Source organism: Monodelphis domestica, chromosome 5, assembly GCF_027887165.1.
Source record: "Monodelphis domestica isolate mMonDom1 chromosome 5, mMonDom1.pri, whole genome shotgun sequence".
In the NCBI taxonomy this organism is placed as follows: domain Eukaryota; kingdom Metazoa; phylum Chordata; class Mammalia; order Didelphimorphia; family Didelphidae; genus Monodelphis; species Monodelphis domestica.
Genome location: NC_077231.1, coordinates 199,237,244 through 200,354,401, shown reverse-complemented (window position 1 = coordinate 200,354,401; position 1,117,158 = coordinate 199,237,244). Strand labels below are relative to the sequence as shown.

The 1,117,158-nt window shown below is 38.4% G+C and overlaps 9 protein-coding genes, 4 long non-coding RNA genes, 1 other non-coding gene and 2 pseudogenes across 36 annotated transcripts; 11 read left to right on the top strand and 5 right to left on the bottom strand.

Moving 5' to 3' along the window:
- Nucleotides 1–41,941: 41,941 nt before the first annotated feature.
- Nucleotides 41,942–42,015, bottom strand: MIR129 (microRNA mir-129). The gene has a single exon (NR_032170.1). It is a non-coding gene; the product is annotated as a microRNA mir-129 (primary transcript).
- Nucleotides 42,016–150,774: 108,759 nt separating this feature from the next.
- Nucleotides 150,775–154,761, top strand: LOC100018595 (inosine-5'-monophosphate dehydrogenase 2-like; annotated as a pseudogene).
- Nucleotides 154,762–226,086: 71,325 nt separating this feature from the next.
- SND1 (staphylococcal nuclease and tudor domain containing 1) lies at nucleotides 226,087–773,195 on the bottom strand. 2 transcript variants are annotated; one of them, XM_001366193.5, is made up of 24 exons: nucleotides 772,922–773,195; nucleotides 732,996–733,145; nucleotides 729,538–729,658; nucleotides 726,139–726,217; nucleotides 723,052–723,212; nucleotides 721,157–721,248; nucleotides 720,517–720,675; nucleotides 719,216–719,322; nucleotides 714,095–714,185; nucleotides 706,251–706,364; nucleotides 589,963–590,052; nucleotides 536,057–536,157; nucleotides 485,762–485,872; nucleotides 449,605–449,677; nucleotides 421,029–421,170; nucleotides 343,442–343,551; nucleotides 247,040–247,228; nucleotides 238,988–239,129; nucleotides 232,164–232,287; nucleotides 231,156–231,225; nucleotides 229,582–229,695; nucleotides 229,072–229,275; nucleotides 226,773–226,817; nucleotides 226,087–226,690 (listed from the first exon to the last, which is right to left on the bottom strand). In XM_001366193.5, the coding sequence occupies exons 1-24, from the start codon at nucleotides 772,997–772,999 to the stop codon at nucleotides 226,625–226,627; spliced, it is 2,733 nt and encodes a 910-aa protein (XP_001366230.2). In that variant the 5' UTR covers nucleotides 773,000–773,195; the 3' UTR covers nucleotides 226,087–226,624. The 2 variants fall into 2 exon arrangements, with proteins under 2 accessions (XP_001366230.2, XP_056655648.1); XM_056799670.1 differs by lacking the exon at nucleotides 772,922–773,195 and adding an exon at nucleotides 742,544–742,627.
- Nucleotides 238,464–245,861, top strand: LOC107650138 (uncharacterized). 3 transcript variants are annotated; one of them, XR_008912290.1, is made up of 3 exons: nucleotides 238,464–238,555; nucleotides 242,156–242,184; nucleotides 245,223–245,861. It is a non-coding gene; the product is annotated as an uncharacterized LOC107650138 (long non-coding RNA). The 3 variants fall into 3 exon arrangements; XR_001625004.2 differs by lacking the exon at nucleotides 238,464–238,555 and adding an exon at nucleotides 239,128–240,305; XR_001625003.2 differs by lacking the exon at nucleotides 238,464–238,555 and adding an exon at nucleotides 239,128–240,305 and having other exon boundaries at nucleotides 242,021–242,184.
- Nucleotides 306,270–309,881, top strand: LRRC4 (leucine rich repeat containing 4). The gene has a single exon (XM_001366241.4). It carries the CDS (start codon nucleotides 307,749–307,751, stop codon nucleotides 309,699–309,701), a length of 1,953 nt encoding a protein of 650 aa, XP_001366278.1. The 5' UTR covers nucleotides 306,270–307,748; the 3' UTR covers nucleotides 309,702–309,881.
- Nucleotides 321,981–365,560, top strand: LOC103100585 (uncharacterized). Of its 2 annotated transcripts, none has more exons than XR_008912291.1 (4): nucleotides 321,981–329,588; nucleotides 356,794–357,035; nucleotides 358,172–358,316; nucleotides 358,987–365,560. It is a non-coding gene; the product is annotated as an uncharacterized LOC103100585 (long non-coding RNA). The 2 variants fall into 2 exon arrangements; XR_473054.2 differs by having other exon boundaries at nucleotides 321,985–329,588; nucleotides 356,929–357,035.
- Nucleotides 462,382–467,097, top strand: LOC107650140 (uncharacterized). Its single transcript, XR_001625006.2, has 3 exons — nucleotides 462,382–462,749; nucleotides 463,947–463,995; nucleotides 465,456–467,097. It is a non-coding gene; the product is annotated as an uncharacterized LOC107650140 (long non-coding RNA).
- Nucleotides 546,435–546,803, top strand: LOC100014619 (60S ribosomal protein L37a-like). The gene has a single exon (XM_016426143.2). The coding sequence runs from the start codon at nucleotides 546,452–546,454 to the stop codon at nucleotides 546,728–546,730; it is 279 nt and encodes a 92-aa protein (XP_016281629.1). The 5' UTR covers nucleotides 546,435–546,451; the 3' UTR covers nucleotides 546,731–546,803.
- A 64,869-nt stretch (nucleotides 773,196–838,064) lies between the features above and the next one.
- On the top strand, nucleotides 838,065–841,279 carry PAX4 (paired box 4). The gene is made up of 9 exons (XM_056800657.1): nucleotides 838,065–838,077; nucleotides 838,467–838,597; nucleotides 838,875–839,090; nucleotides 839,461–839,536; nucleotides 839,860–839,985; nucleotides 840,289–840,371; nucleotides 840,532–840,601; nucleotides 840,752–840,843; nucleotides 841,097–841,279. The coding sequence occupies exons 1-9, from the start codon at nucleotides 838,065–838,067 to the stop codon at nucleotides 841,277–841,279; spliced, it is 990 nt and encodes a 329-aa protein (XP_056656635.1).
- Nucleotides 841,280–851,548: 10,269 nt separating this feature from the next.
- FSCN3 (fascin actin-bundling protein 3) lies at nucleotides 851,549–864,857 on the bottom strand. 7 transcript variants are annotated; one of them, XM_056799664.1, is made up of 8 exons: nucleotides 863,435–864,055; nucleotides 862,661–862,699; nucleotides 861,703–862,405; nucleotides 861,245–861,363; nucleotides 859,607–859,766; nucleotides 859,301–859,471; nucleotides 857,392–857,592; nucleotides 851,549–854,377 (listed from the first exon to the last, which is right to left on the bottom strand). In XM_056799664.1, the coding sequence occupies exons 1-8, from the start codon at nucleotides 863,474–863,476 to the stop codon at nucleotides 854,046–854,048; spliced, it is 1,767 nt and encodes a 588-aa protein (XP_056655642.1). In that variant the 5' UTR covers nucleotides 863,477–864,055; the 3' UTR covers nucleotides 851,549–854,045. The 7 variants fall into 7 exon arrangements, with proteins under 7 accessions (XP_056655642.1, XP_007504318.2, XP_056655645.1 ...); XM_056799665.1 differs by lacking the exons at nucleotides 851,549–854,377; nucleotides 862,661–862,699; nucleotides 863,435–864,055 and adding exons at nucleotides 855,873–855,960; nucleotides 856,355–856,551; nucleotides 864,519–864,857; XM_007504256.3 differs by lacking the exons at nucleotides 862,661–862,699; nucleotides 863,435–864,055 and adding an exon at nucleotides 864,519–864,844.
- On the top strand, nucleotides 864,204–866,392 carry LOC103099631 (uncharacterized). Its single transcript, XR_473053.2, has 2 exons — nucleotides 864,204–864,324; nucleotides 865,762–866,392. It is a non-coding gene; the product is annotated as an uncharacterized LOC103099631 (long non-coding RNA).
- Nucleotides 866,273–873,309, bottom strand: ARF5 (ADP ribosylation factor 5). 5 transcript variants are annotated; one of them, XM_056799669.1, is made up of 8 exons: nucleotides 873,173–873,304; nucleotides 872,291–872,425; nucleotides 870,845–870,985; nucleotides 869,392–869,472; nucleotides 868,937–869,046; nucleotides 868,069–868,140; nucleotides 867,022–867,147; nucleotides 866,273–866,812 (listed from the first exon to the last, which is right to left on the bottom strand). In XM_056799669.1, exons 3-8 carry the CDS (start codon nucleotides 870,858–870,860, stop codon nucleotides 866,726–866,728), a joined length of 492 nt encoding a protein of 163 aa, XP_056655647.1. In that variant the 5' UTR covers nucleotides 870,861–870,985; nucleotides 872,291–872,425; nucleotides 873,173–873,304; the 3' UTR covers nucleotides 866,273–866,725. The 5 variants fall into 5 exon arrangements, with proteins under 5 accessions (XP_056655647.1, XP_007504321.1, XP_007504320.1 ...); XM_007504259.3 differs by lacking the exon at nucleotides 872,291–872,425 and having other exon boundaries at nucleotides 873,173–873,309; XM_007504258.3 differs by lacking the exons at nucleotides 872,291–872,425; nucleotides 873,173–873,304 and adding an exon at nucleotides 872,762–873,064.
- Nucleotides 873,310–873,463: 154 nt separating this feature from the next.
- Nucleotides 873,464–878,007, top strand: GCC1 (GRIP and coiled-coil domain containing 1). The gene is made up of 2 exons (XM_001366069.4): nucleotides 873,464–874,501; nucleotides 876,032–878,007. Exons 1-2 carry the CDS (start codon nucleotides 873,464–873,466, stop codon nucleotides 877,322–877,324), a joined length of 2,331 nt encoding a protein of 776 aa, XP_001366106.1. The 3' UTR covers nucleotides 877,325–878,007.
- Nucleotides 878,008–970,989: 92,982 nt separating this feature from the next.
- LOC100018251 (calnexin-like) lies at nucleotides 970,990–972,953 on the top strand (annotated as a pseudogene).
- Nucleotides 972,954–1,029,618: 56,665 nt separating this feature from the next.
- On the bottom strand, nucleotides 1,029,619–1,031,505 carry LOC100018212 (DNA (cytosine-5)-methyltransferase 3A-like). Its single transcript, XM_056800656.1, is given in 3 exon segments — nucleotides 1,029,619–1,031,219; nucleotides 1,031,222–1,031,357; nucleotides 1,031,410–1,031,505. Coding segments are annotated over 3 exon segments (1,599 nt in total). The 3' UTR covers nucleotides 1,029,619–1,029,852.
- Nucleotides 1,031,506–1,072,697: 41,192 nt separating this feature from the next.
- Nucleotides 1,072,698–1,106,299, top strand: ZNF800 (zinc finger protein 800). Of its 9 annotated transcripts, none has more exons than XM_056799659.1 (6): nucleotides 1,072,698–1,073,346; nucleotides 1,074,037–1,074,155; nucleotides 1,079,652–1,079,747; nucleotides 1,094,396–1,094,539; nucleotides 1,099,198–1,100,893; nucleotides 1,102,142–1,106,299. In XM_056799659.1, coding segments are annotated over exons 2-6 (1,998 nt in total). In that variant the 5' UTR covers nucleotides 1,072,698–1,073,346; nucleotides 1,074,037–1,074,094; the 3' UTR covers nucleotides 1,102,143–1,106,299. The 9 variants fall into 9 exon arrangements, with proteins under 9 accessions (XP_056655637.1, XP_007504316.1, XP_007504314.1 ...); XM_056799658.1 differs by lacking the exon at nucleotides 1,072,698–1,073,346 and adding an exon at nucleotides 1,073,389–1,073,621 and having other exon boundaries at nucleotides 1,074,034–1,074,155; XM_007504254.3 differs by lacking the exon at nucleotides 1,102,142–1,106,299 and having other exon boundaries at nucleotides 1,099,198–1,101,660.
- Nucleotides 1,106,300–1,117,158: the final 10,859 nt, after the last annotated feature.

Sequence of the window (1,117,158 nt, the reverse complement as noted above, 5' to 3'; positions counted from 1 at the left end):
GCAAAGGCTTCACTTGTACCCCAAATGCTATTCTCATCTCCACCTATCTGGGCTCTGCCCTGGGTGTCTCTTTCTTGGTCCCACACAAAAGGAAGTAGTAGAAAGAACACTGGACTAGAAGTTGGAGGACTACCTTGGGCAAGGGATAGCTTCTTGGATCTCATTTTAAATCTTAGCTCTAAATCTTTGATCCTGTGGTCTATATTCCTCCTCTGATCAATCACCAAACATTTATAAAGCATCTACTATGTGCCAGGCACTGTGTTAGCTAATGGAGATCCAAGGAAAAAAGTCAATGATTGGTTCCTGCCCTTGAGAATCTCACAATATAATCAGAGGAAACCATATGACCATATCCAAAAATATATACAAAGTGATTTGGGAGGGAATGAACTGGCAGCTGGATCAAGGGTGACAAAGGGAAGGCTTAGTGTAGTAGGTACCATTTGGATCTCTAAAACCAGAGGTTCTATTAATAATACTAATTCCTTATATGTGTGTTCAGGCTTTGCAGTTTTACAAATACTTTTACTTTCCATTAACAGTTAACTAGATAGCAATTAGCACACTTTTCCATTACATTGGAATAAAAATTGCGTTCTTTATTAAACCAGTCAATGCCATATTAAATATAGTCATACCTCAGAGAGATTGTGGGTTTGGTTCCAGACCACTGTAAGAAAGGGAATCCCATGAATTTGTTGGGTTTTCGGTGTATATGAAAGTTATGTTTACATTATACTGTATTCTATTAAGTGTGCAGTAATATTAGGTCTGAAAAAAACAATATTCATACTTTAATTGAAAAAATACTTGAATGCTAGGAAATGCTAACGATCATCGGAGCCTTTGTGAGTTGGGATTTTTTTTGTTGGTCGAGTGACTGACTAGAGTTGGGGTTGCTGAAGCCCGAAATTTCTTAAAATAAGGAAACAAGGAAGTTTGCCACCTCACGTGACTCTTCCTTTCACTGGAACATGTAAAGGCCATTGGAGGGTTATTAATTGGCCTAATTTCAATACTGTTGTGTCTCAGGGAATAGGGAGACCTGAGAAGAGGGAGGGAGATGAGGGAACAGGAAGTCAGTGGAGCAGTTAGAACATACACAAGAGAAGAAATGCTGGTTTTCTTTATGCAACCATTTATCAGAGCCCATACAAGAGTATGAAAAGAGGGAAAAAGGAGGAAGAAGAGAGAATGAGGTCTTCCCTGGATGTCAGTTGTGGAAACACATAAATGCCTATTTGTAAACATTTACATTTAACAGATGTACCACACATCATTCTCCTTTGGAAAAAAAATCAGACAGATTTGGCTAAAATCAAACCAAAGGAAGCACATTCCAAGCCCCCTGTCCCCCTGCAAAAAAGTCCATTGAAAATTTGCCATGCAGACATCTGGCTCCAAATTGTGATCCATTCTGCTTTGGATGGTACAGAAAGCCACCTTGAATCATGGTGCCAAGAGATGCTCCAGCCTCTTGGGCCAGCCAGCCTGGCTCCCAGTCTGTGTGGATGGCTGGGAGGGGCTACAGTGCTAGTATCCAAGTTCTAATTCCTGGCCTTGGTAGCTGAGCATTCTCCATCATCCAGACTTCCCAAGGGCTATGCTTGGCATTTCTGAAGCTGGGTGAAGAACAAAAAAGAACATGTAACAGTAGCAAGGGGCCAAGATTTTGTGCTTTTTCATGGGTTACAGATCCAGGACAAAGGGGAAGGGAAGGGAAAAAAGGGTCTTTTGGGGGATAGGGACTGGAGCCCCCTGAAACCCAGAAAGAAATGAGGCTCATAAACCCATGACTGGGAAAACAAAATAGGGCCCAGAGAAGTCATTCCAAACTGGGCCAAGAAAAACAATGTCAGATCCAGAATTTAGGGGAAGAGTAAATAGATTCTGAATCTAGTGGAGCATCAAGACCCTAGATTGGTAGAGTTAAATGTAATAATACTCTAAAAATGGTTATTTCCATTGTGGCAATATACACTTCCCTTATATAGGAAATAGGAAGGGGAGGCACACAAGATCCCAGGAGGATGTTTGGGAACTGCGTCAAGGAAGATTATCCCCTCCCCCTTCTTGAGGAGCTTGACCTGTCCATCAAATATTCCTGAAATAAGACAGTTGCTCCAGGTTTGCGTCCCTCTACGTGCTGTATGTCAATAAAAGTCAAGGCTTTTGGCTTGTGAGGGAGAGGACAAGGCTTGAGAAGAGAAGGAAGAAGGAAGAAGTCAGGAACAGAGAAGGCAGGTGAGAGGGATGGAGGAAGAGACATGCAGGCTAGGGACCACGTGGTCAGGTTACTTAGAGGAATGATTGTCTACCTTTTCCAATAAACTTTATAAAATATATATCTGGATAGAAATATTATTCCAATCTTACAGAACAGAATCCATAAAGATGGGGGTTGGGATATTGCATTAAGATCAGATCAATTGTAAACGTATGGCTATAGTTAAGAAAGAATGGAATCAAAAGCCATTTCTGCTCCTGGGGCAGTTTGCCATCTTATATGGGTACAATTTGTACATCAAAGATTGCTGATCACAGATCACCATGATAGATGGAAAAACAATGAAAGAAGTTTGAAATATTGCAAGAATTGCCTAAATGTGACACAGAGACATGGCATGAGCACAGGCTGTTAGAAAAATGCCCTGGATAGACTTGCTTGATGCAGGGTTGTCACAAACCTTCAGTTTGTAAAGAAAAAAAAATCTGTGAAGTACAATGATATAAAGTACATTAAAACAAGGTAATATTATTTAAATAAGAAATCTATTTAGAGCAAGATTTCAAGAAATGCAACATAAAAATTCTGTATTTTTTTCATTACTAATCTTTTACTGTTTACAATTGCTGCTTAGTCAAGCCATGAATTTCCCTTAAGTTTGGGGAGAACTAAGTAACCATGAATCTTTTAAAATAGCCAAGGTTGTATGTGTCTCCAGCATGCATCTGGCCAGCTTCTCCCAGTGATTTTTCTTTATCCTTTTATTTTTGAGAGACTTCTAACTAGCTACTTGGAAGGTCTTTTTTTTTTGTCATTTCAAATTTCTGCTTTCAGCTCCAGCTTCTTCACTGTTGGCAGAAACAGAAAATAGTTATGCAGAAATGTGATGTCTTTGGTCTCTGTATGAAACACTGCAATTATCTTTTCCCTAATTATCTTTATTTTTTTGGAGGCTTTTCTCTACCAGACTGTTTCCTCTCAACCATAGCTCGTTGTCCTTTAAGGTTATTCATAATCTGCATTGAATTGTCCTTTGGTAATAATAACTCACACTTACATAGGCTTTAAGGTTTATAAAATAATTATCTCACAATGGTTTTTCAAGGCTAACATTAAGAATTCTTGCTGGGTACAGAGGGATAGGACACTATATCCACTATCATTCCACTAAAGCGCCCAACTACTCCAAACCCATTTTAGACTCAATCATGGGAGGACTGCATTTGAATGATTAAGGGCTAAGCTCCCCCTTTCTTGCCCTCTGGCTCATTAAATCTTATCCCTGGCACTTTGGGGGAAAATTACTTAAAGATTAGTTCATGGCACATGTCTAGGTCTCCCTAAAGGAGGGGTAGTAAAAAAGTACTCAATGTGCAATGTAAATCAGGTACTGGACAGGTATTCAGTTCCCAAACACAAAAGAAATGGTCACACACACACACACACACACACACACACACACACACACACACACACACACACACACACACACACAACCCCTCACAGTTCTTTGACAGAACAACTTCAAACAAGATTCTGTAACAACTATAGTCACTGCTGTAGCCCTCTCAGGAAGCTTCTGTTTAAATCTCATCAGAAGATTAAGCAGTCTGTGGGACTGCTGAACAGGAATGGCCACATTTCACTTCACTTCTGTACTGTCCAAACAATTCTTCCTGCTGGAGCCGGCCTCCTCCAACGAATAAATTCTGGCCATAAAGCTGATGGACATCTAAACCTCTTGATCTCACAAGTTAACCTCCAAGCCTGTATGTTTCTATCTTACTGTTGCTTACTCAGGAAAGGAAACAAAGGAGAAAGGGCAGCCAGGAGCCCAGGTGCAAGCTCACCTATCTAAGCCCCCTGCTCTAGCTGCCATGCAGGTGTTATATGATATAGTTGGAATTCTATGATTCCATCTGGAGAAGTAAAAGAACAGAGGAAGACAGAAACTGGCTCTCATTTTGACTGATCTGTCATAGGGATGGATGGGTCCTAGGGATGTCATATCAAGTTTTCTGCCACGATGTCGTTGGAAGCAACTGGGAAATGTTTGTGTATACTCTGTATGTAGCACGTATAAGTTCTGGTTTCAGTCTCCCAAGCCCCATTGACATTGGGATGTCCGATATTCAGAGCAAGATCACTTTTTCCCTTAATGTTCCAGAACCCCCTGACAGGCTGGAGGATGGGTTTTCTAGTAGTCTTATTCATGAAACCCATTTGGTGTGTTTCCTCTGCATCAATCAACAAGATACCATCTTCCCAACATCATATATCATCAGTAAGTTTCTCTCCAATATGTTAACCTGTGGATAGTGCCTTAATAATAATTAACCAATTAACATCAATTAGTTTGTAAAGGGACCTTTACTGAGAAAGTGTAACAAGGAGAGAAGTAGAAAAAAAATCCCTCCAAACCAAAGCATGACTTTCCCTCTCCACACCCATTACTAGGCACCTGGGGAGAGTAGGCTCAATCCTAAAGTGGTTCATAAAGCATCTTCCCTACAAGTACACTTCTGGGTATGGTGTAGCATAGGAATGAACTGCTTTTTTTAAATTTCAGGACATGTTATCATGGCTACTGAGTCCATTCACCATTGAGCTGAATTGAGCAGGTGGCTTCTGAGACTGATTTAACCTGGCTTTAATGCTGAGGCTATAGAAGATACTCTTAGGGGTTCCAGGTACAGGAGCTCTGTTGCTTCTTTTGACCTTATGAAGCTCACATTCCTATTTATCTACACCCAAACTCATTCACCTAAGATTGGGGAAGGATAAATAAATCGTTAGTCATGGGTTCATTGGCTACATGGCAACCTGGGTAGGAATGTAAGGCAGCTAGTGGTAGTGCTTGCACTCTCTCTCTCTCTCTCTCTCTCTCTCTCTCTCTCTCTCTCTCTCTCTCTCTCTCTGTCTGTCTCTCTCCATCCCTCCCTCCTTCCCTCCCTCCCTCCCTCTGTGTCTGTCTGTCTCTCTCACAACTCTGTCTGTCTCTTTCTTTCTCTCTGTTTCACCTCCCCAAAAATAGAGGCTTACAGTAAATCTTACTTTTCTTAATGCCAAGGAATAGAGGGAGATCCTATCTGTTCATGTCTTTTGTATGCACACCAGGGAAAGGGGAGGGGGAAGGTAATGAATATTTATATAAAGTGTCCACTATGTGTCATTATACTGAGACCTTTATAAATATTATCTTATTTTATCATAACAACATCCCTATGAGGTAAGTGCTATTATCCCTATTTTACAGTTGAGGAAACTGAGGCACATGCTAAATGACACAGTTGGTATTTGAAGTGTAAGGGTTAAAAATTAAAGACTGGACTAAGTTTATGAGAAATGTGGTCACCGAAATGAATTACTCAAGTCAGAATGACTTTTTATGGTAGTTTATTTACAAAAGAAGAGAGAGTGAAAGAGGATAGAGTAAGATATCTAACTTAACTCACTAAGCATTTTGCTCCAGCCCCTAGCTCAACCCAGGCAGGACTAATTAATCCTCAGCTGGAGGGCCCTCTGAGAGCCCAGTGATGAATAAAGCAAGGGTTCCAGCCATTAAGCCTCTTCCAAGACAGGGGCCTCTCCAGAGGCTAGTCCCTCCAGAAAGCCAGGAAAAGGAGTCAGCCTTTTCACTCACTCACGTGGTAGTCCTAAGGGAAGGTCCAAGAGCTGCCTCATCAATGTCAGAGTCTCAGTTCCATGAAGAAAATCCTTCACCAGCCTCCAACTTGAACTCCAACTGGAACTTGAACTCCCAACTCCGAAGAACTCTCTCTCACAGGAAGTTACAACTGCTTTTAAACATGCTTTTTTGCATCTCTTACTGTGCCTTCCTCCACTTTACATGGACCAATCAAAGTCTTTGAATTTCTGATTTTTCCGCCCACTTTTAGCACACCTGGGTTATAGACCTCCCCCAACTCAAGCGTAAAGTGGAGTGTCTAAGTTTCTGGTGATTAAATCTAAAAGTGGGCAAGGGAGAGTTAATCCCATCTTCACAAAGGCAAGATTTGAATTCAGGCCTTTTTAACTGAATTTCTGACTGATAGGGGCCCAGAATTCTTTCTATAATGCTATCTAGCTACCCTACCTGCCTTTGCCCACATATTATTATCCTCATTTTATGTATAAGAAAATTAAGCCTCAGAGAGGCTTTGTGATTGTAGAGCTGTAGGATTAAGTCAGATTGGATGGCTACCTATTTCTTGAACTTGACACTTTCTTGTCTCTCATAGGTTGTCCTCTCTGTCTCAAATGTACTATCTCCTTGTCTCTTTACCTCATAACCCACATTTCTGCCACCTCTTTGAAGCCTTCCATGAGTTTCTTAATTGAGGATTGCTTTCTTACTCTTTATATTACTTTGTATTGTATAGTACTTTTCTCTATGCTCATTGTATCCCTCTAAATAGAAAGTAAACTCCCTGAATGCAGTATTTTTCTCTTTGTACCCTAGTAGGTACTCATTGTTTGTTGTAATAAATTGAACTTAATTGACAGACTCATGCTTAAATAGCTAGTGTTGGAATTGTGATTTGAACCTAGGTCTTGCGACTCCAAGTCCTGCTGAATTAAAAATAAAAATATTCATATAATAATATTATTGTTATTACTATACCTTTCTAAGGAGGCAGATAAGTAGCTCAATTGTTAGAATGCTAGGCCTGAAGTCAGAAAGAATTGAGTTCAAATCCAGTCTCAGACACTTCCTACTTATGTGACCCTGGGCAAGTCCCTTAACCTATGTTGCCTGACAAAAGAATACACTGGCAAAGAAAGTGGAAAACCATACCAATATCCTTCCAAGAAAACCCCAGGGATAACTATGGTCTATGGGATCATGAAGAATCAGACACAACTGAATGACTGAACAACAACATGCCTTTTTAACCTACTCTGTTGCTTTTCACACTCAAAGAATTCGTCAATCTAAACTTTGTGAAGGACTATTTTTGGTATGTCTGTTTTCTTTTGAAGGGCTTTGAGTCATAAATCCAGGCTCCATGAAGATGCAGCTTTTAAGACACATTTAAACATAACATGACTAATAGGGAGACAGAAATAAGTCCAGATACCTACTATGGGCATAGCGCTGTCCATGGTACTGCTGAGAACTACAAAAGAGACCGCCTAGGAGACCTTCTTCTAGGAAATCTACCTTCTATTTAGATGATTACTTTGCAATTTACAAAATACCTGATGAGTATTATCTAAGTCAATTCTCATAAGGATAGCAGGTATTATCATTTACATTTTTCTAATGAGGAAATTGAGGAGAAGTTACAACATTTGCCAAAGGTGATCTAGTTAGTCAGCAGCACTTCTGGAACTCAACTCAGGATTTCCAACCCTACTCCCAATGCTCTTCCTTAGACACCGATTCATCATGACATTGGCCAGAACTTGGGAAGGCAAAATAATCATGTGTATTTTAACTAGAGATTAATTTCACAGTAAAAAATCAATACAATATAGTAACAATGGCTACCATTTATATACATTCATAGAGCTCAAAGAGATCTTGGAGACTAATGCATCCAACCCCTCCATTTTATAGATAATGAAACTGAATAGTCAAGGCACTTACCCAAGGTCACACCTCTAACTTCTTGGGCTTATTTATTAATTTGTAGATGGGTTGCAATCTCTGTTGGTGGGGGAAGTTCCCACATTGGGAGTTCTCCCATGATGATAAAGTCACAGGATCTTTTGATAAGGATTAGCAAACAGGCTCAGAGAGACTGGTCACATTAGTAGCATCTAAGCAGAAGACTAGGGATTTGAAAGTAGGGCTTCTAATTCTAGATGTCAGTGTTCTTGCTCTTACATGGTCCTGCCTTCATTTTTTAAGAATGACTTCTGACTTAGAATCTATATTCAGTAGTGATTCCAAGGCAGAAAAGCAGTAGGGGTTAGGCAGTTGGTGTTAAGTGACTTGCCCAGGGTCACACAGCTAGGAAGTTGCCTCCATTTTTTAAAATGGACCTTTGATTTCATTATGTTTTCTAGTGAGAAACTTCCTTAATCATATAGATCTATTCCTGCTCCATAATTTATAGATTCCAGGGGCCCCAAGAGGTTAAATGACTTGCCCAAAGTCACATAAACAATATATGGCAATCTTGAATCTAGGTCTTTCTGATTCAGATGTCAACTCTCTATCCACTACAGTCTGTTGCAGTCTAAATTCTGTAGAAACCCATTGTGACTTGGTATATGAGTACAGAGATTGCAGTGCCCTGACTCATGGGACTGATGATCAGCTTAGTAAGGGTTAGATCTGTCCATTCACATTGGCATTTCAAAGGATTCCTCTCCTCTATGCCTCCCTTGTCCCCTGTCCCTTCCCGCCCCAGTTAGTGGGTCTGAGGGGTAATTAGGAGCCATCAGAGTTGGGCCGGCATACCAGAACCCTTCTGGCAGGTTAGAGTCTTTGTGAGAAATTGTTAGTTCTCTAGAGGGCCCCTCTCTTCCTTACTGTCTCTGGTACTCAAGTCTGCAGCTGACTGAGCAGGAGCCAGATGGAAAAGGGAAGGGAAATAGGGAATAAGACCCAGTCTTCCAGGATGATTCTGGCTTAATGGCGAGGGCCTCCCTCCCAATCCTCAGCTGTATTCATCAGTGACTTTTAGGCCTTGCTTTCGCTTGGGAGGGGAGGACATTGGCCTGGAATGAACCTCAGAGGTAGCTCTCTGCTCCTCCCCCCTAAAGCTCAACAAAGCATTCCTCTTTCATACAGGGCTCAGTTCAACTAAACCCTTTAAATATACAAACTCAGCATGGGGCTATAGCTTTAGTCCTCTCCATCTTCAAAGGTTCTTTTCATTTAAAGAGATATTTACAGAGTGTTATCAGACCTTCCTCAGGCTCCAGAGAATAGTGGCATCTCATAATAACATTTTATATTTTGCATATACAAAAATGATGCTACTGACCTGCGTGCGCATTTTGAAATTTTTTTTAGCTGTGAGAATGGATTAGTACTAAGCTATTCACATTCTGTTATCGGGTTCTTATAATAAAAATAATAATGGCTAACATTTATACAGCCCTTTAAGGTTTGCAGAGCATGAAAACAAACACAAATACCTAAAGACTGCAACCTGCCACAAATGCATTTATATTTATATATCATGGGATCCTCTCAACAACACTGTGAGGTAGGTGGCATAATTATCCCCATTTTACAGATGAGGAAAGTGAAGGTCAGAGGATAGGTGATTTATCCAGGGCCTCACAGCTGGTATCAGATGTTCCTGAGTTAAGAGACCTGGCTAAGACCAGGGATACAAATGGTGGTTATAAAGCAGGGCAAGGCTAACTGGCTCCAACTGAGAACAAACCTAGGTTCTAGGCTTCATCACCTTCTTCCAAATGGGTGATAGGGCCATGTTTTGTTCCAATACCTACCCTAGCTAAATCCTCTAAATGTGTGAGAAGTGGTTCCCACATACTTTTCTGAAGATCAGGGACTCTGTTTATAGAGAATTTATTTCTCATAGAATGCTAGATCATCTCATGTGCAAAAGCAGAGCCAGAGAATGAGTAAGAGATGGCCTCTGCCTGTTGGTTCCCCTTTTTCTTTCCATTGACTGAATCATTTGTTTATTTTGCCCTTCGGGACTCAAATTTCCTATTATATCTCTCCATTCAGTATATATTTGATGACTTACTATGTACTCCAATACCTCCAAGACATCCAAATGTTTGCCTGCAATAACAAAATTAATTAGAGTGGCCAAGCAATAACAGTAGTACTAATAACAACGACAATAATACACAAGCACACAAAACAACACACACAGAGTGTTTTTAATTTAAAATGTACTTAAACACATGATCTCGTTTGATGTTACAAATGGTAGGCAGGACAAGAATGATATTAAAAACTGATACATAACACTTTAAGGTTTATGGAGACCTTTACAATGATTAATTTATTCTGAACTCACAATAACTTTGGGAAATAGGTGCTATTATTATTCACATTTTATAGATGAGGAAATGCAAACAAATAAGTTACCTGACTTGTCTAGGATCATCCAGATGAGGTTAGATTTGAACTCAAACCTTCCTGACTCTGGGCCCAGGATTCTATCTATCTAATGCTTATTATCTAAGTTTTATCCAAGCTTCAGCCCTGGGAAAGTAGCAGTTATTTGCTGGGTGTCTGTGGGAGGTTATAACTTGAAGTATGGAAGTGGGACAAAATGATCTGGAAATGTTTCTCCATCTTCAGCCCTGACCATGTCCTATAGTTTGGGCTGTAGGAGAAAGGGAAAAAGGAACAGGAAAAGAAAGAAAGGAAACAGGAAATTAGAAAGAGTGTGTTAGAAAGAAACTTTTTGGGGAAAAGTTTCTGATTGCTAACTACTGCCTTTGATTGATTTTCCTTCAAGCTTTTGTGTGCCCATCTGTGAAAGGCGACTGCTGGGACTAGACGAGCTTTGAAGAAGAATTAGACGAGCCAGTCGATGCTGAAAGTAATAAACCCTTTTATTTGGTGTATTTAAGGGAAGGACCCAAAAGGAAAGCCACGTGGCTTAAGTGGAGACACCCAAGGGAGTGGGAGGCAGCAAAAACAAGAGGAGGGCACTAGGGCAGCCAGATGAGCCCCTCATGCCCAAGCCTCAAAAGTAGGACAGGCTATGGACCAATAGCTCCAAGGTAGAACTGGGAAGGAGCAGGGAAGGGATTCAATCAGATATTGCCAGGGAACCTAGGACATGATGGTCTTCAGGCCATGACAGGGATGATCCAGGATTCCTGGGTCAGTGCTTTAGGGCAGCTTTCTCAGCTCTGAGTCATGGCAGCTTTGTAATTGAAGATGCCCACATATTTTATAGAGAGAAGTCTTCCCTGCTCAGAAAGATGGGGTCCATGAACTTTAAAAAATTGATAACTGTATTTCACCATAATTGACTCCTTTGTAGTCCTATATCTTTTATGCATTAAAAATTTATTCTGAAAAGGGGTCCATAGGTGTCACAAGGCTATTAAAGAGGTCTATGGCACATATAAAAAAAGGTTAAGAACTCTTGCTCTTAATAGACTTCTATTTCCTGAGGTCAGAGTCATGGAGGTACCTATTATTTAGGAAACTGGAAGTTTCTAGTCTGAAAGCTTTCAGACAAAGAAGACCCAAATACAGTCTAGGATGGTGGAATCCCAAAAAACAATAGAGGTAATTGAGTACCATATATGAGGAGGGAAACATAGGATCACAGATTTAGTGCTACAGTGGGCACTTGATTCCTTCTAGTATAACTATCTCATACAGATAAAGAAACTGAGGTTGAGAGGCCAGTGAATTCCCCCAAGATCACACAGCTGGTAAGCAACCAAAGTAGGATTTGAACTCAGGTCTCTGCAAATTCAGTGCTCTATTTATTGTGTCACCTAGTTCTAGTCTCTAAAGTTTGGTGCTTAAGAGACTCAACCTTTTTGTGACACAGCAGTCTGGTGAAGTCTACAAATTCCTTCTCAGGATTAATGCTTTTAAATGCACAAAATACATAGGAAAACAATTATATTGAAATACTTGTAACAAAATATTATTAAAACAAGTTCACAGGCCTGAGGTTAAAAAGAAAGGAAACAAGAATATATTGAGCACCTAGTATATTCCAAGCACTATTCTATGCACTTTATTCTTTTTTAATCCTCATAACAGCTCTATGAAGAAGGTGTCATTATCATTTCCATTTTGTAACTGAGCAAACTGAGGCAGAGTTGAGTGACTTGACCATGGTCATACAAGAAGGAGGTATTTAAGGCCAGATTTGAGGCAGACCTTCCTGACTCCAAGGTCAGCACCACATCCACTATGCTACCTGTCTACCTTACACTATTAAGAACCCTTGATTCTAAAGGGACACAGGAAACATTTAGCTTTCTGGACAGAGAAATATTAGTCTAGAAAAAACAAAAGTTTTTCTGGACTGCAAAACCCCCCTAGCCATCTTTTCTGGGGTAACTGGAAGAAGGCAGTGATCTGCATGCATTCTTGAACACCAGGATAGACAGTCTTACTGAGCTGCTCTACTTCCTAAAATGTATCACCTGGTAAGAAGCCTCAGTGATTTCAGTTAGGCTGTATCAAGCCTTTCCAGGGGCCTGTCAGAATTTGTTTTTTACCAGTATGGCCACTGGAGAAGGATCTGAGTGTAGGAGGCTATATACATATGTATGTATGTATGTATAGGTATGTGTATATGTACATATACATTCATATATATGTCCCTCCATAAAGAAGGAACTATGTATATATTTTTTTAAATATATTTTATTTGATCATTTCCAAGCATTATTCGTTAGAGACATAGATCATTTTCTTTTCCTCCCCCCCACCCCCCATAGCCGACACGTAAGTCCACTGGGCATTAGATGTTTTCTTGCTTTGAACCCATTGCTTTGTTGATAATATTTGCATTAGAGTGTTCATTTAGAGTCTCTCCTCTGTCATGTCCCCTCAACCTCTGTATTCAGGCAGTTGCTTTTCCTCGGTGTTTCCACTCCCATAGTTTATCCTTTGCTTATGAATGGTGTTTTTTTCTCCTGGATCCCTGCAAGTTGTTCAGGGATATTACACCGCCACTAATGGAGAAGTCCATTACGTTCGATTATACCACAGTGTATTAGTCTCTGTGTACAATGTTCTCCTGGTTCTGCTCCTCTCGCTCTGCATCACTTCCTGGAGGTTGTTCCAGTCTCCATGGAATTCCTCCACTTTATTATTCCTTTTAGCACAATAGTATTCCATCACCAACATATACCACAGTTTGTTCAGCCATTCCCCAATTGATGGGCATCCCCTCGTTTTCCAGTTTTGGGCCACCACAAAGAGCGCAGCTGTGAATATTTTTGTACAAGTCTTTTTGTCCATTATCTCTTTGGGGTACAGACCCAGCAGTGCTATGGCTGGGTCAAAGGGTAGATATTCTTTTGTCGCCCTTTGGGCATAGAGGAACTATGTATATTAAAAGTTTCACTCCATGCATCTCTTAGGGACCTCCTTGCAATATAAGATATGCAATAAGGTAGTTTAGTAGATAGAGCGGAGTTTCAGTCAGGAAGATCTGAATTTTAAATTCTTGAACATTTACTCTCTGCATGATCCTGGGCAAATCACTTAACCTTAGTTTCCCTCATTTATAAAAAAGAGATAATAAAAGTACTTATCTCTCAGAATTATTGTGAATACAAAATGAGATAATGTTAAAAGTTCTGAAAGACTGGATTCTGGGTAATAAAATCAACTTATTGAACAGGCTAGCAATAACCAATAAATTAATCAATCCTGTGATCTCTCTTGATCATCAAAAGACCAAAAAAGAAAGCCTCAAGTATCATGAAATACAATTTTGGAAACTTGTTATTTTGCCCTCCCCTAGATATCCCAAGACATCTCTAATTAGTGAATGGCCAATCAGGAAAAGGTTCATCAGTCTCTCAGTCCCTCCCTGATTTTCTGGTTGATGATGGAAAATCACATGCCCCATCCCCATAATCAGGTCCCATCTGTTTAAGCTTGACATTCTACATTTACCACAATGAAGATTCAAGGACTCTGTTTTGTTGCTTGCAGACAGACCTAGCCCTATATTGGGAGAAACTCTAGAGCACTGATGGCAAACCTTTTGGAGACCAAATGACCAAACGGAAACCCTCATACAGCATGTGAGCTGCCTGCCTTACCCCAGACAGGAGGGAGAGGAAGTGCTCCCATTAGTCTGCTGGGCAGAAAGGTGGGTGCTGGAAGAAATGTCCTGTGGCATACGTGCCATAGGCTCACCAACATGGCTCTAGAGTTGAACATTTCTTGAATTTGCTAGGTACAAAGGAATGAGTAAAGAAATCTAAAGACAAACCTGAGTCTCAATTCAAAACCCCAAAATAGAAATAATTCAATATATTATAAATAAATCTCAGGGCAACTGGATGACTCAGTGGATAGGGAGCCAGTCCTAGAGATAGGAGGTCCTTGGGTCAGTCTAGCTTCAAACACTTTGTAACCATGTGATCCCAGGCAAATCACTTAATCTTAATTGCCTAGTCCTTACCACTCTTCTGCCTTGGAACCAATGCTTAATATTGATTCTAAGATAGAAGGTAAAGGTTAAAAAAAAAGAAAGAAATCTTCTCACAATTAAGAGATCATTGATAACTTAGGAAAGTGCAGTTTCAATTGAATGATGGAATCAGAAGCCAAACTGAAGAAGAGAATAAGACAAAAGGAGGTGGAGGCACTGGTGTGAGATAGCCTTCTGAAAGAGTTAAGATCTCAAAAGGGAGGAGAGATGATAAGGATGGGAATGATCAGATGAAGTGATGTTTTTTTGAGAGTGGGGTAGACATAGGCATAGCTGTAGATAGTAGGGAAGCAGCCAGTAGGCAGAGAAAGATCAAACATAAGTGAGAGGATGTGATGAGAGAGGAGAAGACAAGAGGGAGTGTGATCGTTTGTACAGGTAGAACGTTTGCCTTGTCAAGGAGAAAGAAGAAATAGTAGGGTAAAAGATCTAAGTGATAGGAGATGAGGAGGATGGGAAAAGAAGGAGATCTCAGAGAATGACCTTAATTTTTTCAGCAAAGATATAAAGGCAAGCTTTTTAGCCGAGTGGGTGGAGGAATAGAAGGAGCTATGGGAGATAAAGGTTTAGTAGAGTCAAACCTGGTGAGTGGGATAGTGTGTTAATTAGCAACATGGGAAAGTAATATCTTGCAGCAGTGAGGACTCAGTTGAGGTTATGTAAGATAAATTTGTAGTGGACCCAGTCAGCATGGTTTTGTGATTTTCTCCAGCTTTGTACAGCAGAATGTGTGTGGGAACAGAGGCAGCATATGGGGAGAGTGATCCAAGGCTGAGGCTTGGCAGAGAGTAGTCATTGATATGATAAGTGAGCCAGGGACTCAAGAGAAGGCAGTGTAGAGTTGAACTGCTTCCCCAAGGGGTCAAAGGAAGGGAGGAGAGAATAGCTATAGAAGGGGCGGATGGCCTGGGAAAGAACTGAGAGGTTGGAAGTCAGAGGAAGGATGAAGAAGAGAGTTTGGGATTGAAAACAGAGGGACAGGCAGAATAACAATAATCTGTGATCCAATGCAAGAATTTCAGAGTTCATAAACATAGAAGTGATCCATTTACTGGTATAGAGGGAGGGTCTCAAATCCTTCTATAGAGCAAGAAGGTCATGGTTATGTGACCATCACTGTGTATGGCTGATGTGGGATGGAGGAGTAGAGGTCTTGTGAAATGAGCAGGTGGAGAAACTGGGAGGTCAGGGTGTTTGAGGATGTATCAATATGTATGTTAAATGATCAATATGTATGCTCTAGTATGAGGGGAGGAGTTGGGGAGGAGAGAAAGACTGTGAAGGAAGCATTGAGGGATGGAGAGTATCCTTGAGGTTAGTAGACAACAACTGCCTGAATTTTGATTGGGTGCTGGATGTGGATTATATGGACCTCAAAGGAGGGAAGGTTACTGAATGGTGGTGGCAGAGGGACAAATTGGAAGTGGCAATAGGGAGTAAGGAATATCCCAACTCCCCCATCTTCACAAGTGAGTCAGAGTAAGTGAACACCATGCCAGTGCTGGAAAGGGAGGCCAGGGAAGCTGTATCATCAGGAAGGAGCAAGGTCTCAGTGAGAACCAAAGATGGAAGGAGGGGGAAAGAAAAAAATTTTAAATGGAAGCAGGTCTGTTGCCAATGGAAGAAGCATTTCAGAGAGTACAGTGGAAAGGGTGGGTAGCTTTAGAGTAGAACACTGGTGGGTTAGAGTTTGGTTGAGGGGATTGGGAATAAAGGATTGGCAGTGGGGGGGGGGTAGAGAACAGAGTTTGAATCATCACTGAGGAGAAGGGGATTCCCGGTATGTGACCAGAAGGGGGTTTGTTAATCATTGAGGAATGAGTTCAAGCAGGTTTTCATTGTCCATAGGGATTTAGGTCTTTGAATGAATTCTATCAGAGTCTTAGGCAGTTCATGCAAGGGGACAAGAGTTGGGGGGCTGAAAGAATGATGTAACTCCCTTTTTGCCAAGCAGGAGACCAGCCTGGAGCCTTGATTGTATGGTTTTTCTTCTTCCCTGAAAGGGAGGTGCCCAATGGATTGGCATTTCTCTTCTTCCCCAGGAAAGCTGGAGACCAGGCAGAAGACCTGGTACAATGGAATGATGTCCTCTTTTCCCATTACCCAGACTTTTAGACTTGCCCTCAAGGAAGATTATCTAGTGTATCATTAACTCTGACTTTGGAGAAAGGGATTTTGGGTAGGAGAAACATTGAAATCAGTAGCAAAGACAAGTAATTAGACTCTATGGGAGTAGATCTGATGAAAGCCCTAAATTTAGGTCATCACAGAGGAAAGGGCTTGAGCATCGGGGGATAAGAGGGTTGCTACAGTTAGTAGAGAATCAGATTTAGAGAGGGAAAGGACCTTAATTGTGATCTAGGACAACCTCTTCATTTCTCAAATGAGGAAACTAAGTCCTAAAGAAGTTACCTTACCCAGGAATGTGGATGATAAGGGGCTGGGATGGGGATTTGAACCCAGGTCCTCTGATTCTAATTCCATTTCTCTTATTACTGTATCATACTAATGAGTACATTTAAGACCAGATTCCCTGTACAACCCAGTATAGGGAGATTACTTGACTTTTATCACCCTATATAGATAGCGATTGGTTATATACATTTGCCTTCTGTAACATCCTGGACCTTTGATTGTGGGGCCCTTGTTGTTGTTGTTGTTGAGTCATTTAAGTTTTGCCTGACTCTTTGCAACCCCATTTGGAGGGTTATCTTGGCAGAGATACTGAAGTGGTTTGCCATTTCCTTCTCCAGCTCATTTGACAGATAAGGAAACTGAGGACAACAGGGTTAAGTGACTTGCCCAGGGTCACATAGCTAGTAAGTATCTGAGGTCAGATTTGAATGTAGAAAGATGAATCTCCTTGACACCAGGCCCCTGGACTTTGAAAACCTGGTAGTAACCATCCCCTGGAACAGATTTCCCTCTCTTAAAAAGGATGGATGAGTTTGGGGGGGCTGCCAAAAGGGGAATTGGGGCCTCCTTTCCCATGTCTCCCTCTACCCTAGACCTTGCCTTGTTGCCACTGACCCGTCTGTCCTCTGTCCCACTCTCTCCTCCTCTTTCCTCCCCAGTCCTCCTCTCTAGTTTGTTCTTCTTCCACTGGGAGCCTGCTCAAGTGGCCATGATAGGGCTAATAAAGTGATTTAAGAGGAGAGTTTAGACTAGCATTGGGCCTTTGGGAAAGACCTGTGTTTCGCTTGGTAGGATAATAGACTCTGGGGAAACCCTGCTGAGATGCCCAGCCCACTCCACTGCCATATTTTGATTTCATATGCTAAACATGTCGATAATCTCTCTGGTAAGTGGAATCCACATTTCCACATGAACTAGAAATGCTAAATTGTTAATGGCTTCCCCAGGGTTTCCTTTTCCCTCGAAATGACAGCTTCAATGATCTCAACACAGGCTCAGTGGAATATCACAGTTTGCACTCGCCCGTGTCCCTTGCTCGAGTCTATTTCTTAGCCTATTTTTCAGATTTCTTAAGGTGGAAAAATCTTCTTTCATAAGTGACTGGAGTACAATGCGTCAATACACCCTGGCAGAAAGAATGCTGGGTTTGGAGTCTGAGGGCTTGGGTTTGCTTTCAGCTCAGCTACTCACGTCCTCCCTGAGTGACCTTGGGAGTGATAGGGAACCTCTGGGGCTCTGGTTTCCTCATCTGTAAAATGATGGTCTCTAAGGCCCCATTGAGCTCTGAGCTATAATCCTACAAAATGGTATCTGACTCAGATTTTAGATTAGGCAAATACCGCCATGAGTGCCAGCATCATACTTTAGCGGCATAGTGAATAATAATGATTACTGACTTTTCTGTAGCACTCTAAGGTGAACAATGCACTTTTTTATACCTAATCTTCTTTTGGTCCTTACAAAATCCTGTGAGTTCCATTCGGTAGTTTTTTTTTTAATTCAACTGGTGAGGAAACTGAGGCTGAAGATAATAAATAGGGGAGGGGGGCAGTTAGGTGGTTGAGTGGATTGAAAGCCAGGTCTAGAGATGAGAGGTCCTGGGTTCAAATATGACCTTGGACATTTCCTAGATGTATAACCCTGGGCAAGTCACTTAGCCTACGTTGCCTAACCCTCACCCCTCTTCTGCCTTGGAACAGTATTGATTCTAAGAGGGAAGATAAGAGCTTTAAAAACAAAGAAAGCTATTAAATGCTATTTTCAGGATCACACAGCTACCCTCTGAGATGAGATTTGAAGCCAGGTCTTCCTGTTTTCAAGTCTTTCATGCTACCTATTAATCCATGACTCATCATGGTACAGTTGAAGGAGAACTAGTAGGGGCAGCTAGATGGTGCAATGTATAAAGTGCCAGGCACAGAGGCAGGAAGATTCCTCTCCTTGAGTTCAAATCTGGTCTTAGACACTTATTAGCTGTGTGACCCTGGTGGGGTCACATTTAACCCTGCTGGCCTCAGTTTCCTTATCTGTAAAAAGAAAAGAAGGAAAGAGGACTGACTCTTGAGGCAGAAGTTGGAATTCCGCCTCTGATACTTACTATCTAGGTGATCTTGGGAAGATACTTAGTTTCCTTTGGTCTTAGCTTCCTCATCTTTAAATAAGAAGGCTGGACTAGATAGCTGCTGCAGGGTCTTTCCATCTTTATTCTATGATCCTTGAATATCAGTTGAAGAGAAGAGCTTCAGCAGGCAGATCTCATGGAAAGCTCTTTTGAGGTTAGAACAATCCAAAATGGCCAATGAAGGCTGAACTGAACAATGACAAAGGCAAACAGGAAACCATCTCCTACAGAAGGGATGGATATCAACGACCTGTCATCCGTAGGGTATACTCAGTGGAATGTCCTGAGATTCAACTGCTGCATGATTTCTTGACTCTTAGAATGCTAGATCTTAAAAGGACCCCAGAGTCCATCTTCTCCAACCTCCCCATCTCCCAGATGAAGAAACTGAATCTTGGAGATAGTGACTTGTTCTGGTTGAGGGCAGGAACTATTTTATTTTTGTTTTTGTATTCTTTTAAGGTCTTTCTGATCCCTCCTTTAAAAAACCAGCTCTTACCTTCTGAATCAGAATTGATACTGAGCTCCAAGGTAGAAGAGTAGTAAGGGCTAGGCAATGGGGGTTAAGTGACTTGCCCAGGGTCACACAGCTAGGAAGTGTCTGAGGCAGATGTGATTTTCTGACCTGTCTTAATGCTAGTGCCTTACCTCTGTCAATTATCTCCAATTTATCCTATAGCATGGTGCCTCCTACATTGGACTGTGAGCTCCTCAAGATTTGAATTTGGCTTTTGGCTTTCTTTGTATCCTCAGCACTTAACAGAGCTCCTTGACACAAAGTATGTACTTAACACATGCTTTTGATCTTTTGTTGTGTGGTCCCCAGCTCACACATCCAGTGGGAGCTTGATAAATGCTTGTTGATTGAGTGATTGCTAATGTTAGATCCTCAGTTTTCTGCTTCCCAATCCAGTGCCTTTTCCAATTCATCACCCTCCGCCCACCCTTGCCCTTAGATCATATGTAGACATCATCTGCTTAACATCATTAAGGGTTCTGTGAAAACCCAATTTTAGGTGAACATTAGAGGGGGGAGTACAATTAATTCCACAAGAACAATGTTATAAATATTATAAATGGGAGAATTGCTGAACGATATTACAGCAGGGTTTGGCTATAACACATTAACAACATTATTGCAAAATACTATCAGTTGGGGCAATGTTATTCAGGGTATGCTTGTGCTAAATTCAAGTAATAAACCTTTTAGCCTGACATCAATGTCCTTGGGGCAATTTCCAAAGTATTCATGCCAAACAGCTGGTAATTTACATGACTCTCTTTAAAGTGCAGCAGAATATTTCAAGAGGCAGAATAAATAGAGAGGGCAGCTAGGTAGCACAATGGATAGACAGAGTGCCAGGGCTGGGGTCGGGAGGACCTGGGTTCAAATCTGACCTTGGGCAAGTCACTTAAACCTGGTTGCCTAGACCTTGCCACTTTTCTGTCTTTAGAACTGATACTAACACAGAAGGGAAGAGGTTTTGTTTGTTTGTTTGTTTGTTTTAAATTGATGTAAGTGCTAATCTGCACTGGTAGAGGGAGTATCCCCAGTGGGAGTTCCTCCATTTTTGAACTCATAGGACTGGTCTCCACTACCCTTTCCCAAGTAGTATCTTAAAGCCCAACTAAGAAATTAGCCATTTTCTCTCCCCATCCTAATTCAATGGGGAGCCAAGTCCTGATTCATCTTCTGACAACTTTAATAGAAAAACTCTTCTCTAACTTTCCCCTTCTGCTTTCCTGCTCTTAATCAATCAGCCTCTGTTTTGTCATCTGTAAAGTGGGAATAATAATAGTGCTTTTTTCACAGGTTTGTTGTGAGGATTCATTAAGATTATATAAACAACATGCTTTGTAAACCTTAAAAAAAAACAAAGAAATACTATTATACTATCCTCTCTCTCTCTCTCTCTCTCTCTCTCTCTCTCTCTCTCTCTCTCTCTCTCTCTCTCTCTCTCTCTTAACCCTTACCTTCCATCTTAAAATCAATACTGTAAGTATTGATATATACTACTGTGAGTTGTAAGGGCTAGGCAATGGGGGTTAAGTGACTTGCCCAGGGTCACACAACTAGGAAGCATCTGAGGCCAGATTTGAACCTAGCACCTCTTATCTCTGGGCCTGACTCTCAACCCACTGAGCCACCCAGCTGCCTGCATTTCAGTAGATTTCTCTTTATCCTTTCTTCCCTTCTCTAATCTCCTTCCTTTTCCCAAAGCCCCGATGGTATGGAAAGGACACTGGGTTTGGAGTCAAAGGACTTAGTTTCAATTCCAATTCTGCCACTTATTGCTGGAAGGATCTTTAAGGAAGACCCTTCATATTTCTGGACCTCCACCTCAATCAGTCAAGTGTTTTATTCACATGACAATTCTGAGAAATGTTTAGAGCCAGAAGGTCTAGGTCTGAATTCAGCTCTCCTCCTTTCTAACTAGATTCCCTTGGGCCAAGTCACTTAAATTATGTGGGCTCTTTCCAAGGAAGAGTGAGATGACCAGATCTCTAAGGTCTGTTCCAGCTTACGACCCTATGGCCAGAAATGCTAGCAAATATATTACTAAATAAGCAAGAGTTAAACCCTTGTCTCGAGGTAAGGGCAGTCATTGGTACAGTGGACTTGGATTTGGAGTCAGGAAGACCTGGTTCAAAGCTGGACTCAGACACTGGTAGTGTGATCCTGGTGAATCACTTAACCCTGTTTGACTCAGTTTCCTCATCAGTAAAATGAACTGGAGAAGGAAGTGGCAACTCATTTTCTTTGCCAAGAAAAACCCAAATGGGATCATGCAGAGTCGAATATGACCGATACAACTCAACAATGTCTTGAGGTGTGTTCTCCTGAAATAATGATAAACAGAATTTTGGAACTGAGAGGACCTTCAGGGGCCATCTAGTTAAGTATGTAACTCATCAAGAATGCCCTTTACAAAACTCCCAGTAAGCATAGTCTTTGTTTGTGAGACTAAAAACCCTTACAAAATCCCAAAGAATTTTATGCTTATGTAAAGATCTATTCTATCAGGAAAGAGCTAGTGGGACACTAGATAGCAGTGGACCTGGAATCAGGAAGACCTGAGTTCAAATCCAGGCTCAGATGTTTGCTAACTATGTGACCTTGGGCATGTAATTACCTGCCTCAGTTTCCAAATTATAAACTGGAAATAATAACACCTATCTCACAGTATTACTGTGAAGATCATATGAGCTAATATTTGCAAAATACTTAGCACAGAACCTGGCAGATAGTAGCCACTATGAAAATGGGCATTACCATTCTTTCCTTTCCCTTCCTCACAGTTGGACTGGGAAAGGTTAATTCCAAATGGAAAACTTCTGGCAATGTCTTGGGTGATGAAGCAACAGGGCTGTCCCTGGAGCCTGGGGGTAAGTGCTTCCAGGTCCATGGTCACTGGGTGGGGAAGAGACCCAGAAGGGTAGTGTCCCAACAGTCACCCTTTCCAATTATCTTCCATATCTAATTCCCTGTCTTTGCACTGCCCCCTTCATACCTGTGCCCCCATTCCCTTTGTACGTGTTTCTCATTTTTGCCATACATTCATACGATGTTTCTTGCCTTTGAGCTCCCATTCCTTATATCTTTCATTTACCCCACTACATTCCCATTTCAGTTCTTTTTTCCTTTGAGTTTCCATTTTCTCCCACAAAAAGGGTAGTGGTGATGACTTTTTATCTCTGGCCCCCACCCCTTCCACTGACTGATTCCTCTAATGGGTCGATATTTGTTAACTATTGTTTTAGAGTGTTCTGTGCAGGCATTTTCTTCCTGGCATTTTAAAAATTCCCTGTGGCTATTACGGAATCAAGATACCCATTGAGCGGCACATCATATTTTCTAAAATCAGGCAAGAATTTGAGAAATACCCCATGGGGCAATGTTTCATTGCTCAAGCTTGCTTCTCACTCATTGGCCCCATTTATCACTTGGACCTTCTTTACCAACATCCCTAATAACATCAATCACTCTTTCTAAAAATGGCTCTTTTCCCTTGGCTTGTTCTGTTCTTTCAGACTTCTTGTTGGGAAACAGGATGTCCATGATGTCACCTCTGAGGGTTTTCATTATGTAGCAGTCAGGATGTGAAGAGGGGAAGCAATGTTTCTCATCTTCCTCGATCTGTATCTACCTACCCCTCCAGTCTCATATATGAAGTAGGCAAAAGAGAGAGAAAAAGGCACTAGATTTGTAGTCTGGAAACCGGGTTCAAATCCTGTCTCTGATGCCACCTGTGTGACCTTGGCAAGTTCTTTACTTCTCTTCACCTCTTTCTTCTTTCGAAGGTGGACTGGATGCCTCTAAACCCCTCTTCAGTTTATATCCATATTAGGTTTGGTGGAATCCACAGAAATCAAATTACTTATTCAATGTCACATAGAGAATTGAAGGTAGAACCAGTATACAGTCCAGTCCTTCTTTTCTAAGCCAAGGACTTGGCATCCTATCTTTGTATGCTAAAATGCAAAAATCCCATTTAAAGGCAAATTTTCCTTTTCAGAAATTTGAATAGGTTGGTACATCCCCCAAAAAATTCCAGTTGGTTACATTTAAGGCTCTGAAACATGTCCTGTCCAAAAATAATGTCTGGCTCGTAGCCACGCATGTCTTTCCACTTGCCTGGGAATTAGATACATATACATTGACTTTCAGCTCTCTCCTCTTTGCAGTTTGGTTCTTCTGAGATGAACAGATCTGTTGATAGCCTTGGTGGCTTCAGTAATCCTACCATTCTGATTTAAATTCTCAGCTCTCTTTGTATGGTTAGCAGTTAAAGGTGGCCTTGAACTTGCTGACATGCTTTTAGTGAATGTGGAAAATTTAGCTACAATAGATTTCTGTTATCACACTGATGCTGAAGGAGACAAGAATAATAACCACATTCTAGGCTTCCAGAGAGAGGGAGAGAGAGAGAAAGAGAGAGAGAGAGAGAGAGAGAGAGACAGACAGAGAGAGAGAGAGAGACAGAGACAGAAACAAAGAGACAGAGAGACAGAGAGAGAGACAGAGACAGAGACAGAGACAGAGAGACAGAGACAGAGAGAGACAGAGACAGAGACAGAGACAGAGACAGACAGACAGTCAGAGACACTGACAGAGATAGAAAGGATGAGAGAGACACAGAGACAGAGACAGCGAGAGACAGAGTGAAAAAGAGAGAGAACAAGAGAGACAGAGACAGAAAGAGAGAGAAAAAGAGAGAACAAGAGAGACAGAGAGACACTGACAGAGAGAGAAAGAGACAGAGACAGAGACAGACAGAGAAGGGATGGAATGAGGGGGCAGAGAAAGAGAGCAAGATAAAGATAAAGATAAAGAGGCAAAGGCAGTTGGAAAGAGACAAAGATTGAGAGACATATACAGAGACTAAAAGAGAGATAATGAAACAAAGAGAAAGACATCCAGAGAGAATTTTTCAGTCATTCTTAGAGTACAACAAATTGGGGTGGCATTATGTTGTCCAGGGCCTGTTGCTTTTGAGGGTCCCTGAAACCTGCCGTTTCAGTCATGACTTAGAAAGATCACTGAGGATGCTAAAAACAAATGAACAAACCCCAGCCAAATCTCTGTGTATTCATTCAGCCATTACTTGCTAATAAGTAGGCAGGTAAGGCAGAGCCATGGCAAAGAAATTGGGTGAGCCTGGTGATTCAGCCTTTGTTACCCATGCTCCAACACATACTCTTGACTAGGCTGGCTATTGCCCTCTGGGCCACCCTCCCACCCTTTCTCCTCAAGGATGCAACCTGACTTTTCACCTGGGCAAAAAGTGCCAGGGGATGGAGGGATGGAGGGATGAGGGATGGGGGTATAGGGGCGGGCTGGGTAAAAGGAAGGAGAGACTACATGGCCTTGGAGAGAGTTGTCCTCTGCATGGCTAAATCTTTGTGATAGTGCCCTGAGAGTGACATTTGATTAGATTCCTCTGTTTTGTTTCTCCAAGCAGTTGGCTGCTTTGATCTCTCCTTTCACTCTTCTCCCAGTCAGTTCAGTTCAGTTTAATTCAACATTTATTAAGCACATCCTAAGAGCTTGTATTAATATTACCTTTTCTTTCTTTGGCTATACTTGCCAAAGACATAGATCTCAGAAAAGCCTCTCTCCCACCGGAATCCACCCCTGGGATACTGCACTCTGATTAATGAACTTTTCCCTTATCTTGCTCACAACTAGACCTCCACACCACTTTCAGGCCATCTCCACACCATGTTTTCCTTTCTCCTTAATGTGGTCTTTCCCCCAACTAGAATATAAGTTCTTGTAGGGAAGGGACAGTCTCACTTGCTCGCATTGTACCGCTAGCACTTAGCATAGTGCCTGACACATCAGAAGCACTCGGCAAATATTCTGCACACCTCTCCGCTCCAGATCTACCGTCCTGCCTCTTATCTAGTTCTTTCATGGCTTCAGGTATTTTCAGGCTATGGGAATCAGGAGATGTGGCTTCAAGTTCCAGCTCTGACTCTTATTAGCTGTGTGATCTCAGGCAGGTTGTTTCTAATCTCTGGGCTTTAATTTTCTCATCTGTAAAATGGGGGAGGGATAGATTAGATGATGTCTCTAAGGCTTCTTCCAATTCTGCAATTTATGAAAATTTTGAAATAATCTGTTTTAAGTTGACTCAGGATCCCAGAAGACAAGAAAATAAAGTATCATTTTGTGGTTTATGATGGTTAATGTTGTAAAACTGGAAAAAATGCAAGATGGGGCTAATTCCAAACCTGTAACAAGTTAGCTTTCAAATATCCAATATCTAATGGTATTTGGACCTATAAACACTTAACAAATGTTTGTTGGATGCAACAACATCATTGAATTTAAATGTCCCATTGATTGGGAACTGTTTGCTTCTGAACAGAATGACTTAGATGAAGCCACATAGATAGCATGCTCGTTTGTCACCTTTACAGATGATACAGAGCTGCTGAGGGGGCGGAGAGGAGCATCTAACAGATTGGCTGATAGAATCCAGATCCAAAAAAAACCTTGACAGAGCATTGGGATGATGATAATAAGATGAAAATTGAATACGTATTTCCCCCCCCCCCCCCATTTCACAAATTACCCCCCCCCCCCCCCCCACCCCATACACCCCCCCCCCCCCCCCCCCCCCCCCCCCCCCCCCACGGGGGGGGATGGCCCCACCCCCCTTTAGCGAATTGCCAACTGAATAGGAGTCAGCAGTGTGATGTGGCAGCCAGAAAGACTAATTTAATCTTGGGCTGCATTCAGGGCGGCACAGCTTCCAGGAATAAGGAGGTCAGAGTCCCTCTGTACTCTGCCCTAGTCACACTACATATGGAGGACCGTGTTCCAGTCTGGGCACCACAGTTTAGGAGGACATTGATAAACTGGAGAGAATCCAGAGACAAGCAACCCAAAGGGTAACTAGCCTCCAAACTATGATAAGACCAGTTAATTGTTACAGCAAACATTCACTCATTCATTCATTTAGTTAAGCCCTTATTTTCTATCTTAGATTTGATAACTGAGTTTCAGTTCCAAGGCAGAAGAGTGGTAAGGGCTATGCAAGGGGGTTAAGTGACTTGCCCAGGGTCACACAGCTATGAAATGTCTGAGGCCAAATTTGAACCCAGGACCTCCCATCTCTAGGTCTGATTCTCTATCCATTAAGTCACCCAGTTTCCCAGGGCTAACATTTATATAGCTCTTGAAGGTTTATGAAATGCTTTATATGTTATATCATTTGATCCTCACAAAGAAAGAAGGAGAAAATAACCATTTATCAAGCTTCAGCTATGTGCCAGGCACTCTACTAAGCACTTTACAAATATCTCATCGTATTCTCACAACTCTAGGAGGTAGGTGCTATTATTATCTCCAGTTTATATTTGAGGAAAGTGAGGCAAACTGAGGTTAAATGACTTGTCAAGGATCACACAACTAGTGAAAGTCTGAGGTCAGATTTGAACTGAAGATGTCTGACTCTGAGGCCTGGGATTTAGCCACAGCATCACCTAGCTAACACTAACACATGTCCTGTGGACATTGGTTGAAGGAAAAGAGGACATAGCCTAGAGAAGAGATGAATCCAGGGGTATGTAAAAACTGTTTTCAAGTATTGAAGAGCTATCAGGGGAATTTGACTTATTCAGCTTGAACCTAGAGGGCAGAATCCGGGCTGATGGTTCTCCTGGTTCTGCCATGTTTAGGCTTGCAAAGAGGCAAATGTAGGTTTGATATAAGGGGAAATTTCTTATCAGTTATAGATTTCTGGAGAGGGGGTGGAATTCCCTTTGTTGTCTTCATATGTTACAGCAGAGATTTCAGTTCTGGGTTGGACTAGATGGTTGCTGGGGTTCTTTCTAGTTCCCCAAATCCTTGATTCTGGGATGGGTACAGGGACATTGTGAGACTTAATGAGATAATGGATGTGAAGCACTTTGTAAACCTTTTAGCACTATAGAAATGCTTTCTTCTTCTTTTCTTCTTCTCCTCCTCCTTCTCCTTCTCCTTGTCCTTGTCCTTGTCCTTGTCCTTGTCCTTGTCCTTGTCCTTGTCCTTCTCCTTCTCCTTCTCCTTCTCCTTCTCCTTCTTCTTCTTCTTCTTCTTCTTCTTCTTCTTCTTCTTCTTCTTCTTCTTCTTCTTCTTCTTCTTCTTCTTCTTCTTCTTCTTCTTCTTCTTCTTCTTCTTCTTCTTCTTCTTCTTCTTCTTCTTCTTCTTCTTCTTCTTCTTCTTCTTCTTCTTCTTCTTCTTCTTCTTCTTCTTCTTCTTCTTCTTCTTCTTCTTCTTCTTCTTCTTCCTCCTCCTTCTCCTCCTCCTCCTCCTCCTTCTCCTCCTCCTCCTCCTCCTCACATTTCTCCTCCTCCTCTTTCTTGCCTCCTGAAGAATCCAACTCATGTTTATAGGACAATACAGTTGTATGTTGGTAAATGCTTCTTGAGGTGGAACATGGTATAGGGTAGCATGGGGAATGTATACATACACATCTTTAAATTATAAACACTTTCTAAAGTTTAGACAATCAACAAACAAGAAATCAAGTCCTGATTTGTAGCAATTAACACATTTCTGAATAGTGAATACTCACAATGGAAATTTAACAATTTTGGTCACATAGAGGCTCTAGCATAACCCTAGGAGGGAGTTGATTTTGGGGGATGAGGGGTGGAGTAGGGGGAGAAGATAGCAAGAGTGACTTTTTGTAAGAAGGTCAAGACAACACCTTGTCTGAATTTGCTTGGACATGTTTTCTACCTTGATTCACATGTTCTCCTTGTTTTTACCATTAAGGCTGGTATTCTGGCATGTTGAACTTAAGGTGGCCTACAACACTGACTTGCCAAATGGTGTACTAGTACGTACTACCTGAAAAAATGTGTATACGTCAACTTTCCCCAGTCAGCACTAGGGACTCTACTGCCTAGCTCCTCATCAAACGACTTCAGTCGTCTTCCATTAGTCCACCCTGCTGCAGCCATATTTAGATAAAGAGCAACCTGTAAGGTAGAGGGGGCTGATGGCTGATGCTGGGGTGTGGGGAAGGGATGCCTGAGCTATAGTTCAAAATGGCACTGGACAATGGCTCCCTGACACATTTCAGAGGTGGGAAATGCCATAGTTTGAATCCACATGTAGGATTGTCTGTTTTAGAGCTGAAAGAGACCCTGAAAATAATTTAACTCAACTTCATTTTACAGATGAAAAGACCGAGATAGTGTAGTGTGGTGGAAAGATCCCTGAACTTGAAATAAGGCTATTTAATGATGTGCTTACTAGGTATGTCATCATAACCAAATCATCTAATCTCAATGCACATCAGTTTCTTCATCTGTAAAATGGAAGAGCTCGACTTAATGACTCCAAGGTTCTTTCTAGTTACAGATGACTTCTAAGGGTGAAGGCAGGGTTGAGTGACCTCAAGAAAGAAAGCCAGCCATACCTCTAGGCTACCAGGTCACTGGGCAGAGAGTTCCAGTGCTCAGGCCATCGCCAATGGCTCCTCACCTTCTTCCCCACCCAGACAAATGACAAAAAGTACAAGTTACCCCACAGGCCCCTGGCCATATGCCCAGCTGTCCTCTAGAGGCACTGGATTGTGGGTGGAAGAGGAAGGGCCTAGAGTACCATGTGGAATCCCAGGGCAGGGCTGGTGCTCATGCCATCACGATTAGAGCATGGTGTTAATGAAGCCAAGGGCACGAATTCTATCCTTGCCTGGGCCAGTAAGCTGGGCTCCGTTTCCTGGGCACAGACAGCTGGGGGAGGTGGCCAGCCATCAAGAGTGGGCCAGGGAGTGTGGACAGATCACTGCAACCCATTATCACCTCTGAGAGGAGAACTTACTGCTTCTGGGTCCTCTGAGACCAATAGCGACACCCGTGAGGTCAGTAATAAGTCATTTTTACCTAGAACACCATCCACTCTCAAAGGAGAGCATTAGCACAATGCTGGGCTTGAGCAATCAGCCTTCACGAGACAGGGTTCTACTTGTCCCAATTTTCACCAGGGAGACCATACTCTGACCTACAGATGTTCACTGATACTTGGATAGGGGCCAAACAGGGCATTGTTTTACCAGGACTAATAGACGAGGCACTCGAATTTGTTGGTTGTAATCGGTCTCCTATCTCCTCTCTCCCTGAAACAATGAGTGAAAAAAAGAATGATTCATTCATACCTCTGCATCATCAATAGCTGCCCAGCTGTTTTCCTAAATGGATAGATGACTGCTTAGACATCTCCCTTTCTGTCCAGATGTTTTGTGTGGTGTGGATCCACTTTGGGTCAAGGCTTAACCCTAGAAGGTTGGCTGACCCTCTGGTCTGGTGTTGGGGGTCCAGGGGTATGTCAGGGGTGGAGCAGGGCAGTGATCCCTTCTTTAAAGTCCTTAGACTAGAAGGGTGGGTGTCTTTGGGGCTCCCTGGAAGGGCTAAGTTATAAGCAAGGAGAGAACAAGAAAAAGGCAGGAGTGAAGAGTGGAGATTCCAAATGAAAGAGAGAAAGAGAGGAAAGAGGAAGAAGAGAGTGAGGAAGAGGGATATCAGGGAGGGAGAAAATTGAAAGCACCCCAGGGAGAGTAGGGAGGCAGAGAGAGATCAGGAGGCAAGAAAGAAAGGGGGAGAATGAGAGGAGAGATCGCAGGGATAGAGAAATGAGAAAGAGCTCCAGGGAGACATAGAACCACACACGAGAAATAGAGAGGAGGGAAAGGGATAAAGAGAGGAGAAGACGGAGATAGGAGGAAAGAAAAGCAAGAAAGATATCAGTAGAAAGGGAGAAAGCCAGATAGAAGCAGAGATAAGGGAGTTGGAAAGAGAGAATGGGGAGAAGGAAAAAGAGAGAGAGGGAGAAGGAAGAAAGGAAGTACAGAGAAATAGAAAGAGGGAGAGAGAAAGAGCAGACAGACAGAGACAAAAGACCAAGAGTGAGAGAAGAGAAGAATGTGCCTTTGGTGGGGAGAACAGGGAGAGGGGTGCCAGAAATCTAGGATCTTAGCTGTCTCTCTATAGATATTGGGGACTTGGAAAGCTCTTTCTTGATTTAGCTGGAGTGAGTAGACAAGATGGTGAGTTATCAAATTCTATTCCAAAGGAACTAAAACAAAATCTATTAAGTAACATAATTATCAGACTGACCCTACACCCATAAGACCTAGTCTAAGGGCAGCTGCAGATTTCACACTCGTTTTCTGGACTCTTTTCTGTCCTGATTTCTCCATGCACCCTCTAGGTTACCCTCCTTGTCAGCATTTTGACCCCTGAAGGGCAGGCAGCATCTGGGCCTGATTTTCTTCACTTTGAGCAGGGAGAATGAGGGAGAATGCTTGAACTCCCAGAGATACTCAGGGAGATAATTGCTGGGGGTTTGGAGGAGCTCCACCTGAGAAAAGGTGACATAGCTACAAGGTGGCATTGTTATATACACATACCTTGTTACTAGGTTATTATATAGGATGATATGCCATTGGATTACAGAGATAATAACTCTAGATGTGCTTTGTAATTCGATTTAATTGGCACTCTTGGAAAATGCTTGCATTTGGAGGGTTGAGTAAATTCGTAGCTTCTTTAACTCCTTTTCTCATCTCATCATTCCTCTTCCTCCTTGCTGAGCAAAAAAAAAGAGTTCCCTTTCCTTAGTTCCCTGACCTCAGGTTGACAACACCTACCCCTCAAGAATACTATGTCTGTGTCCAGATAGTAGGAGCTTAGAAAGCTTTTTCTTGGTCTAGCTGGGGTGGGCAGACAGGATGGTGATGTTAGAGAATCACTGAATTCTAGACCTGGAAGAGACTTGAGAGGTCATCTACTCCAAACCTATTTGAGAAAATAGGTCAAGAGAAGGGAAATGACTTGTTTAAGGTCTTACAGCTAGTCATAGAGCTAGGATGAGAATTCTGATCTCCTGACTCAAAGGCCAGGGCTCTTTCCATGGCAAGACATTGAAGCTTGAGATGGAATGGGCAAAGGAGAGTAGATGGATTCTGGTTTTAATCTTAGCAACCTGAATATTCCATAGAGGTAGATGGGAATGTCATAATATTCAGAAATTTCAGAAATCTTATCTTCACTAGAGGCAATGGATGCTGTGATGAACACGAATAGTTGTTGACATTGGTTCAGTTGCATTGCTCCCACAGCTTTAGGTTTCCTGGCTATCTGTGCCAAACAATTATCTCCTTTTAGTACTTATTAGGTATTTCTGGTGTGCCTGGCACATAGTAGGAACTTATTAATATCTGATGAGTTGTGCTTGGCATCTTGGAAGGGATAAGACCATGGGAATGGATAGCTGAAATCTTTTCCAGCTTCCCAAGTGGTTTTTATGGGACTCTATTAGATAATCTATATGAGTAATCACTTTAAAGTGCTTAAGGTGGTAGTGTTTATTAAAATTATAACTCCAAGCAAAAATGCTGTTTTCTTGAGATACTAGGATGCAGTAGATTTCCTGCTGGAATTGAAGAGTCCAGAACACTGGGTTTAGATGCCAAATTTGCTTCTTGCTACCCGTATGTCGATTACCCTTTCTAGTCTTCCTTTTCCTTAGCTGTAAAATGAAAGGGTTGAATAGCTGACCTCTGAGGTCTCTCCCATCTGAAGCTCTGATCCTTTTTCCCCTCCTGATTTTTTTCATTTATTGCTTCTCATTTTTCACTCTTTGCTCTTAGAATTAAGGTCAAGATTATGGATTTAGGGTGGGGACAAGGGTATGGCAGGAGAGGGACCTTTTAGTTCCTTTCTTAGCCACTTAGTCCTGCTTCTAGCTAACACCAGGCTTCTCCACTTATTATTTGGGTTTTTAAAGCATTGATTATGAGGATGGAAGAGTGGGTACTCCATCTTCCTTACTCACAGAAGAAAAGCTAAAGCCCATTTCCAGAAGTGTCCCACAATCCCGCTTCATCTTCAACAACAGCAAAATAGGTCAAGTCAAGATACAAACCAGATTTTTGGGGGGGAGGGGACTTCCAAAGCATAACAGTGGCTGAAGTTTAGCCAATCAACTCCCAACCCCCTCCTCACATGCATATATAGACAGATGAACATACACAGATGTGTGAAGTGTCTTTGATTTTTCTGTTGTGATCACTCACCCTAAAAAAGAAAAAAAAACAACCAATCCATCCATTTAGAAAGCATTTACTTTTAAATGGAGGGAAAACAGATAAGTCTTATCATCTCTTCTGGCCCCAAAGACCCATACTTCTGGCACACATTGATATACAGTAAGATATACAGAGAAACACCAATCCCTGGAGCTACAAACATACATACAAAGGCAAGCAGGCACAGACTTATACAAGAATAGACATGTATGGAAGAAGAAATTTAGAGCTAGAAGGTAGGTAATTTTTTGGAAGTAATCTAGTACAATATCCTCATTTTCTAGAGAAGGAGAGGCCAGATTACTTAAATGATCTGGTATGAAAATGGCAAAAGTCAGGATTTGAAACAAGGTTCTTTGACTCAAAATTCAGAATTCTTTCCACTGTAGCTCATAGAGAGAGATCCAGACAAATATAGCTACCGACACAGACGTGGAATTCTTTTTCTACAGAGCACTGATTCTCAGAAAAGTTAAAAGGAGTAAACTTTGTTCTCTGTCCTATTGATTTCTGCTTCTTTCTCCTCTTTTTCTTTTCCTGGAAATAGGTCTTTGAGGTGGTGATAGAAGACTTTTTTTTTTTGTGGTATCACCTTGAGTTGGTTGTTTTTTTTGTTGTTGTTGTTCAGTTGTTCCAGAGTCCACCTGTGACCCTATTTGTGGTTTTCTTGGCAAAGATATTGGGGTGGTTTGCTATTTCATGCTCCAGCTCATTTTGCAGATGAAGAAACTGAGGCAAATAGGATTAAGTGACTTGAGCAGGGTTACACAGTTAATAAGTCTTTGTGGCTAGATTTGAAGAATGAATGAAGACAAAAGTTTTCCTAACACCAGGACCAGAACTCTCTCACCATGCCACCTAGCTGTCCTATTTGGAGTTGGGGGCTTGGCTAAATTCAGAATGCTTGTTAATCCTTCATTGAAGTAGAGTCTAGGACAGTGGGGCGGTGATTTAGGGCACTGAAGGGCACATAAGACACTTAGTGCCCACTCTGCCTCCCTTACGATGCATACTCCAATAGTTGCTGATATCTTCCCCCCTCCTCCAATAATACCTCTTCCCTTCTTCTGGCATTCCCCTCTTTTTGAGGTATCTTGAAAACTTTATTTTCTCCAGTGTGGATTATCTCTTGCAATTTATTTCCTAAGGTCCAACCCCTCTCTCTCTGATGTTCTAGGTATTGCTACTGTCTGACATTTTTCTTCATTTGACAAGGAAATCAAATGTCTGTTAGCTAAGATGATTCAAGATTTAATATTTCTCTCTGCTTGTATATGTATGTCTGTTTGTATCTTCAGGTAGAGTATATCTGCGTTTCTCTGCATATCTTTCCATTTATCAGTCTGTGGCTGAAACAGAGGGTTTGGATATTTGGGCTTAATTTTTGGTGAGCTGGAGAATATCTGAAGGAGACTAAGAGGGCAAAAGACCTTGAGATCATGGCATATCAGTCTAGGTTAAAGGAATTGATGATGTTTATGCTGGAAAAGAGAAGACCTAGGAGGGAAGGAAGGAAGGAAAGAAAGAAGGCAGGCAGGCAGGAAGGAAGGAGGGAGGGAAGGAAGGAAGGAAGGAAACAAGCATTTATTAAGTACTGCATATGTGCTGGACACTGTAAATATTATCTCATTTGATTCTCACCACAACTCTGGGATATAGGTGCAATTATTATCCCCATTTTACTGTAAGGAAACGGAGACAGGCAGAAGTTAATTGACTTGCACAGGGTCACATAGCTAGTTACTAACCCTGAAATTGAATTTGAACTCAGGTCTTCCAGACTCCAAGTCCAGTACTCTACTGCATCCCCTAACTGAGTGATGATATTTTGGTTGCGGGTACCATCACATTTCTATTTCCCCTGGTTCATAATCTTGAAGTTTCTCTTGACCTTTCCTTCTCCTTCAGCTCTTGTGTCCTTTCAGGTTGCCAAGTCCTACAGATTCTGTTCTACAACACCTCTTGAATCCTATTCCTCCTTACCACTCACACAATCATAAATTGAGTGTTCAATCCTATCATGAGGATGATTTATGTGACTCTAGGGAGGCAGCAATAGATGGAGTGTTAAGCTTAGGGAACAGCCAGAAGTTCCAGGTTGCCTAGAACATCCTGTACATGAGAGGGGGTGGAATGAAATAAGGCTCGAAAGGTAGGGGGTAGAGACAGAGAAGTGGTCTGGAGTCAGGAGGACCTGGGTTCAAAACTGATCTCAGACACTTCTTTGCTGCTTTATCACCCTAAGCAAGCCACCTGCCCCCTAATCCTTCCCACTCTTCTGCCTGCAAAGGGATACTTCTTATTAATTCCTAGAAAGAAGGTAAGAGTTTTTAAAAAGCGAGGTGGGGGTCACTGAGGCATCTCTCTTGCATCCTGGACTCCAGACTGAATACTGCATCCCTTGTACTATTCTGTCTAGCCCAGTCCTTCACACAAAGGCAATGTGTGTAATATTTGTTGAATGGAATGAAGAAAGACTGTCTCCCAGAGAAGAGATCAGACTCCCATGTTGTCCTCACCCCCAAATCTTAGATGCTAACTATTCACACTTCTAATTTCCTTTCTTGACTTAGAATCGAGGAAGAGCCGATCCCTACCGGGACCTTGGCTCTTCCTCTAGGATGCCGGCATCTTTGGGGGTGGCTAGGCTGTATTTCCCTCTTACGGCCACTTAGCGTCACCCTTGAGCTACATTCAGTTTCCCAGGTCACGTCTGAGACCTCGGGCTTTGTCGTCTGGGAAGGGAGTGGAAGGGAACCGGTGATGAAAGGCTGAGTGATACCAGCTGTGCCGATGAAAGGACATTTGAGAGACATTCTCTCCTCCCCTTCCCCCAACCCCTGGTCTTGAGGTCTGCTTAGACCTCCTCCCACCCTTCTCTAGTGAAAAAAAGAGGCGGCCAGGTGGTAGAGTGGAGAGAGTGAGGACACGTAATAGACCTGGCCAATCACTTAACGTTGTTGGCCTCAGTTTCCTCATCTGTAAAATGAATATGGCAAACTACTCCAGTAAAAGAAGTCAGGAAGAGTTGGACAGGACCGAAAAATGACTGAATAACAACAATAGTGTCCCATGGACCCCCGAGGTTACTGGGAGGAAAAGACTTTGTAAACTTTAAATAACTACAAAACGAGTTCCTTTTATTATCATTGTATTTCATTACCTCATAATTCCTTCAGGGCATAGCTCAACTTAGCTCCTCTTAGCAGTCTTCTCAGACAGAAACCCATTTGCTACTCCAAATTGCTCCACTGTCTATGGACAGTCTTTATAACTTTTATAACTCTTCCATATTGCCTCTACAATTGTTTCAAGTATCTTGTGTCCCCAGGTAGGCTGTAAAGTGCCGGAGCAGAGGCAGAATGATCCTCAGTCATCAGAAGTGTTTGGGAAGGGAAGGGAGCCTTTCCTTGAGAGGGACTCCCAGACCTATAAGGTTCTATGACTTTAGCAAGTTCATCTGCCTGGGTTAATTTAGGTGGCTTTTTAAAGGGCACAAGCAATGTCTTCTCTACTTCTCTCTTAAAAAAAATTTTTTTTGGAAGACAGCTGTGTAGTGTAAGTGGACAGGACAATAGTGCTAGAAAGTGCTCAGAAAGACCTGAGTTCCATCAATTCTGCCTCCTAAGTTTATTGTATAACCCAAGGCACTTAACCTCTGTCTATCTCAATTTCCACATTTGTAAAATGGGAATACTAATAATATACTTCTCAGGGGGTATTTGGAGGATAAAATGAGAATGCAAACTTTAAAGTGCTCTAGAAATACCAGCTGTTATTATAGTTACTATTCTAATATCTCCCACGATAGTGGGTACACAATGGGAACTTAGGAAAGTGCTCTTTACATTGGAGTTTGCTCATTCCTACTAATAGAAAAAGTACTGGATTTGGAATCAGAAGACCTGCGTTCTTTAATTTAAATATTGGTTGATCTTGGGTGAAATGCTTCTGTTTGGATGCCAGTTTTCTTCTCTGTCGACGATTAGACATTCTCTAAGGTTTTGATACTGTTATGAAATGATCTCCAAGTCCCTCATATTTCTACCATTCTATAAGCTGATCTGCTTTACAAGACCATAGGGAGGGAAATGTTTTGTTTTCCTTAAAATGCTACGTATGTGTGAGCTATTATTATGATTCTACTGGAGCCCAAAGGTAGGAATGAGTCGATACTGGGCATGGGGATGAGGATTTATAGCAGTCTCCAAATATTGTATTTGAAGGGTTGTCATGTGGAAGAGAGATTGGACTCGTTCTTCTTGGCCCCAGAAGGCAAAACTGGGAACAGCAGTTTCAGAGAATTAGTTAGGCTTACCGCAGGAAAACCTTTCTAACAATGAGAGCTGTCCAAAAATGAAACTGGCTGCCTCAGGAGGCAGTGTTTTTCCTCTTCACTGGTGGGCTTTGAGCAGAGGCTGAGGGACTGCTCATTGGTAATGTCAACAGGGGGTTCTTGGTTAGGTCTGGTGTGTATTGGCTGGCAGCAGAGGTCCCTGCCAACTGGAGTCCGTGGTTCTGAGAGGCGGGAAGAACTGGGTAGAGGCAGAAAGATGAGCTCCAGGAAAGAAAAGGGATACTAGGAGGCAATGGGGGCAGAATCAAGGATGTTGGGTAGATCTGTGGGAGATTCCCTAGGAAGACCTTATTCTTCTCAGTGAAATCAGAACCCAAGTCACATGCTACAAGTGGGAGAGCTGGGATTGCTGATGGGGGCTAGTTTGAAAAAAGGATAAGATTTGGAATCATCTGTGTGGGGATAGTGAGTCAATGAGAACTGAATAGAATGATTATTGAGCTTCAGGGCTCAGATGAGGCAAAAGGACATTCTAGCAAAAGAAACCACTTTTTCTCCATTAAATGTCTGCAGCTTTCCAGATGTTATAGCAGCAGGTTGCCACTATTGTTATTGTGACTTAAGTATCCTCAGATTTGAAGAATGTATTAATAAATCCTGGAACAAAAAGGCTATTTTTGGTTAAATCTTTGAAATCTATTTGAAACAACAAGGGACACAGTGCTTACTTCATCTCGAAGGAGGGTATTACAGAACAGCTTCTCTGTGGGGGGTCCCATACAATGATTTTTTTTTTACATTAATGTAAAGTAGCCCCAACTGGTACAGCAGGAAGAGCTCTGAATCCAGAGCCAGCTGACTCTGCATGCTTATTCTTCTTACTAGCTGTCTGACTTAGCCACAAGGCAGTCAAGTGCTTATTCTTCCTCACTATGTTTGTCACTGGAGGTGCAAATACAAGCCATAAAATCCTTGCCCTCAAGAATCATGCATTCTGGAGTGGGAGGGGATACATCATCTATAAAGATTAGTAAATATAAGCTAGCTCTCTGTTTCTTTCCTTCCTCCCTCCCTTCCTTTCTCTTTCTTTCTTTCTTTCTTTCTTTCTTTCTTTCTTTCTTTCTTTCTTTCTTTCTTTCTTTCTTTCTTTCTTTCTTTCTTTCTTTCTTTCTTTCTTTCTTTCTTTCTTTCTTTCTTTCTTTCTTTCTTTCTTTCTTTCTTTCTTTCTTTCTTTCTTTCTTTCTTTCTTTCTTTCTTTCTTTCTTTCTTTCTTTCTTTCTTTCTTTCTTTCTTTCTTTCTTTCTTTCTTTCTTTCTTTCTTTCTTTCTTCCTTCCTTTCTCTTTCTCTCTTTCTTTCTCTTTCCTTTTTCTTTCTTCTTTCCCTCCTCCCCTCCCTCCCCTTCCCTCCCCTTCCCTTCCCTTCCCTCCCCTTCCCTTCCCTCCCCTTCTCTTCCCTTCCCTCCCCTTCCCTTCCCTCCCCTCCCCTTCCCTTCCCTCCTCTTCCCTTCCCTTCCCTTCATTTCCCTTCCCTTTGTTTCCCTTCCCTTCCCTTCCCTTCCCTCCCCTACCCTGTCCTCCCCATCTCAACTATACCTCCCCCTCTTCTGCCCTCTCCTCCCTTCCCCTTCTCTTCCCCTCCTCTCCTTTCTCCTGCCTCAGCTGCCATGGATTGGCCCTAAAGGATGAATAATCAACCAATAAGAGGGAGGAAGATGGAGCATGCTAGTAAATGTTTAACAAACAGCTCTCTGGAAAAAATAAAATGCCCATGACATGCTTTTAAGTTTAATCTGTATTATTAATATTTTCTCCATCACTTTCTTAAGTATGGACAATCAACAAAACAACAAATCAATCCATGAATTGTTGCATTTGCTGATTTTAGAAGTGTAAATGGCCACATATTGGAGCTGTTTCCAATACACTCCTGGTCACATCAAACTCTCCCTTCAATAGTAAATCATGGGAGTTATCTCCAACACAACCACACCTCACCTAACTTCACCTATTACTGAGTATCATTTCTTTGTTCTGTCATTTCTCTGCAGGTTGAAAGTTCCCAAACATCTCTTTTCTGAGCCAAGCACGAGCCTGCCTGGGAAGTTATAATCTAAATTGACCTAAATTGACATTCATAGTAGCAACTGTGAAAGAATACTTAAAAAAGCTATACCTCTTCACCCCTTCGGTGTTCTTACCAAGGGGGGAAATTACTGATAGGAGGTCAAAAAAGTTTAGAGATCATTAACTTAAGCCATAAACTTTAGTCTGTTTATTGACGCTCTTCAGGCACAATGCTTCCCATTAGAAGTCCACTGATGATCACCCTGGAGCAAATATCAATAATATGGAAATAGGTCTTGATCAACAACACATGTAAAACCCAGTGGAATTGAGTGTCAACTACTGGAGGGGGGTGGGAGGACAGGAGGGAAAGAACATGAATCATGTAACCATAGAAAAATATTCTAAATTAGCTAATTAAATAAAAATTTACAAAAAAAAAGAAATCCACTGAGTTTCATTGTATCCTTGCAATGCCATGATGTTTACTTTATGACATGTTAGCAAATGTGTCTTTCTGATGGGGTGCACCATTATGGCAAATTTAGGATCAAGAGGACCTGTGCACCACTGAACCAACAATGGTATTTATGAAATACCTTTTCCATTATAGTGTTCAATAAACTTTATCTTTTTAAAAGGGTTTTAAAAACCCTTACCTTTTATCTTAGAATTGATACGAGTATTATTCCAAGGCAAAGGAGCAGGTTATTGAGGGCAAGTAACTTGTCCTGGGTTATACAGTTAGTATATATCTGAGGTCAGACTTGAACCCAGGGCCTCTTATTTTTAGACCTCAAACTTCTTTTCTTAAATCTTATATAGTCTATGAATGCCTGATTTTGTTTAATCCAAGCCTGAAACACTGGAGTGTTCTAAGTGAAGATTGGACTAGAACATCCTTCGTGGTCCTTTGCCTATATAGATCCTTGTCCAAGGTCTTAGAAGCATCCTCTAAATTACAGATGGAGGGAAGCATTTGCCTTTCTAAGGCTGCGGTTTCCCAGGGGAAATCACCTTGCCTGTCCTTAATGAAGTTAAGGGTTGTTTTTAGTCTACTATATGCATGTTTTGTTCATCCAGTTCATTTTTACATCCAAGAAGAGGTAGTTTAGGACAGAGCTGGGCACTTTCACCATTCCCATTAGGTAGGTACCATTTTTTTCTGGAGAGGTGGCATGTCATAATGGATAGAGTACTGGTCTAAGAGTCAAGAAGACAGGTTCCGATAACAACTATGGGCAAATCTCTTACCTTCTCTGCATCTGTTTCCTTATTGGGATATCAAGACGATAACAATAGCAGCTGCCTCACAGGGTTGTTGCAGGATCAAATGAGTTCATGTAAGTAAATTGCTTTATGAGCCCCAAAGAGCTATGTAAGTATTATTATTATTATTATTCTCTTTCTTGCCTCCTCTTCCTTACCTCCAGCTCTCGTAAGACCTTTCTTCTACCTCTAGATTCTCATTTCAGTGTTCCAGATCTGCTAGGATGATTTGAAGACATTACCTGGCCCTGCCAAAGAGGTTGTTGCTACCTGCAGGTGAATCAGTTGTGTGCTTGCCCTCCCATATGGAAGATGTCTTGCAGTTGTGGAATCTGGGTCTAAGGCCAAAATAATTGTTTTCAAACACCTAAGTCAAGCCAATATTCCATCTGTTTTACCCTTCTTCTATGTCAGGCACTACTCTATGTAGAGGAAACAGAGGAGGACAAGGAGACATTCCTCACCCTCAAGGAGCTTACATTCTAATGGGGGAGCTAGCCCATGTAACCCATGTACTACAGCCCATGAGTGCAAGACTCTTCTCACTAGTGGAGATCAATGCCCTGCATCTGAAAGAAGACAGGGCAGAGTTGACAAGAGTCGGAGAGAGGAGAGCTTCAGTCTCTTCAGTCTCTTCGGGCGCTTCTGACTTCCAGTTTAGAGAGAAGATGGACGATGGCCATTCCACTTTAGATTGCTGAAAGGAGAATAAGACTCTGTGAAGAAGCTGATACGAGAAGACTTGGCAGTTTCCATTATGTTCCTAACTTCAGCTTACTATGCTAAAGACTTCAGGAAACTTCCCCTTGGGTAAAATCTGGGACTCTTTCTCTTGGTTGAGTTGGGTTACTTCATTTCCGATGGGAGAACTCCTTTATATATTCTCATGTGTTTAACTGATTTCTGTATTGCTATCAACTGGACAAATGTTTTGTTTTGTTTTGCTATTTGCTGCGTATGTGCCCATTGTGGAAGAGTATTTTATGGGAAAGGACTCAAGACTTGGATATAAAGGTTAGAGTCCTCCCTTTCCCCTTAATGAAGAGTGATCAGAAGTTTAGTTTGAACCTGAATTCTTTATCCCCCCAGACTAATATTTTGGGGAGCAGATAGATACAATCCTATCTCAGGGAACTTCTCTACCCTTAGAGACTAATTTGGCATGTAATACAAATATATTCTTCACCCCAGACCACTGTGATAACAATTGCCCCGGATACCCATGCTCTTCCTATTCACAAGGATGAAGGATCATAGGATTTGGCTGGAATTTAGAGTTCATCTGGTTCAGGGAGACCTTAAACTGGAGCTTATGAAGGTATGTTTTTTTTTTTTTAAGTTGATAACTATTTCAATAATCGATTTCCTTTCTAAGTCTATATATTTGATTTTATGCATCTACAGAAGGGGCATCCACAGATTTTACCAGATGCAAGACTCCAAAACACATTAACAACCCATAGTCTAGTCCAAAATCCTCTTCTCACTGTGGTGGAAAGGGAGGCACATAGAAGTTCACTGAATTACTCAAGATTATGTGTCTGGAAAGGAGCAGACTGGGGCGTCAAACCAAGGTCTTCCAACCTTAAACGCAGTGTTCTTTCCAGTACACCAGGCTCTCTCTGTGCTAATCTACTTACACCCATGGGAAGCGGATATGCACATACCTTCTTCCCTCTCAATTCACGTCAACAAGCATTTATTATGTGTCCACCAAGGGCTGAGCTCTGGAGAGATGCAGAAAGGATCTGGCTATTTCTTAGGAGCAGAGAGAGGCTCCATCCTGTTTTTTCTTAGGTCTGGTCTGTTGCTTACCTGGACCCCTCAGGGAGCCACTCCTGTTGACAGGTCCCCCTGTAGATACTTTTTGGGGTAAGGGCTTCCTGACTACTGATTTAAGGAACAGCAAGCCCAGACCGCAAAAAGATCCAAAGGAGGCAAAAAGCAGGGAAGAGAGCGGCCCCCAGTAGAGCTCTGTGGGGAATGTAGATAAATTTGACTGGGGAGTCAGAGGCAGGACCTGGGAAAGAAGGAAAAGAGATGAAAACAATGAGAAACATTGTAAAACTTCAAATAAAAGGCAAAAATGGGATGGTCTGCACCTTGTGTTCCCTGAACAAATAAGAAAAATATGATAGTAATATCACCTTACACTTCATAAGCTCATAAGAGTTGGAGGGAGCTTTGTGATCCAGGGATTCTTAAGTTTTATTATGTCCTGGACCCACTTGGCAGTCTGGCAAAGTGTTTGGGCCACTTCTCAGGATAATACTTCTAAATGAAAAAAAGGATTACAAAGGAAATAAGTTACAATGAAATAAAGGTGTACATTTTCCCCATCTAATTTCACAGTTCTCCTAAAAATCTATCCATGGACCCCAAGTTAAGACCCTCTGATCTAGTCCCATTCCCCAGTTTTCCAATTACACAGAATTTCATAGTGGCAAATTACTTTCATTTACATTATCTTATTTGGTTCTTGCAACAGCTCTGAAGAAATCATAAGAATAACAAGAATAATAGTGATGGTTCAATATCAATAGTTTAAGCTTTAAAAAGCTTAAAAATAGCATCCCGACTTTTGGGACACTCAAATGATGCTAAAGCATTATATAGATTTATAAAATTTTAAAAGATTAATAAAGCTCTTTCTTTACAATAATCTTGTGAGATAGGCAACACAAATATGAATAGTCTCACTTTATAGATTAGAAAAAGCATATTCATGGGAGTCAAGCCACTTGCCCAAGGTCACACAGCTTGTAATTTAAATATTGTAGCCAAAACTTGACCTGAGATTTTAAAGGTCTGAACTCTGGGTTCTTTTGCTTCATCCTCTGCCTTCACTCTACCCCTCTGAAGGGACAGAAATAAGGAAATATTATTCTTTGACTCATATTTCCCTCTCATAGTTTGTTCTGGGAAATCTCAGAATGGAGTTTCTCTTGATGTGGGTAAATGCATTGACCCTGAATCCCATACAAACCCTCAAGGTAACATTGCATATATGCCAGGTCAAGGAAAACTTTTATTTTATTCCACAGAAAATGAGACAAGTAACAAGATCCCATAAATAAATTCATAAAGCACATAAATAATTCACAATAACTCATAAACCACACAATTACTCTTTCCTCTGATATTTTCCACTTTCTACCAAGATCCTCAAATCTTCCAGGCTCAATACTACCTAGTGGTTTATACTCCCTTTGGAAAGGGAGTAAACTTGGGGGTTATCAATAAGGCAACCCTCTGCCCTTCTGTCAGATCTCTTTCTGCCTAGTAACCTCTATCCTTGTAGTCCTCTCTGACAAGTGCATCAAGTTAATTAGGAGAATTCACTGAGTAACCTCCTACAACATTGATGAGAAAGGTCTAATTTAGTAATTCTTTTTCTTCAAGGTAATACATGCCTTTTATTTGTATTTAATTTTTTAAAACTTGCATTAATATCTTTTAATTTTACATCACATTCATTTCAGAACATAACCCCCTCCCTCCCCAGAAAGTCACTCCTTTAAAAAAAAAACAGAGGGAAAAAAAGCAATTCAACAAAAATAATTCAAACACCAATAGTCCACATTCATAGTCTTCTATCTCTTCAAAGAAGAGAAGGGGTCCATTTTCTCATCTTTTCTTTAGGATCAAGCTGAACGTCTATAATTATACAACATCATTTTGTTGCCCTTTCCATTTACATTGTTTTAGTCATCATGTTTGTTGTTTTCCTAGTTCCGCATACTGTGTATCAGTTCACATAAGTCTTCCTAGGCTTCTCTGAAGTCTTCCTATTAATTTTTCTTTATGATATGGTTATATGATATATCTTATATGTAATATATAACACAATATATAATAATATATTAAAAACATGTCATTACACCCATGCACTACAATTTATTTCACAATTCCTAATAGAATGGAATCTAATTTGTCTCCAGTTTCTTTGCTACCACAAAAAGAACTGCTATGAGTATTTTGGTATATATGGAAACTTTTTTTCATATTTGGCCTCATTGGGGTACATATACCTAACAGAGAGACCTTGGGGTCAAAGGAAATAGATGTAATGCATGCATTTTAACAATGATTCTATGTATTCCACATCTTGAGGGAATGCTGGAATGTCAAGCTGTGTGTGAGAGAGGTGATACCTGGCAGGATCATATATATATATATAATCCTATTCTAATGCCTTAGCATGGTAGGGAGGTGACTCTATGTTTTTGAAGGTTATGCTAGAGGTATATATATGCATGTATGTATGCATATGCATTATACATAAGTATATATATATATGTGGGAGGCATTTCTAGACCAGTTAATTACACAGTAGAGGCAGCTTCCTTCTCTTCCTAGATCCTTAATATTTACTTAAATAAATATTTAATATTTATAATAAATCATTAATAAATATTAAAATAATTTTAATATAAATGTAAACATTATTTAATATTGCAATAAAAATAATATTTACTGGCACTTGGGCAGCTTCAAGATCCAGAAGGTGAAAGTAGAGGTATCTGAGGACTTGCTTGATAATGAAGAGTACCTCTACTGTGGTCCCATATGTCTTTGTATGGCGCCTGAGCCTATTAGTTCTCTCTTGACTTGATAACAAAATTGCCCTTTGTTGCTGGTTTAAATTTGTTTGGGATGATATAGAGGGGGGAGGGGGGGGAAGAGGAGTCAACCAAGTGCACAAGAGAAAGAGTAGTTGAAGGACAGATAGAGACCAGGAGAGTACCGTGGAGGCATCCTTCAATGGTTTACCCTGAAACCTCCTCGTGTCTCTCTCTCTATTCTCTCTCCCAGACTCTCATGAACTCTTACGACATTGACTCCTCATCTTCTTCATGGTTGTTTCCCAAATCTATCTTTAATCAAATTCCATGTTTCCAGTTGGAATCCCACAAGTTGATTTCCACTTGGATACCTTCCTTTCCCCATAATGTCACTGGCTGAAAACTGATTTCATATAGTGAAATGAAAAGGGCATCAGGCTTGGCTGCAGAGGACCTACACCTGAACCTTGGCTTTGCTATTTCCCATCTATGGAGGACCTTGCCAAGTTACCTCCCTTCTGAAGATCTGGTAAATAATTGCTAGACTTAATGTAGTTCTATCTACAGATGTCTCATCTCATCTCTACAACAACCTCCCTGCCAGCGGGGTGGGTGCTTTTATTGTCTCCAGTTTACAGATGAGGACACCAAAGCAGACAGAGGACAAGTGCCATGCCCATGGCCACACAGCCAGTCAGTGTATGTGTCTGGATGTGGACTTGGGTCTTCCTAACTCCAGGTCCAGCACTGTATTCAGTGAACTACATAGCTGACTCTCCATGTAAATGCTTGTTGACCTGACTACATTGCAGAGAAAGTGGCTGCATCATTAGAGAGTTTCCTCTCTTGGATGTGAGATTACAGGGGCAGTCCCCATCCCTTATCCCATTAGAGATAACGCTGAGACCTCGAGGAAAGTCGCCCCCCTATTGAATGGCCCCCTACAGAAGGTTTATAGGAGGACTCACGGAATGAGAAAATGAGGCTGGGGAGTGATTTGTGCCATTGAATGGAAGTGCCTACATTGATGAGATTACAGAGAGACCTACAGAGAGAGCCAGTAAGGGAAAAAGCCAGAAAATGACAGTCAGCGGGAGGAAACATTAAATTCAAAAGAATAACTTCTGAGTATACCTTTAGGAGAATGCGTGTGGTCCATTATGCTCCAGGCTGCTAACTTCCTTTTCTGAGCAGCCTCTGAACATCCTGATGTCTTCTTTGGTTCATCCTGGCTGGCTGTGGGCGTGAGTAACAATGACATTTAACTGGCGTGGCTTAAAAAGGCACTACAAGGGGATAGCTAAGTGGCTTGGGAGTCAGGTCTAGAGATGGGAGGTCCTGGGTTCAAATCTGACCTTAACCACTTCCTACCTGGGGCAGATCACTTAACTCTTATTGCCTAGTCTGTGCTGCTCTCCGGTCTCAGAATAGGAGTTTTAAAAAACATTTTTAAAGGCATCTATAAAAATCCTACTCTAATGCCTTAGCATGGTAGGGAGGTGGCTCTATGTTCTTGAGGGTTATGCTAGAGGTCCAATAGAGAGAACAATGACCTTAGAGGCAGGAAGACCTGAGTTTGAATCCTTCCTTTGAGGCTTACTAGTATAGTACTTTGAAGTATCTCAAAGAGATGAAAAGGATGGTATTATTCTCAAAAAGAGGTTCTTGAGTAAACGTCAGCAACTACCAATCCATATGCTACCTATTTATCTTCAGGATGGCAGCATCATTGCATAGCTCAGTGGAATAGTCATCCCCAGAGCCAGAAAGACCTGGGTTCTAGCCTAGTTCTGATACACAATAGCATAACTTCTCAGTTATATGGGGAACTCTCTTTGACTCTAAGGTGCTGAGAAGGTACTGGGGTGCAAGTTAGGGGGACTTTTCTCACCAGAGTGTTCTCGGTGTCCACACACAGCCAGTCTTTCTCCCTGTCCTTGAACACCTCTCACTCACCTGATACGGTTATTAAATGCCTACTGCATGCAGAGCCCCATATTTGGCACCAGGAGAGGTTCCAAATGTAGCGATGATGTGGCTCCCTGCCTTCATGGAGTTCACAATGAAGTCATCTCAGTACCCCCACAGATCTGTTCCACAAGAGATAACAATGCAAACGACAGCCTTTTAAATGACTGGTATTCCAATCGAATGTCATAGGAATTCCAACAACAGCTTTCGCCCATTATTGTGATTAATCACAGCATCTTGATTTATCTTCTTTCACTTTGTAATGCTCTGTAATGATAATTCATAAACCTCATTAATTTTATGTAGCTAGAAAAATTAAGACAGTAATTATCTGTATGTAGAAATGATCTTGCCCTTTTGTATTAAGATTAAATCCCAACATTTTGTAATAGTTAAAATAATAAAGGCAACAGCCTTTTTAATGTTTTAGTCCTGTCTGGAGTGAGAAAATTAAATATGCAGCAAGAAACTGCATATTATATTTGTCTCTACAAGAAATTGATTAACTATGCATCACTCTGGTAGTTCAATCTTTTAAAAATGAAAAAAATGCAACTGTCTCTTACGGTTAAATATCTCCATGACATCTTTATGAGAATGGCCTATATATATCAAGGACATTTTTCATGAAAATACAAAAAGGGAATAGACAGGAAGGTTTTTGCCTGATTTTCTTCAGCCTACCACGCTTTTCAAAGCCACACAATTGATGGAGAAGTAGGGGGAATATAAAAGACTGCTGTATTTACAGTTTGTTGCTTTCAAAAAGTCAACCTTAAAAATTCTTTTTCAACCAGGGGTCTCTCGTGGATACATTAAGATCACAGACCATTCAACAATGGGATCAGCACAGAGATCACTTTATTTGGCTATTTTTTGTGTGTGTTTCATTATCAAGAGAGACTTAGAGGGATATTTACATTATAATGGAGGATGTCCCTACAAAGGTAGAAGAGGGATTCCCAATAGATGAATGAATGAATGGATGAATGAATGGGGAGAAAGCATATATTTAGAACTACTACATACAAAACACCGTGCTAAGTACTGGGGATACAAATAGAAAAATCCAGACAGTCCCTGCTCTCAAGAAACTCACATTCTAATAGGGAGAGAAAGCACGCAGAGATGATGAAGTCCACCAGATGCTTTTGTTTATGGGTGGTACATTGGTGGTTGGACGAGGTGACTTCCAAGGTCTCATACAACTCGAAATCTATGTACACAAAATATATAATGGAAAAGAGTTCCTTAGAAACACTAGATCAGCGGTTCTCAACCTCTCAATTTGTAGCAATGAGAATACATAATGCATATCAGGTATTTATATTCCGAATCATAACTATAGCAAAATTACAGTTTTGAAGTAGCCACCAAAATAATTTTTTGGTTTGGGGTCACTGCAACATGAGGAACTGTATTGCAGGGTCACGGCATTAGAAAGGTTGAGAACCACTGATGTAGATACACAAGCAAGAATTGCTGACTGAGTGCAAGATACTGGGAAAGATAATAAATACAGTTCCTGCCCCAGAATAATTAAGGTGCTCATTGCATCAAGCACTAGACCAGTGTAGTAAAGCAGTGGAGCCCAACTCAGTTAGTTAAAATGGGTCACTAATTTGTTCATAGGATCCCTGCAGATTGCCTATTGACTTAGTTTTAAAATGTAATATTATGTATGTTTTCTTGTGTTTCGAATGTAATTTAAATGCTTATTTTTATTAATGATCATTACATTATTAATTATATTGTAGTATAGTGTATCATATGATCAATCCTATTAATTATATATGCTAAACATATTTTACTATTAATATTATTCAATAATAGCATTTAGTTGTTTAATAAAATTAAATACAATTAATTATTTCTTAATTGCATTTTAATTTGCTTTGGGTAGCACTTGAGAGTATTGTGGGATGCATGTGGCCCGTGGGTCATGTGTTTGATGCTTCTATACTAGACTACAAATCTTCTTAATGAGACCATGACCACACAAAAGAAATTGACCTAACAACATAGAATGCCTATCATCCAGACCATAGAAAGCCATTGCATGCATAGCCCATTAAGCTTTTCATGGGTACATATAGCTTGGTCAGTTGCTTTAAATTAGCAATAATAAAAATTAATTAGCTTTAATAATAAATAAACAACTTTTAAATTAGCAATTAGATAATATTGGAATTGAATAGGAGGGGTATTTGAAAAACTATTATACTTTGAATGAGTTTCCGTTTTTCCTTGACACAAAAGCTCATCCTTTAAACATCAATATTTTTTCCTGATGATGTTGTAACTCATGAAACACCATGATGTCACAAGAATTAGAATTGCAAGTTGACCCAAAGGGCAATGGAGAGATACATACATGGTGGTTGTAAGTAGGCTCCAGCATCTCATCAACAATGATTTGTGGCCAAACAATCAAGAAAATGCATGACTGGAAAGCAAAGTCATGTAGTTATGTGATAAAGGTGAAGGAAAGCAGGTAGAGTATAGAATTCTAAATCTGGAGCTGAAAGGGATCTCAGGGGTGTCTTCTAATCCAACCTCCTCATTTGACAGATGGGTAATAAGTAGTAAAAAATGGTTTTGGATGAAGGACATCCGACTAAATCCAACTCATTTTCCAGGGCACCATGCTGTCTCCTACTAAAAGAACCAGAGGATCTTTGGAAGATTTATGAGATGCCATAGATAAGAATCTCACAGAAAGAGAGAATCAGCATGATATAGTAGATGGAGTTAGAAGGGTAAGAGTTTAAATCCCTCCTCAGACACTTATTTACTGTGTGACCCTGGACAAGCCACTTACACTCTCTAGGCTGCAATTCCCTGATCTAAAAAATAAAGGGATTGGCTTGACCTCTGATATACCCTCTAGTAGTAAATCTATGATTTCATATCTGGATGGGTTGTGTCTGTACTGAAATAGGGAAGCCTACGTCAAGTAGATGGTAGATCCATCTAAATATGGTTACAAAACATTATCTCATTGACTTTCAATGACTTTGTGAAATAGATGTAGACAACAATAATAGCTCATAGTAAAAAAATTACTGATATCTTTGGTTTTTACATCACCTTGATTTCCATATATATTCATAGAGATGGATATTTTCCATATATATTTAGAAATCAAGCTACATATGTACAATATACCTTATAAGGTATCTAGACAACATATATAAATAAAATGATACATACAGGTATGTGGACCTTATTTTACATTTGTGTAGGTATGTATACCTTATCAAATATATATATATATATTTATATATATACACATTATGCTATGTAGGAGATACATATGAATAATCACAAATGGGCATGTACATGTTTGTGAATATCTACATATCTTATAACAAAGAATAAATAAGGAAGAAAGCAAGGAGGGAAACATCAGTTCAGCAAGATAATCAACACATTAACCATATCTGACAGTATAGACACTTTTGCTTTTATAAAGATGGAAGGGTGCATTTTCTCCTTCAACAGCTCACATTTTAAAAGGTGTTTTATAGCTACAAACTCTCATTTATTTCATAAACCCCCAGGAATGATTATTCCTATTTTTACAGAAGGGAAAACTGAACTGATATGTGGAATAGCTCTTTCTGCTATATTGCATTTCAAATAGATACCCTCAGAGGACATTTCTGGTGTTGGTGAGGTGTGGGAGAATCCAGGGGCCCAGAGCAAGAGTTCTAGGGTAGGAAAAGTAGGCAGAGGGAGTGATCATGAAGAGAATGGAGCACTGGGAATTGGAGTCCAAATCAGAGTTGATGGATGGCCTCTCAAAACTAAGCAAGAAAAGAGCAGAGCCTCACTGATGTCTAGAAGATATTTTCTTTTGAAAATTGTTGTCATTGCCATCTTATCTATTTGTGTTAATTCCCTATGTAGCTGGGATATATTCTAGATGTTTGAATCAAAGCTTTTTCCCCCTCAGACAACAGTTTGCTTTCTTATCATAGTGTTGTTCATAAGAAACCTTTTAAATTTTGTGTAATTTAATTTACCTCCTTTTTCTTTAGTGATCTTCTCTATCCCTTGTTGGATAGGGATCTTCACCTTATCTGTGTTTTCTTTTGTAACATGACTAATATGGAGTATGACTGAACATATATAGACAATATCAAATTACATACCTTTTCAAGAAGAGGGGGAGAGAATTTGGAATTCACATTTAAAGAAAAGAATGTTATAGATTTTTAACATGTAATTGAGAAAAAATACTATAAAAGGAAAAAAGAATTCTTAGCAAAGCTGTGAAAGGTACCTTGCAAAGCTAGACAAAATAATAACAAATTTATTTGAATGGAACAAAAGTTCTAGAACTAAGGTAACTAATTTTTTAAAAAGCAAAAATTATAGGGAAATCAAATTTCCAGACTTCAAATTAGACTATAAAGCAGCAATTATCAAAACTATTTGGTATTGTTAAAAAAAATAGAACAAATGGTAGAACAGACCAACTAAGAATCAGAAGTAACTGAATTCAATAATCAGCCCAGTGTTCAATAAACCCAAGAACACAAAGAACTCCCTCTTTGACAAGAACAGCTGTGAAAACTGAAAGTAGTTTGACAGAAATTGCATTTAGACCAATATATTATACTATATACCACAAGTTCCCAATGGATACATGATCTGAATGTTAAAGGTCACACCATAAAGAAATAAGAAGAGATTGACATTAGCTGCCTGCTGAAATCTCTCTGCTTTCTGATTTCTTTATTGAATCCCGGTTCTGTCCCCCCACCTCCCCAGTGCTAGTGATCTTTGCTATCTTGGATTTCTTACACCACTTTTGTTTAGATCTCTCCTTTTCCTCAGTCACATTTTATCTTGTGTTCCGTTTATCTCTGTCCATCCTTACCTTCTCTATTAGGTTACAAATCTTGGAGAGCAGGAACTATATCATCTTTTATCTTTGCATCCCCCATATCTTGCACTCAGTAGGTTATTCTCTTTTGTATATCTAGTATTTAACAAAGAAATCTTCTCATTTTAATATTATGTGGTGTAAGTGATATGTGTCTTATCTCACAATATGACAAACATGGAAATATGTATTGCATGATAACACATGTACAACCTATATCATATTACTTGCGATCTTGGGAATGGGGGAGAGGGAGAGAGAAAACATGGATCACAAAATATCAGAAAACAGTTATTAAAAATGGTATCAATACGTATGGGAAAAAATTAAATTAAAAAAATTGTGCATTATGTGATTGTCAATTTTTAGGGCACAAGAGACCTTGGAAGTCACTTAGTTCAGTCCCCTAATTATACAAATTAGGAAACTGATGCTAAGGAAAGCTGTTATCTACTGAAGGCATTTTAGGCAATAACAAGGCAATGACTTGAACCCAAGTCTTCTGACTCTCTAAATCCACAATTTCTATTCTACCTTTTGATGAATGCTCACAGAACTGAATTTACAGGGGGAACTTTAAACTAATTAGTCATTAACTTCTGTTTTTGGAGTGGGATGAATGACTGTATACCTTTTCTGATGGCTGGGGAGTTCCCAGAAGTTTAAGCCTCTTGAGGACTGAAATATTTAATTCTGTATGCATTCAGAACAACAAATCTGCTATTAGAATCATCACTATTTACAGAAAGATAATCTTTTTAAGTGCCTGTCAGTTTTGCCTGGAGTAAACTAGGCAGGGCATTCACCCTGTGGACCTTTAGAATTTCCTTTCCTTAATGATAAAACCACCAGAAAGGGAGAAGAGCACAGATTCTAGAAATTCCTGGCTTAGCAGCTTGACACTCTTCCCTTAAAATCTTCTAGAAGTGACTATTAAATGGATGAACTTATAAAGGGAAATAGTAATTGCTAGAAATGAACACAGGTTCACTAAGAAACTGTCATGTGAGACTAATTCGATTGCTTTTTTTTTGGCAGGAAGATCAAGTCTGGAAGATCAAGAAATTGCTATAGACATAGGATTTCTGGATTTCAGCAAGGCATTTGACATAACGGGCATTTAAATGCTTGCTAAATTGGATTGTGCCATTCTACATTTTTATCAATGATTCGGATGAAGGCATAGAAGGCATGCACTTGTCAAATCTGCAGATGACACAAAGCTGGGAAGGGGAGCTAATGTACTAGATGATAGTCGGGATCCAGAAATGTCTTGACAGGCTAGCACGATGCGCCAAATCTAATAAGATGCAATTCAGTAAGGAGAAATGTAAAGTTCTACTCTTGATTTCCAAAAAATAAACTTCATAAAGGCGAGATGAGAAAAGCATAGCAATTTGTGGGAAATGTATTTGGAATTCTGAGCGTACAGCAAACTTTGTGACTCACCGGGATGACTGCTGACTGGCACCATGATTAAAAGCTGCTGCTGCTCTAGCCTACATTAAGGGCGGCTTAATGACCAGCAGGAAGGATGTGCTAGTTTGGCTGTCTCCTGTTGTGGTTAGATCACATCTGGAGCATTATTTTCACTCCTGAGCTCCATGTTGTAGGGAAAGGATGACTAGGGATGGTGAAGGGACTGAAGAAGAAGCTACATGAGCATCACGTGGTTGATTTGGAGAAGAGAAGGCTTGAGAAACAAGACAGCTAGCTGCCTGTAAGTATACGAAGGGCTGTCTCACACAAGAGGGCTTACGTCTGCTCCCCTTGACTGGAGACAAATAGAAGCAATAGGAGGGAGTTAAGGGCAGGCAATTTAGCTTGATGTAAGGAAAAACTTCAAATAATTAGTTATGCCAAAGTGGAATGCATTGCTCTCTGGAAGTGAGAAAAGAAGAGAAATATATTGGGAAATATAGATGACATATAAATTAAAATGATCAATAAAATTTTAAAAGAAACATCTCATAGTGGGTAGCTAGGTGACTCAGTGGATTGAGAGCCAGGTCTAGAGACAGAAGGTCCTAGGTTCCAATCTAGCCTTAGACTTCTTCTGGCTATGAGACCCTTGCCAAGTCAATGAACCCCTACTGCCTAATCCTTATTGTACTTCTGCCTTTGAACCAATGTATAATATTGATTCCAAGATGGAAGGTAAGGGTTTAAAAAGGGAAGGAAGGAAGGAAGGAAGGAAGGAAGGAAGGAAGGAAGGAAAGAAGGAAGGAGGGAAGGAAGGAAGGAAGGAAAGAAAAAAGAAAGAAAGAAGGAAATAAAGAAATAAAGAGAGAGAGAGAGAGAGAGAGAGAGAGAGAGAGAGAGAGAGAGAGAGAGAGAGAGAGAGAGAGAGAGAGAGGGAGAGAGGGAGGGAGGGAGAGAGGGAGAGAAGGAAGGAAGAAAAAACCCCATATATTCAAGATAATCTTATTTTCTCTGTATCTCTCAGTCAGTTGTGAGACTGTGAAGATCTGACCTGTTATAAAAATTCATCTAAATCAATCTATTCCCTTTTTGTACTTTTGCCAAGTATCTACTCTGTGGTAAGTCAGACAATACTTAGAAAGGTTTTTATATAGATAATAAAGCAAGCATATGGACAGGTCTTGGTCTTGCCTGTTTGTATTTTGTTAAAAGTTGCAAAATATTTTTCATTCTTTTGGAACTTTATTCTCTTTGAGATATTTTGAAAACCAATCCCTGAGTGCTTTTAAAATTGAGTCACCAGGGGCAGCTAGGTAGCACAGTGGATAGATAGAGCACTAGACTTTAAGTCAGGGGGACCTGGGTTCAAATCTTATCTTAGACACTCCTAGCTATGTGACCCCAGGCAAGTCACTCACCTTTGATTGCCTAGCCCTTCCTATTCTTTTTCTCATAATTAATACGAAGGGTTTAAAAAATAAAATAAAAAGTAAAATAAAATAAAATAAAATCACTTCCAGCAGGAATTACTTCTGGGTATATCTGGTCAGAACCAGATGCTCTTTCTAGTGTTATTTTCTTAATTGCTAATTCCTCACATTTATACTGGGTACTGAAGTGGTAAAGTTCATATATTTCAGGTCTACTATCACTTCTGCTAAGAATAGATCACTTTAGGCAGAGGTGTGCTGGAGTCAGTCTGTATCAGCTCAAGAAAGCCAATCATTATATTTTTAGTATGAGCACTGCACTTCAGAAATCAGTAAATGTTACTAGGGCTTGGTTTATTGTTTTGTTTATTGTTCAGATTTTTAAAAGTAATGGATAAAATATTAATAATTCAGATTAAACTTTAAAGTCTATCATGTCTATATTTTCTTTCCCCAAAAAGGCAGTTGTCAAGCATTTTTCAGCATGCCCCTCACTATAGGAATCCTGGCAGTTCTGTTCCATTTCATGTCTAATTGTTGTCCTTCAAATTTTATCTACAAATGCTTTGGTAATGTTCTGGTTCAGCTGGCTCTGTTGACAATCACTCTGCAGGCTCATTTCTCTCTCAACAACATTTTGCTATTTGGGGAAACAACATTGCTCCTAGTATCCCACCATTATCATTCATAGAATTTTGCAAATGAATTGATGCTGAAATTATTGTTGCCATTGGCTGCCATATCTCTTGGCTTGAGATCAAGTGTTAGCTAGCTGAGGGAGTTCTGAGGGTCTTTCAGCTCCCTTGTATTGGCAACTGTTTTTAAATCCATGGCAATAGCCAGTGAATTTATGTTTTGTCCATTTCCCACTGTTCAGTGATATCATTCATTTTAAAAGGTCCTGCTGGGGCTGCCATAATTGACTGCACTGTCCTTGTCTTTATACTTTCATAGAGTCTGGCATTGATTTTGACTTTTTCTCTAAATAGTCAATAATTTGACCACATACAATCAGTTGATTCTATTGCATTATAACCAGTTTCCTTTCATAGGTGATTTTCCCCAGTGTCCTCCATTTTTAATACCTCCTGACTTTCTTTTAAAAAGCATTTATGGTGCACAAATAAAAAGTTCTAAGTTATATCTAAATCCTTTTATTTCTTGATCCTAAACAACATTTTCTTTCTTTTTCATTTTAAACTCTTCCCTTCCATCTTAGTATCAGTTCTAAGTCAGAAAAGTGGTAAGAGCTAGGCAATGGGGGTTAAATGATTTGCTCAGTCACACAGGTGGGAAATGAGGACAGACTTGAACCCAGATCTTCTGGACTTTAGGCTTGGTGTTCTATCCACTGTGTTACCTTACTGCCCCCCAAACCACATTATCTAACAAAATTTTCTTCTTCCCCTTATGCCCACAATGACTTTGAAGTCACTAAATCAGGGGTTATATGCTGACTTCGTTTAGAGGAATTTGTTAGATTCTTCCTAGAACTTCTCTACTTCATCTGCAACAGAGATGCAGATATCAGAGTGGTTAGAATGCTACAAATGGAGTCAAGAAGTCTGGGACCACCATTTGGAGAAGGACTCCAGGCATGTTTCATCTCATTTTGTCAACTTCTTTATTCAGTATTCTGAGGAGAATTCCTCTTTTGTAATGAGATTATTTCTGGTAGTGTGTTGATTATTGGTCATAAAACAAAAATTATACACAAAGAGTGCATTGGAGGCAGCATGGTGGCTCAGTGGATTGATGTCCAGGACTAAATATGGGAGGTCCTAGGTTCAAATCTGGCCTCAGACACTTCCTAGCTATGTGACCCTGGACAAGTCACTTAACCCCCATTGCTTAGCCCTTACCACTCTTCTGCCTTGGAACCAATACACAGTATTGATTCCAAGACAGAAGGTAAGGGTTTTAAAAAAAGAATTATTTATATGCATGTGGACATATACTAATAAATAAATCAACAAGTATTTATTTAAGTACTTACCATGTGTCAGGCACTGGACTTGATTCTGGAGATTCTTGTGCAAAGAATAAAACAATCCCTGTTCCTAAGAAGTTTATAACATAATGGAGAAGACAGCAAGTAAATATGTAATATATTTGTACATATATATGCATACACACATAGCACAAACCTATAATGAATAAATATATACAAAGAGATATGAGGCAGCTTGGGAGAGAAACCACTCTTTATTGGGGAGAATCAGAAAAAATTCTTTCAGAAAATAGCTCTTGAGCTTTGTCTTAGAGGAAGAAAGGGACATTCATGAGACAGAGGAAAGGAGGGAGTGCATTCCAGGCATCTGGAATAGAAGAAACATTGAGTATGTATGCCCAAAGGGCCATAACACTGACCATATCCTTTGCTCCTGTAGTATCCAAAGAGATAACTAAAAAAGGGAAAGGACCTATGTGTACAAAAATATTTATAGCTGCTCTTTTTATGGTGGCAAAGGATTGGAAATGTAGGGATGTCCATCAATTAGGGAACGGCTGAACAAAATGCGGTATATGATGGGGATGAAATACTATTGTGCTGTGAGGAATGATGAACAGGATGACTTCAGAAAGACCTGGAAAGACCTATATGAACTGATGCAGAGTGAAATAAGCAGAACCAAGATCCAGGACAATTCTGAGGGATTTATGACAAAGAATGCAACCCACTTTCAGAGAAAGAACTTTGGAGTTGGAATGCAGATCAAAGTATACCATTTTTCACTTGTTTATTTGGGCTTATGTTTGGGGGTTTTGGTTTTACATGATTGTTCACTTACAGAAATGAGCAACATGGAAATGTTTTGCATGAGAATTCATGTATAACCCAGATCCAATCACCTGCCAGTGCTGTGAGGGGGAAGGAAAGAGAGGGAAGGAGGGAGACAATTTGGATCATATAATTTCAGAAAATTTTTTGTGGAAATTTGTTATTAAATGTAATTGGTTTAAAATTTTTTTAATTAAAAAAGAATGGGCTTTAATTTTTAAATACAATAAAACTATTACATTTTTTAAATCATCCTTAACTCTTTAATAAAAGCAGGTGGCTTGGTTGACTCATAGTTTTCTGATTCTCTTTATAAGAGATGTCTATGAAGGGGGAAGTGAAGAACTATATTAGGAACTGTAGGAGATACAAAATCAAAATATAATCAATAAATTAAAAAAAAAAAAGAGTACCAACAGCCTACTCATACTTTTCTTTTTAAACCTTACTTTCTGTCTTAGAAAGGATACGCACATTTCCATTCTAAGGCAGAAAACTGGTAAAGGATAGGCAATTGGGGTCAAATGACTTGCCTAGGGTTAGGAAGTGTCTGAATCCAGATTTGAACCCATGATGTCCACTCTCCAGATCTGGCTTTCTATCTCCTGAGCCGCCTAGCCGTCCCGGTTGTTTTGAAGCCTGAAAAGCAATTTGTGATGATTAGTACCCTTTTCCCCCTTTTTTTTCTTTCCTGTGCTTTTCTTCCTTTGGCACCGTGGAGGTAGAAGGCAGGCCTGTGACTGACAGTTTTATATTTTTATCTGTTCCTCAGGTTGCCAAAAGATTCACTGCCTAGCAGCCAAGCTGCTGATAACGAGCGTCTCCATACTTAGCTGGGCTGGTTCTTGGATAGTAAGCACAGCTTGTTATCAGGACTATTCTCAGAACCTTTCCAGTTTGGTATAACCTGCTCTGACTTCTGCTCAGCTGAGGCATCCCTCAGCACCACTTTCCATATGTGATAACATGCAATTATTACTGTCTGAAAATAGAATAGACTGAATTTGGAAGGGGGAAGTTCTTCATCAATGGAGGTATTCCAGCAGAGACTGGATAATTGCTTGCCAGGAATGTGGCAGAAGGTATGCATGCTTTATTTTGAATTGGATTTGTTGACCTCTAGCAGGGTTCCATGGACCCCTTTGGCAGTCTAGTGAAACGTCTGGATTCCTTCTCAGAATAACATTCTTAAGTATATAAAAAGAACATATATAGGGCCACAGAGGAAATCAATTAAAGGAAAACATAGTAATTAAATACAGACACATATACTTGTTTGTTTTTATTAATAGAATTTGTTTTTTTAAGTATCACAGCCCTTTTCTCCCCTCCCCACACCATAGAAGACATCATCCAGCAAAAAGATATGTATGTATGTATGCACATACATGCACATCCATCCATATATCCAAATATATTTTTGTAGATTTTTTTCATATATATTTTTCTGTATTTTAAAAATATATAAATATATGAAAAGAAGTTCCCAAGGGGCAGTTAGCTGGCTCAGTGGATTGGAAGCCAAGTCTAAAGATAGGACAAATCTGGACTCTGTGACCCTGGGCAGGTCACTTAGCCCCCATTGCCTTGGAATGAACACACAGTATTGATTCTAAGATAGAAGGTAAGGCTTTTAAAAAAAGTTCCCAGGCCCTGGGTTAAGAACTGCTGCCTAAGGTCTCTCCCAATTCCAGGATTCTTGGATTCTCTGGAGCATTCACTGGAAATAAATGAGGCCCTCTGAAGAATTGGAGCTTTTTAGCCTTCAGAAAAGGAGGCCAAAGGGTTTCTTGATTGCTAGCTTTAAGTCTGTGGAGTAGGTTTCTCAAGGTGATTCTGATAAGCTCTCTACATTTTTGGAGGATTAAACGAGTGGCAATGGGATTATAAGAAAATTGAAAAGCTGTGCAATGTAGTGGAAAGAGCACTTAGCTATGAGACTAGGTGGGAGTTAAGGACAACAAAAACAGGATTTTTAGCTATCCCGAGGAAAAGAAGAGGATCCCCTCCAAAAGCACAGTACCATTGCTGCGGGTGGATGGAACAATAGTGAGGGAAGATGGAGGGAAGTTAGAATTGCTCAACCCTTACTTGGCTTTTGTTTTCTCTGCCACAGAGAGTGATTTTTGAACTGGAAAGGCCAGAATAAAAAAAAATAATAAGTTGTTGGTACCCAAGATAAGGAGGGAGACGGAGAGCAGACACATTGCTGTGCTTGGCGCATTCAAGTTACCAACCCTTCATGAATTACTGTCTGCCAATACTGAAAAAAAGGCAGATGTAATTGACAACCCCCTTGTTATTAATATTCAAAAGGTGATGGAAAAAAGGAAAGGAATATTGGAGAGGGTCAAGTGCCCTGATTTAAAAGAAAATTAAGAGAACAAAGTTGCCTAAGTATAGATTGATGAGCTTGACTTTGCTTCCTAGCAAAAGTCTCCAAGATAGCTTCTGATCTACCAGATCAGGAGACTTCGGAGGATGTGTCATTTGCATATGTTTTAGGCAAGTTCTAATCAAAGTCCCTCATGCTCTTTTTGTGAAAAAGATTGAGAGTTCCTCTCAGATAGAGGCCTTGTATTAAAACAGAGAGAGAGAGAGAGAGAGAGAGAGAGAGAGAGAGAGAGAGAGAGAGAGAGAGAGAGAGAGAGAGAGAGAGAGAGAAAACAATGTCAAATTTATAAGAATAAGAGCTATCCCCAAAATTGGTAAATGGGCAAAAGATATGAATAGATTATTTTCAGGTGAAGAAATCAAAGCCATATATAGGCATAAGGGAAAATGCTCTAAATCACTGCTGATTAGAGAAATATAAACCAAAATGATTCTAAGATATCTCATACACATCAGATTGACTAAAATAACAAAAGGGCAAAATGGCAATGTTAAAGGGGATGTAGAAAAATGAGGAATGCGGAGGAACTGTGAACTGATCCAACCATTTTGGAGAGCAATTTGAAATTACACCCAGAGAGTTATAAAACTGTGTATATATATAGCCTTAGAACCAGTAATATTATCACTGGGTCTATTTCTAAAAGAGATCAAGGGAAAAAGAAAAGAATCTATATGTTCCAAAATATTTATAGCAGTTCTCTTGGTGGTAGCAAAGAACTAGAAATTGAGGGGACATTCTCCAATTCAGGAATGGCTAAATAAATTGAGATGCACGATTACGATGGATTACACCATAAGAAACGATGAACAGGCTAATTAAAAAATGTGAGATAATGAACAGCAAAATGAGTAGAACCAAGAGAACATTATATACTGCTACAGATTTAATGCTTGAAGAATAACTTATGAATGTTACCTCCAGAGAATGAACCAAAAAATAGAAACGTGAAAGACGTAATCTAAATATACATATCTTCTCCCAGATGATACCTTCTATGATGTGGGGAAGGGAAGGAAGGGCTGAGACACTAGGAAAAAATTTTGTTAAAAAGAAAAAGATTGAGAGCAGTGAGCTAGAATATAGTCATTAATAATTTAATCACAACTTGGACAAAATCTCTGGTGGAGTACCCCAGGAAACTGTAGTTAGTCCTTTGCTATTTGGTGGTTTTTGTTAATGATTTGGATAGAGACATAGATGGGATGCTTTTATCAAATGCGGGACTGTTGAGGAACACACTGGATGATAAATTCAGAATTCCAGAAGACCATTAGAGGGTAGAATATTGGGCTGAATTCTCCAATTGATAAATGGGCAAGGGACATGAACAGGCAGTTCTCAGCCAAAGAAATCAAAACTATTAATAAGCACATGAAAAAGTGCTCTAAATCTCTTATAATCAGAGAGATGCAAATCAAAACAACTCTGAGGTATCACCTCAAATCTAGCAGATTGGCTAACATGACAGCTATGGAAAGCTGGAGGAGATGTGGCAAAGTAGGGACATTAATTCATTGCTGGTGGAATTGTGAGTTGATCCAAACATTCTGGAGGGCAATTTGGAACTATGCCCAAAGGGTGATAGAAGACTGTCTGCCCTTTGATCCAGCCATAGCACTGCTGGGCTTGTACCCCAAAGAGATAATAAGGAAAAAGACTTGTACAAGAATATTCATAGCTGCACTCTTTGTGGTGGTCAAAAATTGGAAAACGAGGGGATGCCCTTCAATTGGGGAATGGCTGAACAAATTGTGGTATATGTTGGTGATGGAATATTATTGTGCTAAAAGGAATAATAAAATGGAGGAATTCCATGGAGACTGGAACAACCTCCAGGAAGTGATGCAGAGCGAGAGGAGCAGAACCAGGAAAACATTGTACACAGAGACTAATACACTGTGGTACAATCGAAGGTAATGGACTTCTCCATTAGGGTCAATGCAATGTCCCAGAACAACTTGCAGGGATCTAAAAAACACTATCCACAAGCAGAGGATAAACTGGGAGTAAAAACACCAATGAAAAGCAACTGCTTGACTACAGGGGCTGAGGGGAAATGACTGAGGAGAGACTCTAAAGGAACACCCTAGTGTTCGAATCAAGAACACATGTGAAACCCAGTGGAATCACTTGTTGGCTATGGGGGTGGGGGAGGAAAAGAAAATGATGAATAATGCTTGGAAATGATCAAATAAAAATTATTAAAAAAAAGAATATTGGACTGAATCTAATATGATGAAATCTAATAGTGCTATATACAGTCATTTATTTGAGTTCAATCATTTAAATCATCTTTGTGAGTTCAAGATGGTGGAAGAATAGATATACAAGCCTTCACCTGGAAAAGGTTTCGAAGGTTTAGTGGACTGCAAGCTCAATGTGAATCAACAATGTGATATGAAATTCAAGAAAGCTAGCCTGAATATTTTAATGCTATGTTAAGAAATGCATATGAAGGGGCAACTAGGTATCACAGTGGTAGAGCACCAGTTCTGGAGTTGGAAGGATCTGAGTTCAAATCTGACCTCAGTTGCTTCCTAACTGTGTGAGGTCCCTGGACAAATCACTAGACCCCAATTGCCTAGTCTTGACTGCTCTTCTGCCTTAGAACATATACTAGACAGAAGGTAATGGTTAAAAGAAAAGACAGTGGCTAGGACCAGGGTGGTGATAGATCCTCTGTACACTGTCTTGATCAGGCTACCTTCAGAGTACTGTGTTCAGTTCTCAGTACCACCTTTTACCAAGGACGTGGGTAACTTGGAGTGCTCAGGGAAAGGGCAGCTGGCATGATAAAGGGCTTGATTATCATGACATATGAGGATCCACTGAAACAAATGGAGGTGTTTAATGGAGAAAGGAACATGTAGGAGAGGTGGTAACTCTCTTCAAATGTCTGAAGAGCAGCCATGTGGAAAAGGGATTAAACTTGTTTTTCTTTGTTCCAGAGAACAGAACTGGGAGCAAAACATGGAAATTGCAAAGAATCAAATTTAGACTTAACCCAAAGGAAAAGTTCCTAAATATCAGAGCTTTCCAAAAGTGTACCATGCTGCCTTAGGGATAAGGGAACAAGCATTTATCAATCCCCTATTATGTCCCAGGAACATTTTATCCTTCCCCAAATCCTGCAAAGTATGTGCTATTATCATCCCCATTTTACAGTTGAGTAAACTGAGGCAGATATAGATTAAGTAATTAGTCTAAGATCCCATAGTATATAAATGTCTAAGGGCAGATTTGAACTCAGGTCATCCGGATTCCAAGCTTAGCACTGTCTATTTGGAAGGAAGTAGATTCTCCCTCAGTGGAATTCTTCAGGTAAAGAAGGATAGATTATTACTTATCATTTATATGATAAAGGGGATTCATGGTCATGCATGAGTTAGATTTAATAGCCTGGAAGATTCCTTCTACATATGAGATTCTGTGATCACAGAATCTTTAGTACCTATGCTGGTGGTAAGACCACCAGAATCAAAGCCAAAAAAAATGGTCATAACAGAACATAACAGTAAGAGTCCTCCCAATTTCTGTGATAAATTATTTGCCTGGACAGTCAATGCTGACTTGTTGGCAACCCTGTCTGGCAGTGAGGTCGAAATCCAACAATACTGTATTTTTTTCCACAAGACCCAAAGTCAAGTCGATGATTGATCTGAGCACATTTATCACTTGTGTAGGGGAACCAAGCCTGGTTACCTATAACTAAATTTGGGAATCATCAATCTTCAGTCTCTAGATCATGTTCCGAGTGGGGATAAACAGAGGAAAGAAGAAAGACCCAAAGTCAAGTCGATGATTGATCTGAGCACATTTATCACTTGTGTAGGGGAACCAAGCCTGGTTACCTATAACTAAATTTGGGAATCATCAATCTTCAGTCTCTAGATCATGTTCCGAGTGGGGATAAACAGAGGAAAGAAGAAAGCAGGAAGTCTAATGAAGAGCAATGAGTCAAGGGAGCAACTAGGTGTCTTGGTGGATTAAGATTCAGGCTTAGAGATGGGAGGTCCTGGATTCAAATCTGACCTCAGACACTTCCTACCTGTGTGACCCTGGACAAGTCATGCAACCCCCCACTACCTAGCTCTTATTGCTCATGTGCCTTGGAACCTATACACAGTATTGACAGCCGATAAGGTTTTTTTTTTTTAAGCAGTAAATTCAGAGAGACATGTTTGCAAAGTGAGAGAGTTAGAACTTCCTTCCTAAATCCCTTCGTCTGCCCTTGCTCTCACATGTAAATTCCATATGTTAGGGGATATGGGGCTACAGATTTCATAGAAGGCATGCCATCCAGGGTCTTCTAATAAGGCCAGATATTAATAAGAAACAACATAAACCAGAAGAGCTTAGTCCTTTACAGAAGTAACATATCCTCAGACATGGTTTGGAGAATGGGATGCTGATGAGACTCAGTGGATAAACATGAAGTTATTACTAAGTAGGATAAGCTACAATTCCAGAAATTGTTATAGGTTGCTAGCAAGTGCATAAGAAGAGTGGTGGTCTACATAAGCAGTACCATATGGCTAGTATCAAATGATTATGTGAACATGTACTAACTGCCTTGACTATACTTTAAAATTATTTGTATGTATATTTACATTTTTTCTTTTAACAAATATTCTTGGTTTTTACATGATGGCTGTTTGTAGCCCCCAAACAACAGAGAGAGAGAGGCTAGGGTACTTCTTAGGGCTGTTAGCTATTACTTTGCCCAGTTGCCCTGATTTTCTTTGTGTGCTAACACAGGCACATATCTTCAAGATGTAAATGAATAAATTGCCACCATAAATAAGTCAGCATCTTCTATAAGTTTGGTTCACATTAATTAGCCTTTCTAAAACCTGATCACCTTTGGGAAAATTAGTAAAATTGCTATATGAAGCCTACAAGACTGAAGACTTGTCCCTGGACCATTGATGCAGACATTCTGTAAGATTTAGTCTAAGTATTAGTTAATATCTCCCCCCCCTCACTCCTTTCTCTCCTGCAATACTTAAATCTCATATCTCCCCACTACACACATTCTTCTCCCCTCCCCCCCAACACTATGGGAGAATGGTGCTTATGATAGTTTGGTATAATGGAAAGATATAGGCTACTTGTTTATTACACACAATCAGTATCAATCAGTAGTTATTTATTGAGTGCCCATTATGTATAGGAAAGAAATACCCCTGACATCATAGATACCAGATGTGGGATTACAGGTAGATGTTTTGATTGATTGGTGGTGAGTGCCAGAGACAGTAGATTAAAAGTTTTAGGTCCCAGAGGACCACAAGCTGAGTCAATTTACTACTATTAGTACATTAGTACATACTATTAACTAAGTACCAGGTCCTAGAAGGAATATAATATTGTATAATCATGAACCAGTCCTTCCCTAGTCAGCAGTGGTATGCTGGGGTTTTATTTTTTGGTGTTGTTTTCTCTGTTCCTTTTAACATGTCTAGTTGTCTTATGATTATAGGTGTGAGTTGTAAGGTGCTTGAGAACAAGGATTCCATCTTCCCAGTGTTGTGTAAAGTACTGTTAAGTGCCTGGTAACAATGCTGGCTCCCAGTGGGCACTAAATCAATCTCAATTGCTATATGGGAAGTGGAGAACAACAAACATGATTAAAGAGTTAGGAAAAAAAATCCTGAGAAGAAAAGAGAAAGGAATTGGGATTGTTTAGCCTGAGAAAGAAAGTATGAAAGGAGGATCTCATAACTATCTTTGAGCAACTGAAAGATCATTGTAGGTAGTGCTTGGAGTGGAGGAAAAAATAGCAATTTGTGGTTTGGTGAAGGACATTCCTTTTTATTCTCACTGCACCCTGCCTCCCACCACAAAACTCCCCTGACATTAGATGCCCCACATTCCCTTCACAGTTACCTGCACCAACACCCATGATCTCAGGAGAGCAATCTGAGGAGAAATGAAGAGGAAGAGGAGGAACAATGGAGAAAAGGGGGAAAAAAGAAACTGGGAGGCTCAGAGAGGAAGAAAAGAGAAAGGGGAGGGAAGAAAGAAGAGAGAATGGGGAGGTAACATGGGAAAATGGAAAAGAAAAGGGGGAAAAAGTAGTGAAGGAAAGGGAGAAGGGCAATGAGGGTATAGGGAGAGAATGAGGAGGGAATGAGAAGGAAAAAAGGAAAGGACAGATTCCACCTTCGCTTGGGTCAGGTCCACTAGAAAGCAGTGGGATGGATTTAAATGGGGGACAAAGCATAGGTAAGTACATGAAAAACCTATGGTTTCATCGCATGTGAGAATTCTCTGACCCAGTATGGATACAGACATCCATGTATTAGTAGAATTAGAGTACCTGGGTTTGAATCCTGTTTCTATTGTATGCTACCTGTGTGACTTTGGGCAATTCACTTAACCTCTTTATGTCTCAGTTACCTTATCTGTAAAAGATAGGGCTGGACTAGATGACTTCTGAGGTCCTGTCCATCTCTAAATCTATAATTATATCATCTATGTTTTCTTCTTCCTAATTTTTTAAATAGATGTTCCTATATTTATGAGAAGTCAAAGAAATGCCCTCCTTGGCCACCAAGGATTACAGGTTTTGCCATCCTCTCCCATAAACTTAAGAAGCAACAACAATATTATAGAACAACGCTTTGGGAAAGGGAGAAAGACAATATTCTTTTTTAAAAAAAACCCTTACCTTCCATCTTGGAGTCAATACTGTGTATTGGCTCCAAGGCAGAAGAGTGGTAAGGCCTAGCAACAGGGGTTAAGTGACTTGTCCAGGGTCACACAGCTAGGAAGTGGCTGAGGCCAGATTTGAACCTAGAATCTCCCACCTCTGGGCCTGGATCTCAATTCACTGAGTCACCCAGCTGCCCAGAAAGACAATATTCTTAACTCACATCTATAGAGTATTTTTGGGCAACTATGTGATAAAGTGAATTGAGTGTCAGGTCTGGAGTCAGGAAGAACTAGTCTTACTTATTAGCTGTGTGACCCTGGACAAGTCACTTAACCCTGTTTGCCTCAGTTTTCTCATCTATAAAATGAGGTAGAGAAGGAAATGGCAAACTACTCCAGGATCTTTGCCAAGAAAACTCCAAATGGGATCACAGAGAGTCAGACATGACAGAAACAACTGAACAACCACAAATCTGATGCTTTACATTTGGTAAAGCCCTTCTTCGCCATGACTGCAAGATAAGTAATGCAAGTCTGATTGCCCCCAATTTTACATGTGAGAATCAGAGAGAAGTGATTTTCCATCAGTTCAAGCCCTGATCTTTTCATTCAATTTAATTCAACAAGCATTTATCAAACCCATGCTATGTACCAGACACTGTGGTAGGAATACAAAAGCAAAAACATAGTTACTGATTCTAAGGCTGATGTTCTTTTCTAGCGCACCATACTGTCCTCTCTCGATATCACATTACTCTCATTCAACAAATATTTTGTGAGCTCTTACTATGGGCAAGGCACTTTGCTAGGCACAGAGGGTGATACAAAAATGATTACAAGATGTAGCCTCTGCCCTCCAGAGCCTTACATCTACACAAGCTATTTACACAAACAAAATGGGAAAGCACCATAAGAAGAATCTGAGCAGAACTCTAAGGTAGTTCACAATGAGAGAGATCATAGAAGTTTAGAACTTGGGAACTGGAAGGACTTTGGTGGCCTCTAGTCCAACCTATACATTAAACAAGTCTCTACCATGACATACTTGACAGGTGGCCATTCAGCTTCTGCTTGAAGATCTCCAATGAGGTCCTGACATTCTCTCTAGAAAGTCATTTACATGCTGGACAGCTCCAATTTTTAGAAAGTTTCTCTTGACATTCGGCTGAAATTTACCTTTCTGGAACTTCTGCCCATTGCCTTTGGAGGTTGAACAAAACAAGCCCTCCCCATTTCCCCCTATGAGAGGTCTTCAGATAGTTGAACCCAGCTGTCATATCCTCCCCTGCATCTTCTCTAGGCTAACCATTTCCACAAACTACCCCTAACATGGAGACCACTTCCAGCCACCTTGAAGGATGGTCAGTATTTGAACAGTTCAGTACAAGAGATGGATGAAAGGCATGCCAGACAGAAGGACTGACAGGAATGGAGGGGCCAAACTAGGAAAATGAGGAGTGTGTTTTCAGAACATGTAATACCAATAAGACAAAAGGGTCAGGCACATGAAGTTGAATAAAAATAAATCACATTTGAATGGCCCCTCAAGATTAAAAAAAAATTCTTCTCACCCATCCAGTGAGATATAGAGTGGCAGAAAATTGGGCTGGAAAGGTAGGTTGGGCCAGATTATGAAGGTCTTTGACTACAAGGCTAACTCTTGGACCTTATTTGGCAGTCCACAGGAGTCACTGATAGTCTCTGCTTAGAGAAGTGACTCCATGAAAAACCTGCTTTAAGAGATTTAATTTGGCAGCTTTGTACAGTCTGGATTGGGAATGGGGAAACTGGGATCAGTAAGATCAGTTAAGATGCTATTATGATAATTCAAGAATGAGATAATAAGGCAGAGTCTGACCAAAGGTGGTGGCAGTAGACATAGAAAGCAGGGGATAGTGGCAGTTAGGTAGCACAATGGAGAGTACCAGATCTGGAGTTGGAAAAATTTGAGTTCATTTGGATTTCCTTGGCAAAGATACTGGAGTGCTTTGCAATTTCCTTCTCCAGCTCATTTTATAGTTGAGGAAACTGAGGCAAGCAAGGTTAAATGATTAGCCCAGGATCCCATAGTTAGTAAGTGTCTGAGACTGGATTTTAACTCATGAAGATGAGTCTTTCTGATTCTAAGCCCAGTGCCCTATCCGCTATACCACCTAGCTGCCCTTATTCCTTTTTACCTTCTAGTTCAGTCAACTTGGGCTCTAATTTTGGGCACATGAAGGTCAATAAAAACAAACAATTCACATTTGTATACTACCTTAAGGTTTACACAAATGTTCTTTTCTGTCTTTTATTTTCCCCCTCTAAAGGTTCCCTGTGTCTGGAATTCACTTCTTCCTCACCTCCATCTTTTGCCTTCTTTTAGTTCAAGCATATAGACAACTGTTTTCTCTGAAGCCATCCCTGATTTCCCCCACTGTTAATGGGGAAATTTTTTTCCCTCTAATAGCTTTTTAATCCCACCTTTGCTTGTTCCACTCCCTAGTGTGTATTATTATCATCTCTTTCATGTTTTGTTTTTGAATCCCAAAGCTTAAAATATGAATTATCTTGCTGGATTGAATTTAATTCAAGCAGTAACATGAAAGCTAGTTTGGAGGGAGGAGAAATAGGAAGCATATTGTAGCAAGGAAAGCCTGAAGGCAGAGGGACTAGTTAAGAGAGCTGGAGCAGAATGGAGCATGTGAGTGAGTGAGTGACTGAGTGAGTGTGTGTGTGTGTGTGTGTGTGTGTGTGTGTGTGTGTGTGTAGGAGGGAAAAAGTGAGACCCTTCACTGAAATCCACAAACCAAGAAACAGAATTGCCTTGTCTTCTGCACAAGCCAATGTCCCTATGCTCTGCCTGGAAAATGATAAGACAAAGTCAATGGTCATAGGATGTTATGTAATTTAAAAGGACATCAATCTTCTGTCTCTTTAGCTCCTATAACTCTAGAGCAAGGGTTCTCAACACTTTTCTGGGTGGGACTCCTTTGGTCCATGGACCCCTTTTTGGAATAGTGTTTTTTTAAGTAAGAATGGAAGAAAATGCTAAATTTCAGTTAGAGATTAGTGGAAATAAAGACATAATTTTTCCTGCCCAGTTTCACAGATTCCCTGAAATCTACCTTAATCTTAGGTTAAGAACCTTTACAATTTCTGAGTCTTACCTATTGAGGGTAGGGAGTAAGGAGTGACTCCCATTGAGGAAGGCCCAAGCTCAAAGTTCTGTCTCTGAAAGAGGTCAGGTTGGGGATGGTAGCAGGGAGAAAGGGGTTCTTAGGAAAATCACATAATGCCTCTATTTTCATACAGGTGAAATCAATTCATAATAAATGTCCTTGGCAGCCTTCAAGGCAAGGAAATCATAGAATATATAGCTTGAAAAAGGTAGAGTAGGGAAAGAAAAGCAGATAAAATTCCACCTGTTTTGCTTTGGCAACCTGGGAGATTATATATATATATATATATATACACACACACACATCCTTTTTTAATTCTGGATTTTATGTAATAGACTATATCTAGGACAAAAAGATTGATATTTTGAAACCTATTATGAAGCTCTTTCTTCATTTCATTACTTTCTTTTTTCTTTCTTCCTTTCCCTCCTTTCCTTCCTTTCCTCCTTTCCAACTTTCTTTCCTTCCTTCCTTCCTTCTCTATATTATTATCATCCACTACAATTTCACCAAGAACATCGCATCCATCTCATCACTTTTTGGCTACCCTGTGAATAGAAAAAAACCCTCTCTTAAACCCTAGCTGTAGGACCCATGCTTGAAAATGAAAGATTTTTTTCTAGTAGTGAGAATGAGTCACTTTAGGCCAGCCATTCTTTTTTGCCCCTTCTCTCTTGTGACCCAGTAGGTGGGCTTGTTGGGCTCGAGGGATCAGGTTGCCACCAGAAAGCAGCTTTTATCTCTGCAAAGCTAACAGACTCATGCTGGGACTGAACCCATGACCTTGTCCTCATTAGTGCCATGTGCTAACCAGCTGAGCTAACTGGCCCCAAGCAGAATTTTGGTTGAACACAGATTCCATCTGCACTTTCAGGCTGGTTAGTTTCTCTAGGGGTATAAAGCTTAACTCTGAAGGGCTCCCAGTCCCCAGAAGGGGTTTGTGGGTAACAAAAGGGACAAGAGATTCATCAGGACACAGTGCACCATCCAGGGTAGAAGCCCAAAGGTTCCCTCTTTATTGTTCAAGTGGAGCATCCCTGAACAAACAGGACAGGTAGTTGGGGGCTCTGATGGAGGTACAACACATCAGTGACTAATAACACATCATATTTACACAAAACTTTAAAGTTTGCTAAAGAGCTGTCTCATAACAACCCTACAAGGTAACTAGTCTAAGTACTGTAGTGTTTGTTATTATTGAGAGGTAGATGGTATAGCAGATAACAGGTGAGAAGCAGAATTAGTGATACCAAGGTTCAGTTCTTACCTCTGAGACTAGCTGCATGATCTGAGGGTAAATCATTTAGCCTGCCATCCAATCTATAAGCATCTATTAAGTGCCTACTATATGCCAGGCAATGTTCCAAGTGCTGGTGCTACAAAGTAGGAAAACAAAACATTCCCTGCCCACATGGATCTTACAATCAAAAGAAGGAGAAAATTCCCCTGGGTAAAGAAGCAGGTTTACAAGATATCTTGTATGTATCTGTGCTCATCTTGTTTATAAATAGTTGTTCAATTGTCATCTCCTTCATTAGAGGGCAGGGTCTGCTTTTTGTTTTTTTGTTTTGTTTTTGTATCACCAGCACTTAGCACATAGTAGACACTTAATAAATATCTATAGAGGGACTCAGTGGATAGAGTGCCAGGCCTGGAGATGGACAGTCCTGGGTTCAAATCTGACCTCAGACCCTTCCTAACTGTGTGATCCTGGGCAATTCACTTAACTCTGTTTGCCTAGCCCTTGCCACTCTTCTATGTTAGAACTCATACTGACAGAAGGAGAGGGCTTAAAAAAAGAAATCTGAACAATAATGCTGAAGTCAAGATTTGAGTTGTCTGAATGGGTCAGACCTAGAGTGCCTATCTCAAAAGATTACTGTAAGAATGAAATGAGATCATGCATAGAAAGGGCTTTGAAATCTTAAAAGCACTCTAGGAATGTAATTGTTTCCATTTTCTACATGTGGGAACAGAGTCAGAGGACCAGAGAGGCAAAGTGATTTGGTTATGGTTATTCAGGAATTAAGTGTCAGAATTGGAAATAAACCCCAAGTCTAGGCACTCTAGATCCTATGTATTTACCCTTCTACTGCATTGTCTCTCACTGATGGGCATGTTGTGTGCTGCCATTCACACCCACACATTTATCAAGGGACTTCAACTCCACGCCACTGCTACCATTAGGGCTGAGCTAGAGCTCCAGAGCCCACCTATTCTGGCCAGTTCTCCTGGAAAGAGGGAGAGAGGGAAGGGCAAGAGCCACCAATGCTCCAAGGGCATCACTAGCTTCCTGCTCCTCTTGACCCCTGGGAATCCTCTGTAGTCTGTGCCTCTCTCACACAAGAGCAAGAGAGAATCACACCTGAAGCCGTGGTGCCAAATAGGCTACTCAAATGACTAACATTTACCATGTGCTGCCTGGGTACAAGCACTGTGCTAAGTGAATACAAATTCTGGAATACAGAGAAAGGCAAGACAGTTTTTGGCCGCACGAGTCTTACATTCTAATTGGAAGCAAAATAGGAAATATAGTTATACACAAGATACATTGGGTAGACATAAGGTAACTTTGGAAAAGAAAGTACCAGGGATTGGAAGCCCTGAAAAAGGTCTCTTGCAGAAGGTAATGTTTGAGTTGTCTTCAAGAAAGAGATCTAGATACCCCAGGCTCCTGCCTGCCCTGTCCAGAAAATCTTTAATGTCCGGGCTAGAGGGTCCTTAGACTCAACCCTTTTAAAAGGTGAGGGATCTGAGACTTAGGAAAATAAAGGGATTTTCATAAGGTCACACAGCTAGTTAGTGACAGAGCCGAATTATCCCATGTCCCCTTGACTCCTCATCTACTGCTTCCAGCAAGAATAGCGGCGGCCATCCAAACATGATCCAGAAATCCAAATTCCATCAAATGCTACTGCTCCCAATAACATATCTAAAGAGGACAGGTCAGGGTATGACTACTCTGGGCTTACCTTTCTGGGACTATGGAAGCTTTCCCAGCTCTTCTGGAGAGACTTTTGCCCATAGGGGAGCAAGTTGACAATTCCAGAATATTAAAGTAGAAAGAACATTAATAGTGAATCGAGATATCTGAGTTGTGACCTTGAGCAAATTATTCAATCTCTCTGAGCTCTACTTTCCTCATCTGCAAAACAAAGAGGTCAAACTAGGTGGTCTCTGAGGTCCCTTCCAACCCTAAGTCTCTGACTCTGTGACTTTCCCTTCTCTTACTGTCATTCCTTATAAAGAAAGATCTGGGAGAGGCTGGAGTGTCTTGATGACTATCTCCCCTAGTTGTCACTTCATTCTCACCCAAGGCAGTTTGTTCATAAGAACTTTCCCAGGAGAATCTTCCTTTGAAGGCACTTTGAGGGCAAAGGGCAGTAGAAAGAGCACTGAGCTAGATTCATTTCAGGGGCTCCCACCGTGAGCTGCAAGATATTAGAAAAATCACTGAATTTCATTTTCATAGAATTGTAGTTTAAAAAACCCACCTTTCTTTCTGTCTTAGTAACAACACTAATACAAGGGCTAGGAAAATGGGGTTAAGTAACTTGCACAGGGTCACATAGCTAGGAAGTATCTAAGACCAGATTTGAACTCATTTGAATCCAGACCTGACACTCTATCCATTGTGCCACCTAACTGCCCTGAATGGTAGAGTTTTAAAGTTGAATGAGATCTCAGAAATTAATTATTACAACTACCTAATTTTACAAAAAGAAAATGTAGGCCAACCCAGAAATAAAATGACTTGTTCTGGGATATAGAGCTCCCTTTAGTGGTAGGACTGACTCTAGAACCCAGGTTTCTTAATTTTCTGTGGAATCCCAGTAATAACCTTGTAAAATTTACCTTGAAGGCAGAAAACAGGGACTGAGACCAGAGTACAACACACAGGGATGGGGAGGAATGAAAGAATAGGGCAGGGAGAGGGAGAGGATGTCAATGGAATGTCCATCTCACCAATGTGAGCCATGGATCAGACAAAGAATGGAGGAGAGGGAAAACACCCTCATCAATGTTCCTCTTAATTGCTTAAGTTGTGAGCAGACAAGCATGCTACATGAGCAACAAGCCATGAATGCTGAACATACATCTGTAGAGCTGGGTGTTGTAATCAAAGAAAACTACAACCAAGTTAATCTGACACATTTAATGATCTGCATAATTGTTATTGTGCTGCTTGGTAATTAGGCATGAATGCAAAGCTAGTCACATAACAGTCTAATTAATGTTATTTTTGCACAGCTAAACCAAGTTTTTACAGTTTTTCTCCTCTTCCTTTATTAGTTCTCCAATATATTTAATCAGTGTCAATGAGGAGGTGTTTTCCCTGATGCTACATAGTTTTATCTTCATTTAAGACTAAAATCACATATGTCCAATCCTCCAATAGAAGACATTCCCTATGCCTATTTCTTAATGTTGCTCCTATGTCCTCTTATTTAACTTGAAGGAGTTGTAAGTAGCACATCCAGATGTGCTCTACCCTGGGTATTGAAGTTCTAATGGCAGTTTGCCCTGCATCTATGGATGCCCAGAATGGAACAACAGCAGAATCATTGTGCATTTGGAACCAGGGTAGGGGAGATACAGATAAGAGGTTGGGGAGAAAGTATGAGTAGAAGGATGCAACACATTGAGAATGGGCTGTGGAATCTCAGCATTTAGGAGATGTGAGGCAGGAGGAGAAAAGAAGAGGGTTAGAGATAGGGAAGAGGGGAAGGGTAGCCTGACATGCTGAATGATTAGTGAATTAGGGAAGAGGCAGGGCAGATAATTATCTAGACCTGTCCTATAGGAGAGGATGTTCTGGATCTTAAAGAAACCCATAACAATAGTAGACATACTTTCTGTGGGAAAGAGACAGGGAGAAATATTTGGATTAATGATGATGATGGGGCAGTTAGGTGCATTGGAAAGAATGCCAGACCTACAGCTGAGAAGACCTGGGTTCAAATCTAACCTCTAACAATTCCTAGCAGTGTGACCCTGGATATGTCACTTAGCCCTGATTGCCTACCCCTTACCACTCTTCTGCATTGGAACCAATACTTGTATCAATTCTAAAACAAAAGATAAGGGCTTATTAAAAAAAAAGATGATGACATAAGAAACAGAAATCATCAGTAGAAACTTCATTAAGCAAAATCAAGAACAAAAGCAGTAGGCACGTGGCTTTAGCACAGCCTGGTTCACTTTCTTAGCATTTATAACTCCACTCATTTTTCAAATTCTTTCTGAGCTCTGTTTTCATCCTCCCAAAAGGATTAAATCAAGTTTGCTGTAAAGGACCCCCTCAAGGCAAAATATATCTCCCTGTCTATCTCATGAAGCTTGGAATTCCTTTCATTAGGGGTGGAGAGGTCAGTAGAATAGAAAAGACATGTGAGTTCATCCAGATGCTCATTCTATAGAAAATGAGCCTGAATCCCAGAGAGGGAAAGTAATCTGATTCAGGTAATCAAACTAGGATTCAGGTTTCTAGGCTCCTAGTCTGTTCCTCCACAGCTTTCTGAGAAGGCTAGCTATGAAAATGAATGAACAGGATAAAGCAATGCTTCCATCGAAACTCCCTTTACAAAAAGCAGTCAATCAGGAAGTTTAAATTTCTCCTGTCAGATCCCTTATGGTTTTTATTCAAGATGGGAAGAGAACCATAGATACCTAAGGGCAAAATAATCATTTTAGTGAAGCAGAAAGAGCACAGAAAGAGGAAACTGCGAATGAGAATAAATGTATGAGACTTATAAATAAAAACGATCCCTTGAGTATTTTGGTTGTAGATAGCATAGTGAATACAATGGTTAGATCCTTTAACTTAGAGGGAATATAGTTTTAAGGGCAGCATAGTGAGAAAAGTACTTTGTAAATCATGAAATGAAATATAAATGTGTTTGATTATTCTTTTCCCTCTTGGGGGAAGAAAAACCAAAACCAGACTTTCCTAGGGGGCATAGGTGGAGCAGGGAAAAAAATCAGCTATGGTCATTATAACCTTTGTATGCAAATGTCACCAGTACAGGAGATGATTGAACAAAATGAAATCTGGAAATCAGGCTGTACAGTTGTTTTCTCTGCTATTCCATTTGCCATCATCCTGTAGGTAAACTCCTTGGATTAGGCACCAGGCTGACTCTGGAACCTCTGAGTTTGAATTTTCCATTGTATGGCTATACATTTCAAGGTTAACCTGTCTATTCCTGTCTCATTTGACCTTCTGTAAGGATCACCTTCCAAGTTTGCCAAGAGTTTGAGGGTACTTTGCACTAGTCATTCAACCATGCCCACCCTTGATTTAATAATGGGAACACTGAGGTAGAAGGAAAAGACAAGAATGAAGAGAATCATTCTACCATTATCCTTGAAGCTGGGAGCTATGTGGTGGCTGACATGCAGATAAAACACTAAGGATTCTACCCCAAATCTTAGATCTTGATCTACACTATGTGGAAAAAATGACTATTTGGAAATACCTAGATAATTGGTCGACTTATCATTTAGACCCTTCTGAGTTGGTCCTCTGCTGATTTGTCTTGTGATTCCTAATATTACCTACTTTACCCTTGACTTATGGTCTCTGTTTCATACCATTAAACCTGCTTACTAGTTCTCTGGCTCACAGAGGCTTCCAAACCACCACACATATAAAGTACTTGTATACCATGAACAACCTGTGTAACCCCTTTTCTATATAAAAACATATCTCTTCCCTCTTGAGGATGCCAAGCCTTACACATCTCTTAAAAATAATATTGTATTTTCCCCTATTCCATGTAAAAACCATTTCAACTTTCATTAAAAATTTTTGAGTTCCAAATTCTCTCCCTTCTTCTGACCCTCCCTCTCTGACTTCCCCCCTCCCTGAGACAGCATGCAATCTGATATAGATCTTACATGTGCAATCCTGCCAAAAAAAATTTTCCATCCTTAGACATTTTGTGGAAAGGATCTCAAATTAAAAAAGGAGATGAAAGAAAATAAAATATAGTATTCTATATGGGTCTCTTTACTTACATAGTCATCAGCCTAGTTCAGTGCATTTCTTGCCTGTATTATTCCTATGATAGCCTCCTAATTAGTCTCCCTGCTTCCAGTTACTCCCCATTTCTCCTGTGATAACTTTCTCTCCCTGATTCCCCTTTCTCCCCACTTCAATACCCCCTCCAGTATGATTGCCAAAATAACCTTCCCCAAACACAAGATTGACCCTTTTGCTCTGCTCCTCAAAAATCTTCAGTGCTTATCTATTACCTCTAGGATAAAACACAAATTACTCAGCCAGGTATTTAAGGTCCTTTATAGTCTGGGAGTGATTTATCTTTGTAGATTTCTTTCTCTTTATTTTCTAGTTTCCAGATGAACTGACCTTCCTGCTATTCTCCAAGCTTAATATTATACCTTATGCCTTTTCACAGGCTATTCCCAGTATTAGATTTTATTTGACCTTCATTTCTACTTCTTAGAATCCTTATGGACCTTCAAAGCTCAACTCAGATGCCATCTCTCCCAGAAAGTCTTTCTGGATTTCTCCAGATATGAGTGCTCCCTCCTGACTCAAATTACTTTTATCAGTGTATATGATATATCATCCATATAAGTGCAAGATCCTTGAAGACAAAGATTGATACTAATTTTTGTCTTTTTATTTCCATTTAATAAGTATTGGTTGGATGCCAAAATACTTCTCAGATCTTACCTGTTCCAAGAATCCTTCCCAGACTAACTTCCCTACTTCCAAAGCAGATTACATCAGGGCTTCTCAGTTCTTGAGTTTTTCTTTAAAAAAAAAAACTCAACCTTTACTTTCTATCTTAGGATCAATACTATGCAGTAGTTCCAAAGTAGAAGAGTAGTAAGGGGTAGGCAATGGGAGTTAAGTGATTTACAAAGTCCACAACTAGGAAGTACCTGGGGCTGGATTTGAACCTAAATCCTCCCTTCTCTAGGCCTGGCTCTCAATCCACTGAGCCACTCAGCTACTCCCTCTTTTTGTTAAAATCCTTTATCTTTCTTCTTAGGATCAATACTGAGTATTGGTTCTAAGGTAGAAGAGTAGCAAGGGCTAGGCAATTGGGGTGAAGTGACTTGCCCAGGTTCAAACAGCTAGGAAATGTCAGGTCAGATTTGAAACCAAGACCTCCCAACTCTAGGCCTGGCTATTTACTTACTGAGCCCCCTAACTGCTCCAGTTCTTGGGTTTTCTAGGGACAGACTAGTCATCTATAACCCTGTAGTTTGTGGTCCTGTCTACTTTTATGTGTATTTACCCTGTCATTGTTCAGGGACTAAGAGTTCCTCTAGGACAAGAACTATATCTCCCATTTCCTTTCTGTCACTTGGTATTGGGTCTACTGTCGTGTTCTGTATGTACTGAACTCTCAATGAAAGATGATAACTAGTTGACAGGCATTGACTTAAACTCAACCACCCTGTGAGACAAGAGCACCATTGGGAATAGTGCTTATCAATCTCAAGATCTATCACCTGGCTGATTATCAAGTCATACTCTTTGTTCTCTCTCTGGTTTTTAATTTAATATAGGCATTAATATAAGCAGAGTAACAATTTTTTTTACCTGCCCACCAGCCTCTCAGCCTACTGATCACTGAAGATAACTGTATAGTGCTTCAAGGTTTGACCTTTCTAGAACACTCCTGTTGTAGCTTAGAATTCAGTGTAACCGAATTGTTTTCAAGGGAATTTTCTATCCATTGATCTAAAGGATTCTTCAGTAGCTTGGTCCCTCTTGGGTCCTGACCTTACCCATTGTGACTCAGACCCTAAGTAGGATGCCCTAGAAAGAGCAATAATGTGAGTGCTGGTTTCTACCAAGGGAGGAACTGAGTTGAAACCTTCTCTTGATCTAGGTCAAGGTTGGGTTTCATAAACTTATATTAAGTTTGAGAGCATAGATTTATAGACATATAAAATTTTAAGGCTCATATGACCCAACTCCCTAGTTTTACAAGTTTAGGAAACTAAAGACCAGAGGGTTTATGTAGATGACTTTCCCAAAGTCCCATTACTGCTAAGTGGCAAAGGAAGAACTTGAATTCAGATTTTTTTATTCCAAATTAAACTGGAGATAGAAGTCTGGCTTGTTTTTTTTTTTTTAAACCCTTACCTTCTGTCTTGGAGTCAATACTGTGTATTGGCTCCAAGGCAGAAGAGTGGTAAGGGTAGGCAATGGGGGTCAAGTGACTTGCCCAGGGTCACACAGCTAGGAAGTGGCTGAGGCCAGATTTGAACCTAGGACCTCCCGTCTCTAGGCCTGGCTCTCAATCCACTGAGCTACCCAGCTGCCCCCGGAAGTCTGGCTTGTTATAAGAAGCTAAGTTAGCTTTAAACTTTTTGCACAGCTCTGCAACATGGATATGCAATGCCTAGATGATTCCCAAGATAAGAGCCCTATTGGTTCCAAGCTGCCTGTTTTTATTCTGGAAGGCATACCCAGAACTCCTGGGCTCCTAGTACCCTTGTTCTGTATTTGTATATAGTGTGTAAATTTTAAAAAATTTGCATCTGGCAATCCTATTGCTATTAATAACAATCTTTCCTAATGTGGTAGGGAAATATCAGAGATTTAGAATTAGAAAGGATTTTAGAGGTCAGTTTGTCCAATTCCTTTAATTAACAGATGAGGACACTGAGACACAGAGAGCTTAAGTGACTTAAAGAGAGTCACATAGGAAGGGGTGGGGTTGGAACCTAGTTTTCCTGATTCTAAGTTCATGTACTATATACTATTCTATACTGAATTGAATTAGTCAGGCTGCAGCATGAGTTGGGGGTCAGAAATCTTGACTGTCATTTGGTGACTTTTAGGCAAGTTATTTCTCCCTCACTTACTGGTTTCTTTTTAAACTGTCTTCTCCCAGAAAAGCTGAAAAACAAGGACTTGGAGCTTTTACACTGGGGCATCTCTTTGTTGTTCAAATGGCATGAAGGATCCTTAGTCAGGAGAGACTGAGACATAGACAAGAAAGGTGACTGTCCAGGAAGCAGTAGACAGAGAATTGTACCCAACACTTTTCAGCCTCCTTGGCATTGTAGGTCCTTTTGCACTTAATTGTACAAACTATCAATGTTATAGGATCAGACACCCTATGTTCCCACTGCAATTCATAGATGATGATGATGATGAGATCTCATACCCTCTGCCTTAGAAAAAGCCAAGGGAATAGTAATGATGATGATGATATCATTGTCTTATGTATGATTTTCACAGCCCTTTCATGTATATTATTTCTTTTGTGTCTTTCAACAACCTTTTGAGATAGGTAGTATAAATATATTTATCCCCATTTTATAGATGTTGAAACTTGAGGCTCAGAAAGGTTGTAACTTGTCAGCAAGGAACTGAAGACAATAGTTAGCCTCTCTACTGGAGACAGCATTAAATCTTTTCTCTCAATACTGTAAAATGAGTGCTCAATATATAGGTGGCACAGAAGATACAAAAGTCCATTTTTCAAAAACTACCAGTTGTCATTCTTGAAGATAAGAGTCAGGACTCTTGGGTTCTCCCGTTGGGCTCTACCCTACATTTAATGAAAGAGGCTGTGGAATTCTATTCCCCCAATAAGTTTTTAGAATTAGAGAAACTTTTTCCTTCCTTGGGACCCCTCTTAAAATCTCATCTTCCCCCCCTCCCAATTCTTTGGCTTTCCATATTTGGCAGAGAGAATGAGAATAGATTCTCCTTAGTAAGAGAGAGGGACAGCAAGTGGTAGTTACTAGTCTTAAAAGGCCTTTCTGAGGCATGACTGGAGGTTTTCCATCTAAATTCTGCAGGCTATAGAGGCCACTTGTCATCCCAAGAGGAGAGATTGAGGTCAGCATGAGCAGGAAAGATGGACCAATGGAGATGGGGAATCCTCTCTCTCCTTTACTCCTAGGAGATCATGGAAGCATGATCCTGCCTTTGTAAAAAATGAAAGGCCTTCTTAACGACGTATATGGATATATCCTTACTCTTACCTCTTCCTTGGTTATTATCAAGGATAATTACCAAATTATCAGATTGCATTAAAATTAATGCACTTGGGGTTGAATTTCATGACAACCTTTGAAATAATAGAAATATAGGATTTATCATGGAAAAAGGCATTAGAAAACACCTAATACTCACCTTGATTTGACAAATAAGGAGACTGAGCCCCAGAGAATATAAATGATTTGCCCAAGGTCACAGAGCTTATAAATAGTCAACTAGGATTTGCATTTTTTTCAACACATTGTGAATGATGCATGAAAGATGGATAGGGTATATAAATCCAAGGTTATGCATTGCCATACAGCAATATAGAAAGAGGAGGTCCTCTTCTATATTTAATTCAGAAATTGTTATTGAGTTGGGGCATTCATGCCTCTTGCATGCCCTCCCCACCTGGCCAACCATTAGTCCTCTCCAGTGTCAGCTATCTCCTTTACTTCAGCAGTTTCTGGGGGACTTCTGCCTTGATTCCCCATTGCTTCTTCCCTTCTCTGTCCCTACCCCCATCCTCCTCACCATCCATCTCCAGCTATGAGAGCCAGGAGCTCTGATGGAACTGTTTGTGAACCCTGTCAGGTCGAGCTTCCAGGCCCACTGCTTCACAGTTACCCTTAGGACCACCAGACCAGAAGACAGCAACTCTTGGGAATCTTACACAACCCCTCCATCCCAGCACCCTCCCAAGCCTTCCCAGGGGCACCAAGTACCTTTCAATCAGTCTCCTCAACAGCAAACACGTCCTGAAGAAAACAACCATTGCTGTGGAGAAAAGGCAGCATTCCTACCACTGCTATGGAGAAAAGGCGGTGCTCCTTGCTGACGTGGTTTTTGACGTGAAGGTCTCAGTTGCCAGTTTTCTCCCTCCCCCACTCCCCAAAACACCCACCAGAAAAAAATGAGCTTTGATGACAGTGCCTGGAACTGAGGCAATATCTGGATCTTTCCTCAGGCAGATACAATTTGGACAGCTAAATCTAGAATCTATAGCAGAGCTATAGCATCTTAGAGCTAGAAGGGATCTTAAAGGTCATCTCTAATTCCTCTCTCATTTGGCAGAGAAGGAAACGAAGAATCAGAGAAATGAAGTGATTTGTTCCCAAGGTCACATAGTCAATTAGTTATTGGTATATCTGGGGCTAAAATTCTGGTTTCTGGAATTCTCAGCGCCATATTCTTTCCACCACCCTAGACCTCTGCTGCATCCAAATGACGCTGCAGGACCATTGGTCTCAACCAAAACGGTAGAAGAGCTGAAGGAATAAAGTAGACCAAGAAGTCCGTGACTCTCTAGGCAGGAGAATGGAGTTGGCCTATTTTTGGATTGTGCCCTTGGAATTAGAGGAAGATTTGTGAAATGGTGCAGTCTTGACTCCTACTGCTTACCTCCAAGCTGGTTGGTACATGCAAGAAATACCAGGAAATAATTCTGTTGGTGAGGTTTAGGGGGACTTAGAACTGGGGAAAGGTGTCTGGGATAGTATTTCCAGAATATATCTGTTAGTTCACTGAATAAGGAAAGGGGGGGCAAGAAGAGCCACAGGTGGGTGACTGTATATATATATATATATTTGCTAGAAAGAGGGCCCTGGTTTAGGAGTGGGAAGGGAAACAATTCACTGGGAGCTATAGTGAATTGAATGCTGCAAGAAGCCCTGTTGCTTGAAGGAGCAGCAAGGAAAAGTCACATCTGCAAGGAGAAACATCACTGGCCCTCAATACAAATCACTAGCCACACCTGGGTCCATGTGGAGGGAGCAGCACCTCCTGGATGTCAATGCAGGGGTTGCTGCACCCTCTCTGGGCTGCAGATAGCTGTCAACCTCCTTCCAGTCTAGTTTAGGAGGGAGGAAGTCTAGTTGAGAAAAGGCTGAACCAACATCTATGTTCCTTGGATTCTAGATTCCCTAAGAGTCAATCCAGCAAAGGACAGGGGTTGCACTTTGGCTGAAGAATCCTATTCTATTCATTCATGTGAAGGCTATAGACGTGGAGCCAACTGCAGTCCAGCCACCGCCCAACAATATCAGCCTTCTTCCCTCCCCTAGCAAAAGGCAAGGGTTGAGCATTGGTGGTCAAATCGAGGTTCTGGCTTGTTTAATCAGAATTTACTCTTCTCTTTCGAAGTCTGGGTTTGAGGTGCTAGAGATACTGGAGTGAAGAAAGGGTCCATTGTCAAATTAAAAGACCCTTCACCTTAGTGGGCAGTCTAAGGCTATGCAAGAAATAGATCACTGACTGCAGACCGCCCGCGGTTCTGGGTCGGGCTCTCGGAGCTGAAGCTCAAGGTGTGGGACTTGGAGCTGTCCTCCAGCGGCCGTGCTGAAAAGGGGAGAGAGTTGGCAGGTAGAGCTGGAGAATGGAGAGCAGAGAGCGGGGTCCCCTATTGGAGAAAAGCTACCGCAAAGGGAGATTCTCATCTTTGTACTCATTTCCCAGGGAGGAGAGGGCCCGGAGGGAGTGAAAGTGAGAAGGTGGCGTCGGGGCTGAGCCTTTGCGAGGTGTGGAGTCGTCAGTCTGCAGGAAGCCAGAGGGAGGGGGAAAAGGCAGTGAGGCTGGGAGGGGGATAGAAAACAATGTGTGAGGAAGTGCCGTGGTGCGCCCCTTCTGCTAAGCATGGAGATGTCCCCATCAGGGCGCAGCACGGAATCGTCGCGCACAGTCCTGGTTGCGGGTAAGTGGGGACAACTGTATGCAGAAGAGAATGGGCAGGAAAGGAGAGGTTCGAGGTTCCGAATGCTCTCTCTTCACACCCAATACACACACACACACACACACACACACACACACACACACACACACACACATCCACAGGGCATGCTTATATTCACAACGTAAACACAGGACATAGACTCATGGCAAATACACTGAGTGTGTACAAGAAGGACACACGGTGTAGAATTACTTATATGTACTGCAAAAGACACTAAGAAATATCTTCAGAGAGGACATCATCCATGTGTATACAGAAACACAGGGCCTTCACAGACACAAACTTGCACACAGAACACAAGCAGAAGAATACACAGACTTACGTTGAACTCGCTTGCCAGCCTTCCCCAAAGGCTGCTAGTGTTCATTCAGACCGAAGTCTCATTTCCCTGTGAATGGTCTAGGCAAGTGTCCTCTCCTTTTCTTTTTCCTTATACCTATCCTTCCAATCCCTTAGGAGATGCACTGACCCCAGATTGCCCCTCCTCCCATGCCCAATAGTAGTATATGTCATCTTCCCTTTATGGTATTTGGGTTTGGCCAAACAGGGGGAATCCATAGTTCCAGAAAAAGCAATTGGGGCATTCTGGGTGTCCCAACCTCCCTTAGTCTCTTTACCCAAACTCTACTGGAGAGAGGAGATGTGTGTGTGTGTTTGTGTGTGTGTGTGTGTGTGTGTGTGTGAGAAGAGAGAGAGAGAGAGAGAGAGAGAGAGAGAGAGAGAGAGAGAGAGAGAGAGAGAGAGAGAGAGAGAGAATCTATAAATGTGTCTCTTCCTTCCCAATGTTGGGGTTCCCTCCAGAACTAGCACCTACCTGTGGGTGGAGACCCACCTTGACAAGGAGAGCCCATCAATGCAGTCCAGTCTTTCTCATCCATTTGTCTTCCTCTTGGAATGGGGGTCAGGGTCATCGTGCCTGCCTTTATACTCCCTTTGCTTCACCAGTGTAAGCTGGGGGCGGGAGTCAGGAAACTCTGTTTGGTTCCATAGGGAAGTTGCCCCATCTACTTCTCCATGGCCCTGCCCCCTCCTGTCCTTTCCCCATCCCCATCCCCCACCCTTTCTGGGCTGCAGCCCTAGATGCCTATGCCACCCTCGCCTTCCCCTGCCTACAAAGACTGCGATAGAGCTTGGGAGTCCTAGCTGCTAGGAGTCTGCTGCTGACCTGCATTGACGTCATTGCGTCATTAGGTTTCCCCTGGAAACACTGGAGTGCCAGAAATAGTAACACATTAATTCAGCCTGGGAGAGCTGGGAGAGACTGTTTGTAACCCTGCATCAAACTGCCAGAGTCGGAGCCAGAATAGTCCCCCACCCCCTCCCAAGGGCAACGCTAACCTCACTTCACAGACTATTTTGAGAACAAAGGAAGGCAATATATAGAATGATATACATATACAGAGAGAAAGGGCTGCAAAAACTCTTCTTTAGTATATGCACACATACATTTACACACATAGGCACACTCGAAGGCATATACACATACACAAAGATCTATGTCTAGATCTCCAAGTCTGTGGGTAGAAAAAAGAAAGTCTGGAGTAATTTGGCATTTGCAGAAAGACCTATAGTGTGAACAGAGACAGCACTAGGAAAGGACACCTCCTCCTCAATATACCTTCACTCAGAATTGAGGACATGGGGTGGGGGGGGGAACCACTTAATATTATTTGACTCCTAACTCACAAACACACGTTCCAGACAGATGTTGATGAGGGAAGGTGGAATGAATTTTGTATGATTTGAGAAATCCCCTACCCTTCCTCCAATCCCAGAAAAATTCCACTTGTGTCACATTCCAGGCATTGCTTGCAGTGTGAAAAATGTTGAGAACTCTTCTGTCTCTGTCTCTGTCTCTCACTCCCTCCCTTCCTCCCTCTCTCTCGATCTTCCTTCTCTTTCCCTCTCCCCCTCTTCTCTCTCTTTCCTCTTTCCCTCTTTCTTCTCCCCCTCTCCTCCTCTCCCCCTCTCCCCTTTCCCCCTTCTCTCTCTTTCCCTCCCCTCCTCTCCAGACCCAGCTTCACCAGACTGGGTTTGAGCAAAGACAGACTCTATTTGGTTGGAGTTTTGATCACTTACACAGCACTCACACTTTAGTTCCCAGTAAACAGAAGTGAAAAATAGACTAATTTCACAGACACACATAGTGTAAACACATAGGGACATTTATCAAATGTGAGTAAAGGCCTGTTGACTTTTTCACACCCATATTGGGTAGCCTTAAGAGAACTGCATGCTTTTCTTGGTATTATCTTTGCTTTCTTCCCCACCTCACCCCACAATTGCATGGAACTTTAAAAAGTTAAATGAGAACCATCTTTTCTTGAGTCCTGAAACAGATATTCTGGCTATTGGCCCCAGCAGAGGAGATGGGGTAGAAGAAGTGAGTTCAAACTTTGTGATTCTCTCTCTCTCTCTCTCAATCTCTCTCTCTCTCTCTCTCTCTCTCTTTCTCTCTCTCTCTCTCTCTCACACACACACACACACACACACACACACACACACACACACAACTCCATTTTCTACATCTTTGACTCAGTCTTTGTGGATACTGAGAAACTACCTCTGAGATAAAAATAGAAAGTGCTTAACAGTCAGCTGTCATTGAGAGTCTGCAGGGAAGACAAGAAAGGGGAGAGATCAGGAGGGGGCAGAAGGGAGGAAGAGGGTGAGATTCTGAGCTTGGAGCTATAATCTGCCTGGCTAAGTATTCGGAACATGTAGAAATCTGGGTTCCCCATTTGGCTGAATAAGGTGGGGATGAGGAGGGGAATTTCTGCTGATGGCAGAGTAGAGCAAATCACCTTCTGCAGTGTGACGTAATGGAAAGCACAACTGATTTGAAGAGAGAGAACCCTGGTTCCAATCCTCATTCTATTTACTACCTATGTGACCTTCAAAAAATCTCTTTCTCAGGATTTTGGTTTCCTTAATTATAAAATAAAGGACTAGGTTGTCTCCCAGTTCCTTTCCAAGCCTAGATCCTAGACCTAGGGTCATCATGGATAGAAGAGAGTAAACCCAAGTGAAGGATGAAAGGCAGGATCCTTGTCACTAGACTGGGTGTGGGCAAAGATACATGATGCCATTGCAGCATAGTTCCTTTGAGCTGCCCTCTCACTGTCTAGCTTCCAGGGAAAAGGAGAAATGAATAATGATTGGTCTGATTTCACAAAAACACAGTGGAGATACATTCTATTCTCTTTGGCTATGCATTCTGCAATTCCTCAGTCAGGAAGGGGTCCAAGTCTTATGATGAACATCATCTCATAGAATGGTCAGCACACCACCCACTTCTTTCCACTTCTACTCCTAGGAGCAGTAAAGCATGTTATGCAATGGGGTAGAGCAAGCCATGAAGGATGTTATCTGAGTCCTGCTTTTCACCCAACTGTGTACCCCTGATTATGTTCTGTCATGGCCCCCTCAAACTCTCAAAAGCCTGGATAAGAGTCAGTAGCCTTACCCCCAGAAGATTCCCAAGAAGGTGTGTGTGTGTGTGTGTGTGTGTGTGTGTGTGTGTGTGTGTGTATGTGTTTGTATGTGTAGAAGTTAGGGATGTATCTACATTAGAATTGAGCATAGTATTGAAGATTCATTGTGAAAAAAGGACTTTAACTCACTTGACATAGTGTGGTGGGAGGGGGTGTTCATTAAATATTATTGGCTTGAAATTAAATTATTTCAAGTCATAAAGTGAAGCTGAGGGTGAGAGAAGAGGGTTTTTAATGTTGGTGTCCAAAGTATACTGAGGACTATTCAGACATATAATTATATAATTAACTTTCAGGGATTCTGTCAAGGAGGTGCTGGATTGAAAAGGAGGTTAGAAATCATCTGACTTATAAAATTTCCTTTGGATTCTAAAACCATTCATCAGAGGATTTGGGTCCCTATTTGGTTGAATAATGTGCAGGTGAAGAGGGAAATTTTTGTTGATGGCAGAGTGTGGTAAATCTCTACCTTCTGCAGTATAATGTAGTGGAAAGTCGTGGGTGCCATTGTCTTTCCCTTGGTGATACCCACCCTTGTGTGTGGGAAAGTGTAGAAGAGGGGTTCCTACATCTCTCCAGAGGTTGTAGAACATGCTGTGGTATCGATGATGCAAATTATCTCAATAGAACTAGACTGGACTCACTGCAGTGGTTCACTGAACTGCTCTGAAGTGTGACTGGACAGAGAGCCTTCCCTTCTGTTGTAGAATTCCTTAGAAACCAGATCTCTTTTTTTATCCTGATCCTGATAGTTAATCACTTTCTCTGACTCTTCCCAGCTATCAATCCTATAATCCTATGATCCCAAGTCTTATACAGGGGGACAAATTGACCATTTTTAGGTCAGATTCCCATAGAAGAAATGTAGAGTCATATTGATGATATGGAAATAGAAGCATATACTCATTCACTCAACAAATATCTCTTATTTACATACTATGAGCAAGGTGCAGGGAATATGAACAGAAAAACAATACATGGTCTAACATTAAGGACCTTGCATTATTTTCCTCTAGTAGGGTGGAGGGTGGAGGGTAGAGAGAAAGGTAGAATCCAAAATGAAAACAAAAACAGACAATACAGAAGTAAAGACAAAAGAAACAAAATGAAGCATCAAAGCACTCTAGGAATAATTGAGAGGAGAATGCTAATGGCTGTGGAGAATTAGAAGGTAATCCATGAAACTAGTACCCACACTTAAAGGAATATGAGAATTTCAAAAGTCATATAAGGAGGGAAATTATCCAAGGCATAAGGTGGATGCCAGCGATGGAATATCAGATTCCAAGAAAATGTCTGAATGGATATAAGAATGGAGGTTGAAGTCACCAGGTACATACACCAGAGTTGGGATGGAGAGAGGCTGAAGCAAGTACTGAAGACACTGAGGAAAGAGGAATAACCTGGGAACTGGGAGACAGTGGCATCTAAGATCTAGACAGGATAACAGATACTTCATCATCCACAATGATGAAGTAGACTAAAGGAGAAGAGATTGCTGAGGGATGATGGCAGAGGATCTGGAAGAGGCAGTGAGAAGAAAGGAATGTGATGATTCATCCTAGCCTTGTGTCTCTGGGAGTGGAAGAAAAGGACCAAGCAGCTTGAGAGAGAGTGACAAGGGGCAAGGTACATTTTCAAAATTCAATTGCAATGGTATTAGTGGTACCATGAACTGATTTAACCAATCTAGAGAGCAACATAGAACCCTACCCAAAGGGCCATAAAACTATGCATACCCAGAAAGATCAGAGATAAGGGTAAAGGATTTGTTTATACAAAAATATTTTAGCAGCTCTTTTTTAGTGGCAAAGAAGAGTGTCTGTCAGTTGTAGATGACTGAACAAGTTCTGGTATATGGCTACAATGGAATACTATTTCTCTGAAAGAAATAACAAACAGGATGAATTTAGAAAATCCTAGAAAGGCTTATATGAACTGATGCAAAGTGAAGTGAGCAGAATCAGAAGAATGCTATATACAGCAACAGAAATATTATATGATTATCAACTGTGAAAGACTAAACTGTTATCAGCAAAGTAAGATTCCAAGATGTTCACAAGAGACTCATGATAAAAAAAATACTCTCCACAGCCAAAGAAGAAATGGGTGGAGTTTGTGTAACAGTCCATCCATGTGTATGTGCAAGGTAGATGTTTAATCTGTAAAGATTTTGTTGGGAAAGCATAGTCAGTCCTGCACATGGCAGTAAAAGCATTGACCTTTGATCCCAGCATTCTTAAGATTGTGGTGCAAACACAGATTTCTTTGTGCTCACCTGGCTGAGGTAATCCATGCCTCTGCCTTGTTGTAATTTACACTTGAACCAATAGCAATCCACTGTGTCTTCATTAATATGTATTATGTACCTTTACATTACTATGTTAATAAATAAGAGCAGCACACAGAGAGCCATTCTCTTTTTATCTTTATTTATCCCTTTTACCTTTCTCTATCCTACCTGGAACTTGGCCTCAAGCTAGGAACTGCTTTTCTTATGGAACTCCCTTGTTCTTTGTAAAGACCTTTCCTTCTTACTCTCCTAACCTCAAGGCAGTGTGATCTGCACTTAGAGTGCAAGCTCTAAGCTATCAGAGGTTATTCTCTCAGCTGATCTCTATCCTCATTCCTGATGCACGTATTATTGATTTATGGTTATCTATCTGTCTTGTGTCCTTGCAAAGTTAGATAGCCTGGCTCACTGTGTAGCCCACTCTTTTGTTTAAACTGCATAGGTGTTGGGCTCTATTCTTATCCATTCCCTTGGCTTCAGCTCTTCCCTGAAGGTCTAATCAACTAATCTTTCCTTTCATATAACGGCTGCTGGTCAGCACGTTATAGTCTGATTACAGATCAAAGCAGCCACCTTCCACTTTATATTCTTCATGTGATTTTCATTGTTTTGTGATATGTGTCTTCTTTCATGGCACGAGAAATATGGAAATTTGTATTGCATGAAAGCATTGGTATAACTTGTATCAGACTATCACCTGTGGAGTAGAGGAAGGAGGGAGAGAATCTGAATTGCAAAACATCAGAAAACAATTGCCAAAAATTGCTTCTACATATAATAAAAAAAGATTTAAGGTAAAAAAATTCAATTACATTTTATTTTCAGGTCCAAATTCTTTTCCTTTCACCTTCTCCCTGAATTGAGAAAACAAGACAAAAAAAAGCTGTTACAGATATGTAGTCAAGCAAAATAAATTCCTGCATTACTATTTCCAAAAAAGATTATGCCTTAGTCTGCATTCTAAGTCTATCACTTCTCTATCAGGATGTGGGTAGCATGTTTCATTTTGAATCCTCTAGAATTGTGTTTAGTTATAATGTTGATAATAGTTTCCAAGTCCTTCAAAGACACTTGTCTTTCTAATATTGTTACTATTGAATAAATTGTTCTCCTAATTTTATTCATTTCATTTTGTCCCAATTAATATGCATCTTCCTAGGATTATGTGAAACCATCCCTTTCTTCATTTCTTAAAGGGGCAAGCTATTTTCAAGAAAGTGCCAGAAGTTTCAAGGAGTATGAAAGATTGAAATAGGGAGTTGACAAACTACAGAGCAGTATCCAAGAGAAGCAGTGAGAAAAGCATTGACTCAGAGGTCCTGAGTTCAAATTCTGTACCTAATATAATTTGACACATTTAGTGAGTGACCTTGAATAAGTCTCATAATTTTGGAGTCTCAGTTTCCTCATCTACAAGATGAAAGGGTAAAACTAGAAGGTCCTTAAGGTTTATTTCAATTCTAATCTATGATCCAGAGAATACAGTGAAAGGGGAAGACAATATTGGATTTGAGGAAGAGTAGGTTTGAGTAAACTTGGGATGAAGATATAAGGGGTGATAAGGGAACTAACTCTGGCCTCTACAAATATTAGTTCTGAATCTCCATCCTGTACTTGTAAGGCTGATTATGTTGTTGAGTTGTTTCAGTCATATCCAACTCTTCATGATCTTTTTTTTGAGGAGTGGGGGATTGTCTCAGCAAAGCGACTGGAGTGGTTTGCCATTTCCTTCTCCAGCTCATTTTACAGATGAGGAAACTGAGGCCAACAGGGTTAAGTAACTTTCTCAGAGTAAGTGTCTAAGGCCAGATTTGAACTCAGGAAGAGGAATCTTCCTTACTCCAGGTCCAATGCTTTATCCACTTTTCACCCAAGTTTAAATTTTACATTTATCCCTACTGAGTTGCCTTATCACACTTACATTAGACTCAACATCCCTTTGAGGTCAGCCATCAAGCAGTATTGAGTCCATCTAATTACATTCTAGTCTAGTCCATATTTCTTCATCTTCTTTGCAAGAACAATAGGGGATGTTTTATCAAAAGCATCATGAAAAATCTACATAAATATATCCATTGCATTCTCCTTGATAGCAATGAGGATGCTTTCAACACACTTCTGAGCAACTGAAAGCAATGCTATCTACTCTGTCTTTTCCAAACTGGGCCACCCAAAGAATGGTAGAGTATCCAGGCCTGTTGGTAGGTTAATAGAAATATTCATGAATGAATAAAAACGTTCTACTGGGATAATTTTCTGTAGGCTCTCTAAGTCTAAAATATAGTATAAATGAAACAGAGTTTCTGATATTTCCTCACCTACATTATAGTCATAGAAGTAGAATATAAGTTCCTTGAGGGCAAGAACTTTTTTCATTTTTGTTTCTTATTTCCCAAGCACCTAAATAAATGCTTGCTAGAAGAAAAAGTGAGAACTATAAAGAGAGTGCAATCTCTGAGCATTTTCATTCTGGTCCTCAATAATCTAGATAATTGTTGGACAATAACATATTGTCTTTTGGCACCAGCAATAACACTATTGATATGCATTATTAGGATGTGGTTTTTGAATTCCAGGAATTGGGAATAGTTTGTCCTGAGCAGATGCTGTTATCTCTGTCCTTGTGATACATTGAAAAGATGATTGATTGGGGGTAGGACCACAGAATGGGACACAAAGAGGAAGAAACTTCATCTTTGGCTTCATTAGTACTGTGAAGATTGGATTTAGCTATCTCCTGATTGCAACAATGAAGATACTTAGCTCTTCCTTTATTGTGAAGATTAAATTGTATCTCCTGATTGTAACAATGAAGATACTTAGCTCTTCCTTTATTGGAAAAATTGAATTGTAATCCACAATCTATTTTTAGATTTTAATCTACAAAAAAGTGATAACTCAGTATTTGCAGTATATCTACCCATTTTAACTACAAAAAGGTGTTAAGTAACTAAAAAAGGTGAACTAACCAAAAAAGGTGTTAAGTAACCCAAAAGGTATAATCTAACCAAAGAAGGTGTGAACTAAAGAGTGGGTGGTCCTGGAAAAAATTGTCTGCTGTGGTTGGTAGACCACTTTAGGGGAAGTGACACAAGAGAAAAAGATCTTTAAAAAGAGGACTGGAGGCCAGAAGAGGATAGATTCGATTCAATTTGAGGAGATCAAAGAGCTCTTTGACTTGGAGGAGAGACTGGAAGACAGACAGTTGAAGAGCGACCAGAAGACAGACACCCAGATTTCTTTCCATTTTAGATGGTCACTTTTGGTGAGTGAAAGGCTGACTTAGTGACCCTGCCTTTCTTGGAGGTCCAAATTTCTGAGAAAGGACCATCTTCTTGAGACTTTTTCCCCTGGCTGGGGCTTCGAAATTCTAACTGATATCAGAAGAAGCCAGAGATCTCTCTCTCTCCCCTTTTCTCTCTTCCTTAATATCTTCCCTTTATTGTAAATAAACTACTATAAATTCCATTTACTTTAGTAATTTATTTTGGGATTTAGAAATTAAATCCCTGGTGACTACCTAATTAATATATTTCAGTCTCAACCACAAAAAAAAATTTCTTTAACAATACCTTGACCCTAGCCAAAAGCCCAAATTGTCATTCACTAGTTTTTACAATGTGGCAGCAGGATCTCACTTTACCTGAGACCTGGGTATAAACTAAGTCATAGAATCACAGAATCTCAGAGCTGGTAGGGATATACTTGAAAATCATTTCGTCTAAAGTCACACAACTAGTACCAGGGCTGGAAATAGAACTCAAGTCCTGGCTTTGGTGGGCTTTCATCTTTGACTCACAGGAACACATCCTGAGTCCTTTACTCTAGGGCAAAGTGCAACCATCTCTTCAAACCTTCCCCTTCAAACCTCATTACAGAGAAGTTTTATAACTAATGCAGTTAACACTTAATACAGCATATTACAGTTATATGGGTTTGTGTCTGATCTCATTGATCCACTATGGGACATTTACCTTCCCTGACCCCTTTCTCTCAATTTGGAAAAATATCCTCTGACAGACCTCCCAAATCATCACACAGTCCTTGGGAGAGTTAATCCATTCAGTTTTAGAACTCTACCCAGGGGTCAATATATTTATTAGGCACCTACTATGTTCCAGGTAGTTTGCTAAGTGCTGAGGTTACAAATATGAAAAAGAAAGGCAGTCCCTGCCCTCAGGGAGTTACAATCTAATAGAGGAAGACAACTCATAAAAGGAAGCTAAAAAAAAGTTGGGAGTAGGGAGTAGAGAGACCTCCAATTTTGCTTTTCCAGTTGCTTTTTCAGACATTCCAAATATGCTACCATCTACTTAATAAATGCCAGTGGCTCCCTATTGCCTCCAGGATCAAATATGAAATCTTTTGGCATTCAAAGCCTTTCCTAACTTAGTCCCCTCCTACCTTTCTATAAGTCTTCTTGACTCTCCAGGACATACTTCCTGACCCAGAAATGCTAACTTCCTTGCTGTTCCCTGAAGAAGACACTCTGTCTTTTGGCTCTGGGTATTTTCTTTGACTGTTCTTCATGACTAGGATGCTCTTCCTCCACCATTCCAATAATCTACCTCTGTGCTTTGTGTGTCCAATCTTTTATTAAAAACCTTCTTCACCCTTCCGAATTCTAGTGTCTTTTCTCTATTAATTTCCTATTTTTCTTGTTTATAACTTGCTTTGTACATGTTCATTTGTTGGCTTCCCTATTATATTACAAATTTCTTGAGGGCAGGGACCATCTTTTCCCTTTTTTTGTATCCCCAGCATTTGGTCCAATTTGTATCCCCAGCACTTGGTACATATAAGAGGTGCTTTTTATAACTGTTTATTGATTGATTGATGATGCCTCTGATGCTTACTATTTAAATTACTTCAAACAAGTCATTTAGCCTCCCTGGGCCTCAGTTTCATCATCTATAAAACAGGGGGTTGGACTAGATGGCATCAGAGATCCCTTCTAGCATTCTAGATCTCTGATCTAGTCAGCCTCAGACAACATTTCATTTCTATTTACTCTAGATAACTTACCATTATGAACAAGGGAATGACCAGAAACAAGGAAATTTGAAGTTTGAAGAAATGCATCAGAAAAGGAGCAAATGGAACTTCACAAGACCTGGGGGGATGGTATGGAATTCCATCCAGGCTCAAAAGCAGTTGGAGGAGAAAAACCAGAGTTCTTATCTGGGACTCTTTAGAGCTGGGAGGGAGAACTACAAATCTCTAAATCCTTTTCTTGGAAAGAAGATCTCAATTCTCAACTGGAGCCAATCTTTGGGATACTTTCTTTTTCCCTTAGGGGAACCCAGAGCTTATTCCTGAAAAGACTTCCTTGGTCAAACCCTCAAAAGCCATATATGAGAGAAAATCTTAGGGACTTCCTCTTCCCTTTGTCCTTTCATTATTTTTTCAACAACTTTATACTCAAATAAATTAGATATCTTGATTTATACTAGAACTTGAATCAGAGTCTATGTGTTAGGAGGGGAACTTCAAATCTATCAGTTAAGAAGGAGGCTGAGGGGAAACAGACTTATCCTTTAGTCTAGACTGACTGACTCCATTGGTAACAGCTCAGCTTAGAGAAAGAAAGAGGAAGTGTCACATAATATTCAATCCCCAACAGCTGAACACTGGTTCTTTCCTTTTCAAAGTTTCCCTCATGATTACACCATCTACCTTGCCCCTTCTCCCATCCTGGAATGGCACCCTCTAGGCATGCCACCTCTAGAGAAGAATGGGGAGGAGAGGTGATTCATTTAGCTTTGGGATGCTGATCCAGGATTAAGTGGTCCTGATGAGTACTTCAAACCAGTAGTACTAAGCCAGCCCCAGACCATGCTTTATATACCATCACCAGGAAACTCAGATCCACCTTAGCAGCAGTGCTATCTGCCTGGAAAATATGCTAGTGCCATTTTCTCCCTCACCTCTTTCACCTCTTGCTCTGAGAACAGTGATTAAATCTATACTGTATTATCATTGCTGCTCAAAGAGTCAAAAAGAGAGTGAGAATAGAGAGAGTAAGAGATGACCTATTGTAGATGACCTTATTGAGGACTTTAGCCACAAAGGGCAGCCAAGATAAAGGATGATAGTTAGTGAAGATGAAAAAATCAAGTGAGGATTTTTGAAGATGGGAAGACATTGGCATACTTGTAGGCAGTAGGGAAGGAGCCACGAGATGGAGAACTTGAAAATAACCAATGGAAGAGGGAGCGCAGAGGGGACAATCTGCTGGAAGAGATGGGGTACAAGGGGATCACTTGCACAGGTAAAGAGTTTAGCCTTGGTAAGGAATAAGGACATATCATCACGTGAGATGGGAGTGGGGGGGGGAAGATGAGATGGTGGCAGAAGGCATATAAGTGACATGAAATGAGAAAGGGAAGAAAAGAGAGTAAACTTCTCAGCTGAGGATAGGGAATGAGGGAACCATGGGAGGTTTGATGAGAGATAAGAAGGTTTAGAAGAGCTTCTCTGGAAAGTAGGATCATAAAATGATGAGGGAGCTTTAGCAGGATTGCCTATAAGCAGTGAGGCACAATTGAAGTTGTGTGACATAAATTTGTAGTGGATCCAGTCAAAACGGTTCTGCAATTTTTCCCACCTTTGTTCAGTAATATGTGTATAATAAGAATGATGGTGACAGGTGTTGGAAGTGATTCAAGGCTGAGGCCAACACCCTTACAGTATCAATTTCTAGTTATCAAACTTTGGCTTGATTACATGCTACGATGTGGAACTCATTACTTCAATAGGCAGCTTATTTGATTTGTTAGGAAGACACTTTTATTTTAGAAGCTTCTTTTCTATATTGAGCCAAAATATGTTTCCCACAGTTTTATCTCTGGAGCAAAGCAGAACAAATCTGCACCCTCTTCCACAAAACACCTCTTCAAATATCTGAAGACAAAAATCACTGTCTTTTCTTGATCAGATTAAAATGTTCATTTTTCCATAAAACCACCCAAATTTTGCTGTCTGAAGAATTATACCAAGGATCATCTTCTTGAATTGAAATCTGACTGTAGACATTTAGACCAAGTCACTTAACATTGTTTGCCTCAGTTTCCTCATCTGTAAACTGAGCTGGAGAAAGAAATGGCAAACCACTCCAGTATCTTTACCAAGAAAACCCCAAATGGTGTCATGAAGATTTGCACATGACTAAAAAATGGTTGAAGAACAAAAATATGAGATTGAGGTTTGTTAGGTATGTAGAGATTCATCTCCTCACCAGTGGGATTTGCAATCTCAACCTTTACTGTTCCAGACCCACTCTTACTGTCATTGTCCTCCAAAAATTGTAGACTTAGAGCTGACAGTTGCCTTCAAGGTCATCTGGCCCAATTTTTCCACTTTCTAAAGTGAAGAATACAATCTGGCACTGGCTAAGGAATAGAAAGGCAAAGCAATGGAGCAGATGAGATACACAATATACAGGGTAAATGACATTAGTAACCTAGTATTTTATAAACTCAAAGATCCCAGCTTTTGGACTAAGGACTCACTCTTTAAAAAAAAACTTCTGGGAAAATTGGAAAACAGTACAGCAGAAGCTAGGTAAAGACTAATACCTCACACCCTATACCAAGACAAGGTCAAAATGGATAATTGATTTAGATAAAATGAATGATACCATAACAAAATTAGGGGAACATAATGGTTTACCTGTGTGAAAGGGAATTTTTTTCTTAACTTAATCAAGTACTTAAAGTACTTCACTCTTAACTTAGGAACTTATGAATCCTTTTGATAAGAGTTCACACCCTCAGAGGATGGGTAGTGGATCCCACAGACACTGGGCAGTGCTAGGCAAATTGAGAGACTTTAATTGGTTCCTGAGATGTGATAGAACAGCCCACAGTGAAAGGAAGGAGAAACCAGAGAGACAGGAAGTGACGTGGAGAAAACTCTTATAAAAGTCAGCCGAGAACATTCTGGGTTACTTCTGCTTCTGCTTCACTGATGGCTCTTACTGAAAGAGGACCTCTGCATTGGTGTCTCTGTGTTGTATTCTTCTGCATGGCACTTTTTCTGCATTGGAGGACTTCTGCTTTGGAGGCTGAGACTCTCCTGCTCCTCTGGCCAGAGACTGGAACTTTGGGTAGTGAGCTAGATTTCTTCAGAGCAGATTTAAAGTGGAAGAATAGACAATTTCCCTATCACCTTCCTACATTTCCCTCTTTACTATCTCTACCCTGCTGTAATAAAGTTACTAAAGCTGCTAATAGCCTCATGACTTAAGAGATAATTTTAGAAATGTCTGTCACAATAATTTTTTAAAATTCTTATATTTGTCAAACCCATTTTTAATTATTATACCAGGCAGATCTTTGGTGAAGGAAAGAATTCATAACCAAACAAGATTATAATATGTAAAATGAATGATTTTGATTATATCAAATAAAGAATTTTTTTGTACAAACAAAACAAATCTAACCAAGATTAGAAGGGAAACAACAAACAGGGAAAAAATTTTATGATTAATATCTCTGACAAAGATCTAATTTCTCAGATTCACAAAGAACTAAGTGAAATTTATAAGAATGCAAGGCATTCTCCAATTGCCAAAGGATGTGAACAAGCAATTTTCAGGTAAAGAAATCAAAGCCATCAATAATCATATGAAAAAATGTTTTAAATCACTCTTGATTAGAGAAATGAAAATTAAAACAATGCTGAGGTACCACCTCACACCTATCAGATTGACCAGTATGGCAGTAAAGGAAAGTGGTAAATGTTGGAGGAGATGTGACAAAATTGGCACACTAATGCATTAATGGTGGAGTTGTGAACTGATCCAACTGTTCTGGAGTCCATTTTGAAACTATACCCAAAGAGCTATAAAATCATGCATACCTTTTGATCCAGTAATGCTACTACTAGGTCTGTATCCCAAAGAGATACTAAAAAGGGAGAAAGGACCCAAGTGTACAAAAATATTTATAGAAGTTCTTTTTAGTGACAAAAAATTAGAAATTGAGGAGATGTCCACCAATTGGAGAATGGCTGAACAAACTGTGGTACATGTTGGTGATGGGATACTATTGTGCCATAAGAAATGATAAGTTGACCCCCATTGCCTAGCCCTTACCACTCTTCTGCCTTGGAGCCAATACACAGTATTGACTCCAAAATGGAAGGTAAGGGTTTAAAAAAAAAAAGAAATGATAAGGATGATTTCAGAAAAAGCTGAAAAGATCTGCAGGAACTGATGAAGAACAAAAGAAGCAGAACTGGAAGAACATTGAGCACAATAACCTCATTATTGGACAATGATTATCTATGAAAACTTGGCCATTCTCAGCAATGCAATGATCTAGGTCAATCCTGGAAGACTTTGATGAGGAATACGATCCACCTCCAAAGAAAGAATGGTTGGAGTTGTCTTTTGCATCAGTATATTTTTTATTTTATTTTGGGGTTTTGGTTATGTATGACTGCTCTTACAACAACTACCAATATGGAAGTGTGCTTTGCATGACAATAAAAATGAAAAAAAATAATTTAAAAAAAACCTTTCAAGTGAATAAAATGAGACCAGAGAAGTCAATTAGGATACACAGTTAGTAAGCTTCAGTTCAAAGACCTGAAACTGGGTTCCATGACTCCAAATTCAAGGCTCTTTAAAACATGGGTCCTCTCCATATTTTTGTCATGGGATTAAATGGATTTGGATGAGCACTGGTTTATATCTTGTCTCTCCTTAAATTGGTTTTGACCACTGGCAGCATTCAGTAGCCACTGCTGTCAGACATTTCCAGTCCCCAAATTTTATTTTTATCTCTAAAGAGATTCAATGCCTGAAACCTAGGTTTCAGCCACCAGGAAGTCTCTCTTAAGAAAGGAAAGGTCAAAGAACAAATCATAAAAACAATCAACAATTTAAATTAAAGAGAATGATAATGAGGAGACAGTATACCAAAATGTATGGAAAATAGCCAAAGCTATACTTAGAGTGAAATTTATGTCTTTAAATGCTTACATCAATAAAATAAAGAGCGGATTAATGAATTGGACATGCAACTAAAAAAGCAAACTAGAAAAAAAACACTTTAAAATCCCCATTTAAAGACCAAATTGGAAATACAGATAGTCAGAGAGATGAATAAAATTCAATGTAAGAAAACCATTGAACTAATAAATAAGACAACAAACTGAATTTATGGGGAAAATATGTATATACACCACTGAGTTAATTTGATTTTTTTAAACCCTTACCTTCCATCTTGGAATCAATACTATGTATTGCTTCCAAGGCAGAAGAGTGGTAAGGGTAGGCATTGGAGGTTAAGTGACTTGCCCAGGGTCACACAGCTGGGAAGTGTCTGAGGCCAGATTTGAACTAGTACCTCCCATCTCTAGGTCCAGATCTCAGTCCACTGAGCTACTCAGCAGCCTCTTATTTAATATGATTTTTAAAAATTATTTAGATTTATTTAGTCAATTTAGAACATTATTCCTTGGTTATAAGAATCATATTCCTTCCCTCCCCACCCCCCTTCCTGGAGCTGACGTGCAATTCCACTGGGTATTACATGAGTCTTTGATCAAAATCTATTATCATGATGTTGATGTTTGCACTAGGATGTTCATTTAGAGTCCATATCCATATCCAATCATATCCCCTTGACCCATGTAATCAAGCAGTTGTTTTTCTTCTGTGTTTCTACTCCCACAGTTTTTCCTCTGAATGTGGATAGCATTCTTTCTTGTAGATCCCTCTGGGTTGTTCAGGATCACTGCATTGCCACTAATGGAGAAGTTCATTACATTTGATTGTACCGCAGTGTATCAGGCTCTGTGTACAATGTTCTCCTGGTTCTACTCCATCGCTCTACATCAATTCTTGGAGGTTGTTCCAGTTCCCATGGAATTCCTTCAGTTTATTATTCCTTTTAGTGCAATAGTATTCCATTACCAACATATACCATAGTTTGTTCAGCCATTCCCCAATTGAAGGGCATCCCCTCGTTTTCCAGTTTTTGGCTACCACAAAGAGCGCAGCTATGAATATTTTTGTATAAGTCTTTTTTCTTATTATCTCTTTGGGGTACAAACCCACCAGTGCTATGGCTGGATCAAAGGGCAGACAGTCTTTTATCGCCCTTTGGGCATAGTTCCAAAATACCCACCAGAATGGTTGGATCAATTCATAACTCCACCAGCAATGAATTAGTGTTCCCACTTTGCCACATCCCCTCCATCATTCATTACATTCTTTTGCTGTCATGTTGGCCAACCTGTTAGGTGTGAGTTGTTTCAATTTGCATCTCTCTGATTATAAGAGATTTAGAACATTTTTTCATGTGCTTATTAATAGTTTTGATTGCTTTAACTGAAAACTGCCTATTCATGTCCCTTGTCCATTTTTCAATTGAAGAATGGCTTGATTTTTTTGTACAACTGGTTTAACTCTTTATAAATTTGAGTAATTAGACCTTTGTCAGAGGTTTTTGTTATGAAGATTGTTTCCCAATTTGTTTCCTCCCATCTAATTTTAGTTATATTGTTTTTGTTTGTACAGAAACTTTTTAATTCGATGTAGTCAAAATTGTTTATTTTACATTTTGTGACTCTTTCTAAGTCTTGCTTGGTTTTAAAATCTTTCCCTTCCCAAAGGTCTGACATGTATACTATTCTCTGTTCACCTAATTTACTTATAGTTTCCTTCTTTATGTTCAGGTCATTCACCCATTCTGAGTTTATCTTGGTGTAGGGTGTGAGATGTTGATCCACACCTAATCTCTCCCACACTGTCTTCCAATTTTCCCAGCAGTTTTCATCAAATAGTGGATTTTTGTCCCCAAAGATGGGGTCTTTGGGTTTGTCATAGACTGTCTTGCTGAGGTCATTCACCCCAAGTCTATTCCACTGATCCTCCTTTCTGTCTCTTAGCCAGTACCAAATTGTTTTGATGACCATTGCTTTGTAATATAGTTTGAGATCTGGGACTGCAAGGCCACTTTCCTTTGTATTTTTTTTTCATGATTTCCCTGGATATCCTTGATGCTGTTACAAGGGAATCACTTTAAAAGACTGATATATATTAATTTAAGGTCGCCAAGGAATCAGCTATGTAATTCCTAAATGAAAAACTCAAGTCAGCCGTCAGCCTTTTTTGGAGTTTAATTACAATAGGAGCAAGAAAGGAATTAGAGATATATATAGAGAGAGAAAGGGGAGAGAAGGGAATAGGGCTTAAATACCCCTTCTGTTTAGGCTGGGCCAAAAGGCCCAAGCCCTTAGATAGCTGGGGCAAAGAAAAGAGATCAGTCCCTTTCACTCACGTGTCCAAAATGGAGAAACAGTCTCAGAGGCCCCCACCTTCAGCTTCCTTCAGAGCAAGCTTCCTCAGAGCCCAGGAACCACACCGACCAAAACTCAATCCCCTCTCTCGAGTCTCCAGACCCTCCTATCTTTAAGGACACCATCCAAGTTGCCTCCCCTCAGTCCTCACATCTACCAATCACTCTTCATCAATTTCCCTGTCAATGGAGGCTCTCGCTTAACCCAGGAACGCCCAGAGGTTTCTGGCTTTTGCACATGTCTGTTGAAGGTCATATTTTTCAAATGATTAAATCTTTACTCCTTTGTTCCAGCCCTTTCTAAATCCTGTTAACTTGAGTATGGTAGAGATTGGAATAATTAAATTTTGATCTAGGCTGCAGCCCTTACTCAATCCTATTAGGACTGAATAGGGTGGAGTATCTCCATTGTATCAATTCTAAAATCAATCAAGACTCAAAGAAATTCCTGTTCTATGCTCAAGCATAGGTCAAAGTCCTTTCCATTGTTCAGCAAAGGGTTTCTGTCCTAAAGTAATCTTAAGAAGGGAAGAGAAGGAACCTCCCATGCCAATGGAGTTCCCATTCCAATAGACTATCAGTAAGAAATTTTCCAAGTATGAAATATCCCAATGGTGAAATTTCCAACATTTATAAGTCTAAGGAAATTTGAGGTTTACAATGCTTTGTTCTTCCAAATGAACTTTGTTATGGTTTTCTCTAATTCAGTAAAAAAGTTTTTTGGAAGTTCAATGGATATGGCACTAAATAGATAAGTTTGGGTAGGATGGTAATTTTTATTATGTTAGCTCAATCAATCAATGTTTTTCCAATTGTTTACATCTAGTTTTAATTGTGTGGAGAGTGTTTTGTAGTTGTATTCATATAGTTCCTGTGTTTGTCTTGGCAGATAGATTCCTAAGCATTTTATATTGTCTCAGGTGACTTTAAATGTAATTTCTCTTTCTATTTCTTAATGCTGAACTGGGTTGGAGATATATAGAAATGCTGATGACTTATGCGGGTTTATTTCGTATCCTGAAACTTTGCTAACATTTTTATTATTTCAACTAGCTTTTTGGTTGATTCTCTAGGATTCTTTAAGTATATCATCATATCATCCACAAAGAGTGACAGCTTGTTCTCCTCATTGCCAATTTTAATACCTTCAATTTCTTTTTCTTCTCTCATTGCTACTGGTAGTGTTTCTAGTACAATATTAAATAGTAAAGGTGATAATGGGCATCCTTGTTTCACTCCTGATATTATTGGGAAGGCTTCTAGTTTGTCCCCATTGTATATGATGTTTGCTGATGGTTTTAGATATATACTGTTTATTATTTTTAGGAAAGGCCCTTCTATTCCTATACTTTCTAGTGTTTTCAATAGGAATGGGTGTTGTATTTTATCAAAGCGCTTTTTCTGCATCTATTGAGGTAATCATGTGATTTTTGTTGGTTTGCTTGTTAATATGGTCAATTATGTGGATGGTTTTCCTAATATTGAACCATCCTTGCATTCATGGTATGAACCCTACCTGATCATAGTGGATAACCCTTGTGATGAATTGCTGGAGTCTTTTTGCTAGTATCCTATTTAAGATTTTTGTGTCTATATTCATTAGGGAGATTGGCCTATAGTTTTCTTTCTCTGTTTTTAATCTGCCTGGCTTTGGGATAAGTACCATGTTTGTGTTGTAAAAAGAATTTGGTAGAACTCCTTCTTTGCTTATTCTGTCAAATACTTTGTATAATATTGGGATTAGTTGTTCTTTGAATGTTTGATAGAATTCATTTGTGAATCCATCTGGACCTGGGGATTTTTTCTTAGGGAGATCTTTGATGGCTTCTTCAATTTCTTTTTCTGATATGGGATTGTTTAGGTAATTTATTTCTTCCTCTTTTAGTCTAGGCAATTTATATTTTTGTAAGTATTCATCCATATCACCTAGATTGCCATATTTGTTGCTATATAATTGGGCATAGTAGTTTTTAATGATTGCCTTAATTTCCTCTTCATTAGAGGTGGGGTCTCCCTTTTCATCTTGGATACTGTCAATTTGGTTTTTTCTTTCCTTTTTTTAATTAGAATGACTAATACTTTGTCTATTTTATTTGTTTTTTCAAAGTACCAGCTTCTAGTCTTATTTATTAAATCAATAGTTCTTTGACTTTCAATGTTATTGATTTCTCCTTTGATTTTTAGGATCTCTAATTTAGTCTTCATCTGAGGATTTTTAATTTGTTCACTTTCTAGTTTTTTAATTTGCATGCCCAATTCATTGACCTCTGCCCTTCTCAATTTGTTTATATATGAACTCAAGGATATAAATTTCCCCCTGAGTACTGCTTTGGCTGCATCCCATAGGTTTTGAAAGGATGTCTCACCATTGTCATTTTTCTTCAATGAAGTTATTGATTGTTTCTACGATTTGTTCTTTAACTAGCTGGTTTTGGAGAATCATATTGTTTAATTTCCAATTAATTTTTGATGTATCTTTCCATGAACCCTTTTCCATGAACTAATTATTATTTTCATTGCATTGTGGTCTGAGAAGGTTGCATTTATTATTTCTGCCCTTTTGTAATTGTTTTGTAAAAATGGAGACTTGAATCCAGGACTCCATTCCCCAGAAGTCCTTGCTCACTTCCCAAAATGCCTTGTAACCTTACCTGGGCCGAGAGCGAGATGGGGTATTTAATCTGGTTGGAAAGGTTACAGGCCCTCTTTTCTACTTCCACTTCGGAGCAGACATGTCTCTCATGATGTGAGTGAAATTGAATTGGGCCTCTCAGCCCATCTAGCACGTGCCTTTCTTGCTCGTATTTTCTTAAATTCTCAACCTTTAATAAACCTCTAAAAATATAATACTCCTTGCAAAGAGAAACTAATTTCTTCCTGCCTCAGTTTCCCTAAATTTTAATCTTTACAGTTTGCAATGTTTTTGTGCCCTAATACATGGTCAATTTTTGTGAATGTACCACGTGCTGCTAAAAAGAAGGTGTATTCCTTTTTGTCCCTATTTATTTTTCTCCACATGTCTACTAACTCTAATTTTTCTAAGATTTCATTTGCTTCTCTCACATCTTTCTTATTCATTTTTTGATTTGATTTATCTAGTTCGGTTAGAGGAAGGTTCAGATCTCCCACTAGTATAGTTTTTCTGTCTATTTCACCCTTGAGCTCCTCTAGTTTCTCCTTTAGAAATTTGGATGCTCTGCCATTTGGTACATACATATTGAGTACTGTGAGATTTAAATTAGTTGTGGGGCTTAAATTGTTGTAGATAAAAGAGTTGGAGCCATAAACTGTGAAATTTAAAATGGTTGAGGTCTTAAACTGTAGTGATTAAAATAGTGGAAGATATAAATTGTGATAGATATAAGAGAGGGTGAATAAAATTGACCACAGAAATATGTTTCACTACAGTGTCTTGGGTTTAAAATCAAATATAAGGTGGTTGCCAGGGAAATATTCCCAATTATTCAAATACCCAAGTCAATTGGGTTTTATAGAAATTTTAATTAACAATACAATGAGTAATCAAAGAAAGAGAGAGAGAGAGAGAGTAAGAAAGGAATAAGTGTGAAGGGCCTCAAGCCAATATGGCCTAGACCTGAGTCTTAAAAGAGAAATCAGTCAGTTTTTTAACATTCACTACAAGATCTGTCTAAGTAAGGATTCTAATGATACCAGGCCAGCATCCTTCCTCAAAGAGTCTTCTAGCCAGAGATTGTTTCCCAAGGGGCCTCTCTCAAGAGCCTCCAGAGCTCCTACCCCAGAGGGACAGAGCCCCTCAGAGGAGCTCCTCAAGGAACTCTCCTTCAGAATGAGAGTCAGAAATCGAGATCCCTCTCCCTCGCTCTTCTCTGAGCTCTTATTTTTAAGGGCAAAATCTTCTCTGTCACCTCCCCTAAGTCCTTACATCTACCAATCACTGTAGATGTTTCTAAAGGACTGCCCATTTTGAATTCACAGCTGAGTAGTTTTAATCTCTTTAGTAAGTCAGGAAAAAATGCTGCTGTGTCGACAAATTTCATTGAGAAAAAACCTCTGAATAAGTTATCACCCTTTTAGGTTTAAGTAGTTTACAAGTTGCCCCACCTTTATAGGTACTTAGTATCCCATTGTATCAATTCTAAAACAGTCATGACTCAAAGAACTTCCTGTCCCTTCCATAAGCATGGATCAAAGTACTTTCATTTAGCAAGCTGTTTTCTGTCCTAAAGCAGTCTTAAGTAGGGTGGAGCAGGGACACTCCCATAGCTAGGAGCCCCCACACTCAAGTAGAGTTCTTACCATCTGCTAGGGAATTTTTTTAAGTAGAAGATTCCCCAATGGGGGAAACCCTTAACATTCATAAGTCTGAGAAATTTTGAGGTTTACAGTACAGATATTTCCTCATTGTCTATACTGCCTTTTATCAGGATGTAGTTACCTTCCCTATCTCTTTTAACTAGATTTATTTTTACTTTGGCTTTGTCAGATATCATGATTGCGACTTCTGCCTTCTTTTTATCAGTTGATGGCCAATAGATTTGGCTCCATCCTCTTACTTTCATCCTATGTGTATCTACCTTCCTCATGTGTGTTTCCTGCAGACAGCATATGGTAGGGTTTTGGATTCTAATCCACTCTGCTATTCACTTGTGTTTTATGGGTAAGTTCATTCCATTCACATTCAGAGTTATGATTACTAGCTGTGTATTTCTCAGCATTTTGATTTCTACTCCTGGTCCTGCCTTTTCTTCTTTCACTATTTCCTTCTACACCAGTGTTTGTTTATAATCAGTCCCCCTTGTTCCCACCCTAATTTTACTTCCCTTTCTACCCCTTCCCTTCTTATTCCCCCCCTTATTTTCCCCTGTATCTTTTTAAAATTCCCCCCACCGTCTCCCTCCCTTGTACTGCTTCCCTCCCCACCAGTCTTTTTTTTACCCTTCTACTCCCCTATAGGGCACAAATCTATTCTCTGCCCCAATGGATTGGATTGTTCTTCCCTCTTTGGGTCAGTTTCAAAGCACGTAAGAGTTGAGTATTTCCTATCTCCAACCTCTTTACCCTTCCAGTGTATCGATGTTCTCCCCCTTCCTGCCATGAGCTACTTTGTGACATATTAATTTACCCCCATTTGTTTCTTTTCCCATTTCTTTTAGTATTAGCCTCTTTTTTTTTAGTTCTGGTTGTATATATATATACATATATACACACATGTATTTGTATTTATGCATGCATCTATCTATATACCTATTTATGTCTTGTCCTTTCATCCAATACAGTTTGTCACTGTTCCCTCTAAGTGTAATTCTTCTAGCTGCCCAGGTGATAGCAACAGTTTTTAAGCATTACCAATGACCTGTATTCTTATAGGGATACATATTTTAACTTATTGAGTCTCTTTAAAAAAAATTTGTTGTTGTTGTTTTGTTTGTTTTTTCCCCCTCTTTTTAAATTACCTTGTGATGATTCTCTTGAGTTCTGTGCTTGGACATCAAAATTTCTGTTCAGGTCTGGTCTTTTCTTTACGAATGCTTGGGATTTTTCTGTTGTGTTGAATGACCATACTTTCCCCTGTAAGAATATAGTCAGTTTTGATGGGTATTTTATCCTTGGTTGTAAACCTAGTTCCCTTGCTTTCCAGAATATCATATTCCATACCTTTCAGTCCTTCCGTGTGGATGCAGCCAGATCCTGAGTTATCCTCACAGTGTTTCCATGGTATCTGAATGGCATCTTCTTGGCAACTTGTAATCTTTTCTTTGGTCTGATAGTTTTGAGTTTGGCTATAACATTCCTGGGTGTTGTTAGTTGGGGATTAAATACAGGAGGTGATCTGTGGATTCTTTCAATCTCCATTTTCCCCTCTTGTTCTAGGATCTCGGGACAGTTTTCCTGAATAATTTCCTCTAGTACTATGTCCAGGCTTTTTCTTTTGTCATGGTCTTCCGGTAGACCTATGCTTCTTAAATTGTCTCTTCTCGAATGATTTTCTAAATCGTCTGTTTTGTGAATGAGATGCTTCATATTTTCCTCAATTTTTTTAATTCTTTTCATTTTGTTTCATAGTGTCCTGCTGCCTTGTGAGGTCACTTAATTCCAGTTGTTGTATTCTGGTTCTTAAAGACTGGATTTCATCCCTGGCATTTTCGTCATCCCTCTCCTTCTGGTCTGATTTTCTTTGGAGGTCATTTTTCTTCCTCTTTACCTCATCTTTCATCTCCTTTTTCTCATCTTTCATCTTCTTCACCTCATCTTTCATCCCCTTTGCCTCATTTTCCAGCTGGTTGATTTTGGCTTTCAAGATGCTATTTTCTCGTTTTCGTTCAAGTGCCTCTGTTTCCAGATGACTTATCTTAATTTTTAAGTTCTTTTCCAAATTGTCTTCAGCCTCTCTTAATTGTGTTTTGAGTTCTTCCACAGCCTGTATCCAGTTCACTGGGATTTCTGATTTATCGCTTGCTGATCTCTCCCCCTCTGTTCCATTTGCTGAGTAGAAGCTGTCTGTTGTAGTTTCTTTCTTCTTTTTCTGTTGTTTGTTCAAATTCACCCCTTCTTTACTCCCCGTATTTGTCTATGCTCTTGTTCCTCTCATTTCTTTTTCTTTTTTTTGGGGGGGGGGCTTCTATCAGTCTCCCCTCTTGGAACTTTAACAGAAGATCTCTCAGTGTAGTCTCTGGGGGAGGGTTGTTGGGGGGTTTGAGCTTTCCTCTCCTCTGGAGGCTTTTGATTGGATTAAAGTCCAGAAGTCAATGAGGATGGGTGTGGAGCCTGGGCTTCTCTGAGTTCTGAAGACGTTTGATGGGATTAAGTTCAGCTGGGTTGGGCTGGGTATGCTCTGAGGCCAAAACCTCCTAGAAGACTGGAGCAAATATGGAGGATCTCCACCGTTCTCGCCAGGCTGCAAGCTCTATGCTCCCTCTCTAGCTCCTTCCCCACCATCTGTGTTGGAGGCTTTGAACTTATCACAGCCCTGGTTGCAATGTACGCCCTCCAGACCAGCACCTTTGCCCACCCAGAAGTTCACACTGCCGCTGGGGTCTGGGAATCTCAGCGCTCTGGGTGGGAGTGGGGATGGGTCCTGGGACCTTCCTTCTGTCTTCCCCTTAAACCCAAGTATTCTCAGATTCTGGCTTTTTTTGGGGGGTGTACCTTTTGAATTAAGTCCAGCAGGGGGTTTCCTTGACTCTGTCTTGTTGTTAAGTTTGTTTTTTAGTCCTCTGGGAGCATTCAGTTTGTGATCGGTTAGGAAGGGTATTCAGAGGTCTGAACTTCTGCTCCTTCTAGGCTGTCCTCTTACTAGGGTGATTTTAAATGGAATTTCTCTTTCTAATTCTTGCTGCTGAGATGTGTAGGAGATATATAGAAATGCTGGTGACTTATGTGGGTTTATTTTGTATTCTGCAACTTTGCTAAAGTTGTTGATTATTTCCGCTAGCTTTTTAGCGGATTCTCTAGGATTCTTTAAGTAGACCATCGTATCAACTGCAAAGAGTGATAGCTTGGTCTTCTCATTGCCTATTTTAATACCTTCAATTTCTTTTTCTTCTCTAATTGCTACTGTTAGTGTTGCTAGTACAATGTTGAATAATAGAGATGATAATGGGCATCCTTGTTTCACTCCTGATATTATTGGGAAGGCTTCTAGTTTGTCCCCATTGTATATGATGTTTGCTGATGGTTTTAGATATATACTGTTTATTATTTTTAGTAAAGGCCCTTCTATTTCTATGCTTTCTAGTGTTTTCAATAGGAATGAGTGTTGTATTTTGTCAAAGGCTTTTTCTGCATCTATTGAGATAATCATATGATTTCTGTTGGTTTGCTTGTTAATATAGTCAATTATGTGGGTGGTTTTCCTAATATTGAACCATCCTTGCATTCCTGGTATGAATCCTATCTGGTCATATTGAATACCTCTTGTGATGAATTGCTGGAGTCTTTTTGCTAGTATCCTATTTAAGATTTTTGCATCTATATTTATTAAGGACATTGGTCTGTAGTTTTCTTTCTCTGTTTTTGATCTACCTGGCTTTGGAACCAGTACCATATTTGTGTCGGAAAAGGAATTTGGTAGAAATCCTTCTTTGCTTATTCTGTCAAATACTTTGTATAATATTGGGATTAATTGTTCTTTGAATGTTTGATAGAATTCATTTGTGAATCCATCTGGACCTGGGGATTTTTTCTTAGGGAGTTCTTTGATGGCTTCTTCAATTTCTTTTTCTGATATGGGATTATTTAAGAATTCTATTTCTCCTTCTGTTAATTGAGGAAATTTGTATTTTTAAATATTCATCCATATCACCTAGATTGCCATATTTATTGCCACATATTTGGGCATAATAATTTTTAATGATTGCTTTAATTTCCTCTTCATTAGAGGTGAGTTCTCCCTTTTCATCTTGGATACTGTCAATTTGGTTTTCTTGTTTCTTTTTTTTTATTAGATTGACCAGTACTTTGTCTATTTTATTTGTTTTTTTTTAAGTACCAACTTCTAATCTTATTTATTAAATCAATAGTTCGTTGACTTTCAATTTTATTAATTTCTCCTTTAATTTTTAGTATTTCTAATTTAGTTTTCATCTGAGGATTTTTAATTTGTTCACATTCTAGTTTTTTAATTTGCATACCTAATTCATTGACCTCTGCCCTCCCTAGTTTGTTAATATATGAACTCAAGGATATAAATTGCCCCCTGAGTATTGCTTTGGCTGCATCCCATAGATTTTGAAAGGATGTCTCATCATTGTCATTTTCTTCAATGAAACTATTAATTGTTTCTATGATTTGTTCTTTAACTGTTTTGGAAAATTGCATTGTTTAATTTCTAATTAATTTTTGTTTTGCCTCTCCATGTACTCTCACTAATTATTAATTTCATTGTATTGTGATCTGAAAAGGTTGCATTTATTATTTCTGCTCTTTTGCACTTATTTGCAATGTTTTATTTCCTAGTACATGGTCAATCTTTGTGAATGTACTATGTGCTTCTGAAAAGAAGGTGTATTCCTTTTTGTCCCTATTTATTTTTCTCCACATATCTCCTAGCTCTAATTTTTCTAAGATTTCATTCATTTCTCTTACCTCTTTCTTATTTATTTTTTGGTTTGATTTATCTAGTTCTGATAGAGGAAAGTTCAGGTCTTTCACTAGTATAGTTTTTCTGTCTATTTCATCCTTGTGCTCCACTAGTTTCTCCTTTAGAAATTTGGTGCATACATGTTGAGTACTGATATTTCCTCATTGTCTATAATTTTATCAGGATGTAATTACCTTCCCGATATCTTTTGATCAGATCTATTTTTACTTTGGCTTTTTCAGATATCATGATTGTGACTCCTGCCTTCTTTTTCTCAGTTGATGACCAATAGATTTGGATCCATCCTATGTGTGTCTACCTTCCTCATGTGTGTTTCTTGTAGACAGCATATGGTAGGGTTTTGGATTCTAATCCACTCTGCTATTTGCTTGTGTTTTATGGGTGAGTTAATTCCATTCACATTCAGAGTTATGATTACCAGCTGTGTATTTCCTTGCATTTTGATTTCCATTCCTAGTCCTGTGTTTTCTTCTTTCATTATTTCCTTCTACACAAATGTTTTGTTTTTAACCAGTCCCCCTAATTCCCACCCTTATTTTACTTCCCTTTCTACTCCCTCCTTTTTATTCCCCTCTTATTTTCTTTACAGTCATTTTAAACTACCCCCACCCTCTCCCTCCCTTGTTTTGCTTCCCTCCTCCACCAGTTCATTTGTTACCCTTCTACTTCCCTATAGGGTGAAACTCAATTCTCTGCCCCAATGTATTTGATTGTTCTTCCCTCTTTGAGACAATTTCAATACATATAAGAATTTAGTTATTTTCTATCTCCAACCTCTTTACCCTGCAGTGTATTGATGTTCTCCCCCCCACCATGTGTTCTTTGTGACATATAAATTTACCCCATTTTGTTTCTTTTCCCATTTCTCTTAGTATTAACCTCTATTTTTAGCTCTACTTATATATATATATATATATGTATATATATATACATACATACATACATATATCTATATACATATTTATGTCTTGGCATTTCATCCTATACAGTTTGTCACTGTTCCCTCTAAGTGTAATTCTTCTAGCAACCCAGGTGATAATAACAATTTTTAAGAGTTACCAATATTTTCTTTTCTTATACGGATACATATCATTTTAACTTATTGGGTCTCTTTAAAAAAGTTTTTTCCCCTTTCTTAATTACCTTTTGATGATTCCCTTGAGTTCTGTGTTTGGGTATCAAATTTTTTGTTCATGTTTGGGCTTTTCTTTATAAATGCTTGGAATTCTTCTATTTTGTTAAATGACTATACTTTCCCCTATAAGAATATAGTAAGTTTTGCTGGATAGTTGATTCTTGGTTATAGACCTAGTTCCCTTGCTTTCCAGAATATCATATTCCATGCCTTTCGGTCCTTCAGTGTAGATGCAGCCAGATCCTGTGTTATTCTCATTGTAGTTCCTTGGTATCTGAATGACTTCTTAGCAGCTTGTAATATATTCCCCTTGGTCTCATAGTTCTTGAATTTGGCTTCCTGGGTGTTGTCAGTTGGGGATTAAGTACAGGAGGTGATCTGTGGATTTTTTCAATCTCCACTTTTCCCTCTTGTTCTAAAATATTGGGGCAGTTTTCTTGGTTAATTTCCTGTAAGATGTCTAGACTTTTTCTTTTGTCATGTTCTTCTGGTAGACCAATGGTTCTTAAGTTGTTTCTCCTGGAATAATTTTCAAAATCTTCTGTTTTGTGAATGAGGTGCCTCATATTTTCCTCAACTTTTACATTCTTTTGATTTTGTTTTATAGTTTCCTGCTTCCTTGTGAAGTCATTTGCTTCTAATTGTATTCTGGTTTTTAAAGACTAGATTTCATCCCTGGCTTTTTGGTCATCCTTCTCATTCAGGTCTGATTTTCTTTGGAGGCCATCTTTCATCTTCTTGGCCTCATCCTTCATTTTCTGTGCCTCATCCTTCATATTCTTTGCCTCATTTTTCATCTCATTTGCCTCATTTTCAAGCTGATTAATTTTGGCTTTCAAGACATATTTTCTTGTTTTAGTTCAAGTGCCTGTTTCCAGATGACTTATCTTGCTTTTAAAATTCTTTTTCCAGTTGTCTTCAGCCTCTCTTAATTGTGTTTTGAATTTTATTTTGAGTTCTTCCAAAGCCTGCATCCAATTCCCTGTAGTATCTGTGTTTTTGCTTGATGTTCCTTCATCCTTCTCTGTTGAATTTGCTCTTTGTTCCTTCCCTGGATAGAAGCTGTCGATTGTAATTTCTTTTTTCATTTTCTGTTGTTTGCTCATATTTGCCCCTTCTTTCCCCCCTTTAGTTGCCTTCATTCTTGCTCTTGTGTTGGATCTGTGGTTTGGGGTTTTTCTGTCAGCTTTCCCCTCCTTTGAGCTTAGTCTGCAAATCTCTCAGTGCAGTCTGTGGGGGAGTGGTGTTAGATCTTGAGCTTCCCTGCCCTCTGAAAGCTTTGAAGAGATTAAGCCCAGCTGAGTTGAACTTGTAGGGCTGGATGTGCCCTGAGGCCAAAACCTTGGGAAGGGGGGAGCAATATGGAGTGTCTCTGCTGCTGCAAGGAGGCTGCCTGCTCTGAGCTTCTTCTCTAACTGCTTCCCTACTGCCTGTGTTCGATGCTCTGAGCCTAGCACAGCTTTGCCCGCAAGATACTCCCTCCAGCCCTGCATCCTTGCCTGCCCATAGGTTCCAGCTACTGCTGAAGGCTCAGTGCTTTAGGTGGGAAAGAGGTCCTAGGACCTTCCTTCTTCCTTCACCTTAAACCGAGTGTCCTCAAATTCAGGCTTTTAAAGTTGAGTCCAGCAGGAGGGTTCCTTGGCTCTATCCTGTTGTTATGCACATTTAATTTGTAATTGGTAAGGAAGGGTTTTCAAAGGTCTGAACTTCTGCTGCCTTTATGCCACCATCTTCTAGTTAATTTGATTTTTAAAAAAGACAAGAAAACCAAATTATCAGAATCAAAAGAGATAAAATCATAACTAAAGAAGAAGAAATTATTAGGAGTTATTTTGCCAATAAATCTTTAAGTAAAATAGATGAATATTTTAAAAATATATATAAATTTAAATAAATTTAAATAAATTTAAAAATATATATAAATGACCCAATTAACAAAAAAGAAAATAGCATATTACAAAAAAATAAATTGAACAAACCATCGAAGAATTCCCTAAGAAAAAGATCCCAGGACTAGATGGATTCACAAGCACTTTCTACCAAACATTCAAAGAACAATTAATTCTAGTATGACATAACTATTTTAAAGTATTTGGAAAAATAGAGGAAAAAAGAATTCTTCTAAGTTCCCCCATCTTTTTTTGATACAAATATGGTACTGATACCTAAAGCAGGAAGAGAAATGGAGAAAGAAAACTATAACCTGATCTCCCTAATGAATATTGATGTAAAATCTTTAAATAAAATAAGAACAAGAAAATTATAGTATTATATCACAAGGATCATATATCACAACTAGGTAGGTTTTAAACCAATACTACAGGGATGGTTCAATATTAGGAAATCTACTAGCATAATTGTCTATAACAGTGATGAAACCCAACAGAAACCATATGATTATCTCAATAGATGAAGAAAAAGCTTTTGATAAAATACAACTTACAAAATTCCTTATAAAAACATTAGAATAAATTGAACTTTCCTTAAAATGACAAAATAACATCTATCTAAAACCATCAACAAGCATTATCTGTAATGGGGATAAATTAGAACCCTTTCCAATAAGATCAAGGGTAAAGCAATAGAAATGCAAAGGAGCATAAAAAGAGATAGAAGGAATTAGAATAGGGAAAGAGGAAACAAATTGATCATTTTTGCAAATATGATCATATACTTGGACTAGAACTCCAAAGAATAAACTGAAAAACTAATAGAAACAATTAACAACTTTAGCAAACTCACAGGATACAAAATAGATACATGTGAATCATCAGCATTTCTATTTGCCACTAAAAAAGTTTATAGCAAGAGATAGAAAAGTAAATTCCATTTAAATAGAGGTATACTTAACAAAAACAAACCCAGCAACTATATGAACACAATTACAAAACACTTTTCACACAAATAAAATCAATCCTAAACAGTTAGAAAAACATGAATTACTCATGGAAAGGTCGAGCCAATATAGTTGTCCCTCACTATATCTCAATTCACTTAACTGAGCTTCATTATATACCAGGTTTAAAAAAAAAAATCGAATTCTGTATCCCGGGGTTACTTATTGTGGCACACTATTGGCTGATGGAATGAAAGGCTACCAACCACAGCACTGTATTCTGTATCCTGGCTGCTGATTGGCTCAGTGACTATAAATTACTAAGAGTGTGGAAAAGATTTATAGGAGAGTGGGAAGGGTTTATAAAGCCTTAAAATATATACATATAAATAATAAAATAAATATGATGCCACTACTTTGTGGATTTTCACCTAGCAGGGGTTTCTGGAACATAAGTGCCTTGATAGGTGAGGGATCACTGTATAATAAAAGTGACAATACCACCTAAATTAATTTACGTATTCAGTGCCAAACCAATCAAACTACCCCAAAATCGTTTTTGTCAAGTTAAAAAAAAACAACTCATCTGGAACAATAAAAGGGTCATGAATATAAAGGGGATAAATGGGAAAAAAAATATGAAGGCAGGAGGTCTAACCATACAAGATCTCAAACTACATTATAAAGTGGTAATCATCAAGATTAGCTGGATCTAAGAATAGAATAGTGAATCAAAGGAATAGGTCAAGTAATCAGCTTATAGTAGTTAATGATCATAGTAACCTTAGTGTTTGATAAATCCAAAGATCCATGCTTTTTGGTGAATTTTTACTTTTTGACAAAAACAGTAGGGAAAATTGGAAGATAGTATGGCAAAAATGAGACAGAGACCACTCAGTCACTACTGAGTGAGAGATTTCACTCAGTACACCAAGAAAAAGTCCAAATGAATATTCAGTCTAGAAATAAAGGATGACACCACAAGCAAATTAGGAAAACATGGAAAAAATTGACTGTCAGGAAGAATTTATGACCATCAAGACATAAAAAACATTACTAAGAATATAATGTATAATTTTGATTATGTTAAATAAAAATTATTTTGTGCAAAAAATCTATGCAACCAAGATTAGAAAAGAAATAAATTCAAAACAAAGTTTTATAGCAAGTTTCTCTGACAAAGGCCTTATTTCTCAAATATATAGAGAACCGAGTCAAACTTAAAAGAATATAAAACATTCCCCAGTTGACAAATAGACTCAGTATATGAACAGGCAGTTCTCTGATGGAAAAATTAAAACTATTTCCAGTCATATGAAAAAAATATTCCAAATCACTATTGATTAGAGAAATGCAAATTAAAACAATTCAGAGATACCACCTCACATCTATCAGATTGACTAATATGACTCAAAAGGAAAATAATACATGTTGGAGGGGATGTGGGAAAATTGGGGCACTAATACACTCTTCATGGAACTGTGAGATCTGGAAATTCTGGAGATCAATATGGAACTATGATTCAAGAACCATAAAATTATGCTTACCCTTTGACCCAAAAATACCACTTCTGAGTCTGTATTCCAAAGAGATCAGAAATAGGGGGGAATGATCTTCTTGTACAATTGGAAACAAAATTTCTAGCAGTTGGGAAATGGCTGAACAAGTTTTGATATATGGTTGTAATGAAATACTATTGCTCCATAAGAAATGATAAAACAGGATGAATTCAGAAAATCCTGGAAAGACTTATTTGAATTGATACAAAGTGAAGTGAACAGAACCCAAAGAATACTGTGTTGAAAAACAGAACTACTATATGTTGATGAGCTAGAAAGGACTAAATTATTATCAGTAAAGCAAGTTTCCAAGATAACCCCAAGGCATTAATGATGAAAAATGCTATCCATGGCCATAGAAAGAACTATTGGAGTCTTCAATCAAAGCATGCCATCTTTCACTTTATTTCCTTCATCAGTTTTTTTTAATTGAATGTGTCTTCTGTCACAGCATGTAATTGAAAAAATTAAAAATTCAATTCAATTCAATTCAATTCAATTGAAACTGGGACTTGTATACTCTGCTTATATTTGGGTTTTCCAATTTTGTTTCAGTCAATTGACAAGTATTTCTTTAAAATTTATCACGAGGGTCAGCTAGGGGCCTCAGTGCATAGAAAGCCAGGTCAAGAGATGAAAGGCCCTAGGTTCAAATCAGACACTTTCTACCTGTGTGATCCTTGGCAAGAACTTAAGCCCAATTGCCTAGCCCTTACCACTCTTCTACCTTGGATCTAACAGTATTGATTCTAAGAGAGAAGGTAAAGGTTTTTTAAAAAAGAAAAAAATTCTTATCATTTATGGGACAACAATGTGGCATAGCAGATGTAGTTCCAGACTTGGAGTGGGGAGTTCTTGGGTTCATATCTGGCTTCAGACTTCCTAGTTGGGTTATTCTGGGCAAATAATTTATTCCCATTTGTCTAGCCCTTGTTCTTCTGTCTCAGAGATGTAACTAATATAGAAAGTAAAGGTTTAAAAAAAGCTTATTCTATGCTTCATCTTGGAGATTCAAAGAAAGGCAAAATCGCTGTCCCTCTCTTCAGGGAGCTCATATTCTAATGAGGAAGACAACATATAAATATGTACATGTGAGATATTCACAGATTAAAATGGGAGATAAAATCAGAGGGAAGACAGTGGGTAAGTGGAGGAGGGGGACTGTAACAGTTTTCTGAAGAAGGCAGGGTTTGAGCTATCTTAAAGGAAGCCAGGAAAACTCAAAAGGTAGAGATGAGGTAAGAGGCTAAGGGAATAGTCAGTGTAAAGAGGGATGCAGAAGCTGTAGGAACAATTTGTCAATAAATTTATATTAAGGGTCTTTTGTGTGCCAAATCACAGGACTAATCATTCAGGATACAAATAAAAAAGACAGGTCCTACCCTCAAGGAGTTTCCAATCCAATTAAGAATGACCACACAGCAAAAAAACAAAACAAAGGAAAAAAAAACCCAATGCTTTAGCTGATTGGGAGGGCAGGAACATGTGAGAGGATTTGAAAGGAATGAAATATTCAGTTTGTGATGACAAATGTAGCATTTTATATTTGATCCTGGAGGTAACAGGGAGCCACTGGAGTTTATTAAGTAGAGGAATGACATGATCAGACCTACACTTTAGGAAAATCATTTTGGCAGCAAATGGATTAGAGTGGAGAGACTTGGACCAGAGAGACCAACCAGAAGGTTATTGCAATAGCCCAGGCTACCCCTCCAGAGATGAAACAATGATGAAGAAATATCCACAACTATAATGCTAATACAAATATGGAAGTCAGATCCAGGAGCAGAGAAACCAATCAGAAAGCTGTTGCAATAACCCAAGTTATCCCTACAGAAATGAAACAATAATGAAGAAATATCCACTACTATAAGACTAAGAACCCCAGAAGGCTATTGCAATAGTCCAGGCTATCCCTACAGAGATGAAGCAATATCCCTTGCAACAATGTTCATAAAAATATGGTACCCAGAACCAAATACAATCAGTCTACTAGATGTGGTCTTTTAAAGGCAGAATATATTAGTACATTTAACTCTCACTTCAGGTTATCATATTTCTATTTATGTCATTTCCGATTTCATTGCTTTTTGGCAGCCATATTACACTGCTGGTTGTGCAGTCCATAAAATATCCTAGATCTTTTTCACACGAACTATTTATTGTCTTGTCCTACTTCCTCCATCCCATCTGTGTGTAGCTGCTTTTTTAAAAACCTAAGTCTAAGATTTAAAATTTATCCCTATTTTATCCTGTTATATTTAGTTTAGCCTTGCAATCTATTGAAACCTTAAGATCTACTGGAATATAGGCCTTGTGGAAAGCAGGGAGCAAAAGAATAGAATGGTCCATGGCCTATATCTCTTTTGGAAAGAGTGGGATGCTTCTTCCTAGTGACTGTTTCTTGAAGGCTGATGAGGCCATACATTCACACCCTTCTATCTGCTTGGAATATCCTCTTTGCCTTCTTTCTTCCATTTCTCCTGCCCTCCTCCCCTGTCCCATCCCTTTCTCTTTTTGTCTTCACATCTTTTTTTTTCAAGATGTATTTTTTATTTTTTGGATAATTTATTTTTCCTCGATTGCATGTAAAAACAATTTTTAACATTAAAAACACATTCTGAGTCCTGAATTCTCTCTCTCCCTCCCATCTCCAATCATGCAAAACATTTTTTTCCATATCAATCCTTTTGTGTAAGAAAGATCGATCAAGAATAGTGAAGAAAAAGTGAAATATAGTATGCTCTGGTCCAGATCCAGACTCCATCAGTTCTTTCACCTGGAAACAGATGGAATTTTCCATTGTGTGTCTTTTGGAAATGTCCTGGGCCATTGTATTGCTGAGAATAGCTAAGTCACTCATAGTTTTTTATCATACAATATTGCTATTACTGTATACAATGTTCTCCTGATTCTGTTTATTTCACTCTTCATTTGTTCATTTAAGTCTTTCCTGGTTTTTCTGAAATCCTCCTATTCATCATTTCTTATAGCACAATAGTATTCCATCACAATCATATATCACAACTTTCTCAGTCATTCCTCAATTGATAGGTGTCCTTTTATTTTCTAGTTCTTTGCCACAACAAAAAGATCTGCAATAAATATTTTTGGACATATAGGGCTTTTCCTTTTTGTTTTTTATCTCTGGAATAAAGACCTAGTAATGGCATTGCTGGATCAAAGGGTATGTAAGGTTTTATAGTCCTCTGGGCATAGATCCAAATTGTGTAGCAGAATGGTTGAATCAGTTCACAATTCCCCCAACAGTGCTTTTGTGTCTCAATTTTCCCACCCCAGTTCCAACTTCTGTCATTTTTCTTTTCTGTCATATGAGTCAATTTGATAGGTATGGGGTGGCACCTCTGAGTTTAATTTGCATTTCTCTAATAGTGATTTAGAACATTTTTCACATGACTATAGTTTTAATTACTGTGATAACTGACTGTTCATATCCTTTGACCATTTATCAATTGTAGGATGACTTGTACATTTGATGTATTTCTCTATGTATTTGAGAAATGAGGCCTTTATTAAAGAGATTTTTTTGATCATTATGATTGCTGCATATTACCTTCCATTATATTTTCCCCTGTCTGTTTTACTTTCTCATCTTTCATCCAGTCCATCCTCAAAAGTGTTTTGCTTTTGGCTACTGCCTCCCCCAAATTGCCCTCTCTTCTATCTTCTATCTTCTATCAGTCCTTCCCTTTTCTTAACCCCTTTCCTTCCCCCTTCTACTTTCCTTTAGGGAAAGATAGATTTGTATACTCAATTGAGTGTGTATGTTCTTTCCTCACTGAGCCAATCCCAATGAGAATAAGATTCAAGTGCTCCACTCCCATCTCCTTTTCTACTTTAAAAACCCTTTTGAGCCTCTTTTATGTGAGATAATTCATCCCATCCTACCTCTCTCTTTCACATTCTCCCAATGCATTACTCTGTCTTGCCCCCTAATTTTATTTTCTGAGATATCATCCCATCATATTGAACTCACACCCTTGTCCTATGCCTATGTATACTTCTAACAGCCCTAATAATAAAATTCTTAGGAGTTACAAGTATCATCTTCTCATGTAGGGATATAAACAGTAATGTAACATTACTGAATCTCTTATGATTTCTTTTTCTTGTTTACCTTTTCATGCTTCTATTCATTCAGTCTTTGAAAGACAAATTTTTATTCAGCTTTGGTCTTTTCATCAGGAATGCTTGAAAGTCCTCTATCTCATTGAATGCCCATTTTTTTCTCTGGACAAATTATGTTCAATTTTACTGGGTAGGTGATTCTCTGTTGTAGTCTTAACTTCTTTGCCCTCCAGAATATCATATTCTAGGTTTTGTGATTCTTTAATGTAGATGCTGCTAAATTTTGTGTTACCCTGATTGTGGTTCCATGATATTTGAACATGAATCTGAATTTTTATAATATTTTCTCCTTGACCTGGAAGTTCTTGATTTTGGCTATAATATTCTTGGGACTTTTCATTATGGAACATCTTTCAGGAGGTAATTATTGGATTCTTTCCATTTCTATTTCATCCTCTGGTTCTAGAGTATCAGGACAAATTTTTCTTGATAATTTCTTTTAAAAAAAAACCCCTTACTTTTCATCTTAGAATCAATACTGTGTATTGGTTCTAAGGCAGAAGAGTGGTACGGGTTAGGCAATGCAGGTTAAGTGACTTGCCCAGAGTCACACAGCTGAGAAGTGTCTCAGACCAGATTTGAACTTAGGACCTACCATCTCTAGGCCTGGTTCTCAATTCACTGAGCCACTTAGCTGCCCTCCTTGATAATTCTTAAAAGATGATGTCTAGGCTCTTTTTACAATAATGGCTTTCAGGTATTCTAATAATCCATAGATGATTTCTCTTGTATCTATTTTTCATGTCAGTTGTTTTTTTCCAATGAGATTATTTCACATTTTCTTCTATTTTTTTCCTCTTTTGACTTTGTTTCTTGATGTCTTATAGAGTCATTAACTTCCATTTGCCCAATTCTAATTTTTAGGAAATTGTTTTCTTCAGTGAACTTTTGTACCTCCTTTTATATTTGGCCAATTTTTTTTAAACATTATTTTATTTGGTCATTTTCATACATTGTTCATTGGAAACAGATAATTTTCTTTTCCTCCCCCCCAACCCCTTCCTAGCCGATGCGTGATTCGTCTGGGTATCACATGTGTCCTTGCTCTGAACCCATTTCCTTGTTGTTGGTATTTGCATTAGGGTGCTCATTTAGCATCTCTCCTCCATCATGTCCCCTCAACCTCTGTAGTCAAGCAGTTGCTTTTCCTCGGTGTTTTTACTCCCTCAATTTGTCCTCTGCTTGAGGATAGTTTTTTTTTCTTCTCATAGATCGCTGCAGGTTGTTCAGGGACATTGTAAAGCCATTACTGGAGAAGTCCATTATGTTCTCTTGTACCACAATGTGTCAGCCTCTGTGTACAATGTTCTCCTGGTTCTGCTCCTCTCACTCTGATCATGATTACTACTCCTGCCTTCTTTTTATCATTTGATTCCCAATAAGTTTGGCTCCATCCTCTTACTTTCACCCTATGCGTATCTACCTTCCTCATGTGTGTTTCCTGCAGACAGCATATGGTAGGGTTTTGTATTCTAATCCACTCTGTTATTCACTTGCATTTTATGGGTGAGTTCATTCCATTCACATTCAGAGTTGTGATTACTAGCTGTGTATTTCCCAGCATTTTGATTTCTACTCTTGGTCCTGCCTTTTCTTCTTTCTCTATTTCCTTCTATACCAATGTTTGTTTATAGTCACCCCCCCCATTCCCTCCCTTATTTTACTTCCCTTTCTACCCCCTTCCTTATTATTCCCCCCCTTATTTTCCCCTGTAGTCTTTTTTAAAATTCCCCCCCACCCTCTCCCTCCCTTGTACTGCTTCCTTCCCCACCAGTCCATTTTTTACCCTTCTACTCCCCTATAGGGTGCAAATCTATTCTCTTCCCCAATGGATTGGGTTGTTCTTCCCTCTTTGGGTCAGTTTCAAAGTACGTAGGAGTTGAGTATTTCCTGTCTCCAACCTCTTTACCCTTCCAGTGTATCGATGTTCTCTCCCCTCCCGCCATGAGATCCTTTGTGACATAAATTTACCCCCATTTGTTTCTTTTCCCATTTCTTTTAGTCATAACCTCTTTTCTTTTTTTGCTCTAGTCATGTATATATATATACATATATATATTCATACACATATATATGTATTTATGTATGCATATATCTATATACCTATTTATGTCTTGTCCTTTCATCCTATACAGTCTGTCACTGTTCCCTCTAAGTGTAATTCTTCTAGCTGCTCAGGTGATAGCAACAGTTTTTAAGAGTTACCAGTGACCTCTTTTCTTATAGGGATACATATCATTTTAACTTATTGAGTCTCTTATAAATTTTTTGCTGTTGTTTTGTTTGTTTTTCCCCCCTCTTTTTTAATTACCTTTTTGATGATTCTCTTGAGTTCTGTGGTTGGACATCAAATTTTCTGTTCAGGTCTGGTCTTTTATTTATGAATGCTTGGAACTCTTCTGTTGTGTTGAATGACCATACTTTCCCCTATAAGAATATAGTAAGTTTTGCTGGATAGTTGATTCTTGGTTGTAGACCTAGTTCCCTTGCTTTCCGGAATATCGTATTCCATGCCTTTCGGGCATTCAGTGTGGATGCAGCCAGATCCTGTGTTAACCTCACCGTGTTTCCATGGTATCTGAATGGCTTCTTTTTGGCAGCTTGTAATATCTTTTCTTTCATCTGATTTTTTTTGAATTTGGCTATAACATTTCTTGGTATTGTCCATTGGGGATTAAATACAGGGGGTGATCTGTGGATTCTTTCAATCTCCACTTTCCCCTCTTGTTCTAGGATCTCGGGACAGTTTTCCTGGATAATTTCCTCTAGTATTATGTCCAGGCTTTTTCTTTTGTCGTGGTCTTCTGGTAGTCCAATTATTCTTAAATTGTCTCTTCTTGAACGATTTTCTAAATCGTCTGTTTTGTGAATGAGATGTTTCACATTTTCCTCAATTTTTTCATTCTTTTTGTTTTGTTTTATAGTGTCCTGCTGCCTTGTGAGGTCATTCGATTCTAGTTGTTGTATTCTTGTTCTTAAAGATTGGATTTCATCTCTGGCTTTTTGGTTGTCTTTTTCCTTCTGGTCTGATTTTCTTTGAAGATCGTCTTTCATCCTCTTTACCTCATCTTTCATCTCCTTTGCCTCATCTTTCATCTCCTTTGCCTCATTTTCCAGCTGGTTGATTTTGGCTTTCAAGGCACTATTTTCTTGTTTTAGTTCAAGTGCCTCTGTTTCCAGATGACATCTTAATTTTTAAGTTCTTTTCCCAATTGTCTTCAGCCTCTCTTAGTTGTGTTTTGAGTTCTTCCACAGCCTGTATCCAGTTCGCTGGGATTTCTGGTTTATCGTTTGCTGATCTCTCCCTCTCTGTTCCATTTGCTGAGTAGTGGCTGTCTATTGTAGTTTCTTTCTTCTTTTTCTGTTGTTTGCTCAAATTCACCCCTTCTTTACTCCCTGTATTTGTCTGTACTCTTGTTCCTCTCATTTTCTTTGTTTTTGGGGGACTTATATCAGTCTCCCCTCTTGGAGCTTTAACAGAAGATCTCTTGGTATAGTCTACACAAATAATGTTTTTATGAACATCTCTGGTGAGTTAATTGATTTTAAATAAAAATTTCAGAATATTGCCCTAAACAACCATCCTGTTCTCTTCTTCTTTGCCCACAGCCTCTTCACATTTCGGTGGACCCGGGACTGGAGGTGGGCTGGGGGTTGGGGTTAAAAGCCGACCCCCGGAGACCGAGACAAAACGAGACACCCAGACCCAGGTGGAGGTGGGTTAGGGAGCCACTAGGTTGGCGCTGACAGCTCTGGCCTATGAGAGGGAGGAAAATCCCACACAAGTGCTGACGTCAGGAAGGAAGGGGGAGGAAAAAAAAAGCTGGCCAATTTTTTAAGAGTTCTTTCTTCAGTAAATTTTTGTATCCTTTTTATGTGTCCAATTCTGCTTTTTGGAAAGTTCTTCTCTTTAGTAGATTTTCGCACCTCTTTTATCAATTGGACTATTCTGTTTTTTAAGATATTATTTCCTCAATAATTTTTCATGCTTCCTTTACCAAGTGGTTGACTTTTTTTTAAAAAATGATTTTCCTACATCACTCATTTCTTTCTTCAATTTTTCTTCTATCTCTCTAATTTTTAAAATCCTTTTTTAACTACTTAAGCAATTCTTTTTAAGTCTGAGACCAATTAATATTTTTCTTTGAGGCTTTGGATGCAGCAGAATTGACTTTATGATCTTATTCTGAGTTTGTGTCTTGGTCTTCCCTGTCACCAAAATAACTTTCTGTGTTTAATTTCTTTTTTTTTTACGAATTTGTTCAAATCCTTAAGTGGAAGAGTGACATGGTCAGACTTATACTTCAAGAAAATCAATTTTGTATGTATATGGAGGATAGATTGGCTTTGATTCAGGGAGACCAGGTAAGTGACTTTGTAATGGGTGAGGAGAGGGTGGGTAAGAGAATTAGTATTTTCAAAATTTTTTTAATCTTATTTTTATGATCATGTAAAACACACTTCCATATTCCTTGTTGTTATAAGACAAAGCAATACATCATCAAAACCCCAAAATAAAATCATAAATATGCTGATATGAAAGATGGCTCCATTTCTTTCTCTGGAGGTGGATAGCATTCCCCATCATAAGTCTTTCACAATTGTCCCAGATTATTGCATTGCTGAGAGTAGCCAAATTTTCACAGATAATCATCATCCAATACTGCTGTAATTGTTACTATGTTTTTCCAAGTTCTTACTTTACTCTGTATTGTTTCCTGCAGATCTTTTCAGCTTTTTCTGAAATCATCCCACATCATTTTTTATAGCACAATAGTATTCCATCACCAACACGTAACACAATTTGTTTAGCCATCCCCTTGGTTTCTAATTCTTTGCCACTACAAAAAGAACTGCTATAAATATTTGTCAAAGTAGTCCATTTCCCATTTTTTATTAAGAAAATTGGGGTTTTTTTTTTTTTGCTTGAATGCCTACTTTATCCCAGTTCTTGTAACAGCTTTGTGAGGAAAGTACTATTATTATCACCATTTTATAGTTGGGAAAATTCTAGTCCAGGTGAGAGGTGATGAGAACCTGAACTAGGGTGGTGGACTTTGTGAGTAAAGAAAGAAACAGACCTGAGAGATTTGGAGAGGGAACTTATAAGACTTGGCATTTGATTGGATATGTAGCAATGAGGTGAGGGAAGCAGGTGGAGAAGACACCAAAGTTGTGGATACCCTGGAGGTTGGAAGGATAAGGATGGCCTTGATCATCATAGGGAAATTTGGAAGGAATGAAAGATGACTTTGGGGAGAAAGATACCACAAAGAGATTTGAATTATGTCACAAACCATCCATGCTGGCTTATCCTATGTTACTTGTTGTTCCACATAAAGCCAAAAGAGAGGAAGACAGGATTCTTACTCACCAGTCACAGATCCTACCCTGCAGTAGCTGATTGCTAAAGTTACCACTTGGTTTGAAGAGAAGGGAGTGGACATGCCAGAGACACGGGGGAGATTTTCCCAAAGACATTCAGAGTTGCTACTTTAGATAGATGGAGGAGAAGCAGTATCATTGTAATAACCCAATGCCTTAGGGCAGATACTCTGCTCCTAAGTGGGAGGTTGATAGTTTCAACAAAAGAGGGTTAAGATGAAGTGGAAGGAATGTTGAAAGAGAAATGTAATGTTGAGAACAATCCTTAAGGTGGGATTCAACTCTCATCTTGCACCCCTCTGAAAACACTTCTTAAAACTATCCCATAGTGTCCCATGGGATTCTGGTCTCCACTTTGGAGTCCCTAGAGTATAAGAATCTACAAAATAATCCCAGATCACTTACTACCTGTGTGACCTTGGATCTAGAATAGTTTGCACACTAGTAAAATGAGGAGACTGCACTGGGTGATTAGTAAGGTTCTTTCCACCTCAAAATTTTTGACCCTCTTATAAGGGAATTTGTCCTCAAAAGTTTAGGACTTAATCACAGGAAATGGGTTGATTAAGAGACATTAAATTAACTCTAAAAAAGAAAAGGAAGCCTGTAATCTGGAGGACCTGAATTAAACTTTGACTAAGAATACTTCTTAGCTGTGTGATCTTGGGCAAGTCACTTAACCCTGATTGCCTTGCCTTTGTCACTCTTCTGTCTTAGAACTGATACTAAGACAGAAAGTAAGGGTTTTAGAAAAAAAGAAAGAGAAGAATAGCATGTGTAGTGGTTTTTAAAAAATGAGGTTCAAACAAATCCCTTGAGTAAACTAGAAAGGTTGCAATGGGACAGAACAAACTGGGTCTCAGAATTACCTTTAAAAATCAGGTCAAGTAGAAGTAAAATGAGAAGAGAAACTCAGCTCTTGATGAGGCTGGTTGAGAGAAGTGGAGGACATAAGAAGCTATAACCATGAGGAACTGGGAAGAGCCAGTCACCATAAAGGAACCAGGATTCCAGGACTGAGCCTGCTTGGGTTGAGCAGACCCAAAGTGTTTTAAGATAAGATGATGCATTGCTGAAACATCCTAGGGCTACTCGCTCCTAGGCAATAATTCTGCATCATCTTTTTCCCTTTGCGCTCTCTCATAGGAGTTTGGAGTCTCTCCTCTGGGTCTAGGGAAATTGTTTACTTTTCTTTTTACTTTGTCTTCATAAACAACTATAAGCAAAAATCTGTGTTCATCTGGGTATACTTATTTGAAATGGAGCTGTTAGGATGCAGTTGAAGAGGGAGCATCCTTAGGAAGAAGAGACAGAGAGATCTAATAATGAAGTATTTTTTGCCAGAGAACTATATTTGGCTGGGGGCTCAGAGCCAAAAATTACTGATCTTTTAATACAGCTTCCCAGAATGGAAGAGTTTATATCAGGAAACGCATATAGGCAATGAGTAGGATGTGGGGCAGATAGGAATAGATGAACAACCTTTCTCAGTATATTTCTCCACTGCTGAACTATGATCTGATGAAATATGATCTGATGAACTACTACTACTACTACTACTACTGCTACTACTACTACTACTACTACTACTACTACTACTACTACTACTACTACTACTACTACTACTATCACTACTACTACTACTACTACTACTACTACTATCACTACTACTACTACTACTACTACTACTACTACTACTACTACTACTACTACTACTAGCTAAGATTTACATAGTGCCTACTATGTCCCAGGAACTGTGCTAAGCACTTTATAAATATTAATTTGATCTTTACCTACCTGGGAGATGGGTGCTATATCTCTACTTTACAGCTGAGAAAACTGAGTCACAGAATGTTTAAATGACTTGCCCATGGTCATACAAATAATAAGTGTCTGCTGCTTGATTTGAGCCTAGGGCTTCTGAATCCAATCCCAAGACCCTATCTACTGTGCTATCTAGTTGTCTCTGAGACAAAAGTCTTTTTTTTTTTAATCATTCAAAACACACTTCCAAATTGGTCATTGTAAGAACACACTCATACAAAATCAAAACCCCAAAATAAAACTGATGTGAAAGATATTCTTTGATCTGCATCCATCTGACTCCAACCATTCTTTCTCTGAAGGTAGATAGCATCCTGGGACAGGAGTTGTTAACTCTTGCTCAGTCATGGACATCCCAGAGTTTTAAAAAAGTGGAGATACCAGAATATTCATAGCTGCACTCTTTGTGGTGGCCAAAAATTAGAAAATGAGGTGATGCCCTTCAATTGGGGAATGGCTGAACAAATTGTGGTATATGTTGGTGATGGAATACTATTGTGCTCAAAGGAATAATAAAGTGGAGGAATTCCATATGAACTGGAATGACCTTCAGGAATTGAGGCAGAACGAAAGGAGCAGAGCCAGGAGAACATTGTACACAGAGATTGATACACTGTGGTACAATCAAATGTAATGGACTTCTCTATTAGTGGCAATGCAGTGATCCTGAACAACTTGGAGGGATCTATGAGAATAAACACTATCCACATTCATAGGAAACACTGTGGGAGTAGAAACACGGAAGAAAAACAATTGCTTGATCACATGGGTCGAGGGGATATGATTGGGGATGGAGACTCTAAATGATCACAGAGTGCAAATATCAATAATATGGAAATAGGTTTTGATCAAGGACACATGTAAAACTCAATGAAATTGAAATTGCACGTCGGCTACGGGAAAGGGTGGGAGGAAAAGAATATGATTCTTGTAACCAAGGAATAACGTTCTAAATTGACTAAATAAAATTTTCCAAAAAAAAAAAAAAGTGAACAAGTGTCCTCTGTCCTAGGCTTAGATCTCACTTTGGTGCCTCCTGTTTATTTGGGCTGTTCTTGCTTATAAGCTCTGACTGGAGGATCTTATTTGCCTATATCCCTGGTACTTCTTTGCTCTTCTTGTTTTAGCTCTCTAATATTCCTTGGGCATTTGACCTTTTGCCTGCTAGATGAGTCTACCTACCAGGATTCCTGGCCCTGGTTTGTCTTAGCTAGTCCTACTTTGTCATTCTACATGAAATAGGGAAAAGGAATAGAGAAAGAGCTTGCTAGTATACAACAAAGCAACCAATGGCAAACCTGGAGAAAATGCCAGTATCTCCAGTCTCCTGCCTTGCTAGATGAGCCCAGACCCTTATTTCCACCCTCACGAACTATTATAGCCTCCTCCTAATACAGTTTCCTCCACTCCAATCTGTCTTCCATACCACAATAATGTGTTTTCCTCAAAGATTTGGATGCATTACCCTGAGGCTCAAAAAAAAATCTTCAGTGGTCCCTATTGCCCCAGGGTAAAATTCAAACTCCTCTGTCTTTAGTTAGGATAATTCATAATTCGTAGCACCCTATTTTTCTAATTTTATCTCATATTGCCCCCTCTATGTTCCAGATAAACTAGGACTCTGTCCCCTGACCATTTTCTGTGTTTTCTCATCTTCATGTCTTTGCTTATGTTATTCCTTAAGCTTTAATTCCCTTCCTGCCCTTTCTGCCTAGATTCCTGCCCTGTCTTTAATGACTAGTTCAAATATCATCTCCCCAATATAGTCTTCATAATAAAGTCTCCTCCTGTGAGTAACCCTTACTTGGTTTTGTACTCCCCAAATCCATTCATCATATTACATTGTATAGAATAGTTATATAATAATTCAAAGCAATAATAACAATATTAGCAAGCATTGATAATGAGTTTTACATGTATTCCCTCATTTGATGCATATTACATGTTATCTCATTTGATCTTTATAACAATCTTGAGAGGCAGGGCTATTATTATCACCATTTTAGAGATGAGGACACTGAGGCAGAAGTTAAGTGACTTGTTCAGAGTCACACAGCCAGTAAGTGTTTGAGATTAGATTTGAACTCAGGTCTTCCTGACTCCAGGTCCAATACTGTATTCCTGCATGATTAGTGCTTCAAATGAAAATGATTCCAATAAAAACAAGATGTAAAAAGGGATCACCTAGAAAATATGCAACTGGAAATGGAGGTGAGTGGTTGTATATTGAGGAGATCTAAACAGATAGAGAGCTGGGAAGGCCATACTGGCATCCATGGCAGTTTGTGAGAAAGCGTGCAGTTCACTGAGTAGACGTTCTATGGGAAGTCTATCGAGGGGCGGGGAGACACAGGATGAGAAGTTGTGGATGGAGCCCAATCTGCATTGACAGAGGGCGTACTCACATCAATGAGAGCTATAAAATTATATGATTGTATGCATTTGAAACTCAGTGATAGCAGGGACCATTTTTTAATTCAACCTTTGTATCCCTCCTCTCCTCTAGCATCATGCTCTGTGTGGAGTAGCTAATTAATAAATGTTGGTTGAATTAATCTATCCAGCCCCATTAGTGACCCCAGGATCTTTTCTCCCAAGGCCTCTGTTCCTCCATTTTAGCTCAATATTCTTGTTTGGTAGCTTAAATTGATCTTTTCTTGGCCCTCTAGCTATTTCTGGCTCTGTCCACATGCCTAATTTTCCTCTCCGATTTCTGACCTAAACTCGATGCCCTTATGCCCCTCTCTGCTTTCTCACCCTTCCCATTTTCAGTCCCCTATAATTAACTCCTATTCTCCAACTTCTAGCCTGCTATCTCAAGACCTTCTTTCTCTTCAGCTTCCCAGATGCCACCTGGCATGACGCTTTTGGTCCCCAGGCCCTTTCCAACCCAATTATGGATGACTGGGGCTCAATGTGGCTGTCACACTTAGAAATTCCCTTTTTACCTACCTCAGACCCTATCCTCCTCCCTCCCTCAAGGCCACCAAATGTTACTTCCTGACACCTGCCAAGTGTCTGCTCCTGATAAGAGTGAAACATGATGGCTAGTCTGCCCCTTGGCTAAACACTGGGACTTGTGTCTCACTTTCAGATATGGGCACTGCTACATTTATTGATTTTAACCTCAGGGAGGCAGGGTGAACCGACCGTCAGACATTTAATTTTAGAAAACTTACTGTGGGCCAAATGGAATAAAGCTGAGGGTTGGATCTATATAGCTGTGGGCTGGAGGTTCCCAACCCCTGTTACCAATATAACAAATATAACAAAGAGCCAGGGAATACATCAGGGATTTGGGCGAGGAAATGATCTTTGGGCTGGAGTAATAGGCGGAGGTAAAAAGGGAACTCAATCTTAGAAGATGGTTAGGATTTGGATGGGGGTGAACGAGGCATTCTAACAAGCAAAAACATGGGGAAAGACTGCCTGGAGTAGAGGAATAAAAATGTAAGAGAAGATTTAAAGGAATGAATGAATAAGTGTAGGAATAAATGAATGAAACGTATCAAGCACCTACCATGTGCCAAGCACTAGTGAAGGAAAAAATGAGTTCTGGTTCTCAAGAAGTTTACATTCTAATAGAGAGACATAGCACTCTACTGCAGATGCTAATATCCTGGAGCTGCGCTGCTAAATTTCCCTATTGCTGTCAAGGACATCACCATCCTCCCCAATTACCCAGATGAACTGTTGCTGTTGTTCAGTCATTCAATTGTGTCTGACTCTGGATGACCTCCTCAACTTTTGTCTTTGGGGTTTTCTTAGCAAAGATACTGGAGTCGTTTGCCATTTCCTTCTCCAATATATCCCCATTTTACAGAAGAGAAACTGAGGGAAACAGGGGTTAAGTGACTTGTCCAAGGTTACACAGCTAGCAAGTGTCTGAGGTCACATTTGAATTCTCATCTTCCTGACTCCAACCACAGTGCTCTATCCACTGCACCACCTAGCCGACCTATCAGGTGCACTACCTCAGTGTTATCCTTGTCTTCTTACTCAAACTCATCCCAAATATTTACTCTGTGGTCAAATTTTGTCATTCTACGTTCACAATGTTCCTTTCTCTCTATTCCTACAGGCAAGCCCTCATCCCCTGTAGCCTGTATAATTGTAATGCTTTCTGCTTGGTCTCCATGACCCAAGTCTCTATTCACTTTAACCCACTCTCCTCTAGCTGCAAATTCAACTCTCTTTTCATTGTGCCATTTGGGGATGCCAAAGATGGTATTAAGTTGTTTCTGAATCTGGACACTTAGATACCACAGTACGTGCCAGAAGCAGTTCCTGACCTCAAGTCTTTCCAACTGCCATGTCTAACCTTTGGTCTTCCGAGCCATTGGTGCCAAAGTCAAATAGAAATGGTGCCCACTAAACTGTACAGGATTCCTGTGGCTGCCTGTTCACGCAGATAACCACATATCAATCTTATTTATGTTCTAATGGATTTTATTTGTCTTGTTAAACATTTTCAACTATTTTGATCCAGTTCAGCCACACTTGGCAATGTTGCCAGCACTGTATTGGATGCTTCTGCTCTAAGCTGCGCTCCTTAATCACCCAACATCTCTCCCTCTCCAACTGGATAGGATGGATAGGCATGTATTTATGCGTGTGTGTGCTCAGATAAATAGACAGATAGGCATACAAGTTGATTGATAGATAGATAGAATCTCTGTGTCTGCTGGCTAATTCAGAGTTACCAGAAGACAGGGAATTCCCCAGAAGAGATCTGTAGGTCCTGAAGGTCTAAGGTAGAGTTTGGGGCTTGGAGGAAGCTTGCGACTCCATTACTATTGTATTGTACCAGTACTATTGTAGATTGGATCAGCTGTTCCAATACATTGGCTACATGGGGCTCAGAATTATAGCCCTGGGAAGAGAATACTTAAGAGGGGAACTCAGAAGGAGCTTCCGGAGAGCTCCCTCAGTGGCAAGGTAGATCAGTAAATATCTTTCCTTTGCACTTTAATTTTAATTAGATTTGATATTTTTATTTAACCCTTGCCTCTTGTCTTTGACTCAATACTGAATTTCAGCTCCAAGACTGAAGATTCAGGCTGGGGTTAAAGTAGGAAGTCTCTGAGGTCAGATTGGAATCCAGCACCTCCACTCTCAAGGCTTGGCTTTCTATCACTGAGCTGCCCCAAGATACTGACTTTTCCATTATCCTACCCTGCAAGGCACAGGACAGAGAAGGAAGAGGAAGGGTCCAAGGCTCTGATTTCATTAGGAAGAGCTCTGGGGAGAGTGGAGAAGCCACGGTCTGGGCAGCAACCAAGGAATGGTATGGAAGGCTCTTCCCTGCACATCTTATCCTGGGCCCTGGACCTGGTGTGGGATGCAGCGGTCCTTGTATCCCCTCCCCATGTCACCAGGCTCTCTCTAAATGGGTCCTTGTGTTCCTCAGACCTGAGGGAGGGATGCAAGAAAGGAGACGCTGGATTCTAATGCCAAGAAGAGCTAGTATGATTTAGGCTTGCTTTCCAAGGGAACAATGAGTCCTGCCTCCCAATCGATGGGGTCAGGAGCCATGACAAGTGAGTCTATCCCAGGCCTGCTGATTCATTGTTTGTCCCTATGAAGCCCTGCTGTGTGAGAACTATAGAAGAAGCAGGACCAAGTTGCATCGAAGAGAACATTTTATTTGAGGTTCCTCTGACTCTAAATCTACCGCAGTAGACATTTTTTGAACCCTTAGCTTCCGTCTTAGAATCAATACTGTGTATTGGCTCCAAGGCAGAAGAGTGGTAAGGGCTAGGCAATGGGGGTTAAGGGACTTGCCCAGGGTCACACAGCTGGGAAGTGTCTGAGGCCAGATTTGAACCCAGGACCTCCCATCTCTAGGGCTATGCAGTAGACATTTTTATAGCATCCATAATCCCATGTTTTAAGATGAAAATTCTCTGGGGACTGTATATTAATTGAAAATTATTTGTTAAATTTTCTTAAATTAATTAATCTTATTTTTAATATAATCTTAATTTATTTATAATTATAGTATTATTTAATTATAATTTATATATTCATATATATTTGTAATATATAATATATAATTTATGCATATATAAGTATAATTTATATATCACTTAATTATAAAAATAATCAAATTAAAGTTTCTCACAAAACTAGTGGAAGAAAGAAAAGGCACCTCATCAAACAGCCAATCACATACTTTCTTCCCAGCTAGCCTAAAGTTCAGAAAGACTGGCAGAAGTTCCTTGATTCATAACTTACACCTCCCCTCCATGACACCACTTTTTCTGGGTCTCCCTGATTAGAACACCCTGACCTCAGACCGGGTCAGCATCCAGTCTTCAGGACACCAGGAGTCATGTGGGGCAAGAAGCAAGCATCTTCCAGGACACCAGGGAGCAAGAAGGCTTCAGGCATCCTTCCAGAGTGTGCATGCAACTCCTTATCCAGATAAGCCCCAGGCCTTGTTTTTAATACAATCAAAGGGTTGGAGTGAGACCGAAATGGATCTTCAAAATCAAAATGAATCTTTCACTTTATTTTATTTTATTTAATCCTTATCTTCTGTCTTAGAATTATTACTGTGTATTAGTTCTAAGGCAGAAGAGTGGTAAGAACTAGGCAATAGGGGTGAAGTGACTTGCCCAGGGTCATGCAGCTGGGAAGTGTCTGAGGCCAGGTTTGAACCCAGGACCTCCCATCTCTGGGTCTGACTCTCAATCCACTGAGCCACTCAGCCCCCAAACTTTCACTTATAAAGGAAAGTGGGGCACACATTTAAATTCTCACACACCATATAGATAAAGCAAACATAATTATCATCATTTTGCAAATAAGAAAACTGAGGCTCATGGAGTTTGAGACTTGCCTCCGGTCATATAGCTGGTAAGTATAGAGCCAGAATTTGAATCTAGGCCTCTAGATGCTGTCTGATGTTCTTTCCATTATATCTTGTTACATTTGTCAGTGCTGCCCATTATGTAAAAAGTGCTAGACTAGGCCCTGGGGATCTAAAGATAGCTAAATCTCACACCCTGCCCCCCTTATGGTCTAATGATGGGAAAGACCTGGACATAAACAATATGATCTAAGGGAGACTGAGATAGATGCAACAGGGAGACTGAGCCAATCAAAATACGGAGCAGTTTCAATGAGGAAAAGATCATTTTCACTGGGTTTTGGAGAAGGAAGGAGAAGACAGAGGGTGGGAGCAGGGAAGGCTTCGTGGGCATTTGAGTCGGACCTTGAAGCCAAGGAAACTCAACTTCAACAGATGGATATGGGAGGGGAGAGGAAGACAGTCTATCTGTTCCAAGCAGGGGAAATGGCCCGAGCAAAGGATAGCATAAGATCTAGAAACAGAGGTTACATGAAAGAGAATAATGGGAGTGAAGGCTGGAAAGGCAGGTTGGAGCCAGAACATAACAGGCTTTGAAAGCCAGTATTGGAGGGTTGGATTTGATTTAGTAGAAAGTAGGGAGGTATGTTGAAGGGTTTGGTTTTTTTTATACAGAAGGGACATAACTAGAGGAGTTACATTAAAAAGGTTACTTAGGTAATAGTGTGAACTATATATTAGAGAGGAAGTAAACTAGAATTAGGAAAACCATTAAGGGGTTTATTATAATTAACTAGGAGAGAAGAGATGAGATGACTTCGAAGTAGAGAGAAGCACTTATGAGATGTGGAAATAGAATTGGCTAAGCTTGGCAATTGATTCTATGTGGAAGGTACGTGGCAGCTTGGTGGCCCACTGGAAAGAATGATGGGCTGGGAATCAAGAGGACCCAAGTTCAACTCCAACCTCAGACATTTATTAGATGTCTCACCCCAGGCAAGACTCTGTCTGCCCCAGGTTCCTCATTTATAAAAATAGGGGCAATAATAGCATCCATCTTCTAGAGTTAAGAAGAAGATCCAATTAGATAATATTTACAATAATGCTTAGCACAGTCCCTGGCACACAATAGGGCCTTAAGAAATGATTATTTTTATTATTATGTAAAAGAAGGAATCAAAGACATGTAATGGGGTCAGGTTACCCTGAATGAGGAGCTCTGCTGTCCAGCTTCAAGTGCCTAGAATGTTAAGCCAGTTCATTGCTGTTCACTAAAGGAAGCTCTAGGATGGTGATGGTGAACCTTCTAGAGACCAAGTGACCAAACTGCATGGAGAAGGGGAAGGGAGAAGTCCAGCCCTGGGTCTCTCTGGCTTTCTAGAAATGAACTCTGGCAAACTCTGCACTGGGGTGATGGTACCCATGCCCACAGAGAGGACTCTGAGTGCCCCCTCTGGCATGTGTGCCATAGGTTCACCAACATGGCTCTAGGACATAAGAATCCTGCTTTCTGATGCTTGACCCAAGAACATTTAATCATCAATCCATGCTTTGGAATTTCAGGAGATGGAGCGTATCTGGAGATCCACAACAGGTATTTCTCTTGGCTCAGAGAGAAGTTGAAGAATGTCTACTATCTAGCTTGACTTCAACTCAGAAAATCTTAGAGAAAACCCAATATGATTACAAGTTCAAAGTTCATCAATAGGAAATCCCATCAGGGAGATAGCTGTTTTATAAAATTTATGGCTAGGAAAAACATGAGATAACAGATCAGAGGAGAAGCATCCCATCCTAAGTCATTGAAAGCTACTAGACAATCCACCAGTCCACAGAATTGTCATGGTCCTGAGAAAAAAGAGGACATTGCAACCATCAACTGCCTATATGGAAGAAAAGGTAATTCCCTTAGTGACCAGGGAAATAGAGGTCATGGAGAACAGGAGAAGTAGGTTCCCAGTAGCATCCATTCATCTATTGCAAATGGACATTTGGCATCATCTGATGTACCATATGGAGACAATTTGGATCATAATTTGTCTGATGAGGTAACTGAACATTGATGCCCTTTTGAAGGGCAGAGAAGCCTCTCAAAACCAGCAGGGAATTCTGCCCATACAGAAGAAGGATCAAATCCAGAAGACATCCCTTCCTTGCCTAATGAGGCAATAGTGTAGTCCTCAAAGGAATTGGTCACCAATAAAACCTGATTTACCAAGGACTAGATATAGTTAATGTCAGCCCAGTTCATCCGTGGGCTAAGGATTGAGCCTGCATATCAATGGATCTGAAGATTCTCTGGGTGCTTATCTGAAATCAGGTCACCAAAGAAGTGCCAGGGCCATCTGGCCCATAACCAGCGTAACATATGATGTCTCAGAGGTAACAGGAGAGAAGTTTACACATAGAACCAATGCCCACTGATATAGTGTATACTTTGCATATAAGCCCACTGTGAGATGATGTATTGTATGGGACTCAAATAATTTTTATGTTATACATTTTAGCAATATGTGCTACATATCTTATTTCTCTATGTAGACTTTCTGATCTACCACAGGCAACTCTAAAGTGGTTGTTATGTATTATTTTAAGTAAAATGTACTTGGATGAAGCCTATGTACTTTTTGTAATTGTTTGTGACTTTGATAAATGCAAATTAACGGATGTTTAAGATGTATGCCTATTGATGTATCTGTGTACCCACTTTAATATGCAGGGACTATAATTTTTTTTAGATGAAGGAGGATATAATTGTGGCACATTGCTCTGAGTGAGAGCTCTCTAGTGTAGCTTCAATGTTTCCTGACAGACAAAGCAGGAAGCTGCTATTCACTGGAGGAAATCTGAGGATGTTAGAATCCTGTGAGTTCTTATGCCTAGAATTTTGTCAGAAGATACAAACTTTTTAAAAGGTAGAAAAGAGAGAGAGTTGCATGAATAATAGATAGAAGCACGTGAAATGGTAGCATAGGGGAAAACTAATCCTGGGATTTTCTTGAACAAATGAGCAAAGCTAGACTGAGCCAATTTGATATCATGGGACGTGGTCTACTGAGAGATGCACTGCAGTTAAATGTGGCATGTTCAAGTTTTGGCAGTGCTGAGGATGGAAACCCAGGAGAATCACTCCACAAGCAAAGTTGGAGCTAAGGCAGATTCAGCCCTAACTTGATGCAAGTCTCCATGTCTGTGATTATGAGCAGGCTGAAAAGAGATAGAGGAGCAACTAATACCTTTTCATTCCATCTGCTCATGTACCAGTGGAGAGTTTCTTCACTCCCTCAGAAGTTTTCCTAGGAAATTTTTTTCATTGTCCACCATTTTAAGAGATGTAGGAGATTCCATCCATTTGTGGGTTGGGGCAGAGAAGATCTCTACTACTTGGTTCCCCTTCAGTATTTACATTTACTTTGTGTCTTTGTTAAATGCTTTTGCTATTGAATTTATGACTCATGTGTGGTCTATAAATTTAGAGGAGAGGTCAGTCCAAGATTTGCACAACTGGTTACATTCAAACAGACCATACTGAAAATGTAGCAAGAATCCAGAGTTAGAGTCTCGGGATTTTCAAGGACCCAGTGTCACAGATGACTACAAAGTTCTGGCCCTGGCGGGTGCTGTGAACAGAAATAGAAAAGTTGAAGGAAGGAGAAGATTTTAGTGGGGAAGATGAATTCAATTTTTGGACATGTTGAGTTTCGGGTGCCAGTGGGAGTAATTAGCAAGCAACTGAAAGTTAAGGACTGGAGATCTAGGGAGATGTTATGGGCAGAGATAAAAATTTGGGAATCCTAAGCACAAAGGTGAAACTGATTTCAATTTTGTTGCTTTGAGGCCAATCCATACTGCCAAGATTAAGAATTACAATGAATATTTACATAGTACTTCAATGTTTATCTAATTTCAGCTCCATGACAACACAGGAGATTGATGTTACTACAGTCATTAATAGTCACAGTTTCCAGATGGGATGGTCACATGGATTTGAACCCAGATTTTCATGACTCAAGATGAGTCCTCTCCCCCTTCCATCAATCTGCTTCCTGCACATGGATGACAGCTATGGACTCAAGAAGACAGAAGAAGAGGGCTGGGAGAATATGAACACTATCCTAGTGGCAACAGACTTTTTCATTTCATATATACAAACCTACCCCATCAGCAAGCAGGGTGTCTCTATGATAGCCAGAGGTTAGGATAGGGAGAGGATCAGGGGCTTTATTGATACCAGGAACTCCCAAACCAGAGAACTCCCATTATCAGTGATAGTCAGCACATTCTCGACAGTTTTTAATTTCAGAGAGTTGCCTAGAGTTGTAGCAGCAAGCTCAAATAGAAAAGGGGAAGGAGCAGCTAGGTAGCACAGTGGATAGAGCACCAGCTTTGGAGTCAAGAAGACTTGGGTTCAACTCTAGGTTCAGACACTTCCTGGCTTTTTGACCCAGGACAAGACACTTAAGCCCAGTTGCCTAGCTTTTACCACTCTTCTTTCATAGAAATGAAACTAAGACCGAAAATTAGGGTTTTTTTAAAAAAGAGAGACTAATTCATACCTATTGACTCAGTTTTTAAATGTGATATTATCTATGTTTTACTATATTTATCATGTTAAAACATTTCCCAATTCCTTTTTCATCTAGTTCAGACTGTTTGGAACTTCTGGCCTAGAGAGCTAAGAAGTTAGGTGGCATAACCATAGTTATATAGCCAATATGTATCAAATGGAAAATTTGAACCCAGATCTTCCTGGCTTTTGAGGCTAGGTCTCTCTTCTTTGCATCATGCCACTAAAGTGTCACAGGAGAAATACTTCTCAGTGCATAGCTTTGCTGCCAGAATTGATTCTAATCAAGGAGGAAATATTGAGAATGAGCTGCTCAAAATGACACTCATCCTGTCAGGATGAGGAAGTCCAAAACCATGTTATTCCTGCCTCAAGGAGCCTCATGGCCAAATTGTTTTCATCACACTTTGCTAAACATTTGGGAGACACTGAGGCTTAAGCAGAAGGCTTGGTGGAGTCACTATGTAGCTCTTAAAACGCATGCTAATAATGCCACCAAGACTGAGGCTTCTCTTTGTCCATGTGAATATTTGGGCAAAAGCCTTCACTGCCTATTTTTTTTAATCCTTTACCTTCTGCCTTAGAGCCTATGCCAAGTATCGGTTCCAAGGCAGAAGGATAGTAAGAGCTAGGCAATTGGGGTTAAGTTACTTGTCCAGAGTCACATAGCTAAGAATTGTTTGAGGACAGATTTGAACCCAGGACCTCCTGTCTCTAGATCTGGCTCTCTGTCTACTGAGCCCACTAGCTGCCCCCATCACTGCCTATTGACTTGTGCTTTTAAACTCAACAAGTGCGGAAAAGACCTGCCAACCTATGACCAATATCTGACTCCATTTTGGCTCAGAGGAGCACAGAAAGCAAAAAGCAATGCTTTGTTGGTGAAATTCAGTGTCAGGAACACCAAGCAGGAAAGAATCATGTTTTCAAAATCGTAGAATCGCAAGAAAATACAAGATGGCAAACTGATGGCTACATTTTCTTTGACTGCTCCTCCAGCTTTGGAAATTCCAAAGGAACGGAGGTCATCGATGAAGGGGGACCCCTTACTGGCCATAGGCAGCCCCATTTGTCTTAGGCTGTTCTTGTGTTGGATAGAATTGAAGCTGCAAGTCAGGACATCTGAAGACATTTATTCCTCAAAGAAGATGAAGAGACTGGGTACTCTGAAGTAGCAGTGAGTCACCAAAGCTATGCCCCAACTCTTCAGTCAGTGACTTTCCTGACAGAGGATGCTCCAGAAGAGATAAATGATGTCACCCGTGTAACCTACTGGTGTTTGCTATCACAGAGAAGCATATTGCATTGGGGGCAGCATTGCACCCAGGTGTAATTTAGAGCAATAGTAAATCTTTAACTGATAGAAGAAGAAAGAAGGCAGTTGGGCAAGACTCTTCTAGTCCCATTCACAGAGGTGGTTTCTGGAATAGGAGGGAATCCTCCAAACAAGGGGTAACGTGTAGACATGGAGAGAATCTTGTACACCCATGAGAACTCTACATTGAACCACATGCCCAAGGATGGTCCTAGATAGAAAAGCAAAATGGTCAACTGAGACTTAAAGAAGAACCTTAGAGTGCAAGGCTAGAAGGCTTTGGCAGGAGTAAGAGGCAAGAGGCAAGGGAAGACCTATGAGACACTGTGGATCAAGGAGGCCCCAGGTTCAAATATAGCCTCAGACACTTCCTAGCTATGTGATCGTGGATTAGTCACTTAATCTCTTTTGCCTAACCCTTACTGTTGTTCTGGTTTGGAACCAATATACAGTATTGATTTTAAGATAGAGGGTAAGGATTAAAAAAAAAAGGCAAGGGGCAATGAGATAGTACAGTGGATAGAGAGTCAGGCTTGGATTCTGGAGGACCTGGGTTCAAATCTGGCTTGAGACACTTCCTAGCTATATAACTCAGACAAGGCACTCAATCCCATTTGCCTAGCCCTTGCCCTTCTGTCTTAGAGTTGTTATTAAATGAGAAAGTAAAGGTTTTAAGAAGGGGGAAAAAAGAAAAGAGGCAACGGGTTTAAGTCCTTGATGAGAGCAGGAAGGGATTTGGCTCTTCAATGGGAAAATCAATCAATGAATCAATAAGTATGATTTAAGAACCTACTCTGTACTAGGCTGTTGTCAATGCCTAGGGCCTTCTCATCTTGCAATATGTCTCCACTATAGCGTCAGCCACTATAGGTGGCTCAGTGAATAGAGAGCCAGACTGGAGATGAGATGTCCTCAGTTCAAATGTGATCTCAGACACTTCCTAGCTGTGTGACCCTAGCAATTCTGCCTTGGAACTGATTCTAAAACAGAATTTAAGGGTTAAACACACACACACACACACACACACACACACACACACACACACACACACAATCTCCAGTAGACCAGCCCTGCTTCTCTCACTGGTGAGCTCCTTTTGGGACCTCCATTTTGGGGATGGGTCCCTGGGTAGTCAACCTTTGTTCCCCACTTGGTTTCACTTCTGATTCTATGGCCTTGACCCTGATGACTAAGCTGCCCTCTCATGCAGGGACTTCCCTTAGCATGTGATAATTTCTTACCCTATAATATCTTTCTGCCTTGCAGACCCTTTCTCCTCCCATTGGTAAGTTCCTTTTGGGGCTTCTATTTTGGAGACAGCACAGGTCGGCCATACTTCATTCTTCTTCTGGCTATGCTTCTGACTCCAAGGACTTTACTACTGTTCTCCCATGACTACCTCTTCCTTCTCCAATTCCCTTGTATATGCAGTCCTCTTCATTCGAATATAAGCTCCTTGAGGGAAGGAATTGTCTTTCTTTTTTGCTCGTATTTGTAGTCCCAACTCTTACCACAGACCATGCACATTGGAAGTACTTAGTAAATTTTTATGACTTATGTAGCTCCTACCTAGACACTGTGGATTCAAATACAAAGAATGAAATAATCCTTATTCCCAAGGAGATTCCTTAACTTCAGTCAGACTTGAAGAGATGCTGACTTTGTGTTCTTACTACTATTACTTTACTCCATGGTTCATGCAGGCAGGCTTGGTTTTCTTCACAACCAGCATTCCATCTTGAATTTCCATGTCTTTGGAAAGCATGTGGTCCCATGCCTATAGGAAATGCTCCTTGGGCAACATTTGCCTGATATTCACAGCTGATGTTTTTTGATTATTTCAGGCATGTCCAACTCTCCATCACCCTATTTAGGGTTTTCTTGGCAAAGATATTGGAGTGGTTTCCTATTTCCTTCTCCAGATAATTCTACAGTGGAGGAAACTGAGACAAACAGGGTCAAGCAAGTTGTCCAGTGTCACACAGCTAGGAAGTGTCTGAGGCCAGATTTAAACTTAGGAATCTTCTTGTCTTCTGGCCAGTGTTCTATTCATTGGACCACTTGACTGCCATAGCTGATGTCTACCTAATGACCTTATGTGTATTTTATACCTAATTCTATGTACATGTGCTTTTTCCTTCAATAGACTCTAACCTCCTTGAGGATAGGATTGTTTTATTGTCTTTATTTCCAGAAGCTAGCACAGTGATCCACATGGAACAGACATTTAATAAAGAGATTTATGGATTGATGGAAGGATTATGAGCCTTTGGAGGGGACTCTCTTTTGCAAAAAGTAGACTTCCTAGTAAACTTTAGTGTCTCTTCTTGGCACTAATGAGAATGAGTGTCTGCTTCTTTACCTCCAGCCAGGAGTTTCCTCCTTCCCCCCCTCAATGAGAATGCTCCTGACCATGTGGTGGAGTCTTGCTGAGAGAGGAGGGCATCTCACAGATGAGTTTCTATTGACTCTACAAGGTTGGGGTGCAGCAAGAAAGACCCAAGTCCAGGAGGTCCTCAGTGATGCCAGTGCCCAATCTGAAGCCCATTCTTCCCCAAGCAAGAGACTAGACCATTATCCTGGAGTTGAGTCCTATGCCTTGCCCCCTCCATTCCCCTCCTGGGTCCTTCAAAAAGCCCTGCAGCAGTGATGGGCAGATGCTGATATTGCCTGCCATCTGGTGGAGGCAGCAGAGAACTAGGAGTTTCAGGCTCTGGAGGATTTCTGGGCTTCTCTCCAATTCTGAGACTAGCTAGAAAGGGAGGAAGAAGAGTAGAACCCTGGGGATTCCATGGAGATCGCCGAGGAGATTACAAAGGCCAGAACCAAAGTGGAGGGAGAAAGGAGAGAGTCTGAGCCTGTTATGTCCTTTCTCATCCCATTTCACCAAATCCCCCCTTTTCTTGATTGAATCCTGTGTTCCTTCACAGAAGGGAGGATTCATGGTAGATTCATTCACAGACTGTGGTAGATTGGAAGGGACTTTAGGGACCCTTCTTTTTACAGATGAAGCATTTAGGCTCAGAGAGGTCCAAAAGCTTATCTACAGTCACACAGCTAGTTAATGGCAGAACTTTTTAGCCAGCCTTTCCTACAACTCAATCAACTAATAAACATTTATTAAGCACCCACTATGTGCCAGATGCTAGACTAGCCCTAGATAATACAAAGACAAAAAAGGAAAAAGTCTCTTGCCCTCAAGGAGTTTACATTCTACTGGGGAGACAATAATAATTACATTATTTATATTTATGTGTATTATGTTTACATATGTAACATTTATACCTACATATTTAGTATTTGTAGAGCTCAGTGAGGTTTTCACAAATATTTCACTTTGTCTTCCCAACAACTCTGAGAGGTAGGGGCTATTATTATCTGCATTTTACAAATAAGGAAACTGAGGCAGGCAAAGATTAAGTAACTAGGCAAGGCTCACACAGGAAGTATCTGAGGGGGTATTTGAACTCAGGTCTTCCTGATTCCTGTCCTAGTGCTCTATCCATTGCACCACCTAGCTGCAGATGAGGTCATTTCTGAAGATTCAGGCTGGTGGGAAGCAGGGTGGGGAATAGTTGGTAAAAGGAAAAAAGGCTTGCCTAATTTGACTGGGGGGTTCAGATTTTTAATTTAAGGCTCTGCTTCCAGGGTCTCTGTATTCCAATCTTCTTGGATTCTAATTCCACTGGGACTTGGATGTTTCCATCCTTCAGAGGAGAAGCCTTCCACTGAAAAGTGAGAGAAAGTGAAATACTGTACAGCCCCAGGTAGGGCCCAGGGTCTTCCTGGAAGGAGCAGTACTAGAAATGGTGCACATTTCCAGGCTATTTACCCCACAATGTAGATAGAGCTTGGGTCTGGGTGGTGGAGCAGAGGACCATGGAAAAGGAAGAAGGACTTAGCTCTATTTTCTATCAAGGCAAGACCCAAGCAGAATTTCTTTGGGAAAGGGCAATATTTGTCTTCACTAGCACCTTTTGTTGTTATTCAGTCATATCTGACTTTTTGTTTTTGGGCTTTTCTTGGCAAATATACTGGAGTGGCTTGCCATTTCCTTCTCCAACTCATTTTGCAGATGAAGAACCTGAGGCCAAAAGGATTAAGTGATTAGCCTAGAGTCACATAGCTAGTAACTGTCTGAGCCTGGATTTGAACTTATGGAGATGAGTCTTTCCTGACTTCCAGAACAGTACTCTCACTCCGTGCCATCTAGCTGCTCCTATTGTCTCACATTATCCTTCATTCAATCCCTTTCCATCTCCATGTGTCTTTTTAACCTGGACCCCACTGAAATACTCTTAATTTGAGGGTAAACATAGCCTAACACTAGCCACCGCCCATCGCCAAACGACAAGTGTTCCATGATTCCTTCCCATCAACTCCACTATCAAAACCATCCAAACACACTGCCCCGTGTTAGGAGGAGAACATTTCTTAGATGGCCCTGTAACTAGAGCCGGGCAAGTAGATCGTTGACGTAGGTCTGGCTGAATTTATATGGGGCCAAACTGTGGAACCAGGTGTCAGATGGGAGGAACTTCTTTGGGTCTGTGCATGCCAGAGTAATGGCAGAAGGCATGAAGTACCTGCTTGCAGATATCCTAGCGGTTTCAGCCCTCGCTGTGTGTAAAAAAAGAGACAGAAACTATTCTCTTCTCTCCCTTTCCCAGCCATCTCTGCTGGTTCCTCTCCCCTCCTCTCCCAGTTCACTTGGCAATCCCTTGCCCATCTGGCATCTAACTTCACCACACAACTGAAACTGCTCTCCCCAAGGTCATCAAGATCTTCACTGCTAACCCTAAAAACCTTCCCTCAGTCCTCCTCCTTTTTGACCTCCTGTCAGCTCTGGACTCAGCTTTCTCCTTGTTTTCCTTTTGCCTGTCTAGTCACTCCTTCAAAGGATGACAATCCAGCCAAGAAATCTTTCTTTTAAATCCTTACCTTTGGTCCTAGAATCAATACTGTGTTTTTGTTCCCAGGCAGAAGAGCCATAAAGGCTAGATATGGGAGTTAAGTTCTTTCCCAGGGTCACACAGCTAGGAGGTATCTGGGGGCAGATTTGAACCCAGGACCTCCCATCTCTGGGCCTGGCTCTCTATCACTGTCAGCCCCCCCCCCCAACACACACATTGTTCACTTTTGATTGTTCTTTCCATTTACATGGTTAGAGCCTAGTGTGTGCTGTTTTCTTGGCTCTGCCTACTTCACTGTGAATCAGAGTGTGCCAACCTTATTTTGGAAAGCTTGGGGTTCTACTGGGAAAAGGTGAGAAAGGGGGACCGTCTAGGTACTGGGGAGACAGTGTGCAAAAGCACAGAGAGTGGAGATGAAATATCACGGAGAGGGAACTGCAAGAAGGCCAAGTTGTTTGCAATGTAAGAGTGCATGAGGGGGAGTAGTGTGAAATCAATCTAGAGAGACAGGCTGGAGCTAGCCTGGGAAAGGCTTTAGCATCTAAACAGAGAGGGAATCCCTGCTTCTTCTTGAGCTGGGAGAGGTGACCATACATGGTCAGATTTATGCTTCAGGCACATTAATTTGCTGTGTGGATGATAGTTTGGAGGCAGAGGAGGCTAGAGGCAGAGAGGAAATCTAAGAAGCTACTCTAACAGTCTAGCTGAGGATGGCAACTGGGTTAGTAGTTGCGTATGTGAAGAGAAGCGAATGGAAACAAGAGATATTATTGAAGAAGAAAAGAATGAATGAAAGTTACAGGGATGGTGGTAGCTAGGTGGCAAGGTGGATAGAGAGCCAGAGTTAGAGATGGGAGGTCCTGGGTTCAAATGTGACCTCAGACACATCCTACTTGTGTGACCCTGGGCAAGTCCCTTAACCCCCATTGCCTAGCCCTTACCACTCTTCTGCCTTGGAACCAATACACAATATTAATTCTAAGACAGAAGGTAAGGGTATAAGAGAAAAGTTTCAAATAACTTTTAAACAATTTAGTCAATTCATTTCAATAAACATTTATTTTTAACAACTTTTAAACAATTTAATCAATTCATTTCAATAAACATTTAGTTTTAATAACTTTTAAACAATTTAATCAATTCATTTCAATAAACATTTATTTAGCACCTAGTGGGCAAGTGCATAGTGTCAAGCCTTGAGTCAGGAAGAACTGAATTCAAATCCGACCCAGTGACATGAGGCAAAGCACTTAAGCCTGTTTGCCTCAGTTTCCTCATCTGGAGATTGAGCTGGAAAAGGAGATGACACTCCAATATCTTTGCCAAAGGGTCATCAAGAGTTGTATGTGGCTGAACAACCTATGAGTCAACCGAAGGCTACATTAGCTCAAATCCAAAGATGGCCAAGAAAAGTATCTAGAAAAGATGGTCCCATGAGCACATGGAGTCTACTTTTCTGTGCACTACATGTGGTAGTAGTATATGTCTATACCACCAATCAGGAAGAAACCACAGCCATAAATCTATTGCTGGAAGGGAGAGAGACCATCTAATCCAGTCTCTTCATTTTGACAGATAAGGAAATTGAGGTCCAGAGAGTTTAAATAATTTGCCTACAGTCAGGAGGGTTGGAACTTGGACCCTCTGATTCTGGCACCAACATTTTCCCATAGTATGAAGACACACAGAGACCAGGGAGCATGCATGGGGGGCCCATACAGACACAGCTATGTGGCCGGGGACCATGAGGGAGGGAGTATGTGCTAAGGGACTTCAGAGCCCCAACAGCACACTTCTGGTTTTACAGAACTGCCCACATCCTCTGGGGATGTCGTTTCACTGTTCTCTTGCTGGGCCTTGAATCAGACATGGCATCTCTGCTCAGCACATTATTTCTGCTGGGAATTGCATCTCTCGACTCTATCATGTCACTGCTCCTCTCATGGTCGGTGAAGTGCTCTATCCAGCCATCTGCTAGACTTCAGCTATTTAGCTTCTTCAGGGTCTTTTGCTGTTCTCTGGTACTGTGTACTGTGAGGCAATGGCTGGAAAGACTCTCCCTGAGGAGGTTAGATTGATGCATTTTTTGTGAATAGCCTAGGGCGAGGAGCCCCCCCTCCACCCCTCCACCAGCCAGGCAACCAGCAAAAGATAGAAGCCTTTAGGTGAAAATTAAGTCTATTCTTTTGACTGATTTTCTCCCAGACAATTATCTGACTTGAAGTCTGAAAATTCCTTTTAACTCTTGTTAAATCCCCAATGAACACTCTACCCAGATAGTTTTTGCAGACAGTGCCAATAAAACCTCATTGGAATTAAATGAAGGTTGGTCCAACAAGTCTCCTCTTCATTCTCAAGATGTGCTCTGATTGGACATGCAAATGAACTTGGGGGGAAAAGCAAAGTCTAGGTAAATTAAACAGGATTCTCAATATCTTTCCTTTATTCTGTTTATCTATATTCTGGCTAATGCAAAAGGTCTGGCCTGCCTGATCTCCACGTCAGATTCCCAAGTTCTACCTACTTTTCTTTACTCTTTTTTTTCTACCATAAAAAAGGGTTTTATTGATGACGCCTTTTATATCAGTCACATGTCAGCAAACACAATACCTTTCCCCATCTTCTTGTGGGGGAACTTGAGGTGAACCCCAAGTTTGGGACAGGTACTCTTTGCAAGAATGCACAACTCCAAAACTTAGCTTCAAAATTAAAAGAGAAATGTATTGATTTAGAATTCAAGTTGAAATGGCCAGGAGAACAGTACAGATCGAGCACTGCCTTCTAGAGGAGACAGATTTTGGGCTTTATATACCCTTTTGACAATAGGGGCTCCATGGCCAGGGATTTTAATGGAATGAGGTTGGGCAGAAGTGGGGGGGAATGTTTGTTATCTGAGTGGAGCTAGAGTAATGTTTTGTGGCCCAAAGACACAGGTGGAGACTGGGAATAGTTTAGGGGACAAATAGATGTCCTAGATACAACCTGATGGTATCAGAGCATATCCAGAAGATGTATATCTGTGTCCATCTTGAAATCTAGGGGAGAATCCAAGGGGAATATTTCTCTCAAGGGTATCTCCTTATTGTGAGTCTCTGATACCCAGAGTCACCTTTTCCTCAGCATTACAAGAATGCAAGGAAGGAAAGGAATTTCCTGCTTTCTGTTTGACCTGAAACACTTCTAGGATTTGGGGTGTCCAAGGGAAACACAGGGTCCTATGCCAATCTCACCCAATTAGGCTTCCTTTGTAAGAACGAAAATAAATCAATGAATCAAAATTCCTCATTAGTCATGGGAGCAGGGAATACTAGTGTTGGAAGGTACTTTAGGGACAATGGAATTCAATCCTCTTATGACTGAATGAGCATTTGAGTGCTCATTCACTGTGATAACCACTGAGAATGCAAATATAAAAACAAAGACATTCCTTACCTTCTAGGAGCTTATTATTTCATTTAATTTTTTTTAATTTTGTGCATGTCTTTATTTTTTCAGATTGTATGTGTTTGTTTGCTTATCCATTCTGTTGTCCTTTTTTCATTTTATTGGATTGTTTTATCCATTTACACTTAAAGTTATAGGAATTAGGTTTATATTTTCCTCTCAGTCTCTATTATTGGTGTTGTTCTTTCAAGTTATTATCCCCCCCCTTCTGCTGTAAACACAGTACAAGCTTCCTTCAGTTGCTTTACCTTAATCTTTTTTAATATGGTCTTATTCCCATTGGCTATCTTACTCTCATTCCTGAAACCCCTCTCTTAATTTGTTAACCATTCCCCTTTGGAATTTTGCTTATTAGTTCCTTTTTTTTTCTTCTGCTCTTATCTGGTTATATCATTTTCCCTCTTTTATTTTTCCTCTAAGTCATCAAGTAGATTCCCCTTCTCCTCCCCTTCAACCAGTTCTGTTCATTAGTGTTTTTTTTAATTTAATTTTCATACCCCTTTTCCAAAAGGGTTTCCCTTTCTCTTAATTATCCCACTTCTCTGTCTATTCTAAATCCTCATTCTCTGATTCATGATCCCTATAATTATCTGGACTCTCTTTTCTCCATATTTTCATAAATTAAAGATTTCAAGGTATACTCTCCTCTAGGCAATTTCTGCCACTGTCGAGCAGAGTTGTTTCAGTGGATGCCCCTTTTCCATTGAGTGACTCCCAGAACAATGCCATTGATTTTAGGTGTCAGAGAGGACACTTCCCCATGTTAGGGTTTTTCTTCTACCACATTCCTGATTATGCAGCCCATCAAAGATCTAATCCTTCCTTAGGCTACCTTCCCCAACCCCCTCCTCCCCATTTTCCTCAAAATCTTCCTGAGTCCAGGCTCTTCCACTGCTCCAGGTGCTAGTTGCCCCAGGAATTCTCCTAAAATACAATGAGATGCAATGGGGACTTCTTTCAAAGACCATCTTTCTCCATCCACAGGGGCATTTGTCTGAATGGGTGTCCTTCCTTCTCCTCTACTCAGTCTTCTACCTTTCATCCTTATCTACTCCTCTAAAGGCTCTTCTCTTTAAGAGACCACAGAAGTCACCTTCTTCTCATTACTTGTCCTTGATTTGTTCCTGGCATTCACACATTCTTCTATATCCTTCTGTTCCTTTCCCCCTTTTGTTGTTGTTCAGTTGTGTCTGACTCTTTCCAACTGCATTTGGGGTTTTCTTGGCAAAGATCCTGGAGCAGTTTGCCATTTCCTTCTTCAGCTCATTTTCCATATAAAGAAACTGAGACCAGCGAAGTTACATGATTTGCCCAGGATCATAAACTAGTAAGTATATGAGGCTGGATTTGAATTCATAAAGATGAGTTCCTGAGTTCAGAGCTCTACCCACTGTACCACCTAGCTGTTCCTTTTTATATACACTCCAAGGTTGTAATGTGGTCTCACAGAGTCAATGATTCACCTGTAAGCAGGGTGTTGTCAGCTTCTGTTCATGCCCACCTTCCACTATTACCTCTACCAGGTATAAGCCTTTACCTCTGTCTCCTTGTGTACATTTAGAAAGATCTTACTGGTCTCTCTGCTATCACCCTATCACCATTGCTATCCTTGGCACCTACATTTATTCAGTACATCTGTGTTTGTTGTTTGGGGTGTTCAAGAAGCAAATAGCTTCTTCAGTTCTGTTTTTCTTTTTAAAAATGTTTCAAACTCTTCTTTATTATTGAACATCGAACTTTTTCCTGCAGGTTAAGTTCAGATTTGCAGGGCAGGTCACCCTGGGCTGCATCCTGTGCTCCACAGCTCTTTGGAACACATTTATCTACATTCCCTCCTACGTTTTCTAATGGGAGCAGAAAGTCTTAGGTTATTTCAATTTCATTTCTTTTGTATTTTAAGGTCTTTCTCCTGATAGCTTGCAGAACTTGTTGTTTTTGAATTGAATTATTAATTTTAACCACTATGTATCTTGGAGTTTGCAGCCATGATTATTTTTCTGAAAGGGGTCTCTGAATTCTTTCTACTGGAATTTCATTTTCTTTGTTCAGAAACTCTGAAGAGTTCTTCTTTTCTGTTATTTACTACATTATGGGTGTTAAGGTTTTGTGTCTTGTCTTGTTTTCCTGGGAGACCTGTGATCCTGAGTTTATTTCTATGTATCCTCTCTCCAAGTTTACTATGTTTTGCTTGCAGAGTGTGCATATTTTCTCTTCATATTACTGTTTTTGCTTTCTTCTTCTAGATTGTCCTTCACTTTTATATATTTGCATTCTTAATCTAGTGTTCTCCTTTTTGTTTTGTAGGTAAGGTTTTTTCCTCTCTTTTGTCTATTATTTTTACTTTTTGCAATAAATTCTGCTCCCATAATTCCCACTTCTCTTTCAGATCCCCCAGGATCAGTGTGTTGTTCCTCCATGTTCTCTTTACCTTCCTTTACCTTCTTTTCAAAATGGGTAGCTGATTATTGATCCTCAAAGTTTAAGTTCATTTTTTCAATGAACAAAAATCTATCTTCTTTCTTTCCTATCTCCTGCCTCCATCAAAAGAAAAAGAAAACCACTAAAACAAAGACGCTCATGAAGAAATATGTTTTGTTCAACTTTGACATTTGTTACCAGAAATTTACTAATAGGAATAGATGGCACATGGGGGATATCATGGCCAGTGGGGAGGATCTAGTGATGCCTTCTGCAGGAGTCACACTAAAAGAAGTCAGTAAGTTCCTGATATTGATCAAGAAAGGGAAGCTCAAGCTAGTGGTCATCATTGCCTGCATAGACCTGAAGAAGAATCAGGACTACCCCCCTGGCATCCAAGGACACCAAGAAGCAGCTATGATATTCAGGGCAGCCATCAGCACCCATGACGATGACAAGTATCAGGTTGACTTGCTGACCCAGGCCAGTGCCTTCCTAAGAATATTCCATTTTCCACATTAACATGATTGAGTACATGAAGGAGAAATACAAGGACCTCAGGCTCATTGGTGGCAACAGGGCGCTCATTGGTCCTGGAAGGGACCCTATGTAGGCTGTCATGGTCAATGGCTCTGGCTGCATTACCCAGGAAGAGCTGGCATGTGGGTAGCCCCAGGTGACAGCTGTATACAAGGTCTCAGAATAGACACTAGAGATCAGGTGTCCTAGTCACTGCTGATGGCGAAATGCAGAATGCAGGTCACATTGCCAAAGCCCTTGCAGTAGGAGCTCCCACAGCCAAGATGGGCTCTCCATTGGGTGCTACCACAGAGGCCCCAGGGAAGTATTCTCTAATGGGATCCAGCTAAAGAGATCCTGAGGGATGGGCTTCCTCTATGCCGTGGACAAGAACTTCAGCAGCTAGAACATCAGTGAGTCGGATAAAATCTCAGGGGCTGTCTGGGCAGTGCAGGACAAAGGGTCCATCCACAAATTTATTCCCTACTTGCCTGCTGGCATCCAGCTCTCCTACCAAGATGCAGGTGCCAAGAGTTTGACTCAAGTCAGAGCCATGATGCACTCAGGGGAGCTGAAATTGGAGAAGAGAACATCAACTGCACAGGTGGAAGGCAGCATCCATGGACTCCATCTGTATGAGAAGCAGCTCTTCTGGGAAGTGACCTTGTTTGGTTTTACTGTCTCTCATCTCTCCCTCACTTTTTTTCAAATCTTTACCTTCTGTCTTATGCTATGTCAATACTATGCATTGCTTCTAAGGGCAGAAGAGTGATAAAGACTAGGCAATTGGGGTTAAGTGACTTGCTCGGGGGTAATAGAGCTGGGAAGTGTCTGAGGCCAGATTGGAACCCAGGCCTGACTCCCACTCCACTGAGCCACCTAGCTGCCCCCTCTTGATTTTTCAATAAAAATACCTCATTCCTTTGGAGCACTGACATGTAGCCTTTTATAAATATTGCTAATAAGCAGGGAAAGCTCAGTTCATTTTGGGGTTTGTTATCAACCTTTGCACAGCATCATTTGTAAATTAATTTGGAGGCTGGGAACTGTGACATGGTACACTGGAAAGAATATTGGATTTGGGGTTGAGGACCTGGAATCCTGCTTCCGGCAAGGTTACCTTGGGACCTTGGGTAAATCACTTGATCTAAGTCTTGTTTTTCTCACCTGAAAAATGAGGGAGAGAGAAAGAAGGGAGTCAACCAGCTGGTTTCAGGCTATTTTGACTCTCAATCTCTTTCAAACACCAGGATACTCACACTGGTGCCAGAGGAAGGGAATCATTTGTCTAGGGTATCATGAAAACGGTGTGTGTGTGTGTGTGTGTGTGTGTGTGTGTGTGTGTGTGTGTGTGAGGGGTGGGGACTGGAGGAAAGAGAGGTGGGAGAGAGAGAAGAAGAAGTTGCTTGCCTAGAGGCTATTGCTTCATGGGTACTGCTACCTGGTCCTGGCTGGAATGCTGAGGGTGTTGCTCCTTCCTGCCCCTGTTGGGAAAGGGAGGATCTAGGCTGTGGAGAGAGAGCCCTGAGGGAGGGTGGAGAGGTAGCCATAGATGGTCACAGACCCAGTGCCTCAGCTGCTTCTGACATCTGTGCCTCATCTGTTCTGAGCTTTCTCATCTGCACCAGTGTGGGCGAGTCACTGCAGAGCAACTCAGTGGAAGGCCCAGGAGGCAGCTGGGATAACCACCCCTCCTCCCTAGGGAACCTGAAATGGAAAACAAAAAGGACCGGAAATAGTTTTCTCTAAACCCGAGTATTTAGGGTTTTGGGGGAGGGATAAAGCAAAAGGGGGTAAAAAGAGATAGAGGGGAAATAGGAGGAGGGGAGGAATGGAGGGAAGGACAGAGGGAAAAGGAGAGAAAGGAGGAAAGGAAAAAAGAAAGGGAGGGAGGAAAATGAAAAGCAGAGAGGGAGAGAAAGAAGAGAAGGAAGGATGGAGAGAGAAGAAAGACTGGAGGGGAATGGAGTTGGGGACAAAGAGGAAAGGAGGGACAATAGAGGGAGAGGAAAGGATAGAGGGGAGAATGTAGAGAAAGGAGAAAGAGAGACAGAGAGAAACAGAGACAGTGAGACAGAGAGAGAGACAGAGAGAGAAACAGAGAGAAAAAGAGATAGACCGACAGAGAGGAGGGAATATAGCAAAATGGAGGAAAGTAAGCTCCTGAATAGGAATTGTTTCCTTCTTTAGATTTCTGTCCCCAGAACCTGGCATACTGGAGGCTCTTTATAAATTCTTGTTAATTGATTGATAGTGGATTATTCCCAGAGGCTCAAAGATTCATAACCAGAAAGATCCTTAGAGGTGATGGTAAAACCCACCCCCCTCAGATTATAGATGGAGAAACTGAGGCACAAAGGAATCTGGTTGCGATCACAGAACCAATAAGTATCTAAATTGAAATTTGAACCTAGGTCTTCCTGACTGTCCAAGTCCAGTGCCTGCTGACACCATGCTGAGAAGTGGGGCTGGGACTGGGGTGGAGGGTGGAAGAATAGGCACACACACCACATTAAAGAAGAACAGAACTTCTGTTTCATCTCCCTCTAGCTAACTTATGTGTCTCCATTGCACAGAAAAGTAAACTGATCCCCCAGAAGCTAGGCTAGGGCCAGAATGAAATAAAGATTTTCAGACCTACCTCACTCACTCACTAGGTGACTGCTTCTCCCACTACCAATATTTTCTCCAGACTAATTTGATCCAGCAATACAAAGCTAGGACAAATCAGCTTCTTTCTTTTCTCTTTGACTTACTCTCTGCCCCCTTCCCTGCATCCCTCTGAAAGGCAGCCCTTGGCTGGACAATCAAGACTCCTGGGTCCTTTTCCTGCCCGGTCTGGTCTCTCCCCTCCTCCTTCTGGGTCTCTCTGGGACAAGGCAAGATGAGGCCCAGTTCTGGCAGGCTTAATTAACTGAGAGCCGTTTTGTAGCCCTGGGGTGATGGGGAATATAAAACTGCAAAGTCTGATTAAAAATAATAATGAGAAAGCCTATTCCCTGAGCACTTAATGAGGGTTAATTAATTAATCAGCCTCCTTGCAGCTCCTAGAGGTGGGCTAGGGTTATTGTCATTCCCCTGGAGGAGTAGGAAGGGTGGGGGGTATTGGAAGGGAGGGGACACTTGGGTTCTGACACCAACTTGTTTTGCTGTATCACCAGGAAGGCAGCCAATGAGAAGCACTGAAGCCTTGTGGACAGAGAGCTGGCTTTAGAACCAAGAAGATTCAAACCTACCTCTGATATGTACAGGCTGTGTGACCCTGGATGGGTCACCTAATCTCTTAGTGTTTTAGGGCACTCTAAAATGGTATTCTTCACCTTATTTGTGTCTAGCACCCCTCAAGCAGCCTGGTAAAACCTGGTTTGAAATAATTGACAGAAATATTAATTGTCAGAAATGAGTGAAAATAAAGATACCATTTTTTTCTCCATCTAAGTGCATTGACTACTCAAGATGCATCCCAGGTTAGGAATCTCTGCCCTAAGATTCTCATTGTAGAGGTGTCAGCCTGAGAAGTTCCCCATCCAGGAGCTGGAAACCAATTTCATAGCAATGAAGTGGAAGGTGCTGAACCTTCTTCACCCAAAAGGACTCTCCAGATTCGAGCCTGGATGTTTTAGTTAAAGGTGATATTGGATGTAAAGCATTTCCCAATCCTCAAAGTCATATAAAAATGCCTGCTATTGTTATTAATAAGGCAATGAGTTGGCAAAATGGATCAAATGCTGGATCTGAAATCAGGAAGACCTTCCTCTCTCTGTGACCCTGGACCAGTCACTTTAAAGCCCTGCTTGCCCTCCATTTCCTCATCTGTCAAATGAGCTGGAGGAGGAAATGACAAACCCCTCCAGTGTCTTTGCCAAGAAAACCCAAATGGGGTCAGGGAGAGTCAGGCTTGACAGGAAAAACTTAACAACATTGTTATTAGTCTGACCACTGCTGCTCATTAGGTACATGACCCTGAGGGAAATTCCCTGTCTTTGGGGCCTCAGTCTTCTCATCTTTAAATTAGACAAGTTGGACCAGAGATCTCTAAGGTCCTTATCTGGCACTAATAGCCTGTTTTCCACTGATTCTAGTGTGATGGAGCTTGACCTCAGACCTGAATTAGCCCTGCCCAAAAACCTGAAGAAAACAAGATTTGGCATCCCTCTGTTGGGGTCTAAAAACCTGAAGGTCTCAAGGTGGAGAAGATGGCTAATCAGAATAACTGTATCAGACTTTCCTTGCTGGGGCCTGCCATTGATCTGTGCCTCTAATCTTACAATCAATGAGTTAGTCACAGGGGCAGCTGGGTGGATGGAGAGTATAAGAATTAACTTTTAATGTTTTAACTAAAATATATGAAATGTATAAATAACCTGGTAGTCACCAATTAAAAGTATTATTGCTCAAAGTCTAAATGACTTTAATAGCTTTTATTTACAAAAGAGATAGAAAGAGTGAAAGCAGAGAAATACAAAAGGGTAGAGAAGACATTAGCTTATCTAACTAAATATTGCTCCAGGGTTCCACTCAGCCAGGGCTTGTTGACTTTCAACAGGAATTAAACTCTCTCCAGAAGACAGGAAGGGAAAACCAGCTATCCACTCACTCAAGTTCCCTCCAAGAGGCAAGTCAAAATGATGACTCAAGGTGAAGGTGATTCCTGAGGCTGACTTTATTCCTTAAGCTGACTTTTTCTTGAAGTCAATTTCCTTCTTGAAGTAGACTCAGCCCCAGAAATTCGGGGCCTTTTATAGTGGCTTCTTGTCTCCTCCCTTCTTCACAGGGGTCAATCACAGCTTCCAAATTGCCCAGCACTACCCAGAGGACAATGTTTATGGGAACCACTTTGAGTTGAAAAGGTGTAAAGCTCCTCCACCTAGAGCTAAGTAGTGTGTTCAAGATTTTGTTGATTCAGTTCAAAAGTAGACAAAGGAGAGTTAATCCTGTCTTCACAATCTAGTGAGATACTAAGTAGGGGTACTTAAGTTATTGTTAACCAGAGTGTTAACTCAAAATAGACAATGGGAATAAAGGATTCCCTTTCACAATCCAAGAGAACAAAGAATTCCCTTTTACAAGAACCAGACCTAGAGATGGGAGGTCCTGGGTTCAAATCTGACTTCAGATCAGATAGTTGTGTAACTGTGGGAAAATCACTTGCCTTGCCTTTACTGCTCATTTCTGCTTTGGAATCAATATCAATATACAATAATGATTCAAAGACAGTAAAGGTAAGGGCAGACACAGAGACAGAAACAGAGACAGCGAGAGACAGAGACAGAAAAGGAGAAATAGATAGGCAGATAGACAGAAACAGAGAGACAGAGAAAGAGAGCCTTGCCCAGAGTCATACAGCTAGGAAACATTTGAAACCAAATTTGAACATAGGTCCTCTCAAATCCAGAGTTGGTACTCTATCTACTAAGCCACCTTGCTATCCTGTTCCTGAATCTTTATCTAATAACTGTTCTAATATATTACATGAATTGAACATAATTTGGGAATTTTGGGGGAAATGAACACAATATGGAAATTAACTTGTCTATAGTTCCTTAGCATATTCATAGGAACTAGGAGTTTGAAAAATATTTTGATAACTATTTATAATTTTTTTTGCAATATTTACAGTATTTTTGCAGTATTTTACAAAGTTAAAAATAATATTCTGAGTAGTAACCCATTCACTATATCAGATTATCAGAGTGGTCCATGATATACTGTATATAAATCTTCTATTATGCATTGTGTGTTGCTTTTATTGAATCTGTGTAATGTAAGTAATTACTTCTTTCTTTTTCCATGCTGGATGATCCCCATGGACCTATCCTGATACATGTTTGATAGGGGGACTTGCTGTCCCAGGCCTGAAAAAAAAAAGGGAAAATACTATATATGGTTTTCAAACATGCTTGCTCATTTCTGTGGATAACTTTATGCCTTTATGCCTCCTTTATGCCAAGGTCACAAATTGAAGGTTCAGTGAAATGTAATAATTTCAGGGAAGAAAAGGGCAAAGCTGGTAGGTGGGGGCTCTGAGCTAACATGGTTGAGTAAATCCACACCCACTAGACAGTGCAGCCATCCACTGAGAGGAAGAATTAAGAGATAGAAGAATCATCCTTTGCCATTTCTCCTGTATATAACCATATAACCACCAGGACAAGCTGGAGCTGTTCAGTAGCACCAGGCTATTGTTAATAATACCACCTGGCCATTAATCCAGGATTCCTAGAAAGGCCACTCCTTTCTGTGATAATAGGATTCACAATTATCTTTGGGGACAAAAGCTATTCTAGTTTGGAGAGATGCTCAGATTGTTAAGGAGCCTACCCTAGCCACTGGAGAAATTCAAGATGATAATTAAATGAACTATCTTATCACTATAAAGGTTTATAAAATGCTTCCCTTAGGACAATCCTCTGGAGTAGAGTGCAAGTATTATCCCCATTTTGCAGATGAGGAAATAACAGCTCAGAGAGATAAAGTGATATCTCCACTGTTACATAGCTAATAAACTTTTTGCTAGAGAAAGAGGCAAATTTCGTCGTCAAATTCAATGCCCTTTCTACCATACCATGTTGCCCCAATGGTGCTAGGGTAAGTACCAGTTGATGGTGGGCATAAATTCTATGAGGGTGGGCTTCTAGGTATAGAGTACCAGACCTGAAATCTGACCTCAACTGTGCAACTTTGGGGAAATTACTTGACCCTTTTTGCCTCAGTTTCCTCATTTATAAAATGTGCTGGAGAAGACAATGACCAACTGTTTCAGTATCTTTGCCAAGAAACCCCCAAATGGGGTCACAAAGAGTCAGACATGACTGTAATGACTGAACAACAAATAAATTCTATTGCCACCAACTCCAGGCAAGATAGTGCCTTCCCTCTGGCACACAATTAAGGTACCCTCTGAGGCCAGCCGGGGCCACAGATCCTGATGAGGAACTTTTATCTTTCTGGACCTATGATCTCAGCATCCTGGTGGGTGTGGAACTTAACAAATTCTTTAAAAACCCAACCCCCTCCCCCCTTTAAACTTACATCTACATCCTTCCACTCACTGCACTGCCTCTTGCTAGGAGACAAGATGGGCAGAGATAGCAAGGTCATGCAGCCAAGCATCTAAATCCCCAGGGTTTGGGATCCCTGCCCTTGCTTGTGTTTAATCTTATTCTGGAAGGGGATGGGAAAGGCCAGTTTAAGTGATAGGCTGCTAATGAAACATGTTAATTATACCAGCAGACCATTCTTCTCTGTAGCATTGGACTGAGGCACAATAATTTGGCCTGAGAGATGAGCACCGGAAAGTTGCCAGTTTAATTTAATTTATTTCAATTTAATTTTAATTTAATCTATTCCACATTTGCTCCTTGGGCGCTATTTTTTTTCCTCCCGAGGTTGTTAAGTTGTTGTAGCTCCTTATCTTGCCTTGTGAAGAAAAGGAAGATGGAAAGTGTTCTGGGAGGCCAGTGAGGCCCTAGCGGGCAGCTTCACACCATCCATCATACCACCCACACGCTCCTCGTGCTCAGTCCTGCTCATCAGGGTCCGGCTGTCGCCTTGCTTTTCTCAGGGAGCCAGGGGCTGCTGGCCTAGAGCTGCTTCCACTGACAAAATCCGTCATTGCTTCCTTCCTACCCACAACCCTCCTGCAAGAGAGCTGGAGGGCAAATCCCAGACAGGTTCCAGCCAGGGCCCCTGGTCCTAGCTCTCTCAGAAACCTGTGGTTTCCATTAGGAACAAGCACAGCCAGGGAGTCCATGGGGCCATCCATCATGGCAGGTTCTGGAAAGGCAGCATCTCATGGAACCTCAGGGAGGTCCCCAGGACTAGGTGGAGGAAAAGGGATGAACTGACCTGGGAGACAGGGCTAGAGGCACACAGGGAATCTTGGACTTAGGTCTGGGAAAACCTTGGATATTTCTAGTTCAAGCCCCTCACTCACCAGTGAAGAAAAGGAGACCCAGAGAGGGTGAAGGGTTTTGTTCATGCTAAGCCAACCAGTGTCAAGGCCAGAACTGCGGTCCAGGTGTCCTAACTTCCATTCCAGCGATGGTTCCACTACATCAGTAGGGTCTGCTGTCCTAAACTGGTTTGGAGGTCTCTCCTAAGGCACAGATCTCACTGCTCAAGACTTTAGAATCTCCCTATTGCTCAGGAGATAAAATACAAATTCGATGACTCCAAAATCCAGCCCTGAACTACCCTGGCAACCCTATCTCCCATTATCCCCCTCGCTTCACTTTATGTTTCAACCCAACTGGGCTTCTTGTTGTCCTCCGCTCTGGTTCTGCCGTCTGTGGTAGGCAGAATGCCCCATGCTTGGTTTTGGGCTCTGGAAAATGTTTTCCTTCTCATCATCCACTTTGGAAATCACCCTTTAATAAGCAGGTGTCAGAGATGAGCTTGGAGAAGAAAGGGGATCAGAGCACGGACCAGCTTTTGGTTGGGGCCAGATGGGACCCAAGAAGACTCCAGAATGGAAGCCCCTGGGTTTGGCCCTGAGTTGGGGCAGCCATGCAGAGAGAGAGCTTGCTTTCCCCACCATGCTGGAGAAACCCTCCAAGTGGCCACTCTGCCTAGGACAGTGAGCCTCCAGTCTTCAAGCAGGGTCTAGTGATGCCACCTGCTGGGAGCTCTCAGTAGTCAGAGGAGGAGCAAGCATGGGGAGCTATGGTTCACACTGTCTGAGGGGAGCCATGGAAGGTACCCCATGCTGAGGGGACGACTGCTGGGAGTCCTAGCTAATAAGTGACTGTGGTTATACAGGTCTCTGGAGAAGCAGCGTTCACTGGCTCGAGTGTGAGTTCTATGTGTTTTCTCTGAGCTGTAAATAAGCTTTTTCTTTCTTGAGCTAAACTGTACATTTGGAAGGGAAGCTAGAGACAAGAGAGAGATCTGGATTGGGTGTCAGAGGACCTGGGTTTGAATCTTGCCTCTGCTATTTACTGTGTGACTGTGACTAAATTATTTAGTCTCTCTGGGTCTTGGTTTCCTCATTTACAAAAACAAGGAGATGGGATTAGATGGCCTCTACAATTCTTTCCAGCTCTACATCTGTAAACTTGCAAAACAGATCATCAAATAATGTTCTCAAATCTTCTGGGTAGGAGCATTGTGCCAAAAGGGAAGAAATATCAAACTACGTGCTGGACACAGTGGATGCAAGGTATGAAGAATGAAATGATTGCTTTTCACTGGAAGATTACATTCTAAAGAAGGAGACAGAAAAATAAGTATACAGATATTTAGAGTGATTAAATACAAAGCTATACAATCTACATCCAAATCCAGGGGGAGTCATTCATCAGAACTCCCCTTACACTTGGGGTACATTCCTTCCATCTTTAGAAACCTTTTCTTTCTACAAGGCTCAGATCAAATTGTGTCTCTTTCTCAAAGTCATCCCTGATCTAGGTGAGGGAGTGCCAAGTTTGAGGGTCCACTTTGGATAGAATGTAGGTTATGTGAAAGAGAGTGATATGAACTGCTTGGAAAGGGTGGTTGAAGCTTTATTATGAATGGCTTTAAAAGCCAGTCTAAGGAGTTTGTACTTCATCCCAGGGGCAATAGGGAGCAACTGAAGATTTTTCTTTTTCTTTTTTCTGTCCCCTTATTTTTTTTCCAATTACATGGAGAAACAATTTTTTAAACAATTGTTTTCTGACATTTTGTGATCCAAATTCTCTCTTTCTGCCCTCTGCCCCTCCACAGGATGGAAAACAATCTCATATGGGTTATCCCAGTGCTGTCATACAATTCCTATTTCCATATTCCTCATGCCATGAAAAGAGACACACATCATACATACAAGGAAAAAACTTACGGAGGAAAAAAAGTGAAGAATGGTATTCTTCAATCAGCATTCAGACTTCTATGGCTGTGGATAGCATTTTTCATCATGAACCCCTTGCATCATTGATCATAGTTTAGTCCTCCACAGTTGATCCTTGTACAATATTGCTGTTCTCCTGGTTTTGCCCACTTCACTTTGCATCAATTCATATAAATCTTTCCATTGATGATTCTTCAACAGAAGAGTGACAGGATCAGATCTTCACATTTCGCTAGCAGTGTAAAACATGGACTGGAGAAATGAGGGAATGGGAGGAGAAATTAGGAGGCTATTTCAATGGTCCAGGTAATAGGTGATGGGAGCCTGAATTAGGGAAATAGCCATGGAAATGGACATCAGGAGATGGACCTGAGAGATGTCATGGAAATAGATTAATGAGTCATGGTAACCAGTTGGAAATGGAAGCTAAGGAAGAGAAAAGTGTCTAGAATGATTTTGCGATTGTAAACCTGGATTGTGGTGCCTTTAGCAGAAATTGGGAAGTTTGGAGAAGGACCAGTTTTGGGGGTTGGAAATGGGTGAGGAGAGGATGTAATGAGTTCCATGTTGGACATGTTGAATGGGAAATGTGTCTTGGGAATAAGGAGCTGCATTGATTTATCATCCTTGTGGAATGGGGTTGGGGGGATGGCCAATAAGGAATCAATCCTCATGAAAGCTGACTGTTCTTGCTTCTGGATGGGTAGAATGGAGGGGCCCTTTCCCTCCTTAGATTCATAGCACCCCAAAGCATTGTGATTATCTAATGATGAAAAGCTTTTTAATTGGTTGGGTGTGCTTACTCTTCCCTGGTGGTGATACTGGGGAGTACAGCTGTAAAGTCTCCCTGTGGCAGGAAGGGTAGTGGTGGCAACAGCAGCGGGCATGGCACTGGCTGCTCTGTCTCTATACCTGGCCCCATGTGGCTGTGAACAGATGCTGCTGCTGTTCTTATGTCTCTGTTGGGTTTTATTCTTTCCTGACCTTAGATGACTGACTATCTAGAGATGAACAGACCAGGTCACAGCCTTGTAAGATCTGAAATATTGGAAGAGCAATCAGAGGTCCATTAACCAAATTTGGTGCCAATGGCCACCTAAGCCCAGTCAGGCACAAGTTCTTCTTTTTTAACCCTTACCTTTAATCTTAGAATCAACACTATGTATTGGTTTCAAGGCAGAAGAGTGGTAAGGGAGAGGCAATGGGGGTTAATGACTTGCCCAGGGTCACATAGCTAGGAGGCACAAGTTCTTGAGGAAGGATTTGTTTGATTTATCTTAGCAGTATAGACCTGTTAACATGTCTTTTTACAAAAGAGAGACTTATCCATCAGCTATACCATGCTTAGAAGTGAACTTGATGAGGAAAATGTTTTGTAGCAATCATTTGAAATTTTAGGGCACTCTCTCCAGGGACTAAGGTAGCAGAGAAGAGGAGGATCCCAGGAGGAGAGGTTGTTATAATTTAGTCCTTACTCTACCTTCTCAGGTGACATAGTGGATAGAGTGCCAAGTCTGGATTCAGGAAGTTCAAATCCAGCCTCAGATATTCAAAGTTGGGAGGCCCAGGGTTCAAATGTGGTCTCAGATACTGTATGACCCTGGACAAGTCATTTGTCTCCAATTGCCTAACCTTTACTGTTCTGCTTTAGAACTGATAGTGTTTTGCATGATAATACATATATAACCCAGATTGTAACACTTGCCATCTCTGGAATGGGGGAGGGAAGAAAGGGAGACAATTTGTATCTTATAAATTTGGAAAACGTATGTTGTGAAGTGTGATTACATGTAATTGGGAAAATAAAATATTTAAAGAAAAAAAAGAATTAATACATAGTATCAGTTCTAAGACAGAAAATAAGTTTTTTTTAAAAACGGGTTCCCTGCATAAGCCACTTAACCCTTTTTGCCTCAGTTTCCTCATCTGCAAAATGAGAAGGAAATGGCAAACCATTACAGTGTCTCTGCCAAGACTATCCCAAATGGGGTCATGCATGAAGAATGAGGCAAGATTGAAATGATTAAACAACAGCAAATACCTTCTCCACATGTATCACTTTGAGAAAGCTAATTGATATTAAGTGGTTAATTTATGTTGGTGATCTGTTAACTGGTTACATTGGGAGGAACATGTCAGATGGAGGCTTGTGATCTTTAGTGTTAGACAGCGAGCGAGCGCCCTTCTTCCTCACCCCCACCCCAAGCCCACCTAACCCCCCAGAATCCCAAGGGAAAAGGATCTGAGCTCTGGAGATTCTTCAAGCTGCTATCCAAGGGGAGCCAGGAGTGAGCCTGGAGTATGTACTACACTCATATCAACATTGCCTCAGACATAGGAGGCACTTAATAAATACTTTTAATAATTGAATTGGATACTAAATTTCAGAGCAGCTCTTGGATCTGAGTAGTCCTGACAGACCAGGATGGCCTTGCTGGCTAACTGCTAGTCCCCATCCCCCTTCCTCCCTGGGGGTCTGCTTCTGGCCCCTGTTGCTGATCTTCTGGGATCAATAGCTTTTTCTGTGGGAAATAACCAATTCCAATCTGGATTCAGCTCTTATCTGACCCACGTCACAGAACCAGGCACTAAAAGTCCTTTTGACGACAAGGGCCCATCCATCAAACTGTGTGCAGTCCAGAGGGGCCCAGAGAGATGCCTGAGTGATGAGGGGCTCAAGGGAGGGGTGCTTATCTCAGCCTATTTTTGCTTTCTATCGATTTGTCTGGCAGAGCCTCCCTCTGCCCCTCCCTTCCTTTCCTCCCAAATAATTTTAAAAGGAACATTTCTCCCCCCACCAGTTTCCAAATCAATCTTTCTTAGCCTCTTAGGCTCTCCCTCGCTCTCCCTCCCTCTCTCTCCCTCTCATTTTCTCCCTCTTCCTCTCTCCCTCTCACTCTTTTTCCCTATTCCTCTCCCTCTCCCCTCTCCTCTGTCTCTTCCCCCCTCCATCCTCTCTCTCTCTCCCTCTCTCTCCTACTCTCTTTCTCCCTCTCTCTCTCCCTCTCATTTTCTCCTTCTTCCTCTCTCTCTCCCTCTTTCTCCCTCTTCCTCTACCTCTCCCCCCTCTCCTTTCCCTCCTCTCTCTCCTCTCTCCTCTCTCCCTCTCTCCCCTTCTCTCTCTCTTCCCCCTTCTCTTTCTCTCTTACCCCCCTTCCCCATCTCTTTCTTTCCCTCCTTCCCTCTCTCTCATTGTTTCTGGATTTCTATAATTTCATTTGTCTCTGTATATCTCTTTCAGTGCCTATTCCTATAAACCTCTTAGATTCTTTCTCCCTCTGATTTTCTTCTCCTGTCTCTGTCTCTCCCTGTCTGTCTCTTTGTCTGTCTGTCTGTCTCTCACACACAGTTTCTCTGTCTGTCTCAATAAACACATAAATCAACACACACATAGCTCCCTTCCAGTCTGTCTCTGCCGCCTCCTCTTTGCCTTTTTCTCCTCTCTTCCCTTTCTCTGCCCTTCCTGACCTATCTGACTTGTTGACAGACAGTGAATTGGTTAGTGCTAATTAGCTATTCTAGATGGATCATTTAACATCACTCAAAAAACCCTCCCAAACCTTGCCTCATGGACTGGCTTGTGTGTCCCCAGTCTCATCCATCTCTCATTGTTTTGGGTGGGGAGAGGAGAATATGGATTAAACTAGCAGTCAACAAGTATTTCTTGCCTTTACCTAATAGGTGCTGGACTCCAAGGGGAGTACAAAGGAGTATCTCTGCCCTCAGGGAGCTGGGAATCATCCTCTGGTTCTATATCTATGCAAGAGCACATGGGGGGGGGGGGCGGCAGCAGGATGCGTGAAGGAATCTTAGCAGTCAAGCAATCTTAGGTTTAAAACAAGCTTTCTACCTCGGACGCCATCTTGTTTCAGTCCCTTCATTTTACAGATGAGGAAATGGAACTTCAGGAGATGACATGCCTTACCCAGAGACACATTTAAATTAGGGTTATAGGATCATAGAACAAACACTGAAAGACACCTCTGGTAGCATATGGAGCACCCTCCTCATCTTGTAGATGAAGAAAATGAGGCCTAGGGGTCATTAAGCAATTTGACATAGGGCATCTGGCTAGTAATTGGATAGAATTTGATCTTGGATCCCAGAGTCACTCTTTTTACTACTACTACTACTACTACTACTACTACTACTACTACTACTACTACTACTACTACTACTACTACTACTACTACTACTACTACTACTACTACTGCTACCAGCAGCATATTTATTCAGAACTTACCTTGTGCCAAGCACTGTGCTAAATGCTTTACTTTATTATCTCATTTGATCCTCACAACAACCTGGGGGTGGTACTGTTATTATCCCTGTTTTACAAATGTGGAAACTGAGGCAAACAGGGTTTTGTGACTTTTCCAAGGTCACCTAGCTAGTGTCTGAGGCTGGATTTGAACTTGGGTCTTCTTGACTCTGAGTCCAGCAGTCTGTTCACTCACTGCTCCACCTAGCTGATGCTATCTCCTCATCTAGTTCAACTTATTTTACAGATAAGGAAACTGAGGTTCAAAGAGATGAACTTAAAATGACTTGTCCAATGTCCCATGGGTAGGATGGCTCAGACCTTGAACCTCAGCCCTCTGACTCCAAATGTTGAACTCTCTTTCTACTACCCCAGGCTAATATCTTACCTGCAGTGATGGAATGAGAATGGTTGCTTTTGTTTCAAGAGCTTTATCCTTTTCTGGTTTTCTGATTCTATGAAGCTTCAAGAGCTCCACAGAAAGGGAGGATAGCCCCAGGGATAGAGGTGGGTATGGGTGTAGGAAATCTCCTCTCCTCCCACTGGGGCTGTTTTTAGCCAGAGCCAGAAAAAAAAGGTTGCTTCTCATCCTCCGCCATGTTTGCTGCCTCTCTTGGGGTGTATTAATGAGGGTGTTCTGACAGCTGTGCTGGCTGAATCTGGCCCCATGGAGGGATCATTAAGAGAATGGGGCATTTCCTCCAGTCTGGGTGGGGCCAATCCAGGGAAGAAGAAGCTTCTGCTGGGAATTCTGTCCTAGAATGTATTCCAAGAACTCCCTCCTCTCTCCTACCCGGCCCGGCTCCTTGGGAATCAATCTCTTCTTCAGTATCCTGCTCCATAGTGTCCTCTCCCTGCTCTGACTCTGTTTGTACTTGTTGTCTCCACGGCATCCATACTACAAAATTAGCACCTGATTATCTCCCACCTGATCTTTAATTGTCTGTACTGCACAATTTACCGCTTTATTCTATCAGTATATGATGCGAATGGTTCACTTCCTAGGTGTGAGTCTATCCTGCCTTCCTGTTGTTGTTCTTCAGTCTTTTCAGTTGTGTCTAATTCTCTGTGACCCCATTTGGAATTTTCTTGGCAAAGATCCTGGAGTGGTTCACTATTTCCTTCTCCAACTCATTTGACAGATGAGGAAACAAAGGCAATTTAGGTTATGTCACTTACCCAGGGTCAGAGGACAGATTTGAACTCAGAATCTACTATTCTATCCACTGTGCCACCTAGCTGCCCTCCTGCCTTCCTACTTACTATTATAAATGCCTGTCCAGGAGAGCTAAGATCGATCAGTCACTCAATAGGTAAGTTAATAAGCACATACATTGTACTAGATCCTGGGGCTACAAGTACAAGTGATGTAGATAGTCACTACCCTCAGAGAGCTTACATTCTACTGGGAGGGGATCTCATCTTAATGATCCCTCCAAGGGGCCAGATTCAACCAGCACAGCTGTCAGAACACCCCCATTAATACACCCCAAGACAGGCAACAAACATGGTGGAGGGTGAGAAGCTACCTTTCTTTCCTGATAAGAAAATACAAGAAATACATGAAACAAATGCCCAGCAGTGGAAGAGGAGGAGATAACTGGAGGAATAAAGAAAAGCCTCTTGAAGAAAATGGTCCTTAAGCTGAGCCCTGAAGGGCTTTGTACCCAGAGAAAGCATTCTAGGCATGAAGGAGAGAGAGATGGGATGTCATGTATTAGGAACAACTATTCGAACAACTAGGGTATCTAGGTGGATAGAGTGCCAAGCTTGGAGTCAGGAAGATTCAATTTCCTGAGTTCAAATCTGGCCTCAGACACTTACTAGCTCTGTGACCCTGGGAAAGTCCCTTCACCCTGTTGTCCTCAATTTCCTCATCTGTAAAATGAATTGGAGAAGGAAATGGCAAACTACTCCAGTATCATTGCCAAGAAAACCCCAAAAGGGATCAAAACTGAAACAACTGAGCAACAATATTAAAACATATATTTGATTGAGATGCTCATTCTCCAGAATGGGGAGTGATTAGTCTGGAAAGATAACCTAGAGCCAAATATTGTAAAAGAATTTAAATGTCATATATAGATGACTCAGAGAAGTTAATTGACTTGCCCAGGGTCACACAGGAAATATCCTAGATATATTTGAACCTAGTTCCCTCACTCACTTCCAATATCATTGACCTTGCAGTAGCAGAAACATGAGTTGCCTCCCTTGCACATGCCTTTGTCATGCATGTTTCTTACATGCATATCTTAGATCCATGTTTTCTTTGCATATGTGACCTTCCATGTGGATTCTTTCATTGAAGTGTACTTTTGTGGGGGGGCATCTGATTTCTGAAAATGCTTTGTGTTTACTTTTCTTACTATAAATGTTCATTAAAAGTCTTTATATTGGGGGGCAGCCAGGTTGCACAGTGAATAGAGCACCAAGCCTGAAGTCAGGGGGACCTAGGTTCCAATCTGGCCTCAGACAATTCTTAGCTATGTGACTCTGGGCAAGTCACTTAACTCTTATTGCCTAGCCCTTACCCCTCTTCTGTCTTAGAATTGATACTAAGGCAGAAGGTAAAGGTTCAAAAAAGAAAAAAAAAAGTCTTTTTTGTTGAACTAATTGTGTCCTTTGAATACAGGGTCTCAAAAGTTCTGGGTTTATGGGATGCAGACCCACAAAGTACTTTAAACCAAGGGTGGCCATTCTCTAGGGGACCCACATTGCAAGTTAGGAGTAATCACTAGGTATGGCCTAAATGTCATAAATACAATTATCTTGTACTTACTCATCTGTTCATGTGGTTTCCATCCCCTAGTGGAATGTAAACTCCTCAAGGGCAGACATTGGTTTTCCCTTTATGTGTTACCAATAGCTAGTACAGTACCTTGCACATAGTAGGTGCTTAAGTGCTTATTGGATTAATTAATTGCTTGTAATATACTTGACCATTATAATGAATCAGCTGGAGATCATTCATTCAGCCATTCGTTTTTTATGGATTCATTCAGAAAACACTGCAAAACTCTATGATAGTTTTTAGGGATATAAACCTTAAATAAGACTCAGCAGCTCATAATTTAGGGTCTTTTGAGGGGGAAGATAGAAAAATAAGGCTTGAACACAAATAACAGTAATGCAAATTAGGATGTGATAACTGCAAAGCAAAGATGCAGAGATGTAAACAAAAACCATGGAGAGAGAGAGAGAGAGAGAGAGAGAGAGAGAGAGAGAGAGAGAGAGAGAGAGAGAGAGAGAGAGAGAGAGAGAGAGAGAGAGAGAGAGAGAGAGAGATCATATCCATTTTGGGGGCAGGAAGAGGAATTAAGGAAAGCTTCCTGGAGAAGGTGGCACCTGAGCCAGGGAAGGGAAGGACTTCAGTAGGTGCTGATGGATGAAAGAACAGGAATTCATTCCAGAAGCATAAAGGTGGCAAAGGGCAGAACAAGAATGGTAAGTGCCCTAGTTTGTCTGGAATATAGAATTCTCGAAAGGGAATAATTGGAGAAGACAAAAAAATCATGAGGTGATCATCCTGCCAACATCCATTTACCAAGCACTTTTATTCTGAAGTGAGTCTCCTGTCCTCTTATTCTTGAGAGGCAACTGGGCACTGAGGCTGTTCTCAGTTCTCCAGGCAAAAGTTAGAGCAGAGGGATGCCGCCAGCTACTGTGTGAAACAGCAGAGTTAGATTAGCTGTGGGAACCAAAGAAAAGGGAACCAGGGGAAATTGCCTCCTTCACCTTGAACTGCTTGAGACAGACACAACTTACTCAGCATGTAACCAAACAAGGAGCCAGTGGGCTGGGCAGAGGCCAGATGAAAATAGGTCAGATGCCCCATCAGAGCCATGAATAGAGGTAGGCAAGATGGGCAGCCACCCAGGGTACAAAGCACAGGGGCAGCTGAAAGAGGGAAGGGAGGCCAGGGCAGTGAGGATAGCTTGGAAAATCTCTTTTTATACATGTTTATATTTTAAAATGCAAATAGATTGCCATGGCTCATAGATATAAATGGAAAAACAGAGAGACAGAGATAGATATGATAGGCAGAAGACTGATAGATGTTAGATAGCTATAGACAGATAGATAATAGATGACAGATAGATATAGCTAGATGATTGATAGATGCTAGATATAGACAAATGACAGATTAGATGATAGATGACAGATGACTGAGATGATAGACAAATGAGAGGTGATCAATAAATGATTGATGCATGACAGATAATACATGAGAGAGAGAAATAGAGCTAGATAGATAGATAGATGACAGATGATTGATAGATGACAAAGAGATGATAGATAACAGATGCTAGATGATTGATAGGTGATAGACAGATGATAGGTGATAGATGATTGATAGATGTCAGATGATAGAGAAAAAGAGATTAGTAGATAGATGAGTGGCAGATAGATGCTTGATAGATGATAGATGACAGGGAGATGATAGATGATTGATAAATAGATGCCCTTTGATAGACATAGAGATAGAGATAGGTAGACAGATAGACAGATAAAGCATTTATTTAGCACTTAATATGTGTCAGGCACTATGCTAAGTTCTGGGAAAACAAATAAAATAAAAAATAAAGATAGTCCCTGTCCTTAAGGAGCTTACATTCTTGTGGGGGGAAGACAAACGATAAAAGGGAGCTACAAAGCTGGGGAAGGAGAGAGGGGAAGCAGTATAGGAAGTCATGGGCTGATTTGAAGAGAATAAAACTGTGGTTGATGCTTCCTCTAATTGAGATCGAGGAGGAAGAATTCCTAATCAGATGAAGACGGAGAGGTTGATGGCATGAGAAGGCCATTCAATTGGAAGTGAAGAGGTATTCCAAAGAGTCCTGGACTGCTCCAGGTTTGAACAGATTTCTTTTGTTTTAAGTCAAATGGAAGGTATCATAGTGCAGACTCAAAGCCTCAGGGAGAGTATGAGAGAGACTGTGTGGTGTGGTGTAGTGAATGAATGAGGACACCTGCAGTCTAATCTTGGCTGGGCTGGGTACTAGTTATTTGAAGCCAGCTGCTAAACCTCTCCAAGCCTCTATTTCCTCATCTGAAAAAAAAAAAAAGGATGAAGAGGTATTAGACTAAATCAGGGATTCTTCACCTTGTTTGTGTCATGGACTCCTTTGGTCATGTGGTGAAACTTCTGGATTGCTTCTCAGAATCATATTTTTCAATGATTAAGACTCATAGGACTGCAAAGAAAGTCAACTATTTTGAAATAAAGAGGCAATTATTTTCTGTCTGAGTTTACAGACCATACAGATCTACCTCCAGTCCCAAAGGGGTTCAGAACCTGTGAATTGTATGATCTCCACAATTTCTTTTCTTCCAAATCTTATCCTAACAACCACAGATTGATTAAAGTTCATGTGCCAATACCATTCTCCACAGACGACAATCTACCCACCACCACCACCACCACCATCCTACTTTGTCTATTAGGCAAAGAATAATTCCAAAATGGCCTAGGTGGTCTTGACATCTTTAACCCAAACTGTCCTATTCTTCCAAGACTTGTTTGCTCCAAAATAGTCTAAGATTCTCTATTCAGCTTCATGGAAAAGATGAAACAAGCTGAACCTTAAAGGCTGAAGCAAAGAGGAGTGGAAAAGGTATGGAAAAGAAGAAAAACTAACCTAAGCAGAGGGAAGGAGGTGATAGTGAGCATTGCATGGGGGAAAGGGATGGGGACGGGAAACTATTCTGAGATTTAGAATAAAGATGAGGTAAGAGATAACTTCTAAGAGATACATTTTATTGTTTAGTCATTTTCAGCCATACCTAGCTCTTTATGACCCCCTTTGGGTTTTTTTTTTTTGTGAAGATTTCTTGGTGAAGTGGTTTGCCATTTCCTTCTCTGGCTTATTTTACAGATGAAAAAACTAAGGCAAATAAGATTAAGTGACTTGCCCAGGGTCACACAGCTAAAGTATCTGAAGCCAGATTTGAACTCGGGAAAGGCCCGGAATTTCTGATGGCCTTGAGTTTAGACTTTATCTCGTAGACAATGAGTAGTAATCATTGAAGGTTAATGAACAGGAGAGGGGCTGCCATGAGCTCCCTGCTCTAAGGGAGGTGAGTGACCATATATACTTCCCTTTCTCACAAACTGGTTATCTTTCATACTTTAAAGTTTCCTGCCAGACCACAGCAGATTTTTCAGTGCCAACTTTTATCAGATCAGAAAGAGAAGCTTTATTGTTATTATAAGCTATGGCAGGGAAAGATCAGTTGATTGACAGCTTTCCTCTGTCAGCCAAGTGAGCTGCAAAATGATGTCATCCAGACTAAAAAGAAAGACCTTCTATCTGTGGAATTCAGAACTAAGGAGTGGCTAATTCAGGTGACAGCCCAAGGGCCTTTTCCTAATGAGGAGATGGTAGAAAATAATGGAAAGCTGGCCAGCCTTAGAGTCAGAAGGTCTAGCTAAGCTGGAGGAGCTCAAAGCTTTTCCTCATTTGTAAAATGAAGCTAAATAATGAAATGGCAGGCTGGGGTAGTGGCTAGAGAGCTGGCCTTGAAGCCAGGTAGACCTAGGTTCAAGTCCCATCCCTAACACATACTGGCTTTGTAATCTTGAGCAAGTCACTGAAGTCACTAAGCAAGTCACTAAATGACAGAGAAATGTGTCTACCTGAACTGGTTAAGGGAGTTTCTACATTTGAGAGTTCTCTGGATCACTGAAATCCTATTCTGACTACATGCCTGTTGTGGTAATTGGCACCTGAGAAAATTGCTAGAGATGCTCAATGAGAATCTTTGCTATAGCTTAGCTTGTTGATTCATCTTTCTCTTCTCTTTTTCTTTCTCTTGTTTCTCTTTGCCTCTTCCAATCTTTTCCTCCTCTTCTCATTGTCTTCCTCTTCTTTTCAATTCCACAAACATTTCATCTCAATTCTCTGTCTCTGTCCCAGTCTCTCCTCTCTTCTCCTTTCCTTCCTTCCTTCCTTCCTTCCTTCCTTCCTTCCTTCCTTCCTTCCTTCCTTCCTTCCTTCCTTCCTTCCTTCCTTCCTTCCTTCCTTCCTTCCTTCCTTCCTTCCTTCCTTCCTTCCTTCCTTCCTTCCTTCCTTCCTCCCTTCCTCCTTCTCCCTTTTCTGTCTGTCTCCTCTTCCCTCCCTTTCTCTTTCCCCCTCCTTCCCCCCTCTGCCTCTGTGTCTTTGTTTCCCTATGTCTGTCTCTCCCTCCTCCTTTCCTCCCTCCCTTCCTTCCTCTTTTTTGTCTGTCTCTCCCTCCCTCTCTTTCCTCTCTCTTTCCCCTTCCCCCTCCTTCTCAGATCTGTCTGCCTTTGCCTCTATCTTTGTCTGTCTCCCTCTGTCTTCATGTCTCTCCCTCCCTCTTCCTCCTCCTCCTCTTCCTTTCCTTCCTCCCTCCTTCTCTCCCTCCCTTCCTCTCTTTCTGTCTCTATCTTTGTCTCCCTCCCTCTCTTTCTCCTTCCCCCTCTTTTCGGGCTCTCTATCTGCCTTTGCCTTGGTTTGTTTTTATGTGTCTGCCTCTGTCTGTCTGTCTGTCTATCTGTCTGTCTCTCCACTCCTCCCTCTCTGTCTCTCTTTCTCCGCCCCACACCCTCCCCAGCCCTTTTCCCCCTGCCGGTGACTTCTCCATGGGCACTCAGTCCCATCCTCACTAGGGGGTGGACAGGTAGCCGGGCTCTAGGCTAACCCAGTTCGAGAAGGAAAAGAAGGAACCTTACTTCTGCCTGCCTCCCTGGCAAGAGCAGCAGGCTGTCTACTGGGCATGCCAGGGAGCAGTGGACCAGGGCTGGAGGAGGAGTGCTGGCGGTTGGCAGAGGGGGAGGGGGGGAGCGGGAAGGGGACGGAGGGGGAGCAGAGAGACAGCTGGGATGGGTAATTGCAAGCTAAACTCAGGGAAAAGAGGCTGGGAGCCGCAGTGGGGAGAGGGCTGCTTATTTTTAGCCCATTTATTGGCTGGGGCTTTGCAGACCGAGACGCTGCTCCTCGCTGATGCTGTGATTTCTCCCAACCAGGGCTGGGAATTGCTTTATTTCCCTAGCAGCCACCTCAGCAGCTGCAGCAGTGAGGCCGCCGGCAGGTTGCTGTGTGTCTATTATTTTTGATTGCCCGTCTTATGGGGCATGAAATCACTGTGGGGAACACAGGCTCCACGCCTGCCCCCGCCCCCGGCACCTGGGGAGGGGAAGAGAGGCTGCCCCCCTCCCCCAGGGAAAGGGGGGGTGGGGTCGGCCCGCTAGGAAAATTGCAACGCTGGGGGCACCCTGAACGCAACTGAGGAGCCCATTTAGCGCCGCCGCTGGGTTTTGGGGGGCCCGCAGGAAGATGCGGTCGTGGAGAGGGTACCAAGTCGGGAAGCAAAACTCCTGGGCTGCCTGTCCATCTCTGCCTCTGGTGCCATTGAGAGTGCCTCAGCTGCCCTCCCGGCCCAAGGGCTGTGACGAAGAGTCCCCAGAGGGGACAATAAAGCACAAGGCTCTCACCCTAAGCCCAGATTAGTTCTGGGAAAGACACTTTGCCTCGGCTTTCTCATCTATAAAATGAGGAGGTTGGCCTGCGATCTCTAAGGACCCTTCCAGCTCTAATGGTCCATGAATCTACGATTCCCTGGTGATTGGCAGGTAGTGAGGGCAGCAGTGGGGGAATCCCAGAATCCTCTTGCGTTAGTGCTACAAGAGGCCAGACAAATCATGCTGGAGAGGTAAGCAAATTGGAGGCAGAGATAGTAACCTAGAAAGAGTATTGCCCTTGTAAGTGAGATGACCTGGACCCAAATACAACCTATATGACCTTTGGCAAGTCACTTACCCTCCTTTGCTTCAGTTTCCTTGTCTGTTTTAGAGATATGGTCCTGAAACCTGGGCTGGTCTTCTTGGCATGCCTAGTTTGGCTAACATGGAGCTGCCTTTGAAGCAGGTCTAGTTTGCCTGTCCTGGAGGCTTCAGAGTCCTCTACCCTGGAGATGGGGGTAGCCTCCTTTGATTGGCTGCCTGCATCTTTAAAACGGGTAAGTCTGAGCTAATTGCTCTTCTCTGGCACTCTATTCTTCTGGGTCTGGAGGGTAGCTAGCACAGTTCCCCCACACCAACAGTCCCTCCAACCAAGCTGGTGAGATGGGGAAGAGCTTCCTTCCCCTACTTCCCCTTCTCTAGGTCTGGGAGTGGGTATTTCTCTTCTGTTTTGTTCTCCTTGGTTTCAGGAGACTCCCCTATAGTTGGAGAAATACCACGGGTGAAGGCTGGAACCATTTGCAGAAAACCTAAACACCCCCAACCCTGTCAGGGTACCAGAGAACTCTTGAGAGGGGCAGTAAAATCTAACCTCTCTGGTCTTCCAGAAAACGAGGCCATGGTTCAGTGTTTTACAAGACTAGGAAGTCAGGGGTCAGCTCAGCAGCCCTTTGATACAGAGAGGATCTGTCCTTGCTGGAGCTGAAAATGTAGCTTTCATGTCACTGTGTAGTTGGAGAGGGTGACTGGTGCCGGTGCCTCCAGGATCACAAAGGGCTGCTTTGACATCTTTAGCAGGAAACCAGCCAGAGGTACAGAGATTAGGGAATGAAGAGGGAGATTCCAAGATGGAGACAGGCTTTGTGTAAAATTGGGGCAGAGGAAGACAGAAGGTTAAAAAAGAAGAAACACTGAAAAGCTGAAATGGAGAGTACAGCCTCATAAAGTGGGACTGAGGAGGGCCACACTCAATAATGGTAACAATTCCCATTTATATAGTACTCCAGGGTTTATAACTGACTTCCTACTCAACAGCTCTGGGAGCTACAGAGTGCAAACATTATCATCCTCATTTCACAGATGGGGAGGATGAGGCTCAGAAAGATTAAGCGAACAAATAGCTAGTAAATACCAGAACCGACAGACTCAGAGCTCAGTTTTTGGACTCCAAGACCAATCCTCTGAGCACTCTCCCACGCTACCTTTCAAAATCTATCTGTAGTCAAATTGGTTTTGCTGCTCCTCACATATGCCATTCATCTCTAATCTCCATGCCTTTGTACATGCTTGAAATGCACTCCCTCCTCACCTCTGTCTCTTAAGATTTCCTCTTTTCCATCAAAGCTTGATTCAAATGATGCCTCCTACAGAAGACTCTCCTAATCCTTACAACTGCAGTTTTCCTCTTGAAATTACCAGGTATATACTGTACATATTTACATGTAGATGTTGATTATTCTGATCGAATGTAAGCTCCTTGAGGGCAGGCACTCTATTTTTTTTTTTAATCTTGGTTTCAAGAGAGGTTGTTATGGCTCAGTGCCCTAGACCTAGAGTCAGGGAGACCTGAATTCAAATCCAGCCTCAGACACTTATTGTGTGACCCTGGGTAAATCACTTAACCTCTGGTTGCCTGATGAAAGAATCCACTGGAAAAGGAAATGGCAAATGAGTCCAGAGTCCTTGCCAAGAAAACCCCATAGATAACTATGGACCACAGGGCCAAGAAGAGTCTGACATGCCTAAACAATGACAAACAGCACATCTCAGGGTCTAGCACAGTGCCTGAAGTAAAGTATTAGAGGGTCTCAAAGTCCCTAAGATACTTTCAAGGGGTCTTTGAGGTCAAAACTGTTTTCATAATCATACTAAGAAGTTATTTGCCTATTAAAATACTTCCTCCTTTTCCAACTACATAACTGTGGGAGGCCAAATTTCCTTAATATACTTCAACCAAAACAACATATTGCAATAGACTGAATGCAGAAGCAGATATGAAAATCCAGCTGTCTTCTATTAAAGCCAGACATTAAAGATATTTGCAAAAAATATGTAAAATAATGTCTCACTTCTCACTAATTGTTTTAGTGAAATATTTCACACAATATCTAGTTCCAAAAATATATATTTCCCTATATATGAAGACATGTGAATATATAGATAAATTGACTTATTTTAAGTCAAATAGAGCATATTTGTTAACATATAATAGATTAGTTATTATTATTTTTAAATGAATAAATATTTAAAATGTGATCAGTTTAATTTATAATTTTTCATATGGTAAGTATTGGGAGCTATGACCCATGGAAGCAAAAGCTCTTGGGGATCATCAATAATTTTTAATAGGGTCCTGGGACCAAAATGATTGAGAATCATTGAAGTCGATCAATGCTTGTTCTGCCAAATGACTGGTTGATAGATGAAAATCTGGAGAATCTCAAGAGATATTGCTGGACTTTTCTCTACCACAGAAGTGGAACTGTTAGGTCAGTTATGGGCCACATTTCATTGTTGTTTAGTCATACTGATTCTTTATGACCTTATCTAGGGGATTTCTTGGCAGAAATACTAGAATAGTTTGCCATTTCCTGCTCCATCTCTTGCACAGATGAGGCAACTGAGGGCAACAGGGTTAAGTGACTTGCCCAGGGCCAAACAGCTTAGGTATCTGAGGCCATATTTGAACTCAAGAGAATGAGTCTTCCTGATTCCAGACCTGGTACATTATCCACTGCACCATCTAACTGCCCCTAAACATATAGGCTGTAGGGATATTTTTCTATTTGAATTTGATATTACTGTTGTAGAATATCTCCTAATTTGTAGAGGGGTTCCTGAGTCAGTCAGGGAGAACCCATGATGACAAAATCATAACTCCATCTGGGCCAGCCAGTGGGAAAACCAGCCATTTCTGGAGAGACCATTTCCCAACACAGAGGTCACCCTGGCAATCAGAAAACACGTGCCTCTTGTCCCATATGGCTCCTGGTGTCCAGAAGACTCGCTTCTGATCTGGACTGAGGTTGGAGTCCAACAAATCAGAGGGGCTCAGAAAAGTGATGTCAGAAGGAGCAGAAAATTGAACTGGGGGAAGGCAGTAGGTCTTTTTGGCCTAGGAATCACAATGAAAGGATATGGCTAGGTGAGCACCAGCATACCCATGGTGTGTCCCCACAGCTGGCTTGGGGAAGGAGACTAGGAGAGTGCCAGCGCTTGTGGAGAAGACTAGCTTGCAAAAGGAACAGCCAGCCACCTGCAGATGGTTCCTTTTTTCCCCTCTCTAACATGCTTTTAAAATTATTGAATAAATACATATAAAAAAATTTTTAAGAGAACCCATCCATATTGCTTAACTTCTCATAGGGCTGAGATGAAAATTCTATTTCCTTTGGGGAGGTGGAAGACGACCAGGTCTTACCATATGCACAGCCAGTGCCTCCTGAGGTCCTCCAAGTTTTTCTCTGTGCCCTCTGTATCCTGAAGACCACTAGAACTGTCATCTGAACTACTGGTATCAGCACAAGACCTCTGAGCCTTGGCATCTGGTCCTCTGCAGCACCCTTAGGGCTCTTGAGCTTTCCCATCAGCCCCTAGAGCTGAATTTTGTTTTCTGGGTGGTCTCCCCTGTTTAGCTCCTTGAGAGCAGGAACAGTCTTGCTTTTTCCATTTGTATCACTAGCACTTAGCACAAGGCTTGGCCCACAGTAAGTGCTTAATAACTGCCCTTTCACTCATTCATTCAGACTGAAGGAACTCTTCTCACAGGAAATCTAAATATATCTGATTCATGGAACACCTGTCACTGAAGATGAAAAATTTGTTGGTGACCCAAGGGGCAATGAAATGATGAATGGTGGGTGTTAGTGGGCTGCAAAATATTACCAATGATGATTTGCATATGAAAAATGGCACAAAATATATCACCAAGGACACAGTGTGACTGACAAGGGAGATGGGTTTGTCACATTTCCAGAGTAGAAGACACAGTTTGGAGTAGCAAAAGCCCATATGTTTACCTTCCTCTTCCTCTTTTTACAAGTTCTTCCCTCCTACCCCATTCACACCCAGCAGGAATAAAAGACCAGAATAACCATATTCCAGGAGTGAAGAGCACCTGGATTTTTTTCTAGGAAGGCACATTCAAAAGTTCAGATGTATCTGTGACATTCATTTGGGTGTTCCCTACAATAACCCAGGTTGCAATTCTTGAAAGGCTGCATGTTATAGTGGGAAGAACATTGGCTTTGAAGTCCAACAAACTGAATTCAAATCCATATTCTACCTCTTAATACATGTATTACCCAGGACAATTCACGTATCCTCCATAGGACTCTATGTCCTCATCTGTAAAATTGAGTGCTAAATTAAGTAATTGCTAAAATTGCTTCTATCTCTGTATTGATGAGCATACACTCATTTGTGCCTGACCAAGCTAGGTAGCTCTTGTCCATGATCTTCCTTAAAATCTCCCTTAAGTTGTCCTTGACACAGGAGAAATCCCCTTGATGTGCTGGAGGTCTTCCCCAATTTTTCCTGATGTTGTAATGGTACCACTGTGGCATTTTGACCATCCAACTCTTGTTCTCACAACATTACCAGCCCATATTTTCTTCTCATTATACAAATGACATTTATTACCCCTATTCTTCTTTGAAGTTTTTCATTGGTTATATGCTTCGTGTAGTTTTATACTCACCTGACATATGCTTCTCCATTGCTCTCTGTGTGATTATCATTTCTAATTCTTCAGAGACTTAAACATTGCATGAGTTGCTATCATCCAGCAATACTGATAGAATGGTAGCGTTAAAAAGATGGGGAATGGCTGAAGGTTAGAGTATATAAATGGAGCCAAATATAACCAGGTTGGAAAAAATGATAAAGTGGAGGGATGATTTCAGAGAAACTTTAGAAGACCTCCATAAACTGATGCAGAGTAAAGTGAGCAGAACCAAAAAAAGAATTATACAATAACAGTATTGCAAAACAACAACAAGAAAAAACAAAAAACTTCAAAAGACTTAAGAAATCTGATTGATAAATTGACTGAACATGTTTTCTGAGAAATAAAAAACATCCTACCCAACTCCTACCAGAGAGGCATGGACTCAGGACACAGATTCAGTTGGAGAAAAATCTTTTTTGGACATAGTCAAAGGGGAATTTGTTTGGCTTGATTACGCAAATTTGGCACACAGGAGTTAATTTTTTCTTCTTTTTTAATTGGGGGGGGGAAGAGGAAGAAAATGGAAGGGAAAGAAGAATTCTTAAACAAGTTTAAAAACATAAACCTTTACTTTCATGGGAAGCTTGTAGTCATTAAAATTCTCACAGTTGGGAGTAACTAAGAGAGTCAGGTCTGGCGACCAGAGGTCCTGGGTTTAAATCTGACCTCAGATATTTTCTAGCTGTGTCCCTGGGCAAGTCATTTAATGCTCATTAATTTAATCCTTTGCCATTCTTTTACTCTGGAACAAAAACACTGTATTGATTCTAAAACAGAACATATGGGGTTTTTTAAAGTCTCATAGTTTCCCAAAGGCCATCGAATCTGCTCATGATCAACTGTGATTCTTTTTTTACCTCATATGAACAAAGAAATCAAGGTACAAAAGGATTTAGAAAATAATTTGAGGAAAGAAGCATTTATATAGCACCTTATATGTCTCAGGAATGATGCTAAGATCTTGCAAATATTATCTCATTTGATAATAAAACAACCCTGGGAGTTAGGTGCCATTTTACATTTATCTCCATTTTACAGTTGAGGAAATTGAGGCAAATTGAGGCAATTCAGTGCCTTGGCTATATGTGTCTAAGGAAAGATTTGAACTCTGGCTTTCCTGACTCTAAGCCTACTACTCTATCTGCAAAACATCCTTGTTGCCTTTAAGATCTTATACTATTAAGAAACAAACGACTTTGATATTTCAAGGAACAACGTGCAAAAGTTTTCCTTGGAAGTTAAGGCCAAGGAGGATTGAGCCATCACTGCAGACAGTGATGAGCAGCACCAGCGTCTCCAGAGATGGCCATTTCTGGACTCCCCTGTATCTCCTCTGCCTTCAGGACGATGAGGTCTGGGTCACAGAGTGTAAAATTAATGCTCTCATTAGCAGGAGCAGGTGTAGCTGCTGAACTCTTCTGGTCTAGTTTGTTGGCAAAGCTCTTTTTAATGCAAACATTAAAAGTCTCCTCTGCAATGGAGGAGTCGGCAGGTCTGCCCTCACAGCAGGGGCTGCCTCTTCTGGGGGTGCTGCTGCTTCTGTGGCCATAACAGTCAAGGAAAAGAAGAAAGAGGAAGTCAAGAAAGTGAGGTGTCAAGGATGGATCATAGGACCTGGAGTCAGGAAGACCTCGGTGCAAATCCCTCTTCTGACACTAAATAGATGGGCAAGTCACTTAACTTTTTAGACCACAGTTTCTTCTTCTGTAAAATGAGAAAGTCAGATCTGATGATCCTGAGGTTCCTTCCAGCTCTAAATGATCTTAAGAATCTGAGGGCAGGTGATGACCATAGGTGCTTGTATTTCTAGTTTCCCCATATCCCAGTCTTGTTCATCAGCTACTTCTTTGTCTTGTTGTTTTAAACATTCCTTTTGCAATCCATCTTTGCAATGGAATTGCACTAGCATGGAGACTTGGGGATACTGGAATAATGTCTGTTTTTGACATTATCCCTGTAGGTGTTACTGGATTGAACTTTGTAACTATCCTCTTTAAAAAATCCAACAACAACCTTTCATCTTAGAATCAATATCAAGTATTGGTTCTAAGACAGAAGAGCAGTAAGGGCTAGGCAGCTGGAGTCAAGTAACTTGCCTAGGATCCACAGCTAGTCTGAGGTTAGATTTGAACCCAGGATCTCTCATCTCTAGGCTTGGTTCTCAACCCATTGAGCCACCAAGCTACCCCTATCTTCTGTAATAGGAAGAATGACAATATGAATTCAGTTTTTAAAAAATAGCACTGAAAAAAATCAATTAAAATTTTAAAAAGAATGCTGGGCAGTACTAGGAGACCTTGGTTCAAATCCTGGCTCTGACTCTTAATTAGTTGAATGACTATGGGCAATTATCTGGCTACTCTGTGTTTCGTTGTGTCCATATATAAAGTGGAGATAGTAATATCTGCAGTAGGTCAAAGAACACGATTTTTCACTTTATTTTTGTGAGTTTTTTTGTTGTTGTATATGAATCTTCTTCCCCAGCATGACTGATGTGGAAATATGTTTTGCCTAATTATACATGTATAACCTAGATCAGGTTGCTTGCTGTCTCAGGGAAGGGGGAGGAGAGGGGAGGAGAGAGAGAATTTGGAACTCAAAATCTTGGAAAAGGAATGTTAAAAATTATTATATGTAGTTAGGGAAAAAATAAACTCATATTGTTGTGAGAATCCAGCAAGATCATGTGCATGGCATGCTTTGCAAACTGTGAGACTCCTTTAAAAAAAGTAGTAAGGAGGAGCAGATGGACAGCTGAGACACTGCCCTGGTATCTATTTAAAAACACTTAAAATACCAGAGGAAGACTTCTTGGAGGATTTATGGGAAAAGTGCCAAGAATCATGATGACTGAGAAGGCACAAAAGGGTTGCAATCAGGTAACTGTGGCCAACTAGAAAATCATGGATCCGTGGAAACATTAGGTCAACTTCATCTTATTAGATTTCGTCCATTTTTCATCATTTTATCCAAGATCTTTCTGTAGATGAATTCTGTGACTCAGTGTGTTAGCCATTCTTCCTTTCTTTTTTTATTTAATGTAATCAAAATTATTTATTTTACATTTTGTAATTTTTTCTAACTCTTACTTGGTCTTAAAATCTTTCCTTTCCCAAAGATCTGACAAGTATACTATTCTGTGTTCACCTAATTTACTTATAGTTTCCTTCCTTATATTCAAGTCATTCACCCATTCTGAGTTTATCTTGGTGTAGGGTGTGAGATGTAGATCCAAACCTAATCTATCCCACACTGTCTTCCAATTTTCCCAGCAGTTTTTATCAAATAGTAGATTTTTTTGTCCCCAAAGCTGGGATCTTTGGGTTTATCATAGACTGTCTTACTGAGGTCACTTACCCCAAGTCTATTCCACTGATCCTCTTTTCTGTCTCTTAGTCAGTACCAGATTGTTTTGATGACCGCTGCTTTGTAATATAGTTTGAGATCTGGGACTGCAAGGCCCCCTTCCTTTGTATTTTTTTTTTTCGTTATTTCCCTGGATATCCTTGATCTTTTGTTCCTCCAAATGAACTTTGTTAGATTTTTTTTTTCTAATTCAGTAAAAAAAGTTTTTTGGTAGTTCTATGAGTATGGCACAAACTAAGTAAATTAGTTTGAGTAGGATTGTCATTTTTATTATGTTGGCTCATCCTACCCATGAGCAATTGATGTTTTTCCAATTATTTAGATCAAGTTTTAATTGTATGGAGAGTGTTTTGTAGTTGTGCTCATATAGTTCCTGTGTTTGTCTTGGTAGATAGATTCCTAAGTATTTTATATTGTCTAGGGTGATTTTAAATGGAGTTTCTCTTTCTAACTCTTGCTGCTGAGATGTGTTGGAGATATATAGAAGTGCTAATGACTTATGTTGGGTTTATTTTGTATCCTACAACTTTGCTAAAGTTGTTGATTATTTCCACTAACTTTTAAATTGATTCTCTAAGATTCTTTTAGACCATCATATCATCTGCAAATAGTGATAGTTTGGTCTCCTCATTGCCTGTTTTAATACTTTCAATTTCTTTTTCTTCTCTAATTGCAACTGCTAGTGTTTCTAGTACAATGTTGAATAATAGAGGTGATATTGGGCATCCTTGTTTCACTCCTGATCTTATTGGGAAGGCTTCTAGTTTATTCCCATTGCAGATGATGCTTGCTGATGGTTTTAGATATATACTGTTTATTATTTTTAGGAAAGGCTCTTCTATTCCTATACCTTCTAGTGTTTTCAATAGGAATGAGTACTGTATTTTATTAAAGGCTTTTTCTGCATCTATTGAGATAATCATATGATTTCTGTTGGTTTGCTTGTTGATATGATCAATTATGTGGATGGTTTTCCTAATATTGAACCATCCTTGCATTCCTGGTTTAAATCCCAACTGATCATAATGAATAATCCTAATGATCATTTGCTGGAGTCTTTTTGCTAGTGTACTATTTAAGATTTTTGCATCTAGGTTCATTAAGGAAATTAGTCCATAGTTTTCTTTCTCTGTTTTTGACCTGTCTGACTTTGGAATCAGTACCACATTTGTGTCATAAAAGGAATTTTGTAGGACTTCTTCTTTGCTTATTCTATCAAGTAGTTTGGATAATAAATATTGGGATTAGTTCTTTGAATGTTTGATAGAATTCATTTGTGAATTCATCTGGTCCTGGGAATTTTTTCTTAGAGAGTTCCTTGATGGCTTGTTTAATTTCTTTTTCTGATATGAACTTATTTAGGTATTCTATTTCTTCTGTTAATCTAGGCAATTTATATTTTTAAATATTCATCCATATCACCTAGATTGCCATACTTATTGCCATATAATTAGGCATACTAGTTTTTAATGATTTCCTTAATCTCCTCTTCATTAGAGGTGAGTTCTCCCTTTTCATCTTTGATACTGTTAATTTAGTTTTCTTCTTTCCTTTTTATATTAGATTGACCATTACTTTATCTATTTTATTTGTTTTTTCAAAGTACCAGCTTATAGTCTTATTTATTAAATCAATAGTTCTTTGACTTTTGATTTTATTAATTTCTCCTTTAATTTTTAGGATCTCTAATTTAGTTTTCATCCAAGGATTTTTAATTTGTTCACTTTCTAGTTTTTTAATTTTCATGCCCAATTCATTGACCTCTGCCCTCCCTAATTTGTTAATATATGAACTCAAGGATATAAATTTCCCCGAGTACTGCTTTGGCTGCATTCCCATAGGTTTTGAAATGATGTCTCATTATTGTCATATTTTCAATGAAATTATTAATTGTTTCTATGATTTATTCTTTAAATAACCAATTTTGGAGAATCATTATTTAATTTCAAATTAATTTTTTATTTGCCTCTCCATGTACCCTTGCTAATTATTATTTTTATTGCATTTTTGCACTTGTTTACAATGCTTTTATGCCCTAGTAAATGGTCAATATTTGTGAATGTACCATGTGCTGCTTAAAAGAAGGTGTATCCCTTTTTATCCCTATTTATTTTTCTCCACATATCTACTAACTCTAATTTTTCTAAGATTTCATTCACTTCTCTTAACCTCTTTCTTATTTATTTTTTGGTTCAATTTATCTAGATCTGATAGAGGAAGGTTCCGGTCTCTCACAAGTTTTTCTATCTATTTCATCCTTGAGCTCCACTAGTTTCTCCTTTAGAAATTTGGATGCTATGCCATTTGGTGCATACATGTTGAGTACTGATTGTCTATAATGCCTTTTATCAGGATGTGATTAACTTCCCTATCTCTTTTAACTAGATCTATTTTTACTTTGAATTTGTCAGATATCATGATTGTGACTCCTGCCTTCTTTTTCTCAGTTGATGCCCCATAGATTTTGCTCCATCAGCCTACCTTTATTCTAGGTGTGTCTATCTTCCTTATGTGTATTTCTTGTAGACAACATATGGTAGGATTTTGGTTTCTAATCCCCTCTGCTATTTTCTTCCATTTTATGGGTGAATTCATTACATTCACATTCAGAGTTATGATTACTGGCTGTGTATTTCCCAATATTTTTATTTCCCCTCCTAGTTATGCCCTCTCTTCTTTCACTATTTCCTTCTACACAAGTGTTTTGTTTTTAATCAGTTCCCTTAATTGCCACCCTTATTTTATTTCTTTTTCTACCCCCCCTTCTTATTCCCCTCTTATTTTCTTTATTGTCTTTTTAAACTACCCCCCTACCCTTGTATTGCTTCCCTTCCCACCAGTTCATTTATTACCTTTCTACTTCTCTATAGGGCACAAATCAATTCTCTGCCCCAATGGATCTGATTGTTCTTCCCTCTTTGAGTCAATTGTAATGCACATAAGAATTAAGTATTTCCTGCCTCCAACCTCTATACCCTTCCATCCTTCTTTATGACATATAAATTTACCCCATTTTGTCTCTTTTCCTATTTCTCTTAGTATTAACCTCTTTTTTTTACCTCTAGTTATATATATATATATATATATCTTTGCATTTCATCTTATACAGTTTGTTACTGCTCCTTCTAAATATATTTCTTCTAGCTACCCATGTGATAACAATTTTTAGGAGTTACCAATATTCTCTTTTCTTGTAAGGATACCAATCATTTTAACTTATTGTGTCCCTTAAAAAAAGTTTTTTGGTTCCCCCCCCCCCCTTTCTTAATTACCTTTTGGTGATTCTCTTAAATTCTGTGTTTGGGCATCAAATTTTCTGTTCAAGTCTGGTCTTTTCTTTATGAATGCTTATAAGTCTTGTATTTTATTAAATGACCATACTTTCCCCTGTAAGAATATCATCCGTTTTTCTGGGTAGTTGATTTTTGGTTGTAGACCTAGTTCCCTTGCTTTTCAGAATATCATATTCCATGCCTTTTAGTCCTTCAGTGTAGATGCAGCCAGATCCTGCATTATCTTAACTGTGGTTCCATGGTATCTGAATGACTTCTTCTTAGCAGCTTGTAATATTTTTCCTTGGTCTGGTAGTTTTTGAATTTGGCTATAATATTCCTGGTGTTGTCAATTGAGCACTAAGTATAGGAGGAGATCTATGGATTCTTTCAATCTTCACTTTTCCCTCTTGCTCTAGAATGTCACGGCAATTTTCTTGGATAATTTCCTGTAAAATGATGTCCAGGCTTTTTCTTTTGTCATGATCTGTTAGTCCAGTGATTCCTAAGTTGTCTCTCCTGGACCTGTTTTCTAGTTCTTCTGTTTGTGGATGTGGTGTTTCATGTTCTCCTCAATTTTTTCATTCTTTTGTTATTGTTTATAGTTTTCTGCTGCCTTGTGAAGTCTTTTGCTTCTACTTGTTGGATTCTAGGTTTTAAAAACTGAATTTCCTCCCTGGATTTTTGGTTATCCCCCTTCTTATCTTTCATCTTCTTTGCCTCATTTTCAATCTCATTAATTTTGATTTTCAAGACACTGTTTTCTCATTTTATTTCAAGTGCCTCTGTTTCCAGATGACTTATCTTGCTTTTTAAGACCTTTTCCCAGTTGTCTTCAGCCTCCATTGATTGTTTTTTGAATTGTATTTTGAGTTCTTCCAAAGCCTGTGTCCAATTCAGTGGAGTTTCTGTGTTTTTGTTTGGTGTTCCTTGATCTTCCTCTGTTCCATTGATCCTCTTTTGTTCATTGTCTGGATGGAAGCTGTTGATTGTAATTTCTTTTTTCTTTTTCTGTTGTTTACTCATATTTTCCCTTCTCCCCCTCCCCCCATCTTTGCCTGTAGTATTGCTCCTCTCATTATGTGCTGGATCTGTGGGTTTGGACTGTTCTATTCTGCAGGGCTTCTTCTCTGTTCTACTGATTGATCTGGTTAGTCAGATCTTCTCCAGATGACAGCAGAAACTGAGAAGGAGCTGAGCTTCCCACCCTTTATCAAAGTTGTTGCCTGTAGTTTGTTGCTGCCTTTGCCCCTTGGAGCTTAGTCAGCAAGGCTCTCAGATCAGTCTGTGAGGGAGGAATGTTGGAGTTTCCATTCTTCCTTTCTTCTATGTTTTCTCTGAACCTGGTAAGCTTATTATCTCAGGCTCCTTTCAAGCTTTTGTCAAGAAATACCCCAATTTCTCAAGGATGGATGCTTAAAGTTCTGCAGCCTTCCAAAGGAGATGTCCTTCCAGGTTGTCTTTCCTCCATGATCCTGTATTTCTTCTCTTAGGGCTCTGAGGGTCTCCTTTCCTTCCCCAACCCCCAGTCCATGGCCTATAAAGTAAACAGGAGCTCTCTGAAACCTCCATAAACAAAATAGTCTTTGCAGGCAGCTGGGGAGCTTGTGGGCAAAACCCCATGGCTGCCTGGATGTTGATCAGTGACCATCTTCAGTCAGATAGATTGCCTAATTCAATTCAGTTCAACAAACATTTATTAAACATCTATTAAGTGCCAGGCATTCTACTAAGCACTTGGGATTCCAAGATGAAAAACGACATTGCCCCTGTAGAGAAGTCTTGCCTTTATCTGATGATATCAGTGCCTTCCACTTCTCTGCAATCAGGCTTCTCTTTTCTTACCTCTGGCCCTTAGGAATTTTCCCTTCTTGGGTAATTTCTGCCCAGAGTAGTTCTTTTTCTGCTTCCCTGAGAATGAATGAACAGTCTCTCATGGCCAGTAATTAGGCATAAGATTTTGGGGAGGTCAGTTAACCTCCTAGATCCTAGGTTCTCCATATGCCCACCTTGAGGTCTTGGTGCTCTGTTTACAGTGGCCAGCCCCTGTCTCTCTCCTTTGGGGTCAGGGACATCTGGGGGATACCTGTCTGGATCCACAGTTTGATTTTATTTTTTCCCCTTTATAAACTTCTAACATTGCTTTTCCCACTTAAAATCCTGTGATTTATGACAATAAAATTTACTATTATTTTCACAGAAAATATGGGTGGAGGAGAAACAGGAGAGAGAGACAGACAGAGACAGACAGAGAGAGAGAGAGAGAGAGAGAGAGAGAGAGAGAGAGAGAGAGAGAGAGGAAGGGAGAGAGATACAGAAGGGGGGAGAAAGAAAAGGAGAGAGAGAGAGAGAAAACAGACTGGCAAATAGATTTGAACCTTATCTTTGCTCCTTGCTACCAGAGGGGTATTACAGTGTAGCAGACAGAACACTGGACTTAAGAGGTCCCCTGGGTTTAAATCTTGTCCCTGACATTTACTATGTAACCCTAAACAAGTCATTTAAATCTGAGTCTTAGTGTCTTCATCTATAAAAAGGAGACCAATACCCATAGCACCCACCTCCCAAAGCTATTGAAAAGCTGAATTGAGAAAATACGTGTGAAGGACTTTTCACCTCATGCATCAGTGCCAGATATCATTGTTTCTTGTGTAACTTTATGAAAGTCATTTCCTTTTTCTAAACTTTGATTCCATCATTTATAAAGTGAGTGAATTGAACTAGGTTGTCTTCAAAGTTCCTCCCAGTTCTAAATCCTATATTCCTATGATCCATAATTCATCCTTCTTTGGGTCTAGTTGGTCAACTGGGTCCAGATCTGGCCAGCTCCAAATCCAGGCCCCATCTCTTTATTTTCTTTCTGGTAAACCTCTACCCCTCCCAGATATCCTCCTATTCACAGCTGTGACTACCCTGAGTTCTTCATTGTGGATCATTTCCAGGTTCTGAACCTATATATGTATTCTTTCCTTCCTCCCCCAAATTTACCTTTGTTCCCTTCCTTCAAGGCTGTTCCTCCTGCTTTCCCATCTATACCTACTAATAGTATAGCCAAGGGTGCAGGTAAGCACCCTTTCTGTCCTAAAGAGCCTCTTTGAGATCTGAAAGGTTACGGGATTTGTCCAGGATCACACAGTCAATGTGGGTCAAGGGCAAGATTTGAACCTGGGTGTTCCTGGTTTTGAAGCAGACTCTATTCACTATGCCGTGATGACTCACGTCATAATACGAAGAAATGATGGAATGTCTTGCACTATGGTAGTGGCAGCGATTGGGTGGCAGGGGAAGGAGAGCTGTTTGGGCAGGATGGTTTTCTTCAAGCCTCTGAAATCACTTGACATATAATATAAGTGGCTGTTGGTATACAAGCAGCACTTACAGAGACTTCTCCAATCTATTGCAAATTTCAAGGTCAGGTTGACTAACGCTACCATCTCAGAGGTAAGGGGAGCAGAGGAGTAAAAAGGGGGGATGTTGGGAGGCAGGGAGGTACTACAGTGGGGTGCTTTTGTTTCAATTTGCTTTTCCCAGCAACATTTCCAAATGTTGTAGACAAAGACCTGCTTAGGCAATGACCACATCAATCTGATTGCAGTTTGTTTAGAGAAAGAAGAAAAGGTGGAGATCTACCAGGCAAGTGGGCAGAACACCTTAACTTATGAGGTCGAAGAGTAAAGATTGTCCTCCACCTTCAAAATTCCTGGCCTCCTCTGAGTCTGAAAGTCTGAGTGGGAAGGGACCTCCAGATCAGTAAATCCAATCTCTTCACTTTATAGATGAGAAAAGGGAAGCCTGGAGAATTGATTTGTCTAAGGGTATAAGTCTAGTTAGTGATAGAGTCAAGATTCCAACCTGTATCTCCTGCATCCTAACATAGTCATTTCTCTTCTTTACCAAGCTATCTCCTATAGGCTGCTTCCCTAAACCCTTCCTGCATTTCTGCCAGAGATGGAACCCTGGTAATACGGGGGTACCACTCCTAATTCAGAGTCGGAGGAATGGAGGCTACAGGTTGGGTCAGTGCCAAGATTCTGATCTTCTTATACTCTCTGTCCCAGCACCTTCCTCATCATCACACTCTTTTCTCCCAAGAGAAGCTCAAGCTTCACTTCCTCTCTGATCATGGAGGCCCTCTTGTCCCCATCTGCCCAGTACTTCATTCTGATGGCATTAGCCTGTCCTACCCTTTGGAAAGAAGCTGGGGACTGGTTGGATGATGTGCTGAGAGATCCTCCAGCTCTTTATCGTCCAATTATTCCTGCACTAACGATGATGCCCCGGGAGATGACGGGACATTGCCTTCAGGACAAATGGCGTAGGGACAAGTGAGTTATATTTTCTCAGATAAAAGCACCGATTGCCTATAAACTCTGATTCTGCCTGATGTAAAAGCCACTTTACTGCACATCTCGAAATTACTGCCCGTATAAAAACACATTATTGTGATGTAAAAATAGATTTTTATATAATTTTTTCATGCCACCACCTTGTAATTCCTCAATTCTGAGCACTCTGAGTGGGTAGGGAGTTTTTTTCCCCTTCTTTTAATTGTTTCCCGTGGCATGTGAATTTATGATGAGAGCTTTCCCCTGTGAGCTGAGTGGGGGCTGGGGTGTAAATATCGATCACTCTCCTACCGGCTGATGAAGCTCTGTGGGGGCTTAAGTGCCTGCTTAAAAGAAAACCCTGGTCTCCTAGTGGTGTAATGGCAGAATAAAGGGCTGGCCTGCATTTAGGAAACTGGGGTATAGGGACGCCCTTCCTTCCTCAATTTGCAGCTGAAGCCACCAACAATGTGGGTGGGGAAAGACCTTGTTGGGGAGCTACGGATGGGGAGCCACTTAGTCTCCCAAAGGACAGTGTCCATTCACCAGGAGGTAAGATGCCACCTCTGCTCAGATCCTCACTGTCTGACATAAAGCAGCTGTCGAAGCTTGGAAGGGATCAGTAATAAAACTAAGGAAAACCTCTTAGTCTAATCCAATCCAATCCAGTCTAATCCAGTTCAATCCATTCCAGTAGCCATTGATGAAGTGCCCATTAAGTGCCAGTTCTATGCTAGGTTTGGGGAAAGAAAGACAAAAACTGAAGGAAAAAAAACCCTGCCCTCTTATATCCTGTTGGAATTATATAGATAACTATATAAGAAAATTTGGTGGGAAAAATGGAAAGCTATTGACAGAAATTAGATTTCAAACAACACTTTACCCCATATTCTACAACATGCTCTAAAAGGATATACAACCATATTAATGATGAGTTCTAGTAAAAAAAAAAAATAGAAGAGAAGCATTTTATATACTTCTCATAGCTAAGGGTAGGAGTAGGAGATGCATTCTTAACCAAATAAGGAAAAGCAAATGCAAAAGATGAAGCAGGTAACCTTGATTATGCAAAACTGAAAAGCTTGTTGCACAAACAAAATTAGTGCACATATAATAAAAAGGGAAGTAGTTGAATGGGAAAAATGTTTACAAAAATTTCTCTGTTAAGGATTTGTTGTTTAAGATATATAGACAACATACACAGAGATATAACTTATAGCCATTCCCCAGAGAGTGGTCGAGGAAAATGAACAAATGGTTCTCAGCAGAATTGCAAAATATTTACCAGCAAATGTATTCATTGACTAATTGAAATTCTTCTCTCTCCAACCAACAATAGTTCCCATTCTGACTCTTATGGAAAGTAATAGGTTCTTTTCTCCATAGGGCTCCCACTAGTCTGAACTCCTGTTCTCTTTCCCCAACTCTGATCTCTGAGATGGAGGAGACTACCTTCATGGTGTAATTTCAGTTATGAATTGGATGAGTTATGGAGTTGGATTTGAGGGATGAAGGAGTGGGAAACACTAAGTATGACTGAAATTTCAAATTTGGGTGACCAAAAGTTCAAGATCACATTCTTTTTTTGGCTGCTGCTTCATATTGTGGATGTATTTCAGTAGTTCATCCTTCTAGGTCTCTTTCACATGTACTATTGCCAAGCCAGATCCCAGTCAATCTCCTATTGTGCAGTTGATTTTCTGAGCCTGAATGGAAAACTTTATATTTATTCCCTCTGGTCCATATCTCATTTCCTCTTGTTAGATTTAACCCATTCTTCTAGCCTCCTGAAATCCTTTCAGATACTAATCCTACTGTCCTTCCAAGCTTCCTTTCAGTCCTTTGTAAATTGGAAAAAGCAACCATCTATGTTTTCATCCAAGCACTGAAAGAAAATGTTGTCCTGAGGCACCCATTCTACCATACTCTTTGTGTGCATGCATGTGTGTGTGTGTGTGTGGGGGGGGTTGGAGGGTGAAGTAGGGGCATGGATACAGAAAGGGGAAGTTGGAAGCTTCTTCTTTATTATCTTTGCTCCCTGTGCAAATGGGAGACCACGAATCTGGAGATCTTGACTTCATTACAAAACCCAATATCTACCATTTTAGAATTATTTGTTAGCAGTGGTATTGTCTAATTTTGTTTTGTTTATACCTCATTCCCCCAACACACAAATATTGCCTTAGATTATTCTATTGATGGATGCCCATCTATTGGGGAATGGTTAGACAAATTGTGGCATTTGATTGTGATGGAACACTACAAAACCATTTAAAATGATGAACAGGTTAATTTTTCAATAACATGAAAAGATCTTCATAAAATTATGAAGACTGAAATGAGCAGAATCAAGAGAACATTATATACAGCAACAGAAATATTGTTTGAAGAATAACATGTGTCCACCTCCAGAGAAAGAACTGATCAATAGAAACAAGCAAGACAGTTTTATCTGTACAGATATCTTTTTGTCAAATGATACCTTCTCTAGTGTGGTAAAGGGAGGAAGGGCAGGAGAGAGATATCCCAGAATTCTAATTAATTATTTAATTAATATATCAATTAATTAATTTAAAAAAACTATTCTTAAAGAAACCTTTTGCTTCATTCAGGCTGTCCTACTCCCAGCTCCCTCCTTAATCCTTTTCCTCAAATTCCTTGAGGTCAGGGATTTGTTTCTTTCTTTTTTCCTCTTCATATTTTAATATTAAAATTAAAATTTAATTTTTAATGGTATCTTTTTTTAAAATCACCTTCATTTCTGAACGTATCTCTTCTCCCTCATCTACCCAGTAAGCAATCCTTTGTAGCAAAGAATTAAAAAGAAAAAGATGGGGAGCAATTTAGGAAAATCCACTAACACTTCAATTGAGTCAGACAGTATGTGTTATGCTTTCAGTTGAGTTGTTTTTTCAGTCATGTCTGACTCTTTGTGTCTCTGTATGGGGTTTTCTTGGCAAAGATACTGGAGCGGTTTCCATTTCTTTCTCCAGCTTTTTTTTTTTTACAGATGAAGAACGGAGGCAAAACAAGGTTAACTGACTTGCCTAGGGTCACACAGCTAGTAAGTGTCTTCCTGACCAGGTCTGATGCTTTATCCACTGGGCCACTTAGCTTGCCAATAGTAATAGCTAATATTTATATAGCACTTACTGTGTGACAGTCACTGTTAAGAGCTTTACAATTATTATTTCATTTGATCTTCACAACTCTAAGAAATGGGTGCTATTATCCCCATTTTACAATTGAGGAAGCTGAGCAAGACAGAAGTTAAGTGACTGTCTCATGCTATTAAGTATCTGAGGCTGGAATTGAACCCAGGTCTTCCTGACTGAATCTACCTTGACATCTGCCTGCTCTAGCATTATTGCCTTCCTTGATGAACCTAATATATCATTAGTTTTGGGGGCCGTCATATTGTACTGTTGAACCAATTTGAGTTGGTGATCTTCTGAAACTCTGAGATTTTTTCACACAAGCTATTATCCAGCCAGTCTTCCCCCATGCACCATTTAACCATTTTGATTTCAGAATCATCTTTGTACCTTTATCTCTATTGAACTTCATTTTATTAGATTCAATTCATCATTCCATTCAATAAGCCTTGGATCCTGATGGTCAGTCAGTGTGTTAGTTCTCCCGTCTAGCTTCAGGTCATCTGCAGATGGCACACTTACCAGGTGATCTGGCCATTCTTATCCCCATTTTACAGATGAGGAATTGAGTATTAGAGAATTTGCATAGTTGTAAATTGTGAAACTGAGCCTAGAAGTTCTTTTTCCCTCACTCCAAATCTAGTGTCCTTTCATTACAAAAGTTTACTAACTGAATGACTGATTTTACCCCAGTTCTTTCTCACTTAGCTTATACATGCAGCATCTGGTGCACCTCTTTCTCATATTGTAACCCAAAGATTGGTCACCTTGGGTTCCAGTTACTTTGTGAGCCCATATCCACTGAAAGCAATAGCTCATGGATCCCCTCTGGTGTGTTTTCTTTTTTCTTTAGTCAGCCAGAGGACACAATTAGTTTAAAGTAAGAGCATTTAATGAAATAGCATAGCAAGGTTTTTTCCAACAGAATGTTCCCTCCATAAACCTCTGACACACTCTCCCAAAAATATACACAGCATCACTGGGGATACTGAGCATGCATATAGATTAGTCATCAGGAACCCACATGTGGAGGGGGCAGTTCACACCTTCAGTGTCTTCTGATAATTTTATTGTATTGTTTTCATTGGGGCAGCTAGGTGACAGGTACCAGGCCTGGAGTTGGGAAGATCTAAGTTCAAATCTGGCTCAGGAAAATCCCTTATACCTGTTTCCCTCAGTTTCTTTCTTTTTAAATGATCTGGAGAAGGAAAGGGCAGACCACTCCAGTATCTTTGCCAAGAAAACTCCAAATGGGGTCACAAAGAGTCAGATATGACTGAACAACAACTGCTCTCATTGCATTGATCATGGCATTTCTTTTGTGTGCATTGCTTCATTGGTATTACCATATAGTCTCTCCAGATGTGTTTCTTTGCTGATCTCAGCATCTCTCCTGGGTGTTGCTACATTTTGTTCTTACTCTTGGTTGGTCCTCTTGTGTCTTCTAAGTATATTGCTCTTCTGGGCTCATCTCTTCAGGGCCAGCCAAGCCATACAACTTCAGTCTGCTAGGGTAGACTAGCTAAAGATTTTTTCTGATAGGGGTGGGCAGATTTGTCTTTAGTACTAGCCACTATACCCAACAGAATAGAGAGGCCCCCATCTCCACTAAGATTAGGCCTTTCCTTTTATACAGCTATAACTTGGAGGAAATCAAAGTCTTATAGATAACTAGGGTTCGCATACTCTATATATTCCCAACATTATTTCTGGCTTAGTTGCACATTAATTTGAACTAGAATAAAATGCAAGCTAAAGTGACATGGTAGTGTTCTTTACCCATTGAAATCCTTATTATATTTATAGAGTCCAGCAAGTGACCATGTTATCTCTACTCAAAGATCCCCAGTGAAGGGGAAAAGCACTACCACCAAACTCATCCCATTCTACTTATGGATAACTCTGATTGTGAGGGATGTTTTCCTTATATACACTTTAATTTACCTAAAATAATAAGCTGCCCCTTACATGAGCTTTTTCTCATGTAAGCTCTCCATAGAAAGAAAAAAAAAGAGGTAAGCTGGTAATATCTTTGAGGATAGGGTCTAGATCTTATTCCCAAGGCCAGAATCACACTGAGGTACTTAGGGTGCTATTATAATAATTTCCAGAGTGTTCTATGTGGGATAGCCTCTGCCTTGATTGGCATGGTGTTTAATACTTTTCAGCGTGATTTTACATCTATCATATCATAACGATACCAGGTTGAGCAAGTATTATCCATTTTTCAGAGGAGGAAATTGAGTCCCAGAGAGTTTAAGTGATTGTTATGCAGTCCTATAGTTACATAGCAATAGAGCCAGGATTAGAGCTCAGGTCTGCCATGTCCCCTAACCAAGGAGCAGGGATTCCAGGGTCACCAGCATTATTAGGAAACATGAATGAGTGAAAAAAACGTATTTATTAATTGTTTATGATGTGCCAAGCCATTGTTTTTCATGGTGGAAAATGAATGGGTCTTTGATTTTAGTCCCTTCAGACAGGATTGAGGAGGTGAAGATCAGTCTTTCCCTACTTGCCTAGTGGACAGAGCCAGTACAGTAGAGTATATTTCTAGATCCTGGTACCCAGAAAGGGGTTCTTCTTTGGCAGAAACCTAGATTTTCAGCCTCTATCCACAGCTTAGTTATATAGGTCAAAATCTGTTATGTCCTATTCTAAGGAGTTATCTAGCTCCTGTGGGCATATGGGGGCTTGGTTGTGTCAAATCATAGAAAAGACTTCAAGGAAACATGATCGATGTCTTTGAGTATTAGCTTTATTGTGCCTCTCTTCAGAGGGCAAAATCAGGAGCTTCCCAGCTACCCTTGAGGGGGTTGCATTGATGCAGACCCTAAGGGATAGAGGTGTCAGCCAGGACACAGGGTGATCCAGAAACCCTGAAAGATAACCTTGAAGACAGGCCTGTCAAAAAGCATAAGTCAGAAAGGTCAAAGGGGAGATGCCCAGAGTGGATTTGTATTTCTTTGGAACCTTAGAATTCTTGAGATTTGGAACTCTAAGAAGACAGTAGAGGACAAGCTTGGTCCTTGATCCTCTATTTCACAAGGGAAGTTCAAGTTCTTGGAGTAGAGAAGTAGAAGTGGATTCTTGTTCAGGTACAGGTGGTATCAGATGAACTCGGAGGGTTCCAGTAACTCTGAGACTGTAATCCTGTGGAAGGAGACATACTGGAAGCTGGAAGCTGGGCCAAGAACTTCATCTAGCTCCTAGCACTAAGTTGACTCTCACTTTATGGTATAGAGAGATTTGAGCCTTATGAGTTGTCTGAACCTACTTATTTCCAGAAAGAGAGACCACTTGCTGGACCACCTCATGGTCTGCCCATTGCCCAAGTGGAAACCTATAGCCCAACCCCAAATCAGTAAATTGCCTAATGCTTGAAATCAGCCTCCCATACTGCTCTAGCTTTGGAATCATCCAGGTGAACCATCTTCCCTGGAAGCTTCTGGGGAATAGCCCCAGAGAGACTAGTCCTGTTGAAAGAACAGAATCATAGACTTAGAGTTAGAAGGAGCCTTGGGGCCCACCTTCTCATGTTACAGCTTAAATAACTGAGGCCCAGAGAGATTAGGTGATTTGCTTCAGGTCACATAGATAATAAATGACATCCAAGATTCCAACCCAAGGCCTCTGAGACTCTAAGTCCCTCATGCTTTCTGCTACATCACACTTCTAATGTTTACAGTTGGAGATGTGAGCCAGTGGAAGAGGTAGCAGAAGAGGGCAAACATCAAGTGGATCTGAGTTGTGGGCACAATGAGTATGGGTTTGGAGATCTGGTGGCATTAAGGAGGCAGTCTGGGGGACCCTGGAGTCCTGGAATGGAGTTTGAATCTTGATGTGGTCACTTGAGATCTATGTGACCTCAGGCCTATCACTTCATCTCTATGCACCTCAAGTTCCTTATCTGTAAAATGAAGGTGTTGTACTAGAGAGAGCCTCTAAAGTTCCTTCTAGCTTTCACTTTATGATTCTATGACTACTTCCCTCTAAGACTTAGAGTCTAAGTCAATGGTACTGAATGAGGGGATAAATAGCTATCTTAAAGACTAAGGGTAATTCTACAGAGTAAAGGTGATTCTATAGACTAAGAATGTTTCTATAGACTACAGTTGTTTCTATAAACTCTGGGTGATTCTATAGAGTAAAGGTATTTCTAGAGTGAAAATGATTCTATAGACCAAGAGTATTTCTATATACTAAGGTTGATTCTATGGAGTAAAAGGATTTCTATAGAGTCAGGGTCATTCTTTAGAGTAAGAGTGATTCTATAGAGTAAGGGTGACTCTATAGAGTAAGGGTAACTCTATAGAGTAAGGGTGACTCTATAGAATAAGGGTGATTCTATAGAGTAAGGGTGACTCTATAGAATAAGGGTGACTATAGAGTAAGGGTGATTCTATAGAGTAAGGGTGACTATAGAATAAGGGTGACTATAGAGTAAGGGTGACTCTATAGAATAAGGGTGACTCTATAGAATAAGGGTGACTATAGAGTAAGGATGATTCTATAGAGTAAGGGTGACTATAGAATAAGGGTGACTATAGAGTAAGGGTGACTCTATAGAATAAGGGTGACTCTATAGAATAAGGGTGATTCTATAGAGTAAGGGTGACTATAGAATAAGGGTGACTATAGAGTAAGGGTGACTCTATAGAATAAGGGTGACTATAGAGTAAGGGTGATTCTATAGAGTAAGGGTGACTAAAGAATAAGGGTGACTATAGAGTAAGGGTGAGTCTATAGAGTAAGGGTGACTATAGAATAAGGGTGACTATAGAGTAAGGGTGACTCTATAGAATAAGGGTGACTATAGAATAAGGGTGAGTGTATAGAGTAAGGGTGACTATAGAGTAAGGGTGACTCTATAGAATAAGGATGACTCTATAGAATAAGGGTGACTATAGAATAAGGGTGACTATAGAATAAGGGTGAGTCTATAGAATAAGGGTGAGTCTATAGAGTAAGGGTGACTATAGAATAAGGGTGAGTCTATAGAATAAGGGTGACTATAGAGTAAGGGTGACTCTATAGAATAAGGGTGACTATAGAGTAAGGGTGACTCTATAGAAAAAGGGTGACTCTATAGAATAAGGGTGAGTCTATAGAGTAAGGGTGACTCTATAGAATAAAGATGACTCTATAGAATAAGGGTGACTATAGAGTAAAGGTGTTCCTATAGAGTGAAAGTGATTCTACAGACAGAATGTTTCTATAGACTGAGGGTGATTCCATAGACTAAAGTGAATCCATAGACCGAGTGTTTCCATATAACATTCTCTCTGGAAGAATGTGATTTGATCTGAGCTCTGTCTGTAATAGTAAATATGGTGGCCTTGTTAGGCGTTTGAGTCTACCATCTGCCTAACTGTAGAACAAAGGCCTGATAATTGTGAAAACAGAATTGCATCCTCCCGGGAACCCACTTTGATCGGTCTTAAAATGTGTATAATCTACGTCTGCCCACTCACTCCACTCCCAACCCCAACCTCTTGCCCCTCTGGCTTCTCCAAGCCCGTCGGGCTTCTCCACCTTTCCTGGCTGCCTCCGGCTGTCGAGTGAGCAGAGACGGCTGGGCTGGACAGCTCCCTGGCCCTGGGGCTGCGGCTCCGCCTCGCCACCCCCCAATCCCCCCCCCCCCCCCCCCCCCGCCAGGTCCCGGGTGGGTTCTCTCCTTCCTCCCCACCTCGCGTAGCCCAGCTCTGCTCAGGGCTGCTCTTGCCTGGGTCTCTGCTCTTTCATTCAGAGGTAGCACTTTATTCCAACCGCGGCTCAGGTAACAGCTCAATTACACTCTGGGAGAAATGCAAATGTGGGTAATTTCCGCCCGTTTGCTCCTCCAGGCTGCAAGGCACCTGAGTCTCTTAATTACACTGTTTCAACTTATTAGTTTTGGGGAAGGTGATTTGGTGGTGGAGGAAGGGAGAGGAGCGGGGGAGCAGAGAGGGACAGCCAACAGCCGCCTCAGTCGCCTGTGAGATGAATATTAACTCTGGATTCCTCCGCTCGTGGGCTGGCAGAGGCTGGGAGGGTCCTGGGCAGAGGCAGGCCCAAACTTTTCCCGTGCGTGGCCCTGAGAGCGCTCTCCGGTAGAGAATTTCTGGCGAGGGAGCTGCAGTAGAAAAAGAAACCTGGCCTGGGAGACTGAAGACCCGGGTTCTAGTCCCAGCATCGGTACTAATTATGTGCAAGACCCAGGGGTGGGGTGGGGTGGGGAAATTAATTTATTAATTTATTATTACCATTGACATGGTAGGATCGTAGAGTTAGAGCTGGAAGGGACCTTAAAGGTCATCAAGACAAACCTTCTCCTTTTAGGGATGAAGAAATTGAGATGGAAAGAGGTTAAATAATTCCTCCAGGTTCACATCGTTAGATGACTGAGGCAAAATAGGAGTCTGTCTTGCCAACTCTGACCCTGGTACTCTGGCCATTGCGTCATGCTGCCCCGGCATTATTTCCCCAGGACTTCTTTGAAGATGTGCAGACAGTATCTATAGGAAGGGGATCATGGAGTAATCAACATTGTAATGAGAATGACTGCTTTTTGAGAGGGTCCACCATGCTGCTCCCTTGGGTCCCTGGGAGATGGAGGAGCAGTAAAGAAAGTGGGAAATGTTGAAGACAAATTATTTGTATCATGGCTCAGTCCATGGTGCTGGCCTCCAGCCCCAATTATAGCTATCAGGTCGAGGGAAGGGGCCTCAGGTATCAGGCAGTGAGTCCAACTAGAGCAAGGAGGCCTCCAGCTGGGCTTGTGCTGGAGCCAGCTCTAACAGGCTCTGGAAAAGTCAGGAGCCCTGAATGTTAAATTTTCAGTGTGAACATTTACATTTCAGAAATGCAATTGCTACACATCTTGGCACTATCTATTAATTTGTTTTTAAAATAGTCTAGACTTAAGAAAGTGGCAGGGAAAAAATTAACACGGATTGAACCTAAAAGTGTGTAGTGAATACATTTTTGGAGGGTGGGGTGACTAGACTAAATGCTAAATGCTTACCTGCTAGCATCTTTGCTCTGACAACCAGGAAGAGCATTTTTGGGGAAGATAGTGTAAAATTTAGACGCAGCTAGATGGCTTGGTGGATTGAGAGGCAGGCCTAGAGTTGGGAGGTCCAAATCTAATTAATTAATTTATTTAGAATATTTTCCCATGGTTATGTGATTCATGTACTTTACCTCCTCTCTTCCCTCCCCCAGGGAGGTTCAAATCTGGCCTCAGACACTTCCTAACTGTGTGACCCTGGGAAAGTCACTTAACCCCCATTGCCTAGCCCTTAACCCTCTTCTGCATTGGAACCAAAACACAGTATTGATTCCATAATAGAAGGTAAGGGTTTAAAAAAATATTTATGAAATTCACTTTCTTGATTCAAGGGTGAGCTATACAAATCAAAATCTCTTACAACACATTCTTAGAAGCTACCCAGTTTCTGTGGGCATTTATGAATTAAGTTGAATTGAACAAGGAATCATAAAAAAAGACTTAAAAGGAAAGTGATCACTGCCAACATTTATGGTAGTGTTTTATTATTGTATTATTATTATTATTATTAATGGGCTGTCATAAAAGAGGATCTGGCCTAATCTTGTCAACTCCAATCGATCAATAAACATTGATTAAATACCTACTATGTGCCAGGTATTAGTGGTACATAAAGAGGCCAAACATCATCCCAGCCCTCGAGGTTTACATGGGGGAGACAACATGCAAACAAAAATACTCAAAACAAGCTATGGGTAACCCCATTTGTTGTTTTCTTGGCAAAGATACTGGAATGGTTTATCATTTTCTTCTCCAGCTCATTTTACAGATGAGGAAACTGAGGCAGACAGGAATTAAAGGACTTTCCCAGGGTCACATAGCTAGCTAGTCAGTGTCTGGGGCCAAATTTGAATTCAGGAAAATGAGACCTTCTGACTCCAGGCCTGGTATGACCTCGATACCCAAGGAAGTTATATAAAAGATAAATAGGAAATAATTAACAAAGAGAAGGCACTAGAATTAAATTTTTTATGATTTGAACATTTTTATTTATTTAATTAATTAAGAATATTTCCCCATGGTTACATGATCCATGTTCTTTCCTTCCCTTCCTCCTACCCCCCTCCCATAGTCAATGTGCAATTCCACTGGATTTTACATGTATCATTGACCAAGACCTATTTCCATATTGTTGATGTTTGCATTAGGGTGATCAGTTAGAGTCTACATCCCCAATCATATTCCCATCGACCCATTGATCAAGCAGTTGTTTTTCTTCTGTGTTTCTATTCCCACAGTTCTTCCTTTGGATGTGAATAGTGTTCTTTCTCATCAGTCCCTCAGAATTGTCCTGGGTCATTGCATTGCTGCTAGTAGAGAAGTCCATTACCTCGATTGTAGGCACTAGAGTTAAGCAGGGTTAGGAAAGGCTTCTCATGAAGGATTTGAGTTGGGTCTTAAAGGAAGTCAGGGAAGCTAGGAGGTAGAGCTGAAGAGGGAGAGAATTCCAGGCATAAGGGACAGCCAGAGAAAATGCTTGGAGCCAAGAAATGGAGCATCTTATTTTGGGGATAGTCAGGAGATCCATGTCACTGGATTAAAGAGTGTTTGTTTCCCTGAAAGGGAATAAGGTAGAAGACTGGAAAAGTAGGAGGGGACTAGGTTATGAAGGGCTTTGACTGTCAGAGTATTTTGTATTCTACCCTGGGGACAATTGGAAGGCACTAAAAGTTTATTGAGTACTGGGGTGACATGGTCAGTCCTGCACTTTAGGAAAATTACTTTAGTGATTGAATGGAGGGTGGACTGGAGTGGGGAAAAACTTGAGGCAGGCAGACTCATGAGAATTCTACTGCAAGAATCCAGGCTTGAGCTGATGGAGGTCTGCATTAGAGTGGTGGCAGTGCCAGAGGAGAGAAGGGGGTATATTGGAGAGATCCTGCAGAGAGGCTTTGGTCATAGATTGGATATGGGGGGGTCAGGTGGGAGTGGTAAGGGATAGTGAAGACTCAAAGATAACTTGAGGTTTTGCTTTTGTGTGATTGGGAGGATTACTCTGCAGCAATAGGGAAGGTGGGAGGGGAGAGAGATAATGAGTTCCCCGGAAAGTTGAAACAGAATCAGTGGGTGGAAGTTGGAGAATGATTTTGGCTCAATATAAAGATCTTAATTAAGAGAGATGTCTGAAAATGGGCTTCCTTGCAAGGTCCCTGTCACCAGAAGTGCTTAAATGGAATTTAGCTGACCACCTGTGATAGATGCTGTTAGAGGAGATTTCTGCACTAGGTAAGAGACTGGACTAGATAACTTCTAAAATTCCTTCCATCTTTAAGAGTCAATGAGAAGGGCTTGGTTATACCAAAGTTCAGGTCTGACCATATTACCCCTTTATTCCATAAACTCCAGTGACTCCCTATTACTGCCAGGGTCAAATATAATCTTCTCTGTTTCGTATTTAAAGCCCTTCAAAGCCTGGCCCCAACCTCTTTCCAGCCTCATTAAATACTATTCCTCTTCACATATGATATGGTCTAGCCAAATAGTCTGTTTTTACTTTTCTCCATATAGAACACTATACCTCCCACCTTTTTGCCTTCGTCTTGATTGTCTCCCATATCTTGAATGTACTCTGTTTCCCCCTTAACTTCTTAGGACCTTCAGTTGAAATATCGCCTTTTCTGATCTCTATAAAGGCTGGTGCCTTCTCTCATTCTGTCCCCCACCAACTATTTTGCATTTATTTTGATTATGCCTATGTGGGCTATTGGACAGCTAAGTGGTGCAATGGATACAGTGCCAGGTCTGGAGTCAGGAAAATTCAAATCTGGTCTCTGACACTTACTAGCTGGGTGACCCTGGGCAAGTCACTTCACCCTATTTGCTTCTATTTCTTCATCTAGAAAATGAGCTGAAGAAGGAAATAGCAAACCACAATAGTATCTTTACCAAGAAAACCCCAAATAGGGTTGGATAGGACTGAAAAGTGACTGAACCACCTGGACTCACAGAAAGAAACCAAAAGAAGGGGCTGCCAAGATTTGAAGTCTACAAGCATTTGTTCTCACCTTGTTAGACTTCAGCTGCCATAATTGGTGGGGGGAGGCAGAAGAAAGAGGGGGAACTACCTCCCCCAACTCCACTAGAAGTTCAGAGGAGACAGTCCCAAATCTACATACTCAAAGGAGAGAAAAGGCAGTTTGTCCTCAGCTCCCCTGTTACTGAGTGGGCAGTTCTTTTTGGCTCATTTGCCAGTCATTTTCAGTGCTTTCCCAGTCTCTGGGACCAAGGGACCCACCAGGAGTTGCCTCCTCTCACAGAAAGCAGTCAATACGCATGTCAGTTCCCACAGAGCCAGAATATATGTCCAGCTCCCTGGGAGCAGCCCTGGTACACACAACACACACACACACACACACACACACACACGTACATACACACATATAGTCAACCATCCTGTTAGGATTGAGGCTCCCTGAGGGCAAAAAGTGTTTCATTGCTGTCTTTGTATCCCTAGTACCTACCCCACAGTAGATGCCTAAGTGGTTGAAATTGATTGCTTATGGACTGAAATCAGTAGGCTTTGATACTTCATTTGTACAGAAACCTCACTTGTACTGGGATTGGGCCAGTAATCCATAAATGCAATTGGAAAAACTATTTCCCAGAACCAATTCAAAGCTAAACAGTGCAAAATAAATAGCACTTGTGTTCTGTGTGGCTTCAGAAGCTTGGGCTAGAATGGATGGGTGAGAAGTAACAAAGGGCAGATTTGGGCTCACTGGGACAAAGAACATCTGGACAATTGGAGCTGTCCAACAGTGGAATAGGCTGCTTGAGAACACTAGAAGCTCCCTGTCACTGGAAACGTTCAGGCAGAGACCAAATGAAGATCTCTCAGGGATGCTGTGCAAAGGATTCATGCCAAGTGGTGGGAGGATGGACTAGATGTCCTGTGTGTCATGTAAGGTCGCCTTCAATTCTGAGGTGCTGCAATGACTCTCCCACCTCTTCCACCTCCCTTCCCTAGAGATGCCATCTCCAGAGCAGGCTGAACAAGGCTCGGGGATACCAAGCTCTTGGGCAGCTTCCCAGGGAGGGCCATTCCCTTCACGCTGCAGAAAAGTGCACAGACTAGCTGGCTTATGCTCCAGAACCCTCTAAGGAAGGGCTACCCCCTTCAGAGTTGGGCACTTTGTAGCTGGTCTGGCAGAATAGAAGGAGATTCTGTCCTCTCCCCCCAGAGACCGATTCTCTTGATTTTAACCCCTTAGGTTGAGGCTAAGGAGACTTGGGGAAAGGGGTGGAGGGAGAAGGGGGAGAGTAGGAAGCTCTCGCTGTGGCTTAGGCTGAGGGGCTGTGATCTTTTATGCCTAAGCCTGCAGGACTTCTGATGCTAGGTTGGATCAAAATGATGTCGCCATTCCTCCTCCGGTCTCAGTCTTTCTTTGCGGTGGGAGAATGGGGGGCAACGGAGGTGCTGAATGAGGCGGAACAAGACTAGGGCTGTCTAGCTCCCAGCAGACCTGTTCTGAGGGCTAGCGGGTTCTTTATCCTAAGGCACCATTAACCTCTCAGAATGTGAACGTGAGAAGTCCTGAAGGCATGTGTGTCTGGCGGAAGGGCTATTTCTTTCCCCGAGCATTTCAGAACAATGAAATAGTTGCTCGGGGAACCGGCAATTATATCAATCTCCGGTTTGGCTGAGTACCACAAGGCTGGGGATGGGGGTATGCCTCTTCTGGGTGTCCACTTCTCATTCACCACCCCATCTTGAGGTTCTTTGAGGGCTGTGCCCCAGAGGGGAGGGAGGATTATCCCCTCCATCCCTCTTCTAGCTCTGGGCAGGGCTACTGGCAGTGAGTCCCCTTCCCCCTTCCCCAGCCTCATAGCCTGAGCTGCTAATGATTCCCAGTAACAGAGCAGAGCCCAGGAGAGCCAGCCTGTGTATCTGCTGGTTAATTGGCATTGTGAAGGAGCCAGTGACCTCAGGAACCTTTTTAGGCGTCTGTTTTCCCCACCTATGGGAGTCACCGCCCACCCAGTGGACTCTGATCCTCTGGGCGCTCCCCACGCCATTGGCCCACCCCAACTCCCCCATTTCAGCCTGTCTGGACCTTCCCCCATCACCAGAGGCTTCCTACCATCCATTTGATGCTACAGGTTATCAGGTTTGCCAATCAGAAGAGCAGCTCCTCTGACATGGGGACAGGCAGCATTTTACGCTTGGAGTCATGTGTTTCCCCCTTTCTTGCGTATCTCTGGCTGCAAGCGTGGGCAGCTGGAGGAGGCTGCGTTTGAGTCTGGGAGAGGCATATCCGGCCCCACTCCTGCGCCTTTTCTACGGTTCACTGAGTGCCGTCCTCCCGCTGCTGTTTGGCCGGGAGCCCGGTGCCCAGGTCTGTGCACATGCCGATGACCTGGCAGGCAGACCTAGGCCCCATGCTGCTCGTCCAGGTGGGACTGAAACCTCTGACCTGGGAGGGAGCAATCAAGGCTGAGCTCGCCGCTGATGCTCTCCATCCCCCAGGGCCAGGGAGAGACAGCTTGGAGCTCTCCCAAGGGGACCGCCAGAAGCGTGGCCAAGTTCCTGTCAGGAGCGTCCCTGCTACCCTCGGAGGCTACTGCGTGCCAGGAACGAGTGCACCCTCTCCTCCACTCCAGTTCTTCTCCCTCAGCCGCTCGGAGCAAACAGAGCTGGGCATTGCCCACAGCTGGAGGATTTGCGTCGTGCAAATCCTATCTGGGGCAAATCTGTCCCAAGTTTTGCTAAAAATAAAATAATAAAATAAAATAAAACCTAATCTTCTTAACAGTTACTTATTGACATCTCTCTATTTGATGTGGATTTGTCTGCCCAGGCAGGCACAGCGGGGAGCTTCATTTTGGTTCCTGGGAGCCTTCCAGCAGGCAGCCTCTTGTGAAGAGAGAGCTCTCTCCCCAGCAAGGCAGGAACCTGGGTTCAGATTTGGCCTCTGACACAAACTTGAGGCGATTTCAGCTAAGTCAGTTAACATCTCCTGCCCCAAGACTACACTGAGTTGCAGAAAAGGGGCTGCTTTGTATGGCCCACGAAGATGAAAGACCGAGTCCAATTCCCAGTAGACATCATCAATTATGCATCTCAGATTGGAAGGGGCCTTCAGAGAGCATTTAGTCTAAGAGTCATTAGCTGGTTTTGTGCCATGGACCCGTGGGCAGTCTCGAGAAGCCTACAGAGTGTATATTTGTATAAATCCATGTAAATCTATTAAATATGTTTACATAAATGGATCTGTATAAGCAACACAAACACTTTAAGTATATTAAAAGAAAGTCAATACACTTATAAATAAAATAATTATATTAATTTTCTAATAAAATATTAATTAATTAAAATAAATGAATTAATAAATGCATATAATTAAGTACTTAAGATTACAAAGGAAATAAATGATATTGAAATTCAGTTATGATCCAAGTTCATGGTTCCAGGGTTAAGAACCCTTGACCTAGTCCAATTCCTTGCTTTTACAGATGAGGAAACAGCCATTTAGAGAAGGGAAATGACTTGTCTAATGCCACATCTTGAAGGAGATGGTTTGTTTACTCTAGGGTGTACACAGTGCACCAATAAGGGTGGTCTTCAATTTGCAGGCTGAATGACCACTTGTTGGGGATGATTTAAGGGGAAATTCCCAAAGATAAGCTCTGACATACCTTCCAACTCTAGAGTTTGGGATTGTAAGTAAGTCTTTGAAACATCAGATAGTGGAAGAGACATCCAAGCTAGGGCTGTGTCTCCCTCATTTTATTCCCTGAAGTGTCTTACTGAGGACCTTAATATGCATAGTAAACACTCAGATATTTATGGAATGAGAAATCAAGCCTTAATCGCCCTGTGCTTAGGTTAGGGCTTTACATCATCAGTCTGAGATCCTGCTATTTCCAGGATGAAATGGGTTGCAGTGATGCAGGCTAGGAAGACTAGACTAGCCAGCTTCCCACTTTCTCTGGCGTTTGGTCTTTGCAGAATGATTTCATTATTTCCTGTCGATTGAGTTCTCAGAGTATCAGCCATCCCTATAATCAAATCTGAATACAGTAAACAATACATTCCGCAGGCAAACATAAATGATTTTTGGATAATCCATATTTCTGCCTTCATTCTCCTTCCCCTTAACCCAGAAAATGGAAAACTAAAGACAAGAATATTTTTTCCATCCAGATCTCTGTTGTTATTGTGCTGAGGATCATTACACTTCCCCTCCTCTTAGGTATGTGTTCCGGGAAGTTCAAAGCTTACGCCAGTAGATTGCAAGCTATAGCACCAACTACCAAGCTGGAGAGATGTTGAGTAGGAATCTGGCTAAGGATTCTAGGTTTGCCATGTGTGGACTAACCTAGATGAGTGTGGAGAGACCATCAACAGAAGGATGGCCACAACCACTCATAGCTGAGCAAGAAGATGACATGGAAAGGTTGCTCTCTGGGTGGCAGAGGAAGGGGGTGCCCACACCAATAAAATCAGGGATCTTTTGAAGTAAAATTGATTTTCTGTGACCCTATTTGGGTTTTTTTTTAACAAATATTGGAATGGTTTGCTGTTTCCTTGTCCATTCCATTTTACAGATGAGGAAACTGAGGCAAACAGTGTCTTGTCCAGGGTTGTACAGCTAAGATGTGTCTGAGGCTGGATCAGGTCTTGTCTTCTTGATTTTGAGCCTGGCAGTCTATCTACTGTGCCACTTAGCTGCCCACATATGTAGAAGTATGTCTAGTTTTTAATCTATATATAGTATATCTAATTAGAGAGAATTTGAGGATGAGGCTTGCCCAGAGGAGCATGGGAGCTGGTCCTGGAGATGAGGAAAGATTCTGCTTTAGGTAGGGCAAGATTTCTTACTCTGGAGTTTATGGCCTGAAGAGTGAGGTGGACTTGTGAACTTGGATGGAAAAAAAAATCAAATCTTTATTTTAATTAGCCTTTAGTGAAATTTAGTATTTAGTTCAATTATGAATAAAAAACAGGACTATTTTGAGAAAGGATCTATAGATTTCACCTGATTGCTGAAAAGATCCATGATACAAAAAAGGTTAAGCCCCTGATATAAGGGATAGGACAGAGAAGAAGTTGGAACTGAAGTCCCTCTCTTCCCTCTTAGAGCCAATGGTTCTCCATTACCTCTAAGAGCAAATGAAGACTTCTGTTTAGCATTTAAAGCTCTTTATGACCTGCCCCCTTCCCATCTTTCCAGTCTTCTTATGCACTGCTTTCCTCTCTGCATATTCAAATCCAACCATACTGACCTTCTTCTGTTCTTCACACCCAGTGCCCCATCTCTGTACTTTGTTCTTTTACACTGTCTGTCTCACATGCTTGGGGGGATGCTCTCCTTCCTGACATTCCTAGAATCTCTGCTGTCCTTCTGGATGCAGTTCTAATGCCACCTTCTGCAGGAGGAGGTCTTTCCTGGCCTCCCTAGCTGATAGCATTTTTCCTTCTAACTATTCTGTCTGTATATCTTTCATATATATATACATCTTTTAATGTACACGGAATCTCCTCTTTCCCCCTTGCTTTTTCCCTTATATCCTCAGCACTTAGCATAGTGCCTGGCACATGGCAATTACTTAATGGCTTTTAATTGATTGATTAATTGATTGTCCTCTGTAGAATTGAGGCCACTTGTTCTCTGAATTGCTACAACATTAATTCTGTGCCCAGAGGCCTGGAATAACTACTGAACTGTGGTGATGGATTGTCATAACCAGGAGAGGCTAAAATCATTCAACCAACGGAGTTAGGGAAAGTTATACCTCCTGTGACCCTTGGTACTGATAGTTCCCAGCTAAGATCTCTTGGACATCTGGGTTCGTTCAGGTCCCTAGAACAATTAGGGACATCTCTTAGTGGGGCTGGGTGCTCTAGATAGTCTCATGAAGATGACTTCCATCCTATTTGACAAAAGAAAAATAAAATAAATCCCAAACATCCTGGAACTGAGGGCTCATTCATAATACCATGAGAAGCCCTTATGTCCATGGCTTTATGCTTGCTTGGAACATTCCTGTAAGTGAAGATAGGTGTGAATGAAATCTTAAAGGTACAAGATAGAGGCATACATAGGGTCTGGAGTGGGAAGGGAAGGTCCTGCTATACTCTGCAATATTTGGAGAATTATGCTGTTCTGAAAGTGAATCCAAAGGAAGATGACCAAGATGGTGAGGAGACTAGGGATAGTGCCATATTGGTAAGGATCAGTCAAAGGAATTAGAGATGCTTAGCTTGGATAAGAATTCTTAGGAGGAAGATGAAACCTATCTTTTGAGCAACTGAAAGACTTTGATTTGGAAGAGGGATTTAATACATTCTGCTTGGTCCTAGAAGGCACAACCAATGAGTAGAAATTATAGATAAGTGGATTTTGGTGGTTGATAGAAGCATAAGCTTCTCACCAATGAGAATTGTCTGAAAGTAGAATGGGCCAAAAGGTCGTCAGGTGGAAAATGGACGTCCATGTGTCAGGAAGATGGGATAGGGAAAATTTCCTGTTCAGGTCTGTGAAATCTTACATTTGGACTTAAAAATCAACCTCCCAAGTGGAAAAGTGGAAAGATGAAGCAAAGACAGAAATTTGTTTGAAAAGAGATCTGAGGGCTCTTAAGTGCTATTGCAAATATAAAAGCTCATATAGTTTCAGACTGGATCAGCTGGTTGTATCCAAGATGATGGAGATGATAATCCTGCTGTGGTATTCTGCCACAATCAGACTATCCAGGGCATTATATTCAGTCCTTTAAAAAGGACATTGATAACCTGGAGAGCTTCCAGGGGAGGGCAACCAAGATGATGAAGGACTTTCATATTATGCTATTATGAGAACTGGTTGAAGATGCAACAGCAGCATGATAGCTATTTTAAAGGCTAGCATGGGGAGGAGGGATTTGGCTTGTTCTTGGCCTGAGAGGCCAGAGTCAGGAGTAATGGGTTCCACAGAGGCAGAATTGGGTTGGTACAAAAACAAAACTTCCTTACAATTGGAGCTGTTCAAAAGTGGAATGGATGTAGTGGGTTCTCTCAACTAGGGGTGTTCAAGCAAAGGCTGAATGACCTCTTGTTGGGTGTGTTGTTGAGATTTGTGTTCAGATACAGGATGGACTAACTGGTCTCTGAAGTCACCTCCTACTCTGAGACCCTGTGACTTAATGATGACATCTGAGGCTCTCTTCTAAGTCCGATTTCATGAGGAAGTGAGTGGTTGTAAGAAATGCATTTTTAGTCTCTTTCTTAGCCTTCGAAGGCCAAAAAAGTTATCTGAAATACAATTGTGGTTGGAACAGAGATCAAAGTCACAGGTTTGGCTCTGGATGGCCTTATTAGCTTTATCCAATTCTAGGGTCATCTACTTCACCTCTAACCCCAGTTAATTACCTTAGAAGAGAGTTTTCTTGATAACAAGAATTTGAGTTGCAGGTTGATTTACTCATAGGATTATTCATTGATTTAGAGTTGGAAGGGATGTTAGAAGTCATTAAGACTGATCTTGTTTTGTGGATTAAGAAACTGAGGCATGGAGACTTTAAATGATTTGCTGTAAGTCACGTGGCTAATATTGTGTGGTAGAATCAGAGTTCCCTTTCCCTCTCCTCATTTCTATTAGTTGGGATTAGTTTTCCCTTAAAAGCAACAAAGCTATCCCTAGGACTTGATTGGTTCAGGCTTCCTGAACACCAAAAGGCATTGAATAGCATTTCTGTGGAGCCTGGGCCCCTCTAAAAACTCAGGAGATTTCTGAAGACCATAGATCCACCATCTCCTGGCCTGTTGAACAATGAGCTTCCAGGAGATAAGAATGGCTGAATCCTGGGGACTCACATACTTCACGTTACATCCAGATTCGACAATGAATCTTTATTCAACCTTGTCCTTGCCTTTCCTAGGCATTGGTGAACTTCCAGTCCTTCCCATGCTCAGGACTGCAACAGAGACCCTCCACATCTCAGTTCATTATAATAATGCCCTTTCCTGAAGGCCCAACTCAGGTGCCAACCTTTTCTGTGAAATGCCCCCTGATGGCTCCTTGCCTCCAAGTAGCAATGGCCTTCCTTTCTTGAATCCCTCGTCTTTTGCTCTTCCTTAAGTACGTATCACATCCTAGCTTATATTATGGTTTTATACACCAATGATCCTCTTATTAAATTCTTAGAACTGTGAGGGAATTTCTTTTTGTGTCTCTGAAGCCTCATAGAGGGTTTTACACATAATAGTGCTTACCACTTACCACTAAATAATTATTACTGTGGTAAGATATTTATCGTCTCATTCAGCTCTGATTTGATCATAGAATCCTGGATGTAGAGCTAGAAGGAACAGTAGGGGCTGAAAATCCAATGCCCTCTTCTTATAGAAGAGAAAACTGAGGCTGAGAGGTCAGGTAACTTGCCTGGGGTCACACCGTTAATGAGTCTGAGGGAGGATTTGAATTCAGGTCTTCTTGATTCTAAGAGCAACAATGCTTCCACTGGACGGACCATATAGCCAATTTTAAGGCTTGGTGACTTAAACCACCTATGCCTTGTACATAGAGATTGGAATCATATCTGCAATTTCATTAAACTGGGGCCTAATGGGTGAGGAAATTCCCTTTATGAATGCAGCTCAACACTTCTGTAACTTGAATTCTTAAATTTTGTTGTGTCAAGGACCTCTTTCATAGTTTGAAGAGGCTGTGGACCTCTTCTCAGGATATTCTTAAATGCATAAAGTAGACTTTTTGGTAAAGGAGAACAATGAAATTGAAATAGTTACAAGAACACTTAAAAAAAAGTTTAGGTAGGTCCTCAAGTTACGAAGAGAGTAGTCAAGAGCACTGAGATTTGACCCAGATCTTCTGGGTACCATGGTTAGCTCTCTGTCTGCTACCTCTCATTGACCCTAAGCCTTGCACATAGTAGACCCATTAAGTGAATTAATGGTATATAAAAAGGTGCTAATTGTAACTTGACTATTCACCGCTTCAAATCTCAATTCATATCTTCTCCCATCACCAACTATTTAATTGCTTTAATTTTTGAAATGGGAAGAAGAGGGGAATACATATCTGATTCTGACCAAGCTAGTGAATATCTGACATCCTGTTGTGGTAGAGGCATGGAGAGAGAGAGAGGACTTGCAAGCCAAGATGTAAGAAACAAGCTGGGGACCTGCCTGTCAATCAAGAAGGTTCCAAATGGAATGTTCCCAGGAGTGGCAGTTGGGGGTTTCTGGCCACACACACACACAGAGGAGAAGCAAAAAACTTGGCTTTTGAGTTGGTTGTCTCTCTCTGAGAGTTTGAGCTGGCCAGGAGAAACTGAGAGACTTTGGACTTTGTTTTCTCTCTGGGTTAAGCTGAGAGACCTTGTTGACTTTGTGAAGAAGAAGAAAGATTTTAAACAGCTGTTGTTCTCCATCTCTCTACCTGTCTGAGAGTCACAGTTTGTGACTGGACTACTTTCTCAAACCCTCAAATTCTCCCTCATTTTAGATTAGGGACATCCTCATCCCTCTTAACTCAGTTTCCTATCCTGTTATCCCAATAAACCCCTTGACTTGAAAAAGGAAAAGGAAAGAGTATCTTTATAGTTTACTCAAGGGGGGAGGGAAGAAGCCAAAGGCTTCAAGAAGAACTGGGAAATGAGGGAGGCAGGAAGGAGAGGGTTGGAGAAGGGAGGGAGTGAAGGGGGGAGGAGATTAGAAAGACATACTGATTCATCAGCCATCAGTAGGGATCAGTAGGCAAACCCCAGAGCAGTTCCCCTGTGTGGGAACTGTACTAGCATCCCTGTACTAACATCCCTCAGCATTTCTCATTCCTACCTCCATTACAAATAAGCAGTTTCAGGTTCCCTTAGCAGCTCTTTTCTACTTACAAGCCAGAGTACAGCAGTCATTGCAAAAGAAAGTTTCCTTCAGTTTACATTCTTTATTTCACTGTAGAGCTTTCTTATTTAGCAACCCCAACCACATGAATGAGGGAGGAAGAGAATCTTAATTGCAAAATGTCAGAAAACAATTGTCAAAAATGGTTTCTACATGTAATTGGAAAAAATAAAATTTAATAAAATTAAAAAAAAAAACCCACAGCCAGAACACAACAAAAGGAATGAAAATAGAAATCATAGAATGGGAAGGACCCTGAAGAGCATCTAATTCAATCCTTTTATTTCACAGAAAAAAAAGGAAAGTGAAGCCTGGAGAACTTAGGTGACTTGGCTATTATTGCCGTTTTAAGAGAAGTTAGGGGAAAAACTTCAGAAGAATTGCAGAATGAAGCAGCACTAGAAATATAATAAATGAAGTGATTAATCCTCTGATGTTATCTATCATCCTGCCGAGCTTAAGGACAATTCAAAATCAATAGGAAAAAAAATCCTCCAAGGAATTAAAAGGAAAATACGAGAACAAAAGAAAGAAAGAAAGAAAGAAAGAAAGAAAGGAAGGAAGGAAGGAAGGAAGGAAGGAAGGAAGGAAGAAAGGAAGGAAGGAAGGAAGGAAGGAAGGAAGGAAGGAAGGAAGGAAGAAAGAAAGAAAGAAAGAAAGAAAGAAAGAAAGAAAGAAAGAAAGAAAGAAAGAAAGAAAGAAAGAAAGAAAGAAAGAAAGAAAGAAAGAAAGAAAGAAAGAAAGAAAGAAAGAAAGAAAGAAAGAAAGAAAGAAAGAAAAGAAAGGAAAGAAAGAAAGAAAGAAAGAAAGGAAGGAAGGAAGGAAGGAAGGAAGGAAGGAAGGAAGGAAGAAAGGAAGGAAGGAAGAAAGAAAGGAAGAAAGGAAGAAAGAAAGAAAGAAAAACTTAGGAGAAATGGAATATAAATAAAAGATCTCAGGAAAAGATTTTTGTCAGTGGCTTGGATACAGGTAGAGATGGCATGCTTATCAAATTTGTAAATGACACAAAGCAGCAAGGGATAAAACCTAAAAAGAACTCAATTTCAGATGAGAACATTGGGCCAAATATTTCAAATGATCTGTCATCTCAATGACATAGCTATTCCCTCCAGGAATGCACATTGTAACCCATCTGTGTCTGTCCATCATGTGGATTCTTGTCCACATCCTCTCATAAGTTGGACATAGGGGGCATACCCAATGGATAAGCCATTCTTTTTTATTTTTTCATGGATACCAGTGGAGAATATGGGCCATATTTAGCCGTGTGTTGGTAAATGTTTTTCAGAATTGCAAAATTGAATGAGTTAACTAACGAGTACAATATGGTAGCCAAAAGAGCTAATGTAGCCTTAGGCCACTTTAAGGGAGGCATATTGTCCAGAGTGAGGAAGGTAATGGCTTGTTTTCAGTTGTGGTTAGATCACAACCACTTTTGGGGGGTTCCATTTTAGGAGAGGCCTGGATTAGCTTAAAGTAGCAAGAGTAGTAAGATGGAAAAGGGCTTCCAGATCATGCCTTATGGAGGTCATGAAGATGAAGAACTGGCTGTTTTTCAATTTTTCAGTCTTTGATTTTCTTTTAAATTTCTGTCTCTCCCCCCCCCCCCACTCCGCTAAAAACAAATAAGCTCTTTGATATGTTAAATATTTACTAGCTGATCCTAGAATTAGAGCCAGAACAGGGCATGTGGCATTTCCCATGATGAGGTCTGCTGCTAATCTCCCCATTCCCATTATTGATATTAAGGTAGGTGATAGACAAAGGCCAAATTGAGATTGGGGGCAGTGAAATGACCAATCCCAACTGACACAAGAAACTGGGTTGTTAAACCTAGAGGAGAGAAGACTGGTAGGGTGTGGGAAGAATGTGATAGATACAGTGTGGAAGAGGGATTGGGCTTGTTCTGTTTGACTCTTGAAGATGAATGAAGAGATATGGATGGAAGCTGCAGAGAAGTGGATTTAGGACAAATATCATCTCACTCCCATAGCTAATCCATAGTGGATTTCTTCAATGGGAAATGGGTTCATCATTCCCTGTTGAAGTCTTGAAGCAGAAGATGGAATAGATTGCTTGTTGGATTTATAGGAGAGATTCTTGTTGACTAGACGGCCTCTGAGATCTCTTTGACTTTTTAAGATTTAGTGACTCAATTAAGCTTATGACAAATTTGGGATTCAAACTCGACTCTTCCCATGACCTATATATACCCTTTCTCCAAACTAGGATAACTCCTGAAATTATCCTATCCCCTTCTTGCTAAACTATAATCTCCGATTATGGAAACTCCAGGGAATGGAAACCCATGGTTGTATGGTATATGGTATGGAGCCTCACACAAAGGGTGCTTGAGGAGGGAAAGATCTGCATCTATTTTCCCTAACCCAGGCCTGGTTTAGCAACGTGGTCTAATGAGCAGAAGAGGTGACTAGAGAAGATGCCAGACTGGCAAGGGTGATGAGACTAGTCCATGGAGACTCCTGCCATCTTTTTCCCACCTGCCAGCACTCATCCTGCCCCAGGAAGGGTGGCGTGTGGGTACCTAGCACGCCTCCTCAGGCTGGCGGCCAATAGTGTGTAAATATTATTACACTCCCACTCATCTGAAGGATGTTAATTATTAAAACACATGCCACCCAGGGCAATACACTGTAATTAGGTTCAAATTAAATTAGTATCCCCTGTAATTAGCATATCAATAACAACTCTTGAGACACAAGGCCCCCTACTCCTCCCTATTACCTCCCAACATGGCTTAGCTAAGAAGAGGGTTCTATTACCTCTCTCCTCAGCTCAGAAATAATCAAACCAATAAATAACTTGGTGTCAGCACAGGGGATGGAAAGTCACATAAACACTTCCCTCCCTCTTCTCTGTACTGTTGCACCACACTAGAGAGAGTAGAAGGGAAGTAAAGATTTTTGAGGAAGGGCTCAAAAGAAATCTCAGATGCTATCGAAAACCCTGGCTGGGGTTGGGGGGAGAGGGAGGAAGGTAGGTAAATTTGGAAAAAGGGAATTTTTTCTAGGAGGAAAATTCCCAGGGCTTTGGCCCAGGGATGTGCATGGAATCCTATTCTTCCTTTAAAGCCCAGTAATAGTCTTCTCGATAAAGATTTCCATACTCTGTTAGTCTGTACGGATCTCTGTCCACGTACATCATAGTCACTTATATATACTGAAACAACTTCACTACCTGTCTGGCAGTTATATACAACTGTCTGCTGTTATTTAACTTTTCTTGCATATCTTGTTTTCCCATGTAGATGGAGGGCAGCACCCCCTCCCCCCAGCTCCAGTCTTTGTTTCTCTAGCAAAGTACTTACCTTAATCATTTTCTCCACAGTACAGAAGGGCTGAGCAAAAATGAGCTGAGGACATATTGTGTTATCTGATTTATCAATAGTTCTCTGTAGTCCCCCAACTCCATTCATTCCTGATTCTAATAGAGTAGCTTTTAAAAGGGATGAGGTATGTGTTTGCAGTGTGTGGTATTAAACTCAGGAAGGTGCCAGATTAGTTGAACCCTCCAGTCTGAATCAGAAAAAGGGACCAGTCAGGAATCATAAGCCTTTTGTGCCTGAGACAACCTTGGACAAGTGATGGATGAATGCTGAACAGGGGACTAGATGCTGGTGAGATATGGAATGTACTGAATGCTGATTAAATAAGAAATGATGACCTGCTTGTCATACACTTATTTCCTCCTTTACCATGCCTGCAGTTGGAAATGTGGGGAGCTCAAAGGCTTTGTGCTGACTCCACTAAGACCTCATCAGATCTGAAATGCATCTATAATCTGAATGCATCTGTCCTTCTATATATGGGACAGCCTAGAGGTGCTCCAACCTGTGACATTTTGAGATAGAGATATAAAAGTATCATGACCGATTTCAGCCTAGTGCCCAGGGCCCCACACCTTTGATCACTCAGTCAATAAGTCAATTGCTTACTATGTGCCAGGCACTGTGTTAAGTTCTGGGGCTACAAAGGCAAAAGAGAGATCCTGCTTTTAAGGAGCTCTGTTTCATAACAGGAAGCTGGAAGCCAGCCCACTGGTACCTCCTTGTCCTGATTAGCAAATTTATGCCTTTTGCTCCCCTGATCCCAATGATTCAGGGTTGGCATCTCCCAAGGTGAACTCTCACCTCAGCCCTTTGTTCTCTCTCTCTCCCTCCATAGTTTTAATCATCTTAATTCTGCCTTTTCTCAGTACTTTTCTTAAGTGACTTGGAACATTTGCTCTATCATTAAAAACATAACTTCCCTTCATCCCATCTTTTCTTTTCACATACTTTTCCTTTTCTCCTCAGAGAAGCCTGGTCCCTCTCAGGAAGACATTGTTTCTGTCTAGTATCTGCTGTTCCACTCACATCCCCTGGGCTGGAGGAAGAGATGGCACATTCTTTCCATACACTGTTAATGTTACTCAGCAATTTCCTTTAAGGTTCATGTTCTTTGTATAGTCCTATTCAGATCCTTGTGCAGTAATTTCTTTCCTTCATTCCTCTCTGGGCTCTCTGTTCCTTACTCTCTAGACTTGTTTTGTCCACTGTGATGACCCAATAGCCTTCTTCGTCTAGAAAAATCACTCTGTCACACAGACCCTCCTACTGACTGGTTGGTTTGTCTTAGAGCCTTCATTAAAAAATAAATAAATAAAAAATATATGACTTCCGGTCAAGATGGCAGCTTAGAGAAAGCTAAAGTTCAGATCTCCAGAAACCCTTCCCTACCGAACTCAAACTATATGCTCCTAAGACACCGAAATTCAAAACAAACAATAGCATAGACCCCAGGAATCCTCCTCCTGGACCTGGACCTGGATCAAAAGGTACGGCCCCCCCAAAAGCCAGAACATGAGATCACTCGGACCTAAGGGGTAGGCAGAAGGAAGGTCCCAGGACCCATCCCCCCAACCCAGAGCTCTGAGTCCGAGGCAGCAGAGGGAACCTCAGAGCCGCAGGGCCGGTTATCCTGAAGGCCTCTTCCTGAAAATAACCTGACCCAGTCGAGGGGGCACCCAGATAGCAGGGAAACAGAGAGAGTCGGGGGGAGCCTGTAACCCCCTGACCAGATCCTTCCACCTGAGTTTCACTGAAAGTCCCTGCCTCAGGGCATACTCAGTCCAAGGTTAATCCTATCAGGAGCCCTCTGAGCTCCAGGAAGCCACTGCCCATCCCCCTCAGAGAGCAGGGTCCTCTGAAACAACAGTAACCCTCAGGGCTGGCAAAAGGGCCTCAGGAGCTGGCTATTCTGAAGGCCACATCCTGAAAACAACTGACCCAGTCGTGGGGGCACCCAGACAGCAAGGAAACAGAAAGAGACGGGGGAGTCTGCAGCCCCCTGGATGGATCCTTCCATCCGAGTCTCAAGGTCCCTGCCTCAAAGCATACTCAGTTCAACCCAGAGAAAGTTAATCTTATCAGGAGCCCTCTGAGCTCCCAGAAGCCGCGGCCCCTCCCCCCTCAGAGTGCTGGCTCTCTTGGCCAGCTAAGGCACAGAAACAAACACCCTGAGGAAAGGGCGGAGCCAGGCTCAGAGGGTGGAAGTAAGGCAACAGAGAAGCATCAGGAGGGAACTGAGGAGGGCAGTAACAGGGAAACACCAACAATTCCTGGCTTCCCCGGGAAGACAAAACAACAACTGCATAGAATGGACAATCTGCCTAGGGCTAAAACCTCTGAACACCAGACAGAGATAAGAAAAGCTAGTCCTCCCCACTCAGATAGAGGTGGCAAACTCCACAGAAGCACAAAAGCCCCAAAATTCCAAGAAAAACAAGAAGAAGGGGAGACTTTGGACACATTTTATGGAGCAAAAATACAAAATACAGAGGAGATAGAAGAGGAAACACAAGCAAATGCTCCAAAACCTTCCAAAGGAAATGGAAACTCTCCACAAACCCATGAAGAATTTGAATCGGAAAGGATCAAAAATATGGAAGCCTTCTGGGAGGAAAAGTGGGAAATAATGCAAAAGAAATTCACACATCTACAAAACCAGTTTGACCAAACTGAAAAGGAAAACCAGGCTTTAAAGGTCAGAATTAGGCAACTTGAAGACAACGAGCAGGTAAAAGAGCAAGAATCAATAAAGCAAAGCCAAAAGATCAAGAAATTAGAAGAGAACACAAAATATCTCACTGAAAAGGTGACAGACTTGGAAAATAGAGGAAGAAGAGATAATTTAAGAATAATTGGACTTCCAGAAAAGCCAGAAATAAATAGCAAACTCGACATCATAATACAAGATATAATCAAAGAAAATTGCCCAGAGATTCTAGAACAAGGGGGCAATACAGCCACTGACAGAGCTCACAGAACACCCTCTACACTAAATCCCCAAAAGACAACTTCCAGGAATGTAATTGCCAAATTCCAAACCTTTCAAACAAAAGAAAAAATCCTACAAAAAGCCAGAAAAAGACAATTTAGAGGAATGCCAATCAGGGCCACAAAAGACCTTGCAAGTTCCACTCTGAATGATCGTAAGGCATGGAACATGATTTTCAGAAAGGCTAGAGAACTGGGTCTTCAACCAAGAATCAGCTATCCAGCAAAACTGACTATATACTTCCAAGGGAAAGTATGGGCATTCAATAAAATAGAAGATTTCCAAGTTTTTGCAAAGAAAAGACCAGAGCTCTGTGGAAAGTTCAATATTGAAAAACAAAGAGCATAGAATACCTGAAAAGGTAAATATGAAGGAAAGGGAAAAGGAGAAAAATGTTATCTTTTTCTTTTACCCAAACTCTCTTCTATAAGGACTACATTTATATCAATCTATGTGTACTAACATGTGGGGAAAATGTAATGTGTAAATAGGGGGAAAAGAAAGACCAAATAGAATAATCTTTCTCACACAAAGATTCACACAGGAAGGGGAGGGGAAGAAAACTCCTATAAGAAGGAGAGGAAGAGAGTTTTTACTTAAACCTTACTCTCAGGGAAATCAACTCTGAGAGGGAAGAACATCCAGATCCATTGGGATCTTGAATTCTATCTTACCCAACAAGGGAAGGGAGAAGGGAAAACCAAGGGGGGAGGGGGGAGGGAACACAAAAAAGGGAGGGAAGAAGAGGGGGGAGGGGGAGGGAACAAAAAGGGAGGGACTAGAAAGGGAAACATATCAAGGGAGGAGACAAGGGGGACTGATTTAAAGTAAATCACTGGACTAAAAGGTAGAGCTGAAGAAGAAAGGTTAGAATTAGGGAAGGATATCAAAATGCCAGGGAGTCCACCAGTGACAGTCATAACTTTGAACGTGAATGGGATGAACTCACCCATAAAACGTAGACGAATAGCAGAATGGATTAGAATCCAAAACCCTACCATATGTTGTCTTCAAGAAACACACATGAGGCAGGTAGACACCCACAAGGTCAGAATTAAAGGATGGAGTAAGACCTTCTGGGCCTCAACTGACAGAAAGAAGGCAGGAGTTGCAATTATGATATCTGATAAAGCCAATGCAAAAATAGACCTGATCAAAAGGAATAGGGAAGGTAATTATATTTTGTTAAAAGGGACGTTAGATAATGAGGATATATCACTAATCAACATGTATGCACCAAATAATATAGCACCCAAATTTTTAATGGAGAAACTAGGAGAATTGAAGCAAGAAATAGACAGTAAAACCATATTAGTGGGAGACTTAAACCAACCATTATCAAATTTAGATAAATCAAACCAAAAAATAAATAAGAAAGAGGTAAAAGAAGTGAATGAAATCTTAGAAAAATTAGAATTAATAGACATATGGAGAAAAATAAATAGGGATAAAAAGGAATACACCTTCTTCTCAGCACCACATGGCACATTCACAAAGATTGACCATACATTAGGTCACAGAAACATGGCACACAAATGCAGAAAAGCAGAAATAATAAATGCAGCCTTTTCAGATAACAAGGCAATAAAAATAATGATCAGTAATGGTACGTGGAAAACCAAATCAAAAACTAATTGGAAATTAAACAATATGATTCTCCAAAATCGTTTAGAGAAGAAATCATAGAAACAATTAATAATTTCACTGAGGAAAATTACAATGGCGAGACATCCTTTCAAACCTTTTGGGATGCAGCCAAAGCAGTAATCAGAGGTAAATTCATATCCCTGAGTGCATATATTAACAAACTAGGGAGAGCAGAGATCAATCAATTGGAAATGCAAATAAAAAACTTGAAAGCGATCAAATTAAAACCCCCAGCAGAAAACCAAACTAGAAATCCTAAAAATTAAGGGAGAAATTAATAAAATAGAAAGTGATAGAACTATTGATTTAATAAATAAGACAAGAAGCTGGTACTTTGAAAAAACAAACAAAATAGACAAAGTACTGGTCAATCTAATTAAAAAAAGGAAAGAAGAAAAGCAAATTAACAGCATCAAAGACGAAAAGGGGGACATCACCTTCAATGAAGAGGAAATTAAGGCAATCATTAAAAATTACTTTGCCTAATTATATGGCAATAAATACACCAATTTAGGAGAAATGGATGAATATATACAAAAATACAAACTGCCTAGACTAACAGAAGGAGAAATAGAATTCTTAAATAATCCCATATCAGAAAAAGAAATTAAACAAGCCATCAAAGAACTTCCTAAGAAAAAATCCCCAGGGCCCGATGGATTCACCAGTGAATTCTATCAAACATTCAAAGAACAACTAACCCCAATACTATACAAAGTATTTGACATAATAAGCAAAGAGGGAGTTCTACCAAACTCCTTTTGTGACACAAACATGGTAATGATTCCAAAACCAGGCAGGTCAAAAACAGAGAAAGAAAACTATAGACCAATCTCCCTAATGAATATAGATGCAAAAATCTTAAATAGGATACTAGCAAAAAGATTCCAACAAGTGATCAGAAGGGTCATCCATCATGATCAAGTAGGATTTATACCAGGGATGCAGGGCTGGTTCAATATTAGGAAAACCATCCACGTAATTGACCACATCAACAAGCAAACCAACAAGAACCACATGATTATCTCAATAGAAGCAGAAAAAGCCTTTGATAAAATACAACACTCATTCCTATTAAAAACACTAGAAAGCATAGGAATAGAAGGGTCGTTCCTAAAAATAATAAACAGTATATATCTAAAACCATCAGCTAATATCATCTGCAATGGGGATAAACTAGATGCATTCCCAATAAGATCAGGAGTGAAACAAGGATGCCCATTATCACCTCTACTATTTGACATTGTACTAGAAACACTAGCAGTAGCAATTAGAGAAGAAAAAGAAATTGAAGGCATTAAAATAGGCAAGGAGGAGACCAAGTTATCACTCTTTGTGGATGACATGATGGTCTACTTAAAGAATCCTAGAGATTCAACCAAAAAGCTAATTGAAATAATCAACAACTTTAGCAAAGTTGCAGGATACAAAATAAACCCACATAAGTCATCAGCATGTCTATATATCTCCAACACAGCTCAGCAGTAAAAACTAGAAAGAGAAATCCCATTCAAAATCACCTTAGATAAAATAAAATACCTAGGAATCTATCTCCTGAGACAAACACAGGAACTATATGAACAGAAGTACAAAACACTCTCCACACAACTAAAACTAGACTTGAGCAATTGGAAAAACATTAACTGCTCATGGATAGGACGAGCCAATATAATAAAAATGACCATCCTACCCAAACTTATTTATCTATTTAGTGCCATACCCATGGAACTCCCAAAATATTTCTTTACTGATTTAGAAAAAACCATAACAAAGTTCATTTGGAATAACAAAAGATCAAGGTTATCCAGGGAAATAATGAAAAAAAAACCCACAAATGATGGGGGCCTTGCAGTCCCAGACCTTAAACTATATTACAAAGCAGCAGTCATCAAAACAATTTGGTACTGGCTAAGAGACAGAAAGGAGGATCAGTGGAATCGACTGGAGGCAAGAGACCTCAGCAAGACAGTATACGATAAACCCAAAGATCCCAGCTTTTGGGACAAAAATCCACTATTCGATAAAAACTGCTGGGAAAATTGGAAGACAGTGTGGGAGAGATTAGGAATTGATCAACACCTCATACCCTACACCAAGATAAATTCAAAATGGGTGAATGACTTAAACATAAAGAAGGAAACCATAAGTAAATTGGGTAAACACAGAATAGTATACATGTCAGACCTTTGGGAGGGGAAAGACTTTAAAACCAAGCAAGACATAGAAAGAGTCACAAAATGTAAAATAAATAATTTCGACTACATCAAATTAAAAAGCTTTTGTATAAACAAAACCAATGTAACTAAAATCAGAAGGGAAAGAACAAATTGGGAAAAAATCTTCATAAAAACCTCTGACAAAGGTTTCAAATTTATAAAGAGCTAAATCTATTGTACAAAATCTATTGTACAAAAATCAAAGCCATTCTCCAATTGATAAATGGGCAAGGGACATGGATAGGCAGTTTTCAGATAAAGAAATCAAAACTATTAATAAGCACATGAAGAAGTGTTCTAAATCTCTTATAATCAGAGAGATGCAAATCAAAACAACTCTGAGGTATCACCTCACACCTAGCAGATTGGCTAACATGACAGCTATGGAAAGTAATGAATGCTGGAGGGGATGTGGCAAAGTAGGGACATTAATTCATTGCTGGTGGAGTTGTGAACTGATCCAACCATTCTGGGGGGTAATTTGGAACTATGCCCAAAGGACGATAAAAGAATGTCTACCCTTCGATCCAGCCATGGCACTGCTGGGTTTGTACCCCAAAGAGATAATAAGGAAAAAAACTTGTACAAGAATATTCATAGCTGCACTCTTTGTGGTGGCCCAAAACTGGAAAACGAGGGGATGCCCTTCAATTGGGGAATGGCTGAACAAATTGTGGTATATGTTGGTGATGGAATATTATTGTGCTAAAAGGAATAATAAAATGGAGGAGTTCCATGGAGACTGGAACAACCTCCAGGAAGTGATGCAGAGTGAAAGGAGCAGAACCAGGAGAACATTATACACAGAGACTAATACACTGTGGTATAATCAAACGTAATGGACTTCTCCATTAGGATCAATGCAATGTCCCTGAACAATCTGCAGGGATCTAGGAGAAAAAACACTATTTATAAGCAGAGGACAGACTGTGGGAGTAGAAACACTGAGGAAAAGCAACTGCCTGACTACAGCAGTTGAGGGGACATGACAGAGGAGAGACTCTAAACAAACACTCTAATGCAAATACTAACAACATGACAATGGGTTCAAATCAAGAACACATGTGATACCCAGTGGAATCACGCGTCAGCTATGGGGGTTGGGGGTGGGGAGGAAAAGAAAATGATCTTTGTCTTTAATGAATAATGCTTGGAAATGATCAAATAAAATATTATTTTAAAAAAATAATAACAACAACAACAAAAAAAAAATATATATATATATATATAAAGTCTCTAGACTTTGATGACCCACCAATCTTCATTATCCTAAAGACTCACTCCATTCGGGCAGCCTTCTCACCCTCAGGTTCTTTTCTCTGATGGGTCAGTTTCTTCTGGAATCTTCAATTTAAAGAAAGTGACCAGGCTAGTCACATTCACTTGTCTCTCTTCTCCTCTTTTTAGTTTTCATTTTTCCCCACTAGATAGTAAGCTTCTTGAAGGCAGGAAGTGTTTTGCTTGTATTTGCATTCCTAGTGCTTAGCAGTGGCCAGTACATAGTAAGCTCTTAATAGTGATGGTATTGACTTAACTTGTAGATTTTTAATCTCCAGTCATTATATCACCTTTTTCATGAAGTTCATTACCTGGCTCAGTCTCTCCATCGAAAGCCTCCTGTTATACATACTGCTGATATTTCTTCCAGCATCGTGGTCTACCAGTTTATAAACCTTCTCAGTTTCCATTCTCTAGAACTTTTGTCATACCGTAGCCACCCACAGGAATGATTTACATCTCACCTCACTTATAACAGTGCCATTGGCATGATTTTAAACTTAGAACCTCTCCCCTTTCTTCTGCCTCCTATCTCCTTCATCCTTTTCCTCATCCTCATGCCAATCTTCAGTCCTTCAGTCCCTACTTTGGCCTCTCATATAATATAGTGAACCAACTGTAAATTGTCTTTTGTCCATGACTTCCTTGCCTTACCACCCAAGTTGGATTAATGTGGTTCACACTCTCTGACTCTTCAAACCTAGACCAGCCCTCGACTCTGCTGCCCTCTAAAGCTGTTGTTTTGTTTGTTGCTCCCTCCTTTCACCTCCAATTCCCCAAAACAATAACCTACCCTCATTGTCCCCATCTTCTCACTTTCCGCTTCCTTCTTGACATCACATATTCCCTTCCTGGTCCCTCATAATCTGGCTTTCAATCTAAGACAAACGATCCCGTTCTATGTGGTCTGCTCTGGCAGATTGCTCCTCCATCATCCCTACTCTCTCTTGTCCTCATTCTCTCCTTGTTTGCTGGCTGCTTCCCTCCTGTCTATAAACATGCCCATGTTTTCCTCATCTTCCAAAAATTCTCATTTGACTAATCCATTCCAGTAGCTATTGTCTCATATCTGGGGTTAAATTTGAGGCTAATCAGAATTGGTGCTTCCACCTCCCCCCCCCCTTAACCATTTATAGTCTGGTTCCTGCCCTTATTCAAGTGCTCTCTCCAAAGTTACAATCAATCTCTTTATTGTTAATGGATTTTTCTCAGGCTTTTTCTTTCTTTACCTCTGTGCAGCCTTTGACACTGTCCCTTCTTTTCCCAATACCAATCAAAGGTTTGTTTCCCTTTTTCCTAATGAGAAACCATTTAAAAATGATTTGCACTAATTTATTCTTATATGTTTGGTGTTGCCTCAAAAAAACAAGCCAAAAGGCACCCAGCCCAGCTAGCTGTCTCTTGCCCCAGGTTCAGAGAGATCCTCACTCTTTTGGACCCTTCTGCTGGCTATGGGGCAGAGACAGAGGGGCCACCATGGCCAGTAGAACACTGTCTGCCACCCCATCACCACTCCGATTGCCTCCTTGGCTCTAGGTGACAGGAGGCCACACTGTAGAGCTGACCAATGCTGGAGGCCTGACTGCAGGAGGAGGCTCCTGCCTCGGCCTTCACTTTCCCTTCCCCACCTCTCGGCTCTCATGTGCCTGCTGTATGGCCTGTTTAATCCAAAGTGTGGGACAAACTTTCTCTGCTTTGAACTCTGATGATAAAGCCAGAAGTCCCAGGAGTCCCGAGTTTAATGCTCCTTCTAGGGGCAACCTATGAGAGGATACAGGAATTGAAGCTGAGGGAAGTGAGGGATCCATTTCTGCCTCACTGCACCTGGGCCATGCCTGTGCATATGTGTGCACGCTGGGGCCTGGTTTTCTGCCCTAGGTCACTGACTTCTTCAGCTGAGCTGAGCGAATGTTCTGATCCCATAATGAAGGACACGGGTTGCGGATGGTGCTGTACTACTTTATTGGGTCTCGCAAGCTTTAAATACAGAATAGGGGCTGGCAACTAGGGCCGGGAGAAGGGCGGATGCTGCTGGCATGGAAGAATGGACAGATCAGAAGTAACGTAATCAACTATCGGTCAGAGAACCAGGAGGCGCAAAGGGAGGGAGGCTGGGGGTGGGGCGGAAGGTAGGGTGCCACACAGCAGCTACCCTCAGACCACGGCTCTCCCTGCCTCCTCTGCAGACAAAGTCTTTATTCCTGCTCATAGGCAAGTTGATATGAAGACAATTAAAAAACACAAATCAGGTCAGGAGACCCCTGGGATGGCAGAGCCCATCACCCCAGATGGCAATGCCCCCAGCCCCTGCCTAGGAATTCGGCCTCCCACAGAGACATTCCCATACCCTGAAGCAAAGCTGGACCCATTCTTCCCTCTCCCCCACCCCTTCCCAGGCCTGGGCTCTCCAGGTGGCGCCTTCCTCCCAGGTGGGGACAAGGTTTTAGTGAAAGCGAAGCCGGTGGGGGCGAGAGATGCTTTCTAGCGGCTATAGCCAAACTCATCTGCATCATCCGCTCGGAAGTCCCCGTAACGCCAGAGATTCAGCTGGAAGTAGGAAGAAAAAACACATCTGTTAGTCTGGCAGGTCCACCCCCAAACTCCTCCCCATCCCTGGGGCAGGACTCACCCTGGCGCTCTTGGCTGACTCCTGGGCATTCAGGTACTCTGTGATCTGGAGGGGTAAGAGCAGGAAGAAGAATGTCAGTAGACCTGTGCACCCCAAGAATTAGCTCGAGGGGCTCCCAGTATTGGGGTGGGGAGCATCCTCCATCCTGAGAGGACACCTGCATGCCTAGCCTGGAGAGGAGGAGACAAGGTTCAGGGAGGACCTGACTGCTACATGGGTGGTTTAAGGGATGCCACACAGGTAAAGGATTAGACATGTCCCTTTGGCTCTAGAGGGGCAGAACCAGGGACAATGGGTTGGAAAGAGGAAAAAGCTTCCTCCCTGTTGGAGCTGTGCCCTGAGGAGGTACTGGATCTCTCTTCCTTAGAGGCCTTCAGACACAAGGTGGATAACCATGGGTTGGACAGAGTACAGTAGGGATTTCCTTGTATGTATGGGCTGGATTAGATGGCTACTGAAGTCCCTTCCAACTCTCCAATTTGGATTCTGTGGTTCTGCAGGGACATTCCAGAGGCCAGAGCAGGTGTGAGCAGTTCTTTTGCCAAATGTGAATTTTAGATTGACTCCACCCTGCTTAGTCTTTAGAATTTTAGCAACCAGGAATGTAGACACCCCCACTTAAGGATTAAGTGTTGGGGAGGAAGGCAGATGACCGGCATGTGCTAGCAAGTGACAAATCAGAAACAACTGACCCCCTGGGCTGTCCTAAGCCAAACTTAAGCCACCATTGGTACATGTGAGACACAAGAAGTGATGTAAAGAACTGCCTATATATTTCGAGTCACTTCCTGTGATTGTACTCTGAGTGGCATTGGGAGCTTTGGCGGACTTGGCTCTGGAACTCGAGCCTGGAGGAGCTCCTCAGACTGCTTCCTTTTGGATGGTCATGTGGTGAGTGATAAGACTGATTCCCCTTTTCCCTTGGCTTTCTGGAGAGGCCCCTTGGCCGAGGCCTCTAAACTCCTGCCTGGCTCAGCCGGGCTGGAGCAGTTTTAATTCCCTTTCCTCTCTCTCTTCTTAATTTCTTCCTACTATTGTAATTAAACCACCATAAAAATCCTGAACTGACTTGAGTATTTCATTGGGTTAGAATTTAAATCCCTGGCGACCACGAATATAATATAATCAGTCAACAACCCTAGTTTTACCCCTTTCACAAAGGACCAGGAAAATTAATTTCTCCCTCATACAAAGGGTCTTTAAAACTTGAACACTCTTAGGCAGACTCACATCAACCTTGAAAAAGTGGCTTTCCAGAAAATGGGTGGTGGATCAGGGAGCAGGAGCAGCCAAGGCCCTTCCCAAAGTGGAGAGGCAGCGGTACAAAAAGCTCCTGTTTTGTAAACAGTGGTGTCTTGTTGCAAATGAAATATTGACTCTAGCAATCAACAACATCGACCGAGAAGCCAACCACAAATAATTAGGAAGAACCAAGCCTTCAGGAGGGAAATAGAGAAGGGGAAAAGGAGACACTGTGAAAGAGGTGGGTGAAATGGAGGGCCAGAAGGCAGTAAATGCCCAAAGAACTATTATTCTCAAACCCAACCTCTCCACCTTCTGCAGACATTTGGGCCAAGGGTTGGGATGGAAAGGAAAGGTGCCTTCCTTTTGTTGGGTGACAAGTTTTCTGTTTTATGAGGAGAGAATTAGAAGGAACTTCCCATCTCTGATTTACCCTTGTAAAAAGGCACACTGTCTTAGTTGTGTCCTGTTGGCCGGTATGGCAAAGAAGTAGCCTCAGTTTCTTACAAAAGGAATCTTCTCTGATAAGGTGAGGGTTGGTAGGCATAGAGAAAATTTTGGGGTATGAATGAGATAGAAGACTCAGGTACAAGGTGATAATTTTCATCTTAGTGATAAAGAGGATCCTATCCCTATATGGTGGCAAAAATATTTATAGCTCTCAGGATATATCTAGAAAGGGCTGCCTGTCTGTACGATGGTAACTGAGGTGCCTTGTCTCCTCGTGAAAATGAAGAGGAAAAGGGCAAACCCAATTCTAATCAGAGTCTTCTACTTGTGCCCTTTCCTCAGGTGGTCACTCAGGAAGATTTAAGGAGAAATCACCCAATTGAGTTTGCACCTGAATTATGAATCAAATATACACTGCAGCCAAATAATCTGAAAAGTAGCTTCTCCCCATCACTTTATCCACACTTGTCCCAATCCTTTTCTGTGGCTACCCTGCCTTCCTCCCCCAGTGGTAGTGGGAAAGGTGAGGTATTTTTAGTCTTCATTAGGAGAAAAGCAGGAGGGCTTTAGGCCATACCATGAACAGGTAGTTTCCCTAAAAACATACCACTTTCTGAAACTGTTTCTCCTTGCGAACCTCCACCATGACCAGCCCCTCTTTAACCAAACCAAGTCCAACATCACTCTTGGAATCTGCAAACTGAAGGGTGACATGGGGGCAGCCAGGGCTCAGGTGTTCCACGTTGAGTAGGCACTGAGTGTTCTGGATGTCCCGAACCACACTGTCCACAGCATCTGTGCGGGCATCCTCCTGGGAAGAGGAATAGTGTGACAAAGAAGAACAGTCTGGGCATCACTGACTGTGGTGATAGCCCTGCCCTCTCCACTTCTCTTACTGCAATCATTGCTTCCCTTCACTATCTTTCCCACCTTGAGTGGAGTGAAAATGCCTGAGGCATGTGCATGCGTGCGTGTGTGTGAGTGCGTGCGTGCGTGTGTGTGCGCGTGTGCATGTGCACACCTGAGCCTGTGTGCAGGCTAGTCCTGGAAACAGGCAGTGAAATATCTCTTCAGACATTTATTGTAGCACATTAAATGAAAAGTCCTCCTCACTCACATCTTGTGGCACCTGGATGAAGGCAAAGGCATACTCTGTGGCTTGAGCTGGCAGCACTCGGGTGCTGAAGGCAGGGGGTAATGTACCCAAACGAGTTGATGGCAGGATCTCTCTCTGTGGGGCAAGCATCAGGAAGTTATACCTTCAGATCACATAACCCTCCAACCTTCTCTGTATCCTGAGGCTCCCTTCTTCACAAATGACCTCTTCTTGACTTGTCTTTTGGCTTTTGTGAAAATTTGTGAACTCTCACTAACAGGCTCTGACTCTCAGCCTGGGAGAGATTCAGCTTGAGCCACAGCCATAGGTTTTTCCCAGTCATCTAACCTTGGCAGGGCAGTATTCACCCTGGAGGGAAGCTAACACCAGGGACTCACTCCTTTTCACCCCCGGGCTTGGTGCCGGGGACACCCAGTGGTGCCTATTAAAATAATCATAGTGATAATGAGGCTCTAATTGCTATTTCCACTTCCTTCCAAAGACCTATGTTCTGGGAGACGGGTCCCTTGACTCTTGTGCTAGGCAGGGAGATGAAGGCGGCTTGGCTATGGGTTGAGAAGGGGAATGGAGGGGAATGTCCTGGGAGTCCTTGGAGACCAGTGAGGATCTACTACAGATCAAGTGATACTTGGGTTCCCTTCTTTTTAGGACTTGGTTTTGTTCTCTGCACCCAATTACTGGTCTGACCCTTGAGTGGTAAACAAGAAACAGCATGTGGTTAGTATCAGAGCCCCAGCCGGGTTCCTTCTATCACTTGCCCTTGTTTCTAGGATGCCCACGGTGTGACCTTCTTCTACCTGCTAGGCAGCTAAATTGTTCATGCTGGGTAATCTGACTACAGAGGATATAAAAGCTGCTCCTTATTCCTGCTTGTAGCCAAGGAAATGGGGAGATATGGGGATATAGAACAATTGTCATCCCAAACCTAAGGAACAAGAGAACATAAGGAACGTGGAAGACTTGCCAAACTCCTAGAGTTTCTGGGAGTCCCTTGGAGTCTTTTTTGGAGGCTCCAGACTTAATTTTCCTTTTGGGGTATAGGGTATGCTGTGTCCTAAGAATACATCTAACATGCCCCCTACTGACCTCTCTTAGGAGCAGCCCAAACCCCTGAATAGCCTGTGCTCCCATCCTACATGGCAAAGAGCCATGGGAGGTACAAGAGGTCTCCCTGGAGAGGATGAAGGGCATTGGGTCAATTCTTCAGTTGAATTATATGATCAATAGATTGTACCTGCAGTGGGAGATAAGCCCAGGGGAGTCTATGGCTCTGACCATAACACAATTCTCCTACCCCAGGGATTAATATTAGCTTGAGATTTCTGAACTTGTTTTAAAATAGTTTGATGTATTTAAAAACATGATTCGGAGAAGAGGTCCATAGGCTTTGTCAGACTGCCAGGGAGTCAATAACCTAATAAAAGTAGGAATCCTAGCCCTGGCCTACTTCTCAGAAACATGGCCTGGTGTGTCCCAAGGGCACTGCAGTGGTGCTGACACTCCCTCATCATTACAAACCCAGTGAGTCTGGGGGTCAGCATCACCTAGTCCTGTGTCCCCAGGATGATACTCACATTGCCATAGTCGATGTAGAAGACGTGGACTTTGGCTGGAGACTCCACCTTTTCTACCCGTGCTCGGTACCTGCAATGACATCATGCCACCATTAAAGAAAGAAGCAGTCTCAGATTGGGGCTAGGGGGAGGTTCGGGGAGATGGGGTCCCAGCTACTCAGACTGTGAGATGGGGCCACCCTGCACACAGCCTTTCTACCACTACAATTTTGGTTGTCACGTCTCCCTCACTCTAGAGATTCTTCCTATGGAATCTAGAGTAACCAGGGAAGCAAAGGGGAGGGAGAATGGAATGCATGGAGCAGATTAATGTGTCCTCAGGGCATAAAGCAACAAGACTAATGACTAGATTGATGTCTGCTGTTTAAACCCAGCACACTAAACAGTAGCTGTAATTAGTCGGCAGATCTGTCTGGGAGGCTATAGCAGGGAACCCATCCAAGTCACTTTTTCACCCTGGGAAAGGCCATGGCCCTGCCCTCTGCGACTAGCCTCATCTGACCCATTTCCAACATCAGGGTGCTGGTCTCACTACCCCCAGATGACCTGGGGCCATCTCAAGGCAAAGTGTACTCCTCACCCTCTTTTCCCTGCCATGTGCCAGCACCACTGTTCCTGCTGTGTGAGTGTGGAACATGCCAGTTGGTTCAGTCTCATCAGGTCTTCCATAGGCTAGTTCCCCAGGGGAGTTGGTAGAATGCCACTTGCTTCTGCATTCAGGGAGTTGGCCAAGCTGCAGGGCTCTCTCCTATCTAAACTTGCCAACAGATTGCCCCTAAAGCTGGCCCCAGGCTGGCAGGGGGAAATCACCAGCAATGGAATATAAACCGATCAGCCAAAACAGCTGCCAGGAGTGTAGAATGATGTCATCATGCCACGTTAGAAAAGCTATAAGCTTTTCTTCTACAAGCAAGAGGGGTACCTTGGACCCATGCCTGTGGGTGGATCTGGTGCAGCTCCCTGGGCACCTCCCCTACCCATTCCATGCTCTGTCCTAGGTGGGCTTACCATTCTCCATCTACAAACTTGGCAATACAGAATTCTCCTCGTCGAGGGGCATAGGATCCCTCTATGGGTGGATGACTGGCAATGTCATTTCTCATGCCCTCCATCAACTTTTCCAGTTGTGTACCTGTAAGGAAAGTGGAGTGAGGTCTAGGTGTTATGTTCCATAGGGCATGATGTTCCATCTTTGCATGGGGTGGGAAGGCAGGAACCTTTTTCATTGATGAACCATCATCAGATATTACAATATTTGCTCCCATCCTCACTTTCCCCACTTCTGCATATGCCTTCCATATTCAGAAGATGGGAAAGAACTAACAGGAGATCAGTGTCTTGATTATTAAAGGCTTAAGTCACGCTGACTAAGAAGGGATTGTGTCAGTGGAAAAATTATTGCTTAGGATTTGGAGTAGGGTTTCTGGGTCTAAGTTCTCTTACTTGAATAACTTTGGATAACTCACTTCCCCTTTCTAGGCCTCAGTTTTCTCATCTTCAAAATTCAGGGATTTGTCTCAGTGATCCCTGAGGTTCCTTCCAGCTCTAAGTCTATGATTCTATGGCTGGGCCAGCTCAATGAACAGGGAAGGAGGATGTCTGAAGATCTTGTGCCCTAGAAATTTTACATGTTCTTTCAACTCTTGGTCAAGACCCTAAGGTGGGATTTTTCTAGAAAAAGTGAGGCTGACTAAAATCACTGATCCAAAATCAGCTTTTTCTAGATATACCACCTCATTTTTTTTGTCCATTCTCCTCTCTGATCCCCAGCATCTTTACTCTAGGACTATAGCTGGTCTAGATAATTTTTTTAAAAAAATCAAATATTTTCACTTTCTCATAGGAGTTATTTGTATTTCTTTTAATGTAAAACCCTTAGTTTCATAGGATTAAATATTATAATTAAATAGATCATTTATTAATAATAAAATTTAAATAAAAACATTTATAATTTTAGCAATGAGAAAGATCATAGCCCTGAGTAATCTTGAACAATTTCTTAAGGCAGAGGAGGTTCAATTCTGAGAATACAGTCCTGCACTGGTTTGTCTCCAGGCTACCCATTACACCATCCTAGAGCCTACATGGTGAAATGAAGGGCAAAGGTGGAAAGAAGGGACCAGAGAAAATCTCCAGCAGAGAAATGATCAAGCAATAAGGCTCTGACCTTAAAAGCTCAGGAAAAAAGTGATAAAACCTTGGTGTAGTGAGCCTAGATCCTCATTTATTCAACTTGGTGTGATCTAGCCACTGAACTCAATGTCCCTTGGTATCTGAACATTTCCATCCACTCTGGGGGTGCCATATGCACTTCAGGCTGCTGTTATGCTTCAGCCAAGCCACTAATGTGCTGGGACCTCATGTACATTGTTAACTTCTAGGTCTCATTTATAACTCCTAGTTGCCCCATCTATAATAGAAGGAATGCATTAGATGACCTTTTATACCACTGAAATGCCATCATTTCTTCCCCCTGCTGTGAAGCTTTAATTCCTCTTAATTCTAGGGTAAGCAGCTCCTACCCTTCCTGGTCTTTCCTCTGACTCCTATTTGTCTTGGGGACAATTGGTCTGTGCTCATTATTTGCAGTATTCTGTCCATGAGGGAACACCCTAGGTTTTCTTTTCAGCATTACTATCTAATCCTGCCTGCCTACCACTTTCTTCTGAAGCCTGCCCTGATTCAATAGCAGATCTGCTGGCCTCTCCCTTTCCCTCTTTCATCTTCCTTTTTTCAGGGCAGGCTGCCCAGATCCTAACTCTCCTTTGGCAGATCACATTCTCCCATTCCCCTTCCAGCCTCTTAAGCAGGATAGCTTTCCTCTCAGTAAGATGATAGGATCAAAGACTATGATTGTATGCCTAGGTGTACATTCTCTCTGGCCATGGAATAACTATTCACTTTGCATTTTCAAGACTCTGAAGGCAGCTGACTTTTCCCCCTCATCTATCAGTGAACACAGAGAAATAAAGATTCACGACTAGGGCTAAGTTTACCTAAAGACATTTCAGGAACCCAGGAAAACAACCCTCCTCTCCACCTCATCCCTCACTCTTATGGTTTGTTGCTGTTTGAAATGCTTTTTTTTTTTTTAATTTCAACCCCATCAATCAGTTACAACTTAGTACGATCAGTTTGTCAGTTCCTTTCCTAAAAGCAAATTTTAACAGGTAGTGGTGGACGGGATAGAGAAAGAACAAAAACATTCAGATCACTATAACGAGTAGCAGTTATATTGGGGAGGATGGGAAATGGGAACATAAAAAGGTTTCAAAGTACTTCCCCCATCACATTTCAATCTGCTTATTCTCCTCACGTTTTCTGGAATTCCAGTCTGAGGCTTTCCTTTCCTCTTCTTTCTCCTGTCTCCTGAGGTTTATTCTTTATTAGCCATGGAGTTCCCATCCGGATAACATGCCTCCATAATTGTGTGACCAGAGATAGTGATAAAAAAACTAAGCATCTCAGATCTGGGCTCATATAGGATAACATGCAAGGGGTCATCCTTTAAGCATCTGAAATCTCTTTTGCCTAGAGGCTCCTAAACCCTAGAGGGGTTTAGGAGACTAGATCTTGAGTGGTAAAGTGCTGCAGTGGACAATAGATTTGACCCTAGAGTTCAAAATATGTTAAGGTGATGATAATAACTGCTAACATTTCAACAATACCTACTATGTGCCAGGCACTGTGCTAAGCACTTTACAAATATTATCTCATTTGATCTTCACAACCATCCTGCAAGGTAGGTGCTATTATTGTCCCCACTTTATGGATGAGGAGACTGGGGCCAACAGAGGTTAAGTGACTTGCCTGGGGTTGCATAGCTAAGTGAGTGTCTAAGGCTGGATTTGAACACAGGTTTTCTTGACTCCAGGCTCAGTGCTCTATCCACTGAACCACCTAGCTGCTTAAGATAAACTCATGTATAGAAACATAGGAACCAAAAAGGGAAAGCATGGGAGAAGGCATGATAGAGAGCAATGGAAGTAGAAACAGAAGCAGTATTTTCATTAGAATGAGTTATATACCACCTGGACAGAAAGAGAAAATAGGTGTGATCTGTTTAGCAAATAGATCACAAGCCTGACACAGAAATGATAGTTATATGGACAGTAATTGGGGCTCTCACTTTACCTAAAGCAGAGTAGTTAAAGATCTACTAAATTTGGGTGGAGGGGAGGGAGGGAAATAATGTGATTATTGTAACCAAGGAATAATGTTCTAAATTGACTAACTAAATTTTTTCAAATGGAAGAAAAAAAATCTACTAAATTGCCTTAATGATGATTTTATTCTTCAAAAGGTAGAGGAACTGCTAATCTAGATCCGGTTCTTACAGTTGACATGGAAACAGCTGCTGGGATGGAAATGATGAGAACTCTGGGGAAGTGATCATCTCATTTTAGAATGTACGATTGAGAAAAGGACTCATTCTGACCTGCATCTAGATTTCTGAAGTGCAGAATTCAAAGGATAAAGGCAGGCAGGATCCCAACCATTAGAAAATATACAGGAGAAGTTGGTCTAGGAAGGATGCAAAACTCTCAGAATACAATTGTAAAGGCCTAAAGAGAAACAATTCTAATTATGAGGGAAAGCAAGAGGCCAAAAGAGACTGATGTGAAAACACAACTCATCAACAAGTACCTATTAAGGTACTTAAGGGCTTATTATGCACTAGACATTGAAGAAGCTGGAGCTGAATCTTGAAGGAAGCTGTGGTTTCTAAGAGGCAGAAAGGAAAAAGTAAAGTATTCCAGGCATGGGGGCCAGCTAGTGAAATGGCATGGAGATAAGAAAAGTAGCATCCTGTTTGGGGAATAGTAGTAGCTCATTAGCTAACTAATTATAAACAGACTTGTACAGAAGATGGAAGCACAGGTAGCTGATGGAGCACTGAATACTAAAGAACACACATCCTATATATATATATATATATATCCTATAAGAAGAGTGTTTGGAGTGCTGAGGCCCAGAATCAGCTCAGGCTGGGGAGGAAAGCAAAGGCAATGAAGAGGATTCACTTTATTTTTTAAGTCATATTTCTAAAAAGATGTGCAAATGAGGGACAAGGTTGCTGTCTGGATGAAAGGGATGATGATACCAACAATGGAGAGGAGGCAGAGAAGCTCCAACTTTGATGTTGCTCATTTTCTCTACCAACAACAGTTGCCTTTGGACTGAAAGGGACAGAACAAAAATGGTAGCAGGGAACTGACTTTGGAGTCAAAGGGTCTGGGTTCAAATTCCACTTATAAATAAGGAGAGAGGAAAATGGAGTCTGCCAATGAGCCTGAGTTTGACTCCTGGTCAAATTCTGGTACATATTACTAAAGGGGGAGTTGGTGAACTTCTAAAGAAAGTGAGCATGAAAAGCCAGTATATGTTCACCAAGTTAAGTTGGTCATGCCAGACAATTTCCTTATTTCAATGGGTAACTAGATGAGTAGATAAGGGGAATGTCACAAACGAAGTATACCTAGATTTTAGCAAAGCATTTCATAGTCTCTCAAGCTAATCTTACAAAAAAACAGAAAAGTATAGAATAGTAGATGGCACAGTTAGATGGCCAGAACTAGAGCAGGCATGACTCGGATAAAGCCATTTATAACATACTTATCAAATTCACAGATGACGCAAAGCCTGGATAGATAACATAATGGATAACAGAGTTAGGATCCAAAATAATATGATAGAGAATGTTAGGTCAAATCTAAGATGCTGAAATTCAGTAAGGATAAATGTTAAGACTTATATTTAGATTAAAAAAATAACAATTTCTTAAGTATAAAACAGAGAAGTACAGGTTAGGGAGAAGTTCATCTGAAAAAGATATGGGAGTTTCAGTGGACTGAAAGTTTAGTGAATCAATAGTATGATTTGACCACCAAGGTACTATTATTATCAAAATAAGAAACTAGAGTATAGTCTTTGAACTCAGAGGAGCTTTCTTTTTGTTTGGGGAGCTCCTCCCATATAAGTACTCTTGGGAGTGTCCTTGAATAGTAGAACTGGATATCTATCTTGTCTGCTCCAAAGGTGGTGGCCCTTACCTTATCTTGTGCCCTGGGCAGAGTCTCATTAAAACAGCTACTTTCTAGTGAGTGACATGAATCAGCTTGCTTGAAACCCTTGGAACTCTTGGCCTTATGTCCAGATATGGCTTTCATTACCTACCCAGACCTTTATCATATGTAAATCTTCATTATCATTCAACTCAACCCAATAGGTTGTCCATGATCATGTCAGAGAGAAAGTAATATTATTTTTTTAAATGTAGCATGTTACGCATAAAGTGAACTCTCTTCTCTCTGCTGCCTGAAACAGAGAAATATCATGGCACATTGGATAGAGCTCTGTATCTGGAAGCAGGAAACCTGGTTCAAATTCCACCCACACTTACTAGCTATGTAATTGTAGGAACCTCAGAGTGCCGTTTTTCTCATCTCTAAAATGGGGATAACAGTCTTTTCATTACTGCCCTTACAGGGTTACTGTGAGGAAAACCTTTTATAAACCTTCAAGCAGCACATAAATAGGAATTGTTTAGTTCTTGATTTCTGGCTGTGATTCAGTGTCTAGGGGCAGGTTTCCTCTAAGTGGTGGTAGTGTCCCAGCTCCCCAATCTCCCCTAGGATCCTGGTTACCTACAAAGTGTCTCAAGACAAAATCTGCTCATTCTCATTTTCTACTGCTTCAATAGTTGTGGTCATTTTCTCTCTTCTCAGACATAGCTAGCCTGAGTCTAGTAAAGGATAGGTTTTCTGTCAAAATAGCATGACTACAAAAGTAGCTGCTCAAGAAATATCATTAGAAGGGAAAAGGTGGGACCATTAGTAATCTTGAGCTGGGGACCAGTGAGGAAGGAAACAATAGAGAAGACTAGGCAGTGCCAAACATCAGCCTGGCCAGAGTCCATTGAAAGCTTCCTTTGGCCCTTGTTCTTGTCTACTCCTTAGTTCCTGCCTGTGGGATATTCAACATTCTTCTATCTATTTCTCTAGGCAGGTTAGAGATGAAAGGGAAAAAGGTCAGGGAAAAATGATATAAAGGAGCCTAAAAAAAAGTGAGACCAAGGAGGACAGCCTCTAAAGATCATCTCTTTAAAGTCTCTGAGCCCTCCAATAGCATGAGTTTCCATAAGGCATAGGAGGCCAGGAAGTGAGGGGCTGTAAGAGGTTGTGGAAAGAGGAGAGGGTCTTTTGGAGAGCTAACAATGCTCATAGGCTAACAATGACTACCCCCACAGCTCTGCTTGTTTCTATGGTAACTGCTACTCCCTCCACCGAGGACTCCATTAACCTCTAGAGGAAAAATACCCAGAATAGGCAAACCAAGGATCTTCCCCTTTTGGCTCTCTTCCCTGGATAGCTATGGACCTCAGAAAATGGAATCAAGAGGTGGGAGGAAGAAGGGGAGTGCTTACATTTGAATGACGATTCTTGGACACATAGCAGCAATCTGTTCTTTACTTAGCCTAACCAAGGTGTCTTAGAAGGAAGCAGAAGCCACTTGTCATTGCAACCACATTCACTTATTCATAGTTTTTAAGGCTCACTTGTAGGTTCAGGAAAGAACCGTCCAGGCTCCATAGTAAATGATATTAAGAGAGGCCTGGGAAATTTATATGAAAGACAAGGGTCCTGACAAGTGTTTTGTGCATGCATTCATGTGTGTGTGTACATATAAGGTGGCATTTAGGTTCTTCATTCTTTCAGCGAAGCTTGTTAGAAAGAGGAAATGTGTCTTTCTTCCACTGGACAAAAGGAGGAATGAAGGAGAAACAGAAGGCTTCTCATGGAAAGGGCAAATGGCAGGTCCAGCATACTCACCAGTTTCCACATCCTGGACATAGAAATGCAGGTCGTCAGTAATCTCTGTTACAAACACAGGCTTGTAGCTTGCTGAACGCTCCTTTTCTTCCTGCACAGGTGATACTTCTTCCACGGGCTGCTCCTCATAGTGGGCCCACACCTACAGGCAGGAAAGGGAAGAGGAAGCATGGGTAGTGAGAGAGAGGGTCAGAAGTCAATGCTACACAGGAGGCTTTCTATATATGGCATGGGGACACAGAGGGTAGGTACCACAATGAGAAAAAAAAAGTATGGGTAGCTGGGCTCCTTTTGGCCAGATGTCATCTCCTCTCTAGGCACCTTACCTTGTTTGCTTGTTTTCTCCTCCTTCTCTGCCTGCCCAAGACTCCTGCTGGCTCTTGGACTCTCTCAGCTGGCATTGTCCTAAGTGGTGCCAAGGGCCTAGGGTAGACTAAAAATGCCTTGGAGAGATAGAGCTCATCTAACAAAGTTTCTAAGTGGTTGTTTTGGAATGGTGAACTATTGGAATTACTTAAGAAATCTTGATTAAGTGGAAGAAGACTGAATTTGGAGCCAGAAGATTCTTGGTTCAAATCTTTGCTCTGCTACCAACTACAGGGATGGCTGAGCAAATGCAAAACACTTAATTTCTCTGGGCCTCAATATTTGTAAAATAAGGAGACTGAACTAAATGACTTCTGTGGTCTATTCCAGTTCTAAATCTATGAAGAAATGAAAGTCTCCTCCCTGCCAATTGGTTTGTAAAAGGTAACTCGGGATGATGGATATGTACTGAATCAGGCCCAGAAATAGGGCCTGAAGTCTACTATTGATGTGACTAAGCTAGAAAAGGCATTTTTAGTCTACCCTAGGCCCTAGCACCACTTAGGACAATGCCAACTGAGAGAGTCCTGGGCAGGGGAGGAAGCCAAAAAATCTTATTTTCAATAATCCTTGTCTATGTTTCCAAAACAGTGAGCTCTAACCTTAGTCAGTGGTTAGGCTGTCTTTATCTCCCTCCCTTTTCCCAATGAGCTGTCAGGGCTAGGGTGGCTCAAACACTGATTCACTGTGATGGCATGCCAAATTCAATCCTGCATCTGGGAGATTATCTGAGTGGTGAGGCCTGTCAGACCTGGGAAGGGAGGTGACTTTCTAGTTGAGCGGCTAGAAGGGTACTAGATAAAGGACTAGGACCACATGCTGGGTCACACAGACACCTACTCAAAAGTACCTAGTAGCCTGGGTCCTACCTGCAGCCCTTAATGGGTCATTACAGAGACAGGGACAGAGACAGAGACTGCACCAGGCAGGGGATGAGAAGCAACTGATCAAGGTCCTGTAGCATTGAATCCTGGCTTGGATACCTTTAAGCTATGTGACCTTGGGAAAGTCATTTAGATTATCTGGGTCTATTTCATCTTCTGAAAAATGAGGGATATGGGTATTTGCCCATACTTAGTTCATTTAGTTCAGTTTCCTAATTTTATTTAGAATATATGTAATATCTAATATCCCTTCAAGCTTTAGCATTTATCATTCTGAAATATCCTTTTCTCAATGCTTGGAAATGGAAGCACACTGCAGGTGTAGGGAGCAGGTGAATAGCATGAACATTAGAAATGCCACTCTGGGTCGGAAAGGATTTCCTGCCTAGCATTCTAAATACACCAAGGTTGTATTCCACCATGTGGTTCACAAGGATCATTGATGAAAAAAGATTAGGACTTGGGGATATTGACTAAAATCAAAGGTGTGGGTTTTGTGGTGCCAAACATTCTTTTAAGACATCTACCCTTCCATCTACAGAACAGAATTTTGTAAAGATTCCTTGTTTCCTAAGATGAATGTATAGGAGTGGTGGATTAGGTATTAGCATTATCTGTAATTAAATGGGGAAGGAAGTAATGAGATGGATAGAATAATAGAATGCTTAAAAGTACTACTATTTTTTCTTGTCTTGCTATTCAATTAACTTCCAGTTTCTAATAACTTTTAAACCTATTCCCATCACCAACATTCATGTTCTCTCTCCAATATTCTTATACTAAAGCCACCCGCACAAGCTCCTATAATCCTGGCAGCTCTGCCTCTCAGATTTAACAATTTGGTAAATACAAAGAATATATCCCTTTACCTAAAATTTGGCTGACCAGCAAGAGAAGGGGTGGTAACAGGGATGAAATTTGTATGTTTTACTTCCTAGTCCAAAGATAGAGAAGTGATCATGGCCTCTACTCTTGGTAATACCTCATACAAAAACCCTCTTTACTACTCTGCTGTGACAGTTTCTCACACTATAGCTCTGCTCTGCCTGTCCCCTACTGCTCCAAGTAACTCCAACTTCTTTCACCCTTCTCACCAATGAAAGAAATAAGCAGTAGAACCTATCCCAACAATAAGGCCTAGAGGCCTTTTGGAAACTTCCAGCTCCCATAGCCTGTGCCTTCTGCCTTGATTTACTAAGGCTGAGGCTGTCTACTAGACTCTTGGAGTCTAACAATCTAGTGGAAAGCACTGGAGTCATTCTCAACCATGTTCTCATGTCTCTGGGGAACTCAAGGAGAACTTGCTAATTTAGTATCATCTCTGGATCATTCAGGCTACTTGTTGCCTCAGTCAGTTCATTAATACTAGACTAAGTGAGTCAATTCTACCATCCAGCAACCCTGGATAGTCCCTCTCATTGATTCCTTCTGTCTTCCTTTGCCCCAACTACTTCCTTGCCAACACTTACCCCTTATTAGGCCCCTTTTCTTTTTGTTACCATATCTGATTCCAGTGCCCTCCCAGCCCAAACCTTTTCAAATAGCCCATTGAACCATAATGGCTTTAGGATGATACCAGCACAGAACTGGAACCTCAGTCTGGAGGAGAATCCCAGCATCTTGTTCCCTGGTCTTTCTCCTCCCTGATCTTTTGGGGGAGAGGAACACCAGGGGAGGGAGAACAAATAAATCCAGAATGAACTGGCTAGGAGGAGTGAAAGAACTTTTTGTGACAGTACCAGGCTCCATTCACAGAGAAGAGAAGTCATCTTTGTTCATTTAGGCCACAGTGGGAGGCTGTGCTCTTGACATCTAGAACAAGGGAGTCCGTCTTATGCAGGAAAGAAGTCTTCCAACACAAGAATCTTGGGATCTTTAGATAATGGACTAAATTTTCCTTTATCCCCTACTGTGACAGACAGCTCAAGGGGACTGAGAAGCATCAAGGTAAGTGCTGTGATAGGAAGAGGCCACTTGTAGCCAATCCTCTGACCCAGTCCTAGCTGAAGTTTTGTTCACTCTTTCCTCTGAAAGCATATGGAGAGTACTGGACTTGGAGACAGGAAGACCTGGGTTCTAATCTTGACTCTGCCACTTACTACCTGTGTGACCATAGGCAAATCATGGTATTTCTTTAAGTCTCAGTCTCCTTCCCTGTAAAATGGGGGAGTAGGGGTTGTTCTACCTCTAGGATGCTCCTGTGATTACAGGCCCATATACTGGGAGATTTGGAGAACCTCCTGGAAGACAGTCTGTACTTTAGCTACTCCCTTTTTTGGCTTCTATGGTATCCTCTTGTGGTTGGCCAGCCCCCTGCCCTTGGGACCTGAGGTCCTCAAAGCCAATGACCATAACCAGACTGGAGGGGGAAGTGGGGTTGTGGAACTTCATAAAGGAAAGAAGTCAGATAGGAAATAGTCTTCAGGATCTACTCCAGGTATGCTCCCTTCCCTGCTCTGCCCTCAGAGAAAGAGGGGGCTCTGGTGATAGCAATTTACTCCCCCCCCCCCAACTTTGGGTTTTGTGCTGTGAGAAGATAGGCAGTGACAAGACATCTGCTAATGCCATGTCTTCACTGCCATCACATGCTCCTTTGATTCATCACTTTAGATCACTAAGAAGAAGCATGTCACTTGTAATCCCCAAGGCTGACACTCCTTTTACTGTCACTGAGTAGGCCTTGGGAAGGTCCCCTTTCAAGGTAGCAGCAGTGATTCTTGTAGTAGTGTGCTGTGAGAACAGTCCTTCTTGGGTTTCCCTTTGTCTCCTCAGTGGAGAAGGTGCTTCTAGATAGAGCCAAAGTTCTGGGGGAAAGAGGGAGAGGAGCAGGGTTCTGTCTGATGTCAGAGAAGCAGGATTTATATGATACTGGCTCTCCCTTCTGCCTAAGATCACTACTATGTTTCAGCTCATTGTCCACTCTTCTAATTGGTGGATTAGTGGTTAATGTTTCTATGGGTGTCCAGTAAGAGCATGAGCTTCCTTTTGAACCTGGATTTATGAAGAAGACTTTAGCTAGGACAGAGAAGTTCCCAAGGATGGACAAGGATGGCCTTGTCCATATTCCTTTATAGCAGTGGTCACAGACATAAGTTCAGGCTGGAAAAGCTTTTCCCTTTTCCTTTCCTTCTACCCCAAAGATTCTTTGCCCTTCAAATCTTCACTTTGCCTTAGAGCACTGTGCATTCATATCAGGCTCTGAAACACGCACTACCTGTTGGGAGTGGCTATGGGTGTCAAGGGCAAACCAGGTCAGGAGTAGTAGCTTCCTCTTCCATCCTGCCTCCCCCATTCCTTGCTCTTCCGCCCCAGGGAGCCCCCTATTCTCCCTGGCAGGAGGTGGGTAGCATGGTCTGGGGATCTGCTGGCTCAAGTCTTTCCTTTCTAAATTCTATTTATTACTGCTATTCTCAGGCTGCAGGGGAGGGGCTGGCTTGGGGCCAGAGTGGAGGATGTCTTGACGCCCCGCAGCAGGGGAGCCAAAATAAATAAAATGAAATCAATGGCCAATGTAACCTTTTCTTTCTCAGTCAGGGCTGTGGTGGGGTGGGAAGAGATAGGAAAAAGGCAAGAGAAAGGAAAGAGGCGACTGTTGCTGACCCCTTGGCTTCTAGGTCTATCCTGTGCCCTGGGGGAAATGGGGTTTTTGCCATTAGTCAGCCTCCTACTAAGGGGAGGGCATGGCTCTACCCAGTCCTTTCACAGAGGAGTCTGTATAGGGACAGGGAGGAATTAGCCCAGCAGGGGGTAGCTACCAAATGGAAAATCCAGTTGTCAGATTCTCCAAATAGATTCCTATACACGTGCCTGGGTGTGAATGTGCACAGGCAAGCACATGCATTCCCCTCCTAGACCCACTCCCTTGTGCTTTTCCTAACCCCATCCCTACCCCCAAAGTCCCAGAGAGTAAAGACTTAGTTCTTGGGCTTTAATGCACCAATATTCCCAGTGTCCCTCTCTTTCTGTCAGTTCTCTGTCCATAGACCTCCCTTCTTCATTCATATGCCTGAGTCTCATATTAATGTATGTGCTGCCAAAACAAGCTGCTATCTGAGCCTTAAGTGGGCCCCAGGTCTTGGTTCCAAACATTTACTAAATTGACCTGTTCCAAGGCCAACAATCATGCCCTGAATCATCAACAATGGCTTTGGTAATGACTGTAGACAAGGCTGGCCGACTCTTCTTCACCTAGCCAGATCAGGACCCACAAGGAGATCCATACATAGCATCTGCTAGTTCCTACAGGGCCCTGGAAGAGGCTTTGCTGCATGCTTAGGGTAGGGATGGGTGGTAGAAGTGCCCAAGAGGAGGGCAGCCCCTGGCACAGACAATGGTGCTTGCTCTTTAATTGGGCTGAAATAAAAACATGCAGTCTGTGTAAGTAATTAATCACTGATAATGACTTCCTGGCTTTATCAAAGGGCAACAGCAAATGATGACTTGGGCTCATTCAGCCAAATCTACTTTACAGTAAATAATGACTCTCAATTCTAACACCTGGCAAAGAATGTGCTCCTTCATCACCTGCTTGCTTTTTCTCCCTGCCTTAACCTTGTGGGGTTCTGGCCACTCCTCCTCTTGGATCCAGAGGGCTAGAGAACTGTTCTCATCTGCAATGGACAGCTTCTAGGTGGCTGAGTGGGAGTGACAGAAGGAGAGACAGTTTTTGTATCTAGGTCTTGAAAATGGGTGTTTGTTGCTCATACTACTGCCTCTCTCAATGATCGTGACTATTCAAAGAGGACTTAAACCTCTGCTGACGTAGCATTTGCCTAAACATATCAACCAATTCTGATCTCCCTCTTAGAAGCATGGAAAATGCAGTTGGAAAGATAGGGATTTGCAGAGGGCAAAAAACGATGCCTATAATATTTGGAGTTGTAGGGAGTGGGTGGGAAACTGGGCTTTAGAGAAAAAGATAAGACTCTTTCCAGAAAGCCACCAAGCCTGAAATTTCTCTCACCTCCCTACCCTTCTCTTCCCAGCATCCAAAGTGCCTGTTCTCAGGGATTCAATCAACTTTCATCCTTTGAGGAGTTCACAATAAGAAAGGTGAAAAGTCCCTTCTTAATTGAAGGTGGTCGGGGGGGGTAGGATTTGTGCAAGGAAGGCTAGCTCCCACCACCAAAGCAACTAGGGTGAAGTCTGATCTTTCCAGACTGTTTCATTATCTTGGATGATTTCTCAACTGTAATATATTACTGCTATCTTCAAATTCCAAAAGAGCAGGGTATTTGGCTGAGTTTGGGTGGTCTGATGGGTGATTCAGGGCAGAGATGAGGAAATTTCAGGGAGGAGAAGCCAATACCATCTAGGGGAGAAAAGGTAAAGGGCAGAAAGACCTAAGAGTGGAGCAGGATGTCTTCTGTTAGGAGCAGGAGAAGTGAAAAAAGAGCAGAGGAACCCCTACCTTTCATTAGGTAAGCATGCCTCAGCTCTGGGAATCAGAGACATAGAACCAGATGATTACCCCCATAGGGAAGGAAACATTTATTCCTGGAACAAATTTATGGCTCAGCACGGCTGTCCTACGAAATCCTCCTCAAGCACAGAGAAACCCTGACAAATTGGTAGCCGATTGATTTATCCCCATTATCAGTGCTAGGATGTAAGTCAAACCATTGCCAGGTTGTTGGGCAGGGTGGGTGGGAGCAGGGAAAGCTGGCTCCCACCACCAAAGCATTTTGTTCTTTAATCAACAATTTGTTTCCCCAAAATGCTTTCTGACCCATCCCCCATCTCCTTAATGCAGTGTCTGCAGAGGCTGATGTACTGTAAATCTGCCATCCTAACAGGTTTATGCCTCTCCAGGGGTAGCTTCCAAAATGGGCTTCCTCATGGGGTAATGTGAAGCAGATTCAAATCAGGGCTTCTGGCCATCCAGTAACCTCGAGGAATCCTGGAGAAGTCAGGAACTACGTAAAAGTGCAATACCCTTCTCTTTTTTTCTCTCTTGAAGGCTCAGCCACCAATTGTTTCACTATTATCTAGCCTGCTTCAGTCTCCCACGCTGATGTCTTATTGTTACTAAGACTAAATAAGTATTCTTTTTTCTTTTTAAGATTTTATTTTCCCAATTACATGTAATAACAATTTTCCACATATGTTTTCTGAAGTTATAAGATCCAAACTGTCTCCTTCCCTCCCCACTCCAGAGATAAGTAATTTGATCTGGGTTATACATGTATCATCATGCAAAATGTATTTGCATATTGGCCATTGTTGTAAGAGAATACTCTTGTAAAACAAAACCCCAAAATAAAAACACAAACTAAAGTGAAAAATTATATGCTTTAATCTGCATTCTGACTCCAACAGTTCTTTCTCTGGAGGGGGATAGTAATTCTGTAGGCAGGAGTACTTGCCCTAACTGATGCTAATCAGAAATACTTTATCCTTTAGAAGAAACTTCTTAACTCAACTTGGTTGGTTGGTCCCAGATTGTTTGAGGCACAGGAAGAACCCCATCCCCAGTTACTCAGTTGAGATTTGCAGAATGACCCCTGTTCCTGTTGAGACCTACTAGTGGAAAGAGCACTGTCTGTAATATCAGGAGATCAGGAGTTTATCTAGCTCTGCCACTCAATAACATATGACCTTGGGCAAGTCCTGGGATTCAAGAGCTGTACAAAATGACCTTTAGTGTTCTTCTAGGATTAAATTTATGATCCTATGATAGGTAGAGAAGGAAGAGAATGAGGAGCTCGTAGAAACTCTACTGAAGTCTTTCAGATGGATCAGCTGCCAGGTTCCTGGCTCTGGGTGTTACTTCTTCCATTTCAACCTCTCTGTGACTACTTACCTTCTCTTTCTTCTGTTTGGCGGCTTCTTCGGCAGACAGCAAGGACTTGTAGTAGGAGCTACGCTCAGCTGTGAAATGAACCTTGGAAAGTGCATGCTCCACCAAGGATACTGATAGGTTGGCACCATCGATGTGCAGCCAGCCGATGAAGTTTCCAGCTTTATCCATGCTCTCTACCTCCACTTCCACCTGGGGTCAACAAAAAGGGGGGAATTGAGTCAACAGAGGGATGGATTTGGGGCACTGGGGATGATGCTTGATGAAAGGCAGAAAGCTATCAATTATATACTAAAGGCACTGCTTGGGTTCTTGTATTTCATAGACTGGGATCTGGTTGAATCTGCTCCATGAAAATAGTAGCAGGCAAGGATGTCTCTGGCTGAGGAATGTCAGTGACTAGAACTAAGTTATGAAATTCCTCAATCTCCTTGCCATATTGTACTTCTTAGAATTCTTCCTTCTGATCTATATACTATAGTATATAGTCTATATTCTCATAGTCCAAGGATCACTAATGAATGCTTCTCTCTTACCCTGAGGCTACCTGTGTCCCCTTAACAGAGAACCATCTGGAGACTTTCCTTGTATCCCTGTGGCTTGGGGATCAGCAGCTGGAATGTTGGTCAGCCTGGATGGCCACTATACCAACCAGGGTTCCTTCCATCAATGTGCTCAACAAGCTTGGGGCTTCAACTGTGAATCCTCAAACTAAAGCAGTCCTATTTTAATGTAGGGATGCTAAAGTAAAGAGGGCAGGGAAACCAGAGGGTGCTAGTTCTGGGTTTCTGGACATAGCAGTGATTTTGCCACAGGGCGGCCAATATTAATATACTTTAGAACTGGCAGAGAGGAGGGCTGAGGAACTCAGTTGGTGATGGCTACTAACCTGCCCTTCTTCAGCTCCCACCTTCAGTTCTGTAGCAGAAAGAGAAGTGGGCCCTTAGGGAACCTGCTGTCCCTAAGGACTGGGGAGGCAGTGCTTTGCCTGGAGGAGCTGAATGAATGAATTTTTAATGAAGGTAATTAAACTGGCTGCCATGAATGCCAGGCAGGGATAAAGAGAAGACAGACATGTCAGAGAAGACTAGATGATCTTTAGGGTTCCTTACAAATACAAGCCTTGTAATTCTATGTATTGCACTCATGGTAGCTTGGTGGTAGTAATGGCAGACCCCAATATTATAACCATTTCCTGAGATCATGGGCACTTCTGGTTTAGGCTCAAGCAAGGTCCTTATGCGACTTTGGCTAAAGGTCAATCAAGGGGTACAAGCTTTAAGGTCTGAATAATTCTTCTGGGCATCCTATGAGACTCACTTCTCCCCCTCAAAATATCATTATCTACTTAGAATCCAAGGAGGTACAATGAGGGGTGATACTGAACTGTCTGAGACATAGCTCAAAAGCTCTACCTAGGGAATAGGCCGTAGAAATATGCCACCATTCTCTCTATCTCCACTGCCCCCGTCCCCCATGATTGTTCTGTTTTTTCAGAGCTCAATCTCATTTCAAGAGCCTAGATCTGCTTGTTTTTCTCTCTTTACTCTCCCCTCATCTCTTTTCTCATTCTACTAAAGGGGACCATAAAAGCCTTTGCTGTCAAGTGTGAAAACATGTATTAATTCAAATGGCTTTAAGCTCCATTAAACAATAGAATGAATGTCTAAATACCTGAAAATTCACTGGTACCTTGGACAGACCCTGCAGTGGTAGTGGACTGGGGCATGGGGTAACTCTGACTCCACCAGGATTTTGAGAAGTTCTTTGAGAGAGTAAGGGTAGCATAGGAAATATGATCATTCTCCATCTGAGAGGGAAGAGCCCTCTCCTTGATGCCTATCAAGTGTCAAGGGAGAGAGTAGATGTTACAGATATTATCTGTAGTGTGCTTTCCACTAATCAGACAGCAGCCAGAGATTCTCACCCCGACAGATAGTTAACCCTTTAAATATTAGTATTACTTGAGTAATGGCTGAAGTAGTACAATTACATATAATTTGAAGTGACTGTAAACTGTGAAGATTAAAATTAACTTTCCCCTGATTGTGAATATTAAAATTGTAACCTCTGTCTATTTTTAGAACACCCCACTTAAAATTGAATGGGAAGATCTGCCCATTTTTTAGATCTAATCACCAAAACTGTAAATATCCCACTTAATCATTAAGTGGAAGGTCTGTGACCCACATGTGCAATAGTGAATGACAAATCAGAATCGACTGACTGCCACCTGGGCAGTCCTAAGCAAAGTTTTAGATTATGATTTGTCCACCTAAAAAGTGGAGGAAGACACAGGAAGTTATGCAAAAGAAGCATCTTTAAAAGGATTGGTCACTTCCTGTGAGAGACTTCTTTATTCTTTGGAGTGGAGGCTGAAGGAGAAATCTGCTGACTGGACCTGAGACCTTGTTCCTGATGAGGCTGTTGGACTGACACATGGTGAGTGAAAGAGTTGACTCCTTTCCTGGATATTTTCTGAAGAAACTAGCCTCTTGAGAAAGTTTTCTCCCAAGTTCTCTGCTTTGCTGAGGCCAGCTAAGAACCAACTCTCCCTGCCTGGGTTGGGCTAGGGACCGGAACTAAATTACTTAGTGCTTAGGCTAGATATCTTATCCTATCCTCTCTCTGATTTCCTTACTTTACTTGTACTACATTTTGTAAATAAATTGTAAATAAATCTCTTTGGAATTAATATAAATTCCTGTTGACCACACTCTTAAATAATCCAGTCTAACCCTTTTCAAATTAACCCCCTTTCCCCTTACAAAACTCTTTGAGGGTAAGGACCGTCTTTTGCCTTTCTTTGTATCTTCAGGGCTTAGCAGTGCCTGGCACAGAGCAGATGCTTAATAAATGCTTATTGACTGACTAATTCCTACCCTAAGGGTTTTTTCTTGACTTTTTCAGAAATGGTAGCCTTCTTCGGTTCAGTATTAACCTTCTCTTTCCCAGCTACCTTTACAATAGGTGACTGATCAAGATTCTTATCCATTAGTGGGCTATGTTCATTGCTCTATAAGTCTAGCTCCCACTTCCATTATCTCATCTGAGGCCCTATACTCTTGTGGCCTAAGAGGTGAGTGCCTGGACCCTGAAAGGAAAATTAGTCACCTCCTACATAGCTTCATGGAATGAGAAAAAAGAGAAACAGATTCCTAGCTATTAGGTATGCATTTCCTCTTTTCTACTGGCAATTCAAAATTGGAAGTGGTAAAAGGGGGCACAAAAGCAGAAAGCAGTCAAACCAACAAAAATAGGTGCTCACATCACCAGATACTATGGCAACTAAAGTTTATGGGGAGAAGTCCTGAGAGCCTCCTGATACTACCCTGCTGCTGCCCATGAAGTGCCAGCCAATAATGGGTGTGAATGAAGATGGGACAATGCCCCGAGATAAAAGAATTAGCCCCTAAGTGATGGTATAGAGCTTAGCAGAGGAACAATGATGGGGATGTCACACTCATGAGCATCCTTATAGTGCCTTCCTTAATGCCAGAAGATAGAATCTTTCTATCTAACATACAGCTCAAAATTTAAGAGATTTTTCTATCTGAATGGCTTTGATTTTGAGATGATGGTGGGGAAGAATGAGATGAAAGAAACAGGGAAAATGGATATTATCTTTTCATTGCTAGGCTTTGTCAACCATGTGGATAACACTTTCCTTCCTTTCCCTCAATAAATCTTCTTCACATGGAAATCTGATGAAGCAAGAGGAAGAAAAGGGGATCACGACTCCTCCTTGGGCCTTTCTTAAGAAAACTATGAATTATTGCTCTGTCTTCAGAAAAAGCACACTGCTCAGTGTAGGTATGTGGTTGGAAATAGCAGTAGTAGCAGCTCTAAGAAATATGGGGAGGATTGTGCTAACAATTTTGGTAGGCATCCTCAGTGATCCTTTGGGTACTATTGGTCCAGACCAGGGTTCTTAACCTTTTTTGTATCATGGATTCCTTTTTAGCAGTTTGGTGAAGCTTATGGATTCCTTTCCAGAATAATGTTTTTAAATAAAAACATAACATAGGATTATAAAGGAAAACAAAGGTTAGTGAAAAACAAAGAAGCTATTGTTTCTCTCCAAGTTCATGGACTCCCTTGAAACTACTGTTCTATTCAGAATCTCATTGATATAGCACTTTTTAAAACCTTAGGTTAAAAGTCCCTGATTTAGATTGTTAAAGATCAGTGCTGAGAGACAAAGCTGTACAGGGAAAAAGCTGGCCATAATCCAACTGTATCTAATGAAAGACCCACCAGGCTGTTTCTGTCCACTGTCACCAATTTCAAATTTACATCGTTCTCTTTTGAGGCAAGACCCAGAGTGCCTGGCTCTCAGAATCAGCAAGCCTCACGAAAGGACCAATGGCCTTCCAGAACAGTCCAATTCTTTCTTAATAGGTGGGGCTGAACATGGCACTAAACCAGCCTTTTCCTGCCTGCAATCAATATGCTAACTTGTGCCTGACAAGTCCCTGTTCCCAGTCAGTCACCCAAGAAAAAAGCTCTGGCATTAGGCTCTGTGGAATGGATTACAGAAGGATATAAAACTGTCACCCATGGGCTACTACTGTTTCCCATTTTTGTTACTGCCTCTAGTGCTGTGGTTTCCTCAATTAAAACCCAGAGCACAAGGGAAGCCAGAACTAGCCTCAGTGGTATGACTGGGTAATGTTGGTGCCCCTGCTTCCCTGGGCTTCTTCTGGTCTTGAGCCCTGTGAGAGAGTCTTACTACTTACTACTTGTCAGAGCTGCTTCTTCTGCATACTTCTGCCCCTCAGTTTTCAAGTTGCCCTTTTTGTGCAGAATTTCTACTGCATGGCTACCTCAAGCTCTGAGGATCATCATATGGGCTTTTCAATGATTAACCATTGTGGAGCTCTTATCATACCATTTTCCTGCTCAAAAGCCATCCTTTCTATATAGTACTTACTTAAAGTTCATATTTGCTAGTTTGGTAAACAAAGTGTTCCATAACACACCCCGACTTTTCTCATTACTATCCAACATATATGCCCCATATTCCACCACCTAGACAGGACTTCCTGATTTCCCCTGAATATGCTTTTCATTTCTCCCAGTTCTGTGCCTTTGCTAAAGCTGTTCCCTCCCCCGAGAATGTCTTTGTCCTGTATTTCAGCCTGTCAAAATGCTACTTTTAAAGCCAAGCTTAAATTTCATTTTCTTCATAAAGCTTCCTTTGATACCCTAATGAGATATGATTTCTCTCTTTTCTGAACTTTTAAAACACATCATCCTTCTCTTATTGCACATATCTTCCATTCTGCCTTGTCCTGTTATCGGTGTGCTTGGCTTATCTTTCTTTATAGATTACAAGCTCTCTGTAGGAGAGGACTAAATCATATCTGTCTTTACAGCATTAGGAGCACCTAATCTAGTACTTTGCACAGAGTAATAGACATTTAAATAGTGATTTAAAGCTTGCAAGACACTTTATATACCCCTTATTTTATATGATCTTCACAGCAACCTTGACATTTTACAGATAAGAAAACTGATACTAAAAGGGGTTAACTGACTTGTCCTGGGTCACACATTTGTGTGTCTTAAGTAGGAATCAATAAATGTTGTTAATGAAATTGAAGACTCTCCTTGGCCTTTAAGGGAAAGCTGAAGAAACAGGTCAATGGGTCAAACCCCAGTATAACAAAGAATACTGTTCTTCCTCTAGCTAGCCTATAGCACATATGGCCTCTTTTTAGTACAGAAAGAGAGGATCAGGAGGAATAGGGTGAATGAACTATGGAGATGGTGGTCTCCTTTAGAGACTATATACAACAGCATGTTATAGGGCTATTTCTCTTTCTGGTGTTAGATAAGGGTATGCGTGATTCCCATAGGTAACCAGATGGCCTGAGAATGAGCAACACATGCATGAGGAGGAGTGGGGAGGGCAGAGAGAAGGGGGACAGAATATGAGAATATATGTAGGCTAATATGACCAGGAGGTTGCAAGCAGCTTCAACATAGGACAGATGGTGACTTTACTCCATCACCTCCTTCCCCTGCCTCATCTCCCCGAGGGGACATAGCTTTCTATTTGTACAGAGGCTGGGATGAACAGACATACACATTGTACACTGTTCTAGGAAAAAAAGATGTGAGTCTTTTGAGTTACTCTGACAGGAAAGCAAACAGAATGCTTTATGCCAAGGGAAATGACAAGTGACACTATGGTTAGACTAGAAGCAGGAAGTCAAAACACCTAAAGGAAAGCTCAATTCAACATTATCTAAAGTCAGAGTACTGCTACTCCCTTTGTCCCTAGTCTGATTGAGCTGAGATCATGAACCTCATAAACATCTGATGAGTTACCTGGAGTTGCATCTTGTTTATGTTCTTAACTCTTAGTAAAATGGCCCATGAAAAGCAATCAATATCTATTTAAGGCTGCGTACTGGTTAATCAGACTGGTCTCACACTTCTTGTCTCTGAATTCTGAAGGTCAGTACTCAAACCAGCTATATCCACTCTGTTACACTTCCCTGTTAGCACAGGGGAAAGCATGGATGTGACTTTTTAAAGCTATGGAATCTACCTTATGGCTATTTCTCAGGTCTCCCTTTCTCTGAGCCTGAAACTCTTTGGCAAACCATCCCATTCTCTACTGCCCTTTCCTTTGATTCCCATGAAAATTGATTCAACTACTGAGTCAGGGTGTCTGAGTCCAATGTGTTTTGTGGTGCTAAGTCCCTAAAGTAGGAAGAACAGAACCCAAGGGTGCATTGTTCTTTATACTGTGATGTGTACCCCTATTATGTATTGGGGTCTATCTTTTAGCTACAAAGAAAGGGCAAAGGGCTGGAATCAGAGGCACTGAGCTGAGCCTCCCCTTGACCCTGACCCTAAATGCTCTCTTAGAGGTGGCAATGTACAGGCTCTGCTGCCTCACAGTAGGACACGTCCTCCTGTTCCCAAGCACATTAATGTGCCACTAATGAAATTGTTCTGGCTTATTTACCAAATTAATACAAACGGCACAGACTGTTAATTTGGGTTTCTTCTAATTACTGAGGAAGAGCTCCTTGCATACGGGCATGGCATACACCTCAGTGTCCACTGAATGAGGCTGTTTTACTCTGATCCTATCCCTGCCTCAAAGCGGGGAAGAGGCCCCAGGGACACTTAGGCTTCTCCTGGCGAGAGACAGATAAGAACTAATAGTAATGGGATTCTCAATGTAATTTTCTATAACTTTCCTTTTCAGAAGTGAATTCTAAACAGTCATACACAGACACACATATCCCTCACCACATACATTAAACAAACTCCCTTTCCCACCCTGAGTTTTTGGAGGTCTATTTCCCTTAGACTAGTACTCTCTCCTTCACTCCCCCACTAATACAGAAAATAGAATATTAAAAAAACCCCTAAAGAACACATACTGAAATTTTAAAATGCTGGAGAAAGGAGACCCATCTTCTAACAAGACATGGAACAATAGATTGTGGAAATTCTGAGAGCTCCTTCTATTCAGTAATTCTGACCCTTCTTTTGTCTCAAAATCCAAGTACTTCAAGTATATGGGTATCAGATAAAGTAGAATAATTGTGAATAAATTTCTGTAATATTTGCCTAGTGACCTATGAAACTGAAGAATAACCACTGACTCAAAGCAGGTCCACACTCAAAGTCCAGAAAGTAAGACTCTCATGGCTACTAAAGGCAAAATGATCTGGAAACTACAAAGAGTAGGGATGGGGGTCTGGGACAGAGGACTATGTTCGATATATACTATACCAGGATAAAGAAAGTTTGGTAAAGGTCCAGTTGGAAAGTTATGTATACACATGCCCTATCCTTTCTCCCTTCTGCCAAAAAGATAGAATAACCTCTTCCACTCATGCAGCAGGAACTATTTGGGCTATGCAAAATGCTTGGGGCATCTTAGGGAAATTACCCAAGTCACAGCTCCAGGATTCTTGGAAAACAGCTGATGGGGTTTCTCCATTATCCTTAATCTGGGGAGGTAGAAATTTTTACCATATTATTTTGAGTTTCCATTATCTACATATTATTTGGCTCTGTCCTTGATATAAATAACACTTTAAGCCTATACCTGTTATAGGATAAAATGAGATGATTTTTGTAAACCACTTTATAAACCTTAAAGTACTATATTAGTGCTAGCTATTCTACTTATTATCTAGCACACAAGATGGAATAGAAATGTAGATGGGGAAAGAAAAAATGATGAGGGCTGAGGCAAAAGGGTAAGTGGAGGATATGGACAATAATATGGGTATGGAGCAATGAATGAGTATCCACAATAGGAAAAAAAAAAAGCAGGTACATACTGCTCAAATAAAAGTTGAAACTCAGTCTAGCATTCAGGGGTCTCCACATTATGGTACCAATCTAACTTTCCAGGTTATACACAACTGCTTTCATTATTCTATGCCTCATGTCAGTTCTATGACTTTGCTCATGTCCTTTCCCAATAGGAATGTGTATTCAAATCCCGCTCCTTGAAGATTGATCTCAAATGCCATATTTCATCAGATTTACCCAGAGATGATCTTTTCTCTCTCAAGCTTAATCAGAGCATGGCTGAGCCACTGGGAAAGAGGACAGGAAGAGAGATATGGGGAAAAAGAGGGAGAGGGAGAGAGAAGGGACTGAGGAAAGAAAAAAGCTCTTGCATACATCTCAGATTTGCTAGTCACATATGCAAAGGGGCCACCCTATAATGGAGTTGGGCTGGAGGGACCAAGTGAAAGATGCATGTCATAAGGAGAAGGGTGTTCTGCAAAAACACTGTCCTATTCGTCCCACCGCAACTAACCACTTTGAGGAGATAATGGGGCAACCCTGATAATAGAAAGGTAGCTCCTATGAAATGCTTCTTGAGATTTAAAAGTGGGAAGTGGCCAGAGCATAAAAATTCTTACCAATGAGAAAGCAGGCAGTAGGGTCATAATGACCACAGGCTCTCAATGAGGAGCCTTTGTCTAAATTCCTCATCATTACCAAAGTATCTGACTCCTTGAAGCCCAATGCATAGCTAGCTGCTTTTGTAAGCAACCACTTTCCTGACATCCAAGCCTTGGCATAAGCCAAACCCCGGGAATGCTTGGCAGCCAAGCATGGATTGGCATAGTGCTAAGAAGGGGCCTAAGCTTCTGGATCATGATGGCTGGGAAGGTACGTGGGATCTCTCTGCAGGAAGACTGATGCTCTCTGTACTTGAGTGCCTTTTCCCCACGTGCAGAATGAGGAATAGGATGATGGGGAGGCTTCTGGGTCCTGCCTAAGGCAGAGATGTAGCAGCCAAGCTGATCAGCAGCGTCCTCATCTGCCGGGAAATGAAAACCTGCTGACTCCAGGCCTTTGCAAGCGGTAACACAGTTTACAAACTGACGCAATCTGTTCCTTTGGTGCAGACAATAAGGAAAGCAGACTGTTCATCTTCCTAGGAAAACCCAAGGCTGGAGGCCAGGAGTGAGTCTTAACCCTTTCTATCCCAGGTTTTGGCTTAGGAGACACTATCTCTCTCAGATGTCTCTTCAGCCTGAAGTAGGTTGGTGTGCTCTATCTGTATACTGGGCATACTTATGGGCTTCAGAAACTCCCAAAGGTCCTCTAGCTAGGGAAAGTTCTTTTTGACCAAGAGGAAGAATAAAAACTGCTCTCATCCAGGTCAGGTGGCCTCCAGATGGTGTTCCTTTGATCCATGGATAAGAATGCTGAGATCTTTCAGATATATTGAAATAACTCTGGCTCTTGTCTAGTTCTAGATCCAAGGCCTACATAAGCTGGGAAATGGGAAGAAAATGCTTTTTGCTTCATGGGAGATTAAAGTATAGCTTGTCACAGAGTGAATGGTTGGGTGAGATTGATAGGACTTTGTCCTGGGTTCAGAGAAAAAGAACTGCCAACTAGACAGAAATTCAAATATAAATCTTTCTTTTGTAGGCACCTGATCCCTATAGCTGACCCAAGGGCCTATTCCAATACTTTCAGAGGAGAGATCTAAACCTCATTGTTCCTGTTTTAGTGTCCTTTTTACTGTCCCAGGGCCTCCTGGCCCATTGGCAGGAGAGTCAACTGTAGAGTTTCTAAAACAGGAAGCTGCCTCTAGAGCAGGTGGAGCTGAGAGGTAGACCCTGTCCAGCAACTCTCTAGGGTGGGAGTATCCCTGTGGCTACCTCTTCCACAGCTGATCTAGCTTGGAGACACACAGGAGAAACTGCCTTTGGTTAGTCCAGCCAACAGTGATGACCCAGAAGTAATCAGAGGTAGCTCCCTCACTGACATGGTAAGCAGAGGGGGAAGTCATAGTTGGCTTTGCTGCCTTTCCAGCACCGAATGGGGATACAATTTCCTTTTTTATCAGGTACAAGTGAAGACAGCAGTTGTAGAAACATTTCCCAGTTAATCTCTTGCTCTCCAACATACCTTCTCCTATGGAAGAAGTGTAAATGTACAGCAGTGTATAGGTCAGACCATTTATAGAGGGGATCTATCTGTTAAAAGATCTAGCACAAGCCACAGGGTATCAGTGACACTAGCAATGAATACATTCCAGTCCCAATCTAGGACTAGACTCAAACTAGCAGCTAAAAAGGGTAAATAGAGTAAAACCAAAAGGACAAATATATAAATGAAGATAACTTTAAATGGTAGCAAAACAAAAATAATGATCAACATTAGTATTAACTAATAAATCATATACTTGTACTTTATTTTAATAAATGGAAAGTGCTAGACTGCAAGAATTGTTAGTTGCAATCATTCTTTTATGCTTAAAAAAATCTTTTTAAAGTACTCCACATGGTGGAAGATTCCATTGTGACTATCTATATTGGAGCCCCAACAAAATATACCAATTAACACCCCCAACCCTTGACACCCTAAGTTAAGAGGTACAAAGCCATCAAATCAAGGGAAGCCTCCTATTCATTTTGCTAAGAAGGAAGAGAGGGAAAGGGGGAATTGATTAGATCAGTACAGACACAGACACCCCTCTTAGTAAATCTTAGGTTTCCAGTCTCAAACTCAAAGAGACCTAGAATCCCCAGGAGAGCTCTGCTCCTACTGAACAATGGAGAGGTTTGGGGCTTAAGAGATCCTCTTATCCAGGAAGGCACCAGAGAACAGGCCAGGCCACATTGGCAAGAACAATTAGTATAATGGTGCTACTAGCAGCAAGCAGCATGGCATGGAGCTGACACCCCAGTTTCTGATCCTGGCCAGATGCTGCTGCTTTAATGTGTCTAGTGGGGAACAACTCTAGCCACCCAACAGTCTCAGGATTGGGCTGTGGCACTAGGGGCAATGGAGGAGCTAATGGAAACATTTTCCTTTGCCCATAAGCATAATTTGGGCTCAAGGGATGGCAACTAAAACCCTTCTTTTATCCTTTGAAAAAGGCTTGGAAAAACTATAGTAGCTAGCTATCCCTTGAGAAACAGACAACTTACTTCCTAAAACTTGTCACTGCAACAAACTATTCTAGCTTAGTGGGTGGGATGAGACCCACAGCTGTGGTCACAAAAGGCAGCAGAGTCTGGTATATACCCTTAAGTCTATTCCTTTATTTCTTCTAGATATATGGTTTCTAGACAAGTGAAAGCTATTAAGGAGGGCTAACGGTTGGGGGTGTCAGTCTATTCCAAGTGGTATTATCTCTTTTCTGTTTTATCCCACCCTCACTCTCCCACCCCAATGAAAACAGTTTAGGCAAGACAACAGAGAACCTGTGCTCCCTTAAGTGAAATTGGGAGCTGACCACCATTCTACAGATGTAGTTAGGCCAGGGCAAATTTCAGAAGAACTCCTGCCTCTCTTTTGTGGTTACTTAATGTAGCTGAAGACAAGATCGCATTAAGCTTCGTTGGTTGATTAAGGTGTTTCTCCATATACAGCTTGAATTGTGTTCTTGTAAATTTAGTTTTGAATAAGTGTAGGACTATCTGTCTGTTCCTACTAAATTTCATCTAGTAAGGATCAGCACACCCTTCTAGCTAGCTGGTCTAGATCTACCAACGATGTTGTCCAAAGTACATACTTTGTATCTGCCATCCTTCCCAGACTTTAATCTGCAAATCTGATAAGCCTGATAGTCATAGATTCATCCAGGTCTTGGATTAAAAAAAAAAAAAAGTTCTACAGGGATTTCTCTTTACTTTCTTCTACACTCAGGTTGGGAGTAGAGGTACTGTCTTCTTGCTAGGTTGAGGATGGATCTCTTCACCAAGAGATATGACCCCTTTGCTGCCTATCTCCTTGTAATGATTCTATTGATTTCTAATCAATGAAGATCTTTTCCATCCTTAATTCTGGGAAGGAGGTATCAGGAAATGTCCTGTTCTTTTCTCCTGGCCCTAACAAACTCATATGAAACCATCCCTTGACCAGGAGCATGGGAAAATCTCCTGTAAGATAATTTAAAATATGGGTAGTCTTCTACATTTTTATAATACTAATCAAAATATAGTAAGAAAATATTTATTCATAATGAAGCAAGGCCTCTGAGAACTATGAATTATGAGAGCTCTTTCAAATCTAGCTTATTATTGAAAGATTAAATAAGATTCTTGAGGGCCTATGGTCTGCATAGACAGTGAAAAACCACCGGCAGAAGCTATTCATTCCAATGGTTAGGCATGCCTCTCTCCAAACTCCTAGTGTAAAGAATTATTATTTGATAAAAGTTATTGGGAAAAAAATTGTTTGGTGCAAGTGAGCTACAGATCACTGTATCATACCATATACAATGATTATCTCCAAATAGATACATGGCTTATATATAAAAGGTCACATCATGAGAAAATTAAAGGAACAGGGTAGAAAACATTATTTGAAGATAATCACAGAAGATAAAATGAACAATTTTGATTGTGTAATATTAAAAAAGTTTCTGCACAAACAAAATCAATGTACTTAAATTAGAAAGGAAATAGTTACTTGGGGCAAAAAACTTTTGCAGAAAGTTTCTCATGTTTAAGATAGGTAATGGAAGGATTAAAATTCATAAGAATACAAGCTATTTCTCAATAGATAAATGCAGAAGGATATAAACAGGGAGTCTAAGCTATTAACTGAAAAAATTCTCCGTATCACTAACTAAAGAAATACAAATTAAAGCAACTTGGGTTCATTCTTGTACCCATCAGATTGGAAAAGAAGATAAAAAAGGAAGATAACAACTGTAGAGGGGACTGTGGAGAAAATGGCACACAAATGCATTCTTGATGGCTGAGAATTGGTCTAAACTCCCTGGAAACCAATTTGGAACTATGCCCCAAAAGTCACTGTACTATCCATAGCCTTTAACCTAATAATACTACTTCTTGTCCAAAGAGAACAAAGAAATAAGAAAAGGGTATACATCTCTCTCTTTTTCAGTCAGAGCAAAGAAACTTAAAGGGTACCCAATACTTAGAGAGTATTTAATACATTATAGTATGTGATTATATTAGAATATTATTATATCAGGCATGGCATCTTTCTTTCTTTTTAAAGTCTTACCTTCTGTTTTAGAATCAGTACTATGTATTGGTTTTAAGGAAGAAGGGTGTGACTTGCCCTGGTTACATAGCTAGAAGTGGCAGAGGCCACATTTAAAGCCTGGATCTCCCCTCTCCAGACCTGGCTCTCTATCCACTTGGCCATCTAGTTGCCCACAGGGCACCTTTCTACTTAGCTTCTTGACTCCTCCTAAATCCCTCCTTGAATTAGCCCTCAGTGGAAATGAGCAGTATTAATGACTCTCCCCGGTCCCATTTCACCAGGAATGGGTTATTCTTTTCTTTTTCCTTTCTACTCAAGAATTCCAACTCTAACATCCTTAATATTCTGTGGCCTTAGAACCAGAACATGAAAGTTTCAAAATATACAGCAAAAAAAAAATTGAAGTAGGGATAGGGTGAAACAGGTGGGGCTAAGTAAGGGATGGGTCAGCAGTTTAACCACTCATTTTGTCTGCCCATCTTGCTGATAGGAGCTGAGGTTCCATTAATCTCAATTATTTCTCTGCTCCCTATTTTAACCAATGTCCCAAAAACAACTTGGCTTAACAAGGTCCCCAGAACCACTGGGTGGCCCCTTAGTCCTGCTCCTCTGCCCAGCCTACCTAGACCTTGCTTCCTTTGGGAAGTAACTAACTGTTTTGTGTTATCCTATAAGAGCCTAAGATGGCCTCATTAGCCCTTCTCTATTTGCTTACTTTCTTACTGTAAGCAGAATTCTGAGGACCACTAAACCTGCCCCAAGTGGGGCATTCCCATCAGGCAGGTGGTACTGTTCTAAAACAGAAGGAAGGAAATGAATAGGCTCTGACTAGGATATCTCAGAAGCTAAAAGTGGACTGAAGGGGGAGATGAAGAGAATCTCTTTCAAACTGAGGGGGCAAATCCCTGAGAAAAAGCACTTTGGCTCAGCCAAGTTCTTTGAACAGCTTAAGCTGCCCTTGTCCACTGCTCCTCCAAAGGGGGTTTAAGCTCCTACTCTGTTGATACAGGCCATCAATGCAAATCTGGCTGATGGTTGGCTCCCTCCTATGGTATCTTCTGCAAAAAGCTTTTAGCCACCCACTGCCACCCATCCACTCAGTGTAAATACCATGTAGGCAATATTAAAAAAAATTGTTTTTGGAGGTACAGACAACAATTTATTCTGTCTGAAATGCTAGGTAGAGGTTGAGAAGAACAGAACTACAAGGGTAGGGAGGGATTAAAAGGTTAGTCAGACAGTAGAGAAGAGGGCAGTGGAAAAAGAAGTAAGCTTTTCCCATTTCTCTCTCCCCTGCCCCCCAATAAAGAAAGAAGATGAGATTATACTTTGACAGAGTTGCCTTCTATTTCTCCTTAAATCTCTTATTTCTTGTTCTGATTCAGAGCTGGAAGGTATCTTAGAGGTCATCTAGTCTTATCCCTTCATTTTACAGATGAGGAAACTGAAGTCCACAGAGTGACTTATTCGAGGCCACAGAGTTTAAGAGCCTGACGTGGATTTGAACCCAGGTCTTCCTGATTCTAAGTTCAGCTTGCTAGCCATGGCATCACAGTCACACAACAATATGACCCACTTGTAGGTCGGCATGTGTTCTATCTTGTCCAACCCCCCAGAGCTATGTTCACTGTTCAGAAATATCCAGATACCCAAGTAAAGCATTTTGTATATAGTCAAGGGAGACACAAAAAGTGAAGGTTCCATATGGCTGGAATCATCATAACTGATAAGTGTGTTAAGTGTAATGGGAGTTGTATTTTGGCTATTTCCTTATACCAGTAATGCCATTTATCCTACCTATTTTGTTAATCTATGTTCCTCATGTTATTCAAAGCTAAGCTTATACCTCATTTCTCCAAAGAGGCCTCTGCTGACAACTCCACCTGATACCACTCCTCAACTTATGGCTCCATGAGAGCCAGGAGTTGTTATCTCCTTGCTGGTTCAGTATCTGAAATTATGTTTTGGCATAATTTCAAACCATCTCATGAGCCTCCATTTTTTGTTGCTTTGCATAGGTCCTCTACTATAGACAAGCTGACTTGCTTGCTGGGGATGTGTGTTAGTATTTAGAAGGCAGAAGACTGGTGGTGGAAGAGGATCCTAGAACTGCAAAAGTACTGTATGTTTGGTGGGTCAAGTTGGTTCTCATGGGAAGTATATTTATCAGGCTATACAATCAATTAGTTAATAGCAATAGGGAGCTACCCTACAGCCAAATAAATAAGAATAATAGAAAAGTCAGGGAGCTAAAGACACTTAAGTAAGATTTGATGTAGGAGAGATTTAGTTGGAAGTGGTGTGGGTCAGATAACTATTTTTTGAGGCCACCATCATCCTTCCAGTTAATCAGCTTTGTGATCTTGAAATTACCTCTTCTTTCTCCCTCAACTCAAATACTCAATGAATTGCTATTTCCCATCAATTCTACCTCTGTATCTTTGATATCTGCACTTCTCTCTCCACTCACTAACTCATTACCTCTTAATCTGGACTACTGGAATAGGCTCCTAATTAGTCTCTTTATTTCCCATCTTTCTTTGTTTCTAGTACACCCTCCACATAGCTGCCATCCCCCTCCTCCTCTAAAAAGTATTGAGTAGCTCCCTATTGCCTTTAGGTCAAAACACAAGACTTTTTAAGTCTAGATGTAAAGTCTGCTTTATATAATCGGGTTGCTATCTTCCTTTCCAGACATTCCATATTCCTCTCTAACCAAACCAGTTTATTATTAGTTCCTTAAACTCAACATTCCTTCTCTCATTGCTCTATGCTTTTATACATGCAGGCTGTTCCTTATTCTTGACATACATTTCCTTTTCACTTACCTTTAAAGGTTACCTCCCTGGCTGAAGCCCTTTCTCCCTCTTCAAAATGTCTTATATTGCCTTACTGATATACAAGTAGAATGGAAGTTCCATGAGAATGTACCTTTATTTCTCTCTTTGTATCTCCAGTGTATCGCACATATTAAGTGCCTAATGATGTCTGCCAAATTGAACTGGCTCCTAGACTAGGCAGAAAGAACGCATTATGATATCAAGAATGTGAGCTCCTTGAGAGTAGGGAACATCTTTCTTTTCTTCCTGCTTGCTTGCTACTCTTTCAGTCATTCACTTAAATCAGTAAATCATTTATTGAAACAACTCTGGGGTACCACCACACACCTATCATACTGATAATATGACAGAAAAGTAAAATGATGAATGTTGAAGGGAATGTGGAAAAATTGAGACACTAATATGCCACTGGTGGAGCTGTGAACCGATACAACCATTCTGGAGAGCAATCTGGAACCATGCCCAAAAGGCCATCAAACTGTGCATATACTCTTTGACTCAGTAATACTAGGTCTGTATCCCAAAGAGATTAATGAGAGGGAGAAAGGACCTACTTGTTAAAAAAAAAAAAAGGGCTCTTTCTTCTTCTTTGCGCTCTCTCTCTCTCTCTCTCTCTCTCTCTCTCTCTCTCTCTCTCTCTCTCTCTCTCTCACACACACACACACACACACACACACACACACACACACACACACACACACCAGAATGACTTATATGAAGTGAGTAGAACCAGGAGACTATTGTATAAATTAACAGCAATAAAGTACAATGATCAACTGTGAATGACTATTATCAACAACTCTAAGGATCCAGGACAACTCTAGGGGACTCATGACAAAAAAGGCCATTCACCACCATAGAAAGAACAAATGAAGTTTGAATGTAGAATGAAGCATGTCATTCTTTTTTTAAAATTAAGTTTATAAAATTAAGTTTATTTAATTAAGAATATTTTCCCATGGTTACATGATTCAGGCTCTATCTCTCCCCACCTCCCTCCCCTTCCCATAGCCAACACTCAATTCCACTGGGTTTTACATGTGTCACTGATCCAGACCTATTTCCATATTATTTATATTTGCATTAGGGTGATTGTTTAGAGTCTACATCCCCAATCATATCCCCATGAAACCATGTGATCAAGCAGCTGTTTTTCTTCTGTGTTTCTAATCCCACAGTTCTTTCTCTGAATATGGATAGCATTCTTTCTCATAAGTCACTCAGAATGAAGCATATCATTCTTCACTTAATGCCCTCCATTAATTTTTCTCTAGTGTAAGCAATGTGTGTCTTGTTGTACAACATGTTAAACATGGAAATATATATAGGATGATAACATATGTACAACCTATATCATATTACCTGGCTTCTTGGGGAGGGGTGGAAAGGAGGAAGAGAACATGGATTGCAAGATGTCAGAAAACAAGTAATAAAAACTGCATTGACACTCAAATGAGGAAAAATAAAATACTGAATACCCAGTATGTGCAAAGGAAGTATTATGTTGGACACCATGGGAAATAACAAAGAAGCAAAGATATAGTTCATGAGGTCAAGGAATTTATATTCTCGGTGGTGACATAAGACATATACATGAAAGGAAAAGTAATATAGAGGACAGTGCACAATAAGGAAGAAACAAGTGAGCCAGCCAGGAAGTGTTGCAGATGTTCAGATGGGTCACTGTAGGGCAGGATATGTTGAAAGACTCCATGGGGAAGAAATAAATGCATAGGTGCAAGGGAGTAGGGAAAGGTGTATGTTTGTGCGCCTGCGCGTGCGTGTGTTTGTGTTTCCAAAGGTAAGAAATGGTAAGCTGCCTGTGCAATGCATGCATGTAGAAAACAGTGAATAGATTATTTTGGATGCAGTTTGTTAAGAGTGAATAATACATGTTACAGTTAACAAGTCAAGTTCTGGCCAGCCTTAAAAACTAAGAATTTGGAAAAAGGATCTTTGAGTAGAATTGCAGGGTCAAAAAATTGCTTTAAAAGACATTAATCTGGGGGCAGTTGGGTAGCTCAGTAGATTGAGAGTTAGGCCTAGAGACCGTAGGTCCTGGGTTCAAATCTGACCTCAGATACTTTCTAGCTGTGTGACCCTGGGCAAGTCACTTAACCTGCATTGTCTAGCCCTTACCATTCTTCTGTTTTGGAGTCAATACACAGTATTGATTCCAAGACGGAAGGTAAGGGTTTATTAAAAAAAAAAAGGCATTAATCTAAGGGACAACCAAGGAGCAAAGTGGAGAGAATGCCAGGCCTGGAGTTGGTAGGACCTGGGCAAAAAATTTGGCCATAGACACTTCTTACTTGAGTCACCCAGGGAACATTACTTAACTGTTTGCCTCTCGGTGTTACTAGGACAGAAAGTTAAGGGTTAAAGAAAAAAAGAACATCAATCTAGTGGCATTTTGCAGGATGAATTGGGGTTAAGGATGGGAAACTATAGGTGGCAAGATCTGACCTAGGACCATGGTAGTAAGGTAGTAAGAAAGGAACAAACAGATGTGGGAACATTAAAAGGACAGGGCTTAATGACTGATTAGATAGGGAGGAATATGAAAGGCTGGGAGAACTTTGGAATCATAGATAGAAACAGTAAAGACGCTTTGCAGTGAAGAACAAGGGGGAATTTGGTTTTAAATATGTTAACTATGAGATGATGATGGAGCAATCAAATAGAAATATCCAAGAGAAGTCAGTACTAGAGATTTAGGCATTAGAAAAATCTACAAAAAGCAAGTGGAATATATCCATTTTAACCTATAGCTGAAGCTATATATGTGGGTGAAATCTTTGATGGGGAGAGTATGGAGAAATAATATCAGTTTGAAGACTGAGATTAGGGGATCTTCCTTCTCCCCACACCCAGTAGGGTGAATAATCAGAACCAGAATGGAGCAGTGTCTCCAAAAGCAAGGAAGAAGAGAGCTTCAATAAAATAAATGAATAAGCTCTAAATATTGCATTCAAGTTAGAGGCCTGAATAAAGAGCTGATTTAATAATTTAGAGATCATAGAGATTACAGATTCTTATGGTTGGAAGGGACCTCAGGATTCTGTCATATTTATGGCATTTGTATCCCAACAGAAATAGGCCTGGTTTCCAATTTTGAGTACACACTAGTATAGTGATAGTTGTGGAAATTAGACTGCAGTTGTTAAGAGAATGAGTGGTAAGGAAATGGATAGTCTACTTTTTAAAAAGTAGGAAAGGTCTGTGCATAATTGAAGGAAGAAGGAAAAGGAAAGGATAGAGGGGTATTAGAGAAAGAGGAAAGATAAGACCTGGGTTAGATTGGAAATACTAGCTATGATCAAATGAACAGATAGAAGAATTAACTTTGGGAAAAAGTTGGATACTTTTCTTACCTAGATAGGAGGGATAGGAAAAGGATAGGAATGGATATAGGCATGGCAAACTATTTTGTATGAACCATAGATGGGACTTATTTATCATTCCTTATATTTTTATGAAGCAGGAAGGTTAGAATATAGGGGAAAAGCTTAAAAAAAGATAGGAACAAGAATAATATAGAGGAAATCTATGGATCAAACAGGATAAAACATTTGGTTTAAGTCTATTTGAATACCTCCACCCCATCTTCCCAGCCTTTTTCTACATATATCTTACAACTTGGACCAGCAGGCTCTCAGTTTCTCTCCACTGGTATTCCGGTCTATCATCTCTGTGCCTTTGGATGCACTATCACCCAAGTCTGAAATGCACTTTTTCTTTACCTCTGCTTCACAGAATTCCTCACTTTAAGATTTAGATCAAACATCATCTCCTAAACAATGTCTTTTCTTTGTAACGCTCTCTATCATTAATTACTTTGTATTTACCTTGTATTTATTTTATATGTATTCATCTATGTATACTTGTGTATGTTGTCTCCTTTGATAGAATGAAAATTATTTGAGAGTAGAGATTATCTAGGATAATGCCTGGCATTGGATGTTGGATACATAATACATTTACTTGTTGATTATTAACAGCTAAAATAGACAATTTTGATTACATAAAATTGAGATTCTTCTCCATAATAAAACTCAATTAAAATAGAATTTTAAGGGAAATTGTTAACTAGGAAGATCTTTGCAGCAAATTTCTTTCAATAAAGTCTGATATTGAAGATGAACAGAGGAAACTAAATCAAATGTTTAAGAATGAGAAAAATTTCCCAATAGAAAAATGATCAAATAATATGAAGAAGCCGTTTTCAAAGGAAGAAATGTAAACTATTGGTAAACAATCATGAAAAAAATGCTCCAAATCATTAATAAGAGAAACCCAAATGAAAACAACTCTGAGGTTCCATAATTACAAAAATATTGATAGCAACCCTTTTTGTTGTGCAAAAACCTAGGAATAAAGGGGTTGTCCACCTTCTAGGGAATGGCTATACAAATGGTATATGAAATATGGCATATAAATGTTACTGTGTTTGTAAGAAATTATTGAATTCAGAGAACTCAGTGAAGAATTGTATGAATTGACACAGAATTAAAAAAACAACAGAACAATTTACATTATGACTACATTAATGTAAAAGGGAATGACTGAAAGAACTCTGATTAATATAATGATCAATCAAGACTTCAGAATACTGATGATGAATCATGACTCCCACCTCTTGACAGAGAAATGATGGAATGGAGGTACAGAATGAATACTATGATACTCTAACACTAAGATACAATAATAAGCGATTAGCTCTATTGAGAAGAGTTGATAGGTACCCCAAAATAAGAACATCAATAAAACATTAAAAATACAAAGAAGAAACAGAAGGAAGTTCAGAAGGGTAGTTTTGTAACTATCATATAAAATGTTATATTAAAAATTGTATGTGATATATGTTCATAGTTTCATATATGATTCCCTTTTTTAACTGTGTATTTTTAGTTTTCCATCAAATTGTGCCAAAATTTCAGCAAGAGAAATAGAGAAAAGGAAGAAAAAAAAGGAAGAGAAAGAAATAATGCACTTACAATCCTTTTTAAAAGTTTGTTTTTTATATTGAAATGTAACTGCTGATGTTTATATTCATATAATGCAAATTATTAAAACAAGAAACCTACAATGCTTTTATGTTAGAAATTAGGATTGTATTAGAGTGAGATGAGAAATGAGACAATAAAGCAACTTAGTTGAGAAAATTGGGATCTAGGTGAGATAAATAGTAGGCAGATAAAATCTATCTCAGTTTTTTGTGGCTCCTCTGGTTCAAGTCCTTTCATAGGATCAGATTTGGAGCTGGAAGGGAATTTGGACGTTTCCCTGTCCAGTCCTCTCATTTTACAGAAGAGGAAACTATAGCTCAGAGAAATGACTTGTTCAAGGATGCACTGGGATTCTAACACATGTCCAAAATTAGAAATTTTTTTCCACTGAATTTATTATTCCCACTATTATAGCTTCATTCTGCCATGTATCTCCAAATTTGGGGTATCTCAGACAGTAAAGTCATAGAAGTATGAAACATGGAAAAATGCTCATCATTTTCATCATTAGCATATTAACATAAAACACTCACATTATGTGGTTTGTGTGGAGAAAAAGTTAGTCCCCTCCAAACCTCCACATATAGAATCTGTCTTACTCTGCTTTTAAATTTGGCAAAGGAGCAATACATTGATTCTAGTGGTCATTAGGATTCTTGTTTGAGAAAGGTGAAAAGTAGTGGCAGGGATTAGTCACTATCCTGGGGAAAGGGTGAAAAGGCTAGCTCAGCTCTTCCTTGCGACAGACCTGAGCACTGACAGAAAATTCTATACAAAGTGGCTCCTTGGGATCTTGCCTGGCTCTGGCCCAAGGGTGGCTAAGCATGGCCATTAGGCTTTTGAGTAGTAGCTTCCAGTCCAGCTTCTAAACTGCCAACAGGCAGTTTAGTGAAATGAAAGATCTAGACCTAAGAGTTAAGACCTGGGATCAAAATTGTCACTTACTGTTTCTGAGGAAAAACCACTTACTAACCCTCTCTGTTGCCATTTCCTTATCTGTAAAATGAAGGTGCGGGGGCAGCTAGATGGATCTGTGGATAAAGAGTCAGGAGGGCCTAAATCTGAACTCTGACATTTCCTAGCTGTGTGACCCTGGGCAAGTCACTTAACCCCAATTGCCTAGCCCTAATCGCTCTTCTACTTTGGAACCAATATGCAATATTAAATCTAAGATAGAAGGGAAAGATTTCAAAACAAACGAAAGTGTTAGACTAGATGACCTGAGCTCCCTTCCAGTTTTATAGCTATGATCCTAGCCCTCTAAGTCCTAGAACTGACATTGGTGATATGACTATGAATAAGTCTAACTTTTTAGCTTCTTTGATACTTTCTCTCTTTCAATAAACCCTTATCTTCTGTTTTAGAACTGATACTAAGTATGGGTTCTAAGGTAAAAGAGTGGCAAGGACTAGGAAATGGAGGTCAAGTGACTTGCCCAGGGCCACATAGCCAGGAAGTGCCTGAGGTCAAACTTGAACCCAGAACTTTCCCATCTTCAGGCTCAGTGCTCTAACCAATAAGCTAAAAGCTGCTCTAATAACACATTCTTTACCTCACATGGTTATTGTAAGGAAAATGGTTTGTAAAACATTGTACAAATAAAGCTTATTATCACAGTGGATCAGGCTGGATCACATGGGATATCACGATGTGTTCAATTATCTCAGGTGGCTCTGATACAAAATCCCATCTTTTAAACAACAAATATGTCCCTGTTAAAGCTACATGGCTACAAAAGGTATTACCCACATGGTCTTAAAAAAAAATTAATTAAGAATATTTTTCCATGGTTACATGATTCATGTTCTTTCTCTTCCCCCTCCCAGAGCTGAAGAGCAGTTCCACTGCATTATACATGTTCAAAATCTATTTCCATGTAATTAATATTTGCAATAGTGATCTTTTTAAAAGATCACAATCATATCAAAATCCCCATCCAACCAAGTGATCAAGTATATGTTTTTCTTTTGTGTTTCTACGCCCACACACCCACAGTTCTTTCTCTGAATGTGGATAGTGTTCTTTCTCCTAAGTTCCTCTGGATTGTCCTAGATCATTGCATTGCTGCTACTAGAGAAGCATATTATATTCAATTGTACCTCAGTGTATCAGTCTCTGTGTACAATGTTCTCCTGGTTCTGCTCCTTTTGCTCTGCATCAATTCCTGGAGGTTCCAGTTCACATGGAATTCCTCCAGTTCATTATTCCTTTGAGCACAAAAATATTCCATCACCAATAGATAACACAACTTGTTCAGCCATTTCCCAATAGAAGGGCATTCCCTCACTTTCCTTTTTTTTTTTGCCACCACAAAGAATGCAGCTATAAATATTTTTATACAAGTATTTTTCCTTATTATCTCTTTGGAGTACAAACCCAGCAGTGGTATGGCTGGATCAAAGGGTAGGTAGTCTTTTAAAGCTCTTTGTGTAAAATTCCAAATTGTCTTCCAGAATGTTTGGATCAATTCACAGCTCCACCAGCAATGCATTAGTGTCCAGATTTTGCCACCCCTCCTCCAACATCTATTATTTTCCTTTACTGTCATATTGGTCAATCTGCTAGGTGTGAGGGGGGTACCTCAGAGTTATTTTGATTTGCATTTCTCTAATTATGAGAGATTTAGAACACTTTTTCATGTGCTTATAGATAAGATTTTTTTCTCAATTTGTTGCCTCCCTTCTCATTTTAGTTGCTACCACATGGTCTTAAAAGATTCTCAGTTGCCACTGATGTGACCCAAAGGGCAATGGAAAAATTCATGCTGAGGATAAGGAGGCAACACCAAATATGAATCAAACATAAATGATTTCCCCTAGGAGATTTACAAGTGGAAGAGAAGGAGGACTGGTCATGTGACAAGACTAGGAGAAAACAGCTGGAAAACCCATGTTGTACAGGTATCTGATGGATTCTAATGGGTTGAGTACAGATCTTCTGTGGATAATTTATACAAAGACCTAGAAAAGAAGTGCCCATCAGAGGGAATGGGTTGGTCGTGAACTGTACTGGTGGATGGGAGTTCCCGAGTCATTGGAATTATAGTTCCACAGACACATTACTGTGGAGAGAGCAACAATGGCCATCATTTTTCAATTCAACAAATTCTTATCAAGTGATCATGAAGTAAAAAGGACTGGGGTTACAAAATGAAATATTGCAGAATCCTTGATCTCAAGAAACTTATCACATAATGCCAGGAGGGAGAAAGGATAACAATAGAAGGTGCCAACCACTAGTTTTTATCTGACAAATCTTTCTGCTTCTGATGACTTTTCAATTTGAGGGGAAAAATTACCAAAAAATGACCAAGGAGGTTTATGCTCCTTCTCTTGTAGACCATAGGCCAACCGGAAAGCAAGTTTTTTCTTTCCTCAACAAGTTCTAACAGTCAGCATGTGGCCTTACCAGATTAAAGAATCAAGAGTAGGATGTAATCAGAGATGAGTTATTTCAAATTTCTTATTTTATAGAAACTGAGGCAATAAAAAGTTGAACAATATGCCCCCAAGTTCACATAATTAGCTAGTGACAAAGCTAGGACTCAAACCCACGTTTTCTAATGAAGCCCAGGACTTCAGTTGCAATTAGCTTTTAATAGTCGGAGAAAAAGGCCCTAAGAAGAGGAAATCCAGGACAGAAAGGATCTCTGAAGAATTTTCTAATAAAAAAAGGGGAGGATGGCTATAGTGTGTGTATATATAGTCCATTACAAGAAAAGCTCTGTGACCTACACAGAACATGATATTTCTTATAAGCCATATGGATAGTTTCTAGAATCTTCTTTTTAAAAATAAATCCTTAGTTTATATATATGCAAAGAAAAATCTATCTAGCCTCTCAAAAGCAATCAGTGCATGAGCTGAGGTAAGCAGCTCTATAACCTTCTATGGCAGGGCTCTCTTTTCTTATGACTTGTCACCTCACCAGTAATACCCTTCTAGGGGTTATCTCAAAATCTAGGATTTGTCCAAGTTTTGGAGAGGAGGAGAATGTAACTGGACAAGAATCTGTAACTATCCAATCCAATGCTTGAAATAGAGCCAATAGCTTCTTCCTTTAGGAAAGAGTGGCTTGGATGAAATCTCTATTTGGAGGTCTTAAGGGGCTGTCTGAAGGTCTTTGGGTGGGCTGGACCAAGAGGATCCTATCTTTTCCCCAAAAGTCATCCAATAAGGCTAAGACCACTTGGAGGTCTGGGTTCAGGGCTGAAGATATGATGGAAAAGAAAGACCTGGAGGGAGAGCCTGGGAAAAGGCAATTGTCTTCCTGCTGGTTCTCGGTGCTGTTTCTGGGATGGGTGTGATGTTAGCATCAGTTCAAAGGAACAAGTCATTAAGAAAGTGCCGATTACCCTGAAAACAGATTTGCCTGAGCTCGTTTCCACACTGACACCATGCTGAGCACTCCAGTTAGTGGCATTCTGGGCTCATTACCCTCTGGGACTTGCTGCATCTATTCTGCACTGGCTGCTCAGCATGATCCCAGTCCAGAGAACTCATCACCACCTTCTTGGCATTTTGGAAAAGCTACTAGCCATGTCCCTATTGTTAGTGAGACATTGCTTGGGGTACCTGGGTAGCCCCAATTTTCCCTAGTTTGGCATTGCCTTTCCGGGGATGATAGTGAATACTACACTACACTCCTTATGTTTTCTTCAGTCCTCTCCTGAGGGAAGACCTAAAGGACAAAAAGAACAGTAAGGTCTCAAACTGAAAAGATACTATAACTTCTTAAACCTAAATTTCTGGAACTCCTCCAGGCCCTTAAGGAAAAAGAGTAACTGTAATGAAATGACAAAAACAAGGAAGCAGGTCAGAATTACTAGGGGAAGGTGGTATCCTGAAGTGTATAGTGATGTTGAAAGAATACATAAAGCTGAAGGGTGAGCTGACTCTTACAAGAGTAATGACATTTCAACATTAGAAAGAACCTTCAGAGATAAAATTATATATAGTTGAACCTCTGCCCCTAATATAGGCCATGCCTTTCTTTCTAAGCATACAGATGGAACACGTTTGGTTGCTTCCAAGTCAAAATAAGACCTTTCCTCATTCCCAAAACTAAGTTTATAATGGAAAATATCAGAGGATTTATTGCTGGGTAGAAGAAGAAATTTAAAACTCATAACTGTCTTGTAGGTCAGTAGATCAGACAGATATCCATTCTATTAGAATAATTATACACTGAAGAGATCTATCTTATTAACCTAAATGGTTAACAAAGCCTTTCTCACATATTACAGAGATGCTGTTTATGGTTTTCTGCTCACCTTTTTGAGTACATTCATCAGCCCATTTTGTTTTCCCTGTTGAAATCAGCCTCAGAATTACAAACTGCTGAGTGGCAGCACAAGTTTTAAATTAAGCATTCACAGGCGTAGGTGAGCCAGGGAAATGATAGTGGGTCGCAAGCCAGGCAGGCAAGATTTAGTGCCTCATATGTGGGGGGAAAGCCAAGGTTCATCAACAAGTCTGGATAATACCTAGGGATGGAGGAGTGGAGGAAGGAGAAAGGAGGAGGGTGAGGGAAGGATGAATTTAAAAGCTTTTTGGTCAAAGGTCCAGACATGATGCATGACAAAAAGGAAATTATTAGAGATTTTGAACCACTGCTAATGCCAGTCTCTGGGTATGGCATAAATATCTGTCATACAGAGAAATAGCCTCCCGGGGTTACACACCCTTTTTGAGCCATGGTAAGAAAAGAAGCTATGTGTTTATGCCTCTCCATTTCCTTTTAACTTTCTATTAATGTCATTGTTTCCCAGTTTTGCTGCCCGATACTCAGGAGTGCTGGACTCCCCTGTACCTATTCCAGCCTTCTTTGGGTGTGACCTTTCATGTCCTCAAGGGGGTAAAGGCAATGTATTTCCCTGGGGCAGGTCCTCCTTCACTTCCTCATGTTTTCAGGAAGGGGCATCACCAACACTATAATAAAGATAGCATTCCTGGGAATTTGGTCTAAAGCACTAACATATGGGGACATATATTTCCACTCCACAGTGATATCCCTTCCTTCTCAAAGGGTCACATTCACTAAATGACAAGTTGCTTTATCCCTAGGTCTGACTGCACGTGAGACTGGACTGCCCTTTGTACAAATGTTGCTGCTACTTCCCTCTGGGGGGTGAGGAGAAACAGAAAATAAAAGAAACTGAATTTTTTTCCAGGAGCAAAAAGTACTAGTTAAATTTCAGTCCTTTCGATTCCCTGCCTTGGTGCCAAAAAAGGTACTTAATGGCCCTCTGGACCATGGTGGTCTGAACAAGTATGTTTTTTGGACAGGGTATTATAATAACATTTGACTGCTGAGTGGATCACTCATTAAACCCCAGAAAGCAGGCCCAAGAGAGATGTGGGAGATGGTTTTATTGACAGCAGCCTTAATGGTGATCAAGGTTCTTAGGAAGAGAGGCAGTAGCAGACTTAGCTCTCTAGGGGTCCACCCTCTGTGTCAGACATTTCTAATACATTGTTTTATTTTCTTTTATCATAGAGAGGCTCTGGTGTGTGTGTGAACAAGAAAGCTTTGATTGCTGGACTTTACAAACTTGGGTGGGGGGAAAAAAAGCTTAATGCAGGGTTTTGTGGGGAAGGAAACTAAATAAGATTGTATTCCTTGGGGCTATCCCACAAGAAATTCTTGTGAGGGGTTTGCTATCAATATCAAAGTTTCTCTGAGGCCCACCAGACAAAATGTCAAATACATACTCCCTCCCTCTTCCCCCCATTTCACTTTAGAGATTTAAAATGTTGAAGACATTAATTAGATAACCATTTAGTCCAATCCTTCTCATTCTACAGATTTCTTGCACAATGGATTATGTTTCCTAGGCCATATTTATCCTATTTAGAGGTCTTGAACCAAACAACTTAATCTCTCTACTACTCTATTCTATCTTTTCTGGGTTGACCACCTCAATGGCCACCATTTTGCCCAGAGAACATTCTTTTAGCTCTTGTGAGAAAAGTAAAATGGTTTTTGGCACATCTCACTGTATATGAATCAGAGCTGATAGGAAAGAATAATTCAATATATCTTCTCTAGGGGGCCATTGTGAATTCAAGGACCCACAAGACCTTCAAGTGAGCTGCCAGCAATACCTAGAGCTATAGTGGTTCTCCTACCACTGATGATACAGTTTCTAGGTGGTAGAAGTTAGGTGAGAAAAGCATTTAGTCAGCCTATAGCAAGACATGAGGTGGTTCAGTATCCAGCAAAATAATTTAGAGGCATGGAAACCTTGTCAATGTGCTTCTTGTAATCTCTTAATGCTAAACTTTGAAATATCACTGCCTCAATGTAGTTATTACATCTTCCCCCATATCCTATTTCTCTATTACTGTAATTCAACTAATTTCTTAATTTCTCTATGACCTCAAAATCATATGATCATGTCTTTAAGTCATCCTATACCTGCATGATTGTGTGTACATATGTGCACTCAGTGCACACATAATTCACGGTTATAAATTCCTAAAGGGAAGGTGCTATATCTGGTAATTAAAAGTAATTTTTCTAAGTGCAATCATCTGGTAATGGGAGTTTTGACATTGTACAGGTGAACCCCCAAATACAGGATTGTTTTCCCAGTAGGAATTCCTTGTGGAGCACTGAATAGGGCAGGATATATGAGTGGCAGTTCAGGAATGGCCAGACACATACCACTGGGCCAGATATGGCCAGGGAGATGTATTTCCTCTGATTTCCCCTGATGGATGAGCTGTGTTTGGCAAACAGCTCCATGCAGCTGTCATTTCGATGCCTTGTTCTTGACAGGCATCTATCAGTGAGCGCGTGTATGTGTGTGTGTGTGTGTGTGCACACACACACACACACACAGAGTTCCATGTCAAAAATATCTATCTTAAGGGAGAGCTTTGTTCTTGATCAGGATGGCTGCCTTGACTTCTGGATGTCTCTACTCTGGAGACTTGTGCCTAATGGCAAAAGGATGAAAAGTGCAGGCCATACTGGTAGACTGAGCAGTTCTGTTGGATGAGTGAATGTAATAGATCCAAGCTTAAAAAAAAAAACCCCAAAAAAACCTCAGAACAGATGGAAATTTGTTCAGAACTCTGCAAAAGGCCTTTTTAGACAGAGTTGAGTGAGGGTACCAGGACAAGGATAAACTGAACTTCTCCTTTCTATACAATGGCTTCCTGTTACAGGGTAGAGATGGATGGAAACTTTATGCTGTCCTTCCCAGTACTATCTCTTAGTGGTCTCTCTCTACCCGAGGCTCCTCACTAGCCATTACAGAACAATTATAGAATCTAATTCTTGTTAATGTAGAAGGTTCCTATCTTAAAAGTCACATAAGCCCAGCTTTCTATCATCAGTTGGAAATACTTTGTAAAATGTTCCTAATGGATTGGCAGTCTCTATCCAGTGATGGGAATCTTGGAAGCCCATTCCACTGTTAGAGACTAATTATTAGAAAGTTCTTTCTTACTCTGGAGAGAAATATGCACATCCGTTGGTCCTAGTTTTGTTTTCTAGAGCAACACAGATTAAATCTATTCCTCTTCAAAATAAGTCTTTCAAATATTAATGAATTTATGTCTTAAGTCTTCTCTTTCAGGCTAAACACCCACAATCCCTGTAATTCAAATCAACAAATAATTATTATGAAACCATTAGGTATAAAGCAATGCTAGGTGTTGGGGATATAAAAATGAAGTGACAGTCTCTGTCTTCAACAAAATTACAAGTCAATTGATTAGTTTTGCAACAATGTCTTTTAAAACATGGTACCCAGGAACAGAAAATAATGATCATCTGATCATTATAGTAAAATGTGACTATGCCTATCTTTAATCTGGATGCACTATATATTTTTAAATATACTGTAAGATCACATTGGGTCTTTTTTTTAAGCAGCCATAACTATTGGTTCATAACGAGTTTATAGTTGGGTAAGTGGCATTAAAGCTGCTGTTTAGTATACATGTCAGACCTTTGGGAGGGGAAAGGCTTTAAAACCAAGCAAGACATAGAAAGAATCACAAAATGTAAAATAAATAATTTTGACTACATCAAACTAAAAAGCTTTTGTACAAACAAAATCAATGTAACTAAAATCAGAAGGGAAATAACAAATTGGGAAAAAATCTTCATAGAAACCTCTGACAAAGGTTTAATTACTCATATTTATAAAGAGCTAAATCAATTGTACAAAAAAATCAAGCCATTCTCCAATTGATAAATGGGCAAAGGACATGGATAGGCAGTTCTCAGATAAAGAAATCAAAACTATTAACAAGCACATGAAGAAGTGTTCTACATCTCTTATAATCAGAGAGATGCAAATCAAAACAACTCTGAGGTATCACCTCACACCTAGCAGATTGGCTAACATAACAGCAAAGGAAAGTAATGAATGCTGGAGGGGATGTGGCAAAATAGGGACATTAATTCATTGCTGGTGGAGTTGTGAACTAATCCAACCATTCTGGAGGGCAATTTGGAACTATGCCCAAAGGGCGACAAAAGAATATCTACCCTTTGATCCAGCCATAGCACTGCTGGGTCTGTACCCCAAAGAGATAATGGACAAAAAGACTTATACAAAAATATTCATAGCTGCGCTCTTTGTGGTGGCCAAAAATTGGAAAACGAGGGGATGCCCATCAATTGGGGAATGGCTGAGCAAATTGTGGTATATGTTGGTGATGGAATACTATTGTGCTAAAAGGAATAATAAAGTGGAGGAGTTCCATGGAGACTGGAACAACCTCCAGGAAGTGATGCAGAGCGAGAGGAGCAGAACCAGGAGAACATTGTACACAGAGACTAATATACTGTGGTATAATCGAACGTAATGGACTTCTCCATTAGTGGTGGTGTAATGTCCCTGAACAATTTGCAGGGATCTAGGAGAAAAAAACACTTCATAAGCAAAGGATAAACTATGGGAGTGGAAACACCGAGGAAAAGCAACTGCCTGAATACAGCGGTTGAGGGGACATGACAGAGGAGAGACTCTAAATGAACACTCTAATGCAAATATTATCAACATAGCAATGGGTTCAAATCAAGAAAACATGTAATGCCCAGTGGATTTACGCGTCGGCTATGGGGGGTGGGGGGAAGGAAAAGAAAATGATCTATGTCTTTAATGAATAATGCTTGGAAATGATCAAATAAAATATAATAAAAAAAATTTTAAAAAAAGCTGCTGTTTAGCCATGTCTCCTCCATTTTGAATTTGTACAACTGAGTTTTGAAATGAGGTGTTAAGATTTTCCTATTCATTCCTATTGAATTGTATATTGAACATTCTGTTCCATATTAATAGTCTGATGTACTTTTACCTCATGATTCTGTAAAATTAATGCATTAGTTACTTCTCTTAGCCAGGTCCCATCTACAAGTTTTGATAAGCATTCTTTCTTTGCATGACTTACTACCTAAGTTAAAAATATCAAGATGAATCCTATGGCAAACCACTAGAAATCTCCCTCTAGATTTATAATCAACAGATTGGCAATGAGGACTGCAAGGGGCGATAAACAGAACCCAGTTGGCACTAGGGAGTATGTGGTAGACACAAGTTTCAAAGAAAACCCAAATGTTAACTTTCCTGTGGAGAAAGCTACAAAGTTATCTTGACTAGGACCACTGAAGGGAATGGGAGCTGTCATTGTCTTTAAACAAGGACCATAGTATAATGGTACCAATTTCTAGAACAAGGGAATTGGCTGATATTTCTCAGGACTAAAAGAAGATTTTTTGAGAATATGGATTAGAAATAGAGAGGTGACAAAGGAACCTAGAAATAACCACGTAGTGATTTCCCATCTCATCTCATGAAGGTTGGTTTGATGCTCCCAAATTTATGGCAGCTTTTGCCCAACTTCCTGGAACACTGATCCCTTCAACTAATTGTGGAAATTCTTCTGGGAGGGCCGGGTCATGGGCAGATGGCTGTGAGAACGCACAGAAAAATCTTGGCAGAAGCACAGAAAGTGGATTTGTAGGCGACATGATAAATGGAAGAGGGATTTGAGCCCAGAGACCAGGGGAGAAATTGTGTGAGGGTGGACAAAAAAATTACCCAGGAATGTGAGACTTAATAGGGCATGTTTCAGAGACTGCTCAAACAGCAGATTCTCCTGGTCTTTGGGAGACACATGAGACTTATTTGGACTCTACCTCTCTAGAGGAATGTGTATGCAGTGGTATTGGTGTTGAAAGGTAGAAGTGAGCAGGGAAAAGAAATGTTTTTTTGCATGGTTCAGGGTCATGTAATTTTGCTCCCTAGAAATGCAACTAAGTTGCTGGAATCAGTGGGTATAAAACTGCAGATTTCCTATTCTGGACTATTTGGTTAGAGTAGCAAGAGATATATTGTTAATAAAGGACACTAAGGAGAGGCTTAGCAAGAGAAGTTTCTACTTTTCTACTTCCTTTAGGATTTCTTGGTTCATAGTAATTCCATTTAGAAGACAGCATTATGTAGCTGAAATTTTGAAATGCCTAAGGCAATTCAAATACAGAGGTAGTTCTAAGAATACTTTTGTTTTCTGATGGGTCTTTTGTACAAGGGACAAAGGACCAATGTAAGAGAGTAATCTGCTCCTAGACTGAGATTCACTGGTCTCTATTTTGTTGGTACAGTTCTACAAAGACAGAATATATGGGGCTAGATAATGAATAGAAAAGAAACAAGGAGGGGAAAGGTGAACTGACTAATAGCAAATCCTAAGGCTTTCTGAGTTGCTCACTGCTCTTTTCCCCTGCTACTTGGTTCTACAGTTCTTATGAAAACCAGGTAAGATCATTTTACTGATAAAGCTCTCAGTTCTCATTCTCAGAGAGAATGTTGTGGTTTCCAGGAAAAGGGTTTCCTTAATTGTGTGTTATAGTCCCAAGTATTTGCCCCTGGTTTATTTTGATAAAATGGGATGTCACACTTCTATACCCTTAGAAACAGTTGTTTTCTCAGAAGAGACTACCATTGATTAGAGCTAAGTCAGTCTATGGACAGTTATCTTCCTTTCCTTAGACAGCTCTCCTTACCTTGTTTCCTCCATTCTGTGCTCTACTCTGTGTATTTTTCCAAGTTAAACTAACCTTTCTCACATTATCTTACTGATAATTTGAGATTATATTTCATATCTACTTAAATGTCTATATGCTGTTTCTGCTTATACAATATAAGCTCTTTGAAGACCGGAACTATTTCCTTTATTTGGCTTTACATCCCTAGAGCGCACACATTTATGTAATACTTTGTGGTTAACAAAGTACTATTTCCATAACAATCTAGTGAGGTAGGGAAAACAGCACCTTACTGATAAGAAGAGGGTTCAAAGAAGTTTGTAATACAGTTCAGGCACACATTTAAGGAAGTCTCCATATTGAGGCTTGAAACAAACTAGTTCAGTTCTTTTCCCATTATACCAACCTACATTACCATACAATACAGAATGGATCCTCAGGGTCCCTAATGTCCACTGACATGAAGAATAAGATAAGAAAGTGAGATAATGAGCATCATGGGGACTAAGGATGGATGGAGGAAAAGAGATGCTGGATATTTTGCTCAGGAGGTTCTTGAAGAGAAAACTGTCTGTCTTTGAAATGTAGCAGTGTTTGAGAATCAAAAAATCAGAGATTTAGATTCAAGGGCCAGAAGGTATGTGTGAGGGAGAATCCAGGCCAGCCCATTTATTCTTGGGGGCAAAGAACATGAAGGGACCACCCAGTGATCACAAAGTTGGTAACTGAAGAGGAATAATTTGAACCTTAGACCTCTGCTCCCAAAACCTGCATGGGCTCTTATACTGTGCAGTTTTGTTAAATGAACAGTTGTGAATTCAGTGACTAAGACAGCAGAGTCCCAAGGAACAGGAAGAAAACAATGAGAAACTCTTTTCTACATCCAAGAGAGGCAGTTTCCTTAATAAGGACTTTGGTATGGCTACTGAGATCTACCATTGGAGACTTCCCTTTTGTGGCCCTCAGAACTCCATAGAGAAGTAATGGTTAAAATGATACTTCTGTTCTGCTTACGGTAGGAAAAAGAAAAAGGGGATGATTTTCCGGGGCAAAGGGAATTTCGAGTCCTATATCGGTCCCCAGAAATGACTAAAGGACTACAATTATCTGAAACTCTAAAGAGACCTAAAAGAGAATGAGATGAGTAACTAGATGGTCTCTATGCCACCCTTCTCCACAGCCCCCTCATTATATAGACTCTCATGCATGCAACCATAAACAGTTTGGAAGAGGGATAGCCAAACCAGAAAGGTTTGTTTTAACTCTACTGAAAATATGCTGAATAGACTAAGCCAAGTGAGTAGGTGGAAGGAAAAGGATTGATTAATATTTTACTTGGATAAATGAGTCTCTTACAGTAACCAGGTTGATGCGAACGTTTTAAAGACATGGCTTTAAAATTTGATATTAATCCATCCCCATGGCAGTCCTTCCCTAATGAACCTTATTCATCATACACAAAGCAAATCTGGCCATAGCAGCCTTTGCCCCTCAAGAAGGACTCTCCACCCCTCCCCCACCCACCATTCATGTAGCTGTCCAAACTGTATCCATAGATGCCAGTTCTAATGGCATCATCTCCCTTTCTTTGCTCTGCTCCCAGGGCTGTTACTAAACACGGTTGCCGTGTTTCCCCAGTTCATCCCACACTTTCCAATCAGCGTTAATTGAACCACTTAACTCAAAGACAATAACATTTGTCGTTTCAAACCATTAAGAAAGGCTTCTCGGTTGAGGCTTTATGCAAACGGCATGCTCCCAGGAGCTATCACATGCTCATACATACAAACACACACAAAAAATGCTACAACAGCACACTCACAAATACCCAAATCCTGCCTAAGGAAGAATGCAAACATATCCCCAGCAGTTGCCAGATGCAACCTTCTCAATAAGATTCCATGAAACAGAAACCTTCTTTTAGTTCTAACTCTGTCTGGCAATTTGAATTGTGGTCCTTATGTACCATAGAAGATACCATGAATTCCAGTTCACACTTTCCCCAAAGTTTCTCAGCTAGTTAGAAGCATCTGAATAGCCTCAGGAGCATGGTGGCTATACATGAGACAAATGCTTTGTAAAGGAAGGTCTGTAGATCTGTATGCTTTAGGAGGGTGATGGTGGGGTTTTTTCCCCTTTGTTGGAAAACCATTGTCAGAGCAATGGCCTTGGATATTATTGTCTGCTCATCATAGGGATGAATACGAAGCACAGTTCCTTGAAAAATGGGACAGTTGTTTGGGTTATCAAGGGTTAAAACTAATCATGCATGCTCTTAGTCCTAGAGCAGGATGTGCAGCTTGGGATTCCCAGTACTTTATCTCAAGCCTGTCATTTCATCCCCACTTTCTGACTCCCAATTGTGTCAAGGTCTTGGCTGCCCTGATTTTTATTCTACACAGTCAAATGTTCAAAATCTGGCCTGTTTAATTGGGTTCTTTCAAGCTATGGGGCTGTCCCTAGGCAAAGAAGCTTGTTTTACTGCCACTGACTCATGTGGTTGGCTTGAGGTTTCCTTTCTTAAACCTCATATTTTCACAGTCTCCAATGAATACTTCCTTTTCAGCCCAGATTAACTTCTTCCTAATCAATAAGCAGATGTTTATGAAAATTTATTGGGTATAACAATAAAGGCATCCTTCTCTAACCCCACCATCTTCTTCTTTGTATTGCTAATATTAAGAGAGTACCTCACATATATTAATTAGGTCCTTGATAAATTCTTGGGGATCAGGGTTTGAATGGTGGTACAAGCCTGTGGTCTTTCCTACTGGGAGGCTGAGGCTAATGTATCATTTGAATTTAGGAATTCTGAGCTTAAGGATGGCTAAAAACAAGTAGGCACTACATTAAGTCTAACACCAACATGAAGAACCCATAGGAAAAGGGCCCATCAGGTTACGTATGGAGGGGAAAATCTGTTCAGATTCAAAATGGATCAAGTCAGTGAAGATCAGCAGTGAGTTTGGGCTGCTGAGTGTCCATTGTACATCCAGCCATAGGGAAATAGAGAGAGCTGACCCCTAAACTCCTAATAAACAAATGTTTGTGGAATTACTATTTCTCTTTCTTTGAGGAGCTCCTGGAAATGTTTTTAAGCACTTTAAATGGGGATAGAGAATAATCTTTGTATACAGCTATCCTCATAAGACAAACTAAGTGGATGAAGAATGACTAGGCTATGCATTTAGATGGAAAGGCCAAAAAGCTAGACTATCAGTATATATATCTTAGTCAAGACAATGAACTGGAGCCAAAAACAGAAAAAGAGTGTAAGGCTAGGTTGCATTTGGGGAATTTTATAGCACTTTTAATGATTCTAGACTTCTGGAAACAAATCCTAATATCCCCCCCCCCCAACATTTCAGTATTTTTAATTTAATTTTTGTTTTTATTATCAAATTCTCTCCCTCTTATCAACTCCTCTCCCATCCCTTTAGAAGGCAAGAAATATGATACCCACTATACAGAAAACACTAATATGCTTTAGATTTTGCTTTATGACTATGAATCAAGAAATACTACAATAATGAAGAAATCAAAATTGCAGGTCACCCAAAGGGCAATGGAGAAACTCATTATAAATAGGCTGCAGCATTTTACCAATAATGCAAAGGGCAATGAAAAGATATCTTCACAAAAATATGCATGACAAAGATGTATGACCAGAAGAGGAAGTAGAAAAACAGATGTATAGTTCATTTACAATGCTGGTAATCATGTAATTTCAAGAGACCTGGAGGAAGGTAAAGGAGTTATAACAAAGCACAGACAAGAGAATTAAACTATATGGCTAGCTACTGAGAGTCCTCATGTCAGCATTTATGAAGGATCTACTATATGCCAGGCACTGTACTAAGCAGTGGGGATACAAAGAGAGGCAAAAGACAGTCAGACAGTCTGTGCCCTGGAGGAGGGGAAAGCATGGGAACAACTAAGTACCACAAACTGTCTGGAAGGAAACATGAAGCCATCAGCAGAAGGAAGGTACCAGGCATAAAGACAAATTATGAAGAGCTTCCTGTAAACACTGGGATTTTAGGTGGGACTGGAAGGGAGCTAGGAGTTAAGAGATGAGGTAGAAGAACATCCCAAGCAAGGGAGGATAGCCAGAGAAAATGCCAAGAGTCTTGTTCATGGAATAGCAAGGAGGTGAGCATCCATTGGACTGACGAATAGACACGTGGGATATGTGTGTAGGGGTCAGGGTTAGCTTACAAAGGGCTTTGAATGACAAAGAAAGGATCTTATATTTGTTTCTGGAGATTATAGGGAGCCACTGGACTTTCCTGAGTAGTAGGTTGACATGGTCAGATCTATGTTTTAGGAAAACACTTTGGGAGTAGTTTCGACAGGTGGACCAACAAGCAGAATACTACAATAATCCAAGAGATAAGGGCCTGCACTGAGGTGTTGGCAGTATCAGGAATAGTGTATATTCAAGAGACATTGCAAAGGGGAAATCAAGAGGCCTTGGCAACAAGATTGGATTTGGGGGTGGGGAGGAAGGCGGGAGACAGAGAGAGATGGAGACAGAGTGTAAGGAGTTGAGAATGAAACCTAGGTTACAAGTCTGAGGGGGACTGGGATGCCATTGCCCTAACAGTAATAAGGAAGTTTGTAATGGAGGAGGGAAATGAGTTCTGTTCTGAACAGGACATTTAGGATGAAATGTCTAATAACAGGCAGTTGGAGATGAGGCTACAGGTTAACAAAGAAGTGAGGGCTGGATAAGCAGATTTGAGAATCATTAGCAGAGAGAGAATTGAATCCATGGAAGCTGATGAGATAACCAAGTGAGCAGAAAAGATGTCTTGGGATAGTGTCTTCTGTAATATTCAAGATTTTGGGGTATAACCTGGATGCAGATTCAGCAAAAGAATCAGTATAGTAAGAGGAAAACCAGGATCCCCCAAACCAAGAGAGATGAGAATATCAAGAAGAAAGTAATCAACAGTGTCAAAGACTGCAGAAAAGTGATAAGAGGTGAGAACTGAGAAAAGTGTGTTGGACTTAGCAAAAGATTACTGGTAAGTTTGGATAGAGCAGTCTCCCTTGAATGATTAAACTAGAAGTCAGATTGTAGAGTTAAGAAGAAAGAGGACAGGAAGTAGAAACCCTATTACAGATGGCCTCAAGGGGTTTAGCCACAAAAGGCAGAAGAATGACAATGAAGATAGAAAATTCACCTGGGATCTTTTTTGAGGATAGGGGGAGATATGGACAAGTCTGAAAACAGTAGGGAAGCTGCCAACAGAAGGGAGAGAATGAAGATATGTGAGAGAGTAGGAATGATAAGAGAGGACAGTCTGTTGGAGTAAGCAGGATGGAATGAGATAACTTAACTAGGTAGAAGTACATGTCTTGGCAAAAAGGGCCACTTCTTTATGTGAAACAATAATGAAAGAGGAAATAGTGTCAGAAGGCACCTAAGGGACATGAAATAATAAAGGGGAGGGGGGAAGAAGAGGGAATGTTCAGTGAATGGCCTCAATTTTTTCTAGAAATTGTGAGGCAAGGTTCTCAGGTGAGAGGGTCGGAGTGGAGTCATAGGAGGTCTGATGGGTGATAAGAGATCTGGAAGAGCTGTGGTGATAAAATCAGTTAATTAGGCATACTCAAGGATTGCCTAGCAGGAGTGAGGACCCAGATAAGGATATATAACAGATTTGTAATGGACCCAATAAGAATGGTTGCATGATTTCCTCTGCTCTTTCAGCAGTACATATGTATGGGATGGTGGGAGTGATCCCAGGCTAAGGTTTAGCAAAGCACAACTGGTGATAAGGAAGGGGGGCAAAGGACTGTAGAGGACAGCATAGAGCTGAAATGGTTCATTAAGGGGTTAGGACGGAGAAAAGAAGAAAAAGCAGCTAGTGCTGAGGTGATGGTCTGAGATTCTGGGAGATGGTTTGAAAGAAGTCACAATATTGGAGATCATAGTAAAGATCATAGAATTGGGAAGCAGAGGGAGAGGTGGAAAAATAAATTACAACTGGGTAAAGGTAATTTCAAAGTTCATGAACATGGAAGGGGTCTTTGTGGGTATGGTTATCTTTGTGTATTGACTGAGATGGGAAAGAAAAGTGATAGGAGATGAGTATGTTGAGGAAGGTTAGGTTAAATGAAGTGTATGAGGGAGCATCAATATGTATACTGAAATTTCCTAGTATCAGGGCAGCAGTTCGGGTGGAGAAAAAGGTTTGAATGACAGACTGAATCAATGAAGAAAGAAGGGGAATGTCCCAGAAGTGTGCAAACAACAGCTATCAGGATTTTCTTTGGGTGATAAATGCGGATTAGTGATGGTGATAGCGAAGTGTTAATGGATATTGCATATTGGCTTCCCTGGCTTCCTATAAATCCCAACTTCTACAGGAAGCCTTTCCAAACTCCTCTTAATTCTATTGCCTTCCATTTCTTACTTACTTTCTAATTATCCTGTATGTAGCTTGTTTGTACATTTTTTTTTGCTTGTTGTCTTCTCCTTCCCTTTAATTAGACTGTGAGCTCCTTGAGGGTAGGGCCTATCTTTTGCCTCTTTTTGTATAAAGCATGTTAAAAAACTTTTTTGTCTATTGTGCTTAATTGATGGTTTACTGGCCTACTTATTTTGCCAGAGAAAGAGCAAGAGCTTGGAGCAGGAGGAATGGTAATATTCTCCTTCCCCAAGGCAGAAAACCAGGGAAACTTGATGAAATGGTACCTTTTCCCCATACCCAGCAACAAGAGACTGACATGATGGAATGCCACTTCTCTTCCCACAGGAGGTTGGAAAAGAGGCAAGAGATATATGAGGTATGATGGTTAAGAGCCCTGCTCCCCACCTTCTATAGAAGATGTGAGGAGTATGTTGAAAGTCAATGACACCTCATCCTGCATTGAAAAAATAGAACTGGAAAGAATATGCCTTTAGAATCAGAAGACCAGAATTTGCACCCCAGCTCTGATACTGAAGAATTTGAAGAGCTTAACCAGTCAAGTTGCTTCACCTTTCTGGGCCTCAGTGCCCAAATCTGAAAAGTGAAGGAATTGAACTAGATGACATGTAAGGTCCTATCCTACTCTAAAGCTATAATCCTATAATCCTAAGTATGGATAAGCATTAGGAGTATAGCTAGTTACACGGGAGATAGGTAGTGACTGAAGAAGCAGCCCAGGAGTTTAATACAAGTTCAAACAATGTTTGACCATATATGCAAATATGCCTTTGAACTCTGATGAAAAGGGCTGGCTGAATATACTGACCCTCATGTTTCATAGAATAAGAATAGTAGGTTGTTTCCTCCTCTGCCTGAAGCCTCTTTCTTTGTCCTTATTTCAGCCTCTCAGCCTCCTCAGCTTGGAACAGAAGAGCTGTCTAATGAGAACTGACAACATAGAGGTTATGGGGACTACTAATGACAGGAACAGCTCTTGGCTATGGATGCCATCCTCATGGATTTGAGAATGACTTGAAGCTCCATTCTGATTACAATGACTAGGTTAGGGGGTAGAGGGAAAGGCACTAAGCCCACCTTATGTTTGCTCTAAAAAGCCTAGAAGGGTTGGAGGTTTAGTCAGCCAAAAAACCAGTTATAAAACTCAAGTATTCAGATTCCCTAGTCATTGATTGTTGCACTTCTGTATAGTCAGGCTTACTATCAAGGAGCTGATTATTATGTTGCCTTGGGGAGAAGCTCCAAACCCTGGGCTTCCTGCTTAATCAGGATAGCAATAGTTAAAATCAAAGCATGATTCAGGAAACTGATTGCCACTAACATAACTTTGTTCCATAATGCCAGCAGTAATGGATACTTTTCTATTCTTGTAAAGTCAAGTCATAATGCAGTTGCTCTTTCAGTTTCCACTTTAATTATCAGTGTACAAATACCTTATTTCACAGGCACAGATATGATAGTATAGAAAGAACATAGAAGACATCAGACAGGCCTATAAGCTCCGATAATCCTGTAATTGAGGGCTAAACCAGGCTACACAAGTGGATTTGCAAAATTAGGCTTCACGAAACTCAAATGGCATTAGCAGGCCTGAGATAGTCACATCCACACAAATGTAGGAAAAAGTACATTTATCCCACATATGTTGCCCAGTTAAGAAAAGAGAGCTTGGCCTTGAAAGATGATGACATTTGGCCCATGTTAATAAGTCCTTCTTAAAGGATAAAGGGAAGAAGAAAGGTTGTTAAGGAAACAGGTTAGAAGGTTGTTCTTTCCAATTTGTAAAAAGATAAGGTTGTTAATGGAGTCAGGGAACTTCCTTTCTTTATCAGTTTTTTAATCCATGTAAAAATAACTAATAACAATTAAACAGAAAGCACAGAAAGATATGAATGTCAAGGGAAAGGAATAAATCTATTCCTTAGTGGTGGATTTAGGGTGCAAAATAAGACATACATATTTCTTTTTACAGTCAATAAGGAAATTTGTTCTGCATGAATGCATATTTGTTACCAGAATTCCCCCCTCTCCTTTTTTCAAGGGAGTGGAGGGAAAGGAAATATATTATTGTTAATTAAAGAAAAGAGAAAGGGGGAGTTTTCTATAGATATGAAATGTTGGAAGCCACTATTATTAGTTTTACTTGACTGTGCCTCAAAAAGTGAGAGCAATATGTAAATATCTATAAGAAAAAATAAAACTTTAACAAAACTTCAAAAAAGGTAGAGAATAACTTATGTTAAAAAACAGAGTGGTGAAAGCTAGGCAACTGGGGTTCAGTCCCTTATTAGGGGTAATACAGTTAAGAAATATCTGAGGGCAGATTTGAATCCAGACACCTAGCTGCCCCAAATTCCCTTTACTTTTAAAAAAATTAACCCTTATTGGGTATCTACAGGTTCCAAGGCAGAACATTTGATGGTATTCAGTTCTCACAAAGGTGGTTTAAGACTTTCCACTCTTTTCCTATTATATCTGAACTCAGCTCCCCAATAGTGCTTCGCCTCTGCCATGCTGCCTGATGCAGTTACTACTAGAACTTCTGTCTTGGGGCTATAAGCCAAACCTGCCATGACCCCTCCTTGCTGCTTTTTAACTTTTGCTCTGAGAATAGCAATCAAATCAATACTACCACTGCTTCTAGAAAGAGCATGTCAGCTGACTGCTCTTTGGGGCCTTTCCTGTGACTTTCCAGACCAACATGCCCTACCTTAGCCACCAGTGTCCCATATGTGTTTTCCCTTATTGTAATGTAAACTCTTTGAGGTGAGGGATTGTCTCTCTTTTGTGGTAAGTGCTTAATAGTATTTTCCAAAAATTTTTCAAGGCCCAGATTGGAATTACAATTTTAAAGTATTCAGTTTCATTTAAGCCATGTATATTATTACTTTCTTGTATCTGCTTACTTTGAATTAGTTCATACAAGTCTTCCCCTTTATCCAAACTTAAAAAAATTTTTTTTTCCATATAGTACAGGCAGGTTACCACATGGCACTGTGTAAAGAAAGCTAGCCTTGAAGTCAAGAAGTCTTGGGCTCAAGATCCACCCCTGACACATACGGGCTAATATCACTCTGGGCCAATTACTTAACTCTTCAGTATACTGGACAACTGTAAGACTAATATTGTAGAATAGCTGTCGATCTGTTTGATTGGTAGAAGGGATTTCCTCACTTAGGAGTTCCCTAAAACAATTAAATCACAGGTTGATTCCCTAACCATAATAATGGACAACTGAGGGACTATCAGATTTACAGATCATATATCCTAGGCCCCTGAGGGCTGATTGGGAAGCTGAAAACTCTGTGGGATTAAGCAGTAATCAAGCTGTTCAGACAGATATGGAAGCAATAAGTAAGACATTATTATTGGTTCTGGCAAATGGTAGTGCTTTCATGCTACAAAAACTCATATAAATAAAGTATATCTGCAGATCACATCATCAGTTAAATATGGCTTAGGACTATTGATATAAAAGGTGAGGCATCAGACACTTGGATTAGGAATATAATCCTCTATTATATCATTTCAATGTGAAGCCATATTCCCAAAAAGGCACCTTGGAATTATATTAGGGTTATTCTGCTGATGAAAACTGGCAAATAAATGCCTATAGTTTAGTCCTTTGGCAAGGATTTTGTTTTAGGAAAAAGTTCTGACTGCTATATACAAATTAATTAGAAGTGTGAGAGGAAAAAACTGGTGGGAAAAACATCCACTTGATGCTAAGGGATGATGGCTATCTGTTGACTAGCAATTTGTTCTGGTGAGGTTCTCAAGGCTATGAGTTTGGAGAAAATCATTAATTCAGGTGCATGAAAAAGATTGCAGGGTGGTGAGGGATTAGGGGCCATCCTCCTGTTTCATTTTGTTTTAGATTCCCATCTGGCAATCAGGGAAGGAAGCTCAATTTGGTTTTCTGTTTTATAGGGAATGTGACACTGCAGCTGCCAGGTGCATGGAAGCTGAGGAGTTTACTTCTGTCCATATATTTAGGCCATAGGAGGAATGAGAATGATTTAATGAGTCACAATCTAAAAACCTGTATCCAGCACAGCATTCTACTTCAGGAGAGGCATGGAACTAAGCAGTAAGCAAGAAGAACAGCAGAATCTGAATAGAAGTCCAGATAAGGATAACAAAATTATGTGTTTCTTTAGCTCTATGAGGCCATTCCCAAGAGAGAGCTGGGAGTCAAAAATTCTTTGATTTATTTCAAAAACACAACCAGGCACTCATAAACTACAACAGCCCTATCTGATTGGTATTTGGAGGCAGAATGCTAGTAGCTAGGGTAAAGAAGATGAGGTGCAATCTGCATGTGTGTCAACTGGCAGAATTACCTCTCTTTAGGGAAGGGATCCCTAAGACTTCTGTAAAAGCTCCAAAGCATCAAACCAGGCAAAGCAGCCCATTTTTGGGAAAAGGGAGAGAGTAAGGGGTGAGAGGCAGTATATCCATACTAAACAAAGTCTTCTTTTAGAGATGATGGCTGGCATGGCTCCCCATAGGCTCTGCTCAAAGGCTTGTGCAATGAATACAAATCACCCACAGTCACTGGGCTACTGCAAAAACTGGCCCCAGGAACTGGGAAATAAATGCAGACTAAGGGGTCTTGCAGCCAGAATGTCAATAACCAGGCATCGCTTGTAGAAGGAACCCCAGGAATTCAAGTTATGAACTACATGGAACTTGAGTCATTAGTTTTCATCATCAGAAAGATGCAAAGAAAGTGAAAACTAGATCTCAATCAGACCCTTGCAGTGAAAGCACTGGCTAAAGAGAACGATTTAATTTATTAGTAAAGATGGCAATGTTCAAAATGACAACTTTCTAATAAAAAATGAAACAAAACAAAAGATGTACATTTTCAAAAACTCCTTAATGGTCCTGATGAGATATTGTAAGATCATTGACTACTTCTTCCCAATTATGCAATTTAACAAATGGTGCTTAATAGTTAAACCGTTTTATTCTGCACTTGGTTCTATGACAGTTCTTTTGGTCTTTCTTTGCTTCTAAGATTTATAGAAACTCTTTGAAATCTACTTATGCAAATCTCTGGCCAGTTGCAGTCAAATATGATCATAAGAGATCAGCTTGGGGTGGTGTGTAAGTTCCTTTAGAATCCATTCTAAATTTCTGTGGTCTTCATCATGAAGCAGGTATAGGTGTACATACAAGCAAGGACAAAAGCAGTTTGGGGACTAGACTGATAAAACCCCTGAACACTATGACAAATTAATATTTACAAAGTGCCCAGTAATCTGATGTCTCCAACACCGAAGAAAGCAAATGTGTAAGCTCCAATTCTTTATGATCCTTCTACAGCAGTTCATTCTGCTTTCAAAGGTAAGGGGCAATTATACAGCCAAAACAGACCAAGAATTAGTGTTAGAAGCTTATATCAGAAAGTATTGTCCAATGTAAGCAGCAGCAAATGAAAGACAAAGCTAACTCCATAGTCCTACTATGGAGCTTCAAACACTTCCTTAAAAACATAAAAGATGATGTACAAAGGAACACAAACCATCTTAAAGACTTGCTTTTATGCTATAAAATGAAATTTAAAGATGGCTAAGGTCATATTATCACTTGGCATCAGAAAAGTCCTACCTTTAGTCAAAGATCTAGAAAGTCTATGGAGCAAAAACCTCTCATACAATGGTGCTACTGAGGCAGCTAATACAAAGGAAATTGAAAAGCAAGCCAAGTTGAGAAGGCACTTCTTTGGGAGGGTGGCAGACACAGAACAGTAATAATATGGCATTACAAAAACCAAAGTGTGAACTTTAGATTACTCCATCCTACTTAGCCTAACAAAATCAGGAATGTCTACACCCGTACTTAAGGATTAAGTATCTAGGAGGATGGCCTATGATAGACATGTGCTAGCAAATGACAAATCAGAAACAGCTGACAGACCCCTGGGCTGTCCTAAGTTAAGCTTAAGCTACCATTGGTATAGGTGAGACACAGGAAAGTGATGTAAAACCCTCTATATATTTCTCATCACTTCCTCTCTCTGGCCTCTTTTTTGAGGTGGAGAGGTGGCTGGCAGTAGCTTGCTGAGCGTCTTGGCATCTTGGTGTGGTGGCAGCTATTGTTTGGTTTAGTGGTGAGTTTCCCTTGATACCATACTGGAGGAAGTCTAGTAACCTAGTTCAGGTGAGGTGTCTTCTCTGAGCTCTCTTGGAGTTTAGGCTGATTTTTCCTCCTTTACCTTCCAAACATATCTACTTAGAAGCCTCTACCCTTCTTCAGAAACCTTGTGGGGCAGAGGACTTTGAACTCCCCCGGCACAGGCCAGGTAGGTGAAATCCTATACCCTTTCCCTCTCTCTTCTCCTTGATCTCTTCCCTCTATATTGATTAAACCACCACAGATTTCCAAACTGACTTGGGTATTTTATTTGGGATATCCCCTGGCGATCAAAAATCAAACTTAGATTAGGTCACGACCCTAAATTATCCTTATAAAAGGGATATTGCATCTTGCTGAAAGTCTAGAGAAAAACTAACAGAGCAGAAGAGAATGATATAAGTTCCAGAGTTCTTATGCAAATGCAAAAAAACCCCACAGATTTCCAACCAAATGGATAAAAAAAGAAGAAAAAGCTCAAAGCTAAGAACAGTTCAAGAAACTTCTATTCTGGAGTGTAGGCAATTCCATGATTCTGGGCTAGAGAAGAGTAAAGGCCTAGGGAAGGAGTAGTGATAGAGGGTTTGATGACAAGTTTTAGGTAGTTCTTTGCATCCCTATGCATCAGAGAAAGCACAGTTCAAGTAAATATTAAATATTATATCTCAGGATTAAAAAGTGAGTCAATGAAAAATTAGGATAAGGATCCAGGTAGTCTGGCCCATCAAGCACTCTCTAAAGCAGACCACATGGTTGTTTGTTTTGTGTCCTGCTGAGCACTTTACAAGTAAATGTTGAGGGAACTATTTACCCTTAAAACTATACTATTTAGAGAAGGGAAATTAATAGAACTAACGTTCTTGGGCATGGGAGGGAAAGTACATTGTGCTTTTCAGTATATCCAGCTTTATATCTGCTGGCTCTGCTATATTGCTCAGGTACTCTGTGGGATATTTACAGCTGACTTAAATTTGCCTGGCTCTCAATAAAGTAAGGTTATGGGGCATTTTCCACTGCTACTCATGGTGATGATGGTAACATTCTTTAATTAGCAAAAACTGTTGGTACAGTCACTATTAAAGTATTTGAAATGACAGCCCTAGGGTTCTTCATGCACTGCTTAATAGTTCTAGCTATTGAAGCTGAAGAAGTAGCTCTTTAGCAAATCTGGAAGCAGAAGACACACAAATTTTTCTGTGGATCCCTCTTCACGAAACTCAGCATCCCAAGTGAATCATCCAGAGGGGTCAATCAGTGAGATAACAGGCAATCTCAAACTGGAAGAAGAGAAAAAAACCTTAAGGTCCCCAAGTCTATCTTCTCTTTGCCCAAAAGAATGTGTGCAACTTGAGGGTGGGGATTGTTTCCTTTTTGTTTTTGTAGCAGAATTGTCCATCAGAGATTCTGGCACACTTACTACTTATTAACGGCTTATTAACAATTATTAACTGCTTGTTAAATGAATGAATGCTTAAGAGTTTGGGAGGGGAGTGTAAGATTAAAATTAATATCCAATAACTCCAAGTATTATATTTTTATAAGATTTAGTAATAATCACTTTAAGTAGAAGAAATAAAAGGACAAAAGTAAAAGCCTGAATAAAGAAAAGTTTTCCCAGCTGTATCCCTGGGAAAAGAGGGGCGGGGTCACACATAAACTTTATCTCCAAAACTTAAGCTTTTAAGGTAAGAATGAAAGTGGAATGCTGGGTTTTAGAGTCTGGGGAGCAGATTCTAATTATACAGGGGAAGTGCATACAGATAAATGTTTTTATGTCTCAAATGATTACCAAATGTTCCTGCTAAACTTCCTCATAGAAATGACTCTATTTCCTTAATTATATCTCCTCCATTCACCTGGAATAGTCCTCAGTTTCCTATAATTTTTAAAAATTAGATCTGTGATTTCATCACTGTAGGGCAATGATCCTCCACAAAGGGTATGTGATCAACTTGGAAATGAGATATTTATCAGAGGGTGGAAGATGCATCGGATCTTAGAACAGTTAAATTGGCGAAAAAATGCAACAAGGTTCTCTGATAAATATCTCATTTTCAAGATACATAAGGAATTAATTCAAATTTATAAAACTAGGAACCATTCCATAATAGATAAATGGTCAAAATATATGAACACTTGGTTTTCAAAAGAAGGAATCTAAGTTATCAAGTCATGTGAAAATGTGTCTAATCACTAATTATGTAGAGAAATGCATTTTCACTTCACACCTATCAGATTAGCAAAGATGACAAAAAGAGAAAATGAAAAATGTTAGAGAGGCTATAGAAAATAGGCACATTAATGAACTGTAGATGGAGTTATGAAATAGTATAATCATTCTAGAAAGCCACTTGGGGATCCAAAGTCACTGAGATGTGCACACTCTTTGACCCAGGGACATGAATAGTATGTCCTATGTCTAAACTCTAAAGGGGAAAGACAGAAACAGAGAGAGAGAGAAGAGAGAGAGAGAAGAGAGAGAGAGAGAGAGAGAGAGAGAGAGAGAGAGAGAGAGAGAGAGAGAGAGAGAGAGAGAGAGAGAGAGAGAGAGAGAGAAAGAGAGAGAGAGAAATGCACAGGTACCAAAATATTTATGGCAGCTCTTTTTGGTAAAGACAAAGACCTGGAAACTCAGAAGGTGCATCAACTGAGGAAAAACTTCAACTGGGGAATGGATGAACAAATTATGGTACATGAATATAAGAAATAATGAAAGAAAGTTTTGGGGAGACTGGGTTAGAACTTAGAACCAGGAGAGCAACTAATATAAAAGGCAAAAACAAACAACTAGGAAAGACTGAAGAACCCCAATGAAACATACTATCTTGATAGAGATGATGGACTCAAAATGTAGAAAAAGAAATGCATTTTTTACCATGACCAATGTAGAGATGTGTTCTGCTTGAATATGCACATTTGTTAACAAAAGATTTTCTTTTGTTAAGTCAATTTTGGGAGGAAGAGTCAGAAGTTTTCTCTCCAACCTCTCCTGCTCTAATACAACTTTGAAAGTTTAAATGTTGAATTTACTATTCAACAAACAAAAGCAAATACTACACATTATTCACAGTTTTATGCAAAACTGTTCTACATTGTATATGGAAACACTCATTTTCATTTGGTGTTGTTCAAAACCAAAAAATAAGGAAAGAAAAAGATGGATTACATTCCATTCTCCTCACAATTAGCAATTGTCATATTTGTCTCCAACACCATTTTACCTAATCTTCTTTCCCCAAAGTTTCTCAAGTTGTCTTCTTCTGCTTTGCAAACTTTTATTCTCTGCCAGGTGTATTTCTGAGCCAGGTGTAGACCCCTGAGGGCAATTATAACCCAATACCCATGAATATATTATATGTATGTATAGAAAACCAGGTGCCCACCCATAGCAACAGCTGAATAGGTGCCATTGAAGAGAGAGTTAATTTACTCTCTCTCTCCTCAAGTGTACCCATCTTATTCCCCAGATCACCTAGAGACTGAAACAGGGGGACTGTGGAGGAAGGGTTCTGTGTGTTCTGGGGCAGTGACAGGTGAGAACCTTCATTTTAGGCTGGACAGAGTCTCAGAGGCCAACCAGAAAAGGATGGGCTTCATTAGCATTTCAGATCTCATTATATTATCTTTTCCCAAACCAGCTGCTATTCCAAAAATCCTATTTTGGGAAGGGCTTTTATCATCATTTGTTGCTATCTTTTTACCCACATAACCACCAACTAGTTATGGTCCTTATCATCTCTCATCTGTACTACTATAATAGCCTCTCTACCGCAATTCTCTTCAATCCAATCTCCAGTTGCCAAAATGATTTTCCTCAAGTGGAGGTCTGACCTCTACTCAATAAACTCTAAGGGCATTCAATTGATTCTATGATCAAATATGATTTCATCTTTATTTCACACTTTTAAAATGCCCATTTTTCATGAAAATTCCATAATCCACCTAATTTTTAAATAAGTAAATATTCATGCATGGGGGTATGCATTTGAGCACATGAAATGTGCTAAAAAATGTTTTATTGCCATGATATGCAAACAAAAAGCTAGGGGATAGTGCTTTAGGGAACTGCCAGTAAGGAAAGTCCTACTAATGCAGAGAAGCACCAGCTCTGTAACTTCTACTCCTGGAGATTTACCTAAAGCTTTCTGGAATAAAAGGACTGAAAAATGGCAATTCTATGACCTGCCTGAAGGTCCGAGAATCTCATTTTTGTATGTGTCAAAGGGAACTAACTGCAGGGGGAAGAGTAAATAAACAAAGTAAAACTACCACAACAAAAGAGCCTATCCCTAGACCAGGAATCAGAGATCCTGGCTCCTAGTCCCAGCTTCATCTCTGTATATACTTTGACATAATCACTTTGTGTCTGAGTTTTCACTTAAAAGGATAATCATCCTAGTTCTGCCCTGGCTTCTCAAGCACTAAGAAGAATAATGAATTAATACAGATATTATTTTGCTCTGCCCAGACCTCAGTTCCCCCTTTAGAGGCTTTCTTTACCTCACTGGCTACCATTATCAAGCATATTGTTCTTTCTTAAATGAAGTTCCAAAAGTTTCTCTGGAGGAGACCTATAAGGAGAAAGCTTATTGCTAACAATGGATATCAGATGAAAAACTATCTCTTTTGAGGATTCCTAAAGATTCTGTCTCAAAATCTCTGCTTCATGCTTATGATGATGATAATAATAATTATATTATGACATAAGGTTTACCAAACAGAACACTTTACTTACAACTCATGAGGTAGGTAGTTCATGATTATTATTCTCATTTTACAGATAAAGAAGTTAAACTTGATTGTCAAAAGTGATTTGCCCATAGTCTCATTTAGTGTCTGCGGTTGGATTATAGTTCAGGTATCCAGACTCCAAGTCCATCATTCTTCTTACTAAATTGGGATCAAGGAAGCACATTAAAAATAGAGATGGGATACTGAAAGGAGAGCAGTACCACTACAGATTCTGTCTTTGCTTTGGCCCTTGATGTACAAAGTAACTGAGCCATTCCATGACTTGTTTACAAATGGAGTAAATGTTGTAGCTCTTTCAGAGAGATCCTTGTGGAATTACTGTCAATTACTTTGAGATCCTTGGAAAAAACATAGGTATGACATACAAAAATATCAAGAGACATACTGAGGAAGGAATTAAAATCAAAAGGGGAAAAATGAGGAAGATTTTTTCAAGTTAATTACCAATTATTAGTTTATAAATTATTTTATATTCCAAGGACTATATAATTCATCCTATTCATTTCTTACCATCTTTTATAGATTACATTTCCTGGAAATGTAATTTCCTATTGCCTAGAGTAGGTATTCCTTTTGTGTATGAGTTGGACTAGATTACCATTGAGGTCCCTTCCAATATTCAAATTCTATGAAACAAGCCTCTAGAAGAGTAAGAAGTTGTTCCACTTCTAAATTTAATTTAATACATGTGTAACATTCATTTTGTGCAAGACACTATGTCAAGGTGCTAGAGGCAACCAAGAACTGCCATGGTCCCTGCTTTCAAAGATCCTATAGACTAAAATGACATTTCACAAATGCATGTTGATGAGGTACAAAGTGATACTAAGGGCAAAAGAAAATGCAGGGAAAACACACTGTGGGAAATCTGAGGAGGCAGAGAAGACCTGGATTAAAATCCCAATTTTGCTACTGTAAACTCACAACTGACTTTGGACAAACTATCTAATTTCTCTGGGATTCAGTTTCCTCATTAGTAAAAATGAGGAATTAGGCTGGATGATTGCTAAGTTGCTTCTAGCTTGAAAACTCACACACCAATGAGCTGGGATGTCAGATAAGGGATTATGGAGGTAGATTTATAGGAGCGTAGACTTACTTAGATGAGCATAGATACCACATATTCCAACCTCCTCACTTTACAGGTATGGACACTGGAGTCAAAACAGTTGAAAAGATTTGCCCAGGGTCAACAAGTAATAAACAGAAAAACTTGGCATATAAACTCAGATTCTCCAGACTCCAAATCTAGCACTCTAAAAAAACCAAAACAAAAACCAACCCATACCTTCTGTCTTAAAAGTCACTACTAAGTATTGGCTAGGTAGTTGGGGTCAAGTGATTTGCCCAGTTGTACACCTATGAAGTAAGTCTTTGAGGACAGATTTGAACTCAGGTCCTCCTGAATCCCTGCCTGGCTCTCTATCCACTGAGCCATTCACCCCCTCCCCCTCCTTTTTATTGTATAACCTTTCTTATGATAAGGGCATGAAGAAAGAGAAGGGATTTAAAAGATGGAGATGAGAAGGGAACATATATATGAAATTTTGGTATGAAAGCAGGCCTACAAATGAAATGGCAGAATGAAGGACTTGAACAGGGAACAATTTAATATGACTGCAATGCGAAATGCACAAAGGGGAATGATAAGAAATAAGGCCAGATAAGGTAGATCAGAACCCCTAAGTAATGGGGTTGGTATTTAGAGACCTCACTGAATGTCCTAAGCAAAGGAATGACATAAGACCTGCATATTGGAAAAATTATCTTGACATCTGTGTGAAGTTCTGTAAAGTCTGACTGTGAAGTTTAACCACAGTATGGAGGTGACCATGGGCCGAGGAATACAAGTTATGTATTTTCTACTTGGTAGAAAGGGGTTCTGGGGTTCAGCCTCCACAACGGGTTCTCTTTGCTTTCTGAGAACTGGCACAGTTAAATCTAATGATGCCAGTCACTTGTTGATGAATTCTCTATACACTTTGAGTACACTATCCATGAAGCAGAATAATAGAAAATGATACTTCTTCCAGAGTATGACAACTCTGTTCCCTTCTCTTTCTTACTCCACCTCCGATTTGCAGTGGAAAATTAGCTATTGGTGTTCTAAATCTAAGAATGTTGTCCAGTGACCAACAAGCAAGTATAGCCCTGGAGAAAGCAAATCATGACAATCTTGACATTCTCTTGATATATGAAATCAAAAGAAAGCTGCAGCTAGATGGAGGGATTATTCACAGGTTTTACTGGGAAAGAGTTGACAGACTTGGTTTTTTTCTCTGTATCTAAAGGCAACAACAAATAGCAACAAATTTCATGAGACATTTGATCATCTTATATTTGCGGTGCTTTTAAGTGTTTGCAAAAAGTCTACCATGAAAATAAATTCAGCTTCTGAGCTAAAAACTTCCACAATTAGGATGAAAATGTAAATGTTGTACAAAGAAGTCTTTAAGAGCCTCCAAATTAAATGAGTTCATTCTTTGAGATTTGCTTGTCTCTTAGTGAAGGCAAACACTAAATAACATCACAAAATTCTACTACATTTATACAGAAAGAAATTTACTTAAGGGAGAACTCACTTCTGAATTAGCTATGTGCAATTAGACCACTTGCATATTATAGCAAAGATCAAAATTAATATAAATTAGAAGGCTAAAAATGAGAAAAACATCCAGCATAGAATCATAGAACAAAAGAATTTTAGATTTAGAGCTGAAAGGGACAGATGAAAAAGAATGAAGCTTAGAAGTTAAGTGATTTGCCCAGAGTTATAGAGCTGCTAAGTCCGTAAGGTAGAATTTGAAGCCACATCTTTCTGACTCAGGACTCTACATCAGTGCTATCTTCACAAATCTCAGACATATTTACAGAGGAACTGAAATGCTACTGAAGAACACAGATCTAGAAAAAATACCTGAACAAAACTACATAAATGCAGAAGCCTTCTATCCTAGAGGTGGAGTGGCACCAGTTTGGGAGCACTGAGGGAATGAGCTTGAAGATCTGTGCAGGATAGGCAGGTAAGGATAGAGTGTAATCTCCATAACTAGAGGGGATATCCATAAATATGAGATTACAGGGCTATTAGAATAATGAAGTGAAGGACAGAATGTAGAAAACAAAGAGCAGAGGCAAGGAAGCCAGGTAAGAGGTGAGAACCATGGAAATAATATGGCAGAGAAGTAAAAGGGAAGAAGGTAAAAACAATTAATAATAAGGACAGCTGGCATTTATATGGAAATTTAATTTGCAAAGTGCATTAGGTAGGCATCTTCACATCAATTATGTGCTATTATTTCTCCCATTTTAAAAATTAGGAAGACTGGGGCTAAGGTTGTGACTTTCAAGGGCCCAGAATATATGATGTAGGATTTGAACTTAGGTCTTCCTAGCTCTGACTGTCTTTTTACTATATTAACTATAATAAAAATGTTACTGTGTTTAAAAAATAAATAAGAAAAAGATTTCACAACTGACCAGAGGTAAGGGATAAAGGAGAGTCAAATAACTGTGAAGTTTTAAAGCTTAAGTGATGGAGAGGAAAAAAAAAAGAGTATATGCTTCAGAGAGAGGATCTCTAAAGTCCCTTCAACCTCTAAGGAGCTGGATTATGATAACTTTTGCCCAAGAGCTCCTGCCAAGAGTTAAGAGGGTGAGAGAGAAAGATTCAAAGCTGAGGCAGACATTTCAAAAGGAAGGCGAGCAGTATCATTAATAAATTTAGAAAGTTGGAAGAAGATGATGAAATAAGTTTTGTACTGATTAAGCCTGAGGAGACAATAAGACATTTTTTTCAAAAAATCCCTTACTTTCTGTCTTAGTAATAACTCTATGACAGAAGGGCAATGGCTAGTCAGACAGGGCTAAGTGACTTGTCAAGTGTCACCCCTAGGTAGTTTCTGAGGCTAGATTTGAACCTAGGTCCTCCAGACTCCAGGTCTGGTACTCTATCCACTATGCCATCTAGATGTCCCTACCAGCAAGACATTTAAAGGGAGATATCCAGATTGCAACTAGAGCTTAGGGGTTAGATATGGAGGTTTAAAGTGCTTTGCATAACATCGAGACAGATGAGATCACCAAGGTGGCATGGTGAGACAAAAGGAAAAAAATGGGTCGAAGAGACAGGGCTGGCTCACTCAAGTGAATTACTGGATGGAGATAGCAATTAGATGAACAAGAAGGACGAACAGTCAGACAGGAAAAGAATAAAGATACAGTCACAACAAAAAAGGAGAGCTATCTAGAAGGAGTATCAGACTCTGGAGAAAGGTTGAGAAGTCTAAGGGCTGAGAAATGAATATTGGATTTGACCTAAACCCAAAAAGATTTAGATTCTAAAGTCTTTCATTAGCTTCTTGCTATCTTTAATAAGCATCAAGTTACAGCCTCTATAGGCCTCAGTTTCCTTATCCGTAATATAAGGGAGTTGGGAGTCAGTTGCCTCTACAGATCTTTCTAACTTGACATCTCTGATCCTATAACCTTGACATTATTTTGAGGAAGTTGTGTGAATTGGTTTATTTATTTATTTATTCATTCATTCATTCATTCATTTATTTATTGTTTGCCATCTGTCTTGGAGTTAATACTGTGTATTGGCTCCAAGACAGAAGAGCAGTAAAGGCTAGGCAATGGGGGTTAAGTAACTTGCCCAGGGTCACCCAGCTAGGAAGTGTTTGAGGTCAGATTTGAACCCAGAACCTCCCGTCTCTAGGTCAGACTCTCAATACATTGAGCCACCTGGGTGCCCCCTGTGTGAATTATTGTAGATGGCAAAGCAGGGTGATTTTGCACACGAGGAGAAAGGTCATTTTAGAGAAGATTGGGCATGGTGCATTAAGAAGCTTAAATTTGTACCTTAGGTTACTGCTGGGTTTAGAGCAGTGGTCTGGTCACCCTCATTGTTTGTCTCTATGTAAGAAATCAAGTGTCCCTAGAGAATTGTTTCTTTTAAATAGTCCATTTAAACAGTTGTCCTTCCAGGGACAGGAGAAAAGGGAAGTGAGAGAAAGACATGAAAGCAATGTGTTTCAGCTGCCTTAGGTAGTGCTTTATATCTGAACCATTTCTTTCTTATCTTTCCTCCCTTGCCTATCTTCCAATCAAATATTCTCTTTGCCATCTATCTGCTCCTTTATCCTTACTTATTGAGGCCATAATCTCTCTCAATCTTAGTTTCTTCATCTGTAAAATGGAGATAATACTAAATTCACAGGGCTGTTGCTAAGAGAGCACATTTTGTTAACCATAAAGGGATCTATATATTTGAGTAATACCTTTTCTACCCGTTTTCTTCACTACAAATGTGTAATTAATGAAAATAATGTTGGAAAAGGCATTTTAGTATGGTACCTCAATAACAAAAGGGACTTCAGGAGATGTTCAATTTAATAATCATTTAACACTTACTCTGCCAGGCACTGCTAAATGCTGGGGAAGTAACGGCAAAAATGAAACAGAACTTTTCCATAAGAAGCTTCCATGGGAGGGACAAAGTGGGGGAGGGGAGCAAAAAGAATCTACCATGTACACAGCAAAGTAAATAATCTGAGGTAAAATCAAGATCACAAATCTCAGACATGATTACAGCTAGAGGCTAGGAAAAGGAATATGAAGTGGGAGAGAGAAGGAAGTGAATTCCAGTGATGGAGGACAGCCTGGGTCACTTACCTACTTACCTACCTTCCTTAGTGCTAGTAAGGCCATTACTAGGGGTGTAGCAACCCTTTGACTGGCTTACTGATCTAAGCAAGGCTTGGCAAGAAGCAGGGGACCCCTTAAACCATATATTTGCTCCTAGGCGTTTGGTTCAAATGACCATGTTGCAGACAGCCTGTGACTTTCTTCTGGCAGCAGAGCTGGGGAGAATTCCTTTATCACTCTCTTCTTCCACCCCAAAGGAAAAGAGAAAAGATTTATAAGTTGTTATCACCACGTATTTGCTTACTTAATGACAACTTCATTATTAGCCATCACTTTGACCCAAGTCAGTGCGAGTACTCTTATTTCCCCTTGTGGTGCGGAGGCAGAAACTTGCATTTGCTGGGATTAGAACAGAACAGATGGAGCCTGGGCTCGCCTACACGGGTAGGGAAGCAGCACAGTCAGATTCCCCCCCTTGCCTATGAAAAGGTGACGAATGATTTTGTATGCCCATTACAGACATGCCTGTGAAGCCTGGCCCAGAAAAAGGCCCTCTTCTCTCATAGGATGCTACATTAGGCTGGCCTGTATGAGCTTGAAGAGCCTGCTCCTCCCACACACCCTAGATCTACATGCCACAGGCCTGAACAGGGCTAGTTTCATATTCCTTCTTCTACATTGTGGTGCCTCTTTTGGGAAACCTATCTTGGCTTCCTGATAGGACTGAGTATTGTTTATAGCTCCAGATGTGCTGAGAGGTGTCTTGTCTATGCTGATATGTGTAGGAAGAGGACCTCCATGCAAGAGAAGTAAGGTAATCCAATCAGGAAACTTGGTTACCATGACAGATTCACTCCATGTTTTCCCTCATGCTTCATTCTAATGTACATGATCAGTGCGACCGGGTAGGCAATAGGCTCAGTCAAGTATCTCTTTCCAGATGGCCTCTCACTTCACTTCCATACAATGCACCCTTCACGGACTCCTTTTCAATTAAGCTTTATGCAGTTTCCTCCCTTTATTTCCTTTACTACAGTGAGAAAAGTCAGTAGGGCACTTCACTAATTTGGGGTAAAACACAGAGCATCACCCCTATGATCAGATCCCTAAAAACAACCAAAATCATGGCCTAGTTGATTCCAAATTCATTGCAGAAAAGACCCATCCTTTCCCTCCAAATGGGGACCAATATCTCCTCTTAAGCATAAGGATTCCATGCCACTCCTAAACTTTGGCTCAAATAAAATGTTGGAAATGTACTTTTATGCTTACTAGGCAGTTGAGGAAACTAAGGCACAGGGATGAAAAGGGATGCCCCCAAAACCAGGTAAGGTAAAGTCAGAGAAGCTAAGGACTTCAGTGGTTCTGGTCTTTCGATTCCAGTTTGTGTAGGATTACAAAGTCTTCGTGTGTGGTGCTGGAAGCTAAGAAATGAATTATGGGGGTGGTGGTGTGTTAGATGGAAATGGTCTTGTAAGGCTGAGGTGAAGCTAGCCAAAGGCTTTAAAGAGATGACTTACATAGTCAGATTCAGAAATCCTCCCATAGGATGGAGAGGAGGCAGTCTGCTGGATTCATAGAAGTAAGTTTGACTTATTCCTCTTTTCCTATCCATAGCTGGCAAACAACCCAGCAGTTAGGTTTCATTTGCAGATGGCTGGTTTGACTAAGAACTCAAAGAAAGTTGAAGGTAAAGGAAAGAGCAAGAGAGGGGGCTGGGGAGGTTGCTGGGAATAGGAGACCCAAGCAGTCCCAGTCCCTGGGTGAAGGGGAGGAGAAACGGGGTGGCACACGGTTGCTAAGAGCGAAAGGAGGCGGTGGCAGCAGTATGAATGAACCAGTCGTACCGTGGATTCTGGGAGATCACTTCAAACCATTTGTGCTGCCCTGGCTGGCTGTGCTGTCCCAGGCTGTCATTCCTCCTCCCTCCAGTCTCCCTCCCCACAAACCTTCAGGAAGGGAACTCTGAGCTAGTTAAAGCCTAGAGAAAAGGAAGGGAAAATCTGGGAAGGAGGAAGAGGAAAGCACTAATTACCATTCTCCGCAGATCGTGCTACTCAATGACACTAGTCTTTCTCTTCTGGCTCCAAGCCCCTCTGATTTCTTTGTCCTTGTGCCCCCGGAGACCCACAGCACAACTCATAACTGAGTGTGTTGCCCCTGCCATTAAAGGAAGAGCTCAGTCAGCATTTGGGGGTGGGAGTGAGGATGATGTGGCGTGGGCAGGAGACTGGCCAATTACAGCAGCCCAGTCTTGGGCAGTTGGAGTCTTCTTTCTGTCTTACTTCCATTCTCCCACTCCCATCCTACCGCCCCCAGAAAGAGGGAAGGAACAGCAACTGGGTGAGGAGAAAGAGCCGAGGATCTGGCTTCAGAGCCTCTCTTGCTGCAGCCCGGTCCAAGCCAGCCTATCAACTGTTCCCCAGCATCTCCCTCCAACGGGACCAAAATAGCTGCCAACGCCTTCGACTCCCAGCCCCGCACTTGACTCTCACTCCTCCTCTCTTGCTCACACTCTGGCCCTTCTCTCCTCAATCTGAGGGGGGTGGGAGGTAGAGAGGAGGAAGCAGCTTTGGGGGGGGGGGGAAGGGAGAGAGAAGGGAAGGAAGGAAGAAAGGAAGGAAGGAAGAGAGGAGCTTGCCTGCTTCAGCCTCACTGGAAGCCTTCGGCATTAACCCCTCGAGGGAAAGCAGAGGAGGGGGTGGCTGTGTTAATACATAAGGCACTGCATCACGCTAATCTTCTCCCCAGAACAGTATGCGTCAGCAGTACATTCACGTTCTGACTGAAGGACAAAAGGATGAGAGAGCAGTCTGCGTGGCTGCTGCCTGCAACACCTCCAGCCCAGCGAGAGGAGACGGTGGGAGGAGAGTACAGGGGGCCCGCCACCACCGCTACTAGGAAGAGGGGAAGATGCTCCCAGGGATCTGCGCTCTTAACTCATCCTCGACCACCGCCGCCGCCACTACCACCGCCACCGCCGCCTCTGGTGCTGCTGTTTCTAGCACTGCTGCAGTCAGTGGACAACAAAGGCATTGAAGGCAACAAAAGGCAAACCCCACAACTAGCTACCTCAACACAAAGGGAGAGCCAGCTACGATCTGGGGGACCCAGGAGGAGAAGGAGCAGGAGGAAGGTGGCCGGTCTCTGGGAGTTGCTATTGCTGCTGCCGCTGCCACTGCTGGACCCATTCTTGCACCAAGGGCTTGCTGGAGGGGCTTGTGAAAAGCATCCTAGAATCTTTAGCTCTCGGTTTCCTGTTCGGGGGCACTGGGTTTGGTCCCGGCACCATCTCCACACTGGAGGGCCGGCTGGATTAATGCTCACTGTTGGAGAGGAAGGCTGATACTTATGCATCTGCCGGCTAGAAAGCTAAGCTAGTCCCCCCCCCCCTCTTCCTTTCCTCTAACAGAGAGAATAAAAAAAGGGGGGGGGTGTGTGTCTGGGGAGGGAGAGTTGGAAAGAAATCACATACACTGCCTCCCCCTGCCCGTCTTCCCCAACCCTAAGAGCACTCCATGAGCTAACAACTGCAATCAGCTGCCACTGGCCCAAGAGAGGTGCTCCGTGGGTGAGGAGCGTGCAGCTCCCCGAAGAGGAGGCTCACAAAGGGAAGTGGGAGTATCAGCAGGAAGGAGTGTCTCCTAGGAAGCTTTGGGGGTTCCCCCCCTTTCTATTTTCTCTGGGTGGCAACAGAAGGGGGCACAGTTGGGGGGGCAGAGGAACACTTTGGCAATGAAGCTTCTTCACTGGCTGCTTGTGAGAGCTGGCGCCAGGGTCCAAGGACAAAGCTGGGAAGTGCTGGTGGCGCTGCTCTCTGGGGCGCAGGGGGGGGATGCACCTGCATAGCCCAGAGGGCCTCATCTTTTTCTGGTTCTACTCAATTCTGCTGCTTCGCCTGCTCCTGCTCTGGATTTACTAGAAGCCATTTTGTCTCCCCCACCCCTTCTTTCCCTTCTGCCCCCCCAACCCTGTCCCCTTTCCTTTCCCCTTCCCTTTGTTAATTAAAACTAAGGAGTAAGAATGGGAACAGTGTACCCAGCTCCTGTGGTGAAAGCTTAAGGACACAACGCCAATTCCTCCCGAGGTAGGTGCCGGCGAGCTGGTCGGGGATCGCTTTGGTAGGGGGCCAGAGGGTTAGTTTTGGGGTGGGGTGGGGAGAAGTGAGCATTTTTCCAAACAGTGGGTATAGGGGCAGAGGCGATGGTGGATGGGGGACCACATTTTAGTCTGGCATTTTTCCTGGCCGGATCTGCTCTGTCTCTCTGACTGCTCCCTCCCCACCTCCTTCTCCAGATGGAAAGAGGAGCTTCTAGCTCACTTAAGCCGGGGTAGGGCCGGTTTTCCTTTCCGAGCCAAAATCCCAGGCGATGGTGAATTATGAACGTGCCACATCATGAAGCTCTTGTGGCAGGTAACTGTGTACCACACCTGGAATGCCATCCTGCTCCCCATCGTCTACCTCACAGCGCAAGTGTGGATTCTGTGTGTAGCCATTGCTGCTGCCGCTGCCGCCTCCGCTGGGCCCCAGAACTGCCCCTCCGTCTGCTCGTGCAGTAACCAGTTCAGTAAGGTGGTGTGCACACGGCGTGGCCTGTCTGAGGTCCCCCAGGGCATCCCTTCTAATACCAGGTACCTCAACCTCATGGAAAATAACATCCAGATGATCCAGGCTGACACCTTCCGGCACCTTCATCATTTGGAGGTCCTTCAGCTAGGCAGGAACTCTATCCGGCAAATTGAGGTGGGGGCTTTCAATGGCCTGGCCAGCCTCAACACCCTGGAGCTATTTGACAATTGGCTGACTGTCATCCCTAGTGGGGCCTTTGAGTATCTGTCTAAGCTTCGGGAGCTCTGGCTTCGAAATAACCCCATAGAAAGTATTCCCTCTTATGCCTTTAACCGGGTGCCCTCCCTCATGCGCCTGGACTTGGGGGAACTTAAGAAGCTGGAATATATTTCTGAGGGGGCTTTTGAGGGACTGTTCAACCTCAAATACTTGAACTTGGGCATGTGTAACATCAAGGACATGCCTAATCTCACACCCCTAGTGGGACTGGAGGAGCTTGAGATGTCTGGGAACCATTTCCCTGAGATCAGGCCTGGCTCTTTCCGAGGCTTGAGCTCCCTTAAGAAATTGTGGGTCATGAACTCGCAGGTCAGTCTGATTGAACGTAATGCGTTCGATGGGCTGGCCTCATTGGTGGAACTCAACTTGGCCCACAACAACCTCTCCTCCTTGCCCCATGACCTGTTCACTCCACTGAGGTACCTGGTGGAGCTGCACTTACACCACAACCCCTGGAACTGTGATTGTGACATCCTGTGGCTAGCCTGGTGGTTGCGAGAGTACATTCCTACCAATTCCACCTGCTGTGGCCGCTGCCATGCCCCTCTGCACATGCGCGGCCGCTACCTCGTGGAGGTCGATCAGGCTTCTTTCCAGTGTTCTGCACCCTTCATCATGGATGCACCCCGGGACCTCAACATTTCTGAGGGTCGGATAGCAGAGCTCAAGTGTCGGACTCCCCCTATGTCCTCTGTGAGGTGGTTGCTGCCCAATGGGACAGTGCTCAGCCATGCCTCTCACCATCCCCGGATCTCTGTCCTCAATGATGGCACCCTGAACTTCTCTCATGTGCTGCTCACAGACACAGGGGTATACACATGCATGGTGACCAATGTGGCAGGCAACTCTAATGCCTCGGCCTACCTCAACGTGAGCACGGCTGAGCTCAACACCTCTAACTACAGCTTCTTTACCACAGTCACAGTGGAGACAACTGAGATCTCTCCTGAGGATACCACCCGCAAGTACAAGCCTGTGCCCACTACATCTACTGGCTACCAGCCAGCTTATACCACCTCTACCACAGTGCTCATCCAGACCACCCGTGTGCCCAAAGTGGCAGTGACCACGGCAGACACCAACGACAAGATGCAGACCAGCCTGGATGAGGTCATGAAGACCACCAAGATCATCATCGGCTGCTTTGTGGCAGTTACCCTGCTAGCTGCTGCCATGTTGATTGTCTTCTATAAACTTCGTAAGAGGCACCAGCAGCGCAGTACAGTATCAGCCGCCCGGACAGTTGAAATCATCCAAGTAGATGAAGACATCCCAGCAACCACAGCAGCAGCGGCTCCTTCCAGTGTATCAGGTGAGGGGGCAGTAGTGTTGCCCACAATTCATGACCATATTAACTACAACACCTACAAACCAGCACATGGGGCCCACTGGACAGAAAACAGCCTGGGGAACTCTCTGCACCCCACAGTCACCACTATCTCTGAACCTTATATAATTCAGACTCACACCAAGGACAAGGTACAGGAAACTCAAATATGACTTTCCCTACCCTCCAAAAAATTATAAAATGCAATAGAATGCACAAAAAAAAGACAGCAACTTTTGTACAGAGTGGGGAAAGACTTTTTTTTCTTGTATATGCTTATATATTAAATCTATGGGCTGATAAGAGAAAGATTATATTAAAATTTAAACAGAGAAACAAAATCAAAACAAAAACTATTTTTTAACTTGTAAGTTCTATTTAAAGGGGGATGGGGAAGGGAAATTTGGGGAGTATTGGGGGGGGTAGAAGACAGAAAAAAAAACAACTTGCTATCCTGCTAGAAAGCTTTCTGGAATAAGGTTGGATCTGTTTAAAAACAACAATAAAACAATCCCTAAAGAGGTAGGATAAGGGGGTGGGAAGAATGGACTGATCCTGTCATTTTTAGAAGATGCTTCATAGGATGCAGTAAATATCCATTTCTACAGACATCTTTCTTAATTCCCGAGAGCTGTCTTTGCAGGTTTATATTAAAAAGCAAAACAAAAACAAAAAAGAAAAAAAAATGAAAAAGCACCAAGAATTTGTACTGTGCCAAAATGTTAAGATGCAATAATTTTTTTCTTCAGAGAACATGGGAGAAATAGAACTATAAATGTATTTTTAAACAGGAAAACCACCAAAAATGAAGTGAGCCTTTGAAAGGGGCTGAGCTTGTATGTTTGTCCATGTGCACACGGCTCTTCTGTCTGCGTACACGGACATGCATGCACCTCATCTAATGGAAAGCTTCAGGAAAGAACAGAGGGGGAAAGGAACTGGCGTAGCTCTCAGTGGAACACTTTAACATTGCACCAGATTCCTGCAGTTCAGTTTAACCCAATCTGTATGGGAGAAATGTGTGTGTATTCAGGGTTTCCCATGAAGAGAATATATCTGAAAGGGGATCCAGGGCCAGGGATAGGGAGTTTGGGGGGAGGGGGGTTTGGAAGTTGGGTGAATGTATTCACAAAAGGCCATAAATTAGCATCATCCCGCCCACCTGTTGTTCTGGATATCTGACAAATGATTGTAGACAATTCTGTTATTTTATGATTTCTCTTTTAGTTCTAGGATTGCGGGGGGGAAGAGATGGGGGGAGGTTTTGGGAGAGTGGAAGCTTTTCTCATGGTTGTGATCTTGTGGCTGACATAAATGCTGATTCATTAGGAATTATTGGCTGCTATCAACTGGTGGTAGGGGGTAAGGAGAGACACAGAACTTGAGGAAAAAAGAAAAGGTTAGGTGAAAAGGGCCATGATAGGTTCTGGTTTGTTTATGGGAATGCAACCTTTTCCCACCATTATGGTTGATAAAAATAATGGGAAAATGCATCATATATTAATAAATCTGTATAGAAAGGCAAGAACACAGAACCGCACCTCTCTCCAGAGGTGGGTTGTGAAGTAAGCCCTGTTGAAAACAGCTCAGCAGGGGGAAGGCTTCCCTCCCCCAGGCCCACCTCAGGTGCAATAGGGGAAAGGAAGAAACTCGGAGGGTGGGGGAAGCTGGGGTTCTCTGTTGCTTCTGGTCCATTTAATGATGTAATTACTTTCATTTATTACTTTAGCTTTAAAAAAGGGTTCAGATTTGAAAGAGGGTGGGGTTGGGTGGGTGGGGAAACGTCAACAAAAGAATACTGACTGTAATGTGAGAAAAGTGTATTTTTGTATTTTAATAAATATTGTTCAATTTTTAATTCAGTGTCCCCAAAGGGTTAAATTGAATGTTAGACCTTGAAATCTACAGATTCGCTGAGGTGATCGGAAGTACCAACCAAGAGATATTTAAAAAAGAAAAAGAAAGAGGCAAAGAGAGGGGGGAGAAAGAAATGTTCATACATTTTAAAAGATTACTGAACATTTTAAAACTGTTATTCCTCCCCTAGTATAAATAAATCCAACTACAATACTAGATACCCACCTTGAGCTAAGTGCGGCGTTGCTCCCTGGGACCTGTTGGGAAACACCCAATTCACTGTGCCCTAAAACAGGAAGGGCATTGGGCCAACCTCAGCTCATCATTTCACTTACTCTGGCCAAAATTAAATGCCACCTCAGCAGATGCTTTGGGCAGGCCAAACCCATTCTGCTCAAGGACCCCATGGGACCTAGATTTAGGAGCTTGGCAGCAACCTATGTTGGCTCCTATTTCTGATGGACAGTAAGTCTCTTCTGTTCTAAGGGTACTAAGTGGCCGAGTCTATTTTGGTGGTGGGTATCAATTTAAATTAATTTCCATTCAAACCAAACATTAAGTGCCTAGTAGGCTCAAAGTTGAGTTAATGATGTCCAGAGTGAATGCATTTGAAATGGGACCCTGTGCTTTTCAAGTGCTAGTGCTTCTATTGATGTAGGGAAGGGAACTGAGTGGGTGTGATCTCTATGGCACTGAGGAGGGAAGAAAAGAAACAGGAAGGCAGTACTTTGCAGCAATTAGAAAATGGTAAGACAGTAATATCCAGAAGCTGAGATCTAACATAAAGCCAGGAAAATTCCATTTAAGAGGACTTCAAAATGCACAAAATATCTAGAAATTAGCCAATATATGACTTACGTAAATACAACTACAAAACTGAATAGTTAAATAAACAAGTGTATAAATAAGTAGAGAGATAGTGTTCATGGCTGGGCCACATCAATAAGACAATAACAATACTGATTCCATTAATCTACATAGTTAAGCATGATTCTAGTTAAATTACCAAAGGGATGCTTTACAGAATTAGTCAAAATAATAACATTTGGAGCAAGACAAGGTCAAGAATATCATGGGATATTAAAAATAAGTCCTAGATACCAATCCTGTGTGAATAGTCCATCTGCAAATGATCTCTCTCTTGGGCAGCTCTACTCTCTAAGGCTGATAAGCTGTCACTTTAATATCATTAGTTCCCAAATACATTTTGTTTCTGCTATTTTTTTTCATTCTTTCCCTTTATAATACCATAGAATAAAGAAGCTTATAATGTAGAAAGGGAAAGGAGTTATTGGGGAGTTCAATAAAAAGTCAATGCCTCACCTCTTGCTAGTTCCCAGAGAGACAAGTCAAGTACCTGAGAGCAGTTTCTCAGGTTCACTGGAACTTTACTTAGTGGAGATTAAGTAGGAAATCAAGTGGCAGAAGTGGTAGAAGCAGGGAGTTATGAAGTTAATTTCTCAATCTACCCATGATGTAAGTAATTGTTTGGAACAAAGTTGACTTGGAATTATGAAGTAGCTCTTTACAGAAATGGTTTCTCTGAACTAGTGTGGTAAGAGGGAAGAACTAGATACAAGTCCCATAGTGCAGAAAGAAGAGGTAATTTGACATATTAGGGAAGATTCCCAGAAGCTAATGCTACTTGGGCACTAGATTTATATTCTTGGCATACATATTAACACCTGAATGTATTAGGGATGATGTCTATGACCAAAGAGGTAACTGGGGGGTGGAGGGGATATGCCCTGCTGGCCTTAGTATAAGGCATGATTGCTTTAAGACCAGAGGGCTTCAGTCATGCTGATTCTTCATAGAAACTTCCTGCTCTAAAAATGGTAGACATTAAGGTAGAGAGAAAAGACAAGAAAGCCCACCAGAACAGTGATGTTAATGAGAGGCACAAATGAATTACAGGGTTTGTTACCTGAGAGACATTCATGTAACTGCTTTCCTATAACCAGCAGGGGGCCTTTGGAGAGACCTGAGACATATGATATTTATTCCCTCTTCTAGCTCAATCACCTATAAGAACATACATTGCTCTCAATGATTAATTCTAAGAGGAAGCACCAATTTGTGGCCTAGCATTCCTGCCTAGATTTAAAATCAGTCAAAAGCTCTTACTAGGCAGTACTGATATATGAATTCAAATTCCTCAAGGATGAGGTCCAGTCAAAACAGTCAAGAAAATGGCACTGAGCAACCGGGCCTTTAGGATATTCCTAAAAGCCACTGTGAAGCCATAAAATCTGTAGTACCAAAGATAGCACCCACAGAATAAACATATACGTCCCTTGGCAGCTATAACTTCTGTGGGTGGATAAAGTACAAGGAGGAGAGAAGGGCTTATGGCTAGTAGCTTGTAGGAGGAGCCTAAGCAGCTTGTCAGATGCTTGATTACATTTTTGGTATACAGAATTTTAGCACTGTGGGGAACCTTACGAGAGCATCCAGAGAGACCTCCTCAGTTTAATATCAGGAAACTGAGGCAGACCCAGGGAAACTGTGACTTAGAACTAAAAATGTTAAAGATAGAAAAGATAAGAGAAAAAGAAATCAAATCCAACTCACTCATTTGACAGAAATGATTGCCCAGAGTTGCCTAAGATCTTATAGCTTGTGAACAACCACAACCTGGGATTTGAATCTCAGTATTCACTCTTCAGGCTTAAGCTTTTTCCATTGTACCATATTGCTAGCAAAACACATGTGATTATACAGGAAAAAATGATGTCCTTTCAACAAGATCCCTTCTCTGCTCTCTCTTACCTCTTGTATTGAATTCTAGCCAGAGCCACATCCACAAGGGGCACAAGTATTGGCCCAATGGCAAAGGGCCACTTCTTGAAAGGAATGCATGGAGTAAAATTCCTAAGAGGTCTTGTTTCCTTTCTCAAGGAGAGAACAGATCAAGATGACTAGACGCCAGAAACAGGTGACAGGTGTGATGGAGAGGGGAGAGCCAGGTTGGGAAATCCTAAAGAAATGTGGGTTTGGTTAGCTTCTTCCTACTCTTTTCCCAGAGGCCCTGTAGATCACTAACTATAGCTAGGATGAGAAGGGAAGCCTTTTTGCTACTCTCATTCAAAATCAGGGACTTTGATATCGCCATCCCTTGTTACACCCTCAGAAACTATTCAGAGGCCTTTCCCTCAGCAAGTATAACTGTAGATTTGTTATTTATTGAGGGTAGACAGGCCTTCGGGCCTAGAGACATTAGCATTATCATGCTATTTAACATGTATTGAGGCCAACAATGTGCTGGGTATTGTGTGGAAAAGAGCAGCCGCCAGAGTTCCTGTCTTTTGAGTTCTGTCATCATCTTCTTTTGCCATGAGAAGAGAGTTATAGACCAGTATCAGACCTCATGTGCTTTGATTTCCTTTAGGAATGGTGGGTAGAGACTTGAAGGGTTGAATAACCCTCAGTGAGTGTAGGCTTCCCACTTCAGGGGGCCAGAGCCCACAATTAGGGATCCAACATTTAGTGCAACAAAGCAGCAGCTTAAAAATGGAGGGTGGGGGGTGGGTGGAGAACACAGAAGGAACATTTACATCTAAACATATGTCTGATTTTTATCTTCATCACCAGCACTCAGTGCTCCATGCCATCAACTAATGCAGACACTGTTTGATCCATTTCTAAATCCTGCCTCAGCTAAATTGCAAGGAAGCTTTTGGCTCACAGTGCTTCTCCTTGTCCCTGTCCATTCAGAAAGCACCCTTCCCCCTGTAGAGGGGAAGAGAGTCTGGGCAACAGATTAAGGCTGTTTTCATTTTGGCTTTAAATTAAAAGAGTAAATGATTTCCCTACAGCAAGGAAAAAGGGCTTTTGGGAATGGAACAGTAGAGTGCATGTCACAACTTACACAAGGGACTATATGCACTCAGCCTGGTACCCCATCCCTTTCATTGCTTTAGGCTGGTCTGTCTATGCCTGGCAAAAAGAACAGGGTACATTAGGAAGAAGAAATCTTGGCTAAAAGCCAAGGGACCTGTACCATCAGTGGCCTCAGGCACTGGATAAGAGTAGACACAGGTTCTCTCCTCTCCCACAATCCCCCTGGATCCTAACACATTTACTCTTGATAGGGTTCATAAGCAGTCTAAGGCCTTGTCTTAGTGGTAAGCAGAGACTGCTCTTCTGTGAAGGGGCAAGCTGGTGAAACAACTACTGACCAATTAACTTTCCCTGAGTAGTAGGCAAATTGATTTAACTCCCATCAATGGAGACTTAGTTCTTTACGCAAAAAAATCTTTATTCCCCAAAGCTTTTTTTCCCTTATTCTTGTTTCAACATCAGGAAGCCAACAAAGCCATATTTAATGCCATTTACTAAATTCTAACAGCCTTAGGGAAGGGAATGGGGAAGGAGAAGGTGGCACTGGGATAGGTTTTTGAGAATACAGAAGGAGGACCAAAAAATAGTTAGACTGTACAGTATCAGGCATTTTCATGATCATGGAAAAGTGGAGCTCTGTGGCAGACACACAAGTCATCAGCTAAGGGTTTGCAATGCAGTTAAGAAGGAAAGCCTGGGAGACTCCTCTGCCCTATCAGGAGGGATGTTAGCTGGTCCTACAGATAAGGAGAACACAACTGGTATGAATACAGAGCACACAACAAGAAAGAAAGGTTGGACTCTATTCACCTTTTGAGAAAACCAAAGCAGGGGAGGGGTATTAGAAAGAAAAGAATAGGATCAAATTTCCAAGGGCTATCAAGGGAATAATCTAGTTCAACTTTCCATTTTAAGGACAGGATTAGATTGGAGAACTGTAAAGTGTTATATATTGCTTCCTGCACATGCCAACACTGCTGCTGGTCTGTGGGCCGATCTGCTCACCCACAAAGCCTTACTCCATACTCTGGGAGACTGTCTGTAGCAGGGGCTAGGGGACATCTCACAGAACTAAGTTCTAGTCATGGTTTTGATGGTCTTGCTGGGATGATTTGTCTATATCTCTTACCTGTAAGAAAGGTAGGGTTGGTGGAATATTGTGATGAGTGTATTTAAAAGGGTTTATAAACAAGAGTCACTCTACAAAGAAAAAAGATTTGCAATGCTAATAGTGATGATGACAATTCTATAATAGACAGGTTTTGGTAACTGGATAGAGTTTAGGCCTGGAGAGGAGAGGGAAGGGGATGATAATGTGCATTTATTAAGTACCTATTATATACTAGGAAATGTGCTAAGTGCTTTATTGATATTTCATCTGAGTCTTAAAATAACTCTTTGAGGTAGGTCCTATTATTATTCCAACTTTACACATGAGAAAATTGAAGCAGACAGAGGTGAGGAGACTTGTCCAGGGTCACAAAGCTAGTATCTCAGATCAGATTTGAACTTTGTTTTTATTGACTCTAGGCCAAGCACTCTATCTAGCCACTGTACTTACCCAACTGCCAAATAGCTGTGCCAAGCTATATAATCTTTGGGAGAATGATGCTGTACCTATCTGCCTCACAACCCCATGGACAAGTGCAAAATTTGGACAAAAAAGCAGTCAAGACTTACCTTCTACTGGGAAGGATGGATGACCATCAGAGAAATGATCCTCTGATGTAGGGTGGCTTTGAATGGATGAAACTAAAGATATATCCCCTGTACCCATTTGTTAGGCTCTTTAATGCCCTATAAGTCAATGTGAAAGATCTGTAATTTCACTGATGTGGAAATCCCTTCTACCAGCACAAATTGCAAATAGTTTATATTTAAGCAGGTAGATAATCTTAGAATTGTCCAAGGTTCAGAGACTTGTTGATGTTAGAACTCAAAGGCTCCTGATTTCCAGGTCCAATGCTCTATATATTATGCCACATTGCTCTTCTCATTCTGTATAATTAGGCCAATCAATATATTAGGGCTGAAACCAACACCAAAGGAATAATTGTTATCCTCCTTGTTTCCATATTAATCAATGCTTCTATAGCCCCTTCCCCATGAAATACTTCAGGAATAATTTAACATATATATATATATATATATATATATATATATATATATATATATATATATATATATATATATATATATATATATAAAGTCAGGTAATTTACAAGCATTATCTCATTTGGCTCCTTTACAATTAATCTCAAATCAGTCTTCTCCCACATCTTTAATTCTCCTGATTTCTCTCAGATAACCCAGGGGTCCTACAGCAACCCTCATTTTAAATTAGGTTATACTGTATCGTTCCCCCTCCCCTCCCTGCCTTGTTATTTATCTCCCTCTAGGGTTATCCCACACCTTGGAAGTATTTTAAATATCATCCTCATCCTCATCACTACCATCACCACTATTATTTAGATGTATTCTTTAACCTGAAGGTTACATGGAGACTTAATATAGTACTTCTATCTCTAAGATGGGAGTAGGTTAGTCACCAAGATAAGTCACTTAAACTGTTCAGTGAGTCAGCAATAAAAGAAAAAAAATTTATATAGGAATTGCTCTTTGGGTAAAAGAACACAACATTTGGCTTTATGGCCCCTGGCTGTCTCAGTACCTCATCTTCCTCTTCTCACCCCCTGCTCACCCAGTCTCTATAAGATCATTCAAACAGCTTCTCCCATTCCATTTCCCCCCATCCCCCCAAGCCCCCCGTAGAAGAACTGAATGAGTTATAGGCAGCTCTCCACGGAGGCAGTTCCAGTCAGGAACCAGGTGGTGGTTCCCTGGACAGTGCAGCCACTGTCTGTGAGGAGAAAACTATGAAGAGATGCTTAGAGCACCCTTCATAATGGGTCCAGTGCAGACCCAGAAAATGAGCCACAGCCTGAGACATGAACCACCCTGTCCTTGCACTTCCCCAGCTGTAGTGGTTATAAGTTAGAATCTGCTGTGGTGACAAGGAGACAAATTCTGGACTTAAAGAGAGTAGGATAATGCTTTATCCTATTAGTGTTAGCCTGTATCATTTGACAATGGGCTCTACTGCCTCTGACATGACAGTATATTTTTTCAATTCCATTCCCTATTAGAAGGCTGGGGAGGGCATCTGGAGGAAGAAGACGAGAAAGGGAAGAGCTAAGAAACACTGGAATAAATGAACTAGTGAATAGGGGAGGCAAGAACTGAATTCCTACAACTTGGGGAGGAGGAGATGCAGAGATGGAGATTAGAAACAGTCAATTCCATTCAATCCAATTCACAAAACATTTCCTTAGTGCCTACAATAGGAAAGGCACCATCCTGTATGTCTCCAAAGGAAACTTGGTGGGGAGGACTGCCAAAGATGAGATTTTTGAAACCATGCCTGCATTTAATTTTCTCAAAAATCTCCTTTGAAGCTAATAATTGCAACTAATAGGTTCAAAATAAAAGGCTGTAAGAATTGGTCTACCCTTAAATCTCCTTGCTTGAGGCACACGGATGCTAGGTGGGTTATTCTGGATAACTTTTCTGTTCCTCAGCTTCTCATCGCAATTCACTCCAGAGCAAAAATGCATGATAGCCAGGACTATCATGTCTGTGGAAGTCTCACTCTTCTATGGATATAATGTCAATGGGAGCATATGTCATGGATGGGCAAAGAGTACTAAAGAGGAAACAAGAGGTCAAAGCCTATTTAACTTGTGACTCTAGAAACAACTATCAGCCACTGTTGTTTGCTTAGAACTCAGGAGGGGAAGTAAAGGAAAGAAGAGGAAGACCAACAATGTGTACATCCATTCTACTTAACAGTTTGAGGCAGAGGAACCAGGCATCCATTTCTCTATGTCCCATGGTCTGTGAGGCTCTGCTTGGCAGCTTGGCCTACTGATAAATGGAACATTTATTCTCGTCTTCCCATTACGCTATGGAAACCCAGACAAGATTAGCAATTCAATCAAGGCTTTCCAGAGCAATGGCAGAACTGAAAACAGAATTCCTGCCCCCAATTTACCTTTCCTGATCTGGTGCTGCATATGCAGTTGGGTGAGAAAGGGTGATGTAGTATGGAGTTAGTCTGTGCAAATGGGATCAATACACATAGATTCAATTTTGGGAGCTTGCAGCATTTGAAACTTTAAAATGAAATCTGTTTTCTTTCCAATTAATCAGTCTTTCCCCAGAAGAAACTGTGGCTTTGGTTATATTCTTTATATGTACATTTAATTAGAAATTGTCCTTTTCACAAAGATTATAAGAAGCACTGAAAGGAATGTTCTATAAGAATGGCCACTTGCAGCCAAGACTCCTTTTAAAACAAGTTAATTTGGCAGAAATTTACCATATTGGATCTGGTGGAGCCACTTTCCTTCTCAGTTACAAAGCTGAAAAGAGGTAGAGAAATAAAGAAAGATGAAGAAGGAGAGAAATTGAAACAAATGAATTCTTAATGAATAAGAGAATGGTTATTTCTGCTAGCTCTCAAAGACTAGTCCTCTCTGTGATGGCCTGTCTTATGCTATATACTTGTGAACACCAACTTGCATTTCTTTGGATGTTGGCTTAGATGGGCACAACACCAAGACACTCTTTCCTTGAAGAGGTGCTGATGTCACACTAGAGCTATTAAGTCTCAGGGATATGATCCTGGGGAAGAAGAGACAGAATGAGAATAAAAAGAACAGATGAGGAACCCTTTCTAGGAAGCAGAGGATTATAGTCAGATCAGAAGCAAAAGAATGGTAGATATTTCCTATGGGTAGACACACCATGGAATAAGAGAAAAAGAAAAAAAAATTCAAGGAAGCTATTTATTGAGCTTCAAAAGAACATATTCTATAGTTTTTTTGCATATTGTCTTCCTCATGTGAGCTCCTTGAGGGTAGGGATTCTGTTGTTTCTACCACTTTTTTGTATTGCCAGTGCTTAGGAAAGTGCCTGGATTGTAGAAAGCACTAATAATTTGACTGATTCAGAGTTGTAGTTGGGGTATAGAATACTACTAAGAGGCAAGGAAAGGGAAATCTAATAGGAGCTTTATAGTAAAATTAGTAGCTTTTAACTACTAAACAGTAACTAGATAGTAAATTCAGTAGGAAGTTCATGGGGAGAGATGGGTTAGAGAAAGAAATGTCCAAGTCAGTAAGTTCCAGATAAAAGAAGATTGGCATAGTGATAGCAGGTATAGGCTAATGTGGTTGTAGCTTTTGGTTAGGTCCTGGTAGTATTTGGGAGAAGGAAAGTTCCTTTCAGGTTTCCATCTCTCTCCCCAAATTTCAGGAGTTACTTCTGTGATGGAGCTATCTTGTTTTCAGTAACTCCCATGACATATATGCTGGAAGATAGCCAGGCCAGAGACTTTGCAACACAGGCAGATGTCCTGTGCTTTGCGAAGGATGGAGAAACTCTTTGTGGTTCTTCAGTTTGGCTCTGGCAATGCCTGGGCATTAAGGATATACTCCTCTGCCAAATTTATTTTTCTTTCACTCCCCCTCAGAGGAGGAAGGTCAGAGAGGAAGGAAGGAAAATTTAATTAAATTACCCCATCTTGGGTTGCCCCTCTTGGGCAAAAGCTAAAAATGGGTTCACAGAACATGCAGATCTATCTGTAACAAGAGCAAGCATCTTTTCTTCTCATTTGGCAGCTGAGTTGAGTTTTCAATGCCCACTCCTGTAACCAATAAGTTATCAATCGACTACAGCTGGTGAGTATCAACAACAAGCCAATGAGAAGTCTGGTGTGGCACAGATGACTTCTTCATTTCCACTTAAAAGCAGACTCTTTTCTGACCTCAAATCCCTTTCTGCTCCATAACAGGAATTACTCTTCCTCTCCTTCCTCCTTTCCTCCTTTCTTTCCTTCCTAATGGAGTTTTCTGTTGAGGTGAGGTCTCCTTAGTTATGCAAGAAGGAATCTGTCTTTGAAGAAGTACAGTTCAGAAAGTAGTATGCAGACAGGACAAAGAGGGTCTTCCTAGTGATTCTGTGTAGCAGTAGTATCAAATTCGAATAGAAACAGTGGCCAGTAACCCATATATAAGAATCCCTGCAAGCAGCATATTGACTAGAATACCACATATTGTGCTACCTAAAATTAATTTTGTTAAATATTTCCCATTAACATTTTAATCTGGTTGGGCTACATGTAGTAAGGTTGCAAACTGCATGCATCCCACATGTTTGACACCTCTGCTGTGGAGTATCACTTTATCAGTCCCCCACTGGGAACTCAGCACTAGAGAGAGAACATTTTACAGGTGCCAAAGTGCAGAAGCAAAGACATCTCTCCATCCTTTCTTGTACATAGTTGCCATAATTAATCTAGAACTTGGTTACTTAGTAGGACCAGAAAGCAATACAACACCCAAAGCAATCTAACATGTGAATTAACAGACAAAGCAAATACTGGCTATTCAAACCCAACAGGCAGTACATTCCTTTTAAGCCTTACTGTTCCAACTTATAAAGGACCACTTGAGCATGCACTGTTCCCATGTATTACAGGAGAGCCCATTTTATCATCTGTGTTTGAAATGGTGTAGGATAGAAACATGATGTGTGATGGTGAACAGGAGATTCAGAGGGTTCTAGAGAAGGCTTAAGACATTTCTTTTTGGAACCTGAATTTGGGGACCAACAGTTGAAATATTCTTTTCCCATATGTGATCCAGTTAACTCTTCAAATCTCTTAGATTAAAAAAAAAAATATATATATATATATGCATATATATGAATATGAAGCCTGATAATCAAATTTTCATTTGGACATAGAGACAAACTTGCAGAATTATTTATTCTAGTGTAAGCCACAGATCTGAGTCCCAAGACCAGTTCTTCTGGAACTGACTTCCATAGACCTCTATATTGCTTATGCAATACATAGTCCCTGGCCCTAGATAAAAGCAGACAAGTTTCTACAAGTCTCTTTATGGCCAAACCTGAATCACTGAAAGCAGAGGGCTAGATAATCAGCTGAACACCAAAGGACTCTTACTACCTTTACAGTGATCTGGGCACTATGGGAAGAAGTAGAATTTTGTATAACTCTACTGACCTTCTCTGTATCTGTCCCCTCCCTGCCTTTTTTAAACCCTCAATTTCCATTTTAGAATCAATATTGTGTATTGGTTCTAAGGCAGAAGAGTGGTAAGGGCCAGACAGTAGGAGTTACTTTCCCAGGTCACATAGCTAGGAAGAGGCCAGATTGAACCCAAGAACCAACCCCCCCTCCCCACATTTCCAGGTCTGAATCCGATGAACCATCCAGCTGGCCTCTTCTTGAGCACTCCCAGAGATCTCTCTAGTAATGCTCTCTCATCTAGTACAAGTGGTGATGCTATTATCTTCATCAAATCAAAGTGATAGGCCATGCTTGCTTATTTCCCTTGGTGAATTTCTGGTCTTTGAGAACAGAGAACTACTTCCCCATAGCAGCTTATAGCCCTTCTCAAGCAGGACATTCCTATGAGTCATTTTCAATATCAACACTCTTGAGTCCTGGGAATTTTTAGTTTGGAAAACAAAAGCAGGCAGCCCAGCAGAAACCTGACTGTAGGCAGAGCACAGGGGCCAAAGAGCCTGTCATCTGTGGCTAAGTGATTATATAACAGCTCAAGCAAGCAGAGAGGCAGGCAGATAATGGGAGGGAACCCCAGTGAAGCAGTCATGGAGAAAGGCTGTGCAGACTGAGAAAGACAGAAGCAGGCTAGGTTCTTGATCCTGGTCTTCTAAGTCATTATGGATCTTGGTTTCAAGACCCATGTGAAGATGCCCTCTAGACTGAGCAGGCAGCATCTGGCGTGTTACTGCCTATCTTCAGAGAATCTCCTCTACTGGAATCCCAAGTTTTCTTCTTCTTCTATGGCTCTGGTATGCACAAGGAAATAAAATGCCAGGTATTTAGGAGGTATGGGTTCTAGGCTCCTCTCTTTAGAAGTCACTGCATATCATATGCATCGTCATTCACCCAGGTTACTTTTCTCACTTTTTGTAACAAATAATGCTTATTCTTTCTCATTGAGTAAGAAAGGGAGAAGGAAAAACCACCTGCTATGCTGTCTCCTCTCTGTAATGGCAGGAAGCTCCTCAATGCACTTGTACAAATTGGGAAGCTAAGGTACAAAGCTCTGAGAAGCAGCCATTCTGCATTGAAAAGAAATAGGACCGAGGATACAGATGGACTATGGACCAAGCTTTCTGGTGCTTTTTCTTTTACCTGCTTCTTTTTTAGCTTCCAGTATTTCCTTGGGAGGTAAACTGGCTGGTTCTGAGACAATTTGCATAAGCAGTTCAGCTTAGATGCAGGCTGGAAACTGTTTGCTGCAGGGATTACTTTCCATAATTTGAAGTTAACCAGCATTCTATACCTAGACTAATTGGTTTAGAGAGCTTTAACCTTGTAATTTGGGTTCGTTTCTATGTTAGAGCTTGAATAAGAATGGTTCATCTTAGTCCCAAAGTGAACTCAAGTTCTGGTCTATTTCTGTATTCAAAAGGGAAAGAATGGGAAGACAGCCCAAGTATTTTGAGTCTCATTCTTTTTCACTATATGTTAGAGAGACATCCCTTCACCATTTGGAGGTTATTTGCTTACATTTTCAGGAATGAACCTATGTTATAAGATACATTATGAAATATGACTAGTTTCTACTAAGAAAGGAAAGATTAACTTTTTATTGCCTTTTCTGAACTTGTATTTGGGTTAAAACTTTCTAATGAATCTGTTCCATTTTGTCCCATCCTTCCCACCTTCCCCTGCAAGTTCCAATGAAGGAAGGAAGGTCCCTTAAGCCTGTCCACCTCTTCAGTTAAGACTGGTCTTGGCACTTCTACCTGATTAGTTGCTACAGTTAAAAAATATGTTCATTAGATTGGTGCTGATGAATGCCTGTGGTGACATGAGTAAGTGGAACACTGTTCTAGCAACTTTGTTAGGTTGGTATTTGCTGATGATAATCACTAAGGAGCACATCGCAGGAAAGAAAGCATTCATGCCCTAGTACTACTGAAGGTCCTGCAGCATGGCTCCAGGTTTCCGAGCCAGTAACGGGGAGTTCAAGTCTGCTTAGAAAACAAAGAAAGAACACCCTGACCCCATTACCATTTTCTTTGTAATTTGACTTTTCTTAATGTGGTCTAACTCATGTGGGGGCTGGTGCAAAAGAAATGACAGAAGGTCCTATGCAAAAGTAAAGTGATATATAGAAATGTCCACTATATTAAAAGATGTGGTAGGGAGAAAATTAGACGTATTACTTCTGAATAGAGGCTGCCTACTTGAGGCAAATGTAAGGGGGGGGGGGGGGTTCTCTTCTCAATTAATGTAAAAAATTCTTCTGACCTCTTCCAAGATGAGGAGAAAGAATGGCTTTGGCCAGCTAGGTTTCCTTGATAACATTTTCACTGAAGACTTCAGTTAAGAAATCAGAAATTTATTTTGATCTGGTTCTCTATTAAATGAAGCCAATGCTCTGGTACTAAGGAAACAGAAGTTCTTGAATACAAATATAAACAGAGAGCTATGAAAATATATTGGGAGGAGAGGAGAATAAAAAGTTCTCCCCAGCTTTGGGCACTGAATATAGCATATAGCAGAACATTAAACATTTCAAAGAAATGACTGTTTCCCCATGATAGCTGTCTGTTTATAAAATGAAAAGCTACATGTAGAAAAGGTAGGGTGAGGTAGTTAAGGCAGGGGAATGCCCTATATAAGGCAACTTTCTAGTCCTCTGTTTTACTGAATTTTATATGAACTCGACCAAAAGTGGGAAATAATGTTTTTTTGTGAGGTTCCCTGTACAAACTGCAAAATAAGAGCTTGTTATAGGAGGCAGATCCCTTTACTTTACTGGCTGAAACAGTTTCTCATTTCTGGGGAGGGGAAACTATTTGGATGTCTAATATGCTAGATAAGATGGCTGTAATTCAAAAGACAGAACCTCCATTGAAAAGAAAGAGAATGAAAAGCGTAGGGGAGGCAATAAGTGAAAGCCCACTGCTGTGTACTCTCAGGGGTCAAGTCAAAGACCAGAATAGGAAGTTTCAGGGATGAGCTGGACCTGCAAATGAAGATGGCTCCTTGCTATTCAGGAGAGAGGTTGTAAAAATGCCCACAGAAGCCCCAGGCATCTCTACCATCATGCCCATCCCTCCTTGTCATGCGTTCTTCCTCGCCTCTATTTCTAGCTTCTTTTGCTCCTGCACAGGCTGTCTCCCTGTCCTAATATTTTGGCAAACTGAGCATCAGCACCTGCTCTTGGGGAGGATTAATTACATAGGCCTATGGTGAGGGGCACACGGACACCCCTGACAATTCCATAGTCCCTGGGCACTGCTTGAAGGGTAGACAAAACTCATTTATTTATTTATTTCATTTTAAAAAAAGTAACAATACCACATTCTGCAAAAAGATGAAGCTATATTGCTGCAGCTGCTAAAAATACTATCTGTTGCAAGCGTCTGCACACCAGCTTCTCAATCAGGGACGCCACTGGGTCCTTTGTAAACTGTTCAATGTTGGCAGCTCTGTAGGGGGGCTCATTGAGGTCAAGGTCAGCACTGGAATTGGCACTTGAGATTATGGGTGTAGAAGGGCTATAAGGAGTACAGATTTTGATTCTACTGTGTTCAGCAGAGTTTGTACCCCCAAATATTTTCTGACTAACTCGGCACTGGCTTGCAAACTCAGTATTTTGGCCTGTACAGGGTACAGGGTTGTCTCTGGGGGAGATCCAACATATCACACCAGTAGTTGTAATGCCAACTGACTACTGGAAGATACCAAAATCCCTTTTGTAACATCAATAAACCCCAGAAAGAGCTAATGCATTTTCTGGTGTTGTTTTGTTTTTGTTTTTTTAAATGAGGAAAATGTAATGGAAGGTTAGTGGGCACCTTCTCTAAGAGACTGAAAAATATGGGTTTCTAAAGAAGAGGTCCCACAGAAAGATACAGAGATGTTGCCTTATTAACACTGTCCTTCCATTATGCTTCTCCTTTTAAAAACCTTATGCCTTTAAACTCCTTAAGGAAGTCTAGAAAACTCTATGCATCCAGAATAAGGATCAGTCTAGGGAGATGAGCATGTGTTTTTGACTAGCTTGTATACTGGGATCTTTAGGTGTAGATTTCCCAAACAATACTTCTTCCTGCATACTTTTTGCTACAAAAGGAGTCTTATCTAGTAGTGTACAATACACAATTTATCAGAACTCAACAGGAAAGTTGGAAACCAGGGAGATATGTTTTAGTCCAGGGAGATGAGCATGTGTTTTTGTCATTTCAATTTTCATCTTATGAGCTATGATGAGAAACTTCAGAGACCTGACAATCTAAACAAATGAGCATAAAAAAGTGCTCAAAAGACCCACAAAAACTTGAGAGTAAATGACAATCAAGAAGAGATGACCCCAAAATTGTTCAGTTCAGCATTATCTTTCCTTTACTACCTGACTCCTTTCTTGTGATCATAATTAGCCAGACTTTTGCATATTTTATTAAGCTTCCATTTTATGATGTTTTAAGTGATGTTTAATATAGTGTAACTCTGTGTGGTATTCCAAGCCCCTTGCCAGGGGCTGCTCATATGCACAAACACAATTAATAGAAATTCACAGAAAATTATGCTCTGCATCAAAGCTGTCATTGTACCATATATTTATTGTTACTATAGAATTATTAAGTACTCATACTTTCTTGTGTTTACTAGGTAACAGATAAACCTCTAGAAATGTGCTTTCCCTATTCTGCTATATCATCAAGACTAAATATAATTTTTGTATATATGTTTAGCTCTATTTAGCAATGCTTTGTGTAGGGGAGGGGCAGGAAATCAGTTAACAAAATTAAGTTGCCAGAAAATGTGATTTGTTCCTCCCCCACTTGACAAACACTTCAAAAATGACAAAAAGATGCCACAGTTAATAAGAAGGCTCAATTGTTTCTGCTAATGGGTAGGTAGGAGGGGTACTGGAACGGTGGGGAGTAGATACTCATCTGCCCAAACCCAACACATAGCTCAATATCACTAATGTGGGATTTAGGTTGAACTCCTAGTACAGTAGAGCAGTAGAAGAGCAGAAAGACTGGGTATACTAGGGGCAGCATCTGAAACCCTGTGGATTTTCTTTTACTTCCTGGCTCAATTTCACATATTTAGGAATCTGCTCTAAGATATAGGGCAAAGCATTCAGCCTAGGCTGTCACATAGGCTGCTTTCCAGGTAGTTTTGAGGGTAATTTCAGCTAGACTCTTACTTATCTCTCAGTAAAATGAAATCTAATCTGATAATAGTTCAGTATTCCCTCATTATTCCCTTTGGACATTTCTAGTTCTTAATTTTTGGCAAGAAAAAGCAGCGGTTTTCCTACTATCAAATCTCATGGAACGGCATTGGAAAATTCCAGGTCTGTCAACTCCCCATGTCAGATATATCCCCCCCCCCCTCGTTTTCTGGCCTTTCCTCAGTCCCTATTCTCAATGGGTTTAGCAAGCTTAACTAAGGGGAGCCCTCTTCACACATTACCACCCACCTCCCTGCAATGCTTTAGCTTTTCTTCCTATTCATTAGTTCAATCTAAAAGACTGAATCTGGCTCTGCCTGTATCACAGGCATATCATCCCATCTAAAGAACTGATACAATCTCCAAGGATTCCCAAAAGAAAGCTAGTTCTGTGACTCAGGGCAAGTTATTTAACTTCTCTAATACTAAGATTCGTCAACTGTCAAAACAATGGTTGGCCTAAATAAGGTCTAAGGCAGAGATCAACAAATTTACTTTACATTGAGGACCCAAATGATTTTTTTGCCTTTTAAGGAAAGTAATAATAAAATAGGAGGGAAGGGTTTTATGTTTCCTTAGGGCACTAATTTTCAAACTAAGGTTGAGACCCAAGTTAGGGTCAACAGAAAGGTTTTGAAAGGATCCTTTGAAAAAGCTCAAAGAAAATGCTAAGCACAATTGGCCAGGATAACTTATGGAGCAGAAAGAAAAGCAAGTGTCCAGTTTTCTCTCCATCTCCTTCAGTCAAGTTTGTACGTAGAATAGAGGCAACCTCACTAGGACAACAATGTATAGTGGGGGCCAAGTCTAAGGAGTCTCAAATTAAATCCTTATTGCTATCTGCAAAAAATCCCTAGTGCTTCCTGGAGCTAAATACATTCCTTTACAAACCAAGATTATAATTAAACAAGAAAACAAATAAGTCAGAAGAGCTAAGTGTATGCCTGTTATTTTGGGCAAGATACCTCTCAAATGCTATATATCCTACCCATAATTTGCTGAGGTCCTTCTAGGTCAAAAATTTTATGATTTATAACATAAATGGGATGCACTGAAGAATGAATAGATCATATTTTTTTTCTATTGATAATCAGATGTAAAGGTTTAGACTGCATTGTGACAAAGGAAAAACTATTATTTTTGTAGCTTGGTAGAGAAAGGAAGAAAGCGGTTTCTAATTGGAGTATATTTTCAATTGAATTATTCCTATCTTAAATAAAATTCAATGTATTATACCTCTTATGACATCTCTGCTAAAAATGGAGAACCAGAAGCCACTACAACTGGAAATCTGCATTCAGATACAGCAGGTCTTGGGCCTCTTTGGCTAAAGGAAGATGGCCTCATTCTTTGACTGTAGTGAGAAGGGGACTATTTGCCATCTGCTGTACTAGTTACCTTCTTTGCAGCCTGGGCCCTGTTTGCAGTCTGCTATAAATATTAAGAGCAAAGCCACCAACATTTCCCACCCACAGCAAGCTGAGAACCCTCTTCCACCCTGCTTGCCAAGATGTTTGTAAGAAGATCCTATCCTATTTCAGGAATAGTGGGGAGTGGTTCCACTTTAGGAGGAAAATATTGAAAAGGTATCTCCTCCAATCTCTTGCTTTCCTCTTCCTCTGTATGAGTGGAAAGAAGAGAAGAAAAAAGAATGTTCAACAAATCTAAGGAAGGATGCCAGAGCCACTGGTTTCCCTCCTAATCCTATCTTTCTGGATATAATGTTTATTAATGATTCCCGTGCAAAGAGTAACTGTCCTGCTGGTTGCTGCACACATAATTAACCAGCTTCAGGGAAAGCTGGATACACTCATTGGGTCTGGGATCCACAGACTCCAGAGCTACCTGATATAGACACACTGCTTTTGAAATGGAATCTAGATTGCAGGGTGGAGTTTTCCTGTTGGAGGAGAAAAAAAGCACTCAGAAGAATATTCTGAACCTTGGTCACCCAAGAAATATCAAATAATAATGCTGCTAGAAAAGGACCCGGATGACTGTATGGATCCAAGGACCATGATCTCAACCATGCCAACAAAGGTCAGTGTATATATACACTAAATGACACTTTCTGCTCAGTATTGGGAGAAATAAGCAGGTAAACTTTAAACCATTCTCAAAGTTCAAGACAGGTTGCTTTTTCTGGGAGTTGAGCCATCATGCTACCACAAAATAACTTTAAGATCTTAAAAAAAGAAGGGAGAATGCAATGACTTGACTGGGCATGATAGGTACTAGTTATCTGTGTTTGGTTGAACTGAACTTTGGTTTTTGGAGAATATTCACTATTGGAAGCCCCACTCATTAGGTGGTCACAGGAGGAAGTGATGAGAGATGTGTATTATGAAATTGTGTGGCAAGACTGAGAATTTTAGGGGGCAGCTGGGTAGCTCAGTGGATTGAGAGCCAGTCCTAGAGACGGGAGGTCCTAGGTTCAAATCTGGCCTCAGATACTTCCCAGCTGTGTGACCCTGGGCAAGTCACTTGACCCCCATTGCCTAGCCCTTACCACTCTTCTGCCTTGGAGCCAATACACAGTATTGACTCCAAGACTGAAGGTAAGGGTTAAAAAAAAAAAGACTGAGAATTTTAAAGAGAGCTTGAGGTTGGAATCTCATACTCCAGGAATCTTTTCATTATCATGGGACTGGGAGGCTTTTGTGGGGAATAGGGGATGTTTGTACAATATCAGATGAGACAGGAGATCTTTTCTCACTCTTTACCTAGATGATACAAATTTCTGTTAATTCTGTTAAAATCTTGGACAACTTAAAATTCTCCACAGGGTCAAAACTAGGGGAATCTCAGATACTCTATTTCTTCTGGCAAGATCCCAAAGTCTAGGTGGATGAAAGAAAATATTTATATATCCCTTGGTAAAAACTCAACAAGTTTACAGATATTCTAGTCACTTCTGGTCACAAAACTAATTTCAGCACTTGGAGAAACACGGGTAAAGAAAAGCAGAGTTTATTTCTGCCTAGAGAAATATAGAAAAAAGTACTGCAGAGGCAAATGGCAATAACCATACATTATCAATTTTATGTCAACATTAGCTTCTTCCCAAGATCTCAGTTCACCTTATACTCAATTTTCAAACTAATGCCAAAGAACATGGACCCCACAGCAATCACTTTTTGAACCAGTATCTCCTTTCACCTACTTGTGTAACACTAACTACTAATTCCAGTAGTTACAGCACAATATTCTTCTCATTCTTAGAATAATACTTTGGGAATGGGAAGAACCCTTTGTGCATGTTAGCAGCACACCTGTCAGTAGGAAAGGCCATTGTTGACTTGATTGAAGTTGGATATTTTCTGATAAATGGATCAGAATTGCCTGCCATTTTTTTATACTGTCACTTTAATCAATAAGGGAAAAAGGTGAATTGCTACTGATCTATTCAAGACCGCTCAATAATACTGTACAAATTACAAAAGCACAAGGTGGGAGGGAGAAAAGAATGAAAAAGGAAGGATAGATGAAAAAAGGTTTTTCAGTACTTTGATGCAGTATTTTCCAAGTTCTTCCCTGCTGTTGCTATTACTCTGTGTGTGTGTGTCTGTGTGTGAGAGAAAGAAAGTGTCAGAGAATATATACCATAAAACTTGTTGATACTATAAAAGATTACAATGAAAAATCCCAACACTCTCTGAGAAAAGTGATATTGGTCCAATGTTTCTTTCTGCATATACTTCAGTAACACTTGGAATCTATCTGCATTAAGTGGAGAGGAAGTGACAGTATGCTATCAGACATTAACAGCAGTAATGGGACAAGCACATTTATGTTTACATCTAGTTTGGATGGAGAAAAGTTAGAAGGAAGGGTAGGTGAGCTTTTCAGAAGGCAAAGAGAAGAACTCAGGGAATAAAAGCTCTCCCTAGGTTCCATATTTTAGTAGAGGCAAGTTCAGAATATGAGAAATAGTTGGTTACCACTGGAAGAAAAGTCCAGGAATCATAAGCTTCAGGGTCTATACAAGTACTAGTATCTTCAGACTTACATGCCTTATCAACATTAAACTTGCATTTCAAAAGGAAGCAGCACAAATGATACTCCCATGGAGTGCTTTTTGTTGCAACCCCCTACCCATTTCCCTCTCATATATCAAGGTAATGTCTATTTTTTTTCTTTTTGATACCTTAGATCTTCTCCTTTAGTGGTGGCCTATGCTCACTATTTCATTATCCTTTCCAAGAGTGGATCTTTGTCTTTATCCCACATTATGGCCTAGGACTGTCTTTTCGTATATAGAGGATCCCAGAAAACGTTCACGGAACTGAACCACTGTACTTACTATCTTACCTAATGCCTAGTCTTTTTTTTTTTAAAACCCTTACCTTCCATCTTGGAGTCAATACTGTGTATTGGCTTCAAGGCAGAAGAATGGTAAGGGCTAGGCAATGGGGGTTAAGTGACTTGCCCAGGGTCACACAGCTGGGAAGTGTCTGAGGCCAGATTTGAACCTAGGACCTCCCTAGTTTGCCCCCCTCTCCCCGAATGCCTAGTGTTAAGAAAGATCAGCACATATTTTTATTCACCTGAAGCCTATACTTGATCCTAATGACTTGTTATTGTAGAATCTTTGAGAATGCTGTTGTAAATTCCTCCTGTAGAGTCTTGGTTAAAAGGTCTGGTGATTTGGAGGAACAGGAGGGGTTAAAAAAGCATACAGTAAACTAGCCAGTGATCCCAAAGGTGAAAAACTTGCTCTTTGCGAAAAAACTCACAAATTTTGGGTGCTTTATTGTGTTTGAATTTAATTAAACAAACATGAAGCCTCCTCTGGTGGCAAAATACTGTGCCATATGTTGGGTGAGATACTAAGTTTAGGTCAGACATGATTCCTGCTTTCATCAAGCTTATGGTCTAGCAGCAGGACATGAGGCATACACAAATATTTATAGTACAAAATAATATGCTAGGAGTAAATTTGAGAAGACCAAGCAAAGCAAAGCAAAGTGTGAAGTCTAAAGTCATTACACATTTGGGAAGTCTTTTTGAGTTAGGTGGCATTTTAATGGCTCTTTAAAGGATTGGTGGCCCATACCTAGAATCCTTGCTATCAGAGAGGCCAAAGTTGGAGGACTGCTTGAATTAAGAGATTCTATCAGCCAAGCTGATTGGATATTAGTGCCCTAAATCTGGCACTAATATGTTGAATACCCCCTACCTGGGAAAAAAAGGCTAAGAATAGGAGAACAGGCCCAGGGCCAGTGTTGATCAATACTAGGAGAAGCTGATACACTTCCAGTCTGATCAAGACAGAGGATAGTTAAGGTCTCAATAGATGAGTAACAAATAAAAAGAAGTAGGAAGGAGGCATATTGCCTGAGTAGTATAGTTTAATTTCAATTCTGTGCTCTGAATACCCAGGTGGTTTACTATATTATAACTAATTCTGCCCCTCTCTCTATCTCTCTCTCTGTCTCTCTTCCTTCCTTTTTTAAAAAAACTATATAAATGAAAAAGAGATTACCTCTTTGTTGTCTGTCCCAAAGAGGAATGAGGATGGTCTTGTTCTTAGTGATAGAGAGAAAAGGACAAATTTTTATTGGTTTCAACAAGCATTCATGGGAAGCAACTACTATCAGAGAACAAGAGACATTCTCCGGATTATCTTTGGGATATTGATAAGGGGAATGCTTAAACTTCCACAAAACTTTCTCTAAGTCCCTATCTGCTATCTGCCATGTAGTTTTGCTTTTCCATTGCTGAAAGAATACTTAGGATCTATTTGGAAACCATAGTGCTTCCATTTTCAGAAAGACCAGAACCTGTTTAATTCATTCTTGTTTTCTCATGGCAGAGAAGTAATTAGTCAGTCACTAGACATTTATTAGGTGCCTATTAAGTCCAGATCTCAGTGCAAAACACTGGGAATTTAAAAAAAATGGCAAAAGACAGTCTCTGCTCTCAAGGAACTCGTAGTCTAATGGGGGAAGATAGCATGCGAGTATGGACATTGGTCTCCTATTTTTTGTGTCTCAATCAAAGTATCAAAGAGCCAAAATATTTAGCAAACTACAAGTTACAAATCTGCTGATCTATTGGTAGTGGAAATGCTGATCATAGGAGGAAGTTGCTAAGTGTACCCCGGGCATTTGGAAATGGCTAAGTCTGCAGCCATGTAAGCTGATGAAGGATTAATATCTAACAGGACTATATTATGAACTAGGATAGTAATAAGAATGAGAAAAGAAAACAATTGACACTGAATTCCCATATATTCTCTTAATTAGGAAAGGAAGTATATGTCTCTTCCTTGGGATGAGATACAATTACAACTAACCACTGGACTCCTCCTATAAGGACTACAATTCTGAACCAGCCCCATTCTGAAAGGTAGCAGGTGACCAAATCAAAAATTCCTCATAAAGAATTGCTATATTGCAATAAAATAATTAAAAGTTGGTAGTTTTGGAATTATTTAGTTAGCAATAAGAATTTAGCATTATATTTATACATCATAGACTTCTGAAGAATGATGCTAATGAAGAGGACAGTTAGGATCCTCTAGATCAGAGGTGTCAAACGCAAATAGAAATGGAGGCCACTAAACCATATGTAAGGATCTCTGTGGGCCCCACATTGACTGATTTTTAAAATGTAATATTATTTATGTAGTTTTACTTATTTCAAATATTTCTCAATTACTTCTTTTTTTTTTAAGCCTTTACCTTCTGTCTTAGAATTGAAAGTAAGTATAGGTTTCAAGATAGGAGAATGGTAAGGCCTGTGCAATTAGAGTTAAGCGACTTGCCCAGGGTCACACAGCTAGTAAGTATATGAGGCCACATTTGAACCTAGGACCTCTCTTCTCCAGGCCTTACTCTATCCATTGAGCCACATAGTTGTCCCTCTCAATTACTTTTTAGTCTGGTCTGCGCTGTACTTGGAAGTTTGTGAATGAATTTGACACTTCTACCCTAGAACTTCCTCCCATTACAAATAATCTCTAGAGGCATTCCCATGCAACCATCCTTGCATCAAGAAGATTTTACTGCATCCTATTGCATGAATTTATGACATTTGGTAACAAATCATCAGTCACTTTGTTTTATCAGAACCTATTTAAGTTCAGCTGACCAGAAATTGTCATTGATGGAATGGAATGGGGGAAGTTCAGTTAGGATAGCCTGACCAGTTTTGTAAAAGATAGGTTTTTTTTCTCCTCCTCAGGTTCTTGATGATTGATACAATGGGAGAGAAAGCAGATGGTAGCATTAAGGCCAGTCTGTTAAAACTCCTGTCTATGTTGTCAGTGGAGATCTCTCACTCACCAAAACAGAGATGTTAGTTTTAATTAGATTGACTAGAGCTCATATAAATTCACTTATCTTCCTATTCTTTACCAAGATGTTCACCACCCATCTGATGTTTATCAGAATTTTGGTTAAAAAATAATTATTGTGTACCACAACACTGGGGGAAAATGCTGATATACAGAAAAGGCACTCATTAGTGGGACTATTTGGAGTAGAGATGATAGGAAGAAGGTATAGAGAATATTACTTTACCACAGAAGCCTGCCAGAATGCCAGGTAAATACAACTAGTAAAACATATCAGTCTCTATCAGGAAGCCACACTGTCAAGAACACTATGGAGAGCCTTCAGGATGGCTCTCGTTGACCTCTTGAGGAATAGGATTCCTTTGATGTCACACTCAAGGAATAGTTATCTCAGCCATTTGAGTTCCGGGAATAAATATGGCTAACTGAGAGAAGTTCATTGTGACAATAACCATTGCTTATAAATTGCTCCAAGGCAAGATATGGATATGATAGGAAATATTCTTCCAATTATTCTTTGGTAAAAGGAATATAGCTCCAATTGAAAAATGGAGTTACTAACTTATTTGCTCTGTGAATGTGGAGACCTGGGTTCCTTTTTGCTTGGAAAAGCTTATTGCAATTACAGATGATTAAAAGAGGAAAGAGAAATAAAAATCAGTTGCTAAGGACACATAATTGAAAAACAAAGGGCATCCAACTCTGCCAGTCTCACTGTAGCCCATATTGTTCAGGAAATCAAGCAGTCTCTCCATAGACTTTTCTTGTTGGGAGAAACTTCCCTTAAATTGTTCTGGAAAGGGGGCAGCTCGGTGGCCTAGAGACAGGAGGTCCTAAGTTCAAATCTGGCCTCAGTCACTTCCCAGCTGTGTGACCCTGGGCAAGTCACTTAACCCCCATTGCCTAGCCCTTACCGCTCCTCTGCCTTGGAGCCAATACACAGTATTGACTCCAAGATGGAAGATAAGAGTTTAAAAAAAAATTGTTCTGGGATATACATGGTCATTGCATCACAGTATGAGGCATTTTTGGCTATCTGGGTAATTGCTTTCCTCTGGAGATGTTCTACAATGAACATTAGTTTATGTCATTTGGGATGTCATTGTCAAATATGGAGAGCACAAGTTTTTCTGCCTGCTTTGAAGAAATCTGAAGAATTTTCATGGGTTGTTTTATAATGAAAATATGGTGGATGATCTAGTAATCATTGGATTTCATAATGCAAATATCTGGAAATGTCTTCTGTCACACCTTAATTTAGACAGAATTCAGGTTAATGTCTGCAGGTCACAAACCAAAGGAGCTGCTTGTCTAAAATGTCATGGTGTTTTTACAACTTTTCATGTAGCACAGTGACTAATCCCCTCAGAAGTAAAGATAGGGCAATAAGAAAGTTTAAGTGCAGCTGGAGCAGTTAAATCTGGCACTATATCTGTTTGGGGAAAAATTAAGGAGTCACTGATTTGATAGAAAATCACTGTAGGGGGCAGGGGATAGGCAAATGTGAAATAGTAGGTTACCAGAACTAAGAATGAAATATTTCTACTCAAAAAGATTTCTTTCTCATGTAGAATATCCACCATGCACCTAAGAGAACAAATCTATCCTAGTCCTTAGACTATGACCTAATATGTCATCTTCTCAATCTCCAAAGCAGCACATCAACCCCCTGAAAATGGAGAGGCTTGTCATTCCAACATCAGTTTGATTGCATGACATAATTACAGGTAACAGGAGCCTGACCAAACCAGTGAAAAATTAGTCCCACCAGCGATTTCAGAAGACTAGATGCAATTCTATGCTCCACTGCTTATGAAAGCTAAACAGAAAGGGAAAATGGACAACAGAGCTCAGTCTGTAGTTTCCAAGAGTAGAACCATTGGAGCCAGGACACTTGACTTTGTTTGGAAGAGATCCTAAGTCTAAGATCTGATGATTACTTAGAGAGAGTAAAAACTAGCAAGGTGAGATATAATAGCTTAGAAGGAAGGAAAATATCATGTCCTTTCTTTTTATCCAATCTCTCTAAAAGGTGACACTATTTTCATTGATAAAACCACTTAATTTTGAATAATCAACTAAATCTGATTTTTTTTATTTTTGATTGGGATTCAAAATGTAACTTGGAACTGTAATGGGCTATAAAAGAGATTTGGTAAATGGTTACTTCACCCTAACCACTCCACTCCAACCCCTCCAAAAAACAAAAAGAGTTTTAAAAAAGATACTAAGGTGAACATTTCTTTCTCTTTTCTAAACCCTTTCTTCTTGTCTTGGAATCAATACTAAGTATTTGTTACAAAGCAAAAGAGTGGTTAGGGCTAGACAGCTGGTGCTGAGTGACTTGCCCAGGGTTACATAGGATGTATCAGAGGTCCCAGATCCTCTTACTCCAGGCCTGGCTCTCAATCCAATGAGCCACGTAGTTGCCCCTGATGACTTCGAATATAAATTTCTTACCTAATCTTAACAGATAAGGAAAGTATAGAGTATGTAAACAACACGTTTCCTTCATGTTTGGAGGAAAGAACACTAGTAAAAGATAATATCAACTAGTTCTACAGGTTTGATCTTATTTACAACCAGTTCTCACTGTTCTGGCTAAATCCCCCCCCCCCCCAAATCCATGAATGAGATTAAAAGACAGTTAAAAGAGAAATTATTCTGTGGGTAAAAAATCCCTTATCATGAAGTCTAAGTACCATAAAGAGTGGAGGGAGGGACAGAAAGGATATCATCAACTGGGAGAAAAGCTGTCATGTGGAACAAAGTTACTGTTTTCTAATATTTGAGGCACCGTCAGGTGAAAGGATAACTAAGTTTATTTTCATTATCCTCAGTGGGCAGAAAGAGGACCGGTGGGTAAATACTGCAGGAAAAAAAGACTTCCACTTTGTTATAATGGAAGAATTTTTTAACATTTGAAGTATAGAAAGCTCCTGAAGATAATGAACTTTTAGTCACAAGTGAGTGGTAATTGAAGGGATTCAAGCAGAAGCTGGACCACTTACCAAGGAATTCACATTCTTCAGGTAGGGAATGGACTGGATGAACTATAAGGTCAAAGTCTCTTCCAACTCTAATAATAAGGGGAGTTAGTAGAAAGCTAACTGAAATGTGATTGCTCCTTAATATGGAGAGGAGAATAGGTGGTGCTTGAAATTCAGTGGGAAAGTGAGTGTAATTCTATTAAATAACAAAAGAAAATCATTGGGTAGGCTGAATGGTTTTCAAGAAAGATAATTCTAGTTCAACTAGTGTTACCTAGAATTATGCCAAGATCAATCTCTTTACTTCTACAAAACCTTCATTTAAAAAGCAAAACATTTTTTAGACCTTAACCATAAGGTAAGCTATATTTAACCTTGTGGATTCTCCTGCATTCTTCTTGATTTGGATCTGTTGGTGCAACTTTGCTCTCAATCCTCTACTCCTCGACTGCTCAGAGGCCCTCATATTTCCTTGAGGCTGGCAAATTGCTTTTGGTGAGGGGAGTGGAAGCAGATAGACAAAGGGAGGAGAAAAAGATTCAGATTCACTTAAAATTATTCAGACTACCATAACTTATGTAAATGGTGAGGGGTCTAACATGATGGAGACTGAAACTGCAATCTTTTCTTTCTTCTGTTATTTTCCTAACCAACATAATCCCATACCAATTTCCAGGGTTTGTTTCTACATTCCCTGAGAGAAGAAAGTTCATTTTCTTCAGTAATCCATAATGTTTATATGTGCCTTTGTTTTGAAAAAGCAGAAAGTGGTGGTGGCAGTAGAGGAGAAAGGGTAGGCAAAACTATGCATCGGCAGCTATAGCATGCGGTCTCAGCTCCCCAGGGTGACATCTTCTCTTTCAAAGTTAGCAGGAAGGAAATAGGTCATAGCAGCAGCTCTGATTGTATGCTGGGGCCAGACAGCATGAACCTCCCGTTATCCATGAAGTAGCAAAGGATGATTTCTTAGGGCCCAAAGAGGTACTTAGAGGGTAGGGGGAAAGGTCTTTGATTTCAATAAAGAAGATTCTCTATATATTCTCTCTATATATTATATATCTATATATATTCTCTATATTTTCAACAGATCTCTCTAACCTATAATATCTCATAGTTAGATATCTCACTAACCTATAATGGGAAGAATGGAAAAACCATCATCTTGCTCCCTTATGATGATTCCTAACTACTGTCTATACAATCAAGGCTTTTTTTTTTTAAACACTACACACTGTGTTGCATACAAGATAAATGGCCAATAAATATTTGCTAATTGGTTAGCTGCCTAGTAAGAAGGTGCTCAAAGGGCTCACAAACAATTGCTGAACTGTTTACCAGAATGGCCTCAAGAGATAGGGAAGGGCCTAGCATCACTAACCTAATGGGACAATGAAGTAGGGACAAATTACTTACCCCAGGCCATGCAATAAGCAGAGTGGGAAGACCCATTTTTTGCTTCTGGTATAGTTTACAACAAACTAACTAAAGGACCTTGGGTTGCTTCTTCTGGAGAGATGCTACTAAATGACACAAATCTTTACCTGGGAACGAAATCAAAATTTTGAGGCCTTTGACATATGGTAGAGGTAGGAGCTCTGTGCCTGGGATAAATGCATGGATCCAGTGCAACATGGTATTAATTGCTCAAAGCCAGAGCAAAAACCACATCTGTGAACCCTTGAGAATGGTAGTTATGCATCAATGACAAGGGGCATGATGAGATGTCACTCAGCCAAATGTTCTGGTAAGTTTGTAGCCACCTCTTCCTGTCCCTTGATTCCATATATGAACTGGCCCACAAGAGAATTCTTGGAGCAAGAATCTTTACTTGCTAAAGATGGATAAGTATCAGGGGGTGCAGAGGTGTTTGGTTCATTGGAGCCTCCATTCAGGAAACTACTAATTCTTGGAATGAAGGTTACATATAGATGTACCTTGGTTAAGCACACTAGTAGGTATAGCACTTAAATTACTACTTTTCTTAATCTGGTATTATTGGTACTGAAGATATTAGAAAGTAGGTGATAAAACTCTTCTAGAATGGCAATCTCAGGCTACCAATAGAGAAGGAAAAAGGCCACCAGATAGGGCTTCTGAAGGGAAGTCTGTTAAGAAAAGAGAAATGAGCAAACAATCCTTAAGCTCTGAAAGGTAGAAATAGAAAGTAGTTCTGAGTGATTATTTGAGATACAAGAAACTCAGAGTCAACTTGTACCATGTAAGACATCTCAGAAGAGTGAAGATAACAGTTCTCAATATGATGGCTGCCAGGAAGCTGGAACCAACCTTTGACAATGTGGGAAAAAGGCTGTGTGTGACACAATGTTCCGTGAGGTGTTTTAGGATGGGATGGAAAAACTGCAGATAGACAAAAAGAGTGACTGTTAAGGAATAGACTTCCAAGTATTCTAGCATCTGGGTAAACTAAGTAGCAATTTATGGAATATAGTGTCCATTTCTACTCTCAGCCAAACTGCAAGGTTACTATTCATTCTTTTCCTGAGGATTCCTATCACACCAACAATGTACATCCCATAATTCCTGCCCCACCTTGCTATTTTCAAAATCTTTACAGTATGCACAATACACACAGAAAGTTGACCTCAGTGCTACGAAGACTTGGGTTCAAGTCCTGTCCCTGACTTTATATGTGATTCTGGGCAAGTAGCTTGCTTTCAAGACACCAACCTCTCAGTTTTTCTGACAGCACTGAAGACTATAGGCTGCAGAACAGCTGCAGAGTAGCTTCAGCCTTAAATGGAAGAAGTTTCCTCATTTGGGGGTCCCCTATTCCAGTGAAATCACAGGTCTAGTCCAAACATCTACTGAAATTTTTTCTTCTGTCTACTGGGCCCTTTGCCCACCTTATTCCCTCTCTGCCTTAGAGATATCTGGGTCACACTTCAGTACTCAAAAATATTCTGGGACGGTTCATAAATTGTGACCCCCCCCCCCCAAGCAAAGGCAGCAGGACCATATTGGTAAAGAGAGATGGAAGGATTACTTGAATCAAGGATGAAAGAATCTTCTTATAGGTAGTCATCACTTGATCTGGGCAGGGTGTTAGTATGGTGATTATGAACATTGGCAATAAACAATACAGAAGGATCTCTTGAGAGCCAACAAGAGGATGTGGCTTTGCCCCATCACTGGAAATCCGAAGGTAAGCATTCTGGGACATTGGGACTAATTCAGATCGCACTGAAGTATCTTATCATATTATTTAATATGTATATGTCTAGAGAATGGGAAGGAAGAGGAGCAGAAGAAAAGTCAAGATGTCAAATTATTCAGTCACACCTAAATGAAGGCTGGGTCTTTCTTCCCTTAACCTGGAAATCTTGTTACATCACTAGACACTGTTGTGATACTTATGATTACTGAAGGATATGAATTCCTCATGCAAACTTACTACGGGTTTTCCTACTGAACTGTCCACAAAGACTGAGAAAAGCTGAGCTATGCGTTGGGGGGATTCAGGGGATGGAGTGGGTAGATGGAAACAGACAAAAAATAAACTTTTGGTTTGTTTAGTAGTTCCCCCTCCCCAACTCAATGCCAGTCAGAAATCACTAGGGGTTTGATTAAAGTTATTATAATCAATTTAATGAACAGGCAGATTAATAAACAGCTCGAGCTGTTTATTAGACAAGGGAAAAGGGCTCAAGTTTCTTCTAAAGGAAACACTCTCCTAAAATGGGACAATACCTTTACAGCCAACTACTGACCTTGTATGGTGCTGGGTGCCATTGGTAGGTCCCAAACACAATAAGCGACAGAAGAAAAAAAGGGAAAAGTCCTTGGTACCACTTTGTAGCCCTTGCAACCAAAAGTTCCCTGCCCTTGTTCATGAAAAGCAGAAAATTGTGTGGAGCTCTTCTTTGGCATGTCTAGAACCCAACTGCATTCTGTGGACATATGAGCTGCATTGCTATGTACCCTAAAAGGCCAGTTTTGTTGTATGCTAGCTAAAGATAGTCATGGAGAAATTCTACAGTCTTTCTTCCTACTAATGAATCTGTGCTCTTCCAGAATAAAAATGATCCTTGAACAGATTGGAGTTCTTAGAACACTTCCCTGTGAGGGGGACATATTCAACAAATACATATTTATCTTGGAATTCCTAATGATGATATAGTTAGGCATATGAATCTGGAGTGGCAGCATGATGATTTATTTCATGAGTAAAATTAATCCTAATATGTAACTTTGTTCAGAAGGCAATGAAGTACTCATATATGATTTGACTGGGTGTGTAGTTAGGAAAATTGAAACAAGCAGCAATAAAGTGATTCCTTAACATCTTGTAGTTAAAACAGTTAAAACCGAAACCCAGTTTCCACTGTATTCCTACTGTATATTCCACTGTAGTTCCTACATCCACACTGTACTCTGACTTTTCAGAGAGTGAGCATTGGGTAAATTCCAAGAGATCATGATCATACAATTATAGCAATACCTATGACTCCAATTTAAGTGCTTTAGTTTTCCTAAACCCAAGGTTCAGATAAACAAATGCCTGCCTCTTAGGCTAGTCTTCTCCTCATACCTTCTAGGTTCACTTCAAAATAGAGGCCAAGTTGGGGGATTTAGTAGTTAGAAATAGGTATCTGCATTATTTAACCCTCTGCAGTAATTTACATCTTTTAAATAATTGCTAAGAGTCTGCCCACATGCAAAAGCAATAATGAAGTAACAAAAGTTGCAAGACTTCTTTTTAATCAGTTTCACCCTGGTTTGGAGTTCAGATTCTTCATTCTCAAAGGCCTAGGCAAACTCTAGAAAAAAAAAGGTATCTTTATTCTAGTATAAGATCTACAGAATACACAAAAAGGGATAAATCTAGATCACCCCTTAAGCTAATATCCAGAAGAAGCAATAGGGTACTATATGAAGAGTTGATAGTCCCTTGTCAGGCTGTCTAGAAGGTAAATGAAAGAGAAAGTGGCTCTAAACACTGTTTTTGAAACTAAATTGTTTCCCAGCTCTTTCTATCCCCTGCATTGCTAGCAAGGTCAGTAGCTGGCAACATGGCTCCAGGAAGGTGAAGGATCAGCTGTCTAGGACTTAAGAAAAATCAGTAAAGGGAGTGCCTATAGCAGGTAAGAACATAACTCCTGTCTGAAAGAGACCGCCTAACAGGCAGGAACAGAAATACAATTAAATTAAGTCAGAAAACCCGCTACAGAAAATGCAATTACTCAAAGATACAAATAAATGTTCAAAGAAAATTGGACCCTGACAGGGTTAGTCAAGCTTCTAAATTCAGCTAGAGGCAGGTGGGCCTGGCTAATAAGCCAAGAAAGAGTGCTGCTTAGCCCTAGGTTTACTGCATTAAAATCTTGGCTGTGCAGTGGGGGGCTTAGAGCTCTAAGGCTGTTTTGTGATTTCTTGACTTGATGATGGACAGGAAAACCGAAGCTTAGAAGACTTCAAAGCAGGCAGACTGAAGGATCTTCACATGGAAGGGAAATTGATTTCCAATCTAAAGAATGGCAAATCTGACCAATAAGTGTTATGGTCCACTAGGGTTGGACTCATTGTGGAAAACATGACAGAAGAGTGCATGTTATGATATGGCTTCTTAGCCAGGAATTGCCTACCTCTCGCTGGAGAACTAACTCCTTGGTGAAGAGTGTGGCTTCCTCACTGAAGGGCTCTCTCTCCTGTACCAGGCCAGGGAGATTCCGGGCTCCACGGGGACATTCGATACCTGAGGAAGGAAAAAGCATAGTAAGAAGAGGCCTGTTTCCCAACTAGAATCTTAAGGAATGTTGCCCAGTACATAGCCTATTTTTTTATAATGACAAACAACTAAGTATAAATCCTAGATAGACTCTATTCAGAGCGAGGAGTTAGTAATTCCATCTTCTTCCCAAATCAATTTCTCTTTCCTTTTTTTCTTTTATGTCAATGGTGACATCATTTTCAGGAGAACTCAGAATTATCTCTATTTTTTTTTCTTGCTCAGGCTCTATTCAGTTATTTAGTCAGTCACAAAGTTCCCCCTCCTGATTCTTCATTTTTGATGTATATTACGAGCTTTCCTTTCAAATCCCACAGTCATCACCCTAGTCCTATTATCTTATGGCTAGATTAACTCAATAGCTTACATGCTTCCAAGTCATCCCCTCTTCCAATCTATCCTGTACGTGGGTGCCAGATTAATCTTCCTCAAACACTGCTTTCATCATGTCACTTCCCTATTTGAAATCATCAATTAATTATTCTGCCCTTTGTATAAGTCTTTATTCTTCTGCCTGGGAATCAACATTTTGACCACAACTTCCCTTTCCAACCTTGAGTCCTATTATTCCCTAACCAAATGAGCATTTACAGATTCTGTAATGTTCTTTGCATATCCCCATCACCCTGACTTTGTTCATATTATGCTATAAACAGAAATATCATTTCTCCTCTTCACTTATTCAAACTCTACCTGTCCTTCAGGGGGAGCTTAAATTCCTCATCTTCAATGGGGTGGGGTAGGGGAAGAAGCCTTCCTCCTTTCAACTCTAGCTGTTCTTAATTTATACTAGACTTTTCTCAGTGTTTTATGTATATGTCTTGTTCACCCAAGCCCCTTATCCTGTAAGCTCCCCTAGGGTGAAAAAAACTTTTTGTTCCCTCACCCCCTCAGCATCAAGAGTAGACACTCAAAAATATGTTGATTGAAAAACAGCTCCCTTGATTCATTAAGTCAATAAATACTGTCACCCCAGCAGGAGCTGCATGTTTGATGCAAAATTTACGAATATGAATACGGTCACTCTGCTTATAATTGTCTAAAAACTTAAAGATAAAGTTGAACTGAGCCAGAACTCTGGACAAAAAGAAAGTTTGGTCAACTGCAGAAGATGGAGTAAAAATTAGGGAAAGGCTAAACAAATTGTGGCATCTGAATATAATGGGATTATGTAACCCTTAGAAATGACAATTCTGAGGATTTCAGAGAAGACATGATCTGATGACACAATTGTCAGCAATATAAACTGAAAAAAAGAATAAATCAAAATGGAAACCAAATGGTGTAATTATAATGTCCAAGACTGGCCCGAGAAAATACATCTCTTACTTTTGCTAGAAAGATGGTGAACTAAGGATGTGAAATGTTTAGTATGCTGGCAAATGGTGGATATGTCAACTTGTCTAGCCGAGTTGTTTAAAAAAACAAAATGAAACAAAATAACAAAACCATCAAGAGAAGGTTTGCTTGGCAGTGGAAAGACATATTCAGAGATGAAAGGGATGTAAAGACCAAAATGCATCAATAAAAAGAAATGAGAAATGAAAGAGTAGTCTGAAAAATGAAAGAAATGTAACTCCAAAGACAAAGGAAGCAATTTTCCTCTGTTGCCCATGGTCTAATTTTGACTTTTTCATTTGCACTGATAGGGAACTGGGAGATATTAATCCTTTTTTAGGTAGTTCTCCACCCCTACCCCTCCACAATAGGGTCAGCAGCCAAGGGTTGTGGTTTTTCTCACCCATTCTTATTCACTTACATGGCCTTTACAATAATATAGGGCCCTATCACCAATCACCTTAGGAGCTTCCTAATGAGGCTTTGCCTCTTTTCCCCACAAAAATGCCAGTGACATTCCCAAAGCAAAGTGTGACCAGATCCCTCTCCTCCACAAAAAGCTCCAAGGGTGGCACTCTATCATCTCTAAACTTAAATACAAACTTTTGAAATCTGACTCCAGGCAACTTCTTATACCTTACTTTCCTTAACATACTCTACATTCAGGCAAACTAGTGTACTTGTTATTCCCTATGTACATAAACTATGACAACTCCTGTTTCTGTGCCTTTGCCCAAGATGCTCATTTCCTCATCTCCTTCCAATGTCTGGACATACCCTCTGCCTCTCAGATGTCCAGATGTGTTCCAAAGCTCAGCTGAAGTACTAGCTCCTATGAGAGCTTTATGGATCCCCAATCCTAGCTGCTGTTTCCCAAAATTACTACATATGTTCTATACAGATCTAATAGAATGTAAGATCCTAATGGACAAGGCTGTTCTATTTCTGTCTTTGCACATCCACTGCCAAGTAAATAATAAATACTTAACAAATTTTTATTATATAAATGAATGAAGATATACTTGGGGCAGGCCTCCTATAATATTCCATATTTTCTTAGAAACGACTTAGAGGTGGACCTACCCCATTCACCTGAGAGTCTTGTGAGTTCCATGTCCCTAACTGTTCCATTTCTTCATGCTCATAAAGCAAGAGGAAAAAGAAATGTTTTCTCTCTCTCCAGTTCTGAGGAAGAGGAGGTAGAGAGCAGGGCTTCCTTTCTCAGCCTCATTGCCTCTCAAAGGGAAGACTAAATTAAGCACAAGTGCCAGGTGATAAGTGCAACTGTCAGAAAAGAGGAAAGTAGTTGGGACAGCTTCAGTTTAGAGCATGATCTGTCCAACCATGCAGGCAGTGGACCTGAAGACTGTTGAAACACTGACCAGAGTGATGGGTGGGAAACAGAGCTGAGCAGCATCACTCCCAAATGAGGAAGGCAAAGGCCAAGGAGGGTGAGAGATACATTAGGAACAAGCCTATTCTAAAATCTATTTTAAAAAGTAATAGACTCTCAGGGATAGTGCCTGAGATTAGTCTAGGAAAGGAGAAATAGTTACAGTGAAAGAGAAAACAATCCGTGATTTTCATAGCAGCATCTGCCAAAATGAATATTGATTTACACACGTCTGCAGACCAAGTGAGATCAAAAGAATCCATCAGAATGATTTAGGCAATTCAATAAAAATAATGTTATATATATAAATTACTGGAAAAGTAAAAATAATTTTCTGAAATGTCTATTTATCTAATTTTTGATTCTTATAATGTATCATCAAGAAGGTAAACATTTCTTCTAATAGACTTCTGGGATGGGTGGTGTTACAATGATTAGAAGGGGTGCCAGGTGTGGAATAAGGACCAGTCCTCGCTCATGTACCAGGTAGCATGACCCAGAAAATTGGTATAAGAGGAAACTCCACACCCCAACACACACTGGTTACCTGGTAACATTGGATTAGCTAAATCTGGGTGCCTCTGCCAGCCTTCATTGATATCTAAAAGCTAAAGAGAAGTCAGGATGCAGGAGTGTCTTAATAATCAGCTATACTTGGTGTCTGAGTAAGACTATGAGAGAATACAGAGAATGGGTTCAGGATAATTAGCGAATATGTGTGAAAATTCATTCCAACAAACTTTACTGGTGAGAAAAACAAGTCTAGTCTAAGACATTTGCTACCTGAGCTAGATCCAACTATTCCAACATCAATGCAGATGGCTACTTGTCTACATACCTAACTTATCTACTCTGGGAGATCTTTAAAAGGCAGAGAAGTACCCTTGCTTTTCCCCTCCCCCAACCTGAGCTCTTATGTTCAGGTTATAAGTCAGTAGGGAGCCAACTGAAGCTGCCTGCTGGCTCCTGTTTAACATGCAGCAAGGGATCAGAAAGCATCCACACCAGCAGCAGAACCAGAGAAACAAACACCACAAGCCTCCAGGAGACACAAAACAATTACAGAGGAGCCAAAACACAAACTTTCACTTAATTCTGAGTCTCTGAAGGGGAATTTCCCTGGAATTGTCTGTCCAGCAGGTAAGAAGGAGCAGAAAGTGTGCTTTAAAATCTCTTAGCTGCATCAGTCACACCCCCCCCCCACCCCTTTCTGCCTCAGTTCTATCAGTGTGGTGTCACCAGGGCCATTATGATCAGCTTCTAACCTAACTTTCTTGCCAGTCACAATCTGCCCCATCCCCATGAATGCACAGGAGTCCAGATCACCTTCCAAAGACCACAGATACATGTGACCCAAGGGGAGGAGGCTACTTAGTGAAAGAATAATGGCAAAATGATAGATTCTTTAGAATTTTCCCCAAACCCAAAGCCAAGAGCCAATAAACACATAGTTGCCTGCTCTGCTGAATATCCGACAGAACCACATGGTAACAGTGGGGGAAATTTTGTTGTATCTTCTACTTAGCAGCTGTAGAGCTAAATCAGTTAGGAAAATTCAGGTTCCTTTCTCACAATCCCTCAAGTAGTGAATGAAAGGCTTCAGTCCCTGGTGGGATGCTTGTTCCCAATCAAAGGAATTTAAGAAGGAAAGAAAAGAAAAATCACTGGTATGAAAGGAGAGAAAGCTGGATTCTCTCTTAGGGAACCAGAGCCTGCTGCTATAGACCTGGGCAGGTTGACAGGTAGCAAGAAGAGAGCTCAGAGCCATGCAGAGCCTCAGGTTGTAAATAGGAAGTGAGATATCACCCAAGTTCCAGACACTCTCCCCAGTCCAGTTTAGAAAGTGCCTGTAATTCTGAATTGTGCATATTTCCTCTAATAGCTGTCTTCCCTGATAACGCACCCACCTTGGTGCTGCCTGCTGATAAGGGCATTAACTCTGTTATGCTTTGAACACCAAAGAGGCAGGTTAAGTGCTGAGCTTACGCCTAACTTCTGTAAATCATTCAAATAATAAAAATCATTTTTAAAAATCTGAAAATGCAACTGGTAGCAAAATAAAACCTCTCCAAACCTTCTAGGCCTTCTTCCTTTCCTCTTTTATAAGGGAAGGTAGAGCAGAGATGCTTATTATTATTCAAAGGTTTCCTCAGTGGAATTTCAAAAAGGTCAGAACCAGTGGAGGCAGTCAAGTCACAAAATGTCTTCCCTTCTTTTTAAATGTTCCTTGAACAATGGCTCTCTGATTACTCCAAATCTTCATGATTAGCTTTAATTTTGGTTGTGGCATCTAACGCTTCTCACTTCCACTTAAATGTGATTCTAGGGATGTGCTTGGTATAGTGCAATGAGCCCTGGACAAGGAGCCAGGAGAGCCACCTTGTGGGACCAGCAGAGGGTCTTCTACTAACCAGTTTTGTGATCTTAGACAAATCACTTTGCATTTCAACTCTTGAAACAGTCTGCACTTGCTTGAACTAATAACAAGGCAAAGGCCCTTCCAGGTCTAAAATTCTAGGAATGATCTATGGAGAACTCCAAATTACAGCAGAACTCTGAAATGCCTAGTTGATGCTGAGCTGACAATTAACTATTCTATTAACCATCTTCCCACCACACTGAGAAATACTTACTAATGAGGAAAATTAACACAAGCACTCTGCTTGCTCAGTCATTTTTAGAACCAAGAAGTTAAACTTCCAAAGGATATATTGATGATTCCTAAGTAAAAGACACTGTATGAGGTTGAATATTATACACTATATATCACACACTTAATAATAATTGGGTTTTGGTATTCAAAAGTGTTTACTTTTTTAATGGGGAAAAAGACTGTTTGGAATTGAGCAAACTATGTAGGCTAGAGGTGACAGCTTTTGACTAGTAATCACCTCAGATTACAGCCTAATAAGTAATGGCCAAGGACAACATAACTCTATTGAAAATAAGAGCAGAGGTTTGGGGAACTAGACAGTGAAGTTTATTGACTGCGTAGCTTGGCCTGAGCATTAAAACTGGAACAAATGGGGTTCATAATAGAGGAAGGAGGGATTGGAAATGAAATGCAAAAAGAAACAGAAGCCACAGACTTTGTCCTCACCTTCTATGCAACAACATGACATACATTAATAAAAAAGGCCCAAAAGTGGGAATGAAAGATAGAGAATGATCCTAAATGCCAACCTATTTGAAAGAGGTACTTAAGCAATCCTTGGATTGAGTTAAGCATAGGGCTGAAGAACATGCAACACTGAGCCTGCAATCTGGCTCCAGAACATTTCTGGTAGCCCAACAGTGGCCTCTGCCTACTCTAAGTGAAGACTTCTTGCAGTAGGATTGCAGTGGTTCAAGTGGAGAGTAGGGGTAGGCACCTCACACAGGGTCTCTAACTAACTAAAGGTTTCATAGTTATATAAATCAGAAATGCATGCATGTGCACACATGACCATATACATTTCCCCCAGTGAACTTAAAACCGACTCCCCAAGGAAAGATACATTTTCATGTGAGATGAAATGGTGAACAACTAACTATTGACAACCACAGACAGGTCCAAGTTGGGCAATAGGTTGAGTGTTTCCAATGGTAAAGGGAGGAAATAGGGAAAGGGCAAACATATGGGGAACTCCCACCTAGGATCTTCTATTCAACTCTAGATATCTCTGTGGCAACTGGGAAATAGAGAGAAGCAACCAAAAATGACTCAGGGGTGGGAAGGCTTGCCTTCAGAGAAAAGATAAAAGGTGCTAAATCTGTACAGCTCAGCTAAGCAGTGACTAAGAGGGTGACATGATAACAATCTGCAAATATTTGAAAGGTGTAAACACAAGGAAGAAAATTGCCTCAACTGAAAACAGGGGATATAATTAGGAGGAGGGAAGGAAAATCTGGACTAAGTATCAGAAAAATATACAGTAGTTATAAGGACTAGGTTAAAAGATATAGGTTCTTAATGAAAGCAGAATTTTCATTATTAAATCCTGAAACTGAAGAGGTCATTTCTTCTGCAGAAGGCACTACAGACAGATCTTTAAAGATATTTAACACCATAGTTATATATTTCAGACTTTAAATACTCCCATGCTTTAAAATATTTTCCAACACAATTGAAGAACAATTCTCCTTAACCATATCTCATTGGAAACAGAAAAGCTACTCTGATAAGCCCTTAAAGAAAAAAGATGAAATGAAACATCAAAGGTTTTATCTGTAGGCAGCATGTGCTGCCCAGCACTAGAAAGGACCAAACAATCTTAAGGACAAACTGCTAATTAAGGGGACAAATGATGAGGCAAATTGATGCTTTATCTTTGTATATAATTGCTATTTCATATGAGCAACAGATAATTTTCTAAAAAAGAATGGCATGGATATCCCCATTTCTCTTTTTGCTGCTACCTGGCAGTCCCCTAGAGTATCAAGGACAAAAACAACAAAATAAACTTCCTGCCACAATAACTACTCTCTCTATCTTCATCTCAGTTCTTAGGGGTGCCTGCTAGCTTAAAATCAGCATACTTTCAGTGGAGTCCTGTCTCTAAATTAGTTCCATCTCAATAAACTATCTTTCAGTGATGATTCCAAAATAAACTCACACATGTATGTGCACTAAGACAAACATGCACTTAATAGAATATTAGAAACTAATAGCAAACATGATGAATACAGAAAAGCATAGAAAGATTTACATGAACTGATGCAAAGTTAAGTAAGAAAAACTAGGAAAACAATACATACAATCAGTCAACAAGCATTTATTAACTATTATGAGCTAAATACTGAGAAGAGAAAGGAAAGCAAAAATGGCCCCTTTTGGGGGAAGCTTACATTTTAATGGAGTAGACAATATGAATATAAAAAGACATACACTATTTCAGGGTGTCTCAATAGATGGAAAGTGGTCTAGGGGGGCACTACTAATTTTGGGGTGTCTAAACCTCCTGCAGGAGGTAGGACTTGAAGGAAGTCAAGGAAACCAAGAGGTGAAAGAACATTTTGAGAATGGAAGAACAGTGCAAAGGCATATAGACTAGAAATGGAATGTCTTGTTCAAGGTATATATCCTTGAAAGGGCTGTGTTGTGTGGCATGGTAGAAAGATGCCATATTATAAAGATCCATAAATAAAAGACAGAGGAACTTATTGGAGACAAAAGGGAATCATTGGAGCTCATGGGTCAATAGGGACATAGATGGGACATAGGACCTATGTTTTAGAAAAAATCAATTTGACACCAAGGAGCAGAGAGATTAGAGTGGAGAAAGACTAAAGTCAGGAAAAGTCGTTAGCAGTCTATTGCAATCATCCAGGCAATAGTGATGAGGACCTAAACTAGGACTATGGCTGTGTAGAGATATAGGGGGTGGGAGGGACCAGGGGAGAGAGAGTCAGGGTGAAGAGTCTAAAATATGAGCTTGGTAGACTTGGAGGATGATAGTGCCCTCAATTGTAATGGAGAAGTGGGAAGAGTTAAATTCTGATTTGTACATTTTCAGTTTGAGATGTCTATGGGACATCCAATTTGAGCTCTCCGAAAGGCAGTTGGCAATGATTGATAATAACTTATGCTAGTGATGAGGGCTAGATAGATAAATATAGGAATCATCTGAGATGATATTTGAACTTAGAGGACTTCAGTTCACTCAGTGAAACAGTACAGAGAGGGAGAAGAGGGCTCAGGATAGAGAACTGGGAGACATTCAGGATTAATGGATGTCACATGCAGAACTAGCAAGGAGACTGTGGAGTGGGGAGTCAGAAGAGAACCAAGAGGAGGCTAGAAGGATGAGTGTCCAGTAAGATCACCAAATGATGATGATCAATATTGAAGAAAGGTCAAGAATAGTGATATCTGAGAAAAAAAATTATTAGATTTAGTAACTTAAAATCAAATTGCAGTGTTTAGAAGAAATGTAGGTACAAAATTTAGGTGGCTTTCTCAAGGACCTGAGCCAGGATGGAGAGAACAACTAGAGGAATACTAGGACCTGATGATTCTACCTTTACAATAAATCTCAGAAATAACCCCTTATCTTCTCTGCCACTGACTGATACCACCCAAAAGCCTTTTGATGCATCTACCTGACTCAAATCAATCCCCACTCCAGTCTATCTCAGCTATCAAAGTGATCTTTTTAATGCAGGGTTCTGACCACATAATCCAATTATGCAATAAACTCCAGTGGACGCCTATTGCCTCCAGGTTCAAATATAAAATAAACTGGATTTTAAATCACTTTAAAACCTGGTCCCTTCCTACTTTTCCATTCTTCTCATATTTTATTTCCTTTCATGTATCCAGTTATCCAGATACACAGGTCTCCTAGTTATTCCTCAAATAAGATAAAATATTTCCTAACTTGGTGCCTTTTAACTGGTTGGGCCTCAACTCCACCTTCTGGCTTCCCAGACTTCTGTCAAGTTTCACCTAAAAGCCTACATTCCACAAGAAACCTTACCCAATTCCCTGTATTGCCAGTGGCTTAGTTTATCTGCTTATCTTATTTGTACATAGTTGTTTGCATGTTGTCTCCCCTATTAGATTGTGAACTTCTTGTGGGCAGGAACTATTTTTACCTTTTTTTACAACTCTAGTGCATATCACAAAGTAATATCATTAAATATTAAATTAATAAATGCTTATTAATGGTTACTACCTAGGATTCAATGAAGCTGCTCGTGTTTTTATTTTCTTTCATAGACCACAAAGTTAAGCAGGCGAGGACTTGGGAGTCTATGCCACCTTTGTTTTGTGGCGGTGCTCAAATAATAAAAGAATACTGAGGGAATTCAGGGATGGTGTAATGCCTTTCTTCTCTTTTACAACCTTTCTCAGTTCCTTATTGCCTTACCCAAACTGGTAGCATTTATAGCAACATGTAAGGCAAATCTTCGACACATTATTTTGGATACTAATAATGAAAGGATATAGAGCTTTTGATTAAATGTAATAATGGTTGAGGGGGCTAGAATGAGACAGGATCTGAGGAGGAAGCTGCTTTCAGTTTGTATATTTAATTTCTAGGTTTTTCAAGGTAGCATTTCATTGGGATTCTCTTATTTCTGTAGTTAGTTGCTGCTTTTCTTAAAGGCCAGAACTGAAAATTAACTGGGAATGAGAGCAACAGGACTGAACCTTCACAATGGGGTGAGAACAGCAGTTCCCTTTCTTCTGAAGAAAGGAAGTGAAAGAAAAATATTTAAAGAAAGAAAATGCAGAGTCTCTGATGCCTTTCAGCTGGGCTGACATAGGCTATGGATAAGGGTTTTACTGAAGGAAAAGCCTTTCTTTTTTTCTGGTGAAAGAATTCTGGATGTTGTTCATTTGTGGATCTTGACTGGGTAAGGGTGGCAGGAAAGCGTATTTAGCAAATAGAACTAAAGACTATTAGGAATGAAAAAACAAATCAAACACTTTCCTTTTCCTGGGTCCATGCAACTCTACCTCTTTTCAACACACTACCTATCCAACTCTATTGGGCTTAAGTCAAACTTAAGATTTCAAAACCGGTAAGTGCTGAGTGCCAAATTGTTGACCATCTTCCAAAGATGGGTTATGGAAAGGATGGCTGCAGGATTTAAGCTTGATTCCTACATTTCAGTATGGATGGGAACTATCTAGAATAGTTTTCTCTGGGCTTGATTTATATTTGGCTGCAGACACCAGAGTCACCCTGGCTGAAAGGAGCAGGGCTTTACTACATGAAGTTGGTACAGCAGATAACAATCGGGGCCATATAATAACCTTCTATAATTCTCTTTATTGCAGAGCAAGAGCTGAAAATGATGATTTAAAAATAACCCCTTCTCCCACCAAACTGATTAACAAGGCCTTTCTCTTCCTGTCATATCCCAAGAGCATGGCTGTAAATAACTTAGGCTGGATTGTGTCAGGGATGGTGGGATTGTCTGCTTTTCAATATAGCTGTCAATCTTAGTATTTGCTATAAGCAGCAGTTGCAATAATGAAATTGGCAAATGGCTATAGAGAGAAACAACCAGGAATGGAGAAATTGTATATGATAAATTTTTTTCTACCTTTATTTATTTCATAGAAGTACTGAAATAGACTCCTATATTCCCATAAACCTTCCACAATGAAGTCACAGACAGCACACTGACGGATAGAAGTAAGAGAGATAGAAGAGTGTATGGTATTATAGAAAAGCATCAACAAAAGCCAATCATTTATGTAAGAGTGGCACAGTGGAGATACAGAACCAAACAAGCATAGACCACACCTCTATGTAATGCGGGGAAGAGTGTTTCTATGACAGTCTCAACTTTTTTGTTTTGAACTTAATTTAATATGTAACCACATCAGTGAGATTCAGATTTTCTTCCCCTTTACCATAACAAAGTGCCCCTAATTCTTTTAGTAGTCATTTTATTATATTTTAATAGACAAATTACTTGAATCAATAGTGTTTAGGTTTGATTAGGACAGAATAAAAAGTAGTATGGGGAACATATCTATGTAGCTGTCCCTACAAATTTGATCCAGACTGGTGGCAGCTAGGTGGCTCAGTGAATAGAGAGCCAGGCCTAGAGGTCTTAGGTTCATATGTGGCATCAGACACTTTCTAGCTGTGAAACCTGGGCAAGTCACTTTAATCCCCATGGCCTAGTCCTTACTACTCTTCTGCCTTAGAACCAACAAAGTATGCTGAGATGGAAGGTAAGGGTTTTAAAACAACAACAACAACAACAACAACAACAACAAAACAAAAATCCTAAATCAATCCAGGCAATGATCTGGCAGATCATTGTAAAAATTAAGTAAAAATGCAAAATAGAGAATGATTTTTATTAAGCTAATAAATTGATCAATATTTACTTTCCAACTCTTCACTCTTAGCCCCTCATGCATTTGAAATCCAAATGTTTAAACACAAGCTTATTCATCAAGTTGACTTAGGAATGAGCAGGTCTCAGGAATTAAAACAGTTTGAAAACTAGAAAATAAATCAAAAAACTGAAAGATGAGAAGCTCTTTCCAAGAGTCTTTCACCTCACTAACTTCCTTCTAAAAATATATTGCAAGTGAAAAGGGATAGCAATTCTGAAAAGCAAGAGTTGCTCCAAGAGAACAATCCAAACTTGGCCATATAAATTCACATCTGTCATAAGCAAATTAAACTCTGGGCTGCAGGTGAAGGATGGCCCTCATTTTTTGGTTATCATGTTATAAAGGATGTTAGATTCAGTTTTTAAAAAGCACAGAGAAAGGTCAGAGAAGTTCAGCTCCCAAAGCCTAAGCATCAGTACAGGTAACAGCTTAAGAACACAGAATATTTCATGTAACTTGAAGGAAAGGAAAAGACAGAAAGCTTAAAGGAGTAACTGTCAAAACAGGTTAATATTAAGAAACTGCCACATGAACAAAGTAGATAAACAGACTGGCAATGAGGTTATGAGATTTTATAAAAAGATTTCACTTTGGGTATCACGAAGAGAGAATATATTAGACGAAGTCAGGAGCTCTTGGAATCTAGTATTTGTTTGTATGAACTTGGGTAAATCACAACCTCTCTGGGCCTCTGTTTCCTCGTCTGTAAAACAAAGGTCCTTTTCTAGCTGTACAAGGTATATTCTAAAAAAGAAAGCCTCCCTAACATTTTCTCCTAATTTTAATTTTTTTAAGTTATATGTAGAAATACTTTTTGACAATTGTTTTTTTTGACATTTAAAAATTCACATTTTCTCCCTCCCTATTCCTAACATTTTTAAATGACTAGACAATTCCTAAAAAGAGAGATGTGGGCACTTTTCTCTTTTGGCTGCTAATGGCAAATGCTTTGCTGCTAAGATGATATAAATACCATTTTACATGACTTTTTCATAAATGATGCTACATTTCTATTCCCTGATATATTAACTGCATCTGACTCCCACTGTTTACCTTCTCCTTAGAATCCTTGTAGGGCAGGGAAGGAAATCCAGAGGTAAAAGAGGGTGGAAGGAGAATATTTCCTTTTAGAAATCTAAACAGCACAAAGATGACAATAAATCAATGCTCCTAAAGTATCAGGGAATAGAGATGGGATGATTCCATCTCCTAGAACAGGAGGACAGCTAGAAGGGGTGCTACAGATTAGGTATGGGCCTGAAGATACTACCTTGTTCATCAGTTTTCAAGTATTTATTTACTGAAAGCTCCTCCTTTATTTGGAAACTATAACATGAACACAATAATAAATTCTTCAGACCACCAAGAACTGGAGACAAACAAGCAGAAGCCACTGTCCTTTCACATTCCACCTTGTCTCAACCACACCCGACTTTGTCCCATCACTCTACATGTGCTGCTCCTGTTCTGCCATCTGAGAAAAGGATGTAAGTATTTTCAAGATAAAACAGATGTAGATACTTCAACTAGTTAGTAGTAAGAGAGAGCTACATTGGTGAAGCCTACTTTCCCCCCATCTAACTGTCTCTTATCCCCATATTGCCAATATTTATGCTTTGTTACCTTCTAGCCCTATGCAGAACACACTATGGAAATCTGTCAAATGCCAGACTTTGAGGCTGTGAGGCAGCCTTTTTGAGGCCTGGCTTATTAAACATCCTGAGAGTGAGAAGCCCACCCTTCCTGACATGTCATTTTCTACCAGGAGTGTCCTGACTGGATTCACGTTCATCCACCTCATCCTCACTCTGCTTTTCTCTTTGGAAACAGTGGCATGAGGACTGATTGTCCTACTGACTTGAGTAAAATGAGGTAAGAGAAATGGGGACATGCCTACTCACTTACCCTCATGTGGCTGGGTGGATTAAGCCAGGGGAAATCATTCTTAGCCACTGTTTGCTAGACGAAGGGGAGAGAAAAGTGTGTCTGTCTGATAGACTACCCCGCTTGCCTCTGATAGGGAGGCTACCCTCTAGGCCAGGAGCTACAACAGAAATAATTTCATTAGAGTGGGAGGGTTCTCAGGCTGAGCAAAAAGCATGCACTAGCTTGGAGGGATTGGGCCTGCCCTCTATCCTAGACTGTTTTCATTTTCTGCCTCAAAGCAGCAGCTTCAAGGCATTTTGAAGCCCTGGGTGGTAGTGTGACAAGCAATCTATTCATTTCCTTCTCTTTTTCACTGGACTCTCTGGGATAAAAAGGAACAGCAAATCCAAACTATGGCCTAGAAGCCAATTCAGGGAATGATAGTTCTACTAAAGTGATTATTTTTCCCTGTTTGGAGGACCTGAGGGAAAGGAAAGGGCTTCAGCATCCTTTATTTTCCACTGATGCAGCCCTGCAGAAATGATGATTTTGGTCATCATTACAGCCACTGGGATAGAGCAAAGCTTACACTTAATTGAGGCTTTTTAGTTCCTGTCAATGTAGCAACCAGAGCAAGATGCAAAAAACAGAACTTCAGTAACAGAGGGTAGAGATGAGGACAATGGGAGATAGCAAGGAAGAAAACTCTACTGCACAGGGAGGCATCTGGGGTATCTGAATGTGAATGGAAATTATTAACCTCTCTTACTTATCCTTTGAGTTTATTTTCAATGAATAAATAAATGAATGAGTAAAGCATTTATTAGAATTTTACTACTTGCTAAGTGCTAAGTGTTGGAGAAATCAATAAAAAGTAAGACAGAATCTGTTCTTCAAGGACTGCACACTCTAATGGGGGATACAACACTTGGAAGATTCCAGCTGCAAGTCAGATGGATAAGTTTCATGGTGGTAAAGCATTCCTTTAATACCATTACTTAATGTCACTATTCCTATGACCTTGGGTTCAAGATTCTAGGACAGTCCAATAAAGGGTCTGAGGGAAGTACAGTAGTCAAGGTGATGGTGATGGTTTGATTAGCCTGACACTGCTCATTTATCTCTTTCCTCCAAACTAAAAGACAGTACTTTGCAAGTAAAGTGGAGACTGAAGTTTTTCAAGAAGACTGAAGATAAACACAGCTCCAGTTTAGCCATCATCACATGACCCAAAATTCTAGAGTGACTGTGACAATGTGGATATGTGGATATGTAGCTAGGAGGGAGGTAAGAGGAGAAGAGAATCCTTTGGATTTGAATTGTGAATTTTTTTTTTCATTCAGTAGTGCAGGTGTTCTTCTTATCCCTAAATATTGCAATCTGTGCTGATTTGTTGTCGATATGTATACACATAGATATTCAGTCAATGTATAGAGGAAAGGATTCCTAGTCTAATGACCCAAACCATATAAGCCCATTTGTGGAAGTGGAACCTAAACTATCAAGCCTCTGATGAGCCATACCAGCAAGCTGCAGTCCCCGCTTGTCAAATGAAGCTGAGTGAACTCAGCTGAAACAGCCACAACAAGGCTGGGTCCCTTGGCACCAGCTTCCTTAGCTCATGATTTGGGAAGGGTTAGGGTGGAGAGTAGAAAGGAAGATGCTTAGAGTGGTTCAAGACTATGGACTCACAGAAAATTGGAAGAGATAAGGGGTAGAGCAATAATTAACTTGAGCACAGTCTGATACAATAGCCTCTCAGATCCCACAGTTCTTTTTTCTAGTTCTTGAGCGCTCTACTGTGACTTTTCTCTACCCTTGGCAGGGCTGTTTTTTAGCAGTATCTTAAACTATCATGTAAAATCTAGGAGTATTTAGATGGAGAAATATTTTTAAAATCATGTCTTCTCACTCTTTTAAATTTCTCTCTCTTCTTCTTCATTCTATCCTGCCTAAGGATCAGCTGTTCCCCCAAATCTATGATCACTCTTCAGTCATCTCCCAGAATCTGGCTGAGACTTTTGCCCAGTAAAAAGCCTTTCCTCTGGTGGAGCTGCCAAACAATGAAGCCAGCGGAAGAGTTCCCACATCTGCAGTGCCCATCACCATAGCTGGAGGAATCCTCACATGACAGCTTTCCACTTTACCAAATACTAGGGAGTTCTCTGACAGAAGAGCTGAATTAATGTAGACTGAATGCCAAAGGATGGGGCTTTTTTTTTTTGGCCTTGTATGCTATCATCAATATCCTATCACATTCTATGTCTGTTGCCTATCAGCTCTTCTTTGGTATAAATGGACAGTAGGAACTCTTTAGCTGTTGAGTTGTAGGGAAAGAGACAAAAATAGGTGTTTTTGAGCTCAAATATCCATTTCAGAAAACTAGTTACTGAATGAGGTAGAGACAACAGCTGTCAGAAAGGGGGTTGAGACTTACACACCATGATAGTGAGGAGAAAACAAAAAACAAGTGTTTCAAACTAATGCTGCTTCCCCTCAATGTTACTAAATTAGAAAACCTACTCCACGTTTCATATCCAGCAAGCAATAATTTTTCAAAAATTAGAAGAAGTGCTTTGGAAAAGAATGAGTTCTTTCTGCTCAATGTGGCAACTCTGCTTCAAAAAAACTTCTATCACCTAAGCAGTTTAAATAATTTGGACCTCAGTCCTAGTCATATACTATTCCCTTTTAAGAAAGCAACAGGCCCTTAGTTTTGCTTGGGATGGGGTATAAACTGCTTCTGAGTGCTGCTGACAACCAAAGTGAGCTTTTATGAAACAGCATTCTGCTGTCTATTCAAATTGTACCCAGGCTTCTGGGGGGTAAACATAGTGGATATGAGAGCATGCTGAGGCTGGCCCCAAATTCTGCCCAAATCAATCACCTGGTGCTGATGGAAAGAATTGCTACTACTGATATGATGGAAACTGAGCACTCCTTCCCCCACTTCACAGTGTTCTACCCAGGAAGCAGAAATGTATTAATCTTTGTAGATGAGTGATGCAGTTTAAAATACTGCAGTGTTTGGCTGCCATCTCTCTCCCCTGGGGTCTCAAAATAACTTCACCACAAATCACTTTTGCTAAACACTCACTCAGGCATCCCTCTTCCCTGCCAGGAATATACACATATTATGTAAGTGGAAGAAGCCACCCAGCTCTGGCTAGAAGAAGGGAGGGAATATACCCAGGGGCAATGTTTTGCTGCCCTGAGACTTTGTATAGCTGGATTTTAAAGCTACCTCTGAATCCTGGCAGCTGGACCCAAATAGTAACAAGCTGCCTCAGCAAGGGAGCATCCCCCCAAGGATGTACAGGCAACAATATCAGAGAAGGTCACCCAATGCTGGGACTGCCCTAGAATCAGAACACTAGCAGTCTCTGAATGTTTATAAACACTTTTCTTCTCTAGGGTCTCTCTAGTCAGTTCCCCTCCCAATCCACTAAATAAATCATGTTAAAATTGCTAGTACCTTTTATCGTGTGTGTGTGTGTGTGTGTGTGTGTGTGTGTGTGTGTGTGTGTGTGTGTGTGTGTGTCCCCAGCCTGCCATGCCTGCTGATTTACTCATGTTTAGGTTTTGGGGTCTACATCAATGGTTCTTACACAGAGTAAACATCCAATAAACATTTGGCAAATAAATATAGTGTAAGAATCTCATGGTATGTATGTACAATGTACACTCAAACTTTTTCAACAGAGCAGTAGATAAGGCTCAACAGACTAGAGAACTTTTCCAAATAGACTCATCCTATTGGACTGAGGGATAATGGATGTGTTCAAAGACAATCAACAACAAAGCAGGTCATTTTCAGCAAGTATCTCTCTTGATTTCCTGTTTCTCAAGTACTCCAATATTAAGATACAAAGGTTTGATTTTTTGCTCCTGTAATATTTAATATGATTTCATGAAATTATAGTTAATAAAATATGGTGGATTAAGAAGCCATATCTAAAATCTGTTGATTAACACATATAAGGACGTTTATCAAATGTGCAAATAACATAAATCAGAGAGGGATAGTTTATATGCTAAATAATGATAAATAAAAAACATTTCAATAGCTAAGATAGGCAAAAAATAAGCAATAGCAGAAAAAATGTAAAGTCTTAGACAGAATTCAGAAGATTTGGTGACCTCTATAATGCACCTGAATTCTGAGTTTCTATGACAATACATATAATCTAAGGAAGAAACAGAATAAAATAAAAACATATTCATTATGCTCCTCCTAGTGTACCTCTCCTGAAAAGGATGGGAATGGCAAGTAAGATAGCCATACACATTATTCAAGCATTTCCTCAAACCTAGGGGGAACATATTAGCTCAGGGAGTTCTGGTTTTCAGTGTTTTGTTTTGTTTTGTTCTCAATGAACAAGTGTCCTTTCAAATGTCCAAATGTCCTGACTTAGCCTTGATTGGCTATGTCACAACCACACTGTGGAAGTACTTGAAATAACATATCTATATCTATATATCTATATCTATATCTATATCAAACTTGGTGTAGGTAGGATAATTCTTACTTCTTGAGCACTTCAAATTTGTCTCTAGTTTAGGATGGATTGAAGAAACATCTCCAGCCTTTAGAGGTATAGGGAGTGAATCTGAATTAAGGGGTAAACAGACTCCTGAAAGGGGAGCAGGCCTTTCTCTTCTCTAATCCTTGCACTAACTAGTTATAATGCTCTCTTTGCATTCTAAAGGCTGTCTTTCAGAGAGAACTGATGCCACAAGATTCATATATCTAAGGGTAACCTTAGAGATCGTTTAATTTTCTCATACAGATGAGGAAATTGAGGACTGAGGATAAATGAATTACCAAGGTCATTGCTAGCAGGAGCAAAGAAAGAACTTACACCCAACTCATTTCAAGTCTTGTAGTATTTCAACTATTATCATATAGAGACTTCAGCCAACAGGAAAGGTTCCAAGTTCCATTAGCAGCAATTTGTCCCCTTGAAAAATTTAAGGTATAAAAAGAGTTAATTTATTGAAATAAATAATGTTATCCTTCTTTGCCCCAAATTGTTTTTGAACAACATATAAAACAATGCATTTAAAATTACTGAATTTTGTGTTTCTTATTGAAATACTGACCTCCACTAAATACCTATTCAAATATCTCATGGTAGCATGGAGATAACTCTGAAGTGTCATAGGTCATCCTACTCTAAAATTGAGATTTGAACCCTGGACTTCAATCCCCACAAGCCCTTGCTCCACTTCCCAAAAATGCTTTGTAATCTCATGGGAATTCTGAGGTGGGCCGAGATCAAGGAAGGATTTAAGCTGGTGGCAAAGGTTTTTGGGTCTCTTCTCTCTTTTTGGACTTCCATTTTGGAGCAGACGTGGCTTTTTCCATAATGTAGGTGAGGTCTTGTCTAGGCCTCTGGCCTAGGCACTTTTTCCTTATCCTGTATTTTCTTTAATCCTTAATAAACCTCAAAAAAAATTAATACTCCTTGCAGAGAGAAACTAATTTCAGATGCCTCAGTCTCCCCTAAATTTTCATCTTTATAGTTGGTGACCACAAGTAGGAGCCAAGTTCGGGGATACTCATCTGTGAGTATCTTCAGAACTTGGCTCCTACTTGGCTTCTATAATCTGGTCCCTTCCTTTTCTGCCTTTCATAGTGTGGTACCTTTCTGAAATCCTGGCTATTGACTGGGTAAATGCATCATTGCTTAGATCATTTTAATTGGGCCCTGATTCAAGGACCTGTTGTAGATTTATTTTTCTTTTTACTTAGAATTTTTTCACATAAAACTTTGCTAGTCTATATTTTCATCCAGAGTTTTTTCTTTTTTTATTTGGATTTTTCTGATATCCTTTTAATATCTCTTGCCAATTGATTCATATACTTCATACCTCAGCCATGCATCCCTAAGTGATCCTGTATTTGTCAATCACCCTCTTAACGGGGGAATGTAAAAAAATATTATTTAAATTACAAAGTTTAAATTCCTTTTGAGAAGAATTTTAGATAAAGAAGATGCTACCTCTCTGAATCCAGAACTGAACTGTTGGAGAAGATGCTATGAAGAAGCCTCCAGACCAGCCAGCTGCACAAAAAATTGAACTTTGGGTGTGGTTGATTGAACATTTATTTGTATGTATACTTTCATGCCAAAGGGACTTCCCCCTAACTGGCTTTTTGTCAATGCGTTCAGCAATTATTGGTTTTGTTTTTTTTTTCTTATCCTCAAATTATTGTAATCTTTAAATTGATTATGTTTTTATGATCCTTTGGGGAAGGACTTCTTCCCAGAGGATCAAACGGGGGTATTGTAAAATTGAGATTTGAACTCTGGACTTCAATTCCTACAAGCCTTTGCTCCACTTCCCCAAAATGCTTTGTAATCTCACGGGAATTCTGAGGTGGGCCAAGATCGAGGAAGGATTTAAGCTGGTGGCAAAGGTTTTTGGGTCTCTTTTTGGACTTCCATTTTGGAGCAGATATAGTTCTTTCCATAATGTAGGTGAGGTCTTGTTTAGGCCTCTGGCCTAGGCATGTTTCCTTATCCTGTATTTTCTTTAATCCTTAATCCTTAATAAACCTCAAAAAAATATAATACTCCTTGCAGAGAGAAACTAATTACAGATGCCTCAGTCTCCCCTAAATTTTCATCTTTACACTACCAGGATGAAATCTCTGATGAATCAGGTCCTAAACTAGAAAAAGTACCAACTACAGGTTCAGCAATGGATTGTGCCTAACATCCCAAGATTAGCCTAGCTAAATTAGGAGATGTTATCACTATGTTATATTAGGTATGCAATGAAAATTTACTTTTTTGGTCACAGCAATTCATAAAAATGTCTTGTCCAGTCTAAATAGAAGAGAAATTCCTCCTTGACTAGGTGGTGCAAAGGGTAGAGAATCTCCCCCAATCCCCTTAAGTTAGGAAAACCCAAGTTCAAATCCAGCATCATTTACTAGCTGTATGACCTTGGGCAAGTCACTTAACTAATTAACTTTTGTTTGCTTCAGTTTCCTCAACTGCAAAATGGGGATAATATTTGTAAGGTGATTAGCATAGTTCTAGGCACTAGTAGGTGCTATATACTTACTTCTCCCCTTCCCTAGATATGGTGACACCCTCTTTGCAGATGACATTGTATTGTCTGCATGGAGCACTGAACTACTGCTAGGCCTAAATCAAGTAGATGAAGAATGCTTTTGGTCCAGACATGGACAACCTAGAGGATTTGATATTCAGTATATGTTACTTGGACAGACATACGAAATGGATAATGAAGGGAGAAGAGGCTAGTGAGCTCCAGCAGGAGTGACATAGCGAGTAGATCTGTGATACAATAATGTTTTTTTTTTTTACATTTTAAAAACAAAATTGTATTTTACTTTAAAAATGTAAAAACCATTCTTAGCTTCTTGCCCTAGAGCTGTATTTGGCTCTCCAAACCTAGTTTGCAGACCTTTGAGCAAGGGAAAATGCAAAAGTATTCTAACAAACACAACATTCTTTCTGAAATAAAGGCCTATCTATTAAAGCACTGTATTTCTCAAATGATGTTGTTAGATGATGTGTCGTGAAACGCTACAGCTGAGGCTTATGAGGAGCTCAATGGATAGGTAGGGATATGGAAGGCATAAGTAGATTGCTACACATTATAGACAAGGAATAGTGCAAGAAAAGTGGCATAAAGGAAATCTTCCAAGTCATGTATGGCTGAAGATGGTTTAGTCTTTTAGGAAGAGTAAAGGTATAATAATCAACAGGGAGCCAATGGGCTTCACTGGTATCCCTACAATGCCAAGAACTCAAGACCAGCTCTCAGCACAGCACAGTGGATATAACCTGTGAAGATTGGGTTTAGCTATCTCCTGATTGTAACAATGAAAATACTTAGCTCTTCCTTTATTGTGAAGATTAAATTATAATCCCCTTATTGTAAGATAATTCAGTATTTGAATTAGATCTACCCATTTTAACTACAAAAAGGTGTTAACTAACTACAAAAAGGTGTAAACACCTATTTCATGCATTGAGTGGGAGGTCTGTGGCCCAGGTGTGAAAGAAGGGGCAGTCTTAGAGAGGAGCGTCTGCTATGATTGGTAGACATGAAATTTTGGGGAGGTGACACAAGAGAAAAAGGCATTTAAATAGAGGAAACAAAGACTGAAGAGGACAGAAGAGTCACTTGGAGTGAAGGATCAGTCACTCTGAGCTGAAGAGAAGACAGACACTTGAGGAGAGACTGGAAGATGGACACTCGGACTTGGCTGTGGAACTGGACCCCTGGAGGAGCTCGTGCAGGAAACCTCAGACTGCTTTCCTCTTAGATGGTCACCACTGGTTAGTGAAAGGCAGACTTAGTGACCCTGCCTTTCTGGAGGTGTAAACCTCGGAGAAAGGTCCATCTTCTTGAGACTCTTCTCCCTGATTAGGACCTTAGAATTTCTACCTGGCTCAGAGGAAGCTGGAGCTCTCTCCCTTTCTACCCTTTTCTCACTTCCTTAATATCTTTTCTCTCTATTGTAAATAAACTACCATAAATTCCAATTTTATTTTAGTAATTCATTTTGGGATTTTAGAAATTAAATCCCTGGGGACCACCAATTTAAACCACCAAATTAATTATTCAGTCTAAAACAATAAAATTTAACAAACCACTGCATCAAAACAAGGGAAAGACATGACCTAGCATTGTCCAGGAGAGGAAGGAATGGGTTTGGTGAGATCTGTATCAAGGGAGGATTTACCTATATCATTATAACAGAGCTACTGCAATACAGGAGTAACCTCCTAGTAGTTTTATCTTTGTGATCCAGTTTTCTTATGTGTAAAATGGAGTTAATACTCATCAGAGCAGAAGGGAGCTGGACAATCTGATATTTAAAGTCCTTTTTAGTTTTAAAATTATATGTCTATCTTAGAGAGTCACTATTAGGTTCAACCAATAAAAATACACTAAAAGCACTTTGAAAAATAAAACATTGGCTAGGTGGTGCTATAATACAAGATCACATTGCATTAGCATTACAAGATTATTATTATTATTATTGAGAGGCTTGGGTAGCATGGTATATAGCATAAGGAGCAATGAACATGAAATTATGGCTTGGAGTCACTGGACCCCAGCATTCAAATCCCAGCTCTGCCACTTCCAATTTTTACAAACGGGGACAATCACCTCCCCTCTGTGGGCTTCAGGTCCTCTTATCTGTCCAATGACAGGGCCAAAGTAGGTGAATTACAAGATCATTCAAGCTCTAAAGCTATGATCCTATAAGCTGGCCTGATAAGTTTCTGAGGTCTGGGTTCAAGTCTCACCCATGACTCTTACTGGCTTTGTGACTGTGGACAAGACAACTTCACCTCTGTGCGTCAGGAAAGATCAAGATCATTAAATAGAAAGAAGGTGCTGATTTGCCCTTCTCAAGGAAGTTCCACACTGGGAGTTCTCTTCTAGTAAAATCTCAGATATGGTGTGAAATCTTTGTATTCTGTGTATGTGTGTGAGATATGAGATGATACACATATTGTCTTGTCGTGGTTAATCTTTCCTTTTAATGAAAGGAGTCTCAGCTCTTAAGAGGTTGCAAGGTGATGTCCACTACCTCCTAAGAGATGTTTCAGCAGACTTCTCAGTGGAAAATTTAGAAACTTTGTATACCAAGCAAATGCTTTGAGTGTGTATAAACAAAATGAAGGCAAAACTACCAACCCTCAAGAAAACTGAAAAGCACTTCACACCTATTTAACATAGCTATAAAAATAGAGAGCACTCCAGAAGATCTAGCTCTAAAACTAGATGATATGATTTTAAGCTAAATGACAGGAACAAGGCAACGTGAGGTATATGGATGATTGACAAAGATTCCACGTTGCAGAAATGAAAAAAGATTCTGGACTCTTAGGACCCAGGTGCAGGCTGCCAACAGAGATTTCTGAAGCATGAAGAACAGATAACAGCTGGGAAATTAGGTAAGTACATCTAATAACTATTATTCATGATCTATGAAGGGGCAGCATGGACAGCAACAAGTGACTATGTTCTATTTATATGGTGATTTTTGTGAAAATGAAAATAAGGTTCCTGTTAAACAGGTTTGCTTCTACATGGGTGAAATCAGATTTTCAATTTAAACTTTTTACACCCTCCTGCATGTTTCTAAAGAAGCTGAGGAGCAAAGAAGACTATGGGTATAATTCTTTGCAAGACAAACAGTATTCTTGCCCCCAAAAGACAGAAATCAGCAAGGATGCCATGACAACACTCAAAAGCAAGCTTATCAAATATAGGAGGCAGTGTAGTGTAGTTTCTAGAGAGCTAGGTTTGAAATAGGGAATATCTAAACTCAAATCTTGTTTCTAACACTTATAAGCTGAGTGACCATAGGCATGTCACCATCATTCAGCCTCAGTTTCCTCTTCTGTAAAATAAGAGTAATAACTATAATATCTGCTTCACAAGGCTTTTGTCATACTCAATGAGATAATATCTGCACATTGTGATTAATATCTTAAAGGGCTATTTAAATCTGAGCTACTATTATTACCAACATGGAGAAGATATATAGGAGCTAAGGGTCCTAACCAAAGTCACAAAATTAGGAAATGGAAAACAGGTTTAAGTACTACTTGCCCAATATACTTTCCCATATATTACTCAGCCTAAACTAAGCTGCTTTTACAACTGTTCATGTGTTTGTTAGCAAATAAAACTATAGAAAAGGAGAGGTGGATTGGATGATTTCTAAGTTTTCTTACAACTATACAATTGTACTATTTCATAAATGAGTCAGAATAACTCTTAAGAAAGTTGGCATAATTCCAGAAAACAGAGTAAAAGAGAAGATAATGAAAAGTCATCTAGTTCAGGAAAGCTCAAAATATACTGGATTACATATTTTGTAGTTTCTTGTCTTCGTGGGGGATGGCAGGCAGAATCTGGAAGCAGTATACTGATGTAAGACTAGAAAAAGTAAGAGACCAGATATAATGATTTTTTTTGTACTCTTACTCCTCTCGTAGCACTTATATGAATGGAACTTAATGTAGAAGATTTCATTTCTCTTGCTCATGAATAGACAGTTTTCACCATTAAAAAAAGTCATGGAGATGCATTAGTTTTCATGAAAAGGCAAGCAATTCATTCTGTCACATCAAGAAAAATATGCACATTTCTACAAAGAGAGGCTGTTATTCAGCCTAAATTAAGATGATTTAAAAATTCCTCATGTGTATTTTAGCAAAAATGTTTAATTTCCAGCCTGCCTGCTTACCCAGCAATCATTGGGTTTCATGACTTCATATATTTGGCCAGATGTATTCACTGTCCTAACTTCTTTTCTGCCCATTACTTTCATGAATCCAGATTCTCATACGTAGAAGATGCTCCAACTTCACACTCACTTTTTTTTTTTAATGTGACAGAGCCATATACAGAGTTAGAAACATGATGATCTAAAAAACAAGGAAATAAACAGACCCTATGTACTGTGGTAGAGACTTGAAGAGAGAGGGGTTTTGCAGGATAAGCCAAGATGCAAGAACCAAGGCTGGGGACCTGCCTGTCAATCAATAAGAAGGTTCCAAACGGAATGCTCCCAAGAGTTGGCAGTTGAGGCTAGCTGAGGACCCTTGTAGGGCTGACTTGGTTTTGGGGAGCTCTCTGACCAAGGGAGAAACCTCTGCTCTCTCTGAGATTTGACTGAGCAACAGTTGGAGGAAAGCCAGTCTGAAGGATAGACTTTTCTTGGTGGCTTTGTGAAGAAGAAAGAAGATTTTAAATGCTGTCCTCCATCCATTTCTCTCTGTTTCTCTGTCACAGTTGGTGAAAAGACTGATTATTTCCATAACCCTCCTAAATTCTTCTTGTAGTTTAGGGAAACCCTCATCCCTCTTACCTCAGTCTCCCATCCTGTTATCACAATAAACTCCCTGACTGAGAAAGTAACTGGAGTATTTTTATAGTTCACTCAGGAGGGAAGGAAGAAGCCAAAGGCTTCAAGAAGAACTGGGAGGTGAGAGAGACAGGGAGGAGAGGGTAAAGGAGGGAGGGAGAGAGGGTAGGAGATTAGGAGAAATATTGATCCACTAATCATCAGTAGGGATCAGTAGGCAAAGGCCAGAGCATTCCCCTGTGGCAATATCCCCTGTGGCTCCATATCTCTCTATGTCTGTAGTACCTCTGCCTCCATTGTAACTAGGCAATCCTCAGGGTGTGTCCCCATATTAGCAGTTCTCTCTAGTCATAAGCCAGAGCATCCAGTCATTGCAACAAGTAATATTGTCACACTGATCACCCATTTCTATTTCAATACTATGCAAGACTGTTAATGTGTACCTAGTTTTTATTTCCTCAGAATGATTTCTATAAATTATGTAAAGAGGACATTGTGATGTAAGATTATCTATAGTGTTGGGTAATTTCCATGTGATGAGAAGTAGAGTAAGGATTTCAAATGAAGCTGTAAGATTAATTTCTGCCTTCAGGTAGGTGCTGCCCTCTCCAGGGCCTTCTTTGCTTGTGTTCTTCCTCAAGCTTGTAGGTAGGTGGAAAGCTATACTCCTATTCTCTTGATTAGGAGGACTCAATGGAGAGAAACACTGGAATGATCTCATTCATTTATTGCAGTAGAGATTATAACCATGGAAGAGGGTACCTCTGTTTACTGTAAAGATGCTAGAAATGAGGGATCAGAAGGAAGCAAATGACAGTACCATAAGAAGATGAGAATGATTAGGCTATGCTTCATGTGGCAAAAGGAATGCCTAACATTTGTTTCCTTGAGATTTTCTTCCTTTCCCTCTCTTCTCCCTCAACAGCTTTTCTAGAAATGAGCACCCCCCTCCCCACACACACACACATTTGATCCTTGAAGTACACTAAATCCAGAAAATAGAATTTGGAATTTTGGATCTAGATTTAGAAGTCCTTGCTTGGCTACTTTGTGTGAGTAGTTCTGTGACCCTGGACAAGACATTTAATTTCTCTGAATCTTCTTTTTCTTATTTGAAAAATGAAAAGTTTGGACTAGACCATTTCTAAAATCCACTATAACTCTTTATCATGTGGTAATATAAAGATTTATGATTTCAGGTATGTGGATGTTCCCCTGAGCAATGGAATCTGAAAGCCCTCCATGCCATGCTTGGCTGTCTTTATAAATGGTGATAGTCAAATATTCTGTGATGCTAGATCCCAATGTTTCAGGAAGGTTTTTTTGAGAGTTGGGAGAAGAGATGAGAAAGTCTTTAGTCAGCTAGAGTAACATGATGATAAGCAAACATACAAACAGATAGACAAGTCTGTAGGTAGGTAGTGTATGTATGTAAATTGTCTTCAATATGCTTTGCAAAGAGACTTAAAATTTGAGAGCTATTGATTTCATTTTTGACTCCCCCATATCCTGAGGACCCAGGGAATATAGCACTGTCTGGGGAAGCTCAGGAGGAGATCACCCATTTACCTCTCTCAGCTGCTGTTACAGTGATTGCTAACTTTCTTGGATGGTATTAATTCAGTCAATTTAGCAATTTAAAAAAATGCCACATGAATATAGCTTCTGGTGATATATATTCATTTGTATTAATTGGATAATTTAACACTGCCTTATAACTGAAATGAAAAAGCAATCTGCAATCATGCTATGTATGTCCTCTTAAGGGTCATCCAACCCCTGAGTGAGGGTAACAAAATGTCAGGGAAGATAGTGGTTACCTTATAGAATATGAGTGGATAGGGGTGTAAGGGGTAGGGGTAGGGAGGGGTTCTTCCCCTTGAAGGGAAGCAGGAAGAATGGGTGATTTGGATGGGAGAAACTCTTGCTTGTCTCTGCAAAAACAGGCAAATATACCAGAATTGCAAAGAGGTCCTTCTGGGCCCTTGAAAAAACCTAAACTAGCATCCTCCTGGATAATGAGAGATTGCTATTTTGCAACAGCCAAATGATGAAGGGTCAAACCAGTATATAATAGAAAATAGACTGGAAGTCAGGAGCATGGATGCTCTTAGGATGACATTAATTTTCCAAACTACTTCAGATTCAACTCGCTTCCATTTTAAGGGCCTAAGTGTGTAGAGCAGAGCTGGCAGGATCATGCTGAACTCCCTTTACTGATTCTGATTACTCAGGAGATAAAGAAATGTTATGATTGCCCCATACCAAAAAGCTCAAGAAGTAAAAAAGACCTCTTTTCAATTTTCTCAGGACAACTTTACATTAGAATGCATTAAGATAAAGGGAGAAAAATAAGCCCAGCTTCAAGGTCATTTGGAATATTCCCTCCTCATTCAATGCTAGAAGCTGTAAAGGCTTCAGGGCAAGAGTTCACTTTCAGAACATGCATGAGGAGGCAGTACACCAAAATAAGAACATAAATACTAGGAACAAGCAGGTTTGTGCTGATGCATTAACACAGCTGAAGATAGAAATAAAGCAGTGCTGAGCTCACAGGGGATGGCAGAGACGAGGTGGGATCTCTGATCCTGAGAAGAGCTAGGCCCGAACCCAAGAAGAGGTGATGTAGCTTTCAGCACAGAGAGGTATTACAGAAGCAGTGGGATGTAAAGTAGCTGCCTGCAAGATTGGCATCTTACCTACTGGCCCTAGTGTTCTGTAGCCCCCTTCTTAGAGATAAGAGTAACAAGAGAAGCCAGTGGCAGAGATGAGAATCGTTAAAAAGGTGATAATGAAAGAGCAACATGACTACAGGAACTCCAAACACTTTAAAAACCTCATGATTCCTTGAAAGGCAAGGATACTCTCATTTTGCAGAGAAACAGACAAGGAAATTTAGCATGAAAAACCAATATCCAGTTATATATACACTTAACCTTTCATCATTTTTGCATCACTGGATATAGACTGACTTAATTTTTGGTCTTCTTAGCCCCTTACTCTATATTCAGGTCAACAGAATTACAGAAGGGGCATAGTTCCTGTATCACTCAAAGAACCAGAAACAAATATAATATGATTAACAGAAGCTAATCCTGTCCCAAGAGCCTCAACACAAGAGCTCTGAGAAATCCAGCAGAGATGGGCTACCTTCCACCAACATCAGCCAAGTTATACCCCATAATGCCACTGAGACAGTAAAAGGAAATAGAATAGGGAAAAAAATAGCCTTGCCAATGGCAGTGAGAAAAAACAAAAAACAACAGAAAAGCTAGAATTTAGGAGGTCACAGCCTCATCTCCATTCTGATTTACAACATCCAGCAAAGAAGAGATGTAGCAAACATGGAAAGAAGGTGATAGAAGCAGCTTTAATGTCTTCCAGGCCAGAAAGGTTGGTTCCTTAGTGGACAAGTCAACAGCAACTAGTAGTAACTTGGCTCTAGAGAGGATCATATGTACTTCCAAGCAAGAGAATTAAACAGAATGCTGAGATCCTAAGCAGCTACAGGAACTGGGGACTTTGGCAACATGCCAGACCACTGGCCTGCAGGCAAATTTGTTGTCTGCTTGCATATTTTGCCCCTTCCCTAAGGGCAAGACAGTGGCAATTGTCTAGGAGAAAAGATATCCTAGGACAGCCAGCAGACTCAAACAGCCTATGGCAAGAATCTTTCCTATGCTCAGATAGAATTCTAAATACATATTCTTTGCCTTTCTGTAATATAAATACATCATCCTCTTTATGTTTTCTTGGATCCAAACGCTGTCTATGTGGTTTGGGGTGGTCTGGTCATTTCTCTGAAGGTCAGTCTTTGCAACTTAGCTTTTAAGAAGCATAGACAACTTGGTTGAGCAAATGCAGTTGAAGGGAACTGCAATCTGATTTATTTCATTGAGGGGGAGGAGTCATCTCTGGAAAGGCCAGGAATTCAATCATAAGGATACAGATTTCAACAATAAATAATACAAGTGGGTTGATATATGTTTATCTGTGACCCCAGAAGTCTTTCCAGGGTAGAAGATCTCACAGTCTGGGAAACTTTAGCCATGAGAAAAAGACAAGCCTCTACATTACTTGCTCAGTAAAAGGGTACATATGTTCTGGAGGGGCAGTGACTATCAAGAATGGGACAAGAACCAGCCTTCAGAGCCTAACTAAAGTTCCCCTTTTCCCTTAAGGCAGGCTGGAGTGGTAAAAAGCATACTGGATTCATAATTATTTCCAGTTGGGTTCGAAGGCCTGTGTGACTTCAGGCAAGGCCCATGCCTCAGTTTCTGTTGCTTCATAAGTAAAATGAGGGGGATAATTCCCATTCTGTCCACTTCACATGAATGCTAGAAGGAAAAAATACCACTAAAGCTCATTATACACTTCTCTTTTTGACACACTCCTGGTCCAGCCAGAGTGGCTGCTGTGCTGTTCCCTGCCTCTGATCTTCTATTTGTCCATGCACAGGATGCCTCTCATGCTTGAAATGCACCCATTCTTCCCTTTCGCTCCTTAGAATGTCTAGTATCCAATGAAGTTCAATTTAAATGCCACTTCCAGTTACAGCACTCCTGCACCCTAGCTGCAAGTGCCTTCTGCAAAAAATTACCTTGTATTTACCTCGTCAATACTGGGTATTCCAATAGACTTTATCTTCCCTGACAGAATAGTCCTTTAGGTCCAGGACTCTATATTGTCAGTTCTTAGTAAGATACTTTTTCATTGATAGATAACTAGAAAGCAATTATAGCATGACTTTAATAAGCTAATATTATGGAAGCTTTCATTGATCACTATAACCTACAGTGATTGCTCAGTCATCATACCTCCCATAGCACTATCTGAAACACTCAACATACCTTTTAATTACATTATGAGGTCACAATTCCTTATTATTTTGACTATGGAAACTGTCAGAGGAGTCTGTACAGTGGAAGGAAAATGGCACCTCTATTCCAGACAGAGTAGGAACTCATTTTATGCATTCAACATGTTCCAAGACTCTTTGTACAAGTTGAAAATTGTGTTTAATTTATAGTGAACTCCATTATTTCTTATATGAACATAACTAAGCACTTTACAACTCTTCTTAGGCTTATCATATGGTGGGCGCCAGGCCCCTCTCCCCCACCAGTACACCCCCAATTCCTAGAAAGACCACAGGTCAAAGATTACATGAGGAATTCACCTTGCAGAGCTGGTAGTCGAACAAACTATCCCCTACCTCTAAGCTTTGGATGTATTTACACTAGCCTTATGACTAGGTTTCTTGAGATAACTTACCCACCTTTATGATCCCCACATCTCAAACATCACTTATGATCTCAAACATTACTAGTTTTCTCAAGATGGATAACTTATGCACCTTTAAGATCAGAATGTCATAAATAATGTATGCTTATGTTTAAGCCCTCAGACCCAAAGGTACCTATTCTGTTACCTATTCTCCCTTAATTGTTCCCCCTGTTTGTTCCCATTGTTCATGCCCCTCCCCAACTTTATTTTCCAAGTCACATAGAGCCCAGCCCTTTAGGATATAAAAATCCTGAACTTTTCTCTACTCAGGGAGGCATTTTGTCCTTCATGCTGTCTCCTGCCCTTTCAACCTAAACAAATCTCTCTGTCTTTAAGGGGTTTCCACCAGAGTCTGTCATTCTTGAAAGGGAGCCCTCCCTGGACCAAGGGTTATTCTCCAATCCCCCCACAACAATCAGAGTGACCAGCATTATTAGTCTTGTATTTTAGGTTCATTATTAATAACTAAATAGCATTAATTAAACAAAGAGAAGCAATGCTCTGATGAGGATACATGTTACAAGTGAGAACTCTGGACAGAGACTGATTCCAGAGCAAATATTTGGTGCAAAACAATGTAATGACTAAGAGTACCACTTCTCTGAGCAAGAATGAGTGTGACTGGGTCAGCTGCTTCCAGACTTTACACCATTTTGGAAAATGGCACAGATTTAGTAAACATAAAATTTTATTTTACATACTTTTTTGCATTCATTTTTTTCCAGATCTTCAATTGCATATATCTGAATTTGTATAATTCAAGTAAAATGAGGTCCTACAATACCTGTTCAATTTGAAATGAGTATCTTCACAAAGAGGTATAACTCAAAAACTCAGAAAGGTAAAGAGAGTTAGAACAGAAACCATAGCTGATGGTCTCACTCCTTCCACTCCCTCTACCCAATCAGTCTGTTTGTCTCTCCCTCTCACACACAAATTCAAGTCAGTCACCTTGATTTCTCTCATCCTCAAACCTGTGTCTGTCCTCTACTCATTCACAATGACAATGACTTAGTTCTAATCCTCATCACAAATTACCAATATTATTGTCAGAGCCTTCTAATTGTGTCTTCTTGTTTCCTGTTTTTCTTTCTTCATTCCACTCTTACCTATCCAAAATAATCTGCCTGAGGAACAGATCAGACAATATCATTTTCCCATTCAAAATATTCATTGGCTCATTACCGCCACTAGAATAAAATAGAAATTCTTCCTGGAATTTCATATTGCTCCCTTTCATGCACTTCACACTCTAGTCAAACTAGGCTAATATTTGTTTCCCAAACCTGACACTATCCCATGCACTTCCCTACTCCCAAAACATACTCTCTCATCTTTTCTATTTTTCAGAATTCTTTCCTTCCTTCAAGTTATTAGTTCAACTATCTCTATCTTTCCCTTCTCAAATATTTCTAGAGTACTCCAAGTCTCTCCTATCTATACATGCGAACTGAAGGACTATAGTCAATCCCCTCACATTACAGATGAAAAAATTCCTTAAGTGATTTGCTTAAGGTCAGATAGACATGAGGTTGGATTTGAACTCAGGTCTTCAAAGCCAATGTTCCTTCTGAAACGCCTCTCTATCTCTTCCTTTCCCTTCCCCCAAACTCTACCCAAACCCTTCTAAACAGCAGAATTGTCTGAATGTGCTTCATGCTTAGTGTATTCCATGAAAGCAGGGACTGTTTTGTTTTTTTACTGTATCCACAAGGCAAGCAGGTGCTTAATAAACATGTTTTGAATTGCTGGATTAAATAGAACTAAAAGCCATGCATCAGCACATTTTAACCCAAAAACATATAGTTTAGAAATATGGTTATGAATCTCCCTTCTCTGTCACACAGAAAGACCCTTGGACAGAAATGGTGGCACTACTGATGTCTTTAGTGCCTATTTTTTAATATACACAACTAGACTAGCTTTGATACAATAATTAGTTGAAATCCAAAGACAAGGCAATAAAGATTCCAGGATCCTGTCAGGGTGAAATAAAAAAAAAAATCCTGTATTAAGCATCTACTATATTAGTACATGCCAGGGATTTTGAATACAACGATAAAAAAAATTAATCCTTGACTTGGTAGTAACTTACATTTTATCAGGGGAAATGATATATGTATGTATAACACACACACGCACACAGGGTAAATATAAGATTATTTTAGGGGAAAGGCACCAACTTATGGAGCTGCCATATTTTTTTTTTCTTTACAAGCTGTAAACTCTCTAGAATATGCTATTTACCCATAGGCTGCAAGTCTATGTTTTGATGCTATTCCATATAAATACTTGGCTTGCCATACTTCCAGATTATTTTCCACTTTCATAGATCAATAGAAACCCATCAGTCTTGAGTAATATCTGAAGGTAACTCTGATGACAAGATGACAAGAAATTGAGGTGGAGGGAGATACATGTTATCTTAAGCCAAAGGGGCCCTTATAACAGGTATGGGAGCCAAACTCAGGTTTCCTTGGTCCCCCAAAATGAGTGATGTAGGACAAAAGCTCTAATCAAATATGTTACCACCACCTTCCCCTAAGACAAACTTAACCTGGGAGTTCCACATTATCTAAAGAGATCTTTTCCACTTTCCAATGTATCTGATTAAAGCCAGAATTCTGGCTATCACCATGAGACTAGGGATACCTGCAATATTATTGGATGGGAGGTGGATAGGGAAAGGGAAGGGAGAAGAGCTGCCCTCCCTTAGTACTGAGCCAACATGAGTTATGGGTGAATTCATCTCTCTCAAGATAAGGTACAGTCCTCTACAGGAGATGCATGTAGATATATATCAGTGCCCTAACCAACAGAAATAAATGTCATAATTCCAACCCCTGTCCATAAATACACAGTAGCAGCAGCAGGAGTGACAAACTTAAACAGCCCACTGTGCTCAGAAGAGGAAGGATTTAGTGAGCTTCGTTACTTGCTCTTATGCTGGAAAGTGCTTTTAGGAGAGAGTTAAACAGGCATATTACACAAGCTCATGGCCCCAAATAAATAAGGCATTAGAGTTACATTGCCATTGCCCACACAGAAAGGCCACAAACCTCTATTGCCAATGCACTGAAAAGGAAGACAATTCACACATTTGCATTTTTTTTGAGCCTGGGTACTTTAAGTAAAAAAGAGCTGTAGCATCAATGAGACGATTAGGTAAGAAGGGGTACTCTTTCTGAAGGAGCCAACTGGAATCCCCAGGGTCTTTAATATATTCTAAACAATTCACAGTTCAGTGGAAGATCCAGTGGAAGATGTCACCGACTTTCCCTTTTATCCACCACCTGCTGCCCCTCAGAGCTTCTAACTTCCTAATGAAATACAAATGGGTAGGTTAACTCTTATCAGATTAGCCTTCCTGACACTGTTTGGGAACACTAGCTACCTCCCAACTCCATCTCACTCTCTAGATCCAGGTTACCAATTTCTTTTTCATTTAAATCTTCATTCCTAAACAAGCAATTGGCTCCTGTCCCTGATATGATAAAGCCCTCTAGCACCCTAGAGAGGGATCAATCATGCACATTATTTCATGCTATAATTAATCTGGGAATTAATCCTTTAATAATGTTACTAACCAGATCATAGCTTCTTGGAACAAAGCAAAGATATTGATCTAGTTTGGTCAGATACAGGGAGAAAAGCCTTTTCAGATTAGGTTGCTGGAGAAAAGGAGAAGCTGAAGACCTCAGAAATTAAAGTACTTCATCAGCACAGTTTTCTCTCAGTCTGTATCTCAAAATACCTTCATAGCCAGAGACGAAACACAGATAGAGGTTTGAGGACACAGAATTTCTTAAGATAAAAGACCTTCTGTGGATGTACCAACCTCCCATGCTTGATATTCTCATGTGTTACAGCCTACATCAACTAAAACCAAATTTGTTTCCTTATTCTACTCAACCCTATTCTCTCAAAATTTTAAAATATAAGGGTTGATATATTGCATAACTATAAAACTACCAGCTAAACTTAGTAATAAGGGGTATCACATATCATATAGCACCTACTATGTGCCAGGCATCATGCTAAGCACTTTTACAAACATTATCTCATTTGACCTTCATAGCAAACCTTCAAAGTAGGTGTTATAATCCCCATTTTACAGCTGAGGAAACTTAAAGCGATTTCCCCAGTGTCTGGGGTCAAATTTGAACTCAGGTATTTCTGACTTCAGGTCCAGTGTCCTATCAACTGTTCCAAGATGCCTGAGAAAAAAAAGAAATATTTAAGAGAACAAAAAAGGCATCTTTATCATGTTTCCAGATCTAGTTCTGTATTAGTAATAATTTGCACACTGCTTAACACAAATATTTCTAGCAAATTAACAAATAATTAGCACTACTGACTTAAGTTCTATATTTTGATCTTTCCTCTTCCTTTTGGAAGTGCTAAGGAGCAATCACATAGCTAAAAGACATGAATCAGACAAGAACAAGTGGCAGTGGGGTAACTCACAAATTAGAGCAGTCTCTGGATAATTAATATTTGTTTTTTTTTGTTTTTTAGAAAACATAATTTAACAGACACTCCTTTGGGACAAAGGCTATAGATGATTTCCTCGAATATTTCCAAACTGTATTCAGAAAGACTGGATCCATTGCATCAATGGTATGTTAGTTTGCTAGTCTTCCCACAAATAATTCCATTCAAGATGTTTTACCATCTTTGTCAATTTGATAGATATGAGGTTATGTTATACCTCAGTTGTTTTACTTTGTATCCATATCTTACAGATATTCCACCTCCTCTCCATAGTTCTACCTTGGCCTCCTTTCTATTGTTTTTTCTTTATTTCTTGGTAATACCATCTATTTACATAGGTTGAAGTATCACTAGTGTATAGGTGACTCCCAAATCAATATACCCAGGACTAATCTAACTCTGAATTCTGGTCCTGTATCAGCTGCCTCTTGAATATCTGCTTCTGAGCATCAGTATGTCCAAAATGGAATGCATTAACTTTTCCCCTACAATTCCTGTTGCTCTGAACTTCTTTATTTCTGTTAGGGACATCACCATACACTTTGCTCTTCATTTTCCATATCAAATCAGGTGCTAAGTCTTACTGATTTTTAAAAAAACACATTTTATTGATCCTTTTAAAAATAGTGTATTCATTTAAAAATATCTCTCTCCCCAACCCTGCCCAGAAAGCCACCCCACAACAAAGGAAGCAATTCAGAAAAACTAACCAATACATCAGTCCAGTTTAACAGCAAAGGCAATGAGCGACACCCACCGCTTGCTACCTCTCTTTAGAGAGGAATACAAATTTTCTTTTCTCTTTTTCAGGTTCAAAATGGACCATCAGGTAGTTTTATTTACATTGCTTAAGTCACTGTGAATGTTATTTTTCTAAGTTCTGCTTCCTTCACTTTGGTAATCTCTCACCTCTTCATATTCATACAAAGATTAGCATTGTTTAGCCTGGATTGCCATAATAGACACCTGCATCATCTCCTTGCTTTCAATCTCTTTCCTTGGTAATTCATCTTTAAAGTTACCCAAATAATCTTTGTAATGCACAGGTTCTGATAACAGAACTCAAAAACCATCAATGGCTCTTTACTGTCTACCAAATGAACCTCCTTGCTCTGGCAGGTTCTCCATCATCTCCCCAGCCTATGAGCTGCTACTCGCTTGAGGTGCCACAGCCATCACCATTAGGGTGCATTCACACAAGTGATTATCTCCCATGCTTGAAATTCCTGCCTCTTCATCTCTACCTCTCAGGACTCATCTCCCTCAAGAACCAGCTCAGGAGTGACCTGTTCTTCAAAGTCTTCACTTAGATCCCATTTGTTAGTGCTTGATCTCACCTGAATTTTTTGGATACTATACTTGTCTGGGTACAAAGTGCTTCCCCTAAGAGGAATTTAAGTTGGAGGCTTGAGGTGGTTATGGTTTTGCCTTCGTATGCCTTACACAAAGGATATAAGTAGACAATAAATATGGTGATGGGAACTGTTTGGTTATATCCTTTGATAATTTGGGGAATAGCTCAATCTTATAGAATACATGTCATCTGTATCTTTTTTCCTAACTCTAAATTTCAATTTGTTGTCAGACAATAGTATTTATTAAGTAAGCACATACACCATACTAGGAACTGTGCCAAGACCTAGTGATATAAAATGAGGGAAGTTTTATGATTTTCATCATCAAAATTAACTAATTTATAATTTATATTTTATGATTTCCTCTATTCCGAGTTTCTAAAAAATGAGCTGAGAGCCTGTTATTAAGGACACCTTTTCTATCCTCAGTCTGGTTATGAATTCTGTTCCAAAACACAGTTAGAAAAGATAAAACTTTCTAGGTTTCTCTGATTTTTTTAAATAGATGACACAGTAGACAAAAGTGCTAGACTTGGAATTGGGAAGAACAGGATTCAAATCTGGCTTCAGACAGTAATTGTGTGACCTAGGTAAGTCACTGCTTCAGTTTCAAAGGCAGTAAAATGGAGATAATGGTAGCACCTATCTTCCAGGGTTGCTGTGGGGTTAAATGAAGTAATATTTGTAAAGTACAAAGCTTAAAGTGCATATGATGTAAGATGTTGGTCTAAACTTTTTTTTTTTGCCAAACTGCCTTTGCATTTTCCTATAGCTCTTGCTGAATAAGGAGTTCTCAGTAGTTTGCATTCTTGGTTTATTGAACATGATGTGTATTAGCTTTTAAGTTTTACTTTGTCTTTTTAAAATGCATTTTTGGTATTTCTTTTGCCTTTTTGAAAAAAATACATTATGAAAATTTCTCCCAGTATTCTTCCTTCTCAACCTCATGGACCTCATACCTCTAGTAAAAGGGTGATATGGGAGGGAGGAATCTTCTAGTAACTCTTCTTTGTAGTCATATGGTTGATTTTTCTATTTATATTGTTGTATGCATTGTTTTCTTAGCTATGCTTATTTTATTTTATTTTGTATTAGATCACATCTCTTTCAATGATTTTCTATAGCTATATATCTATATATATTTTTGTCATTTCTTATAGCTGTGAAGATGGGATTAACTCTCCCCTGCTCATTTTTAGATTTAATAACCAGAAGCATATACACCCCCACTTATCATTAAGTGGGGGAGATCTGTGACCCATGTGTGGGAATCAGAAACCACTGACTGCTCCCTGAGCAGTCCTAAGAAAATTTGCAGACTATAATTGGTCCATGTAAAAGTTGAGGAAGTCACAGGAAGTGATGCAAAGAAGCGTCTTTAAAAGGAGATACAACTTCCTGTGAGGGTGAGTTTTTTGGAGTTCTGAGTTCAAATTGAAGGCTGGTGAAGAATCTGTTTACTGGACCTGAGACCTTGGACTTGGCGAGACTGTTCTTAAATCTCTCCCTTTGAACTACCAGGTGGGTGAGTGAAAAAGGCTGATACCTTTCTTGGATTTTCTGAAGGGACTAGCCTCAGGAGAGGCTTCTCCTCTTGAGAGAGGCTTCCTGAATGAAGCCCTTGCTTTATTCATCCTGACTCAAGGCTGAGGCTCCTCCAATTGAGGACTAATTAGCTCTTCCTGGGTTGATCCAGGGGCCAGTGCAAAATACTTAGTGTGTTAGGTTAGGTATCTTACCCTATCTTCTCTCTGATTTTCTTACTTTAACTCTTTCTCCTTTTATAAATAAACTACCATAAATAGTCATTTTGACTTGAGTAATATATTTCTTAGTGACCACACTCTTAAATAATTTAGTCCAACACTTTAATTTTTAACCCCTTACATAGCATGGTAATAAATCCAGTTCAAATAAATTGCTACATTTTAGTTTGTTTAATAATTACCCAATCAATGGGCATCTAATTTATTTCCAATGGTATTATTTAATAGTTTATGTTATTTTTATATTTATTTAATATTATTTTAATAGTTTTCATTATTTTTATTATTTCATATTTCATTTTTATTGTTATATTATATACTGTATTTTCTGCTTCTATATGTTTTCTATATTCTTTCTTTACCTGTAAGTGGATTAACCTTTATTGTTTTTTATCTTTATAATTTGGTCTTTCCTGTTTTTCTTTTAAAAAATCAAGTTAATAAATAGTTTATTCATTATTATCTTATGTCCTATAGGAGATATAAAAAAAATCAGTTATGGAAATACTTCATATTTATTTATGAATTCTTGGTAATTACTAAAGCATAACCAAAATTTCAGAAGTTGAAATATAATGCTAAAAAATAAGTATATCCTTAAGATGTTCACTTTAATAATTACTACAGGCCTATAAAATTCAGTTGTTTTTTTCTTCAAAATACTGTTAAAGATCACAATAATGCTATGACCTAAATATCAGTAACAAATATTTATTAATTTACTATTATGTGCTAAGCTATGAGAATTAGTTCATTTTAGGAGACTATATTCTACCAGGGAAAATAATATTTTGGAGGCAGCTCACAAAGCTAAAAAGACTTAAGTTATAGTCACAGAGGTGGGTTAGAATCCCAGGTCTACATTCATTTCAGACGGAACATTTTTTACATTATAACATGCTGTGCTCTGATCTCCCTATTTTAAAATGATATTTCTTAATTATCAAAGCTCACAATACATTTTTTTTTACTACTGCCTTACTGAAAACCTGATTGCAATATGTTTTAAAAAGTGATTCTGGGGGGGCAGGTGGGTAGCTCAGTGGACTGAGAGCCAGGCCTAGAGACCTGAGGTCCTAGGTTCAAATCTGGCCTCAGACACTTCCCAGCTGTATGACCCTGGGCAAGTCACTTGACCCAATACATAGTATTGATTCTAAGACAGAAGGTAAGGGTTTATATAAAATAGCAAAATAAAATAAAAAGTGATTCTGTTCAATACTGTTATATTACTTTAAGAAAATGGTTTGTTTTACTGCCAACAATCAGATAGCCTTTTTCACTTCCCTCCCTTCTATCTCCCTGACAACTCCTTCTACCTCATCAAAGAACCAGATCCTCAAAATGTTTTCCTTATTTAAAAAAAAAGAGAGAAAGAAAAAGAAAATTCAGACTAAGCTAGGTTCAAGAAGTTTGTTTTTCTTGAAGCAATGTAATCCTGTCTCCACCCTTACAGAAACAGGAACACTGTTTAGGCCAGATACAGATTCCTTGATTCTAATTCTCTGATACAGACTTAAAAACAAAACAAAACAAAACAAAAAACAATACACACTTTCTTTGCCCAATCTAGATAAGATTACAGAGATTCCCTCTTCCCACACCATTTATGAACCATATAGAATAGTGTTTTCCTTCCTTCACACCAAGCTGCCTACACTTTAGACAACATCCCCATTTCACTGGTACTTTGAACTCTGACCAGGGAAGCTAGGGAAGTGGGGAGGGTCTGATAAAGAAACTTTTGCCTCATCTTATCCTGAAACTGGGTTTTCGGCCATTTCCCTACCACTTCTACTGTTTGAGTGAATCAAAGAGGTCAAACTTTCAGCTCTCTTTTATGTGTCATCTTCCCAGAATATATGCTCCTCAAGGGTAAGAGTTGTTTGGGTTGCTTGTGTTTCTATCCACTGTACTTAGCACAGTGCTCATCAAATATCAAGTTCTCAACAAATGCTGTATTTATCCAAGGTATTTCTGTATGATTATCCTTTATGAGATCTGCCTATAAAAGTTCCTTCTAATGTCAATAACCATCGGATTATGAAAGACTTAAAGAGTGTCATATGAAAGTAGGCATTTAGCTTTTGTAAGACATTAATGGGTCTAAGTAAACTATGTGAATGGACACAAAAGTCCCCAATGAAACATATGCTCATATATAATATCCTGTTCATGAGAAAATCAATTTCCCTGCCAGCTTCTATGAGAGTCTTGCAAGGATGTAGCCCTGGTAAGCCCAGGGAAGGTTTCAAACTTGCATCTCTGAATTCTGACCAACTAATTCTCAATTTTGGAAATAATGGATATCAACAGAGGAGCCTGTAACAAGAAAGGAACAAAAATCTTCTAGTGATAGGCAAGATTTACTAGAAAGACCCAGAAAAATGTCAGGGAATTCTAGAGAATAATTCTTGTATTCATCTTCAAACAATAAGCCAAACTTTAAATATTCTTATCAGGGAACAAAAAGCCTTGCAATATGAAGACTATGGATACCTTGAATTCTCAGTTTTAGATAGCAAATTAGCAATTTCTATCATAGCATTCAGATTTACTTTTAAAGAAAGTTAGGGGAGGGACGTAAAGAAAAACAAACACTTATCTTCTATTCAGCATAAAACCAGGCTCACCAAATAACAAGGGAAAGGAAAGCCTAAGTGAAAGAGCATTAAACACAGCTGGTGATTAGCGCTGACAAAAGCTGAGGGAAGCACCTTTTCCAACTTTGGAGATTACAACTCACACTTAACCCTGTGATGGGGACAAGCCTACAGCAGGGTGGCAGCTGGGAGGCTCTCTGCATCATGGGAAGGTTAGATTAGAACTAAAGCCTGTAGGGTTTTTCCTTAGGCTGCAGTTCAGAATTAGTGAAGTTATGAATCAATCAACAAATATTTATTAAGCATTTGGTTTGTAGCAGAAACTGCAGACAAAAATGAAAGTGTCATTTTCTCAAGTAGCTTATGTTCTACCAGGTGAGCCATTAGGTACCTACAGACAAAATAAATGGAGGGTTTGGGAGGGTGGTGGTTATTATTCCCAACCATCTTTTTACTAGTTGTCTTGTCATCCAGAAAAGAAACCATGCCCTAAAGAGCATAACATGCTCACTTCTAGGGCTCCTGGATGGATGAGTTCTTCACCTCCTCACTACATCTAGGTGGGTTCTAACCATACTTTATTTGCCAGTGGCTTCTCTCTCTGTGTCTATGTTTCTGTCTGTCTGTCTGTCTGTCTGTCTGTCTGTCTGTCTGTCTGTCTGTCTGTCTGTCTGTCTTTCTCTCTCCTACCTTCCCTCATTCTCTCCTCTCTGTCTCTTTCTCACCTTCCATCTTAGAATCAATACTATGTATTGGTTCCAAGACACAGGAGCAGTAAGGGCTAGGCAACAAGAGTTAATGGACTTGCCCAGGGGAAGAAAGTAAGTATCTGAGGCCAGATTTGAACCTAGGACCTCCCATCTCTAGGCCTGACTCTCAATTCACTGAGCCACCTAGCTGCCCCCCATTCTAGTTTCTTGTCCCCATTCTTAACCCTACACTTTTGTTTTCCAGTTCTGTAACCATAATCAAATCAATACTATCATTGTTAGTGCAAAGACTAAGTAAACCTCCTCAATGGGTCTCCTCTCCATCAATCCCTGTAACATTCTAAACCAAAATACCTCTATTTGGCCCAATGTGTATTGTTTTTCCCTAACAGAATAAAGCCATCTAAGGGCAGGAATCTTCTTTACTTTTGTACTTAACAGCATTTTGGAAGTTACAGCACCAAGACCACTGGTCCTGCTTCCAGACCTGCAGAAAGGCAAATCCTGTGGAGAAGGGCTTAGTCATTCCATCAACTGTCATATATCAGGCAGATAAGATCACCATCTTCCCTCAGATCCTTATGAAGAAGCCGAGGATCCTGAACCCCAAAGCTTTAGGAATTGCAATGCAAACAGGCTAGGGCCTACATCCTGAGAATGATGCCTGCAAGTATAACAGACATATCTATTGAAGACCCAAGGGGAAAAAAGTTCTTGTCAACAAAAAACTGTGAAGGAGTTCATCATAAGAAATTGATATATACTTATCAGTGGAAAAGACATTAAATAAAAGGTAATTCCATCTGATTTGCTACTGTATTCTAAAGACCATGGGACCTTTTGTTTTGACTTGCAGCTAAAACTAGAAATCTGTGTTGGTTTTCATTTATTAGAATGTGAGCTCCTGGAGAGCAGGGACTGCCTTTCTCTTCTATTTGTATTCCCAGATCTTAGCAAAGTGCTTTGTACATAATAAATCCTCAAATACTTCATTCATTCATTCATTTCCAGTATTTAGCAGAATACTTGGTATACAAATAAGCATTTAATGATTTTCTCTTTGCTCATTCATCCATTCAAGAAAATTTTAGGGGAAAGGCACAAGCACTAGCAGTGGGGGAATTAGAAAAGATTTCTTAGGAGATATATTAGAATTGCACTTTGAAGGAAAATATTGAGTCTAAAACTCAGTGCAAAAGCATGAGATACAATGGTGTATGTGAGGAATAAGACCACCAGTATGGTTGGACTGAAGGGGGCTTAAGAAGGAGTAATATATAATAAAATTTGAGAGTGTAAAAGGGAATTCTTAATCCCTGTCTCTAATTTAACTGAGGACCTGGAGGTCTTTTTTACCATAGAGATGTCTAAAGATATACCAGCTCACAGTGAAAGGAACTAGAAACCAGAGAGACAGGAAGTGAGGTAAGAAGGGGATATAAAAGGCTAGCATGAGGAATGAGCTGGGTTTTTTGACCTTTTTTGGGGCTGGGAGGTGGTTAGTAGCTAGTAGTTGGTCATCAGGGATTGGTTGCTGGTGGTATGGGTTGGTGATTAGTTGGTGACATATATATTCTGCCTGGTGAGCTGAGCTGATGGGTTATCAGCTGGACTTTCTCTAATGGCAGTTATAGGTAGTTTATAGGGTAGCTAGTTAGGTAATAGGCAATTTCTTTCTTGACCTCTTTCCTATATTTCTCTCCTTTACTATATTCTTTTACTATCTCTATTTTAATAAAGCTAAATTGTTAATTGTTAAAAGCTGCTAGAAGTTATCTTTTCTCTGGATTATAGGGACAATATTAATTTACAACTCTACTATATTCTCATTAAAACTGAAGTTACTAAAAGTTGCTCTCTTATTTTGTCAAAACTCCTAATTTAATCCTTTAAGAGGCATGTTGGAAATAGGTTGTGAAGGGCTTAATGTGTCAGGAGTTTATATTTGATCCTTATAGTAATAGTGAACCATTAGTTTATTGAGCAGGGGATATAGTCATTATCGTTTTAGCAGAAGAGAATAGGAGAATGTGTAGAATAGGAGAACAAGAGTGATTTGAAGCAAGGAGATCATTTAGGACATAACTGCTAAAGTCCAGGCAAGAGATGATGACGGCCTAAACTAGAAGAATGGCCAATAAGTAGAGAGAAGGGAACAGAGATGACAGATGTAGATGTGGAATCAATAAGACTCAGCAACTAATTAAATATGTGGGTGGGTGAAGTAGAATATGGAGTCAAGGATGATTCCAAGGTTGTGAACCTGCATACCTGGAAGACTGGAGTTGTGGATTTTGAGATGTCTAACAAATTCAGCTCAAAATATAAAATAAACTGATGGTCATAAAGGGCAGGATGTTAAGGAAGAGAGATCTGGAATGGCTATGCAGATTTAGCAGTCATATGTATAAAGATAATTGAACTCATGAAAGCTGATGAAGTCACAAAGAAGAGTGTAGAGACAAGTGGACCTATAGCTAGAAGCCATGATATGATTCATGATGCCATAAAGTAAACTGAGGTGTGGTCAGGAAGGGAACTGAGAAAGATAGGCAACAAAAATCCGGAGAGCAAATACTACAAAAACAAGATTAGTAGCATCAATGCTGTAGAGAAGAAAGGATGAAGATACTAAGAAAATATCATCTGATTTGGCAATTACAAGATTATTGGTAGATTTGAAGTTAAGGGAAGATGTTGGTAACCAGATTGTAAGGAGATGGCAAATGAAAGACAGGAGAGGAGGTGGAAGTATACAGTGTAGGCAGCATTTTTCTAGCAGTTTGACTATGAAAAAGGGAGATACATAGCACTATAGTTTGAAGAGTTGGCAGGTTGAAGTGAAGGTTTTTGTTTGTAAGGGATGATGAGCTCTGAGCACATTTGAAGCAGCAGGAAATGAGCTAGTAGATAGGGAGAGAATGAGGTTGAGAGAGACTGAAGACAGGAGGGAGGCTATGAAGGTAATCTGCTAGAGGAAACAAGCAAATTCCTCAATTTTTCTCAATGATATATGAAGTGAGGTCTGTTGTGAGGATTGAGGGAAGGGTTGGTAAGCAAGGTTTGTAACTGCTGCTGTGGTGATAAACAGTGGTCTCAGAAGTGGGGTGTGCAAGATAATTCACTGGGATGCTTGAAGTATTCATTGAAACTGAGAACAGGGCAATTGTTTGTCATATTTACGGATGCCAACCTCTGCTGCTCCCTTCCTACTGCCATCTAGTGTAGCTTGAGGACAGGTTGTCATCTGTCCCTGTGTTCCTGTCCTCCTATGACTTACTCTACATGTGGCAAATGCTTTGGGTATTTTTCCTGACATGGGAATACAATTCCTTGGGAAATCCAAGGTCAGGTAGACAGATATAGCTTTGTAAGGAGCAGGGCCCTTCTAGTTCTTTAGTAGAGGTGGGTGGAGTACTGTATGCTCTTAAAACCCTGGACACAGAACCCCAAGGTGGGGCCCTCCATGATCCCAGGCAATTTGGTTGTTCTGGAAGGGGTTTAATGCTTCCTGAAAACTCAAGCTCCTTGCTATCTGATTACATGTAGGCAGAAGTTTATATTCAGGCATCCATGGATTAAGTATCAATGAAAAATAAGAAGTGAGGGTTTACTCAATCATATAGAAGGTTTTAGTAAACTTCTTTACTGGAGTTGATACACCTGAGTCTTGAGAATCACAGAGGGAAAAGACAGTTGTCTTTCAAGTGTGAAACTATAAGTGCTAGGTTGGATCCTGGAGGCAAGAGTCTGGTATCTGAGGCTAAGGTTCTGAGCTGGGCCCAAGTGTCAGTTCTTAAAATTACTCTTCAATACAATGACCCTCAAAAAACAAAACAAAACAAAACAAAAAAGTCCTCAGATTTTGGAAAAAATACCCTAAGACACCTCCAGGAAACATTTGGTGTTGAATATTATAAAGATGCTATCTTGTTTACTGTTCATGTGTACCACACTCTGAACTTTAATATTTTAAAATCTACCTCCTCCAAAGGACAAGCTTACATTTGAGGTATTTTTCTTTCTCTCTCCTTTTTTTTTTTAAACCCTTACCTTCCATCTTGGAGTCAATACTGTGTATTGGCTCCAAGGCAGAAGAGTGTTAAGGGCTAGGCAATGGGGGTCAAGTGACTTGCCCAGGGTCACACAGCTAGGAAGTGGCTGAGGCCAGATTTGAACCTAGGACCTCCCGTCTCTAGGCCTGGTTCTCAATCCACTGAGCTACCCAGCTGCCCCCTCTCTCTTTTTTTTTTAAAAGAACTGAGTACAAATAAAGGTCACACTTATTTGTTTCTTTAAGATCATGGAAAAGTTTCAATTCTATGATCGTAGGATTGGCAGAACGGAATGAGTACCAGGTGCTTTCTGCAGGGTACCTATCATTCACAATGATGTAGGAGGAAACTTACTTTCAGCAAAAATACCATGTCCATATGTCTTCTATCCATTCCCCTAAAATCCTCAACAAGAAGAGTTAATTCAAAAACACATTTACATGAACATCTTTCATGTAAAATGAGTCAGGGAATGCAAAAGTTAAGGTTCTCATAGCAACTGTTCACCCTCCCACACCATACATATGCAGTATTGGCAATTACTAATTGGGCTGTTGCTAAAGGTGAACTCTTAATATACCACATGTGAGAAGTGGGTGTGCCAGCATACTTACAGGCACTTGGAAGTGGTATTATTTTATGTGTTTCAAGCCATAACTTAAAAAAATATGAGCATGTGATATTCTGAAGAAAACTTCAATTGATGATAATGCTTAGGCCCAAGTTTGCCATGAGCATCAACACCTCTGAAGATATAACCAGTATGCATTAAAGGGTATTATGAGGAACAACTTTACACATGAAAATTCTGGGACACATTAAGCCACAAGAAGGCTAGCCTGAGACAAGCCAGTAAAGCAAGTCAGATTGTCACCTTAATTTCCTCTCATTCATGGATTCCCTCCTTTCCTGTCCCAAATGTTCACAATGCTTTCTCTCATTAGGGCTTTAATTGCTCTTTTAGAAACCAAATCAATGACATTAGCACTAGCCGCTGGCTAATTCACCTTTGAGCTGAAGATAACTTAAAAACAGAGCTTGGTCAGCAAATTAGAGTACTTTATGTGGTAAGTAAGGAATGAGACTGGCCATCTTCTAAGCAGTCATCTATTACCAATAAACACTCTGCTTAGGGAGAAAAAGAAAATGTAGGGAATATCATATCTCATTTCGGAATGAAAATTAAGTACAAGATAATTATAAAAATCCAGAAGGTCAACTTTTCAGGATCATAAAATTTTGAAGAACTGCAAAAGAAATAATGAGAATGTTCCCATCCAAACCTCTTTAATTCTCTTTCCACAATACCACTTTCAGTCTTGGTAGAAAGACCCTGACAACAACTGTTAGAATGCTGGGGCCACAGGGCCAATCTCATGATGAGATTCAAAGCATAGTACTTCATAAAACTTCATTTCATGTGCATATGCTAGGTGAAGCGTGGAAGGGAACCTTATTTTGAGCTTTTCTGAGGATGTTATTTTGCCTTTACTTCCAGAGTAGGTTTTCTCAATATTTACTAACTAAATGATTAAACCAGGTCTCCTAAGAAACTTTACTATAGGCTATACCGTTTGCTTCTTTTGAATGAATAAACGTTTCTTAAAAGATATTCCATTGGCAATTAATGTATCTTTATTGATCTTGAAATATATACCATTTCCTATTTTAGAATATTGCAACTAACCAAGTTCAGTTGGGGTGTAGCATCTGGGAAAATAGTAGAATGCCCAGTGGCCAAGAGTTGAACCATTAAGTTTACAACTACTACTATTAATAATGTTACTATTATGTTGACAGTTATTACTAACACAAAAAAATCAAGACCATTCACAAAGGAATGAGTAAAAGGAATCCTGAAGAAGCTGGCAAAGGTACACTCAGATTTGAGCATAAGTGCTTATCCTGAATAAGAACTGCCTTTCAGTGAAGACGCAGGCAGAAACAAGGCCAGTGGAATGCTAACCAAGGACATGGAAGTTAGGAACAGAAAAGGAAGAGGGGCCTTGTATGAAAACACAATTCTCTCTGCAATTAGAAAGCAAAAAGCACATATACTTTCAGGTTCCAGTTGTGGCAATGGTTCAAGTTCTCAAAGTTTAAGATAAACTTTAAATTCCTCTTCCAAAGTTCTCAGCTATGACATGAGATGGATTGTATGGGAAAATCCACAAAGGACTAGGGCCTGGGAAAACTCTCTAAGATGCTTCAAGTTCACCAGCTTAGTGAAGCCTTGCTATGGATAATCTTTTTTTTTCCTGAAAAATTTTATATCCCATAATTTTCTTCCCTATTTGGTTGAGTCAGACTTCTCATGTGAGATTTTAACATTAGAGAATGGTAATATACTCAAGCAAGAACTGCGAACATCTTAAAAAAAACTAAACCTTTAACTGTCTCAAGGGAGCTACCTTGGTACAAAGGTGACATACTTAAGGATTCCATATACTGAACAGAAGTGATAGAGAGCTTGATAGACATAAGTGTGCCAATCTAGGAAGCTTCTTTAAAGAGAATCCTTGATCCTTTCCCTCCTGTAGGGCTGCTATGAAGACCAGCACAACCAAGGTCCCAGTAACCACTCAATTTTTATCCATTCTTCATTGTCACTGTTCTTTTCTCTAGCACAGTTCCCCAACACAAGACCCCTAACTTATTTTTGCCCTTAAGGATTATCCTATATAAATTACCATTTACAAGTAGAAACCTATTACAGTAATCCCTCACCTATCACAGGAGTTATTGTTCCAGACTCCCATGATAGGTGTGTGAAAGGGAATTCTTTATTCTCTTTGCCTAGTTGGAGCTAAAACTTTAGTTAACAATAACTTAAGAACCCCTACCAAGTACTTCACTAGATTGTGAGGACAGGATTAACTCCCCTTTGTCTACTTTCGAATTAATCAACAAAAGCATTTATACCCATACTTAATCCTAACCCATAAGGGAAGTCCACGAACTCTTACTACAGGAGTTTACACCTCCAAAAGGAAGACACCCCTACTTAACCTTAAGTGGGGGGAAGTCTGCAACCTACATGCTAAAACTGGGTGATAACGTAGAAATCCAACTGCGTGACAACTCAGAAACATGTGAATCCTAGGAGGAGAGTTAACACCTTTAGAGGTGACAAGTCAATCCCACAGATAGTGTCCCTGGGCAGGGCTGGACAATTTGGAAACTGTGACTGGCCTCTGCATAGAGGGGCAGTGACAGGAAACCACCATAAAAACCATGAAATCTTCTGCTGGGGCAGTCTGGTGAAGTTGAGTCTCTTGGAGAATATCTCCTGGAGATAGTCTTCAAGGGAACTTCACTGGAAACTGCGGAGTGGATCGTGACTTCAACTTGGGCTCTGACTCCTGGACTATTTCATTAGGTGAGTGAAAAGGCTGGCTCCCTTCCTAGTTTCCTAAGAGACTAGCTTCCATCTTGGAGGAGGCCACTACCGGCCCTCATGGCTGAGGACTAGAATAGGTATTTTCTCTAACCTCTTTCACATTTCTCTACTGTTTCCCCTCTATTTTGATAAATAAACTTCTGACTTGAGATATAATAATTTCAGTGACCATATTATTTCATTGAATTTAAGATCAATCATTAAATCTAACATTTACAGGTGAAAATCTGTAAAGTAGCAGCATTATATTTATTTTATTATATATATATATCTTAAGACTTTATATACCCTTTCCATTCTCCTATAAACCTTTTCCACACTTATTAACCTACAGTCACTGAGCCAAGCAGCATCCAGAATATACATTCTATCAGCCAATAGTGTGCCGGGATAAGTGTAACTCTGTGATACAGAATTAGATTTTTTTTTTTAAACCTGGATACAATGAAGCTGCAATAAGTCAACCATGATATAGTAAAGGACAATTATAGTTTCCTACATTCCTGGTCTGATTGTATTGTAAAATCTTCTCTTAAATCTTGTAAGTGATGTGGAGGTGATGAACAGGACTGTTAATTTAGATATTACAATAAGATCAGAACTATATATATATGAATGAATAATTGTAGTATGAATGTAAGTCACCACTAACAGAGCTATAAAATGTGGAAGTGGAATGAGCCTTATAATCAGTTCTCATTAGACTAAGATGGTTACTCTGTTCCTTGCCTATCTGGCCTGAAATGGTGGGGGTAGAGCAAACAGAAAGAGGTGTAGGTAATATACAAAGTCTGTGTGTATATGTGTGTGCCCATGTACACATATATCTCACACACACACAGATTCATGATCTCATTTTCTTTTTCTATCTAGGGAATTTTTAGGTCAAAGGCTAGAAATGCCCTCTTTTTAGTTTCTTTTCCAGAAACTAAAATATCCCTTCCCCCACCACCGCCCCAAACAACTAGCTTTAATGAATGCACTATATGTCCTCACTACAAGAACATAACTGAGAATATGACATGGGAAGAAGACATTTCACAAAACAATGGACCATAGTTCTTCCCACAATTTTAACATGTTACTTAACATTTTCTTTTATGTGTCATCACTCATTTAAGTACTCTTCTTTGGAATGATTTAACATGAGACTCAAGTTGGATGGGGAGAGAAGCCAGGCTTCTTGGTAGGTGGCAAATGATCTTCTCTTCCTTTCTTCATGTTGTATCCCTGAGAATTACCAGGACCAGCTGAGACACTGGGCCTTTTATTAGTGAAGCTGCTGAATAATTTATAAAGGTTGCAAAGGGCCCATTAGATGTGGCAAAGCTGTAATAACTAAGTTAGGACTTTGCTTATTCAGGACGAAAGTTTAATTTGTCCATAAACACCATGCTCCCATATCATAAACCCATCCCACTGGCTTGACCTCCTCCCATGTCCATATTCCCATGTTCTAGCATGTACTCATAGGTCATATCTGCCCAACCACTCACTCTACTACCTACCCTACTAAGAAGGAAAAACCAAAACCAAAACCAATTTCATTTCCTAAAATCAGACTTGGTCATGCATTTTTTGAGAGGCAGTATGGTATAGTGTGAATAGAGTACTGGACTTGGGAGTCAGAAAGAATTAGATTCAGACTAAGCAGTTGACTACCTCTTAGGTCTCAGTTTCCTCATCTGTAAAATGGGGAGGTTGGATCAGTAGCATCTAAGGGACCTTCCAGATCTAAATCTATGATCCTATGATGCCTTTGTCCTGTATTCATCTTAAAACATCTTTAGAAGGAAATGTGAGAAGTCAAGAAAATTCTAATTAAAGTACAATGTATTTAACCTATAATCTCTGAATTTTAGAGCAAATGAGAAGTTGGTAATTATCTACTTTTCCTCTATTAGAGATGAGCAAATTGGGGCCCATAGAAAATATCACAGATGATCTATGATCTGCTCAAAGTTACACAGTTAGTGGCCCAGCAAAAATAGGAATCCAGATAATTTGAAGATTCTTATGTAAATCCCAAATATTAAGAATTTTTAAAAATTAAAAAAATTTTTTAAAGAATTTAAAAAATCTTTTTTTTAATTCCATTTTTTTCAAGTAGCAAAACTATCTTATTTCCTTTCTCTTTTACCCTTCTTTTCCCCTCACTGAGATTGAAAGAAAAACAAAATCTGTTATAAAGATGAACACTAAAGCAAAACAGATTTCCTCATTGGCCATGTCTAAAAATGCAGTCTCATTCTGAACTCTGAATCTTTTACTTCTCCATTAAGAGGCATGTTTCATCATTAGTCTTTACAAATGCTTAAGCCTTTAGAAGTTATTTGTTGTTACCACCTTATTGTCACTGGATAAATTATTCTGGTTTTGTTCACTTCAAGTCTTCCCAGGTTTCTCTGGAACCATCTCCTTCATGAGTTTTCAAAGGACAATAATATTCCACCACATTCATATACCATAACGTGTTCAACTATTCTCTTATTGACAGGAACCTTCTTAGATTTCCATTCTTTGCTACCTCAAAAAGAGCCATAAATATTTTTGTATCTTCTCAGGTAGAACTTTAATTTTGCTTAAGACTAATCCTTCCCTTACTGTAATCTGCAACCCCCTTTCCTTCTCTTCTTCAGTTTCCTTGTCAAATGAAATTTCTATACTCAATTGTGTGTGTGTGTGTCTGTGTGTGTGTGTGTTCCCTTCTTTAACTAGTTCAGATGAAAAAGATTCAGGTGTCAACCACTACCTTCTTACTTCTTTTTTCCTTGTTTGTATAGATGTTTACTTGTCAATCTGATTACATAATTCCTTGTCTTTCCCTCTTCTTCCATCCTATTGCCATTCTTCCTTTAAGATCATTAAACCATAACAGAACCACTCTCAGGTATTCTTCCTAACTAAAACCCTCTCTAAAACCCTGGATGATATAATTCTGGGGAAATACATGTATCATCTCCCCATATTTTAATTTAAGTGTTTATTCTAGCTTAGTCTTTTGTCATTATCTTTTCATGTTTCTTTTAACTCCTACATTTGAATTCCATTAATTTCCTACACTTTTGCTCTTTTCATCAGGAATGCTTAGATATCCTTTATTTCATTAAAGACCTACCTCCACATCTCCTATTCACCATTATACTCAGCTTTTCTTGGCTATTCTTTGCCTTCTGAAATCTTATTCCTATCTCTTCACTCTTTTACAGTGATGTTTGCTAAATCATGTGGCTATTTAATTCTTTATTGTGTGTACTTTAATTTTTTTTTTCTTTTCTGGTTGCCTGCAATAGAAACTTTGGATTTTAAATATGTTATAATAGTTTTTCTTTGCTTTTTTTTCCTCCTCAGGAGGTAACCAAGTGTTTTTAAATTTTCATTTTGGTCTGTGGTTCTAAGAAGTCTGGGCAGTTTTCTTTATAGATTTCTTAAAATATAATGAGGAAGAATTTCTACCAATCCCTTTCTTTTTGATCATGGCATTAATTGTACAATGAATCTTAATTTTTTTTCCTCCTTGATCTGCTTTCTAGGATAGTTGTTTTTGTGATGAGATATCACATTAATTCTCTTTCCAATTCATTTTCCAGAGTTCTCAGTTTTGTTTCCAAATTTTTCCTCTAGTGTTTTCATTTCATTGATTTAAATTTTAAAAGATTTTCTATATGTTTAAATGCTTGCTTCATCTCTTCCAGAAATTATATTTTAATTTGTGCTCAAGCTGTAATTTTCTTTGAAGCTGTGCTTGTAGAAGTTTTACAATCATTCTCTTCTTCTGGCTTTGTGTCTTGATTGTTCCTGTCATAATAGCTTCTTTTTATAAAGGGTGGGATACTTTTTTACTTGTTTCTTCTTCTACCATAGAACCACCCATCTACCCACTCCCTTCAGCTTTGATGTTAGGGTCAGATTCTTCATAATTCTGGAAGACAGGTCTAGGCTAGTCCTTTTGTTTCTTTTTTAGAGCATTGAGTGCTGTTATTCTAGGATCTCTGGAAAGCTCAGGCCAGAGACCTAGAAGCTCTGTGTGTGGGGTGTCTATGGCCAGATCTGATGTTCAGTTATCTCTTTTTCTCTATGCTGCCCTGGGTTAGAAAAATGGCTTTTGGGGATTCATTAAGCTGTATTTTCTAAATCTGTTTGAAGGATTCTGTGTACAGATGAGCTATATATGTCATCTTGGTTCTAGTTCCCTCTATTTTGTTTTAAAACAGTAGCTGTGATGGGAAATGCTATCATAGAAGCAGGGGTTCAAAGAAGGAAAACATTTTGAAGATAGCTACTTTTTTCTAAGCTTTCTTTTGTAGCCTTTATTTTTTTCCTAACAGGAGGACACTTTATTCAGATTCAATGTAATTTGAACTAATTAAACTAATTTTTAAAAAGGCACAAAGATAAGTCAACATAGAGATTGGAAAACATTACTCCAAATCTCTAAGAAATTCAATCAGAAACAAAGAGAAAACTGGTAATTTTATTAATCAGAGCTAATCCTTTCTATTCTTTGGCCTTAATTTCTTGGCTGTTCTTGTGGTAGTAATAAGATGAGTGCAAACCCCACCCCCCTGACCCCAAACAAACAAACAAAAAACTGTAGTAGCTCTCATCTACTTTTACTTTAAGTTCATTCTTTAAAACCCAGGGTTAGGGTTCTAGCTCTTGGTATCTGTTCTGTGTAGCAACAAGTTTCTCTCTCCAGGACCAAATTAGGGGCTCAAAGACCCGTTATCAATGACTCAGTTCAAGCTGATGTGGGAGGGAATCATGGCAGAGGCAGCCTGCTCACCCCTTCATTCAGTTGCTTCCTCCACAACGAGGCCATTGAATGGGTACCACAATAGAGCGTTGAAAATAAAAGGCTGAAGGGAAGCTTACAGAATCCTACTGCACAGACGCGGTCATTCATCACCGGGCAAGTGCCAATATCTGAGAACAGCAATCTCAATTTCTCCAAATCCTCCAACCTGCAACAGCTGCTAGTGACTCCGGTGGGTGGTTTTGCTGCTTACGCAAGTCTGCAATACCAAGTGTTGGCCATGAGCCAAGGAAACATTACTTTGGTTAAGAGACATCCTGGCTGCAATGAGTAGCACAATGGTCTTCATAGCTTATAAAGTAGCTTACAAAGGGCTCCGGTGTATTTCAAAGAGCACTTCAGATAATTGGGAAGGGAAGCTATCTGCACAAACACATTCAAGCAGTTTATTACTAACCTACTTAATTCAAGGTTTTGTCAATAGCTAACAACATAGCACAGGAAGGTACAGGAAAGACAGAGAGGTCTAGATAACCCAGCAGTTTAGAAGGAAAGGCCAGGTCACTGTCCTCATTTGGTGGAGTATTTTTTGAAAAGAGTAAAGAACAATTGGAAGCAATCATTCCAGGACATGTATATGAAACAACCAAATGACTTTGTCTAATATTTGAGTTAACTCAGGACAAAAGTCCTACTTTATTATGTCAATCTCTCTTTTATTAAATTCTTCATCCATTCATGAAACCCTGTGCCTTTTGGTGTGGCTCAAACTACAAGTTTCCAAATATACAATAAGGGAAGGTAGGCCCCAAATGTAAATATACATTTATTAGCATGGGAAGAAGTTAAAAAGAAAGAGTGAGACTATATAATTTAAAATCTGTTACCCAAAAAAGAACTACATTTCCTGGGAGCCCACTGACTTCTTGTCCTTATGGTACTTCCTGTAGACAGGGGATATTAGGTGGGGATGTGTAGGGTCCTGCCCTCTTTTTGGCCCTGTCTGTGAGCATGGCAGTGGTGAGTGGGGATTTTGAAATGGCTAATCAGTGGTCACATGGTCTTTATTTTGTATTCCTTTTATTCCTTTATTTCTAAAGATCCTTAATAAATCTCCTAATATATAATACTTTATTATTGAGATTTAATTTTAAATTTTATAAGACTGAAAATCATTTCATAGGTTTGGGGACTTTAGGACACTGCCCACAGGTTCACAAGGATGTTAGGCACTTCCCATTATCAGATTACTACAATCAGAGACAAAGAAACAGTTTTTAAAGCAGGAGAGGAGGGAAAAATGGGGGGTGGGGGGGGGAGGCAGGCACACAAATCAATAAGAAGAACTAACATTTCACATAGTGCTTTTAAAGTTTTTAAAGTGCTTTATCTGGGCCTTATAAGAACCATATGAGTTAAGGGCTACAGCTATTAATCCCATTAAATAGATGAGGAAACAGGTGATAGGGGTCAAATGACTTGTCGAAGATCATACAGTGCATGTCAAAGGTAGGGTTTTACCAGATAGAATGACAGGTCCACAATACAAAAAGCTTAAGAACCCCCCCACCCCCCAACTAGATCATGATGTGATGGAGGTCTTGCTTAGCTCTAAATATTATGATTTCACTTCAGAGGATTCAAATTCTAAACTCCTGCTTCTTCTTCTTTGGGACTTCTTAGCCACTGGTTCAGGTCTGTTACTTCCTTGCTTGCCCCTTGAATGGTAAATAATAATATGAGGTTGGAAATTGATAACAAAATAATAGTGGTGAGCTTTAAATTTCCCCTATCAGAACTAGATAAATTAGCCAAAAAAGAAAGAAAGAAATTAAGGAGATGAATAGGACTGTAAATAAGTTAAATAAGATAGATATCTGGAGAATCCCCATACACCTGCATGAGGTTAGCAGTAGATCTAAGACTGAGCACATTTATAATCCAAATAGTTACTGGTGAGACAACAATGGCTTAGAGAACACAAATATTCTGCAAAAGTCTTATTTTAACATTTATCATACTATGGAAGTAATTCTGTATCACTCAGAGGTTGGGGGACTGGAAAATTCCACTGGGTATGCCAGACTTGCTTTGGAAAGAGTATGGTCCTGGCTACAGACTGTGTCTGCTACCTAAGGGTCAATCTAGCTAAAAATGGGCCTGGTAATATACGTTAACTGAGAACAAGATGGGTCAAAGTGATCACATTAAATGCTGATAGGAATGTGGAGAAATAGGCCCAATATTACATTGTTAGAGCAGCTATGAAATTTTTTAAGAAAATAAAATGGAACTATACATTAAGAGCTATAAAACCATTCATGCTCATTAATGTAGGGATTCTATCACTAAGACTTGGCCCTAAGAGTTTTATTGAGAAGGTAAAAAGCTGTGTATGTATAAAAATATTCACGGAAGCTTTTTTAGTTATGATAAAATAAATGGAAATAACATAAATGCAATGAATGGGAGAAATGGCTGAATAGATTGTGATATTTGAATGTAATGGATTGTATGCTATTATTAGAAATTATAAATATTGGAAAAATAAAGAAAATAAGGGAAATATATGAAGAGAAGGAAAGCAAAGAGAATAAGAATAATATATATTATGATTTCATTTAAAAATATCCACAAAATCAAGAGAAAAAAGTAACCAAGTAAAAAATCCAAAGGGAACTCAAAAGCAGAGGACATTTAAATTAGCATACATATATAATTTACATATTTTTAAAACAAATTGTAAATAATGTGAAGTTTGTGGTTTTAGACATAATTTTTATGCATTTGTTTAGTTAAATGGTTTTTGGTGGTGGTGGTGGTGGTGGATATGGAATGTATAATAAAATAATATAAGAACATGAGGTTTATCAGAAAGAAAACAACACTTTTCGTTAAAGGAAATGCAATTTTTTTGTGGAAATTTTAGCACTTAAAAAAATGGATGCTTCTCAATTGCCACCTGACTATATTGGCTACTACCTAAGTTATACTTCAAGAGACTATAATAAACACAAGTAGTTTAGTATACCTAAATCAGTATACCAAGTACTGTTTTCAATAGTGAAAAAAAATCAAGAACAAAATAGAAAAGTCTACCCAGTCTCACCTCTAGACATCTTTCCACATTCATGAGCCATCAGAAACAGAAAAAAAAAAAAACCTATGAGAAGAGTTCCATTTGAAAAGCTTGGATTATGTATTTTTAATTAAAAAAATAAGCATAAAGGTATTACCACCTTATTTGGTAGATGAGGAAACTGAGGCTCTAGGAATATAAGTGATTAGTTCATGGTCAAAATGACAAAGAATGAGAGAAAGGATCTGCTGATGACAGCTGTAGCACTCTCCCTACTAGCAATACTCCATCACCCTTCCCTTATATCTTCAATGCCAAGCACTAGACCAGTGGTTCTCAACCTGTGGGTTGCGACCCCGGCGGGGGTCGAACGACCAAAACACAGGGGTCACTTAAAGCCTTTGGAAAATACTTATTTCCGATGGCTTTAGCCGCTGAGAAATCACGCTACTTTACAGCAAGATCTCAGAAAGAACGGGGACCCTGCTGCCCGCACATTGCACTAGTATTAGTTACCTATCAGCAGCCCTCCCCCTATGAGGGGCGATGGATTTACCCTATTGCCTGGAGACTGGACTCAAACAGAGACCCAAAGAGAACACCTGGGTGCTGGCTCCGGAGGGGATAAGAATGAGTCCTGGAGTGGATAACTCCTGGAGCTGATAATGGAGCTGAGTAACCCCAGCAAAGTAAAGCCTCAGCTCGAGCTGGAGGGAGATGACAGGAAGAAGAAGGCGTCTGAGGACCCCCTCCCCAGGCAGGACTTACCTCCCGCCCCAGCTCTCAGGCTGCCTCCTGCTGGATTACTATTTCTCAACATATAATTAAATATTGTTTTTGTGATTAAGCACTATGTTTAAATTATGTTTGATTTGTAGCAATGAGAATACATAATGCATATCAGGTATTTACATTCTGAATCATAACTGTAGCAAAATTACAGTTTTGAAGTAGCCAACAAGATAATTTTTTGTTTTGGGGTCACCGCAACATGAGGAACTGAATTGTGGGGTCACGGCATTAGAAAGGTTGAGAACCACTGCACTAGACAATAACAAATATTCATTGAACCCAATAAGCTACAGGGGCTTGGATGAAACAAACAATATTAATAGGAATGACAGCTTGCATCTCTTTATCTACATGCTATGCTGAGAAAAATCCTTTTTCTTTATAGAAAGTCAGTTGACAAAAGTTAAAATACGAATAAAGGAAGATTTCCAGTTCATGTATGATGGCCATTTTGTAATAAAAGGGCTGGTTTGACCCTAGTGCTTCCTATGCAGTACAACTCACAAACATCTCAAGTTAGGAAGAACAAATTCTGAATAAAATAAACAAAAAATAAGCAGTTTGCTGGAAAGAGACAAAAATAATCAAGGCCCTAGATAAGTTATTTCTGAATTCTCCGCACACTTCATCATTCATGAACAAGGCAGTGGTACAAATATAGCATAAATGTCGTCTGCTCTGGTTTGTAATTTAAAATGCAAATGCTAATGAGTGAACTGGTATATCACTGAAGTTAATAACTGCATGCCTGGCATAGGGGTTGCATCCAAAACACACACAGAAAGAAGAGACAGACACAGACACCATGTTCCAATTTAAAAATAAAAAAGCCCAAATTAACCCTAGAAAAATCACTAGCAGATGCATAAATGTAAGCAAACGAGGCATGCAAGGATAGGAGAACAGAATCATTAAAGCCCATACTAGACCAACTAAGCCCATGTTTTCCCACATGTAATAATGGTAAGCAGGTAAATTTGAGCGATTTCTGCAAAAAACAATAGAGGAAAATATCGGTATAGCATGAGATACACAAGGCAAAAAGAACATTTGTGGAATAATTGAAGTCACAGGTATCCTCATAAATACTTTAAAGAACTTTAGCCAGTTATCTATTGTTGTGTATAGTCACTTAGGTAGAGAAATCTTTAAAATATATTTTGTTGTTGCATAATAAAGAACACTGGATTTGGAACCCAGGAATCTGGGTCCAAATTCTGTCTCTGCTATCTTACTACTTATTAGATCTTAGGACAAGGATCATCCTGTTTGGCTCTTGGGTTTTCTCATTTATAATTTTCTTATCTCATCTAATTTTCTAAAATATTGGTAGGTGATCTCTAAGGTAACTTTCCAGTTCTATAGGAAATCCAACTCCTATAAAAATGGATGCTAATTTGATTTGTTATAACAGTCCACAGTTTACTCTGAGTGAATACACTCAAAATTTTCTTTACCATATAGTAATACAGTCCTTGAGAACTGCAGTGACAAAAAAATACATCACACTATACAGTCAACCCGATAATGAGCTTCTCTAAATTTAGAAAAGTTTGCCATCTAACAAAAGACATAATGTCTGTCATTGAATCAAAAGTCCAAATTTTTCTGGCTTGAGATGGTGCTGACAGAGCTTGAGATTTATAGTCATAGCTTGCAAAAAGAAGGGGTCACATTTATATCCCAAAAGGGAAAGACTTTTCAAGGTAAGCTTTCAAAGGGCAGTAGAGCTTTTGGGGAAGCTTAATTATGTGAATAATTCATTAAATTATGTGAAGCATTTATTAAGGGCCTACTATGTGCAAGATGTTGTGTAGATAATGGGGAGACAGAGAAATATGAAACTTACTTCTTACCTCAAGGAGCTTACATTCTCCAGGGGTGGGAAGAAGAGGACAGGATACAATATTCCAAGAGAAAATACTTAGTAATTTCAGGATAGGATAGCAATAATAGCTGGAGGGATTGAAAAACAATTAGTGTAGAAGGTGATACCTGAATTGAGCCTTGAAAGGAGATGAAGATACTAAATAATATGGGGGGGTAAGGAGGAAGAACAGACCTCTGAAAAGCTTGTACAAAAGTATCAATATAAGATGTAGAAATGCCACATATGGGGAATGACAAGAAGGCTAGTTTTTCTGCAAAGTAGGGTTTATGAAGGAAAGTAACATGAAATTAGGCAAGAAGGATTAACAGAATGGAGTCAGATGACAAAGGGCTTTAAAACAGCAGACAATGCAAAAGTCCAGGCAAGAAGGTGGTAGCTATATGAACAGAGAGACAGATGGGAGCGATATTGTGGAGGTAGAAATGATAAGACCCGACAAATGAGGAGGTTAGGACAGCCCAGAAGTTGTGAATCTAAGTGAGTGGTAGTATGGTGATAATCCTAACTGAAGTGGAAATATTGGGAGGAGATAGGTTTAGGGGTTAAGATAATCAATGCTCTATTAGCCATGTCAACTTTGAGATGCCTATTGGAAATCCAGGCAGAGGACAATTAGGGTCTTGCTCACCTGAGACTAGACCTCTGAAAAGAAATTAAAATATATAGATTTGTGAGTCATCCACACTGAAACAATAATCATAACTATGGAAGCTGATGAGATCAAGAGAAGATATAGAAAAAGACCAGAACAAAGCAAATGGGAATATGAAGGATGATACCACAAAGGAGACTGAGTGGCCAGAAAGCTGACATTTATGGCAATATGTCACAGTTCCTTGAGTACTTTACAGACATGATCTCATCTGAGCATCATAGCAATCTTACAAAATAGGGACTCTGATTATCCAGACATTTAAGATGACCAAAGTACATAATATAGTCTGAGATCTGGGACTGCAAGGCCCCCTTCCTTTGTATTTTTTTTTCATTATTTCCCTGGATATCCTTGATCCTTTGTTCTTCCAAATGAACTTTGTTATGGTTTTTTCTAGACCAGTAAAAAAATTTTTGGGAAGTTCCATGGGTATGGCACTAAATAGATAGATAAGTTTGGGTAGGATGGTCATTTTTATTATATTGGCTCTTCCTACCCATGAGCAGTTAATGTTTTTCCAATTGTTCAAGTCTAGTTTTAGTTGTGTGGAGAGTGTTTTGTAGTTGTGTTCATAAAGTTCCTGTGTTTGTCTCGGGAGATAGATTCCTAAGTATTTTATTTTGTCTAAGGTAATTTTTTTTTAAAATTTTAAACATTATTTTATTTGGTCGTTTTCATACATTATTCACTGGAAACAAAGATCATTTTCTTTTCCTCCCCTCCCCACCCCCCCGCCTTTCCCTCTCCCATAGCCGACGCATGATTCCACTGGTTATCACATGTGTTCTTGACTCGAACCCATTTCCCTGTTGTTGGAATTTGCATTATAGTGTTCATTTAGAGTCTCTCCTCAGTCTTATCTCCTCCAACCCTGTAGTCAAGCAGTTGCTTTTCATCGGTGTTTTTACTCCCACAGTGTATCCTCTGCTTGTGGGTAGTATTTTTTAGATCCCTGCAGATTGTTCAGGGACATTGCATTGATACTAATGGAGAAGTCCATCTCCTTCGATTGTACCACAATGTATCAGTCTCTGTGTACAATGTTTTCCTGGTTCTGCTCCTTTCGCTTTGCTGTCTAAGGTAATTTTGAATGGGATTTCTCTTTCTAGTTCTTGCTGCTGAGCTGTATTGGAAATATATAGAAATGCTGATGACTTATGTGGGTTTATTTTGTATCCTGCAACTTTACTAAAGTTGTTGATTATTTCGATTAGCTTTTTGGTTGAATCTCTAGGATTCTTTAAGTAGACCATCATGTCATCCGCAAAGAGTGATAACTTGGTCTCCTCATTGCCAATTTTAATGCCTTCAATTTCTTTTTCTTCTCTAATTGCTACTGCTAGTGTTTCTAGTACAATGCCAAATAATAGAGGTGATAATGGGCATCCTTGTTTCACTCCTGATCTTAATGGGAATGCCTCTAGTTTATCCCCATTGCAGATGATATTAGTTGATGGTTTTAGATATATACTGTTTATTATTTTTAGACCCTTCTATTCCTATGCTTTCTAGTGTTTTTAATAGGAATGGGTGTTGTATTTTATCAAAGGCTTTTTCTGCGTCTATTGAAATAATCATGTGATTTTTGTTGGTTTGCTTGTTGATGTGGTCAATTATGTGGATGGTTCCTAATATTGAAACAGCCCTGCATCCCTGGTATAAATCCTACTTGATCATAGTGAATGACTCTTCTGATCACTTGCTGGAGTCTTTTTGCTAGTATCCTATTTAAGATTTTTGCATCTATATTCATTAGGGAGATTGGTCTATACTTTTCTTTCTCTGTTTTTGGCCTGCCTGGTTTTGGAATTAGTACCATGTTTGTGTCATAAAAGGAATTTGGTAAAACTCCCTCTTTGCTTATTATGTCAAATAGTTTGTATAGTATTGGGGTTAGTTGTTCTTTGAATGTTTGATAGAATTCACTGGTGAATCCATCAGGCCCTGGGGATTTTTTCTTAGGAAGTTCTTTGATGGCCTGATGGATTTCTGTTTCTGATATGGGATTATTTAAGAAATCTATTTCTTCTTCTGTTAGTCTAGGCAATTTATATTTTTGTAAATATTCATCCATATCACCTAGATTGGTATATTTATTGCCATGTAGTTGGGCAAAGTAGTTTTTAATGATTGCCTTAATTTCTTCTTCGTTCGAGGTGAGGTCCCCCTTTTCATCCTTGATGTATTAAATTGTCTTTCTTCTTTCCTTTGTTTAATTATATTGACCAGTACTTTGTCATTTTTGTCTGTTTTTTCAAAGTACCAGCTTCTAGTCTTGTTTATTAGCTCAATAGTTCTATCACTTGCGATTTTATTAATTTCTCCCTTAATTTTTAGGATCTCTAGTTAGGTTTTCTTCTGGGGGTTTTTAATTTGTTCGTTCTCAAGTTTTTGGATTTGCATTTCCAATTCATTGATCTCTGCCCTCCCTAATTTGTTAATATATGCACTCATGGATATGAATTTTCCTCTAAGTACTGCTTTGGCTGCATCCCATAAGGTTTGAAAGGATGTCTCACCATTGTCATTTTCCCCAATGAAATTGTTAATTGTTTCTATGATTTCTTCTCTAACTAACCGATTTTAGAGTATCATATTATTTAATTTCCAATTAATTTTTGATTTGGTTCTCCATGTACCCTCACCAACCAATATTTTTATTGCTTTATGATCTGAAAAGGTTGCATTTATTATTTCTGCTTTTCTGCATTTGAGTGCCATGTTTCTGTGACCTAGTGTATGATCTATTTTTGTGAATGTGCCATGTGGTGCTGAGAAGGTGTATTCCTTTTTGTCCCTATTTATTTTTCTCCATATGTCTATTAACTCTAACGTTTCTAAGATTTCATTCACCTCTTTCTTATTTATTTTTTGGTTTGATTTATCTAAATTTGATAGTGGTTGGTTCAAGTCTCTCACTAATATGGTTTTACTGTCAATTTCCTCCTTCAATTCTCCTAGTTTCTCCATTAAGAATTTGGATGCTATACCATTTGGTGCATATATGTTGATTAGTGATATTTCCTCATTATCTATATTCCCTTTTAACAGAATATATTTACCTTCCCTATCCCTTTTGATCAAGTCTATTTTTGCTTTGGCTTTATCAGATAGCATGATTGCAACTCCTGCCTTCTTTCTATCAGTTGAGGCCCAAAAGGTCTTACTCCAGCCTTTAATTCTAACCTTGTGAGTATCAACCCTCCTCATATGTGTATCTTGAAGACAACAAATGGTAGGGTTTTGGGTTCTAATCCAATCTGCTATTTGTCTACGTTTTATGGGTGAGTTCATCCCATTCACATTCAAAGTTCTGATTGTCCCTTGTGGATTCCCTGGCATTTTGATAACTTCCCCTGCTGGGTTTGTACCCCAAAGAGACAATAAGTAAAAAGACTTGTTCAAGAATATTCATAGCTGCACTCTTTGTGGTGGCCAAAAATTGGAAAATGAGGGGATGCCCTTCAATTGGAGAATGGCTGAACAAATTGTGGTATATGTTGGTGATGGAATACTATTGTGCTAAAAGGAATAATAAAGTAGAGGAATTCCATGAAGACTGGAACGACCTCCAAGAAGTGATGCAGAGCAAAAGAAGCAGAACCAGGAAAACATTATACACAGAGACTGATACACTGTTGTACAATTGAAGGTAATGGACTTCTCCATTAGTGTCAATGCAATGTCCCTGAACAATCTGCAGGGATCTAGAAAACACTGTCCACAAGCAGAAGATAAACTATGGGAGTAAAAACACTGAGGAAAAGCAACTGCTTGACTACAGGTTGGAAGGGGATATGACTGAGGAGAGACTCTAAATGAACACTCTAATGCAAATACCCACAACATGGAAATGGGTTTGAATCAAGAACACATGTGATACCCAGTGGAATCATGTGTTCGGCTATGAGAGAGGTGGGAGGGGGAGAGAGGAAAAGAAAATAATCTTTGTTTCCAATGAATAATGTTTGGAAATGACCAAATAAAATAATGTTTAAAGTGGAAAAAAAAAGATGACTAAAGTACAGCACAGAAATTTAACTGACTTGCACAGGTATGACCAACTAATCTCCTGCCTGCTTCCCTGAGAGAGTTAAGACTGTGAAGAGCACAAAGGGAGGCAAGAGCAGAGATGGTGGTCCTAGAATGCAGAAAACGGTAGAATAAGTGGAGTAACAATGAGAAAGAATAGATTTAGAAGACAGAGATATGGAAAAATATGAGGCAGTATGGCTGAGGAAACTGAAAAGAATTATATATTTTTACAAACTTTAAATTTATAAGAACCTTTTGTAATTGGTCCCTTTCCCTCCAGTAACCAATATTTGGCAGCATATCTCATTAGCTATGTGGGCCAATCCCACAGAATGAGAGAGGAAATTGGGTCTATGTGCTTGCAATTAGAACTGTAAAAGGTTGTAATTCTTTATGTGGGTGGATTGAGAGAGAGCTAGTGTGATGATGTTACCACTTAAGGATATGATCATTCAGAATGTATATATGGGGTAAGCTAGTCCACACACTTAAAAAAGCCTCAGGGAAACCCAATTGGATGGCCAACAGCCAGGACAGAATTTCCATATCAGAAACATTTTTATGTGTTTATCTATTTTTTAAAATGAAGTCAAACCACTATTGAAAAGGGTTGTAAGAAGTGGTTCCCATGGCAACTAGGATTAAGTCTCATAGGTGATGAGCTGTATTCACCCTGGGGCTGGCTGCCCATTACCAGATTTCAAAGCATTTCCCCTTAATTTAAAATTATTTAAGCATTTATGTTCTTTCTCACACATACACACACAATGGTTTTCTATCTCTAGATGAGGTTCCTCGGCCCCAACAGGGTAGAAGTAGATGGGAAATAGGCCAGGCTTAAATGTTACCATGTTTAACCACCATTAATGCTAAATTGCCAATAAGAAGAGACGTGAGAATGGAACAAGGCTGTAGATATTTTGACTATGGCATGATCAGTCATAGAATAGAGAGGGAAAACGTAGTCACTTTACCTATCAGGTTTGGGGTAATGGGGACAGCACTCAGGGAATAGAATTTATAAAACTGAATTAGAAAATACTTTCAAATGTGCAAAGAAGACACATTACTTTAAGAAAGAAGTGACACATATTATCTGGACAACCAAGGGTTTAATGCTATTTTGAATTTATTTCCTGTGCAAGGAGTTCTCAAACTGAAGATGAGTAAGATATTGCTTATTCAGAAGAAAGCCAAGAAAAAAGTGACTAACTTTTCCCTAAGTTTCCAAACTGTTTCCTAACTAGAAATCATTATGAATGAGACTAGTCCAAATTAACTTTGACTCAGGCCAAAACTGAATTTTTTATTAGCTCTGAGGGGAACAGTGGAAAGCTCAGAGACTATCCCATAAGTTGCTGAGGACAGTTATTTAATTTTTTACTGGTGTATTCTAGCAAATAAAAATCAGATGGAATAGTACAGAGAAGATTGTCAGAAAAAAGGGATATGGCATGCTAAATGAATTAAAAATGTTTTCATTCCTGAGAATGAAATTATCTATTCACACTATCCATTTAAAATCAGGTTCAGTGGCTACGAGGGCCACGTATATCATGGCATTTTCTATTGGTTACAGAATTAGCTAGGTGGTGCAGTGGATAGAATGTTGAGCCTGAAGGAAGATCTGATTTCAAATCTAGCCCTTATTAGTTACTGGGCACCTATCTTGTCTACTTCAGTTAACTGTAAAATTGGGATAATAATAGCACTACCTCCTAAGGTGGTTGTGAAGATCAAATAAGATTATATTTTTAAAGCTATTTTTAGCACAATGCCTGGCACAAAGTAGGTATTAAATAAATGCTTTCTCTCTTTCTCCCTCCAATCATAGAATGCCTGAAACTAGCTATTTATGTAGCATACAGATATGAGAATGAGAAGATAAGTAAAGAGATCTCTAGGTTATTGGCACTATCCCTAAAGTAACCAAGTGGTCACCATGGTGAATCTGGGGATACTTCATGATTCAAACATCAATATAAACAGAAATATTTATAATTTGTGAGATGGAGATAGAGTTTAAAAAGTGGAATAAATTCCTGCATAGTTTTCCTAAATACTTTGGACAACTGCAAAATTGGAGGGTGAGGATAGGAGACAATAACAATGACAAATCTTCCAATTCTATTATGTTGTTTATTGAGATAGTATTAAAGTGCATAAAAGACTCACAAGTAAAATTTCCTGAGACTACTCTTTATAGGCCAATGAAGAGAGGAATACTGACCTTTAAAAGAGTCATAATACCTGGGTTCAAAACTTATTTCTGCTTGGTCTTAGTGGACAGGTCATTTAAACTGTCTGAACCCCAGTTTCCTTCTCTGTAAAATAAGAGTAATACTTGGGACTGACACTTCACAGGACTATTTAAAGGATCAAGTAGGATAATGGATATTAAAGGGCTTTGAAAATATAAAAGCACAATATAAATATCAAGTATTATTATTAACATCATGCGGTCTTAACTAATCATACCTTCATCTTCTCCAAAGGAAAATGGGGCTGACCTTGTGATATGATTCTCAGAATCAGGTTTACTGTCCTGATTGACAATTGACAATCAATTGACCCTCCAGAATGCCAGACCCACTGTGTAATGACAGGTAAAAAAGATGAGATAGATTTCCCCAGAACAACTTCCATTATCACCCCCACTTCATGAACCAAGGATCAATCAATGAGAAAGAAAGGGAGAAATGAAGTCAGAAAGGGAAAAAAAAGATACAGAAACATGGAGAAAGGGAACCATTTTGCCATATGCATTTCCATTAAGCTGAATTCAATTACAGAATCTAAAATGAATTAATAGGCAAGGACAAACCCTATATTGCTTAATTAAGAATTGCATCTCAGAAAATCTCACATATTAACATTTGGACCTCTGATGGTACTAGAGGATTTCTCACTCTTAGGCATAATTTTTATTGCTGGCAATTAATAAATATTCATTGTTCTTAGGGTCAGGAGGTGACAAGAGTATTCCTTCTTCTATCTATCTCAGAACAGGTTATGCCATAAAAATAAAAGATTTTAAAAAGCCAACATTTTGAATCTCATCACCCTTGAAAGAATGAACAAATAAATGATGAGCATAATATCACCAAAGAATACATGGCCATCAGAAAATTATCATTAGATGTGCTAGCTATGTCACCTACCACTGAAGATACTGGGGCACACTAGTTCCTTGTATGAAGCATATTCTCTCCCACTTGTCTTCTCTTCCACACCTGCTCCTGGTCTTCCAATTGCCAGAAACCACCTGGACTTCTGGTAGATACATGCCTGGCTGGATGGTGCAGTCATCATTGGGAATCACAGAGGATCACCACATATCTCCTTCTAAACTGCACCTCCCTGGCTCTTGCTCTCTTCCCTTCACCAAAAGACCCTGGGGTCTTGCCTTTGGACTCCTGGGCTTTTCCATTAGTGCTGTGGATGAACTTGCTAAACTTAATGGTTTGTACACATTAAGTCCTTAGTAAATTCTTTTTGTTCAATTATATTTTTTCTTGACAAGGTTTCTTTGGCTTTGGAGGTAATGATCCAAGACTTTTTTCCCTCAAAGCAAAAATATTTGCTGAATTGGTACGGGATAAATTTTGTAACAATTTATAATTAATTACAAAATTATGGAATGATCCTGGGGAAATCTTTCCGGGTTCCCAAATTCATATTTTAAGAAGTCAGAAAGAATTTTTCATATAAGGACAGGTTTTGGACTCTTGTTCTTATTGTAATACAGTCATACTGAGTGCCTATTTTTTCCTCTCCTTCATTTGGAGTTAAGAGGGTGGTTTGTATTTGGCTTTGTTGAAGATAGTGATGATAACAATCCTAGGTGTAATCACTGTGTCCTGTGCTAGGCAAACTGTCATTAATAATCCATCCTTAATAGTACTTTTTGCATTACCATCTAAAGCTCATGGGATATTTAATTTTCCAAAATTTTCAATTTTTTATAATTATGGAGCTTATTCAAGAAACTCAGTCACTGAAGAGAATTTATGGAAGCAGAGAGAGAAAAGATGCATAAGATGGGAAAGTACACATAAATGTGATCTTTACCTGTGGAAAGAATAGCCACATTGATATTAAAATCCATTGAAAATTCAAAAAACTCTTCCATTCTTTAATAAGAGCATTGCTCCCCAATGGACACAAACATCAAAACAAAAAGGAAATGATTATTCAATAAGCTGATAATGGCATCAACATCATGGGCACATAATCTTTTAGACTTCAGACACCATGAAATATTATATTGCTCCATAAAGGAGTATCCTTTCATTATTTACTGACTACCTAATTTGAAAACCGCCCTTCAGATATGAGGGTGTTATATTTAAAATTAATATCTACCAGTTCTTATTTTCCACAAAATTTATTAATAATCACTTGAGATAGAAAAGGTAGATAAGAATAGATTTAAAGTCTCTCTCTTACTCTAAGTTTGACCACCTGTAGCCATCCTGCAGGAAAATCTCCTTCTCTACCTCACTGGTCTGCTCCAGCCCATAGTCAGTGCCAAAAGATGCAGGTGGGCTCCACCCACCCTCTTTTATTTATATTCAGGGATGTAGCACTGACTACTGGGAAAATGTTGATGAATCAGGTCAGCAACCAAAGGAGGGGGAAGGGGATAGAATTCCCTTTACAGGGAATTGTACAGGGGTGAACTAAACAAAGCTCCTATTGCCACAGAATTTACCATGTATTAGGGGAGAGAAAAAACACAACTATATAAAATAAAGAATGTTATAATGGAATGCAGAAATGTAAAAAAGTACTATAAGAAGTCAGATTTATGGAGACAACAAAGTTGTGGACTCTTCTGGGATTTGAAGGATAAACAGTAATTAAACAGATTAATTGGAGACATTATAGCTGGAGAGTCTAAGCAACATGTGCCCCAGCATGCCAGAGGGGCTGCTCTGTGCAATTTGGACATGTGATCTCTAAAAGGTTCGCCATTGTTATTCTAGAATAAGGAAAGACACAAGAGATAGGAAAGTATACAACATGTTCCCACAACACTAATTTGACTGTAACTTGGAGAATATGAAAACAAATAGTTATAGCTGGATGGGTATGTTAGAGTGTACCTTTGAAGGTCTCTGAAAACCAGGCTAAGGAAGTTGGATTTTATGAAATAATTTTTTTTAGGGTGCAGGATATGGTTAGAGGAAGATGAGGAAGATTAATTTGGCAGTGACTTATTGGATAGGTTGGATAAAGGGACAGGTTGGAGGCAGGGAGACTAGGTTGGAAGCTACTGCAATAGTATAATTAAGGCTTGAATTAAAGGAGTTTGGGGGATGTTGGAATGGAGAAAAGGGAAGATATGTGACGAACAAAAGGATTCAGAGAGAATCTGAAGTAAAAAATGGATCTGAAGTGATGCACAAGACAGTAATAGCTTTGGAGGAAATGGGGAAATCAGGAAGGGAGGGCAGTCAGCTAGCTTGCTGAATACATTTGGTTTGCAGGGTCTAGTTTGGAAAATGCTGGTCAGTTCTAAACTTGGCTCCACTGTAAACCATGATTCCTAAGAGGCAGATATACTTCAAAGAGTCACAGCCATAAGAGTTTTCTGTCACTGTTTCAATACATTACTATATGATTTTAGGGGCTAAGTAATTTCTTTTTATTGAACCTGAGTTTCTCTTTCTTTTTGAAGGACATAATAAACGTGCCATTTGTGAAGACAAACTAAAACAGAATGACCTTGGTTCTAATCAAGAGAAATGGAGGAAGTCTTATAAACTTGGGGGGGCGGGGGGGGAAGGAGGAGATGGAGATGCTTTTATAAAAATGTAAGCTACTCAGTGATTTTGGCTTCTCTGCTAATGCAGGACAAGAACTAGATGTGATTGTGTCCTAGGCTGAAATAAATATGCATGGGAAGAGGCCAGAGCAGCAGCAGGACCTTGAATAGCTTTGGATATGTTTGCAAAAGGTCAATTATTCACCAATCAAACCAAAGGCAGGTGCTCAGAGGACTAAAGGGCATGATCTCAGGAGACAATGACCTGCTAGGTACAGCTGAATTTTCCCACCTGCTTTCCCATCTGATCATTCCACATATAGGGGTGCAGGGACTGTGACAGAGAAGCCACCTGGTTCAGGCCACCTGCTACTCTATCAAGCTGTGGACCTGCCTGCCCAAAAAGAGTTCACAGCCCAAAAAGAATTCACAAAAAAATGAACAAGAAAAAAAAATGGCATCACTTCCCTCCAGCATAGAGTGAGGCCCCTTCTGACAACCAATTGTTCCATGAGCTTGAATACCACTGGCCTATTTGATCTTACTCAGAGTCTTGCTGCAATCTTATGCTGACTCCCAGATCATTCTTCCCTTCTCTCCTATATAAAGGGCTTCAATATTTAATTTCAGTCTTCCTCTTCATCAGAACATCCCCTGTCAAATTAAGAGACTTAAATAGAAAGTTAATGCCCCTCCAAAACATTCTGGTTCTGTAGTATGTTACACTTCTAAATATCCTCAAGCTATAGAATTTCAACTTAGCCACAGAATGGCATGGTTATACTTTGATCTCAACCTCTTCTTAAATTGTACTACCTCTGTGATCCAGAATTCTGAAGCTCATCTCCTATCACTCTATGTCCTCACTCCTGCAAAATTTTACGATTTTTAGTCCTTGCCAAGATCTGCAGTACTTCCACCTTTTCTCTCTTTTCTTAGTCCATTATTTCTCTGGCCTCCTGTTATTTCCTTTCTAATCTTAGCTCTACTGTAAAGGAGGTCACTCTTAAACTGATTCCCATCTCTGAATGTCATTCATAGCTTGCCAAACATCAACCCTTAGGTAATTCCCACTATCTGGCTTTTCTGCTTTTTAGGGCTCTGGAAAACTAATTTAAGTTATATAACTGCCATATTAACTACACTATGCTGCATGACAATTCTTTTATTCTTTCTTGATTGTTACACAGGATCTGGCAGCCTCCACACTAAAGGACTACAAGGCTCAGAATATGATGTTAAGAAAGGCAAGAGAATTGGGTCTACAACCAAGGATCACCTACTCATCAAAATTGACTATATACTTCCAGGGGAAAGTATGGACAGTCAACAAAATAGATTTCCAAATGGTCATAAAGAAAAGACCAGAATAATTCTTTCCTGATCAACTCTCAGTTATACTCCCTACCCATGGTACTTGTTTTATTTAATGTGTCCTATTCTCTCAAGTCCCCTACATCAGTAGTTTCAAACTTAAATAAAGGTCCTAAATTTATTTAGAATACAACAAATTAACATTATCTATGTTATACTTTCATTTTATTAAACATTTCCATATTATATTTTAATCTGGTTGGGAATTTTGCCACTTCAGAAACCACCTGTAGTGAGCTTCCTCTTCTCTATTTTAAACTTCATAATATCTCTATGGTTTCTCATTCTCTCTTTTCCTTTCTTGTAAAAGACAGCTCTCTTCTATTTGTGCCCTACATCCCATTCTTTCTCATTTCCTTTAGAATCATTCTTTGTCTCCATCTTTAGTCTTTACATGACCCCTGGCTCAAGCCCTGTTGATTAGAAAAATAGCAGCTCCTCCTTCATTTATCCTTAAAAAACAAAACAAAACCAAAAACAAAAAACAAACCTTCATTTGATCCTATCATTCTCTTCCCTTTGGTAGCCAAACTCCCAGGAATGTTCCTACATGGTTGCCTCCACTAATCACCATCAAAACTTAGAGAACAAATTAAAAATCCCCAGATAAAAACTAAATTGGAAATCCTAAAAATCAAAGGAGAAAGTAATAAAACTGAAAGCAAAAGAACTACTGAATTAAATAATAAATAAGATAGGAGCTTGTACTTTGAAAAAACAAAAACAAAATAGATAAAGTACTGGTTAATCTAATTTAAAAAAAGGAAAGATGAGAATCAAATTAACAGTATCAAAGATGAAAAAGGTGCTCTCACCTCTAATGAAGAGGAAATTAAGGTAATTATTAATAGTTATTTTGCCCAAGTATATGGCAATAAATATTATAATCTAGATGAAATGGATGAATATTTACAAAAATATAAATTGCCTGGATTAACAAAAGAGGAAATAGAATACTTATATAATCCCATCTCAGAAAAAGAAATTGAATAAGCAATTAAGGAACTTCCTAAGAAAAAATCTCCAGAGTCAGAAGGATTCACAAGTCAATATTATCAAATATTTAAAGAACAACTAATCCCAATACTATATAAATTATTTGAAAAAATAAGCAAAGAAAGAGTCTTACCAAATTCTTTTTATGACACAAATATGGTAGACCAATCTCCTTAATGAACATAGATGCAAAAATCTTAAATAAAATACTAGCAAAAAGACTATAGCAAGTTATCACAAGGGTTATTCACTATGACCAGATGGGATTTATAACAGGAATGCAAGGATGGTTTAGTATTAGGAAAAGCATCAACTCATTACTCCACTCTTTGAAATTAGGCTTGCAACTGTACCACTTGACAAAACACTTTTTTTATATTTATGTGTACACACACAGTAAATACTTAGTCTCCTTTGTTGAATCATCATCCATATCTATGTGCAAGGCTCTTGAACTAGTCAAGGGCATCGCCCCCTTTCTGGGGGCTCAATTTTCTCCTGTCTACACCTTTGGTCTTGTTAACATCATAATTTCTCAATGAATCATTTGGGTCCAAAATCTATACCTCTGTTCCTAATCTCATAATAGAATTTTAGTCTTACATCACTAGTACCTCACTGACGTCTATTTCTACCTAGACGTCTTGTCAGCCCTCAAGGACATGTCCAAAATAGAATTCATTATCTTTCGTTTTCCCCTACAGATTGCTTTCTGATGAGAGAACAACTATTAGTCTAGTCATCCCAGGTTCACAAACTTAGAGGCATTTAGAACTTCTCCTTTGCCTTTCAATGAAAATCATTGGTGAGGTCTTGTCAACCCTACTTCTCTATTATTCACATCTGTTGCCATCTGTTCTCTCACATGGCCACAATTCTTATGAGGCTCATCTCCTATCTATACTACCATAATAGGTTTTTTTTTCCTTTTTTAAGTAAAAATCCTTACCTTTTGTCTTAGGGTCAATAATTGGTTCTAAGGCAGAACAGTGGTAAGGGTTAGGCAATGGGGGTCAAGTGACATGCTCAGGGTCACTGAGCTAGGAAATGTCTGAGGCCACATTTGAACTTCATGTCTCTAAGCCTGGCTCTCTATCCACTGAGCCACCTAGCTGCCCCTGTGACAGACTTCTAATTTTTTTCAGTATTTCCTCTCTCTCTTAGACTTTCCACAAAGCTACAAAATGAATTATTTCTAGGGCCACTGAAGTGCCTATCTTCAAGTATATTAGAAAAAATTCCTTAAATTGGTATTTCAAAACCTCTATAATCTGGTCCCACAATGATTTCCCACTTCTCCCCTTGACAAACTACATTCCAGTCAAAGAATATGAGCTGTTCTTGAAGTTGCCATTCCATTTCCAGTTTCTGTCCCTTTGTACATAGTGCTGCCCAATCCTAGGCTAGAATTCTTCTTTAGCTTTCTCTCAGAATCCTGAGCTTCCTTCAAGACTCACATTAGATGTCAGTATCTATGGGAAACTAATTGGGAACTCCTTAGTTGTAGTGTTTCCTGACTCCTCCAACTTACCCTCCTTTTACTTTATGGGTTTTCCTGCTGTATCTCCCATTAGAAGGAATGTGAACTCCTTAATGGCAGAGCTGCCTTTTTCTTCCTTTTCTTTATATCCACTAAACCTATCACAGTGCCCTACAAATAGTATGCATTTAGCAAATGCTGACTCAAAGAAAATAAAACATGTGGGGAATAGCTTTACTCAACAAGCCTGTCTGACTTCCTGGTGATATGCACAAAGAGAACTCTGATTTCCATGGCCAAAGAAATACAAAAGAAAGCCAGCATCCTGCACCCTTACTCCAATAAAGCAGTCAAAATTTAAAAACTATCCCAAGATAGGGTCCAGTTGAGCCTCTTATATAGGTTACCGACACTAAGCCAGCCAAATCCTGCTCTGTAGGTACAACTACAAAGCAAAGCAAAGAGGTACCCAAGTCCTCTAATCATATGGCTTTGATGCACAGGAGCAAAATGCCAAAGTTTACAAATTTTGGAAAATTCCTTTTAAAACCTTTTCAAACATGAAATGATCAAGTGTGAAAACTAATTAACAAACAGTGGATCTGTGTTCTTTAGGTAGGAGAATCTGACAGAGATTAGGGAAGAAAAATGAAGAGGGAGTAGACCCAGCTACCTGCTGGCAATTTCAGAGCTACTCCCCTCCTGGTGGCCCAGGGAAGAAGAGTATTGCTCAAACACAGCCCCAACTTTATAGATGACTCAAGTTCAGAAGGAAAACTTATTCTGTCCTTTTAGTCATTAATTTCCTAAAATGATTTTTGAATCCATGAACTCTAAACAAACAGCCTAGACTTATAACCATTTCATAACCAGAGCTCTGCCAAAAGTACACATAACCAATCATTGTGGCTTCTTTTATTTAAATGTTAGTCAGCAAATACTCATGTTGAGGTTTAGCCAAGGAAGAAAAGAAGTGAGAGGTTGCTTTTATAATGAGGAAATAAAGCTCAAGACTGTTCATTCACTCTCTGTTGGTCTTTAGAAAGAAAAACTCAACCTAGCGACTCAGCTTATCCTGGAAACCCACCAGTGAGGGCTTGATGGATATGGAGTAGGAAACAAAAGGACAACCCAGATATTATTTGTTCTTCTCGTAGAGTCCCTAAGCTACATGGCAAAGCACTGGGTTCCATAGAAATCCAAAGAGGCTTCTTGTTCCAAAATGCAGAAAGAAACCTTTCCAAGAACTCAAAAGGAAAAAAAGCATCCACATTTTCTTCCCCAAGTGTTTCTACTCCCCATTTAGCAACTTTAGAATGCCCTCTTCATTTACAGAGCCTATTACGAAAGATTATTTGCTCTTTCTTCCATGGCATATAGGCATGGAAGTTAGGAAGCCTTGGACCTCTGTTACTTATGATGACAGGAAGAGGTATACCAGAACCAGAACCATCACAGGTCTCTGAGATATTGCACTCACATAATACATAAGCATACTGCGTGGTTGGGGAGGGAACCCCCCCCCCAACAACCTTAAATGTTAATTATAAGTATACATGTGTTGTTTTCTTTAAAATACAAATTACTTGGAGAAATGTCTTTTTAATACAAATTACTGTACAAATGCCATGTAATTTCTGATGCAAAATTAAGCCAAGTTATTACGGTATACCACCCTTGCCTGAGAAAGGAACAAAGGTATACTTTTGCTGGGTCTATGAATTGAACCAGCTTTATTGAGCTGTATTCCTCTTCAGTGGGACCCCGTCCCCCCATAGATTTAATAGTAGCAAAGTTTCTCAAGAGAAATATAGTCTTTTTTCTTTTCTGTCCCAAAATCTTAGCAGAATTGGATAACTGACTCTATGTAATCACATTCACCCAGTTATGCTAAAATTCATCCACCCACCTAGAAGTTAAAGACTATCTCTCTAGCAAGATTTGGAGTCTTTCCTGATCTTTAAAAAGTAAGAACTGAATGCAGGATTTTACAATTGATCACTCAAAGGAATACCAAACAGAATCATTAATTTCTTAAGGGCTCTATGAGAGAACCTAAAACAGAATTGACATTCGGTTGGTGGCTATGTACTTTAATCCCACAATCCTCAAAAGAGTTATTTATTTCACATAACTTACTGAGATTTGAAAAGAGAACACAATTTGCTTAACCATAGCCTGAGGAAGGCACATTTACTGAGAAGAAATAGATATATGTCTCTTGGGAAAACAAGGCAATCACATGGGGGGATAACAAGTGACATCTTCATTTTTCTCCCCAAAAAAGGAAATTCTTTTCAAGAAGTTAATAGTTATGAGGAAGCCTGGACAGCAAAAAGACAAGTATGCCCCTTAAGTGTTCAAAGATGGGTGAAGAAAGGGGAGTAAGGCAAAATGATGGTTTTCTCTTATAGAGAAAAGCCTCTGTGAAATACTTATTGTAAATAAATAACTTTATTATTTTCCAGCAGGGAAGAAATGAAGCAATTTGCTCCCTGAGTGCATAAATGGAAATTGCTCAAAGCGTATGATTCATAGTCTTGCTGGCATGGGACACATTAAAGTTTCTATAAAACATAGGAGAAGAAAAATACATATGCAGTGACAAAAGAGAGGCAAGTTTTTCCTTATGTATCAATCTGAGTACAATGGAGAGATACTGTAGTGGTGAAAGGAAGCAAAGGGAATGTCATGCCCAGAGTTTCTTGAAAAGTTTGGGACTTAGGACATCTGAAATCAACCAGGTTCTTCACAAGTGTTCTGAGATGTTTCCATAAAGAAAATGGCAGGAATACTAACCTGGAGAAAGCCTACCAGCTATCTCCCTTAACAATCCTATTCCAAAGCCTTACTGTATAGCATGAAAGAGTGATCATCCCTAAGTTTCTAAGAGTTATACTAGCTGGATACAAGCAAGTCCTAACAAGCACAAAAGGCCTTTAGGTCCTGTCCTGGCAACAGACTTTAAAAAACGTCTAATATTTGAGACTTGTTCCATCTCTATTAGGAAATGTTCTCTACTGGATTGACTTTAGGTTTCTGAATTTTTAAGTCACAGTAAATCTTTAAATTATCTTAGCAAGTTAAAGAGCAATAGAGTACCCACAATGAGATCATGGATTTTTAATGTATTGAAGTATTATCACTGGCAGTACATATTTTGTGTTCTCTTTACTATAGTTGTATATTGGGTGCTGCCATTAAGTTGTCTACTCCACATTTCCTATAAAAGTGAGGAAGAAGAAAGGTAAATCATCTGCCCAACTTTAAAAATACATTGCCAAATCAGCAGTAATGTTGGCAAACAAACAAACCTAAAAATCTTGACTTTCCATCATGTAAGCTTCAACTCCAAAAGTCAAAGAATTCCACTTCAAAAGACAACATGCACAGTGCCAGTTGGTAGGTTTCATGTTGTAGAGGCAGGGTAAAGCAGAGGAAACCATAAAGAACCACATGGATCCTTTTAGAATTGGGCTTTTTTTCTCAAAGATCCAGGGAAGCACCTCCATTGCCAGTTAGAAATAATTCTTCAGTGGTCCCAGCTTATTTAGAAGGAATGAAAAACACTAGCAACACAGGTGAAAAAGAGGTCATGTGCTTGGGAAAATACAGGAAACTTACCTGCAAGTAGGAAGGTAATGAGGCAGGTTTCCTTTGGCAAGTAGAGTTTGAGGCGAGAACCACTGAAAACATACTCCACCACAGCTTCAGAACGACCAGCTCGTTGGAGGAAAGGCAGGAACTGCTTGGCTTTCTGAGTATCCTGGTCAGGACAAAGAATAAAAAGAGTCATTCAGTTGACAATGGCACCATTTTATTCTTGGGACTCGGGATTAAGGCTCAACTGACTAGTAGAACCTAGGAATATGTTGATAATCAAGAATTTCAGACCATATAACATAAATATGATGCAATGAGTGTGCTACTTTATAAGTACTAGGTACAGGCAATTTGTAGAGATAAAAACATCCATCTCATAGGAGAGTATAGGCACTCTTGCCCCATCTTAAGGCTGACTCATTTTCCACCTTTAAATCTTACATATTATGTAAGATTTAAAGCTCACTGGATAAGGGAAAACCACAACCTTCAAAATGCTCTATAAACTGATATCCTTTGATTGTGTACCAATCATTTTCCACCTACATGCTTCTAAGGTTCAGACAAGATCTAGGGACATAATTTAAGTTGGTAAGGTACCAGAGCCAGGAAAAAACTGTGATAAGCTTGACAAAGGTCACTAAAAAGAACATAGGAAGTAGTATTAATATAATATTGAGATCTGCAACATAAACATTCTCTTCAACACATACATTCTACATTTTTTCAGGCAGGAACGGTATTTCGATGATGGAAACAAAAATTCACATTCAAATTGTATAGTGTGGAGGCAAATTCTTAATCTTAGAAATTATAATTGAGGCAACCACTAGACACACACTTCAGTAATAATACAGTATGGCATCATATTCTGACCTACATTCTCTGCTTTAAGCACCCCTTTTATTTTCTTCAAGTTGTCCAACTAAATATGCCCAAATATCAAAGCAACTAAACATGTTTCAAACAAATACGACCATACTTAAAGATACTGAAGAAGTTTATCCCCATTGCAGATGATATTAGTTGATGGTTTTAGATATATATATATATATATATATATATATATATATATATATATATATATATATATATATATACTGTTTATTATTTTTAGGAATGACCCTTCTATTCCTATGCTTTCTAGTGTTTTTAGTAGGAATGGGTGTTGCATTTTATCAAAGGCTTTTTCTGCATCTATTGAGATAATCATGTGGTTCTTGTTGGTTTGCTTGTTGATGTGGTCAATTATGTGGATAGTTTTCCTAATGCTGAACCAGCCCTGCATCCCTGGTATAAATCCTACTTGATCATGGTGGATGACCCTTCTGATCACTTGCTGGAGTCTTTTTGCTAGTATCCTATTTAAGATTTTTGCATCTATATTCATTAGGGAGATTGGTCTATAATTTTCTTTCTCTGTTTTTGGCCTGCCTGGCTTTGGAATTAGTACCATGTTTGTGTCATAAAAGGAGTTTGGTAGAACTACCTCTTTGCTTATTATGTCAAATAGTTTGTATAGTATTGGGATTAACTGTTCTCACTGGTGAATCCGTCAGGGCCTGGGGATTTTTTCTTAGGAAGTTCTTTGATGGCCTGTTGGATTTCTTTTTCTGATATGGGATTATTTAAGAAAACTATTTCTTCTTCTGTTAGTCTAGGCAATTTATATTTTTGTAAATATTCATCCATATCACCTAGATTGGTATATTTATTGCCATATAGTTGGGCAAAGTAGTTTTTAATGATTGCCTTAATTTCTTCTTCATTGGAGGTGAGATCCCCCTTTTCATCCGTGATGCTGTTAATTTGCCTTTCTTATTTCCTTTTTTTAATTAGATTAACCAGTACTTTGTCTATTTTGTCTGTTTTTTCAAAGTACCAGCTTCTAGTCTTGTTTATTAGCTCAATAGTTCTGTCACTTTCGGTTTTATTAATTTCTCCCTTAATTTTTAGGATCTCTAGTATGGTTTTCTTCTGGGGGTTTTTAATTTGTTTGTTCTCAAGTTTTTTGATTTGCATTTCCAATTCCTTGATCTCTGTCCTCCCCAATTTGTTAAATATATGCACTCAGGGATATGAATTTTCCTCCAAGTACTGCCTTGGCTGCATCCCATAAGGTTTGAAAGGATGTTTCGCCATTGTCATTTTCTTCAACGAAATTATTAATTGTTTCTATGATTTCTTCTCTAACTATCAGATTTTGAAGTATCATGTTATTTAATTTCCAATTAATTTTTGATTTGGCTCTCCATGTACCCTTGCCGATCAATATTTTTATTGCCTTGTGATCTGAAAAGGCTGCAATTATTATTTCTGCTTTTCTGCATTTGAGTGCCATGTTTCTATGACCTAGTATATGATCTATTTTTGTGAATGTGTCATGTGGTGCTGAAAAGAAGGTGTATTCTTTTTTGTCCCTATTTATTTTTCTCCATATGTCTATTAACTCTAATTTTTCTAAGATTTCATTCACCTCTTTTACCTCTTTCTTGTTTATTTTTTGGTTTGATTTATCTAAATTTGATTGTGGTTGGTTCAAGTCTCCCACTAATATGGTTTTACTGTCTATTTCCTTCTTCAATTCTCCTAGTTTCTCTATTAAAAATTTGGATGCTATACCATTTGGTGCATACATGTTGATTAGTGCTATTTCCTTATTGTCTATACTCCCTTTTAGCAGAATATATTTACCTTCCCTATCCCTTTTGATCAGGTCTATTTGTGCTTTGGCTTTGTCAGATATCATGATTGCAACTCCTGCCTTCTTTCTATCAGTTGAGGCCCAAAAGGTCTTACTCCAGCCTTTAATTCTAACCTTGTGAGTGTCAACCCGTCTCATATGTGAGCAGACATTCCTTGGAAATCACATAGGTGACAGTAATACCTGTTTCTTCTTTTTTTTGGCCATACTTAGTATTAATTAGTAGTAATTATATTAGTATTAATTATACACTAACTACAAACTCTTTATGAGGGCAGAAGGTTCTCCACATTTTTCTAACTCCAAGGACACAACTAGTCTATGCTGCTGCAATCGCTTACTTTCAATCTTTGCTCCTAGCAACAGAGCTATTATAACCAAATTAATGCATATTAGATAAAGAAAATTTAACAAGCCATCATGTATTTGAGGGTATTCATAGCAGCTGAGGAGACACAAAGGTGCCTTGGAGCCACACGTATCTTGAGAAGCTAGTGAAGTAGGCTGGGATCAAAACAATATTTACAGTAATAGGATTCATTCTCTTCAAATAGAAGACTACAGAAAAGAGAGACAGTAATCTACTCAAAGCTCTTTCCAGTGCTATCACAATTTTATTAAAAATAATAAGGCAACATATAGCTTCCCATGCACACTTGAATACCACATGTTGTTGCTGTTTAGTTGTTTCCATTTATCTGACTCTTTGTGACCCCATTTGGAGTTTCTTGGCAAAGATACTGGAGTAATTGGCCATCTCCTTCTCTACTTCATTTAACAGATATAAAAAAACGGAAGCAGAGTGATATGACTTGCCCAGGGTCACATGGCTAATAAGTGTCAAGAGACCAAATTTGAACTTAGATCTTCCTGACTTCAGGCCTGGTAATCTATCCACTGTACCACCTAGTTGCCCGAGTACAACATATTTACAAACAAATGCCTACAAATATTTATGTGCTAACATTTCACCTGTAATTGGATATTCAAGTATGATAAATATATCATATGGGACATAATCAACAAGATTTTGCCTTCAAAATGCAGGGATCATATGCCTAAGCCAGATCTTTAGAGTCAACAATATGTACTTGAATTAGCTACATCACATAATGATTCTGAAATAAAAGTCTTTAGCCTCAAAGCAAAAGAAATCTGTACTTTTACTCAATAACAATAAATGCTTTCTAGTTATCCAGAAAGTTTATGAAAAGTCTGAACCAACCAATAAGATAGCCATTTATTGTAGCAATTAAGATTAAAAACAACAACTATAAGGGATGGGTCTACTTGCTACATCCAAACTATCTTTCCCTTAGTAAGCCCCTAGTCTAGTTCATCAAAGGGTCTACCTGCTCCGACTATGAAACAGGGAGAAGCAATAGGAGCTCACTGTTGCTGTGTAAAAAACCAAATCAATAAGATATTCTCAGCTGCCTACCAAGACTCAACCCACAAGTCAACTACCTCTGCTCTTTCAAGAATATGTTGGGAAGAAGCACTAAGAATATGAAAGGCCATTTTTAAAGGCAAAAGTAGAAATGAATGCTGATAGTGACATCTCCAACTTGAAAACCAATTAAAAAACCCTCCCTCCAAAAGCAATGATGTTTTATATTCCAAAGTCAAAAGTTTAGAGGAAAAAAATGAATCTTCCAATGTACTTTTTAGAGAAATGAAACCATCCCTAGAATATGGACCATCCATTAAGTAACAAAGTACAGATAGAAAATATTTAGTTTGACATTATCCTAGTTCCAGGGTGAATTATGCCTAGATCTCTATACATAGCTAAACTCTAGGCTATAGCATTTACAATATGAATACAAAGTACTTCAAAGATGAAAGTTACAAAAAACATTTGAATGTGAATCTTTAATTTTTATTTTAAGAGAAGAAAGTCCCTAGAGTTAGTGAAAGCATCCTAACAATATTTCACAGTGATTGTTTTTGACTTGAAAGAATGAGGTAAAAGTCAGCTCTTATTTCTATAATGATCTGAATTTTTAGTGGGCTGAGGAAGAAACTTAGACCTGTAAACTCTGATGTGTACATTTTGTATTTCCAACAGAGTCTTAACAGAAAAGCAAGTGGTTTAGTAAAGAAAAAAAGAAAGAAACTTGTTTTGGTAAAAATGATATAATGATCATATAAGCTTGGCTTTAGTAAAGAAGAAGCTGCTTTCAATCTAAATCATAGCTAACACAGGAGAGTCTTTTAGAGTCTTTATATATAAGTCTGGAGATTCCTTTTTCTTCCATCATGCACTTTTTTTTTGTCATTCTAAAAGAATAGAGAAATGAGACCAAAATTCTTTCCCTGTAACTTAAGTTTCATAGTAGATCAAATGCAAAGTTGAGTAAGGCAGAAAGACATGTTCCCTCAGGTGACAGAATTTACCCACAAATAATCTTTGCCTACTCAGTATAGAAATGGAAATTGTTTGCTCTGGGAATACTGATTTTATTACTGTAAAATTGACTTTGAACACAGTTAAATGGTTTGCCCTCCAGATGTGTTAGGCAGTTCTAGAAAAGCATTTCTATTCCTTAGACCCCTAATCTAGGACTATACCTATTGTTATGAAAAAGGCTTTAGTTTATTTAATTAAGTTTTAAATCTAAAAAGCCTCATTAAAATAAAATTGTTTCAAAAGAGTACGTGTTTCTTTTTCCTTTCTATTGTCATTGGATATTTTATTAATCAAATTTTTGCTTCTTGAATAATCCAGGGAAATGATTTGCTGGAAAATAATGAAATTCAGAATTATGACAGAACTTAGTATTTCCAAGAAATTTCTTAAGTGAATTCTAACAAGATGGCAAAATGGTCAAAACTAAACTCAAATGTGTCAGGGAGGTTAAAATACTAAAAAAGTATCAAATTTAAAAAAAGGAAAGAGGAAGAAGAAAGAAACTTCACAGGAAAAAAAACTTCCTGTAAAACAATGTCCAAAGAATCAAATAAATAAAACATAACCCACACATGAGAGACCCAAATATAGCAAACAAAAAATACAGGGTAGAAGTAAGGAGAAATCTATGGGAAGAACAAGATTGCAACAATACCTCCCCTTCTTGAAGAGTGGCTTGCAAGAACCTTGGGAATCTTTTAGTATCACGATAAAAGACATAAAGAAAGATATGGTATTGGAAAGACTAGAAATAAGATTTCTGAAAGCTTGTTGTTGCAACAGCCAACAGCCATTTTTTTTTTCAGTTCCCATACTTAGAATGACCACTATGTGCCTTCTGAATCTATGACTAGCTCTTCCTCCTACAATTTCTCCTCACTTCACTTTTATAATACTTTCTTCTAGTTATCCTTTGACCCGTCTGACTACTCCTTCTTTTATATCCCCTTTACTGTATCATCATCCAAGTTTCATTTGATCCTAGGCTTGATAATCTTCTCTCTGCTTCCCCACAGTAAAATATCAGATCCAGGCAACAGAGACTGTTTCACTTCTGAATTTACATTCTGGCACTTAGCATAGATTATTAATAAATGCTTGTTAATTGACTAGCAAGCAAATCAACTTCATTTAATTATTTAATTATTATTTTTTGTGTCTATATCTTTCAAAATCCCTAATTCCTGGCCAAGAAAGAGGATGTATACTTTGTTATTAGTCTTTAGCCACTAGTCCTTTCAATTAGTAAGGTCACTATATAAATTGTCCTTCTGGTTCTGCACATTTCATTCTGATTGAATTCATATACATCTTCACAGGCTTTAGTATATCTGTAATATTCTTCATTTCTTGAAGTGTAGTTTCTTGCAGCTGGGTATTCCAATATTCCCCAGCTGACTATAATCCTTTTGTTTATAACCCTCTGTTAAAACAAAAAGTGCTACCATATGCATTTATGTACATGTAGGCCCTTTTACATAATCTTTGACCTCTTTGGAGATATATGTTTAACAATGGCTTATTTAGGGAAAGGTAGTTTCCAACTCTAAAACTATGATCCTATGAGTCATAATATACCAACAATATAACATAATATACCCCAACAATAAATAATAAATATATCAATAGATGCCAAAAAGGCTCTTGACAATATGCTTCTATTAAGAAAAAAAACAAACCTAAAAAGTATAGGGAAAAAAATGGACCTTTCTTTAATATGGCAAGTGTTCTTTTGTTTTAAAGAAGTCCAATGTTATCATAGGGTAATGTCTTAATTTGTGCATGAATTGGATATAAGTGAGGCAGAGGTAGACAAAGTCACCAGCCTCATTCGCTCTTCCAGAGTCATTGAAGTCCACTGGCAAGACAAACATTAGGAAGACTGGGGATGGGTCTGGATGCATTGGATGACGTTGGCTTCTTGGATATCTGACCAAGTTCTAGGCACTCCAAAGAGCCTGATTCAGCTCCCTTCATCACCATTGTAACAAACTGTTCTTATCTCATTCCACCAAGGGAAGTTTTCACATGCTTAAGGTAGATACCTCCTTAAATCATTAACTGGTTTGAGGCCTGTCAGTTACCCTTCATCTGGCTTATGTAAAAAATAGACTCGAATACAGGACTAGAATCCCCACAAGCCTTTGCTCCACTTCCCCAAAAATGCTTTGTAATCTCACGGGAATTCTGAGGTGGGCCGGGATCGAGGAAGGATTTAAGCTGGTGGCAAAGGTTTTTGGGTCTCTTTTCTCTTTTTGGACATCCATATTGGAGCAGAGGCATCTCTTCCATGATGTGAGGTTATTTTGTCTAGGCCTCTGGCCTAGGCACATGTTTCTTACTTGTATATTCTTTAATCCTTAATCCTTAATAAACCTCTAAAAAATATAATACTCCTTGCAGAGAGAAACTAATTTCTACATGCCTCAGCCTCCCCATATTCCTAAATTTTAACTGTTACACTTAGCATATCTATTGAGATGATTTTACTGTCTTAAACATGGTAAATAATATCGATTTAAAACCCCAAATCATTCTTTTGTAAACAAGAAATGCTTGAGGCCTTGCCAAAAAAGATCAATAGAAAAGCAAGCATGTCCATTATTAGGACTATTATTTGATACAGTGTTATAACAGTAAGAGAAGATAAATAAAATGAGGGAATAAACAATAATAAGAAAGAAGCATCATGATCACTTTTGCAAACAATATGATCTACTAAGAATAGAGATGCAATTAAAATTACTGGAAATAATTAATAACCTAAAAAATGCAATAGGATATAAAATAAACCAACATAAATCAAAAGTCTTTATGTAATGACCAAAAATAAAAATAAAAAAGGGCAAGGGGGGGCAGTTGGGTAGCTCAGTGGATTGAGAACCAGGCCTAGAGACGGGAGGTCCTAGGTTCAAATCTGGCCTCAGCCACTTCCTAGCTGTGTGACCCTGGGCAAGTCACTTGACCCCCATTGCCTAGCCCTTACCACTCTTCTGCCTTGGAGCCAATACACAGTATTGACTCCAAGACGGAAGGTAAGGGTTATTAAAAAAAAAAAGAGAGAAAAAAAGGGCAAGGGATCAAGAAATTATATTCAAAATAACTATTGAATGTATAAACTATTTAAGAAGTCTATCTACAAAAGCACATATAGGAACTATATGAATAAACACATCCATTAAATGCTTTTTACAGAAATGCAGACCTTAATAATTGGAGAACTGAGCTCAGTTAGACTGGCTATGTTGCATTAGAAAAACCCTAAACTCTCCCCCAAAAACCTTCTGTCTTGGTATTGGTACTAAACATTGATACCAAAGTAGAATAGTAAGGACAAGGCAATTAAGTGACTTGCCCAGGGCCACATAGCTAGGAAGTGTCTGACTCCAAATTTGAACCCAGGACATCCTATCTCTAGGCTCCATCTCCTGAACCACCTAGCTGCCCTAGGAACATTGTATTTATAAAATAAATAATAATATTGCCAAAATAAAATCATTATTCAATAAAACCCGATGGAGAAACATGGAAAGAAATCTGGCAGAAAATAGCTTTAGCCCAATATCTTATACTATATTCCACAATAAGCTCTAAACTATTGAAGTAGTACTGGAATATAAAGAGTCATATCATAAATAAGAAAAAAGAAGGGACAAACATAGTTTATACAACTACAGATGAAGAGAGGTTCACAGAAGCCAAAATAGGAAATTCTGGTTACATAAGAGAACATTCTATCTACATAAAAAAATATTCAGAATAGCAGTATTTGCATTGCGATGGAACACTAAATCCCCACTGGAGAATGGCTGAAGAAACTGTGGGAAAGTAATACAATTGTGTTTACAATGTCATAAAGAACACCCTGATTAAGACACTTCCTCTGCCAATGCAGTTAGGTTTTTTCTCTATAACTTAGAAGTTTTGTTAAGTGACTTGTTTCAGGATAATACAGCTACTAGAGATACTTGACCCCAGATTTCTCTGGCTTTGGGGCTGGTTGTCTATTCACAGGACCTGCTAACTCTCCAAATTGTGTATATTAATTTATATTGTTTTATCATATAGAACAGTGACTATTTAAAAAACATAGAAAGATAATTTATGAAGTGATACAGTAAGTATTATAAAAGGAAAATAATATATACAATTATTATGTAAATAAGGACAACTTTAAACTGCAAGTGGCAAAAAGATCAAAAGTACAGGTCTAATTTAAAAAATAAGTACATGTTTTATTTTGAGTCAACTACTAAAGTTTAATGTTATATTTACTATTAAATCAATTCTTTTGATTTTGTCAAAATAGTAAAGGGGAATTATAGAATGCACCTAAACCCAACTTTTTTCAAAATAAAGTGTTTATCAATTATTTCAATTTCTTTTTTTGCTATCAAATAACAGGATCCCAATAATTAATTTATACTGAACATGACACAACAGTAAGAATATTTGCAGAGACTTTTCCTAAGCAAGGCCACTATCACACTGGTAAAGGTACTTCTGATTAGACCACCCCAGGATAGAGGCATTTAGTTATCACACAATACTTTCAAATCCCAATGGCTGCAACTGAGATTATAGCAATAATCTCAGCCAAACATCACTGTTGTTTTTTGGTCAAAGACATAACTGAGGGCCACCCATAGCTTTCTGTCACCTGTCTTAGTATTGTTCTCTATTAGTGCAAATAATCAAGAAGCAACTCTTTCTAGGCAAAGGAGAGAAATCTTTTTGAATTGGTGTGATATTTACATCCTGTCCTTCTAAACAAACTATTCATAGGCATTTTTGATTCCTTCAGATAGTTGTTTAAAGTAAAGTAGCATTAGTTTTATTTAATCTATCAATGAGAATAGCATTTTTTAAAGGAATGTTTCTGCCTCCTCAATGCACCTTGAAATTGAGAAGGTAATGATGCAATAAATATGCACGGGGTAACTTCATTTAGAAAGAAGGGAAAAAAATGTTAAGAGCTATACCTCAACTTTATAGGAAAAGGTCATTAAAGACTTTGTATAAAAGAAGCAGAGTTGGACAGTGTTTTTTTGGAAAAAAAAAGCCAAAGAGAATCTAGGAAGATTAACAGTGGGTTCCATACCAAATAGAAAAAATGCACCCGGGGGCAGCTGGGTAGCTCAGAGTCAGGCCTAGAGATGGGAGGTTTTAGGATTAAAAAAAAGGTTAATTAAAAAAAAGAAAGACAAAATGCACCCAAGTACAAAACTAAACTGGATTAGGACATCTGTTTGTACCTAAAAGAAGTTAGTTGCCTTGAGCATCTAGGCTATATACTAATCCTTATACCAAAACCCTATACCAAGAATGTTATAAAGCTGAAAAAATTGGGTATCACCAAAAAACATTCCCAAAGAACAGTTAGCATTTGGTGCTGAGGAGAGGACTATATTATAGATAACCAAGCCATGAATTTCGTTTGTCATTCTCTATTTACTGATAGCCCACTACATGCCTCACTATGTCACATAAGTGACCCAGGATTCTGAAAGGTTTTATCAGTGGAATACAAGGAGGACCTATAAAACTGGAAATGTTGGAAGGGATTACATATCTGTCAACCAAGGACCTGTATTGTTAGGTCAGAAAAGCTCAAAATTAACTTGACTTCATGAGGATGAATTTTTGACATAATTCATAAAGACATGAACACTAAGGCTGAGAAAGGTTGTAACTTATGTAGGTGGAGGGGCTATCAACATTAAAAAATATCTGAAGCATCAAAGATACAAAGGAATTTTGAGGTATAGAAGGAAGACTATGAGGTAGTTCTCTTAAATCTGGAAAAAGGGCTTTCAATGGAAGAACATGAACATTTGTTTTTGGCAAGATAAGTCTTGTGCTTTTTTTAAACAACTTTTTTTTTTTTAAACAGTACCATTTGTCTTAGTATCAATTCTAAGATAGAAGGGCACCAAGGGCTAGACAATTGGGGTTATGTGACTTGCCCAGGGTCACAGCTGGGAAGTGTTTGAGGCCATATTTGAACCCAGGTCCTCCCAATTCCAGGCCTGGCTCTCTATCCACTGTGCCACCTAGTAGCCCCTTGCCTTGGGCTTCCTACAAAAATATGACCAACCAATAAAACTTTGACATTTACTTTTCTAAAAATTTCTTAGGGTATAGTGACAAAGCAGGTAATGAGGCCTGTTACTTCTTTAATATTATTTCCACTGATAAAATGGTCAATTTCTGATGCTGAATTTGACAATGCCAAAAAGTGCTGACCATAGGGTACTGGGCCTGAGGCCAGAAACGATATCATTGGTCACATGGACCAATTAATTCTTAGGGGTTATTTTACTGCCCTTTTAAAGAAAAAAATGAGTCTATTCTTCCTAGCAGGGACTTTCCAGTTTTAAATATTATTCCCATCACATCACATCTCAAAGCCACTCTTCATCATCCCTCTTTTCCTCCTCCTGTTTTCTAGGCTCTGATGAAGAGATGTTCTCCTTCTAAAGGCCAAACTTTTTACTCTTGCTCTCATATCACCCTCTTTAAACATTTTGCATCCTTAATTTATCCAAGTTAAATTAACTCCTTTTCCAGAACCTACAAATATGTCCAGATCTTGCACAGCTTTAAAGGTCAAAAAAATCTTCATTTTCTGGATCTATCAGCTCTCTCTCTGATAGCTCTTCTCTCTATTTTCGTAGCCTACAAAGGGTGGTCTATATTTATTGTCTATATTTCTTTGTCTCCTATTATAAGCCTATGCAATTTGGCTTATGAACCTACTGTTCAACTGAAACTTCTTTCAAGATATCAACTTTTCTAACAACCAAATTCAATAGCCATTCCTCATTCCTCATTCCTGGACCTTTCTTCAGTTTCTGAGATTGAGCCCTTTCTATTGCATATTCTCTCTTTTCTTTGCTTTCTTTTGGTTCTCTTCCTAAAAGCAGATAATGTCTTTTCTGTTTAGAATTCCCCACCAGCATTTGAGAAGTCATACTATTAAGTAAGGACTGTGTATATTTAGTTCTGCTTACACTGGATGATAATTATAAGAATAAAAATTGTGTACAACTTATACCAGCACACTTTCCACATGTAAAAGCTATTAATAGACATTCATGACACTGATTATTACAGTAATAAATTGTGAGGTCATCTCTAGGTCTGTACCACAAAGAGATGAAAAAAATGGGGTAAAGGATCTTATCTATACAAAAATATTTATAGCAGCTCTTTTTGTGGTGGCCAAAAATTGGAAATCAAGATGTCCATCAATTTGGGAATGACTGAACAAAGTGTGGCACATGATTGTGATGGAATACTACTGCACTATAACAAATGATGAGCAGGATGGTTTCAAAATAAACAAGAAAAACTTATATAAACTGTGCAGAGTAAGTAACCAGAATCAGGAGACTATTGTACACAGTATCAGCAATATTGTATGATGATCAACTATCAAAGTGTTAGCTATTCTCAGCAATACAATGATCCAAGACAATTCAAAAGGACTCATGACAAAGAATATTATCCATGTCTAGTGAAATAACTGTTGGAGTCTGAAGATTAGAACATACTATTTTTACATTTATTTTATTTGTGTTTCTATTTTTGAGTTTTGGGGTTTTATGAGTACTTCACTATGAGTATTTCACAATGATCAAAATGGAAATCTATTTTGCACAATAATATATATATACAACTCAGATTAAATTGCTTACCATCTCAGGAAACAGAGGCAGGGAGACAACTTGAATCTTATAATGTCAGAAAATGTATGTTGAAAATTGTTATTATATGTAACTGGGAAAATAAAATATTTAAAAAATTGTTGAGTTACATCATCCTAGCAGAAACAAAGCAGGAAGACCCTTCAAAACATTAATATATTGTTCAGGTAGGTGGTCACAATATCAGGACCCAATAATAAAGAGGAAATATAGTATAATTGGAAAAAATGGTGGATATGGAGTCAGGGCACATGGGGTAGAGTTCTTACTACCCATGTAACTCTGGCTAAACCATTCAACCTCAATCTGAGTTTTATCATTTTTAAAATGAGGGGTTTAAACCAGCTTGTTTTGGTTAATTTCGCTTATTTATTGTAGGGTTGTTTTTTAAAAACCCTTACCTTCTGTCTTGGAACCAATGCATTGGTTCCAAATATTGGTTCCAAGGCAGAAGAGTGGTAAGGACTAGGGGGTTAAGTGACTTGCCCAGGGTCACATAGGGAAGTCTTTCTTTTTTTTTTTTTAATTGGGGTAAGTGAAAAGCTCAACAACAAAGATTTAAATTACATTAATAAAAATCAAATAGGAGGTTTGGGCTAGATGATATCTAAATGACCCTTCAAGCTCTAAAGCTATGATCATCTGAAACAAAAATAAAATATTCCATCATGATAGGCACTGTGGTATGTGGAAATTCAATGTGGAGAAAAGGAAATATATTCCTTAGTTGAACTTCCTATTTTTAAAACAAAGCATTTAAGGCTTCCTGATCCAGCGAGAAGCCTTAAGGTAGGAAGATAGAAAAAGGATAGAAGTTCTGGATGCCGCAAAGGGCGTGAAGGAGCCAAGTTCGGGATGTCAAAAATGAGTCAGAGATCAGTTATTATTAATATCTTGGAGCCGCAGCCATGCTCCGATCAATGGACGTCACTGGAAGGCTATCTTCAGTCCAGAGATCCCAATTCAATACTTCACTGGTTAGAGGATGGTACAGCTCAGCTGGGAGAATGAATAGAGAATGCTAGGAAGAATTAGAGAATGCTAGGTATTAGGAGGCCTCAGGTAGAGATAGAGAGGAGAGAGAAAGGTAGAAAGACAGTGTAGAAAACCTGTGAGATTGTCCAAGAAGAAGAAGAGAAGGGAAAAGAGATGGCCAGGGCTCCCTATTTAATCTCTTTGATATGCAAATTACTCAATACATATTGATAAGTTACATAGTGTCTCAATACATATTGATGAGTTACATAGTGTATTGCCATTGGATAATTGCAAATTACAACAAGGTGAAGGTGGAGTTTTTATCCTCAGGTGAGTGAGACAAAGGGAAGTAAGGTTTCGCCCCCTAACTCCAGCCACACTGGAAACAGAGTTCATTGCCATGCGCAGAATGGCCATGTGCCCACACACAATCCTTGCCTCTTAATTATACCTATGGGCTGGACTGCTACAGCATTTATCTGAATTTTTTAATGGATTTCATTTGTGTAAGGGGTTCAATATCAGTCTCTTTAGGGACTTAACACAGTTACTAATTTTCAAAGGTGGAACCCAAGTCTTCCTGATCCTGATTCCTGGTCTAGATCTCTATCCGCTATGCTACTCTCCCTCTCCAGCCGAACAAAAGAAAAAACACCTAAAATGATAAACAGGTCATAAATTCTTTCCTGAGTCTTCAAAATGAATGGAAAACAATTTCCCCTCCATATCATATGCCAATGAGGAAAAGAGAATAAATCCTTAGGGAAGAAACTCATACTATCAAGATAATGGAAGGAAGGCTGCCCTTAGTTGAAGTTGCAACAGCTCTCTGGAGAGTGGTTTGCTTCTTTAGCAGTAATTGTGTGAGGCTTTGCCATCATCATTATCAGTCATAGCACTTGCCATCTAGGGTTTCTTTGCTGCCACCCAGAGGAAAATTTGAGCTCAGCTTCTTTCTGTTGCTGCTGTTTCTGGTAAGGGGCATCTTTAACTTCAGACCACTTAGGCTGTCTGTTAATAAGTTATTTAATGTTCTTTTGGATTCAAGCTGCCTAGGCTTCATTTTATTTATTTGCTCTCAGTGTCAGACCACCTGGATTGAGTGCTTGAGGGCTAGTCCTCACACTTCTCATTTGTCTTTTTTACCTAGGCATTATTTCTGAGTGGCACCAAAACGGTTCTCAAGTAGCCACTAAGAAACATTACCTTAACTTTTCCTCTGAAAGTGTCTTCAATGTCAAGAATTTATTTAAGCCTTACTATGCACCAGGTATTATGCTATGCACCATGAAATCAAAGAAAGGTAAAAATAAGATTCCCTGGCTTCAAAGAGTTTACACTCTTTTAGGGCAAATGATGTGCAAAACACACACAAGGAAATATGAAAGAGTAAATTTAAGGTAATCTCAGAAAAAACGCAGGTTGGGATGGGTTGGTGGGTGGCACCAAGACCAGGAAAGATTTCTTGAAGACGAGAGGATTTGAGATACTCCTGAAGGAATTCATAAGGAACATACAGGAAACAGCCAGAGAAAAGTCAGAAAGTTAGGAAATAGACACATGGTGTCATCTTCAGCTCTGCTCTTGTCTGAATCAGGGCAATGACTTTTTACTCCTTTCCCACACTAGTGGTAGGACATAGGATTCCTCTCATTATATAATTTTCTGAAGCTAGAGACAAATACATGAATCAATTCTTTGCAGTTCTTTTCAACTCTAAGTGTCTTGCCATTTCAACATTGTTAAGCCTCAAGGAGAGGCCAAACACAGGAATGAAGTGAGTAGGAAGGAGTGAGGAGAACAAATATAGAGTCCCCACTGGGATTCCCAGAACCCTTCCTCCCCAACTCCGTCATTCAGGATTATGAATGCATGGACCCAAAGATTTATATCTGAAACTCTTGGAGTTCTGTAGCAATGAAAAATAATGACAGGAGGAACAGGGAAGGTACAACTATGACTCACTCCTCAATAAACTCTACATAGGAAGACAAACAGGGTTCTTATGACTTTTTTAGGAGAAAACCAAAAAATCTTGCTCAAGCTCTCAATGCCAGTTGACATTTTAATTTAGGGAGATGTTTTATGATTGCTTATAGGAATTGTTATACCTATATCAGTTCATGAAATAAATGAGTCTAGGGAAAATAATGGGAATGGCCTCTTTAAGGTAGCACTAAACACAATTCCACATGTTCCTCCCCACCCCCTACCCCTCCAATCACAGCTAATTTAATCCTCTTTGCTGGTATGCATTATTTGCATTCCAATCATCCCACTTTAGCATTAGCCCCATTTCATCCCCTCTCATCTGGAGGTATCATAAAAATGTGGAGCTAGTTATCATTCCTTTACCTGAAGAAAAGAAAACAAGATACCACAATGAGCAGAATCTTTTAAAGAGCAAAAAAGAATTTGTGCCTGGACCCACTACCTCCTCAGAAACAAAAACCCAACAACAAATTAATAGAATTTGGTTTTCAATAGCCTTTCAGTAACTGTTATATGGAATGCTCAACCTCTCCCTAGCATAGTTCCCCATTCAGTCTCAAATAGCAAGAACATTCAGTCAAGGTTCACAAGGCCTGCTTCTTTGAATACTGCTACTTCTAGGAGAATGGAATAAGATGACTTTCCAGGCTTTCCAAATCCAAAGCAGACAGAGGCTCCACTGGGCTCACCACCTCTCTTTCTGGAAGAGGTGCAGAGCGACAGAGTTGTAATTTGCTGCCCCTCCACTCTTTCCCTGAAGCTTACATATATAAGCAAAAGGGGAAAGGTTAATTAATGCTTAGACTTCAGAAGGTAAACTATTACTCATTTCTTCCTTTTGTTTGTGTACTACCAAACACCATCTTGAAATCTTGCTCATCCAAAGTAACTTTTTAAGGGCAGGGTACTTCAATTGGGAGAGTTATGCCATTGTGAATATTTCTATTACTATAGTATAGGGAATTTTTTCAAGCTCTCCATAGCTGGAGTTACCCCATGTCTCCCACCCATTGTGTGCTAAAACAAAGGAATCAGAAAGCATAAGCAAGGGGGATAGAGAAAGGGTTAGTTAACTACAAGGAATCAAGAAACAAAAATCCCCATAGTGCTACATATACATGCAGTATCTTAGCATGCATACAATTGTCAGGCTACTAGGAAGGCGGTTGCTGAAACCCCAAATCTCATGCAGTGAAGCAAATTTAATTACTCAGACACAAAATAAAACATGGCAAAGAGCTCACTTGATTAAGGCAGTCCAACTAAGGAAAAATGCAATATGCATGTCTTGGAAACATATCCTGAACCAATAAGGGGTAAAAGAACTATTACATCATATTAAAAACAAAAAACAATTTAGCCTTTATATATACTTGTTTGTTTTTGTGTGTGTGTGTGCATACTTGTTGCTCATTGTGTTCCTCCAACAAATTACAATTACAATAGACTTTAAGATGTCAAAGGACACTCCTAATCTCCAGAAGCCTCTCCCATTATATCACACCCTCCTTCTGATCTAAGGGGACTTTCAGCTACTTAAGGGGCCAAATCTTAAAGTCTATTGTTAGTCTGGGATCAGTGAAGTAGGACTTTCCCTCAGGGAGGAAACTCTCATGTGACAAGGTCAACCTATGGTTTCTACCTCCAAACTAAATAAACTGGGGATCACCAAATTCCTCTAAGCTACAAGTTTGGGGACTTCTAGATTCCACGTTGACAAACCCCTTTCGCTAGAAAAAGAGTGATTTTTGATTATTTAATAGTTCTGTGTTTTTCTAAGTCAACAGGTAGAAGGGAGTGAGCAGCTGCCAGAAAAGAAGGCCTTTTAAAGCCATTTGCTAAGAGATAGAGGGAAAAAAAGACTAACTTGTTACAGGAGGCAGTACAGGGCAGAAATTATTAAACACACACACAATCCTGGAAATTAAAAAAATATATTCATTTTATCTGTCTAAGCAATGTATTATCCAAGTAAAAAAAGAAGTTACTATCTCACTGACGTTAGATTATTATGAAGCAAAAAATGAAACGATTTAAGACAATGGAATTGTTTTATGAAATGAAATTTATGAAAATGAAAACAGATTCAGATATATTTATACCATCTTTCACATTTCTTTAAATTTTACTAGCTAGAATTATATAAGTATAGTTCTGCATTTTTATCATTAATATTAAACACAATGTCCTTGGCTTATTCTACTATTATAATGAAGGTACTTCAGCAGATATGAAGTTTAATACTCTCATTTTGCAGATGAAGAAATGGAGGCTCAAGGAGAAGTTACAAGCCCAAGGCCACATTGTTTAGGTAAGCTCATTTAAGAAAAACAAAGAAATAAAAACTGTGTGTTTAGCAAATACTTTCTGCTGAATTTCACTAGAGTTGGTGTAAGTCAAACTAATTCTTACTCCCTTGCATGACCATGATCATGATCATTGCCTTAATGGGCTTGTTTTTTAATCTGTAAAATAAGGAGGCAGATTAAATAATGCTTAAAGTCCTTTGTAGTTGGAAATCTAAGAGTTATGAAAGATCAATATACTAACAAATTCGTTTAGGCAAAAAAAAAAAAATATATATATATATAAGGCATAAATTTGGCTAGAATGCCATTCTAAAACTTGGTTTATTTCTTACAGTTTTAAATGCTGCTTTAAAAAAAACAAAAACCCTTGCCATCTACTTAGAATTGATACTAACAATGACTTCCATGGTAGAAGAGCTGCATATAAGGGCTAGGCAATTAGTTTGTGAGTGAGGAAGTATGTGAGGCCAGATAGGAAACCCATGACTTCCCATCTCCAGGACTGGCTCTTTAATCCACTAAGCCACCTACCAGTCCTCCTAATGTTTCTTTACATCAAAACTTTTGTCAAAGAAGACCAGAGTCATCTCTCTCCCCTTCCCTTTCAATTTTATATTAAGATTTCTTTCTTGTAGGAAGTTTTTCATAACTAATCCCACAAGTTCTACAGGTTGCAAGCACAATGCACATTAATACTCCTCAGTTGCATCTTGGTTTGCACCCCTATATTTATTCCAATTAGGTGTTTGCTTTATCTTGCAGATCAGATTTTAAATTAAAGACTGAAAATACCTAATCTTTATTATGTACCTGTAGGCAGTCCACATACCACAAAGATTCCATTCTCTAGTAACATTAATTTGTAGTTTGAAACTAAAATCAAGTTAAAGGGAAAGGAGAAAGCCTCTTTTGTGAATTATAAAGAAAGAAGAGAATGATTTAGCACAGTTAAGCATAAGTGAAAAAAGATGAATTAAATGCAAAGAATATGCAATGGGATTTTCATTTTTTATTTAGTTGAATGAATTATACATACCGTAGGTGGTCTGCTGTTTAAAAAGATGCAGGGAGAAGAATGATAGATAATACACAGATTGCAATAATATCATACAACCATGAAAAAAAAAACCCAACCCAATCTGCCTCTTTTGGTCAAAGACAGAAACCAGTAACACTTACTTTATCAACAATTTCAAAATTCAATAGATGTGCTCTTGCATAGAGACAAATGACAGACATAAATATAAATGAATATGAATGTCATGCTTCATAGAACAAAATGAATTAGTAGTTAGTCCTCGAATCAAAGGAAGTGTATTACTTAGCAATTTCTCAAAGAGCAAACTCTATTATTGACAATATCTACAATTAAAGAATGATGTAAATATATTTGAAACATTTTCATATCAAATTTCTACTAAACATAAAATAGATGGAATTAAACTGGAGGAGTAATGCTAATGAGTAAGGGGATACTGGATATCTATAATAACTTTAAAAATGAGAACTGGGACATATTTGGCAACTGGTTCCATATAAAATCTCATATCAAAAATAAGTAAGTGAAAGATTCAACTAAAAACCTTTGAATAAACAGGTAAAATATTGGATATGAAAGAATCGACATATAATAGGATTCATACTTGAAATTTATAATGAGAACAACAGGAAAGATTATTTTACAATTTGGACCTTTAAGTTCCTCTGTGGCATTTCGAAGTTAGATAATAAATTGATCTCTGACATTAATATCAGTGACTCTATCTCTATATTGGCTACCAGGTGGTACACTAGATAAAGTACCAAATCTGTAGTCAGGATGAAATGAATTCAAATGCAGTCTCAGACACTGGCTTGGGCAAGTCATTAAATCTGTTTGCCTACATGCCATCATCTGTAAAATGGGGATAGTAATGGAACCTACCTCCTAGGCATGTTTTGAAAATCAAATGAGATAACATTTTTAAAGTGCTTAGCATAGCACAAAGCCTGGCACATAGTAGGTGCTATATAAATGCTTGCTATTATAATAATTATTTTTTCATATTCTCACTAAGATACTAGTTTAAAGAGAAAGCAAGAGAAAAACCAAAGTCAATAAAATATAATTTCTGACAATGAAAATTTGGAGTAACATTCAAACAAAAGTTTTAAGTTTAGATATCAATAGTGGTTATGAAAAAAATTAGTTAACCATTTTGATGAAAACATGTATTATAAAATATATGGGGGAGGGATACTTGGATTCACTTAATTTACTTTTTAATTGTCTACTAAATACTAAGCACTATGACAAGTACTGGCAACATAGGTATTCCCTTCCTTTAAGGAACTTATATTCTAATAGATGTTACTATTATAGAGAATGGGAAAATAAATGATTAAAATGATTTGGCAAGTGAAAAGAATTTAGAAGATGGTCTGATGGATAAAAAATATTTTATGGCAAATCAAGAAATCCATGAGATGTTATGCAAGAATGGAATGAAAAAGTATCAATAAATGAAATATCCAAAATTAATCTTTATATTTAGTATCACAAAGATAATTTTAAAACATCTATTTCCTCTATCTAGCACTAACAAGTTTTAAGGATAAAAATCCTTAAAACACACAAAAAAAATAAACTTAATTACAACTAAACTTGGGGGAACAAAAGTATAAATTCAAAGCATGAAAGAGAAATTTACATTTTCCTCAGGAATAAGACAATATATTTCATGGATGCTTTAAAAGATGAAATAATAATACTCTTATTAGCTTCCTCTTATTAGAGGAAATTTGGTGTCATGTTAAAAGAACAACAGATGATCGAAATCTGAATCTACATGGCACTACAGAATTACAATATAAGAAATCTTTGGGCTCATTTTGCCCCTTGTCTCCAGTGAAGAGAATCTCTTAAACCAATCAAGCAGTTAATAATTAAAAAAATTTTTCCCAGTGTTTCAGAAACCTTATAGTATATTCTTCTTTATAGTTGTTTAATAACAGCATAATAATAATCAGATATTATAATCAACTTTAAAATATAACACTGGAATCAAGATTATAAACTAATACTGAAACCATTTATTACTGAAACACATGTAAAAGAAGCTCTTTGACTACATCCCAAACCATTTAAATGTCTGAGTGTGAGAAATTTAAGACATTAAAATAACAGAGCCCAAATGATTTTCCTACACTCTATGTCTGAGTATGCCATTTTCCAATTCAATAAACTCCAGTTGCCAGCTCTCTATTTCTGCTAGGATCATATATAAGCTTTTCTTTGCCTAGAAGGTCCTAAATTACCTTAAGAAACATTATTCCTCTTCATTCATTCTACAAGCACGATGTTGATATTTGTGGACTATTAAAAAGCTTTTGATTACATAGAGCAAAATTCTGTATTAAAAGATTTCCTCAGTATTTTTAATTTCAAGGATATTAAGGGTTAAATTGAATGACCTTTTATTGCTTCAAATTTCAATGTTCTAGAATTCATATTGGTGAGAGAATGTATTATTAGTTTCATTTTACTTAATAGATACAGAAGTTTTTTGGGAAAAAAATGATTTACTCTAATAAAATGTTGAGAAGCATATGACAAAAAAAATGCATGAATCTTTAAAAACATTAACAATAGAAATACTTTGTCTTAAAACTCTAATTATTTAGGGGCGAAAAGCCAAGGAGACATATGCTACCCAAGGTGATTTCCATTGTCATTGAGAAGATCTAGTACAGAATCCAAATAGAACAGGGATTCCTTTTCATGGTAAGGAGCTCCAGGTGCTCATGATGGGGTTAACAATGTGTTGATTGTATCGAATTCTGGAGCTAGAAAGAACTTTCCAAAATGGGATACACAATCAGTCAATAGCATAACAAATCTGAAGAAGAATGTCTTTTATCAAGACTAGGGAACAGTTAGTTGGATAGACAACTTAAAAGCTTACCCATCACTGCATATATTTTGGATAGACACTTCCTAGCTTTATGACCCTGGGCAAGCAGTTAACTCCACTGTCAACCCATACTGCTCTTCTGCCTTAAAAACAATACACAGTCTTGATTCTAAGATGGAAGGTAAGAGTTTAAAAAAAATTGCTTCTTTTTATGTCACTTGTACAAGCAATATAAATAGGAACAGATGCAGGACATACCAAGAACAGAGCAAACAACTATTCTATCATTGAAAAAGCTAGAAAAACTTCCTAACATATGTGTTCAGAGGAGATATGAAAAGAGAATATCCTCTTATGACCCATTCTGTGCTAAAGAAAAAAGGTTGGGATGTTATGACATAGCTAAAAGAACTGCCCAAGTCTTCAAGAGGTTGTTAAGAAGGCTCTCAGCATAGGAGAGATGAGAATGACCCCTAACTTCCTAGGGCCACAGTCAGAGCCAGAAGGGCACTCAAAAGTCATTTCCAGTAAGAACCCCTCATTTCAGATGAGTACTTGAGTCTAATCCCGGGAAGGAATGTTTATGGGAAAGGGGGGGTGGTACCCCAATATACCAGGCATTTAGTACCTTGGGAAAAAGTGAGACTGGTATAGTAATAATCTGACCAACGTGAAATCCCTTGTCTTTCCTTGGCTATATATGCACACTTTGGGGCAAAAATAACTTTCACTTTAAAATGAAACTGAGAATCCTTAATCCTCAAACTTAGAAACCTTAAAAATATTTGAAGAGAATTTCTTTTACCACCATTAATAGTATAACTATGAAAAGATTTTATAATTTTGGATTTTTAAAATGTGGTAAAATTAGAAGCTGAAGAAAGTGATAAATGTGGGACAAAATCTAATTGAGAAAATGAATGAAATGAGAAAATAAACTCTGCATTCAAACAGTACGTTTCTTAGCTAATAATGTAAAGCGACCAGTTTTAAATCAACATAAAGATCTAAAGACAGTCTTAGCTCTAAGCCTATATTGGCCGAAATCTTACAGCTGAAAACAGGCTCACTTGCTATAAAGGACAGTCAACACCTATTCACTCCTTCACTCATATTCTGTTCTCCTGTATACCTCTGCAGATCAGTTCTTCAACTCTAGCATATCCCCACATAAAAATGCTGGAATATATTCTGACCCTCAAGAGGAGGAAATAATAAATAAGGCTACTGCTTTTTGTTAAAGACAACTGTTAAGGAATAAAGATTTCCAATGTCTCAAATTCCATGATTTAGACATGTTGCTAGAATGGCCCTCAGAACATTATAATGTATGTGTACCACTTTCCTAACAAGCCCAGATCATATACTGCTATAAACAACTGCAGTTATGCAAGAGATAAAGAAAAAATTAGCCAAAGAAAAAATAACGACTTATTTCATATAGGTAAATTCAAATCTGCATTTTTAAAACTATTTCCTATGTAAAATAACAAAATATATAAAGATAGAAAAACAATCTCTGACCTCAAGAAGCTTACCTTCTATTGGAAGAATATAAAAGGTACACGGATTAAATGAATATAAAGACTATATTAATTTAAAAAATTAAATTCAAAGAGGGAGAGAGAACACTAAAAAGAGTAAGTATCAGGAAAGAGCTCATGTAGAAAGCTGCACTTAGTTGGAAACTTAAGAAAGCTCCTAGAGGTTGAGGTGGTTGGAGGGTGGGAGGGGAACAGGAGAGACAGACATCCTATACAGAAGGCACACACAGTGACCATAAATGGAATGTTATACACAGTAAGGAGATCAGTTTGCCTGGAAAATAGAGGGGCGGAAGAGTAATACTGACTGGAAAAATAAGATGAAAATCTATGAAAAGTCCTTTGGGATTATATTAACTAATAGAAACAATGCAAAACAGGTCAGATCAAAGCTATGAAATGCATATACTCTATTCCAGACTGCATGTCTCAGGTGGAGAAAAAGTGTGAATTCCTGAATATATTTGTCAAGTGGGGTGGCAGGGGATGTTGGGTGGGAAAGTAGGCACTAACAGAAACTAATTTACACTAAATTATTTTGGCAGCAAAACAGCTTGTGCTATCAGCTAGGGGTAATTGAGCATTTATCTTTTCAATTATTAACCTTTCCCTAAGTAAAGGGGGATCAGTTAGGGGAACCAGGGAGGAGCGAAATTTCTAAAAGATTATCAATACTTTGTAAAATAAAGATATAAAGAAGTTATGATTGTTTTTAATGTGAAGGGGGGAAAGGATTGAAAAGGGAAACAGGCGGAGTCAACATGGCAGCTTAGCAAGCAGCAAAAGTTCAGACCTCGTGGAAGACCCTTCCTTAACCAATACAGACTGAGTGCTCCTAGGGCACCAAAATTCAATCTAAACAACAGGACAGAAGCGGGGAACCCTCCTTCTGGACTCAAAAAGGTATGTACCCCAAAAGCCGGAATCAAAGAACTCAGGGCTAAGGGGAAGGCAGAGGGTAGGTCCCAGGACCCCTCCCCCACAACCCAGAGGGCTGAGCCCCCAGCAGCAGCAGGAACCTCTGAGCAGGCAAAGGGGCTGGTTTGCAGGGTCTACCTTGTGAGCAGAGGGGCTCTGGGCTCGGAGCATCCAGCTTGGACAGCGGGGAGGAAGCCAGGGAGAAATGGGCCATGGCTGGGTCCCTCCTTCGGGCTCCATTCTCACCATTGCCTCGGGGCACATCCAGACCAATCCAGTTAAATATAATCCCATCAGAACTCCTCAGAGTTTAGGAAAGCAGGCAAAGGCACTTGCTGACAGCTGAGAAGCAGCTGGAGAGAACTGGAGAGAGCCTGGGTGGCCCAGCCTTCCAGGAGCCTTCAGAGCCTCAGAGCTTCATACCACATACAACCCAGCCCAGTTGAACTCAATCCAATCAAAAGCCTCCAGAGGACAGGGAAGCTAACATTCTTCCCCTAGAGATTGTACCAAGAGATCTGACAAAGCTCCAAGAGGGGAGACTGACAGCCCCAAAACCAAAACAAAATGAGAGGAGCAAGAGCACAGCTAAATACGGGGAGCAAAGAAGGGGTAAACTTGAGCAAACAACAGAAAAAGAAAGAAATTACAATAGACAGCTTCTGCACAGGTAATGAGCAAAGAGCGAATGAAACAAAGGGGGAGGACTCAGCAAAGGAAAAATCAGAAATCCCAGCGAATTGGATACAGGCTTTGGAAGAACTCAAAATGCAATTCAAAACACAATTAAGGGAGGCTGAAGACAATTGGGAAAAGAACTTAAAAACTAAGATAAGTCACCTGGAAACAGAAAATACTGTCTTGAAAGCCAAAATCAACCAGCTGGAAAATGAGGCAAAGTAGATGAAAGATGAGGCAAAGCAGATGAAAGATGAGGTGAAGAAGATGAAAGATGACCTCCAAAGAAAATCCGACCAAAAGGAAAAGGATGACCAAAAAACTAAGGATGAAATCCAGTCTTTAAGAACCAGAATACATCAACTAGAATCGAGAGACCTCACAAGGCAGCAGGACACTATAAAACAAAACCAAAAGAATGAAATTTACAAAGAGCTAAATCAATTGTACAAAAAATCAAGCCATTCTCCAACTGATAAATGGGCAAGGGACATGAACAGGCAGTTCTCAGCCAAAGAAATCAAAACTATTAAGAAGCACATGAAAAAGTGTTCTACATCTCTTATAATCAGAGAGATGCAAATCAAAACAACTCTGAGGTATCACCTCACACCTAGCAGATTGGCTAACATAACAGCTATGATAAGTAATAACTGCTGGAGGGGATGTGGCAAAGTAGGGACACTAATTCATTGCTGGTGGAGTTGTGAATTAATCCAACCATTCTGGAGGGCAATTTGGAACTATGCCCAAAGGGTGATAAAAGACTGTCTGCCCTTTGATCCAGCTATAGCACTGTTGGGCTTGAACCCCAAAGAGATAATAAGGAAAAAGACTTGTACAAGAATATTCATAGCTGCACTCTTTGTGGTGGCCAAAAACTGGAAAATGAGGGGATGCCCTTCAATTGGGGAATGGCTGAACAAATTGTGCTATATGTTGGTGATGGAATACTATTGTGCTAAAAGGAATAATAAAGTGGAGGAATTCCATGGAGACTGGAACAACCTCCAGGAAGTGATGCAGAGCAAAAGGAGCAGAAACAGGAAAACATTGTACACAAAGACTGATACACTGTGGTACAATCGAAGGTGATGGACTTCTCCATTAGTGGCAATGCAATGTCCCTGAACAATCTGCAGGGATCTAGAAAACACTATCCACAAGCAGAAGATAAACTGTGGGAGTAAAAACACCGATGAAAAGCAACTGCTTGACTACAGGGGTGGAGGGGATACGACTAAGGAGAGACTCTAAATGAACACTCTAATGCAAATACCAACAACATGGAAATGGGTTTGAATCAAGAATACATGTGATGCCCAGTGGAATTGCGCGTGGGCTATGGGAGAGGTGGTGGGAGGCGGGGGAGGGAAGAAAAGAAAATTATCTTTGTTTCCAATGAATAATGTTTGGAAATGAGCAAATAAAAATTAAAAAAAAGAAAAGAAAAGAAAAGAAAAGGGAAACAGTTTCTTTATGTGTCATATGGCAAAGTGAAAGATGGAGAGAAGGCAGGGTATGAAGGGAGAGACAGAGAGGCATAGGGAAACCTCAAAACTCCACAGGGAATAAGACAATACAAGTAAAAACGGTACAGAAAAGTAACATAATTCTAGTCTCCTTTTCCCCTTCAATGATAACCTATATCTTTATACTGGTACATGTTCATCTAAGCAATCTATTAGGTATCTTTTTCAGGTGTTAGCTACTCCATACCCAGGATTAGAAATCTGTGGAAGAAAAAAGTAGTAATAAAGGGTTAAATTGATCTTTCCTTATCCAAAGTGGTCCTGATTTTTCAGACTAGATATATCCCTAAGATATCTGGGACATCTATAAATCAGAAGACCCTTTTTATACATTCTAACACAAGGTTATGGTTTACTTTTTAACTCAATGATTTGGAAAATCATCCTTAAATTTAACATCTTAATCAAAAAGAAGCATCAAAGGAGAAAAGATCAATGAGGCCTGGCAAAGCTAATTCCACTGGAAATTAGAAGTCCAAATTCTCAAAGTAACTTTTAACTGTCCAGAAGTAGAATGAGCAAAGCACTCAAAAACCACATTTCCCAAATGGTTCTCTACTGTAAGAGATACACATTAAGACACTCCTAGAAATGGTGAATTGCTGAATTTCTCTGAAGTTTTGAAGTAAAATTAAAATATGATACAAAGTACAGGTTTATATCTGAGTATTAAGGCCCAGATGCATTAACTGGACAAAACTACAATTTCATGAGTAAATGTAGGGTAGAAATAAAATCGCCGTTTCTAAGATGCAATATCTGGCTGCTTACAAACAATGTGTGGGCAGCTCAACCTAGTCTCCTCATTTATTATGAGCAGAGAACAATGGCCACCCAGGAAAGTGTGGACTGTTCAGACTCTTATTTGTAATAAGTAATCACAGGAGCAAAGAAAAAAGATTCAGCCAGGCTGGGAAACAAAATATAACAGGAAGATAAAAGACCCCAAATCATCTCTGCTGTGGGCTATGCTGAGTTCAAGAAGCCTTTGTTTTCAGAATTTTCTTTCCATTGCCTGAAGCATGTTTCTAGAGTGTCTGGTCTGAGATTTGTTAGCCTATTCACCTCTGAAGGCTCATCTATGGAAAGATAATATACCCTAGATTATGTGATCATTCTACCAATGGCATAAACAATTCCCTAGAGTCCAGCCCAAAGCAAAATATGAACATACAACTCATGAACCATGAATCTAAGAATTGGAAATGCTGGTGAAAAGGCCCACCAAAGAAGAAATGGAAAAAAAACCCAGCGCTGATGCTAAACACCCCTAGGTAGATATAAGGTCTAAGGTGTTTTAAAACAAGAAGTTTCTCAATATTTGAAAGTGAGCTTTATCACAAAGCAGCCATTTAGACGTAAACTTCGAGGAGCTCAAAATTGCTAACGTCACTGATCTATCTTTATTCCCTAGCCATTGAGAATTTCTATGGAGTATGGCTCATATATCTATATTCCTCTTAAAGTAAGTCTTAAGGAAATTTTTCATCAACTTCTAAAGACTAACATCCACCTCCCCTTCCCTCATATCTGTTCACAAATTACTAAACCTAAGATTTTGTAAAAGGGGTATTTCTTATGCCCAGGAAAAATAGCAACTGAGACACAATACAAAGTTAACATAAAAATCAAGAGGAAAAAAGCATTTTTGAAGTAGAAGTCATAGTCATTCCCCATAATGTCAAAATGCAGGCTAAGTAGATGGAATGAGAGATTTTGTGCAGATCCTGCTTTTCTGGAATGCAAGACAGTATCTCCCTAGGCACTGAGGAGCTTTTGGGGGGAGGGGGGGAGGGTAAGGGAGGGAGACAGGTAGCTGAAAATTTACAAGCACAATAATAAATATCCATAATATGAGCTCCTGAAAAAAATAAACAAATGCCTCATTCCTCAGTTTCACATTCTAAGAAACAAACATGCATCTTACCCCAGAGATGTCTGCTACCCGATGGATAGGCACTTCCTTCTTGCTATGTAATCCTTTCCCATTCTTAATAGCTCTGTTGAAGAAGGAAAAAAAACAACAACAAAAAAAACCCCATTAAGAATAAAAATCAAGATGGGAAGGTATAGAAGAGAGGGGGAAAGGGAGATGTCACTTGCAAAAAATACATTGTGTGGTACTTAATAGCCAGTATGTGCAAGAGAATTGGGTAGGGAAGGAAAAGAGATATGTGCCCTTGCTTTTTCTAATCCCAATTACCAGCATTCAACTGATAGTTCCCCCTAAATGTGTATCTGATAATCAGAAGGAGCTTTTGTATTTGTTTCAAAATTAAATGGCATTGTTCCAAGCACAAAAGAAAAAATCAGTTGGAAGAACACACTAGTAAAAACTATAAGTAATAATTTTTAAGGGCTTAATCGCACAAAACATTTTAAAATGCAAAATATGTAAGTATTGTTAAAATTGTAATAGAAATAAGTACCTTCCTGGTAAAAAAGCTGAAGTGCTCTAAGTAAAGCAGTTATAAAGAAAAGTCATTAAATGGAAGAAAACAATTAACAGATGCTACAGATTTGACACCAAGCCCAATTTTCAATTCAGTCTAAAGCTGTAGTTACCACAGTGTAACAGAACACCACTTCTTACTATGCCTTTATGTTTCAGTTCTTTACTTTTTAATCTTGTCCAGATCCCATGAATATTCAGAGACCTTCTAGCTTACATACTTAATATATCTCAAAATCTTTCTCAGTGTCTGGTAAAAACAAATCAATAAACTTTAGAGTCACTTTTAATTGTCTAAAATTTCACCAAGTTCTCTGGGAAATAAATATTAAAAGAAGACCATCTCCAAATATTATATTATGACATGTTAGTTTATAAAATTATGATTGTCTTAGATACCCAGGATTTATACTAAATGAATATGACAAAACAGAAATTAAGGAATGGAGTATGTAGCATATCTAAAAGATGGGATAGAATCACAGCAAGAATATAGGAAAGAATAGATGGTAGCCCAGGTAGGGTGACTCCAGTGGGGAGGTGTGGAGCTGGAGACAGGTAAGTGGCTGATGGGTTACTTGAGAATGTAATTTGTCTATTTCACAGTTTAATCCAAGCAAAGTGAATGAAAAAATCTTGGGCTTAACAAAATTGCAGACAGAGGTCATTTTCACAAAACATGGAAAGCTGGGGCAGGTAAAATCAGGAGGAAAAGGCAAACTTGGCTACAAAGCCAGATGGTGGGAAAGGGTTAGTAATTTAATTACTGGGTCTGTGAAATGAAATCATGGAGAGAAAAATAAATACAATCCCTTAGTCTAAAAATCCTGTATCTGATGACAGACTTCTTTGACCTTTGATATTTTTTCCAGAATATCTTTGAATAATCCTGAATAACATTGGCTACAACATTGGGGAAAGAACAAGGCAACAAAAAGAAACTCCATTCTCCATTTGTAGGTGTATTTAGTAATTGCTGTATTCAATTTTTAAATTCAGATATAAAAAAATAAAAATTATTCTAAGGACGGCAGGACCCCATTTCTTGTTATTTCATTGCAGTGAGTGGGAGTTTGATGCACTTTGGCAATTGGACCCCTCCCATGGGAAATAGCATGGACTCCTAAAAAGAGCATTAAAAAGGTGTCCTAAAAAGGGACACCAAGGCTCACATCCTACATTGGGCAACAACAAGGTCTCACCCAATAGACTTCAATTTACTTATCAATAAGCTAAACTGGAAGAACATACACAAGCCCCATACCTAAAGAACTCATGGAGAAAAGAGAATAAAGCACAAAGGAGCAGAGCCTGAGAAGACAAGGTAGACAGTGACCTGACAACTAAGACTAAAGACTGAGCAGGGTCAAAGAAATAGGAACTCAAGGAGGATATGTCCAGGAGTCAGGAATAAGGGAAAGAGGAAGGAGAATTCAGGTGGGGAGGTGACAGTGTTAAAGAATGGGAAGACTAGATGGGGAGGAAGGTAGAAAGAAAAAGCCTGAGGAAAAGAAATGAGAGCAGGAATGAGCCTGCTAGCTAAGATAAGAGAAAAACTGAAATAGACATTAGACAATTAGATCTATAACAAGGATTTGTGCTTGTGAAGTGTCTAAAATTTGTACTCAGGGCTAGAAGAGGCAAAAATTTTCAATAAAACAATGCTCAATCCCATATAGAGTTCAATGTCTCAAATAAGGATTTAAAAGAAAAATTGATAAAAATGTGTGCATGCTAAAAAATGTTATGTGATATGGAGAAAGGGGAAGATAGTCTTGGACTTTGATGGTAGAATCACAAGCTATAGGAGGGAAGTTAGGGGGAATGGCTTTTTTCTCACTAAAAGGAAAAACTTTCAAAAATTTAGAACTATGAAACAAATATGCTAAGATATGGTATAGTGTATGGTAGTTGAGTGATCTATTACAGATTAGAAGGTCAATGATTTGGAGCTAGAAGAGACCTTAAAAGGCCATATAGGCCAATCCACTTACTTTACAAATTAGAAAACAGATCCAAAGAGAACAAGTGATTTATTTGAAGTCATGCAATAAATAGCAAAACCATAATTTGTCTTGAGACCTTGCATCATAGAAGTTCAAGCCTTTCCTTGTGAAAAACCATAGACTTTTGAAAAAAGCACATAAATACAGAGTTGGATTTGGGTCCTGTATCTAATATACAGAGGACATCTGAATCAGGGTAAAGAATGAATTAAATGGCTTCTGACTTTTCCTTTACCTCTGAAATTAAAGTACAGACAAAAGGTTCAAGTTTAGAGATAATAGATAGGAGTTGGGCAATAGTGTCAATATTTTCATTCATGGGGTGTAACACTATGAATACCTAAATTTTTTCCCAAACAGGCCCATTTCTTAATTACCAGTGAATGGTCTTATATGTCTAGAAGTGATGAAATGGGTTAGTTTGGCTGCTTGTTTTTTTTTTTTGCATCCCCAGTGCTTATTAAGGTATCTGGCATAATGAAGCACTTAAAAATATTTTCCCATTATTTGATTCAATCATTTGAAGAATTAAAAACATCAGAGGACAATAAAGAGATACATAGTGAGTGTGAGAGGGATAGGACATGTAATAAAGAACTTCAAAAAAGAACCAAACCAAGTCATCAGGAAAATAAATGACAGAAAAGTTGTAGTGTGGTGAGAGCAAGAGAGAAGTGGTAGACAGGTCGTGTACTTCAGAGATAATGTCATACCGTCAAGAAAAGCAAGAAAGGATGCCATCCTATTAGGTAGAGCAAGTGTAGAAAACTAACACAAAGATATAGACAAGAGAAGCACTGGATGGGCAGTTATGATAGGTATCTATTTGTGTTATTGGAGGGCATATCCAAATTGATGAGAATCCAGTTCTATCTGAGTAATATTCTAGAAAAATGCAGTTGAAACTTATACATGAAAGTTAATACTTTCAAATAATTCCTTCCTATTTATTTCCTTTGCAAACAAAATAACTTCTTACTTTCATGTCAAATCTTATGGATGATTTATGGTTATAATATACTTTCTAGAAACTGATTATTCAGATTGATTATTGACAATTCTATTATTCAGATAAAATGAGAATGATTAATTCTAACGTAAGCAAAATGAGGTTCACATTGGTTAAATAACTTAGATGAGATTGCATGTCAAAATAAGGTAGAATCGGACAAAAACCTGGTTTTCTGAACTGTAGGTCTGTGTAATCTCTATTATACTACACCACCTCCTAAAAAGAATCACAAATAAAAACCATACCAAAGACTGCTCCAAATCACTAGTATGAGAAATCTAAACCAAATTAGCTTCCAGATTCAACCTCAAACACAGCAAATTGGGGAAAAAAAAGACAAAAGATGAAAAAAAGTCAATATTGAGGAGGGGGAAAAGACACTAATATGCCAATTGTGGAGCATTAAATCAGTACAACTATTCTGGAAAGCAATTTGGAATCATGCTAAGAAAATGCCTAAAATGTTCATATTCTTTGATTCTAAAACCATGCTGCTAGGAATGTCAGGCATAACGGATAGAAAGAAAGGTTCCCTTAAAGCCTAATCTATTTATAGTAACAATTTTTATAGAGGAAAAGAACTAGAAGCAAAATAGATATCTATTAAATTGCCAAACAAACTGTGGTAGAGTATTTTTGTTATTTAAGAAACAATGACGAATTTAGAGAAATCTGGGAAAACCAGTATGAACAGGTGTAGAGTAAATAAGTAGAAAATTTTAAACACAATGTTTAAAACTTCCTTCTCTTGGCAGCTAGGAAGTATATTAGATAGAATGCCAAGTCTAGAATCAAGAGGAACTGGGTTCAAATCTAGTCTAAGACATTTCCTACCTATGTGATGCTGTGCAAGTCACTTAATCCCAATTACCTAGCCCTTGACTCCCTTCTTTCTTAAAATTCATACTAAGACAGAAGGTAAGGGTTGAAAAAGAAAAAGAAAAAAGAAAGCATATATGTACATATATATTTTGGGGGCAGTTAGGAAGTTCCCAGAGCCTGAATGTTCTTCTGCCTTGGAAACAATACTTAGCAATTCTAAGGTAAGGTAAGGGTTTTAAAAACAAAAAAAGGGGGCAGCTGGCTCAGTGGATTGAGAGACAGGCCTACAGACAGTAAGTCCTAGGTTCAAATCTGACCTCAGACATTTCCCGGCTGTGTGACCCTGGGCAAGTCACTTGGCCCCCACTGCCTAGTCCTTACTACTCTTCTGCCTTGGAGCCAATATTGGCTCCAAGACAGAAGGTGAGAATTTAAAATAAGTAAATAAAAACAAAAGCAAAACAAAACAAAACCCCCTATTTCTCTCAGCTTTTCCTTTGACTCTTCCTCTCATTTCCTTTAACCGCATGGCTGTAATGTACTCTTCTCTCTTCTCTACTTCATAAAACTTTCTTTTTTCTTTTCTCTACTCTGTTGAAACTTTCCCCTACTTAGTGCTGTCTCTTTCCTTAAATATACTACATTTCATTTATATTTAGTCAGTATATTCTTGTAAATGTAGATCCTATTTGCTCTAATAAAGTATAAATAAGAATATATGAGAATAAAGTTTAAATTGTTCTTAGTATCAATATGTCCCAGTATCTGGCACACAGTACATATTTAATAAATAGTTGCTGATTGAAAGGTGTAAAGAACAAAACCAAAATTAAAATGAGCTTAGTACTGGGTAAATGTAACATCTAAACTTGTCCCCCCAAAACAAAAAAGAAATTATACCTACTTCCTAAATCTCTTTAAAGAAGAAGAGGTAGGGGAAGGAAAGAGAGGAGGAAGAAAACATGGATTATGTAACTATGGAAAAATATTCTAAAAAAATAAAAATAGTTTAAAAAACAGTAATAACTTACTCCTTTAGGAAGTTGAAACAAAACTAAAAACATTTTTTAGAATTATATCAACATGTAATTGGAAAAAACATTAATTAAAAGATTTTTTAAAAAAGAAAGCATAAAAGACTCAAATCCTTACCATTTTCACTACATAGACAAGTATATGGATTCACAGGTCTGGATCAAGGATCCTTTAAAGGATCCTTTAAAAATAAATAAACAAACAAACGAATGAATGAATGAATGAATGAATGAATGAATGAGCAAGCAAGCCAGCAAATAAATAAATAAATGACCTAAAAAAGAAGAGGTATCAGATTGGCCCATATGATAGTAAAAGAAAGTGATAAATGTTGGAAAGGATATGGCAAAATTGGGACACTAATGCATTGTTGGTGGAGTTGTGAACTGATACAACCATTCTGGAGGGCAATTTGGAACTATTCCCAAGGGGCTATAAAACTGCCATTACCCTTTAATCCTGATACCACTACTGAATCTGTATACTATAAGATATCATAAAAAGGGGAAAGAATCAACAATATTTATTTTTTATAATATATCTTTGTATGTAATATACATCTTTTTGTAGAGGCAAAAAAAAGAAATGGAAGGAATGTCCAATTGGGCATCAACTGGAGAATGGTCAACAAATTGTGGAATATGTTGGTGTCTGAATACTATTGTGCTACAAAAAATGATATGCAGGATGATTTCAGACAAAACTGGAAAGACCTACATGAACTGATATGAGTGAAATAAGGAGAACCAGGAAAAAATTGTACACAATAACAGCAATATTGTACAATGATCAACTATGAAAGACTTACCTAACCTCAGCAACATAATGATCTAGAACAATTCTGAAGATATTATGATGAAGAATGCTATCCAACTCCAGAGAAAGAACAATTGAAGTCAGATGCAGGTCAAAGCATATTATCTTTCAATTAAGTTTATTTATGGTTTTATTTTGGGGTTTTGGTTTTGTATGAGTATTCTCTTACAACCATTACCAATATGTAAGGATATGTTGCATGATAATCCAATGATTTGAAGTGACAGCAGAATCAAAAGAGAGCGCTTTAAAAAAAAGGAAGTCTAGACATATTTTCTACATAATAGGGAAGAAGTTATAGCATCTGTAAATCAACTTATGCAATTAAATGTTTATTAGAAAACAATGAGGGCATTGATTTAGAAACCCACGTAGCTACTTTTTCATAATTACATAAAATGCTATAGGACAGTGATGGTGAACCTATGGCATAGGTGCCAAAGATGGCATGTAGAGAGCTCTCTATGGGGCACCTGGGCTACCCCCCCAAATCCAGAGTTTGTTACTAGAAAGGTAGAAGGACTCAGGTGGAGCTGTTCCCTATCCCTTCTCACTCACACCTGATGACATTTTTTCACATCACCTGCCCCCTCTGCCCAGCAGCCCAATGGGAGCATTTCCTCCTTTTCCTGTCTGGGAGAAAGTGGGAGGGAGAAGTGGGGGAGAGGGGCAGGGGAGGCCAGGGGCACTGCACTTGGTCTGGGGAGTGGGAAGAGGTTCACTATCACTGCTATAACCTTTTCCTTAAAAAATCTCATGTCTATCTAATTCAGGTTGAAGTAATATAGAGTATATTTCTGCCTGAGAAGATTTTTAGGGAAAAATAAATCTGTGCAAATAGGAGATACACATATGTGTCAAGTATAGGTCACTATTGAATATCCTTCAAAAGATATGGGATCACTCATCAAATAGATTTCATTTCCTCAGGTATAGTTATTTTGTTTTTTCTTGCAACTTTTCTGCTATAGAGAAAGGAATGAGGTCTACTCCTTATACCTTCCTTTTCCTAGAGCAGTGATGGGGAGCCTGTCCCACCCCCTTTAAGTTGTCCCATTCGACTGCTGGGCAGACAGGCAGTTTTAAGTGAAAAAAATATTGTCAGGTCTGATAGAGAGGGGGAGGAGAAAGCTGCCATGTGTCCACAGAGAATGTTCTGCATGGCATCTTTGGCATCCATGCCATATGTTCACCATGACTGTCCTAGAGTTTACAAACCAGAAAGCTAATAAAGCAGCATTAACTTGTAACAAAGTCCATAAGACGTATCTAAATACCACCTACAAAACAGAATAAAACATCACTCTTTTAGATCTTTTGGTGGAGGCTCACCTTTCCTCCTGAGCCATTCTCTAAAACTCTGCAAAAAAGAGATTAGATGTATCTAATGTTGCAGTAGCCAAAGCCCTATCTCACCATGCCCATCAGTGGTATCCAAACACAGATGTAGAGTAAATCCTTGATCACTGGACATCTCTCTCAGTACAAATCCTAGATATTTCAGATATGTTTGTGGAGAATCATAGAATTTTAAAGTTAAAAGTAATATTGGTGCTTAGCCCCCTTATTTTACAGATAAGGAAGCAGAGAGAACCAGAGAGGTTAAGTAATTTGCCCAAGATCAAATAAGCATTAAGTAACAGAAACTTACTTGGTCCTCTAATTCTGAATCCAGTGCTCAATTATACCAGTTTCCTCAGTACATGAAAAAGACTTTCTCTAAGCAAAGAGCAAACAGAGTATTTGAAGGCCAGATGACAACCTTGTTTAATTGACACCTGCTCTACCAATGAAAACACTAAACTTCACTTCTTCCCCTCCCCACCTCTCTCTGCAGGTTGCCACCACAGCTCTCCATCCCTTTTCATTAGGCAAAGAATGCATCTTATGACTTCTAAACTTCCCTACTGTGTCTACTTAATGGCTGTTCCAGCACAAAGGCAGGCAGGTGCTCAGCCAGGATGGGAGAAAGAAAGCATGAGGGCAGCACACAGCCTGTTCACCTCTGAAGCTTTTCCTCTATAATTCACAGTAACATAAAAAGTGTACAGATAAAGGATAGTTGCTAAACAAGGGACAGTCATTCCCAGTAAGGAGTAGAAAATTTGCATCTAAAAGAAGGAGACTAGTGGACAGGAGGAAAACTTTTGAATGATAGCCATTTGCAATCTGCTCCCAAACACAGGAAAGCAGGTATTGTGGTTAAATGTCTAGTAATGACTAAAACCCAAATTATGGACCATACTCCTTCGTGAACTCCCTAAAAAGCTGAATATTCTTACATATCTTCATTGCCACTTCCTTCCTTCTGCCTGAAAACCCAAATCTGAAACTTACAAAGGAAGGTTAGATGATTTTGTCTCCACTGTCTCAGCACTACTGGAGCACCATCTCAGCACAAATGACACAGACACAGAAGAGTTGCTTTCATGCCAGCAACTTAAAATGAATGGGACTGCTCAGGCATGAAATACACTCAGCAAAATGTGGGCCAAACAATCATGAAAATGGACTATTTTGGAAGATGTACTGAGGAAAATAAAGGAATATGCAAAACTTAGTCCTTACCCTCAAAAAGCTTATACTTAAAAGCTTTAAGATATAAGACGATGAGAAATGTACGTTACCCAGAATCAGGTTACTTCCCTGAAAATAAAAGGCCTATATCTCCAAGCAAAAGTAATAGAGCAGCAAGAATACAGCACAATGTCCCACCATTCCCAATTTGTTTCCTAGACCTGGAATAGATCCAAATGGCAAGACAATAAGGAGTGTGGTACAGAAAGCAAAGTAGTATCAGATATGGGGAGCAAAATAACAGATTTATAGCAAGTCACATGAGAGTGTTAATACCTAGCTAGAGAAAAATGAAAGCAAATTATAGGTCAGACCAATCCATTCCAGGAAGAATAACATGGCACAAGAGAAACAGTAATGGATGATAATCAACTATAAATAAAAATTGTGTCCCTAGAAAATAAATAATGGATAAAACATATCTCTTTCCTTTTGGGAGAGGTAAAGGACTACAGAATGAGAAATTGAAGAAAGAAATCATTGTGAATAGGGGTCTTCCCTTCCTCATCACCATCAGCTACAAATGCTGACCAACTAATGATGTGGGCTTACAGTGGGCAGTGAGGGGGTAGTAATAGGAGTGAGACCCCTCATACTTTGAAATCTTCCATTTCTCACTAGTTAGCAGAGGTTAAATATCAAATGGAACACCTATAGTTTCAATATTAATCAAACATGAATTGTATATTGTTCAATTATCTACTCTGTGTACCAGATTGGTAATGTTCTATGCTAGGCATCAGCTTTGTACTCATTCTCTCATTAAATGCTTATATTGTTCTTAGAAATAATTAATTATCTATTGTGATCCTCCAATGTATTATATTCCTTCCCCATGTTCCCATTCTGGAAGGGCATCAACACCTTTTCCCAACAAATAATGACAAGTTGGACAATGGAGGAACCTCCACCTGAATTTGGAAAAGGAGCTCCCAGATCCCAATAAATATGTCAACCCTGATCCACAGGATGGCATAGCACCATCCCTCAGGGGAAGTTCCCATCCTATAGCAGAGCTACTCTACATTATCAGCTCCAGAGAGGCCACTCTACTAGCCCCTGGGCTTATCCACCAGTAATAGGGCTACCTGATTAGCCCTAAGACTATTCTACCTGCTATTATACCACCATAAACCACCACTTCTTCAAATAATATTATTTTTTTAGTTTTGGACTGAATGTTGTTTGAATCTCCCATTCTTGGGTAAGACCCTGCTACAAAGATGGGTGTGTTTTTCCAACATCACTACCCCACCAAAAGGCAAATACACTTAGGAGCCTTGGAGTGGCAGCATCCCCGAGACAGCCAGTCTGGCTTCTAGCATATCCCTCACATCTATCATCTGAGGGAGCAGCTCTTGTGGAGAAAGGATCACCTATCCCCACCATCTGCCTTAACACCTGCCACACACAGGGCAGTCAAGCCATCCAGCTGCAGCACCAGAAGAGAGGAGGTAGCATGTACCAGATACGCCAAATCCACCAGCATCACCTGACCATTATCTCCCCTTGGACACAAATGAAGACAGAACATACCCTGACCCCAAAGTCCTGAGAACAGAAATGATTGTTCTAGAGCAGTGCCCTCAGGTACCATCTTGGGTAACAACCTCCATGGAAATACTGCCCAGTAATTATTACTATAAGTACTACATCCATAACTACTGAAGCCTAAGAAAGGAAGTTCTTGCTACCAAAGGATACAAGGATAGTTCAATATTAGGAAAACCATCCTCATAATTGACCATATTAATAAGCAAACCAACAAAAAACACATGATTATCTCAATAGGTGCAGAAAAAGCCTTTGATAAAAAACAACACACATTCCTATTGAAAACACTAGAAAGTATAGGAATAGAAGGGCCTTTCCTAAAAATAATAAACAATATAAATCTAAAACCCTCAGCAAACATCATCTGCAATGGGGATAAACTAGATGCATTCCCAATAAGATCAGGAGTGAAACAAGGATGCCCATTATCACCTCTATTATTTAACATTGTACTAGAAACACTAGCAGTAGCAATTAGAGAATAAAAAGAAATTGAAGGTATTAAAATTGGCAATGAGGAGACCAAGCTATCATTCTTTGGGGATGATATGATGGTCTACTTAAAGAATCCTAGAGAATCAACCAAAAAGCTAGTTGAAATAATCAACAACTTTAGAGAGGTCCCAGGATACAAAATATATTCGCTGGGGGCAGCTGGGTAGCTCAGTGGATTGAGAGTCAGTCCTAGAGACCTGAGGTCCTAGGATCAAATCTGACCTCAGACACTTCCAAGCTGTGTGACCCTGGGCAAGTCACTTGACCCTCATTGCCTAGCCCTTACCACTACCTGTGTATTGGCTCCAAGAGGGAAGGTAAGGGTTTAAAAACAAATAAATAAATAAATAAATTCGCATAAGTCATCAGCATTTCTATAAACCTCCAACCCATTTCAGCAGCAAGAATTAGAAAGATAAATTCCATTTAAAATCACCCTAGACAATATAAAATATTTAGGAATCTATCTGCCCAGACAAAAACAGGAACTGTATGAACACAACTCTAAAACACTCTCCACACAATTAAAACTAGATCTAAACAATTGGAAAAACATTGATTGCTCATGGGTAAGACGAGCTAACATAATAAAAAGAACAATTCTGCCCAAATTAATTTACCTATTTAGTGCCATACCCATTGAACTACCAAAAAACTTTTTTTACTGAATTAGAAAAAACCATAACAAAGTTTATTTGGAAGAACAAAAGATCAAGGATATCCAGGGAAATCATGGGGAAAAAATGCAAAGGAAGGAGGACTTGCAGTCCCAGATCTCAAGTTATACTATAAAGCAGTGGTCACCAAAAGAATTTGGTAGTGGCTAAGAGACAGAAAGGAGGACCAGTGGAATAGACTAGGGGTAAATGACCTCAGCAAGACAGTCTATGATAAGCCCAAAGATCCCAGTTTTGGGGACCAAAACCCACTATTTGATAAAAACTACTGGAAAAATTGGAAGATCATATGGGAGAGATTAGGTTTGGATCAACACCTTACACCCTACACCAAAATAAACTCAGAATGGGTGAATGACCTGAATATAAAGAAGGAAACTATAATCAAATTAGGCGAACACAGAATAGTATACTTGGCAGATCTTTGGGAAAGGAAAGACCAAGCAAGAGCTAGAAAAAAAAATCACAAAATGTAAAATCATTAATTTTGATTATATCAAATTAAAACGTTTTGGTACAAACAAAACAATGCATCCAAAATTAAAAGTGAAGCAACAAACTAGGAAACAATCTACATTACAAAAACCTCTGACAAAGGTCTAATTACTCAAATTTATAAAGACCTAAACCAATTGTACAAAAAAATCAGGCCATTCTCCAATTGATAAATGGGCAAGGAAAATGAATAGGCAATTTTCAGTTAAAGAAATCAAAACTATTAATAAGCACATGAAAAAGTGCTATAAATCTTGCGATAGAGGATGGCACTAGAGAAAGAGTGCCAGGCTGAAGAGTATGTGAAATTGATCACCTCGACAGAGGAAGGGCCTCAGGAGTAAATTTCGTGAGGAGAGAAGACTCTCTCTATTTTTTAAAAACAGTTGGCACCACAGACCCCATTTATTTAAAAAATAATAACGTTTAGTGACTAATAGTCACCAACTGTCAATTACAAGTCCTGAGACAAACAGCCTTTGTCACTGATGGGGGTGGAGTGGGGTGGGGTTGGGAGGGGTGGAGAACAAGTCAGTTACCAAGTACCACTCTGGTCAGTTACAAAATAGAGGAGGTAACAATGAGTATTTTGATAGTGTCTTCTCTATGCCAAGCATTGTGTTAAGCACTTTTAGAAATATTATTCTCATAACAACTCTGGGATATAGGTGGTATTGTTATCCCTATTTTATACTTGAGGAAACTAAGGCAAATAAACAAGTCCAAGGTTACAGGGTAAGTCTAAAGCCTGTTTGAACTTAGGTCATGTGACTCCTGGCCCAGCACTCTCCACTATGGCACCACCAGCAACCTCTGTAAATATTGCATGGAAGTGTGGAAGAGAGAGAAATACTGAAGGAAATACAAGGACTGGATTTGCAGTGTTATCTCATGCAAAAAGGAGATAGAATACTGGTGGCCAACAGAGGGTGGTAATGGAATCTCCAGCTAAGAAAAGCAGGGGAGCAGTTGGGGATAGATCTTTTTTACTTTTGAACTGATGTAATGATAGATTAACAGAGGGGGCCTCAAAATGCTAGGAACAGGAAACCGCTGCTCAAGTGGGCTGATTAAAGTGCAGCCACTGCCTCCTTCCCCACTAAGCTTAATGGAGTCTAGACCTGACCAAGAGTGAGTCAACGCCTCCCAAATTTCTTCTGTATGAACTTTGAAAATCTTTCCTCCTATTACAAACTTCAGAAACATTCTTTTGTTTTCTAAATGGCTAATTTATTCTTGGGGAAATTCCTGGGGGAAAGGTAGGACAGAAGGACTGGGGAGACCCTACCCTTATCGTTCTATAGCTATATGTGATGGGGGTGGGGATAAAACTGTCATTCAAGGGTGAAATAATCTTCGATAACAAAGCAGAAACACTTTTATTTCAGCACAGCCAGGTAGGAAAAGGTATATGGAAAACCAACTTTTCTCCCAAGCTCTGGTCTTTAGGGAGAGAGTGAGTCAGTGAGAAAGTGACCAGACCTAGTTCGGGCCAACAGTTTTTTCTCCTTTGAATCTTCTTGGGAATTCCAAAATTCCAAAATACCCCTGCTAGCTCATGACTGTTCCATCTGTTCCTCTTGGGTCCATTTTCATTACCTTTCAGATTTTACTCTGCTTCTTGCCATTCTTCCACGATTACACTTGAGGAGGAAAGGAGCAATGCTCACTGAGCTTATCTGGCTACAAATCTCTCGTTGAACAAAAGAAATCCAGACTAACCATCTCTATAATTGTTGGATAGAGACTTTTTACCTTTTGGGAAAGAAATAGCTGATCCATCAGAAGATTTCCCTCAAAAGATATATCTCTGTCTCAAGAAAACACATCATCTTGAATATATAAAGATCCTAAGGTCATCTGGGACTTAGGCTTAGTCAAAGTCTTAGGCTTGAGCTTCAAACCCCTGAAGAAACTCTAGGTGGGAAATAGTTCAGGGACTTCCTGTTCCCTCTTTCCTATCCTATCATAACAAACCTCTCCTCTAATAAAGAGATATTTCAACTTACTGACAAGCCAGACATCTTTTTCAATGTACTAAGGCAGCGGTTTTCAACCTCTCAATTTGTAGCAATTATACATACATAATAAATACATAATGCATATCAGGTATTTACATTCCGAATCATAACTGTAGCAAAATTACAGTTTTGAAGTAGCCACCAAAATAATTTTTTGGTTTGGGGTCCCTGGCAACATGAGGAACTGTATTGTGGGGTAACGGCATTAGAAAGGTTGAGAAACACTGTACTAATGGGATCATAGACAGAATCAGCTAAAGAAGAAAATAGTAACAGAGATTGAAGGGGATTTTCTCTTATCCCTCAGCTCTGGTCAGATCCAACTCCATTTTCTCTAGGAGAGCTCTGCCTGAGAGGTAAGTTCCTCTTTATCTGTTCCCTCCCTCTCAGTTACCTGTCAAACTTTGGTTCCTGATCCCCAACTAGTACAGAAGTTAAGGTTCTAGAAATGAAAGAGTCTGAGAGAACTGAGCATTAATGGGAGAAGTAGGGTGTGGAATGCTTTTGTCTCAAAACACTGCCTTAGTAACAAATCATAGATATGTCTAACTTATGAATAAAGAGCATTTTTACATTTATGGTGGCAAAAAATTATATTCCAAATGATAATTGTTGCCCCTGGTTTTATCAGTTATAAAAACAAAGCATTCCCTCAAAGTAACCATCTTTTTTAAATACTTCCTCTTTCAAACTTTCAAAGGAAATTAAATTCAGAAACATATTAAATTTTAATGTTGATTTACAGTTAAGAGATTTTAGAACATAAAGGATAATACTTTTAACTCATAGGTCATTTCCTATATAAGAGCTGAATCAATTGGCACTCTCTGGAAAAATGAAATTCAACATCACTCCTTAAGAAACTGGATCTCTGAACTTGCTGCAATTTACCAAAGTAAATGTGAAAATAACATTCTTAAGTCTAAGACTTTGGAAAAATGCATATGCCGTTCAGAGGATAATCAAACAGAGGTGTAGGAGTGGGAAAGAAAAAGGGAAGAATATCTGAATTCATTGGAAGGGTTTATTGGGTAATTTAGATAGTATCCTACCAATTTAAGAAAAATAATCAAGTAGATGTCATATTTTCAATAGAAACAATCATAAAGTATCAGTAATTGACTATTATTTTTACTATAGTCCTGAGAAATGAGGAATTAAGACAAAGGTAAGGGATCGGGAGAATCAGAAATATGTCTATCAAAAATTCTGTTATTGATTGAACTCTCAGGTAGGCGTAACAGGATTATCAACAAACAAAAAACTTATGTCAGGGCAACAATATACTAGAAACTATAGTATTATTTGATAAATTAAGATCAAAGAGTTAGAGACTCAGTCTATTAAAAAAAAAGGGAATCAGGATGGAAGAGAATATGGGGAAAACAGAAAAATGCGGATGACATGATGGTCTACTTAAAGAATCCTAGAGATTCAACCAAAAAGCTAATCGAAATAATCAACAACTTTAGTAAAGTTGCAGGATACAAAATAAACCCATATAAGTCATCAGCATTTCTATATATTTCCAACACAGCTAGCAGCAAGAACTAGAAAGAGAAATCCCATTCAAAATTACCTTAGAAAAAATAAAATACTTAGGAATGTATCTCCAGAGACAAACACAGGAACTTTATGAACACAACTACAAAACACTCTCCACACAACTAAAACTAGACTTGAACAATTGGAAAAACATTAACTTCTCATGGGTAGAACGATCCAATATAATAAAAATGACCATCCTACCCAAACTCATTTATCTATTTAGTGCCATACCTATGGAACTTCCAAAAAATTTTTTTTACTGATCTAGAAAAAACCGTAACAAAGTTCATTTGGAAGAACAAAGGATCAAGGATATCCAGGGAAATAATGAAAAAAAATACAAAGGAAGTGGGCCTTGCAGTCCCAGATCTCAGACTATATTATAAAGCAGCGGTCATCAAAACAATTTGGTACTGGCTAAGAGACAGAAAGGAGGATCAGTGGAATAAACTCGGGGTAAGTGACCTAAGCAAGACAGTATGGGACAAAACCAAAGATCCCAGCTTTTGGGACAAAAATCCACTATTTCATAAAAACTGCTGGGAAAATTGGAGGACAGTGTGGGAAAGATCAACACCTCACACCCTACACCAAGATAAATTCAAAATGGGTGAATGACTTGAACATAAAAGAAGGAAACTATAAGAAAATTAGGCGAACACAGAATAGTATACATGTCAGGCCTATGGGAAGGAAGAGGCTTTAAAACCAAGCAAGACTTAGAGTCACAAAATGCAAAATAAATAATCTGGAACCATCAAATTAAAAAGTTTTTGTACAAACAAAACCAATGTAACTAAAATCAGAAGAGTAGCAACAAATTGGGAAACAATCTCCATAAAAACCTCTGACAAAGATTTAATTACTCAAATTTACAAAGAGCTATATCAATTGTACAAAAAATCAAGCCATTCTCCAATTGATAAATGGGCAAGGGACATGAACAGTCAGTTCTCAGTCAAAGAAATCAAAACTATTAATAAGCACATGAAAAATTGTTCTACATCTCTTATCATCAGAGAGATGCAAATCAAAATAACCCTGAGGTATCACCTCACACCTAGCAGATTGGCTAACATGACAGCTATGGAAAGTAATGAAAGCTGGAGGGGATGTGGCAAAGTGGGGACATTAATTCATTGCTGGTGGAGTTGTGAATTAATCCAACCATTCTGGAGAGCAATTTGGAACGATGCCCAAAGGGTGATAAAAGACAGTCTGCCCTTTGATCCAGCCATAGCACTACTGGGTCTGTACCCCATAGAGACAATAAGTAAAAAGACTTGTTCAAGAATATTCATAGCTGCACTCTTTGTGGTGGCCAAAAATTGGAAAATGAGGGGATGCCCTTCAATTGGGGAATGGCTGAACAAATTGTGGTATATGTTGGTGATGGAATACTATTGTGCTAAAAGGAATAATAAAGTAGAGGAATTCCATGGAGACTGGAACAACCTCCAGGAAGTGATGCAGAGCAAAAGGAGCAGAAACAGGAAAACATTATACACAGAGACTGATACACTATGGTACAATCGAAGGTAATGGACTTCTCCATTAGTGTCAATGCAATGTCCCTGAACAATCTGCAGGGATCCAAAAAACACTATCCACAAGCAGAGGATAAACTATGGGAGTAAAAACACCGAGGAAAAGCAACTGCTTGACTACAGGGGGGAAGGGGATAGGACTGAGGAGAGACTCTAAATGAAAACTCTAATGCAAATACCAACAACATGGAAATGGGTTCGAACCAAGAATGCATGTGATACCCAGTGGCATCATGCGTCGGCTACGGGAGAGGTGGTGGGAAGGGGGTGTTGGGGAGGAAAAGAAAATGATCTTTGTTTCCAATGAATAATGTTTGGAAATGACCAAATAAAATAATGTTTAAAGTGGAAAAAAAATATCTAGGGTAGGCACTCTGAAATTTTAGTGTTTAATATAGGTTCAATAAATACTTTGTGTAATCAATCTATTAAGCTATTCTCATACTTTCATACTCTATTTTAGTCAACAATGTTTTACAATATATAAAAACAGGAAAAAAGGATTCATTTTGGTGAGCTTCTTAGGTTTTAAATATGTAATTCAGACTACTGAAACTATATGGTACCAAACTAAAATACAGTAAATCAATACTGAAAAAAAAATTTTTTTAAGCATTATTTTAATATGACAATTTTTGAACAAGAATATCCATCGCCAAATTATTGACCTTATTCACCAGAACTGGCATTGAAGAATGTTGGGTATTTGCAAAAAAAAAAAAAAATCAAATGTCCCCTCAAAAGAAAAAAAAATTGCCACTTCTGCAGATATTCAGAAGAACATGATTCAGGGCAAATGAAGTATTCCTAATATATTCAGAGAATTCTCAACATTGATATATTCTTATCATTTTCAGAATCTGTCACCTATAAATAACACTAAGTGGTACAATATTAATTTGTAAGTAAAGATTCTGTTCTTTGATGTAAAAAACAATGGATTATGATCATCATTATCATGACATGACTAGGATGTGATTTCCTTACCTAAAAAATTAAAGAACTTTCCAGAATGGTTCTTCCTAAGCCTAAAATAGTAGAAATCTTCAATTCAACAGGAGTGGACATTTATAGTTAGCAATATCTGTATTGAACTTGTAAACATTCTGAAGTAACTATATACTCACATATTTGCTTTTCAGGATCATGTGTAGATGGATAGGGAGAATAGTGATGCTTCATATCCTTTTATTATTAAAACTCAGTCAAATAGGCATTTATTAAATGTCTGCTATGTGGCTGGCAATGTGTTAAGTGCTAGGGATACAAAAGGGGCAAAAATCGACCCTGCCTTTAAGGAGCTAACAATCTACTGTTAAGGTTAAATTTAGGGGTTGAGACTGTATATAATAACTATTGGTCGCCAAGGATTTTATTTATAATATCCTAAATGAAACACTCAAGTCAGAATGGAATTTATGGTAATTTAATTACAACAGGAGGAAGAAATTAAGAGAAGGAGAGAGGGAGAGGGAGAGAAGGAAAGGAGTTAGATCAACTGCCCTAGCTCAGGTTAAGCAAGAGGCAAGAGCTCAGGGGTTTGGACTGGGGGCCAAAGGGAAAGGGGAGTCAGTCCTTATCACTCACCCAGATGACTGATTGAAGGAAAGCTGTCTGAGGGGCTCCTCCAAGCTCAAGTTCCAGGAACAAACCGGCTCTCAGCCCTCTCCACAGGAAGTGACAAGAGCTCCAGAGGCAGATCTCTACCTCAATTCCTGAGTCTCTCATGAGCCAATGGGGGCTCAAGCTTGGCTTAGGACAGCCCAGGGGGGCAGTTAGTTGTTTCTGATTTGTCATTAGCAAGCACATGCCCGTGTAGTGTGAGTGTGCACATTACTGGGCGCTAGACCAAGCAAGATGGAGAGAATTTAAAAAATCACAATCCCCCTGATGATGATTGGGGAACTATTCTCCCCAATTGATCACTAAACATAAGCGTCTTGCACCCCCAAAATTTATAACTGCAGGTGTATACAAAATTTTACCCTCTAGAAGGAAAACTACAATAGTTAGAGATAAGGGGGAAATAGAAGAGAGAGACAGCAAAATTGAGAATTTGGGGGATATTGATACTTATATATTTGTACTACTGTTCTTTATTAAAAAACTTACCTTGTGAAATTCATTTGCTTGTACTTGCATGAGATATGAAGAGGAAATGGATCTCATTTTGGTGAGAAACCTTATATTCTATATTTTCTAAGCTGACAGTGTATCAATGATTATAAGCTATATTTTTGAATTTTAAAACTTTTATTATAATATATTTTCTTGCATGTGCAATATATTATTTCAGTTTTTTATTCTTTATATTTGAAACACATATTACCAGTATTAAGATTTTCTCTAACATTTTCCTTTACTTGGAATTTTTACACATAAGACTTTGATAGTCTATATTTCACCCAGAAATGATCTTTTTTTTAATTTGGATTTTTCTGAAGTTTTTTATTTTCTTTATCAATTGATTCATATACTTCATAACTCAGCCATGCATCCCTAAGTGATCACTGTGTTTTTCAATCACCCTCTTCAGGGGGAGTATGTAAAAATGTAAAATTCATTATTATTTTAAATTGCAAAGTTTAAATTCCTTGAGAGAGAAATTTTAGGTTAAGAAACATGCTACTTCTCCGAATCCAGAAACTGGACTGTTTGGAGAAGACACCATGAAGATGCCTCCAAAGACCACAAGCTGTGCACAAGAAGATCAAGAATGAATTTTGGATGTGGTTGATTGAAAATTTACTGGTATGTATACTCTTATGCCAAAGGGGACTTCCCCCTAACTGGCTTTTTGTCAATGTGCCTAGTAATCATTGGTTTTGTTCTCTTTTCCTTTTACCCACAAATTATTGCAATCTTTAAGTTGATTATGTTTCCATGATCCTTCTGTGGAAACTGGTTTCCCAATACGATCACAGGGTGATATGTAAAAATGGAGATTTGAACCCCAGAATTCAATCCCCAGAAGTCCTTAGTACTTCCCAGAATTCCCTATAATCTCACCTGAGTCTCTACCTGGGCGAGATCACAAGTAGTATTTAACGGCTCAATGCCTCCCAAGAGCCTCTTCCTCTACTCGGACATTGCAACATGTAGCAAGTAGGCTGTGAATGGGCTAATCAGCCCTAGGCACGTGGTTTATTATTTTGTGTCCTTGATTTCTAATAATCTAATAAAATATAATACTTTTTATTACTAGAAACTAAATTTAATTTTTACACTACTGAGGAAACAAGTAAACAAATGTGTACAGTTTGTACACAGGATACTTAAAACATAAATAAAAAATTAATAGAATTAAAAGAGGTTGGGAAAGGCTCCTGGAAGGAAGTAGGAGAGTGGGTGGAGACACACACACACACACACACACACACACACACACACACACACACACACAGATGGGGGTGGGGGATAGGGGGGGTTTGGAGTAAGAAGACTGGGGGTAGGGAGGAAGGCTATAAAAGGTTTTGAATGACAATGTATTTGATCTTGTAGGCACTAGGGAGCCACTGGAGTTCATGAAGTGAAGCAGTGACATAGTCAGAATAGAACTTTAGAAAAATCAATCTGGTGGTTGAATGGAGGATGTTTTGGAGTAGAGGGAGACTTGTAGCAGGCAGACCACTGAATAGATATTGCAATAGCCTAACTTACAGGAGATGGAGAATGCACCTAGGTATTAGACAAGAGAAGGTAGTGTATTTGCGAGACATTGCAATGGTGAAATTGAAAAGTCTTGGCAACAAATTGAACATGGAGTATGATGATTACTAGGTTGGAAACTTTGGGACTGAGATTATGGGGGCTGTTATTCTCAAAAGTACAAATTTAGAAAGTGGAAGGTTAAAAGGGAATTAGTTTTGTTTCTTAGCTTTAATGAAGAACTGACCTCCAGTTACATTTATCTTTTGCAAAGACATTGTGTTTGTTGTCATAATCTGTAGCAACATAGTATGCAGAATAATCACAAAATGCTAATTAATTGATTTCTTAAAAGTTAATGTATGACTTATCCAATTATCTGTAAGGAATATATATGTTGAATAAAGAAACTGTGGGCCAAGGATATAACCATTGGGGAATATAAAAATAAAGACAACCTTGAGCCAAGTGGAGCAGTTCCCTGTGACGCCTGGCTGGAGGCTAACACTTTTTACTGTCTTCTCATCATTCATTCATGCCTATGCCATCACACCAGTCAAGGACCCCCGAAGCTGCGAACAGGGCAGGCCCTGAACCTATAGCACATTTCTATACCATTAATATTTGCACGAGGGTGATCATTTAGCATCTATATCCCCAATCATATCCCTATTGACCCTTGTAGTCATTTTCCTTCTGTGTTTCTATTCCTACAATTCTTCCTCTGACTATAGATAGCATTCTTTCTCATAAGTCCCTCAGAATTGTTCTGGATCATTTCATTGCTGTTAGTAAAGCAGTCCATTATATTCGATTGTACCACAATATATCAGTCTCTGTGTACATTGTTCTGTAATAATTAAAATACTGGAAGACTTAAATTGAATCTGCCATCAATTTAAGTCTTCCACTATTTTAATTATTACAGTTTATGGCTGACCACGAGGTTGGTGAGAAAACCCTCAAAAAGTTACTGTGAAATCTCTTTCCTTTCTCTCTTTACTACTTGCTCTATCAGTCAGTTTTGTTTTCTTTTTTAACTTGGCTTCAAAAATACAGCTGCAAGAACAGGTGAGTAAAAAACCTTTTTGATTCTCCTTAAATTAAGCTGTTTTAGATCTAAGCAACAGGGCCCTAAGGTCCTGGCTATCAACTGCCTAAATTAGGACTAGAAAAACCTGGGAAAGCTTTTGGCCTTGTCATGCTTCCCACATGTTTACTTTAGAAATATGGAGTTACAGCCAGTTCAGAACTTAGTTAACAACTGGCTTTTCAGTAAATACTTTGTTCTTTTCTTAGTACAAGCATTGGTCTACAAATTACGTAACAGCTGGCTCATCAACTCCATGACCAATCTTATAAATACAGAATTCCCTGTCTCTCTGGAAGGGCTCATCCCATGGAACTTATGGCAAAATCTAATTGACTTACTACTTTCCCCTGAGTTTTTGATTGTTGTAATTATAATATTGGATCTCCTTGAAGAACTCATTTCTCAGTCAAAATAACCAATTGCTCCCTCTAATATTCAACAAAATGCAGAACTAAATACTTGGCTTGAACTTATGGAGCAAAGTTTGGGGGAGCTCATAGCTTTTATGAAAAACAATAACCCTCCTAGCCAACCCACTGCTCCTCCTGCCAAATCGGCCTTAGAACCCCCTGCTCTTAACCAACCCACCCCTCCCTTTGCCTCCTCGGCCTCAGAAAACCCTACTCATGCTTCTGATCCTACAACCTCAACTCTTAAGTTCACAACCTGCCCATGCTTCCGACTCCACACCCTCAACTCTAAGTACACACCATACCCATGTGTCAGACCCTATACAATCCACTATAAGTTCACACCCTACCCATACTTCTGATCCTAATGCCTCCACTTCACACCTTACTGATTCCTCCAATCCTAATACCTCTGTATCCTTTCACACTTCTTCCTTGGCTCTTCCTTCCCACCCTACTCAATTCAATTCTCAGATTTTTCCTACCTCTGATCTTTCTGGCACTATGGGACAACAACAAACCCTCTCCCTTAGTGTACCCAACTCTTCTCTTTCTCATACTTACCCCACTGAGAATGGAGCAAGAAGCTTAGAAACAAAAGTACAAAATAATTCAGATAGCTTATTTCCTTTAAGGGAAGTACCCACTTTTAATAAAGGTGGAAACTTGGTATCTGTAAGACATCATACACCTTTTAGCTCTGAGGATTTAAATAAATTGAAGGAAGATATACCATCGTTTGAGGAAGAACCAATATTAATTATAAAAAAATTAGAATATACTCAGAACTTTTGACCCCACTTGGATCGATGTTGAGAATTTATTAGAAGCATTTTTGACAAAGAGAGAGAAAAATAATATCGTCTCTCTGGCTAATCAAAAACAAAGTAAAAGAGAACATTATTGGCCAACTGAAGATCCGCATTGGAACCCCAATATTGAACTAGATCACACAAAACTAAACCAGGCCAGAGAAGCATTATTGACAGCCATGAGAGCTTGTCCTGATAGACCTGAAAAATGGTCAAAATTTGAAAGAACCTGACAAGATATTGATGAAACACCCTCCCAGTTTATGGACAGACTTATTGACGTAGGAAATACATATTTGGACTTTGATTTATCCAGAGATAGAGACGTTAGGCAAATATGTAGGCATTTCGTTGAAAACTGTTGTTCAGTGGTAAAAGACTACTTTAAAACCAGCTGTCCTAATTGGGACTCTATGGACCTCAAAGAATTGAGGAGAGTAGCAACCTATGTTTATAAAGGTTATAAACCCGAGGAAGGCAATACTTTAGTGAAAGATTTAAAGAAAGAAGTTGAAATGTTAAAGAGACAATTGAAAAATAAGGGAGAGACTATAGCCCCTTTGCGGGAATTCACAAATAAATCAGTAACCTGCCACTTCTGTGAGAAAAAGGGCCATAAAATGATGGAATATAGAACCTTTCTTAAGATGATTGGAAGAAATACACAGTTTAATAACAACTATAGAAATGATGATAATGGTCATAGAAGACAGAATTTTAGAATTTTTAGAAATTATAATAATGATTATGGAAATAACTATAATGAATATAAAAATAAGAACTTTAGAAACCAGAATTATAGAAATAGGAATTGGGAAAATAATGACAATGCTCCAAATGAAGAAAATGATAATACCCAACAACAAAATATAAGAAATGGAGCTCATCCAAAAAATAGTCCGGGTACCCTTCAGGAGGGTGCCCAAGGAACTTCCCAAGCACAATGAAGGTGGTTCTTCTTAGATTCTATTGATTTTGTTGATATTAAATAACCTTTTTCAGTTTTTCTCAACTCCAAATAGTAGGAAAGAATGAACAAAGAACTTAAAACTATGATTGGAAAACTATGCACAGAGACACATTTTAAATGGCCTCCCTCTGGCCCTATTTTATCTTAGAAGCAGGCCTAGAGGAGACCTACACATCTCACTGTTTGAGATGCTTTTTGGACAGCCACCTATACAGGCTAAACCTTTTTCCCTTGCATATACATCACTATTAGGGGGAGATACTACTATTCCTTCCTATATACAGGAGTTACAGCACAAACTACGTGAATTTCATGAATCTGGAGCTGCAGTACAAGCTGGACCACTAAATTTTTCTCTTCATGACTGGAACCCAGGAGATAAAGTATATATTAAGAATTTCAAGGGTACTGGAGCAACTCAGCCTTCATGGGAAGGACCATTCTAAATATTGTTAACTACTCCAACATCTATAAAGATTGGAGAAAAGGACTCTTGGATTCATTGCTCACATGTGAAGAAAGCATCTTCTGTTGAGACTGATTGACTGTACTCTATCATATGCATTGAAAATAATAATCCATAGACAAGTGGATGCTGTTTTGTTTTTTAAGAACACATTGAATCACTTATTTTCCCCCTTATTTTTACTATTGCTTTTCTTTATTTTTATTAGAATATTTGATTTTTTCTCATTTCTTATACTAAAGGTACATATATTTAATATTATTTTTTGCAGTAATACAAGTTTAATATATATTTTTCTTGCTATAATGTCAATGCATACCCAAAAGCTTTAAACGATGGGAACCTCCATTTATTGATAAAATGTTATGAGACTGTGATTAAAGTTAATATATGATTCCAGAAAAAGGGATAAAAAACAGACTTACCTGAGAAGTGCCAAAAAGAGCACACATGAAATACTAATAATGTGAGACTCGAGGTTGTGATGCTTGACATATGTTAAGTCGTAGGACTTCCTTGTATATACACTCTTTGTGAAGTACTCATACAAGTACAAAAATTGACTATCATGCTGGCTCCCTATATCCCTAAGAATATTAAAAATCAGATGACAGAATGACATTTCCCCATCAAAATAGAATTCTATTTCTTTTTGTTTTTATAGTATGGCAACTTCCTGTAGTCTTGGCTACAAATGGCTAAAATGAAATATTACTGCATTCTGTCCTACAGACTTGTGGGATAGAAACTACTTTAAATTGGACCTATACAAAGGCCTGTTTTAAATTTTTTTTTCCTTATGTTTTTGGTTGTGTTTTTCTCTGCTTCTGATAATTGACTCATATATCCCCATAACTTAACATTGCATCCTGAGTTGAAATGGATGTTTTTTTTAACACTTTTTTACACTTTTTTAAATTTAAAATCCAAGATTTTGATTTTTATTCGAGAAAAGATCTTCAAGGAGGAAGCTTGCTAATTCCTAAATCCAGAGAATGAACTATTGCAGAAAGATGCCAGAAAATCCACACTACATCAAGAAGATCAAGAATGAACTTTGGATATGGTTGATTGAACTGAACTTTGATTGAGCATTTATTGTAAATGTATACATTTATGCCAAAAGGGATTGCCCCTAATTTGGCTTTCTGTCAATGCGCCTAGCAAAACATTGATTTTGGTTTCTTTCTTTTCTATTTCCTCCCTCACTACTCTAATTTCCTCTTAGAAAATTGAATATTGTATATATCTGTAGTTATAAGTGCATTTAGGACTACAAGATGATTATGTTAAATGATCAATGGGAAGACTAGTCTCCCAATGATCATCAGGGGGGATTGTGAATCTTAAAGATTCTCAGACCCTACTTCATAAGGTTAGGATTGTGAACCTTAAAATTTCTCAGACTCTACTTCATAGGGTTGGGTTAAGACCATTCCCCACTTTAAACAATGAAGGAACTTAGATCAGGAATGTGAGACTTCTACTTAGATCAGGAATGTGAAGACCTCTACTCCACCCCTACTTAAGCATACTTTAGGGGCAGATAAAACTGTAAACTCTTTGCTGAAAAATGAAAAGTATTTAAACCCATACTTATAATAAGGCAAAAAGTTCTTAAACTGTGCCTATTTTTAGAACTAAAAAGGGTGCTAAGTACCTATAAAGGTCAGGCAACTTGTGAACTTGCAAAAGGCAAAAAGGTGAGAACTTATTCAGGTATGAATTACTCAAAAGTTCAAGCCTTCTCAGGTGTGAACTAAGAATGGTCTGTCCTTTGAAAAACGTCTACTGTGATTGGTAGATATAAGAACTTAGGGGAGGTGACATAAGAGAAAATTAACTTTAAATAGGAGCTCAGATTCATTCAGATGGACATTCGGATTCTGATTCAGATTCAGGATTGAGCTGGTGGAGTCAGCTGAGATGAAGCTGGCCTGGTGCCACTAGAATTCTTGCTTGGGACAGATCTTTTGGTGAGTGATTAAGGACTGACTGATATTACTCTTAAGGCTTAGGCCTGGGTTGGCCAGGGCTGTCCTGGGCCGGCCTATCCTTTTCTCATTATTTCCTTTTTACTCTCTTTCTCTTCTTCTTTAATTCCTCATTTGTATTAATTAAAATCTCTATAAAACCCAGTTGACGTGGGTATATTTCATAATTGAGAATTTTCCCCTGGAGACCACCTTATATTTGATTTAAACAAGACACTGTCTTGAAAACATATTTTCTGCGGTCACTATTTACTCATCCACTCTTTTAACTACTACAAATTAAGTCTTCCACTATTTTAATTATTACAATTTAAGCCAAACACTCTTTTAACTATTACAGTTCTCCTGATTCTGCAACTTTCGTTCTGCATCAATTCCTGGAGGTCATTCCAGTTCACAATGAATTCCTCCAGTTCATTATTCCTTTGAGCACAATGGTATTCCTCTACCAATAGGTACCATAATTTGTTCAGCCATTCCCCAATTGAAGGGCATCCCCGAATTTTCCAATTTTTTTGCCACCACAAAAAGCACAGTTGAATATTTTGGTACAAGTCTTTTTCCTTATGATCTCTTTGGGGTATAGACCCAGAAGTGCTATGGCTGGATAAAAGGGTAGGCAGTCTTTTAGTGCCCTTTGGACATAAGGAATTAATACTTAGTATTGATTTCAAGACAGAAGATAAGGTTAAAAAAAAAAGGAAGAAGAATGAGGGTGGAGAGGGCAGTTAACTTTGAATGATGAGATCAGACTCCATATTACATATTATAGGGAGTTATAGGGAGGAGCATATGTGGAGGCATCTATTGTAGATGGTCTTTTCAAGGAGTTTAGCCCCAAAAGGCAAAAGAGATAAAGGAGGACAGTTAGCAGGAAAAAATGAATTCCCCATTGTATTCTTACAGTAAGACTTTTTTGAAGATGGGGAAAACATGGTTATGAGCAGTAGAAAAATAACCAGCAGACAGGGAGATTTTTTTTTTCACTTTGCAAATCTTAAGAAGACAGGGAGATATTGATGATAAGTGAGGGACCTAGGAGTGGGAGCAATCTCTTGATGATGATAATAATAATAGGTAATATTTATATAGCATTTATTATGTGCCAGGCTAAGTGCTTTAATAATGATCTCATTTGATCCTCAAAACAACCTTGGGAGATAGGTGCTACTATTATTCCCATTTTACAGAAGAGGAAATCGGAGAAAACAGAGGTTAAGTGTCTTGCCCACAGTTACATAGCTCATAAGAGGCTTGAGGCAAGAGTTGATGTAAGCTGAGTGTTCTATCCAACTGTGCCATCTACTATCAATAAACTATATCTTTTTTTCCCTAAAAATGATAAAAACAAAAAACCAAGACTCTAAATTATTAGGTATATCCTTTGTGAAAAGAATTATGATGTGACACGACAAAATCCTGACTGAATGAGAGAAAGAGAATATGGATTGAAGAATAAAGGGTAGTGATACTCCACTTCATTGTGACCTGGCATTTTCTGTGCACCAGAAAATTAACACAACCATTTAGGAAAACAACTTGTAATTATGAGAAAGGAAGGGAAAAAGTATTTAGTAAAGCAGTTATTATGAGTTAGACACTGTACTAAGTTTTTATAAATTTCATGTGAGGTATGTACTATTATTATCATCTCCGTTTAACAACTGAGGAAACTTGGGCAGGCAGAAATGACTTGCCCTGGGTCACACAGCTAAGAAGTTGCTGGATTGAACACAGGTCTTCTTGACCCCAGGAATATTCACTGCATTATCCAGTGACTATTAAAGTAACTAAAATGACCATACCATTTGACCCAAAAATTCAACTTCTAGTCATATGCCTCTGTGAGTGGATCTGAAGGGGAAAGGGTAATAAGAGACACTGTGGGGATGCGGGTGGGAGAAAATGGGGGGTGGGGGAGGGAAGACCCAGAAAAGGGAGAAAATAGAGACAGTGACACAGAAATACGTTAGAATTATACCCTAGGATTTTCTCCTGGTAAACTAAGTTGTTTTATAAAAATATTTTCTAATACTAAGTTTTTATTAATTAATCTTTCTATCACCTAGTTATTATAACTAAAGATGTTTCATATTCTAAGATATAAATGGTAAAACTCAGTTAAGAGAACCATTAAGACAGAACTTTCCTGCACAAATAAGGATGAATTGGATAACTTCTGAAATTTAATTTAGACTGTCCATAGTGAAGTAGTCTGAATAAGGGAAGATAATAAAATTGAAGTAGATAAAGCAGATAAATCCCTTCTTCCATTTATTTAGGAAACAGACCCAGTCCCCCCAGGAGATCAAGCAGCTTATGTAGGAGCACACTAGACTAGGGAGGAGAATTAGGAAGATCAAGAAACAAAGGAATTTCAGGAATATCAAAGAGGTCTGGATGGAATGCAACTAACTAGAGATAAGTGAATTAAGTACATGCAAAAATTAACAGTCCTTGAATAATCTAAGTATTGTCTCTGACCACTCATACCTGTGTTTGTGATAATGTTTGTTGACTCTCAAATAAGAACCTATTTTGTGAAAGGAAATAACTTTGTATCTTGATAACCTATAAGCTATCCTGTAATGTCAGTCTGATACAGCTTCCACTAGGAAGTCTGTCCCAGCTGGTAGATTCTTTATTAATCAATAAATAATGGTTCCAATAATTGAATTTATGGGTGTCTGGACTCGTTTTATTAAGTGCCCCATTTCCAAAGAACTAGGAGTAGTGAGTGAGAATGAGCTTCTGGATGATAATCCAAACCTCAAGGCAAGCTCACTATATGACTGACAACAAATGCCCAACAACTGACATCAGATAAATTTCCCTATCTTATTCCCCAGTCCTCCCATCTCCCAAAGACTGCCTTTCAGAGAGAAATAATGTCCAGATAGAAAAAGAAGAACATAGTTGAAGAAGGGAGCTGAGCAGCAGTTAATATCCTGAAGGAGAAAACTATCTGGAAATGGAGGCATTACATTGCTCTCAAGAAGTGGCCATTTGTATTGCCATATATGGAGACTGATTACTTCTATTTGTATGTTGAGTGCATCATCTTTTCTGAAGAAAGAAAAGAGCTAAAATTTTTCACATCTATTTCACATCACTGTGATTTCACATCTAATCTATCTAATTATCTATTATTGAGTGACTCTTCCTGAAGCCTCTTCCATTATATCATACCCTCCTTCTAAGGATCAAACTCAGGACATTCAGCTTGTGAGACTGATGGGGTGCCTGTAGTGCCAGGGTCACTGGATTTCAGATTGGGTTTAGCTCCCAACTGAAGTGGATTGTCTATTATTAGCCAGAGACCAGAGAATTAGGACCTTCCCTTAGGGGGAAAACTCCTGTGACAAGGTCAAACCCTGGGGTTTCTACCTCCCAACTAAATAAATAAACTGAGGGCTTCTAGATTTCCATGTTGACATAACCAATACAAATACATTCTTTTCTAGAAGGAATAGGGCTGCATGTGGGTGGGGGAGGGGGGGTAAGGCCTGATTAGAGTACACTTAAGTTTACTTAGAAGAATCTGCATTCTTCTAAATTAGATTTGTTTTGCTACATGTTATACAAAGTTAAAAATCATTCATATTAGTCTACATCACTATTTTTATTACAACACAAAGACAAAGAAATAGCACAGACACCTTCTATGTAAGAAAATGGGATTTGCTTCATGAGATGGTAAACAGATTTTGCCTTTGTCAAACATATCAGAGAACATAGTCCAGCTCTGTTCTCCTTTCCACCACATACTTTACATAGATCCTGAAGCTTTCCCCCTTTTGTTGCCCTCACAATCCTCACTGTACAGATGCAGAAAGGAATAGAATTCTGTCATAAGAATTCTTTAAACAAATGAAAAGATACAACCCCCCTCTGCCTGCACATCCCCACTCCATCTTTCTCCCCTCTCCATTTCTCTCCCTGCTCCCCATTTGAAACTCTCCCTCCCTTCATATCTGCAACAGAATCTTTAGTGAAAATAAACTTTCAGACTGTTAGCTGACACCAGTCTCCCTGCGGGGAAAAAATGTTACTAACAAATTTACACCTTTGTCTCTGAGGGATCTATGAGAGACCAACAAATTTTGCTAGATTTTCAAGAAAAGAGCAGTTGTGAGGAGTGAAGAACCTGTAAGCTAGAAAAAAGCCCCAAAATGTACTTTTGCCAGTATCTTAATCAGAACTGGGACTTGTAGAGATTAAAAACTGAGCATCAGAATGGCAGAATACCAAGTTTTCTACTTTTGAAGAACATGGCTGCAGAAGGCTCTTTAGTGAGAATCTTCCAGAGAGGCTTGGGAAGAAAAGAGCCAAATGGAGGCTGAACTTTGGACAAGCTAATGCATGCCTCCCATAAAGGTAGACAGCATAACTTCTACATCTGCTACTCTCTATTGCATGTTAGGCAATGAATAGACTGGAATGGATAAACTGAAGGGGTTATAATCCTCTATTTCATTTCCTAAGATATAGCTAATAGATTACAAAATATATTTATATTTAAATCGGCTCATACATTGGATTATAAAAAGATGGTTGCTTTTTCAAAGAGAAAATGAGGCACCAAAATATATGGAGACAAATGTGAATCCTTATTCAAAAATTACAGAATCTAGAGTTGTAAGAGTCCTTAGACGAAGCTCCAATCAATTTAATGCCATTAACTTTATGACATTTTTCTGTAATGATACAAAGTTTCTAGTAAGTTCATTAAGTTTTAAAATAATTTTACATGAAAAGCAGAATCCATACATGATTCTTTCTCTTTACTTAAAAAAAAACAAAAACAAATATCTAGCTAGATATTCATTTAATTGAAAAACATTATCAATGACAGAGTATAACTTTCATATTAATGAATTACTTAGAGGAAAACTGACACAAGCACTGTACCCCCAGAAACCCAGGCAAACTATTATCAGGGAAACTCCCTTGCTCCCTTACATCCTTGTGACTCTGAGCCTAAAAACACCCAATGAACCCTTTAGGGTCCCTCTAGGGTCCTGAGATGACAATCTTCCTTTGATAGTCCTCTAGATTTAAGATGTACAGAAAGGAAAGATGCACCTCAAGGCCATACCTCGATCCTATCAGACATCTGTTTGTTCCCTAAAACTAAGGAATCTTTATGTCCTCAGGCAGATGATCACCACAACTCAACAAATGCCTGAGTGACTAACACTCTCTGTTGTAAAAAGTATAAAATCCCCAGAACTGATGTCTTCTTGGGGAACAGCCTTTCCATTCATGCTGTACTCCCAAGGAACTGCTCCCCATCTTGCTATCCTCCTGGCCATTCTCAACATCACCTCCTAAATTAATAAATTTTTCTTTTTGTTTTTAAGCTAAGTTTTGGAGTCTTGCATTCTTGCAAAAGGTATCCTTCCTGAACCCCAGGGGTACACATCTGAACCCCCATAACAAAACAAACAGTAAATGTTTTCAAATAATTGCCATTCTATCACATTCTAAATCCAATGATCAAGAGTAACATGTATTATACTAGAAACTGTACAAATCGATAGAAGAACATTTAAACAGGACAGAGAACAAAGAAAAATAAAGTCAATGTGCGTGCGTGCATGCGTGTGTGTGTGTGAGAGAGAGAGAAGAGAGAGAGAGAGAGAGAGAGAGAGAGAGAGAGAGAGAGAGAGAGACAGAGAGACAGAGAGAGACAGAGAGACAGAGAGAGTGTGAGTTAAGGAAGATGATTCTGTTAGCCAGAAGGGTACTTAATTTATTCCCTCAGTGATTTTAAAATCTATTTCTTAAACTTGTTTATAGGGTACATAATGGAATCTACTTCCCTTCCCCACCTCAGGGTCCATGAATAGATCTCAAGGAATAAATGAATTCTCAATAATATTTTGCTGACAGTATTTCATGGTAAATTATTTCCTTTGTAATTTTATGTATCCTGTTTTGTGCATTTAAAAACTTTATTTTGAGAGGGATTTCATAGGTTCCAATAGACTGCCAAAGGGGTGCTAGCCACACACACACACACAAATCTAAAGATTCCTGATTTAGGAGGATTGGCAATGTCTGAGAACATAAAACTGGAATAGGTATGCAGAAAAACCAAAAATAAATTATATATTATCTCTATAACAAAATAGCAAAATAGTAAATGGAAATGTACAAAAAAACTCAACATGAGAGAAAGGGGTCATTTTCTTAGATTTTACAGAGACTCATAGTTCAGGGCAACTATTGGCAAAAGTATGGTTCAATTCTACCAAGCATCTGTCTTGTCTCCCAGCCTTCCAAAAGGAGAGGTTAAGTGTGAAGGCTTTTCAACAGAGCCTATGTGAAAAAAAAAAAAGACCCTAGAGTCCATGCAAATGGCAAAACCTTATCTTGGCGGGACATGAGGCAGTGGGGGAAGAGGCAGCTGGCAAAAGACAAGTGAGCCAAAAAAGGAAGGCCATCATTTGGGAATTTTGTATTTTGTTTGTCTTTTAAATAAGGAGATAGATGGTTTTATACAGTTCAGATTTACTGAAGGCTTCCAGAAACCTGCAAAACCTTTGAATAAAGAAGGTTTCTAAAAAAGGTCTAGAGGTAGAACCAATCACATGCACTTTCAGCTTCATCTCCCAAAGGGCCCACTACTCATCTCTCCCTGAATTACCATCAGTATAAGATTGGAAGAGCTAACAGATTAGGACAAAGAAAACAACCCCAGAACCTTACAGAAAGCTCATCAACTCCTGTGCTTAATACTGAGAAGGCAGTTGCACGGACCAAAACAGACAGACAAGTTAACAGGCTGCACTTTACCCAAGTTTATCCTGTTCTTCTAAAAACATTGATGGACACAAAGTATTCTGGAAGGCAAAGTCAAAAGAGAAGCACTGGGTATAATCACTGGCATAACCAAAGTAGGCATGGAGTAAGATCACTAAGCAAGGGAGAGGATCAAAACTATTTTTAGTAATGAACTGTCATAGTTCTGAGGCCTAGGGAATAAAAATGAAGATCTTACCCTAAAACTTCTTTCTATATATTATTTTCCTATTGAGTTTCTGAATAAAGGTTTTATGGAAATGTAGGAGATGTCATTAATTTGGCCTTACTAAATAAATTGGTTACAGCCCCTCATGAAATTTTATTTTGTAAATTAATTAAAATTGCCTTCGATCAGAACATAATCAATAAAGATTTTTCGAGGGTAAAAGGGAGGTAAAGAAAAGGCTGTTAGTTAAGTGACAGGGCATCCAGCAGGAATCAATGGGGTCAGAACCAAACTCATTCTTGTTTAGGAGCTCTCTTCAAGTATTAAGAAAAGAAGTAAACAAGTCCCTAAAGAGATATACAGAGGACACAGAGCTGGGAGGTTTTAGGGCCTCTGAAATAGAGGCAAAAAATAAAAAAGTAAAGTTCAATCTAGAAAATGTAACTAAGACAACTCAGGGAAAAATAATCCTAAACCAAGGTATTAAAAAGGCATGGGGCAGTAGGATGAATAAGGTGATGTGACACAGTGAGATATGCACAATAAAGGCTAGAATAGAAGACAGTCTGGTGATGGTGGGGGTGGCACTTCAACCTAAAATGAAAGACTGAGGAGTAGGGAAGTGATTAATATTGAGAAGATGATGATTTTTCTTTCCTAGAATCTCTCAGAACTGGATGGTATGGCAGAAATTTATTTAGCTCAACCTTGTCATTTGCCAAATGAAAAAACTGACTCCTGAAGAAGTTAAGTAATTTATTTAAGCTCACACAGCCTGTTGGTGGCAAAATTTGTCCTTGAAGTCCCAACTGCTAATTCCAAGCTCAATGTTATTTTCTGTTATACCACACTGCCTGGGCATCTATGTGATCCCATTTTAAAGACATTTCATCACATTATAACATAGCATTTTAATCTGGCCAACTGACCTTGTCTATTAGTTTCGAAAACGTTATGCTCTATTAGCTTCACACTTTTGGGGTGATTTCACTTTCATATGGTTTAATGACACAATATACCAGAAGAAAACTTTTATAATATACACTGGTTGTTCCTACTCATTTTTTAGAACTTCTTTACTTGTGAAGTGAGAAAAGACCAAGGAATCCTTATTCAATGGAACCTGGATTCAAGGCAATAATTCCAAAGTAGGTTTATGCATCATCAGCCTGATTAAATGAACCAACATGCTTATTTCCCGAGAGTTTACTGCTTAAATGTACAAATATCCTATTACCTATATTTCCTTCAACACATAATTAATACCAGAATAAAAATAATAAAAATCCTTTGGTTATTAAATATAACTAAAAATCTATAATATCTATGCATATTTGTTATAAATTAGAGTATAACATATCAATTTCAAAAAGCAGTATGAAAAATTTATTTCACCTTTAATCTTCAGTGGAGTCCTACAAATTATCACCTCCTTCCAATTTCCCTGACATATTAATCTTTTTTTTTTGCACTTCTAAGCAGCAGAAGTACCTTATTAATGCTTTCAAGTGTCTCCTGGTATATTGGGCACACTACTATAATTCTCTCTAAGCATTTCTTTCTATCTTTAGATAGGACAAATGGGATATAAATAGATCTAATGCCATGTTCTCTTTTCCCCCATAAATTAAGAACACACAATCCCACCCAATATTCAAAAGGAAGAAAAAGTCACTTCAGTAACCTTTCACAGTACACATTATTGCATTGATAAATGTTGGAATAAACAAAAATACTGATATCCCAAGAATCAGACCCATAACACTCCTCTGGGAAAAGTCTACTAGACAAAGTCTAAAACAGCAGAGATCCCTGAAGGACTAATTGCTTAGCTAACATTCTGCTTGACAACCCAGAGGTAATCTATTTATCAACACATGGCATGGTGTTAGAGGCAAATGTCATAACCCAGAATAATCTTCCATCAATTACAAAGTCTTAAATCCAATTTGGATGTCATGAGTCCAGGTTTTTCTTCTACTAATGTCTTACTGAGATAGGAACATCCCTTGAACAATTAAACAGATACTATATCATCTAAATTGTCCATTACATAAAGTGAAACACAGTGGCTCCTCTATATCTGACAGGTCCTTCCAATAACATCCAAAAAACATGTTAAATTTTGGATGGGGTTAAGCATTTTGTTATATAATTCAAAGTGGTTCCCCAAAGTTGGACCTCACTTATTAGAAGTATGAACTCATTCACTACTTGCAACAAGTGACATGAATCTCCTTGGGAATGGTTCTTATGATCTGTTAGGAAATGGTACCATAGAGTCTGAATAGCCCCTGGGTGCTAAACATAAGAAAAAGCACAGTGGTAAAAGCCACAGGCTTTCTCAAACACTCGGCTATCAGCTGACAGAAGAGTGAAGACAAAACTCATTTCTTACTAAATGTTTTCATTTCCTCTGTACATGACAAAAAGTTTATAAGCTGACAAATAGGTGTTAAGGAGTAGAGGATTCTTGTAAAGAAAAGGAGATGTATTTATATAAATAGGGTCCCAGTGGTAGCAACAAGTAGACAATGGCATTAGCAATATCAAGAACTTAGATTTTTAAAAAATATATTATTTGTTTTATGTAGGACTGATAATAAAGAGTGGCTTTTCATTCCTAAATTTTTGTGGCAAAAAACAATTCCATTCTACCTGGCTTCAGCAGCAAGCAGTTCATCATAGTGGGAAGACCTCTGGTCATCATCCTGTCTATAGCGGATCACTGTTGCCAGCCCTTTGCTGACAAGAGCCTCAGCAATGTTTCTGCAACATAGAAAACAGATCAATGAACAATAGATGTAGTTTTAAAGTTCAGTCAAATAGAATGACAGCAATGAGAACTTATAGGTATCAATAGAATTACTTCTTTACTTCTAGTTCTTGCCTACCAGTCTGCCCCACACCGCTTCCCCCAAATAAAAACAGATTAGTGACCCTAAAGGCTAAGGACCAAGCATCAAAATTCCCTTGGTGGGTAGAAACATATTCTTTCCCACATACATGTGTTCATTCCCACATACATAAAAGTCAGCAGCAAATTATCTATCTGGCTACTGAAAGACAAAAAATCTGTATCTATCTTTTGGAAATGAAAAATAGGCTTTGAAATTTTAGCCCTAAAGATTAAAAAATATATATTATCTAAAATTCTCAAAATTCCATCTTTGCTCACCATCTCCTTAGATTACTTCTAGCTAAATTTGGGAAGTAAAAAATCATCTGAAATAAAAATGGAATATAGTCCTTACCATGTGTGGTATGCTCAATACAAAAATCATCAAAATTAGTCAACAAAATAAGACCTTGGTGGGGGCACAGCTAGGTAGATCAGAAGATTGAGAGACAGTCCTAGAGACAGGAGGGTCCTGGGTTCAAATCTGATATCAGACACTTCCCAGCTGTGTGACCCTGAGCAAATCACTTGACCCTCATTGCCTAGCCCTTACCACTCTTCTGCCTTGGAATCATATTGATTCCAAGACAGAAGGTAAGGGTTCAAAAAATAAATGAATGAATAGAACCTTGGATACTTTGTCATTTTTGTACTAATGATGCTTTGAGTTCTGTGTTTTGTTTTTAAAATTAGTTGAGGGGGGTGATAGTTTGATATTTGTGAGCCTGGTTTTATTTATCCCTGGGAAGAGCTAAAAATAAGACTCCAGGGGAAAACCCTGTATAAAAGGTACTATTTTTATTAGTATATAGCAATTTCCTCTACTTCGGAAGATCTCCAGACAAAGGGTAAGCACGCATCTCAAAGGAGATAGGATAATATGGCTATTCACTTATATTGAATTTCCTATAATAAGTGTTACTTATATAATCTAATGTAAAGAGATATGTAAGCAAAGCCAAGAAAACAATATACATTAACTCCCTCCCCCCAAAAACCCCTAAGGTGAAAGCTAATATTTACATTTTCCCCTAATTAACAAACATTTATTTGCTTTCTCTTCTACCTCATATTCTCCCTCAGGAAAAAATAAAAAAACAAATCCTAGTAACAAATATACTTATTTAAGCAAAATGAATTTTCCTATTGGACATATCTAAAATATTATGTCTCCTTTTGTATGTTTTTATCCATCAGGAAGTAGGGATCATGCATTATCAGTGGGCCTCTGGAATCATAATAGAAACACTGTCTTTGGAGGTTGTTTTCACACTGTTTTTTGATTATAGCACAAATTCTTGTCCAAGTTCTGCTCACTTCTTTGTGCACTGCTTAAAGTTATAGATGGCATGTAGGGAAGTGAGGTAACAAAGTGGATAGAATGCCAGATCTGGAGTCAGGAGGACCTAAATTTGAATCTGACCTCAGACACTTACTAGTTGTGTGACACTGGACAAGCCACTTAAAAACTTTGTTTCAGTTTATTTGAGTTGGAGAATGAAATGGCAAAACACTTCAATATCTTTGCCAAGAAAACCGCAAAATGGGGTCACGAAGAGTTGGACAACACTGAAATAACTGAACAACAAAACAACATCAAAATTACTGACACAAAGTAGTGAGGCAAATCTAACATGGTGATAGAGCTATCATTTGAATATTCCATTTTCGGCTCAGCTATGCTTGGTCTAAACTCTATAGAAATCCAATTGTAAGGTGTGGGTGGGAGAAGAACCCCTTCTGTCTTTTCCCCATCCTATTTTCTATCATCCTTCTATGTGTTGTCTTCTGTATCCATACCCTATAGACAGGAAGCCAGAAAAGACAAAATGTTCAAACAGATAGTATGTGGGATGATGGTGCTAAACATAGCTGCAGGCTATTGGGTATATAACATATTATATAGTACTATGACCACTATAGTATTAGAGACTATGATAACAAATACTACCACATTTATAATGAATATACCATTTAAAAAAGATATTATCCTATGGCAAGGACTCACTCAGGCTTATATTTTTACCATGACTATAATATAGACTCTCACATACATGAAGAACATTTACAAGTTTTTAATACTAAGGAGAGTGGCACAACTCATGGTAGTGGACATAAACTTGGAAAATCTTGTCAAGAACATTTGTTAGGAAATTTTAAAGAAAAAGGGTTTAGATCAGATCAAAGATAAGGGAAATGGACAGGCTGACAATGTAACTAAAGATAAGGAAAAGAAGGCCAAGAAAAACAAGTCAGGTGCACAAGGAAATGACAAGAATAAGGCACACTGGTACAAACAAAGATGCTGAGAAAAATTTGCCTTTGAAGGACATTATTAAGATCTCAGACTCAGCAGGAATGTTACACTCCAAGGTCCATAAACAATTCACCACTCAGGAATTGGATTCCATCCGGAAAAAATTTCCAAAACTTATCTCAGAGCCCCACAGATTCCACAAGGAACTAAAAAGGGCATTTCGTATCTTTCAACCAAGTTTTGATGGTATGGAGTTCCTTCTGTCGGAGTTGTTTACCCCCACAAACACCACCAATTCATAGATAAAACAAGAGCACCCCGACAATCTGGCCAACAGAGGAACAAAGAGAGGATTTTGACTTCTCTAACACCGTATGCATGACCTATCTTAGGAAATGAAGGGAAGGGAAGATTTGCTCAAAGCAATCAAGATGTGTTGCTTTAAGTCAAATGCTTGGGTGTAAATTTGACAAAATGGTCCAAGAAAAGAAGAAGCATCCAGCCACATTCACTGACCACCTCTCTGAGACTGCAGAGTCTATCATGGGAATAGAGAAAGATTCTGAAGAGTCTACAGCCCATGTCAGAAGGCAATTTCTAAGAGGTTGCACACCACACCTCAAAAATTTCTACAAGAATTATTTCCCTGAATATAACATGGTGACTTTGTCTGAGTTACAAGATTCTGAAATATATATTTATGACATTCACACAGAACAACATAGACAGGTATCGGAATTAAGACAAAAATTACAAGACTCAGAAGAGAATCTAAAGGAAAAAGAAATTCAGGAACTTAAAAATCTTAATAAGACCAAAACATACACAAAACCTTCCTACCAGCAAAGGAAAATGCAATGAGAGATCAGACAATGCTTTTTCTGTCACAGAAATGAATACCTCATAAAAGACTGTTTTCTCAAAAAGAAGTATGAAGTTAACAATAAGAACACACAAAGAAAACATTATAAACAGCAGAAAAATACCTGCTGTAAGCACTGCACTTTAAGACCAAATCAGGAAACATCAAACCTTGAGGAAATGTCTGTAGCTATAAATGCAGGGAATAAACCTAAATATTCAGATGTCATAAGAAGGGACTTATGAATTCAAAAGTATAATGTATTTAGTTTGGGGAATGGAGAAAGAGAGGTGCACAATAGTAATAGAAATACTGGAATAATACATAAGGAAGGACAGAAAAGAGACAATACACAGGTGATACAGAAAATTAAGTCTGTGAGTAATAATGAGAGCAAGCCAAGCAAAATATCAAATGAAAAGGCAGAGACAAGTAAAGGAACTAGATAAAGAAGTCAAAAATATCATCGCTCAGATACAAACTAAAATGAGACTCCTAGAAAATTAACATAGTAACCATTCATGAAAAAAGGTAGGAAACAAGTTAAAAAATACTTAGAAAACTTTTTTCAGAGCAGATTGGGCACAGGGATTGAATTTTGTCAGAACAATTCACATAAACCTAAGCAGGATATGGTGAAAGACTCAGAAAACACAAAATTTCAATTCCCTGCAACAAAAGAACCATAGCAGAAAGTCAAAACAAGAGTTTACTATTAATGGAGTTGTAAAAGACTTGCAAACACTCACAGATAAACACAAAAAACCACAGGAACAAGTGAACACTTCAAATAGCTATATGGTACAAACTTCCTTAGAAAAAAAAACATCTAATTTGAACCCAGAACCTGAAAGTTTTTATCCTACAGTGAGTAATTTAGAAGTTACAAAATTTAATAAAAATGAAATTGAACATTTGAAAATAATAATCATGTTCAAAGTACTGGAAGTGGAATAACAGTTATATTTGAAAAGATGAATAGAATGCATAACTTAGCAAATGATAGAAAATCCAAGGATTCAAATGACAGCCATGAAACCAACATTCTAAATGGTTGGGGGAGGTCTGACCACGAAGGAATATATCAGATTAACCATAGCTATGATTTAAATTTCATTTTCCAATGAAGTTGAAGACATGATACAATCAAACTCTGAAGAAGATCACATCGGAATTGATTTAAGTCAAGAAGATTCAACTAGTTCAACACAACAGGCAGAAGATACCAGAACAATGCAAAGTGATTCACTAACAATAAATTCCATATCTACACAAAAGCCAGAACAATATGTATGGATTAAAGTGAGAAAGAAAAAAATATAAAGCTCTCATGGATACAGGTGCTTCAAAATCTGTCCTAAAGGCATGTCCAGGGGATACCAACATAGGAGGTATGGTTTCTGGAGCTGGAGCTCCAGGACAAAAACAACAAATCTCTGAGATTAAGAGCACAATGGCCAAAGTGGGAGCTCTCACCATTGATCATACATTTTTACTGATTCCCTTATTAACAGATAACCTTTTAGAATGGGATTTCTTTGTGTGTAAAATCGGAGCAACTTTGCAATGTGAAAGATTTTGGAAAATATACTTACATTTACCAAAACATTCATTAAAACACTACCCATTGTTATACCTGGCACAATTAGAAGAAGAACCTGAGAAAATCCAGATTTTAACATCTATGTATGAAAAACCTAAAGATATTCCACAAGAGATTTTTGCAAAACATCAGAACGATGTGGGTAGGATAAAATCGGTTACATCAGTCAGAATTGAAGTCAGGGATGGAATACCACCTAAAATATCACAATATAAATTAAGCAGGTAAGCAAAAGACCTACAGTGTCTGAATTTAATACTTCAATTCTAGCTATTAAAAAGAACAATCTTAATGAATATGGAAAAACAATTTGGAGATTTCTGATGGATCTTAGGGAAGAAAATAACTTTATAAGAAAACCCCACACTATCACACCTTCTTCGAATGATATAATAGCACAAATACCTTCAGAGGCACGGTGGTACACAGTGTTGGACTTGAGCAATGCATACTTTACCATACCATTGTACCCTGACTCAAAACATTTTTGCTTTCCAATGGGACAAACTCAGCTGTGCTATAAAAGATTAGTGCAAGGATGTTGTGAGTTGGCTTCCATATTTTGTCAACTTGTACAGAGAAACCTAGCTAACATAACTTTCAAATGTAGCAGATTAAAACATTATGTGGATGACTTACCGCTAGCATCAACCTGACCCAAAAACATGTTTGCAAGATTCAAATAAGTTATAAATAGAGGTTCATGAGAGTGGACATAAAGTTTCCAGTGGGTTCTCCTGAAGATCGAATATCTTGAATTTGTCCTGGAAGGGGACACCGGGAAAATCTCTAATAAAACAAGAGCAGACATACAGAAGCTAGGCATTCCTAGGACCAAGAAAGAACTTAGAGCATTTCTAGGAATTGCTAGTTTCTCAAGACAATACACAGTAGCATATTCCCATATTTACAGATATTTAACTTATTTGACAAAGAAAGAAATTAAAGAACCATTGCAATTAAACAAAGAATACCTGCATGCTTTGTCACAGCTGAAACGAGCCATCCTATCAGCTCCGGCTATGGGAATACCAGATTATAAGAAGGAGTTACACTTATACATCCATGAAGTTAAAGGCATCGCTTCTGGAATGTTAGCACAGTATTTTGTGCTGATTTTAAGGGCTATTAAATTTTACAGTTCTATCCTCGATTCTGGTGCACTGCCTGAAAAGCTTTGTGGCTCCTGCTCTCATGGTGAAGAAATCTTATGATATACTACTGGGATGCAATTGCATGTATATTCTGCACACCAAATAGAAAAACTGCTAAGGTCGCAGAATATGCATTCATTCACTGATGCAAGAATATCCCAATATGAAATTATTTTGCTGGGCAATGACAACATCACTATTCATACCTGTGCACCATTGAACCCAACAACTCTGATTCCAGAATTTTTGAGTGAAGAGTATTCTGGATATAATACAGAGATTTTGGATAGCACCAGGAATAACAACAAATGCCATTAGAACTTGTAAGGCATGTGAAACATGCAGAAAATATAATCAAGGACATTTTAAGAACATAGCATTGGGAGGCAGACCTCTCAACTACATGCCTTTCCAATATATTCAGATTGATTATATTAACATGCCCAAAGACAAGGGATACAAATATGCATTGGTTATTGTGGATAGACAGACAAGATGGGTTGAAGCACGTCCACCCAAGAAAAATGACACAGCAACAGTAGTGAGATTTCTATTAAAAGAGATAATGCCTAGACATGGCATTCCCAATACCATAGACTCGGACAGGTGGTCTCATTTCACTTCTCAAGTTCTACAAGAAATCTACAAGAACTTGGGGATCAAATGCAATCATTACTTGGTTTATGGATCCCAAAGTTCAGGCCAGGTGGAACATATAAACAAAGAATTGAAAACCCAAATAGGTAAACTCTGTTGAGAAACACACTTCAAATGGACAGATGTTATTATACCCATTGCTTTATTTAATATAAGAACTAGACTGAGAACTGATTCCCATTGCTTTATTTAATATGAGAACTAGATGGAGAACTGATTTGCATATATCACCATTTAAAATGCTATATGATCGAGCCACTTTGGCATGGTAGGACAGTAAAACCATCATATCTGTGCATGTTAAAAGGGGAATGTGTACTTCATGAATATTTAAAACAAATACAAGATAGGTTGGACAAACTGTGCAAACTTGTGCAAAAAATGCCATTAGATTTTTCATTGCATAAGATACAACCAGGAGACAAAGTATATGTCAAGAATTTCAATAGAGAATCTCATACAGAACCAAGATGGATAGGATCTCTAACCATTGTAATGGGCACACTGACATCTGTAAAGGTTGATCAAAAAGATCCTTGGTTTCATGCTTCACATGTAAAATTGAATCACACCCATGACATTACCATCAATGAAGATATATAAATATGACATCTGAAACAAATACCCCTAGCTATAATCAACAACACGAATAGCTGTAGCAATAATTAAAAACGGTCCCTATGAATGGAAAGCTATGAAGGAAAACATAAAGGAAAGCACAGGAAGAGTAAAAATTAGAACAAACAAGCACTGCAAAAGCAAATGAAATAGCTGCCTCTCAGAGTAATTCCCTAATATACTTCCCTCATTAAGAGGAAAGCAAAGTCCCTTATATATATGAATGAGGCATTTAATAAATATTTATTGGATTCAAATGAATATTGGGGCTGAATTTAATAAAATGAAATTCAAAAGGAACAAATGTAAAGTCTTCACAGGTGGGTTTAAAAAAATCAACTTTACATGTCCAAGATAGGGGAGGAAAATGTTTCGACAGCAGTTTGTCTGAAGAATATACAGAGGTTTCAATGGACTTGCAAATTAAACATTGAGTCAGCATTGTGACATGGTAGGCAAAAAGGCTAATGTGATCATTGGTTGTACTGTGAGCCAAAGGTCCCAAGAAGGAGTTGATGGTTCCTCTGTATTCTCCCTAGCAATAACATATCTGGAGGGTTTAAATCTGGATACCTCATCACTTATCACAGTGCCTAGAATAGATGCTTAATAGAAACTAGCTGACTAATGGACACAATTTAAGAGCACATGTATTGGACAGTAACTGTAAGAGGGAAACCAGAAGAGTGAGGGGATTTGAGTCCATAACATATGAGAAGCAAGTGAAGGAACTGGGAAGATTCAGCCTGAAGAAGAGAAGACTAAGAGGAGACATGAAAGTTATTTTCAAGCATGTAAATGGTTATATGAATAGAAAATTAGACTTGTTCTATTTGGTGCCAAAAGGCAGAATTAGGAATAATAAATGGACTTTGTAAAGAGGGAAGTTTAGACATGACATAAAGAAAAACTTCTGAATAAATCATGAACTTCTGGGAGCCATCAAGACCATGCTGTTTGACACAGTCCATGTGGTAACCGAAGCCTGCAAAGCAGCCACCAGTAAGGAGGGAAACACTCACTGAAACTCCCCTAAGTGACTTTCATTATTAATATCCCCTTATTATTGGAATTACTATGGTTATTATTCTTACTTAGCCCCAGGAAAATTAGATGAGAGCAACATGCTTGCATGGTTAATACAAGATGTCCCACTCTGTCCCCCCAGGATATTACCAGGAGAGCCCACTTACAAAATTAAACCTAAGGATTCTCATATACGAATTAGATAGGATCCTCTTTTTCTAGGCATAACTTCTTACAAATCTGTGCTCCGAATTTCCTAACCTATATCTGGGTCATGTTGATTCTACCCTCTGATCTTGAACTTAGCAAAAATGTTTCCTTGACTATCTTCCTAGGCTTCTTTTCTGTTGTTAGGTTCCATGGAGACATGTATGTTGAGAATGAAACTATGTGCCAAGTAGATGTGTGATCACGAGGGTATAAAATAAAGCCAGGCCTCAGCCAAGGCTTATCCTGTGAAACCTTTGCTTTGGGTTGAATGCTAAAACTGTGTCACATCCATCATCAACACTGCCCCCCCTTGTAGAAGACTGGCCCACCCCACAGCAATGTACTTTATAGAAGTATCAGTTGCTTTGAAAAGTAGTGAAATTCCCTGCACTAGAAATCTTCTGGCAAAGATTGCATGATTGCCTGGCAGATTATGTTTAAAAGAAATTACTTATGGATATGGGATGAATTAGATGCCTGCTGCGGTCCCTCCTAACTCCAAATTTTGTCACTTTATGTTTAGAGCTGGAAGGAAGCCTATATCTAATTGAAATCGGCCTAAGATTACACAGTGAGTAGTAGAGCCAGGATTCAAAACATGGATCTTTAAACTATAGACAAAGTGTTCTTTCCAATATATGATGTGGTCTCCAAGGAAGATATACTATAAATGATCCTAGAGAAAAGTTTGGTGAAAAGTCAGCTATTTCTAAAGCATGAATCGAAGTGGGAAGCAAATACAATTTAAGGGTAAGAATGATGATGCCAGACCTTATATGCTCTTGAGGCTAACTCTGCCACCACCCCTCAAATAGGAAACATTTAAAATAATGAAATCTAAATGAGTCTAGATTGCCTTAATTTAGAATTCTTAAGTAGACTGCCAAAATATTTTGGACCCAAGATCAGTTAAAAAAAGGGAGGGGTGCTTTCAAATACTCTAAAGAGTAAGGATTAGATTTTTTATTTTAAACTAAAGAGCTTATAAATCACTTTCCTCAAAGTGAAAATCCCTCAAAAGTATGCATCCTTTCACTTGTTATCTGTTGTTCAAGGATCTTGGTACTGTTTATGTGAAGTTTGTATTGAGCCACAGAATTTTTCTCAATAGTGGCAGAGAGAATAAAGAAATTATACTTCTAAAGACACACACACACACATTCTCTCTCTCTCTCTCTCTCTCTCTCTCTCTCTCTCTCTCTCTCTCTCTCTCTCTCTCTCTCTCTCTCTCTCTCTCTCTCTCTCTCTCTCTCTCTCTCTCTCTCTCTCTCTCTCTCTCTCTCTCTCTCTCTCTCTCTCTCTCTCTCTCTCTCTCTCTCTCTCTCTCTCTCTCCCTCCCTCCCTCCCTCCCTCCCTCCTTCCCTCTCTACTTAGGTCCATTTAAAAATGATTTGGTTTGTTTGTTGTAACAGATATACTTATAACTGAGAACTGGGACCAAGTAATTTTACCGCTACCACCTGACTATGCTTGCACAGAAATTCTTCACTCCTAATTGAACCTTAGGTTTTTTTTTTTAATTTAAAGAAGCTTTTCGGGTAAATCCTGCCTTTGTCCAGTACTAGAAAAGGGTGACTTCCTGCTTAATAATTGAGGTTGCTGAAACTCCTCATACACTGGTTGTAAATTCTTGTTTTATGCCTGGCATGTGTAATTAAGGAAAATTACTGATGCAATCAGCAAGCAGAATTTATGAATTTGTTTCAAGCCATATAATGTCTTGTGGCAGCCAATTTACTATACTTCTTTGTGACTGGGCAAATGATTGACACACTGATGCCAGATTCCACACCATCTCTAGCTGAGAAAAGAAATCTCTTGACCTTTTGTTAACAACTGAGAGAAATTAATAAGACTGGTGCAAGGATCAAAGAAAACTTCATTTCATTTTCAAAATGGCTGTTTGAAAAGGTGGTAAAGTAAAGAAAAGGAAGAAGAAAAGATGTAGGAATTTTTGAATCTTCAGCTCACTGAAGGAGATTCTGATTCCCAAAGTTTTTCTGAAATCTGCCAGTGTTTAAAAGCCTGCTTATTTGATATGTTATCATGAATTTTTCAATAGTCTTGAGACAAATTAGTTTTTTTCTTAATTAACACAACAAATTCAGGGGCCAGCTGGGTATTTCAGTGGATGGAAAGCCAAGCCTAGAGATGAGTCCTGGGTTCAAATCTGGAGTCAGACATTTCCCAGCTGTGTGACCCTGGTCAAATCACTTTAACCTAGTTGGCTTTCCCAGGGTTAGAAGAAACTAGGAGGACATTGTTGCATTAGATAGTAATAAGGACATCAGGAAAGGGGAATGACCTCGGAGGAGGTGGTGCCAGGGGGAATCAAATCAGTTTTGAGCATGTTGAGTTCTAGATGTCTATCGGACATCTATATTAAGATATATGAAAGGCGGGGACAGCTGGGTAGCTCAGTGGATTAAGAGCCAAGCCTAGAGACAGGAGGTCGTAGGTTCAAATTTGGCCTCAGACACTTCCCAGCTGTGTGACCCTGGGCAAGTCACTTGACCCCCATTGCCTAGCCCTTACCACTCTTCTGCCTTGGAGCCAATACACAGTACTGACTCCAAGACAGAGGGTAAGGGCCTAAAAAAAACAAACAAACAAACAAATAAATAAATAACTTCGCATAAGTCATCAGCATTTATATACCTCCAACACATTTCAGCAGCAAGAATGAGAAAGATAAATTCCATTTAAAATCACCCTAGACAATACATAATACTTAGGAATCTATCTGCCCAGACAAAAATGGCGGATGAGAAGGAGCAGAAGTTCAGACCTCTGAATACCCTTCCTAACTGATCACAAACTGAATGCTCCCAGGGAAGTGAAAAACTCAACAACATGACAAGGAACGAGACAAGGAACCCTCCTGCTGGACTTAATTCAAAAGGTACACCACGAAAAAGCCGGAATCTGAGAACACTTAGGTTTAAGGGGAAGACAGAAGGAAGGTCCCAGGACCCATCCCCCCTCCCACCCAGAGCGCTGAGACTCCCACACCCCTGCTGCAGCGGGAACTACTGGGCAGGGAAAGGTACTGGTCTGGAGGGGGTATATTGCAACCAGGACTGTGATAAGTACAGAGAGGGGAAGGAGTTAGAGAGGGAGCATAGACCTGGCAGCCTGGCCAGAGCTGTGGAGATCCTCCATATTTGCTCCAGCCTTCCAGGAAGTTTTGGACTTGGCACACTCAGGCCAACTAAGCTGAACTTAATCCCATCAAAAGTCTCCAGAACTCAGGGAAGCCCAGGCTCCACAACCACCCTCATTCACTGCTGGACTTTAATCGAATCAAAAGCCTCCAGAAGACAGAGAAGCTCAAACCCCAACAAACCTCCACCAGAGACTACACCAATAGATCTCCTGTTAAAGCTCCAAGAGGGGAATCAGTGGAATAGACTTGGGGTAAATGATCTCGGCAAGAAAGTATATGACAAACCCAAAGACCCCAGCTTTTGGGACAAAAATCCACTATTTGATAAAAACTGCTGGGAAAATTGGAAGACAGAGTGGGAGAGATTAGGTTTGGATCAACACCTCACACCCTACACCAAGATAAACTCAGAATGGGTGAATGATCTGAACATAAAGAAGGAAACTATAAGCAAATTAGGTGAAGAAAGAATAGTATACATGTCAGACCTTTGGGAAGGGAAAGATTTTAAAACCAAGTAAGACTTAGAGTCACAAAATATAAAATAAATAATTTTGATTACATCAAATTAAAAAGCTTTTGTACAAACAAAACCAATGTAACTAAAATCAGAAGGAAAGCAACAAATTGGGAAACAATCTTTATAACAAATCCCTCTGACAATGGTCTAATTACTCAAATTTATAAAGAGTTAAACCAGTTGTACCAAAAACCAAGCCATTCTCCAATTGAAAAATGGGCAAGGAAAATGAATAGGCAGTTTTCAGTTAAGGAAATCAAAACTATTAATAAGCACATGAAAAAATGTTCTAAATCTCTTATAATCAGAGATGCAAATCAAAACAACTCTGAGGTATGTAAATCTTGAAATTTCTTGGACTTGTGAATGTTAAAAATTTCCCCATCGGGGAATTCTCAATTGGAACAATTCCCTACTGGGAACATTCCATATTTGGATGTGAGAACTCTACTTGGATCAGAAATGGGAGGACCTCTACTCCACCCATACTTAAGACTGTTTTAAGGGAGAAAACTCCTTGCTAAACAATGAAAGTACTTAAACCCATACTTATAATGAGGCAAAAAGTTCTTTAAGCCATGCCTATTTTTAGAATTAATACAACGGGGTGCTAAGTACCTATTAAAGGTCAGGCAACTTGTAAAGTTGTCAGGAGCAAAGAGGTGAAAACTTATTCAGAAGTTTTTTCTGGTTCAAAGTTACTAAAGGGATTAGTCGACCCAGCAGTGTTTTTAGAATGGGTTGTCCTTTGGAAAACGTCTACTGTGATTGGTAGATGGAAGAACTTAGGGGAGGTGACATAGGAGAAAACCCCCTATATAAAAAAAGCAGAATCTCTTGAAAGGCAATTGCTTAAAACAATCTCTTGAGAGAGGCTCTGGAGAAGGGAAGCTCTTGGAGGGCAATCTCTAAGGAGGTCTCACTGGAGCTCCTCTGAGGGGACTCTGTCCCTCTGGAGCCTCTTGAGAGAGGCCCTTTGAAACAGTCTCTGGCTGGAAGGCTCTTTGAGGAGGACTCTGGCTAGAACTCTCTCTGAGGAGACTCTGTCACTAGAATCCTTGCTTAGACAGACCTTGTGGTGAGTGATAAAAGACTGACTGACTAATCTCTCTCTCTCTTAAGACTCGGGTCTAGGCCATGTTGGCTTAAGGCCCTTCATACTTATTTCCTTTTTCTCTCTTTCGCTCTTTTCTTTAATTCTTCATTGTATTATTAATTAAAATCTCTATAAAACCCAGTTAACTTGGGTATATTCATAATTGGGCATATTTCCCTGGTGACCACCTTATATTTGATTTAAAACTGAGACACTGTAGTGAAACATATTTTCTGAGGTCACAAATTTACTCACCCATTCTTATATCTATCACAATTTATATCTTCCACTATTTTACTCACTACAGTTTACAACCTCAACTATTTTAACTCTTACAGTTTATGACCCCAACTCTTTTAACTAACACAGTTTATGGCGAGACAACTATTTTAAATATAACAGGTATCCCCTCACACCTAGCAGATTGGCCAACATGACAGCAAAGGAAGGTAATGAATGCTGGAGGGGATGTGGCAAAGTGGGAACACTAATTCATTGCTGGTGGAGTTGTGAATTGATCCAACCATTCTGGAGGGCAATTTGGAACTATGCCCAAAGGGCGATAAGAGACTGTCTGCCCTTTGATCCAGTCATAGCACTGCTGGGTTTGTACTGCAAAGAGATAATAAGGAAAAAGACTTGTACAAGAATATTCATAGCTGCACTCTTTGTGGTGGCCAAAAATTGGAAAATGAGGGGATGCCCTTCAATTGGGGAATGGCTGAATAAATTGTGTTATATGTTGGTGATGGAATACTATTGTGCTAAAAGGAATAATAAAGTGGAGGAATTCCATGGAGACTGGAACAACCTCCAGGAAGTGATGCAGAGTGAAAGGAGCAGAACCAGGAAAACATTGTACACAGAGACTGATACACTGGGGTTCAATCGAACATAATGGACTTCTCCATTAATGTCAATGCAATGTCCCTGAATAATCTGCAGGGATCTATGAGAAAAAACACTATCCTCAAGCAGAGGACAAACTATGGGAGTAAAAACACCAATGAAAAGCAACTGTTTGACTACAGGGGTGGAGGGAATATGAATGAGAGAGAAGCTAAATGAGCACCCTAATGCAAAGACCAACAATAAGGAAATGGGTTTGGAGCAAGGACACATGTGATACACAGTGGAATTGCACATAGGATAGGAGAGGGGTGGCGGGAGGAGGGGGGAAGGAAAAGAAAATGATCTGTTTCCAATGAATAATTTATGAAAATGACCAAATAAAATAATGTTAAAAAACAAAAAAAGAAGATGATATGAAGATGGAACAAGATGAAAATCAACATAAAAATGAGGACCTGGAAAGCTCAGAGAAACTTTCTTCCTCAGTTTGAAAGTTAGTATTTTTTCTGGCATATATTCACAGAAACCTTTACAAGAAAGATATTAGAAGCTTCATTTGTTATTAGAGATTGTACTTGGAACCACAAGTTGGTCACCAGGTATGTTAAAGACCCAGATATCTGTATGCCTTTGAGGGAAGAGAAACTGCAATCTCAAGTCTGAGAGAGAACTAACTGGTCTCTTTTAAGGTTGGCATAAAAAACAAAGCAATCTATCTGTGAAGGGCAAAATGAACAGGAGCCTTATTCCAGATGGAAAGGAGCTGGAGGCAGTACAGATATTCTTATGAATTTTACTATCTTTCCACTTAGACTCAAATCAGGAACAACACATGCTGAGCAGCAGATGGATAAACACTCTCTGTGACCTCCATGAGATGTATTTGATGACTTCTCTGAAAGGACTACAACTCGGCTACTAGTATCCTTCTCTCCCCAAATTTCTGTTGCTTGGATCCCTAAGGATTTGTCAAATAAAGATTGTTTCGTCTGTCTAATAGACCAAGAGGAGCTGCCCATACAACCAAGGAACATCTGTAAACAAAACCCCATTTTAGAAAGTCAATAATTGTAAAAATCTGAGATGGCACCCTATCCTTTACAAAGCAATCACATCCCTCTCACACCCTTGTTTCCCTTTAACCTCACCCTCAATGCCTGCTGTTCTATGATGTGTCAAATTAAATTTTGATGCTTAAAAACTTAACTCTTCCTTCTATTTAATAAGTTACACAGCCAGTACACAGACACCCAAGGAGCTAGAGTCTCTCCAAATGTCACTAGCATGCAAATTTCAGTTCTGAAATACAGAAAAAGGAAAGTTCAGATATCTTTAAACTCTTGGCTACCCTACAGGCAGGTGAAATTAAGGCATTCAATGATCATCAAGATTTCATCTTGTACTCTTTTCTAAGGAATCTAGGAAATGGAATTCTCTCCACATTTCCCAAAGAGAAAACTACATGCAACTGCCTTTTGCAAAACCAAGACAACATGGCTAAAAACACATGACTTTATCCTTGCTTCAAATCCACAAATAATGAACCTTTGGAAAACAGACATATCCATGGTCCTTTGTCCATTACAGAGCCTTTTCTAAATTGATACCATAAATTTTTTTCTGGTCTCTCTAATTTTAACTTTTTAAATAAGGATAGTCATAGAAACATGGTATTTCACAGTGAAAAGTGTTCTCAGAAGTCATTCAGTCCAATATCTTCACAAAAGCATAAATACCCTCTTGGTATCTTTGAAATGCAAGCATGCATCCTCCAATCGAACATCTTTAGTTTGTTGGGTTTTTTTAAATAGAAATAGCAATCAGTTCTTACAGATATTTAGCTGAAATATCCTTTTCTATTATTTGCATCTACTTTTCCCTGTTATATTTGTGGGATGAACATGGTAAATCTTTCTTCAAAATGACAATCACCTAGTTGAAGACAGATGTACTTACATATTCTACCCCTAATCCTTAGGCTAGAGAGTTAGTGTTTTATAAGTGGGAATGGGGAACATGGCAATGATATTATCACATATTTTGAGGAAGCTAAAGGATACATTCTGCTCTATATCTTTTTTCTTCTAAAGCAAAAGTTCTTAACACTTTTTTAATGTCATGCCCTCCTTGGTGGCAATCTGGTGAAACCTATGAACATCCTTTTTCAGAATATCAGAATAACATTTTTTAAATACGCAGAAGAAAATGCACATGATAATTAAATAAATGAATTACCAATTCTTTTTTACAAGTTAATGAACCTCCAATTAAGAATCCTTGCCTTACTGCCTTGCATGTGCCCAAGAGAATATATAGGCCTTGATAAATGGGTGAGCACCAAAGACGAAACAATAAAATCAAAGAAGCACAGAGAAATTCCATGATGAAAAAATTAACAATTCAATTTATGAATCGGCCTGATGAAGGTATTCTAATAGAGGAGGAGCAACTGATTTAGAAAAGGGAAAGAATGAGAAATACTGTACCACATAGATCTCTCTCTGCTTACTAAACAATTTTATTTGGCCCCCAGGATTTCTTCAGCACTATAATCTCATTGTACCTCTATTTAATAGCTTCCTTTATTCAGTAATTCCACAGTTGTGGCTTTTATAAGACAAGCAAAATTGCTATATTATCCTCCATTGTTTCACCTTCTCCCTCAGCAACATCACACTACCAAAAAAAAGTCAGCAATGGCTCTAGTAGAGAAGACAAGGCTAGGATGAGTCTTGACGAAGTAGTAATTGTCCCTCCATTCTTATCTTTGGATGAGAAGCAGGCACATTTTCTGTCTAAAGTCAGGTGGAAAATGTTTAACCATAGACTTTTCTACTTAGCAAAGATTAGTAAAGAAAATCCATCCTCAACTATTTTCTTGGCAGGTGGGGCTACAGTCCTAACGGCCTAATTAGAGGACAGAGCATAGGACATACCATCTGCCATGAAATGAAGTTGTTTCTAACACAAAGAATCAACCTATTTTCTAAAGGTCATTTAGGTTCATGACAATTTCTTCAAAGAAGCCTACACCCAGAATCTCCAAATTCTCTCATTGTTTTCTATAATTCATATATCCACTTATCTATGGACTCACTCTCCTTTGTTCCACTTGATACATCCAGGTTGTTTCTTTACCAATGTCACTCAGCAACCTTCTTCCTTTGAAGTTTAATCTATTGAAATTTATCAACTAATCCATACTCTACTAGCATACTGGTATTCCCAAAATATTCTCCCTCCATTCTAAATGAGTTCATGAAAATAATAATTTTAGTGTTTTCATTATAAATAAATTAAAACCAACTTTTCCAACTTCCCCACTCTAACTCCTTGCCTTCATATTAGAAATTAACATTTCCTCAAGTGCTCTAACTTCACAATTCTTGAACTTATTAAGGTTCCTTAACCTTTTCTTCCATTTCACATCAGCCTCACACAAGGATGATCATGCCCTAGATCAGTGAAGGCAAACTTATGGTACAAGTGCCAAAGTTGGCTTCCCCCAACTCCCTCTTCATTACTAGAAAGGCAGAGGGACCCTCTCCCACCATGCCCGAGGGAATTTTTTTCACATCCCCCACCTCTCTGTTCAGCAGTCAATGGGAGCACACAGTGGGTCAGGTGGATGGCTCAGAGCTAGAGCTGAGTAGAGCTCTCAGGCCACTTCCCTCCCTCTCTCTATACTCATTGAGGACATCAATTCTCCAATACATCATCCCAGCAGTCCAATGGAGCTCTATATTGGATGTATAATTACTCTGTGTCTCTGGGAGCCCTTTCAGCAGAGTTCAGGAACAAAAAGTATAAACTCTATGGATACCAATCATAACCAGATGACTAAGTAACCATAAATGCTAAGCTAAGCCTTGCCTCCAATCACAGATCTATATTATAATCTACTATTGTATTTATTAAAACTTTTCTTTTTTTTTTAAACCCATACCTTCCATCTTGGAATCAATACTGGCTCCCAAGGCAGTAATAAGGGCTAGGCAATGGGGGCTAAGTGACTAGAATCTAGGTCTCATTTCCATAAAGAAAATAAGGAGTTTGACTACTGAGTTCCCTTACAGTCCATCCAAGACTAGAGTAGGCCACACTTCCATCCAGCCATGAGCTTTGCCATCAGTTGTTCCAAACAATACATCCACCACCTTTGCTTTAAGACAGGACAAGCACTGATTCCCTTATGGCTCAATCTCACCAATCCTGTGCCTTTCTAGACTACAATCTTTCCTGTTATCATTCCTCTATATGCTCGAAAATCTATTAAACTATTGATATTCTTTGACTCAGCAATATCACTACTAGGTCTATATCACAAGATCAAAGAAAGAAGGATAAGACTTAAATATCCTTTTTGTGGTGACACAGAAGTGGAAATCCATCAACTGTGAATGGGTGAACAAGTTACGGAATAAGAATGTCATGGAATAATACTGTGTTATCCTAATCCTAAGAAGACTTAACTGAACTGAAGCAGAGTAAGCTGTGCAGAAGCATAACAATTTATATAGCAATAACACTACTCTGAAAGACTTTGGAATTCTGGTAGATATAATGCTAGTCACAATTTCAGAGGACTTATGATGAAATATACTATTTAACTATAAGAGAGAGGTAAAGGACTCAAGAGTACAGATTGGGAATTTTTTAAGATGGTCAATTTAGAAATTTGTTTGATGATACATGTTTATAACATATATACATGTTTATAACAGTTAACTTTTCTTGCTTTCTTGGGGACGGGTCAGGAGGAGTAGGAGGGAGAGAGAGCTTATTTTTGTGAAAATAAAATAAAATTTAATTTTAAAAATGCTTAAAGTCTTATGTCAGTTGTCATATATTTTTCTACAGCCAGACTCACTGGCACTTCAAACAGATCAGAAAGTGATAAGAGAATCTTGGATAATGCAGTTGCCCTTTCTCTTGCAACTCATTTTGAAACAACATCTATTTTTCCTATTTTCTTACCAATACACATTCTGTTAGGCAACCAGTTTTTGCATTTTAATACAGTTTATAAATTTGTTCATGTTTTGTGTGTATTTCTACCTAGTTTTCCAGAAAAAAAGGAGGGAAAAGAAGACTAGCCCCCTTACTGGCCTACGTAGGTATACACTGAAAACAAGCAACACACTGTTAGCAGTCATGAAACTCTGGATTATGGTCCCTTGGAGACCAATTTATCACAACAACAAATGATTTGAGCTAGTTGTGCTGATTTTGTGAACACTTTTTCAAATAAAAAGGGTGATCAACCAAGTCATCAGCTATTCAATCATGATTTTTGGCTTGAAAAGTTTCAGATACACTGTTTGGACAAATCTCCTTCAAGATAAGCATTTTGAGTCTCCAGAGCAGCTACATAGGACTTGATTATTTGTCTATCTTTATATTAAATAATTCAACTCTTGTAATGAGTAATACGAATAATTCCTTTTTCTAGACATTGAAAAGAGTCTAGTCTTAGAACAATGAATTATCAGGCAATAACTATGCATCACTATATAGTAGGCAGTGTGAGAGGTACTAGGAGATACAAATACTAAAGTGAGATAGTTCCTATCAACAAGGAGCTTACATTCTATTAATGCAACATTTAGTTCTAAAGTTTATATAGAATCCTTTTACCTAGAGACTATGTTATTCAGGCCTCTTGATAATTAAGCTGGGCTATATAGATTTCAGCCCAGGCTAATTCATATTCAGACAGTAAATAAACAGTTATTATGTACCTGCTATATGTCCTAAATCCTGAGGATACAAAGAAAGGCAAAAGTTTATAGTCAATGAAGTGATAGAATAAGTAAACAACTATATATTAACAAGCAATAGGGAGGAAAATTGAGGGAAATCTCAATGAGAAGGTACTAGAATTATATTCATGATCTTGTCCCATATCAGATCAACCTACAAACCAAGGTTAGACACGGTAATGCCACTGAGAAAGAAATGCCTCAGAAAAGAAACCAGAAAAATTAGGAAGATGTTTCAGTATTTATTATTTTAAGTTTATGCCTTTAGCAGGTCATTTTAGCAGAAAGTTGAAGATGTCAGACTAAAGAATGGGGGAAGTTATAAGAATAGAAATACACATTTAGGAGTAGCTGTCCTGGAATCAATACTGAGTATTGGTTCAAGGCAGAAGAGCAATAAGGTTAGGCAGTGGGGGTTAAGTAACCTGCCCAGAGACACATGGCCAGGAAGTGAGTGTCTGAGGCCATATTTGAACTCAGAATCTCCTGCTTCTGAGTCAGGTGCTCAAATCATTGAGATACCTAAGTGCCCCATAAGGAGTAGAAGAGTCTTATATAAGAATTTTCTCTTATTTTTCTTACCTTCTGCATATATTTATATGTGTGTATAAATATCAATATTTTACCTTCCTCCAGACACAGTTATCTCTTATAAAAGTGATTGGGGAGAGGGGAAGGGAGGTTCTACTTTAGCAAAACTAACCAGAAAATCAACCATATCTGACAACACATGCACTATTCCACATTTCTTGTGCCGCCTAATTTTACCAAAGACTCTTTAAATGCAGGACTATAACCATGATATTAGAAAATATATATTGTTTTATTATTTTAGAAATAAGAAGTAGAGTGGCTGGCTTGAGAAATAATTAGAGTTTGAAGCAGAGCTGAGAGTGTTTATTTCAAATGTTGACAGTTATAATGGTTTTTCTGTGTCAATTACTCTCTGTCAGTTAGGAGTTGGTCTCTGGCATTTAGCAGAGACATACACTCAGAGACTCTCTCTCAGAGCTGGAAGAGGTAACATTTTTTGACTCTCTCCATCTGAAGGAAAGACCTGAAGGAGCTTAGTGTTTTCTTTTTCCAACTTGGGAAAGACTACTGTCTATCTATTTCAGTCTTCATAAATTAGTTTACATCTGAGAAGACCAAAGAAAGAGTCTTAATGTGATTGTTGTTGAGATGCAACCTGGCTAGCCTTTGTTATTTTATGAATGTAAGGTGAATTAAGAATTATTAGGATAATAGTGGTAGTTTTATTTAGACTAGTATAAATTTGGGTTAGTCAGATCAAGGAGGATTAGTGAAGTCTGTGAAACACAGGAGAAGTAGTTCCTTGTGGAACCAGGGAGTTTATTTGGATTGATTTAGAATCCCTTAGAATTAGAAATCCTTGTTATCCTTATATATTTCAATAAATATTTTATGTTTTTGTGAACTTTAAAATTACTCCACTCTACATAGACTGTACTTTAGGAGATTTTATTAACTACCCCCTGATTATAACAATGAAGATACTTGGTCTAACAGTATCAGGAATGTCTTCTGAATGTTACATTGCTCCACCCTACTTAGTCTAACAAGGTCAGGAATGCCTGCACCCATACTGAAGGATTAAGTATCTAGGAGGATGGCCTTTGATAGACATGTGCAGAAACAGCTGACAGACCACTGGGCTGTCCTAAATCAAGCTAAGCTACCATTGATACAGAAAAGATGCAGGAAAGTGATGTAAAACCATAAATATAGGGCGTGTCACTTCCTCTCTTCGGTCTTTTTTCCCCCGGAGAGGTAGATCTGGCTGGTGACTTCCTGTGAGCAGGCCGTGGGGCCAGTTCGATACTGGTACTCAGACTGGAGGAGCTCCCTCAGACAGCTTCCTTGATACAGGCTTGTGGATAGTGATAAGACTGACTCCCTTATCCCTTGGGCTCAAGGGAGGCCCCCATGGCCAAGGCCTTTAACTCCTGCCTGGCTCAGCCTGAGCCAGAGTAATTTGAATTAACTCTTTCCTCTCTCTCTGTTCTCCTTAATTCCTTCTTTCTATATTAATTAAAATCACCATAATTTCCAGCTGACTTGGGTTATTTTATATTTGGGATATCCCATGGCGACCAATAATTAATTTAGATTTTAAAGTCACAACTATAAAATTATCCTTTACATTTTATAATAAGAGTCTTTTTAGTGTCCTTGCTCCAGGTCCTGAAGGGAAGATCACATTTGAGCTTCACTTCACCTTATCACTGAAGATACCTTTGATTATATCTATCAAAAGTATCTGAACAGTTTTGAACCTGTATTGGCGAGTTTTCCCATCTATTTTATAACTTGCCAATTATTATTTTTACAGGACTGAAAGGCTCAGATCATGCTATTAGCTGCATGACTCCAGGGCCAAGAAAAAAAAGAAAAAAGTACAGGTCTCCTCAATGATACTCTCTAGTCTCCAGTTGTTCTTCTTAGTGGAATTCCTTCCTGATCGCTGCTGTGGGTGTAACTAAATTTCCCTCATGGCGAACATTTCTGATCAGACACAGAACTCTGTACCATCTGTTATACAGAATTAGCATAATGGTAGATTATCTAATCCCTTACATTTAACTGATACAAACAGCACTTTTATAACACCAATTCAGTAAAAGCCTCATTCTCATGGCATGCACCCCCTATAAAGCAATTTGAGTCCTCAAACCCTCTTGTTGATGCATCTGGTTGTTGTTTACCCTCCATTCTTGCCAAACAGTCCAGGTGCTTCATTGATGAGGAGTGCTTCTAATTCATATTATTTGGCACAAGGGATACAGCTGCTATTCTAGACATACATCCACAAGGGGCCATGTCAAAGCAGAAACAAAAATCAACTACAGCAGGCTAAGTTCATTGTTAAACTGACAAAGCCAGGTTAGACAGTGATTTAAAAAGAATTATGTACTAGATGAATATGATATAATAAAGAAAACTACAAATCAGTAAAAATCCTTACGAGTGAACATAAGAGATAAAGAAAAGTAAGATATTTGATTTTTCTGATCTTTAAATTCCAAGATAAATGTCATGTTTTCCATGAAGTATCCTTATCTGATTTCTGTGTTGGAAATGTCCTTTCTTCTGAAACTGCACGTGGCATTTAGTTTTGTATCTCTCTACTGGACTTATCATTTACTACTAGACACAACAGTCATTTATGTTGAGATTATAAGCTATATAAAGTCACTGGAGCTGAACTGTTCTTTATATAGTCTAGTAGGTGTTTAACATGTATTTATAAAGATTACAATGAGGTTGGAAAATTTTTGCCGAGCAACCCTGAAACAAATAAAAGTATTAAAATTACAGCAAGTAAAGGGCAGTTAATTAAATAATCAAAAGTGTAACAGAGACAAGGTTGCCAATTCTTGTAGGGTTTGAAGGTGAAGAGGAGGAAAGATCAAGAAGAAAGAAATTAGACTCTTAGGAACATTAATATGCAATAGGGATAAATGAACTGACACCTGCAAATAGAAACATTTGACCTAACTTAGATTCATATCAGGAAATATATGATCAAAATCACCATATTCCATTAATAATTCCTCAAACCATAGGTATATAGATATATGCATGCAAAAATACATACGCATGAGTATACATATATATATATATATAAAAAACTAGAGCTTAAAAATAGGTTACTGTTAAAAGAAATGGGAAAAGAAAAATATGGGGGTAAATTTATATGTCATAAAGAAGCTCATGGTGGGAGGGGGAGAACATCAATACACTGGAAGGGTAAAGAGGTCGGAGACAGGAAATACTCAACTTTTACGTGCTTTGAAAGTGACTCAAAGAGGGAAAAACAATCCAATCCATTGGGGGCAGAGAATAGATTTGCACCCTATAGGGGAGTCGAAAGGTACAAACGGTCTGGTGGGGAGGGAAGCAGTACAAGAGAGAGAGGGAGTGGGGGGGTTAATTTTAGAAAGACTACAGGGAAAATAAGGGGTGGGGGATAAATAGGGAGGGGGGTAGAAAGGGAAGTAAAATAAGAGTGGGAACAAGGGGGACTGTTCAAAAGCAAACACTGGTATAGAAGGAAATAGTGAAAGAAGAAAAGGCAGGAAAAGAAGCAGAAATCAAAATGCTGGGAAATACACAGCTAGTAACCACAACTCTGAATGTGAATGGAATGAACTCACCCATAAAATGCAAACAAATAGCAGAGTGGATTAGAGTCCAAAACCCTACCATATGCTGTCTACAAGAAACACATATGAGAAAGGTAGATACACATAGGGTGAAAGTAAGAGGGTGGAGCCAAATCTATTGGGCATCAACTGACAAAAAGCAGGCAGGAGTCGCAATCATGATATCTGACAAAGCCAAAGTAAAAATAAATCTAGTTAAAAGAGATAGGGAAGGTAATTACCTTATTTTTAATATAAAATCAAGACAAAAAAATTATCTTTACAGTTTTGGCAATTCAAAGTCTTGAAACCATATTTTCGCGGTCACCGTTTATGGCAAGCACTCTTTTGTCTGTAACAGATCATGGAAGAATTTACCTACTTAACCCAGTTTCTCTATGAAAAGAAGCTTCCTTAGAAAGCTCCCAAGTTGGGGACAGAGCCAAAATGATGGATGAAAGGCAGCAAATAACCTGAGGTCTCACAAATTCTCCTCCAAATAAAAAAAAATAACACCACCTCAAATAATTTGGAACTAAACCCAAAGGGCTATAAAATTGTGCATACCTTCGATGATGCCACAACTGAGTATGATTCCCAAAAAGATCATAGAAAAGGGAAAACGATCCACTTGTACAAAAATATTTGTAGCTGCTCTTTTTGTGGTGGAAAGAATTTGAAATTGACAGGATGTCCAACAATTGGGGAATATTGAACAAATTGTGGTACATATTGGTAATGAAATATTATTGTGTTATAAGAAATGATAAGCATTTTGACTTCAGAAAAAGCTAGAAAGATCTATGGGAACTGATACAGAATTAAATAAGCAGAACAAGGAGAACATCAATATTGGATGATGATAATCTATGAAAACTTGGCTACTTTCAACAATGCAATGATCTGGGACTATGTGAAAGACTTATGACTGGGAATGCTATCCACATCTAGAGAAAGAACTGTTGGAGTCATCTTTCACATCAGTATATTATTGGTTTTATTATGGGGTTTTGGTCATGTATGATTCTGCCACAAATATGACCAATATAGAAGTGTGTTTTGAATGATAAAATTAAAAACTGGAAAAAAAAACACTACAAAGTGAATTCTGGAGCAGCAGAACTCATAAGATATAACGAAACAATTTTCTAAACAAAGAAAACCTAGAATGTCAGTAGTAGAGTAGAATATAGTCTACTGGAGGCAATGTGCCAACAAGACTGCAGGGGGCCACACCTGAGCAAACCCATAGCAGGCCTTAGTAGCAATTGAATTGGAAGCAATGGATTGTGTATAGAAATCTATCTTAACCCTACAAGAAATGAGAAGAAGAAGAGGGGAATAAGAAAGAAGCTGGTGATGTACACATAGGGTTGCCAATAGAAGGGAGGATGAATTGGTGAAGATAGTAGTCAGAAGAAATGAGAATAGACAGAGTGAAAGGAAAGAATAAGGATAAACAGGAGCACAGTAAACATAAACAGGGGGAAAAGTTACAAGAAATTTTTCTGATAAAGGCCTTATTTCAGATATAGCAAAATGATTCATAAGAATTCATAATTCATAAGATTCATAAGAATAAAATTCATTTTTGATCAATCACTAAATGGTCAGAGGATATGAACAGGCAATTCTCCAAGTAATCAAAGCTAAATACAATCTTATGGAAAAAATGCTTTAAATCTCTATTGATTAGAGAAATGCAAATTAAAATAACTCTGAGATACCTCCCCACACCTAGTAGCTTGAACACTATGACAGAAAAGGAAAATGACAGATGTTGAAGGGAAAGTGGGAAAAATTGATATACTAATGCACTATTAAAGTAGTGAATTGATCCAACATTGAGTAATTTGTTATTCTTCTCAAGGGTCTATAAAATTGTATATACCCTTTGCTCTAGCTCTACCACTACTAGGTCTATATCTCAAAGAGAAATTTAAAAAAGGAAAAGAATTTATATATACAAAATTATTTATAGCAGCATTTTTTTTTTCTGGTGGCAAAGACTTGGAAATTGAGGAGATGTCCATCATTTGGAGAATGGATAAATAATTTCTGGTATACGGTTGTGATGGAATACTATTGTACTATAGGAAATAATGAGCAACACACTCTCAGAAAAGCCTGGGAAGACAATCAACTAATGCAAAGTGGAGTGAGTAGAACCAGGAGAACACTATACAGTAATATCAATATTTTATGATAATTAACTATGAATGGCTTAGTTATTCTTAGCAATATAAGGATCTGATAAAATTCTGGAGGACTATGATGAAAAATCTTATCTATGTCCATTGAAAAGAACTGAGGGAGTCTGCAAATTCAAGTTTATTTTTTAATTTTGACTTCTTTAACATGAGTAATATAGCAATATATTTTGAATGTATAACTTCTACCAAATTGCTTCCTTTCTCAAGGGTGGGGAGAAGAAAGGAGAGTTTTGGTACTCAAAAGTACAACCAAAAACCAAAGGATGGGGCAGCTAGTTGATTCAATGGATAGAAACTCAGGCCTGGAGAGGGAGTTACTGGGTTCAAATCTGGCCTCACACATTTCCTATCTGGTCAAGTTACTTCATCCCAATTGTCTAGGCCTTACTGCTCTTCTGCTTTGGAACCAATATTTAGTATACATTCCAAGACAGATGGGTTTTAAAAAAAGTTAAAAAGAAAAAATAATGCTCCCATGTATTAGGAAGGAACCTGGAAATTTGTATTCTTAGTTTTGCAATTGTAAAAAACAAAACAAAACTATAGTTCAACCTGTACTACTTAACATTCAAAATAAACAAGCCTTAGAGGAAAAATAACAATTGGGAATAAAAAGTTCAGTTTTCTAGCTTCCAGCTAAAATTCTTCCAGCTAAAGATCTGTCTATTTAGCAAGAAAGCTGATCCCAGTCTCTCTTCACTCCAACCAAATCCAAGGAATTGGTCTCCTTGTGTTAACAAAGACCTTGTTATAGCTTCTTTAGCAGCTGTGTTCTATATCTGAGAGCACCCATCCCATCCACAGAACTCTTAATCACATAACCTTTACAGAAGTAAGACTCATGACACTCCTGCTTGAAGCTTAGTGTTATCCAATATGCATGAAATCAAAGTTTTCATCATTTCTATTGGTCAGAATGTTAAATTCCAGAATACTTAGATTAATGCAACAGTCATTAAAAACTTGCCATTGAATCACTTCTATAGCCAATGCCATGAGTGATACTTATAATACATTACAGAGATGATTGGAGAGAAACAAGCTCTAATTTAGAAATAGATTGTTTTTGTCTTTTTGCGGTTGGTCTGATGGTTATCACTCTAATTCTGTTACAGGGAGGGAAAGATATTTTGGGCAGAAGAAGTTTAAATTGTAATAATGCATTAGATTTCAGGATAACCACGCTTCTTCAGCTTTTAGAGAGGAAAAGGATGGTTTACTGTTAAGGTGGCTAAAAACTCTGACAAGGGTTATTTTTACCTCAATATTTTATCTTGAGGAATCTGGAATGCCTTTCAGTGAATAAAATCAGTTAGCCCCAGTGTCACTTCTCCAGCAGGTACAATGTTCACTCTGGTCTATAGAATCGTATAGCAAAGATTTCATTGAATGAAAAGAATAATAAGTATATTTCACAAGTGCAGACTTCATAATTGGGTAAATAAAAGATGAGCTCAAGACCTACTTAGTTAATGGTAAATGCTGACATCACAATATCAACACTAATAAACGTCTAAATTCATAGTGTCCACTGCCTTACAGAAGCTTACATGCAGTGAAAGATGAGATCAGATTTTGCAGTCACAAACCAGGCCATAAACAATCACATAGAGAACAAATAGCTGAGGCAGAAAGTGAACTAGACTTAGCAAATAAATACAGGATATCTATTAATATAATTGTAATTGAAGTGAATATTTATTGAACTGAATTAATCTGGACAATCTTTCCAGTCTAGGACAATCACTGACAAAAACCCAGACAATCATACAATTGTGTTCACCAGGTCCCCAGCTGCTGGCAAAGATGTGTACAAACTGTTCTAGTCATACAGGTTTCAGATAGCTACTATTCATATTCACAGGCTATATGCTGGGGCAAGTAGCTCTTTAGAGAGGAATAAGAATCCATGGGGAATGATACAGGAGTAGGAAGAGACTAAATATCAGTTCAGCTGTTTACATAAAGTCAGATTATATTGTCAGGACAAGCTCCTTAAAATACCATTATATACATGCACATATTGGCAATCAAACTTTATTAATTTTCTAGTTGACTGCCAAGACATAGTGAACGGAGAATATTATAGAAAAACTTGGCTGAACTAGAAACACAATCCCATACTATTATTTCACTTTCTCTACCCTAAGTCCCACTCTGTCACCAGAGTACCAATGTTAAAACAAATTCATATGAATTAACTTATTCTCTAAGAAGTATTAAAAGAAGATATCTATTGCTCTCACGTATCTCATATATTACCCTTTCTGTAATGGCTCTTGAACAGTATTATTAAGACAAGACCACTTAAATAGAACTGTTGTTCAAAATCATACCTAACAATAAATTTAAAATTCTTCTAAATCATCCAATTCACATGTAAAATTAAGAAATGGGCTAAGAATATTGGGTAGTGAGGAGTTTCACATAATGGCAGTGGTCCTGTGGAATGAGAATGACAGCTGTAAAGACAATTAGAGGTGAAGGGTAGGGTTCTTCTATGCATTAGTGTATCTACCATAAAATCTATAAAGTATTCAGGGAAACATGAAATCCAGATCAGTCTGAGACTCTTCAAGGTATTCTGTTGCCAGGAAACCTCATAGCTTCAACAACAGAAGTTTACAACAAAAACGATGCCAGAGACCAGAATGGAATGATGCTGCCTCAAATCCTCCAAAGTCACAGAAAATGATCTGGCTACTCATAATAAAATAAATGTGGAGGGCAGCTAGGTAGCTCAGTGGATTGAGAGTCAAGCCTAGAGACGGGAGGTCCTAGGTTCAAATCTGGCCTCAGACACTTCCCAGCTGTGTGACCCTGGGCAAGTCACTTAATCGCCATTGCCAAGCCCTTACCACTATTCTGCCTTGGAGCCAATACACAATATTGACTCCAAGACAGAAGGTAAGAATTTATAAAATAAAATAAAATAAATGTGTATTTAAATCAACTAAATTACCAACAACTCACTGCCCTTTTTTCAGTTTTCATCCTCCTGGATTTTTATTGAATTTTTAGACTGCTAATTACTCTTAAAATTTCATCAAAGGCTTCAAAGATATTGCATTATCTTGTTCTGTTTTTCTTTCTCTGACCATTCTTCCCCTTCACTGATGGTACCTTTTGCCTGATGTTTCTATCATAGACTATTTAATAATTCTCTATCTTTACCTTTTCCGCTGGCAATCTGAAATACTATCAAGACCACAAATATTACACACTCAGCTTATAGATCTCTTATCTCCAGTTCCAGAATTAGAATGGTCTATCTCAAAGAGAAAAACAACTATCCCCTAAAACCTACTCTTCCTGACTTCCTCAGTTCTATGCCAATAACCAATTCAATTAAGACAACCTCGGCTTAAAACTTCTGTGCCATCTTTTACTTCTTCACCACCCACACTGAGTCAAAATTGGTGGAGGAGGGGAGTGACTTAGCATACTCAGTCCAATTTCATAATTCTATAAAGAAAACTGATAATTACACAGAAAAAGAAATATTAGTGGCACCTATTACCATAGAGATCACTTTGTTCAATCCATACCTAAAAAGGAATTTAATTTAAATGTCCTTAAGAAACCATCATGTCATCTATCTGATGACCTCCAGAAACAACAAATGCACTACCTCATGGGAAGGCACATTACACTTATGAACAGATTTAATTGTAGTTTCCTTTCATCTATTGATAAATACACACACACACACACACACATGCCATTCAGTGTTCCCTCTGTGGCCAAGCAAAACAAACCTCATCATCTGAGACTTGTACACTACTGCAACATGTACTATATGACATTACCATTTACAAAAACAGAACCTTCAATCTGTAATGATTAAAATAGTGGAAGACTTAATTTGTAGTAGATAAAAGAGTGGTTGTTAAAAATGTGACCGCAGAAAATATGGTTTCAAGACAGTGTTTTGTTTTAAATCAAATATAAGGTGGTCGCCAGGGAAAAATTCCCAATTATGAAATACACCCAAGTCAACTGGGTTTTATAGAGATTTTAATTCATACAAATGAGGAATTAAAGAAAATGAGAGAGAATAAGAAAGGAATAAGTATGAAGGGCCTTAGCCAAAAGGTCTAGACCTGAGTCTGAAGAGAGAGATCAGTTAGTCTTTAATCACTCACCACAAGATCTGTCCAAGCAAGAATATAGACACCAGTTCAGCCAGCCATCCTTCTCCAGAGAGAGATTCTTTTGACTGTCCTCAAGAGACTGTTTTTCAAAAGACTGTCTTGCTCTCAGATTCTCATCTCCTTATAAAGGCAATTTTCTCCTATGTCACCTCCCCTAAGTTCTCCCATCTACCAATCACAGTAGATGTCTTTCAAAGGACAGACCATTCTTAGTTCACACTTAAGAAGATTAATCTTTTGAATAATTCACACCTGAGTAGACTAGAATCTCTGAGTAAGTTCTCACCTCTTTGCTCCTTGTAAGTTCACAAGTTGCCTGACCTTTATAGGTACTTAGCACCCTTTTGTATTAGTCCTAATAACAGGAACAGCTTAAGAACTTTTTGTCTTACTATAAGTATGGGTTTAAGTACTTTCAATGTTCAGCAAACAGTTTACAACTTTATCTATCCCCTAAGGCATGCTTAAGTATGGTGAAGTAGAGTTCTCACATTCATGATCAAGTACCTTCACTGCCCAAATGGGGAATGGTCTTAACCAAATCTTATGAAGTAGGGTCTGAGAATTTTTAAGGTTCACAAATCCCAAGTCACAAGGACCTAGTATGATAGAGACAGGAAGAGAAAAAGGTTTTGCAGGACTTGTGGGTCAAGATGCAAGGCTGAAGACCCAGCTGTCAATCAAGAAGATTCCAATGGAATGTTCCCAGGAGTGGCTTTTGGACTTGGTCTCTTTCTCTCTCTCTCTCTGGAGGTTTGAACCTGGCTGAAAGACCTTTGTGAGGCTGATTTGGTTTTTGGGGTTTCTCTGGCTCTGAGCAGTTCAAGTTAACACTGAGAAGAGAAACTTGGCATAGGGACTTGATCTCGGTCTCTCTGGCTCTGAGCAGGGGAGAAGGTTTTGGGTTAGTGGTCATTTTGAGATTTGAGCTGGTCAGGAGAAACTTAGAGACTTTGAACTTAGTTTTTCTATGAGGTTGAAGCTGAAAAAGGAGACCAACCAGGCTGAATTAGTGAAGAAGAAAAAAATAAGATTTTAAAAGGGCTGCTGTCCTCCATCTTCCTTAACTGTCTAAGAGTCACACTTGTCTCCCCAAACCCTCAATTTTATCTCATTTAGATTAGGGAAATCCTCATCCCTCCTACCTCAGTTTCCCATCCTGTTTTCCTAATAAACCCCATGACTTGAAAAAGGAAAGGAAAAGAATATCTTTATACATTTCTCAAGTGGGGAGGGAAGGAGCCAAAGGCTTCAAGAAGAACTGGGTGGAGAAGGGTTGGTTAAGGGAGGAAGGAGGTTAGGAAATAGATTGATCAATCAGCCATCAGTAGGGATCAATAGGCAGAACCCCAATGCAGTCCCTTGTGTACCAGTATCCCTGTGTAGCATCCCTCAGCATTCTCATTTCTACATTCATTACAAATAAGCAGCGTCAGGTCCCCTGTAGCAGCTCTCTCTAGTCAAGGCCAGAGAACAAGTCATTGCCGAAGTAACAGTTTCCCCTCAATTTACTTTCTCTAGTCCACTAAGTAACAGTTTTCATCAATTTATATTTCTCTATTTCAGTTAGAAACAGTTTCAGTCACCTTAACTCTTGTATTTCAAGTGGCCTCCCAGATAGGACTTGAACCCACAATCCCTGGCCTATTAATAGTTTCTCTTCAGTTTACTGCTTTTATTTCTGTTCTACCTCCATTACAATTAATCAGGTCCAAGTTCCTGTAGCAGTCTCGCTAGTCAAAACCAGAGAACAGCAGTCATGGCAAAGAGAAAGAGTTTACCATCAGTTTGCCTTTTCTATTTCAAGTAGAAACAGTTTCAGTGAGTTTACTTTCTCTATTTCACTAGGTGGATGAAGGTTACTACTACTTGGAATATAAAGGACACCACAACAATGCTCCTGGTGCTTAGCATTCACCCTTTATTGGGATGGAAAGAATGAGTAGTGGGTAGTAGGAATTAGCTATGTGCTGTTCAGTACCTGAAACTCCCTTCACAAAATGACCACTGATCTATCCCCCACCTATCTTTACCATCTACTCACAACATCAGCAACAACTTTTTCTGAAGGATTATTATACAGGGAGCAAAGAGCTGACTGCTCAAGCAAGTATTTTTTTAGATTAATGACTTAAGCTCTCAACCCTCCAGACCTTCATTACCAATGACCTTTCTGCAATACCTGCTCTAATCAACTGAATACCTGAGTCATTTGTACTTTTCCTGTCTCTGATAACAGAAAAACTCCCATATGCTTCTAGACCTGTCCTCTGTTCATGAGATTCACTCTAACTATAAATATACCTACTTCCAGATAAGTTTTATCATGTATTGGCCTCCAGATGCCACACTCTCTTTCTCCACTGAAGGATACTTTCTGGGTAATACCTTGGGTTTTGTAATATTGTTCTTTCCTAATTCTCCTATCATCTACTTACTTCAGTGATCTCCAACCATTTCTGATCATGTAAAAAGTTTTGTGTATGAATACTCAATGCATATATTTGTTTACATTTGAATTATACATGTGCTACTATTCTATCATATGCATTATAAAATTAACGCAAAAAAGAAATTTGAAAAGATGAAATATTTTATTTCATATTTAACTGAGTCAATAGGGAAACACTGGACTTAAATGAGTAGGTGAGAAGTTCACTCAGCAGTTGAGTGGAGGTTGGATTAGAAAAGAGACAAGCTTAGGGGAAAAAAAGGCGACCAATGAAGGAATCTATTGCAATAGTCCAGGTGAAAGGTTCTGAGAGTCTGAACTAGGGTGGTAGCCATGTGAACAGAAAGAGGTAAGAATGATAATACTGATAATATTGGTATAGAGGTAAGAATGATAATATTTGCCAACTAATTGAACATGTAAGGTGAAAGTGAGTATGAATTGAGGATAAACACCAAGTGTAGGAATCTGGGTGTCTATAAGTATATATTAAAAGGGAAAGGAAAAGGGTGAGTTTAGAAGGAAAGATAATGTATTAAGATGTATAATCTGTTGCAAACCATCCATTCTTGCTCATCCTGTATGACTCACTCTATCTCATCTAACACAAAAAAAGGGAAAAGTAGGACTCTTACTCACCAATCACTGCTCCCAACCGCAGAGTCCTTCAACATAGCCATGATTTGGTCAGTATACTGGGTGGAAATGCTATCAAAAGGGGGAGGCTATTAGGAAAGGACCCATCTTTCCACCTTCCAACTGATTGTTAATACACCTTTTGGGTTCTTACTAGGACCTCCAAATCCTACTTCATAGTCTATGAATATGAGTGCTCCCCCAAATTTGGTACTGCAACTTCTCTTCATCTCTGATGATCTTACCCATTCTTAAAGGAATTAATTAGGCTTTTTCTGACAATGTTCCCAAATCTACATATTGAGATCTTATCTTTATTCCCACATTGTCCACTGACTGATTCTTATTCTCATCTGGATATCCTGTTAGCATTTCAAACTCAGAAAGGCTTAAGTTGAATTTCTCATCTTTCCATCTCAATTCAATTCTCATCCAATCTTCCCTATTTCTGTAGATTATAATGGTGATAAGAGCCTGATAAAGTGGTAGCTCTGTGAGTGAGTAGAAAGAGATAGATCTAAGAGTTGTTTGGGAGGTAATATTAGTAAGTCATCACAACTGATTAAATGTGAGCTTTGAGAAAGAAAAGGAGTGTACCCAGAAGTAAAAAATCTGGGAATATAAATGGATGGGTTGTACCCTAAAAGTTTGGGAAAAAAAGAAGCAAAAATAATGATAGATTGAAAAAAAGGTCTGTTTTGGACATCCCGCATTTCAACTGCCAACATATATGTAAGTGAAGACATCCAACAGACATGTTTGATAGTGTAAGACTGAAGCTCAGAGAAGAGATACATAGATTTAGGAACTGCATATTGTGAAGCTCAAAAACTCTCAGACCCTAATTCATAAGATTTGGTTAAGACCATTCCCCATTTAAACAATGAAGATACTTGATCAGGAATGTGGGAACTCTACTTCACTCTACTTAAGCATACTTTAGGGGAAGATAAAGTTGTAAACTCATTGCTGAACAATGAAAAGTACTTAATCCAAACTTATAATCAGGCAAAAAACCCATAAGCTGGGCCTATTATTAGATCTAATACAAAAGGGTGCTAAGTACCTATAAAGGCCAGGCAACTTGTGAACTTAGAAAGGGCAAAGAGGTCAGAAACAGGTGTGAGTTACTCAAAAGTTTAGTCTGCTCAGGTGTGAATTCAGAATGGTCTGTCCTTTGGAAAACTTCTATTGTGATTGGTAGATGTAAGAACTTAGGGGAGGAGACATAGGAGAAAATTCTCTTTAAAAGGAGATGAGAAGTTGAGAGCAGGAGAGAACTCTCTCTGGAGGCTGAGCTGGCCAGAGCTGAACTGGTGTCTCTCTGAACACTAGAATCTTGCTTGGACAAATCTTGTGGTGAGTGGATAAAAGACTGACTGATCTCTCTCTCTTAAAGGCTTAAAAACTTAGGCTGGCCTATCTCTTTTCTCATTGTTTCCTCATACTCTCTCTCTCTCATTAATTCCTTATTTGTATTAAACAAAATCTCCATAAAAACCCAGCTGACTTGGGTATATTTCATATTTGGGAATTTTCCCCTGGCAACCACTTTATATTTTGATTTAAAACAAGACACTGTCTTGAACCCATATTTCTGCGGTCACAATTTAAGCCAACCACTCTTTTATCTGTAACAGTTTATGACTCCACTACTTTAATTGCCACAATATATATAAATGACAACTGAATCAGTGCAAGCTAATTCTGTCACCAAATGTAGAAAGAGAGATGAATGTCTGATGAAAGGATATTGGATTTAGTCATTAAAAAATCACTGGTACCCTTTGACTGAGGAATAACAAATAGAATATTATCCTTCTTTCTTCAAAATAGAACTGTTAACTGCTATTATGTTTCATAGACTGCTGTACAACAACCAAGCCCCTCTCCAAACAATACATACCAGTTTTAAGAGTTCTATCCTCCCCCTCTCAGGAAAGAGGGGACAAATAAAGCAAATCTGTGGACATTATGACAAAACCAGGCCTACGTACCCAGTTTATTATTAGTCTGACATTAAAAAACCACTAAAAAAAACCCAAAAAACAAAACCACCCACCTACACAAAAACATACACCCCAAGTCAGAAAGAAAATTGCTAACAGCATCTGGAGTGATCTGCTCTGACAACAGCAGTAACAATTAAAGTAATGAAACCTACTGAAGGCAGAGACATGCATGGCAATGCAACTCTGATAGGATATCTCCAAGTCCCCTTTCCTCTGTCAGCCCTTTTCTTATCCTCTTTTTAGTTTGTAACACTAGTGATCACCTCGTCCTCCTGAATATGCTTCTGGTTCCATTTTTATTACAATATTCTCTTCTACTTCTCCTCCCTGACTGTTCCTTCTCAGACTCCATTACTGAATCTATCTTAGATTTCTCCAAAACTCTGTCTCAGGAGTTCTTTTGCCTTTCTTCTTTTTGTGACTACAGAGTTAAATGGCAAATATTTCAATAAAAAAATTTAGTTCATGAGAGCTACGCCCCACTGAAGGAACAAAAATATATCTCCTTTAGGCTCAATCTTCTCTGATAAACTTAATGCTTGTCAAATACTGAGGTCATTTGAATCCCGGGAGCAAGCAAGTTTTGTGTTCATTATATTCCTTAACTAGATTAAATGAATTTTGCTTTCTTAATTATAAGGAGACATAGGAGAGTCCCTGAGTAAAGTCATTATTGTGTAATATAAGCAAAACATAGAACCTTAGCTCATGACAAACTTAACATCTACAAACAATTGGCATTTAAATAGGCTTTTTTCATTAAAAAAATTTGCTATAATTTATTAAAATGTTTATTGTCAGTTCTAAATTCTTTTGAGCAGGAAACATGATACCCATTATAAATTGTAAAGCATGTAAAATGCATTTCCACATTAGCCATTACATAAGTTTTTAAGGCTTGCAAAGTACTTTATATTCATTATCTCATTGTGAGCAATCCTGGGCCATAGGTACATTATTCTTATTTCCATTTTTAAAGATAAATAAACTGAATGCCAGAGAGGCTGGCTTCCCAATTATTCCAAGCCACTAATTATCAAAGGCAAAATTCAAATCCACATCCTCACTCCATGTTCAGTACTTGTTCATTATTCACAAGGTCAAGTAAAAACTAGAAGTAGCTAGAAGACATTATCTACCCGATAACTTCTAACCTGATAACTTGCTTATTTAAGCATAGAACACATGGAAAAGGGACAGATGTATTTTTTGTCCCCTTCATAGTTTTTTTCCAGTCTTTTATTTTAAATATTATCAGTACTCTCGAAGCTCTTATTGAATGACTTCATATTTCCATAGTCATGCACTAAGCAAAGAAAAACAAAAAATATTTTGAATTATTCAAGAAAATAAGATTTTCATTTTGATTCCTTAAAATAAAGCAATCTGCATTGAATGAAATTATGATGTAAAATATGGGTTTCTTGCTTCTCAGCATATGGATTATAATTCCTGATGTTAGACTGATATGATATTGTCAAACATAATTCAAAAAGCTCAACAAAACTTTGCTTGGAGGGAAGAGGTTCAGAAGTTATGGTTTAATTTTGAGGGAGAATATCATAATGGCAACATATTCAACCTGAAGAAAGGTAGGCAGACCCAGGATTCACAAATTTAGTTTAAAGAACCTTTGAAATCATCCATTTCAACATGTGCATTTTATGGATGAGGAAACTAATGCATAAAGAAGATACACAACTTGCCAAGACCACACAGGTAAAAAGAGGCAAAATGGCATATGAATCTATATCCAAATCCAATGAAGCAAAAGAAATACCACTAAGACTGTTATAAAGCACTGATTATAAACAATTCCAGAATATCAAAGAATCTAGATAATTTAGCCTAATCAGAGCCAAATTCTTCTTCTTCACATATTTTTTCCATCAAAACATAAAAATGTTCTTTGTAAAATTCACAGATGTAAGGGACTTGATATTTAGTCTAGAGTGTAGCATCTTCAAAAGGTCCCTATATGAAGATACAGAAAAAAATCTCCTCAACTAGAACAATGAAGCCTTAATTGAACCAAGAATACATTCAAAATAAATGGTATGGGGAAAAAATGGATGAGATTGTTAGAAGAAAAATAACAAGATTATAAACAATTATATAAACTGCAATTTGGACATAATTATTACTATGTGGAAAAAATAGAGAGGATAAAGAAAGGTAAATATTACAAACAAATACTCTTGACTCCAGGAATCAAAATTAATGCTATTGAGTTCATGACACAATAAAAACTAGACTGCCCAGAAGATTCTAAAATGTGACCGTACAAGGCAGTGGTCCCCAAACTTTTTACACAGGGAGCCAGTTCACTATCCCTCAGACCTTTGGAGGGCTGGACTATTAAAAAAAAAAAAACTATGAACAAATCCCAATGCATACTGCACATATCTTATTTTAAAATAAAATTTTAAAAAATGGGAACAAATACAATATTTAAAATAAAGAACAAGTAAATTTAAATAAACAAACTGACCAGTATTTCAATGGGAAATATAGGACTGCTTTTGGCTACTGACATGATCAATGTCCAATTCCATATTTGTGACTGCTAGCTGTAACAAGTGATGCAAATGTGCATTGATTAGTCTAGATCTGGCCAGAGATTTCAGATGTTTCATTTTGGAAAAAGTATGTTCACAGACATAAGTGCTGCCAAAGACGGTTGCCATTTTAAGTGCCGGGTTCCTGAGATTAGGATATGTCTCAGAGGGGAGAAATGCATAGAAATTAGGCAAGCTGCTTGACCTGAATGCACCTTCAAGAGTCACAATTCTGCAGTTCAGCCAGTTCCATTTGGTAAATTGTATCCACATTTTCAGTGTCAATAGAAAATGGGTTACGGAAAGGCTGTATGTCCTGTTCATGGAGATGAAGCTCTCTAAATCTGAATTGGAACTCCTTTTGCAAATTTTCCAATGAATACACACATTTTTCTTTTGGGAATGCAATCAAGGGCTTTTCTGCTAACAGATTTTGAGTTAAAGGGAGATGGCAGAAATTTTCCTACCTCACTTCTTCAGGCAGGGGAAGCTTTTAGAGCTTGTCTGTCAGGACCCTCTTCAAGCCCAGGAAATCCTGCACTCTGCCTATCTCTCTGGCTGGGTTGCTCACCAGCCTCTCACCATTCACAAATAGAAAGTGGGACAGTGGGAAATACTGTAGCCAGTTGTCCAAATGTTTGGTCCAAATGCCAATGTGCACAGCACTCCACCTAGTATCCACACCAGCCCAGTGCAGCCATTGCAGAAGGCCAGTGCTTAGAAGCTAGTGAGGGAGGCTGGAGCAGGGAAACTGCTGAGCCTAGAAAGTTAATAAGTTAAAGGTCCCAGTAGCAAGTACAAGATAAGAATTTAGGGGCTGAAGCAGGGAAATTACCGAGCCTTGAAAGTTAATATGTCTCAGCAGCAGGTACCAGACAAGAATTTAGGGGCTATAAATGCCGGCGACAATGGTATTTACCACATGATGACTGGGGGGGTGGGGGGGCGGGGGTGCTCGAAAGGGGCGCGCATGCATGCTGGAGGGTATATTAATCCCAGCACCCACAAAGACAAGCGGAACACTTTTTGGCTGTGTTGCTGTGTTCCCCTGGCATATGCCAGTGCAATAAACGACTCTCTTGCTAATTGCATTGTCCATTGGTCTTCCGTGTTGGTGGGCGAAAACCCGGACCCTAACACTAGGAATGGATGGGTTCTTGGACAACGTCTAAGTATAATCTGAAATGGCCCGTGTAACAACGTCTCGTACAACCACGATCAGTTTGGTGTCCTGGGACATGATGTAGATGCCCTGAGGCATCTCCTTTGTAACAAAATACTGGGGGTCTTCTCCATGGTGATCTGGCCATCTAATGTCTGTGGCATCAGGCTTCTGTACCAGGGGAGCCCCTTGTTATAGCACCTATTAAAGAAGTGGGGCTTTGCACCAAGAGCTTGGATATCGGGGTGGACCCTCAGAAACTCCAGCAAGGCTCTTGTACCACCCTTCTTCATGCCCAGGATGAGTGACAGCAGGAAGCACCAGCTCCTGAAACTGCTGGCCAATGGGAGTCCACCCCCACTGGGTGTCCCAGGGCTTCAGAGAGCCCCAGCTCTGCCACGCTTCACCTCGGTCTCTGGGGGCTCTTTCAGATTCAGTTGCCTCTGCTGGGAGAAGCCATCTGGGCATCATCGACTGAGGTGTGAGGGGGGGCCCATGGCTTGGTGGGCTACAACGGGGGTGGGGGGGGGCATGCAAGTTGGGGAGTAAGCACCAGAGAGGCAATAGAAAAAGTAGGTGCTGAGTAGGAGAACAGAAAGCAGCAGTAGCGTGCGGGCACGGCACACCCAGAGCCCTGGTCCAAGGGCCCCCGAACCGTTGCCTTCCCACCACTACTATGTCCCATGAAGCCTCAGTGTGCCTGGAGCTTGGAGTAGGGGCTGTGGAGCACAGGGCGTGGCATCCTGGCCCTGGCTGTGCTCCCTCAGCTGGGCATTTCGGCTTCTGCATCCTCATCGTGTGCTCTTCTCACTGACCACCAATAAAATAGGTGCCCCTTCAGAAGTGAGGTGAGGGCCTGATAAATGGCTTCAGGGGGCTGCATGTGGCCTGCTGGCCATAGTTTGGGGACCCCTGGAGGGAACTAGAAATGATAAGGAGTCACAACACATCTCCAGTAAATCAATACATAAAACATACTGCTGAATACTATCTCCACTCAAAATCCTAAATAAGAAGTTGCCTGGTAGTAGTCTCCCGGTAACCGAGGATGACGATTGTCTTTGTGCGTTTTTGTGCACAAAGACACTTGTGCATGAAGATTTACGTGGAAAAGTCGATGCACAGAGACAGTCCCACTCTCTCTCCGCGCTGGAAGCCTGGGTCCAGTGGCACGAAGTCGTTATACCTGGAGACTTCCTCAGTTGCACTGGATGGCCGTGTTGTCCTTTGTGCTCCAACACGCCCTAAGCACTGCACAGTGCTTTGCTGCGTCGACCTCTCAGCCTTTGAACCTTCTTATTGGTTTCTTCCGTCTGTTCGGCCTAAACAGTCTTCACATGCTGGGTGAGCAAAGCCCTAGTTCACCAGGGGTCGACGAACTGATGGCTACCCTATCAAGAAGCTGCCTATCCAAATCTCAAAGACAGGCACACCCTATCCTAGAGGTTAAAATCTCAGAAAGAGACAAAGGAATGTCATGACAGCAATTTCACTAGATCCAAAGAATACTAGTTGTTATTTAAGCAACATGTAGAGAAAGGTGATTTTATTTAAAAGTTAAACTCGCTTTTTCTTGTAAAAGTCTGTCCACCACACTTCTAGTGTGTGTTCTAGTTTTCAAATGTACTGATAAACTTTCCCTTTAAATTAAACTTTCTTCCCATGATATTTAAGGTTAGTATTGAGAGGATAAAATATGAGAAGTCAGATTTAAGGTACATAAAAAGAGGTAACAGCTGCCCCTAAATTAAGAACTCTTATAAAAAAAATCACAGCCTTGAGTGAAAGGGGAAAGTGAGGTAGTCATTTATCAGCATGGTTATGTACAAGCACATGAAAATGGGGGAACTGGGAGATGGAAGTGTTGTGCATTTGAATAAACACAATAACACAAAGTTACTCACAAAATAACAAATCTGTTCAACATGCATTCCAAATGACAAAAATATTAATAAATTGAAGCACATCTATCAAAGGCAAAAGCCAAGGTAGCTCAAATGCTCTCATCAGTGTGTGAAAAATCTATAAAAATCCATCTTCCTCCCTTTATCCACTTTTCATGAGGCTGACCTCAGAGATATGGCTTGTAAAATAACCGGGATTTGTATACAATGGGGTGATATTCAAAGGGAAAAACAGCAACATTATTTCTAAATCCCAATTCCTATAGCAGACGCCATCATCACCATAAATGCTGATGCTCAGGCATGACACTTTCCCCCATTGGCAAGCCCAGCCAAATCAACCAAAATAGCCTAGTTGATTCCTCAGGGAAAGGATAAGAAGCTCATACAACTTGGCCAACAGCAAGAGGATCCACAGGTCAAATGAAAAGAAAGAAGAGGCATGCTTTAGAAGATATCTGAGCAAGTCATTCCCCTAATTAACAAAAAATAAAATTCTCATCCCAAGCACCTCATCTTCAGTAAAGAGAGAATTAAACTCTCTATTTTTGATGTAATCAATCAATAACCTTTAATTTAACCAATCAAGAATTTGAAGTGCTCCTACTTAGCACTCAGTAGGTCACTATGTAAAAGAGTTCACAAATCATTTACTAAAAAAGCCATAAGCACTGCCCCCCCACCCTTGGGTAGTGCTAGGCAAATTGAGGGGCTGTGATTGGTTCCTGTGAAGCGGAAGAAAGGAAGTGACATGGAAAAGGTGTGTAAAAGGAAAAACCCAGAAGATTGATGCATTGATTTCTTGGCTCTCCTGTAGAAGGGTTTAATTCCTGGGCTTTTAGGAGAGACTTTTCTCTTGGACACATACTAGGCTGGAGCTTGGTGCACTGGAGAAGCTTGCTGGGTAAGACCTGGAGTTGAAGGAAGAGGCTTGCATTGGTGGAACCCTTGCTGAAGACACTCCCCAGACTTCTGGCTTAAGAGACTACTATGACTCCACATGGAGATCAGGACTTGAGGGAGCTCTTACTGGACTTCTTTGGACAGCAATTTTAGGGTATCTAGCTAGGCAGTAATTTCTACTTCTTTCCTACATTTCTCTTCTTTTACTATATTTACATTATACTAAATTGTTAAACGCTATGAAAAGCTATTTTGACTTAAGTTAATTTTATAAACAGAGACCACAATTCAATTATTTTAATTCATATATTTAGTCAAACCAATTCTAAATCTTGCACTCCAAAATAATGATCATCTGGGGATTACTTAGCATTAATAGTTAACTCTATTCCCCTAACTTTAAAACCTAATGAAACAACCATAGGAAAAACAATAAGCATCTTGTTCCTCTCTACCTCCTCACTAAGGCAACTGCAGGGGCTTTCATTACTCAGGCCATTAAATGGCTCTGAAATTTGAAATTACTCTTTGAACCATGGACAACTCACAAGTTAACACTGTCTATCACTACATTATCAACTGCTTTAACAATTGTGACAGAGCCCTTGTCTCATCAAGACAGAAAAATCCCTTTCCATGTGAGCCTACTGCAGTGAAGGTCCTTTAAATGGGAGATGGACAAGTACCAGGAGTTTCATTCAAACTGGGATTAAATACAATGGGCAATTATGTGCCCACCCATCAGCAACCTCTCCCCCTTAATCTGTTTAAATGCTATTCTTTAGCACTTCTGGCTCCACTGGTTCTATTTCAGGATTCCCTTGCTCTGTAGCCTGGAGCATATGAGGACCTTTGGAAATATTTAGTGGCTTTGTAACTGTTCCTTCCCTCCATAAATCTCACCTTCACTCCAGCTGCACCAAGCAACTGCATTTATTTGTTACATAGCTCAGAGACCAATATGAGCATTGCCTGAAATACAAACAAACTCCATTTAGGGAATGTCTTCACATCATTTTCACAATTTAGGTACTCAATATTCTAAATCTAGAAATGACATCAATGTTCTTTTTTTCATTCTAACGCAAATTCAGGTTACACCTTCTTTGCTCCTCCAAATGGGGCTCCTTTCCCCCCCAGGATTCCCAAAATATAATTCCATTGCCGGAGTATGTATACCATTTCCTAGCTACACTACTGTTATGACAAAATGGAAAAGGCAGGTTTCTTTCATTTTCTGAGAATTATAGCTCTTGTACCAAGATGGAGAAATTAATTAAAAATTCCTATAGAATTATACTTTCTATCAAGTTGACAGGCTACCCCAGGGTCCAACTTTTTCCCAGCAAACATGATATAACACTATCTTCTGATCCTTTGTAATTCAATCTTTATGTTCAGAGTTTCAAGACTCATTTCATTAAGGTTTATTTCTTCTTCATTTAAAACATATCTTAATTCCACCATAGCCTATTAAATTTCCTCTAATGTCTTTAGTCACCTATGAACTGCCAAATAAAAGATAATTAAATGTCTAAAAGTTATTGTATTCCCTATACACACACACACACACACAAAAGATTATGATAAATTTTACAAAAAAAAAATACAAGCTGACTGATAAAATCTCAGTTGTATTACAAATATGCCAAAATAATTTTCCAGATAAATAATTGACCTTCCATACAGAGATGATGATAATGAAGTCATCTGGAGCCAACCGATCCACATTCTCCCACATTCAGCAAAAAAGGATCAAGGGAATAATGTTGTTCTTGCAATATCAATAACGGCATTCTTAGGCCTTCTCCATATGTAGGGCCTCAAAATATTCAAGTCAGAATACAATAAGAATATGATACATACTTTTTTAGGCCCAAAATGTACATGATTTAACTTACTGTTAAAGAAATACCATGTTATAAAATCAAAAGCAACTCCTACAAAAAAAATTTTACGCCAAAAAGAAAAAGCTAAGTTATGATTTGACTCCCCTCTCCCCAAACTATAATAGAAAAAATAACACAGATGTGCCCATTCTTTTTAGGCTAACAGGTTTTCTACCATATATAACAGAAGCATGACAAATATATAATCCAAGATTATTCCTAATTGCTCTTTCTTAAGAATAAAAAAAACTAAATTAATTTTCTTATCTTCTTTCTAAAGAGATTAGCAGGGGAAAAAATGTGTCCCCAAAAGTTCATTAATATTACGAAGTAAAAGAGAGAAACCCACTGATCAGTATAATGGCTGCTACCCAAGCACCAGTACCACACAAAGCCATTTACATTAACATTCTACTATGCTTTCTCAGATGTTAAGAGAAAGCCTTTATATTGTATTCACTTGATTACTGAAGTTACAGAATAGAGAAATGGGAAGTCTTTGAGGGTTAGGAAAGGAAACAATAGATAGGGGATACTAAAAAAAAACATAAGTAAAAAACTAAAAAAACAAATGAAGGATTCTGCATAGGAAAGAAACCTTACTTTTAACAGTGTACATTTAACACCTTGGCATATAATCAATTTAGCAGTAATATGGCAAAGTAACATCCCAGAATAGAGGGAACTTAATGGATTAAAAGATGACACTTCTTACTTGAACCTAACTCTCTATCATTCCTCTGCAGGGCACTGTGTATGCTTCTTTGAAAAAAAAAAGAAAAAAATATATTCCACTATGTAAAACCAGTCAGGCTACAAAACAATGAAGGGATACCCCAATGCCACTCTGGTTTGGGGGTCATGTAATATGTGAACATACCAACTGGAAAGACTATTACTAATTTCTTTGAGAGTATCTTTTCTGATGGAAAATCTTTCCTGACACTTCCAAACCATAGAGATAAATGAAACGTACAAAGAGATAGAGTCTTGTTTAAATGCTAAATGAATTTCTTATGAGAAATACATCAATGTAAAATTCTGTTTTGCTTCAAATTTGTTACAAGGGATTTGTTTCCATTTTTCATTGGGGGGGGGGGCAGTGAGAGATAGCAATAGGATTGTCTTCTCAAAAAAAAAAAAGAGGACAAAAAGAGTTGAATTTTTAAATATACAAAAGAAAACATACGCCTAGAAAGAAAGACAGTCAAGGAAGGTAAACTTGAAAAGCTATATGTAAATGACATTCGTAGTTTCATATAACAATTTTTTTTTAATTCTACTTTGTCTTATTTGGTATTTAAGTTGAGAGTAAAATACGATAAAGTAAAATATGGACAATTAAACAAATTTAAGTGGGTTTTCTGAAAGTAGAACTAAAAGGACCCAAGATGGCTATCAGAAGTGTGTGGAACGTGAGCCCACTGACTCAAAATGGAAACAAAAATCCAAGACTAAGATTATAAAGCAGCAAGCCAATTTATTATTCTTTCTGGCAGAGGGCACCTGCAACAGAGCTGTAACTCTGTAACTCAGTTGGGAGGCATTTACTGAGGTTAAGACAGGTGTATAGTTTCAAAGGGAGAAGTATTTATTTACTCCTGCACTGGAGGGGCTCACAAATTAATCAACTAATCAAATAATCTTCTCTTCCTCATTTTTCTAAATCCAATCCTGACCCTCTTCCATACTTGTGAACATCCCTCAAAACCCAATCAGCCTTATTACACACCTCTGGCCAAGTTGCAGGGTAGATTTGACAAGGGGTGGGTTTCCATAGTTTACCTGATACATACATAAGAGTTTCCATGGGTTACATTATACATACACTATCAGGGGTTTTATGGATTTCGACAAAAACGTGGTCTGAGAAAAGGGAGGGGAAGTGTGGTTGGGGACTTTCTGCCTCTTCTAGCCAGTACACTCAGAACATGACCCCTTCAGCAGGCATAGGTCATCTAAGAAAACCCCTCAGTTTACACTGGGAGAAACCAATGGATGGGTTTTTAATGACTAAACCTAATTACACAGACAACTAAATCAGAAGAATTATTTAAGTGTGTTAAATACAATAAAAAGCAATTAACAAGAAACAATATCTTGACAGCTTGATGTTATAAAATCAGTGCTGAAAGATTAAATTAATTCCTCAAACAAGAACAAGAGAATGAGGAAAGACTTGGGCTTTGTTTTTGTCTTTTTCTTTTTCCTTTGGATTGATTTGATTAACAAATAACTCTGGCTAACTACAGTGAAGTTAATCAAGAAAAAAAAATTAATTTGTGCCTTAGAAGACATGGGATGAAAAAGTGATCCTTCGAAAGGATGATGGGAAAAAAAATCTGAATCATTTTACAGAATCAATACATTGGAATGAAGACAGAAAAACAGAAGTAAAATTGAGAAGCCCACTCAATGTTAGACACAAACAAGGCTACTTACATTACTTACCTAGATCTCAGGTTCTCCTTAAAAAACTATCTCACTGACTTTGGGTATTGATCTTAAAGAATCCAAGTCTACTGAACAAAAGGGAATCAACATGAACAAAAACTGACACAGAATCTATGAAAATCCATTTTTTAAAATCCCTCAAGGGATAAGAAAATCATGTCAGCATTTCAAATGATTAACTTGATTATTCTTCTTCAATACTCTCCAACATTCTGTAACTCCATGGACCATAGCATGTGTGAAGATTAAATTTGACTTTCCCCTGATTGTAACAATGAAGGTACTTAGCTCTTCCCTCATTGTGGATATTTAAATTGTAACTCATGTCTATTTTTAGATTTTAATCCCCATAAGTGTAAACACCCTTCTTAAAAGTTAAGTATGGAGACCTGACTTTTTTTTAGATTCAATCACAAAAAGTGCAAACATGGTACTTAAAAGGTAATTATGAAGATCTGCCCATATGGATCTAATCAACCAAAGTGCAAATATCCCACTTAATCATGAAGTGGGAAGTCTATGACACAGGGGTGAGATGGTGGGTAACGAATCAGATTCTACGAACTGCCTTCTGGGCAGTACTAGAACAGAGTGTCAGCAGTGATTGGTAGATATGTAATTAGGAGAAGTGACCAAGAGAAAATGCCTTTAAAAGAGAGGGTGCTACACAGAGTTTCGGGGATTTGTGGAGATGAGTTCAACTTGGACATCCACTTCTGCTAGATGCAATTCTTCATGCTTCGGAGTTGAGGATGGTGAAGAGAGACAGAAGAATCTGTTGACTGAACTAACACTTGGTGAGTAAAAAGTTGACTCTTAACTGCTGGATTTTCTTTAGATACTTTCCAGGTCCTCAGCTTTGCAGAGGAAGGCTAAAACTAATTCTCCCTATCTGGAGGGGCCAGGAGTAACTTAATATTCAGATTAGATATCTTATCTTATCCTCTCTCTGATTTCTTACTTCATTCTTTCTACATTTTGTAAATAAATTGTAAATCTAGATCATGTTCATTGTTACCACATCATCTATCCCTCTCATCCTCTCTCCTTTTCCTTTTTCCTCAATCGGCCCCAACATTAGGGTCTTTTCCAATGAATCCTGTCCAAAAGTATTTAAGCTTCATCTCCAGTATGTGATATTCCACTGAACAGTCTGAATTTTAAGTATTGACTGATTTGATCTCCTTGCAGTTTAGATTCTTCTTTAATATTGGGGCATGCTTAGCCATTTAAACTTAGCAATGAATAGGATTTCAGATACTTTTATAAAGCCTTTCATTACAAAGTTTAGGTAGAAATTATAATTTTATTATAGTTCTAACAATTTGTTATTATTCAGTCATTTGTGTTTGACTCTTTGTGACCCCATTTGATGTTTTCTCAGCAAAAATAACCACTTCCCCAGGGGATTTTCAGAGAATCACAGGACCAGAGAACCACCAAATCTGATTTCACGTCCCTTCTCAAGCATCCCAGAATATAATCTATTTCTGGAGATGGAAAACAAACAAACAGAAAAAAAAAACATCCAATACAAAATGTAGATAATCCAGGTAGGGTTTTGTAATAGATAATATTGAGGGGGTATATTTGATGGGTAAGTGATAACTAATAAATCAGGTAGTTATCTTCTTTTGCCTACCCTCCTCCCTCTATACCTCCTTTCCTCTCCTTCCCCTGTTCTTCTTCAGCCTCCTTCTAAGTCACTCAGGGTGAGCTATGATATTTCAAATGATATAATCTTTATTTTCTTTTATCTCAAGTAAAGGGTTTATTTGGGGAAGACAGGAAAGGGTAGAGAATGGAGTTAAAAGGGTTGGAGTTTTCCCTATTATCTACAGTGAGCCTTATGTTGGAGGATACTGAGGGAGGTGGCAGTTCAGTCACTACCATAAACAGAGAAAGTTAGAGATATATGGACTATTGTCCATCTTATCCTTCTGCCTTCAAATCAGCCAGGCCACCTCCAACTTGATTATCCCAAGATCCAGAGATAAACCCAGTTTATTCTTTAAAAGTCACCACCATCAGCAAATAAGCCCTGAAATCAGTCAGCAGTTGGCTCTTGCCTTCAACTGTTTCCCAGTAACATCTTCCTTTGATTGACAGCTGATCAACCTCCAGCTTCTGTCCTTTTGCATGCCTTATAATTTCTCTCTTTTCCACAGTTTAAAATGTGAATGAGCAGCATAGAAGGTTTAGACAACAGATATGCTCTTCAGAAGGACCTCTGTTATCACAATCAGTAACTTGGATTCCACTAGAGAAGCCAGCCTTTCAGCAGTGATTCCAAGAAGAATATGCTTAAAAAAAAAATTCTTCCAGGTTACCTAAGGTATGTTCAGTTTAGGGATGAAAACACTTCTGATTTGTGGAATATTAACATAAAATGGTCAATATAGTAGCAAGTATTCTTTTCCAGATGTTATTCAGAATAAGTGAAATTACATAGGGTAAGAATGGAGTAAGGAATAACAGCTTAATATTGGGATACTTTAGATTTCTGCTATCTAGAGCTGAGAAAAACAAGTAGCCTTGAAGGCTGAATCATCATGGTAGGACAATGAACACCAAGTTGTCATAAAAGCAAACTTACTATGCAATTTAAAACATTTTTTCATTTTTTAAAAATCCTTTTAAGGGTGACTTTAACTTGAAGGAGTTTATAATTGCTTCATTGGATCAACAGAATATTTGCTCAGCTGAAAAATAACTAGGGCCAGTAAATGAATAGTTAACAGAGCATTTGTGGTGCAAATGTTTCTGAGTAGATCAATGACATCAAAGCCCACATTCCAGAGTTGAGAATTACTCTTAACACAGGAGTTTTCTTCCCTCATGTGTTTCACTGCCAGATTTGTGTACGTGGTAACCCACCCTACTCAACAGATATTAGTGAAACAGCCTTAGGTTTGTTTGGAATTATAATGTATTTATTATTTCTGCATTTGTTGCAATATGTGTATATCTATGATGTGATTTTTTGGTTTAACTACTGCTAAGTATATAATGGTGTTTAAGATCTAAAAAAATGCCACAACGTAATTTTAATAAAATAATGCATGTATGATGGGCAAATTTGCCCTTTTTCTCTTTTTGAGAATGACCCTCAGAAAGAAAGAAAAATATAGTTGTGGCATCATACAGCATTTAAAAGTGTTAGAAAAAGAAACAATTATCATCTTTCTAGTATATTTTATAAAGGATGGAGATTGCTACTGGGGACTGATTGACATTACTTTAATACTTATTGAGGAAGCCTAGCCGAGCAACATATTTTCTTCTTCATTAAAAACCTCTATGAAAATCCCTTTTTCATTAAATATTATCTAACCAACCAAAACATTTTAGAAAATAACCACTGATGGATTTACTACTGAAGATAAAAAACCTTTACATAATCATTATCCATCTCAGGGTTGAAAAAGTAGCCATCTGTTGTTTTTTAATTCCAAATTAAAATATGCAACCTAAAGAGAAAAGAACCAATTCTTTCTGTATAGTACATAGGGCCTAAAGTGCATGCAAGAAATGACACTATTAATGGTAGTCACATATTCCACACAGTAGCAAGAGGAAAGTCAGAGCCTCATGTATCTGAAATCTGGTGTGAAACAATTAAAGTATATGATTACCTAATAAGCAACTTTAAAATGCTATGCAAATAGATGGTCTTTTAGGCATATTATATGCTACTTTGTTTTTAAAAAGAGTTCTCAGTTACTTCCAGGGATGTTTGACTGATTTATAGTCAGCAAAGTAACTCACATTCCTCCTATGGTGACAGTAGCACAGGTACGTTCTGAGAAGGCTGGCACTGTTTCGGTGGCTGCACTGGCTGGTCTGATGTAATCCACATTCACATTGACCTGAAATGAAACAAAACATGAGTCAGGGTTGAATGAGCCTAATAAAGTGACCCATGAAGAGCCATTTAATCTAAAATTATTAGGCAAATATGCATCATCTTGGCCTGTTTGCTTCTCCTGCTTCCTGCTACTATGGCTTCCCCGGAAGTTATTATTGTGTCTGCCACCATTACCCTTTAAATAGTTTGATTTTCAGAGAACAACTCCAAAGATGATTTAGGGGTTTACTCCTTCTCTACAGTCAGGTTGAGGTAGATGAGCTCTGCCAAGTGTGCCTTTCCTCCAGCCTTCCAGACAGGAAGAAAAAGGAAAGACTTTAAAACCAAGCAAGAGCTAGAAAAAAAATCACAAAATGTAAAATCAATAGTTTTGATTACATCAAATTAAAAAAAGTTTTTGTACAAATAAAACCAAATGCAACAAAAATCAGAAGGGAAGAAACAAATTGGGAAACAATCTTCATAACGAAAACCTCTGACTAAGTTCTATTAACTCAAATTTATAAAGCACTAAGTCAATTGTACAAAAAAAAAAATCAAGCCATTCTGAAATTCTGAAATGGGCAAGGGACATGAATAGGCAATTTTCAGTTAAAGAAATCAAAACTATTAATAAGCACATAAAAAAGTATTCTAAATCTCTTATAATCAGAGAGATGCAAATCAAAACAACTCTGAGGTATCACCTCACACCTAGCAGATTGGCTAACATGACAGCAATGGAAAAACAATGAATGCTGGAAGGGATGTGGCAAAGTGGGGACATTAATGCATTGCTGGTGGAGTTCTGAATTGATCCAACCATTCTGGAGGGAAATTTGGAACCATGCCCAAAGGGTGTTAAAAGACTGTCTGCCCTTTGATCCAGCCATAGCACTGCTGGGTTTATACCCCAAAGAGATAACAAGGAAAAAACTTGTACAAGAATATTCGTAGCTGAGCTCTTTGTGGTGGCAAAAAATTAGAAAATGAAGGGATGCCCTTCAATTGGGGAAGGGCTGAACAAATTGTGGTATCTGTTGGTGATGGAATACTATTGTGCTCAAAGGAATAATAAACTGGAGGAAATCCATGGGAACTGAAATGACCTCCAGGAATTGATGCAGAATGAAAGGAGCAGAACCAGGAGAACATTGTACACAGAGACTGATACATGGTGGTACAATCGATTGTAATGGACTTCTCCATTAGTGAAAATGCAGTGATCCTGAACAACTTGGAGGAATCTACGAGAAAAAACACTATCCACATTCAGAGGAAAAACTGTGGGAGTAGAAACACAGAAGAAAAACAACTGCTTGACTTCATGGGTGGAGGGCATGGTTGGGGATGTAGACTCTAAATGAATATCCTAATACAAACACTAACAACAAGGAAATAGGTCTTGCTCAATGATACATGTAAAACCTAGTGGAATTGCTTATTGGCTTCAGGAGGTTGGGAGAAGGGGAGGGAATGAACATGATTCATGTAACCATGGAAAAATAGTAAATTAATTAATTAAATGAACTGTGACAAGGAAATCACTTTAAAAGACTGATATATATTAATCTAAGGTCGTCAAGGAATTCAGCTATGTAATTCCTAAATGAAAACTCAAGTCAGCCGTCAACCTTTTATAGAGTTTAATTTCAAACAGGAGGAAAAAAGGAATTAGAGATAGAGAGAGAGAGAGAGAGTGAGAGAGTGAGAGAGAGAGAGAGAGAGAGAGAGAGAGAGAAAGGGGAGAGAAGGGAATAGGGCTTAAATACCCCTTCTGTTTAGGCTGGGCCAAAAGGCCCAAGCCCTTAGATAGCTGGGGCAAAGAAAGGAGATCAGTCCCTATTACTCACGTGACCAAAATGGAGAAACAGTATCACAGGCCTCCACCTCCAGCTTCCTTTAGAGCAAGCTTCTCAGAGCACCTCTCCAACCACTCAGAGCCAAAACTCTCCAACCACCCCCTGAGTCCTCAGACCCCTCTATCTTTAAGGAAACCATCCAAGTTCCCTCCCCTCAGTTCTCACATCTACCAATCACTGTCCATCATTTTCCCTGTGCCAATGGTGGCTCTAGCTTAACCCAGGACCGCCCAGAGGTCTGTGGCTTTGCACATGTCTGTTGAAGGTCATATTCTCAAATAATTAAATCTTGATCTTTTGCTACAGCCCTTCCTAAATCCTGTTACCCTGAGTAGGGTAGAGATTGGGATAATTAAATTTTGATCTATGCTGCAGCCCTTCCTAAATCCTGTTAGGACTGAGTAGGGTGGAGATTGCAATTTCCAAGACCTGGTTCTGTCATTACAAGTATCTCCATTGTATCAATTCTAAAATCAATCATGACTCAAAGAAATTCCTGTTCTATGCTTAAGCATAGGTCAAAGCCCTTTCCATTGTTCAGCAAAAGGTTTCTGTCCTAAAGTAATCTTAAGAAGGGAGGAGGAGGAACCTCCCATGCCAATGGGGTTCACATTCCAATAGAGTTCCCATTCTCAATAGGAAATTTTTCAAGTATGAAATTTCCCAATGGTGAAATTTCCAACATTTATAAGTCTAAGGAATTTTAAGGTTTACAATCCCCCCTGATGATCATTGGGAGACTAGTCTCCCCATTGATCATTTAACATAATCATTTTGTAGTTCTAAATTCACTTCTAACTAAAGATATATACAATATTCAATTTTCTAAGAGAAATTACAATAGTGAGAGAGAAAATAGAAAAGAAAAGAAAGCAAAACCAATGTTTGCTAGGTGCATTGACAGAAAGCCAAATTAGGGGCAGTCCCTTTTGACATAAATGTGTACAGTTACAATAAATATTCAATCAAAAGTTCAGTTCAATCAATCACATCCAAAGTTCATTCTCTGGATATAAAAGTTTCAAGCTTCTTTCTTGAAGATCTTTTCTCAAATAGAATCAAAATCTTTGAATTTTTTTTATAAAAGTAAAATCTTAAACAAAATTCTTGGATTTTTATAAAAATACAATCTCAAACAAAAAAAATTCAAAAATTCTTAGATTTTAAATTAAAATACAATCCCCCCCTGAAGTAAGTATTTAAAAAAATATCAAGTTTAGCTCAGAATGCAATGTTCAGTTATGGGGGTGTATGTGTCAATTATCAAAAGAATAGAAAAATAAGAAAAAAAAATAAGAAAAATTCAAAATATGCCTTGTATAGGTCCAGTTTAAAGTAATTTCTATCCCACAAGTATGTAGGACAGAATGCAGTAATATTTCACTTAGCCATTTGTAGCCAAGACTACAGGAAGTTGCCATAATATAAGAAGAAAAGAATTAGAATTCTATTTTGATGGGGAAATGTCATTCCCTTGTCTGATTTTTTTTTTCCCTTCAGAGATATAGGGAGGCAGCATGATAGTCAAGCTTTGTACTTCTTTGAGTACTTCACAAAGAGTGTAGATACAAGGAAGTCCTACGACTTAAACATAAGTTAAGCATCGCAACCTCGAGTCTCACTTTAATATTTCTTGTGTGCTCTATTGGCACTATTCAGGTTTAGTCTGTGCTCCTTGTTTTTATCCCTTTCCTGGAATCAGACACAAACATTAATCACAGTCCTATAATATTTTATCAATAAATGGCAGGTTCCCATAGTTTAAAGCTTTTAGGCATATATTGATATTATAGCAAGAGTATATATATATTAACTTGTATTACTGCAGGGAAAAATAATATTAATATTAATTATGTGTACCTTCAGTACAAAAAATGAGAAAAAAAATCAAATATTCTGATCAAAAAATAAAAGAAAAGAAATAAGAAAAAATAAGAAAAAAATCAGTAATTCAATATATTCTTGGGGGAAAAAAACAGCATCCATTTGTCTATGGATTATTATCTCCAATTCATATGATAAGATAGAGTCAATCAGTCTCAGCAGACGATGCTTTCTTCACATGTGAGCAGTGAATCCAAGAGTCTCTTTCTCCAATCTTTATAGATGCTGGAGTAGTTAATAATATTTGGAATGGTCCTTCCCATGAAGGTTCAGTTGCTCCAGTTCGCTTGAAATTCTTGATATAAACTTTATCTCCTGGGTTCAGGTCATGCAGAGAAAAGTCTAATGGTCCGGCTTGTACTGCAGCTCCGGATTCATGAAGTTCACGTAGTTTGTGCTGTAACTCCTGTATATAGGAAGCAATAGTAATATCTCCCCCTACTAGCGATGTATAAGCCGGGGAGAAAGGCTTAGCTTGTATAGGCGGATGTCCAAAAAGCATCTCAAATGGTGAAATATGTAAGTCTCCTCTAGGCCTGCTTCTAAGATAAAATAGGGCCAGCGGGAGAATTTCAGGCCATTTTAAATGGGTCTCAGTGCATAATTTGCCAATCATAGTCTTAAGTTCTTTATTCATCCTCTCCACTTGGCCTGAGCTCTGGGGGTGATATGGAACATGGAATTTTGGAGTTATCCCCAAGCAAGAATATATCTGATTTAAGACAGAATCGGTAAAATGACTCCCTCTATCGGAGTCAATACGTGCTGGCAGGCCAAAACGAGGAATAATTTCTTTTAAAAGTATCTTTGCAACAAAATCTGCTGTGGCTCGGGTAGTAGGAAATGCTTCTGGCCATCTGGTTAGTTGATCTACAATTACTAGACAAAATTTATAACGTCCAGCCTTTGGCATTGTTATGAAATCTATCTGTAGATGTTCAAAACGTGTGTAAGCCAGAGGATGTCCCCCAAAGGCTTTTCCACGATATGCATGTTGGTTATATGCCTGGCAGATAGGGCAGGCTGAACATACTTTAGAGGCTATGGTAGTTATATCAGGGGCTATCCATACTCTCTTGACAGAGTCCACGATGCCCTGGGTGCCAAAATGACCATTTTTATGAATAGATTGGCAAATTTGGTTATAGAAACTTCTAGGGAGCAGGGGTTTTCCTTCAGATGACACCCATACTCCATTAATTTGTTTTGCTTTAAAATTTTGTTTCCATTTTTCCACATCCTTTTCATTATAGGAAAGTGATAAATTTAAATTATCAGTAGTTGTTAGTGTTAAAATTAATCCAGGTCCTTCTATGGCTGCTACTTTTGCAGCTGTATCTGCTCGGTCATTTCCTCTAGAGACAGGGTCAGAGCCACCTGTATGGGCAGAGCAGTGAACTACAGCTAGGGCTTTAGGCAGTTTGAGAGCAGAAAGAACTTCATTAATAATTTCTGCATTAGCTATGGATTTTCCAGCTGAGGTTAAAAATCCTCTTTGGAGCCATAGCATCCCGACTGAGTGACAAATGCCAAAAGCATATCTAGAATCCGTATAAATTGTTGCCTTTTTATCCTTGGCAATTATACAAGCTTGTGTTAGAGCTATGAGTTCTGCTCCTTGAGCGCTAATGTTAGAAGGTAGTGAAGCTGACCATTCAGTGGCAAATTCTGAGACTACGGCAGCTCCAGTGTAACGTATGCCATCCCTCATAAAAGAGGAACCATCAGTAAATAAAATCAGATCTGCATTGTCTAAGAGAGTGTCCAAGAGATTATCTTGAGGCTTTTCTGCCATGGACACTAATGTTTCACAGTTATGTAATGGTTCTCCTGAAGTAGGTAAATCTGGAAGCAAGGTGGCAGGGTTAAGAGTTGAACAGCTTTTCAAGGTAATATTTTCACTATTTAATAAGATTATTTCATACCTTGTAATTCTCTGATCCGAGAATGCCTGTGTTCTATGTTTTATCAATATTGCTTCAATCTCATGTGGGCACATTATTGTTAATGGACATCCCAATACTAAATCAATGGTTTTTGTTAGTAGTAAGGCGGTAGCAGCTACTCCTCTAAGGCATGGTGGAGCTCCTGCTGCTACTGGGTCTAGTTGGGCAGAATAATAAGCAATTGGGCGCTGAGAAGGTCCCAAAGTCTGAGTTAACACACCAGAGGCTACTCCTCTTCGCTCATGTACATATAAAGTAAATGGCTTGTTGTAATCTGGGATGCCTACAGCAGGGGCAGACATGATAGCATTTTTTAGATCTGATAGAGCTGACAAGTGTTCAGGCTCTAATTTGAGGGGTTCAGGAACCGAATCCTTTGTTAATGCTATAAGGGGTTTGGTGATTGCCCCATAGTAAGGAATCCATTGTCTACAAAACCCTGTTGCTCCTAAAATTGCTCTCAGCTGTTTCTTAGTGGTAGGAGCACTCAATTTTTGAATGTTCTCAGCGGTTGAGGGTTGAGGTTGAATGTACAGCGGTTGAGGGGACATGACAGAGAGACTCTAAACGAACACTCTAATGCGAATATTAACAACATGGCAATGGGTCTGAATCAAGAACACATGTGATACTCAGTGGAATCACGCGTCAGCTATGGGGGTTGGGGGGGAGGAAAAGAAAATGATCTTTGGCTTTAATGAATAATGCATGGAAATGATCAAATAAAATACTATAAAATTTTAAAAAATGAGCTAAGCAAATCTTAAGGTGACCTTGGTTTTTGCCAATGCCAATGTCTATTTGCAGGGCAGCTGGATGGGAGAGGTGACCCCAACACTTCAGCAACAGACAGAAAGCAGAGACTAACAAAAACAATGAGTCCAGAGAAAAGATCTCCAACTAGTGATAATTTATCAGAGTCTATAAGAAGAAAAAACAAAGGCTTTTCCACATCTTCTTGCCTATAAGGCCAAAATAAAGGTCCTTTATTTCCTTGGAAGGTCTTCCAATTAACTCAAAATGAAAAAGCAAATTATGAACACTTCAGTAACCACAAGGTTTTATTTTTTACAATTTTAGATATTAATCAATTCTTTTCTGCACCCATGATCTAGGACAGGATTGTTCCTCCATCATGTATCTAGGAATCATTGATATTTTTCTCTCTTCTCAATCTCTCCCTATTTACCATCTCCACCTAACCTACAATATACTACATCAACTTCCCCCTCTTTAGATTATAAAGCAACCAGTCTCACTAATTGCTCTCACACAGGGTAAAATAATTCCACAATACCCAAATGTGGTAGCTCAAACTCAGTGACCCTCTTCTTTGTTCCTTTGACAAATTGTCACAACTCTTTCTTCATTGATTAATTCTCATTATTTTCTCACATGGCTGACCTCTCATCATCTGATTTCCTAGAGCATTATCCATTTTTCCCTTGATGATCAAATTTGCTTCCAAGAGTTCAATTAACAGTATTGTTCAAGTGACTCTTAAATATTTATAAAGCCATAATCCCAACAGAATGCTACTTTTGCATTTCAAGTTGCTTGTTCTACCTAGATGTCCCAATAGCACCACAAACTCAACACGTCCAAAATATAACTCATCCATCATCTCTACTCCTAACTCCCTTACTTACAACCCCAATCTCTTGGAAACTTCTCTCTAGAAGAGGCCATTACCTTTTATCACTCAGGCACAAAACTTAGGAATCAACTTCCCTTTCCTAAAAGTTCTCTATATTCTGCTTTCATAAGAATAGAGACAACCACAACAGCCAGTCAATCTAGGACCCATCTATAAATCATCCACACAGAACATTAAAAACTCCAGGGTCTCTGCATCTAACCTACAGATATCGTTTCTGTGTTATGTACACCAAATGGAGTATAAGCTCCCTGAGAAGAGACTCAATATTTTTCTTTATAACCCCAGAACTTGGCACCATCCTCAGAGCATGGGTAAGTGCATAATAAAGGTTTATTCTCTCTCACCAGCATATTTAAGGCACTTATTATCTCTTGTCTGAACTATTACGATAATTTCTTAACTGATCTCCCTAGCTCCAATTCCTTATTACTCCAACCACTACACAAGCAATTTACTACAATAATCTCCCTAAGATATAGGTTTGGTATTAGGATCACAGATTTAGAATTAGAAGGACCCTTAGAAAGCCATCTAGTTCTACTCCAACTTATTTCTATAGGGGAGGAAACTGAAGTCAAGAGATATTAAATATCTAAGGTCAAACACTGAGACCATAAATCTTGTTTTATTTCCTACTATGCTACTTTATCTCCTTATAACACCTTATTCTGTGAAAACAAGTCTATTATTTGTCTATTACTGATCCTCACAGCCATTCCCATCAAAACTGTGAACTTTAGATTACTCCATCCTACTTAGTCTAAAAAATTAGGAATGACTACACCCATACTTAAGGATTAAGTATTTAGGAAGATGGCCTATAACAGACATGTGCTAGCAAATGACAAATCAGAAACAACTGACAGACCCCTGGGCTGTCCTAAGTCAAGCCTAAGATATCATTGGTACATGTGAGACACAGAAAAGTGACGTAAAACCATCTATATATTTGGCATCACTTCCCCTCTCTGGTCTCTTTTCCCAGAGAGGTGGCTCTGGCTGGCAGAGTGCTAAGCTTTCTGGCATCTTGGCGTGGTGGCAGCTATTGTATGGTTTGGCAGTGAGTTTTCCTTGATACTATACTGGGAGAAACTGAGTAGTTAGTTCAGGTTCAGGCATCATAGCTGACCTCTCTCGGAGTTTAGGATGATACTTTCTCCTTTACCTTCCAAACACTGTCCTCTTAGAGAAAGCCTCTAATTGTTCCCCTGGCACAGGCCAGGTGGGAGAAATCCTATACCTTTTCCCTATCCCTTCTCCTTAATTTCTTTCCTCTACATTAATTAAAATCACCATAAATTTCCAGGTGAGTTGGGTATTTTATTTGGGATATTCCCTGGCGCCCAAAATTAATTTGGATTAGGTCACAACCCTAAGATTATCCTTACAAAACAAATCAAAAAACAAACATTTTAGGGACTCCTGAATTGCATCTGGGATTACATAATAACTGACATTTAAGGGCCTAAAGAATCTGACTTCAACTTATCTTTCCAGTCTTAGTTTACATTTGTTCCTTTTAAGTACAACACAAATGAGAATAACAACTATTACCCACCTGCAAAAATTGATTTCCCACCTCCATTAATCTAGAAGGCAGCAATAGTTTTCAATTCAAAACCCTTATCTCCCTTAAAGGCTCAATTCAGATGCCAGAGATAGGAAAACACAAAACAAACAAAACAAAACAAATCAAATCTTGATAAAAGAAAGAAACAAATAATCAAGTGGCTTCATTTCTGAGATTTAAAATGTTCCTTAAAAAGTTAAGTACTTCAGTGAGACAAAGGAAAGCAAGGTTTCATGCCTAAACTTCAGCCAAGCTTGGAATAGAGCTCATTGCCATGCGCAGGGTGGCCATGTGCTCACTCACAATCCTTGTCTCTCCATAACACCTATGGGCTGGACTGCTACAGTAACCAAGAAATGTTTGAAATTGACCAAATAAAATTTAAAAATAAAAAGTTATGTACAAACATTTCTTTGAAAACATGTGAAAACAGTCATATAATCTTGGATTAAAGGAGGTAATATAAAATATATCTGCAACCCTTAAAAGTGTTATAATCATTACTATTATCATTATTTATATCCTCAAACTAATAATAACAATAACCATAGTGCTCTTTAATTTGGGTCTTTCAAATACACAGGCAGGTCTCATAACCAAGACAGATTGAAATCTTAGCAAAAATCTTGGAACATCAACCTGATATTTCACAGGAATTGGTATCCAGTTTTTAAAAAAATAAAATTACCATAAATACTATATTTTATAAAATATAAATAGGATCACCAAACAAGTAACGATTATTCATTAAACTATGTACCAGGTAGAGGACAATAGGGAAAAAAATCAAAGTCCTTACATCAAGCAGTCTATATTATACAGAATGTAACAGAAATCAAAGGTCAACATAGTAATTAGGAATTCAGGGTTAAAAGAAAATCTAAGAAGTAGACAAACAAACAAACAAACAAACAAACAAAAAAACACACCTACAGATAGTGTCATCACTTTACAGGGGATAGCTATGTAAATGGATCTATTATATATGTTTTTATCCATATCTTTCATTCTCAATATACCAAAATTTGCTCTAATGATCTCCCTCATGTTCCAAAGTCCTTTGACTCTACTCTTTTTACTCTTGACAATCCTACTTAAGTATCTAAAGATTCTCTGAACAGATTCATTGTATCCCTTAGAAACTGAAGTAATCCTGAGACATATGATCCAGTCAATCATCTGAGCCTAAATAATAAGAAAATTGAGGAAAGGTAGTAAAAATTATAAAAAAGGGGACATGGGGAAATTAAGATTTGGTCATAAACTCCTTAAGGCACCAACAGTTTTATTTATCTATCTAAATACAAAATGTTACACTGTAAATTTATCTATTCTTAAATGGTATTAAAAAGGTCAATAAAGCCTCTTCGAGTCCAGGACCTGCAGCTGGCAACATGGCAGAACGTACCAAGAAGGTCAGAATTGTTGGTAAATATGGAACACGTTATGGTGTATCCCTCAGAAAAATGGTGAAGAAAATTGAAATTAGCAAGCACGCAAAGTATACCTGCTCCTTCTGTGGCAAGACCAAAATGAAGAGATGTGCTGTGGGTATCTGGCATTATGGATCAGGTATGAAAACAGTAGCTTGTGGTGCATGGACCTATAATACCACCTCTGCAGTCACAGTCAAATCTGCCATCAGAAGACTGAAGGAATTGAAAGACCAGTAAAGCTTTTACTTAACAAATTTCTGTAGCCCAAAAGTCCATCAATAAATGGGTTATTTTATGTAATAAAGAAAAAGGTCAATAAATTTCCTTCTTGTATCCTGAAGGTAAAGTAGATGTATATGGTTTCTAGAAAAATATTCAATTTCCAAACTATTGTAATCAGTACTAGGTTTGACAGTTTATTCTGCTTTTATAACTATCTTTCCTACTTGTCCCTCCCCTATGGCTAATTCTATATCAAGCACATTTCAATTTCATCAATGGTGTATAAAACTATAATGTTTACAAAATCTTTATGAGCAGTCATGGAGGTTGTTCACACTATTTCATGAATTCCTGATGTGTAATTAATTAATTTAATCTTACACTGACAACAGATATTCATATATCACCTAATGAAGAGGTAGAGGCTTTCATCAGTTTTGAGGGAAGAGGAATTTTTTTTTAAAGTTGCTTAAGAAGCCCATGGAGATGTTAACAGGCTCCATCTGACATTAGGAATTTATTTTAAGTGGACATCCCTGCCAACCTGATAAACCCAAAGTTTGTGAAGAATATAACTGGCATCATATTAAGCATGAGGTCTAAAAATAGGCAAGAGGAAACATTTTAAATGAGTAATTTGGCAAAGTACCTCTAACAGTCAAGAGTCCTTTTTCTGTAATACATTTCCTGTATATGGAAGTTCTGGATTAATTATTGCAGAGGAATAGTGAGGAGGAATAAATGTTTAAAAATCAAGAAATGACAATGCTAGGAATAATGTAATCTGAAAAAAATTATCATCTGATTAAGTACTGTATAATCTATACATGTATTCTAATTATAGGCCATTATGAAAATTGTTAGGAAAATTCATTTTGGCCTGTCACTTTAATATGATCCTTTGAAGAAAGAAGGGTAGAGGTGATTATTTTTACAAGGTCAAAGATTTAATGCTAGTGGGGACCTTAGAGATTGGTAAACCCATTCATCTCATTTTGTATAAAAGAAAACCAAAAGCGAAGAGAGAAACCAACTTTTAAAACTGTAATTTAACATAGCAGCCTGTTAAATGAATAGGTAAGAAATGTACCAACTTGCAGAAGACTGATTCTGACTTCTGAGATATAAAAACTACAGACTAGAAAAATGAAGAGAAGGATCAAAGTAAAAATTGAAAGATAGAATTGATTGTGAAGCAAGACTTCATAGAAACATGAATTTCAACTGTAAAACTTAAGAAAGACAAGGATGAGACTCCTTTCTAAGAGCCATTTACCAAACTTAAAAAAAAAAAGGCAAAAACCTAAATAAATACTTATTGGTCTACCATTTCACTCCCACCAAACCCTCAAAATAAAAAAAACAAATTTTAAAAAGAGCTACTTATAACAGGGGATCTGAAAATTTAATTGCAAAATATTTAATAGACCCATATCAGAACAACTGATTCTAATTTCTAATCATTCCATGGAAGGAAAAACAACAGAAAACAATAGAAGGCCCTCACTTTTGTGTCACTGATGGTGTCCTAAAAGTGCTTAAAGGTACACAGCACTATTGTGTGAGGACAAATGGATAATTTTGATCTCCATAATGTGAAAGCCATCCTAATAGCTGAAACCATCTGAGAGTAATTACAAGTAGAAAAATTAGAAAAATTCCTAAGATAAATTTACAACTATAATTCAGGACCTTTGTAATGCCTTTAAAGTAATTTAATGAATACTACAGTGATTGTCCTAAGTGGCTCTATTCACATCATTAAAATGTTTATTAAATTATTGATGATTATCATGGTTGTAATAGATGGTCCTCACTAGGATATTTAAGGTAACAGAAAAAGACTGGAGTGATGACACCAGGAAATAGGTTAGAGGGAAACCTAGGATTCTCACTCCTTCCCTAGACCCCACTTCCTGTCCCTCTCTCTCTCAGTTGGTCCTAACAACTCTTCTCAATGAGGTGAGTTCTTAGAAATTTCAAAAGACTACTCTCACACTGTGGCTCATTCTGAAAGCGGTTTATTCTTATAGAAGGAACGTTAGGGATGGTGGGAAAAGGGAGAGAGTGTGCAGACAGTACAGATAAGTGGACAGAATTTGAAAAGATTAAGCTAAATGAGGAAGAATCACCCTCCAGATCCATGAACAGAATAATCAAATTTGGGGGTAGATACCTGGATATTGACCTATCTAAAGAAAATTTCACATAAGACAAGTTAGAAGTCTCTTTGTCAATAACTCTTACAAAGCGATTAGGGATCATTTTAGAACACATTGCCCAAGATGGCCAGAGATGGACCTTGAAGAACTGTGGAAAAGAGCTCTATATATTTGAAAGGGAAACAAAGAAAGGGAGGAAGAAAATGATGTCATGGAGGAAATAAAGAATCGAGATGTTTAAAAGATAAGATGGCTAAAACGGAAAGTGGGCATGATAATCAACCAATGACACTTGCCCCCCTCCAGGAATCTAATTATCTATCCAGTACCTGCCAATTCTCCAAGAAGAAGGTGTGATAGAGATATGAAGAGAAAAGTTTTTGCAGGAAATGTGTACCAAGATGCAGGACTGGAGATCTAGCGCTAGACTGAAAAAACCCCGGTTGGTGGCAGTTGAGCTGATGGGGGAGGGTTTTTTTTTTGTCTCTGTGTTTGAGACTGGAAGTCACTCTTTTTCCCTGGAGGCTTTTGTCTGGTCACACAGAGAAGAGAAATTGGCTTTTTGGGACTTAGTCTCTGGCTCTGAACAGTTGGAGTAGACCAGGGGACATTTTGGTCTCTGGGTCTCTGACTGGGAGACACACACTTGCTCTCTGGAGGTGGAAAGCTGGCTGAGTGACTTTTGTGAGGCTGACTTGACTTTTGAACTTTGTATCTGGCTCTGAGCAGTGGACGCTGATTGGGGGAGAAGCTTTTCAGTTGGTGGTCTATTTGAGAATTGAACTGGCCAAGAGGAAACTTAGAGACTTTGAACTTTCTGAGGTTAAGCAGAGGGTTCTGGCTGATGTGTGAAGAAGAAGAAGAAAGAAGATTTGAACTGCTTTTGTCTCCATCTCCCTGTCTAAGAGTCCCACTTGTGACTCCCCAAACCCTCAATTTTACTTCATTTAGATTAGGGATTTCCTCATCCCTCTTACCTCAGCTTCCCATCCTGTTATCCCAATAAACCCCTTGACCGAGAAAGCAACTAGAGTATCATAATAGTTCACTCAGAAGGGAGGGAAGAAGCAAAGGCTTCGAGGAAGATTGGGGAGGTGAAGGAGGCAAGGGAGGGAGTGAGGAAGGAAGAGAGTTAGGAAGTAGATTGATCTCTCAGCAATCAGTAGGGAACCAATAGGCAGACCCCAGAGGAAACCCCAGAGCAGTCCTCAGTGTAACAGCATCTCCCTGTGTGTGGCATACCCCAGCAGTATCCCTATTCTGTCTCCATTACATATAAGCAGGTTCAGGTCCCTGTAGCAGCCTCTGTAGTCACAGCGAGCCAGAGAAGAGAACAACAGTCATTGTGAAGAAACAGGTTCCCCTCATTTTATCCTCTCTAGTTCAACAAGTACCAGTTTTCCTCAGCTTATTCTTTATTACAAAGGGCCACAAAATGATAGAGTGTAGAACTTTACTTAAGATTATCAGAAGGAATATGCAGTTTAATAAAAACTACAGAAGTGATAATTATATAAATAACTATAATAATGATAATGGAAACCAAAACTTTAGGAATGATAACTATAGAAATAGATATTGGGAAAATAACTCAAACCAAATGACTCCACAACAATATAACTTAAGTGGTGCTAGTCCAAAAAATACTCGAGGTGCTAATGCCCTTCAGGGGGGTACCCAAGGAACTTCCCAAATAAAATGAAGGGGGGAGGGCAGGGGCACAGGAATCAGAGGATACAACCTTTGATTTTCCAGTCCCTGATGTCCTACTACTCATTGTCCCTATCCACTGCCCCCACCTATACTAATAAACCCCATGTTACCGTAAAGGTGGGTTAACACCTATTATTGTCTTTTAGACAATAATTGATCAGAACCTAAGTCTCTACATCGTCTTCATAGACCTGACAAAAGAGTTCGACACAATGAACAGGGACGCATTGTGGGTGATCCTCAGCAAGCTCGGTTGCCCAGCAAAATTCGTCAAACTGATCCAGCTCTTTCATGTCAACATGACAGGGGAAGTCCTATCTGGTGGAGAGACTTCCAATCGCTTCAACATCTCCAATGGCGTGAAACAAGGCTGCGTCCTCCCTCCGGTACTACTCAACCTATTTTTTACCCAAGTATTATGACATGCTGTGATGGATCTAGACCTGGGCTTCTACATCATATACCGGCTGGATGGCTCACTATTCGACCTTCACTGCCTGACTGCAAAAACAAAGACAACAGAGAGACTCATGCTGGAAGCTCTTTTCGCAGATGACTGTGCTCTCATGGCCCACCAAGAAAATCATCCCCAAACCATTGTGGACAGGTTCTCTACCGCAACAAAACTGTTTGGCCTGACTATCAGCATCAGCAAAACAGAGGTGCTGTTCCAACCTGCACCAGGGAGGCCAACGTGCATTACAGCCAACCGTGAATTACAATCGACAACACGCAGCTTTCTAACATCAACACTTTCAAGTACCTGGGCAGCACCATCGCCAACGACGGGTCCCTAGACAACGAGATTAATGCCAGGATCCAAAAGGCCAGCCAGGCACTCGGGAGGCTGCTCTGCAAAGTCCTCCAACACAGAGATGTAAGCACTGCGACGAAGCTCAAAGTGTACAACGCAGTGGTCCTCAGCTTGCTCCTGTATGGCTGCGAGACATGGACACTGTACCAGAAGCACATGAAGCAGTTGGAGCCATTCCACCAACGCTCCCTTCAGTCAATCATGAGGATCCGATGGCAGGACAGAATAACCAATCAGGAAGTCCTCGACAGAGCCAACTCCACCAGCATCAAAGTCCTGGTCCTCAAAACCCAGCTATGATGGTCTGGACACGTCATCCACATGGACCCACAGCGAATACCAAGACAGGTATTCTATGGTGAACTGTCAGCTGGACTCAGGAAACAAGGCCGACCAAGGAAAAGATTCAAGGATCAGCTAAAGTCAAACTTGAAGTGGGCTGTCATTACTCCAAAGCAACTAGAACTCGCTGCCTCTGACAGAAGCAGCTGACGAACCCACATTAACAATGCCGCCACCACCTTTGAAGATGAACGACGTTGACGTCTTGCCGCTGCACGTGAACGCCGACACCAGGCCACAACCGCTGGCGTCCCAGGCCCCACGTGCCACAAACTCTGCACCTCAGTCTTTGGACTCCAAAGCCACATGAGGGTACACCGTAAATGAAACTGCACAAAGACAATAGTCATTCTCGGTCAACATCACAGAGAGACTACCACTGTCTTTTAGACACTGGAGCCTCCAGGTCCACCATATTAAAGAGTATACCTGATTTACATTGTTATTCTGCTGGCTCAGAGAATGTAATGGGAGTGTCAGGAATACCCAAAAGGGTTAAAAAACTTTCCCCTAGAATGGAGTCTGTAGGACCCCTAGAGGCACAGCATTCCTTCCTTTTGATACCGGACTCCCCTTTAAATTTGCTAAGGAGGGACCTTCTATGCAAACTCTGAGCCACAATAACTTACTCCCCAGATGGTTCCTTATCATTGGAAGTACCGGAGGAATCTTTAAATTTAATCCCTGTAATTCTCACAAGAGAGTCAGGAAGGGAAAGAACATCCCACCTTTGTAATACCTGAAGATATGTCTCTTTGGGCCACATCTTATTCTGATGTAGGCTTACTTAGGTCAGCTGTTCCTGTGCAGATAAAAACTAAATCTAAACCAACTCATTCCATTCCTCAGTATCCCCTCTCAAAAGAGGCAATAGAGGATATTACCCCAGTAATAAACTCATTAATTGCACAGGAAATAATAATCCTTTGAAAATCTGAATACAGCATACCCATCCTGCCCGTTAAAAAAACAAAAAGGGGGCCAGATGGCAAGCACCTCTATAGATTCGTACAGGATTTGAGGGCTATGAAAAATCACATTATAAAGAGACACTCCATAGTTTCCAACTCCAATATTATTATTTCCTCTATTGCTAGCACAGTTACATACTTTAGAGTAGTGGACTTGTGCTCAGCCTTCTTTTCCATTCCCATACATGAGAACTCCAGGCATATCTTTGCTTTCACCTGGCAGGGCCTCAAGTTTTCCTGGAGTCTTTTGCCATAGGGTTTTGTAGATAGCCCGAGCTTATTTGCACAATTTTTGAGCGAAGAAACAGATAATATAAAATTTAAAAACAACAAATTAATCAAATACATAGATGATATACTCTTGGCTTCAACAGATGCAGAAGCATGTCAGGAAGATAGTAAACACCTTCTTTTAGAATTGCACAAAAAACGGCATAAGATCTCAAAGGATTTGATTCAGTGGTGTCTCCCCAAAGTAGAATATTTGGGGTTCATTCTGACAGCTTGTGCCCATTCTATTTCTCTCAAGCGAATTGAAAATATTCAAAAATTGAGTGCTCCTACCACTAAGGAACAGCTAAGAGCAATTCTGGGAGCAACAGGGTTTTGCACACAATGGATCCCTTGCTATGGGGAAATCACCAAGTCCCTTATAGCACTAACAAGAGATTCATTCCCTGAACCACTTAAACTAGAGCCACAGTTATAATACAATTTTATATGTGATTTCTGTGCAAATTCATGCAGATAAGAAAATTCTCTTTGTTTGAATTTTTCCATGGAAACTCACAAGTATATCAGTATGAATTTAGTATGTGTAACTATCAAATGTTACACACACACACATACACACACATACACACACACACACACACACACACACAATCACCCACTCCATTAGACTCCTTTCCACGTTGTGCTTATGTGTCGTTGTATATATGTGTATGTACCTGCATGTGAATTTAACATGTATGACACATTCTTACGTGATACCTCATTACGATCAGTTCAAAATTTCAAAGTCTTTCCATGTCTTTGGTGTTGATTGTAGAAACATACCTGTCATGGGTTTTTAATCTGTGCAGCATTCATGTGTTTTATGTAATCTCACCTTAATTGAAGTCTCATGTTTTTTAACATATAGGAGTATGCATGTGTGTAAACTCTTCATATGGGTGTATGTAAGATTGATTTTTGTTCGCTTGTGCATGAGAGTAGGTTTGAATTCTTCATGCATGCCTGTCAGTGTCCGTGAGTTGATTCTTCATGTGTGGAACTATGCATTTCCATAATCTTCATGTGTGGGCGTATGTAGTATGTTGTACTATATAAGGATTTCAGGATGTATGTTATGATTTTGAAATGATACTGTCTTATATTATTTGATGTTTGATTTCACAAGGGGTTTCATTTTGTGTAGATTGCTTCTTTAAGATGTTCATATCAGAGGATTCTCTTCATTTCTGAATATGATTTGAAGATAGAATTTTCTTTTAACCTATGGGTTTCTGTGTTCTCATTGGTGTATATAAAATGATATGTGATAAAATGTATTTTGCAGAGATGTGTCTTCTTATTTAAGTAACTTTGTTTCATTTTCATTGTTGTAGGCAGAGACAATTTTTCATTGGTACTGTAATATTTGTACATGTATGGGGCTATTTCATCATTGCTTTTGCAGTGCTTATTTCTGTTGTAATTTTTTTCTCATTTCTTTTCCTTAGTGTTATTATATGCAGTACTTTCATATTTGTTCTTGTCTTCTCATGTATAGCTTTCTATTTATAGGGCAATTGTTAAATATTCCTAGGGCAATTGTTGTTGCTATTTTATTCTTCTTCATTGCTAGTAATATTATGGGCATAATGTAGTTTTACATGTGAGGCATGAAACCATAGATCTTTTCCATTTACCTTTATCGAAGTAGGAGTTACCATAACAACATCCACAACATTTTTCACATGATGTAGAAGACAAAAGAAAGCCTCAAAGTCAGGAAGACCTGTGTTTTAGTATTGCTCTAATACATACTGACTAGAGGCTTCTGAGCAAGTCACCTGGGCACGTCTCAGCATTCTAGAATGTCTCTAAGACCATAACTATTGAGAAGGGAATGATTTCCATAGACAGAGGTAGTTTACTCACCAGAGAGCCACATCAATGAAATCACAAGACTAGTTTCAATCCCCATTAAATTACTTAAATGATTTCCATATTGGGGGCAGCTGGCTAGCTCAGTGGATTGAGAGCCAGGCCTAGAGATGGGAGGTCCTGGGTTCAAATGTGGCCTCAAACTTCCCAGCTGTGTGACCCTGGGCAAGTCACTTAAACCCCATTGCCTAGCCCTTGAAGCCTTAGAACCAATACACAGGATTGATTCCAAGATGGAAGGTAAGGGTTTTTATTAAATAAACAAATAGACAAACAAATAAATAGCTTCTATAAATACAAATAACATGTGAATCTTAAAAATTCTCAGACTCTACCTTAGAATATTTGGTTAGGACCATTCCCCATTTTAAAACAATGAAGGGACTTTGGTCAGGAATGTGGGAACTCTAACATTACTCCACCCATACTTAGGCATACTTTAGGAGAAGATAAAGTTTTAAACTACTGATTGAACAATGAAAAGTCCCCAACCCATACTTAAAGTGAAGTAAGAACCCTTAAGCTAGGTCTATTTTTAGATCTAATACAAAGGGGTGCTAAGTACCTATGAAGATCAAATTAATCAGGCAACTTACAAAGGACAAGATTAGTCTACTCAGGTGTGAATTACTCAAAAGTTTTAGTCTACTCAGGTGTGAATTAAGAATGGTCAGTCCTTTGGAAAACTTCTATTGTGGTTGGTAGATGTAGAAATTTAGGGGAGCTGACACAGGATAAAATTTTCTTTAAAAGGAAGGGGTTTAGGCCTCTGAGAAATTCAGCTTTGGAGCTGAATTCGAGATCAGGAGTCAGAGGAGGCTGCTGGGGCTCTGAACTGGAGGCTGTCTCTGAACAATAGAATTTTGCCTGGAACAAAATCTTGATGTGAGTGATTAAAGACTGACTTCGTTTTCACTCTTACAAAGAAAAGGCCTAGGTCATTGACCTAGGCCCTACCCTTCCTATTATTTCCACTTATTCTGTCTCTTCTCTTTTCCATAATTCCTTAATTTATATTAATTAAAATCTCCATAAAACCCAGCTGACTTGGGTATTTCATAATTTTGGAATTGTTCCCATGGTGACCACTTTATTTTTGATATAAAATCAAGACACTAAAAATTATCTTTACAGTTTTGGCAATTCACAGTCGTGAAACCACATTTTCGCAGTCACAGTTTATGGCAATCATTGTTTTATCTGTAACAAACACTATTTCAAATATCTCCCTTTTGGGGATGGATGTCATACTTTATAATAGTAGCGCCACCATGTAGTCTCATTTACCCATTGAGGATATCTGTCTGAATCTTTTTTCAGTTCAAAGCCAATTGTCACTCCTTGTCATGTATGAATTGCCATGGTCAGCTATAATCAAGGGGAATAAAATCACTCTAGAAAGAATACTCCTTGGAAGAGTTACAAGGATATGATTAAATATATAGACATTGATATCTTTGTATGGCAAACACATAATGGTTCTGAGTATTCCTGAAAACTTTTTTTCTAAGAAAATTTTATTCAATTCCAACAATTTACATGGCAAGATAAAGGTAATAGGCAAAGGCATAAAACAAATGCAAACAAAAATTAGTTTTATAGATGAGTTGATTTTCCCAGTTTCTAAAAAAAAAAATTCTAGAAAACTGCTATACCTGAAAGTGAAAGGGTTAAAAATGTTCTCTCTGTCTCTCTCTCTCTCCCCTACCTCCTCCCAGTGGTTTCCCAGTTCCTATGAATAAATTAGTCTCCTTAGCATGACATTTAATGTCACTTATAATTAAACCTTTCTTACATTATCTCATTCCTATTAAAACATCAAATAGTATTCCAACCAACCGATACTAGAATTCCCAGATCTTGCTTCTCTTGGCCACTTCTCCCACTGTGTAATCCTTTATTCCCTGAATATACTTCTTTCACATGGCAGCCTGCTGAACTTCTTCTGTCCCTACTTTAAGACCCAACTCAGATGCCAATTTGTCCATGAACTTATCCCTGATTCTTTGGCTAAACCTCTTTTCTTATTTTGCCCCTTTTTTTGTGTACCCCCAATATCTTGTATCATACTTATTTGTGCATGGCACATTTCACCCCATTAGACTATATAGTCCTCTAAGGTAAGGATTGTATAATATTTTTCCCTTTGTTTCCACCACCAAGAAAAAAAAATTTATATAACATATGCTAGAACATATAATCCTCAATTTGCACTAATTGGAGGGGGGGCTTAATAGGGAAAGGTGAGAGATAGAAGGCAAGGCAGAGGCAGAAGAAGAGAACATTCAAAATGTGCAAAAAAAAAAGATGAACAACATGGAAAGAAAAATGTGAGAAAATGACAATAAAACTCAGCACCCAAAGCAAAAACTAGTCTAAGCTCAAATTTTAAATTTGCCCAGGATGGTCTTCAGCTACAAAGACCAGGAAGAATGAATTCCACTTGTTCACAGTTCTCAAATATCTATATCCATGTTGTTAGTGGAATTTAGGGTAAATATCAATTCAGACAACTCCACCTACACATTCCAAAGTATCAGACAACATCTTAGCAACAGGAGATAAGTTGAAGATATTCTTGCACAAAATGCCAACACTCTACTGTATCGTGGACACAGTAGAGGGCACTATCACCACACTCAAGAAAATATACATGATTTCTCAAAGGCAATAATAAACTATTATATTTTATACTTAATTGTTAAGGGAAAAGGGGAATCTCCGGGACAAAGGGAAAAAATTCATGCTACTTTATCTCATAATTATAGTTCCGCTGTTTAGCTAATACATGCCTGCCCCATAAAGAAAAGGGTTGACCATGAAGGCCAGGGAAGGCTCGAATCTTTGCCTTAACCCTCCTATACTATGTACAAGGAAGAATAATCCATGGCAAAAAAGCTACTTATATGCAATACCCAATGGACTGAAGATCTATATTTTCTTTCACCTCTACAGCATGCAAAGCAGTAGGTTCTTGTTAAAAGCTCTACACTTAATCTACTTGCTTATTCTCACTGCACAATTTCCCTGGATAAATATTTCTGTTACTCTTTGGTTAAAATCACCTCAATTTTTCTTTTATCCTTCATCTCCTGAAATTTAACACAGACATTCACATGTGTCCAATATTTTCTTTATCTCAAGAATCCTTACAGGTCCCTGAAAAATCCAAATTTCTAAGATGATGTAAGTGGGATTCAGGATACATGTATATAAAATCTACAACAATATATAATCTCACTGGATTCTTTTATTGTTGGATATGTCTTTGAAAGTTGATTTTCTCATCTCAATTCTGAAGCTTAAATATCAGGGCCACGAATTAGTGGGGTCCTTTACTTTGAAGGTGTTTATACAGGGTTGAGTAAACAAGGCTGGATGCATTTGATTCAGATAAACAGTACTACTCTGGTGCCATTGCATGTATACACCACTATCTGCCACTGTCCTGCCAATCTTACTCCAAGGAGATAACAATGCTGCCACTACTAACTGCCTGCCATATGTTAGGATCTCTTTTCTCTACTTGTCACATAATCATCAAGGAAAAGCAGTTTGGCAAGCTTATCACTGATAGCCTGACACTTCTGGTTGTTCTGGCTGCTATACCTGTCCGCCAACATCATCTACAGGAAGGAAACACCAACAATGTTTTGCTTCCAATTGTGCTGTCACTGAGACACCTCATTCTTGGTCATTATGACTTTCTCTATATTCATGACTTTCTCAGCTCAAGAGGGATGCAACCTATACATCTTTGCTCTTTCCCACCAAATATTAGGAAAGGTAACTTGTTCACCCAGTTTAACAATTTAGCTATATTTCAACAGTTTCCCTCTTCTATGATAAGAACATTAGTTCTTATCACATTATTATCATATCATATTATCATATTATTAGTTCATCAATTCCAACTTAAATCCAAGGATTCTTATTTTTCCTATAATCAGCATCAGAATCTATTGAAAGACAACATATGCATTTTTTTTTTCCCTAAAGCCATTACTTTCCATCTTGGAATCAATACTGTGTATTTGTTCCAAGGCAGAAGAGTAGTAAGGACTAGGCAATCAGGGTTAAGTGACTTGCCAAGAGTCACACCTCTAGGAAATGTCCGACGACAAATTTGAACCTAGGACCTCCCATCTTTAGGCCTGGCTCTCAATCCACTGAGCCATCTAATGTTCCCAAATGTATGCATTTTGAAGAAAATGACCCCCTGCAAAACTGTGGCCTTCCTGTTTCAACTAGTTTCATATTCTAAAACCTTCAAGTTTTATGTACTAAACATCAAAAAAGGAGATAGTGTAGCACAAAGGAGTAATTTAGCTCCTTTAATGTAATCTGATGGTAGAGAGAAGATGAATTGTATATAGAATAATCTTCTAGATATTTTAATATTTTTTTAAATTAACCTCACTCAAGAAGGTAAATGGACATTGTCATGTTGGAATTTTTTGGTTCTATTTTGTTTTACACAAAGCTATAGACAACTTCAAGATTTGCTTTCTCAAAAATTTCAACATAAAACTGTTGACCTTTCCACTCCCATCCCCCTTTAAAAAGCCAATCAATACCATTAAAATGAAAAGGTGATGGCTAATACATGGTATAAGTATGAAAAAGTCCTAAATGAAGATGTCACCACTCCTTGCCCTCTTCAACCCTAAATAAGTAAAGTTTTTACATAGTTACAAGATCTGGTATTAAAATTACATAGTTGTGGATCTGATATTAAAATTACAAAGTAGACTAGTATTACTTTGAGCACGCTACCCAGAATGATACAAATACCTGTGCTTCTTGGTCATAATCATAGTTGATAGCCATAATTAAAATGTAGCAAGACTAGTGGCTTTTTTGAGTTCTCATTACTCAATGTACCCCCAACCTAGATTATGAATGTTCCTTTAGATGAGAGGAAAAGGGTCACCATACCTATTCTATCATCATTAATTCTTGTTTAGAATAATCAATTATCCTTTTACTGAAACATCCATTAACCAAAAACGTAAATGTTCTCTTAGCACGAAAGCCAAAACTAGCAACGATCTTAATGGAGGTTAAATATCCATTAACCAAAAGTATCAATGTTCTCTTGGGACTAAAGCTACAATTAACAATGATCTTAATGGACACCAGAATGCTGGAACATGGCAGCTGTCAACACAAACCTCAATCTGTTTTATACCTGCCACAAATTCAGCACTACAGATTCAGGAGATAGGGTTGTAAATGTCTAAAACCATAGCTAATGATATATAGTTATTTAGTAAGTCAGGAATTTAGCATCCTTAGATTTCAGAGCCTACTGTTTTAATTCTATTAAATAATATTTCCCTGAATTAAAGCTATATTAAGCAAGAATAAAATCCAAAAATTATTATGAAGTAAAAGCAAGCATTGGAATTTTTTTGAAATGACACAATGGAAGACCACTTATCAAAAGAATCACAGCTCAAGCTGCAAGCTGTCAATTAAATTTACTTGAAGTCAAAAATGAGAAGAAAAAAACAATTCTAAAAAAAAGATAACTTTCAATTACATCTGTTAAGGAAGGATACATGTGAGTAAAACCAAAAGATATACTGGGAAAACACCACCTTAATAGCAGTACTCTAGTACAACAAGAAATTCCCTGTAACAATGCTGAATAGCTCTCTCCTAGGATAAACTAGGCATAGCAAAAAATATCTATAAAACTGAAAGCATCCTAAATATAGAAAATATATAATATGAAACAAGTTGAACCCAGGGACCACTCAATTTTTTGTAATCAGAATTTTCTAGTATATACTTTCCAGGATGCCAGGAAGAAAAATTTTAGGGGAAAATAATAATTACTTTTTTCTCTTCTGCTGTATCCAATTCCAAAGAAGAAATAAACAAACTGCGAGCCCCTTTAAAGAAATCTTAGAATAGATGGAACATAATTCCTTGGCAGCTCTTTCCTTACTTTTTTTTCTCAATATAGTAAGTCTATGAGAAATGGGATTATATTAGCATTAAATGAAAACAGGACATCCTTCTCCTGGCACTGCTAGAGTCAGTTTTTGTCACCAAGCTTCAGCTTCAGCTTCCTACTCATTGGGAAAGTTCCTTCATCCCCAAAGGCCATAATCACTCAACTCTTTACTCTGGCGGTCCCCTTTCACCAGTAGGCCAGTTACTATTAGAAGGAACACGTCACAGGGACAGAAAATATAGAATAAAAAAAATTTTTTTAAGGTAAATTTTCTCCAAATAATCCCAACAGAAAATTCTGAAGTTTGCTGGAGGGGGATTGGGGGGGGGGGGGGGGTTGGTGGTTGGTTTTTCCTGCCTGAGATATAAAATATTGATTTGAACTTAGTTAAAAAAAGAATGCCTTGGGTCTGTGGTGGTCCTCCTGAGATAAAATAAGGTCACATGAGAGTTAATTACTTTCACCTCCATTTATCATTCAGATAATCTATTTGCCCATTTGTTTCCACATGTCCATACAGACACTCACTCAAAATGACTCCAATTGAAATTTGCCCTTCAAGGGCTCTTGTATCTTAGCTACTTGGACTGTGAGAAAAATCTTCTTTCTCTCTCTTCTATTTCCTCTCTCCTTTCTCCCTCTTCGTTAACTATGAAAAAGAAAATGGTAAATTCTCTTATAAGACTAAATGATAAAAAGGACTAGATGATCATTAAATTCAACTGAATTCAATCAACCAAAAGCATTTATTAACTGTAAGACACTACACTAGGCACTAATGAAGCAAAAACAAAAATGAGAACAAGCCTTCCATATGGACTTTACATCATTTTGTGGTAAACATGATATACATGGGTATGTAAATTCAAAGTGATAAAAATTGAGGAAATCCATGAGAGGCCTCCTGTGGGGAGGAAGGACTTATTTCTTTTCCAAAGTGAATGATAGTACTAGTGAGAAAATTTGAAGAATTTTGTTCTCTATGTAATACCCAAAAAAAGATCTATCTGAAAGGCGGGCATTTATTGAGGTGGAGGGTACATCAAAAAGTATTTGTCATTTCCTCTGGGAGAGAACTACCACAGATCACAGAGAGCAGCCTAAGGCTCTGATAAGTTATTTGCCCATGTTCATTTAACTATTAAGCTAAGAGGCATGATTTAAACCTAAGTCTTCCTGACTCCAAGCAAAGTAATACATTTTTTTACATGGCATTACTACTTTTTTCATAGAGCCAGATGAAATGTCTATCCATTTCATTCTTAGGAGATGTCAATCTAAGCAGGAATAGGGATGTTAACAATCACATGAGTTAAATTCTTTAATGTAAAATTATACTTATGGCTTTAAAAAGATAACAATAACTCATTTATATAGTTTATGATAAATAGGATGCTCTCAACCATTCTATGATTACAGGTACTGCAAGTATAAGCAGGAGACATTGAAGGATGCATTCCAGACAACCAGAATAAAGCAAATATTGCAAAAAGAGCCACAAGAATTTTTTTTGGTTTCTCAGTGCATATAAAAGTTATGTTTACACTATACTGTAGTCTATTCAGTGCAATGGTATTATGTCTAAAAAAAAAGTTAACACTAACACCTTGGGTAAAAATATTAACCACCATTTGAGCCTTCAGCATGTCATAATGTTTTTGCTCTTAGAGGATCTTGCTTTGATTTTAATGGCTGCTGATTGATTAGGGAGATAGTTGCTGAAGGCTCAGGTGGCTATAGCAAGTTTGTCCCATCTACTGGATCTTCCTTTCATTTGAACCCTTAGAGGTCACCGTAGGGTTATGAATTGGCCTAATTTCAATATTATGTCTCAGGGAATAGAGAGGCATGGGGATAGGAACATAGACAATAAATGGTCAATTAGTGGAATGGTTGGAATACCCACCCAACATTTATTAAGCTTGCTGTCTTTATTAAGCTCACTGAGGTTAGTGGCACCTACAAACCAATTATAATAGTAACATCAAAGATCACTGTAACAGATAGAAAAATAATGAAAAAGTTTGCAATATTTCGAAAATTACCAAATTGACACATAGACATGATGAGAGCACATACTATCAGAAAAATGGTACTGAAAGACTTGCTCAATGCAGGGTTGCCACAAACCTTCAATTTATTGTTAAAACATTCAATATTTGTGAAGCCCAATAAATGAGGTTTTCTTATATTATTACTTCTGCACTTCAGTTTCATGGACATAGAAATTCCCTTCACCGATACAAATTACAACCCTCCTAAGGCCTAACTGGATCAATTTGGAGAGTTCCTATAGACATAAGACAGATACAAAGATTGTTCAGATAGATTGAATAGATGGATGGATGGATGGATGGATGGATGGATAGACAGACAAACAGAGAGACAGAGATAGATAGATAGATAGATAGATAGATAGATAGATAGATAGATAGATAGATAGATAGTCACACAGATAGATAGGATATGTAGTATATGTTGATTGATTGACAGGGTGGAAAACCTAGTAATAAGCCCCTCTGAATGTAACTAAGCTGGTTTCTCAAACAACATTTTGTTTACCAATAGTTTCATTCTCAAAGAACTTCTAGCTGGGTAGGATTTTGCAAAAATTGTACTCACTCAGCTAACATGATAGCCTTCAAGAAGTTTTCTTCTCCAGGCCAGGATATGGATCAAGAACAAGGCTTATATAATTATTATATCAATTTTTAAAAAGACAACAGATGACTAAACTAAGGACAAAAAGATATCAGGTAACTGGGTTAGATTCCCCTAGTTCATGGTAAAAGTAAAGCTTTGAACTAGATCTCCTGAACTGAAGTACAGTACCTTCCAGAAAAATAAATAATCTAAGGGAAAAAAACGAAGTACTTAAAAATACACTGAGGCAAAAGAGACCTTGAGACAGACAAATCCCTAAAATAGCTCTTTGCATCTTAACAATCCGTTACTACTTAGAAATGTGGGGGAAAAAAAACAGTGAGAATCATGAGTCTTGGAAGGAAATGGAAGAAAAGGTCACAGGGGAAAGACTGGAAATACTTCAATATAGGTCTAATGCGTATGTCAAACTTCAAAAAACTGAACACAGAAAGTAAGGAAGTGGCTCCCTTCATCTCCAGACCCTTTAATGTTTTACCACTATATTTCTGTCTGCCACAGATTCTTGGCACATATAATGAGTTACAAAGCAGGGATATTTTACAATTTCTGCTCTGGAAACAGTCATGATGGCATATACTTATTATGGAAGGTTGATCAGAGAAATTTGGAGAAAAATAGATACATCTTAAAATACAATTTAAATCTGCATTAAACTGGAGATTCAGGCCAAAAGTCTGAAATAATTTTGTTTGTTTTTACTACAAAAATAAAAGCTTATGCTCATAAAAGGCTTAATTATTTAAATGCAGCCTTAATGACAAATGTCTAAGGTAGGAGATCCTAGACTAGATTACTGAATGAATTAATCACACCAAGCATCTACAGAGAACAGGGCAAATACAGGAATATTTTAATAAAAATACTGCCCCCCACCACCAAAATTTTAATCTAGCACTTTAGAAAATAATTCTTTAAATGCAATACTTTGTAGGAGGACCAATAAGAAATGTTTTTAAATGAGAAAAGAATGCAATGCAAGTAGGTATGATTTTAAAGGTTCCATAAAAAAGCACCCAAATCTATGACCATGTCATGTAACCAAAATAGAAAGATGATTGTATACAAGTTCTAATAACATTACTTGCTGCTGGAAAACAAAACAAGAAACAAATAAGTTTTTTCTTATATGTATAAAAATTTGAAAAAATAATAAAAAATGGAAACTAGGTTAACACAAAGCTTATTAATAACAAGAATTTGTATAATTAAAATAAAAAACAAATGAACTAAAAGTAGCTATAAGAAACATAAAGAGAAATAGAAGTTGTAACTCTCTCAAATACATCCTTAAGAAGAAAAACCTAACTCGCCAAAGTTTTTGAAAGCTTAGAACTTATTCAATTTAATCAATTCATTTTTAGTGGCATAAATAAGTCTTAAATGACTTGCTCACATTCATAAATCTAGATAGAACAAAAGCTAGGATTAAAATATAGAATTTAGAGATTGGAAAAAAGAAAGAAGTCAGAGAGTCAAAGAAATGGAAGCTCTTCACATTAACTAAATAGAATGTAGAAGACTGTAGAAGCATTGTAAGGAGAGTTCTTTGAAATCAGGTCTGAAAATTTATCAAGAAACAGACAGAGAGAAATGTATCTGATGAAGGGTAATGGTTGTGGGTACAGTTAAATCAACTTAGTTTTAGCTATATGTATGGGTAATTGCTGGCATGTACCTTAAAAGGAGTTATAAGGACTTCAATATAATTTAATATAATTTCACAGTCTTTATTAGTCAATACCAAACTACAACTTTTTTTAGAAGTCTTTACTTTTTGTTTTAGTATTTAATGGTTTCACTATTTGTTGTAGTCACCTTCTTGAACCTCAGAGGTATCTTGATTTTCCTTATTTCATTACTTGAGTCTTCCTTGAATGCTATGTTTACATTCCTTATATTTCCATTGTCAGTGACTTTACAAACAAATAATATGTACATATATGGTTCATTTTGCAGGAATATTCAAATGCCTCGATTTTATGAAATCTCCATCTTTTTTCACTAATGGTTAGTCTCAGGTAAGGAAGATATGTCACCTTGCATTGCTTCTTGAATTCCTTGGCTATATGTATTTATTCCATTTCTATTTGTCATTTCCTATGCATAAGTCTATTATTCTTATTTCCTTTCCTTCACACTTGAAGGTCTTTCTCTAGGTCACTTCCAGAATTTGTTGCTGATTAGAATTGTTAAATTTAACTTCTATGCCATAGATTTTGGAGCACAGGAGTTCCCCCCCACTTTTTTTAAAAATAATATTTTATTTGATCATTTCCAAGCATTATTCATTAAAGACAAAGCTCATTTTCTTTTCCTCCCCCTCCACCCCCCATAGCTGACACATGATTCCCCTGGGTATCACATGTGTTCTTGATTCGAACTCATTGTCATTTTGTTAGTATTTGCATTAGAGTGTTCATTTAGAGTCTCTCCTCTGTCATGTCCCCTCAACCACTGTAGTTGGGCAGTTGCTTTTCCTCCTTGTTTCTACTCCCACAGTTTGTCCTCTGCTTATGAATAGTGTTTTTTCTCCTAGATCCCTGCAGATTGTTCAGGGACATTACACTGCTACTAATGGAGAAGTCCATTACATGATTTTCAGAAAGGCAAGAGAGCTGGGTCTTCAACCAAGAATCAGCTATCCAGCAAAACTGACCATATACTTCCAAGGGAAAGTATGGGCATTCAACAAAATAGAAGATTTCCAAGTTTTTGCAAAGAAAAGACCAGAGCTCTGTGGAAAGTTTGATATTGAAAAACAAAGAGCATGGAATACCTGAAAAGGTAAATATGAAGGAAAGGGAAAAGGAGAAAAATGTTATCTTTTTCTTTTACCCAAACTCTCTTCTATAAGGACTACATTTATATCAATCTATGTATACTAACATGTGGGGAAAATGTAATGTGTAAATAGGGGGAAAAGAAAGACCAAATAGAATAATCTTTCTCACACAAAGATTCACACGGGAAGGGGAGGGGAAGAAAACTATAAGAAGGAGAGGAAGAGAGTTTTTACTTAAACCTTACTCTCAGGGAAATCAACTCTGAGAGGGAAGAACATCCAGATCCATTGGGATCTTGAATTCTATCTTACCCAACAAGGGAAGGGAGAAGGGAAAACCAAGGGGGGAGGGGGGAGGGAACACAAAAAAGGGAGGGAGGAAGAGGGGGGGAGGGGGAGGGAACAAAAAGAGAGGGACTAGAAAGGTAAACATATCAAGGGAGGGGACAAGGGGGACTGATTTAAAGTAAATCACTGGACTAAAAGGTAGAGCTGAAGAAGAAAGGTTAGAATTAGGGAAGGATATTAAAATGCCAGGGAGTCCACAAATGACAATCATAACTTTGAACGTGAATGGGATGAACTCACTCATAAAACGTAGACGAATAGTAGAATGGATTGAATCCAAAACCCTACCATATGTTGTCTTCAAGAAACACACATGAGGCGGGTAGACACCCACAAGGTCAGAATTAAAGGATGGAGTAAGACCTTCTGGGCCTCAACTGACAGAAAGAAGGCAGGAGTTGCAATCATGATATCTGATAAAGCCAAAGCAAAAATAGACCTGATCAAAAGGGATAGGGAAGGTAATTATATTTTGTTAAAAGGGACTTTAGAAAATGAGGAAATATCACTAATCAACATGTATGCACCAAATAATATAGCACCTAAATTTTTAATGGAGAAACTAGGAGAATTGAAGGAAGAAATAGACAGTAAAACCATATTAGTGGGAGACTTAAACCAACCATTATCAAATTTAGATAAATCAAATCAAAAAATAAATAAGAGGTAAAAGAAGTGAATGAAATCTTAGAAAAATTAGAATTAATAGACATATGGGGAAAAATAAATAGGGATAAAAAGGAATACACCTTCTTCTCAGCACCACATGGCACATTCCCCCCCACTTTTTTTATCTGGAGGTGATCTGTGTATTCTTCCAATTGGTGCTTTGTTTAATGTGCTCAGAAGTTCTGTGCAGTTTTCTTGTAATCTTTTTTGCCTTATGATATTCAGAGGGTTTTTTTTTTTTTGGAGGGGGGTGGTATTCATAATATACTTTTGAGAGACTTATCCTTAAGTGGTCTCTAAACATTCTGTCTTCAGGATCAATATTTTACTTATACAGAAATCATGTGTTTGTTTTTAAATTGCTGTTGTTTTTACTTCCCTTTTTTTCTACATCATCTTTGATTTCTTTGTATTTGCATTCCCAATCAGTTGTTCCCTCCTCTGGTTCTTTCTTAGGAATTGCCACCATAGACTTTTTTTTTAAACATAAAAACTTCTATTCCTTCAATTATTTCTGTTTTGTAGGCTATACAATCTGTTTTTTACATGTATTATTTCTCTCTTGAACCAATGGTGTTTAGACAGTTTAAGAGAAAAAAAAAGGTCTGTTCTATAAATGTGAGAGCATGAATCTCTTTCCTAGTGAGTTTAATGTTATGAAGAGGTAGAGAAAAGGCTTTTATTAAAACCTTGAGACATGTGAATGTAAAGAAAGTTTCAAGGACACCAAAGAGATATGGAATTCATAACATGATAGTACAAACTAGGAAAATGGGAAATCATATGAACATTTAAGGTTGAATTCTCAACAAATACAAAACAAAACAAATATTGGAGAAATTTGGAGAGTCGTGATTTATTTTTTTAAAGGCCAATAACTGAGAGTCAGGAGGCTCTAATTTAAGCCATAGAAAACAAAGGAAGCAGAGGATCAGAATATGCTAGTGACATGGGCACTGTACCCCCAGAAACCCAGGCCAACTATTATCAGGGAAACTCCATTGCCCTAGCATCCTTGTGACTCTTAACCTAGAAACACCCAATGACCCCACCCAGGGTCCTGAGATGTTTACCTTCTTTTGTCCTCTAGATTTAAGGTGGACAAAGAAATGAATTTTTATGCCTCCAGGCAGACCCCAGTCAGAAGACCACCCCACTCCACCAAATGCCTGTGGGACTAACACTCACTCTGGTCTTGTCCACAGCAGGGCCTAGCATCTAAAGTGTATATAAACCCCAGAACTGATGTAGTCTGGGGGACAGCCTCTCCATCCAGGCTGTCCCCATGGAGGAACACCCTTTCCTTTCATGCTGTCCTCCCAAGGAACTGCCCCCCACCTTGCTGTTCTACCTTGCTATCCTCCTGGCCACTCTCAACATTACTTTCTAAATTAATAAATCTCTTTTTGTTTTTAAGCTAAGTTTGGAGTCATTGCATGCATGCAAAAGGTATCCTTCCCGAACCCCAAAGGGTACCCTTTCCACACCCATAACACTAGGAAGAGGAGAAAATTCATAATAGAACTGAAGACAAAGGGGAGAAATGGGGTGCTAAAAAGCTGTTCCAGTTATAGGCAGTCAAATGTAAGAAGGCTTCAGCTGGAGGATTCCAAATTAGTCAGCCAGAATGGACTTCAATAGGTAAGAGTTCCAGAGAGAATTATTGTCATTTAAGGATCTCTCTTGAAGAGAGTACAGATTCAGGCTCAAAAGGGAAATGCAGAGATGAGAGAACCAGAGAATACAATGGATAGAGCATGGAGCCTTGAGTAAGAAAGAAGTGAGTTCAAAAACAGCCTCAGACACTTAACAGCTGTGTGACCCCAGCAAGTTACTTAACTTCTCTTTGCTTCAGAGATATTTGTAAAGCATTGTAAGTGCTATATAAATCTTAGTTATTACCACTCTTACTCCTAATCCTTCTTCTTTGAACTTCTTAGGTGTCCTGGTGAACTACCTTAAAGAGGCAACTTGAACTCTGCTGCTGTTATCTCAGTTCTGACTGAGCAACTTAGGTGATCTGGTCTGTATAGCCCAGAAATAACCCCGTTTAATAAGCCTTGCAGTTCACTAGCTTAAAGAACTGCTATTCACATTAGAAGCTAGCACTTTCTAAACAGCCTTTTAAAGGTAATACTTAATTAAAGGAGTTTCTAAAGGTTATGTTAAAGTAAAAAAAAAAGAATTTCCTTAACAGTCCTAAAATCAATAGTCAAGTAGGGAAACCATATAACAGGATTAGCTACAAATGGATAAATAACTAATATAAAAGGTCACATCAGAAAGGAATGAAAGGAACAAGGAAGGCATTTCCTTTTGGATCTACAGATAAACGAACAATTCAAGATCAAAAAAAGGAGAGAAAGGATCAGTGAAGAAGAAATGGACAACTTTAATTACATAAAATTTTAAAAGTTTTTGCACAAACAAAACCAATGAGGCTAAAATTAGAAGAGAAATGGTTAGGAAAGTATCAGAACTAGAAGAAGTCATACTAAAAAATCCTCAAAATCACTAATAATTAGTAAAGTACAAATCAAAGCAACTCTTTTAAATTCTACCTTGTCAGTCCATCAGGAGATCTACCCAAGAGACAATGAGAAAGCCACAGGCTCCCAGGTTTTGATACCACTTGTCAGTCCAACTGATGGGTGTTCAACCCAAGAGACAAAGAGTAAAGTAAGTAATAAAGCAAGATTTATTAGAAGCAGTGAGGGGGAGATTGACACCAGTAAAGATGGCTGCTGAATCTCATCCAAGTGGGAAAGAATATAGTATCTTATAGGGTTAAGGGAATAAGGGGATGCAGGGAATAAGGAGAATACAGAATGAAGTGAACAAAACCAGTACATTAATTTACATAAAACATTTTAAAGTCAAAGAACTTACAAAGGAAATGAAATCACAAACAAAATAATAGAGGACAAATAATGACATATATGCTCTCAATTACAGAAAAAGAAGAGATAGACTCAAGATTCAAAATGAAATACATTACTGGACAATGAAAGAATTTATTTGCTTTATATATTTTTTTACTACAAGAGCTATCTTTTATAAAGGGTAGAGTTAAGGGGAATAAAAAATGCCATTTTTGGTAATAGCCAAGAGTAGAAAATAAGATAGGTGCCCTTCAGCTGATGAATGGTTAGATAAATTGGGGTACATAAATGTAATGGAACGTCATTATGATATAAGAAATGATGAGCATTAAGAATACAGAGGATGAAAAGATTTATATGAACTATTGACATAGTGAAGTGTCAACTTTTTTATGGACACCACCCCCTTGAGTTTTCCCTAGTCCCTTGGTAACTTGCCTTTAGGAAAGTCCCAGACTGACTTTGTCTTAAATTGAACAATAAACCTTAAAGTGCTCAATGGTCTCAGCTTAGATAGAGTTGGTTGATATAATCAAATTACCCTTTTGTATAACCTAGGTAGTCCAGGCCCTAGTTAGACTTTTCCTTCCCATTTGATCATTGTAAAGCCAATCAATTGAATCTTGAGGTCCTTTATTTCCCCATAAGGTATATAATACCACAAGATCTTTAGTTCTTTGAGGTGCTTTTCACCCTGAGACATTGTTCCCAGAGTCCCAGAGCTATGACTCTGTGTAATGGCTGATAAGAGCATGGCCTTCCTGGACTTATTCTTTCTAACAACCTTAGTGGTTCCGTGTTTTTCAAGGTTGACAAGAGCTAATAACAGGGTTTAGGAAATCACTATTTTAGGGACTGGGCAGCTAGGTGGCTCAGTGGATTGAGAGTCAGGTCCAGAAATGGAAGGTCCTGGGTTCAAATCTGTCCTCAAATATTTCCTAGCTGTGTGACCTTGGGCAAGTCATTTGGGGTGTATAGGGTGTTCAAGGAGGAGGAGTATCTCTGGTATGGAGGGCTTGCTGTGCCCTCCTAGGGCAGTTCTCCAGCCTCTGACCCCCACCTGACATCCAGCTCTCACTTGTGGCTCCCAGTAGCTGCTAGCATGCGGCAGCCGCCACACCCCGAGCAAAGGCTTCGAAAGGCCGGTTAAACCTTGTGAGGGTAGCCATCGGATCATTGATCCCTGGTGAACCAGGGCCTTGCTCACCCAGCATGTGAAGACTGCTTCTGCTGAACAGACAGAAGAAACCAATAAGAAGGTTCAATGGCTGAGAGGGCGACCCAGCAAAGCACTGTGGAATGCTATGGGCATGTTGGAGCACAAAAGACAACACGGCCATCCAATGCAGCTGAGGAAGTCTCCAGGTGTAACGACCTTTCGTGCCAATGGACCCAGGCTTCCAAAGCCGAGAAAGTGGGACTGTCTCTGTACATCGACTTTTCCACTTAAATCTCCTTCACACATAAGTGTCTTTGTGCACACTCATCATAGATGAAAACGCACAAAGACAATCGTCATCCTCGGTTACCGAGAGACTACTACTACTACTATTTTAGGGACCAGGATGGCAAAATGGAGGTGAGAGAGATACAAGGGAAGAGAGAAAAGGGGCAGAGGAAAAGGAAGAAAAAATGGGTAAGCAGTCACAGAAGGCCAAAAGAGAAGGCTACAGGAGAAAAATAGGGGGAGACAGAAGCTGATGGGACTCCTGAAAATCATCTAGGTCAACCCTCTGACTTTATAGATAAGGAACCTGAGCATAAACTACTGGAAATTGTACAGCTATTTCCCACACATCCTATAAACTCGTTTTCATGCTACCAGATATGACTACTGCAATCTAATAGCTATATCTCACCTCCTGACAAGCAAAATCATCTTCTTTGATTCCTGCTTAATTCTGCCTACAATGGTTAAGACCTCCAAGAAAGATTCTGGATAATCTGATTACTTGCTTTCAGACCTCTAAGTATCCATTGATAAAAACATCTAGAGAGCAGGGATGGTGAACCTTTTAGGGAATGCATACCTTGCCCCACCCAATATAGTGGTAATCTCTCTGTGACCAAGAATGATGATTGTCTTTGTGCATTATCATCTACTGATGTACCCTCATGTGCCTTTGAAGTCCAAAGACTGAGGCTCAAAGTTTGTGGCACATGGGGCATGGGATGCCAGTTGTTACGGGAGGTGCGGTTGTGGCCTTGTGTCGGCGTTCATGCTCAGAGGCAAGACGTCAACGTCGCTCATCTTCAAAGGTGGTGGCGGCATGGTTAATGTGGGTTCACCAGCTGCTTCTGTCAGAGGCAGCGAGTTCTAGTTGCTTTGGTGTAATGCCAGCCCACTTCAAGTTGGACTTTAGCTGATCCTTGAATCTTTTCTTTGGTCGGCCTTGTTTCCTGAGTCCAGCTGACAGTTCACCATAGAATACCTGTCTTGGTATTCGCTGTGGGTCCATGCGGATGACGTGTCCAGACCATCGTAGCTGGGTTTGGAGACCAGGACTTTGATGCTGGTGGAGTTGGCTCTGTTGAGGACTTCCTGATTGGTGATTCGGTCCTGCCATCAGATCCTCATGATTGACCGGAGAGAGCATTGGTGGAATTGCTCCAGCTGTTTCATGTGCTTTCGGTACCTGAGGACCACTGTGTTATACACTTTGAGCTTCTTCAGTCTTTGCTGAAAGGCAAACGGATCTTCATGAGCCTCTTGCTGATGCCCACAGGCAAGTCTGGCAGCTGTTTGAGCAAACTGGTCTTGATGGCCAGGCCAACACCGTGGATTCTGTCTTCATTTGAGGCTCTACCTTTCCAGAAGAAGGTGTATCCAGTGGTGAGTTCGCTGAGTGATCCCTCTTCTGGTAAGCGTGTTTCGCTTAATGCTGTGATGTTGATATTATATTGTGCCAGTTCTTTACTGATTAGAGCTGTTCTTCTCTCAGGTCTTGGGGTATTCTCTCTGTCAAGTAATGTTCTGATGTTCCATGATCCTAGTAGGAGTTTCTTGGTATTTTGCTTTCTTTGATTTCGGCCGCTTAAAGGGATGACCCGCCAGCCACGGTGTGTTGACCAGGTGTTTGTAGGGCAGGCAATGTTTGGGACACCTTTTCTAGTCCCCTTCCCTTGATTAGGGTGAGCAGTGCTTTCCCCACCCAGAGACCAAGTATTTCACCTCCACCAAGGCGGGTGGGGGAAGGGGCCTTCCATTGGACAGAGAGCTGGGGAGGCAGAGAGGAGAAAGGGAGCAATTCCACCAGAGTCCCTCAGCCTTTTTAGTAACTAATTTTGGCGGACAATGGCACATATGCCCATAGAGAAGTCTCTGTGTGCCATAGATTTGCCATCATGGTCTTAGAATATCCCCTAATAGTTAGCATACTTTCATACCTTTAAGAGGATTGTAGTGATAAAGTGTCCATTAAGCTCTTATTACAATGTCAGGTGCTTGGATTTAACTCTACCATCATATATTATATGTCTATGGGCATCACTAACAACCCTCCTCCCCACACCCTTGACTCTTATCTCTTTTGAGCAATCTTATGTATAGTCTTTCACCATAAGATAATGAATTTCTTGAGATTAGATTGTCCTTTGCTTTTTTTATTTTTAATCTCTAGCAGAGTGCTTGCATATATTAAAAAAAAAAGTCATTTAATAAATATTGACTGACTGATCTAGATAAGGTGAAAGAGTTCCAGGAGATGAGAGAATTCATAATTATTTTAGCAACCATATATAGAGTTGGCTGAAATCTATTTAATACAATTGTTTTTAAAAATTCACTTCAATATTTCACATAATTAAATAGTAAAAAATTAATATAAATTTAGGAGTTGGCCCCTAGAAGTGACAGTTAAAATTAATGCCAATGAAAGAATTCTATGAGGAAAAAATTACAGAGTTAGTAATGGGATTTTGGAAACCACTATTTTAGTGACAGGGATAGCAAAACGGGGATTAGGGAGAATACAAGGGAAAAGATGAGAAAAGGGACAAAGGAAAAGGAAGAAGAAATGGGTAAGAAGTCACAGAATAAAGGGAAAAGGAGAGGACAGAAAAGTTTATCTGCTAAGCTCTAGTTCCACATCACTAACTGCCTAATGAACATTTTTAATGAATGTCTCATAGGCAAATCAAACTCAACATGTCTAAAACAAACTTATTATCTTTCCCATCAAATACACCCCTATTCCAAACCTCTCTGTTATTGGAGAACACAATCCTTGAAGTCCTCACGGTTAGCAACCTCCTCAATTTCTCATTCTCACTTTACTCATGGAGACCATTAGCTACCAAATCTTGTCATTTCTACTGCTACAATACCATTCTTTTATGTCTAATTTTCTCCTAGACCCAGCCTTTAATGATTTCATTCAGGCTCTTGGCATATCTCACCTAGACTATTGTTAATAAGCCTCCTAATGGATCCTTGGGGAAGAGAATCCTCTCAAATATGTCTTCTTTGGTCACATGTTCTCTGATATTCTGTTAGGGGCAGTGTAGAGTAGACTTTATAGATACAGAAATACCTATACCCACTATGTTATATATGTATATGTGGTTATATATAACCACAAGAACATCTGTGAATTTTGGCTGAAAGTGTTTGATATTCACATTACCTTTTCATGCTAAACACTGTATTCTTATTTTGTAAAGATATTGTGCTTCTTGATTCTATTATCATCTTAACAGATAATCTCATCAGAATTATCATCTTAAACTTCCTCCTCATGCCATTCTGGATCTTCCTGATCTAGTATACATAAAATGTTTACATTAGAAGATGTTTTACATGATGACAATCCAATGAATCACATCACTTTATTGAATGGGGAAACGAAAAGCCAATGCTGAAATTGAAAGATAGATAAGATCTAAAAATATTATAATGCTGAACAGAATAAAAGAATTGTTTCCACAGGAATTAAACATAAAGGCCAAATGGTCAAGGGGAATGAGGAATGAGAAACAGGGATTAGGAATCCATGTGGCATTCACTGATGACTAACAATGTATTACAGAAGGGGCCCCCAAACTACGGCCCTGCGGGCCACATATGGCCCCCTGAAGCCATGTATCCATCCCCCACCACACTTTCGGAAGGGGTACCTCTTTCATTGGTGGTCAGTGAGAGAAGCACAAGATGCATACTGTATGTGGGGCCCCAAATCAAACGGAGACATGATCCTTTGTGTGGCTCCTTAGAATGAGGTACCCCACAATGGATTATGTGCTGCACAATGGAAAACATCAGCATGATGAGCAGCATTCTGGGGGAGGGGATTCTGCACTGTGTATACTGATACCCGGTTAGGGTTAGGGTTAGGTTTTTATACTCCAGGCCTCCAAAGGTCTGAGGGACAGTGAACTGGCCCCCTGTGTAAAAAGTTTGGGAAGGTATCTGATAGGGAACAAAATTCAGGAATCAGGGATCAAAGAAAGTACAAGTATTGAGAAAAGTGATGCTAAAAATCATGAACGACTGTAAGCATAATTTTAGGGTTGTGACCTAATCTAAATGAATTTGGTCTCTAGAAAAAATTCCAAATAAAATACAGAAGTCAGTTTGGAAATTTATGGTGATTTTAATTAATATAATGGGAAGGAATTAAGAAGAGAGAGAAAGAGAGTATAGGATTTCTCTTGCCTGACCTGTGCCAGGGGAAGTTCAAAGATCTCCGCCATGAAGTCTTTGAAGAAGATTAGAGGTTTTCCTAAGAGGATAGTGTTTGGAAGGTAAAGGAGAAAAGTATCAGCCTAAACTCCAAGAGAGCTCAGTGAAGATGCCTCACCTGAACTAGGCTACTAAGCTTCTCCCAGTATAGTATCAAGGAAAACTCACCAACAAACCCAGACAATAGTTGCCACCACTCCAAGATGCCAAACGCTCAGCAAGCTGCCGCCAGGGCCACCTCTCCGGGGAAAGAGACCCGAGAGAAGAATATACATGAAATATATAGATGGTTTTTACATCACTTTCCTGTGTCTCACATGGACCAATGGTATCTTAAGCTTGACTTAAGATAGCCCAGGGGTCTGTCAATTGTTTCTGATTTGTCATTTGCTAGCACATGTCTGTCATAGTCCATCCTCCTATACTTAATCCTTAAGTATGGGTGTAGACATTCCAATTTCTTAGACTAAGTAGTGTGGAGTAATCTAAAGTTTACACCATATAATTCAACAGTTTAAAAAGCAAAAGAAAGGAGAAATGAAAGATTAAGATATAATTTTCTCTTCTTGTCTTGGATGGTATCTATTCAATAATTTAAAAGTTACTACATTGCAAATAAATTTAGATATTCCTTTAAAGTGGATGTGTCTAATTGATGAAAAACATCCACATAACCTTTATTTTTGTAAACCAGAACAACTGTTGATTACCTACTTAAGCAATTTTCTGACATAGTCAAAACTTTGAATGACGGGAAAATTGCTGCTTTGGTGCTTACATTCTGTATATGAAACCTCTATTTCTGAATCATGAATGTTAATATAACAAAACCACAGGTCTTATACTTTTATATGGAAAGATAATATATTTTGTAGAAAAGTTATTAAATTGAATATTACTAACCAGTGATTTAGATAAAATTTATCCTATAAAGAGGGTAATGTGGTGGATAAAGCCTATTTTTAAGAGTATTTATAAAATACTAACTCACCAAGGATTCTCTGAAGGTAACAGGAAAAAAAGATTACAAGTAATAAATTCTTCACTTATTTTATAAAATAGCTAACTTAATATGGTATAAAAGAGATGACCTGGAAAAGTTTTTTAAAATCCTTATAGCAAAATGACTTCAATTCCCACTAGATAGGTCACTTGGTAAATCCACCCCTTAAAGTCACTGAAAGCAAATCTTAATCTTAATAACTCTGGAGTTATTATAGCTATTATTTTATTAGTATGAACACTGCACATCCAACTTGTATTCAAAGAGAGTGCCAAATTTTGTGCAAGCTACTGGAATAGATTGGTCAAGGGATAGCTCCAGACTCTTTTGCATTTGGATAACCCTCAACAGAAACAATCATTTGAGTCCTAATATATGAAGTTCCACAAATAAGAAAGTCAGACTATAAGGGGGTAGTTTGCCACCATTTGATTTTTCATCAGCTTTTCCTGCAAATCCTTATCCTTTCCTCAGAAATCAGCTGCTTCTAGGATAATCAGGTACTGCGCAGAAGAGTAATAAGAGCTGGCATGGATAATGTCCATGTGTTTATTTCAAAAGAAGCCAAGATCCAAGGAGAAACAAGTATCAAGCAAACTAGGAAGATTTGTTGAGAAAAAGCTGAAAACAAAAGTCTGTCATTTTGTTAGTGAATGAAGCTACTTGTTATTACAAAGAAGAAGAGAAAGAAAAGAGATAGCAAAGTGATGGTGAAAAAAAAATCCAAGTTTATAGAACCAGTTATTCTTTTTCACATACATATCCATCTTTATTTTTAATAGGCTGGTAGAGAGACAAAACTAAATAACATGCTGTCCTTGCTCTTCAAATCTATCAGGGCAGCTAAGACATATATGCAAATAATTGAAGAGAAGTACAAGTAACGTGCTACTCAAGACCCAGAGGAGATAATAAATTTCAATTCAATAAGTATGAAGAGCCTTCTATATACTAGGGAAGCAAATAGAAATGAAATAGCTAAACTCAAGGGGCTTACATTTCAATGGAGGCGAACAATTTGTACCAAGATAAGAAGATCCAAGATGAGACAGGAAGGATTAATTCTAATAGGGAGGAGTATGAACAATATCTTCCTCCTGCCAGAAGCAGTTTTTAAACTGAGTTTTTTTGATGGTATACAGAGGTAGGGATGAAATGGGAGAGTGTTCCCGGATTAGGAAACAACCTGTGGAAAGGCTGAAAGTTAAAAAATAAGTAGGGCCACTTGGATGGAATGTCAAGTGCTTGAGGAAGAATGAAGTAAAATCAGTCTGGAAAGAAATTGCAGTCAGTTTCTGAAAAGCTTTAAATGCTGAACAAGGAGTCTGTATCTGATGCTAAAAGCAATAAAGAACCATTGAAGCATTTAAGAAGGGTATTGATATGGTCAGAGTCGTATTTGAAGATTACATTGGCAATTTTGGGAATATGTCTTTATATGGAAGAAGTAGCATCTAAGCAGATCCTTTAAAAAAGACCAAAAAACTACTTGGGAATTCCTCAGGAGGATAAATGTACTTTTCATTTATGTCAGGACCAGTTCATGGAATCACATGGTTGAGAAAACTTTCACATTTCTTACACAATGCTGGGGAGATTAATGTATCCAAGATTCTAAAATACTAAATGACAAACTAAGCCAAAGAATTCATTCCTAAAAATGATAAGTCAATGACTAATAGCTAGGAGGGTCTGTTGGAAACACTTCCATTTCCCTTATGATACTGATGAGGAAATAGACCCAGAAGCCCAAGAGTTACTTGACCAAGATTACACATATAAATGGCCACACTAAGAAAGAGAACTCAGGTCTTCCATCTCTTAGTAGAATCCACTTTATAGTAAATTATGCCATCTGATAATAAGGCTTTGAAAGATACAGAAGAACATGTTTCTTTATTGTAGATAACAGACCCTGCAAAACAGACCTTTCCTATAGATAACACACCCTCCAAATAAATGATGTAGATAGGATTATTGGTTTCTATGGAGAAAAAAATTAATCACTGAATTAACATAGTCTATTGAGGATCTCCCTAAACTAATCCAGACACCACAGAATCTGCCAGTATTAGGGGCACTTGGCAGGCTCTCCTAAATGCATGGTCAGATAGCACAGTGTTAAAGAGGCCAGTTAACCTTCACTACCCAATAAGGAATTGACTATGGATTTAATTGAAGCTCACTTTAAGCCTCCAATGTGTTGCAAAGTATCTTGTAAATAGTAGGCACTTTATAATAAAGTTTGATGATTGATGGATAAGAATAACAACAATAGGAGCAAAAGCAACCCATATTTTCTTAAACTTATGAGTCGGTTTTAAAAAAGCTTTCCTCCCGACAACACCATGAGATAAGTAAATGTATTATTATGACCATTTTACAGATGAGGAACCAAAGCCAAGTAGACTTAAATGATTTCGTGACTGTCAGGGGAGGCCCCAAGACAAGCGTAAATCCCATGTTCTTTCCTCTATCCCATGCTGCTTCCCACAAAAAGACAACATTTGTTCAGACCATTAATTTTATGCTGTGCTACATATTCTGTTATGAAGACTTCTAATCCCTAGAACCATGATTATTTCAAAGAATGCATTGCCTCTTCTTTCCTAATACTCTCTGAAAAGAGTCTGGTACAGATATTCAGATGGCATTACAGGTTTGCATGAGAAGTAACTATTTAGATTTTCATCTGAGTCACTTGAACAGGCTCTCCTTTTCTGTTCTAGCTAGATTGTTTCCCGAAGTATATATCTGTTTCTTCTCAACCTCTATAGCACTATATAACCTTGTTATAGTAGCATGGACATAGCATAGATCTTACAAATTCATGGGACAAATAATTAGTGCCCATGAAAATTTTGTGATGTAAATACAGTTATTTTGACACTATATCTCTAAATATAGATATTTCTATAAAAGTAACTTACTACATATTGTTTGATATAGAGAGGAAAAAAAGTAGGTGTTTAACTGATTTTGTGAAACTGAAATGCTCTGCCTTACTACTTTTCTGCCACCAGAAAATCAAGATTTGGACTAACCCAAGGAGATAAGACTCAAACAACATGCCATGTAATATAGGGTTCACTATATTGGGGGGGGAAATGATAAATTGTACTAACTCATTGACTCATTTATTTGAGGTATTTGGGGATTGGAGCTACAGGGGAATAGAGGATAGAGTACAACAATGCAGCATTATAGACCGGAAATAAACTCAAACAAAGTAAAGGAGCATTTAGCCAAAATACATTAATTTATTCTTATATTGTCAAATCAGGATTGTTGGCAGGAGATAAATCTGATTCTCAGTTACAGATGCAAAAGAAGGAAGTAATCCAAATATAATCAATCTATAAAAATGTATTAAATAACTATTATCTGACATGCACTATACTAAGTACTGGGTTTGGTTTTGTATGAGGGTGCTCTTATGGAAGTGTGTTTTACATGATAATAAATGTATGACCCAGATCAAATTGCTTACCATCTTCCAGTGGGGCAAGGAGAGGAGATGGTTTGGATTTTATAATTTAAAAAAAAAAAAGGCTGAAAATTATTCTTACATGTTGCTGAGAAAATAAAATACCCTTGGAGGAAAAAAGAAAGAAAAAAGGCCAAGGTTAGATGGGAGGATGGGAGAAAACAGGAAAGGATATTCTGAGGAGGAAAATCAAAATAGGATCATTGCACTGGACAAATTTTTCACACTGGGAGAAAAAATACTAAATTTTTATTGGTCAAATGTTAAATGCAATAAATAAATATTGGTATACAGAAATAGAAAAGAGAATATTTCCACCTGCCTTATATCCGAATCTAGCATTATATTTTATAGAAGAAGGAAACATATGATATCAATGATCACAGAAGAATATTCCTGCATTTAACTGCACATGGCTAAGTTGTACATGGAGAATTACTGAAGATGAATAACTGGAAAGCAGGCATAGGCTAATTATTCCTAATTATTCTTAATTCATCAATCTTGAATGAAATGATTACATCTCATCAAGAGCACCTGCCAGAGATTTCTCCCAAGACCTGTTATATTATATTGTGCCATCAATTTTTATGGCATGGAAAGATGACAAGAGCTGCCTAGGGCTTCTGTGAATAAAGTGGACATAACAAAAAGGAAACCTTCCAAGAAAGGGAGTCAAAAATACATGTCAGCATTATATGTGGAAAGGGATACATGAAGTGAAAGGATGAACACCCAAAAGTATAGCTCACAGTCACTTCAGAGTGTCTGTCCCGGACAGAATTTCAAAGTTGGAAGGGATCTCAACAGCCACTTAGTTAAATCCATGCATAGGCTTCTTTGCAATTTGTTACAAGTTGTTCCTGGTTCTGATCTCTGGAGCTATCTGAGAACTAATCCTTCTTCAACAACTCAACCCTTAAAAATACTCAAAACCCTCAAGTTTTTCCAGAACAGACATCATCTGACCACATACACTTTATTTTACACTTGTGAATTGCTTTTCAGTTTCAAAATATGAGATTTATTAGATTCAGACCAATGATGAAGCCTTACAGTTTGCAGACCCTATTCTCTTCCATTTTTAAAAAATAGGGACATATTCCCTCCTTCAATGTTGTGGTTGTCACCTTTCCTGTTTTCCATGACATTTCCAATTTCCAGTATCACCAACATCACATGTGAAAACCAAAAGACATACCTTCTCTGTGCCAGGTGACTTAAATTCATCAAGTGTAGTTTAGTTAGCTCTTGAATGGCCTCCTTACCTATCTTGATTATGATCATTTTACTAGTCATTTTTGTCCTATCTCTTTTGGTGAAAATGCCAATCTTGTTTGCAGGAAAATAGAAACAAAATAAGATTACCTAGCTCTCTCTTTTACTTTTAATCAGGCCCCCAAAAAGCTCATTCCTATTTAATCCTCCTTTTTCTGCTGAAACCTTTTTATAGTCCTTAACTTCCTATCATCTGCTTCAACTCATCATACTATGCAAAACCATGCCATGCTCTTATACCCATTTTCTTTTCCCTAGCCTGGCTTCTGTCTTCTGAACATCTTTTTTAAAATTCAAGTTGGTTGGTGAGTTCCTTATGCATTCCTATCAATTTCTTCAAACAAATCTCATTTCTCTAGCTCAAAGAAACTGATCCTTTTCTGTCTTCCGAATTCATTCTTGAACTTGTACAAACATACTTATAGTTGCACTCTTTGTGGTGGCAAAAAATTGGAAAATATGGGGATGCTCTTTGATTTGGGAATGGGTGAACAAATTATGTTATATGTTGGTAATGGAATACTATTGTGCTGAAAGGAATAACGAACTGGAAGAATTCCATGTGAGCTGGAACAACCCCCAGGAATTGATGCACAATGAAAGGAGCAGAACCAGGAGAACCTTATACACAGAGACAGATACACTGTGGCACAATTGAATGTAATGGACTCCTCTACTAGCAGCAATGCAATCATCCAAGACAATTCTGAGGGACTTATGAGAAAGAAAGTTATTCACATCCAGAGAAAAAACTGTGAAAGTAGAAACATGGAAGAAAAACAACTACCTGATCATCATGGGTTGATGGGGATATGATTGGGGATGTAGACTCAAGAGATCACCCTAATGCAAATATTAATAATATGGAAATAGGTCTTGATCAATAATGTATATAAAACCCAGTGAAGTTGCTCATTGGCTATGGGAGTGGGTGGGAGGTGGAGAGGGAAAGAACATGAATCATATTACCATGGAAAAATACTCTAAATTAATTAAATAAAAATTTTCAGATAAAAAAAAAAAGAATTAATTCTTGAACCTCTCCCACCCATTCTGATATGACTTCTTCTGAAGTATTTTAGTCCATGAGATTGTATCTAAAATTTACCTTAACAAAACAGAAACCAGTGTCATACAAGAGGTCAAAATTTGCAAAAGGAAATATTTAAGACAACTAAGATCCCCAACTCACAGACAGATTTATGAAACACAATTTCAGAAATTCTTAGGTTCATTTTCAAGAGTTTAGCATCTATGAATATGAGATAAAGAGGAATAAAGTATATGAAGAATATAAAAATTTTACTATATTGCCAGTCTTAAAAAATTTAAATCTCTCAAAATAAGTTAAAGGTGTGAGATAGCTAGAAATTGCACACGTGTGGCACCATTAAATCTACACTATATAGTATAGACTTCTAGGGATTGGACCATATCTTTTATGAATGCATAGGTTTGGTTTGGTTTTTTAAACTAAATGGTTTCAAAACTGCTTCACTCCATCCCACATTTGTTATTTCTTTGGAATAATATTTTTGGAACATGTAAAATTCTTCTTAGAACAACACCATTCATCTGACCAAAGGGGCCAATCTAAGATATAGATAAATAGATAAAAGAATATCTATTTCTGGCAAAAGTAAAAGGCTTTTCTCAGGTATGAAGTGCATGTATACAATGAGCTCAATGAATTCCATGTGCTCTCAATATAATCCCAAATATGAAGTTCTATTACTCAAATGGAAAAAGTTGAGTGAACTACAATCTCAGAGTGGCCACATAAAAGGTACTACTTTTATTCTTGCAAACAAACCACAGTAGCCCTTTTATCACCACTACCCTTCACCCTCCCCAGTTAGGGTATAATGAAAAGGAAAATCAATTAGCAACCGAAACCTGTGAAAAATAAAAATAAGCAAAGAGAAAAAATATGCTCCCAATCAATGTTGAACATATTGAACAAAAATGTAATTTAATGACTTAGAATGGTATAAGATTCCCATTATAAATTTATAAAAGAAGTTTATCTTGTCAAACTGTTCCCAAAGGGAACCAAGAATATATATATACATACACACACATATATAAACATAAACAGTACCTACACTGGACCTTATATAAGAAAACACTTATTAGAAACAATTCAAAATTAGATTGAAAAGGTTAAAATTTCCTACCAAACTGGGTAATATTTCATGAGTATACTACTGATTTTTGTGTTGGAAAATGAGAATTGGAGCTGATAATTCTATGCTAGTGACATACTATATGGATAATTCACATAACTTTTCTGAGTCTCAAATTTCTTCATCTATAATATAGTTATTTTTACTATATATCTTAGAGGTATTTGAAAAGAAAGCATTTGGCAATCCTTTATAAAGTTTTATAATATAAAGGTCTAAAATATATAAATTTAGAAAGTTTATAATATATCATTATTAATTATTATTACTTTCAAGAAACAATGTAAGGAAAGTAGTTTATATCCTAAGCCGTAGGCTACAAAAAATTATATTCTCACTAAACCAAGAGGTATAGGAAGTTAAAACATTTGCAAGTCAGCATATTTTATAGGGATTGTGGTACAAAAGGGTTATTTTTACTGTAGGGGGAAAAAAAGCAACTCTTTATCCCTACCCCCAAACACAGCTGAACTGAATCAGCACAAATCTCCCCCAAAAATAAAAACCAAACTTGGCAGAGAAAGAGCATGGAAAGTTCCAGCTCCAAGGACAATGTTGCAGAGATGTAGGTGGAAAGATAAGAGGAAGATACACGGAACAAGATGACCACATAACACATCAGTCTTGTAATTTCTCACTAGCAAACGCCAAGCTAGGGAAGACTCAAGAAACAGTTAAACAACAGAAATTATTTTGCAGGTCCAAATACCAAAAACTGAGAAGGGTGTTGGTGAATCTATTGAATTCTCTTATCTTTTAAACTATAAAGTAGGGATTATCATAATAGCAACTACCTTGTTTGATCCTACTCAGGATCGAATAAGACAATATTATTAAAGCACTTGGCATGGTGTCTGACATGTCATTGTTGAATTCTCACTTTGTGACCCAGTTTGGGGTTTTCTCAGGAAAGATACTTGGGTGATTTGTCATTTTATTCTTCACTTCATTTTAGAGATGAGAAATCTGTGGCAAACAAGGTTAAATGACTTCCCCAGGGCCACAGTGCTAAGTGTCTGAGGTCAAATTTGAACTCAAGCCTTACTGACTCCAAGCAGTGATGTTCTATCCATTGTTCATTGTATCACCTTAGTTGCCTACAATGCCTAACAAATAGTACATACTTAATAAATGTTTGTTCCCTTCCTCTTTCTCTCTTCATAAGGAAGTAAGCAGACTAGGTAGAATTTTAGGAAAACATAAGGTCTATGTTGGTGAAGCCCTGGCATGAGTTCCAGGCACCAAGGAGGAAGCTGTTCCATTCCCCCTCTCCACAGCCCCTGAGGACATTTTTTGCATGTCCCACCCCTCTGTGCAGCCATCTAATGCAAGATCTTCCTTCCCTATCTAGGGTAATGGGGGGAGCCTGGGCAGCTCACAGGCAAATTTAAGGTGTGGTTTGGGCATGCAATCTTGAAAACATTCACCAACTCTGCATTAGGTGGTATAGTGATTTTATTCAGCTTACATATAAGATACTCATTTCTTTGTAACAAATCTGTATTTCCCCAAAATACAAAAATGTATCCAATTCAAAACTCTAAAGACTTGAAAAGAAAAGAGAGATAAAAATAAGACCTCCTTCAGCAATAGAAATTCAGAGGTAGAAGATGGAGTTGAATACTTTGTCAAACGTCTTTCCAAATATGGGAGCAAACATATCCATAGGATCAGATTCCACAAATATAGTGTCCCATAACCTTCACTAGATTATGAAGTTAATGAGTTCCCACTCAAAAGTTTTCCAAATGCTCTGAAATTAACAGGGCAAACTATTTCAAGAATGATGCTGGCTCCCAAAATTATAATGTATTTTCCAACTACCAGTAGTTACCAGTAGAAGGAGCCTAAGTATTATGTACCAAGACAGTAGAGTTTAGAAACAGGGTCCCTAAACAAAGGTACTCAGAACTTTGAAATGCAACAGAAGTTTGGGCTACTACACAAACAAAATATATAAGAAGGTCCCGTACTCTGAGACACTTAACAATTCAAAATATTCCAGGATTTGGTTGGTTGCTTTATTCATTTATGAAAGAAATTTATAGCCAACATTGGTGGTATCAGTAGGGCTGAGAACACAAGGAAAAGGGGCCTAGCAGAAATCTGTCACTTGAAATCATAATGTATTCACAACCTCTAGGGCCTGTTTTGATCACTAATGTAAAATGCTTTTCCACTTACAATCATCCTAACTCAATTAGATCTGAAATAAAAAGTAGAGATAATAGGCAAAATGTTTTTTAACCTAAATACATCAAAGATAGTTAAGAACTAGTAAAACCAGCTGACCACCACCAGGGAGCTTGGTACTTAACAGATTGATGCACAGGAAAGACTGCAAAAGAGATAATTGGGAGCTCTGTTCTCAGGAGAGAAGTGGGAAAGAAAGAAAGGTAGAGATGGAAATTAAGCTCAGCAAGAAAATAATTTCCCCTTTTAGCTCTTGTTGACTGAGAAAAAAATGTTACTCTCACTAATGGCTCTCTTGTACTATTCTAAGACAAGAAATTTATCATTTTAATTCAATAAATATTTATTAAATACCTATTATGTACATCTTTTACTGACAGATGCTCTAAAAGGCATAATTATGTTAGACAATCCTCATTATTAACATAATGAGGAATTAAATAGTGGAGATGCATATCTGCTAAAGGTTCACAGAACATGTTCATAGAACATTTCCCACCACAGAATGCATTAAAAAAAAAGGAAGAAAAAGTCTCCAGATACTGTATATGAATCAGTATGTGCGAATTGCAAGCATTCTAAATGATATTGTAGTAATTTCCAAAGGAGACCTTCCATCACTCATGTCTTCATCATAACTATCCAAAGACCATAATCAAAATTAATAACGAATATGTATTGCCCAAGTAGATAGATAGCCCCACAGGACTCATCCATGTTGAATAGATACTATATATGGCCAATGAAACTGCACCCAAAATTGAATGGGGAGAGAGCATATCATTTTACATTTGACAAATTGTATAATATTTATAAGCAGAAATCTAATTGGTTAATTAGATCGACCTACCCTTTATTTCCAGATTTCTCCTATTTTCCTGCCAATGTAGCTTTCTGTCTGTCCTTGCCTTTGCACACCATTCACAGAAAAGCAAGAGGACTGACCTGAATTACTAATATTCTTTAACCCTCTCAGAGGTATTTGAATTTTTCAAAGAAGATAAGAAACCACATGGAATTCAAAAGAGGTTATGGGGGATTATTAGGTAGGGCAACACATTCTGCTCTATTTGAGCAGTTGAGGAATCTGATGGTACAGTAGATATGTCTGGTTCTGAAATCAGGAAGATATGAGTTCAAATTCAGTCTCAGATACTTGTCAGCTCTGTGATCTTGGTCAAATTGTTTAACCTCAACTTCCTCAACTGTAAAACAGAGATAATAATTAGCACCTACCTCTCAGGAATGCTGTGGCGATCAAATTGCATAATACCTAATAAAAAATGCTTAGTATACTGCTTGGCATGAAGTAGGTGCTATATAAATGCTTATTCCTTTGCCTGTTCCCTTGAAGTGACTATGTAGTAAAAAACTGGAATTTGGCCTGCAAAATCAGTAGTCAGATTGAGCTTTTCTGGTTTTTTTTTTAAATGCTTCTTTCATTTCTCCCGAGCTGAACTCATGGATTTTCTAAAAGCACCAAGTTCTCTCGAGGCTGTACAATGAGTCCATGGTAATGAAACTGTTTTGTTGGTGGAAGACCATATTGGTAATGTCAATTTCCATTCATGGGTTTTTAATGTTTCTGTGTTTTTAAGTCACAGAATTACCAACATAAATATCGTTTTGTAACCCTATTTCATACACTTGGACAAAGGCTACGAAAATCCAACTGAAGACCATACTACGAATGTTTAGCAGCTTTCTTTAGCAAAAATCCCAGGAAGCTCTAGATACAAGACTCCTGTATTCCTGGAAATGATAACTATTTTCTGCTTTAACCAAATAGCAAGAAAAACCACTACTCTATTTTGAACATTATTGTAAACCTAATGTTTTTTATTATGGACATCAGGCCTAAAACGGGCACCAATAAGAAAAAAAAAGTAAGTTAAACTTGTGATTTTTCTTTTCTTTCTTTTTTTTTACATTAATTTAGCACAAATAAGAATGGCTAGCTTCAAAGAGGAAATCTGCAGAAGTGCTCTAAACCAAGGCCACACAGTCAAGCCACTAGTGAAAGGAGCAGATGGCAAACCAGAGGGTGATAAGGATACTCTATCAAGCAGTACAGAATCAAGGACAGCTTCTGAAGCAATTCCAGCACACATATGCATGTACTCGCATGCGAACACACACACACACACACACACACACACACACACACACACACACACACACACACCACCCTCTTCATTTTGTAGAAATTGAATAATGGAGAACTAGCCACTATCCTGGATAATAGAAATAAAAAATAGGGACTCCAGAGATAGTTATTATCCCAATTGTAATTGTAAACTTATTAATGTGATACCACAAGCAAATCCTTTATTTCTTCTAGAATGTAATGGATTGTTAAAATGATTGTTATATTTCCTTTCACAGGAAGAAAACAATCAGAGGCCAGATGAGGACCTACCATCAATTTTAGAGAGAAGATTCCTAAATGGGACACAAGATAACACTGTAAATATTTTAAAACTTTCTCTGAAAAGTGAATTTATCTACAAGTGAGGTGAATACATATTATTCCTCTTTTCTCCACAATCCCTTCTTCCTTACTATCAGTGATGAACTTTGACTTTTCTTCTACTATATAACCTAGCTTTTATCCAGAAACCTTATTCTGACCCTGGAATCCATACATTGGAAGTACTCACTCTCTGCTACTGTAGCCTTTTCCTCAGAAGGAAGGTTCCTTTCAGAATTGATAATTAATGAGGGCACCCAGACTAGGCACTCATTTCAGACAGAGGGCACTCATTTCTCTTCAGACTTCCTCTACCAGGGCCCAAGAGAGAATTCTCTCTTTTCAGCTTTTAAGTAACTAAGTAACCTTTAATCATATTTTTATATCTAGCTAGAAAGTTCTTTAAATGGGTATAATTTGGTAGTTAAATAAAAAAAGTTTTACTTGAAGTAGTTCTTTTAAACTTTTACAATTTGTCCTAATATATTTACACTGATCCAAAATGAATAGATGGTCTCTCTCCCTACCTCTTAGTCACCATACAATGTATAACAGTTGCATATGTCTGAAGGGAACCACTAGAAATGTGCAATGCTCTGTTTACCATGCCTCCCCTGGAGGTGTCAAAATCTATGCATGGTCTTCAAGAGCAAAAGGGTATTTATTCTCACAAATGATGTTTCTAGAAAGCAGTCACTATCTGGTTTCAAGTTTAAAGTTAGCAAGATCAGTAAAAGCATCCTGAATCTGAGATATTACAGCCTAGCAGAGCTGAACTGCATCATACTTTCCCCCACCCCCGCCAAGTGGTTGCGCATTCATCATTTGTAAAATATCATCTTGAGAAATGGTATTTGAGCTTAATACAAGTAAATTCCAGTATATAGGCTACTGTAGCTTCAAATCCTAAAAGAAAAGGATATCCCAAGAAACTACACCATTATGGTAATAAGAACTTATTAAAAATCCAAGGAGTAAAAGATAGCACAGCATTAGAGGAAAGGGTACAATGCCCAAATAGGGTCCCCTTCCTAGTTAAGAAGAAACAAGTATATAGCATCTAGTAGAGCCACAGGAGTATTGGATAGTTAGCATGATGACTTATGTAGGCTTAAATGAAATTGGAACATTTCTAGAAGAAAATAGGGAGGAGTCTTAAAAGACTTAAAAGGCCTTGGTATTCAAGGACAGTAGAACAGGTACTTTTTTTTTTTAAACCCTCACCTTCCGTCTTAGAGTCAATACTGTGTATTGGCTCCAAGGCAGAAGAGTGGTAAGGGCTAGGCAATGGGGGTCAAGTGACTTGCCCAGGGTCACACAGCTAGGAAGTAGCTGAGGCCGGATTTGAACCTAGGACCTCCCGTCTCTAGGCCTGGTTCTCAATCCACTGAGCTACCCAGCTGCCCCCAGAACAGGTACTTTTAAGAAACCAATGAAGGAATAAGGAATACAACCAATTTCCACATGTAGAATGCATTGTTTACCTTCTTCCCAATAAGCTTTTTCCGGAGAAACTCTCGAGCCTCAAACATATAAGGAATGTCATACAGGGGGCGAAGTTTCTTGTTTTTATCCTAAAATCAGAGAAAAAAAAAGAAAGAAAAACATATTAGTATGACGACAATCTAAATGAAAAACTGTCAAAGCACCAGATCTTTTAAGTACTACTGAAAACAGTACTGTTTTCTGATGCTAAATATCACAATGATTAGAACATACATTTTCTAACTCAGCTGACTAAATGATTTTAAAAAATCTTACCATGAACAAAATCTTTTTTTTTTTTACCATAGAACAGGCTCAAAGAAACACTCATGATATGTTACAAATAAAAAGGCAGATCTTATAAGGAAATTTAAATATTTCTTCATCATCAACATCTTCCTCAAATGTTTCTTAGAAAAAAATCCCATGTAGGTAGACCTTACTATAGGTAGACTTACTAAATATTCATAGTTAAAAATTACTTGAGATTCACACATTGCTTTTAACTGGTCCATATTTATTGATCCAACCATCCCCCAAAGTAATTTTCTTATCTCTTCCCTCTTTCAAAGTCAAACTCTTAGAAAAAGCGATTATCACTCCATCCTACAATTTATTTGCATCTCATTTTTCAATGTCTTGAAAACTGTGGTCCAAATTCAATACAGAACAAATTACTTTCTCTAAGGATACTAACAGTCTTTTAATTGCTGACTCCAATGATTTTTTCTGTCCTGATCCTTCTTGACCTCTCGTAATACTATTGACCACTCCCTTCTTTCCCCCCTACATAATCTTTCTATCATCAATTCTTTGACTATTACTCTCAATTTACCATCACTTAATAGATCTCTATCCCACCCCATACTGGTAGGTGTGTCTCCTAGTCTCCCAAGACTTTGTCTTCTAAAAAAAGTGATGTAATCAGTTCCCTAAGGATGAATTATTTTTATACAGTAGCCTCCCAGATCTATACATCCAAACCTACTGCAATCAAATATTATAAACTACCTAATGGATATTTCCAGCTAGATGCCCCTTAGATAACTCAATCTTAACATGTTTAAAGTAGAATTGTATTTAAACTACCACTACTCGTCCAATATGAAACCCAACGTTGATAATCTCACTAATCCTCAGTTCTTTCCCCTTCCTCACAGTTCACATTCCTAGGTCAGCCAATTAATTCAATAGATTGAATTCACATCTGCCAAGTGGCCAATCAAGAAATATTTTGATGGGTACCTAATTTTATGTCAGGCACCATGCTAAGCACTAGGGATACAAAAGGGAAGGGGAGGGGAGGGAAGGAAAGAAGAATCTTTACACACAAGGCTTTTACATGCTAAAGACAGATAAATACATAAATATATAGAAATACAAATGTATAAAAAGTAGTAAAGTACTGAAAAAGTAGATATTTTGGCCATTACCTTGGCTCAAGCATGTTTCACTTTCTATTTGGACTACTGAAAGAGTCTTAATTGGTTCTTTACTTCTAGTCTTTTCTTTTTCCAAACCATCCTTTACACAGCAGTCAAAATAACCACAACATTACTATAACAAAAATTCGACCATGGATTGCATTTCCATGTTAAAAAAATTGAGTAGTCCTCCCATCTCTGAGATGCAGGAAAAATTATTCTTCTTTGTAATTAAAACCTTGTACAATATAGTTTCAATTTGCATTTCCAGATTTGATATTAACCTCTTTTATGCATTTTATGTTCCAGGTAAACTACCCCTATGATCTTGTTATTACTCATTGTTCAATCTCAGGCCTCTGTGTCTTTTTATATTCTATGCCTGGAATACATTCCTCCTTACTCCTAATTCTCAGAATCCCTAGCTTCATTGAAGATCCCAGGCATGAGCCACTCCTATAGGAAGTTCCTCCTGTTTCCTCTAGCCATTAGCACTCTCTCCCCTCTCAAATTATTGCTTATACATCTATCTATCTATCTCTATCTATCTATCTATCTATCTATCTATCTATCTATCTATCTATCTATCTATCTATCTATCTATCCTCAAATAGAATGTAAGTTCCCTACGATCAAGGGATTTTCATTTTATCTTTATACCCCTAGTGCCTAGCACAGCATTCTATGAGCATATTAGGCAATTAATAAATGCTTGTATGGGCATACTGAAAGAAGATGTGGGGGGGGGGGATAGCTTTGCTCTTATTGGGTAAACTTCTAGCATTCTAGTATCTTCATTTAAATAAGTTTTCACTCTTGATTATAGATAATTACTTCTTACCATATTAAGAACTGTTTTTTCCTGTGCTTCTTAGTAAATTTTAAACATGAATATTATCTTTCCTACAACTTCAAAAATTCTTAACTACAGAACCACCATTCTGTACTATAAAGGAAAATGTCTAATTACTAATGCTTCTTATTTATTGGAAATTATAAGTAAATAACATGTAGGATGGAACCATGTTCATCTGTTCAACTAGCCCCAATGCTGCATAGTTAGCAGCAACATTCCAATGCTTTTCCAAGAAGAACTCAGAAACTGCTTTACTACCCTAAGCCAAGAGGAAAGAAAATGCTACAAAAACAATTTACTAAATCAAGCTCAAATCAAGTTCCTAAATAATTTGATTACTTACCTCCACAAACGTTTCTAACTTAATGCCCAATAAATGCTGAAAATGTCAGTGGCAACCATGAAATATACTTGTGGAAGACCTCAGAAAGTGGAAAGAAACATGAAGAAACTGGATACAATAATCAGTGTGATAAAGCACACTGACTAGAGATTTAGACTAGATGGATTCTATATAGCTCTACCTAAGTTTCCCGATTTGTAAAATCGAAGGGGTTGGGCTACATGCCATTTTAGCTTTAACATTCTATGCTAGAATCAGAGGAAAGGTTGGATGACAAAAGCAATATCTGTGTAGTTTTAATGATTATTTAAAAATGTACTACAAGTTATAAATGCCTGCAGAATTCCATATGCCAATACCCAGGTTCCAAGCTATAAGCTTTGTAGTATGGTTTATGAGCATACTTAAAGAGGCATTAAGAATCCTCCCTTGGCAGGAGTTGCTAGGTACTGGAAATCATGAGGAATATAAATAAGGAATACAACACTGACTGTCAGAATTAGCACTGATGATCATAGTGGTGAAGAACAGGGGAAAGAGGCTATATCTTCATTTAGCCAGGTTATACCATACATTAATAAGCTGCATGAATATACAAATCTAAATAAAGATTATTTTAAAAATACTAATAGTCATTTCACACATCATTATGATTTTTCAAAGTAATTTAAGAGTTTCTCTCCTTTAGTACAACAATAAGTATCTGTCCCAGTTGGAAGTGATTTAAACAGGGAATTTTGTCCACTCTTAAAGCAATTTCACATTCTGACTTGTAACAGTTTTTTTATATGTAATCGATTCCTGCCTGATATTAACTGATTATAAGCTTCAAGAGATCAGAGGTCACATCATATCAAAATAACTATGAAGAAAACTCTCTAAATAGGTTGAATTTAATTTGAGCCTTGCCAAATTCATAACTAAAGGGGATTTCCTTTGAACAAAACATTTTAAGTCATTGGTGAGATATTTTTTCCAAAAGTAAAACAGCGATAATTCCTCAATTATCTTCAATCATGACTGTCGTTTTCTATGTAATTATGTTATACAAGAGACCCTGGAACAAACACTGTATGATGAAAGCTAGAAACATTCTATTAGGAAAAATTCCTTTTAATTTCTATTAGCAAATTTCTTCAAGCTAATCATTCATATTTAAAAAAAAAAAACCTCCATAGCAAGCAAAAAAAAGGCTAATGGCACTAAAAAACAGAGTTTAACAAGGTATAAGAGCAACTTTTATTCTAACATTCTAGATTCATTCTGAAGTCCACTGAACTTGTGGCAATTGGTACCTATGATAACCATGGAAAACATATTTTGGTAGTTTTATGTTTCAAAAGTTTGAGGAATTCTTTCTATCTCATTTTTCACAATCTTGAGAAAGAAATATCCCTGAGAAATTTCAAAATAAAAGCAATCTCTCCAAATTACCAGGTACACAAAAACATTTTAAATCTTGGGCAATTGTAGGTATAATATAAACTGAAAATAGGACTTTTGCTGAGTGCCGATTTTAAAGGAACCGTCTAGTTTAGATGACAATTTATATGAAAATCTGTTGCTTTTCTAAAGACAGAAAAATAAGAAAAATATGCTTGCACTTCTGGTGGGTAGATAATACACAAATCAAGATGTGCAAGAAGTTATAGATCACTCTGGAAATGACGCTCTGTGTAGGCCTTGCAATGACTCAGATAAGAGATGGGAAACCTATCTTCAGTCATCTGCCATCTTCTAAGAGTGGTGTGGGGGGGGGGGGGGGGAGAGATCACCATTGCCCACTCATCAGCATCTGAAGACAATAGCTTAGCATCATTACAGTTATTTTTGATTGGCACTGCAGTAATTGTTATCAAGCCTTTCAAGCCTCCCCTAAATTTTAATCTTTACACCTGTCTTTGCTGAGGTCTATTTTGTCTATTCTATTCTTAAAGAACTTTTATGAAATACATTCCAGAAAAATTTGGGGAAATCATTTCCTATTTTTTTCTTTCCTAATTTCTAGGAAGTTTCTTTATTAGCTTATACTTCAGTTAATTTTGCTAACTTAAATCTTTCTCCATGTCTTCTCTGGAGAAGAATGATAGGTATCCTTTCTCCTCATGAGCCTTTAAAGGATCAATTTGTTTTCAGAAAATACAATTACCAAAGCAAGTGAGTCCCCATCAGTGAAGTTTAGAGCTGGGGAAGAAGACAGAAGTAAGAAGGTGAAAGAAAGAAGTCAGAAGGAAAGAGATAGGGGTGGGGGTGAGTGGGAAGAGGATCAAGGGGAAAGGGAAATACAGGGAAAAGGAGGAAGAGAAAGAAGACAGTGTAAGGAAAAAGGAGAGAAAGAAAGGGAGGAGATGAGTACACAAATATAACTATGCTAGAAGCAAGAGCAAGACTAGACTGAAGAGCAATGATTCTAATCACTAGATTCTAATCACCTAGTCACCCTGTCTCTCCTGCTATTTTTCAAGAAGACGAGTTAGAATCATGGCAGCCAGGAGACAAGAATCCACAGGTTTTTGTTGTTGTTGTTGTTTTGAGAATTACTTGGTAGGAAAAGGGTTCTTTCTACTATCTGTTTAACAGGCAGGTATACTAACAAGGGATATATATTAAAGATTGCAGGAATTACTAAAGGGGGTTGGGGGGGGGGGGCGGGTCGGCACAGCAGCACAATTTCAAAATTTGTACACTTTTGACAAACTGTAAACCACCATTAATATAATGAAAGTCCCCATGAAGGTATTCAAATTACTGATGCCTTCATGGTGTTTATCCCAGAAAGGAAGTTACTAGATTTCCTTCCTAGCTAAGATGAAAAACATTCTGCTCTTATGCTAGACTCTCCTCCATTATCTCCTCTGCAGTTCCCAGAGGCAAAGGCTCTGCATGCCCAGAGGGTTTCAAATTGAAGAAGTGTCACATTTCTTGAAACCAAGCAGTTCAATTCATCAACACTTGTGAAAATATTCTGCTGAGTTGTTTTTTTAATCACATATACACACAACAATTTATGTAGACTTATCTCTATATCTAGAAGTGAGGTAAAGAGTTGAACATATTCACATATCCTTTCATCTTATTTTCTATTCTATATTTAACTGAATTAGAAACAGAGATATTTGATAACTTCTTGATAACATAATTCCTTCAGATATTTCCCCCTTTCCATAAATACCAATTTCCTAACACAAAAGTCCAGGGGGGTAAACATTCCACAATAACAGAACTTTTATGATGTGGAACTAAGATTATCTGAGGCCCTTGGCATAGGAAAAAATCATCCACTGCTTTAAGGCATAAAGGTAGGAGATGGTAGAGGGTTGTTCTAAAAAGATCACACCTCTACATCTTCCCACCTGATTTGATTAACTGTAGTAAAATCGAAGCATGTGTTCATTAAAATAAAGGTATTATATCCTACTATTTGAGATAAGAGGTTAGCACTAAAGAAAAAGTGCCAGGCTGAAAAATGTGTGAAACTAATTACTTCCACAGGAGAGGAGGTTCCAAGGGATTGGAATCTTGAGGATAAGACTCTGGCTGGTAGAGGAGTTGCTCTCTCAGTCTCTCAGTCTTGAGAAGCTGAAGAGAGTAGGTGGGAAAAGACTTTCTCCTGAGGGTTACCCATTTTTCCTGCTGGTGACTGGAAATCTTTTCCCCAGTTGTTCCCAATTGAAAAGACCACTGAAGGATTAGTCTGAGAAAGACATGTTAGATCTCTGTCTGACTTTACGTTACCTCCTGTTGCCCTCAGTCTGAACTGTAGCCAAGGGGCCAAACCCAGGATTAGTCAACCTGAGTTTCTCTCAGGGGGCTCAGGCTGCCAATGCCTGAGTCCCCCACCCCCCAAACTCAAGGAGAGAGGGAAAAGGGTTTAGATAGAGGCAGGGACCCCCTTTCCCCACTTTCCTTTCCCCATTCTTTACTGCCAGTTATTCCTTTGTATTATCCTGATTGAGTGGACATTAAAATAGTTATCTGTTCCCTAAGCTGTGAACAAGTGTGAGTGAAAGGATCAAGGGAAGACCCTTCTATCTCGAGTAGTAGAGGGGGGACAAGAGAGACAAGAACGAATCTGGGAGAACAGCGTTAGTTAAGGAGGGAAGGCAGAAGGGGGAAAATCTTCAAACCCCCTCTCCTCTCTGCACCAACTCTACACATCAACTCTCTCCCCTGTACCCCGCTTTGAGAAGGGAGGTCTCCACTCTTCCCCCCTCTCACTACAACAAAACAGCCCCTCAAATACAACTTGCTCTCCCCTTATAATACATTTCCCAGTTAATTTTTTTTCAGATGTTCTTATTTTCATTTCTGATTGATCCTCCAAAAGCATTTGAACTGCCCATGAGTGCCTCTATCAAATAGATAGACCTAAAATAAGCTAGGACATACCTATTTAAATGAACTCATTTGTAAGATGTGAAGAGTATAAACCTCTAGTCTATATTTAAAATTCATTATATCAGTCTATTTTCCATATAAGTATTCAATCATCTGGTATATAATACTTTCCTAGCTACCTGCCTCTACGTAAGGCAATATAGAGATATGATATCAACCTAAAGGAATTTGCAAACTTATTGAAGAGAGAAGACAAAAATGCCTTTATAAATCAGAGGCAGATCCAGCTATATTAATTCATTCAGTTAATTTTAAAGTATGCACATTTGAGTGGTGTTGACAACAAGAGTTGTCAGTTTTCTAGTAACTGAAGTCCACATTGACCTCTCTGAGAGGTCAATGTGGACTTCAGTTACTAGAAAACAATTCAGAGAAAAAGAAACAACTTAGCTGGTGCTGAAGGTTGGATAGGATTTAAATATGAGGAAAGGAGAAAAAATATATTGGAAGAGAGAAATAATAGGAGGAAAACAGAGTAGGAATGAGCATAAATGAGCAGAGTTTGTATAGAGAACGGACAGAGAAAATATTTACACTGAGGAATAAAGGATATGACTGACCGTGGAAAAATGTTAGAAGTTAGGAAGAAGTATATACTCAAGAGTCCAAACAGAAAAGTACCAAACCTAATGATGAAAATGTGTTTTATGGTTTAACTGGAAAATGGCATTTTAATAACAATAACATTTTTATAGCATCATAAAGTTTGCAAAACACTTTATTTTTCTCGTTCATTTATTTATTCATTTATTCATTCATTCATTCATTTGTTTTGTTTGTTTGTTTGTTTATTTGAGATCCTCCTCCTAGAATGGAAAACAATTGGAAGGCTTTTGTAATAGACAAACTGTGAGTTGAAGAGGACCTGGTTCAGATGGATAGAACAGAAAAAGAAGGAACAAAGATGACGATGTTTTTACTATAAGTCCAAATCCCAGGTCTTCCTGAGTCTATAATCTATACAACTGTATTAAAGGAAGGATGAACAGAATCTGGCATCCAATCAATGGACTACAGCCCTGAAGAAGAATATTTAAAAGACTGCTAAATATGAAATGAGAGTAAATGGAGACACTAGTTTTCGCATGAGGCCTGAAATGAAAAAATGAGTAAGAGGTTAGTGTTCTGTTTTTCAGATGTTTTCAACTGTGTCTGACCTTTTATGTTCCCATTTGGGGTTTTATTGGCAATGTTAGAGTGGTTTGCCATTTCCTTCTCAGGGCATTTTACAGATGAGGAAATTGAGGAAAATTGGGTTAAAATACTTATCCAGGGTCACACAGCTAGTAAGTATCTATGGCAATATTTCAAGTCAGGAAGACTAGACATTTGTCCTCCTTTTTAGTGAGAAGTTGCTAAAAGATAAAGGTGAGAAAGGATGAGCTCTTTAGAGAAATAAAGAAAACATAAAAATAGAAAATGACAGAAAGACTAATTCATATGGGACATCTATAATCATGAAAATAGAAAGAATAATAATTTGGCCACTATTTGGCAAACTGGGATATACACTGTGAAAAGAATCAATAGGAGGGAGTATCAATAACCTAGGAAAGGATTAAATTAATGGCTGTATAAATGTTAGAGTTGTGAATCTAAAAGACAGTTTCAGATATCCGTGCCTGCTGATATCTTGTCAATATGAAGACAGTTTCACGGTGGAAAAAAGGCAAGCACCAAACCTAATTCAGGAAGTTTCTTGTCCTTGAAGGAACTTACTTGTTACCTACAGTGTACAGAATTTGCTTATATGCAAGAGAAGCTAGCTTGTACCAAAATTAAAGCATTGTACACAAGACCATCATGCAAAAAAAAAAATCTCTTTTTGGAAACTGTTTGTCTACTCAATTATATTTGCTAGCTGAATATAGTGGCATTTTGAGAAACATTTGCTATTCAGTGTGAATTCAAGGGAAAAAGAAAAAAATAAGAAAATAAAATTAAAAGGACCAGGAACAAATGGATACAAGCACATATACATATATGGAATGAAAAGTGCAAATAAAATGTTTATAGACTCTGAGGACTTATTATCCATAGTAGGAAGACCATATGTGAGCATTCATGTAGTGACAACACTTCTGCAACAGTAGTAGAAATAGTGAAATAAAAGACTAGCCTAAATGCCAAAGCATAGCTTTGTCATGCCCCTTGTGAGGGTCTTGGGAAGCCACAATCAAAGTCACTAAGACAAAAGGCTCCTTAGCCTTGTTCCAACCATCTTGGCCTTCCTAGTATTGCATTGGTCTTGGGTCATATGGGAAGATAAAAAAATTTTTTCAATCATTTAAATTTCTGGAGTAAAAATGAATTTCAGGGAGAACTCAATTCCACCAACTTTCTATGCAAGGTTGGGAAAACACAGCTTTTCCCACTTCTAAGATTCAGAAGCTAAAAGAGAGCAGACATCTGAAATTCAAAGAGAACAAAGTGAATACCCATGCCTTCCCAGAGGGGTGTGAAATTTAGATTACTCCACCCTACTTAGATCATACTTTATGGAGAAGATGAAATTGTAATCTCCTGATTGAACAATGAAGGTACTTAGTTCTTACTTTATAGTGAAGGTATAACTTTGAGCTAAGTCTATTTTAAGATCTTAATACAAAAAGGTGTTAAGAAACTATAATTGATAAATTGATCACAAAAAGGTTAAGTAACTAACAAAAGGTGAACTTAACAAAGAAGTCTTAAGTAACTCAAATGATATAATCTAATCAAAGAAGCTGAGAATGAAAGAATAGTCAGTCCTGGAGAAAAGTCTCTGATGTGATTGATAGACGTGAAAATTGAGAGGAGGGGACACAAGAGTAAAAGGTCTATATATTTCATGTCACTTCCTCTCTCCGGTACCTTTGGTGGCTGAGAGGAAGCTGGTGGCAGCGTGCTGGGCCTTTCAGCATTTTGGTGTGGCTACAGCTATTGTCAGGTTCAGTTGTGAGTTTCTGGCTGAGTTTTTCCTCCTTTACTTCCAAACTTTATCCTCTTAGAAGCCTCTAATCTCCTTCAGAGACCTAGTGGCAGAGATCTTGAAACTCCCCCTGGCACAGGCCGGGTGGGAGAAATCCTAAACCCTCTTCCCTCTTCTCTTTAAATCCTTCCCTCTATAATAATTGAAAATAGCTACAGAATGAGTAATCCAGTGCAAGTCAGTTTATTTTTATGAGATTCTAATACTGCTTGGTTTACTGTGGCTTACTCATAAGAAAAAGGGGGGAGGGTGCAATCACAAAATGGATTTCCAACCTTACTTCCCTTTCCGTAAGGCTAATATGTTTTGCAAAAAATAGTGCTATAATGGCCATTGGCTAAGATAGAAAAATGAGAGAAAAATTACTAAACTATTCCTTAAGTAGGTCTTCTAGATGTAGGAAACTAGGGATAGGTAGCTAAAAAGGAATATACTTTAGCTGGTAGTCCACGGAATATGTCAAGCCTAGGACTAGGAATATCAAAAAAGAATCTAAGAATAAGAATTCAAACCCAAAGCATCACAGGACTTGAAGTTAGAAGGGACCTTAATTATTATTATCTAGTTAAAGTCCTAGCTTTATAGATAAGAAAATAAGCAAAAAGGTTCAGAAGTCACACAGATACTGACACTGAGCTAGAATAAAACCCAAATCTTTCAACTCCAAACCTATTCCACTCTGCCTCTCTCTCTACTCCATCTCCACCCTGAACCTTTCCTTTACAACAAGTACCTGAATTCTTGCTGAGGTAATAACTAGATGTATTTTCTGCGTCTCTAGTCTCCTGCCAGTTGTGACTACAAAATACAGCTTCAGAGCACATTTATTAAATACTGCATCATAGGATCACAGACGTAAGCTTGAAGGGGTCTCAGAAACTATCGAACTCAGCTTTCTCACAAATCAGATAAGTGATTCAGAGTTTTCAGTTTCATGTCCAAGCTCCCACAGAAGAAAATTTAAAGCAGACACAGATAAGATTTATTTTAAGGATAACTTTCTATATACTCATTTATTTTTAAAATTTCTAAAAGGAAAATTGGTTTTGTAGAACAACAATGAAATTGGACAGAGGAAGACGAGATTTACTAGTGATGTCACTATTTCCAATTATTGGGCTTCAGGGTTGAACCCCAGCGGAGATTTAAGGTCATTCATACAAATCACTGGCAACGCTATATTCTCTTTAGATGAGGGCCAAAGCTTCAAAATAATTTCCTTTTCTATCCTATAACATATTTACGTTAAGTAAAATGGGAAATGGCGGGTGGAAAGTAATTAAAGGAGAATGATACCAGTTTAGTTAAAATGACCCAACTAAATCTCTAACTTATAGTCATTTATTACTAACAATTATCAATCAAGCTAATGAAGAACAGAAAACAATTATAATATCATCCTGAGCTCTGAAAAAGCTGTACAGGCACTCACTCAACAAATATGAAAACTGGTTTATATTGGCTAAAATGCATTCTACATAATCACAACATATCATTGATTTGAAAGGGTTACTTTCTCATGCTTTTAAGATAGAGAAGCAAAATCAGCAGCTGCCCAAATGACTGCAGGTCAAGAAAAGAAAGGGGAGAGGGAGGAAGGATGAATGGATCAGGATGTTTTGGTTTTTTGTTTTTTTTAATCAGAAAAAAAGGGCTATCTACCCCAATACTAAGAGAATAATTTTTTTAATGAAATACATTTATTACTCACTATTCAAATAGCAATAATTATAAAGTGATATTAACATAACATTACAGTTAGCTTATTAACTAGAAATATAATATATTACATTAAGAACTTGGGGAACAATGTCAACAAAGTTATCAAATAAATGGTCAAATCATACAGATTTCTTTCTGGAAATAGAAGGTTTCGGTTTATAAAAGCAATTAAAGATCAAGTCATTATCATCTCAGGGAGAACAGACATAGGAAAAATGTATATTACACAAGAAAATTATAAGAACTGTGCAATAATATAACATGGCATATTGTAAAAAATTAGTTTTCATGCAAAAGCAATACATGACCAGGTGGAGCTATAATTAATCACAGGTTCTAGAATTAATCCTACAGAAAAACAAGAGAATGAGATGACTTCCTCCCTCAAAACCCAAACTAAATTAAGATGTACGGGGAAGGAGAGAATGGGGAGGAAGATTGCACAAAATCAGAGTAAGGGAATGCCAGTCAGGGTAATATATAATAAGGACTTACTGTGTCCAGAGAGCTTTATCTTAGGTATACAAATCTGGTAGAAACACTGAAATGGCAAATTTGGCTCTGCACCCTCTGACTGAGTTTGCACCTAGCCCAGTATGATACACTTGCTCCTTTCAACCCAAGTAAAAGAAGGGGCAGTGAATTTTGCTGTCAAAATGTCATGATATTTAGCATACACAGAGAAAAGTAGTAAATGACAATTCTTCTTGTTCAGGTACCACAAGGCAGCAAAAAATATTAGAATGTTTCAGAAATGCCATGGTCCCATAATGCAATAACAGTCATTGAAGAACACGTGTTCATTCATTTGAGTCATATCTGACTCTTCATGATTCCATCTGGGATTAGCTTGGCAAAGAGACTAGAGGATGTTACCATTTCCTTCTCTGGGTTCATTTTACAGATAGGGAAATAGAGGCAAATAGGATTAAGTGAGTTTCCCGAGATTACATAGTTAAGTTTCTGAGGTCAGATTTGAACCCAAGTCTTCGAGACTCCAGACCCAGCACTCTATTCACTGTTTCACCTACCTGAATAAAGAAACATACTCTTCTCCAATTTTGACAGATACCAAAAATTGTTTTGGACCTACATAAAAGTGTCCTTAAGACAATGTCATGGCTGGGTTAGCAGAAGGAAGAATAGAACTGCTTAGGAATATTCTTCAATACCACCCTGTCAAAGCAGTGTGAAACACTATTTCATACCTGCAGAAAGGCAGTGGAAGATGATCTTAATACCTTGTCAGTGTAGTAAACAGAAAATCTGAACATCGCCAAAATAAAGGCAATTAAAAGTGTGTAGGACAGAATGTGAAAATAAAAATATATCAGGAATTGTTGATACCCTGTTTCAAAAGTAATTGATTTTCCAATATTGAACCATTTTTGCATCCTGATATAAAGCCAACTGTATTATCAGAGGTGGTACAGCGGATAGAACACTGGACCTGTAATCAGGTCAACCCAAGTTCTAATATGGTTAAAGAAACTTTAGATGTATGGCCCTGAACAAATGCCTTAAAAGTATGTCACAAAAAATGGGGACAATAATAGCACCCATTCTAGGGTTTTTGTAAGGATCAAATAAGTTAATATTTGTAAAAAAGATTACATTGTATTTAGCATAATATATGACACATGCTAGGTACTATAAAAACACTTAATTCTCCCCACCCCACCACCTTCAAAATGAAAGTGTTTCTGGATAAACTGGTCTAACTTTTTTCTCTCACATTATATTTAAAATTTTAAGTCAATATAATGAGACTATGGTACTGCTTCTTTGAGTTTTCTTTTCCTAGTTTAAGTATTAGGGCTTTGTCTCCTAAGAGGAAATTGGGAGACTCAGAGTTTGGGAGAATAATTTGTGTAGTATAGCCAATAACTGCTCTTTAAAAATTTTATGGAATACCCCTTTCACCACAGACATCACCATACCCTCCCTTCCCATCACCTTCACCCCCAGACCCATGGCTGGCTCATGCAGGTCTCTGACTGGTTAGCTTTGATTCCACCACATGTTAAGCCAAGATGCCACCTCCTCCCAGATATTTCTGAAATCTACTTCTTCCCCACCTCCACCCTCCATACCCACCTTCAATGCCACCACACAACTTTTTGTGCTGTCTTCCTCCATTAGAACATAAGCACCCTAGATAGGTAATGTCTTATTGACTTATATTTATATCCCCAGTATTTAGAACAGTATGTGGGAAATGTTAAATGCTTAACAAATGCTCTCTATATAATATGTTTTTAGGGATATAATTCTTCTGAACACTGTGTTATCTGTATTGGAGAATATGTCTGTTCAGTGTTATCATTGTCTTTTGAAAGATTAATGTTTCTATAATTCCTTCTTCAAAATACTCATTGTTTGGGATTTCTTTAAATCTCCCTCTAAGCTATATCTTTTGTTTGTGTTTCCTTATTGTTTATTCTTTTTTAATATGTTGCAGTCAGTAAAGAATTTGTTTCAAATTTCTGATTTTTTCAGAGTTATTTTAAATTGTGACCTAATAAATGATCTACTTTTGTAAAGGTGCTGAAAAGCATATATCCTTAAGTGGTCCCATGCAGAAGATGCTATCAGTCTTTTAGTTCTAAATTCTCTCAAGTTTGCTCAGCTCCATATTTTCCCATTTACATTGTCTTCCAAATTGAGAGGGGAACATTAAAATATGCTCCTATTACTGTGTTACCATCAATATCTTTTTAAAATCCAGTAAATTTTTCCAAAATAAATATAGATGCTCTGCCTTAGTCAATAGGGGTTTAGTGACTTGTCTAGGCTCACACAACTAAAGTAAACTAAAGCCAAATTTGAACCAAGAACCTCCCATCTCTAAGGCCTGGCTTTCAATCAGCTGAGCCACCTAGATTTTTAAAAATAGTATTTCTCTTTGATGTCCATACTAGTTTCCTACAATTAGCTTTGCTTAATATATGTGAAACAGGCACTAGCCCCCTCCTTAGAATTTCCTTTCCATTAGGAAAACCATTGCCATAGCTTTTAGATTTTATTGAAAACACTGGGCTTCAAAGGGCTTTAAAAGAATGCCATACCACTGTTGGGTTTGTACCCCAAAGAGATAATCAGGAAAAATGTTTGTACAAAAATATTCATAGCTTCAAAAATTGGAAAATGAGAGGGTGCCCCTTGATTGAGGAATGGTTGAATAAATTGTGGTATATGATGGTGATGGAATATTATTGATCTGAAAGGAATAATGAACTCGAGGAATTACATGTGAACTGGAAAGACCACCAGAAATTGATGCAGAGAAAACCTGCCCTGCCCTCTTCTTTGCAAAGGTAGGAGACCATAGATATGCAAAATTACTATAAAATTAGCTTTTTTATATTGGTTAGTTTTGCTTTTTCCCCCCTTATTTTTTATCCTTCACTGTAAGGAATAGTTCTCAGGAAGGAGTTAGGGGGAGGTATACATAGGAAATGTAGAAAATATAAAAACCAAAGCGAGAGGGGCAGATAGGTGTCTCAGTGAACCAGGCCTGGAGACAGGAGGTCCTGGGTTTAAATCTGACAGACCTGAGCAAGTCATTGAACCCTAGTTACCTAATTACCCTTACCATTCTTCTGCTTACCATGAATACTTAGAATCAGTTCTAAGACATAAGGTAAGGGGGTGTAAGTAAGAAACAAATTTGAATTTAGTTAATTAGTTAAATTTCTAACTAATACACATATTAAGATACATAACTGAATCTTGAACAAAACCATAATTTTTTTTTGCCTTTTTTTGCACATACATGCATATGCACTCATGTTTATATGCACACAGGTACCCACAAAAAACATGCCAATGTAAATCATTCAATACCATGATATGCCTAATTCCTTACACAGTTTTGTAGGCAAATAAACCTCCAATAAGATAACACTTTTCTATTGAATGATAGCATACGTTAATCTAAAATTGCTCCAGATTTCTCATTTTAAAAAATGTCTGTTGATCTCTTATTCCATCTCTTAAAATTAAAGTTCCTTCCAAAAACAATATGAAAAGAGAAATAGTGAAGAAAACAATACCATTATTTAGCTCATATTAATAAAATATTCAAATGTGTCCCAAAATGTCTAGTAGTTTTAAAAGTGAGACTGAATTATGATATTGAGGACCTCCCATTAAACATAAGATTGATACCTTGCCAGTCATATGATATTTAGTCATTTCAGTCTTGTTTTACCCCATTTGGGGATTTTTCTGCAGAGATATTATAGTTTGCCATATAGAATGGAGATGACTAATTTTTATTTCATAGTCTAGTTGTCATCAGTCAGAACTATATAGAGATACTACAACCATTTCTACCATAGACAAGCAATGGCAAATGTAGTCAAAGGAATAACAAACAGCCTAGACAATCTTCTGATAAGTATACTGTTCGCATTACAATTTCAAACACAGAATGTAAACACACATTTCTTCTTTCCCCTTTTTAACCAACAACATTCCAACAGAGGTTGAGGGTCCATAAATAGTAAGAGAAAAGGAATAATATGCCATTCTAAATACCCCCTCAAAAATTAAGAGTGATCACATAATCACACTACCCTTCTGCTTCCTATGGAGGAGACAAACAGATAATGCCACAAACAATATTTGAGAAAACAGAAACCAAATAAAGCTAGCATGCAGGGTACTCAACTTAATTGCAAGGCAAATAGCACCTCTTTCAAAATGATTGCATTTTTATATGCAGTACCAACATACCTATGAAGCCAGTATGATTAGGTTCCTCACCAAGTATCAGAGTAGGAGGATCAGGCAGTCAATAAACATTAAACATCTCTGAACCAAACCCTGTTCTAAGTGTTAGGGATAAAAAAAGAGACAAAAAACCTCTGCCCTCAAGATCTCAGAGTCTAATGAGGGAGACAAGCAGTCAAGTAGGTATAATAAGCAGGAGATCTATAGGATTAATAAGAAATAATTAAGAGATAAGGCATTAAACTAAGAAGGGCTAGGAAAACCTTTCTGTATAAAATGGGGTTTTAAGTAGGACTTAAGAAAGTCAGAGAAGCTAACAGGCACAGGCAAGGAGGGAGAGGGTCAAAGAAACTGCCTGGGTGATGAAGTTTTTTGTTCAGGAAATTTACATTGCAGTTATCAAGGTCTAAGAAGACTGGAAAGGCAAGTGGGGACTAGGTTATGAAGGGCTTTGAATGTCACACCAAGTATTTTAGATTTGATCTTGGAAGCAACAGAGAGCCAATAGAGTTGACTGAGTAGGGAGGTGATAGGGTCAGACCTTCACTTTGGGTAAATCACTAAATGGAAGATGTCCTGGAGTGAAGTCTTGCTGTAGGCAGACCTGCCAGGCTGTTGCAGTAATTTTTAGACATGTTGAATTTAAGAGGATTGCTTGACATCCAGTTGGAGATGTTTGCAGTTCAATAGAGACTTTAGGGCAGAATAGGTATAGATTTGAGATTCACATAAAGATAAAAATTAAATTCATAGGAGCTGTTAAGAAGTTAAGTAGTATAGAAGAATAGAAGGGGGCCCAAGACAGAACCCTAAGGAACACCAAGGACTAGGGGCCATAAAGAGAGCCCAAGAATTAGGAAGAGAACTAGAAGAGCAGTGTCCTGAATACCTAAAGCAGAGTATGTGGAGAGAGCAATCAAAGGCTATAGAGAAGTAAAGGGAAATGAGGCCCTGAAGTTGGAGCTAAATCATAGAGTATCCTCTGCTTTTAGACAGCAATGCTCTCCCAAATAGAATAAGGCCATCCCTGCACATTTCACTGAATCCATGCTATTTTACTCTTTCCTAACTAGCCCTGAGGCCAAAAAATCAAATTATACACAAATTTGTTTTGTGACTGAAAAAAGTGGCAAGTAGCATGACTAATGTTCATAAAATATAAATTTAGCATATATAAATAAAATAGAAGAGAAAGCACTTTCTCACCTTAAGATTCCTACTTCTGATGACATGAAATTGTAGAAGAGTAACTCAATCAATATCTGTTCCACCCAGTGCTAGTCACTGGAGCACCTCACAGAGAAAACAATTTTATTAGCAAGTTATAAGACAGATCTCAGATTTCCAGAGAGAATGTTTCTAGAAATCTAAGTACTGTGTCATTTTTCTTCAAAAGGTGGTCTAAGTTATGCAATTATTAGGCAGAAAGGCCTATCATTAGACAATGGGTTTCAGTTACATTTAAAGTTACATTTCAGTTATATGATGGATGATATCAGGGCCTATGTCATACCTGTCTTTGTATCCAGAAATTATAAGTAATAGAAATGTATGGCACTGGACCCAAGTTCTAATTCTGCCTCAAACACTTAATATCTATGTGTGACCTGAGGCAAATGATGTAACTTCTCAACCTGTTTCCTCATCTTTAATATGGTGATAATAATAGCACTTAATTCATTGGATTGGGAAGATCAAATGAAATGACATAAAAGGCACTTTCAAACCTTAAAAAGCTATATAAATGCTGTTACTATCAGTACCACATCCCTTTACATTCCTTGAACATGCTAATAATTCAATAATTATCAAGTGAACGAATCCCCACTTATAGGAAGCTACTGGTAATGGGATGTGGGAAGGGGAAAGAATATAAACATGACAATGAAGTGAAGACAAATTCTTCCTTTCATGAATGAAGGGAAGAGGGACAGGGAAAAAAAAAAGAGATGAGAAGACAAGGAACTAGAAGAAAGCCACTCAGAGAATGGGTGGCAGTAAATAAAATTCATCATATGTCTAATCACAACTATTTTTGAAGTCAGATGATTTCACCAGTGCATGTACTTACAAGCAGCACTACTAATTTAGTTCTTAACACTTTTGTTTAATAGTTATTGAAAAAACAGATTCCTATACTCTGGGAAAAGTATTGGGGCACTAGGCACTTCTACATAAATTCTTGAATACCTAACACATTTTCAGAAAGAGTCTCCTTTACGCTAGGTAAAAGGCCTCCAAGACCTCATCCTCACCATTGAGTCCACCATTCCCCCCAAAATACCCAGCTGAATTATTTCAGCTAAACTAACCTTTCTTCCTATCTCTGTGCCTCCTATTAGTCAGTTCCCTGTTCCACCCACTCCAGAAATCCTATTTGTCCAAGTCCAGGCTCAAAATGCTATATTGTCCATCAACCCTTCCTTCATGTCCCACCAAAGAGTAGATACATCCTCTCCCTTTTCAACACCCATATCATTTGAGTTTTCATCTGGAAATAAGGAGATATGGGTTCTGTCAAAAAATGTTGCTCTAAATCTCAGCTTTCTGATCTGTAAAATGAAGAAGGCTGAATTAGATGTTCCGTTCTACCTGCAAAATTCTAGAAGAGCATGATCTTTGATCATACAAAGACTGTACTGAAAGAACAGATAATCTGTTGAGACTGTGATAGGCGGCAAAGAATATATACAATTGAAATCTCTTGTACAATCTAAATCTCCAATAGCCTATCTGACATTATCTTTCCTATATTTGATAAAGTAGGATTCAATACCTTTAATACAACTGTTTGGACTTTTTTCTCTCTCTTTTTAAATTAATACTAAGACAAACTGAAAACTCAGCTTTTACTACAAAATGTCATTAATTTATACCACACTATTAAATTAGAAATGGCTGGATTATTTATAGTCATACTTATGGAAGGAAAACTCAGTCTCATGATTCAATTAAATGTAAAATTGATGGGAATATTAACACTGCCTCATTTACCTACAAAAAATTAAATAGCAACAATAAATAACTATTTGATATTTATTTGGGGATGTCACCTATTCTCCCTGGGCCTCACTTAACTCATTTAAAATGTGACTTGGCCTTTTAGATCCCAGTGCATTATCTATTTATTAAGACAATCTTCAAGAAATGCCATGTGGCAATATCTAAGTAACTTCAAGTTTGAGTGTAATAGTACTATATTTTCATAACTTCACATTAGTCATATGTACAGTCAGAAATACATCTTATTAAGAACAGAGAAATTAAATGAAATGATAGGACAAGCATAATACAAAAGAAAGAATGATGGATTTGGAGTTAAAGGACCTTAGTTGAAACCTATTTTTGTAGATGGTCTATGTAACCTTGGGAGATTCATTTAACCTCTCTTGGCCTCAAATTTCCTCATCTTTGAGCTATTCAAATCAGAAGTCTGTGGTCTTGTTGCAAATAATGACAGAAAGGCTTCTCTCTAATCCATAGTGATTAGTTAAATCCTTATTATGTCTGGTATTCATTGAAATCATTTTCCAAGACTGATACGAATTTGAGGTGTCAGATGATGAAAAGAAATAGAATATGGAGTTTTTTAGATGTTTGATATATATCACTTTTTAAAATCTCCAGTATAACGTCAGTCTGCATATATTATATTATTGAAGAACTTAAACTTAAAGAAAAATTTATGAGCTCCCCTTTAAAAAGTCAGAGTAACAGCAAAATGTGTTATGAATTTGAGTTCCAAAAATATCTACTTCTTTGGTGCTAAGGAAAACTAGATTTAATATGTTCACAGAATGCATGAATTGTTTTTAAAATAGGTTGTCCAGCATTAATAAGTTATTTGTATAGCCTAGAAATTATAGAGAATGAAACTACAGAAACATAAAGCACCAAATATAGCAAAAACATTATGGGGAAACTTAGGATCTGACTATTGAAGAAGAGAGATATGATAAAATGAATGAAAGACTGGATTTTGCAAAGCTATCTCATGAAAAGATGAGATGTAACTGCTGCCATCTGAGGATGGGAATGGAACATTCCAGCTATGAAAAGGAGGAGCAGTTAGAGGCTGCTGGTTCTTATCTCTCCTTGGCTTGAAGAGGGAAGGAGCAAAATCCTTACTGAGCATATAAAGCTACATCCACTAAATCCTTTTTTGAGCAGTAGAAGATCCAGACCATTCATCTGTTACAGTAAAGGGATAGAGTTTTTCCCTTCAGGGAAGACAATAGACTATCCTTCAGAAAACACATTCAAACCATATCTCTGAGACAAGAAGTACCATCATCTTGAGCCCAAAAGGACATTAAAATAGTTTGGTACTTAGTCCCAGAGTTGTGCTTCAAACCCCCTGAAAACATCTATAGGAGGGAAACAGTCAGGGACTTTCTGTTTCCTCTCTCCTAATTTATATCCTAGCACTTTATCCAATAGATAGTTATTTTTACTTTACTGAAGACTCAACCATCTTAAATGTACTAGAAGGGGGATTATTAATACATTAAAGAAGAAAGAGACTGAAGGGGTTTTCCTCTTACCCTTCAGCTCTAGTCAGATCTGACTCCATTATCCAAATAGTTCTGCTTGGGCGGAGGGAGAATTGGTGTTACTCTTTATCTGTTCCCTCTCTCTCACATATCTGTCAAAACTTTGGTTCCTTTTGATTCCCTACTAGTTTACTATCAGTGATTATGATAAAACATCTTCAAAAGAGATAATATACTGTCAAGATGGTTTGCAAAATAATGGATTAGAGAATAAAGACTTAATAAAGTCATCTACTTCTCTTCCTCCCTATGTGAAGAGCCTTTTGCTGAGCACCGTTCATATTATATTGTTCACTAAAGTCTTGAATGAACTCATCAATACCCACAGGTTTAATTATCATCCCAATGCTGATAAATCAAGGATACGCATGTTTGTGCATGTGTTCCAGCCCTTTTCCTGAACTCTAGTCCTATATGACAGACTATCAATCGACAGAGAAAACAGAATTCCTAGCTATATCTCAAACTCAACCTACCTGAAACTGAACCTTTTCCTTTTCCTCTACCAAACTTCCCTATTTTTGCTGAGGATTCCACCATTCTTGCATTTATCCAAGTTCTTAACCTTGATATTATTTTCAACTTCTCCTTGTCATGTTTACATAAATGCATCAGTTTCAAACCTCTTATAATCAACCTCTTCTCTCTACTAAACCAGCTAACAGGACTATATCATTTATAACCTAAGTCACTTTAAAGCCCTCTTAATTGGTCTCCCTAAGTCATTTCCCTCAATTCCCATATATCTTCCCCATACCTCCCAAATGATTTTACTTAAAAGAAAAAATCTAACGACGTCACTGGGCTGTTCAGTTAACCCCAGTGATGCCCTAATGAAACCATGGTCAAATATAAACTCTTCTGGAATGCCAAGTAGTATTTCTTGAGTTTATTTTAATAAGTAGACAGGATCTAAAAAAACTTAGTCTAAAATGAACTGGGAATTGAATGTGCAAAAAGTGCACTACTGTAAATAGCGATTTTAGTTCTACTACATCTAAAATATGTAATTCACAAATATTTAACTTCACATGCAATTTTCTAGGAAAATCATATTGCACAAATTGAAGTACATCTATAAATAGCAGGACAGCACAGCAATGAAAATCTATTCCATTTGCATCAGCTTTCATGTACTTTGGAGAGACATTTTATAAATATAAAATATTATCCCCATTTAATTTGGTACTAGTAAGGTTGGCTAGCTAGACAAAAGCTAAAATAATACACATGATGATAAAGGCAGGGAGGGTTCTATCTACTATTTCATTCATTTTCCAAAGTGTTCTAATATAGTCTTCATAGTATTTTATAGACCATTTCAAAAGAGAAAAGGACCATTAAGCACTTATTAACCCACCCAATAATACTTGACACTATTAAAAAAACAAAAGCAAAAATAAATTTTAGGGGGAACCCGATATTACTTTTACTATGCTTTAATGCTTTTTAAATGCCTTTTCAAATTAAGAAAATAGCCTTTTAAAATGACACATGCATAGACTTTTTTTTACCATGTGACACGCATTCTAAACTATCCTTTAGATATGGAGAATTAATTTCAGTAAATATTTTCCTAATTATAGGAGAATAAGAAAGTTTTTCCTTCTTTTAAAAGACAGATTTATGGATTCAGGAGTCTTTTCTCCTAGCAACCTCTGTTCCCTTCCCTCATATAAAAATAAAAAGGGTACCTTTATACCCAGAAATGAGTTTTAATTCAAAGCCCTGAGCTAGGTGCTAAAAGAACAAAGTAAAAAACAAAATAGTCCCTAACTGTAAAGAAGCTATTTATAGTTTACAATGGTAATAACACATGAATAAGACTAAGTAAAAAAAGAAATATAAAATAGCAATAATTATATATTTATAAATTATTTAGCATTTTAAGGTTTGCAAAGCAATTTACAAATACCACTTCATTTTATCATCACAAAAATCTTGGTAAGTAGGTACTATCCTAACTTTATGAGATAAGGAAAATGATACAGAAACCGATTAGTTGTCCATGGTCATATGGCTAGTAAATAAGTGAGGCGATATCTGAACTCAACTCTTCCTGACTTCAGGTCCAGAGAGAGAGTACAAATCAATCAAGTAACAATTACTGAACTAACTACTATGTGATGAGCTCTCTATTAAGTAGTGAGGATAGGTATATATAAGACATCTTCTAGAAAGCAGATAAACTATGCCTTAGAGAGGAAGGCACTAGGAACTGGGAGTAACACCTAACAATTATGTGTATCAGGAAAGGCCTCTTCCCTAAGGTGTAACTATCATAAAGAAGAGACAATCTTGGAATACAATATAGGATAACTTACTCTGCAAAAGGGAGTATCATCCAACAGGAAAAAAAAAATTAGTATGAGAATTTCAAATTTCAGTTGCTACTGATTTAAAAACAAAAAACAAAAAACACAGAACTATTTGAAATCTTTGAAATGAAAATAAGAGCGACCAGGTAAATCTAGAAAAAGAAACACATTTGAGCAAATGGAAGGAACTAAGTGAATTTATTCTAATAAAAAATAAGTGATATGTCTCTAAAATTTCAATGTTTTCAAGAGTTACACAGTTAATAAAGAGAAATCAGAGCCTGGGAATAACATTTTGTTTAGTTGGATTTTAAGAAGAAAAGGAAGGTTTTTAAAGACTAAAACACAATAGAAGAAATGAGGAAGAAGGGGGAAGGAAATTATTCTTTCTGCTACCTGGGTGCAACAGAAAAAAAGTATATAAACACAAAGAAAGGGCATCTCAAACAAGCAAGGAAGAGTTGTGCAGTAACACCAGCAAGAACATAGCAAGAAGGTTTGCCTAGAAAAACATTAATTCAACAGGGATGGATAGGCAATGGAAGAGAGAAGAGATTTTAAGAGGGAAGGTTAAGTTGAGGAGGAAATATTCACAAGGAATAAAAGAAAACAAAACCTCTTTAAATATGGGAGATAATCACAAACCAGAAATTAAATGTAACAAAAGAAAATGTAAGAACCATTGATGAAAATATAGACTAAAGAAAGGAGAAGCAAAGGGATGAAATGATACCAATTGAGTTACTGATTGCTAGTCCTATCAGTAGCATTAGCAACCTTCAATTTTTTTTATTTACATAGAGTAGATGGAGATAGTGGGGCAAAAAGAAAAAGATATAGGACAATATAACATAAGAAAAAATACATTTAAAAATCAGAACCTCAAAAAACAAGAGTAGTAGAATGTCCTATAAAAGAGAAAACAATACACTATACACAAAAAAATTCACTTAAAACATAAGGATTCACAATAAAGTTAAAATGAGGGACTAGAGAAGACTTTTCTATGCCTCAAGCAAATTTTTAAAAAGCAGGAATTGAGACCATGACCTCACATAAAGTTCTTTATACCAGTGTAATCACAAGCAAAGGGATTAAACATTTACATAGTACTACTATGTGTCAGGCACTAGAGTTTTTTACAAATAATATCTCATTTGATCCTCACAACAGCCCTGTCAAGCAAGACAGGTACTATTATCACCATTTTGAGCTAAAAAGCCAAGACAATAAGTAAATGTGTGAGGCTGAACTTTGTGGACTCAGGTCTTTTATTTTACAGATTAGAAAACTGAGTCTGAAAAGTTATATGCCTTTACCAAGGTGATACAACTAATAAGCATTAGAAGCAATATTCAAACACATTTCTTCCTGACTCCATATCATTCTATCACTATACCCACTGGTATAGAATAGTATATTATATGTAGTATCTATATAGCATAATATAACCCCTAGCTTAATATTAAGAACAATCCAAAACTGGAATGAGTTTCTCAGGGGTAGTGGATTCCCCTACACTGAAGGTTTTCAAGGCCAGGTTAACTACGTTCAAGGTATAATGTAAGGGGGACTTCCTTTTCCAATATAGGTGAAACTAGATGATAGCTGAGCTCTATTATTCTCTAAGGAAGATGCCTTGGAGAGACTGCAGGAAGGGAGACAAAGCAATTCTAATAGTCCAGGGGGGAAAGGGTAAGGGACTAAGGTAGAGGCTGGGTAAATGTTATCCAAATGAAGCATATATAAGGCATTAAGAATGACTAATATAAAGAGTGATCCATTTAAAACTGAATCCAATTAAATCCACCAAGAGCAAATAGTATGGTTAATCAACCTGGAACTTGAGGATTTCTAAAAAGTAGCGCAGAAAGAGCAAGCTAGAAATCTCAGAATTCAACTCAAGATAATGAAGATGTAAATCCTTTATTTTCAACTGAATAAATTCATCTGGTCTACTTTATGGATACAGATACAATCTTTTCCATAAGGTCAAATGCAAAGGAATGAAAACGAAAGGTTTAGTTTCTTTTGTAAATCTCTATTAAGTACAGAAGTACATACAGGAGCATCCAGGCATCAAATAAGCATTCTGCATAGCTGAGGTTATTAAGGTAGCCAGATTTTCTGCAATCTCAATACAACTTAAATTCAATGATCTGTGCCAAGGGCTAGATAATAGAAAAATTTAAGTGTCCAATACATATTATCCTTAAACACTATCCTGTCAGCCACCATTAAATACCATTTTGCAAGGCTATAAAAATTATATTTCATATCGAAGGGAAGGGCATAGTGGATAATTCTGGGAAAGCATTCAAGGATTTGGACACACATTTGAGGTTTTACAAATAAACATTAAAATCAATATAACAGCAAGAATGCTAACTAAATTTCATTACTTTCAAACATCTAGCAATTATAATCATATAGAAAGATAATGCTTTTATAAAAATTACTTTTAGGCCAAAGGCTCTAAATGGCAAACAATCCCGAGAGCCCACTATGGATGATATATATCTCATGGATAATCATTAACATTTACTACAGAAAGATTTTCTTTTATTTCTTAGAAAACAAAAGTTGAAAAAAATGAATCATCTATATGATCACAGATCAACTAAACACAAGTACTGACTGAGCAACTTTGCTGTGTGAGTTTTCACAACTCTTTTCCCTCTATGAAACTAACAATACTTTATTTATCCTTATCTTCACTTTTACTTTTCCTTCTTGCTTGTCTCTCCCCAACTGAATGCTACAATCACATAGCTAATTTCCACAATTCTGATGCATTTCCCTCAAATTATTTCTCCCAAAACTCAGGTCTTTGATGCATGTAACTAGCCACTTCCTTCTTTACTACTTCCCTCTGCTCCATTTCACTGTTCACTGTGTCCTTTTCTGTGGCACTAGAATAGTTTCAGTCAGCTAACCAAAAAATTTCCCAGTGGTCACCTCCATTATCTCCATATCATACCACCTCTAAGAATATATCTCAATTCTATCTATTCATTCTCTTTGTTTTTCATAGCACTCTTCCTCTTACCCAGGCTATAATAGTACATATACAGCAAAATTATGCATGCAAAGCAGATGGAGACTAATTTAAGAAATATCCATGCTATATACCTAGAATTTGGAGATTATAACAAGTATAATACAGCCTATGTCCTCAAGGAGTTTGCAATACTATTTGAGCTTTAAGATTTATAGACATACAAAATAAACAAGTAACAAATAGAATTCTACAGAAATGAATTCTAGGTAGTCAGAGAAGGAAAAAGACCACAGTAGTCTAGAGCACAATGGGACATAGTTAGAAAAGTATGAAACAAGTGAAGAAAAAATAAAGAACTTTTACATCCAAATATCAGTAAAAGAGGCTATTTAACCTAGGATGAATATCATTTAACAAGAGCCTACATAATACACCAAGTATAATTAGAATTTTAAAAAATTGAGTAGCCTCTGCCCTCAAGAAGTTTATATTTTATGGAGGAATATAAAATGCACAAAGATAAATTCAAAGAATTTAGTTGAGAGAGAGAAATCCCCACTAAATGAAGAAAAGGCAGATCAGGAAAGACATGACATGGGAGTGGGCACCTAAATTTAAATTCAAAGTGCAATAAAGAAACCAAGGCAAAAATGAAGTGGAGTCCTATGTGCAAAAGCACAGGGTTAAGAGAATTTAAAGATAAGGCAAAATTTGGCTGGTTTTGAATTTTTTCTTAGAATTTGATAGATTATTTAACAACAATAATTGTCTAATATGAAGATTCACTTATATAACCCTATAAGGTCTATAGAGCACTTCCCTCAAAATAATCTCCAGATATAAGCAATACAAGTATTATCCACGTGTTGGAAATGAGATTACTAAAACTCAGAGAATAAATTACTTCTCTAGTCATTTTGTAGACAAAGTAGAATACTATCACACAATAAGAAATTATGATAAGGAATTTTGGAAATGAATAGTATGCACTGTGACTACAATAATAAATTTTTTTTTAAAAATCATGAACAGTTGAACTCTGAGTAATTGAAAAAACCAAAACACAAAAACACAATCAATATATACAGATCTTTTTGTCAGGTGTGCAGATGGAAAAATTGTCACATACCCAGCTACATAGCCAGCATCCTTTTAAGTTATTCCCTCATTTTAAGTAAGGATACTTAGGAGATAAATTTGTCTGAGACCCACCCTGCTGGGCTCTTTTTTCAGAGTTTGTGCTTTTGGTAAAGTGCTACAATTGGGAGCCTCTGGTTCTCTTTGCTCTGCCCACTTGACTGAAAGAACCCCTTTTCTTTTCCTTCTCTTTTGATTATTATTAGAATCTAGAATACAAGTGATACCTTCTATGGTGAGGGGGAAGGGAGAGGTGCTGAGATACCCAAGAATAAATTACTTTGTCTTTCCCCTTACCCCCCAGAAGGGGATCTCTCTTAAAAAGTTTTGCTTGGGTGCATGTAATTGTAACATGTATGCTATCCAAGTTTATTTTTATCATTTATTAAAACCATTCTGCAGAGGAGGCTAGGTGGCTCTATGGATAGAGAGCCAGACCTGGAGATGGGAGATCCTGAGTTCAAATGATAATTCAGATAATTCCTAGATCTGTGACCCTGGACAAGCTGCCTAACTCCAATTGCCTGGCTTTTACCACTCTTCTGCCTTAGAAACAATACTTAGTATTGATTCTAAAACCGAAGGTAATTTAAAAAAAAATCTACAGGGTTAGAAAGGCTACAGTTTGATACAGAACTTTGTTTGTGAAGTATAGTTCACTGTAATCAGTTATTTTTCAGAATTCTTGTATTACATAAGGTCTTGGTTTTTAATTCAGTCAGAAGTACTTTGAAGGGATTTTTGAGGTTATCTGATCCAACCTATCTTTGAACACGAATGTCATATATAAAATCCTTGATAAGTGGTCAGTCAGTCTTTGCTTAATGAACTCACATAAAAGGAAAATTCACTACTTTATGACACATACCCTCTTTTGAACAGCTATCATTATAGAGGCAATGTGGTACAACAAATAGAGAAATGACCTCAAAGCCAGTAAGACATGGATTCAAGTCCCACCTATGAAACATAATGATTATGTGACACAGTAAAGTCACTTAACATCTCATTGATCTAGGCTGCAGTGAAAGAAGGGAACATCTTTCTTGTTCACCTGGGAATTCCCTAGAGCAATAAAATGATGCAACCTAACCCTACAGTTGTGGGATGCTTATTTTTGGTGTCATGGTAGCGGAGTCTGGTGAAGCTGATGGAGCAGCCCTTCTCACTATCATGTTTTTCAATGTTTAAAATACATTAGAATTAGAAAGGAAATCAATTATATTGAAATATAAAATTTTTAATATTAAAAGTAAAAACAAGTTCCAAAGCCCCAGATAAGAACTCTGAAATAATTATTGGGCAGTTTTTCTTGATGGTGGAACCCAATACTGCCTCTAGGCATCTTTTACCCATTGCTCTACTCCTACCCCCTAGAATTAAACAAAACAAGCAAGGAGTAGGGCAGTGGTACCAGAGTCAATTAGAAGCATATTCCTGTGGATCACAAAAATGTAGAAAACCACAAACAAACATTTATATTTTACTGTATTTTCTACATTAATAGATGTGGCAGTTACATGCATAACTATATAATTGAATCAATAGAGTGAGACAACCTAGATACAGAATATATAGATAGAAGAAATCCCAGAATAGGACCTAGAAATACATCCAAGCACCAAGGAAACAAAGATAATCTAGTAAAACAGGCTGAAAAGGAAAGCTCAAACTGGTAGACAAAGCAGATATAGGAACAGCATCAAAGAAGGTATCAGAAAAGAATAATTCTCTAGAAAAAAGGAGAACCATCATTTGAAGAATGAATAAACAATGAAATATGTGAGCATAATAGAATATTACTCTTGTAAGAATTAAGAAGCAAGGAAAAGTTTAGAGGAACTGAAGCAAACTAAAGAAAACAGAGCCAGGAAAACAATATATACAATGGCTAAAAGGAAAAAAATGGAAACACCACAAAACAACTGAAAAAAAAACAAAATTATTAAGAATAACAGTATTCAGATGAAAACAAAGCTATTAATAATCATATAAAATGTTCTAAATCACTCTTGATTATAGAAATGCAAATTAAAACAGCTCTGAGGTATCACCTCACACCTATTAGATTGCCTGATATGACAGTAAAAGTGATGAATGTTGGAGAGGATGTGGCAAAATTGGGACACTAATGCATTCTTTTTTTTTTTAACCCTTACCATCTGCTTTGGAATCAATACTGGGTATTGGTTCTAAGGCAGAAGAGTAGTAAGGGCTGGGCAATAGGGGTTAGGTGACTAGACCAAGGTCACACAGCTAAGAAGTGTCTGAGGCCAGATTTGACCTCCCATCTCTGGACCTGATTCTCAGTCCACTGAGCTACCCAGTTGCCCCTGACTAAAGAATTCTTCGTAGAGTTGTAAACTAATCCAACCATGATAAAGGGCAATTTGGAACGAGTTCCAAAGAGCTACAAGACAGTATATACCTTTTGATCCAGTATTGCCACTACTGGATCTATATCCCCAAAAAGATAAAAAAAAAAAGGGAAAGGACCTACTTGTAAAAAAATATTTATAGCAGTCCTTTTTGTGGTGGCAAAAAGGGGAGAACCATCAATTGGGAAATGGCTGAATAAATTGTAGCATATGATGGTGATGGAATACTATTGTGCTATAAGAAATGATGAACAGGATGGTTTCAGAAAGAGCAGGAAAGACCTACATGAACTGATGCAGAACAAAGCAAGAACAACCAGGAGAACATTGAACATAGTAACAGCAATATTGTGGAATGATCAACTGGGAAAGAGTTACACAAGTATAATGATGCAGGACAATTCTGAAGGACTTATGAACAAAATGGAAATGTTTTGCATGATGGCACATATATAATCCAACTCAGACTGCTTACCCTCTCTAGAAAGGAAAATGAAGAGAGAGGAAGACAATCCGGATCATATAACTTAAGGAAATTTATGCATAAAATTCTTATTACAGGTAATTAGTAAAATAAAATATCTATTTTTTTAAAAAGAGAGAGAATACATTTGGCCCCAGGAGAAGACAACTTCACCTAATCTTTTGCAAAAGGGTATAGTGGAACAGATGAGAGGCAAATCCAAGGGGAATGGACAGATAACATTAGATTTTTTCAATTTATTAATACATTTTATTGAAATTTCTTCCTCTTCTTTTTGTTATAAGAAATGGCTCTCTTGGAGTAGGGAGGTAAAGGATACTGGGGAAAAATCTAAGTAATATGAAAACAAAAGATAAAATTTAAAAAATCTATTTTTAAAAAAGAAAGGAGAAAATACCAGGAAGCCAAAAGAAATTTTTGACAAAAGATTTGATCTAGGTGACATAAATAGATGATATGAAACCCCAAAGAGAAGAGCTTGTTGAGTGAAAATGCAAAGGCCCACTTTAAAGTAGCCCAGTGTTTTGAGAAGTCAAGAGAAAAAGCATTCTAAGACTAGAGAGGGATAATCAATGATACATCATTTTTTTCTGAGGAAGCAAGGCACAAAGGAGCACAAAAAGGATAGAAAATAGACAAGGAGATCTGTAAAAGGTTATATGATTAAAAAGTTAGAACAGCCTTTTACAACTATGCCTATTAGGCATAGTTGTAACAAAGCAGACAGAAAGTTAATCATCAAATATAAAAGACAATTTTAATTATAGAAAGGATAAGGGACAGCAATATTAATATAGCATCTACTGGTGCCAGAGATTATGCTAACACATTACAAACACCAACTTAATCTGATCCTTACAATAATCTTACAAGATAAATGCTATTATTATCATCTTCATTTTATAGTTGAGGAAATTGAGGCAAACAAAAGTTAAGTGATTTTAAAATGGTCAGACATCTAGTGTGTAAGGCTGGATTTGAGCTCAAGTCTTCTGACTCTAAGTTCAGTGCTTTTGTTTGCTGTGCCTTAATATATAAAATTGAAAAGATTTTCCTTAGCCAAAATTAATTCTGCTGGAAAAAGTAGAAACTTTTAGATGGAGAAGTAGTAGCAAAGGCTACTGATATCCAAGACAGATTAGGAGCTGGCAACAATACATAAAAGACCAAGAATCATTCACAAACAGGTAAAGTGCTTAAAGAACAGGAACAATATTCAAAATAAATAGAAACCAATAAGCACTATTTAAAATAAACCTTCCAAATCAATAATGAGAAAAATGCCAATTAAAATGTATCTGAATTAAGAGGAAACCTGGCCAGCCTGGGAGTCAGGGAAATTAGAACTCCTATAACCCTCTGACAATGAGTATACATCCCCAGGGAAGTCTCAACCTCTAACTCTAAAAGACTAAAAGTTGCAGTGCGTGTCCTGTTTTAAGGAACTTTCTTAGTAGGACTTCCTTCCTTCCTTCCTTCCTCCTTCCTTTCCTTCCTTCCTTCTTTCTTTCAAAACCTTACCTTCCATCTTGGAATCAATACTGTATATTGGTTCTAAGGCAGAAGAGTGGTAAGGGCTAAGCAATGGGGGTTTAGTGACTTGCCCAGGGTCACATAGCTGGGAAGTGTCTAAGGCCAGATTTGAACCTAGGACTTCTATTCCTGGCTTATGGCATACCCCAAGAAGGTGAAAAGCAGTAAAAACCAAAATGATCAGTGTCTCTTTTTTAATTTGGGGAGTGGTGGTGGTGTAGAATCAAATCAAAGAAACAAAGTACACACCAAGACACTGAAGACAAACTGTGCTATCTAAATGTAATATAGTATCATTGTGCCTTGAGAAATGCATAGAAATATAAATTAGATTTAGAGAGACAAATAATGACCAAGAGAACAGTGTATATGATTACCACCAATATGAAAAGGCATAATGTAAAACAAATACATAAGAACATTCCAATTCAGATCAATGTGATAACTAAGGCCCTGATAAGGACACATTCACATCCCAACCCCTCTCCTTCCCTCCCCTCCTTCCTTCCTTTCCATACCTGTGATTTCACAGGTGTGGGGAGATCACAGAGAATAATTTCCTTTTCAAATATAAACACCTCTGAAATTCACTCTTAAAAAATTTTTTAATTTATTTGGTGCTTTAAAAAAATTCCAAGTTCTGAATCCTCCCTCTCTCCCCCTTCCACTGAGTAGTCAATAAATATAATATAAATTGTTTATGCAAAATAATTTAAAACATATTTCCAAATTAGCTATGTTCCAGAAAAAAGGGGAAAAACAAAAGTAGTAAATAAAAATTATTTATCAATCTGCACTCAGAATTCATTAGTTCTCCAAAGGTGGATAGTATTTTTCATCAGGGGTCCTTCAGAATTTTCTTTGATCATTGTATGAATAAGAATAGCTAAGTTTTTCACAGTAGTTCACTGTTACATATTGCTGTTACTGTGGACAATGTCTCTTGGTTCAGTTTAATTCGCTTTTACATAAGTTTCCCTTGTTTTTTTCTGAAACCATCCTGCTTGTCATTTTATAACACAACACAATTTATTCATTCATTCTCCAAATGGCAGACGTTCCCTCAATTTCCTATTCTTTGTCACAACACAATAGAACTGCTATAAATATTTTTGTACAAATAGATCCTTTTCCCTTTTCTTTGATCTGTTTCAGCTAGTAGTTGTATGGCTGAGTAAAAGGATTTGAACAGTTTTATAGCACTTTGAAAGGCATAGTTCTGAATTGGTCTCCAGGATGGTTGGACTGGTTTACAACTCTATCAACTATTCATTAGTGTCCCAATTTGAACCTCATAGTCTTAGAAATTCAGCTTGGGGAACTGTGATGTTAAGTGATTACTGGCCCAGAGTTGAACAGCCAGTATGTTGCAGAGGTGGGACCTAACTCAATGGACAGCTCAATGTCACCATAACATATAAATAAAAAACAAAAGTATTAATAAAAATTAAAAATAGCAAACTAAGATGAAGGGAAACTTAATAGTAGAGCAGATTTCCAATGGAGGCAATAGAAAAGAGGAACACAGGATGAATTAGATTATGGTGAATTAGGGATAAAGTATAGAAAGAATGAGAAAAATGATGTTTCAACTCAATTTATGGGGTCTATATCACAAGGTTAGAGAAAGAAGAGTCATGGGGGTTTGTAAGATGTACAGACTAGCTGATTATACTCTGTGATAACTGAGAAGAAGATGACAATTTAGAGGAGAATGAGTTTCTATAATATAACTTATAATTCAAAATCCTGTAAAGTCATTTTTTGTCCCGGAACCTTGATCAGTAAATACCCTAGTGTTTGGTTCCCAAGCCTAGACAAAATAGACATATGGCCCCAGCCTTACAGGCCCATTTTAAGAAAATAGGGAACAAGTTACACCCAGAAGATACTCTGAGAAATGCCATTCTCCAAGCACTAAATCCCACAAAGCACATGAATACTAGTAAATTTCTTTTTTAACAGCTTTGATGAATCAACCTGGAATCTGGGTTGTAGCATGAGTTTAACACAAGCTCTCTGCTTCAGAACTTCAAGGTTCCATTATTTCACTGGTATGTCGGCAGTCTGAGCCCCCAAAACTTTAGAGCTTCCCATTGGTGTGGGAGCTCCCTCCTGCAACAAAAACTGTATCCATTCTATGACTTGGAAAAAAAATTATCACCCTTATGGCCAACCTGGAAACAAGTTTCTTAGTCCATAACCAGGCAATGACTCTTAAAAAAAGACAATGTCCTTCAGGCATCCTCAAAGCCTACCTCACTTGGCAAAATCTGCCTAGGTTTTGCACTTAGGTAGATTTGGAAATGATTAAAAGCTATAAAAAGCAAGAATTGATAATTTAGAATACTATGTGTTTATAGTCACAAACCAATCTCAGAATGTCTTGGCATGAATAAACCATTATACATATATGATAAAACATGTACTGTACATATAGTAGGGGCACCAAAAATATTTGACAGACAATTAATAGCAGAAGATGGAAGCTAAAAGTATTTTCCTTGATCACAATTCATCTAAAAAGAGGAACTCAAAGCAGATGGCCTCTAAGATCTTTTCCAGTACAAGATTTAAACTAAAATTTCAAACTTGACAGCCTTTCCTTGAAGTGCTTTCCTTGAAGAAAAGGTCTCAGAATCACCATGAGAGTAACTTTAGGATTTTACAAACACTTTGTATTTTTTATTTTTTTAATGTATATTTTAAAATATATAATATACTTTATAAAAACTCTAGTACAATCTATATCAGATTATTTACTGCCTTGTGATATGAATCACAAAATGCTAGAAAAATTGTTTCTACATGTAACTGAAAAAAATAAAATTTAATAAAAACTTAAGAAGGAGGGAGGGAGAGAGAGAGACCCAAGCAAAAACAAAAAACTTGTTTTTTCTCCCTTTCAAAGACAAACAAAACCTCAGGTTATAAACATGTATACAAGGATATCAAATTTTTGTATTGGCCATGACTATTTGCTTGTCTATCTAGCCATTGATATCTACACTGAATCCTCTTTCCACACAATCAGGAGCTAGGCTTCTAAAATTATGGCTAATTACTACTACAATGATGAGACGTTCTAATTCTCTCAAAGTTGTCTTTACCACCTTGAAGTCAATTTTTCTAGTTCTGTTCAAGTCATCTTAGTTCTGCCCGTCTTCCTCTTTTATTAAAATGTTCTTCCTTGCTATTGTAAACAAAACCATCTCAAAATTCTAGGGAATACCATAAACAAATGTCTCAAATGATCTGAGTCAGGACTGTGAACAACAGAATTAGAAAAATTTTCACCTCCACTCTCCACAGGAAACAGTCTCTGATATGAGGCTCCATGTTTTCTCCCTCCGTGAATTTGTTATTTTAAGTATACTATTTGTATTATCATGTCTCAAGCACAATACCTTTCATTAAGCAGGCATGTAATAAAAAACTGTTGAACAAAGAAATGGATATATTACTTTTAAAATCCATTTACATTATAATGAATAGGGATTTCTGAGATTGGCAGAAATCTAAAGTTTATGCAAGGTACTCCATGCCCTCAGAGAAACAGTGTGTTGTTATGGAAATAGAACTGGACTTCAAGTTGGAGTCAAATACCAGCTTTGCAAGGAAGTTACTACCTGTGTTTTCTTGAGCAAAACATGTAACCTGTACCTCGGTTTCCTCATCAGTAAAATGTGAGAGTTCACTCACAAGCTAAGGTACATCCTTAAAAGTCTAAGCATCAGTTCCTACATTTCTACCATTTCCTTGGGCTCAAAAGCAACCTTAAATATCAGTGTTTAACTCAACAGTTACAAAGATCTACTTCATGCCAGGTAAGGTACTGGAAATAGCAAGATGAAAAACAATAAAATCTCTGCCTGTAAATGGAATTTAATTGACTAAGGGGGCTACAACATGTCCACAAGGAAGTATAATACAAGATAAAATGTGATCAAAGCAAAAGAGAGTTACAGACAAAATACTCTTGGGAAAATTAAGAAAGGGAATTCTGTACTTTTATAGTTTTAGTTCCTTTACATATCCATAGGTAAAAGTGCTAAATTTTGGAAAGCAATCCATTTCTATGGCACCAAAACACTTTGTAATAATATCAAAATGTGACTGAGTTCATAACAGTTTCTATCAGAAAGAAAGTGGAACCACAAAATATTGCTAATCACCTTTTGCTAACAATAGCATTGGCAATCAAGAGGAGGGCTGCTGTTCCCTTTGAGCAAAAATTGTTCCTATCAAATAAGTTTTTAAAACTCTGAAAAGACTCAAATAGAAGAGTTGTTATTAAAAAAGGTTAACCAGCAGTTGTTAAACTTCATTTCTGTAATAGTTAGGCACATCTGGTGCAAAGTCTGCTACAAACAATTCACATTGCTTTGCTATACAAGAAAAGGAATGAAAAGGGAAACCTGGGAGAATGGTTCTTATCTCACCAAGTAAGGAAGTAAAAAGGAAGCAAATCATCTTTGTTTCCCATCCTCAAGGCTATGGTAGACTTACTTTACCTGATTACAGGGATAACTAATTTTAGAAGCCAACTGGTATGTATTGTTTTGATTGTTGCTAAGAAGAAAGGCACCCAAAGCTTGAATAAAGATTGCAGTTACAACACGTATGCAACACAATCAACACCATTAGTAGTAGTCTCTCAGAAGCATAGAATGACAATTGTCTTTGTGCATTATCATTTATTGATGTATCCTCATGTGGCTTTGAAGTCCAAAGACTGAGGCACAAAGTTTGTGGCACAGGGGGCATGGAACGCCAGTTGTTACAGGAGGTGCAGTTGTGGCCTGGTGTTGCCATTCACGTGCAGTGGCAAGACATCACGCAAAGCGCTCGATTTCTTCTGCCTTTTTTCCCCACCATCGGTCTTGCATTTTCCTGATCTCACACTGCGCCGTGACTTGGAGAGACTTGAATCTGTCCTTTTTAGGATCAGAGTTTGGGTTATTTTGCCACTCCATTAAGGCTTTGTTCTTTTCGTTCAACAGGTCTTCAATAGCAGTGTTGTTCTCGTCGAACTAGTCCTGGTGGTTGCTTTGTTTGGGACCTAGGACTGCTTTTGATGTTTCCGTCACTACGTCTCTGAACTGATTCCGTTTCTCGATTGGGTTTCCAGTGAGTGGTCCCTTGGCAGACAGTTTGTCATCCAGACAGGACTGGAATGTTTGCAGATAAAATGGATCTCTGAGAAGACTCATGTTGTAAGATGCGTGAACTGTCTGGGCGCCTTTTGGATGGCGAGGGGCAATGAGCATTTGAAGAGTTGCTCTAACCAATCGGTGGTCTGTTCAGCATTCAGCTCCTCTCATGGCTCTGGTGATCTGTACATCCTGGATGTCTTGCTGGCATACAATGATGTAGTCAATGAGATGCCAATGTTTTGATCGTGGATGCATCCACGTTCTTTTATATTTCTTTGCCATTCTGAACACAGTGTTCATGATGGTGAGTTCGAACTCTGAGCATCTGCTGAGTAGCAGTAGGCCATTGTTGTTCATTTTGCCCACGCCGTGTTTGCCGAGCACTCCTTTCCATCTTTCATGGTCCTGGCCAACGCAGGCGTTGAAGTCTCCCAGTAGTATCAGCTTGTCATTTGTGGGCACTGAGTGCAGGACAGCACTCAGGTCAGAGTAGAACTGCTCGATGGTCTCCTCTGCGCTGGTCAGTGATGGGGCATATGCGCTGATGATTGTGGCATACCGGTCTTTGCTGAGAGGTAATTGGATCTTCATGAGCCTCTCACTGATGCCCACAGGCAAGTCTGGCAGCTGTTTAAGCAAGTTGGTCTTGATGGCCAGGCCAACAGGCCAACAGGCCAACACCGTGGATTTTGTCTTCACTTGTAGCTCTACCTTTCCAGAAGAAGGTGTATCCAGTGGTGGGTTCGCTGAGTGATCCCTCTTCTGGTAAGCGTGTTTTGCTTAAGGCTGCGATGTTGATGTTATATCGTGCCAGTTCTTTATCGACTAAAGCTGTTCTTCTCTCAGGTCTTGGGGTATTCTGTCAAGTAATGTTCTGATGTTCCATGCTCCTAGTAGGCGTTTCTTTGTGTTTTGTTTTCTTTGGTTTCGACCTCTTAAAGGGATGACCCATCAGCCGCGGTGTGCTGACCGGGTGTTTGTAGGGCAGTCAATGTTTGGGACACCTTTTCTAGTCCCCTCCCTTGATTAGGGTGAGCAGTGCTGTCCTAAAGAGGGCTGCTCAGTAGCCCAGGATGCTGCCGAACGTCTCTGCTGCCCAGGTACAGGGCCGAACGACCACTGGTCCGTGGGCCGCCTACGTGCAGGATTGTGAATACAACTGCCAGTGGTCACCTCCACCTGTTGCGTCGCCACTCCTCCATCTCCACAGGTCTTGAAAAGGGTAGGCAGGGTTGGAATAGATGAGTGTGCACAAAGATACGTGTGTGAAAGAGATTTAAGTGGAAAAGTCGATGCACAGAGAAAGTACTACTCTCTCGGCGTTGGAAGCCTGGGTCCAGTGGCACGAAAAAACGTTATGCCTGGAGACTTCCTCAGCTGCATTGGGTGACCCTGTTATCCTTTGTGCTCCAACACGCCCTAAGCACTCCACAGTGCTTTGCTGCATCGCCATCTCAGCCGTTGAACCTTCTTATTGATTTCTTCCGTCTGTTCAGCCGAAGCAGTCTTCACATGCTGGGTGAGCAAAGCCCTAGTTCACCAGGGGTCGACGACCCGATGGCTACCCTCACAAGGTTTAGCCGGCCTGTCGAAGCCATTGACTGGGGTGTGGCCGCTGCCACATACTAGCAGCTTCTGGGAGCCACAAGTGTCAGGTATCAGGTGGGGGTCAGAGGCTAGAGAGCTGCCCTAGGAGGGCATGACAAGCCCTCCGTACCAAGGCTGCTACCCCTCCCTGAACACCCTATCAATAGGGTTCATTCCTTTAGGTGAAAAAGTCAATCAAAAGTTCACAGAGCCAAATAAGGAGGGAAAGTATGTGCAAGAGTCAGAAACACTAAATTTCTTGGCAAGTTGTAAGCAAAACAGTCCAAGTATACCATTCTGAGTCACAAATGTTTAAAAGATTCTGTTGGGGGGGGGGGGGGGGTCTGTTTCCTGGACCTCTTTTATCAGTTAAATCAAGAGGAACATAGCCTGGCCCAAAGACTAAATCTGCTGTGTTGCTTCCACCAGATAAATTCTTATTCCCATCCCTAAACATATATGCAACTTTAAATACTTAATAGGCTGATTGAATTATGATTCTCTTGTCAAATTAAAATCATTATTCTGTACAATAGGCAATTAAAGTCTATTTTCAGCAAACTAACCATCCATATCTGCCCCAAAGTACTATAAACCACGACAGAATGAGGTTTGAACAGAAAAATGAGTTCCCTTCTTCCTTCAGAGAGATGCCCTTGCCTCAAAGGTGTTTCACATCTCATCCTCATCCTCAGTCTGCATGACAGACTGCTACTGAAACTACAGCAGTTTCCTAATAGTATTTCAAGGGTACAGGACAAGCAAAGCCATTTGTCATCACACTTCAACTCTAACCCAGGAGGCAACTTACTATGCTATAGGTTAAGATGTTTTTGTTTAATTAATTTTTCTTTTTTGTCTCAAAATTAATGTTTTTTACAGTTTTACTCATTTAAAGATGTAATTTTTTAAAAGACACTAGATTGCTAAATAAAGTGTTGAAAACTAGCACAATTATACATCACATCTTGGCTTGCCCATATAGCTTTCTATTCCTTGCCTACAAAAAGAATTACAGCCTTGCAGGCAGCCGACCATAATATCACCCAAAGGAAACTATAACAAGAAAGATGTTTAAGGCAAACTAGTATTTAAGGTCTATTTTAAACATGTTAGAATTGGAAGGGTCCTTTGAGGTCATCCTGCATATAACTCTAATCAGAAATTCAGGACACAAGATTTCAACTCAATAGTTTCAATCCTAGAATTCTAAAATCAAAAATCATACAACTCAAACCCTACCCCTACTCCCATATCACAGATGAGGACACTAAGGCCTAAGAGAGTTTAAATGGCCTGGTATAATTAGTTATCCAATATGCTTTCTTTGGAGACTGAAAAGTCACTGCTACTAAAAACAGTATGAGGTCTCATACATAAAATATTTCTGAAAGCTTCATTATTGTAGACAATTTGTTTCAATATAATACTGAGATAGAGCATTCAATATGAAGCAAAATTTTAAAACTGGAAATAAGGCACATGCTATCTTTCCCACATGCTATCATGACCACAAGTCATCTTCTCACACCTAGAATATATTTCTTTCTCACCTCTGCTTCTCAGAATCCTAACCAAGGCTCAAGTCAGGTGCTATCACTTTTGGAGATCCTTTCTTGATCCTCTCAGTTCTCCTGCCCTCCACAAATGGTCTTTTATTTAACTCTATTAAAAGTTGCACTGTTATTACATTTTTATCTTTGTATCCCCAGAACCTTGGACATAGTAGGCACCAAGTAAATATTTATGGAATCTAATAATTCATACTCACTGTCTTAGATGTACATCTAACATACACAGGAATTGTAACCATCCTATTAACATAGCTCTCTAAAAAGATAGAAAAAAATAATGATCTAATTAAGATAACAAGTGTAAGTTATACCCTAGAGAGAACACTTGAAGCATCCCTTTAACGTATCTTGAAAATAAATCCCAAAGGAAGGTTCTCAGTTTTCTCACAAGAGGGAACAGACCATCACAGGTTCAAATGTGAGGTCAAAGAGCAACATAGCAATATTAAACATTTTTACCTCAATCACATGACGCAAGTTGACTTTTGCTGATTTACTTCATTTGGGGGCCTCAATTTCCCCATTATTCAAATAAGGCAGTTAGATTAGATAAAATGTATGACAGTACCTTCTAGTTCTAACAAACAACAGAAAATATTAAATCAAAGTCTTGAAAGCACCCTCAATTTCTGAATGGGACAAGCACTTAACATTTCATAGACCAGTTCATGTTTTCAATTAAACTCTTTTACTAAGTGCCTAGATTTGAAAAAAAGATATCCAAATATAGCACTTAGAAAGAACAGAAATCTATAAAAAAGGATAAAAATGTGAAAAAAGGAAAGACTAGCACTGTTAAGTGATGACCAAAATTTTTTTCAATTGAGAAATCAAAATGTCTGACATCTACTCAGCTGTGCCCTACTACTACAATGGAGTAATGGGGCAGGACGTATTATGTCTGCTCAAGTGATAAAATGTTTACCAGAACACTGTCCAAATCCATTTTAAATTACTCAAGTAACCACATCTCTGGAGCTTTCATGACTTGGCCTCCCATGGTGTGTTCATTTGCCACTTCTAGATGAATAAAATGAATTTCTTTATATGCCACAACAATCACCCCTTCTCTTATGTGTAATGTCAAGGTGAGAGGGCTTTGTTTGCTTGAATATAATATTTTGCAAGCTATTACGTAGGTAGATAGTAACTTTAATATGCATATACTAATTAGAATAGTCAATCAGAACAGCACAAGATTATTCCTCATTTGTACAAAAAAAAAATCAAAGGAAAAATTGGAATGATATTGCAAAGATCACAGAGAATTGGTGGTATTCAAAAACAGCACATCCTATAAAGCTGAACTTAAAAGCTAAATAATAACAATTGGAAATTTAACAAGAGAAATACATTTTTTCCATCAAAAGAACCCCAAATAACCAAAGTCCAAAAATTTTCTACCACCAATGAAAGCCTAAGAAATGAAAAGTTTGCCTTCATCTGGCCAAGGATAGCAAAGACTATGAATGACTGGAGCTAGGGCTTTTTAGATGTATGATTTTCCTTTTTAAAAAACCTATACTTGCATATTTAAAAAAATTAAAGTTAAAAAAAAAAACAACACATAAAATGCAAAAAGCATCAAAGTGGGCTAAAGAATGTAACAAGTAAAATTTATCATGAAAATAATCAGGAGAGTAGAAGAAAGAAGTAAATAAATAGTTCAAGAGAAAAAATGCTATTCACATTAGTAAATCAATATTACAGATGGTGAGATAAAAAGAGAGAACTCTACTGCTTTGAAGGAAGAAAGAGTAAGCCAGGAGGACCCAAATCTTCTGTTTTAGTATCAGTTGTAAGACAGAAGCCATTCAGGGCTTAGGAAGAGAGAAATCTGAGGGGCGTGGCTCCATTTGGGTAGGAAAAAAATAGGGTCAAATAATGAAAGGGTGATGAGTGGGCAGCTAATTGCCACAGTGGAAAAAATGGGAGTTTGATGTTGCCTGCAACATAGTAACAACATGGTCAAAACAGGGGAGGGCAGGGAACAGAGGGATGACTAATGGAGATTATTTACTATCAGACAAAGAGGTTGTGCATCAACTCAGTACTCAATTGCAATGGGAGAAAAAAGCCACCTAAACAGATAAGCAATGAGAGGAAAGGCAAAGAAAAATTCTCCCTAAACTCAGGTTACAGAACACTTTCTAATGCAGGTCACTTGTTGACTGTCAAGAATCCATGTTCCAAGGAAAAGAGTCTATTCCAAAGGAAAGAGGAATAAGAAAGAGGGCTACATAAAAAATATTTCTTAGAAGGAACATGAGATAGACAGAAAGACAGACAGAGATAAGGAGATAGAGGGCAGAGAGGGAAATGGGAATAGAGTAAGAGAGAGGAAATATTTTTTCATCCCTCTGGGTTTGTTTGGTTCTGTTATACATTTAATTCAATCTAATATTTTTATTTATGTACATATCATCCCATTAATAGAATGTAAACTCCTTAAGAATAAAATAAAGCCTATGCCTTTTATCAAACTTGTTAATAATGCCTAGTGTCTAGGCTACACATTATAGACAATGAATCGCTATTTTTTTAAATCTTTACCTTGGGTCTTACTATCAACTCTAAGAGCTAGGCATTTGGTTAAGTGTGGGTCACACAGTTGGGAAGACTCTGAAGCCACATTTGATCTCAGTCCTACACTCTCCCGAAATGGCATGATATCTGACATGCCACCAAACTGTGCAAATCATTTTTTATGAAGTACTATGTGCCAGGGTCTATGGTAGGGACTGGGGAAACAAGACAAAATTGAAATAGTTTCTGCCCTATAGGATCACAATGTCAAAGGAGCTTACATAAATATTTGCTGAGTTTGGATGGCTTTTAGCAGTTTTCCAAGCTCAGTGCCTATCAACATGGGAAAATGTTATTTCTTCACTGTAAAGGAACAGTGGTAAGTCAGCAAACATTTCTAAAAGCCAGGTATGGGAGATACAAATATGTTTTAAGTGCTACTATATAATGATGGGAATACAAAGTTTGACCAAAAAAAATAAAAATAAAAACAATCCACCACTGCCTGCACTTAAGGAACTTCCAGTGTCATGGAAAAGACAATATGCAAGCAACCAGATGAAACAAGGCAAATAAAAAATTAGGGGAAGGATCAGATGGAAGGCACTAAGACTAAATAAGGCTGGCCATGGCTTTGTACAGTTGTATCACCTAAAATTAGAAGTGTAATATTGCCAGAGAATTTTAACCTTTTCTCCATAACCAGCAATATAAATAATGCTAGATGCTTTGAGTCCAGATAGATCAGTATTGCTTTCTTTTTAATGGCTTTTCTTTTCTTTAACTGCTTTCTCTTGATTTTATCCTGCATTTTTCTGTATGACCTGCAAACATATGACCATGTGAATGAACACTGCATATATAGAAATGAAAGCTTAGCATACTAGAGAAAACTAGACAGGGTTTTGGTGAAATCTAAAGATTTTTTTCAGGAACCAAAAAAGCAATTTAGCATTGCCACAAATGAACTACCTCTATCAAGTCTAACCTCATTTCTAATTCACATCTGTCTTTTGCATCTTTTACAGAAAATTCAATAAATTGTGTCTAGAATAAAAGACAAAAATCATTTAACAATTTATTTTATTGAATATAAAACTTCTACATCAGAATAAATTAAGATTATTAGATGGGCACCATAGTGAAAAACACCTGAACTATAAATGGAACAATACTGCATCTTATTGGCCCAGAATCCTCAAACCTATCATTAAGTGTTGGTCCTTATGCTCTGCAAAAGAAAGTAATAAAATCTACAACAGTGTTTCCAAGAACAGTTATGAGATATTAAGTAGGTTGTTAAGGACCTTTATTCCAGCACTAGTTACTATGTTCATCTATAATCTTTTCAAAATACCAAAATGGTATTGAACAATAAAGTTAAGGATATTATAAGATGAGTCTGAAGTTTATCAGTCCCATTGGGGACCACCTGGTTACCCCCAAAGGATAAGAATGTAGATGGACTCAGGAGGGCTAGACGGTGACAAAGTTTATTGATTTGGCATGCACAATTTATAGGGAATATGACATAGGCTAAAGACTAAGATAAGCCTTTTGCAGGAACAATGATTGGCAATGATTTACAAGATGGAAACAATGTATGTAGATTGCCTTAGTGGCTCTAAGCAATGTTTTCTATAGGATAATAAATCATATGTCAGCATATCAATGTATGACCCAATACTGTATGTTCTTCTTACAGTACTCCTGCCCCAATGATTTTCTTGGCAGGCCATCTAGTGTTTGGAGAGGTGAATGGATTGGGTTTAATCGAAGGCAAGGACTACATGTCTTACTGCTTCTAAGTTAATGACTACCCAGAGGTCTTACAAACTGGAGTACACTGGGCTTGTTTCCACAGCCTTGCTGAATGGAAAGCCCCTGACTTCCTAACTACCCAGAAATTTTATGTCCTAGGGTGCATTGTGCAGGGAAGCCCCAGATCTTCTTTTGCTGCTCCCACATCTGCTCCTTTTTTATTTAAATCAGACAAACGAAGCTGGAGTAAGTATATGCTTGACATCAATTTTTGCTTTCTGAGGTGAATGCACTTGATGCCAACTAAAAATGAAAAAGAGAGAATAAGGATGAGTACTCCAATTCCTATTAGAGAAATATAACTTTTGGATGTGGTGTCAATATTGTTAGAGCACTTGCAATTTGAACTGATGATGCTTCCTCTGGTGAGGTGGGTGTGAATTGTGTTTGGGACATAGCCAATATTTCTTGATGGAGGGACTTTAAATCAAGACTAATGTTTTTGTGGTGCCATATTCCTAAAAAATGTCGTACAATATTATTCCACTTGTACTGGGAGGAATTATAGCGGAGTGGGGTGACACAAATGGATTTATATCCTCCATGATATTGGAGGCAATTTTTCATCTTTAATCCAGTTATCAGTTCTCCCAGATAAAAAACTGCACCTTCTAATGCATCAAGTTGGGCCTATAACTTTGAATCTATACTTCTAGTGCCCCTAAAGCATGAGAGATATTTTCTGACATTTTATTAACATAACAAGCAATGTGCATGGTGTTGGTGAGTGATATTATTGATGTGACTGAGGAGGCAACAAGGATTGTTAGTGGTATCTCCTGCAATGAGCTATCCTACAAATCTTATAACTCCTTTGAGATGGTCTAAAATCAACAGGATAATATAAGTATTTGGAACTGAATACCAGAAACCTGAGTTTGTACAGGGAGTGTAACAAATGAGGGTTGTTTCAGGACAATCTGATCAGTTACAGACATAATGGATGGAAAGATACAACTGGTGATTTTACAATCCATACAAGAGTAGTTATACATCTAAACACTGTTTTCAGAGTAAGGGGTTGTAACTTTTAGGGGACCAACAAGAAGTATGGGTTAGGAACACATGAGAGGGATGTCCAAGTAATGGGGTTGGTATGTTTTTCATTATTTATATATTCTATCTTAATTTTTGCCCACGAATATAGAAGTTAACAAATATATGGGTGTTGGACTTTCCCAATGGATAGCATGGAAGGGGTCCATCCTCCTTTGGACACATGTGTAGATTAGGGGACATCAGGTTATAAATCTGGATCCTGTTTGGGAAGGCCCAGACAGTGGTAACTTAAGTGGCCCAATCAATAAATTTGATGTCAGTGTTTGGGATAACAAATCTGGACAAGAACATACATACTAGAAAATAAGGCAACCAGGAAAAAAAGTCTCATCATTGCTCTATCGACTTGTTAGGTTAATTGCTATTTAGCAAAGAGAAACTATAATTCTAACTGGCCAGAATTAGGTCAAGGAATACACTTGGATTTTGAAGAAAACTAGGTCAGTAACTCCAGGTGACTTAGCATAATCAATATTATAAGCACATAAAGTACTTATAACATAAGTGCTTATAAAGTCCTAACATGTTGTATCTGGGTATCGTTATCATCACCATCATCAGCATATCATATCTGAGACTCTATAATGTAAGAGTAAAAAAATAAAGAATGATTTTCACTAATATAAGTTTCCTCCTACCCTCTAGATTGGAAAGTGGTACATCTTGAAGATTTTAATACTTCGGTCCATCTGAAAATTGTTGATAGGCACACCCCAGTAGACACCAGCTTATCCCAAATAGCAAGAAAAAAAAAAGTATGTTAGAATTGCTTTCTGGTTAATGGCTTAAAAAATAAGCATAAAATTGAACAGGGTTATGGTACAAGACTCAGTAAGGCCTCAAATACCCACGGTCCCATGTTCATATCAAATAAGGATGAGTAGGTATAATGTTTCTTCTTTATCAGGCCTAGAGGAACAGCAAGGTATCAATAGACAGAGGACTGGCCCTGAAGTCAAGAAGACCTGAGGTCAAATCCAAGCTTAGGCACTTACTACTCTAGGCAAGTCACTAAATTTATGTTTGCCTTGATTTTGCCAACTATAAAATGGGAAATATAAAAGCACTTACGTCATAGGATTGTAGTAAGGAACAAATGAGATATCTCTAAAGTGTTTGGCACAGTACCTAGAACTTAGTGTTATATAAATGCTTTTTCCTTTCCCTTTACCTGTCCAACTCAAATCCTGAGTCTGTACAGTAAGAAAGCAAAGAACTGCAAGGAAAATTCAGCATTTAAATAAAAGACCATTCACTCTCCACTCTCTGAAGACTCAATTAAAGCTTTTACACTTAAAATTTGGTCCACCATGGAAGTATATCATAAAACAAGAATTATTTATTTTCTGTTTAAACTAAGTTACCCCTAAAATTTAATTTCCGTGAAACAAATAAACTGTTATAATATTGCTATACAGGAAAAATAAAGCACATGGGCTCCTTACAGTCAATAACAACTTTTTCTTACTTAAAGTATATAAAATACACATACACACACAAAGAGTTCTCCTGCCTGTGTCTTCCAAATATGTTATTTTAGCAACATTCATGTACTTTTAATTTGATACTTCTACCCTTCTTTCTTGATTCTTATTTCAGTCACATTTCCTATGGGTGGTACTTTGCAAAACATTCAAGGTTTTCTGGTATATGTAACAAATAGTGAATTTCAGGAACTAACAATAAGTCTACTTCAACCAACTGGCCAGAAGCTTACCCACAAAATTTGCATAGAATAACAGAAGACCCAATCATAATAAATTCTTTCCTAATAGGAGATACCTTTCATACAGTGAGGTAGATCCACAAATAATTATGGCATACACACATGATAAACCTACATTCTGTCATGTCAGAGATAATTTGATTTATGTATTAAAAATAGGAAGACTTCTGTATTAGCACAAGTTGACATGTAACTAAGGAATTTTAATAAGCTCCTATTGAATTTCCCAGCACATTTGTATTATGTGTTTCATTAAGAAACCTTGGTACTTTCTACTTAAGAAGAAAGAGATAATGATGGTGCTTGGTACTTTCCCACTTTAGAAGACAATAACAGTAATAGTAAAAATAATAATAACAACAGCTAGCATTTGTATAAGGTCAGGCACTGTTCCAGAAGCTTTATACGTATTATCTCACTGGATCCTAATAACCACCCTGGAAAGTGGGTACTATTATTACCTTAATTTTACAGATGAGGAAAATGAGGCAAAAGATGCATGTGGTGCACAAGTGACTTGCCCAGAATTACAAGGTTGGTAGAAGTCAGAGATTAGATTTGAATTCAGGACTTCCTGTAGGACTTGAACTACTTAAAGGTCCCCTAAAGTATTTTAGAAAGATAAAGGAGATTCAGGAAGGTGAAGTAACAATCTATCTTGGAGAAGAACTAAGAAGGAAATCTACATTTCAAGAATTAGAACACCTGACTCCAAGAACAACATTCTTATAGCCCAGCCTGTTTTATTTCAAAGTAGGAAAAATTAGGTTTGCCTGCCTACTTTACCCATTTGAATCCATCTTCCATTTAGTCACTAATGTAATTTTCCAAAAGTGCAGGTCCAGTTACATATCACTTCCCTACTCAATAGACTCCACTGGTGCTTAATAAATGTCTATTAATTGAAATGTCATAAGATCAAAGATTGTGAATTTGAATGAATTGTAAGTTATCTAAGGCTAACCCTTTCATTTTATGAACAGAAATCCAGGGAAGTGAGGTGATTTTCCCTAGATTAAAAAGGTAATAAAAGTGACAAACACAGGTACTCTGACTAAAATCAATATTTTCTTCTTGATTGTTGGGTCAAAGGAAGGAAACTAGAAAATTTTACAGATTCCTCAAGGAGGAAAAGAGCTTTTTACGAGGAAAAATATTATTAATCATTAAACCTAATAGCTAATACTCTCCATTCTTTCCCATAGCCTAGAAGGAAATACTAAAAGTAATTAACTCAAAAGAAAGGGCAATTATAACTCTTTAGGTTTTTGAAGGAATGTTTTAATAATAACTTTATAAACCAGTCAATCTCCATTTCCAAAGCAGAAAAAAAAGGTACATAAAAAAAAAGAATTAAATTATGGCAAGAAAGATTCAGGTTTGACATAAGAAGAAATTTCTGAAACAATGTATGAACAAAACCCTCACTTCTGGAAAGTTGTTGGGAAATTTACTTTCCTGATTGAAAAGAAGAGTTGAACTAGAATGACCATTCAGACTCTCTTTCACTTCAAACAAATTAAACAAGCCAAAAAGTTTAGAACTTCCAAATCTAAAATTTAAGGGTCCAATCAGTTCTGCAATTCTTTCCTAGGATAAATGAAAAGCATTTTTTCTGACATTTAAATCTCAGTCTGTTCTTATCTAATTTCCTTCTGCTTTTGATTTCATTTGGGATGACCAAGTTTCAACATTAGAAATGTTTAAAGATGTTATCTTTCAACAAATCTCCCGATTGCTTCACCCTCAACCATACCTATTCACTATGTCAAGAGTCAATGACAAGTAGTAATTAGCATATTTTTATTATAGACTTAAACCAAAAGACCAAAAAAATTCTCTCAACTATATAAAAATTAAAAGAGCCAGGAGAGCCTATATGTGCAATTCAATAAATTATAACATTAAGCATCTCCTCTATTTGACATACTATGTCAAAAAAACAAAGTGATGAGGACAGCTAGGTGGCACTGTGGATGGAGAGCCAGATCCAAAACAGGAGGTCCTAGGTTCAATAAAATGGAAATAATTTTTCATAAGAAAGTGTGTTTCCAGGGGGCAGCTAGTGGCTAGGGACTCAGTGGATTGAGAGTGAGAATGAGGAACAGAAGGCCCTAGGTTTTAATCTGACCTCAGACCCTTCCTATAGTTGTGTGACCCTAGACAAGTCACATAAACCCCATTGCCTAGCCCTTACCACTTCTCTGCCTTAGAACCAATACACAGTATTGATTCTAAGAGAGAATAAGAGTAAAAAAAAACCACACACACACATAATGAAGACATCCCCTGAAGTTTGTCGTATAGTAAGAAAATAAAATATACATACACAAATGACTATGATATGTAAGCGAAAGGTAAATATACAAAGGTTCCAAGTAGTCTGAGGCCCTAGGAGGAAAAGATTATTTTTGTCCACGGCAGAATGCCATCAGTCACAAAAAAGTCAAAGTACAAGTCATAGATGAGGCCTGATTGATAAATTTTATTCACTGAAGTGGTGTATGAATGGAAGGGAGTAAATCATGTGAAGTCTGAAGTTGAGTTAACTAGATGTGATCTTGCTGGGGTAGGGAATTCTCAAAAAAAAAAAAAAAACCCTTTCTACCATTCCAGTCTTCCACCTTCTGTAAAGCATAAGTCTTAGAGAGATGTTTGGGAAATGGAGAAGTTAAATGATTAGCCTAGCCCCAGCCTAGTTCAGGTGGGACCTGATGCTGCCCAGATCTTCCTGATTCCAAGGCCCATTCCCTACCATATAACAATGATTCTTCATATCTATGTGAATTAAAGTTGAGAAACTCAAGATTTTTGGAATTAATGCTAGAAATTATCCTGGAGGCATCCTATTTTAATAACTTTATTATACATATTATACATATGAGGAAAGTGAAGCTGAGAGGAAAGAGCAGAGCTACAACTCAACTCCAAGTTCTCTCACCCCAAATCCAATTCGCTTTCTACTAAAAAACAGTTAATATTTATAGAGTGATTATTATGTGACAGACACTGCTAAGTATTTTGCAAATACTATCTCATTTGATCCTGACACAAACCTTATGAGGTATATGCTATTATTATACTCATGTTATACATTAGCAAACTGAAGCAAACAGGTCGAAGGGACTTTTCCAGGGCCAGACATCTAAGCATTAAAGGCTGAATTTGAATTCAATTTCCTGGCTCCAGGCCTGGCATTCCATTCACTCTGCCCACCTCCAAATGGAAAGGCTCCAAACTGAAGAGAGCTCTAAATGCCAAAGAGCAGAGGAAACTTCACCTGTAGTATAAGGTGGTAATAAAAGCCTATTCTGGAGAGTTGGAAAGGGAAACATACAAAAGATAAAGAAGTTACAGCACCAACATGAATTTAAACTGGTGTGTCAAAATTTGAAACAAAGAAAAATATGGAGTGAATTAAAGGTAAGGCATATTTTGCAGGTATTAAGATATCTTCCATGGCTTTCCTTATTCACATATCTCCCTCAAAATAACAGGAGGAAACTAAACAGATTAAGATAAATCCATGATTCCAGAACACATATGGAATCCAGAGTAGCCAAGTATATGCCCATAAATCCTCTGAAGAGATGACAGAATAGGCTTTTTTTTTTTAATTACTTGGGTCTAGCAGTTTTTATAGCCACATCTTCTAAATTATTACTTCACAAAGAATTCTGATATCCCCTATTTACTATGCCCTGGCTTTGTGTAATGTGTGCATTTCTGTGCAGGACATATGAAAAAAAAGTGTATCTAAAAAAATCTAAAAAGTACAACTTTCTAGGAAGTAATAATCTAAAATGACGAATTGCAACTAATATTACTACTAGCATGTAAAGACATGCATTTCATATGAAATTCATTCAAGATGCTATATAACCTTGCATGACACCTAATACTTCAAACTGATTCTACAGTGTGCAGAAATATATATTAAAAAGCACACAAGAATCCTCCCCTGTGGAAATTAGGCCACCAAATAGGAGAAAAACAACCACTAAGGCAGCCCATTTATCATGTGCATTATGCAGAATGCATCTTCTTTACATCATAGCTAACCCATTACCTTCACAATACTTCCCCAAAAAAGTATTTGCCACAAAGAAGCCTATAACCCCCAAACTAATGATTTTGTGCAGGTTTGTTGCTGGTTTTTTTCCAATAAATCATAGTGAATCAGCAGTCCAACAGGCAGAGACATTCTATCCCCAGCTCAAGCCTCATGTGATATATAATCCCAATGACAACAATTTTAGCAAGAACCATTTCTTTTACACAAAAATATCAGGTCCAGATGTCACATTGGTGCTGAAAAGGATGAGACAGCTGCTTAAAGCTTTCATGCTGAATAACTGCATTTTGATCTAATACATGCTTTAGTCAATGAGGGATCAGCATTCTGCTAAGCAGAATCATTAGCAATACTCCCCTGACCTTGCTTACCCTACCCTGAACCCTACAAACTCAGACCTTCCACAATCAAAATGCCAGGATGACACCACATCATACAGTTGGGAATGAAAAGTTTCTTGATGAAGTGATTTTTCCATGCATAGCAAATAAGGGTCAGCATTGTCCAAAGCTCATAAAGCAGATGCCTAATTTGATATGATTGAGCAGTAATCATACAGAAGTATATAATATTCAGCATAATATATTACTCATATCCATTTCTCTTCAGATTTTCTGAGTATGTTTTATTTATGAAGCTTTAAAAACCTGTTGTTGCTGGCGGAATTACACTATAGTGAACTGAAAGGCATTTGTGTTCTGCCACTAACCAGCTACATAACCTGATGCATTTCTTTGGCTTGAGTCTTTTCATCAAAATGAGACTATATAATCTCTACAGCTCCCTTTCAGTCATAAGATTACATGACTGAATCTTCTGATACTACTGTTCTCCAGCACCTCAACTAAGTCTGCTAAAGAGCTAAGGGCAAAGATGCAGCTTCATAAGGCAAAGGACGAAGAAGCAGAAACATTCTACAGTCAGAGGGCTTCCCCAGCTACCTAAGTACTAAAATGCCAAGGAAATAAATACTAATGCATTTTTGTGGAATTCTGTCAGCATGACCCATAAATATCCTTATCAGGAAAATGTCAAAACTCTTTATTTCATTTCAGACTGAAAGCTGAGAAAGCAAATGAAAGGATTAAGCAATACACACTCCTAGAATAGGACACAAGAGGGCATGGTCTCAATAAATGTGTCTATATCTAAGATAGGAAGGAATAAAGACACCAGAAGGAATCCATGTAAAGAGACATTTTTTAAAGAGGATTTTAAAATGTGCATAAGCAGGAGTCAGCAAGGATCAAAGTACTCTACCAGGGAAGTATTAAGTTCAGAGGAAATGAAACTGAACCAAGAAATGATGTCAGCTACAAAGCATTCAAGATATACTATAGAAACTAATTTTTAAAAAGGTAATATTAATGAAGAAGTCAAATGCAAAAAAAGAGAAAAGAACTTGGAAGTATTTTTATGTTGGGAAGAACTTGTTTCAGCTGTCAGTCACCAGTAAGGATATAAGTGAGACAGAAAAACCAAGCAGACATACTGCTAGTTGGCAATGAAGAAGGCTTATTACTAACTGAGTGATAAGGCACCAGTCTGACATGGTTGTTTCTAGTTGATAAGTTTGGAACATAACCAATGAAGGGAAAAGTGACTGAATCTTTTAATATGCTGGATGAATGAATGAAAGAAAAAGCCTTTTAAAGTCCTTACTATGTGCTACTTATAAATCTTTAGGGGTAGAAATACAAAATGAAATACAATCCAAGGACCTCATACTGATAGGAAGAAACAACACATATCAAAGAACAGTGGCCAAAAAGAAATATTTGTTCTGGAAAATTACAGGCACAGTGAATTGCTATAGGAGAGTAAAATAACACATCTTTTCCAAGAGTAATGAAGCACTATCGATTTGATTATGGTTCTAAAACTAGAAACTGGGGAAAGATGAAGACTACCCATGAAAAAACAAGGCAGCTGGCAAGGCAGCTGGTGAGAAGGTGGGCAAGCAGAAGAAAGTGAAATGTGACATTCCTGGGGGCCAACCTGAAATAGTTGGTCAGAGCAAACAGTCAATAATAAGAGAAGAGCAGAAAAATACTCAGAGGGTAGAAATTTCCAGAAGTTGGAAGAGGTAAAGTCCTCCAGGGAAGATGACAAGGGAGAGAAATGAAGCTAGATATATAAGAATGAAGCAAATCAAAACAGTAGCCTCCAAAAGGGGGAGGAGTTTTCCATTTTACCCTGTCGTTCCAGAAAAGTGAGCCTGGGTTCCAAATTTCTAGGCCTAAATCTGTCAGCTTTTTCAATGCCAATGTAACTCTCTTCTACCTTCTGAAAGAAAATCTGACAAATATTTGCCACTCAAAATACTTAAGATAATGATAAAAATTGTCTTCAAGATCATTTAATCATAACCAACACCCCCCAAAAAGGAAACAAATTCAATTAACAGATTAGGGGTAAATGACTTCAGCAAGCTAGTGTTCAACAAATTCAAAGATCCTAGCTTTGGGGACAAGAACTCAGTATTTGACAAAAACCACTGGGAAAATTGGGAAATAGCATAGAAAAAAATCAAGTTTAGAACATTATCTCACACCCTATCCCAAAATAAATTCAAAATGGGTAAATAACTTAAATATAAAGAGAGAAATAATAAATAAATTACGTGAACATACAATAGTATATCTGTTAGATCTGTGGAAAAGGAAGGAATTTAAGACCAAGCAAGAGATAGAGAACATTACAAAATGTAAAATAAATGATTTTGATTATATTAAATCAAAAAGACTTTGTTCAAACAAAACCAATGCAACCAAAATTAGAAGGAAAGCAACAAAATGGAAAAACATTTTTATAGCAAAACTCTGACAAGAGTTTAATTTCCCCAATATGTAAGGAACTAAGTCTTTAAAATTTTAAAACTAAGATTTACAAAAAAAATCAAGCAATTCCCCAGTTGACAAATAGTCAAGTGATATGAATTGGCAGTTTTCAGATGAAGAAATCAAAACTATCAACAAGCACATGAAAAAGTATTCTAAATCCTTCTTGATTAGAGAAATGCAAATAAAAACAACTCTATTAGGTATCACCTCACACCTAGCAGATTGGCAAATATGGCAGCAAAAGAAAATGATAAATGTTGGAAGGGATATGGCAAAATTGGGACACTAATGTATTGCTGGTGGAGTTGTGAATTGATCCAACCATTCTGGAAGGCAATTTGGAATTATGTCCAACAAGCTTCCTGCCCTTTGATACAGTAATACCACTGCTGTGTTTGTACCCCAAAGATATAATAGGGAAAAATATTTGTACAAAAATATTCATAGCTGTACTCTTATTAGTAGAATAAAACTGGAAAACAGGGGGGGGGGGGGGGTCATCAATTGGGGAATGCAATGATCCAGGACAATCCAGAGGAACTCAAAAAGAAAGAACACTATCCACATCCAGAGAAAGAACTATAGGAACAGAAATGCAAAAGAAAAACTTATGATCAATCTCATAGTTTCATGGGAATATGATTAGGGTCTTGATGTTTAAAAAAAATCACTCTACTGCAAATATGAATAACATGGAAATAGGTTTTGAATAATGATTTATGTATAACCCAGTGGAATTGCTTGTCACTTCCCAGAGAAGGTATGGGTAGAGGGGGGTTATGAATCATGTAACCGTGGAAAAATATTCTAAATAAAATAAAAATTTTAAATATACTAAATAAAATTCCTGGCTGGCTGACAAGATTATATAAAGTCTTGTCAAAAGACAACATAGGGTGAGTTAATTTTCAAAGTAAAATCTTAGGACCAAAGAAAGTAACTAAGGCCAATGCCTGAATTTTGTTGCCAGATAAATACTCTACCTAACAGATAAATGGCAAACCTATTACTGGCTACTAAATTGAGGAGGAAAGATCAATCGGAAATCAACAGAGTTTATGAAAAATAGAGATATCGGGTCAGTAAAGAACTTTAGATGCCCAAGAGAGACAAAATGCAAGATAATATTGCTGAGGAACTAATGGGCACAAATAGTAACTAATCAACTCCTGGATCTCAAATTTGTCTTTGTTTTATGCTAAAGATCTTAGCAATAAATGCAAACTTCCTCATAATCAAATGGTAAAGGTTATTTTTATTCCTTATATAATTCTGGGCAATTTCCATGGACCTCAGTTCCTTCCTTTCTACAGAAGAGGAATATACTTCTCTAAGACTTCTTCAAGTTCTAAGTCCTCTCTATTCTTTTGTACTGTTAAACTTCCCTAAAGAAGCACCACCAACTCTGTCCTTAATTTACCATCACATCTTGGCTAAACATGAATAGGATCTTCTTTAGGAGATCTTAGAAAATTTCCATAGGATTCTAAGATTATGAATCTAGAAATAGAAATGATCCCAAGTCCACAAAGCCCAACCCTTCAACTTTTCTCATAAACTACTGCCCAGTAGGGTAAAGTAACTTTCACATACAAGGTCAAATATATAGTAGTTAGCAGAGGTGGGATATGAACTCCAGTTTCTGAATCAAGAAATAGAATTCCTTCAGGCCTAGAGACTGGAGGTCCTAGGTTCAAATCTGGCCTCCACTTCCCAGCCCCCATTGCCTAGCCCTTACTACTCTTCTGCCTTGGAGTCAATACACAGTATTGACTCCAAGACAGAAGATAAGGGTTTAAAAAAAAAGAAAAGAAAAGAAAAGAAAAGAAAAGAAAGAAAGAAATAGAATTCTTTCCATTATACCAAATTACTTCAGCAGGAGAACCTGAAGATAATTGGATTACCTTCAAATTTTATTCAGAACTGAGACATAAAAGAATTAATAATAATAATAATAATAATAAATCTAACTTTGATTTGGGGATTAAGACTAATCAGTGACTCTCTACAAATAATAGAAAAATGATCTCTTCCTAACTACTCTCAAACAAAATGAGGAAGATAGGATAGGGAAGGAGGAACATAGCAGGGAAACTAGATCTTATACTGAAAATGGAAACCAGAAACTGTATTTTAGCTTCTAGCTAGATAACTACTTCTAGCACTGATCACAGCAATAAAAAAAGACCTAATAGATTTGTTAGTCGCTATTAGAACCCCAGAGTTATTAGAACCTTATTAGCAGAGTACAATTTAGAAATCCAAGCTATTTTAGCCAAACATTCATAGCAAAGGGAAAAAAAAATAGACCATTCTTAATCACTTTCATTATCAAAACAGACTCCCTGCTGAAACTTTTTAATTGGAAGTCTCCAGTTTTAACTAGATTTACATTTTATCAAAGGGTATTGATAGGGCTGATACAAACACTTCCTACCTCTGAGTTTCCCAGTACTCCACAAAATGAAACTGAGTTCAACAATCCACAAAAAGAAAGTGGAAGCTTCAGGGTTTGAATCTGGGATTCCACTGTGCAAATATCTGTCTGCCACTTTCTAACATGCTATGAAAACAGAATATAATCCTTTATCTTTCCATATCAGTTTCATTAATGCATAGGTTACCTAAAACAACCCCAAGAAAGAAGAGGGAAGGAACTGCTGAAATATTTCACAGATAAAGTAGGGGTTTTCCCCCCCTTTTTAAAGCTTATGAATCACAGGAACCATGTAGAAATATGTTGAGATGTATGGGTCTGAATATTGGGCTCTTCATAACTAGGACATCTCTCTCCTCTCTCACACACAAACTAAACATGGGGTGCCAGAGTTATTACCATGCACTATATTTTGCTATTTATAAAAGCTATGAAAGTGCACAGCATGTTACAAACCACAGAACATAGGCAATAGAGCCCCGAGGAGTTCCAAGCCTAAATTTAGACATGGACAAAATGCAGTGGAAAACTGCAAATTATTTAGTTGCACCAAAATCTTGGCAAGAGTAAAGATGGAAGTGGAGAACACAGCAGAAAGATAATTGGAAAGAAAAAGAATATATCATGTAAATAACACTCAATGGATCCAGTAACACAAAGCTTAAACTCTTGCAGGATGGCAAAATTAATGTTACATTAATAATACTATATATTTTACGTCTCAAAATACTTATTGGATTCTTTTTGCTGACTTAGGTAATAAAAAAATTTAAAATATGAAAGCCATGTAAAAAGTAGAATTATCTAACGCTTATCCAATATGACCAAATGGCTGAGAAGATGTTTGCCCCTCATTAAGCATAGGGACCAGTAAACAACACACTTGGGCATTAGAAAGATATGGGCCAATGACACAAAGTGAGCTGCTCCTAGTTCAATTCATTTTTATTTCACTTCTGCAAGACTTTAAATTAAATATACAGGCATTAAATATACAAAGATGACAACTTCTGCCTTCAAGAAGGTCATACTCAGCTGCAGGCTTAAACATGTAAGCAGATAAAATACAAGATAATTAAAGGGAGAGGGAGAATTATCAATTAGGAGGTTTAAAAAAAAAGCTTTCCCATAGGAGGTGGGTACTTAAGAAATGCCTGGCCCATTCAAAGACTGAGCTAAGAATCAACAAAAACAAAAGTATAGGGATGGGGTGGTTTTGCAGGGAGAATATCAGGAATGGATGGTATAGACAAAGGTACAGAAGGCTGAGAATGCAAAGTGAGTATGCCAGTATAGCTAGAATCTAGTATGGGTTAGGAGAATAATAGTAAATATCTAGAAAGAGAGGTTATAACCAGATTGTACAGCTTGAAATAGCTTGAAATAATGAGTTTGTATTTTAGTCTAGAGACAAAAGGAAGCCATAGAAAATTCTGGAGGAGGGAAGAGACTTAGTCAAATCTTTGCTTTGCTGCAAAAAAGTTGTACTGTGCAGGGGAAAGATGGGAAGTTAACTAGGAAAGAACTTGTAAAAGGCAAGGTGAAAGGCTGAGAACTGGACTAGGGTAGAGCAATGTGAGTGAAGAGAAGGTGACATAAGAAATGATGGGGAGTTTGAATCAATAAGATTTAGTAATTAATACAATAGGGATGAAAATGGTAAAATAAAGTAAAGAGTTGAGATTGTAAGTCTTGGACTGGAAAAAGGTTTACAGGAACAGTTAAGTTTGGAAGGATATTTTTAGCGAGGAAGACAAGGAACTCTGTTTTGCATATCCTAAGTTTGAGATGCCTATGAGACATTGAAGTGGAGATGTCCAGCAAGGCAACTGGACGCTTGAAACTAAGGTAAGAAGAAGATTGTATATGTAAATTTGAGATTATCTATCTGCAGAGATAAGTAAACCCAGAGAAACAGTTGAGATTACCATTAAAAGGTGATGGTCAACAATGTTGAGAGTTGCCAAGAAGTAAAGGACCAGAACAGAGAAATCAAGATGATTGGCAACATCCTGGTGAGATCATTTTTCAATTATTTCAGCTCCATGGAAGTGGGGAAGTGAGTGAAAAGGAAGTGGTCAAGAGTTTAATGGATATTTCTAAAAATTTGTCTTGAAAAATAATAGAGCTTTGGTATGACAGTTTTTTTTTTTTTTAATATAAGGACAAGTGAAAGAAGACTTTAAAAAGAAAGGGATTATGAGACCTAGAAGAAACTGACTCAGTAAAGGAGAAATAAAAGATATGAGAATGAGAGGTAATGATGAAAGGGGTAAATTCCCAGAGAACACAAAGGGCTCAAAGTCACAAGAGGAAGGGACTCTTCCTAGCTGCCTACCCAGCAAGTCTGTCTGGGCCTGAAGCAAATGAGATGAGAATAGGAAACAATGAAAAGGAATTCTGAAGTAGAGAACAGAACTCATAATTAATGTCCCTTATTTTCTCAGTAAAACAAGAAGCTAAATGAAAAAGAAGGCTTGAAAATAGAATATGAAGTGTGAAACTGTCATTGTGTGGGGAAGTAGCACTCTACCAAAATGAATTAATGTCTACTTTTTAATGTATAAAGAACATGTTACCCAAGAGATGGCAGGGGTCAAATTACAGAAAACATTCTTCTAATTTTATAACTCGTGGGTAAAAATTGACTTTAACTCTTACCAATGCATTCATTCAGCAGTTCAAACACACATTTCGTAAATTCTTAGTATTCTTAAGATCTAATAATTGAGTCACTAATAGGGAGTTTCACTAACTCTACATTAAATGTATTACAATAGCTGTGGAATTTATTATTCTTGATATCTAGAAGAAATCTAAGGGAAAGAGCTAGATTTCCCATATAAACAGATTTCTGGAGGGTTTGGCTAAATTTATATAGGATATATATGAAATGGTTCCTTAAATGGATGGTAGAAAGGGTCAAAATACAGCCCTAACCTTTTAAAGAAAAATAGAAAAACACGAAATATTCCATGATATTACTCTAAGGAACAAAATGTTGGGCAGGATGGAGTACTAATCTAACCAACTATGATAATTGTGTGTGTGTGTGTGTGTGTGCGCAAGCACACATGCACATTTCATAGGCAACATCAAAAAGAACCTTACCTTATTCAACATGTTGTTTCTCTTTAATTTCTCTAGATTTCCAAACAGCTTTATAAGTAAACTTTTTAATGCAGAAATACAGCTATAATCTCACACATTCAGCAATTGTGGCTCCAATCCCATCCTCTATTCAAAGGAGAAACCATCTGCAATAGTTCTGCCCGAGTTCCCCAGGAATTTGAGATTCGACTGCCTGGTTTCTGAATCCTCTGCAATGGGAGCAATTTACCTCGATCGACTTCACCAGTCACTGTGGCAATTTAGCTAAAACATTTCCCAAGAGCCCATTAGAAAAGGTTCCAATTTGAAAAACTCACATCTGATCCTATGAACCAGTCTAGGAAATGTCATTTGGTACCAAGTTACAAAACTATTCTTTCTTAGCTTCCAAATTCTTCACTCTGACCCAAAATGAGACAGGACAAAAGAAAAATGTAATGTTTGAAGGAGTGGATTCTCAAAGCAAACAAGATATGCTCAATTTGGCCCAAATTATTTATTTATTTTTAAGCTAAGCAAGGCACATTGACAATTGAGACTCAGTAGCAGTAAGATGCCTTTTGCAGCTTTTGCAATACAGCAACATGACTGATCTAATGAGTATCTGGAATTCCTTCCAGAATTAAATACCATTAAAAACCAAATCACCCTATTAAAATACTACCCAAAAAGAACATATTCTGCACCTACTTAATGGAGCTAACCCAAAGAAATGGGAAGTTGCAGGTTTTGCACAAACTGGCTATAATGTGGGATTTCTGGGTAAGCTAGAAATAAAGAAGGAATCTCTATGGGAAAAGGAATGAACAGTTGGTTTTCACACAAGTATCAATTAAATTATCAGCCTTCAGATGACTGCAAATGTAAAATTTTTAGAAGTCAGTCCTGAAGTTATTTCCAGTAGAAGAAAGAACGTCTAACTTCCCTCAAAATAGGAGAAAAATGTTAACCATTTTGGAGTATGCCTTGATCCTATTATTATTAACTTTCATCAATAACTTTATACCCCAAAGTCATATTAATTTTACAAAAAACATACAATCTTTTGGAATTAATCTTACTTGAAAGGCAAGTAGCCTTCAAAGTAGACATTGAAGGTCAAAGGGACTCACAGATGCCTATAATTATTACTTCGCTAGATGCTTGTAATTCTTTGTGGTAGTCAGAAATCTACTGGTCTATGGAAAACATCAGGAGAACTATGCTATGTGTTAGTGCAGAAGGGCATACATATTGAATAGAAGGAAACATGACTAGCTGTAACATGGAGTGTGTTCCAGTATGGATCCCTGAGTTTATGGGAGTCTCCATTTCTTAGAGAAAAGGGTTTGTCCCTACTGGGAATTTCAAGTTATGGAACATGAAGAATTAGGGTAGCCATACTGTACCCAAAGACAGAAACATATACAACCAGCTAGCTGGCAAGATTATATGGGCATTATAGCCCTGCCCAAAATAATTCCAACATCTAAGAAATACGGAAGAGAAAGCCATAACAAAGCTTGTACTGGAATGGTATGGTTCAATAACCTCTACATAGGAGAAAGAAGTGTCCATGGGAAGTAAAGCAGATTAGAACCTTAAAAAATAACTCATTTTAAAGTACTACTTCTCTGAAAGTAGCCTAATAATGTTATTTTACTTAATGTTGTCTTTTCATCAACGAGTCTTGCATTTTTCAACCATAATACCCTATATCAACCTGGAAGGAGAGATGGAATGTGACCCAAATGATTTTTCTCGTGACAAACAAAACAGGTACACTGACATGATTTTTCAAATTACATTCCCTATGAGCAAAATTTATGGTGGAAGGATGGAAAAGACTGTTTATATATCAATATCAGATATATCCATAAGAGGTACAAGAAGTGGAAATGTCAAATGTCTTGTCAATATAAATACTAGGCATTAATTCCAGTGTGAAAAGACTGACAGAAATCTAACAGCTGATAAGAAAGTTGTCTACAGACTCTAGCTAGCAGTAAGATTAATATGAATCAATTAGCTGTCCTAAAAAGGGATATGAAGCATCATCATAATAAGAATCAGTGTGCTCAATTGCTGAAAAAGCCTCTAAACAGGCTATCTCACTACTATTGTTTTATTTTGTTTTAAGTTTTCAATGCTTGGTCAAAATCTCAAGCTATGCTAGATCTACAAAGGAAAAATACTACAGAAAAATGATTTCACGCATCAAACTACTTTGAGAGAAAAAAATTCTAATGAGGGTGCTTGACATTTTAGGATATTAAAATCTAAGCCACAAAACTTAATTTGCATTCAGCAATTTGAAATGAAGAACAAGAATCATTTTTAGAACAATGAAAATTGCCAACATCTTTGGATAATTACATATCTAGTCCTGGTGAGTAAGTAAAACTGCATCAAGCTTGCCCAAAAATATAAGAGGCAATCAATCAATAACTATTATTAAATACTTAGTATGTGACAGGGGCTAGGGATACAAATATAAAAGCAAGCCAAGTCCCTGCCTTCAAGAAGCTTCTCAGCTATTTTTATGGTGGCAAAGAATTGAAAATAGAAGGGTAGCACATCATTTGGGGCATGGCTGAATAAACTGTGGTATATGACTTGCAAAAAAAGAAATGATGAATAGGATTATTTCAGAAAAGCCCAGAAAGCCTTACAGGATATGTTACAAAGAGAAGTGAGTAGAACCGAACATTGTACACAGTAATAGCAAAATTGTATGATGATCAACTATGAAAGACTTAGCTACTCTCAGCAATAGAATGATCTGAGACAATTCAGAAAGACTTATAAGGAAGAATGCTATCCACCTCCAGAGAAAAAAAAACTGATGGGAGTCTGAATGCAGATTGAAGTATCCTATTTTCCACCTTATTTTCTTTGTGTGTTTTTATTTTGGGGTTTGGACTTGATATGCATATTCTCTCACAACATGACCAATATAGAAGAAAAAAAAACCTTACATTCCAGGATGGTGGGTAGAGAAGAATACAACATGCCCACAGGAAGTAAATAAAAACATAAAATCAGGAATCTAAAACTGCTTTGTTGTACTTTTAGAGAGCAAATTATTCCAAAGGCCTACGGGTAGACCTAGATCATGAAAACTGAAAGAAACTATAGAGAAATGCATAAACATAGAAAATAACATGCTGTCTCTGGGCAGGACTATGAAAAGCAACACTGTGCCCCATTTCTTTCTCTCTCTCTCTCTCTCTCTCTCTCTCTCTCTCTCTCTCTCTCTCTCTCTCTCTCTCTCTCTCTCTCTCTCTCTCTCTCTCTCTCTCTCTCTCTCTCTCTCTCTCTCTCTCTCTCTCTCTCTCTCCCTCCCTTTCATTAATCTAATAACTCCCTTTCACAGAATTGCACAACTCCATATTTGTCTTTCAACTCTACATTGACCTTAATTGATTTTTTGTCTAAAGAAACTCTAAGAATATATAAACTGATCAGCAACTCTCAGCTTCGCTGAAGTACATGGCAATGGCATGACTGCTCACAGTTCCATGGTACAGTTCTAAGCTTATGTGACAAATATAATGACCATACTAAGCCAGAAATTTGAGTATGGAATCAGTTCTTCAACACAGAATGCATAGAAAAATCAGTACACAGGGATGGACTGTTAATCTGGAGGAGATGTATTAACTAGGGAATTCAGAAAAGGTCTTTTGAAGCTTTAAATGAGCTTTAAAGAGAACTATGGATTTTAAGAGGCAGAGGGAAAATAAGAAAACAGTACAGGCACAGGGAGGAAAAAATGTAATGTGTATGGGTTACAGCAAGTAGTTCAATTTGCCTGGAGAAGAGAGAAACTATGTAATGAGACTGGAAAGGTGAAATGGACTCAGAAGGACTTTAGATAGATATGAGACAGGAGTTTGTATTAAATGTTAAAGATAACAGAAAGCCTACTGAAGCTTTTTGAGTAAGGGAGTAAGAATCAGGCTTGTGTTTTAGGAAATGTGAATGTGGAAGAGGAAAGGAGGATAAATTGAAAGGGAAATAGACCAGATGCTGGGAAACCAAGTAAGATATACGGGATACCCAAAATCTGCAGTGTTGTTTTGCCTAGCATTGGCATTAAAGGCAACACTTGAAAAAAACAGCACATAATTTCCTCTCCCATTATTTCCATTCTGAAACTTTGATATTTTATGGTAAAATCAGGAATTACTTTTTTAATTTGTGTTTTTTATGTTTTTGATTTTCTTTTGACAATTGATTCATATACCTCATAATTCAGCCATGTATCCCTAGGTGATCCATGTGCTGGTCAACATCCTCTTCAGGGGTGGGCATTGTATTATTGTCATAAAACTCTAGATTTAGAAAAATCTTTCTTGCTTGAGAGTAATTTTAGAATAAGAAACTTGCTGCCTCCTCGAATCAAGAAAGTAAACTGTTGGGGACAACTGGGTAGCTCAATGGATTGAGAGCCAGGAGGTCCTAGGTTCAAATCTGGCCTCAGACACTTCCCAGATGCTTGACCCTGGACAAGTCACTTAACCCCCATTGCCTAGCCCTTACCACTCTTCTGCCTTGAAACCAATAAACAGTATTGATTCCAAGATGGAAGGTAAGGGTTTAAAAAAAAAAAAGAGAAGGCAGTATTAGAGCCATCATTAGGGGTTTTTCCATCTGTGCTAAAGGGACAGATTTTTGATTTTTTTATTTTTGAAAAGTCAAACTACTAGTTGCTATCTCATTAATCAGCAAGTGGCTATCTTATTTCAACAAATATTTTAAAACCTACTGTGTTGAGATCAATGAGAGCTATAAAGTTATAGTTTCAGACTAAAGGAAACAAGTTGCCTTATTTGGAAGATACAATGTTGATTACCTAAAAAAACAGACTAAAAAGGATAATGTCAAGATAAAAGGGGGCAGTTACAATAAGAAAAATGAGATTTCTTTCATCAAGGGGATATCAGAAAAAACCTTGTGGAAGTAGTGACATGGTCCTGATTGATGACAATACTTAAAAAGATGCATTTAAGGTGGAAAAGAATCACATGAGCCTTTAAGAAGGTAGAGAAAATTGGAACTTATGTTCCAATCAAACTTTAGTACATTTAGTCTGAAACACAACAGCAAGACCTTCAAATAGTTTTAGAAATAAAGATGAGTTAAAAATATTTTACTCAAGGTAAAAAAAAAGCCAAATGAAAAAGCAATCAAAATAAAGAATGTGAAAGTGGTACCAAATTCCAACTAATTACATTATTTCAAAAATCTACTTTACAAGTACTTAAATCCTCATTTTTATGCTCACCTATCCCTAGCAAATTGGTAAAAATATCAAAAGATATAAATAATCAATTTTACACCATTTACAGAAAGATGAACATACTAACAATTCACAATTAATAGAGTTGTACACTGGTACAACTATTCTGGAAAGAAAATTTGAATTATGTGAAGAAATAAATAAAATGAACATAATGCTTAATTCAAAGACTCCACTGCTAGGCATATGCTTCAAGGATGTCAATGAACACAAAAGGAAAATATTCCAGATATACCAAAATATTTATTGAAGCACTTTTTGTATCAGCAAAGGCAAGGAAATAGTAGGCATCCATCAATTAGGGAATGGCTAAACTAGATGTCGTAGGTCCTACTGGCAAATCTACGGCATGAATGTCAGAAGGGGCACTCAGAACCTGTGGGCATGGTTGCTCTCACTCTACCAAAGGGTTCACTAGAGTTCATTACTAGAAAGCCAGAGGATGTGGGGCCAGGCTGGTCCCCTCCCCCTTTCCACAGGCACATTAAGGACATTTTTCATATCACTCTCCCCTCTAAAAGGTTTGTCATCACTCATGAGATAAATAAAAAGAAGTAGATGGGTAGAGGTCTACAAATTGACAAAAAACTATCAGGTCACCAAGGTAATACTCAGTGATCAAGTAACCAGGGCCAGTAAAATAACATACATAATTATTACAACTATGTAAATAAAAAGAACAACATTGAAACAACCCATTGTTGAAATATTATACTGTTCAAGCTTGGCCCTAAAAAAAGAAGAGGAGTTTGGAGTTGGAGAAGTGAAAATATAGAAATGTTGAGACACAATTTTTTTCAATGTGTTGGATAAGTTTTGCTGGACGATTTCTTTTTTTCCTCTTTTAAGTTAGAAGAGTTCTCTGGACTAAGATGATATAAGAAATAAAAGGAGAAATATCCATGAAGTAAAAAGGAAAAATATCAATTAAAACAAATCTTCGTTAAGAGAAAGAAATTAAATGCTGTGAAATTATAATGACCAAGATTGGCCACAAAGAAAGTTGAAAATGTAATATACCTTTCCTTCTTTGCACGTGAAATATTATATACAAAGACAAACTCTTCAAAGTGTTGGTTAGTTAGGCTCAGCTGTTTTGGGGGTTTCTTTTTAAATTCTTGTTGGGAGTAGCAGAGGGAAGGAATAGAAAACATAGATGATGTTAAAAACAAAGTATCAACCAAAAAATTTTAGGATAAAATTAATAACTTAGGAGAAAGGGTTATTATTACTCTCTTACTGAAAATGCCTGTGTCTCTTCAGCCTTCTGAAGCAGGCAACACTGACAACTTATTCTAATTGCTGTCAAAGGACTTCAAAAGAGCAGCCTCTTGAATGCTCCTCTTGCAAACTCAAGCCTATAACTTAACAGTAATAATCACAAGGAGTTTTGGCAAACCTGGGTTGAGAGTACACACAATATATAGAACAAAGCTCATCACTGGCCTGGAAGCATGAAACGTAATAGGAAAGTACTGCAGGAAAACAAAATCTATACTTACATTTCAAATAATTATTAGAAGACAGTTTTCTATAGCCTTCAAGTCTTTAAGAGGTTTTGAAAATGAGGTAATGGAAAAATCAAATACTGTTAATTTTGACTTTATTAATTCCGAAATAAATATATGTAATTCAGATGAAAACCCACATTAGTAGACTCATTTGAATAAAAACAATTTGTAAATTCAAGTGACTGCCATCTATTCATTTAAAATAAGCTCTAAAAGACTTCTTGACATTAGAGCACTGTGTACTTTCTAAGAAAATTTTCTAGAAATTCTCTAACTCAAATTGTTTATAATCAAATTGGGCTTTGAGCCAAATAGCATTGCAAAGTTATACCATTATCACCCTGTAGAAGGAAAATGTTCAATGTTCAAAATCTTTTTTTGTGCTCAGACTTAAAGAATAAGCCTTATCACTGCATGATGACTAAGAATTGGGAACACAATTTTTTTTTTTAAGTAAAGGGTAAAATAGAAAAAAATCTCCAATCCGAATTCAAAACCAGAAAAATCTGAAAAAAAGATCTTAAGAAAAAATGTTTATTTAAATTCTTAAGTATAGAACAAGCAAAGAAAGGCAAGGCAAATATAACTGCTAAACCCTAATCTGCTTCAAACCAACTAGTACTAGACCTGATGCACATTCCCAATGACTAAAGTTGCTAAAAAAAAGGTAGAAATCTAGTATACAGAAATTCTGGGAAGCAATTAGGAATTATGTCCTCCATTAACCTCTGGTTACCCTTTGATCACTGATACCACTACTAGATCTATAACCCAAAAAGATCAAAGAAAAGGAAAAAGGTCTCATATGGACAAAAAATATTTATAACAACCCTTTCTGTAGTGGCAAAGAAAAAACTATGGGGGAATGACAGAGAAGATCAAATATATGTATATATTTTTCATACATTCATAAATTTGTCCAACCACTACCCAATTATATGTCGGCATACTATTATGCCATAAGAAATGTGAGGAGATGAGTTTAAATATGAATTGATACGGATTAAAGTAAGTAGAACCAACTTCCAGATAAACATGACTGCAAACTAGATGAAGAATCACTTCCTCTCCCAGGCACCGAGCGAAATACACTACCGCAAAAGAGCATAAAAATCACCTTTGGAAGAATGGAGGGACTCTCAAGTACCCCACAAAAACGAAGGTACCTGGGGTTTGAACATTTCCACACTATAAGAAGGAGGAAAAGCTTCCACAAAAACGGGAACTGAGCCTCCCTTCCCCCACGCCCAACCTCACCAACCAAACCAGAGTAGGGTATCAGAGCGCTCACTATGACAGCGAATGAGTGAGAAACATCTCTGTCTGGGGGTGCATACCAGGGTCCTTTGGATCTAAAGACTGCTAGGAAATGACCTCTCAGGGCAGTTTCATGGGAAAACCCTTGGAACTGGAGAGTGCACAGAAGGTGGGTCCCCATCAAACTGGGAACAGTGAGGAGTCTCAAGAATCTGTAAAAACTGCCTAAGGCCAAAGCGTTGCCCCTCACTGGGGGGGGGGGGGGGGGGGGGGGGAGAGCCAGGCTCCCTGGAATGTGACAGGGAATACCAGAATTCCACTTCTCAGCTGCACGGGAGAGAAGAGATCACAGAGCACGGGATCAGTCACGCTGAACACAGGGGAGGTTAAGCGAGCACAGGGGCCGGCACTCTAAGAAACCTCATAGGCTGGGAAGAACTAGTCTGAGGCAACCTAAATTGACAGAAAACCCTCCCATATCACCCAGACCCCAGACCAAAAAGGAAAGGGGAATAAAACCACCAAAGGAATGGCTCACACAGCCCAAAATCAAGCCTCCAAGAAGAAAGGGAAAAAAGTGAATATTGAAAACTTTTATGGCAGGAGTACCCAAGGAAAGAGAAAGAGGATGCAATCCAAACAAAGTCAAAACAGGCCTCCGAAAATGGAAATTATCCACAAGATCTGGAAGAATTCAAATTGGAGCTTATCCAAAAGATGGAAACCTTCGGAAAAGAAAAATGGGAGAAAGAGATCAGCAGTCTGATTTACAAGACTTCACAATTGGAGAAAGAGCTGGAAGTCTCTAACAACAAGGTAGAACAAACTGAAAAACAAATCCAGTCCCTAAAAACCAGAAATAAGCAACTGGAAGACAGTGAGCTTGCAAAACAGCAAGAATTAATAACACAAAGCCAAAAAATTAATGAATTAGAAGAAAACATAAAATATCTCACTGTCAAGGTAACAGACCAGGAAAACAGAAGAAGAAGAGACAACTTGAGAATTATGGGTCTGCCCAAAAAACCAGAGATAAACAAAAACATAGATGCTATACTACAGGAGATTATAGAAGAAAATTGCCCACATGTTCTGGAGCAAGGGGGCAAAATAGTAATAGAAAGGGTTCATAGAACACCCTCTATACTAAATCCCCAAAAGACAACCCCCAGGAATGTAATCCCCAAATACAAGAGCTTCCAAGCAAAGGAGAAAATCCTACAAGAAGCCAAGAAGAGAAGCTTCAGATATAGAGGGACTCCTATAAGGATCACACATGATTTAGCAGCTAACACGCTAAGAGACTGCAAAACATGGAACACGATATTTAGAAAGGCAAGAGAGCTGGGTCTCCAACCAAGAATCAACTACCCAGCAAAACTGACTATATACTTCCAGGGGAAAGTATGGGCATTTAACAAAATAGAAGATTTCTAAGCATTTGCTAAGAAAAGACCAGAGCTTACTGGAAATTTTGATATCCAATCACAAAAAGCAAGAGAAACATGAAAAGGTAAATATGAAAGAAAGAGAAAAGGAGATAAATCTTATCTTTTTCTTTAAGTCAAACTCTCTTCTATAAGGACTACATTTACATAAAATTATATATATTAATATGTGGGGAAAATGTATTGTGTAACTCTCAAAAATTGTATTCATCATAAGAGTAGTTAGAAGAATCATGCATGGGGAAAGATTGGGGCATCATGAAGATTTGGTGAAAGGGGGAACAAAGAAAGAAAAAGGGAGGGGGGGTAATCATCGATGATATTAAGATTCACTTCAAGAAATGGGATGGGGAACTAAATAGAATAATCTTTCCCATACAAAGATACACATGGGAAGGGGAGGGGAAGAACTCTCATATGAGAAGAAGAGGAAGAGAGCGTGAAGTGGTATTACTTAAACCTTACTCTCAGTAAAATCAATTCTGAGAGGGAAGAACATCTAGATCCATTGGGATCCTGAATTCTATCTTATCCAACAGGGTAAGAAAGAAAGAAAAATTGAGGGGAAGGGGGATAGGGAGTATAAAAAGAGAGGGAAGGAGAGGGGGGAGGGGAAGGGAGCATAAAAAGGGAGGGGCTAGAAAGGGAAGCATCTCAAGGGAGGAGACTAGGGGGACTGAACTAAAGTAAATCACTGGTTCAAAAGGTTATAGCTAAAGAAGAAAGGTCAGAACTAGGGGAAGATATCAAAATATCAGGGAATCCACAAGTGACAATCATTTAAACGTGAATGGGATGAACTCAACCATAAAATGTAGACAAATAGCAGATTGGATTAGAACCCAAAACCCTACCATATGTTGTCTTCAAGAAACACATATGAGGCGGGTTGATACTCACAAGGTTAGAATTAAAGGATGGAGTAAGACCTTTTGGGCCTCAACTGATAGAAAGAAGGCAGGAGTTGCAATCATGATATCTGACAAAGCCAAAGCACAAATAGAGCTGATCAAAAGGGATAGGGAAGGTAAATATATTCTGTTAAAAGGGAGTATAGACAATAAGGAAATAGCACTAATCAACATGTATGCACCAAATGGTATAGCATCCAAATTTCTAATGGAGAAACTAGTAGAATTGAAGGAGGAAATAGACAGTACAACCATATTAGTGGGAGACTTGAACCAACCACTATCAAATTTAGATAAATCAAACCAAAAAATAAATAAGAAAGAGGTAAAAGAGGTGAATGAAATCTTAGAAAAATTAGAGTAAATAGACATATGGAGAAAAATAAATAGGGACAAAAAGGCATACACCTTCTTCTCAGCACCACATGGCACATTCACAAAAATAGATCATACACTAGGTCACAGATACATGGCATTCAAATGCATAAAAACAGAAATAATAAATGCAACCTTTTCAGATCATAAGGCAATAAAAATATTGATCAGTACATGGAGAGCCAAATCAAAAATTAATTGGAAATTAAATAATATTATACTCCAAAATCAGTTAGTTAGAGAAGAAAGCATAGAAACAATTAATAATTCCGTTGAGGAAAATGACAATGATGAGACATCCTTCAAACCTTATGGGATGTAGCCAAAGCAAATTCATATCCTTGAGTGCATATATGAACAAATTAAGGAGGGCAGAGATCAATGAATTGGAAATACAAATCAAAATTAAAACCCCCCAGAATAAAACCAAACTAGAGATCCTAAAAATTAAGGGAGAAATTAGTAAAATCAAGAGTGATAGAACTATTGAACTAATAAACAAGACTAGAAGCTTTGAAGAAACAGCCAAAATAGACAAAGTACTGGTCAATCTATTTAAAAAAAGGAAAGAAGAAAGGAAAATTAACAGCACCAAGGATGAAAAGGGGGACCTCACCTCCAATGAAGAGGAAATTAAAGCAATCATTAAAAACTACTTTGCCCAACTATATGGCAATAAATAAACCAACCTAGGTGATATGGATGAATATTTACAAAAATATAAATTGCCTATACTAACAGAAGAAGAAATAGATTTCTTAAATAATCCCATATCAAAAACAGAAATCCAACAGGCCATCAAAGAACTTCCTAAGAAAAAATCCCCAGGGCTTGATGGATTCACCAGTGAATTCTATCAAACATTCAGAGAACAACTAATCCCAATACTACACAAACTATTTGACATAATAAACAAAGAGGGAGTTCTAACAAATTCCAAACTCATTTATCTATTTAGTGCCATACCCATTGAACTTCAAAAAATTTTTTTTACTGATTTAGAAAAAAACATAACAAAGTTCATTTGGAAGAACAAAGGATCAAGGATATCCAGGGAAATAATGAAAAAAAAAATACAAAGGAAGGGGGCCTTGCAGTCCCAGATCTCAGACTATATTATAAAGCAGCGGTCATCAAAACAATTTGGTACTGGCTAAGAGACAGAAAGTAGGATCAGTGGAATAGACTTGGGGTAAGTGACCTCAGCAAGACTCAGCAAGTATATGACAAACCCAAAGATCCCAGCTTTGGGGACAAAAATCCACTATTTCATAAAAACTGCTGGAAAAATTGGAGGACAGTGTGGGAAAGATTAGGTTTAGATCAACACCCCACACCCTACACCAAGATAAATTCAAAATTTGTGAATGACTTGAACATAAAGAAGGAAACTATAAGAAAATTAGGCGAACACAGAACAGTATACATGTCAGACCTTTGGGAAGGGAAAGATTTTAAAACCAAGCAAGACTTAGAAAGAGTCACAAAATGCAAAATAAGTAATTTGGAATACATCAAATTAAAAAGGTTTTGTACAAACAAAACCAATGTAACTAAAATCAGAAGGGAAGCAACAAATTGGGAAACAATCTTCATAAAAACCTCTGACACAGGTATAACTACTCAAATATATAGAGCTAAATCAAGCCATTCTCCAATTGATAAATGGGCAAGGGACATGAACAGGCAGTTCTCAGCCAAAGAAATCAAAACTATTAATAAGCACATGAAAAAGTGTTCTACATCTCTTATAATCAAAGTGATGCAAATCAAAACAACTCTGAGGCATCACCTCACACCTAGCAGATTGGCTAACATAACTGCTATGGAAAGTAATGAATGCTGGAGGGGATGTGACAAAGTAGGGACATTAATTCATTGCTGGTGGAGTTGTGAATTGATCCAACCATTCTGGAGGGCAATTTGGAACTATGCCCATAGAGCGATAAAAGACTATCTGCCCTTTGATTCAGCCATAGCATTGCTGGGTTTGTACTGCTAAGAGATAATAAGGAAAAAGACTTGTACCAGAATATTCATAGCAGCGCTCTTTGCAGTAGCCAAAAATTGGAAAATGAGGGGATGCCCTTCAGTTGGAGAATGGCTGAAGAAATTGTGGTATATGTTGGTGATGGAATACTATTGTGCTAAAAGGAATAACAAAGTGGAGGAATTCCATGGAGACTGGAACAACCTCCAGGAAGTGATGCAGAGCGAAAGGAGCAGAACCAGGAAAACATTGTACACAGAGACTGATACACTGTGGTAAGATCGAAGGTAATGGACTTCTCCATTAGGGTCAATGCAATGTCCCTGAACAATCTGCAGGGATATAAAAAACACTATCCACAAGCAGAGGATAAACTGTGGGAGTAAAAACACCAATGAAAACAACTGCTTGACTACAAGGGTTGAGGGGATATGACCAAGGAGAGACTCTAAATGAACACTCTAGTGCAAATACTAACGACATTGAAATGGGTTCGAATCAAGAACACATGTGATACCCAGTGGAAAAGAAAATGATCTTTGTGTCCAATGAATAATGTTTGGAAATGACCAAACAATATAATGTTAAAAAATAAATAAATAAAGTAAGTAGAACCAGAATAATTTATACCACAATAATAACCTTATAAAAACAATTTTGAAAGACGTGATCAATGACCATTCATGACTCCAGTGGTTCATTAAGGTGCAACCCATTTCTTGACAGAGATATGATGGATTCAGGATTAAGAATGAAGGAAGTTGTTTTGTTTAAGCATACATATTTCTTAGTATTTTTGTCTTTCCGCACTAGGAACAGGAGAGAAAAATTAGTGAAACCATGAAAGTCATAAAATGTATGAAGGAAGCAAACATTTACTAAGTGTCTAGTATGTGCCAGGCAACAACAATCCTGAGAGGTACATGCTATTATTTATCCCATTTTGCACTTAAGTAAACTAAGGCAGAGAAAAGTTAACTGATTTGCCTGGGGTAACACAACTAGTAAGCAAACTCAAGGTTCCTCACGTCTAAAAAAAAATCTCCATGCCCCTGACCTTTCTCAGGCTATAACAATCCTCCTCTGGTTATAACATATTTTGGGCTTGCTTAACTCATTGAAGGAACAGTGAAATTCAGGTCTGTGTTCTGGATTGGAGGAAAAGGCATTAGAAATATTTCAAAACAAAAGCATAGTTGAAGCAACAGGATTGGATAAGCTAAGCAAAGAAGAGAGTGTGCTGAAAAGACTACTGACAACCTTAGAAAGGGAAGAACCAACAAAGGAAAAAGGAAAGGAATGGGCACAGGTAAGGAGTAGATTGTCCCCTCATTATCTGAGAAAGGCAAGGCAAAGGAGAGAATAGAAGGATAAAAATACTGAGATCTGGAGGAAGTTGAATGAGATGGCAAAAAGTCCATTTTCAGTGGTCTTGATCTTTTTGGTAAAATAGAGGAATATATCATCTTCTTTGTGGGCAATTTCATAGAGCCCATATTTAAAGCACAGTGCCCCTTTTGTATACATTTGTTCTCAAGGAAATAATTTATAACAACCTAGTTTCTTGTTAAATAATGATCACAAGAATTCACATGAAGTGTGGAAGAGATTTTTCCTTCAAAAATGCAAGTCAGGGGGGCAGCTGGGTAGCACAGTGGATTGAGAGCCAGGCCTAGAGAAGGGAGGTCCTAGGTTCAAATGTGGCCTCAGACACTTCCCAGCTGTGTGACCCTGGGCAAGTCACTTGACCCCCATTGCCTAGTCCTTACTCTTCTGCCGTGGAGCCAATACTCAGTATTGACTCCAAAACGGAAGGTAAGGGTTTAAAAAAAAATGCAAGTCAGAATACCAAAAAGAATTCACAACAGAACTCTCTCATGTAAAAAACAGATAGAAATTCTCCAAGAATCACATATGATGACAGGGAGAAGGGAGTAAGGGGGGAGAGAGAGATGAAGTTAAAATGCAGCAAAGAGAGCTTCCCACACCAAAAATCTGATGTCACTAAATTGACAATAAGACCCATTTCCCCAGAAGATTCAGGTACTTACAACCTAAGATCAAATTCAAGGCATATTTAAGACAAAGGACACTCTATTGGTAATTGCTTTGCAAAAACCAAAAGCTTATCTACTTGCCACATGGTATGCATCTGTTCTAATACTTCAAAGGCTGATAACAATGGCTCATTGTCAAAAGTCCCACTATTCCCCAAATGGTCATAAGTACTTTTAAGTCTTCATTCAAATGAACATTGCTTTAAGAAGAAATATAAATTCCAATCTGATTAATAAAACAAAGGAATGATGTATTAGTGAGGCATTGTAGTTTTGCATTCCCATACAATACTTCTGCTTCCTTACAGCATTGCAATCCCATTAGCAGCAGGCTTAAATTAATAAAATTGTTTGTCTTGTCAGCTTGTGTTACACGTTGTACAAACTTGTTAGATAATCAGCAGAAGCACGACAGTTCATTATCCTACAGGGAGCCCATCTGAAACCAGCAGCTTCCGCTCTCAAACGGAGACACCACATCAAATTAGACCGTCATCTGCAGCTCACTGATGCACATTCTGAAGAGCACGTACCAACACGCACACATACACGCATACACACTGAAGCAAAAACCCTATTATTTCCCAGCAGCAGAATTATTCTCATTTCACTGCCCATTGCAAAACTCCTGAGAGTGGCAGGTGACCATACTCTGAAAGTGACAGCAGGACCAGATTTTGTAAGATAACAAAACCACATCAATCTTTCCAGGTTCTGTTTTCATCTTTTGACTAAAGATGGAAAGTGGGAATCCAAAAAAAAAAAAGGGGGGGTGGGGGGCTGGGGGAATTTTCAAAATGATTTTTTTTAAAAATCTCAACACAACATTCACATCAAACAACTGGATTTTACTTGTCTTCAAGGAGAGAAAGAAAGGAGGTGAAATGAAGCCTTCCAGAACAAAAGAACATCCCTTTGGTTCCACTTGGCTGCAATGCCACCACTCTCAAACTGCTCTGAAATCAACAGTTAAGATGCCCCTGGATTGATTCTGGGAGAACTGGCTATTACTATAAAAGCCATTCTGGGTTCTGTACAGCCCAATTTCAGTGATGTTGAACGGCATTAAATTAACATGAATCTACTCAGTTATTTCAGACAACAGGAAGAAGATATCAGTTATAAAATATGATTCCTGGAATCATCTGCCTAAGGCGGCAGATAAAGGCACATGTGTCAGTTTTGAGTAAGAGGTCAAATAATCACCACCAATAAATTCCAGACCTCAGTACAGCTCTGCACATCAGAATGAAACTATGGGCCTACGGAAATTTCTTTTGGGTCTTGTTATGGTAGAAATATAGAAATATAAATGAATTTAAGTATAGTTAAAAGTTGGTTTGAAGAGGCTAGCATGACTGCATCCTAGGAACTCTGAGAGATATTCTGGGATGTGGAAGGAAAGATTTTGAAGATGTAACTACCAACTGTGCTCTTCCCGTCTTGGAGCTGCAGATGCTGTTTCTACTAGCCTGTGAGTGAGAGAAGGGAAACCTTTTAATTTCTTTGGGAGTACCTTTTCCCGCCAGAAGAAACCATCCTGAAGAAGATCCTACAGACTCTCAATAGAGGCTGTTTTTGGTGTAAGGGCTGAGGGTCAAACCTCAGACCCACCCCAGTTAGGTTGAACTCTAACACCCAGATGTCATGCTTTTCATCCTGAAACTTGTCACATCCTGATAAACCAACCAAGGGAGGATATATAGTGTCAGGAAGAATAGAAAGGGTTTTGGGGGTATTAGCCCAAAGCAGGAAGGATTTGTAGAGAGTCTCAACAAACAGAAGTGTCCACCTCACAGTGGAATTAGAGGGAAATGGGCATCCTCAATCCTAAATCCTCCCTCCCAACCTCTTATTTACCAATAAACCTGTTAGTTTTTACAAAAACTGCTTGGAAGACTTAGTTGCAGCTGGCCCAGTGTAGTAAGGCCCAGATTGCTTTGCTACATTAAAGGGGGACTGAGATATCATCCACACACTTCAGTGTACCCTACTATTTCAGTTTGAAAGAAACCAGGCTCTAGTAAAAGTATTTATGAAAATGGTAAACCACAGTATGAATGCTGTCCTTCTTTGAGCTCTTAAAATTCACAAGCATTAATGTATCATCAACAATACCCTATACAACCTAATGAAAAAAATTCATCTTTGTCTTTTTTGTAGCACAAAGGATGTCACATTTAGATGAGCAAGAGTTGGTCACTTAGCAAGGTCAGAAATTTGACCAATGCCGAGGGTATTCATAGAAGAGCTGACAAGACAACTAGTTACTTTAAGCCTACTACTAATGGAATTGAGATGTTGAATGGATGTACAAGTATTATATGGGATTAGAGGAGTACATAGGAGAAAATGCCTCACAAATATACCATTCGTTGGGTTTACTAGGAATTTACTAGGAATAGTATTTGGATTTCCTTTTAAAGAAGAAAGTTCATTGACTCTATTTCTCCTTAAAATAGCAGGAGTGTTTTTCAATCCCCAAACAAAGAAGCAGGGCAATACTTCCATATATATTATAGCTCACTTTATTAAGCCAGTTAATTGTAATTGTCTTGATATACCACTATCCCACTCAAAAAGAAATCTCTTAACTTTATGTGAAAGTGAAACTGTGATGGTTATTTCCATCCTTACCAGATAAAATTCCTTCTTTCTTTCTCTTATACCTCAAAGGGCTAATGATATAATTGGCAAAAAGGTTTTCCTGCCTCTGGGCTGAAGGTATAAATTCATGATGCTCTAAGATGAAGAACTAAGGAATCAAGAGCCAGAAATTTTTTATTCTTTCTGCTTTTTGTACTTTTTGTCTTATTACTTATTAGATGTTGCTCAGTATGATCAGTATAAATAAGTATATAGAGATAAATGTGAAGAGTGAATCCAACTTTCTTTGTCTATCAATCAGCAACTTTAAAATTAATATATCAAAAACTTAAGCACCCCTACTTAACACTAAGCAAGAGTAACTAGAGTAAGCTCACACCTCCAAACGTTACTGCCAACCCTCTTGGGCAGTGCTAGGCAAATTGAAAGACTGCAATTGGTTCCTTAAAGTGGAGGAAGGGACAGGAAGTGATGTGGGAAAAGGACTATAAAAATTCCTGAACTTCCTTTCCAGGGGAGTTCTTTGGAACTTGGCTTTTTGGACTTTGACTTCAACTTCTCCTTCGGACTTTGCCTTTTGGACTTGGCCTTTGGGCTTTTGGAATTTGTCTTGGGAGACTCTGCATCAGTGAGCTGGACTGCAAGAGGAGACTCTTTCCCTGAATCCATTGTTGGCTTGTTGGGTGAGTAACTGGCCTACATTTCCTGATTCCTGGAGAGTTTGGTTCTAAAGAGGCCTTCCTTTCCTGGGGGAAGACTGTGTTGGTGGAACCCTTGCTGAGGACACCTCCTGGTCCTCTGGCTGAAGGTTACTGAGACCTACTGGGGCTGAGCTGGACACTGAATCAACACTTAGGGTGATAGGCTAGGCATTTCTCTACCCTCTTTTTACATTTCTCCACTTTGACTCTTTCTACCTCTTTGTAAATAAAGCTTCTAAAAGTTATTTTAACTTAAGCTATAATATTTTTAAATTGGTGACCAAAATTTTACTTTAGAACTTTCATATTAGCACAAAAGCCTAAATTTTTATATTCTTGCATATATGCACATATATATTTGTCACAACCAAGCTCTATCTAAATTTTACTTTCTAATCTGTTATATGCTTGGAAATAAGAATTACGAGTTTATTAGGATCAAATATGAATTAAAAGTAAAAAGGGATCCTTTAATATATATGGTAACACACACATACCATTTTTGTATTCACTCCTTCATTATCAGTCCTGTAGATGTTACTGTGCCTCTGTTACATGGAAGGAAAATAAATAGCTTCCTTAGCAACTGTTACTACATAGTTGTGTGTCCATGAGAGATTCAGGAAAATAGACAGTATCCATAATGCTATCTGAGCAAATAGCTATGGTGAGATGAAGAGTTCTAGGGCTTGCCAGAGCTCTAAGAACTGGAATGTGATGGGGGCTGTGTCTCCCTCTCTTCCCTCAACACTGGGTTTCCCCTGAACTTAAAATGGCAACAGAACTTCTTTGCCACTGGATAACTGATTTTCTTAAGAAAAAGTTTAGAGGGGAAATACTAAGATCAACTTATATTTGCAAGATGCTTTATAGTTTACAAAACAACCCTATTTACTAAAATTAGTTCAAATTTGCAACCATTTTATTTTTAATAATACCTACTCTTGACATCTGACTACCAGGAATCCAGATCTAAATAGCTTAAAAAAAAAAAAAGCTCCAATGTTACCTCCACTGTTGCCTAAATCATATGTTTTCTTACTTGGAAGGATCTGTGAATTCAACATAATGGATAATTCTCTCAAACAGGACAGATCACTATACAGTCTCATCCTGTATACAATTCTTGGCCACATCTACCTCAGGAGTTCATCCAATATGCTGGAGTTCTTTCTCTATATCCCAACATTATATGATTACCTATGGGGAGCACATAAACTGTTAACTGGTTATCCCTATGGCTTTCCTATGACTAAGCAACTGGCTCACCTCTTTTTCATATCACAAGTTTCTCTGGTGATCACTATTTTTAAAAGTAAAAGATATCAATCAGTTCAACCTTTCCTCAAAGCACCCAAAACATCAAAAATTTAAAGCATCACTACAAGAACAGTTTCCACTGAGCCAAGACACTGATAGGAAATCGTTACCAAAAGGACTCAGAACCTTAAGCCCTTTGTAGCTCTGAAGGAAGATACTCTTTGTCCCTAACAAAATAAGGAGTGAATTAAGAATAACTGGATCAATATCATGTTTGTCTCCATCCAGCCAAAGCACATAAACAAAGTAAAGGAAAAACAGTGCCTGATCAATGCTAAGACAGCTATCTTAGAAGAGAACATTCTAGCTCCTTAAATCAAGAATGAAAAGAAATATAAAATAGTTATGGAGGAGCCCTAGCTCTAAGCATTAAGTGACTTCTGGTCATTATACTCTAAAATCACTCATAAGACAAAGAGTCTAAAATCTGAGAGGTCTCACTGCTATCAAAAGAAGAAACTAAAAGTCTGGAAGGCAAAAGTACATTCTGTCCAGCTAAATTATGAAGGGGGTTGGGGGGCTAGGGATATTAGCCTACTTTCCTCTGAAAAGAATACAGACACCTGTGAGCTTATGTTCAGGAATTAGGGAAGAAGAAACAGGAATGTTCTGACTTAAGTAATTCAGCTAGATCGTTGATGGAAATAGCACAGATGAGGAAAACGGCTTTGGAAAAGGGTGGTTTTGGAGAAGTTTTAAATGACCAATGGTGAAGAAAGGAAGTTCACTAGCTTAGATCCCAAAGGGTCAGAGCACCCCAAAACTTCTGATTTCCATATAATCATGTTTAATAAATGCAAAAACCAGTCAGAAAATAGCCCATCTAATCATCAGAGGGAAAGCATGGTCAGTAAGAATACCTGTTGGCACAAACAGTTCCAACTCCATCAACTTGAGATTTCCCAGGGTATTTGCTAGAAGAGAGAAAATGAAAGAAGAAAAAACCAAATGCAAAGAAGTGCTACATAGCTGGCTGTTGGCCTATTGCCAAGATGCAGCCTCATGGATCACATATTCAAAGAGCTGCAAGTAAAAAGGAAGGGGAGCCCAAGAATTGCAAATCATCAACTCTGAAGCTACTTGTGATTCAAGATGCAATCTCCAAGGAGACAAAAGCATCAGCAAGTAGTTAGCTTGGCAAACATAATGACTCTTTGTCACCAAGAGCTCCTCCTTCCAGACCTGCATACTGTTTGGACAACCAATTGCCCATGACTAGGGCGAGTGTCCAGAGGGTGCTGAGTAACCAAGGAGTGCAAAAAAGGCCATTTGTTCAGAGCAGCAATCCAGGAAAATATTTGGCCAAAGAACCTATACTAATAAGGACACTTCTGTCTCAGAAGGGAACCCCATACCATTATCTTTCAAACAAATGAGTACAGTAAGACCAGCCTCTGTAAAAAGCATGTCCTACTGCCAAATGAGAGGTGTAGCCCTGAGCCTGCTAACAATAGTTTCTTTCCTAAGGAACAAAATATACTGCCTTTTTGCATAATTTCCCTTTCTACTCAATCTTTCATTCTTTACATGCACAACCAGCAGAAGGGAGATTACAGGGGGTAGTATAGCTATTCAATGATTCTCCTACTTTTACTGTCTCACAAAGTGCTTAAGGGAAAGGCAAGAATACACTCCTTCCCCGACATGGCATATGCTGCCCCCCCATGATACTGGCATTCACATCATCAAACAGTATCATTCTGGCAAGAGTGTTGCTACAACACACATTTCATACACTCCAACGGCCAGGAGAAAACTAAGTCATCCTTTATAAAAAGGGTGGTTACTCCTTTTGTCCCTTGCCTAAATAAGTTTTCCTGGAGTTGATCTAGGATTTGGAAATTAATGACTACATGTCTCAATATTCCCCAAAAGAAAGAAGACAGTAGGTACAAGCTTTTAAAGAAAAAATTTAGGTAGCTCTAAAAATTATCCATTAACTACTGAAATCTAAATTGATCTGCATTTTTTTGTTGTTCATAGATAACCAACAGTTTTGTTAAAAGCCATCTTTGGGAAGCACTCCTATACCAGTGACAAACTATAAATGTTCTATAAGCCCAAGCAGGCAAAAGAGAAACCACTCCACAGCATGTACATAATAAAAGCCTAGAGGCCATGCTCTTTCTAGAGTTTCCATAGAGACCAGTATAAATATAAAATTACCCAGAAAAACAATGTGCAGAATGACTACAATAATGTAAACAAAAACAACACTTAAGTTCAGCCAAACAACAAATATAATGAGCAATCCTGGGCTCAGAGAATAGATGCATACTCATTTTTTCTCAGTAGAGAAGTGGAGACCAACAGGTAGGGTGTGCTGCATAAAATCGCATGTTGGTCACATCTGTTTTAACTGTTTTATGAACTTAGAGGGAGGTATGTAAGAGTGTAGATCACAATCCATCCACTGTTGTAAACTCAATGTCTAAACTTAATTCACCAATTTCTCTAAAGTCCTAGAAAGTATTTGACAAGGTGCTTCTTAATGTATTTGTAGATATTATGGTTATATGGAAATATAGGCTGGATAATGGTAGAGTTAGGTGGGGTCAAAGCTGGCTCAGAGGGGGCAACTGGGTAGCTCAGTGGATTGAGAGTTGGGCCTAGAGACAGGGGGGGGGGGGGGGGGAGGTGTCCTAGGTTCAAATCTGGCCTCAGACACTTCCCAGTTCTGTGACCTTGTGTGACCTTGGGCAAGTCACTTGACCCCCATGGCCTAGCCCTTACCACTCTTCTGCCGTGGAGCCAATACTCAGTATTGACTCCAAGACAGAAGGTAAGGGTTTAATTAAAAAAAAAAAAAGCTGGCTCAGAGACCTAGAAATCTGCTTAACTAATCAAAGTCAAACTAAAGAAAGGACTCCAACTGGCTGCAACAGTGCTTTATCACGTGATATATATATGTTACATGTACATTTTATATAAAAGACAATTATTGAATTTGAAAAAAGCAGAGTTTGGAGGAGTTAATAAAATGGAAAACAGAAATACTATTCAATATTACTAACATATTGGAGAGATGAGTCAAACAAATGAAAAAATTCAACAGGGGAAAGTCTTGGCATGACTTGATCAATGACACATGAAAAACCCAGTGGAACTTCACGTAAGCTATAGGATGGGGATGTGGGATGGGGAGGGAAAGAACATGAATCTTGTAACCATAGAAAAATACTCTAAATTAATTAAATAAAATTTCCAGGTAAAAATTAAATTAATAAATTAATATAGATAGATAGATAAAGAGTCTTGGACATGAATTGAAAAATATCAATTATCTGTGAAAATAAGAGACCTGGTTTAAAAGTATTCAGGTGGAAATTATTTCAGAGTTTTAATTAACTCCAATGCATTAACAGTGTGATATGACTGCCAAAAATTCTAATGCAACCTTAGATAGTGAGGCATCCATAGTAAGTGAGAAAATATCCCTATGCTGGGATACAGTGCTGATCAAATGACACCTGGACTATTTTGTTCAATCCTGAAATCACATTCTCTAAGGAATGCTTGTACATTTAGCCCAGAAACAGAGAATAAATATAACTATTCTCAAATAACTGAAGGTCTATCATATGGAAGGAAGTAAAACTATGCTGCCTACATCCAAAGGGCATAATTAGTACCAATGGATTAGATATTACAGAAAGGTAGATTAAGAGATTGGGGGGAGGGGGGATTTGGCCTGCTTTTTTAGAGTTCAACAATAGAAATGTTCAATCAGAAGTTGGACAAGGTGTCAGAGTAGAACTATTTTGTACAGGGTTGTAAAGTGTATTAAATTTCCTCTAAATTAAATTGGTATCCTTCTGAAGAGTCTATGAAAAATTATGCCATGTCCAAATAGTACACTGTGGGGTTTTGCACAAATCTAAATTAAAGACTAAGGACAAGAGCCACTTTCTTTAGAGAACAGGCCGACTTCCGGTCAAGATGGCAGCTTAGAGAAAGCTAAAGTTCGGAGCTCCAGAAACCAGAAACCCTTCCTTACCGATCTCAAACGGAATGCTCCTAGGGCATCGAAATTCAAAACAAACAGCAGAATAGACCCCAGAAACACTCCTCCTGGACCTGGAGCAAAATGGCCCCCCAAGAGTCGGATCCCGAGATCATTGGGATCTAAGGGTAAGGCAAAGGGAAGGTCCCAGGACCCATCCTCCCCCCAACCCAGAGTGCTGAGTCCGAGGCAGCAGCAGGAACCTCAGGGCAGGCAGGGGGGCCTGGGGAGCCGGCTGTTCTGAGGGCCACCCCCTGAAAACAACCTGACCCAGTTGAGGGGGCACCCAGACAGCAGGGAAACAGAGAGAGACAGGAGGAGCCTTTAGCCCCCTGACCAGATCCTTCCATCTGAGTCTCACTGAAGGTCCTTGCCTGAGGGCATACTCAGTCTGAGGTTAATCCTATCACCAGCCCATAGAGCTCCAGGAAGTTGCGGCCCCTCCCCCCTCAGAGTGCTGGCCTGCTGAGGCACAGAAACAAGGGCCAAGCCACAGAACAGACAATCTGCCTAGGGCTAAAACCTCTGAACACCAGACAGAGATAAGAAAAGCTAATCCTCCCCACTCAGAGATGGCAAACTCCAAAGAAGCACAAAAAACCCAAAATTCCAAAAAAAAAACAAGAAGGGGGTGACTTTGGACACATTTTATGGAGCAAAAGTACAAAACACAGAGGAGATAGAAGAGGAAACACAAGCAAATGCTCCAAAACCTTCCAAAGGAAATGGAAACTCTTTAGAGAACAGGTAATCAGTATCTGATAATTCATATCCAAGTTCTAGAAAATTGTCAGGCAAGTAAAATGTTATAAATGGGAAAAATTTTCAAACTATCTGCTAAGTTACAGAAAACTTTGGATTAACATAATTTACTTCCCTAGTTAACAATAATAGCCACAGAATTTGTTTGTTTAATGCTGTATCTCCATGAATTTTTTTTTTCTGTCTAATACACAATTATTTTTCAACACTATGAACCCAATCTTGGCATTTCTAGTCAAATCACATCATAGTATGGTTATTTGTATACATATTTTAAACTAGTTAGTAAGTTTGCAAAGGTATATATCATGCCATCTTCATGGCCCTCTTCTTATGTTGCCTGTATTCTAGCCATAATCTTGATCTCTTTACTCACTGGAGACCTGAACTTTCTCCTTGGTATACTTAGCACTAATGAGTATACTTTCACCATATCTTGCCTAGAACCAGATCTCCAAGCCCTACTTCCCAGTCAACTATATAATCATGCTTTCCTATGCCACCCCCACCCCCCCCAACTTCAAATATTGTCTTGCAGCATTAGAATTCACCTGGAGGGTATAAACTCTCTTTCTTGCTTCCTTGTATTTGAATTTCTTGACCATAGCACAATAAATATAATCAATTAATAAGTACTTTACCTGTCTATTGTGAATCTTAAAAACTACTCAGACTGTACCTTAGAAGATTTGATTTAGCTACTCCCTTATTGTAACAATGGAGATACTTGGTCTAACAAGAATCAGGAATGTATTAGAAACTTGGAAATTACTCCACCCTACTCAGACAGTGCCTTAAGGGAAGATAAAGTTGTAAACTCCTGATTGAACAATGAAAGTCCCTAACTCATACCTTATAGTGAAGCTAGAACCTTAAGATAGGTCTATTTTTAGATCTAATAAAAAAAGGTGTTAAGTACCTATAAAGGTTAAATTAATCACAAAAAGGTCAAGTAACTTACAAAAGGCAAGCTTAACAAAGAAGTGTGAAATACCTCAGAAGATATAATCTAACCAGAGAAGGTGAGAACTAAAGAGTGGTGAGAACTAAGAATGGGTAGTCCTGGAAAAAAAGTGTCTACTATGATTGGTAGACGTAAAAATTTAGGGGAGGTAACATAAGAGAAATTTTCTTTAAAGAGTCAATTGAGGCAATGGAGTTCGGAATTGAGTTAGATTCTGAACTGAGTTCAGGAGATTCAGTAGAGGATTGGAGCTTGCTTGGAAACAGTCTTTTGGTGAGTAATAAGACTGACTCCCTCTCCCTTAGGCTCAGGGAGGCCACTTTGGTTTAGGACTTTAACTACTTCTTGGCTCAGCCTGAGCCAGAGCAGTTTAAATTAATTCATTCTCTCTCATTCTCTCTCTCTCTGTGTCTCTCTCTGTCTCTGTCTGTCTGTCTGTCTGTCTGTCTGTCTGTCTGTCTGTCTGTCTCTCTCTCTCTCTCTCTCTCTCTCTCCCTTCCCCCCCCTTCCCTTAATTCCTTCTCTCTTTATTAATTAAAATCTCCATAAATCCCCAGTTGACTTGGGTATTTTTCATATTTGGGAATTTCTCAGGCGACCATTTATTTAGATTTCAAGTCAAAACACTAAAATTATCCTTACACTATCCTCTTTTAATCCCCACAGCATCTAGCACAGTATCTTACACATAGTAGGTTTTCTATAAAGATTGACAAAGACATTTACTGCAGTATTTTTTGTGGTGGTAGAAAAATGAAAACAAAGTAGATGTCTATCAGCTTATAGACAGTTAAACCAACTGTGGTACATAAATATAATGGAATGTTTCTATGATACAAGACAGGACAAACACAAATACAGAAAAGCTTGAAAAGTTACATAGAACTGAAGCAAAGTTTAGTAAACAGAACCAGGAAAACAATGTAGAGAATAACTACATTAACATAAATGTAAATTCAAATTATATATAGATATATGTATAGTCATTCTCCATCACCGAGAAACTACCACTAACTATATATATATGTAAAGAATAACCAGAAAGCCATAAAAAATGAATGCTGCAAGAGCAAGTCTGGTCTAAAGAAATGAGAAGATAGCTCCCCCAATTTTGCATATTAGAAGAAGAAAGCCATTTATGAAACACAGGTGATACCCTTTCCAAGCATTCTAAACAAATGAGACAGTTTTTCAATAGAGGATAATATTTTTAAATTAATGAAAAGAATCATTTTTTTTTATCATATACTGTCTCCTAGGTAAGTAGAGAAAAATCAGGTAATAGACTAGAACAGAAAATTGTCAGCATAAAAAGCTTGATGGCAAAGGGCAATAAGGGAAACTCTAAGGTGACTCATATCTTTCTAGGAGTCTCTCTTATCTGCCTAGCAGACTTCTATTTCTATAATCCTAATATACTAAAGAAGGTTATGGATACCATCATCACTGTCTACCCTGGTGAGTCACATGGGAAAAATCTATTCAGAAAAGATGTTTGCTTGTAATCAGAATACAATATAACAAGGAAGAAAAATAACAAGCAAAAATTATTCCTAAAGTTATTGCTTTAGCAAGATTCAAGGGACCCAATCCCATTTCTATGACATCTCCACAGTCTGGATCACAATTGCATAAAAACTTCTTCCTCAGTTTCCCACAAGTCTCTCTGCACCTTCCAATGAAGCTTAAAGGATTCGGGACACTGTGTTTAGTTCTCTAGGCATCTATCTTCCTAAGGATTAGACTGTTAACAAAAGAGAGGGTGAAAACCAAAACCCTGCTACTGCTAGCCTTTTATAAAAATGATTTTACTATTAACAGAACAAACACTTTATCAGTTATAGAAATGGCCAAATTCATGTGCTGATCTAAGAAGGTTAACTATATACTCATGTGAAGATGCCAATCTGTCCCCAAATCAGTAGGGAATAAGAATTACACCAAAATCCCTATCTCTGAAAGATAATGAATTTTCCAACAACTCATCCCACTGACAACTACCAATCTGAATCTCTTGTTGTTCAGTTGTATCTAACTCTTTGTGACCCCACTTGGAATTTTCTTGCAAAGATACTTGGAAAGCCAAGAAAGTAAGGTAAACAAAGATAAAAGACTTGCCTAGGGCCACAAAGATAGCAAATGTCTGAGACCCAATTTGAACTCACAAAGATGAGTCTTCCTGATTGCTGGTCTAGCACTCTATCCACTGTACCACCTGGCTGACCCTTAATCTGAATCTCTAACAGCAGTTTACACAAGATAATGACAACTAGGCAATCAGGAGAGAAAAACAATTGCAGGAAAACATAAAAAATGACTAAATAAAAACAAAGAGAACTACCTATAAAAACCTATTAACTGCCCATAACATTACTTACAAGGCACAGCAAGAAGTTAGATTAAGGAAAGGATGAAAATTGAATAGCTAGGCAAGTCATCAAGAAGTTAGACAAAGAAAAACATTATAATTAATAATCAAAACAGAGGAGAGGGGCTAAGTGGTTCACTGAATAGAGTCAGGTCCATGGACAGGAGGACCTGGATTCAAATCAAGTCTCAGGCACTTAACCCCAATCACCTAGCCCTCACCACTCTTTTTCCTTGGAACCAATACTTAGCATTGATTCTAAGACAGAAGATGAGGGCTTAAAAATAATAATAGAAACAGAAGAATCAGTTCTCTGCAAGCAGAACCTACCACCATTTCAATACACCAAAAAGGACAAGATTAACTAAAGTAGATAGATGTAAAGAAGACAGAGCCTCTTTAACAACCCTCTGGATAACTATCTCTGTGCTAATTCTGTGTTGATCAAAAGGGAATGTTCATTACTGATTTGTTAAGTAAATAGCTGACTGAAATTATAATTCAATTGTTAAAATAAAACATATATTGTATTTTTACCACCATCATACAATAAAAAACAAGACAACCTGCATACATGCAAACTCTGAATTGTGAAAGAGAGGCAAGCATTACTTTGATCTTCATGGGTCAGAGTATAAAGTTATCTAGATTTAACATGGCAATTCTATGTCCCTCATCAGGACATCTTTCATCCAATTAATTCAATCCATTCATTCATTTTAATATGTATTGAATGTCTAGAATGTACAAAACACTGTTAGGTCACGTTATATCACCTAAAAACTTAAACAGACTTTCATTTACTTCTGAACATAAAGCTCTCCATTATGCTCCGTTGAAGATGATACTACAACCAAAATCAGTTCAATTAGACTTAAATACACACACACACACACACACACACACACACACACACACACACTCACACACTTTTTTTTAAATTAACCCTTACCTTCCATCTTAGAATGGATACTAAGTGTCAGGTCTAAGGCAAATGAGAAGTAAGGGCTAAGTAACTGGGTTTAAGTAACTTGACCAGGGTCGCACAGCTAGGAAATATCTGGAGCTAAATTTTAGTCCAGGACCACCCCCACCCCCAACTCCAAGCCTGGCTCCCAGTAACTACATTTAATTAAAATGCCAGCATTGTTAATAACAAGAAATTAAATAATCCAAGAACATATCTGTCCTACTTTAATGTTTCTGGTAGAAGAAAGTTACCCCGGTAATCTGGTACAGAGCAGAAGTCTCTGAAATTTGTTGGGCACATACTGGTTTATTTTACTATTTCATTTATTCTTAAGAGCTCATCTTTGCACTCAGTGAGGGTTTGGCTATGTAAAAAGTGATTAAAATTAAATGGAAGGAGAGAGTCAAAATGCAAGAGTAGCAGGAAAAAATTCAGATTTCTCTCCCCAGCTTGCAACTCCTCCAATAGAAAATGCACCAGATAAAATCATGATCAGGAAATCACAATAGGTCATTTTCCAGCCCTTATTGGCACCTAGAGATGGAGAGGTCTGCAAAGATAAGTCTGGCCATGAATGCCCTCCACAGAGCATTACAGTTTAGGAAGAGGCTGTACAGCAGGGCAAAAGCTACAAGATATCACACACAGAAGGGCATAAATTTGGTTAGGGTACAGGAAAAAGTGTTAACTGGCAACTCTGTTGATGACTACCCAGTTCCAGCTCACAGATCTAGACCAGACTGAAGCAAGAGAGCTTTGTAAGCCCAGTCATGGAGTAGGATCTTAGTTCCAGTTTTTAGGACAGCATGCACCCCATCAAAGAATAACCAGGGCAAAGAATACAAAACCAAATGAAAGTTCTGCCACTCAATCAGCAGAGCGTTCCAGCTGGTAGTTGAAAGAGATTAAGTTGAGAAAGTCTACTCAAACTCCCAAAAAGATAAGCACACAAGTCTTTTGTTCAGATGCAATACCAGGTCAAGAATTTGCAGAGTTCATACTTAAAGGATAGCAATTAAACTTTGCTCTGAATCAGATCTCTTTAGGAAAAAAGAAAGTTTATAATTAAAGAGCCTAAGCTATCCCTGAGATCTTTTTTTTTTTTTAAGCCTTACCTTCCATCTTAGAATCAATACTGAGTATTGGTTCTAAGGCAGAAGAGTGGTAAGGGCTAAGCAATGGAGGTTAAGTGACTTGCCCAGGATCACACAGTTAGGAAGTGTGAACCCCGGACCTCTGGGCCTGACTCTCAATCCACTGAGCCACTCAGCTTCCCTCATCCCTGAGATCTTGAAACAATACAAATTCAAAACCACAAGAAATCTTAAGAATAAGAGTAATCGGGGCCTTCCGGTTAAGATGGCGGCTTAGAGAAAGCTGAAGTTCAGATCTCCGGAAAACCCTTCCCGACCGATCTCAAACTAGAAGCTCCTAAGGCGCCGAAATTCAAAACGATCAACAGCACAGACCCTGGGAACCCTCCTCCTGGACCTGGACCCGGTTCAAAAGGTACGGCTCCCCTTAAAAGCCAGAACCCGAGATCCCTCGGACCTCAGGGGTAGGAGCGCAAAGTCCAAGGCTCCCGGAAGCGGCAGCCGAGTCGGGCTCAGAGAGCAGGGTCTGAGGAACAACAACCCTCAGGGTCTTCTACCCAAGTCCCAGTCCGGGTGAAAGTTACTGCCTGGGGCCTCCCCTGCAGAGAGCTGGTCAAAACAACAGCAACCCTCAGGGCGGGCAAGACAGCCTCACGGGCTGGATCCTGCTATCCAAGTCTCAGTGAAAGTCTGTGCTCTCGGAGCTTGGGGAAGCGGCAGCCCATCCCCCCGCAGGCCGACGAAACAGCCTCACGGCCAGGGATTCTGAAGGCAACTTCCGGAAATCGAGCCAGGGGGAGAGTGTGGCCTCGTGGTCCGACCCTTCCATTCCAGTTCCAGTGAGGCATATTCAGTTTAACCCAGGGAACTTCATAGAACCAACATCTGCCCAGGACTAAAGCCTCTGATCACCAGACAAAGACAAGAAAAGCCAATCCTCCACGTTCAGAGATGACAAACTCCACAGAAGCACAGAAGCCCCAAAATACCAAGAAAAATAAGTAGAAAGGGGCGACTCTGGACACATTCTATGGAGCCAAAATACAAAATACAGAGCAGATAGAAGAAGATATACAAGAAAATTCTCCAAAATCCTCCAAAGGAAATAGAAACTCTCCACAAACCCATGAAGAATTTGAATCAGAAAGGACCAAAAAGATGGAAGCCCTCTGGGAGGAAAAGTGGGAAATGATGCAAAAGAAATTCACGCATCTACAAAACCAGTTTGACCAAACTGTAAAAGAAAACCAGGCTTTAAAGCAAGAACTAATGAAGCAAAGCCAAAACACCAAGAAATTAGAAGAGAACATAAAATATCTCACCGACAAGGTGATAGATCTGGAAAACAGGGGGAGAAGAGAAAATTTAAGAATAATTGGACTCCCAGAAAAGCCAGAAATAAACACCAAACTGGACATGGTGATACAAGATATAATCAAAGAAAATTGCCCAGAGATTCTAGAACAAGGGGGCAATACATCCACTGACAGAGCTCACAGAACACCTTCTACACTAAACCCCCAAAAGACAACTCCCAGGAATGTAATTGCCAAATTCCAAAGCTATCAAACAAAAGAAAAAATCCTACAGGAAGCCAGAAAAAGACAATTTAGATATAAAGGAATGCCAATCAGGGTCACACAAGACCTTGCAAGTTCTACGCTGAATGATCGTAAGGCATGGAACATGATCTTCAGAAAGGCAAGAGAGCTGGGTCTCCAACCAAGAATCAGCTACCCAGCAAAACTGACTATATACTTCCAAGGGAAAGTATGGGCATTCAACAAAATAGAAGACTTCCAACTTTTTGCAAAGAAAAGACCAGAGCTCTGTGGAAAGTTTGATACCGAAAATCAAAGAGCAAGGAATACCTGAAAAGGTAAATATTAAGGAAAGGGGAAAAATGTTATCTTCTTTTACTCAAACTCTCTTCTATAAGGACTACATTTATATCAACCTATGTATACTAATATGTGGGGAAAATGTAATGTATAAATAGGGGGTAAAGAAAGACCAAATAGAATAATGGTTCTCACACAAAGATTCACAGGGGAAGGGGAGGGGAAGAAAACTCCTATAAGAAGGAGAGGAAGAGAGGGGGGGGGGGGGTTTACTTAAACCTCAATCTCAGGGAAATCAACTCTGAGAGGGAAAAACATCCAGATCCATTGGGATCTTGAATTCTATCTTACCCAACAAGGGTAAGGAGAAGGGAAAACCAAGGGGGGGAGGGGGAGAGGGAGAACAAAAAGGGAGGGAAAGAGAGGGGGGAGGGGGAGGGAACAAAAAGGGAGGGACTAAAAAGGGAAACATCAAGGGAGGGGACAAGGGGGACTGATTCAAAGTAAATCACTGGACTAAAAGGTAGAGCCGAAGAAGAAAAGGTTAGAATTAGGGAAGGCAATAAAAATGCCAGGGAGTCCACAAATGACAATCATAACTTTGAACGTGAATGGGATGAACTCACCCATAAAACGTAGACGAATAGCTGAATGGATTAGAATCCAAAACCCTACCATATGTTGTCTTCAAGAAACACACATGAGGCGGGTTGACACCCACAAGGTCAGAATTAAAGGATGGAGTAAGACCTTCTGGGCCTCAACTGATAGAAAGAAGGCAGGAGTGGTAATCATGATATCTGATAAAGCCAATGCAAAAATAGACCTGATCAAAAGGGATAGGGAAGGTAATTATATTTTGTTAAAAGGGACTCTAGACAATGAGGAAATATCATTAATCAACATGTATGCACCAAATAATATAGCACCCAAATTTCTAATGGAGAAACTAGGAGAATTGAAGGAAGAAATAGACAATAAAACCATACTAGTGGGAGACTTAAACCAACCATTATCAAATTTAGATAAATCAAATCAAAAAATAAATAAGAAAGAGGTAAAAGAAGTGAATGAAATCTTAGAAAAATTAGAATTAATAGACATATGGAGAAAAATAAATAGGGATAAAAAGGAATACACCTTCTTCTCAGCACCACATGGCACATTCACAAAAATTGACCATACATTAGGTCACAGAAACATAGCACACAAATGCAAAAAAGCAGAAATAATGAATGCAGCCTTCTCAGATCACAAGGCAATAAAAATAATGATTAGTAATGGTACATGGAAAACCAAATCTAAAACCAATTGGAAATTAAACAATATGATACTCCAAAACCGTTTAGCTAAAGAAGAAATCATAGAAACAATTAATAATTTCATCAAGGAAAATGACAATGGCGAAACATCCTTTCAAACCTTTTGGGATGCAGCCAAAGCGGTAATCAGAGGCAAATTCATATCCCTGAAAGCTCATATTAACAAACAAGGGAGAGCAGAGATCAATCAATTGGAAATGCAATTGAAAAAACTCGAAAGTGATCAAATTAAAAACCCCCAGCAGAAAACCAAATTAGAAATCCTAAAAATTAAGGGAGAAATTAATAAAATCGAAAGTGATAGAACTATTGATTTAATAAATAAGACAAGAAGCTGGTACTTTGAAAAAACAAACAAAATAGACAAAGTACTGGTCAATCTAATTAAAAAAAGGAAGGAAGAAAAGCAAATTCACAGCATTAAAGATGAAAAGGGGGACAGCACCTCCAATGAGGAGGAAATTAAGGCAATCATTAGAAATTACTTTGCCCAATTATATGGCAATAAATACACCAATTTAGGAGAAATGGATGAATATATACAAAAATACAAACTGCCTAGACTAACAGAAGAGGAAATAGAATTCTTAAATAATCCCATATCAGAAATTGAAATCCATCAAGCCATCAAAGAACTTCCTAAGAAAAAATCCCCAGGGCCTGATGGATTCACCTGTGAATTCTATCAAACATTCAGAGAACAGTTAACCCCAATACTATACAAACTATTTGACATAATAAGCAAAGAGGGAGTTCTACCAAACTCCTTTTACGACACAAACATGGTACTGATTCCAAAACCAGGCAGGTCAAAAACAGAGAAAGAAAACTATAGACCAATCTCCCTAATGAATATAGATGCAAAAATTTTAAATAGGATACTAGCAAAAAGACTCCAGCAAGTGATCAGAAGGATCATTCACCATGATCAAGTAAGATTCATACCAGGGATGCAGGGCTGGTTCAACATTAGGAAAACCATCCACATAATTGACCACATCAACAAGCAAACTAGCAAGAACCACATGATTATTTCAATAGATGCAGAAAAAGCCTTTGATAAAATACAACACCCATTCCTATTAAAAACACTAGAAAGCATAGGAATAGAAGGGTCATTCCTAAAAATAATAAACAGTATATATCTAAAACCAACAGCTAATATCATCTGCAATGGGGATAAACTAGATGCATTCCCAATAAGATCAGGAGTGAAACAAGGATGCCCATTATCACCTCTACTATTTGACATTGTACTAGAAACACTAGCAGTAGCAATTAGAGAAGATAAAGAAATTGAAGGCATCAGAATAGGCAAGGAGGAGACCAAGTTATCACTCTTTGCGGATGACATGATGGTCTACTTAAAGAATCCTAGAGATTCAACCAAAAAGCTAATTGAAATAATCAACAACTTTAGCAAAGTTGCAGGATACAAAATAAACCCACATAAATCATCAGCTTTTCTATATATCTCCAACACAGCTCAGCAGCAAGAACTAGAAAGAGAAATCCCATTCAAAATCACCTTAGACAAAATAAAATACCTAGGAATCTATCTCCCAAGACAAACACAGGAACTATATGAACACAACTACAAAACACTCGCCACACAACTAAAACTAGACTTGAACAATTGGAAAAACATTAACTGCTCATGGATAGGACGAGCCAATATAATAAAAATGACCATCCTACCCAAACTTATTTATCTATTTAGTGCCATACCCATTGAACTACCAAAATACTTCTTCACTGATTTAGAAAAAACCATAACAAAGTTCATTTGGAAGAACAAAAGATCAAGGATATCCAGGGAAATAATGAAAAAAAACACATATGATGGGGGCCTTGCAGTCCCAGACCTCAAACTATATTACAAAGCAGCAGTCATCAAAACAATTTGGTACTGGCTAAGAAACAGAAAGGAAGATCAGTGGAATAGACTGGGGGAAAACGACCTCAGCAAGACAGTATACGATAAACCCAAAGATCCCAGCTTTTGGGACAAAAATCCACTATTCGATAAAAACTGCTGGGAAAATTGGAAGACAGTGTGGGAGAGACTAGGAATAGATCAACACCTCACACCCTACACCAAGATAAATTCAAAATGGGTGAGTGACTTAAACATAAAGAAGGAAACCATAAGTAAATTGGGTAAACACAGAATAGTATACATGTCAGACCTTTGGGAGGGGAAAGGCTTTAAAACCAAGCAAGATATAGAAAGAATCACAAAATGTAAAATAAATAATTTTGACTACATCAAACTAAAAAGCTTTTGTACAAACAAAACCAATATAACTAAAATCAGAAGGGAAACAACAAATTGGGAAAAAATCTTCATAGAAACCTCTGACAAAGGTTTAATTACTCATATTTATAATGAGCTAAATCAATTGTACAAAAAATCAAGCCATTCTCCAATTGATAAATGGGCAAGGGAAATGGATAGGCAGTTCTCAGATAAAGAAATCAAAACTATTAACAAGCACATGAAGAAGTGTTCTACATCTCTTATAATCAGAGAGATGCAAATCAAAACAACTCTGAGGTATCACCTCACACCTAGCAGATTGGCTAACATAACAGCAAAGGAAAGTAATGAATGCTGGAGGGGATGTGGCAAAGTAGGGACATTAATTCATTGCTGGTGGAGTTGTGAACTGATCCAACCATTCTGGAGGGCAATTTGGAACTATGCCCAAAGGGCGACAAAAGAATATCTACCCTTTGACCCAGCCATAGCACTGCTGGGTCTGTACCCCAAAGAGATAATGGACACAAAGACTTGTACAAAAATATTCATAGCTGCGCTCTTTGTGGTGGCCCAAAACTGGAAAACGAGGGGATGCCCATCAATTGGGGAATGGCTGAGCAAATTGTGGTATATGTTGGTGATGGAATACTATTGTGCTAAAAGGAATAATAAAGTGGAGGAGTTCCATGGAAACTGGAACAACCTCCATGAAGTGATGCAGAGCGAGAGGAGCAGAACCAGGAGAACATTGTACACAGAGACTAATACACTGTGGTATAATCGAACGTAATGGACTTCTCCATTAGGGGCGGTGTAATGTCCCTGAACAACTTTCAGGGATCCAGGAGAAAAAAAAACACCATTCATAAGCAAAGGATAAACTATGGGAGTGGAAACACCGAGAAAAAGCAACTGCCTGAATACAGAGGTTGAGGGGACATGACAGAGGATAGACTTTAAATGAACACTCTAATGCAAATACTATCAACAAAGCAATGGGTTCAAATCAAGAAAACATCTAATGCCCAGTGGACTTACGCGTCGGCTATGGGGGGTGGGGGGGAGGAAAAGAAAATGATCTATGTCTTTAACGAATAATGCTTGGAAATGATCAAATAAAATATATTTAAAAAAAAAAAGAATAAGAGTAATCAAATTGATAAATGGGCAAAAGATACAAAAGAACAATTCTCTGAATAAAGAAATCAAAGTCATATGTAGGTAAATGAAAAAATGCTCTAAATCAGGGAAATGCAAACCAAAACAATTCTGAGATATCATCACACTCCCATCAGATTGGCTAAAATGACAAAAAGGCAAAACAATAAATGTTAGAGGGGATGTGGAAAAATGGTGACACTAATACACTATTGTGAATTGATTCAAGCATTTTGGAGAGCAATTTGGAATTATGCCTGGAAAGCTGAAGAAATGTGTGTATATATCTTTATACCCAGGAAATGCACTATAAGAAACAATTAGCAAATATTTTTTTTTAATTTGGAAAAAAATAATGAAGAGTAAAATGAGTAGAATCAAGAGAACCTTTTACACAGCTACGGATTTTGTATCTGAAGAATAACTTATGAATGTTCACCTCCAGAGAATGAACTGAAAAACTGAAACACAAAAGACACATATAGATATGGATATAGATATATGTATTTGCTTGATGATACCTTCTGTGGTATATAGAAAGAGGAGGGAGGCTGTGCAATACCTCCAAGAAGACTGAGGAATAACACATGACCAAGAGGGGAATTTCTTTTGCTTGTCTATACAGATTTGTATTGACAGGAGTTTTTATTTTTCTTTCTTTCTCAAGTGGATAGAAAGGTGATGAAAAAGTAGATTTTGCTAATTAAAAAATTAGATTAAAGGGAAATGAGCAGATGAAACTGTTTGAACAATTAACTTTTTTAAAAAGTCAAATAAAGCAGTCCTAATGCTGATTTGTGTTTAATCAGGCAATTTAAGGTCTTTAAATTATGGTTGGAAAGCCATGAGTTTCCTGAACCTCAGTTCCCCATAGATATAGAATAAGACTTTGATAAACACAATCTAAGACACTGATTCACAAATGATTAGCTTGGTTTCAATTCCTGAGCCAAACTAAAAAGTCATCATTTCTGCCTTCCATAAATCAAGGACCATCACCCTCCTGCTTAAGGTACAATGTAACCATCTCAGCTCTAGAGATGAATCTGAGCCCTGAAACTTAAGGAAATGCAACACCTTCTTCCCTGGCAGAAGGAATGGTGACAGCAAGAGCTCACTGACAATTACAGCAAACCAACAAAGCTCCCTAAGGATGGAACTGACCAGGATGCCCTGAGAAATCAGTACCAGCCTCATGTTCTCAATTTTAGGCAGGGGGATAGAAGACTCATCATTTCATATTCCCATCCCAGAGATTGTGAACATTAAGGTCCTTAGGGCTTGGGATAAAATATCTAGGGTCAATAAATGAGTTTATTCCAAGCACTGTGCCTATGATCAAGCTATAAACTAACACCCACAGAGATCCACAAAGTCATGATTCTTTCCTTTGCTTTTCCTAAGAAAAATCACAGTTACCTTTTCTAAACTGACAAGGAAGTATTTGTTCTAAATATTTGGAGGACAAAGAGGTATTTGTCCTCTCCAAACTCTTCACCTGTTATTGAACAATGCTGAGACTGAGTTAATTCAAATCAATTGAACTTAAACATTTATTAAGCATCTACTACTGTGTGCAATGCTGCTGCCCTACAGGCATAGGAGAAGTCAGGAGGAGTGGCCCACTGGGGATAAAGCATGTACACACTAAGTAAATCCAGAATAATCAGAGAAAGAATAGAGCATTAAGAACTTGGGAATGTTGAAATCTTGTTATTATGTAGTAAATGAAGAATTAGGGGGAGGGAGGCAGGGGTTGAAATTTAAAAAGAAACTCAGGCACTAGACATTCTAATGGCACCTTCTCCCTGCCCAAAAGTGAATAATAATAATGACACAGGTACTTAAGCTCCAGGGAATTGGGCTCCTCTCATACAAGTGTCATAGACATAGATAGGCCCTGAAGCAGCAAGATACACTGACAGAAGTATAGAATTATAGAGAAAAAATGTAGCATTTCTACAATTTGTATATAAAATTCAAAAAAAGTTCTGTGCACTGCAAATGTGCTTTCAACATTCCCATCTCCCCCAATACTTTCTACCCTTTTATAGTGAAAACTGTGAGTACCATCTATACTCTCAATAGTTATTCCAAACTGTGAATCAAAAGAAAAAGAACATGTCGTAGTTAAGACAAAGATGAAAGGTAAAATGAAAAGAAAAAAAATTAATAGTCTGAGATAAAGTCTGCCAGGAGATAATTCCCCTCTCCAAGCCAGTGGGACCGATCTGAAAAATTTACTGACTTCTTGATGATTCCCCCAAATAAGGCTGGGTGCTAAGAGACTGACAGAGTTTGAACTAAGGGATGCTAAGGAGGCCATTAATTCCGCCCTTTTGTGACATCACTTTAGAGAATGAGAAATTCCCTTTAATTTGATGCAATTTAAACATCAGCCAAAGACTCATCTTGATAACACATTTTGTGCCCTGGTCACACTACTCCTCCCCTGGACTAACCCAACTCTTATATCTACATTTATAAACTGAACACAACAGTCAAACATTTTTCATTTAAGCCACCAAACCTTAGCAACTTGCTACTCATGAAATGAATCTCTATTCCGAATGTTGGAAATAAAGACAACATTTTTGAAGCAAGTCTATCAATGAATGTATCTTCCAGGTATAGAACTTCTAGAATGCATATCTTGCTCTAGTTCATAAGGCAGAAATGTTTGAATCTACAGAGAGATCATCTGGACATCTGTCTGACCTACTACCACTTTACCATAGGAAGACCAAATGAAACAACATTATCCAGACAGTTTCAGGACATCTAACTGAAGAACATGAAATCCCTTACATGGATCCTCAGTGAAAGTGGAAAGAGAAAGAAATAAGAGCTAGGTTTTTAAGAGGTTCAGAGTATTGCCAAAAGAACCCTATGTCAGCACACAGCATTATCCTTATTAAAAGAGACAGCTAAGGAGGAAAGGAACTTGCTAAACACCTTTAGAAAGGTTCTTAAAAATCACCTGCAAAAGAAATGAGGTTGGACTTCTCAAAGGCCCTATAACAAATGCATATCTGAGAACAATTACACTTTTAGGCAGAGAAGAAATAGGGACAGATGAGGATCCAAAATAACAAGCTGATGCCCTGACAGGAAACAAAGGATGTTATACCTAATGAAAACTGATAAAAAAAATTTCCCCTTTATTTTATTCCAATAACAAATTTACACATAAGTTTTCTATAGTTACATGATTCGTGTTGACTCCCTCCCCACTTCCCTTCTCCTCCTGAAGTTGACAAGCAATTCCATTCCAATGGGTTATACATGTGGAAAACTGACGAAATAAAAGGAAAAAAGTAGTTCCAATTACCCTTCTGTTAAACAAAGACATAGCCATGAAAATGTGTTAATTATTTGGAAAAGGAAAGAAAAGTCACTTTATACTTTATGCCTCAGTAGTTATCTATGAAAGGAAAAAGTCAGCCCTAGGATAAAATCCTCCTCAAAAAATAAATAAATAAATAAATTCACGTATTCTACATGCATATTTCAGAGCCAAATAAATCCTTTTAATAAAAACTTCACGAAACAGGCTACACCATGGGTTTCAATGCAGTTGTTACCCAAACCATTAGTAAAGGCAATTTTAAAAGCAAGTACTTCTCATCTCTGCCTCCCCAAGGACAATATGGGAATAGGAGAGAATTATATATTTGAGGCATGATCTCAGTCTTCTCAGAAGAAAGGTATTGTAAAAGGTACTGTAAAAATCCTTCATTATGATTTATTATTTAACACATATGCACCTACCTTATCAAAATCTTCCATTTCTGGACTTGCCACAGCACAACCTTATTGGAATTGCCTGGTATCCCACTGGTCAGAAGTCATATTCCATTTGCTAATAATTCTAATTTGACTTACTATATAAACAAGAATTCCAATCAAGGCAGAGTATAAAATGGGTGACCCAATCATGTCATTTTTACTAGAAAATTAAGTATGTGCTACCTTCTCTTTGTTGCTGGGGTAGGGAAGTAGAAAAAGTGAAAAAAGAGAAAAAGGAATCATTTAAAACTAGAGGAGTAATGCCAGAATATTTATTAAAAACAGATAATGGAGCCTAGTTAGGTGGTCACTTACAAATCTATTCCTTCACCCCCTAACACAACCATCCATTTCCTACCACATATATTCAGCATGCATTAAAAATTAATCCATCAGCACTTAACATTTTTACAGTGCTGCTGTACTGATTGAGCAGGGTTTCTGGAGTGTCAGACCCAAAGCCAGCAATAATCAGCTGTGGTACGTGATACACAGATGAGTAACTGTGATCTCTGTAGCTGTAATTTCTTAGAGATGAGACACTGATGAGTTCATGGCTTTGTTTCTCATTAATCTTTTAGTGCACTGTAAGCCATGTATTTTTCACTCAATGGCTCTGAATAAAACAAAAAACAAAAACAGTTTTTAGACAAAGTATTTGCTTAGAACAATTAAGGTGGGTTTTTTTTTAGCCTCTCCTACCAGACAAGCTACTAACTAAAAAGGAGATGTGGCCCCTAAATGCTAAGCATGTGTCAGTTGCTCACAAATAATTGCAGTTAGCTACCCTAAAGCAGAAAAGACATGAGAGAGGACCCTGCTTGTGTCCCAAACCTTAAAACAATACCTGAGATATATGCTTCTAAACAGGAAGAGTTTCACTATAGGAAATGGCCTGAACACAGATTTACCAAGAGGAAGTCAGCCATGCAGATGTGCAGATGCACAGATGCACAACTGCTGCATTCTGATAAAGAGGAATCACTGGGGAAGGAGAGACAGTCTGGATCTCACTTCCCACTCAATTGCTCTGGGATACCTGGCTCTCTTCTGCTTAGTCATTTTTGGCCACTAAATAAGAGCTCACAGTCTGTAGGTCTGTTCCTCATTTCCAGAGTCAAATATTAGAGACCATGTCTTGCTTTCCGTACAATAGTACAGCCTATATTTCCAACCTTTCATGAAGACTTCTTAAGCACTTTCTCTGGAGGATGCTTATATTCTAGAAGTTAAAACACCTAGACACTCTGACCTAAAATAGCAAAAAATGGCAGAAGTTCTTGCCTGAGCATCATGCATGGTGTGTGCCATTTCCTCTTAGGAATCTCTTTTCCTGACTTTCAAGAGGACCAAATATAAGATGCCAAGGCCCCAGCCACTGATTTGCCATATGACCTCAGTCAGTTACATTGAACCTTAGTGGTACACTTCTGCTATAAACAGTAGAATTAATATCTGGAAAGCACAAAGAGATCCCTTGAGCAAAGGGGCCAGGAAAGTGCAGAAGATTATCACCAAAGAAATCATTGTGAAATGTTTGAGTCCTAGAAAACGCCTGGCACTAGGGAAAACCAAGTTATCGAAAAATAAAATAAATAAATAAGTCTGCCTTTTGGGTCCACATAAATATCTCTATAATCAGTAAAAGGACAGTAAAGGGAATAGAGAAAGAGTGCTAGCATTTAATGGGGTTTGGGTAAAATATTATACTTTCCAAAAGTTGTTCAAGTGTAGCAGGGATTCTATGGGCTAAAATTACTTTTTTAAATGGCCATGGTACTAATTTCATCTACAGAACCAACAGGCAAGGGCACAACCAATCTATAGAGCAACTTTCATTGGATAAACACCCTTCTATTACCCCCATTCCACTTTGCTACTGCTGATAGGCAATAACAAATAAATAAATAAAGCAACAGTCTCAAAAGAACCTAATCTGCTCAAGGCCACAATTATCCATAATACTTCCTGCACCCATCCCCCAGAAACTTCCAGATCAAGTTCCTGTCTGCTGACTCCATTAGAAGAATGAGGAAGGTCTTCAAGGAGGGTCAGGAAGCATGTTTTACAAACAGAAAAGTTCACTGACAAGTATTCACAACTGAACTAACAACAGATTTAAGAGAATTGAGTCCAAGAACTTCAAATCAATTCTTTCCCCCAACTCATTTCTGTTACAGGCAAAAGGTCTTACAACACATAAACACACCTGTCTCGAGAATTAAAGCTTTTGGCAGAGACAAAAAAGAAAAAGAAAGGAGGAGAGAAGGAAAGGGAAAGGTGGGGAGAGAGAGTTTAATACTGAATAGAAAGGTGGAACAAAATCATGGCAAGTTAAAAAGAAAACACAAATTCTTGGCACTCAGCATCATTATAAAGGAACTTTAATCAATGTTTCTTCTTCCCCTTCTCTGGCTATTTCTGTATGATTCCTAGTAATCAATATCAACTATTCCTCTATTTCCTTGCTCAGTCATGAGGATACAAGTACAAAGAATGAAACAAGAACTTATATTTTAATGGGGAAGAAAACAAATACATGTAAATATCTACAGCATCAATATTTAGAAAATGAAGTCCAAAAAATAGTAGTTTAAGAGGCAATGGGGAAAGAGCAGATAAACACAGTGTATTGCATAGGGATACACAGTGTAATTTCTTCTTTCAAAATCTCTCCTAATGATGTACCTTTCAGAAAAATAACAAAGCCACAGAGAATACAAGACATAAAAGACACAACCCCTATCCTTGAGAAACTTGCAATATAGTTTTCATGAAGAAAAAATATATAAGATAAAAATAATTATTCATATGTAATCAATTTAGGCCAAGTGCTACAGAAATGAGGTTTATCCTTGATGAGAATTTGATGTTAAATGAAAGAAACCTTAGCAATTTGAGCCTGATCAGTCTTTATCCAATTACTTTTAGAATGTAAACCACTATTCCAGATCAAAGATACTTACTAGGTGGTGTCATGGGGCAGGGATGCAAAGAATAGAAGAAGTATGTTAGAAATGGTGCCTACACCTCATGGGGCAGGGATGCAAAGAATAGAAGTATGTTATAAAAGGTGCCCAATTAATATAAAGAAAATTTTGGGGGAATTTTTACTAAGAAAGTAACTAAAGTATGCATACTCTCTAATTCAGAGATAGTACTACTAGAAACATAATAGGAATATACCCTGCTAGGAATATACTCCAGCAGCAATGTCAAAGATACAACCCAAATATAACCAACCAACCAGGTATTTATGACAGCATTTTTTCTGGTAGTAAGAAAGCGCTAAAAATACAGACGATATTATCAGATAATCATGATGAAATATTACTGTGCTATAAAAACCAATCAAAAAGAAGAATACAGAGAAGAAAGAGTTCTATAAAATGATACAAAGTAAAAACCACACAACAGGAAAACAATATCTATTCAATAGCCACAAGAGGAAAAACAATATATACACAATGACTCAAGTAATGGAGAAAACAACAACAAAATTGAAACTGAATATTATATCATTACATAAATACATAATTACATAAATTAAGCATTGCCTTAAAGAACAGAAATAATACCTTTTATATAGCACTTTCTATGTGCCAGGCATTATGCCAAATGATAGACAATCATCATCTCATTTGATCCTCTTAATAGCCCTAGGAAGTATATGCAATTATCACCCCATTTTACAGATGAAGAAACAGAAACATAGATAGATCAAATGACTTGGGTAACAAAACCAGTAAGTGTCTGAGGCAGTATGAAAGCCCAGATCTTCCATTCACTGTGCTGTACAACCTTCCAAGAATAACAGGTCTTATACTTTCTCATATATACAGAAAATTTAAGAATGTAATAGAAGTTAGTTAGCATAACAAGTTTAACAGGATGGACATCATCACTGCAAATACTTTGGTAGCTTCTTTGTTAGGTTATTGTAACATGCTCAACATGAGGTTTTCTTCAATAAGCAAATTGAAATTGGTTGGGCAACTCCTTTGCTAAGTGGCATGAAGTCCAAGCAGTCCATTATATTAAGGCTCTGAACTGGTTAATGAATGCCTACATTGCCTTCCATCCATCCTTCAAGATACTGATTATGTACTCCCAAGTTGAAATTATATTATCTCTTCCTGTTGTTATTCTTAAAACATTTTATTTTCCCCACGAACTAGATCAGAGTAGTCAAACTAGAGGCCAAAATTCCCAGGAGAGTCAAACCAGATTAAACTGTAAATAGGAACTATTTAACAAGCTAAATAAAAATACAGTGCAAGATATAGATTGCTTATTTGTGGTTTTCTAAGTCAACAACTTAAAAAGAATCCATTTCTATTTTACTTTGACACCATGGCCCTAGAACATTCAAGGCCAAAGAGATCAGTGGTGAAAGTTCTCAAACTACAGAAAGAAGCCCAGATTATCAATCTCCATTTATGATCTTATTAGGAAAAACTCTAATACTAGTCTGCTGTTAGTCAATGACTTGAACAGAGCATATGTTTTTATACTAATATCACAGATGCTAACATATGGTAGTCATTGCTGCCTCAGCAAAAACAAACAAACAAACAAACAAATAAATAAATAAAACACTATGACAACACTAAGGCCCCAGATCATAAGATGCTTCAAACAGATTACGAACTGAGCAATTAGGAGGATTTCACTACAAAGTTTTAAGATCAATCCTTTAGGGAATACAGAGTGTGATGAGAGATCTTAAATTCTCATGGCATAATATATTATAGCAAGCCTCAGATCCAAATGGTCCCTTTCTGCATATGAATTAATGTCATTTGCTTCTTTTAGGTCAGATACAAATCATGCCTCATCCTTGCCTGTTCTGTCTACATCCTCCCATAACTTCACCAAGAGGGAGAAGCCTTCTTTCTGTACCATTTACATTGTGTTACCATTAGAAAACATTGGCTGTCTGAAGGTTATTACTGAATAACCAGGCCCTCTTCTTTTTATATTTTATTTAATTGATCCTTTATCTCAGCCTCTCCAATTGCCCACCATGGCCAAGATGGCAATGAACAATGTAAAAAAAATTTAAATGAAATGAGAAAGGTTAATATTATGAAAAGGACCAACTAATTGGACAGAAGAAATTTCGAAAAATACTAGCTTGCAGCTTACTGATCCTGAAGTCAAAAGGTACCAACCCCGATGACGTAAAAATTCTAGCCCACTTGGCAAATATGTCTATTTAGTGAAGGTTAAATTCCCAAGCTACCACAGCTGGATTAAAATATTGAGGATGTTCATCTACTCCATTTGCTCAGATTTCTCATTCACTGAAATACCTTCTGATATTAATTTGGTTATCCAAATAGACTGACTGAATGAAATAAGCATTCTGGTCAGCTTGGCAGCCATATTTTTCTCATTGTATATTCACTGAGTTATATATTCTTAGTATATATTCTTCCTGAACTATGAAGACAAGAAAAGAGCAGTTCAAAGATTTTAAGGGTACTGCTCCAGGTCATCCAACTTAAAAGGCAGAGCCTAGATTAGATCTCAAACTTATATTCATATTACTCTATTCATACTTTTTCATTCATATTACTCTAGCCTCATTTGAGATGTTCTTTGCTGAATGGCTACAGTTCCCTAAATTTATTCTCTATCCCTGACATCAGTTTGAAAAGAATATATCAATATGCTGGTTCACAGATCAGATCCCTGTGAGTTCTATTAGTGTGAATCAATTCAGCAAGGCTTGATCATCTGTAGATCAACAGACAGTGTATATTGAACCTGAAAAGCTGAGGATTTGGACCCTAGAGCAGAGATAGAAAGCACAGCTACCATTAAACCCATCCCAAATATGTAGGCCCTTTTCATCCACTCTTCCTACAATCCCACACACAGATGACCAATTAGAGTACAATAAAATGCATTTAACATAATTTACTGTTTCTCTGATGGTTCAAGAAGTACTTCAGCATCTTCTAGGACCCCATTATGACTATTAAACTATCATTGTACTGCAGATGTGTACAAGTTTGGGTTAATATAGATTTCTAGTTGATAGAATGCCCAATAAGCCAGTCTGACAATGCTTAAAGCCCTTTTATCCACAAAATGCTCCCAAATTGCCATTATTCATGCTTTAGTCCACAAACTCCTCCAGTAACATGCCATGACCCTCTGTCAGTTTCCTGCATACACTAGAGGCAATGGCCAACTCTGCATTTGTTCCTTTCCCTGTCCTACAGGCAGAAAATTCAGTTAATACAGTGCTTCATGGGATGTGAACACATTTGCAACAAGGCAATGTTCCATAAGCCTTTTATTTTGCTACACAGAAATAAATTCACCCTGAAAATAGTGAATGAAATGCTCCCCAACCCCAAGCAAAAACTTTACCAAAAATAGTGATAAACCCTGAGGGAGAAAACCAGACCCTCAATAAATGTTATTTAAAGCAGGTGGATTTCTCTAAGCACAGCTCTCCTATCCTTTTTCACAACAATCCTTAAGAGACTCTCAAAGTTAAGGAGGGACAAGTCAAGCTACTAGTTGTCTAGAAGACCTATAAAAAAATACACTATATTTCGGCTATTGCAGAAAATAGTGGAGGTATTAGCAACTCTGAACCAGTGGTCAAGAGTAATGCATTGGAGGCTAAATGTTACCAAAGAGGCTGCCTTAACAAAATCTCAATTCCAGGGGTTATCAATGAGCACTAGTCTACCAGAAATGGTATCCAGTTGGGGCAAGGGCTCTGATCCTGAGGTCTGTAGACTCTCTAGGGATTAGATTTAGGGGGCATATTTGAATGTAAAAAAAGTAAAAGGCATCTATTTCAGTTTAAATAGATTTAATTTGTAATCCTATGTATTTCCATTTTATACATTTAAAAAAACAATTCAAAGAAGAAAGAAAATTGAAATACCAAGGACAAATATCCAAGTCATGACTTTATTCTGGAGATTTAGCCATTCAGCATAAGGCATCTTATGACTTTATTTGCCTAGAGATAATAATATCTGTATAAATTATTCTGTATAGATGAGTAAGGGTTTTTTAGAGATCATCTAGCTCTAGATTCTTTTTTTGTGTCTGAAGTCTATAGACTCCTCAGAATAATGTTTTTAAATTCATAAAATATACACATAAGTTCACAGAGGAAATAAATTATATCAAAATAGTTAACAAAATACTTAAAAAAAAAAAAGTTTGCAGACTCCAGGCTAAGAATCCCTAATCTAGTTCTATCCTTTTCATTTTAAAAAAAGGACTAAAACTGAAGTACTTTGTCCAAGGAGTTATCTGATATGTCTCCACAGACCTCTAATCTAGTTTTTGGTTTTATTTCCTGAGATACTACAAAGCTTCCCCATTGAACTAATCAAACCCAGGCCCAGTGAGACTATTAGGTTTGGTTCCATTATGACTGTTTGGAACCTTCCTCTTAATTGACAGGCAGGTTAGGTCTCCAACTTGTTTCTTACATCTTGACTTAAAAGTCCTCTCTCTCTCTCCATGCCTCTACCATATGACTTATGCCCAACTTTAAATTTAGACCTCACACACAAAATCATAGATAGGAACACTTATATCATTGTTCATGTGTAGGTTTAAAATATGTATTTACAACTTCAGTCACTTATTTAGAATCAAACCCTATACTGGCAGCCAGTGACATAAATTCTTAAAAATCATTGTCTGTGTTGCATATTTAGAGCTTTACCAATTAAGATATCAATTTAGATAAATTCTAGGAGTAAAGGGAGATTGGTCTTGCTTAAATTGTGCAAATGTGGTTTTCCAGAACATAAAATCCCATTAACAAACAGCTATATTTGGCTGTCTGAGGAAACCTGTGTCTGGTTTAAAAAAAAAGGGGGGGGGGGGTCTGAATTCAAGTCAGAAGGAACAATAGAAGCAAATAAAAGGGGTAAGAAGTCTAAAATGGAAAGGTCAAAGCAACTAGGCTCCATTCTACCTGACTATAGTAATGAAGAAAGCAAATCCTCCCAATAGCCTCTACAGTCAGTATCATAACTGATTTCTCTAGTATTAGGAATAACTCATTCACTTTCCCTAACCCCATGAAAGAAAATAATTGCCATGCTATTATAACCAAGGTACAAAAGGGAATATAATCTCAAACAGGTAAGATGAAAAAGAAAGGAACATATTTCCATAAGGTACTACAAATAGCCATCGCCAATCAAAAGTACTCAGAAGAGTCAGTCACTAATTCTTGAAGGAGGTAAGAAAAACAAATTGAATAGAGAAGCCAGTTAAAGAAAGAGTTGGCTCAACTCTGGCTAGTCAGCTCAGGTAAGGAAAAAAGAAGAGCATCGACATTTTAATTCAATGCACTCACAATTACAGTCTAGGCCAGCATTTGGATCTGGTGGAAAAGTGACCTGGGAAATGAAATTCTTATCCGAATACTCTATACTATATTATTTAACAGAGAGACAAGAGATTTTAAATAGTATCAGCTTCTAAACAGAAAGTTATTTCTTTCTATTTGATGAAAGCAGGAGATGAAAGGCTATAGGTTTTCATTCCACTGAATTTTTAAATTTATCAATTTCTATCTATTACGTCAGGTGAACTTTTGTCCTGCCACTGGACTTCAACAACTCTGGATATGAACAAGCAATTTTCAGATTAAGAAATAAAATTCATTAATAATCATTTTTTAAAATGTTCTAAATCACTTGATTAAAAAATGCAAATTAAAACAACTTTAAGATACCACTTCATACTTATCATTTTGGCTAATATGACATTAAGGAAAGTATTGGTAAGATATGGCAACATTGGGGCATTAATACATTGTTGGCAGAGTTGTGAACTAATACAACCATTCTGGAGGGCAGTTTGGAGATATGTATGCCCTAAGGGCTATAAAAGTGTGCATACTCTTTGATCTTGATAAAACTACTAGGTCTGTATACCAAAGAGATAATAAAAAAGGGGAAATAATCTACTTGTACAAAAATATTTATAGCAGCTTTTCTTGTAGTGACAAAGAATTGGAAACAAAGGGGATGTCCATCAAATTGAGAGTGGATGAACAAATTGTGATACATGTTGGTGATGGAATACTATTGTACTATAAGGAATGATAAGCAAGATGATTTCAGAAAAAGCTGGAAAGATCTGCAGGAACTGATGCAGAGTGAAGTAAGCACAACTGTGAGAACATTGTACCTAATAACAGCATTACTGGGCAATGATTATCTGTGAAAACGTGGCTACTTTCAAGAATGCAATAATCTAGGACAATCCTGAAAGACTTAAGATGGAGAAAGCTATCTACCTCCAGAGAAAGAACTTTAGAAAAGAGATTTTTATTCCTTCATTGTCGCTATTGTAGAAGATTAAGAGGAAAGTGGTTCAAGGAATAACATTAATAGCAGCCATTTATATAATTCACTAAAATGTAAATATATTACAAAGAGGTACTGTTTCATTCATTGTATTTGTAGCATCTCCTTGACTTTCAGGTCCAGTGGTCTCTCCACTGTGGCACCAACTACTAGCAAAGATACTTCAGATGCTACTCTTGGAAGCAAATTTACTTTGGCTACAAGTCCAAATATAAATATAAATATAAATCAGATATACAATGTAACTCTCAAAAGTCTGGAAAAGTAGCTGACCCAGAAAATAAATATTATTCCCCCTGAAAAATACTAAATAGCATAAGGAAAAATGATTTTTAAAGGTAATTTTAAATGTTCTCAAATAATGAAAATCTAAGGGTCACAAGTCTAAAAATGGCCAAGAACAACTAAATCTTCAAACTTCAAAATTCAGTTGAAATTATTCATTCAATAAATATTTATCATATTTATTAATGGGTATAAAGCACTTTGCCTTAAATTGTCATGAAAGAAGAGTTAGAATAAGATCAAGTCCCTGTCCTCATGGACTTTGAAGATAAGTACACACACTAATAATATAAGGTAGACAATTTGGAGATGGGGAGGATTGCCACTTGTGAGGATCAGGGAAGGAGGCTTCTGAGAAGTGAGAACACTTGAGCTTAGGCCTTGAGAAGTAAGAAGGAATTGTCAGGCAAAGGATATTTCAAGCATGAAATCAACATGAGCAGAGAACAGAGCACCAGGCATATCCACAGAAACAGGGTACAAGGTACACAAAAGAGAAGAGTAGTAAAGATGAAAAGGTAAATTGGAGACAAATGAGGGGAGGCTTTGAATGCCAGGATAGAAGGCTTTATTTAATAGGTAATCTGGAACCATTAAAGTTTTTAGGCAGGGGCTGACAGGATGAAAATTGTATTTTGATAAGATTAATAATGAAATTTAGGATGGACTAAGCGGAAGAGTTAGGAGGCTACATGAAAGATTCCATAAAAAGTGTGGTAGAATTATAAATGGAGAGACCAGGGGAAAATGCAAGATTATGGGAAAATAAGCTAACAAAATTCCTGAACTACTAGAAAAAATTCTTAAGAGTAGCTTGAATAAGAACAGGTATTAAAAGAAAGCCAATTGGGGACCAATCTTAAAAAGCACATAAAATCCTGAAATTAACCCCTCTGGTGGATTGAACTTAATCTTCAGTAAACTAATGGAATATATATTATGAGGAAAGCAACAAACACATTTTCGGGAGGGAAGAGAAGGGCAAGATACCAAAAAAAGCAATCAAGATGGGGGGGAGATGGAGAGCACCAATCCAATCATCAAAACAATTCAATTACAGAGGAAGTAGATAAACAGAAGCACAAATACCTACTTCCAGGGCCTCTAAACATAAGCCTACAAAGCTCTAAGCAAGAGAAAGAGCCATGAACTTGAAATGGGAGAAGAAAGCAACTGAACTACCAGAGTGACAAGTAACTTACTTCAAGTCAGGAGGAAAGAGAAAGATGATTGGGCAATGGGGCAAGAGGGATGGTAAACTAGAGACAACAAGCACAATAACTTGCCAAATGATAGTAAATGCACTGAGGTTGCCAAGGCCCCGCAGAGAATAACTGTAGCAGCTCACAAGAGGGAGAGGAGAGATACATGTGCACATTAGTACCAGAAAGACCAAGATAAACTGGAAGGAATTCAGAGCCACATAATATTAGTATTGATTAAATGGATGGAAGGACTAATTTATGAAGTCAGATTAAGAAAGGCATATTAGTACTGGATAAGAGACAACTAAAAGGGAGACTATCTAGGATATAAATATAATATAAATTTATAAAGAATCTAACAACGTCAGAAGCAAACAAACTTAAGGGTCTTAGAGGAGAACATCAGGGAAGAAAATGGTTTAAAAAAGAGAAATCAAATCAAAAGAGATTAAGACAATCTGGTTAACAATTAAGAGGAACCCCTCTGGATGGGTGGTAGACCACAAGACAGGGAAGTCAGTTGGACAGCAGCTGCAACAGCCTAAGGAAGAAGTGACAAGAATCTGAAATAGGGAGATGATTGCAGAAATGAAAAGAAAAGAACCAACAACTATTATCCCCGCCCCCCCCAAAAAAAACTGATACAAAGTTTGCAATTTGAGAAACAGCAGCAGAATATGCACTCAAAAGAATCATATCATCTCCAGGTACCATGTGATTCAAACTCTCTACAAGGAGTCAAACATTTCCCCTGTAGCTTTGGGCTACCTTCAACCCAGAAGCATATCAGCCTGCCTCTCTAAATGATTAAACCTTAGCTACTATTCCCAAAAGAGAGGTGAGCCACAAGCTGGGGTCATAATTAGAAGAGCAAAGACTCACCCATTACTTTTGCATAACAATTTAAGTCACTCAAACAAAGATGGTTTCAAGTATTCTTCTCTAAAATACCAGATCCTCCAACAGAATGCCTTTGCTAGAGCTCTCACATATTCAAAGTCTTTTGATCACAATGCTCCATGCTCAAAATTGCTCCCCTGGAAACCAGTAAAATGCCATATTCATTTCAAAGAGGCTTTGCTTTTCTCCAAGATCTCTAGTGCCAGGCTGAAGTCCCTCCATAATTTGCTATTTGCCTCATGTCTCAGTCACACACCAAAGATCATAGTCAGTGTGTGTTTGATGGTTTGCCCCAGACATTACTTAGAGACCAGCCCTCCAGCTTTAAACTGCTGTGCATGACTGGGGCAGAAGCTATAGCTTCCTGGAGGATCAGTCAGTTTGCCTTTAAAAATCTAAACCAAAGAAAAGAGGTTCATAACAATTTTTAATTGTTTCCGCATGGAAAGCACCCCAGAGCTATGTGGAAGAAAAAGCAATACAATAGATGTAGTTATTAGCACCCAAACTGCCCTGCTTTTGACAAAAGCCTTCAGGAATCTGAAAAATGTTCATAAAAAGCATATAACTGCAGCTCTTGTATACAAACTAAATGCTTGCAGAGAAGAACCAGTAATACAAAGAAAAGAGTAAAGTTATAAGGTTTTGGGAAAAGTAATCTTGTAGTATTCTGGTCTTTAAAAAATACCATCTTCCTGCTTTTCTACCAAATCCAGCCTGCTTTCTGCAATCAATCATGCAGAGATGGATTTGTGGAAAGATTAAGTGAACAAAGACAGAAGAAGGAGAATGTGACTTACAGTGTAGTCTGAGAGAACTCAACACCATATTAACAGTCTGGTATATCAAAAAGAATACTGCACTTAAAAGAATACTGATCACTTGGAAAAGAATGTGTGATTAAGCCCAGGCTAACTTACCTTTTCTGAACCTGCAAAATATGGAGGTGAGAAACTGGCAGTGCATATTATGGAATTCTAGTCTCAGACCACGCATTGGGTATGGAAAACCACATGTACTATCAGACCCATTGATGTGTAAGGCTAGTTTTGATGAATCTTTTCTTCCCCTCTTTTTTATTCTGTTAAAAGAAATGGGTCACTGGGAAAAGGAGAGGGGAGAGTACTGCTTGAAAATAAAAGTAATGTAAAAATAGAAGATACTAATAAAAATTTTAATACGGCAAAAAGAAGGATCACATGATTCCTAAGATCCTTTGCAGCTTTAACTTTCTAACATTTTTTAAGAAAACTACTGATCAATGAAAACAACAAAAGGGGAAAAACTATTCAAGATAGTAAATTCTGGGCTTCTAATTTGTATTTTTCCAAGTTCCCAAGCTGGGATAAAGAAACGGTATAATATGAAAGACCTTATATCAAATGAAACAGTTAAAAAAGAAAGCAAACTTCTTACACATCACAATTTGGAGTAGGGAGTTTTTAAATATAATGAAAACTGTTTCAAGGCAAGTTTCAGTTTTGCCTATCTTCCCCAACAAAAATAACACTCCAAGAGGGGATTTTACTAGGGAATCAACTAACTCCTTCATCAGATGCCTAGAAGCTACATTTCCACTATCATCAACACTCAAGCCCAATGCAACAATAAAGCATGGGGCTTTCCAGTTCTACACCTAAATCAAATGCTCTCTAGGAAGTTCTAAGATTACACAATATGAAACATCCTTTAAGCCAAGAGCAGAAAAAAAATTGAAGGCTTTCCCCAAAGTTTAATACAAGTTTCTATGTGCTAAACACCAAGAGGAATCCAGCAGCATGCACCTCTGCTTTATCTGTGAAAGCAGTGAAACTTGGGTCACCAAGTGGATTCTCTTCTTATATTCCAATATAAGCTCGAAACTTTGGAGTTAACATCTCCAAAGGATGGAAATCTGTTTCCAAAGAATAACTCACTGTTGCCAAAAGACTGGCATTTTCTAAGTACCGTATGGCAAAATAATGAAAGATCCCTGTAAAAAGAATTTTATTTCTCTAATTTGTGAATATTACAAATCAATAAAAAATACTTGCAACAAGATCATCTAACCAAAACCTTTATGGGACACACACACCTACAACCAAACCAAAGTCTAACCTAATATTTTATGAAGGAGCTTCTAAATATTTTAGAGACTTCCTGAAATGAAAACAGTTCCTTCTATTACATTGTTCTCTTAAAAATCCTTCTTTTGATGGGCTATAGTATACCCACAATACACATATATGTGGTATATGCACACACAAATCTCCCACAAAAACATTCTTTAAGGAAAAAGGAAATGAGAGAGAAAAGCTGTAAGCAACTTTTTTTTTTTTCCTGGCTAATGCCCTTCTTAGTATCTGTATAATTCAAGGCAAAGGATTAAAAAAATCTTTGCCTCCTATCCACCCCCAACCAAATGAAGTTCACAATGAAGGCCTACACAGTTAATGGCATTCTAACAGAATCTTTAAAAATGGCAAGTATAAAAGTACATAAAACTCAAGTAGCTTTTTCCTTCACCTTGCTATACAAATGAATGAATAAAAAAATTCATCAATTCTATTTACTCAAGTATTTTCCTAAGAGTTAGTATTATGAAGGTAAGAAGGGAGTTGGGGGGGGAGGGGGGGCCAGCGGCACTCTCTCTCTCTCTCTCTCCCCCCCAAGCCAAAAAGAATACTAAAGATCTGAACCTAAAAAAAATTACTGAAAATTCTTGCTTAGACCCAATTCTAAATTCCATATTCATACCAACCCTTCAGCCAGGGGCAACAAATCTTTTTATCCTTGAAGGAGGTATTGGGTCACTGGAAAAACTAAACTCTTACTCTATAAAACCTGCTCCCACCCCAGTCATACTATAAAAGCTTTCTTTCCACCCCATAGCTTCCACAACTTTAAAATGTTTAAATTCTGTTTAAAACTGTTTTAAATTCAATTCAAATTTTAAAAACTGTTTAAATCCTACTTTAAAATAATAATTTGGCTGATAATACAAGCACAAAAATTAAACTATGGGAATTTCAAGTTGATGGTTACTGTGGAAACACTACAACATAAAGATGTAGAATTGTGTATTTCTCTCAACACTGATAAAACTAGAGATGTATATTTACTCTGTGCAATAAGGCAGAGCTATAGTTACTAAGAGAACCTTTTTTTTTTGGCATTTCCAGACTTTGGGGCATTTAAATTCTCATCCTAACCAAAGTATTGTTTGCTATATCAAATTACCTCTTTTAGTGAAGAAGAAAAAAGAAAGAACTGACTAGTCAGACATCCAAAGGAACTCATTTTGTGGGTGTTTTTAATGCATAGTCTGATTTAAAAGACAATCATGGTATTTTTATTTTACCCTTATGTGCTATCTCAACTATCTCACAGAAAATTAAGAGGACATGAATTTCAATGTGTAAAAAGCAAAAGACATGTCTGCTTGCAGAACCTTTAGAGAAACAAATATTTTCACTTCAGAACAAAAAGAGACAAGAGAGAAGGCTAGAGAAGGTGCATTCTACATGTACTTTTTTAAAAAACTCTTGATACCTGCACAGACTAGGACTGAATTTCTCAAGCTTATCCAAATACTTGCCATTGGCACTCATTAAAGACCTATTTTGGGATCTTTCCAAAATTGGTAAATCCATTAGTTGTCAAAAGGCAAAAATTAAAGTCAGAGAGTAACTTAAGACCCACAAAGTCATGCTATGTCCAACCTCACACATACATGAACAACTTCTCATAGTACAGAGAGATGACAGCTAGACAACTGAGCTATCTAAAAAGCAACCATCAGCTCCCTGAGTTTTTGGTTCAAAGGGCAGTTCTACAGAAGTGATGCACTTGCCAAGAGCCTAATGAGCTTAGCAGCTGTGATCTTGAACTCAATTCTGGGGCAGAAATGTTACTCTAGTATGAATATCTTTTATAGTGGCTAAGAGAACTGATCCTGAAGCCTGGAAGCTCTGCTTTCTACCCCACACTGGCTATGTGACCCTGGACAGGTCACCAATTCAGGGCTCTAGGACTTCTCAGTTGAAAAGAAGGTACAAACCAGCTTTGGAAGGGGAGTTTTCTCACAGTTGCAGGTATAGGCATAAGCCCTACAGCTACCACTTATTACAGGATAGCAAGAGAACATACCCATGAAAAAGGAGACAGAAATTATTTCAAGTGAAACAAGGAAATAGATTTGGAGACTGTAAAATTAGGCTGACCAATGAGACACTATGCCAAGAAATCAGTCAGTTCCTGGTACTAATGATGTTTAGACCATACCTAGATTTTCAGGCCTTCAATTATATTTGAAGAAGCTATTTAAAATTCTCATCAAGCTCCACAATAACATAGAAAAGAATAATATTTATCAAGTGTCCTCAATGTCTTGCATATACTAGCTACTAAAGTTGACTGCATACACTAAAAAACCAATTGCCTAGCCCTTACTGCTCTTCTGCCTGGAAACCAATACTTAGTATTGATTCTAAGACAGAAGACAAGAGATTTTTTTTTTTAAACCCACCAAGAAAAAATGGAAAATAACAGCTCTAATACTGCCCGTCCAAGTGAGGTGAAGTTGTAGGGCTGTGTGCACTAGTGGCCAGTCACCAAAAGGTTATAGAAACACTGCTGCAGGTATTTCTGGGCATGATATCTAGAATTCTAAAATGATGTCCCTTCTTCATTTCCAAATCTATCCCCCACAGTGCAACTTCTCTTTTGCTTTTTCTCCAGTTTTTTTTTTTAAAGCTGGCTCTGTCAACTTTCCGTTCTTACCTGTGTGGTATCTCCCTCTAGTCTAGGGGGACGGATGCTGGAGAGGTGGATGGTCTTGTAGTCACCAGAGTTCAGTTTCACAACAATGGCATCAGCATTCAGTACTTGCATCACCTGGGGGACAAGAAGACATAAGAGATAAATGTTGTTTCAATAATTCTAGTGCTTCGGAAATGCTAGGGAAAAAGACTCAGGCTAATCACAAGCCAGTCACCTCTCAAGAAATAGCAAAAACCCATCACTTAGATCTTTCACAGTGCCATCCCAAACCTATTGGTCCACCAAGATATTTTTAGTTACTAACATTTTCCCCCAACAACAAAACTGTATCATTCCCAGAGATCAATGTTTTTTACTGGGTATAAGATATGGCTTAAGAACTTGAAAACTAGATATTGCCACATAAACCATCATCCTGAAAGACATCGTCATTATCCCTCCATAAGGCCATAGAGGCCAGGAAGCTTTTTTATTTACACACTCCTTCAAACAGGCCAACTCTTTACCCTTTTCAGCGATCTTCCAACTTCAAACTAAGAAAGTAAAGGTCTTCCTATGAGAAAATGCAAAGGACAACAGAAAAACAAATAAGAAGTTTTGACAAGATAGGAAATAGAAGGTGGTATTCCCCATAAAGGAACAAGATCAAAAGGGAAAATAAAAGTTTGAGGGTAAGATGCAAGTCAATGGAAGGGTAGCCAGAGTTGACAATTATAGTGAGTGTGGATTACTGACAGTAAGTAGTAGAAGCAACCTGGGACAAAACAAATAGATAGCCAGAAAAATAATGGAGGGTCTGAAAAAAATTAGATGAGTAGGTAAGTAGGATAGGAAATGTAATATAATTGCATTTGCCACTCTACAATTCAAGTGAATTGCAGATCAAAAAATATCAAATAACCTGCCCCAAATCAGCCACTATAATATGAAAGACACTGCTTTAGCAATTGCTTTTTAAGAGCTCTAAAAATTACGGAAGCTCTCTAGCCAGAATCATGAGAAAAACTCTCTAGCCAGAATCATACAACCAGCTTAAACCAAAAGAAAAAAAAAAGCCCAAAAGGAGGTAAATATATGAACTAGTGGCCATTCTAAGAATTAGAACTGAAAGAAATAACACTAACGTGTGCTCTTTGTATGTCTGCCAATTTCAGACTTGAAATGTTAACCAAAGAGCAAGAGACAATCCGAATGAAACTAGAGGGTCCCAAGACCAACCCAGTAAACATAAAAGGTCAGGAAAAAGAGCAGGATCAGTATATTGTCTCCATAACTATCCAACTTGTGAGGAAAGAAGCATACACTAACGATAATGAACCAAAAGGAGCAGGAGAGCATAACAAAACAGCCTCAGCTACATTCAGCCAAACTGAATCAGCTGTGGTCTCTGATATGCAACCAAAGTTCTCTCATTTCCAAACCATGGTGTTCCTATTCTCCCTTATAAATACCTGCCTTCAAGATCCAGCCCACTCAAATGCTAAGCCCTTCATGAAGCCATCTCTAATTCCATTCCATCACTCATCACTATCACTACCTGCCCAATCAGAAAAGCTCATTCTTTCATAGGGCTTTGCAACTTTACATATACAATTAGTACACACTTGATGCATTTTTGTGTAATAATAGATCTAGAACTAGAGGGGACCTCAGATGACAGGGGTCCAGCACCCTCACTTTATGAATGAGAAATTAGGGCAAAAGATTTAATGATTTGCCCAAGGTCAATTGAAAATTATCTATCACCTCTCTTCCTTCTAAGTTCCAAGACTGTAAATTTTATTAATAAGATAACAGGGATCATTTGTTAATTATCTGTGCATCTTCAGGGTAGACTTTGTACATCGTAATCACTTAATGGATATTTACTAAATGAGCATGACCATCACTTCCCCATACCTCTTAATATGACCCTAGGAAGAGTTTGAAATGGCATTAACAGAAGACAAGTGAACAACTATGGATTATTTGTGAAGGTTACAGAGGGAACCCTCAAAATACTGTAGAAGTAAAGAAACAACCAATAAAAGCAAAATCAGAACACATGAGAAGCAAAGTCTAAGGATATTCAAAAGTTATAAATAATAATGATCCTTCCTCCCTGAGAAAAGGAGAAGGGGAAAAAAATAACCTTCCAGAACCCAGTCTTGAACTATTAACTAACAGCAATGCACGAATTCTGCAATCAGCTGTTTAAAAATATTTATTTCTTTAACCTTTCAAAGAAAGGGAAAGAACAAAAGGTAAAGTGATGTGATATATATATATATATATATATATATATATATATATATATATATATATATATATATATATATACTGATCAAACCTTCAGCTCAAGCTCACAAGAAGTCAGGATCCAAGGGCAGATGCTCCTGCATTGTCAATAGTTATCACTAACTATCTAATAACTAATAATTATAACTAGTAGACTGGCTTAGCAGCAAACAGATTCTCAAAGCTGTAAACGTCCACGGCTGCAAATTCTCTATTCAACATTTCCTTGATTAGAAACCTCCTCTTCAAGAAATGCACACTGTGACGCTTCCAGCCAAATGAGGTCTGGGTTTCTCCCTATAAACTGTGTCATTACTGTCAGGAGAACAAGCAAGCTTCTAAGCAGAGACATGGAGTAAGCAATAAAAATACTGGTTATAGTCATGAACTGTGTAGTCAGTGCAATGCAGAGTGGATCACTTAACTACCAAAGCCTGCATCATTCCCATCATTACAGATCATATTTTTAGCAGTAATACCACTATTTATTGTGCATTTCATCAGAATATCCTAGTTCACCCATACCATTTACACTTTCTACAAGCTATAAGATCAATTATCACCCCTTGCTGTTTTCCCCCACCACACCAAGAGATACCCTGTAGCACAAAAGCAGGTAACCTACATCAAGCTACTGAGCAAGCCACTGGTGGAGCTATAAGACATGCAAAGTAAATCCAACTCCTGGCCCACTCTGCCAAAACCAATCTTAATTTCTAGCTATAAAAAGAACAAATCTGAATAGTTCAGTGATGACATGGTACTTAGTAAGGGATGCCATAAGTCACTGCAAGACTCATATCAGGAACAAAGCACTAGCAATCTCTGGCACTGATGGCTGAACACTAAGGGGGAGCTGTTCATTGCATTCTTAATCTGCTGAACACCACTGCAATGCTCCACTTAGGGGACTCTCAATGTTTTTTTCAAGGCTAATTTCTCTAATACTTGGAGAGTCAGCAAAAGAAATGAGGGGCTTGTATGACTTTCATAGCTACAAAGACTCTAAAAACAGCCACAGTCAATTCCCAAGGGTTCTCAGAAATACCACAGAGGCTATAAGCTATATAGACTAAGTCTTCACAAGTCAACAATTATATCCTACAGATACTACAGGTAATTCTCAAAGCAAGAATATAGTATCGCTGTGGTGGTACTACTAAATATGTAATGTGACACAATTCCCTCTCAGATGGTTGTGAACACAGCTGCTGGCTGCATTTACTGGTCATGCTACTGCCATTTCCTGAGGCCTCATGCTGGATTACTGCCCCTTCTTTCCTCTTCTCTGCCCCAAAAACAACGGGACAAAAAATGTCTGCCCTGCCATTTGTTATGCTTGCGTCTAGAAGTATACCAAAATTCATGTCCTACTTCTTGTAAATATTTTTGAGCTGACACCCTTTAACCTAACTTGCCTATGATTAAGATACATGGAGATACCTACCAATTTCCAAAGGCAACAGCTTTCATCAACTCCAAAGCAAAATTAAAGGGCAAAACACTAATTGCTCTAAAACTAACAAACAAGGAGTTTATATTCCAATCTCTCACTATTTACTACTCACTACTCAGGACTTTCTATCCTATAAAGCCAGGTCACCTGTTAAAACACCAATGTCTCCATCTATTTCTAATGATAGACATTTTGAATCTAAATATCTCCTTGGTTTCCTTGTCATGCCATTCTTCATTCAGAAGGTCATCATGTGAAAGTCATACCACCTAAAATCACAGTAGCTAGTGTTTTGTCAAGTAGCACTACCCTAGGAAAAGCTGTATTTGACAGGCCTGAATAAGACCAGGAGAAGCAGAGGTCTTTGCTGTTTCACAATCCCAGTAGTAACATAGACTCTTGAAAACAGCATGGCTAATCCAGAGGTTCAGTTGGAGGCAATTCTCAGGAAATAAACAGAGCCAGAAAAGAATACCAGAGATATATTAAAGCAGAATTTCTGCAACATAGTTATAAAGCCCTAAACACAGTTAACCACAGTCCTTTCTCTAGACTACAATCCATACATAGTTATCATCTTTATGGAACTTTAAAACATAATTTTTTTTAAGAAATGTAAAGACCATTCCTTGCTCTAAATAACTGCACTTATAACTGCACTAAATACAAGATAACTATGCTCTGCATGTAGCAAAGCCAGAACACTGAGAACTGAGGGCATTCTAATTTTTAGGCTGTGTTCTCACTTCACTAAGACTATTCACCAGGCCCAAAAAAAACCTCAAGATCCATAAAATTCAGCAAGAAGGTCAGAAAGTCAAAACATACACAAGTGCCCTGTGGCCTCAAACAGCAGCCAATCAGCAAAATGCCACCAAGAAAGCAGCCTGGGAAGCTGGCAAGGACGGATAGGCAAAAATATCCCAGTAGTAGCTCAGCTAATCAGTATGAAGGGAACATGCTCCCTTGCTAACCTAGAGTGACAAGGCAAGCTCCCACACACACTTCACTCTGCATGAAATAATGCCACCTAAGCAAACTATTTAGATCAGCCCCTGCTCAAGGCAGATTCCAATAATGCCCACATATTACAGATGCATGTTCTTACCCACATCTGGTCTTCTCAGATGGAAGCCTTGGAGGAAACAGCTCCCCCAAAAGACTACACAATCTCGTAAATAATTGATATTGAAGATATAACTACCAGCATTTACAGGGTATCTTTGGAAGGTTTTCTCCAAAATTTTTGCAGGACTTAGTGGCATGCAATTAAAACTACTGATAGAAAACAATACTGCTAAGGAGTCGCTATTACACAACACTAAAAATCTTTTGGGCACAATTCGATTGTGAACCAGCCCTCTGACTTAACTAGTGCTACCCTCGAACCAGAAGATTCTATAATGTTCCAAAGACAATGGCGATAGCAGATATTTGTAATCAAATCCCAAATACCACAAAACACTAGGGTTTAGGATTGGTTCCAAAAGACAAGTCAGAAGTATTCTTAAACCTCAAAAATAATGAAAACTCTGCCATCTTTCAATCCTATGAGTAAAGTCACACCCAAACTACTCAATTCTAAGGGTTAAGGCACAACCTTAATTTTCACCAACATGGGTCAGGAAACAAAGTCTTCTGTCTAACCTAACTCTTTCTCGTTGCTTTCTCCTCTGGTAGAACACCACCAGAGAATCCCATTGTCAATGAATGCCAGAAGAACCCATCAATGGAACTGAAACATTCCAAATACTATGTTTGGCTAAGAGTTCTAGACGTCTACACAACACAATAATATAGCATCTAATGTAAATGAAATTCTACTAAACCAGAATACCACTAGTTTGAACTTTACCAACTCATTAAGTTTTCCATAAAGCAAAGAGTGTTGGTATCAGCTAGATCTTTCCCAAACTGAGTAGAGACCAACCGGTCAATATCTTATTGATAATTGTAATACTCAAGTACCTTTGGACTGTAAGATTAAATATGTAATGCAGTAAAAAGAGTTGATCTACCTTTGTTTGGGATTAGCTTCATGTACCTTATGTATGGATGTTGTTATGGGAAATTAACAGAGCAAGTAGCCACAGGACAACTGAACAGCAAGGAATACCAGAAAATGACACAAAATTAGTTTTATAGTCATCCAGTCACTGAATAAGAATTTAATAAGCACTTACTATATGCCAAACATCATGCTGGTAAATACATACTGCCCTAAGTACTGGGGAGGCAAGGAAAAGTAAAAACCCAACTGGATTATAAAGTATGTGAAGGAGAGAAGAATATAAGACTCAAGGGGTAGGTAGGAAGGTACCTCAGTGGATAGGGAGCCCCTTCTGGAGATGGGAGGTCCTGGGGTCAAATCTGGCCTCAGACACTTCCTAGCTGTATGACCCTGGGCAAGTCCCTTAGCCCCAAATGCCTCTTCTGTCTTGGAACAAATATTTAGTATTGATTCTGAGACAGAAAGTGAGGAGTTTAAAAAAAAAGAAAGAAAGAAAAAGTCTGAAAAGACACAAAGGAGGCAGGATGTAAAGGGCTCTAAAAGCTAAAGAGAAGACTTTATGTTTGATGGTAGAAGTAACAGGGAAACATAGGAGCTAATGGAACAAAGGGTTGATATGATCACTTGAGGGGGGCAGTTGGGTGGCCCAGTAGATTGAGAGCCAGTCCTAGAGACAGGAGATCCTAGTTTCAAATCTGGCCTCAGATACTTCTTAGCTGTGTGACCCTGGGCAAGTCACTTAACCCCCATTGCCTAGCCACAAAACCACAAAAGAGTGGTAAACTCTTTTGCCTTAGAACCAGTTGGTTCTAAGGTAAAAGTCTAAAAAAAAAAATCACTTGAATAGCTGAGTGGAAAACAGACTGAATTGGAGAGAGTCACGAGTCTATACTAGTAGCCCAGAGAAGGGGACAAATACAAAAGATGTTGTGACAGTAGAAAAGTGCTGGCAACAAATTGATTATGTGGTGTGTGTGCAAGTGAAGATTCAAGAATAACATCAAATGCCTGAGAGTCTGAGTGACCAAGAATGGTGGTACCCTAGGAATGAATAAGAAAGCTGAGGACTGTTTCCAAATGCATTTAATTCCCTTCTCATTTGTTATTCAAATTGATAAAGGTGGAAGAGGTTCATTCCAGCCTGCAGTGAGCTTTGAAAGATCTAAAAGAAGGCAAATATAGTACCAATAAGTAAAGCATGGGCATGATTATCTGAACAACTACAAGGAAACAAGTTTCATAAGAAGGTAACGGGGCTACTTGGAAGACCTACTGCTCTAGCTATGGTGATAATGAAGACAAATCCCCACTGATTCTTCAGTGACACTACTTAAAATTCTAGCTATCTAGTGGAAAGCAATCAGTATTTCACAGGCTGACAGTGCCACCTAGTGGCCCTATACAATCTTAAAGTAAATTAAAAGGGCCAATACTACACAAAGATGGCCACTTTGATGAAGAATACATCCGCAATTTAGAGCTCTAACAAATCCATTTCGTGCTTCTAGCCTAATACACGGTACCAGGGAAGAAAATGAAGATGAACAAAATCAAAACCATTAAACCAATAGGGTCATAAGGACAGTAGGAAAGTAGCCTGCAGTTATATATATAAGTGAACAGAGGAACCCATGATTGGGATATCTGAGCACATAAAAGTATCTCCCTGAAAGAAGAGGGTGCTATAAGCTGGTACTGCCTGTGATATATTCCACTACAGTGATTTCTCAAATGGGAAATAAGCATAAATTTGTGAGGAGAAACACATTTCAAAATATCTAAAGAAATACAATTTTAAAGAAAAACCAGGGCCTTAATAGGAAGACTAAAAAGCCTTCAGTGTCTATTCATATTATCTATCTGTATATATGTGTGTATATGTAACTACCACATACATGCATACATAGGCTATGCCCATACACCCATGTATTCATATACACACACATATCTGCATATATATCTACATGTGTAGATATAATCATAGTATGCATATGCATACCTACATACACACATACATATATCCAAAGATCAATTCAGAAACAAATAAGAATCTGAGCTCTCCTTACTGAACAATCTAGCCTGGCATTGTGAATGACTCACCTTTGCAACAAACTGCTTGTCCTTTTGGTCCAAATTAGCTGTGGGAGCCACGTAGTCTCTCCATATTCTCAGTTTTCGTTCCTTGGCAAACCTAACAACAGGAATCAATCAATCAGTAAACAAGTATTTATTCTGTGCCAGGCACTATGGTAAGCACTGGGAGAAAAGACTATCCAGACAAAACAATTGCTGTAGATACCCCATGGGAGCCAGAGCACCCATTCAATACTGTATCATAAGATGCTGGCTGGGCTACTGGAGAAGAGGTCACCAAGGGAGCCAAACCCCTCAAAAAAGCAGAATCCCCACGGAAACTTCCTAAGCTTGGAAGAAGGCTCTAGCACCAAGGTCTCATTCTGACAGTCAGCTGTTAAGAGCCTCTTCTCCACTCCCATTAGAACTGTGAAAGATTTGTAGTGACTCCTATCTTCACTCATGACCCTCCAGTACCTCTGTGGTTCAATGATATGAACAACACTGTCAACATGAAGAAAAAGCAGTATTACAAAGGGTCAGGTGCCCAGTAAATTTACACAAGCAACCAAATACTGCATGCAATTGTATACAAAAAACACTTACTGACCTGATTTATAGACAACATGACACCTGAAGATCAGAGAAGAAAATGACCAAACTATTATGACACCAATATATTCTTCTGAAACACCATTGTCAATAACCAAAAATGCATACCAACAGGACGTTATAAAATTGCTAATACCATCACGTCATCGTCCAGGGGATTTTTTTTTGAGTAGGCTTCTTTCAAAGGCAAAACCTAACTGAGTAATGATAGAAGTTTTACAGAGAACAATCAATGGAGCTTGCTGTCTTGTAGTAATTACAGAAAAGACCAATTTGGCTAGGTGACCCCTTATCAAAGATATTGAAAAAGAATCCTTGTATCAGGTAAAAGGTTCAACTAGACGACCTCTAGCATCTTTCCTGAGAATACAATTTTATGATTCTCTGAAATGTATAGGAAAGAATCAAACTTTGTAATTAATACAACCATTTTTTATAGAAGCAGTGAAAGATATAAGAAATGCAGAGCTCTATCAGCTCTAAAATATGTGAAGTCCTGAAGATGAGGTGCAATAAAGTATGAGCTTTGCTGAATACCAAGGCAAGCATAATAAAAAAAAAAAGGAGGGGGGGAATAGTAATTAGAGATAAATATTTACATTTCCTTCTAGTGACATCATCTGCCAAAAGACCTACTGCAGAGCACTCATTATTCTAGGCAAGCACAGTCTCCTAAATGAATCGCTCTGCTATTTGTTTCTCTATTTCTTCAGTCCATCCTCTTCAAAGGGACCGAAACATTTTCCTAAGGAAAAAGGTCTGACTGTCACTCATTTGCTCAGGACATTATTGCCTTGCCTCTAAGATAAAAACAATTTCTCAGTCTGATATATAAAATCCTCCACAATAAGGCTCCAAACTACCCTTTGAAATTCATTTGCTATTATATTTCCCATCCCAACTTTATTCACTTCAAAATCCAGCCACAGTAGACTACCAATTTTTCAATCTCCTCTTCACACTTTTACATGTTTTCCCCAAGTCAATCACAACAACAGGTCACAGAATCATATTTAGAACTAGAAGGAATGTCAGAGTCTATCCAGTCCAAACCACTTAATCTGTAGATGAAGAAATGGGTTAAATGATATCTAAGATCATACAGGCAGTACAAAGAAGAGATTAGATTTAAAACCAGGTCTTCTAACTCCAAATTCAGTAGTGCTCACTTTCTCCCCTAAATTACCCTTCATTGTCTTAGTGTACATATGTTGATTCCTCTAGTAGAACATTAGATCCTCAGAAGAGGGATGTGTTTATTTTTATCTTGTATCCTCAGCACCTATTTTGGTGCTTTATGCTTAATAAATTTTCTCTAGAGTGAATTTATAGTAGCTGCTTTCTGCAGGAACAAAGAATGTAAAAAATGCATCAGTGACTGTAATAAAACAGATGCAAAATCTTTTTAAAAACCTCTATTCACTAAAAAGCAAAGGTCTTTAATAAATAACCATAGAAATACTCAGAAACCTAAGGAATTCTATGCTTAAGGAGAATGTCTTCAATCCTCAACTGTAGAACTCCTTGAAGATTCAAAAGCTAATTTCCTCAGTCACCACTACAAATATACACATATCTTTTGAAAATCTAATTTCTGTTTACAAGTAAAGAAGATAAAATGAGACTATTAAGGAATTAGAAGAATTTTGTCAGTCAATTCATGTTGCTGTAAGTCTCTTGGATCTATAATTCAAAGGAGGAAAACTACGGAATGATAAGCAGAAACCAGTGTGCTTAATAGGATTTCAAACCCAACCCAAGAGTGAGATGCTGATGCTGGAAAGGTACTTTCAAACTGTAAACCTTAAAATTCCGTAGACTTATAAATGTTGGAAATTTCACCATTGGGATATTTCATACTTGGAAAATTTCTTACTGATAGTCTATTGGAATGGGAACCCCATTAGCATGGGAGGTTCCTTCTCTTCCCTTCTTCAGATTACTTTAGGACAGAAACCTTTTGCTGAACAATGGAAAGGACTTTGACCTATGCTTAAGCATAGAACAGGAATTTCTTTGAGTCATGATTGATTTTAGAATTGATACAATGGAGATACTTGGAATCAATCTCCACCCTATTCAGTCCTAACAGGATTGAGTAAGGGCTGCAGCCTAGATCAAAATTTAATTATTCCAATCTCTACCCTACTCAGGTTAACAGGATTTAGAAAGGGCTGTAGCAAAGGAGCAAAGATTTAATCATTTGAAAATATGACCTTCAACAGACATGTGCAAAGCCTCTGGGCGGTCCTGGGTTAAGCTAGAGCCTCCATTGGCACAGGGAAATTGATGGACAGTGATTGGTAGATGTGAGAACTGAGGGGAGGCAACTTGGATGGTTTCCTTAAAGATCAGGGGGGTCTGAAGACTCGGGGGTGGTTGAGGAGTTGATCGGAGTGGTGGCAGTGTACTCTGAGAAGCTTGCTCTGAAGGAAGCTGAAGGTGGGGGCCTCTGAGACTGTTTCTCCATTTTGGTCACGTGAGTAATAGGGACTGATCTCTTTTCTTTGCCCCAGCTATCTAAGGGCTTGGGCCTTTGGTCCAGCCTAAACAGAAGGGGTATTTAAGCCCTATTCCCTTCTCTCCCTTTTTCTCTCTCTCTATCTCTAATTCCTTTCTTCCTCCTATTATAATTAAACTCCATAAAAGATTGACTGCAAACTTGAGTTTTCATTTAGGAATTACATAGCTGAATTCCTTGGCGACCTTAAATTAATATATATCAGTCTTTTAAAGTGATTCCCTTGTAACAAAACATAGGCACTCAAGATCATCAAGTGTGTCTGCAAATCTGCACATGGCAAGCTCCCACACCCTAACAAAGGACACCTTTTGTTTCTTGTCTTTTCAAATCCTCCATCTTTGCAGCAAATAAACAAGAAAACTGGCATATAATTGGAAATGACACAAGTCAAGAAATAAACTAAAATGGCAAAGTAGAGCAAAGGTTTTCCTTCATCTAAGCCAACCTTTACTTCACAAGGTTGATAAGGATGATAAAACAAACTACTGATGATGACTAATCCAAAATAAAACTGAGCCAATTTAATGTGGCAAAAAGTCATATTTAGTGGAGTTCCCCCCACATATCTCTTTTTATGACTAATACTGTGATGTATATGAGGAACTCAAAGTCCAAGAAAAATAATCCTTCTGTTTTACTATAATGCTGGTAGTTTATTATTATCATTAATAACAATGTTAGGTCATATTTCTGTCTTTATAGCTTATAAATCTCTTCATATATAAAATGAGGAGACTGAACTAAGGCATCTTCCAGCTCTAGTATTATAAGGGTTATAAAGTAGGGATAGCTAAGTGGCTCGTTGGATAGAGCACCAGACTTGGAGACAGGAGGTCCTGGGTTCAAATCAGGCCTCAGATACTTCTTAGCTGTATGACCCTGGTCAAGTCACTTAACCCCAATTGCCTAGCCCTTATCAGTCTTCTGCCTTGGAACCAATACTTAGCATTGATTCTAAGACAGAAAGTGGGCGGCGGGGGGTAGTATATGAAGTAGGTAGTACAAATATTTTCTATGTTGTTAAGGTGGCTGGATAAGTGACCTGCCTGATGCCTCAAAGACTTTGGATTAGGGCTGGACTACAAATCTTGATTTCTTACCAATTCCAACATTCTTTCCACCACAACAAGGAACTTCCAGAAGTGTCAAAAACTGAGATGCTAGATTTCATAAAATTTAGCAGTCAAATCAGTACCTCAAAAATCCACAAAATGATTGCTAAATAAACTTCATTTTAAAATTTTAACATGTTAAATATAATCACTTTACTAGCAAAACTCCTCCAGCAAAATGTGCACTCATTAGTCATTAGACAAGTATCTCACATTTGGAGTATCAATTGTCAAGATGAAGTTTGTAAATTATCTCAAAATTGTAATTCTTAACCCCCTCTGCCCCTTTCCCTATCATTCTGACACTCACTCCAAAGGTGAAAAGAAGTCACACAGGACTGAGGTGCATTAGCATTTTAATTTATTTCATAGACTGCCACAGTTAGGGACCTACTAGGTGATGGCATACTAGATAGGACAATAGATCTGCATACGTCACTGCATTTCAGAAGTCTGTCACCCCTCAGAGAACCAAGATGAGCCCAGGAGAATTCATCAGAACCCAAATGTGTCTCCTTTCTCCCATCCTTATTCTTGGTGTGAAGAAGTTTAAAGCCTCAGTATCCCTTCAACAGACAAACTACAAGTCTGATGAAGAAGCAAAAACAATTCTAATTTCATACAAAACAGAAACTGGAATGGCTCAAGCACATGGAAGCTTCTCTCTCATCTGGATAATACTGTTAGATGGAGTAGTAAAGTACTCATCGCTTTATACTGAGCTGGACTGATCCAATATGAAAATTATGAATCTCATATAAGAAGAGAAATTTTCCTAACTCCAATTAAGCAGGCCCCAGAATAGGCAACAAAAGAAGGTTTTTGGAACTTCTCTCACTGAAAGTCACTTATCTTACTCTTTACCTTTAGGTCCCACTGAAAGAGTCCAACAGATCTTACCTTTCAGCTGCTCTTAGTTTCTCTGCCCCTCTTGTGTACACTGCAATTGACCAGTCCACACAACGTGCAAAGCCTTCCTTCAGCAAAAGCTCTGTGATGTTGCCATTCTGGAAAAGGGAGAAAATGAGGATTGGGGATTGAAGGACAAGTTATTCTTACCATATAGCAAAACAAAAATCCAATCTCTAGTCCTTTTCCTTCCCATTATCAATCAAAAAAACCTCCCATCCCTTGAGCTTCAGGATCCTGACAACAGGACAATATCAAGAATCATTTCTTTCAAGTACAGTCTACTCCAGAATTCCACTGAAAAGCAAGCAGAACTTCTCATTTCAATAGCTTTTCTTCTAGAAATAGCATGCTGCTCTCTTTAGTAGCTAGTATGTCTCACTCTCCTTTCTTTTTTCCCATTCCAAAGGGAAAAGGAGAGATACAAAATGACTTAAGCTACATTGGCTCAGTTCTAGCTCATATATTGGAATCCTCATTCTAAGAATGTTCAGTCTATAACAGTACCCTTCCCAGGACAACAACTGGGAGGCCAAGTCCAGAGTCCTATTCTTTCTGGGAACTTAGGTGACAGAAGGGGCAATTTAAATGGCAACTAGGATACACTTCTAACTTAGTCCTATCAGCACAACCATCATCATGGTAGCTTAATCCCAAACTAAGTAGAAACAAGTAATGATGATATATTCTATCACAAGTCTAGAAATGATAAATTTTCCAAACTAGCAAGGTCACTACTTCTCATCCAGCTTACACCGAGTAATCAAGATAAGCATTCAAGTAGTCTCATTATAGTCAAATTTTGGTTTGGGATAATGTAGATATTGCCTATTCAGAAAAGAGAATTAGGAGGCACAAAACATAGTTAAAAATTGCCAGGAGGGTCTAATGTAGCTTCACTGATGTTTTAGACATCCATCCTAGAATCTCAAGTGATAGTTTACTCTCAGTCTATACAAGAATTTCCTAATCTTTCCCAGTTTGAACATGTATCTTCTAAAAACAAGCCTGAGACAGCTTATCTTTTTCCTAGTAACCAAGAAAGGCTAAAGTCTAAATCTCTACAGATGAGAAATCAGCACATGCCTGTGTCTCATTCTGCCCTGTTAACTTATACTTCCTTAAATGCCTTGGAAATCAAAGGGAGAGGTGAGGCACCAGCCCAAGAAATCTAAAAAGATTCTTTCAACTAAATGCAATTTACATGCAATTTCAGAATGCAAACAAGAGTCCTTCATCACTAAATTCTAATTCCGGTAACCATCAATCCCCTTTTACAAAACATGACTCACTGGATGAAGGACAGTGCCGAGCATGTTCTGGTTATGGGAGCTTTCCAGGATAATCTGTACATCTCTTTGCAAGAGTCGAGATTCAGTGAAGAATTTAGCTTCTGCTGCAAATGGCTCTGGTGTCTCAGGGCCATCCAGTTCTCTTCTGAAAGTTGGACACTAGAGACAAAAGCAAAAATCATGTCAGCTACTGAATCTGAACAACTCATCCTAATAATGAATGTCACTCACAAGTCAGACTAGACCTTACATATGGAAACCTCAGTAAAATTATGTTTAAAAAGTTTCAAACTAGGTTTTATATCCTACTTTAAAAGTATTATTGCTAAATGATAATGAAGCTCCACATAATCCCAAGGGAGTTTTAATTATGGTCCAAGGTACCTCCCCCCTCTAAATCCTCAACCAATAAAGCCCCAAAAGATTTGTTTTGCTTTGTCCCAACTCAAATTAATCCCACTGCAGGTTTTAAACAGGGGTACCCTTTTCAGAATAGAACAGAGAGCTGGAAATAACTAACCTCAAGGTCAAACAACAATGTAATTTAATATCAAATGATTACTGCCTACTATAGACCACATAAGGCTACCTAACTAAAGGGAATGTCCTACCCATACACAGCCCCCATACACAGCCTGACCTTGATCCCTGAAAGCATGACTGTGACCAGGTAATATTCGGGCAGGAGCAGAGCCCTGACCACGCTGCCGTCTCGCACGTGCTCGATGATGGCTGTGTGACAAAACGAAGAAATTAAGTCTTCTGAGATATTGAAAAGAAACATGATGGTAGAGCCACCAATATCTAGAAGAGCCCAGGCACGGAATGAACTGAAAAAATACCCCAAAAGCAAATCACAGATAATCCTTGCCCCCAACCCAAATAGGAGTGAGTAAAAAATCTTCCTCTATAAAACTGATAACAATTACTCACAGCATAAGAAGTCTAAATTCAGAAAGTTATCATTAGATCTATAAAAGGCTAATCACAGATTTCTCATTCCCAGCTTTTTTCCTTGTGGCCTCAGTTGTTAATGCTTCAATTCCAAATGGGTTGTAGTGATTTTGTGTCTATTTTGTATTTATCTGTAAGGACAATGTAGATATGCCCCACCAACACACCAGAAGTTCCTGGAAGGAAGAAATGGTCAGAGCCTAATACAGCCTAGGTACTCAATAAATGCTTGTTGAATTGGATTGAACCTGTATAGCTAAAGTTTAGTCCTTTTTTCTCCAGGGCTTTTGCACTGTATAGGATTCTATATCTCAAGACTCTTTATTAGGTGATGAGTGCTCTATAGACCCAGGACAGTGATGGTCATCATCTTTATCCTCTCCATCCTCCTCCACCTCCTCCTAATAGCTAACGTTTATACTTCACTGTAAGGTTTAGCATAACATTTCATGCTCACAACAATCCTGTGAGATAGGGGCTCTTAGGATCATGCCCACTGTAGAAACTGAAACTGTGGAAACTGAAGCTTAAAGAGTGATTTCTCAAAGTTACCCAGCTAGTAACTGTCTAGGGAAGGATCTAAATTTGGCTCTTCTTGACTCATTTACTTTATCCACCATGTCACCTGCTGCCTCGGGCACTGGATTTAAAGTTCATCTAGGTCAAGACTTTTGTTTTAAATATGAGAAAACTAAGGCCCACAGAGGAGAAGTGACATACCCAAGGTTAAGTTGTAGACCAAGAATAACAAATGTACAATAAATGTCTGAAGATACTATTTGGAGTTCTGGCCTTGACCAGTAATTTTACTGGCAAATTTTCCTGATGAGGACACTCTCTCCAGTGGCACAGCTTGTCTTCTTTAAACACTTCCCATGGGGGAAGCTGGGTGGCTCAGTGGATTGAGAGCCAGGCCTAGAAATGGGAAGTCCTAGGTTCAAATCGGGCCTCAGACACTTCCCAGCTATGTGACCCTGGGCAAGTCACTTAACCCCCATTGCCTAGCCCTTACCATTCTTCTGCCTTGGAGCCAATACACAGTATTGACTCCAAGACGGTAGGTAAGGGTTATAAAAAAAATTTAAATAAAAAAAAAACACTTCCTGTAAGCACTAAAAAGCTAAGAGTCATATAGTCAATATATGTCTGACATATTTGAATCCAGATCTTCCTTTCAAGGCTGGAGAAGGGATAGGAAAGGATTTTAATTTCTCAAATCATAACGCAAAGTAAACTAAAACACGTTGTGAGCTCAGGAACATGTTTTAGAAGGCTGGAAGGAGATTACAGATATGGAAAGTAGGAATAGTTTGCCCTGTTTTTAGGAGAACATCAAAACATTTTTCTAAACATGATATATATAGTCTATGTGAAATGGGCTCAAAATTCCTTCTAGGCCACACAGATCAGCACACATTATTACCCAACTCAGACTCAACCATTCCAAATGACACTCTCAACATTGAATGAGTTGCAGAGGAAAAGAAAACCCAACAATTCAAGTATAAAAAGCCTAACCTGGGTGTACTCTTACTCTATTCACTTTTTCTCCTTTGCCCTCCCCAAACCAAGTGAACTCACCATTGACGGGTTTCTGGTGGTGAGAATCCACAAAGTGCCTTGGGTTTTCAATGGTATATTTGAGGTCCCGGATTGTGTGTGACCCATTTCCCTCACTCCACATGCCTTTCTTAGCCATCTTTGCCTGGTCCTCACATTCTGCAAGCCGATTCTGCTCAGGACTGAGACATGGAAACAGAAGTTCAGATGGCAGATAAAAAAATGCTAGGGACAACAATCTAGAGTAGAGAATGGCCAGGAATTATCAAAATGTTTGACCACAATAACATCTCAATTGTCAAAGGTCTCCTCTAGAATAGAGGGTCATAAAGCCTAGCATCAATGCCATTATCAGACTCTAAACCCAAGTCATCCAAGCAGCATAATTAAAATCCCAAACCATTTTAATTAATGTGGCCATTTTAATGAATTATGGCCTGAGCAATAACAGCACAATCTAGCTTCACTATAATTTTAAAAATCTGGTTCTGATTTCATTGATATATGAAAATACCAAAAAGAAAATGCAGATCAGCAACTATTACATAATTATTAGTTTTAAAGAGTTGCCTGGCTCACTCCTGAGATCACCCAGCCAGTATGTGCCAGAAGCAGCCCTTGAGCCTAAATCGTCCTGATTCCAAAGCTGGCTCTCTATCTACTACTTATGCCAGTTCTTCCTCACTACCTTGGGATCCCAACAATCTGGAAAGATGGATAGACGCTGGAAGCCTTGCCAGGAATTCCTTATAACGAGACCAGAATTAAGAGGAGTGACCCAGTCTCAGTTCAACAAGATATGGAACTAAAGGCAGCTAGGTGGTTCAGTGGATACCGAGCCAGGCCTAGAGACAGGAAGTCTTAGGTTCAAACTGGACTCAGATGCTTCTTAGCTATGTGACTCTGGGAAAGTTACTTAACCCCAACTGTCTAGCCCTTTTTCCTCTTCTGCCTTGGAATAGATACTTAGTATTGATTCTAAGACAGAAGGTAAAGGTTTTAAAAAAAAACCCAAGATATTGAAAGGAGAGGAAGAAAAATAAAGAACTCCCTTCATCCCCCTCAGATAAGTCTATAGAACAGAAGAGTTCTTGAGGAGCACATACAATATTCTAGTTTCATTATATTATCATCAAATAAATTAAGCACTAGGGCAAATCTGAAGAATATTCAATCCCTATCATTGCAAACCTAAAGTATTCTAGAATGAGCCAACAAGGAGAATCCCACTATCAAGCACAGAGCACACAGAAAGTCCATGTACACAAATGATTTATTTGTCTTCTTGGTGACCAAAACAAGTTGGACTTTGTAATAAAAGGCCTTTCAAAACTAATATCTCAGGAGGTAACCAACATCCCTAGAAAAGTAATGCCAAGTAAAGGAATGTTGTGTTCAACTCCACATTGACTAATTTTTTTTAAACCCTTACCTTCTATCTTAGAATCAATACTGTGTATTGGTTCTAAGGCAGAAGAATGGTAAGGGTTAGGCAATGGGGGTCAAGTGACTTGCCCAGGGTCACACAGCTAGGAAGTGTCTGAGGTTCTGGGCCTGGCTCTCAATCTACTGAGCCACCCAGCTTCCCCTTAGACACTGACTTTCAAGTAGAGTAAGCTTCTCAAATCTCCAACCTGTAAATTCATACAAAAGTAGCTACATTATTAGAGCTCATAGTCCATGGCAGAGATTCTTGACCTTGATCTATAAACTTTTTTTTTAAGTTTGCTAATTGTTTCAATACAATTTGTTTCTTTTATAGTTCTATGTATTTTCTTTCGCTTATTTTAAAATATTTTGAAAAAGGGTTCATGGGTTTTCCCAAATAGCCAAAGGCTATTTGTGTCTATGACACAAAAAAAATTTAAGGACTCCTGTCTAGAGACAGGGCACAGAAAGGAATATAACATCTTCTAGTTCTCAAGGGGAAAAATAATGTAGCTTAAGAAAAAGAAACAAAAACATTAAGAGAGAAACGCTTGGGCCTATATTCAACCTTGGAGAAATAAAGTCTCAGTACTTCTTATGGGGTTTCCATTTTTTAAATGGTTGGATCTTTACCTTGGCTGTGCTCTAGGGTTTATTTACTTTATATTCAGAGAGGAAGAATGTGTTCCTAAAAATATCCACAAAAGTAAGCAATCCAGCAATTGTCTATGACATCAACTTTGGCACACTTCCAAAAATACCACCAAAATACAAATGTTTAGAAAAACAGAGCACTATTATAACACATAAACACACCCTCTAGTACAGTGGTTCTCAACCTTTCTAATGCCATGACCCCGCAATATAGTTCCTCATGTTGAAGTGACCCCAAACCAAAAAATTATTTTAGTGGCTACTTCAAAACTAATTTTGCTACAGTTATGATTTGGAATGTAAATACCTGATATGCATTATGTATTCTCATTGCTACAAATTGAGAGGTTGAGAACCTCTGCTCTAGTATATCACTGTACCCGCCAACACATGTCTCTTCAAATGGCCTGTGGCAATGATATAAGGTATGATGTTGCTATAAGGATTTAAGAGCTATGCTACTTTAATTTAATTACTATGGAAGGTACACAGGGACAGATGACAGGGAAGCATATCAAACTTTTCCTAAGTCTAATCATCATGATTTAATCAGATATCTATCTACAGCTGCTTCTTTAAAAACCATCTGGTGGTCATGATTAAGCAGCATCTCAGGCCACCACAACAAATGATTCAGCACTTGCCTCTCAAAAGTCAAGAGGATCAAATAATAAATGCAGTAGCAATACACTGTACTGGATGGTCTAAGACCAGTGAGGCTAAACCCAATACTATATTTTGCACAGTATTAACACCCCTAAAATTCACTTCCCAAAATGGAACATTCACATCATGACTAGGATTAAAAAAAACAACCCTGTTATTTGCTCATGCCTGGCATATTCCATCATAATGTCTGGGTGTAGGTCTAACAGTCAGATAACCTTAAATGACAGCTACTGCATATAAGTTTTCTTCGATTTCAATAAAGCTGTCATGCAACTACCAAACCATTCCAGCTTTTCCAACTCTGAACTAAAACAGAATCTGGGAGATCCAGGGGGCAAGAGGAAAAATCATACATACTTATTGGCTCTGATGCCTTCCCTCCGACACGCCAAGCCTTCTGCCACCAAAGATTCTGCAATGTTTTCCCCACTTGTATCTGAAAGAGAAAAAAAGATATTAAATTTAAAAGAAATTAAATGTTCATCAGCAACAGAGCTCAGGTGACTTTACTGTCACTCCTTGAACAATTTTTCAAAAAAAAAAATGCATCAGAAAGATTACCCAAAATGATCAGAAAGTATAATTTCATAAGTCTCACTCAAGAAAAAAAGTCCTATCTTTACTTGGATAATATTTCATTTCCATTTTTCCAGCTTACTCCCTCAATTAAGAAGAATTACAGAAGGAGAACTAAATGATGCAGAGCTTTGAAACAAGGCAGCCCAAAAAGTCAGGTCTGAAGACTCATTGACTTGAATTTACCTGTCAGAAGCCACCAAGGCATCTAGTCCCTTGACAAAATTTACCAGCCTTTACCACATAGATTCCTAAGTCCTTCAAAACTCAGATTCAACTGCTTAGAAAGATACAAGATTTTCTTTTTAGTATTTAAACTCACAAATCATTCCTAAAAACCAGAAAGGAAAACAACTCACTCTTACCCTAATTAAAGTTTTACCCTGGCATTTGAAATATTATTTACTTTGATATCAAAGAAGCTTTCAGAGCCACACATTCCCTTAAATTTCAATCTGTCAGAAAAATAAAGAAAGACATTTACATGGGAATCATAGCATAAAAAATCTTTAACATGGCAGAGAACATAAACTGAAACACAGCACTCTTGCTGATAGACAATGTTACTATATTTGGGCTGGGAGGGGGGAGAAGTGGTATACCTAAAAGTTTTATATTCACAATACAATATATATCCCAGTTCTGTCAGGTAATGATAAATGGACACACGTATTTCCCCCCAAACCCTCACAATCCACTGTCAGCCTTTTCTAAAATTCCTATAAGAGCAAATTCTCAGCAAGGGAGTGTATATTTTAGATTATAAGACCATTTAAAGTGAATGCTATTTGTAGAAAGTCACAGATATTCTGAGGGGGGGAATAGGAAGTAAAACTTTTTGCAGTCTAGGAAACAGATGATTTTGGACATTGCTATCCTACAGTAATATAGCAAGTAATAAATTAATTGGCTCCCTGCTAACTAACAGCTATATCCCAAAAAGCAAAGGAGAAAGAGTATTTTAAATACCACCTAGACCTCATCTCATCTCAACCCCACCTGCAAATTAGAAACCCAGGAAAAGAAGAATGACCATGTGAGCTTTGTTTCTTCAATATTTCTGGGATAATTAACTATATGGGTGCCTGTTATTATTGAACCTTGTCAATGTTGGGTGCCAACAGCCACCAGGCTAAATTACATTGGTACTGTTCACACTGAAATAACTGTCAGTTAGACTGTATAACAGAAAACAAGGTGCTTTGATTCCTCCTTAACAAAGAGAAAATTTATTTCCCAGATCTCAACTTTTAGGATACATCCTGAGTCAATCTGAATTCTAGACCTTCTTTATATATAGTCAAGTAACTCAAGCACTATGCAATTTTTGAGTCAGCAAAATAGGGATGTTGCTGAAGGCACCAAATGAATATATATATACTCTTGGCCAAGTCCTAGGGATCTAGCTACATGGCCATGTTTCCACAGTTTAAGTGTGTCCTACCATCTCAAAGAGTACTTCCTCCCTGGCAATGAGGAAATTAAGGTATTGGAAAAATAAGCTATCAATAAAACTTTTTTTTGAAAATTTAAGGAAAAAAGAGGACATTTTTTAAAATGGAATTGGGGCACCTAAATCTCATAGGCTTTAAAATTAACTATTGTCATTTAAAATAATATTATTATCTGTTAATGTCAAAGCTATGTTTTACTCATTTGTAACATTAGTTTGGCTTAAGAGACTGAAAGTTTTTGTTCCATATTTTGATATTGCAAAGAAGTTTTCTTAGGTAACATGATTGAAAACAAATAGTAATAGTAAAAACAGCACAGCATATGTATATGCACTTTGGGATTTACAAAGGACCATCTTCAGAGCCACTCTGAGTAAGGCTAAGATTTTTTACGGATGAGAAAACGTAGGTTTAGAAGGCAAAATGGTTGCAAAGCTAGCCTCCAACATGGAGATTGATTTGAAGCTCTCTTGGCTCTAAGACTAACAAATGCTCTTTTCTTTGCTTCCACCTGGATATGATAACCTGATTAAGTCCTAATGCCAGCAAACAACTACCCATTGAAGCCTATCAGAGTAGAGAATACAAATGAAATTTTACAGAATTTCATCTTTTCCAAGTGATGAAGTCCCTCAATATTTATATTATAAAGATAAAATAAAAATTCATTCACATCTAGTTAATATTTGTCATAGATATAACAAATTTCTCTATAATGTCTAGACATCTTCCACATCTTTTTAATTAGGATTATAGCTTTTGCATATGATTTTCCTTGATGAAAAGAATCCATATAGCCTAGAAATTCTCCATCATTGAAGGTATTCAAACAGAAGCTCTCACACATGCCAGGGATGACTTCTAAGGTGCCTTTCATTCTATGATTATAGTTAAGGAAAACTTTAAAATCAAACATTGTGTCACTCATCTTGTTATGCTTGATCAGCTTGCCAACCTCGAGGTCAAGCTAGGAGAAATCCAAAACAGTTTTAAAAATATGAACTTTCTTCTCTTGTAATCAACTACCAACCATCCTCTATTCATACAAACACCTAAGGCTTCCTTACCACAGAAGGACAAGAACCTGGAAAAGCTATCTATACTAAAAATAATTATGGATGAATGTGTTTGAATCTTTCAAAGCTCTCCCAAAGAGATTCTACCAACTTTTCAATAAATGATTTCAGGTTACTGGCACCTAAGAAACAATAGCATTCAATCTCCCATTCAGCATTCTACAACAAATAGTTTGGGGGCATTACTACAAGGAAAACTACAGCCCCTAACAAAGTATCCTTTCCTAAAGAGTGTCCCTTGGAGAAGAAAAGCCACAATATAAATATGGAAAATAAAAGATGCAATAGGAAATCCATAAAAATTCAATTACCATTATTATCTGAAAGCCCAAAGCCATTATATTCCAAAAGCTGTTAAACATAAGCCAGGACTGTAGTCCTACAAATACCAAAACCAACAAACAACCCCATGGCTAGTAGGTTCAAGAGGTAGTGAAGGAAAAGAAATAGAACATATATACATCCAAGAAAATCACTACAACCCCCACCCAAAGTGCCCTCAATACTCTTTCTTGAAATGTTGGCTCTTTTCCAATGCCCCCAATATGGCATATGGCATATTTCTTTAGGGCCTAAAGATTGCCCTTTTAAGCAAAAATAGATTTGTTCAGGAACTTTATATTCTGGGAGAAATGGATCCTTTAGCTCACCTTTTCCGAGGTAGACCATTCCATATTCACGACCTTGGGGGTTCTTGTATTCTATTGTGAAACAGACTTCCTTCCCAATCAGCTTCTTCCGAAGAAACTCTCGAGCTGGGAATCCCCAGGGCTGAAAGACAAAATAGATATGCAATCTAAAAACTTTCTAATTCCAGGTTACAATCAGCACCTCAAATAATCTGCCTATAACAGCCTTTAAACTAGAAATTCAGATGATGCCAAGAAAGGGAATGTTTGATTACCTTATCAACTAAGGTAAAACAAAGTCACAATGAATGAACTTCTCAAAGGACTTCTTATATTGCTTTTCTGTAAGAAAGGAAATAGCTCAATGTCTTCTAGCAAAACAGGAGACAGTTAGATGGCAAAAATAAGTGGAATCTGTCATTCCAATGACCACCTGGGACAAAAACAACTCAACCTTTTATAGAGATGTTATTTACAAAATGTTTACAGATGTTTTATGGGAGGCCAACACAGCAAGTACTATTTACCAAAACAAAGAAAGTTTAAATGACTTGCCCAGGTTCACAGATCTAGAATTTCAGTCCTATTCAAAGTTAGGACTTCAGACTCCACGACAAGTGCCCTTTCCATGACACCATCTTAGACTACAAGGAGAAAGCAGTATTAAAAAACCAACAAGTATGAGAAAACCTAGGAGGGAGAAATGACACAGATGACTATCCCCCCAAACCCCCCCCCAAAAACTCAGCTCTACTCATGCTTGAGAATCAATTCTGGAACCCCACACCTTCTCAGAAAGTAAAATGTCACTATAGTAACACGTTTTCTCAAAATCTTGGCAATAACTACAACTTTTTCCCATAATTAGCATGAGACAAATCAAAAAGAAGACATAGCTTTGATGAAGTTTCTCCTAAGCAGGAAGAATTAGCCTTGTATGAAAAAAACTATCTCCAGTATAAAAAGACAGAATTTAAATTAAATTGGTAAAGTAACTTAAAGACCTTATGATACTTGTCTTGTTAATGCATTCTTTTCTAAGTTTTCTATTTTCTGTGTTTGGTCAATTACTAGCCACAAGAAAGGTACATCACAAAACCTGGACTGTCACTCATCCCTATTCATCCAAGTTTAAACAAACTTTAGCAATGAGAAAAGAATACTCCCAACTGCCTAGGAAGAAAATAATCTAGCCTCTTCATATAAATTTTTATTAAAATGAACTATTGAAGAGTTGTGGTCAATAGAAATGATACCTAAAGTTTGAAAATGTATCCCTGTGTCCAACAAGGAATGTTATTTTCAACCATCCAAAGTCCCTTCCTCTCTATCCCTCTATCCAAATTTCCAACAAAAAGCAACCTGGCATAGCTGGCAAGAAACATATAGTTAGTTCTCCGGTGCATATTAAGCGATTTCTAGGTAAGGGAATCATTCCATATGTCTACACAATGGCAAATTTAAAAAGCAACAATTTGTATGGAATTAACAGTAGGTTTGAAGCAGTTAGTGGGAAAGCCTTCTCCTGTCCTAAACAACAAAAAACGTTTAAGTAAAAATGATTCTAATTTATTTGGCACACAATTCTAAGAATCCAAATAATTTTAGATCCAAAAGATACTATTTCTAAGATCACATCACGATGTACCTGTTAGAATATATGATTCGTCTGAGCTAAATAGAATGAGAAAATATTCTAACTAAATGTAGTTTTAACTCTTAAAAGGCAAGATTTTTGAAAGTAGGGAGAATTAACATAAAATTAAAGGAACTAGACTAAGGGGAGAATTCTTAACCAAATAAGGGATATTGATCACAAAAGATAAAATGGAAAATTTCAAAAACATGGAAATGAAAATCTCTTGCACAAACAAAATCAATGCAGCTAGGATAAGAAGAGATACCATCTTTGCCTCAAATATTTCTGATAAAGGTCTAATAATATCCAAGACAGAGAGAGAATTAACACAAATATATACAACCAAGAGCCGTTCCCCAATAGTATGAGGTGAAGAGAAATGAAAAGTCTCTTCTCAAAAGAAGTGTAAACAATTATGCTTCTAGTTCTCCGAAGTGATTAAAATGTTCATATCCCTTTGGCAGAGATTTTATTGCAAAGAATATAAACCTCAACATAATCAAGGGCAAAAAGTTTCCAATATATATTTTAAAAGAATTCAAAGCAGTACTTTAGTAAGAAAGAGTTGGAAATAAAGTCTATGGCCATTGACTAAGGAATGCCTAAATAAAGTTATGACACACAAACATAATAATGGAACATTATTGTGTACTGAAATAAGCAGAACCAGGAAAACAGTATATACAACTATAATGTAAATAATGATTACAACTATGTAAGTAGAAGGAACAATTAAAAAAATGGAACAAAGTGAAATTAATTATAAGGGCCAACCTGGGTCCTAGAGTGGTGATAATACACATCCCCCCCTTGGGCTAGACAGATGAAGGGCTAAAGGTGCAGAATGTTGCATGTTCTGTCAAATACAGTCAATTAGCTGATACTTTTGTTGAGCTGTTTTCTTTTTTTTAAATCTTTGGTGCTAGAGAAGGCTCACTGGATGTCAGAGGTGAGGAGAAATGTGTTTAGAAATGAATGTGCTCGGGGGCAACTGGGTAGCTCAGACGATTGAGAGACAGATCTAGAGATGGGAGATCCTAGGTTCAAATCCAGCCTTGGACATTTCCTAGTTGTGTGACCCTGGGCAAGTCACTTAATTCCCATTGCCCCAACAATACATAGTATTGATTCTAAGGTGGAAGGTAAAATGAATGTGCTCTAGGGGGCAGCTGGGTGGCTCAGTGGATTGAGAGCCAGGCCTAGAGATGGGAGGTCCTAGGTTCAAATCTGACCTCAGCCACTTCCTAGCTGTGTGACCTTGGGCAAGTCACTTGACCCCCATTGCCTAGCCCTTACCACTCTTCTGCCTTAGAGCCAATACACAGTATTGACTCCAAGACAGAAGGTAAGGGTTTAAAAAAAAAAATGAATGTGCTCTAAAAACAAAAAACATCAATATAGTTTTTGTTTCTTTTGTCTTTTTAAAGAAAGTTAGTGACTATGACTTTCAACAGAATGAAAGGGAACCTAAGATCGTTCTCAGTTTTCTATGATCATGGTGGTCTATAAAGATTAGGAAAGCCTACATGTCAAAAGAGTAGAATTCCAAATCTTTTAAGAAAAAGTGAATGGTGCTATGAAAAACCCTGGAGAAGCACTAAATTTATCTAGAAGTATAAACAAGAAGGTTCAAGACCCAGAGTCATCCCATCCATGGGCAAAGGATGAATAACCAACTACATTAATGGAATTAAAGAAAAACTTGCCTTGTCATTGGTGTTATAAAACAGGGATTTTACAACAGATTCAAATAATTATAAAGGTGACAGTAACCAGGAAATGCATTTATCTTCTATCCAATTACTTAAATTGAGAACCCAGAAAACAAGGCGTCAACTACCTCATCTGGTGTATCCTTTGCATCTGGTTGTCCTACTGCAGCCCGGCGAGCCAGGTTCCCAGCACGAATGTTGCTAAGGTTGATCTGCCTCTCAGGAGGAGGCCCACCACGTGGTTGTCCTCGGACAATGATAGCACATCCTGAGAGGACCTATGAGAGGAAGAAATAAAAGATACATTAAAAGAATGAAGTAGAGACAACAGAATTAATCTCTCAGAGAAACATTTATACAAGATTACAGACAAGAAAATGCAACTCTCCAAAACAGGATGGGAGTTAGGGATACCACCACTAAATGAAAATGGTTGCAGCTATAAGGCTAAGACATGTCAGTGATATTTATGGGTACAATGGAGATTAACCAGAAGAAAGAAAAGGGGTCCATTTCAGGCACTGGAGACACTAGGAGCAAATTAATAATTATGGGAAAGAAAAGGACAAGAATAAGGAAGAATGGCTATTCCAATTTGTAAGGGACAAAGAAATGTGAGACATGACCAGTCTATAAAAGAATATAGGAATCAGGAGATTACATTATTTTCAGTAGAGAATGGAAAGCCACTGAAGGTTTTTGAATGGAAGAATACTATGATTCTATTTGGTTAACATTTATAAAGTGTCTATTATATGTGGAATATATGTTATTAATCACTGAAAGATACAAACACGAAAAATCCATGGCCTCAAAAGCTTCAGCAATAGACATATGTACAAATACATATAATACAACTGAAAATGTGGCAAGTAAATAAGAGATAACAGAAGATTCTATGGTTTCAGAAGAAAGAATCAGGGAAGAACATTATGGAACAGGTGGAAACTTGACCTAAGCCATCAAGGAAAAAGAACAAATAGCCAAGGCTAAAATTAATGAAAGAATCTGGATGCTTTGGACTCAGAAAAAGATTTCAAAATCAAACTTCAATCTAGCCTCCCAAAAGAAATAGGCATTTACTTTTGTTACTGCTCACCCCTCTGAAGATAATGAGAGCTGATGTCACACATCTTACCTTGATATGACCTCTCCTCAATCCCTGACCCCTCTTTGGGAATTATCCCAAGGGCAAATGAAAATGTAGGAACAGACTGCATCGTACATTAATGAAGGGAAGAAGACCATTAATGGACAAGAACTTGTTTTTCCCTCTTATGCAAACTAAAGGAACTAAAAAAACCCACTGCTGCCTATTTTCCAGCTCCATTTCAACTTCAACATTTTGACAAACTCCTTCAAACTGTCATTTCTCCTAACATCCTCTCAATACCGGCATCTTGCAAAAGCTCTTCCTACTGAGAACATTTTCTCATGTATTTGGATCTATAGCTTACCTACTTCCAAAAAAATTGGGCACAGTGGATGGAATTCAAAATCAGTCTCAGACACTGAATGTGTGACTACTGGGCAATTCACTTAACCATTTGCCTCAATTTCCTCATCTGTAAAATGACCTGGAGAAATAAATGGCAAACCACTCTAGTATCTTTGCCAAGAAAATTCCAAATGGGGTCACAAAGAGTCAGACACAACTGAAATGACTGACTAAAAACTTCTAAAAAGGATGAGATGATTTACAAAATTAAATCTAATGCTAAAAAGTCAATTAAAAATTGAGGGAAAAAAACACTACAAGAACTAACTAGTAGAGATAGAGAAAATAAAGAATACAACAAACAGTGAGTTAATTACTGATTTTATTTTAAGTAAAAAACTAAAACTAAACAAAAAACAAAAAACAAAAAACCTAAGCACAATACACTACTGAAAACAATGATAAAGGACTACTTGCTAACTGCATATCCATTGGTATTATCAGCTCATTGAACTTTACTACCAAAAGCTGCTAAACCTTATAGTTTCACTATCCAAACATAACTTCCTTCCCACTAAACCCCTTGAACCTAACCTCATATCTGAATCCATCTCTCAAACTTTGATTTTGTTTTGTCAATGACATCTTTCACTTTAAAAAAAGGGGGTGGGGGGGGTTTCAATATGAACTCCTTTATTACTTCATTCTTTACTCATCTAAGCTCCTTTAGGATCAGTCACTTATCTGCTCCGCTCTTGCTCTCCTGGAACACAAGAAAGAGGAAGCAGTAGTCCTATAATTTGAACTCTTGATTCTATTTCCTGACATCTTTTTCCATATTTTGCTCCAATAATCATCCCTTCTCCCTATTATGATCAAGTGGCTCCAATCCTAAAAGCCTGGCCTACTGACACAAAATCCCATTCTCTTTCTATTGAACCAATTATCTGCTATTATTCTCCCTCATCTAACAAACCAACAAAAATTAATGTAAAAAAAGTATAAATAAATTAATAGCTAGCATTTATAAATCTACTATGTGTCAGGCACTGAGCTAAAACCTTTTTACAAATAGTATCTCATTTGGTCCTCACAACAACTCTAGAAGGTAAGTGCTATCATTATCTCCATTTTATACTTGTCTGAAGCAGACAAAGGTTCAATGACTTGACCAGGATCATGCAGTTAGTTAAGTGTATGAGGCCATATTTAAGCACAGTAGTATTCCTTCAATCATTCATTCTCCATGACCATAGCATATTCAGATAGATAGATAGATAGATAGATAGATAGATAGATAGATAGATATCCATTATTGGATATCCTCTTATTTTCCAGATTTGGTCACCACAAAAGAACTGCTATAAGTATCTTTGTAGACCTTTTCTTCTTTCTTTGATCTCTTTTAGGTATAGGCCTAGCAGCTGAATTACTCTCAAGAGAATCAGGTCCACTTCAATCCAAATCAACTGTAAGAGTCCTCTAGAATTGATCGATCAACATGAATTTACTAAGCACTTAACATGTGTCAGGTCCTGCGCTAAATGCTGGGGATAAAAAAAAAAGGCAAAGAAGCTAACACTTCCATAACACACAAATTCAATTTTAATAAGCAAATGCCTTCCTGCTAAGCATCTCTGACTTTCATTCAAAGACATACCAAGATACAGGTAGGTAGCACAGTGGATAGAATGCCAGGCCTGGAGTAGGGTTCAAATATGGCCTCAGATACTTCTAAGCTGTGTGTCCTAGACAAGTCACTTAACCCTAATTGCCTAACCCTTACTGCTCTTTTGCACTAAAGGCATGAAAAAAAAAGTTTAAAAGATTTTCAAAAAATAAAATAATTACATAGATACCAGCTACCTATAAAAAAGGCTGACTCATGTGTCTTCAAACCTGAGACAGTCTTATTGAATTTGTGTGATTCCCTAAACTACAACTGAAGGAGGGCTCTACATCTGACTTGGAAAAGTTATTTCTCCCCTCTGAAATATCTCCCCAAATGTTCATTAGCCCATTTGATAATGCTCCAGATGTTCTGAGATTAGCCTACAAAATATTTTAGGAGTCTCATGAACTGGATAAAGGACTAACCCAAAACAAATCCACATTGTAGCTCCAGTATCCTTGTTAATTTAGACACAGGAGAGCAACTCATAAGGCAACTGTTTTAGCCAATTACCAATAACAAAATTATGTATTCTAGAAAATCAGCTTGGCCCTACCTGATACAGCAATATGTCTGTGAAACCTAGCTGTCATATTGAATTAGTCAGCTTATGAATTAAGCTTATGAATGTGAAACTTCTCAGTTATGCTAACAAAGGTTGAAGAGAAAAGTGATGCATTTCAAAGGCCCTAGTTTCAGGATGTCTGATTGTTTATAAAAGCCAGTGGAGACTTCCAAAACCAAGGTTGTGGACTAGACAACAATTTACCACTTTAAAACTTTTACACACTAAGTAAGCACTAATATGCTACCTACTATGAAGAACATCTCTGAGAAAATGTTCTTTGAATTTGATAAATTAATTGATCTCTTTGTATTCCAGATACCCCAATACCAGCCAGCTGGTAATTTTGTTCTACAACTAAACACAGAGACACACTAACTTTATTGAAATAAAAAAGTTAATGGTCTAGTTGGAAGGGTAGTAGCTCTTAAGGGGTTTAAATAAGGCCAGTTTTTCCTCTCAACTCCAAATATCATCCAAATAGCTTCTATATTCCTGAGACTTCGGCTTTAAGCTCCACAAGGGCAGCTAGCTTAAGAAGTACATAAAGTATCAGCTAAATAGAAAGCCATAGTCAAAAGAATGTGAATAAATCAAACGCTAAAAGTGATGTGAAAAGAGAATGCAGACAAAATAAAAGCACAGTGGCCCAATCTGGATCAAAGGAGTATCCAAAATGGTTTATCTCAGTATACTAGATATGAGGTTCAGATGCTAAGCACTAAAGGAAACCAGCTGACTTATAAAGCTGAAAGCAAAGGTCGGGAGGGTCCTAGGGCTAGTTTAAAACTACAGATTTTTCAAAAGTGTTGAAAAGATGTCATGAGGAAGAAAGGAATCCATGATACAAATGATATCTAAAAGTATCAGGAAGGATGACAATACCAAAAAATAAGATGAGGTTTTAGCAACAAGAAAGTTCTTTAACTGAATCACTATCTTTTTTTAAATACCATATCATAGAAGGAACCATGAAAGCCACTACAAATTAAAGATTAAAAAGACAGTAAACCAAAAAAAGACTCTTAACAATGCAATCTGGAAACTAGTACTTTCCATAATGTTACTCCTATTGTTCAGGCATTTTTCAATGGTGTCTGACTCTTCGTGACTCCTTTTGGGGTAAATTAAGGCACTGTGCCAAGAGAATGAAGAGACCAGAAACAAATAGGATTTTTATTAGGTCACTGAGCCCAAAATCAATTATTGAAATAGAAATGGAGGGATGAGGAAAGTGTTAATTAAGGTCAGATAAAAAAAGTTCGATAAGGAGCTAGACACAGCAATGAATTAGATGTTGACTAGGAAAAGAGCAAGTAAAGAAGATGAATAAAAAGTAATGGAGTGAAACTAAATTGGTGGGGGGTGGGGGGTGGGGTCAGGAGAAGGAAAAGATAGATTTTAGAATGCATCAGGAAAAGGCTTCCTGGCAGTCAGCAGTCATCTCCACAGGGGAGCACCATCCCTTGAGAATTTAAAATTTATCTAGACAAGGAATAGGCAATTCTGAAAGAGGTTAAGATATGTGGTCCAGGAGGTTTTTCCCAGGAAGCCCGCCAACTGCACATTTCCTTTAGGCAGGCAGCTGGCCTTAAAAAGCAAGGGCCTTGCCTAACTTAGAGAAATCAGCATTCATCTAAAATGAAAAAAGGGCATGGCACTACAAAGCACAATTTCCCACTCCTTCAGCACACTGATCTATCATTTAGACTATCTGACACAGTAAAAAGATGTAAGGCTTTATACAGTTATTTTCCCAATTTCTGAATCATCAAATTTTAAAGCTGGAAAGGACATTATAATATTGCCCTATTTCAATCCTCTAATTTAACTGTTCAAAAAACTCCATAAAAATTATTATCTGAGAAATTCAGCTAATTAGAAGCAGAGCCAAGAATAGGCCCTAGCCCTTTTTCTACTATTTTTAAAGAGAAGCATTTGAGGAGCTTAAAATAATTTTAAAATTATTTTAGGGGAGAGGTGAGATTTGTGATTTCACTGAAGCAGAAAATTCCCTCTACCAGTAGATGGGAGGTAACCTAAGAATCCTAAAGAGTTGCCTAAGACACAGACAAATTAAATGACAAGCAGGTGACCAAGACAAGACCTTAAGCATTACCCTCTTGACTCCAAAACCATCTCTGTCCTTAGAGATTCTTCCTCTCATTTTAAAATTATACTATCAATATATCTGTAATAATCCACTGATTCAATAAACTACAGAGAAAGCCAGCATCTTTCCAAGTGGCAGCAATGAAGTTACAATGGTCAAGATTCACTAAGCCATAATCCAAAAAACAATAATGTATTCAAGGGCTATAACAATACACCAATAAATACTTGCTGCCATCCTGCTAGACAAAAGGTATTATATTAGTCCCAAGCCCAAAGACTCAGACAGACATCTGGGAATACAAACAAGACTCAGATTTGAGAAAGACGGGAAGATGCCAGCATTGGGTCTACTCTAAGACTAGAGAGTTGCAATGGCAAAAAGGATTCCACAAAGTCACAATTATGGAGAATGTAAGTAGTTCTTCATTTTTATTAAAGGAGAGAGGCTAGGATTGGAGAAGAAAATAAAAAGTGGAAGAAAGAAATGGCCATTTTTCCAGGTACCAAAGATGAATAATATAAACCTGAAAAGCCTCTCACTATTTAAGATACTTTCCCAGCCAATAAGGAAACAATAATTATTAGGTGTCTACTGTTTCCCAGGGATTGTGCAAAGTTCTTTACAAATATTATTTCAATTGGTCCTCATGCTAACTCCGGAAGGTAGGTGCTATTATTATCTCCATATTACAGTTGAGAAAACTGATGCAAACAGAAGTTAAAGGACTTACCCAGGCCACAAAACTAGTAAGCATCCAAATCAAATTTGAACTCAAATGCTACTGACTCCAGATCCAGGACTCTGACAACTGGACCACCAGCTAGCTGCCTCCAGTCATGCTATCTATACATATTCATGTTCAATGAGTTAACTTTTAAGACAGGGGCTTTAGGTGAGGCATAAATCAGGTGCTATCCAAGGAAGTAAAAATACTACCATTCATTTACATGGTGCTTTCTAGTGTGAAAATTGCTTTATGTATATTTTCTCCTTTAGTCCTTGCAACAGCTTATGGAGGTGGGCATGGCATAAACTAACCCCATTCTAATGTTGAGGAAATAGTAGCCTGAAGAATTTAAATGGTTATAGGACTTACATGGCCAAAGGATATAAACAATTTTCAAAAGTATACCTATATAGAAGATTTCTTCAAATCACTGAGAAATCCAAATCTAAATGACTCACCTTACAACAACAAATTAGAATGTGAGATCCTTGAGAACAGGAATCAGCACTTAGCACAATGTCTGATACATAAGACTTAAATGTTTTTTCATTCAGTTTCCAAACACTATCTCTCATATGGGTCAAGCCAATAGGACCAACAAGGCACTGGCATATAAAAGCCCAAAAATTCTGCTTCTAATACCCCTGTCATTTAGGCTCCCAGTGAATAAAGCACTGACCCTAAGTCAGGAAAAATGAAATTCAAGTCTAGTCCCAAACATTTAATGGTTATGGTACCCTACAGACAAGTCACTTAAAAAATGTTTCCTCATCTGCAAAATGGTGGCATAATAGCACCTATCTCCTATGGTTGTTTTGAGGACAAAATAAGATAATACTTATAAAATGCTATGTAAATTCAAGTGCTATATAAATACTAGCTATCATTATCATCATTACTGAATCTCCTCCTTTAACTAAAGGCAGCTCACTAAATAAAACACACACACACACACACACACACACACACACACACACACACACTCCGGTGGAACACAATTTATTATCATTCAAATAATCTGTCACACTAAGCCTGCATGTCAGTCCATAACTACAACACAGAAATATGAGAGGCAAAGAAGGAGCAAGAAATTGGCTTGGTGAACAAAACAAACATAGGCTAGATAGAAGATTCTATCAAAAGAGTGATTAAACTAGATTAACTCTATGATACTTACAACTCTGAGAGTATAAATCTGCAAATCAACAATGCCATGAGCTTCAAATTAATACTTTTTCTTATTATTCCCTTTCTAACTAGGAGTTTCTCAGCAAAGAGTTCTCAAAAACTATAGTAAGAAAACTCTTTCAAGTGTAAAAAATTCAGTTACATGTGAAAAATTCAGGGTAGGGGTGGTGGTAGAAGGGTGAGGGATACCAGGGAGAAATTATGGCACTGTTAAAACAAAAGATATCAATAAAATTTATTTTTTTAACTATACAAATGTGCAATATGCCACATTCAGTCAGCATATGGCAAATGGAGAGATGAGGATAAGCTATTTACTTTTAGTACTTCTATTCCCTAGCCAAAAGAAGTCTGAAAGGCCTGGACAAATTTGCCTCAATATCCTGCCAAAAGAAATGACCCAGATTAATCCCATCAAATCTTACTGAGGGAGGGCAATAGGAAGAGAAAGAGAAACGCTATAATATCCTTTCCAATTTCTTACTCTAATCTGCTACCCATAGTCCATCCGCTATCATTCTCCTACCCTACTTCCCCCATGTCAAATCTCCTTTTTCCTTTAATGAACAGCCTACGTTTCACAATTTATTGTCTTAAAAACAAAATTCTTACCTATTGGATTTGCAACCCATCTCCTATACAAAAATGCCATGCCACCAAAATAAACAGAAAAGTGAGTAAGTAGCAAAATTTCTATATTGTTGAGAATAGTAACATCCTTTTTTATAGCCCTAGAAGAGAAGCTAAAAAAGAAACAGGTTACATGGATGTGTAAGAAAGTAAGCCCTTAGAACTAGAAAAAGAATGAAGTAGTGCCAGCACTAATGAACAACTGTCAACCCCCATCTGCTATTCAGAGGCACAGCTCTATTTCCCCAGTATCTTCAAAGCTTCCTTACAACATTCAATTTAGAAAAATGACCTCGGATAAATAGTGTTGATAAATAAATGTATCTATAATAATCTTTGAAATGCCTGCCCATCAAACAGTAACTCTTCACAGTAAATCAGTATAAAAAAAAGAAAAAAAGCTTTGTTTATTTTATCCATGAGTATAATGATGATACTCTGGGGTAAGAAGACATTAAAATATTCACATTTGTTGCAAAAGGCTTCCCACTAACAACCAGGTTAGCTAGAGAGTGTGAAGTATTATTAGTTCTAATAAAGCTGAGGAAACATTAGGGAGGGTAAAGAATTAGCTCCCAGGTCACATGATTCATAAAACTTTTAATTTCAAACTTTCCCCTACATTTCCACTACACCCATCCTAATCCAGACCTTCACAGAATCTCCCGGACAACCTACTGCCTTAATCCAAGATTTATGAACTTTTCGAAAAATATAGTCTTAGTAATTTTATTTCAGTATAATTGGTTTCCTTTGCAACCTATGTTATTTTATTTTATGCATCTAAAATTTTTATTCAGAGAAGAGGTCCATAATCTCCACCAGATAGCCCAACAGGACTTAGTTCTAGTGTGAACCTTATCTAAAGAGAAACTCTCTTAACATTCCCTACCAATGGTTGACAAGCCTTCAACCAAAGACCTCTAGAACTAAAAGGTTATCAGAACTTCCTAAGGCATCCCACTTCACTTATATAAAGCCTCTAGGTCTTACTTCTGAGTAAGTAAACAAAGTCTAATCCCTCTCCCTCATCAATCAATAAGCATTTGTTATATATCCTAGGGTTGTGGTGAGGACCAAGGCAGATGATATATATAAATATGCTTAGCACAATGCCTGGCACCTAATAGAAGGTATGTAAATGCTAGTCATCATTACTGTTACTATTAGTTAAACATGTCAGGTCCTGTGCCAAGCACTGAAGATAAAAGAACAAAGAACAAAAGAGCCCCTACTCAACAAGGTGCTTACATTCTAAAGAGGAGACAAGCACACACACAAGTATATATCGACACAGAGTGAGCAAATACAAATAAACATAAACTAATTCAATGCTTTACTTATCGAGAGTGCTATCCTCCTACACCCATGTCTTCCTGGGTCAAATGTGGCCTGACTAGGGCAGAACACAAAGGCTAGATTGTTGCATCAGCAGAGGGCAGAGAAACCATCAACTCCATTCTGAAAACCTAAGATTGCATGATGGCCACCTTTGGCAACCTCATTATATTACTGATCCCTATCAAATTTTCAGTCTACTAAACTTGAAGATCCACTCCTACATACACAAACTGACATCTACCCATACTTCTTAAATCTTACATGTCTGAAGTTTTTTTTCAAACCTAAATATAAGACTTAGCATTTATCTTCTCACCTGTATAACTGTAACAGCTCCCTAAGTTGTCTTTCTGATGCCAGTTTATCTCCTGATCTATCTACCAGACCATTATCTGAGTAACACTATGATTTTGTCATTTCCTAATAATCTAAAAACTTCAACAACTCCCAAGTGCCTTCCAAATAAATAAATGTCCTGAACTCAACACTCTCAGATTCCAATTTACCAGTCTAGCTTTACCTCATTTTACCCTTCACATACTCTATTGCCCTGTCAAATCAAACTATTCTCTAACCCTTCTCATTAACTCATCTCTGTGTTTTTCCCTATTCCTGGAATACTCTCTTCCTAATTTCCATCTGCTTAAATCCTTCCCTTTCTTCAAGTCTGTAAGGATGATATTAGAAAATAAGTATTGTTTTATTAGTTTAGAGGTAAGAAATAAAGTGGCTGGCTTGAGACAAGAATTGGAGTTTGAAGCAGAGCTGAGAGAGCATGTCGATTTCAGATGTTGACAGTTATAGCCATTTTTCTGTGTCAATTACTCTCTCTGGCAGTTGGGAGTTGATCTCTGATGATTGGCAAAAACACACACTCAGAGACCCTCGGGGCTGGAGGAAATAACATCTTTGCCTCTCTGAGGAAAAAATATGAAGGAGCTCAGTGTTTTCCTTTCCCAACTTGGGAAACACTACTGACTATCTAATGCATTTTGTTTTGTTTTTTTAATAGACTGGCTTATATTTGAGAAGACCAAAGAAAAATCTGGTCTTTGGTTTACTTGATCCTTGTTGAGACTCAACCAGCTAGCCTTTGCTATTTTATAATTTGAAGGCGAAGTCAAGATTTATAAGTATAATAGTGGTAGTTTTTATTTAGATAGTATAAATGTGGCTTAGTCAGATAAGGGAGGAGTAGTGTAGCCTGTGAAACACAGGAGAAGCAGTTCCTTTCGAAACAGAGAATTTATTTGGATGGATTTTGAATCCCTTAGAATTAGAAATCCTTCTTTGTCCTTATATATTTCAATAAATATTTTATTTTTATAATAAGAGTCTCTTTAGTGTCCTTGCACCTGGCCCTAAAGGGAAGTTCACATTTGAGCTTCACTTCATCACTGAGGATACTTTTGATTACATCTATCAAAAGTATCAGAACATTTTGAACCTATATTGAACAGTTTTGATTACATCTATTTTGTGTAGCTCACCATCGTCATTTATTTTTATAAGACCCAATTCAGACACCATCTGCCAGGAGCATGCTCTAGTGCACCTCCATCTTCCCCCATCAAGTATCAATATCCTCAAATTTCATTAAAGCTAGAAAGGATGTTAAAAGAAATTGTCCAATCCAAATTAATCATTTATCAAGCAGCATTAAGACCCCCAAAAGCAAAATGACTTGATTGTGGCCATATAAGCAGTAAATGGTAGAACTTAGAATTAGGTGTCATAACTTCAAGTTCAAGAATCCATTTTCAACACTCAATCCAGAACTTTGCATGGTTCTCTTTTATGCAAATATCTCATTTTCCACAGTATTTGCTTTTTGAGTGAATCAAAAAGCATTTATTAAGCATTTAATATGTGCAAAACATTGAGGGAAGTCCCTATATAAATAAATTTCTATTCATATGAGACAATACATATCAAAGCTGTTTCAACTACAAGTCATAGGAAAAAGTACAATGGTTCTTAGGTTGCTACAGCAAAGCAGATGACAGTGCATATTGTTTCATGTCTATCATTTGTTAACACTAGAAAGACTGGAAATTTAAGAAGAGTCCCTGAAAGATCTTTTATCCATAGTGAGTGTAGGTGTGTTGTGTGTGAGAGAGAAAGAAAAAAGGTGAAAATTTTTTTATTTCAAAGTAAAATCATATGACTATTAATGAATGACTAGTTTCTTTACCTTTTGCTTTGTATTACTTGTAAGACAGAAAGAAGAGTGACAAGGGCTAGGCAAGTAGGTTTAAATGACTTTCCTGGGGTTATAAGCTATAAAGTATCTAAGGTTAGATTTAAACCCAGATCCTCCTAACTACAGGCCTGGTTCTCCATCCACTATGCCATTGATGGCAAACCTATGGCACAGAGTGCTCTCTGGGGGCACTCAGTTGTCCCCTCCCCCCAGTTTGTTACTAGAAAGCAGAAGGACTTGGGCAGAGCTGTTCCCCTCCCCCTCTGCACCACACCTGACAACAGTTTTTCACACACCCCAACCCTCTGCCCAGCAGCCCAATGGGAACACACAGGAGGTAAAGTGGACAGCTCACAGGTGGCAGAACTGAAGGGGAGAGGAGTGCTCAGGCCACTCCCCTCCCCCTTCTCTACATGCCCTTCACTCACTTCACCCATCCCTCCACCCAGCAGCCCAATGGGAACATTTCCTCCTTCCCCTGTGTAGGACAAGGGGGAGGCAGGGTATACCTGGCACTGGGGGGGGAAGGGGGGGAGGGGAAGCCTGGCACTCCATCTCTAAAAGGTTCACCATCATTGCACTATGCTATTAGGTATCCCACCTTATAGTGTTAAAAAGAAAATCTATTCTACAGTGGTACCTTGATACACAAGCACCTTAATTCACTGGCAATTTGAGATACAAGCAGTCATGATTGGGATTTTTTTGCTTTTAGTCACCACCTTCTACTAGATAGCCTTCCGAATGTGCCATTTCACAAGTTACACAAGGCTGTCTCATTTAGTTCAGTGTTTATCTGGCCGTGTAAGCATCTGTACTGAATTGCTTTTGCTTTCTTCTTTATTTTTGCCTTTATTATCAGTTTTGGGGCAAATTTCTTAACTTTTAATCTTGGGTCTCAACAACGGAGGAATTGAAGGAATTACAGCATCGGCAACATATGGAGGTTTTACAGGAAATTAGTGGGGAGGAGCCCAAGATGGGTGGGGTAATCAGTACAAATGAGATTAAGGAAATGTTGAGGATTTGGGGAAAAAATTAAAATTTATTGAAAAGATACACTCAGAAAAAAGTTGCAATAGGTCATGCATTAGAGCTGTGTAATGACACTTGTTTCATACATGCGTAGAGAGTAAGTTATGTTAAGCAATAGCACACGAGATGAAAACCTTCTCTGCCAGCATCTTCGCCTGACCTTGAAGGTAAATAACATTTCATAAGCAAGTTTATTTCTTTACATTCTTTATTATCTATAAATATTTGTTATTTATAAAATACATTTTCATATTTAAAAGCATATGAAACAAAAAAATTGTGTGGTTTTTTGGGACCATAAGAGATTAATTGCATTTCCATTCATTTAAATGAGGAAATTCAATTTGACACATAAGCAAACTGAGTTATGAGCTTGACCATGGAACTAATTAAACTCATGTGTCAAGATACCACTGAATTTCTGATGTTGAACCATTTGAAAGTGCCCAACAATTTTCTTTTCTGGGTCTTCATAGCTGCAACTGTACCACATGTAGGGGCTGCTTTATGATGCTTCATCTCTTCTTCCAAAAGCATTGAGACTTTTTAAAATCTATCTTTAATCCAACTAGACACGAGAGCCAAACTTTTGTTGCAGACAGTAGTGTGCTTGTAAATATGACAATTGGGTCTCCCTTCTCAGCCCCCAAAAATTGAAGACATGATAGATCTGCATTATTAACATTCTCTTCATCTTTCTTAACTCTACATAATCAACAAAACAATAAATCAAGATCTGCTTTGTAGCTACTCAAACTAAATAACAATTGGCTTGAAAGTTCCAGCTGGTTCCAGCACACTCCTGTTTGCAGCTGTACAGAGAAAAAAACTCCAACCAGCTCCAAATTCAGTAAGTTTTATAATATACCATGATGTAAATGTTGAGTTTATATTAACCCACTTGAATATTGGTCATTCAGGTGTTCATCTTCCCTGATTTATTTTATACACTTAGCAAAAAAAATTAGTTTTTCTGTCTGAATTATCTTGTCATTTCTGAATGTCAAAATGTCAAAACAACTGGATTTACCACCACTAATCTATAGAAAGAAAGGTTCTGAATAATTTTCCTTTACTCTGCTACAATGCTGAACTACCAATAGGAATCTCTTTATGAAGAACAAGTCCTGTCAATTTGACCTTTGGAACATTTCAATATACTTCCTTCAGGCCTCTAATATAAATACTACCCTGATGTATCACCCCACACCAGGACTATTAGAATAGCCTGATGGTGATTTGCCTGCCCTGAGATTCTCCCCACTCCAATCCATACTCCATTCAGCCAAAGTGATTTTCCAAGAGCACAGGTCTGATTCAGTCACTCCCTTACTCCATAGACTCCAGTGATTCTCTCCTTCAGAGAGAGCACCTTCAGAATCAAATACAAAATTCTCTATTTGATATTTAAAGTCCTTCACAAATTCATAAAAAATGCCACACTCAACTAAGCTAGATATATTAAGCAAAGGGAACACAATTCATGTCTTCTTTCCCCATTCTCCCCTATTACAACTCACAGAGGCAATTCTATACACATTGTTTCTATCTTGAGGATAGTCTGGAGAGACTACCGATAGAGGTATATAAAGTATAAAAGTATATGGTAGATATAAAGCTTCTTTAGTAGTATAGGCAATTGGTAATGAAGGCTTGATATGAATGAATTAAAAAGTTATCCTGATTCTGTCTGGAATCTATTAGATATAGCCCCTATAAAGATAATCCTAGAAAAGTTATTTCTAATCAGATATTTTTAAAATGGATGCAGTATGAGGTAGCTAGGTGACTCAGTGGTTGGAGAGCCAGACCTAGAGATGGGGTCCAGGTTTCAAATCTGGCCTCAGACACTTCCTAGTTGTGTGATCCTGGGCAAGTTGCCCCCTTTGCAAAGGTCTTACCATTCTTCTACCTTGGAACCAATACTTAGTGTTCATTCTAAGACAGAAGGTAAGGGTTTAAGAAAAGAAAAATTAATAAAATGCAGTGTTCTCACTTATTCCTCTTCTGTGGCTAAGATATAATGATTACAGGCCAGCAGCAAACTCTACAAAGATTTCTTACACTTCTAAACTAAACTTTCTTTCCCAAACTGACCCTTCTTCTCAGGACAAAAAAGTTCATTCCATTTAAAAGCATCTTGAGATCAAAAATAATAACTGTTTGTTGAATTCAATTGATTTGAGTTCAAAACCCCATGTTGTAAACTGATCAGACTCTGGTGATATATTTATAGATCCTTTCCTAATCCTTAATTCTTCTCTCCTCAATACAGCACCTGAACCCCAATTCCTAACCACACAAACTGCTTTCCACCCCCTTCTTCTGAGTCTGGCCTATGCTCATTTCTTTCTTGGATTTCTCCCCCAAGCCTGTCCTTCATTCACTCTCTAGACTTCCTCTTTTCTGGTACTTCTATAGCATTATCCTAATAGGATTCCCTGCCTATAATCTCTTCCCCTCCAAACCATATGGTATTAGGTGGAAAATGAACCTTCCTAAATCACTATTTTCTAAGTACAACATTTCCCTGCTGACAATCCCTTGTTTTGGTTGTTGTTTAATCATTTCAGTCATATCCAGCTCTTCATGGCCTTCTTTGGGGTTTTCTTGGCAAAGATATTGGAGTAGTTTGTTATTTCCTTCTCCAGAAACTGGCACTAAAGATTCTCCACCATTCTAAATGTATGTCCAACTTCTTCCCCTTCTATCAATCCTATTTCCTAACTTGTTATTTCTGTCACTTCATTTAAGATCTATCAGATACTACCTCCTCCATGAACCTTTCCCTAATTCTCTACCTAAGTCAAAGTGAAGTCTTCCTCCTCCTTTCTTCATGCATCTCACTACCCTTTGTAGTATGGTTATCCATGTACCTATTTTTAGCACCTATTAAGACTACAACCTCCTTGAGAACAAGGCTCATGACATCAACAAATGTTTGTTAAATCTTGATGCAATACATTTGCATATAGTGGTCCCTCAGCATACAGTAATACACACAAGTTTACTTTGCTCCATGGCCAAGCTCATAACTCAATTTGCTTGTGTGTCAAATTGAAATTCCCCAAGAAATTAATAGAAATGCAATTAATCTCTTATGGTCCCAAAAAACCACATTTTTTTTGTTTTATATGCTTTTAAATATGAAAATGTGCTTTATAAATAACAAATAAATATTTATAGATAATAAAAATGTAAAGAAATAAACTTGCTTATGAAATGTTATTTTACCTTCAAGGTCAGGCGAAGATGCTGGCAGAAAAGGTTTTCATCTCGTGTGCTATCACTTAACATAACTTACTCTCTACATGGGATAATGTGTGAAACAAGTGTCATTACACATCTCCAATGCATGACCTGTTGCAACTTTTTTCTGAGTGTGTCTTTTCAATAAACTGTTTAGTTTTTTTCCCCAAATCCTCAACATTTCCTTAATCTCACTTGTATTGATTACCCCACCCATCTTGGGTTCCTCCCCACTAATTTCCTGTAAAACCGATGTTGTAATTCCTTCAATTCCTCTGTAGTTGGGATCCATGGTTAAAAGTTAAGAAATTTTCCCAAAAGCTGATAATAAAGACAAAAATAAAGAAGAAAGCAAAAGCAATTCAGTATAGATGCTCACATGGCCAGATAAACACTGAACTAAATGAGACAGCCTCGTGTAACTTGTGAAATGGCATATTCGGCAGGCTCCATCTAGTAGAAAGTGGTGAAAGCTTGATTCAAATATTCGCTCTTGACTAAAAGCAAAAAAATCCCAATCATGATTGCTTGTATCTCAAATTGCCAGTGAATTAAGGTGCTTGTATATCAAGGTACCACTGTACTTACACTCTCCATTTCCTCATTGACTCAATAAATCCTTCAAGATTTACTATCGTAGGTTTAGCAGAACAGACAGTCCTGGCAAAAAGGAATTTATAGTCTCATCATAGTCAAGACTGACATAACTTCTTTTAACTTTTAACCAAGTATGTGAATAAATGCTAAAATGACTTGGTACAAATAGTAAATGCTGGATGAGATCAGAGAGGAAAGGTGTCATGCCAGGAGCCATCAAGACCACGCTGTTTGACACAGTCACACGTGGAAATTGGGGACTGCAAAGCAGCCCCCAGGAAGGATGGAAATACCCACTGAAACCCTCCTAAGTGACTTTCCTTATTAACATCCCCTTATTATTGGAATTGCTATGATTATTATTCTTACTTAGCCCCAAGAAAAACAGATGAGAGCAACATGCTTGCAGGGTTAATATAGATGTCCCACTCTGTCCCCCCAGAATATTACCAGGAGATGCCACTTACAAAATTAAACCTAAGAATTCTTATATATCCACTTAGGACCCTCTTTTCTAGGTATAAAAACTTCTGACAAATCTGTGTTCTGAATTCCCTAACCTATATCTGGGTCATGTTGATTCTACCCTCTGACCCTGCACTTAGCAACAATGTTTTGTTGACTATCTCCTTAGGCTTCACATCTGTTGTTAGATTCTATGGAAACATGTATGTTGAGAATGAAACTGTGTGCCAAGTAGATATGTGATCATGAGGGTATAAATTAATAAAGCCAAGCCTCAGCCAAGGCGGAGCAATTTATCCTGTGAAACCTGTGCTAAAGGTTGAATAGAAAGCTGTGTCCCATTTTTTCAGTTGGTTACCTCATATTCTACCTATACCTCACCTTGTCTCACCATACCTGGCAATCTCTGGCAACTAATCTGCCCCTCAGGTAAATGGGCAGTTTGTCCACAGGCCTGCTATGTCTTTTCTGGCTTCCTAACTTATTGCTGAACACATCTCCCCTCAAAGAAACTATTCCTAGACCTTTCATCCCTCTTCATCTATGCATTTATTATCATCTACTGAATTATAACCTCCTTGGAAACAAGGCCCATATCTTTGTATCTGCCAGGGACCTCTAAGTCCTTCTCTAAGTGAAAAGTTGCTATTAAAAAGAGGGCAAAAAGGTCTAAAACAAAAGCATCTGACTCAGTACATTTATTGCCCAAGCCAGTGATAGCAAACCTATGGCACAGGTGTCAAAAAGGGCATGCTTACATCACCTGCCAGAGTTTGTTACTAGAAAGCCAGAGGGTCCCTGAGCAGAGATGTTCCCTTCCCCTTCCCCATGAGCCCGAGGACATTTCTCTAATCACCCACCCCTCTGCCCAGCAGCTAAATGGGAGTACTTCCTTCCTCCCCTGTCTGGGGTAAAAGGGAGGAGTTGGGGTTGGTACACTATCTCTAAAAGGCCTAGGCAATACCCAAAAATCAGACAAAAATAATGATGTAAAAAGAATTTACATTAAAAAAATAAATTTATATAAACCCTAATGTCAGCACTGTTCAGAATATACAAAATAATAATGAATGTTGTATATGATGGTAACTTAAATTCTATTTGAGTACCACCCACTATTATTATTTCCTATATTGTCTATTATTCCCATACTCTTTCACCTAAAACCTATTCTTCACCTTTTATCATAACCTCTATCTAAACACATTTATAACCTAGTGGAATTGCTTGTCAGCTCTGGAAGGGGGGAGAGACAAGGAGAGGGAGAGAAAATAAATCATATAACCATGGAAAAAAAGTTTAAAATTAAAAAAATGTTTTTAATTACCTCTCTTTAGCCCTTTAGTAAATAGCTCTAATCTCCTAGTTTATTCATATGCCTATTCCCATCCTTAGCTTTATGTCTCCAATCCCAAACCTAGACTTCGTGGTCAAATTATTTACTATTTCAATAGCTAATGCTCCCCAAATACTTTACCTTCATCTCCACATTGCATCATTCTCAAATCTATAAGCCACTCCTAACAAACTCCTCTCCTTCTATTCCACAGCTGAGAAATAACTCACAATAAGTCACAAAAATCAAGCTAACTTCATCCATTATAAATGTCCAGTGAATAATCTCAGTTGAGCCCTTTATAATGCTCAACAATTTCTGTTCTACTTACTCTCCAGAGCAAGTGTTTGAAATCTTTTCTTCTGTACCACACACTCAACAGCAATAATTACAACAGATGATCTAGCCTCCTACTGCACACTAAGAAAATATTGTCATCAACGAGCTCCTCCTACTCTCTTCCTCCATGCCTCAATCTTTCCAAGCATCATCATCCACCTTCTTTCTGTCTGGTCAAAAAAAAAAAAGTTATGCTATTTATGCCCTTGATTCCATTCCCTGGATAAAATGGCTTCTAAAGGCCCTTTCAGCTCTAAATCTTTGAACTTTTTTTTTTTTAAACCCTTACCTTCAGTCTTGGAGTCAATACTTTGTATTGGTTCCACGGCAGAAGAGTGGTAAGGCAATGGGGGTTAAGTGACTTGCCCAGGATCACACAGCTGAAAAGTGTCTGAGGCCAAATTTGAACTCAGGACTTAAAATAACTTCATAGAATGCATGACTCCATTAACTGGCATGGCAAAGAGTAAATGGATTTATAAAAATGGCTTTGGTAATTTATCAATGACAGGGTTATTTATGGACACTAAGAAACTGAGTAATGGTGAACACTGAAATTTGATCTGAGAGACCAATTACTGGGCAAATATTGGACCTCTCTAAATATAGCAAGGCCTACATTCCTCAGTGTTTGGAGAAAGGAAAAATGTACTAGGTTTCTCAGTGGATAGAACTACAGATCAGGTCTTTGGTTCAAATCTGGCCTCAAACACTTCTTAGCTGTGTGACCTTGGGCAAGTCACTTAACCTTCACTGACCAGCCCTTGCTGCTGGTCAGTCTTGGGATTGAAATAAACAAACAAAAAGAATGGACAATCTCCAGGCACATAGGTTCAAAAGAGGTAAATGGGGTTTGGGCTAAATTAGGTAGGATTTGGATAGAAAAAGAGGTAGAAGATTGTAGGTAGGAAGAACAAAGAAGCAAAGAGAAGGTTTCATGTTCTATGCAGAGAATATGCTGGATAGAGCAGCAAATGAGTCAAAAGGAAAGGTTCTGATCTTGGGCATCCTGAAAACCAAGCACAAACTTTTCAATGATAGGAACAAAAGTGATGAAAATCATTTAAAACAAGATGCTCTTTAATTAATTTGGAAATAGAACCAATATGGCAAGTGATTCATTCCACAGGCAAATGCTTGTCTCTCACACCCTCAAACTTGTGCAGTAAAAGCAAAAAACAAAAGACCAACATGGCTCAATATTTCTGGTACATTAAATCTCTCCCCTCCCAGAAGCGCTGACCAAGAGCCAAACCAGGGAAAAACAGAATCATAAAGTATTAACAGTAGAAAACATTCTACTACAACTAATCCAGGGGCTCATCATCTTTTTTGTATCATGTACTACCTTTAACAGTCTGGTGATACTTATGGATTCCTTTTAGTAATAATGTTTTAAAATGAATTTTTAAAAAAGGACTACAAAAAAATCAATTATATTGCCACACAGTTAACAAATTTAAAGGTATATTTCTTAAGGTTAATAGATACCACGTCAAAAATATCTGCTTCTCAATGCATCCTCTAATGTTACAAATGAAGAAACTGGGACCAGTCATGTATTAAAAAACAATGGATATTAGTTATCCTGCATTACAAAATCTCTTAACCCCAAGATCTTTTAACCTCTCTGGGCATCTTACAGACAAAACAAAAAACTATAACTAAGTCCCTTGAAACTGCTCTATTATATCACTTCCCACAATGTAGCTACAGATTTCTTCAACTTCTCCATCTCTCCCCTTGCCCACTCTAGACCTAGGGTCTTGGGTTTCTCTATAACTTTTCAGCACAGGTATGAAGTGGAAATGAGTAAACTCTGCAGCACCATATCACCACAGACACTCTCACTGCATCCTGGATATCTCAAGCAGGCACTCTTACTCTACTGCTCCCTGGACCAAAAAAGAAGAGAAGGGATTCCAAGAAAATATTCAGGAGTTGGCCCAGGGCATAGTTCAATTCCAATTCTATTCTTCCCCATACTATAAACTCAAAATGGACCTTTTTCAAAAATACCAATCAACAGAAATAGAAAACCTTACATTTAGGAAACCAAAAGAAATATTTCACCACAGGACAGGAAGAAGACAGAAAAGAAATCATGTTCTCAGGTTTCAGGACTACAAGGCCTTTTCCAACATTGGCCCTAAAGTGTTATGGACATCTTTATAATGCAATTATCTCAAAGATAGGGGTATATGGGGTGTTCAGGGAGGGGTAGTATGTCTGGTATGGAGGGCTTGTCATGCCCTTCTAGGGCAGCTCTCCAGCCTCTGACCCCCACCTGACACTCAGTTCTCACTTGTGGCTCCTAGCAGCTGCTAGCATGTGGCAGCGGCCACACCCCAGGCAACGACTTCGATAGGCCGGCTAAACCTTGTGAGAGTAGCCATCGGGTCATCGACCCCTGGTGAACCAGGGCCTTGCTCACCCAGCATGTGAAGACTGCTTCGGCCAAACAGACATAAGAAACCAATAAGAAGGTTCAACAACTGAGAAGGCAACACAGCAAAGCACTGTGGAATGCTATGGGCATGTTGGAGCACAAAAGACAACACGGCCATCCAATGCAGCTGAGGAAGTCTCCAGGTGTAACAACTTTTTGTGCCAATGGACCAGGCTTCCAACACCGAGAGAGTGGGACTGTCTCTGTGCATCTACTTTTCCACTTAAATCTCCTTCATGCACAAGTGTCTTTGTGCACACTCATCATCATCATAGATGAAAGCGCACAAAGACAATCGTCATCCTCGGTTTCCGAGAGACTACTACTACTATCTCAAAGATAATATTAAAAGATCAGGTAGGGAGCAGCTAGGTGGCACAATGGCCAGAGTGCCAGATGTGGAGTCAGAAGGTCCTGGATTCAAATCTGACCTAAGACACCTCCTAGCTAGCTATCTCCCTAGCTGTGATTGATCTTGGGTAAGTCACTTAACCCCTTTGCCCTAATCCTTTGTTGTAGTTGTTCATAAAACAGAAAGTAAGGTGTGGGAGTGGAGATGGGGACAGGGAGAGAGAGAGAGGAAGAAAGACAGTCTAACTTAAACTTGGCAAACGTTCCTAAATGTTTACCAAGATTATTTACATTACATCTGTATGCCAAGAATTGCAAATAAATTATCCCAAAAAGGGTACTTCCCGGAGGCGGAGTCAAGCTGATGGCTTAGAAGCAGCAAAAGTTCAGACTTCTGAAAACCCTTCCTTACCGATCACAAACTGAATGCTCCTAGGGGGCTAAAATTCAAACTTAACAATAGGACAGAGCTGGGGAACCCTCCTTCTGGACTCAAATCAAGAGGCATGCCCCCCAAAAGCCAGAATCCAAGAACACTCATGTCTAAGGGGAAGGCAGAAGGAAGGAGCAGCAACAGGAACCTCTAGGCGGGCAAAGGTGCTGGTTTGGAGGGTCTATCTTGTGAGCAGTGGGGCACTGGGCTCGGAGCGTCCAGCGCGGGAAGCCAAAAGGAAGCCAGGGAGAGACCAGGGAGCCTGAAGCCCCGTGGCTGGGTCCTTCTATCTGGCTCCAATCTCACTGGAGTTTTTTGCCTCAGGGCACATCCGGACCAACCCAGTTGAACATAATCCTATTAGGACTCCTCAGAGACCAGGGAGGCCAGGACTCCTTCCCCCCTAGAGTGCAGGGCCTCCCGAAAGGACAGGAACCTCGGGGCGAGCAAAGGCACTGGGGTAACTTGCGGACAGTGCTATACCAGGCTCAGAGCGTGGAAGTAAGGCAGCGGAGAAGCAGCTGGAGAAAACTTGAGAGTAGTAACACCCGAAACGCCAGCAGGCAGGGGAGGGCAGACACTGGGCTTCCCCAGGAAGACAGCGCAGCTGCGGAGAACGGACAATTTGCCTGGGGCTAAAGCCTTGATTGATCATTAGACCCATACACTGAGAGCCAGCCCTCCTCACTCAGATTTCTGACTGGAAAGGGGAGGAAAAACCATAGAGATGGCAAACAGTGCTCAGAGTCAGCCTCCCAACACCAAGAAAAGCAAGAAGAAGGGGGTGACTTTGGACACATTTTATGGAGCGAAAATAAAAAATACTGAGGAAATAGAAGAGGAAATACAAACAAATGCTCCAAAACCTTCCAAAAGAAATGGAAATTCTCCACAAGCTCTTGAAGAATTTAAATTGGAAATTATCAAAAACATGGAAGCCTTCTAGCAGGAAAAATGGGAAATAATACAAAAGGAACTCAGCAATCTGAGGGACCAAAATATGCAAATACAGAAACAGATCAAAGCCTCAAAAAACAGATCAGAGCAAACTGAAAAGGAAGACAACTGGAAGACAATGATCTTGCAAAAGAGCAAGTATTAATAAAGCAAAGTCAAAAGACTAAGGAATTAGAAGATAACATAAAATATCTCACTGACAAGGTTACAGACCTGGAAAACAGAGGAAGGAGAGACAATCTGAGAATCATTGGTCTACCAGAAAAGCCAGAAACAAACAGTAATCTTGATATCATTATACATGATATCATCAAAGAAAACTGCCCAGAGATTCTAGAATAAGGGGACAAAATATGCATTGAAAGAGTTCACAGAAAACCCTCTATACTAAATCCCCAAAAGACAACTCCCAGTAATGTAATTGCCAAATTCCAAACCTTCCAAGCAAAAGAAAAACTCTTACAAGAAGCCAGAAAAAGACAATTTAGATATAAAGGAACACCAATCAGCGTCACACAGGACCTAGCAATCTCCACTCTGAACAACCGTAAAGCATGGAACATGATATTCAGAAAAGCTAGAGAGTTGGGTCTTCAACCAAGAATCAGCTATCCAACAAAACTGACTATATACTTCCAAGGGAAAGTATGGGAATTCAACAAAATACAAGATTTCCAAGTATTTGTAAAGAAAAGACCAGAGTTCTGTGGGAAATTTGACATCCAAACACAAAGAGCAAGAGAAACGTGAAAAGATAAATATGAAGGAAAGGGAAAAGGAGAAAAATGTTATCTTTTTCTTTTATTCAAACTCTCTTCTATAAGGACTACATTTATATCAGATTATATAAATTAATATGTGGGGAAAATGTAACGTGTAACTCTCAAAAATTCTATGCATCATTAGAGTAGTAAGACGAATCACGCATAGGGAAAGTTGGGGGCATCAAGACGATATGGAGAAGGGGGGGGGGAGAAAAAGGGAGGAGGGAATCATTGATGGTACTAATATATACTCCAAGAAATAGAAAACAAAACTAAATAGAATAATCTTTCTCACACAAAGATACACATGAGAAGGGGAGGGGAAGAATTCTCCTATAAGAAGGAAGAGGAAGAGAGTTTTTACTTAAACCTTACTCTCAGTGAAATCAACTCTGAGAGGGAAGAGCATCTAGATCCATTGGGATCTTGAATTCTATCTTATCAAACAGGGTAAGGGAGAAGAAAAAACCAAGGGAGGGAAGGGGGAGGGAACAAAAAAGGAGGGGCTAGAAAGGGAAACATATCAAGGGAAGGGACTGGGGGACTTGATTTAAAGTAAATCACTGGCTTAAAAGGTTATAGCTGAAGAAGAAAGGTCAGAATTAGGGGAGGATATCAAAATGCCAGGGAATCCACAACTGACAATCATAACTTTGAACGTGAATGGGATGAACACACCCATAAAACGTAGACGAATAGCAGAATGGATTAGAATCCAAAACCCTACCATATGTAGTCTTCAAGAAACACACATGAGGCAGGTAGATACTCACAAGGTCAGAATTAAAGGATGGAGTAAGACCTTTTGGGCCTCAACTGATAGAAAGAAGGCAGGAGGTACAATCATGATATCTGACAAAGCCAAAGCAAAAATAGACCTGATTAAAAGGGATAGGGAAGGTAAATATATTGTTAGGGACTATAGACAATGAGGAAATATCACTAATCAACATCTATGCACCAAATGGTATAGCACACAAATTTCTAAAGGAGAAACTAGGAGAATTGAAGGAGGAAATAGACAGTCAAACCATATTAGTGGGAGATCTAAACCAACCACTACCAAATTTAGATAAATCAAATAAAAAAACAAATAAGAAAGAGGTAAAAGAAGTGAATGAAATCATAGAAAAATTAGAGTTAATAGACATATGGAGAAAAATAAATAGGGACAAAAAGGAATACACCTTCTTCTCAGCACCACATGGCACGTTCACAAAGACTGACCATACACTAGGTCACAGAAACATGGCATACAAATGCAGAAAAGCAGAAGTAATAAATGCAGCCTTTTCAGATCATAAGGCAATAAAAATAATGATCAGTAAGGGTACATGGAGAGTCAAATCAAAAATTAATTGGAAATTAAATGATACTCCAAAATCAGTTAGAGAACAAATCATAGAAACAATTAATAATTTCATCGAAGAAAATGACAATGGTGAGACATCCTTTCAAACCTTATGGGATGCAACCAAAGCAGTATTCAGAGGAAAACTCATATCCCTTAGTGCATACAGTAACAAATTAGGGAGGGCAGAGATCAATGAATTGGTAATGCAAATAAAAAAACTTGAAAGTGAACAAATTAACCCCCCCCAGAAGAAAACCAAACTAGACATCCTAAAAACTATGGGAGAAATTAACAAAATCGAAACTGATAGAACTATTGAACTAATAAATAAGACTAGAAGCTGATACTTTGAGAAAACAAACAAAATAGACAAAGCACTGGTCAATCTAATTAAAAAAAGCAAAGAAGAAAAGCAAATTAACAGCATCAAAGATGAAAAGGGGGACATCACCTCCAATGAAGAGGAAATTAAGGCAATCATTAAAAACTACTTTGCCCAATTATACGGCAATATACCAATCTAGGCAATATGGATGAATATTTACAAAAATAGAAATTACCTAGACTAATAGAAGAAGAAATAGAATTCTTAAATAATCCCATATGAGAACAAGAAATCCAACAGGCCATCAAAGAACTCCCTAAGAAAAAATCCCCAGGGCCTGATGGATTCACAAGTGAATTCTATCAAACATTCAAAGAACAGCTAATCCCAATACTATACAAACTATTTGACATAATAAGTAAAGAGGGAGTTCTACCAAATTCCTTTTATGACACAAACATGGTACTGATTCCAAAACCAGGCAGGTCAAAAATGGAGAAAGAAAACTATAGACCAAATCTCCCTAATGAATACAGATGCAAAAATCCTAAATAGGATACTAGCAAAAAGACTCCAGAGCAAGTGATCAGGAGGGTCATTCACTATGATCAAATAGGATTCATACCAGGAATGCAGAGCTGGTTCAATATTAGGAAAACCATTCACATAATTGACCACATCAACAAGCAAACCAACAAAAATCACATCATTATTTCAATAAACACAGAAAAAGCCTTTGATAAAATACAACACCCATTCCTATTAAAAACACTAGAAAGTATAGGAATAGAAGGGTCTTTCCTAAAAATAATAAATAGTATATATCTAAAACCATCAGCAAACATCATCTGCAATGAGGATAAACTAGATGCATTCCCAATAAGATCAGGAGTGAAACAAGGATGCCCATTATCACCTCTATTATTTAACATTTTACTAGAAACATTAGCAGTAGCAATTAGAGAAGAAAAAGAAATTCAAGGCATTAAAACAGGCAATTAGGAGACCAAGTTATCACTCTTTACAGATGATATGATGGTCTACTTAAAGAATCCTAGAGAATCAACAAAAAAGCTAATTGAAATAATCAACAACTTTAGCAAAGTTGCAGGATACAAAATAAACCCACATAAGTCATCAGCATTCCTATATATCTCCCACACATCTCAGCAGCAAGAATTAGAAAGAGAAATCCCATTCAAAATCACCTTAGACAAAAGGCAATAAAAGACTGTCTGCCCTTTGATCCAGCCATAGCACTGATGTGTCTGTACCCCAAAGAGACAATAAGGAAAAAGACTTGTACAAGAATATTCATAGCTGCACTCTTTATGGTGGCCAAAAATTGGAAAATGAGGGGATGTCCTTCAATTGGGGAATGGCTGAACAAATTGTGGTATATGTTGGTGATGGAATACTATTGTGCTCAAAGTAATAATAAAGTGGAGGAATTCCATGGAGACTGGAACAATCTCCAGGAAGTGATGCAGAGCGAAAGGAGCAGAGCCAGGAAAACATTGTACACAGAGACTGATACACTGTGGTACAATCGAAAGTAATGGACTTCTCCATTAGTGTCAATGCAATATCCCTGAACAATATGCAGGGATCTAGGAGAAAAAACACTATCCACAACAGAGGACAAACTGTGGGAGTAAAAATACCAAGGAAAAGGAACTGCTTGACTACAGGGGTTATGGGGATATGAATGAGGAGAGACTCTAAATGAACACTCTAATGCAAATACCCACAACATGGAAATGGGTTTGAATCAAGAACACATGTGATACCCAGTGGAATCATGCGTTGGCTGGGGGGGGGGGGGGGGAAGAAAATTATCTTTGTCTCCAATGAATAATGTTTGGAAATGACCAAATAAAATAATGTTCAAAAAAAAATCACTTTAGACAAAATAAAATACTTAGGAATCTATCTCCCGAGACAAACACAGGAACTATATGAACACAACTACAAAACACTCTCCACACAATTAAAACTAGACTTGAGCAATTGGAAAAACATTAACTGCTCAGGGAAGGACAAGCCAATATAATAAAAATGAACATCCTATACAAACTGATCTATTTAGTGCCATACCCTTTGAACTTCCAAAAATTTTTTTTACTGAATTAGAAAAAAACATAACAAAGTTCATTTGGAAGGACAAAGGATCAAGGATATCCAGGGAAATAATGACAAAAAAAAATACAAAGGAAGGGAGCCTTGCAGTCCCAGATCTCAAACTATACTATAAAGCAGCAGTAATAAAAACAATTTGGTACTGGCTAAGAGACAGAAAGGAGGATCAGTGGAATAGACTTGGGGTAAATGACCTCAGCAAGAGAGTCTATGACAAACCCAAAGACCCCAGCTTTGGGGACAAAAATCCACTATTTGACAAAAACTGCTGGGAAAACTGGAAGACAGTGTGGGAGAGACTAGGTCTGGATCAACACCTCACACCCTACACCAAGATAAACTCAGAATGGGTTTATGACCTAAACATAAAGAAGGAAACTATAAGTAAATTACGTGAACACAGAATAGTATACATGTCAGACCTTTGGGAAGGGAAAGACTTTAAAACCAAGCAAGACATAGAGTCACAAAATGTAAAATAAATAATTTTGACTACATCAAATAAAAAAGGGTTTGTACAAACAAAACCAATGCAACCAAAATTAGAAGGGAAGTAACAAATTGGGAAACAATCTTCATAACAAAAACCTCTGACAAAGGTCTAATTACTCAAATTTATAAAGAGCTAAAGCAATTGTACAAAAAATCAAGCCATTCTCCAATTGATAAATGGGCAAGGGACATGAATAGGCAATTTTCAGTTAAAGAAATCAATTCCATTAATAAGCGCATGAAAAAATGTTCTAAATCTCTTATAATCAGAGAGATGCAAATCAAAACAACTCTGAGGTATCACCTCACACCTAGTAGATTGGCTAACATGACAGTGAAGGAAAGTAATGAATGCTGGAGGGGATGTGGCAAAGTCGGGACATTAATTCATTGTTGGTGGAGTTGTGAACTGATCCAACCATTCTGGAGGGCAATTTGGAACTATGCCCAAAGGGCGCTAAAAAACTGTCTGTCCTTTGATCCAGCCATAGCACTGCTGGGTTTGTACCCCAAAGAGACAATAAGGAAAAAGACTTGTACAAGAATATTCATAGCAGTGCTCTTTGTGGTGGCCAAAAATTGGAAAATGAGGGGATGCCCTTCCATTGGAGAATGGCTGAACAAACTATGGTATATGTTGGTGATGGAATACTATTGTGCTAAAAGGAACAATAAAATGGAGGAATTCCATGGAGACTGGAAGGACCTCCAGGAAGTGATGCAGAGCGAAAGGAGCAGAACCAGGAAAACATTGTACACAGAGACTGATACACTGTGGTACAATCGAAAGTAATGGACTTCTCCATTAGTCTCAATGCAATGTCACTGAACAACCTGCAGGGGCCAAGGAGAAAAAAACACTACCCACAGAGGACAAATGGTGCGTGTAAAAACAGGGAGTAAGGACAACAGCTTGACTACAGGGGTGGAGGGGATATGAAGGAGGAGAGACTCTGAATGAACACCCTACTATGGAAACCAATAGCATGGAAATGGACTCAGGTTGAGGAAGCATGTGAAACACAAAGGAATTATGCATCGCCAATGGGGGGGGGGGGGGTGAGTGGCAAAGGGGGGATTTGTTTCTAATGAATAATGTTTGGAGATGACCAAATAAAATAAAGGCTTTAAAAAAAAAAGGTACTTCCCATATTCCATAGTCCTGTTTAAAAAAGTTAAGATAAAAAAAAGTACATTCTTCTCTAAAAAGCAAGAGGCAACAGTAGCATGCAACACAGGAAGATGTACCAAACCAAGTTTATACCATAGACTAGCCATCTGAAACAATGCCATCTGAAAATGGTTTAGAGTTTAAATGCTTATTAACTTCTATAAAACTGCTTAAGTTGAATTTTTTTTAAACCTTTACCTTCCGTTTTAGAATCAGTACTGTGTTGGTTCCAAGGCAGAAGAGCAGTAAGGTCTAGGAAACGGGGATTAAGTGACTTGCTAAGGGTCACACAGCTAGGAATTAAGTTGAAATTTTTTAATGCCATATGACACCTCTGTTCTTTTTTCCTAAAAATGAAAACTAGTAAGAAAAACATAACTGCAATTTATTATATTAAGTTTTGTCTGAGAATAAGTGAACTCTCCCAAACACATCTGCACCAAATGTTCACAACCTGCAATTCTACACCATTCTCTGCTAAAAAACAAAAAGGTAGTTGCAAAAGAAATCAGGGATATATTCCTCTCTTAACAATAAACTCAGGGCCATACCACACAACCTTTGGGGAAAAAAAGTTGTCAAGGAAAAAGATTGAAAGAGACAAACTGAAACAATTTATCAAGCAAATGTAAAATGCTTACTTTTTCAGAGTAAAAAAAAAAATGATCACATAGATACATACTTAGTATCACTAACTATACTAAGTATCTTAGTATTCTTCCTCAGCCGCCTCCCATAAAATACATGGAGTAATCTCTAACAGGTGGAGATCTATACTATTCTGAAAGGAAAAAAAAAGTCTTTTTTAACAATATTGTGTTGATTTAACTTAAACTTAATTACTTCTTATTGTCCATTCTAAGCCTAAAATGATGTCCTGAAATACTTATGCATATTTCTCTAATTTTACTCACTACATAAAACCACCTTCATCATTTCATTGCAATTGCAATGGCCATTGAGACTGATTTTTCACTAATATCAAAGCAAGCTTTTAAAGGAAAGTGTTAAAGGCCATAGTTGCCCAAAAGCAATGAATTACATGTCAGTGCTGACAGAGCATATTTATTAGCTCTAGTTTCTATTGAGTTCTTCACCTTAAGTCATTCTGAATATTTATATTCCCTTGAGTTTTGTCCCTAGGGAGAAGGGTAGTTAGTATTTGAGCAAGAACTGCCAAAGAGTCAACTCAGGAACTCAAATCCCACACTTAGCTTTGAAAGAAACACAACTATGACTGAGAGGAAGATATTTCTTCCCTTTCTCAATTTTTCCATTCTCTACATTTGTTAAATGAGTTTCAAATGACAATTAAATTTACTAGGCCACTCGAAATAATGAATATATATATATATATATATATGTACATATATATATTTACTACCTCAGCTACCTTTATGTCACATATCATGAAAACAGGATAGAGTAACCCAAGAAAAGGCACTACTGAAGAGAATTTAATTAGTGGAATTCTGTATTTCCCCAAAGTCATCCCTTGTTATCCCCACCTCCATTTCTTTATTCACTGTCTGTCAATAATATACTTCCACAGCTAGCTTTGGCAGTCCAATTCTTATTTATCATTAATTGCTAACCTCAAATGCCATCTCCTCCATGAAGCTTTCTCTGATCCTACCAGGAAGTAGTCTCTTCTCTAGACTCTCACTGAACTTTTTACCTCTCTTGCTCTACTTTTACATCCTCCTGTTACTTGTGTACATTTATCTCTACTAGAGTGAGCTCTCTGAAGGAGCTAGCTCTTATTCACCTTATTATCCACAATGCTTTCCCTAGAGCAGATATTTGATAAACATTTGTTGAAAGGAAAAAGGAATATCTTCTAATATACTAATGATTTATATTAATGGAACTCTTAAAAGGATTTTACTTATTTATATTCATTTAAGTGAAAAATTCATCTAATAAAATCTAACTGCCTCCTATGTACAATGCCCCATACTAGGCCTGGGGAGGCATTTGAGAAATAAGCTTTCAAAGAACTTGTATTCTACTGAGGTTTGTGAAACCCCACCACAAGTAACCTCTACAAATTAAAATAGTGCTTAAGAGAAATCCAAAGTGCTACAACAGTTCAAATGAGGAGATAGAGTTAAAAGTTTTGTATTTTAGTCTAGAAATAATGAGTTACAGAAAGCTTTTGAAGAGGATAGTGACATGATGAGACTCCAAAAGGTTGTTTTGGGAGGTGTATAGAGACTGGATGGGAGAGAAAAGAAACAGAGGTAGCAACTAAAAAGCTAATATAATAGTCTTGCAGAAAAGGGATTAGGATCCAAACTATGGAAGTAGCCACATAAATGGAGAGAAAGAAATATGGATATAAAAGATTTTTGTGTCAGTAAATCCAAAAGATCTGGCAATTAATTGATTGGATCAGGGTGGAGGAAGGAGGGGAAAGTAAAGAATGACTCCAAGATTTGCCAGATAATTTCTGGTGACCATACTCTTATCCAACACTTTAATTTTTAACCCTTACAACCTGAAATAAGGATGACCAGAGTTTGAATATTATCTTGGACACTTATGAACTAAATAGGGTGTTAAACTTCATGGCTATGGGAACTCAACTAGATTATTTAGGAAAATAGTAATTGGGAATTCATTAATTAAAATTTTAATTGGGGAACATTTAACAACATAAATAAAAATAACATAACATAACATACATAAATATACATACATAAACATACATAAAAATAACATACATAAACAACATAAATTTTAAAAAAATAAAAATAAAAATTATAGCTTTGATAATGCTAATTTGTGCTTCTCTGACCCATTTCTATTTTAATTTGACACCACTCCAATTTGAAACCAATCCAGCCAAATTGGATGAAAGGACAAATACTCACAATAAACATAGATTTTAGGTGGAAGGGCTGCTTTTGAGAGGATGTTAATGGGCTCCATTTTAAATAGATTGAGTTTCAGGTGTTGCTGAGATATTCAACTAGAAATGTTCAACAGGTGATTTAATGATGAAAGAGTAGAGCTTATAAAAAAGGACTGGATATATGGATTTGAAATTGTTTGGTGTTCTGTTCTGTTTTGTTTTGTTTTTTTATTTCCCCAGCTTAGCACCTTGAGCACAGTAGGTTTTTAATATATTTGTTGAATACATCCCCATCACCCACTTCTGAAAAATAAGAAATAACTAAAGTCAATCAGATCATGGTGAGCACTTTAAACTGTTATGTACTGAAACAAAACCTCCACTAAGCTATCCACAAGGAAATTTAACAATACCATTAAGCACAGAAGCACTCCTGGCCCCTTTCTATATGTCAGGTGAGTATAGGAAATGGCTGGAAGGAGTTGTGGAAGAGAGAATTCCATATCTATTCTTTATTTTAACCCCTCAGACCAAAGGCTGGTATCACTCATCTTGGTAAATGAAGAACCAAGGAAATCACTCCAGGGTTCCAAAAACAGTCTATGTGCTCCAACCTCAGGAAAACATACAAGTAAAAACAGGTTAGTAGGCAATCAAGTGAAGACATATGGCAGTCTGTACTTTATTTCAGTCACAAATAAAGAATAATCACAGTCCACAGAAACAGGGAAAATATATACCTTTCTAAAGCTTTTTTTTTTTAAACCCTTACCTTCTATCTCAGTTGTAAAAGTATCAAGTCTAAAACACAAGAGCAGCAAGGACTGGGAAATCCTAGTTAAGTGATTTGCCAAGGGTTATAGTTAGGACTTATCTGGGGCCAAATTTGAACCCACATCCCCCAGCCTCCAAGCCTGGCACTCTATTCACTGTGCTTCCTAACTGCCCCTTATAGATTTTGAAGTCTTCAAATTTCCTGGGATTTGTCCCAACAATAGCTGACAGCTTTCTTCTTTGTCAAGGAAAGCCTAGTATTCCTAAAATCTTCCTCAGAAGAACTCATAGGTTCAGAAACCTTCAGCTTGCTTTTCTAGTTTACAGGGGCTGCTCAATGAGGAGCAACTCCCACATGTTTCTGTCAATTCACTGTCCAAATCTTAATCCAATAGTAATTCTGCTTCCTCTCCTCCATCCTCTGAGCCTTTGCTTCCTCTATTAGTCTACAGTTTGTAAAATGAAGAAAGTTTTACCTCTTCATTCCTATGTCTTTCTCTTATTTTCTAAATTTTAAAATCTCTAAATTAAAAAAAAAAATAGCCTCCATCTAGGTTTTGAACCATGAGCAAAAATTCCTTGTCAGAGGCCACAGATATCCTCTGCCTTCCAACAACTTACTATACCTACGTATCCAACAAAGTTAAAAAGTATTGTTCCCAGAGCCTCCATCCTACTACAGTAAAAGTCCCTTCCTTCAAAGAGTTTTCATTCTCCTAGGACAGAGCAAGAGGTACACAGGAAAGCAGCACCTGTTTTCCTATTATGAAAGTACTTTTACCTCATTCTCCTAGCATAGGGCTCTACCTTTCTGTAATGATACATACCAATTAACCCCAATATCACTGGAAAAAATAGCACTCAAAGTAAATTCGGGCATGCCTAGCAGAAGAGCAGAAAGGACCTCAATTTACAAGCACATTACATATCCTAGGCAAGAGTTTTCTGGTCTGGCATAAACATGTCCTGTTCCCTCAATTCTAAAAAAATTTTCTTTATTGTCGTTTGTTTCAGTTGTGTCCAACTTTTCATGACCCCATTTAGGATTTTCTTGGCAAAAATACTGGTTTGCCATGCCTGTCTTCAGATAAGGAAACTCAGACAAACAGGGCTAAAAGACTTGTGCAGGGTCATACAGCTAACAAGTATCGGAGGTCAGAACTGAACTCAGAAAGATGAATTCTCCTGACTCCAGGCCCAGCCTTCTATTCTCTAAGCCACCCAAGTGCCCCAAATAGTCTTCTTACACTAACCACACAAAGATAGCATTCAAAGACATTATTCTACCTGAATAATGAATCTAAAATTCCTTCTCTTAAACACAAAACCAACTGAAGGTTGTATCTCTACTCATGTCACTTACAACAAGATGTTCCCATCCTTTCCCTAATTCAATTATTGCCAATTTCACTGATCTCAAATGGCTTCTAATGCAAGGAGAATGAGTAAATATAGCACATCCTTCCACAGTCAGATGCTCAAACCCCACAGCCAATCAGCTGCCAAATCATGTTCTTTCTACATATCCCCTTCTTTCTTCTGATGCTATCACCACAGACCTGAACTAATTCAATAGTCTGCCAGTTTATCTCCCTACCTGAAACCTCTCCCTAATCCAGTTCATTGTCCACTTGACTGTCAAATTGAGCTCTCTAAAGTATAGATATGATCATATCACTTATTCCATATTCTTAATCATTCCCAATCACCTCTGGGATCAAATATAAAATGTTTTTTAAAAACTTTTAAAAAGACTTTTTAAAAACCTTTAAAAAGACTTTTAAACCCTTCAAATCCTGGCCCCTTTCTACCTCTCCAATTTCCTTATATCCTACTTCCCCTTCCAAGTACTCCACAATCTAGTAATGGTATCCTTACTGTTCCTTATAGGTGACATTCCACCTCCTGGCTGAGCATTTTCATAGCAGTCCTCATGCCTGGAACCTGTCTGTCTCAGTTTACTCAACTGTAAAATGAGGATAATAATAGTACTTCACAGAGTTGTTGAAAGCATCAAAAAAAATACTTAGCATTATACCTGGCACACACTAGGTAAGTACTGTGGATTCTTATGCCGTTCCCACTCCAACTAATGATTTCCTCAGATCTCAGCTGAATTCCTATCTTTTGTAAGAAGTCTTCCATAGTTTTCCTTAATCTTAGTGCCTTCTTTCTGAGACTATCCCTAATTTGCCCTGCATACTTATTGCTTACACATTGTTTTCTCTCCCATTAGACTGTAAGCTTCGTAAAAGGACAGTTTTTTGCTTTTCTTTGTATATACCAAAGTTCAGCACACAGTAGGATCTTAATAATTGCTAGCTGCCTAAATGACTGACAAGGCCAAGGAGCAGAAGAAGGAAGAGAAGGCTTAAAAAGGTTGTCACAAAGAAAACTGTGCTGCCAACTTCAATTACTATAGCACTTCACTATAGTGTCTCTAGGGTCAATTTCTATATTAAGCACCTGCAAACCCAAAAGTTCTATAATTACAAGAAGAGATACAAAGATTATCTAAAATAGGTTCTCTGTCTTCACAGAATTTATAATCTGATAGAGAAATGCAATTATATACAATTATAATTTTTAAAAATATGGCAAAAAGAAAAAGCTATCAAATTAGAGGAGAAAATTAATGAAGCCACTTGGAATCATTGACTATGAAACCACCTTATTTAACAGACGAGGAAACTGAATCCTGAAGAAAACACCAACAGTAGAAAGAACTTAATATTCCTTTACTCCAACCTCTTCATTATACAGAATGTCATTATATTGATGTCAAGGGAATTGACAGGATTTGCCCCAAATCCCATTATTCACTAGATCTCTCTAATTTCTTGCCTAGTGTTCCTATTATGCTATTCAATTTGACAATTATAAAGCCCTTATTACATGCAATATGCCATGGAAGCATCATAGCACAGTGGACAGAGTATTTAACTTAGACCCCTCAGACTCTCTAGCTATAGTTACCCAGGCAAGTTTCTTAACTTCTCAGGCTGTTTCCTTACCTGTAAAACAGAGATGATAACAACAGTTACTATATTACAGATTTGTTATGAAGACTAAATGAGATAATATATATACATGAAGTGATCTGCACACCTTCAAAGCTATATATATATATATATATATATATACATATATATATATATATATATGTGGTGATGATGATTATGCTAAATATTAAGTAGGTTTAGGCAATCTTTTGGGTTAATTCTTAGCATAGGCAAAAATTTATGATAGATAAAAACAAAAAAAATCAGATTTTCTTCTGATTATTTTTTTGTTAATTGAGTTTCTACCTATTAGGTACTGGAAGAGTATGGGAAATAAAAATAAGAAAACAGGGATTAAGTTAAATTTGGAATATAATTTCTTTTATACTTCTAAAAAGTACAGGACATTAAAATAACATGAAAAATACTGAAATTTGATCCAGGAAACCAGGGTTCAATTCCTGCACCTGCACTCCCTAAATGATCATGAACAAGTGACATTTCTAAGCCTCATGTTCCTTATGTCCAAAATGAGGGGGTTAGTTTAAATGGCCTTTGTGGGCACTTCTGATGCTAAGCCAATGACCCTTCTCTAATTAGAATCCCAGCTCTGCCACTCAAAATCTTATGCATATGTGATCTTGAATAATTTAAATCTTTTTGGGCTTCAGTTTCCTATGTATAAAAAGAAGAGGCAGATCTAGATGTTCTCTACATGTCCTTTCAGTGACAAACACTATGTTTTGAAATCAAGGAAAGAGGAAATCTTCCATTTGGAAAGGGAATGGAGGCAGCAGAAAGAGTTCAAACCTGTGATTCAGTAGTGAGGGAAACTACAGGTGAGGAAACAATACCAATGTAGATAAGCAACTAACTATACCTCAACTGGAAGAGTTGCCTAGGAGACTCAAAGGGTCAAAAGACTTGCCTAGAGTTACAAAGGTACCATGTGACAGAGACAGTTAACCTAAATCTTCAGGACTCTACAGGCCAGCTTTCCAACCACCACAAGGTCTCTCAACTCTCCCTTATTCTCTTTGCAAGAATAAAAGTTAGTCTATAGAAGTATGGTAGATATGGCTTATAATAACATTTCATATGTTATTTAGGCCACCAATGAAAAAACCAAAAACGGTTCTTTAAGGGCAAGTATTGTGTTATTTCATCTTTTCATTCAGTCCCTAAAACTATACCTTGCATTTGATGGGATGAAGAAGAGGAAAGGGAGTGTGAGAATAGGAACAAGCTTTCTTATTTGTCACAGAGTACACTTGATGTGGGAACTCCATTGATACTGAGTGACAGTGTTAGTGTTGCCTGGTTCACTAAGAGGTTAGGTAATTGACTTCTCCAGCATGTCAGAGAACTTTTACTCAATTATTTGTGACTCCAAGGCCAGCTGTCAATCTACTATTGTAAAAATGGAGATTTGACCCTGGACTTCAATCCCCACAAATCCTTGCTCTAGTTCCCAAGATGCCCTCTAATCTCACTGAGATCCCCACCTAGGGGAGATCAAAATTTCTATTTAAACTGGCTGTAAAGCCTACTGAGGTCTCTCTTCCTGCTTCCGCTTCAAAGCACACACTTCTCTCAAGATGTAGTGTAAGTGAATGGGACTTTTTGGCCCTCCTAGTCACGTGCTTTCTTATTTTTGTATTTTTCTTTATTTCTTAATCTTTAAATAAACCTCAAAAAAATATAATACTTTTATTACTAGAAACTAAATTTTAATCTTAACACTATGCAATGTCAAGCACTTGCTAAATGTTTGTTTAACAAAACTAAATAACCAGAAGATAGAAGTAACCAAGATCAAGAAATCCGGAAATGATCACAGGAAGCATATCAGGTCCTAGAAGCCAGACATCAGTGTTTTGGGGAGATCAAAAAGACCCTACTCCAAATAAAGAAAATTTTAAAAAGTTAAAAACATGAAAATAAAATTTGGAAGGACAAAAATCTAGGTCTGAACGCCAATTAATCAAAGTAAAGTACAAGGCCATCAGAAATTATAGTGTTTTGAATGTAGTAGATTAGGGAAAGGTCTGGGGGGAAAAGTTAAAACAAGAAATGTTAGATTTTATTAATTACAAAATGTGGAAATTCTATAGCCTAAAAAAATAAAAGCTGGAAAGTTAAACTGAAAAAGTTCCACCTTGTTCAAGCAAGAATCCCCTGCTCTTACAATGTTTAGAATATACTCTTTTATCTCCACATTTCAGAATCATCTTCATTCAAGGCTGAGCTCAGATGCTACCACCTTTTCACACAGGCTTCCCAGATCCCTTGACTCTACCTCCCAAAACCCCATCCAACAGAAGACATTTTCTTCCTTCCAAATTTTTCTAAAGTATACTGTATAGATATCTCCTTTTCCCCCAGTACTCCCTTCAATGTATTATACATCTGTGCGTGTCACATTGGTTGCCCTAACCCCAGGAGATGTAAGGATAGATGTAAGATGCATATGGGCAAGGATATATAATTATTATTGTTGTATCTTCATCACCTAAAAGGTGCTTAATAAGTTTTTGCTGGAAGTCTGTAGTAAAATGGCTTCCAGGGAGAGTCCAGAAAAAAGCAAACCAAGGCTAAGTCAATGTCAAAATGGACTATGGGGAAAAGAAAGAAGTGAAGTGTACCAAGGTCTTATCTCTCTTAATCAACAAATTCCAAAGTAAGGACTGAGACTTTAAGTCTGATCCTAGATTGCTACATATGAAAAGGGACATCCATTTTGCAGTAGAACAATTTTGTTCTTGAAAGAACACTTTCCTGTCTCAAATTCAACCAATTCAATACAACATTTATTAAACACTATTTGCAAGCCACTGTACTAAGCACTGGAGATACAAAGACAAAAAAAAGTTCCTGCCCTCAAAGAGCTCACACTCTAATGAGAAGATACAACACATACATTAATACAAAACAAGGAAAACTGAGGAAGCAGAGAGCAATCAACAGAGGAATCAGGAAATGCTTCACCAAGGTGGTGGCACTTGAAATGAACCTTGAAGATAAGGTTGATAAACAGAAGAAAGTGCACAACCAGGCTCCAAAAAGAACTTGGCAGAGGTGGACAACTGTGTTCAGGGAAAGACTAAACAGTTCAGTTTAACAGGAATGCAAAGTTCATAATGGAGAACAGTATGAAGTAAAGACTGAAAAGGTAGGTTGGAGCCAGATTGTGGAGGGCCTTAAATGATAAACTGAGGGGGTTCTATTTTATTTTAAATGTAATGAGGAGCTACTGAAAACTTTTGAGCAGGGGGTGTCTCAATCAGACATATGCCATTGGAAGATCATTTCTACGTTTGTTGGATAGATTGGAGAAAGAAAAGACCACCAGCAGGGGGAGGCTAGTTTCAAGTAAGAGTTGATTAGAGTCTAAAACAAGCATGGTGTGTTAGGGGGCAAGGCTGATGTCTGAGTCCACATGTCATTGTTGGTAGTCAGAGGTAAAGAACAATCTTATTCCAATCCAGGACTGCAGAAACTGGGGATTTGGGGAAAGAAGCTGTTATGTCCCCATTTCCACACTCCAACAGAGTGTAAAGTATCCTGGGCCTCAACTAATAGGAAGACTGGGGAAGTCCTTGTCTGAAAAACTCTGCATTTGCAAAGAGGTTTCGATTCTGGACTCCAGTTTGGAGGTGGGAAGAAGTTGTATCTTGGATTATAGTTAAGGATTCCTGTTTCAGTTTCCAGTTCGGGGGGCTAAGAGGGAGAGTATCCTCGTCCCAAAAGACAAGAGGGAAGGAGGGGAAACTGTCCCAGAGTTCCATCTGAGCATATTGGGGCCGGGGGGGGGGGGGGTGCCTGTGCTGGGTTGGCGATGGGGGAAAAGGAAGGAGAGGCTCCTGTCTCGGCCTCCGAAGTGAGAGGGAAGAGGAGGTCCCTCTCCAACACCAATTGGCCGACATATGGGGGTTGGGGACGAGGGATAGGGTTCCACGTCCTGGGAGGGCAGAAGGGGTCCCTGTGCCAGACTCCGATTTAAGGAGGGATCAGAGTGGGTCCTGGGCCCGGGTCCGGCTGTCGGAGGGGTTGCAGGGTTGGGTGCCCCGGGCCCCACTTCTCACCATCTTGACGATGCCCCGCTGCAGGGTGGGGAGTGCGGGTCCCCCGGAGGAGCCGCCGCTCTGCGCGGATGAGGCCATGGATGAAGCAGAAAGGTTTTCCAGGCGATTGGCTGGGGTGAGGAAAAGAAGCTGGCACGGCTACGCTACGGTCGGGCGAGAGGCTGGGACGGACAGACGGACGGAATGGGTCCACAGCAGCACCAGCACCCGGACTGGAAGCAAAGGGGAGACGCTACAGGGGCCGCCGCCACACGTTCTACTCGCCGCGCAAGCGCACCAGAGACCTGCCACCTACCACCCAATCAGAACGCCCGGTCCATCGAAACCCAAGCCAATCGACACTCTGTTGGCGGAGCTCCGCCCCCAGGCCCAGTAGCGGGATGTGGGCGCCCAGCGGCACTGACAGAGCTGATTCGCCGTGACGTCACGAACTGAAGGGTGGGACTTCCGGGGGCAGGGAGGTGGTAGTGTCTGGAGGGGCCCGGAGGCGTGGTGGGGAAGGGAAGGACACGTCAGCATCTGGCCGGCGGGACGCAGGGGGCCATGGGAGCAGGGAGGAAGGCGGGGAGGGCAGCCCCTCCCTCTAGATACGCCCGGCCAGACCCCGCCCCGCTCCCCTCCACCTCGAGATCCCTAGTGGGAGGGAGAGAGGGAGATCCCGTTTATCTAGCGGGATAGAGAAAGAGCGGAGCTCTTAAAAGTTTAAAAAAAGTAAATAAATAATTTAAGTTTAAAACTCAAGTCCTGAGGGAATTTACATGCGCACTGACTTTGTTTCAGTAGAAGCAAATCATGTGCAGAATAATCAACAAATCAAAGATTCACTCAATGTTGTACAAATAAGCCCAAGGCTATCCCAGGCATCGGACAGACTGCAGAAATCCAGGGGAATGATAAGCACAATGCCAGGATTCAAACTATACAATGGAACTCTTGAAAAGTAAATGCTGACAATGTAAGGCTGATGAGTCTGTACTCATTTCCCCACCAGAGGAAAACCTTATAGTCTCCTTTTACAGAAAAATCTTTATGGTTCATGTTCCCCACCCAGAGAAGACCTGAAAACTTGAGTCCCTGACTTTTGGTTCCTAAAAAGCATCGTTGACTCCCTTACAAACCTGACCAACAAGAACATTAAATTTTTTTCATTTTATATATATATATATATATAATTCATACTTGAACCTATAGAAATCAAGGGGGAAATTCCCATATTTGCCACATATGTAGCATTTACAATTAGTCGGTCGTCCCTTTGTCCTCTGCCATGCCAGTCTTCTTTCCCACCATCACTTTCAGTTCCATCACTCCAATGTCAGTTCACTAACCCTGTTGCCTCAATTTAAGGACTCCAGGATAGGTATTTCTTTCTCTGTCACTCCATGTGTGGCTTCAAGTCAGCATGTGGTCTGATTCCTGATGCTTCTTCCCTTTGGGCCACTTGCTGTAGATATGAAGGTAAGAAATAGCCTTCAAAAAAGGCTTCTCTAGATTCATACAAAGCTCAAGATCTTTGTTCTTTGTGCCAATTCCCATTCACTTCTACTCTACTATACTTATATATTCTCTATTATGCGGAAGTAACTATCTCTTGTAATATGATTCTAACCTGGTAGACATCTCCAACTCAACATCTGCAAAACAAAACTCATCTTTTCCTCAAAATCCATTCCTCCTATATTTCCTGTTAAATCTTTCCTATTATCCAGATTCATAACCTGAGAGGAGTTATCTCTGATTCCTCACTGCCACTCAACCCACAGATCAAGTCAATCTTTAAATCTAGTCATTTCCTCCTTCATAACATTGCTCATCTATACTTTCCCTAAATTCAGACTTTCATCACCTCTCACCTGGATTATCACAATAGTCTTTTTCTCGGAAGAAACCAATAAGAAGGTTCAACGGCTGAGATGGCGACGCAGCAAGGCACTGTGGAGTGCTTAGGGCTTGTTGGAGCACAAAAGACAACACGGCCATCCAATGCAGCTGAGGAAGTCTCCAGGTGTAACGACTTTTCATGCCACTGGACCCAGGCTTCCAACACCGAGAGAGTGGGACTGTCTCTGTGCATCAACTTTTCCACTTAAATCTTCATGCACAAGTGTCTTTGTGCACAAAAACACACAAAGACAATAGTCATCCTCGGTTACCGAGAAACTACTACTACTACTACTTTTTCTTGGTCTCCCTATCTCAAGCCTCTCTCCACTCCAATCCATTCTCTGTTGAGCCACAAATTATTTTCCTATATATAGGACCAACTATGTCATCTTCTTGCTCAACAAACTCCAATGACTCCCTAGTACTTCTATAATCAAATATAAACTACTATATTTGGCATTTAAAACTCATCAAAACCTTCCTTTCCAGTCTTCTTAAACATTACTCCCCTCTTCACTCTGTAGTCTGGCTTAAATGTTGGGCTTCACTCTTAGAAACCCCATCTTTCAACTCCATGCTTTCTCACTGGCTGTCCCTAATTCCTGAAAGATGTTTCCTCTTCATGTCTACCTCTTGGAATTCTAGTTTCCCTCAAGACTCTATTCACACATCACCTTCCACATGAAATTTCTTGTATTCATTTTGGATATATTATTTACATACTCATGTATGTATCTGTTGTTTCTCCAGGAGAATGTAAGTTCTACAAAGACAGGGACTTTCACTTTTGTCTTACCATTTATCTTATGCCTTATTACTTCCATTATCCCTAGACATCCTCAATATGTCAGGCTGGTCACGGGTCAGATACCATGAAGAGCTTTGGGACACCTCAATGCTAATTATGAACATTCTTCCTTCATCTCCCAAGATTTTCCCAGGACACTAAATTTTGTCAACAGGTCTCCATGGCCTGGCTAAAGGTCCTAATGGTGAACTAGAGAATACTTCCTTTCTAGGTCTTACTGACCCAAGGCTATAGCCAAGTGATAGGCTAGTCTCTTAATCAATCAGAAGGCATACTGTTAATATGTTATCCCTACATTATCCCATCCTCTAAGATTGCAAAGTATAGGGTGACAGACAGCTGTAGCTCATGGTCAAGCATTCTAAGCTGTTCTGTGAACACAAAAACCCATTTAAAAAATAGTATTTTCCTAGTGACACTACTAATATTTGTGAAGAATCAAAAGTGTGAGTGACTCCAGGGGAGGTGCATTTTGGGCATGACTAGACTATGTTATAATTAAAATTAATATATATCAGTTATTATTTTTCATGAGGTTTATTAATGATCACTTGAGATAGAAAAGGTAGATAAGCATAGAGTTAAAGTCTCCTCCTTACTCTAAATTCTCAGACCATGTGTCACCTATTCTCCAAGAACTCCCTCTCTCCCTCACCTCTCTCCTCCAGCTCAATTTCCATGCCAAAAGACCCAAGTGGGCTCTCCCTAATCTTTTATTCATGTTCACAGATGTGAACAGACGTTCACAGACAAAACTCTGGCATGTGAAGAATGTTGATGAACTGGGATGGCCCTCCAGGAGAGGGAGGGGATGAACTTCCTTCAACACAGCTAGCATGTTATATAGTTATAATGGACATACCACCTGTTTACACTGACTAGCACATCACTGCACAAGTGAATCCTGAATAAATGTTGTTTGATGATGATGATGATGATGATGACTTGTGCCAGGGATCAGAGAACTTACTAGCAATTCTTTAACCTAAACAAAAACTGTTGGAAGATGGAACAAAGGAAGAAATGTTAGTGCCCTGGGAAGAGCCATTTTTCTCCTTATACTAATTATAGCTTTACCAATGACTACTGTAGTGACACTTAATGGAAGAGGCTTATGGTCTTCTTCCTGCTTCAGCTTCACTATGAATATAAGTTCAAGTCATGAGAGAATGGGGAGTTTTAAGCAATATTTTGTAAATCTCCATAAGACAATGAAATATTCACAAATGAAAGTGATATCACTTCTACCTTTTTTCAATGTCTCAGAGATGTTATGGGTAAATTTTAGGGTTGAGACTGAATATATTTTTAGTTAGTTGCCAGGGATTTAAATTCTAAATCCCAATGAAATACTCAAGTCAGAATGGAATGTTATGGTGGTTTATTTACAATAGAAGGAAGAAATTGATAATGAGAGTGAGATAGAGGGAAGAAGATCTGCTCCAGCCTGGTCTGAGGCAGGGGGAGTTCAGAGGCCTCAGCCAAGCCTTCCCAAAAGATTAAATCAAGTTTCCAGTCACGAGGCCTCCTCTAAGATGAGAGGCCTCCTTGGAGGCTAGTGCCTCCAGAAAGAGCCAAGGAAAAGAGGAGTCAGCCTTATCAGTCACCATGTGGTTGTCTCAGGGAAGCAGTCTGAGGTCCCATGCTCCAGCCCTCCAAGCCAAGTTCCACTACCAAAGTCCCTCTCACAGGAAGTGATGTGAAATATAAAGGCAGTTCTTTACATCACTTCCTGTGTCCCACATGTACCAATGGTGGCTTAAACTTGACTTTGGACAGCCCAGGGAGTCAGTCATGTAAAAGATATTTTTAGATTTGTGACTTGAAATCTAAATTAATTGGTCGCCAGAGAAAATTCCCAAATAATAAAATACCCAAGTGAGCTGGGAATTATGGTGATTTTAATTAATATAGAGAGAAGGAATTAAGGAAAAGAGAGAGAGAGAGAGAGGAAAAGAGTTAATTTAAACTACTCCAGCTCAGGCTGAGCCAGGCAGGAGTTCAAGGCCTTGGCCAAAGGGGCCTCCCCTGAGAGCCAAGGAAAAAGGGAGTCAGTCTTATCACTCACCACATGACCATCTTAAGGAAGCTATCTGAGGGAGCTCCTCCAGGCTCAAGTTCCAGGATAAAACTGGTGCCTAGGCATGCTCACAGGAAGTGACCAGCCAGAGCCACCTCTCCAGGGAAAGAGAGCAAAGAAAGGAAGTGATGTGTCCTGTATAGATGGTTTTACATTACTCTCCTGCATCTCATCTGTACCAATGGTAGGTTATGCTTCACTTAGGACAGCCCAGGGGTCTGACAGCTGTTTCTGCACATGTCTATCAAAGGTCATCCTCCTAGATACTTAATCCTTAAGTATGGGTGTAGACATTCCTGATTTTGTTAGGCTAAGTATCTTCATTGTTACAATCAGGAGATAGCTAAATCAAATCTTCACAATCTCCCCTGATGATCATTGGGAGACTAGTCTCCCCAATGATCATTTAACATAATCATCTTGTAGTCCTAAAGCACTTCTAACTACAGATATATACAATATTCAATTTCTAAGAGGAAATTACAATAGTTAGATAGAAGAGGGAAATAGAAGAAAGACAGACAGCAAAACCAATGTTTGCTGGGCACATTGACAAAAACCAATTAGGGGGCAGTCCCCTTTCGACATAAGAGTATACATTCAAATAAATGTTCAATCAAACTTCAGTTCAATCAATCATACCCAAAGTTCGTTCTGGATCTTCTTGATGTAGTGTAGGTTTTCTGACATCTTTCTGCAACAGTTCATTCTCTGGATTTAGGAATTAGCAAGCTTCTTTCCTTGAAGATCTTTTCTCAAACAAAATTTCAAAATCTTGGATTTTTATTAAAATATAATCCCCCCTGAAGTGGGTGTTAAGAAACATTCAGTTCAACTCAGGAAGTATGGTTGAGTTGTGGGGCTGTATAAGTTAATTATCAAAAGAAGAGAAAAACAAAACATAACCATAATCAAAAAATATATAAAGAGAAAAAAATGGAAGAAAGTTAAACTTTTGATAGAAAGAGAAAAAAATTCAAAATCAGAATCAAAATATCAAAATCTATGTATATAAAATGTTGAGTAAGCAAGAATAAATTCATAATAGGCCCTTGTACAGGTCCAATTTAAAGTAATTTCTATCCCACAAGTCTATAGGACAGAAATTCAGTAATATTTAACTTACCCATTTGCAGCCAAAACTACAGGAAGTTGCCATACTATAAGAAGAAAAAGAACTAGAATTGTATTTTGATAAGGAAGTGTCATTCCCTGGTCTGATTTTTTGTCATTCTCAGGGATATGGAAAGCCAGGATGATAGTCAAACTTTGGTACTTGTCTGAGTACTTCACAAAGAGTGTAGATACAAGGAAGTTCTAGGACTTAACATATGTCAAGCATCACAACCTTGAGCCTCACGCTAGTTTTCCCTGAGTGCTCTTTTTGGTACTATTCAGGTTAAGTTTGTGCTCCTTGTTTTATCCCATTTTCTAGACTCAGACACAAGCATTAATTATAGTCCCATGACATTTTATCAATAAATGGTAGGTTCCCACAGTTTAAAGCTTTTGAGTATGCATTGATATTATAGCAAGTATATATATATATGTACATATATATATATATATACACACACACATATATATATAACATATTACTGCAGTAAAAATAATTGTATGTACCTTTAGTACAAAAAATAAGAAAAAAAGAGGAGAAATCAAATATTCTAATCAAAAGAAAAGCAATAATAAAAATAAGAATGAAAAAAAGAAAAAAATCAGGAATTCAATGTGTTCTCAAAAAACAGCATCCATTTGTCAATGGATTATGATCTCCAATGCATGTGATAGGATACAGTCAATCAATCTCAACAGAAGATGCTCTCTTTACATGTGAGCAATGAATCCAACAGTCCTTCTCTCCAATCTTTATAGATGTTGGAGTAGTCAACAATATTTGGAACGGCCCTTCCCAGGAAGGCTGAGTTGCTCCAGTACACTGAAAATTCTTAATATACACCTTGTCTCCTGGGTTCAGGTCATGAAGTGAAAAGTCTAGTGATTCGGATTGTACTACAGCTCTAGATTCATGAAGTTCACACAGTTTGTGCTGTAATTCTTGTATATAGGAAGCAATAGTAGTATCTCCCCCTAATAGTGATATATATGCGGGGAAGGAAGGCTTAGCCTGTATAGGTGGATGTCCAAAAAGCATCTCAAATGGTGAGCTGTGTAGGTCTCCTCTAGGCCTGCTTCTAAGATAAAATAGGGCCAGAGAGAGAATTTTAGGCCATTTTAAATGGGTCTCAGTGCATAATTTGCCAATCGTAGTTTTAAGTTCTTTATTCATTCTTTCAACTTGGCCTGAGCTCTGGGGATGATATGGAACATGGAATTTGGGAGTTATTCCCAAGCAAGAATATATCTAATTTAGGACAGAATCAGTAAAATGACTTCATCTATCTGAAACAATACGTGCTGGCAGGCCAAAGCGAGCAATAATTTCTTTTAAAAGCACCTTAGCAACAAAAGCTACTGTGGCTTGGATTGCAGGAAATGCTTCCGGCCATCTGGTCAGTTGATCTACTATAAATAGACAAAATTTATAATGTCCAGCCTTTAGCATTTTTATGAAATCTATCTGTGGATGTTCAAAAGGTGTGTAAGCCAGAGGATGCCCACCAAAGGCTTTTCCACAAAATGCATGTTGGTTATATGTTTGACAGGTAAAGCAGGCTGTACATATTTTAGAGGCTATAGTAGTTATACCAGGGGCTATTGATACTCTCTTAACAGAGTCCATGATGCCCTGGGTGCCAAAGACCATTTTTATTAATAGATTGGCAAATTTGGTGATAGAAAATTCTAGGGAGCAGGGGTTTTCCTTCAGATGACACCCATACTCCATTAATCTGTTTTGCTTTGAATTTTTGCTTCCATTTTTCCATGTGCTTTTCATTATAGGAAAGTGATAACTTTAAGTCATCAGTGGTTGTTAATGTTAAAATTAATTCAGGCCCTTCTATGGCTGCTATATAGCTTTGAGGCGGCATATGCTCGATCATTTTCCCTAGAGACAAGGTCAGTACCACCTGTTTGGGCAGAGCAATGAACTACAGCTAGGGCTTCAGGCAGCTGGAGAGCAGAAAGAACTTCATTAATAATTTCTGCACTAGCTATAGATTTTCCAGCTGAGGTTAAGACTTCTCTCTGGAGCCATAGCATCCTGACTGAGTGACAAATGCCAAAAGCATATCTAGAATCTGTATAAATTGTTGCTTTTTTATCATTGGCAATTATACAGGCATGTTTCAGAGCTATGAGTTCTACATCTTGAGCGCTAATATTAGAGGGCAGTGAAGCTGACCACTCAGTGGCAAATTCTGTGACTAGAACAGCTCCAGTGTAGGGTATGCCATCCCTCATAAAAGAGGAACCATCAATAAATAAAACCAGATTTGGATTGTCTAAGGGAGTGTCCAAGAGATTATCTTGAGGCTTTTCTGCCATGGACACTAGTGTTTCACAACTGTGTAATGGTTCTCCTGAAGTTGATAAATCTGGAAGCAAGTTGGCCAGGTTAAGTGTTGTACAGCATTTCAAGGTAATGTTTTCGCTATTTAACAAGGTTATTTCATACCTTGGTAATTCACTAATCCAAAAATGCCTGTGTTCTATGCCTTAGTAACAATGCTTCTACCTCATGTGGGAACATAATTGTTAATGGGCATCCCAATACTAGATCAACAATTTTTGTCACTAATAAGACTGTAGCAGCTACTCCTTTAAGACATGGTGGTGCTCCTGATGCTACTGGGTCCAGTTGGACAGAATAATAAGCAATTGGGTGCTGAGAAAGTCCCAAAATCTGAGTTAAAACACCTGAAACTACCCCTCTTCACTCATATACATGTACATACAAAGTAAATGGCTTGTTGTTATCTGGTATGCCTAGAGCAGGGGCAGACAGGATAGCCTGTTTTAGATCTGACAGAGCTGACAAGTGTTCTGGCTCTAATTTGAGGGGTTCAGGGACCGAATCCCTTGTTAGTGCTATAAGGGGTTTAGTAATTTCCCCATAGCAAGGAATCCATTGTCTACAAAACCCTGTTGCTCCTAAAATTGCTCTCAACTGTTTCTTAGTGGTAGGATCACTTAAATTTTGAATATTTTCAATTCATTTGAGAGAAATAGAGTGGGCACCCACAGTCAGGATGAACCCCAGATATTCTACTTTAAGGAGACACCACTGAAATTTATCCCTCGAGATCTTATGTCCTCTTTTGTGCAATTCCAAAAGAAGGTGTTTACTATCTTCCTGACATGCTTCTGTATCTGCTGAAGCCAAGAGTAGATCATCTACATATTTGATTAATTTTCTATTTTTAAATTTTATATTATCTGTGTCTTGGCTCAAAATTTGTGCAAATAAACTCAGGCTTTCTACAAAACCCTGTGTCAGATGACTCCATGTATACTTGGAACCCTTCCAGGTGAAAGCAAAGATATGCCTGGAGTTCTCATGTATGGGTATGGAAAAGAAGGCTGAGCACAAGTCTCCTACTGTAAAGTATGTAGCTGTGCTAGGAATATAGGAAATAATAGTATTTCTGTTGGAAACTACAGGGTGTCTCTTTATAATGTGATTGTTCACAGACCTCAAATCCTGTATGAATCTATAGAGGTGCTTCCCATCGGGCCCTCTTTTTGGTTTTTAACTGGCAGGATAGGCATGTTGTATTTAGATTTACAAAGAATTATTATTCCCTGTGCAATTAATGAATTTATTACTGGGGTGATACCCTCAATTGCCTATTTTGAGAGGGGATACTGAGGAATGGAAGGAAATGGGCTAGATTTACTTTTTATCTGCACAGAAACAGCCAACTTAAGTAAGCCTACATCAGAAGAAGATTTCAAAAGTTGGAGGCTCTTTTTCCTCCTTGCTCTCTGAGAGAAGTACAGAGAGTAATTTTAAAGATTCCTCAGGTACTTCCAATGATAAGGAGCCATCTGGGGTGCAGATTATTGGTGACTTGTAGTTTGCATGGTAAATGCCTCCCCAAGAAGTTTGTGGGGGATCCAGGCATTAAAAGAAAAGAATGTTCAACAGTTAGGGGTCCCATGCACACCATGCGAGGAGAAAGTTTTGGGACCTTTAAAGGTTTTCCTGATATACCTACTACATTTAGAGAACCAATAGAGTTACATTATGAATCTGATTTGCTTACCAAAACTGACCTAGACTCTCCAGTGTCTAAAAGACAATCATAGTATGAATTTCCCACCTTTAAAGTGACATGAGGTTCCTTACTATGTGTGTGTGTGTGGGCATATATAGGTATTATTGGCATTAAAATATCAGGGTCTGGAAAATCAAAGGTTTCACTCTCTGATTCCAAGACCCTCGCACCCCCCTGCACACCTTCATAAAGGTGCTTGGGCAGTTTTCTGGGATCCCCCACACTGATGGGGATTCTCACCCAGAGCATAACATGGACAAGCTTATATATTGTTGAGCATTGTGTTAGGTATTATCATTTTCCTTATTTGGAGCACTGTCATTATTTTGATTGCCATTACGATTCCTATAGCTATTATTTCTAAAGTTGTTATTATTTCTTTTTTCCCATAGCCAGCTCCTACAGACCATCATTACATGGCCTTTCTTCCCACAGTAAAGGCATGTTAATGATTTATCTGTGGATTCCTGCAAAAGGGCTATGGTCTCTTCCTAATTTTTCAAGTGTCCCTTAACATTTCAATTTCTTTCTTTAAATTTTCCACTGACGTATTGTATTCCTCAGATCTTTTTACACAACCATTATAAACATAAGCTGCTACGCTCCTCAATTCTTCGAGGTCCATAGAGTCCCAATTAGGACAGCTAGTTTTAAAGTAGTCTTTTACCACTGAACAACAATTCTCAAGAAATTGCCTACATATTTGTCTAATGTCCCTTTCTCTGGACAAATCAAAGTCCATATATGTATTTCCTACGTCAATAAGTCTCTCCATAAACTGGGAGAAAGTCTCATCAATTTATTTTCTGGTTCTTTCAAATTTGGACCATTTTTCAGGTCTATCAGAGCAAGCTCTCATGGCTGTCAATAATGCTTCTCTGTCCTGGTTTAGTTTTGTGTGATCTAGTTCAACATTGGGGTTCCAATGTGGATTTTTAGTTGGCCAATAATTTGCTCCTCTACCTCGCTTCTGATTAGCCAGAGAAATGACATTATTTTTCTCTTTTTGTCAGAAATGTTTCTAATAAATTTTCACCATCCATCCAAGTGGGGTCAAAAGTTCTGAATATGTTTTCCAATCTTTTCATAATTAATATTGGGTCTTCCTCAAATAATGGAAAATCTTCCTTGAATTTATTTAAATATTCAGGGTTAAAAGGTATATGTTATCTTATAGATACCAAGTTCCCAACTTTATTGAAAGTTGGAACTTCCCTTACAGGAAATAAACTGCCTGAATTTTCTTGTGTTTCTGTTTCTAGGCTTCTTGCTCCATTCTCAGTGGGGTAGGTATGAGAAAGGGAAGGGTTGGGCATATGGCATACTGAGGGGGAGGGTTTGTTGTTGTCCCATAGTGTCAGAAGGATGAGAGGTAGGAATGGTATGGGAAATGAATTGGGCAGGATGGGAAGGAGGGTCAAAGGAAGAAGGGTCAGTAGCTGGGAGAAAGGATGCAGAGTGGTTAGGGTAGGAAGCATGGGCAGGGAGTGAACTTAGATGTGAACTTGGGGTGGAGGGATGGGGTAAGAGGCATGGGCAGGTTGGGAAATTAGGGTGGAGGGGGTGGGGAAGGAGGCATGTGCAGGGGGAGGGACATGGGCTGAGGGTTGGGGCAGGAGGCATGGATAGGGGGGAGAACTGGGGCTTAGGGGGTGGGGCAGGGGCATGAGCAGGGGGAGGAGTGGGTTGGTTAAGAGTGGGGGTACTAAGGATGAGGGGGAAGGGCAGGGGGAATGGGCAAGGGGAGGAGTGGGTTGGGTATGGGAAGGGAGGTTTGAGAACTAGGAGCCAAATTGTGTACAGCAGGGTGGGACAGGGATTCTGATAATGATGGAGTATGGAGAGATAAATTACTCCTATTCTGGGGTGTTCTTAAGTCTCTTTTAATGCTTTTTATAGAAGCTATGATCTCCCCCAAACTTTCCTCTACAAACTCAAACCAAGTATTTAGTTCTGCATATTGTTGAGTAGTAGAAGGCACAATTGTTTGGTTTGACTGGGAAATATGCTTTCCAAGGAAATACAACATTACAGCTACAACAATTAAAATTCCAAGGGGAAGTAGTGTCTTGATTAGATTTTGCCATAAGTTCCATGGGATGAGCCATTTCAGAAAGACAAGGAATAATATATTTACAAATTTAGTCATGGAGCTAATAAGTCAGTTGTTAAATAAGTTGTGAACTGGCTGTAACCACATATTAATAAAGTCAAACATTATGTTGCCTGTAATTCACAAAACAATGGGGGAGCAGGACAAGGCCAAGACTTCCTCCAGGTTTCCCTCACTCCTAATTAAGAGTAATCTAGGCAGTTGTTCTCTGAGGGAAAGGGGGTTCATAGCTAAAAATTTCTCCAGTCCTGCCGCTTTTTGGTTTTAAAAAAACAGCTGTATTCAATTCAAATTAAGGAGAAAAGAGAGAAATTAAAATGTTTTTTACTCACCTGCTGTAGCAACTGTGTTTTGAAGCTAAGTTAGCTCTTTAAAAAAACTGACTGATTCGAGCAAGTAATAAAGAGAGAAAACAAAGAGATTTCACAGAAATTTGAGGGTTCTCATCAAAACCGATTTGGTCAGCCAAACTGTAAGGATAATTTTAGGGCTGTGACCTAAATCTGAATTAATTTGCTCACCAAGGAAATCCCATAATAAAATACCCAAGTCAGCTGGAAGTTTATGGTGATTTTAATTAATATAGAGGAAATAAATTAAGAAAGAAAGAGAGAGAGAGAGAGAGAGAGAGGAAAAGAGTTACTTTAAACTGCTCCGGCTCAGACTGAGCCAGGCAGGAGTCCAAGACCTTGGCCAAGGGGGCCTCAGGGGCCTCCCCTGAGAGCCAAGGGAAAAGGGAGTCAGTTTTATCACTCACCACGTGACCATCTCAAGGAAGCTGTCTGAGGGAGCTCCTCCAGGCTTGAGTTCCAGGATCAAACTAGTTCCCAGTCATGCTCACAGGAAGTGACCAATCAGAGCCACCTCTCCAGGGAAAGTGAGTAAAGAGAGGAAGTGACGTGCCCTATATAGACAGTTTTACATCATTCTCCTGCATCTCATCTGTACCAATGGTAGCTTATGCTTGACTTGGGACAACCCAGGGGTCTGTCAGCTGTTTCTGCACATCCTGATTTTGTTAGGCTAAGTATCTTCATTGTTACAATCAGGAGATAGCTAAATCCAATCTTCACACGGGGGAAAAAAGTACAAGGGGAATGCCAGATAACTGCACAATTTTTATAGTGTTCTAAACAATGTCTGCTCTGGGTCCTTTTCTCTTTTGTACTGTGTAGGACAATGTAGAAGACAACTTTTGGACACTTTTACTTCTCTCCCCAGCACCTTCAGATAAAGAAGATGAGAATGAGTTCCCAGTATTTTTTGAGAAGAGGACTCCTTTTTAATTAAAAAAAATTGAAGGTCTTCACATTATTATAGTCAAAGCAACAAGCATTTCTTAAGAACCTAATGTGTACCAAGCATTGCGGGATACATGGAAAGGCAAAAAACAGATCCTACCCTCAAGGAGCTTAAGTCTAAAGGGAAACAATGATATACAAACAAGATCTAGACAGGATAATTTGGGGGTAGTCTCAGAAGAAAGCAATAAGAAAGCCTGGGAAAGGCTTCTTGCAATAGGTACAATTTTAGTTCAGATTTGAAGGAAATCTGAGAAATCAGGACATGAAGATAAGCAGGAAGAGAATTCCAGACATGGAAAATAGTTAAGGAAAATTCAAGGAATTAAGTATGGAGTCTTTTGAGAGAAATAGTGAGGAGGCTTGTATCATTGAATTATAAAATAAACTATGGGGAGTACAGTTAAGACTGAAAAAGGAGTTGAAATAGTAGAATCTGTGAACTGACAAGAAGTTATAAGGGGAGCAGCTAACTGGCTCAGTGAATAAAGAGCCAGACCGGAAGTCAGGAGGACCTGAGTTCAAATTTGACCTCAGGTACTTCCTGGCTGTGTGACCCTGGGCAAGTCACTTAAGCCTAAATGCTTAGCCATTACAGTCTTTTGCCTTAGAAAGGATATTTAGTATTGATTCTAAGACAGAAAGTAAGAGTTAAAAAAAATAGAAGTTATAAGGAATTCAGTAATGCTTTCAAATGAATATTTGTTTTATTAATCACAATAGCATCTACATATATTTCTATATTCAACGTGTGTACACACACATTTTACAAATATATCGGGAGAAATATAGAAATGCAAGATGTCATTTAGTTAGCCTGTAGAATATAAGTTCACATATAATAAGGCTTCTGGGTGCCCATGTAAGATTTGTATGTCAGCATGAGGCATTTAGATGCGGCTAGCAGGGAGGCATGAATAGATATGTTCTGAGGTCTGAAATCTTGCCCACCTCTTTCCAAGTGTGAAGAATGAATCAAACTCTATTTGTCTATCAATTAGCAACTTTTAAGTTAATCAATCAAAAACTTATGTACCCCTACCTACCTCCATGTACTATCCTAGGTAATTTATTTTTCTTTTTATTCATTCATTCAACAAATGCTCATTGAGTACAAATATTTAATCAAATACTAATCTCTGTAAACAACACAAAGGTAAATGGAATGTCCTACTAGAAACCATTTGGATCCATCACCCATTCAAAGCCATTGCTATTGAGCCCTTCATTTTCCCACTGAATCTCTCTGACCTTGCCAGTGCTATACACATGACATCAGAGTAAGGCAAAATGATATTCATCTAGAATAGATTATAAAGTAACTAACAATGAATTAAAATGAACCACTCTTATCACCTGATTCCCAAAACTTTCTTCTCTGATGCCTGCAATTCCAGAATGCTATGAGGCCACATTCATATTTATTTTGCTGCTCCATCAGCTCAGGGCTGCAAGTTAGGGAATGGAAACAGTACTGCTGACCAACAAATTAAAAGAATTCTGACATCTTAATGCCTGGGTGGTGCTATCTCTTGGCATTCTTAAAGTAACTCTTTGCCCCTGACAAGTGATAAAGTCTCCAATTCTCAACACAGACGCAATAAAATCTCAGAATATGGCAAGCAATATTAAATCATAAGCTATAGCATTATTTGGTTTTGGGTTGGGGGCAGTTAGGTGGCTCAATAGATTGGGAGTCAGGCCAATATAGGAGGTGCTAGATTCAAATCTATCCTCAGGAGCTTTCTTCATGTGTGGCCCTGGGCAAATCACTTAACCTCCATTGCCTAGCCCTTGTCACTCTTCTGCCTTGGAAACAAGATACAGTACTGATTCCAAGATGGAAGTTAAGGGTTTTAAAAAAAAGTTAGGGTTAGGTTTAGGGAAGACCACCCCAGAGGCAACTAGGTGGCACAGTGGAAAGTGTCACTCTAGAGTCAGAAAGAGTCATCTTCCTGAGTTCAAATCTGGCCTAAGATATTTACTAGTTGTATGATCCTGGGCAAGTCATTTAACCTTATTTGCCTCAGTTTCCTCATCTATAAAATGAACTGGAGAAGAAAATGGCAAACCACTCTAATATCTGTCAAAAAAAAAATCCCAAATGTAATCATGAAGCATCAGACACTGAACAATGACAATAGTCCCCATGGGAACAATGGAAATCCTTTTCCTCTTCACTTTGTCTTAAATTGGGGATGGGGCAGCCAAGCAGAATGTCTAAATATGCAAAAAGAATCAATCATTTCCCTTCCTACAACCAGATTTTTTAAAGGGACATTTCAAAATCCTCCTCTCCATGTGTCCCATATAAATTTGTAAACTCCACACATATCACAGAATTAAAGCAGAAAAGAACCTGATAACTCATTTAGTCCAATCCCTTAATTTTACAGATGAATAAACTGAGGCATAATGAACTTACCCAGACCAAGTAATTCTAAAGACTGGAAGTTAACAACATCCGCCTTAAGTAATCATTTGCTTGCTGGTCCAATAACCTAAAAGTCCCTAAAGCCATTTCCAGGGATTCTCAACATCAAAACTATTTTCAAATACTATTAAGTCATCATTTTTAGTCTTATTACTGTAGTATTTAGTTTAGTAGTATTCTGTAGTATATTTAGTCTTAATACTGTAACAACTAGGAGATAAACTACACATGAACAGAAGTTCTTTGGGGATCCTCAACAATTTTTAAGAGTAAAAGGGGGTCATGAGACTAAGAAGTTTGAGAACCATTAGCATTGGGTTTTTCCGAGGAAGGAAATCATTATTAATACAGGTCAGCACCTTCTCTGAAACTTAAAAGTCTTTAAAAGTTGCCTTGACTATGTGACCCTGGGCAAATCACTCTCAGCCTTGGAACTGAGTATTGATTCTAAGCCAGAAGGGAAGAGGTTTCAAAAAAAATTTTTTAAGAATTGTCTTGGACACTTAGACACTAAGCTTTTTTTTTTATGAACCCAATTTATTGTGAAAATGAAAGAATACAAGACTCTTGGGAATGATCTCCTTTAAGTTGCAGTGCTGGAGACAGATTCTGAAACTTGTGATCCTTGACTCCCTTCATCTTCATCCTACAGGTGATCTCCATCCTCTCCCAGGTTAAATCATGTTATTCTAGGCAACTTCTTATATATATATAATACAGTATATTTTAGAGACAGGACTTGTGTATATATATAATCTTTCTGGTTCCAAAGTCAACTCTCTGTCTCTGTTGCTATTTCTGTCTTCCACTCTCTCTCCAGCATGCCACATTTTCTTTCATTGTATAATGTTATTATTATTGAGAGTATTATTTACTGAGAGTAAGATACTCCAGGAAATGTCATCATAGGCAAGAACCAAGGGTCTGATATACATTTTTACATTTTCAGGTAGCTATGTAGCTAACCTTTGTATTCACTCAATTCTAAAGACATTTGGGACTTTTAGGTCTGGGTAGAAGGATCTGTGGAGTCTGTTCTCCACATTACTAGTGTGTGAATATTATGCTGTCAAGAATGACCCAACAGTCTTGACATTATAATTGGCTATTTCCCAAAGGTTATTAAACTATGCATACTCCTTGACCCAGGGATATCACCACTAGATTAATACCTTAAAATAATTTTTTTAAGAGGAAAAGTCCCCATCTCTACAAGCATATTTATAGCATCTTTTCATAGTGGCAAAAGCAGGAAACAATGGAGTACTCATCAATTGAGGAATGGCTAAACAAATTGTGGTATATGAATAAAATGGAATACTACTATGTAGTAAGAAATGACAAAAAAGAAAGTTTCAGATAAACCTGAGGTTTGTATGAACTGATGCAAAGAGAAGTGAGGAGGACCAGAAGAACAATTTATTCAATAATGTATTTGTCTACTGATTTAAACTTTAGAAACTGGTGATGACATAGAGAATTCCAAGAAGTAAGATTTTTTGACTAACACATTGGTAATTTAAACACAGAAGAGCTTGGAGAGGAACAAGTAATGGTTTGATAATTCAATTTACTGTCAAGATTTCCAGCCAGGGGATTGAGATCTTTTAAAAACTCTTAGTGTCCAAGGAAGACACAATCTAGCAAACCAGTAGAGAGCCATCCCATACTAACTAGTTGAAAAATCAGGAAATCTCCCAATCCATAAAATAGTCCTCTGGAACTATATGATTGGGCTCCTGAAAGGATAATCTACCACTCAGGGGGAAATTAGGGATCAGGAGGACAAGAGCAACAGATAATTGCTTAGGTGGGACCTAAGGAGGGAAGTTCCTGTTTCAGATAGATTTGTCTGGACCAGATAATGGCTAATTATCCAGATAATCAAGAGGATTGAGATAAGATGAAATTGAACTCTGGTGCCCTCTTGAAAGTCTGGGATATCAAGGAACACTTTCCTATCCTGAGAGGATTTTTGACAGAACAAAGGGAGAGAGCTAAGGCTAAAAGCTATACCCTTTGTGCCTCAAACTCTCCAGCAGTGGAGTTTCCTAAGAAATGGAAATTATTTAAAAGACCTGAATTACTAGGAGCTGGAGACAGCTAGTGAATAGTTCAGGCTAATAACTGCCAGCCAGTGGTTCTAAAGATATTAAGGGGTCAGAATGGGCAGCTCTCTGCTGGAGTGCCATGATGATTTAACTAGTGACCAGGCTGACATTTTTCTCCAGGAACAATGGAAATGGTTATACATAAAACCAAATAGCACCCATTAATGAAGTGAATGTAATATATACTTTGAATGTAACCCTTATAGAAAGGCAACATAATATAGTTGTAAGAGAACTGAATTTGTAGCTAGGAAGAACTAAATTCAAAGACTTACTCTGACACATACTGGCTATGTGATCCTGGGGGAGATCCCTTCAAACTCCTCTTGGCAACACCCTAAAGGTGGTAACTTGCATAGAAGGTACAGACCCCCACTAGCAGAGAGGGCTTCCATAACCAAGAATTTCTTCTGGTAATGAAATTACAGATTCTAGTCTCTATCCCCCTATATAACCCTAATATGTGATGCTATGTACTTAATGTACTGAATGTAACTTTTTCATACACATGAAAAAGTGGGTACAGTAATGATTGTAAAGAGTAAAGAGTCAGGATGACCTAAGTTCTGTAAACCTTAAAATTTCACAGACTTATGAATGTTAAAAATTTTACTCCACATTGAGGAATCCTCCAATTCCCTACTTGAAATAATTCCCTACCAGATAATGAGAACTCTACTTGAATGTGAAAACTCCTTGCTATGGGAGTATCCCTACTCCACCCCTACTTGAGACTGCTTTAGGGGAGAAAACTCCTTGCTATGGGGGGACCTCGATTCCATCCATACTTAAGACTGCTTTAGGGCAGAAAACTCCTTGCTAAACAATGAAAGTATTTGAAAACCATACTTATAAAGGAAAGGAGTTCTTTGAGCCATGCCTGTTTTTGGAATTGATACAATGGGATGCTAGGTGCCTATAAAGGTGGGGCAACTTGTAAACTACTTAGACCTAAAAGGTGAAAACTTACTCAGAGGTGTTCTCTTAATGAAATTAGTCGACACAGCAGCATTTTTTTCTGACTTACTAAAGAGATTAATCTACTCAGCTGTGAATTCAAAATGGGCTGTCTTTTGGAAAACATCTACAGTGATTGGTAGATGGAAGAACTTAGGGGAGGTGACATAGGAGATTTTTCCCTTAAAAATAACAGCTCAGAGAAGAGCTGGAGGTCATTCTGAAACATTCAGATTGAGGAGGACTCATTCTGAAACATTCAGATTGAGGAAGGACTGATTCTGAAACATTCAGATGGAGGAGGGAGCTGGTGAAAGCAGCTGTGATGATGCTGGCCTGGTGTCACTAGAATCCTTGCTTAGACAGACCTTGTGGTGAGTGTTAAAAGACTGACTGACTAATCCCTCTCTCTTAAGACTCAGGTCTAGGCCATATTGGCTTAAGGCCCTTCATAATTATTTCCTTTTTCTCTCTTTCTCTCTTTTCTTTAATTCCACATTTGTATTAATTAAAATCTCTATAAAACCCAGTTGACTTGGGTATTTGAATAATTGGGAATATTTCCCTGGCGACCACCTTATATTTGATTTAAAAACCAAGACACTGTAGTGCAACATATTTTCTGTGGTCAAATTTGCTCACCCTCTCTTATATCTATCAAAATTTATATCTTCCACCATTTTAACTCACTACAGTTTAAGACCTCAACCATTTTAAATCTCATAGTTCAAAGCCAGCTTCAGGAATTTACTTAGCTGTGTGACCCTGAGGAAGTCATTTAACCTCTTTTAGGCTCAATTTCTCATCTGTAAAATGGGGGTGGTAGCACCAACCTCCCATGGTTGCTGTGAGGATTAAATGAGATAATATTTGTAAAGTTTGTTGCAAACCTAAAAGCACAATGCAATTTCTACTAATGTTCATTGTCAAACTCATATGTCTTTTTGTCATTGTGAAATTCCACACATCTGTATTTATATTGTGGATCTGAGATAATTACTGAGTTCTATTCAAATGTATGAATGTTTTTGTTGCTTTTTAAAGCATTTTGTAACTTTTCCATCTCTGAACTACCCTTTCCAGCTGTATTAGGCATCAAGCCCCTTCTGTACTTTACCATCTAGACAGACTGACCTTATTGTTCTTCACACACAATATTCTACCATCTCTGTGCTATGTATCATTTTAATAATTCAGCACTCTTACGTCTGGGTTGATGCCTTCTAGACTGTCCTAAGCCAAAGCATCAATTCCTGTTGGACTGATTTCTTGGTTTTCATGATCTCCAGAAACTGTTAAGATTAAAATTGCCAAACTATGACAGGTAAAAATTAGTTGCTCTACTAGAAGTATTATATTTTATGGAGGTTTATTAAAGATTGAGAATTTAAGAAAATACAAGTAAGAAAGCATGTGCCTAGGAGGGCTGCAAGGCGTATTCAATTTCATTTACATCATGAGAGATACGTCTGCCTGGAAGCGGAAGTAGAAAGAGACCAAGCCATAGGTGGAGACCCTTTAAATAGTAATTTGTTCTCGGCCCAGGTGGGAACTCAGGTGAGGTTACAAAGCATTTCAGGAACTAGAGCAAGGACTTCTGGGGATTGAAGTCCAGGGTTCAAATCTCCATTTTTACATTTCTCCATATGATCCTCTGGGGAAAAAAAAGGTTTTTCCCAAAGGATCATGAAAACATAATCAACTTAAAGATTAAAATAATTTGAGGATAAGAGGGAAAAAAAACCAAAACCAATCATTGCTGGATGCATTGACAAAAGGCCAGTTAGGGGGTAGTTCCCTTTGTTATGAAAATATACATACAAATAAGTGTTCAATCAACTACACCCAAAGTTCACTTTTGATCTTCTTGTGCAGCTTGTGGTCTGGAGGCTTCTTCATGGTGTCTTCTCCAAACAGTTCAGTTTCTGGATTCAGAGAGGTAGCATCTTTCTTTACCTAAAATTTTTCTTAAAAGGAATTTAAACTTTGCTATTTAAAATAATAATATTTTTACATTTTCCCATCTTGAGGGTGATTGAAAAACACAGGGATCACTTAGGGATGCATGGCTGAGTTATGAGATATATGAATCAATTGACAAGAGAAATTAAAAAGACATCAGAAAAATTCAAATAAAAAAGAAAAAATTTTTGGATGAAAATATAGACTATCAAAGTCTTATGTGTAAAAATTCCAAGGAAAGGAAAAATAAATCTATAACAGGTCCTTGAATCAGGGCCCAATTAAAATGATCTAAGCAATGATGTATTTACCCACTTAGTAGCCAGGACTACAGAAAGGTACCACACTATGAAAGACAGAAAAGGGACCAGATTATAGAAGCTAAGTAGGAGCCAAATTTGGGGATACTCATCTGTAAGTATTTTCAGAGTGAGTGTGGACACAAGGAAAGCCTATTTCATAACAAATGTTAAACATAGTAACCTTGAGTCTTCACACTAGGTTCAAGACCTATGGATTGGCTTGGAAGTGCATCAATCCATCCTGGATTGGTTTATCTTTGGCCCTATGCAATGGCTCTTTTGTGTATATCTTGTCCTGGAATCAGACAGAATTACTAAGCAGAGTCCCATAAATTTTTTTAATAATTAGTGGCATCATTTTTATAGTCTCAAGCTTTTGGGGGCATGCATTATTAATATTATAGCAAATGTATTTTAAACATATTACTGCAAAATCAAAAAGTTAAAGAAAATATTAATGCTGGTGATATGTGCTTCAAATATAAAAAAGGAGAGGAAAATTTAAAAAAAAACCCTGAAATAGTATATTGCACATGCAAGAAAAATATAATAAAAGAGTTTTAAAAATTCAAAAATGTAGCTTATAATCATTGACACTGTGTCAGCTAGGAAAATATAGAATACAAGGTTTTCTCACCAAAAATGAGATCCATTTCCTCTTCATATCTGGCCATAATCCACTGTGAGTGAAAGCAAATGAATTGAGTATTAGTACAAATATGTGGTAATCAGTATCCCCAAAATTCTCAATAGCCTTAATTACAATAGCAAACAAACACACTATCATATTTCACATAAGTTGCTGTATGGCATTTTTTAAAAGCCTATGAACTGATGGATATTTGTCACAATTTTTTACAAACATAGCAAATCTTTCAACCTTGGCAAATACATTTTTAAATAAAGTAAAACTTATTTTGGGTTTAGAACATCATCAAGAAATCTAGAGATTATTCTGGTGGAAGTAAAATGAGCTGAAGAGTTATAAAGGAGGGATGCTCCTTTTTTGGATGCTTCTACAGGTACATGCCCTGGGATTAACTGCCAAACTTCCATTCACATTTTTTTTAATGCAGGAGGTTGGGGTTATAATTGTATTTCACTTCAGCTACTAGAATGGGCCTTACCCCTCGTGTTAGGGACAAGCAAAAATGACCAGAGATTGTTAAGAAATTTTTCTAAAAATCATGTCTAAAAAACCTTTAAAATCAATTGAGATATTTAGCATCTTAAATTTTCCAAAGGTTGTTATACAATTGTAACCCGTTTTGATGAAGTCCATCTATCCTCTATATGACAATTTACAAAGTCAAAATTAGAAAGGATGTTTTCCTATATGGGCTTAATTACAATGATATTTGTTCAATATGGTTATAGGGGAAAAGCAACAGAATATAACAGTAGTTAAAACTCAGTACATTAAAATGATTCAGTGTACCAGAATAATATTGAATGCAGTAATATATGAACTTAAAATCACAAAGTTAAACCATAAACAAAACAAACAGTAAAATGCAATAGAATACAGAGATTTTCATTGGAGTCTGAAATGCCTTAAAAATATAACTTCCAGTCTTTTTAAAGTTCCTTGGTTTTTTTTTTTTAACCATTTAGATGCCTATTGTCGGAAGGCAGATTGGTAATGGTTAAGCAATGTGGTTTAAGCGACCTGCTTAGGGCCACACAGCCAGCAAGTGTCTGAGGCCAGATTCCAACCCAGGACCTCCTGTCTCTAAGCCTGGCTCTCAGTCCACTGAGACACCCAGCTGCCTCCCCAAAGTAAGAGTTGCAGGAAGCTGAATTTTTTTCCTGGCACGCAGGTGAAATAAATGAAATGACCAGAACAGTTAAAGCATATCCTTTTAAAATAACCCATTGCTTATAAGTTCCTGTTCGGAAAAGTCTCTTTCTTCTCTCCCTTTCTTTCTCCCCTCCTGTGATCCCCTCAGTCCACATGGAGGTTAATCTTAGCCTAAGGGAAAATTACCTCCCCGTCTTTACCAGCTGGTAGAAATGAGTCCTGGGCCTGGGCGATGAGCCATCTGGGTCTGGGGTGCAGAAAAAGGCAGGCAGAACAAGCTGAGGGCCAGGTGAGCAGCAAACAGGTCTGGAGCGGAGATGGGAATGCAGGCAAAAGCAGCTGAGCCTAGTCAAGCCGAGCCGGGCAGGAGGGAAGGGCTCAAGAAAGTCTGAAGCAGAGTTTTCTAAAAAGGCATCTTGGAGAAACATGGCTTAAAAAAATTCTAGACAGTAATTATGAAAAACTGAACTTAAAAGATCAGAAGCTTCAGGGTATATTGTTTTCTCTTCGTGGTCACCAAACTGTTAAGATTAAAATTGCCAAACTATGGCAGGTAAAAATTAGTTTCTCTACTAGAAGTATTATATTTTATGGAGGTTTATTAAAGATTGAGAATTTAAGAAAATACAAGTGAGACTTCCGGGTAATCATGACTGCAATCTAGACGCCACACGCTTCCTCTCCCCGGCACCGAACAAAATAGACTACATCAAAGGAGCATAAAAATCACCTTTGTCGGAACAGAACTCCACAGTATCCCACAAAGGTGAAGGTACGTGGGGCTTGAACATTTCCACACTATAATAAGAAGGAGGAAAAGCTTGCATAGAAAAGTGAACTGAGCCGCCCTTCCCCCACCCCACCTCCCACACCAAACCAGAGTGAGCTACCTGAGTGCTCACTGGGACAGCGAGTAAGTGGGGAACGTCTCTGTCTGGGGGTGGGTGGGGCACTCCAGGGCCCTTGGGATCTGGGGACTACCAGGAAAAAACGTCTCAGGGCGGTTTCACTGGAGAACCCGGCGCTGATTACGGGGGTCAGCGGAGCTGTACTTGGGGCAGCTGCGCTGAACATCTCCGCGGAGCTAAACACCAGGGGTGGACCACTCGCTGATTATCTGGGCGGAGCTGAACACCTGGGCAGTGTGGCTGTGATCAGGGACCCAGAGCTCTAAGAAACCTCGGAGGCTGGGAAGAACTAGTCTGAAGCAATCTAAATTCACAGAAAAATCGCCTATATAACCCAGAACCCAGACCAAAAAGGAAAGGGGAATAAAATCACCAAAGGGATGGCTCACATGGCCCAAAATCATGCCTCCAGGAAGAAAGGGAAAAAAGTGACTATTGAAAACTTTTATGGTGGAAGTACCCAAGGAAAAGAGGAGAATGAGGAGGAAATCCAAAAAAAATCAGAACATGCCTCCCAAAATGGAAACTATCAACATGCTCTGGAAGATCTCAAACTGGAACTTATCCAAAAGATGGAAACCTGGAAAGAAAAATGGGAGAAAGAGATCAGCAGTCTGACAGATAAGACTGCTCAATTGGAAAAAGAACTCAAAGCATCCAATAGAAGGGCAGACAAAGCTGAAAAGCAAAACCAGTCCCTAACGACCAGAATCAAGCAACTCGAAGAAAGCGAGATGATAAAACAGCAAGAATCAATAAAGCAAACCCCAAAAAATTAATGAATTAGAAGAAAACATAAAATATCGCACTGAGAAGGTCACCGATCTCGAAAACAGAGGGAGAAGAGAAAACCTCCGAATTATTGGTCTCCCAGAAAAACCAGAGATAAACAATAAACTCGATATTATTCTACAGGAAATTATAAAAGAAAATTGCCCCACCTTCTGGAGCAAGGGGGCAAAATAGAAATAGAAAGGATTCATAGAACACCTTCTATACTAAATCCCCAAAACACAACCCCTAGGAATGTAATTGCCAAATTCAAGAGCTTCCAAGAAAAGGAGAAAATCCTACAAGAAGCCAAGAAGAGGAGCTTCAGATATAAGGGGGCTCCCATAAGGATCACACACGACTTAGCGGCTAACACACTAAGAGACTGCAAAGCATGGAACACAATATTTAGAAAGGCAAGAGAGCTGGGTCTCCAACCAAGAATCAACTACCCAGCAAAACTGACTATATACTTCCAGGGGAAAGTATGGGCTTTCAACAAAATAGAAGATTTCCAAGCATTTGCTAAGAAAAGACCAGAGCTCTGTGGAAAGTTCAATATCCAAGCACAGAAAGCAAGAGAAACATGAAAAGGTAAATATGAAAGAAAGGGAAAAGGAGATGAATCTTATCTTTTTCTTTAAGTCAAACTCTCTTCTATAAGGACTACATTTACATCAAATTATATATATTAATATGTGGGGAAAATGTTTTGTGTAACTCTCATAAATTGTAGCATCATAAGAGTAGTTAGAAGAAACATGAATAGGGAAAGATTGGGGCATTAAGAAGATTTGGGGAAAGTGGGGGCAAAGAAAGGAAAAGGGAGGGGGGAACCATCGATAATACTAAGATTAACTTCAAGAAATAGGGGGGAACTCAATAGAATAATCTTTCCCATATAAAGATACACATGGGAAGGAGAGGGGAAGAACTCTCATATGAGAAGGAGAGGAAGAGAGCGTGAAGTGGAATTACTTAAACCTTACTCTCAGTGAAATCAAATTTGAGAGGGAAGAACATCTAGATCCAGTGGGATCCTGGATTCTATCTTATCCATTAGGGCAAGAAAGAAAGGAAAATTAAGGAGGTGGAAGGGGGTGGGAGTATAAAAAGGGAGGGAAGGAGAGGGGGGAGGGGAAGGGAGCATAAAAAGGGAGGGGCTAGAAAGGGAAGCATCTCAAGGGAGGAGACTAGGGGGACTGATTTAAAGTAAATCACTGGTTCAAAAGGAGAAAGCTAAAGAAGAAAGGTCAGAACTAGGGGAAGATATCAAAATGCCAGCTAATCCACAAATGACAATCATAACTTTGAACGTGAATGGGATGAACTCACCCATAAAACGTAGACGAATAGCAGATTGGATTAGAACCCAAAACCCTACCATATGTTGTCTTCAGGAAACACATATGAGACGGGTTGATACTCACAAGGTTAGAATTAAAGGTTGGAGTAAGACCTTTTGGGCCTCAACTGATAGAAAGAAGGCAGGAGTTGCAATCATGATATCTGACAAAGCCAAAGCACAAATAGACCTGATCAAAAGGGATAGGGAAGGTAAATATATTCTGCTAAAAGGGAGTATAGACAATGAGGAAATATCACTAATCAACATGTATGCACCAAATGGTATAGCATCCAAATTTTTAATAGAGAAACTAGGAGAATTGAAGAAGGAAATAGATAGTAAAACCATATTAGTGGGAGACTTGAACCAACCACTATCAAATTTAGATATATCAAACCAAAAAATAAACAAGAAAGAGGTAAAAGAGGTGAATGAAATCTTAGAAAAATTAGAGTTAATAGACATATGGAGAAAAATAAATAGGGACAAAAAAGAATACACCTTCTTTTCAGCACCACATGGCACATTCACAAAAATAGATCATACACTAGGTCATAGAAACATGGCACTCAAATGCAGAAAAGCCGAAATAATAACTGCAGCCTTTTCAGATCACAAGGCAATAAAAATATTGATCGGCAAGGGTACATGGAGAGCCAAATCAAAAATTAATTGGAAATTAAATAACATGATACTCCAAAATCGGATAGTTAGAGAAGAAATCATAGAAACAATTAATAATTTCATTTAAGAAAATGACAACGGTGAAACATCATTTCAAACCTTATGGGATGCAGCCAAGGCAGTACTTAGAGGAAAATTCATATCCCTGAGTGCATATATTAACAAATTAGGGAGGACAGAGATCAAGGAATTGGAAATGCAAATAAAAAAACTTGAGAATGAACAAATTAAAACCCCCCAGAAGAAAACCATACTAGAGATCCTAAAAATTAAGGGAGAAATTAATAATATCGAAAGTGATAGAACTATTGATTTAATAAATCAGACTAGAAGCTGGTACTTTGAAAAAACAAACAAAATAGACAAAGTACTGGTCAATCTAATTTAAAAAAGCAAAGAAGAAAAGCAAATTAACAGCATCAAAGACAAAAAGGGGGACATCACCTCCAATGAAGAGGAAATTAAGGCAATCATTAAAAATTACTTTGCCCAATTATATGGCAATAAATACACCAATTTAGGTGATATGGATGAATATATCCAAAAATACAAACTGCCTAGACTAACAGAAGAAGAAATAGAATTCTTAAATAATCCCATATCAGAAAATGAAATCCAACAGGCCATCAAAGAACTTCCTAAGAAAAAATCCCCAGGCCCTGATGGATTCACCAGTGAATACTATCAAACATTCAGAGAACAGTTAATCCCAATACTATACAAACTATTTGACATAATAAGCAAAGAGGGAGTTCTAACAAACTCCTTTTATGACACAAACATGGTACTGATTCCAAAACCAGGCAGGCCAAAAACAGAGAAAGAAAACTATCGACCAATCTCCCTAATGAATATAGATGCAAAAATCTTAAATAGGATACTAGCAAAAAGACTCCAGCAAGTGATCAGAAGGGTCATCCACCATGATCAAGTAGGATTTATACCAGGGATGCAGGGCTGGTTCAGCATTAGGAAAACTATCCACATAATTGACCACATCAACAAGCAAACCAACAAGAACCACATGATTATCTCAATAGATGCAGAAAAAGCCTTTGATAAAATGCAACACCCATTCCTACTAAAAACACTAGAAAGCATAGGAATAGAAGGGTCATTCCTAAAAATAATAAACAGTATATATCTAAAACCATCAACTAATATCATCTGCAATGGGGATAAACTAAATCCATTCCCATTAAGATCAGGAGTGAAACAAGGATGCCCATTATCACCTCTATTATTTGACATTGTATTAGAAACACTAGCAGTAGCGATTAGAGAAGAAAAAGAAATTGAAGGCATTAAAATAGGCAAGGAGGAGGCCAAGTTATCACTCTTTGCAAATGACATGATGGTCTACTTAAAGAATCCTAGAGATTCAACCAAAAAGCTAATTGAAATAATCAACAACTTTAGCAAAGTTGCAGGATACAAAATAAACCCACATAAGTCATCAGCATTTCTATATATCTCCAATACAGCTCAGTAGCAAAAACTAGAAAGAGAAATCCCATTCAAAATCACCTTAAACAAAATAATATACCTAGGAATCTATCTCCCGAGACAAGCACAGGAACTATATGAACACAACTACAAAACACTCTCCACACAACTAAAACTAGACTTGAGCAATTGGAAAAACATTAACTGCTCATGGATAGGACGAGCCAATATAATAAAAATGACCATCCTACCCAAAATCATCTATCTATTTAGTGCCATATCCATGGAACTTCCAAAATTTTTTTTTTACTGATTTAGAAAAAACCATAACAAAGTTCATTTGGAATAACAAAAGATCAAGGATATCCAGGGAAATAATGAAAAAAAAAATACAAAGGAAGGGGGTCTTGCAGTCCCAGATCTCAGACTATATTATAAAGCAAAAGTCATCAAAACAATTTGGTACTGGCTAAGAGACAGAAAGGAGGATCAGTGGAATAGATGGAGGGCAAGCAACCTCAGCAAGACAGTATATGACAAACCCAAAGATCCCAGCTTTTGGGACAAAAATCCACTATTTCATAAAAACTGCTGGAAAAATTGGAGGACAGTGTGGGAAAGATTAGGTTTAGATCAACACCTCACACCCTACACCAAGATAAATTCAAAATGGGTGAATGACTTAAACATAAAGATGGAAACTATAAGAAAATTAGGCGAACACAGAATAGTATACATGTCAGACCTTGGGGAAGGGAAAGACTTCAAAACCAAGCAAGAATTAGAAAGAGTTACAAAATTCAAAATAAATAATCTGGATAACATCAAATTAAAAAGGTTTTGTACAAACAAAACCAATGTAACCAAAATCAGAAGGGTAGCAACAAATTGGGAAACGATCTTCATAAAAACCTCTGACAAAGGTTTAATTACTCAAATTTATAAAGAACTAAATCAATTGTACAAAAATCAAGCCATTCTCCAATTGACAAATGGGCAAGGGACATGAACAGGCAGTTTGCAGCCAAATAAATCAAAACTATTAATAAGCACATGAAAAAGTGCTCTACATCTCTTATAATCAGAGAGATGCAAATCAAAACAACTCTGAGGTATCACCTCACATCTAGCAGATTGGCTAACATGACAGCTATGGAAAGTAATGAATGCTGGAGGGGATGTGGCAAAGAGGGGACATTAATTCATTGCTGGTGGAGTTGTGAATTTATCCAAGCATTCTGGAGGGCAATTTGGAACTATGCCCAAAGGGTGATAAAAGACTGTCTGCCCTTTGATCCAACTTTAGCACTGCTGGGTTTGTACCCCAAAGAGATAATAAGGAAAAAGACTTGTACAAGAATATTCATAGCTGCACTCTTTGTGGTGGCCAAAAATTGGAAAACGAGGGGATGCCCGTCAATTGGGGAATGGCTGAACAAATTGTGGTATATGTTGGTGATGGAATACTATTGTGCTCAAAGGAATAATAAAGTGGAGGAATTCCATGGAGACTGGAACAACCTCCAGGAAGTAATGCAGAGCGAAAGGAGCAGAACCAAAAAAACATTGTACAAAGAGACTGATACATTGTGGTACAATCGAAGGTGATGGACTTCTCCATTAGTATCAATGCAATGTCCCTGAACAATCTGCAGGGATCTAAAAAATACTACCCACAAGCAGAGGATAAACTGTGGGAGTAAAAACACCGATGAAAAGCAACTGCTTGACTACAGGGTTGGAGGAGATAAGACTGAAGAGAGACTCTAGTGAACACTACAATGCAAATTCCAACAACAGGGAAATGGGTTTGAGTCAAGAACACATGTGATAACCAGTGGAATCGTGCATCGGCTATGGGAGAGGGAAAGGTGGGGGGGGGGGGGGGAGGGGAGGAAAAGAAAATGATCTTTGTTTCCAGTGAATAATGTTTGGAAACGACCAAATAAAATAATGTTTAAAAATTAAAAAAAAAAAAAAGAAAATACAAGTAAGAAAGCACGTGCCTAGGAGGGCTGCAAGGCCCATTCAATTTCACTTATATCATGAGAGACAAGTTTGCCTGGAAGCAGAAGTAGGAAGTGAGTGAGCCCTAGGCAGAGACCCTTTAAATAGTAATTTGTTCTCCGCCCAGGTGGGAACTCAAGTGAGGTTACAAAGCATCTCAGGAATTAGAGCAAGGACTTCTGGGGATTGAAGTCCAGGGTTCAAATCTCCATTTTTACAAAACTCATCCTTCAGGATGAAATCAGCTCTGAAACTTATACTTCTTCAGATCATTTCCCATCCCTTTTATAGGATTTTATCATGTCCCATCCCCAACCAAGGTTACCTTTCTCTGCCTTTCCAGCCTCTTTTCTTATGTTATCATTCCCTCTTATATTGTAAATATATATTTTTCCCAGAGGAATTCTGGGAATTCCCAGAGGGCAGGAATTTATACCTGTCTTTGTTTCTTTAGCTTATAGCACATAGACACTTAATAAATGTTTATTGACTGTGTTGAAGAATTACTTTATAGCTGCCCTCACTCCATCTTGTCTAGTCCTGAATAAACCATTACTTTGGAACTGGGCAGAATTCAAGGTCTTGTGTCACAGAAATTAGTGGTCACTGGCTGAACAATTTCCCTGGGCTATTGTGGAGCTGATTTTTTATAATTTTCTTGGAGGCACTATCACTACCCAAGGGATCATTTCAGAGATTGTGGTTTGCTCATTTGTTGACACATTCCCTAATTTCCTTAAAGAATAGTTTTATTAGATCAATGGTAGTCAGAACTCTAAATCCTTGACCAATTCAATTGGAGTGAAGGGGGTAGGAAAACATAGGGACAGTTTTTCCCTTGGTCAAATTTAATATTTGTATGTTATAAGCACTAAGCAATAGAATGTGTGTGATAAATGTTAATAATATTGCCAGGCTGTTGTTTTACTTAGCCAAGGCAAACTTTCAGGCATCACTAATGATAAGAAGCATATTTTCTTTACAGCTCTAGGAAGAGTTGGTAATGAAGATGAAGGTGTTGGAACCATTCCAACCACAAATTTATATTCATATACATATGCTTATATTTAAACATAACCTTTGTTAGGGGCAAGAGTAATCATAAGGTAAATTTGTTGTTAGATATCCTGCTATTTATTTTATTTTTTATAATGAAAAGGAAATAAACCCAATAAATGTCTATATTTAATCATATATAGTAGGGCAGCTAAATGGCAAAGTGAATAGAGTACAGAGCTTGAAATCAGGAAGACCCATCTTCCTGAGTTTAAATCTAGCCTCAGATACTTACTAGTTGTGTGACCCTGAGCAAGTCACTTAAACCTGTTTGCTTCAATTCCTCATCTGTAAAATGAACTGAAGAAGGAAATGTCAAACTACACCAGTAGCTTCGCCAAGAAAACTCCAAATGAGGTCAAGAAGAGTTGGACACAACTGAAAAGTTTGAACAACAATTATATGTTGTGGGTGGTGTGACATGGAATGTAGGAATGAAATACTTTACAGGTGATATTTCTGGGAGGAGGAGCCTAATGAAAGAAAACATGATATACTGGTACTTTTATGGCACTTATGGTTTTATGAAGCACATTGATTAACTAATTTGATCCTCAAAATAGACTTGTGAGGCAGTTAGGAGGTATGATGGGTAGAACATTAGACTTCAAAGTAGATCTGGCTTCAAATCCTGACTTATTAACTGTACAACCCAGGAAAAATAATTTTATTTCTTTAATTTTCAGTTTCCTGATTTATTAGATATTTATATCTGTGTACAAATATGTATATACCTATATATCATATCTAATATAAGTGAGATATAAAATGGTTGAGGTCTTAAACTGTAGTGATTAAAGTAGTGGAAGATATAAATTGTGATAGATATAAAAGAGGGTGAGTAAATTTTACCGCAGAAATATGTTTCACTACAGTGTCTTGGGTTTTAAAATCAAATATAAGGTGGTCGCCAGAGAAATATTCCCAATTATTCAAATACCCAAGTCAATTGGGTTTTATAGAGATTTTAATTAACAATACAATGAGTAATCAAAGAAAGAGAGAGAGAGAGTAAGAAAGGAATAAGTACGAAGGGCCTCAAGCCAATATGGCCTAGACCTGAGTCTTAAAAGAGAAATCAGTCAGTTTTTTAACACTCACCACAAGGTCTGACTAAACAAGGATTCTAGTAACACCAGGCCATCGTCCTTCCTCAAAGAGTCTTCCAGCCAGAGATTGTTTCAAAGGGCCTCTCTCAAGAGCCTCCAGAGCTCCTACCCCAGAGGGACAGAGCCCCTCAGAGGAGCTCCTCAAGGAGCTCTCCTTCAGAATGAGAGTCAGAAATCGAGATCCCTGAATGAGATCCAAGCTCTTATTTTTAAGTGCAAAATCTCCTCTGTCACCTCCCCTAAGTCCTTACATCTACCAATCACTGTAGATGTTTCTAAAGGGCCGCCCATTTTGAATTCACAGCTGAGTAGTTTTAATCTCTTTAGTAAGTCAGGAAAAAATGCTGCTGTGTCGACAAATTTCATTAGAAAAAACCTCTGAATAAGTTATCACCCTTTTAGGTTTAAGTAGTTTACAAGTTGCCCCACCTTTATAGGTACTTAGTGTCCCATTGTATTAATTCTAAAACAGTCATGACTCAAAGAACTTCCTGTCCCTTCCATAAGCATGGATCAAAGTACTTTCATTGTTTAGCAAGCCGTTTTCTGTCCTAAAGCAGTCTTAAGTAGGGTGGAGCAGGGACACTCCCATAGCTAGGAGACCCCACACTCAAGTAGAGTTCTCACCATCTGCTAGGGAATTTTTTTTAAGTAGAAGATTCCCCAATGGGGGAAACCCCTAACATTCATAAGTCTGAGAAATTTTGAGGTTTACATATAGTACTTGATTGAGGTCATGAGGATAAAAAGAAATTACATATGTAAAGTTCTTTCAGTTATTATTACTACAGGTTATAATAAATAATAATAAGGGGGTATATTTGATTGGTAATTGTTAATTAATAGATCAGACAGTTATCTTATTTCTTCCATCTTTCCCTTCCTCCCATTTCCACCCTCTTTAGCCTCTTCAGATTCCCTCCCTCTTTTCTTCTTCCTAAATCACTCAGGGTGAGTTTGTGATGTTTCACATGAAATATTCTTTCTCTTTATCTTAACTAAGGGGTTTATTTGGGGAAGACAGGAAAGAGAGAGAATGGAGGTAAGAAGGTTGGGGATTTCCCTGATACTACAATGAGCCTTAGGTTTGGAGGATGTTGGGATATTGTTCAAATTGAGAGAAATGTCTTTTATCAACAGAGCAAGTCAGAGAGAGATGTCTGGACTATTGTCCTTCTTTCTTCTGCCTTCAAAGTCACCAGGCCACCACTCTTTTCTGTATCCAAGGTTAAAAGACAAAAACTCCTTCTTCCTTCCCTGATACAAAGCAACAAAGATAACCAGAGTTCAGCCAGCAATTGGCTTTGCCTCCTACTGTTTTCTGGGTAACATTCCAAATGGAACCTCTTGTTTGACTGACAGGTCACCACTCAGCCACTGCTTCTGCCTCTTGCATGCTTCCCACTTCCTTTCTTCCACAATCCTCCATTTTTGTCTTGGAAAAAATGCAACCAGCATTTTTATTGATATTTACCTTTTAGATATATTTTGTTTTATTTCTAACTATCTAATTCTTAATCCTGCACTATATTAACTATTCCTTTACCCTCCCAAAACAACAAATCCTAATCCATCTTAGCTATTCTTTCTATCTAATTCAATGCTAAGTTTGGGTATAGGAAAATGATTTAGGTAATAGGGATTTACATGAAATATAGTTTTGAACATAATAACAAATGTAACAATTTTAAACAATTTCAACAATTACAACAGTATTTTGAATATGTAACCATCTTACCTCCTAATGTCTATAAATTCAACTAAGTAATATTTTTTATTACTAACAATTGCTAACTTAAAATCATAAGGTAATCTAACTTCTATATTTAAGTAGTTTTTATATCTGTCCCTACTTCCCTAAGAGTTTTAATAATTTTCTAAACTGTCCCTATAGTTTAATTATTAGAACATTAATAAATCATTCTAACATAGTTTGTTAGTACATTAGTATTCACATATGTACATAAGTTGTATCTATACAGATTTACATATATACAAATATAATACATTGTTCTTGATTTCTGTGCAAACTCATGCAGATGAGAGATTTCTTTGACTGTTTGAATTTTCCACAGAAATTTATTTATTAGTGTGAATTTTGTGTTTTGCAACTATGCATGTGTTATATACTTACCATTCCATGAGATTTCTACCTACATTGTATTTTTGTGTAGCTTGTGTAAGTAGTTATGTGATGTTAACATTTATGTTGCTTTCTTAAATAACCTCATGATCACAAGTCCAAACTATTCAAAGTCCTTCCATGTCTTTTAATGTTGATTATAGAAAATGATGTATCTTGGTCTCTTTTCATCTGGTCAGCATGCCACTTTTTGTCTGTTGTCGTTCTTGATTGCAGCCTGTGTTCTTCAATATTCAGGAACCTACTGGAATAATCAGGAACATGCATATGTGTAAGGTTTTTACATATACATGTATGTAAGATTGAAAATTTCATTGTGCATGGGAGTAAGCTATGAATTCTTCATGAGATTGTCAGAATTCATTAGTTATTCTTCATGTGTGGAAGTAAGCTTTACATGTGATCATCTTCATGAGTGGGTGAATGCAGTATAGTATAATTTTTTAGATTTATGTTAAGAATATACATTTGAAGTTATCTTTTGATGTTTGAATTTTTCACAAGGGGATTCATTGTTTGCTGTCTTTTAGATATATCTTGGAGATAAAATTTGGATATAATGTAATTCTTTTGGTCATGGAGTTATGTTTTAATTTTTTTAATAATATTTTATTTGATCATTTCCAAGCATTATTCATTAAAGACAAAGATAATTTTCTTTTCCTCCCCCCCATAGTTGACGCATGATTCCACTGGGTATCACATTTGTTCTTGATTCGAACCCATTGTCATGTTGTTAGTATTTGCATTAGAGTGTTCGTTTAGAGTCTCTCCTCTGTCATGTCTCCTCAACCTCTGTAGTTGGGCAGTTGCTTTTCCTCGGTGTTTCTACTCCCACAGTTTGTCCTCTGCTTATGAATAGTGTTTTTTCTCCTAGATCCCTGCAGATTGTTCAGGGACATTACACCGCTACTAATGGAGAAGTCCATTACGTTCAATTATACCACAGTGTGTTTGTCTCTGTGTACAATGTTCTCCTGGTTCTGCTCCTCTCATTCTGCATCACTTCCTGGAGGTCGTTCCAGTCTCCATGGAATTCCTCCACTTTATTATTCCTTTTAGCACAATAGTATTCCATCACCAACATATACCACAATTTGTTCAGCCATTCCCCAATTGAAGGGCATCCCCTCGTTTTCCAATTTTTGGCCACCACAAAGAGCACTGCTATGAATATTTTTGTACAAGTCTTTTTGTCCATTATCTCTTTGGGGTACAAACCCAGCAGTGCTATGGCTGGATCAAAGGGTAGACATTCTTTTATTGTCCTTTGGACATAGTTCCAAATTGCCCTCCAGAATGGTTGGATCAGTTCACAACTCCACCAGCAATGAATTAATGTCCCTACTTTGCCACATCCCCTCCAGCATTCATTACTTTCCTTTGATATCATGTTAGCCAATCTGCTAGATGTGAGGTGATACCTCAGAGTTGTTTTGATTTGCATCTCTCTGATTATAAGAGATGTAGAACACTTCTTCATGTGCTTGTTAATAGTTTTGATTTCTTTATCTGAAAACTGCCTATCCATGTCCCTTGCCCATTTATCAATTGGAGAATGGCTTGGATTTTTGTACAATAGATTTAACTCTTTATAAATTTGAGTAATTAAACCTTTGTCAGAGGTTTCTATGAAGATTTTTTCCCAATTTGTTGTTTCCCTTCTGATTTTAGTTACATTGGTTTTGTTTGGACAAAAGCTTTTTAATTTGATGTAGTCAAAATTATTTATTTTACATTTCATGACTCTTTCTATGTCTTCCTTGGTTTTAAAGTCTTTGCCCTCCCAAAAGTCTGACATGTATACTATTCTGTGTTTACCCAATTTACTTATGGTTTCCTTCTTTATGTTTAAGTCACTCACCCATTTTGAATTTATCTTGGTGTAGGGTGTGAGGTGTTGATCAATTCCTAATCTCTCCCACACTGTCTTCCAATTTTCCCAGCAGTTTTTATCAAATAGTGGATTTTTGTCCCAAAACCTGGGATCTTTGGGTTTTCATATACTGTCTTGCTGAGGTCTCTTGCCCCCAGTTGATTCCACTGATCCTCCTTTCTGTCTCTTATCCACTACCAAATTGTTTTGATTACTGCTGCTTTGTAATATAGTTTAAGGTCTGGGACTGCAAGGCCCCCATCATTTGTGTTTTTTTTTCATTATTTCCCTGGATATCTTTGATCTTTTGTTATTCCAAATGAACTTTGTTATGGTTTTTTTCTAAATCAGTAAAGAAATATTTTGGTAGTTCAATGGGTATGGCACTAAATAGATAAATAAGTTTGGGTAGGATGGTCATTTTTATTATATTGGCTCGTCCTATCCATGAGCAGTTAATGTTTTTCCAATTGCTCAAGTCTAGTTTTAGTTGTGTGGAGAGTGTTTTGTAGTTGTGTTCATATAGTTCCTGTGCTTGTCTCGGGAGATAGATTCCTAGGTATATTATTTTGTTTAAGGTGATTTTGAATGGGATTTCTCTTTCTAGTTTTTGCTACTGAGCTGTATTGGAGATATATAGAAATGCTGATGACTTATGTGGGTTTATTTTGTATCCTGCAACTTTGCTAAAGTTGTTGATTATTTCAATTAGCTTTTTGGTTGAATCTCTAGGATTCTTTAAGTAGACCATCATGTCATCTGCAAAGAGTGATAACTTGGTCTCCTCCTTGCCTATTTTGATGCCTTCAATTTCTTTTTCTTCTCTAATTGCTACTGCTAGTGTTTCTAGTACAATGTCAAATAGTAGAGGTGATAATGGGCATCCTTGTTTCACTCCTGATCTTATTGGGAATGCATCTAGTTTATCCCCATTGCAGATGATATTAGCTGATGGTTTTAGATATATACTGTTTATTATTTTTAGAAACGACCCTTCTATTCCTATGATTTCTAGTGTTTTTAATAGGAATGGATGTTATGTTTTATCAAAGGCTTTTTCTGTGTCTATTGAGATAATCATGTGATTCTTGTTGGTTTGCTTGTTGATGTGGTCAATTATGTGGATGGTTTTCCTAATATTGAACCAGCCCTGCATCCCTGGTATAAATCCTACTTGATCATGGTGGATGACCCTTCTGATCACTTGCTGGAGTCTTTTTGCTAGTATCCTATTTAAGATTTTTGCATCTATATTCATTAGGGAGATTGGTCGATAGTTTTCTTTCTCTGTTTTTGGCCTGCCTGGTTTTGGAATCAGTACCATGTTTGTGTCATAAAAGGAGTTTGTTAGAACTCCCTCTTTGCTTATTATGTCAAATAGTTTGTATAGTATTGGGATTAACTGTTCTCTGAATGTTTGATAGTATTCACTGGTGAATCCATCAGGGCCTAGGGATTTTTTCTTAGGAAGTTCTTTGATGGCCTGTTGGATTTCATTTTCTGATATGGGATTATTTAAGAATTCTATTTCTTCTTCTGTTAGTCTAGGCAGTTTGTATTTTTGGATATATTCATCCATATCACCTAAATTGGTGTATTTATTGCCATATAATTGGGCAAAGTAATTTTTAATGATTGCCTTAATTTCCTCTTCATTGGAGGTGATGTCCCCCTTTTTGTCTTTGATGCTGTTAATTTGCTTTTCTTCTTTGCTTTTTTAAATTAGATTGACCAGTACTTTGTCTATTTTGTTTGTTTTTTTCAAAGTACCAGCTTCTAGTCTGATTTATTAAATCAATAGTTCTATCACTTTCTATTTTATTAATTTCTCCCTTAATTTTTAGGATTTCTAGTTTGGTTTTCTGCTGGGGGGTTTTAATTTGATCCCTTTCGAGTTTTTTTATTTGCATTTCCAATTGATTGATCTCTGCTCTCCCTAGTTTGTTAATATATGCACTCAGGGATATGAATTTACCTCTGATTACAGCTTTGGCTGCATCCCAAAAGGTTTGAAAGGATGTCTCGCCATTGTCATTTTCCTCGGTGAAATTATTGTTTCTATGATTTCTTCTCTAACTAAACGATTTTGGAGTATCATATTTTTTAATTTCCAGTTAGTTTTTGATTTGGTGTTCCATGTACTATTACTGATCAATATTTTTATTGCCTTGTGATCTGAAAAGGCTGCATTTATTATTTCTGCTTTTCTGCATTTGTGTGCCATGTTTCTGTGACCTAATGTATGGTCAATCTTTGTGAATGTGCCATGTAGTGCTGAGAAGAAGGTGTATTCCTTTTTATCCCTATTTATTTTTCTCCATATGTCTATTAATTCTAATTTTTCTAAGATTTCATTCACTTCTTTTACCTCTTTCTTATTTATTTTTTGATTTGATTTATCTAAATTTGAAAATGGTTGGTTTAAGTCTCCCACTAATATGGTTTTACTGTCTATTTCTTCCTTCAATTCTCCTAGTTTCTCCATTAAAAATTTAGGTGCTATATTATTTGGTGCATACATGTTGATTAGTGATATTTCCTCATTATCTAAAGTCCCTTTTAACAAAATATAATTACCTTCCCTATCCCTTTTGATCAACTCTATTTGTGCTTTGGCTTTGTCAGATATCATGATTGCAACTCCTGCCTTCTGTCAGTTGAGGCCAAGAAGGTCTTACTCTATCCTTTAATTCTGACCTTGTGGGTGTCTACCTGCCTCGTGTGTGTTTCTTGAAGACAACATATGGTAAGGTTTTGGATTCTAATCCATTCTGCTATTCATCTACGTTTTATGGGTGAGTTCATCCCATTCATGTTCAAAGTTATGACTGTCACTGGTGGACTCCCTGGCATTTTGATATCCTTCCCTAATTCTAACCTTTCTTCTTCAGCTCTACCTTTTAGTCCAGTGATTTACTTTAAATCAGTCCCCCTTATCCCCTCCCTTGATATGTTTCCCTTTCTAGTCCCTCCCTTTTTGTTCCCTCCCCCTCCCCCTCTTCTTCCCTCCCTTTTTTGTGTTCCCTCCCCCCTACCCCCTTTGGTTTTCCCTTCTCCCTTCCCGTGTTGGGTAAGATATAATTCACGATCCCAATGGATCTGGATGTTCTTCCCTCTCAGAGTTGATTTCCCTGAGAGTAAGGTTTAAGTAAAAACTCTCTTCCTCTCCTTCTTATAGGAGTTTTCTTCCCCTCCCCTTCCTGTGTGAATCTTTGTGTGAGAGAGATTATTCTATTTGGTCTTTCTTTTCCCCCTATTTACACATTACATTTTCCCCACATGTTAGTATACATAGATTGATATAAATGTAGTCCTTATAGAAGAGAGTTTGGGTAAAAGAAAAAGATAAAATTTTTCTCCTTTACCCTTTCCTTCATATTTACCTTTTCAGGTATTCCATGCTCTTTGTTTTTCAATATCGAACTTTCCACAGAGCTCTGGTCTTTTCTTTGCAAAAACTTGGAAATCTTCTATTTTGTTGAATGCCCATACTTTCTCTTGGAAGTTTATAGTCAGTTTTGCTGGATAGCTGATTCTTGGTTGAAGACCCAGTTCTCTTGCCTTTCTGAAAATCATGTTCCATGCCTTATGATTATTCAAAGTGGAACTTGCAAGGTCTTGTGTGTCCCTGATTGGCATTCCTTTATATCTAAATTGTCTTTTTCTGGCTTCCTGTAGGATTTTTTCTTTTGCTTGAAAGCTTTGGAATTTGGCAATTACATTCCTGGGAGTTGTCTTTTGGGGGTTTAGTGTAGAGGGTGTTCTGTGAACTCTGTCAGTGCCTGTATTGCCCCCTTATTCTAGAATCTCTGGGCAATTTTCTTTGATTATGTCTTGTTTTACGATGTCGAGTGTGCTGTTTATTTCTGGCTTTTCTGGAAGTCCAATTATTCTTAAATTATCTCTTCTTCCTCTATTTACCAAGTCTGTCACCTTGTCAGTGAGATATTTTATGTTCTCTTCTAATTTCTTGATCTTTTGGCTTTGCTTTATTGATTCTTGCTCTTTTACCTGCTCGTTGTCTTCGAGTTGCCTAATTCTGACCTTTAAAACCTGGTTTTCCTTTTCAGTTTGGTCAAACTGGTTTTGTAGATGCATGAATTTCTTTTGCATTATTTCCCACTTTTCCTCCCAGAGGGCTTCCATCTTTTTGATCCTTTTCCATTCAAATTCTTCATGAGTTTGTGGAGAGTTTCCATTTCCTTTGGAAGGTTTTGGAGCATTTGCTTGTGTTTCCTCTTCTATCTCCTCTGTATTTTGTAGTTTTGCTCCATAAAATGTGTCCAAAGTCTCCCCCTTCTTCTTGTTTTTCTTGGAATTTTGGGGGCTTTTGTGCTTCTGTGGAGTTTGCCATCTCTATCTGAGTGGGGAGGACTAGCTTTTCTCATCTCTGTCTGGTGTTCAGAGGTTTTAGCCCTAGGCAGATTGTCCATTCTATGCAGTTGTTGTTCTGTCTTCCCGGGGAAGCCAGGAATTGTTGGTGTTTCCCTGTTACTGCCCTCCTCAGTTCCCTCCCAATTCTTCTCTGTTGCCTTACTTCCAGGCTCTGAGCCTGGCTCGGCCCTTTCCTTGGGGTGTTTGTTTCTGTGCCTTAGCTGGCCAGGAGAGCCAGAACTCTGAGGGGGGAGGGGCCTCGGCTTCCTGGGAGCTCTGAGGGCTCCTGATAAGATTAACTTTCTCTGGGATGAACTGAGTATGCTTTGAGGCAGGGACCTTGAGACTCGGATGGAAGGATCCAGCCAGGGGGCTATAGGCTCCCCCCATCTCTTTCTGTTTCCCTGCTGTCTGGGTGCCCCCTCAACTGGGTCCAGTTGTTTTCAGGAAGAGGCCTTCAGAATAGCCAGCTCCTGAGCCCCTTTTGCCATCCCTGAGGGTTACTGTTGTTTCAGATGACCCTGCTCTCTGAGGGGGGAGGGGCCGTGGCTTCCTGGAGCTCGGAGGGCTCCTGATAGGATTAACCTTGGACTAAGTATGCTCTGAGGCAGGGACCTTTGGTGAGACTCAGATGAAAGGATCTGATCAGGGGTTTACAGGCTCCCCGTCTCTCTCTGTTTCCCTGCTGTCTGGGTGCCCCCTTGACTGGGCCAGGTTGTTTTCAGGAAGAAGCGTTCAGGATAGCCAGCCCTGAGACTCTGAGGTTCCCTCTGCTGCCTCAGACTCAGAGCTCTGGGTTGGGGGGATGGGTCCTGGGACCTTCCTTCTGCCTACCCCTTAGGTCCGAGTGATCTTGTGTTCTGGCTTTTGGGTGAGCCATACCTTTTGATCCAGGTCCAGGTCCAGGAGGAGGATTTCCGGGGTCTATGCTGTTGTTTGTTTTGAATTTCGGTGCCTTAGGAGCATATAGTTTGAGTTCGGTAGGGAAGGGTTTCCGGAGATCTGAACTTTAGCTTTCTCTAAGCCGCCATCTTGACCGGAAGTCTGTTATGTTTTAATCTTAAATAACTTTGTTACTTTCTTTACTGTTACTATGGTTGTTGTTATTGGCAGAGACTTTGTATAGATTATGTAGAGACTTTTCTTTGGAGTAAAATTTTAAATGCATATTTTTCTTCTGTCTGTCTTACTGGTTATTTTTCTTTCTGGAGCTCTTCTATTTGCCTTTTGCAAAGCTTTTCTGTTATCATTTTAACACGTGCAATGCTCTCTTGTCTGTACTTTCTGCTGATATGTACTCTCATGTGTACTTTCCTTTCATGGGGACTGTTATTGATTTTTGTTAGAGCTAGTAATGTTATGAGTGTGATGCAATTTGACATGTGAAGCATGGAACCATGGATCTTTTTTATCAACCTTTATAGATGTTGGGGTTGTCATTACGACCGATGTTGGTTCGATCCATCTTGGTTCTGTAGGAGATTCTTTATTAAAGTTCTTGACATATACCTTGTCTCTTGTATGCAATGAAAAATCCAGTGGTATTCTTTGTGCAAGCAAGCCCAGTTTTCTTTGTTCATCTAGTCTACGTTGTATCTGTTTTAAATATTCATGAAGTACACATTCCCCTTTTAACATGGACAGGTATGGTGGCGTCACTGTCCTACCATGCCAAAGTGGCTGACCATATAGCATTTCAAATGGTGATATATGCAAGTCAGTCCTAGGTCTCGTTCTTATGTTAAACAAAGCAAGAGGCATAACATCTGTCCATTTCTGAACAGAGTTTACGTATTTGTGTTTTCAATTCTTTGTTCATACACTCAACCTGACTGGAACTTTGGGGCCAATAAACTGAATGATAATTGCATTTCATCCCCAAGTTCTTATAGATTTCTTGCAAAACTTGGGAAGTGAAATGGGACCCTTTGTCTGAATCTATGGTATCAGGAATGCCATTTCTGGGTATTATCTCTTTTAAAAGAAATTTCACTACTGTTGCTGTGTCATTTTTCTTGGATGGACATGATTCAACCCATCTTGTCAGTCTATCCATAATAACCAATGCATATTTGTTTCCCTTGTCTTTAGGCATGTTGATATAATCAATCTGAATACACTGGAAAGGTATATATCTGATTGGTCTACCTTTCAATGCTATGTTCTTAAAATGTCCTTGATTATGCCTTCTGCATGTTTCACATGCCTGACAAATTCTAATGGCATTTGTTGTTATTCCTGGTGCCGTCCAAAACCTCTGTATGGTATCTAGAATCCCTTGCACTCTGTATGTCCTTTTCCATGAATTACAGTGTATAGATGTTGATATAGCCTTTTAGGGAGAATAGGTCTACCCCCTTGAGCAATCCAGATGCCTTTGATTAGTTTAGCACCTAGCTGCTCCTTCCATGACTGTATTTCTTCTCTGTCGTAGGCTTCCATAAGGTTATGCCTTTCAATCAAAGAGAAATTCAGCACACAGTGGGGTGCGAACCTTGCAATGTATTTTGATGTTACATCTGCTCTGTCATTCCCTAGGGATATTCTGTCCTTTCCATGAGTATATGCCTTACAATGAATTATGGTCACCTTTTTAGGAAAGTCTACAGTATTTATAATATGGTCTATTAATTTGCCATATGCAATTGGTTTCCCAGCTGAAGTTTTATACTCTCTGTTTTTCCATATATATATATATATATATATACACATACATATATATATATGTATATATATATATATATATATATATGATGACCAATGTACAGTGGAGAAAGCATAGTATGAGTCCAGAAAAATATTAGCTCTTTTTCCTTTAGCTAATTTGAAGGCCATGAGCAGAACCTTGAGTTCGGCTCCTTGGGTGCTAACATAACTTGGCAATGATGCATGCCAAAGTGTTCTGTCATTGTCAACTACAGCTGCCCCTGTGAATTTTCTCCCATTGCAAATATAGGAGGGCCCATCTGTATAACTCTATTTCTGGATCGATAAGAGGTGTGTCTTTAAGGCATTCATTTGGTTTGTGCATGAGTTCTACTATTTGACCACAGTCATGTAATTCTTCTCCACCCATTGGCAAATCAATAATCAGAGTCACTGGGTTGAATGGTGTGATGTTATCATTGCCTAAGAGAAGGACTTCATACTGGAATATTCTTGCATCAGCGAATGAATGCATATTCTGTGACTATAGCAGTTTTTCTATTTGGTGTGCAGAATACACATGCAATTTATATCCCAGTACTATATCATATGATTTCTTGACCATCAGAGCTGTAGTTATTATGATCCTGAGGCAATGCACCATTCCTTGTGTAACAGTGGGGGATAGAACTGTAAAATGCAATGGCCCTTAGATTTAACCCAAAATACTGTGCTAGCATTCCAGAAGTGATGCCTTTAGCTTCATGGACATACAAGTGGAATTCTTTCTTATAATCCAGTATTCCCAAAGTTGGACCTGATAGAATATCACCTTTCAACTGTGACAAAGCATGGAGATATTTTTTGTTCAATTGCAATGGTTCTTTAATTTCTTTCTTTGTCAAATCAGTTAAACATTTGGAAATATGAAAATATCCTACTATGTATTGTCTCAAGAAATCAGCAACCCCTAGAAAAGCTCTAAGTTCTTTCTTAGTTCTAGGGATGCCCAGCTTCTGTATGTTTGCTATTCTTTTATTAGAGATTTTCCTGGTGCCCCTCTCTCCAGGACAAATCCCAAATATTCTACTGTTGGAAGGACCCACTGAATTTTCTTTTTTGAAACTTTATGTCCTCTCTTATGAAGCTCTATCAATAACTTCTTTGAATCCTCCAAACATGTTTTTGGGTCAGGTGATGCTAGCTGCAAATCATCTACATAGTGTATTAATCTGCTATGTTTGAAAGTTATGGTGGCTAGCTCTCTCTGCAGAAGTTGACAAAATATTGAAGCAGACTCAAAACATCCCTGCACTAATCTAGTATAGCACAGCTGATTTTGTCCCCATTGGAAAGCAAAGATATTTTGAGAATCAGGGTGCAATGGTATGGTAAAGTAAGCGTTGCTCAAGTCCAACACTGTGCACCACCTAGCTTCTGAAGGTATTTGGATTATTATATCATTCAGCGAAGATGTGACAGTGTGTCTTTTTCTTATAAAATTATTTACAGCCTAATATCCATGACAAATCTCCAAGTGGGAGTGCCATCTTCATTTAGCTTGTTCTTTTTTTTTTTAATATGTTTTATTTGATCATTTCCAAGCATTATTCGTTAAAGACATAGATCATTTTCTTTTCCTCCCCCCACCCCCCATAACCGACGCGTAAGTCCACTGGGCATTAGATGTTTTCTTGATTTGAACCCATTGCTTTGTTGATAATATTTGCATTAGAGGGTTCGTTTAGAGTCCCTCCTCTGTCATGTCCCCTCAACCTCTGTATTCAGGCAGTTGCTTTTTCTCGGTGTTTCCACTCCCATAGTTTATCCTTTGCTTATGAATGGTGTTTTTTTCTCCTGGATCCCTGCAAGTTGTTCAGGGACATTACACCGCCACTAATGGAGAAGTCCATTACGTTCGATTATACCACAGTGTGTTAGTCTCTGTGTACAATGTTCTCCTGGTTCTGCTCCTCTCGCTCTGCATCACTTCCTGGAGGTTGTTCCAGTCTCCATGGAACTTCTCCACTTTATTATTCCTTTTAGCACAATAGTATTCCATCACCAACATATACCACAGTTTGTTCAGCCATTCCCCAATTGATGGGCATCCCCTCGTTTTCCAGTTTTGGGCCACCACAAAGAGCGCAGCTATGAATATTTTTGTACAAGTCTTTGTGTCCATTATCTCTTTGGGGGTACAGACCCAGCAGTGCTATAGCTGGGTCAAAGGGTAGATATTCTTTTGTCGCCCTTTGGGCATAGTTCCAAATTGCCCTCCAGAATGGTTGGATCAGTTCACAGCTCCACCAGCAATGAATTAATGTCCCTGCTTTGCCACATCCCCTCCAGCATTCATTACTTTCCTTTGCTGTTATGTTAGCCAATCTGCTAGGTGTGAGGTGATACCTCAGAGTTGTTTTGATTTGCATCTCTCTGATTATAAGAGATGTAGAACACTTCTTCATGTGCTTGTTAATAGTTTTGATTTCTTTATCTGAGAACTGCCTATCCATTTCCCTTGCCCATTTATCAATTGGAGAATGGCTTGATTTTTTGTACAATTGATTTAGCTCATTATAAATATGAGTAATTAAACCTTTGTCAGAGGTTTCTATGAAGATTTTTTCCCAATTTGTTATTTCCCTTCTGATTTTAGTTATATTGGTTTTGTTTGTACAAAAGCTTTTTAGTTTGATGTAGTCAAAATTATTTATTTTACATTTTGTGATTCTTTCTATATCTTGCTTGGTTTTAAAGCCTTTCCCCTCCCAAAGGTCTGACATGTATACTATTCTGTGTTTACCCAATTTACTTATGGTTTCCTTCTTTATGTTTAAGTCACTCACCCATTTTTAATTTATCTTGGTGTAGGGTGTGAGGTGTTGATCTATTCCTAGTCTCTCCCACACTGTCTTCCAATTTTCCCAGCAGTTTTTATCGAATAGTGGATTTTTGTCCCAAAAGCTGGGATCTTTGGGTTTATCGTATACTGTCTTGCTGAGGTCGCTTTCCCCCAGTCTATTCCACTGATCTTCCTTTCTGTTTCTTAGCCAGTACCAAATTGTTTTGATGACTGCTGCTTTGTAATATAGTTTTAGGTCTGGGACTGCAAGGCCCCCATCATATGTGTTTTTTTTTCATTATTTCCCTGGATATCCTTGATCTTTTGTTCTTCCAAATGAACTTTGTTATGGTTTTTTCTAAATCAGTGAAGAAGTATTTTGGTAGTTCAATGGGTATGGCACTAAATAGATAAATAAGTTTGGGTAGGATGGTCATTTTTATTATATTGGCTCGTCCTATCCATGAGCAGTTAATGTTTTTCCATTTGTTCAAGTCTAGTTTTAGTTGTGTGGCGAGTGTTTTGTAGTTGTGTTCATATAGTTCCTGTGTTTGTCTTGGGAGGTAGATTCCTAGGTATTTTATTTTGTCTAAGGTGATTTTGAATGGGATTTCTCTTTCTAGTTCTTGCTGCTGAGCTGTGTTGGAGATATATAGAAAAGCTGATGATTTATGTGGGTTTATTTTGTATCCTGCAACTTTGCTAAAGTTGTTGATTATTTCAATTAGCTTTTTGGTTGAATCTCTAGGATTCTTTAAGTAGACCATCATGTCATCCGCAAAGAGTGATAACTTGGTCTCCTCCTTGCCTATTTTGATGCCTTCAATTCCTTTATCTTCTCTAATTGCTACTGCTAGTGTTTCTAGTACAATGTCAAAAAGTAGAGGTGATAATGGGCATCCTTGTTTCACTCCTGATCTTATTGGGAATGAGTCTAGTTTATCCCCATTGCAGATGATATTAGCTGTTGGTTTTAGATATATACTGTTTATTATTTTTAGAAACGACCCTTCTATTCCTATGCTTTCTAGTGTTTTTAATAGGAATGGGTGTTGTATTTTATCAAAGGCTTTTTCTGCATCTATTGAGATAATCATGTGGTTCTTGCTAGTTTGCTTGTTGATGTGGTCAATTATGTGGATGGTTTTCCTAATGTTGAACCAGCCCTGCATCCCTGGTATGAATCCTACTTGATCATGGTGAATGATCCTTCTGATCACTTGCTGGAGTCTTTTTGCTAGTATCCTATTTAAGATTTTTGCATCTATATTCATTAGGGAGATTGGCCTATAGTTTTCTTTCTCTGTTTTTGACCTGCCTGGTTTTGGAATCAGTACCATGTTTGTGTCGTAAAAGGAGTTTGGTAGAACTCCCTCTTTGCTTATTATGTCAAATAGTTTGTATAGTATTGGGATTAACTGTTCTCTGAATGTTTGATAGAATTTACAGGTGAATCCATAAGGCCCTGGGGATTTTTTCTTAGGAAGTTCTTTGATGGCTTGATGGATTTCAATTTCTGATATGGGATTATTTAAGAATTCTATTTCTTCTTCTGTTAGTCTAGGCAGTTTGTATTTTTGGATATATTCATCCATTTCTCCTAAATTGGTGTATTTATTGCCATATAATTGGGCAAAGTAATTTCTAATGATTGCCTTAATTTCCTCCTCATTGGAGGTGCTGTCCCCCTTTTCATCTTTAATGCTGTGAATTTGCTTTTCTTCCTTCCTTTTTTTAATTAGATTGACCAGTACTTTGTCTATTTTGTTTGTTTTTTCAAAGTACCAGCTTCTTGTCTTATTTATTAAATCAATAGTTCTATCACTTTCGATTTTATTAATTTCTCCCTTAATTTTTAGGATTTCTAATTTGGTTTTCTGCTGGGGGTTTTTAATTTGATCGCTTTCGAGTTTTTTCAATTGCATTTCCAATTGATTGATCTCTGCTCTCCCTTGTTTGTTAATATAAGCATTCAGGGATATGAATTTACTTCTGATTACAGCTTTGGCTGCATCCCAAAAGGTTTGAAAGGATGTTTCGCCATTGTCATTTTCCTCGATGAAATTATTAATTGTTTCTATGATTTCTTCTTTAACTAAACGGTTTTGGAGTATCATATTGTTTAATTTCCAATTGGTTTTAGATTTGGTTTTCCATGTACCATTACTAATCATTATTTTTATTGCCTTGTGATCTGAGAAGGCTGCATTCATTATTTCTGCTTTTTTGCATTTGTCTGCTATGTTTCTGTGACCTAGTGTATGGTCAATTTTTGTGAATGTGCCATGTGGTGCTGAGAAGAAGGTGTATTCCTTTTTATCCCTATTTATTTTTCTCCATATGTCTATTAATTCTAATTTTTCTAAGATTTCATTCACTTCTTTTACCTCTTTCTTATTTATTTTTTGATTTGATTTATCTAAATTTGAAAATGGTTGGTTTAAGTCTCCCACTAGTATGGTTTTATTGTCTATTTCTTCCTTCAATTCTCCTAGTTTCTCCATTAGAAATTTGGGTGCTATATTATTTGGTGCATACATGTTGATTAATGATATTTCCTCATTGTCTAGAGTCCCTTTTAACAAAATATAATTACCTTCCCTATCCCTTTTGATCAGGTCTATTTTTGCATTGGCTTTATCAGATATCATGATTACCACTCCTGCCTTCTTTCTATCAGTTGAGGCCCAGAAGGTCTTACTCCATCCTTTAATTCTGACCTTGTGGTTGTCAACCCGCCTCATGTGTGTTTCTTGAAGACAACATATGGTAGGATTTTGGATTCTAATCCATTCTGCTATTCGTCTACGTTTTATGGGTGAGTTCATCCCATTCACGTTCAAAGTTATGATTGTCATTTGTGGACTCCCTGGCATTTTGATTGCCTTCCCTAATTCTAACCTTTTCTTCTTCGGCTCTACCTTTTAGTCCAGTGATTTACTTTGAATCAGTCCCCCTTGTCCCCTCCCTTGATGTTTCCCTTTTTAGTCCCTCCCTTTTTCTTCCCTCCCCCTCCCCCCTCTCTTTCCCTCCCTTTTTGTTCTCCCTCTCCCCCTCCCCCCCTTGGTTTTCCCTTCTCCTTACCCTTGTTGGGTAAGATAGAATTCAAGATCCCAATGGATCTGGATGTTTTTCCCTCTCAGAGTTGATTTCCCTGAGATTGAGGTTTAAGTAAACCTCCCCCCCTCTCTTCCTCTCCTTCTTATAGGAGTTTTCTTCCCCTCCCCTTCCCATGTGAATCTTTGTGTGAGAACCATTATTCTATTTGGTCTTTCTTTACCCCCTATTTATACATTACATTTTCCCCACATGTTAGTATACATAGATTGATATAAATGTAGTCCTTATAGAAGAGAGTTTGAGTAAAAGAAGAAGATAACATTTTTCCCCTTTCCTTAATATTTACCTTTTCAGGTATTCCTTGCTCTTTGATTTTCGGTATCAAACTTTTCACAGAGCTCTGGTCTTTTCTTTGCAAAGAGTTGGAAGTCTTCTATTTTGTTGAATGCCCATACTTTCCCTTGGAAGTATATAGTCAGTTTTGCTGGGTAGCTGATTCTTGGTTGGAGACCCAGCTCTCTTGCCTTTCTGAAGATCATGTTCCATGCCTTACGATCATTCAGAGTAGAACTTGCAAGGTCTTGTGTGACCCTGATTGGCATTCCTTTATATCTAAATTGTCTTTTTCTGGCTTCCTGTAGGATTTTTTCTTTTGTTTGAGAGCTTTGGAATTTGGCAATTACATTCCTGGGAGTTGTCTTTTAGGGGTTTAGTGTAGAAGGTGTTCTGTGAGCTCTGTCAGTGCCTGTATTGCCCCCTTGTTCTAGAATCTCTGGGCAATTTTCTTTGATTATATCTTGTATCACCATGTCCAGTTTGGTGTTTATTTCTGGCTTTTCTGGGAGTCCAATTATTCTTAAATTCTCTCTTCTCCCTCTATTTTCCAGATCTATCACCTTGTCGGTGAGATATTTTATGTTCTCTTCTAATTTCTTGGTGTTTTGGCTTTGCTTCATTAGTTCTTGCTTTAAAGCCTGGTTTTCTTTTACAGTTTGGTCAAACTGGTTTTGTAGATGCGTGAATTTCTTTTGCATCATTTCCCACTTTTCCTCCCAGAGGGCTTCCATCTTTTTGGTCCTTTCTGATTCAAATTCTTCATGGGTTTGTGGAGAGTTTCTATTTCCTTTGGAGGATTTTGGAGAATTTTCTTGTAAATCTTCTTCTATATGCTCTGTATTTTGTATTTTGGCTCCATAGAATGTGTCCAAAGTCGCCCCTTTCTTCTTATTTTTCTTGGTATTTTGGGGCTTCTGTGCTTCTGTGGAGTTTGCCATCTCTGAATGTGGAGGATTAGCTTTTCTTATCTCTGTCTGGTGTTCAGAGGCTTTAGTCCTGGGCAGATGTTGGTTCTATGAGCTTTCCCTGGGTTAAACTGAATATGCCTCACTGGAACTGGAATGGAAGGGTCGGACCACGAATCCACACTCTCCCCACCCCGCTCGCTTTCCGGAAGTTGCCTTCAGAATCGCTGGCCGTGAGGCTGTTTCGTGGGCCTGCGGGGGGATGGGCTGCAGCTTCCCCAAGCTCCGAGGGCAGGGACTTTCACTGAGACTTGGATAGCAGGATCCAGCCCGTGAGGCTGTCTTGCCCGCCCTGAGGGTTGCTGTTGTTTCAACCCGCTCTCTGCAGAGGAAGCCCCAGGCAGTAACTTTCACTGGGACTCGGATAAAAGGCCCTGAGGGTTGTTGTTCCGAGGACCCTGCTCTCTGAGCCCGGCCGGGCTGCAGCTTCCGGGAGCCTTGGACTCTGCGCTCCTACCCCTGAGGTCCAAGTGATCTCGGGTTCTGGCTTTTGAGGGGAGCCGTACCTTTTGAACCGGGTCCAGGTCCAGGAGGAGGGTTCCCAGGGTCTGTGCTGTTGATCGTTTTGAATTTCGGAGCCTTAGGAGCTTATAGTTTGAGATCGGTCGGGAAGGGTTTTCCGGAGATCTGAACTTTAGCTTTCTCTAAGCCGCCATCTTAACCGGAAGCCTCTAGCTTGTTCTTTTTAATAGCTAGAATTGGACTATTGTATTCAGATACCATAGGTCTTAATATGCCTTGTTCTAGCAAACTATTTATGATAAATGTTATTCCTTCTTTTGCTTTGCTACTCAATTTGTATTATGGTATCTTGGGTGATATTCCTTCCCTGACCTCAATCCTGACTGGTGTCACCAACTTGATCCTACCCACATCATTTTGCTGTTTTGCAAACACCCCTTATGATATATCTTTTGGTATTTCATACATAGATGTTAAAATTTGAATTTTCTCAGGTTCTTCTTCTAGTTGTTCTAAGTATAACATTGGGTAGTGTTTTAGTGAATTCTTGGGTAAATGCAAATAAATTTTCCCAGATTTTTCACATTGCAAAGTTGCTTGAATCTTACATTAAAAAAAATCCCATCCTAAAAGGTTATCTGGACATGAGGGAATTAATAGGAATATAGTGAGAGGACCCAATTTGACCATAGTGCTTTTAATCTCAGGGACCTGTTGTATTTGTCCCATAGCTCCAGCTATATAAACCATATTCCCTATGTTGGTATACCTTGGACATGTTTTTAGGACAGATTTTGAAGCACCAGTATCTAAGAGAGTTTTGTAGTTTTTCTTTCCCACTTTAATCCATACATATGGTTCTGGCTTGTGTGTAGCTAAGCTGTGTATTGCTACTGAATCATTGTTCATTTCTTTGCTATCCTCTGCCAGGTGTATGGTTGAATCAGTTAAATCTTCTTGATTTAAAGCATTTCCTATGAGATTTTCATTTGAAATTGAATGTACTTTATCCACTATTTCATTGGACAATGAATTTATATCAAATCTATGTTTAAGGTCATATGATGTTACTTGGTCATATCTTCCTCTTCCACTTAGTATGTTGGTTTCAAGTTTGCCATTTGAATTCTTGGTTGTTCTTTCAGTTACTAAACCTTTCATTCCATTCCTCTTTTCAAATTTAACTGTTATTTCACCTCCATTACTTTGAATATGATTATTATTTTCAAATGTAATGTCAACTTCATTTTCACTAAATTTTGTATTATCTAAACCAGTCATTGCAGGATGGAAAGTTTCAACTTCAGGATTCAGATTAGATGTTTTTTCTAAGGATATCTGTTCCATATAACTATTTGAAGAACTGATTTTTGTGGGATATTGTGCAAATCTGTGAATGTTTCCAAAGTATTTACATCTTTAGTAATAGTAATCTCATTGGTAACAGTAAGTTCATGCTTTGGTTTTCTGTTACAATCATCTAGCTGCAGGGAATTGAAATTTTGTTTTCATGTATCTCTCACTAACTCCTACTTGAGTTTATGTGACTTTTTCTGACTCTTTCTTTTACAAAATTCAATCCCTGTGGCCAATCTGCACTGAAAAAAGTTCTCCAAGAATGTTTTGACTTGATTTGTACTTTTTCTATGTGTGGTTACTATACAGTTTTTCTCTAAGTCTCTTACCTCTGTTGTTATTTGAGAAATGATGTCTTTAACTTCTGCATCAAGCTGTTTTACTTGTCTCTGCCTGTCATGTGATCTTTTGCATTTGTCATCATTCACAGATTCAATTTCTTGCACCCCCTTTTCACCGTTTCTCATCTGTTTCTTCCTAAGTTTAAGTCTTTCACTATTTTCTCTTTCTCCATGAACCAAACTACATACATTATAAGCCTGGCTTCATAATTCTCTTCTAACCATATCTGAATATTTGGGTTTAGCTCCTGATTGTATAGCATTTTTTACTTCCTGTAAATCTGTTGCCTGTTGTGTGGATTTCAGTGTACAATGCTTACGGCATGTAGGGTTTTCCTTATTGTATTTTTCTTTTGTGCTTTTGTTACTAACTTCATTTTTTTTTTAGAAAACAGCGTTTGATCAGGTATCCTGTCTTATGGTAGAAAAAGCATTGTCTAGTCTCTCTCTGCACTGTTCTTGGCTTATAAGCAGGTTTTGTGTTTGTCCTAACAGTATTCAACTTTTTGATTTCCTCAATTTCCTTTTCTCTTAGATTTTTCTGTGATTCTTCTAATTTTTCCTGTAAATCTTGCGCCTGTTTACTTTGCTCTGTATGATTGTCATGAATATAAGTTGCCATATCACATAATTTAATTAAACTCACTGTGTCATATTTTGGAAAATAATGTTTGAAAAAGTTCTTTAAGTGTGGTGTGCAACTTTTCAAAAACTCTCTGTACATGCGATGTAGACTCTTCTGTGTTTGTCTTTAAGCCCATTATGAATTCATCAATTTCAGAGAGGCAATCAAAAAAGGAAGCTGGATGTTCTCCTTTATTTTGCATCAATTTGTCAAATCTTGCCCATGCATTTGGTTTAGAACAACACATCTTAATAGCTTGGAACAAGTCTTCTCTACATTTCCTCGGGTAGGTCATGCTAATGGGATTAGAAAAATCAAAGTCTTCCCTTTGCTCCTTTGTGGGACAATTTATGTAAGGATAATTTTAGGGTTGTGACCTAATCTAAATTAATTTTGGTCACCAGGGGATATCCCAAATAAAATACCCAAGTTAGCTGGAAATTTATGGTGATTTTAATTAACATAGAGGAAAGAAATTAAGGAGAAGGGAGAGGGAAAAGGTGTAGGATTTCTCCCGCCTGGTCTGTGCCAGGGGAAGATTAGAGGCTTTCTCTAAGAGGATAGTGTTTAGAAGGTAAAGGAGAAAGAATCAGCCTAGACTCCAAGAGAGCTCAGCTAAGATGCCTGAACCTGAACTAGCTACTCAGCTTCTCCCAGTATAGTATCAAGGGAAACTCACCACCAAACCAGACAATAGCTGCAGCCACGCCAAGATGCCAAGATGCCAAGATGTTCAGCACGCTGCCAACCAGAGCCACTTCTCCAGGGAAAGACCCTGGAGAGAGGAAGTGACACGAAATATATAGATGGTTTTACATCACTTTCCTGTGTCTCACATGTACAAATGGTAGCTTAAGCTTAACTTAGGACAGCCCAAGGGTCTGTCAGTTGTTTCTGATTTATCATTTGCTAGCACGTGTCTATCATAGGTCACCCTCCTAGATACTTAATCCTTAAGTATGGGTGTATACATTCCTGATTTTGTTAGACTAAGTAGGGTGGAGTAATCTAAAGTTTACACTTGTCAAGTTGTTTTCTGACCTAGACTTTTCAATGAATTGGCAATGCTCATGGGGGCTAAAATGTTCTGCCAAAAGAAATTCCACATCTTGAAAATCTGGTTCAAAAATTCGGAAAGCATGTTTAAGTTCCTTCTTAGTTTTATAAGGCTAGTCAATAAATTTTGGGACCCTTTTCTTCAGGGAATCTAACTCCTGGGTAGTAAATTGTCTATGAACCTTTGAATGTAACATACCAGCTGTACTTGATATCTTGGTAACATCTTTGAGTAGAAAAATTTTCTCAGGTTCACTAGTTGTCTTAGTGTCCTTGTCACTGTCATTGACCTGTGTATTGTTTTTTGCTTTCTTGGCCTTTCTGTCTTTCTCTTTCGGTGCACTATCTGCCTGACCATTTCCCTTATCCTTAATCTGGCCTAGCCCTGTTGCCTTGAGGAATTCTTCAAACATGTTCTTAACCAAAGTCTTTAGGTTTGTATCCATTACCATTATCTTTGCTGTATGTTTAGGAACCACAAATTGGTAGATGTTCTTAAGATAGATCAGTGTCGGTATTACAACCATGGAAATGATATAGATCTGTGTCAAAATTGGCCAGAGAATGGTTTCTTTTTGGAATGGCAACTGGAGTATAAACATTGTGGTATTGCTAATGTATTCCACTGAATCTACTATCATGTTAGTCATTTTGCTGTATAAAATAGTATAAATTCAATAGCCCATAATGGCTGCCAACACTACTACCCCACAGATCACTTGTTTGAACATCTTTGCTGTTGTTTTAGGATTGTAGAGTTCAGTCAGTCTGGGTGCCAAATTGTAATAAATAACAATAAGGGGGTATTTGATTGGTAATTGTTAATTAATAGATCAGACAGTTATCTTATTTCTTCCATCTTTCCCTTCCTCCCATTTCCACCCTCTTCAGCCTCTTCAGATTCCTTCCCTCTTTCTTCTTCTCCTTTGTAAATCACTCAGGGTAAGTTTATGATGTTTCACATGAAATACTCTTTCTCTTTATCTTACATAAGGGGTTTATTTGGGGAAGACAGGAAAGAGAGAGAATGGAGGTAAGAAGGTTGGGGATTTCCCTGATACTACAATGAGCCTTAGGTTTGGAGGATGTTGGGATATTGTTCAAATTGAGAGAAATGTCTTTTATCAACAGAGCAAGTCAGAGAGAGATGTCTGGACTATTGTCCTTCTTTCTTCTGCCTTCAAAGTCACCAGGCCACCACTCTTTTCTGTATCCAAGGTTAAAAGACAAAAACTCCTTCTTCCTTCCCTGATACAAAGCAACAAAGATAACCAGAGTTCAGCCAGCAATTGGCTTTGCCTCCTACTGTTTTCTGGGTAACATTCCAAATGGAACCTCTTGTTTGACTGACAGGTCACCACTCAGCCACTGCTTCTGCCTCTTGCATGCTTCCCATTTCCTCTCTTCCACAAAGTATTATTATCTCCATTTTACAGATGAGGATGCTGAGGCTCAGAGAACTTAAATGATGTAAAACAGTATGGTACAGGGAAAAGAGCACTGGCTGTGAAGTCAGAGACCCAGATTCAAATTCCAAATCTATCCCTTGTGAACTTCTCTGAAATTTGTAGTTTTAGAAAATTGCCTAGGCCACTGAGAAATTAAGTGACTTATCCAGAGTTAAACAGCCATTATTTGTCAGAGGCAGGCTTAAATTAAAGTCTTCACAGTTCCAACTCTCCATCCACTATGCTGTTCCATTTCTCTTTAAGAGTAAATCATTTAAAAAGCACAAGTAAACTGAAATTAAAATGCCCTGGCTGGCTAGATAGAGAGTCAGTATTGATATGCTCTGAAAGGTATAAAAAATATAGGCAGGGAACAGAAGAGAAAGGAGCAAATCAGAAACAGGATGAGAGCTTGTCTTGAGCATTTTTTCCTGGAAGGTATACCAGAAAAGAGGAATTTGATAAAGTAACCTTAAATGTAACCTAGGGGAGTATAAAGGCATAGGGCACATAAATAGAACAGGTTTGTCCTATGGTCCTGCCAGGAAAAACAATAATTGAAGGATTAGAAATAAATAAGTACATTGACCTGAGATTGAAACCTAGAGGAATGTTTCATTAAGAACCCAGTTGCTTGATAGTATTAAACTGCAAGACTTCAATTGTTTACCTACACATAATTCCTGTCCACCCTCCCCCATTTTACTATCCTCCCTGCTTCCTCCTTCCCTTGATCCTATTTACTGACTGACTGAGTATGTATGTGGTGAGTTAAAGAAACTTTCTGGAGAAAGTGAGAGAAGGGCAACCCAAATAGAAGTGGAGGTGAGAAGCCAAGGAAATATTTAGAAGAAAAGGATGTAAAAATTGGAGACTTGAATCCAGGACTTCAATCCCCAGAAGTCCTTGCTCCACTTCCCCAGAATGTTTTGTAATATCACTGAATTCTCACCTGGGCCGAGAGTGAGATGGGGTATTTAACCTGGTTGTAAAAAGGCTCTGCCTCTTTCCTACTTTCGCTTGGGAGCAGATGGGCTCTCCACCTAGCAGGCAAGATGTGAGTGGTCGTGAATAGGCTTTTTGGGCCTAGACACACGTGCCTCTCTTACTTGTATTTTCTTTATATTTTAATCTTCAATAAAACTCTAAAAAAATAATACTCCTTGCAGAGAGAAACTAATTTCTACCTGCCTCAGTTCCCCCCAAATTATAATCTTTACAAGGAGGAAGAGAACTACCTGTGATCTTTGGAACAGAAATGGTAGGAGGTAAAAGTTACCCAAGATATTATCTTTCCCTGTCACACACAGCCAAAACAAGCCAAATATGCCACCAAATCAAGGAGAATTAGCTCACCATCAGAAAGCCCAAAATTCTGTAAATATATAAATAGTCATCATAAAGTCTATAGTTTCAGGCTTCAGGACAGAGTGTTCAGAAAGTATTCTAGAAGTCTGTACTGGTTTGGGTATCTGGAAGGGAGTTGAACTGTTGCATAAATTGAGATGTGTTGAAAGCTCAGCTCTGCAAGTATCCAGTTAGCAAATACTATCTTCATTCTGAGAATTAGTTGCTTTCCAGAAGCTTCTTGCCTTCCATCTACTCTGCATGAATCTTATGTTTACATAGTTGACATATCCCCTATATTCTTTCCCCCATTAGAATGTATGCTCTGTGAGGACAGGGCCCTTGTTTTTATCTTTCTTGGTATTCCTAGGGCTTTGCAGAATGCCTGTTAAATAATAAGGCATAATAAATTTTTATCGATTTACTGTCTAATATACAAAAAAAAAAAAGACTTTCCTTTATTTCCAGCAAGATGAGAACTGAGAGATCTGGGAGCTTTTGGATAAAGGAGTTGATACTTTAGAAGAGGTCTTTATACAGTCAAATTCCATTGTCACTTCCTAGGATTCAATGGAGGATTTTTTAAAAGCATCTTTAGGAAAAACAAAACAGAAACCAAAAACGAAATGAAGCCTTTTCTTTACATGAGACAGAAAGAGGTCTGTCCCCCCTCCCAAACTCTGATAACTGAAAGAAACCTCTCTTCTGCCTTCAATCCGGTGGATTGGTCAATACTGTCCTCCTTCCCCCCATCAGAGAGTTACAGGAATGCCATTTTCTCGAAGATCATTAAGTTCTCTGGACCTCCTCATGTCTCCTATGACTCCAAACTCTGACTGCTGGATTTTCTTCTCAAATGCCAGCTTTTTGCCTCTGTTTTTTCCCAGCTCACAACACGTAGCAACTCAGCTACATGCCTGAGGTCTGGGGAGGAAGATCTTCCCAGCCTCCAAGTTCCTAAGATAAGAGGAGCCTGGGTCTCCAGGGGGGTCGGACATGGCTTAGGGAATTAGAGGAGGGAGAAAGAGCAGAACTTTCTAAATCTTAGTGATTCTCCATTTGTGCAGGGGAAAAAGAGCTCTCTCCCCTTCCCCACTCTGCCCCCCATTGTGCCCCAGAGCTCAAAGAGCAGTGCTTCAGTAGAACTATGAGGTCATAGGGACAGATAGATGGAAAACGCTTTGATAGCTGGAGTAGACCTCCTAAAAGCAAAGGGCCGTTATGATTAACCTGGGTGTTCTATTTTTCCAGAGTGGGGACTCCTGGGTCTGGGAAAGAGGGAGAAAAAGCGGGATTCCACAGATTACATAAAAACGACTAAACGAACGTGCTAAAACTAGTAGGCGCAAGGAAATGCAGAGCTATTTTGGAGAGGTGGCGCCGAGCGCTCTGTGGGGGTAATTCAAGGGGAGGGTTTTCAGAGAGAGGGACTGCCAAGGTTAGAGGTTGGTCTTCTAATGGCGGGAGCCTTAATTTTGTGATGGGATAGGAGAGAGGCAGCCTAGAAGTGGTCATAGAAGCCAGTAGGTTGAGGTCCGATTCCCGCCCCACCAGGGTTCTTTGCGCCTACCGCGCCCTGCACTCTCCAGCTTTACGCACGAGCCTCAGCAAGTAGTGGGGCCTTGATGGGTAGGGCAAAGTGGTTGAGCCTGGTCTCGGGAGAGCGGAACTTTCTCCTGAACTGTAGATTTCTCTATTAGGGCCTTCTCAGGGTGGAAAACACTAAGCAGGCTGAGTAACACAATGAGACTGGTGGAGGACAGAAGAGTCCGGTCAACGTCGGAGAGGGGCGCACAACCTGGTTGGCGAGTGGCTGGGTCTTCGGGTTAATGTATAATTGTGAGCAGATGGCGGGGGCCGGCCGCAGCTTGGGGGCCAAGCTAGCTAATGAGGTACAATTAGCCCCAGGATGGGGTGGGGGCTGTTGGGGGAACCTGGTCGCAAAGGTTGATATTTGCTCCTCAAACAGTGCAGTAAACTGGGCAGAGGGCTGAGTAGCTGAGCCTCTGGGCTTACCTTGGCTCCCCCCTCCTTCGGAGCCCAGCCCCCAGGCATCCTTCCACCTCAGTCCCCCCCGGGTCTGGAGCCTCTATTTACTCACTCCGGAGCGCACCGTTGTAAAGGCGGGGGGAGGGAGAGGTTTATGGGGGAAATCACAGTCACCACCATCTGCCGAGCCTTCTCTTAGCATCCCCCCCACACACACACACACCTCCACCCTACCCCCATCCCCATGCAGCTGTTTACTAGAAGATCATGGCCGGGGATGCAGCCACCTGAATCTTCCTAACATTGTGGGCATTGCTGTGGGCTAGAGGTAGGGATCAGTGATGGGTAGGAGGGAAGACATGTTGAACGTCAGCATTAAGTAGGTCTCATTAAACCTTATTCCTTGTTTCTTAAACCACTCAGGCCCATCAAGGGGCAAACAGCAGCATGCAGGAACTGAGCAAGGCATTCCCACTACCAGTAGTGCTTTCCATGTGCTGTAGTCCTGAATCCATCTTTCAGGATCTACCTTTACACTTAGCTAAAGTCAGTAGGACTGGTTTGATGTAGCTGAGGGAAGTGATGAGATAATGAAAGATTTGTGAGCTTTGAGTCAAGGAAGAAACATCCTTAATTGGTGCATGGAGCATAGAGCTATAGTCTGAAAGAACATGGTTCCCCTTCTTTCATATGCATTCTGAACTCTGCTCCTTAATCAATAAAAAGGAAAGAAGTTAGAAAAATGTACAGCACATCTCCACAAAACACAGACACTCCTGCCCCTAGCTGATTTGGGCCTCATTGACCTCTTTATTGCTGACAGTCCCATAATTTACTCTTACTGCTGGTTTCTTGTTGGAGTTTGACATTATGATGTGAAGATACAGTGAGACTTCCTTTTTCTTTGTCTCCCTCTTGTAAAGGGCCTAGCAGATGTTTAGAGAATTTAGATCAACTTCTATGCTCCTATCCTGTGTACCTCAAAATGGAGACCTAGCCAATATGTGGAGACAGTTGTGCATATTGAGTTTCATTCTTTATGATAATGAATATACATATAGTAATCTTGTGAAAAAGAAAGGCATTTAACACTTAGGATTGAAGGAGGAAGAGGTAAGGCTACACACCAACCCACAGGCATCCCCACATTCTCCTCTACATATACCCTTTGGAATCATTCCTACCATTCCATCAATATATAGCAACAACAAGATGCCATTGCTCTCATACTAGCAGCTTCCCCAAGAAGTCAACAAAATAAGGTAAAAGACTAGAAATTCTATGAGGTCTCATTCCATGTAAAGCCTAGACTAACAAATATATGCATATCATGCTCAGTGGCCTAGTGTTTGCAATCTCAACTTGGTCTAATAGAAATTTTCCTTCCTTCCTCCCTTCCTTCCTTCCTTCCTTCCTTCCTTCCTTCCTTCCTTCCTTCCTTCCTTCCTTCCTTCCTTCCTTCCTTCCTTCCTTCCTTCCTCCCTCCCTTCCTTCCTTCCTTCCTCCCTCCCTTCCTTCCTTCCTTCCTTCCTTCCTTCCTTCCTTCCTTCCTTCCTTCCTTCCTTCTTCCCTCCCTCCCTCCCTCTCTCCCTCCCTTCCTCCCTCCCTCTCTCCCTTCCTCCCTCCCTCCCTTCCTTCCTTCCTCCATCCCTCCCTTTCTTCCTTCCTTCCTCCATCCCTCCCTTTCTTCCTTCCTCCCTCCCTCCCTTTCTTCCTTCCTCCCTCCCTCCCTTCCTTCCTTCCTTCCTTCCTTCCTTCCTTCCTTCCTTCCTTCCTTCCTTCCTCCCTCCCTTTCTTACTTCCTTCCTCCCTCCCTTCCTCCCTTCCTTCCTTCCTTCCTTCCTTCCTTCCTTCCTTCCTTCCTTCCTTCCTTCTTTCCTTCCTTTTTTCTTTCTGTCTACCTATATCAATCTACATATTTTCTATAATATGCACATATATATGGAAATAAAATATGGCATACATATCTCAATAAAACCACAGTTGAAATGGAAGAAACATACTCAGATATTTATGTGTGCTGATAATTTCTTTGTATTTGTGTCCAGGAATGTATGTCAGGTATGTATCTTTATATGAATGGGTTGACATGACTTTGACAGTTAATTAGAAATATTTCTGGATTCCTCTATACTGTGACTTTTCTCTCCATATGAATGGGGACATGGAGAGTATGCATAATATGCATGTTTATGTTTACATATATGTATGTATATATGTCCATGAATGGGAACATGTGTCTGTCCACCCCAAAAGGCCTGGCCCAGGTAGGTGCTTGGTGATGGGAGGTGTACAGACAGGGTAGAATCTCAGCCTTTAGAACTTGGGGAGTGAATAGGGAAGGTAGCTTTGGGCTGACTTGCCTCAGAGAAAGAGTCAGACCCATGGTGCACACCTCCCTCCTCCTCTCTCCTTTCCTCATGGCCTGTGACATCACTGGCTGCTCCCAGAAGCCTGCCCTCTGCACCTGAGCTCTGGCTCTTTATAGAACTGGACCCCCCCACCCCCACCCCAAGGCAGCTCTAGAGTTGATCCTCTGGTGAAGAGAGGGGAGAACTATTTCTGGGACCAGAACTCACCACTCCAGAGTGCTTGAAGTGAAGCTCCAGCAATCCACCTTCTCAGAAGAGATTGGTTGATCTCTCACCTAAAGCTCCCCACTCAACTCCACACAGGTAGCTCACATTGCAAACTCATTGTCTGTTCTGCCTCTCTGTGTTGGCTCCATGTCTTTGTGTGTCCAATCCCAACCTAACTCTGCTGTCCTTGCAGCAACTTGTCCCTGTCTCTTTCATTCTTCTATCCTCCTCTCCTATTACCAAAATCATCAATTATTTTGTTAAATAAGTTAATGTGCATGTTGTAAGCATGTGTGTGGCTGTTGGAAATAGGATGCAATCATGGGTGTATGTATAGAGAAAGGTGATTTTAGAAGGACTGAGCCTGAGCTCTCTTCAGATTCTTCACTCTTAATTTTCATCTATGGGAATAGATACTTCCAGGATTCAAGGCTGAGTTGAAAACCTGCTACTTCTTCACATTGCCTTAATGTAGTTCTTTTAGCCTCTTACTCCATTATCCCATTACTTTTCATAGCAGCCATTCAGAAGGGTGGAAAACCGGGACCAAAAGAAAGTATCCAAACTAAGAACCTTAAATTCTGGGTGGGGAGAATAGAAGTGCCCTGTATTTTACTATTTACTTTACCTTTAGAATGGGACCCTAAGCAGGGTCTATCTCTTGCCCAGTATGAGAGTATTTTACCCATCTTTCTCAGTTTGGGGGAGAACAAGTGGTTGAATAAACATGCATTTTATGTTTTTAAACCCTTACCTTCCATTTTAGAATCAATACCATGTATTGGTTCCATGGCAAAAGAGTGGTAAAGAATAGGTAATGGGGGTTAAGTGACTTGCTCAGGGTCACACAGTTAGGAAGTGTCTGAGGCTAGATTTGAACCCCCATCTCTGAGACTGGCTCTCAATCCACTAAGCAAGGGTAAGGGTTTAAAAAAAGAAATTTGAGTGTCTTCCCTTGAGATCCTTCTGTTTTCACTTTTTAAAAAATGCATCAGTAGATAGAGAAACCCTCAACCAAGGCAAATGGATTGATACCTGTTCTGTAACATAAAATCATAGAAAATTGGCTGGAGGCACTGATAAGTTAATAACTTACCCAAGAGTCGCATTGCTAATAAGCACATGCAGGGTTTAAATCCAAGTCTTCTTGACTCTGATATCAGCTCTCTGTTCAATATGCCATACAGACTACTTTCAACAGGAATCTCAGACCAAACCTAAGTTGCTGAGCTCTTCAGAAAACAGCCAGAGAAAAGGCTTTCCCCTTCCCCTTTCCATACAGGTTTTAGTAGAGTATTTCAGAGAACATGCTATGGAAAATGGAAAGGATAGCCTTTCCTGAATGAATTTGGAAGAAAACAGGGAAAAGTGTGTCATCCTAGCAGTATAGGGCCCGGGGATCAATTCCCTTAAGCTACCTGAAAGCTACTAATGAAATACTCAGCTAGAGGATCACAGTGACTCTGGAGAATCACCTTTAGAATAAGCAGAGAAAGACATGAATCACTAGAGATGTATCCAAGTGCTAATCCTGATATCTGGACTAGGTAGGATGCTGCCTTGAACTAACAGGTCCTAGACCTAAGGCTATGGTGATTAATACCTTGATTAGGTTAGCTGGATGTGTGAAGGAGAAAAAGTATAGAATGATTGAAAAAGTAGGAAGGATCCATGTTGTGAAGGGTTAAAAGTCCTAAACAGAAGATTTTTTCTATTTGATCCTGGAGGTAATAAAAAGCCACTGGAATTTGTTATTTTATAAGTATTTTATTAATTTTCTCACTGCTCCCCTCCCTAACTAAATGATTTTTAAAAATAACCCCCCATTCCCAATAACCAATATTCACAGTACAGAAAAACAAATTCCTACATTGGCCATGTCTAAAAAGGCATGCTTCATTTTTGCATCTTGAGTCCTTCACCTTCCTAGCTAGAGGTAGTATGGTTCATCTTTAGTCTTTTGGGTTTGTGATTTATCATTGCATTGGTCAGAGTTCTAAAGTCCCTCAAAGTTAATTTTTCCAAGGATATTGTTGTTATTGTATAATATTATTATAGTTCTTCCCACTTCCCTCTGCATCAGTTCATAGAGGTCTTCCCAGTTTCCTCTGAAACTGTCCATTTTGTCATTTCTTATGACACTAACATTCTATTACATATATCTACCATAATTTGTTTAGCCAATTTGAATAGGTAGGCATTTCCTTAGTTTACAGGTTGGGGCTATTATGAAACAGACTTTACAAGAATTTTTATACAGAGAAATTTTTTCTTTCTTTGATCTAGTTAGGAAATCACTAAAAGTCTAGAAACCACTGGAATTTGTTGAGAGGTTGGGGGAAGAGGGAGAGGGAGAGGAGTGTGGGTGGGAGGGAGGGAAGAAAGGAGGGCGGGAGGGAGAATGATGACATAGTCAGATGTTTGTTTAAAGAAAATCCCTTTGGGGGCAGCTGGGTGGCTCAGTGGATTGAGAGTCAGGCCTAGAGACAAGAGGTCCTAGGTTCAAATCTGGCCTCAGACACTTCCCATCTGTGTGACCCTGAGCAAGTCACTTGACCTCCATTGCCTAGCCCTTACCGCTCTTCTGCCTTGGAGCCAAAACACAGTATTGATTCCAAGACAGAAAGTAAGGGTTTAAAAAAAAAAAAGAAAATCCCTTTGTTATCTGAGTGGAGTATGGATTGGAATAAAGAGAGAATTAAGGCAGGGAGACCAGGTAGAAACTTGTTGAAATAGTTAAGGCAAGAGGTGATAAGGGCCTAAATTAGGGTGGTAGCTATGTGAGAAGAGAGACAACAATGTCTAAGAGATATAGTATAAAGGTCAAAGCATAAGATTGGGCACATAGTGGACATCTGTAATGAATCAGTGTGGAGGTGAGGATGATAATGAGATTACAAGCCTGGATGATTGGGGAAATGGTGCTATCATTGGTAGTTATTAGAAAGTTCAAAGAGTACTGGGTGGTTTGAAGGTAAAGTTACACAGGGATTAATAATAAAAATTATCTTATAAGACTGTTGTGATGACTAAATGATACAGTATATGTAATGTGTTTTGTAAAACATCAAACCCTATATAAATGTTAGTCATTATGATTATACTAGTCTGTCTGTCCTTCAATTAGCAGAATAACATGCTTCTTTTACTCTGACTCTGGGACATAAATTGTGACATTTTCTAGACTTTTGCAAGGAGCTGCCTACAAATGTTCTTTCTTTTCCCTTACTTTCTAACAGCATTAGTTCTAAGACTGAAAAGTGACAATAGCTAGCAATTGGGATTAAGTGACTTGCCCAGGGACACACAAGTAGGAAGTATATGAGGCCAGATAGATGTCTACAAATTTTCTATATCACTACAGGCCCAGTTCTAAATGTTCCTGATCCTCATATCTGCTTTCCTCTAGTCAGGCAAATCATCCCAGGCCATGCAGCAAAACGGTAAGAGAAATCCTGAGAAAGCTAAAGTAGGAAGGGGCGGGGTGGCTGATCCATTTAGGACTTTTCCTCTCCCAATTCTGACTACCCTTTACTGATGTAATGAGGAACAACATCGTCTTCCCTAGCATTACATCCTTTCTCTACCATCCCTAGACTTGAAAGAAAATCATGACTGAATGGGAAAAAATTGACTTCTTGACTATTTTCCAGGGAGAAGGAAGTGATATCTTTGAGAGGCCCTAGAGTGGAAACCTGGCCCCTAGGGGTGAGCCCTACCAACTCAGAAGTCATGCTGGTTGGCCCTAAGACATGCCATCCTAGAGGGTACCCTAGTGCAAGGGGGCAGAGGGAAAGCCCCTGCAGTCTATGATATGTCTTGCTTCTTCCAGGGGTCAGTAGTGTGAATCAGCTAGGAGGAGTCTTTGTGAATGGACGACCTCTGCCCCAGGATACCCGACAGCAGATTGTAAAGCTGGCAGTCAGTGGAGTTCGTCCCTGTGACATCTCCAGAAGCCTCAAGGTAGGATTTAGTAGAAACAAGTTGGAGAAGGCAAAGTGAGTATCAACCTAGTACTTTAGTAGGTACTTACTGGTGGGCAGGAAGCTGAATAGGAAACTGGCTCTAGTTTCTTATGAAACACTCATTCCTAGAGGATGCTCCTGAAGGCAAAATTATCCTCTGGAGCATTTTCTTGTCTTTGATCCTTGGAATCTTATTTTACCTGAGAGGCTTCCTCTGAAAAGAGGCAATACCTTCCTCCATGTTGTGTCCCTCTCCATCTTCCCACTCTATCCAGGTATCCAATGGCTGTGTGAGCAAGATTCTGGGGAGATACTACCGCACAGGTACCCTGGAGCCTAAGGGCATTGGGGGAAGCAAACCTCGACTGGCTACAGCCCCTGTAGTAGCTCGTATTGCCCAGCTCAAGGGTGAATGCCCCACTATCTTTGCCTGGGAGATCCGTCACCAGTTATGTGCTGAAGGGCTCTGCACCCAAGACAGGACGCCCAGTGTGAGTATTTGTTCCCACCCAGTGAGAGAGGCTCATTTCTGAATGGCCCCTGTGAGATGCCACCACTGGGTTGCATGGAGGGAAATGAGCCAGGTTCCCTGAGTTCTATGGGAATTGGAATTTAATCACCTGGAAAAGGTGGGCAAGAGGGGGGAAAAAGCAATGGGAAAAGGAAAAGAGCTTTTTAAGAGAGGGAGAAAGAGAAGACAACTCTTATTTAGCAAACATGGGGAAGGAGATTGCTAACAAAAGAAAGGGTGGAAGAATACAGAAGGGTTTGGCAACAAAAGAAATACCTAGACCTTAGGGTAAATTTCAGCCATATTTCAGTATAGCCCCCGTTAGTCTCATATATCCTTATATATCCCAGGTCTCTTCCATCAACCGTATTTTGAGGGCCTTACAAGAAGACAAGAGGCTTCCCTGGGCCCAACTCAAACTGCAAGGTGGGAAATTAATTGGTATATAGGGATGTCAGGGAGGAAGGGAAACAGGTAGGAGAAAAGGGCCATTTGCGCCCTGATGGACTCTTAAGAGTGTCTCCCCAGAGCCACATTCCAGGACCCATCACCTGGAACTTGGGCCAGCCTAGTAATCCTGATGAGTGCTTCTGTGACATTTCTGGCCTTCCTCTGCCCATGAATCTTTTTGTCCTTGCTCGATCAGCAAATAGGTTTCCCTTGAGCTCCAGTCATTGCCCCAGGAGCTTTGAGATGCTAGAGATCCTATTGCCAGGTACTAACGATCAGCCACTCCTCTCTCCCTGCAGCTTCCCCTGCTCCAGGTCTCTATTTTCCCCACAGTGGTGCTGAAGCCCCTCGGGGGACCGGGCCAGGTACTCGCCAGCGAAATCGAACTATCTTCACCCCATATCAGGCTGCAGCCCTGGAAAAAGGTGCTGGGTCTAGGAAGGGGAGGGGAGGGTGCTGAGTGGTCTCCTAGAAGAAAACTTGCCCTTGGCCTCACTAATACTAACCTATGATGATGGAAGCTCGGCCTTACTGGCCTGGAATCTTCTTGGGGCAATCAGGGTGGGAGTAGGGATGGGTACAAGTCACAGTGGCGACCCTGAGGTCAAGAAAAGAAGTTAGAGGGCGGCCCTGCTTTGGGGAGCCAGGTTTAATGGAATTGAGGATGGGCGTCTGTTACCCTCTTGTGTTGCATCTCTCATGCCCTCACTCTTCGAGTCTCCTGGCAGAGTTCCAGAGAGTACAGTATCCTGATCCAGCTACCCGGGGAAAGCTAGCTGAGGCCATGTCTTTGCCTGAGGCTACAGTGAAGGTGAGATGCTAGTATCTGGCAGAGTGAGTGCTGAAGGGACCTCTCATCCTGAGTAGACAAAGGGATGGGAAGAGGAGCTCAAGCGGGAATACTAGTGTGAGTACATGGGGAGAGACCATGGAGTTAGCAGTTACTAATTTGATCCCATCCTAATTCTCAGGTTTGGTTTTCTAACCGAAGAGCCAAATGGCGAAGGGAAGAGAAATTGAAGTGGGAAACTCAGTTCGCAGGTGATCTTTGATCCTCCTGGCATTCCAAGTTCATAGTCACCCACCAATTCTCCTGCCACCCAGTCCATCCATGCCTCTTCCCCACACGTCCTCCCCTTCTCTACTGGACAGGGAAACTTACCTTTACCTTACTCTCCCTGTTCTTCCTAGCTCCGTGTTCTGTGCAGATCCGCTCCAATCTTGGAGTTACTTCCCAGGGTCTGGTTTCAGAAGAGACTTCCAAATGGACTGCTTCCACACAGGTACCAAAAAGTGGGTGAGGGCTGTTGGGCTGGTCCAGGTGATCTCTCAGCCCCTCCTCCCCTCATTTGTTTTAGAGAGGCCAAAGGACTAATTCTAACCTTCCTAGTGTGGGAGTGATAATGATTTCTTTCCAGGACCACTGATCTGTAGGCATAGGAAGGTATGCCAAATTTCTTACCCCCTTCTTCTTTTCTTCCTAGCAGTCCCAAGCCAGTCTGCCTATGCCTCCTCTTCTTACCTCTACATCCACAGAAATACATCAATATCAACCATGCTTGGGAACAGCATCAGAAAGGTATACGAGTAATGCCTTTCCTGGTGTTTGGCAAGAATCTTATGGTGGTAAGAACCCGAAGCCGCCTTCACCTCCCTCCTTCCCCATTCTCAGGTCATGAAGAGGGAGGGGCTAACTTTCCTCAACCCATCAGCAGATAACCCCAAACTGGGGTCAAAATGGAAGCCGAATCCAGCTCCTCATCACTCCCTCTCTTGAGAGAGCATAAAACTGGGGAAGGACCAGTCTCCTTCGCTTTGAGTATCCCTAATTTCATGATGGGTAGCCTCAGAACATTTGGGGATAAGGGCTGATTGCAAAACGTTCATTGGTTTGAAGTTCAGTAATGAAATATCTTAGTTCTTCTTCCTTCTCTGTGAGAGGGATTGGGAAGCACACGGCTTACCCTTTTCTCTTTGTCCCTGCAGGACAACTATCCCCTGGAGCCTCATATTCTGGATATAGCATACCTTTGTCACCGATACCCTTTCCTGCCTTGGATATTTGGCCTTTCTTCCCACCATCCCTATCCTCTGTCTTTATACCTTTCACTCCCTCTTCTGCCATTGCCATCCCCTTCCACTCCAAGAATTGGAATGATTTAGAGAAGAATGGAATAGAAAGTATTATGGTTTAGAGGAAAGAGTACCATGTTGGAAGTCAAGAGATCTGAAATCTGATTTTGACTCTGCCATTCACTAATTGTGTTATCTTGCCTATCAACAGCCAAGAGGAAAAAATGTTCAAAATTACTAATCACTAGAGAAATGAAAATTAAAACAACTCCGAAATACCATTTTATACTCATCAGATTGGAAAAATTGACAAAAAGGGAAAGTGACAAATGTTGAAGGGACTTTAGGAAAACACATGCATTAAAGCACTGTTAGCAGAGCTGGGAACTGGTCTAGCCATTTAAAAAAGCAATTTAGAACTAAACATCCTCAAAAGCTATTAAATTGTGTATACTCTTTGATCCAGACTGAAACACTAAGAGGTCTATATCCCAAAGAAATGAAAGGCGGAGAAAAAAGAAACAATATGTGCAAAAATATTTATATAGCAGCTTTTTAAAAAAAATGGTGCCAAAGAATTGAAAATAGATGGAGTGGCTATCAACTGGGACACTAATGGCAATGGAAAAAAATAATGATATGTGAATGTAATGGAATATTATTGTGTTGTAAGAAATAAAGGAATGCTTCCAGAGAAAACTGGGAAATTTTATTGATGAAAAATAAAGTGAGTAGAACTAGAACAATTTATACAGTATCAACACCACTGTAAAGATAAACAATTTTGTAATATTTATAAATTTTGATCAACATTATGACCAATCACAATAACAGAGGACTCAAGATGAAATATACTACCCACCTCCAGAAAGAGACGGAATAGAATCAGAGTACAGATAAAACACATTTTTCCTTTTCCTTCCTTCCCTCCTTTCCTACCTCTTCCCCCTTCCCCCTTTCTTTCTTCCTTTTTTTGGACATGGCTAGTGCAGACATTGGTTTGCTTGACTACAGTTGGTAATAGGTTTTGTTTGTTTTTGCTTTCTTTAGTGGGTAGAAGAGGGGAGGTGGGAGAAAATTGGAAACTGAAAATACAATAAAATAATTTTTAAAAAATGTGTCACTTTTGGTGACTCACTCCTCTTGTCCTCATATTCTTCATCAGTAAAGTGATTGCTTTTTGTGAGGATCTGGGGGAAAATAAAAGTTCAAAGTAAAGAATACCTTGTCTCTCCCCAGGTTAATTAGTTAAACCCTAAGAAAATCTCATCTCTAAATCTTTGTTTGTTTCTTTTCTTCCAGCCTTTATCGGTTAGCTGATACTTAAACAACCTTTCCTTGTCCAATAACTTAAGTCCTCCCTTCAGTTCCCAAGACCTTGTTTCTCAGTTCATTGTGCAATTGTAGACTAAGGTTTATCTACTTTTCAAGGTAGAGCTGACAAGATTCCTGTTGACATGTTTTTCTCCTATCTCTAATAAAAATCTTTTGTTTTTTAATAGGAAAATGATGAAAAGCTTGTTACTGCTTTCATTTTTCTGGAGTGAGAACAGTGAGGATGGAGAAACAGAGAAAGAGACAGAGAAAGTGTTTGTGTATTGCACACATATACATATGTTGGCTAGTCTCAGGCATGGCAGGGGCATTCAGAAAATAACATCACTCCAACCTTGACCATCACTCAAATTAGGGAATAACCCTACTGTCAGGATACAACTTGGAGGTCTCTAGGCCTTAAATAATTTTAAAATTCTGTTCTATTCCCTCTTAATCAATTCAATACAATTTTGTTAAGGGCCTATTCAATTTGAGGCACTGTGCCAAAAGATACAAAGTTGAAAAAGCAACAGACTTTTCACCAGTATGATAAGGGGAAGATAAAGTTTCCTTTTGAGAAATGTCTTAGTTCTTATTGGAAGGTCCAGATTTCTATAGGAGATAGGAAATAGAGAGTGAAAGAAAGGGAAAGAACATGTTTTTTTCAGGGCAGACATAATTTAAAAAAACTTTTCCCTTTCTGGAGCTGCCTCTGGAAGCCATCCTTTCTTTTTAGCTAAATTCCATATTCTATACTTTAAACAAATGGAGTAGACATTGATTGAGAGGATCCATTCATAACTTTACTTTTGGGGTGAACACCATGCCCCCACTCCTCAGAATTAGGGAGAAAGTAATCTACATGATATCCAAAAAAAATCTTACACCCCCACCCCCACCTACTATGTATGATTTTAGATGGAGTTACAGGGGTGTTACTGGAGTCAGCTCAAATCAGTTTGCAAGAGCAATCATTAAATCCTCTGTATCTACAAATCCTACAAATTAGGACTTCATTTATTGTTTTGTTGAGTGCCTAGACCTAAGAAAGTGATAGGAAAGTGTTAATAATGCAGACTAAACTTATAAGTGTATTATGGGTGCATTTACTTTTAGAGAGCTTCTTGTTAATCCAAAACAGTCTAGGGAAATGGGTAGTGGCACCATAACCCCTGCTTTCATGTAAAGTCACCAGAGAAGTTAAGCAATAGAAGAGTTATTCACTTCATCCCTTTGGTTCTATTCATTCATTCAATAAACATACATTAAGTGCCTCCTATGTGCTATGCACTGTGCTAAGACCTAGAGATTCAAATAAGAAAAAGAAAGTCCCTGCTTAAAACGAGGTGTAGAGCAAAAATCTCACACCATATACCAAGATAAGGTCAAAATGGGCATATAATTTAGACATAAAGGGGTTTTTATATTAGTAAATTAGGGGGCATAAAATAGTTTACCTGGTAGATCCAGAAGAGAAGGGAAGAATTTATGACCAAACAAGAGATAGAGAACATCACAAGATATAAAATAAATAATTTTGATTATAGTAAATTAAAGTTTTTGTACAAACAAAACCAATGTAACCAAGATTAGAACGGAAACAACAAATTAGGGGGAAATTTTTATAGCATGTTTCTGATATAAGTGTTTTTTCTCAAATTTATAGAGAACTAGGTCAGATATAAAATAAATAGATGTCATTCCCCAATCGACAAAGGTCAAAGGATATGAACAAGCAGTTTTCAGATGAAAAAACTAAAGCTATCAATAATCATATGGGAAAATGTTCTAAATCACTCTTGATTAGAGAAATGCAAAATAAAACAACTCTTAGGTACCACTTCACATCAATCAGATTGGCCAATATAACATTAAGGAAAAGGATGTGTTGGAGGGGAGGTGGCAAAAATGGGATGTTGTTGGTAGAGTTGTGAACAAATACAACCATTCTGGAGGGCAATTTGGAACTATGCTAAAAGGGCTATAAAACTGTGCATACCATACTGATACTACTACTACTACTACTACTAGGTCTTATACCAAAGAGATCATAAAAATGGGGAAAGGATCTACTTGTACAAAATTATTTATATCACCTCTTTTTTTGGTGACAAAGACCTGGAAATGCAGGGGATGTCCACCAATTGGGGAATGGTTGAATAAATTGTGGTATATGTTGATGATGAAATATTATTGTCATAAGACATGTGTGAAGATTGGATTTGGCTATCCCCTGATTGTAACAATGAAGGTACTTAGCTCTTCCCTGATTGTGAAGATTTAAATTGTAACTCATGTCTATTTTTAGATTTTAATCCCCATAAGTGTAAACACCCTACTTAAAAGTATAAAGATTTGCCCATTTAGATCTAATCACCAAAAGTGCAAATATTCCACTTAATCATGAAGTAGGACGTCTGTGACCCATGTGTGCAATAGTGGGTAATGAATCAGAATCCACTAACTGCCTTCTGGGCAGCCCTAGAGCAGAATGTCAGCTGTGATTGGTAGGTGTGGAATTAGAGGAAGTGAAGCAAGAGAAAATGCCTTTAAAAGAGAGAGTGCTACACAGAGTTTGAGATTCTTGGAGAGGAGTTCAACTTGGAGGGGAACCTCCAGTGAGAGAGAATTCTTCATTTTTTGGAAGTGGAGACTGGAGGAATTCTTCATGCTTTTGAGTTGAGACAGGTGAAGAGGGGCAGAAGGATCTGCTGACTGGACTGACACTTGGTGAGTGAAAAGCTGACTCTTAACTGCTGTATTTTCTGAAGAGACTTCTCAGGTCCTTGGCTTTGTTGAGGCTGGCTGAAACTAATTCTCCCTACCCAGAGGGGCCAGTAGTAAATTACTTAGTGCTCAGGCTAGATATCTTATCTTCTCTTTGATTTCTTGCTTCAGTCTTTCTACATTTTGTAAATAAATTATAAATAAAATCTCTGGAATTAATTAAATTCCTGGTGGCCAAACTCTTAAATAATCAAGTCCAACCCTTTAAAAATTAACCCCCCCCCCTTACACATGATAAGCAGAATGATTTTTTAAAACTGGAAATCCCTACATGAGCTGATGCAAAATGAAATAAACAGAACCAGGAGAACATTGTACACAATAACAGTACTATTGTATGATGATCAACTGTGAAAGACTTAGCTACTCTCAGCAATACAATGGTCCAGGAAAATTCTGAGGGACTTATGATAAAGAATGCTATCCACCTCTAGAGAAAGAACTGTTGGAGTCAGAATGCAGATCAAAACATATTCTCTTTCACATTCGTTTGTTTTTATTTTGGGATTTTGGTTTTATGTGAGAATGCTCTCATAATAATTACCAATATGGAAATATGTTTTGCATGACAATACATGTGTAAACCAGATCAAATAGCTTACCATCTCCAGGCATGGGGAGTGAAGGGAAGGAAGGAGACAATTTGGATCTTATAATTTTGGAAAATGTACAAGTAATTGGGAAAATAAAATATCTTAAAAAAAGAAAATCCCTGCCCTCAAGGAACTTACCTCGTAATGGGGGGAGGCAATGCACAAAAGGAAACTGGAAAGGGGAGTGCATGGTACCAAAGGGCACCTGGAAGGAGAGAGCATGATATTCTTGAAAGGTAGAGAGGAGGTGCTGAGTACCAAAGCTAAACCGATTTCCATGATGATGAAATTTCAGGTGATGAATTTATCCTAGGGGAAAGTATTATGTTCTTAGAGTTAAAACCAAGCAGACAAGACTGTACTTACCATTCCATTGTAGATACTTAGCCTGTTCTTAAGGCTTTCCAAGAAGAAGAAAACCATCATCTGGGAAAGAGCTACTATACTCCTTTTTTGTTTCTATCTTTTCTCTGACTAGGAAGATCTACTGGAAAAACAAATGTGACTAAGAGAAAATTGAAGCCCCAAAAGAGATATGGGGATATTAAGAGAATACCTCACTGATGTAAGTTCATGTCTCCTGGACTAAAAGACTTACACTGCAGGGTACTAAAAGAGTTTGTAGAATGACCACTGAAGAATTGTGGAAAATTGAAGAGGAACTGGAAGATGGAAGAAAGGCATATATCATATTGCATTTTAAAAAGTGGAAGAAGATGGACTATAAAATATGAACTTTTGAACTTGATATCAATTTTTGGCAAAATTTTAAGTGGAATATTGAAGGAATTTAGATTCTATTAAAACAATTATGGCACACTTACTAATTTACTTTTTTAATAGGGTTACTAGACTGATAGGTCAGGGCAGTGCTTTAGACATGCTTGGACAAATACTCTGCATAAATACTTAGATTACAGCAAAGAATTAGACAAATAATTATGTGAACAGAGTGGAGAGCTGTGGACTATATAATGAATACGTTAAGTAAATTCTTAAGTAGTAGAAGGCCACATTTACAAAGCAATACAAGGGGCAGTGATTCTCTGTATTTGCTCATAGAACCCTTGGAGATCCCCAAAGTCATTTTAAGTGTTAGGGGTTCCAGAAACCAAAAAATTTGAAAACTTCGAGTTAAGGGAAAAACAAAGCTATAGTGAGACCTCTAGTGGTGTGTCATCATAGGTCTCAGTTTAGTTTTATTGAACGTTTTTTATCAATGGCTTGGAGACATGATATTCTCCTCATCAGATTTGTAGATTACATAGCTGGGAGAGATAGTTCATTTACTTATTGATATAATTAGATTATAAGATCATGACAAGCTAGAGTGAAGTTCACATTTGACAAGATTGATTTAGTAGGAGTATCTACATTCCTGGGCTTCTGTCTCTCTGTCTCTGTCTGTCTCTCTGTCTCTCTCTCTCTCTCTCTCTCTCACACACACACACACACACACATTGTAACAAGAAGACAAAGCAATTCATGCAGAAAATATTCCAGGTTTTAAATGACTAAACACTCAGTATGAGTCAGCAGTGTGAGGTGATGCTCAGGAAAGCAAAAAGTAATTGGAGGCAATATTAATAGAAGTTTAATGTCCTAAAAATTATTCTGATACTTGAGTGAGCTACCATTATTTGATTGCATGCTCTTTTTTGCAAGCCTGTGTGATGCTCATCTGTGTCTTACCATAAAACAACAATCTAATGACTAGACTTTCCTCTATTGTCTTAAAAAATACATTTTATTTATTTTAAAAATTACATCATTTCCACTTATGTAATTTTATATCATATCTACTGTTCCTCCCTGCTTCCACTACCAGAGAGTCATGCTTTATAACAAAGGATAAAAAAATAGAGGAACAAACAGTTCAGCAAAACTGACCGAGATATGGAAAAGGTCTGACATATGTAGTGTTCCATGCCCACAGTTCCCCACCTCTGTAAAGAAGCACGATGGAGCTTGATTAAGCTGCGTCATTATCATTTCTAATAATTCTCTACTTCTTTTAATATGGAGTTCAACTCAAAGCTCAATACTGCACTAAGATTTTCAGGATATCCTTTATTGGATAGGCTGTCCATTTGTAACCTGCCTCTCATTCTCCAACGTGTCACCTTTTCTTTTCATATATACCACTCCTAAACAAGGGAGGTAATTGTCCTGTCCTACTCAACACTGGTCAGATCCCTATAATTCAGTTCAGTTCACTCTATGAATACAACAATGTGTTCAGTTCTAAGTACTATCTTTTAAGAGAGACACTAAAAACCTATATTGTGTTTGGAGAAGTGATCAGAGTAGTGAGAGGACTAAAAACCAAGGGTGTGCTTGTAAAACTAATATAAACAACTGGCTTTCTGCACTACAAGATATAATTTTAGTAACATTTTCTCTACTACTTTCTTAAGTCTACCAAAAAATGCTAAATCAAGTCCTGATTTGTAGCTACATTTCCTACATGTAAATGCTAACACTGAGAATTCTAATACACCCTTGCAAGTTTAACCATGTCTGAGGATTATGGAAAGGAACTGAGGGTGCTTACCTTGAAGAAAATCAGGGAAGGGGGAGGGGAGAAGGGCAGGGGAGAGCTTCACAAATATAATGGGCTACATGCTAAAAAAAAAAAAAGTAAACTGCTTCCTAAGAGCAGAAACAGGAACAATGGTAGAAGAGAGGAGGAAGGGAGAAAGGTATATATTTCAGGTAATTTAAGCAAGAATTTTTAATAGTTGGATTTTTTAAAAACTCTTACCTTCTCTCTTAGAAACAATACTATGTTTTGGTTTCAAGGTAGAAGAGTGGTAAGGGCTAGGCAATGGGGGTTAAGTGACTTGCCCAGGGTCACACAGCTAGAAAGTGTCTGAGGTCGTTTGAACCCAGGGCTTCCAACTCTAGGCCAAGCTCTCAATCCACTAAGCCACCCAACTGCCCCTTTAGAATTAACAGATCATAAGGAAGAATGATAATGAGGGGGCAGTTTTAGAGAAACCTAAGATTTGCTTGAAATTGATAGAGTAAAATGGGCAAAACCAAGAATAATTTATACAACGAATACATTGTAAAGAAATGAACTTTTAAAAGACTTAGAATTCTGATCAATGCAATGACCAGCCACAATTTTGACATGTTACTTTCCTGACAGAGAGTTAATAAACAAGATGCAGAATGAGACATGTTTTTGAGGATATGATCAATGTGGGAATTTGTTTTGCTTGACTATGCAACTTAATTACAAGGTTGTGGTTTTCTTTTTTTTTTTAATTTGGGGGGAAAGATGAGGGAGGGTGGAGAAATAAATGCTTCATCTGAAAAATAAATTTTTAAGTTTTTCATTAATAAAAAATTCTATAAGGACCTTCTAAGGTGGTGAATTCTCTACTACTCAAAGTGCTTAAGGGTCTAGACTCTAGAGGATACTTGTGAAGGATGGTTTAAGGTCCCCTTAAATCCTCTTATATCAGTTAATTGTTTGTACTAGAAGACCTTGATAACCTGAATAACTATTCCAAGAGTGATTCTCTGATTCTTCATACTTATAGTACAACGAGAGATGTGTGCTAAAGCTTCAGAGAGCCAATTATTAAAATTTCAATGTGAGTATTTACATTTCTAAAATCAGCAAACTACAGATCAGGATTTGATTTATTGTTTAGTTGATAGTCTAGACTTGAGAAAGTCATGGAGAAAATGCTAATAATATAGCTTAAACTTAGAAATATACCATGGGTACTCCCTCATGCCGCTACCTCCAGATCTGGTTATATAGCCTATACCAACTCACAATATTCTTTTAAAGTACTTTTATGATGGAATTTTAATATTAATACTTTTAATTCTCAAAGGTAAAAGTGTTATATGAATTTGAGGCTTTACTATTCGTCTACCATAAATCTCTCCCATACATTTGAAGCTTTTGGGTTTTCTTGTCATTTGCTATACAACACCAACATTCATCATCCTCTATATGACATATTCACAGAGCAAAAAGCTTATAGCCTACACTAGGGACTACTGCTAAGCAGGCTTCTAGAACTGGCTGGCAATGGTATCCAAACCTTTTTGACCATATACCCCAGGAGTAAAAAAACAAAAAAAGCTGAACAGTCCTTCATAGATTTTAAAATCTAGGTTCAAAGTCTGATGAGACAGATTTAAAAGGCTCTGAGTAAGTAACAGTTCTGCCTATAGAAGTATAATTACAAAAGCTCTGAATGACTTGTGATGATGCCCCACAGGGAGAGAAAGAAAATTAGCAATGATCTGGGGGTTGCGATATCAGCCCTTTTATAGGAAAGCTCACTCTGCCGTGTAAATTTCTCAGAGTTCCACATCGACCCTCATCATGAACAAACAGACATAAAGAAATGTAAAGGATGGGCTTTATGAGAAACCACAAGTGTTTAGGAGGATGCTGATTAGATTCATGAGATACAATCTTTAATAGAACAAAAGAATGTGCCTAGAAATAAGTGACAATTGTACCCATCTTTAAGTAAATACAGGAAAGGGATAAGGACTGCCAGTTCCTGCAAATGGGTTTTTCTTCAGTGATCCAGCCTCCTGATCAAAGGTAAAAACAAAAAATAAAAACTTCCCTCTTATCCCTTCCATTTTTTTCTGGTGACTCAGAAAGGTAATGTTTTAGGGTGGTGGCTAAGGTCATGTTGCTACTTTCTCTAAAGGGGAAGTCCTACCATGTCCTTTTTGTCCACCTCTCCAGTCTTTCTAGAGAAACAAAAAAAGTCCTATTCATCAGAGAAAAATCCACTTTTCATTCTCAATATAATGTTATTTTTTTTCAATACTCAGAAGAAATAAAACTCCCAGGATCTTTAAAAATGTCATCTCTCTCATAAGGTAGCCAGACTGAGAGAACTGTTACATAAGAATATTTATAAACTGAACATCTGTATTCTACTGTACCGAAAAGGCAGAAAAACCTGGATGGAGTCAGAAAAACCTGACTTCATGTCCTAGCTCTGACATATAGCTGTGTGCCCTAGACAAGTTACATAACCTCAGTATCCCAGGCAATTCTTTCAGACCCTAAGTTGTAGAGAAGGTGCCATTTTATATTAGTCGGAGTCCATGAAATCAAAGGTCTAGTTAAAAAAAAAAAAAGGAAGCTAAACCCATGATACTTTACTGTGGGAATATATTATGTTCATTATATAATAGATACTTTCAAACGATGAAAAAGATGAAAAACATTTTAGAAACATTTAATCATACAAAGCAATTTTTACTGTCACTAAAACTATACTGGATTTTTAAAAGTTAAATTTGATAGAATAAACTGAGTTTGAGAGAATGAGGTGACAACATCTACTTATAATATATTACTATTGATTTCTGAAACTACAAATCTTTGTTAAATACTCAGACAATTCAAGTATTTAAAGTTACTATTTTCTGCATGATAGATATTTAATATCACATAAGTTCATGTTTTGTAGCTGAAGAGAGGATAAGCAATGGCTGTGGGATATAAATGAGCATCCTTTAAAAAAAAAAAACTCCCTTTCTGTCTTAGTAACAACTCTAAGATAGGAAAGTTAGGGCTAAGCAAATAGCAGTAAGTGACTTGCCTAGGGTCACAAAGCTAGGAAAAGTCCACCTTGCTATTAAATACACATCCTTTACAATTAAGGTTTTAGTTAGGTAGTATTACAAAGTAGTGTGTAAGTAGTGGGTAAATGGGTTACCAACATTAAAATGCAATATAAAATTGGGAACCAGCAGATCAAAGGAGACTATAGTTTTATATTCAGCATGCTTAAATGTTCTTTTTCTAAATATCTTGTTTGAACCCAGTGATACTTTCCTTAAGTTTATTTCAGTAAAACAGTTGTTTTAGTGGGTGATTAGCTAAAAAAAAGATACATGAAAAAACATTGCTCTAAATGGAAAAATTGTAGCATTAGCAAGTAGATCTCCTTACATCACTCTACACCTTGTTCATTCCATTCAATTATGAAAAGGGTTTTCATTGAAACTCATCTAATAAATTTCCATCTTCCTTGATACCAATTAGTGTTCTTACAAACTAATAACAAGATCGTGCATCTGTATTTTTAAAAATTCTTTCAAAACCCATTAAAACTTTTCAGTTGAAAGATATTTAAATAGGTTAGGAAGTTATTTTTTTCATGGTTTTAAGTCATATGGATACATTTTTTTAAAAAAAAGAGATGATACTTGGACTGTTTTCAGCACAGAAATATAGTTTTAAATGGATTGCTATTCATGAAGGCTCCATGTTATTAACTAGTATCTCAAGCCATGAAATGCACTGATTTCATTGAGGGTGATTGTAAATAAAGGTTTTTAATAATCTTTATAATTTTTAATGGGGAGGGAGGCAAATTCTTGTTAGATCTGCTTAGGATTTCTTTTTGGGGGGGCTGCTTTCTTCTTATAATATGGTTGATGAAGAGCTAGGAGTAGAAGTGTCAACTCTGCCATTTTGGGGGTGTTTGCTTAGCACATTTTTTATCCTTAAGCCATGATTTCTTTGCAGCAATCTTTTGAAGCCACTTGCCCATTTTTGCAAAGCTTGGTTTAGTTAAAACAAGATAATGTAATCTTTTTTCATGAAAATCTGCCTTCTCTCCTTCTTATTTCCCCATATTGATAAAGGAAGAAAAATACAACCCCTGTTTCAAACATGTATAGTGAAGCAAAATAAATTCCCATATTGGCAATGTCCAAAAAAATGCAACTTAATCTGCATTCTGAGACTATTACCCCTCTGAAAAAAGGTGGGTATTGCATGTTTCTAGATAAGATAAGCTTAAAGGAGTACCAGTCAACTTCAACATGTCACAGTTCACTCAAAAACAAATGAGGGAATTGTGCTATTTCAAACCCCTCTGTTCTCTGGAAATCCTCTTCTTTCCTCAGGATATTTTGCATGCCATTTGGCAGCCTGTACAACATTGACTAAATCAGGGCAGCAGTGCCAGTTTCTGTATTACATATGAGTAAATCTTCATTCCTTTATTTTACTTAAAATCAATATAAATACAATTTCTATTATTTTCTTACCAGCCCCATTGGATTATCTTGTATACTTTCCATCTTGTACATGGAAGACCAGAGTTCTAGGACCCAGCTAGTTAATAGAGATGGGATGAGATAAGAAAGATAGGGAAAGGGAAGAAAGGGATTCCTTTTCTCTGCTTCCATATATATATATATTTTAAAGACTGGATATCCCTATATCACCCATATTGGAAGGCTATTTTCAGGCTGATTCCATTACTGATTCTAGGATTTGACACTGCCCTGTGTCCCCTACTCCCACCCCAGTTCTTGGGGGCTCTCCTGATTGATGCCAAACATAGTGTAGATACCAGATTTGCAAGCAAATAAAAGTTTGGAACTCCTGAACTCAAAAGACCTGGTAGTCATATCTTCCCTAGTAGTTGGGAATACAATTGGATGCTGGTCAGCATGCCTCACCATAACAAACCTTTTTTTTTTTAGAAACAATTAAAAATATATTTTTCCATGGTTACATGATTCATGTTCTTTCCCTCTACTCCCCCCCCCCCACTCCCACCCCTGCTATAGCCAATGAGTAATTCCACTGGGTTTTACAAGTGTTATTGATCAAGACCTATTTCCATATTATTGATATTTGCACTGGGGTGATCATTTAGAGTCTACATCCCCAATCATATCCCCATCTAACCGTGTGATCAAGCAGTTGTTTTTTTTTCTTCTTCTTCTGTGTTTCTACTTCCACAGCAAAACATACCTTTTGAGCTCCTTTGAATGTCAGACTCAAAGCATCCCAAGGCTTCCCAGCCATGAGCTCTCCACCCTGCCCCCTCCCACTTCTGCTCCCTTTGAAAGAAGCAGAGGCAGCACATAGAAATGTTGGTGGCTGGCCATGGTATATTGTTTCTCAGTGTGAAATTTGGTTGAGGAGTAGAAGGATAAGTTGTGACTTGTAGGGGTAAGGATTGTGTTGTGGATAATCTCACAAATCTCATCTTCAGGGTCTTCTTTATGGTGGCATCTTGTCTACCTGGGGAAGGAGGCAAACAAAAACTTTCCCTAAATCAGATCAATCAAATATTTATTGAGCACTTATAAGGAAGGGGGTGTGCTAGATGCTATGGAGGATACAAAAGACACATAAGCTCCCTACCTTCTCAAAGAAATTATAAACTAGTTGAAGAGATAGTCATTTACTAGGGGAAAAGAGGCATTGAATTAGAAGGGCTTCAATGAAGAGATAAGATTTGAGCTTGAATGACACCTTCTTAGTGCCTCAATTTTCTTTTCAGTAGAGATGGAATTTCTTATTTAGGTACCATTTAGTTTGGACTAGATGACCTCTAAGACAAGCTACCTTCCAGCTCGGAGACGTAATTCTCTAAATGATGGATGAGATTCCAGTAGGCAAAGAGGAACAGAAGGACATTCCAGGCTAATAAGTAAAGGGGGGAGAGTGGGGAAAAGGCAGCAGCACTCCAAGGGCAGTGAATAGAGAATAGAACATAGAATTTTAGCATGATAAAAGCCCTTGGTTATAATCCAGTCCAGCTTTCTCTTAAAGAAGAGGAAGTTGAGCTCCAGGAAAGTGAGGTACAGTTTAGACAAAATGGATTGTTGATATTAAGGCATCAGTAACTGAGATTGCTTCAGTGAGAAAACTCCTGCAATTTAAAAGACTCACTCCATCTATGCCTCATGGTCTTCGAAAGCTGTGTGAGATTTAAAGAAGTTAAGTGACTTCCTCCTAGCCAAAGGGCTAGTAATTCAGATCAATGAATATTTATGAAGTGCCAACTCTGTGCCAGGTAGACAAAGACAAAAAAAGGAGGGAAGTACTCTCAAAGTGCTTGTAATCAACAAAGGAAAAATAACATGTACTTAGATGGGTAAAGATAAAAGAAATGCCAAGAAATTTCTGGGGATGGGGAGCAGTAACAAATGGGGAAACTGGGAAAGACCAATTATAGAAGGTGGAACTTGAGTCTTGGGGAGAATTCCTGTGCCAGGAGGTAGAGGTAAAGAAGAGAAGCATATTCCACAGGCATGGGGTACAGTCTAGACATCTAGCTAGCACTTATAGAGCATTGTGAGGTTTAGGTACATAGATATATTCTCTCTCAAAATCCACCTCTGCATTATTCACTCTCTAATACAGGACTTTTCAAAGGTTTACATTTAAGTGAGGATTTCCATACATATGAACAAAGACACTCATTCACTGTGACTGTAGGAGCTCCTACTTTCTCCTGACAACCAAATGAAAAAGGAGAGTCATTCCTTTATGCACACAATTGAGTTTGAGCTAGAGGAATCTCTTCAGTATCTCTTCACGCCATTTGTAGAGGTATCTGTCAACTTGGTACTTCATTGTGGCCTTTAGCAAATTACTTAACATTGCTAGGCCTCAGTTCTTTTGTCTGTAAAATGAAAGGGTGAGTCCAGATGGCCTAAAAGGTGCTTCTCAGCTCTAAAGCTAGGATTTAGGACCCAAGACCCAGAAATACTTCCACAACTCACCTTCTCCCTTCTCTTTTCTCTCTCAGGTACTGATACAATCAATCAACAAACATTTATTAAGTACCTACTATGGATCAAGTACTGTGTTAGATGCTGGGGATACAAAAAAAAAGAAAAAGGAATATTCTCTTGAAAATCCAGGAACTTATCATTTACTGGGTGTACCCCCAAAAGTCAATAGAACATTCTACAAAGGAGATTGAGGGAAGGAGTCACTAAAAGCTTACGGGAATCAGAAAAACCCTCAAAATAGGTGATAGTTAAGCTTAACCTCTGAAGGTAAGTTCTCAACAGATTTTTCAGCTGTGGGGCACAACCTGTGCAGAGGCATGGGAGCAGAAAGGGGAATATCATATGCAAGAAACAGAAATTAAGTCACTTTGGCTGGAAAGTCGAGTACTGAGGGACTAATACTACGTAGATATATTCTCTCTCGATCTACTTCTCCATTATTCACTCTCTAATACTGGACTTTTCAAAGGCTTACATTTAAGGGAGGATTTCCGTATATAGGCACAGAGACACTCTTTTGGTGTGACAGTAGGAGCTCCCACATCCTTGAAAGACAGACCTGGAACCAGATTGTGAAGTGCTTGGAATGCCAAGAAAGGAGTCTGGATTGTGTCAAACTGAGCAGGGTAATGACATTGTCAGACCTCTGTTTTAGAAGTATCAATTTTGCTCCTGAATGAGGACAAACCAGAGAGAGGAGACTCATTTAGAGGTGATTTCAATAGTCCCAGCAAGAGCTGTGGAGGGCCTGAATTGAGTGATTATGGTATGAATGGGGAGAAGATGATGGATGGAAGAGATTTGGAGGCAGAATCGACAAGACTTGGCAAGCAATAGATGTGGGGTGAGTGGGTAAAAGGGAAGCGTGGAGGATAAATGAATGTGACTAGAAGAATGGTGGATGCCCTGGATAGAAGAGAGGAAGTTTGAGAGAGGCAGTTTAGGGCAAAGATTTTTGGACATGTTGGGGCTGAGATGCCTTGGGATAGCAATTAGTGAGGTTGCATTAGAGTTCAAGGAAGAGATAAGGAAGGGCTGGATATGTATGTAGACTAGAAAATCATTAGCTTAGAGATGGTTGTCGAAGCCCTGGCAGCTGATGAAATAAATAAAAGAGATTCTGTAGAGGAAAGAGAAGAGGATCTAGGTCTGAGCCGTGGAATGACTCCTCTGGGTACTGATGGAGACTGAGAAGCATGAGACAGAAGAACTGTGGCAGAGAAATGCCACAAAACCCAAGGAAGGAAAGAGTATCTGGAAAGGGGAAAGATGAAATGCTACAGAGAGGTCAAGAATGATGGGGACCCAAAAAGGTTACTGGATTTAGCAATGAAGAAAATACTGGTGGACTTAGCAGAAACTGTCTCAGCTGAGTGGAGACAGTGACTGGATTGCTAGGGGTTGAGAAGTGAGTGGAGGCAACAAGTGTGAACAATTTTTCTAAGACTTTGTCAGTGAGAGGGAAGAAAGACATAGGATAAAAGCTGAAAGGGACGGAGGGTTTTCTCATACCTAAAACTCCCAGAGACACTCGCTGGTGATAATCTTGCTGTCCGCCAATAAGACACCACTGCTGTCCGCCCTTATATAGTAGCCATTGGGGGCCAACACAGCAAGCAGGTTGCTGCCTCGTAGTTCTAGACAGAAGTTGAGAGCAAACTTTCCCCAGGGACGGAAGGTGCCATAAGCTGTCAGGGACCAGAAGGTGCCACTCTGTGCTGGGGGAAGTAGGAGAATTGAGGTCACTAAGGGCAGCTGGGTGGCTCAGTGGATTGAGAGCCAGGCCCAGAGATGGGAGGTCCTAGGTTCAAATCTGGCCTCAGATACTTCCTAGCTGTGTGACCCTGGGCAAGTCACTTAACCCGCATTGCTTAGCCCTTACCACTCTTCTGCCTTGGAACCAATACAAGGTTTAAAAAAAAAGAAAGAAAAAGAAAAATTAAAAAAAAAAACAAAAAGGAAAATGAAGTATGTGCCCCAGGTTCCCAGACACCTAAGTTGTGACCTACATAGAGGGGACAGACAACCATACTACCACCATCAACCATACGTCCTCCTCCCCAAATCTTCCACTTTGGGTCAGCTCAACTTATTATTATTATTAGCTTAGCTAACATAATATAAGGATAATGTTAGCTACCTAGCATTTATTTACCTGTTACTTTTAAAGTGTAGGAAGTACTTGACATAGATTATTGCATTGGATCCTCCCAACCCTGGGAAGTAGTAGTGATGTAATTACCTTCATTTTACAGATGAGGAAACAGAGGCACAGAGAGGTCAACTGACTTGCCCAGGGTCACCTAGTTAGTGAGTGTCTGAGGCAGGAATCAAAGTCAGGCCTTTCTGATTCCAGGTCCAAGGAGTCAGAATATATCTATACCACATGGCTGCCTCAGAGAAGCACGAGGAAGGATGCCACAAATCTCTGTGCCATCTCTTCAAAATTTGGGGTCTGCAATAGGGATGGTGCCTTCCTCCTTAAACTGACTTAAAAAATCCCCATCTACATAGCAACCTTCTTTGTGTATCTATCCAACCCCCCCCTGCCTACCTCCCACCACCTCCTTCCTTCTCCCCACTCATCCCCTTTCTCAGTATTTTACAGTTTACTTTAACTCGGGACTGTGGCTAGATGCTTGAAGTGGCAGGAATGAGGGTGTCAGAGAAAAGTGGGAACGAAGGGGCTCACTTCAACTCAGTGTGGGGAGATTCTCCAGGAAAGTGTATAGTGGGAGACGCGAGGCAAAGCTGAGCTTCCTTCTTCACCCTCAGCACTTACTGCTCTAGCATCCATTAATGCTGAAGCATAAGAATTGTTTCAGGAAGAAGCCTTGGATCTTTTCTTCAGAAAATCATAAAACCTTGGGGAGTAGCATAGAAGGACGGGCATTCGACTGGAGTCATGAGATCTGGATTCAAGTCACTGACTTGCCGCTAATTTGCTGAGTAACCTCATTTGAACCACCGTACCTTTCCAGGTCCTCATGGGGCTTCTTGTCAGTGTTGAGGTAGACCAGATAGTCCTGAAGATCTTCTCTAGCTTACTATATGCCAGACACTGTGCTAAGCACTTTACAATTATTCTCTCATTTGATCTTCACAACAACTTTGGGAACTTGGTGCTATTTTTTATCCCTATTTAACAATTGAAGAATTCGAGGCAAGCAGAGGTTAAAGTGACTTGCCCAAGGTCACACAAAGGTAGTAAAAATTAAGAGTTAAGTTAAAATTAAGAGTTTTAAAGGACTCAGAAGTCATGCGGCCCAGCCTCCCATTAGGTCAATTTCCCAAGAGATGTCCTGGATCCAGACACAGAGGGCTGAGTTGGGAAGGAGCCAGAGGGCACTGAGTGATGAACCCCAGGATCCATTTTGGCACATTTGAAGGGAAGAATTGGGATGAAGGGGGTAGCACTCACCTTGGAAATGGTAAATACTTTGTCGGCAGGGAAGGAGCTGGATGCAATCTGGTTGGTCCATGTTGCACTGCATTTGGTCATGGTTTGAAGAGGTGCCCACATAGCCATATCGACCTCTCAAGGCTAGGAAAGGTCGATTGACTAAACGGACCCTAAATTCTTCACAAGGACCTGGAAGAAAGGGGAGTCGAGATCACTGGAGATGAGAGCTCTGGGCTCTCTTTCAGATGTGACCTACAAAGAGCAAACTAGGGATGGAAGGACATTATACAAGGATCTCTAGCCTCTTCCTTCCCCTCTGCTTACCTGGTTGCAAGGACGTAGCTATCAAACACCCATTGGATGTAACACCCACATAGCGTCCACTGGCAGCCTGTAGAGTGATCCTGTCACAGTTCCATTGCACACAGAAAATAGCCGCTGCCTCTAGTTTTTTCCCATCTCCTATTATAGCCCTATGTGACCTCTGCAGAGAGGGAGAAAATCTCAGATTTGGATCAGAGTTCAAATCCTTTTTCAAATCTTGCCTACTTTCTGTTCCTTTGGCAAAACTCTTAGCCTCTAACATTTACTCAGTCCAGGGGCTCTTAGCCTTTTTTTTGTGTTGGGGGTCCCTTTGACTATCTGGCTAAGACTATAGACCGCTTCCTCAGAATGTACTTAAATGTATAAAATAAAATACACTGCAAAAGAAACCATTTATATTGAAATATAATTATTACAAAAAAATTTTTTCCCATCCAAGTTAATGGACCATTTGATATCTGTCCCTAACTGTTCTAGATAGGTGCTAGAGCTTCTTTCTCCTTTCCTTTCAAATTCTTTTCAGAAAATGACCTATTTTCAACACAGAATGCACTGGGGTACCCAGAGGGTAAGAGAGTGGGTCAGAAGAGGGAAAGAGAGGCAGTGTTGTGGAATGGAAAGAACATTGAACTAGGAGTAAGGAAATTCATGGTTTCAAAACCTGCCTTGACCAATTATTAGCTGTGTGACCCTGGGCAAGCTAACTTCTCTGGGTCTCATCTTCCCCATCTTTAAAATGAGAGAGTTGGATGGCCTCTAAGGTTAACTCTAATTCTAGAATTCTATGGAACCCACAAATAGTAATAATAATAATAATAGCTAATATTTATATAGGGCATACTATATATCAGGCACTTGGATAAGCTCTTTACAATTATTCTCTCCGTTGATCCTCACAACCACTCTGGGAGGTAAGTGCTATAATTATCCAGAGTTTACAGATGGGGAATCTGAGACAGAGGTTAAATAATCTGCCCAAGGTCACACAGGTAGTAAGCATCTGAGGGCAGATTTGAACTTGGGTCTTTCCTCACTCCCACTGTGCCACCTAGCTTCTGGTGACTATATTTCCTCAGCTATACAATAAGGATGTCATATCCTTATTGTAACATATACATATGTAACATATACTTCACAGGACTATTGCATGGTCCAAATGAGATAATGTATGCTAACTGCCAAGTTGGCTATTGTTATAATATTATCATTATTATTATTAAAAATAATAAAAAGAAAGAAATCCTTGAACATCATGCTAGTCTCTGTATGAAATTTTGGCCGAGGTCCTAAAGTCCTAGGAGCTTACAGGATGGTCAAAATCTGGATTCCTTAGCCCAGCCTTCCCAGAATCTAGGCTACTCTTCCAAGGTTTAGCTCTATTAACTGTCAAAGGAAACGAGAGGCCTGCATTCAGGATCATGGGGCAAATCAGAATAAATTAGGGATTAGGGACCCAAACATTTGAGGGATACATGCAGGGCAGCTGACAACATCTAGACATTTCCATTGGAAGAGATCACTTTTGTTTACCTATGATCTGGGGTTCAGGGTAAAGCATATTGGGAAGAAAGAAGGGAATACCTGGGTTTTTTATTCCTCCAGATTGTCCCCAGCCAGCCTTTAGGTCCATATTCTTACCTGTGCTAAATATTGACCAGTAACTGAACGTAGCTGAATGGCATTAGAGTTTGGATCACTCTCATACTGGAAGAAGCACAGAGGAACCATCTCCTCAGATCTAGCACAGGCTTCCATTTCTGCAGAAAGAGAGATTTTGATAGCAGGAAGCCCACGGTCTCCTCCACGCCTATCTAAGAGCCACATCTTAGTTCCCCCTTTCTAATTCTTCTGTGTGAAATGGACTCAACTAGACACTGTGGGAAGTTTTACAGAAGAATAGGATATGGCCCCTTTCACGAAGAGACTAATTTATTTTCCACCCCTCTCTACCTGCCTTCCAGGAGTAGTTCTATTTTTTAATTTTAGGACCCTTCATTTTGTAGGGTTTAATTAACATCCTTTTCATTCATTCCCACATTCCCTGCTCTCCTTGTTTCCGTCCTCCACCCTCTTCCCCCGCCAGCCCTAGCACTTGCCGGAATCGATGGTGATGAATTTCCGATTCTTAGCTTTCAGGGTGATCCAGGTTGGGCAGTGTTGCAATACAAACCACTCTTCTCCACCCATGGGTCTGGAGCCCAGAGACAGGAGGGACTGGGAGCCCTGTGGGTACAAGAGGCACCCCTGCCCATCGCCCAAGGCTATCTGCCCACCGGGCCGGAAATGCAGGTGGAAGCCTGTTTGCAGTGAGGGTCTGCTGACCAACCTGTCATTTTGGGACAGAAAGTGGTGGGAAGAAGACTCCAGGTGGTAGAGCCCTTCATGGAAGTGAAGCAGGAAACCACACTCCTCTAAGTAGGGCACGGGAGCATCCACCCAGATACAACCCTGCTGGGGGTTGGCTCGGACATAGCAGCAGGAGATGGGGCTGTAGAGGACCACGTGGACGTGGATGGCTGGCCGTGGGGTCCACATGTGGTAGGCGGAGAGCACCCTCGAGTTGCAGAATACGGCCTCGCCATCAGACTCCAGGTAGTGGCCAGTGACCATGCACTGCAGGGTCCACTTGCCGTGGCGGTAGAAACGAAGCAGGAAGTAGCCGTGCTCTGTGTTCCGGGGACACCCGCAATAGACGGAGCCATCTCCCTCCGGCAGCAAGATGTGGCCTTGGACGCTCTGTAGGCGCACCAGGGCCTGACATTTCTCATCATATTCATTGCACACTAATAACTCCCAAGTCTGCGGAGAGGTCCAGTGAGGGAGGAGGGAGATGTTAGTACTCACCAGACTACGGGCCTCACGTCGCTGACTCCCAGCCCCTTCCCTTGCCAGCCATGGACACCACACCGTTGTTAAGGCTGTTCAGGTGGCTCCTCACCATTGCTCACAGCCCCTAGCTGTGCTGATTTCCTTATTACCACCCACCCCATCTCCCTCCTCCTGCCCTCACCCCACTGCTATCAGCAGAGGCAATAAGAGGACCTACATGCTTACCACTGGGCCAGTATCGCCAATGCACAGACTACAATTTCTCTTGTGATTAAAAAAAAAGAAAGTTGACAGTGTCACATTCAAAGGATCATATTTTAGAGATGGAAAAGACCTTAGCATCATGGACACCAAATGCCTCATTTTATAGATAAGGAAACTGAGGCAGATAGTGGTGAAGTTGGCTTCTAAATATCAGAGGAGGGATTCAAACTCGGGCCTTTAAAAAAAAAATCCAAACCCTTACTATATATACTATATATCCAAGGAAAAGAGTGGTAAGGGGTAGGCAATGGGGATCAAGTGACTTATCCAGAGCCATACAACTAGAAAATGTCTGAGATCAGATTTGAGCCCAGGACCTCCCATCTCTAGTCCTGGTTCTCAATCCACTGAGCCACCCAGCTACCAAATTCAGACCTTCTTGACCACGCTTTTATCAATTAACACCATGCTGCTACTCTACACTTAGCCCAATGGGAACTTTCCTTTATCTGCTCTTCTCGATCTCCTCCAAAGATTGGTGCCAGGGAAAGTTTCTATGAGATTTTAATTAAGCCTTATGTTTTTCTCTCTGATTCTATAGTTGGGAATCTTCATCCTCAGTTTGTATCTGTTCTTAGTAAAGTCATCTCACAGAATTCTGTCTTGACTTCATGTGTCAGAGATAAACAAGGGTCCAAGGAATAAAAGTTTGGTGGTATAAGCTGTCACCACCTTGATATTTGTGGGGCTTATAATTAAGAAGACCTGAGTTTGAATCCTGCCTTTAACACTTACTGGTGATATGACTCTAGCCAAGTTTAAGCCTTCAGGCTTCATATTTTCCGGAAACAATGTGTGTTGAGCACAGATTTAGAGGCAGAAAGACTTAAAAAATCATGTGTGTGTGTGTGTGTGTGTGTGTGTGTGTGTGTGTGTGCTGGAGAAATTGTAGGTAGGAGAGTGAGTTGGGGGGGTCAGAGGCAGAACTAGCTCAAATGACTATGCAACAGGATGCTAACATTTAGAGGGCTCTGGGAGCCCTTCCAGTCCTCCAGCTAGTGGAAACAACTGAACTCAGCATCTAGTTAGTAAGAATAATTCGTTAATATTGGAAATTTGGCCTGCTAGCCACCAATACCCCAGTAGAGGTCTTCCCTGGTCTGCTGCCTGTTCCCCAGCCCTTTCCTTCCCCACCCCCAGGCAGCATTTGAAGACCAGTGTAGCTCCGTGATACTTGTCCTAGGTGACTTGCACTCATGCTGCTTGCTTTGGGTGTAAAAATTAGTCATTAAATATACTTGGCGGGGAAGGGAACAATGGGAGAATATGAGGCAGAAATGCAGACATTCTTTTCATTGGGAGGCAGAGAATCCAATTCCTGCCTCTGTGTCATGCCATTCAACCTCTGACACCCTTGAGTTATTCTTCACACAAGACTAAGGACTTCTGGACCCCTTCACTCCCTTGCCCCTTCTCCCTACCCCCTGTATATATTCTTCCCTTGAGACCCCATAATCACTCATTCTAGCCTGAGGCTCTGGAAATCTCTCCTTTGTGATGTCACAGTACCTCTGTGCTGACGCTCTAGGGGCAGAGGGTGAGAGAGCATCCCTGGCAAAGAGAGGCAACAAGAAGACTGGAAGTAAGTCATGGACCTTGTCAAAGGCGTGTGAGATTCTGATAAGGTAAGATTGGGCTGGATAGATACCACAGGCACGAGGCAGAAAGGACTCAGGAATGTCAATGACAGAGGCAAGCAAAAGGGGCGAGATCTAGGGCAGGAGAAAGGGTGCCAACCCCCCCCCCCCCAACCAGGGGCATGTGGCCATTTGAGCATCAGAGTTGTGATACCCCACTCACCCCAGTGATGGCTGGTTACCTGTCTCCTGCCCAAGCCTTTAGCTATAGCAGTGATTTTATTTCCATAGTTCCCAGCTGTTAGATAGGTGCCAGCCCAGCTGATAAGGCCAACCTTCTGGTCCTTTGTCGAGGACCCTCGAAGCAGACACTCCTCCTCCTCCATGGGGCTGGTGTCACATTTGATGACTGTCCTACCCAGCCTAGATCTAGCATGCACCTGCAGGCCATAGGGCCAGGAACAAGGCCCAGGATCTGTTAATAAGGGAGGGAACCTAGAGGGGAAACTTTCTGGGTGAGTGCCCTCCCCTCTGGACCTAGCCACCTCTGTGACCCGTAGGCATTATGACCATGAAGGTTGCCTCCTTTCCTAGAGGTTTGCCTGCCATCCCCTCAGTGGGACAAGGCATAGCCCCAATCCCTCACTAATGTGCTGTCCCTATTTGCCAAACTGCCAATCCAGAGCGAATAAGAACCCAGGGCTCACGGCAGTCTCCTATATTCGGAGCCTGCCCAGAGTCAGGTTGGACCCAAGACTGGAAGCCACAAACTTTTTGACTCTTCTATGACCAACCTGTGACTTTGGGGAAGTCCTCTTTATGTGTCTTTGTTTCTTTCCTTGTTAAACAGGAGAAGACATTCTCAATCCCTATTCAGGGGAATGAGGTTCCCTTAGGATTGAGGGATCCATCTAGCCTAAGAATGGGGAGTGTGGAGGAAAAAACCTATGAGGATATTGAATTCTTTGAGCAAAGGGGGCTGGTGTAGGTAGGAATGATGTGAGGATTCATGACTACACTGAGGAAACTGGCACAGATGGCACAGGTTATCCCACTGCTCTTTAACTCCCAGATATACCCATTTCCTATATCTGCACTATTGGTGACCAGTGATAAGTAGTGAAAAAGAAACTGAAGAATAAGAAAGCAATAGATGTTCCAGACATTTGATCCCCAGGAATGCTGTTCCCACAATACAAGTATTAAGGAAAGAAGGGTCCCCATGTGGCTAATTATGGCTCCCTCCATGAGCAAGGTGAAGCTACACGAACCATAAAGAAGATAAAGAACATAGCTGAAGCCCTGAGGAAATTAACTGATGGGATGGGGTAGAAATAGATAAGTAGGTCATTTAAAGAAAAATGGTAGAGGATTTCTTAGATTCTTGGCTGGTGGTTCAAAGGAGATTAAAAACTATTAGCCATAGCGGAGGATAAGTTATAGCATTGTCTTCTTTAAATATCAAGTTTTTCCTTTCCCTCCCAGCCAGGGGACCTCTTCAGTGTGGAGAGGGCCCAGAAGCACAGGCTGAGGACAGAGAATTTCTTAGGCTCAAAGATGTGCTATTCCTGCAGAGATCAGCCATAACACAACGAAGCAAGAGTCCCTGCTGAGAGGCAGCTCAGTCCCTAAAATAGGGACAGGATTGCCTTCACAGGCACAGTGACTTACAGAGTAGAAGCTGGAAGGGGGTGGCTCTTTGCTCTAGTCTCAGGCACAAATATTTAGGAAAAGCAAAGCCAAACAGCCAAGATTAGCTAAGAAAAAGCCTCCTTAACCCACGGCATTTCCTAAACCAATCGCCTCTTTGCTCTCAGCATCCCTACCACCCTCCCAGACAATATTTCCACTAGTGACTCACTGGGTTCTGGAAGACTTTCAGGTTTAAAGTGTGTTCCTCACCAAAAAGGTCTTCCTAGGTACTTAAGGAATGCTAGGTACCCTGCAAAGAAGATAAGGATTATCCCTGTTCTCGAGATGAAGGCAACCACAAGGCTACAAACCACAGCAAATTTATTATTCAATATCCAGCACTGAATCACAGCACCAGTCTGGTCCCCCTCCCCACTTACCCCCAAGAAGGGCACCCAAAATAATGGAATCAAATGTCAACCCAGTTTCTTTTCTGGAAGGCCTTGGTTCTTGCAGCTGCTTCCACAGTTCCTAGGGATGCAGAAGATAACCCCCTTTCCCGCCCCTCCCCCAGGACCCAGAGGGTTAGTCTTTCTGGTCCTGGTAAGAGAGAACATGCAGGCAAGAACAGCTGTGAGTGTGTGTGTGTGTGTGTGTGTGTGTGTGTGTGTGTGTGTGTGTGTGTGTGTGAAAGAAGGGGGAGGTGGGTAGGAGCAGGGAATGCTTCCTCAGGAGTCCTCAAGAGTCCAATTGTCCAAGAGACACAACCTGGCAATTTTCTTCCAGTAGGGGTCTTGCCCTTTTCCATTAGGGGTAGCTAGCGCTTTGACAGCTCATGGGACAGCCAGTCCAGTCCATCATACAGCCCTGTACCCTGTGTGGCACAGGTTGCTTGGACATACCACTGTGGGAGAGAAGGGAAAAGTTAGCATCTAGGCAAGGGGTCCATGGTGGGGGGATGGAAGACTCAGTTTTCATGTCAGCCTTCACTTTTTCAGGCATCCTTTCCCCCACCCCTACTCCCACCTTCACCCCTCTATTGTCCTGTAGAATTTCCTCCAGTCCCTGGCCTCAGGAAGGAGGGAGGGAGGGAGGATGAGGGGATACACTCACAGTCCGGCTTCTCAAGTTCTGCAAACCCAACTTGTCAGTCAGCTCGCTCACAGGCATGGCATTGGGCATGTCCTGCTTATTCGCAAATACCAGCAGCACGGCCTCTCGAAGTTCATCCTCTTGGAGCTTGAGAGGGAAAAAGGGGGTAGAGATGAGACAAGGATGCATACATCCATCAACAGATGTACTGCTACCCTTTCCAAGCGAGGCAAGGCAGACTGCAGGAAGGAAGGACCAGATCTCAAGCACCTCCTATCTGCCAGGCCCTGTACTAACTAAGAATTGTAAAATGCTATATAAAAGTTATTGTTTCCACTGTCAATATTCCTCAGACTGGGTTTTATATAGAACCGTAGTGATCCACATAATGTGAATAGTTTCTAGGAAAAGAATCTCAATTTGAGTGCTATTTTCCCTCACTACAATATTAAACATGAATGTATCAAGAATACATCTTGAGTGCAATTTTCTCAACATGAAAATGGATTAAATTTCTTTGATTTTGAGTGAACATTTTCCCAACCTTTTTCTGTAAGTAATTCTATATCCCTAAGCTAGGTTTTGTGAATTCTTTATATAATTAATATATTTTAAACATCACATTGTTCTGTTGTCAAATTACTTAAGTAAATGCTATGTATAGCTATGTTATGGGTATTATAAATAAAATAAAACAAATATTAATCTGAATGAAGTTATGTAGGCTTTATAATAAGCCATACTTATTCTTGGTAAATGGGAAAGAAATCTACTTTAACATAAGATACAAAATACATCCTATCTCTCCTCCTTGGCCAGTATCTCACATAAATATGACTGAAGATAAAAAAGGTCATCTCACATACCTGCTTCAACCAATATACATAGGGTGCAGAGCTTCTCTCAATTTTCCCTTGCCCAATCAACACCAGATTTTTACATCCCAAAAAAGGCACATCTGCTGGCCTAGGCTGCAACCTAGTCTGGAGTTTTCACTGTCTCTGCTATTTCTGACTCATAAAAGAGGGCTCATTCTCCAGTGTTCTCTACAGCCCATCTGGTACCCACCATCTTCTGAAGCTCATCAGCAGATTCTTGGACTCTTTCTCTATCATTGCTGTCTACTACGAAGATAAGACCCTAGGGGGGAAGAAAGAGCAGTTAGCTCAGAGAAGATGATCCATAGTTCTCTCTTCTCTATCCTTTTCTCCTCCCATTCTATAACTCTACCCTTATTCATCAATGGATTCAGCTGTTCTTCATTCCAAAAATGAAAACCAAAGAACTTGACTCCCAAACCCAAAACATCTTTTGTGCATCTACTATATGGCAAGGCATTGTGAAGGAAACTATTTTCTACTCTCAAAACACTTATTAATGTCAAGGGACAGGTGAAATTTTGTCAATGCCATGTATGGGTGATACAAGCAAAAACTATGGGAACCCAAAAGGAAAAATTACATATGGCTGGAGAGATCAGAAAAAGCTTCATAGATTAGGAGGTATTATTTGAGTAGGACTTTGACCAATGCTCAGGATTTCAACAGGCAGAGGAAAGAGACTGGGAGAAGGGAGGAGGGTGAAGGATAGGAAAATTCTAGACCAGGGAATGGTAAGCGTGGAGATAGAAAAGCTTGTTCAGAAACACAGGCTATGTCAAGGTGGCTAGAATCCAAAAATGAACAGCTGAAAAAATGGCTAGAAAGTACAATAAAAGTTCATTAGGGGCAAGGGTCATTTAATTTTTATCTATAGCACCTAATACAGTATATAGCACATGGTAGGTGCTTATTAGATACTAGAGAAATGAGTTTTATTCTGTAGGCAATGGGCTACACCCATGGAGATTTTAAATCAAGAGAGGGCTATTTATGGATGTCTGCTCCTGGCCAGACCTTGGTATTAGATCCCTAGCCCTCCCAACTCCCTGGCCTACCTGAGTATTTTGGAAGTAGTGTCTCCAGAGAGGCCGAATCTTGTCCTGGCCTCCCACATCCCAGACGGTGAAACAAATGTTCTTATACTCCACTGTTTCCACGTTGAAGCCTGTGAGGAAAGGGAAAAGGGGGGGAAGCCTGGGGGGGAGGAGGGGCGCTGTAATGTGGGCAGGTACATAAAACTCCACAAAAGCAACGGGAGCTCAGCCTGGCCAGGAAAACTTCTGGGAGTCCCCAGAAGTACTGACATGCAGACTTAAAGGAATGAACACAGCAGGGCCTGGGGCTACATCTGCCCCATCCTGCTGAGCCCCTGGCACCATCAGCCAAAGACACCATGACCTACTTTCTCAAAACAGCGTATTTAGTGTCAGGGTCAGCCCAGAGAAGAGATTCAGAGGACTCTCACAACACCCGGATGCAGATCCTGAGACCCTCCTTCCCAGGAGCTCACCTATGGTGGGGATGGTGGTGACAATCTCTCCCAGCTTCAGTTTGTAGAGGATTGTGGTCTTGCCTGCGGCATCCAAGCCGACTGCAACAGAGAGGCAGGGTAATGGATACCGGGTACCGGAGAATCTCCCAAAGAGATAGGGGAGGGAGAGGGCTCAGGATCCAACAAGGGCTCAAGGCGGAAAATGCAATGGAAAAGCCACAACTTCCCTCTCTCACTCCTTGGAGCTACGATCTGGGGCCATAGGAGGAAGTCTAGGCATTATAAATCATTCCTCGCCCCCCCCCCCCCCAAACATGCACACCCAGGGCCAAACAAAAAACCCCACCCAAAACAGGCCTGTAGATTTAAGAAAGAACCCAAGGAGTGAGGTAGGAGCACTCATTGGGATGGGGACTGTCTCTAAGAAGGTGCCTCTCCAAAGAAACATTCCAGTCAAGTCCAAGAACCTCGCGTGGGGGTGGGCAGGCGGCCTGTGGATTAACTCTGCACAGGCCAGCAGGTTCCAGGGCCTGGGCGCCGGCAGGCTTGGGTTACTGCTGCTGCTGCAAAGCGGAGGAGGCTGCAGGGCAGGGCCAGTTGGGCGGCAGGCCATACTTCTCCTCCCCAACCTCGCCCCCTCCCCCCCCCCACCCCGGCTTCCAAACAGTGGGGCCCGAATGCTGGAGGGGGCCCTTCTTCTCCTCCCTCGCCCTCCACCCAGTGCCTCAGTTTCCTCTCCATCTCCTCTTCCCCCTCCCCCTCCCTCCGGAAAGGAAGAGAGGGCCGGGGCTGGGCGTGCACCAAGCCAGGGCAGGGTTGGGCAGAGATGCTGCGGTGGCGGCGAAGGCGGCAGTACTGGGATGCTGCGGGGGCGGCGGAGGGCGTAACACCGTGGGCAGGCAGGGAGGGATGCGGAGGTGTGACGCTGTCCGGGACCTCACCCATGAGGATCCGCATCTGCTTCTTCCCGAAGATCCGCGAGAAGAGCGCAGACACCGTGAGGCCCATGGCTGGGCTGGGGAGGGAGGAGCGGGGAACGGGGAGCCGGGAGCAGGGAGCCGGGAACCGGCAGGTTGCTGGGGGGTGGGGGGGAAGAAGAACAGCGGCAGCAGGAACCAGAGCCGCCTCCGCTCTTACAGGAGCAGCGTGACGTCACCGAATAGCTCCGCCCCCGGCCTGGACACGCCCCTATTCCGCGCACCTAAAGAGCTTAGAAACCAAGCTCCTCTTTTTACTAATGAGGAAACTGAGGCCTGGAGGGGAAGTGACTTGCTGGAAGTTACCAGTTTAGTAATAGCACAGGCAGAATTAGAACCCTGGTCTTCTGACTCCAGATCATTTCTTTCCACCAGGAGAAACTGAAACGCGGAAGGAAGTCTCAGGAAGAAACCGCGGGCGTTCTGGCCCAGTCTATCTGGGACGCTATATTTTTGTTTGTGGCAAGTGAGAGGAAGGAGTTGGGGGTAATTACCAGATTCCCTTAGCATCTCTAGAATATTGTCCCAGAGCCAAGATCTACTGCATCAGCTGAATGGCTTCTCTTCCCCATGCCTGCTACAGCACCCCAATTTTCAGTGTAGCCCACTCTTGCTTCCATTCTTTCCCAGAGCCACTGCAAAGTAAAGAAAGAATCAATGGACATCGTCGCTATTTTCAGGTATCACAACTGTCATACAATAATCACTAAAGATAATAAATAGGTGAAGTATGTGCTTTAAAATGTTCCAGGCACTGAGCTAAGTGCTGGGGATATGAATACAAGCCAGATAGTCCCTGCTTTCAAGGAGCTGAATTTATTCTGGGAACCTTAACGTCTCCTAATGTCCACATGTAATTTCTCCCCTCTCTTCCACACCATGTAAGTATGTGTTTCTTTAAAGAAGAAATATCTTACACTTTGTAAGTCTGACAGCCTCCAGCCCAAGGCTAGGCACATAGTAATTCAATGCTTGAATTAAAATGACTGCCCGGATATAGAGAAAGCACAAGACAGATTTTAGATGGTAATCTAGGGGAAAAGAACATATTCAAATCCAGATGCGATTTCCAGATTTGCTGCTTCCTTTCATCTCATAAAAATACATTTTAAGCAAAAGGACTTTTGAGTTGGAAGGCTTATAAGCAATCATCTAATCCTCTCATTTTGCACATGAGGAAACTTAAGATCAAGAGAAAGCGACTTGCCCAAAATTACACAAGTAGAAAGATAACAGAGGAGAGCTTCCAATTCAGTCTTAGACTCACTAATTCAGGATTTTCTTCCATTACAAGAGGAAACACTAGACTTCTGTATTGATACACGCTGAATTGAATAAAACTAGAGGTGTATAGATGACCAATTTGCAGATTTAGAACAGATAACTCTCAAGAGCCAACTATGATGGCTTCAGCTTTCTGAATTTTAGGGATTTGTGGAAATAACTATTAATTATAGAATGCTTCAAGGGTTGCAAAGGACATTGCTAATTTCTCTGATCCTCACAACAAACTTGTGAGGAAGGTACTATGATCTACACTTTTAACAGATGAGAGATAAGGCAAAGATTAAGTGCCTTGCCCAAGGTAACCTAGCAGAAGTAGGGAGCACAGGCCCCTCACTACTTATCTCCAAACTTTCCATGGGGGGAAGGGATATTCTTCAAGCATTACGAACCTTTTAAACAACATCAGCATTTATGTAGTGCTTTAAGTTATACAAAGTGCTTTACAAATACCTCATTCCATTCTTACAAAAACCCTCGAAGGTAGGTACTATTATTATCATCTCCCTCTTACAGAGGAGGAAACCGAGATGGGGACCGATTAGGACATTTTATCTTTATAAGAAAGTATTCTGTTAGAATAGATTTATAGCACCCCCCCCCCCAACAAACCCCCACATCAAACGTGTTCTAGTCCCAGTTCTACTATTTAATACCTCTTTAACTTTGGTAGAAAGCCAGTGGATTCAAACCGAGCCTTGACCCAACACTAACAAGGTAACTTAAAGGAATCACTTAATCTCTCAGTGCCTTAGGTATTCTCCAAGGGTAGGTATAAAGTGTTGATTTTCCTAGGAAAAAGGTATTCTTCATGAGTTTCATACACCAGTGAAGTCACAGGGCTCGGTCCTCCCTCTTCTCCTCCCTCCAAACTCGTTGAGAATCTCATTTTTCATTTCCAGTCCTCAGTTTTCTTAGCTGTAAATTCAAGGGGTCAAACTTATAAGTTTTCTGCTTTCCCTCTCAGTTCTAAAACCCTGTGTTCCTAGGAGGCGTTGCCACAGAAAACGTGCAATGCTGCTCCTAGCTCTAAAACAAGAGTTGGTTTTTAAACTGAAATCTACTGACCCTGGAGAGATTCAGAGAATCTTGGATGGAGAAAAAATTACATCTTTATTTTCACTAACCTTTGGTTTCCTTTCTGATCCTGTGTATTTGAATTTACGCATTAAAAAAAAAAAAGTTATTCTGGGAAGGGGTCCAACGGCCTTCATTAGATTGCCTAAGGGAATCCATGACCCAAAAGCAGTGAAAAACTGGTGTTCATACGCTGGGTAGGGGCACGACTCCATTCCCTCTGTTGCAGTCAAGTATATACAGGACTCTTTATTCATTTCCCGAAAAGATTCGCTACCCCCAAGAAGCAGCCCCGAAGAAGCAGACACCAGAGGGGGAAAAGAAGCAATTGCAGAAATGTAGCTTGATCTCGTGGCCCCTCCCATCAAGGTTCCAGAGGCCCCGCCCCCACCCACGACCCGCCCCTTTCCCTCTAAGTCCCACCTCTCCTTCCAGAACTCACGCCTATCTCTAATGCCCACCTGCATTTCCGGCGGACCCGGAAGCGTTGTTGGCAACTGACTGAAGTGGTTACTGGTTGGGTTCGGAGCTGGAACCGGTAGATCTGGGGTTGGGGGGAAAGGGAACGAAGGACTTCGTGGCTTTTGCTACCTTCGTCAGTCGACCCACTAGTCCTCGGGGGCCGCGGCCAGGAAAGCGCTCTAGATGGCGGCGTTGCGGATCCTTCCGCAGGAGCGGGCGTGAAATCGGAGCCCTCAATTCCCCCCCACCCCCGAATCCGGGAGCAGTGACGTCACGGAGCAGCCCTCGTTATGGAGAAGTTTGGCATGAACTTCGGCGGGGGTCCTAGCAAGAAGGACCTGCTTGAGACCATAGAGACTCAGAAGAAGCAACTGCTCCAATACCAGGTCCGTCTCAAAGACGTCGTTCGGGCCTATAAGAGCCTGCTGAAGGAGAAAGAGGCCCTGGAGGCCAGTCTCAAGGTCCTTTCTGCGTCTCAGGAGGCTGATGATGCCGGCCTCCCTGCTGTCCAGTCCCCAGGCCTCCCCTTGGCAGAGTCTGTTGATGACCGGTGCTCCACTCACAGTGAGGACAGCACTGGCACTGCCACTAGTCTGGACACAACTGCCAGTCTGACCAGTACCAAAGGTGATCTCGGGATGGAAGAGGAGAGACTGGCTATTGGTCTACCACCTCCAAAGTCTGAGGAAACCAGTGGGTCAGAGAGCGGCATTAGTTCCAGTAGTGGAGATGTGCCAGCTAGCGGTGGGGGGGAGATCGACAAACGGTTACACCAGCTTAAGACTCAGTTGGCCACGCTGACCAGCTCTTTGGCCACTGTGACACAAGAGAAGTCCCGCATGGAAGCCTCATACCAGGCTGATAAAAAGAAGATGAAACAAGATTTGGAGGATGCCAGCAGAAAGGCTGAGGAAGAAAAGAGCCGGCTTGAGGGGGAGCTAAAGGGGCTGCAGGAGCAGATGGCAGAAACTAAAGCCAGGTTGATCACACAGCAGCATGACAGAGCCCAAGAGCAGAGTGATCACGCTTTGATGCTGCGTGAGCTGCAGAAATTGCTACAAGGAGAGAGGACCTTAAGGCAGGATATTGAGCTACAGCTGGAAGAGACCCGGGAAGCCTTGGCTGGACAGGCCTATTCAGCTAACCAGGTGGAAGGATTCGAATTACAGATCAAACAGTTGACTGGTGAAGTGGAGGAACTGAAGCATGAGCTGCAGGCTCTTCGAGAGGAGAAGAATCAGCCAGACCCTAGGCTGGAGGAGCTTCAGGAAGAAGCTGCCCACATTAAAAACCATTTCCAGGCCCTTTTGCAGCAGGAAATGAGGAAGGTAATTCTCCTTATCTGATTCAAATCTATAGTTACTTAAATTTTTTTTTAAACCCTTTCCTTCCCTATTGATTCCAAGACAGAAGAGTGATAAGGGCTAGGCAATGGGGGTTAAGTGACTTGCCTAGGGTCACACAGCTGGGAAGTGTCTGAGGCCAGATTTGAACCTAGGACCTCCTGTCTCTAGGCCTGGCTCTCAATCTTCACTGAGCTACCCAGCTGCCCCCTATAGTTACTTAATTTTGAGACTAAGAATATTAGATTTTTTTCTTCTTTGCAAGAAGTCTACTGTAGTTGGAAGAAGCACAAAATTTGTAATGAGGAGACCTGAAATCAAATCCTCACTATACCACTTACCAGTTTTGTATTTTTAAGCAAGTTGCTTTATCATTTAAGAACTCAGTACTCTCTTCTGTGTAATGAGGGGTTTGGATCAAATTTACCTCTAAGATCTCTTTGTGCTTTCAGTTCCTATATTTGTGTGTTTGCACACTTGCATGCTTAGCCAAAATTTCTCATGTACAATCAAGTGGAAAATCTTGGTCTACTTGGTGTTTACAAAAATTACAGAGCATATTTCTAAGGGGATGTGGTGTTTGTGGGTGCTGTCTGGAATGAAGTTGGAGTGCTCTCAGATTCTGGGCATTGATTTCTTAACAGCTGTGTTTAGGAAAACAGTGAAGTTCTGTATTCTGTGTGTGGTTGATATTTTTTCAGAAGGAGGCAGTTTCCTTCCATTGTTGTCAATCAGGACTTGTTTTGGAGATGAATGTGCTATCCCAGAATCCTTTTTTGGATTTTATGAGGATCCCTTTTGAGTTCTGACCTTTCTTGGCAGTTTCTGATTAGGATTGAGGGACAATTAATGACAGATTAAGAGTGACAGATATAATATGCTCGATATGTGACAAAAGTGTAGGAACTAAAAAGTAAAATAGCACAGTGTGAAGGAACACTTAACAGATGTTCTGTCCTATCATATGCTAAGGTGCTGTGCCAGGCACTGAGGTTACAAAAGGAAAAAAAAATAACATTCCAGCTCTCAAGGAACTTACATTCTCCTGGGAAGTAGATATTGGGAAGAAACAATGCATGTATGCAGGTAAGTGTGATGTAGGAAAATTTCAAGTCAGGTAGATCAGGGAAGGATTCATGGAAAAGGATTCACCTTCAACTTCCTGAACTGAAGGGGAAAAAAATTATAGTGCTTTTTGTTTAGACTTGATATCCAGAAATGGTATTGGTGTCCATGTGATTTTTGACATGTCTCAAAAAATGAGCTTAATCATTATTTGATTTAGCAAGATAAATTCTGAGTCTTCAGGGAGTGAGGGCAAAGTTGCAGAATGTGAGTAGATAACAGTAATTTTTTTTTGGTACCTGAATCAATTAAAAAATTCTCTAAAAGTTCTTCCCAATCCTGCCAGTTGCATCCTGTTTATACGTTCCATTCTCTTCCCTTCCTTTCCTAGATCCAGGTACCAACTCTATTCTCTCCTAATTGATCCTTTTTCATTTCCTTGGTTTTTAGACTGCTTTGGCAGAGGAGCAGCTTCTTCAATATTCTAAGATGGAGGAACAGAGGGTGGCTGCCCTAGAGAACCAAGTCTCAGAAGTGTCTGAATTGCTGGGCACCTATGAGAAAGCTAAGCAGAAAGACCAGCTGGCTATTCAAAAGTTAAAGGATCGCCTTTTACAGTTGGATATGGAGAATAAGACACTTGCTCTTGCAGCTTCTAGTCGTTCTCCCTTGGACAGCCACAATGAGGAAACCAGCCTGGATGTCAATGTCCTAAAGGATAAGATGGAGAAACTGAGAAGGCTGCTACAGATTGCAGCCAGGAAGAGCCAGGTGTCTCTGAATATGGAAAAATTGTGTGATCTAGACTTGCTGACAAACTCAGATGCTGCTGATGGGGAAAAGGCTACTGCACTCTACTACCAACAAGAGCTAAAGCAGCTCAAAGAGGAGTTTGAAAGGTACAAAATGAGGGCCCAAGTTGTCCTCAAGAGCAAGACAACCAAAGATGGCAACCTAGCCAAGGAACTGGAGGACAGCCAGGAACAGCTTGCAGAGCTGAAGGAGAAATATATTTCCCTTCGACTGTCCTGTGAAGAGCTGGAACGGCAACACCAACAAGAGGCAGAGAGTTGGAAGCAGGAGTTGGCTCAGTTACAGCAGGCCCATCGACAGGAGCTGGAGAAAAGCCAGCTTGATTTCAGGGACAGGACACTGAAGCTTGAAGAAGAGCTACACAAACAGAGGGACCGTGCTCTAGCAGTGCTTGCTGAAAAGGACTTGGAACTAGAGCAGCTTCGTTCTGTGGCTTTGTGCTCTGGGCTGCAAGGACACAAGGCCTCAGTGAGCCAAGGAAGTACTGGAGATCTAAGTGACTCAACTCCAGACAGTTTGACCCAAGCTCTGCACTTGGCTGCATCAAATGAACCCACTTTCTTCTTGTATGCTGAACAGCTGGCTCGAAAGGAGGTTGAGATAACTTCCTTGAGGAAACAAAAGCATAAGCTTGAAGTGGAGGTACACCAACTTCAGGACAGGCTAATTGTGGAGGGTGAACAGCACCGAGAACAAGTCTCTGCTTTACAGAGCCACATTGAAAAAAGCATCAGAGACCAAAGCAGGGAGGGGGCCAATCTGGAGTACTTAAAAAACATAATCTACCGTTTCTTAACTCTTTCTGATTCTTTGGGTCGCCAGCAGACACTTACAGCTATATTGACTATCTTGCATTTCAGCCCAGAGGAGAAACAAGTGATTATGAAACTCCCAATTAGTAGTATCTGGTGGCCTTCTGGCAAGAGATAAAACTCTTGGCCTTTCCTGTTTCTGAACCATTTTTTATCCCAGGGTCAGTTCTGATACTTTAACCTCTTCTCTTACAAGTATCATTTCTATCTTTCCCATACTGGGCTGGGATAGATGACTGCCTAATGCTTCTGGGCCCTGCTGGTGCTGCTATATTGTGAGAGCAATCTCTGCTCATAGGTTTAAGACTGAATGCCAAAGTTTGGAAAATACTAAAACTCTCTGAAATAAAATGTTTTGTTATCCTTTGCAAGTTCCCAGAGATAGTTTTGTTTTGGAGCAGATAATAAGTTGTTGTTCTTCGATTTTGCAGAGGACCAGTGACATCATGGTGACTTTCAAGTGAATTGGATTTAATTGAGACTGAATTGCACAAAGTCATTGGCCTCCCTATCTCTTCCAGAGTCATCAGAAGTCCAGAGGCAAGACAAAAGTCAAGATGACTGTTGATGACTCAGGATGCCATGGATGACTTAGGTGCTTTGATGTCTGACCAAGCTCTCTGAGCTCCATAGCATTTGTTTCAGCCACTGTCATGGCTGGAATAAATTGTTCTTGTTCACTCCAAACCTGAAACTTAAGAGAATGTCACTTTCTTAATGCAACTTTATATGTAAAATCCTTAGTCCAATTTTGAGAACATACTACTAACACATAATCAAAGCCTGAATTTTCCTTCTAAGTACATTTGGAAGTCATTTATTTACAGATATTTTATACTTCTTAGAGAAACCAGTCTAATCCTTTTTAAATGCCTAATGCCTTTTTAAAATTTGCTATTCCATTTGGGGTGTATGGGGTGTTCAGGGAGGACTAGCATCTTTGGTATGAGAGCTTGCTGAGGGCTTTTCAGGGCTGCTCATCCACCCTTGGTGTCCATCTGTCACCCAACTCTCACCGGTGGCTCCAAGAAGCCACTGTAGTATATACAGTGGCAAAACCATCTCAACTGATGGGTTAAACTAGGTTGAGGGGAACTGATAGACTTCAAATCCACTGGTGAATTTGGGGATGCCTACTTTAAGCATAGGGAGACTTCTCCCAGCAGATAAGTTAATATTACTATAAAGGTAATCCAGTATTATTGATGCCTTTAACATGACGAAAATAATGTGAGATGACAAAAATTATGTGTTTCTTCATTTCCAGGGGCAGATGGGATTTTGGCTCAATCTCCTTGGGTAAGAAATAAGTCTAGAATGGGGATAGTGTTCACGGGATTACTTTATTAGATGCATATTTTGCTTCTTCAGTTCAAGAGTCTTGTGGATTTAGGATTTTGGGACCTTATAAAGAGTACCTGGGTGCTCATAGGTTTTCCTTTGAAAAATAGAAGTTGGGAGAGAGGGAGGTGCTATGTATATAGCTCATACTATTAAAAGTTATGTTAGTTCCTTTTAGCTGAAAGACAGATATCTAAATCCTTGTCATCAAAAATGAGTGAATGTAGGCAGTTAACTCTCTTGCACAGAGAATTAGCCTTAATAAATTCTGAAAACCCCCCACTAACAACAGTCATTTGGAGGATACTGGAAAGATTCCAGGGTTACAGTCAAGCATTCCTGGAGAAAAGCAATTTGGAAAATGTTGAAATTATCAGGACATCCATGGAATCAAAGGAGAAGGAGGAGAGACACTTCACAGGTATGACAAGGTGCCCAAGGAAAAGGGAGGAGGGCTGCCAATAAGAACTCTAATTGGTCTCAGCCCAGTTTTACTGTCTTTGGATTCTAACTTCTGGCTTGACACCAGTTTTCTAGCCAAGAACTCAACTAGTCTTTTAAAAATTTATTGCTCTTTTGTTCTTATATTGCTTACATTTTCAACTTCATCCCTTGCTCTTTCTTCCAGAGAGCTATTTAGTATAATAATGTAAAAAAGAAGGAATAAAAAATGATTCAGCCAAACGAACTAACTCATCAACCAAATCCAATATAGGATGTAGTATAACAACTTAAAGCTGAAAAGGATCATAAAGGTAAGGGAGCCTGACCCACTCATTTTACAGATGAGGCTGAGAGAGATTAAGTGGCTTGCTTATGGTCATATAGCTAGTATCAGGCAAGATTTGAGCCCAGGTTCTCCTGATTTCAACTCCAGCTCTCTTGGAGGTGTATTCTCATATTTCAGTCATAATTTCACAGCATTCAATTTGATTTGTTTTCTTGCTTTCCTGTTTATAATCATTTGGTATATTATTTTCTTGGTTCTGCTTACTTTGAATCAGTTAATATATTTTCCAGTGTTTCTCTATATTGTTCATATTCATCATTCCTTATAGCAAGTAATATCCTATTAATTTGGTTCTGTCTGCTCTTGGGTGTTTGCAGGGTTATATAAGCCTCAGGCACTATGCCACATTTGAAATTGTCCTGGCATAATCAATTTAAGGGGCATCTAGGTGGCAGTGGATAGTACCTGGAGTCAGGAAGAATTAAGTTCAAATCTGCCCTCACACTTAGTAATTGTATGACACAGGGCAAGTCACTTAACTCTTTTTGCCTCCGTTTCTTCATCTGTAAAAATGAGCTAGAGAAGGAAATGTCAGACTACTTTGGTATCTTTGCCAAGAAAACTCCAAATAGGGTCATGAAGAGTCAGACACAACCCAAACAAGTGAGAACAACAAATCAATTTATATTTTAATGCCATATTCTCAATACTCAGTTCTATTTTCAAGAAGAAACTTTTGGAACCTGTCAGGGGCACACTTTTCCAAGCATAAAGGATCCTGAACTAATAATAAATATAGGTTACCATGAAGCGTCCAGGATGAGTTTGGATGACGCCAGGTGTCTCAGAGCAGCCTAGAACAGACATGAAACCTTGCACTTGCCCCAGGACAGGATTTCTTCCCATTTTTTTGTGCCATATACTCCTGTGACAGGTTGGTGAAGACCCTTTCTCAGAATGTTTTTAAATGCAAAAATTAAAATAGCATTATAAAGGAAACCAGTTATATAGAAATATAGTTATTGATATATAAAAAGAAATGCAAGTTCACAGACCCCAGGCTCAGAACTCCCCTGCCCTAGAGCTTTTCCAATGGGGGATTCTGGGAGTCTGGCATCCACTAGACTAGGCCTTTTTCAAACTTGTCCCTATCTTGCCCTCCATCCCTGTGGCTGAAATCAGAATAGGTTTTGGGAGTGGGTTGTGGAGTAAATGGTTGTACTGCTACAATATCTTTATTGTTGAATTTGAGGTTTTAAAAAGAAAACTGCCTCCCAGTTAAGGAATTACTTCATGTAAAACCCTAATATTGAAAGGTATCAGCTATTGATTGTAGGGTTTTGGTAGACCATTTAACAAGGAACATAAAGATGTATTTTTTTTTCTTTCTTTTTGGACATCTTTCAGAAGCTGCAGGGGACTTCTGATCATTGTAGAGGATTGGAATCTCAGGTGAAAAAATATTGCACTTTAAACTTCATTTGGGTTCCTCACAAGGTTTCATAGCCCTCTTTGGAAATTTAAGATTTGGAAAGTGGTGAAAGGGAAATTGCTTGGTTAGAGTTCCTCTCCCTCTCTTTCCACTTCCCTCCACCATGAAGCTTCTCTCCAATTATATTAAGGCTCTAATTCTGTTACCTCTGCCCCAGAGGACCTATATTTCAAAAGGGGATTAGAACAGCTGACCATGAAGCCCATTGAGTGGGTTGAGAAGAATAATAATATAGCCAAGTCATGGGAAGAGGGCTGCTTAGGATTAACATATCACCCATTTCCCTTTTTGAGTTGCCTAAATTTCCAGGGCAAGTTACTTTAAGTATTTCCACAGCTTCCTCTCATTAAATGGCCCACTCATTAGGAAGTGTGGTCCTCTCGCTAGGGAAGTCAATGGAATTCAAATTTCTGTGTGTGAATATGATTTTCTTTCTTTTTTTCCTCCCTCCTTGTAGGGTTTTATTTGGGCATTTGTAAGTAGTGTGTCTCCTCCTAGGAAAAGAAAGCCTTACTTCTCAGGCACTCTGGGAAGTGTGACTGATACTCAGAATTCTGTTGTAGTATCCCTTCCATCTCTTCAAACTCCCTTATGGGGATTTCAGATTCTGCCCCTATGTCACTAACTGACCTCACTAAGCACCTGTCTGTTGTGTCCTTCTGGTTTGGAGAAATGTTTTAGTTTTATTTACTCCACAGCAGAGATTTGTGGCTCTGAGACCTGTGTTTAAAAGGTCCATAGTATCATAATATCTTAGATCTACTTCTGGAAAAGACCTGAGGCCAGATAATTAATATATATTGGAAGGACCAGGTTTCCTCTCTTCTCTGTTTCTGAAAATTGTTGATTCTGATGCTGAGTGGGCACTTTGCAATGTACTACCTTGGGAGTGTAACCACAAAAAATAATATGGTTGGTATAGTAATGATATTCAATAATAAAAACATAGCAAAAAGTAGCATTTTTACTCCTCTAGCACAGTAGTTAGCTAGGCCCCACTGGGCTGAGGCCACTAGGATCAGTAACTTTTGTCGATCTCTGTCCTTTCTCTGCCATTTCAGTTTGCCCTGGGTTTATTGCTCTGAGGTTGCCTGTCTTTTCAATAAGTACATTAGACTCCTCAGTGCTTCATTGCCACCCCCTCCTTATATTTCCAGGGAACAATTCTGTTTTTGGCTGAAGTCTTAAGAATTCTCTCCAGGAAGGTAGGGGTAAAAAGTGCCCAGACTACAAACATGAATCGGATATAGAATAGATAATTTTATTCCCATGTTGAAAAGGGCAATACTAAGCAGTAAAGAATCACAGAATTATTAGAACAGAACATAGTAATTTATCACTACTAGCACAGTTGAGAGGCTAATAGTCAAGCCTCATTGGGTTGTTTGCAAACAGTTTGTGAGGGATGCTCATTAGCTATTTTATACTTCATATCTCCTGATCCCAACCTGATTAACACCAAAAGGGCTTTACCTTTCAGCTTTATCTGCCCTCTTCTCTTGCTATGGCAGCTCCTTTGGTATTGGTGCTGTGCTGCTCAGGTACTTGAGGGGAGAGTTCCAAATGTCTTTTAACATCTCATAGGGCCTTATGCCCCCCAAAAGTTGATAGGCCATGAGTTCCCAGTATGTATCTAGTTGCTTGAGATTATGGAGTCCGTATACTTTAGTGCTATCAAGAAAAAGAGTTTGAAGGATCAGAGGGTCCCCCCTCTGCTACATCCAGGGTGTTCAGTTTCAACTGTCATTTAAAAGACTTGCCATCATACAATACAAACTCCCGAGTCATCATGGCCAGCAGAAAGCAATCTATGCTTTCTCAGAAGTTGAGGTTAATGGGAATCCCCCCTTACACTCACCCATTATGCCTGCTTTGAAGGAGGCCCACTCCAAAGTTTCATGGACTTGACTAAAGCAGGGAGAAGGGAGGAAGCAACTGGACACTATGGAAGCTATTAAACTTGAGCTATAAAACCTTTATCCTTAAAGGTGAAAGGGAAAAAAAAACCCTCTAGTTACATAAAATTGTAATAGTTTGTATAATAACTTATACAGTCTGTTCTTTTAAAAAGTTTAGTTAGCTAAACTGCGAGAAAGCTGCATTTCCCATGGGCTTAGTGGCTTGGCCTACAACTCTTCATATTCTTTGAACCAAGTCCCCAATTATAGATGCACCAGTTGGATCAGATGGCCTCTGAAAGCCTTCCAATTCTGAGATTACAGAACTCACAAGAGCCTGGGAGGGTGGATGGATATATATACACGTAAACAATAATGAAAAGTAACTTGGGATTAGTGTTATGAGTGGTATAAAATGCTTCAGAAGTTCGGAGGAAGGAGAGAGCCCTTTACAATGTTTGTACTAGAAGGAGCCTAGAAGTTTGCACCCATTACAAATGAAGAACATCAAGTTCAGAGAAGCCAAATGACCTGGCAAATTTGCACAACTGGCAAATTAGCAAAGTGGCACAAACTTGCACAAGTGGCAAAGCTGAGCCCAAAAGCTGTGTCCTGCTTCATAGTCAGGATTATTTCATAATCAACACTGAGCACCTATATTCAAAGCACTGTGCTAGAGGATGGGAAGTAAGATGCATTAAACACATTTTATCCCTTTCATATTAAATATAAAATCTATTTGGCTTTTAAAATCCTCTAAACCCCACCTCTTTCCTACCTTTCCTGCCTGCTTATATCTTATACTTCTCCCACCCCTTTGCAAGTGATACTGGTATCCTTGCTGTTATTTTAATAAGATACTCCTTCACACAGGGAATTTTCAATGGCTGTCCCTCATGAATGAAACCTTCTTCCCCCTCATCTTTGCCTCCTGCTTCCCTGGCTTCCTTCAATTCCCAGCTAAAATCCCCCTTTCCCAATCCCCCTTAATTCTAATCTTTTCCCTTTCATGATTATTTTTGATTTATGTATAGCTTGTTTGTTCATCGTCATTTGCATGTTGTCTCTCTTGTTAGACTGTGAGATCCTTGAGAGCAGGAACTATCCTTTAATTTTATTCACATCCCCAGTGCTGGCACTTAATAAATCTATTGACCGCTGCAAATATGTATTGGTAAACAAAATATACTGCTGCACTGGCCACGTCCAAAAGGAATATACTCCTCGTTTTGTACTTTGAATCTTTCACCTAGCAGCACGTGTCATTAGTTCTCTAGAGTGGTGGTTCATTATTATGTTGATCAGAGTTCCTCAGTCTTTCAAAGTTATTTGTCTTTATAGTATTGTTCTCATTGTATAAATTCTGGTTTAGTTCCTTTCACTGCATTAATTCATGTAAGTCTTCCCAGTTTTCTCTGAAACCATCCTCTTCATCATTTCTTATTGTATTATATTACATTTACAAACTATAACTTATTTGGCAATTCTTCAATTGATGAATACTCCCTCAGATTCTCATTTTGTCACCTCAAAAAGTTACATTTTTGTAATCCTTTGCTAGAGTTTGTTTGCTTAGGACCAATCCCTCTCTTAATCTGCTGTCCTCATAATTGCTCCTTTTTTTCCTCCTAATTCTCTGATGAGTGAAATGTATTTCTAGACCCAACTCTGTGTATATATTCTTCCCTCCTTTGACCAGTTCAGATCAAAGTGAGGGTAAGGTATCAGCACTTCCTCCTTGTTTCTATGTATTTGCATTTGTGCACTTGATTATGTGAGAAAATTTTCTTTAATCTCATTTTCAGTCCCCTGTCCCAGTATATTTCTTTTCTTTTAATTTCTATTCTTCTTTTTAAGATCACTAAGACATGAGAACTACTTCCAGTCTAATTTCTGGCCTCTGATAATAGGGGTTAGAAGGGATACATGTCATCTCTTCCGATTAGAATATAAGTAGTTTTTCCGTTAATCCCTTTTGATTTTTTGATTGTTCACTGCTATTACTTTAAAAAAAATAAAAAACCCTTCCACCTTGGAATCAATACTATATAATGGTTGTAGGGCAGAAGATCGGTAAGGACTAGACAAGAGGGTAAGTGACTTGTTCAGGGTCACACAGCTAGGAAGTGTCTGAGGCCAGATTTGACCTCCTGTCTCTAGGCCTGGCTCTCAGTCCTCTGAGCTACCCAGCTGCCCCCAAGTATTATCTTTTAATATTTTTTAAACTCCTTCGTTTGAACTTCAGAGTTTCTATTTATCTCTAGTCTTTTCATCAAGAATGTTTGAAAATCTTCTTAAAAATCCATATATTCCATTGTGGGATTATACTCACTTTTGGTGGATAAATTATTCTTTGCTGTAATATTATGTGCTTTCCTTTCTGAAATATTATTTCAAACTTTTCTTTTCAGTGGTGGTTGCCAAATTTTACATGATCCTGACTGTGGCTCCTTGGTACTTCAATTCTTTCTTACCGTTTACAGTATTTTTCCTTTGACCTGAAAGTTCTGGGTTTCAATCATAATGTTCCTGGGATTTTTCATTTTGAGTTCCTTTCAGGAAGTGACTAATGGATTTTGACTGTTTCCACTTTGCCCTCTTTTTCTAAAAGGTCTGGTCAGTTTTAAGATTTTTTGAAAAATGATGTTTAGGTTTGTATGTATGTGTATATGTTTATTTTTGTTGTTATTTATGTTCAATCATTTCAGTCATGCTTGATTCTTTATGACCCCATTTGGGGGGGCTTTATTGGCAAAGACACTGAAGTAGTTTGCCATTTCCTTCTCCAGCTCATTTTACAGATGAAGAACGAATATATGTATATATGTGTGTGTGTGTGTGTATGTATATATGTATACACATTCACAAAGATATGTATGTATGTATGTATCCAGCTCCTGTATCTTCATTAAGAGTCAAACCTGCATCACTAATTGCCTATTGGACAGATTGAATGTCCTGAAGAAATCTCAAACTTAAAATATCCCAAACTGAACTCAGTATCTTTTTCTTCCTTCCTCCCTTTCAAATCTCCCTGTTTCTTTCAAAGCATCACCAACTGTCCTGTTTCTCAGGTTTACAAACTTTTTGCATTGGTAAATGTTTAATAACCAGTTTTCTGGGGAAAAATGCATACATACAAAAAGACACATACAACACATTGAGTTTAATCTGCATTATTGAAAATTTCCTACTTCTTTATTATGTCTAGACAAGGAAAAGAACGATAAAATCACGCCTTAATGTATATCATTTTCTAATTTCTCTCAGGTTTACAAAGTTGACATTATTCTGGACTCTTTACTCTCTCTTAGTCCATATTTCTTTATCAGTTGCCAAATCGTGCCATTTCTACTTCTCCAGAATCTCTCCACTCATAAAGCTACCCCCTTAGTTCAGCCCTTATCCTCTCTTGCCTGGCTTCTTGCAGCAGCTTAAGTGATCACTCCCCTTAAGACTCTGCCACTCCGGTCCCTTTTACACATGGCTGCCACTAACTCCTTGACGTAGTCAACTCCAGGGGACTTCTTCAGTCCAGCTAATCTGGCCTTTTCTCTGTTCCTCACATTAGCCTATATCTCCAGGGTTTGTACCCTGGCCCTGACTGTTCCATGTTCCTGGATTGCTGTCTCTTCACTTTTGCCTCTTCAGTTGCTTTCATTTATAGAGCTTTTCCAGATTTCCAAAGGACTTTACATATATGATTTCATTTGCTCTTCAAACAACCTGTAAAGTAAGCAATATTATTATCCCCATTTTGCAGAGGAGCAAATGGAGGCAGATAGAAGTTTAGTGACTTCCTTTGGGTCACACAGCTGGGAAGTGTTGGAGGTAGGATTAGAACTCAGGTCTTACTGAGTCCATCATTCTATCCACCATTTTACTTAGCTGTTCTTTCTTGTTTTAAGATTTAAATCTTTCTTAAGATTTAAGAAGGAGGGGGCAGCTGGGTGGCTCAGTGGATTGAGAGTCAGGCCTAGAGACGGGAGGTCCTAGGTTCAAATCTGGTCTCAGACACTTCCCAGCTGTGTGACCCTGGGCAAGTCACTTGACCCCCATTGCCTAGCCCTTAACACTCTTCTGCCTTGGAGTCAATACAAGACAGAAGGTAAGGGTTAAAAAAAAAAAAAGATTTAAGAGGGACAGCTAGGTGGCTCAGTGGCTAGAGAGCCATGCCTGGAGATGGGCAAGTTCTGTGACTCTGGGCAAGTTCCTTAAATCAATTGGCTAGCCCTTATCACTCTTCTTCCTCAGAACTGACCCTTAGAATACATTCTAAGACAGAAAGTAAGGGTTTAAAAAAAAAAGATTCAGTTCAAGGACAATCTTCTGAGCATATTTCCTAATATGTTCCCAATGTCTAGTGCCTGCCCTCACAAACTATTTCATATTTAATGACTTTTTATATTTATTTTCATTTACTTTCTATTTAGGCCGTCGTTTGATTTTTTTTTTAAACCCTTACCTTCCATCTTGGAGTCAATTCTGTGTACTGGGTCTAAGGCAGAGAAGAGTGGTGAGGGCTAGGCAATGGGGGTCAAGTGACTTGCCCAGGGTCACACAGCTGGGAAGTGGCTGAAGCCAGATTTGAACCTATGACCTCCCATCTCTAGGGCTGGTTCTCAATCCACTGAGCTACCCAGCTCCCCCCCCCCCCCCCCTTTGATTTTTATATGTATTTCTCTTCCTCGTTAGAATGTAAATTCCTTTTGGGTAGGGATTATTTCTTTGTATTTGTATCTCCACTGGCACACAGTAGGTTCTTAATAAGTGTTCATTGTTTGATTCAAACATATTTGTAAACATGGTTCATTATGTTCAAAAACATAATCGGGATGCAGTGACATCCTAGGCAGCTTCCCCAGCACACCAAGAATAAAAAAGACAAATGTGTGGCTTTCTTTAATTTGATGGCTCGTCTCTCTTTCATGCTTGATTTCAAAAGGCATAAGGGCATTTTTGTGAATACTGATATTTCCTGGGTGTCAGAAACAGTGGAAGGACAATAATAGCTTACATTTATATAACCCTGTTTATAAAGTGTACAGTGATAGATGCTTGCCTAGGGAATTTTTTCAGGCTCTTTCCAACTTTGAAAGGGCACAAAGAGTAAGCAAGGAAAGAAACAAGCTAATCATCAAATGGCATTTAAATGCCTGGATGCACATGAGGCTATGTACAGAGGTTCTGTTGCAAAGAATCCATGTGTCAAAGCATAAAGATGCCCTTTTTTCTAGGACTGATTTTTTTTTCCCCTCCAAAGAACTTGGAGCCATATTTGCCGTTAACAACCACAACCAATGAAACAGCATGTTAATGTGGAACGTACCCTGAATCCATTGTTATATTACGGAGAATGGAGCTGGAAGCTGTATTGTTACATCAAAGCAGGACCGAAGGTCTTTGCATTGTAACAACAATAGAAGGGAGGCGTCGGAAACATGGCTCACGTTCCCATTGCAGCCGATAACACTCCTGAGTGGAGCCTCAGTATAGCCTGAGCCAGATTAAGATGCAATTGGGAAATATTTAACAAAAATAAAAATACAACAGAGCAGATCGTGCTAATATGTGATCCGCAGCCACAGCGACCCTTGTGTCGTGGCCCAGTTCTACTCGAGCTTTAGCGCCTCTATCCTGCCCTCTTTTTCTCCCCCGCCCTCTAGAGGCAGCTCTTAGAACTGGAGACAGAACAGACGGAACCCCTTACTAGCAGGGCCTGGGTAGGCTTTGAGAGACGTCTCCCTATTATTCCTTGCCCGGATCCAGATAATGGAGAACAGAGCCCCCTGTCCCTCGGGGCTGTCGACACCTTCATGAAACACAACCTGGATTTATGAAGGAAAAAGAAACAGAATTAACGTCAGAGTCCATGGAGAGCCGTCCTCAGCAGCCCGCAAAGTCTCCCGTGGTACAGCCGCCTGGAGCCGGGTGGCATGGCGCTGTCAGAGGAGCCGCTCATCGCTTAGCTTCCAGGAGAGAGTGCGCGACTTCCTTTTAGAGGGCACCGTCATTCTACAATGGGTTTGCTCCTCCAGACCTACCGTCAAACTGGGCTCCGAAGCCTCCTCTCCCGGTGGTACAGTGGAGACAATGCCAGGAAGAGGCCAGCTCCAATCCCGCCTCTTGGCCTCAGCTAAATGAACTAGAGACGGAAATGACAAACTCCAGTGTCTTTGCCAAGAAAACCCCAAATGGAGTCACAAGATGTTGGACGGGATGGAAAGGACTGAACAAAAGCAACAGCAAGGCTCCTGACCTCCAGAGCAAAAGGCATCTATGGTCCTAGTTCCGGGCTGGTTGATGAGACCTTTTCATAGTTTGTGTACTCTGTTTCCCAGGACTAAGCCTCTTCCTTGCCAAGGCTCCTTGCCATTCCAAGCTTGGGGGAGGACTACACATTCTCCCTACTTATGTCTCAGATCACTCCTATGGCCTCCCCCCCCAAAAAAAAATTACAGATGGTTATTCAAATTATCCAGTGCCACATCCTTAACCCCTAACTCTCCAACCCCACACTACTCTATCCTGGGAAGGCAAAAACTACATGTAGATCAATTAATCACTCATTTTCCCTGTGTTTTACTGTGTCAATCACCCTTGACTCCCTGTTCATCCGACTTTTGCCATTTTATTATTCTTACTCTCCACTCATATTTCTTTCTAATATTTTCAAATCTAATTTATTCAAATCTCCAAATCCTTGTATATTTTTATATTGTATATAGTTCCTTTGTACTCTCTTGGAGTTCAGGAGTCCTGATTTGGGCTAAATATTAAGGAAACCTATATCTCTACCTCTCTATCTCTCCCACCTTCTCCTCTCTGTTCTCTTTCTTCCTCTCCCTCTTTTTCTTCCATTCCCCTTCTCTATTCTCTCTTTCCCCTAAAGTCTCACTTGAGAGCCCTTAGTACAAGTGGTATAATTTCACCACACCATTTATTTTCTATTCTTCTTTGTACTTTGGAGTTCCCAATGCTGGAGTGGGATGGAAAGTAGTTGCGTTTGAAAAATTCTTATTCAAACTATATTTTTCACTGTTCTTTTATTATTGAAAAAAATGAAACATTTTCTTTTTTTAAATATATTTTATTTGATCATTTCCAAGCATTATTCATTAAAGACATAGATCATTTTCTTTTCCTCCCCCCCCCACCCCCCATAGCCGACGCGTAAATCCACTGGGCATTACATGTTTTCTTGATTTGAACCCATTGCTATGTTGATAATATTTGCATTAGAGTGTTCATTTAGAGTCTCTCCTCTGTCATGTCCCCTCAACCTCTATCGTCAGGCAGTTGCTTTTCCTCAGTGTTTCTACTCCCACAGTTTGTCCTCTGCTTATGAATAGTGTTTTTTCTCCTAGATCCCTGCATATTGTTCAGGGACATTGTATTGACCCTAATGGAGAAGTCCATTACGTTCGATTATACCACAGTGTGTTTGTCTCTGTGTACAATGTTTTCCTGGTTCTGCTCCTCTCGCTCTGCATCACTTCCTGGAGGTTGTTCCAGTCTCCATGGAACTCCTCCACTGTATTATTCCTTTTTGCACAATAGTATTCCATCACCAACATATACCACAATTTGCTCAGCCATTCCCCAATTGATGGGCATCCCCTCGTTTTCCAGTTTTTGGCCACCACAAAGAGCGCAGCTATGAATATTCTTGCACAAGAAAATGAAACATTTTCTTATCTGCTCTAGCATGCTTTTTTATCATTTACTTTATGGAAAATAAACTGTGTCAGCCTTAGTAACTGAATTCGAATTTTGGATCTGTTATTAATGGACTCTAGTCAAGTTATTTAACCCTGTTAAGCCTTATTTTCCTCACACATCAAATAGAGATAATGATAATCTCACTAACGTCACCAAGTGGTTGTGATAGTCAAATAAGATAGTGTATTTGAAAGTTATTAGAAAAATATAAAATTCTATTGAGATAATAGACATAGAAATGGAAAGGCCCAATAAATACCAACATTTTAATGACAGTATTGTCTTTGTGATAGCAAAAAACTGGAAACAGTGGGTACTCACTGATTATAAGACTGGCTAGATAAATTGTGGTATATGAATATAAAGGAATATTATTGTTCTTATGAGAATCAAAATTAATATACAATAACTCAAGTATTATATTTATAAGATTTTAAAATAACAACTTGAAACAAAAAGCTAGAGTAAAACCTCCCTAACTCGACCCTGAGAGAAGAGAATGAGGAGGAGTTACAGAAACTTACAAACAATAATGTAAAGATACACATAAATGAAAGGAAAAGGATACTGGGAAATACTAAAGGAATTCTGGGGAACATTGTCCTGGGGTTCAAGATTTTCCAACTACACATACTATAAGACATGATAAATATGACGAACTCACAGGATCATGGGAAAGATGGATGCAGAGTAAATAGAACCAAGAGTCTACAAAATGATTACAGTAATATAGAGTGATCCAAAATTCCAAGTGCAGCCTTTAAGTCTAAAATTCTTTAAGATATTATAACTTCAGAAATATAAATGCTATTATCTTTTACAAAATTTGAAAGTCTATTTAAATTTCTTTTAAACTTATTTAATTTTGAGAATTTTGAAAAATACAATTTGATTTTAATTTAAATATAGTGGAGCACCCTGCCATTATGTATTGTATTACTCACAATTTCTGGATTTTCTCATATGAGTAAGGTATAGGAGACTCTCTTGGTCACCTTGGTCACCTAAGCTATCTCCATTGTGCATTTTCTTGTGGAGTTGTGTTAAAACGATCATGTATGCATCAAAACATTCTTTGGATGATATAAAAGGGAAAGATTACAAATACAGTAGCTGATGAAAATTTTTACTTAGTCTGAAAATTGTTTAGAGTTTTGGCACAAGATAGTAGTTCCATTGATTTTTAATAAGAAACATGAATATTGTTCAAATTTAAATAACCTTTCAAAATTATTTTTTACAAGTTTGTAGCATTTATACTTGAAATTATTAAAATATAGAATTGCATTAAGACTTTCCTCCTTCATAAAGGAAAACAATTCTAAAAAAACCACAAGAGCCCAGATCAGTTTAATGACCAATTGACTCCAGAGGCTCCATTATAAAATAATCTTCCCTTTTAGTAAATAGAGAGGTGGCAGACTGCAGGTATGGAATGAGAAATGGATTGCTTGACAACATATCAGTTTGTTTACAGTTGTTGAGAAATGATAGCAATATAGAAACATCAATATGGTATTAAAATTAAAATTTATTAAAATGCTATATGCTATTTTCTGTTCTAAGATTCTATATCTTCAAAGATAGAATTAGAGAATAAATTTTTGAATTGCTGTTTCCCCTTTGTCTTCCCTCTCCCCCCCCCCCCATTACCACTACTTGCATAAAAGCATTGGTATTGGAAGTGGTTGGTAATATTCCTCTAAGAAAGGGAGAAACAACAGTAGTGTATACTTTGGAAATTTCCTATTTGGCAAGAGCATCATAAGCAAAAAGAAAAAAAAAATCCTCTTACCTTCACTATTATTTACCTACTCCCTTGTGATAATGGAATTGGGTCCAATGCCTAACAAGAGAAACTTCTATTTTTATGGTAAACCAGCAACACCTAGTGTCTATACATATTTCAGCAGAAAATTATTTTTAGGTCCAAGGGGAAGAATGGGGGAGGGTTGAGAGGCAGCACAGTAACTGATTCTGGAGAAAGGAAATATTGTTCAGGTAGGAAAGAGATTTCTGAACTAAGACTCTTCCTGTCTGGTTAGAGAGGGTCCTGGGAAGCAGAATAGGGACTGTTTTATATCTTATTTAGCTTTAGTTCCCAGGACCTGGCATCAGTTAGCGATATGCATCTGCTACATGTATGGCACTCTTCAGATGGGATTCAGAGAGGTTATAGCATTACCCTGACCCTGACTTTTGGAAAAGAAATTAGGGTTTTTATCATGAGTACTACATCTAAGGAAGACTTAAGGATTTTGATCAATACAAGAACCAAGCAGGACTCCAAAAGACTGCTGTTCTCTCTCTCTTGACAGAAAGGTGATGAACTAGAGGTGCAGAATGAGACACATTTTTAGACATGGTTAATGTGTTCATTATTTTGCTTAACTGTACTTATTGTAAGGGGTAAATTTAGGGTTTTTTGAGTGAAACATAAATTTGTTGATCACCAGGGATTTAATTCAATCCCAATAAAAATACTCAAGTCAGTTTAGGAAATTTATGGTGGTTTAATTAATAGAGAGGGAAGGAATTAAGAAGAGAGAGGTTAAAGGGTATAAGGTTTCTCCAGCCTAGCCTAAGCCAAGGGAGGTTCAGAGAACTCAGGCACAAGGCCTCCTCAGAAGACTAAAACTAGTTCAGCTTCCTAAGAGGATAGTGTTTTTGGAAAGGTAAAGGAAAAGGGAATCAGCCTAAACTCCGAGAGAGCTCAGGGAAGATACCTCACCTGAACCACGCTACTGAGCTTCTTCCAGGACTGTATGAAGGACGCTTACCGCCAAACCCAGACAATAGCTGCAGCCACGCCAAAATGCCTCCATTGCCCAACGTGAGCCAGAGCCGCCTCTCCACGAAAAGACCCAGGAGAGAGGAAGTGATGCGAAATATATAGACAGTTTTTTACATCACTTCATGCATCTCACATGTACCAATGGTAGCTTAAGCTTGACTTAAGACAGCCCATGGAGTCTGTCAGTTGTTTCTGATTTGTCATTTGCTAGCACATGTTGGTCGTAGGCCATCCTCCTCAACACTCCATCCTCCTCAACACTTAACCCTTAAGTAGGGGTGTAGACATTCCTGATTGCTAGACTAAGCAGGGTGGAGTAAATCTAAAATTCACATTATTTGTTATAAGGGAAGTCTTATTTTTTTGTGACAGGGCTATGGGAAGAAGTGATGAGTTATACTCATGATAAAACAATAAAAAAAAAAGAAAGAGCATCAATGAACCATTAAAATACACAGAAGAGAACAGAAAGAAGTACAGAAAGGGTCAGACATATAGAGTTGTGTTGAAACTACCATGGTAAAAAATTAACACATTCTTTAAAAAAAACAAGCTATACATGATAGAGATTTACTGTATCTTATATAATCATCCTTTTCTGTTCTTTGTATGGGAAAATATTCATGTTTATGAAATTCATAGTCATCAAGAAAAATTTAAGAAATAAAATAAGCTAAGAATATATCACTTCTAAGTTCTATTTCAAGTACAAGTTCCTATACTTTCATTTATTCTAACTTTCTCATTGTATAAATGAACAGAGGCACAGAGAGTGAAGGGGCTTGCCTAAGATTATAGAGCTGGTAAGTAGCAGAATTAAATTTTGAATCCAGGAACTCTGACTACAAGTGAGCTCTGACTTTTAGACATACAGATAAGCATAACTAACTTTGGTTCCACCTCTCCTGCCCTCTCTCTCAATTCTATATGCGATTTTCCTGGTTCATCCAAGGGCTATGACCTCTTTTGGTCTGTATGGTCCCACACTGTCTCTGAGTATGAGGTATCCATGGGAAAGAATAGCTTGTCCAACCTTTGGCCCTTTATTCTTTAGAAATCTCCCATTTCTGGATTGTTTTTTTTTCTTCTTTATTTTATCAAACACCATTTTGTACCTTTTAGTATTTTAATTGGTCAGAACGTAAGATACTAGTCCTTGCCTCTGCTTCTAAATCTATATCCTGATTGGATTGATTTGATTTGCTCCAACTGGACATTGATTTAGTTAGAGGAAGGAAATGGAGAATAAAGTCAATTTGTAGTTGGCCTTCCAAATTTTTCATATCTTAGTACATGTGTGGTGTGGGGGAGAAGGGCCCTTACATAGCCTTCTAGTTAGCTATTTTTTTTTGTGTATATATATATATATATATATATATATGTAGTGTATATATCTATATATATCATTATAACACAAGAGGAAGAGAATACAGTGAGACATTTTCAAGAATACAGAAAGGGTGCAAAAGTGTTATGGTATATATTCACTTATGAGTGATACATATGCTATTAAACACTAAACAAGTAAGCTAAAACATGTGTATTGGACAGAGATTGAACTTTGAATCAGAAAGACCTGAGTTCAAATTTTACCTCACTAGTTGTTTGATCCTGAACAAATCATCTCATTTCTCTCAGCCTCAGTTTCCTTATCTGTAAAATGAAAGGATTAGAGTTGATGACTTAGACAATCCTTCTAAAGGAGCATTGGGTTTGATCAAGGTGTTGGTTAGTCTTGTCCAACTTGTTTTTATCTTTATCTTTATTTTTATTTTTTTAAGGTGGGGGGAGAGAATATTGTGATTCAGTCAATGAGCCTATTTATGAGCATAATTCAAGGCATCCAGCTGATCCATTTCCTACTTGGGCTTTAGAACAGGCACTGACATTCTATAACTGGTTCTAGCCTGTCAACTCCATGGTGAAGAGCAGGAGCCTTTTTGATTGATTGTGGAGATGAAACTTGACTGCATCTAAAAGACACGAAATGGACCATGAGCAAGTCTGGCCCTCATTCCTGCCTGGCTGTGTTCCAAAGAAGAGGCAAAAACATCTGAAAGCCCTTGGTGGGGAGAGAGAGAACAGTATGGCCATAGAATAGCTAGTGAGTAGCATAGTCCTGCTGTTGCATCTCTATTAGATCTCTTCTTTCCTGCTTTATGTGAAGTATTGGAGAGAAATAATAACTTTGTGAGCCTTGAAAGGGCAGAACAGTGAGTTACCAGAAGCCTGAGAGCCAGAATCTGTGCTATGTTTTGTGGCCAGACAGTCTAGCAGGGAGACCCTTGACTTAGCCCACTGGGAGCCGCACATGGATTCATTCAGTGATTCTGCCATATTTGGAACTTGATGGGACCAATGTTATGCAGAAAATGCTTTAAGTGCAAACCCTCCTGAGCAGAAATACTTATAACTTCTTGCTACATCTTCTCAGAAAAGATCTTTTTGTCAAAACTAATTTGTGTTCATTGGTTAAATGGAAATGAGCTCAAAGCTCTGGCAGTAGGCAGCAAGAAGAATACACTGGAATGGGAGTTCAAAGTGGTGGTGTAGACCCTCAGGGTGACCTAGAGGGACCCTCCAGAGCCCAGAAGGGATCATGTAACTGGTCTTGCCCTGGAGAATGAATCTAGAGAATGGCTACATGATGTTATAAGGGGTACTTCAAGGGGAGGAGGAGGAAGAAAGAGGGATTAAATGAGCTGTAGGTTGTTGAATTCCTGGCTAGAAAACAAATGATTTAAGACCTGAAGCTAGACTTGGAGGAGATAAAAGCTGGACTAGTTGAGTATTGTTGGCACTCTGTTTCCCCTTTTCCTTTGGGCTCCTTTTCATACCTTATTTTACTAGAAGTCCCTCTCATTCCCCTTTTATTTTTCCTTTGGTTCCCTGGAGGTCCCAAGAATTTCAAGGTGGCCCAAACAATTTTTCTCTAGGAATGTTTCACTGTGACACAAGGAAGGTCATCTTCATTGCTCTTTTCTCTACATGACTGCTGTTCAATGGTGTTTTTTAAAATTAAAACTAAATTCTCTAAACAATATTCATTGAGGACTCTTTTCCCCTTCACTATATACACAAAATTACATACATACATATATGCTTTAGAGGGATATGTTCCTGTAATTGCATTTTACTCATAAGTGACTTAACAATCTTGTTTTGGCTAGATGGTGATAAGCTGATGACGTGGGCATTGTACCCCCCAGAAACTCAGGCAAACTATTATCAGGGAAATTCCTCCCTTACCTCCTCGAGACTCCTAACCCAAAACATCTAATAACTCCTATAAAACCCTGAGAGGATTGTCCTCCTTTGATCCTCCTTTAGATTTAAGATAGACAGAGAGATGCACCTCCAGGCTACACCTGGATACTATTGGGCTGTATCTTAGACATCCATCTGTTCCCTAAATCTAAAGAATCTTTTATGAGGGTCATTCCCTATGTCTCCAGGCAGACCCCAGTCAGATGACCAAACCCCTGACCGAATGCCTGAGGGTTACCACTCTAGAGTCACATCCTCACCATGACACAGCATCTGCTATAAAGAGTGTACAATTCTCAGAACTGATGTTGTCTGGGGGACAGCTTTTCAATCCATGCTGTCCTCCCAGGGAGCAGCCTTCCATCTTGCTGTTCCACCTTGCTATCCTCCTGGCCATTCTCAACATTACTTTCTAAATTAATAAATTTCTCTTTGCATTTTAAGCTAAGTTTCGGAGTCTTGCATTCTTGCAGAAAGGTGCCCTTCCCAAACCCCAGGGGTGCACCTCTTCACCCCCACAACACTGAGATGGAAGGGCATATGTCTGTGTATGATGGAGGGGAGAGGTCTCTGGATTGTGAAGCTAATCAGTCACTCGTTTAAGAGGTGGGGATGGGCACAGGAGCAAAATAGATAATCAATATTTAGCAATAGTGAAATAGATTAGTCTGGGACTCTTGTTGGGGTTAGTGGGACCTAATTCTAGAAAAAAAAATCTAGTGATCTTTTGTCCCAGAAGCTCTTTGTACCCGTTTTTGAAAGCAGCATCCTTTCTCCCGCCTGTAATATTCTTTTAGAGCTTGGAGAAATCTTAGATTCTTTGAAGTCAAATTCTCTCGTTTTCCATAGGAGGAAATTGAGAGTAAGAAAGGTAAATAAAATACTTGTCCAAGATCACAGATGTAGCTTTTAGCTAGAATTAGAAAACCTGAGCCCCTTAACTCTGAATCAGGTGCCACAGGCAGAAGCCACACAAATGCTGAAATATTGATTTTGGGTGTTTGCACGCGTATGTGTTTGCTGTGTCTACATTGGACCAAACATCTGGGTGAAAAGTGGAAAGTTCAATCAACCATCTGGTTGTTTGGTCTCTGGGATGTAAATAATGGATGATGGTGAGTTTTTTGCCTCAGAATCTTCAAAGTCATACATCAGAAAGAATGCTTGCCAAAAGGGGAAAAAAGGATGACTAAAGGGATTCCATAGGTTTGGGAAGCTGTGACCTTTTATTCCTTTTCTCCTTCTGAAACATCAGCAACCTAAGAAAGGTTCAAATAGCTCATCTATTTGAAATATTGCCTAAATGTACATATTTAATAGCACTACCTTATACAAATGAGGTCCTAAGGGATTAGTTATAGTGAGTTGAGAGACCAGCTAGAAAAATGCAACATTCCTGTGTGTCCTTGAGCAATCCACTTAAGTTCTCCAGACTCTAGTTTTCTCATTTGTAATATTCAGGGAGTCAATCAGATAATGTCAAAGGTCTCTTCCAGCAATAACAATTCCACGAGCCATTATTTATAACAACTGTGTAACAGAAAAACATGACTGTGAGTTTAACATGTAGCCTAATAATTACTTGGTATTAATAAAGAGAGCTAAGTGATGTGGCAGATAGAGCACTAGACTTGGACCAAGGAAGATCTGAGTTCAAATCCTGTCTCAAACTAGCTGTGTGACTCTGTATAAGTCATTTAGCTTCTGATTCCCCCAGTTTTTTTTTTTTTATCTGTGGAATGGGAACAATAATGGCTCCTACCTCCCATGGCTATGAGAATCAAATGAGTTTATAATTGTAAAGTACTTTGCAAACCTTAAAATGCTATATAACTTGACTATGGTTATATAATTCCTTTTTCTTTCTGCAAATGCATGGTAGGGTGTTTTGTTTTTTTTTTAAAACCCTTACCTTTTGACTTACTATCGATTCTAAGATAGAGGAGTGGCAGGGGCTAGGCAATTGGGGTTAAGTGATTTGCCCAGGGTTCCATAGTTAGGAAGTATCACATTTGAACCCAGGTCCTCCCAACTCCAGGCCTCTATCCCCGGTGCTGTATCTATCTGGCCCCCAGTTTTTGTTGCTTTGGTGTGTCCTGATACTGTTTTCTCAGTGTGACCTTGGACAAATCATTTAAACTTTTCTGGAATTCGTTCTTCTCATTTGTGTTACAAGGATGTTAAACTACATTGCTGCTCAGTCACTTTTAGCTCTAAGATTTTGACATTTGAAGTACTGAAAAACCCACATCATATCCTAATATTTCATTGTGCAAGGTGGTGACCTTGGAGTCTCCAAGGCTGTGCCAGGGGAGAACAAGCTCCAGTAGTTCTTGCCAGTCTAGAAAAGCCTGTTGACAGACTACATGTCTGTCCTTAGAGGGTAAGTTTGGAGAAATCTATTTCGAGATTGGCCTTAGAGTGCTTAATTCCACAGGCCCAACATTTTTTTGGGAAAAAAATCTGTTCAGGCATCAAAGGACTGAAATCTGCATTGGCAAAAATCACCAGAGCTTTGTCCGTACACAACAAAATTCCCAATTCTTAAACTAAATATAAGAACCAATGTGTGTGTTACATAGCAGCTGCCTTGAACTCCTTTTAGGGCCAACTTATCAATGAATCTCAGTTACTTGAGGGCAGAGACTCACTTTAGGTATGTTTCTCCAGTGACATTCACACTTATAGCACTTATCACAAACTTGAATCTTTGAGGAAGCAAGAGGGTATACTGTTGATTCCTCAAAGGAGCAGGAGATCCTAGGACCATAGATAGGATGGAAAGGAGACCTCAGAGATCATCCCTTCATTGTTACAGATAAGATCACTGAGGCAGCCAGAGGCAAAGTCACTTGCCCAAGGTCTTATACATAATAAGTGGAAGAGACAATAGAACAAGTTCCACAGGCTACAAATCTGGTATTTTTTTTTTTACCATACTGTCTTAGGTCACAGATTTAGTATTAGAATGGACTTTATGATTTTTTAAAACATATTTTGTGTCAGGGACTCCTTTAATAATAGCTGACGTTTATATAGTATTTAACTATTTGCTAGGCATTGTATACAACCCTGGAAGGAAGGTACTATTTTTCCCCCCATTTAAAGATGAAGAAACTGAGGCAGAGGTTAAGTGACTTGCTCAGGGTCACACAGCTAGTAAGTGTCTGAGGTTGAATTTGATTTACTCAGCTCCTCCTGACTCCAGGTCAAGCAACTGAGCTGCCTCTATGTCCCTTTAGTAATCAGTTAAAGATCACAGACTCTTTCTCAGAATAATATTTTAAATTCACAAAATAAAATTGAAATGCTATCATTAAAAATATCCTAAAAAAAAAAAAAAAACTTCACAGACCCCAGGTTAAGAAATCCTGATCTAATCCAATTCCCTTATTTTACTGATTAAAAAAGTCAAGACTTAGAGAAGTAAAATAACTTGTCCAAAGGCATACAACTAGTAAGTTTCAAGGTCAGCATTTGAACCCATGTTTTTACCTTAAATTCAGTGTTCTTTTCAAACTCTAAATTATGCCCCTTGTATTTCCCCAAGGGTCACTTATCTCTATTTACTGCAGACTCTTTGTAGACCCTTCTAAGTTGTTTCAACCTCTGAATTTTTCCTCCCTCCCTCCCTCCCTCCCTTCCTTCCTTCCTTCTTTCCTTCCTTCCTTCCTTCCTTCCTTCCTTCCTTCCTTCCTTCCTTCCTTCCTTCCTTCCTTCCTTCCTTCCTTCCTTCCTTCCTTCCTTCCTTCCTTCCTTCCTTCCTTCCTTCCTTCCTTCCTTCCTTCCTTCCTTCCTCCCTCCCTCCCTCCCTCTCTCCCTCCCTCCCCCTCTCTCTCTTTCTCTCTTTCTTTCTTTCTCTCTTTCTTTCTTTCTCTCTTTCTTTCTTTCTTTCTTTCTTTCTTTCTTTCTTTCTTTCTTTCTTTCTTTCTTTCTTTCTTTCTTTCTTTCTTTCTTTCTTTCTTTCTTTCTTTCTTTCTTTCTTTCTTTCTTTCTTTCTTTCTTTCTTTCTTTCTTTCTTTCTTTCTTTCTTTCTTTCTTTCTTTCTTTCTTTCTTTTCTTCCTTCCTTCCCCCCCTCTATTTTCTCTCTATATATTTTTTCTTACCTCTCTAACCCTTCTTTTACCTCATGACAATGTGGGCATCTTGGAAAGCTTCATAAAATGCACTGAGGTGAGCAGCACAAAAGGAACCTTTAAATCAATTTTTGAGTCCTGTCATGGGTTGTGGGTGGAAGACTGGAACTTAAGGCTCTAGAGACAGATCCTAGGGTACCAAAAGTCTTCTGGGGGAGGTCTTTGTGAGGGATAGAGAGAGCAGGGAAGGGAGAGCCTAAGAAAGAGCTAATTTGGAATGAATGAGTCAACAGGAGAATGGATTCCATTCAATAGCTTCCTATTTTAACTAACTTTCTTCTATGCTGCTGAAAAGAAGATAAATTCTGTCAGCATCCTCTAAATTTCAGCACCCTGAAGCAAACCCTGATCACCCTGTCCTAATTAATCTTCCACTTCATCCCCTAGATTTTGTACCCCAAATTTCCTTTTCTTTTTTTCTTCAATCTTCTCTAAAATCATAGTTTAGGGAGGATAGAAGTCTGAATCATCATTTGAGTGTAGCTGAGGACATATACATCCTTTGAGCAATGTCATTTTTGCTGCAGAAAAGATATTTTTTAAAGTGCCTGACTTGGGGACCAGGAAAAGGGAAAAGAAGGTTACAGAATGAGAACTGCTTAGCCTTAATTTAGAATGTAGTGAGGAATGTTCCAATTTCATTCCCCTTGCCAAACATTTTGAAAATATCCGTCAACATGGAATGAATAGTATTGAGAAGAGACAATGTTGGTTATTTTTTTTTTAAGGGATGAGACTATACTATGGCATATTGTTTCTAAGTCTTAAAGTAATATTGAGAAGCATAAATAAAATCTTCAGGACCACTGGAGGTACTCACTGGCCTCAGTTAGATGAATCTAACCATTCTTATTTAGATTGATCAGGCTTTTAAAAAATCTCATTCTCATATGCAATTAAAAGAAGAAAACTCACAACCATCACATTATGGAAAAAATATGACAGACTAGACCATCAACTCCATTCTATTGTACAAATCCCCTAAGTAATTAGGGACTTAAATAAATAGAACAGCTTAAATTATTTAGTTGACAATCTCTAATAACACCAGCTTTGTAAGAGCATTTTATTTTTCTATGAAGGCAAAACTGATTAGTCTGCCACATAAACTAATCACCTGAAAAATTTAATTCCCACAATAACATTTGTTATTACTGCAGTGTAAAAAGGTAGATTAAACATAGTGTTCTGAAACCTTAAATTGTTCTGCAGGGTAGCAGTGAAAAACCAACGGGCAAGTTCCTCCACTAGGGGGCTGCTGTCCATTGTACTGCCTCAGGAATCGCTTTTGAGAGCCCAGGGATCAGAAATGAATGGCACATAATCTAAATTTTGGGTACATACGTGGCCAGGAAGCAATTGTACTCTTCTCTCCCTCCTTCTCCTCTTAAATCCTCTATTTTCAAGCACAACTGAATTTGAATCATAAATTGAATTTGAATCAACAGACTTTGTCTTTTTTACTCTTTGCACTCTTTTCCTAGGTAATCTTATCAGCTACCATTCATTGAATCATATGTTGATGCAGATGACTCATCTATGTGAGGTCTAATCTCTCTCCTGAACTCCAGTCCTGTATCACCAGCTTCCTGCTGAACTTCTCTACCTGTGTGTCCCAGGGGTATCCTAAAATCATCATGTGAAACAATTGAGCTCATTCTATATGCTCCATCCCGAATTCATCCCTTCTCCCAACAATATCATTTCTAGTGATGACATACAATCTCTCCTGGCACTCAGGTTCTCAATTGCAGAGTCATTTTTGGCTCTTCCCCCTTCTTCAACCCCCATATCTAATTAGCTACCAAGTCTTCACAATTCTGCCTCCACGACATCATTGTTCCTGCAACACATAGTAGGTGCTTAATATTTTTTGATTGACTATATCAGGTGTGATCATGGGAAAATCACTTTAGCTGTCTTGCCCTGACTTTCTTCATTTTCAAAATGAGGTATGTTGACATTTGCCTGTACTCCCTGCTCTTGGGGAGGCTGAGCCTGGTAGATCACAATACAGTAGGATTAAAACCCATTGGGTATCTATAGCCAAGTCTGGCACAAACATGGTGGGCCCCTTGGAGCATGCAGTCATGAGACTATTGAAAGAGGAGCAAACCAACCCAGGACAGAATTAGAGCAAGTCAACATGCTAGTCATCAGCAGTATCACCCCTGGTTGTGGCTGCTGCACTTCCAGTGTGGGAGAGATAGGGAGACTAGTCTCTAGAGAAAAAGATAAAATAAAAAGAAAGTCAGGAGGTAGGACTAGATGAAGACTAAGGCTCTTTCCTTCTCTAAATTTAGAACCCCATGAAATAAGGAGACATCATGGTACTGTGCCAAGAGGGCTAAGTTTGGAGTAAAAGGTCATGGTTTCAAGTCCTGACTTTGCCACAAAGTTATATGGATAGATAGATGATAGATATATAGAGATAATAAAACATTTATCAATTTTTAACTGATTTTTATTCTTTATTAACTATGCCAGTCATTATGGAAGATGCTAGGGTTACAAATGCAAGCAATCAAGTGAAGCCCTTTCTTCTAGAAGCTAATGTTTTAATGTGGGAAAATTTACTTCCTATGTGACCATGGGCAAGTAATTTTAATTCTCTGAACTTCAGTTTCCTTTTCTGAAAAATGAGGAGGTAAGACTAGATGATCTCTTCTATGGTCTCTTCCAAATTTATAACTATGAATATGTGAATAGTTTAACAGTTCTTTAGCCTTGAAAGACTTTAAATACTCTAATCTTTTAAAATAAAATAATAATGAGAATAGCATTTATATAATATTTACATAATGCTTTCAAGTTTACAAAACATTTTGCAAAAAAATATTTTATTCTCATAACAACCCTTGGAAGTGGGTGCTATCACCATTCACATTTTCAAGATGTGAAATCCGAGGCAGGCAAAGGTTAAATGACTTGTCCGGTGCCACTCAGCTAGTAAGAATCGGAGGTCATATTTGTACTCTGGGTCTTCTTGACTTCAGCTATAGAGCCCTATCCAATGTATCATCTTGAGGTAAGTAGTATCCCAAATATTTTCCTGTAATAGAACTTCATATAGTTTAAATCTATATAAAGCATCATTAGTAATTAAGGCTCTTATATTTGATTCTCAGAGGGGAGAAATGAGATTAGAACATGCATGGTTGACTCTGCTATTAGTTGCCATACAATCTACCCACTGTAAATACTTTTGAGTTTGGAGAATAGTGTTGTGGAGTGGCTTCAGTCATGCCATACCTCATTCTTTATTGGAAATGGTCTTGATTTGCCTCTTCTATCATAAGATCAACTAATTTTGATAAACCAGTTGGGGACCCCTATTCTAAAGGCTGTCAGTAAGAATAGGAACACTTCTTCATCCACCCACACAAAATGCTCCCAATTTTGTGTGCTCCCTACTGAGAAACCTGGCTGCCACCCACATAACATAAGTCAGACTTGGGGGCTAGAAGGTGTGCCTACCAGCTTCTGGGTTTCTAGGTTGCTATATAGAGTTGGGAAATCAGAATATAATCCCTTTCTCCTTTTCCTCTTGTGTTCACCTTACAGAGGGCAACTTCACTTAAACTTGCCCTCCCCTGATGGTCACAACTGATTTTGGCTTTTGGACACATGGATCTGGTACAACAATATCAAATTATGCCTCGGGCTGAAATAAAGGAGATGGGAAGACTTGGGTTCAAATTGGAACTCAGACACTTACAAGCTATAGGACTCTGGACAAGTCACTTAAGCCTAGCTCTTGCCACTCTTTTTCTTAGAAATGACACCAAGATGGAAGGTAAAGGTTTAACAAAAGTAATTAAAACCCAACAGCTTTTCTTTTTTGATATGAGTGTTATGAGTGCAGGTAAAACACAGCTAGGGTAGGTTTAGGACAGCTAGGTGGCCCAGTGGATGGAGTGCTGGGCTCTTTCTGACTTCAAATCTGATCTTGGATACTTACTAGCTGTGTGACCCTGGGCAAGTCACTGAAGCCTGTTTGCTTCATCTCATTCCTTTTCTATAAAATGAGCTGGAGAAGGAAATGACAAACCACTCCAGGATCTTCCAAGAAAACCCCAAATGGGTCAGAAAGAGTTAGACATGACTGAAAAATAATTAAACAAAAGAATAGTTCCACACAACAAATTACCAATATCCAATGTACTAGAGTTGTCTGGACCAACAAAATATTAACCAAGAGATTAACCACACACACACACACACACACAAATTCAGACTTATCAACTATATTAATTCCCCATTTTGCTGGGCGTGGTGTTTGTATGGCCAATAAAAGGCCCATGACTTTATCTAAAGTTGTTCAATTGAGCTAAAAAAATGGAGACAAAAATTCTGTTCAGCATCTGAAGGTTCTTGGATAGTCCATCCAGATCCAGGGCTTTTAATGAGCATACATAATAATGTCTGAATCAGTCTTCATTAAAGCCATAAGGAAAGCTGCTGATAGCCTTCCAAGGGAGTGTCAAAGGAAGCCTCTTGACATTCTTTCTCCCTTCATACCTACAAGCAACTATAAGTTCACTGACCATAGAACAAGAAGAAACCTGAAAGATCAGCTAGTCTAACTCTCCCATTTTGTAGTTGATGAAACTAAACCAGAGGATATGAAGTAACTTACCCAGGGTCATATAGAGTTAAGAAAGGAGCAGATCTGGGATTTGAATTAGGTTCATGTAACTCCAAATTTGAGGCTCTTTGATTTATATCATGGGGCTTCTCTTATACAATATAACTATATGCCAAGACCTGATCACAGTGATCAACGGGTCCCCAAAAGGTGATAAGAAGGATGACACCAGCAAAACTGAGGGTCTTAGGTTTTGCCTTCTAACTATACACAAAGAAACAATGCTAATAATTCTTGCATTTATTCATTCTATGCTATCTTTACTGGACATAAGAAAATAGTAGATCCACTGAATGCCAGAAATGATCATCTGATGTGCCTCATTTCCATTTCTGTCCCAAAAAATGGATCATTGGCTCTTGGTTTTTGGTTTCTTGGTCATCTCTTTGTGGTTCTGTAGAATCCAGGCTGTTTTGAAAGTAAACTTAATGCCTATATAGAAACATGCAAAATAATGAAAACCCTTTAGAACATAAAGTATAATCATGTAGCAAAGAAAATATTGAAGAATGTGGATCTATAGTCAGCCCTGTCACCAAATAATTTTGGATATATTAGCCTCTCTCTCTCTCTCTCTCTCTCTCTCTCTCTCTCTCTCTCTCTCTCAAGATAGTAAATGGAGATAGAGGTACTTGTCTTCCTTCATGAAAATTCTTCTCCAAAGCTTCATTGTGATTTATGGTGACCCTGTGTCTAAATCTAAGCTCTGTGAGGTCCTACCAATCGGGAAAGGTCTGGCTCCTACTGATCTGTCATCAGATACCCTTCAGATATGCTTGTGGTGATGGTGTTTACTGATCTGCACCAATGGAGAAGATGTCCAAAATTCCTACACTGATAGAGCCATACCAAAAAAGTTTCCAGCATGTCAACCTGTTTTTATCATTGTTTTTATTCTGGATGTCCATATGGGAGAGCTGATTAGGAAAAACCTGAACCAGAAGGGATACTTTCTTTATGAATGACAAAGTTCCAGGAATTAGCTTAAAAAATAAAAGAGATTTGGGGGCAGCTGGGTGGATTAGTGGATTGAGAGCCAGACCTAGAGATGAGAGATCCTGGGTTCAAATTTGACCTCAGACACTTCTTAGCTGTGTGACTCTGGGCAAGTCATTTAACCCCCATTGCCTAGCCCCTATTACTCTTTTTGCCTTGGAATCAATACACAGTAGTGATTCTAAGACAGAAGGCAAGGGTCTTAAAATAAAATAAAATAAAAATAAAATAAAAGAGATTTATTAAATTGAATGCAAGTTGGGTTATTGAGTTGATTTGCTGGGGCAGGAACAGGTGGAATACTGCCTCCCAGAGGAGATGGGATTTGGGACACTTATACCCTCTTGACAACAGGGCTCCTGTGATTAGAGATGGGGTGATGGTGGGGTGATGGAGTGATGCTTTTGGGACTCTGGGACCAGAGATGGGTCATGTGTTTATGCCACAAGACTCAAAATCAAAAGGGGATGAATTGAATGTGCCCAGTTTAGGGGATGGTTAGATATCTGAGTTCAAAACAGATACTTATCAGATGCAAGCTGGGAGGTGCCTATCTGTGTTCATCAAGAATGAGGGGAGAGGCCAGAGAGGATCTTCCTCTCAGCTCAAAGTCACCTTCCCTCAGCACTGTAGGAATGCAAGAGAAAAGGAATTCTTTATGTACTCTCTGATCTGGGACACCTTTGGGGTTTTGGGGTGTCCAGGGGAAGCCCATACCCCCATATCACATGGACCATAGACATGTGAAATTTTCCTTGCCAATGATATTCATTAGTCTAGGGAAGAAGGGCAGCCTCCCTCCCTCGCCCCATGCTCATCCTTAAAATTGAGTGAGAACAGAAGAATGAAGGGCAACTACCACTTCCTCAATTCTTTCCCATTGCTAATGGCTTTCTCCATCTCTTGTAGCTGCTTGCCTTTTCAGCAGTGGTCTCTGGCTCAGAGGCCATCAAAGTCTGTCTGGACTTCTGCTTCTATGCTCCTTCTTAAGGTGACATGTTCTTCTCAGGGCACTAAAACAGCTGCTGAAGGGAAGCGGCTTCAGACTGGGAGTGAGGGGAAAACTGTTGGCAGCAAGAAGAGGCAATTAGCCTTAGCTTCCCTCAAAAGACTGACACTCCAGCCTGTGTCACCCTGCCTTCATCCCTTACCTTCAGACCCCCAGAGGAGCTTAAGAAAAAAAAATGAGAAAAGCAAGCTACTCCAGTCAGCCGGTGGGCAGAAACATGGGCCTATAGTATCTTCAAATTTCTCAAGTTCACTTTGACTTTGAGAATGCTTTATTTTGCAAATATGTGTGTATACACATATACATTTCACTGCATCTGCAGTTTTTATCATATATTTTCTTACTACAGACCAAAAAAAGGAAAAATAGTCAGGGTGGCAGGTTAAAGGATACAGTGGGCTGGATAAAAGTAAATTCTATGTTTTTACAAAAATCTGTTTAAAAAAAAATTGAGCCAGAAGATTGAGATTTCAGAAATGTCTCTTGTTCACCAGGTGCCCCATGGAAGGTAACCAATTGCCTTCTCTAAGGATGCTTGTGATTGGGCTGGTCAGTTTCAGAGTTTGTCTTTAAATCAAATTCCTCTGTAATCATTTTTAATTGGAGCTTTAGCCTGGAGATGCCCCAAAGGGATCAGCTAGGAGCCAGTCCTAGTTTGAGCTTTATTTCAGGGTTTTTTTCTTCTCGCAAGGGCCCTTGCCACGCAGTGATCTGTAAGCGCACCCACTCTGATACAGTTTGAAAAGTGCATTTTGTACTGGGCTCTTTCTTTGATCGAATTAATCTGGGCTTTTTTGTCGTTCTAAATGAGGCCTATGGGCTGACAATGTAGCTGTTTAAAGGGGATTTTAGGGGATAATAGCCAATGCAAATAGTGCCATGAGAATGGTAACTTGCTTTTGCACTTTCAATCACATAATAACAGGCAAGAAAGCTTTTAAAATGAATTGACATTTTGTGGCATGCCATCTGGGATTATTTGGGGGAAAACAGTCCTGAATCATGCGCTTGGGCAGAAGAATGGTACTATGGTCTACTCTTAAGCTGACATGTTTCAGATGGCAACCTTATGCTAACTGGTGCAAAGTGGGCTAGCATTTTTTTTTTATTATTTCTTTCTCTTGGATTATCTGCAAAAAATTCTCTTTGATTGCTGGTATTTGGGTTTGAAAAACTTTTCTATTGTTGCAGAATTCAATTCAACCTCCTTGCAGCTGCTGATCCCCTTATTGTTCCAATCGTTATGTAGACGCGTCTCTGATGAATGTAGCCAAGCCTTTTAGTGCCTTAATAGGTGTCTGCATAAAGGTCATTTATCTGGCCGTACTTGTTTTAACAAAAGTTTATACACAAACAACAATTACAGCTAAAACATTCACATTCATCAATTTCCTCCTGATGGGGAATGCAGAAACTCCCCGGAGTAGGTCTACGGCATGAATACATACATATATGTCAGATATATGGGCCTGGGATGCTCCAAGGGAGAAAATACTTTATGCGCGGTCAACAAAGGCAAAATAGAATTGTTGCAGAGAACAGTTTTTAATTCAGGGCTGGTTCAAGGTGGTTCAGCACTAATTCATCCAGAATCGGGCTGCCTTAGATGCAAGGTGCTGTGCAAAGTGAGGAAGGGAAGCACATCTTGAATTCCTAATGCTGCGTTTATACTGACTTTGGAGCGGCTCTATCATAGGAACTAGAACGCTGTGAACTGTAGTAAAATGGCACATTTAGCTGCAGCAGCAAAGATGGCTTTGATGTCAGCACCGTGAGGGAATTATCCAGTTAGGCTCCCTTCTCTTGAATTTATGAAAAAATGAAGGGCTTGTTTGTTTGTTTTTTTTCTCCTACACAATTCCCCTGCAAAAAAAGAAACCAAAGCAAAAAGCACACTGCTTCTCCAGACAAAATTCAACCCCACGCCCACAGGAACTCGACAAAAAGCTAGAGGAGCCATTGTCCATCCGCGGCATTGAGGATAACAGTGACGATGAAAATGATGAGCTCCTGAAATAGAAGACGCACATCCATGGAAAGGCAGAGAGGAGAGTCCATGGGGATTGTGGTGCTAATCACGACCAATGTAATAGGATCGCCTAGCATAGGAGAGGTTATATGGAAATCACAATGTGGCTCCAGCCACGTGGGGGAGGGAGGTAGGAGGCCCACCCACTCTGCCTCTTTCCAGCAGGATAGCGCAGAGAATGCCTGTGTTGCCTTCAACAAGTCAGGGACAACACACCCAGCTTTTCTTTTCTCCGTTTTATGATGGCTTAGAGCACCTGTTCATGTCCTCTTCCTGTTTCCCTCACCCCCAACTACTTAAAGCAATTTGGGCAAAATTAATACAAAATAAGGAGTTTTGGGGGCATGGGCATATTTCTGATTTTATTTTTTTCTGATATATCAAGTTCCAAGCTCACTGGTAGGTCAGGTTCCAATCTCAAGATGAAATTTCCAAGATTACTTTTCCTTATGATCTTGTTTTTTATTCTGAATTTAAATACCAAAAATAAAGGCATTTCTATATAGATAGCAGAACAAAAAATGAGGATCACATATGTGAAACCACAAATCTTCATTTCTCACTGTTTGCATTTTGGGAAAAGATACATAAAAAATTCCACATATTTTCAAAACTATCCTTCTTATCTGTACGTCCTTCTGTTAATGACCCTATTTTTTTTTTTGCCATTTCCATTGTTAAATCCCCTCTTCCCCTCATACGTTCTTCAGTTAAAAAACTGAAAATAAATATAGTTAAGCAAAATGAATGCCCAAAGCCAAAAATGTACATTACTTTCTGTACCATCACCTCTCTATCAGGAAGTGAGTAACAGTCTAGGGTCTCTGGAGAAAAGGTGAATAATTACATCTGTCAAAGTTGGGTAAAACCTTCAAGTGGTTTTTCTCTACAATGTTGTTGTATTTGAGTAAATTCTTCTCCTTGATTATGTTCACTTCATTATGCATAGTTCATACTACCTAGGATTCTTTCAAATCACCTTTCGTCATTTCTTATAGTGCAATATCATAATTTATTCAGTTAATCCTCAATGATGGACACCTGCTTAGATTTAAATGATTTCCTCCTGCCTCCCCATCTCCCTTTCAGGATCAAGTTTCATTTGCAACTCTTCTTTTTCTGTTATTATCCTACCTCTTTTAACCCAATTCTTTATTCCCTTTCCCGACTTGCTTTCTGTTTAAGTTCAATGTATTTCTACACTAGACTGTGTGTCTATGATTGTTCAGCCCTCCTTTGTATTTTTCATAAAAGAAAGAGGTTTCTTTGATTTCCACTCTCTCTACCTCTGCCTCTGTGTTTGTATCCTCTTCTCACATACCCTAATTATGAGAAAGAGCAAGTTATACTCCCCCTTCCTCCTTTCTATGTCAATGTATTCCTTTTACCCTCCCTTTTTTTCCCCTTCTTCAACCTCTCAGAACAGAACCAGTACATCCTCAGGACTTCTGTGCTTTTTGTATTTAACTCTTTCAATGCCCTCTAAAGATATTAAGATTCTGAAGGGTCACATTTTTCTTCTCATCCTATTAGAGTGTTAATATTACATCATCATATGGTTTCATCTAAATGCTCAAATAAATTTACCTTTTTAGGTTTCTATTCATTCTTGTGTTTGCAATTCAACTTCCTTCTCATTTCTGGTCTTTCCATCAAAAATATATGAAAGTTCTTTATTTCATTAAGGACCATTTTTCTCCTGGAGGATTATCCTCAGTTCTTTTAAGGAAAGTTATTCTTGGTTTTAAGCATCTCTACTCTCTGTCTTTTGGAATAGTTTATTCCAAGATCTTTCATTTGTCATAGAGACTATCATGTCTTTTGTGATCCTGAAATGTAAAAAGATCTTTAGTACTTGAACTATTTTTTCTGTACTTTTGTCATTTTTTCTTTGATATAGAAGCTCTGGATTTTTGCTTGTGACATTCCTGTGATTTTTTCTTTTGGAATTTTTTTCAGGATGTGATTCTTCTATTTCCACTTTGTCTTCCTGTTCTAGGCAGTTTTTATTTGTAATTTCTTGAAATATAGAATAGATTTCTCTAAAAATTATGGTGTTCATGGAGTCTAACAATTCTTAGATGATCTTTTTTTGATGTTTTTCAGGTCAGTTGTTCTTGATACCTGATATATTACATTTTCCTTTATTTTTTTGATCTTCTAGTTTTGTTCTAATATTTCTGGCTTTTTCATGGAGTCCTTGATTACAGTTTGACTTATTCTAGTTTTCAAGGAGTCTATTATATGGATAAGATCTATAGCTTTCTCTTTTTAAAAAATTATTTTTTTTGTTTTTTTTTAAATATATTTTATTTGATCATTTCCAAGCATTATTCGTTAAAGACATAGATCATTTTCTTTTCCTCCCCCCCCCACCCCCCATAGCCGACGCGTAAGTCCACTGGGCATTAGATGTTTTCTTGATTTGAACCCATTGCTTTGTTGATAGTATTTGCATTAGAGTGTTCATTTAGAGTCTATCCTCTGTCATGTCCCCTCAACCTCTGTATTCAGGCAGTTGCTTTTTCTCGGTGTTTCCACTCCCATAGTTTATCCTTTGCTTATGAATGGTGTTTTTTTCTCCTGGATCCCTGCAAGTTGTTCAGGGATATTACACCGCCACTAATGGAGAAGTCCATTACGTTCGATTATACCACAGTGTATTAGTCTCTGTGTACAATGTTCTCCTGGTTCTGCTCCTCTCGCTCTGCATCACTTCCTGGAGGTTGTTCCAGTCTCCATGGAACTTCTCCACTTTATTATTCCTTTTAGCACAATAGTATTCCATCACCAACATATACCACAGTTTGTTCAGCCATTCCCCAATTGATGGGCATCCCCTCGTTTTCCAGTTTTGGGCCACCACAAAGAGCGCAGCTATGAATATTTTTGTACAAGTCTTTGTGTCCATTATCTCTTTGGGGTACAGACCCAGCAGTGCTATGGCTGGGTCAAAGGGTAGATATTCTTTTAGCACCCTTTGGGCATAGTTCCAAATTGCCCTCCAGAATGGTTGGATGAGTTTAAAAAATTATTTTTCCAATTAACAAAAATATATTTCCTCTCTTCCCTTGCCTCCAGTCAGAGGAGGGAGAATAGCATCCCCTTCTACAAATTTTCAGAGTCAAGCAAAACAAATTCCCACACTGGCAATATCCCAAAATGCATGCCTCTTTTTGCATATTGAGTTCATCACCCATTTTTCAGGGGGCAAGGAAGTGTTCATAATTGGTTCTCTGGATCAATCAATCATGGTTGATCATTGCATTAATCATAATTTTAAAGTCTTTCAAGATTGCTTGTCTCTATAATGTTGTCATTGACTAAATTGTACATTTGGTTCTATTCACTTCACTCTGCATTAGTTCATATAAGTCTTTTAAATTTTTTCTTGATATTATACCTGTCATAATTTCTTACAACAAAATAGTATTGCATTACATTCACAAACAGAAGCATCTGGATGGTTCAGTGGATAGAATGCTGGGCCTGGAGTCAGGAAGATCTGAGATCAAATCTGGCCCCAGAAACATATTAGTTGTGTGAGTCTGGACAAGTAACTTAACCTCTATTTGCCTCAGTTTCCTCACTTGTAAAATGAGGATAATAATAATGCTTATTCTCCAAGTTTGTGGTGAGAATCAAATGACAATGCAATTTCTGGTACATGGTAAATGCTATTTAAATAATCTATAATAATTTATTATTATCCCTCAAATGTTGGGTTCTCAGTTTCAAGTTCTATTCCATTACAAAAATATATACTATAAATATTTTTTGTACATATCATTCCTTTTCCCATTTCTTTGACCTTTTTGGTCTAGTAGTGGTATCATTAGGTCAAAGCATTGGATGGTTTAGTAATATTGGGTGTGTGGTTTCAAGTTTTCGAGAATAGTCACTAATGAAGAGTGCATTAGTAAACCTGTTTTCCTGCAGGTCCATCTAACATTTATCCTCTTCCTTTTTTGACACCTTTGCCAATCTGATTAATATGGAGTAGAACCTAAATCTTGTTTTAATGTTCACTTCTCTAATTATTAGTGATTTGTAGCATTTTTTCCACATGGCTCATCGATAGCATAGATTTCTTTCATTGAGATCTACCTATTCAAAATATTTCACCATTTTTCCCTTTCAAAGTTATTTATTTTCCTTCTGATTCCTTCCTCCAGAGCTTTTATTACATTTTTAATCTCTTGCTTAATTTATATATTTATGTGATTCTTATAAAAATATATATTTTTCCTTTTAGTCTATGCTTGCATTGTTATGGAATTATTTTCTCCTTCTTTGGAAGGATCTTTAGCTCTAAAATATTTTTTTTATTACTTTGGATTTTCTTCCAAATTGGGGCTTCATATCAGGGTCAATGCCCACTCCCTATTGTCCTTTTGGGTAGAATGATTTGCCTTGCTTGGTCTGCCTTAGTTTGCCTGGGCTCCTGCACAGACTTTCTACCTTGGGGTTAAGTTATTCTGAATCTATGAGTTTTAAAGCCCTGGATCTTTAGGGTTATCCATGATATCTCATGACAGACTGCTAGGGACTTGGAGCCCTTGGGATTCTGAGCTGTTGAAGTATGATAACTTCTATCTTCCACTTTTGGTGCTTTCAAGATCCTTTGAGGGCTTTCTAACCAGCAGAGGGTTTCTCTGTGGGGCCTTTGGCTTTTGTTGCCTTTAGGCACAAAACCCTGATCAGTTTATGGTTGACTAGCTAGTTGTTTTTCCTGTGCTGGCTCTGGCTTTTCCAGTGGCCTATTCTAGCTGACTTTTTATATGGGTCTCCTTGGAAGAAGCAACTTATTTTCATTATCACTAGGTTTTTTTTTAATCATTACTTTATATGGTATGAATTTTAGATTTTTTTTTTTCTGGAGTAGGTATGTGGTGGTGGAGGGCAGGGATGATATCTGCCAACTTGGCTGGAAGTCAGAATTCTAAGATACTTTGGACATCTGCACTTTATTGGTTTATTGCAGGCAAGTAGGTGGCAGGGTGTATTGAGCCTTGGCCCTGGAGTCAGGACATACTAAAATGGTGTCATTGTTGAAAGCTCTGCCTACGGTATCCAAAGATCTGGGGCAGGAAAATGGAGAAGGAATTCAGGTGCTATTATGAACTACACAGAGAGTTCCCATCACTGATTTCCTCACTTTTGGGGGACAGCAGAAGGAAGTAGAAGCTGATGGTGTAACTACTCGCTGGATTTTTGAGGGATTTCATAGGATGAGAAGTTGCTGGTTGAGTGGAGATTGGCTTTTGGTTATAGTCACTCAAGCCAACAGTCTATAAGCATTTATGAAGTGCTAACTCTATATTGGGCAGCTAGGTATCCCAGTGGATAGAGCACTGAGTTTGGAGTCAGGAAGACCTGAGTAAAAAATTGGCCTCAGACACTTACTAGTTGTGTGACCTTGTTTGTCTCAGTTTCTTCATCTGCAAAATGAGCTGGAGAAGAAAATGGCAAAGCAGTTTACTATCTTTGCCAAAAACTCTAAATGGGTTCACAAAAAGTTGGACAGGACTCAGCAATAATACATGTGACAAACACTATTGTTAAGGATGCAAAGAAAGACAAACACAATCCTTTTTCTAAATAAGATTATATTCTAAAGGGGAATATGACATATAAATAACTGCATTTACATTCAGTCACTTCTATATATAGGAGACATTTAGGAGAGATTTTATGAAGGTAAAAATGACAAGATCTAGCAATAAATTAGATACATAAAGTCAGTAAGAGGAAGGAGTTGAGAATGACACAGAGGTTGCTCAAACCTGGATGACTGAGAAGATGGTAGCATACTCAGTAATAATAGAGAAATTGGGAAGAGGGGAAGGCTTTGGAGTAGAGATAATAAAGCCTCTTTTGGACTTGCTGAGTTTGAGAACATTCAATTAGAAATATTTAAAAGGCAGTTGGTGATTTAGGACTAGAGCTTAGGAGAGAGGCAAGGACTGAATATATAGAGCTGAGAATCATCTACATAGAGATAATTGAGTCTTAGGGAACTAATGAGATTAGAAGTTATAGAATATAGGATAGGTTAGTGAGTGTGACATGGATGAAGATGAAGCAAAAGAACCGAGGAGTGAGTAGGTAGGTAGGAGAAGGACTGAGATCTCATGAGGAAAGTGTAGCGAGGAGGAAAAGATGATTTGTGGTGTCAAATGCTGCAGAGTTCAAGAAGGAAAGAGCCATCTTGGTAACTTTGGAATGGTCAATTCCATTTGAATTATAAGATCAGAAGCCATATTATAGAGGGTTTAGAAGAATGAGAGGAGAGGCAGTGGAGGCACTTAGCATAAATGTTTTGTCAAGAGCTTAGGTGCAAAGAAGAGGTAGACTCATTTTTTTTTAAAGAATATAGACGCTTGTAGGTATAAAGGAAGAGACCAATAGATTTGGAAAGATTGAAGATAAGATAGAAAATGAGAATGTTAGTGGGAATAATCAACTGGAGAGGTCAAGAGAGAATGGGATGAAGGATACATGTAGAGAAGTTGTCTTTGGCAAGAAGAGCCTTTTCATTTGAGACTAAAGAAAGTAGGAGAAAATGGTTGAGTGATGTGAGATGAAAAGCAAATGAGAAAGTGGAGTTATTGACCAATGGCAGGCACAGGAAGGCAATACTCATGATATTTGGTCTGGAATCTCCACATCACATATAGTCATTATGGCATATAGGGTAGTTCAAGGGTTGGTCCAAATTTCTGGCACCAGTACCTATAGTATAGGTATAGGCATACTATAGAGTAGGTACTATCCACAGTACCTATGTGCTCATTAAAATTTTGAGGAAAAGTAATAATGGTAAGAGCTATGGTCAGAATTACTTTAGTTTTGACAATCTGAATTGTACAAGCTAAACTTGCTTCCTTTTCCCCTGTCTCTAGAATAAGATAGATTGGGGGCACTGAGCACTCAAGAGCATGTTGAATTATCAAAACAGATACTGTGGAAATTCACAAAGAAGTTAGGCTCCTTAGGAGGTACCTCTTGGAATTGTAAAGATTTCTGTTTCAGTGAATAGTGAAAGCTTCCCTGCTGTTTGATTTTCTTCTTTTATGTGAATTAGTTTACTTGAGTTCTATACTTTTTTTGCATCTGAGAGCCATGAACTTGCATCAAACATTCCTGTATTTCAAAATGACAGTCTTTGGGAGAGCTGCTGTGCATCACTTGAGGGTGGCACAGATGGCTCAATAAGACAACATGGCTGAGATGCTGTTCTGAGTGTGGCTACATTTCAGCTGTTCTGATTGCTCTTGCAATTTGCCACTTGCTTGATTGGTACAGTATAATTTGTTGAATGGTATAATTTGTTCAGGATTATTCAACTATGCCACTTGTTTGCCTTCATTTGTCATTATATGTCCTCTGGGTGTTTCCAGAGGTGCTTCCTGCTTCCTGCATAAACTGAAATTAATTTTTTTCAAGATTCTTTTTTTATTTTTTATTTTATTTGGTCAATTTCAAACATTATTCCTTGGTTACAAAAATCATATTCTATTCCTCCCTCCCCTCCCCCACCCCTCCCATAGTCTACACTCAATTCCACTGGGTGTTACATGTGTCCTTGATCAGAACATATTTCCATGTTGTTGGTGTTTGCACTAGGATGATCATTTAGAGTCTCCATCCCCAGTAGTATCCCCTCGAGACCTATGTGATCAAGCAGTTGTTTTACTTCTGTGTTTCTACTCCCACAGTTTTTTCTTTGGATGTGGATAGTGTTCTTTCTCATAGATCCTTCCAGGTTGTTCAGGATCTCTACATTGCCACTAATGGAGAAGTCCATTACATAACTGAAATTAATTTTAAAAGGGGTTGTTGTTTACCCGAGTTTTTTAGAATGTCAGAAAATTCCTAGCAATTGGGATGGGTACTAATTATTTGAGATCCCTATCATGTCATTTTAGGCTAATCCAACATTTCTAGAGATATTCATAGGGGTTTTTTTTTTGGTCGTTGTTAGTAGGGTTCATCTTTGTTTTAGGTCAAGATTTATGAAAAAAAAATTTGTCACTAACACCATTATTTCCCAATATTCTTCCCCACTCCCTACCCACTGAATTCTCCCTTGTAACAAGGCAAAACAGCTAAGCAATGACAAAGTGACTGTATCTGACAACATATGCAATATTCCATCCCTATAGTCTCCCACATTTCTACCAAGGAGAGGCACATGTGTTTCATCAGCTGTTCACTGGCACCAAGTCTGGTCATTATAATGTCTTAGTGTTGTTTTTGTTTACCTTATTGTAGCAACTGTGTACACTGTTCTTTTGTCCCTACTATTTTTGTTCTTTATCAGTTCATATAAGTTTTCCTGTGTTATTCTGAATTCTTCAAATTAATTTCTTTTTCTTTCTTCCTTCCTTCCTTCCTTCCTTCCTTCCTTCCTTCCTTCCTTCCTTCCTTCCTTCCTTCCTTCCTTCCTTCCTTCCTTCCTTCCTTCCTTCCTTCCTTCCTTCCTTCCTTCCTTCCTTCCTTCCTTCCTTCCTTTCTTTCCTTCCCTACCCTTTCCCTTCCCTTCCCTTACTACAAAGTAATCAATACTTTGTATTAGTTCTAAGGCAGAAGAGTGGTAAGAGCTAGGCAAAGAGGATGAAGTGACTTGCCCAGGGTCACACAGCTAGGAAGTGTCTGAGGTCACATTTGAACCTAGGACCTTGAGTCCCTAGACCTGTCTCTCAATTCACTGAATTACCCAGCTTTCCCACTTTCTTTATTTTTAAAAATCCTTACTTCAGTGTTGATTCTAAGACAGAAGAGTGGTAAGCTACATAATGAGGATTGAGTGACTTGCCCAGGGTCACATAAATAGGAGGTATCTGAGGCTAGATTTGAACCCAGGAATTTCTGTCTCTGAGTTTGGCTTTCTATCTACTTGTTCAGCCATTCCCTAATTGATAAACACCAACTTTGTTACCTTTTTTTGCTACCACAAAAAATGATGCTGTTCATTTTAAGACTTAAAGGAGATGATTACTTAGAACTATGGGATTATATGAATCCATAAGTCTGAGAGGATTTCTTGCTTTTCTTGCCTGGACATAACTAGTTTATAAGCTTCCTGAGGGCAGGGCAGGACCCATACCTTATCAATCACTGTTCTTCCCCTTCCCTTACCCCCCCCCCCCATCTAACAAGGGTATTTTATAAATTAATATAGAAACACATCTACTTTTCTTTCCTTCTGACCCTCTATTTGTGTGGTTCACTGAGGTGATTCAGCAAACCTGACTCCTCTTCTGCTTTACCCATTCTTTCTATCAGGAACTGGGATGACTCCAGGGGTAGGAAGATGAACATGGACAGGAAAAGGCAAAGGCCAACAACCTTTTCAGTTAAGGTTTTAATTCCATTAAAGAATCAAGGAGAAAGAAAGGAAGGAAGGAAAGAAGGAAGGAAGGAAGGAAAGAAGGAAGGGAGAGAAAAAAGAAAGGAAAGCTCCTGGAGAGTAGAGACCTCATCATTGATGGCCAGGGAAGGTAGACACCATTCTGTTATTTTGTTAATGTTGCCAGACATTTTCTTACTGACCTAAGTAATAGCATCCCAAAGCATAAGGACATGAAACTCAGCAGAAAAAAATCCTAACAGTCATCAGAGTGACTCTGACCATATGTGGCAAGGAGAAAAATATCTTTTGCTATAGTTTTTTATTATTCAGAACTTAAATGTGCATAAATATATAACTTTGGTAAATACCAACACAATTTTAAGTTTAGTAAAAAATCAGACATAAAAATAAAGACAAAATATAGAAAAAAGTGGGTGTTCATAAAATAGCTGAAATGGCCTAGGAGACAGAAATCCTGCCTTTAAATTCTTGCTTTGACATTTAATAGCTATATGACCACCAGTAAGTCACTTAACCTTGTGAGCACTAGTTTCCTCATTTGTAGATTGTAGATCATAGATTGCATATATATATAATGTATATATGTATATAATGCTATATCACAGCCTTGGTATGAAGAAAGCACTTTGTAAAACTTAAAGTGTTATTAAAATTATAGGTTATTATTTAAAATAATATCCACACAACCCTTTTGCTTTAGAATTAAGAAATGGGTACTGATAAAAAAAACATTTTTGTGATTCATAACTTAAAAAAAAATAAAAACCCTTACCTTCCATCTTGGAATCAATACTGTGTATTGGTTCCAAGGCAGAAGAGTGGTAAGGGCTAGGCAAGGGGGTCAAGTGACTTGCCCAGGGTCACACAATTGGGAAGTGTCTGAGGCCAAATTTGAACCTAGGACCTCTCAATCTACTGAGCCACCCAGCTGCCCCTAATTCATAACATTTTAATGAAAGTATCTTTCTTTATATAAGTACCAGTCAAAGGGAAACAGCACTGAGCTAGTTGTCAGGAAATCTAAGGATTTTTGATTTATTGGTTTTTAAGTGAAACTTTATTATAGTTTCATGGCTATGTTATTAGCTGCTAAGAACATCACTAAAATTTAAAAAAGAAACTTTACTCACTCTAATCTTATGTATCAAACAAGTCTGAATTTGTTCCTTAGGTGAACACACACACACATACTCACACACACACATAGTGAGAGACTTTGACCTAAGATTTCTTCTTCTTCTTCTTCTTCTTCTTCTTCTTCTTCTTCTTCTTCTTCTTCTTCTTCTTCTTCTTCTTCTTCTTCTTCTTCTTCTTCTTCTTCTTCTTCTTCTTCTTCTTCTTCTTCTTCTTCTTCTTCTTCTTCTTCTTCTTCTTCTTCTTCTTCTTCTTCTTCTTCTTCTTCTTCTTCTTCTTCTTCTTCTTCTTCTCTTCTTCCCTTCCTCTTCCTCTTCCACTTTCCTTCCTCTTCCTTCTTTTTTTTTCTTTCTTCTTTCTTCTTCCTCCTAATGGGTCTGATTAGCCAAAGTGCAAACCTGGACTATTCTTAAAGGAAGCAAATACTATGCCCTTTGAAGTATAAACAACCACAGCAGCTGAAATTAAATACATTTAGAAGATCTGAGTAGTAATTTGGGGAAGAGGTAATTGAGGAGAAGTCATCTAGCAGCTGATGACAATCACTCAGCTAGAAGAAACAAGCAGGTGGCCACTTTGGAGACAGAATGGAGTGACAGTGAGGCAGGGGAGGTTGAGTCAATAGAGTCATGAGAGGTTAATCAGCTGCTTCTTAGGAGCATGTTTTATCTGGAGAGAGTTGTCTCCCACAAGAAGTATGGGAATTCCCACAAGAAGTACAGGAACCAATGGAATATTTTACTTTCTTGAACATGGAGGATTTTTTCGTTATTATTTATTTTGCTGGCTTATTTAACTAAATGCTATTTGCTTTGGGTTCTTCTGTCATTTGTCTTGGTCTAGAATAAAGTAACATATTAGTGGGGGCTTAGAGCTTTGGATTTGAATAGATCCCAATAATGCCACTATATAAGGGTGTAGTGTCGGGGCATATTGAAGGAGTCTTGAGGTTTGCTTATGATGTTATGATGTGGTGACTCTTCTGTATTTTTTTTATTAAAAGAAGGAATTTGGCAGGATGAAGAGCTTAGTGACACCTGGAACTTGAGTGAGCTACTTAAGATTCAAGGTCATTAGACCAGTCCTCCTTTTGGATAAATAGTACTGATCTCATTTAGCCCTGTTTGTCTCAGTTGCCTCATCTGTAAAATGAGCTGGAAAAGGAAATAGCAATCCACTCCAGGATCTTTGCCAAGAAAACCTCAAATGGGGTTACATAGTATCAGACCTGACTGAAACAACTAAACAACTCATCAAACCAGTTATTGAATCATAGGATTAATAGCTCTAAATGAACTCAGAAATAATTTATTCCAAGTACTTCATTTTACAGTTGAGAAAACTGAAGGCAAGAGGGATTAAGGGAATTTCCCAGGTGACACAACTAGTAGTTAGCATAGCCAGCACTTGAATCCATGTATTCTGATGCCAAATCCTGTGTTTTCTCCCACTATGCCAAGCTGCACAGTTTATTTACAAATGTTTATAAACAGTCATCCTACTTCTTTCTTTTCATGATGACAAGAAGTAATCAAATGTCTGGCTGTATTGTATTCCACATCAATGGCTATTAGGGCAATTAGAGCTAATTATGCAAAATTATGAATTGACTCTTTTGGGATTATCTCATTGAGAAGCAAAATCATAGTGGCTACAATAAGGTCCAAATGGTATGTTTCTGTTTTTGTCTGGTCTGAGACTATTCCCCTTAAAATTAACAATGAATTCTTAAAATAGGATGCACATTTATCCTATCTGTGCATTTGAGCTGACTGTCCTTGTCTGAAATCTATCTCTCACTTCAAGGTTAAGGTTGGGTACCACTTCATTTAAGAAGCCTTCCTGAGTCTCCCAACTGAAAGTGGGTTTTCCTTCCTCAAAAATTTTTATAGCACTTTATCTGGACTCTACCTATAGCCTACCTATAAGGCTTAATTACTCTTACCTGACATTCAAGGACTTCCACAGTTGCGACTCTACTTGTTTATTCAAAGCTCCAACAAAATCAAACGGTTCTTTGCCTCCTGGACATGCCTTAAACTCTGCTGACTTTGAGCCTTGTTGTCCCATTATTTTTCAGTCATATCTGATGCTCTGTGAACCCATTTGAGATTTTCTTGGCAAGGATATTGGAGTGGTTTGCCCTTTCCTTCTCTAGCTTTTTACAGATGGGGAACTAAAGCCAAGAGAGTTAAGTGACTTGTTCAGAGACACATGATTAGTAAGTATCTGAATTCAGACTTGAACCCATTAAGATGAGTCTTCCTGTCTCTAGTCCTGGCACTCTATCCATTGCACCACCTAGCTACCCAGAGCCTTTACTTACACTGCTCCATGTGCTTGTAATATCTCTGGTCTTTCTTTGCCTTTAAATTCATAGCGCAGATGAATTATGACATTTTTTTATGAAACTTTTACCCATTTTTCCTTTTTCCACTTTCCTTCTCTCCCCTTTGGGAGTGCCCCTTTTTTTCTTAAACCTTTGATTTTCAGCTATCTAATATGCAATTCACTGTTAAATCCATGGGAGCTGAGGAGTTACTGAAATGAAGGGTACAAAGAAGGAAGAATGAGGCATAGGAAAGAATTTTCAGAAATATCCACAGCCCAGGGGCATTGATATGGATGGTGAGCCTGTCAAGGAACCTGAGAAGGAAGATCCAGAGAGGAAGGAGTAGAACCATGAGACATCAGTGTCCCAAAAATCCAGAGGGGAAAGGTTATCCATAGGGAGAGGGTGGTCAGTAATGCCAGATGTAGCAGATAGGTCAAGAAGAATGAGAACTAAAAAAAGACACCATTGGGTAATTAAGAGATCATTTGTAATTCTGGGGAGTGCAGTTTCAGTTGAGTAAAACAGTGAAATATAAAGAGATAGAGATTCATGTAAATAGAGAAGCATGCCAAGAGAGTCACAGAGACAGTGGGAAGGCTTCTGACACCAAAGTCAGCATTCTTTTCCCTCTGCCATATTGATTGGCATATATACAAATATGAGGTGTACGCAAAGAAAGCCATCTAGAGAGGCAGAGAAAGACAGAGAATGAGAAATGTGTGTTTATATATACAGACACAAAGTTGCATTTTCATTAAGTAATATTCATTCTCCTTTTGAGACTTTTAATTTATTGTGTCTAGAAACTCTTATTTTATTTATTTATTTTTAAATTCTTACTTCCCATTTTAGAATCAACACTGTGTATTGCTTCCAAGGCAGAAGAGTGGTAAGGGCTAGGCAAGGGGGATTAAGTGACTTTCCAGGGTCACACAGGTAGGAAGTATCTGAGGTCATATTTGAATCCAGGACCCCTATCTCTAGGTCTGGCTTTCAATCTACTGAGCCACCTAGCTGCCCCAGAGCAAATGGCTTTTAAAGCCATGCTGAATTTTTATGACATTTTGATGACATCAGTGGCCATCTACTAATATTACTTGTCTATGAAAGAAGACAAAATTATTTTAATTGCTGGAGAGACACTGTAAGCAGAAGTAGTTTCCATCTATGTCTTGTAGTCAATTAATTTTCAAGTTTCGTCAACATAGCATATTGCAGGAGAAATGTTTTCATTTTGAATCATCATGCATCATGGATATTGTTCATTTAAATAATATTTTAATAAAATGCACTTTAAATACTTTATTCATTAATTCATTAAGCATTTATATAGGCCATATATAAAAGTCTTGCTCAGTGCCCTGAAGAAACTCATACATAACAGTCCAAATCAAAGGAAGATGAATTCAAATCCCTCACCAGAACATTAAATACTTAATTTTACAATTGCAAACACTAATCCAGATTGCAAGTGCATTAAAACTTGGTTGTTCAGAATTGACTTGGGCCATGAGCTTTTGTAACTTGATAAAGAATTTCCAATAATTAAAAATAAAATGTTGAAAAATATTCAACAATGTGGGAGTCTATCAGGCTGTAACAAGTTTTAATTTAGGCACATTGCATTCTTTTGTATTGAGTCTTTCGATAATATTAATTTTCAAGAACATTAAATTCTTTCTAGTGTTCTGAAGCTCATAATTATAATGCATAAAATAGCTGAATAACCAGGATAGTGCCAATTATTCTGTCACTCACAAGTAATCAATTATTTTTTGTGTGTAGTGCAATATATATGATGACTTCACAGAGAGCAATAAGGCATAGCACCTAAATGAAAAATGATTTTTCACATGCAAGGTGTGCCATGCCCAAAAACATAAAATTATTTGTTAGTTTAGCAGTGTCCCTATGAGAGAAAACTGAATTGTCTATGGTTAAGATTGGGCTGTATACAATTCCATGCCTCCATCTCCACCTTTGAATATACTGTAGTTCAGAGGCCCAGGAGAATTAGATGTATAATTTGCATTTGATTACGATGACAACATTATGACAATTGGAAAGGGAAAATGTTTTCCCTTTAGTCCAATCTGGTGATACATGTAGCCGCAGTTCAAGGAGCAAAGTAACAATGGATTGAGACCTTTCTTTCTAGATACCCCAACTCTTCTGGGACTCCTTATACAAACAACTCCCATTAAAGTCTGCAACACTACTGAAATGTGTTCATTCAAAAGCCAATCCCTGCCACCCATGCCATTATGTTGAGACCTACAATGACACTCAGTCAAGTGATTGTAACCCATTGTTTTTATTTTTCTTTTCTTTTTAAATATTTTTCCATGTTGACATGATTCATTTTCTTTCCCTCTCCTCTTCCCTCCCCGCTTCCAGAGCAAACAAGCAATTCCACTGGGTTGTACAAATGTTATCACTTGATACCTACTTCCATATTATTCATTTTTGCTATAAAGCCACCTTTTAAAGCCTAAACCCCAAATCACATACCCATATATACATGGGATAAGTGATGTCATATGTCTTTTGCATTTCTACTCCCATAGTTCTTTCTCTCAATGTGGTCATCATTCTTTTCCATAAGTCTTTCAAGAGTGTTCTGGCTTGTTGCATTGCTACTAGTAGCAAAGTCCATTATATTGGATCATTCCACAATGTTTTACTTTCTGTGTACAATGTTCTCCTGGTTCTGCTCATTTCACTCTGCATCAGTTCATTGCAGTTCTCCCAGTTTATATAGAAATCCTCCAGATCATCAATCCTTATAGCACAATAGTATTCCATCACCATCTGATACCATAATTTGTTCAATTATTCTCCAATTAAAGGACAACCTTTCATTTTCCAATTTTTTTGCCACCATAAAGAGTGCTGGCCAGTCATTTGCTTGTTTGTTTTTTTAAACCCTTACCTTCCATCTTGAAATTAATACTGTGTATTGTATTAGTATTATGTATTGAGTATTAAGGGCTAAGCAATGGGGGTTAAGTGATTTTCCCAGGTCAGACAACTAGGAAGTGTCTGAGGTCAAATTTGAACCCAGGACTTCCTGTCTCTGGGGCTGTCTCTCAATTCACTGAGCCACCTAGCTGCCCCCTAGCCTATTGTTTTTTAAAGGGGCTAGTGGTCCATATTCTCCCTGGAGAGATATTATTATCTCTTTATAGTAAGAAACATTAGAGAGAAAAAGGAAAAAGATAAAAAGACTTATTACTAAACCAAAGAACAAGTACAGCAAGTAGCAGATCTAGACCAACCAAATGTCACATTGCTGCCTTCAGTGTCTTAGATCCTTTTTAAGTTCCTTATCTATTCCAATCTCATAAGCTCCCATTTACCCCTGCATTTACATCTTCTGACCTGCTGGCATTAATCATGGGATAATTTCGTAATGTAAATATTTGCTTAAAATATGATACAAGTTTAAAAAATATCAAGAAGGGATTAAAATCAAATAGCAAAAACTCTCATTTTCACCAATTGTCTCCTCTCATCTTTTAGATCTGGGAATGTAGGAGTCTATTACTTCCACCTTGTATTGTCATACAAGCACAGCACTTTAGACAAGGTTATCAATAGGGTATAATGATTTGCTTCTTAGATAAATATTGGAATGCAAGTCTTACAAATACTACAATCTCACTATGGAAAATGTAGTATATCTCAACACCAGAGGCATGAAACATGGACAAATTTAAGCATGGCAAGAAGCCAAAAAGAGGAGGAGAAACTAGAAGCCATTGCTTCTAGTCAACAACAAGCATTTATTAAGCACCTATTATGTACCAGACATGATGCTAAATGCTAGGAATACAAAGAAAGGCATCATTGTAAAAGGAAGAGTCCACAGTCTAAAGATGGAGAGAAGATGCAAATAATTATATATACAATGATAAATTGGAGAGGGAAGGCTTTAGGATTAAGGAAGAGTTTCTTTTAGAAAGTGGGATTTGACTTGAGACTTGATGGAGTCCCCAGGAGACCAAGAGATGGAGATGAAAAGAAAGAGGACCCTATGTATGGGAAACAGATGATGAAAATGCAGAAACTCGAGATATTATTTTCTATTTCTATTAAGAAGTATTAGAGAGAAAGAGGAAAAAGACAGAAGACTTAATGTAGAGGAACAGCAAGTGATTGTTAAGGAACAGCAAGGAGACCAGTGTCACTAGACTGTAGAGGATTTGGAATAAAGTGTAAGAAGACTAGAAAGGCAGGAAACATTTTAAAATTCAAGCTAAGAATTTCACATGTGATCCTGGAGATATTAGGAAGTCATTAGTTTATTGACAAGGTAGGTGACTTGGCCCAACCTGCACTTCCAGTTTCCATAGTTCCCCTTTCTCAGGGGATTGATTTGAGTAAAGGATGGCCTGAAATTGGGAGAGATTTGAGGCATGGAGACCAATCAGAAGGCTACTACAATAGTTCAGGCATGAGATGATGAGGGTCTGTACCAGGTGATCAGAGAAGAGAAAGGGGCTTATAGCAAAGAAAGAATTGAAAGGACTTGGCAACTGGATGGATATGAGGTATGTGTGTGTGCATGTGTGTATGTATGTGTTTAAGAGGGGAGGAGGAGAAGGAAGAAGAGGGGAAAGGGAAGGGGAAGAGGTGGAGGAGGACGCAGAGAAAGGGAAGGAGAGAGGAGTAGAAGATAACATCTAGGTTTTGAACCTAGGAGACTGGGAGGATGGTGGTGCTCTCAACAATAATAGTTTCAAAAAGTGTTTTGGGTGTAACTGAGAGATGCAGCAGGAATTAGATACAACTAAAGATAGCCTCTTGATTTCATATTTCCTCTTTTCTCTCTTTCTTCTTCATTCCAGTGCTCTCTACCAATGAACCCTCCTTCATTTGATCTCTTTCATGAGATTTCATGTCACATCTCTGAAAATATCCCTTCTCTGATAGGGATAACATTATTCTATACTAGACTCTGCACAGGCTGGTGGGTGATGTAGTCACCAAAGAGAGCATATTCTCCTAAAACATAAGACCATGGGATAGTAGATGTGTTTCAGGAGATTCATATTGAGTATAGTTAGAGAATGCTTTGTGGAAGAGGAGAGTTTGAGCACTCTAGAGGGAAGAGGGATATGATATGATAGCAAAAGATGGATTGGAATTCAGAAAAGAGTGAATGGAAGAAGCAAATGAGGTGGGGGGGTGGAGTTGGGAAGCAGATTGTCTTGTCAGGAAAGGAGACTATGATTTATCAAGTTGTGGGATATAAAGACAGGACGATGGAATGGTCAGTTGATGGAAAGCCATGAAACATATCCACAGGTTTGGACAAGAAAGGCAATTAATAACCTTTAATAGACTTCTGACCAGGGGAATGATGTGGTTTGAATCAGTGGTATCAAATCTAAATAGAAATGAAGCCATCAAACTGTATGTAAAAATGCCTGTGTCAATGCATATTGACTTAGAAAACCACATATTAACATTATCTATGTTCCATTGTATTTTGCTTAGCTTGTTAAATATTTCCCAATTAAATTTAATCTGAATAGGGACTATATTTGAGAATGTTGGTGGCTGCTCTGGGACCCTCAGGCCATGTGTTTGAAACTTCTGGTCCAAATAATACTGAAAGAAGATTTTAGCAGATAGTAGGAGGGATATTTTAGAGAAGGGATAGAGAAAAATCAGGGAGTACAGTTAGGAAGACATCAAAGATTATTTTAGGCAATTTGAACTTGGATTAGGGATGTGACTATAGGAATTAATAGAATTGTCAGGCCGGTGTTGGACATTAAATAAATGATAAAAGTCATCTATGACTCCAGAGTGGGGACTGGGAGCTTAACAGTCTTCCCAGGTGATGGGAACAGATGAATTAGAAAAATGTGATACTTTAGAGTGAAGGTAATAACTTAGTCTCCCACGTGCTCATTTAGAGTGTTGATAAACTATACAATTGTGAATTTTATTCTCCTGAACGTAAGAGGAGATGGAAGGAGAGATTAAAATGTAAAAGAGGAATAGAAGTTAGCACTGATGATACAGATTTGGAAATTGCTGCTTTTATTATTATGATGATATCTCTTCTTTTTCTTGTTTTTTGGCTTTCAGAAAGAATGGTCTTGGGGCAAATCATTATGCTGTTATTGTTCTTTTAGGCTTAATGTGCTGTGGACTATGCACAAGTAGATAAAACAATTGCCTTTTTCGATTAAAAACTCATCTGTAGACTCAGTGAAAGCATTTTTGGAACAACTGCAGTCACAGACAGGATGATAAGGAGAATATATATTTCATCTTGTCCTTACACAATTTTGGTTTCTTTTGTTGTTTCAATATTGTATAAGCTTCAGGAGCATGGGAGTAATGGTTATTTGGTATGATTACATCTATTAAATATTATTCTTAATTTTCTCTGTACAATCTTTATATCTGGATGATTATAGGCAATAGTTTTGTCTGTGATAATGTCTTGTCCCAGGACAGTTAATTTGTTCACTTTTCACAGACATTTTGGTGTCTGTATTTGTAATACAAGAATTCATCATCTGTTAGTTTATGAAAGTTGTCAAGATTCTGTTGTATAATTCTGTCCCTGTGTTTAATAAGTGCATGAATTTTTGTTAGGATACTTTCCACATCTGTCAAAGTTTATCTTAAAGTTCTAGACACATGTATAGCGAAAAATAGGCTTGGCATTAATTGTCTTAAAAGTGTCCTTCCTACTGGGTTTTGATTTTAGGATGCCTGTAAGTGACTTGACTAGTCATAGCTTTATACTTGGTGTGTTTTGTTGGGAGGAAACTGAGGTATTTGAAATATTGTCTTCTTCTATTCAATCTGACCTTCAGTTTCAAGTCTTCACTGTCTCTATTGTTCCTTGGAATATGTTAAGGATTTTATACTGGAGTCCAAATATCATTTTATTATTGTCAAAGAAAGATTCCACAAGAAATAGAGACCATTTAATGTATTTTTCCTGAGGCTAGAATAATGACCTGAGTGTATATCAAATAATTAATAAAATATTTTTATTTGATTTCTTTAATTTGGACATCATATTTAATATTTTTAGGAGAGATAACATTGAATTTAAAGCAGGCTTTATCTGTCACTTTTAAAAAACATTACATATATATGTATTTATGTATATCATATATTTTATATACAAGAATCTTCCTTGATAATATTGTGCTGGTAGTGGCACATATTAAATAGAGAATGATCTTCCATGTGGATATCAAATACTTTATGGTTTTCACTATACTTGGGTCTATTATATATATATAAATATATATATATATATTTGCAGTATAAAAATAAACCTTAATAATAGTATATATATAACACTTTAAAGTTTACAAAAAGCTTTACAAATATTTTTTTAAACCTTGCTTTCTGTTTTAGAATCTATCTTCAAGTCTGTGTATTGGTTCCAAGGCAGAAGAGCAGCAAGGGCTAGGCACAAGGGGTTAAGTGACTTGCCCACTAACAGCTAGGAAGTGTCTGAATTCAGATTTGAACCCAGGACCTTCTGTCTCCAAGTCTAGTTTTTAGTCCTCTGAGCCACCTGGCTATCCCCTACAAATATTATTTTTGCAATAACTCTGGGGGTGGGTACAATCTTTATCTTTGTTTCACAGATGAGGATACTGAGGCATTTGAATGATTGGCCCAAGGCCATTCAGCTAAGCATATAAGATTACATTTGAATACCCAGAGCTCTCTGTACTACACCATTTAGCTGCCTCAAAAGTGCTTAAGTGAGTCAAAGGTTTTGTGATAATACCCCAAACAGTTTATATTATGATACTTTTAGGCAGCTTGTTTAATGATTACCAAATTTATAACAAATTGCTGGGACTTTTTGACACATGCTTTTTGCTTTTCAGCCAATATATCATCTTCAAAGTTTTTTTTTTATAGATTATTTGAGGTGATATAAGCTGTGAGTTCTTTGTTCATAGTATTTAACACACATATTTGGAGGGGTCCCTAGCGTCCTTACCTGCTGGTAGTAGATTTGTGATGCCCTCTATTAAGATAGATGGAATCAGTCGTCTCTCTGGGAAGTAGTTGATAAAGTGCTTTGCTAGTAATTGATGAGTCACCGTGAAGCATCTAAACAAGAATTATGGATCTTGTCTAGCCTGATTGCTTTCCAGTTTGGCAGAGAATCTAGTTTCAGTCATCTCCTTTGACATACGGTACCTAGTCAGTCATTTTTTGTTCATTATATTAACAGTGGAAAAGATTTCTATTGTCAGTCAACAAACTTTTATCAATCATTCAATAGTATCAGGCACTGTGTTAAGCACTGGGGTTACAAAAAAAGACAAAAAAAAAGTGGGCCTGGCCCTCAAGGAGCTCATGTACTAATGGGAAAGACAAACACAAAAAGCTATGTCATAGGAGATATATAATGTGTAAATGGGAGGAGATCTTAGAGAGAGGGGCTCTTGAAGAAATGGGGATTTGTGCAAGTCACTCAACCGCCAGTTGCCTAGCTCTTACCACTCTTCCACCTTGGAACAAATACTTAATATTGATTCTAGAACAGAAGGTAAGTGTTAATCTGTCTATCTATCTATCTATCTATCTATCTATCTATCTATCATCTATCTGTCTATCTATCTATCTTTCTATCTATCTATCTATCTATCTATCTATCTGTCTGTCTGTCTGTCTGTCTGTCTGTCTGTCTCTGTCTGTCTTTCTATTTATCTATCTTTCTATCTATCTACCTATCTACTTATCTATCTATCTATCTATCTATCGCTTATCCACACACACACACACACACACACACACACACACACACACACACACACACACACACTGTGGAAAGGAAACTAGAAATACATTCTGAACTTTTTGCCACTGTGTTGGAACAAGCAACAAGGGGAATATCAAGAGAGAAGAAATTGTCAAGACTGACAGTTGGTGGAGGAAGGGACAACTTGGAGTGACAGTTGGGTCTTGTGACTAGCACTTCCTTCCTGCCAGCTGGACTTCCTTCCTGGTGTTGGAGGTGGGAAGAGTGTTGGCTCCCCAGTCTGGATTCGGAGTGCCTCTTCTTGGTTCAGGCCAAAGACATGGGCCCAATCAGTTCTGAAAGTTAGCACTTTCCTTGGTTGCTTGCTAGATGGGAGTGGGAGAAACCCTCCGGGCCTCAGCTCCAAGCTGAGGAAGGCTCCAACCTTATTTAAGGATATCCCTCCTCCCTCTTTCCTGATACCTGTCCAATCCAAACTGGTTATTAAACTTTATCTTATTTGAATTTGCAGTAAGATAAGTGGACTATCTTTTCTGGGGCATAGAGGGAGCTGAACATCAGTTCAGTCATTCAGACACAAACGTCCTTATTGGACCCCTGCTGCTTTCACTCAGCAGGGGGCATCTCTCTCCTTTGCCTCACTGAGCAATATTCCCTCTCTCCTCTCAACTCCTCCATACCCTACTACAAACTTTCCTTATCCCCTGTTTTTCCAATCCCTCCCATCTTCCTCAATAAATATTACAACACACACACATACACACTTAGGAAAGGCATCAATGAGAGACACTGAATAGTTTCATAGTCTTGAAAGAAGCCAGGGAAGCCAGAAGATTGAAATAAAGAGCAGAGCTTTCCAGGTGTGGAATGTAAGGTCAGCTTAAATTTGGGGCCATGCTGTTCATTTCTCTGAATCTGATGAGGCTCCATTTCAGGATTCCTGATACATCTTTATAGTTCAGGGCTCAATGGTCTTTACTAGCTGACATTTCCCTACTTTGCTATCTTTCCTTCCTTTCTCTTTTCCTTCAGTCCCTGAATTAGATGATGGACTTGAGTTTGAGGAGATGATGATGATAATGACCTTAGCCTGTGGTTTCACCAGGACTTCCCACTGTATCAATTTCCTCCACTGAGTTCAATAATTTATAGCCTTGTTAAGAGTGTCTTGCTCAGGGTTATACAACTAGTATGTGTCAGAGTACAAATACTGATTTGAACCCAGGCACTTTGTCTACTCTACCATTCTGACTCTCTTCCTTATTTCATAGATATATAAACTATGTGTATGAAATAACTAAGAATAAGGGAATATATAAAAGGAGAGCACCAAGGATTCTGGATAGAACTTTGATGAGTTAATGGACAGGGAGAAGAAGAGGAGAAGAAAGTTAGGGAGAGATTTAGAAAGAAAATGAAGACTGGTTCATCATGGAAGCCACAACTACAGAGAATCATGTGAGAGAAGAATTTAAATGTCAAAACTTTCTGGTTTTGTGTTTTGCCCAGGACACAATAGGTTAATGGTACAAAATGCTGTTTGATTTTTGATCTAGGATAAAGGTTTCATTTTGATCTGAAACCTTATTTTGTGCAACAGAATATGCTAACATGACAAGCTTGAGTACAAGTTTTGGATCTTATTGGAATGAGAGATATTGCATAGTTTTATCAGTTCAGATCCAGAACTATCAGATCTAGAAATGGTGATGAAGGAGGAGACTGGATTATCTGAGGCAGCTTTCCTTCAATTGCTGTAAAAAGGCTAGAGCTGGAGTGACTTAGAACTCAGGACATTCCTAGCCAACAGATGTCAGTGTTGTCATACAGTATGTAGACTTCAGATTTTTTTTGGGTTCCTTTCCTCTGCTGGCTTGAAGTTTTTCATTTTAGGTTCAGGAACATGGTTAACCATCTCTTCCCTTAAAACAAACAAACAAATCAACAAACAAAACTCCAAAGCCACCACTACCACCACCACCATCTGCAGAAGGGAATTAAAAACTTCCATTTTCTTGAAGATTTTTTTTCACACATTGAGAATTTCTTTGGGATGGAACAGAATTATACCATTCAGATATATATTTTAGCTACAAATCACAAAACAATAAAACTGGAGGAAATGGTGTCTGATGATGAGCCATTTGGAATGAGAGAGGAAAGTATGAGAGAATGCTAAATAAATTGCCTAATTGGAGAACAGAACCTTGAACAATGCCAGTGTACTTTGAGACTTTTTTTTTAACCCTTACCTTCTCTCTTTGACCTGGGGCAAGTCATTTAACCTCCATCACCTTGCCCTTACCACTCTTCTGCCTCGAAACCAGTCCTTAGTATCAATCCTAAGACAGAAGGTAGGATTTAAAAATCTATCTATCTATCTATCTATCTATCTATCTATCTATCTATCTATCTATCTATCTATCTATCTATCTATCTATCTAGTGTCTGTCTATCTTTTATCTATACACACATATGTGTATTCAGGACAACTTGGGGATCTTCTCAGAGAGAAGGCATTAAGATTAAGGAGGACTAGGAATGACTTCCTACAGAAGATGAGACTAATTGAAACTTCAAGAAAGCTGGGGAAAGTAGGAGGCAGGCATAGAAAGGAAAGAATTCCAGGAATGGAGGACAGCCAGTAAAAGTGCTCAGAGTCAGGAGATGGAGCATCTTGTGTAGGGAACACCAAGGAGGCCAGTGTCATCCTATCACAGAGTACAGATAGAAAGTTCAATGGATTAGATAATTTAAGATCCAAAAAAGAATGAATGACTTGTCTAAGGTCACATAGGTAGTTAAAAAGTCACATGTAGAAGTCTAGTGCTCAGATATCAGGTCTAAAACTTTAGACAGACAGTTGAGAATTTGTCAATTAGCCATTCACTCTGTATTTAATTAACAAATCACATGAAAAAAGACAAGATTGATTTTTCCCCCCTACTTTTTACATTATCTCTTAGTTACGAATCTATTCAGTTGAATCTTGGATTGGAAAGAAGACCTAATTCCTAACTGTCCCTGAATTACTTATATTGAAAAAAAGTTGCCCTGACCTCCCAAAGAAAGATACTAATATTGTTCTCTCCTCCTACCTCTGGAGTGGATGAAACATGGCAAGTGTGCCACTGAACTATTGAGCATGATTGCAGAGTAAATTGCTTTCTGTAGTAGGAGGATTATATGCTTGGAATGCAAGTAAAAATGCTGTCCTTCCTATGCAGGGAACAATGCTAATGACACACAATGGGCAGACTTACATGCTGAGTTATTTTCCCAGTTGTGGAGATGAGTGGCACTGACTCATCCTCACAGTCATGGGTTGTGTGAGTGGAAGATAGAGCCAGAGCCAGAAATCAATAGTCTGGCATTAGCCAAAGACTGTGGCCACATGCTGATGTAATGATGATATATACTGAGCTCTGGGTAATATGCAGGATCAGAACTAGAAAGCTTAGAATTAACTCACTGGAAACAGTAGAGTAAGCACCAGAGTCTGGGTAATATAATAGACAGCCAAAGCCAGGAGACACAAAATTAACAGAACTGGGAAGAATGGGATAAAAGACAAGCAGGTAGTAACAAAGAGAGAACAACAGACAGGACTATTGGTGAAACAACAGTATTTTCCTGTTCCCTGCCCCTTTTGAACACTGACCAGTTACTTGGCTCCAGGGAAGGGATCAGTTTCTGTGGTCAATGTGTCTGGTCAAGGAGTATGACAGGGAAGAGGCTGGAGGGCCAAGAACTTTGACACTTTATAAGGATGGGAAGCAGAGAATGAAAGATGGCATTGGATAATGAAGAGAAAATTCTACTAGTATTTTTTGTTTATTTGTTTGTTTCACAGGAACTTAAATTTAGAAATTTAAAATGTTATGTTCAGACTCTGAGTATAGTTTGTATCATTTTAGATACAAATTTAGAAATTTAAGTTCCTGTGAAACAAACAAACACAAAACAACAGAGGCTCCTTAGAGTCCACCCAAAATGGGTAAATGATTTTACCTAGCTGGTAAAGGGTCTGAAATAAGATTTGAACTCAGATCTTTCTGATATTAAGCTCAGTGCTCAGTCCAATGTACTACTTATTGATCTTTTGCCAAAAAGAAAACTTCTTGTACTGTACAAGACAAAACAAAAACGGATGTTGTGGTTGACAGTTAAGATAAATAGGGAGATGGTAAGAGAAGACAATTTCCCTTGGTTAGTTCAAGTCACCAAGACCAGGTGAACCATATCTTAGGGCCCTGAAAGAACTGAGCCCTTGTCAGAGATATTTGAAAGATCTTGGAGAATGGGAGAGATACTACTGGGTTGGAAGATGATAAATCTTGACTTGATTTTTTAAAAAAAGGTGGGGAGGAGAATGGAATCTGAAAACTACAGGGAGTGAGCTTGACTTTGATTTCTGGAAAAATTATAGAATATATCATTACAGGGATAGTTAGGGAGCAGCTAGGCAAGAAAGCAGTAATCAAGAGGAGCTGACATTGTTTCTTCAAGAGCAGATCATGCCAGACTGACCTTATTTCTGCTTTCTAATGGGGTTATTAGTGTGGTAGTTCAGTGAAACACTTTAGATATAGTTGGCTTGTATTTTAGTAGCATTTGATAAAGAATTTAATAAACTATTCTTTCAGTAAAGGCTGAAAAATATAGGTTAAGTTGTAGTACGATTAGATGAATTCAGAACAAGTAGAAAGGCTAGAACCATTGAAAATGTATGAATAAAGAAAGCCTTATTAAAATCTTTACTATATGTTAACATTAAGCTAAATATTGAGGATATAAAATAGAAAATCTATACAGTTCCTGAGCTGCAGGGTGGACAGAAAATCCCAGAAGTCCAAATATTTAGCATTGAGGCACTTGGCAAGGGCTAGGAGTCCTTAGGTTAATCAGAAGGAAAAGAAAGACTCCATATTACTGGAAGATATAGAGTTAGTGATTTCTATAATTATCCAAACTATGTGAGCAATTTTGGACAAGGATTCTAGCCATGGGTGCTTAGCCTGGCTTGGCTAGGGGGAACGGGGGTAATGAAGGAAGACTTGGGCAAAAGGACCTCATTATGGTGGGTCTTCTGGGCTTCTGGGTACCCATGATGGCTTTTGAGACAAGATGAGATTGAGGGACAAAGAGGAAATGGTTCCATAAGAGCATGGAAGGTGAGCTCCAATGGAGCACCTCAGAGAACTATTTTCCTCCCTGTGCTTTATCAGTGACTTAGATAAAAGCAGATAAAAGCAGAGATTGCTCACCAATCAGATACATGGGGGAACTCAAGAATAGCTAACACTTTGGATGCCAAAATCATTCCATGTCTCGATGAGGCATCAGAGTAGGTCTTTAGAGGAGATTTTAAAATGTTATGTTCAGACTCTGAGTATAGTTTGTATCATCCAAGCAAAAGTCTAGTGAAGACAGTCATCACAAGAAACCTGGCCTCCAAGAGATGACTGGGTTTTTTGGCTACAGTACCCTGTGATCTACAATTTCATTGGTTCATTTTCTATACTTCTTTGTGGAAGAGTTGCAATCTGCATTGGTATAGAATGTGAACCAATGAAGTCAAATCTATCTATGTACATTCACACATATCTATACATACACACATACATATATTCAGAAATTGGGTCTCCCCAGCTTGCCTTGGCTGAAAATGTGGTCTCTCGTGGACTCAATTCCCCCCTACTGGTTGGTACAGAAGTATGACTTGCTCCATTTCTGATCTGGGCTGGTTTGCCCTTCTTTAGGCAACCATATAGGTGCTCTACTTAGCATGGACACCAAATGAGCTTTAACCTTACTTTAGCTCAGAATTCCAGAATTCAAATAATGCACTGACCTCAGTCTCTCAGTAATAAGGATTATAGGTCTATACCACCATATCTGACCAAAATTTAATAGGGAATCTTGAAACTTCTTGAGCAGGGGAATAACATGGTCATACAAAGATAGTAAGATTCAGCAGAAGACAAAATAACCCTCTGAAGTGGGTTGAATTTGCATTTTAGTGGCCTTTTCTTTCTAAACAAATGAATTAGGATTATGTTGTGGGGTCTATAGGAAATAATTGAAAAAGAGAATCAGTAAGATTCTCCCGTCTATATTATTCTGCACATTTAGTGGTAGCCATCTTGTAAATAAGTAATTTAGTGATAAAATAGCATCCATGCCCAGGAAGAAAATGAACAAAAGCTATCCAGCATCGACTTCTCCTGTGGAAGGATGTTCTTTGTAGCTGGTAGAGGTCCTAGGAAGGCTGGAAATGAGACTACATGTGTTTCTCCATCCCTGCCCACCCTGCCTCATTATCTCTAGCAGCATCTCCCTGAGCTTCCTGTGCAAAGCAGAGTCCTACAGTCTTGGATCATCTGGGAGTGGTGCTGGCAGCTCCCTAAATGACAAGAAGGGTGGGGTGGAATATTGCAACACCACACACAGCCTGGGTGGCAATCCCAAAGGAGTTTCTGGGCAGCACAAAAGCCTGCAGCCCCAGATCAGCTAGTGGGCTCTGGCAAATCCTGCAGGAATGTCAGAACTAAAAAGCCTTCCTCATGGTTCCTTTCCTATGGAAAAATAAAACATTTCACATCTGAGACGTGTCAGTAATTTTTCAGTTTTCTAATACCCAGGGATTCTAGGTCTCGTGTTGACCAGGTAGGATTGGGAAGCTCAATTTTTTTCTTTTTGCTTAGGATGTGGAAATCTGTTATCTATGGGAATGAAGGGGATTCAAAAGTCTGCTTCCTTTGAGTTGAGATGAACATTATAGTCATTTAGGAAACAGGAAATTCAGTTCAGGACTGAAATAGTATAGTAAGCTGGAGAATAAGCCATCTGAGTATCCTCAGTGGTTTTCTTTGTTTTCTGTGTAGCTAGTCCCTTACCAAGGCAAAGGAATGCTTTGGAACATGCTACTTTGAGGGGTTCTTTACTAAAGATATAACTTTCCCATGAGATTCTACACATGAATGCCAACCTAATTAGGGGTGAGTAGTGGGGGTGGAGCAACTTTAGAAAGATTCTAATGTTTAGAAAAAACGAAGCCTTGACTTACCAATGTAGCTCTGCTTAGATATGTATCGCATGCCTACATTTTCTACCATTCACATGGTTTTTATGAGGTGATAAGGGTCTGAACTGCATGGCTCTGAGTGGAGAGAAGGTATTGGAGGCAAGAGATGTTGTTTACTTAGAATTGACAAGATTTGGCAAGTGATTGGTGTGTTTGGGGTGGGGGACTGAAGAATGAAGGATGACTACAGGATAGTACCTAGGTGGCCAGAAGACAGTGCTCTTGACAATTTAAAAATGAGGAAAATTAGGAGAAGGAAAGGATTTAGCAGGTAATATAAAGATTTTGTTTTTTTCACCTGATGAGTTTGAGATATTTATATAGTGACCAGGTGGAAGTTTCTAGCAGACAGCTGGAAATGTAGGATTGGAATTCAAGAGAGAAGTAGGAAGTCATTTGAATAAAGATTATAGTTGAATAAATAAGAATTGAGGAGAAAGTAAGAGACAGAGTAACAGAGACAGGCAGAGAGATAGAAAGAAAGAGGGAGAGTGGAAGAAGGATAGGGAGGATAGGACAGATTCTGCAGGACACAAGCACACTTATGAAAAGTGGAGTGGGACTTACATGATGATTCTTGAAAGAAGACTGAGGAGTGGCCAGGAAAAGAACCACCACAGAGGAATGAAAACTAAGGACCAATATATTTACTATTTAGTCTTATAATAAGCTCTTGTTGTTTGGTCATGCCCAACTCTTTATGACACCATTTGGGGCTTTCTTGACAAAGATACTAGAGTTTTGCCATTTCCTCCTTCAGTTCATTTTATATATGAGGAAATTGAGGCAAACAGGGGTAAGTGACTTGCCCTGGGTCACACAGCTCAAAAGTATCTGAGGCCAAATTTTAACCCTGGAAGATGAGTCTTCTTTACTCCAGGCTTAGTGCTCAATCTGCTGAATCACCCAGCTGCCCCAATAAGCTTTTGAGCAACCCCTAAAAGAGGCCATCATTCATTCAGTCCATAAGCAGTTATTGCCTGCTGTGTGCCAAGGCACTTTACTAAGTATTGCAGGTTTAAAAAAAAATGAGGTCATCCCAGCAATTAAGGAGCTTAAATCCTACCTGGGAGGATGTGACATATACACATATTTATTTTTAAAATGTAACATAGGAATGAAGAGAGCAAAGAATCAGTGCTTAGGTATATTTGAGAAGCAAAAAATGACTGAGAGGTGAGAAGATCAAGGGGCAGCTGCTTCATGGATTTATTAGGCATTACCTGAGTTGAGCATCAAGGGAAAACAAGCATCTGAAAGGAGATGAGCAGGAAGTATGTTTCAGGTCCAGGGAATGTACAAGAGGGAGAAGCCCAACCAGTTTGGGGGAACAGCTGGTAGTCTAGTTTGCCTGACCTTTGGGATAATGGTATAAAGCCCAACTGTCCCTAGAGAAAGATAGCTGTGTGTATTAGGAGTATGGGGAATAGGCATGGAGTGCCTTCTAAGGAGAGAGGTCTATCTAGAGAGACAGTAGGGGGATTCCCAGGGGTAAGCTGGCAACTAGGCACCCTATTGGTATTTCATTGTCATGGAATGATCTGCTTACTCCATCAAAGGTCCCCCCCTCCCACCCTTAGATATGTGGATCATTATTTTGTCCTAGAATTTGCTGAGAACTCTCACAGGATATGTTCTCTTGGTCACTGGGAACTTTCATTCATTCATTCATTTAATAAGAATTTACTAAAGAACCTACTGTGTACAATGCATTGTCCTTGGTGCTGGAATTACAAAGAGAAAACAAAAGAGTGCCAGTCCTAAAGAAATTTAAGGATGTGTGCTACTATAAGGCTATCAAGGACTGCAACTGAACAGGAAGATGTCCTTGCCTCTGCCTCCCACAGGAACCAAAACAAAACACCAGTATCCAAAGAAGGAACTTGCTCTGTTTTAGGAATGTTTTACGTAGTTACTTCCTTCATTGTTAAATACAATGCAAGAGAAGTATTGTTGGACAAAAATGCAAACACCTGGCTTCAGAAACTTCCTAGTTTACAAAGTCAGTTGTTGGGACAGAGTCAGTCTGATTGCCTCCCATGTTTTAACCTCCCTCAACCTTAGGTGTGGTGCTCAGCCAGCAGATATCTCCTCACTTGAGAATTCATCTCATCTCCTAATGATGCTATAATGAGGAGGAGCTGAGATGGCATTTATCCCCCCTCCTCATTAAAATACCAACCATTCAGGATTGGCTAATCCATGCAGATTATTCTATTTGTTGGTGTTCCATTGTTTAAATAATGTTCCACTCTTTGTGACCATTTGGGGTTTTCTTGGCAAGATACTGGAACAATTTGCTGATTTCCTTCTCCAGCTCATTTTCCAAATGAGGAATTGAGGCAAATAGGGTTAAGTGACTTCTCCAGGGTCACACAGCTAGGAAGTGTCTGGCTAGATCTGAATTCAGGTCTTCCTGACTCCATTCCAGGTATTCTATATCCTTAACCACCTACCTGGCCATTTAAAAAGAATTTAGACATTTATTACATTCTTATTCCTTTCCCCTATTCTACCATTTATATATTGCTTTATTTAGAGTTTGCAAAAAATAAAATGTATTTTGTCTTATTTGGTTCTCATAACAACTCCAGGAGGGGATACTTTTTATTATCTCCACTTGATAGCTGAGAAAACTGACATAAGGAGAAGTTAGGTGACTTTCCCTAGGGTCACTAATAAGTGGCCCAGGTGGGATTTGAATCCAAGTCTCTCTGACTCCAAATCCAGCACTCAATCCACTGTGGTTCCTTGCTGCCTCATGGTAGTTAGATACTTTAGAGATCATCCATTCCAACTTCCTCACTTTCCCTTTTAGGAAACTGATGATCACAGAGTTGATGCCTTGACTTTGGTCACACATCTGACCAGAGGCAGAACTGGGACTAGAGCCCCAGTCTCCCTGACTCTCAGACAAGCCCTCTCTCTCCTACACTAAATAGAAGACAATTCTAAAAAGCATATTGTATTTTGTGATCAGAAGAATGGCAAAAGAAAATGAAGAAGAATAGTATTAATTCATTATATGGCTAATAATAAATGCTTCCAGTAGAGAAAACTAGGTCACACAAGTATATGGCTATAGCTTACCAGCTGACACTGAATGTAGATAGATCCCCTTCACCTTCAGGAGCAGGGACTAAGAAATGGTGATTCCTTCCTGAAGAGCATTACTCATGGTTTCATTTAGTGGAGAATATTGGATCGATGACCAAATATGAGGCAGTTCTATAAATAAACCTTACCTGGCAGCATTTTTAATGAGATAAACCACCCAAAGGTCAAATATTTACTTAGATACCTGCATGGACTCCATTTTCATTGGGCATCCAAGAGAGGCAGGGGAACTAAAAAAAAAGAAAAGGAAAAAAGAAAGATCCTTCAAAGACCTATCCAATATAAGTTATTTTCCAGGATGGATTAATGCCAATAGTCTGCTTATTAGAAAAGACTTCTGGGAATTAGCTTTGTCTTGTTATTTGCGCTGGTTTTATTTGTTTTTCTTCCCAGTTTTTAAATTACCTGCTATCCAGTACAGTTGAACATTAGGTTCCAAACTTTATTACTGTATTACTTTTTTTGCTAGAGGTTATTAACGAAGCAAACATCAGTGCATTTTTAGCAGAGTATCAGAAAGCTACCTGACTAAGCCTTTCCACTTCATCCATCTATATTTACCTTAGTTTCCTGAAATATAAAAAAGGGACAATAACAGTACCTACTTCCCAAGGCTTTTATGAGACTCAGATGAGATAATGTTTATAAAGCTCTTACATGTCTGGGGCATAGTAGCACTTTGATGGTGAGGACAAAAGTCAAAAAGATTATTGCTACTTGAGCTTTGAGACAGTAGCTGGTCCCCAGCTTCAGTGGGACAAGTGCAAGTCGAATTCTCTACATCCTAAGTTTTACATGAAAGGAACAAAATAGGAGATTTATCTCTTCTTCTGAAACACTCAGCATCCTTCATTGTCAGAGGCAGGATGCCAGCCAAGATGAATCATTGTTCCATCCTTATTTTGCAAATCTTAAGGATGAATCATAATTTCATGCTAAGTGCATAGACGAGGAAAAATAAAACAGGATATAATGGATGCACTTTGAGGTTCAAAGAACGAAGTAGGAAGGATGAAAAGGCTCTTCTAATAAGCACAGTGATTTAAAAATGTAATTCAGGTTTCATTCTGTCCTTGGGTTTTGTGCAAAAGTTCTCTCAAAATCAATGGAATAAATTAAAGCAAATCTAAAGTATCACTTCATAACTATCAGATTGGCCAATATGACAGAAAAAGAAAGTGATAAATATTGGAAGGGATGTGGCAAAATTGGGACACTAATACATTGTTGGTGGTGTTGTGAAATGATCCAACCATTTTGGAGGGCAATTTGGCACTATAACCAAAAGGATATAAAACTTTGCATACCCTTTGATCCTGTAATACCATTACTGGGTTGTATGCCAAAGAGATCATTAAAAAAGGGGGGAAGGACCTACTTGTACAAAAATATTTATAGAAGCTTTTTTATGGTGCCTAAGAATTGAAAATGGAGGGGGTGTCCATCAATTGAGGAATGGCTGAACAAATTGTGGTACATGATGGTGATGGAATACTATTGTGCTGCAAGGAATAATGAACAGGGTGATTTCACAAAAAGCTGGAAAGACCTACATGGACTGATGCAGAGTGAAATAAGCAGAACTAGGAGAACATAGCACACAGTAACAGCAATATTTTATGATCAACTGTGAAAGACTTAGGATTCAGGACAATTCTGAAGGACGTATGACAAAGAATGCTATCTACCTCCAGAGAAAGAGCTGTTGGAGTTGCATACAGATCAAAGTATGCTATTTTACACATTCATCTATTTATGTTTTTATTTTGGGGTTTTGGTTTTACATGAATATTCTCTTACAACAATGAACAATATGGACATATGCTTTGAATAATGATATAACCCAGATCAAATTGTTTACCATCTCTGGGAGGGAAAGGGAAAGGAGGAAGGGAGACAATTTGGATTTTATAATATCTTTGAATTTAAAAAATCAATGGAATCCCATACATGGATCAAGGGTGTAACCCAAATATTTATTAGCCTAGCAGATGGGATCATCCTTCATACCAGTTGCTGTTACATGTACTGAAAGAGTCCTTGAGCATAAGCAAACCTTTGTACTTTGTTTTAAAGAGCAAATTACATACCCATCAATTTTTGTTGTAAGAAGTATGATCCTGTCCTGTGACCATGCAGTGACTGCTTATAGTCATCATGTACATTTGTTAAAAGTGATATATAGAGTTTTAAAATAAATTCCAGTGAGGCTAGCAATCTCCAGAGTTACATCACATTGGGCAAAGAGGAAAATGTCTGACAAGAGCACTATTTTAGGACAGGCCTCCTCTTAGGGGATGAAATGACTGGCTGAGGCAATTTTTGGAAAAAGTTCAGATTTATATAGTATTTTAAAGTTTGTAATATGTTTTTCAGGCACTATCTCATTTAAGCTTTACAACAATCATGGGAAGTATCTCTCCTTTTCTGTCTCTCAGTCCCTGTCTCTCTCCTTCCTTTTTTCTCCCCCCACATCTGTCTCTTTCTTTTTGTGTCTTTCATTTTCTGATCTAGATGTATTAATTCACTAGTACAGACAACCCCCCCTTTTTTTAATCCCTTACTTTCTGTCTAGTATTAAGTATTGGTTCCAAGGCAGAAGAGTGGTAAGGGCTAGGAAATGGGGGCTAAGTGACTTGCCCAGAATCACACAGCACTTAGATGTGTAATTAAAGAGAGATGCTAGGAAGCATCTCAGGCCAGATTTTATCTCAAGACATCCTTTGTCCAGGCCTGGCTTTCTGTCCACTGAGCCACTTAGTTGGCTCTTAAATGGAAACTCTTAATAATAATAACTCTTAATAGAACTCTTAAATGGAAAATTCTTTCTACTGATACAAGTGGCATTGCTAGTTTGTCAGAAGTAGGACTTGAACTCAAGTCTTCCTGCCTCTAAGGTTAGCTTTCTGTCCATTACATTCTTCTATTTTGCTATCAGATAGGTAGATGCTGCAGGTATTATCCCCATTTTACAGATGAGGTAACCAAGGCTTATAGAGTTAAAGTGATTTCCCTATATTCACACAGCTAGTAAATGTAAATATCAGAATTTGAACTGAAGTCTTCCTAACTCCAAGGCCAGCACTCATTCACTCATCATCATAATTCAGGCATCCCCCTGTCACACGTACTCCATTCCCACATAGATGATAGAGTGGATAGAATGCTGAACTTGAAATCAGGGAGACCTGCATTCAAATTCATCCTCCTTTTTATTACCTCTATAACCCAGGACAAATCACTTCATTCCTGTTTACCTTAGTTTCCTGAATTATAAAGCTAGGGTAGTGATAGCATTCACCCTCCCAGGGTTTTTGTGAGGATCAGATGAGATATCTGCACAGTGCCTTCCTCTCTCCCTCCCTCTTTCCCTCCCTCCCTCTCTCTCTTTCTCTATTTCTTTTCCTTCCTTCCTTCCTTCCTTCCTTCCTTCCTTCCTTCCTTCCTTCCTTCCTTCCTTCCTTCCTTCCTTCCTTCCTTCCTTCCTTCCTTCCTTCCTTCCTTCCTTCCTCCCTCCATCCCTTCCTTCCTCCCTCCCTCCCCCCCCTCTCTCTTTCTTTCTCTCTCTCTTTCTCTCTCCTCTTTCTCTCTCTCTTTCTTTCTCTCTTTCTCTCTTTCTTTCTTTCTTTCTCTCTTCTCTCTTTCTCTCTTTCTCTCTTCTCTTTCTCTTTCTCTCTTTCTTCTTTCTTTTCTTTCTTTCTTTCTTTCTTTCTTTCTTTCTTTCTTTCTTTCTTTCTTTCTTTCTTTCTTTCTTTCTTTCTTTCTTTCTTTCTTTCTTTCTTTCTTTCTTTCTTTCTTTCTTTCTTTCTTTCTTTCTTTCTTTCTTTCTTTCTTTCTTTCTTCTTCTTCTTTCTCTTTCCTCCCTCCCTTCCTCCCTTCCTCCCTTCCTTCCTGAGTACCTGAGGCCAGATTTGAACCCAAGTTTTCCCAACTCTAATTACTGTGCTACCTATCTACCACTCTTTCCTATCTTCTAGAATCATTTGGAGAGTTGGCTTCATTTATTTTGGTGAAACTTGTATTTCTGGTTTCTACTCACCCTCTCACCATCGGTGAGAGCACAGAGATGGTGGTACTCTTGACCTGCCATTTTTTTTTTGGTGGACTCTGAGGTTAGCATGGTGTGGTCTGCTATGATGGTGCAAAAGGGAAGTAGCTCCTGAGCTCACAGACTCGAAGAATGTTAGACCTGGAAAAGACTTTAGAGGTCATCCATTTCAAGCCTCTTCTTCTAAACACAAGGCAATGGTCACACAGATAGAAAGTGATTTAAAATAAATCTTATTTAGATCCCAAAGTTTTAATGGCATAATCTTTGGGTCAGAGTAATGACTGATTATTGCTGAAGTGTTTTTCCTACTAGATTTAGACCTAATTCCCCACCATCAAGATTGTGTCTATTTTCAAACAGCACAATGACTGGTGCTCCCTATTTCATTCTCCCCAAAGTTCAAAATTAATTTATGTTCTACTTCTGCTTCTTGCTGAGTCATTAACAAGGACCTTTTTGCACTCAAGTCAAATACTACAAACCATGCATATCTGGGGTCAAACAGGGTGAAATGTAGTCTTCATAGACTAATGACAGAGAAAACAGAAGGGGAAGGGAAGGGGGGGAATTGGGATAGGGCAGAAGAGCTCACCCCAATTCACCATCTGCTAGCTTTCTATTTTAGCTAATTATTTTTTCCCAACTAGAAAATGAATTCTGTTGTTTCTTATTGAAAAGAATGCAAGGGATGTCATTGCTTTCTAAATTTGATGCCCTGGAGCAAGGCCTTGCTCACCCAGTCCTTGTTACAGCTCATACTTCTTTTTACTTGGCATGGCTGTCATGAGGGTGCTCTGGCTTTGTTCTCTTCCCAGCTATCTGACACACACTGTAAGATTCTGCTCTGGTACCTCTTTTCTTTTCTCTCTACTGTTTCTCCATTGGTGATCTCATTAGCTCTCATAGATTCAATTATTATGATTTTTTCTAAAACCCTTCCCCTTTGTCACAATATTAATTTTAAGGCAGAAGAGCATCAAGGACTTAGACAATCCAAGGTCACACAACTAGTAAGTGTCTGGGGCCAAATTTGGACCCGAGTCCTTCCAATTCCAAATCTGATGCTCTAGCTATTGTGCTATCTAGTGGCCCCCACAGATTCAATTATTAACGCTATGACCACAACTTCCAAATTTACATATACAGATCTCATTTCTCTGGAGTTCTAGTCCTGCATCTTCAACTCTCTATTGGTTATCTCTACCTGGATGTCATTTAGGCATCTCAAACTCAAAATGCCCCAAAATAGAACTCAGTATCTTTCTCCTTAAACTCTAGCTTTTCCTTCTAGCATCATTTTTTCCCCCTGCCATGGGTAGTACTATTCTTCCAATCCCAGGTTCACAAAATAGAAGTCATCTTAAACTCTTCATTCTCATTCATTCTCCCCATCCCAATCCAATCCGTAGCCAAGTCTTATAAATGCTATTTCTACAGCTCTTTCACATGCCACTTTTTGTCCTTTCATAGCACAACAGCCCTAATTCAGACCCTCACCGCCTTTCACATGGATTATTGCAATTGCCTTTTAATTGGTCTCCTTGAGTCATCTTCTCTCCTCCACACAGTGCCAATGTGATATTTCTTGGGTCCAAGTCTGATCCTGTCACTGTCTGTGCTGGAGGCGGCTGCAGGAGAAAATGTAGACTCCTTCATTTCAGATTTAATGCCTCCAGGCTATTTTTCCAGGCTGCTCACTCATTACTTCCCCTTGAATTCTCTGTACCCAATAGGCTATTCCTTGTTCAGGACATTCATCTGCCTCCATGCTTTTCTTTGCAGAAGTTGACGCCATAGCAAGAATGCCCTTCTCCTTTACCTCTGCCTCTTGGAATGCCCAGATTGCTTCATGGCTCAGGTGATGCTCTTCCTCCTAGGGGAGACCTTCTCTCATATATCCTCACCCTACCAATTACTTTGTATTGACTCAGTATATAATTTGCATTTACTTATCCCTGTTTGTATTGTTCCTCCTTGGAAAAGCATAAGATCCTTAAGGACACAGACTTGTTTCACTCTTGTTGTTGTCTCTAGCACCTAGACCAGTGCTTGACACAAAGTAGGTATTTAGTAATGGATAAAAATTCAAACTCTGGATTTAAGTGCATCATTTGTGCATTTTGCTGGAAATGCTGCTGCTTTTAATCCCCGTTGGGAGAGCTGATCATTAGATTATCAGTCTTTGGGGGACTGGCAGTAAGGGAAACTATCATAGTTGGAAAGATTTGTTTTTTACATAAATAAGTCTGCAAATTCCATGGAGGGAAGGTGCCTTCTATTCAAAGAGCATTGTTGTTATTATTGGTTTTTATTACAGTAAAGGTGAGTAAAAAAAAAAAACAGCCAAGAAGAGATTTTTTTACAAGAAAAGTCTTTTGATGATGATGATAAAACAGATTCTAATAATTTTTCTTATCAACACCAAGTTGGGGGGAGGAAAGAAGGGGAAGCATCAATTTTCTTCCAAGAATAAAAAAAAAAAGAGGCCTGAATACATTTCAGTTTTTTTTTTTCAGCACTTAAAATGGAATGTGCACATAATTTAAATGAGCCAAGAGCTGTTAATTATTCTGGCATGTTTTCAGTTACTTTTGTATTACTTCCCTTTCCAACATAAACACTAGAAACCTTCCTAATTGTCAGAAATAGTATTTAATAGATGGCTTTTCTTTCAACATCATCTGCCTGTTTAAACATTGGGTATAAAGTGATTGTTTAGAATATTTTTTTTCTGAAAATAACGTACCATTTCATGTTGTTTTTTTTTCCTGTCCTTGTTTAAAGATCAAATTAAGATGCTAATTAAACTATTCATTTACAAGAGTGAGGGAAAGAATTACCCACTGTGTATCTAGAAGAAATGAATTGCCTCATGTGAATCCAGATGAAGTAAAACTGGTCTCAAGACATATTCATGAAACATGGTAGCGGGATGTATAGTGTAAAAATCAATGTCCGACATTACTTGTTAATCCTTTCCCAGTAACTACCTTTATTTATGCCAGCCCTGACAATGTTCTTGCCAGCGGGGTTCTCTTTAGAGTCTGACTAATAAAGAGAAGAAAGTTTGCAGCCTCCTTTATATTTTTTGATGTACATTCTTCTCCTTCCCCATCTCCTGCATGTTACTCAGTTTCAGTTAATATTCCTTTCTTTCATAGTCTTCAAAAGCTCTGCCCCTTCCTATAGCATAGGCTCTTCTAGCTCTTTTATCCTGAGCAATGGGTTTCCCAAGTAATGTTTTTAGGATGTTTGTGGGGACTGGGCTAGAACTATAGCTCTTATCACATAACCCATTGCCAAACCTCTTCACTGCCTCATGTTTGGCTTAAGAAAGGTGCAAACTGGTTCCAAGGTAGAGAGTTAAGATAAGCATTGGTGAAGAAGAAGAAGAAGAAGAAGAAGAAGAAGAAGAAGAAGAAGAAGAAGAAGAAGAAGAAGAAGAAGAAGAAGAAGAAGAAGAAGAAGAAGAAGAAGAAGAAGAAGAAGAAGAAGAAGAAGAAGAAGAAGAAGAAGAAGAAGAAGAAGAAGAAGAAGAAGAAGAAGAAGAAGAAGAAGAAGAAGAAGAAGAAGAAGAAGAAGAAGAAGAAGAAGAAGAAGGAAGAAGAAGAAGAAGAAGAAGAAGAAGAAGAAGAAGAAGAAGAAGAAGAAGAAGAAGAAGAAGAAGAAGAAGAAGAAGGGAATTGTTGAATGATATTTAAGCAATACGCTCTCAAGCAATCTTTGATTAGCTTGGCTGATGGGAGAAAGGGAAATAATCCCCCCCCCCCCCCCATCTCTGAACTGTTGTCATGGCTATTTTGCTTTGGGTTCTTGAATCCATCTGCCACACTCTAATTTGGATTATAATTATGTCTTTTCTCTCCTACTAGAAGACAAACCCAATGAGGGCAGACACTATGGATTGTGTCTGGTCCAACTTTATGCCATCCAAAGTCCTTTCCTCACAGTAGACATTTAATATTTTGTCTTTATTCTTGTTCATTCATTTGAAATACAAACCCTATAAAGAATTCTCCAAACCAATTTTAGTCATTAGAATTCATTTGTCATTTAGTCATTAGAATTCAATCCTCACTCAATTTCATGGGTATGAGGGCTTTTTGGTATAGCCAAAGATGTCTGAGGTTTAGATTCTGTAACAAGAAGAGATTTTTAAAAGAGAGCAAGGCATGAGTTGAAAAAAAAAAACAAAACAAACTCCAGCTGGACAGAGAGGCTGACTGGGAAAGATGGAGAAAAATGGTAGAGAGATGATTCCAGGAGGATGCAAGAGACCTGTTATTAGTCTCTAAGAGTCCCTGGTTTCCAAGAAGCAGTGCCTTCCAGAAATGGGGCTATAAATTGGAGTCAGTGGAAAAAAGAAAACACAATTTACAAAACGAACAGTTCTCAATTTATGTAAGTAGTCCATTCCTTAGCAGACTACTACTTAAAGTGATTTTGCTAATGTGAATTTGCCTGCCAAAGTGGGGAAGGGAGGGAAGTAGAGAAATAGGAAGGGGGGTCAAATAAGGGAGGGGCTGGCACCATGGTTCAAGGACACAGAGGGACCCAGTACAGAGAAGTACAGTACAGTGAGAGTGGAGAAGTAACAGGCAGGGTCTAGCCTGAACCAAAAGGAAGACATGGGTGGAGGGGACAGATATATGAAGTCTGACAGACACACGGACAGGAGAGGCAGGGGATAATGGATAGGGTGGGGACAGACACCTGGCGGTACCCAATCAGGCTGGCTGAATACAGACACAATAGGGGATGGGGCAGGACAAGCAGCAGGTGTGTAGAGAGAGCAGAGGTCTTCTACATATTAGAATTTGAAGCCAAACTCTCTATTTGGCAGCCCTGTCTCTCAGTAGACCTCCATTCTTCTGCTATCACTTGTAATGCCTTTCTTGTTGTCATCCTCATCTGGATGTCAAGGAGCCAAAGCAAAGGACTGGAAGAAGGGGCGAGTACAGTGCCTACAGTAAAATTAACATAGCTGTCTTTTGGAATTCAGATGTTTTCAGAATTCTTTATGTAAAGTTAAATTTGTATAATGCTAATTTACTGTAAAGCAGTTATTCTAAAGCCCTCATCAAGACAGATGGAGACATTGCAAGTGCAGCATTTGTGTAGTGAGATACAATGAATTTCAGGCATCTTGTTCATCTGAAGAGCAAAACTCTATTTCTTCATCATTTCTCAAGAGTATATGATCAAGCAGAGGGCAGAAGTACAGGTTGCATCCCATGCTCAGAATGATGGATATTTGTGTTTCTTTTCTTGGGGGGGTTCTTTTAGGAGAAACATCAGATTCTTAGAGATCTTGGCAGTTTTGATTTGTGATTTCTCAAAATGTGATATCCAGGCTTTAATTTTTTTAATATTGATTTTAGAGTAGTCTGATGATTCTTAGAACACTTCTCTTTAACTTGCTTGTCAGATCAGTTATTTTGGATAGTAATAACCTCATATTTTCATCTCTTTTCCCCCAACCTTGATTTTGTTTTATTTCTTCTTGTCCCATGGAATCATTTTCTGTTTGGTGGAAAGTAAAGGAACTGGGGATATTTAGCCTAGAGAAGAAAAGCCTCAGGTAGGACATGATTGCTGCCTTCAATTATTTGAAAGGCTGTCATGTGGAAGAAGGATTAGAATTATTATTTGAACCTGGAGGGGGGAACCAATATATAAAGATAAACTTCTTAGGAATCAGAATGGACCAAGGGTTGCTTTGAAAAGTGGTGGCTCCCTCAATGGAGGTCCTCAAGCAGAGGCTGGAAGATCACTTGTAGGTATGTTATAGTGAGGAATCCTTTTCATCAATAGGTTGGATTCTATGGTGAATAGATCCCTTCCAAATCTCAAATTCTTCATTGCTGTGATGTATTAAGAGCTGGTACTATGTATCAGGCACTGTGGTATGTCGTGGGGGAAAAAAGTGAAACATTTTCCCATGCCATCCAAAAGTTTATGAGTGATATGAAGGTGGAAGGAATAGGGAGAAGAACATAGATATATGTATATACCTAATAGATAATTTTGTGATAAGGTATTGGCAGCTTATGGGGATAAGGAAAGGCTTCATATGAAAGCTTGTGCTTGAGATGGGCTTTGAAGGAAACTAAGATTTGAGAGGCTGTAATAAGAAGGAATGCATTCCCAGGTTGGAGGATTGCCTTTTGTGAGGAAGAATAAGAAGGCGAGGTTAGCAAGACTGTAAGTAGTCTAGAAACTGTCGGAAAGACAACTTAGGACCAGGTTATAAAAGACACGAAATACCAATGGATGTTTCCATTTGGCCTGGGAAACAACAGGGAGCCATTGGAACTTATTGAGTAGGAAACTGATATGGTCAGACATACCCATTGGTAAATCATATTGGCAGCTGTGTATGTCTGTCATTTTATTCTTCCTTGGAGAAAATGCTTTTGTTCTTCTCTGCTTGATGAATTGTCATAAGAAGTCCCATTTTTAGAGCATTTGATGGTTTACAAAGTATTTCCCTCACAGCAACCCTTTCTGGCAGATCAGTGCAAGTTTTACTAATCCTCTTTCACAAATGAGGAAACTGAGGTCAGGCTTGGGAGGTTAAATGATTTGCCCAGGGTCACACAGTTAAGCTGCTTTTCCAAATGCAGAAAGTTTATTTGAGTCAGTACCTCTCAGTGGACCCCAAACTCTCCAAAAAACAATAGAGTTTGTAGTCAGTTTATGGCCACAGCCCCTAATTATAATCTTCTCTTCTCCTTAAATGCCCTGTAGTAGCTAAAAGCTGTCTCTGCCTATGGAAAATGATGGGTCTCCTTCCAGAAGAGTTTCCCTTCCTCCCTGCTCCTCTGCAACTGTACTATGTTCCCCTATTTACTCAGGAGTTCAATACCCAACTTGAGTTGAAGTTGCTTGTGACCAGAAACTGTGCAGCCAGTTAGTGAACAATTATCAAGTGCCTACTATGTACCGGACATTGTGCTAAACTTCTTGTTTCTTCATTCTCTAGGTCAAGCACAGCACACTGCTTGGTAGTTCTTATGGATTGATTTCCAGTGCTAGGTTTGCTTAAAGACTGAATGGAATAGGTTCACAGACACACAGACACACACACACACACACACACACACATGTGAATTTGCTGCTTGCTCTGACAGATAATTTTTCTGCCTTGACTATTCCTGAACCATATAATCCTCTGCTGGTGATTCCATAACAACAACAATAGCAACAGATTATAAATATGAGGGAAAAAAGATAATTCTGCCTTCTTATTTTTAGTCATCTGAAAAAGATAGATTATGAGAAAAAGCCTTATAATTTTCAAAATCAGGGGAATGAATTCACTGAGCAAATAAAAAACTCCATTGTTAGTATAGAAAAGGATGAATAATTTCTAATAGTGTTAATAGTATTATTATCCTTCAGAATGATTAAATTAGTCAGGTCTAGGGACTCAACAAGTAGCAATGTGACAAATTCAAAAACCACAGTCAAGAAACCTATAGGTCCACCTCAGAGGTCCTTTTTGGCTTCTCTACAGTGCTTTTGATTGATCAGTGAGGACAATGGCACAAAATATAGACTCTTAGATTATGGACAGGATCATAGTACCTACAGCCTTTATTTAAGAGTAACCTAAATTGACTTTTCCTTTAAGAAAATTAGAAGAGAACAATTTAAAATGTTGAGTTGTGATCAAGTGAGTCTCATACTCCCATGGAAAAAAACTGGGATGCAAACTTTTCTTGGAAGCAGAATTTGAAGGATAATCTCCATTTGCTGAAAGCTATTAAACAGTAATTAGTACTTTGAACTCACTTTCTCAGAGCAAGTATACCCCTTCAGGGTTGTAGAGATACCTCAGTGAGATTAGAGAGTCTTTTTCTAATGCTATTAGATCAAACCCAACTCCCATTTTAGGGTGCTCCCCTGGGACTATTAGTCTCTTGCAACTAGTGCCCCAGGTCCATCCAACCAATCAACATTAATTACTTCTAACAAGGAATATTTACTTTAAAGATCTAGCAAGAATAGTAATATAAACATTACTCTCCCCCTTCCCCTTTGGCGCATACTCTTCCCATAACAATTTAGTCTCAATGGAGACTCAGATACAATTCAGTTTCTATATGGCAGTGATCACAAATTCTTGTCCAAATAAGGCCCTGTTTCTGGATGAGTCCTTATGTTTGCTATTCCTGAACCGGGTCCTGAAGGTTACTCCTCGAGACTTTAAAACTAGAATTTCTGTAAAAATTGGCATAGGTTCTATTCATGGACCTCTTGTTGACTCACTCTCCTTAGCTTTCAAAACTCATGAGGTTGTAATAACCATTGTCCTTCACTTTATTATTCTATTTCTTTATTTATTATTAGAAGCTATCCACAAATGCCCCAGCCCCTCTTCTCCCCACATCTCAGAAGGCATTATTTGGGAGACAGACTTATTCATAGAAAGTATATCTTTCATGTTTCCAGCCTTTCAGTTCACTCTTTTATTTATTCATTATTTATTATTCAAATATTAAATCTGTAACTGTGATAATGTTCTTTTGGTTCTACTTATTTTGTGGTTCCTTAGCCTATGTAGTTCTTACAGGGTTTTATTAAAATTAGCCTGTTTATTTTTCCTTATGACACAACAACATTCCATCACAATCCTATATCACAATTTATTTAGCCATTCCCCAATTGATGGGCATCCCTTCAATTTCCAGTTCTTTGTCACCACAAAAAGAGCTGTATTTTGTAATGTATGGATTCTTTTCTTTTTTCCTTGGGTAACAAAGGGTACTCCATTCACACAGCTCCACCAAGAGTGGATTAATGTCCCCATTTTCCCATATTCCCTCCAACATTTGTCATTTTAGTTAGTCCAATGGGTATTAGATGATATCTCAGAATTGTTTTGGCTTGCATTTCTTTAATCAGTAGTGATTTGGAGCATTTTTTTCCAATAAACTATGTAAGGCTTTGATTTCTATATCTGAAATATTTTGTTCTTATCTTTTGCCCATTTATCAGTTGGGGGATGGCCCTTATTCTTGTAAATTTGACAAAGTTCTCTATTATAGATATGACCTCTATCTGAGAGATTTTATAAAATCCTTCTCTCACCCCAATTTTCCACTTTCCTTTGAACCTTGGCAACGTTTGTTTTATTTGTACAAAAACCTTTCAATTTAATGTACTCAAAATTATGTATTTTACATTTTACAATGCCCCTCATCACTTGTTAACTCAGAAGTTCCTCTCCTATCCACAAATATGATAGGTAATATGTTCCCTTTTCTTCTAATTTACTTATATCTCCTTTTATATCTAGATCATGTATCCATTTTGATCTTATCTTAGTGGATGGGATAAGGTATTAGCTTATGCCTAGCTTCTGCCAAATTTCTTTCTAATTTCCCCAAAATTTTTACCAAATAGGGATTTCTTATCCTCCAAGCCTGGATCTATGCTCTTGTCAAATACAAATTTAGTATATAATCTTTTACTAGTTTGTCGTATGCCTATCCTGTTTCATTAACCTATCTATTTCTTAGTAGTGCCAGTAAGTTTTGATAATTGCTGCTTTATAATACCACTTAAAATCTGGTTCTCCTTCTCCTAGACATAATTCCTTTACATTTTTTCCATTAATTTTTTTATATTCTTGTTATTTTCTTCTCCCACAAGAATTTTGTTACTGCTTTTTTCTAGTTTAATGAAATAATTTTTTGGTAATTTGATTGAAATGGCATTGAATAAGTAGATTAGTTTAGGTAGAATCATAATTTTCTTTATATTGGCTCTGTACATCTATGAACAATGACTATTTTCTCAGTTATTTAGACCTGATTTAATTTGTCTGTTTTATAATTATATTCATATAGTTCCTAGGTTTGTTTTTCAGGTATGTATGTATTTTATTCTGTGGTTATTTTAAATGAAATATCTCCCTCTGCCTCTTCTTGCAGGACTTTGTTAGTAGTATATAAAATGCTGACTATGTGGATTTATTTTATATCCTATTTTGCTAAAATTATTGATAGTTTCACCTAACTTTTTAGTTGAATTTCTAGGATTTTCCACATATCCATTTAAGTCTTCTCCAAACACAGATAGTTTTATTACATCTTTGCCAATTTGGATTCCTTCAATTTCTTTTTTATCTCTTATTGATATTAGCATTTTAAATACCTTGTTAAATAAGATTGGTGATAATGCACATCCTTATTTCATTCCAGATCTTACTGGGAAAAAAAATAATACTTATTGATAATTTAAAGTAAATGCTTCATATCACTTTAAGAAAAAAAAAATCTATTTCTATCTATGCTTCCCAGTCTTTTAAAATAGGAATAAGTGTTGTATTTTGTCAAAGACTTTTAATGTATCTATTGATACAATCATATGGTTTTTAAAGTTATTTTTGTTATCAATATAATTAATTTTGTTGATTGCTTTTCTTATGTTAAACAATTCCTACATTTTTGGTATAAATCCTGTTTGGTCATAATGTACAATCTTTGATGTATTGTTGTAGTCTCTTAACTAGCATTTTATTTAGAAAATTTGCATCCATATTCATTAATAAAATTGGTTTATAATTTTCTTTCTCTGTTTTTGCTCTTCCTGGTTTAGGTATCAACACCATATTTGTTTTATAAAGGGAGTTTGGTAAAACTCCTTCTTTTCCTTTTCAAATTATTTCAAATAATTTATTTAATGTTGGAATTAGATGATCTTTAAATGTTTGGCAGAATTCACTTGTACATCCATCTGGTCCTGATGCTTTTTTCTTAGGAATTTCATTTATCTCCTGTTCAATTTCTTTTTCCTAAAATAGATTTATTTAGATATTCTATTTCTTCCTCTGATAATCTAGGCAGTTTTTTTTTTTTGGGGGGGGGGAATAAGCATTCTTCCATTTCTCTTTCATTGTTAAATCTGTTTTTATATAACTCCCAACAATTGCTTCAATTTCATCAGCATTTGGTGGTATATTCACACTTTTCATCTTTAATGCTAGTGATTTTGTTTTCTTCTTTTTCCATTTTTAAAAAGCACATTAACCAAATGATTTATCTGTTTTGTTGATTTTTCATGAAATCAACTCCTATATTTATTTATTAATTCAGTAGTTTTCTTATATTCAGTTTTATTGACCTAGCCTTTAATTTTAATTAAATGCTTAATTGGGGATTTAAAATGTGTTCTTTTTCAAATTTTAAAAATTGCATTCCCAATTCACAGATCTTTTTTCTCTATTTTATTAATATAAGCATTTAGAGATATTTTTCCTCTAATTATTGCTTTTGCTGTATTCCAGAGTATGTTTGGTATATTGTCTATCATTTTCTTTAATGAAATTATATATTTCTATTATTTGTTCTTTAATTCATTCATTCTTTAAGCTTAAATTATTTACTCTCCCATCGGTTTTTGCTTTTTGTTTCTATGGTCCATTATTATATACAATTTTTATTGCATTATGGTCTGAAAGGGATGTACATTTTTCTACATTGAACTGTACTGTGTCCCTCACTTTAAACAAAAGAACAATCATGGAAGTGAAGAATCCAGGTCTATGATCACAGGCTACATGTTAGCCTTTGATTAGAGGTCCACAACCTCTGTGAGATTAGAGGCAATGTCTCTATTTTTTCATTGTATAATTATGAGTCAGGGAGAAATCACATGAAGAGGAGAGGCTGAAGCTCCAGTTGTTCAGTACAATTTGAATGAACCCTCAGTTCCAGCTGTGCAGTCAACCAAAAAACTCTTATTCACTGCATGGTTAGCAGACCAGAACCAGGTACAGAACATCTGCATATTGTACAGCTATCTCCCAGGAACTTCCATTATATACCATCATGACTATTTTTGAAGCAGGATACCCAGCCTCTTCCCAATGGTGATTCCATCAGCAGCACTCTGCAAATGCTCATAAGGACTGGATTTGGGTGGCCAACTGTTTGTTACATAGCCATTTCCTTACTGTTGTCTTTATGGAAAGCAATGCACGAGGATAAGAAAGTTGAACACTATACCATTCTTCTAGCAAGTTCATTACTACTTGAAGTTTGGGATTTCATATAGAGACAGCTAAGACTGGAGCCTGAAAGGGAAAGAAAGACAATGCCATCAGAAGTGCCCCTGATGGTATAGAAGCATCAATCTTCCACATACTTGTGGCAAATTGGAAGGAATTATAAATTAGGATTCAAGAGAGTTGGTGTAGAATCCTGCTTTTGCTTAACTGATAGTGTGGCCTTTTGTAAGTAATTTAATCTCTGTTGTCTTCAATTGCCTCACCTAGAAAATAAGAGACTTGGAGTAGGTTATGTTTGGAGTTCCTTCTATGACTAAAAATTTGATTCTTAACAAAATTTCCAATTATTCATCTCTCTCTACCTTCCCTCAAGTTCAATGGGTAAATGGATGCTTCACTAAATGTTTAAAAATATTTATTGGGAAATTAATCTTTTAAAAAAAATTCCAACTTTCTGTCTTGGTATCAATTCTAAAACAGAAGAAAGCTGCCAGGGCTAGACAACTGGGATTGAATGATTTGCCTAGGGTCAAACAGCTAGGAAATGTCTGAGGTTCAATCCAGGTTCTCCTGATTCCAGGGCTGCTGCTTTATCCACTGTGATACTTAGCTGGTCCAGAATATTAATCTTCATGATAGAAGTCTCTGACTAATAGATCTTAAAGCCTCACCTGATACTATATTCCTAAGCCTTTTGATGCCTCAGTGCCCCTTTCTCTGTCATACTCCTCTCTTTCTAGCTTCCTAAAGTTTGAAATTAGGAGAGGAATATAGTTAGTGGTGTCATGCCCCTCCCCTTGTATTCAGGGGTATAATTGTCCTTAATCTTCTCTGCTACCTTACGTAAGAAAGATACCATCAGAACCATTTTCTTCCTAGATTTGCAAATACAATGCAATCTCAAAACTTTGGGAAATGGAAAGCAGTTAATCACTACAAAAAGTCTAGGGATCCTTAGATAAAAAAGAAAAGTGAAAAGAAAAGAAAAGTGAGAAAGATTAGGGATAAAATGTAAAGAAGTAAGCAAACACAGTAACCCAGTGTTTGAAAAACTGATAATTTATCCACTTACTGGGAAAACTGAAAAAGAGTATGGCAGAAGTTGGATATAGTCAACATCTCAAACCATCTAACAAGGAACTCCAAATGGATACATGATTCAGAATTAAAAGGTGACAGTAAAATCAATTTACAAAAGGAAAGAAAAGATTACCTTTCAAAGCTATAGGGGAGATGATCATGAGTAAACAAGCGATATAAAACTGATATGACATAAAATGGACAATTTTGATTTTGTAAAATTAAAAAGTTTTCTCATGAACAAATCTAGTGAAACTAAAATAAGAAAAGAAAAAGGTAGCTGGGGAAAAATCTTTGCAGTAAATATTTTGGATTAAGATCTGCTATGCAAGGAATTGGTTCAAATTTGTAAGACTTAAGGCTATTCCCTAATAGGTAGGTCAAAGTATATGAATAAGCAAATTTCAGAGGAAGAAGTCCAAGCTATCAATAACCCCTTAAAAATACTCCAAATCACTACTAATTAGATAAATACAAATGAAAACAATTGAGGTTCTACCACACACCCACCAGGTGGTAAAGATGATAGAAGAAAATGGCAATTCTTGCAGGTGCTGAAGGAAAACAAGCACACTAATGCATTGCTGATGGGCCTGTCGATTGATTCAGTTATTCTGGAAAGCAATTTGTAACTATGCCTCAAAAGTTACCAAACTGCATACTCTTTGACTCAACTATAACACTAATAGCCCTATACCATGAAAGAGATCAAAGGCAGGGGAAAAGGACTTGCATTTACAAAAATATTTATGGCACCTCTTTTCCTAATAGTCCTAAATTAGAAACTAAAAGTATAGGAGTACTTACCATTTGGGCAGTGGATAAATGAACCATGCCTGTAGATGTAATGCAATATCATTGTGGCATAAGAAATGACTAAACGAACCTGAAGATCTAAGCTTTTAGAAGAAGAACTTAGTATTTGACAAAAGCTTTTAGGAAAACTAGAAATAGTATAGCAGAAACTAGACACAGAGTAACACCTCATACCTAGCAGATTGACTAATATGACAGCAAGGAAAGTAATACAAGTTGGAGGGGATGTGGCAATATTGGGACACTAATGCATTGCTAGTGGAGTTGTGAATTGATCCAACCATTCTGGAAGGCAATTTGGAACTATGCCCAAAGGGCTTTAAATGACTGCCTTCCCTTTGATCCAGCCATACCATTGCTGGGTTTGTACCTTAAAGAGATAAAAATGGAAAAAAAAATATATGTACAAAAATTTTCATAGCTGCGCTCTTTGTGGTGGCCAAAAATTGGAAAATGAGGGGATGCCCCTCAATTGGGGAATGGCTGAACAAATTGTGGTATTTGTTGATGATGGAATTCTATTGTGCTCAAAGGAATAATGAACTGGAGGAATTCCATGGGGACTGGGATGACCTCCAGGAATTGATTCAGAGTGAAAGGAGCAGAACCAGGAGAACATTGTACACAGAGTCGAATGTAATGGACTTCTCTACTAGCAGCAATGCAATGATACAGGACAATTCTGAGGGACTTATGAGAAAGAATGCTATCCACATCCAGAGAAAGAACTGTGGGAGTAGAAACACAGAAGAAAGACATTTCCTTGATCACATGGTTCTATGGGGATATAATTGGGATATAGACTCTAAATGATCACTCTATTGCAAATATTAATATTATACAAATAGATCTTGATCAATGATACATGTAAAACCCAGTTGAATTGCTTATTGGCTATGGGAGGGGAGAGGGAAAGAACATGAATCATGTAACCATGGAAGAATATTCTAAAATAATTAATTAAATAAAAAATTAAAAATAAAAAAGGAACTGATGGAGTCTGAATGTAAATTGGATCATGCCATTCTTTATTTTATTACCTTCATAATTTTTTTCCTCAATTATAAGTAATCTGTGTCTTCTTTCATAACATGATGACAATGGAAATAGGTATTGCAAGATAGCACATGCAGAAGCTATATTATACTATCTGCTGTCTTGGGGGGAATAGGTAGAAAAAAGGAGGAGAACATGGATTGCAAGATGTCAGAAAACAATTATTAAAATTGTACCTACATGTAATGTCAAAAAAATATAAAATTAATAAGAAAAAAAGAAATTATTAAATGGATAGTTTTAGGAGAAGCTAGGAAGAACTCTATTATTTGATACAGTTAAGTGAGCAGAACTACAAGAACAATTCACATAATGATAACACATTAATCTACCTTAAGAGAGAACACTGGTGAACTTTGAGGAAGCATTTAAGTATTTACTTTATTTTACTTACTTTTTTCCAACATTGCTAATATAGAAGTGTTTTGTATAATTTCACATGCATTATGGCATTATATTGCTTGCTTTCTCACTAGATAAAAAAGGGGTTGTAGGGAAGGAGGTCTGTATAATCAAAGAAACTGTTTTTCAAGTAGCAATATTTAACAGTTAACAATATTTAACTGTGAGAATTAGCTGTAAAGAAAGCTAAGTTCTGCAGAATTTACAATCAAATTGTGATGCTGGAGAAGACCTTTGAGTCATTTGGATAACAAGGAGATTAAATTAGTCAATATTTAAAGAAATTAACTCAGACTATTAAAGGAAGGTGAGATACTGAAGCTGAAGCTTAAATACTTTGGCTTCATGTGAGAAGGCAGCATTCACTGGAAAAGACCCTGTTATTGGGAAATATTCAAGGGGAAAAGATAAGGAGATAGCAGAGGATGAGATGGATAAATGGTGTCATGGAAGTAATGAACATGAGCTTGGACAGACTTCAGGAGATTGTAAAATGTAGTAGAGACTTGAAGAGAGTCTTGCATCTTGGCTTATCTTGCAAAACCTCTCTCTCTTCAAGTCTCTACCACAGAAGGATAGAAGTGCCTCATGTGCTATGATCCATGGGGTCACAAAGAGTCAGACAGACAAGTAAGACAAAATTTTTAAATTTTATTATATGTAATATATAATTAATATTTAATATGAATGATAACTATATAAATAAAATTTATAATAAATAATTTTGTATAAGTATAAAATAAACTTAATAATTCAAATGAAAACAGTATTAAAAGAAAAATAACTTTGAAAGACTTTAGAACTTTCTATAATTCAATGAAAAGACCCAAGTCCAGAGGTTTGAAGATGCATCATGCTGCACACCTCCTGTCAGAGAGGTGATAGACTATTTTTCTTATTTAGCTTCTACAAAGCTGTTTAAAGTTATTAAGATTCTGAAAGAATACGTGTATCTTCTCCTTCATTAGAATATTACACACATAGCTCTTTCCAGTTAATCAAATAAATTTATCTTTCTAGGTTTTGTGAAGATTGGATTTAGCTATCTCCTGATTGTAACAATGAAGGTACCTAGCTCTTCCTTTATTGGGAAAATTGAATTGTAATCCACAATCTATTTTTAGATTTTAATCCCCAAAAGGTGGTAACTCAGTGTTTGAAGTAGATCTACCCATTTTAACTACAAAAGGTGTTAACTAACTATAAAAAGCAAACTAACCAAAAAAGGTGTTAACTAACCACAAAATGTATAACTAACCACGAAAAGGTATGAACACCCATTTCATGCATTGAGTGGGAGGTCTGTGACCCACATGTGAAAGTGGGCAGTCCTGGAGAGGAGCGTCTGCTGTGATTGGTAGATGTGAAATTTAGAGGAGGTGACACAAGAGAAAAAGGTCTTTAAATAGAGGTAACAAAGACTGAACAGTCACCTGAGGTTGAAATGAAGGATCAGTCACTTGGAGCTGGAGGGAAGACAGACACTTGAGGAGAGACTGGAAGACAGACATTCAGACTCGGCTGTGGAACTGGACCCCTGGAGGAGCTCGTTCAGGAGACCTCAAATTGCTTTCCTTTTGGATGGTCACCTTTGGTGAGTGAAAGGCTGACTTAGTGACCCTGCCTTTCTGGAGGGGTAAACCCCCTAGAAAGGCCCATCATCTTGAGACTCTTTTCCCTAATTAGGGCCTTAGAATTTCTACCTGGCTCTGAGGAAGCCAGAGCTCTCTCTCCCTCTTTACCCTTTTCTCACTTCCTTAATATCTTCTCTCTATTGTAAAATAAACTACCATGGATTATATTTACCTTAGTAATTCATTTGGGATTTCGAAATTAAATCCCTGGTCACCAAAAATTAAATATATTAAGTTCAACATAAAAAAATCTAACAGTTTCTTTAGATTATTGTGTTTGTATTTCAAAATTCTTGCTCAGTTCTTGTCTTTTTGTCAGAAATGTTTGAAAATTCTTTTCCATTAAGGATCTATCATTTTTCAGATTATGTTTGTGAAGACTGGGTTTAGCTATCGCCTGATTGTAAAAATGGAGATACTTAGCTCTTCCTTTATTGTGAAGACTAAATTGTAATACCCTGATTGTAATAATCAAGGTACTTAGCTCTCCCTTTATTGGGAAGATAAAATTGTAATCCACAATCCATTTTGGATTTTAATCTACAAAAGGTGATAATTCAGTATTTTAAGTAGATCTATCCATTTTAACTATAAAAAGGTGTTAATTAACTACAAAAGGTAAACTAACCAAAAAACGTGTTAATTAACCCCAAAAGGTATAATCTAACCAAAAAAGGTGTGAACTAAAGAGTGCACAGTCCTGGAAAAGAGCATCTGCTGTGATTGGTAGATGTGAAATTTAGGGGAGGTGACCCAAGAGAAAAAGATCTTTAAAAAGAGGACCAGAGGCCAGAAGAAGATATTTGATTTGATATTCGATTTGAGGAGATCAAAGAGCTCTCTGACTCCAAGGAGTGACTGGAAGACAGACACTTGAGGAGCAACTAGAAGACAGACACCCAGACTTCTTCCATTTAGGTGGTCACCATTGGTGAGTGAAAGGCTGACTTAGTAACCCTGCTTTTCTCGAAGGTGTAAACCTCCGAGAAAGGCCCATCATCTTGAAACTCTTTACTCTGATTAGGGCCTTAGTATTTCTACCTGGCTCAGAGGAAATCAGAGTTTCCTCTCTTTCTCTCATTCCTTAATATCTTCCCTCTATTGTAAATAAAACTACCATAAATTCATTTTACTTTAGTAATTCGTTTTGGGATTTAGAAATTAAATCCCTGGAGACCACCTATATAAATATTCAGAGTCCAACCACAATTAAATTTAACATGTTCAACTTTTTAAAGGGTAAGTTATTCTTGGTAAACCTTTTCTTTTTTTCTTTTGGAATTTTATATTACAAGATCCTCTTTCACTTATAGTGGAAGTTGCCAGGTCTTATATGACTCTGAATAATGTAGTTCCTTAGTACTTGAAATGTTTATTTCTGTATTCTTATAGCTTTTAGTTTTTCAATTAATTAATTTGTTTATTGATTACATTAAAATTCCCAGGTATCTCCTTACCTCCCTCCCCTCCCCAAACTAGAGAAGGCATTTCTTGACCAAAAAAAAATCTATATAGAAACTCTTTCTTTTATGTTTTTGTTTATCAGTTTTTCTCTGGAGGTGGGCATTTACAAGTTATTCTTCAAACAATAATTCTGTAGCTATACATAATGTCCTCTTGGTTCTACTCATTTTGATTTTTATAATTTCATGTAGGTATTTCCATTGATAAAAAATTATTCTGCTCATCACTTGTAATAGATACCCTTTTAGGAGAATTGTGGTAATAGGACAGGGACACCAGGAAGCAAGCTAGAGCAAAGACTGGATCTTACACTCCTCCTCTCACATCACTTCCTGTTCTCTCAATTGATTTGAGTGCTCTTCTCAGGAATGGTAAAGTTGAAGATTTCTTTTAATAGCTAATTCTCACCATCAAATCTTTAACTAAGAGGTTTTATTCTTTAACATAGAGGAGGTAAAGAGATGGAGCAGGGAGGAGAGAGGAAAATGGGTTTCCCTAACTTCCTATATTTTCCTGTTGTTTGGAGATCTCAATTCAGGAATAAAGTCACTTTTCTTCAAGGGGAGGTGTTGATAGCAAATGGCTGGCAGAGTTTCTTCTGAGCTAAGCTCCAAAAGTCTTCTCAATACTCATTCAGATAAATAACCATTGACTAAGAGAGAGTCTGGCTTCTTTCCCACAGTCAGCGAAGAAGTGAGTCTCAAAACAGCTCAAGCTGCCCAACTGCTTTCTTCAAAATTCTATGGAACTGTGACTCCATCTCAGTTGATTGGCAGTTGCCAAAGTTCCAAGCCTCTTGCCTTTCTGCAGATCCATTTTGTTTTTCCATTTCCTCTGTTACACATTTCATGTGGTATTATAGGATTCCATCAGAATCTTACATCACAGCTTGTTCAGCTATTTCCCCAATTGGTGGACATCCCCTCAATTTTTTTTTGTTGCTATCACAAAGAGAACTGCTATAAATATTTTAGAACATATAGGTTATTTTCTTTTTTTCCCTGATCACCTCAGGATACAGATTCATCATTCTTGTACCTTTTTCTCTTTGATAGAACTATGGATTTTGACTATGCCATATCCAGAATTTTTCCTTTTGGCATTCCTTTCAGGAGGTAATTGGTGGATTCTCAGTCAACATGCATTTATTACATGCTTATTATATGCTAGGCACTGTACCAAATGCTGAGAAAAGCAAAAAATATAGTCTATCTTTACTTTGCTATATGGTTTTAACAGAGCTGGGTGGTTTTCATTTATGATTTATTTAAATATTGCAATTAATTTTTAAAATCTCTTTAATTTCTTCTAGATATTTATGTGTTTTTTTGTGGATCATCTATTTATTTTTCCTTTGTTTGATTACAGTTGTTGTGGTGTTGCTCACTCCTCTTTGAGGCTCTTTGGATTTGCAATAATTTTTGATACTGGTTTTATTTGATTTATTCATATTTCCACCTTAGTTCCCAAATTGGAGCTGTATAAGGGCCAGGTTCTACCCCATGTAGCTTTTAGGTGGCTTGTTTGGCCTCACTTAGTCTTTTCTGTGCTCTCTATGTAAAACATGAAAATATTTACACAAATCTGTCTAAAAGAATAACTGCAACTGAGTTTGCCACTTTCCGGTTTTGTATGTTTGAAAAGGCAGAACTCTTTCATGTTTATTAGACTCACAAATGTGTGAGGCAAGTAGGTCAGGTATCTTTTTACAATGAAGAAACAGAGGTACTAGTGGAAGGTCATATGACTTACACATGGTAAAACCAGGTTCCAAGTCTGACATTTTCCAGTCTTATGTTCTTTCTACTGGACCATATTAAGAGGTCCATACTATATGTACCTGGTGCATGTCTGAACACATGCTGCTTCCCATGTCTGTTTGAGGTTGAATCTTTTCTGTGAAAAGTGAGTTTCTAGAATTGATCTGTTCAATAATAGATGCTTATTGAATTGTATTCAACTATATTCAGAGAAAAGGTGCTCATGAGTTCACAAAACTGACTTGTTTTAGTCATTCTTAGCATCTTAACTCCTATAGTATAAATAAATTCTCCAGTGTCATCAAGATATGGAATTAAAGATGCTTTCTAAAATAATTTTGGGGTTTAGCTCATCTAGTTTAAGCTAGATTAGTGCTTTACATCTTTGTCAATACTTAAAAAGATCTAAGATAAGGCCACACAGTATACGAATAACCTATAGTCTCTGATATGAGCTCCTTCTGTGATTTCATTAAAAAGAATAGGAATAAGCATTTATATAGCACCTACCATGTGCTAGGCACTGTATTATGTGCTTTACAAGTATTATCTCATTTAATAGTCATCAGAACCCAGTGGTTTAGGTGCTACTATTATGCTCATTTGGCAGCTGAGGAAAATAAGGCAGAGAGTGGTTAAGGACTTGCCCAGGGTCACATTGCTAGTAAGTATTGGAGGCTAGATTTGAACTGAAGTTTTCCTTACTCCAGAACAAGCACTCTATTCACTGTGCTACCTAGTTGCCTCTACTACCACCAATTGCAATGGGACAGGGCAAATAGTGGTGGTGGAAATCAATTGATCAGGGAGCATCCTGACCAACTCCCCCTAACATAACATTTTCTTACTCTTCCATCATGTAATTTCATTTTCAGAATCTTTGGAGAATTTCTTTATGTTCTAAAATAATTTAATTTCTATAATTTCTATTGTGTTCTCAAGTATTTATTTCTACTCATGCCTAGAAAAATTAATTTTGCCTTTCTAATTCTGGATATGTTAATTTAGGGAGAAATTGAAGGTAGAAGGTTCTGGGAGGCAGATTTTGGCTTAATAAAAAGAGTAACTTCCAACCATTTGGGTTTTCTAGGAATACACCAGGAGAAAATAAGGCTTCTAAAGTACCTATAGGTCTTTGAGCAGAGAATGGATGATGATTTATTGGGGCTTCCATAGGTGGGAAATAGTGCTTCAAGTATGTGAAGGGTTAAATTTTGGAGGTAGGAGTTTGAACAAAAGTCAGGATTGCAATTTGGTAAAACCCAAAACACGTAGTTTATTTTTTTTTAGGAAAGTACAGATAGGAAATAGAAAGGAGCAAAGTGAGAGAACTCTTATACCTATACCTAAGATCCCAATCCTAACTAAAATTTCTAAAAACACCCTAAATCTATCTGTTTTCAAGGGCAGTGTCTTCTGCTAGGCCAAGCCCAGCCTATCTACCTACTCTGTCTATCTAAGAATATACCCATTATCTAACTACCTATCTAAGTTAATCAATAAGCATCGATCAATAAGCATTGATTACCTTCCACCTCCTTAAATCCGTTTCTCTTTACCCACTGTCAGTTATTTTTCCAACTGCCAGTTTGTCTCAGAGACACAGACACTTCTGCTCTCCAGGGGACCCAGAGACAAAAGCCCCTTTCTAACTGCCTGCGACTCATCTACAAACTCTCAGCCACACCCTACTAACTGTCACCAACTATGGGGCTCTTACTCAGAAATCCTTTTGCTTCCTTGCCTCTTAAAGAGAAAAAGGGAAAGACTAAGAAAACTCTCTTAACAAGTAGGGGCTAGACTAGATAGTTTTTGATGCCCCTTCTAGTTCTGAGATTTTATGATTCTAACCATAAGGTAGCATACAAAAACTATGCTTCCAAAATATTTTTCATTTTTAGATCTAAATATCTCTGTTCAATTAGACCCCTCTAAATATGTCTAAAAACTATTCAAATTCTTTTTCCTACTCTTATCTGTTAGATCCCAGTTTATCACGTGTGCTTCTTTTAATTACGGTGAGATCTAGTATAAATTAGTGCATAGAGTTTGTCTCAATCAGGAAGCCCCTGTTCATATTGTACCTCTCACATATTCTATACGACTCTGGGGGGAAAAATCACATAATATTTCAGGGTCCTATACAAATTCCTTAAAGTATAAATTGTGGGAACAAAGGTCCTATCAATATAAAATATTCAGAATATCATTCTTTATGTTAATAGAGAAATGAGAACAAAATGAGCACCCATTGATTTAGAAATGGCTGAAAAATAGGGAATTTGACATAATGTTATGCTATTATGTAATAAAATAATAAAGATGAAGAAATGTGGAAAGACTCCTATGACCTGATAAAGAATAAAATAAGCAGAATCATGAACACAATACAATAGAAATATAATTGACAAGAATTCAAATGAAAAGGTTGTTAAAAGGAGAACTAAAATCTGGGCAATTGAAAAAATCAGCAAAGTTCCCAGAGAGCAGATAAAAAAAACATTCCTTTCATTCAGAGAAGAGAGGTGGGAGATGACTAGTTCAGAATATTGTATATTTTGTCAGATTTGGACTTTGCATCATATGGTTTAGGTTTGTTTCTTTGACACAAAGCTTAGTCTGGTGGGAGTTGGGTGGGGCAAGGAGTTGAAATGAATATGATATGAAAAAAAAATCAATAAAATGTGCCACATATTTAGACCTGTTTTTTTTAAGACTTTAAGTTGCAGAACTACAAGGGAAAGCAGGTAGTATACACAATTCTGTATGGATATTGAGGAGAGGCAAGTATTCTCATATGTGGATACTGATTGATATGGATGCTGAAAGACTAGAAAGGAAGTAATGTATGGAATGATTGAATAAAAAGATGTTTCTTAAGCTTCCACTAACCAAGAATTCTGCTAGAGTATGGAAGAACACCTAGTGAATTCTGGGAGAGTTGTTCTGATTACCCAATATGGCATATTGTGAGAATTAGGGGATTTGGTTAATGTGTTAGGTGGGAAGATGATTTCTATAAGGGGAGTAAGTCAGCCAGATATAAATCCCCATGATTTCCTCTAGGATCCTTTCCCTTATTCCTCCTAGTTCTTATATAACAAGTAGTATTTTTTAAAGACAGAAGGAAAAAGAAGAAAAAGGTTAGCATAACAGGTCAATATGTCAAAAAAGTCTGAAAATATGTGTAATGTACAACATTTATGGACCTCCTACTTCTTCAAAGGGCAGATAGGAATATCTATTGATGTCTCTGCTTTCACAATATCTACATTTATTTTGTATCTCTTTTCTTTAAATTTTATAGCACTTTGTACATAGCAATTAATAAATGAATAAATGAATGAATGACTCCTGAACCAATGTTTTTACTTTTTGTAAAAGTTCATGGCTCATTCTTTTCCCTTCTTATAATTTCCAAATTGTTATTCTGTTTTCTCTGAAACTTTGTGCAAAAACATTTTCCCACAGCTTCAAAGTTTATGCTATTTATTAATCTCCACGAATCCAAATAGACAGAAAACACTTATCTGGCATTTACAGTATATATATAGCATTGCACTATTGTGTTTAAAAGTCATCAGTGGTCACTTATTTGGTAGTGAATGTTCAGATTCTGACTCTTGGAGTGTCTCTGAATTATAATCCTCTGAGTTCCTCTAAGTTTCTGTTCAGAAAAGATCTTCCAAAGTTGTGAAAAGAGTTGACTGTGACTTAGGTCACAGGTCAAAATGAGATGAAATTTGGTCAAAGGCAACCTTTGAGTAATTCTGTTTATGAATGGAGAGGGTTATTCTCAATTTGTGAAGATTCCATGTTTCCAATACTGGCAAAGGTGGCAGCACCATTTCAATCCTGACTAAAGGACTCAATGCGAGAGCCTATAGGGCCATCTTGAAATTCAAGCATACATAAGCTGGATGGAGCCAACACATACTCAACTTCCCTAGTCTTGCTCTATTTGTGACTATATAGAAATCTGAAGTCAAAGGGCCATCAGCTTTAGAGCTGGATGAGACCTTAGAGATCAACTAGTTCATCACCTCCCCTAGCCCCTAACCCAGATGATAAAACAGATTTTTGAGAAATCAAATAACTTATCCAAAGTCACAAAGGCCCAGTCAGGATTTGAACCCATTCTCTTATTCTAAATCCTTGTGGACATACTCTAGCCTGTAACCTAGGAAAGGCAGGGGAGGGATATGAATGAATAGGGATGACTTGGAAACATAACTGAAACTTCTAAACTCTTTGCTATAGTTAGCAAAGTGAGGTGTCATCCTATGAGAGAATGTTTTGAAGTTGCCACATGTGTGTCATGAAAGCACTTCCTAAATATAAACTTTTAGGGATGAATAGGTCTTTGGCATCTCAGAAATAATAGTAATAACTAATATTTGTATGTAAGTGGGGCAGCTAGGTGGTGCAGTGGGTAGAGCACTAGACCTGGAGTCAGGAAGTTTTCTCTTCCTGAGTTCAAATATAGCCTCAGACATTTCCTAGCTGTGTGATTCTGGGAAAGTCTCTTAATCTTGTTTGCCCCAATTCCTCATCTGTAAATGAACTGAAAAAGGAAATGACAAAACTACTCTAGTATTTGTCAAGAAAATCCCAGATGGAGTCACCAAGAGTTGGGCATGACTCACAACATTTGTATAGTGCTTTAAGTGTTTTGTGTACTTTAACTTATTTGATGCTTACAACAAGATTAGAAAGTGCATACTATTGGTATCTTTAGGTCCATTTTACAGATGAGGAAACCGAGACTCTGAAAGATGAAGTTACTTGTTCCATGTAATTGCTAGAGGAAAAATATAAACTGAAGTCACTGAATTTATACAATGCCTTCAAAGGTGCCTTATAATCAAATTCCAAAGTATAATTGACCCACCGACAATGTTCAATTGCTCTCTTCACAGCAACCAGTGTTGTTAAGGGTAAAATATAGTGAAACTAACCAATTCATTACTTGGGGACAGTTCCATTTAAATTATTGTCCATTTGGAAGAAATACAGCTATACTGCATTCATAAGGATAGAGGAGTTGAGTTAGAGCAGACTTTATACATTTCATTACTTTAGTGACATAACTTTATCAGCGTGGGTACTCCTGACCCTATACATGTTTTTATCTTTGTTTCTTTGTTTCTTCCTTCCTTCCTCTCTGTCTCTCTCCTCCTCTTTCCCTGCACATTTTCACAGGCTTTTTGGCATCCCAGGAGTTCTCTCCCTCTTGATCTCTGCCTCCTGGCTTTCTTCAAGTCTCAGCTAAAATTCCACATTTGATAAGAAGACTTTTTCAGTCTTCCTTAATTATCAGTGCTTTCCTTCCACGATTATCTCCATTTGTATCTCCATTGATTATCTTTGTACACAATTGTTTGCATGTTGTCTCCTCCATTAGACTGAAAGAATAGTCTTTTTCCTTTCTTTGTGTGATAGAGGCTGGCACTAAAGAAAAAGTGGCAGACTAAAGAGTATATGAATATGATCATATCGATGGGGGAGGGGCCCCAGGAGTGGAATCCTGAGGAGAGAAGACTCTGGCTGGGAGAGCAGTGAGGGTCTCTCCATCTTGAGACGTTGAAGAGAGAAGGTAGATAAAGACTTTCTCCTGAGGGTTACCCATTTTTTGCCAGCCATGAGGCACGAGACCATGGAACCAAAGTGGTGGTTATTTATGGTTTTGCTGCTCCTTGGAACAGTGGTTCAGGCACATGATGGACATGCTGATGAAGATGATGATGATGAGGAGGACAATGATGTAATTGATGTAGAAGAAGACCTAGAAGATGGCATTGAGGAAATAGAAGACTCAAAGCCTGGAGATGGTGCCACTCTTCCTCCATCACCAAAGGTTATCTACAAAGCCCTGGTTCCAACAGGAGAGGTTTACTTTGTTGGTGCCTTTGACAAGGGAATGCTGGTTGGATGGGTTTTATCCAAAGTCAAGAAGGATGATACTGATGATGAAATTGCCAAATATCTTAAATGGGAAAGTATCTGTAAATGGGAAGTGGAAGAAATGAAGGAATCTAAACTTCCAGGAGATAAGGGACTTGTGTTGCTCTCATGAGCCAAACATCATGCCATCTCTGCAAGGTTGAACAAGGCATTTGGCATTTGACACTAAGTCCCTCGTTGTTCAGTATGAAGTAAATTTCCAAAGTGGAATAGAATGTGGTGGAGCCTATGTGAAACTGCTTTCAAGAACTCCAGAATTAAATCTGGATCACTTCCACAACAAGACCCCTTACACAATAATGTTTGGTCCAGAAAAATGTGGAGAGGACTATAAGTTGCACTTCATTTTCAGGCATAAAAACCCAAAGACAGACATTGATGAGGAAAAGTATGCTAAGAGACCAGATATGGATCTGAAGACCTACTTTACTGATAAGAAAACACATCTGTATACATTAGTCTTGAATCCAGATAATAGCTTTGAAATATTAGTTGATCAAATGGTTGTGAATAGTGGGAACCTTCTGAATGATATGACTCCTCCTGTGAATCCTTCCCGGGAAATTGAGAATCCAAATGACCAGAAGCCTGAGGACTGGGATGAGAGGCTGAAGATACCAGATCCTGATGCTGTCAAACTAGATGACTGGGATGACACTGCTTCTGCTAAGATTCCAGATAAGGATGCTACAAAACCTGAAGGCTGGTTGGATGATGAGCCTGAATATGTATCTGATCCAGATGCAGAGAAGCCAGAGGATTGGGATGAAGATATGAATAGAGAATGGGAAGCTCCCCAAATTGCAAACCCAAAATGTGAATAAGCCTCTGGTTGTGATGTCTGGCAAAGACCTACCACTGACAATCCCAATTAAAAGGGCAAATGGAAAGCACCTATGATTGACAATCCTAACTGCCAGGGAATCTGGAAACCAAGGAAGATTCCAAACCCAGATTTCTTTGAAGATCTAGAGCCTTTCAAAATGACTCCTTTCAGTGCTGTGGGTCTGGAGCTGTGGTCCATGACATCAGATATCTTCTTTGACAATTTTATTATTTGTGCAGACTGAGCAGTTGCAGATGACTGGGCCAATGATGGTTGGGGTCTGAAGAAAGCTGCTGATGGGGCTGCAGAGCCTGATGAAATGGGGCAAATGCTTGAAGCAGCTGAAGAATGTCCATGGCTTTGGGTGGTCTATATTCTTATTGTGGCCTTGCCATTGTTCCTTGTGGTCCTCTTCTGCTGTTCTGGAAAGAAACAACCTTGTGCTGCAGAGTATAAGAAGACAGATGCTCCTCAACCAGATGTGAAGGAAGAGGAGGAAAAAGAGGAGAAAAAGGAGGAAAAGGAGAAGAAAGATGATGAAGAAGAAGAGACTGAAGAGAAACTTGAAGAGAAGCAAAAAAGTGATGCTGAAGAGGATGCAGGTACTGTAAGTCAAGAGGATGAAGATAGAAAACCTAAAGCAGAGGAAGATGAAGTTTTGAACAGATCACCCAGAAACAGAAAGCCACGAAGAGATTGAAAGAATTTAAGATCTTGATCTGTGATTCCCTTTTCCCCACACCCCTGGATGTGATCCTAGGAAGAGGACCTGGGATACACTGTTGGGATACACTGGGATATGTTGAAATCCAGAAAAAACCTCAAGACTTCACTATCAACAGATTCCAGTCAAACACTCTCCACTGAAATTTTGAGCATCTAGCAGCAATTAATTGCAATTGTGATATAAAGAACACCATTCCTGTAGAAAGAAAGTGTTTAATGTATGGGCTATGGATTCTGGATGTAACATGAAGCAACTAACCTGGTAGTTTTTTTTTTGTTTATTGTTTTTGGTTTAAAATGCTAGAATATTGCCAATTTTCAAGAACCTTGGCTTAATTTAATGTATTAATCTATCCATGGAAAAATAACAGCAAAGTTTAGAAAAAAAGAGAGAAGGGAATGTACCCCCAAAAGGGAGGTTTGGACTTTTGGTATGGAGAGGGGAAAAGAGAAGAGAGGAGAACCCCCCCTTCCCACAAAGTGCGGTACAGGGGAGAACAACAAATGTAATGGGTTGGCTCAGATAGAGGAGAGGGGGTTTGAAGATTTTCCCCCTTCTGCCTTCCCTCCTTAGCTAAAGATGCTCTCCCCAGGTCACTCTTGTTCCTCTTGTCCCCCATCCACTATTGGAGAACAAAAGGTCTCCCCTTGATTCTGTTTACTCACACAGCTTGGGGAACAGATAACTTTTAATATTAACTCAATCAGGTAATACAAAAGGAATAACAGGCAGGGAAGAATGGGAAAAGGAAAGTGGGAAAAGGGGTCCCTGTCTCTATCTAAACCCTTTTCCTCCCTCCTTGAGTTTGGGGGGAACTGGGCTTTGGCAGCCTGAGCCCCCTGAGAGAAAGTCATGTTGAATCACCCCTGGGCAACATGAGCTGAGGTAAAGTCTGCTCAGGTTTCTCTTCAGAAAGTCTCTTCAATTGGGAAGTGTTGGGGGAAGGATTTCCAGTCACCAGCAGGAAAAGTGAGTAATCCTCAGGAGAAATTCTTTTCCCACCTTCTCTCTTCCATGTCTCACATCTCACGATGGAGAGACCCTCACTGCTCTCCAGCCAGAGTCTTCTCTCCTCCGGATTCCCTCCTGGGGCTCCTCTGCCGTCGAGGTGATGAATTTCACATACTCTTCAGTCTGGCACTTTTTCTTTAGTGACAGCCTCTATCACACCTAATTGGTTGGACTAGCTAGAGGGTATCTATGGTCTCTTCTAGCACTAACATTTCTATGAATCTATTATTTTACTTTAATTTCTTCCAACATTAAATTTCAGACTCTCTGAGCTGGAAGGGACTTCTATATCATATCTTAAAAGTAAAAAGAATCTTTGTATGTCATACTTACAATCACCATCCAGATGTGATAAAGAAATTATAGACAAATGGGACAATTTTCCACTTTAAAGTGAGGGTTAAGGAGGCAGCTGGGTAACTCAGTGGATTGAGAGCCAGGCCTAGGGATGGGAGGTCCTGGGTTCAAATCTGTCCTCAGACACTTCCTAGCTGTGTGACTCTGGACTCTGGACACTTAACCCCCATTGCCTAGCCCTTGCCACTCTTCTGCCTTAGAATCAATACTGTATTGATTCTAAGGCAGAAGGTAAAGGTTAAAAAAAAAGTGAGCATTAGTCCAATTGTCAAAGTTGCCCTACTAAGAATTTTTAGACCCTTCCTCACCCCCAAGCATGATTTTCTCCAATACTGAATTGCCTATTGGTACATTGCCCAGGTCCTTGGCCCTAGATGGAATGATGGGGCTGCCACCTGAGTGATGGCAACTGTCATGTCAACTCATGTTGAAAATCCTTTTTTACCTGCTCACTTTAGTTAAAAAATCTTTTATAGAAAAGAGAACACATTGTCGCTTCCCTGAAGAAACTGTATGAGAAAATGTAACTATTTCTACCCTGTCAAATTGAAATGTGGCATTTCCAAAATTTCCTCCGCGTGTCATATATTTTTAAAAGTCACCACCACTTGCCACTAAGATGGTTATTATTTTGGCAGCAAAAGAATTACCGTATGGTCACAGAGGCCAACCTTGGCCCCCATTGTGAACAAAACTGACAAGAGGGCCATTCTATACGTGAATGATTCTACAATGAATCATACAGAAAGTCCATTATTCACTGGACAATGGTTCCTTTTCGTCAGAGAGCAATAAGGCGATCTGTGCGCCTTACTAACATAATAATAAGAGCCGGCTCATTTAGATAGTGTTTAGGTTGGTAAAACACTTTACACAGGTCAGCTCATTTGATCCTCACAATAACCCTGAGAGTTAATTGCTATAATTGTCCCCTTTGCTAAGAAAACTGAGAAACAGAGAGGTTGGGTGAGTCACCAGGTAGTAAGTGTCTGAGGAGGATTCAAACTGAGACCTTCCTGATTGCATCTCACATTCATCTCACAGTAACCCATAACTGCCTCATAGCAATAAATATAAAACCAGCAATCAAGAATTAGGGAAAAGTTCACTGCAATCCACCTGCTGTCCCCGAGGAGAAGAGCAAAATGGCCACTTTAGCCCTTATTACTTTTCAATGACTCATGAGATCCTATAGCTATTTACCACTTTAGAAACGTGATATGATGAGTGTTGACTTCTCTGGAAGTCTCAAGGTCTCTTGCCTCAGAAAAGAGAATAAATTCACCAACAGGGCAAAAAGGACAATAAGAAAGTTATTTCTTGCTTGTTGGCTCCAATGCAGAACAGAAGAAATTATGTGTTCTTTTTAAACAACTAGTTAATGTCAAAATAATAAAAGGACAAAGCACCTCAAATGGAATCATGTTTCCCCAGACATCAAAACATCCATTTCATTGCTAGTTATTTTAATACATGATTCATTTATTCCAGCAAAGAAAATTAAGTTATATTCTCTAGAGGGTTTAGTTGATACTGAATTAAAATGAAACAGTACATTATTAGTCATATAAGGTAACTTCCAAAAAAGTTATTGAAATAACAAAGATTTCTCCTACACTTGCTCTCAAAACCTCTATGGAATTTTACAGCTATTTTTTCTTCTAAAAATTAAGTAATATATCCCAAGCATGTGAGTCATAAAATAGATGGCCTTCAGTGTAGTCAATAAATTAAAAAATTAAATAATCAGATTCTAAGACTTTGCATTTGCTTTTAGAAATATAATAGAATTCCACTCTGACATTTCATCATTACATTCTTGGGGAATATAGTGATTTGGTTGATGAGAAGTAAAAATTGCTAACTTGACCCAGTCCATTTCAATCTTGCTTGGGGTTGGGGAGAGGGGCAGCTATGTGACTGAGTGGACTGAAAGCCAAGCCTAAAGATGAGAGATCCTGGGTTCAAATCTGGCCACAAGATACTTCCCAGCTACATAACCCTGGGAAAGTCACTCATCTCTAATTACCTTACCGTTCTTCTGCCTTGGAAACAATATATGGTATTGTGTTTTTTAAAAATGTGATTTGAAAGGACCAGTGATATGATGGGGTTTGACACTGCTGACTCTGCAAGGGAAAAAAGAGCAACTTCAAAGGCAGAGAAGGATTCAAGTGGGCTTATGCCTTATAAAGGACATCCCTTGGGTTGTGTATATGCTCCCTAATCACACAGATCTCCTGACCATAATGTTCCCTACAAGTATGCATCCATGCACCTTCCTCAGTTACATTACATGGGTTCCCAAGATATTTCCCTTCTCCCACAGGTGATGCCAAAATTTGTGTGAAAGGCTTTGCCTTGTTTATTTTGCTTTGTTCTTTAATTAAATGTCTTTCGCTTTAATGTCTCCCTTGGAGGACTAGTAAAATATACCTACCAGTAGGGGCATGTAAACTATGATTTTGAATGGATTCTGGCCCATAGTGTGATAAGCTCCATATCAAGGAGAGCTTTCAGGGGCACTGCATGGGTGGGTGGGGGGGGAGATTTCTAAATGCTTCAGACAACCTGTGCCAGTAATGGAAGAGTAGAAAGATTGATCACTGAATTTAGAGTCACAAAAACTCAGGTTCAGATCTTACTTCTGCCAATAATTAATTATGCAAACATGGGTAGCCTCAATTTCCACATCTAGCAATTTTTACTTCTCATCAACCAAATCACTTTATTTTCCAAGAATGTAATGACCAAATGTATCATAGTGGAGTTCTATTATATTTCTAAAAGCAAATGCAAAGTCTTATCAGAATCTGATAATCCCATTTTTATTTTATTAACTACTAATGGTAGAGTAGAAAGATCAATGAATTTAGAGTCACAAAATATCAGGTTCAAATCTTACTTCTGCCAATAAATAACTGTGCAAACACGGGCAACCTCAGTTTTCACATCTGTAAAATGTCCCTTGACATATTGTCCATTTTCTCTAAGTTTCTTGCCAGCTCCAACAATCTAGGAAACATAACTGCTTACAGTAGCTGTCAGTTCAGCTAACCAATAAGTCAGCTGTTATTATTCACAACCTCCATAACCAGCATCATAAAGGGGTTTTGCAAGCTCCATGCAAAGATCTGTTTTTCCACTACCTTAAAGCTCCTCCTTCTCCCTGTCTTCTGTTCTATCCGTCTCTCCAACCACCAGTCCCTGCCCTTAAGTTAAAAGAACCACTAAGCTAAAACTGGATTTTAGTCACCTCTACCTCACTGGGTACCATTTGCTAATCCTCCTCAGACCTCCTTTTCAGCTTGATTTAGTTGTTTTCTCCCATTAGCTTGTAAACTCCTTGAGGGGGAGAGACTCTCTTTTTTCTTGTTTTTATGCCTGGGGCTTAGCACAGGGTCTGGCACATAGTAGATGCTTAATAAATATTTAGTGAATGGAATTGAAGTTCTACCTCTGACACAATGGTTATGTGACCCTAGGGAAGTCACTTAGTATCCCAGGCAATCCTCTACAACTATTCATCACATGTGCATTAGTTCAGAGAGTCCCCTCTTTGGAAGTTGCCAATATCAATGAAAGCGCAAGTCTAGAACCCTTTTTCCTTCCTCAAAAAATGGAGAAGGCTCAGGAGGAGAATAGGAGAGGCCTGGGTACCTCATCAAGGTCTGTAGACCAGCATTTAGGCATGGCCAAGCAAAGTAGCATTTATATTAGTGCCTCTTGACCTTCCTCATATCAACCCAGCATAGACATTTAAAAAAAAATAATAAACCTTACCTTCCGTCTTGGAATCAATATTGATTCCAAGGCAGAAGAGTGGTAAGGGCTAGGCAATGGGGGTTAAGTGACTTGCCCAGGGTCACACAGCTAGGAAGTGACTGAGGTCAGATTTGAACCTAGGACCTCCCATCTCTAGGCCTGGCTCTCATTCCACTGAGCCACCCTGCTGCCCCCCCCAGGATAGACATTCTGATCCACTACAAATAAAGAAAACAAGGTTCAGAGAAATGATGGAAAGTGACTTGCCCATAGCCAGAACTCAAACTCTATGCCCAAGGCCAGGGCTCTTTGTAATTTACCCCGTTTCATCTTTAGTTTTCCCTTTCAGAGAATGAAGGTGTCATTCTCTAGATCTACATCACAGAAGGAATAAGTACCTAGAATCAGCCAAGAAAATGAACATGGTTCCAGAGACCTATAAATTAAATCACAATACGTTCCACTCAAGTAAAAATTACAATCAAAATTAAATCCATAATTCCTCCTCCATCCCTTTTGGCACAATGTAAGAATAAAAAATACCATTATTATGACCTCATTTTCTCTTACTTGGATTATTATAGTCTCCTAACTGGTCTCCGACTTCAGTCTCTTACCCTCTAATCAGTCTTAAAAACTTTTTTATTTTAAAAAATCTTTTGATATTTTATTTTTCCACATTTTCATAAAAACAATTTTTAACATTTGCTTTTTAAACTGTTTGAGTCTCAAATTCTCTCTCTCCTTGTCTACTCCCACAGTGGTAAGCAATCTAATATAGATTTTACATGTGCAATCATGTAAAACATTTTTCCATATTAATCTTTTGTGAAAGGAATCTCAGACAAAAAAAAATAAGGAAGAAAGGGGGAAAGTTTGCTATGGTCTAGATTCAGATTCCATTAGTTCTTTCTCTGAAAGTAGATGCCATTTTTTATCGTGAGTCCTTTGGGAATGTTTTGGATCACTGTATTTCTGAAAATAGCCAAGTTATTCACAGTTGTTCATTATACAATACTGCTGTCACTGTGTACAATGTTCTCCTGGTTCTATTCCCCTCAGTCTGCATCGGTTCATGTAATTCTTTCTAGGTTTTCTGTTCTCCTCTTGTTCATCCTTTCTTATACCACAACAGTATTCTGTTATAATCATATACTATGACATACTCACCCATTACCCATAGGTATCCCCTCAGTTTCCAGTTCTTTGCCACCACCATAAAAGGTGCTTTAAATATTTTTATACATATAAATCCTTCTCCTTAACAAGCTTCTTTTTTTAAAAAGTGATTTTGTTGATTCCTTTTGTTTTTACATCATGTAAATTTCCCCCTATCATCCTCCCTTTCCCCATTCCTAAATAAGCCATTCTTTATAATAATATTAGTCCACATTTCTGATAGATTTGACTTATTAATGTAAGGTTCAAAATTCATACCTCCAAAATATTGGAATGGCTCCTCACTACTGACTCAATAAAATTCAAACTTCATAGCCTGGCATCTAATGCCCTCAGTGGTTGGTTTTAACCCACCTTTCTTGTCTTAAACCTTATCTTAAACTATTCTCCTTGGAATTCCCATCAGTTTAAGCAATCTGAACACATCTTGCATTCTCCTCACTCCATGCAATTATGTTATCCAAATAATATTCTCTCTGTTCTTGAACTCCTGAAATCTTAATTGCATTTCAAAGCCTACATCATGAATTTATTTCTGGGGCTCCTCTCTCAGACTCCTAAGTCTGGGTCCCCAGGATTCCCATCTGAGTTGATTTCTCCCTTCCTTCAGTTCTCATGAACACTTTCTATGTATCTTTCAATCACATTTCATATGCTACTTGGTATAAAAAAATACCTTGTAATTGTTTTCTCTGCTCTATTCTTTGAAAGTCTGGGAAGTGTTTTATGTATTTTCACTTCTTTCTAAGCAGCAAGAATAATGATTTACATATAGTATTCATTCATTAATTATATTTATTGACTCATAAAATTTCAGAGTTGAAAAGCACCTCAGAGCCATCTAGTTCACCTTCTGCTCTAGTGAATTGAATTGAATTGCTTTTGTGATTGTATGGTTGGGTTGTTAGTTTGTCTTCATAATATCATTCCTCGAAAATGTTATAGAACTAAATGGGACAAGTGAGTTTTAAACTGAATGTTTGAACAACATTATTGACTCCAAGACTGCAGAACCAAAGATCTAGGCACTGAAAAGCAATGGAGCTTTCAGTGGAGATAAGAACAGAGAATATTCTTAGTATATAGTATAATTGTATGGAGTGAGGACATAAGATGTGTTCAGTTTGGTTAAACTGTTGGGAATTCCAAGAAGAGTAGTTAAAGATAAAGTTTAAGACAAGAAAGGGAGGTTAGAATCAACCATTGAGGGCCTTAAATGTCAGGCTATGAAATTTGAATTTTATTCAGTCAGCAGTGGGGAGCTATTAAAGGATTTGGAAGATATGAATATCTATTCACTCATTTAGTATGAACCTGTAAGTCTTTTGCCTGAAGACCAGTCTGATTAAACTTGGAAAGACTTATCACTAGATCATTCACAGAATGATGAGTCCTTTAGCCAAACCAAGTCTTGAAAATCTTCTACTAAATTATGGAAGAATTGTGATCTATATCAATGGAGGAAGTTAGCCAATAAACATTTATAAAGCACTTACTGTATTTCAGGCACTGTGCTAGGCACTAGACATACAAATGTGATAGAGGCTGGCACTAAAGAAAAAGTGGCAGACTGAAGAGTATGTGAAATTGATTACCTCGATGTCAGAGGGGCCCTAGGAGTGGAATCCTGAGGAGAGAAGACTCTGGGTGGGAGAGCAGTGAGGGTCTCTCAGTCTGGAGATGTCGAAGAGAGAAGGTGGGAAAAGAATTTCCCCTGAGGGTTACTCACTTTTCCTGCTGGTGACTGGAAATCTTTCCCCCCAACACTTCCTAATTGAAGGGACTTTCTGAGGAGAAACCTGAGCAGACTTTACCTCAGCTCCTGTTGCCCAGGGGTGAGTCAACCTGACTTTCTCTCAGGGGGCTCAGGCTACCAAGGCCTGAGTTCTCCCCAAACTTGAGGAGAGAGGGGAAAGGGTTTAGATAGAGACAGGGACCCCCTTTCCCACTTTCTTTTTCCCATTCTTCCCTGCCTGTTATTCCTTTTGTATTACCTGATTGAGTTGACATTAAAAGTTATCTGTTCCCCAAGCTGAGTGTGAATGAACAGATCAAGGGGAGACCTTTTGGTCTCCAATAGTGGATGGGGGACAAGAGGGACAAGAGTGAACTGGGGAGAGCAGCTTTAGCTAAGGAGGGAAGGCAGAAGGGGGAAAATCTTCAAACTCCCTCTCCTCTCTCGGAGCCAACCCATTACATCTGCTGTTCTCCCTTGGACCCCTCTTTGTGGGAAGGGGGGTTCTCCTCTCTTCTCTTCCCACCTCTCCATACCAAAAGTCCAAACCTTCCTCTTGGGGGTATATTCCCTTCTCTCTTTTTTTTTAAACATAGGAAATTAAGGTCCAGTGAAGTCAAGAGATTTGGCAGGCACACAGCTAGCTAGTGGCAGACACTGAGATACAGGACCATGTCGACTAACAATGAATCCTTTTTTCTTCCTATCATATCATACATATATACATATACAAATATACATATGTATACAAAAACATACATGAATGCATACAGATGTGGACAAATTGAGAAATATCTTTTCTAGATAAGTTTGAGCAGGTTCCAGTTTGCTCAAGTATTGTGTTAAAATCAAGCATTAAGAGTTATTAAGAATGACCCAATTGATTTTAAACAATTTCCATTTTGTCCTCTTTTTAGACTGTTGTGAGAGAGAAATCCCCTCCTAGACTCAGGTTGCACTTTTCTTTTTGCTTCCATGTTTTCCACTTTCCTACTTTATTTATTTATTTTTTTTTTGAAAATTTTATTTAGTCGATTTAGAACATTATTCCTTGGTTACAAGAACCATATTCTTTCCCTCCCTCCCCTCCCCCCGCCCTTCCTGTAGCCAACACACAATTCCACTGGGTTTTAAATGTGTCCTTGATCATAAACTAATTACATGTTGTTTATGATTACACTAGGATGTTCATTTAGGGTCTACATCCCCAATCATATCCCCCTCAACCCATGTGATCAAGCAGTTGTTTTTCTTCGGTGTTTCCACACCCACTTTCCATTTTCCTCTAAATGTGGATAGTATTCTTTCTTGTAGATCCCTCTGAGTTGTTCAGGATAACTGCATTGTCACTGATGGAGAAGTCCATTACATTTGACTATACCACAGTGTATCAGTCTCTGTGTACAATGTTTTCCTGGTTCTGCTCCTTTCACTCTGCATCAATTCCTGGAGGTCTTTCCAGTTCACATGGATTTTTATTCCTTTTAGCACAATAGTATTCCATCACCAACATATACCACAATTTGTTCAGCCATTCCCCAATTGAGGGGCATCCCTTCATTTTCCAATTTTTGGCCACTACAAAGAGTGCAGCTATGAATATTCTTGTACAAGTCTTTTTACTTATTGTCTCTTTGGGGTACAAACCCAGCAGTGCTATGGCTGGATCAAAGGGCAGACAGTCTCTTATCACCCTTTGGGCATAGTTCCAAATTGCCCTCCAGAATGGTTGGATCAATTCACAACTCCACCAGCAATGAATTAATGTCCCTACTTTGCCACATCCCCTCCAGCATTCATTACTTTCCTTTGCTGTCATGTTAGCCAATCTGCTAGGTGTGAGGTGATACCTCAGGGTTGTTTTGATTTGCATCTCTCTGATTATAAGAGATGTAGAACACTTTTTCATGTGCTTATTAATAGTTTTGATTTCTTTGGCTGAGAACTGCTTGTTCATGTCCCTTGCCCATTTGTCAATTGGAGAATGGCTTGATTTTTTGTACAATTGATTTAGTTCTTTGTAAATTTGAGTAATTAAACCTTTGTCAGAGGTTTTCATGAAGATTGTTTCCCAATTTGTTGCTTCCCTTCTGATTTTAGTTACATTGGTTTTGCTTGTATAAAAACTTTTTAATTTGATGTATTCCAGATTATTTATTTTGCATTTTGTGACTCTTTCTAAATCCTGCTTGGTTTTAAAGTCTTTCCCTTTCCAAAGGTCTGACATGTATACTTTTCTGTGTTCGCCTAATTTTCTTATAGTTTCCTTCATTATGTTCAAGTCATTCACCCATTTTGAATTTATCTTGGTGTAGGGTGTGAGGTGCTGTTCTAAACCTAATCTTTCCCACACTGTCCTCCAATTTTCCCAGCAGTTTTTATGAAATAGTGGATTTTTGTCCCAAAAGCTGGGATCTTAGGGTTTGTCATATACTGTCTTACGGAGTCATTTACCCCGAGTCTATTCCACTGATCCTCCTTTCTGTCTCTTAGCCAGTACCAAATTGTTTTGATGACCACTGCTTTATAATATAGTCTGAGATCTGGGACTGCAAGGCCCCCTTCCTTTGTATCTTTTTTTTTCATTATTTCCCTGGATATCCTTGATCCTTTGTTCTTCCAAATGAACTTTGTTATGGTTTTTTCTAGATCAGTAAAATTTTTTTTTTGGAAGTTCCATGGGTATGGCACTAAGTAGATAAATGAGTTTGGGTAGGATGGTCATTTTTATTATATTGGCTCATCCTACCCATAAGCAGTTAATGTTTTTCCAATTGTTCAAGTCTAGTTTTAATTGTGTGGAGAGTGTTTTGTAGTTGTGTTCATAAAGTTCCTGTGTTTGTCTCGGGAGATAGATTCCTAAGTATTTTATTTCGTCTAAGGTAATTTTGAATGGGATTTCTCTTTCTAGTTCTTCCTGCTGAGCTGTGTTGGAAATATATAGAAATGCTGATGACTTATGTGGGTTTATTTTGTATCCTGCAACTTTGCTAAAGTTGTTGATTATTTCAATTAGCTTTTTGGTTGAATCTCTAGGATTCTTTAAGTAGACCATCATGTCATCCACAAAGAGTGATAACTTGGTCTCCTCATTGCCAATTTTAATGCCTTCAATTTCTTTTCTTCTCTAATTGCTACTGCTAGTGTTTCTAGTACAATGTCAAATAATAGAGGTGATAATGGGCATCCTTGTTTCACTCCTGATCTTAAAGGGAATGCATCTAGTTTATCCCCATTGCAGATGATATTAGTTGATGGTTTTAGATATATACTGTTTATTATTTTTAGGAATGACCCTTCTATTCCTATGCTTTCTAGTGTTTTTAATAGGAATGGGCGTTGTAGTTTATCAAAGGCTTTTTTCTCCATCTATTGAGATAATCATGTGATTTTTGTTGGTTTGCTTGTTGATGTGGTCAATTATGTGGATGGTTTTCCTAATATTGAACCAGCCCTGCATCCCTGGTATAAATCCTACTTGATCATGGTGAATGACTCTTCTGATCACTTGCTGGAGTCTTTTTGCTAGTATCCTATTTAAGATTTTTGTATCTATATTCATTAGGGAGATTGGTCTATAATTTTCTTTTTCTGTTTTTGGCCTGCCTGGCTTTGGAATTAGTACCATGTTTGTGTCATAAAAGGAATTTGGTAGAACTCCCTCTTTGCTTATTATGTCAAATAGTTTGTATAGTATTGGGATTAGTTGTTCTTTGAATGTTTGATAGAATTCACTGGTGAATCCGTCAGGCCCTGGGGATTTTTCTTAGGAAGTTCTTTGATGGCCTGTTGGATTTCTGTTTCTGATATGGGATTATTTAAGAAATCTATTTCTTCTTCTGTTAGTCTAGGCAGTTTATATTTTTGTAGATATTCATCCATATCACCTAGGTTGGTATATTTATTGCCATATAGTTGGGCAAAGTAGTTTTTAATGATTGCCTTAATTTCCTCTTCGTTGGAGGTGAGGTCCTCCTTTTCATCCTTGGTGCTGTTAATTTTCCTTTCTTCTTTCTTTTTTTAATTAGATTGACCAGTACTTAGTCTATTTTGCCTGTTTTTTCAAAGTACCAGCTTCTAGTCTTGTTTATTAGCTCAATAGTTCTATCACTTTCAATTTTATTAATTTCTCCCTTAATTTTTAGGATCTCTAGTTTAGTTTTCTTCTGGGGGGGTTAATTTGTTTGTTCTCAAGTTTTTTGATTTGCATTTCCAATTCATTGATCTCTGCCCTCCCTAATTTGTTAATATATGCACTCATGGATATGAATTTTCCTCTAAGTACTGCTTTGGCTGCATCCCATAAGGTGTGAAAGGATGTCTCACCATTGTCATTTTCCTCAATGAAATTATTAATTGTTTCTATGATTTCTTCTCTAACAACCCGATTTTGGAGTATCATATTATTTAATTTCCCAAAGATCCCAGCTTTTGGTACAAAAATCCACTATTCGATAAAAACTGCTGGGAAAATTGGAAGACAGTGTGGGAGAGATTAGGAATTGATCAACACCTCACACCCTACTCCAAGATAAATTCAAAATGGGTGAATGACTTAAACATAAAGAAGGAAACCATAAGTAAATTGGGTAAACACAGAATAGTATACAGGTCAGACCTTTGGGAGGGGAAAGACTTTAAAACCAAGCAAGACATAGAAAGAGTCACAAAATGTAAAATAAATAATTTCGACTGCATCAAATTAAAAAGCTTTTGTACAAACAAAACCAATGTAACTAAAATCAGAAGGGAAACAACAAATTGGGGAAAAATCTTCATAAAAACCTCTGACAAAGGTTTAATTACTCAAATTTATAAAGAGCTAAATCTATTGTACAAAAATCCAAGCCATTCTCCAATTGATAAATGGGCAAGGGACATGGATAGGCAGTTTTCAGATAAAGAAATCAAAACTATTAATAAGCACATGAACAAGTGTTCTAAATCTCTTATAATCAGAGAGATGCAAATCAAAACAACTCTGAGGTATCACCTCACACCTTCAGATTGGCTAACATGATAGCAAAGGAAAGTAATGAATGCTGGAGGGGATGTGGCAAAGTAGGGACATTAATTCATTGCTGGTGGAGTTGTGAACTGATCAAACCATTCTGGAGGGCAATTTGGAACTATGCACAAAGGGCGATAAAAGGATGTCTACCCTTTGATCCAGCCATAGCACTGCTGGGCTTGTACCCCAAAGAGATAATGGACAAAAAGACTTGTACAAAAATATTCATAGCTGCGCAATTTGTGGTGGCCAAAAATTGGAAAACGAGGGGATGCCCTTCAATTGGGGAATGGCTGAACAAATTGTGGTATATGTTGGTGATGGAATACTATTGTGCAAAAAGGAATAATAAAGTGGAGGAATTCCATGGAGACTGGAATGACCTCCAGGAAGTGATGCAGAGCAAGAGGAGCAGAACCAGGAGAACATTGTACACAGAGACTAATACACTGTGGTATAATCGAACGTAATGGACTTCTCCATTAGGGGCGGTGTAATGTCCCTGAACAATCTGCAGGGATCTAGGAGAAAAAACACTATTCATAAGCAGAGGACAAACTGTGGGAGTAGAAACACTGAGGAAAAGCAACTGCCCAACTACAGTGGTTGAGGGGACATGACAGAGGAGAGACTCTAAAAGAACACTCTAATGCAAATACTAACAACATGGCAATGGGTTCGAATCAAGAACACATGTGATACCCAGTGGAATTATGCGTCAGCTATGGGGGGTGGGGGGAGGAAAAGAAAATGATCTTTGTCTTTAATGAATAATGCTTGGAAATGATCAAATAAAATATTATTTAAAAAAAAACCCTACTCAACTATGTAATTTGTGTGGAGGGCTTTGTATCTGCTCCTAAATGCCAAGGAATCAACAGGGAAGATAATAATATCTAGCATTGATATAACACTTTAAGGGTTACAAAGTGCTTTGCATATGCTATTTCCTTTGGTCCCCACAACAACCCTGTTAATTAGATACTATCATTATACCCATTTCACAAGCAAGGAAATAGAGTCTCAGAGACATTAAATGCTTTGACCAGGGTCACATACCTATGAAGTGTCTGAGGTAGGATTTGAACTCAAGTTTTATTGACCTCCATCATTCATCCTACTGAGCCACTTCACTACCTAATTAGTCAATCCCTTCTTTATTTTCTAAAATTATCTTAAACAAAGGAGAGAGTTAAGTAACTTTTCCCTGTGGTTGGCCTCTGCCTCCTCATGAATCTATGGAATCCTCTAGAGATATTTAGAATAGGGAGAACCTTCAGAATCTATGAAGGACATTTAATTAGCTGTTGATATGGATAAATCATTGATTTTCTCTTAGCCTCAGTTATCTCATTTAGAAAACAGGATAATAATAGCACTTACTTCACAGAGTTATTGGGAAGTTTAAATGCTTTCCACCTAAAAGTCCTTCAACTATTTGAAGACAGATATCATGACTCCTCTATTCTTCTATTTTCCAGGCTAAATAGTCTCAGTTTCTTAAGCTATTTCTCCTTCTGCATGAACTTGAGACCCTTTACCATACCCTGTATGATCTCCACGCTGTTAATATTATTTCTATAATGGGGCATTAAGACCTTATCATAACCCCTCAGGTGTGAACAATGTACAGTAGGACTATTGCCTTTCCCCTGGTAGAAGCTGTAAAGAGGCTTGACAAAAGAAGAAAACTTCCTAACATTTGAGAGGTGTGCCACAATGGAATGAGATAGCTTGGAAGATAGTGGATTGCTCCTCATTGGAGGTCTTCAAGGAAAGGTTGAATGTCTTTAAGAATGCCATAGAAGGGAGTTTTGTAGTTTGGATTAGATGGCCTCCGAGGGCCTTCCAATTCAGATTCTGTGATAGTCTTAGATACTGTCCTTTTCCTACTGCAACCTAAGATTGAATTTGCCTTCTTGGTAATGGTCATAATGACACTACTGATTCATATTGCACTTTGAGACCAGCACTGCCCCTGGATCTTTTTCAGATAAATGGATAGCTAGCTACTCCTTTTCTTGTTGTACTTTTGAATTTCGCTTCACAACTTCAAATCTTATAATACTACCCTAAATGAGACACCCCACAACGGGAAAGAATTCAGAATTGCTAAAGAATAGCCCTACAGTTGGAAGAATCATTTATCAGTGAAGGCAAAGAGCCAGGTTTTATCACTATGTTCTGACTCCCCGCTATATCGATTCTTCTCCTTCTATGATCTATGCTTGCTGTTTCACCTTCCATATCTGTCCATGTGAATTTGGGATTGTTATCTTTTCTTGTGGTAGATACTTCTTGGTTCCCTTGAAGGGCCACATGAATGCTGAAGTCTCTTTCCAGGAATCTTTGCCCATTACTATGTGTAGCACTTCACTATCCAATTCCTTAGGATGTCTTCTCTTGGCTCTGTCTAAGCCCAATCCTAAAAGAATATAACTCAACTATGAACTTCATCATCAATGTCATTGATACTCTTTGTTGTAGCAACAAGATGAGTCCTTGAATGAATACTGGAACAAAGGACCACATCAAGAAGGAAATAAGGATCCATGAAAAAGGGAGTTCACAGTCACTTCAAAGATTTCACAAAGTGGAGATATTAGAGGGGGAATTGCCAGCCAAACCCCTTTACCCCAATGATGGATAAAAGGTAATGAATATGAAGCCCTCACTCTAGCTATACAACATCAATTTGTAAATAGAACAATGCATAATTTAACTAGCAATTTTCTATCTAGTTCTAGAGCAGAGAAAATAAACGGTTGGGTTTTGGCATGGTAGATATAAGCAACAGGTCAAGGAATAAAAGAAGTTAGTGTGGTGGTGAAGATAGCTGTGTTGATACTGTCCATGTACTCAAAGGAGGGAGTTTCAGGGTAGAGTTAACCTGGGAAAGCTGGTGAGGTAAGAGTGAGGACTCTGTCTCTAGCATAATTCCTTAATGAATGATATCAGCTTGAACAGGATAAAGAGATGTCACCTAATTGGGGGTAATATCTATTTTATTACGAGGAAAGATTTTAAAGATTTTAGACCAAGACTTGAAAAAAAATGCCTTCTGTAAGTATGTAGTGTTCACTTGTTTGAAGTTTGGAAGCTGAACTATGAAAAATCTATATCCAACTTCATGACTAGTTGATGATGTACTTCTTAATTAGGAAAGATTGACACAATAGAAAGAACGATGGATTTGGAATCAGGACACATGACTATTCCATCTGTACTACTGACTACCTATGTGATGTTGGATAAATCATTTAATCTCTCTGGTGTTATTTTCTTCATCTGTTATATAAGGGGGTTGCAGTAAAGGGGCTTTGGGTTCTTTTCCAGCTCCTACTTCTTATTATTCTGAGTTAATTCAATAAATTTTTAGTGAGTGCCTTGTGAAAAGTATGGAGGAAAAAAACCACAAAACCAAAATAGTCCCTAACATCAAGGAATAACAATAAGAATAATAGCTATCTTTTAAAAAATTTACAAAGCACTATAAATATTCTCTCATTTTATGCTCATAACTCTGGGAGGTAGGTGCTGTTATCATCTCTATTTTACAGATGAGGAAACTGAGACAAAGAGGTAGAGTGATTTCCTCAGGATCATATAGCCACTACATGTCCAAGATCTGGCTTGAACCTAGGTCTTCCTGATTTCAGGTCTAGCACTTTCTACCTAGTTAGGATTATAAGCTCTTGTGTTGGTAAGGGGCAAGAGATGTAATGAATGTGAAGGTATACAGAAAACAGCTAAGAAAATTGTGGTTAGAAAGGAGAGAAAGTGTTTTGCTTCTAAAACTTGAGGGTAAAACAATGTCCATAGGATGATGGGATTTAGGATAAAGGATCAAAACCACCTCACATCATTTAGCTCTAAAATTTTATCTTTTGAGAATACTCTCAATTAATTATTCATAGATTTTTAGAATCAGTTTTTGATTGATTAATTGAGCTATATTCTTATCTGATAAATATAGTGGGGGTAAAACTCAAAAGCAGGGTGAGTTGTCTTAAACAGACATACTAGTAGGCAACAGCTATGGGAAAAGGATAAAGCATAAAAGAGCTGAAGACTTCAAGGGGCCGGGAAGTTGATAAGTCAGATGGATTGTAGATGTGTGCTAAAAATAGCTGTGTTGAGAGTAGATTTTGAATAGGGAGGGAAATATATATCTCAAGTGCTAAAGTCATGTAGGGAGAAGTCATTCCTGTGAGGGGCTACATAATAATAGTGATGGATTGTTGAAGACAATAAAGTTAGATTACCTAACATTCAAATGGAAGAAGGTATAGATTCTTGTACCATTGACAACACCGGGTCATAAGTGACTACAAGGGAAGAAAGGCTAGGAGAGACAGAGATTAAAAGTAACGTTAAATTGAATATCTGAAAGAATTTAGTTGGCAAAGGGTCATAAATGGCAAATCAGCTATTCAAGGAAGGGGTGTGTGAGTATTGTAAGTTCAGTTCACAAGATAAAATAAGAGTTCAACTGTACTAAGCAACCAACAGGGAATTGTTAGAAGCAGATTCCAAATAAAAAGACCAGACTGAGAGTCCAAAAATACAGATAAAATAGGAAAGGATAAATAGAAAATGGATTCCAAGGGTCAGCACTCAAGGCCTTATATAAAATGAGAGAATGTCTAGAAGTGGATTCTACACAAGCTTTAGCACAATGGCCAGCTGTCCAGCACAATTAATAATTCATACAAGTGGTAAATCAGGAGTCTGACAATCCAAGGACTGAGGCTATCTTCTCTGTGCCCTGATCTTATATGTCCTGATTCTTGTGAACAGTAATGAGTTTACATATATGAGTTAAGAAGCACTAAGGCAATTTGCAAATATCACTTTTACATAATCACAGAATCTTAGAATTGGATCTCAGATCTTCTAATTCAACCTGTACCTAACCAAGAATCCTTTTTTAAATGTCTTCAACAAATTACCATCAGCTTTAAGTGAAACTTTTTTTTAGAACATTACTTGCTAAGACATTGCTTTCTATCTTTGGATAGGTCTAATTCTTAGAAATTTCTCTTGACATTATGCATAAAGTTATGTTTCTACAATTTCCACTCATTGAACCTAGTTCTGTCCCCTGGAATGAAGCAAAGAAGCCAAACTCCTCTTTGAAGGGATGATAGTCCTTCAGAGTCATGATGGGATCTTCCCATTCCTCCCCCTTGGTAGGCTTAGTTTCCATAGTTTGTTGTTCAATATAGTAGTTATCTGCTCAGAGATTCAATTTCTAAAAATTGAATAGGTCTTGAAGCTTGTGCCTAACACTTGTTTTGGAAATTAATGAAAGGCAGCCCTACTCACAAATTTTTAAATGTTTCTCAATCTCTCCCAACTGGATTTATTCAGCAAGCCTTTATTTAATACCTACTATGTGACAGACACTATGCTAGTTGATTGGTTGTTGCTCTTTGTACTTGAAGAGAACTAAAATGACACCACTGGTGATGTCTTTTGATTCACACATAAATTGGATTTAAATAAGCCAGAGTTGCACAAATTTGTCAGTCTCATTCTTTTCTAAAGTCAGCAACGTTCAGTGGCAAAACAAAAGGTTGGTTGACTAGTGATGAGTACTGGAGGATATGAAGACAATATTGAGTATGGGGAACAGCAAATAGATTAGTTCATGTGGAATGTAGATTTCATGATGGGAAGTAATATATAATAAACCTGGAAATGTAGTTTGGAGTCAGATTATCATTTAAAAATCAGAGGAGTTTTTCTTTTATTCAGAAGGGTGCCCCTGGAGCTTATTAGCAAGGGAGCTTAATAGCTTAATACCAAGGGAGAAGGATGGTCAGGCCTCAGCTTTAGGAATATCAGTTTGTCAGTTGTGAAGGACAGTCTTGAGGCAGGATGAAAACTCATGAAGTTCTCACAGGAATTAAAGTGAGGGGGGATGCTCTAGGATGGTGAAGCAAAGAATGCAGATGTGAGAACTGTGTGAACAGAGGGACAAAGACACTGGATAACTCATTGGGTATAAGGGGAGGGGGAAAGGGAGAATGAAAGATCAAAGATAAACCTCAGTTGTGAGTTTGAATTATTGGAAGGAAAATATTATGGAGTGAAGGATGAGTCAGGGGAGAGTTGAAGAGAAAGGATAAATTCAATTTTGGACTTGTTAAGTTTAAGATGTCTATAGGGACATTTGGTATTTGGTTGGAAATTTCCAATAGGGATTATAAATTACTTCAAGACAAGATTCTGTACAAATTAAATATTATAGTCATCAAGCTATTTTCATGGATTGAACTAATAATCACGATAGTCACATTTCCATTATTTTCTGAAAGAAACTCTTCACAGAGTTCAATGCTCCTTCCCATGTATTGAAAATACCTTATTTCAGGGGTCCTCTGAATTAATCCCATATAAACAAAAAATTATTTATAAAAAAATTTAACCATCATCTACCTATTTTTCCTTTACATATCACAAGACACCAGATTCTTTTGCCAACACAGAATCTCATAAGAACCCCATCAAATTCAAGTCAATAAACATTTATTAAGGGCCAATTATGTGTAAGGCACAGTGAAAGTGATTAAGGAAAGCTACAAAAAGCTACAGAGTATTTCTGTAATTATAATTAGTTGAAAGAGTAATATGATAGATCTCAATGCAGCCTTAGTGTCAGGAATACTAGTTTTTAAACCCTGACTCTTATACATATTAGCTTGTCCATGTGACTATGGGCAACTTGCTTATCTTTTCAGTGCTCCATATAACTTTTCAAAGCTATAACTTATTTTTGAATTACTAATTGGCCATTGGCAGAAGGCATTTCTGCATTAGCTGTTCCTTAAACTGATTAAATCACAGAAATGGAGGGAAAAGAAAATGAGAAGCACTTATATAAATAATACTTTTGGATTTCAATGAATCCTGTGATCTTATCAATGTGGATACTACTTTCAGTGATACAATTTTAACCTATTCATGGCTTCCTCTTATGTAACTCTTGTTATTGTCTTCCTATAAATCCTCAATTCAATGTGCTGGGGACTTTCTTCAAGATCCTTCAGTATTGCTTGTAAGCCAATGGAGTATTTAGATTGTCTGTTGAATATCCTGCATTCTTGCTACATAACCAGTCCACTTCATCTTCTGGTCAAAATATCTCTGATTGATATACTTTGTGTTGATTCTCAGGGATAATTCTTTAGTTGGCATTATGCTATAGTCCTCTGATGCACTCCATGTGACTTAAAAGCTTGAGAAAGAAAAACTCAGAAGGCTATAACAGAGATGAATTGCAATAATATCCTTAGAGATGTAGTTCAAAAATAGTTAAATTTTTCAAAGATTTATTATTCCACTGGTGTACATACTCCCTCCACTGATATAGATTATATTTCTATCATATATATGTTAATTGTTGGTCTTTGAGAGCTGTTCCATCACCTTGAGGCTAACCTAGTGATGAGCCTGTCTAAGTGTAACTAGTTTGGTTCTTATATATAGATGTGCATTTAAGCCTAGATACTTTGATTGATCTGCCATGTACCGGCCTTAGACTAAGTGTTAAACAGACTTCTAGCTGAGAACTGGAATGATATTGACCAAGGAACCTACCTCATCTTAGAGATAAACTATAAATTATCAAGAAAGGATTAAGTTCCAGAAACTGGAGGTAATGTGGCTTTTCTCCACATTCTTGAGGAGGAACCATTGGGAATGGGAAGTTGGGGAGAGAAGAGTTTTTGTCTTGGCCAGGTCTCCCACCCAACCTCCCCTACTGACTTTGACCAGAGTAGGACATTTTCAGCTTCAGAGAGTCTAGAAAATGTTATACCTCCCATTTTCACTTTGGGTTCCTATTCCAATCCCCCTTTCAATTGGTGACAACAGAATCAGGAACCAAGGACAAATTAGATTTATAATTCTACAAGAAATCTAGCAAAGAAACTGCAGATTATTCTCTCTCTCTCTCTCTCTCTCTCTCTCTCTCTCTCTCTCTCTCTCTCTTTGGTAAATTCACATTAGGGAAATTCAACTTTACATAAAGAATTCTGAAGGAAAACCATATTCCAAAAAAAAAAAAAACTAATGTTAACTTTCCTCTACAGTACTGTTCTTTCTCTTCTACTACCTCTCAGCTGGGTACTCTATGGCTTTCCACTTCCCTCCCCCAACCATAAAAAGAAAAAAAAAACCTCAAAATATCCCCTCCAAATGAAAGCAGAGAAAGAGCCACCACCACTGCCAGATTAGGGGCTTGGCTTGAGACCCCAAGCACTGAAAGATGTCTGGTCTCCACTTGTCTGTCTTCTGCCTGACCTTGCTTGGTTACCACATTGCTGTCCCCATTCCCTGCCTGTTGAGATCTTCTCCTATTTTTGTCTTGCCCCAGTTGTCTGGTCCTCCCATCCCCATGGTGTTTTTCTTCTGGGTTGTGGCCAGACTCCCATGGGGCTGGCTGCAGCTCTATGTGTTCCTCCTCCTGCTCCCCTTTATTTGTCCCTGACCTCTGTGTGTCTTGGAACCATAGTCCCCTTCCTCCATGGACATGTGGGTCTCTTCCTGTCTTTGGTCCTCCTTTTCCCATATCTTAGGCACATTCACATAACTAAAAATTGCCTTTCTTAGAGGTTCATAGAGCAGTCCACTTTTTATAAAGCAAGAACTGTCTATATACTCTTCCTAAAGGGAACTTCTTGAATAACTCTGGAATGGGAGATAAGAACTTCCAGAAACCAGGACCTGTTTGCCCACTTTTCCACATGTGACCTCTAAGCTTGAGCCCACTTTCCTCTGGACTCTATGTACATGTGGAAGAGACATTAGGGGGTATTTTATACCAACTGATCTTAGAGTACCAACTTAGTAAATATCTCTTTCTAAAAGCTACTTATGACTAAATAAAATGAGTCTCAACTGATATTCTGGCAGGGAGTGGGACAGCATGCTTGTGGGACCTTAAGCCTGTGGCATTAGAGAATCACTCCCAACTCTTAAGGGGGACCCCTAGAATCTTAAGAGAGAATAATCATATAGCTAGCTTAGCTCTGGGAGCCCAAGTCATCTGTGAGACTACAAGCTGCTGTGGGGATCCTTAGAGATTATATGGACTCCAGATGCTTGTCTATCACCAGATTGGTCTTTGAAGTTTTCCAACTGTGAATCTTAAAACTGCTCAGACTCTACCTTAGAACATTTGGTTAAGGGAGGTACTTGATCAGGAATGTATTGGGAATTTTAACATTACTCCACCCATACTTAGGCATACTTTAGGGGAAGATAAAGTTGTAAACTCCTTACTGAACAATGAAAAGTCCCCAACTCATACTTATAGTGAGACAAAAACCCTAAGCTAGTTGGTCTATTTTTAGATCTAATACAAAAGGGTGCTTAGTATCTATAAAGGTTAAATTAATCACTAAAAAGGTCAAGAAACTTACAAAGGGCAAGTTTAGCAAAAAGATGTGAAATACTCAGAAGATATAATCTAATCAGAGAAGATGATAACAAAAGAAGATGTGAACTAAGAATGGTCAGTCCTGGAGAAAACGTCTACTGTGATTGGTAGATGTAAAAATTTAGGGGAGGTGACATAAGAGAAATTTCTCTTTAAAAGGAGCTGGCTCTCTGAACTTAGTTGGAGTTTGGAGTTAGTTGGGAGAGCTGGGTCTCTGAACTCAGTTCAGGAGTTGAGGATTTCAGTGAAGGACTAGAGTTTTGCTTGGGACAAATCTTGTAGTGAGTGATAAAGGACTGAATAGTCTCTCTTAAGGCTCAGGCCTAGGCCATTTGACCTAGGCCCTTCATACTATTTTTCTCTTATTCTCTCTCTCCATTTCCTTAATTCCTTCATTTGTATTAACTAAAATCTCCATAAAACCCAGCTGACTTGGGTATTTCCATATTTGGGAATTTTTCCCATGGCAACCACTTATTTTTTTATTTAAATCAAGACTCTAAAAATTATCTTTACAGTTTGGCAATTTACAGTCTTGAAAACCATATTTTCATGGTTACACAACCTAGAAGATTTTACTGGTGCTTGCTTACCATTAACAGAAAATTCAAGAAGTCAGTAGTCATCTCCATATCACTTTGAGTCTGAGATCCTACTGAGAGTAGGATTTAAATGGAATCTAAGGGGGGAAAGGGGTTAATTTTTAGAGAGTTGGACTGGATTATTTAAGAGTGTGGTCTTCAGGAATTTAATTTATTTCAAAGAGATTTATTTGCAATTTGTTTACAAAATGTAGAAAGATTGAAGTAAGAAAATCAGAGAGAGGATAAGGTAAGATATTTAAGTCTCTCTCAAGAGGTAAGTTTCTCCTGAGGTTAGTTTTTTTTTTAAATTTAATTAAATTAATTTTTTTTTCAAAAAATCCAGCAGTTAAGAGTCAGCTTTTTATTCACCACATGTCAGTTCAAAGGAAGAGATTTTAGAACAGCCTCACCAGCAACAGGGTCTCGGGTCCAGCCTCCACTCCAAAGAATGAAGAATTTTCTCCAGTCTCCACTTCCTAAGAATGAAGAACTGTCTCTCATAGAAAGTGACAGCTCCTTTTAAAGATGCTTCTTTTGTGTCACTTCCTGTGTCTTCCCCTAATTTTATGTCTACCAATCAAGTCAAATCTTTGCTTTAAGACTGCTCAAAGGCAGTTAATTTAATTCTGATTCGTAACCCACTATTGCACACGTGGGTCACAGACCTTCCACTTAATGATTGAGTGGGATATTTACAGTTTTGGTGATTAGATTTAAAAATGGGCAGATCTCCATACTCAACTTTTAAGTGGGGTATTTACACTTGTGGTGATTAAATCTAAAAAATAGGCAGGAGTTATAATTTTAATCTTCATAATCAGGAGAGAGTTAATTTCAATTTTCACAGGAAGAATATAGCAACATATAAGAAAAATTATGCGATGATTTTGAAATTCTAACTGATCACAGTCTATGCCAAATACAAATTAAAAATATATTATCATTCAATTTATTTCAAATAACATTCCTAGATTCTTTTCATTAAAAGTATTTTCCAATTATTCCCCTTTCTTTAGATAAGGATTGATTTACATAACTCATGGGAAAACTCATAAAAACTTATCATGGGCTTGGTAATATGAAGAAAAACTAACATTGACTAGGGATATATAGAAGTTCTGCAACTATTAGTTTCAAGTGGTAATATGATATGAATATTGATTGCTATCCATAAAAAATGGATGGAAAAATAGATCTAGTCCATTCCTTGGTCAGTGCATGATTACTCCTTCCAAATATAGTACTGAGGATGACTTTCTCCATTTGTCATTTTGATCCAACTCTTCTGTTTTTTCTCCTCTAGTTCTACCAGTTCCATTTCTCTTTCGCCTGAAATTTTATTCCCCAATGGTTTCAAGTGCCTTGTCACTAGGTGGGACTGAATGCTGACTTAAAATACCTGTTCAGTGATCTGATTGGCCTTCTGGCTTTTGTGGTATAGGTCTCCTCCATTATGTTTTATAGTACTATTGAAATGCCCTCATTCTTTACAGGCTTCTCCAGGATTTAATGAGTCATATTTTCCAATCAGCCACACCCTTAGGGAAGGCCATTAACATTTTTAGGTCACTGGCATAGTGAAGTAGCTTACAGAGATAGAAAATATAATTTGGGCCTTTTATTTTTTTTTTACTATCAGGAAAATATTTCTTTGCAGATTTTCAACTTAATTTAATTCCCTTCTTTAGGTTTTAGTTTCCATTTTTTCCATTTTCCATTGTTTTTTATTATTTTCCATTAGTTTCCTTTATTTTTTCAACTTATTATATCTTTAGTTTTTCATCTCTTTGCAAGCTCTTAAATATATAGGCTCTTCACATGTAATTCTTTCCCTCTTTTTTGATGAAGAAATTCTTCATTTTTATGGATTTTCAACATTCAGTCTTCATGGTATTCTAACATTCATAGGCTGACATTGTATAGCATCACAACAAGGAAAGACTATCTGCCTTGATATTCAGTACAAATCAGCACTGACCTGTGTTTTAACTATGTCACACTGGAAAATCATCTCTAATTTGTTTTTATCATTCTAATATCTATTCCTTCTATAATCCACCTTCTTCTCAGACTCTATCACAGCTATCCCCATCCTTCAGAATAACTGCTTTCTAGGTTTCTTTATATAATGAATCCTAGTGTGAGAGAAATTTCCCAGTAGGTATTAAATGACATGTTTTCAAGCTATGTTGTTTTACTTTCTTATTTCTAACCAATCATTTATATTTACGTATGTATATACATGCATGTGTGTACACATATGTGTACATATACATATTTCTATTTGTTTTTAATTTTTTAGCCATTTCTAACCACTGTCAAAGAGATATCTGAAATTTTCTCAATCCATCATTTACTCTCTTTTTGAGATCATTAGTAAAAGTAGTGAATAAGGTGACCCCTAAACTGTCCATGTGATTGTATAGTGCTCCATGTTACTATTATGGTAAATGGACATATTATTGTTTCTTTGCTTTGTGGATGATTTGTCAGACTGGTTTTCATTTACTCTATCTTGAGCTAAATTTGTGAGTGAAAATTTGTGAGATTGATTCTGTCTATCCTAAATATCTTTTTTCCTTGTAATTCTCTTCATGGTCCTTTGTGAGGCTATCCTTGGCCCCTTCTCTTTTCTCATATGTTCAGAGATGTTTCATATGTAAGCACTATCCAGAACCTGTTTATTGATGTTAATGGTGATTCCATGGCTATCTTACTCTAACACATTTAGTTGTCTCCATGTGATTATCATGGGAGATAGAATTATGCAGTATTGGGCAGAGAGTCAAAAAGACCTGGGTTCATATTTTGCCTCTCATGCCTATTGACAGTCTTACCGTGGGAAAGTCACTTAACTTCTCATTGCTTTCAGCCACTCTAGCAGACTATAAGTTGCAGAAAGGGGAACCAACTTGCATAGATAGATAGGATTTTCTCATATGGGAATTTCTATATCAATGAAATAATAGGTTTAATCTTTATCTCTGCCTCTCTGTGACTGGCAGTATCATGGATTTTGTAAGCTTATTATTTAGTCTTATGGCTCAAGCCCCAGATTTTTATGAAGTTCGGATTCATAATATGGATTTATAATTGTAGTAGAGGTCAGAACTCCTTGTCTTATAGACCCAGTCCACTGAGAGAGAGAGAGAGAGAGAGAGAGAGAGAGAGAGAGAGAGAGAGAGAGAGAGAGAGAGAGAGAGAGAGAGAGAGAGAGAGAGAGAGAGAGAGAGAGAGAGAGAGAGAGAGAGAGAGAGAAAGAGAAAGAGAGAGAGTATGCACAAGACTAGAAGAATCATTTTAATAAATCCTTTTGCCAAGGGGAAAAAGATCATCCCACAAAATTCATCCTCAGGATCTTCAATAATATCTTAGTGACCCTGAATGCTAGTTATTTTGATAATTATATGGTGATTCCTAAAATAGATTTTTACTAGAAGATCCAAGGCTGCTTATGTATGAGCTGTGTGACTTCCTATTTCTCCTCAAAAATTAGGAAGAATTTTTAGCCATCTTGACTCCTTTAGATTCCCAGATACAATTGTCTTTGCTGCTTTTCAGGGGACTAAGTAAAGTGAGAGAAAAAAACAAACAAACACACCTTTTCAAAAGTGGGGGCTTTTCTATCTGTTGAATGCTTAAGATCTTTACTTTTGTCTATTTTGGAGAAAAATATTATTATCTCAATAATCCCTATAAAGAGTGTATATTTTGGGACTGCCATTAGGTGTTATAAATCCTATACCACCTCAAGTGGTTTATATTTCTTTTGATATTGGCATAAATCAGTGATGTACTTTAAGAATGGTTCTTTCCACAAGACCTTCTTGATGTACATATTATCATGAAATAAGATCTGGCCAAGGGCAAAGCTTTTTCTCCGAAGGTGTTCTTTTTCCTTTTGCAATTTAATTCATATTGATTTGGGAGATCATTTATATTCTAACATGTAGCTGTTTTTGATTATACTTCAAATCTGCTCTTCTTAAGCAATTATTTTCCTCCCAGTCCTTTTAAAAAAAAGGTGTTTCCTGAATATGGATTTTGCTATACTTTGAATATTTAAATTTAAGTCTTTCAAAACAACAACTGACAAGTGGACAGAATCATTTTTCTCTACCAAAGGAAACCTCCATCTCTTTTTTATCTTTAAAAACTGTATTCTCCACAGTGTGTGACAACTGGCTCTTCTTATGTTATCCTTTCATTCTTGGTTTACAAATGGAAAGGGATTTTCTTCTCTGTTGGCTTCATCAGAATCTGAATGGCATTCAAAGACCTTCATAACCTGGTCCCCTCCTATTACTTTTTAGTCTTCTTACTTATTAGATTCTTCTCTTTCATGCTCCTGGATCTGGTCACACTGGCTTCCTTGCTGCTCCTTGCAGCAGACACTCCATCTCTGGACTTTGGATGTTTCACTGATGGTCTCTCCTGCTTAGAATTCTCTTCCTTTTCATTTCTTCCTCCTGGCTTCTCTGACTTCCTTCAAGTACCAGATAAAGTCATTTTCAGGGTCCTCTGAGCCACCTTGCTGCCTCTGTACCTTGTTCTTTGCATGTTATTTCCCAGCTCATAGATTACCTTGCCTTTTTTTGCACCCCAGAATTTAGTATAGCATATGCTTAGAAAATATATGCCAAACTTGACTTAAGGAAGTTCATACACGTTAAAAGCAACTGGTTTATTCAGACAACTCATTGCATTGGGCCTTGCACACAGTAGGTATTCACATGTATGGGTTAAATTGACTAAATTTTAAACTAGTAAAAGAGCAGTGTATTCTAGATGCCCTACTAAACTATAAATGATTTCATTACTATAAATAACACATGAACATTTACAATATATGTGAACAAGTTAAGCAGGTAGGCAATGAAATAATTAAACTTGCAATTTATGTTGGAATAAGCAACCTAATCATTCACTTTTTCATATTAGAATATAATCTAAAACAAATTCTGAGATCTTATTATTGTTGTTAGACTTTTGTTTAAGTGGTGTTTTCAGTGATTATCAGGGAGATATGTCTTAATCTATGGTTCTCTATTATGTGCTTTTGTGATAATGAAAACAATTTCATATTGCTGCTTTTGTTTATGGTGCTTTATGACTTATACAGGGATAGGTAGCTAGATGGTATCAATGGATAGGATGATGAGCCTACACTCAGAAACCCTCATCTTCCTAAATTCAAATCTGGTCTCAGACACATATTGGCTGGTATAACTGGGCAAATCACTTAACTCTGCTTGTCTCAGTTTCCTCATCTATAAAAAAGCTGGAGAAGGAAGTGGCAAACCACTCCAGTATCTTTGCCAAGAAAACCCCAAATGGAATCAAGAAGAGTAGGCTACAACTGAAAATGACTGAACGTGACTTATAAAAATACTTTCACATCCATCATTTTGTTTCATATGTACAACAACTTTATGGAGTAGATCTGGGTAGTTATTTTTATCTAAATTTAATAAGAGGAGTCCAAAGCTCAGAGTGAAGATTTATCCACAGCAGGGCTTCTGGTTTCTTTTTTTTAAAATCCTTACCTACAAGTCTTAGAATCAATACTGGATATTGGTTCTAAGGCAGACTAGGCAATGGGGGTTAAATAACTTGCCCAGGGTCACACAGCTGGGAAGTGTCTGAGGCCAGACTTGAACCCAGGACCTCCAGTCCGTGGGCCTGGCTCTCTATCCACTGAGCCACCCAGCTGCCCCCAATGCTCCGTCCACTTCTCATTCCATGACAGCTCAGGTCTGACAAACTTTAAAAGTACAAACTTTAAAACACAATTCAGCCAGACTCTGGGTGGAAATGTTTTTAGTGAGTAGTCAGCAATTATAGTCAGTACAGAACAAAGCCTTGGGCCCAGGAAGGATTGAACTGATGAAACCAATGAATCAAGGGGAAATGGAATATCCTCAAAATGATCAAGTGCGTCAATCAGTTGCAAAAATGATGAAACTAAATTGGTATGACTACTAAACTGTATGTTATCCTACATTTGCACTGATGGGAAAACCACCCTGTTATATTCACACCTGTTTTAGGCACACATTATCAGTCTGAAAAACTCCTAACATCTTCTCTTAGGTACCCTAATGACTATTCCTAATTCATTTTAACTCATTTCCCTCATGCCCTACCAACAAACATTCCCCTTCCCCCCTCCCTCCCCCGCCACTTGAAAGTGCCTTTTTTCCATTTTTTTCTTAATTTGTTTGTTGGTAACATGAAAATTCCCAGTTTTCTTTCTTCCTTCTTCTCCTGTCCTCACTAAAGAAGGCATTATTTGACAAAAAATGTATATATATATACTGCATCTTTCATTTTTTATTCATCAGCTCCTCAAGATAGACATTCACAAGGTATTTTTCAAACATTTATTCTATAGCTGTATTTTATGTTTTTTTTCTTTTTTGGTTCTCATTTCATTCTTCATAATTTCTTATAGGTCTTTCCATTTTTAAAAATTAACTTATTCATTGTTTCTTGTGGCATATATTGTATTCCATCACAACCATATGCCACAACTTGTTCAGCCATTCCCCAATTGGTGGGCATCACCTCAATTTCCAGTTCTTTGCCACCACAAAGAGAGCTGCTATCAATATTTGACAACATAAAGGTTCTTTTCCTTTTTCCTAATCACCTTGGAAGACAGACCCAAGAATGGTATTGCTGTATAGTTGAGATTAAGTATATATCCAGTTTTATAACTCTCTGGGGTGTGGCCGCTGCTGCATGCTAGCAGCTACTAGGAGCCACAAGTGAGAGCTGGGTGTCAGGTGAGGGTCAGAGGTTGGAGAGCTGCCCTAGGAGGGCACAACAAGCCCTCCATACCAGAGATACTACCCCTCCCTGAGCACCCCATACACCTAGGCTAAACCTTATCAGGGTAGCCATCGGGTCGTAGACCCCTGGTGAACTAAGGCTTTGCTCACCCAGCATGTGAAGACTGTTTTGGCGGAACAGGCGGAAGAAACCAATAAGAAGGTTCAACGGCTGAGAGGGCGACGCAGCAAAGCACTGTGGAGTGCTTAGGGCGTGTTGGAGCACAAAGGACAACACGGCAATCCAATGCAGCTGAGGAAGTCTCCAGGTGTAACGACTTTTCGTGTCACTGGACCCAGGCTTCCAACGCCAAGAGAGTGGGACTGTCTTTGTGCATCGACTTTTCCACTTAAATCTCCTTCACGTACAAGTGTTTTTGTGCACACTCATCTACATCAAAGATGAAAGCACACAAAGACAATCGTCATCCTTGGTTACTGAGAGGCTACTACTATAACTCTCTGGGCATAATTCCTGATTACTCTTCAAATGGTTGGATCAGTTCACATTTCCAGCAATAGGGCATTTGTGTACCTATTTTTTTACACCTTCTCCAACATTTAACATTTTAGCCAATCTGATAGGTATCAGATGGTATCTTAGAATTCTTTCCACTGCTACTTCTAACTAGAATATTGGGGAAGACTTCATGGAGAAAGAAAAAGGAAGATTTTTACTTTCTAACACTAATTTGGTATTTTCCTTAAAGGAAAAGAAAAAAAATCTCTTAAACCAAAATTAAACCTCTGGATCAAGGAGGAGGCAGCAATTTTTTCTCTAATCAGAAAGACAGTTGCAATTCTAGGTCATTATTACAGTTTTTTTCTATTCTTCTATCAAGAAAGTACCATGTCCAAGGTATATCCTAATTCTCTATAGTTTAGCATCAATGTTGATACCCTTTACAGTCTAAGAAAATAAATCTCAGTCTAGTAGCTCTAGAAGAATTTTGAGAGACTTGCTTATGACTGTGTTTAAGTAAATCAGAGAGGAATGAAGTTGTGTGTGTGAAAGAAAATTTTGTGTGCATATTATTATGAATGCCAAGAAACTATTTATGTTAGACTATGAAGTTTTGACCAAATTGCCAAGCTGTCTTCTGTAGAGCATTACATATTTTATAGACCCATGCCAACTTTCCAAAATGACTCCATTCGACAAAAATTTTTAAGTATCTACACTATGTAAGATACTATACTAAATATTGAGAGAAGATAAGTATGATCCTACCCTTAAAGAGTTTACAGAGAGGGCAAGTATGCAAATAATTGTGATACAAGAGAGTGACATTAAGTACAAAGAATAGAGTCATTGAAAGAATTATGAAAAACATAACATATAAGTCACTTTCATCTAATTGAAAGTGATAATGGAGAGGCTTTGTGGAGTAGGTGTCCTCTGAGTTGCATCTTCAAGGAAGGGAAGGTTTACAACAGGTAGATGTGGGAGATGAGAAATAAATTTATGTTTGTATTTATGGTTGATTTTTGTTGTGGGGAATGGCAATAATGCAGGACAAGGATGGGGGATAGAAGGGACCCCAATTTGGCCAGAATATAGAGTATGTAATGGGAATATCTCATAGCATGAGATAAAGCTGTACAGGTAAGTTGAAATCAGACTATGGAAGGCTTTAGACGCCAATCAGGAGTTTAAGTTTTATTTTTTCAGGGAACCATTGATTTGTTTTTGAGTAGAAGGGTAACATGATCTTTAGGAAAATATTTTAGGTTGCAGAATAAAGGTAAATAAAAGAGGTCATAAGCCTAGAGGCTATTACTATAGTTAAGTGAAAAGGGGAGTGTCCAAACTAGTATGTGGGGCAGCAGTGACCACGAGATACCAGAAACATGATCTTCCCTCTTTGGACAACTAATAATACCTCACAATTATATAGTATATTACAATTTACAAAGTACTTTCCTTAAAAATTATATAAGGTAAAATATATAATGGTTGGCTGGTTGGTTGTTATCATTCATACTTGAAGAGGTCTAAAATGACATCATGGTGTCAAGGTCAGGGTACAGTGTGTCTGATTGATCAGACCAATATGATCTTGGAGCACAAATAGTCTATATAAATATTTGGTATGGATATGTCTCTAAATCTGTCCATCTCACATTTCTTTTGATGTACTGAAATTTTGCTTTGCTTATAGAGCACAGCACCTTCTTTGATATGGGCATCCCATGCTGGATGGCCCTGTGCTAGAGTCTCCCATGTCTCACAATTTATAGCAGAGTTCTTCAGAGAGACCATGCGATTGTCCTTGTATCATTTCTTTTGACTCCTGTGTGAGCACTTGCTTTGTTTGAGTTATCCATAAAATAAAAACTCTGTTAGCCACATGCATTTGAACAATGTGGCCAGCCCATTAGGGTGGTGCTGTCTATAGTAGAGTCTGACCAGTTGACAGTTGAGAGGCTTATAGAAGTAACTTTTGTAAGTCATACAACTATTAAGTGTTTGATCAAGTATTTGAAACCTGGTATTTCAACTCTAAATCTTTTCTTCAAGACCCATGATATCTCTCTCACTTAGAACCCCCACATTGCTTGGAGACTTCAAGAAAAAATATTTAAGAAAAGCTCATTCATTCCAACATACAAGTAATTCAATATGCTACATCCTCCAGAAATATCATAGAACAATAGGATTTCAGGGTTTCTAGGGACCCCAATGGCAATTTAGACCAACCCATGTAAAACAAACCCAATAAATGGACTATCTAGCCTTTGTTTAAAGGGCCATCCTATTAGCTCCCATTATCTATTTAGATAGCTTTAATTGTTAGTACAGTTTTCATTAAATCAAGCATATATCTGTAGCTTCTCATTGCCCCTAGCATTGTACTCTGGTGCCAAAATAAAATAAGCCTAATCCTTCTTCCAACATGAGAGCTCCTAGTACTTAAAGACAGATATCATGTACCCCAGCAGTCTTCTCTTTTAAGATGAGGCTGAACCTCAGAAGTGGAATTCCATCAATAAATACTCCCATGGAATGAACCAATGGTTCATTATCATGTCTTCTTCTATAATTTCTCCAAGTTATCAGGGTTATCTCTCAAAGTTATCAGACACATAAAATGTGGTGCCTGAATTTAAAATGAGGCTGTAGAAGTCATCTGACCAGGGCAGAGTACAACAGAGTATAATCACTTCCTTATTCCTGGAAGCTACGCCTCTATTAATGTAAACCAAGATTGCATTAGATTTTCTTCTGATATTGAGCTCTATTAACTCAAATTTGGCTTAGAGTTTACTAACATCTTTAGATATTTTTCAGACAGATTACTTTCTGATAACACTTCTCCCATCTTGTACTTATAAATTTAAGTTTTTGAACTCAAATGTATAACTTGACTTTCAGTCCTATCTAGTTTTATCATAATAGAGGCAGTTAGGTGCTGCAGTGGATTGAACTCTGAGCCCGGAATCAGGAAGATCTGAGTTTATAATCAGCTACAGATCCTTGCTGAGTGATCTTGGGCAAGACAAATAATCTATTTGCCTCAGTTTCTTCAGCTATAAATCTGCCTTATAGTGTTGTTGGAAAGATCAAATCAGATACTATTCATAAAGCACTTAGCACAGTGTCTGGCACATAGTGGGTGCTATATAAATGCTTATTCCCTTCCCTTAAAGTTTTTGACCTGGTGCTCCAGTCTGTTAATATCTTTTTGGATCCCGTCTGTTACCCAGTGGGTTTGTGGTCCTCAGGATATGCTCTATGCCTGAGAAGATAAGGATGATAGTAGTATATATAGGGAACAACAAAAACAAAGGCCTGAGTTTACTTTCCCCCACCCCCACATAGATTATAGTATTTTGTCCTTCCCATTTCATCACTGGTAGAGAGGAGAACAATTGGCCAATTAGTGTCATTAGCATGCACAACCAGTTCTGGCCCTGTAGCCAATCAAAAGGTTTTTCTTTGCAGGGCAGTAAGCAAAGAGGGAACAGTTACAGAATCCCTGTGAATGCTCTGAAGGGGAAAGCTGGGCCCCTCCATTCCATGTTATCCCAGATTTCCAGAAGACACTTCACCAAGCATTCATGCGGCTCCTATGCACATGCTCCCAGAATTGGGTTCTTGTTGACCAGTTCCTTGTAATATTAGGAAAACACTATAGTTGGTGCAGTAAAGGATTAGTTTAAATGAATTCTAGAAAATATTAATGTAAAATCCTATTGGTATTTGTATGCTTGCTTGGAGGGATATGGAATGCCAACATTTTTATTTGGCTGGCTTATTTGGTACAAGTCAGCCCTGAAAAATACCATGCTCCACTGATTTCAGAAGACTCCTATGATAATAAAAAGAATAAAAGTTCACAGTCACAAGAATTACCTAAAAGAAAGCTAAATGAGAAGCATTTAAAAATCAAAACTCCAAAGTTAAAGAAAATGCACTTCTCAGATTTAGGATCAAATTAAGAAAAATGCAAAAGCATTATCTTAGTTGATTTAAATGAAGGATGAACAACTAAAATGTGAATTATTTTTCAATGAAACAAGAGTACTATAGAACAAAGTGAGAAAGAGCACATATAAGAAAGGAGCAGTAAGTATAGTAAGGGGGATGAAGACCAGTGACTGGATTATGTAAGAAGTTCTCTCCTGATTCTCAAATACATATTATTTGTTTCATTAGGGTAGAAATTGATTCTCTTATAATAATTTTATTACCTTTGAGTGGTTTTGCTCTTAATGTTATCTAATCTTAAGTGATGTGTATCAAATGAAAAGAAAGTGACACACTTTCTTTCCTAACTCCAATTTAATTAAAAATTCCAAATTCTTAATTCTTCTCTTAATTTTAAGCCTATTTAAAGGCTTACACAGAGTCTGAAGGAAGCCCTTAGACTTGTCATGATCAGTTTCCTGAGATTTCCAGGCTAACTCAATTCTGGTGTGCTAAGTAGAAAAGTGAATTTTTAGAAGTCTTTAAGTTTTTAGATGAATTTTATTATTTTGGGGGAAGGGAGGGATAATCAAGCTCTGTGATGCTATTGGTTGGAAAGTCCAGTGAGGAAACTCCCTCTCCAATGCAGATCACCACCATCTTAGCATCTTAGAAAGTTGCCTGGAGCATTCAGAGGTAGTGAATTTGCCCTCACAGTAAGTCACACAGTATAGGTCAGAGGTAGAGCTTGAGCCCATGTCTTCTTGACTTTTGACACTATTCACTCTCATGACACCATTCAGGGCTGGAGGGAAGAAAAGGCTTAGGGGAATAAGAGGAGCTAACACATATAGTGTTAACATATACTGAAGGGATAACAGAATTGCAGTCCTTTCAAAGATTTAGTTGTTATGAATACTTCCCTCACCTGTGTAGAGCTCATCTCCATCATGAGATGTTGTGGTCTTCAAACTACATACATCCCCTTGTGGGTAGCTTTCTGGTGATAAGCCTTTCTGACTGTACCTACCTGATTATCAGTCAACTAAGAATTAGTCATGAGGCCTTTGCATACTGGCAGGACCTGTTGGACCTTCTCCTCCATAAGTATTTTTTTTTTAATAGAATATTTTTCCATAGTTACATGATTCATGATCTCCCTTCCCCTTCCTTTCCCCTCCCAAAACCAATAAGCAGCAGTTCTACTGGGTTATACATGTATCATTGTTCAAAACCTATTTCCATCTTATTCATATTTTCAGTAGAGTCATCCTTTAACATCAGAACCCTAATCACATCCCCATCGCATTACATGATCAAGCATTTTTTTTCTAATGTATTTATGTTCCCACAGTTCTTTCTCTGAATGTGGATAGTGTTCTTTCTCCTAAGTTCCTCTGGATTGCCCTGGATCATTGTATTGCTACTAGTAGAGAAGTCCATAGTACCACAGTGTATCAGTCTCTGTGTATAATGTTCTCCTGGTTCTGCTCCTTTTACTCTGCATCAATTCCTTTCATCAGGAGCCAGAGCTACCCCCAGACTGGGATGAGGCATGAAGGGAAGACTTTAATGGCAGAAGATGAGACATATGGGAAAAATAAAACAAGAAGAGCTTATGTTCACATTTTCTGTATCTATGAAGCCATACCTGTATGGGGTTTCTCTTCCTTTCCTTTTTCTCTGTGCTCCTTTTTTACAATAATTATTACAGATATCTCTAAATGTCTGATATTGTAACTATTTTTTAGTTCCATAGCCCTTGGTGTTTCATGTTAAACCTGATAAACTTTATATTCGAAAGCATCAAATGAAGAATATAGTTGAAAAACTTTGGTAGCTGGCTTTTCATCCTGGTATTGATAAAGACTGTAACTTTCCTCCTTAACTTTTATTTGGGTAGTTGTTTTATTATTCAGTTTTGGATATTCATAAAAAATGAAGGAAACAGAGAAATAGCTTGTTAAAATAATGTTAAACTTTAAAACTGTATTTGACATTAGAATGTAAAAGATTTCTCTGATCCCTCTCACTCCTTAACACATTTTCCCTTCTAATTTGTTTCACTTTCAAAATTTGTTAACATGTTCAAATTTCATCTATCTTACTGATGTAGAATGAGTATCTCCCTGGCTCACTATTCCAGGGCAAAGTTAGCTACCTTTAGAGGGTCCTACTAGTTTCCTCTTACAGTCTAACTAGTTTTTATTTGGCTTTTTTGTACTAACAAAGATATGACAGCACTGATTACCTGCTTTCCAGAAAACTCATATAAATGTCTAACAACTTAAGTATTGTGGTTTGTAATAATAAAATAAAATGTGTTTCTATATCTTTGGAAGCATCCATTACCTGACAGAGGTTTGGTAATGATTAGGTTCTAAGGATTGCCTGTTGGGAGCCCCTATATGGAGAATCATGGCAAAAGATATACTGAACTTCCTAGTTTCTGTCTCATGCAATTTGCTCATGAGGACACCGATGGCTACGAGGAACACAGAGTTTTAGCTACATTGAAAGTGTTCATGTTCCCTTCCTCACTAGTACTGGTGGAAACTGGGACAGTGTGACCTTATGTGTATGGTGGCAAGGGGTTTTTCCTTGTTAGGTACATTATAGTTGGTTTACTTTAATACTTTTATTTTGAATTCATGTGCTCTCTGATTTGGGTTGCTAAAATAGAAGTTTTAGATGGGTGCTTATGAGCTGTGATTTTAACTATTTTACCTGAAGAATATCATGAACCCGGGCATAGTTTTCAGGGCCCATGTTAAAAAGGAGACCAGACTACATTGGCAATATAGTATTTTTCACCAGAACATGTCCGATTACCTAATAGAAACTTATTACTGAACCAAATCTTATGGAATTTATCTTATAGATGGGTAAAAAGGTTGAAACTATTTTACTGCTAATTTTAAAAAATGGATAATTCAGCAAAATCAATAGAAATGGGAACTTATGAGACTTGAGTGTTAAACCACTAGTGAAACCAATATAACACTTCCTCTTTAGGGAGTCCATATAGGGCTATAATTTTGTAAACAAATTCTTATGATTTTAAGCAAAAATATAAGTAGGAATGATTGACGAATCAATGACATAAAGCCCTATTTCCTGTAAAGACTCTCCTTCAGTTTCTTTTTTCCCCTCTATTACAAATTTTATTTAGCAATTGAAGCTCACCAATTCCAGAATCCTACATTAAGAGCCTACCACAAAGAAAAGGAATGATACAGCTTCTACCCTAAAATAGTGCGCATTCCAATGAGAAAGAAGAAATGTCATTCAAATTAAAATGCCATACACACAGTCCCAAATATAAGCTATCTTTTCCAAAATAAACTCCCTTCCCTGAAATAGTAGAAAAATTTGACAATGCTTCTGCTTAAAGTCTATGTAAATTGGGAACATACAGTTATCATCAGAATGAAAATAAGTAACCTTATTTTATTTATTAACAATGCCTTCTTTTTATCTTTTCATGTTACCCCATTTTCTTTTTTATGTATCAGTTCTGTATTTCATATTTCTGTTTTTCAGTTTATTCTCTGGAAGTAACATTCACAATTTTTCCTTCAACTATTGAATCTGTAGCTGTGTACAATCTCTTGGTTTTAATCGTTTTACATTCATAATCTCATGTAGTTCTTTCCAAATTGAAAAAAATTGCCTGCTTATTGTTTTTTATGGTGTATTTCCTTCAGTTTCTTAATTTGTCTACGTAACAAAAAAAAGAAAAAGAAAAAGAAAGCATATCATAAGTATGCCCCACGTGAATGAAATGTTTTAGATTAAGCAAACAAAGACTGGCTCAAAACCCCTCTTATATCTTCTATACAGTTATTCCAAAATAAATAAAACATAGGTTGATTCTATTGCACAAATATCTTCAGTGACTCCTTACTATTTCTTGAGTAAAATTCCCGCTCTTTGTCTGATAGTTTAGCCATTCACAATCTGGAATCACTAACTTCCCAGTCTTATCTAACATTACTCTTCTCTCACCAAAATGAGTAAAATCAGCCCCTTGAACACACATTCTGCCTTTCTATCTCTTTGTTTTTGTTGAATTCCTAAATCATCCTTTAAAATACAATTCAATTGCTTTATCTTCCATAGTATCTTTTCCAGTAGTCTTATTCAGGAAGAACTTACTGTCTCCCTCCCATCTCTGAGACCCAGTTGGGTCTCAAAGATTATCTCAGATGTTGATGTATATTGCACTACCGGGCTGAAACGTGAAAAGTTAGACATTTATATAGTATACATTAGAGTATTTTATTTAATTTTAACCAATAACTGTTTATGCTATCCAAATAAATTTTTATTGTTTTCTTAATGGGTCTGATATTATGAAAAGAAATATTATTGTCATAAATTAATCATAACAAACTATTCTTATATCTTATGTATGTTTGCAATAATTTTATAAGTGAAAGCAGAAACATTTATGTAAAAATGTTTTGAATCAATTATGTAAATTGAACACTTGTAAGCTACTAATCAGGATTCTCCTGCTCAGTGTTTAAATAGAAAAAAAATGTTTTTTTGGTTTTTAGAGAGTTGTTTGGAAAAAAAAAAGACCAGAATGATAAACTAATGAGGCAGTATGCATGAGAATTAACAGAATACTCAGTACTAAAATTTACATAATTTACTAGTTGATAAGTAGTGGAAGAGTAGACTCTCATTGCCTGTTTGATAGGGAGGACAAACTGATGTGCTTGATTCTAGTGCAGAAGTAACAGATCAGACTGTTGAAGGTTTGTTTTTAATTACTGAGATCTAATAGGAAACCGTCGATTACAGGCCAAATTCCAATGCAATGTCAATTGGTGCAAACAGGGAGAAAACTGATTACAATTGCATAGCAGTTAGAATGGCTATATCTTGAACATCATGACAGAGATAATTCAAAGTCAGAAAAGTCTGGTTAAGTTTCCAGTTTTTTAAAAAATTATTTATTTAGTCAATTTAGAACATTGTTCCTTGGTTACAAGAATGAAATTCTATCCCTCCCTCCCCTACCGCCATCCTTCCCATAGCCCATGTGCAATTCCACTGGATATTACATGTGCCCTTGATCAGAACCTATTTCCATATTGTTGATGTTTCATCTAGGATGTTCATTTAAAGTCTACATCCCCAATCATATCCCTTTGATCCATGTATTCAAGCAATTGTTTTTCTTCGGTGTTTCTACTCGCACAGTTTTTCCTCTGAATGTGGATAGTGTTCTTTCTCGTAAATCCTTCTAGGTTGTTCAGGATCACTGCATTGCCACTAATGGAGAAGTCCATTACATTTGATTATACCACATTGTGTCAGTCTCTGTGTACGATGTTCTCCTGGTTCTGCTCCTTTCCCTCTGCATCAATTCCTGGAGATCATTCCAGTTCCCATGGAATTCCTCCACTTTATTATTCCTTTTTGCACAATAGTATTCCATCACCAACAAATACCACAATTTGTTCAGCCATGCCCCAATTGAAGGGCATCCCCTCATTTTCCAATTTTTTGCCACCACAAAGAGTGCAGCTATGAATATTCTTGTACAGGCCTTTTTCCTTATTATCTCTTTGGGGCATAAACCCCAAACCCAGCAGTGCTATGACTGGGTCAAAGGGCAGACAGTCTTTTATCGCCCTTTGGGCATAGTTCCAAATTGCCCTTCAGAATGGTTGGATCAATTCACAACTCCACCAGCAATGCATTAATGTCCCATCTTTGCCACATCCCCTCCAGCATTCATTACTTTCTTTTGCTGTCATGTTAGCCAATCTGCTAGGTGTGAGGTGATATCTCAGAGTTGTTTTGATTTACATCTCTCTCATTATAAGAGATTTAGAACACTCTTTCATGTGCTTATTAATACTTTTGATCCTTTGTTCACATCCTTTGCCCATTTATCAAATGAGGAATGGTTTGATTTTTTTGGTACAAATGATTTAGTTCTTTATAAATTTGAGTAATTAGACCTTTGTCAGAGGTTTTTGTTATAAAGATTGTTTCCCAATTTGTTGCTTCCCTTCTAATTTTGGTTGCATTGGTCTTGTTTGCACAACACCTTTTTAATTTGATGTAATCAAAATTATTGATTTTACATTTTGTGATTTTTTTCTAACTCTTGCTTGGTTTTAAAATCTTTCCTTTCCCAAAGATCTGACATGTATACTATTCTGTGTTTACCTAACTTACTTATAGCTTCCTTCTTTATGTTCAAGTCACTCACCCATTCTGAGTTTATCTTGGTGTAGGGTATGAGATGTTGATTAATTCAATACCCCAATGGTTCTAGATGTTCTTACCTCTCAGAATTGATTTCACTAAGAGTAAGGATTACGTATTACCTATTAGCACTCTCTTCCTCTCCTTTTTATAAGAGTATTCTTCCCCTCCCCTTCCCATGTGTATCTTTGTGTGATAAAGATTATCCTATTTATTTTATTTCTTCAAGTATCTCTTGGTGACATCTTCGATTCCCCCCTCCCTATTTCTTTTTTTTTTTTTTGCATATCATCTTATAGCACTAATCACCCCAATCTCTTCCTGTGAATGATTCCTCTAATTACTATGATAGTAAATATAATTTTGAGAGTTACAAATAACATTTTCCCTATATACTAATATAAATAATTTGATCTTATTGAAGCCCTTAAAGAAGAAAGTTTGAATAAAAAACATTTTCCCCCTTTTCCCTTTCTTTCCTATTTACCTTTTCGTGTTTCTCTTGATCTTTTATTTGGATATCAAACTTTCCACTTAGTTCTGGTCTTTTATTTAAAAATACTTGGAAATCTTCTATTTTGTTGAATGGCCATACTTTTCCCTGGAAGTATATAATCAATTTTTATGGATAGGTGATTCTTGGTTGAAGATCAATTCTCTTGCCTTTCTGAATATCATATTCCAAGTCTTGCAGTCCTTTAGTGTGGAAGCTGCCAGATCTTGTGTGATCCTGATTGGTGCTCCTTGATATCTGAATTGTCTCTTTTTTGACTTTTTGTAAATTTTTCTCCTTAGCTCAGAAGCTCTTGAATTTGACAATTACATTTCTGGGAGTTGTCTTTGAGGATTTAGTGTATAGGGTATTCTATGAACTCTTTCAATGTATATTTTCCCCCCTTATTCAAGAACATTAGGGCAATTTTCTTGGATAGTTTCTTGTAGTATGATGTCAATATTTCTGTTTATTTCTAGGTTTTCAGGTAAACCAATGATCTCAAATTTTCTCTTCATGCTCTGTTTTCCTGATCCATCATCTTTTCAGTGAGATATTTTATGTTTTCTTCTATTTTGTCAGTCTTTTGACTTTGCTTTATTAATTCTTGCTGTTTTGCAAGATCATTGGCTTCTAATTGCCTAATTCTTGTCTTTTAGGATTGGTTTTCCTTTTTGGTTTGGTCTAACCTGCTTTCAGTGACTTCCAGCTGTTTCTCCAATTGGGAGTTCTTGTCCTTTAAACTGTTATTTTCTTTTTGAACTATTCACCACTTTTCTTGCCAGAAGACTTCCATTGTTTTGATAAGATCCAATTTAAATTCTTCAAGAGCTTGTGGACAATTTCTATTTTGGGGGAAGTTTTGGTGCATTTATTTGTATTTCCTCTTCTATTTCCTCTGTAGCCTGGGTTTTTCCTCTGTCAATCCCTTCTTCTTGTTTTTCTTGGTGTTGGGAAGTTATTGTTCCTGGGAATTGTTTGCCATTACTGTGGTGGTTTTTCCTTCCCTTTTGAGTTAGAAATCTGAGTGAGATGGGCAGGCTTTCTGTGTATGGAGCTAAGGATCAAGGATTTTGGCTGAGACCAGCTCTCGAGTCTCTGCAGCTTCTGCTGTTTGCTGCCCCTCTCTGTGCTATCTCCCTGCTAGTGCCCATGGTCTGCCCTCCTCAGTCTTCTGGGGTCTCAGGTTTAGCTGCTCTTAGGGGTAGGTCCTTGGTGGTCTCAGTCAGCTGCCAAGGACCCAGTTGTGCCCCTCACACTCTCTAGAGGTGCCCCTCGCTCACTCACTGATTTTAGCACATACTAGCTCTGACTCTGGCTCTGTAGATGGGGTGGGGGAGGGTAGATCAGCTCGCATTTTGGTGGAAGCTTCTTCACCCCCTTATGGTGTGGAAATGCCCAAATCCCACATACCTTCAATGCTCTGCCTTACTGTAGAGTTCCTTCATTCATATGAATTTTTTTTTTTGGCTTTTTGAGGTAGACTGTATCGGTAGGTGGTAAGGAGAGGAAGAATCCTGCATCTAGACTGCCACCATGTTTACCCAGAAATCTAATTTCTAGTTTATAGTGTAGCAGAGATAGCATTAGATTTGCAGTCAGAAATCTGGGTTCTGCCTCTTGCTGTGTGACCTTGAGCAAATCACAGATCCTCACTGGGCCTCAGCCTCTTCATCTGTAAAAATGAGAGCACTGGACTAGGTCAAGGGTTTTTAACCTAGGATTTGCAAACTTATTTTTAAAACTATTTCAATATATGTGGTTTTCTTTGCAATTCTTAATGCATTTAAAAATATGATTCTGAGAATGGGTCCCTGAGATTCATCAGATTTATATATATATTAGTCTTTCGGTGATCGAGAATGACTATTATGACTATTGACTTTGTGCAGTTTCATCTACGGTGTACCCTCATGTGGCTTTGGAGTCCAAAGGCTGAGGCGCAGAGTTTGTGGCACATGGGGCATGGGACGCCAGTTGTTACGGGAGGTGCGGTTATGGCCTGGTGTCGGCATTCACGCGCAGCGGCAAGACGTCGATGTCGCTCATCTTCAAAGGTGGCGGCGGCATGGTTAATGTGGGTTCGCCAAGCTGCTTCTGTCAGAGGCAGCAAGTTCTAGTTGCTTTGGTGTAATGCCAGCCCACTTCAAGTTTGACTTTAGCTGATCCTTGAATCTTTTCTTTGGTCAGCCTTGTTTCCTGAGTCCAGCTGACAGTTCACCATAGAATACCTGTCTTGGTATTCGCTGTGGGTCCATGCGGATGACGTGTCCAGACCATCTTAGCTGGTCTTTGAGGACCATGACTTCCATGCTGGTGGAGTTGGCTCTGTCGAGGACTTCCTGATTGGCGATTTGGTCCTGCCATCAGATCCTCATGATTGACTGGAGGGAGCGTTGGTGGAATTGCTCCAGCTGTTTCTTGTGCTTCCGGTACAGTGTCCATGTCTCACAACCGTACAGGAGCAAGCTGGGGACCACTGCGTTGTACACTTTGAGCTTCGTCTCAGTGCTCACACCTCTGTGTTGGAGGACTTTGGAGCGCAGCCGCCCGAGTGCCTGACTGGCCTTTTGGATCCTGGCATTGATCTCGTGGTCTAGGGACCCGTCGTTGGCGATGGTGCTGCCCAGGTACTTGAAAGTGTTGACGTTAGAAAGCTGCGTGCTGTCGATTGTAATGAACGGCTGGTTAGTTGGCCTCCCTGGTGCAGGTTGGAACAGCACCTCTGTTTTGCTGAGGCTGATAGTCAGGCCGAACAGTTTTGTTGCGGTGGAGAACCTGTCCACAATGGTTTGGAGATGATTTTCTTGGTGGGCCATGAGAGCACAGTCATCTGCGAAGAGAGCTTCCAGGATGAGTCTCTCTGTTGTCTTTGTTTTTGCAGTCAGGCAGCGAAGGTTGAATAGTGAGCCATCCAGTCAGTATTTGATGTAGACGCCCAGGTCTAGATCCATCACAGCATGTCGTAATACTTGGGTGAAAAATAGGTTGAATAGTACTAGAGCGAGGACACAGCCTTGTTTCACGCCATTGGAGATGTTGAAGCAATTGGAAGTCCCTCCACCAGATAGGACTTCCCCTGTCATGTCGACATGAAAGAGCCGGATCAGTTTGACGAATTTTGCTGGGCAACCGAGCTTGCTGAGGATCACCCACAATGCGTCCCTGTTCACTGTGTCAAACACCTTTGTCAGGTCTATGAAGACAATGTAGAGACTCAGGTTCTGCTCAAGGCATTTTTCCTGCATTTGCCTCACCGTGAAGACCATGTTGATGGTGCTGCGATCTGGCCGGAAGCCACATTGTGATTCAGGCAGGTTCTGCTCTGAAACAGATGACAGCAGTCTGTTGAGTATAACACAGGCGAGGATCTTTCCGGCAGTGGAGAGTAGTGAGATGCCTCTGTAGTAGTCACAGGCTGCTCGTGAGCCTTTGTTCTTGTATAGGGCTATGATGGAGGCATCTCTGAGTTCTGGGGGCATGTCTTCCTCTTCCCATATGCTGGTCAGTACTATGTGGAATGCCTGGAGCGCCTTTCCATTTAAGGCCTTGTACACCTCGGCTGGGATCCCATCTTTACCGGGTGCCTTGCCTGCACTCATTTGTTTAATGGCTTTTTGGACTTCCTCTATTGAAGGAGGGATGTCAAATTGTTCAATGGAGCAATTTTGGGGGATCTGGTCAAGGGCACTTTGGTCGACTGAAGAGGGTCGGTTGAGAAGCTGACTGAAGTGTTCTTTCCACCTGTTGCTGATGCCTTTTTTATCTTTTATGAGAGTGTCACCGTCAGAGGATTGCAAGGGAGTGGTGGTGGGTTTTGATGGCCCATAGACAGTCTTGAGGGCACTGAAAAAATCAGATTTCTAAAGGGAACCTAATGGCACAAAAAGGGTTAACTTCTAGACTAAGGTCCTTCCTGACCCTAACGCCCCATGTACCTTTTATTCTTGAAGGTCTCTGAGGACAGGCAAGGAGGAAAAATGCCCATTTTTAAATGTGTTGCAGTGATCTTGTAGATTGCTGGGTATGAAGATGGCAAATGGGTATATATATATATATATATATATATATATGTATGTATTCTCCTGGGAGTAGAGTAACAATCTCTATAAACTTGCTACAGTATGATGTTGGTTTATCCTCTGAGTAGTATCTAAGTATCAGAGATGAGAATTGAATGCCAGAGGCTAAATTGAAGGTAGTGAGAGGGAATCTCCTGGATAATTTCATAAATTCCAGTAGAGAATGTGGAAGTATAGGAGGAGGGACTCAGCCAAGAAAAAATAGATGGGAAAATTAAGCAAATTATTGAATGTTTTTCAGCAATTTAAAAATTTTGCTTTTCTTTCCATCCTTCTTTCTGATCCCCATTTTTTTTTCATTTTTCCCTCTTTCTGTCAAATATGTTACAGAGTGGAAAACAGAGTATAAAATTTTCTTTTCTGTATTCTCAGTTAATTCCCAGATGTCAAATGTGAGTGTTACAGAACAATTATTTTTTCTCTTCCTCTTTAAAGAATATCAATAATTCTGCTCCCTTTTGACAAAGCTAGTTCTGATAGGCTTTTGGAGAAATCTATTAATGGAAATTACACTTCTAATAGTTTGGCCATTGTATAATCCTTTCTAGCACTAATATGAATAGGTGTACACTACACTGACACATTTTATACAAAAAAATCAAATTGCATTTTTTTTTATAGGGGAAGATTTGCATTCTTTTCTGGGACTAGAAATGACATTAGATTGAGCTTTTTATTTTTCCCCATGGTATCAAAGAGAGGAATATCACGCTAGACTTCTCTGGATCTGAAAGGAGTGCTATTAACTCCAGCATCCAGGTGTCAATGCATGATTTAATATTGCCTAGCAACTCAGGGCTCACTAAGAACACTGAAACCATGGATCCTATGGGGCTTTCTCCTAACTAGGAGCTACTTTGCCTGAGTGGAAAGAGTAATTCCCTGATGTTTCTTTTCAAAGTTCTAATTACCTTAACTCCCTCCTTACTTTATAATTCACGGAATTTCATGTATATAAGAATATAGATATTACTTTGTTAGGTTATTTGGATAGCTTACACCATTGGTGCCAAACTCAAATAGAAATAGGGTCACTAAACTGTACATAAAGATGTCTACAGGCCACATATTGACTTATAAAGGCATATATTAATATTAACTATGTTTTATTATATTTTTATTTTATTAAATATTTCCTAATTACATTTTAGTCTGGTTTGGACCATACTAAAGAGTATTGTACACAGCATGTTTGATACCTCTGACTTAGGATTTGATTTTGTCAATATGTTTTGACTTGGAAAAGAATGAACCCATCCAATTTCATAGCCTTATGTATAACATTTCTCTATTTTCAAATTTTTAAGATTCCTTGGATAGAAGATATATAACTCTCTTTCTTTTGTAAATTTAAGAAGTTAGAATATAATAGAAATTAACCTATTTAAAAGAGATTTACCCATCCAGTTGACCAATATGAAAGATATTTAAGACTGTGAGAAATCTTAATATAGTATCATAAGTTCTGATGCCAGTTGTTTTCCTAAAAAGTTTTGTCCTTATATGTAATTTTATTTTGAGATATCTTCTGAAAGTACCAAACTTGATACTACTTGGACTTCTCTATTAAAAAAAAGTCTAAAAAATGGAACATAGGACAATATTTATTAGACTGATGATCTATTTAGACCTTTCTTTTTTCTCTCTCCCTCCTTCCCTCCCTCCCTCCCTCCCTCTCTTTTTTCTTTCTCTCTTCCTCCCTCCCTCCCTCTCTTTCTTTCTTTCTCTCTTCCTCCCTCTTTCTTCCTCCCTCTCTTTCTTCCTCCCTCTCTTTCCTTCCTTCCTTCCTTCCTTCCTTCCTTCCTTCCTTCCTTCCTTCCTTCCTTCCTTCCTTCCTTCCTTCCTTCCTTCCTTCCTTCCTTCCTTCCTTCCTTCCTTCCTTCCTTCCTTCCTTCCTTCCTTCCTTCTTCCTTCCTTCCTTCCTTTCCTTTTTCCACCAATGGCAGAAAGGTGGGATAGGAAGGTATGACTGTTTTCTGTGATGTCAAAGCCTTAAAGATTAGGTACATACATACATATATATATATATATATATATATATATATATATATATATATATATATATATATATATATATTCCAGATTTTTAGAGTAGATATTTGTGTCTTTGTCAGTTGAGTTGAACTGAGTTGAACAATAGTTCCTTGGACAATAAATAAAGACAATCTACTCATGTATCAAGGGCATTCTTGAAAACATTATGAGAATGTAATAGACAGTTTTCACAAATGATATCAGTAATAGACCACCCTTATACAATTGTACAACTGTCTAAATAGTGAAGTAAATATTGGATATTTGTCAGAGCATAATGTTACCTTAAAGGCTCTCCTCCAAGATGGCTCTTCTTCAAGGGGGAACAACATGCAAGGAAATCTTCAAGATGATATGTCTTGTCTATAAGTTAAAATCACATAACAGAGATAATTGTTGTTCATTGATCTTTTGATGAATGGCATTGAGTGAGCCACAAAACAGGGAGAGGTTATTCAGGGCTGAGCTTAATTAGGAGCATTAGGGGATTTCCCATAGATAGCAAGGGTTTCAAAGGATATTATGCTGATTGCATTCAGCCCTGGAATCTAATGATGCCATTTTGATCCTCTTTGAGTATAAAGGACAATTGCCAACCAACCTATAAAGTTTCTAAGGATTCGTCACTTCTACTTCATATTCATAAGGGACATTATTTAAGTCTTAACTACACAGTCTGATGATTTCCCTCTCTTTCTTCAATTTAAGTCAGAATTTTGCAATACAAGCTAATGATCTGAACCACAGTCAGCTCTAGGGCTTGATTTATCTAACTGTATAGAGCTTCTTCACTGTTGGCTATAAAGTATTTAATCTGATTTTTATGGTGACCATCTGGTGATGTCCACACGTAGAATCATCTTTTGGGTTGTTTAAAAAGAGTGTTTGCCTTAACTTGCAAGTTATTAACATGTGAAATTCCAGACTAGAAGAAAGCAAAAGCTGGAATTAAGGTTACTGGGAGAAATACCAGTTTCTCAGATATACAGATGATACCACTTTGATGGCAGAAAGTGAAGAAGAATTAAGAAGCTTCTTGAGGAGGGTAAAAGAGGAGAGTGTATAAGCTGACTTTAATATTAAGCTTGAAGCTTTAATATTTTTTTTAAAAAGCAAGATCATGAAATGGAAGAAATGTCAGATTTTATATTCTTGGGCTCAAAGATCACTGCAGATGGTGACTGTACCCATAAAATTAAAAGATGCTTGCTCCTTGGAAGGGAAGCTATGGCAAATCTGGATAGCATACCAAAAAAACCAAAACAAAAACAAAATGAGAGACATCATTTTGCCAGCATAGTCAAAGTTATGGTTTTTCCAGTTGTAATGTATGATTGTGAGAATTGAACTAAAAGTAAAGCAAGTGCTATAGAATTGAAGCTTTTGAATTGTGGTGTTGAAGGAGACTTTTAATAGTTCTTTGGACAGTAAGAATTTAAAATCAGTCAATGCATAAAGATATTCAGATTATTCATTAGCAGGACAAATACTTAAAATGAAGCTTAAATACTTTGACCACATAATGGGAAGACAGGTATTGTTGGAGAAGACCTTGATTTTGGGAAATCTTGAAGGCAAAAGGAGAAGGTGATGGGAAGAGGATGAGATAGATAGTGTCATGAAAACAATGAACATAAGCTTGGATGACTTTTTGAGGTAGTAGAGGACAAAAAGTTCTTGTGCACAATGGTTCATGGAGTCACAAAGAGTCATACACAACTGAACAACTGAACAACAAATATGAAATGGTTCTTCCTCTTACTTGTCCTAAAAATATGAAGATAAGTGAATTTAAAAGCTTATATTTGGGTTTAAAAAGTACCATATGCCCCCATATGGTACAGGGGTGTGAGTTACTGCACATTCAAAATGAATACAGTATGATTGAAGTTAATGTGATGTTAGGATGCATGGAAGAGCATAGTGTCCAGATTTAGGAAACCAATTTATTTTCGCAGTACTCTGTCTCACTCTAATCTTGTCTGGATAAACTGTTCAGTTATAGCTACCACATTTTAGAAAGGGGATTGATAAGCTAGATAACTTCCAAAGGAAGATTACCAGGATTTGAAAGTCTTTGGGATCATTTGGGGATTGGTTAAAGAAACTGGGTTTAGTTAGTTTGATGAAGAAAAGACTTCAGGGGAATCTGTCTTCGAGTATTTGAGGGGCTTCACATGGCAGAATAATTAATTTGTTCTATGTGGCTTTGGAGGACAGATAAACAGGTCATGGTAAGATTTGGGGTAGATATAAGGAAGAACCTCCCGACAATTAGAGCAATCCCAAAGTAGGATGGACTGCCTTATGAGGGGGCAGGTTCTGTCCTACTAGACATCTTCAAGGTGAGATTGGGTGAGCACTTAGTGTGCTATGGGGGAGGGGAGTTCCTGTTCAGTTATGGATTAGATTAAATGGTTTTTGAGGTACGTCTTGCTCAAATTTTAACTGTCCCAATTCCTGCCCTTTGTTCTACTCCCAATACTCTTATGTTAGGATTTGGCACACATAACTGTTCACTTCTTCCATGCCATTCACATAATTTCAAGGAGGTTGATCACGTTTTGCTCAGATCTTTATAGAACAGAGTACTATTTTTTTTTTAGCTTGTCTCTTACAACAGTGCTCCCATTATATAGGTAATTTTAGTTTTTCTTTTTTGAACTTATCTTAAATTTCATTATGTTTTTCTTGAATTATGCTAATCAAAACTATACCAATTATTTCAGATACTGATGAATCATAAGGACACAATATTCTTGTTTAATGATGCCCAATATTTTATTGATCATTTTCGCAACACAGTATATTGGAGTTACAGCCTCAAGTGCTCTCTACAGTGATGATACTTTGATTTTCTGGGTTTTACTCAACATATGAGATTTATTAATTTAAAAGTGATTTGCTTTGCATGTGTTCACATTAAAAATTATTTGCCTTTTTTTGGCTGGCTCACATGAATTCTTGTGATTTTATTCTAGTTCATCCTCATTGGTTTACCCTCCCTTTTACATGAAATGCACAAATTCTGGAAATTTCACTAAATGCTCTATCTTTTAGATCATTCCCAAAGGTTTGTGTAGTAAAAAGACCATGGATTAAAATTTACCAACTAGATCTGTGACTTAATGCAAATCACTTAACCAACCCTGAATCTCAGAACTTTTCCATGAAGAGATCATGGAAATAGAGCATTCCGCATGTGAGCCCTTTGCCTCATCCCAGACAGGGGAGGGAAGAAGCATTCCCATTGGACTGCTGGTAAGAGTGGTGGATAACATGAGAAATGTCCTCAGGCATGTGTGGAGAGGGAGAAAGGAGCAGCCTTCTCTGACATGATCAGGCATGTGTGTCATAGGTGAGAAATGTCCTTGGGTATTGTGGAGATGGAGAAGGGAGTAGCCCTCTCTGGAATACTCAGGGATGTGATTTTCCAACATGGGTTTAGGCCCTTCGATCTACTCATTTCAGGACATATGGGAGTGAGAATCTCCATAATATCTTTCTCAGGAAAGACTGAGACAAATGATTTATATACCTTTTTAAACATTCTCATCTTTACTTCCTTATCACCTTTCCATCCTCTTTCCCTGCCTCCCATTTCTCATGGTCTAGCTGGCTTTATTTTTGTACTACATGAATTTACTGAGCATTTGAGAAGTTCTGAAAAAGATACTTTTCAAAGACTTTCTGGTTCTCCGGTTTACCTAAAACATTCTATAAATTCTATAAAACATATGATGTTTTACTTTTGCATTTCTACTCTCATAGTTCTTTCTCTTAATGTGGATAGCATTCTTTTACATAAGTCCTTCAGGAGTGTTCTGGCTTGTTGCATTGCTACTAGTAGCAAGTCTATTACATTGGATTTTAACACAATGTTTTACTTTCTGTGTACAATATTCTTCTGGTTCTGCTTATTTCACTTTGTATCAGTTCATTGTGGTTCTCTCAGTTCATATGGAAAGCCTCCAGATCATTAATCCTTCTAGCACAATAGTATTCCATAACCATCATATACCACAATTTATTCAGCCATTCCATTCCCCAATCGATGGACATCCCTTCATTTTCCAATTTTTTGCCAACACAAAAAGTGTGGCTACAAATATTTTTGTACAATTATTTGCCCTTATTGTCTCGTTGGGAGTACAAACCCAGCGGTGGTATTGCTGAATCAAAGGGTATGCATTCTTTTAAAGCCCTTTGCATATAATTCCTAATTGCTTTCCAGAATGGCTGGATCAATTCACAACCCCACCAACAATGCATTAGTGTCCCAATTTTGCCACACCCCCTCCAACATTTATTATTTTCCTCTACTATCATATTGACTAATCTGCTAAGTGTGAGGTGGTACCTCAGCATTGTTTTCATTTGCATTTCTCTAATTATGAGTGATTTAATACATTTTTTATTTGCTTATTGATAGTTTTTATTTCTTTATCTGAAAACTGTCTATTCATATCCCTTAACCCTTTGTCAATTGGGGAATGGCTTGATTTTTTTTTTTTTGTACAATTGACTTAGTTCCTTGTAAATTTGATAAATGAGACCTTTGTCAGAGGTTTTTGTTATAAATCTCCTCCCCCAATTTGTTGTTATCTTTCTAATTTTGGTTGCATTTGTTTTATTTGTACAGAAATTTTTAAATTTATTATAATCAAAATTATCCATTTTATATTTTGTAGTGTTCTCTATCTCCTGCTTGGTCTTAAGTTCCTTCTTTTCCCATAGATATGACAGATATACTATTCTATGTTCATCAATTTGTTTATGATTTCCCTTTTTATATTTGTCATTTACCCACTCTAAGTTAATCTTCGTGTAGGGTGTAAGATGTTGATTTAATTCTAATTTCTCCCAAACTGTTTTCCAGTTCTCCCAGCAGTTTTTGTCAAATAGTGGGCTCTTGTCCTCAAAGCTTGGATCTTTGGCTTTATTGAACACTATCTTGCTACTGTCATTGATCCTGTAGTGAGTAAAGTTACTAAGTGTAAAGAAACTGCAAATAATTAATTGACAATCCTCAAGACTCAGAATTCTCCAAGAGCTGGCTGGGTGAGAGAGCTCCAAGCTGTTGAAGGGACAGGTTTCCAACTGTCTGTCTGGGGCTAAAAGTCAAACCTGAAGGGTATGAATCTGGACTCTCCCTGGACAAATTCATCTTGTAAGCTGACATCCTTTGAATCAAATCAACAAGGTTGAGAGGAAGATTCTCCATATATTCTGGTGGACAGAGTGATTTTAGAGGAGCCTTTCTCTTTTTCCTGAAACATTTGAGGACTCAACAGGTGGATTCCTGCTACCTGACCTACCAAGGACTATATATGTGAGAATCTGGGTTCCCTGTTGGATTTATCCTTAGTAATCTTTAATTTAGTTAGTTAGACAGGTTAGCTGAGGAAATTAACTATAGTAGGTTAAATATCTTGGGGCAAACAATCAGATATAAACCTTTCCTCTTTTCCCTCCCCATAATTCCTTTATTTGTTAATAAACTCATTTTTATTAAATTGTTATTTCCCCCTTTGTTTAAACCCTTCCCCCCTTCCTAAATTCCCCATAACAATCCTAAGTCTATTCCATTGATCCCCCATTCTGTCTTTAAGCCAGTACCATATAGTTTTGATGAACACTGCTTTACAGTATAGTCTGAGATCTGGTAAAACAAGACCTCCATTCTTCATATTTTTTTTTAACTTTCCCTTGATTTTCTTGATCTTTGTTCTTCCAGATAAACTTTGTAATGATTTTTTCTAATTCTACAAAAAAAAAGTGTTTTGGTAGTTTGATAGATATAACATGAATAAGTAAATTTATTTAGGCAGGATTGTCATTTTTGTTATATTAGCTTGTCCTACCCATGAGCAATTGATGTTTTTCCAAATGTTTAGATCTAGTTTTATTTGTGTGAAGAGTATTTTGTAGTTCTGTTCATATAATTCCTGAGCTTGTCTTGGCAAGTAGATTCCCAGGTATTTTATCTTGTCTAGAGTAATTTGAAATAGAGTTTCTCTTTCTAACTCTTTCTACTTGGTTTTGTTGTGCCCTACAACTTTGCTAAAGTTATTGATTGTTTCTACTAGTTTTTTAGTTGATTTTCTTGGATTACCTAGGTATACCATGATGTCATCTGCAAAGAGTGACAGTTTAGTTTTCTCATTGTCTACTTTAATCCCTTCAATTTTTCTTTTCTAATTGTTACTGCTAGCATTTCTAGTATGATATTAAAAAAGTGGTGATAAAAGGCATTTCTGTTTCACTCCTGATCTTATTGGGAAGGCATCGAACTTATCCCCATTATTATTTTTAGGAAAGGCCCTTCTATTCCTATATTTTCTACTGTTTTCAATAGGAATGAGTGTTGTATTTTGTCAAAGGCTTTTTCTGCATCTCTTGAGATAATTGTTTGATTTCTATTAGTTTGGTTGTTGATATGGTAAATTATGCAGGTTTACCTAATATGAGACCATCCTTGCATTCCTGGTATAAATGCTACCTGGTCATAGTGAATAATTCTTGTGATAACTTGTAGACTTTCAGCTAGTATTTTTTTTTTAATATTTTTGAATCTATGTTCATTAAGAAGATTGGTCAATAGTTTTCCTTTTCTGCTTTTGGTCTTCCTGGCTTGGGAATCAGTGCCATATTTGTGCCATATCATAAAAAGAATTTGGTAAGACTACTTCTTTGTCTATTTTATCAAATAGTTTGTAGAGTATTGGGATTAATTGATCTTTAAATGTTTGATAGAATTCACTTGAGATCCATCTGGCCCTAGGGATTTTTTTCAGGGAGTTCTTTGATGACCTGTTCAATTTCTTTTTCTGATATGGGATTATTTAAGTATTCTATTTCCTCTCCTGTAAATCTAGGCAATTTATATTTTTGTAAATATTTGTCCATTTCACCAAGATTGTCATTTTATTGTGATATAATTGGGCAGGTTTTCCACTTATTCTTAATTTTTCTTATTCTTATTCTAATTCTTAATAGTTACCTTAATTTCCTCTTCATTGTAGCAGTTAAAAATTAGTTTCCCTGCTAGAAGTTTTATATGTTTTAGAGGTTTATTTAAGATTAAGAATTAAAGAAAATACAAGTAAGAAAGCATGTGCCTAGGAGGGCCAACTGGCCCATTCAATTTCACTTACATCATGAGAGACGCATCTGCTTGGAAGTGGAAGTAGGAAGAGAACTCAGTAGGCTTTTACAGCCAGTTAAATAGAAATTTTGATCTCACCCAGGTGGAAATCTCAGTGAGATTAGAGGGCATTTTGGGAACTAGAGCAAAGACTTCTGGGGATTGAAGTCCAGAGTTCAAATACCCATTTTTACATTTCTCCATATGATCCTTGTTGGGAAAAAAAAATTTCCCCAAAAGGATCATGAAAACATAATCAACTTAAGGATTACAATAATTTGAGGATAAGAGGAAAAAAAAGAACAAAACCAATAATTGCTAGTATAGTATAGTATAGTAGTAGTCTCTCGGTTACCGAGGATGACGATTGTCTTTGTGCGTTTTCATCTATGATAGATGAGTGTACACAAAAACACTTGTGCGTGAGATGCATTGACAAAAAGCCAGTTAGAGGGCAGTCCCCTTTGGCATGAAATTATACATACAAATAAATGTTCAATCAACCACACCCAAAGTTAATTTTGATCTTCTTGTGCAGCTTGTGGCCTGGAGGCATCTTCATGGTGTCTTCTCCAAGCAATTAAGTTTCTGGATTCAGAGAGGTATCATGTTTCTTTACCTAAAATTCTTCTCAAAAGGAATTTAAAATTTGCAATTTAAAATAATAATATTTTTTACATTTCCCCATTAAAAGGGTGATTGAAAAATACAGGATCACTTAGGGATGCATGGCTGAGGTATGAGGTATATGAATCAATTGGTAAGAGAAATTAAAAAGACATCAGAAAAATCCAAATTAAAAAAATACTGGATGAAAATATAGACTATCAAAGTCTTAATGCTGGTGACATGTGCTTCAAATATAAAAAAGGAGAGAAAAAAATAAAAAACTGAAATAGTATATTGCATATGAAAGAAAAATATAATAAAAGAGTTTTAAAAATAAAAATGTAGCTTATAATCATTGGCACACTATGTCAGCTAAGAAAATATAGAATGCCAGGCTTTCTCACCAAAAATGAGATCCATTTCCTCTTCATATCTGGCCATGATCCACTCTGAGTATGAGCAAATGAATTGAACAAGCTAACATTTTTCATTTTTAAAGAACAGTAGTACAAATATGTAATTATCAATATCCCCAAAATTCTTAACAGCCCAGTTAATTACAATAGCAAACAAACACACTATCATTTTTACATGAGTTTCTGTATGACATTTTAAAAGCCTATGAATTGATGGATATTTGTCACAATTTTTACAATCATAGCAAATCTTTCAACAACCTTGGTAAACATATTTTTAAACAGAGTAAAACACATTTTGGGTTTTAGAACATCATCAAGAAATCTAGATATCATTCTGGTGGAAGTAAAGTAGTGAGCTGAAGAGTTATATGAGAGATGCTCCCTTTTTTTGGAGGCTTTTTAGGGGTACAAATGCCCTGAGATTAACTGTCCAACTTCCATTCACATTTTTAGAAATGTGGGAGTTGGGGGTTAAATTGTATTTCACTTCAGCTACTAGAAAGGGCCTTACACCTCGTTTTAGTGGCAGGCAAAAATGAACAGAGATTGTTAAGAAAAATTCTAAAAATCATTTCTAAAGAAACCTTAAAGTCAGTAGAGATATTTAGCACATTAAATTTTCCAAAGGTACAATTTACAAAGTCAAAAATAGAAAAGCTGTTTTTTATATGGGCTTACTCAATGTTTGTTCATTCAGCATGGTTATAGGGGGAAAGCAACAGAATATAACAGTAGTTAAAACTCAGTACATTAAAATGAACAGTATAACAGAATTGTACGGAATGCAGTCATATATGAACTTAAAATCACAAAGTTAAACCATAAACAAAGCAATCAGTAAAATGCAATATAGAATACAGAGATTTTTATAAAACATTGGAGTCTGAAATGCCTTAAAATACAACCTCCAGTCTCTCTAAAGTTCCTTGGGTTTTTATCCATTTAGATGCCTATTGTCGGAAGGTAGATTGGTAATGGTTAAGCAATGGGGTTTAAGCGACCCATCCAGGGCCACACAGCTGGGAAGTATCTGAGGCCAGATTTCAACTGAGGACCTCCCATCTCTAGGCCTGGCTCTCAGTCCACTGAGCCACTCAGTTGCCCCTCCAAAGTTGAAGTTGCAGGGAGCTGAATTTTTTTCCTGAATCTCATGTGAGGTTAATGAAAGGACCAATATAGTTAAAAGATATCCTTTTAAATTAGCCATGCTTTAAGTTCCTGTTTGGAAAAGTCTCTTTCTTCTTTCCCTTTCTTTCTTGCCTCCTGTGATCCCCTGTCCCCAGTCCACATGGAGGCTAATCGTAGCCTAAGGGAAAATTGCCTCCCATCTTTACCAGCTGGTAGAAATGAGTCCTGGGCCTGGGGCCTATTTTTTAAAATAGGATCAAAGTTTAACATTGAAAAATCAGGAGATGATGTCCAACCCTTTTGCTCGGTGATGTTTTCATATCTGTGGTGGGTTTTTGTGTGTGTGTGTGTGTGTGTGTGTGTGTTTTGTTTTGTTTTGTTTTTAATTCCTTTTTTCTTTTCCGGGTGCTGCTACTTCTCTCCATCCTCTTGTTCTTGATGGTTTTGCTTTGATTAGATGTCACTATCCCAGTTCATTCTCATGTCCCTTATACACAGGCAAAATATTCCTTCAAGGGGGCAAAGAGGTGGTGAATCACAGGCACACTCCACGACTGGCCCAGCAGTCTTTGCCTTGCCAAATGGCTCATGTTGGAGACATCCGTGTAATGGACTGGGAAGCCAAAGACCCTTTCCATTTCAGTGCACCACAAGATGTCCTCTCTCTCATTCATGAAGACGGGAAAATGCTGGTCTTTGCCCTGCTTGATGGAGTTTGACCTAGTCGTAATGGTCCTCACTTTGCTGAACTTGGCTATGCTGCCATGCTCCAAACATTCCTGAAGCTCCAGCTTATCATTCACGGTAGATGCCAATGGCCTGTTCATACTGGGAAGGTTACCCCAGAAGTAGCAAGCCCTGTGCGCTGCTGACACTTCTTTGGCATCAATCATCACAGGGTTGGACTCTAGAAAGCGTGAGATGTCCTGCTTATCACTGACCCCCATGGCCACCACGTTTTCAAAGAGCCAGAAGCAGGGGCGGTCATTGCCCTCCTTGGGCCAGGCCTCATGCAGAAGGCAGTAGAACTCAAAGAAGAGCCATCCAGTGCCCTCATAAAGACCCTTCCGAGCAGGGTTGACAATAGAAAAATCATTGCAGGGACTGCCTCCAATCACCAAATCAAAAAGGCCCCATTCCTGTATGTGCTTCTGGGTGACATTGCGGACGTCCCCCAGGTACATGATCTTCCCTTGGTGCCGCACCATGCCCACAGTGATGGAGTTCTCACACACCTCTGAGGCAATGTAGCGGTCTACCTGGATCCCCAGGTCCTTAAGCACCAATAGTCCTGTGGCAATTCCATCGAAAAGAGATAGCACCCGGATTGGCTTCCGTTTTTCAGCTGGGACTGGGGGATAAACTTCGGGAGGGTCAAACTCTTGGTCATGGTTATTGGCGAAAAACATCTGGAGGTGCGTCGGCCAGTCATCTCGCCGCCGCAGCAGCCTATAGGTTACTTTGTGCCCATACATGTAGCAGTTCCAGGGGTCTTCCTTGATGGCTGCCTGGGCAGCACCTAGTCCCACCAACAGGTCCACACATTCCACACAGAAGCACCTGCAACAGTTGTTGTTCCCACACATGAGGACCTCTCGACCCCCACAGTAGATAGTACAATATGACTGGTAGCCGTCATCGTCGTACTGATAGGCACACTCCAAGAAGCAGTTCTTGCAGTTTTGGCACATTCCTCAGATGAAGAGGGGGTGTTCCAGGTTGACGTTGAGACTCCCGCAGGAGATGCAGATGTCTTCGATATTCCTGCACTTCTGCTGCACCTCATATACCAGCCGCTCTCTTGTGCATTCATCAATGATCTCTTTGATCTTGGGCTTCTCTGCTGTGCTCTTTCAGGGTTTTTGGCTGGTGGAGGTGGGGCATAGGCAGCAGCTTCAGGCTCTACTGAGGCCCACATATCAGTGTAAACTTCTTTGTAGGGATTTCTCTCTTCTTTACCATCTTTACCAGCTGGTAGGAATGAGTCCTGGGCCTAAGGCTAGAGTTTGCTGAGGCTCACCAGGTGATTGAGATTTGAGTCAAACAGGTCCAGATGCTGGGAACAGGAGCTGAGCCAGCCAGGCCGGTGGGAAGAGCTCAAGATAGTCTGAAGCGAATGGCTGCAAGCCAGAGCTGATCATGATGGTTTTCTAAAAAAGCATCTTGGAGAAATGTGGCTTAAAAAAATTCTAGGCACTAGCTATGAAAAGCTGAACTTAGTAACAGTAGATCAGAAGGTTGAAGGTATTTTGTTTTCCTGAAGTGGTTACACCAAACTGTAGCAGTTAAAAATTAGTTTCTCTGATAGAAGTTTTATATGTTTTAGAGGTTTATTTAAGATTAAGAATTAAAGAAAATACAAGTAAGAAAGCACATGTCTAGGAGGGCCAAGAGGCCCATTCAATTTCACTTACATCATGAGAGACGCATATGCTTGGAAGTGGAAGTAGGAAGAGAACTCAGTAGGCTTTTACAGCCAGTTAAATAGAAATTTTGATCTCACCCAGGTGGAAATCTCAGTGAGATTAGAGGGCATCTCGAGAAAGAAACTAGAGAAAGGACCCCTGGGGATTGAAGTCCAGAGTTCAAATCTCCATTTTTACATAATTAGAGGTGAAATCACTCTTTTTCATTTATGATACTGTTAATTTGGCTCTGTTCTTTCTTTTTCTTAACTAGATTAACTTTATTTATTTTATTTGTTTTTTCAAAATACCAACTCCTAATCTTATATATTAGTTCAATGGATCTTTTACTTTCAATTTTATTAATTTTCCCTTTTATTTTTAGGATTTCCAATTTGGTCTTTATCTGTTGTTTTTCTAGTTTATTCAAATTTTATGCCCAAATCAATAATCTTCTCTTTCTTTTTTTGGTTAATATGGGCACTCAGGGATATAAATTTTCCCCTGAGTACTACCTTTGCAGTCTCCTCAAAATTTTAATATGTTGTTTTCTCATTGTTATTTTTTAAATGAAATCATTAAATATTTCTATGATTTGTTCTTTTTTTAGAGAATCAGATTATTTAATTTTCAATTAATTTTTAATTGCCTCTCCATTATTATAATAAAAAATTACAATATACTAATTATTATTTTTTTTGCAATATGATCAGGAAAGATTGCATTTATTGTCTCTGCTTTTTTGCATTTGTTTGCAATATTTTTATGCCCTAGTATATGGTCAATCTTTGTGAATATACCAGGTGCTGCTGAAAAATTGTATTCCTTTTTATCACCTACTTACTTTTCTCAGGGGATGGCGGGGAGAAAGGGAAGTAAAATAATAGTGGGAATTAGGGGTACTGATTAAAAACAAAACACTGATGTAGAAGGAAATAGAGAAAGAAGAAAGTGCAGGATTAGGAGCAGAAATCAAAATGTTGGGGAATACAAAGGTGGTAATCATAACTTTGAATGTGAATGGGATGGACTCACCCATAAAGTGGAAGAAAATAGCAGAGTAGATTAGAAACCAGAATCTTACCATATGTTGTCTACAAGAAACACACATGAGGAAGGTAGTTATACATAGGGTAAACATAAGCAGATGGAGCAAAATTTATTGGACTTCAACTGAGAAAAAGAAGGCAGGAGTCTCAATCATGATATCTGACAAAGTCAAAGTAAAAATAGATCTAGTTAAAAGAGATAGGGAAGGTAATTATATCCTGATAAAGGCAGTATAGACAATGAGGAAATATCAGTACTCAACATGTAAGCACCAAATGGTATAGCATCCAAATTTCTAAAGGAGTGGAGGATGAAATAGATAGAAAAACTATACTAGTGGGAGAACTGAACCTTCCTCTATCAGAACTAGATAAATCAAACCCAAAAATAAATAAGAAAGAGGTAAGTGATGGGAATGAAATCTTAGAAAAATTAGAGTTAGTAGATATAAGGAGAAATATAAATAGGGACGAAAAGGAATACACCTTCTTTTCAGCAGCACATGGCACATTCACAAAGATTGACCATGTACTAGGGCATAAAGACATGGCAAACAAGTGCAAAACAGCAGAAATAATAAATGCAACCTGTTCAGATCACAATGCAGTAAAGATAATAATTTCTAAGGGTACATGGAGAGGCAAATAAAAAATTAATTGGAAATTAAATAATACGATTCTCCAAAATCAGTTAAAGAATAAATCATAGAAACAATAATTTAATTGAAGAAAATGACAATGAAGAGAAATCCTTTTTACATCTAAGGGATGCAGCCAAAGCAGTACTTAGGGGGAGATTTATATCCTTAAGTTCATATATTAAAAAATTAGGGAGGGCAGAGGTCAATGAATTGGGCATGCAAATTAAAAAAACTAGAAAGTGAACAAATTAAAAATCCCCAGATGAAAACTAAATTAGAGATCCAAAAATTAAAGGAGAAATTAATAATATTGAATGTGTAAGAACTATTGAATTAATTAAACAAGACTAGAAGCTGGTATTTTAAAAAAACAAATAAAATTGACAAAGTTCTGGTGAATCTAATAAAAAAAGGAAAGAAGAAAACCAAATTGACAGTATCCAAGATGAAAAGGGAGACCTCACCTCTAATGAAGAGGAAATTGAGGAAAGCATTAGAATTTTTTGCCCAATTATGTGGCAATAAATATGGCAATCTAGGTGATATGGATGAAAATGTATAAAAATATAAATTGCCTAGATTAGCAGAAGAAGAAATAGAATACTTAAATAACCCCAGAACAGAAAAAGAAATTGAAAAAGATAAAAAAGAACTCCCTAGGGAAAAAATCCCCAGGGCCTGATGGATTCATAAGTGAATTCTATCAAACATTCAAAGAACTAATCCCAATACTATACAAACTATTTGACATAATAAGCAAAGAAGGAGTTCTACCAAATTCCTTTTATGATGCAAATATGGTACTGATCCAAAGACAGTTTGATGAAAAACAGAGAAAGAAAACTTCAGAACAATCTTCTTAATGAACATAGATGCAAAAGTCTTAAAAAGAATACCAGCAAAAAGACTCCAGGAAGTGATCACAAGGATTATTCATTATGATCAGGTGGAATTTATACCAGCAATGCAAGGATAGTTCAGCATCAGGAAAACCATTCACATAATTGACCATATCAACAAGCAAACCAAAAAACTCACATGATTATCTCAATAGATGCAGCAAAAGCCTTTGACAAAATACAATAATTATTCCTATTGAAAACACTAGAAAAGTATAGGAATAGATGGGCCTTTTCTAAAAATAATAAACAGTATATATTTAAAACCAACAAGCATCATTTGCAATGGGGATAAATTAGAAGCATTCCCAATAAGATCAGGAGTGAAACAAGCACACCCATTTTCACCTTTATTATTTAACATTGCACTAGAAACACTAGAAGTAGCAATTAGAGAAGAAAGAGAAATTGAAGGTATTAAAATAGGTAATGAGGAGACCAATCTATCACTCTTTGCAGATGATATGATGGTCTGCTTAAAGATTCCTAGAGAATCAACTAAAAACCTAGTGGAAATAATCAATAACTTTAGCAAAGTTACAGGATACAAAATAAATCCACATAAATCATGAACATTTCTATATACTTCCAACTCATCTCAGCAGCAAGAGTTAGAAAGAGAAATTTCCTTTAAAATCACCTTGGATAATATAAAATATTTAGGAATTTATCTGCCAAGACAAACACAGGAACTATAACACTCCACGCAATTAAAACTAGATCTTTAAGAATTGAAATAATATTTCTATGCAGATATATGTTTTATAAATTTTATTTGAAAGGGTAGACAATTATTCCTTTAAGTAACCTGACCACTTGTTGCCTAGCCTGCAAGCCTCTTCCTCCTTCCCTTTTACCCCTACTTGCTCTGTTTCCACTTCTTCCTTCTTCCTCCTCTTCTTGCTTCTTCCTCCTCTCAAGCCCAAAGCCTTGACTTTTATTGATGTACAGCATGTACTGGGATGCAAACCTGATGCAACTGTGCTATGTCAAGAATGTTTGATGGAAATGTCAAGCTACTCAGGAGGGGGAGGGGTGAACTTCCTTGACACAATACCCCCTGCTATCCCTTGGGAGACCTGTCTCCCCAATGGATCATTTAAATATAACTATCTTATAACTCTAAATACCTTCTAGCTAAAAGTACATACAATATTGCATTTTTCTAAGAGGAAGTTACAATAGTTAGAGATGAGAGCAAAATACAAAATCTGATTGATGGACACATTGATAAAAAGCCAATTAAGGGGCAGACCCCTTTGGCATAAGAGTTTACATTCAGAATAAATATGTTTAATCTCCTTCAATTCAGTTCATTATATCCCAAAGTTCATTCTGGATATTTTGATGAAGTGTGTGGCTTCTTCAGGCATCTTTATAATACCTTCTCCAAAAGAATCCACTTTCTTGATTTTGGGTGTTGGCAAGTTTCTTTTCCTGAAATTTCTCCAAAAAGTTTTAATCCTTGGGTTTTTTTAGGAAAATAACTGCAGGTATATTATCCATTACATTTATAATAAATGCAGAGATGGGAAAATACAACAATGCCATTGCCCTTTACTTCAATTACAAATGGACCCTTACCTCTTGTTACAAACAATTCAGAGGCAAGAAAATAAATGATCAGAGGTAGGGAAGCTCCCAGATATCTATAAATCATTTCTAAAGATCCATTAAAATACATTTAAATTATTAGACAATTAAATTCCCCAAACTTGTATACATGTTGTGTATTGATTTAGAATCTTGAACCCTAGAGATTGCATTTCCCACAATCCCCTTTTCCTCTTCCTGTTTGTGAATCTCCTTACATGGGGGGAGTTTTGAGTTTCTGTTTTCTGCCCATGTGGTCTCTTATTCCATGGTGGAGGAGGGAGGAGTGACTTTTGGTTTTTGCTAGCTTTACTCCCTTATACTTCAAGATAAATATTTAATAAATATTATTAAATATAATACTTGGAGTAATGGATATTAATTTTCATCTTTACATTTGAAACCAATGTGATGGAGTCTGTCCATCATCATATATGTGACAATTAAGAAAGGCAAAAATGGAACAAAATTCTGTATGGGCGTTTTACAATGATATTCTTATGTACAGTACAATCATTGTCATAAGGGGGTACAAATTAAGGCAATGTAATTTTGATAACTTATGAAGTAGTTGATATTAAATTACATATATCATGTAGTTAGGATTGTGTTACAGAGACTTCTTCATTCTGAGGAGCAGAACAAACTAAAATAGTTAACTTTAATAAGGCAATGAGGTCTGAAAAGGCTTAAAATTCACCTCCAGACTCTTTGAGGTTCCTTCCCCTCCCAACTACCATCATTCATCATAATCCCTTTGTCCAAACCTCTGGGGTCCCCCATACTGAGGGGAGTTCCCACATTGAGTACAGGTGTTTGGGTGTGAGTTTTTATTTTCCTCATTTGAATAACTATTCCTTCTATTATTGTCATTATTCCTGAAACTTCTATTCCTATTTTCCCGATTTCTCTTCTTAAAGTTCAAAATTACATGACCCACTTTCCCACAAAAGTAACATGTTAGTGGTTGTTTTGTGGATTCTTGTAAGGGAGATATGATCTCTCCTTGCTTTACCTTTCATACTGTTTCAGCTAATTCTTTTTTTCCTTCCTCAATATCTCTACTAAAGTAGCATTCTATTTATCCTTCTCACCCTGTTTAGCAGTCAATTCCTTTATTTCCTTCCTTAATGCTTCCACTAAATCAGTGTTCTTCTCCTTTTCCTTATGTCCCTCAAAAGCATAAACTGCAACTCTTTCAATTCTTCAAAGTCCATAGTAGGCCAATTTGAACAGCTAGTCATAAAATAATTCCTAACTACCTTACAATAGTTTTTTCACAAATTGTATTCTGATTTCTCTAATGTCCCATTCCCAATCCAGATCAAGCTTGATATACCTTCCTCCCAGCTCAATAAGTCTATCCATAAAGTGGGAGAGATTTTCATTGTTTTCTTACTTAAGATTTTCAAATTTAGTCCATGTACCAGACCTATCAGAGCAGGCTCTCATAGCTTTTAGCATAGCATTTCTATCCTGACTTAGTTATAAATAATCTTGCTCTCAATTTGGGTCTCATTTGGGATCTTCAGTTAATAAAAACAAAACATAACTCAGTCCTGGGAAAGTCAGACTATCAGGGGTATCCCCCCCCCTACTGCCTCACTCTTGTCCAAAACAAGTCAGGTGGGTTGGGGTAGAGTGAGTGGGGAACCACATGGGGAGAATCCTTAAGGATAGGGGTGTGGGGGGGAACAGCCACTCTCCTGCCTGGGTCCTAAAGACCCCAGTTTTGTTTGAGCAAAAATCCAGGACTTATGTCTCTACTGTCACAGGGAGCCCCCAACTCTAATCCTTAGTCCAGAAGGACCCCCAGGATAAATTAAAGGGTGTCTCCTGACTCAGCTCAGAGCCTGTCTGAGCAAAGCAGTAGTACAAGCCTGCAGTATGATCCAGGGAATTCAGGGGCTGGGCTGGCCTGGTTTCCTGTGCTATGGCCAGGAATCATCCTAGGCTAAGGTAAAATGATGGGGGTTGGGAAACACATGGGAGGGAGTTTTCTCACCAATCCATCTGAAGAGGCTCTTTAGAAGGTTCTGCTTCTCTTCTTCCCACCAAATTACATTTCTGAAGTTGTTTTTATCTTACCTAGTTTACCTAAGCACTTATTTAAAACTTCTCAGAAGAAAATTAAAGGCCCATTTTAAGCAAAAGTGGTTGCCATTCTGTAAGAATTGAAATAATATTTCTACCCAGGTATATATTTTATGAAGTTTATTAGTTAGGTTAGACAATCATTCCTCTAAGTAACCTGACCACATGTAGCCTGCAAGTCTCTTCCTCCTTCCCTCTTACCCCTACCTGCTCTGTTCCTGCTTCTTCCTTCTTAGTTCTCTTCTTGCTTCTCCCTCTTCTCAAGTCCAAAGCTTTGACTTTTATTGATGTATAGCATGTATAGGGACGCAAACCTGGCACAACTGTGTTATGTCAGGAATGTTTTATGGACAGGTCAAGCTACTCAGGAGGGGGAGGGGATGAACTTCCTTGACACATATCTAAATAATGGGAAAAATATTAATTGCTCATGGGTAGGACGAGCTAACATAATAAAAATGACAATCCTACCCAAACTAATTTACTTATTTGGTACCATACTCATGAAACTACCCAAAAACTTTTTTACAGAATTAGAGAAAACAATAACAAAGTTTATTTGGAAGAACAAAAGATCAAGAATATCAAGGGAAATAATGAATAAAAATTGTGAAGGAAGATGGCCTAGCAATATCAGGTCTTAAACTGTACTATAAAGCAGTGATCATCAAAACCATATGGTACTGGCGAAGAGAAAGAAGGGAGGATCAGTGGAATAGACTTGGGGTAAGTGACCTCAGTAAGACAGTCTATGATAAACCCAAAGACAGAAGCTTTGGGGACAGAAATCCAGTATTTGACAAAAACTGCTGGGAAAATTGGAAAACAGTATGGGAGAAATTAGGTTTACATCAATATCTCACACCCTCCACTAACATAAACTCAGAATGGGTAAACAACTTGAACATAAAGAAGGAAACAATAAGTAAATTAGGTGAACATAAAATAGCATACCCGTCAGATCTCTGGGAAAGCAAAGATTTTAAAACCAAGCAAGAATTAGAAAAAAATTACAAAATGTAAAATAAATTAATTTTCATTACATTACATTAAATTTCTTTTGTACAAACAAAACCAATGCAACCAAAACTAGAAGGGAAGCAACAAATTGGAAAAAAATCTTTATAACAAAAACCTCTGACAGGTCTAATTACTCAAATTTATAAAGAGCTAAATCAATTGTACAAAAAAATCAAGCCATTCTCCAATTGATAAATGGGCAAGGGACATGAATAGGCATTTTTCAGATTATGAAATCAATAAGTATTAATCAGCATATTAAAAAGTCTTCTTTTTTTCCCCTTTTAAACATTCTTTTATTTGGTCATTTTCAAACATTATTCATTGGAAAAAAAGATCATTTTCTTTTCCTCCTCCTCCCTCCTGCCACCCCTCCAAAAGCTGATGTGTGATTCCTCTGGGTATCACATGTGTCCTTGATCTGAACCCATTTCCATGTTGTTGGTTTTTGCATTAGGGTGTTCATTTAGAGTATCTCCTCAATCATATCCCCTCAACCCGTGTAGTCAAGCAGTTGCCTTTCCTCGGTGTTTTTACTCCCACCATTTGTCCTCTGCTTGAGGATAGTGTTTTTTCTCCTAGATTCCTGCATATTGTTCAGGAACATTGCATTGACACTAATGGAGAAGTCCATTACGTTTGATTGAACCACAGTGTATCAGTCTCTGTGTACAATGTTCTCCTGGCTCTGCTCCTTTCACTCTGCATCACTTCCTGGAGGTTGTTCCAGTCTACATGTAATTCCTCCACTTTATTATTCCTTTTAGCACAATAGTATTCCATCACCAACATATACCACAATTTGTTCAGCCATTTCCCCAATTGAAGGGCATCCCTTCATTTTCCAATTTTTGTCCACCACAAAGATTGCAGCTATGAATATTCTTGTACAAGTCTTTTCCTTATTATCTCTTTGGGGTACAAGCCCAGCAGTGCTATGGCTGGATCAAAGGGCAGACAGTCTTTTATTGCCCTCCAGAATGGTTGAATCAATTCACAATTCCACCAACAATGTATTAATGTCCCAGTTCTGAAATATCCCCTCCAACATTTATTACGTTCCTTAGCTGTCATGTTAGCCAACCTGCTAGGTGTGAGGTGATACCTCAGAGTTGTTTTGAATTGCATTTTTTTGGTTGATTTATCTAGATCTGATAGAGGAAGGTTGAGATCTCCCACTAGTATAATTTTACTATCTATTTCCTCCTTAAGCTCCAATAGCTTCTCATTTAAAAATCTGGATGCTTTACTATTTGGTGCATTCATGTTGAGTACTGGCATTTCTTCATTGTCTATACTGTCTTTTATCAGGATGTAATTACCTTCCTTTCCCCTTTTAATCAGATCTATTGTCACTTTGGCTTTGTCATATATGATGATTGTGACTCCTGCCTTCTTTTTCTCAGTTGATGCCCAATAAATTTTGCTCTAGCCTCTTACTTTGATCCTGTGTGTGTCTACTTGCCTCGTGTATATTTCTTGTAAACAAAATATTTTTACTTTTAATCCATTCTGCTATCTACTTCTGTTTTGTGGGTGAGTTCATTCCATTCACATCAAGTGTTATGATTACCATCTGTGCATTCTCCATTATCTTGATTTCATCTTTTAGTCCTACCCTTTCTTCTCTCACTATTTCCTTCTACCCCAGTGTTTTGCTTTCAATAATTCCCCCTTTTCCCCATCCTTTTTTTTACTTTCCTTCCCACCCCTCCCTTCTTATTCCCCTTTTATTTCTCTTTAAGGCATATTAATCTCTCCCTCCCAACATTTCTCTCCCTTTTAATACTCCCTGCCCCATTCCCCCACTTCATCATTCACTCTCAACTTCCCTGCAGGGTAAAAGAGAATTCAATACCCCAATAAATCTGGCTGTTTTTCTCTCTCAGAAATGATTCAACTGAGAGCAAGGTGTAAGTATTACCTATTACCACTTTCTTCCTCCCCTTATTATAATAGTTTTCTTCCCCTCCCTATTCCCCATGTGCCTCTTTATGTGGTATAATTTATCCTATTTTTATCCTTCCTTCAAGTTTCTCTTAGTACCATCCTTTTCTCCTCCTTTTTTACATATCATCTTAAACAACTTAGTACCACAACCTGTAGCAAGGGAAGTTAGAAGCTACTATTTATTGACAGGTCTCAAGACTGAATTTCTCATGAGCTGGCAGGGACAGAGTATTAAGCTGTTGGGAAGGAGCAGTTTCCAGGGAGAGTCTGGACCTGTTGATGAAACCTGGAGTGTGTGTACCTGGACTTTGCCTAGTGTGACAAGGAAATCACTTTAAAAGACTGATATATATTAATTTAAGGTCGCCAAGGAATTTAGCTATATAATTCCTAAATGAAAACTCAAGTCAGCAGTCAACCTTTTATGGAGTTTTTAGTTACAAACAGGAGGAAGAAAGGTATTAGAGAGAGAGAGAGAGAGAGAGAGAGAGAGAGAGAGAGAGAGAGAGAGAGAGAGAGAGAAAGAGAGAGAGAGAGAGAGAAAGAGAGAGAGAGAGAGAGAGAGAGAGAGAGAGAGAGAGAGAGAGAGAGAGAGAGAGAGAAAGGGGAGAGAAGGGAATAGGGCTTAAATACCCCCTCTGTTTAGGCTGGACCAAAAGGCCCAAGCCCTTAGATAGCTGAGGCAAAGAAAAGAGATCAGTCCCTATCACTCACGTGACCAAAATGGAGAAACAGTCTCAGGCGCCTCCAGGACCTCTCTCCTCTCAGACTCCTTCAGAGCAAAACTTCTCAGAGCACAACCTCTCAGAGCAAAACCTCTTGACCCCTCAGTCCTCAGACCCCGCTATCTTTAAGGAAACCATCTAAGTTCCCTCCCCTCAGTTCTCACCTCTACCAATCACTGTCCATGTCTTCCCTGTGCCAATGGTGGCTCTAGTTTAACCCAGGACCTCCCAGAGGTCTGTGGCTTTGCACATGTCTGTTGAAGGTCATATTCTCAAATAATTAAATCTTGATCTTGCTACAGTCCTTCCTAAATCCTGTTACTCTAAGTAGGGTGCAGATTGTATTTTCCAAGACCTGGTTCTGTCATTCCAAGTGTCTCTTTTGTATCAATTCTAAAATCAATCATGACTCAAAGAACTTCCTGTTCTATGCTTAAGCATAGGTCAAAGCCCTTTCCATTGTTTAGCAAAAGGTTTCTGTCCTAAAGTAGTCTTAAGTAGGGAGGAGAAGGACCCTCCCATGCCAAGGGTTTTCACATTCCAATAGAGTTCTTACTATCAGTAGGAAATTTTTTCCAAGTATGAAATTTCCCAATGGTGAAATTTCCAACATTCATAAGTCTAAGAAATTTTAAGGTTTACACTAGACAGGATCATCTTGAAAGCTGACTGCCTCTGAAAGAAACATCAAGACAGAGAGAAGATTTCCCATACATTTCTGGTGGACAGAGTGTTTGAAGAAGTCTTCTCTCTCTCCTCTGGGACACTTGAGGACCCAACACCTGTATACCTGATACCTACCTGCCAAAGACTACTTGTGAGATTCTGGTCCCTGTTGAATTTATTCTTTTAGTTATTTATTTATTCATTCATCCATTTGTTTATTTATTTATTTATTTATTAACTAGGTGGGTTGTTATTATTAGTAGACACTCCTAATCCCCTCCTAATTCCCTTTACCATTTTAAATTAAATATACCCCTGTTTATCTATATTGTTGTTGTCATCTGTTTCCCTTTCCCTAAAACTATTCCCCAAATCCCTTACTTTAACTTTCTGCCTATGAATAATTCTTCTATATAGTATGATAATGAAAACCATTTTTAAGAGTTATAGATAAAAAACTTTTCCGCATAGGAATATAATCAATTTAACCTTACTAAAGCCCTTAAATTTTTCTCTGTCTTTCTTGTTTACATTTTCATGGTTCTCTCCAATTTTGTATTTGGATATCAAATTTTCCATTTAGTTCTGGGCTTTTCTTTACAAATACTTGGAAATCTTTTGTTTTGTTAAAGGTCCATACTTTCCTCTGAAAGTATATATTTGCTTTTGATGGGTAGGTAATTCTTGGTTGTAGACCCAATTCTCTTGACTTCCTGAACATCATATGCCAAACGTTGTGGTTCTTTATTGTGGAAGCTGCCAGATTCTATGTAATCCTGACTGGGGATCCTTGAGATATAAATTGTCTCTTTTGGGCTGCTTGCAATATTTTGTCCTTGTCCTGGAAGCTCTTGAAATTTGGCTATTATATTCCTGAGGGTTGTCTTTTGGGGTTTAATGTAGGGGGTGATCTATGGATTCTTTCAATGTCTATTTTGCCCTCTTGTTTAAGAACAGGGACATTTTCTTGGCTAATTTCTTGAATTTTATGATGTCAAGGCTTTTATTTTTTCCCAGGCTTTCAGGTAGGTCAAGAATTCTCAAATTCTTTCTCCTAGATCTGTTTTCCTGGTCAGTTTTTCTCAAAGAGATATTTTCTGTCAAAAAGGGTTTGCACAGTTTGTTTATGGACTTTTGCAATGGTATTTTCTCTAGTCCATTCATATGGGGAGGTACAAATACAAATAGTAGGATGGTGCAAATAAAAATAGAGTAACAGAACTTATAGCCAAAACACAGTAATTTAAAGTGACATAGTATAACAGAATATGTTATATTAGGTCAATATGTGAACTTAACAAACAAAATTAAACAATCAGCAAATTCAATATATGTGACAGGATACAGGCATTGAATTCAAGAGTCCTTTTTTTTTTCAATTCTGATAGCTGTATGACAGAGACCTCTTCACTATTTGGAGGTGAACAAACTGGAAAAGTTAGCAATGGAGTCTGAAAAGGCTTAAAAATTCACCTCCAGACTCTTTAAAGGTTCCTTCTCCTCCTGAGTATTATTATCCATTTAGATTCCTTTGGTCACACCCCTGGGGTGCCCCATACCTGCACTGGGCATAGTGTGGATGAATCCCATATTGAATATGTTGCAGAGACTGGCCAGGCCAAAATGGCAAGGGAGTATAGAGAGATGAATCTCCACCCTGAATCTCAGGATTATTCAAGCAAATCTCAAGGCATCCAATCAGTATACCCAGGAACAGTGCTATATAGAGCTACTATGAAATGTTCTCTGGGATTATGAACCATTTTAGATATACAGTGAACAGCATTTTCCCAATTTGGTTTATGTAGCTCAGTATCATACTTGGTTGTCTATTTTTAAAGTTTAGAACTTACTTTTCTTTGCAGCAATATCAACAGGTGAAGAATTAACTACAAATAGTTGTCTTAGGGATAGTTTAGAGATACTACAAGGTAAAGGAGATTATCAGTAAATTGAGGGTGCTCATCAAATCTTCATGGTTGCCAAAAATGTAAGGAATTAAATATAAGGGTTTGACTAATATGTGAGGATTCTAAAATAGTCTTGTGATCACCAATTTAAAAATACATATTGTTCCTTTTAGCACAATAGTATTCCATCAACAACATATACCACAACTTGTTCACCAAATTGCCCTCCAGAATGGTTGGATCAATTCACAACTCCACCAGCAATGAATTAATGTCCCAACTTTGCCACATCCCCTCCAACATTCATTACTTTCCTTTGCTGTCATGTTAGCCAATCTGCTAGGTGTGAGGTGAAACCTCAGAGTTGTTTTGATTTGCATCTCTCTGATTATAAGAGATTTAGAACACTTTTTCATGTGTTTATTAATACTTTTGATTTCTTTGTGATAACTTGGTCTCCTCCTTGCCTTTTTTAATGCCTTCAATTTCCTTTTCTTCTCTAATTGCTACTGCTAGTGTTTCTAGTACAATGTTAAATAATAGAGGTGATAATGGGCATCCTTGTTTCACTCCTGATCTTATTGGGAATGCATCTAGTTTATCCCCATTGCAGATGATGTTAGCTGATGGTTTTAGATATATAGTTTATTATTTTTAGGAACGACCCTTCTATTCCTATGCTTTCTAGTGTTTTTAATAGGAATGGGTGTTGTATTATATCAAAGACTTTTTCTGCATCTTTTGATATAATCATGTGATTTTTGTTGGTTTGCTTGTTGATATGTTCAATTATGTGGATGGTTTTCCTAATATTGAACCAGCCCTGCATTCCTGGTATAAATCCTATTTGGTCATAGTGAATGACCCTTCTGACCACTTGCTGAAGTCTTTTTGCTAGTATCCTGTTTAAGATTTTTGCATCTATGTTCATTAGGGAGATTGGTCTATAGTTTTTTTTTCTTCCATTTTTGACCTGCCTGGCTTTGGAATCAGTATCACGTTTTGGAGCATCATGTTTAATTTCCAATTGATTTTTGATTTTGCTTTCCATGTACCCTACTGATCATTATTTTTATTGCCTTATGCTTTGAAAAGGTTGCATTAATTAATTCTGCTTTTCTGCATTTGTATGCCATGTTTTTATGACTTAGTCTATGGTCAATCTTTGTGAATGTGCCATGTGCTGTTGAAAAGTAGGAGTATTCCTTTTTATCCCTATTTATTTTTCTCCATATGTCTATTAACTCTAATTTTTCCAAAATTTCATTCACCTCTTTTACCTTTTACCTCTTATTTATTTATTTATTTAGTCATTCATTCATTCATTCATTCATTCATTTATTTATTTATTTATTTATTTATTTGTTTGTTTGTTTGTTTATTTATTTATTTATTTGTTTGTTTGTTTGATTTATCTAAATTTGATAGAGGTTGGTTCAGATCTCCCACTAGTATGGTGTTATTATCTATTTCCTCCTTCAATTCTAGTAGTTTCTCCATTAGAAATTTGGGTGCTATACCATTTGGTGCATACATGTTGATTAGTGAAATTTCCTCATTGTCTATACTCCCTTTTATCAGGATGTATTTACCTTCCCTATCCCTTTAATCAGGTCCATTTTTGCTTTGTCTTTGTCAGATATCATGATTGCTACTCCTGTCTTCTTTCTGTCAGTTGAGGCCCAATAAGTCTTACTCCAACCTTTAATTCTGACCTTGGGAGTATCTACCAGCCTCATGTGTGTTTCTTGAAGACAACATATGGTAGGGTTTTGGATTCTAATCCATTCTGCTATTTGTCTACATTTTATGGGTGAGTTCATCCCATTCACATTCAATGTTATGATTGTCATTTGTGTATTCCCCAGCATTTTGACTGGGAAGACTTAGACTGGTAAGAATTAGACCTTGAAGATCTACAGAGAAAGGCCACACATTTGATTACTGATTTGGAGGATAAGAATGATGAGAGAGATAATGTTGTTGAGGACTTAAAATGGAAATTGCAAGAAGCTGAATCATAGGCCAGAGACAGTGAAATCAAAGAAATAAAAGCTGTGGCTGCATTAAGATCTGTACAGCCAAGGTATACTAATAATACTTATAAACCATATGAGAGGAGATCAGGCTCTATATAGTGTTTCCTGTGTGATCAGATAGGACACCTGTAAAGAGACTGTAGATTTAGGAATCAGGTTAAAAGACAATTGAATAATGGGTATAATAGAAACAATAAGTGGAATAGTAATAATTATAATAATAATAGATGGAATACAAATAACAATAATCAAACTAGTTATATCAATCAATGTCAAAATGCCTGTTGCCAGGGACAATAAGCACCTGATTTAAATACTATGCAGTCTTGGGTAAATGCTGGAGCAAGACCTAAATACAGCCAGGTTGTAAAGGGTGATCAGGGTAAAAATGCCAGTGTCTTATGAAGGTTTCCTCTTAGAATACATGATAATGAATCAAGTAATGAGTGTGAAATAATTGAAAATGAGTTAAGGATAAATGAAATTGAGAGTAATGAAAATAAAATACATGGTGATACAAATGAATCAATTGAATCAAAATAATTGTGCAGAGAAATAACATTGCAATATAAATTTAATAGAAAATCCTAGTGAATATATGATAAGAGAAATTAAGGAAGAATATAACCTAAATAATAATAATGAAATTGTAAATGGGAACAGTGATACTAAGATAGAGAATTTAAGGATCAATAAGAATAATGTAAAAGCTGATGATGCAAAATCCTGGGAAAGTCATGTAATTCATAGAAATGCTGATTTGGATGGACAGGAAATGACTGAGTTTTGTACTGATGTTACTATGCTTGCACCAATTCTTGAAACCTTTCAATCCCCAAATAGCACTGAAACCCAAGTTTCAGTAACTGTAGGGGATCTGTTATATGATCTTTTGGTGGATACTGGACTCATTAAATCAGTTTTGCAAAGTCTTACTAAAGATTGTAGAGCTGTTGGTATTATGGAAGTGATTGGAGCTACTGGAAAACCAGAGAGAGTAGCAAAATTACAACCTAAAATGATTACCCTAGGTCCATTAAGCATGAAGCATGCATTTCTATGTATGCTGTAAAAATTAAATTAGTTTCTAGTAATAAAAGTATTATATTTTATGAGATTTATTAAGATTATTAGAAATCAAGTATACAAAATAATAAACCACGTTTGTGCCCATGGCTGATTAGCCAATTCTGAACTCCTGTGCTTAGCTTACTACATCATTGCAAAATGGAAGAGACCACATGGGAGGCAGAGAGCCAGTTAAATAGTAATTGTGATCTCACCCAGGTGGAGACTCAGGTGAGAATACAGGGAATTCTGGGAAATACCAATGACTTCTAAGGATTGAAGTCTGGGTTTCAAATCACCATTTTTACATACTCCCCTATGATCATATTGGGAAACCAGTTTCCCCAAAAGGATCATGGAAATATAATCAAATTAAAGATTACAATAATTTGAGGGTAAGAGGGAAAAAAACCCCCAATGATTACTAGGTGCATTGACAAAAAGCCAGATAGGGAGCAGTCCCCTTTGGCATAAGAGTATACATACAAAACAAATGCATTCAAACCCCACACCCAAAGTTCATTCTTGATCTTTCTCATGAAGCTTGTGATAGGTGAGGCATCTTCATGGTGTCTTCTCCAAACAGTTCAGTTTCTGAATTTGGAGAGGTAGCATGTTCCTTAACCTAAAATTTCTCTCTCAAGAAATTAAAACATTGCAATTTAAAATAATAATACATTTTACATTTTTACATAATCCCCCCCCCCTGAAGATGGTGATTGAAAAACACAGGGATCATTTAGGGATGCATGGCTGAGTTATGAGGTATATGAATCAATTGGCAAGAGAAATAAAAAAAAAATCAAAAAATCCAAATAAAAAAAGATAATTTCTGGATGAAATATAGACTATCAAAGTCTTATATGTAAAAATTCCAAGTAAAGGAAAAATAAATCTATAACAGGTCCTTGAATCAGGGCCAAATTAAAATGATCTAAGCAATGATGCATTTACCTACTCAGTAGCCAGGACTACAGAAAATTGCGACATTATGAAAGACAGAATAGGGACTAGATTATAGGAGCCAGGTAGGAGACAGATTTTGGTACTAGTCTGTAAATATTTTCATGAAGAGTGAGAATGCAAGGAAGGCCTACTTCTTAACGTATGTTAAGCATCACAACCTCAAGTCTTCACACTAGGTTCAAGTCCTTTGTATTGGCTTAGAAATGCATCAATCCTACCTGGATTGGTTTCTTCTTTTTTTTTTTTACCTGTTCTGTGCTTTTTTTGCATAATTCAAGTTTAGTTTTGTGCTTCTTTGGCCCCATGCAATTGCTCTTTTGTATATCTTGTCCTGGAATCAGTTGGAACCATTAAGCAAAGTCCCATAATTTTTTTAAACAATTAGTGGCATCATTTTTACAGTCTCAAGCTTTGGGGCATGCATTGACATTATAGTAAATGTATTTTAAACTTATATTACTGCTAAATCAAAAAAGTTAAAGAAAATCTTAATACTGGTGACATGTGATTCAAATATAAAAGGGAGAGAAAAAATAAAAAACTGAAATAGTGTATTGCACATGCAAGCAAAATATAATAAAAGAGTTTTTAAATTTAAAAATATAGCTTATAATCATTAACACACTGTGTCAGCTAAGAATATATAATACAAGGTTTCTCACCAAAAATGAGATTCATTTTCTCTTCATACCTGGCCATGATCCACTGAGTACGAGCAAATGAATTTCACATGGTAACAGTTTTTTTTTTTAAATAAAGAACAGTAGTACAAATATGTAGATATCTATATCCCCAAAATTCTCAATAGCCCAATTAATTACAATAGCAAACAAAACCACCATCATATTTTACATTAGTTGTATGACATTTAAAGAACATATGAACTGATGGATATTTGTCACAATTTTTTAAAGGTGTAGCAATGTTTCAACCTTGGCAAACATATTTTTAAACAAAGTAAAACTTATTTGGGTCTAGAACATCATCAAGAAATCTAGATATCGTTAAAAAATGTGGCAGAGGAGTCTAGGAAAAAAAAAAAAACCAAAACGACCAAAACTCTGTATTGTTGATGTTGAGTAAAGTGAGCTGAAGAGTTATAAATGAGAGATGCTCCGCTTTTGTGAGTCATCCAGAGGGGTACCATGCCCTGGGATTAACTTCCCAGCTCCTTTGGTATGAGACTGCGCTGTCCCATCCATTCACATTTTTATAGATGTGGGAGGTGGGGATTATAATTATATTTCACTTCAGCTACTAAAATGGACCTTACCTCCTATTAGGGGCAGGCAAAATTACCAGAGTTATTGGAAAAAAATCTAAAAACCATGTCTAAAAGATGCCCAGAACTAGCACGCTATAATCAACAAGTGTGTGAAGGGATCCCCTGAAGTGAGCAAGGGGCACCCACAGGTCTTGGGAGTTAACTAAAAACACCAAAGACCCACACGTGAGAGCAGTAACCCCTGAAATGCTGGCAGGCAGGGGAGGGCAGACCCTGGGCTTCCCCCGAAAGACAGCGCAGCTGCAGAGAACAGAGAATTTCCCTGGGGCTAAAGCCTTGGATAAGTAGACCCATGACCTGAGAGCCAGTCCTCTTCACTCAGATTTCTGACTGGAAAGGGGAGAAAAAAACCATAGAGATGGCAAACAGTGCACAGGCGCAACAACCTCCAAATACCAAGAAAAGCAAGAAGAAGGGGGTGACTTTGGACACATTTTATGGAGTGAAAATACAAAATACAGAGGAAATAGAAGAGGAAACACAAACAAATGCTCCAAAACCTTCCAAAAGAAATGGAAATTCTCCGCAAGTTCTTGAAGAATTTAAATTGGAAATTATCAAAAAGTTGGAAGCTTTTTGGCAGGAAAAAATGGGAAATAATGCAAAAGGAACTCAGCAATCTGAGGGACCAAAATACACAAATGCAGAAACAGCTCAAAGCCTCAAAAAACAGGTCAGACCAAACTGAAAAGGAAAACCAGTGTTTAAAGGTCAGAATCAGGCAACTGGAAGACAATGATCTTGCAAAAGAGCAAGAATTAATAAAGCAAAGTCAAAAGACTAAGGAATTAGAAGATAACAAAATATCTCACTGACAAGGTGACAGACCTGGAAAACAGAGGAAGGAGAGACAATCTGAGAATCATTGGCCTACCAGAGAAGCCAGGAAAAATAGTAATCTTGACATTATAATACAAGATATAATCAAAGAAAACTGCCCAGAAATTCTAGAACAAGGGGACAAAATATGCATTGAAAGAGTTCACAGAACATCCTCTACACTAAATCCCCAAAAGACAACTCCCAGGAATGTAATTGCCAAATTCCAAAGCTACCAAGCAAAAGAAAAAATCTTACAGAAGCCAGGAAATGACAATTTAGATATAAAGGAATACCAATCAGGGTCACACAGGACCTAGAAATTTCCACTCTGAATGACCATAAGGCCTGGAACATGATATTCAGAAAGGCGAGAGAGCTGGGTCTTCAACCAAGAATCAGCTCTCCATCAAAACTGACTATATACTTCCAGGGGAAAGTATGGACATTCAACAAAATACAAGATTTCCAAGTATTTGTAAAGAAAAGACCAGAGCTCTGTGGAAAGTTTGACATCCAAACACAAAGAGTAAGAGAAACATGAAAAGGTAAATATGAAGGAAAGGGAAAAGGAGACAAATGTTATCTTTTTCTTTTATTCAAAATTTCCTCTATAAGGACTACATTTATTTCAAATTATATATATTAATATACAGGAAAAATGTAATGTGTAACTCTAAAAATTGTATGCATCATTAGAGTAGTAAGAAGAATCATGCATAGGGAAAGTTTGGGGCATCAAGACAATTTGGAGAAGGAGGGGGGAAAGAAAAAAAGAGGGTGGGGGAATCATTGATGGTACTAAGATATACTCCAAGAAATAGAAATGGAAAAAAACTAAATAGAATAATCTTTCTCATACAAAGATACACATGGGAAAGGGAGGGGAAGAAATCTCCTATAAGAAGGAGAGGAAGAGAGTTTTTACTTAAACTTTATTCTCAGTGAAATCAACTCTGAGAGGGATGAGCATCTAGATCCATTGGGATCTGAATTCTATCTTATCCAACAGGGTAAGGAAGAAGGGAAAACCAAGGGGGGGGGGAAGGGGGGATGGAACACAAAAAGGGAGGGAATGAGAGGGGGGAGGGGAAGGGAACAAGAAGGGAGGGGCTAGAAAGGGAAACATATCAAGGGAGGGGACTAGGGGGACTGATTTAAAGTAAATCACTGGCTTAAAAGGTTATAGCTAAAGAAGAAAGGTCAGAATTAGGGGAGGATATCAAAATGCCAGGGAAACCACAAGTGACAATCATAATTTTGAACGTGAATGGGATGAACTCACCCATAAAACATAGACGAATAGCAGAATGGATTAGAATCTAAAACCCTACCATATGTTGTCTTCAAGAAACACACATGAGGAGGGCAGATACTCACAAGGTCAGAATTAATGGATGGAGTAAGACCTTTTGGGCCTCAAGTGATAAGAAAGAAGGCAGGAGTTGCAATCATGATATCTGACAAAGCCAAAGCACAAATAGACCTGATTGAAAGGGATAAGGAAGGTAAATATATGTTGTCAAAAGGGACTGTAGACAATGAGGAAATATCACTAATAAATATGTATGCACCAAATGGTATAGCACCCAAATTTCTAATGGAGAAACTAGGAGAGTAGTAGTAGTCTCTTGGTAACCGAGGATGTTGATTGTCTTTGTGCGTTTTCATCTATGGTGTATACTTGTGTGTGAAGGAGATTTAAGTGGAAAAGTCATTGCACAGAGACAGTCCCACTCTCTCAGCATTGGAAGCCTGGGTCCAGTGGCACGAAAATTCGTTACATCTGGAGATTTCCTCAGCTGCATTGGATGGCCATGTTGTCCTTTGTGCTCCAAAGAAAAAAATTGAGAGCCTCTGTCCACCTAGAATCTTAAATTCTGTTTATATGGATACCTATATTATTTTTAAACTTAGTTTCTGCATGGGTGTTTTTAAAAGAGAAGAGGACCACAGTTGGTATTCACGTTCAATTGTGATTCACATTCTATCAGCAAGTGATGGAGTTCTTAAGCTAGCAGCAAGAATGCCTCTTCTCCTTCCCACTTCCTTCATAATTCAATTTTAAGTACTTCCAGGAATCTTCTAATAATGAGTTATTGGGTCAGGAATAAAATAGCCATGTCACCCTTTAGTCTGATAAGAAACTTGAAACTAGGAGAATTGAAGGAGTAAATAAACAGTCAAACCATATTAGTGGGAGATATGAACCAACCACTATCAAATTTAGATAAATCAAATAAAAAAATAAATAAGAAAGAGGTAAAAGAAGTGAATAAAATCTTAGAAAAATTAGAGTTAATAGACATATGGAGAAAAATAAATAGGGACAAAAAGGAATACACCTTCTTCTCAGCAACACATGGCACGTTCACAAAGATTGACCATACACTAAGTCACAGAAACATGGCATACAAATGCAGAAAAGCAGAAATATTAAATGCAGCCTTTTCTGATCATAAGACAATAAAAATAATGATCAGTAAGGGTACATGGAGAGCCACATCAAAAATTAATTGAAAATTAAATAATATGACACTCCAAAATTGGTTAGAGAAGAAATCATAGAAACAATTAATAATTTCATTGAGGAAAATGACAATGGTGAGACATCCTTTCAAACCTTATGGGATGTAGCCAAAGCAGTACTCAGAGGAAAATTCATATCCCTGAGTGCACATATTAACAAATTAGGGAGGGCAGAGATCAATGAATTGGAAATGCAAATAATAAAACTTGAAAGCAAACAAATTAACCCCCCCCAGAAGAAAACCAAACTAGAGATCCTAAAAACTAAGGGAGAAATTAATAAAATCAAAAGTGATAGAACTATTGAACTAATAAATAAGAATAGAAGCTGTTACTTTGAGAAAACAAACAAAATAGACAAAGTACTGGTCAATCTAATTTAAACAAATGAAAGAAGAAAAGCAAATTAACAGCATCAAAGATGAAAAGGGGGAACTCACCTCCAATGAAGAGGAAATTAAGGCAATCATTAAAAACTTCTTTGTCCAATATGGCAATAAATATACCAATCTAGGCGATATGGATGAATATTTACAAAAATATAAATTGCCTAACTAACAGAAGAGGAAATAGAATTCTTAAATAATCCTATATCAGAAAATGAAATCTAACAGGCCATCAAAGAACGCCCTAAGAAAAAATCCCCAGGATGGATTCACAAGTGAATTCTATCAAACATTCAAAGAACAGCTAATCCCAATACTACACTAACTATTTGACATAAGTAAAGAGGGAGTCCTACCACATTCCTTTTATGACACAAACATGGTACTGATTCCAAAGCCAGGCAGGTCAAAAATGGAGAAAGAAAACTATAGACCAATCTCCCTAATGAATATAGATGCAAAAATCTTAAATAGGATACTAGCAAAAAAGACTCGAGCAAGTAATCAGGAGGGTCATTCACTATGACCAAGTAGGATTTATACCAGGAATGCAGGGCTGGTTCAATATTAGGAAAACCATCCACATAATTGAACATATCAACAAGCAAACCAATAAAAATCGCGTGATAATCTTAATAGACGCAGAAAAAGCCCTTGATAAAATACAACACCCATTCCTATTAAAAACACTAGAAAGCATAGGAATAGAAGGGTCGTTCCTAAAAATAATAAACAGTATATATCTAAAACCATCAGCTAACATCATCTGCAATGGGGATAAACTAGATGCATTCCCAATAAGATCAGGAGTGAAACAAGGATGCCCATTATCACCTCTATTATTTAACATTGTACTAGAAACTCTAGCAGTAACAATTAGAGAAGAAAAAGAAATCGAAGGTATTAAAACAGGCAATGAGGAGACCAAGTTATCACTCTTTGCAGATGACATGATGGCCTACTTAAAGAATCCTAGAGAATCAACCAAAAAGGTATTGGTAATAATCAACAACTTTAGCAAAGTTGCAGGATACAAAATAAACCCGCATATGTCATCAGCATTTCTATATATTTCCAACACAGCTCAGCAGCAAGAATTAGAAAGACAAATCCCATTCAAAATCACCTTATACAAAATAAAATACTTAGGAATCTATCTCCCGAGACAAACACAGGAACTATATGAACACAACTACAAAACACTCTCCATACAACTAAAACTATACCTGAGCAATTGGAAAAACATTAACTGCTCATGGGTAGGACGAGCCAATATAATAAAATGACCATCCTACCCAAACTTATTTATCTATTTAGTGCCATACCCATTGAACTTACAAAAATTTTTTTTAATTTAGAAAACACATAAAAAGTTCATTTGGAAGAACAAAGGATCAAGGATATCCAGGGAAATAATGAAAAAAAAATACAAAGGAAGGTTGCCTTGCAGTCCCAGATCTCAAACTCTATTATAAAGCAGTGGTCATCAAAACAATTTGGTATTGGCTAAGAGACAGAAAGGAGGATCAGTGGAATAGACTTGGGGTAAGTGACCTCAGCAAGACAGTATATGACAAACCCAAAGACCCCAGCTTCTGGGACAAAAACCCACTATTTGACAAAAACTGCTGGGAAAACTGGAAGACAGTGTGGGAGAGGTTAGGTTTGGATGAACACCTCACACCCTACACCAAGATAAACTCAGAATGGGTGAATGACTTGAACATAAAGAAGGAAACTATAAGGAAATTAGGTGAACACAGAATAGTATACATGCCAGACCTGTGGGAAGGGAAAAACTTTAAAACCAAGCAAGACATAGAAAGAGTCACAAAATGTAAAATAAACAATTTTGATTACATCAAATTAAAAAAGTTTCTGTACAAACAAAACCAATGTAACCAAAATGAGAAGGGAAGCAACAAATTGGGAAACAATCTTCATAACAAAAACCTCAGACAAAGGTCTAATTACTCAAATTTATAAAGAGCTAAATCAATTGTACAAAAAAAATCAAGCCATTCTCCAATTGATAAATGGGTACACAGGCAGTTTTCAGCCAAAGAAATCAAAACTATTAATAAGCACATGAAAAAGTGCTCTAAATCTCTTATAATAAGAGAGATGCAAATCAAAACAACACTGAGGTATCACCTCACACCTAGCATATTGGCTAAAATGACAGTAAAGGAAAGTAATGAATGTTGGAGGGGATGTGGCAAAGTGGGGACATTAATTCATTGCTGGTGTAGTTGTGAATTGATTCAACCATTCTGGAGGGCAATTTGGAACTATGCCCAAAGGGTGATAAAAGACTGTCTACCCTTTGATCCAGCCATAGTACTGCTGGGTTTGTACCCCAAAGAGATAATAAAGAAAAAGACATATACATTAATATTTATAGCTGTGCTCTTTCGGTGGACAAAAATTGGAAAATGAGGGTATGCCCTTCTATTGGGGAATGGCTGAACAAATTATGGTATATGTTGGTGATGGAATACTACTGTGTTAAAAGGAATAATAAAGTGGAGGAATTCCATGGAGATTGGAACAACCTCCAGGAAGTGATGCAGAGTGAAAGGAGCAGAACCAGGAAAACATTGTACACAGAGCCTGAAACACTGTGGTACAATCGAAGGTAAGGGACTTCTCCATTAGTGTCAATACAACTTCCCTGAACATTCTGCAGGGACCTAGAAGAAAGAACACTAGCCACAACCATAGGACCAATTTAGGGAGTAAAAACACCTAAGAAAAGCAACTGCTTGACTACAGGGGTTTAGGTGACATCATTGAGGAGAGACTTTAAGTACACCCTAATGCAAATACCAACAACATGAAAATGGGTTCAAATCAAGGACACATGTGATACCCAGTGGAATCGTGCGTCAGCTATGGGAGGGGTGGTGGGAGGGGTGGAGGAAAAGAAAATTATCTTTGTTTCCAATGAATAATGTGGGAAAATGACCAAATAAAATAATGTTTTAAAAAAATATAACCTCCAGTGTCTTTAAAGTTCATTTTTGTTTGTTTGTTTGTTTTTATCCATTTAGATGCCTATTGTTAGGAGGCAGGAGATTGGTAAGCTGTAGGCAATGGGGTTTAAGTGACTTGCCCAGGGTCACACAGCCAGGAAGTGTCTGAGGCCAGATTAGAACCCAGGACCTCCTGTCTCTAGAACTGACTCTCAAGCCACTCAGCCACTCAGCCACTGAGCTGCTCCCCCATAGTGAGGGTGGGTTTTAGGAAACTCTAATTGGGCCAAAGAGTTGCAGGGAGATGAATTCTCTCCTGAATCTCAGGTGAGATAGGTAACAGAATCAGTGCACTCAAAAGATATCTTTTCAAATAAGCCATGCTTGTAACTTCCTGTTTGGAAAAGTCTCTCCCTTCTCTTTATTGTCCCCCACTTTGGTCCTCTACCCCTGGAGGCTAATTGTAGCCTAAGGAAAGATCACCCCCATTTTTACCTGCTGGTGTTTGATTCCAAAGACAAAAGGGCAGGTACCAGCAGCCTATGTCCTGGGGCTCGGCCTGGGGCGATGAGTGATATGGGTCGGAGGTCAGAGTTGCTGGGGCTGGGGCTGGGGCTGTTCCAGGAGCTGGAGCAGGAGCCGGAACAGGAGCCGGTTGGTTGGACAGGGCCTGGACTAAGTGATTGATCTGGGTCAAGCAGGTCCAGAGCGGATGTCTGAAGTGCAGGAGCAGATAGCAGGCAAGCAGGCATGCAGGCAACAGGAGCGAGCTGAGTCAAGAGGCTTTGCTGAAAAGCCTTGGAGAAACTTGGCTTAAAAAACATTATCTAGGCTATCTTAAAAAAAAAACAAAAAAACTTTGAGAAGTTCTCAACCAATCTAGTGGTCACCATTAACTGTAAAAATGAAATTTTGTTTCTAATAATAAAAATATTATATTTTATGAGGTTTATTAAGATTATTAGAAATCAAGGATACAAAATAATAAACCACATTTGTGCCCATGGCTGATTAGCCAATTCTGAACCCCCCACGCTTAGCTTACTTACTACATCATTGCAAAATGGAAGAGACCACGTGGGAGGCACAGAGCCAGTTAAATACTAATTGTGATCTTGCCCAGGTGGAGACTCAGGTGAGATTATAGGGAATTCTGGGAAATACCAATGATTTCTGGGGATTGAAGTCTGGGGTTTAAATCTACATTTTTAACATGCCAGGATGTCCAATGAACCTTCTTGGGAGGAACTTGCTTTGTAAATTATGAGCAATGATTCAATGTACTAACACTGGGTATATATCATTATAACCCCCAGAAGAATCTCTGAAAGCCTTTCCATTGTTATTCTTAGATTCAGTCAGTGCAGAGAATGAGTTGAATTCCAGCTATCCTATTCCTGAGAACATAGCAGAAGATCTATGGGCAAAGTCTTCCACAGATGTTGGTCTATTGAAATCAGCTGATCCAGTGATAGTGAGAACCAAGGAAGGATCAGTTCTTTATATTCCTCAATATCCTTTGAGTAAAGAAGCGATAGATGGAATAAGACGGATTATTGAGTCCCTAATTCAACAAGGGATCATAATACCATCTTTCTCAAATTAAAGTACTCCCATACTGCCAATAAAGAAATAAAAGCTCGATCAAGATGACAGAGTTGTCTATAGATAGATTCATACTGGATTTGAGAGCTGTAAATGATCATGTAATTAAGACTCATCCTGTAATACCAAGCCCAGCAACTATAATATCCATTCCAAGTCAAACAAGATATTTCACCATGGTAGATTTATGTTCAGAATTTTTCTTGATACCAATTCATGAGGATTCTCAAAATATCTTTGTTTTCATGTGAGACAGTGTCCAGTGGACATTCACTTATTTTCCACAGTGATTCTGTGACAGCCCAAGCCAATTCTCTCAAATTTTGAACAGAGACCTTAAAACAATATCATTCAAGAAAGTAAAATAGTACATTTTGTAGATGATATCCTCCTAGCATCTCCATCTGCTAAAGCGTGTTTAAGAGATAGCAAGATTCTTTTGACTGAATTGTATAAATGTGTACATAAAATCTCTAAAGCAAAACTTCAGTGGATTTTGCCTCACATTGAGTATCTTGGTTTTGTGTTGTCAGAGGATTCTAGAAGTATTACTAAGAAAGTAATATATCCAGATATATTGCTTTTATATATCCAGCTGATATCCAGAAACTGAGTGCACCTAAGACCAAGAAGCAACCCAGAGCTGTTCTTGAGACAACTGGTTTTTGCAGACAATGGATACCTGCATATAGTGAAATTACTAAATGTTTAACAGATCTATCCAGGAATAGAGAACCAGAACATCTGAACATCTGCAAGCCTTAAGTAAGCTTAAGGAATCAATTTTATCTGCACCAGCTCTTGGAATCCCAGACTATACTAAACCTTTTCAATTATTTGTGCATGTGACCAAAGGTATTGCATCTGCTGTACTGACACAGACCTTAGGACAAAGTTATCATTTAATTGGATACTATAATTATCAGCTAGATCCAATTGCTGCAGCTGTGTTATTTCAAAAATTATCTGACTTAGTTTTGGGATGTCCATTGATAGTATTTTGTTCACATCAAATAGAAGCACTAATGAGGAAATTTCATACTCAAGCATATTCAGACCAATGAATATCTAAGTATGAAATTATACTTCTAGGTAGTGAAAACATCACGTTGAAAATGTGTAATGTATTAAATCCAGCAACACTTCTTCCTGATTTGCCAAAGAATGGTGAACCATTACATGAATGTTTAGAAATAGTAGATCTAGTGGATATGCCAAGGATGGATTTAAAAGATACTCCAATCGAAAATTCAGATTTGGTTTTACTCATGGATGGATCTTCATATTTGTGTAATGGAATTAGATGTATAGGTGCTGTTGTCACAGAATTTGAGACGCTGTGGTATGGATGATTACTTAGTAACCTTAGCGCTCAAACTGCAGAGTTGATCGCTTTACAGCAAGCATTTCTTCTGGCAGCTGGTAAAAGTGCAAACATTTACACAGACTCTCATGCTTTTTCTGTTTGTCATGCTACAGGAAAGATCTGGAAACAATGAGGTTTTATTACTGCATCGGGAAAACCAAATCCTCATGCAGAAATAATTACCGAGTTTTTGGATGCTATCCAAAAGCCTAAACAGCTAGCGGTAATCCATTGTAGAAGTCATACTAATAGAAGAGATTCCGTTTCTAAAGGAAATCATAGAGCTGATGTAACTGCAAAATTTGTGGTCAGAAATGCTCCAGTATATATTATGAACTTATAAACTATAGAATCTGGTGATCTAGAAAAATCTTATGTAGACTCAGAAATACAAAAATGGAAAGAGAAGTTTGGAGCAAGAAAAGAACATGGTATATGGTTAACAGATACAGAAAAGCTGCTGTTACCAAAAGACCTGTATACCTATTTGTGTCAAGCCATTCACCCAAAAGGTCATTTTCATACTCAATCTATAATTGACACCATAAAGAGACAATGGGTTGCTCCTGGAATAAGTACTGTAGCAAATAAGATCTGCTCAAGCTAGTTCTGTTTTCCAAAAATTCAATCAAGGAGCATTCAGACAGAAAGGTTTAGGTGGTAGACCTTTAGCATATTGTCCATTTGAGAGTCTGCAGATTGATTATATAAGCATGCCCAAAGCTGGAAGATACAAGTTTTCTTGGCAATTGTTGATAGATTGACCAAATGGTCTGCAACTTTTTCATCAAATACAAATATAGCTAGCTTTGTGGTGAAAGTGTCGCTTAAGGAAATTATACCTAGATTTGGAGTACCACTAACAATAGACTCCGATAAAGGATCCCATTTCACTCAAGACATCCTGCAAAGAGTCTCTGAAAATCTAGGAATAACACCAAAATATCATGGGCCTTATCATCCCCAAAGTTCTGGGCAAGTTGAGTGTGTGAATAAGGAAATAAAGACTATGGTGGGGTAGCTCTGTGCTGAAACTCATCTCAAGTGGCCAGATATTCTTCCCATAGCTTTGTTTTACTTACATACAAGGCCAAGAGCAGATTTGCATATATCATCCTATGAGATGCTCTTTGGACATGCTACACTACAAGCAAAAATTTGTAAGACAGTCTATACATCTCTCTTAGGATGAGATTGTCAATTGCTTCTTACTTAAGTGCTTTACAATAAAGACTAAAAGAATGACATGATATGGGAGTATTAATTCAAACTGGTCCTTTGAATTATTTTCTTCATAATTATGAACCAGAACATATGGTATATGTAAAAAATTTTGCTAAAACATCAGCAACACAGGAAAGTTGGTTAGGTCCTTACACTATTGTATTGATTTCTCCATCTTAATTTGATTTCTTCATCTTAATTAAGTAAAAGTTTTGGGGAGAGATTCTTGGTATCAGTGTTCACATATAAAATTAGCATATGGTATAAATAATGAAAATGTACAAATCACTGAAGAAGGAAATGAAGAGATTGCAGAAAGATAGAATCAAAAGTCAAATTGAGTCTGCAGTCAAAAACATCAGTAAGGAGAGGACCATTCCTATGGAAGAGGATAGAAGAGGACAATGCAGATGAAGAGGAGAATTCAGGAATTAATGGACATTGATGAAAGACTGAGAACTTATAAATTTAAAAGACTTTGTGAAATTTGCAATGAAGAGGATTACGGGATAAATGGACTAATGAATTTATACTTTGGGTAATGTATTATAGTAAATAATAACAGAGCATTTATTCACATACAAACATGAATATATTTACTACTATGGAATTGCAGAAGAATATTCAAGAGAAAGTAGGGGTATGTTGCAAAAATAGTGACATAACTCATATAACAGTAACACTGACATTAAAATAGCAAAACAACATGACATAGCAAAAGTAAAAACATAACAGAACATAAACACAAAATATAAACATGGTTAGGTTACATTGAATCACTACTTAAATGAGTGAAACAATGTAGTTAGGGTATTAACAGTGTTATGATTAGCTATAGATATGTTATTTACTAACAAAATGTAGTTACATACTTAGATTTAGTTTAGGTATAGAAATTTAGTTAGGAGAAGTATTTTAAAGATAGAGATTAGTTGGATAATATTAAGTAAGATAATAAAAATAAGATGAGAAAATTAGATACTGACTTGCACTGCATCATACACAACACAAACAACATATGACATCATGTATCAAACAAAATTGTAAACAAATATGCAAATATATGAAAATAGGGCGTATAATAGGATTGTAAAATTATATTATAGTGTGTTTATATGTAAACTGTGTAAATATGAAGTGCACATAAGTGTATATATATGCATGTGTATGTATATGTGCAAATTTGTACATAGCTCATTAATATCTTTTGTTACATGTATTTGCATAAGTGGTTTAATGTTTGGTTTGATTTTCATTGTAAAACTTATTCAGTGTTGTGTTTATTGTGATTTTCAGAATTTTTTTCTCTAAATTAAATGTTAATGTACTGCAATAGTAGTATGATGTTCTGTGTTAGCTGAAAAGAGTATTTTAAGTTTGATATTTGCATGGAAGTTATGTTCATCTTTTGTTTGATGTTATTTGCTGTTTTGATTTTGCTTCTGTTTGATTTTTGTACTTGTTCATTATTTACTTTGTTTTCCTTTTCCTTTTTCCTTATTAAAATTCCTTAGAATAGGTTAGTGTAAGTTAGAGTAAGATAGTTGAGTGTAGGTTATTTGTTATTTTGGGTAGATTTCTTAGTTTAGGTAACTGGTAAGTATTTTAGATTGTGCACAAATTCAAAAATAGTGTTTCCAACATGATTTTTGATTCGTGCAATGGGGGGAATGTGATAAAGGATGAAAAGGTTTGCAATTTGCAAAATTGTGAAAAACTGAAAAATGCAAACCTAGGTATGATTGACAGTGGCATGTGACCAAAGGTCACATGGGAGCCAGAGCCTGAGGGATCTAGGTGAAGATTCCATCTTTCCCAATGGATCTTCTTCTAGTCTCCTGAGGAAGTTGAGAGGAAGGCGTGAAGAGGATTTCCCTGTGTTCAAACCGAGTTCCTGTATCTGGCTGCTGGCAGAATCAGTCTTACTTGGACATCAGAAATTGCTTGGACATCTAACAACAACAGATCCTGGCTCTAACTGTTTTGGACTCCGGTTGTGAGATTTGGGTATTTGGTTAAGTTTTTTAGTTTAGTAACCTAGTTAGTATAGTTTTGTTAGTTTTAAATAAGAATAAGCATAAGCAAATCCCTAAGCCCTTATTTCTTTCCCTTCCAAACAATAAAACAGATTTTTATCTGTTTTTCTCTTGTGTTTCCCTTACCTTACCCCAAATCCTACTCTAACAATAGAAATTATCCAGGGTCAAAAGTTTTTTTTTTTTTTTTTGCTGCTGCTTATTCATTTTGCTACTAATGGATTGGGGTTCCTGCATGTTGGTGGACATTGCTTTCTTAGCTTCTGTCTCTCAGGGTTTTGCCTTGGTAGTATCTTTCCTTCCCAGTCAGAAGCCTGAGTGAGGAGGGCAGGCAGTTCTTTGTGTGCTTTAAAGAGTTTTGCCCTGAAGCTATTTTTCCAGTCGCTGCTGCCACTGCTGTGGCCTTGTTTCTGCCCAATTTCAGTGCTCTGCTGCCCAGGCTCTGCACTCTTCAGCCTTTGCTGCCAAGGCCTTGCACTGCCTTCAGGGGTAAGTCTGTTGTACCCTTAGCCAGCCCCTGAGATTTTAGAGATTACCCAGGCCCTTGCTCTGACTCTGACATGGTAGGTGGTATGGGGAGGGATGATCAGCTTGCCCTTTGATAAGTGTAATTTTGCCCCTTTATGGTGTGGAAATTCCCAAACACTGCCAGTGAGAGATCCCCTTTACTTGTCTGATTTTGATTTCTGTCCTTTTGAGAAGCTTTGTAATGATCAATTGAAATGAGATTCAGATAGCTCCTGCTACTCCATCACCATCTTAGCTCTGCCTTCCCCTTAATGTTATCTTAATTATTATGGATTAATATTTAAATATTGGAGTCAATTTTCTACAATGTAGAAAAGACCCAATACATTTAGCTAAACCAATAGATATAGAAACATATGACTTCACTGATATAAAGAACAAGTAAATAAGGAAACTCTGTCAAAGATGTTTTAGCACAGTTACCTAGATCATTAAGAGTTGAAGTGAATTGACCAGAGTCTCTTAGCCAGCATATGTCAGGGGAGACTTAAATACATATCTTTTGGCTCCAGCACAAACTCTCTATTTACTGACTACAACTTAGTTAGAGATGTCTTTGGGACATTTAATTTATGGGACAACTAGTTACTATGCCAAGCTGCTGATGAAGAGCCTGACATATGTTTATACATATACATATATGTATGTATTAATGAATGAATACATTTGTTAAGCAATTACTATATGCAAATAGAAAAATATAACAGATTCTCCTCTTAAGGAGTTCACATTCTTAAAGGAAGATTTTAACGGCTAGTTCTATGAAAAAGCTTCATAGTCCTTAGGGTACAGTGGCAAAGCAGATGTTAAAGCCTCTTCCTTAATGTTATTTTCACTAACAAAATCATATCTGATTTTGATGTTGAAACAGTCGACATTTATATCTATTATCTATCATAATATCGTCTCTATATACAGTTCAGAATCTATTTTGTATTTATAAACAATTTATAGCTGTAAGAATGACATGGAATCTTCTTTCTTGTGTTTTATGTGATCCTCCTGGAAATTAAATAAGTAAATAAACACACATATATCTAACAACATTGCTATCTATATACTATATATATACACACATATAAATCAAATATTATCTTCATATATGATATATGAATGCATAGATACACAATGCAGAACTTTTGGATTCATGTCAGTTTTGGGTAAGTGTAAAATGGATAGCTATTATTCTATTTTGCCAATGAGGTTTGTGCTTATTTTTACTAAGAGCAAAAATATCAGCTTTGTCAGGGAATATTCATAGCTAAGTAGTTTATATAAGATTCTAATAATGGCTCTACTGATGACCCTAAAGTTTCAGGATTAGTCTCATCTATTTTAATCAATTTCAATCTTTTTTACAGCTATGTACTACATCCTAACCTCAAACAGATAGATTATGAAGAAGTATGGATGAATACACCGAAAGCCAGACTCACTACTAAAAAAAAATAAATTAAAATATGCCTTTTTGATGGTGTAGCATTCACATAGAAAAGACAGCTCATTATTTCCCTCATGTCCACCCTTGCAAAAGAAATTGCTTAGAGCATCACAATATATGATTTACAGTAGTCTGATTAAAGATAATAAATAATGCATGGTAAACTCATTAGATACATTTTTCCTGTTCCTTCAAGCAACAGTTACCTTTTAAATTAGAATATTAATCTGAATATGCCTGGAATTTTCCATTTCTCAAAAATTCAGATGAAGTTGAAAAAAAACTGATTTTTTCCAATGTTTGTAACATGTACATTTTTCTTTTCTTATTTAACAATGGTTATTGTTTTCAAAATCTGCTATGCATCTTTGTCTTCATATGACTTCAAGAATACCATTCAATTTAACAATAAATCAATAAACATTTGTTAAGTGTCTACTAATGTATCAGGCACTGTGCTAAGCCTTGAGGATAAAAGAAAAGATAATCCCTTTTCTCAAGCAGTTTATAATCTAATGACACCCAAAAGGAAGCTAGAAAGGGACGGAAGGAATTTGATTCTAGTTGCCTAGTTAATTTGAGCAAAAGTTTATTATGGTTAATTTTCCTCATTCCATAACAGACATGATCCAGAGACCAAAAACCTGGTTCATCTTCCTGCCTTTCTACTTTTGCTATGATATTGAGAAGACTTAATTGGGAAATATCTTCATTTATATAAAGATCATAGAGATGGATGAGAAATTAGAGCTGTCTGAGTGGATAGAGGACAGAAGGACAGAGGATAGAAGCACAGTCAATATATGGAAATGGCAGGGAGGTAGATTTCTGTTCAGTATAAGGATTAACTCCCTAGCAATTAGAGTAATCTGAAAACGGATTCGGCTATCATACCAAGTATAACTGGAAACATTGAAACATAGGCTAGATCGTGGAGGATGTTGCAGAGGAGATTGTAGAAGATATCTTTTAACATAATTTCCATCACTGAGGTTTATTACTTAATATTTCAGATAAGGATTGACTTAAAGGACTTTTAAAGGTTTTTCTCAATTCTTGGGTTCCTTGGTCCTATGATCATTCTCAAAAACCAGGTAGAATTGGCAATATCAGTTATTCAGTCAAGAAGTGTTTATTGTTTACTCTGAGGCAATAAATTAAAGACTAAATATTCAAAGACAAAAGGAAAATAGTCCTTGTCCTCAAGAAGCTTACATCTGGGGGTAGCTGAATGGCTCAGTGGATTGAGAACTAGATCTAGAGTTGGAAGTCCTGGATCCAAACTGGCCTCAGATACTTCCTAGATGCATGTCCCTGGGCAAGTCAACTTAACTCCCATTGCCTAACCCTTATTGCTACTTCTTTCTTGGAACCAATCCATAGTATTGGTAAGGTGAGGATTTAAAAAAAAAAAAGTTTTACAAAGTAAGAGATTAAAAAACTTACATTCAAATGGGGGGGAAATGTGTGCTGTTTACTAAAAATACACACAGAATATATGTAAGTGAATATAAGGACGTTTTTAAAGGAATTGCAATCAGCAATATGGGTGTGGGTGGGAAGGGACCAAGAAATATTTTATGAAGAAAGTAGCTCTTGAGCTGAGAACTGAAAGAAATAAAGACATTCTAGGAGATGGAGATGAGGAAGGAGTACAGATCAGGCATGTGGGGCAATGAATATAAAGGTCCACATCTAGGAAAGGAAGTATCTTATAGGTGGGACAGTTAGTGGGTAGTGTAGCTGGAATGCACTGTGTGAAGAGGGGAGTAAGAAGGCTGGGAAAACAGGAAGGGATCAGGCTGTAGAGAGTTTTACATACTAAACAGAGTGGTTTATATTTGGTTTTTGAAACACTAGGAAGCTCTGGAGATTGTTGATTGGGGGATGGGTGACATGATCAGAATTGTGCTTTAGGCATCAGTGAGAAGATAATAGTGAAGCAGGGAGGTCAAAAAGGTTACAGTAGTTCTAGGGAAGAATTGGTGAGGATCTGAACTAAGGATGTTATTTTTGTGAGGAGAGAAGTGGGTCTATATGTGGGATGCTATAAAGAAAAAAGATCTGGCAACTAATGAATATATGTGATAACTGAGAGTAAGGGGTTGAGGAAAATATCCAGGTTGAAAACCTCAGTGACTAGAAGGATTGTGATGCTTTGGAGAGTAAATAGGGAAGCTTAAAAGTGTGATTGAGAGGTAATTGGAGAATATTGAGCCCTGTTCTGGATGTTGAATTAGAGATTTCTATGGGATATCCTGTTTGAAATGTTTGATGGTTGATGATATATGACTGGAGCTCAGAAGAATGACTAGGACTAGATATAGAGATCTGGGAGTCATCTGCACAGATGGCAATTGAAATTATGGGAGTCTGAAATTGCCAGAAGAGAAAATTTAGAGTGTAGTGATCATTACAAAGAAGACTGCTTTACAATGAAACTGTATCCACATCCTAAGGAATAGCCCCCAATAATTATACTTGGCCTGGTTATACTTCAAATCAATTCAATATATATTTACCACTTATTTTGAAACCAAGGCACTGTGTTCAACACTAGGGATACAAGATGAAAAACACAACCTTGAGTCTTGGGCATGGGGTATGGTTTGCTAAATATTCAGGGGTGATGAATTGATTTTTTTAGGTGTTAGCATCACCAGAGATACATAGTAGCAAGAACTGTAAAGTAGCACTTAGTGTATTCAATATGAGTTGGGTTTTTATTGTATCAGAGTATTGTCATTAGTTTTTAAACTCTCCTAACTAAAACCAGGTCTGAAATGCTGGGAAGTTTTCATAGGAAGGCAACAAAATTATACATTTAGGAAGAGAAAAAATTAAAGGGACATTCAGCTTGTATTCATACACAGCTCCACAAGAACAATTTGGCCAATTTGATCAATTCATTTAACTGATACTTGAAGGCACAAATTTGTTCTGTTATGTAAATAGTTTTAAAGTTTTCCAGTATTGCCTATGAAGGTATAATATTTAAATGCTGGTACAATTATATTTGTTTTGTCCAGTGAGGGCAGAATACCAGAAAATGACTCTAAATTTCAAGAGATATTTAAATAGCTTCACTAAAGTCCTACTTTGATGCCTCAATGTGGAAGTGATGCTTTTTTGAGGTTCATTCTAGTGTTATGTGAACACTCAAATTGGAAAGGTTTTAAGGCCTGTTAATGATGTTAACCAAAGATAATTCAAGATAAATTCAGAAAATGTTCATCATTGGTTGGCTACAAGCTGATGAATTTTTTTAGCCACAGTAACTCCTAGAAACCATCTATTAAATTATATAGCAGTTCTGTGAATTTCAGCAATGCAAGGATCTAGGACTCATATCAAAAAAGGGACTCAAAACAAAAAAAGGCTATCCACCACCAAAGAAGGAACTGACAGAGTATGAATACAAATTGAAGCATACCATTCTTCTTTTTATTTCCTTTATGAATTTTTCTCTAGTATAAGCAAGTATATGTGTCTTCTTTCACAATAGGTTGAACATGAAAATATGTATTACATAATAACACATATATTACCTTCCGTCTTGGGGAATGGAGAGGACACAAATTACAAAATGTAGGAAAATAATTAAATTGTATTGACAGGCTAAAAAAATACAAAAATGCATTTTAAAAAGTATAGCAGTTGCTATCTGCATCAGGGAAAGGAGTATCAACATGGATGAAAAATTTTAAAGGTTCTTAGATAATGCATGTGTATCAAGGATGGTTGTGAAGTTTCTTCTGAAGGAGACAGGCATCTTTCTCAGATAATAGCAATTTTAAGTAATGTTTTATTTTTTCCTCCCTTCTAAATGATCTTACTGGACTTGACCTTCCAGGGTTTCTAGGATTTGGGTAACTGTGAAGTCTTAGGAAGTTTCTTCACACCTATGTGACTCTAGCTGATATGCCATTTCCCTATTCTTTCTTCCACAGAAATGGTGATTAGGGAGATTCAATTCATCCCTACTTCATGAACCTGAGTATAAATGCATCATAGAACTTGAGAGATAACCTTTACAGGCAACTCAGGTGCAAGTCTATGTTATATACTTTCTCACCAGTGTAATTCAGCTTATTTTCCAACTCCTGTTTTTGAAAACCTTTCCAAAACCAGTGTATAGTAATTAGGACATTCTCTAGGCAGTAGAAGAGCTATAACTTCTAATGTATAATTTCAGTTACTTATATGCCTTTATCAATACCATTTGAATGAATGATAAAACATTTATTATATGTTTAGTTCTTGCCAGATACTGCTCTAAGCATTAAGGATACAAAGGAAAATAAGCCACATAATTCCTGTTCTTATGTTCTGGGGCGATGAGAATGGCCAGAATATGGATGATATAGTTTGGAAATAGCCAGGAACTGAAATAGAGGTCTGGTTCCAGTCAAGAACAGTTTATATCTTTTCTACTACTTATCTAAATTCAACTTTTTTGAGGTTTTGAAGCATTGTTTTAAAGACTGAGATTTTTCAGTATTTAATGTAGTACTTGATGGAGCTATTGATAAAAATGATCATATATGTATTTATAACATTTAGAACATCTGACTTCCATTTTCTAGGTTCATTATGGGGAAAATAAATTGTGGTTAATTTAAAACAACTTTTCTACCTCTTTCCCTTTTACTAATTCTTTTATTAGCTTCATCATTTAGGAACTATAAACCCTGAGACCTATTCAAAGATTTGCTGCCTTCCTCAATCTACACAGTTCTACTTGGAACCCACGTCTTATTAAAAAATGGAATTCTTTTTCTTCTTCCAAACATGTAGATCTCATCCATTCTTTCCATTTCCTTCTTCAGATCTTCTAATTTGGCTGCATAAGTCAGAAGGTGATCAGACTGTTTAGTGAATGGCAGGGAAGAAGAGAGTAGTTTTTAAAAAAAAAATCTAAGGAAAGGAATTTACTTGGCTTGGAGTTTTATTTGTAGAGTTCTCAAAAATATTCTAAGCAGAGAGGACTTTCTAAGTAGGAGGAAGGTTTTCTAAGAAGTGGGGAAAGTTTTCACAACTTGGACAAGGCAAACTTTTAAGGTTAATGCCAAATTCAATTCAGCAAACTTTTTTTTTTTTTATGTTGACAGGAAAACAGTGTAAACCTTAAAATTTCACACTTATGAATGTTAAAAATTTTACTCTACATTGAGGAATCCTCAAATTCCCTACTGTAAATTTTGAAATCTCTCAGACTTGTGAATGTTAAAAATTTCCCCATCAGGGAATTCTTAATTGGAACAAATTCCCTACTGAGAAACATTCCCCATTTTGATGTGAGAACTCGCCAGGATCAGAAATGGGAGGGCCTCTACTCCACCCATACTTAAGACTGCTTTAGGAGAGAAAACTCATTGCTAAACAAAGTACTTGGATCCATGCTTATGGTAGGGCAAGGAGTTCTTTGAGCCAGGCCTGTTTTTAGAATTGATACAATGAGATGCTAGGTACCTAAAAGGGTCGGGCAAGTTTTGTCTTAATGAGATTAGTTGACTCAGATGTGTTTTCACTGGTTCAGACTTACTGAGATTTGTCGACTTAGCAGGAATTCAGATGGGCAGTCCTTTGGAAAGCGTCTACAGTGATTGGTAGATGTAGGGACTTGGGGGAGGTGACATGGGAGAAAAACCCCTATATAAGAAAAAGCAGAATCTCTTGAGGGGATGGCTTTTGGAGAATTCCTTTTAGAGGATCTCTGATGAGGACCGCTTGGGAAGAATCTCTTGAGGCTCTGGAGAAGGGAAACTCTTGGAGGACAATCTCTAAGGAGGTCTCCCTGGAGCTCCTCTAAGGGGACTCTGTCCCTCTGGAGGCTCTGGAGAGAGGCCCTTTGGAGCAGTCTCTGGCTGGAAGGCTCTCTGGCGAAGTCAGCTGATATGGAACTGGCCTGGTGTTACTAGAATCCTTGTTTAGTCAGACCTTGTGGTGAGTGTTAAAAAACTGACTGATTTCTCTCTTAAGACTCAGGTCTAGGCCATATTGGCTTGAGGCCCTTCATACTTATTCCTTTCTTACTCTCTCTCTCTTTCTTTGATTACTCATTGTATTATTAATTAAAAATCTCTATAAAACCCAATTGACTTGGGTATTTGAATAATTGGGAATATTTCCCTGGCGACCACCTTATATTTGATTTAAAAACCAAGACACTGTAGTGAAACATATTTCTGCGGTCAAATTTACTCACCCTCTCATATCTATCACAATTTATATCTTCCACCATTTTAACTCACTACAGTTTAAGACCTCAACCATTTTAAATCTCACAACAGGTAAGACCTAGACTTATTAAAGTTCTTATCCTAATGAAATGGGGGGGGGGGGGGAACAAAACACAAAAACCATAATAGAAGAGAAAAATACAAAAGAAGATTTCAGATAAAACCCTATGACAAAAGTAAGATTAGAGATCACTTACACCTAGGGAGAAGTCAGGGAAGGTTTCTAAGGAAAGTCATTAACAGATTGAGATGTTGGTAGGATAGAGTAAAGGAGGAAAACTATTCCAGACAAGGTAGGGCTGCATGAAAGAATAAAAGCATGAAGATGGGAAGGGGCAGGACAAGAATGGAAAACAAAGTGGCCCAGTTTGAAACAGAATACATGAAAGGTAATACTATGAGATTAGCATGGTCAGTTAGGGTGGAGCCAGATTATAAAGTTTTGAATGTCAAAATCAGAAGTTCAGAATTATTTGATTGCCAATAGGAAATCATGGAAGGTTATCAGGTAGAGGAATTGGTTAGAAGATCAAACTTGGGCAACACTAAATTGGGTTGAAGACAATAGTGAAGATGAGACTTCATGAGGGTTCAAATTAATTTATCTGAAGTAGGAGTGGGAGGCCTAGATTCAAGAAACATTGCATATTAACTTATATAGCACTTTACATAATCATTGTTTGACTCTCACAACAACCCTGTCAGGTAGGGCTATTACCTTCATTTTATAGATGGAAAAAGCTGAGGCTGAAAGATTGGATGACAGTACAGGAATGGAATTTGAACTCAGATTTTACTCTAAGTTTAGTGCATTATCTTGCCCCTCAGCAGGAAACAGAGAACAAGGCAACTGACTAGATGTGAGGGCTGAAGGAAAGGGATGACAAAACTCAAAGATGACTTAACTTAAAAGTCTGGTTGACAGGGAGGATGGTGGTGCCTTTAATAAAAAGTGAGAAGGTAAGGGAAGTTTGGAGAGGACCCAAGTTTAGTTAATAAACATTTTGAGTTTTAAGTGTTGGCCTAACATCCAGATAGGATATATAGCAGTCAGCCAGAAATTCATATTTAACTGGAACTAAGGGTTGGAAGTAGATATGTTATCCACATAGAGGTGATGGAACTGGATAGAGTTAGAATCTTGATGGCATAAACTCCCTTAAAAGACATGAATTTGTGGGTTGGACTGTATTTTGTCTCTTTTTTGGTATCCCCAGAGCTCTAGTGTGACTGACAGTGTCCTGGCAGTCCAGGGAGATTTCAAACTGTAATGCTGTTAAAATTGGTACATATGTCTACAATTACTCTCCTCTTTTTCCTGAGAACCCTAAAGATATCTGGCTCCTGGGTCGGCTTTAAAGTGAAGCTAAAGTTTTTAAGTTGGCCAGATCTTCATCAGAAAAATTCATCAGAAGGCATTCGGAAATCATAGTTAATTCCAGCTCACATGCTTGTTAACGGGATCGTCCTGTCTCTTAAATCAGCCCCTTTCTGCATTTTCTTCTTTGGTTTGTAATACAGTCCGAGGGGCAAAGGGCCCCTAGATTCATTCATTTAACAAACTCGTATTCCGAGTCCTTTTTCATCAACCTATTTTTACTATGTATCTGGGGGTGGGGGAAGGAAGAAGAAACAGGTGGGTAGTCTGGACAGCAATAGTAGGGCGGCAGAGCCGGGAACACTCAAAAGCTGCATTACTCTTTCTCCTCTCCTGGCCAAGTCTAGACCAGGAGAGCTCGAGCTACTGCGGCAGTCGGACTAACGAGCTTGCCCAGCTGCGGCAGCTGCTGCTGCTGCTGTTGCGGCTCTTTCCCTCCCTCTCTCCAGTCCAGTCCAGTCCAGCTCACGCCCGCCCACCCGCTCGCCTGCAGCCCAACGCAACGTGGGTTCCACGCATGCGCCCTGCGCCGCGCTGCCCCGGGAGTGCCGGCCACCCTCCTGCTCCCTCCTCCGTACGCTTGTCACTTCCTGCCCTCTTCGCATCTCCGTCCGGGGTCAGCCGTCTGCCTCCCAGCTCCCTGTCGTCGGCTTCGGAGCCTTGGCTTTCCCCCCTCCCCCACATCCCCCCCGGGCTATCCGCACCGGGGCGGAGGAGGCAGCGGCTGCTGCTCGCGTCTTCAGGGAGAGAGAGAGCGCTCGAGGGACAGCGACTGGCTGACTCAATAAAGTTCCCTCAAACAACCCCCTCAAAAAAAGGAAAAAAAAAAGAGAAGGCCCAAAGGGAGAGGGGGAAAACCCCTATCACCAGCCCGGCCCCTCCCCTTTTCCAGAGAAGAGAGGCGAGCCCTGCAGGTGAAGGGGCGCCGGACTCCCGCCGCTGCTGTCGCCGGGGGGCTCCCCGGCTCCCGCCGACTCCAGGCCGGGCCTCCGGAGGGGCGGCGGTCGGGGCGGTTCCCCTGTCAACTGCCGGCGCCCGCGCCCCCGCCCGCTTGCCGGCCCCATTGCGCGGAGGGACGTCGAGAGCCGCCGCCGCTGCCTCTGCCGCCGCCGCCGTCGCGGTACCGGTCCGCTGAGAGACGGGGTAAGCTGCGTCGGCTGCTTCCGCGTCGGCGGCGGGGATTCTTTGGAAGCGCTGCGCTGCGCGGCGCGGCCCGAGCGGGCGGGCAGGCGGGAGGACGAGTGAGCGAGGCCCCGGCCCCCTCCCGCCTCCCGCCGCCCGCCGCCGGGGGTCGGCGGGGGGCTGTGCCAGGTGCCTGCCGCCTCCTCCCACGCTAGACTGACCCCGGGGCCGCCGGCCTTCCTGGCCGACTGGCTGGCCTGCCTGCCTGCCTTCCGCCTGGCAGCTCCGGGAGTTGAGTAAGTTGGAGCCAGTTGGTTCGGGTGTTTTAATTACTATTCTTATTTTTATCGTGACTTGTCCGTCGCCGATTCCCTCGGAGCCATGCGCCCGAAGTGGGGGTTGCGGAAAGAGGGGAGATACCTTCCAGTACGGGCTGAGGCTCCACGCCTGCTTCCCCAGCTCGGGCTTCCGTCCCTCCCTTCCTCTCGCTCTCCGGGCTGGGCAGGGAGGCCCCTTCTGCGCGGCCCTGTGGCGCCGGAGAGGGGAGGGGGCTCCTCATCTTTGTAAGGACGAATGGATGGAGCTTGTCTGAAGGGGACGGTGGGGGGAGCGGGAGGTGGAGGCACCGGGAAGTGGACCCGTCTGGAAAACGCAGCTGCAGCTCCCCGGGAGACTAAGGGTGAGTGACTGGGCTTGTGCCTTTTTCAGCAGAAGAGCCGCAATGTGGAGCTTCGAACTGTAGAAGGAAAGTAGGTCGCACCCACTGAAAATGCCTCTAAGGGACAAGTGCTGTCAGACTGACCACCATCATCATGGATGCTGTGAACCAGGTATAGGCCATCTTTTCTTCTCATCAGGCTTCTTTGACCCTTTGAGTGTACCGTCCCTGAGCTTCCTCTTTCCATCCAAGAAGTTGGCTCTCAATAGTTGTAATTTGCTGGGTGCAAAATAGCTATGGAGCTCTAAGACTTGTGCAGAAGCCAAAGGTTTCCCCTATTTAGTTTCTTAAAAAAATATACTCCAAGTGCCACATTAAATCATTTCCACAAGATCAGTCACTCAGTCCTTTTTCCTTTTCTTTCAAAGACAGCTAGAGTAATTCCCCATGCCCTTGTGAATGTTAAACTGAAAGGAAACGAAGAAATTGCATTCATACTTTTACAGATTGTTGCATGTAGGCTTCTTAAAAATCAAAAGAATGTGATGTTTATGTGAACGGAGAATATAATGGAGTCCTAGATTCCTGTGAATTTAGATTTTTTTAAAATGAAGCTATGAACTGACTAGGCTGATCCTAAATTCTGTTAAATACAGTTATTTTGTTGAAGAAATTGTCTTCTGCTACATAATTTACAAAATTCCATTTTTGTATACATTTAAGAGGATGCCTAATATTCTTAGTGTATGATCATCTGACAGAAGTTAGCTTTTTGATTTAACTTATGAACTGAGAGATTCAGAGCTTTTAACAACCTAGTGATGTCCTTTAGCTACATTTTCACTTTAAAAAGGTGATATCTAAATTGATTTGACAGATGTTTCTACTTACATTAGAACTATGATGTGGTTTGATTTATTTATAGACATATGAACAGCTTAAAATAGAATCACTGACTAAACATTTTTACTTTTTTCAAAATAAAGGCGTTTCAGATTCCTTCATTATGGATTGTTGTACATGAATGTGCAGAAATGTACATGCTTTTTTTTTTTGACTATAAATACTTTTCCCCTTAAAATTTATTAGGAAAAAATGTCACCAAATTCATTTGTTTAGTATTTTTAATTAAGTGTGCATAGTACTTTATATTGCCCTTGATGATGAGTTTATTAGACCACTTTAGATTTGTAGCATTTGGGGAGGTGGTGATATTTGAACTATTTAAATACACCAGGTTTTATTACAGTACTATTCACTTGAGTAGAATTTTTTTTTTGCTTAATGGAATAAATGGTGATGAGAAAAATTTTCCTCTTTTGGGAGTGCTTTAGCTTTAGCTCATGAGAATGAAAACTGGATTTCTTTTTTGCTTCTATCACTCAATTAATATTATTAGTCTTTTACCATAAAACAGCTGATTCCAGAATGGGGAACCAGTTTTCTCTATTCATTATTCAATAGCTTTATTCGTGTCTTCTAATGAAATCCATCTAGTGCCCTAAAACATCCAATTCAAGGTTCATTCATAATTGTGCATTGTTTGAATTAGAAGTCATAGAATCTTAGCATTGGAAGGTACTTCAGTTTACCTAGTTCAACTTGTACTAGAACATGAGTTTACATTCCAACATCATGACAAATGGTCATCCAGCCTTTGCCATAATACTTCCAAGTGGGGAAGAATCCACTTTCTCTCAAGGTAATTCATCCCTCTTTTGCATAGCACTGATCTTAAGGAAATTTTTTTCTTTTTCATCAAGTTTAAATTTATCTCAGTGTAACTTTTGAACATTGCTTCTAATTCTGTTCCATGGGTCCAAGAAGTACAAGTCTAATCCCTTTGCCAAATGACAGCCCTTTAAATAATTGAAAATACCTTTCATGACCCATCTAAGTCTTTTTTTCCCTCAAAACTGAACACTCCCATATCTTTACACCAGTTTTCCTATTGTGTGGTCTCAAAGTCCTTTGCCATACTCCTTAGCTTATCAATATTCTTTCTAAAATTTAGTACCTAGACCTGAACATAGTAGTCTAGTATGTGAGTCTGGTAGAACTAGTGTTGCCCTGGATGTTAATGCCACTTCAGATGAACTGCCATTGTGCTATATACCTTACCTTTCTTGTACCTATAAAGCTGATATTCTGAATCCTATTGTAATACTTTACATTTATTGCTTTTAAATTTTATTAGATTTGGTCCAGTGTCCTAGCTTGTTAAATTTGGTGTTCATATATTGTATTAGCTATTGCTAATTTTGTTTCAATAAAAAAATTTGAGAAACTATTCTTTTACCCAAGTCATTGATAAAAATGTTAAATACACAAGGCCTAGCACACACAGCTCCTGGAATTCTCAACTAGAGAGACTTGCTGCTAAGTTGATATCAACTTGTACTAGTCCACATCTCTCCATCTTAAGCATAAGAATAGCATGAGATTATAAAATCCAGATAAACAATCTACAGCATTCTTCTGATATATCATTTATTAACTGTCACAGAAAGTAAATATTGTTAGTCTGGCAGGACCTTTTCTTGGGTAAGCTTTTTTTGATTACTACTTCCTTTTCTTGTTGTTCACTCATCTTTTTAGTATTATAGGTTAGAATTTTGCTAGAACTACAAGTTAATGTCATTGGCCTTTAGTTTGTAGACTCCATTCTTCTACTGTGGGCTCTTGTCCTCCATAATCTTTCAGTATCTTATCCATCATACCTGCCAGTTCTTTTAGTAACATGGGGATGTAGTTCATTAGAAGAAATTACTATATGAAAAATAGCTGAATAGAGTTTCTCAATTTGAAAGTAGAAAGTATCAGCACATTTGAGTCATGTTAGGCCTCTATTCCAGTTCATGTTTGAAGACATTTCAAGTCATTTCTATAAATTGAAGCAGTTTTTAAAATTGAAAATATATTTTGCAAAATGACCATATTTGTGATAATTATAATGATTAAAGTTTTTCATGGTATTGAGGATTTTTTATGACAGTATATTAAAATTGCCTTTTAATATTTTAAAATGAACTAATATCTGTATTTTTGAAAATTCAAGAATCAGAAAAAATGCAAAAATAAAAATACTAAGAGAAAATTTCTGTGATATTTACCTTTTAGTGCTCATCAGGCTAGATATTGTTTCTGCTGCTTTGCTTTTCCTAAAATTCTGAACTTTTTTTAATATGAGGAAATTAGTTTAGTTAAGCAGAAAACTGGATACGTGTAGATTAATTGTGAACCATTGGCTATTATTTCAGAGATGGTGTTTTTTGTGAAAAAGATCTCAACAATTTCCCAGAGTTAAGAAGAATGTACTTTAGTGATAGTTTTCAAAAGAGGTCCTGATGGTTGAAACAATTCTAATTGAATTCTCCCAAGAGTTATTCTCCAGGGTGCCGTAGTTTAATTTATAGGCCATCAGTGAAGCCATAGATGAGAACTGTGTATACATAGGCTGTTTTGCCTAGGATGAAGATGGGAGTAAATATTTTAGAGTGAAAAGGATTATTTTAGTCTGCTTGAGATAGAGAAAATTTTATTATGACATGGAGGTGTCCCTGGATTCCTGGAGATTGAACCACCAGAGAGCCTTATTTGATAGGTCTTACTAAGCTCAAAATGCTTTTTTATTACAGGCATAGCATTTGAGTGTCATTCCAAGTTCAGAGGTCATTAGCTGGTTGACTACCATATGACTTGTTGGCCACAACTCATGAAATAAACTGTCTTGTGTGCAAAGGGGTTGCTATCTTCATTAGTGGATAGTATCCATATAAATTAAATCATACTTCTTTTGAAGTATTTCAGAAAGTATGATTGTATTTTGAAAACACAAGGATCTTAGGAGTCCTTGATAGGGATAGGAAAGAATTTCAGTTGAAATTTATTCTATTTTGCTTGTATACCTTGGTAGGTTGTACCTCAGGGCAATGAATTAAGATATTTTATTTTGATAATGGGATTTTTCATGGAAAAAAGAGACTGACTTTGAATTAGATGAACAGATGATTTGAGTATATCTGTTGCTTGTCATGGAAGGGATACAAAGTTTCTGAGAGAGGAGATAGATAAGTAGTACCAAGAAAGTAACTTTTCCAGCTTTGGATGTAACAGTAAATATTCACATATCTGAGTATGTTTTCAGGTGAAGAAGATATTCCATAGACTGTTCTCCATGAATCGTGTCCATATATAGCAGAACAGATCCTAGAATCTTTGACCAATTTTAACTTAGTGTGAGAGTGTGTATATGCCAAGTTGCCTCAGAAAGGCAAAGGAAAATTCCTGAGATGAGAAGCAATTCAGAATTGGGATAGTGAGAGTATCTTTCTGGATTTGAATTTTTTGCTGTCCTGTGGGGTAGAATTTATTATTAAAGAATTACCAAAGATTTTAGGAATATATTTCCTAAATGGAGTTGTGTATAACTGAGATAGCCCTTCCTGTATCTTCTGTTCTTTGCTAGAATTGTTCTTATAGCCTTATATTTTTTTCTAGAACTGTTTCCAACTACAGATAATCTCTTGAAACATGCCTAGTTCTTTAGAATTATGTGGATTTCTTTCAATGAGTATAATATCAACTGCCTCTTATGAATAGGGCAAAAAGGTAAATCATCAATCTTTGAAAAAATTGTCATTTTTAGATTTGTTTAATATATTTGACCTTTACTCTCCCTTCCTAAAATATGCAAAAGATTTTCTGATCTTTGCTACTATGAAAATAATTACTCATCTCTTATAGTAGCAAAGATGAGTTAATGTCAAGAATTTGAAGAACTTTATTATTAATTCATTTTTATTTTATTTTATAAATGTTTGTTAAATCTGGGACATTTTTACTTCATTAAGAGAATTGAATTGATTTTAGGTTCCTGTGTCTGGCTTATTTTTCCTTGGATTACTGAGGAGCCTATTTGTTCATGTTTATTTCAGAACATGTGGTTCATCAGGCATTCAAAAAATGGAATCAGCTCTCTTAATCATGAAGCTTAAAGCTTTGTAAGCTTAGGTTCTCTGAAAGTGGGAGCACTTCCTCAGTGAAGCAGCTCTGTAAACTGATTGGTAATACCTTGTTGTGGCAGTTGCAGGTTGGTGCATGATGGGAAATAAAAATGAGATTGATGCTCATGAGTTTTTGTCAACTACAGTTCATTTCCCTCTATTTGCTTAGGTAAGTGGTTTTAGAATAGCCTCAAATGCAAGCAACATCTTTATGTCTGGTGCTTTAGAATTGTGGTTCACATAGGTGTCAACTGAGAGCTATACCTGATAGATAATTCTGAAAGCTGATGATTTCAAGGCTCATGAGGTGTGGTGTGATTATGAATTTAATTTGATTTCAAGATAATTACTAACATTAATTTTCTTTCAAGAGAAATGTAGAGAATACTTGTTAAGAATTGCCTGACTCAAAAGTAAGGGTTTTTTTTTTTTAAACTTAATTCCTACTTTAAGTATCATTTCCATTAAGAAGGCTTAGTTATGCAAAGTTTTTTTTTTTGTAAAAAGCATAGTGTAAATAATAAGCATTATGATAATTCATATTGTAATTACGTACATTACATTTGTTTAGAACCTAACAAATTATTATGTTTCAGTAGTAATATATGAATGATATTAATTTCTTTATGGGGATGGGGTGGGCATTGATATCTTTTATACAGTGTATATTCTGGAACCCGGAGATCCTCCTTTGTTACAGCAGCCATTGCAGACTTCCAAATCTGGCATTCAACAAATTATTGAATGCTTTCGATCAGGTATGAGTGTTTGCTTTGTTTCAAGATGTTTCTTTACTTTCATATAGGAGGAACCTGAAAAAATCTAGCAAAATGTAGAAGCAGATCATTACTGTTTCTTAAAAGTCAAAATTTATGTTTTTCTTTATAGGATATCTTTTCATTTTCGTAGATGCTTTTGAAAGTTGATAAAATTTAAGGTGACTTGTTTTAGAAGTTGAGCTTTTCTTCAGTTCTTATATTTAGAACAGTGCAATAGAATATTTAACAATTGAAGATAATTGCTTGGTATTTTGCATGGTACATTCTAGCTTTTCAATGTAGGTGATATGCTTTTGACAAATATGAATGTATATGCCTGAAAACTAGATTGACAGTTAATATTCATTGGGAGTAAATGAAAAATCTTGTCATTATTGAAAAGAATTTTCACTCTTAGGGAACCTCTATTTTAATAAATTTCTAAAGTTTCAAAGAAAAAGGCATCTTATGGGAAACTATTCATTTTGCATTGGTGATGCTCTTTGTGCTGCTTATTTATAAATTTTATTTCTTAGTATCTTTATCTTGAGTCTCTAGATCATTCAGCAAATATTTATTCAGCAACTACTATGGCATTGAAGACATAATGATGAAAATAAAACAGTTGATATGTGCTTTCACAGGAAGATTAGCAGTTCTTATGCCTTAACATTTAGGGGTCAAATATAGTGAAATATTTAGTCATTATTAAGGTTCTAACACCTACCATATGTTATAATCTATGTTACATTCTCCATCTTTCAGGGATTATACTTTATGTTAATAATATGTAGGTCAAACCTGGTTAAACACATAATGTTAAAATGAAAATCTCTAAGTAGTAAGTCTTTGAACACTGATCCAGAATAATAGCCAAGAAATGTATAATACAAGGCATCCAAGTTTCATAATAGAATTTTCTTTCAGCTACCTGAAATTGAAGCATACAATCTATTTAACCTGTTTGTTGTGCCATGAAAATAAGTCAAGGGATAATGAAATTTCTTCACCTATAATTTTCTTAACCATTGTCTTCATCAATAATTTTCTTAACCATTTTTCTCAGTTCTAAATGAGCAAGTAAGGTCATTTTGTACTAATTGTATTCTTTTTATTAGTTTAAATAGTTTAGATTTTTTAAGTTGTCATATTTGACATTCTGTTATACATAATTTTACTAAGAACTGTTACTAAAGTTGCATTTTTTTCTATCTTGAAATAGTAATTTCAACATGAGAAAATTGCTTTCTTTGTATAAGCTATATGTATGTACTCTCTCTATATTTATAGATACACCCATCTTTTATGTATTGGATCATCTTGTGACTAAGAAAGATGACAAACTACAGAACAGATAATCTATACAAGTCCTCTTACCTTTGGAATTTGAATTGAATTCCTCCCCCACCCACCCCCAAAGGTTTAGTCTACTGACTTACTATTATCATTACCATTGATTTTGTTTGTATGTTTAGGCCTGTATTAAAAATACTGAGTATTGTAATTTGCATTCCCTTAACACATTTCAGTTGACATTATGTGACTTAGAATTCGGTTGCGTGGTACAAAGTTCCTCCAGACTCAATCAGTTAATTTATAGATTAATTCACAAACAAGAATAATTGCTTTCATTTATGTTTTAATGTTTGTACAATTCTTTTTTTCCACCATTACTCTGTGAGACAGGTAGTGCCAGAATTATTGTTATCCCATTTTATAAATGGGCAAACTGACACTGTGAGCAGTTACATGATTTGCTCAGGTCCCACTGTTTGTCTGAGGTGATTTCAGATGCAGACCTTTCAACTCCAAGTTAATACTTTTGTACTATGTCTTAAAGGTAATTGGGAACTGAAAGACTGAGAAAGTATTTTTTGTTTTTAAACTCTTACCTTCTAGCTTAGAATCAGCACTGTGTATTGATTGAGAATTTATTTAAACTTTCTTTTGGTTATTTAAGTAACTGGATAGGCTTTGGGGGTTTGTCCTTTAACTGCAGTTTAAAATTTGTATTTCTTTTAAGGTAAACATTTTTTTGTCAACATATCTGTGAAGTAGAGAAATTTAAAATTGGTTCTCTACATGTCATGATTTTGAGACTTTATGCTTCCTGATTTTTTTAATGTTTTTATGTAGTTATGTATCTATGTTTATATGAGAGCATGGGAGAACAGATACAGGTTAAGTTTATGGATATTCCCAAGAGCATAGGAAGAAATTTTGGGGTTCAAAGTGAAAATTATCGAACATCACTTTTGATTTCTATATCTTCTGGTAGCATAATCTCTATTTTTAATACTTTTCCTAGAGGCCACCATTCCTTTTTTTTTTTTTGGCCATGGAGGACTTTGTTATTTCTGTTAATTTGTCTTGGTTCTTCTTTACCCTACCCTTTGCATTAGTATCTTAATTTTTTTTAGTGGAGTCCTCTTTTCATCTCCTTTTCTACATCCCTTACCAAACCCAATTTATGCTTCAGGTACCTTTCTCTTACTGTTCTATGTCCTCTACATTTTGACTATCCAAACATATTCCAAATGGATGCCCTAGTGGTGTCATGTTCTTTGAACAGAGTGGAAAATAACTATTTGTTCTAGACTTTAACCTTTTTTTTTATTTTGTGCCATGGAATCCTTTGGTAATATGGTGAAATTTATGTATCCTTTCCAGAGTAATGTTTTTAAATGGTTAAAATAAAATGCCTAGTATTACAAAGGAAACCAATTATATTGAAACACATTTGTCAAAACATTAAAAAAGAATTTCCCAGGTTAGCAGTCTTTGTCAAATCTGGCCACACACATTTTGTAGCCCTGTGGTTCTGGGCAAGTCACTTAAACCAATTGTCTAGCCTTTACCATTCGGCTGTATTGGAACTGATACTTAGTATCTATTCTAAGACAGAAGGTCAGAGTTTTAATTTAAGAAGGAAGAGGAGGAAGTGAGAAGGAGAAAGAGAAGAAGGAAAAAAAAGAAAGAATCCTTGTGCTAGCTAGGGCCAAGAATCCCTTGTCTTTCCAAACCATTTGTACTCCCTTTTTTCCTTTTTTCTTTCTTTTTTAAAAAATATTCAATCTACTGCAGTAGCTGTATATCAGGACTTTCAACTTGGATATCATTTGTGCTAGCTGGCCTAGGAATATGCTAGCATTTTTATTACTTATTGTTTGAGATAGAGTTGACTTAATTTCCAAATTTCCTGATCTCTTGAAATTTGTTTTTGTTATTTTAACTTTTTTGCCTGGTTTTGACTGACCTATAGTTTTAACTTTGTTTTTGGTTTCTAATTTGCTTTCTACTTTGCCCTTGCTTTTGATCTATCACTCTTTCTTGACCTCCCTTATTTAGCTACTTTCAAACTTCTTATTGCTTGACTGATTTTTGACTCACTGTTCTGTCTTGAGTATTGACTCCTGACTATTGATGCCTAGTCCACTATTTCATTTGGCTCTCTGTCTCCTATATATTTTTTGAGTCAGAGACATTCCTTTCACTTGTTCTTATACTTTATTTCCAGCCCTTCCTGGGCTTTCTTGGTCTGTTTTTTCAAATCTGCATTTGTGAAATTCCATATCCCTAGCATGACCCCATGTCTATTCCCAGAGCTACCTTTAAAAAATTATTTTTTATTATAAACTTAACATTGAACATCAACAATACCAGTGAAATAGTTTAAAGGGAGAAGAGAAGAAAGTCTAGAACAGAACTCTGTGGGACAACCACAGTTAAGAGGATGTGACCTAAAGGAGAATCCAGCAGAAAAGACAGAGTAGTCAGATAGGAGGAGAATTAGAGAGAAGGGTGTCCTGAAAACCTAGAAAGGAGAGAGTATCAAGGAAGAATAATCAACATGTCAAAGAGAGGTCAAGGGGAATAAGGATTGAGAAAAGGCCATTAGATATGGCAACTAAGAGATCCTTAGTGATTTTGGAGAGAGTAGTTTCAGTGAAGAGAAAAGATCAGAAGTTAGATTGTATGGGGTTGAGAGAATGAGAACAGAGAAACTGGTCAACAGCCTATTCAGGGAGTTTAATGTGCAAAAGAGATATAGAACAATAGTAGAGCTAAGAGGATCAAGTAACTTTTTTTCAGGATAGGGAAGATGAGTATGTTTGTAGGCAGTAGGAAGTGAGTCTGTAAATGGAAGAGATTGAAAATAAATGAAAGAGTAGGGATGATATAGGGTTAGAGAAGACAGGATAGAACAGGATCATTTGAACAAGTAGGTGATAAATCATGCTAATGATTCTCAATTCTACCTATTCTTGCCCTAACCTTTCTGCTGATCTCCAGTCTTAAATCTCCAACTGCCTTTCAAACATCCCAAACATTTTAAACTTAGCATGTTTCCAAAATGGAACTCATTATCTTAACCCAAACCCTCCCTGCTCCTATCTTCCCCATAACTGCAGAGGGTAACATTGTCCTTCCTGCCAGTGCCTCAGGTTTACAACCTTAGGAGTCATCCTGAATTCCTCACTATCTAACTTCCTAACTCTTCCCTCCCCCCCTTCAGTCTGTTGCCAAGGCTATGGATTTCTCCTTTGCTATACTCTCTAATATGCCCCTTTCTCTCCTATCACTTCTTCCAACCCTGGTGCAGGCCTATCCTAAAGCCTGGATTATTACAATAATAATAATTAGGTGGGTCTGCCTGCCTCAAGTGTCTTCCCAATCCAGTTCATTCTCAATTCAGCCACTAAAGTGATTTTCCTATAGCATAGGTCTGATCAGGGTATCCCTAGTGGCTTCCTGTTATATCTAGGAACAAATGCAAAATGCTCTGTTTGGCATTCAAAGCCAGGTCCTTCCTACCTTTCTAGTCTTCTTATACTTTACTCTCTGCCACAACTTCAGTTTGTGACCTTGGCCTTATGGCTGTTATACAAACAAGTCATTCCATCTCTTGGCTCCAGGCAATTTCTTTGCCTCTTCCTCATATCTAGAGTGCTGTGCTTCCTCTGCTTCAACTACTGACATCTCTGGCTTTCTTTCAAGTTTCAACTAAAATTCTCACTTTGTACAGAAAGCCATCTATAACTTATCTAAATCCAGTGCCTTCCCTCATTAATAATTTTTTATTTATCTTGTTTATCTCTTGTTTTGGTTTGCATGTTTTCCCCCACATTAGATTGTCTCTTTTTAATATCCTCGGTTCTTAGCACAGTGCCTGATACCTAGTAGGACCCTAATAAATATTTAATGATTTATTGGTTTAAATCCAGGTACTCTGACATAAAATCTTCTTTATGTACCACATTGTACTTTTTTTGAAAAGTAGATTCAGCTGCCGTCCTTGTCAGTCCAAGGCCTTTTACAGTCTGATTTTAATTAACTTTTTCATCCTCATCTCATCTTCATACAGTTTAGCAAAATAGAACTGCTTTTACTCTCCAGGCCATTCTTCCTTCCCTCATTATTGGCTTACCTTCTACAATTTCCTTGTTTTGCTTATCTTGCCCACTATGCTTGTAATGAATTGACTCCTTAGCTTTTTGAAATTTTTTCATTCACAGCCCCAGTTAAGGTGCCACCTCCTCCATGATACCTTCATTAGCTCCCCTATTCCTCCCCTAAGTGAAAATGATCTTTTTTTTCTTAAACTTCTCCTAGCACTTTGCATATCAGTTAGTTGACCAATTTACATTCATTAAACACCTCCTATGCCAAATACTATGTTAGATGCTAGGGATTTCATGAAAAAAAATTAAATGGGCCCTGCCCACAAAGAGGTTACTGGGATAGATAATATGTATATAAGTATGTTTGGAATAGATACAAAATAAACTTTTAAGAAGTTAATTTAGGGAAGAATAGTACTAGTTTTTTTTTGAGGGGGAAGGGATCAACAGAGGATTCATGTAGGTGATATTTGATCTGAGACTAGAAGGAATGGGGATACTCAGAGGTGCTGAGGCGAAGAGGGGATGCTTTCCAGGCAGTGTATCGGCTACTTCAAAGACTGGGAGATGGAGTACTGTGTATGAAGAATATTAGCAAGGCCAGTTTGGCTGGACAATAGAATTTAGGGAGGAGAATAAAGTATACTAAGGCTAGAAAGGCAGGCTGAGACTAGGTTGTGAAGGAGTTTAAATGACAGAGGGATTTATATTTGATCTAAAGGCAAAAGGGGACCATTGGAGCTTATTTAGTAGGGGAGGGACATGGTTAGATCTGTTCTTTAGGAAAATCACTTTTGTAGCAGTTTGGAAAATAGATTTCAGAAGGGAGAGACTTGTAGTAGGAAAACTAGTTAAGAGATTGTTGAAATAGTTCAAATGAGAAGTTATGGGACATCAACCAAGTTGTGGCTGTGTGAATGGAGAGAAGGGGGTTGGATGTAAAGAATATTGTGAAGTTAGAAATGACAAGATTTAGCAACTACATAGATAATGATTGAGAAAACAAAGATAACACTGAAGTTGTGAGCCTGGTAGACTGAAAGAAATGGTGCTTATAATAAAAATTGAGTTCAGAAGAGTGGTGGGTTAGTTGGGAAGGTAATGAGTTGTGTTTTGGCCATATTGAGTTTGAGACATCTATGGAACTATAAATGAGATATTTAGGTTTATACTTTATAGTTAGGATATGTGTCCTATTGTATTTATGCACATCTTTCCCTTATGAGGCTGTGAGGTCCTTGCAAGAAAGGCCTGTATTATAGTTGCACAGTGGCCTCTGCATAGTAGATCATAATATATGTTGAATTCAATTGAGTTTTTTAATAAGAAGTTGTTTCTAGTTTGCTTTATGCTCAGTATATAAAATCTCTAGAGTTAAAGTGTTATTTTAACTAATTATTCGATTAAATAGCCTTTTGAATTCTTCTATGATTATGTGTTCAATTTTTGGTGGAGGTAAGACATATGCATGATTATAACATAAAATAACTGATATTTCATCAAAGACTTTGCATTTCTAAAAGTTAAAATATCTAAGAGACTTTCCTTGAAAGTAGGCATATAATATCCAAATCCAGAGATCATGATGGGTCAAGAGCTTTGTTCAGTTTCTTTTGAAGCCTTTTTATGATGATATTTCCTAGGAAAGAATTTTTTTTTTACATGCAAGTCCTCCAGTTCTTAACACATTATGATCTCTGGATTTGAAAGTTATATGCTTATTAACTGCTTTGTTGTAGTCTGTAAGCCAGTTTTTCTTTTTGTTTTTTGTAATTTGAGGTATCAGCATTTCAAGGCTTCTTACTTTTAAGTGCACTACTAAACCATACTGTTTTTCTTCTAGTCCCTTAAATGATCAGGAGATGAATATCATATAAAATTGATATCATCACTTTTAATTTTTGAAAATTACATAGTCTTCTCCTCTCTAAAGTCCTACCTACTTCTTTGCCTCTTTGTGATTTGGAGATGACTAGGTTCTCAAAAGGTTTTGATAAGTGTTACCAAGTCAAAAAGATTTGATGGATTCTGGATACTAAGAGGCCATAGTGACTAGTTTTTGATCATTGACCATAGTAGATACAGTATGATATAGAGGAAAGAGTCTTGAATTTGAATTTGATTCTTGGCTTGGCTGCTCATTACTTATGCATTACTGGGCAGGTCACAACCTCTGGCTCTTGGTTTCAAAATCTGTAAAATGAGAGTTTGGGATGAGGAGATCTCTAAATTTTAAAGTATAGAGCTGGAAGATAGCTTCAGATTTTTAAATCTTGTGGTCCTGCTTTTCATACATTCTTTTTTTTTTTTAAACCCTTACCGTCTATCTTGGAATCAATACTGTGTATTGGTTCTAAGGCAGAAGTGGTAAGGGCTAGGCAATGGGGGTTAAGTGACTTGTCCAGGGTGACACAGCTGGGAAGTATCTGAGGCCAGATTTGAATCTAGGACCTCCCATTTCTAGGCCTGGCTCTCAATCCACTGAGCTACCCAGCTGCCCCATCATACATTCTTAATGGAATTTGCAGGTCATTTCATTCAATTGTATTTATGATTTTCTGTTGTGATAATTTGAAAAGAAATCTGAAATGCCAGATAACACCAATGAATTAGTAACATCTGTTAGAACTTAAAACTTTTTTTTTTTAAGTTGCTGCCAATGTTGCTCCAGCTTAGCTTTGGGCTTTGCATCCAGTATGTACTTGAGGAGTGATAGAAAGGAGTTGAAAGGCCTTAGAGACAGAGGTGGTCAGATGTGCCTCCCTCTTACTCTGAGCATTTTCTGAAGACCCTTAATAACTCTTAATTTGACTCTTGACCTGAGATTGAGAACCATTTCTTTATAGTAAAATACTCTGATTTTTTTCCCTTTCCTTTTGTTGATTTTTTCACCTTTCAAAGGGGGGAAAATCTAGCTCCAGAAACAATCTAGGAATCAACCCCAAAACATATGTTTGTATTTTGGGGTTGATTCCTGGGTCTGTTGCAAAGTACTATAATAAAAGTGATCTTCTAAAAAAGTTTTTTAAACCATTAATTACCTTCTGTCTTAGAATCAATGCTTATTATCAATTCTAAGGCAGAAGAGCATTAAGGACTGGGCAATTGGGGTTTAATTGACTTGCTCATGTTCATAAATAGGAAATGTCTGAGGTCAGACTTGAACCCATGACCTCTCAACTTCAGGCCTGATGCTTTATCCCATCTGCTATCTGACTTCCCCAAATATGACCTTTAAACTGGTCATCTTATTGCTATCTTAGGACTAGGTAAAAATGGACAATTTGAGAGAGAATTTGTTTTCAATGTGATATGGATAAAAGATTCTTTGGTTTATGGATCCATTAGAATTTAAGCTCACTAAGCAACATGTAGCTTTTTTTTTTTTAAAGCAGTATGGTAGGGAAAAATTAAGAGAATAACTGTTACGTTTGCCGTTGCCATTAATTTTAAGTTTAGACTTGAAGATTCAACTTTCAAAAGATTTTCATTAATTTAAATAATAGAACCCACTATTAGGGGAAGGTACACAAGGTGGTCATGACTATGTGGTATGAAGCAGTAGGCTTATGCTAAAGGTATGATTTGCTTGAGATATCATAAGACTGCTTTTTCATTACTTAAAGGCAAAACTAGATTTTAAACAAATTCAAAACAAAAACTGTAGAGATGGGAATTTTTTTCCTTCCTGATTAGAAATCTGAGGAAATTTAACTGCTGATGATAGAGGTAGGTAGGTATTTCTTGAAATATGGATGCAATAACATCTCATTTAATATTTACTTCTACTTTATCCATGAAGTCTTTCATAATTTCTTCTTTGCATAACTTATAATCTTCACCTTAATCCTGTACTTCTCGAATGTGCCTTTTATTTGTGTATTGCATATGTGTATTTCATTTTTTTGGTTATTTTTATCTATCTGTTGCCTATATTGTAAGAAACATGAGGCTGAGACCAATCAGGTGCCTTTAAATTTTGTAACTTCCCCAGTGCCTAGCACAAGGACACATGGTTAGTGAATAATAAAATTTTGTTAAACTTGGCTACTAAAGACTGCTTTAGCTGGAGTCCCTTAAAGCTGATTTATAAAAGAGCTAATTTCCCAACTGGAACAAGTCACTTAAGATAAACTTTATATGTGTTTTGAAAAAAAATTTAAATTAGTTTTATGGCATGGAATTAAGACTTCTATTCTTATTTATGAATGCATTTCAAAATATTTTGTGCTGCCAGTAGTGCACAAGGATTTATTTATTAAGCACCTGCTATGTGTCTGTAATAGAAAGGCAAAAAGTCCTTGGCCTAAAGAAACTTACACTCTAATTAGAAGAGTTTTTGCGTGATATCTTATCTCAGCTATTCTGTATTACCACTGAAGAAAAAGAGGATATTACTACTGTGCAGTAAGACATTTCTCAAAGTTGTTCAAAATGCAAGTTTATAAGATATTTTTAAGACCTGATTTTTATCACAGTGCTTACATAGTGCTTTAAGACCACTTTGATATACATTTATCTATTTTCTTTCAAACATGAGGTACCTACCATGCATTGTCTTTTTTGATTCTCTTTACAACTCTGGAATATGCAGGTCAGGTATCATTCCTGTTTTATAGAAGAGAAAACTCAGATTCTGGGAGGTTAAGTAAGTTGCCCAAGGTAAGCACAAAGCTGGGACTTGCTGGCTTCTCAGTCCATTGGCCTTTCAATGTCATATGTTTTATTTTTTAAAACATTTCTTAATAGTTTCAGACACATCATAATGTATAGTAAGCTTTTATTGCCTACTGAACAAAATGTGTATATCTTGCTTCTGTTGATTTTCCACTTTGCATATCCTGATTGGAACCCTACCTTCCTTCCTGAAATGTATGCTATTTTGATACATTTTAAGTTGAAAATAATTAGGTATATAAGTTTTAATTTAATAGATTTATGCAGTAGAAATCTTTTTGTCTTCATGACTTTTAGGTTGTACTTTTTCTTAGAACAGTTCGCTAAGAGAACAGTCATATAAAAGTTTATTGAGTAAAAGATATTTTATCCAGTTAATTGTTTTGAACAGAACTTCTGCATTTTGGTTGTAGGATATATTTTTAAGTCTTTGTTTTGCTTTCATTCTACTGTTTTCCTCTTGGAGTATCTACTTAAATTCTAAGGATGCTCACTTTAAGAATATCTTTTAAACTGTGCCTTGAAAGCACAAGCTTATAGAGGTATCACAAAAGGATTATGAATTCCTTTAAAATGCCATTATATTGCTCTGTGACTTAACAGGCCTTCTAAAGAAGACTAGGGTCATGTATCAGTGTATAACAGGCAAACATAGCATACCAATTAGAAAATTGTTATTGGTGAAGCCACAATAATGGAAAACTGTCAAGTGCGTTCTTCTGGCTATCTTAGCAGCATAATGTATCTAATGAAGTATAAAGAAACAAAACTAGATTGTCTTACAGAAAACAGCTGGATAGTAATGTGTTGTGTCAAATCATGAGCCTAATAATTTAAGACTGATCCCTGTATTTTTCTTAGAAAGATCTTCTGATTGCTGTCCCTCATTACATATACATATTGTTGCCATTATATAATGATATGAAATAATCAGGGATGATGTCCTAAGATCTTATGTGTCAGATCCCTATCTGTGGGTGAAATGATTTGTGTGAAGATTCTAATTTTTAATAGCATTCAGAAAACATTAGCTCAATTTATACAAAGTATAATATTCTGAGTTAACTCAGATGATTTCCACCAACTAAGAGAATGTATGTATGTGTGTATGTGTATATTGTGATATGGAAATCACTTTAAAAGACTGATATATATTAATTTAAGGTCGCCAAGGAATTCAGCTATGTAATTCCTAAAATAAAAACTCAAGTCAGCTGTTAACCTTTTTATGGTGTTTTAATTACAAACAGGAGGAAGAAAAGTATTAGAGGGAAAAAGAAAGAGGGGGGGGAAAGGGAGAGAAGGGAATAGGGCTTAAATACTCACTCTGCTTAAGCTGAGCCAAAGGCCCAAGGCCCTGGATAGCCGAGGCAAAGAAAAGAGATCAGTCCCTATCACTCACATGACCAAAATGGAGAAACAGTCTCAGGGCTCCTTCTACACTAAGCACCAGGCTCCAACCACCACCTCTCCTCCACACAGGCAGACCCCAGAACCCCTGAGCTGTCCTCTACCTCACTTCCTGTGTCTCACCTGTGCCAATGGTGGCTCTAGCTTATCCTAGGACCGCCCAGAGGTCTGTCTTTTTTGCACATGTCTGTTGAAGGCCATATTCTCAAATAATTAAATCTTGAGCTTTGCTGCAACCCTTCCTAAATCCTGTTACCCTGAGTAGGGTGGAGATTGTAGTTTCCAAGACCTGATTCTGTCATTCCAAGAATCTCTATTGTTATTGATCAAGAAATAGCCAAATCCCATCCTCTAAAGAATGGTTTGAACAGGGTTGAGTAGTTTTGAAATTCACAATATACACATGTAAACATGTACACATGTACACATATAAATGAATGTATGTATATATTCATTCCCTTAATATATATGTATATATTCAATATGTATGATGAAATAGATCATAGCACTTTCTTCTTGAAAAATAATAACATTTCTGTAGTGCTTCAAAGTTTACAAAATACTTCAAACCAAATCATACCAAAATGTGAAGTTCATCATAGCTAATTTTTAAAGATTGTCTTCAGAGTTCCAGTTTGCCAATTGAAGTAATAAGTAATAAAAGCACCATGTATAGGAAGAGGGGAATATTTTGTCTGACTAACTCCCTATTTAAAAATTGAGTATACTATAAATATTTGATTAGTGTTAGGGTAGCTTAGTCAGGATTTAATACAGATATTTGTTTCTTGGTATGAAATGCAGTGCTTTCCAGTTATCAACTCTCGGTTATAGTCAGTTAAAAACTTGTATTTTAATTCTGCTTTGCGATTATCCTATGGTAAAATGAGAGAAAGGGGAAAATTTCAGCCTAGGGACATAGCCATTTCTTTGTATTTATTAATGTTCTCCTAGTATTTTTTAATATTATTTGTAGATAGGGGGCAGCCGGTTAGCTCAGTGGATTGAGAGCCAGGCCTAGAAGCAGGAGGTCCTAGGTTCAAATCTGGCCTCAGGTACTTCCCAGCTGTGTGACCCTGGGCAAATCACTTAACCCCCATTGCCTAGCCCATACCACTCTTCTGCCTTGGAAATATACATATTGATTCCAAGATGGAAGGTAAGGGTTTAAAAAAAAATAAGAAAATATTATTTTTAGATATGCTAAAATATTTTTATATATTTTCCAGTTTATATTATTTGCCAGTCTTTACTCTGTTGAATCCGATTCTGGCTTATATTTGCGTGATATAAATATTTAAATTTGTATACTTTAAGAATCTCTTTCCAAAAAAAAATGTCAAATTGGATTTTTTTGATTCATTCTAGAAGTCTTGTTTTGTTTCATTTATGAGTTGGGAGTGTGATATAATTCTCTTCTCATTGAGGGAATCCTCCTGGTCCTCAGATGTATAACTTTAGAGCATTTTTGATTGTTGCTAGAATGTTAGAATGTTGTTAGAATCAGATAGGGGAAATGAAGGCATTTAGCTAAGGAAATATCACCAGAGTAGTGTCTATGGTCTCCAATACTGCCTCTTCACCCACAGGAGTAGTTGAACAATTATATATCAGGGTAAAGTGAACACAGACACCCATATTTGTGTTCTGGTTTAGCCATATATTAAGAATTAGTAATCTTCTTTCTGAATTCATTGAGAAGTATTCTAACATGGAATAAGCAGGGAATTTGTAGTCACAGAGATCTTTTCAGCTTTTTTTCATCCACTTATCTTTCTTGTGTCTTAATTTTATATTATTATGTAATGCCTTTGTTCTAAAGAATCCAAAGCACTTTTCGTGTATTTTTATTTATATTTACAGAGTTCATTTGAATTATGTAGGAGTTGTGTTTTCCTTATTTATAGATGAACAAACTGAGGCATACTGATCACATAACTAGTCATCTCACTAGTTTATGCTGGAATTAGAACATAAACCTAGATCTCTTGATTTCTAGGAAATGGACTAGCCTGGGAATCAGGAGATCTGAGATAATACCTACTATGCTACTATCTAGTTATTTGAGTTTAACTTTTCTGGGCCTTGCTTTCCTCATCTGGCTGAAGAAGAATTTGGATTAAAGCAGGAGATCTTAATTTGGGATCCATGAATAAAAAAAATAGGATTGATTTCCTTTATAATCCTATGTATTTTATTTTACTCATTTAAAAACATTATTCTGAGAAAGGATCCATCGGCTTTACCAGGCTGCCAAAATGATCCATGACACTCAAAAAAAGGATAAGAACTCTTGGATTAGATGATTGTTAATGACATCTTTCCAGTTCACTAAAACTAATTTTACTAGAGCGAGTCATTTAATACAAATGTTTCAGATCATTTATAGTGACATTTTAAGGAATGGCTAGTGATCTTAAAGCGTTTTGATAACTGTCAGAGCTGGGATATTTTTAATGCAATCAGAAGCATTTATAGCCCCTGTCAGTTGTTCTACAGAAATGTAAATTCTTTGATAAATACAGCAAAAATGTATTCCATTGATATCCTTTAAAATGTCTTTAATATACCATAGAAAATATATCATAGAAATACTTGCCAGAATTTGAAATATTTTAACACTTAAACTTAGCCCCCTAGATGCAGTACTTCAGGACAGTTATAGTTTTCTCTTTTAGCATCTGTATAAACTAGGTCAATATTATTTACATTTTTATATTGAAGAAGCTGAATTTGAATTAATTTAGGATTGCAGATCAAGGTTATCTATCAGCTTGTCTGTGCCAGAAACTATAAAACTACAATATAAGGGAGATGAAGGAGGATTCATCTTTGCTTCTCAAATTTATTCTTTAAAAAAAAAAAAACCCCGACACTTGAGAAGTATAGTCTTTTTGATTCTACCTTTAGATGTAGCATTTGAATGATATTATTTCCAGATCTTGGCACTTCCTGGAAAGTAAATCTGAACCAGGACAGAAACCTCACGTTTTAGATTTCATCCATATAACTGAATAAGGAACATAGTCTTACTTAGGACTTAGATATTGTGTCTGTATTCATTTTTGGTTTCATGTAGTACTTCATTTTTTATTTATCATCAGTTTTTGCTTAGTTTTGAGGTATGCACTTAAATTTCATTTTTCTTTCTTCCCCCAGGAACTAAACAACTAAAACACATTTTATTAAGAGATGTGGACACAATTTTTGAGTGTAAATTATGTCGCAGTCTCTTCAGAGGATTACCAAATTTAATTACTCATAAAAAATTCTACTGCCCTCCAAGTCTCCAGATGGATGACAGTAAGTTTCTTTCACTAAAATCTTCATTTATGCATTTTAGAGTTGTTCATACCCTGTAGTTTTCTGCTTTAGAACATTATTAGCTTGAAGCTACGAATAATTTCAGTAATGAAGAATAAAATAAAATTGCCATCTCACTTTATTATTATCCAGTTATCAGACTGGCCCTTTTAGATTAGTGGTCTCCACTTGATTTTTTGCAAATAACACTGTGTGGAAATTTTTTCCACCAGTACAGATCAGCAACTCATATGTAATTAGTCTTTTCAGAGTTGCCCGAGGCACTCAAAGGGTTAAATGATTTGCTTATGTTGGCATAGCTAGTTCATGTCAGAGGCAGGTCTCCAACACAGATCTTCTAGATCCCAGCCCTGGCTTTCTCTCCTGACACTACATTACCTCTTATATATACTTCCCCTCCAATATATTTGCATTAAGATTTTTTATGTTGACTATGTGTATTTGTGTATGATTGATGCCTAAATGAACTATGGAGTTTGGTTTCAGGATTTGTTTTTCTTTTTAGTACTTATTTAAATATCACTTTTTAAAAAATTGCTCATTTTTACTCATCTATATAGGATGATTTACCTAGAATCCCTTTAGATAAGGATGGTTAAAAAAAAATTAATAGGAGCTAGGTTGTGAATAAATGAATGAAAGGGAAAAGGTGTTAGTCGATCTAGCAGAGAACTTGCCACTTAGCATGCATTTTTTGCTTGGATTTGGGCTTTGTTTCCTCTTGTGTTTGTTTTTTAATTTTATTAATGGGGATGATAAGAGATATGTACTTTGACTTCTAAACAACTCAATTTTAATTTTTTATGAATCTTTGTTTAAAATTTTAGGGTTTTGTGTAAAATTCACTGTTTTTTCTAGTAGTTGTGCTTGCCAAATGATGGGTAATCTGATTGCAAATATTAAATATTTGCAAAGAATAGAAATTTAGCAAACTCAGTTTTTAAGTGTTAACCTGTTTAATTGACTAAATATATGAATTTCTCAGGATTGAATTAGCATCTCTAAATGTAAAGTTTGTGCTTTAAAGAATTCAAGTTCTTTGTAATGTTTTATTAAATAATAGTTGACTTGGAAGATAATTTTCATTATTTAACATTCTGAAATTTATCATTACTTTGTATCATTACTTGTATCAAATTAGAGAAAGTTTTTTGATACAAGGTTTCCAAATTAAGAGTTTATGGAGTTATTTTTTTACCTTGCATTTTGTGAGTGAAACTAGAAAATATAAGTTACATACATATTAATATTCCCTCAAATACCCTAACTTCCCATTTTCTCATTCTCATTTTCTCTGACTTCCTGCTTCATTCTACCTCAGCTATATAGAGATAATCATTCTCCGGATCTTGCCATCATTCATAAATATTCCTCTTTCATGTTCATGAACTCCAAAATTACTTTATCTGATTATGATATTTTAATAGTCTTTCCTTATATCTTTCTTTGTCCTCAATGGGACCTCTAGTCTCTTTAGCTCTAAATAGTTTCTCAGTCCATCACTCTTGTATTGTCTATCCCCTCCTCCTTTCCCAATATAGATCCTTTCACAAACCACATCAAATCATACTAGCTTCTTTTGAATCACTTGCCTCTTTTTCCTGTCACTGATCACACCTTGCCAGACTCCAAACCTGTATTATTTCCCTTATCCTTATCTTTTTCCTTCATTCCATTTCAGATGCTACTTAGTAGAACTGGAGGAAATATTAGGTCCATTATAAGTTCTGTCATCTGATTTCAACTGGATATTCACTACAGCTAGACAGGCCTTTTCTTTAATTGGTTTTCTATTCCACTTTATAGTGGTTGTCCCAGATCTTCCTGTTTCTCCTTAAGCATTCCATGGTATCCCATCCTCAATTGTCTTACCTTGAGGTTTCAGTTGTTGTTTAGTTGTTTTTCACTCATGTCTGACTTGTGTTGCCATTTGGAGTTTTCTTGGTGAAGATGCCAAAGTGGTTTGACATTTCCTTCTACTACTTGTTTTATAGTTAAGGAAACTGAGGCAAACAGGATCAAAGTGACTTATCCAAGGTTCACAAAGCTAGTAAATGTTTGAGGCTAGATTCAAATTTGGGAAGATGAATCTTCCTAATTCCAAGCCCAGTATTCTATCCAGTGTGCCAACTAGCTGCCCCCTTAGTTGAAGAACTAACTTCAGATCTCACTGAAAAAAAGTGAAATCATTTGTCTAGAGCTCTCTCTTCTCCTCATTTCACATTTCTTTTGACATAATTCTCCACTGTCTCCTTTATTCTGGTCTCTGATGAAGAGATTATTCTTCTCTTTGCCAAAACTAAGTCTTCTATGAGCATTCTTTTCTTTTCCAGCAGATTGGTTTCTACTATCAGGGGAGTCTACTATATCTTGTATTTACATAATTATTTGTATGTTATCTCTTCCATTAGAATGATAACTACTTGTTGACAGAAACTGTTTTGCCTTTCTGTGTATTTAGCATAGTGGCTTATGTGTAGTAAGTATTTAACAAATCTTAGTTAATTGATTCATTTTAGCTTGGTTAAAGTGTACTGTAGGCCACAGAGAAATTATTATTCCGTGAACATTAAGTTCAAGGCCCTTGCTTGCAAAGGTGCTTGCATGCAAAGCTGAAGACAACTTTTAGGCTGTGTTTAGTCTATTTAGGGATTTAAGATAGATAATAATTATAATGCAAGTTAGAATATAAGTAGAGAAGTTACATAAAGTTCAGTGATGTAGCTAAAGAAAGAAGTATTACTTTTATCTGGGAGGGTCAGGAAGGGGTTGTGGACGAGGTGGCAACCAAATTGGACCTTTTTAGATGGGGGTGGGGCAGAATTTCAACAGTTTAATGTTGGGAAGGTTAGAATCCATTTCAGACAAGGGGGATGGTGGGAACAAAGGAAGGAAGGAAGCAATACAATGAGACAAATTAGAGATATGTAGTCTAGGTCAGCTGGAGAGTAGAATATGTGAAGGAGAATTGCTTAGGCTATAAACTGATCTTACTGTTTGAGCTATGATTACTTTTCCTTTTTTTAATTCCTAAGATATGATTTTAAATATGACTAAAGTAAATACAATTCCTTTCTAACTAAAAGGCAGAGTGCTGAATTAGCATTTGCATTTTTTTTAGTTGTTACTTTTGTTAATGATGAGATAGCATTTTTCTAGACCATTCTAAGATTAAAATTGATTAAGAATCTACCCAGTTAGTGAAGGCTTTTATTTTGCAGTACTTATTCCAAAAGAAGGAATTTTACCTTATCTGAAATTATCACTTTACCCATATACAGGGCACAGATGATTAGAGAAGGAAATAATAGCTACCAGAAAAAAAAAGTGGAGTTCCAAACTTTATTTTGGGGTAGCTAAGTGGCACAGTGGTGAGTACTGGGCCTGGAGTCAAATTCAGCCTCATATGTGTATTAGCTGTGGGACTTAGAGCAAGTCACTTTAACCTCCATTGGTTTTAGTTTTCTCATATGTAAAATGGGGATAATAATTGTACCTCCCAGGCTTGTTGTGAGCATCAAATGAGATAAAAATTGTAAAGCATTTGGCACATACATAGTAAATGCTATATAAATGTTAGCTTTTATTATTGACTTAATATTCATAACTAAACTTGAGAATGACTAGTGTTTTATAAAATAGCCATATTGTTGTCCTGTTATTAATAGTTCACTAGACAATTCTTTTACATGTGTATTTTATTATTTGCTTAGGGGGAAATTCACATATCAAGGAAATAAAACTAGCTACATTTCTGGAATAGTCATCAGTAGCTATATAGAAATATATCATGTTCTTTAGACACCGTTAGAACTGATTCTAATAAATATATCTATGATTCATGACATATCTGTTCATGTGCTCAAATTTTCTCTCAATTGAAAAATCCCTTTCATTTGCATAATGTGCTCCATAATTGTTTGAAAGTCTTATATAATTAAGATGGATTTCTTTATAATAAATTAATTTAATGGATATTTTTCCATTTTAGCTTATATATTTAAAGCATTTCCTTTAAAGTTTTCCATATCATATATATCCATGCCATGTTATGTTAATTGATCTTCGCTTTTGTAGAAATATTATTTAAATATTTCAAAATAATATGGTACTTGGTACTTAGGAAGTACTTAAGTGCTAGTTGACTGATTTTTAACAAAGTATAAAATTTGACTTAGATTATATTGTTTATAGAGATTATTTTTCACTTATACAATTTAAATTGATAGAAGTAGTATGGTATAGTTGGATATAGTGCTGGGCCACAAAGACTTGTATTCATATCTTGCCTCTATTACTTATTAGCCCAGTTATCCTGGGCAAGTCACTTAACTTCATGTTCCTCTCCATCCCCAGATTAACATAACAAATTTATAATAGTATAATTATGCCATCAGAAGTGGAAACAAATATGATATAAAGCTGTATCTATTACTAGAAAGTTACATTTTTGTGTTATATTGGCAATATAAATTAAAGTAAAAGTATATTAACCAGTTGTACTTTTATAGAATACTGGGAAGTCTTATAATAAGTAAAAAAGTCTAGATGATTTAGTAAATATTTTTTCAGATGTTCATATTATTTTTTAGAATATGAACTAGAACAAACCTAAAATGATGTTTTTGTTTTAACAGACCTTCCTGATGTAAATGATAAACAAAGCCAAGCCATAAATGATCTCCTAGAAGCCATTTATCCAAGCGTGGACAAACGAGAATATATTATTAGGCTAGAACCCATAGAAACTAATCAGAATGCAGTGTTTCAGTATATTTCAAGGACTAATAACCCAGCTGAGGTCACTGAGTCAAGTAATTCTCCTGATCAAACTCAAGTTCAGATGCAAGAACCTAACACTGAACAGTCCAAAACAACTCCAGTTCCAGATGCAGAAGTAGAAATTGTAGAGTCCCCACCTACAGAAACAGTTGCAAATGAAGCAACACCAGCTTCTGATGAACAGCCTCAGGAATCACACACTGACTTGGAAACTTCTGATAATTCTGATTTTGGCCACCAGTTGATTTGTTGTCTTTGTAGAAAAGAATTCAACTCCAGACGTGGTGTTCGCCGGCACATTAGGAAAGTACACAAAAAAAAGATGGAAGAACTAAAGAAGTACATTGAAACACGAAAGAATCCAAACCAGTCTTCTACTAAAGGACGCAATAAGAATGTTCTAGTAACATTGAGTAGAAGTTGTCCAGTATGTTATAAATCTTTTGCTACAAAAGCGAATGTAAGGAGGCATTTTGATGAAGTTCATAGAGGACTGAGGAGGGATTCAATTACTCCTGATATAGCTACAAAGCCTGGGCAGCCTTTGTTCCTGGATACTGTTTCTCCTAAAAAATCTTTTAAGACTCGGAAACAAAAGTCTTCTTCAAAGGCTGAATACAATTTAACTGCATGCAAATGCCTTCTTTGCAAGAGGAAATATAGTTCACAAATAATGCTTAAAAGACATATGCAAATTGTCCACAAGATAACTCTTTCTGGAACAAACTCTAAAAGAGAGAAAGGCCCTAATAATACTGCCAACAGCACAGAAATAAAAGTAAAAGTTGAACCATCAGACTCTGTAGAATCTTCACCCCCTTCTATTACCCATTCTCCACAGAATGAATTAAAGGGAACAAATCATTCAAATGAGAAAAAGAACACACCGGCAGCACAGAAAAATAAAGTTAAGCAAGACTTGGACAGCCCTAAATCAACGAGTCCTTCTGCTGCAGGTGGCCAGCAAAAAACCAGGAAACCAAAACTTTCAGCTGGCTTTGACTTCAAGCAGCTTTACTGTAAACTTTGTAAACGCCAATTTACTTCCAAACAGAACTTGACTAAACACATTGAGTTGCACACAGATGGAAATAACATTTATGTTAAATTCTATAAGTGTCCACTTTGCACTTATGAAACGCGTCGGAAACGTGATGTGATAAGGCACATAACTGTGGTTCACAAAAAATCATCACGTTATCTTGGGAAAATCACAGCCAGTTTAGAGATCAGAGCTATAAAAAAGCCCATTGATTTTGTTCTAAATAAAGTGGCAAAAAGAGGCCCTCCAAGGGATGAAGCGAAGCAGAATGATTCAAAACATGATGGAACTTCTAATTCTCCCAACAAAAAGTATGAAGTAGCTGATGTTGGCATTGAAGTAAAAGTTACAAAAAACTTTTCTCTTCACAGATGCAATAAGTGTGGAAAGGCATTTGCAAAAAAGACTTACCTTGAACATCATAAGAAAACTCATAAGGCAAATGCTTCTAATTCACCTGAAGGAAATAAAACCAAAGGCCGAAGTACAAGATCTAAGGCTCTTGTCTGGTGAGGAACAGTTACAGAGTTTTGCTTCCCCCCTACCCCCCTTTCAAACTAAAAAAAAAAATATCATTTGGCCATAACTTATAGCAGGTTCCATTCTAACAGCTAACATGCCACATATCTGATGGCATTGGGAACTGAGGAGAAATGTACCTATTGCATTTGCTTCAGTGACCTTTATTCCACTGACTTGGGAACAAAAGTTAACTTCAGAGCTTATCTTCTACAGGACAATGCAACATAGCTATAGGTAGCATGGAGCCAATGCTATTCTTTTAATATTGTAATATATGTGCATTTATATTGGCTTATGTTTATAGTAGAAGTCCTCTGTTTTACTAATTTTGCACAGATTTGATTCAGCAACTTAGTCTACTAATGAACTTTATGCAGGAAAGTTAAAGAGATAATAGAATAAAGATTTGTGAAGGCTATAATTATAGGAAAAATCTTTTAAGGCACTGTAATTATTGTAAAATTGATTTGTGATGGCTCAATAAAGTGCTACACAGAAAAATCTCTAAGTTAATTTAGAATAATTAGTAATAAGGCATTTATTAATTACTTTTAACATAGTGTTTCAAGGCAAGGGGAAAACTTAGTAAACAAAAATTTGGATTTTGTAAAAATTTGGATTTTGTTTTCTTGCTAGGGTCTTTTGGTTACTGTTTTTTAGTTTTGTTCTATGAAAAAAATGGTAATTTAGTTAGTCCCAAAATGTTTTAATTTTTCCCCTTTTGTTCAAATAAACTTTTTGGTGATTATTTCAACCTAATTAATAATTTTACCTCAAGGATTTTTTGTTTTGCTTTGTTTTTGTATGTATAGCAGGAAATAGGTTAACATTCCTAATGGGGAAGAAAAGAGTTTTAAACATAACATTTTAAGAAAATTTTGGAATAAATACAAGTTTTAAAATGCAATATAAAGTGCAGAATAAATTATCTATCCTTTGCTTGTTTTTGCAAATACATCTATTTTAAAGAATTTATCATTAATACTTGAATATCCCTTGTATTGATGCCTCTGATGAATATTAAATTAATTTTTGGAGTCAGCTTCTAAAGCAGATAACTTAGTTTTAATATTGAGTGGCTTAAACTGTGTATAAGCTTAAAGTCACAAACTTTTCATTCTATTTATGTGGAAAACTTTAAATGGATTATTGTTTGTTATTCTTTTTACTATTATATAATTTTAAGGTTTTATTGGCAAACTCAAAGGTGTTAATTTATTCCCATTTCTCCTCAGATAACTTCAAGTGATGTACGGAAAGGTTTGGAGTTCATTTGTGTGGAAAGACTTTAAATTGGTGTTAGAACCACTAACGTCTTCAAATGGTACTATAAGGAAAAAAAGAAAAATATTTTCATAAATATTCAACTGTTACTGCTGTTTTTTAACTAAATTAATAACCATCTGACAACATGTTTCTAAGGCCATTGCCTCTTCCAACACTTTCAAGTAGCTGTGAAGTTAACCTTATTCTACCTACATCATAGTTTGTCTTATCTTGTGTATTTGGTCTACAGGTTCATCTTACTATATTTAAAAACAAAAAACAAAATGCAATATTTGTTTTTTCCTTAAAGACAAGAAGCTTTAGGCAGTCAACAACCTGAGGGAAATATCTCTGCTGGTGGTGTTATTTGACAAAGAAGTTCTATCGTAGTTTCATTTTGTTTGGCAAGATTTTCATCCAGGTTATGTGCATGATTTCAGATTTTTCTCCAGTGAATGTATACTAAGAACAAACGAGTCTATTAAACACAGAGGAACTTAAGTCTGCTGAATATTAGTACTTGTCCTCACATCAGTTCATCTCCAACTGATTTTCTAGTGTAATGAAAGTTTTATTGTACTAAAGATAGTATAGAGAAAGTTCCAGTTCATTTTCATGCATGGTTCGTAGCAACACCTTTAATTTGTAAACATCTGAGGTTTTTATGAAAATCAAACATTCCCCTATTTTTTTCTTTAAATTTTATACACAAGCACTTTAATGATAGATACAACTTAATTTTTCAGTTTCTATTTTTTTAAATGGGCAACACATTTACTAATGTTAATATGAAGGTAGTAAATATCTTACTGATATTTTATATTTACAGACAATCCATGCACAACCACTTCTTATGATGCAAGTTTTATTTCTTTAAATATTGCTACTTAGGGAGGAAGAAAGGAGAAACCAAGGAAACTTTTTTCTCTCAAGAAAATTTCAAGCGACCACTTTAGATAACATTTGATTTTTGCTATGAAATTTGCAAAATAATGAATTCTTTTCCAATTTATAATCAAGATTTTAGGGAAAAAAAAAGGCAGACCTATCATTACAAATTTCTTGGTAGGTTTCTGTGTACCAACATTTTGTACTTTTTAGGAAAACACATTTTGTTTTTAGAAATTTGTGTCAAAATTATCCTAATTTCAAAAGGTTCAAGAGAAAATATACCATGTTTTTATCATAGGTTCACACCTGTAATTAGGAGGGACCCTGTTTCCATTTACTTTTTGTATAAAATCTAAAAATGTTGAAGATCACAATGAGAATAAAATGCTTCTTTAGATAGAAAAACATTTAGCCTTCCTAGTGCTTTGCACTAAAATATACTGTGAAAGGAAACTAGAAAGACTGTAACTGTTGCTGGAAATGTTCTATATTGAATGTACATTCTTTTGTTTGGACAAATGTACTGTATGTGATGGAAATAAACCAGACTCGAAGTCACTTCAGCTAAATGTGCTTCAACAAAGGTGCATTGGTTGAACCGTAAATGCTTATTATCCACTTTATTCAGTTACTATGAGCAGCTGTACTTAAATTGTATCCTTTTGTTAGCTTTGTTTTTAAACTCTTTAAAGTAATGATTTTCTCTTTAATTTAAAAGCAAATCTACATGTGGAAAAAGTACTTGTAGGTAGGATGAACAAATGTACATCTTTTTAGGGAACTAAATTTAAAGTTAGTATTGCATTTCTAGTTAGTGTAGCTGATTCAACATTATTGAACCTGTATATTTAGTTTTTGAAGGTACTTCATACATTCCTACACATTAAATGTACTTACTCCAAAACACTTTCCAAATTCCTAATTTTTAGTCATGAAACAGTGGCAGTAATATATGAAGATTCCTTGAAACTTTGAAGAACTTCTTGATACTGCTTTTCCTCAGTGGTAATCTGCCTTTCTCTTTATTTTTTTCACTCCTTGATGACTTAGTCTTTAGGGATAGCATGATTTTTGGAATTTCCTTTCTCTGATAACCTTTTTCTACAGTCATACCCTCTATTGATTGGCTGTAAATTTATTTTAAAGATACAGAGCAGGCAGAAGAAAGGAGACAAGAAAGAGGTGCAAAACGTTCTTAAGTTAGGTCATGTAGAAGATAAGCACATGACATTGAAATAAGATTTGCCTTAGAAATAGAAAGAGTTGGGCTAGCAAAAACAATTTTTTCCCCCTACAAGGTCTAGCATAGTAGATCATAACAAAGATGAGTTGTAGAGGAAATAGCAGTAATCTGACAAATTTTAATAGGTTGAGAAACTTTAGAGAAATAAGAGATTATTTCTTCCCATTTCTTTCTGGCTAACACCATTGCTTCTCAGTTTAAGACTCTCTCTAACTCTGTCTCTGAACCCAGAGACTTCAGATAAGGTTTCAGATATCTGAGGAGAAAGCTAAGAAATTTCTGCTAGAAGCATTGATACACACATATGCATATATATGTATATATATATGTGTGTGCATGTACATATGCACATACATATGTATGTATAAGAAATGTAACTTTTTAATGTGCCTTTTAATTGTAGGGGAAGAGTTATTGAAACTAGAAGTAACTAAAACTTTCCTGGAATTTAGAACTGATACTCACTACTATATATGCCCAGCTTCTTGGCTAGCATGAAGGTTTCACTTAAAGATTCCATTTATCTGATGTATCTTCTACTCAAGTAAAATAAAAGAGGGGAAGTTGGAAAATATTATGCCATTTAACATGAAGACAAATCTAAGAAAGCATTGTTAATATTACCTTATGGAAGGATGCTTGTTAAGGGATCTTTTACATGTTTTGTTAATTCACAGTAAGCAGTTCTTATTGATTCATTGCTTTATCTCATATAAAGAATGAAATCTGAGGAAAATATGGATTACCAAAATTTAGTTTTTAACTTACCTCTTTATAGGAGTTGATTTTTGCTTCAACTGATTTGATTTTTTAAAGTAAATTTTGATTCTTTAGAATTATGTTAAATGTTTGTTACTATATTAATACTAAAATGATTATTAGTTTTCCTCAGACTTCTGGGTTTTACAGAGGTTATATAAATATATTAAGTGAAGAATCCTGTAGTTTCATCATAATTTGAGATTATGGGGATGGGAGAAGAAATTTTCTTCTGCCTTGCAGCACTGGCTGTTGTCCTGGTGACTTCCAGACTGTATTTGGGTATGTAGAAGATCTCTTTTTAGGAAGCTTGACCATATGGATGAGCTTTTCCAGTATCAAATTTGATGGCAGTAATTCTGTTAAATATACTGAAATTACACCTCTTGGCTCCTGAAAATTTAAAGACTATGAAAATATGTGGATGTGACAATAAGTGTTACTTACTGTGCTTAAGACACTTACTTCTAAATAACCTAAACTTTACTAATATAGTATGTTAGCTGTAAAAATTATAGTGTGAATCAGATAATGTAAACTAACATACACATACAGTGAATGGGCTAGCTCCTACTTCTGGGAACTTTCCTAGTCTCTTTCAGACCTTTAAAAACTAAAAAAGCCTTCAGGATGAAAAAATATATATATATAGGGTCAGGGAGAGCTGTTTAATGATGACTTTGGTCTAAGCCCCATTCATTGTGTACAAGGTATATATTAGAATGTTACATAAAATATTTGTCCATTTCCTCATCCAAACATTCCCTATTTCTGTCTTGACCTCAAAAAATTTCCTTTCCTTTCCATAATACCTATCTGTAACTTCTTCCTTATTCCTTCCAACTTTTTTTTTCTTCCAACATCTTGACTAATTTACATAAAAACAGGATGGGGGGAATGAAAAAAGAGTAAAAGATATCCAAGAAAGGGAAGCATTGTCATCAGTTTTATGTCCCAATCCTTCAACTCATTCTGTTGGGAAGGTCGCAGATTTATGCAGCTTAATGACCTGCGTGACTGTAATTTATGAAACTAACTGCAGACAGGCATATCTCAGCAAAAAATGCCAAAATGGAGCTGTTGATATTATTGGTGCCCATAAAGGAATAGAATTGTCTTGCTTTTATAACTGATTTTGAGGTATAGGGGCTGTATCTTTGAATTAATTTTGTGTAGTCCCTAGCACGTTGTCCTGTATACCCAGGCACTTGAATAAATACTTGATGATGTAAAAGCAGGGAGTGGCCTTTTCCATCTCAAAAATACTTGGTTATATGCCTTTGTAACTTTGAAGTTTTTTTTTCATTTCTTTTTAAATGGAAAATATTAATAGATTACATTTTTTTTTGTGGAAAGTACCACAACAACTGAGGGAAGGTGAGAAATTATGAAAAGAAGGAGAATTCTGAATTCAAAATAATACAATATGTTTATGTAGTGATTTATAATTTTAAAAATGCTAATATTAGGTATTTTGTGGTAGGCATCTCATTTTGCATTCCACTTTGTGGGGATAAATATATATATCTGTGAAGTTCTTTTGTAAATATCACCTAGAATATATTAGTATATATATGGAAATTTGTGAATTTAAAAAAAATCATTTCGTGTTTTAATGGCTACTTTTGCATTTCATTCTGATAAAGACAACTGGATTTTATTTTGGGGTCACTTCACAGTATGTTACAATGTTAACTAGCTTAACTGTCAACTCATATATACAGTGTTCATCATCCTGTGAAAAACATTAGAAAATTTATTCTTAAAAGGCCACTTAAAAGTATAGTCATTCTAATGTCTGCCTTAGAGTGATTTTAGTCTTTTGCTTTTTGGGTCATGTGCAAAATGATATGGGACAAATGGTTACTGGGTTATTGGGTTTTTAATAAACAGTTCTTAAGTGTAAAGGGCTTACTGCAATGCAGTACTTGTTGAAATTGTTAGATTGTGGAATGCATGGATTTTTTTTTTTGAAATGCTGTTCTGATTGAATTAGGTCCTTTATTGTTGAATGTACCATAAATTAAATCCAAAGAAATAATACAGATCAGGAATATCTTGCCATATTCAGTAGTGTCCGAGGATCTACTGAGAGAGCTTAGGCAAATTCGTGGTGTGCTTCTAAATTTTATCTCAGCAGGTCCTGGACCAGTTCCCTGGATGTTCTGGTGCCAGTGTGATGGTAATTTTTTGAAATTTTGGTTTTGGGGGCTTAGCACAGTTCCTGATAATATTTCATAAACCACTTGGCCCAAGTTTGATTGGACTCTTATTTCCTGATTTGTAAATTTCAAAGCTGGTATTCTGGTCACCAGCACAGGGACAAGTTGGCTTCTAATAATTGCTACCACTCAAGATACTCTTATTAAGGGTCTAGGGTATAGGATTTAAAGCCTATATTATAATAATATTCAAGCCCCCAAATTGTGATGAAATGAAAAGTCACTCTGTATCTTGGATTTTCCTGAAATCACACTGCCTTTAAGAAAGATTGATGTTTGTTCATTTGATCATGTTAAAGTTGTGTTTTAATAGGTGTTTATTTTTCTTTAGCTATGAGAAGTAGACAATTCAGCCAGGAAGCTTTTGTCTTATAAGTGAAAAAAAACTTGATTATTCTACTTGGAGTGGAATAGGTGATTTGCTAAAAGATTTATACTATTTAGTTTTGTCTGATGGTTTTTCTATTAGTTGGGTAATTGGAGATAATAAGCCAGAAGCCTTTTTTCCCCCCCTAAGAAAACCACAATGAATCACTAGGCAGAAAAACTACATAGGCTGAAATTGGGGGAGGTTGAGCTGCACTGAAATAAAAGATTTTCTTGCAAACCATTTTAAAGAGAGAATTAAATTATATCTTATCAGGAATTTATTCAATATTACATTAGATTTTTAAAATTCTCTTTACTTTTTATTTTTGACAGGAAAGGTGTTAGATATTTTTTAAAGGAGAACATAAAAATGAACATTTTCACATCAGCTTCTCTAGGGAAGTAGTCATGTCTTTGTATGCTTTTTTCTCATCAGCTATTTATTGAAATCCCTTCAGGTGCAAGAATCTAAGTATACTCTGTAGGTTGGTTCATTTTCTTCTTGAAGAAAATGAAGGACAAGTAGGAAGACCCAGTGCAGTGTAGAAACTCAGAAAATGGGACTTTTCAATGCTTTTCTAAATTTAAGCTTGGAAAAATATTACTTCAATCAGATTTTTATTTCCATTCCTCATGTTTACTGGTGTCACTGTTTCTTATTCTTGATCATTCTTACTGCATCTATTATAATAATAGTCTAAGAGAACACATATGTTTATGTGTTACAAATATTGAGGCTTCCTCCATCCCCACCCCCAACACCTTGCTATATTAGAAAAAATCAACACGATATGAAGTAGATAGAAAATGTTTGTAATATCAGGATAGTTATGTTACCTTCACTTCTGAGCGATTTTAAAAAAAAATCTCTAATTGATATTTAAATCAGTTTTAAGTTTCACCATTAATGTTCTCATGTTGAAGATTAAGTATTCACTAAAAGCCATTCTTCAGGTACTCTTTACTATTGCCAAATGATATGCAATTCTGAAACAAGACAAAGTCACTCTCAAGATATTATTAAAGACACAGGTTGCTAATTACCTCCAAGCCCTAATGTGTTAGTTCATTAAGGGCAAATATAATGAAAACGTGTGATAGAAAAGAATTACAGATCTCTTCCTACAGCTCCCTACATTCCTATATCTTCCTACACAGAAAGATTTATACTTAATTTTGGAAAATAATGATAATGATCTATAAGCAAGCCTATAAAAATCTTTATGAAGCCCATATTTCATTCCTCAGGAGCACTTGTAAAATCTTTTGATCAACATTTATCAGCATCCATAGTTGCTATCCAAAATATCTATTGCCATTTACAGTGTTGTTTATTTGATTCAGAGTTGACCTTAAGTCTTTGCTCAGGAAAGACCACTATGTTCCTTATAATAGTTCCATTAATTTCTTTTGTCTTATTCCTTATGGCTGTATATTAGATTGGTCACAATATGAAATCATATTAAATTGCTTCATTGGATCCTTAGGACATTATATGCAACTTTTCTTGTATATAATTTCTACACTTCATCTTACTATAGAACAGCTATTGAGTGTCTTGCTGTTACCATCCTATACATATGACAGTGTCTTATTAACATCATTTCAATGTTGGTGGACTGTGTTTCAGGACTTGGTGTGCTTAAAACAATACTGAATTTGGAGTTTGGCAAATCAGGGTTCAAGATACAACCCTATCACTTAGTCTTGTGCAAACTACTTCCTTGCCATGAGCCCAATTATTTTATGGTTGAAATAAGGGTGTTCGTTTTGACTCCATTTGGCTCTAAAGTTCTGTATTCCTATGCCATCCATGTTCTCAGTTGTTTGAATAGCTTATTGTTGGTGCACATTACCCTGTTTAAGAAGTTTGTGATAGATCCAGTATTCACAGCTGCATATTAAGTCAGGGAATATCATTGCTTCTATAAATGCATCTTGGGAAAAAGATTGTCTTTTTTCTTAAATACAATCCTAAGTATGGAGAACCTCTTCACCATTTGACATTTCATCTAGTGAATTTTCAGGCTATATCTGCCTTCGAATAAAAAAATACAAAGAGGCAGTAAGTAGCACAGTGGATAGAGTGTCAGTCCTAGAGTCGAGAGGACTTGGGTTCAAATCTGGATTCAAACACTCCCTAAGCTGTGTGACCCTGGGCAAGCCATTTAACCCCAATTGCTTAACCCTTACTGTCCTGCCTTAGAATTGATGCTTAATAAGAAGATAATGATTTTTAAAAAAAATACAAAATGGTCTTCAGTCCTATGTGGTATCCTTCCATTTCTTCAATGATGGGGACATGTGGTAGGAATGAGGGATTGGGTTTCTAAAAATTATAATTTTGATGCTGTCTATAAATATTAGCTGTTGATACATACTATTGTGACCAATGGGCATATATACTATGTAGGAAGTGAATAATATCTGTAAATTAAACTAGAAGAGAACAGGAAGCCTTAGTTAAATTGAAGAATGGCTCAGATTAATGGAGTTTGTTTTATTATAAAAGACTATCTGAAGAAAAATGCAGCCTATTCATTGTTTGTTACAAGAAATGGAAATGTAGAGAATTTTTTTTAAAGACCTTGGTAAGCACCAACTTAAATTAACATGATATAATACCTGATGACTTCAATGCAAAAGTACTTGTGGGGACAGCAGTGACAGATATATTGGAGTAAACGAAGTGGTCAAAGGCTTAGAGAAAACACAGAAACCTCATACCTTTAAATCAATATTCTCTTTAAGAAGAGAGTCAGAGCATGAAAAAAGAGATTCTATTCTGAAAGGAATGACTAGTTAGCAATGGCAAAGTCATTTGTGAATCATCTTATCTGTGAGCAAACAGAGACCAGTCATATAAAAATCAATACCAAATTAGCCAAAAGAATAAAAATGAGGAGATAATAAGCAATTGAAGTATACCCAAAAAGCTCTCGGTGCTGAATATGGGATATGAATAAATAAAATTCATCATCAGACATCAGATACAATCATGTTTATGAGGGAAAATTAACTCACTTAAATTAGTCTTTACTAAGAGGAGTCCCCACAGAGCCTAGAAACGGACTCAGCTAACAAGTACTTGATCTACCAAATGGAAAGAGACTTGTGGGGTAACTGGTTTTATAATATATGTTAATTTGTAAAGTCAGAGAAGGAAGATTTTCACCAATATTGCCTCACGAAACAGAAGTACTGGAAAGAAGTTTAAAGAATGCTTGAACCAATTAAGCCAAAAATCATGAGAATGAACGAGGAAGGAAAGCACCAAAGAGGAAAAAATGGAAAATGTCAAGATTACTATAACAGATTCCTTTCTCAATGATAGAGAAATTACTGTATCACAATCACTGATGAGGGAAAGTAGTGTAATTTTAAGGAAAGCAGGTGGGAAGAGCAACTGGACTTAAGAAGGGCTTTATTTTTTTAATAATAAAGCCTTTCAGTATAACTGAAAGGAAGGAGCAAACAAAACTTAAAAATGTGTGGTAGAAAGCAGTCTGAACTGCTGATCCTTATGCTTACGTTCCCATATAAAATTTCTTTAAAATCTTTGAGAATAATTTACACATCTTTTGGGGCAGCTTGGAGGAAAATGATAAACAAGCAAGTTTTTTTTTTCAGAAGAAATTCTACATTAGCCCATATCTGCAGTAAATTCAATTGATTGAAATAGAATACACAACACAAATAGAAGTAGAATATGAGGTCTCACTGCTCATCATTGACTTAAAAAGCCTTTAATTTGGTGGAACAAAGTGTTGCCTCAAAGGCTTTCCAACAAAGTATTTCCTTGGTTGTAGGAAAAGATTACATAAGATTCCTTTGAAGTTTTAACAAAAGAAGAATTTGTTGCTGAAGTCCCAAGACTTAAAATGAGGTAAAGTGTCATAGTGACCAGAAGGCCAGCTTTGGAAGATCATGAAGATAAGTTCCAGTTCTGCGTGACCATATTATAGCTTTGTGACTTTGGGCAGGCCATTTAATTTCTCAGTCCTTCAAGTAGCTATTTAAAATGAGAATTTGTAGATGAGATACCAAGGTGAATTTTGTTTTGAGAGTTCCCTATACAGGTGAAGTCCTGTCATGGAGCATGTCCTGTATAGTAGATTGTGAGTTCCTCTGGATTTTCCTTTTTGTGGTGCTGATTGCATGAAGCTCAGAAGCAGTGCAGAACTTTAAAAATGAGGTTTATTAACATTAAAAAACTCACCATTATGGAAATTGTTTCAGTTCATTTCATCATGCACACTTCATCAACATCTTCACTTGCTCTTGCCCTTTGGATTAGAGAGTTGGAAGGTGGAGTAAAACCTTTTCCCATAACCTTTTTAGAGGGCTCAAAATTCCATCCATCTCTTCATTTGCTGCAAGTTGCTCTGCTTGGTTTTGACTATCATTATTACAGTACCACTGCACTAAGTATTCTCTTCCCATTTCTTCAGCCCTTTCAGGTCAGGGATTGAACATTTTGGTTTTTAAAAAATATATCCCTAGTGTTTAGCAGATTGCCTAGCACATAGTAGATGTTTAATACACATTTATATTGTAAAATTCTTGTATCAAAAAAGGTAAACCCAATCACATGAGGAATATTGGAAGTATAAAGAAAGCCTATTATCTAGATAATATATGCTATGATAGCCTTTAGAGTTGGTTCATAAATTCATACATGCTATATGGACCCTGCAATTGGACAGTGAATTTGGTCCAGAATTCAGTAGGAGGGGAAGAATGGCCTAGATTGTTTGGGGATAATTTAGTGATTTAGCCTATATCTAACACAAGGTCCATCTTCTTTTTCTCCTTTTAAATATTTAAATTGTCATTTTAAAAAATATTATTTTCTTTTTAAATTTTGAGTTCCAAATTACCTTCCTTATATCCTTTTCCCCAACCACAGAAAAGGTAAGCAATGTGATATCAATTATACTTGTGAAAAGGGCAGCTAAGTTGCTCAATGGATAGAGAGCCAGGCCTGGAGACAGGAGGTCCTGGGTTCTAATCAAGATGCAGACATTTCCTAGCTGTGTGACCCTGGGTAAGTCACTTAACCCTGCGCCTTGTCCTCTCTACCTTTATGTATTGGAATTGATACCTAGTATGATTCTGAGACAAGGTAAAAGTTTTTTTTTTTTAATATGAAATCATGAAAAACATTTCCCCCAAAATGAAAATATTATACTTAAATTTGTATTCAGCAAATATCCTTTGTTTTTGGAGGCGGATAGCAATTTTTCATCGTGAATCCTTTGGAATTCTTATTGTATTGATTAGATTAGTCAAGTCTTTCACAATTGATCATCTGTACCTTATAGGTATAGGGCACAGTCATCTCCCAGTTCTTCTACACCAGTTCATAGAAGTCTTTCCAGTTTTTTTGAAACCATCGTGCTCATCATTTCCCATAGCATAATGGCACTCCATCACAATCATGTCATGACTTGTTCAGTCATTCCCTAATTCATTAGCATCCCCTTTAGTTTCTTTTCTTTTTTTTTTCCATCACAGAAAGAGCTGTTATATTTGTATCCATGTAAGTCCATTTCCTTTTGTTTCTTTGGGATACAGACCTAGTAGTAGTATTGAAAGGGTGAAAGGGTATGTATAGTTTTATAGCCCTTTGGATATAGTTCCAAATTATTTTTCAGAATGATTTGAACAATTCACAATTCCACCAGCAATTCATTATTGTATTTATTTTCCCCTTATTATCACCTAGCTTTATCTTTTCTGATAGCTGTGAAGTGGTACCTCAGAGTTGCTTTAACTTACATTTCTCTACTCAATAGTGATTTAGAACATTTTTTCATTTGACTATAATATAGTTTTGATTTCCTTTTCTGAAAACTGACTGACCACTCAATTGGTGAATGACTCTTATTTTGATAAATATGGCTCCATGTGTATTTGAGAAATAAGGCCATTATCAGAGAAACTTTTTGTAAATTAAAAAAAAATGTTTATTGTCTAAGGCACCTTTTAAAGTAAAATGTAGTTTCTCTGATTACCCATACCCCATTATCTTTTATTTGTCTATTTTTGCTTTTGCTTTGTCTGAGGTCATGATTTCTATCCCTGCCTTTTTTTTAAAAAATATATTTTATTTGATCATTTCCAAGCATTATTCGTTAAAGGCATAGATCATTTTCTTTTCCTCCCCCCCCACCCCTCCACCCCCCCATAGCCGACACGTAAGTCCACTGGGCATTAGCTGTTTTCTTGATTTGAACCCATTGCTTTGTTGATAGTATTTGCATTAGAGTGTTCATTTAGAGTCTCTCCTCTGTCATGTCCCCTCAACCTCTGTATTCAGGCAGTTGCTTTTCCTCGGTGTTTCCACTCCCATAGTTTATCCTTTGCTTATGAATGGTGTTTTTTTCTCCTGGATCCCTGCAAATTGTTCAGGGACATTACACCGCCACTAATGGAGAAGCCCATTACGTTCGATTATACCACAGTGTATTAGTCTCTGTGTACAATGTTCTCCTGGTTCTGCTCCTCTCGCTCTGCATCACTTCCTGGAGGTTGTTCCAGTCTCCATGGAACTCCTCCACTTTATTATTCCTTTTAGCACAATAGTATTCCATCACCAACATATACCAGAGTTTGTTCAGCCATTCCCCAATTGATGGGCATCCCCTCGTTTTCCAGTTTGGGGCCACCACAAAGAACGCAGCTATGAATATTTTTGTACAAATCTTTTTGTCCATTATCTCTTTGGGGTACAGACCCAGCAGTGCTATGGCTGGGTCAAAGGGTAGATATTCTTTTGTCGCCCTTTGGGCATAGTTCCAAATTGCCCTCCAGAATGGTTGGATCAGCCCTGCCTTTTTTTTACTTCAACTGAAGTATGTTAGATTCTGCTCCAGCTCTTTATCTGTATGTCTTTCTGTTTTAAGTGTATGTATCTCTTGTAAACAACACGTACTTGGATTCTGTTTTCCAATTCATTCTTCTGCTTCTATTTGATGGATGAGCTCATCCATTCCATTTCACATTTATGATCCCTTTCCATTATTTATTTCTATTCCTCTCTTTCCCTCCCCTTTCCTTCCCAGAAGTTCATTTTACTTCCAACTACTGCCTTTCTTAATTTGTTCTCCCCTTTTCTCTTGTCCCCTTCCTCTCCTATTTCCCTGTTTGTTTGGTAAGTTACATTTCTATTCATGACTGAGTAGGTATATGTAGTCTTCCTTCTTTGAAATAAATTTAATGAGAGTGAGGTTCAAACATTGCCTACTACACTCCTACCTCATTTCCTCTTTCATTATAAAAGCTCTTCTTGTGTGACTCTTTTTATGTGAGAAAAATTTCCCCATTCTACATCTCCCTTTGCCCTTCTCCCAGTATGGTCCTCTTCTCCCTTCATTAAAAACAACAACAACTCTATCTTCTGTCTTAGAATCTATCGTATCAGTTCCAAGGTAGAAGAGCAGTAAGAGCTAGGCAAGTGGGGTTTAAATAACTTGCTCATTGTCACACAGCTAAGAAGTGTCTGAGACCACCTAGAACCTCCTATCTTTGAGCCTGGTTCTCCATCCCCTGAGCCACCTTGCTGCCCCTTCCCCCTTAATTTTTTTTGAGATCATTCTAACATAATTGACTCATCCACCCCCTCTTTTTATCTGTCTTAATAATGGGAAAGTTCTTAGGAATTATAAGTATCATCTTTCTGTGTAGAAATGTAACCATTTAACATTATTGATGCTCCTATGATTCCTCTTAACTGTTTACGTCTTTTATGTTTTTTCTTAAGGCTTGTCTTTGAATGTTAGATTTTATGTTTAATTTTGGTCTTTCCATCAGGAATCCTTGAAAATCCCCTTTTATTAAATAACCATTTTTTCTACTTGAAGGATTACATTCAGTTTTGCTGGGTAGATGATTTTTGGTTGCAATTATAGATCTCTTTGCCTTCTGGAATATCATATTCCAAGCTCACTACTCCTTTAATGTGGAAACTGCTAAATCTCATATGAGCTTGTCTATGACTCAATGATGTTTGAATCATTTCTTTCTGGTTTCTTGAAGTATTTTCTCTATGACTTGGGAGGTCTGGAATATGACTATGATATTCCTGGGAGTTTTTATTTTGGGATCTCTTTCAGGAGATGATTGGCAGGTTCTTTGTTCTATTTTACCCCCTGGTCTAAGATATTAGGGCAGTTTTTGTTGATAATTTCCTGAAATATGATGCTTAGGCTCTTTCTTTGAACATGGTTTTTAGTTAGTCCAATAATTCTTAAGCTATCTCTCCTCAATCTGTTTTCCAGGCCAGTTGTTTTTCTGGTGAGATATTTCTCATGTTGTATTTTTCATTCTTTTGACTTTCTTTGACTGTTTCTTGATGTCTCATGGAGTCATTTGATTCTACTTGCTCAGTTCTAAATTTTTGGCAAGTATTTTCTTCAGTGAGATTTGCCATTTGGCCAATTCCACTTTTTAAAGAGTTCTTTTCTTCAGTGGATTTTTTTGTGCCTCTTTACCCATTACACCAACTTTGTTGTTTTTTAAGATACTATTTTCTTCAATATTGTTTATTGCCTCTTTTACCAAATTATTAATTTTCTTTTCATAATCTTCTTGAATAATTATTTTCCCAAAATTTCCTCTACCACTCATTTCTTTAAAAAAAATCTTCCAGGAATTCTTGTTGAGATTGGATTCCTTTAGCATTTTTCTTTGAGGTTTTATTGGCAGCCATTTTCATATTGTTGTCTTCTGAGTTTGTTTTGTTTTTGCCTGCCACTGTAGTCACTTTTCACAGTCAAATTCTTTTTTGTTTTTCTTTGCTCGTTTTCAAACAGTCTGTTTCTTGACTTTGAACTTTTTAAACTTTGGATTCTATTTCCCATGGGATGGGAAGGCATTTTTGCCAAGCTTCAGGTATTTTTCTGCTGCTATTTTCAGAGCTAGTTCTGGGAGATTGCAAGTTTTGGGTGCTTCAAAGTGGTGTGATCCTGGCAAAGGCATGATCACCTAGTTTGCTCTCTGGTTATTACTAAGGAAGGGTCCCCTGAAACTGCATGTGCTTACATTCTTTTCTGCTTTGGTACTATGATCAGGGCTCCTGCTCCCTTGTGAACTACCACCAACTCTCCCCTCTGCCCTGGAACTGGAACACAGAGTTATGTGCAGTAGAGCCAATCAGCACCATCTTAAACAGTGCTAGCTGGTACCCCATAATCTCTGAGCAGTTTTTTGACCTTGCTGCCTATGGGTTAGAGTTCCTTTAACAGTTCGTGCTGTTTTGGCTGCTATTGGCCTTTCTGCTTATGTGAAGTTCAGATGGACTTCCACCAGAACTCTACCTTGATGTTACAGACTTCTCAAAATTTCTCTACTTGACTTTTTATTTTGGCTAATCAGCCATCTTGAGACAAAGGTCCTTCTTTTCTAATTTTTAGTGCTGTATGACTGTGAGTATGAAATACTCCAATCCCAAGGTTACCCCAGGGGCAATGGAAGGATACCACAAAAGAATAATGCATCA

Coding starts and splice junctions, on each gene's coding strand:
- LRRC4 (XM_001366241.4), top strand. CDS start 307,749: ATGAAGCTCTTGTGGCAGGTAACTGTGTACCACACCTGGAATGCCATC.
- LOC100014619 (XM_016426143.2), top strand. CDS start 546,452: ATGGCAGAACGTACCAAGAAGGTCAGAATTGTTGGTAAATATGGAACA.
- SND1 (XM_001366193.5), bottom strand. CDS start 772,999: ATGGCCTCATCCGCGCAGAGCGGCGGCTCCTCCGGGGGACCCGCACTC. Junction 721,249..723,051: donor CCACCAGAAACCCGTCAATG/GTGAGTTCACTT, acceptor TTTGTCACACAG/CCATCATCGAGCACGTGCGA. Junction 239,130..247,039: donor CCAAACAGAAGAAAGAGAAG/GTAAGTAGTCAC, acceptor TCCTGCCTGTAG/GTGTGGGCCCACTATGAGGA.
- PAX4 (XM_056800657.1), top strand. Junction 839,091..839,460: donor CCCAAGACAGGACGCCCAGT/GTGAGTATTTGT, acceptor TATATATCCCAG/GTCTCTTCCATCAACCGTAT. Junction 839,537..839,859: donor GGCCCAACTCAAACTGCAAG/GTGGGAAATTAA, acceptor CTCTCCCTGCAG/CTTCCCCTGCTCCAGGTCTC.
- FSCN3 (XM_007504256.3), bottom strand. CDS start 864,662: ATGGAGGAGGAGGAGTGTCTGCTTCGAGGGTCCTCGACAAAGGACCAG. Junction 861,364..861,702: donor ATTCATCACCATCGATTCCG/GCAAGTGCTAGG, acceptor CTCTTTCTGCAG/AAATGGAAGCCTGTGCTAGA. Junction 859,767..861,244: donor CTGGTCAATATTTAGCACAG/GTAAGAATATGG, acceptor CCCTCTCTGCAG/AGGTCACATAGGGCTATAAT.
- ARF5 (XM_056799668.1), bottom strand. CDS start 869,986: ATGGCCTGCCGCCCAACTGGCCCTGCCCTGCAGCCTCCTCCGCTTTGC. Junction 869,473..869,840: donor CCTGCCCACCCCCACGCGAG/GTTCTTGGACTT, acceptor TCTCTGTTGCAG/TCGGCTTGGATGCCGCAGGC. Junction 869,076..869,391: donor CACCACCATCCCCACCATAG/GTGAGCTCCTGG, acceptor CCTCCCCCCCAG/GCTTCCCCCCCTTTTCCCTT.
- GCC1 (XM_001366069.4), top strand. CDS start 873,464: ATGGAGAAGTTTGGCATGAACTTCGGCGGGGGTCCTAGCAAGAAGGAC. Junction 874,502..876,031: donor TGCAGCAGGAAATGAGGAAG/GTAATTCTCCTT, acceptor CTTGGTTTTTAG/ACTGCTTTGGCAGAGGAGCA.
- ZNF800 (XM_007504252.3), top strand. CDS start 1,074,095: ATGCCTCTAAGGGACAAGTGCTGTCAGACTGACCACCATCATCATGGA. Junction 1,074,156..1,079,651: donor TCATGGATGCTGTGAACCAG/GTATAGGCCATC, acceptor TCTTTTATACAG/TGTATATTCTGGAACCCGGA. Junction 1,094,540..1,099,197: donor AAGTCTCCAGATGGATGACA/GTAAGTTTCTTT, acceptor TTGTTTTAACAG/ACCTTCCTGATGTAAATGAT.